Source organism: Delphinus delphis, chromosome 1 (genome assembly GCF_949987515.2).
Source record: "Delphinus delphis chromosome 1, mDelDel1.2, whole genome shotgun sequence".
NCBI classification, from domain to species: domain Eukaryota; kingdom Metazoa; phylum Chordata; class Mammalia; order Artiodactyla; family Delphinidae; genus Delphinus; species Delphinus delphis.
In genome coordinates, this window is record NC_082683.1 from 59,515,176 (window position 1) to 60,655,162 (window position 1,139,987).

Consider the following 1,139,987-nt stretch of genomic DNA (forward strand, 5'->3'; position numbering starts at 1 on the left):
AGACTCTAGGTTCACCCACCTCACTACAAATAACTCAATTTCATTCTTTTTTATGGCTGATTAATATTCTATTGTATATATGTGCTACATCTTCTTTATCCATTCATCTGTTGATGGACACTTAGGTTGTTTCTGTAACCTGGCTATTGTAAATAGTGCTGCAATGAACATTGGGGTACATAACTCATTTTGAATATGGTTTTCTCAGGTTATATGTCCAGTAGAGGGATTGCTGGGTCATATGGTAGCTCTATTTTCAGTTTTCTAAGGAACCTCCATACTGTTCTCCATAGTAGCTGTATCAATTTACATTCCAATCAGCAGTGCAAGAGGGTTCCCTCTTCTCCACACCCTCTCCAGCATTTATTGTTTGTAGATTTTTTGACAATGGCCATTCTGACTGGTGTGAGGTGATACTTCATTGTAGTTTCAATTTACATTTCTCTAATGATTAGTGATGTTGAGCATCCTTTCATGCATTTGTTGGCAGTCTGTATATCTTCTTTGGAGAAATGTCTATTTAGGTCTTCTGCCTGTTTTTGGATTCGGTTGTTTGTTTTTTTGATATTGAGCTGCATGAGCTGCTTGCATATTTTGGAGATTAATCCTTTGTCCATTGATTTGTTTGCAAATATTTTCTCCCATTTTGAGGGTTGTCTTTTTGTCTTGTTTATGGTTTCCTTTGCTGTGCAAAAGCTTTTAAGTTTAATTAGGTCCCATTTGTTTATTTTTGTTTTTATTTCCATTTCTCCAGGAGGTGGGTCAAAAAGGATCTTGCTGTGATTTATGTCATAGAGCGTTCTGTTTTCCTCTAAGAGTTTTATAGTGCATGGCCTTACATTTAGGTCTCTAATCCATTTTGAGTTTATTTTTGTATACGGCGTTAGGGAGGGTTCTAACTACATTCTTTTACATGTAGCTGTCTGGTTTTCCTAGCACCACTTACTGAAGACACTGTCTTTTCTTCATTGTATATTCTTGCCTCCTTTATCAAAGATAAGGTGACCATATGTGCATGGGTTTATTTATGGGCTTTCTATCCTGTTCCATTGATCTATATTTCTGTTTTTGTGCCAATACCATACTGTCTTGTTTACTGTTGCTTTGTAGTATAGTCTGAAATCAAGGAGTCTGATTCTTCCAGGTCCGTTTTTCTCTCTCAAGATTGCTTTGGCTATTCGGGGTCTGTTGTGTTTCCATACAAACTGTAAAATTTTTTGTTCTAATTTAATGTGTCATTTAAAGCTTGTGTTTCCTTATTTATTTTTACTTTGGATGCCCTGTCCATTGGTGAAAGTGGGGTGTTAAAGTCCCCAACTATTATTTTATTACTGTTGATTTCCCTTTTATAGCTGTTAGCGTTTGCCTTATGTATTGAGGTGCTCCTATGTTGGATGCATAAATATTTACAATTGTTATATCTTTGTCTTGGATTGATCCCTTGATCATTATGTAGTATCCTTCTTTGTCTCTGTAATAGTCTTTATTTTAAAGTCTATTTTGTCTGATATGAGAATCGCTACTCCAGCTTTCTTTTGATTTCCATTTGCATGCGTGGAATATCTTTTTCCATCCCCTCACTTTCAGTCTATATGTGTCCCTAGGTCTGAAGTGGGTCTCTTGTAGACAGCATATATATGGGTCTTGTTTTTGTATGCATTTAGCCAGTCTATGTCTTTTGGCTGAAACATTTAATTCATTTATATTTAATGTAGTTACAGGTATGTATGTTCCTATTACCATTTTTCTTAATAGTTTTGAGTTTGTTTTTGTAGATCTTTTCCTTCTCTTGTGTTTCCTGCCTAGAGAAGTTCCTTTAGCATTTGTTGTAGAGCTGGTTTAGTGGTGCTGAATTCTCTTAACTTTTGCTTGTCTGTAAAGGTTTTAATTTTTCCATCGAATCTGAATGAGATTCTTGCTCGGTAGAGTAATCTTGTTTGTAGGTTTCTCCCTTTCATCACTTTAAGTGTGTCCTGCCACCCCCTTCCGGCCTGCAGAATTTCTGCTGAAAGAACAGCTGTGAATTTTATGGTGATTCCCTTGTATGTTATTTGTTGCATTTCCCTTGCTGATTTTAATATTTTTTCTTTGTATTTAATTTTTGATAGTTTGATTAATATGTGTCTTGGTGTGTTTCTCCTTGGATTTATCCTGTATGGACCTCTCTGTGCTTTGTGGACTTGATTGACTATTTCCTTCCCATGTTAGGGAAGTTTTCAACTATAATCTCTTCAAATATTTTCTCAGACCTTTCTTTTTCTCTTCTTCTTCTGAGACCCCTATAATTCGAATGTTGCTGCATTTAATGTTGTCCCAGAGGTCTCTGAGACTGTCCTCAATTCTTTTCATTCTATTTTCTTTATTCTGCTCTGTGGCAGTTATTTCCACTATTTTATCTTCCAGGTCATTTATCCGTTCTTCTGCCTCAGTTATTCTGTTATAGATTCCTTCTAGAAAATTTTAATTTCATTTATTGTGTGGTTCATCATTGTTTGTTTGCTCTTTAGTTCTTTCTGGTCCTTCTTAAACGTTTCTTGTATTTTCTCCATTCTACTTCCAAGATTTTGGATCATCTTTACTATCAATACTCTGAATTCTTTTTCAGGTAGACTGTCTATTTCCTCTTCATTTGTTTGGTCTGCTGGGTTTTTACCTTGCTCCTTCATCTGCTGCATATTTCTCTGTCTTCTCATTTTGTTTAACTTACTGTGTTTGGTGTCTCCTTTTTGCAGGCTGCAGGTTCATAGTTTCCGTTGATTTTGGTGTCTGCTCCCAGTGGATGAGGTTTGTTCAGTGGTTTGTGTAGGCTTCCTGCTGGAGGGGACTGGTGCCTGTTTTCTGGTAGGTGGGGCTGGATCTTTTCTTTCTGGTGAGCAGGACCGAGTCCAGTGGTGTGTTTTGCGTTGTCCATGAACTTATTATGATTTTAGGCAGCCTCTCTGTTAATGGGTGGGGTGTGTTCCTGTCTTGCTTGTTGTTTGACATTGGGCATCAAGCACCGGCACTTGCTGGCCATTTGGTGGAACTGGGTCTTAGCATTGAGACAGAGATCTCTGGGAAAGCTCTCGCCGATTGATATTATGTTGGGCTGGGAGGTCTCTGCGTGGTCCAATGTCCTAAACTTGGCTCTCCCACCTCAGAGGCTCAGGTCTGACATGTGGCCATAGCATAAAGACCCTGTCAGCCACACAGTTCTTCAGTATTTCAGCTGCAGCCTCATAGGGATTGCAGAATCTGGGTGAGGTGGCTGAATTTTTTCCCTGTGTCTGATAGATCTGCATAATCATGTTAGCAACTTGACGGTGGCATGGGCAGCTCAGCCCCATGCTCCCATTGACCAGGAGGTCTAAGCCACCGACGCACCTCTTTTTGATATTAAGGCCCACTATATAGTTACACTAATCAGGACAATGTGATATTAGTGAAGGGATGGACACCTGTATCAATGGAACAGTTAGAAAATCTAGAAATACACCCATGCAAATACAGCAAATTGATTTCTGATGAAGGTGCAAAAGTAATTCAATGGATGATGAGGGGAACTTTTGTCTACATCCAGTGACATTCATTTTTTTCTTTATTATGTACTTTATTAGTAAAAAAAAGTCTGACTTTGCACCTCCAAGATTTGTAGACTAATTTGTTTATAATTTAGATGTGTTTTACTGTACTTATTCTGAAAAGCATATGCAAATTATAAACAATTTTAAAGTATAAGATAAAGGTAAATATAATGAGGAATTTAAAATTTTATATCTACACCACAGTGGATCATCTTGCATACCCCTAGGACACAAGCACTGGCAGTTTTACGACGGCTTTTGTAAACAAAGGGAAGTTATTAAAGGATTTTTTTCCTTTTGTTTCAGTATGAATTTTGTGTTCATTTTTTTTGCCCTTAGATCATTGGCCTGAAATAACTAAATAACATAGGTGATATAGTCTCACAGTGTTAGTCAGAGAGTACCATGATTCTCTAGAGAATAGTTTTTGTATTATTAATAGTGAAAACTTAACCAGTTTCTGGAGGCAAGAGAAATGTGAGGAATCTTGGGTTTGCTCATTATTTTTAAAATATGTGTGATAAGTTCTATAGTGCTAAGAGTGCGGTAAACCAAAATGCACTTTTTTATTTTCTCCTAACCAATCTCCCCTTATACTATCATCATTATATCTCCTTGCAAACTATTTAGTGATTGATATCTGTAAGTTGTTCATGGTATGCATGCATGTATGTATATTTTAATATTCAGTACTACTGAAAGATGATAGGGACTCACTTAACTAAATACATTACCATAAAATGTTTCTGTCTTCTGTTTATTTTTTCTGTAGTTTATGAAATGGGTCAGAACAAATAAATCTGGAGGGTTTCATAAAGACAGGACAATGTTGTGTTGCATTTCTTCTTATATGACCAGTAGATTTACTTTGATAAGTAAATGTTAGAAATAATGTTTTGTATATAAAGGACAAAATAATGGCAAAGTAATAACAAATATTTTAAATGCACAATGAAGAACACTAAGAAGTAGAACATCCAACAAATATGGTGAAATTTTTAGAATAAGTACATCAGCAAATAATCCCCTTTTAAAACAAAGGAATTTAACAACAACAAAAAGTCCAAATAAAGACAAAAATATTATTTAATCCAAAACCAGAGAGCTCAACCTCCTACCAGAGATTCTGGTGAAAACTCTTCTGATACAAACAATTCTAGGCCACCTTAAGGAAGGACACTGTTAACCAATGTATAGTACAGTTGTATGAGATATAGTCAGGAAGTTCTACTGGTTTGTCTAGGTTCTGATAGATAAAGGTTAAAAATAAAAGTAGGCAGCTCTGTGGCAAAATGTAAAAGACATACTTCTTCAAGTCATCAGTATAGGCAGAACTAGAACATTTATCATCTAACCTGAACTTCTCATGAGAAAAAGTGAGAGTTAGAGGCTAACTTATCAGAAACAACCATATAGAGATAAATAATATTTGGGCTGTGATATAAAATGCTTTAGTAATTATGTGGCAGCTAACATAAATTTTCAGCAAGATAACTGTTTCACTCAAAATAGAAGAAACTGAACTCTAAGGAAACACCATCAATGGGGCAAAACATATTCCTAGTCTAATGGAAAAAATATGATTAAAAAAAGAGGATAACTTAGATTGCATTGCTCAGGGTCCCAGTTCTTTGCGCCCGCATTCAGCAACCATGGTGCTAAACACTGAATTTATAACTTTAGTTTCTAGCAGCCTCAGGATAGCCTAATAGTAGTTAAATATGCATCAGCCCTAAAATCATGCTTTGCTGCATTCCCACTTGTCACTTTCTCCATAGTGCTTACAGATGTTTAACAGTATCCTATGTATATATCATGGCCTAAGTTTCCACACTAGAGTGTAACCTACTAGAGAGCTGGTCGGTTGTCTGTCTTGTTAACTTTTATTTTTGTCCAGGGCCAAAAATAGTGCCTGGTGCAGAGCAGAGACTCCATAAATATATGTGCATTGACTGCACAGATGAACATAAAGAGAGTTGAGGTGATTCTACTTATAGTACTCTGTGACACATGGACTTAAAATAGAATTTATCCTACATAAACATAAGTAAACAGAAAAAAATAGAACTTCAGCAAAAATTTGACAAAAGATAAAAAAGAGAAATATTTTTATTACAATTAAGGACATTGAGGAAAACAACTTTTATGAAATAGAAGTTATGACAATAAATTAAATGAAAGAGACAGTAGCAGAATAAGAAAATAAATTTAAAAGTAAAGATAGAGTAAAACTTACAAACAAGACAAAGAAAAGAAAGAATGCAGTCCACATTTCAGAGGGTCAAATCAATGGCATGAGGCAGAGATTTCAGAAAATTATACATAATACATTGGAAAACAGTTTTAAAAAGGTAATAGAAGGAAAAAAAACAACTATCTAACACAAAGATTATTGTTATGCCTAGAGAATACAACAGAGCTAGTAAATAAGAACAAAACCAAATTCAAATATTAATGAACGAAAATTTTCCTGAAATGAAAGACTACATAAATCTGCATCTCCAAAGGATTCACTGAGGTCTGCTTGTCAGAAAAATAAAAAACAAGCAAGCAAAAAAACAAATAGCAAAGATTGACGATTTTATTTGTCACAAATTTTATATTAATACTTAGCTTATCTAAGAAACATTCAGCTAAAAGAACTAGGTCTCCTATAAAGGAAAACAAATAAGCAATGGGTTTACCTCCCAATTCTCTTTGGCAACTTTAGCTCTTGACAGTGGAGCAGTGTCCAAAGCTGAGGGATAAGAGTACAAATCAAAAACCTTTACCCATTCAGATCATCATTCACATGTGTTGACAATAAAAAGACATTTTCAAATATATTACCCATGTATCACTTTAAAATTTTTGTTTGAAGTAATCCAGTCAAATGAAAGATGAATCAAAGAATTTTCATAGTAACATCATAAAAATAAAAGACTGATAAAATAAAATATTAGTTTAAGAAATGTTACATGTATTTTACTCACAAAGTATTTATTCATAATTGCATTTAAATTCAGAAGTAAATATGAATATCTATCACAATTGTGGCTGTAAAACTGAATGTGAATGCAATTTAATCTTCTGCTTAAACTAGCTCGAGGAGTTCTGTTATACAAGTGAAAACTGTTACCTAGGCATGTATAATCCTGATGTCAGGAAAGAGCAATCTGCTGTGAATGCCAGCCTCTCTCCTCTCTCCTACTGATCTCCACATATATGGTTACACCTAGTCTTGAATCTCACTCTGCACTAGCATCAGCTGCTCTTATCTGGTGTCACTTGAGCTCTTGTTCCATGGTCCACAGACTCTACATCCTCTTCCTTTGCCCTCTCAGTATCTTTGCCCCTCCAACACTGCTGATGGTAAAGGGGGTAGGGGTGGGGAGTTCTGAACTTCTTAGCTGTTTGCCTTCACCTAGTAGCAGTTGTCTTCAGGTTATCGGTCTAGACACATTCCTTCCCATATCCTTCAACCTTAGTGGGCATCTCTAAGAAGTTTGCAGGCTCTCTGGATTTGGAAGTGTGAAGTCAAATCCCTGCTACTCTGTATAAGTATGTTTTGGCAGGTCTCTGAGAGAAAGGTCATCTTTATCGAATACACATTCACCCACATACACACATGCATGCACATCAAGATTTGATTTGCAGAAGGTAATGTAGAGATAGCCGCTTCTTAGGAACTTACCAGCTAAAAAGCACCAGGCTTCTCACCTCTGAGCTTCCTCTTTCTATGGTTTTGTTCTATGGCAATCTTTGTTTCAGTCCTCCATGCTTTGCTTTTTATAGTTACAACTCAACTTATGAAAACAAGGACAACCTTTCCTTTCAACTAAAGTCAAATATGTTTGGTTTTCAAACCATTGTCTCAGTCTTGGAATTTAAATCTCTCCTTTGAAACTCAAAACTGAGCAATGACTTTTTTGTTCTAGTCATTATCTGCCTTCTCTCTGATTTCTAGTGTTTCTAGTTTTTAAATTACACACAGTAGGCTCAGAAAAACTCATAGTTACTTCTTTTTCTGTTTGTTTTAATATTTTTGTAGAGTTTTGTGTCTCTTTCATGGTGTCAGTTTTTCTTGAACAGTCAATGTTTCTTGGTTATTCTCTTTATCTCTCTGCCTGTGGTGCTTGTGATGGGACACTGGGATGGCTGGACTTATCTTCGGAGTTTAGGTGCCAAATCAGTTGGGTTTGGCAAGCAAGTTGGATGCCAAACTCCAGTTTGTGTTATTTGCTAATGTGGGTACTCTGTTTACCAGGTTTCAATGTACACTTTTATTCCTTAAAACCTGTGGGCAAATACTCTGACTACTCACCATTCAGCCAACCATAAGAAAAGAAAGGGACAATCCCTCAACTGTTCCAAATGCAGCTCACCAAGAGATGACCCTAAAATTCTCCTTCCTTCTACTTCTACCTGTGTTCTCTCAGCTCAGTTTCCCAAAATCACTCCCATCACTTCAGGAATCTTTCCCTGATATTTCGTACTTTCTGTCTCAGCAATTCCTCAAGATTTCTGCTCCAGGATCCTTGCTGATTGCATATCAACAGAGTAAAGAAAGTGAAATAGGATGCAGGAAGACATCTGGGAGAGGTGACATTTCAATAGAGACTTGAACAAAAGAAGTCATATTATCTTATATAATATTATATAACATGTCAGTGAGACTAGTATTCCAGGTAGTGGGAATAGCAAGTGTGAAGACCCTGAGAGAAAATTATTTTTAAACCGTTCAAAGAATCCAGTGGGACCGGAGTATAGCATGCTAGTTGCTTTTTGGTGGAATTGAGAGAGGAAAAACCATCACTGTGTCATGGTGTTATGAGAGTAACAAATACACACACATAAAAAGCAATAGAGGACTTCTCTGGTGGCGAAGTGTTAAGAATCCGCCTGACAATGCAGAGGATACAGGCTTGAGCCCTGGTCCGGAAAGATGCCACATGTCACGGAACAACTAGGCCTGGGAGCCACAACTACTGAGCCCGTGTGCCACAACTACTGAAGTCCAAGAGCCTAGGGCCCCTGCTCCGCAAGTATAGAAGCAACCACAATGAGAAGCCCATGCACTGCAATGAAGAGTAGCCCCTGCTCGCCGCAACTAAAGAAAGCCCACTCACAGCAACGAAGACCCAATGCAGCCAAAAATAAATAAATAAATTTTAAAAAACCAACAACAATCCAAAACAGGATAAGATGAAAATACAAGGGTTCTAATTACATGCTAAGTAAATATACAGGTGGAAGAGATTAATTCTGACATGGTGGATTAGGCACGATTCTGTGAAAGACTTTAAAGGAAGGGATTTATTTCTTGTTTATGTAAAAGTGTGAGTTTGTTTGCTGACCCTGCCACATGACTTCATAAAGTCGCCATCATTTGTAAAGTGTTGCTTTTGTCTGAATAGTAAGTCTCCCACTATGTTGATATTGCAGCTAGCAGAAAGAGGAAAGGGAAGGAAAAGACATTATCTCTTCCCAATAAGGGAAAGACATGAAAATTACACACATCACTTTTACTTACCTTTTGTTGGTCAAACATTTAGTCACGTGGGCAATTTAGCTGCACATGGAGGTTTGGAAATGTAATCTTTATTGTGAGTTGCATTCTACTTAGCTAAAATCTATTTCTCTGGAAGAGGGAAGACAAAGTGTGATGGAAAATGAGAAATCTATACCACACTTTCTAAAAAGAAAATACTCATAATTCTAATCACAAAAATCTATCAATTATAGCACAGTTTAAAGCTTTACTGATATATAAACTTCAATTACACTAACCATCTAAAGAATCATATTCATCTTTGAGTGGTGCTAACTCCACCTTTCATTATATTTAGTTTTAGGTATTATGTGGAATATTCTTTGACTTGTTCAATTACTTGGCTCATAGATTATAGCATGAATTAAGTAGACACTGTACATCCAAACAACAAATACTTCATAGGTTACCTGTCAGATTCCAAATTATATTGAATGAAATTTTTATTACTTTATTCTTCATCACCTTCATGGATTTTTATATTACCATTTATAAGGGTCCATTCTATTTCAAATTTGATGGATATGCATAGAATATGAAACAATCTATATTTATGTTCCTTGCAAAGGCCAGGAGTTGACTAAACACATCTAGAAACTGCTCCTGTCAAAATGTAGTTGAACATATCATGAATACATTATTGCTGCTGCAGCATCTGCAATGCATTTGGCACAAACTGCTGCAGACTTTCAGCAGACTGCAGCAAATAGTAAATATATGCTGTTCTTCGATCCAAGGGGAAACTACTGCATATTTTTTTGTGAAAATATGGCCCCCAAATTAGTGTGTACTGAAACAAAACACAAAAACCAAGTACTATTTATTGCAACACTTGTAATTTTTTTTATAAATGGAACATTTATTTCAATAATTGTACACATACACTAATCTGCAAAATATTTTTTCCTGCATTATCAATGACACCAAAATATAGATTTTGAATGAAACTTAAATGTCATTTTTGACTTATTAGAATAGTAGTTTTGTGACCAGAATATCAAAGGTATCATACACAAACATTATAAATACATATGGAAGAAATAATTTCTAGTGTGTAAAGTGGTGTAAATAACTGTTATTTTGTATTACTTACATTGTCTATATAATAATAAATAATCTTATAGTTAAATAAAAATAATAGAATGAAAGAAGTAGTCTTTTTAATAATCAGGTAAGTTTTATTTTTTTTAAATAAAATCCTTAAAATTAAAGTATAGCAGTCAAGAAATGATGACTGTGAAATCACTCCTAAGTCACATCTCCTGACCAGTTTGTTTTGAAAAAAGCAATGAAAAACCATAATTGATATTATCAGAAATATAAAACATTGCATTGATAAAACAGAATTCTATAAAAATGAAACAGAGAAGAATGAGTTCTTTAAAATAAGAAATATGATGGCTAAAATAAAAATACTCAAGAAAAATTCAAAGTGTTGGAAATAGCATCATCTAGGAGGAAAATAAAAAGACAAAGATATCAAAAATAGGAAGGAAAGAGAGAAAATTAAAGTCAGTGTAGGGGGTCACATATCTGAATAATAGAAGTTTTTGAAAAACTAGAGAAAAAGAAGAGAAATATTTCCAAAGAATTAATTTAAAAAGATTTTCCATTACCAAAGTACTTGAATTTTGCATTGATAAGAGCCAGCAAGGATCTAACACATTGAATAAAAGTGATCCATACCAAAGCATCATTATAAAATATCAGAGCACTGTGGATACAAAGAAGACCCTAAAAACCTTCCAACAGGAAAAACAAGTCAGAGGAATAAGAAGAAAACATGGCATTGGACTTCTCAACAGCAACTTCAGCTACTAGAAAACAGTCAGCAATGTCTTCAATATAGTTAGAAAAAATGAGTTCCAAATTAAAATAGTATATTTAATCAAATTCTCAATCACTTGTGAGGACAAAGTTTTCTTACATGTAAAGAGTAAAACAATTACATCTCATGCACCTTCTTAGGAGACCAACAAATGATATATCTCAGCAAAACAAGGAGATAAACAAAGAAAGAAAAATCTGAGCAACATGGAAGATAAGCAAAGGGAATTTCTAAAATAAAAGTGAAGGAAGTCCCTGGGTGACAGCTTATTCATCAGAAATAAGGAAAAAAAGATGAAGAAAAACTGGAGTGGGGAGGGAGATGAAGAGAAAGGAGATGAAAATAAAAGCATGGAAATGATAAATCATCTGATGTTTGGCAGTATTTGTGAACATTAGTGTAAAGAATTGGCAGGCCTGTTAGAGTATTTAGAAAAATAATAGCAATTGGTACATGTAACACTAAGCAAATGGATAAAAATGAGACAATAATTAGCTCTAGGTAAAATTATTTTTTTTTAAAGAAATGTATTCATAGTATACTACATGGCTCAGTAATTTGCATAATCCTAATAATGTAAATACTAATGATTTTACCAAGAATTATGATATAATTATATTGAGAAGATAAGAGGAAGGATTGTTAGCTCATCCGAACTCTTAACTGCTATAATAAAAAGCTTAATAGATTCTGTCAAAATTCATCAATCAAGAGAAATCTGAGTATGCATAGTATATAGAAATACGGATGTAAATACTAAAAGGAACAGCTAAAAATTTCCAAAGTGTCTGCCTCTGGGAAGCATAACAATGGAGAGACTGTGCTGGATAAAGATATTTTTTAATATAATGGCAACTATTTTATTATATGGGCAGGATTCAATAAGGTGCAAGTAGAAAATTAATTGATGCCTCCACTAGTCTTTCAAATACAATCTGCAGTCTCTTTTTCGCTACCCCCTGGGTAAAATTTCTAGCAGGTACAATTAGTATTTCAGATCATTCTGAGACAGTAAAATGTCCTCTGGTCATTTTTAGATCTAAGCATAGTAACTACATAATCCAAACTCAGGTCATAATTGCAGAGCTCCACAGTTTTGCCCATTTTAAAACCTTTCCCCAATCCTCAGGATTATTCTAGGCTGGGAGACTTCAGTGAACGTTGGGAGTGATGATGGGAGAGAATAGAAGCCTTCTTCTCTAATTAATGCTTTTCTTTTTCCTTCACCCTCTGATTTTTCCTCTTGTGGGTAGTGGCACTTCTGTGAGTTTCTCAGGGGTGTTTTTTCTGGGGCTCCCCTAAACGTTTTTGCTGTGAACAGTAACGGTTCTCCACTGGTTACTTGTTCTCTTAGGATGGTACAATCAGTTTCTGTATCAAATAACACTTTCAGCCTTTAAAATATACTGTTTTAACTTGGCTCCAGATCATGTACATCTTATGGGTCCACAGGGCTCCTAGGAAAGTCTCACATTCCTGCCAGACAAAATGGAAATGCAGCTTCCTTCCAAGGAAGGAAAAAATTGGAAAAACCTCATCTGTTTGCTCTGCTGCCAGGCAAGCGACTCCACTTATTACTGTTCACCTTTAGCCTTCCCAGATGTGAGTCAGCTACCAGCACTTATGAAAATCCAAGAGATATATGCAAATTATCAGAGTGATCTTTTCAAGGGTCCTCTCATGCATCTTGAGATGAGAGGGAGGCATCCCTCCCCCACCACCTCATAGAGGTGAAAATCACACAGCACATGACAAAACTCTCCAGGAATCCTCTCTTCCAATTCTTCAGCCTCCCCTATTATTGCAGGATGTGGAGGATCATCAAAGCTGGGAGAATCAGTTCCACGATTGGCTAGTCTGTACAACACAGGTCTATAAGCACCCGCTTCAGAATATAGGGGTGCTTGGTAGCAATTGTTTTGTTCTTGGCCTTTGGGCATCAGACAAAACTGAAAAAGAGATTCCATTTTATTATCCTGCTGCGTTAGTTTTTTGGTACTATTTTTTGAACTATGTGCATTTTTTATTTGAACTAAAAATGAAGGTTAATTTTTCTAAAGTAATGAGACCCCACAGTATAAGTTAAATAATAGTTCATAATCCTGAGTCTTTTTTGTCAAATTTCTTGATAAAGGAAGACTTGGGTATGATACAGGTCATCATAAAGCAGCAAGCTTCAGGTAAAATTCAAGGGTCAGATCTGCAAAAATCACAAACTCAAATGCCCACAAGAACCAGACAGATAATAGTCACATATGAAGTAGGGTAACCCTAACAAAAACTATCATGCAATTCTCACAAAAAAATAAAGAAATAAAATAAGTAAATATGTGAGACAAAGATGTGTTAATTGACTGATGGGGGAATCCTTTCACAATGTTTATATATATCAAATAACCAAGATACCACAATGTACACTTGAAATATCTTACAATTTCATTTGTTACTTGTACCTCAATAAAGTTGAAAATTAAAAAACAAAACCAAAACTATAGTGCAAATGTACTGAGTGGTAGCAACCAGTGTCAGCAAATGGGAGTGAGGGCAGGGATTCTGAGAACCTGCACAATCTAAAGCAGGCAGCTACTAAACAGTTTCAGATGATTGCCATGCAATGATTTAACATCTTCCAGTGGCAAAGAGAAACTAATTTTATGTAGAGTTTCTTTTTTAGAAAAATTTGTTTGACAACTAATTGAAAAAATATTGAAACATTTTTAAGACAAACAAAACTTCTCTGTCAGCCAGATCCAGCATGTAGGCAACCCCTGATCTTCAGATTTCTTTGCAAAGTACCTGTTTATGTAAACACTGTTAAATAGATGAATTATTTCCTATAATACTGTGCAATTTTCTCTAAGACTACGAGCCCTAGACTACAGGGTCACCAAAACCAAGGTCAGTAACTCAATCCATTCAATAATTTAACAAATATTTATCAAGTGCCTACACTGTTCCAGGCACTATTCAAGGCACTAGAGATCCAGTAGTGAAAATAAACAGAACAAACAAAACCCCTGTATTAATGGAACTGAGTTCATTGGCAAACAAGCCAACACACTAGATTATGAATAATGCAAATGTTTAGGGCAGAAGCATTATCTTTATAAGCATCACTGCTGGTTACTTACTAAGCGTTTATTTAATCCTCATAATAAAAGATAATGAAGATACATTGGTTTCCTCATTTTACAAATGAGAAAATTGAAGCCTCAGAGAGGTTAAGTACCTTGATTAACTTGACACAGATGTTAAATGGCACAATAGGAGCTTGAACTAAACTTTGTGTAATGCAAGGACCCTACATTATAGTATCATGCTGAATTAAGATCAATAAAACACCATAGGTAGAAGATGAGCTAAAACAGAGAGACTGGAAAAAAATGATATGATGATCACACACATCACAAATGTGTGACATTAAGGAATAACTCACAGCAGAGTATTGGGAAATAACAAACACAAGTGCACAGCTTCATGTTCAGATATCAAAAATAAAGAAATACTTTAGGCAAACACATAATAAGTATGCAAAAGATAAGTGTCTCAGCTAGGTTGCATTCAGTACCAAATAAAAGGAGACAGACGTGAATGATAGTAGCTTATACTCTACAGATACTTTGTGTTTATTAACAAAACTAGAAGTTGATGGTCCCAAGTTTGTTTCTAGCAACTCAACAACATTGTTAAGATACCAGGTGTTTTTCAATCCTTCCTCTTGGGCAAGTGCATCTTGCTGGCTTTTTCCCTCTGGCATGTTTCCTCAAGGTCACAAGTGTCTAAATGAGGAAGAGAGGGAAGAGTTCTCCTTTCTCCCTTTTGTGGATCTTTACCAGGAAGAAAAATATTTCCCAGAAGTCCTTTCACAGATGTTTGCGTTCCATTGGTCAAAACAGTAACTGACTAGGATGAATGGAAATGTTCAAGTTATGATGGGCTTTGACAAATATTGATGTGGCCAGACACATAGTTTCTTGAATGAAATTATGGTTTTATTAACAAGAGGAAGTAATAAAAGGCTGTTGGTTAAGCCACTGAAAAAGTCTTCCAAAATAAAAGACATGCCCATTATATACAAGATACCTTACAATACAAAAAAAAAAAAAAAAAAAAAAAGACAATGCAATGATCTATGACTACAAAACCTTACTTTTTATAAATATTAGGGTCAGAATCAATCCTGCATCAGGCAGTGCAAGGATTCAATCAAATGTATCAAAAATAATGACCTGTAAGAAATGAAAAGCCTTTTAAAGAAAAGTCACAAATGAAAACTAAAATGCAATCTTGACCTATGTGTAGTAGGAAAGACAGTGTATTCCTGCACAGAAAAGGTCAACCATACAGTTGGTGACAATATCTTTTATTGCTACAATTCTTTAACCTTACTGGAGCTAGGTAAACATACAGGCACATTCTTTTTTAATAAACAGTGGAATCAGGTGTTTCTTGTCTAACTTTTAGAAACCAGTTCCTCTGTCTCTCGGCTGCAGGCAAGCAAGAAAATATCTCAAAATGAAACTGCCTCTGTACCTGGGAACCAACAACAAGTATATTTGATTAAAAGAATGCCAATTATTAGGTCCTTTTTTGCTTTTCCTGTATTTCTACGGCTCCGCAGACAAATATGAATTCCTCCAATTCTCTCTTCACACACACATTTTTTAAAAGACAGTTGTGACCTTCATACATTTTTAAATTTTTATGTCAGTATTTTACTTTCTCATTTGTTCCCATTTTTGTTTTTCTCAAATCAAATATGATTTTAAACACTAGGAATTATTTATAGATACTCAGCACACATCTTATGTTTACAATAGGGGTCTTTTATTAACTCAAATAATGTAGATAAATATAACCACCAGAGCCTAACTAGACAGAAAAACAATGGATTGTATATATGATTTACATCCCCCTTTTCTCCAGCTATTCAATGTCCCTTATTGCTTCCCAACCCATTGTGGCAGATGCTCTCAGTGCTTTACCCACATCCTCCAGCCCTTTGCCAATTTTCCTCATAAAATTCACCACTGTTCTTTTCCTCCCAAGAGCTGGCAGTAAGCACTCATGGATCATTTTCGAAGGCTGGTCTCTGGCTTCTGGAACAAGCTTTGTCTGAGCACAGGGAAACCCTGAAGAACCTCTTCTATCCACACAGACCAAGTGGGCACCCCTAACCAATGGCTGCTCTGGACTGAAGTTCTAAAGCTTCTGCTCTCTTGGCCATGACAAGGACAACTCAGAAGTGGTACCTATATGGTTCATAGAGTTCTGTGAGATTGAAAAAAAGTTACCTTTTGTAGAGCTTTGCCCCTTTGCTTGCTTTTCTTCCTGTCACAGTCCCATTTCCGAAATCCCCTAGCAGTCAGTATTTATTTCCTAGGGTTGCCATAACAAACAAGTGGGTTGGAGTTGTCTCACAGTTCTGGAGGCTAGAAGCTTGAGATCAAGGTGTCAGCAGGGTTACTTCCATCTGAGGGCTGTGAGGATCTGTCTCATGCTTCTGACCTAGCTTCTAGTGGGCTGCTGGCAGACTTTGTAGTTGTTTAACTTGTAGAAGCATCATCTATACTTGGCCTTCATGCTCACATGGCCTTCTCCCTGGGTTCATGGCTATGTCTAAATTTCCCCTTTCTATAAGGACACCAGTCATATTGGATTAAGAGCTCCAGTATGACCTCATCTTAACTAATTACATATTCAATGACCTTACTTCCAAATTAGGTCACGTTCTCAGGTATGGGGAGGGGGGGTTAGGACTTGAACATCTTTTCATGGGACACAGTTCAACCCATAACAAAGTTTTTCCTAATAAATCACTTTCACATGAATTCTCATCCTAAGTTTTGTTTCTGGCAAGCTCATTCTGTCCATCAGATATTTAATTACTGTCTCAGTTACAGTGCTTTTAGTTGCAAGGAAAAGATAGTTCAACTTAAATTGACTTCAATAATAAAAGGAATGTATTCTTTATGTAAATTGAAAATTCAAAGAGAGATTGACTTTAGGAATAATTTCATCCAGAGATTCATGAGGCATTCAACAAGCTTTTATTAAGTGCCAACTCTGTGCCAGGAAATGTTTTGGAGATATAACAGCAAATCAAACAGAAACATTCCTGGAACTTGTATTCAATAAAGAGAAGACAAAATAAGTAAAAGTAATAAGTAAAATAATAATTAGATGATGATAAAGACTCTAAAGAAAAAATAAAGCTGAGAAGGAATCAAGTAGAGTTGGGATATGTGTGTGCATGTGTGCGTATAAGGGGTTGGTGCTTATATGAATAGTTTGATCTTGAAAGGTCTCACTGAAAAAGTAACATATGAATAAAGACCTTGATGCAATGAAGGAGTGGTCCATGAGAAAATCTTGGGGTAAAGCATTCCAGGCAGAGAGAATTAATAGTGAAAGAAGTAGGGGTTTCCCTGGAATGTTAAGAAGCAGAAAGGAAGTCACTTAGGTCTGAGCAGAGTCAGGGAGAGTGAAGGTGGAGAAAGATAGGTCAAGAGAGGAAATACTGTTCAGAGCACATAGAACTCTATAGACTATTATAAGAACATTAGATTTGACTCTGAATAAGATGGGGAGCTATTAGGGGATACTGAGAAGTGGCAAGGTCACACACTTCAACAAGTTACTTGGCTGCTGTGCTGAGAATAGACTAAATGGGGACAAGCATAGAAGCAGGGAGACCATTTCGAAGGCTATTGCAATAAGGCAAGCAAGAGATAAGGTGTCTTGGACAAGGGCATAGCAATAAATGTGCAAGCTGGTCAGATCCTGAATGTGTTTTAAATACAGAGTCAAACGATTTGCTGGGAAATTTTTTCTTTAAAGAGCAGATATCTTCAAAAATGCATCTACATGTCTTTGCAGCTACATGTTTTTGATTCTCTCAATTCTGCCATCATTATGGACTAGCTGCATCTTCAGATTGCTTTTCTCATGGCAGAAAAACAACTGTTTAATGCTTCCTTGATAACATCCAGGAGAAAAGGGGCTTCTCTTTCTCCAACCATTGCTAATAATGTCCTAAGATCCCCTCTGAATGAAATAACTTAGGTTACATTCACTGTAACCAAGAGAATATCTTGTACCAGATGGCTTAAGCCTGGCTTAAGCTATATGCCCATCCCTAAACCATTAACTGTAGCAAGAAATGCAGAACTTCCTTGATTGCTTCAACTCAACTGTTGCTCATGGTGTGGTCAAAATTCCACAATGGTGGCTACAAAATGGGAAAGAGGTAATATAGATACTGGCAAGACAAACACAGTATCTATTACAAATACAACTCTGCAGTCTAAAAGTTGTTTTCAACCTTAAACCTATGACTTCATTAGTAAATATGATCAAATATAAGCCAAAGCATCACAATATAATTCATTACAATGTTTTGAAGTGAGAAAAAATAGATAAACATCAGGAGAGTTGCTAATCTTTCAACTGCCAATTATGAATGTCTTTATCCTTTGCTGGGCACACAGGACCACATATGGAAAAAATAGAAAAGAAGATAAAAAGATCTAATCTGATCTAATATTTTAAATAAAGAGTTTATCATTCATACTTAACAGATGAATTAGGCAATACCTCAGAGAAGGCTGCCTTAGTAAATCTCAGTCTATCCTAGTTATACTATCTTTGAATTAATAACCTTTGATTGTACTGTTCAACTTTGGCCTTACTAAGTACTCAAGTTTACCAGTGATCTGAAATATTAATATTATCTTTAATTATTTTAGCCCTCTTTAAGATGTTGAGAACCATGCTTAACACAAATCCAGAAAATGAAAAAAGATTTAGATCTTCTGGAATCACACTATTACAGTGCTGTTCTTGACCAGGACTAAATATCTACCTGGAAACAGCACATTTGGTTAGTGTAATTAAATTCTATAATAATTTAATTACCCTATAAATCTTAATGACCTAAACAATTAAAGATATCAGTACATTTTTCTACTTCAGTTTATCAGGTGGTCTAAGCTCTTTTGAAGACTCCCAACTGTCAGGGTTATTATAGTGGTAATAACAACGAATAGTCAAAATCTTAGGTTCCAAGAGTAGAACGGTGGCTGCCAGGAACTGGCGGCAGGAGGAAACGGAGAGTTACTTATCAATGGGCTTAAAGTTTCAGCTATGCAAAATGACTAAGCTCTAAGGAGCTACTGAACAGCACTGTAACTATAGTCAACAATAATGTATTGAACATTTTGAAATTTGTTAAGAGAGTAGATCTCATGTTAAGTGCTCCTAACAATAAAATAAATAAATCAAAAATAATACCACCACCAACAAAAACAGTAATAGCTGACTCATTCACTATTAACTATGCAACAGCCATTCTTCTAGATGCTTTACATATTTTTTTATACATATTATTTGAGAGACAGCATAGTATCTTTTTTTTTTTAAAGACACCAATTGCACTTGAACATTTGTACTTTTTTTTAAAATTTATTTATTTACTTTTGGCTGTGTTGGGTCTTCGTTTCTGTGCGAGGGCTTTCTCAGTTGTGGCAAGCGGGGGTCACTCTTCATCGCGGTGCGCGGGCCTTTCACTATCGCGGCCTCTCTTATTGCGGAGCACAGGCTCCAGATGTGCAGGCTCAGTAGTTGTGGCTCACGGGCCCAGTTGTTCCACGGCATGTGGGATCTTCCCAGAACCAGGGCTCGAACCCGTGTCCCCTGCATTAGCAGGCAGATTCTCAACCACTGCACCACCAGGGAAGCCCTAGGTGCTCTACGTATTTAACACATTTCATTCTCACAATGGTATCATGATCCCCATTCTTCAGATGAAACACAGGCACAGAAAGGTTAAGTAACTGGCCCAGTATTGAATCCAGACAGTTCATAAATGAAAAATTGCTATGCCAGTGGAAAACTGTTACCTATTTTATTATTACTGTTCTTTATTTCAAGAGAGTTATTATTGGAAGAAGTCAATATTGATGGTGTCTGATTTCAAATCTAGTGACAAACATTAAAGCAAAACTGCTAGCTCTAACATTTAAAAAAATATTTTAATGTGAGCGTTGTGTCATTGACTCAATTGATTTCACCATGTAAAGCAGCCACATTAAAAACTATGAATTATCAAATCAATTCTGTTGTCTAAATAGATGTAACTTGTTCTGGGAAAATACAGAATAAATGAATCTCATTAAATATTTTATACACCCCAATTTAAAATAAATAAAGTAAGCATTTAACTTTGTTAAATTTCATGACTTTACCCTTTATATTTTAATATATTCAGAAGAATCATAACATATTGAAAGGTGCAAAAACTAGGATTTTAATCTTGGTTCTATGATTTGATGTTATTTCATCTTTGAAATGCAAAGGGAGAATTAGATTATCTCTAACTTTGCTTCTAGCTTTTATATTCATAGATAGAAAACTGATAAAATATCTTATATTTTACCTATAAAATGTATTTCCTACAGTTTCATGCCATATATAAAGTAATTATACTATAAAGTCCAAAGTCATCTGAATTTTTACACTAAAACATTTATAAATATAATGTATGTGTATCTAGGTGTGAGTCCATTCACACATACACAGTTTTAGATAATGTATTAATTAAACAAATAAACTTCTCTATCTGAAACAAATGACTGCAGACTAAATTTCCATAGGCAAGCTTGGAGTAAATCTGATAAAAACATAGATAGTTTTATTAGTATTTTAAAAAGAAATAAGATAGCTGTATGGTTTTAAATCCCAATTATGATGCCCTTCTTTGAATCAAGTCAGTTTAAAAGAAAAAGTAACTTTAACATTTTGACATTGAACACAAAATCATCACACATTAATTTTCCATTTTTACCTACATAATTCTTATGAAAGTAGTTGCTTGTCATATACTACCCTTGACCCAAGGGCTTTGGCCACATTTTAGATTTCAGGGCAGGTAAAATAGACACAGCACACAAAACGCTGACAGGAATTCTGACTTATTTCTGTATGCCTTTGATACTTTATAATAATACTTACTGAGGGTAAGGAGTTAAACCTTCATTACATACAATAATATTCACGTTGTCTGGAGATTTTCACCTAAACTTATAAGCAAACTTACAGAGGAAATAACTCCATATTTGGAATTAATGTCTTGGATAATCATCCTGGTTGTATCTGTTGCCTGAGGGTAATTAATTTAATCTCATCTTTGGTTTCCTTACTTGTAAAAAGAGAATTAGGATGCTGCTTACCAAACAATGAGAATGATGCTGTCATGAAGTCTCCAATAAGCTAAAATTGTATGATCTTCTTAGTAAATGAGTACAGTAAATGACTACGGATCTCTTTCTTAAGCACTGGATCTCTATATCCACCCAGATGTGCAATAATAAAACCAAAAACTGGGAGGGACCTTCAAGATGGCAGAGGAGTAAAACATGGAGTTCACCTCACTCCCCACAAATACATCAGAAATACATCTACACGTGCAACAACTCCTACAGAACACCTACTGAATCCTGGCAGAAGACCTCAGACTTCCCAAAAGGCAAGAAAGTCCCCACATACCTGGGTAGTGCAAAAGAAAAAAGAATAAACAGAGACAAAAGAACAGGGATGGGACGTACAGCTCTGGGAGGGAGCTGTGAAGGAGGAAAAATTTCCACACACTAGGAAGCCCCTTCACTGGCGGATACCGGGGGTGGGCAGGGGAGAAGCTTGGGAGCGACGGAGGAGAGCTCAGCAACAGGGGTGTGGAGGGCAAAGCGGAGAGATTCCCGCATAGAGAATCGGTGCCGACCGGCACTCACCAGCCCAAGAGGCTTGTCTGCTCACCCGCCGGTGCAGGCGGGGTCTGGGAGCTGAGGCTCGGGCTTCGGAGGTTGGATCCCAGGGAGAGGACTGGGGTTGGCGGCGTGAACACAGCCTGAAGGGGACTAGTGCACCACAGCTAGCTGGGAGGGAGTCCGGGAAAAAGTCTGGAACTGCCTAAGAGGCAAGAGACCATTGTTTAGGGGTGTGGGAGGAGAGGGGATTCAGAGCACCGCCTAAATGAGCTCCAGAGACGGGAGCAAGCCCCGGCTATCAGCGCGGACCACAGAGATGGGCATGAAACACTAAGGCTGTTGCTGCCGCCACCAAGAAGCCTGTGTTCAAGCACAGGTCACTATCCACACCTCCCCTCCCAGGAGCCTGTGCAGCCTGCCACTGCCAGGTCCCGTGACACAGGGACAACTTCCCCGGAAGAACACACGGCGTGCCTCAGCCTGTTGCAACGTCACGCTGGCCTCTGTCACAGCAGGCTCACCTCGTATTCTGTACCCCTCCCTCCCCACGGCCTGAGTGAGCCAGAGCCCCCGAATCAGATGCTCCTTTACCGCCGTCCTGTCTGAGTGAAGAACAGACGCCCTCCGGCGACCTACATGCAGAGGAGGGGACAAATCCAAAGCTGAACCCCAGGAGCTGTGTGAACAAAGAAAAGAAAGGGAAATCTCTCCCAGCAGCCTCAGGAGCAGCAGATTAAATCTCCACAATCACCTTGATGTACCCTGCCTCTGTGGAATACCTGAATAGGCAACAAATTATCCCAAAATTGAGGCGGTGGACTTCTGGAGCACCTGTAGACTTGGGGTTTGCTTTCTGCATCTAATTTGTTTCTGGTTTTATGTTTATCTTAGTTTAGTATTTAGAGTTTATTAGCATTGGTAGATTTGTTTATTGATTTGGTTGCTCTCTTCCTTTTTTTAAAAATATATATATATATTTTTCCTTTTTCTCTTTTTGCTTGTGTGTATGTGTATGCTTCTTTGTGTGATGTTGTCTGTATAGCTTTGCTTTTACCATTTGTCCTAGGGTTCTGTCTGTCTGTTTATTTTTAGTATAGTTTTTAGCACTTCTTATCATTGGTGGATTTGTTTTTTGGTTTGGTTGCTCTCTCTTCCTTCCTTCCTTCCTTCCTTCCTTTCTTTCTTTCTTTCTTTCTTTCATTCTTTCTTTCTTTCTTTCTTTCTTTCTTTCTTTCTTTCTTTCTTTCTTTCTTTCTTTCTCTCTTTCTTTCTTTCTTTCTTTCTTCCTCTCCCTTTTCTTCTGAGCCATGTGGCTCACAGGGTCTTGGTGCTCCAGCCGGGTCTCAGGCCTCAGTCTCTGAGGTGGGAGAGCTGACTTCAGGACACTGGACCACCAGAGACCTCGCAGCCCCACGTAATATCAATCGGCAAGAGCTCTCCCAGAGATCTCCATCTCAATGCTAAGACCCAGCCCCACTCAATGATCAGCAAGCTCCAGTGCCGGACACCCCATACCAAACAACTAACAAAACAGGAACACAACCCCACCCATTAGCAGAGAGGCTGCCTACAATCATAATAAGTTCACAGACACCGCAAAACACACCACCAGATGTGATCCCACCCACCAGAAAAACAAGATCCAGCCTCATCAGCAGAACACAGGCACCAGTCCCCTCCACCAGAAAGCCTACACAAGCCACTGAACAAACCTCACCCACTGGGGGCAGACACCAAAAACAACAGGAACTACACAACTGCAGCCTGTGAAAAGGATACCCCAAACACAGTAAGTTAAGCAAAATGAAAAGAGAGAAATATGTAGCAGATGAAGGAGCAAGGTAAAAACCCACCAGACCAAACAAATGAAGAGGAAATAGGCAGTCTACATGAAAAAGAATTCAGAGTAATGATATTAAAGATGATCCAAAATCTTGGAAATAGAATAGGGAAAATACAAGAAACATTTAAGAAGGACCAGGAAGAACTAAGGAGCAAACAAACAATGATGAACCACAAAATAAATGAAAGTAAAAATTTTCTAGAAGGAATCAATAGCAGAATAACTGAGGCAGAAGAACAGATAATTTATCTGGAAGATAAAATAGTGGAAATAACTACCACAGAACAGAATAAAGAGAAAAGAATGAAAAGAACTGAGGACAGTCTCAGAGACATCTGGGACAACATTAAACACACCAAATTTCAAATTATAGGGTTCCCAGAAGAAGAGAAAAACAAAGGGACTGAGAAAATATTTGAAGAGATTATAGTTGAAAACTTGCCTAACATTGGAGAGGAAATAGTCAATCAAGTCCAGGAAACACAGAGTCCCAGACAGGATAAATCCAAGGAGAAACACACCAAGAGGCATATTAATCAAACTATTGAAAATTAAATACAAAGAAAAAATATTAAAATCAACAAGGGAAATGCAACAAATAACATACAAGGGAATCACCATAAGGTTAACAGCTGATCTTTCAGCAGAAACTCTGCAAGCCAGAAGGGAGTGGCAGGACATATTTAAAGTAATGAAAGGGAAAAACCTACAACCAAGATTACTCAACCCAGCAAGGATCTCATTCAGATTTGATGGAGAAATTAAAACCTTTACAGACAAGCAAAAGTTAAAAGAATTCAGCACCACCAAACCAGCTTTACAACAAATGCTAAAGGAACTTCTCTAGGCAGGAAACACAACAGAAGGAAAAGACCTACAATTACAAACCCAAAATAATTAACAAAATGGTAATAAGAACATACATATCGATAACTACCTTAAATGTAAATGGCTTAAATGCTCCAACCAAAAGACATAGACTGGCTGAATGGATACAAAAACAACATCCGTACATATGCTGTTTACAAGAGACCCACTTCAGACCTAGGGACACATACAGGCTGAAAGTGAGGTGATGGTAAAATTTATTTCATGCAAATGGAAATCAAAAGATAGCTGAAGTAGCAATACTCATATCAGACAAAATAGATTTGAAAATAAAGACTGTTACAAGAGACAAAGAAGAACACTACATAATGATCAAAGGATCAATCCAAGAAGAAGATATAACAATTGTAAATATTTATGCACCCGACATAGGAATACCTCAATACATAAGGCAAAAGTTAACAGCCATAAAAGGAGAAATTGACAGTAACACAATAATAGTAGGGGAATTTAACACCCCACTTTCACCAATGGATATATCATTCAAAATGAATATAAATAAGGAAACACAAGCTTTAAATGATACATTGGGCAAGATGGACTTAATTGGTATTTACAGGATATTCCATCCAAAAACAACAGAATACACTTTCTTCTCAAGTGCTCATGGAACATTCTCCAGAATAGATCATACTTTGGGTCACAAAACAAACCTTGGTAAATTTAAGGAAGTTGAAATCATATCAAGTATCTTTTCCGGCCACAATGCTATGAGACTAGATATCAATTACAGGAAAAAAATCTGTAAAAAATACAAACACATAGAGGCTAAACAATACACTACTAAAAAATTGAGAGATCACTGAATAAATCAAAGAGGAAATCAAAAAATACCTAGAAACAAATGACAATGAAAGAACGATGTCCCAAAACCTATGGGATGCAGCAAAACCAGTTGTAAGAGTGAAGTTTACAGAAATAAAATCCTACCTCAAGAAACATCTCAAATAAACAACCTAACCTTACACCTAAGCAATTAGAGAAAGAAGAACAGAAAACCCAAAAGTTAACAGAAGAAAAGAAATCATAAAGATCAGATCAGAAATAAATGAAAAAGAAATGAAGGAACCAATAGCAATAATCAATAAAACTTAAAGCTGTTTTTTTGAGAAGATAAATAAAGTTGATAAACCATTAGCCAGACTCATCAAGAAAAAAAGGGAGAAGACTCAAATCAACAGAATTAGAAATGAAAGAGGAGAAGTAACAACTGACACTGCAGAAATACAAAGGATCATGAGAGATTACTACAAGCAACTATATGCCAGTAAAATGGACAACCTGGAAGAAATGGACAAATTCTTAGAAAAGCACAACCTTCCAAGACTGAGCCAGGAAGAAATAGAAAATATGAACAGACCAAACACAAGTACTGAAATTGAAACTGTGATTAAAAATCTTCCAACAAACAAAAGTCCAGGATGAGACGGCCTCACAGGTGAATTCTATCAAACATTTAGAGAAGAGCTAACACCTATCCTTCTCAAACTCTTCCAAAATATAGCAGAGGGAGGAACAATCCCAAACTCATTCTATGAGGTCACCATCACCCTGAACAAAACCAGACAAAGATGACACAAAAAAGAAAAACTACAGGCCAATATCACTGATGAACATAGATTCAAAAATCCTCAATAAAATACTAGCAAACAGAATCCAATAACACGTTAAAAGGATTATATATCATGATCAAGTGGGGTTTATCCCAGGAATGCAGGAATTCTTCAATATAAGCAAATCAATCAATGTGATATACCATAATAACAAGTTGAGGGAGTAAAATCATATGGTCATCTCAATAGATGCAGAAAAATATTTCAACAAAATTCAACACACATTTATGATAAAAACCCTCCAGAAAGTTGGCACAGAGGGAACTTACCTCAACATAATAAAGGCCAAGTATGACAAACCCACACCCAACATTGTTCTCAATGGTGAAAAACTGAAACCATTTCCACTAAGATCAGGAACAGGACAAGGTTGCCCACTCTCACCACTATTGTTCAACATAGTTTTGGAAGTTTTAACCACAGCAATCAGAGAAGAAAAAGGAATAAAAGGAATCCAAACCAGAAAAGAAGTAAAACTGTCCGTGTTTGCATGTGATATGATACTATACATAGAGAATCCTAAAGATGCTAGCAGAAAACTACTAGAGCTAATCAATGAATTTGGTTAAGTAGCAGGATACAAAATTAATGCACAGAAATCTCTTGTATTCCTCTACACTAATGATGGGAAATCTGAAAGAGAAATTAAGAAAACAATCCCATTTACCATTGCAACAAAAAGAATAAAATACCTAGGAATAAACCTATCTAAGGAGACAAAAGACCTGTATGCAGAAAACTATAAGACACTGATAAAAGAAATTAAAGAAGATACAAACAGATGGAGAGATATACCATGATCCTGGCTTGGAAGAATCCACAGTTTCTAAATGACTATACTACCGAAAGCAATCCACAGATGCAATGTAATCCCTATCAAACTACCAGTTGCATTTTTCATAGAACTGGAACAAAAAAATTTCATAATTTGTATGGAAACACAAAAGACCCTGAATAGTCAAAGCAATCTTGAGAAAGAAAAATGAAGCTGGAGGAATCAGGCTCCCTGACTTCAGACTATACTACAAAGTTACAGTAATCAAGACAGTATGGTACTGGCACAAAAACAGAAATATAGATCAATGGAACAGGACAGAAAGCCCAGAGATAAACCAACGGACATACTGTCACCTTATTTTTGATAAAGGAGGCAAGAATATCCAATGGAGAAAAGACAACCTCTTCAATAAGTGGTGCTGGGAAAACTGGACAGCTACATATAAAAGAATGATATTAGAACACTCCCTAACACCATACACAAAAATAAACTCAAAATGCATTAAATACCTAAATGTAAGACCAGACACTATAAAAGTCTTAGAGGAAAACAGGCAGAACACTCTATGACATAAATCACAGCAAGATCCTTTTTGACCCACCTCCTGGAGAAATGGAAATAAAACCAAAAATAAACAAATGGGACCTAATGAAACTTAAAAGCTTTTGCACAGCAAAGGAAACCATAGAGAAGATGAAAAGACAACCCTTAGAATGGGAGAAAATATTTGCAAATGAAGCAACTGACAAAGGATTAATCTCCAAAATACATAAGCAGTTTATGCAGCTCAATACAAAAAAAAATCAAACAACCCAATTCAAAAATGGGCAGAAGACCTAAATAGACATTTCTCCAAACATATACAGATTGCCAACAAACACATGAAAAGATGCTCAACATCACTAATCATTAGAGAAATGCAAATCAAAACTACAATGAGGTATCACCTCACACCGGTCAGAATGGCCGTCATCAAAAAATCTACAAAGAATAAATGCTGGAGAGGGTGTGGAGAAAAGGGAACCCTCTTGCACTGTTGGTGGGAATGTAAATTGATACAGCCACTATGGAGGACAATATGGAGGGTCTTTAAAAAACTGAATATAGAACTAGCCTATGACCCAGGAATCCCACTACTGGGCATACCCTGAGAAAACTATAGTTCAAAAAGAGTCATTTACCACGATATTCATTGCAGCTCTATTTATGATAGCCAGGACATGGAAGCAACCTAAGTGTCTATCAACAGATGAATGGATAAAGAAGATGTGGCACATATATACAATGGAATATTACTCAGCCATAAAAAGAAATAAAATTGAGTTATTTGTAGTGAGGTGGATGGACCTAGAGTCTGTCATACAGAGTGAAATAAGTCAGGAAGAGGAAAACAAATACTGTATGCTAACACATATGTATGGAAGCTAGAGGAAAAAAATGGTTCTGAAGAGCCTAGAGGCTGGACAGGAATAAAGATGCAGACGTACAGAATGGACTGGAGGACACAGGGAGGGGGAAGGGTAAGCTGGGACGAAGTGAGAGAGTAGCATTGACATATATACACCACCAAATGCAAAACAGATAGCTAGTGGGAAGCAACCTCATAGCACAGGGAGATCAGCTCGGTGCTTTGTGTCCACCTAGAGGGGTACGATAAGGAGGGTGGGAGGGAGATGCAAGAGGAAGGAGATATGGGGATATATGTATATGTATAGCTGATTCACTTTGTTATACAGCAGAAACTAACACACCATTGTAAACAATTATACTCCCATAAAGAGGTTAAAAAAAAAAACTGGTGGTAATGAGCACTTATTATGTGTCAATATAAAAAACAAATAGATTTCCAAAATTATGGCAAATTGAGTTGGCATAGAACAGCCTCCCATACAAATATGTAGAAATATTTTAAGCAACAGCAATTTAAAAATATATAATTAACCTCAAATGAAAGAGATGAAAAACTCTAAGTGACAGAAAAGAAGTAACCTAATGCCATTTCAATAATGACATTAGTTGATGCTGCAGAGATTTAGAGAGACATTAGAGAGAAACCCAGGTGCCTTCCTTAAGGTGATATCCTGGAAGAGCTCATTTCTACTCTAAAATGAGAAAAAGAATGGTTCCCCTTTTACCCTGGGTCTTTTGTGGTTCAGGGTTCATGTTGACAATACTTATGTAGAATTAGAGTTTCAAGAGTAAAATATAAAAGTTGATTCAAGATTAGCAAAATTCTAGGGAGCCCAACCAAAATTAAAATTTTGCATTATGGAACGTTTCAGAACCCAGGACTCAAGGGATACTCATAGGAAAGAAAACAAACAAACAAACAAAACAAATAAAAATCTCCACAGGAGGTTAGGACAGAGAAACTGATAAACCACAAAATTGGATCTTTGTCTTACCACTCACAAAACTTAACTGAAAATGGATGAAAGACTTAAACATAAGACCTGGAAACATAAACTCGTAGAAGAAAAAATTTGGAAGAAGCTCCTTGACCTAAATCTTAGCAATGATTTTTTGGATATGACACCAAAAGCACAAACAACAAAAGAAAAAAATCAAATGTGGGACTACATCAAACTTAAAAAATTCTGCACAGCAAAAGAAACAATCAACAAAATACAAAGGCAACCTACAGAATGGGAGAAAATTTTGCAAACCACATATCTGGTAAGGGGTTAATATCCAACATTTATAAAGAACTCAAACTCAATAACAAAAAAAAAACCCAAACAATTCAATTAAAAAATGGGAAAGGGAACTAAATAGAAATTTTCCAAAGAAGACATCTGAACAGCCAGCAGGTACATGAAAAGGTGCTCAACATCACTAATCATCAGGGAAGTGCAAATTAAAACCATGATGAGATATCCCCTCACACCTGTTAGAATGGTTGTCTTCAAGAAGACAAGAGATAAAGTTGGTGAGTATGTGGAGAAAAAAGAACCCTTGTTCACTGTTGGTGGGATTTTAAACTGGTTCAGCCACTCACGATGGAGAGCAGTGTGGAGTTTCCTTAAAAACTTAAAAATAGAACTACCATACAATCTGTCAATTCTACTTCTAAGTTATACCCAAAGGAAATGAAAACAGGGTACTGAAGAGACATATGCACTCCCATGTTTACTGCAGTATTATTCACAATAGCCAAGATATGGAAGAAACCTAAGTATCTACTGACAGATGAATGGATAAAGAAGAGGTGTATGTACATAATTGAACATTATTCAGCCATGAGAAAGAAGAGAATCCTGCCATTTGCAACAACATGGATAAATCTTGAGGACATTATGTAGAGTGAGATAAGTCAGACAAAGACAAATACTGTATGAGATCTCTTATACGTGGAATCTAAAAAAACTGAGATCATAAAAGCAGAGAGTAAAATGATGGTTACCAGCAGCTGGTGGTGAGGGAATGGGAAAAATGTTGTTTTAGAGTATATACTTACAATTAGTAGATAAATAAATCCTGGAGACCTAATACACAGTATAGTGATTACACACAATAACACTTTATAATAAACATTGAATTTGCTAAGAGACAATATTTTATTGTCTCCAACACTAGAAGAAATGATAACTATGTGACATGATAGAGGTATTACCTAAGGCTGCTATGACAGTCATATTGCAACATAAATGCATCAGATCAATATGTTGTACATCTTAAACAACAGAATGTTGTATGTCAAATATAACGCAATAAAAAGTAAAACAAAACAAAGCAAAAAACCAACCAGTTCTGGGAGCTCCCTCAGGGAAATGGCTATAATCATACCCCTCCCTACCAAAGACAAAAACACAAAAACAAACACACACACAAAACGTGACAAACCACTACCATGTAAGGAACCGATACATGATGAGGGAGAGTTAGCAGAAAATACATACAAAAGAATCAGCAACTTAAGAACTTGAAATAAAGAAACTTGCAAGAGAAAAATATGTATGTTTAAAGTAACAGCAATAGCAGTGGTTAAGATTTATTCTGTACTTACTATGTGCCATGCTCTGTTCTATTCGCTTTATATGCATTGTTACTTATTTTAAAAATTGCATGTATAACATAAAAAAAGCTTAAAACAAAAGACAGTTTGCCTAGAAAGAATTATATTTAGACAGACAGCAATAATAGAACAGTCATGGAGATAGAAAAATGTTAGAATATCTTCTTCAAAATGCTACAGAAAAATGACATCAATCTAAAATTCTATTCTCATATAAATTGTGAATCAGGAGTGAAAGCAAACACATTTTAGACAAAGCTTAAGAGGGTTTGTGGTTCATAGACTGTTTGAAATAGCCACTAAATTCTGCATTTTGGTATGGAGATTTTTAAATCCAGAAAGAAAGAATGTGGTATAAGAAATATGATTAGCATAGTAATTGGTATTGGCAAATCTAAATAAGCATCAATTGTATAAAACAATAATGATGATAGTGACTAATTTCAGTGTATAATCAGGTTGAACCTAAAATACTGGACATCAGATAGAGATGGGAAGGGGAGATTTAATGTTTCAAAGTCCGTGTAGTTTTCTGGAGTAAGCCAGAAATATGTAATAAGAATAAACTTCATTGAGTCAAGTATTTACTTAAAGAATGTGTGTAGTATATAAACTTCAGATCAAGAGAGGAAAGGAAAACAAAATGGGGGAAAGGGGAATTTTTGCCTTTTCTGACAATGTTGATGAATATTGGGAATATGAAGAAATCCCGAAGTAGAAGAATTAGGTTTTGAGGGGATGTGTGTGTTCTAACCTTTCATCTTCAGCCTTAAGGAAGGGCTGTTTGCTATGTAGATGGGGGGCAATTCTGGAGCAGAAAGGCTATCCCCTCACTAGTATTGGTGAGGTGAGCCCCCTGCAGAATGATTCTGCACAACCAGAGGCAACCATATTAAACAAAGTACAGGTGGTGACATCGTGTGTTTGGACAGAGGCTAACCGGAGTTACTTGCCAACAGTGTCAATATCGGGGTGCCCTGTGGTTTGGCAGGTGTCCAGACCTTCCCACGTGCCCTATAGTGGGTACAGAAAGCATCTGGCTAAAGAGTTTACTAGAGAGAGTGCTGGGTCAGGGGAATGTAACTCTAGCTACAGGTTATGTCTCAATTAGCGTGTATCCAAACTTCAAGTGCTGGTGAGGACCAAGGTGGAGCCAAGTCATCAGGGAGGACAAAAGGCCCTTGGCCAAGCTCAGGAAAAATATCATATGCTCACGAGCTGCCAACTTGGGCACCAAATGTCAGCTGCAAGAGCAATGACCAAATGGACAAGGGAATAATCCGTACAGAGTCCAAAAAGACACCTTATGACCCCATGGATACTAAGTGACTTTGCTATCACTGGTAGCCCCAACAAGGACACAGTAATTTCCCTCAGAAATCTAAATGACATTTGAGTGAAGAACAGAGGGAGAGTGTAAAACTCTGAGAAACAGAGCCTTTACCAATAAAGGACTAACTTAAACTGAAAACTATTACAACTAGGTAATCTTTTAAAATTTAAAGTAGTTTTGTAAAAAACAGAAAACAACCTCCTGACTACCCAGAAGAGTGATGATGAATGAGAAAAATTAGATTTGAAATACTAAAAAGTTACACATTTTACAATTTTGTGGGTTGTACTGTGAGTGTATTTTAAAAGGCACCAAGAAATTCCCAGATATAATTACAACAAAACTATTTTTTGTACCCATTAGCATGCGCAGAAAAGATATCCTGAGGAACACATTTGGTTACTCTCTGCTCTACAACTTTGTTCTCATGATACTATACCTTTACTGTTTCTATATTTCTTAAGACTCTCCAGAGAAACAGAACCAATAGGAGATATACAGAGAGATAATGATATAGCTATAGGTAGATATAGATATAGATGCAGATAGGCATACATATATAAATATCAATACTATATATAAATGTCATATATATAATCATATATGTATATGATTTATTATAAAAAATTGTCTCAAGCAATTATGGAGAATTCCAAGTCCAAATCTGCAGTGTGGCTGGCAGGCGGAGACCCCAGAGAGCTGATGGTGCAGATGAAGTCCAAAAGCAGGCTGCTGGAGAAACACTCTTGCTGGAAGAAGCTGACTTTTTATGCTATTTAGACCTTCAACTGATTGGGTGAGGCCCACCAACATTGTGGAGAACAATCAGCTTACTCAAAGTTCATAGATTTAAGTGCTGATCTCATCCAAAAACAGCTTCCCACCCTTCTCTCTACCTTTTTGCTTGCAATGTCCTTCATAGGTTCTTTTTTCCCCTGCTAAAACCCATTTCCCAAGAGATCCATTCTTGGTTCACTACGTTCTTTCTTCGTTCTTTTAGTAATCTCATCCAGTCACAATTTCATGTGCCATCTCTACACTAATGAAGCAAATTTATATCCCTACTTATATCACCTTTAAGCTTCATATTCTAGCAGCACCAATTCATTTGGTGTCTCATGAACACAAACTCAAGAGCTTCCAAATTAAACTTTTACAGTTGCCCCTTTCCCACACATCACCTCCCCAAAATCTTATTTCAACATTACTTATGCCTAACTATTCCCTTGTTTTGCTGATTTAATCCCAGCATTTTAAAGTCTTAACCATTAGCTAGACACACAAAGACTTAAGCGATCTAAAACTTACCTCAATTTTCTTGTTCCTAACTTCACCTTTTGAGATATTAAACTACATATAAGTCTTACGCCTCCATACCTTTTTTTCAGAGGTTTTTCTTTTTGGCCAGAACACTCTCCTAGCACCCACTTATTCACCTGGCTAAACTCCTTTCACCTCTGGATATTGTTACCTAAACCGGAGACTAAACTAGGGTCACTCTCTGTTCCAATCATTCCCTCTGCCTCTCCATCAGAACACTTATGACACTGTAAGGCAGTTATCTGTTCACAGTTCTACTCCTGGGCCTAGAATGATTTTTTTTAATATTTATTGAAGTATAGTAGATTTACAATGTTGTGTTAGTTTCAGATGTACAGCAAAGTGATTCAGTTATATACGTGTGTGTGTGTGTGTGTGTGTGTGTGTATTCTTTTTTTACATTCTTTTCCATTGCAGGTTATTACAAGATCCTGAGTATAGTTCCCTGTGCTATTAAGTAGGTCCTTGCTGGTTATTTACTTTTTTCCTATTGGGACTTTTATTTATTTTTTAAAATTTTTACTTTATATTGGAGCATAGTTGATTTACGATGTTGTGTTAGTTTCAGGTGTACAGCAAAGTGATTTTGTTGTATATATATTCTTTTTCAGATTCTTTTCCCACATAGGTTATTACAGAGTATTGAGTGAGTTCCTTGTAGTATACAGTATGTCCTTGTTGATTATTTTATATATAATAGTGTGTATATGTTAATCCCAACGTCCTAATTTATCCCTCCTCACACATTTTCCCTTTGGTAACCATAAGTTTTTTGTTTTTTTTTTTCGGTACGCGGGCCTCTCACTGTTGTGGCCTCTCCCGTTGCGGAGCACAGGCTCCGGACGCGCAGGCTCACCGGCCATGACTCACGAGCCCAGAGGCTCCGCGGCATGTGGGATCTTCCCAGACCGGGTCACGAACCCATGTCCCCTGCATCGGCAGGCAGACTCTCAACCACTGCGCCACCAGGGAAGCCCTAACCATAAGTTTTTTATCTAAGTCTGTGAGTCTGTTTCTGTTTTGTAAATAAGTTCATTTGTATCATTTTTTTAGATTCTACATATAAATGATATCATATGATATTTTTCTTTCTCTGTCTGACTTACTTAGCATGATAATCTCTAAATCCATCCACGTTGCTGCAAATGGCATTATTTCATTCTTTATTATGGCTGAGTAATATTTCTTGAGTGCTCTTGTTTCTTGAAAACATGAACATTATTATACATCTTTTTAACTCTATCACCTATCAGAGTGCCAAGAAGAGAACGAGCTTGCAATTTTTTGTTAAACTAAGCTGAATATATAAGTTAAATTGGCTACACTTTACAAGAGTTTTATAGAGCAGTAGTTCTCAGACTGGTGTGTGGAACCCTGGATAAACTCAAAGCACTTACAAGGAATCCACAAGGCCAAAACTATTTTCATTATAATACCAAGACATTATTTGCTTTATTCACTATGTTGAAATTTATACTGATAGTACAAAAGAAATGGTGGGTTAGATTGCTGGCTTCTTAACAAAAATCAAGGCAGTGGCACCTATCTATACTGTATTTCACCACACACTTTCATGAAAAATAATAATAAAATAATAAATAATAAAAGTGCCATTTTCACTTAAGAATGTTCTTGATGAAGAAATAAAAATTATTAATTCTATTAAAATTCTACCTCTGAATGCATTTCTTTTTAATATATTCCTTGTGACAAAAATGGGAAGTATGCCACAACATTTCTGAATAACACAAAAAAATGTATCTGAATCAAGAAAAAGCACTTGTGTAATTGTTTAAGATGCAAGCTGAAATAATCACTTTTTTCCACAAAACACCATTTTTATTTGAAAGAATGACAAGTAGGCAAACTATTTGACTATTTTGCAAACATTTTTTCAAAAATCAACAAAGTGAGCCTGCCATTTCAAAGACAACACTGACAGTACTGTTGCCAGTGATAAAATTTGAGCTTTTAAGCAAAAATTAGAACTTTAGAAAACTTATGTCAGCCATCTTGAGCTTGACAGCTTCCCAATACTTAAAAACTTTTCTGATGAGATCAGTGTCAATACTAATAAATATAATTTTTATTGTATGATGAAATGCATCAACATATTTTTGCAACATAATTATGCAGAACGATCTGCATAAATTAGTGAACCAATATTTTCAAATTAATGTGCTTTATGGTACAAAATCAGGCATGGTTAAAAGATCCATTCAAAATGCAGAAGAAACCAAAGGATTTTTTTGTAACAGAATACAGAAAGTTTATTGATATGGTTTCGGATTCTGTTAGAAACTAACTTTTAAGAAGCTGTCCTTTGTCAAGCTTTAGTGTAGTATCAAAGAAGAATATCCAAAATTGTCTAAAAATACTCCTCCTTTTTCTCCCTATTATCTATGTAAGAACTTTCTTCATGTACTTCAAACAAAAAAACATATATCACAGATCTAGCATATAAAATAACCTGTCTTCTATTAAATCAAACATTAAATAAATTTGCAATAGTGCACATAACAATGCCTCTCTTCTCACTTTTTAAAATTTGAGATATATAATTATTTTAACAAAATACATGATTTATGTTAATATGTAATGAGCCTAATATTGCTAATTTTAAAGGAATTAATAAATTAGTTTTAATTTTTTTTTTAGTTTTAAATTCTATTATGGTAAATACAGATAGTAGGAATAACTCACATTATAAGAACTCTTTATGGTCCTCAACAATTTTTAAGAGTGTAAAGAGGCCCTGAGACCAAATTGTTCATTGACTATGGCTGTAGTGACATGTATCTTAAGCTGCAAACACTGACATAGAATTATTTTTAAGAATACCACCGATTCCTAAATTGGTAAAATAGTTCAAATATTTATTTTAAAATACATCTAAAAGTAATTTATTCTATATCCTCGTGTGGTCCCTTAGACCACTAGTTAGAAAAGGTGCACAGAAGTAGGCAGACCAATGTTCAAATCCTGGCCACACCACTTAGGCACATCAGGAGTGAGAAAGGAGGAGGAACTGAATGTCCTACTTAGGGGCGGTACAGTGTATTAGTATATTATTGTTCCCAATTACTAGTTGCCTGTGAGAAGATTTGACTTCCTTGACTCAATGACATCAGGGTTGGCCATGAAATTTATTTTACTTAATTAAGTGTGAGTAGAAAGTGACATAAACCAATTCTGACCAGAAGTTTTCACTGCATCATGAAGTTCTGACATCATCCTTTTTCCCTTTCCCACAAAGGCCCGCAGGTCTCATGCAAGGATATGACTTCAGCCCAGGTCCTGGAAAGAGGAAAACACGGAGCAAAGCTGCTTGGGCCATGTAACATAAGCAAGAAATGAAGCACTGGTTTTGTAAGACACTGAGGTTTGTGGGTTATCCCCTCAGCATAACCCAGCAAATTTGATAGATACACTAGGTCACTAGTAGTGTCTACTACGATGTTCACTATCTTGTGTAGGCAATATGATAATTACATAATTTAATACATAAGAGTTATTACTACCAAATCTGAATATAGTAGGCTCTTGGTGAATAAGAAGCAATCGGCTTCTTTTGTTGTTTATTCTCATCCATCTATTTCTTCTATCTTCTTATCAGAACCTCACTTTTATTCAGGTATAATTGCACTTCTCATGCAGCTTACATGTCTCAGGAAAAATGCCCCCACCTCTTAGCTTTGGAATAGTTCTCATTGTTTTAAGAGTCCCATTCCTCCTTGTCTGGAACTGATGGAAGAATGGACAAGTGATTCACTTCCAGCCAGTAAGAATGAGAGAGTTTGGTAGAAGCTTCTAGAAAAAAATTGTTTCTAACATTTAAAAGAGAGTCATGAAAAGCCTTTCTTCCTCTCACGCCATGTGTTTGTATATGAATGAGAAAGAACATGGCTTCAATTACTACTAGCAACCACCCAATCGCTTAGGGTGCCTGTGAGTAAGGGCACTGAAGGAACCTGGGTCTCTGACGACGCTGTTGAGGTGCTAGGCCAACCACCTCTGAGAACTTCTCTCTGTCTAGAGTTCATATTATTTAAGCCAATGGCTTTCTGATATATACTCCTTATACATCAGAGTCCTATTTTCTGATCTCTGTAGCCAAAAGCATCCTAAATACTGTAAGAAAGTTACTTTTTATTCTCAGCCTTCTCACTGAGTAGAATTTTATAGGCTTTGGACCCTCATTGGTGGCATTTTCAGGGCAACTGGTGTTCATGCTCTTCCATTTGTCTAGAACACCCTCCCCAGCATTTGACTGATTGATTCAGGCCTCAGGTAAGGTCTTTTAAAACTTTGGCTTTATATTTTTCATAGCAATAAAAATTTATGATGCTGCACTTACAGATATGTTGTTTAACTACAATTGCTAGTGCTTTAACCAATACATTCTTATCTTTTCAGCACTTTTGAGAACTTTACTTGAGAGTAATAGTATACTAAACCAAGTGTTTCACTGATGACTATCCAAGGATGTTACTATTTTATTCAGAATGTATACTATGTATATTTTGTATATAATTTTCACTTGTGATCAAAATACTATGTCAATAAATTAAGATATAAACTAACCACATAGCTGATTTCTTTTAGATTCACATAAACTTCCCATGAATCAGTTATAATGATTTTGATTTTATATTAGAGAATGCACAACTAAAAGTGGTTTAAAATAGTTTGACTTTCCATAATAACAAAATGTCTGAAAGTAGGTGGGCCCAGGATCAGTTCAACAGGTGAACAAATTCAGGGTGCTGGGTCAGCCTATCAGTGGTTCTCTTGTCTTTTCTTCACGGTCTGAAGATGACTGCCACAGTTCCACCTGACTGCCTCAGCTCATACCATTCAAAGTCAGAAGCAAGGGCAGGGACAAGATTTTTCTATATTTCTCTTTCTTTTTTATCAGAAAGGAAGATAATCCCCCAGAAAAATCACAGCACACTATTCCTCCCAAATTATGGCAAACGCAAACCAAGCATGGGTAAAGTGTTTTCATAATACATTGGCCTTTTTTCCTTTATCATATCAGTGCTCAATATCTGAACAAAATTTGGGTTCTGTTGATAAGTAAGAAGACGATAATGGCTGAGCATATGCAACCAACAATATCTGTCCCTTACCATCTCTTGTATAAGATGTAATTTAACCCTGTTTCTTCTAAACAACTCTACTCCCACCAAAGTCTACCACTTACCACTTTGGATAATCAGTTGTTTTTACTTACCTCAGAAGATAAGCAGGTGATTAGTGCAAACCAAGGTGAGAGAGGAAGGACTAATATGGACATCAGTGTCTCTACAAATCAGTCACCTGTGATAGAAAAGATGACCTAATCCAGTTCACTTAACACCTTGTGATTTAACAAATATTATATATTTCTTAGAAGAATATTTCAACTTTAAAAATTAGAAATGGCATAATCTCAAAATGAGAGTTTTAATGAAGAGTGGTACAGTTGTAACCTACATTGATAGACAGATAGATATAGACAGATAGATATATAGACAGATAGTAGGTAGATAGATAGACTTTTTAACTTTTTTAATATTCCTCTGGATCAGCACTGATTCTTAGCACAACCATGTAAGCAAGCTAAGGACACATTAGAAGTAATGTTGAAACAAACTGAGGCACTGAAGAAGAAGATTTAAAAGAAATTCAAATCCATTTGTACAAGTCCATATAATTTCTCTCTGAATTTTACTTCCGGTCCCCAATTAAAATAATTCTACTTTTATAGCCTCTTAAGTCTAAGTATCTTTTAGCCCATTATCTTGTGTTGCTTTCATAAATTAATTAATTAATTAATTAATTAAGTCGAGTAACACTTATTGAGCTTATACTGTGTGTAAAACATAGCGATTTAAGAATATGGTGATGTATAGAACCAGATCCATTCTGTCAGTTACCCTCCTCATTCCCCAACTCTGTTTCTTTAGGTTTCCAAAGCATTAAAACATCTTGTTTAAAACTTATCAGAGAAAAGAATGACCTTTTCGGGCTTCCCTGGTGGCGTAGCGGTTGAGAGTCCGCCTGCCGATGTAGGCGACACGGGTTGGCGCCCCGGTCTGGGAGGATCCCACATGCCTCGGAGCGGCGGGGCCCGTGAGCCATGGCCACTGAGCCTGCGCGTCCGGAGCCTGTGCTCCGCAACGGGAGAGGCCACAACAGTGAGAGGCCCGCGTACCGCCAAAAAAAAAAAAAAAAAAAAAAGAAGGACCTTTTCATCTTAATTTTCCTGTTTAGGTCCTTTGTACTATTTACTCCACGTGTCTGCTCAATTTTTAGGAGAAAAACTTAATTTTTTTTTTTAAGTTATAGTGGCAGCGTTACAATCAGGAACCATCTCTTGCTATTTACTCTCATAGCACTTTCTCCTTCATAACACTTATCACAAGAAGAATTAAATTATAGCTTGATGTCTGTCTTTCTTACTATCTTGCAGTCTCCTTGAAGGCACTGTCAAAACCTGCTAGTTCATTACATCTCCAGTACCAGGAATAGTTCCTTAAACATTGTTAGAACTTACTCAGTTTTTGTTGAAGAAATAAGTAAATAAATTCATAACCCTATTCAACTTCTCCACTCTCGACTAATCAGTGAATGATTTATATTAATGCAGCAAATATCCATTAAACAAAAATTGAATAAGCACATGCTACATGCCTGGAAATGGAGAGATAAAGCTTGTGATCTCAAGGAGCTCACAATACAGTGAAATCTATTTTATCACATTTGAAAACTTGATTCTGATTTTTTAACAGGCAACGTTGGTGCCTAACATGGCAGATTACTCACTCATACTACTCTCCAGACAATATTTTTCTTTGAGTATTTTAAACACAATTTGAACATAATGAAATTGCTTTCTTTTTAAATCAAAGCTCTATTAAAAAGACAGGCAGATAATAAAGAAGCTGGAGGGGAAAGTTTGGAAAAGGAAAAAGTCATGCAAAGGATGATCAGGGCCATTTGTGATGTCAGGTGCCCATGGTGCGTAAGTTGGGGAATTGTAAGCACATGTGCATAAAAAACACATCTGAATTTAAAATATTAATCACAGTCACAAAGATAATATTTATTTTTAATCAAATGGTAGGACCAATAAGAATTCTTAATTTTTTTTTTAAATTTGGAAATGTAATATTTTTAATATTATTTTCCAAATCTCCTTCTCAAGCTTCAAGGTCTTATCAAATGCCATCCATTCTAAGAAGTCTTCAAGTGATTCCTCTGCTAAAGGTAATAGTATCTACTGCACAGAATCATTAGGAAGAGCAAAAGAACAAATGTGTGTGAGTGCTCCTTCTGAACCATAAAGGCTCAAACAATCATTAGTTTATTCATTCTTTAATCCATGAAAAATATATTGATCACCTGTAATGTGCCAGCATTCTTCCAGGCACTGGACATGGACAAGTTAAGAAGAAGGCAAAAATCTCTCATGAAGTTTACTTTATAATAGGATAAAACCAACAATAAACAAGATAAGATATATCATACTTAACGTTAAGTGCTCAGGAGAAAAAAAATAAACAGAAAAGAGTGATATGAAGCTTGTGTATGTGGCTAAAATTTTCAGAGAAAGGAAGGTCTCATTGAGAAAGCAAGTTTTGATTACTAATCTGTAAGTAAGAGGCTGAGTTCTATGAAACTCTGGTAAAGAATCAGTCTAAGCAGAGGGAAGAGAAAATACAAAAATTTCTGGAAAGGAATTATGTTTAGAAGGTTGGAGGAACAGTGAAGGGACCTGTATAGCTAGAGGAAGTGGGAGTAGTAAGTAGAGAATGAAGTCAAAAATGATGAGAGAACATTGATCATATAAGGATTTTGTTATCAAATATATTAATTAGTTATTAGTAGTTAGTTTTTATAATTAACAATAAATAAATATTTTCCTACTTGAGCACTCAGTGCTTTTTAATAGTACTCCCTTAATTGTCCTTATCATTCTTTTCCTTGTATCCATGGCTTTTCTTCTCTATTAGATTCTGAGATTAAACACTATTTATCATTTTGTACCTTACAACATTACCTGAAGAGAATTGCTGACCACAAAAATATGAGAATAAAATCTAAGTAACTGTGTTGACCTTTATTGGCATTTTTATCATAAACGAATGACTACAAACTTGGCTCCACCTTCACATCAGCCAAAGTAGGATTTGGTGAAACTGACTATTTTTTTTTTTTTTTTAGACATAGTTCAACTATCTGATTGACCCTGTGTAGATATGTAGTCTTTCAAATTTATTTGGGATCATTAATGTTCTGTAAAAATTCCCCAGACGTTGCATATTCATTCAATAAGTCAACAAATACAATTCAACAACATCCATGTGACAAGGCTTATGGGAATGGTTGTTGAATATGATAGACATTATTCCTGCTTGAATAAAGCTTATACTCTAGTGGGAAAGATAGTCATTATTTGTAGTTGCAATACTTCTGAAAGTGATTGGTTTTGTTTATAGACTAAATTATCATTTAAGTATGACAGTTAGTGGTAAATAGTATCTATCATTTACAGAGCCCTTACTATGTGTCAAGCACATGTTAAGCACTTTTTTAGGTTTTAATTTAACATTTTTACAATCTAGATAAGTAGATATTTCTATTTTACAGATTAAAACACTGAGGCACTGACAGGTTTTTCAAAAATTGCCAAGATTTGCTCTTGCATTCCTATACACTAATGATGAAAAATCTTAAAGAGAAATCAAGGAAACACTCCCATTTACCATTGCAACAAAAAGAATAAAACACCTAGGAATAAACCTACCTAGGGAGACAGAAGACCTGTACGCAGAAAACTATAAGACACTGATGAAAGAAATTAAAGATGATACAAACAGATGGAGAGATATACAATGTTCTTGGATTGGAAGAATCAATATTTTGAAAATGACTATACTACCCAAAGCAATCTACAGATTCAATGCAATTCCTATCAAATTACCAATGGCATTTTTTATGGAGCTAGAACAAAAAATCTTAAAATTCGTATGGAGACACAAAAGACCCCAAGTAGCCAAAGCAGTCTTGAGGAAAAAAAAAATGGAGCTGGAGGAATCAGACTCCCTGACTTCAGACTATACTACAAAGCTACAGTAATAAAGACAATATGGTACTGGCACAAAAACAGAAACATAGATCAGTGGAATAAGATAGAAATCCCAGAGATAAACCCATGCACCTATGGTCAACTAATCTATGACAAAGGAGGCAAGGATATACAATGGAGAAAAGACAGTCTCTTCAATAAGTGATGCTGGGAAAACTGGACAGCTACATGTAAAATAAGGAGATTAGAACACTCCTTAACACCATACACAAAAATAAACTCAAAATGGATTAGAGACCTAAATGTTAGACCAGGCACTATAAAACTCTTAGAGGAAAATATAGGCAGAACACTCTATGACATAAATCACAGCAAGATCCTTTTTGACCCACCTCCTAGAGAAATGGAAATAAAAACAAAAATAAACAAATGGGACCTAATGAAACTTAAAAGCTTTTGCACAGCAAAGGAAACCATAAACAAGATGAAAAAAAGACAATCCTCAAAATGGGAGAAAATATTTGCAAACAAATATTTGGACAAAGGATTAATCTCCAAAATATATAAACAGCTCATACAGCTCAATATTAAAGAAACAAACAACCCAATCCAAAAATGAGCAGAAGACCTAAATAGACATTTCTCCGAAGAAGACATACAGATGGCCAAGAAGCACATGAAAAGCTGCTCAACATCACTAATTATTAGAGAAATACAAACCAAAACTATAATGAGGTATTACCTCACACCAGTTAGAATGGGCATTATCAGAAAATCTACAAGCAACAAATGCTGCAGAGGGTGTGGAGAAAAGGGAACCCTCTTGCACTGTTGGTGGGAATGTAAATTGATACAGCCACTATGGAGGTTCCTTAAAAAACTAAAAATAGAATTACCATATGACCCAGCAACACCACTACTGGGCATATACCCAGAGAAAACCATAATTCAAAAAGACACATGCACCCCAATGTTCATTGCAGCACTATTTACAATAGCCAAGTCATGGAAGCAACCTAAATGCCCATCGACAGACAAATGGATAAAGAAGATGTGGTACATATATACAATGGAATATTACTCAGCCATAAAAAGGAACAAAATTGTATCATTTGTTGAGACGTGGATGGATCTAGAGACTATCATACAGAGTGAAGTAAGTCAGAAAGAGAAAAACAAATATCGTATATTAACGCATATATGTGGAACCTAGAAAAATGGTACAGATGAACCAGTTTGCAGGTCAGAAATAGAGACACGGATGTAGAGAACAAATGTATGGACACCAAGGGGGGAAGCAACGGGGAGTGGGGGTGGTGGTATGATTAATTGGGAGACTGGGATTGACATGTATACACTGATGTGTATAAAATGGATGACTAATAAGAACCTGCTGTATAAAAAAATAACTAAAATTAAATTCAAAAATGAAATTGCCAAGATTTGGACAGTGTTTAGCAGAACTGGGATTTGAATGTAGATTTGATACCTTGTTCTTAACTTCATAACTAGTGTACTTCCAATGGTTACCTCTTTAGTGCATCATCTGGAGTTTTGTATTTAATGTTTTATGTCAGGGAGAAGTACAGGTTCTTCAGGACTCATCGTATTTTAGTTTCCCCATAATGTTTTTAATGTCCTTGTATATCCAAGTTATATTATTTGACATAATATTGAAAATGAGTAGATGAATGATCATAGTTCAAAAGACAGTAAAGAGTATAAGTAGGACTTAGGACTACTCAAAGGTAGGATAGTCCAAGGATATTAATATTCAGTGAAAGTAATACCTAATTATTCTAATTAGCTGTTTTTTCAAGGTTTTTTGTATACTCCTTTATAAGCACTTCATGGTTGCTTGGATTAATTACAAGAATGTAATTTTAAGATACCATGTCTGAAGTTGACAGCATGTCTTTTTGAGAATTCCCATTAAAAAAAAAAAAAAAGGCTGAGTTTGCTCCTCTGTCCAGTGATGTAAACAGAGAACTGCCAAAATCTTTAAGGGAAATGCTTTTGTATCAGAGTTTTAAGCGGAGGTTAATACTGATTTCTCTGATAGGTACTTTGTCCCCATGGACAACAACTATAATCTAATCTCTAACTGCCAGGATAAGTACAGGGCTGGAGCATATTCTCACATTCTCTGGAACACAAACTCATATTCTGATATGAGTATCCTCCCCAGGTGCATGCCATCCTTTGGAACTTTGTGAGGTATAGAGAAAACTGCTGCTTGGGTTCCTGTTTGACAGTGGGTGTTTTTTCGACATAAATTGGCAAAATCTCTTTATAACAAATTTTCCTCACCAATCTTCTTTTGAACTTATAAAATACTTCCTGTTGATGTATTTATTCAAAATCAGTTGTGTTATACCGTAAATTATTATTTACCTTTATATATATATATATATATATATATATATATATATATATATATATATATATATATATATATATATATATATATATAAAACCCACTGTAAGCTGATCATCCTCATGTGGTGATTTTGTTCATCCTCCAAGAGCTGGTTTGTGGTTGCTGTTCCTTTACTGCTTACTATAAGAAATCTAAACACAATCAGAATTTCCTCAGTTTAGTCCCTTCTGTACAGATTTGATGGAGTTGAGCTGAATCACATTGTGGCATTTGCCTCCCATAATCTCATCATCGGTTTTTCTTCCTCAAACTATGTCCTTCTCTGGGATCTCTTCAATAATTCTGCACCAAATAGTGCCCAGGTTTGTAGCCTCTACCTTCCTCTTTGATTTCTTGTTCATGTCAGCTGTTAACACTACCACTGCCCACTTGATTTTGCCGAATAATGTATCCAGTATCAGCTTCTACCCTCAGCTTTCATACCCATGCCCATTCCAATCCTCAGAAAAATAAAATAAAATAATAAACTCATCCAGCTACTAAGAATCATCACATTCTAGAAAACAATAAAAGGTATAAATAATTTTCAAAGATATGTATATATTTTACACCTCTCACTAGATTGAACTTACTTCAAGGGATTGCACCTCACTTCTCTATGTCACCCATAGTTCTCTGCACTAGGTAAATGCTCTACTATATGTTATTTGGTTTATTTATAGAACAGGCCATCTAGGAAAGTGAATTAACAAAAGGAATATTTCCTTATCTCCAACACTTCTTGAATAGTATGTATAGTTGAATTTTATGTTACTGGAAGGAGAGAATCCAGTAGCCCATTTTTGTTAGGAGTTTTCCAAACAATACTTATGTGAGCTCACTTGACTTTAAGCTCCTGTAAGACAGAGACTTGATCTATTTCATCTTCACTGTGGAAGTTCATGGGAATTTATAGGCAGGAATTGATAGATACATCAACAGAGTACAGTTGTATAAAAAGGGTACAACAGAAAGTAGCCTTCTGGGGGTTGAAATTTTGGATTCCCTCTTAGAAAAAATATTTTAAAAGGGAGTCTACTTCTAGATGCAAAGAAATTCTCAACATCACAGTGGGGCAAAGTAACAGACATTAGCATCAACTTTATAAATTGCTGAATAAATCTCATCAAGTGAATGGAGTTTTTGACCTTCTTTCTATTCTCTAAAAGCTTTAGTTACCCCCACTGGTAACTGGAAATCAGGCAGTGTAATTTATATTCTTCTTTTCAATGGAAGTGTTTTACACATAGTAGGTATTCATTAAATATATTGAACCTCATTTTATACAATTAACCATATATTCAGTAGAAGTAGAATTTGAAAACAGAACTCAAAAAGTCTTAAGTTTTGTAGTCATTTTTAGGGAAATCAGCTAATGGCATATAATTTCCAAAAATCAGTCATATTAATGGGCATAGCAAAAACAGTGGTAAAGTATAAATAAAAATGAATTTTTACTTAAATCATTTTGGTATAGCTTAGAGTCATAAAGATATTTAAACACACTGTGGGTAATATAAGCAGGCAGCTCAATTTTAAATTCAATTTTTTATGTAATTACTCTGCTACCTATATAAAATTTTGATTTATTTCCAGAGAAGTAAAATAATCTCTTTAAATTTAATGTTAGTATAAGCATAGAATTCTTAAATTATCCGAGTGTGTACTTTAGAGAAACAGGAATATATCTTGACATGTTTAGAGATGTACAATACATAAGGGTTAAATAGCAATGGTAAAATCTTCCCAGTTATTTTAGATATGCATTTAACATTATAAAACACCTTGTTAGATTTAAAAGATAATGTCTGCATCCTGATCCAGTGTCTATTCATATGATGAAAGTAAAAACCACCTCCACTGTTTTAATACTTTGAATAAATTGCATTCATAATGATTTACATATTGTCTATTCATTCTCAACACTCCTAGATTCTTACTTATTATTTTAAAATGCTTCGTAGTGCATAGAGAAACCCCTGTAAAGAAAGAAATACTATTTGTTTTTATTTCAAACCAAATATCAAGCTTAAAACAAAATGACTGACAGTGAACTGTATTTAATTTCATTTTCTTATGCAGGAATAAATACACTAAGTAACCCAAGCTCAGAGATACTGGTCTGTGTCATTTTCAAGCAATGAAACTAAGCAAGTGTTAGTGAGGTTGAAGATTACATAATGTGAACTGTTAGTGTCTCACGGGAAGAATAGGTTATCAAAAAATCTTTGGCTATATCCATGTGGTGCCAAATTCCTGTCCAAACAGTAAAACATTCCTTTAAATCAACTGGGTGAAGTTTTTTTTACTGATGTGGTTTAAATGCAAGAGGATATCAGAGATGCTCAGATCTGTGACCTTTTTCTTGGTAAAGAAATGAGAAGAAGCTAGGGGGTGGGATTTTAGGGGTATGTAATGAACTGAGAAAACTTCAACACCTATTCCTTTTACTACTAAACTCTCATCAGACTTACCTAAAAACTAATTTTCTATAGGGAAGATTTTGATTTCTATATTGTTGCCTCATTTCTGCTTATTTTCTTGCCACAGATAAAAAATATGATGAAACAAGACCATCACATTTCAAACTTTCATAAAAGGCATAAAGCTTAACCTCAATTTAATAACTATTGCAGATATACAAATTAAATCATGAGATGTACTTGTTTATTAGATTGGAAAGGTTTAAAAGATGATTGGTACCTAAGGTCAACAGTAGGTGAAAAACAAAAATTTTGATGAACAGCTGGTGACAACATAAATTAGTTTAACATTTTGGGAGGAATTTTGGTACTATCTATTAAAGTTTTGTATATGTATAGTTTTCAATAATACTAGAATTATTTTATGTAATCATATTGCTATATTATATTACAATAATTATTAATATATTGGATTAATATTATATAAAATATACAGTTTTCTAATTATATTTCTAAAAATATATGCTATAAAAGTTATGCATAAGAATGCAAGGACATATATACAAGGAAATTCATTGCAAAATTGTTGCAATGGTGAAATAAATTAAAATTAACCAAACAGCCATTAATAGAAAAGAGGTTACATAAATTATGGTATATCCATGCAATGGGATTCTATAAAGCTATAAAAAGGGACAGGATATCTTACTATATTAGAACTGAAACAGAAGGATATTTCACCATATATTGTTCAGCAAAAGCAAGTAATAAGGCAATATGCATACATATAAACAATATATTTCTGAGGGGTAAATGTAAGAATGTATGTAACTTTATGTTACTATATGTTGAGATAAATTCAGAAGAGTACACCACACTAATAACTATGGTTATTTAAAGGGAAAAATTTATAGAGTCCTTTCATATTTTACTTTATAAAATCTGTACTGCTTGAGATTTTAACAATAAGCATAACAATTCTGTGATAAGAAAAAAAATAAAATATTAAAAATATCAGAGAAACATTTTGGTAATTTTTAATATACCCTTTTCTTTAACAATGTTATATTGCTACTAGTCTTTTTCTTCTTTCATAATTTTCTAGATTATTGAATTCCCTTATATGTTTATCAAAGAATCCACCTATTTCAAAAGGAGCTAAATTTGATTGGTTTTCTACCTTTTATGTCTCAGATATAAATTCTCAATTGTTAGATGAATGTTTGGAACATCATTCATGACTCAAGTTGTTTGTGCATACTGTTATCAGGAGAGTAGATTTTAATCGAATAATAATCATTAATGCTATCTATTAGTGTGTCCTATAATAAAAAAATAACTCATTTAGAGGAACGTGTTTATTATCTGATGGTGATAACCGGTATTAAAAGAGACTTTTGCTTACACTGATCCTGAAAATAGATTAGGGTCATCAAAAATAATAACCAAGTATGTTTCTGTTTGCTTCACTTAGAAGCTATCAGTCCATAAAGTCCTTTGTAACAACATCTTGGTGGCAAGCCTCATTTCTACTGTCTCCTCTAACAGCATGCTTCATAGAAAGGAAATATACAAATACTATTTAACCTAAGTAACTTCAACATTTTGACACTGAAAAATATCACCTCAAAAATTGTGATGTAATAGATAAATTAGTTCCACTTCCAAAACATGGCAGTCTGAATATCATCAAAATACTTCTAGGACAAAACATCTAGAAAAACTGGATAAAAATTTAAAAACTATGCATTTTTTGTCATTGTTTTGTGGACAATTAACTTTCAAGAAAGAAGATTAATTCTTGAAAGCCAAACAATTGATAAAATAGGAAACCATAGTGGTAAGAAGCATTAAATATACAACTCCTCTGAAGGCATTTGCCAATAAGTAATCTATAACAGAATCTCCCTATTAACAGGCAGCTGAATAGGACACTAGACCTTTAGCCTAGAAAAGGTGGGAATTAACTTAAAGATGGAACCCTTGAAGGCCTACATTTTCACTAAGTTTAATTTAAAAATATTTACCCCTGGAAAACAGGAATTTTTTCTGTTTCTGGAAAACAGAAACAGCACATTGTCTGCTTCAACCTTGTCTTTGGGTTGGGAAGAAAGTCTTTTCTTTGTAATCACAGGCATGGTCTTTTCAGCACTTGGGACTTATTTGATAATCTGGGAAACCCACAGCTAAAAATTAAAATGATTTGGGTAGCTAGCTCCTTGGGTCATCGGAAAAAAAACAAATACAAATCCTTATTGCAGGGAAACATCTTTAACCAAGGGTTCACATTATTCCCACATGTAACATCCAACTGAAAATGAGCTCCGAATCCAAGGAAATATACCACTATTAGCAAGAGTCAAGAGAAAATAAATCAGCACCCCAAATTAGACTTCTTGAATTTCAGATATTAAAATTATTAAATCAGCATGCAAAATAAAAGAGTGAATCAAAAACATGAGCAAGAAATATGCTTTCGGAACAGATCAGAAAATCTTATAACAAAATAACTTGTTGAAATTATAAATATAATTAGTGAGATTCAAAATTCAATGGTAGGTTAAACATTACATTAGATAGTTGAAAAAGAATCAATTAACTGAAAGATAAAGGCCACTAATTACAGAAAATGTAGCACAGAGAGACAGAAGAGAGAAAAATGTTACAGAGTAGTTAGTGATACGGAAGATAAAATAAGAAAGCGACAATATAGGGAATGGAAGAGAGACAGTATTTTAAGAGATAAAAGCTGAATAGTTAAAAAAAATTAATCTATAACAGCAAAAATAGAAATAAATAAGAGAAATAAAATTTTAAAAACTAGAAAATAAAATGGAAGGAAATTGATGCCTAAATACATCAGTGTACAAAGCCAAAAAGAGAATATCTCAATGACAGCAAGAATGAAAGGAACGATTGTCTACGGAGAAATGACAATTAGACTGAGAGCAGATATTTTAACAGTAACAGTGAAGACCAAAACCCATGGAATAATATCTTCAAAGTACTAAGGAATAGTAACTGTCAACTTTGAATTATATACCAACTAAATTATTATTCAAGAGTAAAGTGTAAAAAAAGACATTTTCATCTAACCTAAAATTTTGAAACTGTGGGGTTTTATAATTTTAGATGATAAAGTATTAAGTGTAAACTGTTGAGAAGAAAAATTAACTGAAATAAAATGTTATCCTGGATCTAAATGAATCTCTACTTGTTTCCTGTTAACAAACATTTTTTCTAATGATAGAGTTGAAAACATAAATAAAATTGGATAATAGCAAGCTGTGTAACTTTATATCAGTTATTCTTAATAGTCAATAGTATGAAGTCTCCACGCTGAACTATGATTAGATTCTATGCTAAATATTACCATTCTGGAACATATTAAAATATTCCAGTATGATTTATATACTCAAAGTCATTTCTTTCATCTTGAAGTAAGCATAACAGTGAGACCTAAACAAAAAGTTCTGGGGTCCTGACTACATATGTCCAAACTGCTCCTGCTTTTACTAAAAATAAGTAATTTTTAAAACCTCAAATTGCTGAACTTACTGTGTCTGTCACCACTATTTGACTATTTTCTGTCAGGCAAATAGACAAAATCATCACAGCTTAGTATATCTTGCCTTATAATTAAATTAGAATTGTGTTCAACTTATACTTTCCTCCATCATTTCCATTTAGGTTTTAGATGTGGTCTCACATAATAAGCAAAAACATAGGATAAATATTTATTTTTCTGGCTATGTCTATTTTCCCATCTTTGAATGGAAAGACTTTCTTTCCTAAGAATTCTCTTTCTAGAACAAAGCAAATTCCTGACACTATAATTGAGGTCCCAAGACTTGTGTTATACAAGAAAACAATTATAGCCATACCTTGGAGATATTGTGGGTTCAGTTCCAGACCACTACAATAAAGTGAACATCACAATAAAGCAAGTTACACAAATATTTTGATTTCCAAGTGCATATAAAATTATGTTTACAATAGTCTATTAAGTTTGTAATAGCATTATGTCTATAAAAGCAATGTACATACCTTAATTTAAAAATAATTGATTGCTAAAAAATGCTAACCATTATCTGAGCCTTTGGCAAGTCATAATGGTTTTGCTGGTTGAGGTTCTTGCCTCAAAGTTGATAGCTGCTGGACTAATCAGGTTGGTGATTGCTGAAGGCTGGGGTTACTTTGGCAGTTTTTCAGAACTAAGACAACATTAAAGTTTTCCGTATCAATTGACTCTTCCTTTCATGAAAAGTTTCTCTGAAGCATGCAATACTGTTTGATAGCATTTTGTCCACAGTAGAACTTCTTTCAAAACTGGAGCCAATCCTCTCAAAACCTGCCACTGATTTATCAAATAACTTTATGTAGTATTCTAAATCCTTTGTTATCATTTCAACAACCATAACATCATCTTCACCAGGACTAGATTCCATCTCAAGAAACAACTTTCTTTGCTCAGCCATAAAAAGTAACTCCTCATCCTTTAAAGTTTTATCCTGCGATTGCAGCAATTCAGTCATATTTTTAGGCTCCACTTCTAAAGTTCGCTTGCTATTTCCACCACAACTGCAGTTACTTCATCCACTGAAGTCCTGAACCCCTCAAAATCATCCATGAGAGTTGGAATCAACTTCTACCAAACTCCAGCTAATGTTGATATTTTGACCTCTTCCCATGAATCACAAATGTTCCTAAAGACATCTAGAAAGGTAAACACTTTACAGAAGGTTTTCAATTTATTTTGCCTAGGTCCATCAAAGGAATCACTACCTATGGCAGCTATAGCCTTAAAAAATGTATTTCTTAAATAATAAGACTTGAAAATCAAAATGACTCCTTGATCTATGGACTGCAGAATAGATATTGTATTATTTATAGAATTGATATTGTGTTAGCAGGCGTGAAATAGATAGATATTGTGTTAGCAGGCATGAAAACAACATTAATCTCATTGTACATCTCCATCAGAGCTCTTGGGTAACTAGATGCACTGTCAATGAGCAGTAATATTTTGAAAGGAGTCTTCTTCTGAGCAGCAGATTTCAACAGTGGGCTTAAAATATTCAGTAAACCACGTTGTAAACAGATGTGCTGTCATCCAGGCTTTGTTGTTCGGTTTATAGAGCACAGGCAGAGTAGATTTAGCATGATTCATAAGGGCCCTAGGATTTTTGGAAAGGTTAACAAGCATTGGCCTCAACTTAAAGTCACCAGTTGTGTTAGCCCATAACAAGAGAGTCAGTCTGTCCTTTGAAGCTTTGAAGCCAGGCATTGACTTCTCTTCTCTGGCTATGAAAGTCCTAGGTGGCATCTTCTTCCAATAGAAGGCTGTTTCGCTACATTGAAAATCTATTGTTTAGTGTAGCCATCTTCATTAATTATCTTAGCTAGATCTGTTGGATAACTTGCTTCAGCTTCTACATCAGCACTTCCTGCTTCACTTGACACTCTTATTTTATGGAAATGGCTTCTTTTCTTAAACCTAATGAACCAACTTCTGCTAGCTTCAAACTTTTCTTCTGTAGCTTCCTCACTTCTCTCAGGCTTCATAGAATTAAAGAGAGTAATGGCCTTGCTCTGAATTAGGCTTTGGCTTAAGGAATGTTGTGGTTGGTTTGATCTTCTATCCAGACCACTAAAAGTTTTCTTTTCAATAAGGCTGTTTTGCTTTCTTATCATATGTGTGTTCGCTGGAGTAGCATTTTTAATTTCATTCAAGAACTCTTCCTTTGCGTTCACAACTTGGCTAACTGGTGCAAGATGCCTAGCTTTCAGCCTATCTCAGCTAAGGTATGACAAAGTACAAAGCAGAAAAAAAGCCACAAATATTAGTTTACCTTAACTTCTAAGGAAAGATAATTGGTTTCCTTACTGACTGATTTAGCATAGAAACAACTTAATATCAGCAACGTACAGATTCTTGGGTTAAAGGATTATGTTATCTAAGGGAAGGTGAATGTTGTATATGTTCTGGATTTTGTGTGCATGAAACCTCCTGAACTCTGGTTAGTTATGCAGTTTGAATTCCTATATTTGCAGACCACTGAAAATTCTTCAGCAGTTTATAGTTGTTGTTAAAAAAAAAACCTTTGCTAGTAAAATCATCAATTCCTTACCTGTTTTTTATAATTCCTATCTACTCAAATTAATAATAATATACTGTATTAAAATTTAAGATCATGGGATAATGTAATTTTATAATCAGAAAGAACTTCTGGTTGAAGAAAATGTATTTAAAATTTTATATAGATAGGAAACTACCCAGAGATAGCAAAGACATTCTCAGAAAATGTTTATACCATAATGTGTTAGTGAACTCACCTATATTATGTTTTTAAAAAAATATATTAAATTCCTCAGAGCTGGTCTTTTTACTTATATTTCATTTAAGATAACCTTCCTGTTGGAGTACTGGTATATTAAATTTTGTCTGAACTGCTTGTGAGAGAAAACCGCCAATATGATTTTGTTCTGTCTATAGTGTGAGGTAAGGTATTAATTTTTGTTTAAGTTTTCATTTTATTCCTCACGAGGTAGCTGATTGCCTTCTGCCTCCTCTGTTGTATAAAAGCTCATTGCTCAATTTTTGGCCTTTGTATTTGGTTTCACCTATCTCTTTAAACTGTTTCAATTGAAAACTGTCCTAAATTACTGTAGTTTCACAATCAATATTGACAAGGAAAGCAAGGCACCTCATCTTATTCTTTTTCTTTGACTTTTCTTTATCCTTTCTTTTTGGACTATTAATTCTTAAGTACAGGGTAAATCCATGATAGCTTCTTTAATTTTTCTCATGCCACTGATCTCGTGAAAACAGATTGTGAAATCACAAGACCTTATTCTATCTAGTCAATGTCAGATAGTTTAAAGTCTGAAAGGTAAAAAATTCAAATTCTAAAGATTTTAGCATACGATATAGGAAAATATATAATCTTGGGATAGTAAAGTGTTTCTTAAACTAGATACAAAGCACATATCATAAAGGAAAGTACTGATAAAGTTGACAGTATTAAATTAAAACTTCTTTTCATAAAAATACATCATCTTAAGAGTGAAAATCAAAGATGAGATCTGACAAAGGAATAGAATCCAGGATACACACACACACAAACACACACACACACACACCAAGAAAACCCAATAGAAAAATGCATGAAATATATAAACTAACCAATTCATATTGGAAATGTGGAGTGTTAATAAATATAAAAAGGTTCTCAATCTTATAATTAAGCAGGAAGATACACATTTAAACCATAATGAAATACCATTTTACACCCCTTGGACTGGACTGGACAATGTGAGAGTATCTGATAATACCAAGTACTGCCAGGATATGGATCAAAGAAAACTCTTATAAATGATAGCAGGAATGTAAATTGTTTGAAAACAATTGAATATCGAATATACTCCACAACCCAGGAAATCCACTCCTAGATGGTATATAAAATAGAAAAACTCTCATCCATATACATAAAGAGATATAAACAAACATGTTTATAACAGCATTACTAAAGTAAAAATTGTCATCAGAAGGTGAAAATGACAAATTCATAAAGTCAAGTATCATGCGGCAGTAAAAATTAGTGAACCAGAGTGTCACATATCAAGACAATTCACACTCATAGACATAATGCCGTTTTCTTTCAAAATCAAAAGCAAGTTGTAAAAGAATACATACTGCATTATATCACTTTTGTAAGAGTAAAATTTGCAAAGCAATATAAACATGTTGTTAGCAGTAAAAGGGCATGAAATTTAGTAATGTACAAATGTACAAATAAATACAAAAGTTTAGGAATGAGGTTACCTCTGTGGGGTAAGGGGAGAAGAAATAGAGGAATGGGAGAGGAAGCTTCAATCCTTTTTTTTTTTAAGATTTTTTTTTTTAACGTGGATCATGTTTTTTAAAGTCCTTATTGAATTTGTTACAATATTGCTTCTGTTTTATGTTTTGGTTTTTTGGCCACAAGGCATGTGGGATCTTAGCTCCCTGACCAGGGATTGAACCCACACCCCCTGCATTGGAAGGTGAAGTCTCAACCACTGGACCACCAGGGAAGTCCTGGAAGCTTCAATCTTATCAATCATATTTTTCTTCTTAAAAGAGATGCATGATGTGTACATTAGTGTTCATTGTATTTTGTATATCATAAATATGCAAATTAATGTTTAAAAATAGAAAATAATTATCCAAATGAATTCAATATAACAATAACCATTCTCTTTAGCTAGACTAGATTGTTAATCTGAGAGATTAGTTTCACAGTAAAGGCTGTCTAACAGATTAACTTGAAGAAGAATCTAATGACTCCCACTTCCTTTTCAGAGTTTCTCCCTGTTTTTCAAAAGCTAACAGTACTCCATACTCTTATGGTACCCCACTGATACTGATCCTGTCCTACCAAGCTCTACCAGTTCCGAGCTCTTCAGATCTATATCCCCATAAATCAAAATTTAACAAAGTTTTTTTTATTTCCCCAAGGACCAATATCTAATTAAGATAATCCTGTTAAGACTTTAATGGTTGGTAAAACTGAAAGTATTGTGCTTTCTATAAGTGGGTTTTTTTAAATCAGGAATTGCCGAAGAGGAAATCTTTTTAAGACAAGTGTGACATACCAGGCTTCCAAAGAAAAATATTAGAAAGATAGTTGGTGCCTGATTGTCTAATATCACCATATGTCTTTTATTTTCAAACAAGGTTAGTCCTGCTTATCCTGGAAACAGCTTATCCTTTCAAAAATTTTAGTAGTGTGAGTCAAAGGAATTGATTAACAGTTTACAAAATTTTATGGATTCAATGTCTAACCATTCTTAGATGTAATCTGAACAGCTAAACTGTTAAAACTGCCTTGACCTAATTTTGAGTTGTTACTGTTTTTGGTGTTGGACCTCTGCTTGAGTGACAGCCTAAGGATATTCTACATTCATCTTTCTCCAATTTGCAGACAGTCATCTGCATTTCCAGAGGGTTGATGAGAGGGCAACTTGGAGTTTAAAGACAGCATCTTTATTTGCATTTCAATAGATCCTTAATTCTATGAAACCATTGAAATCTCTTCAGTATGCTTCATTGTTTAAATAGTGAAGGTGGCCAAAATTTGTTCAAGATTCATAAACCTTAGAAAAAAATTGGGCCATTGTATCCAAAGCCCATTCTACAGAGAATACTTCCTTCTTATTTTTTTCATGCTAAAATCATGTTTGTTAAAAACCCATAGGCACTGCATCACACCTGCACATATTTAAAATATTTTATCCATTTGAACCTATATAGTCTGAAATCAAGGTTCTAGGATATGACAAAGAGGAAAGGAGGGCGTATGATTTGAAATATATTACAGGGGCAACATCAATTTTTAATTTGGGGTTCCAAAAAAATATCTTTCTCTCCATTAGAAGGGAACAATTTTGTTTTCATTTAGGAAAGTTCCACTGAACACCTGAGATGTAAGTTCATTGGTAGGTATGTTACCTGTTTGCAATGATCTGCAGTTTCCTCATAATTGGCTGTGATTTTACATACAATTTTTTTTTTTTTTGGTCAAATATTTTGGTAAAAGGGAATGAATCCTGGAGTTAAAATAAGAAATTCTGAGTTCAAGTACACGGCAATTGGGTACGTTTCTGAGATGAGCCTTGTGCCCTTCCTATAAGTGTGGAAAACGTTACCCACCAAATAGTTTTAGGAAAGGATTAAATAAAATAATATATGTGAAAGTTCTGTGTAAACTGTATCCAAAAGAATTGGAGGCCTGTAAAGAATTGCTACAATTGTATAACTGTTGTGCGAGGTTATGCTTTTTTTAGATTTTCAATCAGTACCTAAAATTTTTCATATCACTCCATCCAGCTGAGACACTAAGATGTGGCAAATGTTTACAAGGACAAAACCATGGGTGAAAAAAATAGAGCTCCACAGAGGTCAATTCAAAATTTGTCCTTAAAAAATTTTTTTTTTCATCTCCTTGCCGTTTCAGAACCCTTTCTCAGTGGTGTTTTATAACACACTTTTAAAATGATCTGGATTTTCAAAATATGCTCTCATTCCTCTTTCCTTTTACATGCAAATAATATGATATACTGGGAAGTTATCCTTAAAAGTCAGCCCACTTTCATGGCCCAGGTAAAGTGGAAAATAATAATTCTTGGTACTCTGCAGATTAGGTGTCAATCTCCAAAGTCTCTTCCTAGACAATCCTTAACAGCCAGAAAAGATGATTTTTGACCTTGATGATTTTAGCATTGCAAATCCAAGAATATGAGCAAATGCATTTTCTTTTTAGTAAACTGTGAGTTTGCATCCACCCCAGAGTGGTAAATGAATACCATGACATCTGCCTGTATTAGCGATGTAGAGAACTAAAGGGAAATCCTTTCTTATAATGAGGAAACAAAAAGCGTATAGCCTATATTCCAGGAAAAGAAAAAAAGTAGGTGATTCCAGGATAATAAATCTTATTTTAAAGAGAGAATTGACCCAATGGGTTTAGAGAATAAAAGAGAAGTCTAAATATAGTACCAGCTTCGTCAATATGTTTCTTAACATATTGCTGCTTATGAGAGTTTAAAGACAAGTGTGAGAGAATAAAGTGTCTGTGTGTGCTTTTACGTGAGGAAGCATATGAGTGTGTGTGAGTGTGAGAGTGTGTGTTCATGGCAGGAGGCGTGGCGGTGAAAACACGAAGGAGAGTTAGAAAACCCCTTCTTATTTTGCGCACTCCCAGGGCAGCAACCCTGGCCCCAGAAAGAGAAGGGAACGTGAGAGCAGGCACAAAGGTCGTTGCCTTGACTGACGTGAAGCGACCGACCCGCTAGCAGAGACTTTTCTCCTTGGCAGACAACAACCTGCAGCGGGAAAGGCGGGCGGGGGAGGAAACCCCGAGGAGGCGCTCCCAGCCGCCTCTTTGCTGAGATAGCAGGAGCGGCAGCCTGCGGAGCCACGAGCGCAGCGTCACCGAGCCGGTGCGGGTGCAGGGGAGCTCTGGAAGGCGCAGAGGCCCGGGGGCGCTGGTGCGGCGGAGTCGCCCGCGCTGCAGGACGCCGCGCCGCCCGAGCGCCACGGGCCGGTCCGGCAACGGGAGGAACCGGCGGCCCAGCGCTGCCCGGCGCCGTGCCTCGGGCACCTGCCTGGCGCACGGCGGGCGACTGAAAGAACCCAGAGAGCTCGGCCTGTTGTCCCGTTCTCTAACAACAGCCTGTGCCGGAGCCGGGAGAAGGCGACCATTTCAATTCGCCGCCGGACTGGGATTTTTCTTCTCACAATTTGGGGAAGCCCGAGTGGAGGTCAGAGGGGCAGGCGAGGATCTCAAAAAGAGGCCGAGGGCTGTGAACGTGGTCACCCCCTCCCCTATTGCTGGAAAATCTCCTTGACATTTTTTACACTTTGAAGCAGCTGCAGCTGGTGTCGTCGGAAAAGGGGGTGGGAAAAAAGAGAGGGGGCGGGGAGAGCACGGAGACACAGCCAAGAGCCAGGAGCAGCGCCTCCTCGCCTGCCAATCCTGGCACCTGTTCACCGAGCCACTGCACCGAGGAGGACCCCACTCCGGGCGAACCCTGGGCTCGAAGCTACGGACACTCAGCCCCTGGGCAGCGGGTTCTCGCCGGAGGGACCTGCAACCGCCCACTCGGCCGCCGCCTGCAGCCGCGGGAGCGCACTGCCCCTCCGAACCGCCCGCTGCGCCCCGGTCCCCGGGGATCCTCGCCCAGGAGAGGCGCGGCAGCGGGCAGGGGGTGTTACGGAGTTGGGTGCAAGATTCGCCTTTTCTGCTCGGATCTTCTCCGCCCAGGATTCATTGTCTGTGGAGCCTTCTGGGGGTGGGGAGGGAGCTGCGCCTCCGCCACCGCCGCTGCCTCTTCTGCTGCGGTCGCTAGCGCGGCGCGCAGGGCAGGCGGAAGCTGGGCAGTGGATGCGCTCCTGCCTCCCCCGCCAGCGCTTCGGGCTTCCCCTCGGCTGCTTCCCGCCGGAACCTCTCCAGGTGTCCACCTGAAGGGCACGGGCATCATGGTCTAACGTGGCACCTGCCTGGAATCCCCTCTTTCTCCTCTTCTCCTCCTTCACCGCTCCTCTCCTCCGAGGAACCTCGTGCCCACTCCACTGCGGACCCCCGAACACTTTAAGGAATAACCCTTGGCAGCTGCACGATTCACTCTCTCCGGAACCTCATGGGCAGTTTCTCCCGCCGGCGATGTGAGTAGGACACTATCGCTCTGTGGCCAAGGGGGTTGCGGGGGCCTCGCCGCGACAGCCACAGCGCCCGAGGTGTGGGACCCGGGTGGCCGACGGGGGCGGGGGTGGGAGGACCGGAGCCTTCAGCGCCCTCTGGGAGCTGCTTGCGCGGTGGCCCGCGGAGGCGGCGGGGAGGTGGTAGGTTGCGGGGCATTTAGAATGGGGTGCTAGCTGTGCGGGTGCAGGGGAGCGCCGAGCGGCCTGGGCTGAACTTAAAGGGTTACATATTGCAAAAAGGAAAGGTAAAGAGCTAGATTGGGGTCCTGGTGCTGGGACCGTTGGTTGAGCTGAGGTTGATCTTAGTTCTTTATTATCTTGGGTATCTCCAGTCAGTTTTTTCCTGGAGGTGTCTGAAGGATGAAGCGCTCGTTTGATATTCTCTCTCTCTCTCCCTCTACCCCCCCTCACACACACACACACACACACACACACACACACACTTGTGGCAGGTCGCGTTTGTCCCTTTATCTTAGAAGCTGTAGTATTCCTGTTTGATGTCTATTTGTTTGAAAAATACAATTAGAAAATCTTTATGCCTTTGGGGATTAAAGGGAACGGGTGGGGTTTTGGGGAGGGGATGAAGGGGAAGAAGGAGTATGAGAGACTGGAAGACCGAAAGAACTGGGGGAGCGATGGAGCGAAAGCTTTCTCCCTGGGAGTCAGGAAAAGCGTTGTCTCCTTCCCCCTAAGCTAGACAACTCCTACCCACACATCTTCTTTGTGTTGCACGGCGAAGCTGGTGAGCCAGCTCTATTCCCAATCCCAGTGCTGAGCCCCCTTCAGCATCTAGCATCCTCCTCTTAGAGTCATTAATGATGCAGGACTAGTTTCAGATCCTACGTGGAAAGAGGGAGGGAAGCACATTAACATTACGATAACCATAGCACCTTAGCTCACGGACAACTCAATTGGCTGCCACAGGGTGTCCTGCCTTACAGTTTGCAGAGTCAAGAATGGGGGTGAGGGAATGCGGCTTGTACAGAATGCCTTTAAAAAGAATGTGACTTAATAATAACGGAGATGGCTGCAGAATTGCTTCATTATACTACTTCTTGCCCATCAGGGCTGCATAAAGGACCCGCCTCCGCCCTCTCCCTCACTGTCTCCTCCCCATCAAGTCACAAAGCGAGCGGGCTGGGCGAGAGGGCGCAGCGCCAGGCAGAGAAGGGAAGGGTCACTTTCACAACTCCCGGGAATCGGCTTCAGGAAGGAACCATCTGAGACTCCCACGACTCCCACGTTCCTTTCGAAGTTGTCCTTCAAAAGAAATTAGAAAAGGTGTGTGTATGGGGGGTAAGGGGGGGTACGCTCAGTGAGACATAAAAGGTCCTCCACCTGCTCTTTCCCATTACTTTCCCAATACACTTCTGAATTTACCTGCAGTGGTAACTGGGTCACCACGTAAAGATGTGTACCTGTTTACATTGAAATGTGGTTCTCTTGGTAGATGAAAAGCAATTTGTATGTGAGCATATTTTAACCTGGGTAAAATTTCTAAGCACAGTAGAGAATTTATAGCGTGGGCGAGAAGAGTGCATTCCAGTGAAAGCAGGACACGTGATCTCCAACAGGAGCGATACAGTATTAGGAACTCGATTTTCTTTGTTCCAGGCTGAGCCTATGAGATGCTCGGCATCCCTGTTGCTTAAGTCCTCCTTTAAGAAGGAAAAATAATAAAGTTGAAGGGGGCGAGAATAGAATGTGGAGAAGCACGAGTAGATACCTGTGAAGGGTTTGAACCTTCTGCTCTGCCGCCCACCTCTCCTCTTTTACTGCCCACCCTCCACCCACCCCCGCCCCTCGCCCCAGCTAGACCCTATTTAAAAGTGAGGCATTCCTTCCGGGAGACGTGGCGGAAAAGTTCTCCAGCCCCTGCACACGTGGGTTCTCTAGCGCCTCAGAACCTGCTGCGTTTCTCAAAAGATTCTGCCACCTCCCCAGTCCAAGTGTCACGCCTCCATCCAGGCGTCTTGAACTGACTTCACAGACTCTTAAGAGAAGCACCACGAGATTTTGTGCAAAAGACAGTAGATAAGAGTCACATCCCTGCTTCTTGGAAACCATTGATCGCCGCGGGGAAGAATGAGAAAGTAGGGCTGTAGGAATAATTTTAATTTTCCTTAAAAGTAAGTCATATGACTAAAGTATATTGAGGGTGGTGTTTAGCGCTGTTTGCGTTTTGGACTCCCGGGGAGTGTATCAGGCATGTGGAATGTCCTGGGGTGTGATTATTTATTAATTTAATGGAGGTAGAACTTGTTCTAGACCCACCATTTAATTAGTTCCCTGACTTGGAGATTTCTTATTTCATTTTCACTCCATGTTTTATAAGCGATCTTAATGGGCTGAAGTTTTTAGAAATGTGGGCTATTTCTGTCCTGTGCTGCATTGCATCATACTAATATGAAAGCAGAGTCAATTTCCATGACATATTATGAAGTGAGAGTTCTTTATACAGTTTTAAAAATACTTGACTGCCCAAGAAAAGATGTGTACTTACCATGGCAACCCTTACATTCCCCATCACGTGTGCCTGCACATATGCAGCTTCAGAATTAGAAAGCACTTCTTAAAGAAATAAACCTGCTTCAGTTACAGTAGCCATGTTTTATTCCGAATTTTAGTGCTGCTTTAGTCTGGCATTAAAATTTTCTTAATTAAAATCTCATTCCACTTTTGTTTGTAAGCTTTTAATTTTTCTGCTTCCTCTATAAAATATAGAACATAGCTTAAAGTGCTTTTGTGCATCTGTATTTTTGTGTGTTTTCGATTTAAAAAAAATGCAAAGATACAGATTAATATCACTATGAATTTTTATCAATTATGAAATCATTAAGTGACTGTATTATCCACATGGTGTTAATTCTCAGGGGTATTTCTTAGATCTCTCTCATTTGCAGTTCATAGTACATGGTAATACTTGATATGAAAACCTAGTTTCTTTAATCATGACTTAAAATGTCCACCCTTTAAAAATAGTTGAAAAAATAAATAAAACAGTTGAAAATTTGAAGATAAGGTACGTTTTCATTGATGTATCAAAATTACACCTATTTTTACTATAATTTTATCTTCTGATGACTGTTGTCCCAGTGTAAGGCTGGATCCCTCATTCCATGATATTATAATTTCATTTCATATCCAAATTAACAGAGTGCACAAAGAGTAACCAACTATTGATAAATTACCATCTGAGTTATTTCTGGATCCATATTCCATTCTTTTTCCTTCACATAAATTATTTCATAATTTTTGGAAAATTCTTCATTAGAGAATATATGCTATTCACTGAGTATAATAATTATAACAAACCACATAACCGATAAAAGACATTACTTGGAGTACTTTGGTCTCTCCAGTAAGAATGGCTGCTTTGTAGAGTATCATCCATATTCTGTTTTGGCTGGGTCTAGTCAGTCACGTGAATTGGCAAGATGGCTTTGGGGGAAACGTTAATTCACATCTGTGACACAGAACAGACCTTTAGTTTGTGCCAAGCCAAGTGACCATTAAGTAATTCATATCTTCAAGGAAGGACATATAGAAGATGATTCTAGGATCTTCTGAGAACCTTGACATTTTTACTTTGAAGCTGTTTACTACATCAGTATTCAGTGGAGGGTTTTTAATGTCTCAGGATTAAAAATTGGAATTTTAAGATTAAAATAGCAATTTGACCATATAGTGTAGCTATTAAATTCTACTCTGAGGAACCACAAAATCAGAAAGGAGATGCCTAGATGGTAGGTTTTGTATATATGTTAAAATACTGATTCGTGAATTATCAATGAAAACTCAAATTTCAAAGTGGTACTATAAATCAACAATGTTTGAAAAATGATGGCCACAAAACAGTAATATTTTTCCTTTATGAAGTTTTTAGCCAGGTTTTGTGAATAGGGCTTGAATCATTAGAAATATCCATGTTTTTATAGAAAATACTCTAGTGAATTATCCTGAGGTAGTGAAAGAGGATTAAGAAAACCATAGGTACTTCCAGAATTAACATGTGATCCTGGTAATACAAACCAGCCTCTTTTAATGCTATAAAATAGAAGTAGTAATAATTGCTAATTTATAATTCTAGTACATAGCAAATAATAAGACAAAATGGTACATTTTAGAAGAGTGCAACATAAACTTTTTGGTACAAATGAGGTTTTCTATAGTAATGTGTGTGTGTGTGTGTGTGTGTGTGTGTGGTTATATGTCGTGATGGCATAGTATGTTTTTAAGGTATGCCATTTAAATAGTTAAATATGTTTATTTCCTATCTTGGAATTAAGTGATATGCTTAAAATTCTTGACCTTTTGTGGTCAGGAACCATCCCTTGTCATCTGGCTTCTCTTACCATAGTGCATAATTATAGTAACAGCTACCAGCTCCTAAAGACCTACCATAAGTGCCTTATTTCAAAATAATCCTTTAAGAAGCATTATTCTCACCATTTGAAAGATTAGAAAATTTAGGTTCAAAGACAGAAGTAATACGTCCATGTCACATAGCTACAAGGTGATGATTTATACCCAGATTTGGCTTCTGTACCATTTTCTCCATCCTATGCCTTCTCCTTCACAGGCAAAAATTGTGCTTGTTAGATGACAGAAATCTGTAGATCATTGAATTATTTCCTAATGAATTAAAAAAACTTAATATTTTGAAACAACTTTTCAAAGTGATCAACATATTTGGCAATAATGCACCATATTACTTTTGTGACCACCGTTTAATATTGGTACAGAAGATACTGCTGCTTATCTTCCTGGCATAATTAATTCATGACAGAAACATTTAATAAACTATTAGAATTTGTCATATAAAAGTACAGTAAGGAAGTTTTCAGTAAAGCAATTTTGAGTCAATAGCTGTCATATCTACTTTGAAATTGTGATTTGATATATAAACCTCTGGAGAGGTATCATATATGCTATGTAAATTATTAACCATAACAGAAAAATTATCATTTGTCATTCAATGACACATGGAAAAATTATTAAATAAATTTAATAACCCAAAGGATTTCCTGCATATACTCACTTTCACTGTACTGTTCACTGCTTGATAAATTACTTAAAATCTCTGTAGAAAAATATTATTTCACTTTAATAAACATGAAAGCAATAGTAGTTACCAGAGATGAAGTAGTGAAATTTATATTAGCATTGACATGATCTATTTAAATATTTTAACACTAGCGTAGATGCTTAACATTGTTTAAAGACTTCATTTACTGGCTTCTTAAAGATGCAGTTTCTTCAGTTGTGCCAGGGTACTTTTACTCTACATGAAGTTCAGTAGGTTGAGGTGATGGTGATCCCAGGCCCAAGGTGGTAGCATAACAAATTTGTTAAGAGCAAGAGAATGGCAGGATATATGTGTAAGTGTGTGGTGTGTGTGTGTGTGTGTGTGTGTGTGTGTGTGTGTGTGTATGTTCAGATGGAGAGAATTAAATTTTGTGCTCTTCAAGAGGTAAAATAGTATGAGAACAAGTGAGATGCTGTAGGTTTCAGTTAAACAAAAGAGGTAGGTGACCTGAAAAGAAAAATACTAATAGTGTAAGTACTATTATTATGAGATTTTCACAGGGAGAAAGAAAAGGAGGTGGTACTGTGGAATACAGAGCTAGCAGAGGAAAAGATGGGTAAAACAGTCTAAGAGAGCATTTGATTTAATTCCCCAAGAAAAAAAAATTACAGGCTTTTATGTTATTATTATACTAAAAGAGATAAATATTGGTTTGTATAGTGGCAAAATATTTTATAGATGGCTGTCTGCATTATCAAATTATGTGGTAATGGAAGGAGAGGCAAGAAATGAACCTTACTGAGATAGTGCCTAAATGTTATGAAGACCTTTGCTGTACTAAAAAGGTGAGTAATGGATACAAAGCTAAAATGTGTCAGCTGAATTTGAAGAATTAATATGACACAAATGGTGTAACTAAAATAATTTAAAAGTGCAAATAATTAGACTTCTTGAATATTAACTTATTAGGTTTTCTGCATCTAATGCATTCACCATTGCAGTTCTTACCATGAGTAGGCATCTTACAGAGTCATTAGAATGGAGATGTACCTCCGACCACATATTCTTAGCACTGGCATCACATTGAATATTTATTCCGGTGTTATTCTGAGTTGGTGTAACACAAGACATGAAAAAAAGTTTCTTCCCTACTTCAAGTGTGATTAATTTCTTAAGACAATTATAAAAGCTATTATAATTAAATCAAATACCTATTTAAACTTCGAGTGATTGTTAAATATTAGCAATATCCTTAGGGTAATACCATATTGTTGAACATTGAGCATACCACACACATACACATACAGCTGTAATTGCTCTGTTTTATAATACATACTCTCACATAGCTGTCATCTTACTATTTCATGAGTTCATAACATTTCTGAGAGTTAAAAGACTTTAGAGGGTCTTATTTTACAAAAGAGGAAACTAAGCCCAGATAAGTGTGCTTTCTTGTACAAGGTCACACATCTGTTAGTGAGAGAAACATAAATAGAACCAGATCTCTTGGCTTCCAACCTCGGCCACTAAAACCACACCCTTGGAACTTCTGGAAATTTTACACCTTAGCAAAGGGAAATAAGGATGAAAATCTTCGTCTACTAAATTCAGTTAATGAAGTCAGCCAACATGATGACCCACCCAAAATACATTTCTTTCTCATTTCATTTTTGGCTTGAATTTTGGCCTGAGTTTTTATTTAGCCTAAGATTTTTGGACAATTGCCTTATCTTTCCACTTTGATTTGACTATCTAGGCAGTTAAATTCTATAAATTTACCATCTGTTAAGTATTCTATTTTTACAAAGGTACCATTATTTAAGAAATATGGAATTAATTTCACTAATATTAAAGTATTCTAAGTTTGGATACTACAGCCTTTTTAATGAAAATTAAAATGTTCTTTTAAATTATTGATCTATTTAGAATAATGCCAACTAAATATTAGATGATGGAGAAAAGTTCAATTCCTTTTAAATAAATGAATTTTCTTCTGAATTTGCTAATTTCATTAAGGATAATCAATGATTTTTCTTACCAGAAAACAAGAATTATTTAAAGTGAGGTTAGACCTTTCTATAAAATATTGCCTTGAATATTGATTAGGAAAACATTTTTATCAGGAAAATAAAATATGATATAGTTGAAATTTCTAAAAACATACTCATTTCTGTTAATTTTTTTTGGCATTACAAAGTTATATTTTGTATATATATACAAAGTTTGTATATACATACAAAGTTATATTTGGAGGAAACTTTGAAATAATAAATTTCCTCTTACTGCTAAATATCTACTTACTTATCTGTTATGTTATGACTGTTACAACTTTAAAGAAGGGAATTCTCTGTTCTTTCATGAGACAAATTGAAACAAATGTTTCTCATTTAATGTTTTCTCTAATACTAAAATTCTGAATACATTTTATCTAGAATCTTCAGTTACTGGGAAACTTAAGATGTTTTCTAACCTACTACCAAAACATATTAGCAACAATTATAAAACATTTTTGAAATGATGATGTACATCTCTTAAAATATGTATTTGGCTTATAAATAATGGCATACAGAAATATCTACTTAACAAGACTACCTGCATAGCCACATATCATAACCATTTTTAAAGGAAAAATGAATACTTCTTAGTGTAGCATTAATGTTTAAAATTGAAGAAAAAAATATGGTGACTAAATTAGTTCATTACATATCAGAACGTTAGCTCTGCTTTTCATTTGTGGAATGGTTCTTATTCATGCCAGCTTTCAGTGTACTGTTCTGGGACTCGTGGGTGTGATAGAATGGAACATATTTCTGTATCTGTGAATATAATCCCACATACCATTTTATATGACAAAATCTGAATGTCCTAAGACTAGGTGTTAAAGGTAAGACAAGATGTCAACCTTTACCCGTCCAGGGTTTGAATTACCTCCATAATAATGCTTGTTTTGTCTTTCAAATGATCTAATGCTATTTAAAGAGACGTTATTTAGACAGGTACTACAAGGAGTAAGGGATTTTTTGCATTTGATTCCTTGCTTGCTAGCTTGCTTATTTACTTGCTTACTTGCTTTTTCTATCTCGATATAACTAAGGTTTACTTCCTGCAGAATAAAAGCAAGCTGCTGAAACTCAAACATAGTGGATACCAAAGTGGGATATGAACAAGGGGAAAGGTGCAAAGGTGATGTATTCTTTGTACCTTGGTACAGAAACTACTAGAACTGCAATGTATATTTATTTTCTATATAAAAATTATGAAGAAAATAAGCTTTATTAGTAAATATAGTTATTAGTATAGTTACTAAATATAGTTATTAATAGTTAATAAATATATGAATTAACAGATGGGGTACATGCTCATTTACGAAAATATATTGGAAAAACTAGGAAGATGGGTAATTGAGAATGCATTTATCTTAAAGTCTAAAATGTGCTGGTGAGTAAAATTTTAAAGCATGGTTTGTACAAACAGTGTTTAATGTCTGCTTTTCCTAAATATAATTGTATATATGTCAAGCTCTTAGTCCTAGGTACATTCTCTATGCATCCTATCCTAAATACACCCTCTGAGCCAGGCCAAGGGCCCTTGTCTCCTGGAACAGTTGGCAAGGTATATATCTTCTCTACTCTTTGTTAATTAGCATAAATTCAGCTGTGAATACATGGTGTAATAGTGACTGCTAGTGGAATAACATCAGTCTCTTTGCACACAGTCTTGGGGATGCACTTGTCACCCCTTTTGGCTCTGCATGTGACAAGGACAGCCCCAAAGCTCAAGAGTACATGTCTTCTTTGCATGTGTAAAGTTATCCACAATTTTTAGAATGGAATATATTCTTGATCTTCTTCTCCTTTTTCCAAGTAGAATTTCTTTGTATGATAATGTGTGAAAGATAGATAAGAATGCAGAAAAAAGAAAATTGAATTTGGATTCTGGAAATATGGATGAATATTTTCTTGTCTTAAATGTCCTTAAAATTTTAATATTTTTGTTTAACAATGGATAAAATAGTATATTTTTGGTATAAAAAGTAGGACATTTTATTGAGAGTCAAGAATTATAGTCAGATGGACTCACATTGTAAAAAGTAATATAATAGCTTCCAGTATTTACACTGAGAAGGAAGGCAACAAAAAACCCTATGATGTTACTTGAAAAGTTTTACACTCTCCTCTGGATCTGAGACATGTAAGAAATTTACCCTTAAGCTGAGTAAAGATCACTGTTAAGTTGGTACATTCTTTTTAGACTGCTTAGTTAAATGAAATATATATAACTATTAATATACTTTAATGAAACTTTAGAGTGCTTTGATTATATTTTTTAAAAAGATCAAAGCTTTAAATTGTGTGATTTGTGTGATCACCCAAGATCACTGTAAGTTGGTCTTTTGGGGATTCTTCAAAATGTGAATATGTATCATTCTTAGCATCCTTAAATAATTGTTTAAGTGGTTGTCTCCACATGTATAGTGGCTCACTTGATTTTTATTCCTAGCATACTAGTTCACAGCATAGTGCAGAAAAAATGCATGTTGTATGAATGAATGGTTTCATTTATGCCTCTGAATGTCTCTGACTCTGGCAGCTTTTAGTGTGGTTCCTCTGGATTTCTTCTTCTCTTTCCTTTTTGAGAACGTCATAGGATTTAGGTCCCCAGTCCCTCTTCGCAGTTAGGCTGACATGTGACTTAATTTGGCCAATGCAATAGGAGCTAAAAGTGATGAGTATCTCTTGAGTAGAAGTATTTATGACCTAGTGCACTATTTGCTCTTCTCCTGATACAGCAATTACAGACATATTTGTCATGATGGGGCCTCCATCAGCCTGACCCCTGAACAATTACATTAAATAAAGTCATCTCTTTCAACATGTAGCATGAGCAAGAGTGAATGTATTGTTGTGTTAAGATTTGGGGGAGTGTTTGTTACTCAAGGTAACCTAGACTTTCCTTCCTTTCAAATTCACTGAGTGAAATTCTAGTGAAAGAATCCTGATGTCCAGTTTATGGTGTCACAATTACAGGGCTGTTATATGGACATACCTCTAGTTTACAGTTTAATATAAAATTGTATTCAATTCCCATTTATATTCTGTCTACAAGAGACCCACTTCAGACCTAGGGACACATACAAACTGAAAGTGAGGGGATGGAAAAAGAGATTCCATGCAAATGGAAATCAAAAGAAAGCTGGGGTAGCAATACTCATATCAGATAAAAGACTTTAAAATAAGACAGTTACAAGAGACAAGGAAGGACACTACATAATGATCAATGGATCAATCCAAGGAGAAGATATAACAATTAAAAATATATATGTACCTAACATAGGAGTACCTCAATACATAAGGCAAATGCTAACAGCTATAAAAGAGGAAATCGACAGTAACACAATAATACTGGGGGACTTTAACACCTCACTTACACCAATGGACAGATCATCCAAACAGAAAATTAATAAGGAAACACAAGCTTTAGATGACACAATAGACCAGATAGATTTAATTGAGATATAGGACATTCCATCCGAAAACAGCAGATTACACCTCCTTCTCAAGTACACACAGAAGATTCTCCAGGATGGATCACATCTTGGGTCACAAATCAAGCCTTGGTAAATTTAAGAAAATTGAAATCATATAAAGCATCTTTCCCGACCACAACGCTATGAAATTAAAAATCAATTACAGGGAAAAAAATGTAAAAAACACAAACACATGGAGGCTAAAGAATAATTCCTAAATACCCAAGAAATCACTGAAGAAATCAAAAATGAAATAAAAAAATACCTAGAGACAAATGACAATGAAAACACGATGATCCAAAACCTATGGGATGTAGCAAAAGCAGTTCTAAGAGGGAAGTTTATAGCAATACAATCCTACCTCAAGAAATAAGAAAAATTTAACCTTACACCTAAAGGAACTACAGAAAGAAAAACAAACAAAACCCCAAGTTAGTAGAAGGAAAGAAATCATAAAAATCAGAGCAGAAATAAATGAAATAGAAATGAAGAAAACAATAGCAAAGATCAATAAAACTAAAAGCTGGTTCTTTGAGAAGTTTAAAAAAATTGATAAACCTTTAGCCAGACTCATCAAGAAAAAAGAGGGAGAGGACTCAAATCAATAAAATTAGAAATGAAAAAGGAGAAGTTGCAATGGACACTGCAGAAATACAAAGCATCATAAGAGATGCTACTACAGAAATACAAAGCATCATAAGAGATGCTACTACAGAAATACAAAGCATCATAAGAGATGCTACTACAAGCAACTCTATGCCAATAAAATGGACAACCTGGAAGAAATGGACAAACTCTTAGAAAGATATAACCTTCCAAAACTGAAGCAGGAAGAAATGGAAAATATGAACAGACCAATCACAACTAATGAAATTGAAACTGTGATTAAAAATCTTCCAACTTCACAAAAGTCCAGCACCAGATGGCTTCTATCAAACATTTAGAGAAGAGCTAACACCCATCCTTCTCAAACTCTTCCAAAAAATTTCAGAGGAAGGAACACTCCCAAACTCATTCTACTAGGCCACCATCACCCTGGGCTTTCTGTCCTTTTCCATTGATCTACATTTCTGTAAAAAAGAAAACTACAGACCAATATCACTGATGAATATAGATGCAAAAATCCTCAACAAAATACTAGCAAACAGAATCCAATAACACATTAAAAGGATCATACACCATGCTCAAGTGGGATTTATCCCAGGGATGCAAGGATTCTTCACTATACACAAATTGATCTATGTGATAGACCATATTAACAAATTGAATAATAAAAATCATATGATCATCTCAATAGATGCAGAAAAAGCTTTTGACAAAATTCAACATCCATTTATGATAAAAACTCTCCAGAAAGTGGGCATAGAGGGAACCCACCTCAACATAATAAAGGCCATATATGACAATAAAGGCCCACAGCAAACATCATTCTCAATGGTGAAAAACTGAAAGCATTTCCTCTAAGATCAGGAAGAAGACAAGGATATCCACTCTTGCCACCATCATTCAGCATACTTTTGGAAGTCCTAGCCACAGCAATCAGAGAAGAAGAAGAAATAAAAGGAATACAAATGGGAAAAGAAGAAGTAAAACTGTCACTGTTTGCAGATGACATGCTACCATACATAGAGAATCCTAAAGATGCTACCAGAAAACTATTAGAGCTAATCAATGAATTTGGAAAGTTGCAGGATACAAAATTAATGCACAGAAATCTCTTATATTCCTATACACTAACAACAAAAAATCAGAAAGAGAAATTAAGGAAACAATCCCATTCACCATTGCAACAAAAAGAAAACAATAACTAGGAATAAACCCAACTAAGTAGGTAAAAGACCTGTACTCAGAAAAGTATAAGACACTGATGAAAGAAATCAAAGATGACACAAATGGAGAGATATACCATGTTCTTGGATTGGATGAATCAATATTGTTAAAATGACTATACTACACAAAGCAATCTACAGATTCAGTGCACTCCCTATCAAATTACCAATGGCATTTTTTACAGAACTAGAACAAAAATTCTTAAAATTTGCATGGAGACACAAATGACCCTGAATAGCCAAAGCAATCTTGAGGGTAAAAAAACGGAGCTGGAGGAATCAGTCTCCCTGACTTCAGACTATACTACAAAGCTACAGTAATAAAGACACTATGGTATTGGCACAAAAACAGAAATATAGATCAATGGAATGGGATAGAAAGCCCAGAGATACACCCATGCACCTATGGTCAACTAATCTATGACAAAGGAGGCAAGGATATACAATGGAGAAAAGATAGTCTTTTCAATAAGTGGTGCTGGGAAAACTGGACAGCTACATGTAAAAGAATGAAATTAGAACACTCCCTAACACCATAAACAAAAATAAATTCCAAATGGATTAAAGATCTAATTGTAAGACCAGATACTATAAAACTCTTAGAGGAAAACACAGGAAGAACACTCTTTGACATAAATCACAGCAAGATCTTTTTTGACCTACCTCCTAGAGTAATGGAAATAAAAACAAAAATAATCAAATGGGACCTAATAAAACTTAAAAGCTTTTGCACAGCAAAAGAAACTATAAACAAGATGAAAAGACATCCCTGAGAATGGGAGAAAATATTTGCAAATTAATCAATGGACAAAGGATTAATCTCCAAAATATATAAACAGCTCATGCAGCTGAATGTTAACAAAACAAACAACCCAATCAAAAAATGGGCAGAAGTCCTAAATAGACATCTATCCAGAGAAGACATACAGATGGCCAAGAGGCACATGAAAATATGCTCAACATCACTAATTATTAGAGAAATGCAAATCACAACTACAATGAGGTATCACCTCACACCAGTCAGAATGACCATTATCAGAAAATCTACAAACAACAAATGGTGGAGAGGGTGTGGAGAAAAGCAACCCTCTTGCACTGTTGGTGGGAATGTAAATTGATACAGCCATTATGGAGAACCATATGGAGGTTTCTTAAAAAACTAAGAATAGAATTACCATATGACCCAGCAATCCCACTACTGGGCATATACCCAGAGAAGACTGTCATTCAAACAGACACATGCACCCCAATGTTCATTGCAGCACTATATACAATAGCCCGGACATGGAACCAACCTAAATGTCCATCGAGAGATGAATGGATAAAGAAGATATAGCACATATATACAATGGAATATTACTCAGCCATAAAAAGGAATGAAATTGGGTCATTTGTAGAGACGTGGATGGACCTAGACACCGCATACAGAGTGAAGTAAGTCAGAAAGAGAAAAACAAATATTATATATTAATGCATATATGTGGAATCTAGAAAAATGGTACAGATGAACCAGTTTGCAAGGCAGAAATATAGACACAGATGTAGAGAACAAACATATGGACACCAAGTGGGGGGGAAAGCGGTTGTCGAGGGGTGGGGAGTGGTGGTGGGATAAACTGGGAGATTGGGCTTGACATATATACACTAATATGTATAAAATAGGTAATTAATAAGAACCTGTTGTATAAAAAAATGTATTCTGTTTTATGTGTAATTAAAATTTTAGTAATTTAAAAAGCTATATTTAAAAGAGACAAAGATCAGTCTAATTGAGAAAATTTTATATGTTTGAAGCACTTTGACTTTCTTAGTTTATAATTGTGTGTTCACACATATTTTGATACACCTAAAGTCTAAGAACTCTGCCATCGTTCTTGTACATACCACACAGAAGCAGCTCCTCTGATTTGTGAACAAATTGAAGAAACCAGCGAGATACATATTTTATCATTCTGTAGCTTGTTGGGACAATACTTATAATAAAAAACTCTACCAAATCTACTAGAATCTGCAACATTTTCTCAGTTTAATACATTTTACTCATGTTCATGCATTAATTCATTCATCCATTTTGAATATTTATTGTGCTGTTACTCTGTGCCATGCCCTGTGCTAGACAAGGCTGATTACACATGTGACCCCTGTTTTCATGGCACTTATAGCCTAACGGGGTAGGCAGACATTAAACAACTAATCCCTCTAGGAATATAAAACTTCAAGTTATGATAAGAGCTACGAAGGAAAAGACCAAGGTACTGAGAGTGAATGTAATACGGATCTGAGCAGGAGAAGTAGCATCTCTGATGAACTAATATTTAAGTAAGACATCTTAGATGATAGGAGTTAGCCAGGCAAAGAGAGGGAGAAAGAGAATTCCAGGCTGGGCAAATGGTGTACGCAAAGACTCTAAATCAGAAAAAGGTGGTGCATTGGAGGGCAGTGTAGTTGGAAAGAGGCCAGTGTGGCTGAATATTAGGGAGCAAGGAGAGACTGGCATTAATATGAGACAGGCATGAACCAGATCATCTCAGAATTTATTGACCCAGTTAAGAATATAAGATTTTTATTCTACATCCTATGTGAAGTCATTAAGTATTTTTAAACAGAAGAGTGGTGTGAACTGATTGATATTTTTAAGTGATCACTTGAGCTGCTTTATTTAAAATGCATTACCAGAAGGTCAGAGAGGAAGTAGGGATTTTTAAATTAGGAGATGTTTACAGTAGGTTGGGCAAGATATTAAGGTATCTTGTGCTAGGATTTTGGTCATGGAAATGCACAGGTGGATAGAAGTGGGTATGCCTTGTAGAACCTCTTGTATTCTTTGCTGAATTGATAGTGGGAAAGGGCTAGAGATAATAAGTATGGTATCAAGGATTATTTCAAGATTTCTGACAGGAACAACTGGACACATGGAGGTACAATTTATTGTCTGAAGAATCCTGGATAGGGAGCTAATCTATTCAAGCGTAACTAGAACATTGACACTAATATTAAGGAAACTGAGCAACTGACTGAGATATTGAGGAAGCATGAATCAGAGCATCAGCTTATAAAGCTAAACATCCCTATATAAAATTACTGGAAATGTAGCGAATACTTTTGTGGGGAAAATAATTAAAGCCTCTTTTTAAGAAAAAAAGTTTTCAAATAAATGATAATTGAGTATGCATTAGAGTGACTCACTTGATATTGCTCTCTTGCTTTTCTTCTAATTATTCTCTGGCATGAAAAGAAAACATGAATGTGTATCCATTCCTTTCAAATACTAATTTCTTCTACCTCTTTCTGTTATGCTTTAAAGTTTGGAAAGAGCAATTTACTTCTGGTCCTTTTACATTTGGTTGCCTGAGATGAACAGAAGGCTGCTAACTGTTGGTATAGTTTGTTTTAAGCAGCCCATCTCACGTACTTCCTATCCTCTTGTAGCCCTGTAACTACCCTGGTATCCATGCTGCATACTTCTCTGGGCAAGGCCACACACATTTGCAAGTTATCCCCTGTGTGGTCCCTTTCCTTTAGGCCTTCACATTTATAATTTTCTGATGCTAAGTTCTGTCAGTTCAGACACATTGTAAATTGCTGCCCAGAGAGTGCATATATAAGTAAAGTGATAATCTTTTATTTATGTACATATTATGGATATATTATTTAGGAATATGTTCAGCTGCAAGTAACCAACAATTTGTGGGCTAACTGAGTAAAATATTATTTTACCCCTTCTTCCAGTTAGCATTTGCAGTGGTAACTAAAGATACCAAAACATTTCAGTGGCTTACAACCACAAACATTTATTTCTCACTTACAGCAGCAACTCTGCATTGCTCTGTTCACCCAGTCTTCTCACTCCAGTCCAGGCTGAAGGAGTACCGTTACCTGGGACGTGTTGTTCTTCTGGTAGAGGACAGGAACAAGAGGCCAAACCGACCCACTCAAGTTCAGTGAAAGCTTCTGCTCACACATAGCGTATTTTATGTCCATTCACATTCCATTGGCTAAAACAAATCATATAACTATAATCAAGGCTCAGTGATGCTGTTAGGAACTCTGAGTCTTTTCAAATCATTGCTTATGGCTTGGGTAGCATTCTTAGCATTTATGCTTGAAAAGAGTTTTCCTACCATAACAGAACTGCCTTCAAGTGGATTGGCACCAAAGATAATAGAGGCAGTGGATATCAACTGTGAGTTCTCTTAGTTCTCTTCTTTGTTTTTGCTTTTGTTTTTTCCCCCTTTTATCCTGGCCAGCATGCAGATCTGTTTAATACAGTACTACTTGTGTATATATTTTGATTTTTTTTTCTTTGAGTTCAAATGTATTTTATAAATTTCTCAAATAAATTACTTGGACTATGCCCTGCTATTTCCCTAGCATAGCTATTATCCTACCATGGGGCACTTTGAAAAAATAACATTCATCTTGAAATTTAGATAAATAATAACTCAGTTTTAGCTTAGGGGAACAGAATTTATGTTTTCAAACACTGAAGCTTAGTTATGAAGTAAAATTTTATTCTTTTATGAAAGTCTGGAGGATCTGTGGAGTGATTTAGATTTTAAGAATAGTACTTTGGAACTCTCAGATAACTGATAGTTAACTATCAACTGATAAAGCTATAATCTGAAATTCCTTTTAATGTTCAAAACCTTATATATTTTATCTTTATTCAGGCCTACTTTATCTAGCACTGTGGTTTGTGACCATTATTTATTTCATGAATCGTATTTTCACAAAGAAAGTTTTATTTTTTTCTGTTAGATGGAATCCTTAAAATTGGATGTATTTATAATTAAAATAAATTATTCAAAAGTAAATATGTAAGAGCATTTATGTTTAAACTTCTTTGGTGTTCTTTTGAAACCACCTGACTTCATTGCTGTGCACAGCTTTCTGTAGTTGTGACGATCAGGGGCTACTCTTCGTTGCGGTGCATGGGCTTCTCATTGCGGTGGCTTCTCTTGTTGCAGAGCACGGGCTCTAGGGTGCATGGGCTTCAGTAGATGTGGTGCACGGGCTTAGTTGCTGCGCGGCATGTGGGACCTTCCCAGACCAGGGCTCAAACCTGTGTCCCCTGCGTTGGCAGGTGGATTCTTAACCACTGCGCCACCAGGGAAGCCCATGAAACGTTTTTATCAAGTGAAACAGTACAAAAAACTCCAATGCATAAAACAGAGGCAAGTAAGGTTGCTGTGTTTGAAAATCACTATGTTTTATATTCAAGAATTATCATGCTAAAATATAATTATTTTATAGTTTCTCACTTTCTATTTTAACAGAAAAACATTTTACCCCCAACTGGGGAAATTTTAAGAAAATATAGACATTATTTATTTTCAGTTACAGGTTACCGACAGAATTAGAGTTCAGCAAAGTCATTTGAACTGTCTTATGGTCCAGGATTGCATTGCATTAGCTCTTCCTTTTTTTTTTTTCCTTCGATTGACAGAGGGGTAACTCCCAGAGGGTTTCACTTTATCACACCAAATTATCAGTGTATATTCGAGGCCTCTGCAGGACAGGAAGGTATTTGGGACTGCCAGCGTTACCTCTTAATGAGTGTCTTCTGTGCTCAGCTAAATAAGCAAAATAGTTGAGAAAACACGACTCCAGGATAATCTGAGGCAGTTGGAAAGACTTACTCATTTTGCTGAATATAGCTCTTTGGTTTTGGCATTAGTTTTGGCTTTGGTTTTGGTTTTAGATTTTGTCAGAGCTTGGGATCACTTAATTCCTTTATCCTAAATATCCTGTTGTGACTGGTTATAGTTTTTATGAAAGTGAACTCCAAGCAGATCAGCAAAAAAAAGCTTCAGAGGCAAAGGGGGACAGAATGATTATTTCCTCAGAATTTCATTTCTCTACTATCCTATATGACAGAAATATTTGAGGGTATTTTGGGGCTCTTCTATTTTAGAAGACATGGAATTCTTATTACCTTTGTTGGCTAACCTATATTACTCTCTTGCCTTCTGCCGTCCTGGCCTTAAATTTTTATTTTATCAAATGTCTGTCAAAATTTTATTTTGCTGCCCTCTGTGGTTTAGTGATATGAGTAGTTGAATTGCAGTCAAATCAAATATATGGGTTTAAACATTTTTCTGTTACTTTTTTGCTGGGTAAAAACTTAGGAAAGTTATTTTTAATTCTCACATCATAATTTACTCACCCTTGAAACAAACATAATACTACTCATTTCACATAACTGTTGTGATGATTAAATAATTTATGTAAGAAAAAGTATCAAGCACAGTGTTGCCTTAGTAATACTTTGGACATGCAAATCAAGTCACCTTATCTCCTCTCCAGTGAAAACAGTTTATTAATTTGCCATTTGTTTTGGGACAAAGACCAAAATCCAAAGTTTTTTCTGCAAGTCCCTCAAGTCTGCCTGTTATCCACACTCCAACTTGACTTCCTACGTGTCCAAAAATGTTGGTCCTCTTTCAGTGCCTCGAACAGGCCTGTTTCCTACAACCTTAGGGTCTTTTCCTATGCTGTTCTCATTAACTGCTCTCTTCACCTGGTTAACTCCTAGTCTACTTTTCTCTTTCAAATGAGTGTTCACTTCCGGTGGAAAACCTCTGCCACGACATTCTCTTTTGGCACTGCACAATGCCATACAAAGTGTTCCATACATGTTTATTGAGTGGGAACTGCTATACTCATGTACAGTTTTATCTTTCTTATCCTTCAAACTGTTTTATCTTGGACGTTTATAAAAATGCTTCAAAATGAATACACGTACAAATGGAGTAAAAGGAGAAGAAGAAAGCTAACATTTATTAAAGACCTACTGTCATTTCAGGAACTCATCTAGGCATGCTATAATTTTTTTCCTTATGTAATGCTCACTGACTCTGTGAGCAAATATGATTTTTAGGAAAAAATAAAATAATATGTAATATTATATTACATATATATTAATTAAAGGTCTTTGTGCCAAATTAAGAGGAGAAAGGGAAGCATGAACAATTTATAGACTAAAAAGTAATTTTCTCTTTTGTTGAAAAGATAGAAACAGGAAGTTTTATTGCATAAGGAAAAGTTCACGTTGTAGAATGTTGTAGTTCTTTTTTTTCCAGGGATATATTTACCATTTGCATAGATCAGGCTAGACGAAATATAAAGCCTTTGAAAAGATGATAGTCTATATCTTAAACATAATTTATATATTTGTAAATTAAGTCACTATTATGAAGATAATTCCCATCACACATGGAAATGTCTATGATGTTGATACTCATCTGCACCATAAACACAAAAAAGAGAGGCTTTCGAAAAGCCTGCAGATGTCAAGAATAAATTGTGGGCAATCACAGTTAACATTCTTAGAAGTGCAATATGTGATAAAACACTTGCAGCCAGTTAAATGAGGGCCACTGACCTTGTCAGAATGACACCTTCAGCCACCAGTGAATTCAGGAAGAACTACATGAACTATTACCAAAATATATATCTTTCTAGAATTTTTAATTAGCAAACTGTTCCATTGTTTACCTTATATATTTTATAAGGTAGTGCCTTTGGTTCCTTTATATCACAAAAATGGTGAATATCAACTAAATACAAATCTTTGCTTACAAAAATGTTTCTTAAAATGGAAGGATTATGGATGCTAGTATGAATCTATAGAGAACAGAAGGTTTTTGCAGAATTAAATCTACTATTGTTAAAAAGCGGGGGTAGCAAGAGCTGGTCTGACACTCAGTCAAGCTTACTCTCTCCAGTTATATTACAGGATAAGCCAAAATTTCAAAATAAATTTAATTTCAATTTTTGTCAATTTAAAATATTGACCCATTTAAAAATGTTTTATTTCCTCCTATCTCTTTCCCTATATGTAAGAATTTAATATATTATTTTAATTAGTTTTTCTGACTTTAATCTCCATCACCCATCTGTCAAATTAATCTTTGTGAAGGCCTTCCATACAAAATTAATTTTCCTTCTGAGAGATCTCCAGTAATTCCCCACTGCTTATAAAATGTCTCAATTTCTTAAGCTGAAGTCCACAAGCTTTCAAATTTCACTTACAACTTTCTTAAACTTATTCTCTGCTCCTTCTTTTTATTTATATTCCTCTCAGTTTAAGCTGAGCTGAGGTCTCCAAAGAGACCTTGTATATGCCTTCAAGGAGGAGGCATTGTGATGAAGTGGTTGAGGAGTTCTGTGGATTTCCATACTCTTTACCCTCTTTACCAGTAAGCTGTATGTCTTGTATGCCTAACGCTTCCTCTATTCCCCTCTGATCTTCAGTTTACCCCTCTGTAAAATGGGGACAATTGAAATAATAACTATAAGCTCCCTCAAAGGAGTGTTTTGAAGATTACATAGGATAATAGATACAAATCAACAAGAGCCTAACACTGCTAGTTGAGGCTTAATAAATGCTGCTCCTTATACCACTTGCCATATTGAGTTCATAGTTCCCCTAAAAGTACCAATGAATTGCCCAAGGTCACAGTGAAGTATATGTTCTGTTGATTACAAAGACAAAACATGAAGGGAGATCATGTAGCATTTTTGGTCAGGAGCAAGGGCTTTAGCTTCAGCTGGTCTGGAACAGGCCCTAATGCTGCCTTTTTCCAGCTGTGAGACCGTGGACAGATTAGTCTTCCTGAGCCTTGGGTTCTGATGTGTAAAATATGCCAAGTAATCCTGTTCTGATAGGGTATTGGGGCGGGGGGGTGGTTTAGATGAGCTAATGCATGCCAGTAACTAAAATAATTCCAATAACTCTTGATAAATGTTATTTATTTTTATGTTAATTGAAAAATAAGTCTTTTCAGTTTAGTAAATGGCAATGAAGATTTTTTAAATCAAACTATTAATTTTAAAAAGGCATTTTTACCATTTTTCTAGATTCCACATATATGCATTAATATACGATATTTGTTTTTCTCTTCCTGACTTACTTCACTCTGTATGACAGACTCTAGGTCCATCCACGTCTCTATGAGTGACCCAATTTCGTTCCTTTTTATGGCTGAGTAATATTCCATTGTATATATGAAAAATGGTACAGAAGAACCTATTTGCAGGGCAGGAATAGAGATGCAGGCATAGAGAATGGCAGTGTGGACATGGCGGTGGGGGGATGAATTGGGAGATTGGGATTGATGCATGTGAACTGCCAGGTGTAAAACAGATAGCTAGTGGGAACCTGCTGTACAGCGCAGGGAGCTGGGTGGGATGGGGGGGCGGTGGGAGGGAGGTCCAAGAGGGAGGGCATATATGTATACATATAGCTGATTCACTTTGTTGTACAGCAGAAACTTACACAACATTGTAAAGCAACTATACCCCAATTTTTTAAAAAAGGCATTTTTAGCTGACTTTATTTTTGGCATTTCAAGTGTTATTTAAGAATTTAATGGGTATTACTTAAATACTTGTTATTTCTCCAAAATACTGTCTTTTTTGTCCATTACTAAGCAACAAAATCAAAGATTCTAAGGAATCCCATTTATTGTTAAACCTTGGAATTACTGTTTTCTGAATTCTGAGGAACACAACAGAATCCAAGCGATTCTAGTAACTCCTAACATGTTCATGCCCTTTTCACAGCTGTATCCAAACAATGTCATTTGTACGAGGTACTATTTTCTTGCCTTTAGTATATTTACCTGAAGAAATATATTGTACATGTTTGTATACTTAGATGTCTATTGGGATATTTTTAAGTATGCATGTGTTAAAATATGGTATAATATCATAGAGTACTTTACTGATAGAAAGTGTCTTCCTTCTTAAATCACTTCTCTTTGATTATTGCTTATATTTCTTACTCAATCACCCAAATTTAAAATCTCTCACTTCTTCCCTCCCTTATCAACATAGGCTTTTTCTTCTAGTTCTGGGAGCTCTAATTCTCAAATATTTTCAAATCCCTTTACCCTCATTGGTCTCACTACTGCTCTTTCTGTTCAGGACGTCTTTATGTCTCCTCTGCCCTACTGCAGTGGCCTCTGACTGGCCCTTATTCCCTCTGGACTCTTCTTCCTCCAATCCAACCTCCGTGGGGCTCTCTGGCCTTGAGAGTTCGTGAAATTCAGGAGTTCTACTTATGATAGCTCTCCTGATTCAAAATCATCCTTGACTCCCTGTGTTCAAACTCTTTGACATGGATTACATATATGCACAGTGACTTCTGCTCTAACTTCCCCTCCTAGATCCCTTTAATATTCTATCCATATCGCACTACTAGAAGCTCCAAAAATGTGCCCTGCCTTGCTCCAAGCCATGTTCTCTGCCGGAAATACTGGCAAACTTTTACTCATTCTATAACTCTTAGTTACAAATATCACTTTCTCCATGAAGCCTTTCTATAGCTTTTCTCCTCCTTCTAGTCCAGAGAAAGTTAGTGGCTTTTCCTCTGCTTTTTGAAAGTAATTTGCATATACCTCTACCAGAAGTCTAATTATATTTTAATTGTTTATGTGTCTTTTCTGCTAGGATGAGCATTATGATATCAGAAATAGCACCTTATTCTTTTTTGTACACCCAGCTCTTATCATGCAGTACCTAGTCAATAAATATTGCAGGGATAAATGAATAACAAGGGAATAAATGAACAACAAAAAATTGACAACGAACCTGTATATACATATAGATCCATCAAGGATAATGTGATCAGGCCTATACTCTAAATTGTCTGTTTCTTCTTCTTGTTAGATGCAGATGAAAGAAGATTCTAAACATTTAATTTTCCAAATTGAGTATATCAACATTAAATAAAGACAATACAAAAAAGTGGAGAAACTCTAAGCTTTGGCATTATCAAAGCTGGATTTGGGCTCTAGCTTTACCAAGTAATAACTAAGAAATTTGGAACAGGCTGCATAATTTTTCTAAGGGTTGGTTTTTTGCATCTGTGTAAAGAAAATAATAATATTTATATTTACCTCACCATTTGGCCATGAGAATCAAGTAAGATAGATGGAAATGTTTTGTAAAGTATTAAAGATGAATAGATGGAAATGTTCTGTAAGCTACTAAATACTATTAAAATATTAATTTAATATTTTAGTAGGTTTAAACTTAGAGTCACAAACTCTGATGTTCCAAAATACAACTCTTAAAATCTACTTATAACCTATATCAAAGTATCTCACAAAAGTTCTCAGTTGGTACTTGTTAAATTTATATTTTCCTGACAAATTTACCAAGTCACTTTTTATCTAAAACAGTATATTCTTCTCCTTCTTTTTCATGCTGCTGCTACTGCTGGTACGTGTGTGTGTGTGTGTGTGTGTGTGAGAGAGAGAGACATCCTGGGGGAGGGGTACCTATCCCCCATGACCCCCTCTTCTTTTGCTCTCTGGCCTCTACTGAAGTAGAGGGTCAACCCAGTCCACACTACAGCTGCCCTTAACATTTCTGTATAACCCACCTGGACCATCGATCACTCAGGTGTCTGTATTTTATGTTCTTATCTCACCTCCCCATCTCTTTATATACATCTGTCCCTTCAGCACTTCATGCTCACCTCAGAAACATTTAGTTTAGAAACTTTCAGGTATCACTGGGATACAAAGAACTCTATGAGGTGGTCCTTGGCCCATGTCTATAGAAACCTCCCTGGGCTGTTGCCCAGATACCAATTGTGGATCTGAGGTGTTTTAAGAGGCTTGTAGACTTCGAGGGTTATGTTTTGGGAAGAGAAGCACAAGCCCTGAAGAGATGCCATTAGAGCCATTTGGATATTTCTGTCACACTCACCCTGAGGTTTTAATCCTAACAGTGAGCCAATCATTAGGCACCCACCGTATCCATACTCTAGTTCCGTTCACTTTGAATCATTTCCTCTTCCTATACGGTGAAATGCGTGTTTCTTTTGGGGTCGGAAGTCAGATATTAAGTCACCAAGCACTTGTTTGTACTCTGTGGCTGATAGTCACAATCTGTACCACTTTTTCTAGCTTGATCTCTGATACTTAATGTCCAGCTTTTGAAATTCCAAGAAAAACCTCTTTCTCAACAAGTGTCTGGATTTCCGCCTATTGTTCTTAAATACTCTATTTTGAAATTCAAGGCTGAACAATAACTTCTTTGTTCTTAACTGTGTTCATCCTCTCTCTCTGCAGTGAAGATCACCGTCTCCACAGTTTAAGAGGGTGGGAATAAAATGTAGGAATGAATATTATCCATGAAATATATCCAAATATATGGTCTTATTATTAGTTTCTGCGATTTAGAGATTCTATTGTTTTTTAAGATTATATCCTAAAATTTCCCCCAAAAAGATAGGTAACAAATTTGATTGTTTATTCTGTATGTTCCATATCCTCAGAGTATAAATTGCAGACAAAAGCTATGCTTAAGTGTCTTTATCTACAAACAGGGGCTAATATCTCATTAATCTTTGTGAGTATTAAATATGATAATGTAAATAGAGCACCCAGTAAATTCCTAGCATATATAGGTACTCAATAAAGTTATGTTGTATTCTTCCATCATTCTTAACAGAGTTGGTTGGCAATCAGAATCAGCAAAGTCTAATAATATTAACAATAAATGCAACAGCTAACAATTATTGCTTTATCAGCCATGAACTTTTGCAACCTTTGCAGAAGCCTAAAAATATATACTATTCTGCACAAAGGGAGCCTATTGTATTCCAAAAATGTCAGCAACAGTGGGGATTGGTAAGCCTTTTTTAGAAATCTCTGCCTCAACTAGTGATACACTAATATAAAATTGACTAGAATGTCAGGTGAATACATGTCTTTGGAGCATTAAGGAGGTAGTAGAAATATATACATGTTCCAGGTTTCTTATGTGATGGTGTGTCCAATTAATCCTGACAATGACAACCATGGCCTAGTTGCATCTGGTCACAGATTTGCTGTTCAGCTAACCATGTCCAATTCTAGCCAGTTCATTAGCCCAGGCTTAATATTACATTTAAGCTACAGATATCAAAAATGCATAAAGTGACAACAAGGTTCTACTGTATAGCACAAGGAACTATAATCAATATTCTGTGATAAAACATAATGAAAAAATATGAAAAAGAATATACATGTATAATGGAATCACTTTGCTGCATAGCAGAAATTAATACAACATTGTAAATCAACTATACTTCAATAAAATAAAACAAATACATACAGTGTATGACCTCTGTAGAAAGTCCCTGAATTCTGTTAGTTTCACAGAGATGTAAGAATTGAAAGAAAATAAATCTGAAAACACTTTTTAATATATAAGATGCTATAAAATATCATTGATAATCATTTATTAATATTGTTACATTAAGAAGTGGTGGTTAGAAAGTATAGCTATTTTGCTTAAATACAGGAGATCTTAGCTATACATTAATTGAAGTTTAATTTTTGTTAGATGAGGATGAAAATGATTACTTGAAATGGGAAAGTAAACTCTAGGAAATCCTATGAAAATAGCAGGGTACAATCACTGATCACTGATTCGGGATAGTGTACCAGAGGAAGATGCTGTACCCAGCAGTTATAGGGGTTCATTTGCTTTACTCCTTGAAACTTTCCAAAGATTGCCTCAAAATAAACAAGCAGAAATAAAATGTTCAATAATCAGTGCTCCAAAAATGAGTCGTTCAATTACCATGAAAGGGCTTCCACTTCACATACATTTGGTTCCATTTGTTCACACCAGTTTCTAATATTGTTGGGAATGCTTTATGTTGCCACTTCATAAAAAGGGTGGGGAGTAAGGAGCTATTTGACAGAATAGTGGCTCCTCATAGATGTCAAGAGGAAAAATCTCTCTGCCTAGCAGGCATCAATTATACATGCTTTGAAGTAAAGCCATATGATCCTCAAATAATCTCCCTATAGAAAAGCATAATAAAAATAATAGCTTCCATGATAGATTTCCATTCTATGCACATTTATAAATCTGATCTTTAGTATTTTGACAACTTCCTCTGATTCCACAATTTTTCATAACCCAATATCACCAAGATAAATATTTCTTTTTCTGTACTATCTACAAATTCATCAGAAATCTAATCTGTGATTCAGGATTGATGATCAAGTGGGTAATTAACTGTCCATTTCTTCATCTAATTAGAATAAACAGGAATCAGATCAACCAAAAAATGGGCATTTTAAAATTCTTATTAGTAAAACATTAGCAAATTTGACACATCTGTCTGTATAATAGCTCTTTAAGGCAGATCTACCATTTTACCTCAGTTATACAAAAACTTTTCTCATCTCCCTCAGTATTTTCATTCCTCCATTTATTTCCTTTTTAATTTTTTTCTCCTTCTTGCCCTGTAAACACTTATTAAAAATTATATTAATCTAATTATGTTCCGTATATGCAAGGCACTATGTGAAGTGCTAGGCATGGACTTAATTCCTACCATTAAACACTTTATAGTCTAGAGGGGAATAAAGGAAATTACTTTGTGCCACATGCTACAATACAGTAGTGTAGGTTATCTTGCCTATCTCATATTCTTTTTCCTCTTTCCTGTCCCTTCCACACACAGACACACACATACACACCCACACCCACACCCACACAAGCCAACACACACATCCCTTATCCCTTCGGTCTGTAAAAAGGAGCAGATATTCCAATTTAATAAAAGTTTTAAATGAAATTAAATCATGATTTAAAATCTGCTGATTCAAAAGAACATAAAGACATCACCTGAAAGGGATCAAGAATGAAAAGTTCACAGAAATTGTATTTTATTCCTAACAAAAGAATAAAAAGGAAAAAAAAAAAGGAGAGAGAGCACAATTTTTTTTTTTTTTCTCAAAAAAAAGCTGACTTTTTGGAAGCACTTGAACATTTTCATAACTTTTGAGTTTTAGGTCATTTATAAAATACCTAATGCTAGCCAAATGCCGATATAAATTTTCTATCTGGAGGGCGAAGATTGCCTGATTTGAGGTCAGGACTAAATTTCTGGCAGTGTTTCCTCTACTAAGATTTTGGCTAAAGCATAACTGATCATTTAGGGGGCACTGTGGAAATTTAAGAACTTATATTGGGAGTAGAAATGGCAAGCATCTTACTTTTAGATTTATTGATAACAGCTAATATTTTCATGTATCAGGAATACTTTTATAAATGTCTGACATGTATTTAAGCTTCACAACATCTCTGGGAGAAAGGAAATTTTATCTTCTTAATTTTACAAATAAGGAAAGCATAAGGTGTGATTGAAAAGGATGAGTGATTTTTCTCAAGGTCTTAAGAGACAGAGCTAGGATCCAAACCTAGAAATCCTGACATTTAAATGCTACCTTTTAATGCCTCATAAAAGTTTTAGTTTTTTTTAATTTTTACATAAATATTTCTAATTAATACATTGTTTTATTTTGTATACAGTGTTTTCAAAGAATCCATTTTTTTAAGTGAATTAAATTTGTTGGACTTTGCAGTATGTAGCACGGAAGGGAGGGTGAGTAATGGAGCATATAAAATTAAAATTCTGTACTTAGAAATTTGATTATTCTTGGAATAATTGAGAAAGGAATCACATTCTATTATAAGCAAATTAATTAAAAAATAATGTAAGTTCATGAAAAACCCACAGTAGAATCCAAGTGGTCTTAATAATAATAAAACTATATTTGAACATCTAACACATGCTTTATACTTTTTTATATTGTTTTGCTTTTTGAACCAATTCACATGTGGTTATAGCAATGTTTCACATTTATTTTTAAGCAAATAGTAGATATTCAATAAATATTCTTTGATTTTAAAAATATACTGACAATTTAAGATATCAGCAAGAGTCTTGGGTGTGTGAAATATACTATAAAAGATTTTTAAAAATTAAATACCTACTTGTTTTTAAATGTCATTTCTTTGTGAAACAAAACTGAAACAATATCTAAGGAAATTTTTTAAACTTTCACAACACAACAGTTCTCATTTGTCCTGTAGCCTTCTTTTCTTTACCTTTTTGGTGTATACATTTCACATTTGAAACCATAGATGTTCAGCTCTCCTCGTTTAAACATGACTTGCTAAGCTGGTGTTCAGAGAACAGGCTTTGTAGTCAGATGAACCTGATCTGAGCTTAAATCTTTGTTCTGCTATTTCCCAGCTGTGGAAACAGAGGCTGGGAACTTCTTACATCTGTGAACCCTCAAACTGATCATCCCTTAACACAACCTATCCACAGGCAACATCTTCAGTCCCTTTGCCATTCATTAGCTGGGTGACCTTGGGAAATTGTCTTAATTTCTCTGCAGTCTAATTTTTTCCTTGTAAAATGGGGATAACAATACTTACTGTTGAGAATTATGATGGTTACGTGAAATAATCTATAAAGTGTCTAGTACAGTGAACTCAGTAAGTGGTAGGAGTTATTAAAATGTGTAATTCTTATTGTCTGTATAATGTTCTATGAAGTTGATATACTACATAACTAGCCTTCTCCTGAAGGTCATTCAGGCTCTGCAGACATTTTTCCTATTATCAATAATTATCAAAATTATCAACATTTTTGTGTATATACCTCTTTATCCCCTTACTTACTAAACACATTGGAATCATCTATTAGAAGTAAAATTCTTGTATGATTGATTGTAAACAGTTTTATGCCTCTTTATGCATACCATGAAGTTATTTTCCAAAAGGATTATAGTAGTAGTGTTTGTGCTTACTGTGACCAATTTTATTTGGAAAGCATTCCAGAATATAAATAGTAATATAAGTGCAATTGTACTCTCTTCCTCAAAATCACTCCAGGAAAGCTCTGTTCTGATGCTAACAGTTCTATTATGGCTCCTAACGGTTCTAAAATGCCTTTGGAATTACTTTTATAACATGCTCCTCAGAGCTTGTTGTTGAATTCTCCCTTTTCTTAGCTTTTTGTATCTTATTCATTGCTAAGTCCTGTCCATACTCTATTTACACAGACTTTCATGCTCACCTGTGATCTTCTCTTCTTGTTATCAATGCCTTAGTCCTCATCCTCAAAATCTCTGGCCTGAACTATTCCAATGGTATTTTAACTGGTCTCTCTGCCACCCATATTTTAGCCCTCTGAGTCATAGTCTCTGGTGGCAACAGGTATCTTTTCAAAACCTAGATCTGATCAAATCCTGCATTTACTTTCCATTCCTTGCGTTGCTTCTCTCTTCGATGCTTTTGTTACCCATATACCTGGCTAACTCCTACTCAACATGGAGGAAGTGTTACCTAAACTATCCTAAAGCGTGAAAAGGAGTCATATCATTCCCTTTTAATATTGACATATGTAGAAGATGATATCACTGTACATAAAAAGAGTTTTGTAAAAATGATTGTTGTCACTTTTTGAGTATTTACCATATATCAGGCACTATTTTAAACATGTCCCACGAATTAATTCATTTAAACCTCACAACTGTCTTAGGAAAGAGGTACTATCATAGTGTCCATTTTGCCAATGAAGAAAGTAAGGCACAAGAAAGTTGACTAACTTACCAAGGTCTACCAGCTGGTAATGAATAGTGCTGGATTTCAAACCTGGGAAGTCTGGCTTTTAACCACTACTGGACCAAAAGCTACCTGGTAATTCATTTTTTTTTTTTCAATAGAAATTACTCCACTGCAACTGCTACCCTTACAACATTATTTTCCTTACCTTAGTTTTCTTGCTCTAATGGTGCAATAGGCACTACCACACATAGTAAAGTTTAACCTGTGCTGGTTTTACTCCATGTCAAGTGTGGTGAAATGATATATAACGTTACTCATTACAATAGCAATTAACTCTGCCAGATGGCACTTTAATAATATATTTGATATATTAAGAAATCTGTACAAATATCCCATCATTTGCCCCTTTTGAAAATATTTAACTACAATTATGCCATTTAAGTTTCCAGTAAATATTCTTTAACTTGCTCAGCTTTTATAATAAAGCACATATTTTTACTTAAAATATATATTTAATAATATATTCAGTAAGTGATTGCCTACTCAGGCTATTAAACTGTCTCATATAAAGTAGATTATGTAATTTAATTACCTTTTACTTGACTCTTCTAAGTAATTATCCTCAATTACACGTAACTGAACAATGATACCTATGGGTCTGTGTCTATAGGAGAAGGACTATCCAGGTACTTTAAGGCAAAGACTTTTTGTTTTCTCTTCTGAGACAAGTCCTTCTTCATAATAAGAGCACTTCATTTGTGTCAAGCATTATTCTAACTACTTTATTGGGATTACTGTCTTTACTCTTCACAACCCTAGTGTTATTATAATTTCTGGATAAAAAAAAAAACCCAGAGAGATTAAGTAACTTGCTCAAGACCACATAGCATATTATATGGTGAAAACAGAACAAAAATGCAGGCCACTTGATTCTAGAGCCCTTACTGTTAACCACTGGAGATAAAACCATGGATGAAAATGATAGGATCTATTAAAGTGTCTGAGAAAGATAACCTGTTTCATAACTAAATGGTGGCTATACATACATTTTCAGCTTTAATTGGAACAAACCTTCTTCTTTCATCTCAAATGAATAGGAAGTCAGTCTTTTGGATTTGTGGAGAAATTTGTTACCAGGTTTAGCTAAAAGCGGAACCACTTATATTCTCCATTTTTTTGTTTGTTTGTTTGTTTGGAAAGATCCACTAGAGAAGCAAAGAGTTTTCTTTTTTTTTTTTTGAAATATAGTTGATTTACAAGTTGTGTTAGTTTTGGGTGTACAGCAAAGTGATTCAGTTATATATATATATATATATATATATATATATATATACATCTAAAAATAATTAAAAGAATATATATATATATATATATTCTTTCAATGATGTAGTAGAGAGTGACTAGCCAAAGACGAAGGCTGTTGAAAAGCAAGAAGGAAAGCAATCTAATTGTGGAGTCATTGAAAGGTAGAGAGATGCTTTCTCCACTGAAAATAGAAGGAAACAATGGTGCAAGTTTATATAGGTTTGGTGGTGTGAAGAATATTAGTCTTCCCCAGTCCGGGTGGCTGTTTCTCCTGATAGATTTGGGGAAGTCAGTTGGAGTAGTGTCTTTTTCTCATTTGGAATTACAACTTATTTGAAAATTTTTTCCTCATACCTATTTTGGTAACAGAAAGGGAGTTCACCCACAAATGCATCTTTGGATTCAGTTGTGGCGCGTGTGCTTAGTCTGTGAGCAGTGTTCCCTCTCCTTCCCCTCTCTCATTGGTGTAAGAGCTACGTAGGATCTACACAGAGCTAGTTACAGCGTATTGATTGGGAACAACAGTCTGGTATCAGTCTCGTGTGTTGGTGGGGCAGGCAGATTAATTTCAGAAATTATTTAAATTTTCATTGACTATCTTATAAAACTGAAAAATAAAACCCAATAAATACTACTGTTATCTTTTATCAGTCTTATTATAAGAGGATGTATTCCTGATTCAATATTACCGATAATTCCTTACACTTGGTCAGTGTTTCCCAATTTGCTTTTACAAACATTATTTTATTTAATCTTCACAAAACTCTGTGGAGTTGGTACTATCAGAATTTCCCAGCCAAGACTTGAATCCAGGGCTTTAGCTTGCAAACCAGAGTTCTTTCTCCTGTATATTCATTATTTTATTAATGCAACAAATATGTATTGAGTAATTGTTGTGTACCAGGCCTATTCCAAGAACTTAGGGTAAAGCACTGAACAAAATTGTCAGAAATCCCTGTCCTCAAGGGGCTTATACTCTAGCGGAGGAGGGGGAGGGAAATAGGTGATATGTGATAAGTAAAAACTAAGTAATTTATAGAGTATATTGAAAATAATATGTATTTCAATATCAGTTACTGATCACCTTGTTAATTAGCTAATTCATATCCAGATATATTTTCTTAAGCAGAACATGCTGCATATTTAATTCTGATTTCAAAATACAGATGTAGAGTCTTAATACATAATTGTGAATGAAAAAATGAAAGAATGAATGGGGTAGAGACATGAAGATCATTAGATTTAGGGAAAGGGTCTGGAATTTCTGTACTGATTGTGGCTTAACTGATCCATTTATTTATTTATTTGACAAATATATTTTGAGTGCATACTGTGTCCCCTAAAGATAAATATCAATAAAGAAATGCAGGGTGTCAGAATGTTAATAGTTTTGTGGAAAAGACAAAACAAAACCAAGGCTAGCATTCTAATTCTATGACTGGGAAAATACATGATGATATGAGAGAGGAAAGTAGTCATCAGACCTAGACACAGAAAGACAGGAGAACTGCTGGGTGGAAATGACATTTACATCTTGGGAAGAGAAGGGGAAGACGCTGGAGAGAGACACAGTCAATAGATTAAAAAATAAATATTTTTTAAAGTTTAAAACTAAAAATAATTTCATGTACAAAGGTCCAGAGACTACAAAAAGTACAACTGATTTTCTAAACTAAAGGGTTTGAGTTCTCTGAGTCTTTAGAAGGAAAAACAAGTTACTGCCTTTCCCACCTCCTCTAGCCTTTGTCTCCTTTCACCATATATTATAAATAAAAATGTTCCTTAAATTAGACTGGTTCCAATAGGTGTAATTTAAATAATAGATCTTCAAGATTTAATTTGAATCACAGCATCAAGCAAGGTGTCTCCGGCATCTAGGAAAATGCCTGACCCATAGTAAATGTTCAATATTGCTGTTGACTGAAGTAAGTTTATGGACTTGAAACCTCCAAGTGGCCAGGTTTTAGAGGGAGTGTGGGATGATACTAAGAAGAGATATCTGAGGGACAGTCTGCTAGACTGACTAACCTATTTCTGATTATGTCCATTTACCTCTAACTTCAACATAAACTACTAGGATATTAATTTAAACAATATCACATATTAACATACAACTATATGGTCACTTTCTTTGTAGTTTGCACCTTTGCAAATACTTTTGTTGACTCAGTGCTTTCATTTAAATCACAATCATAGAAATAGGGAGAGAATAAGCAAGGAAGACTTGACAGAAAAAAAAAATCACAATAGAATATTCTATACGGGTGAGGGACTGTTCCCATCCACCAAATGGAATTTTTCTGTGTGAGGTAAATTGATTTAAGGAGCAAAATTCTGTTGTATCACTTGAATAAATTTAAATACAAATGTGTTGTCCCTTCTACTAATGCATACCGGGAAAGATGCGTTTGGTCACAGTTAACTAAATTGTAGCTAAAAAGTTAAAAACAAAGTGTGAGTTCTTCCTACTCTGTTTCTATTGAGTGTCAGGTTACTAAACTTAATTTACCTGCAATCCAGAGACTAAACATTCAGGAATGTAATCTATGGGGAATCTCAGGGAGCATGTTTTGATCCAGTTTAAATAAGTTAAAATATGTAGTGATGGCAATATCTTAAGCACACGCAGTACAATTCTGGGCTGGTAATCTTTGTAAAGGCCTTCTTGAACAGTAAATGGGTGTATAGTTGACATGGGGGCAGGCTCATTGTTATTGTTAGAATTTATGAGATATTTCCTTACATTAGAATTTTTTCCTAAGAATTCTCCAAAAGCCAGGTTTAGATTTTTGAGGCATAGGCTATGCTTTCCTAGGGAAAAGTCCCTTTGTCTCCATTGAACAACTGGTCTTTTTCTAGCAAGCAATGTGAATAATGATGCTTAACATGGTAAGAATAACTATGGTAGCCGATATTATACTTTGTAATTAGAAAATACCTTTCACATATATTGACATTCATAGCTACCTTGTAAGGTAGATGTGATTATCGCCATATAGTAAATAAAGAAAATAGAAGCCCATTACGGATAGAACAAATAAGAAACAACCAAGGAAACTTACCAAGAATTAGGAAATGGCAGACTCCATCTGAAAGCAAGTCTTCTGTTCCTATTATATGTGTCTTCCCACTACATTGTGAAATGTTTAAGTCAGGCCCAGGATACATACTCTATTAGTCAGAGTTCTGCATAGAAACAGAACCAATGGGATATATATATGTGTGTGTATATATATATTATATATATATATATATAATCTATATCTACACACATACACACGCACACACACACGCACACACACATACACACACGTGCACACACACACACACACACACACACACAGGGGTTTTTTTTAAGGAATTGGGGAATTGGCTCACATGATTCGGGTTTGATGACTCCCAAATCACATGGGACAGGTCAGCAAGCTGGAGACTCATAGAAGTTTCAGTTCTAGTCCAAAGGGAGTTTCTGGCAGAATTCACTCTTGCTTTGTGTGTGTGTGTGTGTGTGTGTGTGTGTGTGTGTGTGTGTGTGTGTGTGTGTGTGTGTGGCAGGGAGGTGCAGGGAGAGGGGAAGGAAGGTCAGTCTTTTTCTATTAAGGTCTTCAACTATTGAAAGAGGTCTGTCCACATTACAGAAGGTAATCTGCTTTTTCAAAGTCTACCAGTTTAAATGTTAATCTCATCCAAAAAAACACCTTTATAGAAACATCCAGAATGATGTTTGACCAAATATCTGGGCACTGTAGCCCAGACAAGTTCACACATAAAATTAACCATAACACATAGCAAGGTGTTTCTAGCCAAAATGCACAAAGAGATTTTGGACAAAATTAGTTAAGTCATGGATACCATTAGCAAAGTCAGTGATCCAACATTCTACAGATTTCACATTCCAGGTATTTCTACTGAACATTATTAACTTTGGTCCCACTTGAGCCTTTTGCTCTCTTTCTTTTATATACATGTTCTTCAGACTTTTCAGAGTCACCATAGATTTCATATATTTTGTCCACACAGTTTTCTTACCTGACTTGACATGGCAAATGAAGCACAGTAATTGCCTCAAATGTGTCTCAAGCTCTAGGAAGAATCTCTACAGGGGAAGTATAAAAAGGAAAAACAGTGTGCATTACTCATCTCCTACATTTAGCTAATGTGTACCACATAAGGGTGAAGAAGAAATGATTTCAGTATACAAATGAAGAATCAAAGGACCAGAGAGGGTAAGTAATAGACCTAGGATCACACAAATAAAATGGAGTGCAGATGGTGTTCACATCAACTTCTTTTTGGTGTACCTGGTTTTTTCATTTTGCTACATTTACCAAGGATTCTTTTAGGTACCTGAGGAAGCAGACTGGCAGCTTTCTTGATCATTTATCTTGTTACAAGTTCTTCTTTACTCTGTGAGCATATATGCAGGATAAATATTCACTGGGAACTTCCATACATTGCTTGGGACCTTCCAGTCTCAAGAAATAATTTATGTAAATTATAATAGGAAACTAGACCTAATATAGGATGAACTCCAGTCTTTACATTCTAAGCCATGTCATAAGTTGTCAGGTTTTATTTTTTTTTTAACTCAGTACAATAAAACTATAACAAGACCTTTAATTATATAAGCTTTGGAAAATAATATTCCATTCATCAGAAAGTCACATTTGATAAACCAGAAACAACATAATATAAATGAAAAGTAGTGGGTGTAGGATCCTGGAGTTTTTTAGCCTTGGCCCCTTCATTTACTTGATTGTGGGATGGCAGCAGACATGACTAGTTATCTACTTGCCATCCAGTCCCTTTTTCTTGCTTGCTGGCAGAACCCTAATTTTATTTGGATATCTCTCTCCCCCACAAGTCTCAGGGAAGGATGTATCTATTTCCAGCTGCAGGGTAAATCATGACTGGTCTAGCCTGATCATGGCCATTCCAATCCTTTGCCAGTGGTTGGTTTAGACCCAGTTCTGGCCAATGAAACATGAAAGGAGGTTTGCAAAAGTTTCCTCACTCCTAAGAAAATACAGAGAAATTAAACTGCTCCTTTTGTTCCTATGCATATTTTCTTATTTATATTATACCTGAAATCAATGCATTTATATTTGACCACAAAATTAGCCAGTCTTAGAATGAATCTGATTCAGGAGTTGGCAGAATAGGGAGGGAAGCTCCCCAGTTCCATGGTGACCCTTTTGAGACACAGATCAGACTAAGTCTATAGCCACTCTACCATTATACTTTACCTCATACGTCAAGCGAAAACAATATTTTTTTTTATTGTTTAAGCCACTGTAAGCCAGGTTTTCTATTACTTTCAGCCAAATACATTCTAAATGATACAATTTACTTTCAATGGAGAAAAAGCAGCACCTTATTTGTGGTGATTCTATGAGCCTTGTTTTTTTTCTGGGTTTATATTTTTGTTTTTGCTGCTTTGTATGCATACTAGAAAAATTAAAATTTAGCAAGAATAAAATAAAACAAACTACTCCAAGTTGGAAAAATAATGCCCCCCAAATTTCAGCACTAAAACTTATGTGGACTAGTCATTTAACCTCTCTGGGGTTTAATTTCCTTAACTGTCAATGGAAATGGTAATAAATATACTACATAGAGATTTAATATAATAATGGGTGTAAAGTAGTATAGTGCAGGACATCTTAGAAGCTCTAAAGGTTAATTCTCAATATATGTTTATTGGTTATTGGTGCTATTTATTTCTACTGTAACTATTTTTGTTTCAAAAATCTTATTATAAGCTTAGTTACCTACTTTCATTTCCTATAGAAAACAAAATTAAGACATATATAGACTGTAGCATATATCTCATTGCATCTTTATACAATCCTTAAAAGCTCACAAAGATTACAGATTTACTTCAAATTACATTGGTAAAAAGTAGCAAAACCCAAGACTTCTGTGTTTTTGGTGCTCTCTTTTATACAACATAGCAGACTTCTCAGAAGTAACAGAACTGAAGAAGGGAACTGGCTGCTAAACACTTGCAAAGTGTATAACAAAGTAAAAACTAGAAATACGGTCATGGAGGAAGAGATAGATGAGCTCCACAAAGTGACTGCAAGGGCCAAGTTTAGAACTGTAAGGCAAACAAAAATACACATCTGAACTCAACTTAGGGAATCACTCTATTATAGAAAAGCACATACATGATGTTTAGAAAAGGTCATATTCAGTATATTTTGTTAATTTAAAAAGTAAAATGTACAATGTGATATTCTATACGTGCTACTTAGTATCTTTTAGTTAAAGCTACTAGTAGCAAATTACTGTGAACTAATACCATATAAAGTATTACTGAATTATGTAAAGGGTCTACTGAAATGGCATCATCAACAAGTAACAGAAATATAAAACCATGAGTTTTACATTTGTCTTCAGTAATTGATATTATAGTACAGAGGACAATACATTGAACTAAGTACAAATTTCAGTTTAGTTCATTCAATAACTTTTGTGACCATGAGCAAGTATGTGTCTTAGTTTCACATATAAGGTGAAGTCATTGGAATGGGGGAGTAGGCTTCTTCTTTCTGTAGAATTCCATGACTATAATCATTTTTAAAAACTTTTTTAGAAGTAATACAGGTATTTACATTTATAGAAAAATTACAAGATGTTACAGGGAGCTCCCATATACCCCCATGCCAACTTTCCTGTTTATTATCTTACATTAGTATGGTACATTTGTCACCATTAATTAGCAAATAGTGATGCATTGTTATTCATTAAAGTCCATGCTTTATTCATGTTTTCTTAGTTTTTACCTAATGTCCTTTTCTGTCTCTATCATCCAGGGTATGACATTGCATTCAGTCATCATGTCTCCCTGGACTCCTCTTGACTGTGTTAGTTTTTCAGATTTTCCTTGTTTTTGATGACCTGTTAGTTTTGAGGCATACCGGTCAGATATTTTTTAGAATATCCCTCTATTGAGACTTGTGTTATGTTTTACTTATAATTAGACTGGGGCTATAGGATTTGGGGAGGAAGAACACAGTGATAAAGTGCCAATAGTGACTCATAGGTGTTTATTTTATACTTTGGGTTATAGTCCAATACAACTTTATTTTATTGCTCAGATTGTTCCAGTTTTAACCATTATTAATGCTCTATTATTTGATTTCTGAGTTCCTTTGACACACACCCATAGTTTTGTATCACTTCCTTACTTTGTGGTGCTACAAGATGCTCCTGGATCATCTTGTATATTTCCTATCCCAGTCTTAGAATCAGCCATCTCTCCAAGGAGCTCTGGAATCTTTTATTAAAGAATGGTTTTAGAAACCAAAATCAAGGCACTAGGTGTGTTATTGCTACTGAGGTATCATTGCCTCCAGGCCCTCTCAGCTGACAGAACAAGAAAATATATGTGTGCATACTAACCTGTGTATATATATGCCCCAAAATATTTCTATATGTAACTCTCTGTATCTATGTTAAGCCAAACATGAGTTCCTTCTCTCTCCAACTCTAATCCATTACCACCTGGATCATTCTACCCACCTCTTCTTATTTCTCTGTAACCACCTATCCCAATAGTAAGAACCTACTTTCCACCTTTTGCTATCCATTTGCTTAGTTGTTCAGTCCCACTATATATGTATAGTGGTTTCAGAACTGTTAAATCATTTTCTTGTGGGAAACAACTTATCAGCTAGAGAACAGTACTTATGTGCAGTTATTTTTGCCTTTAGTGGACTCCTTTTATTTAGAGTTACTTAGGTTAACACCCTTTTCCCCTGCCAATATAGTAATTTTTAGCATAACAGCATAATCTTCAAATTGTTAAAGATAATACTTTAAAAAAATATCAACATATAAAACTTTTGCCAGATCAACAAGATAAAATAAAAAACATCATGTAATGCTCCAAACTTTTCCTAATTTCTTCTTTTTCATTTATTAACAAGAATAAGGAGAATATACATTTATTTGAGGCCCAAATGATATTCAAATTTAAAAATTGTTAATCAAATTTTTCTTCTTCACCTTTAGAAGAAGCTGCTGCTATTTTTTTTTTTTTTTTCTTTTCAAGAAGCTGCTGCTTTTGACAGCTGTATAGTTTTGTAAAGGTACTTATACCGGTTCACACATATATTTTCTTTGCAGTTTTATGATTAAAAAACATTACTTTCAAGAAAACTTTGAAGTATCTAACCCCAATAATGTATAAAACATTTTCATTTTTTTTCATCTTTTTTCAAAAAGAATCTTAAAGAGATAGATGGGCAAATTTTGTCAGTTTTACTTTGCAAATAAATTGAGATTTAGTTAGTCCCATGCCCATCTTACTTTAAAATGCCCGAGCAAGGAACAGAACCGAGATCTTCTGTCTCCCTGTTCAGTTATAATTTTGACAGCATTTTTTTTCCATCTCCAAATAGATTCACTCTAATACATTTGTTTTTATATTTTCATAATTACTTGATAGTACTAATGACAAAAGAATATTTCTAATCAGCAGTGCAAGATTGACCATAATGCTTAATGATTAGAATACTGTACACAAAGTAAACTACAAGAGAGTAAATGTTCTTTGAAATAGACCAGTGATTCTTAAAAGTGGCATATAGCTAGATGTTATGGTACATATTTTATTATATATCTGAATTTTACAAAGCCTGAAAATGGAAAATTTCACATGAAATGGATTTTGGTAAAGCAAATTAAAATTAATTTTTAAATTATTGAATTTCTTTATATTTTTACCCCCTTGTTCTATTGTATTATATTAGTTTCCTAGGACTACTGTAACAAATTACTGCAAACTGGGTGATTTAAAACGACAGAAACATATTCCCTCATAATTTTGGAAACCAGAAGTCGGAAATCAAGGTGTTAGCAGGGTTGATTCCTTCTGGAGGCTCAGAGGGAAAAATCAGTCTGTCCCATTGCCTCTCTTCTAGATTCTGATCACTTAAGCTTAGGCAGCCCTTAGCAATCTTTGGTTTATACATGCATCACTCCAATATCTAATGGAAACAGATTTTTAAGCAAAAAATAAGTAGAAATTTTGGTTTCATTTATTGCTTTTTCATCCTAGGGGCTAGATGTTTTGTATCATACAACTCTAAAATCCTTTTATTCTTATGCAGTATGTCTTTAATAATCTCCAAATTTCTGATTATGTTTATATTTAAATTTATTGTATATTCTTTGGGATACCAGAATGTGGATGACAAGTTAGGAAGAATAGTAACCAGTCTCCCTGTAGTTGTTCTGCTTGTGCCTTTTTCTTCCTGTATCCTTATTAGTTTGATTTAACTTTCAAAATCTTGGTTAGAAAATAAATGAATCACTTTTCAAACATATGAACAGTATAAAAATTTTAATTTATTTACATCAGCTTTATAAATTGCTTTTTTTTTTTTTTGCCTTATCAAGTTCTTGAATATTTTAAGATTTGTTTTTTCCTTTTCTTTGGACCCAGGGAGAAAAAGTGTATATCTGGGACTTTTTTAGAAGACAAGTTATGACTTCCATGTTGCTATTTCTAGGGTTTTACATAGGTAGATATGCTATTTTCAAAGTCTAAAATTCCAAGCCTCTCAAAAATTATACAGTTTACTAATTTTATTTTATTTAGTAGTCATTCCAGATTTGATCCTAGGCCACAGAGCTAAATACCACAATTTAATTTTTGCCCTTCATAACAAAATCATTTTTCATTTTAAATAAGTGTCTATAAAAAATAATGGGATATTTTGTATTGGCCCTTTAGAATAATTTACAACTTGTAAAATCCTCGCTATTAGTGAGAGGCAGATGGGTTACAGAAGTCCTTCAGTAAGATTAAGATGCTATTTGGAAATAGAAAAACATTAACTCATTAATACCTTAACTTGATTTAATGATTTGGTTTACTGGATTAGCTCTAGCAGAGAGCAGGACCCCAAGAGAATAATATGCATAATAGATTAGGTTCTGGTGAAGAACTATGATGTCTTAACATCACTTCTTATTGTTTTATGGGCTTTGTTGTAATTATTTTATAAGTAGATGTGAATCTACCATTTTTATCACAATCCCCTGGGTTTGCTGGCATTAGGTGAGGTAACATGTATTTGGGTGGCTCTGAGAAACTTCCTGCCATGGTAGGGTTAGAGAGATAAAATAATACAAATTAAATAGTATCTACTCTGTAAAAGAAAATTAAACTATTTACTACTCATGGTGTTATGCCAATGAGGTAAAAAGACACATCATGTATATGTAAGAAAAATATTAAAAATCAGTCATTCAGCAAATGTGTGAGAGCAATCTGGTTTTGACATATGGCATCCCATTGGACCTCAGAGTGATTGGTTGGCTAGGCAGGTATCTTCTCACCTTAGTGAAGATGATTGTCCTGACAGAACTGGACTCTTCTATTAAATATATAGAATGCATTCAACAAAGCTATTGACAACTTGCTTTGTGCAAAGTGCTTGACTATATGCTGTAGAGGATGCCAGAAATAATAGTACAAAATGTCTTCCTTAGAAGTCATTAGGTCTATTAGGGGGATGGAATGTGTATACGGATAATTGCAATTGAGATACGTGGTTTAGTTGCCATATAACTGTAGTTCCATTTAGATAGGGACATCAATTGGTCCCTGACTCTAGGTACTGGAGGACAGTTCCTAGAAAAGGTTATATTCGTTGTGGGTCTTGAAAGATAAAAAGGATTTCAATAGTCTGAGATAAGTTAAAGATGTGGTATGGAAAAACACACATAACAAGTAGGAGGGCATGAGTTCTTCTTATTTATTTATTTAGAATGAAAATTGACTTTGCTAGAACATAGGCCTCATTGAGAATTATGGCTGGAAAAATAAGTGTGCCAAGATGTAGGATGTAGAGAATGATCCCAGTGCTAAACCAAAAGGCTAGAGTAATAATCCCTAAATACTAAATTGAAAATCAAACTCAAAGTTACTATTTTATCTTATAAAGAATTTTATTTTTAAAGGGATAAACTACAGTTGCTTTAAAACCTGAAAGATATATATACATATACATATGTGTCTATATATGTCTCAAACTTTCTGAACTGAATAATTCCCTCTCATGTGGTTGATGGAAAACTTTATATAAAGCAAGTACGAAATACCCTTGGAATTCACACATTTAACACTTGTGATTTTACTGAGGCATTACTTTAAATAGTATACTTTAGAGCACATTCAGATCTAGTCATTTATCTAGTCCCTGATCTTAAGAAACCATCAATTCTCTTGTCGTGATCTCAAACAGACTTTACAGTTGATCCTTGAACAAGGTGGGTTTGAACTGCACTGGTCCACTTCTATGCTGATATTTTTCAGTAGTAAATACTATAGTACTACACTGATCGTGCTTGGTTAAATCTGTGGGTGTGGAGGAACTCTGGATAAAGAGGGTAGACTATAAATTATAGGCTGATTAACCCCCATGTTGTTCAAGGGTCAACTGTGTTTGAGAAATTAAATACAACAGTGGTATAAGGGGTTCACAAGCAACTTAGGATGTATCCTACTCTGAATATCAAGGAATTACTTTACTCAAATACTGTAGTAAGGAGTTTCAAAAGCTCCTCCATCCATCTTCAAAAATCACTCACTATCATATCACTGACTTTAAAAAGACGAAGTTGGGCTTCCCTGGTGGCGCAGTGGTTGAGAGTCCGCCTGCCGATGCAGGGGACACGGGTTCGTGCCCCGGTCCGGGAAGATCCCACATGCCGCGGAGCGGCTGGGCCCGTGAGCCATGGCCGCTGAGCCTGCGCGTCCGGAGCCTGGGCGCCACAACGGGAGAGGCCACAACAGTGAGAGGCCCGCGTACCGCAAAAAAAAAAAAAAAAAAAAAAACACGAAGTTCCCAAAACATAATTAAAACATCCTATTGGTTTCTAATAAAGTAAGTATAATATATATTTTGATTATAATTAAGGTTTTAGACAGTGTAAGAAATCTACACTATTTTAGTATTCAATTATAGCTATTTATGTTTAAAAGAAAAAAAAATCAGCCTAAATTTTTTAAAGGCTTAAGGTAAAACGTCATATTTTCAGAATAGTTTTGAAGAAATAGCCATGGCAGTTTGACCCGGGTATATACTATCTTACAGATTCTCTCTTTGAGCAAAGGAAGGAGAGGGGTGTGGGACAATTTCAACAATATCCATCCAACAAAAGCGTCATTATATTTGATTGATATTTTTTTGAGTTGTGTTTTTTTTGTATTGTTGGAAATGGGAGATTTCAAGAAACACAAATCTATAAAGGTCGGCTCTTTTTAGTTTCAAAATGAATCAGAGCATGATAGTTCACTCTGACTGCACACCTACACTTAGGCAAGGTCAAGGCTGGGCTTTCTTTATTCTTTATTCTTTTTTGGAAAAGGATTTGATTTTCTGCTTTTTCACAACAGGAGACAAATTGACATTGGTGATATCCTTCAGAATAAGATGAGTTGACTGAAGACTTTCAGGTGGTGCATTGATAAGAGTTTGTGTTGGTTTGGGATCCTCAGTATGTTTTAGTGCTTTTAATGGAGACCTGGTGATGGGGCTCCTGTCTCATTGGTTGACAAGATTTTGAGTGTACTAGCCAAGTGTTTTGGAAGGCAAATAAAAGTCATCATTGTCATCTCCTAGACATGATTCACTAGTGCCCATTTCAGACTCGTTACTTTCTTCTCTTTTAGAATCATTTCTTTTTATTTTGTCAGAAAGGAGTAACATAATACCAAAATAAGATTGTAAGCATTACTGAAACTGACAGAGCCATCCAAATATTTTTAGGGACAGATTTTTTTGGTTGCTGTTTAATTTTCCTTTTTTTTTTCTCCCTCTATACCTTAATACACAATTTGATTTTCTTTTTACGTTAGCTTTTCTTTTATCTTTTTCTTTCGTGTGAATCTCTAAGGTTAGGTGTAGTTTGTTCAAATTTAGGCTCAAAAATATCTTCTTTTGTGTTAATAATTCATTTTAACATAATAATTTATGTTAATAATGGAGTCATCATTACTGTTGGAGTTCATGCTAAAGGGACATACCTACTGGTTTTGAGCAGGTTCTTCTCTTTGTTCTGAAGTATATTTTTCTTTCAAAGGAAATAGCTGACATTCAAGGTAGTAACATTCTTTTCTGACCTTAGGATGATATCTTGGGCTTTCTCATTTTGGATTTTTCATTGCCCAAGTCTAACATTAATATTTTATTATAGTCCAGGTAATTTTTCAACAGTGTAGAAATACTGGTGATCATTTGGCATGGCCCAACTACAAATGACTTGGCTTTTGCCAATTTCTACCAAGTTTTTATTCCTTTTCTCTTCTGTTTCTTTGTGCCTTCAAGACTAACTTGAAAGGACTCTTCAAGGCACATTTCTTTGGTCATCTTCGGCTTTGGCCCCTGCCTCTGCCAGAGCCCTCCTCCTCACATTCCAAGGCTCTGCAAAGCTGTTGGCATGACCCTCAACCCCAAAGACTGTGGCATCATCCCCTGCCGCCTGAGACTTCTGAGACCACAGTTGAAACTCTCTGCTGCACTCACCCATTGGCTGTCTGGAGGTGGTCATGTAATGCGATGGCTCTGCCAGGCACTCAGGTAGAGTCCTGCTCTGCCAGGCAGCTTTCACAACCCCTTAAAATAACTTTAAAAATATGACAGAACAGTCACCTGGCCACATTCAGTCCCTAACTTAATTTCTTTTCAGTTTCTTCAACAAATTTAGTAAATATTTGTTAAGTGTTTCAACATACTGGACATTTTGTTGGGTGGTAGAGATACAGAAGCAAACAAGACCTGTGAGAACCCTGCCCTCAGAGATCTTATATTCTACCAAATATCTTACCCAAATACCTTTAAAATAGGAACTGGAATTTCCCCTAAGTTGCCATATATATCTTTAACTTAATGATACGTAGCAGAAAACGTGTTCATGTAGTCTAATACAACACGATATTTATAAAATTGGTATTTCTCCATAGGAAATATTTCAAGATAATAGGATTTTTGACAATTAGCAGAGGCAGCATGAAAACATTAAGCTTTTTAGTTGGGAAGGGAAAGAACTAGTCTGTAAAATCAGAGAAAGGAGAATGGAGGGAGACTGTGGGCTTCACAATTTGAACTTGGGCCAGCCTTGTTTTCTTACAATGCTTAGAATGTTACTTTTATTCCGTGCATTCATCCTGATAACATGATGTTTTAACCTCTGAATATTCAAATCTAACCCACTTCTACATATTCATAAAGATGATTAATTAGACAGAACAATAGTAGAGGATGATTCAATATGTTAATATTTACATTTTTCTATTCTTAGCTGAACAAAAAAATTTTACCATATGAAATCAAAACGTTAGATAAATTTATGAGTCTATAAAAATTGTGAGTTAATTTTTTACATTTATACATACAGAGAGAGGGAGACATTTATACACAGAGAGAGAGAGAGAGAGAGATAGACAGAGATAGTAGAAAAACCTAAAACTGTAAGGAAGGAAAAATCAACAATGATCCCACTACCCAGAAATTAATAACACTTAACCCTGAAAACACCTCATTAATATAAGTACTGTTACACTTACCATTTTATGGATGAAGAAGTTGAGGTTTACATGGGTTAGGTAACATACAATGGTGCCCAGCTGGTAGGTGACATAGATGTGATTTGAACCTGTCTACTTAACTTGAAAGCCCTGTTTTTAGCCAAAGTGAATAATTGTTCTTGTAAGTTATGATTTCTAATGAGTGACATATGTGTATTTTATTTAACTAATACTCCATTTTTGGATATTCAGGTTGTTTCATAGTTTTTTCTTATACAATGCTACAATAAACACTGAACATTCTTGACTACTGTTTATATAGAATAATATATATAACAATGAGGACTTGTACCACTGGCATTTTACAAACGACCTTCCAGAATTATTTCCCATGTTTTTTTCAAATACACAAAAAAGTAGAAAGAACATTAAAATGAACCCCAATATATCCCATCAGCCATCTTCAACAATGATCATTATTTTACTGCTTCTGTTTCATCTATGCTGATATTTATTTTGTTTACTATAATATTGTAAAGAAAATCCATATATCATTTTACCCATAAGTGCTTCAGTGCATATCTCTAATAGATAAGAATTGAACTCTGTAATGATTTCCTGTTTTTCTTTTTTTTTCAATTTATATGTTGAAGAAATAGGGTCATTTTTCCTCAACAATTTTCCATGATCTAGATTTGACTAATCAGTTGTGGTGTTGTTTAACCTGTTCTTTTTTCCCTCTTTTTTTTTTTTTTCTTTTTTTGTTCTTCATATAAACTGGTGGTTATATCTAAAGGCTTGATGGGATTCAAGTTCTTTCTTTTTTTTTACAAAAATTCTTTATGGGTGGTGTTATATACCATATCATGAAGCATACAATTTCACGTTGCCCCATTTTCAATGATGACAAGATTGTTGCTGGGTTCAGGCGCATATCCTTTAGTCTATCTTCCTTCTTTCTTTACTTCTCTTCCCCTCCTTCTTTCTAAATCTTTTCCAGTCTGATATCCTGAATTGGTAACTCATTTTTGTTTTCCATTTCCATGATTACTAGTGATTTTGATTTTTTCAACATGCTTATTGGCCGTTTGAAGTGCCTTAGCAAATTGCCTCTTTGTCTTTTGTTTCCACTATTTGCCCCTGTGGAAGAATGTACAAGGTCTTTGGGGTTCTTTTTTTTTTTGTATTTTAATGTAATTAGATTAGGGGTATGTTTGATTTTTTACATGGCACATTTTTAAGAGACAGTCCTTTAAAAAAACTTCCTAATCTAACAAGGAAATTCATTTACACATGGTGGTTAAACTCTTACAAGACTGGTGAGTATATTTAATCTCCAAGAAAAAATAATTCAGAAATTTAAGGAAAAACACAGTTTTCTACACAGAATATTTTACCAAATGCAGTTTTTTATAACATACACCTTCAAGATCACAGTTACACAAAAACACTTCTTGAATTTTTAATTAAATCTGACTATTTATAAGAAAGATCATTACTCTTATTAAATACACTTTAAGTCAAGAAATTCAACTTTATGATGAAAAGATACAGACTAGGTACAAATTTAATTAAAGTATTATGGCAACTGTACATAAATATTGGCTAAATTTTCTTCCGAGAAAAGGTAATGAATAACTTAGTACTTTTATTTACAAAACACTACGTCAAGAGCATTTTTAATTCACATTTTTCATTAATACTTTTCAAATTTGTGACCAATGATTTTAACTACAATTTTAACCAAAGTAGAATTAAAGTCAATTGGCTCTTAATATATTCTATTTTCACATCTTTTTCTGTTTGTTTTCTCATATATTATTGATACTAACCCTTTGCTGTCCTAAGTGCTGCAAATATTTTTCCTAGGTTGCTATTTACCTTTCACTGTATTGACCTTATTTTAGATTTGTAGCATTTAAAAAATGTTATGAGGTAAAGTATGTCAAGAGATTGACTTTGGTTATTCATGGTAATTATGTTCTTATAAAGTTCTGCTAATACTGAATTAGTAAATCATTGTTCCTAGAAGAGATACAGGGTTAGGTTCCTGCAGGCCTCTGGTCACAAGGCTTTTATTAACCAAAGAATACATAACCTTGTTTTATGTGTGTTCTGTTTGAAGGCACCTTCTTTAATATATATTGTTGATTCATTAACAACGAACTCATGGACAAATAGCACTATAACTCATGCCTGAACAAAGCTTATCAATGTATTTCTTCCATAAGGTGCTTGACAGCCTTCTTGTGCTTAGGAACACTACATAGCACTTCATTACCATGCTTGGGGAACACTTTAAGAGCAAAACCACCAACAAAAAGTATAAGAATGCAAAAACGAGGCACTGAAGGCTTTGAGGTATGAAAGATGAAATAAGTAGGCAAAGTAGGCAAACCTTGTTCAGCCTCATCTGAAAATGTGCACATAGAACAACTAAAGTCTTTGCCACTCTGTGCATGCACATGGCCACACATGACCACAAAAGTGCTGGAAGTATTGGATTGCAGTTTACAAATAAAATTGTTTTGAAAAGGCAACTTCATAAATTCAGAATCTTCATATAATGAGGATTGACTTTTGATTCTTTTCTGTGTCATCTATGTTTTAATGATGTCTTTGAATAATTCCTGTTTTGGTCTAATGTTATTGCCCTATATTGCATTAAAAGTAAATACATTTATTTTAGCAATCTGAAATTAAAATAATATGCCAAACCAGTCTTTTCTGCAATAAAATAATATACTATAGATTTTTAAGAATTTAAAAGTTGAAGTGACTTGATTTAAGATCAAGTCACTTCAAGATCAAAACTTGATCTAAGATTAAAAAATAATCACCACTCATGCTTTTTTCCAATCAATAAGTGTTATTTTATGTAATTTTCTTTACTGTTTTGTTGGAGTTAATATTCTAATACATTTAAATACATGTAAAATATTCTAATACATTTAAATACATGTAAATTAAATTTGTGAGAAGTTTAAGAATTAGGTTATTGGGCATTCTGCTATAAGATTTGATACACAGCGTTTAATTAATAGAAAGTAGCCACAGCCTGACTTCAAAATAAATTGTTATGAAATATTCTTAATGACAAGAATAGGTTTATTCTGAAACTCTTGTCACTGACATAGAAGCTTTATTTTGACTTGAGGGAATACCCATAGTGGTGAAGGAACACATCAGGGATTTTAGAGCATTGGTGTGAGGGACTATTTCCTTAAATTAGTCTGTGTATTTTATACTAGGTAATGTAATTTACCTAAAACATCTCTAATGTTTTTAACTTAATTTTGTAAATTAAATATATGTACACATATTGTCATTTTTACCACTCTACGTTAAAGATATCACTATCTCTCCTATGCAAATGAGGATACTGAGATCCAGGGGTTTAAATAACTTATCCAACTCAAGTAACTTGCCCAAGATCACATAACAAGTAAGTACTAAAGCAAGACTCATCTTTTCACTCTTTGCACTGTAAGCTCTAGGTACATTAAACAACTTCAGGTTCTCTAATTTGGCCTATTTTTCTCACTTCTTGGCCTTTCCATATGCTAGTTCTTCTTCCTGAAACAATCTTACCTTCCCACACCATCTTCACACGATGAACTTTCACTCAGCCTTCGGTTTTCACACCAGGCATCATCTTCCAGTCCTCATGAGGTGTGTCTCAGTGACCTCAGTGTGTGAACACTCAGTGCATCCTTGTTGATGTGGACCACAATGTATTATCTTTGCTGCATTTTTTGCTTGTATGTACAATGAGTGAGATCAGGGGGTATGTCTTGTTCACTGTTGTATTCTCAGCCCCTAGCACACTGACTAGTGTACAGTAAGACCATTTGATTTGAAATATTTGCTGCTTAAGTGAACGTACATTTACAAATGTTGAGCAAAGCAACATGTTTCTAGATTTGGCAAATGTAAGCATTTTGATAACTTATGAGGTGAGAACTTCCTGAAACCCCACTTACATGAGGAAGCTGGAGAAGAAGAATTATTCTGGAAAGATGTGTCATTAATTACACTCACAGGATAAATGGCAGAAAAAAACATATATCCAAGAGGAATGGATAATGAAAAACAATTATGGATTTTCATTAATAGCCTGAAAAAGAGTAAGGACTAATGAGAAAAATATAAGAATATTTATCTAGCATATAATTGTGAGAACACAATATTATCATTCATAAAATTTCAGCAATTGGAAACCATTCATCTAATTTTACATCTAATAGCTCTGTTCTTGACAAACCAGTTCACTTTTTTTTTCATATTAAGATATATTCATGTGTACATCCTATACATACACAAACTCTCCACTGGAAAAATTTATTGGTTTATTTACATTATCAAGAGCATTTGCTAATCACGTTTGTGCTTGCAGTGGCACATGGGAGGGACACCAGTGTAAAATGAATCTGACAGACACAGGTTCTCTTCTCAGAGAACTTTATTGTTAAGACAAACACTCAGGAGCATAATAATAAACTGTTCATTATAACAATTTCCATACCCAATCCCATTGTCAACATATTTCAAGCAATATTAAATACAATTGGAATACAACCCTGGAGTATGTGACAACTGTGTATCACACTTTTCTATGCCACTAAAACTGAATGCAAATCAGCTAGGGATGTGTTCATTTTTACCTATCAGTGCTGTAGGCAGATAAAGCTTTATTTGTCCTGGCCTCTATGGCATGTTGATATCACTGACCAAACACCAATTTGGGCTGTTCTTTTGTGTAAGAAGGAACAGGAGCAATTTAAATCACCCTTAGGCAACTTTCATTGTCTCATTCATGTTCCCTTTCCTGGCACTGATTGCTTACCTTGGCCCTCCTATTAACTTCTGTGTGACCTGAGGGATACAGAATTTAACAACTTGTGTGATCTATCTCATTTGTAAAATGCAACTAATCTACTTACTGTGGCAATGTGTGGAATTTATAATAACACCAGGCAACTATAATTACTTGAATGACTAGAAACAATTTACCACAAATTTGGAGGCAAGACACAGGTTATATCAAATCTTTCTCAGTGTAACATATAGATATCTCCACAATGTATCCCACTGCATAGGATAAAAACTAGTTTAGGTCTACTGTATTTCTGTCTTTACAAGAGCCTGGGGTAGTTTTCTTCTTCTTTTCTTTACTTTTAGCCAAATATTTAGTATAAGATATTCAGATTAAATATAAATATGCTGGACTGTAGATCCATGTAATTACTCTTCCTACTTTAAAATAACTTGTTAGATTTTATCAACTATTTAATCCCTTTTATAAAGAACTTATAAATGCTTTTGTGCCAAAAACTCAGTTTCCTTCTCCCTTGCCACTTGCATCTATAGGAGCTAAAAGAATAATTCCTCATTTCCCCAGCCTCCCTTGCAGCTAGGCTTGGCCTTGTAACAATAGTTCCAGTCAGTGAAATTTTAGCGGAAGACTACTGGGGTGTTCTTGAAACGGTTTTGCTTTTCTAGTAAAGGAAACAGAGGCTTATCAAGTTGAAAGAAATCTGCAGTAGCTATCTTGAGGAAAAGGCCAAAATAATAAAAAGAACAAGGAGATGACTTTGTTGAGCTATTAAATCAGTGCCAACAGCTTCCTACTTTCAGAATTCTAATAACGTGAGGAAAAATAAGCCTCTGTAAGTGGTTAAGCTGAGACAAGGTAAGAGACTATAGATATACATGCAATTGTATATATATTGTATATATATGTATATACATATGTTAATGAAGTAAGAAATTTGGGGGGATGCAAAAAAATCCATTGTATGAAATGCAGGTTCACATTACTATGAGGTTAATGAAAAACATTATTTTTGCAAAATTAGTATAATTGTAAATAATTTAAAAAAATTATAATGTTATAAGCACACACTGAATTGAGAAAATCCCCAATGAGCAGGAAGCAGTCACTTCCTAACATTAGCCCCCCAACCCTCCTCCAACACCCTCAACACAGAGAAGACAAGAATTTTTAGCTCCCTTGGGGAGGGGGGTGGGCTAGAGGATGGTACTTAATCACCAAGTACGTATTACCAATTTAATGAAATTATTAATTTACTGTAATTTAAAAGATTAAGCAAAATTTAAATGTGATTGTCAAAGGAATTCAGTAAATATTTCTCAAGTGCATTTTTGAAAGCAGTGCTGTGCTAGCACTGCAAGGTATAGAAAAAAGTATGATTCTTAATATCAGCCTCTTACAAGAAGCTTACAAGAAACAGTGAGTATATTTTCTAAAACCTTTAGGCTTGTAATCATGGTGCAGCAAATAAAATTTAATGTCTATTTTAGATATCTAGAAAGTGAATTTTTTTTTTTTTTTTAACGAGGAAGAATTTTTCTATTTCTTCAAGGAACTAAGTGCTTGAAAGCACTTTAAAAGCACCCATTGTATGTGAACATAAGAATATCAAAGTGGTCACTTTCAACTCATAGAGGACTGCTCAGTCTTACTCCTCATTAAATTTTTTTTTTAACATCTTTATTGGGATATAATTGCTTTACAATGGTGTGTTAGTTTCTGCTTTATAACAAAGTGAATCAGTTATACATATACATATGTTCCCATATCTCTTCCCTCTTGCGTCTCCCTCCCTCCCACCCTCCCTATCCCACCCCTCCAGGCGGTCACATAGCACCGAGCCGATATCCCTGTGCCATGCGGCTGCTTCCCACTAGCTATCTACCTTACGTTTTTTAGTGTGTATATGTCCGTGACCCTCTCTCGCTCTGTCACAGCTCACCCTTCCCCCTCCCCATATCCTCAAGTCCATTCTGTAGTAGGTCTGTGTCTTTATTCCTGTCTTACCCCTAGGTTCTTCATGACATTTTTTTTTCTTCTTAAATTCCATATATATGTGTTAGTATATGGTATTTTTCTTTTTCTTTCTGACTTACTTCACTCTGTATGACAGACTCTAGGTCTATCCACCTCATTACAAATAGCTCAATTTTGTTTCTTTTTCTGGCTGAGTAATATTCCATTGTATATATGTGCCACACCTTCTTTATCCATTCATCCGATGATGGGCACTTAGGTTGTTTCTATCTCCGGGCTATTGAAAATAGAGCTGCAATGAACATTTTGGTGCATGACTCTTTTTGAATTTTGGTTTTCTCAGGGTATATTCCCAGTAGTGGGATTGCTGGGTCATATGGTAGTTCTATTTGTAGTTTTTTAAGGAACCTCCATACTGTTCTCCATAGTGGCTGAACCAATTCACATTCCCACCGGCAGTGCAAGAGTGTTCCCTTTTCTCCACACCCTCTCCAGCATTTACTGTTTCTAGATTTTTTGATGATGGCCATTCTGACTGGTGTGAGATGATATCTCATTGTAGTTTTGATTTGTATTTCTCTAATGATTAATGATGTTGAGCATTCTTTCATGTGTTTAGAAAGTGAATTTTTATTAGTAAAATCCAGATTCTTTTGGTTACTATAGAAATGTATGCCTAACTTTTTTGTACTTACATTCTAAAATATTAATAGGTCAATAATTCTGTTATAATAAAAATATTTAGTAGTACTGTACCATATATGCACAGAACTCTCATAATCAGATGTTTAGTAAAATAAAAATGAAGCCTTCAAGTCATGTGTGTTTGCTTCCTCAATTAATTCAGCAATATTTTATTTAAATTTATCATTATTATAATGTGGAAAACTTAATGGGAAACTCTTTTCCAAAGCTTTAATGATTTGATATATTCATGGACTTTATGATGAGGGAAAATAATAATCTGAAGCCTAGAAAGACTAATTGAAAAATAAATTTTACTTAAGGCCCTTGCTAATGAATGACCAAGGTTAGCTTGGATTCTACCTTAAAGATATGTTGTCAAAAATGTTAGCTTTACCAGGTTTCCAGAGAAATTAAACACCCTGTATTTCAAAGTGGAAGGGATACATTCATAATGGCAAAGGATAGACCAGAGTAGGAACAATGGAGTTAATTGACTAATTGTTCCATAATGAAGTACTTCTCCAACCCAAGGAAACTTCCATGTTTAGACAATACTGCAGGAAAATGAGAGGAACATGTGTTCTTGAAAAAATGCTGTCAAAACTTGTGCCTAACTCTAAATGTTGGAAGCCAAGGTCATTCATTGTTCCTTGAGGAGAATTTAATTTCCGTACTGCATTTGCACTTTTAATGCTACATCTATTTGTCCCAAGTTACATGACAAAGACATTAAATTTCTAAGCAGTAACAAAACCAGCAATTGTCTGGTGGCCAGTTTCATTATTGCCTTTCTCTTTTTCATACATTTTACTCACAGCTGTGATCGTTGAATGGATGTCCCAATTACCTTGGAATATGGGTGGCAGCAGCTAGAGATTAGAATTCATCTCTAGGCAGGACTAGGATGGCATCTAACATAAATCAAGAGGATATAAGTCAAATGCAAATGAGTCAACAGAAGCAAGCACATTATTAATATGCGGTGAGGGATCACATCTGATTTGCTTATCACTGTATCACCAGCATCTACTACAATGTCTGACACATAGTAGGTTCCCAGTCAATAGTTATCAAATCTCCAGTTTAAAAACAAAGGTCAGAATTATCTTGGGAGCGTTATTTATAAGAACACATTAGCAGCAAGGATAGAGTGTTGTGCAAAAATCTTTGTGAGCTGAAGAGTATGTTATATATTTAGAGTCAAAACTCAGAAATACTCATATTGCTTGTGGGACTTGGGTCTGCAAGTGGAGGAAATGATTTTGTCTGCAGGACTCAGCATCTCAACCCTTCAGGTCAAGGTAGCTGATTGGTATAAAACAAACAAACAAACAAAAAACTAAATCTCAGTAAACAATTGTAATAAAAGGCTTACTTCACATTTTTTTTTTTCAAAGTCCAGTGCAGGTCAACAGAGTACACTCTATATAAGCAACTGTCCAGAGATCTGGACTTCTTTTATTTTTTTGCATTTAGTTCCTTTAAATCTTTGGAATTTTCATCATCAGCCAGAAGATGAGGGAAGAGAATGAGGTATAAACGTACTCATAAATTGCCATGCATCACTTCCACTCACATTCCATTGTCCAAAAATAAGTCAGAAGGCCACCCAAAGGGGTGTGGAAAATGTACTCTTTTTTGCTCAGGAAGAAGGAGAGAACATGGAAACTGGTGAGTACTCTCACTTTTACAATCCACTCTTCAGAACATCACATACTTGTTTTACTCTTTTTCCCATGTATAGGACAGATTCATTTCCCCTCCAGAAAGGCAACCCAAAATCCCATTTAGTCCCTGGATCCATGTCAAAGTGTAGGGACACTACTTGGGTGATAGGCAGTCTTCTTCATGAGACCTAAGTGTGGTTCTGTGTGGACCAACAGCCTAAGAACTAAAAGAAAAAGTAATCCACAACCTCATGCATAACAATAATGTGCAATGATGGAGAATAATAAAAAAAATAATAGAAACTTGTTTTTAGATAGAGGAAGAATGGAAGACACTGGGCCATAACAATTATGAAACATAACTAGACAGGATGTGAAGATGCCTGCTGTGAGGGTGATGGGAGGGATGTTTCTTAATTAGACTCCAATTCTAATAAGAAGAACACATTCATCCATTTTTTTAAAGTTCCCTGGCCCCAGGCTCTGTCTGGGAAGTTCTTTCTTTTCTATTAGCCTTCATAACCAGATCTGATGTGAGAATTGGTGGGTATGTCTATCTTGGTGGATGCCCAATATTCACAACTTACTTCTGGCACATTCAAATATTGGGGCCAGAGAGTCATTTTAAATATCAAGTAAGTTCAGGATCCTGATTTCTTTGGCCATAAAATTTTCTTAAAAACGTAGTAGGCTTTTTTTTTTAATACGAACAAGGTTCTATTGAGATATATATATATATATATATATATATGTACATAAAGCTGGGAAAGAGAAGGGCGTAGTAGGTTTTTGATCTATGTGATTCAAGTCAACTCTGTGTCAGTAACTATACCCTAAGTTCTTTCCTGTGTATGCCAGTCTGACTCTACTTAATGGTAGCTACCTTAGGCCTTCAGACATGGCTGGAGAGGCTATATCCTGAATCTGACCTTTGCTATGATGGCTAAAACTTAGTAGAACTTTGACTCTCAGAGGCAAATTTTGGGGGTCTTATTTCCTATGGTTTGGCACCTAGAAGTTGTTGCCTCTAGCATTCCTTGAAGGCCTCAAGTTTATGGGCTCTCTCTTCCCTGTCATTTCTGCTAACAAATCTGCCAATTCTCGTTTAAGTTCATCTCTTTCTTATAATATTCTACTGAAAAACAGCAGTAACATCTGATACACATGATCGTGTTCATTCTTTCCTCTAGAGCTACAGGCTCCGTGAGCAGGTGCCTGCTTCCGAGCTTTCACTAGTGATATTTTCACCAAATATTTGAAAAAGCAGAATAGGGTTTTCCAGCCTTATAACTTCTGTCTCCTTGCCATCTATAGCCCAAACATCTAGCATTAGCTTAATGCCCATATTTTAGTTTTTGTCATGGTAACACCGAATTCCAGGGTATAACTTTCTAAATTAGAGATGCTTTTTGCTGCAATAAACAACCTCCACCTCGAGTGGCTTGAGCAATGCAAGTTCATTTCTTACTCATGTCACAGTCCAATATAGCTCTCTGTTTGGTGGAGGGGTTGGCATGTGTGCAGGCTCTGCTGTAGTGCTTCAAAGACCCCTGTCCAATTCATCTGTGACTACTTCTAGTTCAGCAGTTCTCAAAGTGTGGTCCGTGGACCTTTGGGTCAGGGAGGCCAGTAAGGTCAAACTTTTTCTTAGTAAGTAATGAAAATTATGTGTCTTTTTCAGTGTGTTGACATTTGCACTGATGGTAAAAAAGCAATGGTGAGTAAAGCTGCTTGTGCCTTCACATGAATCAAACTGAAATAGTACTATCTTCTTCATTGCCACTCACTTGTAATCAAAATATCATCAGTTTATTTTAACAATATCCTTGATGAAGGAAGATTAATTATTTTAATAAATCCTAACTTTTGAGTGAAAATCTTTTTCTATTCTGCATGAAGTAATGGGAATTACGCATAGGGTATTTCTGCTGCATACCAAAGTCCAATGGTTGTCTCATGGAAAAGCCCTCGTTCTATTGTTTGAGTTTCAAACTGAACTTGTCTTTTCTTTTTTTTCCTTAGTATACTATTCCTGCTTGAAAGAACAGACAATTCAAACTTGGATATTTGACAGAAATTTCCTTAAGAGTTAACAAAGTGAGCCAATTATTTCAAGGACAAAAATTGTGGTGGTAAATGGTAAAATTCAAGGTTTCAAGTGAAAATTAGAATTTTGAAAAACTTGTTTGTGCCACTATGACCTTGAAGGCTTCCCAGTGTTCAGAGGCTTTTCTGATGAGGTTGGCAGTACTATGATATTGTATAATGACATGTGTCAGCATTTGGAAGATAACTTAGTGCTCTAGTGTTGTCCAAATGATCAATGCTTTATATTACAAAATCATATATTGGTAAACTATCCATTCAAAATGAAAGAGCCATGGATTTTAATGTAATAGAAGATTAAAGGTTTGTTGATATGATTTCAGATTCCATATTGCAATGAGGCTTTAAGAAACAAGGAGCTTTCATGTAGCATCAAAGAAAAGTATCCAAAATCATTTTAAAATACTTCTCCCTTTTCCAACTAATTATCTATGTGAGGCTAAATTTTCTTCCTATGCAGAAGCAGATACAAAAATCCAGTTACTTACATTAAACCAACATTAAAGAAATTTTCAATAATGTAAATAATGCTACTCTTCTCACTAATTTTTTGCTTTTGTTTTGAAATTATAGCTATTTTAATGGAAATAAAATGGAAAGTCCTTGACAGTATTTCTTCCAAGGATTGTTCTCATCTTTTCATGTTCATTTCTACTTGATATTTGCTTCTTGTTTTGTAAATATGTGTCTCTTTTTTTTTTTTTTTTTGTAATTACCGTTTATTGAGCCCTCACTATGAATTGGTCTGGACAAGGTACTTTACTTTTAAATTTGAAGTAATACTCATTAAAAATCCCATGAGGTAGCATTGTTATCTCCACTTTACAGAAGAGAAAACCTAGGTGCAAGATGGTGAGGTAACTTATACAACATCTTCTGGAACTGGAATTCAAACCTAGATTTATCCAACTCCATATTCCCTATCCCTTCCTTTTTTTTTTTTTAATACTCTGTTATAAAAAAAAAATGATTGTCCCAAATCAAAGCCTGGCCATCTGATTTTCTACAGATTTTATTAGTTTTCATAGATTCTCTACTCTAACTCAGACTGTTTGGAATCTTAGTGTTTTAGGGAAATCTCTAGAACTGAATTTAGATTATGTTCTAGTCTCAGATGCATATGAAAGATTTTCTCTCACTAGAAAATTTCCTGGCTGAAATATCATAGCTCTTTAGTAATCATACTCAATCTCTTTACTAAAATATGTTTATTTTTCTACTCTCGAAGTGTTAGCTTGCAGATTGCCTTGTCAGGTTCTACCATTTTCATTTGTAAAGTTATGTCCATACCAGACTTCCTAACTAGTCTAGTAGCAACTGCTCTAGCAAGTTCAGTCTCTGGAAGAGGTAAATTTACCACTACTCTCCTTTTTTTTCTGTCATTCTGCCTGTTAAGTATCTCACCACCCTCTTCTAGAACTGTTACAATATATAGGCTACATTATTCACCTGCTTTTCATCTTTTTTCTATCTGCCTCATTTCAAATATTCCTATTCATTATTAACTGATGGAACCACTTCCATAGTTCCTTCATTCAATGCCCTCAAGTGTCTCCTGAATTAAGTAAAAATTCCAACTTGGAATGTATTCAAAGCCTCTTTCTATGCCTTGGCATTTCTTTCCTTACTGCCATGTAGTTTCTCCAAGCCCTTATTGGACTGGACCACTTTTTTTCTAACTTGTGTTGCACTGTCTCAGCCTTTTACCTGCCCATGCCTTTTCTTTCATCAGTAATGTTCTCTTCATCCTATTTATGCCTAATTAAGTGCTTTTGATTCTTCAGTGTCTCTCTGAATCCTGACCTTTTTCCAAAGCTTTACCAGATTATTATATATAATATTTTCCTTCTCTGAACTCTCAGTTTTCTATTTGTATCTTTCCTAGAGCCTCTATTATACTTTATTTTACATTATTTGTGTACATTATTTGGCTTACTTTGAAATTAAACTCATAACTTCCTTAAACAAAGACATCCTGCCATGCTCATCTTCTATCTCAATACTGTCTTATATATGATGGTAGCTCATTCTGTATAACTAGATGAAAATGATTTCTACCCTTCTAAGGTTACTAATTGTTCAATATCATTGGAAAATTCTATGAGAATAAATGTCACATAGAAAGTAGCTGATTTTCTAAATCACTATTGCCTTGGCAATAGTTTTGGGACAGATACTTTCTTGTCCATGTGTATAACATACTTTCATTACAGTTACTATCCAAATGACTTTTGTCTAGATATGGCTATTCACCTAGTTCAGGTCCATTTCTTACATACCAGTCTATTCAACAAGGTCATGGAAAAACCAAAAATTGTCCTTTTTCTTATAACTTGACAATACTCCATTATTTTGTCTGGCCTTAGCATCTCTGATTATGGAATTCATGGTTTTTCTATAACCAAAAGAAGTGATGATGGACTTTATACATCAATATCCAACTCTTAGGAAATACTGACTTAATTGAAACCCAATACCTGACATAATGTTCAGAACGAAGAGAACTGTATAGAAACTCATCTTGAAGTGGAGGCGGTACAAAGAGCTATAGTGGATTTTTAGGAGGCTCAGTGTCTCAGGAGAACAGTACAGTGTCCTAATCATATGCTTTTTCAAGTGTAGGAAAGATCTTCCCAATAATTATCTGAGGGTTTCCCTGGTGGCGCAGTGGTTGAGAGTCCGCCTGCCGATGCAGGGGACATGGGTTCGTGCCCCGGTCCGGGAAGATCCCACATGCCACGGAACGGCTGGGCCCGTGGGCCATGGCCGCTGAGCCTGTGCGTCCGGAGCCTGTGCTCCGCAACGGGAGAGGCCACAACAGTGAGAGGCCCACGTACCGAAAAAAAAAAATTATCCGAAACATGTTAGAGATTAGACTATTATTCAATTTAGCAAGTAAAAATTAAAGATACTAAGTATACTCACGAGTTAGAAGCTTACAACTTTATTAGAGGTGACTGCTCTTAATAGATGACAGGCTTGGGACTGGCCTCAGGTCTTTCTCAAGCTACGTCTTGGTTCCTGGTCAGCCTCCTCTGGGCAGGAACAAACTTGTCTGGCATTCCTGGAAGTGCTCAGAGCATTTTTTATAAATCAGAGTCCAGGTTTGCTACCACTTGCAGCTTTGAGAAAGGAAGAAGAGCTTGTTATCCTTACCATGACTTCTAATCCAATCTGAAGATAAAATTCTTCCCAGTACAACTGACAGTGGAAATGGACACTCCTTCAGGGGAACCCCAGGCCCAACCACAGGGACATGGTCTTAGACACCTTCTGAAGGACAATTAATTTAAAATTCAGTTGGCTTAAATCAATATTTCTGGCTTATAGAGTTTTAACTGACATCATAAGGCAAAAGATATATTTTCTTCAGTCTTCAGTGATTTGGAAATGGAGAGATTATCTATTGGCATAGAATAATCTCAGTCAACTGAGAGAATACTAACATTTCTAACCAAATTCCAAAGATAGGTATCTTTGCTAAAAGAAACAACAGGTTTATGTGACTAAATATTTAATTTCTCAGTTTAATCATCTGCTTTACCATACTGAAATATGTCCCAAGAGCTAGGACTTTATAAAAACCCATAGCAGTATTTTTTTTTCTAACAGTGCAATGATCAGGTATAAATTTAAACCTCCTTACTGTAAGAATCAAGACTTCAAAATTTTTTGAAAATTAAATTTTAATTATCATTTTAAAAACTTCTTTCACTTTGCTTTTGTCTTCTTCTTTCGTTGAATATTGTATTTATGAGATTCAGTTTATCCATGTTCATTTAGTCACTTCAGCAGAGTTCCTGTTATTACACATCAGCCCCTATCAACAGTATTGTCAGTAGTTTTTACTTTTAGCCATTCCAGCGGGCATGTAGTAGAATCTCATTGTGGTTTAAATAACACTTTCCTGATGACTAATGATGTTGAACACCTTTTATATGCATATTAGTCATTTGGATATGATTATTTATGAAATTCCTGTTTAAGACTCACATGTATTATTTTTCAGCTCTTCCTTTTCTTATTTATTAGTAGAATGTCTTTAACTATTCTGTATAAATATTTTATATTAATTATATGTGATTTAAATATTTAAATATCTGTGACCAAATCTATAATCATACTGGCGTGTGTACTGGTCCTCTTTTCTCCTCTCCTTTATCACAGTTCTTATCCACTGCTTGGGATTGCATTGTTTCTACCTCCATCCATCCATTATCCACTGTCTCTGTATTTTAACATCTCTCCTTTTACTTGTTTCTTCCCTTTCTCATTTAATCTTCCACAACTATCTCCCATTACAAACAATCAACTTGCCCTCCACTACTTCATCTCCTGTCTCCCCTCTCTACCATCCATTTCTTTCCTCCAGTTCACAACAAACCTCCTTAAAAGGGTTGTCTCTTTGCTATAGAGGACTTTTCAGTATTGTGCTATTCCAGACTATAGTGAAATTAGCATGTATTTCTGTAGGGTAGATTTACAAGATTGTTACTGATATGTCATGAGATTTCAGTATTTAAAGCTCGATAGTTACTGCCAAATTACCTTACAAAAATGTGTGTAACAATTACCAACCCATCCACAGTTCCATTTACCTATACTTGCCACCTTTACTATGTATGATTAATTTTGGATAATCTAAAAGTTGAATATTGTACTTCATTGCTTTAATTATTTTTCAGCAATAATATTGGCACCTTCTCAAATATTCATTGGCTATTTCTTTTTCTACTAATTGCTGGTTTGTATCCTTTTAACCTTTTGTCTTTATATTTCTAGGAGCTATTTATAAATTTACTAATATGTATTATAAATATTTTCCCATTTGTTGTATAAATTGCTTGATAGTTATGTAGCCAAATCTGTTACTCTTTTTCTTTCCAGCTCCTGGGTCACATGCTTCAAAAATGACTCCCTCTGGGGAAATTGTCTACATTGACTGCCTTCACTTCTCAAAACCCTGTTACACAACTTAATCTACTGCAGTGTGATTTCAGTCTTCATCACTGCACTGAACTTGCTCTTGCCAAGGCCGCTAATGGCCATAGTGACCACAACTTACATGAAATCCTCTTTTCTGCTATTTTACATGATACCATACCCTACTCATTTTGTTTGCTGCTTGCTTTCTGACTACCTCTCAGTCTTTACACCCCTTTAACTCAAATTTCTTAATTGTTGATATCCCTCCAAGTTTTGCCATAGAATCTCATCTCTTTTCATTTTACACGCAGTGTGTCTTGTAACGATAATAATCATCTCTGAGTTTGATGTAATTTTGATAATTTTGGGATAGAGTGATCTTCTGGTCTATTTGATATCATTGTGACCAGGGACTAAGGAATACCAGGGGCCTGCCTACCAGTCTCCCTTCTTTCCTCTCTTGATAAAGCCCTGAAATAGCTTTTGACCAAAAACAATAGCCAGAAAGGGGAGGGAAGATGCCATTTTATTATCAAAGCTTGGCTGGTTTCAGATAACCCTCAAAAAAGAACTCTGTTAAATTAGGTAATAGTGTGTCATTTAGACTTCTGCCACTACTTTTCCCTAAAACCCCAATCTTTACTTTTGTTATCTTACTACACTCTGGCTAGCTGCTTGATAAAGACACTCAACCCAATAGTCAGCATTCTCAGTGTGTTCACAATCTATTTTCGACTCTGTAGCTAGCCTGTGTGTTTATCTTAATCTTAAATCTGATCGCCTACCTCTTACTCAAGTCACTCCAAAGATTCCCTGTTGACCTAAGGTTAAAATTCAAAACCTTTATTGTGGCTTCCAAAGACTTTTTGATTAACCTCTTTTTTCAATACAGCCTCTTTTATCTTTCTTAATATTTTTCTTCTCTCTGCACCAGGCAGTCTTAATCTTGTTTAGATTATCTAATAAAATGTATTATCTCTAACCTTACAGACTTTTTTGCAAGCTTTTCCCTCTGGCAGAACCTCATGCATTTCTTCCTATAACACTTCCTTGAATTTCAAAGACAGGGTAAGTGGCCATTCTTAGGTGTGCCCATAGCCTATTGCATGGCTCCAACCCTCCAGTACTTATCACATTATATTTTACTTCCCTGGATACTTTTTTGTAGACCCCACACTAGACTTTGAACTATGTGAGGAAAGAAGACAGTTTTGCTCACCATTTTATCCTCAACATCTAGCACAGTACCTGGGATGTATTATATGATCTATAAATATTTGTTGAATTAATGATTGAGTCCCAAGTATTCCCTTATACCATTTTAAATTTTCTATATCTTTCATTCTTAATTTTGCATACTTTTGATTAATCTTTTTACATATTACTATATAAAATCTCACCCTACTAATTTTTTTCAAGAAACTGTTTTACATTTATTTTTCTCTTTTATAACTTTTGGCACTCCAAATCACTGTTTTATTTATTATTACATTTTGTTCTTGCTTTTCTCAGGGTTTTCCCCACTTTGATTATTTGATAACTTAATGGTTTATTGAGTGTAAGGGTGAGTGAATGAATTAATGAGTAAGTGTTTCTATCCCTTCCCCAACAAAACTGTAAGCCAACTAAGCAAGGACTGTGTTTGCCTTGTTCATCACTGGAAACTCAGTGATATGAGATTAATGAATAAATACTTAATTTTAAGGCTATAATTTTGTTAAATGGTTTCAAGTTCTTGTTTTAATGTTCTCTCTAGCCTAAGAGTTAAGTAGGATATTTTTATAATTTCCAAATAGAGAGTTTTTTCTTTCTTTTTTTTATTTGTATTATTACTTTACAATTTTCATGCAATGAAATCACAAAAATAGAGCATTTACAATTTGTTGTTTTGATAATTTGTTGGGGTTTCCTTTGTGGGATAATAATATCTGATAGTGTTTTTAATCTTTCATCATTACTTAACTAAGAAGTTTCCATATTTTACCAAGTTCTACTTGCAAATACTAAATCAACAAGAATATAGTATCCAAATCTCATTACTTATTTTTTTCTTTTGCATACTTATTTTGGAAAAAAAAATTCTAAAAAATGAGTTGCATTTTCAATCATTATCCATTATTTTATTTTTTGTGTGTTTACAATTCTGTAGATTATATTTTAATACCCTATTATTTATTACATAAGCATTCATGATTATGCATTATACATTTTTTCAAAGTTAAATAACCATATCTTTCCAATGTCCATCAACAGATGAATGGATAAAGAAGATGTGGCACATATATACAACGGAATATTACTCAGCCATAAAAAGAAACAAAATTGAGTTATTTGTAGTGAGGTAGATGAACCTAGAGTCTGTCATACAGAGTGAAGTAAGTCAGAAAGAGAAAAACAAATACCGTATGCTAACACATATATATGGAATCTAAAAAAAGAAAAAAAAATGGTTCTGAAGAACCTAGGGGCAGGACAGGAATAAAGACACAGATGTAGAGGGCTTCCCTGGTGGTGCAGTGGTTGAGAGTCCACCTGCCGATGCAGGGTACACGGGTTCCTGCGCCGGTCCAGGAAGATCCCACATGCCTCGGAGAGGCTAGGCCCGTGAGCCACGGCCGCTGAGCCTGCGCGTCCGGAGCCTGTGCTCCACAACGGGAGAGGCCACAGCAGTGAGAGTGCCGCGTACCGCAAAAAAAAAAGAAAAAGACACAGACGTAGAGAATGGACTTTAGGACACGGAGAAGGGGATGGATAAACTGGGACGAAGTGAGAGAGTGGCATGGACATACATACACTACCAAATGTAAAATGATAGCTAGTAGGAAGCAGCCACATAGCACAGGGAGATCAGCTCAGTGCTTTGAGACCACCTAGGGTGGGGTAGGGATGGTGGGAGGGAGATGCAAGAGGGAAGAGATAGGGGGATGTATGTATCTGTATAGCTGATTCACTTTGTTATAAAGCAGAAACTAACACACCACTGTGAAATAATTATACTCCAATACAAGTGCTAAAAAAATTGCTTTTTAGGGGAATTCCCTGGTGGTCCACTGGTTAGGACTCTGCTTCCACTGCAGGGAACTAAGATCCTGCAAGCTGCATGGCCAAAAAATTAAAAAAAATTTTTTTTAGTATCTTCTTAATATTTGATATTTTATTTAGTTCATGTTTGCTGGTATAGTTATGACTAATACTTTACTTTTAACCTTTTCTGTTATTTTTTTGAGTGCAATTCTTATGAATTAACTTACATTTGGACTTTGTTTAATGATCAAGTCTGAGAGTCTTTGCAGTATAAGAGGATTTAACTCATTTATACTTAGTGACGTAAAAGCTAATGTTCATAATAGAGGTACTTACAGTGTGTCATGTACTATTTTAAATACTTTTATCTAGTAACACATTTAATTCTTATAACAGCCCAATCAGGTCAGTGGTACTAATATACACATTTTACAAATCTGAAAACTGAGGCACAAAGAAATCCTAAGTGACTTACTATGGTTACAGGGATAAAAAGCAGAAGAGCCAGGAAGTGTACCTAAGCAGTCTGGCTGTAGAGCCTGCTTTAACCACCAAACTTTATTGCCATCTAGTTTTATGTTGATTTTGAAAACTTTAGATAGTACCTTACATACTCATTGTGTGGTCTACAAAGATCTTTGAGGTAGTCATTTCAAGTTGTTGCAAATACATGTTTTTCCATGTAGTTCAGCTGTTCTATTATAGTTTTCATCTATGCTCTGAATCATAAAATTAGCTCTCGATTCTGGAGTAACATTGTTCTACATGCCTAATTTGTGGTTCTGTTGAAACTTTGTATCATTTTATGTTTTCTGGGTGAAGGATGAAGGCAAGGCTCACTCTCTGCCAACCTAAGAATTCCACTAATCAGCTGTACATTCTTACTCCTTTGTGTCCATAGAATCCAAATTACCCTTTCCTCTCTTAACTTTATGGCTGTATGGCCACAGTGCCTGTGACCACCTCTTTTAGGATACTTCAGAATTGTTACAATGCAGCCACTGACATAGCCCCTGGAAACATGACAGGTTATGGTTTTTAAGCTTAAGGATGGTCACAGGAGGCCAATAGATCTAACAGTATAGGTAGACACTTCACTGAAGATTGAAGTAAGTATAAAAGGAAATCTGACTTGAGAAGAAAAATTGAGGAATGAGGAGTGGGAAGTGTCTGACATTCAAGTATTTAAAATAACTTTAGTGTTTGCTTTAAGCTTAGTGAATGTGATTAATCTTTAATTACTAAAGACTAAAAGGAAGAAAATGATATTAAAACTACTTTTAAATAATTATGGAATCTATTATGAAAATAATAATTTTGGTGTATTGAGTCAATGAGGCAAAGTAGTAATTATAGGAATCTAAAACAGATAATAAAGATAAGATCAAAAAAGTAGAAATCAGAGCTAATAGCTTATATGGTATGGGTAACCAAGTAATGTAACTTAGTATTTTTTAAAATTAAATAACTTTGTAGTTTTGACAAAAAAAAAGGTGACAGAATTTTTTATCTTTTTGTCCACCTGAAATACTTGTGTAATGAAAATAATTGGAATTTTTCTACTGGAATTTATTTTACAGGCAACATTGTAATGTAATCTTTTCTTTTTCCACTTCTGGATTTTTTTTTTTTTTTTTTTTTTTTTTTTTTTTTTTTTTTTTTTTTTTTTTGCGGTACGCGGGCCTCTCACTGTTGTGGCCTCTCCCGTTGCGGAGCACAGGCTCCGGACGCACAGGCTCAGCGGCCATGGCTCACGGGCCCAGCCGTTCCGTGGCATGTGGGATCTTCCCGGACCGGGGCAGGAACCCGTGTCCCCTGCATCAGCAGGCGGACTCTCAACCACAGCGCCACCAGGGAAGCCCCACTTCTGGATTTTTAAAATAATAACCCAGGGAAAAAATATAATGTTTGCTTAAGGAAAACAACCGAAAAGTTGATAGTGTGTATGTAAGAATTAGCAATAACCATCCAGTACCTATGAAACTAATGTAATTAAAGAAATATCAAAATAAGGTATACATCATACATGATTTGTTTATTTTAAAAACAGTATGGCTATTGTGAATAATGCTGCAATAAACATGGGAGTGTAGATATCTTTTCAATACCCTGTTTTTATTTATTTTGGGTATATACCCAAAGGTGGATTTCTGGATAATACGATAGTTCTATTTTTAATATTTTGAGGAACCTCCATAGTGGCTAAATCAATTTACATTCCTACTAACAGTGTACAAGTGTTCCCTCTTCTCCACATTCTCACCAATACCTATCTCTAGTTTTCTTGACAATAGCCATTCTAACAGGTTATTTACAATAGCCAAGATATGGAAGCAACCTAAGTGTCTGTCAGTGGATAAATGGATAAAGAAATATATATATATGTATAATTTATATATAATATTATTCAACATTAAGAAAGAAAGAAATCCTACCATTTGTGACAACATGGCAAAGTGAGATAAGTCTAAAAGAGAAAGAAAAACACTATATGATACTGCTTATATGTGGAATCTAATAAAGGTGAACTGTAAAAACAGAAAGTAGAATGGTACTTAACAGGAAATGTGAGGTGGGGAATTGGGGAAATATTGGTCATATGGTACAAACTTGTAGTTAGAAGATGAATAAGTTCTGGATATCCAATGCACAGCATAGTCAACAATACTATGTTATATACTTTAAGATTTCTAAGAAAGTAGATCTTAAATTTTCTCACTACCAAAAAGAAATGTTAATTATGTGACTTCATACAGTCACACAGAGGAGTTAGTTAACACTATGGGTGGCAATATTATTGCAATCTATAAATGTATCAAATAAATATGTCGTATACCTTAAACTTACACAATGTTATGTGTGAATTATATCTCAATTAAAAATATGTCAATATTGACAACATATGAAATAATCCCATATAGGGTACTAAATTAGTAAAAATGAGCACAGTGCAGTGTATAACCACAAACCATGCCAATGTTAGAGAATAGACATTATAAAGTAGATTAAAACAAGTTCCCTTAATATGTGGGATTAATTCATCATTTTAAGTGGTAGGCTTTGTTTAGGACATATTTATTGAGTGATTGAATAAATTAATGAATGCTGAACTTAATTCCTGGTTTGAAAGAACCTACTGTGCATCAATTCAATGCTACCTAGGAAAAGTTGTAGCGTTATGCATTTCTTGGGAAAAAAATGGTCAGCTTCATGTTTTCAGGCCATGCAACAACATATACGATTCTATTTAATTATTTTATACTCTGAATCCATTGAATACTTTTTCTGTTCCTAGTATATGACAGTTTTTCTGGTAGGAAGCTTGCATTGATTTTCAGAGGCAAAAGGAAAGAGTAAAGTCCAGTTAAACTTTAGGATATCTTCTCCTCAACTAACTAAATAAATGAAATCTAACATCCCTACAGAGCCAAAGAATTTTATACATGAACATGTACACACATATAAATATACATATGTATATAAATGTACATAAATGTCTATATATCAGAGGTAAATTTTGTAGGAGGAAGAAAGGATGTGATTAACTAAAGAACTTCTAGGATCTTTTAATTATTTGTTTTCTTATTATGAGCTTCTTAGGTGCTCCAATACAATGTCAGATACAAACGTTGATAGTGGATGTATTTTTTGTTTCTCTCTGAATATAGAGAAAATATTTCTGATGTTTACTATTAAGTATGATGTCTGCTGAAGGTATTGGGTAGGTAACTTTTTCAGGTTAAATAAATTTTGGTATTTAAACTAGTTTGTTGACATGAAAAACTAAGAGTTGAAATTCATTTTTGCACCTACTGAAGTAGTCATATGGTTTCTCTCCTTTAATAAGTTCACTGGGGGAATTACAATAAGAGAATGATTAAAGTTAAACCAACCATGCGTTCTTGGAATTAATGTATATTGATCATGAAAGATATAAATATTTATACTGACTGGATTTAGCTTGCTAATATTTTATTCATGATATTTCAACTATGTTTATGAATGAAATTAGACTCTAATTTTCTTCTCTCATATTGCCCTTGTCTTATTCTTTGGCATAAAGGTTACAGTGACTTCATATTACTTGGAGAACATTCTCTTTTCTCTTCCTTCCTCTCCCCTGTTTACCTGCCACTTTCCTTACCATTTTCTATTTTCTCTCCCTTTCTTTCCCTTTTTCTCATTTCTCTAGAATAGTTTGTATAAGGTAGATTTAGATTACCCAAACCATTTAGACTCAGTGGAGGTTTTGTGGTGGTGTCTGTTTGATTTTGTGTGATGGGAGTAGGTTTTAGATTACTGGATAAATATCTTTAATAGTCCTAAATAAATTTAGATTTTCTAATTCTTCCTTGAGTCTGCTGCAGTTGTTTATATTTTCCAATAAAATGGTCATTTCTTTTACATTTTAAATTTAAAAGACTAATATTGTTCATAGTCTTGAGGTTATTTCTAAGTAAATAATTCAGAATTGCAGAACTGAGCAGGAAAATAGTAATACAGGACTGGTAGTTAGAAGACCTGATTTCTTATCACATCTCTGTCATTAAGTATACATGGTGGCTTAGGCAAAATGTTTTCTCTCATCAATTCTATTTCCTTGCCTAAAATTTTGGGAAATCGATAGGGTTGTTTTGATAATTAAATGAGATAGTATATGTAAAATATCAAATGTCTTCTCAAGAGGGGTTTCCTGATATATGTTAGTTCTCTTTCTCTCTCTCTCTTCCCTTTTATGACTATTTGTAGATATCTATTCTGTGAATTACCTTTAGTGATTTCTTTACCTCATGTAATCCCTCTCCCTATAGCTAACATATTTCCTGATATATTTACTTCTTCTTGTGTGATCCATATTTAATTATATAGAATAAGTTTTATATGCCAACAGTTGATTTTCTAAAAGAATAACAAAGAATTTCTTAAAAGATAATCAAAGAAGCATATTGATGGAACAAAGCTAAGTTTCTTAAGCTCAGTGCAATAAGATAAAACACAGCCTTGAGAGGATCTTATTAGTGTCTCAGAATAGGGAGGTCAGGGTAGGATTTTTTAGGGTTTGAGTCTTGCCTGAGATTTTAAGGCAGGCTTTGCAAGCAGAGGAATAGGTTGGGATTGGAGGGTATAATGAAGTAAGTTTTGGTAAATAATATGTTAACCTTGGCAAATACAATTTTTGGTTACTTCACAGAATTATCTTTCAGAAGCAAGTATTTCCTAGAACTATAACCAGGTTTATTTTGTTTGTTCTGAATAGTAACACTGGGCAGGGAATCATGCACTGTCTCAGTATTGCTTAATTTAGGTACAGGAAAGAAATCCTGCTCTCATTATTGTTTAACACAGTGTCAAGGATGTACATTTATTGCAGTTTTCAGTCACATTCTTTTGGTCATTTCTAATCCTAAACTGTGATATAGACCATTATGGTCTAGTAATGATTAATACAGATCTATAATTCTGTTTAATATGTCATGATCATGTGTACATCTTCTGATGGCAGTCATTCCAGTTTTTGTAAGTGGCATATATTCTTGTTCTTTTTGTTGGGAGATTATTTGTTGTATCATTTGATGAGGTGAAACAGTCACTGTGTGACAGCATTTAAAACTCTGGAAATCCAAATTTGATCCCTGCAACACATACAAAAACAGAAGTATTATAATCAGAGTTTGCGTCTAAGATGAATGGATAAAGATGTGGCACATATATACAATGGAATATTACTCAGCCATAAAAAGAAATGAAATTGAGTTACCTGTAGTGAGGTGAATGGAGTCACCTGTAGTGAGGTGGATGGACCTAGAGTCTGTCATATAGAGTGAAGTAAGTCAGAAAGAGAAAAACAAATACCAGATGCTAACATATATATGGAATCTAAAAAAAAAAAAAAAATGTTTCTGATGAACTTAGGTGCAGGACAGAAATAAAGACGCAGATGTAGAGAGTGGACTTGACATGGGAGGGGAAGGGTAAGTTGGGATGAAGTGAGAGAGTAGCATTGACATATATACACTATAAAATGTAAAATAGCTAGTGGGAAGCAGCTGCATTGCACGGGGAGATTAGCTCGGTGCTTTGTGACCACCTAGAGGGGTGGGATAGGGAGGATGGGAGGCAAATGCAAGAGGGAGGGGATATGGGGATATATGTATACATATAGCTGATTCACTTTGTTGTACAGCAGAAACTAACACAACATTGTAAAGCAATTATACTCCAATAAAGATATTAAAAAAAAAAAAGAGTTTGCAGTCTACTTCCAAATTAAGAGCATAAATTAAGTCAAGAGACCAGCACCCATCCACACTCTAAAGAATCTGCAGAGGGCTTCCCTGGTGGAGCAGTGGTTGAGTCTGCCTGCCGATGCAGGGGACACGGGTTCGTGCCCCAGTCCGGGAAGATCCCGCGTACCGCGGAGCGGCTGGGCCTGTGGGCCATGGCCGCTGAGCCTGCGCGTCTGGAGCCTGTGCTCCGCAACGGGAGAGGCCACAACAGTAAGAGGCCCGCATACCGCAAAAAAAAAAAAAAAAAAAAGAATCTGCAGAACCGATATGGAGACATTAGAGAAATCACCTAATTGTATTATTTATTTCTTTTCTGGAATTATTTTGTTTTTTTTCTGGAACCACAGAGGTCTGTCAGAATATAAGTACAACATTCTTCACCTGAGAAAACACATGTTCCACCTAAAGTTGTCAGAATTATAATATCTAAAGGAGCTGTACTTTGAACCATCACCTGTCCAACTTTATGGATTTCTTGGGTGAGAAGTTCTATGGACTACTGTCTTGTTATCCTACTATTCCCTGTTCTAAAGCAGGTAGGTGTCCACCAAGTTTTCAGGTCTCTTATACAATGTGAAATAAATAAGCTTGGAGGATGAAGAAATCAATATAAAATTTTTCATTCTTAAGCCGTGGTGTAAGTCAAATAAAAATTAAAGTTTTGAACTCAGACTGAGACCCTCTTTTATCCTTCCTGGATCAAATTGTCTATTTTCCTTCAAAGGGGGAAAATTAATGGTCCAAACTGGACTCTGGATAATACTGGAGACCATATTGATTGCAAGTATTAGTTTATTGAGGTAGAAGATCCTATCTAAATTGTAGATAGTAACCAATAGGCTTTTGTGTCCCAAATTCAATAATAGTTTTTAGAGGCCTGTCAATGATCTCTTTCAGTTGAATAATCAAATGGTATTGTTGAATAGCATTTAATTGTCTGCCATCATTCATCAGTAATTACCAATGCACCAGACAATGACATGTCTAATGTAGAGATCAACTGATAGACACAAAGCAAGAGTTTAGATTTGAGTCTAAATGGTATGGTTTTCTTATCACTTCTGTAAAAGTCAAACAACCTCAGAATACATACCAGTACTTATTAAGCTTTTTTGCAAGGCTCTATTTCTTTGAAAATTTTACTACCAAAATAAGCCCCTGTGAAAGGACTCAGGGTGTTATTTCTGTGAAGATAAGAACCTTCCCATATAGGTGCATCCTTAAAGCAATTTTAGATATCTGACTTTCTGTTTTGTTGCGTTGTTTGCCCTCTACAAATGCCTTAGTAGTTCAGTCCAACTACCCGGGAGACCAACTTACTGATGATTTTAAATTGATATCTTAGGAAACTGGATGGAACTGAAATAAAATGAATACAAACCCAACAGCTGGTTTGGTTGTATGTTTTAGTCTAACACAAGCAGGTTAATTGTTGCCTGATATTTGACTTACACCAAGGCCTAAAAATGCAAAAAGCAATATTAAATATAGGGACTTTGAGGTATCATAATTACCAGGTGAAAAATATCTGTTAATAATACAGAATTTCAAAACTGTAAAAAGGAAATAAAATAGCTATGAAAAATGAAGAAAACCCAAAAGCATGCAGATCCAGGTAAGACTGTGAGTCTGTGACTCTAGATATGTGGATTTTGCTCTGTGGGTTTTGGGTGGAGCCTGTCTGTTTCATGCAGTTGCCATCTTTATCAGAAGGTGTTTGGTGGGAGCTGTCTACTTTGTAGAGTTGTCTACTTGCTCTGAAGTTCTAGGCAAACACTTTATCATGCTCTCAGTTTGTCTGCTTCTTGAGGATTCCTTAAAGCCTTCAGCTTGAGGTCTTCAGAAGGATGTAGATGTGAGGAACAACACTCTAGCCTTTTACAGTTATATTCATTATTAACAGTATTCGATAGGACTTCCCTGGTGGTTCAGTGGTTAAGAATCCACCTGCCAGTGCAGGCGACACGGGTTCGAGCCCTGGTCTGGGAAGATCCCACATGCCGCGGGGCACCTAAGCCCATGCGCCACAACTACTGAGCCCGCAAGCCACAACTACTGAAGCCGGTGTGCCTAGAGCCCGTGATCCACAGCAAAAGAAGCCACTGCAATGAGAAGCATGCGCACCGCTACAAAGAGTAGCCCCCACTCGCCGCAACTAGAGAGGGCCCATGCTCAGCAATGAAAACCCAATGCAGCCAAAAATAAATAAATCTATAAAAAAATTATTTAAAAATATAGTATATGATACTGTCCTTTCATTGTCTTAATGGAGAGTTTTTTCTGATATTTTTCCAGTTGATGAAATCTCCAGAAATGTTATCATAATAGTAGAGATTGAAATCATTTATTTATTTACAGCAGACAATTAAGTTTTAAAGATGTAATCCATGACTGCAGTGGGAGAAGAACATGTTGTAACAGTGCAAAACAAGGCAGAGTAATTTCAAAAGCAGCTAGTCTGACAATCCCTCTAAACTTGTCTGTTTTGAAGCTCTAGAACAGACTTAGGCTGGGCTTATCAAACTTATAATCATTTTCTTTCAATTGACTGTATTTTAGAGACTCACCATGGAAAGTGCCAAGGATAGATAAAGAAACCATTGGTTGTATTGTTAGTTGTGTTATCTTTTCCACCAGAGATAACCATTTTTAAATCTGAAGAGATAGTCAAAAGATTCCTAGACCAAAAGAAATTTAGCATTTGGAAGCTTTTAAAAAGAAATTGGAGCTCAAATCCAATGAAGAACCTTCCTCACTATCACAATTGGAGACACCCCTGAGTAGGAGATCCAAGGAAATACAAGGGAGAGCCTCTTCCATGCCAAGGGTTTTGAGCCATAGCCTTTAGGATATCCTGACTGGATCTCAGTGGGACTTCCAAAAATTGTCTACTGTCCACTTCTCAGTGGAGCACCCCAAAGACTCGATTAAACAAAGCTTAGTGTAGTCAACCTAGTACAATAGTTAGAGAAGATCATTCTGACACAGTTTTAATAGTATAAAATGGAGAGGTCTGAGGAAAAATTTATAGGATTTTAGGGGCTGAGTTGGATGATTTTAAGGTGGATCTTGCAAGGTAGAGAACTGGTTGGGTTTTGGATAGTTTATGACAATAGCTTCGAATGGTTGAGCACAGCTAGGAAAGTGTATCTTGATGAGTAAGCTGATAAGCTTGACATATAAACTATTTTAGTTTACTATTTAACTTTAGCAAACTATTTCAGTTTTAGTTAGTTCACAGTCTCATCTTACAATGTCAACTATTTCCTGTAACAAGTTATTGCTGTTGTTTTCAGTGTTGTTTAAACCTGGGACAGAAAGAGATGCTTGCACCCAGAATTGTTAAACATAGAGATAGAAAATCATGTTGGTTTTTATTCTTAACATTAATGTAAGTATATTAACATTAGAAGACAAGTCTGTTAAAAGAAAATTTAATGTAATCTTAATTTAAATCTCAATGACTTTTGAATTGTCTGTATCATTTCTTCTGTTAGCAAGGAAAATTATTCACTGTCGCATGAATTACATACTTTTTCAAAGAAAAAATATATTCTCTAAGTTCAACATAGTATGAAGTTAATACTTTAAATGTTTTTTAATTATTTAAAATGTATATTTTAAGTGGCAAGTCTCAGCCTATGAATCAAGAACCTGATATATGAGATGATAAATGGTGCGGTGCCTTTCACAGTAGACCACATTAGATTTATTTTGTTAATAGCAGTGATAATAATTCACTAGAGAGTTTGGCCTGCTTACATGCTTAGCAGTCTGCCACTAATTGGTATGCTGAACCAACAGTGCTACCACTTATCCTAGGTTAGTCCTATGCCTCTTAACACCACTGCAGAATGAGCCCTCAGGAGAAGTGTCATTTTAAACTGACTGACTGTTCGAGATAGCCCTTACATGGTGAGCTGCCAATTCAGTTAGTGGCCTTGAGGGTGACATGATGTTAAATCAGTCCTCAAAGTAGAGAGCTATGTATCATATACATAATCTCTATAAGATAAAAAAAAAAGGAAAATCTTCTGTATAAGACACAACGTCTACCTTGGTTAATTCTATATCCTAGAAATAGCCACAAACTAAATAACTGAGTGGTTAATGACATATTAAATTTAATTTAAAACATGTCTTTCTAAATTATGTATAGAAATAATATACAATGACAAGAGGCACAGAGTAAAATCTGTCACATGAGCGTTCAAATCTCAGTTTTGCCATTTCCAATTTAAGGCATAATTACTTCATTACTTCAGCTTTCTGAGCTTTCATTTCTTCATCTGCTAAATGGGTAAAACAAGGCTGCTGAAAATTACATGGGAGAATATCTGTAAAATTCCAGTGAGATGGCTTGTATAGCAGGGATGATTTAGCTATTTCTCTTCTCAATGGGTCATGTAATTATGTGTTTATAATCATATACATTATTTTCCTATCTCTCAAAGTGGAAATTGATCTTTTCTTTTTTTGTATTCCCATACCATTTTCCTACACTTTTTCATGGCTTTTATATTAAACTCTGTTTTATAATTAATCCTACTTATAAACTTTCTTAATTCAGTGGCATTCAAACATCAGTTTTGAGGGTTTTTTCCCCCATTGACCACTATCTTCAACAACACTCTGCCTTTGCTTCCCCTTAAAAACATTTTAGGCAGATTCCATAATTTTCTGATCGGTTTCTAAGATTTAAATTTTCAACTTAGTTTAAAATTTCAACCACAAGACAAATCCTTCTCTCCCTTCTGCTAGAATGAGCCAGGCAAATCATCAGTTCAGTAGGTGAGGGGAATGATCTGCTCCTTCCCTTCTCCTCCTCCACCTCTTCTAAAACAGTTTCTCCTCTTATGTGTTGGTCCCGAAAGAGAGAGATGAAGGACAAGTGCCTCTTGCTGATCTGGCCCCTGTCAAAGACCTGAGTTGACTACTACCACATGTCATCTTCTGTCAGTGCTTTCTGGGTGGAGGATGCTCATTGCTACATTTCTTTTAGGGCTTAGGTACTAATAACTGCAAAGGATCCTGTAGAGGTGGGTCCTTCATGCCTCTACTCTTGTATAATAGAAATTCCTGTCCAGCTCTTTCTCCTCCAGCTTCCTTTAGCTGTTTTCTCAAAGGTACAGCCCACATTCTTTTGCAGTTCAAGTTCTCTTTCTTAATGATAAGCAATTTGTCTTATGATTGATTGACCATAGCTTGTTCCTTGCTAGGCCAAGTGGTGGGTGCATCTCAATTACCCCAAACTCTCTCTCTGTTCTTCTGTTACTCTCAAATTATTGCTTTACTCAACAGGTGGAAGGATTAATGTCAGATTAATACAAACAGTTTACAGAAATCTCAAAATTGTGTAATTGTTTTAGAACTTCCTCCCTTGCTTGGTTTAGGAAGAATGCCATGTAACACCTTTGCTGACTCATGGGTTATGTTCTCTGATTACAGTGGAATTAAATTAGAAATTGATTTTTCAAAAAACTAGAAAATAGCTAAATATTTGAAATAAAAACCCCACACACATTTAAAAGTAACCCTTGGGTGAAAAAGATATCACAAACTTTAGAAAATATTTCAAACTGAATTAAAAAAAAAAGATATACCCAAATTAATGGGATGCAGCTAAAGTAGTGTTTAGAGCAAGTTTTTTAAATTTAAAATATTTTATTTGTTCATTGCTTTGTATTTGGTTATCTTGGAGTATGTCTCATGTGCACCTGAAAAAAATATGTATTCTGCAGTCATTGGGTATAGTATTCAATAAATGTCAATAAGATTAAGGTGATTAAGAGTGATATTCCGGTCTTCCATATTCTTATTGATAACAAAATGCTAGCAAATTTAATCTGGCAATATATAAAAGTGAGAATACATCATGAATGAGTGGGGTTTATCTGAGGGTTAACATTCACAAATTAATGTAAATCACCATATTAACAGAATAAAGAAGAGAACTCATGACCATCACAATAGGTGCAGAAAAAGTGTTTGACAAAATGCAATACCCTTTAATCATAAAAATCCTTAGCAATTTCTGGAATAGAAAATAACTTTCTCCATCTAATAAGAGTACACATGAAAATCCACAGCTAATATTTTACTTAATTAATTGAAAGTATTTCCCTAAGATAGGGAACAAAGCAAGAATATCTACTCCCATAACTTATATTTGACATTGTACTGGAGGTTCTAGCTCCTCAGTAAAGTAAGGCATAAAGTTTGGAAAAGAAGAAGTAAAACCCTTTTTTTATTCTCAGACAACATGATTGATTTCATGGAAAACCCAAAGAAATCCATAAAATAACAACTAGGACTAAGTAAAGTTAGCAAATTCAAAATATGTAAATTCAATATGGAAAAATCTATTGCACTTCTATATAATAGCAACAAACCTTTCCAAAATGAATTTTTAATTGCATTTACTATATATAGCATTAAACATCAAAAAATATTTAGTCATATGGTGGGCCTTCACAACATAGAGGCTTAGGCCTTCAGTTCTGGAAAATAGCCTTGTCTTTCCATAATTTTTCTCCATTTTTGTGTTCTTGGAATTTTAATGTTAAGATACTTAACACTCAAAATTGATATCTCTAATTTTCTTTTCTCTACTTGTTCAACTTTAGGAAATTTTCTTCATGTTTCCCATCATCCTTCTTTTTGTATAGATTAGGAAAGAGAGGCACAGAGCACAAGTAATCATCCAGAAAAAGAAAAAAAAAAAGAAAAAAGAATCATTCCCAGATCATTCAGCTAATCAGGGTTTGAACTGCTATTTGAAAGCCAGTCATGTGACTCCAGAGCACAGGATCTTAGCCATTACACTCTATTACCTCTTTTAGAAAATATGTTTGTAATAAATAACTTGATGTTTAATGAAGAAATATGTCTTAAAAACAATAAATTAGAAAAAGATATTACTATGCATTTATAATGCTGTAATTAAAGATAAGGTTTTATAGGAATCATACTATAAAAGGTCCCAACTGCTTTTAATTTAGAACTGTGATATCTTGGTGCCCAAAAGATTTTTCCAGTAAACATTTAAAATAAAATCTAATGGGGATTTTTCTTCTTGTCCCAGATTGCAAAATCCTGAAGGTCAGAGGCCATGTTAAGTTTCATAATTTATAGTGGAGAATTTATAATAGTTTGTTATGAATGATGCATCACTGACATTCAAATATTATGGACAGTATATTACTTATATGAATGATTAAAAATATACACAATGGCTAATTGGACAGCATACTTAAAATTAAGCTGGCAGCTCTACTCCCTTTTTTAAAATGGAGAAGTATGGATGATACATGCCATACCTTTTTTATTTCATTTTTGTGGCTATAACAATAACTTAGAATTGCTATTAAAGTGCTAGAGCCTCTAATATTTATTTTACTTTATTCTTTTCTTAAAACGATTTGAGGGTCTGATGAGTATTTTTGCATAGATTTTCACTTAAGCCATTATTTCAAAATTTTCATCATCTTTTTGTAGTAAAGCAATAAAATAGTGTAAATTAGCTAATCCAGTATAATTCAAACAGTTATAATAACATGTGGTACATATATGACATTCAGAATAGCACTCATATAAAAACAAGATATTAGAGAATTACCCACATTTAGCTTTGTAGTTTCCTAGCATAATGCAAGTTAAATTTTGAGTTCCGATTTGAATGTCAGCATTTTCTAATCTAGCTAGTAGTCCTTGATGCAGTCTCCTGAAGCATATGAAAAATTAGCTATGAAGACAAAGAAAGACTGAAACATGAGATAGAAATGTTTGGCAAACTGAATGAAGAGTTGTGGCCTGTAAGAATGGAGGAAGAGAGCTATAGGGTAGGATTTGGATGAGATGAAAAACAATAGAATAATTGTTGTCTAATTTCCCATTTTGCTACTGTCTAGCATTTTAGTTCCATTATTAACTTTAAAGGCTATCAATTTTAGTCTTATTTAATTTTTAAGGTCAATACGAATTTAGATTTATCAATATATTTTACTAATTTCTTTGCTGACCAGTGACTTTTCCTTCCTACATCCCCTACCACATTTAGCTTTCTTCTTATAATACGTTCTTTAAAGATTCTGTGAAGCAGAAGTATCTCAACTTTTTAATGAAACATCTTTATTTTTGCTGTCAGTCTTGAGTATAAAGATAGTGTACATAAAGTGAAATTTTAAGTTTTCACATACTTTTTTCAACACTGAAGGTATTTTAATTCTGGCTACCACTTTTACACATGAGAAGTCTGCTACCATTCTATCTCTTTTAAGACCTTAACATTTTGTTTAATGTTTTGTATTCACACTACAATTTATTTAGGTGTAGATTTGTTTTCATTTATTTTGCTCAAATCTTGTGATCTCCTTCCATTTGAAATTTATATATTTATTTACTTCTGGAAAAATTTCTGTCAATTATTTGAATATTTCTTCTACCTCATTCTTTCCTTTCTAAAATCCCATTATATGTGCCTTGACTATACATAATCATTCATGCTTTTTAATATTTCCCTCATATTTCTCATCTACTTTAGTCTGCATGCTGCATATGGGGTGCTTTTTCAGGACAACCTTATAATAAACTAGTTTTTTCTTCTGTTGGTTTTATTCTGCTGTTTAACCTTTCCACTGATGCTTTATTTATTTCAGAGATTATATATTTAATTTGTACTTGCCTCATTTCCAAATTCACCTGACATAGCTAGCTAGTTAACTAGATATATTTTAGATACACAAACAGATCCTTGCTTTCTGGAATGTATTTATTCCTTTATATCTTTGAACACTGAAAAATGTTTCATTCTACAGCTTCTATTATCTATCACTCTTGTGGAGTGAAATTGCGCCATTCGTTAGTTTGCAGACCTAGAGTTAATTAACAATGTTGTGTTAGTTTCAGGTGTACAGCACAGTGATTCAATTATACATATACATGTATCTATTCTTTTCCAAATTATTTTCCCATTTAGGTTATTGCAGAGTGTTGAACAGAGTTCCCTGTGCTATACAGTAGGTCCTTGTTGCTTGTCTGGTTTAAATATAGCAGTGTGTACATGTCAATCCCAAACTCCCAATCTATCTCTCCCCTCACCCTTCCCCCCTGGTAACCATAAGTTCCTTTTCTAAGTCTATGATCTGTTTCTGTTTTGTAGATAAGTTCATTCGTGTAATACTCAGGTGTTAAAAGAAATGAATGGTACGGTTCTGTGGGAGAATCTAAGAGGAGCAGGGAGATCTTCGTGAGGAAGGCCTAAGAATGAGGCATTCACCAGATGTACAGGGCTTGAGACTCTGTGCCTCAGGGCCAAGCCTTGCCCTTCCTCTGCCTTGCCCATGCTCCCTGTGGTGGTGACCTGTTAGCTGGTTTCTGGCTGGAACTAGGGGTGGAAGATTCTGTTTGAAGAAGAGAGAAAGAAGAAAGAGAGAAGACAGAGTAGTTCTCTCCCACTTCTTTGCTGCAAAGGGCTGAGCTTGCAAAGGCTCCATCTCCCCGGGGTGCTGGCTCCTCCCAGACAAGCCTACTGTGGTTCAGTTTCTGCCAGGTGAATCCACACCCAGGCTTCAGAAACACGCCTTCTCCCTCTGTTTCTACAAAATAGTATTGATAGTGATTTCCTGCTGTTGCTAATCTCTGTCCCCTGTTGGGCTTCTCAGCTCCTCCACCTCCTGTGTCACCAATGTCCGTGCATTCAGTTCTCTGTTATAAGCATTTGAAGTGGTTTTTGGTTTTTTGAGACACCAGGTAAAAATAGGTGATGAGACGTTCTAGACAGCACAAAGTATATATTTGAAGTATATATACTGTTTCTATGGTATGGAAAACGACCAGAAAACGTTGAGAATATATTATTATTATTTTGAAAAAAATAATAGTGTGCTGACATAGAAGTAAAAATTTATGAATGATCTTGAGTTGCAGTTTTTCAAGATTTTCAGTTTTCTAAGAGGTTGTTTTTCATGGGAATATGAACTTACAGATAGTCTTGGATTCTGTGTCTTACTCTCTGTAGTCTTCAAATCCTGGCTACACCACTTATTAGTTACATGATGCTGTGTAAGTTACTTTACTTCTCTGTGCCTCAGTTTACTCACCTGTAAAATGGAAATAATAATAATAACTACTTTACCTTGTAAAGTGCTTAGAATGGTGCCTAGACACAATGGATGCTCCAAAATTGTTAGTTGTTACTATTATTTCCCAATTTTGAAGGAGAAAACACTATTTTTAGCTCTGGGAAGTGAGGAATGATCCCTTTGCTTTGCCTAACCTAGACCCTAAGCAGACTTGCAGGGCTATGGAAGAATGGAAGTGAATGCTGGAAAGGTTGATAGGCTTCAGATTTTGAAGGACCTTGTATGAGATATAAAATTTCATTAATTATTTGGAATATGAGGAACCATAAAACTGTTAGAGAGATAGTTATATTCATCTTTTTATAATTATCTTTTTAAGAAAATAATCTCTGATACCTTTGGATAATGGAATTGGAGGAAGGTAGGAATGGAAACTGGGAGGAATTCACAAAGCTCTAGAAACCCTCTAGGACAGATGTCAGCAAAGACACTATCTATCCATCTAGCACCTTTGTGAGCCATGTGACATCCCTTCCTCCGTGCAGGTGCAGCTCCATGCAGGAGCGTAAGGTTTGGTGAACAGACTTCCTAACCTGAAGGCCTTTATGCAATTAACAAACAGCCAGTTTACACTGCAAGCAGCCCTAGACTTGTCCTAGGGCCTGAGAAAGGCTGGTAAGAATGACTTAAGGAATAAGGTGGATTTCAAGAGACTCCCTCATAGGCTAATTCTTAGGCTTCAATGACAGTCATGTGGAGATGAGGCTCAATCCTCAAGGAGGTTTAACCTTAGTACCAATATGAATCCTTTGCGAATGATAACAGACAAGCATGCAGTAAAAGATTACAAGGTACAGTAAGAAAATCTATCAATATTCCCAAACAAAATGTTAAAGTCAGTGTGACTTTCTGCTAATGAAACTCAAGGATACAGCACAGTAGTAAAAATGTTACTTCTTTATTTGTTTTGTGTTTTTTTTTCCTTCAAGGCAAATTCTTTCCCTCTTACCTCACTATTAGTTCTATTTCTTCCTCATAAAAAAAGAGTGAATTTATGTTTTAAAAAATGCTTTGGCGTATTCTCAAAAAACTTTCTAATAAAAAGCCTAAGCGTCTATGTCATTTGTTACAAATGAATACATCCTTTCATATATATAGCAAATATTCATTAAGCACCCATTGTGGGCTGTCTGTGAAGTCTTTGTTTGATACTTGCATGCCTGTAAGGTTTGTATTCAATTAGTGTTTCTAAACCACACCTTCTGAATAAAATGTAATGTGCAATTTCTTATAATCTGAAAATTTTAATTCTTTTTAAATGCACTTTGAGTGTTTCAAATTTGAAGACATACTTTGGCAGAATTTGGGAGCAATTTGCAAGCATCTTTTCTTTGGCACCGTCAATAGCTTACCTAATTTAATGGGTATATGTTAGCACATTTTTCATTCGATTATAGCTGCCACAGATAGGCATGCTATCCTCCTATGAAAGTTACAGCAGTGTTGACAAGTATAGATGTCAATTCAAGAATTATGGACTGAGGCCTCCAGCTAAATCATCCACCAAGACAGTTTGGCACGTCTAGGTTCATAAAAATAAGTGACGAATGTCAACTCTTTCTAATTAGTTGACAAGCCAGAGGTACCACCTGAATATAACTAAGTTTTGGAATGAAATTAGACATAAATTAGACATAAATAATAACATTTTAATATTTTATTCATATCGTTCATATATAGTTTCACATGTGTAAATCTATTTAAAGAAATAAAAATAATAAATAAATAAATAAATAAATAAAATTGTTTTCCAGGCAAGTTTAACCTAGTTTAGAAATTAACTATAATAGTGATTTAGGAAAAAAAAATTAAAGTTTGAAAGAAACTTACCTCTAACTTTCTTTGTAGTTGAGACCAAATTATGCATCTTTTTTGGTCATAATGGAAATTCAGATATCCAAGAACATCTGTCAGTGCAAAGACCATTTTACCTCGTATCTATTAGAGCCATTTTAAAAGGCAGCAGCAGATAAAATAAACTTGGTAATTTATTTAAAAGTCAAAAGCGCAGTGGGAAAAGCAAAGACATGACACTAAGAACCCTATATTTATCTTAGAAATGGGACAAAAATATCAAAATACAGCAGTATAAGAAACTTCAGAAAAATACCCCCCAAATGTGGAAGTTTTAAATTTATGTCACTGGTTTAGTTAGGTTGTTAATTCACTTCTCTTTTAGTGCATCTCCTTCTTCATCTTAACAACAACCACAAAAAACTGTATGTATAAAATTCAAAACACAGTTTTGGGTGAAATATTAAAATGGAAACTGCTGATCTCTTTACCTTTTACTTAAACAAATCCAGATGAAAAAAGATATATCTTAATTGTGGTTATTCCGATATAAATTCCTAAGAGATACTTGCTTCCAAAATAAGAGTTGTGTTAAGAAGAAACAACAACCTTTATTTAAATTGCCAAACTTGTCACAGAGTACGTGTCAGATAGACCTTAAGATGCCTCCCAACAGTGCACTATTGTAGCGATGCTAGGCAAAAAAGCAAAGTTACCATTCTAACACAGAGAATCTAGCTTTTCAATTTTAAAAAGTCATTTCTGAACCCTTGCCCAGTATACTTCTTCTATGCATTATAGGTTCATTTTTAAATAGATGATAGCTGCTATTAGACTACAAGAGAAGCTGCACTTAATTGTCTTCTGCAAACGAGAGAAAAGTTAATAGCAAATATGGCAGCTTGCCTGTCATTTATTCACTATTAATAAGTGATAAATTGTTTTAGTAACATAAATGGGCTGTGCTTCTCAGAAATGAAATTAATAAAAAATACACAATTTGGTGATAAACTGTCAGAATTACTCATACCAGATATGCTGGCCAGTATTTCAAACAGATTGGCTTCAGTTTGTGTACCCTGTTGCCATTCATCATAATCGAGGTTTTCTTCTAAGATGGTGCAATATTCCATATCTCACAGCTAACTGGTCTCATCAAGCCAATAAGCAAATGAATCCCTGGAGCAAGTTAGGCACGTTGAGAAAGCTATGATTTGCTCAGATTTCTGTGATAAATTTCTACTCGCTAAATAATAGAATTAAATAAAAGAATTCACAAATTTTATATGTATGCCTAAATACATTTATTACTAAAAGACATTTGTATAAGTTATGAATTACATTTAATTACTGGTAATATAAGTCGCCCCAACAGTGACTTAAACCAGCATGTGTTTTATTTTTCTATACTTTCCTCCACTATAAGTAGTAAGATCAGGCCAGTGAAGTAGCTTGGAGTTGCCAGTGGAAACCCCAGCTTTTTCCAGCTGTCTATCCAGACATTTGGTTTTTGCCCTGCTTACTGCCTGCACGTTTGCATGGGCCACCTCTACCGTCATACCCATGTTACAATCAAGAGGAAGAGAAAGGGCAAAGGGGAAAAACACAGAGACAAAGCCCAACAGAGTCTGTCTCTTTTAAAGAGCTTTCCCAGAAGCCCCTAGTGACCTTGGCTTACAGAACTTCAGCCTGGACTGGGTCACATTGCCACCCCTAGAGTCAAAGGAGTTTGAGACCTACTACCTCAAGAAAAATTGGGGCTGTATTAGTAAAAAAGGGGAAAAAAGGGCACAAGGGCATCTACTAGAATGCTTCTAAGAATTTAAAGAATTCACAGTACAATAACCACCAAAATGGAAGCATTCCTGCTTACTTGTTAAGTTTTGAAATTTTACCCTCAAACGTTGCTCTAAGGATTCATCAAATTGAGTACTTCTTTATCCTAACCACTTTGATTGACATTGAGGCTGGTAGTGAACATGGCTCAGTTTCCGCTTTCCGGAGTTGATAGTCTGGTCTAGTGAATGCCTATGGTAACCCATGGTTGCCAGGATCGACAATTCCACAGGCCACCATTAACATTGTATTCTAAGTGAAAGATGCCTCCCCAGGTGGTTATAATGAGAAGGCTCCAGGTAAACCACTTGTGTATTACAATAACTTTTCACTTTTCCAGCATAATTAGGAAATGATATCTTTCTCAAGGGGAAAAATGTTACTGGATAATGGTGTTTGGAAAGTTAAATAAAAACATATAGGCATTACATAGGTACAATAAATTTTAGTTTTAAAAGAAACGTTGTCCAATTCTCTTGGTTAATAGTTTGGTCTCTACAGCCAAATGGCCTGAATTCAAATTCTGGCTCCACCACTTTCTAGCTGTGAATGACCTTGAACAATGTTATGTCCTCCTCCATGAAATGCTGACCTCATAGGGTTACTGAGAGGAGAAAATGAGTTATGTAATTCCTGGAATCATACATTCTCGATACATTTTGGTTATCAGCTTATTCACTGAACCTGCATTATTAAGCCTCAGCATCCATTTTGTTGAACAGTATTTGATGGACATTTTTCTAACTGTTGTGTACATTTTTCTTTGCTTTTGTCAATAAAATAGAGTAAATATAGTTTAAACTTTTCCTCATGTTTAAGTACCATTATTACAAATATTGATATTTTGCTACAATAAAATTAGCTTGAATTTATTGATTGCTTACTGAGCACCAAGTACTCCTGTAAGTGTTTCACATGTATAATCTCATTTGAATCTCAGAACAAAATTTGTTGTTATTAAGATTTAGAGGTTTTATTTTTGTTTTGTTATTGGCTTCCTTGCATAGTCTCAGCTATAATTCAGATAGTTGAGGCTTCTCGATAACTGAATACAAGATAGGTAAACATGAATATTTTTAGTACTTTGCAATGAACACTGTTAAACTCACAGTAGCATTCTAGATCAATGTTTCTCAATTTTTTTCCAAGATAAAAAAGATTGTCTTTTTATTTTGCCCAATAGAAAGGGTAGCTGTGATTCTGACCTGGAAAGTTATCTCTACTCCCACACCAACTGTAGCTATTTAACTTACCCCCTATTAAGAGTTATTGCTCTTGGTGTTTGAAAAAATTATGATTGACCAGGCAATACTTTATTTAAAAAAATCCCATCTGAAGAAAACTATTTAATATTAATATAAAATTCCAAAACTATAGGAGAGATCACTGAAGAGTTAAGCTTTTATATTAAAACAAGATTCTAATTTTTTTAAATGTTGACTTACACCCATACCATAGAGTCAGTCTCTCTCCCATCTCAATCCAAAGTGACCAAGGCAAGCTCAGGAGAGAGTTCCTCATTTGGCAGTAATCAGATCTAAAACCTTAGTTAATAAAATAATCAATTAACCTTTAGCACAAAAGACCTTATTATTTGCTAGGAATGCCATGACAAAATATCACAGACTAGATGGCTTAAATAACAGAAATTTATTTTCTTAAGGTTCTGGAGGCTAGAAGTCCAAGATCAAGGTAGCAGTGGGTTTGATTTCTTCTGAGCCTTCTCTCCTTCCTTTGCAGGCAGCCACTTTGCACTATGTCCTCACATGGTCTTTTCTCTGTGTGCATACCCCTGGTATCTCTTTGTGTGTCCAAATCTCCTCTTTTTATAGGGACATCAGTCATTTTGGACTAATGCCCACCCTAACAGCCTGATTTCAACTTAGTCATCTCTTTAAAGGCCCTATTTCCAAGTATAGCTACATTCTGAAGTACGGAGAGTTAGGACTTTAACATATGAATTTGGGGAGGGACACAGTTCAGCCCATAACACAATCAATTTAGAGATCACTTTTCTTCCATACCTTCTGGTTACTAGACATTAAACTTCAGCTAAAATGCACAAAACAAATCAGTAATATGAAATGATGTATTTTTTTCATGTTGTAGTAATACATCATGATTTTCTGATCAAGAATGTGTTTGTTATTTTAATAAGCATAGAGAAAAACATCTAATAAAATCTTAGTTTTAGTGATGGTAGTTATTTCAAAATAGATCATAAAATAGACATATAATATCTGATTAATGCATCTGTTTATCTAACTTTGGTAAAAATAACCAATGCCTATTTAAATAATGCTAGCCAGTGTAGAAGAAAATGCCACTCTAGGTCAAAGATTTAGGAACTGTATCATTCAATACTAGCAAATATAGCTATAATCATGTTTAGAGATTCCTATGTAAAATAAGATTGCTAAAAGAATGAGAAAATAAATTTCCATGTAAAGGAAGGTACATTCAAGAAAGATCGTTTTATCTGTTGATATTTTTATCCCCTGAGTTTTCTCCTGGAATTAAGCCAGATTTACAAAGGAAAATAATTTTTTGTTTCTCTCCTAGGTCTTCAGATAGATTTTGGTTAAGGGTATTTATGATGTGGATCAGTTATTGGTATTTGTTTGGTTCTGTATTTCACTGGTGCATATTATACTGCTTATTGTTAGAGTGCTGCCAGGCAGATAGCCCTCAAAATCAATTCAGTGTGCAAAACTTCTGACCGGGCAACACATATTCAAATATATCTGTCCATATTTACAATTGTACATTCATTCACTTAACATTCACTCAGCTACTATTTTTGGAATGCCTGCTGTGTGCCAGGAACAGTGCTAAGCACCTCCCCTTGCTTTTTGTATTTTCTCTAAGAAAAGGTATCATCAACCTCCAACTTATCAAGTTGGTCAAGAATGCCATGATCCTCCCCAAAATCATGTAATTCAGTGGTCCCCAGACATCGGAATTTCACAGAGCAATGCTATTTTTTTTACTTGGGACATTTTATTAGAATAATAAGGACAGATTTACCATTGATTATCACTATCAATTTATGAGAAAGAACATTTTAGTGCCAAAATGATTGCTTAAAGCAAACCTCAAAACATTGCTTATTTTTCTCATTTCCCCAGTGAAAATTTTGTCATCCACAGTAAAAAATTTGAGAACCACTAATCCAGAAAACAGAATAGAGAGAGAGGCAGTAAATATCAAGAGGACTAATTAAAGACCCGTGTGTGGAATAGTACATCACTTCTCAACCTGTTACTCATTTTCTAATTAAAATATCAAAAAGCATTGTTCCCGTGTAACATTTGAAAGAATGACATTTAGCTTATTTTGTATATAGTAGTAGATAAATGAGAAAGAATATTACTTTTAAAAAATTGTGAAGTCATCCACTCGTGGCTTTAGTTTCCTAACAAGATTCTCTAGGTAATTTAAAATATCTTGTAGCACAAACCTTTCTCTCAATATAAAACGTAGAATTTCAAAAGGGTGTTTCCATTAATTAGAACCTTTTGGTCCTAAAGATTGATTAACTGCTGATAAATGTCTATGATATTAATGATAGTAGAGATAAATCATTTTAGTGACAATAAAATGGAAAGCATCAAGAAATAACTACTATAATCCTTCACTATATTACAGTTATAAAAAATAAGGGAAGAAAAGAAAAGTAGGAGACATAAATATTCAATTAAAAGCAAAATCATGGTGATTCATTAAGGCATAAAAATCCATAGTCAGTTGTAGACCCCGAAGTAGGTACTTGCATTGTGAGTCTGTGTGTGTGAGGAAGTACTGGTAACTGACCCATATTCACACTGACCTAGTTTTTCACCAGCACTTGTATGTTTCGAATAGTGAGAACCATTCCTGAAACATTGTTACTCTATGATTAATCTGAAATACCAAAAACATAATAATATTTTATAGTATAATAACTAGTCAAGAACATTATAATTATTTGTTTAAAACAACAGTTTATTGAAATCTTAATCCACTGTCTTTTAAATAGATGATTTTATGTAAAGGATTGCCAGCACTTCAAGATATTTCTTGTAGGTAGAATTACTTCAGACTAACAATAGAACCATAGGTAGAATCAGATTACAAGGTTACCTATATTGTCCCATTTGAAAAGTGCTCCCAAGGCTCCCCTTCACCCAGGTGCTATGCATCTGAACCACTATAAGTAAAATGCATTCATATTATTTTTTGCCTTATGTATCTTCTACATATAAAATATCGTAAGGGGTAATATTGAATGAATCCACCATAAGATGTTATTGACTTACCCAGATCTTCAGAGAAACTAGGTAGAATAAAAGCAGAGTAAGCATGGGAAATGAGGAAAATGAACAAAAAGAAATTTGAGCGTTCATGCGGTTGAATTTTTTCCTGTTTAAAAATGTTGTCTAGAATAGTCCTGATGAAATCACCTATTTTTATCATGTTGTCTTTTAGGCCATCCATTTATTTCAAGTTCTTCACCAAGAATACATGGATTTATTTATCCTCCATTCTTCTTCACAGAACATTTCTTCCAAGTGAGATAAATTCATTTGGTTTATTAATATTGAAAATGAGGGAATCTATTAAAATCTGTATACCATTTTATTGATTCTCTCTAGTGTACCTTATAGCAGCTGTTTTTTAACTCATCACTTTTATACTGATAGCATGGGCATTTAATGGCTCTTACTTGAGCCTAAAGTAATTTTATATATTCTTAGCATATATACAAAGATGCCAGCGTTAACAGAGCTCTTATAGCATAGAGATTCTGAAATTAGAGAAATGTAACTTTGAATCCTATCTTCCCTACTTCTTATTCTGCAGCTTACATACCTAGCATTTCTAAGGCTCAATTTCCTCATATGTTGAATACACTGGCAATATTTTAAGTAATTCCTATTAGTTTGTTTTTATTCCTTGTGAAATATATTATCATGACAATTGAATTTGGTGGGTTTTTTTGAAAGAAATGTAACTTCTGTTACTTTTCAGCATGAAACACTAAATACGCTGAAAGTACATTCCCATGAAAACAACTTAAAAATCTGGATAAAATGTAAATTACATTTCTTTAAGTGAATTGCTGAGCTGGCTAGAAAATAAGGAAGTATGCAAAAGCTAAATCAAGGAGAAACCTTGGAAGATGGGTAAGAATTAAAGCTGGATTTTGTTCTAAGGGCATCTGTTAAACTCTAGAAATCTTGAACTTCTGTTTTAGTGTCTGGAAATGTCCAGGCAGTCAGGAAATAAAACTTAGATATTCTCTGGAGTTAATACATTTCAATCAGGACCTCAAAGAATCCTCAAAGATTAAATTTCCACGGAAAATGAGTTCATCATATAAAATCACAAAACACATAAAGAAACCAGAAACCATAAGAAGCATGGCACCGTAAATCAGAGTCAGCAGAAACAAGAACCAGAATAATCAGATTACAAAGTCTTCAGTTATTGGAATTTTCAAATGTATGAGCTTTAAGAATTAAGGAATGGAAATGTGAGAAAAGAACATGAGTCTATAAAAATAACCAGGTAGATTTATAAAAACAGGATAGGCAGAATGAAAGAAGCCAGAAAGGTATGATGAAGCATCCAGGGACTAATAATAGCAGGGAATCGTTTTCACGCCTATGTGTAAAGGAGCACAGAAAAGGAGATTGTAAGACTGGAGAGAGCTGTAATTGTAGCTATAGCAAAGAGTTATCTGAGAGGAACTGCAACTTTGGTAGAAGACCCACAACACACTAAGGATGCAGGTGGAGAAATAAATACCCCTACCTCTCACCTCCCACACCCAATATCCCGCTGGTAGCTTTCACTGACCAAACACACCGGGATGCCAGGGGCAAGGGAACTTTGGTGATACATGACATAGAGGTTAATGTGCCAGGACACAGAGCAGAATGGAGAAGAGAGGATTACAGGGGCAAAGAGAGAATTCCCAGCACAAGAGAATAAGGGATTTTTTTTTTTTTTTTTTTTTTTTTTTTGGTGGTACACGGGCCTCTCACTGTTGTGGCCTCTCCCGTTGTGGAGCACAGGCTCCGGACGCGCAGGCTCAGCGGCCATGGCTCACGGGCCCAGCCGCTCCGCGGCATGTGGGATCTTCCCGGACCGGGGCACGAACCCATGTCCCCTGCATCGGCAGGCGGACTCCCAACCACTGCGCCACCAGGGAAGCCCCCGAGAATAAGGGATTTTGAGGATAGAGTGCAAAGGCCTAACTTACATCTAAACAGAGTTATAAAAAGAAAAAAAAAGGGCAGGGGGAAGCAAATGTTCAAAGGTAAAATGGATGATAATTTTTCAGAATCCCTGAAAGGCAGTACATCTCAGGTCAAAAAGCAAACCCAGTGTAAAAAGAAATTCACAAATAGACAATATCATAGTGAAACTGAAAAACACCAAAGAAAATGAAAATATCTTAAACCAGCTAGAAAAGAAGGATTAGCTACAAAAGAAGTCATAACTGATTTCTCAACCACAACGGGGTTGTAAACTGGAAATAACACCTTCAATGAGCTAGCAGTATCTGTCCACATTTAATTCTTCATCTTGTGAAGCTGTCTCTTAAGAAGAAGTATAAGATGTAGACATTTTCAAATGAACAACTGAGAGGTCTAAAATCTGACTCACTTTAAAGACAATTTTAAAGGATGAACTTCAGGAAGAAAGAAAGTGATCAAAGGTAGAAGGTCTGAGATACAATAAAGAAGAGTAAACAAATATTAAATATGTGGATATATCTAAACATAGAAATCATAATTTCCAAAGTAGAAGAAAAACACAGAGTGAAAACAGGGAAAATAACTCTTAATTTAAAAGAAGGGTAGAAAAGGAAAATAGAAAATCTATATAAAGAGAAAGCACAAAATAAGATAGCAGAAATAAATCTAAATTATTAGTAGTAAAATAAGATAATGCAAATAAATATTCTTACTACAAAAAAATCTGAGTACATACTGAATTTTTTAAAAGCTGGATTTAAAATGCACAATATTTTCTTTCCAACAGACATACCTTAAACAGAGGACCAAAACAGGCTAAATCTAAAGTATGGAAAATGATATTCCAGGCAATTGCTATCCATGAGAGCTCTTGCAAACTATATTATTAACAGATAAACAGATTGTAAAGCAAACAGTCTTATTAGATCTTAAGTTCACTACATAATGATAGAAGGGTCAATTCATCAGGATGTTATAGCTTCTATATACACAATAAGATAGTATCAAATTATATAAAACAAAAAATAACAGAAGTACAAGGAGAAATAAATTCATCATTATATTGGGGAAGGTACTGACACATCTCTCACTAATTAATGGATATAACAGAAACAAAAATCAACAACATTTGGATCATATACATTCTTTTCAAAGCACATATAGACTTTTACAGTCAATAAACACTGTAAATAAGTAGATTAAAAGATTATGTTAGAAGTTGATAGGCCCAGGGGTAAAGAAAACAGAACAGGACAAAGAAGATCAAGAGTGTTAGTGGAGTAATGAACTATTGGAACTGATTAAGAGGGGAAGGAGAGGATGTGAGGAGAGGTTACAGGCAGCAGAACACAAAGGGCTTCATGGGCCATTGTAAAGGACTTTGGCTTTTGCTCTGAGTAGAAGGGAAATCCTCAGCTTGCTGGGCTCAACACAGTGACACAATCTGACTCATGATTTTAAAAGACTCCCTGGCTGCTGAATTGATAGTAGACCATAGGGAAGCAAAGGTTGTATGACAGAGGCTGTGAATATATGCTCTAACATTCCTTTGGTGGATAATGTATTTACTTACCCACAAAAGAAGCCAGTAGAAGATAAGCAAAAGGAAACAAAGAAAAGCAAATGCTTCTGGCCATGCAGAGGGAAGGAACTGAGAAAGGAAATGCCAGGTGAGGACTTACAAGGTGAAATTGCTATGCTCCATGGGATGTGATTCTTTGTTGTGACCCCATAAATTTTTATAAAATGCCAAAAGGTGTTTCTAAATGCTCCTAGAATTAGCACATAATTATGTGATGTCCATCTGAGTGGTTCAGGCTGTTCAGGTACTCACTCAGTCTCAAATAGAAACTAAATTGGGTTTTTCCCAGAAGCCTATCTTCCTGAATAGATGAGTCATTTGACCATTCTTTCCCTAGTAAAAGATACAAGATGTCCCATTTTTTCTCATCTTAGTATAAAATAGTAAGAGATTGAAAGTATTTGTGCTTTAAAACATCCTAGAAATTATAAATATGGTTCTGATTATGAAGTTTTCTTTTTTCTCATCAATAAGAATGATAGCCATCAAACCCAGTACTGTCATAAAAATGCTGAGTATCTTCTGTGTCTCTGTGCCATGTCACAATTCTACAGAATTTACTAGGGCAACATTGTCCTAACATTCAAAAATCTCAGTCCAGTGACAGAGCCATTGGCCTGTGGGCTATAACTACCAAAAAGATGTTACTCAGAGATAGGATGCAGGAGAACAGGCTGAAGGCAGAACTCCAGGGAAGAACTTGATCTTTACATGCCTGATTAAAAGATTATGATGTCATTTGCATTATACATTATAGTATATGTTTAGATATTTATGCACATTTGGAAGATAATATTACTTCATATTTACCAACTCTCCCTATTTCACTTAGAGAAAGGAGTATATGCTTTTCTTGAGAAATAATTAAGTCCTTCCATACACATTTTTTTTTTAGAAGATGTTGGGGGTAGGAGTTTATTAATTTATTAATTTATTTTTGCTGTGTTGCATCTTCGTTTCTGTGCGAGGGCTTTCTCTAGTTGTGGCCCCCAGTGCGTGGGCCTCTCACTATGGCAGCCTCTCTTGTTGCAGAGCACAGGCTCCAGACATGCAGGCTCAGTAGTTGTGGTTCACAGGCCTAGTTGCTCCGCGCCATGTGGGATTCTCCCAGACAAGAGCTCGAACCCGTGTCTCCTGCATTAGCAGGCAGATTCTCAACCACTGAGCCACCAGGGAAGCCCCTTCCACACATTTTTTTCCTGCATCTAAACAACTGCCATATATGGTAATAGTCCCTCCTCTGAGACTTAATGAGGCTCCAGGTGAAAGTGGAATCACCTGGAAATGAGCAAAGCCGTTCCTTCATTTAGGCAGCTGTGCTCAGGTACAAAGGTCAGCAGGAATCAGAAAGTCTAGACGTTAGTCTGGCTTTGCTGCTGACCTTGGGCAAGTGAGTCTCAATTTCTTCATCTGTAAACTATTAAGCCCATAGTCTCTTTATGAGGAATAAATCATATATATAAAGAGGTTGTATAACTGTAGATCACATTAGAGCAGTACAGGATGTACATTTATTCCTCACACCACTCATTCATTCAATCACTTAAAATGAATATATAATTTCTTCTATGTTCAGTGAATTGTACTAGATCCTCAGGAATGATACAACTTCTGTCCTCAGGGATTTTTAGTGGAGGCTGGGGCAGTAAGACGTATGTGTAGGATCCCATAATAGGACAGAGAGACAGAAGATAGTTGGGAAGGTGGGTGAAATCACAGAAGACTTTCCAGAGGAGAGATGATTCTATATTCTGGTGGCATTAGTATTCTCATTTCATAAATGTTGACCGAAAACCATGAAACCCAAACGTTGACACAGGTATTTTCCTCAATCTTTAGAGTCAAAATGTGTGGGGGAAGGAAAGAAAGAATGGAGAAAAGGAATCTAACTGGGCTTATAAATATGTATTATATTGTATTAATTTCTAGATGGTAGGTAATTATATTGTATCTCTGTATTTCATGCAATTCAAAATACAAAATTTTAAATAGTTTCCATATGCTCTTAAATTTTAAAAGTGATGGACAGTTCAGGTATAATTTTGGTAATAGTATTATAACCTGATTGTTAATAATCTTATTAAAGCAGCTAGCATTTTTCTGTATTTTTTAGCATCAATTTTATCTTTAAGTAATTATGTTGATTCAACATTAGAACTTTTTCAAGAATTCTCACCATTTTTCCATCCCCTCACTTTCAGTCTGTATGTGTCTCTAGGTCTGAAGTGGGTCTCTTGTAGACAGCATATATATGGCTCTTGTTTTTGTATCTATTCAGCCAGTCTTTGTCTTTTGGTGGGAGCATTTAATCCATTTACATTTAAGGTAATTATCAATATGTATGTTCCTATTTCTCACCATTTTTAATTAGATATATTTCTTCTACATTGCCAGCTCTGTTTTTGCTTTTAAGAGTAAAATAAACATGTTTTGAATATTTTGAATGTATCGATTTATTTCTTATTATGGCTTCTTTACATTTTTTTTCATCCTGTGAATGTCATTCCTTTTTATAGGCAAATATTTTATTAATTCACCCACTTGATATACATAGCTTTAAGGGATTTATTTTCTGAATAACTCTGATTTTAGTGAACTTTATGTTTTGTGTATGTGTTTGTGTGTGTGTGTGTGTGTGTGTGTGTGATTTTGGCAATGAACATATTCCTAAATATTTCATGTAACTCACTTATTTCTGTAAGGAGCTTCACTGAGGGAAGATTGTTATTCCTTGTATCAATTCAATTTGTTAATAAAATACCTTCATAAAGCTAATAGACTTCTGATATAGTACTACTTTGTGTTTGGATAAAAAATACAAAGAATTTTTTTTCTTTTAAATAGGAGGAAAGTAATCAATTTGAACTAGAATTTTGTAATAGTGTGCTTCCTGAATTTATGAGGAGCTGGACTTTTTTTTTTCCCATTGCTACCCATGCTCTTCTCAATTTCATAGATTTTTCATGGAACAGTTGTTTGCTACAACCTCTATAGAGTAAATTATATACCATTCACATTCCACTTTTGATTTGTTGTTTAGAAAAGGTAGAATCTACATTTTCAAGCCCATAATGATACCCATCTATTTTGAATTCTATTTTCTTGAAAAACGGTGAAAATAATACTGTTATATTTGTCATCCCGTAAATGTGTGACATGGCAACGTAAAAAGAATTTTCTCCTTTGAGACTATTGATGATCCCTTGAATATTTGGTAAATCATCACTGGCATTAAAAATCAGGCATCTGGCTCTTTTCCAAGTGGACAGTGCTTTACCTATCATTTTGTTATGTTAGGCATTTCACTCTGTTTCCAAGCAGTTTAAGTGTAGTTAAGATGTGATTTATTTTTTTCCTGCAACAATCTTGCTGTTTAATTTCATCCAGTTTGTCCTTATTAAATATCAAGTCAAAATATTTGACTGAGATAATTGGGTATTGATTATTTTTGCACTGTCATTTGCAGTTCAAATTGGATCTTTGTAAACACTTGAGACTTTTTAATGGCTACCTTATACTTAATATGCATGCATAGTTCTAGTTTGGTTCCAGGTTGGTTTGGAGATTGTTTCACTGTGCTGAATTCAGACTCAACTTTCCATAAAAAGGAAAAAAAAGCAAAAAAAAAAAAAAAAAGAAACAGCAGCCCACTGCTTTTTCAACTCTTTCCTCTTTTTTCTTGAATTCAAAGCCAACGAAGGAATTCTGAAATGCTGGGGGGGGGGGTGGGTTACTTGGCTTTATAACTTTGTAAAGATGGGTGGTCACAGCATGCTGCCCCTTATTATTCTCTTTCCCTGGGCAGAACAGACTACTAATTATTATTTATAAAAATAATATAGCAATCTTATTTTTCCTTTTCCTATATGCAGGCTTAAGCACATTTTCATTTTTTAAATTCTTATTATTTGTATTTATTTATCTATTTTTATTTACTTTAATTTTCCATTAATTATTTCTGTTTAGTTTTTAGACTTGTAGACGTGTAAGTCAAAATCACAATAACTTATAAATATTCCATATTTTAAGATTTAGTGAACACCTACAACTCAGTAAGAGAACTGCTTTATGATCCACTAGACATTAGAAAAAACAAAAGACTGATAATATTTTCTCAGCATTATGAAATGAAGATTGCATTTTAGGAGTCCAAGGACCAGAGTTCAAGTTCTTCCTCTGGCCCTCCTGTGTTACTCTGCATATTTCACTTAATTTCTCAGACTTCCTGTTGTCTCATCTATAAATAGTGATGCACTGATACCTACGTCAGAATTGTCAAGAAAATGAAACAAAATAAATTATATGGAAGTATTTCAACAACTGTAGTGTGTTATGTCAAAGCCCTCAAATGGTCTAGAATCTATATGAGTAATACAGATGAGTAATTCTTCATTTCAAACATTGAAATGAAGAAAAATACTAGCTAGAAAATCACCAGTTACACTTCCAAACATTTAATAAATATCATATAGAAAATTCAGAAGGCAAGCACTGAGTATATTTGAAGTGGTTGGATTTGTTTCTGAGTAGAATTGGAACTTAAAAATATATCTTCAAGGATGGGTAAAATTTGGAATGAAAAATGAAAATCTTCCAAATGTTCCTGCCAGAAAGGAGCAGACTTCATTCATCCATCCATTAAATCATTAATTAAATATTTATGGAGCATTTACCATAGTCTAGGCACTGTGCTAAGGAATACCAAGAAAGATGGAGTAGCTATGGAAAGAAAAAGATGTTTGACTTGTGTCACACGATAGACACTTTAAACTTTGGACTCCGACTAATTGAAAGGTAGTACCCTTTTTACCCCAGAACTAATTGGATGAAATTTCAGATTGTAGTCAATATTGTATGCCTTTGTACTTTAACAGAAATGCTCCTGTACATTCATTGTCAAGTTTGAAGGCAACAAATGCTACCATATTTTATTATAGATCTTACTAAGCTTCCTACTCATGTAGATTGTCACTCTAAATATAAAAGATTGTGTTTATTTATAGGTGTGTAGCTTATTGTGTTCAATTCTGCTTATAATCAAGTTAAATAAATGCTCAATGAAATGCCAGTCTGATTTTTTGAAAAATGTCTGCATTTATTTAAGATTGTTTAATTAAAGATAATTATTAACACAAAATTGGAATTCTTACTTTCTTAGAAAGTAATGTCAAGGATATTTACTCTTTGTAATTTATTTTATATCTAGTTTACAATTTTTTTTTAATTCCTTAAGGAGTCTTAGGAAGCCTACAGACCACAAAGCAAAGGGGTTTGCAAATACTCAATTCATTACTTGTGCACTGAACGTCATTTAGGGGCTTATCTAAGTTGTCTAATTATCAAATAGACCCATTAAGCATTACAAACTTCCAGTTTGGGTTGTGCTCACAAAGCAGCAAGTATAGTAATAAGTTCAATGAGGGGGAAAAATAGCCTCCATATCGTTGGCATCTTGTAAGCAAAACAAGTTGATTTTGTTTTTTAATCGAGTTTTTGATGTCATGATAAAATCTCTTTTCCTTAATCATAATCCCCCATAATGTACCTGTGGGAGCACAGGGAATTCCCCTGGTTCTGCTGGAGAAAGTCCCCACACAGGGATGCATCACCCCGAGGAGAGCAGCTCCTGATGTTCTATCTATCTTGTCTCCTCCTCCCCCTCTTAACCCCTTGGTCTTGCAGCAAAGGGAACCTGGGGTGGTTTAACCTGCTTTCCAATGTCTGTTCATGCTTGTCAGCTGGTGAAGAGTGGGATGGTGAGAGGCTGTTCAGTGCAAGGTGATGGCCTACTAGGAAAGTGTTAGGGGTGCCAATGAATGACTGAGAGGAAGCACATGAGTTGGCGGTAAAGGGATGATAGCCACAGTATTTGGAAGGCCACTCACTAGGTTGACCACCTGGATCACACAGAATGATCCCAGCATCATATATTTTCCCTTATGGCAAGATTAGGAGAGATAGATTCATTCATTCATTCAAGCAACGAGTATGAATATGAAGCACCGTACTAAATTCTCCAATAGAATGGAGAATAAAACTGACATTGTCTCTGCCTCCATGGAACTTACAGTTCAGGAGAAAGGCAGGCATTAAACAGAAATCCAGAAGTCTGATATGTAATTGCAATATGTGATAAGTGCTATGATAGAAAACTCTAGGCTGCAGGGTAGAACCATATTTGGAGATCTAATTAGATGAAGGAGTTAAAGAAAACTCTCTTAAAAAGTCATGTTATAGTGAAGACTGGAACGGTGATTAGGAGTTATTTAGATAGGAATAGGAGGAAGATCATTTGAGGCAAAGGAAGCAGCATGTAAGAAGGCCCTGAGATAGGAAGAAGTTTCAAGTGAGTATCCAAGGTACTTCAATGTGCTAGGAGGAGAGCTCCGTAATTGAAAACCATAGTTGCATGAAAAGTGTGTTTTTGCAAGGAAGCTCCTAGGGGGTTACTGTAACCCTGTTCTACAGTGAGGAGTTAAATTGTTCATTTGTCTCCAAAAGATCCTCATACAGAATACTTTTCCATAACTTTACTTTTCTGCTCATGTTGACTTTAATTTAGAGGTCTTCAGTGGAGAACTGGATTTTCACCAGTCATGTGCTAAGTTAATAGGGCCTTCTAGATATGCAGTGCTATCTATTGAAATTTGTCATATTGAAATTTAAATTTAAATAAACTAAAATTCTATCAAATTTTAGAAATTACAAATTCAGCTCCTTGGTCACACTGGCCACATTCCAAGTGGGAATATACTGTGTATATGTCTAGCAGCTACTGTATTGGACAGTGCAGATACTGAGCATTAGCATCATTAAAGAAATTTCTGTTACATAGTCCACATAGTAGTTAACCCCATGGGCTCTGGAGTCAGATCTGGATTTAAATTCTAATTTTTGCACTTGCTGTGTGATCCTAAGCAAGTTATTTAACATCTCTGAGCCTCAGATTAGCCATGAAAAAAATAAGAATAGCATGAGTAATATATATAAAGAACCCAATAACTCACCTGGCACATAGTAGACATTTAGAAATACCAATACCTGATACCTCTATTTTCTTAGTCCAACTCTCTTTTCCTCCAGGCACTCAATCATTCTTCCTCTTCCTCCTCCATATTGAGCAAATCCACTTCATCCATATTTTCACCCATGCTTCCCTTGCTTTATTCACTGGCCACACCGTCAACCCAATCCACAATTCTAGATCAATCCAGACTTATTCTCTGATCCAGCTGAGTCTGCCAAAGCTTGGTAGAGGAAATCAATTCACTGTTGAGATGATCAGCATTATAAATGGTCAGCCTCCAGGTTCATCTAGTTGATCTCCAGCCAACTTGGCCAGCCTTTGAATCTTTTGCTTTGGCTACTCTTTTCATTTTTGATAGTATCTATCCTAACTGCAGTCTCCTCACCAGGCCCTCACCTCACCTCTATATCAGCAGAATGAATTCACTGAACTTCCCTTTCCTACCTCTTCAAGAATATATATTTTTATTTACAGGGGTTCCCAATGCCAGTATTGGGACCATTGTAAGTCTACTTTAGGAGTACTTGGTTAATGTTGAAAAATATATCTACCTGGGCCTGACCCCAGTCTACTGAATGGAAATCTTTAGTACTGGAAATGGGGGAATCTGTAGTTGTAAAGATCTGCAGATGATTTTGTGACCTAAGTTTTGGAGACACCACCAAGAGAGTTGTGGATACTGTTGCTTATAGCCTCTGATTGCTTTTTCATGCTGCTTGATATTAATCTGGCTGCCCCTATTTCTTCCCAGCAGTTGACATGTAGGCTGCACTTTTCAGAGCTCTTCAACGAGTTGTTAGAGCATCTGTCTTGCCTGTGGTCATCACTCTTAATTTCTCCTTGCTGGAACTACTAACACACTCCCTCTAGTGACATGCCAAGCTTGAGAGTAGCTAGAATAGCATCTTTGCTGTGTCCCAGCTGTGCTCTAAGACTTCATTCTTGGTCATTTTGTCTGACCATTTAATGCAAACTGTAGATCATAGCTGACACTGGTGGAAGAGTTCAAGTAAGTAGTCAGAAGTGTAATCCTAAGAGGATGGAAGTCTCAAAGTTATATAATAGTTTGGACATGAACATTGCTGTGTAAAACATTTAATTTGATTCAAAGTGTATTTTCCACTGGGTATAACATTTAGCATTCCAACGACTTTTAGTGCTATTTTAATTTTTATTCATCTATTACTGTGTTGTATATGTAGCTTACAGTGAGTTTCCTTGACCCCAGTTATCTTTTTTTGTTTTCATTTTTAAGCATTTTATTTGGAAAGAATTGGAAACTCAAAAAAAGTTGCAAAACTAAAAATCACACAAAGAACATCTATATACACTGTATCCAGATTTACCTATTGTTTACAGTTTACCCCATCTACTTTATGATGTATTTTCTCTCTCATACAGTTATATATGTTTATACATCATTTCTTCTGAACATTGCAATAAGTTATATACATCAGAGCTCTTTATCCCTAAACACTTCAGTGTATATTTCCTAATAGGAATATTCTCTTACATACCACAGTAGAGTTATCAACTTGATTGATTAACATTATCTAAACTATCAGCCATATTATAATTTTTTCACTTGATCTAGTAAGAGAAGTTTTTGCTCCAGTGTAGGATCCAGTCTAGGGTTAGGTATAGCATTTTGATTTCATGTCTCTTTAGCCTCCTTTAATCTGAAACATTCCCACAGCCTTTCCTTTGTCTTATACGATATTGATATTATTGAAGAATACAGTGCTCCATTTTTAAAATAGGATGTTTCTCATTTTGTGTTTGTGTGATGTTTCTTTATGATTAGAGTGGGGTTATGCATTCTCAGTAACAATACAACGTAGGTGATGATGTATACTTCTTGGGGTATCACATCTGGAGGCATGTAATGTCCATCTGTCCCTCGCAGGTGATCTTAATTTTGTTTGTCCAGTCAAGGTGTTACCTGCTTTCTCCACTATTAATTACCATTTCCCCCCTCCGCTGCAACTAGTAAGAAGTTTGTGGGGAGACAGCTTACCATTTGTCATCAAAATTTTCTGCTAGATTTAATATCCATTGAGGATTCTTGACTGACCCAATCTTTACCATGATGCTAATATCCCGACTCCAGCATTTACCAGTTTGCCCTCAGCATTCTATTAAGCAAGAGCCCTCCTTTCATATCTGTTTATCTATCTATCATCTATCTACCTACCTACCTATCTATCTATCTATCTATCTATCTATCTATCTATCTATCTATCTATCTATCTATCTATATTACATCTTTATTGGAGTATAATTGCTTTACAATGGTACGTTAGTTTCTGCTTTATAACAAATTGAATCAGTTATACATATACATATGTTCCCATATCTCTTCCCTCTTGTGTCTTCTTCCCTCCCACCCTCCCTATCCCACCCCTCCAGGCGGTCACAAAGCACCGAGCTGATCTTCCTATGCTATGCGGCTGCTTCCCACTAGCTATCTACCTTACGTTTGGTAGTGTATATATGTCCATGCCTCTCTTTCGCTTTGGCACAGCTTACCCTTCCCCCTCCCCATATCCTCATGTCCATTCTCTAGTAGGTCTGTGTCTTTATTTCTGTCTTACCCCTAGGTTTTTCATGACATTTTTTTTCTTAAAATCCATATATATGTGTTAGCATACGGTATTTGTCTTTCTCTTTCTGACGTACTTCACTCTGTATGACAGACTCTAGGGCTATCCACCTCATTACAAATAGCTCAATTTTGTTTCTTATTATGGCCGAGTAATATTCCATTGTATATATGTGACACATCTTTATCCATTCATCCAATGATGGACACTTAAGTTGTTTCCATCTCCGGGCTATCGTAAATAGAGCTGCAATGAACATTTTGGTACATGACTCTTTTTGAATTATGGTTTTCTCAGGGTATATGACCAGTAGTGGGATTGCTGGGTCATATGGTAGTTCTATTTGTAGTTTTTTAAGGAACCTCCATACTGTTCTCCATAGTGGCTGTACCAATTCACATTTCCACCAGCAGTGCAAGAGTGTTCCCTTTTCTCCAAACCCTCTCCAGCATTTATTGTTTCTAGATTTTTTGATGATGGCCATTCGGACCGGTGTAAGATGATATCTCATTGTAGTTTTGATTTGCATTTCTCTAATGACTAATGATGTTGAGCATTCTTTCATGTGTTTGTTGGCAATCTGTATATTTTCTTTGGAGAAATGTCTATTTAGGTCTTCTGCCCATTTTTAGATTGGGTTGTTTGTTTTTTTGTTATTGAGCTGCATGAGCTGCTTGTAAATTTTGGAGATTAATCCTTTGTCAGTTGCTTCATTTGCAAATATTTTCTCCCATTCTGAGGGTTGTCTTTTGGTCTTGTTTAAGGTTTCCTTTGTTGTGCAAAAGCTTTTAAGTTTCATTAGGTCCCATTTGTTTATTTTTGTTTTTATTTCCATTTCTCTAGGAGGTGGGTCAAAAAGGATCTTGCTGTGATTTATGTCATGGAGTGTTCTGCCTATGTTTTCCTCTAAGAGTTTGATAGTGTCTGGCCTTACATTTAGGTCTTTAATCCATTTTGAGCTTATTTTTGTGTATGGTGTTAGGGAGTGATCTAATCTCATACTTTTACATGTAGCTGTCCAGTTTTCCCAGCACCACTTATTGAAGAGGCTGTCCTTTCTCCACTGTACATTCCTGCCTCCTTTATCAAAGATAAAGTGACCATATCTGCATAGGTTTATCTCTGGGTTTTCTGTCCTGTTCCATTGATCTGTATTTGTTTTTGTGCCAGTACCATACTGTCTTGATTACTATAGCTTTGTAGTATAGTCTGAACTCAGGGAGCCTGATTCCTCCAGCTCCGTTTTTCATTCTCAAGATTGCTTTGGCTATTCGGGGTCCTTTGTGTTTCCATACAAATTGTGAATTTTTTTGTTCTAGTTCTGTGAAAAATACCAGTGGTAGTTTGGTAGGGATTGCATGGAATCTGTAGATTGCTTTGGGTAGTAGAGTCATTTTCACAATGTTGATTCTTCCAATCCAAGAATGTGGTATATCTCTCCAACTATTTGTGTCATCTTTAATTTCTTTCATCAGAATCTTATAATTTTCTGCATACAGGTCTCCTTCAGTAGGTTTATTCCTAGATATTTTATTCTTTTTGTTGCAATGGTAAATAGGAGTGTTTTCTTGACTTCACTTTCATATTTTTCATCATTAGTATATAGGAATGCCAGAGATTTCTGTGCATTAATTTTGTATCCTGCTACTTTACCAAATTCATTGATTAGCTCTAGTAGTTTTTTGGTAGCATCTTTAGGTTTCTCTTTGTGTAGTATCATGTCATCTGCAAACAGTGACAGCTTTACTTCTTTTCCAATTTGGATTCCTTTTATTTCCTTTTCTTCTCTGATTGCTGTGGCTAAAACTTCCAAAACTATGTTGAATAAGAGTGGTGAGAGTGGGCAACCTTGTCTTGTTCCTGATCTTAGAGGAAATGCTTTCAGTTTTTCACCATTTAGGATGATGTTGGCTGTGGGTTTGACATATATGGCCTTTATTATGTTGAGGAAAGTTCCCTCTATGCCTACTTTCTGCAGGGTTTTTATCATAAATGAGTATTGAATTTTGTCGAAAGCTTTCTCTGCATCTATTGAGATGATCATATGGTTTTTCTCCTTCAATTTTTTAATATGGTTTATCACATTGATTGATTTGCGTATATTGAAGAATCCTTGCATTCCTGGAATAAACCCCACTTGATCATGGTGTATGATCCTTTTAATGTGCTGCTGGATTCTGTTTGCTAGTATTTTGTTGAGGATTTTTGCATCTATGTTCATCAGTGATATTGGCCTGTAGTTTTCTTTCTTTGTGACATCCTTGTATGGTTTTGGTATCAAGGTGATGGTGGCCTCGTAGAATGAATTTGGAGTGTTCCTCCCTCTGCTATATTTTGGAAGAGTTTGAGAAGAATAGGTGTTAGCTCTTCTCTAAATGTTTGACAGAATTCGCCTGTGAAGTCATCTGGTCCTGGGCTTTTGTTTGTTGGAAGATTTTTAATCACAGTTTCAATTTCAGTGCTACAGTGCTTGTGATTGGTCTGTTCATATTTTCTATTTCTTCCTCATTCAGTCTTGGCAGGTTGTGCATTTCTAAGAATTTGTCCATTTCTTCCAGGTTGTCCATTTTATTGGCATAGAGTTGCTTGTAGTAATCTCTCATGATCTTTTGTATTTCTGCAGTGTCAGTTGTTACTTCTCCTTTTTCATTTCTAATTCTATTGATTTGAGTCTTCTCCCTTTTTTTCTTGATGAGCCTGGCTAATGGTTTATCAATTTTGTTTATCTTCTCAAAGAACCAGCTTTTAGTGTTATTGATCTTTGCTATGGTTTCCTTCATTTCTTTTTCATTTTTTTCTGATCTGATTTTTATGATCTCTTTCCTTCTGCTAACTTTGGGTTTTTGTTGTTCTTCTTTCTGTAATTGCTTTACGTGCAAGGTTAGGTTGTTTATTCGAGATGTTTCCTGTTTTTTAAGGTAGGATTGTATTGCTATAAACTTCCCTCTTAAAACTGCTTTTGCTGCATCCCATAGATTTTGGGTCGTTGTGTTTCCATTGTCACTTGTTTCTAGGTATTTTTTTATTTCCTCTTTGGTTTCTTCAGTGATCACTTCGTTATTAAGTAGTGTATTGTTTAGCCTCCATGTGTTTGTATTTTTTACAGATCTTTTCCTGTAATTGATATCTAGTCTCATGGCGTTGTGGTCAGAAAAGATACTTGATACAATTTCAATTTTCTTAAATTTACCAAGGCTTGATTTGTGACCCAAGATATGATCTATTCTGGAGAATGTTCCATGAGCACTTGAGAAAAATGTGTATTCTCTTGTTTTTGGATGGAATGTCCTATAAATATCAATTAAATCCATCTTGTTTAATGTATCATTTAAAGCTTGTGTTTCCTTATTTCTTTTCATTTTGGATGATCCGTCCATTGGTGAAAGTGGGGTGTTAAAGTCCCCTACTATGAATGTGTTACTGTCGATTTCCCCTTTTATGGCTGTTAGTATTTGCCTTATGTATTGAGGTGCTCCTATGTTGGGTGCATAAGTATTTACAATTGTTATATCTTCTTCTTGGATCGATCCCTTGATCATTATGTAGGGTCCTTCTTTGTCTCTTCTAATAGTCTTTAAAGTCTATTTTGTCTGATATGAGAATTGCTACTCCAGCTTTCTTTTGGTTTCCATTTGCATGGAATATCTTTTTCCATCCCCTTACTTTCAGTCTGTATGTGTCTCTAGGTCTGAAATGGGTTTCTTGTAGACAGCATATATATTTGGGTCTTGTTTTTGTATCCATTCAGCCAAGCTGTGTCTTTTGGTGGGAGCATTTAATCCATTTACATTTAAGGTAACTATCGATATGTATGTTCCTGTTCCCATTTTCTAAATTATTTTGGGTTCGTAGGTCTTTCCTTCTCTTGTGTTTCTTGCCTAGAGAAGTTCCTTTAGCATTTGTTGTAAACCTGGTTTGGTGGTGCTGAACTCTCTCAGCTTTTGCTTGTCTGTAAAGGTTTTAATTTCTCCATCAAATCTGAGTGAGATCTTTGCTGGGTAGAGTAATTTTGGTTGTAGGTTTTTCTCCTTCATCAGTTTAAATATGTCCTGCCAGTCTCTTCTGTTTCTGCTGAAAGGTCAGCTGTTAACCTTATGGGGATTCCCTTGTGTGTTATTTGTTGTTTTCCCTTGCTGCTTTTAATATGTTTTCTTTGTATTTAATTTTTGACAGTTTGATTAATATGTTTCTTGGTGTATTTCTCCTTGGATTTATCCTGTATGGGACTCTCTGTGCTTCCTGGACTTGATTAACTATTTCCTTGCCCATATTAGGGAAGTTTTCAACTATAATCTCTTCAAATATTTTCTCAGTCCCTTTCTTTTTCTCTTCTTCTTCTGGAACCCCTATAATTCAAATGTTGGTGCATTTAATGTTGTCCCAGAGGTCTCTGATACTGTCCTCAGTTATTTTCATTCTTTTTTCTTTATTCTGCTCTGCAGTATTTATTTCCACTTTTATCTTCCAAGTCACTTATCTGTTCTTCTGCCTCAGTTATTCTGCTATTGATCCCATCTAGAGTACTTTTAATTTCACTTATTGTGTTGTTCATTGTTATTTGTTTCATCTTTAGTTCTTCTAAGTCCTTGTTAAATGTTTCTTGCATTTTGTCTGTTCTATTTCCAAGAGTTTGGATCATCTTTACTATCATTATTCTGAATTCTTTTTCAGGTAGACTGCCTATTTCCTCTTCATTTGTTAGGTCTGGTGGGTTTTTATCTTGCTCCTTCTTCTGCAGTGTGTTTTTCTGTCTTCTCATTTGCTTATCTTACTGTGTTTGGGGTCTTTTTTTTTGCAGCCTGCAGGTTCGTAGTTCCCGTTGTTTTTGGTGTCTGTCCCCAGTGGCTAAGGTTGGTTCAGTGGTTTGTGTAGGCTTCCTTGTGGAGGGGACTAGTGTCTGTGTTCTGGTGGATGAGACTGGATCTTGTCTTTCTGGTAGGCAGGTCCATGTCTGGTGGTGTGTTTTGGGGTGTCTGTGGACTTACTGTGATTTTAGGCAGCCTCTCTGCTAATGGGTGGGGTTGTGTTCCTGTCTTGCTAGTTGTTTGGCATAGGGTGTCCAGCACTGTAGCTTGCTGGTCGTTGAGTGAAGCTGGGTGCTGGTGTTGAGATGGAGATCTCTGGGAGATTTTTGCTGTTTGATATTATGTGGAGCTGGGAGGACTCTTGTTGACCAGTGTCCTGAAGTTGGCTCTCGTACCTCAGAGGCACAGCACTGACTCCTGGCTGCAGCACCAAGAGCCTTTCATCCACACAGCTCAGAATGAATGGGAGAAAAAGTGGAAAGAAAGAATTAGTAGAAGAAGAAAGAAAGAAAGAAAGAAAGAGAGGAAGCAAGGAAGGAAGGAAGAAAGAAAGAAAGAAAGAAAGAAAGAAAGAAAGAAAGAAAGAAGAAGGAAAGAAAGAAAGGAGGGAGGGAGAGATGGAGGGAGGAAGGAAGGAAGGACAGAAGGAAGGAAAAAAGAAAGTAAGAAGATAAAGTAAAATAAAATAAAAGTAAAATATAATAAAGTTATTAAAATAAAAGAAAAATTATTAAGAAAAAAATGTAAAAAAGACAGAATGCTAGGACAAATGGTGGAAGCAAAGCTATACAGACAAAATCTCACACAGAAGCATACACACTCACAAAAAGAGGAAAAGGGGGAAAAATCATAAATCTTGCTCTCAAAGTCCACCTCCTCAATTTTGGATGATTTGTTGTCTAAAGGAGGGAAGGAAGGAAGGAAGGAAGGAAGGAAAGAAAGAAAGAAAGAAAGAAAGAAAGAAAGAAAGAAAGAAAGAAAGAAAGAAGATGAAGTAAAATAAAATAGTTATTAAAATAAAAAATAATTATTAAGAAAAAAATTTAAAAAACAAAACAAAACAGACAGATAGAACCCTAGGAGAAATGGTGGAAGCAAAGCTATACAGACAAAATCTCACACAGAAGCATACACATTCACACTCACAAAAAGAGGAAAAGGGGAAAAAAATCAAAAATTTTCCTCTCAAAGTCTACCTCCTCAATTTGGGATGATTCGTTGTCTATTCATGTATTCCACACATGCAGGGTACATCAAGTTGATTGCGGAGCTTTAATCTGCTGCTTCTGAGGCTGCTGGGAGAGATTTCCCTTTCTCTTCTTTGTGCTCACAGCTCCCGGGGCTCAGCTTTGGATTTGGCCCTGCCTCTGTGTGTAGGTCGCCGGAGGGCGTCTGTTATTCCCTCAGACAGGACGGGGTTAAAGGAGCCGCTGATTTGGGGGCTCTGGCTCACTCAGTCCGGGGGTAGGGAGGGGCGTGGATGCGGGGCGAGCCTGCAGCAGCAGAGGCCAGCATGACGTTGCACCAGCCTGAGGCGCGCCGTGCGTTCTCCCAGGGTAGTTGTCCCTGGATCCCGGGACCCTGGCAGTGGCGGGCTGTGCAGGCTCCCCGGAAGGGGGGTGTGGATAGTGACCTATGGTCGCACACAGGCTTGTTGGTGGCAGCAGCAGCAGCCTTAGCATCTCCTGCCTGTTTCTGGGGTCCGCGCTTTTAGCCGCGGCTCGCACCCGCCTCTGGAGCTCCTTTAAGCAGCGCTCTTAATCCCCTCTCCTCGCGCACCAGGAAACAAAGAGGGAAGAAAAAGTCTCTTGCCTCTTCGGAAGCTCCAGACCTTTTCCTGGACTCCCTCCCGGCTAGCCGTGGTGCACTAACCTTTTCTGGCTGTGTTCACGCTGCCAACCCCAGTCCTCTCCCTGCGCTCCGACCGAAGCCCGAGCCTCAGCTCGCAGCCCCGCCCGCCCCGCCAGGTGAGCAGACAAGCCTCTCGGGCTGCTGAGTGCCTGTTGGCCCTGATCCTCTGTGTGGGAATCTCCCCGCTTTGCCCTCCGCAGCCCTGTTGCTGTGCTCTCCTCCGTGGCTCCAAAGCTTCCCCCTCTGCCACCCACAGTCTCCACCCGCGAAGGGGCTTCCTAATGTGTGGAAACCTTTCCTCCTTCACAGCTCCCTCCCACTGGTGCAGGTCCCGTCCCTATTCTTTTGTCTCTGTTTTTTTCTTTTTTCTTTTGCCCTACCCAGGTACGTGGGGAGTTTCTTGCCTCTTGGGGGGGTCTGAGGTCTTCTGCCAGTGTTCAGTAGGTGTTCTGTAGGAGTTGTTCCACGTGTAGATGTATTTCTGGTGTATCTGTGGGGAGGAAGGTGATCTCCGCATCTTACTCTTCCGCCATCTTCCCTTAGTCCCTTCCCCAGTTATCCTTTTCGTGGCTCTAAAAACTTAAAATATCACTAATAGAAGCAAACATATCAATGAAAATAGATAAATGATAAAAAAAAAACTCAATATGTAATTAGAAGATAAACATTTTTACAAATGTATATATATTTGTGTAGTATTATATTTAATGTAATATATACTATTTGTATATGAGTATATACTAATCTAAATATTAATATTATGTTCAATAAGAATTACATCAAAATTAAATTTGCACGACATAGTAGAATCTCAAGTATTCAGTCTGCTAGTGAAATTATCTATAGCTAATCATAGACTCATGGAAATAGTGGGTTAAAAAGCAACTAGGAAAAGATTTTTAAAAAATCAGAAAACCTTGATTAAATCTCAGTTGCACCTCTTACTTCCTGTGTGGCCAGGATCAGGTCACTGAACATTTCTGAACATTAGCTTCCTCATCTTCAAAATGTTCTTTCAGAAGGTTGTTGTAAGGATTAGATGGAATAAATGATAAATGGTAATACATTGTAAGATATATTCATTGTTATTGCTAAGGTCAAAGGCCACTATACAGTTTTGTAACATCTTCTGAATTCTCTAAGAAAGAATAAGTTATTTAGCATTTTAATTAATTCATGAGGTTACCAGCCCACTTTTATCCATGTGAGTATCCTTGGAAGATTGTCATATAGTGATCCTTTAAATCTTACTGAATAAAATGAAATATAGTTTATTAAGTTCTTCATTTTGAAAATTGGCAATTTATGTGCATGGATGTTTTGTATTTTTCCAATAACCAGAACATTTGTTTAGCCAGAATTTTTTTCTCAACAGTGTCATCTGTTCTTTTTCTTTATTAAATAAAGGCTAGTTTTCATATTTCTCCTAACATACCAGACATTTAAAATTTTAGTATATGATTTCATTTTTATTTGGGATAATTATGATTAATAATAACTACATTTGCTGAGCTCTTGTATTGTGGTGGACACAGTGTAAGCACATGTACACTATTAACGTATTTAATCCTCACAACAATCCTATGAGGTAGCTAATGTTATCCCCATTTATTGCTGAGAAAATTAAGGTATAAAGTAGCTAAGTATCTTTCCCTAAAATCATCCTTTAAGAGACAGAATGGGAGTTTAGCCCAGGCAGTCTATTCCAGAACCTAGGCTCCTTAAAATTAAACTATGCGGCATTGCTAACACTGCATAATCTCTTGCATATCTGCTTGTGAGCATTCCCATAATGCAACATTTGGGCACAATGATTCTTGGTGATCTTTGATGCCAATAGCAACCATGTAAGTGAAACTTTCCTAGAGCCTTTGGCAGTACTTTCTAACTTGTATTTCAGTTTTTCTGACATACCCTCAGATATAATTACGTCAAAATCAACTAGACCATTTTCGTTTTCACTTTCTCGATAGTCAGATACATAAAAGGAAAAGTAATAGCCTATCTAAGAGACTGGTTTATGTAGATTTCCAACCAGGGTAAGTTGTCATCCCTCATCTGTATAATCACGATGACTAATTGTTTTTTAAAATTAAATCACAATTTTATGTAGATACTTGCATTTGTAGGTTATGTTTGTTGTATTTTACTATCTTGAGCTTGTAAATACTAGTGATTAACTAAAGTTCACTTAAATTGTTATTATATCATCATGAAAATTCATGTATTTTCTGAAACATGTAATCAAAATAGTGCACTGAATTAATTCGAGTCAGAATCTAGAACATTTTATATAATTTACATGGCTAATCCTCATACTGAAACTGCAGGGATGGTCCTGGAAGCTTAATTTTGCCCCCATATATAGTATTAAAGCAAATTATGTCTTAAACTCTTGAGGTTTTCACTTGATTTCCTGTCATTGTATTATCATAACCTTGAACTCTTTTTCTCACTTGAAATGATCTTCAAGTGAAACTAAATTTCAAGTTATCATCACACATTGAGAAATGTTTTCTTGTACTTTACATACACAAGCATGGGCATATGAGTGAGCATACACACACATATAAAGTAGTCCCTACCTATGAATGGTTTGATTTAAGGAAATATATTTGGAAAAGTATTTCTAAGAACCAGTGACAGCTTCTCATAGAAATAGTGTTATGTTACTCTTCCAGTACAAAAGGTTATTTATCTCATATTTCACACCATTTTACATATTGCTTTTATTGGATTATCCTTTCCCAATTTCCTCTCTAGACACTAGAAATATAATTCTCTGTACTACTCACCCTAGGAGACTTTCTACCACCATAACCCATAACAACCACACCATTACATGCTATCTGCCAGCATGTTTGTTAAAACAAGTGATATCCCATTAGAATAATTATGTAGATGTTAAAAGCTATGTTTATATTTTTAAATGATAAATATCATTGTTTTGTTCTGAATTTCCAAATCCTAAACACTCAATAGTTGTTTAATGTTTTCAAAATAAGCAGAGTGTGCATTGCTGGCACAAAACTGTAAGGTTTACTAAAACCAGAAAATACTAACCACAGAGTATATGCTGTCTAATATGCCAACCCAAGTTGCATTTGGCCCATTTATTATTATTTTCTGGTTGTCAGCATTGGAAGTAACTGAGAAGTGCACTTTATATTGACCATATTTTTAAGAAGTCACAATGATTAGAATTAGAAAACCCCTCCCAATTTAATCATTAGCACAAAAGAAAGCAGCAATTAAAACTCCTGAAAACTGGTATTCAGAATGTTGGTGAAGGATATGATCTTTCTTTCTAAAGGGTAACGTGATTTTTGATAAATGTGTTTGCTTTATAAGTAATCATTCTTTAGTTAATGGGTCTCTGACTTAGCTTGGACTGCTATAACAAAATGCCACAGACTGGGTGGCTGAAACAATAGACATTTATTTCTAACAGTTTTGGAGTCTTAGAAGTCTACTATCAAGGCACCAGCAGATTCAGTTCCTGGTGCGAGCCCTCTTCCTGGTTTGTAGATGACTACCTTCTCACTGTGTCCTCATATGGCAGGGGAGAATGAGCTCTGGTCTCTCTTCCTCATTTTATAAAAATACTAATTCCATCATGCGTGTCCCACCCTCATGACCTCAACTAAACCTAGTTACCTATCAAGGGTTCCACATCCAAATACCATTACCCTGGGGATTAGAGTTTCAACATATGAATGGGGGTGTGGAGGGGAAGGGTTGGAGGAGTGGAGGGGGTGGGGACACAAACATTTAGTCCATAACAGTCTTTAACTGGAGAATGTTTATATGAGTTTCATCCACATGTGTTTTTATATTTTTAACATTGGAATGCCTAAGAAAAGTCAAGCACTCTCCAGTTTACCAGAGTCACTGCCACTCCCTACTGTCTTACTCCTTGCTAGATACTCTTAATGGTGTGGTCTACCTGAATTGTTGACTCTTGATTTAAACCATTTAACCTGTTAAAATTTATCAAGATTTTGGTATTAAAATATTCTGTTAATTCCCTCCTGTAGGATGGAGAACCTAATAAGGGGAAGGAATCCCCCACAATATCAGAGAAGTCCTTGTAAAGAAGTTCGTGCAGCCCTTCGGAAGAGGCCTGAAGAGGAGTGTAAGTATGTTTAATAGGTTTAACTACATTCTAGGTAGACTTAGGTGAGTGGCATAGTAAAAGTAAAACATTAACCTTTAACTGATAAGTCAAATAACAGAGGTACTTAACAAATACTTGTTGATTCTAATTGAATTTATTTTTTTTTTAAAATATCATATGGTACTTGGATACAGGCACTAAGAACATTGTTTTCTTAAGTGTTTCTCTTGTACTTCAGAATGCTCTACTAATAACTTGGTTCCATGTTCAAATGAGATTGGAAAAAGCTACATGATTTACCACATCTTTCTTAGATATCTGTACCATGAATATTATTTTCAAAGAGTCCTGAAGTAAAAAAAAAAAAAACAAAAACAAAAACAAAACAAAAAACTTTTAAAGTGTGTTTAAAGTGAACATTTTCCAGTGTCATTTGACCACAATTCTCTTTCAACCTTTTTTTTTTTAAAACTGAGGACTCTTTGAAAACAACTTCATTAGGCTAAAGAGTAAATGTCTAGTAGCAAATCTAAATCCATTGATCAAAATGAAACATTTGATTTAATCGAATTTAGGAAAAGATTTTGAAAGAAGTCATGTATCCCCTCAGAAGGCCATTTTAATCCATCTTAAAATTATCAAAATGTTACAATATATAATTGTAGAGATTTTATCTAAATATTGCATCTAAATATAGCATTGTTGGAGATGTTTAACATAATACTTGCATTTTAAGTTTATAAGATGACCCATAATACTAGCTTTCCTCATGTCACTTGCATCTAATTATTTTCAGGGTACTAAATCACAATCCATTATGACAAAAATTCAGAAAAAAATTTCTGAATGATGCCTTTTTACAGGAGTTTACATTTTGTAAGGATAGAGCTAATGCAGTGGGTTCACTGGCATATATAGTTTAGTAGATTTTTAAGGTTATATTGACATTTTAAATTAGTTGGAGTACACCATTCCAGGTAAAGACCAAATGTATTAAATCTGGGCACACTCATGGCAAGTAGAGTATCTTTGTTTTGTTTCATTTTATTATAAAGTCAATAGATAATCTGATTGGGTTGGCATCTATGTCATTTAATATAGTGTTAGTTTTCTTTTATTTGGTATATTTATAGTTTCTAGCATTATAAACAATATCCAATTAAAACTAAAATTTGAAAATGAAGGTATAGTTCATGGGCATGTTAGAACAAAAACTGTTTATAAGATGCAGACTCGTGCATAAAACTATTGCTTTATTATTGGGTTCATAGGGAAGCTTTGGGATTTCTCCTCTGTGCTGGTTTAAGACAATCAGCTTAGTCTCTGTTATAGTTCTGCAGATTTTATTTAGAAACTTAGAAAGGGTTTTTGTGGATAATTCTATAGTTGATTCTCATGGAGTCACAGAGTATATTTAATATATACAAAGTTATTTTTCAGGCCTCTTATACTGAGTTGGTCTGTGCCAGAGGTTGACTACCTATGGTCCATTTACCAAATCCATCCTGACACCTGTTTCTGTAAATAAAATTTTATTGAAACAGCCATCTCCTACTTATTTAGGTATTGTGTATGGCTGCTTTCAATGGCAAAGGAAGAGTTAAGCAGTTGTGACAGAGACTATATGGTCCACAAAGCCAAAAGTATTTACCTGATTCTTTACAGAAAAAGGTTTTAAAACCCTGGTCTGGGCCAGTGGTTCTCAAAGTGTGGTCTTCAGACCAGCAGCAGCATTAGCAGCATCTGGGAACTTGTTAGAAACACAAATTTTAAGGTCTACAACCCACAACTACTGAATCCAAATGTCTGAGAGTCGGATCCAGTAATCTGTGTGTTTCGAAGAAGCCCTACAGGAGATTCTGATGCAAGCTCCACTCTGAAAACCACTAAGTCAAATGACTGGCGGCAAGATGACATTAAATCACCATGGATACAAAAGACTAATAATGATAGACATATTTCAGAGTTAAGTCTTATTGTTGTATAATGTAAGGTACATAATATAACTGTTTCCTGTGTTGTAACAAGCAAGTCCTCAACAATTGAATCGTGGCAGTCAGGACAATTTTTGAAATATCACTACAGGAGCTCAGCTGGATTGACTGTGTTATTGAACATGGAAGGACATAATGAGAAATGAGAAACATGTAAAGTATTATTCCCTGCCAGAGAGGTCTTCATTATCCCTTGTTAGTTTAATGAACAGTCCTTCTTGTCCTGTACAGACCACTGTTAATTCCCTAAGAAAGATTCCTCTTTTTTAGAATGGGAGGAATATAGTAGTTAATTAAGACATTAACTTTAAAGTCACCATAAGGGTGTTCTAATGTGACACTTAATGAACAGCTGCAGGACCCTGGGTATTATTTCCTTAATCCAAGACTCAGTTTACTTATTTAAAAAATAAGATTAATTAAAGAGCCTACCTTGAAGGGTTATTTGGAGAATTAAGGAAGATTTTTTTAAGTACCTGGTATAGAACTTGGGACTTGGCAAATTTTTTTCCTCCTTTCTCTCTTCTTCTTCATTTATTATTATTGTTCTTCTTTTTTCAAACTAACCATTTGAGGATAGAAAGCATGTTTTGATCATAGAAATAAAAATCTACAGAAATTATAACCACTATTTTTAGAAATAATAATATAAAGCAAGGAACAGGTTGTAAACAAATGACATAAAGCTGGAATTCTTGCAGCAATGTTTGATAGTAATTCGTGTTAGATAGTAATTTGTCTCACACAGTTCTTTCCCTATGATTCTACAAATTCAACATGGGATCTAGACCAAGACTTACTGGTCAGCTCTCATGGAAAGCTGCCAACTTAGAAAGCCAAATGATAGTGGTTTTGTTTTACTGAGAATTGAAAGAATAGTGGAACTTGACTCAGACAATAGGATCCTCCAGATGCAAGGTGAGCCCTCTTGCATTTGGAGATATTGCAAATAAGAGGGTTTTGCTAAATAACAGAATTCATACTGCTGTCTTTTATAATCTTTTATACTTTTTACAATATTATCAATATTAATATCAACATTAGGTCACGAGACATAGCTCTTAACCAATTATTTCATGTGAATTATATCTAGCTATATTGCATTTAACATAGCCAAGCAAACTTTCAGTAAAAATTGATTCTTGTAAAAGACAGGCTTTTAAATATGCTCAAGTTACTTACCATTAAAAAATAAAAATAAAAACTTTGTCCTCAAAACCAAAGAACCATTCAGCTACAGCCCTACATTCCCAGACTGTTCTCAGGCAAACCTCTCAAAGGAGTTATCTATACTCACTCCATTTACTTACCCCTGACTCATTCCTCCAAATCAATGCAGTCTGGCTCCTACCCAATCACTCTGCTGAGATGGCTTTCATTCAGACCACTAATAATCTCTTTATGATGCTATATTAGTTTTATATTGCTATGTAATAAATTACCACAAACTTACTGGCTTAAAACAGTTTATCTCACAGTTTCTTTGGGTCAAGAATCCAGGTAGGGCTTGTCTCGGTTCTCTACCTCAGGGTCTCACCAGGCTGAAGTTTCATCATGAACTCAACTGGGGAAGAACCTACTTCCAAGCTTACTTAGGCTTGAATTCACTTTCTTGTGAATTCACTTTCTTGTCGTTCTATGACCAAGAGCCCCGCTTTTTGCTGACTTCCAGCTGAGGGCCACCTTTAGGGTCTAGAGATCTCCTGCAGTTCCTTGATATATATACATTCTCAGTATGGCTGCTTACTTCATTATTTATACTAAAAAACATAAATAAATAAAAGTTGAACTAAAAAATATTCAAGTAACCCACAGGAAGGCAAGAGAAAAAAAATAGAGGAATTAGAAACCAGGGGAACAAACAGAAAACAAATAATAAAATGGAGACATAAGCCTTAACAGATCAATAATTACATTAAGTGTAAATGGTGTAAATACCTCAATTAAAAGAGAGAGCCTGTTAGATTGGTTAAAAAAAAAAAGAAAAAAGAAAAAGTTGCTATACAAAATGCCTTTTAAATGTAAAAATATGAAAAGATTATATATAAAAGGATAGAAAAAGTATTTAAATGAAAGCTTGAGTGACTATATTTATATCAGAAAAAAGTAAGTCCAGAGTAAAACATAATAAAGAAGATAATTTCATAATGATAAAGGGGTCAGTTCATCAAGAGGATATAACAGTCCTAAACAATCCTAAATGTTTATGACTTCAATTTATTTTTTATAAATTTATATTTTCTTAAACTTTGTTTCAATAGCTTTGCTATGTTGTCTTTTTTAAAATTTTTACTCAGTCCAATTTAGTTTTCAATAGCTAAGTAATTCTTGGTAGCATAGTTGTGATTGTGGCCTGTTTAAAAGAAAAAAAAAAAAAACAATACAATTGTTTTCATATAGAGAAATATCTATGAAGGTATAATTTTTCCTCAAAATTTCCCTGAGTCCGTACTGTGTGAACTAAAATTCCACAGAGGCTTTCTGTTCAGTTTCTGAATAATAAGAAAAATTAATTGAAGAGTTTTTCTTTCTTTCTTTTACCATCATAAAATTTAAATTCCTAATAACATAATTCTATCCTTATAGCATTGATATTTTACTTTTCCTTAATATAAACAATCTGTTTTATATTATCAGGAGATAACATTTAAAATTATTTTGTTTTCAAATAACTAAATGCTACCTTTCCAAATGTCAAAATATTCTTGTATTAACCAGTTTGGTGAAAATCATGATAATTAGTCAGGTTCCTGCCTTCATATTAGAAGTTACTGAACATGATTTAACCTTTCCCTAATGATTCAAGGACAGTTTTATAAATACCCATTACTGCCTATAATTCCATCTGGGCATCCCTCCAAATCAAGTTGTCATCTTTCACTTCTGCTGTGATTGTTCTTGCTTTTTAGTTACCCATTCTTTTGGCATTCTGTTTCCCATTTTAGTTTTCTCCTTCAGAGAGCTGATGCACCATCCTTATTAAGAAGTTTATATTAAATATGTGTCAATGAATCAAGGATTGAAAGGCACTCAAGCCTTGGATGATTTATGGTAAATAGGATAAAGGAGTAGGGAACACTAAATGCAGTGTAAGAAGTGGAGTGCATTAATTTAAAAGATCCTAAGGCTACCCTTCTTCTCGTGGATTTCATCTCAATTTTGTGGTGAATCCCCAGATACTTGTATTCTTTACCAGGTTCCTATTTCAAACTATGTATTAATGACTCAAGTATGATGTTGATGACCGGGTGTTACTGTCATCTCACTCACTTGGTCTGGGGGCTTATGCAGTGGGTGTGGGGAAGGGCTCATATCTGCTAAGGAAATTTGAAGTAATCCTCAGGATGGTAACACCATGCTGTGTAGTTATAGACCTCACACACGTGCATAACAATGTCAGTATGCAGAAGAGTTACTATCTTTTCTCGGGCTTCTCTTTATGCTAGGAAACCTCCTAGATGATCCTAGAAAATGTTCCCTATCATTTCACTAGCCTAAATTGGGATGTATTCCTATTCCTGTACCATTACTATACACCATAATAATGCTATGCACTCACTGGCTTAAGCCTGTTATACTGGACCGATCAGGTTCAAGAACTGGTTTGGTATTAAAAATAATCCTAGATAAGTTAAGGAAATGAAAGTAAGATGATGTATTTGCCATTTGACCTAGCGTAATGGAACAGGTAAGGTTATTCAACACTGTATCCTATACTATTGTTTGTATTGTATATTTGTCTGTATATACTTAGCTATCCCAAAATACTTTAGGGATGGGAATGGGGACAAGGAACAGAAGAAGTGGTACTTGGGAGATCAGGAATCTGGGCACTGATATTAAAGTGACTTCCAGGCCTCTATATATCATTCAGAGCCCTCTTTTCCTATCTAAGCCCTACAATTTGTGGGCAGTTATGTGTCCATTATCTTCAACTGCTCCTTTAACTTTCTTTAAAATACAGTTCCTTCTGGTTTGGAATGAGACCCATTTCCCCTACATCTCCCTTCCATTCTAGAGCCAGCCCTTCTTTCTTTCAAATTTGAACTATTATTAGTCATATTGTATAGATGAAGCTATAGGATCTCAGACATGTTAAATAATTTATGCAACGTCACATAGCTAGTAAGTGCCAAAGCTGGGACGCAAACGTTGTTTGACTCCAGAAGCTACCTTGTTCCTACTGTTCCATGCTATATACCTACACTACAGTATTCTGTGTCCTCATTTTAGCTTTCCATGATTCATTTTCTGAATTTTTAAACATAAACTATCATACAAAGAAATGTATATAATGTGTATATAGCTTAAAGAATTATAAATTAACAGTCATGTGTCTAAAACATCAGGGTTGCTGAATTACACATTCCTATCCAGCTCTGCTTATCGTTTTAGTTAGCATATCCATTCTAGGAGACTAGTCTTTCCCACTCCTCATTTCTTAGGTCTTTCTTTAGGTGACCCTTTCTTAATTCCTACAACAAAGCCAAAGGAATAATATACATGGTTTTAGTACAAGAGGGCTCAAGAGAAACAAGTGGTCAGTGTTTTCTCATTAGCTAGAAAATCTTACTCTTGTTTGACTTTATTAATAGCTTAGATTGTGACTATACAGTGTCATAACAAAAAATAATGTTACATTTTCAACTTGAATTTTATCAGCACACCTGAAATTATTACATGTTGCTTACTAATAATTTTGGCATGAGGTAAAAATAAGATTAAAGGGAGGTTAGATTAAATTAGACTTACAGCCTGAACCTTCTTAGACCAATTAGAAAATTGAAATCAGGCTCATGGCTCATGCAAACTTTATACAAAGTTGATGTATTTTAGACAGTTTTTCCATTCAAGGTAATAATAGAAATTCAGGCAAAAATATGTCTTAAACTCTTCTCTGGAATATCTCCAGGTTTAAACCAGCTTCCTTAGCTATCTGCAGCCATATTTCTCCCAAGATTCTATTTAGGATATAATTTTAGAAAAGATCCACTAGAACTAATTTTCCTAACACCTCTGGCTTAGCAAACCATTTGCTTGAGTTAGGGCTTGACTCTTCACTGGACTTCTCCTTTTGTTTGTTTAAATTAATTAATTATTTTTTTTTTTTGCTGCATTGTGTCTTCGTTGTTGGGTCTTCGTTGCGGTGCACAGGCTTCTCATTGCGGTGGCTTCTCTTGCTGCAGAGCTCAGGCTTTAGGTGCGTGGGCTTCAGTAGTTGTGACACGTGGGCTCAGTAGTTGTGGCTTGCAGGCTCTAGAGTGCAGGCTCAGTAGTAGTGGCATACGGGCTTTGTTGCTCTGCGGCATGTGGGATATTCCCAGATCAGGGCTCGAACCCGTGTCCCCTGAATTGGCAGGCAGATTCTCAACCACTGTGCCACCAGGGAAATCCCTGGACTTCTTTTAAAATGCAAATTCCTTTGAGGGTAATACTAGTCAAATCTTAAGACTATCATAAAAGTGATTTTAGCTCACTAATCTCAGTAATTACAAGGAATCAAATCTCAAGAGATGTTTGGATGTCCAGGAAGAGAAAGGAAAGGTCAAAAAATGGTTATATAGGTGAGGAGTTTGAAAAACAAATTCACTTGCTACATGTTTTTGCTAAGCGTTGGTTCTCTTATCTGGTGAAAGACTTCTTCAAATAAAATTTCAGCCCTTTCTATATCTTTCCGTATATTTCAGTAGTTACCACTCTACTAATTTATTCCTTCTTTATGAAAAGTTCTCCTTCTCTCCTTAGCAGAGGGCAAGACCTCCCTCCTATTAGTCCCTGAAACACTTTGCACAGATTATTAATGCAGTACTTACAACACAGTATTTTATCCTTTGCTTTCATGTCTATTTTTTCCCCGTTGGGTTGTTAGTTGCTTAAGGGCAGGCAGATACATCTTATCATTTGTCTACCACTAGCATTAAGTACAATATTTGATATATAAGTATCACTCTAATAGAAGTTTACCAAAAACAAATGAACTATACAAGATACAACTTGATTCATGCCATGATACTTATTGGAGTTTAAAGGCATCCAATAAATAATTTCCATATTCCAGACCAATTTTGGAACCAATTAAGATATTGACAAGATGGCAGGAAGTTAGAGATCAATCATCAACTTTATTACTTTTAAAAGCTAGATTGGAGGACATAGCTGTGATGTTTGGCAACAATGGACATCTTCATACTGTACTCAGATATATGCATACTTAACTGACTCAGCCACAGCAGTACAGAAAAGCCACAGGCCTCCTCATGTGGGGAAGTCTTCCTATAAAATTTATAGCAGTGAGAAACAGACCAGTGTACTGTATCTGTCCTGAAGCAGCTTCACCCCAAAGAAAGATGGAGGAAAGTGTTGGGCTACGCATGTCAAGTTCTTCAAATAATTGGTAAATAATTGCATTGCCTGGGGCTTCACTGGTGGCGCAGTAGTTGCGAGTCCGCCTGCCGATGCAGGGGACATGGGTTCATCCCCCGGTCCGGGAAGATCCCGCATGCCGCGGAGCGGCTGCGCCCGTGAGCCATGGCCGCTGAGCCTGCGCATCCGGAGCCTGTGCTCCGCAACGGGAGAGGCCACAGCAGTGAGAGGCCCACATACCTCAAAAAAAAAAAAAAAATTGCATTTCCTAATAAGAGTTAGAAATGAGATAAGAGGTCAATAGTGTTGGGGAAATCTCTCCACACAGAAAATAAGTGAGTGGATAAGAAGCATCTCCACTTGCAATGTTCCTTAGAATTTTTATCTCTTAAACTACTGAGCTTAAACATTAAGCCCTTAGACAACTAGTGGGGAATTTATTAGGGCAGTCTTTGCCAGATATAAACTGCTATTCTTTCATGGACTCTTCTGGTATCATTGGGGGCAGAGAGGAGGAGCAGGGTAGATTTAACTCCAAGACCACTGTAAACCAAAGTCTTGACACTTCATGTTCTACCTGTTATCCCAAATAATGTCCTGCATGGTTAGCAAGGCTTCTGCAATATGATTAAATTACATTCATTTATTCAACAAATATCTACTGTTTGAGTGCCTACCATGTGCCTCTCTCCCTGTTCTGGGTGTTTGCGATACATTGTGAGAAAAGATTTAAAAATCAAACCAAAAAAGGCAAACATTTCCAGTCTCAACAGTCATGCTCTTGTTGGGGAAAGCAGACATTAAACAAAATAAATGAGTTATAATTCATTAGAAGGCGATTCATACTGTGGATAAAAGTGCAAAGTTATGGGGGTTTAGGATTAGAGAGAGATTTGAGGGCAATTTCAAGTAGGGAGACTAGAATATGTAGAACTTTTACAAAAGATGGCATATGTACAAGGAGATGAAGGAGTTAGCCACACTAGTTTACAAATTGTAAACTCTATGACTTCTGCATTTAAATTTAACTGGAAGAAGTCTCCCATCCATAGGTTAATTTTGGCATGATGCATAGGTGATATATGGGGGAATAGTTACCTATACATACTGTTTCCTCTCTCAGAGAAAAGCTATTAAGACACTTTGCCTTTTTGCAAAGTTTAGAAGCTTGCAATGCTGAATACCCTAGTTCAGCTTGTTTGCAGTGCCTTTTTCCCCAGGCAATATTTTCAAACCTTTGAAAATTGTTGCCTCTTTGAGTGCCAGAGATGGGCTGAATGTGGGTCTGTCTAATAGCATGGTTTCTAAAAGCCGGGTGAGCAAATGTCTTTAGTCCTGGAACCCTAGTGCCCTTTGCCATATGTACTGCTATGGAATTGCTGAGGCCTATGTAGCTGCTGTCATTGTTATCTGTTTCATCTGGAGAATTAACCGCAGCATGTTCCTGGCCTAAAGCAGCTGTTGTTACTTCAGAAATGTGTGCCTCTAGGGACCTAATGAGGCTAAGCGTCTGCTCTTTCAAGAAACTTGCTTTTTTCAACATTGGGCTATTCCAGGCAGGCCTTGAGTAGAATCTCTTTCTGAATATCTTTTTCACAGAAGTGAAATAGGCCCATAGTGTTTTATCTCCCTCTATTGTTCTACTGATTTTAGGGTAATGTTGCCAGATAAAATATAAGACACCTGATTAAATTTGAACTCAGATAAGCAACAAATAATTTTTTACTGTAAGTACATCTCATACAAGATTTAGGGCACATTTAAAATGAAAATATTATTCATTCCTTATCTGAAACTCAGGTAAGGATGTTTGTATTTGGATTCTACAGAAAAACAAAAACAATAGCATATATATATATATGTGTGTGTGTGTGTGTGTGTGTGTATTTATATATTTTTAAAGAATTTGTTCATATGATTATTGTGGCTGGCAAGTCCAAAATCTGCAGTCTGAAGAGTCAGGAAGAAGCTGATACATCAATACAAATCCAAAGTCCATCTGCTAGCAGAATTCCTTCTTTCTCCAGGGAAGTCAGTCTTTTTCTATAAAGACTTTCAACTGATTGGACGAGGCCCACCCACTGTATGGAGGGCAATCTGTTTTACTCAAAATCTACTGATTCAAATGTCAATTTCATCCAAAAACACACTCACAGAAGCATCCAGAATAATGTTTGACAACATATCCAGGCATTGTGTCCCAATCAATTTGACACATAAAACTAACCATTACAGTGTCTTATTTTTATTCATTAAATCTGGCAACTCTATTTCAGGGGGTCTGAACTGAGTTTCTAAGAGTTTATATTGTTCCTATAGGTGATCTATTTCTTTCTTTAATAGTGTAAAACTAGTACTATTTCCTAGTACTTTGTTTTTTAGGTTTTCACTGCTTTTGGACTCATATTTTTTATAACATATTTTTCTAAACTTTGTCTCATGAGGTCTCTCATATGAGAAATATGAAATCAGTAAATTATGAGTCTTTCAATAGACTTCACTATTCAAATAAATCGTATCCATCCTCACCTGTCTGGGTTGGATAATCCCACTGAGGAAGAAATTTCCCATGAAGTCAGGATCAAAATCCAGGCCTAGACTTGATCTCTTATTGTTCTGCATGCCTTTTCCTGTAATATGTCTCCTTTAATATGCTTTATCTTTGCTGGATCTTCCTTTAAAATGCTAACTTTATAAATTTCTGGAGGGTTTCCTTAGGGCAAGGCAATACCTGTACCCTCATCTATAATGATTTTATCACTTTGAAACTCCCCTAATAATGCTTTAAATATATTTTTTCCTATCCTTAAATTTGTCCAGGTTTTGTGATGCTTTGGTATCATGTCCCTGTTCTTCAAGTTGTGGTTCCCAATTGCTGTCATTCTGGACGCTTTATCTACAGCTTTGAAAGGCCACATCCTCAGTAGTTTCCCAGACCCTGCCATCTCTTGGGGATTCGTTCCAGATCACTCTCTAAAATTCTGTCTCTCTGTTTTGGTTAGATTTCTTTAGGCTTCTGTCATAATTGTTTGACTTGGTACAGCTGAAACATCTTTTGCTTTTTGACTTTCTTCTTTAAGATTCATCAGAGCTGAGTCTATCCATTTCCTTTTAATATTTGTTTCTCTTGGCCTGGAAGTTCCCATTTTCTATTTCATATCTGTCTAATATATCCTATAAAATCTCAATATTTCTCCTAAGGAAAGTTCTCTTTTCCTCCAATAAAGTTAGCCAGTTTTCCTTTATTTTGTTTCTATTCTTCTGCTGCTTCTGTTCTGATAGTAAAACTGAAGCATTCTTCTTTTCATACCATTTCAATTCCTCCTTGATACCTTAACAAACTCAATTCTTAAAGACCAAGTGCTCCAAACAGACTTTATTTCTTTTTGTGACCTTTATGTATGCAATCGTTTCAGTGACATGTTTGTTATCTTTTTCAATTCCACCTAGAAGAGGGCAGATTCTCTTCATTAAAAGGGCTCCCTGTTACTTTTCATTTGTTTATTAATCAAATTCACTACTCTTCTGTGGGGACATCCACAATGAGAGTTCTCTAACTTATAAGGCCATGGACAGGGCTTATGTGTGTATCAAGCCCAAAGCTCAAGGTCAAACTACAGCAGCTTAAACACTGGCCAATGCGCACTAAGATCAGCAAGGCCAATACAGTGTTGATAAAACAGCCCTGTCTGTGCAAAAACAACCGTTTGCCTAGGAATAAAACTGCTGTGAACTGTAATAAACCCCCAATCAAATCTTGCATGGCCTACTTGCTAAAACTGAAAGCCCATAGCTCCATGTCCTGGCCCCATCAAAAACTTCTCCAGGTGCTATTTACCTCACCAAAATTTACTTTTTGCCTATTTGTTTTTATTACTGATAACACTGATGCTTGAGGATGTAGCTCAAGTGCCTGACTACCGTGATCTTCCTAAGAATTAGCTCATGTAGCTTCATTCCACGGGGCCTAGTGCTGTACAGCTAGAAACTTGCAGGGTAAAACCAGATGTCCCAGGCAGGATCCAGAGGAGGGAGGGGAGGGGTTCTGAGTGCAGCATCTACTCTCAGTTCTTCTTCAGAACTCACCAATTGCATAACTCCTTCAGCATCCCTGGAAAAGAGAAAATGGGGCAAGAGCCCAGGAAGGGTAGGGAAAATGCCTCCTTGTGGAATCCTGAGAAGCAGGCAACATGTCTGACCCCACCTCCAGCACTCCTGTGGCACTCACAACCAGGAACCAATTCTGGCAGAAGTCCTTATAGCTCCTGTCTGCCATGATGTGACTGCACATCGATGTCTAGAACTCCTGTTGCAGAATGAAAGACCAGCCAAGAGAGCTTCCTTACCCCTAGGTGGAAAGGGTACTCATACCATGGAAATAGCTACTCCAGCGAAATTCCTTCACAAAGTCTCCTTCTCTTTCAATAATCTGATCCCTTTTAAATCATTGATCTGGGGTCCAAAACAGTAGAACCTGAACTTAGCTAGTATAGACCAGCTAGGAGTAGTTCAGAGCACAGATCCTGGAGCCAAGCCACTGGCATCTGAGTAACAACTTTACTACCTACCAGCTGTGTGATGTAGGCAAGTTACTTAATCTCTCTGTGCCTCAGCTTATTCATTGAAAACAATAGGGAAGATTAAATTAGCTAATATATGTAAAGCTTTTAGAACAATTTCTGGCTCTATATAATTACTTGCTATTATTATTACTTCGTAAATTCCACATACATCAGTCTGGCTTTGGAATATCACCTCTGTAGTATCTTGCTGCCTCTACTGAAGTCTATGTTTGAACAACCCATTATAATTATGAGTCCATCTAGTTCTTCTGCTGGCCTAGCAAAAAAAAACAAATTAACCTGGCACCTTCCTGTCCATCCTTACAGTACTGGATGGGAAGCCAGAATAACCATGAGGCCATGAGCTATTTCCACCTCTGGTGAGGCTGGTTCCATTACTTCATAGAATAGCAATGCTAGCTCCTGAAAAAAATTATCTAGGAGCTGGGAGACACATTCAACTTCCTCATTCAAGCCAAGGGGGAAGAGAGGAGCAAAAGAGGAGAAAAGGGACAGGAACCTAGAAAATTCTAGGGAACTCAGCAATAGAAGTTCGTGGATGTTCTCTCTCAAAGAGAAAAAAAACATAAAAAATAATTAATGTGATTCAGTTCCAAAGATTCAAAATCACTACCTCTGCATTTCAAGTTTTATTTCTCAGCAAAGAGAGAATTTGATCAGCCCAGTTTGAGTCACTTCTCTATGCCCAAGTCCAGGGTAATATTGTGTTTTATATTAAGGCCATTCCCAGAAAGAAGGAATCCTTGTTGGCCTGACAACTTCCCTGGAGATGTCCACCTTAGTTTGGAGCCCATGACCCTTCTGTGCCCCACTGTGAGTACCTTTCTCTTGTTAACTTCTGGCAATCTTGACTTTGACCTGCTGCAGCTCTAGCTGCAAAACCACGGTGATTTGTTTTAAGATCAAGTTATTTTTTTAGTTGTGCTAGATAAAACTATACTTGTGGCTTTAAAATGATGGATGATACAGACCAAGCCTCAAGAAACTTTCTGTCTAAATTGTCAAATCATATGTTACATATAAAGAAACTAAGTATATTAAAAGACCAACAACATATTAGTTAGAAAATCAATGCATTTCAAATGTTTCAGGCTTATTTGAATAAAGTTAGCATAAAATATCCCCCAAAACAGTAACACTATTAGTAGAATGTCATGTTTGGAATTTTGCTTCACTAGAGTCAGCCTTGTGGAGACAGGGACTGGACCTCTGTTCTATCTGCATTACCTATGCTGAGCCCAATGCCAGGCACATGGAGATGCTTGGTAAATACTTGCTCAATGAATGAAATAATTAATGAATAGCAGAATACATCTTCATTAAAAAAAATATACACTTCAAGTTTTATTGTTTAATTGCTCATATTAAATGAAACAAAAAGTCATTACACTGATAACATAGTAAAGGTAGTGGTATATTTATGAATTCACATTCCTTGGAATTTACAGCTGGACTCAATATCAACTATCGGGGAGGGAGACATTCCCCCTTGACCCCTTTTGAGTTCCTTTAGCTACATTAATAATAAAATCGACACAAGACAGATTAACAGGAGAAAAAGAAACGAATTTTAATTCACATGCACGGAAATCTCATAGAAATAGGATCTAAGAAGTGGCCAAAGCAGGCAGCTTTTATACTTTTTAAATAAAGAAACAATATATTTGAGAGGAGTTGACAGGACAAGGAAACTTAGGTTCTGGGGACTCAATTTGTGAAGAATCTAAAGAGAGTTTGGGCTTGGATAGTAAATTAAAGTAACAAGGTTTGTTTATATAGGCTTCTCTGCCCCTAATTCCTTATCTCTGGAGATAAGGGGGGTCCTTCTACTACTAGAGGCGGATTTTTCACATGGGAAGTTTTTTTTTACTGCTTTTAGGGAGACAGAGGAGGCTCAAAGTGTCCCTCTTGTATTGGCCATTTCTTAAGTAACTTTAATTCAAAATAATCAATATGTCATTGAGGCATATTTTGGGGTGGCCTGCCCTGGGCCCCCACACAACTAAAACTCTGATCCATGTGAGACTGTTCTATATACAGAATAAGTAAGTGTTCCTATGAAATAAAAGTCCTGAAAGCAATGAATGTATTCTAGCCCCCTTGGAAGATTCTCTGGTTTTATAAGTTTAAAGAAAACTTAACTATTTAATTGGAGCATGCTATTTTAGAAAGAGTTGGCTTAATTTATTTTCAAACTACTGCACAAAGGATATTTGTACTCAAAGATTTTTAAATGGTATCTCCAGTGTTGTATAGGCCAAAGAAAAGATTACATTTTACAAGTTTGTTTGAATTGATGGTGTGTCCATATGGTATAAAGGCAAGAAAGTCTTTGCATCAATATTTTCTACATTCTGTTTTTAATTAATTTACATTTTTTTATAAAAAATATTTGAAAACCAGGCATTGTTTTGTTTTATTTTGTGTGAACTTGAATCTCCTGTCATCAAGACCAAAGCTAAATACTTCCTCTTTAATTTTGAAAGCAAACTATATATGACTTTTTGTGCCATTTGGTTGCATGGGTGAAGAGTGAATAATGTTACCTCTCTGCTCACAGGTCTTCACGCACCATGTTTAATCAAGAATGTATTTTCACTTGTAGCGTTTGATGTGTCACATGCCTATCAGTTTACTGTCAGGCAAGATAGAGCACATCATAAAGTCCATCAGTTCTTATTGCTGCCTTTTAAAGTCAAGCACTACAGATGACAGTAAACATGACAGCTTTTGTGATAAGCATTTTTGCTGGCATCCTGTTATTAATAATACTTTGGCTAGTATTACCAGGAATAATCCATGGTGGGGCAATCGTTCCTGCATCATCAACCACAAAATAATTTCTAAGCTTTTTCCGAGGCTTTTTTGTTTTTCAGATTTTTTCCCCTTTAGGCCAAACGCTTAACTAAACTTGTTATAAAATTAATTGGGAAGGGGAACTAAGGGAAAAGAGACTATTAAAGGCTCACTCTTTAATTCTGGACTCAAAGGCTGTATTTGCTAACTTTTAAGAGCCACAATGAATACTGAAGGTACAGTCAAGGCTGAGTGTGATTGAGAGGTGAACTTAAAAAATATAAAGGATGCAAAAATGAGTTTTGATTGAATAGATAATTATAGCACTTAGAAAGCATATTAATGAGATGAATATTTCTGATGATATATGAAATGTAGACAATATTCTAGGCATACTATAATATGTACTTAATAGCCATAATGACTTTTTGTGTTTAAAAATAATCAGAAATGATTTTTTGATGACAGTCAGCAAAGGGTGAGCAGCTTTACAACTAGCCATTATCCAGACAAGTTTTCCTCTCCAAGGATCAACTGCAATGTTTATTACATAAACATAACTTATATTTCTGGTGCCATGTATTTTCCACACCATCATTAAGAAAGTTCATGAGGCGGCCTGTTCATGAGCTCATTGATGCATCTGCATAGACTCCAGCCTTCAATTACTTAATGCTTTTCAATGCTTTTTCAATTACTTAATGTGATAACCTAAAAGAGTCTGAAAACACCAAAAGTTTTAGAGGAATCTTACCTCCAATTTACAAACCACATTTCACTTTTACCTTGTCCTGATTTACTTTATCTTGAAAAATCTCACAGAAATGAGTCTCTCTGTCATTATTTATGAAGATTATAAGTGGTTAAAAAATAGATTACTTTCTCTAATAGTTTAATGCTTTAAGACAAAAACAAATCTTACTTCACTTTGTTTCATAAAGTCAGTGCTCAATTTTTCTATTTCAATGTCAATTCTAAATGTTTTCCATAAATTTTTAGGTAGGACTAAGCGAATTTAGAAGGAGGTTATATTTTAATCTTAAATTGTGCTGACTCTAGTTTATCCAAGGGTGGTGTAACTTTAAAATCCTTTAAGATATACCACTAGTTACATATCTACATATCTATTCCAAGAAGAAATTTAAATCTCTTATCTATAGGAATCCAACAGATTATATATATTGTTGCTTCAAATTCCCAAAATTGCACAGATACGTTTGTGTGCGTATGTACACATATATATCATGTATATAATGTGTGAGTTAATGCATATTAGCTTAATTTTGAGGCTTGCCTTTTAACTAACATAAAAATACTTCATAGTAAAAGCTATTAACATAAAAGGATATATAGATAGATGGACAGATGTTTCATGCATTTGACTTAATCACTATTCTTTACATTATTGAAAGGTCTTTTGGTTCTTTTCTAAACTTGAAAAAGTTAAGGATTTGGTCAATGTTATTATTTACAGGTATTTTAGGTTGTATGTTATGTGAATCAACAAATTAAACACCTTTAAGAATTCTGCATCAGAATTAATGTGATTCCTTGAAACAGATTAAGAACATGTATAGCCTCTACTTTTGCCCTGTTGCCTGTCTTCCAGGGAAGCAAACAGATACATTCCATGCTAAGTCACAGTAAATGTTAGTCTTATAATAAGATTTTTTCTTTCTTTTCATTTTTATGGTTCTAATTTTTTTTATTTTACTTAAAACTAGTTTGTATCTATCTTTTATTATAAGCCTCCTCAGATTCTTTTATGAAGGAGATAAAGAAAAGAAACAAAAGGATAATAAATAAAATGCTTTTTTTGTGTGCATTTTATTCATTAGTTCAGTGAGCACTTACCAAGAACTTGCTATGTGCACTTTTTTTTTTTTTTTTATTGGTCACTTGGGGTAGAATAAATCTCTTCTCTTCTTCAGGAATAATCCATCCAGTTGAGGAAGCAAAAAAAATTTCAAAAGAAAAATCAGCCAGAGAATAATTTTTTTCAATATACAAGTATCTATAATAGCTAAGACTTTATTTATAAGTGATGATTTAGAAAGCTTTTATAAATGAACATGCATTAACATTTTAAATGCAAAAAAAGAGAATAAAGTACATTTTATGACACATTTGAAAGTCATTTTACAAATTGTAGAATTAAAAAATTGTAGAATTACCATAATTTTGGTTTGGGTCAACTTTAATTTCTCTGAGTCTTCATTTCCTTATTTATAAAATGGAAAATACTTTACTACTTCATAGTGACTTTTGTTGCTGTGAGTTTTTAATGTTATAGGATGACTTTTGTGCACAGTAAAGATTATTTATTTAATTAACAAATTATTATTTATTTGCAATTTTTAATTTTCATTTTATAAAAGTTAAAGTTTTTAACTTAAACCTAGTTTTTCAGTATTTTTTTGAGACTGAACATACAAATCTTATTCTATTTATAAATCAGGTAAGTTTTAATAATCGCTTTAAAACTTTTACTTAAAATTGTTAAATATTTTTTTCTTCATAAATCTAATAAATTTTCTCTTCTTTATTATTTCAAACATTGAGGTAACAAGTAAAACCTTCCCAAAGACTTAAACCACTCTTACAAATCTAATCAATTAATGTATAAACATAGTAAATTTCAAGTTTTTGTAAGCATTACAATACTATTATAAACCAACTAAATAAAATTCTCCTGCATATTTGAACTCAATGTCACAACTCAGTAAATAATGTATTTCTCATTTCATTTGGAATCATGTGCCCATATGCCCTAACATGTCAAAGTTTTTTAAATATTATAAACAACATTTATAAATTTTTCTTGCGTTAAACTTTTAAAGTTATGAATGGAAAGTGGTTTTCTTCAAGATCTCAATTTTTGATTTGGAAACTTTCCCAGAATTAGAAAGGCACTTTTACCTACTTATTCATACACAGCTTTTACCATTGTAATAATAAAAAACCTTAAACCTTAGTGTTTACAAGAACAAAGGTTTATTTTTCATTACTATTACATGTTGGCTGCATATTGACTGGGACTCTGCTCCATCATCTCTTTGTTCCAAAGTCTAGAAAGAAAATGGAGCCCGTGGCTAAGATTTGCCACAAAGGACAGAGAATGTAGGCTGGCTTAAAGCTTCCCCTTGGCTGGTATTCCATTAACCTAAGCAACTCACTTGGCCTAGGCTAATATCATTGGGACAGGGAGTACTATCCTCCCATGGAAGAAGCACCCATAAAGAGGAGCGGTAGTATGGGAATGCTTCAAATAGTTTTAATCAATCAATACATTCTTTCCTCCCAAAAAAATGGAAAAAAAAAAAAAGGTCGTATTATTACCTAGTGTTTTTTATGTGAATTTTCACCCTGGTACTCAAGCTGTAACTCTCTTATTTTCAGTAATTTTGTTACTGCGTGACTGAATGCTAAATTATTTCATGCTTTTGTCAGGCCCTACAGTCATGCTAATGACCTGGTCCTAAGGCTTAAATGAAATAATGTAAATGAAAGCATCTACACATTGTTAGCAAATATAAGTAGAAACACATTGTTTTCTTCCTCTCTTGTTTCCTTCTTCATTTTTCCTGGTTCCATTTTGCTTGTGTGGTAGCGTGTTTTTTGTTCAGGCCTAAAGCCTAAAGCAAAATCACTTATCATGCATGGATAAAAGGAATTTTGCTGTTCTGTTGTCAGTTTTTCTGAGTTCCAGTCATTTTGTCCTCAGAAACCGAGTCTTACATGCACCATCATTAACACCCACCCCTCTGACTGCTCTAGAAATTACATTTACATTCATTTAGCCTTTTCATTGGACTTTTTAGAAGGCGGATCACACTGTTTTTTCATATTACACTAATTTTTGACAAAAAGCAACCTGCAAGTCATTTTCTCATATGGTTTTAAACAACATTTCATTCATCCCATAGTGTATTTGTGCACTAATTTTTTTTAAGATGCAGCACGACTGGTCTAACTAGCCAGATTATAGAAGGAACTGAAAGTCAGGCAGAGGAATTTAGATTTAATGATGTAAGAAATAGGAAATAATTGAGTTTTCTGAGACAGGAAATAGGAAAAGAGCATGGTATCATTATCGCAGTGTGGTAAAAGTATGGGATTTTATGTCAGACCTTCCTGGATTGGAATTCTGTCACCACTAATATGGCCTTAGTATTCCCATCCAGTAATGAAGATTACACTACCTAGCTTATAGGGCTGTCATTCAATACTTGATTCAACAAATACTGGGTTTCTACTTTGTACTAGGTGTTGTTGAACAAAATAAACTCAGTTCTTGACCTCATTATGTTCACAGTCTAGGAACAAATATAGAAAATATACAAGAAAAGAAGCAAATTAATAGTGATCAATTCTGATAAGGGCTCAGAAGGAAAGGACAAGTGATAGAAAACTGGGGTATGTGTTTTTAAATTAAGTGATCAGGGAAAAACCTCTCTAAAATGGTGACATTTATGAGGAATAAATGAAAAGAAGGTTCTGCTGTCGGGGGCCCTCCCATGTCCTCCTGACTATTAACACTCTACTATGTGCTCATGGCATCTAAGTGCAAGCACTGTCAAATTTTATTGAGACCCTTCTTTCAGCTTGTGTCCACTGCAGCCTGGAAGTACAGAGGGGTTAATGGCTCCAGGTTCAGCCTTCAGTCATTCACAGATGAGAGTTGGAGAATAAATAGCCCACGTTCCTCACCTTCTGATGGCTTACCCTGAGATATATTCCCCAAGGATGAGCCTTAGCGACCCAGAGTGGCAGTTGCTTCATTACACACCCATTACTGGCTTCCTTCCCTTCCCTGTTTCACTCCTTTTCTACTGGTGTTTTCTAAGATTGCTTCCCAAATAAAGTATTTATTCTCAAATCGTTGTCTTAGGCAGAGTCTGCTGCCAGGGGAAACCAGTCTGAAAGAAATATCATCTCTAATCACCTAGGATAATACCTAGAATAACATATGCACCCAGTAAATGTTAGCTCTCCTTTTCCTCACCCGTGTCCCCCTGGGTCAAACACATATGATGAAATGTTTTAGGAAGTTATCTCTAGACTATATTATAGTATTGGAGGTAGCTAAAGTTAGAGTCTGAAAGACCAGTGAGGAAGCAGTCTGTTCCTTTAGGGTGCCTGCTCCATACATCTCTCAGTTTCTTCCCAGGACCAGTGGGCTAATCTGAACCTGTTCATTTCATAACCTTTACCCATGGCAGAGGTGGAACAGTATGAACAGAACATACAAGGCCTTTTAAGTCCTAGGCTCACAACTGGTCCACTGTTACTTCCCTATTCTGTTGGCCAAAGCAAGTCATAGAGCCTAACCCAACATCAGTGGTAGACTCTTCCCTTGGAAATATGGGGAGTGGGAAGGGAATACTTCTGAACCATGATCCAATTTACTAAAAAAGATCTCCTTTGTTATTCCAGTTCAGAGTACTCATTTTATTCCCTTCCATGTAATTTTGGTTTTGGTGTTCAATTGTCTAATGTCTGTCTCCCCCTTGAAACTTTGTATTAATCAAGAAAGAAAAAATAGACTATACTGTGGTAACAAATTAAACCCCAAATATCAGCAGTTTAACACAATAAAAGTTTATTTCTCCCTCATGTCACAGTTAAATGCAAATTGAGAGGCACTGCTGCCTTGTAGCTATGTCACCTGAGCCCACCCAGGGGAAGAGAGGGCCAAAAGACCAAATGAGACGATTCTTTCCAGGGCCAGGCTAAGAAATGGCTTCTATTACTTTTACCCACCATTGGCCAAAACTCAATTATGTGGCCCCAATCCAGCTGTAGTGGGAGGTAAGGGGCAGAGAAATCCAGCCTTCTTGCTATTCAGGAAAATAAAATGGTGTGATGAACGTACAGCTTTGTTTCTGCTAAGATTGTGAGGTCTTTGATGGCAAGATGTGTCTCTGGTACCATAAAGCCTGGCAAGTAGAAGCTCGTCACTTGTTAAGTGAATGAATTATCGATTACAATAATGAACCAACTCTGAAGTCAAGTTTTTTCATTTATGAATGGAGAATAATAACACTTACCTAACAGATTCATTATAAGGAGTAAAGAAATAATCTCTATGACAGGGAGTTGTTTTATGGAGAGATGCATTTTCTATGGGGGGGTCTAACTTAGTTTATGACTTCACTTCTGTTTCAAAAATGCTTAAGGAATATTGTTATTGTGTATGGATTATTGTTTGTGATAAAATGAGGAAAAATTATTGATGTATGCAAATATGTATGTGGATAGATGAAGCAAGACTTTAAGTTTCATTTCTTAAGATAATAGTCGAGAGAATATGTTCTAAAAAAAGGTCAAGACAGGAGACTTAAAGCAGAAACAGGCAGGAAGGGTGATGCCATCTAGCACAGAGTCTTTTGTAGAGCTGCAGGGTTTCCTTGACAGCACTATCCAGGTCAAGCAGTTCTATACTTGTCTCCATCCCTGTAGAGTTGAAGGAATTTGGAGAGGGGAATAAATGAAAAAGGAAAAATGAAAGCCTTATAGTGATTCATGAGAATCTGCCATTTTTTCCTGTCTTTTTTACTGGCCTTAAGGTAAAACATACACATGGAAGAAACTAAAGGAATCTTGGTTTTGTTGACTGATGTTCAATTAAAATTTAATAAAATGTATAAAATGCTTGGGGCATCCTCGGCCCTGACTGATAACTGAGTCAGAAGCCTTCCATGAACCCCAAGATTGTGTGAGTGTCCCTTCTCCAGGCTTCCACAGTACAATGTGCACACTTCTGTCATATCACATCTCATTATATTTCAATCTGCTTTGCATCATTGTCTCTCACTGATAAGCTCATCTAGGGGGTTTATTCATAATTTACCCCAGAGCCCACAAAGACCTTAGTCTTATATTAATAATTTTGTTTTGTCCTCTAGTTTCTGTTTTCCTTTTTTTTTTTTTTTTGATGTAGACCATTTTCTTAAAGTCTTTATTGAATTTGTTACAATATTGTTTCTGTTTTATCTTTTGGTTTTTTGGCCGTGAGGCATGTGGGATCTTAGCTCCCCGACCAGGGATGATCGAACACACACCCCCTGCATTGGAGAGGGAATCTTAACCACCGGACTGCCAGGGAAGTCCCTGCTCTAGTTTCTGAAGGGGCTTGATATCTGGACTTCAAAGCTCTGCCTTTAAATTCAAGTGACTTACAGTGCTACTTACTGCCAAGACATCCTTCGCTTTACCCAAATCTCACAAATCTAATGTTGAGTGTATAGTCTCATGTCCTGACTCTTAATTCTCATAAGTTGAAACCTGCAAGATTTGACAGCACATGAATTTTCTGAAGGTACTGGTGACCTTCAAAGTACAGTGGATTCTCACTTGTTAAGGATGGCTGTGCTGAAATTCCTCCCCAAATAATTAACAAATTATGACGATTTAAAATGTCTTTCAAGCTAGTAATTCAACATATTCTCTACCATAATTCTTGCTTGGGTTACTATTATCAAATTTCTTTGATGTGCAGTGCCTGTTCTTCATTAGCTCCAAGAACATTATTGCATTAAATAGTCAGTGACTATTAGTAATCACATCACAAAACACTAAGAGAATGTGAGACAGAGTTAAAGTTCTTAGCCAATTCAATATCTATTTCAAAGCATCCTTGACATTTCAAACCCCCTGAATTTTTCATTTATGCAGTAGTGGTTGGAAACCTAAGTCTAAAACTTTAGTGTTATCAAGAGTGCCCACTGGCACTCTGAATTTGAAAGGTTAATTTTAATGAACATATAAACCCTTGCATTAGGCAATCTCATTTAAATATAATTGAAATGTGAAGCTGAGAGTTGTAGTGCTTGGCATCCAAATCTGGCCTATTTACTTCAGGCATAGGCCAAGTGCCATAGCAACACTTGCTAAGTATTGCAGCATCTATAATAAAGAGTAATAAACACTGGTTAGGAGTGTAACTGAAAAAGGCCTTGTCCACGGGAGACCATATTTTAAGTAAGAACTTATATGCTAAGGACTTTTCATGTGTACTTTCTACTTTTGAGTAGCAGAACAAAGAGGCAGCTCAAACAGGGGTTAAATGCAGCTCAGGACATCAAAAACTATAGAAAGTGCGGGAAGGAAAGGGCTGTGTAATGAGCACAAGCTAGTGAGAATTAGCATCCACCTATTGCACACAGTGAATGGTTTTGTGTTTTTTTTTTTTTTTGTCTCATCATTTAAATACAATTAAGGCACTGAATGAGGTTATATTTCAAAAATTTTGACTAAAAACTGGAAGCCAGAAATACACAGAAAGAGTTTAGCCCAAAGCAAGGAGACTTTCAAAAGGCTTTCAAACAATGCTTCCATATATAAACCCATTAAGTCTTTTAAAATGGACTTTAACCTAGAGGCTCAGGCACTTAGCCAGGCATACCCTGGACCAACCAGGACAGTGATAGCGCTGAAAAATAAAAAAGAAAACTAGAAAATTTATTATTTTTTTAAGATATTATTTTAAGTTATTTAGTAAAAAGAAACCATCAAGACTGGTATGCTGGTCTCTATTATAACCAAAAGGTTCTTTTTCTTCCCCTTCAACATTGGCCTTAAAACTGTGATGTTACCTGTAACTAAGAATATTAGGTCTCTTGCAAAATTAAAATACTGTGTTTAAGAGTATGTATCTTCCTCATATCCTAATAAACTTCTCTGAAGTGTGTATATTTACACCAGCTGTGGCAGGGCCCAGTTCCATTGATTTACAGAGAACAAAAGCATCTATCCTTAAAATAACATAACTATATATTATAGTACAATATTATAACTATAATAATAATATAATTGTTATTATAATAGTATATTGTACTACAGTACAGTATCATATAGTATAACAATATAGTAATAATAATTTAGTGTTCTAATTCAGACATATATTTCTCTCATTATAGTGAATAGTGGATCTGCCTGAAAAGTGGAGACGCAGTTTTTGTCTTCAGGTAGAAACAAGATAACAGAAAACAAGAATATAATAATTTATTTTTAAGTATATATCACTTTCCTGGATACTGGAATAATATATTTTAGGCTTATAATTTTACTTGTTATAATAAAATAATAATAAATACCTTCCTCCTAAGGAGAGTGCTTAACTATTAAGAATTTATATAATTAAAAAAAGAAATCTTTATGGGACCCTTAAGGTTAATTATGATTGCCATTTTACAGGTAGAGAAGTTAAAATAGATGATTCCAGTTTTTTAATCTGTAGGCCTAGACTATTATAAATAGTATTTAATCAGACTATATATTTTTGTTTCTATAAAATTCAAGATAATATATTGCAGACTGTAAGCATTTCATAATGTAACACTGTAATGGTGGTGTGTAAATCACTTTTAATTTTCATATAAAAGTTAAAAGATACAATTATTAACAATAATTATAACTATAAAATTTGTTAATTTCTATTTTATTTTAATAATGCATTTGTAATCAGAAAATTACTTCAGCCTAAACACATGGTTTGCTAAATTTTATTTACTTTATTTTGTATTTTATACAAATAAAGAATTACATTAATTAAATAAACATAATCTCCAGCATTTTGACTGCTATTTATATATTTTCACTACAGTTACTCTTTTCCAGAAGATCCTGTAAAGTCCTAACTTCAAGAAGAGATTTTTTTAATATCTAAATCTTACTGTGTACAATTGACTTTATTAAGCCTATCTTGAATACTTTCTTGGTTCTTTCACTCCCCTTTTTAAATTTTTGATTAGAAAATTGCACTAAATAATAACAAGAAATCTTCCCTTTATGACTTTTGAAACACATCAGGCTCTGCCTGACTCTGTGCATGGACTAGATATTTCTCTGTTCTACAAATAAATGGAGGTTCCATAAAGTCCTGACTCACACATTTATAGAGATTCTTGGGCTTTATAAACATAAAGGTTTTACATTAAGTATTCAAATAAATAATTTCAAGCTATCATTGTTTTCTTAATTTCCCATATCATCCATGGGTTGTATATGTATCAGAGTGAAAACTATAAAACTAAATAAATGTATATCTGCATTAATCTTGTGGAAGTCAAAAAAAATAAATCTCGTGGAGGTCACTTTTCTAAAATACTTGATTATTACAAATGCATATGAGTATTTTAGGCTCAATTATTGTAATTATATAGAACACATTAAGCTATGAATATATACACATATAATAAGCACTTTGCTTTAATGATTACTGGGAATTACCAAATCAGGGTTTAAAGTTTAACAGTAAGATCTTAAAACTTTATTCATTCAGAATAACTAGAGTAAAAGGCAACTCTGACCTGTAAGAATCTAAATTATGAAATATTTTATGAGAAATTTTGTTTTTATAATTTTTAAAAACAAAGGAGATACGTTGCACATTTATTTAGTTATTAGGTATAAAACAGGCAAGGAGGAAAATCACTATTGAAAGAATTTTCCTTGCAGCTATTGAAGTGTTACTTTAAGAAGGAATATTAGACAACAGTATCATCCTTTTGTTCCACACTGAATTTATATATTCACAGCTCAAATACCTAAAGTGATAGCATTTGTGGAAATATGCTAATAGGATGTGTAAACTGACGATTAGAAAAGCATCTGATTAAACTCTTCACAACCCATTCTTGCTTTTTATGTTTATTTAGATGCATTTGTCAATTTATAAGAGCAGTTAATTAAAATTTTTTACATTTTCTTTTTTTTTTTAAAGGAGCCCGCTACATGAAAAAAATGCAAGTCAAAGTGGTCACAACCTAGAAGTCCGCAGAGACAGAATAACTAGCAAGTAGATACTATGTTATTTTACTATGCTTAAGTATATAGAATTAAGTAGTATTCTGGGAATTTTCCTCTATAATGACCAAATAGTCTTATAATTTTAAATTTATACTTAGTATTATTTGTGTTAAGTATATTACATCACAAAAATAGCTAGGAAGAAAAATGATAACTGTGGATTTCAGGAAATTAATTTTCTGTCAATAATAATGAAATTATTTTGGACAGAAAGATGAATTTAAATGTTGTATTCTCTCTCAGGTCTTATTTTCAGAACCCTAATTCAACAATCTAAGAATAAGATCTCCCTTTGCCTTGTGACATATTTAACTGCTATATAAATGTATTAATTCCTCTCCTAAACCATTAACAGAAATTATATTATAATCATGCTTTTAAGAACTAGAGCAAAATTACATTCACTTTTGAAGGTTACATTTCAAAATTTCAAGGTTATATCAAATAAAATCCAGGCACAAAGCAGGAGCTTTCCATTTATTAGTACTCACTGACATTTGCAAGAAATGAAATAGGAGGTTCAATGATAAAAACATACAATGTTTGGATGAATGAATACAAAAAGGACTTAAAGAATGTGGAAAGGGTAAATAAGATTATTTCAATGGCAAGAAGAATCTTTGAAAATCTCACTGTTCCATATTAAAGTGGATGGAGTTGATTCTTTCTCCTCAAATGTATCTTGAAGGTTGTAATAGAATCAGAAAATGTTAAAGCTAAAAGGATTTTAGAAAGTATTTACATCAACTCTTTCATTGGTATGGATTAAGGAACTAAGTTTGCAAGTAGAAACTGATTTTACGTGTTAAAATTATACATATATACACATAAATACCTTTATATGCACATATATACATAATATACATATATTTTAAGATAAAATTAATACAGTTATTAATTCAACAGGTATTTTCTATGGTAATGGTGATTAAAATATATTTGCAAAGATAAATATATATGTAATAATGACAGTATCCACAATCAAAATATTTTAGAAATTGTCCATAAATATTTTTGTTTAAAATCCTATAGTAGAGAAATTTCTATAATTATAAAAAAATGTTTAAAATTGTGTTTTAACATTACACATTCCTAAATAATTATATAAACCAACAGAAGTTTCTTCCCTTTCAATCTTCTTTTAAGGCTTTATAAATGACAAGTCATGGATGATAAACACCTTGCCTTTAAACTCTATCAAATATTTATACAATTTAAGCCACTCATTTTGAAAAGAACAATGCTAAGCAATAACTCAATAGAGATGAAAGGCCTCATTATAATGTAAATTATTAGTCCTTAATATATTTGGTTTATAAATTTGGACTTTTTATCTTGGATTGTCATACAGTGATACAAGCTTACACTATAAGGCACTAGAAAGGAAAGCACCTTCAAAATTCAATGACTTTTTAAAAATTGAAGTATAGTTGATATACGGTGTTCTGTTAGATTCAGGTGTACAGCAAAGTGATTCAGTTATATATATTTTCTTCAGATTCTTTTTTAAATAGTTCTGTTAGGCTACCTTGGTACTAAAGGAGAGAACGTTATGAAAATATGTTTAGAAATACATTTGTAATAGCATCAAATTTAGCTCAGAAAGAAATGAAGAGGACCATAACTTTGAAGGTATTGAAGAACTTACAAAGGAAAAAATCATCTGGTGGACTGCTGGGAGAGAGTCTGGACACAAAGAAATTGATGCTTGCAGTAACCCAGGCGGGAAATTTTAGGAGCCAAACTAAATGGTGGCAGTAGAGATAGAAGGATTTCGATTTGAAAGAAATATCTTCTTCACTGGTTTCTACAGGAACCTGGTTTGGATGAATAGTTATTCCGTTATTTGAGATCTGGAACATTAAAAGAAGAGCAGTATACTTTTAGTAAAGGATGTTGAAATGGTAACTTTAGTTTTAATGTGAAATTCATGTGCCTCTAGCATAGTAAAATGGGGATAGCATGGGGTTGGTGGAAATGCAGATCTGGAGCTCTAGAACTAGATTACATTGGCTTTTATCTGAGTAGGGATGATGGTTGAAGCCACCAGAATGTAACCAGGCAGAAAATGTACAGAGTGAAAAGGGAACATTACCGTAGTATAATTCCTGGGATCATCAATATTTAGTCATAAAAATTCTGTTTGGAGGAAGAGGAATTGACAACAATAACAGGGCAGTAGTCACAAGTAAGAGGAAAACTGGCTTTCAGTGTTTTTGTTTTGTTTTAAAAGAACCAAAGAAGCAGAGAGATCCAAAAAGGTTAACTGTGTTAAATGCTGCTGAAAAGCCTAGAAGGAGGATGACTGAGGGAGAAAAAGCTTTTGGATATCACAATTAGGCAGTCATTGGAAGCCCTAGTGGAAATAATCCAACTTTGGAAACCAGATGGATTTATGAATCCTTTTCAGTACAGTGCCTTTATTCTCTACCTTATCTCCTTCCTATGTCAATCACAATAATAGAATTATGTTTTTCAGATTTATCTTCGGGTAGTTTAATTTTCTTAATTCAGATTTACTTAATCTCAGAGTATAATTCAGTTAAAAACACCCTAAAACTCAGATAATTTGAAGAACTAATTCAATTTAATATACTTTGGTTAAGGAAATCTTTATTGCTGGGTAATTGTACCAAATATAAATGGCCTACTATTATTTCATTTAGTAACCTCATAAATGATTTTCCACAGTAGGCTGACAAATACTCTATTTGCTGGGTTGGGAAAAACCCAGTCCTCCTGTGTCTCTCCTCTCACACTACTATCACACTCACAACACTTCTGACACCAATGTATGGAGAGTTTTTCCCACAACAAGCAATTTTCTGTGATACCAGCTGGGTGTCATAATTTAAGTCAATTATGACACTCTTTACCTGAAGATACTGTCAGATCCCACAGGTTAAGGGCTCAGTCCCAAAGACTGCCCCCCAACACACACACTTTAGATTACAACTGCAAGCAGTAGGTCCCCGGGTTATCCACAGCTTCTGTCTGACTAGGCTACAAATCGTAGTGTCCCAAGACTTTTGACTTGCCTTTGGACTCTATTATTTGATAGAATAGCTTACAGAACTCAGGAAAACACTTAACATTTACCAGTTTATTAAAGGGTATGATGAAGGATACAGATGAACAGCCAGGTGAAAAGATACATAGAGCAAGGTCTGGGAAGGTCCCAAGAGCAGGAGCTTCTGTCCCTGTGGAGTTGGAGTGTGTCACCCTCCCAGTATGTGGATGTATTCACCATCTGGAAGCACTCCAAACCCCACACTATTGAGATTTTATGGAAGCGTCCTCATGTAGGCATGATCAATTATTGACTCCATTTTCAGCCCCTCTCCCCTTTCTGGAGAATGGGAGATGAGCCTGAAAATTCCAAGCTTCTAATCATGGTCTTTCTGGGGACCAGCCCCAACCCAGGAGCCATCCAGGAGCCCACTCAAAGTTGCCTTATTAGAATAAAAGACGCTCTTATTGCCCAGGAAACTCCAAGGGACTTAGGATCAGGGTGTCAGGAACCAGGGTCAAAGACCAAATATTAGAACAAGAGATGTACCTAGTGCTCTTATCACTTAGAAACTTCTAAAGGGTTTCAGGAGCCCTGTGTCAAGGACTGGGGGCAGAGACATATATATATATTTATATATATATATATATATATAAAATTATATAATAATAATATATATTATTATTTTGCAGCATCATAAGTAATAGTTTCAATTAATACCTGGCACATAGTACTTAATTATAATTACTTATAAGTAGTTATTGAATGAACAAATGAATCAGTGCTTTTCTCCCTTTGGATTATTCCCACATTCTTTTCTAAGTATTACTATCCTCTTCTTTCAGAAAATGCACTCAGAATTATGTGACTGTCTTCAAATCCTTAAATAAACAAATAAAACTAAGGGAAATGAGATTATGTAACACTTTTGTGTGAGATTTTCTACCTGATTCTCCTCAGTGCTATTTTAATATTTTTTGCTCTGTTACTATAGGCTTAATTTTTATAGTTGTCATTAGGGCATAACAGCCATCAAATCTTTCTAAAGTTTTAATAGGGAAAACAGATTACTCTTAAATCTTTGTATTGTTTTATTTCTTTCTTTGTCCACAATAAAAATAGCTTTATTTTTTATGTCATATTATATAAATAATCCATGCTCATTGTAAAAAATTCAAACAATACATGAAAGTATGATGAAGAAAGTAAAAATTACTTGAAAAGCTACCCAAGTGATATCAGCACAATTAACATTCATATTCCTTATGGACTTACAACTTTATCATTATGATATGACTTTTTTTGCCTTTAATGATGATTCTTGCTTTAAAAATCTACTCTTTTTGCTTTTAGTACAATACCGCCAGCTTTCTTTTAGTTAATATTTGCATGGTATTTCTTTTTGCATCCTTCTGCTTCTAACCTTCTTGTGTTCTTATATCTATGGTTTCTTGTAAGCATAATATATTAGCCTTTAAAAAATCTAGTATGATAATATTGATCTTTTACTTGGAGTATTTAGTCCTTTTACATTTATATAATTCTTAATATAGTTAGGTTATATCTACCATGTCACTATTTATTTTCTCTTTAACTCACTGATCAGGTTCCTTTTTTCTCCTTTATTGCATTCTTTCAGATTTTGTATTAAATAGATACTTGTAGTGATATTATAGTGGTTACTCTAGAGATGTCAACATTCATCCTTGACATATGACTGCTTAATACAAATAGTAACTTTCAACAGTTCTCTGATACTGATAGAATCTTAGAAGACTTTATTATTGTGATATGTTTTTCTACAGATATCCTAACCCTCAATTAAGAGGTTTCTATTATTGTTTTGTAGAATCAATATCGATCTATATTTACCTGCATGTTTACCCTTTCCACTGTCTTTCATTTCTTCTTGCATGTCTGTGTTTCCATTTGGGAATATTTTCCTTATATCTGAAGGACACTATTTAGTATTTCTTTTAATGCCAATGTGCTAGAAATAAATAAATATGCTTCCACCTTTTGCCTATTGTGAATAATGCTACTATGAACATGGGTGTACAAATATCTCTTCAGATCTCTGCTTTCAATTATTTTGTGTATATATCCAGAAATGAAATTCCTGGATCATATGATAATTTTCTTTGTAGTTTTCTGAGGAATTACCATGATGTTTTCTGTAGCGGTTGCAAAATTTTATATTCCCACCAACAGTGCACAAGCCACAAGCAAACCAATTTTTCCATATCCTAGCCAACACTCATTATTTTGTGGGTTGTTTTTAATAGCAGCCATCCTAATGGGCATGAGACGATATCTCATTGTGGTTTTCATTTGCATTTCCCTAGTAATCAGTGATGTTGAACACCTTTTCATTGCTCATTGCCCTTTATCTTCTTTGGAAAAATGTCTGTGCAAGTCCTTTGCTTATTTCTTAACTGTGTTGTTTTTGCATTTTTGTTTACATTATTTTTAAGATCTTCTCTTTATTTTCAGTGCTTTGATTATGATAAGCTTGGGTGTGGTTTTCTTTCCAGTTATTTTGCTTGGAGTTTGTAAATTTTCTTGAATTTCTAGGTTAAAGTTTTTTTATCAATTTTGGAATGTTCTTAGCCATCATCTTTGCAAGTACTGTTTCAACCCCTTCTTTCTTCTTTCTGGGACTTCAACTACATATATGTTAGATCTTTCCACTGTGTGCCCCACATTTTACTTATATTCTATTCTTTATTGCATATCCTTTTTCTGTCTTACTTTAATTGGATAGTACCTACTCCTCTGTCTTCCAGTTCACTAGTCCAATTTCTAATCTGATTTTAAATTCATTTATTGAGTTCTGAATTTCAGAGTCTATATTTTTCAGTTATAAAATATCTATTTGATCCTTTTATACATATTCTAATTATCTGGTGAAAGTCTATTTATTTTCATCTGACCTATTGTGTACATCTTTTCTACTATTTTCTTGAACCTGTCAATCACAGTTACTCTAAAGTCTTGTCTAATAACTGTAATATCTTGATTACCTTTGCATCTATTTTTTAGTGCCTGTTTATTCCCATATATTTTGGTCATTATGAACTCATCTATTTAAGTAATTTTTTTATTGAATACCAGATGTTGAGTATACAAAATTTTAGAGTCTGTAGGGGATAATATTTAGGCAAATAAAGTAGAAAAAGTGTTCCACCTAATTTTTTTTCAGGGACAGAGGTGAGTACAGGCTAGGTGTCAGTCTATCTCTGCTTGATCTCTGTTTTTAACATGTAGCCCTCTAAGATTTTCAACTGAAATCTTGGTGAGTTCATCGTGATAGTTGCCCCCTCATGAATCTTTGTCAGTAAGGCAGCACATTCTGCCCTGTGTTTCAGAGGTATTTAAATAAAACTCCAGTTTTCTCTGTCATGAAGCATCAAAATACAGCAAATGACTCAAAGGAGAGATCAAATATAAATCTAAGTTTTCTCAATTCTTTAATTTTCACATTAGGCTCACAAGATCACCCAAAGCCACTCTTACTTATCTTTCCCTAGTTGTGGCTTTCTGATCAAACTATAATAAAACCAGATTCTCAGACTCTGTTTTCTGTCATAGAATTGGCAAATGTCTACAGAAAAAGGAGCTTCTGACATTCAGCTCATCTCTCTTTGTTTCTCCCCACTCTGAAAACTTAGCAACTAGCTTTGTAGCTTCATCAACTGTCTGACGCATGAAAGCAGATGTTTGTGTGGCTTTTCCAGTTTCTCTCTCTAGGAGAATTGGTGTTGCCAAAACCACTTTTTATGCATTGTTTTCCAGTAGAATAGAAACGTTTACATGTCAACTAAAATAGACTAATGTATTTTTTCTTTTCTGTTTTTTCTCTCTCATTAGAATTCTTTTTAAAATAAACTGCTTTTAGAGCAGTTTTAGATTCACAGCAAAATTCAGCAGAAAGTACAGATATTTCTCACATATCACCTGACTGGACACATACATAGCCCTCCCCACGATCAACATCCCTCACCAGAGTGATACTTTTGTTACAATTGATGACATACATCGATATCATTTTCACTCAAAGCCCATGGTTCACATTAGGGCTCATTCTTGGTGTAGTACATTCTATGGGTTTGAACAAATGTATGATGACATCCATCATTATAGTATCCCACAGAACAGTTTCACCGCCTTAAAAATCCTCTGTCTTCCATGTTCCCTAATTCCTGGCAACACTGATCTTTTCATTGTCTATAGTTTTGTCTTTTCCAGAATGTCACGTAATTGGAATCAAAAAGTAGCCTTTTTAGTTTGGCTTCTTTCACTTAGTTATACTCATTTAAGTTTCCTCCATATCTTTTCATGGCTTGATAACTTATTTTTCTAGCACTGAATAATATTCCATAGTCTGAATGTAGCACAGTTTATTTATCCATTCATAAATGTATTCTTTTTAACAGCTTCATTAGAGTCTATGATATATGGATAAGTTTTATTAAACAATCTCCTACTTAGGGACAATTTCCAATTTTTTTACCACCTAATATAAAGGTATATGAGCCTGAATATATACTTATTTATTTATATTTGTTTCCAAGGGATACACACCCAGGTACAGGCTTATTGGGACATAAATATACTTTAAATGTATATATACATATACACACATATATAATTAAAAATCATTTTATTATGGTAAAATATGCATAAAATAAAATTTACCATTTTAAGCATACAATTCAGTGACAGTAAGTACATTAACATTATTATACCAAAGCATTATTATTATTATTAATGTTAATAGGTAATGTTATATAGTTCAAAAATCATGCCTTCCAAATGATATAAACTGAAAAAAGTCTTTTTCAATTCTATCCCCAGCCAACCAATTTCCCTCTTTAGAGGGAGGTAACTGCTATTATCAGTTTCTTATATAAATTTCCAGAGATATTTTTCATAAGTCTACGGACACATAGCATTTTAGACACTGTTTGATAAACTTGCTTTTTCTACATACTAGAAAATATAGGAGATAATTTGATATCTGTTTGTAAAGAATTTTCTTATTTAACTTTAATTTTTTTTACAACTCCTTAATAGTACATTGTGTGGATTTATGTCATTTCCAGTCTTTGCATACATAGATTACTTTGCATCCATGCAAGCATATTATAGGAGAAATTGAATTGTTATATATAATGGTATGCCTTTTAGCAATTTTGGTAGAGTTTGTAAAATTCTCCTGCATAGACCTCGTTCCAATTTTTACCATTATCTATAATGTGAAGCATATGACTTGCTAAATTTAATCGATTGGTATTGTACTCAAAAGCTGTGATGGTTTAGATTGCTACAGGATTATATGTAAATATCCTGTCCTTACACTGCCACCCAGAAGTAGGTTGTAATCACTCTTTTCTTATTCTTCTCGTTGTGCTGAATATATAGTAATATCTGAATTCCTTCAAGTTGCATTTTCTTGACTACTACAGAAATTCAGCATTGTTCTTTATTTGTCATATGCTCTTCTGTAAATTGTATATTATTGCCTACTTTTTTATTGTTGTCTTCTTCTTATCACTTTGTGACTACACTTTGTATATTATATATATATCAACCCTCTTTCAAATACATTACAAATATTTTTCCTAGCTAAAATTTGATTTTGTATATGTTACTTTTTGTCATTTTTTAGCTATATGATGCAAAATACATCTTTTCTTGTTGTAATAAAATTAACTTGCTTTTGCTATAATCCCTCTATATAATTTATAATGGTAATTAATTCTCTGGAAGGAGTTGTGTAGTTCTCATAGATTATGATGACAGGAAGTCTGTCTTCCTAAATTATCTCATTACCTTAATCTTAATTCATTTATGATTGTGGAAGAGTCAGTTTATACAATTATGGAATGTTTTATATTTAATGTGAAATTCAGAGATGCCTTCACACTTTTATGCAGCTATCCTGAAAATGTTATTTCCTAAAGAAGAAATGTCAGTAAACAAGAGATAGTAAACCTTGTTTTAGACTTACTGGGTTAAGAGAAAAAAAGTGATCTCAAAATGCCAGGAAGGGGAGAAGAATACTGTTTTTTTTTTTTTTTTTGGTTTTGGTTTTGGTGGGTTTTTTTGATGTTAAAAAGGTTGCCAGAAGTCCTCTTGGGTTATTTCTTACCTCCATGTTTTACTGGATAATTGCCACAAATTATTTGGAAGAGTATGTGGAAATTAAAACTTTTACTTCTATTACTATTCAGCTCATGTGATGGTTAGAGAGCCTTTCTTCTTTACAAGTTACAGTGTTAGTTGGGTATGAAGGGTAGCAAAGATATGTAAATCATGAGATCAGAGTCAGTGGTTAAAATGCACGTTCTGGAGTTGAATCATCTAGTTTGAAATCCAGCTTTACTGTTTAAGGCTGTGTAAAATTGAGTATATTCCTTAACTTTTCATTGCCTTTGTGTTCCTCATCTGTAAAATGGGGCTCATTGTACTTGTCTTATAGATTGTCTAGGTGTTGGGAATAAAGCAGCAAACAGAAATGACAAAACTCACACCTTCATAAATGTTATTGGGCTATTCATATGAAATACGAATCTGAGAACAGTATGAGAAATGGATTGGAATAAGAAGCAACAGGACACATGGCACATAGTGAGCACACAATAAACATTACTTATAATAATTTTTTAAGAATCAAGAAATACAAATCAAATTGGACAAATTTATTTCAAAAGAAAGTATATTTAGAGCATAATTAGTATTTATAACTTATGAACCTCTTCTAAACTTTTTTGAAAAAAAATATTCTTTCATAGTTTGTAAAGAATATAAAATTGGAAAATTATACCCAAAAGAAGGACAAATTTGTGCTATTTTTATACTAGGATTTATTTATTCAACCAATATTTATTGAGCATCTACTTTATGCTAACCCCTGTTCTAGGTGCTAGCATACAGCAGTAAATAAAACAAACAGAAGAAATCCACACTCTCATGAGTGTGTGCGTGTGTTTTGCACAGAAGAGTGATAGGGCTATGAATTTGGAAAATGAATCCTGATAATCACTTAAGAAATGTACTGGAATAGGGAGAAGCAGGAGATGTAGAAATCAGTCAGGAGGCTATCTTCTTTTAGGATGAAAAGTCACGGAGACCTGTACTTGTGAATGACAGAGAAAGCCACAAAAATTGCACAATTGTGTGATTACTGAATTTCTGTAAATAAAATAATTTCAGTGTACTACGGGAACTTGCTATTTTTAAATAAATCCTCTTCAACTGTTATTACAAATAATTATCTATTTACTCCTTAAAGTGAGATAAGCCTATACTACTACTTAAAAAAAACCCAAAACCTCCAAGTGTATATTCCACTGAGTGTGCAACAGTCATTGTGTTCCTAGACACTCAGAGAGAAATAAAAATAATATAATATTGTCCATGAATAACCTAAAATTGATAGCCAGTTGTTACAGGTTACATATGGCATCTATACGGACAGAAATTCAAAATTTAAAGAATGAAATTGATGACGTGATTCTTCAGATCCTGTAATGCCAATATACAACTTAGATGTCTAAAGGTTATAAATATTATGATAGAAAAGAAAGTAATTGTGGGTGAGCCACAAAGTAGTGATCATATGAGAGGGAAGCTGGAGGTTAGGAGGAAAGTTGACACAGACTGTACTTGACTCTCAAGCCATGATGGGCAGAGAAAGACTACTACCAGCTGCACACTCCAGGCTCCTGGCCAGACCTGTGCTGCTTTGGAGATCTCTGCATGAGCCAGTATCCTGGCTTCTGTGTCCTGAGGTATTCTGATGCCAGGTGAATGAGCTCCTGATGCTGTCACGTCTGATTTTATTCCTATCTGTGCTGAAGAAAGAGCCCAGTTCCTACCTGTGATCTGGTTGAGAACTTTCTAGCTGGAATTTAGGAACTGATAGTTCTTTAAATCATAGCTGGAACCAAAAACCTGGAGAGGAAAGAAAGGACAGAAGGGAGTGAAATTAACACTTATTGAATAACTTTTATGTAGGCCAAGTTCATTTATACACACATTTTCTTGCTTTCTAGCCCTCATAATATCTCTATAAGAGAGATGAGAAACTGAGCTGCAGAGAAGGTTTTTCCATGGTCACTACAGCTACTAAAGGGAAAATCAGTATTACAATCTATTTCTATATGACTCAAAGGACCATTCTCTTTCTACCGTATTGCCAGGAGAAAAGAGCTTGCATGAGAAAAATTGGGTGGAGAGAACATCATAAAATTTTACCAGAATTATAAAACTCTAGAGTCATATGTTTATGAAATAGAAATGGAACAAAACCTTCTTAAAGCAACAAAAATGGAACAATGAAAATAGCTGTCAGTATTGATGCATTGAGCATGGCACCTCTGACCACAGGATAGAGGGTAGATTTATGAAGACCATGGCAGGAGACAGGCAGAATGGCTGTGAGGAGCAGCCATTCAGGGAATAATACCAAGTAGGTTTGTTGTTGTTGTTGTTGTTGTTGTTGTTGTTTGCGGTACGCGGACCTCTCACTGTTGTGGCCTCTCCTGTTGCGGAGCACAGGCTTCAGACGCGCAGGCTCAGCGGCCATGGCTCACGGGCCCAGCCGCTCCGCGGCATGTGGTATCTTCCCGGACCGGGGCACGAACCCGTATCCCCTGCATCGGCAGGCGGACTCTCAATCACTACGCCACCAGGGAAGCCCCCAAGTAGGTTTTTGAAACATAGGACAGATCTGAGCTAAAAATGTGGATTCAGGAGGTTTTACCATGAAGTGAAAACTAAAGTTAAGAGCAAAATAGGAAGAGAACCAGAGATTTGGGGGGAAGATGGAGGAAGAGTAAGACGTGGAGATCACCTTCCTCCCCACAGATACATCAGAAATACATCTACACGTGGAACAACTCCTACAGAAGAGAACCAAGAGCAAAACTTGGGTTAAAAAAAAGACAAAAACCAAAACAATAACAAAAGCATTTAGAGAGGTAGGGAGAGTATCAGGGTTAAGCAGGTTTATGGAAGCAAAAAAGGAGTGTGCTAAGGGGAAAAAACTGGTCAACAGAGTTAAACAAAAGCTGCAAAGAAACTTAAGGGTTCATGGAATCTGATGGTTAAGGTATTGTAAGGGAATTGTAGAAGAAATTCATAATAGTATAGGGTAAAGAACTAAGTGTGTCTTCAGTTGAGTTCCTTGGAAACAGGCTCTGAGATAAAGATTATTATCTTATTATTTTGGGTTTCCTTGAAACAGGCTCCAAGATAAAGATAAGGATTATTTAGAAGTGCTGGGTAGAGAGAGAAATTAAACTATGATGACACTGCAACAAGAGGACTCAAGAGACCCTACAGATAGCACTGGCACTGGGGAAGCCCTTTAGAATTATGCCAAAGTGAAGCAAGGTATCTGGGCTTTTAAACAAGCATCAGGCAGTCTTTGGAGGAGTGTAACCAGGAAGGTAATTGCCTTCAGAAACAGGCAGTGCCCAGAGAGGGATGCACCTTTGAGCCATTGGTAGTCAACCTTCCAGCAGCTGGAAGAATGAATGGTTCCATCCTACAAGGGGATCTAGGTTTGGCAGCTCCTCACAGCACCGCAGGAGAGAGTGGAAAAAATGACTGTAAAGGACTAGGCTAACATCTTAAATACTTTGCTGTAAGAGATATTATTATTGCAGCCAATAATCATCTCTTCCAAATTCTTTCCCACCACCATCTTCTTGCCAGCTAACTCCTTTACTGCCAGATTTTCTTCTTAGCTAGATACTTCATTTACTTACATGGCCTCCAGTTAGGTAGCTCTCTTTTCCTTCACTGTTCTTCATTAATTGTTACTCTTAGCTTATCTTGTACCATATGGGCAGATGTGAGCCTAAGTGGATTTCCATGGCCACTGCCATTAATATGTGTTATGTGAAAAATAACCATAATTTATAGAATTGCTTTTCCTAAATCAATTACCAATAGAAAAGAGGCTTTCCATGGGAGCTCTAGGTTAAGGAACTTAGAAATTACAAACCAAGACTTGGTGTATCACTGCAAGGCTGTGACTACATTGAGCAGTCTAGTTTTACATATTTCATGTGGGGCTTTCCATTTCCTTAGAAGAAGACACTAAGTAAACAGGCTGTACAATTACAAATATGAAATCTTACCATAATCACATGCTCATGAATATAGAAGAAGGTTAAATAAAAGCTGTTCATCATTTTAGTGATTATTAATTTATGGCAGCTCTGAGTGTGAGGATAGTGTAAAAATAGTTCCCAGGAGGGATTTGAGTCGATATGCACTTATATCATCATGTCAACCACTTTTATCACCCTGCATCCTTATGCTTCCTGTAGGTGCTTAATGCAACATCAACTGTCTGTAGCAGTTACCGGGGATGTGTATTTACTGGCAGTTTTATTACTTTTTATAGAATATATAGGACCATATTTTTATTTCTCTTTTTAAATTATCAATAGAATAGTTTAATATTTAAGATGTATTGGCAGGGTTCTTTTGGAAACTGTGAAGTTGTAATATACTAAATCCCCATATAACCACCCCCCTAAAAAAACCCTGAATTATGTACAGCTTTATGGAGTTCTAACTGAAGACTGTCTGAAAAAGGAAGATTTGTCCTTGCTTTGAAAATACCATATAAACACCAAAAAAAAAAAAAAAAAGAAAATCAGTCCCATCTGTCAAATTGCCTGGAGAATGCATTTAACAAGGAATGAAGCTACATTAAAGGCCATAAAATATGCAGCAAGGGAAAGAAGGATAAAGCCATCCTGCAGTTCATTGGCTTCACCTACTGTGCAGAGCTCTCCTTGTGAACAAGACAGATTGGGTAGTTATTGCTACATCAAAATATCTGCCATTGTGGAGAGTAAGAGAATTGGAAAGGGAACACTGGACTCCAAATTCCAGCTCTTTCCATGATCATTAGCCAAGGAAATGTGAAAATTAATTACACTTCCTTTCATTTTAAGAAAGCAGATCAACTTTTTCAACTAGGAAAATAAATCCCACAACTTTTTTTGCAATCAAGGAGACTGTCATTCCATTAATATTATTACCAATTTGGCAAGTGAAAGAAGTGAAGTTTGCTTTACAGTTTTGCAGCTATGCCTAAAAGAAAGGAACAAATTTCTAAAGGGTATGCTGATAGACTAGCTATTGGGCAATTATATAAATTCTCTATTGTTTTATCAAAATGTGGAAGCAACACAAGAAAATAAGATTCATTTGGAGTAGCTAACAGAAAATAAATTGCATCTAACTTAACCTGCTGAAAAAAAAAAAAAGACAAAACATTTAGATGTCCTTTTCCAAAGTACATTTTTGCTCAGATTGTAATTTTGAAAGGTGTTCACTTCTCTGTCAAATATCAAAGCGGAAAACATTTATCTGAAACAAAATGTTCAATGCTAAACTTATTGAAAGTAGTCTCCATCTGCAAATGTTAGCAAAGCTATCCAAGGATTCTCTGTTGATGCATTTTGAGGGTGAGAGAATAACATCAGATGTTCTCAGCAGTTTATAAGTGCTTCTGAGAAAGGAGTGATAATGTTAAAAAAAATCTTGTTTATTAGCAATAAGTTATTGTTTGGTATTTCCAGGTAAAACGAGAAAATGTCCTTTATATTGTCCTAAGTTTACTCACTTTATAGGAAAAACATGACATTTTGATGGCTAACTAGATAATTTATTTGAAAACACTAGACAGTATTTTACTTGTTTCGTTTTACACAAACTATGGAACTATTCTTCAAACCACTTAGTTCCTAGAAAATATAATAAAATAGAAAAACAGTTTCTCAATAAAAATGTATTACAAGTTGCAAAAGTAATTCCAATTTAGTAGTAATCATAATCAGCTAATTTTAAAAATACTGACTTTTGTTAAAAAGATCTGAAACATAACTTGAAGAAAAAGTGGGTTTTTTTTTTTTTGTTTTTTTTTTTTACGATACACGGGTCTCTCACTGTTGTGGCCTCTCCCGTTGCGGAGCACAGGCTCCGGACACGCAGGCTCAGCGGCCATGGCTCACGGGCCCAGCCGCTTCACGGCATGTGGGATCCTCCCGGACAGGGGCACGAACCCGTGTCCCCTGCATTGGCAGGCGGACTCCCAACCACTGCGCCACCAGGGAAGCCCAAAAGTGGGTATTTTTTAATGAAGGAAACATTTAACACTATGGTAGATAAAAATTTTAAAGATTTTTCATAGTTTTAGAAAATTGGACAGTGTTTTACAATCTAAGGAAAAATAGGAAACATGTATGTAGCTAATTGTCCAAAAGAAGATGCACACAATTATGACTAAAATATGCAATCACTGAGAAATTCAAAAAGCTCTATTCAATTAAAAATGTTACCTAAAAGTTTAGAAATAAAGACTCTAAACATCTTGTCCAAATTTAGGAACTGTAAAATAGTAATTATTTTAATGTTCTATGTGTTAATATTCTGTTGTGAGGGATTGAAATAAAGATTATTTCATATTGACAGACAGGGACAAAAATCTACAGAAAAATTCAATTTCAGTAAATAATGGAGCCCCTCTACTGAAGAAGATATAATTTCTGCAGTGTTCATTTGGACTTAATATGTACTTGCAATATTTTGACCCTAAATTTTGACAAAGTGAATGAAGAGTTGGCTCTATCTCCTTTTTGGAAACAAAAATGCTTTATTTTCATTGAACTAAAAAATTAGATGTGAATGCAGACTGGATTGTAACCTACATGCTCCTTTGAACATACCTTTGCCAAAACATACTTTCATAGTAAACCACTTTTACACCTTAGACATAAAGCATTTTATAGTTAGTAGGGCCTCCATACATTTCTGAAACAGTAGGAGTTCATCAACAGCTCAGGAGTCCATCCAGATGCTCTGTACTGGCTAGATGTGAAAAGAATATCTAATTCCTAGGGGAGATCCCAGTGTAGGAAAAGATCTAACTGGGTTTTGGTATAAAACATAATTAAAGAAAAAAATACATGGAGCCTGTATTTTCTTATCTATTTAAGACATGGTAAGGTTAGAGAATCATAGAAATGGGTCCCCATATACTCTAGAACACTGTAGCAGGGGAAAAAAAGATAATTTGACTCAAATCATGTGGCTGCTTAATGGCAGAACTGGGACTAGCATTCAGGTTTTCTGACTCTTAATCCAAAGCCCTTTAGTGGAATTCTGGCAAGATTCTTGAGGATACTTGATGTTCCCTGTTAGACAAGCAATTAAGCTTATAATTGGTCCTTGTTCCGCTTCTCTGTGAACACGCCTTTCTTCAGATTCTGTGAGAGGACACATTATTCACCCAGGGACAGAGAAGAGAGTGTGAAAATTAAGTCAGTGAAGTAATTTTATTTAAATTATCTAGAAAACAAGGATAATAACATGATTTGATTATTTGTTATTTTCTGCTTACGTTTCCTTATTTGCATTAACTGAGCACCTGACTCATCTAGGTTCAAGTGACTCCCAATTTATTTTTAATTTTATTTCTGAATAATGGTAGGAAATTTGTCATAAATTAGGCCCTCCCACATCAATTCTTGCATGTCTCTCCTGAATTTTGGTAGTTATATGTCGTGCTCAACTTTTCACTTCTTTAAGCTAGCAAACCATTCTTTGCTAGCATTAAAAACTTCTTTCACTGATTTCTCAACACAGCAACTGTTTTACGCAGAGAAATCATGTCTCTGATAAAATTGTAATTTTTTAAAGGCATTTAACTTCCGATTATGCATCTATACAAGCAGAAGTTTTCCATCTTAGAAATCATCCTTCATGCTTTCTTATCATTGTTAACTGTGCTAATCTACCATAAGCAACTCAGCTAGACTTACTGTCTCCTGTTGCAGTCTTCAGGTGGTCATAAATAGGAGTATGAGTTGATGATGTACTCTTATTTGGAATGAGGTATGTTGCAAAAGTTAGAGCCTCATGTAAAATAGCATGAATATCAGATTGAGAGTGTCACATATATTTGTCAAGAATCCAAGATCCTGCTTAATTTATTTTATTTTATTTTAAATTAATGTTTTACCTTATTACTGGGGCAAAATACAGTGATTGTAGAAAAATTATAAAATACATACAGTCAAAACAAAGAAAATTGGAAGTGTCCATAAGCCATCAGAGAAGCTATTAAGTTCCGGGTACTTTTATCTGAACACACTTACATGCACACACACGAAAAGGAATAATTCTGAATATGTAACTTGTTAAGGTTTTTTGCTCTGAGCAATATATGGCAAAGATTTTCTCATTAATATAATCAATTTTGAATTAAAAAGTAGTATGTGGATTTTACATTAATATTATCTCTGAATGAATGAGAGCTATATGAACCAGAGTAGGGTATATTACCAATGTAAACATTATTCATCTGCATCATTTTTAAAGATTGCACAGTATTCTACTATGAGTACATTCTATATTTATTTAACTAATCCTTTATGGCTATATTTTAAGTTATTTAAAATTTTCTTTGCTTTTATGAGCAATTATGCATGTCTTTCTACACATTCAATTTTGGGTACATTTTTTATGGATAGAATTACTGTTCAAATAAAATTTCTGAATAAGAGTTTTGAACTCTTCACTTCTTATTCCTTGACTTCCTATTCCAGCTGGTAATTCTTTCTTTATTTATTTTTTTTAAATTCAGTTTTAGTGCACTATGGACAAAATGGCTGGTAAATAATTTTTAAAACTTGTGTGGATAAACAGCCTTCTTATCCAATGGCAACATGCAAAGAAATATCATGAAACAATAAAACTCTTTTCCAAATTTTCAGAAATCTTCATATCTATAAAAAAATAGACAAAGAAGTGCCTTTATAGCCTCTTCCTAGATTCACCAACTGTCAGCATTTAGCCACATTAGCTTTATCTCTTTCTCTGTAAGTCACAGACATTATGATACTTTACCTTTAAAGATTGTACTCTATAGCTCCTAAAATAAGGGCAGTCTTTTCCACAACTACAGTGCCATTGTCAGGTCTAAGATATTTAAAATTACTCCAGAATATCATCCAATATGTGGTCCACATTTAAATTTCTCAGATTGTCCCCCAAATGCCATTTATGACTTTTTTGTTTTGGATCCAATCAATGTTCATACATTTTGGTCATTATATCCCTTTAGTACTAATAACATTTACATGACATTAAATTTTTAAAAAGTCTTGGCCAGTCATCTTTTAAAATGTCCAAGATACTAGATTTGTTAATCATAGCCTCATTGCACAAACTATTAGATTGTTGGTACTGATTGCTTCTTATCACATCAGAAAGTATATAATGTCAGTTTGTCCCTCAATTGATGATACTAAATTTGACCACTTAATTGAGGTGGTGCCAAATCCCTCCATTGTATATTTTCTCCTTTGTAATTGGTAAATAATGTGTGGGTTTTGAAAGTATGTGAATATCCTGACTCCAATAACTTTTTACCCAGCAGTCTTAGTGTCCATTGATGGCCCTTTACTGAATTGCCGTTAGGGATTGCAAAATGAGCATATTGTATCATTTTCATACACTGTATTAATATTATTTCAAGAAGTTTCCTTTTTATCTCTCTCTCTTTTTCTTTCTCTCTCAGTCTCGCAGCATTGTGGACTACTCATGAATTTGTTTTTAGCCCAAATATTTTTGTTTAATTCAAGGAAAGCAATAGAGATTTAATTGTCAGTCTAGTTCAATTTGGCTTATAAAAATGCTCAGAATTTGGTGCTTGAGAAAATGTATATATTTAGTAACACTAACATTGCTCCATTATTTTTAAAATAATAATTTTTCTGCTTTTCTGCAAGTCTCCATGACATACGTTGAAATTATTTCACAATTTTCTATTTCCAAAAGTGACATTTGGAATTTGCAAGACTAAGCACTGAAGAAAAAGTGTTAAAGAGATTGCTTTTTAAATTCCTATAAGATTTAAATACCATTTTTTTTACATCTTTATTGGAGTATAATTGCTTTACAACGGTGTGTTAGTTTCTGCTTTATAACAAAGTGAATCAGTTATACATATACATATGTTCCCATATCTCTTCCCTCTTGCGTCTCCCTCACTCCCACCCTCCCTATCCCACCCCTCCAGGTGGTCACAAAGCACAGAGCTGATCTCCCTGTGCTATGCGTCTGCTTCCCACTAGTTATCTACCTTAGGTTTGGTAGTGTATATATGTCCATGCCTCTCTCTCGTATTATCACAGCTTACCCTTCCCCCTCCCCATATCCTCAAGTCCATTCTCTAGTAGGTCTGTGTCTTTATTCCTGTCTTACCCCTAGGTTCTCCATGACATTTTTTTTTTCTTAAATTCCATATATATGTGTTAGCATACGGTATTTGTCTTTCTCTTTCTGACTTACTTCACTCTGTATGACAGACTCTAGGTCTATCCACCTCATTACAAATGGCTCAATTTCATTTCTTTTTATGGCTGAGTAATATTCCATTGTATATATGTGCCACATCTTCTTTATCCATTCATCTGATGATGGACACTTAGGTTGTTTCCATCTCTGGGCTATTGTAAATAGAGCTGCAATGAACATTTTGGTACATGACTCTTTTTGAACATTTTGGTACATGACTCAGGGTATATGCCCAGTAGTGGGATTGCTGGGTCATATGGTAGCTCTATTTGTAGTTTTTTTAAGGAACCTCCATACGGTTCTCCACAGTGGCTGTATCAATTTACATTCCCACCAACAGTGCAAGAGGGTTCGCTTTTCTCCACACCCTCTCCAGTATTTATTGTTTCTAGATTTTTTGATGATGGCCATTCTGACTGTTGTGACATGATATCTCATTGTAGTTTTGATTTGCATTCTCTAATGATTAATGATGTTGAGCATTCCTTCATGTGTTTGTTGGAAGTCTGTATATCTTCTTTGGAGAAATGTCTATTTAGGTCTTCTGCCCATTTTTGGATTGGGTTGTTTGTTTTTTTGTTATTGAACTGCATGAGCTGCTTATAAATTTTGGAGATTTATCAATTGTCACTTGCTTCATTTGCAAATATTTTCTCCCATTCTGAGGGTTGTTTTTTGGTCTTGTTTAAGGTTTCCTTTGCTGTGCAAAAGCTTTGAAGTTTCATTAGGTCCCATTTGTTTATTTTTGTTTTTTTTTTCCATTTCTCTAGGAGGTGGGTCAAAAAGGATCTTGCTGTGATTGATGTCATAGAGTGTTCTGACTATGTTTTCCTCTAAGAGTTTGATAGTTTCTGGCCTTACATTTAGGTCTTTAATCCATTTTGAGCTTATTTTTGTGTATGGTGTTAGGGAGTGATCTAATCTCATACTTTTACATGTAGCTGTCCAGTTTTCCCAGCGCCACTTATTGAAGAGGCTGTCCTTTCTCCACTGTACATTCCTGCCTCCTTTATCAAAGATAAGGTGACCATATGTGCGTGGGTTTATCTCTGAGCTTCCTATCCTGTTCCATTGATCTATCTTTCTGTTTTTGTGCCAGTACCATACTGTCTTGATTACTATAGCTTTGTAGTATAGTCTGAACTCAGGGAGCCTGCTTCCTCCAGCTCCGTTTTTCATTCTCAAGATTGCTTTGGCTATTCGGGGTCTTTTGTGTTTCTATACAAATTGTGAAATTTTTTGTTCTAGTTCTGTGAAAAATGCCAGTGGTAATTTGGTAGGGATTGCATTGAATCTGTAGATTGCTTTGGGTAGTAGAGTCATTTTCACAATGTTGATTCTTCCAATCCAAGAACATGGTATATCTCTCCAGCTATTTGTGTCATCCTTAATTTCTTTCATCAGCGTCTTATAATTTTCTGCATACAGGTCTCCTTTGGTAGGTTTATTCCTAGATATTTTATTCTTTTTGGTACAATGGTAAATGGGAGTGTTTTCTTGATTTCACTTTCAGATTTTTCATCATTAGTGTATAGGAATGCCAGAGATTTCTGTGCATTACTTTTGTATCCTGCTACTTAACCAAATTCATTGATTAGCTCTAGTAGTTTTTTGGTAGCATCTTTAGGATTCTCTATGTATAGTATCATGTCATCTGCAAACAGTGACAGCTTTACGTCTTTTTTTCCGATTTGGGTTCCTTTTATTTCCTTTACTTCTCTGATTGCTGTGGCTAAAACTTCCAAAACGATGTTGAATAAGAGTGGTGAGAGTGGGCAACCTTGTCTTGTTCCTGATCTTAGAGGAAATGCTTTCAGTTTTTCACCATTGAGGACGATGTTGGCTGTGGGTTTGTCATATATGGCCTTTATTATGTTGAGGTAAGTTCCCTCTATGCCTACTTTCTGCAGGGTTTTTATCATAAATGGGTGTTGAATTTTGTCAAAAGCTTTCTCTGCATCTATTGAGATGATCATATGGTTTTTCTCCTTCAGTTTGTTAATATGGTGTATCACATTGATTGATTTGCGTATATTGAAGAATCCTTGCATTCCTGGAATAAACCCCACTTGATCATGGTGTATGATCCTTTCAATGTGCTGTTGGATTCTGTTTGCTAGTATTTTATTGAGGATTTTTGCATCTATGTTCATCAGTGATATTGGCCTGTAGTTTTCTTTCTTTGTGACATCCTTGTATGGTTTTGGTATCAAGGTGATGGTGGCCTCGTAGAATGAGTTTGGGAGTGTTCCTCCCTCTGCTATATTTTGGAAGAGTTTGAGAAGAATAGGTGTTAACTCTTCTCTAAATGTTTGACAGAATTCGCGTGTGAAGCCATCTGGTCCTGGGCTTTTGTTTGTTGGAAGATTTTTAATCACAGTTTCAATTTCAGTGCTACAGTGCTTGTGATTGGTCTGTTCATATTTTCTATTTCTCCCTCACTCAGTCTTGGCAGGTTGTGCATTTCTAAGAATTTGTCCATTTCTTCCAGGTTGTCCATTTTATTGGCATAGAGTTGCTTGTAGTAATCTCTCATGATCTCTTATTTCTGCAGTGTCAGTTGTTACTTCTCCTTTTTCATTTCTAATTCTATTGATTTGAGTCTTCTCCCTTTTTTTCTTGATGAGCCTGGCTAATGATTTATCAATTTTGTTTATCTTCTCAAAGAACCAGCTTTTAGTTTTATTGATCTTTGCTATGGTTTCCTTCATTTCTTTTTCATTTATTTCTGATCTGATTTTTATGATCTCTTTCCTTCTGCTAACTTTGGGTTTTTGTTGTTCTTCTTTCTCTAATTGCTTTAGGTGCAAGGTTAGGTTGTTTATTCTAGATGTTTCCTGTTTCTTAAGATAGGATTGTATTGCTATAAACTTCCCTCTTAGAACTGCTTTTGCTGCATCCCGTAGATTTTGGGTCGTCATTTGTTTGTCATTTGTTTCTAGGTACTTTTTAATTTTCTCTTTGATTTCTTCAGTGATCACTTCATTATTAAGTAGTGTATTGTTTAGCCTCCATGTGTTTGTATTTTTTATAGATCTTTTCCTGTAATTGATATCTAGTCTCATGGTGTTGTGGTCGGAAAAGACACTTGATACAATTTCAATTTTCTTAAATTTACCAAGGCTTGATTTGTGACCCAAGATATGATCTATCCTGGAGAATGTTCCCTGAGCATTTGAGAAAAATGTGTATTCTGTTGTTTTTGGATGGAATGTCCTCTAAATATCAATTAAGTCCATCTTGTTTAATGTATTATTTAAAGCTTGTGTTTCCTTATTTATTTTCATTTTGGATGATCTGTCTATTGGTAAAAGTGGGGTGTTAAAGTCCCCTACTATGAATGTGTTACTGTCGATTTCCCCTTTTATGGCTGTTAGTATTTGCCTTATGTATTGAGGTGCTCCTATGTTGGGTGCGTAAGTATTTACAATTGTTATATCTTCTTCTTGGATCGATCCCTTGATCATTATGTAGTGTCCTTCTTTGTCTCTTCTAATAGTCTTTATTTTAAAGTCCATTTTGTCTGACATGAGAATTGCTACACCAGCTTTCTTTTGGTTTCCATTTTCATGAAATACCTTTTCCATCCCCTTACTTTCAGTCTGTATGTGCCTTTAGGTCTGAAGTGCGTCTCTTGTAGACAACATATATATGGGTCTTGTTTTTGTATCCATTCAGCCAAGCTGTGTCTTTTGGTGGGAGCATTTAATCCATTTACATTTAAGGTAATTATCAATATGTATGTTCCTATTCCCATTTTCTTAATTATTTTGGGTTCGTTATTGTAGGTCTTTTCCTTCTCTTGTGTTTCTTGCCTAGAGAAATTCCTTTAGCAGTTGTTGTAAAGCTGGTATGATGGTGCTGAACTCTCTCAGCTTTTGCTTGTCTGTAAAGGTTTTAATTTCTCCATCAAATCTGCATGAGATCCTTGCTGGGTAGAGTAATCTTGGTTGCAGGTTTTTCTCCTTCATCACTTTAAATATGTGCTGCCAATCCCTTCTGGCTTGCAGAGTTTCTGCTGAAAGGTCAGCTGTTAACCTTATGGGGATTCCCTTGTGTGTTATTTGTTGTTTTTCCCTTGCTGCTTTTAATATGTTTTCTTTGTATTTAATTTTTGACAGTTTGATTAATATGTGTCTTCGCATATTTCTCCTTGGATTTATCCTGTATGGGACTCTCTTTGCTTCCTGGACTTGATTAACTATTTCCTTGCTCGTATTAGGGAAGTTTTCAACTATAATCTCTTCAAATATTTTCTCAGTCCCTTTCTTTTTCTCTTCTTCTTCTGGAACCCCTATAATTCAAATGGTGCATTTAATGTTGTCCCAGAGGTCTCTGAGACTGTCCTCAGTTCTTTTCATTCTTTTTTCTTTATTCTGCTCTGCAGTAGTTATTTCCACTATTTTATCTTCCAGGTCACTTATCTGTTCTTCTGCCTCAGTTATTCTGCTATTGATCCCTTCTAGAGTATTTTTAATTTCATTTATTGTGTTGTTCATCGTTGTTTGTTTCATCTTTAGTTCTTCTAGGTCCTTGTTAAATGTTTCTTGCATCTTGTCTATTCCATTTCCAAGATTTTGGATCATCTTTACTATCATTATTCTGAATTCTTTCTCAGGTAGACTGCCTGTTTGCTCTTCATTTGTTAGGTCTGGTGGGTTTTTATCTTGCTCCTTCATCTGCTGTGTTTTTTTCTGTCTTCTCATTTTGCTTATCTTACTGTGTTTGGGGTCTTCTTTTTGCAGGCTGCAGGCTCGTAGTTCCCGTTGTTTTTGGTGCCTGTCCCCAGTGGCTAAGGTTGGTTCAGTGGTTTGTGTAGGCTTCCTCGTGGAGGGGACTAGTGCCTGTGTTCTGGTGGATGAGGCTAGATCTTGTCTTTCTGGTGGGCAGGTCCATGTCTGGTGGTGTGTTTTGGGGTGTCTGTGGACTTATTATGATTTTAGGCAGCCTCTCTGCTAATGGGTGGGGTTGTGTTCCTGTCTTGCTAGTTGTTTGTCATAGGATGTCCAGCACTGTAGCTTGCTGGTCGCTGAGTGAAGCTGGGTGCTGGTGTTGAGATGGAGATCTCTGGGAGATTTTCGCTGTTTGATATTATTTGGAGCTGGGAGGTCTCTTGTGGACCAGTGTCCTGAAGTTGGCTCTCCCACCTCAGAGGCACAGTACTGACTCCTGGCTGTAGCACCAAGATCCTTTCATCCACATGGCTCAGAATAAAAGGGAGAAAAAGTAGAAAATAAGAATTAATAGAAGTAGAAAGAAAGAATGAAAGAAAGAAGGAGAGAAAGAAAGAAGGAAAGAAAGAAATGAGGGAGGGAGGGAGGAAGGAAGGCAGGAAGGAGGGAAGGAAGGAAAAAAAGAAAGAAGATAAAGTAAAATAAAATAAAGTAAGATAAAATATAATAGTTATTAAAATAAAAACATAATTATTAAGAGAAAAACAAAGTAAAAAAAATTAAAACAAACCAAAAAAAAAAAAAACGGATGGATGGAATCCTAGGACAAATGGTGGAAGCAAAGCTATACAGACAAAATCTCACAGAGAAGCATACACATTCACACTCACAAAAAGAGGAAAAGGGGAAAAAATCATAAATCTTGTTCTCAAAGTCCACCTCCTCAATTTGGGTTGATTCGTTGTCTAAAGGAGGGAAAGAGGGAAAGAAAGAAAGAAGATAAAGTAAAATAAAATAAAGTTATTAAAATAAAAAATAATTATTAAGCAAAAAAAAAAAAAAAAAAAACCCCAAAAAACGGACGGGTAGAATGCTAGGACAAATGGTGGAAGCAGAGCTATACAAACAAAATCTCACACAGAAGCATACACATACACACTTGCAAAAAGAGGAAAAGGGGAAAGAACCATGTCTTGTTTTCAAAGTTCACCTCCTTAATTCAGGATGATTCGTTGTCTATTCATGTGTTCCACAGATGCAGGGTACATCAAATTGATTGTGGAGCTTTAATTCGCTGCTTCTGAGGCTGCTGGGAGAGATTTCCTTTCTCTTCTTTGTTCTCACAGCTCCCTGGGGCTCAGCTTTGGATTTGGCCCCGCCTCTGCGTGTAGGTCACCGGAGGGCGTCTGTTCTTCGCTCAGACAGGACGGGGTTAAAGGAGCCGCTGATTCGGGGGCTCTGGCTCACTCAGGCCGGGGGGAGGGAGGAGCACGGAGTGTGGGGCTAGCCTGCGGCAGCAGAGGCCGGCATAACATTGCACCAGACTGAGGCGCTCCGTGCGTTCTCTCGGGGGAGTTGTCCCTGGATCCCGGGACCCTGGCAGTGGCGGGCTGCACAGGCTCCCCGGAAGGGGGTTGTGGATATGACCTGTGCTCCCGCACAGGCTTCTTGGGGGCGGCAACAGTAGCCTTAGTGTCTCATGCCCGTCTCTGGGGACTGCGCTTTCGCGCCCGTCTCTGGAGCTCCTTTAAGCAGCACTCTTAAACCCCTCTCCTCGCGCACCAGGAAACAAAGAGAGAAGAAAAAGTCTCTTGCCTCTTCGGCAGGTCCAGACTTTTTCCCGGACTCCCTCCCAGCTAGCCGTGGCGCACTAACTCCCTGCAGGCTGTGTTCACGCCGCCAACCCCAGTCCTCTCCCTGCGCTCCGACCGAAGCCCGAGCCTCAACTCCCAGCCCCGCCCGCCCTGATGGGTGAGCAGACAAGCCTCTCGGGCTGGTGAGTGCCGGTCGGCACTGATCCTCTGTGCGGGAATCTCCCCGCTTTGCCCTCCGCACCCCTGTTGCTGTGCTCTCCTCCGCGGCTCCGAAGCTTCCCCCACTCCGCCACCCGCAGTCTCCGCCCACCAAGGGGCTTCCTAGTGTGTGGAAACCTTTACTCCTTCACAGCTCCCTCCCACTGGTGCAGGTCCCGTCCCTATTCTTTTGTCTCTGTTTTTTCTTTTTTCTTTTGCCCTACCCAGGTACGTGGGGGGTTTCTTGCCTTTTGGGAGGTCTGAGGTCTTCTGCCAGCGTTCAGTAGGTGTTCTGTAGGAGTTGTTCCACGTGTAGATGTATTTCTGGTGTATCTGAGGGGAGGAAGGTGATCTCCGCATCTTACTCTTCCACCATCTTCCCAGAAGCCTCTAATTACTATTTTTGACTGATTGACTAAGAATAGGCAATTATTAATTTATTCAGCAACTCTGCAATGTTTAATATGCAAACACTTGCTAAGTCACTTTGCTGTATCTTCACCTCTGAGAAAAAAAACAAGGAACTTTATAATTACTAGGGTTTTTTTTTTATTTTTAGTTTTTTATAGAAATAAAAATTGCTGAATATTTTCTTCATTCTTTAACATAATCCAATAGTATTTGAATAACAGTGAGGCACTTTAGGTCATCAAAAATTGATTTTCAAAAATATCTCATCAGTTTTTGTGAATAAGTTAAGTAATTATTCTCTTTCAGAGGAAGAGAACATCTTCTGAAAGATGAAAATTTATATCTAGAAAGTTCCAGAAAATTTCGGTTAATTTTAATACAAAAGTCTATTCTCGTTATAAGAAGGGAGCTTGTATAGAGGATAAATATAGTTTTTAAGTTAAACTGTCCTGTGATTGAATCTCAATGCATTCACCACTTTGGTATTTAGTCTCCTTATCTGTATAAGGGGAATAAAACTGCCAGGTTTTTCTCCTTGTTATGAGATTCAGGGTAGGCCCTCACCTAATTAAATGTAGCCATCATGATTATTATTATCACCATCATTATCTTTACATTGCCTTTGATACTTATGAGCCCTTGAATTTATTGGAGACAATAAAGTTGTAAACCAAAGTTCTACAAGCATGACCTGTGTATTAGCCCCTATAGTTTGTCTTCACAGCAGGCTAAGACTGCTAGCTTAAAGCCTGCCAGAGCCGAACTCAAATTCTTTCACATCCGATTGCTTTAAATAGAGCCCCCAAAGCATAATATCAGCCATTTGGAGCCTGCCTGCTTTGCACGCCTCACAAAACTGCACCCAATATATGCTAGCCATGTATAAGACAAACCCTAAGGCTACAGAAGAGGCTGCTACCCTTTGCAGTTCTCCAACTCAGAGTCTCCCCATCTTGCTGCTAATGAACAACATCATCTTGATATATAAGCCCCTTCTCCAATTCCTTTCTCTTGTCCTAGTCTCCTCCTGGGCAGTAGTCCCGCACCACTGTCTCCAGAAGGTCTCCCACTGTGAAGCAAGCACTTCCCCAAGCTTGCAAACTTGTCCAAGTGCCACCTATAGCGCTTGTTGTGAAATACTGCCGTCTTGTGGTTGTGTCTTTCCCTTGATCAGACCTGGTATCCTTAAACTTACCAGTCTTATACTCGAGTTTTGGATTAAAGACTAAGAAGCTGAGTCTTTTAATAAATATCATGGCTGGAATTTACTCTCTGCTTCTTTTTGTGACAAGAAAGAAGGGGAAGAAGGGGCTTTTGATGCATTTATTTCACAACCTCAAACCAGGGAATTTGATTGTGGGCTCACATTGCACATGTCCAACAAAGAAATCTGACTGTTTTGGGCAGAAACTGCCTTATTTTATTCCAGAGGGAAAGCTTATCTTGTTTGGGCTTACTGACAACTATTTTGGGTGCCAAGTGAGAGCTGAATTGCTTGAAGAAGGTCATCTTTGTCTCACTGAGACCACAGGAGAAGAAAAATGTACTGAGATCTAATGAGAAATTTTTCATTGATTACTTCACTCGGTCCTATTTAGAAGGGAACATTACTATTTCATTTGGAAGGTAACTGGGATGGTGGTGCTAGTAATGAGTAGAGCTGAAATTTGAACCTTGATCTTGTAATTTCATAGGTTTTACCCTCTCATCATTCCGCTTTACCTACCCCAGACCTGGTACTAATCTGTAATTGAGTATTTTATAGGAACTATGTATGATACAAACCTATTTAAGACATTTTTTTCTGCCAGTTTTTACTTCTTTATTTTTCTCCATAGTCAGTTCATTGAATATCTTATAAAATTGAAATCTGGAACTCTTTAAAACAAAAGGCCTACTTTAAAAAAATTGCCTTTATGTGTTTTTCTTATTATGCTTAGTGTTAGTTTATCAGTAGGCTGCTGTTTGAGCCAGTTGCTTAGAAATATTGAATAGTACCCCTTTGAGAAAGAGAGAAAAAAAGGCTGTTTTTATTCAAAAATAACACAGTGATGGATCTGTTAGTTGTAAAAGGCAAGCCCCCCCACCCCCCAGGGGTAGTTTATGTGAAAGAAATAAGACACAGAAAGAGCTAAACTGATTTACTTAATAAACTATCAGGAATTACCAATTTGACTATTTCTCGGCAGCTTTGAAAAAAAACTTAAGTGAACCCTGGAGAGATAGTAGAAAGTAGGTATGCAGGAGTAAGCTCTTGGAGGACTCTTAATAGCTTGGAAACAAATAGGACCTAGAAAAAGATGGCCAAGGGAGAAATTCCTTAGAGAGAAGAAACGGACTATAATTATACCCCAAACAGCGGTTTTTAGGTTACTGAGTCTAATGCAAAATTCCTATATTGAAAAATAAAGTGGGTTTGAGAGACCTGACTAAAAGCAAGATAGCAGTAGCTGGTCACTGTGGTAACAGAGGTGAAGTGATGTCATTGGGAAAGAACACTGTTAAGATAAGGTTGAGCTTATATATAAAGGCCATAGAGAAAGAAAATCAAGTTGCTTTTTTCCATCTATTCCTTTCTGACTTGGAAAAGAAAAGGTAGAGTGATAAGCACTAGCTAGGAAGTATCATAATATAAGTTATATAGTTTCCCTTGGCCTTGTTGGATCTAGCGAAGGCAGGCTGAGATAAGGGTAAGCATGGTAATTAAAGGTGTTAGTCACAGTGGGGGACAGCCATGGGCTTTCAGCAGGTCCACTGTAAACCCAGGAATATAGGAGGAATGCTTCCAACCCACCAAGGATCGGGATGGCTTGAGCTTATCGTCCTACCACCAAGACTGCTTAGCAGCTACAGGGTATTTAAACTGGACAGTCTCAGATTGAATACAGAATGAGAGAGCACAAGATTAAAATAAGATTGGGAGCACACTTTTAGAAGTTAAGTGATTTGACTGTAGACCTTTGTGTTCTTTTTTTTTTTTTAATTGCTCTGAATATTTACATTTTTATTATCAAAGGAAAAACAGGCTATTTATTGGTTAAATGGGCAACTCACTGGTTAACTATGCTAGATAATTTACATTTAATTTAATGGAGAGTTAGTTATTAAAGATATAAAGTCATACTTTGCCAAAAACATGTTTAATTTGTATATAATGGTGGCTATAAATCTGAATTTTCAAGATGTCAATCACCAGAGAAGAAACTGGATGCTGGTATAAGCTATTAAACAAAGAGCTATCATTAGTCAAACTAAATTCACGTATAAAGTTTACAGGAAAAAAAATGCCTTTGTCATCTATTAGTCAGAATCTGCTTTCATAACTGTCCAGCATTCACCTATGAGTAACATCAAAAAAATACCTCTAAGATAATGAACAAACAAATGGAGAAAATAAGCAAGAGATGAGAGCTTATGGGCTCTATTGTATGATTGGTCTGTTTTCTAAATTAAAAGGAAGAAATATATTTATTTATGATAGCCATACACATCAAGGATTGCTGTATTATTCTACTTGAGCTAAAAACAAAATATCACAGACTAAACAACAGAAATTAATTTTCTGACAATTCTGGAGGCTGGAAGTCCAAGATCAAGGTGCTGGCAGAGTTGGTTTCTGCTGAGGTCTCCCTCCTTGGCTTGCAGACAGCGCCTTCTTGCTGTCACATAGGCCTTTTCTTTGTGTGTGCACATCCCCAGTATGTCTTCCTCTTCTTAAACAGACAACAGTCCTATTGGATTGGGGCCTACCCTTTTGACTTCATTTAACCTTAATTATCTCTATAAAGGCCCTCTCAGTCATGTTGGGGATTAGGGCTTCAACTTATGAATTTTGGGGAGATACAATTCAGTCCATAACAGTTGCCAACCCCCAAAACAGAGCAGATTAGTGGAAGTATCCATTCATAAATTTACACAAGATATATGTTTATTAAGTATCTACTATATGATCAGGAAAACTCCACAAAGGTGACATGTAACCTAAGGCCTGAGGGAATGAGTAAGAGCAGGAAAAGAATAGGAAATCAAAAGAAAGGAAAAGAAAAGAAGAGAACCTCAGACAAGAGAAAAATGCTAGACACCAGTAGTGAAGGTAGAGATCACCAAAATGCAGTGTAGACGAGAACCAGTGGTGAGAAGCAGACATTTGACAATGATTAGTGGTAAAAATAAAGGACAGAGACATGCATGAGAAGGAGATGGAAAAAATAACCAAATTCTACCAGCCTCCAAAGGTATTCAGTATAGAAACAAGCTAATGGAGACTTACCAACCATGACTAGCCTATCACCAGTCTTGCTGATTGTAACTTTAATTTATTTATTTACTAAATATTTTACTGTGTTTACTTCTCACATCTCTACCTCCTTGCTGGCCACAACTTCCTCAAGAACCTCCTGATTGGTTTCTGAGCCTTCTTCCAACTATTCTTCAGTGAGGAGTAAGATACAAATGCAGATCTGATCAGATCTTTTCCCCATTTAGAACCCTCAGGACATTTCAAGATGAACATTTATTTGTTTAAGCCAACAAAAATTATTCAGACAGTGATGCTAAAATTTAAAAAGTGATGAAGATTTGAACATAATTTTGAAAGAACAAGAACAGAACTATATTTGTGTATGTGTGTGTTTATGCAAATTATGTAACATAAAAACTCAGAAACAAAACCAAAAACTCAGAAGGAAAACTGCCTAAAATCCTCATATATTCCAAGTTGAATAAAGCAGTGCTAAATATGTGAAATAATTCGAATCATAAGGTATTACTTTTGGTAAAGATCTGAGCTATTTCAGTCTAAAATTATTATTTGCCTATGAAAAACTAACCATCAAATAGTTTAAAACACTTATAGGTTTGTATCAAAATTAAGATTATGATACAGGTTTCTTGATATCTTGATATAGTATACTTATAACCATGCTGCTTTGTATAAGTTATATATAATCAACTGGTAAAATATTTCCAATGAAAAGATTTCCAAACCATAGTAATTTTAGAGGAAAAATATTTTTATGAGTAAAATAATTTTGTATTATCTTATACATTTTATTTTAGGTATGTTTAGTGTCTTCAGATTATATGGCATTAGAAGATATTTATATATGTGTGTGTATATATTTATGTGTATGTGTATAAATATTGTGAGATATCTCAGCAATTGCTGTGAACAATTTGGGGTTATGAGACCCATTTATTTAATAATGTTTATGAAATTCTGCACTGGCATGATCAGTCATTTTCAGATTAAAGCAGGAAAATAGGGTGACTATTATTTCACAGAGATATGCCATAGATAGACCTTCATTATCTTACATCTTCATGATTGAAAATATAATTATATTAGTGCTTTCAATATTGTCAATAATTTTATTATTGTTTAAAGAGCATAATTGTAATCTATAACTAACAAATAATTTTTAAAAGTTGATACATATTATTTCGTACTAGAAGCAGACTAGCATTTCTGAGCCATAGATTTACTAAAGGAAAAAAAAAATTTATTGTGAAAGAAAACAGAGTTGGCATCTGGTTATGTTTATTATAACCTACCAAGTTGGTATTTAGAACACAAATGTGACTGTAGAAGACATTTCATAAGGAAGACGATACATCATTCAGATGTCACCCATATGTAATGTATAGTAAAACATGAAAGTGCTTTGACTTTCTTTTGAAATTTAGAAAAGAAATTTGAATCCTCAGCTGGTTAAGAATGGATACTTTTAAAGTAAATAATTCTGGAATTGTCTGTCTTGGTCACGGATGAGCAAGTTAGGGTCATGATAATCCACAGAATGAGCTTTGACAATTTACCAGAATAAATGCTAGAAAGTCAAAGGGCAAAAGAAGGGATATAACTTACACGCTGAGGAAGATGGAAAAGATTTGCAGAAGGAGTGTCATTTGAGCTGTATTCAGGATGCATAAGATCTCTCCAAGTTAAAAAAAGAGTGAAGATCATTACTGGCAGAGAAATGCTTTTGTGAAAGCACGGCAGAATGCAGAGGCAGGCATTTTGGATGTATGCCGGGTGGAAGAAGTTGACGGCATTCACAGGATAGGCTATGTGGAAACCAACTAGAAAGCTATTTAAGAAGCCAGAGGAAGTAAAAGCAAAAGGATCTAACATTCCAACAATGATTACAGGGTGGGGTGGGGGCCGAGGGGTGCATATGAAAGCTCTGACTCATCTGTGTTATTGAAAATGTATAATGACAGAAAATATAGAGTGGAGGATGGTTCTAAAGGTGTAGCTTAGGAGACTGGATGAGTGTTGCCCTATTAACTCAACGATGGCAATACCTTAAAGTCATATTTGGGGGAGAAAATAATGGGAGCATGTGTTAAACATTGTTGTCACTTTAAAGAACAGTGAGAGTAGTAGTAAATAAGAGAATCTGTACAGGGGAGAAATTCACTGGGGAAAACAATCTGAGAGACTCACCTGAAGTATAAACTTTTAACAAGAAAAAAAATCTTTTGCCTCTTTGATATCTTGGTTGTATGACTAAATATTTACCCTATTTCTCAGTGAAAAATGTTTTTTAAAAATTTGATAAAATTCCCTTCAGCTTCTATACTCTACCCAATTACATCTATTATAATCTTTGCAAAACAGACCACCAGTACTCCTGATAACTCTGAGGGGGCAGAAAAAAATTATTCTAAATATGTATATTCCCTTTATTATGGAAAACACATTTTTACAATATAAATTAAATGCTTAATCTAAAAAGCTAAAAAGTTTCCTCTAATTATCTGGTATATTCACTCATCTCAAAGTGTTCAACTTTTCCCCTACTTTGACACAGCATGCTCTCAGCTCCAATGCACACATACAAATACACTAGCGCAATGCATATAAACCCTTTTAATGAACCGTTTTCTACCATCCTTAAGAACTAAGCAGATGGTCCAGGAGAATGATGAAATTACGTTACTTTTCTGCTTCAGATTAGATATAGCCCTTGGTTCAGAGCCAGTCTAAGGAGACAGTTGTTGCTACTTAATGAGAAACCAGGTGCATTTTGTCTCCATTGGTGCTCATTTCTGTATCTTGTTTTGTTCTATGTATATCTAGAAAATGTGAATTAGAAAGATTTGTTCTGACAGCATTCATATGCTAATCTCACTATAATTGCTAGAGGCAGATTGAGCTCTAACTGGGTTTATAAACAAAGTAAAACATTAAATTTATATTAGTAAAATAATTATTTGGTCTGTGACATCCTGTGTCAGTAAGAAAAATAAATATTCTTGATTTAAGGCTTAGAATATTTAGATTTCAAGGTCAGTCAGCAGAAGTGCTATCAAGAGGCATTTCCATTTGAAAGAGTCCATTAGTGACAATGGAGAACAAAATCTTAGAAATATTTTCCCCATTTATTCATGGTACTGTAAACACACAACCTAAAACACACAACCAAGTGAGAGATTAAATTCTATTAACCTTTCACATATAAAGATGTACCCTTTATATAATCATTTACTTGGTTCTCTTATAATGGACACACCTGCTCAAAAACCATGGTCAATAGAAAACTTCCAAATTTGGATTATTCACACACTGTATTGGAACTATACAATTATCTAAGTGAGATTGTTCCTTTAACTGAAAATTTAGAAAAGTATGGGATTGACAAAAGTTCTTGTCCAGGAGGTGAGAAGAGAGTTCCCAAAGATGATGTTTAAAGGCAGTGACTGATAAAAAATAAAGTGTTTCCTATTTATAATCCATTGAGTCAAGTGCATTCAGCAAACTGATTTTATAAGCATAAATTAAAGGAAGAACAAATAAAGGAAGAGATTAGAAACACCTCAAATTAAACACTATCAAACTGACAAAGATTGAAAATAAACTGATAACATCTGCTGGCACTGGTGCAAGGAAATGGATATTCATATATAATACTCCGGGCAATATCAGTTGGTACAAATAATTGAACAATTTTTCAATATTTATCAAGAAGAATAAAAATTCAAATTCTTTTCACCTAGTAAATGCATAAGAACTTATATTTGAGGTTGTTTTATCAAGGCATTTGTTATAATTTGGGAAAATAGTAAGCTATATAAATTTCTAGGATAAAAAGAAGATTGGTCAAATAAATTGGTAGACATATTCACAACAATATTTCATAGTCTTCAAAAAGTATATTTTAAGGAATGTTTAATGATATGAGAAAATGTTTATAGTATAATGCTAAGTAGAAAAGTATGACACAAAACATTATGTTTAATCTTAGTAATATATGTGTGTGTTGTATATGTGTGTGTGTCTGTATGTGTGTATTCAGTGTGCAACCTTAAATGAATGATAGAAAATACTCCACTGTGTTAATAGTGCTTTATTTCTGGATGATAGAAGTATGGCAAATTTTATTTTCCTATTATACTTTTCTATATTTTCCAAATTCTTCATAATAAATAGACACTGCTTTTATGTTCTGAAGAAAATAACAAATGAATTTTAAATAGCAAAATTTTGATTGAGCAGAATTGTGTGTCCAAAATGTCTAAAGAGCTCTTCTCTCATTACTCCTATTTTTTCTCTTCATGCCAATGTGATAATGTTCATTAGAAAAGCATCATTCATATATATTTCACATGATCTGGAGGTTAATAGTGTATTTTCTAAGGTAATATAATTTCTATTTTTATCCTCTCCCAAATGTTCTTCAATTTCCTTCCACTATCCATTTAATAGATCCATATTGACATAGAGTGCTCTCTTTTGTCCGTTAGAACCACTTCTTCTAAACAAGATATGCCCATCGTTTCCATGTGAGAACCATCATATCAATTTTTCAAGATACTTCTGAAATCTTTATTTAACTCTTTGTGTTAAATTTTTAGGTTCAAGTAGTTTATTATATTCCCTAAGTGTGCTGATTAAAGACATTGAGAGTCACTTATTTTCCAGGATGTTTATTTCTGAGAATGAAAGGGGTTACCTATACATTTTTTTCATTCTGTGATATCACACATGTTGTTCTTTAGAATATCTAACTTTATACTTTTGTTGTACAATTTTACTTGCATCTGAAATTGCAGTTTTAAATCTTCTTCAACAGGTTGGTGAATCTAAGGCCAAACAAAATTTCCATTGCTCCCTTTTTTCATTAATCTGTACAAAAGAGAATTTCACAATGCCTGTCTGCCTTAGACTAAGAGAACAAACAGAAAAAAAGAATGTTCATGGTCTAATTAATGCTCCCTCAAGAGATTCACAATGAAACAATTTGAATAAGTCTGTGCCAGACTGGGTCCCGGGTTCTATAGATGTTGTAGAAGAGCCACCTAACTTTTGCTTGGAAGCTGCAGAGGGGGTTGTATTAGTTTGCTAAGGCTGCTGTAACAAAGACCACAAACTAGGTGGCTCACCCAACAGGAATCATTGTCTCATAATGCTGTAGACTAGGAGTACTAAATCAACGTGTTTGTTCCTTCTGAGGACTGTGAGAAGGATCAGTTCCAGGACTCTCCCCTGGGCTTACAGATGGCCATCTTCTCCATGTCTCTCTCCATTTTCCCTCTATGTGTGTCTTTCTCTTCACATGCATTCTTTTTCTAAGAATACTAGTCATACTGGAGTAGCGCCCTACCCTACAATGGTAGGACCTCATTTTAACTAATTACACCTGCAGCAACCCTATTTTCAAATAAAGTCACATTCTGAGGTACTAAAGGTTAGAACTTCAGCACATGAATTTGGGGAGGACACAATTCACTTGTAACAGGGAGAGTAGAGGCACATTTTCCTACAAGGGTAATCCTTGAATTCATTGAAAAGGATAAGGAATAGTAACTCAGGAGAGATGAGCAAGCAAGATGGTTCATGAGAACAGGAAATGCAAAGGCAAGAAGGCCTGGAAGGTAAGGTGTGAGTGTGGTCCACGGGGAGACTGAAGTCTTGGCAGAGGATTATACATCCGGCTTGCGAGTGCAGGATTCATGGTGAGGTAGCAGAGAGCCTGTGAAGAGTTTTACACATGTTCAGATTTGAATTTTAGAAATGATTATTCTGGTAACATGTGGTCTTTTTGAAGTACATTCCTTCTACCAGCGGGACCCTGTTAGTTCGGCATGCTCTTTTCATTCGAAGAGCCCACCTGCCTTCTTTAGGCCTTTTCCAATTCTCTTTGCAAAACTTTTGCTCCTGATTTTATTCTCTTAATTCTCTCAAATCCTGTTGCCTTTCATCATCTCCTAAATTCAGTAAGAATATAAACCAAAAAAATCCATATATAACATATAGTACTTACAAAATTAATAAAGATAAGTATTTAAATACTCAGGATGTTTTAAATTCTTGTTTGAAATTATTCTTTTAATCTCATATGAGAGACTAACAATGAAAACATTTAGAATCATAACAAAATATTTCAATTTTAAAATGAGCCTCTGATTCTTCCATGTTAAGCTTTCATGAACTTTTCATTTAACTACTATTAAATCTATGAGTGCATTCTCACATGCCTTTAACTTCCTTGCAGAAAGCTTTTTAAATTAATTTTTCTTTTATTTTTAACTCTTCTTTCAGCCCGAGTGTGACCTCAAGCAGGTGTTTATCTTTCATGAATCTCTTAAAATCTTTCCAATTATAAAGTAATTGCCTAGATTTATACCCAAAGAAACTTAATTGATTAAAAGATTATCTCCAGAAGTCCTGTTTATTTAGTTGAGTTTCAAAATTGCAACATTTGCTCTAACTATCCTGAAAGCACAAGTACCGTCATCATCAGAATTAATTAAAATATTAATAAACAGAGATAATATCAGAAGTTATCTGTACTTATGATTGAAGAATGAATATAAAGCTGCATGAAATGCCATTTAAAAATGTTTTCTCTAAGTTGTTTATATCAGATTGAAAACATGGGTCTTTCATCGTGTCTTGTGAAGGGCACCATATTGACATTGTGTCACATCACAAAAGGCAAGGATCCCTGAGCTGAGACAACTGCATGGAAAATGCTTTCTTACTGGCTCCTACTGAAACTCCTACTCAAATCTTTTGAATAAAGTGTGGAGTAAAGTGTTTCACATAAGGTGAAATTTTTACAAAACTAAATATTAACCATCATATACTGCAAGTTTTATTAAATAAAATATTTAATTAAACTACCTCTAAATGTACTATACATATCTCTGGCTTCTCAATAAATCATGTTGAATAATTGATCTTTTTCATAATAACTCAGTCATCATTAAGAACATAAATCATTACCTTATATCTCAAAATAAAAATATGTCAAGAGATATTAAGGTATAAGACCATCATCTGAGTAATTTATTCAAGGATGAGACAAGTGATTAGACTAAGGTTCCAAACAAACCTAAGATACTATTAATTAAATTGCCTATATCTGACTACTTCTCTTCTATTTTCTTATTCTGTACCTCTGTATAAACAAGTCTTCAGATATTATTCCAGAGACTCGTTACTTTAGGTTACCACATTTTGAAAGTTAGATCTTTGAGAATACCCTAATACTTAGAAATTTGTTTCTTCATACTGCTCATGGCTCAGGTTCACAACTTGCCTAAAAGCAAAATTCTTCAAGAAACATAGCTGTAACATTTTATTATAGAATTAGAACTTTTTCCTGAACTTGAGCCATTTTAAAGCTAAGCTTGAAGTTTGCTTTCTACTGTCCTCTACAGTCATGTTTGCATATTTAAGTAAGTCAGTAGATAAAAATTCTAGGAGAGGATGTGTGGAGAAAGAAGGACAAGAGATTAAAATATTGTTTTTCACCTATGTAAAAATAAGGAAAGATTTTTTAGTAAGATCGTAAATTCTACTACTCAGTACAAATCTTCTCTCGAGGTTTTTTTCAGATTGATTCTATAAGCCTTATGTTGATATTCTTTAGAGTAATTAGTGTTAATATGACAATAATAATAGTAAGGAAGAGGAGGAAGACAAGGAGAGCAGCATTATTTATAGTCTGGAACAGTTAGAGAAGACTTTAAAAAGAAGAATTTGAGCTTCAATAAGTGATCCAAACTCAGATTCTGTGGATCTCTTTTCTACTGGAGCACACTGTGACTAGTAGACAAGGACTTAAATAAATTAAAGAGTAAAACAAAGAATTCTATTTGTCATTCCCAGAAGTTCCAAAACACAAGCTTCTTTAACATCAGCTACTGTGATGTTTTAATACCTGCGAACAAATTATAATAACCAATAAATAAAATTACTCAACATGATTTATAAAGATGTAATGGTATTACCATAGTTTGGCAGGATTGTATAGATGAAGAAAGTGGATCAGGGACATTAAGTATTGGGAGTGGTTTAAGGTAGAGCACAGACTTGGAAGTACTAGATAAAACAGCTGAAAAGTAGATTATAGAGAGCTTGATTGTCAAGCTAAAGAATCTTATAGACCAGGCTTTCCTAAAATGTATGATTCAGAAGACTAATTCCTAATTATGGTGATAAACTATAACATTTTACATGTTTTAAATTTTAAGTGGTTTAGGAAACACTAGTTTGAACAAAAATAAGCATATTTCTTTGTCACAAAACCTCTCTGAGCCCTTAATTTGCTAATGCACAGTGCTTACTTCTTAGAAGAGATACGACCCAGGGACATGGACTGGGAAATAATGCTATTGAAAATGTAGACACAGTGAAGCTTTTAGAACTGGGGAATGGACATGCATTTTAGGGGATTAATCAAGATACTTAATGTGTAAATATATAAAATGGATAAAACTCTAATATTTTCTTTTAAAGCAATTATTACAATGTACAAGTATGGATTTATTTGCTTAATTTTTTGTTCAATATTTATCTCCCTCACTATCCAGGAAATTTATTAGAGCAGGGAACGTAGCTCTTTTACCCACTGTTTTTTCCCACCATATAACCCAGTACCCAGCACATTGTAGACACTTAATAAATATTTGCTGCATAAATGATTGTAAAGGAAAGATGTCTGGAAATAGTATACTTTCGTACTGTATTACTTTGGGCAGTACTACTAGGAGATGGTATGGATCTGAACTAGATTGAATGGTAAGGAAAGGAAAGGGAAGACATTGAATGTCTAATACAGAAGGAAAGAAAGGAGTAGTAAAAGATGACTCCAAGGTACAGCATTAAGAGAATTAAAACACAACTAATCAAAGCAAGAAATCAAGAGGGAAAGCACAGTGTCTGGTACAGAGTAGGAACTTAGTAAATATTTTTCACGTTCTCCTTTAGACAAGTTGAGTTTTATTTAAAGATAGGTGGCTCATCAAGCAGTTAGAAACTAAATCAGGGATGATGGTTTATATTAGGAATCATTCATAGAAAGAGACTTTCTGAAGTCAGTGGATGAAAATTCCTGGGAAATATGTGAGGAAAGAGAATGGAAACATTGCTATTCTTAAAAGAACTCACTTGTCTAAAGGCAGAATTAGAACTATTAGAAAAGCTTTTTCTTGGTACCAGACACCATGCTTTCCTTCTTGATTTCTTGTTTTGATTGCTGATGTGATAATATCAGCATTAAAGACCACTAATGTGTTTATCTTAATAACAGTCCATTGATCTTCGTGAAGACAAACTGGTTTCCTTGTAATGATATCAAATCAAATTATGGATAACAATTTCAGGCTTTCAGATATTATAATGATAAGATGAAAACAAACCCATGAAATATGAGTATTTTTGAAATGTGAACATTTCAACAATCAAAAAACAAACAAACCTCAGATGCTCCACTTGAAGTCCAAGAATCACCATGTATGTTGTCTTGATAAGGGAGTTTTAGAGACTACTTCAGATTAGGTAATGGTTTTAAAGATGTTTCTTGAAGTAGGACATGGAGAGAGTTTGGCAGGTTTCCATATCCCTGTGGCACATTTAGTGAAGCAAAGGGTTTCTCAGTGAATAAATTAGAAACATTTGTCATTTGAAAAATGTAAGACTGTGCCAACTAATGAGGACAGCCAGAGTATTTATCACAAGAAATCTTGGAAAGATTGAACTTTCCCTTATCCCTATAACTTTCCAGGGATGAAATATTAGGCAAGGGTAACATTGGCATACATGGGTCTAAAATCCTAGAGAATGCAGTGGTACTGGAAATCAGGTGTTTTGATACATATATTCTTATTGCTTGGGTCAACTACTGTAGGCATAATTCTCAAGTGATTGAAATTCTCTTTGGTTTAAATTATGAATAGAGAAGGACCTGATGACTGTAGCAAGATAAGTCTTTTTGCTGTTTCACCTATGTTAGGCCATGTTAGTGAGCCCTGCTACTTAAATATATTTGACTCAGGGAGAGTGTTGAAAGGGAGACTGTTGACTGTATGCTGTGGCTATAGAAAAAGAAAAATCCCTTTAGCTATTCAATTCAGATTTTAAAATATATATATATATATATATATATATATATATATATATATATATATATATATATATATATATATATATGATTCAAGAGAGAAGAGAATCCATGCAGTGAGAATCCAAAAAAGATAATACTCTTATCTTTGACTTAAGGAATTTATTGGAAGGACTTTAACAGGAAGAGATGAAAACTTGTTTTCCTCTTGCCTTTTTAAATCCCTTTGAAAAACTGAAAATCTAAAAATTCCTCTTTTGGGTGTTTGCTAAGGATAGTAGTAAAACAGGAAGTCTGGTTGCTTCTGAGTCAAAGTCCATACACTAGATGTGAAGCCACATGCTTCTACGGTATACTGGGAAATGGTTATGTTTCAGGAAAAAGCAAAAGTTGCTTCTATATATTATGTATGTAACACTTATGTGCTTTCTTGTATGTTATGCTCTACTTATTCTACCCTACTGTATTTTCATACTTTTGACATGCAAAAAAATGTTTAAACTCTTATCACCAGATAAAAGAACAATGTTATTTCCCTCACTGCTACCCCATCATTCTGTTTGCACCTATGAAGTAGTCTATGTGTAAATAACTATCAAGTGTGTGTGTGTGTGTGTGTGTGTGTGTGTGTGTGTGTGTATTTGGTATAGAACAACTAGTAAACTCATGTTTGATAAATTCTCATATGCTGATCTATGTGTATCCCTGTAAATGTAATGCAGGGTCTGCTAATGGGAAAAAATGATAACTTTGGGGTCAAGAAAAATGAGATCTAACCTCAATTCTACTAATCACTCTGTGTGTGACCTTATGCACATTACAGACTCACTAAACCTTAATTAGTTTATTAGTGAAATATAGAAAATAATATATGAATGCTTATTCATCAAGAAAAAAAGGTGATAAATTGTAAATTGTTTTGAAATTTTGCAAGGACTATACAAATAAAAGTCATTATAATCATCTTTACTTACCATATTCATTTATTAATACAGTTAATGTTTTTAAAGTATCTACTCTGAACTAGATACTAAAGTTACTGGAAATATACAGTGTTTAAAGGCTAGACATGGTCCCTGTCCTCACAGAAGTTTCAATCTAGGGAACAAGATTGATTTGAATATGTAATTAAAATGTGATCAAAGGGTATGGCAGCATATAATTGAAACATATAGAGATGAGGACATACAGAGTTGGAACATATTGAATAAAGAGAGGCTACTTTCCCTTCTAATCTATTTTTTTTTTTAAAGAGCAAGGAAATGTACCCTGTGCAAAGGCAGCCCTATTTCTGAAGGCCCTAGTAGAAGAAAGATCATGTAGTCCTAGAAATGCAAAAGAAGCCATGAATAAGAAGAGCAAAGAAAACAATAAGCGTGGTACCTGGCCAGGCTGCACAGAGAGCTGGGTGTGAGTGTGGAAGACAGCAGTCAGGCCAGAGTACCATTATTTTAAGCCGCAATAAAGACTTGAGACTGTCTGGAAGGCAGAGAGGAATCATTGAAGTATTTGAAACAGGAAGGTGACATAATAATGTTTGTGTTTTTAAAGGTCACCCCAGGTTCACTGTGATGGGAGAACAATAGAGAGACAGGTACATATGCAAGAGAAAATAGTTTGAACTATGTTGTTAGGCAGTTGAAATTAATAAAAACAGACCTGAATCAGGATATGTTTAGGCTATTGAAGGATTAGGACTTGGTGATTGTTGGATGTGGGAAGTGAGGGAATGAGAGGAGTCAAGAACATTGCCAAGCTTTCCATCTTGAGAAACTAGGTGAACTGTATTGCCATTCACTGAGACTGAGAGCACAGGAGGAGGAGGAGGAGGTTTGGGCAGAACAGTAATTGCCAACACTTAGTGAATACTTAAAACTTGAAGACACAATTCTATGAGCTTGGTATGTACTCTGTTATCTTAGAGATGACTAAATTGATAGAGGTTAAATATGTGCTGAGAGTCACACAGCCAGGGAGTTGGCTTCAGTGTCCAAGGTCTTGACTACGATGATGGACTCCATACCTTTGAAGAGCATCACTTCAATTTTTAACATGTTATGTTTGAGATGCTCATAAAACACAAAGTGGAATTGATGAGGGAAATAAATTTGAGTAGAAATTTGAAAAGATTTATAGCTATCACTCATCAAAGTTAAATGAAAAGAGTTGGGAAAGGTGAGTGAGACTGTAAAGATTGAAAGGGAGAGAGCGTACAATTAGAAGGGCAACAAGCCTAGCCAGGGAATAACTCTCTAATACTATAAATGTCAATATTTGGTAGAGAAGATGGATCTTCTTAAAAGATTGAAATTGAGGAACCAAAGTGGAAGGATAAATGTCAGAAGATTGTGAAGTCAGGGGAGCCAAAGGAAGAGAGTGTTTCTGAAAGAAAAATATAATTCTCTGTCCAATGCTCCTAATAGGTCAAGTAAGAAGGGATTAAAAGTATGAAAGGGCTTAAAGGAAAACTTTCTTTTAAACATGGAAGTTAATCTCCCACCTTCCTTATTGACCTATACTTACAACCAAAATTGCACTAAACTAAAAGAAATTTTAAAATGCATATACTCACAAGGAGAGTGAAAATTGAAAAGAAGACACTAGGAGATAAGAGATTTCAACAAATTTTAAGAAGACAGGGAAAGAAGATGTAGTTTATATTCACGTATATAAAAAGTACATTGTCAGTTACATTATAAAGCACCCACAAAGGGTTGTAGAAATTGATTTGCTTCATAGTCCTCCTTAGAGTCTTGGAGACAACAGGTACCAGACAAAGAACTGAGGAGACTTAGTACTGAAAATAGAAAAATCGACTTAAATCCTTATTTACAAAACTGCATAGTTCTTCCCAGTGAATTTAAGGTCTTTCTTCATCACCAAAGAATTCAGAGACGAAGTGATAGGTAAGAATCAGATTTATTTAGATAGAAACACACTCCACAGACAGAGTGTGAGCAATCTTGGAAGGCAAGAGGCAAGAGGCCTCGAAATATGGCATGGTTAGTTTTTATGGGCTGCATATTTCAGAGGCTAATGAGTGGGAGGATTATTCCAATTATTTTGGGGAATGGGCAGAGATTTCCAGGAATTCGGCTACCACCCACTTTTTGGCCTTTTATGGTCAGCCTTGAAACTGTCATGGCACCTGTGGGAGTGTCATTTAGCATGCTAATGTATTACAATGTGTGAGTAATTATGCTCAAGGTCCACTGGAAGTTGAATCTTCCGCCATCTTGTACCTAGTTGGTTCTCACTAGTTTTCATCATGTACTATGGCTATGTCATTCTTTTAAAGGTTGTGCCCTGCCTCCTTCCCTCCTGTTTCATAGCTATGCCTCAGGCTGAAGACCAGAATATTCTTTGGCTTGCTGCCAATCATCCTGCAGTGATACCTATTATGCATACAAAGCTTCCAATTAGTTCTTTAGAGAGTCACTCTTCAATATTGAAGGACAGCCAGGGATCACCAGATATTTGTGGAAGACCCCTATCATGAAAAATAAAGATGAAACGAAACAAACAGAAAATGGAACTCAGAAAAAAATGCAGAGCAGGGGGAAAAGGCAAAAAAAAAGTCTATAGCTAATATCTTCTTAGAGAAATGAAATGATATAGCGCCCTGAAATACAATCATGATACTGTTAAAAAGGAACATGCATTTAGGAAGCAACAACTAATTTTTGGACAATAAAAATATGTTATCTAATAAAAGATAATACAGGAGATGTATTTAGAAGATGAAGTTGAGAAAATCTTCCAGAAAATAAAATAAAAAAACAAAGACATGGAAATTACAAGAGAAAAAATAATTAAATTACTAGACATTTCCTACATTCAACTAATCAGGATTACAGAAAAAGAAAATAGAAACAATGAAGAGCAGGAGGAAATCATCAATTAAATAATAACAGAAAATTTAACATAATTTAACAATAAATGCTTCCAACGTGAAAGGGCCCATTTAGTACCCAGTACAATGGATAAAAACACATCAAAGTACATTGTCATGAAATTTCAGAAGACTAAGAATAAAAGTTCTAAAATATTTTGGGAGAGGGGAAGGTGGGCGTAAAACAGGATTTTGAATAGTAATAGAGCTGGATTTCCTGACAGCAACCTTAAAAGCTAGAAAATAATACTTTAAAAATGCCTTCGAATTTATAAAGAAAATTATTTCTGACCTAGAAGTATATATCCAGCCAAACTTTCAATTGTTTGTGGGTGAAATGAAATCATGTTTGTATATGCAGAGGTCTCAAAAATGTTCCTACAGTAGATTCTTTCTCAGTAAGTTACTGGATGTTATATTTCACCATTGGATGTTATAGTCCAATAAGTCTAGAAAGAAAAGACATGGGGTTCAGGAAGTAGGAATAAAATGGAAGGAAATATAAAATTCACAGAATGACAGTGAAGAGAAATTCCAGGATCACACACACACACACACACACACACACACACATCAGGTCTAGAAAAGTAAAGTGACCACTCCAGACTGAAGCAGGAAGATATAGTGCTCCTAAAAGATTATTCCAGGGGGAAATAAGACAGATTACATGTTTTTCACTATATCAAGAGAAGAAGAGATAGGAAATTGAATTAATGAAAGACACATAGGGCTTCCCTGGTGGCGCAGTGGTTGAGAGTCTGCCTGCCAATGCAGGGGACACAGGTTCGAGCCCTGGTCTGGGAAGATCCCACATGCCGTGGAGCAACTAGGCCTGTGAGCCACAGCTACTGAGCCTGCGTGTCTGGAGGTTGTGCTCCGCAAGAGAGCCCGCGACAGTGAGAGGCCCACGCACCGTGATGGAGAGTGGCCCCCACTCGCCGCAACTAGAGAAAGCCCTCACACAGAAACGAAGACCCAACACAGTCAAAAATAGATAAATAAATAAATAAATAAAATTAAAAAAAAAAAAAAGACACATAGACAAACCAAAGAAAAAAAAGCAATTTTTAAAGAATAAGATGCAGAAGAAATAAAATGTGACTGAATTACAGTGATATTTATAGCTATAATAAAATAAGTACTATTAATTTAAAACAAAATTGCTATATATATTTTGGTTGGTTAGAAGTTCATTGAAACTTTGTTAGAAGAAAGGTAAACTACCTAGATATCTGCAAGGGAAAAATTAATGGAGTAGCACTACAATCAAGTTACTTAGAAATTTAAGATGGAAAAAAAGTTGAAAGCTATAACGTGTAGGGAGCATAAATCAGGAATGGAAGGAGTTCCGATTGAGAGATAGTCCATGAATCAGATACCAAAGTCATCAATGGGTTCTAGAGGTGGTAATGAATGATATGAAAAAGAGTAGAAAGATGTTACTACCAGGTAATGAGACCATCAGAGGAGCAGGACATTTTTTAGGATGAGAGAAGATTAATAATTTTTAGAGAGAAAGGGAGGATATCAATTCCACTTTCCAACCTTGAAGTGTGTTTAAGGTATGAGAAAATCAGCATGCTCCACTTTTAAAGGCTATAAGTGAACCATGTTTTAGTTGAGACTATGAAGGGGAGGAAGCCTTCAGTGGAGAGGATCAATGAAGTTATTGATCATGACATAAGGCACAATTTCAGAGTTTAGTGGGATTGAAGGAAAGAGAAGTTGGGTCAGGGGGAAAGCTCAGCACATTGTAATAATGAGACAAGGGACCGAAAAAAGGACCAGAAGAGCCTACATTTTTGATCAACAAAAGGGAAAGCAGTCCTAAGTGAATTAAATTGCAAAAGTCTTAGTGGACAGTGGATTCTCTGGCCAAATGGTTCAGGTCCAGGCCTGGATATTCTCTTTTTTCTCTTCATTATAAAAAATTTGCAATTGCAGCAACAGATGGGTATCAAGAAATAGCTACAAGGTTCAGCACAAAAGGGTGAGTGCAAGGAACTGGGCAAAAACAAAATATGAACAATTGATTCCTCACCTGTGAGTCATAAAGACAGACAGGATACACACCTTGAGTCAGCTTGACGGCATCACAGCTGGGTAGTCAATGTGGCTACTAGTGATAAATTAAAAACCTGGGAATTTTTCAAGACTTCTCCCTCTCTCCACAGCACCCCTTCCACCTCTCATCTAATCCATTACCCACACTTTGGATTCTGCTTCTTAAATACCTTTCCAGTCTATCACTTCTCCCCATCCTTACTGCCACTATCATAGCCTGAGCCATCATCACTTACCTTTACAACTGCAATAACCTCAACAAATATGAACTAGGTACCTAATATATGTCATATATTTACTAGATGCATTTACTGGCTGCTTGATATGTGCTAGATCCCATGTAGAGATCAACCTACAATCAGGGCTTTCAAGGAAAGTCGAGTAAAATAAAAGTTACAAAACCTTGTGATTCAAGCTCCCAGAAATGAGAAGTGTAGGAGTTCAAGAGATAGAAAGTAATGGAGAGGAAAGACCATCTTTTTTTAATGTTTTTAGTTAAACCTTCTAAAGATTACCATGTTCTTATAACCTTCTATAAGAGCTGACTCATGAACCTGTCCCAAAATATAATTTTATTAATTTCATAAGTAAAAGGAGGAATAAAAATGGCTTTGGGCTGCACTTTCAACATCTCTCAAGCATATTGTATTCATTTGCCTCCAAATTTGATTTAATCTAAGCCATTTCAAAACAAAATGCTATATTATTTTTGTGAACTATCACTACTTTCTGTTTCGGAAATAAGTTTATGCTGATAAGTAAAAACAAATCAATGAATAAAATGCGAGTTTCAAATTGATGCTCATTCAGTACTATTTCTGCAGATGGCAAACTGTGTACTGTTATTGTGAATTCAAAGATGAATAAGACAAGATCCTCTCCTTCAAGAACTCACCCAGTACACAAGGAAATAGTACACATAATTAGGAAGCAATGTGATTAGTGCCCTGGAAGCTCAGAGGAAGACACTATTCATTTATCCTGGGGAGACATTCACAGAGATAGTGACATTTTAGTTAGAATGAGAAATTTTTCAAGCAAATTATCAGTATCTGTTGGTGGTTGGGGAGAGAGTCCCAAATGTATCCATCTATTCATTCATGAACTGATTTGTTCATTTTACATTTGTTATTGAATATCTACTATATGTCAAGAACCAATACAAATGTAAAAATGAACAAAACACAGTTACTACCCTCAATAGCCTTGCAGTCTAGGGAAAGAATGACATGAAAAACAGTAACTTTAATAAAGTGTTATAGATGCCATGATATCAATTTTGTGCAAGATTTCATGACATTTGGTCATTTTAACCTAGAGAAAGACATGCCAGGATGTCAGAAATTTCTGCCATGATTGTTCTCTCCCATTAAAATAAAAGGATCCATAGGAACAGATTCTTATTCTGAAGCGAATAACTGTATCTCCAATAGGAGCTTTGTTCAGTTCATCTCTATCCCCAGTACCTAGTTCAATGCTTGGAACATATTAGTTATTTAATAAATTTTTATTTTTATTTTTATTTTTTTTTGCTGTACGTGGGCCTCTCACTGTTGTGGCCTCTCCCATTGCGGAGCACAGGCTCAGGACGCGCAGGCTCAGCAGCCATGGCTCACGGGCCCAGCCGCTCCACAGCATGTGGGATCTTCCTGGACCGGGACACAAACCCGTGTCCCCTGCATCGGCAGGCAGACTCTCAACCACTGCGCCACCAGGGAAGCCCAATAAATAATTATTGATTAATGGAATAAATTTGAGTCAAAAAGAGGATATCATAAACCTTATGGGTAAAACTTGACTATTTTGCAGAAATGAGAGAAATGTGTTTTTCTCCAACAAATTCTGGAGGTTTCTGTTCTGCACTGCAATTTGTATAAAATTTAAAAAAAAACATATTATAGTTCCATGTTTCAAGTGTGAATATAAGCATTGTGCTAAGTCAGGATTGTATTCTGGCCCAGTTCTGCCATTCCAAAACTGTGTGATAATGGGATTCTGACCCTTTCTGAATCCATTTCTTTATTTGTTAAATGGGAATAAGAACATGTCTTTACATACCTTGGAGAGCTGTTTAAGGATTAAATGATCTATTGCATGTGCATGTCTTACGTAAACTTCTTTAAGGCATTATATAATTATAAAATATACAACATAAGTAAATTTCTAAGCTTAAATATTATAAGAATGCCTTCCAAAGGCAGGTAGTTAAGCAGTTGTTTTTTTTTCTGTTTTTCTCTAGTGCAGTGCCTGGAGATGACCACCAAGCGGAAAATCATCGGCCGTCTGGTGCCGTGCCGATGTTTCCGAGGTGAAGAAGAAATCATCTCAGTTTTAGATTACTCCCACTGCAGCCTTCAGCAGGTGCCAAAGGAGGTCTTTAACTTTGAACGGACATTAGAGGAACTTTACCTAGATGCCAATCAAATTGAAGAGCTACCAAAGGTAATTTTTGATAACCTAAAATATGTACTTCAAATGAGTATTTCATAACTCCAGAGACTTGACATAATGATAATGCTAACTACAGCCTTCTATCTAGGTAATTGACAAATCATTCAAATTAATATAACTTTTCCCAATATTCTCATTACCTTTTAATGTGACTCCATTTGCAACTTCATGTAATATGCCAATAACCAATTGAACTCCATTGAAATCATCATTTTATGTAATATGCCTTTTTATTTTAACTGAAGATGATCTCCAAGAAAATAACAGGTTGGTAGGTTGAGATCAATAGCTTATGTTTAGAAAAGAAAGGGAAAATATGGTACTCTTTATTCCAGAACTGAAAATTTGTATGTTGTATGTTAAGGTGACATTGTTTTAAAGCCTTGAATTATGTTACAAGTCTAAGAAATGCTTTTACATACACACACACACACACACACACACACAAAGAGTCAAGTATACTATTATGAAAAACATGCTGTTATTTCTAGAATTTGAAATTTTTGGTTATTACAAACATCACTGAATTTATATGGCATACAACTTATACATATAGTGTAGCTAAAATTTTTTAACTAATGTCAAACTTTACACACACATACATACACACTGCCATTATGATCTTGTGCTAGGCAAAGAAAATGTCTCCTATGACCAGAAAACACTGGAGAGATTAGTTACAGCAGACTAAAGCCACACAGCAGAAGGTTCAAAATCTAAATCATTGGATCCTATTGTTCACCTAAATAAGTGACTCAGGTTAAGTAGCTGGAATGGCATTCACCCATGAAGAACTTAATGGCTAAGAGGGGGAAAATATCATGCAATACATTTCCATTGCTTATGCTAAAAAAAATGCATGTTACATATCCAAGAACCAGAAAAAAAAATGTCCCATCATAAAAACTAAGTTAATATCAAAAGCAGAGTAAAATGCTCTGATCAAAAGGATTTTTGAATGATTGTTTTCATTTAGGATAATGGATTACAGTGTTTATATAACACTTCAGAGACAGGAACTATTTAATGTGTACTTCAAAACCAATATCCTTCATTTTTGACCACCTGTGTGTATGGTGTCATCTTGAATCTTTGCCCAGGAGGGCTGAATCAGACCTAAAACATTTTGGCCATATGGATTAACATCCAGATTGCACATAAGTGGAGGCTGGACTGAAATGGGCTGTGGCTTCCACCAGGCTATGAACTACTTGAGGGTAGAGGGAAAGATCTTATTCATCTTAGATGAATCTTTCATTCTTCATCCTTGCCTCCCTGTACAGGAGGATACATGGTGACCTTCACATAATGGATACTCAATCTATGTGTTGTTGCTGCTAGATGAAACAATGCAGAGAACTTCATGTACTATAGGACTTGATTAGTAAGACTATATAAAGTTAAGCAATTCATAAATGTGGCATTTAGCTCTAATTTAAGAAATTAAGCACAAAGTTTTGTTTTTTTTAGGTCAGGTCAATCTAGAATTGCCAGATGAAATAAAGGACATCCAGTAGAGTTTAACTTTTAAACTAAAACACAGGCCATTTTTCAGTATAATTCTATCCCAAATATTGCATTGGGTATACTTATACTAAAACACAAAACAGTTTGTTATTTCTTTGAAATTAAAATTTAACTGGGCATTTTATACTTTTATTTACTAAATCTGGCAGCCCTAGGGCAATCCAGCCATTTAAAATCTTTTTCTAGATGCATGCAACAGAGTCTGTAAGACAAATAGTAAAAATATGGTTAATTAATCAAGTACATACTCATTTAATATCTACTCTGCTACACAGTATTTGAAGCTTTAGGGGGGTTATAATAGAAATAAATCTCAACCCTTGTTCTCAAGGATCTGACAACCTAATCACAGAGAAAACTGAAGCGTTAGAGGTGAATACACAATAAAGTATAATCAGGGCCAAAGAACCAAATCCTGTGGTAGAGCTTGTGTATAGAGAAGAGTTCCATTCTTGGAGGGGATGGGGAAAGGCCTGACCAAAAAGCACAGATGCAAAAACTAAGATGGAATATATGTAGAGGGAGAGGAGAGGAGCAGCAAAGCTGTGAAGAGTCTGCAGCTGCAGGTGCAAGTGGGCAAGTGCTGACATATGTAGGTAGAGTAGGGAGAGCAGAGGGAACCCAGATTATGAAAGGTCTTGAGAGTTACACAGCATTGTTTGACTTGATGCATCAGGCAGAAAATGCCATTGGAGAGTTTTACATATCAAGTCAGTCACTAGGGGCTTAATGAAGAGAGCTTGGATTAACAATAAATAAAAATAATACAAGTGAATCAAGGATTTGATAACACTTTTGCAATGTATTAGAATTCAGGAGAAATGGTTATCTTTTGTTATTGGTATGATTTATGTATTTCAAAGACCTTTCACATAATCTCTCAAGGTTTCTTTGACTCCCAAAGTTCAATATTATTAGTTTCCTAAAACAGCCCTGTAAGTTCCTTTTTTCTAAAGTATCTGATATTGAGATATGATCTAAATTATCTGACTTGAGATTTGATTACAATAATACATGGATATATTTGTGCATTATTAGAAAAATAGGTAAATTAAGAAACAAAAGGACTGACATATCAATTAGGGCTCATTATGTGTGTTTCAAGTAATACAAAAACCAATCCAAACTGATTTAAACAAGAAATAGGCTTGATTGGCTCACATAAGTGGAAAATGCATCTCAGAACAAGCTCCAGACTTGGTATGTTTCTATTTGCTTTGTGTGGGATCAGCTTTATTCTGAGGCTGGCTTTCCCTCATGGGGCAGAATGGCTAGAACTGTTCTAGTGTTCACGTCCACAGCATCCCAAATTAGAAATTTTTGGCCTCTGAAAACTTTTTCTTTTTCTGAGAAGGACGAGAAGTGTCTCCCCCAGAATTCTTCAGTTAACTTGTCCTTAGGTCTCATTGACCTTAATTGTGTCACATGTTCGTTGTTGATCCAGTCCATTTGCTATGGGATCCACCATGTCAAGAAAAATGGAATTACTCTAATTGGGTTAAACAATGATGGGCCACCTCTGTAGAGTTGTGCTTACTGGCAGCAACACAAGGAAATGAGGTGGAAGAACTGTTGGAGAGATTACCACAATGTACACTACAAACAAAATGCTATAAAATCGCTGTTTTGCGAGGAAAAGTTCCTCTTAATCAAAGTTTGTAAGGACTTGTAGGCAAAGTATTGAGCCCTTAGGGGATTTAAACCTTTCAAAGTTAGATTAAATGAAGTATTTTTTGTCTGCCATCTTATTTTACTGTTTTCTTGGTATTATTTTGATGTTATTACCATTGTGATTTGAGATTTATTGAATAATGAGATAACTATTTGTATTCTTAATATTATATTATGGCAAGAATTACCTTTTATACATTTTAAAAATTATTTTCATTCAGATATTTTATACTGAGAATGTTCTAGCTGGCCAAGAGTCTGTACTGTACATTCTTATAAAGCAGGTAGGGAACAGAGTCAAGGTTAATGGCATTAGGAAAAGAATGTCAAGAGTGTGTCAGAAAAGATGCAAAAAATAGATATGAAAGAACAGGTAGTGTTTTGATTAGGAATAGTTCAATCTGTGCTGCTTAATTTTTTGTAGTGAAAGGTAAAAATACAAAATAACATGCCTTTCACACAGTGATAGAAACCCACACAGCTTATAATTTAGTACTGCTTTGCTTGTTATTTGGAACTGGAAACTTAAAATTATAGACAGAGTAAGAGACGATCACATATGTATATTATATATGAAGTAATAGAGTGGGAAGACAAATGTGAAAAAAAAGAGCAATAAAGAGAAAACCTACAGAGAAACTTCTTGAAACTGAAGAGGAACTTTAAAAAAGATTAAAGAAATAATTTTGGTAAAGTCAATATGTGACGAAAATTGAAAGACACAGAGTGAAATTGGTAGAAGAGGTTAATTTATCCATGTATAAAAGAGGACGGGACTAAATCTGCAGTACTGTACTTACAAAGTTTTCCCCATATAAACTACCCAGAAGTATTTTAGAGATTAAGAATTTAGGATTTGGACTCAGACAAACCTGGAATTAGATCCTAGCACTGCTAATTGGTTGGGAAGGTATTTTATTTTCTGAAAGCCTCAGTTTCTTCAGAAACTGGGAGAAACTGTTTAGCTGGGAAAATAATATCATCAACTCCTGGGATTATACAGATAGATAGATACATACATACACACATACATACATACATAGGTAGATACATAGGAGGGTAGGGTACTTGGTGTGATAATGTTTGTGGAGTACCTGGAATAGAAAAAAATCAATAATTGGTATTTATCATTCTCCTCCCATAGATAAAGGAAATTTTCCATGTTAATTACCCTGGGTACAATAGTAAGATTTTGTAACATTTCAAGATAGTTCTGGATATTGACTCTCTCAAAAAAATGTTGTGGCATGATGTCATTTCTAACTGAAATCTCCAAAGACAGCTTCTAGAAAAACAATCCTCTTCCCATATTGGGTGATAGGTTATTGACCCAAATAGCTACACCTGCACATTTGTGAGGGCTAATACCACCACTTCCCCAGAGAATTTCCTTGATTCACAGAATCACGTTATGTCATTTTTGAGTAAATGCAACTTTGGAAGTTATTTTATTTAAGCCCTCAATTATTATAATAAGCAAATCAAGGCCAGAAAAGTTAATTAACTTATCTTAGGCCACATGGAATATTAAATTCCTATCCAAAACTAAAACCAAAGACTATGTGTTAGTTAGGATAGAAGAGATTATGCTACGGTAACAAGTCAAAATGTGTCTCTAAAGTTTGGCTTTGTGCCCCATGAGTGTTGCCAGGGACCACTGCTTTCCAAGAACCTATAGATAGTAACTAGTCCAACTTTGCCCCCAGTGCAGAAATGTCTACCTCTTATTTCTATTATAATAGTCATCCAACCTCTTCATGAACCTTTCTATTATGGAAGAAGTCACTCAATTAAGAAGTAGACCATTGTATTATTGGAAAGTTCTGATTGTTAGAAAGTTCTGCAGTATGTTAATGGTGTAGATCCATTCACCTATCTATCCATCTAAAACTTGGCTGGGCACTCAGAGTGCTACTAAGATTATTAAGGCCTGCCTTCCCTGGACGAGGAATTATGCTTCTGGCATTACTGCCTTAATCCTTAAAATATTTTAAAGGAATTCATAGAGTCCCTTAGAGTTCTGTTTTGCCTTAGAGTTCTGTTTTCCAAGACAAGTTTCCAAGTTGCTTAGACCGCTTTTCAAGGACATGCTTCCCAGATGCTTCATCATCTTAACAATATTACGTCTAGTGTAGAATATTGTCAGTGAGCTAAGAGATGCTAGAAAAAACAAGCACCTCCATATCGGCAGTTGCTTCTTCTGGGAAGAAAACAGACATTGAGAAGCAGGTGCCAGGCAAGAGCTACCGAAAAACACTTGCATGGTGCTCACGATTCTGTGTTGACCACTCATGCAGGGCTGTATAGCTAAGACATTGATCATCCACTATAAAACAGAGAAAACTTTATCAAAGAGGGATATTTTAGACTGGTGAAAATTTTGTCATGGCTTGGATCCAGTCATTGGCCATGAAATGGAAGAAATCCCCACGGACTTTTAAGAAAATAAATAAGCAACAAAAACGTACCTGAATCATTTGCCAGCATCCAGCAGGTAAAATAGAGCTCCAAGTTAATGACCAATGAACGGGTTCTGACAACTATGTTGGAGTTGTTTGTGCCGAGCCTATACATAAAAGCCAAGCAAGCTCTCCACTCAGAGATTTGGTCCCCACTCTTTCCTCTGCTAGCGCTGCTCTTCCACATGGCCTGCTGCTTCATTTCCTTCAGGTCTTTGCTCAAGTATCACCTTCCTAGAGAAGCTTTACCCATTATCTTACACAAAATAACAATGCCCACCACTGTCACTCACTTCCCCAACAAAACTTTAGGCTTAATTATATCTCTAGAAGATTTCGAGTACAATTCAATAGTGTTAACCAGTAGTAAGATACTGCGAAATAAGTTTTCATTGTTATAAAACATCGGCATAGCTCCCTCTGAAACAGTGTGTATTATTTTGCAGAGTAAGACCTCTGACAGTGGCCAGAGGTAGGGAAGGACAGGAAATGTGGGCACATATCTGCAGAGAACAGGGTAAATCAAACTCTCTCATTTAATTTGTTTTTTTTTTTTCCTTTTCTTAACTTTTGATGCTGATTCTTGGGGTTGAAGTGAGGTGAGATAATTTTTGTGGCTCCTCCATAATCCACTACTTAATATAGTACACTCTGCATTTTTTCTTACTCCCAAACTCTAAGTACTTTATCCATATAAAATAGAACTTCGACCTAATATTTTCCCAAGTTAAGGAATGTGCTCTTTGACTCTAGAAGCAGTCAAAGGAGGGATGTCAAAGAATACACTTTTACATGATGGTAGTAGAGGGTGGAAAAAGCCCTCTAAAATTCCTTTCACAATTAACGTTTTGTGATTCACTCATCTGAGATTCATTTTAAATAGATAAAAATGATGAACAATATAAGGAAGTATTCTGACAAACAGAGTAGTGACTGTAGTTACTGGTTATTATCACAGAAGTACTACAGTAAATGTAAATTCTGAAGAGAGAAGACCTAGGTTTAACACAAGTTCTGAAATGAGCTCATCATGTGACTTTAGACATCTTACTTAACCCCTTTGAACCTTAGTTTCCTCTTCTGCATTAGATGCTAACAAATTTATTTCTGCCCATCTCCTAGGATCGCCGTGAGCACCAAATAATATAAAGTACATGAAAGCCCTATAAAAACGGCAAAGTGATATATAACTCTTGAGCTAAGAGAAATAGTTTATTTTGATAAGAAAGGGCATATGTTTAATGAAGTTGATTGGCTTCTTTAACATAAATTTAGACAAATACAGTACTACAATAACAAGAAAATGTTAATTGGTCAACAAATGGCTATGATTTACTATTTAATATGGATTTACAGTTGTGTCAGTTTTTGTTTTTATTTATTTTTTATTATAGGCCATAAAAAGGTATGGTAAAGATGAACATTTATTCAAAATATATCTCAGGCTCAAAATCAATAGGAGCCTGAAGACCTTTACATGAAAAAAAAAGGGTAGAAACCAAGAGAGCTCTGAGTTGCTGCACAGAATTCACAGCACAATGACAGTACAGACCACACACTGCTGCTCTTGTGAGGAGTGTACCTCCAAACACCCCCACGTAACCATGACATTTATTCAAGATTCAAATTCCAGATGCCTCCCAAAATATTATTATACAATTAAGGATGCTCTTAAAAAGAAGGTTGATGTTCTAATGGAAAAAGGGAAATGGATTTCAGATAAGCCAAAAAAAACCAAAGTGTCCTCCAGTATTCTACACATCATATATCTGCAATTTTATTGATTCTTTCTTCTTTTAATTCACTGATGTCTGATACTTAGAATTTGGGAGCCTGAAGCCATGTTTTTCTTACACCTTTAAATAAAATTGTTTGAAATCAAGAGCACTTGCTTATTTTGTGAGAAGTCTAATGACCTCAAAGGAGCCAGAGAAGAAATGTTTTAGGGGGACAAATTCTGAGTTGCTTGTTCGTAATTATGATTTGTTTATCAAAGCTTGAATGATCATTGATTATTTTTTTCTTCTACTCAAGAGGAATCTTTCAAAGTAAAAGGAACTACTTGAATCACTATAGTTGCTGATTAAACAATTGTCATGTGTAAAAAATATGAAAAGATTTGCTCTAGATTAAACATGGGCTAAATTTTCAAATGCAGAATATAAAAGCTGCCACTTCTTTAATAAAGTTGCCTCATTTTTAAAAACAAATTTCACATTAACAGGTAATTCCTTAAGTGTTTGTCTTGTAGAAACATAGAATTGTCTATAACCATGACATGTTACGTAAGTAGCTCCACATATAGCTATGGAGGGCTCTCTGAAGATCCAATAAAGGTGAAAAGAATGGCCTTTTCCAACTCTCTTACTCCCTCAAAGGTGTTCAGTGTGCACAGTGTGAATTTACTTTGTCCTCTAGCACCAAAGGTATAGAATTCATCTGAATATGATAAAAACCATGTCCAAAATAAAACTGTCACATGAGTGATGCATAAATAATAAAAATCTAACTGTTTAATCTCTTGCCTGGAACGTCTTTATCCAAATCTGTTCTTTTATTGCAATCATTTTGGCATTCAAATGTGTAGGTTTGTTTTTTTTTTCAATAAATAATGTAGATGGACTCTCTAGGGGCCCAAAGGAAAGTAAGATGTAGGACAAATTTATAAAAAACATTGTTTATATGTGGAAAAGTTTAGATATCTTTTTCTTACTCAGATTTCTATTTTTGTTTACAATGTTTTATTGTTTCAAAAGTTGATAGTACCAACAACTCTTTATTATGTGTGTCAGTGAGAAACTGGGACTTCTGTAGTAGCCCAGTCAGTTTTTGAACTGGTTTATCTTCCAACTAAAGACTTACTCATCCCATCATTTATTGCTAACCTTTACCCAAATATCAAATCTCACTGAAATTTCAATGAGAATGAAACTCATTTGCTGATTTTTACTGCCAGTTTTTTGGAAATTATATAGAAAACAAATTTTAGGTAAAATATATCCATTGATTTGTTCATTCATTCAGCAAACCTTTCCTGAGTATCAAATATGTGTAGACAACTCTTCTAGAGCTGGAGATACATTATTGAGCAAGACCAACAACTTCCTGTTCTCACAAAAGTTACATTCCTGCAAAGAAGGAATGAAAATAATATTTAAGAGAAAATGTTAGATAATGGCAAGTATCATGATGAAATTAAAGCAAGGAAATTGCTGAGAGACTGCTTTAGGTTGAGAGGACAGTAGATGCCTCTCTAAGGAGTGACCCTTTATGTTGTGCTTTGGATGACAGGGGGAGTCAACCATGCAGATCTGAGAAAGAACATTCCAGGCAGAGGAAATACTCTAGGGTAGGAATATATGAGGCATGTTCAAAGAACAGAAAGAAGATGGATGTGTAATGAGTGAGGAGAAAGCTGTATAAAGTGCAGTAGGAGATGTAGATAGACAGTGGAGCTAAATCCTGTAAGTTCAAGCAAGTGAGGAAAGGGCTTAAGATTTTATCCAAAGTGAGATAGGGGGCCACTGAAGAATTTTTTTAATGGTGATCTTAAATAACATATATATATTTTTTTAAATGCCACTTTGGGTGCAATGTGGGAATACATTGTGGCAAGTTAAGAGTGGAAGCAAGGAGATTAGAGGCTACAGTAGTTATATGGGTGAGAAGTTGGTAGTTTCAACTAGATTGGTGGTAGTGAAGAAAATAGAAGCATGCTCTGTAGGTAAAGTTAGTAGGATTTGCTATTAGAATGGATTTGGGAGATAGGAGATTAAAGCCTGAAAAGGGATTTAGAAAGAGTTTCCATTGATAAATTAGGAAAGCAAGGAGATAAAGAGTTGCTATGGATATTGGAGGAACCCATGTGCTATTGTCATGGAAGCTAAGAACAGAGATGTTTTAAGAGAAGAAATTGACTTAGATCAGAAGAGGTACCATTGTACTTGCTAGTATAGAAGTAATTGGTGACCTTGATAGGATTAGTTGGGTGGAAACCCAATGAAGTGGGTTGAAGAGACAATGGTGGATATATATATATATATATATATATATATATATATATATATATATATATGATATATACATCTCTCTTAAGAGGTTTTGCTGAGAGAAAGCAGAGAAATGAGACAAGCTAGAGAGAAGTTTGAGGTCAAAATAAGATTTGTTTATTTGTTTTTTAAGATCAATGACATTAAAGCACATTTGTACACTAGTAAGAATAAATTAGAAGAAAGGGGGGAGAAACTAAATGAAGGAAATTGATGGGATAATTATATGAGCAAAGTCCTGAAGGCAAAAGGACACAGGATACACAGAATGCATGAAGGGGTTGCCTTTGAGAGGAACAGGCACATTTCATCCATTTTAATAAGAGAGAAGAAAGAAAATATGGGTACAGATGATGATGGTTGGTAGGACTTAAGGGACATGATGGATATTGAAATTTAATTCAAATGATAGTGGTTTCAATATGTTAAAGAAATACTGGAATCAGTGAACCAAGAAGATGACAAGTGGCAATCCTACTGTGAGCTGAGAGCATAGGAGAATGAGGTATGTGAAGCTTAGGGTTACAGAGGAATATAATTTACAAAGGAATTAAGGTTCCTAAGTATATAAATTACCTATATTTTGTGAAGTTTTTCCTTGAAGTGGCAGGTAGTTGAGAAACAGATGCAAAAGCCAAGTTCCTCTAAACTCATATTGGCTCACATGCCTGGACCAGTGTATTAGCAGTAGAAAAGGAAAAGAAGACAGATGGAAGAGGTAAGAAAAGAGCAGAAGACAGGAAATTCAACATTTATTGAGCATCTACTCTGTGCTAGGCACTTCATATGAAGTAGCTCTTTTGTCCTTAGAGCAACTCTGACAAATAAGTTTCATTATCCTAATTTTAAGTCCAAGGACACTGAAGCACAATGAGTTTAAAAGAATTTACCAAATGTTATACAACTAGAAAATGGCAAAGTCCATAGAATAGAAACTATGGACTAGCAATAGAATGTTACTCCAAATCCCATGTCCTTTCTGCTTGACTAATCTGAAAGAAGACCTTCCTTCTAGAATTTAACATTTGTCTAGACTGGAGGATAAACAAGAAGGAGGAATCAAGGATGATATAATTTTCAAGTTAGAGAACTGATACAATTAAAATGATATTAAACATGATATTATTAAAAGTATATTGGAAGGGGCTATTGTGTACAAAAACATAACAAATTCTGCTTTAGATGCAAAATGTGAGCTATCAGACGAGCATTCTCACAAAGACCCCAAAAGATGCTGAGAGATCTCAAGCTGAGCCTCATCGGAGCAAGGCTGGCAATACAAACCTATCTTTCAACCAGAGATCAGAAATAAGCAGCCATGTTTTGTTTGGCCTATTTTTGAAAATGAGCTGTAGCCAACTTGTAAAATACCAACTTTTACCAAAAAAGTCCAGATTCCTGGCCTCTATTTAAAAAAAAAAAAAAAAAAAGGAAGATCTGGTGGTGTCCATATGCTTAGTTGGTAGCAGTTAGGTGGGACTTAGTGTTTCATATCAATAGGCTCTTTTGATGGAGCAGATCTAGTTTGCCACAGATCCCACTCAGGCTGCCCCCAACAATGAAGTTACCCATCTAGGTCCTATAGGAAATTGAGTTTGCAACCGAGTATGTATATTCATTAATTTCTTCATGAAAAAATACTTACTCTGTGCCAGATACTTGCTAGTCACTGGGAAAATAATGACTGAATGGATTTAGGTACTCTTTAGCAAGAAAAACAGACATTGAACAAGTAATTGCATCAAGTATGTTTCATGCTGTCTACTATGATGGATGGGACACAATGGGTGTTTTGGAAACATTCAGTGGAGTTCCCCTTGAGGAATATCATTGCAACTAAGACACAGAAAAGTAAGAAACTGTAGGTTAAGTATTGCTTAAAAATGTAGTGCAAAAGAGACAATGGGAGAAATAAGGCTGGAGAAATTGTAAAGGCCTTCCATGCTAAGATACAGAGTTTGAATTTTATACTGAGATTTGTGGAAATTCATTTAAAGTTTTACCTGGGTAGCAGCAAGATCAGATATATGTTTTAGAAAGATAGTTCTAGCTGCACTAAGAATAGACATAAAAGGTTAAGCCCAGAGGCAAGGAGACCAGTTAGGCAGAGCTTGTAGGAATCTGAGAGGTGATGGTGGCCTGGCCCAGGGTAGTGACCCTAAAGATTACACAATGGACACATATTGGAGAGGATTTGGGGAGGCAGAATTTACCGGGTTTGGTCATCTGTTTGATATCTTGATTTCTGGGTAAGGAGAAAAATGAGTCACAGGTGACTCCCAGTTTTCTACTAGAGGATGTGAAAGTGAACCGAAAGAAGGAAGGTATGAGATCCAGGAAACCAGAGCCCAATTCAGTGGAGTAGCAAATGAGTATCTGTGGAAGCCATGTGTGCATCACAGTGACAGAGCTATCTGCCCATACTGGAGCTGGCTATACTGGGTGCAGGAGTAAAGTCCTCCAGAATAAAATGTGGGCCTAGCAAAATCTGATGAGCTTTAGCATTTTGAAATATTACTGTTGGGCATTTGTCAGAGCTGCTAGAGCATTTGGAAACAATTAAAGATATATGCATAGAAAACCAAGCAAATAAAAAGTGAAGAAACTTCAGGGGAAAAAAAAAAGTATGAGTAAAAAACAAACACAATGTGCAAACAAACATTACTGATTTAACCAAAAATTCAGATGTAAGTATAATGAGAAGATGAAGAAAAAGAGAGTGATGGTGGTTGTGGTGGTGCAAAGTGATATGACTTTTCAACTGCAATATATGAAATAAATAGGCAATGTCTGCAATTGATAAACAAGAAGTAAAAACACATTGTGTTCTCTAGAAATATAGACGGAAATACAAGAAATAGTATCTTAAACAGTTTAAAGCAACTACCTTTAGAGGAGGAATGATAAGATGCAAATGATAAGATGCAATGAATTGATATAATGCTTTTATAAAAATAAAAATTAATTTCAAAATAATAAAAAGAAAAATAAGAGAATTGAGCTGGAATAGAAGAAGCACCAGGGGTTAACCTTTTGGTAGCATTGACCAAATCTGACCATATTATGGTACTTTCTTTTGAAAATGATCCATAAGACACATTGGTAAATGTGAATGTCTGATGCTCAAGTAAATTATAAGGTATGATTTGAGCAAATTAAATGACATAAAAAATGAAAACGTAAATTTATAAAGGAGGGTCAGTATCTGCTATCTATTCTTTTCAATTGTTCTTATAATAGTTAACTGATTAATACAGGTTTTAGTATTATTCATTTCCCAGCTACGTCCTTAGTATATGAAGTGGTTCTAAATCAGAGAGAGCATTCTACTAATGCAGCAATTTGGACTCCCAGAATGAAATCAGCCTTTAGGAAATTGATGGAGGATTATTTCTCTAGTGTATTTTTTTCCTAAATTTGCTTTATTTTTATTTGCTTGGTTTTCTATATATTGATCCTCTAAATTTCTAGAGAAATAATTTCTCTAGAGTGTTTATGAGGCTTAGAACAATTTCATGATCCAATTCTTGACCAGGGACTCCTGGGAAGTCAGGCTATTCTCAACTTGATATAGAAACATGGGATTATGTCAGTGTGATTACAATGAAGTTGACCTAACATAAAACTGACCTATAGTAATATGTAAAAATCAACATGTGAACATTTGCTTCCAAAAATTAGTACAGATATGTTAGCATCTACTATAGCATACATGTAGTACATTTTTCTAGGTTGACAAGTAAAAGATTTCTAAGAGAGAAAAGTGAATATGTTATGGAATCAAACACAAAATTCATCTGAATTATGAAGATAAAAAATTGTTTTGGTTGTATTCTGTTGTTAGAGGTGCTGATGTAGGTGGTGAAGAGGCCCTTGACTAGACTCCATAGATAGTGAACAGTCAGGTGCTGAGTGCTGATGGAAAAGAAGAGAAGCCAAGGATATGAATAATGTAAGCTCACAGTTTTTGCCTGCTGGATGGTATATTTAACTTCAAAGGTCAGCTCCAAAATTTCACTAGAACTCTAGTTGCTGAGATGAAGAGCAATTAGCAGTGAAATGTCTGGTGTAGTGGAAAGCTGTAGAGGTTTAGAATCAGGCAGATTTAAATTTGAATTTGAGTTTGGGGAAGGTTTTCAATCTCAGTTTCTCCCCCATCTAGGAGATACCATCTACCTTGTCGGACTGTTTTACCTACATCTTATTTTTGTTAACTACTGACCTTGTGGTAATTTTTCTTCATTGTTATAGATTAAATAACATAACGTATGTGAAGTGAGTATGGGGCCTGGCAAAGCATAAAATCTTCAACAAATGTTGGCAATTTTTATGAGCTGTAATACCATAAAGAAAACCAAAAACTTGACTTTCTTCTATAAAATGAGAAATGATAGTATCACTTTGCAGAAAGGAAGTTATTTTCTTTTCTAAATTAATAGTGATATAAAAAGAGAGAAAATCTTTTGCAGATATCTTTTCTTTCAAAATTTATGTGAAAATTAATTTTAACAAAATCCTAGAGATTTTATCCTTTCTATACAAAGAGATGGTTTGCTGTTTCTGTAATGAACCCAAAACAGCAATACATGGTTGAATCTTGACCAGAGATTCCAGAAAATGACAATAGTATCTCTCTCTCTTTAGAACCTTTTTGCTGCTTCCTGATTTCCTGATAACAATGTAGCCTTGCTGTTGATTCTTCATTTTGGCATGTGTGCATGCTACTTGACTACCTAGAGAGTTTTCTGTTTTCTTTAAATTTGAAGTGGATGATAAACGTTTGTTCTCTTCTTTTTTTTTTTTTTGAGGTGGCAAAAAAGGTTAATTGTATTGAATTTAAGTCCCATGGCTCTCAGTTATCTCTTTTCTGTGTGGCAGTGGCCTTTAATAGGAATAAAGTTTCTCTTTCTTTGTTCTAAATAATTAAGAACTGACTGCATAAACGCTTGCATATATGTTCACCACGTGAATTTACTCATTAACATTCATGGTGGCTGCTTCTTCACTTCCCGTGAAATGCTGCCATCAGCCTGCAGGGAAACTGCCTCCCGAGAACTGGAGCAGAACCAAGGCCAGCAGGGCGGGACGTGGGGAGGTGCTGGCAGACAGAAGTGGGAACTCTGTTTAGAAGCATAGTCACGGAACTGAGGGAGTGAAGGCTTCTAAGGAAGGAGTGATGACATGGTCAAATGGAATAGGGAGGCCAAGTAAGGCAAAAACTAGATAATCCATTAAACGGGGCAATGAAGTTTCATTTGTGACTTTTACAATAACAACTTCAAGGGAGAGGAGGAAGGAGCTTCTTGTTTTCTTTAGATTATCGCACTCATCCATCCTCACGTTTTCAGCCACTGTACTGAAGACTCACAAATCTCTTGTGGCAGCTCAGCCCTACCCCTCAGTCCTCAGATTAAATGTGTGTTCTGGGCCTACTTGAATATTCACACTCAGCACTTCTGATTTCCCCCTAGAAAGCTGTCTCCTGTCCTATAGTCTGTTTCAGTTGGTGACTATCCATTCAGTCCCAGTGCCAGGACCCTGTCATTTTTTACTCTTCCTACTTACTCACCTTCCACATCACATCAGTGGCCAAGTCCTATCACCTTTGCCACCTAAATATTTCCTAAATCTGCTCTCTCCACCCTATGAACAGAGGCTTTGTCAGGCCCTCATCATCTCTCAACAGACTAATGAAACAGTCTCCTTATTGATGATGTGTCTTAAACCTGATTTTCTTTATCCCAATTTATTCTTCACACAGCCAACAGTGGTAGATCCAAATGTAAATATGACCAGGCTACCCCCAAGGTTAAGCCCATTCCCTGTCTCCTCTCTAACTTGCAGGAAAAAAACCACACAACTGAGCATGTAATGCTAATAGGAGGCCTCCCATGGTCCAGCTACAACTTGCCTCTCCAGTCTCTTACTCTTGCTCTCACAGGAAGTGTTCCTGAAACACAAAGCTCTTTCTTGCCGCTAAGCTCATCCTGTTTTCTCTGCCTCACATGCTACTTCAAGGTTCATCTCAGTTGTCACCTTCTCCTACAATCTTCATGCTTCACTCGCTGGCATTGTTATTTAACTCTCCTCTGTGCCTACGTATTACCATGTGTACAATTCTACAATTCCACTCACCAAACCTGTTGTAGTTATTCATTCAATATATATTTGCTGAATACCTACTCTACTCTGGGGAAATAAGATTGAAGAAGAAAGACACTAAAATATGGGACTATGTCTATTTAATCTTTGTTTCGACAGGAAACACAATGTTTGGTTCAAAGTTAGATCTCACTGAATATTTGTTGAGTAAAGAATTTGATTTTGCAAAAGTGGATTGTAGAAATATGTCCACAAGATTATACACAACCACAGTAGAGAGATAGCTCATCTTGTTATGCTGGAGGGTCAAGGAAGTCGGCTTGGCAGAAACGCATTTTTAAAGATAAGATTAGGGCACAGTCTAGTTGGGCTTTTTAAATGATAAATTGATCCTTGGAGAAAATGTATGGAACTTGCTCAATAGCATGTCACCTGTTAACCATGAAATCAGAATTCAAATCTAGGTCTGTTTGCTTCCAAAGTTTATAACCTTTTCATTATGACTATAAGTGAAAAAGAGACTGCAGCTATACCATTAGCCATCTTCTCTTTGGCTTACTGACCTAGGCAGAGCTAGTCAGCACAGGTTAGGTTTTTAGTACCTAGAACTGATTAGGGCATAGACATTAAAAACTTTTAAATATATATATATACCAGCTTACACTAATATCTATATATGTATATATACATATATATCAGCTTATACTAATATGAAGGTCAAATTAATGCCATTCAACCCAGTTGTTCACACACCATATTGATTACTCTCTAAAGACAAAGCCAATACTTTTATAAATGTTAATTAACCAAAATTTTTTTTACCAACTAGTAGTTATTTAAAAAGCAACAAAAGAAGATCCCAAAGGACACACATCATTTGTCTTAAGTACTATAGAGATAACAAGATTTTACCCCAAACTCTTAGCAGCCATTAAGCTACGTCAAAATTAAGAACATTTATAGAACTTTTATATCCAGCTTTTCACTCTTCCTATTTCTTTCCTGGTTTTATAAGCTTGTATCATCAAGTGAAGTAATCTTTAATATGTAAATTAAAAAATATATTCATTTAAAAAATTTTAAATGAAAATTGGTATCAAGCAGAATGGGTAAGGCAAGGTGCTATGTCTTATATATTCAAACAGATAGCTCTTATTCCAATAAAACAGATATATTCCCTTCCTTCTAAGACACTGAAAAATGGTAAAATAAACTTGCTGTTCCAAAGGGAGAAATGATTCAACACCACCAATGGGCAAATTGTTGCTGAAAAGATCTGTATTTTTAAAACAGCGGCAATAATATTTATTGTTTTCTGGGATAAAATGCCTGAGTATTTATTGTAGTTGCCATCTTTCTCCAGGGAAGAAAAGATCTTGTCTCTGCAACACATCCAATATTGCTAAAATGCACTAGAAGGGATTATAAGTGTTCCCTTCCCCTATAGCCTCAATCTTATTTGATGCTACCAGCATTTGTCCAGCTCCATACCTCCCACACCAGCCCACAACTCCACTACTACTGGTGACCTTAAAGTGTTGTTGGACCACAAAATCCTCCCTCCTTTGACTGCCCATGTATTACTGGCACCAAGTCTTAATGATTTCTCCTCCCAGAGTGCCTCACTCTTCCTGACAGTGCCTTAACTAATATTCTCATTATTTTTCACCTAGATGTTTTCTCATTGTTCTTCTGCCTCCTTCTGGTCACAGGTGCCAGTTTCTCAAAATCAAAAATCTGAGTCAGTCCCTTTCCTGCTTATGAACCTCTACAAGGTGGATGATAACGTGAGAGAGCAGTGTAGAATCGTTGAAAAGGCACACAAATCCAAGCATCCAAATTCTCTAGGTTAAGGGCAAAGTCTAGGAATGTTTCTTTTGGAATAATATGCACTTTGCAAAGCCCTCTCTCTGTTGTAGTATTTACCTAGTATTTACTACATTGCCTCTTATTTTTTGTGTATATTTATAACCGCTAGGTGACTGTATTCTTGAGGAAGTGGATACTTTGTTATTCTTCTTTGGGTCCTGGTGCTGTGTCTGTCACTAAGTAGATGTTCAAGAAGTGCTCACTGAATATAAGCAGTCAGGAAGGAAGGGAAATGGGCAGGAAAGAAAGGAAGAAGAAAGGAAGAAAAGGAAGGAGAGAGGGAAGGGAGGAAGGAAGGAAAGAGGGAGGAAGTAAAGAAAGAAGTGAATGAATGTCATATTTAGAAGCCTACAATTTCACCAAGTGCATACATTAAAACTATTTTTATTCTATTATTTTTGAGTTGGCTCTTTTCTAACTAAAGATAATTATTAACATTTGTATTAAACTAAAGAATTTTTAAACATTTTATTGTAATGTGTACAAAATAATTATTTCTTTGAAACAGCTTTCAAATGAATTTGGAAACACTGTAGCCTGAATAATTTTAAAGGAATTCAAAGGAAGAACTTCTAAGAAACCAGCCATTCAGTAATGCCAACTCATTAGACAATTAGTTCTTTTCCCTGGTGGAATCCACTTGTGCCAACATAGGGCATCAATAACAGTCTCATTGAATATTTATAATCTTACATGAAACTTCTCAGGAAAAGGGTTTGTCTCTTTACAATTCACAAGCAACTAATGCTTTTTAAATTTGTAGTGGAAAAAATAAACACCCTATCTTATTTTTTCTAAGGAACTATGTTTTGAGATCCAGTCATTCACATTCATGATGTCGTCATTGTGTCCTTAATTTTCCAAGCCTGAGTGTAAAGGTGATAATAAAATGCTAATCCAAATTATAATACTTTGCATTTATGTAGCACTTCAGGGTTAGCAAAGTGCTATAACATATACTTAGATTTACTCTAATTTAGATTTTTGCTGTCAAAAGATAGTCACTGAATCTGAGTCTTCTCCCCTAAGCCCCGTAGGACCATTATTATGGGCGGAAGACTCCCCCTATCTCATTCACTTTCCCCTCCCAGACAGCCACCAGCTGTTGTCAGTCATCACTATTGTCTCTCCCAAGCACAGATCTGATGGTACAGAGGGAACAATGCACTGAAGTAGAAATGGCTTTGTACCAGACAAAACTGAATTTGAATGCTGGTTCTGGCACTTCCTACATATATGACCTTGTAAAAGTTAACCTCCTGAGTTTTCGCATCTGCAAAGTAGAAATAATAATACCTTCCTTACAACATTGTCACAAGAAGTAGATCATATACTATAAAACCTAGGTTAGTGCCTTGCACCTATATAATAGGCACTTAAGAAATGGCACTATCTTATTATTTGCCACTCCCCTGCCTAAGAATTTTCATGAAAGAAAAACTATATACTGAGAAAGTACAACGTGTCAGGCGTTACATTATACACAGCAGATGCTGCAGAAACTAAAGAAGCTTACGGTCTAGTAATCCCAAAACAGGGGCATCCAGGCTTCAATAGAGATAAATACAGAATGTTATGAAAGTACACAAATGGAGCATGTAAACCAGTCTTAAGCTGTGACCAGAAAGGTGAGAGGGCCTGAGCTTGGAAAAGACGGTAGAAGGGAGGTGAGATAGGGCGAGGTGGAAAAAAGCTTCAGCTGGAGACCTGGCATTTACAAAGGCAAAGCAGAGCATGGTGGATACAGAAACTGGCAGCTGCTCAGTGTGTCTGGATATGTGGTCATGCAGGATGGTAGTTGGGAAGGTGTGAGAAAAAGACAAGAGACAGGGGAATAACAAGATAAGACTCTGTAGAGGTAAAGGACATTGAAAGCCATATTAAGAAACTTGGACTTTGTCCTGAAGAGAGGAGAAAGCCACTGAAAAAGTATAAGCAGGAGATGGACCTGATCACATTTGCCTTTTTAGAAGTCACATGGCATGACCTATCACAGAGGTCCTTAACCTGGTCCACAGAACCATGCATGGGCTTCCAGTGATTTGCAGGCTCCTTGAAATTGGCTGCAAATGTGTGTGTGTGTGTGTGTGTGTGTGTGTGTGTGTGTGTGTGTGTGTGCGCGTGTTTCTGGAGAGAGTATCAGTAAGGTTGACTCAAAAATGATTAAAAATCACCATCTGAACACCTCCTGTGGGATAAAGCCCTGACTCTGAAACCCTTTCACTTTCTGGGTGAAATCTGCATTTTCTATCCCCCTCCACAAAGCTTAGAGTCACTTTTAATTTTTTGCCATTCCTAACATACCTCTGGTCCTTTCCTCCTCTTACAGCTTCCTGAACTGCTCTGTGCTTCCCAATCTACCCCTACTTCCCCACCCTACCTTCTGCTTATAGAACTTCTCTCTCAAAGCCTAGATGGACTGTTTCTTCCTTCTCCAGGAATTCTCTATATTCCTTCCCCATTCTTCTCTGGCACAAACACAAATCAGAGTCTTAGATTTCTGGTGACCCAGCTGGAATGAGAGATAGACAAATAGACCGGTGGATTAGAAATAGAAAGTCCAAAGACTGACCCGTACTTATGTGGAAATCCAACAGAACTTGTCTTGCAAATCAGTGGACAAATTAATGACCTATTTTTAAAATGGAACAACTGGTCATCTGTAAAGAGAAAAGAATGGATCTTTGCTTCACATCATTCTCAAAAATAAATTCCAAATGAGGCAAATCAAAGCATTAAAACTTTTAGGTAGGGAAAAAATAGGAGACCATCTGCACACATTCAAACTGAGAGATAAATTTGACTATTGTAAATGTCTTTTTATCAAAACTACCATAAAAAGAATGGAATGATGAGCCATATATTGAGAGAACTGTCCAAAAATTCATATTCAGAATATGTGATGAACTCTTTCAAATGAATAAAACACGAAAAGGTGTTCAATTTTTTTAGTAATAGATAAAATATGTTACCATTTTACATACCACAGATTGGAAAAATAGTCTGAAAATATCAAATTTTGATATTTTAAAAAATAACAGACAAATGTAAACAGTATCTATATTGAGGATTACTAGAACTGTGGTAAAAAGTGAGAGAATGAGAAATTGGTTGTTTTTTGGTGGATCAGGTAGGTGACAAAGGGACATGATTGGGAGGAGAATAAAGTAGCTTTCTTAAACTGGATTGAGGAGTATGGCTCTTTATTTTATCATCATAATTTTAAAAAATACATATTATATACACTCTTGTGTATTTAGATTTCACAGTAAAAAAAGTTAAAAAGACAAAAACTATCATAAGATACATGCAGTGACCTGGAAAAGACGTGTTTCCTCTGTTTGAGAAGCTCCCAATCTGGGGCTTCTTTCAGAATCTCTAGCTTTTCTACTTCATAGACCACTGTGAGTTGCAAGGGACTCTTCTTTATTGTTGCTTCCCTTCTACATTCTGTTAACATTTTTTCTGTCTTCTTAAGCTGCATGCTTAACTCATTCATTTTCACCTGATTATCTCTCCTAATGTAAGCATTTCAGGCTACAATTTACTGCCAATTACTCTAGCTATATTCTGCCATTTTAGACAGGTAATATTTTGTTATTATTTGCTCATATTTTGTTATTATTTGCTCATATTTTGTAATTTCCAGTGTGATTTCTTCTCTGACCCGGGATTATTAAATTTAACTTTATATATATACAAATATAGAAGCTTTTAAAGCTATCTTTTGGTTAATCATTTATAACAATTGCATTATGGTCCAAGATTTTGATCTTTTTATTACTAATTCTTTTAAGTTTTTTGAGCCTTCCTTTATGTCTATCTAGTACATGGCTAATCACAAGGTTTTCATATGTGCTTTTTAAAAAAGTACTCTATAGTAGTTGAGCTTAATGTTCTATACGTGTCCACTAGGACAAGCTAGTGGCCATCAATTCTTCTGTACCTTTTCTTTTATTTTTATCTGTTTTAAATTAATTACTGAGAGATATGTGTTAAAATACCCTATTATGATAGCATATTTGCAATATCTCCTTGTAGATATGTCAAATTTTTCTTTAACTATTTTAAAGCTATGATACTAGGTGCATACAAGTTTAGAATTATATATTCCTGGTGAGCTGAAGTGTTTACTAACATAAAGTCACTATATCTCTATTAATGCATTTTGCTTTAAATCAGTATTGCTGCATTAGCTTTCTTTTGGTTAATTTTGCCAGTTTTATCATTCTTCCATCAAGTTTTGGGTGTATCACTGGTAATAGGATATAACTTGATTATGTTTAATTTTAGTCCACTCTGATAGTCGTTTTTTTAATTGGAGAGATTAATTCATATTTATTAATGGAAGCTATTGGTATATTTGTATTAATTTATCCCATTCTACTCTTCATTTTTATCTGTCTTATTTCTTCGAAGTATTTACTTATATGTATTAAAGATTATTATATGTAAATATTTACGTATGTGTATTAAAGATCTTTTTTTCTCTATCTCATTCCATTTATTTTGTTTCTACCCACTAGGAAATCATACACCTTATTTATATTTCTTTAATTGTTACCCTAGAAATTTTAACATGCATATTTAATTTTAATCTAAAGTTAATTAGTGTCTTTACCCTCCTCCCAAACTATGCAAAAATCTAAGAATGTTTTTGTTTTCCTTTTTTCTGATACATAGGCCTCTGTTGTTCAGAATTTTAGTTCTACGTTGATTCTCCCCAGCTTTACTGAGATATTATTGACATGTAATATACGTAAGTTTAAAGTGTACAATGTGATGATTAGATACATGTATATATTGCAAAATGATTACCACAATAAGGTAGTAAGTTACCAATAGGGTACCACATCTCAATCCCTTCACATAATTACAGTTTGTGTGTGTGTGCTGATAACATTTAAGATCTACTTTCTTAAAAACTTTCAAGTATATAATACAGTGTTGATAATTATAGTCACTACGCTGTGCATTAGCTCCCAAGATCTTATTTATCTTATAGCTGGGAATTTGTGCCCTTTAACCAACATGTTCCCATTTCTCCCACCCCCCAGCTTCTGACAATCACCATCCTACTCTCTATTTCTATGAGTTCAGCTTTTTCAGATTCCACATATAAGAGAGATCATACAGTAAATATTTGTCTTTATCTGATTTCTTTCATTTAGCATAATGCCTTCAAGGTCCATCAATTTTGTGATAAAAGACAGAATTTTTATGTTTTTTATGGATGAATAATATCTCATTGTATATACAGTTGACTCTTGAACAACATGGGAGTTAGAGGCGTAAACCCCCAGACAGCTGTAAATCTGTATATAGGCTTCCCTCGGTATCTGTGAGGGATTGGCTTTAGGACCTGCCACGGATACCAAAATCTGTGGATGCTCAAGTCCCATAGTTGGCTCTCCAGATCCATGGTTCCATATCTGAGAATTCAACCATTCATGGATAGTGTAGTGCATATATATATACGTATGTATAGATCTCACATCTTTATCCATTTATCTATTGATGGGCCCTTAGGTTGTTTCCATGTCTTGTCTGCAGTGAAATGGGGGTGCAGATATGTCTTTGAGATAGTGTTTTTATTTCTTTTGGATATACATGCAGAAGTGGGATTACTGTATCATATGGTGGTTCTATTTTCAATATTTTGAGGAACCTCCATGCTGTTTTTCATGATGGCTGTGCCAATTACATTCCCACCAGTAATGTACACAGGTTCCCTTTCCTCCACACCCTTGCCAACACTTGTTGTTTCTGGTCTTTTTGATGACAGCAGGTGTGAGTTCTTATCTCATTGTGATATTGATTTGCATTTCCCTGATGACCGGTGATGACAAGCATCTTTTCATATACCTATTGGCTATCTGTATGTCTTCTTTGGAAAAGTGTCTATTCAAATATTTTGCCCATTTTTTTAATTAGATTTTTTTTTTACTATTGAGTTGTATGAGTTTCATGTGTATTTTGGATATTAACCCCTTTTCAGATAAATGGTTTGCAGGTATTTTCTCCCATTCCAGAGGTTACCTTTTTATTTTTGCTGATTGTTTCTTTTGCTCTGCACAAACTTTTTAGTTTGATGTAGTCCTACTTGTTCATTTTTGCTTTTGTTGACTTTGCTTTTGGTATCATACACAAAAATCTTTGCCAAAACCAATGTCAAGGAGATTTTTCTTCCTATGTTTTCTTCTAGGAATTCTACAGTTTCAGGTCTTACATTTAAGTCTTCAATCCATTTTGAGGTTTTTTTTTTGTGAGTGGTATAAGATAGGTGTCCAATTTCATTTTCTGCTTATGGTTATCCAGTTTTCCCAACACCATTTATTGAAGAGACTATCCTTTTCCCATTGCATCTTTCTGGCTCTCTTGTCAAACATTTGTTGACCATACATGAGTGGGTTTATTTCTGCGCTCTCAGTTCTGCTCCATTGATCTGTATATCTATTTTTATGCCACTACCATACTGCTTTCTGTTTTGACTTACACTGACTTTTTAATCCCACAATTAGACATTTTGTTTTTGTTTTATTTGTTCTCTCTCTCTCTTTTTCTCCCTATCTTCTTTTTTCTCGCTCCCTCCCTCACTCTCTCTTTTTCCCTTCCTTCCTTCCTTCCTTCCTACTTTCCTTCCCTCCCTCCTTCCTTTCTCCTTCCCTTTCTTCCTCTTCCCTCCTTCCCTCCCTCTTTCTTTTTTCTTTCTTTTCTTTCTTTCTTTCTTTCTTTCTTTCTTTCTTTCTTTCTTTCTTTCTTTCTTTCTTTCTTTCTTTCTTTCTCTCTCTCTCTCTTTCTTTCTCTCTCTCTCTCTCTTTCTCTCCCTTCCTTCCTTCCTTCCTTCCTTCCTTCCTTCCTTCTCGCTTCACTCTGAGACAAAACTGAGAAAGTCATGCATTCACCACTGACTCATTTTGCAGGACCCAGTTTGTTTTTTTAACTTCACTCACTGATGGTATCACCCTCAGGAGAACCCAACTATGTATGGAGTGGCCTTTAAGCCAATCTCCAACCTCTGTTCAAATCCCAAGCAGTCTTCTATCCTTCCAGTTGCAAAACAAACAAACAAACAACAACAACAAAAAAAAAACTCTCAGTCTTCAGCCACCAGAAAACAACAGATACCACCAAAGCAAAAGCTAAATACAGACCCACTTAACTCGGTGTATTAGCATTTTCTTGTTTTTCTGGAATTTTAGAAATTCCAGTATAGCCATAGCTATACTTTTACAGCCATAGCTCACCTACGCATTAAAGGAATGTGTGTGTGTGTATGTGTGTGTGTATGATTTTGCTGTACTAAAAAGTTTTTCTTTGAATATTTAGTCCACCATACTGCTGAAAATAGACATTGACGGGTATCTTTTCACATCCTTACCCTCAGTGCTGAACATAGACCATACTATATAATAGGTATTCAATAAATATATTTTAAATGCATGTAGATGTTGTGGATGCAGAGATTTCACTCCATGATCCAAATATCCTCATGCTGTCAAGCAAATATTTGAAGCTAGTTTGAGTTACACAGTCTTTGAATTTGGAGTATGTTTAGATGCTACAAATACAACATTATCCCTCTTTAGCCTTCATCTGGCTAATTTGTGCTCGCTCTTAGGTGATCCATTTCTTATTACCTCTTCCAGAAATACTTTCATGAGTCAACCTTGTCACCATCATCAACATAACTTAGGACAGATACTCTACCAGTGTATTTTCATTATATCTGATATTTACCTTGGCATAGTCATTAAGAGTCTTACTTTCATTAGCTATTAGAGTTGCTGTTTTATACTATATTGAAGAATTACAGCTATTTCATGATCATTCTTTACATCATTTTCATTCAAAACTTGAGTATTGGGCTTCCCTGGTGGCGCAGTGTTGGGAGTCCGCCTGCCGATGCAGGGGACATGGGTTCGCGCCCCGGTCCAGGAGGATCCCACATGCCGCGGAGCAGCTGGGCCCGTGAGCCATGGCTGCTGAGCCTGCACGTCTGGAGCCTGTGCTCCACAGCGGGAGAGGCCACAACAGTGAGAGGCCTCTGTACCGCAAAAAAAAAAAAAAAAAAAAAAAATTGAATATTGAAAAAATCATTAAAATGCCTTCTTAATTTCTTTGCCACTTTATAGACATCATGACTCATATTCAAGAATTCACTGCTTGTTTATTAAATTTAGATTCCACTGAGATTGTTTATCTATCTGAAACTTCCAAACCAGTGAAGTACCACTCAGCTGGAGCTTAGCACTGTCTTTATTTTCTCTTTACTTATCTAAGTATACTTTCAAAGATATTTATGCAACATACACTATGTAAAAGACACTGTGCTAGTCACTTTAATATATACAAAGGTGAAACAGGTTGACACCAAGATGAATCAGACATGACTCCTGCCTTCAGTGACCTCATCATCTAGAAAAGTAAGAAATAGATTATATAGGTATATTTCTGTTTCTGTATTAACATATAAATATTAGTAATTGCTAACAGTTATCAAGCTCTTACTATATGCCAAACACAGTTTTACACTTTTACAAGTAATTCCTTTCATCAAATCCAAGGCCATTGATTTTAAGAAACACCATTACCGTCATTGTAGTACCACTAAGGAAAAAGAAACACTGTTTACAGATATAACAATGTTGATTGGAAGATGAATCCCAAACAGCAAAGATGTTAATACATGAGAAAGTGCAAGACTTAGAACTGATGACATATAGTAACTCATTTAATCCTCTCAACAATCCTTCAACTTAGGCAATGTTATTGTCCCCATTTTACAGATGAGGAAATTGATAGAATTCAGAGATATTAGGTAACTTTCCCAAGATTACACAGCAAGTGAGTAGATAAGTGGGGATTAAATCTACATGAATCTGATTCCAAATGCCATGCTCTTAGCCTCTCTCAAGATCTTAGGATCTTGGATTATTTTATGTAATAGGGTGTTCAGGAGTGCCCAAATCTTTTGTTCCTGATGTGGCTTCATTTAAAATTGAAGAAGAATATAGGGACCTCTATTAATTCTTGAGATAAAATGAGTATTTACTTGAGATGAGGCTTGAAATTACAAAGCAAAAAACAGTTTTGAAAATAATTTGTCTGAATTTTACATAAAATGGTTATAATAATCAGACTAAAAAGTAGTTAATACATCTTACCAGTATCAGCCAAGAGGCAATTGATTTTTTTAAATCTATGCATCTATAACTAACCACATTGCATGTAGTGTAATGGTCCTAACAGAATGATGGAGACTGGACAAGAACTTAAATTAACTTTGGCCATGAGTGTAGACATATTTTTTTTTCTATTTTTAAAGAGAAAATTAGTAGTTAGTGGAAACTATCCATCAAAGTTCTCTTTTTTTAGACTTTATAAAAAGAAGTAGCAACATCTCTATGGAGAATATTGAAATCCTAGTACTACATGAAGTATTGCAAATAATCTTTGTAAGGAGCCAAAAGCAAGTCAGCCAAAAGCAAGAAACTACATATTTTATCTTAAGTAATAACCAGCACAATCTATTTTTTAAAAGGTAATGAGTTAAGAAATAACAACCACATACTACATTGTTTTGCCTATAAATTATGAATTACATTTAAGAACAAGCAGCAGTTAAATGTACTGTGGGCCAATTGCATAGTCATGGATACCAGAGACTTAATCTGTGGAAATTTAGCAAAACAGAATTAGAAATGTCAAACAGAAAAGATCTCATTAAGATAATTCTTCCAGAAATGAATCAAAAATTCTGACCCAGCTGTTCAAATCTTGAGTAGTCAAGATGAGATGGACATAGCTAAAAAATCTAACCATATTGTTTCCAGAAATGTAATACTGGAAACATCTACATAAAAATAACCAGATCACTAGAGTGTTTGTTAAAAATGAAGATTTTGATCTTCATCCCAGACCCACCATATCAGTACTTCTTTGGGTAAAACTCAAGGACCCACATTTTAACCAAGCACCTCCACCCACCAATGATTAAAACCATGCTGGATTTGAGAACCATTGCATTAACACTTGACTCTTCCCCATCTAGTACTTTAGGATTGGTGGCAGAAGTGAACCAACCACTAGTGGTTATTTTTCACCAAGTGTCAGAGATTAAATGTTTCATTTGATAGATATTTATGAAGCAGTGTGGGGACACAAAAGAAATGTGAGCTCATGTATTCAACTGTATTGCAGTTCTTGCATGTCAGATAAACAAGTGTTCAACATGATTAAATGGAAGTAATTTGTGGTTGTGGAGAAAGAGAATTGAGGTAATCCTGGTAGCTGTGAGAATAAAAAGGAAGGGGTTACTCCAGAAGTTATTTCAAAGAAAAAAATAAATTGATTGGTTCAGTGGCAAATTGAACACTAATGTTAAACAGAAGGGGAAAAGTAGAATACCTTGAGTGGCGAATGTGGATAGCAGAGAGTAGGGAGGTACTAACATGATGATGGAATGTGAAAAAACTCTGAGGAGAATCCAGAAGATGGGTGTGGAAGAAACTGAGCCTTTTGGGGTTGGGCCCTTTTACTATCACATTTGTAAAGATGGTGAATTGAATTTTGTTACTAAGTTTATATATGAATGGATTTAACCAAATTGAGATCTAATAAAATATTATTTTCTTTTTACAGCAATTGTTCAACTGTCAAGCTCTAAGAAAACTAAGTATTCCTGACAATGACCTTTCAAATCTGCCAACCACTATTGCTAGTTTAGTTAACCTTAAAGAACTCGACATCAGTAAAAATGGTAAGATTCTCATTTCATCTCTAAACAGCTTGAATTTTTAACTGAAAATATGTTTTAATGTTTTCTCTTAGCAAATGATATACACTTTTTCTTTGATTTTGTTGCAACTCTAATTTAATTTTTGTTGAAAAGCTAAATCCTGAATTATAAATTGAAGACAGAAAACTTCTCTCCCCTCTTACTAATGTCCCTGACTCACTCGGGCCTTATTTCCCTCTGCATTCAGATGTGTGATTTAATCTTTTCTAGACAATTTTACTGACTTTACACTGCTTATTTTCCTCATTCTCAGGGTAAAATTTTTTCCAACATGTCTCAAGTATCACCTGCTCAATGAGGCCTACCCGTTAACCCTTCTTGGAATTGAATTCCCAGTTTCCTTTACTCTGCTCCATTTTTTCCTGTAACACTGACCATCTTCTCAGTATATATGATTTACTGATTTTTTTATGGTCTTGTCTGTCTTCTCCTGCCCCAAAATGCAAACTCCATTATGTGGCAGGAGGGATTTTACTCTGTTTTGGTCACTAATATATCTCAAACATTTAGAGCAATGCCTGATGAATAATAAGTGCTCAGTAGTATTTGTTATATTTTTGGCCAAACTTGTTATGTCTGGTGATTTTATTGATATTCATGTTGACGATCTTTTCTTCTAAATGTTTGTGGGAGTCTCCTGTGTCCTAATACGTTCATTAAATCCTCATTTCCTTCCATGAAAACTTGGCTAACTGTTTTATTACAATAAAGCAAGGATCAGTCAAAAAGAGTTATGTATAGGCACTATGAGGATATAAAACATGACCCCTTCATCATTAAGCTAGTCGGTTAAACTTTGTGTGTGTATGTATGTATTGCTTTGGTAACTTCAGGCAATATGCTTGGTGCCAAAGGAACAGGAATCAACAAAACAGATCCCTGCCCTCATGAAACTTACATTCTAGTACATGTGTTAGACATTAAACAAATAATTATGGATGATTAAATAAACAATTGAGTGTGAAGATACATTGGAGGTGAAGGATATGCATACTAGTAGGACATAATCCAGTCAGTGTAGTTAAGTAAAGTTACCCTAAGAAATGATAACCAAGCCCAGACAGGACAAATAAGAGTTGTTAGTCAATGGGTATAAAGTTTCATTTGTGCTGGTTGAATAAATTCTAGAGATCTGCCATCCAACCCAACATAGTTAACAATACAATATTGTGCACTTCAAAATAACTGATCTTATTATACACTAGAAGCATACCCTATGTCCCTTCCCTGTTTTATTTTCTTAATAGTCTTTATGAGAAACTGACATACTATATTTTTAACTTGTTTATTTATTGTCTAAATTCCCCTAACTAAAATTAAAATTCAGTGATGTTCTAATTTTTTATTGTTGTCTTGGTCACTGATACATCTCTGCTGCCTAAAACAGTGTGTGGCACATTGTAGGAGTTCAACAAAATATATTGAATGAACTCACGAATGAATGGTCCTTCTGGAACATTGAACATTTGTTGAAATGTACCAGTTTAAGTGGCTAGTGATTTCTTCAATTCAAGTATATGAGAGTCGTAGAAAAGTTTACAGTATCACTGGGGAAAGAAGACTAACACCTACAAATAATCAATGATTATCAGAGTTCAAGTAATGCATATGGCTTGAGGAATTCCATGAAGCACAGTAGCATTTGAATAGAGAGCATTTCATTTGAAGGAAACAGATAGAGTGCCTGGGACTTCCTTGGCAGTCCAATAGTTAAGACTCTGCGCTTCCACTGCAGGGGGCACGGGTTCAAGCCCTGGTCGGGAAACTTGAGATCCCGCATGCTGTGTGTTGCAGCCAAAAATAAATAAATAAATAAAATTTTCAAATGGAGTGCAAATGGGGGACACACACATCTTTCTATACCAACTTTATTTACCACTTAGAGCGTTTTCAGGAAGCCAATCCTAAAAGGACCATTTGCCAATTTAGAGAGAACAGCAACTAGATTTAGGCCCATTGAAAGATGACATAAAGGCCTACATTTATTCTTTTAAAAATAGATTTACAGGTCACATATTATTATGAATTGATAGTTCTGTACTTTAATAACAAATAATGCTATTTATATACATTCACACATCAAATTCTATTTTCAAATTACAATTTCTGAGAAATGTCATATGGCCAAATATAACACATCCCTTGGCCTTCATGCAGGTTTGACTGGATAGTTCATGTAAATAAAAAAAGCTATCTTGTTCTTAAAGAGAATCAGAAGAAAATTCATCACCAAATATAAACACAAAACTCCTAAGAAATATGACATTTTTATGAGCATTATAATCATCTCCCAGCGGTCCTCTTGCATCAAGAAATTTGTGTTGTCAGTATGTAAACTGCAGGTTATACTCCTACTTAGAAGTAAGTTTGTGAGCAACATTAGAAGTCCTAGTAAGTAGTATTTAGGGACTTTTAGACTTTTAGCTATGCTTATGATTGCTATATTGTGGAAAAAGACAAAGCAAAGCATGGCAAATCATTCTGCAAGGTTAGTATAGTACTAAAGGTTTAATGAACATGATGACATATCAGCCATTGCTAGAAGTGACACAAACAGTAAAAGATTTCAACGCATCAGTCCTTTCACAAAATCATACCTAAAAAGCTGTCACTGAGTTCTGTGGCAGAGACCTAGACAGTTACTTAAGGAGCATAATACATCCTTTGGGAATCTGTCAAGTGAAGAAAGAGCAGATAGCAGAAAGTAAATGCAGTGTCAGCATCACAGTTTGACAAGGTTAGAATAGCCCCAGTGGAAAAGAGTCAAGACATGAGACAATATAATCAGTATTGGGATTTAGGGACAGAAAATGAATGTTTATTTGGAGGCAGGGACTCATGCAATTGCTAGTCAATCTAGGCAAACATTTGCCTGACTTGTGTTGGAATTTGATGAGTGACCCTTTATGAAATTAATTCAATTGGAGGCTGAGGTTAAATCTGATCTTGGTTGTGCCTGTGCCTCCAATCTTTACTTGTCATGTCTAATTCTTCCACTTATCCTAATTCACCATTTCTCCTTCCATAATTTAAAAATACTACTTTATATTAAAACCTTTAGATAAGTGAACTATTGTGGGCAGAAAGGTATCTAGAAATTTTTTGTGAATAGCTTTCACTACCTCTCTAATCACACTGCCAACTAACCCATTTCATCCCCAGGTAATGCCAAATTATCATTCTCAAATGCATCAGGCTGGTTACTGTGACATAAGAAATGATACTATTTTCTCTGCCCAAAATATTTCTTTCTCCCACTGTTGTCCCTCATCAACCAGAGTCCTCTTCACCTTTAAAAAGACATCTCTGATGTTATGTATTCTGGGAAACTTTCCTGACATCCTATACGCAAAGAGAATTAATTGCTTCTTCCTCTGTATATCTTTATACTTCCATCTCACTTTGTAATTTATTTTTTTAATATTTCAAAAGGTAAATTTTATTTTATTGATATTTTCAAATGTTTTGGCTGTTTAAAAGACACAATTTTTATTATTGAAATATAATTGATACAATATTATGTTAGTTTCAGGTGTACTACATAGTGATTTGACATTTGCATACATTAAGAAATGATCACCAAGATGTCTAGGAACAATCTGTCCCCATACAAAGTTATTAGAGTATTATTGATCATATTCCTTATGCTGTATATTACAACCTTGTGGCTTATTTATTTTATAACTGTAGGTTTTTACCTCTTATTCCCCTTCACCTATTTCTCCCAGTCCCCATGCCCTCCCCTCTGGCAATCACCCATTTTTTTCTCTGTATCTCTGAGTTTGTTTTCATTTTGCTTTGTTTTCTAGATTCTAAACGTGAGATCGTTCGGTGTTTGTCTTTCTCTATTTCACTTAGCATACTACCCTCTAGATCTATTCATTTTGTTGCAGTTTCAGAGTTTTTTAAGGCTGAGTAATACTCCATTCTATATGTATGACACATCTTTATCCAATCATCTGTGGATGGACGTTTCAGTTGCTTCCATATCTTTGGTATTGTAAATAATGCTGCAATGAACATTGGGGTGCATATATCTTTTTGTATTAGTGTTTTTGTTTTCTTTGGAAAAATACCCAGAAGTGAAATAGCTGGACCATATCACAGTTCCCTTTTTAATTTTTTTTTAAACTTTTTACTGGAGTATAGTTGATTTACAATGTTGTGTTAGTTTTAGGTGTACTGTAATTTAATTTCTATATATCCCTATGTATTTGACAAGATTGTAAAACCCTTGAAGTCAGAAACTATCTTATTCATTTCTCTATTTGGAGCTACTAACACAATACCTATACATGGCAGGTGCTCAGTAAATGTCTGGTAGGTAAATAAACATTATACTTTAGCATTCTTTTAAAATATATATTTTTATATTATATTACATTAGGGATCCTGCATAGTATAGGGTCCCCACCTCTTATACTAGGGTCTGTTAAATATGTAACTGAGTGCTGGAAAAGACAGAAATGATGCTGCAATAAGTGATGAGTAACCACTAAAATCAGCTCCAACCTTCCATATAGAAATATATTTAATATTCTTGTTCTTGGGAGAATGACTACTTCATGTCAAGTTTTGACCTTTCCCTTGAGTTTTAGACTGGTATAGCCAACTGCAGGCTGGACATAGTTATAATATGTTCCATAAACACCTCCTAACATAACGTATTTAAAACGAAGCTCATCATCCACCCTAATCTGCTTTTCCTCCATTATATCCAGTTTTCTGTTAATGTTACTATTATCCACACAGATATTCAATGCAAAAATCCATTCTTTCTTCTGACTCCCATATGCATTAAGTCACCAAATTCTACCAATTTTACCTCCTAAATGTATGTCTAGTCTGTTTCTTTCTTACCATTCCCATTGTTACCATGTTAATTTAGTGTCTTGTCTGTTTCCAGACTGGTTAACATAGCCTTCTAATTGGTCTCTCCCTCCCATTATCGCCACCACCATTCCCAAACCTATCCTCCACAAAGTAGCTTCAGCACTTTCTAAATTGTAAATATGACTAGGTGGCTCTCCTTCTTAAGATACTTCAGTTGATCAAGGATAGAGCATAGGCTCCCTAACACAGCATTAAAAGTTCCCACAATTGACCACCTACACTTCCATTCCATCTGCTCATCTCACAAAGACAATTTGTACTTTTTAACTTTATGGTCTAGATATTGAAGAGCTGCCTCAAATGTTTAATGCTACTGCAATAACTCTGTGACTCTATTTATATAATTTCCTCTGCCTAAATCACCTTTCACACCTCTTTTCCACTGGTTAAAACTTACTTATCATTCAAAGCTCAATTTAGTATTGAAAACACTTGACACTTAGTTATATTAAAATATTTAGGTAGGGACTTGCCTTGTGGTGCAGTGGTTAAGAATCTGCCTGCCAGTGCAGGGGACATGGGTTCTATCCCTGGTCCAGGAAGATCCCACATGCCACGGAGCAACTAAGCCCGTGCGCCACAACTACTAAGCCTGTGCTCTAGAGCCCGTGAGCCACAATTACTGAGCCCGCCTGTTGCAACTACTGAAGCCCACGCACCTAGACCCGTGCTCCACAAGAGAAGCCACTGCAATGAGAAGTCCACGCACAGCAAGGAAGAGTAGCCCCAGCTTGCCGCAACTAGAAAAAGCCAATGCGCAGCAACGAAGACCCAACACAGGCAAAAAGAAAATTATGTACCTTTAATTTTTTAATGGTAAACACTTTAAGCATGAAGAAAATAATATGAGACAGTAGTGTGACCACCATGTAGATTAAAGTGATGGCATTTATTATAGATAAAACACTCTAGCTTTTTTTAAATGAAACTTGTAAATTCTCATCTCCATCCCTTTTTCCTTCCTCTGAGTTAGTGTGTTTAAAATTTCAATGAAGTGCTAACACATTGTGTATGTTATTCTGCAAGTTTTCATTCTACATTACGTTTCTAAAATTTGTCCTTAATGATCAATGTGAATATGATTGCACCAGCATAGTACCAAAGTTCCCACCGCTCCATATCCTTGCTAATACCTGGGGTTATTCGATATTTTAAATGTTGTCCAGTCAGATGGATATATAAGGATGGCTCAGTATTTTAATTTATATTTCATCAATCACCAGTGAAGTTGGCATTTTTTCATTTCTTTTTATTAGCAAGTGTAGAGTATCTTTCTCTGCAAATTGACTTTTTGGTCCATTTTTATTTTGGATTGTTTGTTAGGTTCTTAGTGATTTGAAAGATTTACATACTGTGAACACTAATCCCTTATTGGTTAAATGGGTTACAAATATCACCTCCCAGTTTGTGGTTTGTCTTTTTGCTTTGCTCAGGATGCCATTTGTTGTAGAGAAGTTGCCAATTTTAATATACTAAAATTTATCACTCTTCTCTTTTGGGCTGTAGTTTTACAGCTTATTTAAGAAATTCTTTCATATACTAATATCATAAAGATGTTTGTCTACATTTTCTTCCAAAACTATTAGTTTTCTTTTCCCATTTAGGCCTTTAATTCATTTGCAATTTATTTTTTGTGCTATACATTATCAAAATTTATTTTTTCCATATGAATAGATGATTAATTGTTCCATCAACATTTGTTAGTCTCTTTTTTTCTCACTAACTTATAAATATACCTATTTTACATATAAAAGACATTTATCCAAACTCTTTGTCTTGCTCCATCAGCTTACTTGCCTATTCTTGTACCAATATCACGTTGTTCTAAGCATTATAACTTAATATTAAGTTTTAATATTTGATAATAGAGGTCTTCTTTCTTTTTAAAATGTGTCTCGCTGTTCTTGGTACTCAGTTCTTTATATAAATTTTAGGTTAACTTGTTGAAGTTCACAAACAATCTATTAGAATTTTTTTAATTGGCTTGAATTTAAAGATTCATTTGGGATGAATTGTTATCTTTGTGATAGTCAGTATTGTAGTCCGTGAACATGGTACTTACCTTTATTTAGATCTTATTTGGTGTCTTTCAATAAAGTTGTTTTCTTTCAAGAAAGAGCTGCACACATTTCATTAGAGTTATCTCTAAGTAGTTTAAGTTTCTAGTTTTATACATTGTATTCCTTCTATTTTTATTTATTTATTTTTTCCAGCCATGCTGCACGGTATGTGGGATCTTAGTTCTCTGACCAGAGATCGAACCCATGTCCCCTGTAGTGGACGGAGTCCTAACCACTGTACCGCCATGGAATTCATGTATTCCTTTTAGAAATTTCAAGTAAATTTTAGTTGATCCTATATAGAAACATTGCTAATTTTGATAGTTTGATCTTACAATCAGCCATGGTGCTGAAATATAAATTCTAATATATAACCAGTAGATTCTTTTGAATCATTGTGTATAAAATCATATCATCTGCATGTGACAATTTTATTTTCTTTCCCATCCTTATACCTTTATATCTTCTTTTTTATTCCAATTTTATTTATTTATTTTTATACAGCAGGTTCTTATATACATATTAGTGTATATATGTCAATCTCAATCTCCCAATTCATCCCACCATCACCCCCAACCCACTTCCCCCCTTGGTGTTCATACGTTTGTTCTCTACATCTGTGTTTCTATTTCTACCCTGCAAACCGGTTCATCTGTACCATTTTTCTAGATTTCACATACATGCGTTAATATACGATATTTGTTTTTCTCTTTCTGATTTACTTCACTCTGTATGACAGTCTCTATGTCCATCCACATCCCTTTATATCTTCTTGATCACTTTTTTATAAGTTATAATTTCCTGGGAAATAATCTATTCCATCATCCAGACGTTCAATTTTATTGTAAAACATTGTCCATAGACTTCTTTTACACGTTTTATAAATCTCTACCATATCCATGGCTGTCTCTTTCTTTGTATTCTTAACGTTTTTTAATTGTTCCATCTATCTTCTATGTTTTTATCTCCAATATGGCCAGAGGTTTTTCTACTTTGCTAATCTTTCAAATAATACTTTTTTGACTTATTTGTCTCAATACTGGTTGGTTGGCTGGCTTTTCCTCCAATCATTAATTTCTATTTTTCTACTTTATACTGCAGCTTTTTTATTATGCCCCTCCTACTTTTTACAGTTTACTCAATTGTTTTTAGTATTCCAATAAACTTGCAGCTTTTTTAGTTATCATATTATTTTTATTGAAATATGTTACAGACTACATAGTCTGGATTATTTCTCTTTATTCATTGACTTTCACATTGTGGCCTAGGATATGGTCAATTTTTAAAGTATTCTTGGTTGCTTATGATAAAAACACATATTCTCAAGATTATTGAGAACAGGCTAGGGATCATCTAATAATATTCTTTATTCTTCCCTACATTATAGGCTTTTCTAGGACAAATACTGTATCTTAGTGATTTCTATATGCTTGAACATTGAAAGCAGATTTCAACCTCTTGTGTTCAATAAAGATTCTAGTCTTTCTTTTTAAGAATAAGTACATTAACCTTTATCTTTCTTGAGAGAGAGAGAGAGAGAGAGAGAGAGATGTAAATAAATATTCATGCTGCATGTAAATCACCCTTCCTCTCTAAGGAAAATTCCCAAAAATTACATACAGCAATCCATGGGTAAATCATTGGCTTTCCATGCCAATGGATCTTTTATCCTTTCTTCCTCAGAATCTTAATCCAACAGTAAAACTATGATCTTATGTCCATCAGAGATAACTGCATTTTATGATAGTGTGGTATCTGAATAAATAGTCTATTCCTGTTTGCAGAGTTGATACATGGTCTTAATGGAGTAAATTGTTTTATATGATAAAGCAAGATAATGAATGATAAGGTTTAATTGGGCAGTGATTCTGTTTTAGGTCTGATTGTTGATTTGTCATAGCTTCAGAGAGACTATGACACTCTAATTTAAGGACTTTAATGAAAATGAAGTAATGTGAAAATGCTTCCTAATTCTGCAGCAATTAAGTGATTTTTCTCTCATCCTCTAAAACTTATTTCTATACAAGAATGAATTTGAACAGCATCATAGTGGGCCAAATCACTGTTGTTAGTTATAATGAAAGGCGATCAGAGTTGAAGGTATTATTATGTGTTTTACTGACTTGCCAATTATTCTACCCCTTCGCCAAATGCATCAAAAACACTGAAGACAAATAATGTCTTCAGCTTTCAGTGAAGAGGAGGAGTTTCTCTCAAACACACCAGAGAAAGAAGATATAAGTAACCAGTTAAATGATGAAAATCTTTAAAATTTTGAGCATATTCAGAAAAGAATAGAGACTCTAGCAGTGTATATATAAATTCTTAAGGAAGTCTATTTTGGGATGCCTTATGTGGGTTGGGGAGAAAATATTACCCTGCAGTTGTTTTCAATTAGCAATAAATATGCTCTTTGATGTTTGGCAAATCATTAGGCCATTTGTTTAGAGTAAAGCTTATTATTTTGTCCTATTAAATACCTCACTTCCAACGCTCTTAATGTGCTATTTATCTGAAAATCACTAGCACTTCCCTCACTGTAAGACTACTTTCCTTTCTACAGAGTCTACTTCTGCCCAAGATTATAGTGTTAAAATAGAGGATTGACTCCTCTATTTCCATAGAGGAGTATGATGGCAACAAAAACCAGGTCTGTTCTCCTGCCACCTTCTTAGCTAGATACCAGGATTTTTAACTCTTTCTAATGCCTTCATGAGGAAATAAAACCAACATATAATTTTTATGTGTGTTGCCAGCACTTACTCCATGGGAGATAGAGCTTCCAATCTGGTAATATATTTAAATATAAGGGAGAAAGGAACTGTTCCCATCCCATCATCCTTCTGACGTCTGTGTTGGGCTCTGTCACCTAGAGTCAGCAGAGTCTTTCCTGAGCTGATTGATTAACCTGTCTTCGTGTGCCCCTGTAATTCCTAGAACTTGTAAAATAACAGAATTGGACTGGCAGTGAAGCGTTGTGAGTCCTCTCTCTACTAGGCCATACCCCCTCGCAGCTTCAGGATAAACTCCTGAAAAGAACTGCTGCACCTTGCACTGTTTCTAGACTCACAACAGCCACTATCAAAGTGCAGGCATAGTAAATGCTCAATAAAGCAGTTGACTGATAATGAATAAAAAAAATCATTAGCCAAAAATGAGGTAAGATTATTAAATAGGTCCATTTAATATAGTAGTGACTCAATATATTTGTGGTTGAAGCAGAGAGAAGGTGGGGAGGGCAGGTGTCATTTTAACTCCTTTTGACGAAGTCTTATTCATTCCTCTATGAAAGAGCTTGTTGGTCAAGGTCATTAAGATTTCTTAAAATTTTCTCCAGACAGACATGTCCTAAAGGCAGAATCAGTTGCATGATTGCCTCAAAGTATTGATTACTTTACCTGCATTTGGCTTTTCTCTTTATAATGCCACTAAAATAGGCAGAGTCTTATAGGAGACCTTTAACTCTTCTTGCTTGAGTTCCTACTGAGTTCTTGGCTCCCTTCATTTGAAGGGTTGGAGGTCAAGCAAATCATTCCAGTCTGTTTGTTCTTCTCTCTCTCTCTCTCTCTCTCTCTCTCTCTCTCTCTCTCTCTCGCTCTCACTCTCGCTCTCTCTCTCCGTCTTTAATATATGACTGGCCTGTACATTGTCTCCCAAATTTACTAACCTAACTGCTGGATGCTTTTGCTTTCTCCCATATAATAGATTGTGTCTCTGAAATCTAACTCTAATCAGTACTTCCTACTTAATAGAGTATTGCCTCATTTACCAAATATCCTTAGGGAATGTGGGTTTATACACAAAATAATTTCCCAAAAAATTACAGTTTATCCTTTTACACCTAATTTTAAAATTTTATTTGAATCATTCTGAATGGCAATTATTCCAAAAATGTTTCATATCACATTATTTTCTTTCAATGAGTATAATGAATGCAATTGAACCTTTCCAGGTTGACTTGAGTTCATTATGGTTTGTGTTATTAAATTATTTTAGTATGTGTAGATGCTTGCCTCTACACAAAATAAGAATGGTAGGCTTTAAGAGTTCTGGTGTTAACTTTGTAGTTTTTCCCATCACCTCCTTTATTATCAGACCATGAGTTATCAAGTCTTCATATTGACATTCTGCCTATTTTGAGTAGCCCTCTCTTCTTATTTGTTCCTTCTAATAGCTATTGGTTGAACTATATATAAAGAGGACATAGATTTGGAACTAAGCTTATAGTACTTGTCAGTATATTAAATTAAGAAATAAAGAACATGGGCTTCCCTGGTGGCGCAGTGGTTGAGAGTCCGCCTGCCGATGCAGGGGACAAGGGTTCATGCCCCAGTCCGGGAAGATCCCACATGCCGCGGAGCGGCTGGGCCCGTGAGCCATGGCCGCTGAGCCTGCGCGTCCGGAGCCTGTGCTCCGCAACGGGAGAGGCCACAACAGTGAGAGGCCTGCGTACCGAAAAAAAAAAAAAAAGAACATTATGACCTGAGCAATGCACTCAATCTCAATGTTCCAGAAAGTTAATAGTACTATCTGAAATTTGACCAAAGGTAATTATAGAACAAATACAGTTTACAGTGCCCCTATAAGAATGCCACATGGTCAATCTTGAGTATGCATTAAACTCAGAGTTCTAGAAAGTTGGGGCTGTTTGTATTTGACCTGGAGAGTATATATGGAGCACATCCAATATATTGTGCTCTATTATGAATGTTGCATTGTCAATTTTGAGTAGCTAAAATGTATACCCCCAAATAGTTTAAATCCTGGATTTGATGGAGGCAGCTTAATAAACATATAATGTGTGTTTGGAATAAGCTTGGCCTGGTTTCAAAACCTCCGAGCCTCAGTTTCTTCATTAGTTTAAATAGCAATAATAAATCATCTTATAAAATTGTTGTGAAGATGAACTAAAGCAAAGTGCTTATGTTTCCTCAATAAATTCCATTCTTTCTGCTCCTAAATCTAATCCAATTTACTAGATATCCAAAAACCTGCCTGCTTTCTCAAAATTGAAAAAAAATATATAAAAATTGGTATCACGTTTAAAATATCAGATGAAAATATTAAAGTGTTATCAATATATATCCCTCCTTTGTTAAAATTAAGGTTTTAATCCTTTTTCAGCCTACGGCACTTACATCATGGGGTAGACCATTTAGGCTGATGATACCTCTGAATTTCAGAGAATTCAGAGAAGCATTTCAAAATGCACTATCTATAACTATCATCATATATACAGGTTTAAATAAAAATTTTTAAAGTAATAAACATAAACTTTAATGCATTTGAGAGAACTCTAAATCATTTAAAATTTGGTATTTGTAGGAAGTCCTTTATATTATTTTTGTATGAAAAGAGAGTTACCTGTTTCATCTTAGAAAAGGTAATTTCAATCTAAAGCGTCTGTGCTTAAGATCATGTGTTTCTTTCCATGTTTGTACTGTTTTAGTTCATTGCTTCAGGATATTGATGCAAAAATATAATTAAATCCAATTTAATAGACACTTGCTCAGTTTCTGTTGTTTTCCTAGGTCTGATCTAGGTACTGAAGGGAATATCAAGAAATTGAATGTCAACTGACTCCATCCTCCTATCTTTCCAGAACACTCCCTCTTATACCACTCCAACCCTCCTTTGACCCCATCAGAACCACCAATCTATTAGTACCACCACCTTTTCATGAATTCTCTCAACCTCTCTCAAGGTTTGCTCTGCCCTTTTTGCATGGTTTGAATTTTATGGTCAGTCATCAAATGACCCCCTTGATACCTTTGCTTCTTTTTTATATATCTACGTATGCTCAGTAAAATTACAACCCTGACTGAATCCAGCTCTCTACCTATGGCTGAAAAGATCCGGAAGAAAACAGTCACACTGATTGATATGACTTTAAGTTCATGATTGCAGTTCTGAAGTGGAGCCTTAATGCTTCCCAACAATCATGTTGTACTTCCTTCCTCTATTGACTCTCATTCTCTTCTGGTGACTATTTCACATGTTCTCTTCTGTCTTCAAACTCCCACATCTCCTGTCCCATGTTCATGGTTATTTATCCTACCCCACTGAGAAAATCAAAACTCTCGAAGGATGATTTCCAGACTGTCACCATCCTATCAATTCATCTACCAGCATCTGCACCCATATTCTCTCATTTCTGCCAAATTAGTACAGGTAAACTACTCCTGTTTCTCTCTAAAACCAGTCTCTCCACTGGTTAACCATCCCCTCTTGCCGACCCATGGATATCACTGTAGAAATTCTCCTCAGTCTCTACCACATCATCAAGATTTTCCTCTCTACTTGTTTATTCTAATCAGTATACCCACTTGCTATTATTTCTTCTGTTCTAAAGAAAATTTCTTGGATTTTCTTCCCTTAATATCCCTCACCCCCTTGCAGCAAAAGCTCTAGATGGAGTTGTCTATATCCTTTATCTACGATTCTTTCCTCTCATCCTCTCTTAAACCCACCCCAGTCTTTAAGCCCTCCACTCCAAAACAATTCCAAATGAGGTCATACAGATCTCCTCATTACTAAATCCAAAGGCAATATTTGGTCATCATGTTACTTGACCTAGCAACATCATTTGAAACAGTTGAATGCTTCTTCCTACTTTGCACATTTTCTTTATTTGATTTCTAGGATTCAATACTCTTATTTTTCCCCCTATCTCACTGATTGATCTTGTTCAGGCTCCTATGTTGATTCTTCCTCTTCTCCCCAACCTCATTTTGGAGTATTTCATGGTTCAGCCCCTTGTCCTTGTTTCTTCATTATCTACATTTACATCACTGGTGCTCACATTTTGTCTCATGGTTTAAATACTGTCTAAATCAGCGGTTCCCAACCTTTTTGGTACCAGGGACCGGTTTCATGGAAGACAATTTTTCCACAAACCGGGGTGGGGGGGGGGGGTTTCAGGATGATTCAAGCACATTACATTTACTGTGCACTTTATTCCTATTATTATTACATTGTAATATATAATGAAATAATTATACAACTCACCAGAATGCAGAATCAGTGGGAGCCCTGAGCTTGTTTTCCTGCAACTAGATGGTCCCATCTGGGGGTGATGGGAGACAGTGATACCCGAAGTGTGTTGCTATGTCCAGTCTACTCAGTAATCTCATTTTGGTTGCTGTCACTGCAGAAAACACTGCTTCACAAAGATACGATATTGGAAATGGAAGCAGGTTTTTCAGTGCTTTTATGGCAATCTCAATTTATTCCGCCTTGACTTTAATCCAGAACGTATGGAGATTTGAAGTTGTCTCAAACATACTTTTAAGGCCACCATCATTTACGATATCAAGGAGTTGATCCTCTTCTATAGCACAGAGAAAGTCAATTCACCTGGCTTATGCACAAATGGGTCATGGATCCATTCCTTCCCAGTTCGGAGGTCTTTTGTGGTTGGGAAGTAATGCTCAAATTCTTTTGAAAGCTGAGATAAGTGATCATACGCCAGCTGGGAGAAAGAAGGCCCTGGCTCTATCTCTTTCAAAATCTCTGCTAATGTTTGAAACTTGTCAAAAATCCCAATGTTCAGTCGTCGCCCCCATATTTCCAGTTTGGCTTTGAATGCAGCCACATTATCTGCCGACTTGAACACACTTGTCGTTCTCCCCTGAAATGACAGATTGAGCTCGTTGAGCAGGTTGAATATGTCACACAAGTAAGCAAGATTTGCGACCCATTCTGTGTCACTGAAATGTGCTGCCAGTGGTGACTGTTTTTCTAAAAGGAATCTCTGGAGCAGCTCTCATAACTCAAAAACTCTGACCAGTGATCTGCCTTTAGAAAGCCATCTCACTTCTGTGTATAAGAGAAGACGTGTGCTCTGCGTCCATCTCCTCACAGAGCTGCATGAACAGACGTGAGTTAAGGGCATATACTTTAATGTGGTTGATAATTTTAATCACATCCTGCAAAACGTCTTTAAGTTCAGGTGACATTTTTCAGATAGCCAGCATTTCTCTATGGATGACACAGTGTGTAGACTCACATTCAGAAGCGACCTCTTCGACCTGAGTAGTGAAACCAGAAAGCTGTCCAGTCATGGCAGCCTCTCTGTCCGTGCATATACCAACACAGAATGACCAATTCAGTTTTCCTGACGTGTAATCATTCAAAGACTTGAATAGTTTTGCAGCTGTGGCGTTGGTTGGCAACAAAAGTGTACATAACGTATCCTCATGTGCATCCTCCTGAAAAATATATGGCACAAAAACATGCATTGTTGCCTTGTCATCAACATCGGTAGAGTTGTCAACCTGGATTGCGTACCACGGTGACTCATTAATCCTCTCTAACAATTGTGCCTCAATATCCTCTATTTCATCAATTTGTCTAGTTATGGTGCTAGACGATAGTGAAACACGTGCCATCTTTTGAACTGCAGCCTCTCCTAAAAGTTCACGACAGATGTCCTTAACAGCAGGCAGGATCAACTCTTCACCAATAGTAAAGGGCTTCTTAGCTTTAGCAATGTGGTTAGCCACTAAGGATGATGCTCTCAGTGCAGACACATTTGATGAAGTAGTGGTCTTCAATAATTGCTTCCATTCTTCACGTTCATGTTTTTCTTCTTTTGAAAAACTCCAAAGGTTTGTCTTTTAATGCAGAGTGCTTGGTCTCCATGTGACAAAGCAATTTTGAAGGTTTCATGGCTTCGTTGGATAGCCAGTCGCCACATACTATACAACACGGGCTTGGAGAATGTGAATCAGCTGTTGCAATGAACCCGTAATTTAAGTAGAACTCTTGGTATTTTCTTTTAAATGCAGCTTTCTTTTTGTTGGCAGTCGTAGAGTCTTCTGCTATCTCATCATTGGGTCTTTCCCCCTTTTCAAAGAAGCTCTCCAGCGATGTTTGATTTTTACTCATTTTGGCTAGGGTTAGCTTGTGGGCTTACCAAAACTGTGACTGAGACAAGTGTGCAGTGCAGAGAGGCGTGGATGTAAGTGGTAAATAAAATAATGGACGAGCCACACACGGACAAAAATAAGTGTCGGATTCTGACTTAAAGCCTGTCACCAGATGCAGCTGTACAATTGAGGTACATCAACTCACTTGCCACTATAAAGCCTGCCATCAGATGCAGCTTGTCACTTGCCACTCACTGATAGGGTTTTGATATGTCTCCAAGCAATTGATTTATTACGGTCTCTGTGCAGTCAAACCTCTCTGCTAATGATGATCTGTATTTGCAGCCACTCCCCAGCGCTAGCATCACTGCCTCAGCTCCACCTCAGATCATCAGGCATTAGATTCTCATAAGGAACGTACAACCTAGATCCCTTGCATGCGCAGTTCACAGTAGGGTTTGCGTTCCTATGAGAATCTAATGCCATGGCTGATCTGACAGGAGGTGGAGCTCAGGTGATAATGCCAGCAATGGGGAGCGGCTGTAAATACAGATGAAGCTTCGCTCGCTTGCCCGCTGCTCACCTCCTGCTGTGCGACCCGGTTCCTAACAGGCCACAGACCGATACTGGTCTATGGCCCAGGGGTTGGGGATCCCTGATCTAAATGATAATGAATCCTACATCTTGAAATCTACAGTCTAGACCTCTCTCCTAAACCCATCTGACAACCTCTCTTAGAAGTCTTACAGACATCTCGAATTACACATGTCCAAAAGTGAACTATTATTCTTCTTTTCAAAACCTATTTCACATATTGTTTTTCCCATCTAAGTTCAAGATAACTCCTTTATTCAAGTTGCTTAGGACAAAGAACCTGGAGTTGTCCTTGATTTCCTTTTTTCTTTCATACTCTTCGTCCAATCCATCATGCTGTCCTATTGGTCTTATGTTCAAAATTCATCCAGATTCCACTCACTTCCTTCACCCTCCATTGCTCCCACCCTGATGTAAGCCATCATCAATTCTCCTTATGGTTTATTACAATAACACTTAATTGACCTCCCTTTCAGAAAGACCACTCTACTCAGGAGCCAGAGAGATCCTCTCGAATTATAAATCAGACTGTATAACACATCCTTCAATGTCTCTCTATTTCATTCAGAGTAAAAACGATTCTTGTAATGGCCCGAGAGCCCCTACATGAGTCAACACCCCCGTCTCCCCATCATACACCCCTTATTACTTCTCTAACCTAATTCTTTGCTACTCTTCTCTTCCTCACTGTGTTCCAGTCACACTGGCCTCCTAGCTATTCCTAGAATACACCAGGAATGATTAACCTTCATGTCTGTTCACTCTGTCTAAAATTCTCCTACTGTCCATCTTCAGTTTCCAGATATCTGTATTCCTATCTCTCTCACTTTCTTCAAGTCTTTTCTCAACTGCCACCTTTCCAATTAATAAGGCTTACCCTAATCACTGTAGTTAAGTTTGAAATCTTCAGGCATTTCTGATCTATCATTATTGTGCTCTAATTACATTTTCCATAGCATGTCTCAAAAATTAAATACTATTTAATGTATTTCATGTGTATGCTAATTCTCTATGGTTTATTGTATGTGTTACTTTGCCAGAATATAAGCTCCACAAATAAAGAGAATGTATCCATTTTTCTTACACTGTATCACCAATGTTTAATATAATTCCTAACACAGAGTAAACACTCAATAAATATTTGTTGAATGTTGACTTTCCCTTTTAGGGACCTTATAATTAAAATATCAGGGAACCACGTAAGACAAGATGATAAAGCAATAATTCCTCAATTTATAACCATATATTGTGTCTCATTATTTTTCAGTGTAAATTTCAGAAATAATACAATCTAAAATGCTAGTCTTAAGAAAAGAAGGTCATGGGCTTCCCAGGTGGCGCAGTGGTTGAGAGTCCGCCTGCCGATACAGGGGACACGGGTTCGTGCCCCGGTCTGGGAAGATCCCACATGCCGCAGAGCGGCTGGGCCCGTGAGCCATGGCCGCTGAGCCTGCGCGTCCGGAGCCTGTGCTCCGCAACGGGAGAGGCCACACAGTGAGAGCCCCGCGTATCGCAAAAAAAAAAAAAAAAAAAAAAGTGTGTATGAACTTTTTTAGAATTGAATAGTGTGTGTACATTTATATATATTACAACAATATATATGTGTATAAATATATGTATTTATAACTTTTTAAAAAATCAAACACACTGTGTTTCAGAGGACCAGACAGACCAGTCTCAAAAATTGGTTAATAAAAATGTGAGCTCTACGGGGAATTCCCTGGCGGTCCAGTGGTTAGGCTCCATGATTGCACTGCCGAGGGCGCAGGTTTGATCCCTGGTCCGGGAACTAAGATCCTGCAAGCTGGTTGGCAAGGCCAAAAATAAATTTAAAAAAAAAAAAAAAGGAAAAGAAGCAAGATGCTTAAAAAAAAATGTCGGCTCTACATTTTTAATATAATAACGTAATAAAGAGGAACAATAAACAATTTTAATATGTAATGTAATAAAGTAACGTAATAAAGAGGAACAATAGACATGGTGTTAAAAAATATTAAATAAATCCCACCTATATTCGTTCCCATCTATAAACATCCATTAGGTATTTAAATAAGTTACCTAATCTTTGTGAATGCGTGATTCTTCATCCATAAGATGAAAATAATATTGCCTAATATATCTTCCTCAAAGGATTATTAAGAAAATTAAATTATTTTACACAGTGGCATAAAGGAATGTAAGTTAACTTTCCTCTTATTAATACATGAATTTTACCTAGTATTTATTAGATACTTATTAAGTGGCTGACATGATAGTAAGTGCTTTACAACATGCTATCTAATAATTGGAACAGCCCTTTGAATTAGGCAAGAAATGAGAAAGTGACGTTCAAATATTAAAATGTCTGACTAAGATTACATAGCTAGTTAAGTGACAATACTGAGATTAGGTCATCCTTCCAACCCATGCTTTTAACTACTATGCTTTAGTACCTCTCCATGTTTAGACTGAACTATAAGTTAAAGATATGCTCTAAGAACTTTTCCTAAAATCTAAGGTCCATATATTAGTATATATGGTAAAGTTCCCCTGGCAACCTATTTTTCCAAATGTGTTCTGACTTTCATAAGCACATTAAGCAGCTATAAAAACCTCTACAAAAATACAAAAATATTGCTCAGCATAGACTAGTTATATATGTTTACATTATAACATACAAATATTTATTTATAAATATGTTTATTATTTACTTCCCATCTGCAAGAGCATTTATTGCAGCTATTATATTGATAAGATATTGAGATATTCTTTTCAGCACACTAATTCCTACCTCTTTGTTGTTCTCTTAGGTAGATAAATTTTACAAGTTTATACTAGCCAGCTCATCTCGACATGATTGTTGGTTCCTTTATTGACGGACACCCTCTGCTTCTATTTGTTTCTAATAATTATAGATAACAGATATTCAGCACTTTGTGCCAATTACTTTACTTGCTTTATCTCCGTCAATCCTCTCTGCAACTCTCTGATGAAACCATTTATATAATAATCATATTTCAGAGTAGGAAACTAAGACATCGAACATTTAAATGACTTGCCTAGGGTTACCCAAACGGTAAATTATAACGTTGGGATTCCATTTTAATCCAATGGACTCTGCTCTGAACAATTTTAAGTTTAACTGTAAACAACATAATATGAGTTTTTTTTTTTTTAACAAATAATGTGGTAGCATTTTCACCACAGCAGGGAATTCCATTTTCAGCAGAAGATAAAGAGATACACTACAGTCTTTTCTTTAAAATCGTACTTTAATTTGCTTCTCCTTTCATGTCTTGGTTTACATATAATTTCAGGAAATATCATCCTAAGGCAGGCACCTGTGGAGATAAGGCATCAGGCACACTGGCTTGTAATGAGCCCAGATTGGTAACCGGGCAGAAAAAGCTAAAGGGAGAAAAGTAAAAGCCTTATACTCCTGTTGGTTGCAGATATCCTAAGTGACTATGAATGCTCAGGGGAAAAGTTGAGGATAGCTAAGGGTTATGTTATTGACTTCTGTGCCATTTTGTTAACCTCTAGTTAATAAGGGCAGCTCTAGGTGTTATGACCTTTCCAAAAAGGGTAATTGTTTTTCTCATTCAATTCATACGTAATGGTGCTCCTAAACTTCCTTAGGATTTTGTTAAGAAGGCAAAATCCTTCAGCAATAATTTTAGGACAGCACAGTTTCTGGTGAATCTTCACATAGAGAGAAGTGGCATGAGAAATGCCTCCACACCATCTTTCATACCCTCAATTTGCATTGGTAAATTACTTGTTTGGTTTGGCTCTCCTCCTGCTGCTTCTCTGGACCTTCAAATCCTATGGACATGGTGGTCTATGTCAACAGAATCTAGGAAGGTGGAGGATTTTCTTTCTTGATTATCTATCATCAAAAAGTTCAACTAAATCCTACCACAAAGTGTTCCTTATCCTTCTATCTTATATGAAGCACCTGGCAGGACTAGTACTTCATAGACATTTTTTTAAACACTTAACAATAGTTTCAAAAATTGAGAGCAAGCAGTACTGCAGGGATATAGGAATGGCTTCATATAGCTGTTTTCCCTTCTAATTTTTGTAGGGCTTATTTCAATCATCCCGCAGTATCTGTGGGAGATTGGTTCCAGAAAATACCAAAATTGGTTGGCTCCCTGCAGATACCAAAATCCGCAGGTGCTCAAGTTCCTTATATAAAATGGCGTAGTATTTACATATAACCTATGCACACCCATCTGTATACTTTAAATCACCTCTAGATTATTTATAATACTTAATGAAATGCAAATGCTATGTTAATAGTTGCCAGTGTGTAGCAAATTCAAGTTTTGCTTTCTGGAACTTTCTGAGTTTTTTTTTTTTTTTTTTTTAATATTTTCTACCTGTGCTTTGTTGAATCTGTGGATGTGGAAATTGTGGATATGGAGGGCCAACTATATATTTAATTCATTTGTATCAATGGATTGAAGCATCCTCCACATCTTTTATTCCTCTGAATAAAATCCTAATTTATGGATTGGGTTTTGGCTTACTGATTTCCAGTAAGAAAAACTTGTGTTTTTCTGTCACATAGCCAACAGCACAGCTGTGACAGCAGATGAGCAGTTCTCCAAGGGCAGTCAGCCAGGCTGGCTACCTCAGAGACTCCAGAGAGGATCCCAGGAAGGATTGCTCACCTTGTCACCCTTTCAGGCAGATGTAGAGCTGCACTCTGTGCCAACAAGAAAGAGGTGCACCAAATGTGTTAGAGCTTCTTAATAGTTTGGGAATATCTATTGGTTTTGTGAATTCTCCTTAGGTATTTACATTGTACATGTTCAATCTTCTCAATCTTACAAAATGAAGGGAGTAAAGATTTTATTTTCTGTTTTCTTATATCTGCTGATTTCCCCTTTCTTTTGTAGCAGTACTATAATAACTAAATAATCCCAACTATTTTTATTTCTTTAGATTAGTAAACAGCCAAGGTATATCCTATGCTAAATTGTCCTCAATTTTATATCTAATTTCCAATTATTACTATCATAAAATATTATTTAACACTCATATTTTTTAAATGTATGTATATTATATAACACTAATGTATTATATTAATAAGTTATTATTCTTACATGTGATTACCCATATGGTGTTTACACTGTGTATTTAATTAATTATTCTTAATATTAAAACTATTGTTTAGTATATTTTATGTACTATTTTCTTAATTTTAGGTGTACAAGAATTTCCAGAAAACATAAAGTGCTGTAAGTGTTTAACAATTATTGAAGCCAGTGTCAATCCCATTTCTAAGTGAGTATGAGTGATTACATTTTATTTATCTTTATATTTCCATTGGATAATAATGTACCAAGATAAAGGAAACTCACATAGTAAATGAATTTTAAATGCTGTATTTAAAATTCAGTTTAATAGAATGATGGGAAAGGAATAATCAAATCAGGATAGTTCAATAAAAGATGAGTAAAAGCATTGCTGAGTAAAAATGAAGGCCTAATTGACACAAGATGGCATTACTTTGACGGAAACCGTGTCATCATTTTTTGTGGTTCTCAAGCAACATTCCATGGAAGAGCGCCAAAACTAAGAAAACAGTTATTAGTTATGGTCATGCTGGAAAATTAGCATCAAGGTTCTGATGAAAGTTCAAGAGAGTGCAAATGTATAAGGTGCATGCAAATAGTTGTCATGCGATTCAAGGTGGAAAATGAATTAAGTATGATCAGAAAAAGGGAGTACTGTATTTAGGTACCAGATATCACAGGAAGAGCAAAAAGACAATTCTGTGAGGATAGCCTAATGGAAGACATGGATGGTAAAAATACTGTGATCAGAAATAGGGTATTTGTGTGTCATGATCTGTTAGTAGAGAAATGCCAAGGGAAAGTGAAACCCAGCATGTGACCATGTTTCAAATTATGATATGCCATAGTGATAGTGTGTATTGTGGAATCAAATAGGTGAAGAAACCATGAAGTGAATGGATTGGGTAAGCCCTGGACCTGAATGTTAAAGTCACTTATCTGTGGAAGTGGATGTAAAATCTAGAAAGTCTATTGAAAGTTGTAGTAACATTTGGAAGTGGATGAAATTAATCAGTGGTATTGGGATGCAGATAATGAGTTGCAAAGTAAGACTGGCATTTTAATAATACAAACACTGACAGGATTTGAGCAAAATCCCTCAGTCCTTTGTCCACGTGAAGATGGGGAGACTGGGAGAAACTGAAGTTCATAGGAAAGGCATTGAATGAATCTAGTGTTTCCAGTAAAAGACAAAAGGAAGTTTATCAAAGGGAATTTAAAGGGAACATTTTCACCAATAGGGTTGAGGAGAGGGAGTAGTGAGGATGGTTTCTCTATGGATCATGAGAAGAGGATGTAGGTGAAACTAGAAATGAAATAGAATGTAAAAGAATGAGGTAGAAGTTTAGATGAGGCTCTTTACAGTGAATGGTTTGTGAAATAATTTGAGGCCTTTAGTAGAAAGTGTGGAACATCAAGGAATAAACTATGTTTGAATAAACCATATTCTACCTCAAATGTAGAATATGGTGAGGGGAAAGAAAAACGTGAAAAGTATTCTCCAAAACACTTAGACCAAAATGCAACTTTCTCATAAAAGAAATAAATATTGGTAACTTATCACAACAGGACTATAGACATGTCCTTGACTTAAGTCATAATCTAGGGCAGATGATGAATTATTTTGATTTCTAGCTCTTTAATTCTAATAGCTCATTGTATTTAGGAATCGTGGTCAGGTCTTTGAGGGTAGAAGTCAGATGATAAATTACATATTAAAAAGCTTAAAATCTATAGTTTTGTTGGCTATGCCTCTGGATTCTTTTCATATATTTAACTTTTTAAAAGATAAATGAATATAATTGATTTCATCAAAAAATGTCTAACACTAAAAGAAAGTTTGGGAATTCATTAAAATATTACTCAAAAAAGAGTCAATTTAAATAGTATATCAATTTTAAAGTCAGCGTTTTTTTTTTAAGATATATTGGGTTGGCCAAAAAGTTCATTTGTATTTTTCCCTAAGATGTATGGAAAAACCCAAACGAACTTTTTGGCCAACCCAATAATTCACATACAGTAAAATTCACTCTTTTAGGTGTATGGCTCAGTGAATTTTGACAAATGTATATAGTTACGGAATCACCATAATCATTAATATATAGACTATTTCCATCATCCCAAAAAGTTCCCTCAGCCCAGTCATCCATTGATCTGATTTCTGTCCCCATGGTTTTGCCTTTTCCAAAATATCATATAAATGGTGTCATACTTTGTGGTTTTTTTCTTAACACTGATTTTGAGGTTTATTCCTGACATTTCAAGAATTGGTACTACATTCCCATTTATTTCTAGGTAGAATTCCATTGTATGAATGTAACACAATTTGTTTATCTCTTCCTCAGTTGATAGAATTTTAAGTTGTTTCCAGTTTGGGGCTCTTATGAATAAAGTGGATATAAACCTTTCTGTACAGGTGTTTGTGTAAGCATCTGTTTTCACTTCTGTTGGGTAAACACCTAGGAGTAGTTTTCTCTGGAGTATGGTACATGTATGCATAACCTTTTAAGAAATTTCCAAACTGTTTTCCAAAATAACTATTTCATTGTGCATTCCAAGCAGCAATCTGAGTTTCCATTGTTCCTCATTATTGTCAGCATTTGGTACTGTCAGTTTTTTTTTTTTCTATTTTAGCCAGTCTAGTAGATATATTATCTCATTGTCATATCTCATTGTAGTTTTAATTTATAGTTTAAATGTCAAATTAGAATCTTTCCTTGTATTTATTTACAATCTGTATTGCTTCTTTGTTAAAAGTTCAGATTTTTTGTTCATATTTATTGACTTGTCTTTTTATTATTGAATTATAAGAATTCTTTATAAATTCTGGCTAAAAATCAGATATTTGTTTGCTCTTATGACTTATCTTTTCACTTCCTAAATAGTGACTTTCAAATATAAAAAGATTTTCATTTTCATGAAGCCCTATTTATAATTATTTTATAGTTTATTCTTCTTGTCCCTGTCTAGGAGATCATTACTAAATTCATAGTCATAAAGATTTTCCTCTGGAACTTTTGTAGTTTTGGTTTTACATTTAGGTCTATGATCCATTTAAAGTTGATTTTTGTAAATATATGTAAGGTGTGAGGGTTGTGGTTCTCTTTTTTATTTATTTATTGCATATAGATATCCAACTGTTCCAGTTCCAAGATTACCCTTTTTTTTTTTTTTTTTTGCGGTACACGGGCCTCTCACTGTTGTGGCCTCTCCCGTTGTGGAGCACAGGCTCCGGACACGCAGGCTCAGTGGGCATGGCTCACAGGCCCAGCTGCTTCGCGGCATGTGGGATCTTCCCGGACTGGGGCACAAACCCGTGTCCCCTGCATCGGCAGGCGGGCTGTCAACAACTGCGCCACCAGGGAAGCCCTATCCTTTCTTTATAAAATTATCAGAGTGCCTGTTTTGTAAATCAATTGATCATATGTGTTTGGATCCATTTCTGAATTCTCTATTTTTTATGTTAATCTATATGCCTCTCCTAACACCAGTTTTATACTATCTTAATTACTGTAGCTTTGTAGTAATTCACACAGTCAGGGAATGTGAGTCCTTCAACTTTGTTCTTCTTTATCAAAATTATTTGGACTCTTCTGTGCCCTTTGCTTTTCCATATAATTTTTATAATCAGCTTGCTAAAAAATATGGAATTTTGATAAGGATTTATTGAATCTGTAGACCAATTTGGGCAGAATTGACATGTCAAAAATATTGAGTGTTCCTTTTTCTGAACATAATATATCTCTATACTTATTTAGATCTTTTAAAAATTTTTATCAATGTTTTGTAGATTTAAGTTTACAAATATTGTGCAAGTTTTGTTCATCTTATTTCAAGTATTTCATGTTTTGGGGACAATTACAAATAATTTTCCTATCATAGAAATATAATTGATTATTGTATATTGACCTTATATCCTGCAACTTTATTAGATTCACTTATTAGTACTAGTAAATACTTTGTAGCTTTGTGGGGGAAGGGATGTGATTTTCTATGTAGACTATCATGTTACCTGTGAATAAAGACAGTTTTATTTCATCCTTTTCAATCTGTACTTCTTTTATTTATTTATTTAGCCTTATTGACCTGGCTAGGACCTCCTGTATAATGTTGAATAGAAGAGATGAAAACAGATATTATTGCCTTGTTCCCAATCTTAGGGAGAAAGCATTCAGACTTTCACCATTATATATGATTGTTACTTTTTTTTTTTTAATACATTTCCTTTATCAGGCTGAGGGAATTTAAAATAATACATTTCTCACTTCCTTTTGAGCTTTTACCAGCAGAGCTGTCAGAGTTTAGATTTCTACTTTCAAACTTTTCAAGAAAATCAAGGCTTTCTCTATGATGCTCTTGAACAGTCATGCAATCTCTGACCACTTCCTGGTTCCAAAACCACTCCACGTTTTTTAGGAATTTATTACAGCAGAATCCCAATACCAGATACCAAAATCTGTGTTAGTTTTATAATGCTGTGTAAGACATTACCACATACTTTGTGGCTTACAACAACACATATTTACTATCTCTAAGTTTCTGTGGGTCAGAAATCTGGTCATGCTGTAGCTGGGTTCCCTGTTTGAGAGTTTCACCAGGCTACCATCAAGGGATCAAACTGCAGTCTCATCTGGAGGCTCAACTGGAGAGAAATACATTTTCAAGCTCATTCAAATTATTGGCAGAATTCATTTTCTTGCTGTTATACACCTGTGAGCCCCAGCATTTTGCTGACTGACAGCTAGAGGCCTCTTTTGCCTCCTAAAGGCTGGTGCAGTTCCCAGCCAGGTGACCCTCTCCATAAGCAGTTCACAACATAGCATCTTGTTTCTTCGAGGCCAACCGCAGAGTAGAGTGAGTATCATAGCAAGATGGAGTCACATAATGTAATATAGTTATGAGAATGACATCATATCCTATTTGCCACATTTCATTGATTAGAAGCAAGTCACAAGTCCTACCAATACTCAAGAAGAGAAGATTTTACCAGGGCATGAACTTCTGAAAGCAAAGATTATGGGGTCCACCTTAGAATCTGCCAAATCTTTGAAATCTGTTTTGCTGAGACTTTTCCCTGTCAATAGACATTGAATTTTGTCAAAGTTTTTCTTAAAAAAATATCTATTGACATGATGATATAAATAAACCCTACCTGGTCATGAAGTATTACACTTTTTATAAATTAATGCCTCTGATTTGATAATATTTTGTAAGGATTTTCCCATCTATATTCATGAGGCATATTAGTCTGAATTTTTTTTTCCTGTATAGTACTATTCAAGTTGCCTATTTTTTCTTGAGTGATTTCTGGTAGTTTGTGTTTTTCAAGAATGTGTACATTTCATATGTTTTCAAACTTATTGGTACCTCATTTTTCATAATTTTTTTATTAGCCCTTTAATATCTATAATATCTCTAGTGATGCTCTCTGTTTCATTCCTGGTATCAATAATTTTTGTCTTCTTTCTTTTCTTACTTGATCAGTTATACCAGAGATTATCAATTTGCTCTATTAAAAAATAGACTTAGGTTTCATTTACTTTTCTTTATAGCTTTTCTGTTTATCTTCTTAGATACAAGAAATCTACAAAGTAGTTAAGTCATGAAAACCCTAGAATATGAAAGTTATAGTTTTAAGTGTTAGCGTACTAGTTTTAGTTTTAGATGTGAACTTTATAGTATAGTCTGAATGCCTTAACCAAGTCACTGGTGAAAATTATTACAATAAAATTGAAATAACAACTTCTCAATGAGAAAGTAAGGACCGACATTTATTGAGAACCTAGAATGTCTCAGGCTTTTAGATTATTTCATTTTCATCTTCACGGCAATTATGAAGTAGATAAATATTACCTATGTAACTTTTTACATATGGAAATGCATAAAGATAGTATTTAAATTCCTGGGCTCCTTTTATTATATTTCACAAATCCTGAAGAAACATTTTGATTTTGGTTTAAATTAAAAGATACAATTTGAAAAATCTGTACATTCTTAATGCTCAACAATAAGGAAATCGCTAATAAATTATGGTACATCTACTGGATGGTTATAAAGATTATTTATAGGGTGATCATATGTCTCTGTTTGCTCAAGTCATCCCAGTTTATACCTCTTGATGTGGCATGATTAATAATAGTTCCCTTTTAACACTTCAAAGTGTCCTAGTTTGAATGATAGATTATGTAGTCACTCTGGTTATGCAGCAAAATTGAAAGATAATTACAAAGTAAAGGGAGAAATCATGATACAAGTTTGCAGTGATGTTAAAATAATTAATTGGAAATTAGATCAAAATTAAATACATGAAATGGTAATAATAGTTGTGTTAAGGAGGTGGAATTATGAGCAACATTTTTCTTTTCTCTTTATTTTCTAAATGTTCTCTGATAATGTTAGGTTAATTTTATAACTTTAAGGTTATAAATTAAAATATTTAGATGTAAAATATCTTTCCAATTAGAGTAGGAGATTTGACATTGGCTCCTTAATCAAAACTTATATTACCTGTATTTTAATTTTGTTTAACTGTTCTAATGGAGGTCAAATGCCTGTAATAAGTTTTCATTAAATTTCTAAAGTAAATGCAATTAGAAAAGAAAAATGTTGAAACAAGGATGTCTGCAGCCAATCTTAATCTGCCTATTCCAACAATAAAATTAGCACTGATAAAAGTATTTAAATTAGTATTCTAGTTAATTTTGAAAGATCAGAATAAAAACAATACCAAGGAAAAGTAATAAAATTGCTCCAGTTTAGTGAGTTCTTAATATGGGGTGGGTAATCATTTACTCATTGGAGCAACTCTGGAAGTGGATATTAGTATGATCATTTTATAAAGAAGGAAACTGAGTCTTACAAAGATTAAGTGATCTGTAAAAGTTACAGAGATAAATAATTGAAAGAACTGTGATTCAAACTTAGGTCTTCTGACATCAATGCCCATGTGCTCAAGCACTAAACATTTTAGGTGTCTGATTCTAGTGTGCTTTCTTTATTGCAATTTGAATATGCTAATTAAAAAAATTTTATTGGAGTATAGTTGATTTACAGTTTGTGTTAGTTTCAGGTGTACAGCAAAGTGAATCAGTTATACATATACATATACCCCTCTTTTTTTTTTTTAGATACTTTTCCCATATCGGCCATTACAGAGTATTGAGTAGAGTTCCCTGTGCTGTACAGCAGGTTCTTATTAGTTAGCTATTTTATATTTAGTAGTGTGTATATGTCAATCCCAATCTCCCAATTTATCCCTCCCCCCACCTTATCCCCTGGTAACCATAAGTTTGTTTTCTACCTCTGTGACTCTACTTACGTTTTGTAAATAAATCCATTTGTACCCTTTTTTTTAGTTTCCACATGTAAACGATATCATGTGATACTTGTCTTTCTGTGTCTGACTTATTTTACTCAGTATGACAATCTCTAGGTCCATCCATGTTGCTTCACATGGCATTATTTTATTATTTTTTATGGCTGAGTACTATTCCATTGTATATATGTACCACTTCTCTATCCATTCCTCTGTTGATGGACATTTAGGTTGCTTCTATCTCCTGGCTATCGTAAATAGTGCTGAAATGAACATTGGGGTGCATGTATCTTTTCAAATTCTGGTTTTCTCTGGGTATATGCCCAGTAGTGGAATTGCTGGGTCATATGGTAGTTCTTAGTTTTTTAAGGAACCTCCATACTGTTCTCCTTAGTGGCTGTACCAATTTACATTCCCACCAACAGTGTAAGAATGTTCCCTTTTCTCCACTTTTAATTTCAGCCATTAATAAAATGAAAATGTTTCCTTAGAGAGAGAATTGTTTACCAGTATATATTTTTAAAAATACTTTGAATTTTTTAATAAATCAGTCAAATGTGGAAAACCACAGTTACTTTAGGAATGTGAAAGCCTTTAGGAATGTGAAAACCTTTCATTAGAGTTCCCTTACTTAGTGTAAAATGTTGGATTTCATTGAGTATCTTGGAGGAGGATAAAGACAGCCCATGACTTTCATCTTCATTGAGTTTATCTAGCTTGCTAAGGAATATCTTCTTCCTTGCAGGTCCTTGTATGTTCCTCTGGAAGTTGTGATGTTGACAAGTGGGACCACTGTCACTATTAAAGCTACAAAATCATACCATAAAATTAATAATGAATAAAGTTGAATATCTGTTTAGCAGACCTACTGAATATATATTTTCAAATAATATGATTTCAAAATACAATACTAGATTATTGCAGAGATTAAAAAAATTCCTTGTCCTCAAAGAATGTATAATCTATTCCAGGAATAAAAAATTCCCAAAACTTGTATAAAATATAATTGTTATAAGCATTTTGCTAAACCTATGAATATAATGCTGTGGAGAAGATGAGGAAGAAAGCATTAATTTTGAATCTCAGTGCAGAGTAACCATTCAACAAATTCTTATTTAAGTAAATTGAAATAAAAAATACACATGCTATTAAACAAGACATACTGTATAAATATACCTTTTAATTCTACATTTTTAGAACAGAAAGATTCGATATACAGTGTCAACACATCTTTGTTTATAAGCAGACTGAAACAACTGTCTTACTTTGTATTCTGGTTTTTTCATATAACTTATTTTTGGCAGTCCAATTTTGCAGTTGGAATCTGCCCAGTGTAGTCAATTCTTAAATCCTTAGAGAAGTGTTCCATGTAAGAGCCAGTTTTTCTTACATGATTAACTTTGCCAGAGAAGCAGCCTAAAGAAATATATTTTTTATCAAAAGAAGTAGTGCAATATAATACCATTTAGTGCATACATGTGTGGAAAAATAGATTAAGGTAAGCTGAGTAGTTCAAACTGTCCCTATAACTAGAAAATTGGTGTTTTTAAAGGATTTTTATTTATTAATAGTTACAATGTTAAAATAAATTATTAGATAAAAAGTTTTAACATTCTTCTCATTTTACACATTTTAATCTTCTTTTTTGAAAAGTCATAAATGATTTATTTTCTCAAATGACTATAGAAACCAAAAGGACATCAAAGTAAGATAGTAGTTAAATTGAATTGTAATCTATTGGACATCTGTGCCATTATCATAAAAACTATTTTACTATCAGCATATGAGCTCTAATGTATTATAGAAAGCAAAAAATAGAGAAAAACAAAGATCTACAATAAATTCTTTTTAATCTTATAGGATAAAGTTCAAAACTTTGCCTCAAGCATTAAGTATCCTATAAATCCTGTCCCTTACTAATATTCTCAAATCTTAATTTCTAATAGTCTTATACATAAAGTATTCCCTCTAGAACTCATCTTCTCTTTGTCACCCATCTCAGGTGAATTCTTACCTCTATGTTATAGAACCCCTCACTCCTCCCCTGCCTCCTTTCTCTCTCTTTTCTGTTTTTATGAATCCTACCTCCCTTTGGGAGCAAATTTATGGAAACATCCTCTATGAAGCCAGATACAAACAATCCAACTCCAAAATACAAATTGAACCAAGATATTTGTAGCAAAAATTATACATATAAGATCAGTGTCTTAAGAGTGTATAAAGAATTCCTACCAAATTGATATACAAATATTAATTGTGTTTAGTTTGGGTCCCCCAGCAGAAAAGTTTAGAAAGTAATTCAAGCAATATATTTAGAAAATAATCTAAGAAAATACCAGTTAAAGATATGTTATCAAGCTATTTACTAGTATGGACCACTGGACCTTAATCTTTGTGGGAAACGCTGGGAAACAGTTTAAACATATATCACAGACTTGTTAAGCACAATGGGTGAGGGAGCTGAGGTATTTATACTCCTTCTAGTCATTAGCTGAGACCTATTCATAGGGATATTAATCTCTTGTAACCAGAAATATAACTTAAGTAAACTCTTGTACACCAGAATATATGTTAAAAATAAATAGAACATATAACAGAAATACAAACAAAAAACTAGAAGCAGCTGTAATGTTCAATTAGATAGAGAATGATAAATAAATAGTGGTATATTCATACAGTGGAATACTATGCTATGGTGATCAGTCACCTACCTCAAAATGAATGAATTTCATTTAACTAATCAGTGAATTATTTAATAATATGAATTATTAAAAGTCTCAGAAAAATATTCATAGTATGATTTGATGTTCAAAACATGCAATGTTCAAAAACATGCAACATAATGTCCAAAAACATGCAAAACCATGTGACTTTTTTTCTTTTTTTAGGGATTTAAATAGGTGTGGTAAAACTCCTTAAAAAGCAGAAAAGTAAACATCATTCAGGAATTTGTGGAGCAAATAGATGTAGTCAGGGAGGGACACCTAGAGGGTGTTAAAGGTACCGATTCTATTTATTAAATTATACTGTGGGTACATATATACTCTTTTATTTTTTTTTAACATCTTTATTGGAGTATAATTGCTTTACAATGGTGTGTTAGTTTCTGCTTTATAACAAAGTGAATCAGCTATACATATACATATATCTCCATATCTCCTCCCTCTTGCATCTCCCTCCCACCCTTCCTCCCTATCCCACTCCTCTAGGTGGTCACAAAGCATGGAGCTGATCTCCCTGTGCTATGCGGCAGCTTCCCACTAGCTATCTATTTTACACTTGGTAGTATATATGAGTCCATGCCACTATCTCACTTTGTCCCAGCTTACCCTTCCCCCTCCCTGTGTCCTCAAGTACATTCTCTATGTCTGCATCTTTATTCCTGTCCTAACCCTAAGGTTCTTCAAAAACTTTTTTTTTTTTAGATTCCATATATATGTGTTAGCATACTGTATTTGTTTTTCTCTTTCTGACTTACTTCACTCTGAATGACAGACTCTAGATCCATCCACCTCACTACAAATAACTCAATTTTGTTTCTTTTTATGGCTGAGTAATATTCCATTGTACATATGTGCCACATCTTCTTTATCCATTCATCTGTCGATGGACATTTAGGTTGCTTCCATGTCCTAGCTATTGTAAATAGAACTGCAATGAACATTGGGGTACATGACTCTTTTTGAATTATTGTTTTCTCAGGGTATATGCCCAGTGGTAGGATTGCTGGGTCATATGGTAGATCTATTTGTAGTTTTTTTAAGGAACCTCCATACTATTCTCCATAGTGGCTGTATCAATTTACATTCCCACCAACAGTGCAAGAGGGTTCCCTTTTCTCCACACCCTCTCCAGCATTTATTGTTTGTAGATTTTTAGATGATGGCCATTCTGACTGGTGAGAGATGATACCTCATTGTAGTTTTGACTTGCATTTCTCTAATGATTAGTGATGTTGAGCATTCTTTTGTGTGTTTGTTGGCAATCTGTATATCTTCTTTGGAGAAATGTCTGTTTAGGTCTTCTGCCCATTTTTGGATTGGGCTGTTTGTTTTTTTGATATGGAGTTTCATGAGCTGCTTGTAAATTTTGGAGGTTACTCCTTTGTCAGTTGCTTCATTTGCAAATATTTTCTCCCATTCTGAGGGTTGTCTTTTCATCTTGTTTATGGTTTCTTTTGCTGTGCAAAAGCTTTTAAGTTTCATTAGGTCCCATTTGTTTATTTTTGTTTTTATCTCCATTTCTCCAGGGGGTGGGTCAAAAAGGAACTTGCTGTGATTTATGTATAGAGTGTTCTGCTATACTCTTTTATATACATAAAACATTCCATAACCAAAGATTGGTCAGAGGAAGAGAAACCATGCAATGAAACTCAGATATAGTTTTCCAGGAGTAGGGGGAAGAGCAGGTAGAGTATATTAGAAGTCCAGAAGGAGAGAACAATCAGTGATGGCAACTGTTGCTAGGCAATGTGGGTTACGAAATGAAATGAAGTTAATGGAATTAGGGCTTAAGAGCCTTTGGTGAGTGCAGTTTCAGTAATAGAGTTAGGGTAGATGCCAGAAAACAATAGCTTGCAGAGTAAAGTAAAAAATAGTGAGTAGAGGCAGCTCTTTAAATAATTTTGTCAGTAAATTCAAGGAAGGAGATAGGTTGGAATTTTAGGGGAAAGCAGATATGAACAGTATTTAGAAGTATTTTGTGAAAGAATATGGTCTTGTCTAAAGCCTAGATAAAGACATTAAAATTTTTAAGTAGAAATTTAATTATTAAAAAATAATATCCTTTTAAGAAAAATCCTGGAGTTAAATCTTTTTGGTAAAACTTACTTAAACATTTCAAATAATTGTTTTATCTAAGTAGTAAGATTTTCCCATAGGATATTTTCTCAACTCTTTTAGTGCTTCTTAAAGTCTTTAGGATTCGGTTTAATTACTGTGACAATGTTTTTATTCAATGCACATGAATTGGATCAATTTGAATTATAATGTACATGTATGTTGGGCCTGCGTTAAAGAAATTATCAGTTAAAGGGACAAAATACTCCTTCCCTTTTCATGTTGGGCAGCTTTAGTCATCATTGTCACAAACTGTAGACAAATTTTAATGATTAACTGAATGAGTAGATAGCATTGCCTGACTATATATGTGAATATGCTATTGAGAAAGAACATTAAATTTAAAATTACAAAACATGTCATACAACTTGAAATTTCCATAAAAATATCTCACTGGTGTGTATAAGGTTAGGGCAACAGTAAGAAATGATGTCTCTGACTTTGGCAATGACATAAATCTCAGCATAGGAAAGCAGTGTGGAGGTGGGTGAATGCCAATTTATTTAAATAACAGGCAAAATTTTCAAGCTGTAACAACATGCTCAGTAAATTCTTCCATTACTGTGATACTGAAGGAGAGTTGAAAATGTATTACACTTCTATTTTTTCTCCTTAGAGATATATTTTTTGTTCTGTTTCTATGGCAACATCTATGCAATGACTAAACCTTTAACTCCTTTCTAGACTCCCTGATGGCTTCACACAGCTTCTAAACCTGACCCAGCTCTACCTGAATGATGCCTTTCTTGAATTTCTTCCAGCCAATTTTGGAAGGTAAGAATAGAAGTTTAAACGATACATTGTCTTTCACTTTAGATAAGTACTGTACCAGCACCAGTAGGTGAGGCTTCAAAAGTGACCATTGGAATTAAAGACACCCTCATTCTTGTCCAGTAAATGAGACCATGTCAATTAATGAAACATTTTGCAAAAAATAAAGTTAGGTCTTTACATGTCATTAATAATCAAATTCCAGATGAATTAAAGAGTTAAATATAAAAAAAATAAAATCAGAAATGATCTGGAAAAATATGCACATGGATATTTTTGACTCTTGGGTTGGAAAATGCCTTTATAGCATAGAAACAAAAGAAAATATCATAAATGGATAGATTTGAATTCATAAAATGCTTTTAAAATAAAATAATATTAGAAAATAGTTTTTAAATTAAGGTAAAACAATAAATAGGAAAATATTTCCACTGAATATGGAAAGTAAATTATATCCTTAACTTATAAAGAATTCTTACAAATGAGTATGAAGTTAAAGTTCTCATTAGAAAAAAATGGGTAAATGACACATACTGGCAGTTCATAATAAATGTACAAATTGGCAACACAAAAAATGTTTATCATCATAAATAATAAAAATAGTACAAATTAATATGACAACAAAGGGGCTTTGTGCTCTAGCATGTTATAAAAAGTGTAAAGTTATTTATAGACCATGAGGAAAGAGATAACCTCACACTGCTGATGAAACGGCAGAATGTTATATACTCCTTGCAGGGCAGTGTGCTTTAAAAGATTTGAAAATATTTACAACCACTGCCTTTGTAATTCATTTCTAGAAATGTATCATATCATCATGTATCACACTAGGATTTATGGACAAGGATGTTTATCATTATTTACAATATGAAAAATATGGAAGCACACATACATCTAGGAGATTGGTTGAATATATTATGGTACATCCAAATGACAATACCATGTAGCAATTTATAATCTTGCCTAGAGGAATATCTATTAATTCCTATGATGTTATGTTCAAAACATATCATAGCTATATATAAACTGTGTTTTCCATACTAATATGAATGTACATGAAATAAAAGACTATTTCCTTGGAAGTGAAATTATGGATGATTTTTATTTTCATCTTTATATTTTCAATGTTTTCTAGATGTTCTAGAGTGAATTTTTTTCTTTCAGTTTTATTGAGGTATAATTGACACAGCACTATATGAGTTTAAAGTATATAACATAGTAATGACAAATTTATTACAAAATGATTAGGACAATAAATTTAGTTAACATCCATTACCTCATATAATTACAAAGAAAAAGTTTTTGCCTTGTGAAAATTTTTAGAATTTACTCTCTTAGGAGCTTTCAAATATACCATGTGCCATACAGCAGTGTTAACTATAGTAATACTGTTGTGCATTACATCCCTAGTACTTATTTATAACTGTAAAGTTGTGTCTTTTGACTACTTTCACCCAGTTTCCCCACCCCACCCCCACCTCTAGTAACCACAAATCTGATCTCTTTTTCTATGAGGTTTTTTTTTCTTTTTAGATTTCACATGTAAGCGAGATCACGCAGTATTTGTCTTTCTCTGCCCAACTTATTTCACTCAGCATAATGCCCTCAAGGTCCAACCATGTTGTTGCAAATGGCAGGATTTTCTTCTTTTTTATGGCTTTATATATATATATATATATATATATATATATATATATATATATATATATATATACACACACACATGCATACATATATATGCACATATTTTCTTTATCCATTTATCTGTCAATGGAAACTTTCTTTCCATGTCTTAGCTATTTTAAATATAAAAGATATATCTTGAAAGTTAAGACATTTTAAGTTTATTGTTAACTGCATTTTTCTAAATGATCATCTTTAAAATTGTTCAAATAACTGACTGAGTGTAACTCGACACCAATCTGTTGGCAGAAGCTAATGTATGACATTAAGAAGAACCCAGTGGAATAATGAAGTCCCTTAACAGGTAGCAGCCTCCATTTGCATACAGAAATAACCTCGAAAGTTTCTTCCAAATTCCCTTACTTTTGTAGATCATGATTTCACAATACCTATGAATACCATACACTTGGGAAGTTCTGAAAATTCACAGATATTCAAAAGAGCATTTGTCTCATTTCTAAATGAATTGATACTTCACCATTTGTCCACATAAAGTAGATTTTCCTTCCGGTACTGATGATAACACTACAAATATACCTTTGGTTTATTAAATCAGGAAATGTTTATCTCCCTAAGACACACTTTTACATTTTGTCCGTTCTTTTTTACTAGTCCTAATATAGGGGAAGAAATTTGGGCAATCAGATAACATAATATCAAAACCCAAACCACTTAGAAATTAGAATTAAATTTTATGTGAATTGTCTGCCAAAAAAATGCTCTATTTTATTATTGTAATCTAAAAAGCTCTATAACTTTCAGCTGGATAATTTAACAAAGAATGTTTTAAGATACTTTCCAAAACCTGAGATTTAGTGCCCCTAAAGGCCAAACTAAGTCATAAAATATTATTACAACAGTACAAATATGAAGATTTGAGATATATAAATGTTTAAGAAACTTCTTTAACTAGTGATATACCCATGCTCTGAAGAACTAAATTACTTTATTTCAAATAAAGATTGAGTTATAAGATTAAAATTAAATTGGAAATTTGGTGGAACTCAAAACACAAAGGAAAGGAGAAGAGAACTAGTTGAATATTTAAAAGCACAGTAAATATGGGACCTTGTAGGTGAATTGTATAGTTCAAATAGTGAAATATTCCCACATCACTAAGGATTTGGATAATTCAATTAATATTTGTCCTAAAGTAGCCTCAACTGAGTACATTTTAAAGTTCAGTATAGGCATTAGTAACAATAGCATGTCCCAGATTGCAAACACTAACAAATACTTAAATGTGAAATGCATTTCTAATTACAAATGTTATGCAAGCAACAGAAACTGTGAACACTTCTCATCCCCTTCACAAGATTATTCCAGTACTGTCATACGATAGATGATACTACACATTTTTAAATGTGCATCCACTTGAAATGTTCAGATGTTAATCTCAGAGTCAATTAAATATGGTATATTATAGCACTTTTCCCATTTTTCAATTAAAGAATAGTAATAACCTAACACATACTAAAACTTATGGTGTGCCAGGCATTATGCTTTACATGACATCATTTAATATTCAAAACCCTATAAATTTTGTACTATTATCACATACTCATTATAGATGAGGAAACTGGAGTTATGAGGAGTTAATTAATTTGCCCAGTGTCACACGGCAAAAAATAGATAGGATATGAAAGAGTCTGAATATTACCCAGATCTGTCTGATCACAAAGCTCAAGCTTTTAACCTCTATGCTATATTATTTGTGTTAAAAATTCATTTATTGTCTCTTGAGTGGAAGTATCACCATGTTTCAGTGAATGCAGCATCTAGTATTTAGTAGATATTCAATAATCTGTTGAATGCATACAGTCAAACAACAGTGAATATAATTTTATAAAACATAAGAGACTTAGATGACTTGGTCTCAATGATATCTTTGAAAGAACTTCATTTTTAGGAAAGGGATATTTGTTATTCTCCAATGTTGATGCAACCCTACTCATAACCAATTTGCATAATTCTTAAAAATCTGTAACCATGGTATGTAATGTTTGGACATAGTTGTTTGGATAATAAAGTAACAGTTTACTTTACCATAAGAATATTGTTTTATAGAGAAATATTAAGAAGCAATTTTTAAATTTATTTCTACAGACTTGCCAAATTGCGGATATTGGAGTTAAGAGAAAATCACTTGAAAACTCTACCAAAGTAAGTGGCTGAGTATTTTCTAAATTTGAATTGTGATTTTTCACTAGTAGGAAAAAAAAAGCTATTTTTATCTTGTCTATGCTTTGTCATTATGATTGAGTTAATTTTTCTACAATTTTTTTCTAGAGGCTAAAATGTACAGTGTATTATAAGGGATTCATATTAAGAATGTATCTGCTTTATAAAACTGTGTAATTACAAGTGAAGGTGGGAAGAGTCCACTTAAGATTCTTCTTAAACATAAACACCAGGAAGTTACTGCATTGAAACTTAAGAAACTGACATTTTTATAGCCCCCAAACAATCAACAGTTTCAAAAGGTTCAACCTAATAGAATGTTTAACATTTCAAGTTAATTTATGGTTTGAGATAATTTTCAGTTTTTAAATCAAAAATACACAAAAATATTTCATAAAAATGATTAAAATGTTCTTAGAGATCCTAAAATGATTTGGCAGAAATTTTATATTTATACATTCTTTCAAACTGTACCTTTTTAATAGTCTGTTCAAAATCTGGTTTACATAAAAATACAGAATATTTTTATGTCAAAACTAATCTCCAACATTTTATTCAATGTTTAGTTTAATAAACTTGTTTCATCCTTCTTTGCTTTATTTATGTCTAATGATAGAATTTTGTGCTGTACAGAAAAAAATATCTTTGAAACTCAAAAATTATTTAAAGTGGGGATTTTTTTACTCAAATAAATAATTATGACTTGTATATGCTACAGTTAAAATATTGAAAGTACTATGTTGCTATTTTAACCCTCCTGCAGTATTGCTGAAAAATATTGAGTACAGTGATTAATTTTTGAAACATATCAGCAGGATTTAGAGACCTAAGGATTTGGATAATTCAATTAATATTTGTCCTAAAGTAGCCTCAACTGAGTACATTTTAAAGTTCAGTATAGGCATTAGTAACAATAGCATGTCCCAGATTGCAAACACTAACAAATACTTAAATGTGAAATGCATTTCTAATTACAAATGTTATGCAAGCAACAGAAACTGTGAACACTTCTCATCCCCTTCACAAGATTTTATATTTTATATTTATACATATATATATGTATATATATACATATATATATTTATATTCGTCTGCTGAACCAAAACTTAATTTTATTTTTTTCTTTTTATATTCCTTCTCTAAGAAAACTACACTGAATTTCATTGATTTTTTTATATCAATACAATACTCTCAAGTACATTTTGTTACATAGATATGTACAAAAATTCTGTCAGGGCAACATAAAGCTTTCAATAATTATACAGATTTAATTTAAATATATAGATAAAACATCTATTCATTCCTCCATAAGTGGAAGACAAGGAAAGAAAGTGAAAAGGAGGAATGTCACCACATCTGGATACCCTGCACTTTTGAGTGGTCTTTCTCTAAGCCAAAGCACTATGCATAGTCTTGGAAGGCACCTCTTCCACATTGGGGGCACAAACAGAAATGCGAATATGGTTGAAAATGTTACTTGTTCAGCATTAATCTACTGCAGATGCATTTCCATCCCCCATATTTTAAATGTCTACATTTAAAGTAGAGTGAAAACAAGGCTAATTACACACTAAACTATGGTGAAAGAGCAATTGTCTCCTTCACCTAAACATGAACATTTGGGTCAAAGAGAAAATATTGATTGTGTGGAGGAGAATCCTTTCCCCTCTGCTCTTAAATAACAGTTTTGATAGGAAATAAAAAATAAATCTGATACAGGTTGTCAGGTTTTTAAATATGTATTTTTAAAATATAAATTTTAAATATAAAGCCTGACCATAGATGGGTAATATGGACTTTATATGAGATAGATGTGTGAACAGTTCAGAGTAATGAGTAACAGTGCTCATAATTGGTGAATGGGTATTCTGTAGGCTGTGAGACAGTGGCCCAGTATCAAACAGAATTCAAATAAGTAGAATAATATGCATTTACCTTGTTTGGCATTTTTAAAAATATTTGTAAAGATGTGTGGAAATGACACGGGGTCTCCTTGGTAGACTGTTATATTTGTACAATTTGTATAGCTGTTACAGTTTTTACATTTAAAAAATCTGAAAAATTATTTTCAATCTAGTATGCTTATTTTTTACCTTGTAGACAAAAATCAGAAGAACCAAGGGCATGCATTTGTATGGTGAACTTTATCCTAGTTTTGATGTCTATAAAAATGAGAATTGCAGAAAGTTCTGTCGTGAATAAAGATAAACTCTGTTTTTACTATGTATTATATGTAGTACCTTCTGATCACCAATCTAGACCTGTAATAGACATATGAGAGCTTTCTACTTCCTTTATTTTTACACTTCTAATGAAAATAAAGGAAGAAAGATAGTTTTATGAAAAACAATTTAACTTTTTAATAATTACTCCAAGAAGAGGTAGCTCATGATTTCCTCATGGACACAAACAAGATGTCAAATCTTTATCAGGTCTTCAGGGATTTTCTCTTCTTTTCATCTTCTGTCTTAAAGTCTAAATGCCTGGCAAGCTATGAAAAATGTAAAAATGTGAAGAATTATGATATAACACATTAAAATGTCTCTTTAAAGTAAACTGATAGAGACATTTTGATATGTGCAGATTCTAGGACAAATTCTTTCTGTTATTAAATAGAACTTAGTATTATCAATTTTTTCACACTGTTCCTTTCCTAAGGTACACATTTGCTTAAAACTCATTGACACAGTCATTCTTGATTGTGTGTAATAATTGAGGACATTGAATATCTGGAAAAAACTAGATAACCAAAAAGAAAAACCCTTTCACTTCTATGATAAAATTTGTCCTCATAGCAGAATTATCCTCTTAATTAATTTTGAAGGGTAGTCCAAAAATGAGTTTGTTCCCATTTTGGAGCTTTTGCACTATCTGTTTCTCTCTGGAATTCTCTTACCTCAAATCTTTTCAGGCTAGAGCTTCCTTAGGATTCCTATCTTTCTTCAAATGGTGCCTCCTTGGAGGCTTTCCCTGATCACATGATATAAGGTTGCTCCCCCTTAGCCTTTATACCATTTCACTCTTCCGTTTGATTTTTCACACTTATGGTTCTCTAAATTGTATTGACTTTTTGTTTGCTTGGAGATGATCTCCTCAGGAGAACATAAGTTCTGTTCAGAAAAGGAATTTTTTCTGTTTTGTCACTGCTGAATCTCCCATGCCTAAAGCAGTGCCCAGCATATAGGGGAGTACTCAATAAATAAACAAGAATGCTGATATATTGATTCACAATGAGAAATATCTGTCATGTGACCTGGACATTTTGTGTCACTTGATTATTTTTTCCCATAGAAAATAATATAAGATACAAAATATTAAAATAAGATGAGTCTTTGGTGAGCATCATGAAGGCAAAAAGAATAAATGGTTAGTGGATTCTCAATGGCTGATACCTGAGCCCTGAATTTTAAACCTACACACACACACACACACACACACACTCTCTCTCTCTCTCTCTCTCTCTCTCTCTCTCTCTGTCTCTCTTCTTCAGGTGGTTTCAAGTTACATATAATAACCAAGTCATGACAATGGAAGAAAATAATTTCAAATTAAGGCAATTAATATTTATAACAACTAAAGAAAGTCCAAAAGTATTATGACTTATTTCTTTGACTTTGTCATTAAAAAGTGATACATTTAGTTAAGAAACATATGTCAAGATGAAAATAAAGGGATAAGATAATATTTTAAAATGAAATTGAGGAACCATTTCCATGGAGGTAACGTAACAACATACAAATGGTTAGTAATAATGGTGGGTTTTATCTTTAAATAAACATTTTCCATTTTTATGAGAATTTTTCTGGAACCTTAAAGTTAAAATATGGCCTGTCCATTGATAACGTTATGACTGTGACTTTGTTTCAAATTGAGCCAAAATATGATGTTGTGTAAATTTGTCTGTGATAATTATAAAAATATGAAATAATATGAAGAAAGGAAACACAGGTTAAGCTAATATTAATGTTTATATTTGCCCTGCCACCTGGGAACACAAGGCATGAAATGTGATTCCTCGATCCGCTGTCATAATAGAATAACTAAGAGAGGAAAATTTCAAACATGTTGCAGTGGAATTGCTGGGGCAATATCAATAAGTAAGTAAACCCTGGTGAACAAATCCAAAAAGGGAAAAATGGATGAACTTGGTGGATAAGGAACTCTAAGAGTTGTTAGAAGAAGGGATTCAATTAGAGAAATGATAAGTCTGAAGTAGCAACGACTTCTTTTAGATCCTAGACTGTTTGTGAAGCTGGAAAAAGCTATGGAATCCAGAAACATATTAATTGTAAAATCCGAATTGTCTCTATTTCCAATATATTCATAGCCCATTGTGAGTTTTCACATTTTTATTTTCACCTAGAAGTAGATTTGGCTTTTTATGTAAAATAAGCCTTGTCAAAATACCTAGTATACTATGACAGAGCACCAAATAGAGGGCCCTCTCAATTTTAAAGAACCAAATTTGTTGAGTGGATTATTTTAATCATATAACTGTTTCTAGTATATTCACTCAAAATATAACATTTTATTGAGCAAATTTTCTTTGGGGTTGTTAATTGAATTCTATTTCACTATCATCTATGACAATTTTTGGACTCTCTATAGAAAAAAATCATTAAGGAATAATTGAAAGGAAGACTTTCCAAGTATAAGCATGAATGATACTTTGAAACTTCTAGGCTATGTAAGCTTGAAAATTAGTAAATGATGTATCTATTATTTACATGATTTTATTCCTTGAGCATCATTGCTTTTATTGTGTTCCCCCCCACCCAAAGACAAAGGTTCAGAAACTCTACAGTATTCCCCCTCTGTGAATGTCTAAAGACACACACACAACACACATATATTCACAGAAGACGCAGAAGCATAGTATGTTATCTGGAAATACTCTAAGAAAAAGATCCCCTTGAATTATAAATATAAATTGAAACCAGAGGTACATTAAAGCACTGTTAATGAGAGACGCTAGATCATGAAAGTTAAGAAAAGACGGAGGGAATGTTTCAGACTGAAGACTAAAGAGGCATTATAACTAAAAGCAGTGTTTCTGAATTGGTTCTTCTGCTATTAAAAAAAAAAAAATTATTGGGACACCTGGCAAAACTTGGGTAGGGTCTGATGATTAGATGGTAGCAATGTATCAATGTTAATTTCCTAATTTGGATGGTTGCTTTGGTTTGGTAGGAGAATGTTCTTGTTTGTAACAAATACACACTAAAGTACTGGGGAATGATGGGACACCAGGTTTGCAATTTACCATCGAGTAGTTCAGAAAAGTTATTTGTATAGTACTTTGAAGCTTTTTATAATTTTTTACATTGTTTCAACATAAAAACTTATTTTAAAAAGCTATTTTCATACAAAAATTCTTTAAACATTTAAAAATAAACACTATTAACACTGAGGAAATTTTCAGCTTTATGTCCGAAATGCTTGTAGATATAGAGGGGCAGGGGAGAGTATGTATTTATGTGCTAAAATGCTTAACTATTTATAAAAATGAGAATTTCAGTGATAGAGGTTTTATATATGTGAATAATATATATATTGTGGATTTTTTCCTAACCTGAATGGCAATAAATACTCCATATTCATAATTTCCACTCAAATTTCTGTTTATTTGCAAATAACATGTCTTTAGTTTTCATATAAGTTCATTTATATATTTTTAAATAAGATTACTCTTTAGGCAGACTTACAAAAATATAATGTATTTGTCATGTTTTCTTTTTTAAAACCTCTCTTCCTTTATTATCTATTTTCCTACCAGTTATCATTGTCAGCATAATGAAGAAAAAGTCATAAAGTAATATGTATTCTAAACTGGACAGCTGTGACTAAGTCATTTTCTATTCTCATTTCAGTGTCCTATTAATGAATTTATCTCATTTGGCATTACTGTACTGGTTACTACAATGAAATACATCAATAGTTTCCTTAGTGCTATTGTAACAAAAAATTCCTTTGTCAGGCACAGCTTACAGAATAGCTTTTTGATGTTTCTATTAACTGTTTTTGTGACTGTAATACATAACTGAATACAGTGTGTTTTTATAATGGTACTACCTTACGCTTTTACGAATGAATATCAATTTACAAGGTATGATATTTTGTTACACCCACGGTACCCTCCCATTCTGGGTTTTCTTTATCGAAGGTGATAATGTGACAAGCTAGCTAATCAAGGGTAACCGTATTAGTGGATTAGAGAATTGCACTTAGAACTAGGATTTTTTTTCACTTCTTCTCACAGGGTCTTATATTTTAAATTCAACTGAAATAAGTGATAATTATGACATGTTATATTTAAAAGCATTCAACAATTATAATGCATTCTAACAATATAATTATTAGATTCCCTTTTAAATGATCAAACATATGCTTTCCAAGGATTCACAAAAGAGTGTGAGCTCCCTAACATGTGAGCTAATTATATTTCTTTTTATCCTTGTATTTTCAACATAAAATTAAGATTGAGAATATTATGATTAGCTAAGGTTGTGTCGGTGCAGTGAGGAGTTAGGGGGAGGGTACAAAAACCACATAAAACCATGGGATCAAATCGCTCTTTTCAGAATACTTCAATCAATAGCCACTCTGATCCCTGATGATTAAATTTACCAAAAGATGAAAACGACCTGGTATAATAGTGAGATTGAAAGTGCTATGACTTCAGTTTCATAAGCTCTCAAGGCTTAGTCTCTCATGGAACAATTAGCCTATACTTAGTTCTATTTCACCTAAGAAGAGCCAGAATGTACTTGAATGAGGGTATACTTTGCAGTCAGACAAACCTGGACTTGTATTCAGGCCCTTGCTTCTTGTTTAAGAATTATTTAACTTCTTTGAACTTCAGTGTCTTTATTTTAAAAGAATATTGGGTGGTCATTGCCTTCTTTAAACTGTGAAATATATTTTGCATAATAGTTGATAAAAATGAGTCATGATTATTTAGAACAGAAAAGCATTTAAACAAAAGTGTGTTCTAGGTACTTAGACAACTTAAAAGCATTCAAGGAAAGATTAGCATAAATGAGACGAAAAGACAACCCTCAGAATGGGAGAAAATATTTACAAATGAAGCTACTAATCAATTCTTAAAGACTATTTTTTTTTCTTTTTAAGATTTGTAGTTTCTTTGGGTGAATTGAACTCAGATCGTAAAAGACATGATAAAAAAATAAATAAAAACTCTCAACAAGAACTGAGAGGAACATATTCAACATTTGCAGATTTCCAAATTCAAACAATGTAATGTGGATGGTTGCTCTCCCCTCTATGAAAAAATGTAGTATCTTTACTAAAGATATAATATATTCTGAACTTTACATTAGTGTTGATCTTGGTCTCAGAGTCTTGTAAAAATATACAAAGACACAAAGGACCTAGCTAACAGACTACTCCTGTGGTCTCAGATATGGTGAATTGCACACATTTACTTGATTTCAAATTCCATATTCCAATAGCCAGAACTCAGATGGACTATTCACCACATATCAAACCTGAAATCTCCTTCATCTCTCTTCTCCACTCACCACTCCAAGAAAAACCACATCAAACCAAACCAAACCAAACAGAAATCCCAGGCATCTTATTATATGCAGCCTAGTGACAGTACCATCCACCTAATTACAGAAATTAGAAATCTCAATTCTATTTTCCTCTCCTACTACCCCCAAATCCTCTGTCCATCAACTTATGCCACATCTAAACACTCTTCTCTACTTTCTGTCATTGCCCTACTTGAGGTCTTTAATATTACCTGTCTTAGCCTGCAGTAACTCATTCTTCCTATCTCCTCCATTGGAATCTGTCTCCTTATTCTTGTCAGAGTGAGCTTTCTTACTAAAATACACCATGACACATGTCAATGTAAAAACAATGACTGCCCACAGCTTGCAGAAGACAAACATGTCAAGACACTTCACAGCTTAGAGTCAACATTTCCAGTGTCATTATCTTTCAACATTCACCATCCCACAGGGTGTCTCTGCTATATGCAGTATACAATGCACCTTTGTATCTCCAAGCATCTTTCTTAGAACCTTCCCTTTTTCTCTCTGAAAAACTTCAAATCATCCCTTAATTTTCCCATCAATTTTGCTGTGAAATTAGCCATGGATTCTGCTTTCAGAGTGGTAGCTTAGAAACTCTGCTAGAGTGTTTTCAAGGCAGAGTTTCGCAGGAATTTTGATCTGATTATAGTTTGACTCAGGAATCTAATAAGCTTCATTTTGTGAGAGATTTTTTTTGTCATATTGACTATGTTATTTGAAGCTCCAACCCCACAGTCCAACTCCCAAGGAAGCAACTGCTGAGCAGCATGCTTTTTTCTTTCCAATTACTAATTTTGGGATGGAACAGTTTCAGCAACAGTGGACACTCAAGAGGAAATGGTGAATTGATTTTCACTAGGGTCCTTCTCTGGTATTTTAGAAAGTGCATGAAAAAACTAATCATTAGGAGATATGTTTTATTTCAGCATTTGAAAAGCTTTCCCTGCCACCTGTTTTGATTTTCACTTTTAAAAGACTCTTGATGAGTAAACAACAAACTATTACTCATAATTGCCTCAATAGGACACATGAAAACAAGTGAAATATATCTAACTCTCCATAGATTTTCTGCTTTCTTCGTTCCTCTGCTCTTCTCGCTATTCAAGGCAGGGTTAATTCAGGTCTTTCAATATGCAAAATACATCCTAAAAGAGCTTGATTTCCTGCTGAACAGACGAAAGAGAAATATTTCTAAGTTGCTATAGTTTTCCACAGTTTCTGTGACATTTAAGATCAATACCTGAGCAATATTAAAAATAAACATTCACATAAGATACTAACTTCCTGACATTAATTTCCTTGAATGTATATTTTGCATTTCCTTTTAGTAATATGAGATTTTAGTTTGCCCTTTTATGGCTTTAAAAAACTGTGAATTCTTCCTTGCCAAACTTCCTATTCCATTATGTTTAGTTTTACATTATCTATATTCAAAATTATCCCAAACTTTTACCTAACTACACTGTATTTCTATTCATTTTCTCTTTATAGTTAAACTTAATTCAGTACATTAAAAGTACTTCTGTTAACATTTAGTACATAATAACAATCTTTTCTAGTTATAAAGTAAATGCTGTATAATTTTATAAGTAAGATTAGAAATAAAATTAATCAGATTAAAGCACTGTGACTCTTATCAAGAATTAGCTGTTCAGATTTATGTTTGTTCTATAAAGATGGGGTAGAAAATATGCTACATGAAGTGGTTAAAAAGTAAGAATAACACATCTCTATTAAGAAATGTTCAATAGCAACTTAGATAAATAAATTGTGTGTTTAAGTTACATTAAAGCTATTGACTCTTCTGATTATCATAAAACATTTCTAAATTAAACAGATTCCTAGAGGCAAAAGCTTTATTTTGATTAAGTATCTCATGAAATTTTAAAAGCAAAAGTTAAAACATTTCTTATACTAAATAGAATCTTAAAGGGCATCTCTTTAAATATTACATCCAACTAAGTAGAAATACATTTTAAAATATACTTAACATACTTTAGTTTTATAAAAGGAAGATCTCATAACTCAAGGTTTTATTTAAGACAAAATTTAAAATCTTTGGCTTCCCATTCCTTTACAATAATGTCCAAACCACTAAACATGGCATTCAAGACCCTTCACAGCTTGACCCCCAAGTTCCCTCCAATTACTCCCCACTTAATCCCCTAAATATGACTTGCAGGTTTGTGCCTCTGTACACTTACCAATAAATTCTCACTTCATATAATGAACAAGTCAGTTTAAACTTTAATTGAGTATGTACCTAACATGTGTCGGACACTATTGTACGTGCTAGAGGATATGACAATATGACAATGAACAATAAAGACAGATTCTCTTTTCTTCAAAGACTTTCAAGTCTAATTAAGGGAGACAGACGACAAACACATAAACAAATAAGTGAATAAGACAAGCAATTGCTATAACGAAAACAGGATGATGTTATAGGAAGTGATTGGATTTGGGGGGTATTTTTGCTTAATTGGTTGAGTGTTGGTTTTTGGATTTTTTTAATTCTTTGTTTTTTGGCTAGGCTGGTCAGAAAAGACCTTTATGAAAAGGTGGGCTTTGCACGATTTAAATGATGAGAGTAATACGAAGTTCTAGAGGAAGAGCAAAAGCAACAACAAGGAACAGCAGGTGTAAAAACACTTGTGTTGGGAGCAAGCCTGATGTGTCAGGAGCAAAAAGGCCAGTGTATCCAGAACATAAAGAGCACAAAGTGAAGGAGTATGAGACGAGGTTGGAGAGACAGGTGGGGCAAAATGATGACGTGCCTTGTGAACTATGTTTGGAAATTAAGACTATTTTCTAATTGTAATGAAAAGCCCTTTGAGCATTTGAGCAAGGGAGAAGTGTGATTTGACCAAACCTTTACAAAGATCTGTCTGGCCACTCTGCAGAGAAGAGGTTCTAGGTGGACAATACTGAAAAGACACCAATTAGGAGATGATTGCCATAGTGTAGAAAAGAAATGACAGTAGCTTTGTCTAGGATTGTACTCTGGAGGTGGTAAGTGGTCAGATTTGGGATCCATTTGGAAGTGGAACCTTGCTGATGAAAAGAATCTGTGGTGATAGGAAAAGTTAAGTATTTAAGGAGGAATTAAGGAGCATTCCCAAAGATTGGGTTTGACTAACAAGGTGACTGGTGGCATAATTTCCTGTTGTAGAGAAAATTTGAAGAGGAGCAGATGTGGGGAATCGGAAGTTTGATCTCGGCAAAGAAAAGTTGGAGATGCCTATTAGAACATCAAGTGTAGGCAGTGGAATACATAAACCATATGCTCAGGAAGATAGGGATGTAAATTTAAGAGTTATCACACTATAGATGATATTTAAAAATAAGACATTGGTCGAGTTAACCAATTGAGAGTATAAATAGAGAAGAATTGAGGACCCAGAATTAAGCCTAGGACACTTTAATATTCATAGTTTAAGTATGGAAGGGGATTCTACAGAAGATCCTCAGAGTGAACACCCAGAGAGTTAAGAAGGAAACCACATGTAGGAAGTGCCACAGAAGTCTAGAAAAAAGAGGGAGGGAGGAGTCAATTGTATCAAACACTAGTATGATGGGAACAGAAAACTGAGCATTGGCATTAGCAAGATCTAGGTCATTGATGAGAGCTTGGTAAGAGCTATTTCAGTAATACATTATGTGCAGCCTCACTGGAGTGGTTGAGGAGAGAGTAGGGATTAGCAAAAGAAGATAACAAGTACAGATGGTTCCTTCAAGGAGTTTAGTTGCAGAATGAACAGTGAAAAGGTAGCAGTTACTGGATGGGAGTATGGTGTCAGGAAAAGGATTTGTTAAGAAGGATAATGTTAAAGCATATTTGCAAGATGACGGGAATGATTCAGTAGAAACAAAAGAATTAATAATGCAGGAGAGAAGGAAAATAACTACAAGACCAAATGCTTGAGGAAGTGAGGGAATGGGATGCAGAGCACAAGTGGAGGAAGTGGCCGTAGAAGCAAGGATGCTTCTCACATGGAAACATAAGGATCCTAGAGAAAATAGATATAAATATAGATAGATTGATGGCTTGGGAGTGGAAAGAACATTCTCAACCAATTGCTTTGATTTTCTCTATGAGGCATGAAGAAGAGTCATCACCTGAGATGAAGTAGGGAATAAAGGAGATTTGAGGAGGTGAGAGAAAGTGTGAAAGATAAGTCTCTTAGAGAATGGGAAAGCGAATACACTAAGGCAGTGTCATAGAATCATCTGGCAGTGTTGACTGTCCATTTGAAATTTAAGGTTATATATGGGAAAGAAGTCTATTCAGGAAAGTTGAGCAGACTTCAGAAAGTCGGTTACGTTGCTGCAGTTTTAGAAGGAGACAGCTGGCTTGGTTTACCAGGCATGCCAGATGGAGGAGAGGGGCAAGGGAACGTGTTTACAGAAGAGTGACTGGTATCTGGGGCTACAGAATCCAAGATGGAGGATGGAAGTAACTGAGGATATTAAAGGGTCAGAAGAAATGTCTTATTTGCCCTTCTCTCTTTTTTGATATACTATGAATCTTTAAAGTACAGTGCAAATGCCACTTTCTCTATAAAGTGTCTCCTGACACTGCAGGCACAAGTAATTATTCCTTCCACTTTGCTACCACAGCATTTTGTACATGTCTCTACGATAGCCTTTATTACGTTATATTGGATTTGTTGCCTATGAGTATATCCCCAAGAAGACTGTAAGCTTTTAAAGGAAAGAACTATAACTTATTTATCTTTCTATTGGCAACAAAGCGGAGCATAAGGAAGGTTTTCAGACAACATTTGATGAATGAAGGCAGGCAGTGTAACATGGAAAGAAGTGTTTTAGTTCCTCAAACATTGCCAAGCATTCAGTGGGCACCTGGTGTATAGCTGATTGATTGTAAGAACCAGAAATTAATAGAAAGTTAAACTCTGTGATATTTTCTCATTAAATAATTTGTCCACTGCAGCTGGCTCTTGATTATTGAAAAATTAAGTCACGCATAAGGCTCATTGTTTTTCTTTCTTTTTATTTCACTCGCATACATTTTAGTCATCCCACTCATCCTTACCCTTGAAGAGAGTACACTACAGATGTCAAGTTGGTGTTGCTATACTTTGTCTTTAAGAAAATATTAGCAATGTAGCTGCCAAGGGGGCAGGTATGGTTGGGGAGGGATGGGATGGGAGTTTGGGGTTAACAGATGCAAACTATTATAAAGAACGGATAAATAGCAAGGTCCTACTGTATAGCACAGGGAACTATATTCAATATCCTGTGATAAACCATAATGGAGAACAATATAAAAAAAATGTAGGGCAATTCCCTGGTGGTCCAGTGGTTAGGACTCCACACTTTCACTGCTGAGGGTGTGGGTTCAATCCCTGGCCAGGGAACTAACATCCCACAGAATGTATATGAATGTATAAGAATGTATATGTATGTATAACTGAATCACTTTGCTGTACAGCAGAAATTAACACAACATTGTAAATCAACTATACGTTAATGAAAAAAATGTTAGCAATATAAAGGTATGGCTTAAACTGACACTGTTAGTTACACATGGACTTTATTTACTTTCTTGGATTAGTTAATCAATGTGTTATCTACTTTAATTTAAAAAATAAATATCATCTCTGGGTATATTCTTTGATTATGTTTCTTTATAAGAAAATTTATTATAGTACTCTTTATATGGAATGAATTTCCATGGCATTATATAAAATGAAAATGTGTTCTAAAGAAAGAGATAATGAAGGTACAGTGTACTGTGAGGCAATATGACCTCTTCTAGGTGGCCAAATGTTGTTGCTTGGGAAGCAAACCATTTAAAACACTTTGTACCAGAATATCCATAAAGTAATTATAATTTTCTATAGACGTAGTTTACCAAAGTTTCTGTAGCTTATCAAATGCATTTTGCTTGGAAATGTTTACAAAATCTTTAAATCATCCCTGATACCCACATACAGCTACTACACACCCCCTTGATGAGACTGCTATTATGAACAATAAAGCACAACAAAGAAAGAACACTAATAGATGATACACAGTGTGATCGTTGTAGTGAAGGAACCATTATTTGGTGGTCTGTGATCTATCTGAAATTTTAAGATAAGCCACATTTTAATGGAATTCTGTTCTCCTTGAATTATCATTAAGAAATTAGCACCTTTTATTTTTTCCTTTTAGATAAAATTCCTGACAAGAAATTTTGCATTTAAAAGTATTTGGACTATCATAGGAAGAAGTATGTTGAAAAAGTCCAATCCAAGATGAAAGCAAAACTGAAACTCAGCAAACTGTGGGAGAAAATAGATGAGAAATATGAATTCAATTGATTTGGGCAAGGGATAGATATTACCTTTTATAGTAACAGTGGGAAACCTGAAATTCTTGTTTCAGGTGTAGTTCAGTAACTTATATAATATTTTGTATGTTTTCTATCAACTATAATGGCTAACATTCAATATTGGTTCATGAATAAAATTTACCCCCTTATAAACTCTGGCAGACATTCCATTTATAAGGTTTTGGATAGATGATACAAAATCCTGTTAAACAATTTGATTGTGTTTGCTATTCTTATTCTACCTGAGAAGTATTAAATAGGTAAATCTGGCTTATTTTTAAGTTGAAACCTTGAATGTAATTATAACAAGGATAATTAACTTCCCGAAAATTTCTTCTGAAAAAGTATTTTTCTGTTACTTTTCTCTATTTGCATTTTCAAACAAAAATTCATACTGATTTTCCCTCTGTGACTACTAAACAAGTAAGATTAAATAAGAACAGAATTTTTGGTATATCATAAACTGTTTTTTAATCATCATACTTGGGGTGGCCTGATGCAAAGGGAATCCAGAAATCTTTATTAATCTCACACATAATGAAGTTACTGCTTGAAAATTATGTAATAAAAAATAAGTATTGCTTTGAAAAAAACAACTGTTAGATGAGCTGTTCCAACCGGTTAATAGTTAAATTAAAAATATTCTTTTAAAATCTAATTCAAATTTCCAGAATATACCAATATGCTTTAAAAATCAAAAATTCAATTGGTGATTGTTTGGGGGTTTACAGAATAAAATCTGGAATATTTTTTCTTAACTCAACCTGTGTTTCCCTGCCTTCATCAAGAGAAGGAAACCATCATGGCCAAGAGAAGGGGTCTTGGGCTCTACAGGACAAACATGAATTGAAATCTCTTTCACACCTTAGTACTGTGTGCCTTAGAGCAAGTGACTTATCTTCTTTCAACTTCAGTTTCCCACATATATCATGTACTTAGGCACTGTAGATAATACTACATATATATTATACCAAATAATGTTTACCTGCAGTGGATGCATAATAAATGGTTCTTAAGCTGGCAGAGGGAGGGAACAAAAAGGAAGCCAAGAGAAGTTTCTCAGAGGGACTCAAATATTCAGCAGTCCTTGCTCAAGATAAAAAGAAATTCATAGAGAAGGGGGCTATACCCATGCGGGCTACACAGTATTACCATTCTAGATGGGCTCTCCGGATGTTCTCTTTTCTCCTTTTTCTTTCACCCTTTGAATTGGGAATTTTGAGAGTGCCTCTGGGTTCCAAGTTTACTAGTTCTGTTCCTGCTTTGTCTGCTGTACCTCACACTGGCAGTTACACAGCAGGATCCAGATAGCCACTGCTCAGGAAACCAAAATACTGGTATTAGAATCACCCACTCTGGCCCACTAAACCATGAGTCATAACATATTTGCACTAAATTGCCATGGCAAAAGTGCCCGTTTTGCATTTCCTGTTTTCTCTGACCTCTAGTTCCTGAGAACTGTCCTCTGAGTCCTTTTACCTTATTTATCATAGTAACCTCCTCAATGCCTAGCATCCTACCTTGCACAAAGGTAAACAATCAGTCAATTATTGTTGAATAAATGAAGAAATAAATGTCATTTGTTTTCAGAGAATTCATATTTATCTTGGAATCAGACGGCATAACCAGAAGGCAATACACCTACAGCATAATTGCAACCCGGCAATATTGTATGTGCACTACTGTACACCACACTCCAAATCAGACATTATGTGTCCCATATTCATATGCTGAAATCTGGCAGATTTACTCAAGTCAAAACAATTAATCAAAGCCTTGATCATTAATGTGACTGAAGAAAGATGTTTATTTATAGAAACAATCTTAGAAACACATCAAATTATTATCTTTTGTTCACATAGTGGATAATGAAAAGATGTATATTTTGTTATTTGCTGATATTTATATACATTTTACAATTTTAAAGTCAAGTATTCACCTTTCTTTGTTATTTCCATACTTACTTGATAGTAAATAGTTAAAATCTGTTATGTTTTCAAAATGTTCTTGTCTTAGATAAAAACAATACAATTTCCTGAATATCCATGAAGATCATATAAAGATAAATTCAAAATCCTTAGAATTATTTCCAGCCAATTTAGAAAAGTTGTTCTTAACCAGAATGCTGTGGTACATGAGAACCCCATCAACACTTCACATACATGCCAAATTCCAATTAACATTTAAATGTTGTTTTTGCTTTGCCTTGTTCAGGTCCATGACCTGCTATAACAAGTTCCAGTTCAGGTAAAGGCAGTGAGCAGTATTATTCAAACAGCCAAATCCTATATAAGGATGAACAGGAATAATTTAACATTCTGGATGCTTTCATAAATATTGTATGATATTGTTATACTCTCATAGCTATTGCATTGAATCAGTGCTGATTTGTTTAATGTTGCCATGAATCTTTTAATGCATTCAAAACATGCCACCGCAACTCATAGTATGAGAAAACCTACAGAGAACACACAAAAATGTGAGAATTTCTGCCTAAAACAACCCACTTGAATTTATGAAAACTTAGGAAGTATTTTTATATGTTTGACTTGTTTTAATAATCCAATTCTTCCCTAATGCACCTGTTTTCTTCGTGATTCTTCCTGTTAAGCAAGGGCAATAGATAATCACTGGTGGTGAGGAAAATATTTAGCAAAGGCTCTTCTTACTGATTCTGTGACATACAAAGAATAGAGTCGGGCTTCCCTGGTGGCGCAGTGGTTGAGAGTCCGCCTGCCGATGCAGGGGACACGGGTTCGTGCCCCGGTCCGGGAGGATCCCACATGCTGTGGAGCGGCTAGGCCCGTGAGCCATGGCTGCTGGGCCTGCGCGTGTGGAGCCTGTGCTCCGCAACGGGAGAGACCACAACAGTGAGAGGCCCGCGTACAGCAAAAAAAAAAAAAAAAAAAAAAAAAAAATAGCGTCATTTGAATAATGATCCTGCTGCACATAGCTTTCTTTAAAGAGTCAAGATAACTTACTGTTGTTTTTTATAAGAAGACTATAACTTTTTTCAATCAAGACATGCACAAAACACAGTTTAGTTGAGCTTCTGTGTTGGCATACAACGAAAAGCCTCTTTATACACAAATAAGAACGGTAAAATTTGGATTGTATTCATATTCCAATCAGGTGTTTAATTTAAAAAAATGGGACTAATGAGGCAATCAAGGACAAACTTTCTGTAAAGATCTGGAAAGGGTTAAGTTGAAGGAAATAGGTTTTACAATGATAAATTGCCACTCTTAACCCTAGGTAACTGATCAGGAAATGAATGTCGTTATTCACAAACAAAAATAAGCTCCCCTTCTTCCGCCAAAAGAGTTTTCCCAGATCAACCCATACACAAATCCATTGCTTCACATACAACCCATATTATTGCATGCTTCTGCTGAGAGTGGCTCAGTTTGTACCATCTGTGTACATAAGGATCACATTAGTAAATGTATAAGAACTGAGAGTTTTGATAATTTCCAGCAACTAGATGAAGACAGTTTTTTATATTTTCAGACAATAAAAACATATATTATTAGTCTTTCATTATTCAGATTAAGTTTATTCAATAGCTTTTCTAACATATTATATTAGTATCACATACCTATATAGTAGATTTAATATATATATGTTATCAAAACTATTATTATTATATCAATTATGATCCCCAATTTCAACACGCTATTGACAGACAGCTAATCTGAATATCCAGTATTTTCTTTTTGGTTAAAAGGCTTTTATTATAAGCTGAGTCAAAATTTTTATTCCCTTTGATTTTGTTCTGGTGGCAGCTAGGGTTAATGAATTCTGCTACTAAGTCTCTTTTTTATTTATTTATTTATTTTTATTTTTGGCTGTGTTGGGTCTTCATTGCTGCATGCAGGCTTTCTCTAGTTGAGGCGAGTGGGGGCTATGCTTTGTTGCGGTGCACGGGCTTCTCATTGCAGTGGCTTCTCTTGTTTGGAGCACGAGCTCCAGGAGCACGGGCTTCGGCAGTTGTGGCACGCAGGCTCAATAATTGTGTCTCTTGGGCTCTAGAGCGCAGGCTCAGTAGTTGTGGTGCATGGGCTTATTTGCTCTGCAGCATGTGGGATCCTCCCGGACCAGGAATCTAACCCGTGTCCCTGCATTGGCAGGTGGATTCTTAACCACTGCACCACCAGGGAAGTCCCAAGTCTCTTTCTTTTGACAAGTGTAAATTAATCACTTTTGGGGAGCTTTTCTTAGCTAAATTATAAAAATTTAAGTTTTTTTACAAAAACTTAATTTTTTTCTCTACCTATAATGCCTTTGTTAAGAACTAGCAAAGTTGAGAAAGGAGTAAGAAATCTAAAACTGGAAAAAGTTTCTTTAAACTGACCAAATATATGTTCATTTTGACCTGTTTTTTAAATCAACAAAAAACTTTCCTAGAGAACTTACACCAATTAGTTAGATTTTAATAAGATGTATTAATATTTGAAAAAAACTGCACTAATCTTCCTTTATTAATAAGTTACATTGAACTAAATGATGTGAGTAGACATTTATATGGGATGTATCCATTTCTACTACAGTCAACTTATGAGCTCAATTATCTTTTTTTCCAATGGTTCCCACAATTCACACAGTTTAAGTTACCATTCTAGTTCTCCATTATTTTTCTTTGTTTGTGCAAACATTAATTTCCTGATAAGTGTTTTTTTAATTGTTGTTTCTTAAACTTTAAAAGCCTTATTAGATGAAATGCATATTCTTCGTTGGATTTTATTTTGCAAAATACTCAACTATCATTGTATTTCCTGTTTGGGTCATTCTTTGTTCCATATTATCTGGAGAATCTCCTGGCACTCAGAAGAATCCAAGCTCTTTAAGCTTGCCTATTTAACATCTTATATCTATTTGTCATTTAAAAATTAAGAAACAATGCTGCTGGAAAATTTACTTTTACTACTTAAACTGGTTTTTGTCTATGAATTCTTCAGCAGCTGTAGTAATAATAGTAGCCATCATTTCCCAATGTCTTATATCTGCCAGGCACTGTACTAAAGTGTTTTATTTTTGTCAATATATTTAATCCACATGTGATCACTATAATATAGGTACCATTATCAGTTTCCAGTTTATAGATGAGGAAAAGAAGACTTAAGGAGGTTGAACAACTTGCCCAATATTGCAAAACTCTCAAAGATAGATTAGGATTTCAAAGGTAGATCTGCCGACATAAATCTGTGTAGAAATAACTGACAGTAACAGTTATATTATTTGCTTACCATATAGTCATACTTCTGTACATTTAGCAGATCTGAGCCCTAATACACTACAAAAAAGAATAAAGGTATTTGCAAGATGATTGAAGAAAAAAGTAAGTATAGAATAGTTTTTTTTTCCATTCTAGAATAAACACTGATGAAAGAAACAAATATATATTCCATTCCCAATAGAAACAGAAATGAAGTAATATTCAGGAATGAATGTAACAAGAAAGGCATAATGCTTATGAAAGAAAAATATAAATTCTTATTGAAAGACATAAAAGAAGATCTGAAAGCATAGGCAGAACACTCTATGACATAAATCACAGCAAGATCCTTTTTGACCCACCTCCCAGAGAAATGGAAATAAAAACAAAAATAAACAAATGGGACCTAATGAAACTTAAAAGCTTTTGCACAGCAAAGGAAACCATAAAAAAGACGAAAAGACAACCCTCAGAATGGGAGAAAATATTTGCAAATGAAGCAACTGACAAAGGATTAATCTCCAAAATTTACAAGCAGCTCAATAACAAAAAACAAACAACTCAATCCAAAAAAGGGCAGAAGACCTAAATAGACATTTCTCCAAAGAAGATATACAGATTGCCAACAAACACATGAAAGAATGCTCAACATTATTAATCATTAGAGAAATGCAAATCAAAACTACAATGAGGTATCACTTCACACCAGTCAGAATAGCCATCATCAAAAAATCTAGAAACAATAAATGCTGGAGAGGGTGCGGAGAAAAGGGAACACTCTTGCACTGCTGGTGGGAATGTGAATTGGTACAGCCACTATGGAGAACAGCATGGAGGTTCCTTAAAAAACTACAAATAGATCTACCATATGACCCAGCAATCCCACTACTGGGCATATACCCTGAGAAAACCATAATTCAAAAAGAGTCGTGTACCAAAATGTTCATTGCAGCTCTATTTACAATAGCCAGGAGATGGAAACAACCTAAGTGTCCATCATCAGATGAATGGATAAAGAAGATGTGGCACATATATACAATGGAATATTACTCAGCCATAAAAAGAAACGAAATTGAGCTATTTGTAATGAGGTGGATGGACCTAGAGTCTGTCATACAGAGTGAAGTAAGTCAGAAAGAGAAAGACAAATACCGTATGCTAACACATATATATGGAATTTAAGAAAAAAAAATGTCATGAAGAACCTAGGGGTGAGACAGGAATAAAGACACAGACCTACTAGAGAATGGACTTGAGGATATGGGGAAGGAGAAGGGTAAGCTGTGACAAAGCGAGAGAGTGGCATGGACGTATATAGACTACTAAACATAAAATAGATAGCTAGTGGGAAGCAGTCGCATAGCACAGGAGATCAGCTTTATGCTTTGTGACCACCTAGAGGGGTGGGATAGGGTGGGTGGGAAGGAGGGAGACACAAGCGGGATGAGATATGGGGACATATGTATATGTATAACTGATTCACTTTGTTATAAAGCAGAAACTAGCACACCATTGTAAAGCAATTATAGTCCAATAAAGATGTAAAAAAAAAAAGATCTGAATGAATGATAAGACAAATCATTTTTAAATGGGAACTTTAATATAAAAATGTTATTCTCTCAAATTATTATTAATGAAATTCAATACTTATTTAACCCATCTTCTAAATCCAAAAATTTTTAATTGGATAAAATAATCTTAAAATTTGTATGAGAAAAAAAATTATGGATAGCAGTCAAGAATGTATAACAAAAAGTATTAATGACAGAAGGACTTACCTTGTCAAATATTGGAATATAATATTAACTATTCTTATCAAATAAATATTGTCATAGATAAAAAGTAAGTCAATGGAATAAACACAAAATCAGAAATAGATCTTAGTATCTATAATAGTTTTAAATATAACAAAATGTATTTTAAAGCAGTGGAAAAGGGTATATTACCTAATAAATGCTATTGGTGCAATTGATGATTCATTTAAAATAAAATGGAGCTAGACTGTATCTATACAGCATATAAAAACTGTCGGTGATTACTTAACTTACAAGGTTATGGCAGTATTGTTTGGAGTAAAAAAAAAAGTTGGAAAAATAAAAATTAACAGAATGCAGTCTGACTAAATAATGGTGCAGAGACATGATAAAGCCACTAAAATAATGATTTCTACAAGTTATTATTGAGGGGGGAAGAAAGATTCAGAAGCTGGCATACAGTATAATTTAATTTTTATAAAACAAACAATGTCAGCACTTCTTATATTTGTGTGTATTTGTGTATAATTTTATAAGCATCAAGAAAAATATAATAGGCTATGTACTAGATTATATATTTGGGTCACTTGAGGCTGGATTCAGGATGAGAAGTAAATAAGAGTGGAAGGGAAAGGGGGAAAAGACACCAAAATTAAAAAAAAAAAAATAATTAAAACTGCACTGAAAAAAAGCATATATGACAATCACATTTATGAATTTATTAGTGATAGCTTATTTTAACGTATAAATAAAGCATTTTCAAATATAAAAGAAGTTGAAAAGAACTACAAATTAATTACTTCACTTGTTATCAGCAATTTATGTCTCTGCGTTATAATCTGCCACATCTTCAACAGTGTTGATATTTCTCTATGTTCATACATAATGTTCTTTGAATAAATTCAGTAAATGGGATTCTTAAACAATATTCAATGGGCACAGCTTAATATGACCTTGTATCAACATATTGCTTTAGAAAAATGAGTGTCAGCAAAAATCTAGCAGTGGGAACATGAGAATTTGCAAATCCTCTTTACTGGACTTTGACTCCTAAAATGTAACAGATTAAATCTACTTTATGAGTCCTGCTGAACATGAGAAGCAATTTATCCAATCTAGCTTACAGAGAGCTAAGAGTAGAAATCAGACTAAAGAGGAGGAGCCTAGCAAAAGGTTTGATAAAAGCTAAGTACGTCCAAGAAGGCAGAAAATCAAGCTCAAGGGAAGGAAATGTAAAACTGGTAGCCTAGAACTAAAAAATGCAGCCAGTATCCAGCTATCAGTGGAAGTGTCCAACTCATATAGGGATGGCAGAAGAAATTAATCAAGAATCTTAATTCTAGACCAGAGGCTCTTTGCTTTATGCCTTATATCATGCGGTGTCAATGTGTGGTACAGCTAGAAATCATAGGTTTTAGTAGTTCAAAGACAAGAGGCTGTCAGGTCCTACCCGCACTTGATAAAATCAGTTGCTAAAGTCTAGCTTTCTGGCACTTTTTTAAAATTATCTTACAAATAGGACAGGTTTATCAGGTCAAATTCCTTATAGTTGAGCCTTCTCTATTGAGATAATATTTCATTGTGAAGTTTCAGTAGCTGTGTATGTAGCAGGACAGTCTCTGGTTTGTCTGCACACAAAGGTCACTTTCTACCTTGGATGGTCATTAGTCTGTATAACACCTTACAGAGTTAACCACAAAAGTATCCTCAGTAAAGAAGTTTTATTTTCTCCCTTCTCATCAATGGCCTAAAGGGATCTATGGCCCAAGATAGTATTGAAACATATTTGCAGTACACCACACAGATCTGAACCCAATCCCCAAGACTAGGTTGAACAGGAAAAAAAATGGTAGTAAGTTTTTACATATGACATATAAGCAAAAATAATGGATGAGATCCCCCAGACATTGGGCCTCTTTCAACATAAGTGAAACTATTTTTATAGGAAAGCAAAAATTAAAACAGTATTAAAGCACTGTAGTGAAGAGTTCAGTGGAAGAGTCTAGATTTCCAGATTTCTGCCTGGAAATAATTAGTCCTGTCTAAAGCCTACCAATTACTAATAGTCATGTTATGTTTTGGTGACCATGATATTAGAGAATTCCAGACAGAACACAGTCTACTGGTCCTGAATTGTAGGAGGTATTGGGAAGACTTTCAGGAAACGTAGTCAACTGAAGATATTGTCAGCTAAAAAGTTTCATCTGGAGAACACTGTTGTAACAATCTTTTAGAGTTGTGGCCTGTATCCTTTCTGTTTTTAGAAAGAACGTCTCTTGGAGATGAATTACCATCTACTATTTCAGTGCATCACAAGTACCTTAAAGTCCACAGTTCCAGTGCTGAACTTCATGTTTCCATCACTGCCAGTACTTTTTCCAGTATTCCCAAGCTCATTTAGAAAGAATAGAAATAACATTTTCTAGATCCTGTGAATCATCCTAGGCCTATTTCTTCCAATAAGTCAACAAGTTCTGTCAAATCTGTCTAATTTGCTTATTCATTTCCTTCTGTCTGGAACTGTCTGCTCCCAGAGCCACCCATGGCTGACTCCTCTCTTATCATCCATATCTTAAATCAAATGTCACTTGCCCTAGAATTCTTTGATGACCCTTCCATCTAAAGTAGCCTCTCCCACCCCAGAACTTCCCAAAAACCCTATTTTAATTTCTTTGTAACACTGATTACTATCGCAAATTCTCTCACTTATTACTTGTTTCTCCCCTTTCTAAAATTTCTCCTTGAGGGCAGGAATCTTGCATAGCTTATTCAGCACTGAATCTTCGCTGCTTTGTACACTGTTCAGTTCATAGTATGCATTTAACATGAATGTACATTTTAAATTCATTCATTATCAAATTCACTCAACAAATCCTTATTAAGCACTTGTGTGCCAGGCACTGTGTTAGGCATAGGAGATACGATGGTAGGCTGAAACGAACCCTACCTTTGTACTCATGGATCTTATATTTAATAAAAGAGATATATACTAATCAAATAATCACATAAATAAATCTAAAATTACAACTATAAGTAGTGACTTTCATCTGTTTTCCCTTCTCTTTATCTCCATCACCATTGCTTTAGTTTAGGTTATCATTGCCTCATGCCTCAGCTATTAAAATCATCTATTTCCCTGCCTCCACTCTTGCACCCTCCACTATGTTTTTCCAAAACTAAAGTGCAAATATTAACTCATTTTCTACATTAAAATCATTAATAACTTCAATGGCCTTCAAGAACAAATATCTAAATGCTTTAAGATAATGGCCATTTATGACCTACCCTTCAACTATCTCTTCTTCCCCTCCTCACACTCTATGCTCCAGTCACCCCTGAATTACACTCTTATCTCTTGACCTTTATGTATGTTGTTCCTTCTGCCCTGTACATATGTTCCTACTCTTTGATTAAGTGATTCACTTACTTATAATTCAGTGGAGATGAACTCCCCCAGAGAGCCCTTTCTGAGCTCACTCAGCCTGGCTCAGCCATCCCTTTTCTGTGTTCTCTTAGCAAAAGAAAAGTTATCTTGTTGTGCTATAACTGTTTATTTACTTGCTTGTTTCCCTTGCAGGCCAACGATTTCCTTTGTGGCAGAGTGTCTTTAATATTTCTATCTCCTTTGCCTAGAGCAGTAGCAAGTATGTAGAATAAATGGAAAGATGGCTGGATGGATGAATGGATGGATGAATTCCCTTGACAAAATTAAAAATTAAAGTCTAAGGTAATATTCAACACCGCTTCAAACATGTACTATTAAGAATATGTGTAAACAGTAAGCTAAGCAAAATGAGAAGACAGAGAAATACACAGCAGATGAAGGAGCAAGATAAAAACCCACCAGACCAAACAAATGAAGAAGAAAAAGGCAGTCTACCTGAAAAAGAATTCAGAGTAATGATAGTAAAGATGATCCAAAATCTTGGAAATAGAAAGGAGAAAATACAAGAAATGTTTAACAAGGACCTAGAAGAACTAAAGAGCAAGTGAACAATGATGAACAACACAATAAATGAAATTTAAAATTCTCTACAATGAATCAATAGCAGAATAACTGAGGCAGAAGAATTGATAAGCGACCTGGAAGATAAAATAGTGAAAATAACTACTGCAGAGCAGAAGAAAGAAAAAAGAATGAAAAGAATTGAGAACAGCCTCAGAGACCTCTGGGACAGCATTAAGCACACCAACATTTGAAATATAGGGGTCCTAGAAGAAGAAGAGAAAAAAAAGTTTCTGAGAAAATATTTGAAGAGGTTATAGTTGAAAACTTCCCTAATATGGGAATGGAAAGAGTCAATCAAATCCAGGAAGCACAGAGAGTCCCATACAGGATAAATCCAAGGAAAAACACGCCAAGACACATATTAATCAAACTATCAAAAATTAAATACAAAGAAAAAATATTAAAAGCAGCAAGGGAAAAGTAACAAATAACATACAAGAGAATCCCCTGATACTGATCTTTCAGTAGAAACTCTGCAAGCCAGAAGGGAATGGCAGGACATATTTAAAGTGATGAAATAGAAAAACCTACAACCAAGATTACTCTACCCAGCAAGGATCTCATTCAGATTCAACGGAGAAGTTACAATCTCTCCAGACAAGCAAAAGCTAAGAAAATTCAGCACAACAAAACCGGCTTTACAAAAAATGCTAAAGGAACTTCTCTAGGCAGGAACCACAGGAGAAGGAAAAGACCAACAATAACAAACCCAAAACAATTAAGAAAACTGTAATAGGAACATACATATCAAAACTACCTTAAATGTAAATGGATTAAATGCTCCAAACAAAAGTCATAGACTGGCTGAATGGATACAAAAACAAGACCCATCTATATGCTGTCGACAAGAGACCCACTTCAGACATAGGGAGACATACAGACTGAAAGTGAGGGGATGGAAAAAGATATTTCATTCAAATGGAAATCAAAAGAAAGCTGAGGTAGCAATTCTCGTATCAGACAAAGTAGACTTAAAATAAAGACTATTACAAGAGAAAAAGAAGGACATGACATAATGATCAAGGGATCATTGATCAATCCAAGAAGAAGATATAACAACTGTAATATTTATGCATCCAACATAGGAGCACCTCAGTACTTAAGGCAAATGCTAACAGCCATAAAAGGGGAAATCGACAGTAACACAAACATAGTAGAGGACTCTAACACCACACTTTCACCAATGGACAGATCATCCAGAATGAATATAAACAAGGAAACACAAGCTTTAAATGATACATTAAACAAGATGGACTTAATTGGTCTTCATAGGACATTCCATCCAAAAAAAACAGAATACACTTTCTTCTCAAATGCTCATGGAACATTTTCCAGGATAGATCGTATCTTGGGTCACAAATCAAGCCTTGGTAAATTTAAGAAAATTGAAATCATATCAATTATCTTTTCCAATCATATCTTGGGTCACAAATCAAGCCTTGGTAAATTTAAGAAAATTGAAATTGTATCAATTATCTTTTCCAACCATAACACTGAGACTAGCTATCAATTACAGGGGAAAAAAACTGTAAAAAATACAAACAAATGGAGGCTAAACAATACACTAATAAATAACCAAGAGATCACTGAAGAAATCAAAGAAACTCAAAAAATACCTAGAAATGAATGACAATGAAAACATAACGACCCAAAACCTATGCGATGCAGCAAAAGCAGTTCTAAGAGGGAAGCTTAAAGCAATGCAATCCTACCTCAAGAAACAAGAAGCATCTCAAATAAACAACCTAACCTTACACCTAAAGCAATTAGAGAAAGAACAGAAAAAAAAATCAAAGTTAGCTGAAGGAAAGAAATCAGAAAGTTCAGATCAGAAATAAATGCAAAAGAAATGAAGGAAACAATAGTTAAGATCAATAAAACTAAAACCTGGTTCTTTGAGAAGATAAACAAAATTGATAAAACACTAGAGAGCCTCATCAAGAAAAAAAGGGAGAAGACTCAAATCAATAGAATTAGAAATGAAAAAGGAGAAGTAACAACTGACACTGCAGAAATACAAAGAATCATGAGAGATTACTACAAACAACTATATGCCAATAAGATGGACAACCTGGAAGAGATGGATAAATTCTTTGAAAAGCACAATCTCCTGAGGCTGGATCAGGAAGAAATAGAAAATATAAACAGACCAATCACAAGCACTGAAATTGAAACTGTGATTAAATATCTTCCTACAAACATAAGTCCAGGACCAGATGGCTTCACAGGCGAATTCTATCAAACATTAGAGAAGTGCTAACACCTATCCTTCACAAGCTCTTCCAAAATACAGCAGAGGGAGGAACACTCCCCAACTCATTCTAAGAGGCCACCATCACCCTGATACCAAAACCAGACAAAGATGTCACAAAAAAAAGAAAACTACAGACCAATATCACTGATGAACATAGATGCAAAAATCCTCAACAAAATACTAGCAAACAGAATCCAACAGCACATTAAAGGATCATACACCATGATCAAGTGGGGTTTAACCCAGGAATGCAAGGATTCTTCATTATCAAACAATGTGATAACCCATATTAACAAATTGATGAAGAAAAACCATAGGATCCTCTCAATAGATGCAGAAAAGCTTTTGACAAAATTCAACACATATTTATGATAAAAACTCTCCAGAAAGTAGGCAAAGAGGGAACTTACCTCAACATAACAGAGGCCATATACCCCACAGCCAGCATCATTCTCAGTGGTGAACCCACAGCCAACATCGTTTTCAATGGTGAAAAACTGAAACCATTTCCACTAAGATCAGGAAGAAGACAAGGTTGCCCACTCTCACCACTATTATTCAACATAGGTTTGGAAGTTTTAGCCACAGCAATCAGAGAAGAAAAAGAAATAAAAGGAATCCAAATTGGAAAAGAAGAAGTAAAACTGTCACTGTTTGCAAATGACATGATACTATACATAAAGAATCCCAAAGATGCTATCAGAAAACTACTAGAGCTAATCAATGAATTTGGTAAAGTAGCAGGATATAAAATTAATGCACAGAAATCTCCGGCATCCCTATACACTAATGAGGAAAAATCTGAAAGATAAATTAAGGAAACACTCCCTTTTACCACTGCAACAAAAAGAATAAATGGAATAAAACTACCTAAGGAGAAAAAAGACCTGTATGCAGAAAACTATAAGACACTGATGAAAGAAATTAAAGATGATACAAACAGATGGGTAGATATACCATGTTCTTAGATTGGAAGAATCAACATTGTGAAAATGACTATACTACCCAAAGCAACCTACAGATTAAATGCAATCCCTATCAAACTACCAATGGCATTTATCACAGACGTAGAACAAAAAAAAATTCACAATTTGTATGGAAACACAAAGACCCCCAATAGTCAAAGCAATGTTGAGAAAGAAAAATGGGGCTGGAGGGAGCTTCCCTGGTGGCGCAGTGGTTGGGAGTCCGCCTGCCGATGCAGGGGACGCGGGTTCGCACCCCGGTCCGGGAGGATCCCATATGCCGCGGAGCGGCTGGGCCCGTGAGCCATGGCCGCTGAGCCTGCGCGTCCGGAGCCTGTGCTCCGCAACGGGAGAGGCCCGCATACCGCAAAAAAAAAAAAAAAAAAAAAAAAAAAAAAAAAATGGGGCTGGAGGAATCAGGCTCCCTGACTTCACACTATACTACAAAGCTACACTAATGAAGACAGTATGACGAAGGAGGCAAGAATATACAATGGAGAAAAGACAGCCTCTTGAATAAGTGGTGCTGGGAAAACTGGACAGCTACATGTAAAAGAATGAAATTAGAACACTCCCTAACACCATACACAAAAATAAACTCAAAAAGGATTAAAGACCTAGATGTAAGGCCAGACACTATCAAACTCTTAGAGGAAAACATAGGCAGAACACTCTATGACATACATAAGAAGATCCTTTTTCACCCACCTCCTAGAGAAATGGAAATAAAAACAAAAACAAATGGGACCTAATGAAACTTAAAAGCTTTTGCACAGCAAAGGAAACCATAAACAAGACAAAAAGTCAACCCTCAGAATGGGAGAAAATATTTGCAAATGAAGCAATTGACAAAGGATTAATCTCCCAAATATACAGGCAGCTCCTATAACTCAATATTTAAAAATACAACAACCCAATCCAAGAATAGGCAGAATATCTAAATAGACATCTCTCCAAAGAAGATATACAGATTGCCAACAAACACATGAAAAGATGCTCAACATCACTAATCATTAGAGAAATGCAAATCAAAACTACAATGAGATATCACCTCACACCAGTCAGAATGGCCATCATCAAAAAACCTACAAACAACAAATGCTGGAGAGGGTGTGGAGAAAAGGGAACCCTCTTGCACTGTTGGTGGGAATGTAAATTGATGCAGCCACTATGGAGAGTAGTTTGAAGGTTCCTTAAAATACTAAAAATAGAACTACCATACGACCCAGCAATCCCACTACTGGGCATATACCCTGAGAAAACCATAATTCAAAAAGAGTCATGTACCCCAATGTTCATTGCAGTTCTATTTACAATAGCTAGGACATGGAAGCAACCTAAGTGTCCATCAACAGATGAATGGAGAAAGAGGATGTGGCACATATATACAATAGAATATTACTCAGCCATATAAAGAAACGAAATTGAGTTATTTGTAGTAAGGTGAATGGACCTAGAGACTGTCATACAGAGTGAAGTAAGTCAGAAAGAATAAACAAATACCATATTCTAACACATATATATGGAATCTAAAAAAAAAAAAAACGGTTCTGAAGAACCTAGGGGTAGGACAGGAATAAAGACACAGACATAGAGAATGGACTTGAGGACAGGGGGAGGGGGAAGTGTAAGCTGGGACAAAGTGAGAGAATGGCATGGACCTATATACACTATGAAATGTAAAGTAGATAGCTAGTGGGAAGCAGCCACATAGCACAGGGAGATCAGCTCAGTGCTTTGTGACCACCTAGAGGGGTGGGATAGGGAAGGTGGAAGGGAGACCCAAGAGGGAGGAGCTATGATGATATATGTTTATGTATAGCTGACTCACTTTGTTATACAGCAGAAACTAGCACACCATTGTAAAGCAATTATTCTCCAATAAAGATGTTTAAAAAAAAAAGTGTGGAAAAAATATATTGGCCAGAACAGAAGGGTAGTGAAGACATTTAAATCTTCCAAGCACTATAGAGGGTAGCACTCAGTAATAAGTTCACTAAATATATTCCATGTTTGTTGTTAAGGAAAAAACATTAACTATCCATAGCCTTATGTTTGAAATGTTAGAAGGTAAGGCAACATAGCAATCATATTATCAGATTGAAGGACAGTTTGCAAGATTTCTACCATTGATGAAACACAAACTTAAACAAAGTATATTAACCCTGAAAACAAAGGGTATTAAAAACTTCTAATCTTCAGTAGGAACTCTGTAACCAAAGAAGAAAAAGGTATGGTGACAATCTTTTTTCACTAGATACATGGAATCATGGGAGCAATACCATATGTTAGAGAAATTTGAATATTTAGACAAATAAAATACAGTGCAGGCTTAGACTTACTAATTAGTATATGACAACAACTGCTCTGCTAGGGAAGTTGACTATTTTTTTCTAGTGAAGAGGAACATGAGGGCACAAAGATAAGCTGGTCCTTGAGAAACTCTCAGCATGTTTGCAAGCAGAAAGTTGTTTGCTGCAGTTAGCCATTAGGGACAGAATGAGTATTGAACAGAAAGTATTGGGTTGGCCAAAAAGTTCGTTCGGGTGTTCTGTAACATATTACAGAAAAGCCTGAACGAACATTTTGGCCAACCCAGTATAAAAATAGGGTGATTCTAGTTATTCTACTGGAGAACATCCTAGCAGAGGGGAACTACTTTCACATTACCCACAACAAATCTAGAGAAAATAACTTCCCTTGTCCAAAAAGGGTAAGCTAATTACTAGTGCAGGCACTTATTATACCAGCTATGGTCCTAGTAGAGGTGTCAGTTGATCATCTGTAAAACACCCATCCAATATTCAGCAGATATTCATTAAGTACCAGCTATATCAAGCATTAGGCTACACGAACCCTAATTATTAGGAGGAAGAACTAAGGGTGGCTGATAGAATGGAGCAATAGTGAAATTTTAGGAGTCAACACTAATAGCCAATTAGATTAGATTCCAGCAGCCAAAGAAGTAAGGTCCTTAAGAGTCTCAGAATAAGTGAGCCACTGATGACAGTTCTTTTTATATAGATGACAGAGAGGCAGAGTATCTGAACAAAGTACCAGTCACCTCAGGAATTATCCGAAAAATCAACCTGTGAACAGGATAACTTCAGATCCACCAACAGTAATGAGTGAAGACATAACTCCTAGGTGCTACTGCTAAAAGGAAAAGAACATTTTGGGGTATACGGAATATTTGGAAAGGAATAACTGTGTCTAAATATATCTTATCTAACACTTGATCATGAGTTGATTTGCATTTGTCAAGGTGGCAAATTCTCAAATGACAAAGGAATGAAACCTAAGATAAATTCAACAAGATGCTTTTTCTATAAGTCTGTTATCATTTCTAACACTCAAATATTGGAAAGGAAGGTCAGTGAGTCTTCTAATGGAAAAAGGAGATTTGGTGTGTGTGTGTGTGTGTGTGTGTGTGTGTGTGTGTGTGTGTGTGTGTGTGTGTAAGTCACTAGGTCTGAAAAGAAAAGAATAGATAGTAAAAATGAGAGAAAGTGGAGTCGTCTTCCTACTTCCTCTCCACTAAAGCTAATGTTTGGGGTTTTTTTATGGGAGATGTGGTTTTCAAGGGAGACAGGGTTGCTGTGTCAGGCTTGGGGTGGCTGCGGGGTCTGGAAGTATAGCCATAAAGCTAAAGAGAATCTGAAGAACCAGCAATGTGTGGCCCACGGCAGCAGGCTGGATGGTAGAACGGTGTGTCCTTTCATCCTCCCAAAGTAAATTTAAAGAACTTTTAAAGGTTGGGATCTGATGGCATCCAGACTTTTTAGACACAGACCTTCTGACTTCAAGGGTTACTTACCATTTTCTATTTGTAAAACATCTTACTATAATTCTGCCTTAAGAATATATGTATTACCAGGTGTCCCATATAAGGTATACATCAGAACATTCTTAAAATTCATAATAAAAATCATAACAATAACCATTACTTATAGTGGTGTTATTCAAACCAAAGTTTCTTTTCAATTAGCTTCAAAATTAATTTCTTAGCACTGAATATCAATTCTGCATTAGTACTCCTCTGGTAATTATTGCTTACTGTCAAGGCTCCATTAAGATTCCATGCTTGAAATGATGAATGTGTACCTCTATTGATTACTGCTTGTGATTTATTGAGTTATTCTTAGAATAATCATATTTTTAGCAATATGTTTAGTTTTTCCATATTGTGAATCTAGTAAAGCTTGAAAAGTGTACATATATATTTAAACTCACAGTTGGAGTACTACGTCATATTTTTTCAGGCCCTTAGGGACACTGGTATAAATACATTAGTTTAGTGAAGGCTCTATTACAAAATTATCATACGTTTCCATGCCAAAGGAACTTAGAAATATAAAAAATATTTTTATTTTGTTTCTGGTTGTGATTTTATTACAAGTTGCTTAGTTTTTAGTCTCCTCTTTCTCTTTTAATATCCTTCCTACCGTGAACCTACAGTGAAGATTTTTGTCAACATAGATATTTAGATCTGTTAGCAATTTTTTTTAGTTTTATAACTTGTTCTTGCAAGTTCCCAGTCTGAGAACAGATACATAAGTAAAGAGTCACAAGAAAGTTCTTTAAGAGAAGTTCTTTAAGAATGGAGAAGTCAGCTGATTCCCTCAGAGGAGTGCAAGAAGGATTGAATAAAACATATAAAACCTTAAGTACAGAGCCATTTAAAGGGTCACAACATGGTGTTGAAATATTCAATGATCCACTGAAGAATATTAAGCTAAGGAGTGACATGATCACTTTGAATCTTTAACAGTTACATTGACAGTTATGAAGCAAATTTATGGAGGAAGGAATTGGGGTGTCTGGAGACAGAGAGATGGAGTTAGAGAACATTTCAATAGCTTAAAGATCATGTGGACCAGTTTAAATGAATAACAATGGAGTGGAGAGGAAAGACACAAGATATAGTTTAAAATACAGAGTCAAAAACACTTTAGTAAATGATTGAATTTGAGTTGGGAAAGATTGAAGGAAAAGAGACATCAGGATGAACTACTGGTTGCCAGTTTGGAAAACTTGGTGAATTATTGTGCTATAAACAGACATATAAGAAGGTTTGGGAGAGATAGAAGGGGTAGGACAGATACTAGTTAGAAATATTGAGTTTAGTTTGGGACTGATTTAAGTTTTAGTGAAATGCTCTGATGAAGAGGTCCAACTGATACACAGATCCAAAGACCAGGAGAGAAATCTAGAATTAGAAGTTTGAGAATAATACCATAAAATTCATTATTAAGCCCAGAGCAATCAGGGCTGAATTTCTAGTTCTACTAGAATGATTAGATTAATTGAGATAAGTCAACATGGTGAGATATTTTATGAAGTCATTAAAATTATGTTTTTAATAAGAAAATGCTCAAATAGTAATATCCTATCAAATAAAAACAGAAAACAAAATTGCTTGTGCAGTAAAATGTCAATTGTGTAAAAATTGGCCTTAAAAAGGCTAGAAAGAAAAGCATTAGAGTTATATTGGTCCTACTAGGGTTAAACATTTATGGTGACTTTTCCCCATCTTTCTATTTATTTATATTTTGTAAGTTTTCTATGTGCATTACTCAAAAATTAATTTAGTGTAAGGGTTGGCTTCCTGGAAAGATAATGATTAAGCTGACTTTAAAGGTCTAAATAGAAATTAACCAGATGAAGAGGATAATAGTAATAGAGGTACATAAGTGAGGAATACAGTGTGCACAGGGATCTGTAAGCAGTTGAGGGTTGTTGAAACATTCATGATGTCAGAGAGTGGTCAGAAAGGAAGCTAGATAGGAAGGTGTGTTAGCCCTATGACAGCTTGTTATGTTGAGATTCTATCCAGTGTACTCTGAGCATCTGTTAAAGGCATATATACACAGGGTAGTGTATTCATTTGCTAGGGTCACCACGACAGAGTAACACAGACTGGTTCAAACAAGAGAAATTTATTTTCTCACAATTTTGGAGGTTAGCAGTCTAATATCAAGGTGTCAGCAGGGCTGGTTTCTTCTTAGGTCTCTCACCTTGACTTGCACAGAGCCGACTTCTCTCTATGTCTTCACATGGTCTTCCCTACATGAATCTGTGTCCATATATCCTCTTCTTATAAGAACACCAATAACTGGTGTCCTTATTACATTAAGGTCCACCCTAGTGACCTCATTTTAAGTTAATGACCTCTTTAAAGACCTATTTAAAAATACAGTCCTATTCTGAGTTACCAGGGGTTAAGACTTCAACATACGAATTTGGAGGAAGGGGAGACACAATTCAGCACATAACAGAGAGTGATATGGTTAAATTTCCTTTGTTAACCATGTGGAATATGGATTTGAGGGAGAAAAGATGGATGAACAGGCTGTTTTAATAATGTAGGCAAGAAATCATTATGTTGTTTAGAACAGTGAATGTATATAAATCAATGAATGTAAAACACATGTAATCATAATAATTCCAGAGAGAACAGCTAGGTTAGAGGGGAAATAATGAATTCAATTTGGGAAAATTCAATTCTATACCTAGTATAGAGTTAGATATAGGAATCTGGAGCTCAAAGACAGATTGTTGGGATGGAATTCTGGATTTGGGCATCATTAGTACATATGTTATTTGAAACAGTGGGAGCAGATCAGTGTATCTGAGTGATGAGAGCAATGGACTTAGAACAGAAAACCAAAATTTACAGATCAGGCAGAGAATGAGCCCATGAAGGAGATATGAAAACGTGAGGTAAAGCAGAAGAGTGCCTCATCATAGAATCTAAGGAAGTAGAGAGTTTTGATGAAGGGAATAATCAATAGTCAAAGAGAGCTTTGAGATCCTAAAGACAAAAACTGAGAAATGTTAGTTGGATTTGGAATTAGACGGACTTTTGGACGTGGATACTTGACAATTCCTTGAACTTCTATGTGCTAGACACTGGGCGAAGCATTATAAAACATATAATTATATTTCATTTTGAGCTTCACTTAAGACTGAGAGAAGGGTTATTATGTCTGTTTTACAGATTAAGAAAACAATGGCTCAGGAAAGTCAAAGTACTATCTCAAGATCAACAGACAGCAGCAGATCAGTGGAAGTCAGCTCTAGACTTCTTTCTGTCACCAAAACTGGCATGATTAACCACTAGTAATACTAACTCCCTAAAAGTGAGGCAGTTTTATTAACTTGGAAGGACTAGAATTCCAGAGAGCTGTGGGTTGGTGAGTGAATGGTGAGGAGGTAAAATAGACTACCCTTTTCAGAAGAGAAGAAAGTAGGACAGAGACCAACCCATCTTGCTCTCCTTTGTTTAGTACATTGCCTGGAACACAGTAGATGCTCAATAAATTTTAGTTCAATGAACAAGAAATAAATGTGGACATGAGCTAGGCATAAGGTGTACATGGAAGAGGAGGCAGCAGAGATGTAGATTGCATGCAGCCCAAAGGGGGGAAAAAGTGGAGAGGATAACACTGAAGAAGAAAGAGAAGAAAACTTAAGCCAGGTGCTTCCTAGAAAATGTTACTAGGGTTCAGGATCAAGACCACAAGTAAGAATTTCACCCGAAACACCTTCTTTACAGTTGAACAAAAAAAGTGAAGTATAAAAATAAGTATGTAAGGACACTTGACAAGTTGCTTCATCTTTTAACAATCCTCTCCATATTAAGCTTCTTCAGGAAAGAATATCTCGCCATTTCCAATAAGTTATTTGCTTTAAATTTTAATAAATTCATACATGTAATGCCCTGTGCCTAGATTTCCCTCTTTTTCACTGTATGGTAATCTTTTATTGCAACATAAAGACTTAGATCACAGATTATCTCTTAGAATTATTTATTCAATTCTCCAAACAGAATCTGTCACTTCCTCTCTTTTCTATCTCTTAATGCAATCCTGTAGTGACTTGGAGGCCGTAGAGAAAACACTCTTACATTTATTTATTAAGTGCCTTTGAAATACCTTAGCATATCAACAAAATATTTCAAAATGTTATATGGAATATTTTAAAGCAAAGGAATTTCATAAGCTGATTTAGCTTGGACACAATTTTATTTATTCAACTTTTATATATATAAATTCAACTTTTATACATATATATAAAATTCAACTTTTATATATATAATAATATATGTTTTAAATTTTCTTACTAGTCAGCTAAAGACTATTCTGTTAGATGACTGCATTTTGTAACAAAAGCACATTCTTAATCCATTGAGTTTTAATAATCTCATACTGAAAATGACACATAGGTTGGAAAATTTTATGCAATGTATTTAAAGAATAAAATGTCACTTGCCATTATAAAGATTTATCTTTTGATCACTGTGATGTTTAAAGAAAATGATTTGTACTTGTGCCCTAGCTTCACTATCTTTAAAGCCAAATTGTGTGCTGTAATACTTTAAGCTTTCAGCTAGTGTTGAATTTTGGCTGGTTCAATAGTGGGATGAGATTACTGACTGCTATATTACTATTCTGTGAAACAAATTCATTCTTGAATAATCTATATGCCTTATGGGAAGGTCAAATGATAAGGCAGAAAGATCTGAAACAAAACACTAAGATTTCATTGTTTTGAGTTTGGCAGATATCCAGTTGTATATTTCAAATTATCTAAGAAAAATACACAAAGTGCACAATTATATTCAACTTGAACTTGAACTTGAGCTATATAGAATTATCCTCATCTAATTTATAAAACATACTGGTATATATGAAATAGGAAATATAACATCTTTGTAACACTTGGCATATGTTGATATTTTCCTTCTATCACTAAATTAAGAATGTGAACTTAATAAACATATATTGGGAGAGTTAAGATAATGTGAAATAGCTATATCAATTTGTCCTTAAACACCTCTTTAAATAACTGTTTAATATTATACCTAAAAATACAAAAATAAAACTAAAAGTCTAGCAGAATCTGAGACAAAATATCCTCACAAATAATCTGTATATGTATTGCCTGTCAATTAAACTTACAGATAGGTAATTTTTGCTCAGTCTATGTGCATTTTTAATCTACCTAATGTAAGCATTGAATTGTTCAACTTTTAGAACATTTGCCAAGTTACAATGTAATTAATAATCATATGGATTTGAAGACTCTAGTTCTTTCTTTCTACTATGAAAATGCTTTAAGATTAATGTGCATTAATTTCAGTTGTATGAAAAAATATTGTAATGTAAGATTATGTTTTTATTTTTTAATTGAAAATGTAAGTCTAACTGGAGCAAAGAGAAATTTCTAATGCAGATAAACTATTCAGTCATCATTTAATATTATGTATAACCATAATTGCATTTATCTGGGAAAACATAATTTGCTTTGTTTTGCTATTTATGCATATCCAATTTTTAAATCATATGTTAGTAAAATTGTAGCATTTAATTAATTTGAATAAAATGTACATCAAAGTTGTAAGTGAAATATGTATAAGTCATTAATTAAAATATGCGATTGGTGGCTTTTCTGGAAATAAAGGAGAGAAAAATTAAGGTAGAGTAATAGCATGATTAATTGATTCAGGATGGCTCCTGATGAAAAATTATGTTCAGTAAGAGTTTGTCGTTATAATTTGTGATCATTTGTCACTTTACAGTATATCATATACAGTGGATTCAGGTGCACAAGCTGTATAAATGACTGTCATAAAAATGCCAATTTTTAAAATAAAAATGATGGTTATTTTACTGATTTAATTCAAAACTCATTGTATATTAATTTGAGCTATTGCTGTGTTTCCAGAGATGGTAAATACTTTGTAAATGATTTTGTTCTCATATATGCATATATCATTTAAAAAATCAAATCAATTATTTTTTAAAAATATGTTTCAAGATACAAATTTCACATGTTTTTATTAAAACATGAAGATACTGGGCAAAAGTTGTTTTTTAAATATTTAGTAAAAAATAAATAGAAGGAATGATTATTTTTTACAACCCAAAACATTCTTCCACTCAAAATTCTTTTAATATAATAAAATGTACTTTTTTACAGTATGTTCCCTTCTGTATCTCACTGATTTCTTCAGTGTTGTTATCTCATATAAGAGCTTTTGTTAAACACTATAGATTAAGCTGAATTATTCTACATATGATGGGAACTGATAAACTTGAAAAGAAAATTTTATTTAACAGAGGACATTCATAAACCAAATTTTGTTATTTTCAAAGAGAAAAAGGGACACAAACTCAGAGTAAAATACCAATGGACTCATTTGTGTTCTGCCTTAAACAGCAGACATCAATAGTGCTTGTTATTGTAGAGTTAATTTAAATGAGTAGAAATAACCTTGGAAATAAAAGTTTAAGCAAGTTATTTTCATGAGACTGGTTTATTATGCAATGATTTTTATATGAATATTTTGCTTCCTTCTTTTAGGAAGTATGCATGTTTTTAGTCATCTTGTCAAATACCACTCAGTCTGATTTTCTGTTTCTATCCTATCTAGTACTTGTCTAATCCTAGAACTGTACCACTTTATGAAAATCTTGTTTATAACCTATTTATATAGAATTATATGAAAACAAACAAAAATTTCACGTCCCTGTGCTGTGGACCAATTGGTAACTATTTTAGTCGCCTTCTGCATTAGGAGTTCCATCTTTTGGGCATTGAAATTGATTTTTCTCATCTTAGCATCTGAAGATCCAGAGTGTGCCCCTTGCCCAATCGCCTGAGACTATACAGTGACACCTACAACAGAGGATGTGGAGGCAGCAGCTTTCGGGCACCAGAAATGGCAGCATCAGGAGCATCAGCACGAATAGACTTTGTAGAGGTAGTTCTCCCAAACTGTATTATGAAACCAAACATTTTTGGTGTGCTACCTGCTGACGGGGGCTGCCTTCTTACTGCCTAGTGTTATGCAAAATGTTTGGTCTTTGTTAAAGCTTAACAATAACATTTCTGACTAATATAGAGCAACCTGATTTTTTTTCCAAGTGTGTTCAGTTGCCTTAACTTTCAATTAACGTGAAATTTTATCAGTCTAGAAAAACATTAATACTCATATCTTTGTCCAGTTTATTTCACTCTTAGTTTATATAAAGCTGCTGTCACATATAATTTTTGTATAAATTTTTTTGACTAGATCAGAATAAACCATCATTTTAAAAGACATCCTAATGAAGTAAATAAGAGAATTTCTCTAGTCAGTTATATACTTCAGAGACTGAATAGGGTTGCCCAGGTTTTCTGTGTGGACCGCCTAGTGATATTCCATTGTGAACTTATTTTGCAAAGTGAAAGATTATTCCCAGATGGTCCCAGTCAAAATATGAAAGGCCAGTGATTGATTGGTTTTATATATCCTTTCATTTTATGTAATTTAATGTGAAATAGTTATTTTGTAGCTATAAAACACATTTGTTAATTAACCACATTGGCCTTATCTATACAGTTCAATGACTTATAACATTTCAATTTGCATGTAGAATGAACCTCTGTAATGATGTCTTTGCAAAATAAATAAAAATTGACACAATGGGTGCATTTGCTTTTAACATGTTATACATTTGACTTAGAAAAGTAGGTTATATTTCATATTGAAATTTTGAAGAGTTTGAAATTCAGCATCCAGAGATCTTCATCTTGGTGCAGTACAACAAATTCATTCTTCACCCCATCTTCACTCCTTTTTGGAACAAGGCACGATATAAAGAATTTATACTAGTTCTATTGGAACTATTGCTTGATTAAATATAATTTGAACATTCTTTGCATAAACCAGATATGAGCAGGATAGATACATTGACCTTAATAGTATTTTTATTTTTTTTTGTTTTGTTTTTTTCTGTTTTATTTCCTTATTTAGGAAATTACAAATTGTTATTTTTTGCCAAATCTACACTACGGAGTTGAAATGTACTTTTCTGAATATTTCCATTCTGTCTTAATGTATTTTAATTATATGAATTTATAAAATAATGGCCCTAAATGCATAGACCTTTGTAAAAAGTACATATATATTTGAAAGTGGATGTTGTTTTTTTAGTTAAAATTGTGTAAACACTGATTTTTCCATGAGTACTTATAAAGATCTTATGTAAAAATTCATAAAACTACTTAATTGAGTTTGTACAACATAGTTTTTACCTGTGTGTCATATACTCATTTACTTCTGTCATTTTCACAATATATTGCATATGTCTCTAGAAACTGTATATTGAAAGGTATGTTGCTCTTCTAAGAACACAAAAGTAAATCTCTGACTCTGCTTTAAAACAAATTGTGCTATTTTAGTATAGTTTTATAATGTGCTCTCATCATGTCCTTCAAATGCCATTTTCAAGATTACTTAAAACATTCTGCATGAAAGTAGCTTTAAAGTATTTAAGAAATACTTCTTCCTCTATCATGTTCCAAGTAAGGAACTGGATTTTCCACTGTTAAATTTTAAAAGTCTTACAGAGCTGCAGTTAAAATCTGCAGCATAGTGCAGTAGTTCTGTTTGATAATTATTTTGGTGGCGTGACCTAACTGCAGTAAACCATGCTGCATTCCTGGTCTTATGATAACATTACAATTGAGACCTGGTATATATAGGATAAAGGAAACTTTTCTTAAGGAAAAGACATTAACAAGTAACAAATAATTGTTATCGAGTTGGAATGGTTTAAAACCGCATCAGCAGAAGTGATTACAAAAGTAAAAAATTAAATCAAATACCACTGAATATGATACTTAATTCGTTTTTGCCCACTGTTCATGCTATGTCACTGTAGTGTTCCAACAAGTGGAAGTGATTATAAATTCCTTCACAATGTTTATGGCACTCTAATCTTTTATGCTAAGAGGAGTCACATATACCAATTTAACAAAAATATTAAATGTGTTCATTTCATAAAGTTACATAATTTTTAGCCTTTCTCTCTATATTTTTTTAAACTAGATAAACTGGTAAAAGGATAAGATGTGTTTATGTACATTTGTTATTATTGAAATAACAGTAATCTCCTATTGAGCTATCTTTTAGAAATATATTCGATTGCTTATACATTCATGGGTAGTGGAATATGGATATTAAACCAGAATTTGACTAAATCTACAATAATAACTAAAACAAAAATAACTCTTAAGAAGAAGGCAGCACAATAGGTGCTTACCCATTCTCCAGGATACCAAGTATTACAACAGAAACCCTTCCTTCTTTGTAAGATAAGTGTCCCTCCTGGGAACCTGGGCCACCATTTGAGCAACATACTGAATTGCCTTTCAACATCTTATTTACATCTCATGAAGAGAAGGCAACTTTTATAGCTCTTAGCAGCGTCTTAGAAAATAGAATACATCTCCCTATGTTTCTCAGAAATTACAGGTTCCTGCATGTTTATTAAAAATTTCATATACTCTCCCATCCCTATTTTTTTGTTCATATCAAATTTTACCAACTACGATTTCTGCCATTTTTATTTTCTTTTAAATCGAGTCAACTTTTCCTGGAGATCTAAATTTTGTCACAAAAGAATATGATTATTTTACAAATTTTTAGTCATAAACAAAACATAACAAAGTTATATTAGGTGTTTTCAGTTTTATATTATTTGCTTCTGCTACAGCAATCAGTATAAATTGGATAAAGACTGATAATTTATATGTATTTATTGGCAGAAAACCAGAGGTCTCAATTACTCAGGCTACTAGAATATTGTTGAGTACTTGTATAGGTGTCACTTTTATTTGAATTACTAAAATATAGTTTTAGTCCATCATTCTAAAATTTACCAGATATCTTTTAAGTAAGGTAATGATCCTGCCCTTTCTCCTCTCTCTTCACCTACTTGACTGGTTTCTTACTATCCATCCTTTAATCTTCCAATGTATCAGGCCTATACATCTATCTTTCTGTCTTATTTATTTATGTACTTGCCTTTTACATTCTTCTAAATTGTAGATTTCTTGAGGACAAGGTAGGCTGTTTTATTCATTCTCCAGAATACCTAGAATGGTGGCTTGCAAATAGTATGCATAGCTAATGAAGAAAAAAGAAAAGAAAGGAAGAAAAGTAATCCCCCCAAATACTTAAAGAAAATAAGATTACTTCCAGGGAGAGGTAAGGAGGACATATTTGAGAACATGTGATCTAGGTTTTAAAGGGGAAGTTATATTTCAACTATTGGGAAGAAAGCAGCAGTATACTTACAGAGGAAATGAAGGATGTAAGAACGTACAGGGCATAGTTACGGAATGCCCTGATTTTGCTGACGGTTGGATAAGTTAAAATGAGTAGTGGAAGTAAAAGTTGAAAGGTGGATTGAGGTGGTCCTGGCTAACTGACAGCTGCTAAAAATTTTTGACTACATGAGTAATAAGGAAGATTTGGCATTCAAGGCAGCAGTTAAAAACTCAAAAAAGAGAAAATAAATGTTACAGCAACATTTCATAAATAAAACAAATACACAGTGCAGTACACATTTTTTCAGTCTCTTGTGAGTGGCTGGCACTGAAGATAGATGAAGTCATATGCACTACATCTCAGTCTTTGTCTTCCCCTCCAGTAAAACAGTAATCTAGACAAAATTGTTTTAGCGCATAAGTGGTCTTGAATTCCTTGACAGTGAAAGGGAACAAATATTTATTTAGTAGATATACTAGGCTCTTTATCCACGAACCTTATTTTATTAAACCTTATAACAGTGTAAGGTATGGCTTGTCACTTTTTTTAACTGACGAGGAAACTGAGTCTCAGAAATTAAGCAGAGTAGAAAGTGGCAGAACCTGGATTCAAGCCCATTTCTCTCTCCTGTGCTCCATAATGTACTGACTTCACTGTTTTACGTACAGATTGTAGTCCTGCTTAAATGATATTTTTAGCAACTTCAAATTATTTATGCTGATTTTGTTCTTGATTGATTTATCTCCAAGGTACTTGATTAGGAATCAAATCCTATAAATGCCTCTTCTAGATTATAGATATTTGTCACATATGGCAAGAATTGCTTATCCTTTTGAGGTGTTTTCCATTAAAAAAAAAATACATCAGGGTATGTTTGGGGTTCTGGAATCACAGATTAACCATTCAGTCCTCATAATGATAAATTAAGGAGATGATCAATGAGTTTCATAAGGTTATGAGTGTCAGTTTATTTGTGATAATATAAGGTTTTGTTCCTGCCTTTAATTTATGGCTGAGTGTCTTTAACTATCAGTTTTATCTTTCCAACCTTTTAAAATCAAGGTGATTTCTTCTTTAGCATTTCCTAACATACAAGATTGTAAAGGTACCAATACCTTATACAGCGAACGTGTATTACATTTTTCAAAGCTTTCAATAGTAATTTTTTGATCTGCACATTAACCTGGTAAGGAAGGCATAAAAGATATTTTCCATTCAGGTAATAAGAACTTTAATGTTATTTGCCACTATATAAATAATATTCTTAGCCCCGCAGACAATGCACTGATTTTTGTGTCAGCTTATGTTATTTATTGGTGTACATTAATTCTATGTTATATTTTTTCTTGAGGACAAATGTTTAGAATTGCAATTTTCATTTTAAGTTGATGCTTTGCAGAAGGATTTCACAAAAACTGGTAAAACTTTGAAATATAATTTTTTTCTATGGTAATTACCACAAAATACAGTTAAGTAGTTCAGGCTGTTTCTATAGTAATTACTGAACAATGTGCTTTCGGTATTTTTGATATAAGTAAATATAGAAATTACGTAGCTTCTAACGTCAAAGCATTTGTTACTCTAAGATATTTCTAAATTTGCTTTTTAATATAAAATTGATCATGCTTGAAATCAAACTTTTTTTTCTGTGTACATAATTGATATACATTTTACTCTTTAGGAAAACAAATAGAAACTGGAAAATTTTTAGGAAAAAGCAGAAGAATGTAATTCTCATCAGTCTTCTCTCTGGATCAACAGGTTTATATGGGCATCTAAAATTGTTAAAAAAAAAAGACTTGGAAATAAAGAGGATTAAAAAACAGCAGTAAATATGGATACACTGAGATGGCAATCTATAAACTGTTGTCCTAGTTTTGTCATTTAGTAATTTTAACAGAAGAGCAAAACAGTATATTCCTTTAATACCAAGCTTAGGGCACAAGAAATAAATGTATTTAACACAGTGACGGAAAACTCAATAAGAGAATGAAAATTAGAATCAAGGAAAACTTGCCCAACATTTATTGAAAACTTACAATTGAGCACTGTACTATGTGTTGAGAATTTCAAAGATATATTGAGCCCTTTCACTGAGTTTTTGGTTCTGTGGAAGAGATAGTCTAGCCAAGGAAAATCATGTGCAAAAGCAGAGAGATGAATGGAAACTGATGAATTATGCAAAGTACTAGGAGATTCATTTGTGTTGTATGTATTGGCTTGTGCATAAAAAGAGATGGGGTTTGAAAAGTAGAGAAAAGCCTATTCGAGTAGTGTTTTGTATGCCAGTATAATGGTTAGATCAATAAAGAGAAATAAGCCTAATTCAGTGAATTTTGCAAGGAATACTGGCCATTTAATTTTACCTAATATAGGCACTAGAATTTAACTCTTATAGGTCATATAATTGCTAATATTTATTGAGTTCTAAACTCTTTACATATATTAACTCATATAGCCCTTACATTAACTCTCTGAAGTAGGTATTAGTACCATCCTTATTTTATAAGTAAGGACACTGAAACATAAAGAAATTACTTACCCAATGTCACAAAGTTGGTAAGGTGAGGTGGAAGGATTCTAACCCTGGCAGCCTGACTCAGAAGCCTTGTTCTTAATAACCATGGCACAGCAAGGTACAGTTCACTCAAACTGGACTGAAGTTTTAAGGATATGTGATGATATCTTTTTTTAGAGATTTGAATACATATTGAATTTGGGAAAGTTTTGGAAACATTTGTTAGTAAAGTATCCAACTCTTCTTTTTTTTAAAAAAACAGCTTTATTTAAGTATAATTGATATCTAATAAATTGCACATATTGAAAGTAACAATTTGATAAGTTTTGAAACATATATACACCACCAAAAGCATTACCACAGAAAAGATAATGAACATATCCATCGCCCAAAAACGTTTCCTCATGGCACTGCTTACTCACTCCCCACCCAGGCAAATACTATTCTGCTTTCTATCACTACAGATTAGTTTGAAGAATTAGTTTCCAGAATTTTACGTAAATATTATCTTAGAGTATATTATCTTTTTGGGGGGAATATGGCTTTTTTCAATGAGCATTATTATTTTATTTGTCTATGTTATAATGGTTATCAATTTTTATTGCTGAATAGTATTCCACTGTATAAATATAGCACAATTTCTTTACCTTTTCCCCTCTTGATGGATATCTGAGTTGAAAGTTTTTTTCCAGTTTTTCTCTGTTACGAGTTGGCTGCTCTGAACGGTCATGTGCAAGTCTCTGTATGAATGTTTAAGGAAAGAAGTCAGGCACAAGGAATATATATGTTTTCATTTATGTAGAATATAATGTGGGGCAAAACTAGTCTATCTTACCAGAAATTATAATAGTGGTTATCTTTTGGGAGGTAATTAGTGACTAAAAGGGTGCATGAGGGAGATTGCTTTTGGACTCTGAAAGCATTTTGTTTCTTCATCTTGATATTGATTACATGGGTAACCAGTTCAGTATATGAAAATTCAGTGAGCATTACACTTCTGCTACGTACTCTTCTATAGGTATCTTACACTTTGATTAACAGTTAAAGTAAAAGTGAGGCTAAACAGCTAAAGTAAAAGTGAAATAATTTGGTTCAGTCTAGATAATTTTCTATATGTTATCTGGCATGTATGCTTTTTATTTCATAGCTCTTATTAATATTCCAGTTTTATACTCCTATAATATCCTCCTTGTACATTCTATACCATTACATTTACACCTTTTGCTGTAATTACTATTTTACTGTATGTCTTTCTTGTCAAATTATAAAATTTCTGTAAAAGAAGGTAATATCTAACTTTCTTACCTCCATGTCCATTGTCTGGCACTGTTCTTGGTACATAGTAGGTATTCAACGAATACTTGGATGAATGATACATAATTTTTCTTTCTGGTTTCTTGTGTACCTGCTCCAAGTTTAGCCACTGAGTCTTCATTATTTGTTTTCTACTGAAGGTTTTGCTTCCCCTACTGTCTACAAATTATGGATTATATTGTGTGATATTAAAAGTTTTTCCTCCTAACTTCAGTTCTTTGTTTTACCATACATTTTTCAAACTAATAATAACTTCTATTTTTGAGTGTTTACCATGGGCTCTGAGCACTTTACATCTACTAACTTATTTAAGATGCACCATCCAACAATGTAGATACTCATATTGTTCCCATTTTATGGAGAAACTGAGGCACAGGAATGTTAAATATCTTGCCCAAGGTTATAAGGTCTTGTAAGTGACAGAGTTCATATTTAATCCCAGACAGTCTAACTATGTAAGTCATGATTTTATACAGTATAGTCTTCTGTGTTTATATACACTACATTATGTCATAACATTTCTTCATTTCCTTCAGAACTTGGATAAAATGTTAACTTTCAACAATGGCTCTCTCTGACCACTTTATATGAAATAGAAGCTCTCCAGATGATCTCAATCATTCTCACCCTGCTTTATTTTCTTCATAGCGCATTTCACCACATGCTATATTGTACATTTATGTTTATTTCCTTCTCATACATCTCTCCCACTAAAATGGTAGCTCTACAAGGGCAGAGGTTTTATCTGTTTTACTTTTATCTACAGTGTTATATCTTAGAATAAAGCCTAATACATAGTAGATGCTTAATAAATATTTGTTAAATGAACAAATAAATGCTTCATAGAATCAACTTACACTGTGACACTTTGGTGCTACAGGGTTGGCAGAGGTTTTTAAAACTCCCTTTAGCAGAGTCACTTCTTGCTTACAATAGTGACCAAAAAGGATCTCTATTGGACAGAAACACAGACACCATTACACATTCCAGTTGAACATATCCTGGAAGTAGTAACTCAAGAGCATTTCTGAACATGCCAGTATCATGTGAATTTTTATTCTAGAAGCAACTTTGTTCTGGCAAATGAAATTTTATTTGTCGTCATATAATTTACATTTTTAAAAGATATCTGTGGCTCTGAAGTGGAGAGTGTGTTATAGAGGACACAATGGAAGACACAGTAACCAGTTATCGAGGCCATGGAAGTAATTCATGGGAGAAACAAAACTTTGAACTAGAGCTATGACAATGACCATAGAGATGAGAAGAAATAGATTTCAAAGAGAGTAGAATCCATAGAACTTGTGAATAATTAGTCATGGGTTTCTGATTTAGGTAGTATCAACTCACAGGCAGGAAATAGAGGAGGTCTGGGAAGATGACTAATTTTGTTTCCAACATGATAAATTGGAAGTTCATATGGTATATTCAAAACTGTTCAGTAAACAATAAAAAAAAATTAGACCTGGAACTTAGAAGAGCATCTGTGACTAAAGAGTTATATTTCGGTCATCAAATGCTTGAAGTTGCTTAGGGGGATACTATGTAGAATGTTGTTCCAGTATCAACAGGTTCTTAACTAGACACACGATAACCAATTCTGCATGATTTAAGTTGAAAGAGACTTTAATGATAGAACATTGAATAAATGAAAGAATGGGCTATAAGACAACAAGTGAAACTTAGAAAAAAGGCAAAAGCAATTTTTCAAAGAACAGTGTGGTGTCATACCATCATTGCCACCACTGAATGCTGAATGCCACAGTTTGCACCGGCACCCTGCAAGCACTGGGTACTGACCACTGTTACGCACCATCACCCTGCAACGTATTACTCTCGCTGCTGCTGCTGCTGCTGTTGCTCAAGCCATAATGAATTCTCCACAGTTAGCTTCTGTGGCGAGAAGGGAGTATGTGTCTGACTTGTAGAGCCCCTGTCCCCAATTCACTGATGCCAGAGAGACTTGAAAACCAGGTATGTGGCTTCTAAAAAGGATGTTGATCCCCAGCAGCCAAAAACCACCATGTACACTTAGTCATCAACATTAGGTTTATTAATTGCTGCTGCAAGGGAGGCTGCATACCCTGGAAAACCACGGAGCACCTCAGTAAGAGGGAGTTAGGAGGTATTTTAGGTGATTTTGGAGAAGGTTTAAGAATGTGGTTATTTTTCTAAATCAGGTATTCTCTGAAAGTGGGGCATTTGGTTATTGGAGATTTGGGCATTTTTTAACCTTTGAGACCAGGGGAATGGAGAGTAGCTGGAGTTGCCATTGGAGAAGAAGTAGTAATTCCTTATAGTAATAGAAGCACAAGGTCTGCTTTTGTCTCTATCCAGGTCTGATTTTGTAGTTGACTTGTTTTTTTTATTCCATCATCGTCTGAAGAGTTCTCAACTGATAATTTTGTGTAATTGCTTATGATCAGCAGAGAAATACTATGGTTTGGTGGTAGCAACCAGGCTAGCTACCAGCTGTCAGCTGTCAGGGCTGCTCTTCCCTTTTCAGTAGGTAAGCTTTTCATCCTACCAAGTTTCCTAAAGTGGAAATGACCAAAATGCCAGATGCTGGGCAGCCAATTAAAATATTACCAAGCCTATAATTTCCAAATATTAGGTATTGTATTAGTCAGCTCAGATTGCCTTGACTGAGTGGTTTAAACAGCAGGAAATTATTTCTGGAAGCTGGAGGCCTAAGAGCAAGGTGTTGGCTGATTCTGTCCCCCAGACAAGGCCCTTTTCCTGGCTAGAAGAGTATGCCTTTTTGCTGTATCCTCACATGGCAGGGAAAGAGGAAGCTCTGGTCTCTCTTCCTCTTCTCATAAGGACACTAATCCAATTGCGGTAAGTGAGGTTCCATCCTTATGACCTCATCTAAATCTGATTACCTCCCAAAGGGCCCACCCCCAAATACCATTGCCTTGAGGGTTGGGACTTCAGCATATGAATTTTGAGGGGACACAAACATTTCCATAAGACGTGTCACTTTAAATCAGAGATCAGCAAACTTTTTCCTGCAATAGGCCAAATAGCAAATATTTAAGTTTTGTAGGCCATAGGGTCTCCATCACAACTTCTCAGTCATTGTAGCACAAAAGCAGCCAAAGACAGTATGTAAACAAACAAGCATGGCTGTGTTCCAAACTTTATTTATAGACACTGAAAAATTTGAATTTCATATCATTTTCATGTCATGAAATATTATTCTTCTTTTGATTTTTTTCAACTACTTAAAAATATAAAAACTATTCCTAATTTGTAGACTATATAACAACAAGCAGTGGACCAGATTTGGCCTGCAGGCCATAGTCTGAAAACCCCTGCTCTAACTAAGAAGTGATATTATTGATGAGTTGGTTGCCTGTGAACTGATATGAAGAGAGAAGATCCAGTGGTGTTGATTAGTTCAAAAGAACACATCACGTGGAATTAGAAGTCACCGTAATAGAGGTTCCATTACTTCTGGGTCCTTATTGTAAATCTCAGAATCAATGTCTATTTTAATAGTTCTTAAATTAGGAGATAGTGACAGACTCTACCTACTACTTCACTGATGTTCTAGGAAAGCTTCTTTACATAGAATTTTTTTATTTCCTTTTATTTGGATACATTATGACTCATTTACAGTTAGTTTTTTTTCATTTTTTCCCAATTTTATCAAGATATAATTGAAGTGCATCACTGTATAAGTTTAAAGTATACAACATAATGGTTTGAGATATATATATATATATATATATATATATATATATATATATAGTGAAGTGATTACTGCAATAAGTTTAATTAGCAACCATTATCTCATTTAGATGCAATAAAAATAAAAAGTAAAAAAGAAAAAGAAATTTGTTTTCTTATGATGAGAACACTTAGGATTTCCTCTCAACAACTTTCATATATATCATACAGCAGTGTTACCTATAGTCATCATGTTGTACATTACATCCCTTACATAGATTTTTAAATATTATTTTCTATTGCTCAGCTTCGCAGGAGAGACTTCATATTAGTTGCATACAAACCAAAAGCTTTGGTATTTTTTTGATCTATAAAAAGTATAACAGCTTATTTGATGATATATTATTTTGATAACCTAATACTTTTCAAGAGGCAAAACCATAACAAATATTTTCCCCAGTAATTGCTCCTCATAAAAATTCAATTATCCTCAATTGTATTTTTTAATCTGAGAAGTCCTCTGAGGTATATTTAAAAGGCCTAAATTTAGTCTCACATCCTCCAAAGATAAATCTACCAGAGAATGGCTCCCATTAGACAACCTAGCTCATTTAGGACACTATAAATGTCTGTAGATTATAATATGTGTAGGGGTGTTGCAGTCAATAAAACCAGAAAAGTAAACTGGTGTCAAATTATAATTTCCTTGAATGCAATGTTGAGGAATTTGGACCTTTTCCTGAAATAATTTGGTTTCTGAGCCCAGAAATGACATGACCAAATTATTTGGGGGATTGCTCTTGTGACAATGATAAGTATGGATTGGAAGAAGCTGAAACTGGAGGCAGGCAGACTAGCAAAGAGGCTGTTACAAGTCCTGGGTCACCATAGTCCAAGAAGTAAAAGAGGTTAAACCAAAAAGTAAGGAAACTAACAAGTGAGAGGAGCTAAGGGACTCTTCATCTCTTAAACCCTAATTCTAGTATTATTTGATATGAAGCCTTCTTTGGGTCAGGCAGAGAGGATGAAAAGAGAACATATATTCAAGACATATAACAGAGGTAGAATAAACAGGTGCTTGTAATTGACTAATTTGGAAGGTGATAGAGAAAAAACAAGTTTAGAATAGCTTCCAAGTTTCTATTTTAGGCTACAAGGGAAGTAGTGGTAACATTCATCAAAATAGGAAATAGAGAAGTAAGAGGCAAGTTCTTTCTACCATTGCTTTATTGGGACAATCAATCCTTCCTTTCCTTAAAGGGACTTGGGCTCCATCTTCTTATTTTGGCACTGATGTTTCTCCATTCGCAAGACCTGTGAGCTCTGCTCACAGTGTGAAGGTCCAACTTGTCCTGGGAACATAACCCACTGTGGCCTGACAGGGGAATAATTCTCTGAACCGGTCTTCTCCAAGAGTGAACTGCTTTGAGAAAGAAATTTCTGTCTTCTTTGGGCTTTAACACTAAGGAAATAAAGAAGTCCTCTGAGTCCCTTCATGTTGCTGAGAATTTTACTGAGAAAATACTTTTCTATTTCCCGAACATGTCGAATACTTTAATACCTAGGAGAATGCTGATGCTTGTTTCATTTTCCTTGCTTGAAAATCCCTTTCTGCCTTCTCCATCTGGTGAACTCTTCATCTCATAACCCCTAATGTCAATATTATCTGATATGAAGCCATCTCTGGGTCAGTTCCTGAATTACACGTTCTCAAAACACGACATCTGCTAGGTAGCATGAATCCCAGGCATAATACATTAACACATTAATTTCAAAATTACTTAATTTCTTAATTTTCTCATAGAATATAAGCTCCATCAGGGCAGGGACTGTGTTTTGTTATGTAAATCCTTGAATTACTATTAAACACATAATAAAAATTTCATATTATCCATTATTATTGTTAATTGTAGGTTTTTATGTCCACTTCACTAAGTTGTGAGGTACCTGAAGGAAGTGACCACATCTTAGTGCCAGCCCTTAGCCTAGACATCTGATATGTGCTCAAGAGATGTTTGTTATAGTAAAGAAAGAATTGTTTGGTTAATGAATTTAAAAGGCATAATTTACAAGGAATTTGTAAAATGAAGTATCAGGGTAGTACCGAAGTAAGGTAGTCAACTTGTTATTTTGTCTACAATGATAATGATGATATGAAGAATCAGACCTTTCTTCCTTTTTGGGCAGTTAGCTAAGTGTAAAATTCAGGTTCAGAAATATCATTTTTTTGACAGCATGTTGAGAATCAATGGCTGAACTTATGACTTTTTTAAATCAAGATTGCCTTTATATAAATATAATTACCCATAAGAAATAATGCTATTAGAATTCAGTGTCTTTTACAGTTCTTTGATTGAAATGAGCTTTCATTATGAGGCACATTTCACAATGGTCTCATCTAGAGTTGATTTTTTACCCATTGTTCTATTTGGTTTCTATTGTACAGTCCATTATTTCTGATTGCTATCCTATTATATTTTATTTCACAACTTCTAAGTACTGATTGTTATAATCATATTTTAGAATGATAATCTTTATGCCAATTTATATCCATGGGGAAAAAATTAGTCCTGGTTAAGACCAATCAAAAAGTTATCCTAAGTGAAATTTATTCCTAAATTGCTATTTTAAGTGAACATATGCAGCTAAAAGCACATATCATTCCAATTATTAAATAAAAGCTAATTTTATTTCTATGTATTGATAGACACTATGAAAAAATATACCAGTAATGTAGGTTTTAGCATTCAAATACTAAGGGAAGAATCTCTAGTAATAAATACATAGAAGAAAAAATATCTAGTTGAGTCTGAGGCAAATATTATTTTAAGAAACTTAATTTAGGAAATTAAGAAAAATTAATAATTTTAATTTATAATCATAATAAAAAATAATTTTTCTAATTAACTGAATTTAGAAGAAAAGATTTGTGGAGTAATTTTCTTTGAAGATATAATAAACATAAAAGTGAAGAGGCATACAAACTTGAAAAATATTAACATCTTTACCATATTTTCAAAACTATAAAGTAATAAAAAATAAAAGAAATAGAATATATATAGAATCACAGTCATGGTTTCTGAAAAGTTGAAATTATAAACATCAGAAATCATACAAAAACCCACAGAATAATTTATGAAAAAGAAATTGTCAAAATGGAAAACTAGAATATTGATAAGTCAAATGCAGGAAGGAAAAAACTTAAACTACTTTGAACATTGTTGGACCTAGAAGGTATTATGCTAAATAAAATAAGTCAGACAGAGAAAGACAAATACTATATGATTTCACTTACATGTGGAGTCTGAAAAACAAAACACATGAACAAACAAAACAAAACAGAAAGAGTCATAGACACAGAGAACAGATGGTTGCCAGAGGGAAAAACGATCAGGAGGATGAGTGAAATAGGTGAGGGAAAGTAGTACAAACTTCTAGTTACAAAATAAATGAGTAACAAGGATGAAATGTACAGCATGGGGAATAGAGTCAATAATAATGTTTTAACTTTGTGCGGTGACAGATGGTAACTAGACATCATGGTGATCAATTTGTAATGTATAGACATGTCAAATCACTATGTTGTGCACCAGGAACTAACATTGTGTTGTAGGTCAGTTCTACTTCAAAAACATACAAGAAAACAAACAAGCTCATAGAAAAAGAGATCAGATTTGTGGTTACCAAAGATGAGGGGACAAGGAGGGGGAATTGAATGAAGGTGATTAAAAGATACAAATTTCCAGTTATAAGGTAAATAAGTACTAGGGATGTAGTGCATAACATGATTAACATAATGAACACTGCTGTATGTTATATAGGAAAGTTGTTAAGAGAGTAAATACCAAGAGTTCTCATCACAGGAAAAAATATTTTTCCTTTTTCTTTTATTTTGTATCTACATGAGATGATGGATGTTGACTAAACTTATTGTGGTAATCACTTCATGATATATATAAGTCAAATCATCATGCTGTATACCTTAAACTTATACAGTGTTATATTTCAGTTATAGCTCAATAAAAGTGGAAAAAAAATAAAATCAATTAAAGCTGCAAAGGCTATGCAAATACTTTTATACATATTTTCTGTTTTTTAAATTTAATTTAATATTTTATACAGCATGTTCTTATTATCTATTTTATACATATTAGTGTATAGATGTCAATGCACATTATCTCTCATGATCCCAAAAGCACCTTTGTACTTAATTTAATTAAGTAGTAATATATTCATTTCTTTGCTAGCTTAGTATTATCAAAAAGTTTTTTTCTAATCAAGAACAAAAGTTTTAAAACTATTTCTTTTATATTTTTTGCCTAAAATCTACTAAAACTCAAATTAATAAATCAGGAATTTTTTTAATGTGTGGTGTATCAGACACCTCTGGGCCTTAAAAGACCTCTATTTTTACTTTAGGTCTGCCACCAACAAACCATGTGATGCTCTTTTAGGTACCTAATAGCTCAGTAGAATGAGTGTATTTAGAAGTATGCTTTTGGCAATAAGAAACAGAATTCTGAGTAAAAGTGACTTTTTAAATAATAGGTACCTTGTTGTCCGTAACAAAGTCTCAAGATAAGCAGTTCCAGGGTTTGTTTCAGTAGCTTAATGATTTTACCAAAAGCTCAGTCTTTTTCGATTTTTCTACACTGCTATTCCCAGCATGTTGGCTTTCATCCTTGAACTTGTTACCTCATGGTTTCATAGTGTCTGCTGCAACTCCAGACATCACATTCTCATTCAACCATGAAAAAAAGAGGAAAAAGAGGGACAGGTAAAAAAGTTCTCATGCCTCTCTCCCTCTTTTAAACCAAGGGGAAAAATCTTTCTCAGGATCTCCCTCAGAATCTCTTCTCCTCCTCTTCCTGTTCTAGTGGCCAGAACTGAGTCATATGCTCATATCCTAGCTGCAGAGGAGGTTTGCCTCATGACTATTTGGGATTTCCAGTCTCTGATGCAGGGCAGATACCACTGGCAAGGAAGAAAGGGAAAGGAAATGACAGTTGCCTGGGAAACCAGCCATGGCTACCTTGGCAGATTATTTTCAAAGGCCTTTATCAGCTAAAGGTCAAATTCTCCGACATCTTAGTCACAGGTTGTTTCTGTATTTTACATTAGTCAGGGTATCAACAATCTAAGGCCAGATTTACATAAAAGTACATGAATTAATATTTACAAAGCCCAAAGTGACAAGTTGTAATTTTTTCATTGAATAATAGGAAGAAATAATGAGCCTGAAACAATGAGCCTGTGTATGTGTGTGTGTGTGTGTGTGTGTGTGTGTGTGTGAAGAGTCTCTTAGGAAAGAAACTTGTTTTTCCCTGCTCAGTTATCTATGAGTTTTAAAATAGCTTAACTGTGCCTGAGTAGTTTTTCAGTAGCGTTTGAAATCTCTTCATGAGCTTATAATGTAGGTTGCAGCATATTCTAGTGAAAATGAGCATCTTCATAGCTGATTATGTTTCCCATAACCTCTTGATTAGACTGCTTCAGTGCAAGCCAGGAGCTTCAGTTCCTGAAGTGTGACCATACACAGAGATAATTGTCATGGTTTCTGCTCATATGGCACCGTTTCTCCAGAAAGAGTTCAAAAAGTCTTACAATTTTATCTTTACTGCATTGTCATGAGTTAGGAATGCACAATAATTTTTGGCCAGTGGGAAAACTCACGTTCAGAGTGAATGAATGACTGGTTCTGGTCATAAACCCAAGAAGACTAGAGAGAGAGGAATGAAATTCAGTCTTCTCCTCAATCTAATTAGAGTAGTGCAGAATTTGTCTTACAGCTGGTTGCTGTTCATAAGGTTCTATTTTATACTTTAATCTATTTCACTGGAGAAGTTTATCTTACTATATAAACTAAAGCTATTCTTGAGAGGTTACTTGTAAGTTTATTTCTTCATACAGAATTTTTTTCATGTTATGCATTAAATTAAAGATACATAGTTATAGGAAAGAAAAGTTTTCTAATAAGACATCATGAAATCAGCTTAAACTTTTAAATGTTGAATATTTAAAAGGAAAAAATATTTCCCAAGGAAATACTCAAAATAATGTGACAGCTTGATGTAAATTATATATTTTAAATATTTATTCTAAAAATTTAAATACTGCAAGGAGAAACATGTTAATTAGAAGCATTCACAAATTGCTTAATTAGACGAATTCTAAAAAATTGACTTCCCAATATTCTTTGACAGAATAATAGATGTTTAGTTTGGTTACATATCCTTCTGGGAGATCCAAGAAGCCAGTTTAGCTTTTTGTTGCTGTTCTTAGGGGAAAGTTGAATTGAAATGATGGAGAGTACATAAATATTGTAGCTGTGACATTGGCTTAAGATATAGTAATAATCGAGGAAGATTTTTTTTTTAAATTTTTATTGGAGTATAGTTGATTTACAATGTTGTATCAGTTTCAGGTGTACAGCAAATCAGTTATACATATACATATATCCACTCTTTTTTTTAAGATTATTTTCTCATGTAGGCCATTAAGGGAGAATCTTTATAGAAAACATTTTATCAGAGAAATTATATTATGTTACTGGACAATGGATTTTAAATTTTTCCTTGTGTGTAAATATAATAAGTTTATGTTTCTTCAACATGAGGTATGCTGCTACTTGCATTTTTAAAGAATATCAATTCCTGGGCCTTCTTGTCTTTAGTACTTGTGTTGTAAGGAATGATTTACTTCAAAATGTATAATACAAGGCTTCCCTGGCGGTGCAGTGGTTGAGAGTCCGCCTGCCGATTCAGGGGACAGGGGTTCATGCCCCGGTCCGGGAAGATCCCACATGTGGCGGGGCGGCTAGGCCCGTGAGCCATGGCCGCTGAGCCTGCACATCCGGAGCCTGTGCTCTGCAACAGGAGAGGCCACAACAGTGAGAGGCCGGCGTACCGAAAAAAAAAAAAAAAAAATGTATAATACAAAGTTCATTTAAAGAAAGATTGTGAACAAGAGAACATGGTAGAATCAGTAGGTCCAAAGTATAAAATGTAAATGTCCATTTAACATAGGACATGGATTAAGTGGAAAGATAGTATATTCTTTCCCTAAGTTCCAATACGAGAGAAACATTGGACAGTAGCAACTGAGGGGAGTTTTCCTATCCTTGTGACATGAATAGCCACTAATTAGAGAGTGTTTGAGAACATTTGAAAGACAAGTTAAAAGATGGAATGAATAAGCCCATGCCAAAAATTTGCAGAATCTTGTGAGAGTCAGCAAACCCATGTTATTGCACTGGGAATTTATGGAGAAACAAAATTCTGCCAACTTTATGTGGCTTCAGAAGTAATTGTACACTTGAATAGATAAAACCTCTGAATCTGATAAAAAGCAAATCATAGACTGTATAATTTTATCAGAGTGACAGATGCACCAAGATATTGTGTTATTTCCCGTCATTGCTCCAATTGGAATCTTTTACCAGATTTGCAATTGGATAAATGCTATAAAGTAATAGCATGCTAGTAAGGACTTAATTTTCATAAATGCAACCAAAGGACAGTATTAAGAATAAATGTCCCTAGATTCCAGTAACATGTACCCTAAGAAATGAGAATTTCAAATATTATATAAATATAGTTATCTAGTGGCAATTACCTCATAATAAATATTTCCAGTCCTTAATTTATCTATTGTATCAGGTTTTAAAAACTTAAATATTCTTAGGGACCAAGCTTATATCATAAACCCACGGAGCTATCTACATGTAAGATCTTAAGGACTGATGTAGACCAGGGGTTGGAAAACTATAGCTTATGGTCCAAATTTGGTGGTCCCTTTTTTATAAATAAAGCTTTATTGGAACACAGCCATGTCCATTGCACTACAATGGCAGAACTGGGTAGTTGAGACAGAGACCATATGGCCTATAGAGCATGAAACCCTTCTTGTCTAGCCTTTAATAGAAAAAGTTTCTTGACCCCTGGCATAGACTACAGTGAGCTCTAGAAAATATTCTTTTCAAAAAACATTAATATTTAAACAATGGTCAAGCCAAACAGTCCAGGCCAGGTTTAGATGATTGGCCACTGCTGTGAAAAGAGATCCTGTGCCAGCTCTGTCATTAACTTTCTGTGTGACGTTGAACAAGTCACCAAGTCTCCTCTAGTAAGAAGGGAGCACTTCTTTTTCCTGAGGTTGCTGTGCATAAGGCCAAATGGCAAAAATCAATATGGTCTTTTAAGGAGAATGTGAAAGTCAAACCAGGGAAGCATGTCCAAAACAGTCATAAATGCAAGAAGAGCCTGAAGTGAATATTGGGAGTTAAGATGCAGGGCCTGACAGGTCAGAGTTTCAAGAAGACAAAAGAGGATGATTCGATCAAATTTAAATCCTATATTCATTATAGGGAAACACACATGCCTGTGTTTTCGTGGACTAAGTATGTCCATGATTCCATGGACTGGGATGGACAAGAACTCAATTTCATCATCTGCAAAAAAGTATTTACAGTGTTCTCCTAGTCTAAGAAATGTCCTGTGGGAAAGAAAAGAAAAATGTTTTTGGTCACATAAACAGGAAATTGTCTAAACTAATTGAATCTGTTAAATAATCACAATGAACATTTGTATGTTTTATAAGAAGTCCTACTGATAAGAAATCTATTTAACATTTTTTAAGCAAGATTTGCCAAAATGTACTGACCATCTGAAATTTTTTTTAAATCATGCAACATTTATAAGTCCTTAGGAAAACTTCAAGAAACTCTGACCTCAATAATCTCTCAAAATATTTCCAACTCTGAAATTCTTCTGTAAGTATTTCAATACCTAACTCTTAAAGAACACCTACCATATGTCAATCACAATTTATGTGCTTTACCTGTATTAACTATTTTAATCATCAAAATAACCTTATGATGTAAGGATTCTTATTATCATTCCCATATTACAGATGAGAAAACTGAGGTGCAAAGATGTTCTTACTGGTTTAAAGTCAAACAGCTAAGTGAGTGGTAGAATCAGGATTTATACCCAGGTTGTCTGAATTCAGAGTCTATGCCCTAAACTACTCTCCATTTAGAGTTTTGTTGCTATATTTCAGATATCCAAACAAATGAAAAACTCACCTAAATATTTCACTTAGTATTTTTTATTATTTGGATTTTTTAAAACCTACTATTGAAAATGTCAGGAAGTCAACTTAACACAAGATGCAGATATCCTGGGATGGATGAATCTCAGCCTTATCTGCCTTTATCATCAAGCATAGTTTACAATAAGTAAGCTAATGTATATTCATTACAATATTCATTAAAACAGGCCTATCAGGATATCTCCTTGGCAACTGTTAATTAATTATAGCTGCCTCCTTGGCAACTGTTAGTTAACTGTAGATGTCTGATAAAAATTGAGTGGTTTTTCTTTGTAAATATTCTAGAATTCAAACAGCTCACTGGTAAAGAGTTATTCATTCACACACATATGAATATCTTCATTAAACAAACTGTTTGAGAAGCTATTTGTAAGATCAACAACTTACTTGTTCTCATGAAGCTTCAGTCTAGTAGGGGGAAAATAATTAGCAAGTAAACAAGTTTTAATTTTCAGTATTAAATATTAAAATATAAAATTAACCTAAAAAATTAAATTAAATATTTTCAGTGGTAAGTGTTAAGAAGAAAATGGAACAGGGCAATATATAACATGAAGATGGGAAAGAGATTTAATTTTGGGTAAAGGGGATATGAGGAGGAAAAATATGAGCTGAGTTGAAAAGGAGCCAGCTATGAGAAGATTTACGAGTTAGAACATTACAGGCAAGAGAAGCAGCAATGATAAATGTAACAATCATGGAAACTTTATACATTTCTACAATTTTTACATGTATAATATGAACATAGGTTGGTAAACATCATTTAATACAACCAATTTCATTAGAACTTGCTCATTCAGATAACTAGGTGAACTTTACAAATGAGTCTAAATAATCAGAAAGATATTTGGTTCAGACAGGAGATGATCAAATTGTAGGCATAACTGATAAGAGAATGTGACCCAAACTGTAACAAGTCCTGATATTTTCTCCCTAACCTATGGCAGTGATCATGCCTTCAAGCCATTTGTAAGGGGAAGTCACACCAGTCAGATTCCTGTGTTGGGACATAGAGGTAGGCCCCAGGCCCATGTGTTTACTGTAAGGACAAAGGAGTACAGTCAAATGAGTACGTAATCAAGTAGACTGCTTGAAGTGCATAAGAACAGGCCACGTGGGACCCCACCTAGTAGAGTAAGGAGGTAAACAAATGGATATAAGAGGCTCACCCTCCAAGGAATCAGCAAGGAGAGGAGATAAAAGCCTGGAATATTCCTCTAGCACAGTGGATCTCAACTAGAAGTAATTTTGCCCCCCTAACCTCTACCCTGGGAACATTTGACAATGTCTGGAGACATCTGAAAACTGCAGAGATTACTACTGATATTAGGTAGGTAGAGGCCTTGGATGCTGCTAAACATCCTACAATGCACAAGATAGCTGCATCCCAGATATCCCCTTATCCAACCATGAGGATAGAATGACAGGGATTCGTGCAATGGGAATTTTTAGAATTTCTTCACTTTGGACCAAAATCTCTTACATTCTTTAAGGATACATGTTAGTATTGTGGACTTAAGCTATAATCACAGAAAAACCTCAGCTTCAGATGTACTCTTTTAGCATTTTCATTCTTTCTTTTCACATATATGACTCATATAGCAACGTTCTCCAAAACCCAGCTCAAACTTCACCTCTTCATAAAGTTTTCCATAATTACCAAACTGTCAAATGTTCCTTCTTCTGAGCTCCTATGGCAATCTATACATACTTTTATCCTAGCATTTATCACCCTGTGAAGTAATTATTCATTGAAAGGTCATTCCCATTTTAAAAATAGGTCTTTCTGGGTAGAGATTATGTAAGATGTGCTAAACATCCTACAGTGCACAAAGTAGTCCCCTATATCAAAGAATTAACTGGCCCAAAATGTCAATAGTGCCAAGGTTGAGAAACCCTGCATCCCAGAAATCTTTGTAACTTCAATGTCCACGTGGCACCTGCCATAAGGAAGCACGAAGTGAATGAATAAATGCTCACAAACACTACTAACATAAAAATACCATGAGTTCTATTTTATTTTTCTGACAAAGCCTTACTTGTTTGTGTCCTAATTAAATTAAAAACCTATTACATATTTCATCTGAAAGGAACTTTTTTTGGACAATTTGACAATGATTATAGTTTAGTAACTAGCACACGAACAAGAAAAGCAACAGGCTGCATTATAGACTGTCTAAAATCTTGTGGGTAAAGACAGTCATTTTGAAAGGTGTAAAATGTAAGAAATAATATAGAATGACATTTTCAAAAAGCAGAAATAAGAGTGTAAAATTTTAAAGATATGTAAGAAATCATATTGGAAAGTAACTTTAAAAATGGAAGTAAGGACGCGGGTTCGTGTCCTGGTACGGGAATATTCCGCGTGCCGCGGAGCGGCTGGGCCATGGCCGTTGGGAGTGCGCATCCGGAGCCTGTGCTCCGCAGCAGAAGAGGACACAACAGTGAGAGGCCCGTGTACCGCAAAAAAATAAATTAAAAAAAAAAAAAAAATGGAAGTAAGAATGTAATGATAGAATGAAACTTTGGTGATAGTAATTAATGGAAACTAAGATCAAGAAAATAAAATAAGATAAAATTAAAATAGAAGAAAAGATATTTTAAACAACAGACTGGGCTTCCCTGGTGGCGCAGTGGTTGAGAGTCCGCCTGCTGATGCAGGGGACACGGGTTCGTGCCCCAGTTCGGGAAGATCCCACATGCCACGGAGCGGCTGGACCCATGAGCCATGGCCACTGAGCCTGCGTGTCCAGAGCCTGTGCTGGGCGACAGGAGAGGCCACAACAGTGAGAGGCCCCAACAGTGAGAGGCCCACATACCGCAAAAAAAATTAAAAAAATAAAATAAAATTTTAAAAAACAGAACTTAAATAAGCTTCAGGAAATAGTTTAGAGAACCTCATGGGAAAGCCTTTTGTCATTGTTGTTCCGGAGCAAACAAAAGGAAAATTGTTGCTCATTCAAAAGAATGGCAAAGGAATCGTAGGAAGCTATGTTATAAACTTAAAATATAGTTTTATGTATGAATTTATGAGTCAAAGATTTCAAAAGCAATAGCCTAAAACTAGGATGGGAAAAGAAAAGGTCTTAGAGGTGGCAGAGAGGCTACCTATCCGCATACAAAAGGAATCAAGCAAACTACACTAATAGAAACATAAGACATAATAGATACATTTATACATTGTCTTGGTCAGCCCACGTCTAAAGAACAGTGTTTAATTCTGAGTGCCAGTTGGCCTTCAGAGATAGAAATGTTTCAGATTCTGTGGTCCATATGGTCTGTCTCACTACTCAATTCTGCCATTGCAGTGCAAAAGAGCCATAGATTATATGTTAACAAATGGGCATGACTATGTTCCAGTAAAGCTTTATCTATAAAAATAAAAGTGCCAGGTTTGTATCTCATCCTGTTTGGAAGAGAAGCTTTGATAAAGATGATCAGGGTGTTTAGGTTTCTGGAAACCCCATCATGTAAGAAATGATTTAAAAGATCACCAATATTTAACCTAGAAAAAAGAGATAAGTCCCAGAACTAATAAAATTTACTTTAGGACACTCAAGTACAAGACATCACTCATGTCTTCATTTAATAAAAATAATTGTGTCTTTCTCTTTAACCACCATGGCTAGAAAAAATGTATATTCTCAGGTTTATGTGATACGCATCTTGGAGATCAGTGAGAACTACAGAGTTCTTAGAGTTCAGGAAGTTGTGGAAAGGCTTCTGGTCTTCAGCTCATGATGGTTCTCACTAGAATACTTTTTGCCTAAGGCTACATGGTCAAGTCAAATGCAGGTGGCTTTACTACTCCTGTGGTCATTTTTCATTCATTGCCATGCTTGGTCACTTGGTCCTTCACCTTGGTTCCCAAAGTTTTGGTATTCATTGTTTGTTGGACGACAATGTGGTCTAGAAACAAAGCTTGAGAGAATCTGCCACTCCTCAGTATTCCCAGGCTCGGAAGAAAATCTAATTCTCTCTTCATGGAGCACAGCCACTACTGCCCCTTCCACTAGAAGCACCTATTCAGTGGTATAGGTTTGGCAAGAGGTGAGTCAGATGTTCTTACAATGCTGGCCAATGTTTCACAACCATCTTTGGACTGCTAGTGGTCCCACACAGACCCTTCTGGGCATCTTGAAGTGTAAAGGAGACGTATATATATATATGAAAAAACTAACAATTCAAGAAAGTTAGTGACCAATGCCAAATAAATCATGGAAAAGAAAGCAGATAGTATGTGAGCTTAAAAGGAGAGATAACTTTGTGGTGGAGTAGACAAGAAACATCACTTATTTATTTTTCAAATATTTATTTCTAGTCAAGACCTTTTACCTGAGCTCCAGTCTTACACAGGCGCACATGTACACGTGTGTGACCACATGTGCACACACACAATTTTCTCCTAACATAGGACTCACACATTCACCTCACATTCTCTATAGTATTTAAAAAAGTATTCACTACATCCAGCTCTCTCCACCTTAGATTTATTCCTTTGCAACATTCCCACAGTGCTACTCAATCCAGAATCTAGCTTCAATTCCTTCCTCTTCTTTACCTTCCACATCCAACCAACTATCATCATTACCAAGTATGTCTTTACCAGTGCATCCCTCATAGTTCCCGCCATATCATCCATACTGCCATTGTCCTATTTCTGGCCACAATTATATCCCACATAGATTTCAGGACAGTCTTTTATTTGACCTTTTTGCTAGCACATCTCCACATTTCCCACACCACTCCAAGCTGCCAAAGTGATCTTTCTAAAATAAAAATTTGATATATCTTCCCTATCTAAATCTTAAAGCTTCCATTGCCTTCAAGCTAAAACTCAAACTTCTTTGTTTAACATGGATGATCTCATGATCTGGCCCTTGTCTACATATTATTTCTTATTTCTTAGTATGTTTCTTATTTACCATTCTTACTAACCTGCAGTTTCTTAAATGGGCTTTGATCTCTTTCAATGCCCCCCTTTGATGTCTCTTCCAAAAAACATCCATCTCTTCTGATTCTGTAGCCTGATCAACTGCTACAAAGTGAAGGGTCAGTAGAGTCTCTTCTTTTTTTTTTTTTTTTTTTTTTTTTTTTTGTGGTACGCGGGCCTCTCACTGTTGTGGCCTCTCCCGTTGCAGAGCACAGGCTCCAGACGTGCAGGCTCAGCGGCCATGGCTCACGGACCCAGCCGCTCCGCGGCATGCGGGATCTTCCTGGACTGGGGCACAAACCCTCGCCCCTGCATCGGCAGGCAGACTCTCAACCACTGCGCCACCAGCGAAGCCCGAGTCTCCTATTTTTTACTCCCACTCTCCAACGCTGAAAAAGCACTTCTTTTGAATCCTACACATATATTTTCTATGGCATTTAGTCTATTGGGTAAACATGGCCCATTGTCTTAACCATTTTCTTTCAAGATTATGAGCTACCTGGTAATAGGAAAAACACCTTTCATCTTGATAACCTTAAAAGTTGAGAGATAGTAGGAAATCAATATGTTTATGTTATTGAATAAAGAGTATTGAAGATGTATGGATAAAGGCATATTGAACGGGAGAAAAAGAGCATTAGCAAAAGCTTAAAACAGAAAACTGATCTTCTCAAAGTCATCACTAATCTACGTGTTGTTCAATCAAGTGGTCATTTCTCAGGTATATCATCAAGTTTTCTAACAATTTGTTATTTCTTCCAACTTGAAACGCCATCTTTACTTGACTTCCAGTTCTTCACACTCTTCTGGCTTTTCTCTTGTGATCCTAATAGCTTCTCTGTCTTCTTTCCTGGCTCATCCTCATGTCTTCTTAGACCTATTATCTTCTCATCTACACTCATTCCTTTGGTGATCTCACATGCTCAAGGCTTGATACCGTCTGTATGCTGACCATGCTCTAATGATCTATTTTGCCTGGACTTCTTCCCTGAACTCCAGACTTGTGTATATAACTTCCTGCTTGACATCTCTAGTTGGCTTTACAATAGAAATTTCTAATTTAGCATTTCTTTTTTTTTCAACCTTATGAGGTGAGGTATAACTGATAAATAAAATTGTAGGATATTTAAAGTACATTGTGATGATTTAATGGAAGTATACATTATGAAAGGATTCTTCTCATCTAATTAATTAACCCATCCATCACTTCACATATTTATCTTTTGAGGAGGAAATTTGAGGGGGGATGGACAGGGGTGAGAACATTTAAAACCAAGCTTTTGATGAACCCAAAACCCTGCTCACCCTGTCTTCTCCATCAGTCAATTACACTTCATCCTTCTAGTTGTTCAGACCAAAACACACTTTTAATCACATTTGACTCTACTTTCTCTTACTCCCCACAATCATTTCATCAACAAAACATTTGAATCTAATGTTAAGTATGTCCAGAATCCAGCCACTTCTCACCCCGTCCGCTGCCACCAACCTGACCAAACCACTGTCACCTCTCATTTGGCATTTTCCATTAACTGCCTGTTTGATCTCCCAGCTTCCACCTTCGTCCTCCTCGGTCTGTCTACAAGCCTGAAATCATAGGTATCCTTTTAAAACAAGTCACTTCAATATACCTTTGATCAAAGCCTTTCAGTGACCCTCCATTTTACTCAAAATCAAAGCCAAAGTCTTGGGTAATAAGACCCCATATTTTCTAACTCCCCATTATCATGTCTTTACTTCTCCTGTCCCTCAGTCTACTTCAGCCACACTGGTTACCTAGGATGTCTTCAAGCAAGCAACGTGTCCCTGCTTCAGAGTCTAGGCACTAGGGTGCTCCTTCATTTCCTTTAAGCATTGGCTCATATTTCTTCTCAGTGAGACCTGATTACCCTATTAAAAATTGCAGTCATGTTATATGAATTCTTCCTATCTTCCTCCTCTTCTTAAGTGTTCTTCATAGCACTTATAACCTTCTAGTATATTATTTTATTTTACTTAATTGTTTTATTTATTGTCATTATCATCTCCACTGAAATGTAAAGTACTTTTGAGGAGGAATTTTTGTTTCTTTTCATCCAGTGCTATTCCCCAGACCCCAGAAGATTGTCTAACTCATAATAATCTTTCAGTAACAGTTGCTGAGTGAAGAAAGAGTACACACATTTTTTTGCATTTATGAGTGCCTGCCAGAGTCTGAATTACAGTAGTATTTCATTTGCTACTCATAAAAGCCCTATAAGATAATTACTACATGAATTTTAAAGATGAAGGAATGAAAATTTTTTGAGATTTGAGTCAACAATGCCTCCAGAATTTCTGTATAGTCAAAAGTTGGAGACAGCATTCTGGTTAGTAGGGAGATAAAAAACTTGAAAATCAGAAAAATGCTCTCTTCTCTTATGTTGTATGTTATACTTGAGAATGGTTTGGTAAATGCTGATTACACATGGCATGTGCTAAGATACGTCTAATCTTTGGCACCAACTCTTGCCCGAGGTTTAAGGTTGTTCAAAGCTGCAGCATCATTCAAGCCAATATGTTTAGGAGACAATGAGTACAAAAGTTGGGGGTAGGGCATTAAGAGGTACAAACTACTATGTATAAAATAAATGAGCTACAAGGATATAAAGTACAGCACAAGGAATATAGCCAATATTTTATAATAATTATAAATGGAATATAACCTTTAAAAATTGTGAATCACTATGTTGTACATCTGAAGCTTACATAATATTATAAATCAACTATATCTCAATAAAAGAAGATAAAAAAGTTTTTCTATAACAGAATTTCATTTAAGGAAGTGAAAAATGACAAGATTAATGATGAATTTGTGGCCATATTGTGAAATTTTAGAACGCTTTACTAAGAATTGGGTTTATCCGTTGGTTTCCAAAACCTGTGGGGATTCTTAAAAATATGGATTTTGGAGCCCCAATTGGTACCTCCTATTGGTATAGATTTTTAACAAGCTTCCCAGATTTTCATTAAGCATCCAGGCCAGAACTCCATCCATAGACTGGCATTTGGAAACATGGTAAGCTACTAAAGGTTTTCAGGCAGCAGTTTGCATATGTTACTGTATATTTACAACTTACTTCTCCTTAAAAAATACCCCCGTATCTGTGCACTATACACCCAGGTAAATCTGATAGGGAGGTGGGTGGAATGTCTTTTGGAGCAATGTGTCATGCACTGCCTCACAATAATATTTTTCTCCATCTGTTATAGGTCAATGCACAAACTGGCCCAGTTGGAAAGACTTGACCTAGGCAATAATGAATTCAGTGAGCTGGTAAGCAAATGCATTTTCTAAATTTGATAAATATATCCCAGGGGATTATTTCTTTTGCTCTGTCTTGATAACCCCAGGCATTAAATCATCAGGTGCACATTTACATTTGCTAAATGAAATAAAATCTGGAATTAAAGTGATTGTTTATCTGTATAGTAAGCTACAGGGAATTGAATAATATTAGGATTAACTTTAAAAGCGGGGGTACGGATAGGCAGATGCAAAGTGTCAGTTTTGAGCACCACATATATAGCAGGCACCATGTTCAGAGTGTTATATATGTTGCCTTATTTAATCCTGATTTGCCATGTTGCCATGCAACATGGAAACAAGCTCAAGGTGGTCACTGACTTACATAGCTTTTATGTGGTTGAACAGGAATTAAACCAAGACTTGATTAACTCAAAGTCCATACCTTGAAGACTTCTGCTTTGGCTGCTTAATGGGCATAGCATGAGAGGAGTGGTCAATGGCCTTTTATTTCCAATTGTACTGAAAGTGTCTTTCTAGTGAACATATGTTATGACCTCACTGCCAGCAAAATTGACAGAATTTTGACTACTCCTTTTAGGCTTAAGTTTTCTTTAAATGTTCCTGAAAACCAAAATCTCAAATGCAAATTAGAAAGAAAATACTCTTTTACCAGCAGACGCAGCCTGTTTTACTCAGAGGTCTTCCACTTGAACATCTTCAAATTTCAAAAATCAATTCACCTAAATTGTATTTTAACTATTTTTAAATTGAAACATTTAAGAGTGTAATCAGCTTTTCTTTTGCAGCTATGTTACTAGCTACATGACCTTGTGAAAATGACTTAACCTCTCTAACCCTCATTTTCCTTTTCTATAAAATGGAGATTATAATGGTTCCTCCCATCCAAGGTTTGTAGGAGAATTAAGTTAAAAAATGTACAGGGCCTGGAAAAGTGATTCCCAGTAAATGCCAATGTATAGGGGTGATAGGGTATAATTCACACTACAACTTGAATGTGCAAAAAAATTAACTTGTTTTACTTTGACCGTAACTAATTTGATCATTGTCCCAGCCTCTATCAGCTCTTTATTGAGGGTAAAAACTGACTTCTATTTTTCTATGATTAGAAGTTAAATCTAATTTTAGAAGTTACATGGTCCCTTTAGGTTGTGTTCATCTTCCCTGCATAGAAATTCTCTGTAACCTCTTGCCTTCCCCTGCTTGTCTCCTTAACATGGAATCTGAGTGAGTGCGAAGGAAGGTACATATCTTTCTGACATGAGGAAAAGAGACCCCCTGTCCTCAGGCTGGATTTCAGAAGTGCTGGCCTCTGGGCTGATGTTTGCAGCTGATACTGCCTCCTGTGTTAAATCTGCAATTCTGAACCTGCCAGTTGGTTCTTTGGGCTCAGGCAATACCCCCTGGGAGCATTAGTCGTCTTCCTCTTGCTGGCAGTGCCATCACCCAGTTATCATTGCATATACATGCATAAGTCTCTGTCCTGTCTTCCCTCCAGCACCATGCTTGGAAGTTCATCCCCGATTTCTGTTGTGAAGGAACCTCACCAGCCATAACCTTAATAGTGACCCCATAGCAAGTCTACAGGCTCTGAGAGTCCAAATGATATGCAAACTGAAAGAGGTCCACTAAAAACAAACTTCAGAGCTTCCTTCTGCCTGCTGCATCACACCGCCAAGCTTGCTCTGCTTTGGATACACCCAACTGTGTTATAGGGCAGCTGGCAAGGTGGCCTCAACACAGTAGAGCAAAATGACCCAGTACATAGTTTAATGCACCTCTGGCATTTTTAAAGGAGATATTTATTAGTGCAGGTAGAGAGAGACGTAAAGGTGGTGAATAACAGTGGCAAAACTATTGGTAGTTTTTTAAATTAGTTGTTAAGAAGTTAGGATCTACCCATGATTCCATGAAGACATGTAGCTTGGCCTAGTAGTTGAAAGAACATGGACAATGGATTCAGACGACTGAGGTTTAACTTTCAACTCCATCACTGGTTAGCTGGGTACCTTTGGGTCTATAGCTCACTCCCTATCCTCAGCTTCCTCTTCAATAAAATAAGGGTATCAAACCCATATATCTCACAGACTTTTTGAAAGAATTTCATGCAAAAGAATCTATAATAAACAATGCATGTTCAAATGAATTTCAGTTCTGTCAGGTATATAATTTTGCAAGCCTTTTGTATGGATACTTTGTGAATCAATATTTTACTATAAATATTTTCATTGACAAAGTTGAATAGGGCATGTTTATTTTTTGAAAATAAGCTTACTAAAGGTAAATTTTAAATACACATATTTTGACTTATGCTTCTGATGTCTAAGAAATCATCATCTGAGTAAAAACATTTTTTACTTTTGAACTCCCAATATTTTATGCCTGTCACAAAGTTAAGTCTCTTAATTTTTTTTTGCATTTCTACTGGGGTGCTTTATTTGATAATAGTCATTTGACGGGGTTGGGGGGAGTATATTTCTGGAACTTCACATTTCTAATGTTATTTACTTTTAATCAAATATTTGAATTTTATTCATCATATGTGTGGGACTAGCTGTTATTTCTCTGACAGTAACAATTTTTAATGTGAAAATAAGAGAATTTGCTCTGATAAGAGGCTTCTAGAAACAAGAGCATATGGAGGAAAGGGAATTAAATTCCAATCTGTAGCTAGATATTGACACCTAGGAGATTACTGTTAGATGATTCATTTTGTGTGTCATGGTAAAGAGACAGATGTGAAGAGATGGCAGTAAGTAAAAAAAAAAAAAAAATGAGAATGAGAATGAGAAAACCTAATGAAGAAAACAGAAGTCTGCTTGCTAGAGAAGCAAGGTACATATCCCAAATAAGGTCTGAAGTAGAAATATCTACTTATGGATGCTACTTATGGTAACAATAAAAAATTGTAAACAAAAGAAATTATCTTATGTTTCTACAGGAATAACCACTAGAAGATACTAGACAAAGTTCTGGGAACATAATAGATTCTTAAAACTTTTTTTATGTGTGTTTCTTTCATGGCTTTTTTATCAATATAAAATTAATAAGTGTTCATTTAAAATTATTAGAAAGTTTAAAAGAAGCATAAAGACGATAGTAAAAGTAATCTGTGACCTCATCCCCATATATAATCATTATTAATATTTTTGGTATATTCTTTCTTCCTTCCCTCATTTTCTTTTAATGAGGTCAAATGAGCATTATTTGGAGCCTGGTCAGAGATGGGACACTAGTAGGTTGATGTGTGGAGTTGGATAGCATCAATCCTTAAAAATCCTCTGTACACTCTATGTAGTACATTCTTCACACTGTTATAATAATTAGTAAGATCCCAATGTCATGGAATGGTCAGGGACCCTAAAACAGATTCAGTGATTATCATGGGGCCCAAAAGCTGTATGGTAGGATTATATTTCAGGTATAGATATATTTATCCAATGAACTAAGAATTGCTATTTGTCCTGAACTGGTGCAGGAAATAATGGAGCCCCAAAGCAAATCACCATGAGCCAGAATACTGGAAAATGGAGCAGATTGAGTAGCAGAGCCCCGAGGAGATAGGATGGATCCAGTAATAGTATGAGGTCATGGTTAACCATCCCCCAAAACTAGCTCTAGCTTCCAAGCTCCTTTACTTCCTTTCTTCATTCCCCCTTCCCTCAAAAGGAGAGGACTGTGGCATACAGGAAAATGTCACTTAAAGCCCCCAAAAACTCTGCTATGGGAACATTCATCAAAAGAGTCAGTCATAAGAAGCAAAATAAGAAAGCTTTAAGGCAAGCCAGAAAGAGAAAATTGCTCAGCTCAGAGGAGGCTAAAAGCAGACTGGGAAATGGTCTGTGTATGCCTCAGAGTCCATGGTCGTGATATAACGATGATCATGACCTTCTATATAAACTATATTCAGTTCCATCCTGTCAGGGATATTTTTTACATCTGTGCTCATGCATGAGGTTGGTATACATTATTCTTGTGTACTTTATCCATGGGTTCCTGTTTTTCATCAGTTTTGAAAAATTAACAGTCCTTATCTCCTCAAATGTTGCCTTTTAACTGTATCTTCTGTCTCTCCTGCTGGAATTTGGATTAAATATGAATATGAGTGATTTTGAAATAAGTGATTTTGAAATACCATCTTATTAATATTTTGTAAGTTTTTCTGGAAAAGTAATCAGATAAAGGGTAATTTTTAAATATCTATTTCATGTCCTTAAAGAAAGTCTTCCTGCCTCTGCACCTAAAATTAGCCAGGATTCATTCTCCAGAGTTTGAGGCATCATGATGAGATCATTTTAAGAGTATTTTCAACTCTTTGAGCTATTTAATGTGTCCAGTTACTGACAGAGATATTTCTAAACTACAGACCATTCAAATTCTGGATTAAAGAACAAAACATGGATTTTAAAAAACAAAACACCTAAATGACAGCAACAAAAATATTTAAAGAGTAAAAAATATATATTTTTCTGTGATAAAAAAACATTTTTTAAACACATGTAAAGATGGATTGAATTTAAAAGTTCAGAGAATTCATCAGGAAATGAGTAGCATCATTTTTGTTTTGTTTTGTTTTGTTTTTATTTTTGGCTGCGTTGGATCTTTGTTGCTGTGAGCTAATTTTCTCGAGTTGCGGCAAGCGAGGGCTACTCTTCCTTGTGGTGCACAGGCTTCTCATTGCGGTGGCTTCTTGTTGCAGAGCACGGGCTCTAGGCACGCGGGCTTCAGTAGTTGCAGCACATGGACTCAGTAGTTGTGGTATGCGGGCTCTAGAGCACAGGTTCAGTAATTGTGGCACATGGGCTTAGTTGCTCCACAGCATGTGGGATCTTCCCAGACCAGGGATCAAACCCAAGTCCCCTGCACTGGAAGGCTGATTTTTAACCACTGGTCCACCAGGGAAGTCCCAGTAACATCGTTTTAACTCTCTAATATTTGAAACAGTATGTCAAGCCATCTTTATAAAAAGATTTCATAAATTCAGCTATCCATGGACTGTATTAGAGGATTTATATTCTATAAAGCTTTTTTATAGAAAAGCTTAAAAAATAGTCTGCACTCTACAAGTCACTATTTTAAATGCTTAATAAGGCTGCAGATCACACTAAGCAAGAATTTCTAATCTCAATATTCAAACTGAATTTGTTTCTGTTGACTTTTTTCACTTTATTTCATAGAATCAAACAAAAATTTCAAATGGATAAATCAAATAAAGAATGGAGTCACTCTGAGCAAAATAACGGAGAAGAAATGCCAGTCGTTGTATAGACTATCTGTTTGGTTTTATAAATAATATGAATGTGTTTTCATAGAAATTTGAAACAGCTGAGTGCTGTTTTAGTAATTTAAATTGATTAGAATTAAATTAAACTTTACCAGTAGCATAACAGCCAATGATTTCAACTCCCTAGTTTGCCCAAGGTGTGCTCATCCTTAACTACCTAGGATGCATGTATACCTGGGGCAAGCGTTATATTTACATATCTGGTAATTTCCTTTATAGATAATTACAGTGTAGGTTTGCCACACTTACTAATAAAATTTTGTTAATTATTCTTCAAGTAAAGCTTATAAGAAAAAGCAGAGTAATAAAAATACAATTTGTCATCTTATAACAGGCCATTCCATTTTCAGGGAAGATATTTAAAGCATCCTAATTAGTAACGCTTCCATTTCCTGCATTTGTAAAACTACTGAGGCCATAGATTGTGTGCGTGTATACACATATAGAATTTATATAGATCACAGACATTGCCAGAGGTTATCGATATATCAAGAGAAACTTGAGAAATGAAACTAATTTTTAAAATGATTGGAGACACATCAGTTTCTGTATCAGCCAAGGTCCAGGCAGGGGGTAGAAACTATATCAAGTATGTAACAAAGAAAGTTTAATATAAGGAATGGACAATCATGTACTAGAAAACTGGAAAGACAGAAAGGGGACTCTGAAGGACCACAGATGTAATAACTCTAGGAAGCAGCTACCACCTCTAGCTTAGGGGACAAATGGAAGATGGTAATATAAGGAATTATGAAAACTTGAAGCTGCCACTCAGACCTCTAAATAGGGGCACCAGTCAGCTGATGTCTTCAAGGATCTAATAAGGCTAGTTCTAATTGTGTGGAAAAAATACAAGCTGAAAACAACTGCTGTTGCTGGAGTTTAGTGTCACTGCAAGGAGCAGTGCTGCTGCTGAGATACTAAATTCCCAGGAAGTAAGTAGAATGAGCAAGTCCCTTCTGCCTTCTCTAGCCTTCCAGCCCTCTCCAGTACACCCAGTCATCAGGGCCTGATGCAGAGTCACATATCAAAAAAGAAATGTAGGGCTTCCCTGGTGGCGCAGTGGTTGAGAGTCCACCTGCCAATGCAGGGGACACGGGTTCGTGCCCCGATCCAGGAAGATCCCACATGCCGCGGAGCGGCTGGGCCCCGCAACAGGAGAGGCCACAACAGTGAGAGGCCCGTGTACCGAAAAAAAAAAAAAAAAAGAAATGTAGTTAACCTCAGAATTACGAAGTAGAATATTAGAAAAGTGGGCCACAGCTAAAAGACAATAGCTTAAACATTTAAAATAAAACAAATTTTTTTTTTGCCAACTCAATTTTGGCATCATTTTCTCCAGAAAGTTTTCCCAGCCTCTAGCAGAGTACCAACTCCCAACTGGCTCGTGATAATTGTTTCTAATGAATGAATGAATCATTTGACTTTAAAAGTGAACAGTTAAGTCAATTATCTTCATCAGAATCGTGCCTACATAAATTGAAAATTTTTGATTCAAACTAAGCAATAATAGAGGTGGAGGAAATGCTTTAGTTAATATGAAAAACAATCATTCCATAATAAGCTATCCTTTTAGGAATCAATTTCAATTCACTTTAAAACATACTTCTAAATGAGTTTCTCCATGAAACTTTAAAGTACAAAATTGAGAACTGTGACCAATAAATAAAACTGTATTTCCACCAACTCTGGAATTTGAAAGGAATCCTTGATGAATCATTCAATTAAAAGGTGTTTTATGTCTGAAAATAATTATGGAGTTTTTTTAGATAGGAGGATCAAACTGGGGTCTCCACTTTTATAGGTGCAACATCTGTTGACCGAGGGCTTTAAAAAGCAATTTCCAATGTTGCACATACAAAAAAATAAATAAATAAAATAAAACCTCATTTCTTTGCTTTTAAACTTTCCTTTTCCTAGCAATAAAATAAGTTATCTTGGCCTCTGTTTTCAAAGGAAGCAGTTTTTCTCTCATTGCCATTTCTTATTATTGCACTAAGACTGGGTACTATAAATGAAATTAATTAGCTCTGTTTCCCTTTCCATAAATAGATTTTTCTAAGAATGGCATATATCTCAATGTAGTCAAGTGCCTTGGTGATTCTGTCAATAGTGTCAACAAGAGAAGTTAAAAGAAATGCTCTCTGATTGAACCAGGGAAAATTATGTGAAATAAGAGTACAAATTTATAACCAACACTTTACAAGGAAAATAAGTGTATTATGCAATCATGGAGTAAACCCAAGAATATTCTTGAGTTGTGAATAGGGATTGTGAATCATCCAAAAACTAACAAAAACTGTATTTAAAGTAATCAAATTCAAAATGACATCTTCCTCATTGAAATGCTGAAATGTATACTATCTGGATGTATTATCTGAAATTGAATCAATAAAAAATTTATTTGATTTCAGGTTTCACAACAAACCAAACCCAGAAGACAATGAAAATGCTAAGGAGAAATATAAAGAAAGGGGGATGGAGAGAAAGAGAGAGAGACGAGAGACAGTGTGTGTGTGTGTGTGGGGGGGGTGTATATGCATGTATGGAGAGTGTAATTGTTAGGGTGGCCAGGGAAGCTTTACTCAGCAGGTGACATTTTAGCAAAAACCTAAAGAAGGCGAGGGAGCAAATCATGCTAATATCTGGGTGGAAGATCGTTCTAAACAGAGGGAACAGGCAGTATAAGCACCTGACATGAAAGCAAGCCTGACTTGTGGACAGCAAGAAGACTAGAAGGTCTGGAGGAGGGTAAGTGAGAAGAGTAGGTGATAAGTTAATTTGGGGAGTTTGGAGGTAGTTGCACAGGGAGAGGTAGAATCCTGTAAGACATTTCAAGGATTTTGGCTTTCACTCTGAGTAAAGTGGAAGCCCTCTGGAAGGTTTTGAACAGGTAGAACCCATGGTCTGACTTACATTGTTATGTTACATTACACTACATTTGGTTGTAGTATGTTACCTTAATTACACTGCATTACATGGCATTACCAGGATCAGTTTGAATACTGTGCTGAGGATGAATGGAAAGTGGGTCAAAGTGGAGTCAAAGAGACCAGTTAGGAAGTTATTGCAATAATATAGGCAAGAAATGGTAGTGTCCGGGGATGGGGTAGTAGCAGTGGAGGTGGTAAGGACTGATTTCTGGGTAAATATTAAAGATATAGCCAGAAGTAGGATCTGAACTTGTAAATTAGGGACACCTTCTTTCAAAATATAATACAAAATTAGGAATACGTAATTAAGTACAAAAGTGAATGTTTACTTAAGATGAAAAAAAGAAACTATGAATTTTAAATTACAAATTAAAATTAATAGAATACAATTTGAAAAGCTGACAAATGTAAACATCATTAAATCCAGAAAAATAACATAATAGCACACATCTGTGATACTCTTTTTTCCCCCTACATATTGGCCTCATGCTCTTTGACAGTGTGTTCATATGACAAATATTTTGTAATATCATTTTCTACGGCGATAATAGAAAAATAATCCAGGCATTCCTCTACCATGGTTTTTATTCCTGATAATTTGGAAACATCTGTTTCATCTTTACAATTTTTCATTGATACAGCTTGTAAAATTCTAGGATTGTCAAATTTGGGAAAACCTCTGACTCCCTACATTTCAAGCCTTGTTTCTCTTCCTCCACCTACACACTGAGAACCAAAGGACATATTCATGTCCCAATACTTTCCTTGGCCCTGTACCTTCATGTCATGAGGGTCAGGGGAAGTGACACAATGAACAAAGTATTTCTGGAAGCCATTTCTACTCTAGATGGCTAACAATAGGTTAACTACGTGGAGACATGATTGCAAACCATATAAATATATTCCATTAAATCTATACTAAAGGTATTCCCATGTAACTCCCTTTTATCTGTCTCCCCAAAATGCCTGTGGCCATTCCATCACCACATGACATGAGAGAAATTGCAACATAGTGGAAGTCAGGGTAGAAATTATAGTTAAAAGATCTTAATTTTACCTAGCATTTCAGGCCTAGGCACATACCTGTACTCCTTTCTTATTGCTGATCTGTAGCAAATGACCACAGACTTAGTGGCTTAAAACAATACAGATTTATCATCTCACAGTCTTGGAAGTCGGAAGTCCTAAAATCAAAGTGTCATCAGGGCTTTATCCTTCTAGAGACTTCATGAGAGAATCTGTTCCTTACGTTTTCCAGCTCCTAGAGGCTACCTCATTCCTTGGCTAGTGACCCCTTTCTCACATTACTTCAATCTCTGTGTCTGTCATTATGTCTCCTACTTTGATTTTATTTCTATCATTGCAACTCTTTCTCTGTCTTCTCCAACTCCCCTGTCTCCCTCATGTAAGTACCTTTGTGATTACTTTGAGACCACTGACATAATCCAGGATAATCTCTCTTTCTCAATATCTTTAAATTAATCATATCTGCAGATTCTCTTTTATCCTGTAAGGTAGAATATTCACAGGTTCAGGGGTCAGGACGTGGACATCTTTGAAAGCCCATTGTTTAGCCTACCAGTAAGGTCCCTGTCCCCAAAGATTCATGTCTAACCACTTGAAAATGCATCCACCCCAACTCAAGTTCTCCAAAATTCTCACTCATTACAAAATCAACTCATGTATAAAAGTCTCATCTAAATCTCATCAGCTCAAAAGTCCCAAATTTCATCATGTAAAGCATCTAACTTAGGCATAGGTAAGGTTCTGTGTACAGTCTATCCTGGGTCCAAATCACCTTCCATCTGTAGACCTGTAAAACTAGAAAACAGTCAATCTGCTTCCAAAATATGATTGTGCAATAGGCATAGGATAACAGTTACAGAGATTCCCATGCAGAACGGGAAAAAAAAATGGAAGGACAAAAGTAGTCTACACTCAAAACCAATATCAAAATTCACCCTCGCAAACTCCATGAGGTTTCAAGGCCAGGGAATAAACTCTGTGGCTCAAGACCCATTGCTCTGTGCCTTTGGCTTTACCCTCTGCATCATTCTTCCTTCTCCTGGTAGGAAAGCAAGGTTTACAGCTGAGTAGATTTATCAGCCTGTTTCCTGCTTATAGAATTTTAGGAGTCTGGCAGTCTTCTTTTGTCCTCTCTCTATTCCTTTCAGTCCATGCTGGCAGTGTTTCTGTTGATACAACAGTCTAAAGAGCCTTGTGGGTCTCCCATTTATATCTTGAAGATTTCTCCACTGCACAAGGGGTTCCTCACGGATCTTTCCTGGATAATCTCATGTCTATTCCTGGCTTCTTCTAAGATGTCTAACAGGTTCCATGAAACACCTACCTAAGCACTTTGATCCTTACAAGTCACTTTAATCCTTAGAAAGGTTTGCCCCAGCACACCCTGACTTTATTTCCAGAGCACACTTTCCTGGTAGTGAATCTCCTAATTTTAACATTTTTTTGTAGTCTGAATAGGATGAATATTTCCCAAGTCAAGTCCTGGTTTCTTTTTGCTTAATAGTTCTTTCAATTTACCCTTTCCTCTTGTATTTTACTACAAACCGCAAGTAGAAATCAGGCCATACCGTCAAAATTTTGCTTGGAAATCTCTTCAGCTAAATATCAAATTTACCTCATACAAGTTATGCTTTCCACATAAGTGTATGATACAATTCAGCTACTGTATAACAAAGATCCCCTTTACTCCATTTTCCACGTTAACATGTTCCTCATTTCCTTCCGAGCCCTCATTAGTAGTGAGGGCTTAGAGTCCACATTGCTACGAGCAGTCTTTTCATGATCATTTAGGTGTTCTCTAAGAAGATACAGATTTTCTGTACCATGCTCTTCACTTCATTCTGAGTCCTCCTTAGTAGAGATAAGGAGGACTCATTACCATCCATATTTCTACTAACAGTATGTTCAAGGCAATTTAGGCTTTTTCGATCATGCATTTTTAGCTAGAATTTTTCCAGCTCTGTTCACTACCCAGTTCCAAAGCCACTTCTGCATTTTTAGGTATTTGTTGCAGGAGTAACCCACTTCCAAGTTCCAAAATACGATTCCTGTGATTGAACTGTAACAAATTATGACAAATTTGGAGGCTTAAAACAATACGTATAACACAACACAACACAAAATTATTATTTTAAAGTTCTGTAGGTGTCATCAGGGCTGTGTTCTTTCTGGAGGCTCTAGAGAAGTATCCATTTTCTCTCCTTTATCAGCTTCTAGAAGCCACTTGCATTCCTCTGCTCACAGCCCCTTCTTTGCATCACTTCAACTTCTCTTCTGTTATGACATCTCCTTCTCTGCCTTCTCTGAACTTCTTACCTTCCTCTTATAAGGACACTTATGATTACATTGGGACACTCAGATAATCTCTCCATCTCAAGACCCTTAAATTAATCATATCTGCAAAGTCTCTTTGTCCATGTAAGGTAATATATTCACAGGCCCTAGGGAGTAGGATGTGCATATCTGTGGGGAGCCAACACAATATTCATCCAACCACACTATCCAAGAGAATTTAAAACATATATCCGGGGCTTTCCTGGTGGCGCAGTGGTTGAGAGTCCACCTGCCGATGCAGGGACACGGGTTTGTGCCCCGGTGTGGGAAGATCCCACATGCCGCAGAGCGGCAAGGCCCGTGAGCCATGGCCACTGAGCCTGCGCGTCTGGAGCCTGTGCTCTGCAACGGGAGAGGCCACAACAGTGAGAGGCCCAAGTACCGCAAAAATAAATAAATAAAAATAAAATAAAACATATATCCACAAAAAATCTTGTACATGAATATTCATAGCAGCATATTCTTAATAGCCAAAAAGAAAGAAAATCCAAATGTCCATTAACTGATAAATGAATAAACATGATGCAGTATATCCATACAATGGAATAATATTTGGAAATAACAAAGAATTAAGGACTGATACAGATGAACTTTGAAAACATCATGCTAAATGAAAGAAGCTAGAAACAAAAGCCATGTGTTGTATGATTACAGCTATATGAACTGTTCAGAATAGACAAATTCACAGAGACAGAAAGTAGATTAGTAGTTGCAGGGTCTGGGGAGGAGGGAAGAATGGAAAGAATGAGTATGGTTTTTTTTGGAAGAGGGGGTGATGAAAATGATCTAGAATTATATAGTTATGGTAGTCAAACAACTTTGTAAATACTCTAAAAATCACTGTTTTATATTCTAAAAGGGTAAAATTATGTTTTAATTTTTTAACCTTAAAAAAGATTTGTGCAAATTGCACAAAAACATATGGCCACGTGAACACTTTGCCAGGCTGCCTCCCAGGATCTGGAATGGAGTTCATGCAAGTAAGGGGCTTGAAAGTTTGAACTTCATTAAGTTTAGAGGAAACCTGCCTCAGTAGAAGCAATAGGATTTGTTGACAGATGGGATGTCAGGGATGAGAGGGAGAGTAGTTAAGGATGAGTTTAAGATTTGAGACTAAGCAACTGAAAGATGACATTTCTACTTCTGAGTAGAATACTATACAAGATGCAGGGGTTTTGTTTGTTTGCTTGTTTGACTGTGGCAAAAAAAAAGTGCAAACATGAGATTTAACCTCTTAACAAATTTTTAAGTGTTCAGTACAGTGTTTTTAACTATAGGCTTCTTGAATTTGAATGTGCACTTCCTTCACCAGATTTGGGAAGTTTTCAACCATTATTTCTTTAAAAAAGCTTTCTGCCCTTGTCTCTCTCTTCTTCTTCTAGAATTTTCATAATGCATATATTGATACATTTTACAGTATTCCATAAGTCCCTTGAGCTTTCTTCACTTTTTTTATTTTTTTTTCCTTTTTCTCCTCTGATTGCATAATTTCAAATGTCTCATCTTTTTTTCTGCTTGATCAAGTCAGCTGTTGAATAATCCTAGTGAATTTTCCAGTTCAGCTACCGTGTTTTTCACCTCAAAAGTTTCTGGGTTTTTAAATTAATTTTCTACTCGTTTTTTCATGTATCATTTTCCTAAGTTTGTTGAACATTTTTATGATGGGTATTTTTAATTCTTTATCAGGTAATCCATGTGTCTCTACTTCTTTAGTGTTGGTTTTTGGAGATTTATTTTGTTCCTTTCTTTGGGCCATTCCATGTTTCTTAATGTTCTATGACACTTGACTTTGGTGTCTGCACATTTGAAAAACACCTACGTTTCCCATTTTGTACAGACTAGCTTTGTATAGGGGAGGACCTTTACCAATCAGCCAACTAGATATTCGAAGGACAAGAGATGTAATTTTAGAGGGAAATATCAGTTTTATTCTGGAAATCTTAAGTTTGATATGCCTATTATGTATCCAAATGGAGATGTCAAGAAGGCTGTTAACTATGAGTCTGGGCAGAAGTTCAGGCCAGATCAATACATTTAAGAAATACCAGTATAGGGGCTTCCCTGGTGGTGCAGTGGTTGAGAGTCTGCCTGCCGATGCAGGGGACGCGGGTTCGTGCCCCGGCCCGGGAAGATCCCACATGCCGCGGAGCGGCTAGGCCCGTGAGCCGTGGCCACTGAGCCTGCGCGTCCGGAGCCTGTGCTCCGCAACGGGAAAGGCCACAGCAGTGAGAGGCCCACGTACTGCAAAAAAATTTAAAAAAATAATAAATAAATAAAATAAAAATGCTGTCTGCCACATAAAAAAAAAAAAAAAAAGAAATACCAATATAGGGAATTCCCTGGACGTCCAGTTGTTAGGACTCTGTGCTTTCACTGCTGAGGTCCAGGTTCAATCCCTGGTTGGGGAACTAAGATCCTGCAAGCTGTGCAGTGAGGCCATAAAAAAAGAAAGAAAGAAAGAAATACAAGTATACATGTACAATTTAAAATTATGAGGCTAGATGTGATTACCAAAAGAAAAAGTATGAACAAAATATAATAGCTGTAATTTCTACAGACTGTAATTTTGTACAATAGATACAAGTAGGATTGTCCTGGTAAAATAAAGGAGTGCTCTCATACCCAAGAGTCTTCTTCTACTTCCTGTGGCTCCATGGAACACAATGCTATGGTCTGTATTAATAAACTCAATTAACAATTGGGAGCAGTTGAGGAAGGCAGAATTCTAAGATGGCCCCCAAGATCTGCACCCTCTGGAATACAGAGGTCTTCTCTCAGTTATTCAATCAAACACTAACATAAGTGCTACTGGGATTTTGCAGATATAATTAAAATACCAAATCAGATGGCCTTAAATAGAGAGATTATCCTGCATGACTCTGACCTAATTAGGTTATCCTTTAAAAGGGAATGGACTCTTCTTAATTAAAGAGATTGAAAGTGTGAGAGGGCCCTTGAAAGGAGCCATAGTCAAGGAATATAGGCCTCTCTAGGCCTGAGAGCTACCCCAACAAGAAAGTAGATGACAAAAAGCAAGGAAACAGGGACGTCCTTCATACAACCCCAAAGAACTGAATCCTGCCACATCTATGTAAGTTTGCAAGAGGATGCCAAGCTCCAGATGATAATGCAGTCTAGCCAATACCACCATCTTAGCCTTTTGAGACCCTAAGCAGAGAACACAACTACATCATGCCCTGATTTCTGACCTACTTGAATTAATAAGTGAGTGTTGGTTTAAGCAGCTACATTTTCAGTAATTTGTTATGCAGCATTAAAAAACTACTACAGCTATATTTTATTCAAGGTTCTTGCAAAAATTACAACACAGATAATTGAAAGGATTTGTGAGACTCCACAGAGAATTCTCACATAAGGTTTTCAATAAATGTAAATTATACAGTAAAGCAGTAGAAACAGAATGCAGGCAAACATCAGGGGCCCAAGAGCCTTCCAAGTACAGCTTCCCAAAGTCATTATTCACACACGACATGCTGCCTCTCTGGATAAAATCACCAAGATTTGTATGATAAATCTTAGTTTCAGGAGGCATCCTAAAAGTCTCCAGTAGTGTCTTTCATGGCCTTCTGTACACATAGCCAAGCCAGACTATCTGACTTGTAATGCCAGGCATAAGTCCTAATAAACCAGCCGTGGGTACCACCAGGGCAGTTTCAAACTTTAGTGCATTATAAATCATTAATTATCCCACTGCCCTTATCTCAGCCAAGAGTCAGTGTCAGACTTATAGGCCCCAGAGATAAGCACAGCACTGAATCTCTCCAACTATAAAATAATTCTGTCTCATATGGTTCTGGTTCCCTTCCCCTACTTCACTCTCCTCAAGCAGGATACTATATACTGGCTCTGGTGAGTGAGCAAGCAGGTAGACAAACAAGTAGATATCATTTGGGTCCTTCAGGAAAGGTGGATGGCAGCAGAGGGCCCTTCTTTAGGTGACAAATGTCCAACGCACAGTCCATGCCTGAATGATCAATGCTGTGGTCAGCTACCTGTTGTGAGGTGCTCTAGTTGAGTTCTCTCAACCCACCATCTCTTCTAGCCATTGTTAGGGGATTCCTAGGGCCTAAAGCTGTCCTTGCTGGCAAGATGTGGAGGAAGAATTACTAATGAGGATAAACACATAGTGGAACTTCACTGCTGCTTTTGTCGTGCCAACCTGAAGTTAGCTGGAATACTGCCTCCTTCTCTAACTGACCCTACTATACATATTAGAAGGCAATGGGCCAGATCTGTAATGAGCAGTCCTAGATAGTGAAATAGCTCTAAGTACTAATCCTGACCACCTAGAAGTCCTTGTTCCTTATGGACTAACTATGGCCGGTTTTGCTCGCAGCCCCTCCTATTCCATGTCTGAAAATTTTTTTTGTTTAAATTGTTAAACTGTTTACATTTCTCTTTAGTCATAAAAGTGATTGTAATATAGAAGTGAAAAAGGAAAAAGAGAAAAATCCCCCTTAGCACTCCCCAGAGGTAGATAAAATTCAATGTCTGTCATCCCACTTTTTTTCTGTGCATTTACAAATGTGCACATGCACACGCATATGCATTTTTTTCACTTGAAGAATGTATCATGGGCATTGCACATCTTTTATTCTTCTCTAAAAGTTATATGTGGTTTCCTATGGTGGGTGTCACATTATTTATTTAATCTGTAACCCATTGATGGACATGTATGTTGTTTCCAATATCTTGCTATTTTAATTATGCAGTGACCAACTCTTCACATACAAATGCAAATACTTGCAAAGAATGGATTCTTAGAGACAGAAATGCCGTATCACTAGCTATGCATATTTAATTTTAATAGATGCTGCAAGTTTCCCCTCTCAAAACCGGTACTAATTTACACAAACTTTTAGAACTTGTTAGAGAAACCAAGTAATTCTGACTTCCCAGAGGGACTCCTTTTGGTTTGTATTAAGTCACAGGTGATTGGCACTGGATTTTTTAAACATAATTGGATTTACTTTGTATCTTCTACAAAATTCTCTGTTTCTGGCTTCTTAGTTTTACCATTTCCTGTTTACTAGCAGCAGCATTTTTTCCCCTTCATTTGTTTTCAGTTTTGTTTCTGTTTTTTTTGCTTCGGTGAAACTTCAGGAAAGATGAGAGATAAACCCATTTTGACATCTGAATCAACTTGCTGTTTATTCATTCACCATACATTTACACTACATTTATGCCGGTACTCTGCAAGCACTGAGGATACAAAGATGAAAAGACATAAACTTTACCTTTCAGAAATTCAAGCCTAATAAGAGAAATGCAAATGATAGCAACACAATTAAGAGACATGCATAGATAGATAGAAAATAAGAGAGGAGAACTGAAGAGTGACTTTCAGAGTGAAAGACAGAGGTTCAAGGTAAAGACTTGAAAGGTAAGTAGGGGAGAGAGAACAGCTCATGGAAGTTACAGATGGATGAAACAGAAGAGTAGGCTTAGAGAACTTTAAGTGGTTAGATATGGTTGGCATACAGGTACTTTTGTAGGATAAAAGGAGGCAAGATTAGAAAAATGAACTGAAGTAAAAACACTAGAGTCTTTGAATGTCATGCTAAGAATTTGGTATTATTTCATGAATGACAGCCTGAAAATTTTTATGTAGGAGAATAATATGTTTAAGCCTACATTTTAAAATTTACCCCTGATCTGAAGGACAAATTAATCACTAAATCAACAATTTTTTAAAATTTATAACCTACTCTGTGTTAGAAATTGTGATAGGAGCTAGAACTTTAATAAGAACAGATTAAGCACAGTGATAAGTGAAAATTACTATAATAGTTTAGGAAACGAATTATATAACCAGAACTAAGATGTGAAGACAGAAGAAATGAAGAAAAAAATCCATGGATTCAAGAAAATAAAGAAATGACAGAAAGGGGAAGGTGGATAAAAGGGAGAAAGAATCAGATCTGTTGCTTCTAGTTGTAATAACGATGATTTGGTGGGTAATGCTGTTATTAATTGATATAAAAGGAACACAGGAAGAGAGGAGGTTGAATACGAGAAGATGGAAGTTCTGAACACATTGAGTTTGAATAACCTTTGGAAAACATAGGTGAAAATGTCTAAAACATAGTTAGAAATATAGATCTGGAATTTAGTAAAGGTGTCTTAGTTAGCAATAGAGATTTGAGAATCATTGGCATAATAGATCCTATGGAAATAGATAAAAATAGAAGAAAATTGTATGGAAAATCAGAAAGGAAGAGAGTTGTGAAAAATAACACAACAGATATGTAAAAGTTTTACAAACTTTAAAATATTGTATAATATAGCTAATTATTGCTATTGTTGCTGTTGGAACAATTGCACCAAACTACTAGATCTTATTAGAATTTGTTTCACAAAATTAGGGAATTTGTTCCCCTTGTTCACCAGCATATACCAGAACCTAGACCATTTTCAAACATGGAGTAGGTTTTCACTAAATATTTATCTTTTGTCTGGGTGTATTTACTGAATGTCTTGGCCATATGGATTTGTTATGGGGGTGGATTAGCTATCGTGACTTTTCCTGAAGAAACATCTCACAACCCTCTTCAACAGCCATATAGTCCATGAAGAATTTGAGAGCCAGTTCTTTAACTCTAAAGAACAAAACAAAGCCCAACAAAACAAAACAATATAAAAGGTTTCTTCCTTAAATGTGTAGCCCAAAACAACCGTCATTACTTTTTAAATATTCCAACAGTTGTTTTACAGGGTAGTCATTACTCTTTATTTCCATTCCAAGTACACATTTTTACAAATTTAAGAAAATACTTTCAGTTAATGTGCAGAAAATGAAAAAGAACATGCATCTGTAGTAAAGTTCCCAATGGGCTAAACTTGCATTATTCATTTTTAGACACCTCCACATACTCACAGCATGACCTCTGTGATTGTCAACGGTGACAGTCTTCTCATATGCTTAACATGGTACCAACAGAGTGAAGAAAACCCCAGTGGTACATAGCCCTCCTGCATGCTACGAAAGCTCTCCTTCTGAGAACAAAAACAATCTCTCCTAATCAGTCAACACAAATTTTTTGAACTCCTGCTGTATGCTAGACGTTGTGCTACATTCTGAGGGATTTTGAAGGAAACGTGAAACATGCCCATGCCTTCAAGGAAAATATAGGCTTGTTGGGGAGACAAGGTATAAAAAGTAAATATATTGTGTCAAATAAGTTGTCCAAAGAGTAAATGCTACTCTGAGGTCTAGTACTCAAGGTTCCCTAAGATTGGTCTGGTTTACCTTCCTAGAGTGTTTCCCTAAATCCACAACTATGAGAAAGTTATCCTTCTCATACCCTTTTCTAAGCCAAATTAAACTGCTTGCTATTCTCCCTGCCTTCAGCTTGCTTTCCTTCTTCTGTGTCCCTGCTTGTACTAATTCTTCCTTCTGGAATATCCTTGCTTTCCTTCATGCTCATGTCTATATTATAGTTTGTACACCTTACCCTTCCTCAAGACCCAGCTCCAATGCAGCACCTCCTCAAAAATGTCCTTATGTTACTAGCTAGAAATAATCTTTCCCTCCTATAAATGCCTCTCTAAGGAGACCTCCACTGCCCCCATTACTTTCTTTCTTATGTCATACTTGTCCCTATCCATGTAGATGCATGGTCACAGAGAACAACCTTTCCTTCTACCTCCTCTACTTCCTGATGAATATTGTCTTAAAGGGATTTTAATTCCTCAGAACCCAGTGAGGCTAACTTGTAGTTTCAGTGCATCCAGTACTATTGATTCTTTCCATCCCCTATGGTCCCTGAAACTGGCTTACAAGCCTATTCTAGTTTTTAATGTAATAATTACATAATATTTCATTTGCATTGTGATTAACCACCTGCCCTAACTAGGATGTGAGCTCCTTGAGGGCAGAGAATCTGTTCATTCATCTTAGTAACCGCCCTATGCAAGTCATGTATAGTAGAGAAGCATGTTCAAATTACCATCAACACTTGTTAAAATTTTTGACTTCTGGGTCACACTCTCAGAAATTCTGATTCAGTGGGTTTCATAAGGAGCCCAAGAATCTACATTTTATCAAACTCTTCAGATGATTCTTATCCACAGCAAATTTTAAAATGGTCACCAGTTAATAAGTATTTATTGAGTGAATACTGACCTTTTTTCTCTCTTAAACTATAACATCATAAGGGAAAGACGTGACTACCTAATCTTTGTATTTTCCCTAAGTATATGGCCTAGCTGTTTGAACATAGAAACTCAAACGCTGTGGAGCTGACGTATGTTAATGGGATGACTGATGTAATTTTAGCTTTCCCTGAGGCACAGAAGTTGCTGGGCCATGAAGAATGAGCTGGTTTTGGATGGGTGGGGAGGGGTGAGAGCATCCTGGCCAAGAGATTGATATCATCACAAGAATAGATAGAGATGAGGAAACACAAGCGTGCTGAGGGTTTATTATTAGATTAGTGTAACAAGAGTAAACGTTCTCATGGCAGAGGAATGAGAGATGAGGCTGCTTCCCCACTGTATAAAATAAGCTTTTGTTAGCAGAACTCTCATTTTCATTTTAATTTAATAATAGCAAAAATAAGTGGTTTTGAGGTGATTAATGACCAACGAGAGAGCTACAGTGCTGACTTGGCCAGCACGGCACATATAGAAGTACAAGATTTAGTACAGAATTAACCTGCCCAAACATCTGTTCACAACTCCATATGAAAAAGAAAAAAATAGACCATAGCATATGTTACAAGTGGAAACCTGAGAAACTTTTTTTCACATCATGTTTGTAGGAATTCATGTTTTAGCAGTATTCCTTATTGACTCACTAATATGAATTTGAACATTAAATAACCATAATAATGATAGGCAAAAATTTAAGAAATCATTCTGTTCACACATGAAGAAAAGAATAACTTGTTACAAAAAAGATAATAAATTTGCAGTTAAAATATATTCCTTTGTTCCTGTGACATAGCCAGCCTTGACCTATACATCTGCAATTAATCCAGTGGGACACGAGTTTATTCATCAAGTTGGCAAATGGTTATTAGCAGTCTACTACTTGCAAAGCACTGTACATAAAATGTTAATGGTAAAGCACAATGTGCATGACACAAATTGAAAGGTTCATTCTTACATGGAAGAGAGGTTGATATGGGAAAATTAGTATCAACAAGTTATTCATTCATTCATTCTTTCATTCTTGGATGAATGAATGTAGCTCTATGACTTTGTTTTATTCTCCGTCATATCCCCCACGCTAAGCACAGTGCTTTAAGTATGTTAAGTGGTCAGTCAAATCTGTTGGATGAATATATTTACTGATCACTCTGTCAGACTCCCAGTATCCAAAATAAAGTGAAAACAGAGATAGTCCCTGCCCTTGTGGAGTTGATAGTCTAGTGAAGAAAGCAAATATTAATCAAATGCATTCAGAAATGTAAAATTCCAGCCATGACAAGTGTTGAGGATCATCTAATGGAGTTTGGTCATACAAAGACTTTCCTCAAGGAGTGATCTTGAACTGAAATCTAAAGGATGAGTGGAAATTAGCCAGGCAAAGAAAAGGAGGAAAAGCACTTTGGGCAGAAGGGATAGTAGAAAAGAACATGATGAGTGACTGCAATATAGATTGAGAGGGAGTAACAAGAGTGAGGGTGGAAAGCTAGGTAGGTAAGGTGTAAGTATGTGATGACAGCTCAGGGAGTTCTAGAATATAAATAGTAGGCAAGATTACATAGGTAAGGAAATTTCTCATTTAAAGTTGATACAGTACAAATTGATTTGAGTTATAACCTCATTGCTCATTTGCAATATAAAAGAAAGATTTGTCTGATAAAATGTACCATATTTTTTATAGTGACAAGCAAAATAATCGAGCATGTAATTTCAAATTACATAACCTTGATCCTTGTAGATTGCACCAATAAATAGTATAATTTTACTAAATTACATAGCAGTAATTAGCTCTCAAATGGGAATTAATAAAGAAATCAGCACAGTACCATAAGAATAATTTGGGTATATTGATGTAGAACCCTATTGACAGATATATACCCTGGCGAACAGCTCATTCAACTGTTATGTGAAACTATTAAAAAATATAAAATGTATTGGTATAGTTCACATGATAGAATTTGTGCAGAAAAAAATAAAACCAAGACTTTTAAAGTGTTTTAAAGCAAATATAGAAACAATGAGATGTTAAAATCATATCACAATACTCTTGAGTTTTCCCTTCCCCACTTGCACATGCACCTATATCCCATAACAGAGTACTAGACATGAGCTTGGTGCTCGGTAAGTACTTGTTAAATGTTCAGAAACGGCCAGTTAGAATACTTACAAATAAATATTCCAAGTTTTAATACTAATAATGAGAAGTATTATAAGTTGCTAGATTTAGTTGTTTATTATTATTATTAAAATTACAAGTATTAGAGTAAACAGGTTTAGGGATAGATGTTGTAGAATGATATAAATTTTCTTTACCAGTTCATATTGTTTTATGTGAGATATGGTCAAACAAACATAGTAAATATGCAGCAATATTTATATCTCTTGTGTTCTGATCTGATGTTTAATTGAGAATAAATGTATAAGTGAATAGTAAATATTAGAATGTATTGTAAATGTAGAGGACGACATATTCAGGAGTAATAAATAAAACAAACTATAATATGTTAAGGGTAATAAAATTAAAATATGCACACTTAATAACTAAAATTCTATTTAAAATAACCCATGGAGCTCTAATAATGTTTTAAAGTATTTATATTTCTCAAAATACAGTTTAAAAGCTTGTGATGTGTAACACAAGATTTTATTGATGTAAATGCCATTACTATGTAGTGAAGTAAAGTAGGATAAGTATTGATACAAGTGTTTCCACTTCTCTAATGGGAACACTAAAATGCAACATGGTTAAAGGCTTCTACTGATAGATAATACTATTTTTTTTTATTTTTTTCAGTTAACACATATTTATTAAGCATAAAGCTAAGTGGTAGGGATATAATGGTATTGACTCATTTTTAGCATTTCCTAATTTCTACAAATTGAAGACAGGATGACTTTGGAACCCAAATATGAATGGGTCTTGTCTTGATTCTGTTCTTGCCTATCTCTAATGAGCTACTCTTGCTACCAAACACTTAACAAAATGATCTTCCCATGGAAAGATTTACAATTTTTAATATAGGTTCTAACTTCCACTGATGTAAGGCATAATGATCTGCCTTATCATTTACTGGGTTTCAAGCAGAAAAGATATGTATACATACCTGATAATCCAGTTTCTTATTTGCTGCATTTCTTACTGTTTAACAGATTGGTGACATAATTTCTCTGTTATTTTTTGTTCAAGTAATTGGGCATTATATACTTAATAGAAAACTAATTACTTATATACCAGATATTGATTACTGATTTTCAAAGCATTTAAATTCTGAATTACATTGAAATCACTCTGAATAGAAGTAGTCTTTTATGATTCAGAAAGTAAATCAGTTGCACTATATCTGTTTGACCTTCAAGGGTCATTGCTGACATTTTTGCAACAAGTGCACTGCTAAGTGTTAGGGATTCAGGGATGTAAGCCCTGCTCCAGAGGCTTACAATAATGAGTGTGGAACTAAGAGTTTAAAGAGATTTCAGGTTATTGGTTTGCCAGATAAACTAACTTTCACTGTATTAAATAAGTAAAATCCAATAATGTTATCATCAAGTAGTAAAATAAAAAGAATTTTTCCAGTATCTATAAAAAATAGAACTAATGCTATACATAGATTCTTATGTACATCTTAGCAGTTTCATTAAAAAATATTTCTCACTGCTATTGTAAATTAATCCACATTATGGGGTGGGCTTGACTAACAGCAATAAATAAAAAAAATAGTGACTCAGGTTTGTTTTTCATTCAGTAAAATAACTATATTGGAAAAAGTATTTATCTGATACAGAGGAAATAAAACAATTTTAGATATTTTCATAGATTAGCTCATAGGAATTGTAAATTATAGAATATGGTGTATCTAAAAGTATATGTCTATATTTTCAACATTTCAAATATTAATAAGAGAGAGAGAAAATAGGTATAACATAGAAATTATAGTTTACCATAATTATAATTTTCACTAATGAACATCCATATATCACCTAACAATTCTAGAATTTAAAATTGCACTGGCAACTGCAAATATTTTTCTGTATCCTGAAAATACTTATAACTATACAATTTTCTTTAATCAGTCTTTAATATAAGTTTTTCATTTTTACATTTAAGATTTTTTTTTCCCCTGATTTGCTACTTATCCTTTATTGTCTGACTTTAGCAGCTGAAAGTCTGACTCATGTAGCCGTATTTTAGGGACCCCAGCCCTAAAACTGCACAAGAGCAGTTTTCAGGGACACATCAGAGTGGCTTGAAGGGTAAATGGGACATAAGAAAGCAAAGGCAAATCGTGGCCAAACTTTTTCTAAAGTGTCTCTGCGAAGAAGAGCAAACAAATGGAAAAGGAGCCGGAAGGGACTATACAGGCAATGAGACAAACTAAAGCATGTTTGAATGTGGCTGGAGGCGACCTAGTAGAGACAGAGATTGATGTGTGTTGGAAAAAAGATTACTCCCGGCCTGGATCCCTGCAAAGACAAGAAAAGATGGAAGAGATATGATCCAGATCTCAAATGGACAAAAGCGGATACAAATTTGGGAGGGCCAGAGGTGCTTAGTGAAAGAAAACTCCAGAAGTGACTACAAAACACATAAACATAATGCACTAAATCCAAACTAAATGTATCCCCAACTCAGCTTCAACTAAACACAATTCCAATTGTGCCACATTGCACTCAAGGAACTATGATGGAGGGAAAGTCAATGTAGCAAACAACAGGAATCTTAACTAATTGTTTTTAAAATATATTCCTCTGCAAATTTTTCTAGCCATGCGTGTGGGAGGCCTGAAACTTAAACTTCATTACCTTTGGAATAAATCCACCTCAGATGGTGTGTTTGCTTGTTCATTTGTTTCAGAGAACTATAGGCTAAGTTATAAGCTGGGGTAAGAGGAGGATTCAAGATTGAAGAACTATAATAGTCTCAGAGAGTTGAAAAGTAACTTCTCAGGGAAAAGTAATAGGGTCGCCTGTCAGTATTCAGTCCACTTTTCAGGTATTTGTCATGAATTTACAGTAAAACCAGTCAAACAAAGTGTGATTTTCTTCAACTAATCCTGGTGCAGTAGCAGAAAAGGCAGAAAGTTGGATTCAACAAACACTAAGTTCATCTAGGCAAATGTGACAGAAGGAAAGAGGACACATCTGCTGAGAGATGTTTGAGGGAAACTGTTTATAATGATGGAATGTTTATCATGAATCTCCGTGTGGTAAGGAAAGAAAGATAGGCAAATAAAGGTAAATTTAGCATATCAGTGACATATCATATCAATAACTTCTGCTAGGGAGTTCTAGGGTACTGGAGTAAGTGAACTGGAAATATAGGAGATTATGGTCGGCCAGTGGTATATTTGCAATTGAGACTTCAAAAGTGATACATATACTTGTGATGACAAACTTTAAGTGGGAACTTGGGAGGGAGTTACTGAGATAATGTAGAGGAAAAGACTGATTATGAATATAGATTGTTTTGTTCAATTCAGATGGAAATTTTGAAGCACTAGCATGCACAAATTACCATGGAAGGAATTGGAGATGCAGAGGTGAACAAGATTCAGTTTCCTGTTTCAAAGATCTTACAATGTAATTTGCAAAGTGCTACAGTAGGGACACCAACACAGGAGGAAGGATTCTTAACCCAGTCAGGGATCAGGTGAACAGGCTTTAAGAACAACATTCGCAAAGACCAGACTGCAAGATAAAACTTGATGCCTTTGAGAACAGCAAACAGTTGGGTTTTCCTTGAGGCTCACATTTAACTGAGGGTGCTGTGAAAGAAAAGGCTGAGAAGTAAACAAAGGTCAGATGAGGGTCATTTTGTCTGATATGGTCAAGGTATGTGGGCCTTGTATTCTTTGGATAATGGAAAAACTGTTTCAAGCAAGAGTGGACATAGTGAAATGGCCTACTGGCTGCAGTGTAGACAGAGGGTGGAGGAAGGAAGTAGCTGCAGTTCTTTGGAGAAGAAAGGCAAGAAGACCAATTCAAATTATGAAACAAGAATGTATTTGCTATACAGTTTTCACCCTTAAATTTAGATTGAGACAAGGTCATCAAAGTTTGCAATCTAGGTAGAGGGTAGTACATTAAATTGGAAACCATGAAACCAGAATTGCTTCCCTTGTCCAGTTGTTAATAACATTTTGTAGGACCCAGCCTAGGAAATGTGAAACACCAGAATGTAATCTCCGTAACGGAGCTAACGTTTTTATCTCCAAAGAAATTAACTGAAGAAGTTAAACAGTCTAAAGGCATGTAGGACAGAACAATTGAGAGAATGAACAAGTAGGCTTGTCATCAAGAGCTGAACAGTTTTAGTTATTTTGTGTATCAGAAAGAGTTTCCACAGTGCACCATGGAATTCATAAATAAAAGATTTCCCAGTTGTGAGAGCCATAGAGCTGGTAATAAGCTAAGTGTATTATTAAATAAAAAATTGAAGGAAAATGAGGGAAATTTTCTTAAAATGTAGTCATGTTTCCTCGGCAAATTGCAAACTCTAACGTTATCAAACAAAAATGGTAAAAGTAAAAAAAAAATAATAATACTTTAAAGTATTGATCTCAAAATTTAGAAAAACTATAATAACTGAAACATCTCAATGAAATATCATAATTGGGTCATTTTGATTGGAGAATATAATTTTTTAAATTTGCGTTGGTTATTTTACGCTTATTGATTTGAGAAACCACTTTCTAGTGTATTTGTCAGCATTTTGAAGCAGGTTCCATACTGTTGCCTTCCAGTTCTGCATAGTTTCTGGGAATAACAAAGTTTTGTTATTACAGTATCTGCCAGGTAATCTCAACAAGTTTAAGACATTTCAAATGTAAAGTTCTCTTTTTAAATTTTAAAGTTTCCTAGTTTAATTTTGATAAAATTAGATAAATGTCAGATGTTATGTTTTTCAGTGAACATTTCTCTTAACCTTATTGGAAGAAAAAATTTAATAGGTGTATAGATAAATATAATCAAATTCTATTATCGAAATTAGTGGAATAAAAGTAACACATATAGTCATATCAAGAGAACAGAATAAAACTGCATATACATGACAGGAGTTATGTGAATTTGTTGTAGTCATGGAAAATATATGTTCTATTTTTGTTAAAACTGATGTAACCCTTTTCTTAGCTCATTTCAGCTAATAAAAATAAGATCACTTCAAAGATAATTCTGCAGTGGTTTAGGTAAGTGTAAATGTAAGACAAGACACTGAAATGTTCTCTAATGTTTTATTAAATTAATGCCTATATACTGTAGGAAATTTGGAAAATACAGAAGAAATGCAAATGAAGAAAAAAATTAATCATTATTCCATCATAATTTTTCTAATGTTTTAAAAATGAAAACAAATATAAAAATTTTAAAGTAATATATTAAACACCTGCCAACCAAAAGGAACAAATGTTAACTATTTTTTGTATTTGAGTTAGATTTCTTTTGTAAAGAAATAAAACACTGTAGATCAAGTAGAAATCTTTTATATTCTCCTTCCTACTCTTAATCCAATCCCAGAACAATTACTGTTTTTAATTTGGTGTGCATCTATTCTATATATTCCTATTTTTACTGTATGTTTATGTATTCATAAATATATAACTTTTTAAAATTTATGTTCAATTGATTTGTGCTATACAAATTTTCTAAACTTGTTTTTCATTTGCTCTTATTTGCAGGGTATATCTTACATAAAAATATAGATAATTCATTTTCATTTTTGTATGCTATACCAACATATTTTATCATAATTTGATTATATCTTTCCTTATGCTGTAGTTTATTTAAAGCGTGACCAAATTTTTAATATTATTAATTATTCTACAATGAAATTTTTCTGCAATAAGATTTTTCCATATTTCAGATGATTTCAGTAAGATAGTTGCCCCGAAGCAAATGTGAACACTTTTGAGAACTGATACATATTTGAAAATGTTTTCCTAAAAGACCAAATGAATTTATAATCATCAAAGCAGTTTATGTGAGTGCCCAGCTCACAGCACCTTCATCAGCATTGAATATGCCAAGCCATTCTTGATTTAATTCACTCATTTTTAATCCAAACAATTGACTTTGAGAATGAAATTAAGCGGTATGAAAAAAGGCAATTTATGTGTTTGGTTGGGTGTAAGCCATTTAGTTTAGCCCCGAGATCCACTTTAAAATTGTTTATTGGTCATGAGACGTCATTGCATCTTCATGTTGTTTCAGCAAGGTTATGTATTGATCTGCTGAATACATTTTGTCTCTGTTTTTATTAGAAAGTTGCTGAAATTTCCTCTGTGACATATTTTATTATAACATCCAGTAATAAAAATATTATCTTTTTTTAGAAATCCAGCATATGCTTTACTTTCTTTATTGGGCGTTTGTGATCACAAGCATTCTTCATTATTTCAGAATTTCAGTCTTAAGCTGTAAGATGATGTCATTTTTGGAGCCAGGAGACTTGAGTAATAATCCCAGCTGCAGTTATGCAACCCTCATCAAACTATTCTCATTTTCCCCAGAAAATGATTATCAGATTCTTCATCTGTAAAGTAGGACTCTTATTACCTTATTATATTATTAAATAAATTAAATGAGAACTTTTGAAATAAAGTAGAAATATAGGTTAGCAGCAGTAATCCCTCTCCTAGTTGTCTTAGATGTCTAGGGTCCCCAGTAGAACCCGTTGTGAGAGGTATTTTAGAGGTATAATTGATCAGTTTTATCTGCCACTTTGTGTAACACAGCCAAGGGAGCAAACTATGCAGTCCACCAAAGGTTACCCAAATCCTCAGAGATCATGCAAGACCTTATGTTCCCACAGCGTCCTCCCCTGCCCACACACACCAAGATGTCATACTACCCAGGGTTACAAGCTTGAATTTTTTCATTGCCTGGAACTACTTCAGAAATCTTAAACTCTAAACTTTTGCTCTCTCATTCTAATTTTTTATCCTTCTACTTCTCTCAATCTGTCACTCTTACTATACTCCTCTTTGACCTCATGGAAACCTGAAACCTCCTATTTCTTCTGTTTTTTCCTAGACTGTCAGTTTCCCACCTGGCTCCCCCCAAAGTTAAAATAGTTCCCATTGATAGAGCTTCTTTTTGTTTGTTTGTTTTGCGGTACGCGGGCCTCTTACTGTTGTGGCCTCTCGCGTTGCGGAGCACAGGCTCCGGACGCACAGGCTCAGCGGCCATGGCTCACGGGCCCAGCCGCTCCGCGGCATGTGGGATCCTCCCGGACCGGGGCACGAATCCGTGTCCCCTGCATCGGCAGGCGGACTCTCAACCACTGCGCCACCAGGAAAGCCCGATAGAGCTCTTTTGATTGCCCTTAATTTCCTCTTTGATTCCCCTCCAACGATTCCAGTATGAACCATTCTCCCAAAATGCTCTTCGTATAGAAAATTCTTGCCCTGCCAGCTCAACAGATTACCTTGCTCCTTACTTCATTAAGAGAATTTGAGACCTTCAGACATGCTCCCTCTCAACTTCCAGCCTTCCCCCACCATGCCCACCTACAACCACATCAACCTTACTACCTTCCCTTGAGTCTCAGTAAATGAGGTGTCTCACTTCTATTCAAGGGCAGACCCCCTTTTTGTGCTATCAGTCCCATCTTTTTTGTCACCTCTTGGAATTTACTCCATTAATTTTATAGCATTTTGTCTGTCCTTAATCTGTTCCTCTTTGCTAGTGTCTTCCTATCAGCTTTCTTTTTTCTCAACTTCCTCAATTTCTACCTAGTCCCACAACTTCTCTCCTCACCTCTCATCCAAACTTTACAAAGAATACTCTATCTGTATTGTCCGCATTTATTTGCCTCATTTATCTTCAACCCACTATAATACAGTTATCACATGAAATGGCTATCAGTAAGGTTACCAGCATGCTGCTATTTCCAAAATTGAGCGGACATCTTCATCTCTTATTTTACTGGACACTTCTCCAGTGTATGTTACTCTTGTTCACTTACTTATTCTTAACACAATTCTGTTCATTGGACTTTAATAACCCTTTAAACTCCTCTGGACTCCATTTCTTCTTGCCTTCTTCTGTAGTTTGCCCTTCTGTTACTGACCCTTTCGAGTCGGGCCCCAACAAGGGTCCTTCTGCTTGGTGTTGCTTGTGCCAATAGAATGAGACTGAGTTCGGTTCCGAAGCAAAGGAAAGCTTTATTCTTTGATCAGAGAATGGAGAGGTGCAAGCTCGTGCCCTAGAGCACAAGTTCTCCCCTACGGACTATGGGCTGGGCTGCTTCATAGGAGTCTCCTCAACAGGGCAGGGGCAGCGTTCTCCTGGGTCTGGTGCAGCTGTGCTGCTTCCGGCAGTCACTCCAGATCGCAGTGCTGGGTACAGCGTCTCTGCACATGGCCCACTGCCGCCATCTTGGATTTCAGTATCACGCACAGCACTTCTGCACACGGCCTAGAGCTGAGGTGTTGGGCTCAGCTGTTTTGCACGAGGAACTCTAGTCTGAAGTGCGGGGGGCAAGACCTCTTCACCCGACACCCTATGAGCAAGTGAAACTAGACGAAGTACAAAGGAAAAAAAGGTTAGAACTTATTTTATTACCAAGATCCTATTTTTATTTCTTGGGAATTGATAATGGGCTTTGACAGCAGCACTTCCTGTTTTCAACTCTCAAGTGTTAGTGTTCCACAGGGCTCCTTCCTCGGTCACCTGCACCTCTGAGTCCCTTCACATTCCCCGTAGGGAGCTCATCCACATGGGTTTCTATTTCCACAAAATGCCTAAGTCGTACAACCTTAGCACAGACCTATTCCTTAAGCTTCAGATTTTAACAGCCACCTGATTTCTGGACATCTCCACCTGTGTCTCACAGGAACCTAAAGCTAATCATGATCAAAACTAAATTCAGTCTCTTTCATAAATCTGCTCCTACCTCCAAATTCTGCACCTCCATTGGTGGCACTACTAAGTACTGGGAAACTGGGGGCCATGCATCTTCTAAGCGTTTTCTGAATCCAACTTATCTTTATTCCTCATTATCTCTTTTATTACTAGTCCTAATAAGCTTTTCTGGTTTCTTTGTTTCTTTTTTCCACCAGGATAGAGTGATACATATAAAACATTGATCTGCCAAAATCACTTTCCTTTAGAAAGTTTTTATGCTTCTAGACCATAAGGTAAAGTCCCACCTCCCTAACAAAACATGAGGCCTTCACAGACCGGCACCTTCTTTTGTTAGCCTCATTTTCTGCTACTTACTCCTTTTTAAACTTGACAATCGTGTAAAGCAAACTGCCTGTTGTTACCATTCCTACACCATGCTGTTTCTCACCACTCTGCTTCTGGCTAAAATGTGTTTCCTCTCCTCTCCTCTCTTCTGACCAGCTCCTTCATATCTCAGCTCCATGAATCCATGTCTGGTTTCCCTCAATACTAAAGCATATAGGTACCCCCTTCTTTATATTCCCATAATGTCATGTATTTGTTCTTTGTATGTTTGCTCAAGAAATAGACCATGGGTTTCTTGAAGGCAGAGACCATACCATGCATTATGACTCTAGTGCAGTGCCTGGAACTTAGAAGTTGTTTAATAAGCACTTACTGAATGAAGGGATAACTAAATTATGAAAGTACTATATATTCCTTCTTGTCATTCTTTTTCTCATATGGTGTCACTGTGTGGCAGGGGCAGTAGTGTTCACCAAATATTCCATGAATTCCTCCTACATTTCCCAGCCTTCCCTAAACGTAGGTCCTAGCCATATGAACAGTTCTGGACAATGAGCTATAAGTAGAAGCGATAAGTGTCACTTCCAGCCTGAGATCTTTAAGAGCAGTGGCTAGTTTTCCATAGTCGTTCCTGCTTTGGCTCTTCTGGAAGTCTTGATTTGCAGGTAACACAAGATCATGGGGTAAGAAGTAATCCTGTTGTGTTAAGACACTGAGATTTCAGGATTAATTTGTTACCACAGCATAATCTAGTCCATCCTGAATAAGGCTCATTGTTTCAAGTTTATACACTAATCTCTATCTTATTACATACATAAAGTTGTGTTGAACTTATCAGGTATGCAACTCTTTCTCTTCTCCTAAAGTCTGCATGATGCCTGGGCTTAGAAAAACTGCATCATGTGACCGATGTTTTCCAGTACAGAGATGGAGTAGTTCACTACCTGTTCCCTATGATGTAAGTGACAGTGGAATATTTCCTACACAAAGTATCCCCCCGCACTTACTCATGCAGCCCTTTTTTTCCCTGTCATAACTTTAAGTTTTGATGCTTGTTATAAATGAAACTTCTCCCAGGAATAGTACCACGTTCCACTGCAATTGCAGGCTAAATGTATCAGAGACTATTGCCAAAGTAGTCCTGGAAGTCTCTGAAGTGTATTGTACTGACCCACAATTATCAATAGTCTAATAGTAACATTGATACAATTCCATTCTTTTCCACAAGTATTCTATCAAATACACTGGCTTTCCTAATTAGGTCTCAAATTTTATTAAACTATGGTTGTATCTTCTTTCAGTGATAATTTTTTCAGTTGGAAGAGACAAAAAAATCTGACTTCAGGTGTGGCTTAATTCTAGACTTATATGATGTCATCAGGATCCATCTTTTAACTCAAACAGGCTTTGCCCCTTTCCTCATGCCTGAAGCCCCCAGGACTGCACCCTTCCAGTTTCAAATCCAGCAGGCAAGAGCAAGTCTTTCCCCAGAAGTCCCAGTCAGAGAACCATTTCTTCTTATCTGCTCTGAATGGATCCTTGAGCCAAACCCTGTGGCCAGGTGAAGATAATGCACTAATTAGCTTAGGCCTTTGTCAGTTCCCTGAAGTGGTAAAAAGGATTCAACTTCAAGGGAAGCAGGTGGCCTTAGGGTGAGGGAGGGGATGATTTCTGAAAAGAAAACAACAAGAGGTCATCATAAATCAAGAAATGATGCTGGCAGCAATAACAACCTCTATCTTCTATATATAGTCTGCTGCCCAGGAGATAGACGCTAGAGACAGCTTCTAGTTAGGGAGTTAAAGTGTTTCGTTATGCACTGTAGGTTACACCTTGATTATATTCTCTCTCTTTTTTCTCTGGACTTCTCTACATTATTCTTTTCTCCCATATGATGCCTTGTGTTTTAGTTATTTATATGCATTTGTCTCCCCAATTAGATCATCAGCTACTTCCAGGCAGGAACCGAGTTTGAATAACTATGGATCCTACACTGTGTGTTTCTCGTAGTAGGCATCCTCACTATTCAACAACTAATTATTTGTTGAATAAATGAAAAGATTTCTTATCTTTCTTAGAGTGGGTTTATACTATTAACACATCATGGTAATGTAATGCCTGGGAGCTGGGTGAGGGGAGGGAGATGTTTTTGTGTATGGTGTTAATACACACATATGATAAAAACCTACTATTTACCAAGTATCATGGCAAACAATGGGGATATGAGGATACAGTGATTAAAAACCAAACATTACTCTGCCCTTCAAAAAGTTATACTCTAGTGAAGTAGACAGAGTAGAGTATAATAAATACTACAAAGGATAATTGTAGGGTGTTAAGGGAGAGTAATAGATTTTAACTTTTATTATTGTTGTTCTGATTGTTTCCACATAAATTCTAGGTTGGCTACCTCAGGGATTACCAGTTTTGCTGGAAGAGGTCTATTAAACTTGGAATTTCTTATAGGATTAACACTAGATTCCCAAATCAAAGTTCCAGATCCAAGAAATTACATCTTGTATTGTGACAAGAAAAGACTAATTTAGTTTTCTTCTCCTCTCTCTTTTCTCCCTACTCCTCTCCTAGCCTGAAGTTCTGGATCAAATACAAAATTTAAGGGAGCTGTGGATGGATAATAATGCATTGCAAGTGCTACCTGGGGTATGTAAGTTTTTATTATGCCATGTTGTCTAGCATCTATGTTGTATATTAATTGTAACTGATAATGATTAATCTTACATCTTAAATCCCAGTGTTTTCATTTCAAAGTTAAACATTTGTTAGGAGTGTTCCATCATCAAGTGTTTTTCACTAATTTGTTTTTCTTAATATTTCATATAACTTTTATGAGTGTTATAGGTGTGTAAAATGTATGAAAATTTTTAGTGTTCTCTTAGGTGTATATTTTTCATCTCCTTCCCTATTTACTGTTTTTCAAAAGCTGAAACGTTCATATTGTTAAATGAAAAACAATGCTATACATAATACCAAGTCTTAGTTTTACAAAAGCAACCTTCTTGTAGGTAACTAGATAATGGTTTCTGCTCATATTGTTAGAGCTCTTGCACAATACAAATCTCTCTCTCTTGGTTCAGGTGATTTCCAATAGAACATATTTGAGTTTTTGAAAAAGGCAAGGAGCATAAATTGTTAAAAATAGAAAGTTAAACTAGAATCGATTTTTCTTCTCAACTAACAGAACATCCAATAATACCTCCTGAAAAGTAGGTTTATCAGTCAACTCATTGAGTGTGACTATTCATTCCTTTTTCATCCAGTGAGAGAATGGCTTTCCATAAAACACTGCTTCTTACCACTCATAACACATGCACTTGAATATAAGCATGTACACACACACACACACACGCACCACCACCAACAACAACAACCACCACCACAACGGTCTCTGGTGAAAGCCAACTCTAAACTCCTTGCATTGGGCTAAGAAGCCAGGGCAGCTGGTTGTGTAATAATTCTTCAGCCACTGAGATTTAGATGTATATTCCCAAAGTCAAACTTATTCCTTGTTTGAATTAACATTTAAATTTTTTTAAATGATTGCAAAAGCAACAAGAACAGGAAGCTTATTCTCTTTTGAACAAGCATGGGACCACATAAAGAAGAAAATATGACGAAAGATTAGGGAAAAAATACTTTCTCCTCTCACCAAAGGAATACATTTCTACTATCATCACAAATGCAAAACAGAAAAGCATGCATGTTTTCTATTTATTGATTTATTCAAAAACCATTTGAAACCACAAATATACCTCTATGAACTAGAAACCATGTTAATGTCAGGGTTACAAAAATAATATACTCAATGACCTTGAATATATTTGTTTGAGGGGCTCACATATAACATGAGAGACAAATCTGTATTCCACTACACATAGCAGAGACTGATTTGTATCATATTCAAGGTATGTACTAACCCTGGGGCAACAAGTAAGACAGTGATCAATCCCTTATGCAAATACTGAGGAATCAGAATGTATGTCTAGTTGGAAAAGTTTATACCTGCTTCTTCAATGTATTCATGTATTCAAAAACATCATGGGCTAGGCACTATCTAGCTATTTTACAAATGACTCACCAAATTCTCACAGCAACCCTGTGAAGCAGATTTATTACCAACCCCATGTTATAGATGAGGAAACTGAAACAGAAAGAGTAAGTAACTGGGCCAAGGTCACACAGCCAGTAAATGGTGGGTCTGTAATTCATACCAGCTCCAGAGGCTTTTGTTCCTCTGATGCTCCAAAATTCTGTTGCTATAGAATCAATAGAAGGTATAAATGAGAATTAGGCTCATCTTACTTTTCACAGTTACTCCATTCCCCAAATCCAACCTTGGAAATCAACTCAGACCTCTAATCCCTTAGTTAGTGTATTATTTAAATGGAAAAGTAGTGATTAAATTTTCTGTAAAACAGTGCTGCCTAATTTTTTCTCCTTCAAAAGTAGATTTTTTATCACATACTGCCAAGTTTAAGTGGATTTCCCACTTTAGTTAGTACACTTGAATTCCACATTTTGTGATGCTTCTTGTGGGAATACCCCACACCTCCCTGCCCTAAACAGACATGGTTTCCTGGATGTCCAGTGCTGGCAGTTAGTTGTTATGCAATTACCTAGACATGCTTGACTTTGAAAGGCTAATCTTGAATGCAGTCTTCAGCCCATGTCTGACAGTTTCACAGGATAATTAATCCTAAATATTTAGTGTTATAAGACAGAGGTCCCCAACCCCTGGGCCATGGACCGGTACCAGTCAGTGGCCTGTTAGGAACCAAGCCACACAGCAGGAGGTGAGCAGTGGGTGAGCGAGCGAAGCTTCATCTGTATTTACAGCTGCTCCCCATGGCTGGCATTACCGCCTGAGCTCCGCCTCCTGTCAGATCAGCAGCAACATTAGATTCTCACAGGGGCACGAACCCTACTGTGAACTGTGCATGCGAGAGATCCAGGTTGAGAATCTAATGCCTGATGATCTGAGGTGGAGCTGAGGCAGTGATGCTGGCACTGGGGAGCAGCTGCAAATACAGATTATCATTAGCAGAGAGGTTTGACTGCACAGAGATCATAATAAATCGATTGCTTGCAGACTCATATCAAAACCCAATCAGTGAGTGGCAAGTGAAAACAAGCTCAGGGCTCCCACTGATTCTGCATTATGGTGAGTTGTATAATTGTTTCATTATTTATTACAATGTAATAATAGTAGAAATAAAGTACACAATAAATGTAATGCTCTTGAATCATCCCAAAACCATCCCCCCCTCCCCCGCCCCGGTCTGTGGAAAAATTGTCTTCCACGAAACGAATCCCTGGTGCCAAAATGGTTGGGGACTGCTGTCATAAGACACAGGGAAAAAAAGCATGTTCCTTTTTATTTTTAGTTCATGTACCAAAATACATTAAGCTAATATACTTTTTAAATACTTTTGGAAGCCTGGGCTTTCATTTTTCCACTGTTTTTCATAAATCAGAGAAGCAAATAGATAATGATCAAACATTAGTTTGCTACAGAGCTCTGTCTTGTGGCCATCACTCTAAGATCAATCAACCAAAATATGACTAAACAGCAAACTCCAATATCTTCTTTTCCTTGTGATGGCTTCGACATTTTATTTGTTGCCCACCACTCACCTGTAGACCCCTCTATGTTCAGAGAGATGTTGGAGCAACATTCAGCATCCTCAAGAACTCTGAGACATTGGGCCTCAAAGGCCTTTATCACTCCAGGCTACTATTGCTTTTATAAGATGTTTGAAAGTAAGGCTTTAGAAAGATAAAAATAAACACCAAATTGTTATTTTGCTTCCAAAAAAAAGATATTTAGAAACTTCACACCAAAATATTTATTGAGTTTGCTGGAGATAGCAATTCAGGAAGCTTCAAAGAGAAAAGAAATTTTCTCATCGTAATGAAACAAAAAAAGAAATATACACACACATAGACACAATCATATATATTATTCTTTCTATGCTCATTAGAAGAGATGAGCTAAGGTAACATAATAGTTCCTTGGGGTGGAGAGATATAAGTAAAGTGACAGTATTTTTCCAAGGAACATATTTCTAGGCATGAGGAGAAACTCAGCCCCATGGCCTGACTCACCCAGAGTACCCAGTTCCGAGCCTAGCAACTATTCACCTGTTCTAAGACTGTGTTCACCCTCTGCCCACATGGGGAACTGGAGGAGCAGGGCTAGAGATATGAGCTGAGTTAATTAAGGCATCAGTCAGAAAGTGCTAATATAATCGGTAGGCTTTGCAGTCTGAATTCCGGTAAAAACGAGTTTGAATTTTAGCTCCACCCCTTATTAATGGAGCAACTTTGGAATGTTACTTGTAGTATATCCTGTCATGCATCATCCTCCTGGATGAACTCCCCAGCTTCTGGGCATGCTGCTTGCAGCTCTCCACCCTCTTCAGGAATTGCCTCAGCTGAGAGAACTTTCTCATGCAGGGTTACACCCCTATTCCAGGAGACCTGCATCCAATGATCAATCAAATAAGACTCTGAAGGCCTGGCCCCTTCCCTGCTACTTCAATACTATTTGAAGGGTCAGCTGAGGAATTCCTCAAAACTTCATCATAGCCCACCGTCATCTGTCCAATCCTGCTTCCTTCCTTCCCTCTTTCTTTCCCCTGGTATTAATCCCAAGAATCTCTCTCATAAATTTCTCTTTGTCTCCAATTCTCAGGGAAACCAGCGTGTGACATTACTTAACCTCTAAGCTTTATTTAATGTGTGTCCAAGTGCAGATTCTGATTCAATAGGTCTGGAGTGGGTCTGGATTCCACATTTCTGACAAACTCCCAGGTTGTACTAATGCTGCTGCTGTGTAAAACACATTCTGAGCAGCAAGAATATGAAGTATTATGTCAAGTAATATGTATAAAGTACTTAACACAGTGCCAAGTGTGTGCTTGAGTAATAAATTTGTTTATGTAATATTTATGTGTTTATACTCTGTCAAATAAGTAGAGACAGCATAGTAAATTGTATACAGGTAGACCAACAAGCCGATGACCCACTGAACACAGATATATGTGGGACATTTATTTGCAACTCATGCCCTTAAAGAAAAGGAAAATGAAGGATTTTATCTTGCTCTAATTCCCATAGTACATGTCCAAGCTAAACAATCACTATTCACTCCCTGCCCAATGTATGACCTGATTCCTCCCCTGTCCTCAGTAATCAGTTACTAATCCAATCATTTCACATTTAAATTTTTCTCGAGCCATCCCCTCTGCATCCTCGCTTCTGCTGCCTTAACTCAGGTCCCTTTCATCTCCTCAGCTAAACTGCTTCCAAATCCTTCTAATCCTTTCAGATCTACTCTAACCCCAGTCATGAATCTTCCCTTCACATTTCCCTGAGGTCATTATTTCAAAACACAAATCTGATTTTGTCATTCACCATCTTAAAAGCTTTGAATAGCTCTCCTTGCCTATAAGATAGAGATCACGTAATCCTCACATGACAGGCAAGGCCATTTAACAGCTGGCTTCTTATGATGCTTAATTTCATCACTGTATTCAGTGACGTTGAATCTCCCACTCTCCCTCAAACACACCACACTTCCTCACACTTCTCTGTGCTGTTCTCTACTCCAGGTACAGTTTCTCCTTTTCTTGACAGCAGTGCCTTCCAGGCAATTTGCATCCCTTTGTTTCTAGGGCATTCTCTACATGCTTTTTTTATTGTACATATCATAGGGTATTATAGTTATTTATTTGACAGTTTCCTTCACTGCTATGAGCACCTTAAAGACTTTATCTATATCATGACAAGTCTCTTCCCTCACATAGCTGACTTATTCATGATTGTTCTCCAGTATATAACAAAAGTCCTGGTACATAGTAGATCCTCAAAAGAACTGTTGAATGAACAAATTGATTCTGTGTAGTAGGATGAAGTCCAAATCACGATTTAATACCTTTCTTATGCATTTGAAATTGTAAGAATCAGAATGTCAGCATATGTTGTTTATGTGGCAACTTTTTTCCTTTCTTTTCCTTCCTTCGTTTTTCTTTCTTTCTTTCAATTTACTTAATTCTACAGCAACTTTGAGATTATTGCTGCTATCTTTTAACATATTATCTCTGTTGGGAGATATATTCACATATCATAAAATTCACCCATTTAAAGTATACAGTTCAATGGTTTTCAAAATACTCACATAATTGAACAGGCATCACCACAATCTAATTTTGAACATTTCCATCACCACTGAAAGAAACATTAGCAGTTACTCCCTTCCTCTTGACCTTTCAGCCTCTAGCAATCCTTATCTACTTTCTGACTCCATAGATTTGCCTATTCTGGACAATTCATATAAATGGAATCATACAATAGGTGGTCTTTTGTGACTGGCATCTTTCACTGCATGTTTCAAGGTTCATCCATTTTGTAGCATGTATTGCTACTTTATTGCTTTTTATTGCTAAATAATACTGCAGCTTATGGATATACCACATTTTGTTTAACTGTTCATCATTTGATGGACATTGGGTTGTTTCCACTTTTTGCCTGTTGTGAATAACACTGCTTTGAATATTTGTGTTTCTTTGTGGATGTATATTTCATTCTTGAGTATGTACCTAGGGATTTCTGGGTCATATGGAAACTCTATGTTTAATATTTTGAAGAATGGCCAAACTGTTTTCCAAAGTGGCTGTATAATTTTACATTCCTCCTAGAAATGTATGAGGGTTATGGTTTCTCCACATTCTCGCCAAAACTTGTTATCGTTGAATTTGCTTTTAAAATTAATTTATAGTGTTGTGGTTTTTACAACTTTAAAATATTTCCTGAAAGTTTCTCAACTAACCCTGAGTTTATGCAATGTCATCAAGTCTATAGGGAAGTTAAAGATGTTGGTATACCTGGATATGTCAAAAAACAGAATAGAAACAGTTGACTTGGACATTTCTGGATGTGAAGCCCTGGAGGACCTCTTACTGTCATCCAATATGTTGCAACAGTTGCCTGACTCTATAGGTGAGAATGTAATATCTCTTCACGAATGTTTATGTCAAATATACTATTTTCTATAGTTTGTTCGCAGATGTAGGGTATATACTCTTAGCATGATATTAATAAATTAGCATGATCATTATTCAAGGTGATAAAATATTTTACCAATATCTTAAAATGAAATGGTAACTATAGTTGTCAAACTCAAGAAGACTCTCCTAGTAAAATGATCCTACTAAATTGATATATTTTAAATAATTTTAGATCTCCTAAGTTGTAAAATGTTATTAAAAGGAGTATATATCTTAGATTTAAGTGCTTTGATAAACATGTATGTCTCCTTTTATTACTATAGAATTACAGTAGCTTCTATCCACAGCGTGGCTATATTCTATTTTTACTATTATTGTAACATCACTATAATTAGGAATAACAATAAATATGAAATATCTTCATATTTCTATTATTCAAAAAAGACATCTCACCTTTATATTTAAGATTCATAAGACCAGATATTTTGTCTGTTAGTATATATTTACCACTCAATCTATTTTTGTCATAACTTTTTATCTGAGTAAAATAATGAAAGAATCTAATTTAAATATGAGTAAACCTTTTGTATGTATATCTTATTATTATTATTTATGAGAGGAAACAGCTAGGAGAGTAATCATCAAACTACTTAACTTTGGAATGTAGTTTTTAACACTCTGAATTAGATGTATCATATGTCTGGAACTTATTAATGCTTCTAAAACTTGAGTCACAACCTAGGTAGCCTGATTGAAGGGAAGCTAGAAGACAAAACAGTTTCCCAAATTTTTCTTCAATATTTTATTGCTTCCATTTTCACTATTCTTTCAGTCTAATAGAGAATACTAGTTTTAACAGAACAGGCTGGCTTTTCTTTCTTTGTAGACTTGATGACTTTTTTATTTATATAATTATATATTTTTATAACAGTGTTTCTCCAACTTATTCTACCATAGGACTTATCTGAGAGCTTTATTAAACAGTTCCACATTTCCAGGCTTGTTCTGTGAAAAGTCTGATTCAATAAATGTGTAATAAGCCCTCTGTTCTGTATTCTTGTTAAATACCCTAGATGAAACTTATGATCAGATAAGCTTAGAAAATATTATTTAGTGTTGTAGAAGGTAAGGAAATATAATAGTTTAAAAGAGCATCCTCTAGTCAAGATGATAGAGATGGTCATCTGGTCAAGATAACCATATGGTCAAGATACATATCTTACTCTCCTACTCAATCACCACTCCATGCCTCTTCAAAGACACAATGAGAATGGAAAAACTATATTAGAAGAATGTATTTTTGTTCATTACTGCCTCTTCTGTACAAAGAATTATGCCTGGTGTATGGTAAGTGCTCCTTAAGTATTTAGTAAATAAAATAATTTTGCCCTGCTTAAGAAGAATGAACATATACCTGGATTTGAGACATAATGGAAACACAGCAATGACCCTAGGCCTGACTGATAAATTGTTCCTGCAGTAAAAAAAAAAAAAAAGACCTTAAGCGTAACAGAAGAATACAGACTTACAGGGACTGAGGCAGGGAAGGGACCCTTTTCTGCAAAGAGAGACTTGAAAAAACCTGCAACTAATATGTAGAGCTAGGGTGGAAGGAGAGAACAGATACAGATTCACTGCTGAAAATTATGGCTCGTCACAAGCTGGTTTGGACTGAATCTGCAATATCCACATCAAATGAGAGTACCATGTTGCTAATATAAGACCTGGTTCTGAACTCCAGAAACTTGGGGGTCAGGTGGAGGTAACCATAAGAGTGCCAGGCAGGGAGGGGTGAGCATAGGTAAGGAAAAAATATTCACCCTTACAAATGGGCATGAAAACAAAAATTTTAAAGGAAAACTAATGTTACAACAACCCAAAACTCAAACAATAGGAAAATTTACCCCAAGGGAAACCAAAATTATCAAGCAATGTTAAAAAAAAAAATTTTAAGTATGTGCAGATCCTCAAATAGATAAAAGGAAGAATAACATTTGTAAAAATAAAAATAACTTATAAAACAAAAACAGGAGCTATGACTAAGAACAGGTGGTTATAAAAAGAACCAATTAGAAATTCTGGAAATGAAAATGTCACATAGTGAAATAAAAGATGATATGATTATTTGTTTAAAATATCTTCCATTAAGAAAGCAGACTAGGGAATTAGCCTTCTGGTCTGGGGAAGGCAGCATGTATAGATGATAGAAAATATCAGATTAGATCCTGGGATGATAAAACAGACCAGCACAGGCAGGTGGTATAACATATTTAACACCTTCACTTAGAATCTGAGTGGTTCTCAGATTAAGAAAGTAACTTGTTAGTAGCTTACTCCTGGAACTATCTTTGGACCCTATTGACCTTTTAGGGAAAATTGCATTTATACATCTGCAGAGTTGCCAGAGTACCTGATTATACACGTAGAATGGCTAACTTTCCTCTAAGAATTTCCTTCTTGGTCAAGAGAAATACCTGGGAACTCTGTTCAAAAGTCCTAAAATAATTTGTTGATTCTGATTGGATGGTAAATTGCATCTCTTCTTCTTTATTTGAGCATGGATCGTCTATTGAACTACCAACATTTAAAAGAATAAAAGACAAGAAACGTCACAGTATTAATAAAGGGAAATAGCAACTAAAATAAAATCTTTACACCTATTTTAATTCTGCAGTTGTGGGGTATTTGAATGGAGTGATATATTCAACAATGAACCCTGTATGCTGAGTCCCTTTCCTTGTGCTGGTTGCAGGGAAAATGAAGGGGGCTCTTTACATTTTCAAGTTAGAGCTTTAATAATCAGCTTCTTTGGATAGCAGAGAAACTCAGTAAAGGAGAATATAATTTTTTTACTTTCCAAAATAATTTATCTTATTCACTTAGTGGTTAAAGACACAGGTTTTGTAGTCAAGCTACCCGAGTTCAAAGTCTGGCTTTTCTACCTTACTAAATGTGTGACTTTACACTAGCTACTTAATCTTTCTGTGCCTCAGTTTTATCATCTTTTAAGTGGGGAAGTAATAGTACTTGCATCAGGGGATTATTTTGAGAAATAAATGAATTAGTATATGTAGCATTGCTTAGAACAGTACCTGGCACATAGTAAATGTTCAATCAATGTTAGGTACTATAATAAGATAATAATTATTATAATCTTAGATACGATGAGTGCACAGCCGTTTGGCTTTCAAAATTCTATTATCTAGGGTAGATGCCATGTAAATATTAGCTATTTTTGATATTAATGTTTAATACATTGCTGCTTATTATATATTTATATATAAGTAGCTAAAATCATAGCAAAAAAAGCCTCCTTTTTCTTTCTCTTCAGTATATCTGAGTTGGGAATATAGGATAAAGAGGTGGGAAATTGAGGAAGAAATAGGATAAAGTACCTTTGGTGCCTGAGGGTAGAAGAGATTCCAAGCAGATATGATATAGCTATGTAGTATTTATCTGCAAGCGGAAGTCATGAGCAACAGAGCTGAGGCTGTTGGCCTTTTTCCACTCCAAGGACAACCAGATTCCTACCGAAGCTCCAGAATGTGTCCAAAGGGCACACCCTTGGATGGAATATGTGAGTGGCAAAGCAGCCACACCACAAATGAGTGAAGTTCCCTTAAGTCCACAGACGTGGAACTAAGAAGGGAGCCCTAACTCACTTCAACCTTTAAAGCTATAGAAGCGTCTGTCAATTGTCAGAGCCACTACTCCATTCTTCAAAAAAAATCTGTTGCATCAGTCTTTTGGCCTTAATCCCTATCCTGCCTCGAAATTTTCTCACCACTACTTCAGACCTAGGAACTGTGATTCTCTTAAAGACTGCTTTGCAACCTGGTTTCATGTTTGCAGAGCCATCTGTAACCCAGCCCAAAATTTCTCGTGACCAAATCAAGCAATGTTGAGACTGTCAGCCCTCCTCTGGCTCCACTGGTGGGCAGGGACAGTAGTTTGATCAGGACTACAACTCATTTAGCTGTAATTCATAGTCCCCTGTTGTCTTTTCACAATTGATGAACAAACTCAGGAGTTCTTTTATATTTCCAAGGTCTATAGTTTCTTACACATACATCAGAGAAGCTAAAGTGATTCAGTCACCCTTTGAGCATAGATGAATATGGCAGTGGGTATTCAAATTTCAGAGATAAATTACCCCAGTGAGAATTGTTTTCTTTCTCAGGTGCTACTGTTTTCAGCCATGTATCCTAACAGCACAAGCTGATGTATTAATCTCCAAATATTATAGGTATTTTCTCACAGCAGTCTGATAGTGATAACATTTCTCTCAACTAGAGCAGAAATTCTGAGTGCTTCTGCAGAATACGTAACTGAGTATAGAGAAACTTAAAGTGCAACAATGGCTTTATTTCAGACTTCTTGTGACTTACTTTTTGCCTTTAAGGTATGCTCAAAATACTTGAGGTGGGTAGGCGTGAGCTATAGCAGTGCTTCTGAGAGCATGTTCGCAAAACACCACTATACAAGATACTCTGTGCATACACACAAGTTGCCCAATAACTTTAGCGTCACCCTGTTACATTACCATATTAAAAATTCCTAGAAAAACTTCATTAAAGAAATCTGGTTGATTTTGTTTAATTTAGATTTCCCAAACACATTCAACCATGGAACCTACTATATCCATCAGAACAAGTTTTCTGCAAAACAAGTCGTCTATAGTGTATATCTATATTCCAATGTAAAACAAAAATTAGCCACTGTTAATGCTTTGTCTTGGATTTTAGCTATTTAAGCCATATTGATACAATGGGTTGTGTTACGGCCAGGTAAAGGAAGCTGTTCTTCAATTACTCTGTGGTTTTTGCTCTTTAAAACCCTGGGAGTAGGAGTAGATCAAGCAGTAAAGGTATGGAGGGCATAAATCAGACAGTGAAATATAAATAGTTGGAACATCAATTCTTGGCCAGTTCTACTTGATAGATTAAAAGCTACAAGTTTTTGTGCTTACTGCTGATCCAAGTCAAGGATTTATGGTAACAGAAAGAGTATGAAGTCATACGTTGTAATTTTCCAAGTCGATAATTATAACCACTACACTGCAGTACTTCAGTACCCATTTGTTGATTATTAGGCTTCATTCAGATTTGTTTTCAATTTGTATCACAACAGGAATGTTAGTTATTAGTGCTTATGAGTTAATAAAATACCGAACACAGTTGGCTTGAAAAGTTTCATCGGGTCCATTTGCTGCATAACAGAAAAGGGAAATGTGGTAGTAGTACTGCCAACTCAGGTTTCTATGGAGCCCTGTGTTTTGTTTATGTCTCCACCAATGTACTTGAACTCTCATTGATGTAAGTAAATTTTTTGTAACTGGAAGGTTAAAACTAGACACACGAAAAAAAAAAAAAAACTAGACACACGAATATCAATTTGTAGGTTGATATAAGCAGAGTGCAGCCAATTAGCATGACAAACACTCATCACCCAATCAAGTGATGTTGAGACTGTCAGCCCTCCTCTGGCTCCACTGGTGGACAGGGGCAGTAGTTTGATCAGGATTACCACTCATAAAAAGCGATTCCTTTTATATTGTATTTTTTATCAGAAATCTATTCTTATACATTAATATATCTTCTTCTCTGTTTTAGGTTTGTTGAAAAAACTAACTACTCTGAAAGTAGATGACAATCAACTTACAATCCTACCCAATACAATCGGAAAGTAAGTGACAAAGTTTCATACCAGTCAGTCTCTCTAAAGCCAGAAACAAAAGAATGTATTGAGTTTTCTACTTTCACACATTTTCTGCTAGAGATATCAATAATTTTGTTCATATGTAAACTCATTTTAGACCACATTTTATTTAGTTATATATTTGTATATAATTTATCTTAATTTAGTTTTATATTTAGACACTGCATTGACACCCAACTATATATTGATAATATCATAAGAAATACTTAACCATCACTCTTTCATAAGCAAAGTGATTACCAGACCTTCAATTATGCCATTGCCTGTAATTTTCCAGATACTATTAATTTGATGTTTTTGACTGAGTAGCAGCTCTAAATACACTTATATCTTACAAAATCAAATCAACTTTTATAAGATCTGCATTATGTATATGTTACCATTACACTGTTAGTAAAATTTGATATTTGTGGAAACTTAATGTATTTTTAGACTTTAAGGAGGTAAGCATCTGTTTTAGCTTGCATTTTAAAAAGCTGCAAGGTGAAAGGTCATCATTGCCTTTTAAGGACAAAATATATTCCATGTGTTTGATAGGGATTTATTTCTAATTTTATGTTGCCATTAATGTTTGATTTACAGTTCTTTAAGAAACATGTATGTTATTATCAGTGTTGCACTGAAGTTCTTTTGTTTACAACTTGTGTAAAGTGAGAAATCAATAAGCTGTCTTTATTCTAACATTTTGTAAGGCCATTTTACAGGAATCTTGCCCCACATTTCATGTGAAGAATTATATAAATCCATAATTTAACAGATTTGGGTGTACTTGGGATGGTGGGGAGAAAGCCTAGCTTTTTTTTAAAAAAACAGATTTATTAGCTATAATTGATGTACAATAAACTGCATATATTTAAAGTCTACAATTTGATGTTTTGACATTCATATAAAGCCATGAAGGGAAGTGTTAAAGAAATGGACTATATGACTATATTTTATTACAATAAAAAAAGGCAGAATAAAAAAACAGTAGGAAGTATATGCGAAATCTCTACCTTCTGCTCAGTTTTGCTGTGAACCTAAAACGGCTATAAAAATAAAGTCTATTTTAAAAAGAGGAAGAATGACTGACAAACTGTGGTTACTCAGACTTGAGTATTTGGCAGACATTTTGTCAAAAATGAACAAAGTGAGCTTGTCACTTCAAGGAAAACAACTGACAGAATTTGTTGCCAACAGTGAAATTTGAGCTATCAAGTAAAAATTAGAATTTTGGAAAATTTGTATCTGCCACTGTGAGTTTGACAGCTTCCCAATATTTAAAGCCTTTTCTGATAAGACTGGTGTGATATCACTGGTGTAATATAATGAATGTGATTTGTTGATATTGTAATATGAAATGTGTCAACATTTGGAAAATCTGTTCAACTCAGTGAAGCAACACTTTCCAAATGACCGATGCATGAGCTACAAAATCACACATGAGAAATAGACCCATTCAAAGTGCAAAAAGATTAGTTGATTTTAATGTATTGGTATGAAAAGTAAGAAAAGTTCATTGATGTATTTCAGATTCTACATTGCAATTACTGTATCCCCTAAAAAGACTGCCATTTGTTGAGTTTGGGTGTAGTATCAAAGAATAATCACAATTATCCAAAAAGACCATGAAAATACTTTTCCCTTTTCCAACTACCTATCTGTGTGAGTTTGGACTTTTTTATATATAACTTAATCAAAACAATATACCACAATAAATTGAATACAAAGCAGATATGAGAATCCAGTTGCCTTCTATTAAGCTAAACACTGAAGAGATTCACAAAAATAAAAATGTCACTCTTCTCACTAAAGTTTTTTGTTTTGGAAAGTATACTTACTTTTATAAAAATGTGCTACCTACATTAACATGTCATGGGTTTATTATTGTTATTTAAGAATGAATAATAAATAACTATTTTTAAATGCCTCTTTTAATTTATAATATTATAGATACCAATAGGTATAAGCCATATTTTAAAAAGTACTTTAAGATTACCAATGATTTTTAAGAGTGTAAAGAGGTCCTAAAATGAAAAAGTTTGAAGATTTCAGTTCTATAATACATCATGTCTTGGATGGTAAAATTGTGACAGCCATTGTCTAACATGTTCTCACTTCAAGGTAGCACTTGTGGCAAAAAATAAACTAAATTTCTAAAATTTTATAGTATACCTTAATAAACAATCTGTATGAAGTAAAAATAATAATAATGATATAATGGCTTTGCTTTCTTTAGGGAATTCAGAACTGATAGATCAGAGATTTAGCTCAAGGCTAGAGATAAAATTTGATTAGAATCCTATTTAATGGCACACCAGAGCACATGCAGAAAGTGTTCTGCAAGTAGTGAAATAGTCTTTATTTTATTATGAAACATTCTACCTAGAACTCTGTGCACCAAAATGTTCAGATCAGCTGCAGTGACCAAAAATATTCTCATTCTGCACATTGAATGTTTCAATAGGTTAGACTTATCTTTGGTAATTTTTAATAGTCCAACTAGTAAAAATTGCTGAAAGAATTCATTTTTCAACATCTTTCACAGTTGAAATGGATTCCATGACTTTTGTGCCACATGACTTGTAAAATTGGTTATTTTTTTTGTTGAATCTTAAGTTGTGCCTAAGAGTTCCAGCCACTCTAATAATTGAATGGGCAATGAAAATAGTAACAAACAACTTTTTGTGTGTGCTCATATTGTGCCAGATACCATGTTTGGTGCTTTACATGTATTCTTATTTAAAGGCCCCATCAACACTATTCAATGTGTATTATTATCTCCCCATCAACAGATGCAGAAACAGAGGCTGAGAGAAGTTATCAGATTTCAAAGCTAAGCTGCTAATTGACCTATGTTGCTTCTGTTTTTTTAATTTAATTTAATTAATTTATTTATTATGCAGCAGGTTCTTATTAGTTATCTATTTTATACATATTAGTGTACACATGTCAATCTCAATCTCCCAATTCATCCCACCACCACCACGCCCCATCCCCGCTTTCCCCCCTTTGTGTCCATACATTTGTTCTCTACATCTGCGTCTCTGTTTCTGCCTTGCAAACTGGTTCACGTGTACCATTTTTCTAGATTCCAGATATATGCATTAATATATGGTAGTTGATTTTCTCTTTCTGACTTACTTCACTGTGTATGACAGTCTCTAGGTCCATCCACGTCTCTACAAATGACCCAATTTCATTCCTTTTTATGGCTGAGTAATGTTCCATTGTATATATGTACCATATCTTCTTTATCCATTCATCTGTCGATGGGCATTTAGGTTACTTCCATGACCTGGCTATTGTAAATAGTACTGCAATGAACACTGGGGTGCATGTGTCTTTTTGAATTATGGTTTTCTCAGGGTATATGCCCAGTAGTGGGATTGCTGGGTCCTATGATGTTTCTTAATATGTGTTATAGTTGAGTCACACATTTTGTAATATTAGGTCATTTAAGAGCCCCATTGCTCTAAAGGCAAAAGATCTCCCATAGGAAGAGGAACCATACGCTAAACCTACTCTCTCTTAGCTTCGTAGCTTTGGAGAAAGGCAATAAAATCTCAAAAATTTGAATGGATATTTTAAAAAGTCATTCCATCATAGAGTATGGTCAATGAGAAAGACTGCTGACTAGAATCAGAGAGTCTACGTAACTATGCAAAGCTGGGTAAATGCCTTCTTTCCTATGGACCTCAAACTCCTGAGGAATAATGCAAGGAGCACTGGCTTTGGAGTCAAATAGCATGGGTGTGAACCCTGGCTACGCCACTTACTGTGTGAACTTGGACAAATTACTTAAACTCTCAGTGGCTTAGTTTCTTCATTTATAATTTCCACCTATGTCTAAAATTCTAATTCTTTGATCCAGATGTTTAGTTTATATGATATCAATACCCTAGATGGTAAATTCCAGTAGTCTACTTACTAGACTGCTATAATAACAAGAAAATAAGCATTCTAGATATCTGAATGCTAAAAACTGCGCTTCCCCCTATTCCCTAAGCATGGAAGGATACACAAGAAACTGGAAATGTACATGGCTTTGGGGAGGAGAATTTGGGGGTTGGGCAATAGAGTAAATAGGGAGACTTGCTTTTATTGTATACCTTTTGTACTTTTTGAATTTTGTATCATGTAATGTTATTCTCGTCAAAAAATTAAAAACAAAGTGTGTGTGCACACGCACACACACACACCCTGCATTGGATAAAACCCAAATTTCTTCACACTAATATTCAAGTTTTTCCATATTCTAGTCTAGACTGGTGGTTCTCAACATGTGGTCCCCTGATCAGCAGCATCAGCTTCAACTGGGAACGTGTTGAAGTGCAGATTCTCAGAGACAATCCCAGGTTTACTGAATCAGAAACTCTGGGCATTGGACCAGCAATCTGTGTATTAACAAACCCTTCCAGGGATTCTGACGCATGCTAAAGTTTAAGAACCACTAACTGGATTCAGCTTACTTATACACCTATCAGATAACTGTCTTCTCAAACCCTATTCCATTGTGCCTGCATCAGAATTACCCGAGATGCTGGTTTATTTATTTATTTTTTTTTGCGGTACTAGGGCCTCTCACTGTTGTGGCCTCTCCCATTGCGGAGCACAGGCTCAGGACGCGCAGGCTCAGCGGCCATGGCTCATGGGTCCAGCCGCTCCGTGGCATGTGGGATCTTCCCGGACTGGGGCACGAACCCGTGTCCCCTGCATCGGCAGGCGGACTCTCAACCACTGCGCCACCAGGGAAGTCCGAGATGCTGGTTTAAAACAAAGCTCCCTGAGAGAAGTTTACCACAGCAGTTGGTTGCTTTGGCTTTGGAGCCAGACCTTCTGGGTCTGAAACCTGGCTCTTCGATGTGTTATTGGGTAGAGCCTTAGATTCCTCCTCAGTAAAATGGAAATCATAGTAATAATGCCTACCTCATAAGAATGTTGTGAGGATTAAATGTGTTAATACATGGAAAGTGCTCACACATTTAATAAATGTTTTATAAAAATGAAGTCCAATAAGGTAAAGAGTTATTGACTTAAATCAGATTGGGGGTATTTGTATTCAAAAATATGCTTACTTGTTTTTACAACTTAATTCTTTTCCCTCTGTCTACCCAGACCACTGCAGCTTCCTCCTTTAAATTAAAAGCTCAGTACACCTACTAACTAAACCAGCATTTCCTAAGTTATATTCCTCAAAATAATCATTACTTGAGATTTTAATAGGTATGACATAAAGATAAGTTTTGTGGACAAATAAGTTTTGTGAACTCTTTATACAAGTTAGGGAACACTCTAGCCTGATATTTTTCCATTTCTTATATGTCTCTTATTTATCTTTTTTTAAAACATCTTTATTGGAGTATAATTGCTTTATAATGTTGTGTTAGTTTCTGCTGTATAACAAATTGAATCAGCTATACATATACATATATGCCCATATCCCCTCCCTCTTGCATCTCCCTCCTACTCTCCCTATCCCACCCCTCTAGGTGGTCACAAAGCACTGAGCTGATCTCCCCGTGCTATGTGGCTGCTTCCCACTAGCTATCTATTTTATGTTTCATAGTGTATATATGTCCATGCCACTCTCTCACTTCATCCCAGCTTACCCTTCCCCCTCCCTGTGTCCTCAAGTCCATTCTCTACGTCTGTGTCTTTATTCCTGTCCTGCCCCTAGGTTGTTCAGAACCATTTATTTTATTTTATTTTTTAGATTCCATATATGTGTGTTAGCATACGGTATTTGTTTTTCTCTTTCTGACTTACTTCATTCTGTATGATAAAATCTAGGTCCATCCACCTCACTACAAATAACTCAATTTCATTTCTTTTTATGGTTGAGTAATATTCCATTGTATGTATGTGCCACATCTTCTTTATCCATTCATCTGTCAATGGGCACTTAGGTTGTCTCCATCTCCGGGCTATCATAAATAGAGCTTCAATGAACATTTTGGTACATGACTCTTTTTGAATTATGGTTTTCTCAGGGTATATGCCCAGTAGTGGGATTGCTGGGTCATATGGCAGTTCTATTTGTAGTTTTTTAAGGAACCTCCATACTATTCTCCATAGTGGCTGTATCAATTTACATTCCTACCAATAAATCTCTTATTTATCTTTTGTATCATCATTTACCTTTAAATTATAATGTCATGCCCTCCCAACTAGTATATGGGCTCCTTAAAGGTTGGTATCATGTCTTGAACATGTTTAATCTCTTCATCGTACCTAGGCAGTATGGCACAGGGGAATATTTGCAAGCCTTGGAACTAGACCGGCTTCTCCACTCATTAACTAATTGACCTTGGACACATCATTTCACATCTCAGAGCTGTAGTTTTCTCATCTGTAAAATGGAAATAATAATACATCTCTGAGTTTATTGTGAGACTTAGTGTTAGATAGCCTTCAATAAATTATAATAGTCATCAATAATAATAAGCAAAAAACCATTTATTTATTGATCCTTGCTTATGTTCATCTGTGTAAGGATTAGTAATATAAAATGAAGGAAAGATCCAGTTCTTAACAAGAAAAATGTTTTATACTTATTTACAAATATGATAATAATGTATTGTCTTATTCTGCTCAGGCTGCCATAACAAAGTAGCATAGACTGGGTGACTAAAACAGCAGAAGTTTATTTCTCAGAGTTCTAGAAGCTGGGAAGTCCAAGATCAATGTGCTAGTAAGGTAGCATACATTGAATCCTCACTGATACTCTACATATCAGGCATTATCAACCAATTTTATAGATTAAAAAACAGGGATTAATAAGTAGATAAAGTTCACTCAGATATTAAGTGACCACACTAGAATTGGAACCCAAACCTGTCTGAACATTTTCCATGGAATTACATTACTTCTGTTAAGAGTTAAAAGTGAACTAAGAAAATGAAGCCCAAAGTCATTTATTTTTATGTTTATTAGCATCTACATTAATAGAATATTTAATGGTATCTAATGGTTTCTAATGGTCATAAATGATGTTAAAGTTTAATCATAGATTATCTGTGTAGTATATTCACAATCCCTCTTCCCCATTAGCTAGGTAATTGAGGGTTAATGATACAGTAATATGTTCTCATCCAAGACTGATTCATGGAGACCAAACTAAAGTAGAGAAAAATGTGGAGAATGTTTTTAGAAAATTAAGTCAATATTGTTGCTGTTGTTTAATGTCAAGCATTACTACCTTGAGTAGTGTTGCTTGTACTGATATGTGATCTAAGGTAAAACCTTACCGAACACAACTCTTATAATATTTATACATGAATTTTAGCCATCATTGACATATCTTGTGTGTGTGTGTGTGTGTGTGTGTGTGTGTGTGTGTATGTGTTTAATATCTTTATTGGAGTATAATTCCTTTACAGTTTTGTGTTAGTTTCTGCTGTATAACAAATTGAATCAGCTATACGTATACATATATATCACCATATCCCCACCCTCTTGCGTCTCCCTCCCACCCTCCATACCCCACCCCTCTAGGTGTTCACAAAGCACGGAGCTGATCTCCCTGTGCTATGCAGCTGCTTCCCACTAGCTATCTATTTTACATTTGGTAGTGTATATATGTCCATGCCACTCTCTCACATCGTCCCAGCTTACCCTGCCCCCTCCCTGTGTCCTCAAGCCCATTCTCTGTGTCTGCATCTTTATTCCTGTACTGCCCCTGGGTTGTTCAGAACCATTTTTTTTTTTTTTTTAGATTCCATATATGTGTGTTAGCATACGGTATTTGTTTTTCTCTTTCTGACTTACTTCATTCTGTATGATAGAATCTAGGTCCATCCACTTTACTACAAATAACTCAATTTCATTTCTTTTTATGGCTGAGTAATATTCCATTGTATATGTATGCCACATCTTCTTTATCCATTCATCTGTCAATGGACACTTAGGTTGCTTCCATGTCCTGGCTATTGTAAATAGTGCTGCAATGAACATTGTGGTACATGTGTCTTTTTGAATTATGGTTTTCTCTGGGTATACGCCCAGCAGTGGGATTGCTGTGTCATATGGTAGTTCTAATTTTAAGTTTTTAAAGGAACCTCCGTACTGTTCTCCATAATTGCTGTATCAATTTACATTCCCACCAACAGTGCAAGAGGGTTCCCTTTTCTCCACACCCTCTCCAGCATTTATTGTTTGTAGATTTTTTGATGACGGCTATTCTGAGTGGTGTGAAGTGATACCTCATTGTAGTTTTGATTTGCATTTCTCTAATGATTAGTGATGTTGAGCATCCTTTCATGTGTTTGTTGGCAATCTGTATATCTTCTTTGGAGAAATGTCGATTTAGGTCTTCCACCCATTTTTGGATTGGGTTGTTTGGTTTTTTGATATTGAGTTGCATGAGCTGCTTGTATATTTTGGAGATTAATCCTTTGTCAGTTGCTTTGCTTGCAAATATTTTCTCCCATTCTGAAGGTGGTCTTTTCATCTTGTTTATGGTTTCCTTTGCTGTGCAAAAGCTTTTAAGTTTCATTAGGTCCCATTTGTTTATTTTTGTTTTTTTTTTCCATTTCTCTAGGAGGTGGGTCAAAAAGGATCTTGCTGTGATTTATGTCATAGAGTGTTCTGCCTATGTTTTTCCCTAAGAGTTTGATAGTGTCTGGCCTTATATTTAGGTCTTTAATCAATTTTGAGTTTATTTTCATGTGTGGTGTTAGGGAATGTTCTAATTTCATTCTTTTACATGTAGCTGTCCAGTTTTCCCAGCACCACTTATTGAAGAGGCTGTCTTTTCTCCATTGTATATTCTTGCCTCCTTTATCAAAGACAAAGTGACCATATGTGCATGTGTTTATCTCTGGGCTTTCTATCCTGTTCCATTCATCTATATTTCTGTTTTTGTGCCAGTACCATACTGTCTTGATTACTGTAGCTTTGTAGTATAGTCTGAAGTCCAGGAGCTTGATTCCTCCAGCTCTGTTTTTCTTTCTCAAGATTGCTTTGGCTATTTGGGGTCTTTTGTCTTTCCATACAAATTGAGAATTTTTTTTTCTAGTTCTGTGAAAAATGCCATTGGTAGTTTGATAGGGATTTCATTGATTCTGTAGATTGCTTTGGATAGTATAGTCATTTTCACAATGTTGAATCTTCCAATCCAAGAACATGGTATATCTCTCCATCTGTGTGTGTGTGTATTTTAATGTTACTCTTGCCATATTTGCAAGTACTTTATTTAAAAATGTGTGGTCCCAGGACCAGGAGCTTCTACATCACCCACTAGCTTGTTTCAAATGCAGAATCTTGGCCCAACCCCAAATCACTGAATCTGAATCTGCATTTTAGCGAGTTCTGCTGGTGATCCATATGCACGCTAAAGTTTGGGAAGCACTGCTTTGAAGTACTTTATACTTCCTTTGCAGCTAGTTTTCACTTTTAATGTGTACTATTATAGAGTATAGAGAAAAATTTTAAAAAAGGTAGCTTTTGGTCTATCCTTTTTTTTGTACAAAGGGTAATGTACTTTCATATGTACAGCAGGATGATTCCATATTTGTATGTATTGAAAAATGATCACCACAATAAATCTAGTTAACATTTTTCACCATACATAGTTACCTTTTTCTTGTGATGAGAACTTTTAAGATCTACTCTCTTAGCAACTTTCAAGTACAGTATTGTTAACTATACGATGCTGTACATTACATCCCCATGACTTATTTATTTTATAATGGGGAGTTGATCCCTTTTAGTCGCCTTCACCCATTTTTTTCTACCCCCTATCCCCTACTCCTGGCAACCACCAAACTGTTCACTGTATATATGAGCTTGGTTGTGGGGTTTTTTTTTACTTTTTTGTATTTTTGTTTTTAGATTCCACATATAAGTGAAATTGTGTGGTGTTTGTCTTTCTCTGTCAGATTTATTTCACTTATTTTGGTCTATCTTTTGAATGCCAGTGATAATTTGAGTAAATGTGGTACAACTGTATTCATATAGGATCCTGTATTAAAATACCTTAGGTGATTTATAACAAGATAACCATCAATAAAGTCAGTTGGAATGTTAGATTTTGAGTTTGAATCCTTTGAATTCAGAGATCATTGAAGAATGTGTGTTTTGCACATAATAGATTTTCTTTGTAACCCAAAACTGTAAAATACTTTCAGGCTATAAATTATTAATTCAGTATAGCCCATGATGCAGTAAAAATGTTGTCTTTTTATTGTAGGAAGTCCTCACTTTGCACAGTAGTGGGGACTATGAAAACAACCATGCACACTGAAACTATGCAAAATAGTCTTAAGAATCAATGGAGGAAATTATGATTGTTCTGACGAAAGATCTTTAAACCTTTTCAAACATTAAATACTGTTGCTGTTGGTTATAAATGTATAGAGAAATGGAAAAATAATAAATCAACATGGATTTAATACACAGTCATTGTAAACATTAGGAACATCAAGAATTAAAGTGTTTTTTTTTAAAAAAAAAAGCTTATCAAAATTAGTTTGAACAGTGCTTGCCTTCTTTTCATTGTGTAAGTTGTAATTCAGAGTGAACATCTTTTCTATGAGCCAGTGAATTGTCATCCTCCTTTTAAGCTTGGATCAGCTTCCAAACTTTTATCCTTTGTGCTTTCAATATCATGAAATATCTCTGAGAGTTCCTTTAATGTAAAGTTTATTGCCAGGGTCACTTCCTCTGAGACATCTTCATCCTTTCATTACAACCACTTTCCTCATTGATGTCAACAAGTTTTCCTTCACTAAGTTCCTCTGGCAGCAGATCTACAGGCTCTCAAACAGTGGCAGGCAGCATTCCCACAGTCAGCTGTTTCTTCTATAATTCCATGTATGTTCAGTTCAAATCCTGCCAAATTATTTGCACAGTATGCTAAAAGTTTCTGCTACAATGCATGAGTATTACTTGCTGTTATTTCCTGCCATGATGTTTGAATATTTTCAATTGAATGCTTTATGTCATATTTCTTCCAAAACTCAGCTAAAGAAACTGTATGATCTCCAGGTGTAGCATCAATAGCCTCTTCAGAAGTCTGTGTAAGATAACAGGCCTTCAAAGTTGAAATAACTCCTTGGTCCACTGGTTGGATTAATGAAGTTGTTCTTGGTGATAAAAAGCAAATTTCCACATTTTCATCCAAATCTCCAAGAGAAATAAGATGATGAAGAGCATTATCCAACAGGAGTAGTGTTTTAAATGTTAAATTATGGTACCTATAGTATCTCTCTATAGCCGATTGACAAGAAGGCAACATAACTACAAGACTTACTGTCCGTGTGTGAACTGAATAGTGGATGTGCAGAGGCTGATCACTGACAGACTCAAAAAAGTAATATGACTAGTCACTGATCATGATGTACATCTGTTATTTACACAGTGATTTGTGGACTGAAGTGTTAGCAGCAAAGTTTGTACTTTATGCAGTTACTCACAGTTAATATACTGAGGTAATTGAAATTTGAGCCATGTTGTTGGGGGACTAATGTTATTTAAGGAAACCATGATAACTGAAATCTGTGCAAAGTAAGGAGTGCCTTACTATGATTCAAGACTAACTTCAAAAATGTTTTCATAAAAGAAAGAAAAATAAGAAAACTTAATTGTATTATTTAATTGTTTAATTCTTTGACTTCTACCTCTGAGCATACATCTGAAGTTTTACTTTTGTAACATCTTTGTTGGAGTATAATTGCTTTACAATCGTGTGTTAGTTTCTGCTTTATAACAAAGTGAATCAGTTATACATATACATATGTCCCCATATCTCTTCCCTCTTGTGCCTCCCTCCCACCCTCCCTATCCCACCCCTCTAGGTGGTCACAAAGCACCGAGCTGATCTCCCTGTGCTATGCAGCTGCTTCCCACTAGCTATCAGTTTTACATTTGGTAGTGTATATATGTACATGCCACTGTCTCACTAGTTTTTATTTTTAAAACTCACTCGTACTTTCATGACCACTTGCTGAGTACATGACCACAAACCATAGATAGAAACCTCTTTCATTCAATTCTACCAAATTTTCTTAGTGTATTATATGTGTATGACACTGTGCTAGACTTTTTTTAAGAAACAATCTGTTACTGGGTTTTCCACATACATTGATTTCTGCCACCACCAATGCATACATACAGAGTCACACAGCCATGTATGTCTGGTACCCATTGACATGACCACCCCTGAATGTGCGGGTCTCAAAGGATTTAGAAATTAATTTCTCAGGGTTCACTAATAAAAAGAGAAAATATTTCCTGAATGTGTATTTTATGGCAGGTATTGTGCTAAGTTCTTTACTTACAGTATTTCATGAACTACTCAGAGAAACTGCATGAGGCAGGAATTACTAGTATCGTCACTGCAAATATAAAGAGACTAAGGCCTGTGGAAAAGTAATATGACTTGTCTATGCAAAAGGAAAAGCATTTGCCTAAGAGCTATTATTCACAGCTGAATACTGTGTCTCACCACTTCTGGGTTTTAACCACTTGAAGCTGTTAAGGACCATAAATCATGAGTTACCCTGATCAGGGTCAGACTGAACTTGACTGAATTAGATTCTTCCCTGACCCATGAATGACGGGACTTGATTTACCTACTTGTACACAGACTTGTGAACTTATTCCAATCTCTCCATAATGCAATTTTTTCATCTTTAATGAGCATGATCATCATGACCTCCTGTCACCACCCCCTTTTGGCACTGACTTTTCCCCCCACAGTGCAGTGCTAAGTGAATTTCTTCTGAGTGTGAACAGGGAGTGTTCCCTTTCCTGGCAGTAAATAAAATCAGCTTTGATTTTTGAGCTCTGATCCTTGTTTTATTTTTTTAATTTTTTATTATTATTATTATTTTTTTTTTTTTTTGCGGTACGCGGGCCTCTCCCGTTGCAGAGCACAGTCTCCGGACGCGCAGGCTCAGTGGCCATGGCTCACGGGCCCAGCCGCTCCGCGGCATGTGGGATCTTCCTGGACCGGGGCACAAACCCATGTCCCCTGCATCAGCAGGCGGACTCTCAACCACTGCGCCACCAGGGAAGCCCCTTGTTTTATTTTTTGATACCCAAGATAATATGTCTAATAAGTGACAAGACTGGGACACAAATCCATTCTGACTAACTTAAAACCCAAATGCTTAATTTCTGTGTTCACTTGTTAACTAAATTATGGGAATAAATTGCATTCAAGCCAGCTAGTTCCAAGATATAAAAAAGGGAAGTTGATTCTACAATATTACTCCAGCTAATTCTAATTCAGTCTTCCCTTTACAATGGTGAGATCATCATCCTTGAGGGTTCCTTCCTATTACAGTAAAACAATGATATGAATGGTAATAGCAGTGTAATAATATTAACATCAATGACCGCTTAAATATAGCTAGCGCTTTCTCTGTGCCAGGCACTCTTTCTTTCCCAGCTATCTCAAGCCAGACAATAAAATGTCTTGTTCCCTTGTGATAGCTTGAAAGTGTACGCATACAATTCCTTTCTGTAGATTTGGGGTAAAGCAGGCTAAGTTTGGAGTGGTGGAGATTGTGGCAAACTGGAGAACTGTGCTCATTTGAAGACAGCAGCCATTACTCTGTTTCCATTATTGTCATGCAAGAATAAAGGCCCAGTATTTGCAGATCTTCTTTTTCAAAAGGCACCAAAAGTTTGGGTCATTATGTAGAGTTTACCACTTTTTAAAATACTATGTAAACCAACCAAAACACATCTGCAGGCTGAAATGAGCCCTGTCCATAGCCTCTGCTACTGATGCACAGGCTGAGAGGCAAGAAAATAGAGTGGAGCCATATTGTCTGCATTTAGGTACTAGTTTTCCTACTTCGTGTGGCCTTGGACAAGTTACTTAGCCTCTTTATGCCTCAATTTCCTTATGTGTAAAATGGATTTAAAATAATAGATATCTGCTAGAGTTATTTTAAAGAAAAGAGTAGTTATTTTTATCTCTAAAATGCTTAGTAAAATACCTAGCATTTAATCAGTGTTTTTGTTGTTAATATTTTGCCCCCCTTATCTTCCCTTTCTTGGACCTGCCCTCTATACCCTTCTACCTGCCCACGCCAGTTATATGCACTCATTCCAAGGATATACATTATGAGCCTCTGACTGTATGTGACACCTAAGTTGTATAAAAACAAACAAAATCTTTTGTCATTCTCAATGGCTCATTTAAATGACAGGTGAATTAAGAAAGGAGAAAAATGAACTACATTTATTTCAGCAAATTGAACCACTTATTAAATGGTATTGAACATTTGGTTGAATAGATAAATTAACTTATATAATATTACATAGTCACTAGCTAAATAATTTGGTTGGTGAATTTGAATATATGGCTTTTCCAAAACTTTTGTGCCACATGACCTTTTAAAATGTCTAACTAATGTATTTAATTTTCAGTTTATCTTTATTAGAAGAATTTGACTGTAGCTGTAATGAACTGGAGTCACTACCTTCTACTATTGGCTACCTTCACAGTCTTCGAACGTTAGCAGTCGATGAGAATTTCCTTCCAGAATTACCCAGAGAAGTGAGGAATAAACTTGTTTCTATTAATTTCTTTTAATGAATCTGTTTGGGGATTAAATCTTAACAGGTTCAGTAGCAGTGTAGCTTACGAGTTGAGCTGTGAATGTATACAGGAATTATTTATTTGTTAATCATTCTTTTTTAAATGGCAAGTTATAAGTTCTTATATTTGACCCAGGAAATACATTTGATTTAAACACTGCTTGCCAAAAATAGTAATAAAATATTATAAATTAGTTCATGCTAAGGAATACAATTTTAACTAATCCAACTTATATATTTTGCTTTTAAAAACAATAAATAAATTTTGAGGTAACTATACTTCCAGTTCTAAGTGAAAGTTTTTAATATAAATAAGTTGTTTAAAGTATCATGTTGCATAATTGTTTTAACTTCAGGATCCACCAAAATGGTCCATTAGCATTCATCTCTAAATGGGACTTCCATGTATTCATGTCAAGAAAAAACTGTGAAATATATTTTCAATTTAACATTTTCTATTAAATGCTTTCATAATACAGGAACAATAATTCATATATCATTATTTAGAGGCAAAAGTTATGAATAAAAATACCATTGTAACATTAAATAAAACTAACTTTTCAAAGGAAATATCAACAATATTTCATTTTTGAGTATATATGATCTATTATAAACATAGCTTATTAGTACTTACTCGGATAGACAAAAACAATGTGATTTATGAAAACAATGAAGCTAACAAGTATTCTAATCACAAAATTAAAAAGAAAATTTTTCCTTCATAATATGTAAAAAAATATGAGATACACAGTCTTAATATCTAAAGGAATATATGTATTATAGACATATTTTAGAGTGTGAGATTATAAAAAATAAAACAATACACATATTGATAGTCTTTAAAGTGATAAAGAAATTTGTAAATTAATTAAATTACTTTATAAATTATAAATGTTAGTATAAAAATAGTTTACACTGTGATTCTTTACTTTTTTTTTCTTTTGTTACCCATAGATTGGAAGCTGTAAGAATGTAACAGTTATGTCTCTACGCTCCAATAAACTGGAATTTCTTCCTGAAGAGATTGGACAGATGCAGAAACTAAGAGTTTTAAATTTGAGTGACAACAGGTATTTCTGCAATATTTCACAATCACATATTAGTTATTTTCTAAAAGCAAATTATTGTTTCTTATCAATAATTTTGAAATTTTTTTCTGTATCTTATAAAGTATATGGAATGCAAATATTTATATAAGTATGCAAATATCCATTTAGAAAATGGCAGAAGCTAAATGGTTTTTAAACTGATACTTCAAACTTTTATTGTTTGATTATATAGAAACATATATTGTATATTAAACTTATGTAAAATTTATACACCCAAATTTATGTACCAAAACCCTCCCATATGCAGAAAGCATAATATTATGAAAACATGGAAAAATAATTGTAGTGAAAGTCTACAAAATTTATTAATAAAAATATGTCCACAGTTATGTATGTATGCATACATATATGTTTTCATGTATATATTTATGTCTCCAGTAAATTAACTGAGCTATGTATATACTGTCCACACCACCAGAACACTGGTGAGAATATTGCCAAGAAGCTAGTACTCAAAAGTCATGAGGTTTGCACATTATAGTAAAGACAACCAAATGGCTATTTAATCATGTTCTGAAAAGGATGAACAAAGAAAGGATAGGTCCTCTTCTTGTGACAAAGTTGTTATATTGGTGAATGGGTGAAAATGCTGTTCATCTTTATTTCTACCACAGTCGTCCTCAAATAGGAAAGGATAAAATCAATACTGACTAAAAATAACTTCTAAGAAGATAAAGTGATTGTGGATTAGAATAGACTACTTGAACTCTTTGTTTTCATTAAGTTTCAGTCAGATAAATGATAATATGAGACTGCAACAAAACTAACAAAGATTAGCTTTTATGGAATCACAGAGAATGTTCAGATTCTAAGGTTTCACTAAGTGTGGGAGTTGTCATTTGTTTGTTGGTTTGTCTAAGAAAAAACTACTAATGTGAATTTCAAAAACCATTCACTTAGTAGCTTAAAATATTCCATGTAAGAAATAAAATCTTTTTTTAAAGGCTTTGGAATTTTTTTTTTTTAAATCAAGGTGACATGGAAGCTTCATAGCTTGGTGCATCAAGAGTAATTCATGTCAAATCAACCCCATTTCTTGTTTTGACTCTTAACCTACAAGATAATGAAGGAAATGCATTAAATTTTGTGCCCAACTTTCAGTAAGACATTTTTCAGAATTTTCTAATTATATTCTTGTGAATAAGATTAGAAACATGGTCGTAGAGATACCATAAGAGATGGATTCTAGTGGATTCAATTACAGTCCCCAGTGGAACCAAGCTTCATTATTGTCAACCTGGAGGGAGGGTTTTCATGGTGAGCTGGAAGTCTCTCCTAAATACTTCGTCTGCTCAAATTTTATACATTAATACTTTACATGATGATATGGAAAATATGCTTACAAAATATTTTTAAATGACCCATAGTTAGGACTCCTAATGGAGTTATTTATCCAACAAATATAGCACATGTGAGTATGTACCATAGGACAACACATTGCTAAATGCCAATGCAAAAGATTTTAATAAGACATTGAGAATCTCATAATAGTAGGAGTTTAAAATACTTCATCTGGCCAGAAATATAAGCTAGTTTGTCTTCTAATACAGTGATTGGAACATAGTATAGAGCCAAATTAATATTTTTAAATTGATGAATTAATCAATGAATCTTAACCTGAGATTAAAATCAACATTCAGTCAAAGCTGAGGCTAAAGTTGAACATCACTGTCAGAGAAAAAACTGCTTGCATAAAAGATTAAATATTAAATGTTATCCAAAAGTCATGATTATTCCAATTTTATATTTAAAATGTAATAAATTTTAGAAGTTCGTCATTATAGTTCAGGAACAATGATTCTTTTACACTGTCAACTGTAAGATTGTTCCTGTGATCAATACACCACACAGTTATGATACTAAATAAATGCTCACTTTCAATGGTGGTCACTGGAAGAACAAGGAAAAATGGAGGTAACATCCTTTTCTGACAGTTTCTTTCCATACTCTACATTTATGATTTGACTGATGATTTATCATGGATATTGTATATGATTCTGGACAGTTTTCCCCTTATGTAATTTTTATGTGGCAGAATTGATATTCTACTTTTAATTCATCTCCACATGATGTAAAAACTTCTCCTCATAACACATTACTTCATAATTTCTGACTTAAATTAAATAACTAAAAAATTAGAAAACTTTAATGGACAGTTTGGTTTAATGTTATAAATGCTAGTATAAAAAATAATTATATTAAAAATAATTGTGATATAATTTAATCTCTGTTATTCTTTATATACTTATTTATGTTTTACAAGTTTCTGTTAGCTCAGAAAGGTTATTATATCCTTCCTAAACTTACCTAGCTAATACACTCTGTTGATATGTTTCTTGGCTTGTCAATATCTTTTCATATTTATTAAATTATTTGATAGTGCTTAATTGCTTTTGCATATACAATTAACTGCTTCCACAATCCTTATTAATTAGTATAACATTTTCCACTTCTGTTCTCAAAATATATTTATTCATCATTTGACTGATTGAATTCCAACATATTAAAGAATTTCAAAGAAATTATCATTCCAAGTCATATCTAAAATATTTGTATTCAAAAGTGAACATGCAGAAAATAACAATAAATTCATTGGTGTGCCTTGTTTGTATTATTCACTCTGTTGACTAGCTATGGTGGTAACCCAAGTAATGACAATATATTGATCATACACAATTTCAGGGATATCATACAGTATGTTGAAGCAGGCAGTTGGTGATTTGGCCCTCCACAGGCTGAAGCCAAACCTAAATAGATAATTTTGATTGAATACCAAGGCTGATGCCAACTTTACTTATCTCAAAATGCTATTTTTAAAGATTCCCTCTTTGAATATCTATTATACAATATATGAAGGGTGAAAGAACAAAAGGACACGCTTTCAGGAGCTGTAAATTCCTTTCGAGGTAAGGTGGAAATGGCCTCTTGCCCTCATAGAGCCTACAATTTTATGGGGATAACAGACAGTAAAAAAATAACCACAAAACTAAACAAAAAATTACAAACTGTGATATGTTCCATGAAAGTGCTTTGAGACTAAACTGGTGAAAGAAATTTAAATGAAGAGTCAAGAAAAGCTTTGAGGAACTGACATTTAAGCTGAGAGCTAAAGAATATGTGGAATTTTAGTTAAGTGAAGTATGGAAGAAAGAATATTCCAGACAGAAGAAAAGAGCTTGGCTAATCCTCAGAGTAGGCTGATAGAAGGCCAGTGGAACTAATGGGACTGTCAGGAAAAGAGTAACAAAGAAGCTCTGGAGAGGTTTTGGAGGACCAGATCTTATAAGGTCTGACAAGGCATGTTAACAATTTTCAGTTTTATCCTAGCATTTGAAGAGTTGTAAACTCGAGATTTTCACTTTTAAAAGCTTGCTCAGGCTACTCAATGGAGAAAGAAGTAGAGAGAAGAATGAAACAAATAAGTTACAGTATTTTAAAAAATTCTTCATAAAAATGAAATTTATCCATCTTCACCCATGCTATTAGACTTTTCTTATTTTTGCAGATTGAAGAATTTACCATTCTCATTTACCAAACTTAAGGAGCTTGCAGCTTTGTGGCTTTCTGACAATCAGGTAAAAATTTTTATTACCTGATTTATTTTGTTTATTCAAATGAACTACAGTTGAAACTTTGAATTGCTAACTTATTCCCAATAGGTACCTTTGACAATCACTGCAAAATATAGATTCTTTATCCCCTGGAGGAGAGATTTTTGTAAAGGTAATAATTCAAATAAGTATTTCATTGCTGTGGACAAACAGTACTATAGTTCTCACCCCTTTTAAATGCTTCAATCTAGCTTCTACTTCATTCTCAGAGACCTAATACACAAAATGATCATTTTTCTAGGTGGTATATACATGTCCTCAGAGGATGTACTTTAATTATACCTCTGAAGGTAAAGAATAAGAAATCATTACCACAATTCCCACAAGAGGGAATTATTATCCTCCATGTTCCTTTTGTGTGTGTGTGTGTGTGTGTGTGTGTGTGTGTGTGCTTTTAATTATAATCAACTTAATTCTAAAACTTTATTCAAAAAATTTGTGATGTCTTTTGTTGCTATTACCAGTATCTTCTGTGAAATTGTTTTGATATTAACTCTTATACTTATGAAAATAGATTATAATAGAATTAGTAATTGAGTGTTAATGAATAATTTTATTAACTGGAAAATAAAAAGAAATAGTTGAAGACATCTGATTTGCCACCAGAAAAACTGGTGATAGACGATTTTGACATAGTTTATTTTTCTTCTTTTTACTTTTTTCTTGTAATCCTAAAATTTTAAAACATCCTATCCCAAAGTATGAATTACCAAGTGAAAACAAATCATCTTGGTTTTAGTTTGTTATGATTATTTTCTGAGCATAAAAACAGCATTACTGGTAAATGAATTGTTCAGACATGGGTATTGAGCTACTTTTGTAAAAAATTAAAATAAACTTCTACAAAATGTGAAATATAAGTGTGAGAATAATGTTTGTATTCCTACAGTCATTACAGCACTTTCTTCCATCTACTAAAAAAAATTAGATTGTCATTCAAATTCAAGTCTTACCAATGGACTGTAGATTTTTCAAAGCATCAATATATCATTATAAATAAATCATTTCTGGAATCAACGTGAACTATGCTAATGGAACAGTATTTTCTACAGTCTTGCATTGTAAAAAAACATCCCCTAATGTCATGATTTATTATTCTTGTGGGAGAATGAACAGAACAGTGGCTGCACCATTTAGCTTTTATTTAGAACAGCGATTTAATGTGTTTCTGACTTAGTTTCATGAGACAAGTTGGTATCCCAAATCCCCTTTGTGCTTCACTCTTATTAATAAATGTCATGAAATAAGTGTATTTTAAAACATTAAATAATATGATTATTTCCAATATGTTTTATAAAAATAGCATATAACATAAAAGTTCTAAAAAATACCTTCATAAATAGTATTTCTGAAATAAAATTAATAATAGAGAATTAAATGTTACCATCCATAGGTAATTATATTGTGATATATCAAATACAAGGATTGTTGCTTATGTGTATGTGGACCCTGTCTTTGGTTACAAAAATTTCTTTAAAATAAATGCTTATGTTTTAACCTAATTAAATTCATAGATGATCTTGTATAGTATAAATTTGATAGCAAATTCCATTTATATTTTAGGGCAACAGTTCATGAAAATATAGGACTATACCAAAAGTTTACTTAGTTGAAACAGTTTGACATATTTTGGTCTCTTCAAGATCAAAACTGGCATTACTCAATGAAGATGAATAGGTCTTGTAAAAGAATGTACTAAAGAAAAAGAAAATCTCATTATGAAAACCTTAGAATTTCAAAATATTCCTCTACAATAGTCTTATTTTATGTTATACTTTCTTATTTCGTTACCTTTTTCCTTACTTTTCTTTAACTGTTCATTCAGCACAGTGCGTCCAGACTATTGACCTTTATGCTATATAAAAGAAATATTCTTTATACTTCCAATCTTATTAATCTAATTTATGTCCTTTGCTTCCAGTCCAAAGCCCTTATCCCTTTACAAACTGAAGCCCATCCAGAAACAAAGCAAAGAGTATTGACTAACTACATGTTTCCACAGCAACCTCGTGGTGATGAAGGTAAACAGTCAGTAGAAATTTCTCCTATGCTTGTATGATTATGAATAAAAGGGATTAATTTTATTCTAATCTCTGGCCAATAGTGGCACATGGGCAAGACACATAATTACATGACACACATAAATCATTTGGGGGTTAACTCTAAGCAACTCTAATTATCTTCCATACTGTAATATTCTAAGTAAGATTTCAAAAACATAACTCTTCCTCTTTATATCTGTCATGAAAATAATGTTGACTTTTAGGAGCGACATCTTTTCTTGGTGGATTGCAAAACCCAGGACTAGTTAACCAAAGGTGATACCTAGCCAGTTGAAATGAGCTAAGAAGAGTCAGATCTTAAGGAAGATAAGTTGGTTTATTTCCTGCATTCACTAATTTTATGAACACAATTTAAACATTTAGTCCTGATCTCAGGCCCCAAATTATTTCATGTTAAGAGTCAACCGTAAAGAGATGACTTGCAAATGACTAATTTTTCAAGTTGAGTTTTCCTAAACAATGTCAGCAATTATGATAGGAATAATTTTTGAAAAACTTAAACCTTTTTCAATAATAAAATTTTCTCTTCTATGATCACATTACTCATAAAATTTTTAAAGGAGCTTTATCCTTTACCATTTGAAATTCAGCACAGGCCCCTTAGCTCAAGCCAGCACAGGCTGTCATGCACATTTACCACAGTCTAACAGTAATAGTAATTCTTGAAAGAGTAAACCCACTTTAATCCACCCATGGATTAAATCCACCCAACCCTTTTAAAAGAGACCAACTTTTAAAAGAAACTATTTGCTTATGTAGTTCTTATTTTCAGGATAATTATAATAAATGTCTTTAGGTTTTTTTACTTAAAAAGGGAAATGAATCATTTTAAAATGTTTTAGGATATTTTCATTCAAATTTTGACTTACAGAAGTAGAAAAAGGAAAGATCATATATATTTTTCAGGCTTCAGTAAAATTGATCTTTTGAATTTATGAAAGAAATGCCACTGTGTTTACATAGGGTATAACAAGAGTCTTAAATAAGGATTATGTTTTATTCATGCAACTTTACTTACATTTTCATTTTAATATCCCTAGATTAACAAAATATTTCATTTTGAAAGGCTATAGGGGAAAATGAAAAGTGTCTCATATTTTCTGGCCATTTCTGAGATCTAGTCTGACAGATTAAATCCCTAAATTGTTCCATGGAATGAGGTAGATCTAGTTAGGTAAGATGTGATGTTAAGGAATTAGCCTAGTTTGTTTCACTTTGTTTTCCTTTGAGGAAAGCAGAGTTGGTAACAGAAAAGTTTTCTTGAAATTTAAACAAGTCACCCTTTGGTTTTTCAAGCAGAAGTGTAATGAGTGAATTTGCAGAAATCCTTGCAACACACAAAGTTTTATATAATAAAGGTTATCCTTTGGGAAGTGCTTTTATTGCATTTTCATGTGATCTTCACAGGATTGTTGCAAAGAAGATATTACCATTAACCAACATGTAAATTAAAGATTGATAAGCCATTTCCTTTCCCTGTTAATTTGAGACACATTTAGATTAATTGAGACCTGAATGTTAAAGACTATTTTCCAAATGTTTTTTTACCATAAAACCAAGCACCACTACATTGCCCCCTACCAGACACACAAAAGAACAACGACAAGAAAGGTTGCAATCTTGGACAGTTTATTGCAAAACCAAAGTTATGTAGTACCTTTTATAACATCCTAATAGCATTTAGTGGTTACAGTTATGGACTCTATAATCACACAGTCATGGTATAGAATCCTGCATTGTCCGTGGAGAAGCTGCATGGCTTTGAACAAGTTTCTTAAAACTCAGCTATAGTTTTCTCATTATTCAATTGAGGATTATATTACTTCTACCATGGTGCTGTTTTGAAGATTAAAAGAGATAATGGTTTAAAATACCTAATTCAGCTCTATTATCATAATTAGGTTATGGAGAGCTCATTCTCTACACTGGAAAACTTCTCTATCCCAATATATAATTAATGTATACTTAAGAAAGCTGAATGTGAGTTAAGATGTTAAAAGACTATGTAACAAATATGAGGGGAATATTTTCCCTCTTTTTCTTTCTTTCCTTCTTTCTCTTTCTTTCTTTCCCTCTTTACTTCTTTCTTTCTTTCTGTTTCTTTATTTTTCCTTTTCTTTTTTTCCCTTTGTATTTGTTTTTAGTACCTATCACCATTTTTCGTATAGCGTACTAAGCTCTGTTAAATAACAATTTATGTTTTTTAAAAAAAGCAATAACACTTTGGAATCTAACTGTAGATTTCCAGTCAGACAGTGACAGCTTTAACCCTACACTGTGGGAAGAACAGAGACAACAACGCATGACTGTTGCCTTTGAATTTGAAGAAAAAAAGGAAGATGATGAAAATGCTGGGAAAGTTAAGGTGAACCTTTTAATTTTTGTTTCCTCTTTCTTCTCATTATTTTTATTTGTTCATTGTTATTATTCAAATAGCCTTTGGGACTAATTGACTGACCTCTGCTAGAAGGTCAGATACATCTTAAAGTCTCATGGTGATACCTTTCATTATAGCAGGATGATGATTTTGGAAGCACTTTTGTGCTTCGGAATGAGACTAACATCCTGACTGAGCAAATTTCATATGCCACCCCATCTTACAGAATAGCAACATGAAAGAGATTCAAGCTGAGAGAAAGCCAAAAAAAAAAAAAAACCTAAAAATCAAACACAAAAGTCTGGGTGATGGGCTTCACCTTATTACCTCTTTGAAACACTGAAATGTGTTTTTTAAAATCACTGATCAAGGCAAGGCATCATGCAGACTGTGTGAAGCCAAAATACACATTTATGAAAGAACCAATGGATTAATATATTACATTGGCATTAAAATCTCAGAAAGATTCTATGTCTCTGGAATATTTGAAAAGACTTTATGAGTTTTCTTAAGTGTGAGGACAAGTTTTAATGAAGGTAAGAGCCTAAGAGTAGGTGATGTCCCTTAGGGAAAATTACTTAAAATTTTTCACCTTAAAGCATATTTTTAAAAATGCTTTATTGGCACTAATCTAAGTCAAGTAACAAGGTCGGAATTTTAAAATCTGTATTTTTACATTATATAAATTTGAAAATAACAGAATTTATGTGGATTATATCAACATCAGGTCTTCATGTTATCATCATGGCAACATCTTGAATCTCTCATCAATTTTTTATGGTATTATTTTTGCACTTTTTCCATCATGGATACTAACAGCTCTCACCCTTAGTGACTAATTACATAAGTAATTGTATATGCATCCTATTAATAGATCTGGATTGTGTGATGTGTTCTTTTCTATCCCCTCATTCCCACATTTTCTAAACTTTTTTCTTAAACCAGCATACTCTAGAACCTTACTGGAATTAGTAAGGTAATTGACAAAGCCTACCTATTTCATTGTGGAGAAACCAAAATGGATTCCCAAATCAAAATGACAATTTTGTTAAAGATTTGGACTTAAAAAAATGTTTCTAAATGGTTGATTAGTGCTATCTAATAACCAAAGAGACATTTTTTAACTAAAAATAAACAAAAAAAGATCTTTAGAACATTTCAGTTCTTCTTGTAAGGATTTTATATGTTAAATCCAGAACCAATGGATGATGCATTCTATACTGGACCTCTGATTCATTCTTTTACTTCATTGAATGTCAAAAACTACATACTTCTTCCTAAAAAGAAACCTATATCCAAAGGCTCCAAGAAGAAAAGAGTGCATTTAATACTGGTATATGTGTCATTGAAAGCATAAAATATAGCAAATGCAAACAGACATTTAGAAGCCCTGTTTGTGTGTTATGTGATCAAGTTTGATTATAATTAGAGTAGGTTCATTATACTTTAGAGTACATTTTCTCTATGTTTATTTATATTTGATTTATTTTATATATTGGTGAAATAATATGTGTTTCCAAAGTCTCAAACTACTTGGTTTTGACCAATTTGAGTATTTCCAATGCCATTGGCTATTGGACAAATTAGAACACAAACAAATGTCTAAATAAATCATCATGGAAGTATGATGATGAATGGAATATGCTGAAATCTTGCACTAAATTAATTATACTTTTCTGGCTCATTACATGTACATTAAATTTAGTACCATTTTACCTTTAATTTACATAAAATTTTAAAGGGAACCACTGACCTATTGCATCAACTTCCAAATAGACTAGAGTATAATGCCCTACTTATAATGTGTTCAGTGTATGAAAGTATGAAAGTTTAGTTTAGTTTAGTTTAGTATGAAAGCTGCATTGTGTGAAGAAATTGTGACCCTTTAGCTTCATATGATATTGGTACTGTTTTATTACATAGAATTAAAACTAATTTTCTGATGGTTGTTTTAAATGCATTACCCAGAATGAAAAAAATATATATCAAGAATAGAAAAATGATAAAGTGAAAGTTTTGCTACAGTGCTCCTCTTTCTCCCAGAAAATGGAGATTCCTTCTCCCACAGGATCACTCCTGCCAAGCCCCCTGGGAAAGGGGCCAGCGTGGGATTACTCTCCAACCTGCCAGACTGTCTGGCGATTGCTGCACACCATGGGCCAGGTGTGATCAGCAGATCCAAGATATGCCCGTCCCCCAGAATGACCCACAGCTGGCATGGGGTTGTATAAGTGGCCTCCAGCAGGAAAGGAGCATGTGTACTCCATTGCCAGTTGCAGCACAATCCACCACTCTTCCCTCTCTAAGTGGCAGACAGGTAGGCCTAGGTGTTTGGGGTAGGAGAATCCCTTACGTAGAGGCAACCTTGGAACAGTGGTTTATGGGGTATGTTCTGCATGATTTGGGGTAAGAAATGTTGATCATATAGAAATCTTTCAATTGCCAGTGTTTGATCCCAGTTTAATTTTCTATTCATTGACATTGGCAATGGGGTGGGGAGAACTGAGCCAGAGGGGGAGGGAACATCAATATGATGTGCCTACTGGTGGGATATCTGGCATGGTTTTTAAGTTGGGTGCTTCATTTTTATTTATGTTTTTATTTTTCAAGATTTTTATTTAAAGTGTGGGAATACCAATAGTCGGGCAGAATGTTGATGACACTACTGATGCAATCTAAATTGTCCCCAGACATACACACATTTTTTTGTAATATCAATTCTGAGGGAGATTAAATAACTAAAACTTGATTCTAAAACAGCATGAGATTTGAATTGAAATTTGCTGAGAGTGGACTTTGAGCACAAAGATGGACATCTGTTGAAAAGCATCAATTTCCTTTTAATTTGAAGGCACAGATGATGAGAATTCCTGTAAGAGAAGATTGGCCTGGGAATTCTGGCAGATAGGGCTTCCTTATCTCAGTGGGTGGGGTATTGAAGAGTTTAATGAAAAAAAATCGTAATGGGATGTGGAAGAACACTACATATTTTGTAAACCTTATCCACATGTAATGGACTACATTCTTATTCTGTGTGTATATTCTTTCTACAATATATGGCAAGTTGAGAATCCTAACTAAAACTGCTATAGGTTTCCTTTTTATGTAAAATGTTCCAATTAATTCCTAGAATAAGATATTTAACAATTAATAACCAAAGCATTAACTATTATTTCTCTTACTGGAATTTACAATCAAATCAAATGATAATTTAATCATTATATAAGAAAAGCATAGTTCTTTGTGAATTCAAGGTATCACTTCTAAATGCCCTATTAACATTACTTCTTTCTTCATTGCTAAATCTTTGGGAGTCTCCAACATCTTGCAGCTACTATTTGCATTTACTGCACTTTCTTAAGATCTGAGATATATAGAATGTTGTGAAACACTTCTATTTTCCAAAATAAAATAACATTTCAGTAAAAATATTGGACTTTAATAAAATGTACCTGTAAAATGAGCAAATACTTTATGGTGAGTGATAAACACAACATTTTGGTAAGAACATAATTGACAAATTTTTCCCACCTATTACATATATCCTGTATTAGAATAAGGGAATATTTATAGCCTATATATTTAGCAATATAAAGAAACTAACTGGGCATTACTGGACTATTAATATAATTGTGTTTATGATCATAGTTATTCATTTCTGAAGCACTTCACACATGCATTGAAAAATAGAGAGGCAAAACAATCTGTAAAAGTGTATAAAATATGCTTTTAGAGAGCTTACGAACATAACAGAATTATAAAATACTATACTTTCATTTTTTTAATTATAAAATATTATGATAACTTTATGTTTTAAAAATTGAAATTATCTTATTTAACTCAATAAAATTCACACTTTAGATTTACACTATTTCTTCCACAAGATTGTACAAATATATGCTGCACCTATACCAGAGAATAGCTCTGAGCCAAGTAACACTTGCGAAGCATAAGCTTTGGAGTTAGACCTGAGGTTGAATATGGGCATTGATTCCTGTAGCTGTATCACCTTCAAGTAACTTACACCATCTGAGCCCGTGTTTTCCTTCTGTAAAATGGTAACAGATGCTACAAATGGGTTGTGAAATTAAAATGAGATTTAATTATAATTAATTATAGATTTTAATTAATATTATTAATTATAACTATTTATTATTCATTTATAATTAAATCCATATGGTAAATAATAAAATAAGTATTGTTTATTATATAAATAACTAACAATAATTAGTTTTATATATTCTTATAAAACACTTTTCATGGTGCCTATCACATGGCAGATAATGAGTAAATGATAGTTATTGCTGCATACAACCTGAAAAAAATCCAGTTACAGGTATTATAGTTAGACATATATATAATAAAACTAGATTGCCAAAGACTCCAGATTCAAAAAATACATGAGAAGAATCTGATATTAGAAATAGTATCTAATCTCTGCATAGAAATTATACATTTTCAAGGGACTTCACATTTATTATCTCATTCGAGCTCTAGATTAACCCAAGATATTATCATTCCCATTTTACATGAGTAGAAACTGGACAGAAAGATTGTGGCTGATAGCTAGTTGGGGGTAAATCTGTGGCTTTAATTTGGGTCTTCTGACTCTAAGTCCAGTAAATTCTGCTAGTAGACTAGTGAATGGGAAGCAAGTAGCTTATTGTATAGGTGGAACAAATCCAAGTTTTATGAGACCTGAATTCAGCTTCCACAATTTGGAGAGGAGCCTCTTTAAGGAAAAGAATATAAAAGAACCATGTAAATACATAAGCAGGGCCCCTCACAAGGCTTTGGAAAGAGCCCATGCAGGTGACAGACCCTAAAGCTTAAGCTTCATTAGCTTAATGGCAAATCCACTTTTATTTCTACATTTAAATATTTTTACAGAGATAAAGTGCCCAAATACATTGTCATGATGTGACCAAAATATAACATTAACTTCCTTATAATATAACCAAAAAATATTGGTACCATGGCCATTAGCAAATAGCCCTCTGTGTCAGAAGGGACACAGCATCTACAAAAATTAGATTACATTACTTGATGTATTTAATTCTAAGAAAGAACATGTCCCAGGGGGCTTCCCTGGTTGTGCAGTGGTTAAGAATCCACCTGCCAATGCACGGGACATGGGTTCGAGCCCTGGTCCGGGAAGATCCCACATGCCGCGGAGCAACTAAGCCCGTGCGCCACAACTACTGGGCCTGTGCTCTAGAGCCCGCGAGCCACAACTACTGAAGCCCATGCACCTAGGGCCCGTGCTCTGCCATGAGAGAAGCCACCGCAATGAGAAGCCCGCGCACCACAACGAAGAGTAGCCCCCACTCACCGCAACTAGAGAAAGCCCATGTGCAGTAACCAAGACCCAACACAGCGAAAAATAAATAAATAAATAAATTTATAAAAAAAAAAAAGAACACGTCCCATTTTTTTGCCTTTGATTCAATTTAGAAGTGTAGTTTTAATATTGAGGATTGTTTAAGGTGTGTAGAATTTTAATTTAAGGACCTATTTGAAAGTTATTTTTCATTCATATTAAAAATTAAAAGATGTTCTTAATTGGCATAATAGTCACACCATTCTACAATTTACATTTTTTAAATGTAGTTTTTTGACTTTTAAGTCCTTTGATATCAAGGACTTTTAAACAAGTTCAACAATATAGTTTTTAAACTTAGATCAAATTTGTGATTAATATTTCTAATACCAATTTAAACAGCAGATCCAAGAATGCATTCATCCCAATGGATTTTGTCTAGCATGGCTATCATTCTTTTTATGTTTATTTAAGAATGCATTATAAAGTACCCTGAGATATACTTATATTACACTCTAACAACTTATACTTTTGTTTTTTTGGTAGTCTTTTTTTCTTGGGTTATATTTTTGTAGCTTTGTTTCTATATATTATTAACTTCATCCTATTTGTTTCAGCGTATTAAAGATTAAATTACATTTCAATGAGATTTACACTAACAAATTTATCTGGTTTTTCACCAGCTTCCCAAACATTTATTGGAAAAATAATTTTGTAACTTTAGTTCTGAAAGGAATGTTAAAAATCATCTAGTGAAGTCCAATCTCAGTATTTGACATGGACAGAGAGCCACAGGAAGATGAAATACTAGAATAACAAAGTTGGTGGATTTGCTAAAACTGCAGCTCAGCAAAAGTGTTTGAATTCATATTTATAATCCTCAGATCTATATCACTATCATATTTTCTTACATCCCATGTGTTACATAGGTGTGGAGGGGGTGGGTATGTGTGTGCCCCACCCTCTTTCTCTTTTTATCTCTCATCCCCCTCTTTCTTCTTCCCCTTTCAGCTTCTCTTCCACCTCTGCCCTCCCCCAACGCACCCTCACATACACTTTCCCCAACACATACTCACCACGATCACATAAATCATTCCATTTTGTAAAGTTGGTTCTACTCAGATTCAAAAAGACATAACTATTGGAATAAACCAAGCCAAGTAAATATGCCCCTTATTTTTCCTCCCACTCCATTTTAATCAGCCTGGATAATTTGTATCTATTCCATTTTAAGTATATTTTAAGTACTCTGAAGGTGGGATATTCTGTATGGAATGTCTCATATTTTCTCTCTCTGAATTAAATGTGAAGAATAGTAATATATATATATATATATATATATATATATATATATATATATATATATATATATATATATATATATATTCCCTAAGTCAGATTGAGACACCAAAAATGAATTGAAGAATAGAAATAGGGCTTCCCTGGTGGCGCAGTGGTTGAGAGTCCGCCTGCCGATGCATGGCACATGGGTTCGTGCCCCGGTCCGGGAAGATCCCACATGCCGCGGAGCCGCTGGGCCCATGAGCCATGGCTGCTGAGCCTGGGCGTCCAGAGCCTGTGCTCCGCAACGGGAGAGGCCACAACAGTGAGAAGCCCGCGTACCGCAAAAAAAAAAAAAAAAAAAAAAAAAAAAAAGAATAGAAATAAGTCTCTGGATAAGTATAAGCCCAAATTTACATATTTACCTAGAATATCCTAGACAATGTTCTCAATTTTTTATTTCTCTTTATTGTAAGATGTAACCTATAAAGCATGTTACTTTATTATGGTAAAAACTAAATATAAAAGCCTCCTTGAAGGATTTTTTTTTTTTAGTTATTAACAAGAATTAGCTACCCTACCTTTTGATGTAACATGCTAATTAACACAGAGCTGGTGCATATTTGATCAGATACTGTCAACTCCCCATTTTTTAATACATGATAACTCACTTGTAAATCTTTTGGGGTCTTCTCCCATCACCTGCATTGATATTCCAAAGATATTTTTAATGTCAAAATGATTCTTTTTAAATAATTAAGATAAGTAAGGGAACAGCCTCTAAAGTATAAAAGCAGCTGATAGTAACTTGATTAAATTTTTCAGAGATTACCAATCACTTAAGTGTTTGACCTACTGCTATTTCAACCATCTATAGAGTAGACCTAAACATAAGATATAATCCAAAAATTGTTTTTAATCTAGAAAGGTGGCCAGGGGTGGGGAGAAGTCCAGGAGGCAGAATGTGAAAAGAACACTATGTGTTCTACTCTACAACACAGTTTTTCAGCCAGCTCAACACTCACTATATTGCATTTGGTTATACTACTGCACATAAAATGGAGTAGTTTTGTGAACATGCTTGCTGAAGGTATTTTTATGTTAAATTTCTTTTTACAAACTTCTAGGTTGAAATAAACCTAAAACGATATCCAACTCCTTACCCAGAGGATTTAAAGAATATGGTAAAATCTGTTCAAAATCTGGTGGGTAAGCCAAGCCATGGAGTGCGTGTTGAGAATTCAAATCCAACTGCTAACACGGAGCAAACTGTGAAAGAAAAATACGAACACAAGTGGCCTGTAGCCCCAAAGGAGATTACAGTGGAGGTATTTCAAGGTTATTGGTAATTGCCAGTGTGGTTTGGATTTTTTGGAATTACTAAATGATATGTTTTTTTAACTGAACAAATCTTCCTTGATAAGTGCATTTATTCCTAATGTATAAATGAGTCTCTCTACTCTTCCAAACTATGAGGGTTGCATTTAATAAATGCACCTTCATGGTGTAAAATCATTAATACAGCTCCAAAAGTTCCAATACACACAGAAGGAATAATTCGCTCACCAAGTTAGGCCTGGCCAGTAAGTGCATTAAATCATTTTCTTGATATTCCTTTGACTACCCCAAACTTTTATTGTATGAGTCATTAGAAAAACCTAAATGAAGTTTTATTATTATTATGCAAATATCAGTAAAATTCTTGATCAGATTTAGAGCCAATTTTTAAAAATGTTTTTGTGTTTGGGTTACACCCTTTATAGGAAACACTACTATATAAAAAGGGGCAATAACTTTGAAATTTAGCTTTACAGAATCTAATATGAAGTTTAGTTTCTATATTTTAGAATGAATTAGATATTTATCCTTATCAATTTGTGTGGTCTGAAAAGAATTCAACTACATTTATGCCACCTCTGTACTATTTCATCTACTCTTCAGCTAATTTGGTTATCATCTTTTAATCTTCATTAGAAACATAATTGATATGAGTACATCTAGAAGTTCCTATACCTACTGCTCAAAAATCTAGGTTGACAAAACTCTTTTACAAATCTGTGTTCAAAGCATCAGTTTTTTGCATTAAACACCAACTGTATATTTAGCACTGTGCTAAACACTGTGAGAGAGAGTAAAGAAATATGAAATGTGTGAATAGTCTCCAAATAATTGAAAGCCTAGCCAGGTAAACTTAACACAGATGAAGCCATTAGAAAATGTATTATATAAAACATGATAACATCCTTGGTTGTGTGATGGAGAATATAATACTCTAAGAAAATGGAGTGATAAGCAGTCACTGCCAATCACTTTAAAAGTTATGTGAAATGCTTAAGATTGAACTGCATATTAAAGATTAGGTGATTCTTTTAAAGTCAAAAAGAGAAGAAGGCATTCTAGGCGAAGAGAAAAGAAAGCTTAAGCAAAAATAAGCGTGGTGTGCATATCTGCCAGTGGAAGTACAAGCCTGACCCAAAAGAGAGGAATATAGCTGGATATCTAGGGAAGAAAATTTAAGTAAATATTTATTTTCATTGCTTTTTTCATTTTGCTTATAAAACTCATATTATTGTACTTTTTCATCTCTAAAACATTACAGATATACTATAGCAAAGCAACATACTTTTCTTTTATCTCTAAGATACTGCAATAATATAAAAAGGAGGAAAACTAACATTTAGTGGGTACACCCTAAATACACATACACTTTATATTTATATCTCATGTCATCACAGTTTAACATCAAGATAACTGTAAGGTCATGATAACCCACAAACTGAATAACTACTGCAAAATACGTAGATCCTAAAATTGCTTAATACAGGGATGGGAGAGATGAGACAAAGAAAAGATGGCTTTGGTCATGAATTTAATAATATCTCAATAGTAAAAAAAATCTTAAAATTGTCCCACAAGCACTTCAAACTTAACAAATCCAAATTAATTTTAATGTTTCCTCCTCAAACCTCCTTCTGCTTCAGTATAATTGGTCTTGATCTCAGCTGGCACCATTATCTACCGGTTCACTCAAGCTAGAAATTTGGGAGGCATCTTGATTTCTTCTTCCTTTTTGCTCCCCACTCCCTGCCCTTTCCAATCACTAACTCCTATACATTTTCATCTAGTGTATCTCCTCTATCTCTTCAGGTCCTCAACTCTGTCCTGCATTTCTGTAAAAACTGTCAATTTCTTGGCTTACCTTGTCCCAAGCCCCCCATTGCCTTGCTAATGATCTTTTTAAACACACATCTAATCTTGTCCTCCTTAAAAAAAACACTATAGTGACTTTGTATTGCCTATCTAATCTTCTTAATTTGCTAAAGTAGCCAAGCTAAGTAAGATTGAAGCTCAACTTTCAGCTTCATATTTATTTCTATGATTCGCTCCACTCTTTCTTAGTTTTCTTCATCTACTAGCCTTTTCCACTTGAATAGAAATTTCACTGATAATATCAATATTTTTTCTAAAATTGAGATGTTAGACCTTCTATGCCCAACTTTTAGCCATCCTAGGGCTAGGAGATGTCCTTTTCTGTATCATCCTTCCTTCTCATTACTGCATCCAAATTAAGGGGCCCTAATTCTATTCTACTTCCAGATATAATAAATACAAATAACTAAGTGTCTAGCTGATCAGTGTATACTATGCATTTTTATTATATGTTTTACCTGTGCCTGCCATTTTTGGGTCATCATTATTTAGATCATGCTACCAAGAAGGTGAAAGAGGGTGTCACACACTGTATGACATATTTATCCATGTTGTTAAATATGGAAAACCAAGAAAAAACAAACAGAGGTAAGCAGAAGCAAAAGCAGAAAACAGAAAGAAGAAGCAAGGTAAATAGGTTACAAATGCAGCAGAGAAAGAGGGAAAAGGAAAGATATATCATTTATTGATCACTTTCTATTTGCAACCCTATGCCAAGAGTTTTAACATAGAGAATATGGCCAAGAGGGCCATAAGAACAAGGAGGTCAGAGAGATATGAAGGTTCTCCTCTGCTCCCATTTTCCTTCATACATGCCTTGTGGAGATTACATTTGTTTTTCCCCCAGTATCAGTCCATTTGGATGGCTATAACAGAAAACCATAGACTGGGTGACTTAGAAACAGTTTTTAAGGAGCCAGATTTTATTTATATGTAAAAATCAAAGCCTATGAGACTTAAAATCAAAATTTCAAAGGCTCAAAAGTATCAGGGGTTAATATACAGTGATAGCCAAGAAATACCTAACAGTTCCAATTATTATTGTTAGGTCTGAACAACTTAGTAAATACTTATGCCCCACTTAGTGGTTATTTGAAAAAAACAATACACATAAATTGAAAGAGAAAATAATAGTTTTAGTTCATTCTTAAATAACCAAAACTACTTACTCATGGAATGTGTGCACCTGTTGGACACCACCTACCTTCTCAAACCTTGGAATCATATTGGGTACTACAACTCTAATTTCTGTTTCACATTGATTTTCCAGTGGCACTTGATTATTTTTTATCACAGCAACCACCAAAAACCCAGATTCACACAGACTATTAATCAAAAGAAGTGTGCAATCTAATGTTGAAACTGAGAGCTACCTCAAGGTAGCAGTTCTCACAGTATCTGACTGATGTCAAGTATTGCTTTTTTCCCCTCAAATATTTAAAGTAACCCATGTGTCCCTGTGAATTAGCAACAGCACTGTGAGTGCCTCAAGAGCACAGTTTTCAGAACGGGGGAAAGGAACAGGGGAAAGTGTAGAAGACATGAATTCAAAGTTTGACTCCACCTTGTTACCAATTGTATGACCTTGACAAGTCACTGAAACCTTTCTGAGCCTTGGTTTCTTATCTTTAAAAATACAGATAATAATAACAGTCTTTCAGAGATTTTGCAGAGATTAAATCAGATGAAAATATTTATAACAGTTCTGAGCACAGATCGTGGCACAGAGGAAAGCTGCAGTAAATGACCATTCCTTTCCCATCCACAAGAGCGGGAGACCCTGCCACATTCTCCTTTAATACTTCTGTGAGTCGCTAGCTTGCATTAACCACTTTCATAAAGGAAGGCACTTTTCCATTTCTTAGGAGACTCAGTCCAATTTCTCTCTGTAGAGGAATCACATCTTTCTCCAGGAAAAAGAGAATAGTCAATTACCCTTGAAAGTTTCCTTAAATGCTTTTATTAATGTGTTTATTTATTTTGACTCGAAAGCTCAGGCATAAGCTTTCTTCCCCCTTTGACTTCTACCTTAGGCTTTAGGCTCCCTTTCACTACAGCAGTATCAGCCAAGATTTAGTTTGACCAGTGGAAGGGCAATGGGGTTAAAAAAAAAAAAAATTTTACCTTTTCTTTCCCCTCAATCTCTGTCCCCTCACCAGAAAAAAATATGGCTCAATTTACTTATAATAGGAACTCCACTAAATTTGATTCCCTACTAGTAACTTCCACTATCTTCACCCAAAGAAGTAGTCCCAAAAGCTTCACCCACTTTTCCAACATGAACTTGATTCTTCCAGCTATTTATAAAAGACTTTATAGAGGCAAAGCCAATTATTAATTTCCTTTGTTGGATAGTTAACTTTGTTATGTGAAGCCCATTTGAGAAGTGAGCTTTTCTTAGGATAGACAATATAGCATATACAGTATCCCATAGAAGACCTTCAAGAAGAACAGATTCCAGTTCAAATCCCAGCTCTACCACCTATTAAGCTTGTGACTTGGAATTATTTGCTTACCTCTCTGAACTTCCATTTCTTTACTTGTAAAACAAAGGTGATAATAATAAACAACTTAAAATAATAAATAACAATAAAAATAAGATTATCATTTAAATAATCAACAGGGATAAAATATAGTGTTTAGCATAGTAACACAATAGTAGACAGGTAATAGATTTTTCTTAACTGATGACCACCATCATCATCATCATCATCATTATTTTGCTCATAAAGATAAGAGAGTCTAACTGGGTCAGTGTAAATCCATTACTCTTGCTTCAGTAGTAGTCCTCTACCTAGGTGGAGGGCCACAGAATTCTAGAGAAGAGATGCAAGTTCATGATTAGCTGATATCATTCTTCCCAGTCATGAGGGCTCTTTTTTGATTCAAAATAGAAATTCTTGAGCAGCGTCAGAGACTAGAATTTAAGTCAAACTATAGCTGCCATGCAGAGCTCCAGTCACAATTGTGAGATACAAGTGTAAATGTTTGATCTATACATAAAAGATAAATTGAGTACCGAATGTGTAAGGCATAAGGGGAAAAAAAAGTAGTGAAATCCTTAACTATATTTACATTTCTGTGCTTATACAACTATTTTGTTTATTTGTTTTTGACTAAAACAAAATGCCTATACTTCTATATTAAAATGTCATAAGAATATTTCCTTTTTAAAATATTATTTCTACAAATAAGTTATATTGATATTTACAGAATGTTAGTATTAGAAAGAAATTTGCACTAATTCTTATTATCTATTATCCTCATTTTATTGATAAATTGAATAAGATCCAGAGAGTTACAGTGACTTGCTCGAGGCAACCTGATTAATAAGTGGTAAAGCAGGAATAAAACAGAAATATGCCACTTTGTAACTGAAAAATTTTTGAAAGTCTTAACATATTTTGCCTTTCATAGTACCATTTCTCAGACTTGCATCTGCTTCTACTTAATACATGTCTCTAAAGATGTGTGAAGGCTTTTACTCTATTCTCTCAACTCAAAACTATATCCAAAGTCTCTTATGCTAAACTTTTGAAATAATTTTCAAAATCCATGAAAACACAGATTTTCCTATTCATCTCCAGAATTTCCATCAATCCCATTCTCTTTTCCATTCCTCTTCAAATATATACAATACTGCATGTTAAGTCTCTAATATGCTCAAGCTGAGCTAACCAGGAGGCGGCAATGTAAGGGATAATCATCCGACTAGAGCCCAAAGGAATCCTACCTCCATGCTGGATCTTTGTCTACTTATCTATGTAAGCCTGGGCCTCACTGAGTCTCAGAATCCACCTCTAGGAAATGAAAGGATTGGACTAGATGATCGTCCAGTCTTCTCCCACTGAAATATTATTTTTTTAAAAAAGTGTCAGATATACCCAGGTTTGCGGTGGCGGGCGGGGGTAAGCAAAATGTATAGTAAGAGTTTCTATCTGATATTACCAACCAATTAGTTATAAAGCAGGAACCATTTCATTATTATATTTTGTCCTCAAGTGTATTCTTTCTCCAGTTTAACAAAATACTTCTAAAGGTATTACATTAATGTTCAAACAAACAAGTACTAATGAATGAAAAAAACTGAAAATTCTTCTTTAAATTCAAATTGAGCTTAAGGGGAAAAGACAGAAAGATAACTGCTGTGCACAAATTTATATCACTACTTACTCCTGAGTGTAAATAAGCCATTTTTATATCTAGAAGGAAGTGAGAATTTTGCTTTTCCTAATGTCCTCCCACTACCTGGTTAACCGGGAATAATAATTTGAATTACAGAAGTTTAAAATTCATCGGTTTTTTTAAATATGTTTATTTGTCATAAAGTTATATTCTTATACCAATGTTGCTCATTATACTGAGTGAAAGGATGTAGAGTGAAGATTTAGCGGGCTAGATTGATCATGAGAAAACTAGAAACCTTTGAAAGAAGGCATGGTAAAACTAAAGAAACTGAGAAGATCACTTGGGAAACAGTAGGAATTAAGAGGGAGATTGACAGTAAAAGCAGTATTTATAGGGCCCAATTGTGCATTAACTTTGTTAATATTTGAAAAAAAAACTAGTTGGTCAGTAATATATTCCTCTTAGAACTCTTAAAAGAGTTCATTCCTTAGAACTCTTACATGTTTATATGTTATAGATTATGTATTGTATTACTTATATATGACTTATTATAATTCAGTCCTGTTTTATGAGTTGTATCTATCTCCCTAACTAGACTGTAAACTCCCCCAGGGCATTGGTGGCATTTTGTCTTTCTTTGGAAACTCCACAGTTCTTTGCACAGTGCCAGGCATAAAAACAGCTTTCAAAAAATGTCTGATGAATAAGTGGACTCATTTAAATTAGAAAAACAAAACATTTTAGTGCTTACCTCAGAGATACATATGATTCACTTCTCCTAGTGCGCCACGGTGAATTAAATTCTGGAGTCCCATCTTGTATCTGAGCCAAATAAAGATATTGCCATCTTGGTTAACCAATGCTTAAATGTTTACTTTCCTTGTCCTGTATTATTATATCTCTCAGGATTCTTTTGTTCATCCAGCTAATGAAATGAGGATTGGGGAACTTCACCCTTCATTAGCTGAGACCCCTCTGTACCCACCCAAACTTGTTCTGCTAGGGAAGGACAAAAAAGGTAACATTGTGAACCTGATGTGGAAAATATGCCACAAATGCATGTGCATGATGAATCACCAGTTGTAAATTATGATATACCATAGTCTATAGAAATATTTTATAAATATGTATCTCTAACATTCATTGGTATGCTGTTTTTCATACTTGCCTTTCTGTGTTTATACTTGTCAATGTTCACAGCATTATAATAATTTCCTGTTTACATTTCAGAATCAACAGATGAGTCTGAAGTTGACAAAACTCACTGTCTGAATAACAGTGTTTCCTCAGGCACTTACTCAGACTACTCGCCTTCCCAGGCTTCCTCAGGATCCTCTAACACCCGGGTTAAAGTGGGGTCCTTGCAGACAACAGCTAAAGAGGCAGTACATAATTCTTTGTGGGGTAACAGGTGTGTTTAGAATTCCCTCTTTTCTGTCCCCAAATGCTTATTTTCAGCAACATTTTAAAAAAATGGAATCTTCTTAATTTGGGGATTGTATTCAGCACATGAGTGGCATAGAAGACAGAGGGGCAGGTAAGCAACTTTAGTCCCCCTGGGATTTCCAAGAGTGGACAAATCCATTTTACACAGCAAAACCATTGTTTACGGAGTGAGGGTAGTACATTAACAGGTTGAGATGACAGAACCCAAAAAATTTTTAATCGAAAATCAAAAATTGTGTTTGCCTCAGTACATAATTGTGACACATTTGGGCATTCACCATCCAAAATGGTGTTATGAATTAAAGAAAGATTCATGGAAAGCACTAATGTGCCAAGTACAGAGTAAACATTCAATAAATTTTTCATCAGCATCTTCATCATCATCATTTTATCACCACCTGGAAAAGTTAGAATGTAAGTAAAAGTATTTAATCCTTCCAAAATGGCTCCTACTCTATATTACTTCCATTTTACAGATATATTAAAATCAAAAGCTATGGAGGTCAATAAAGTGACTCAATGAAGTAGCATTTACCCAGTGCTGATTCCCTTGTTTTGTAACATGTTGTTTTGTAACATGTTGTAACAAATAGCAAATAAAAATTTTCATATGATATAGGTAGTCAATGACTTTCACTCAGATTTTACTGCTAATGTCAATACTGTTAACAATATATTCTTTGGTAATTGATGAATAACTATTTCTACTCATTGATGCCCATGATAAAAATCTTAACTCTTTCAGTTTCTAAATTTATTATTTGTTATATAAGCTGAGACTGATTTAGGTACTTTTGGAAGATGCCTTCTAAATGCACTTTTTTTCAATTAGCAAAAGCCCTTAAAAATCTTTAATAAAAGATATATAATTCAATATCATTAGTGTGCAAATGGTTTAGAATAAACTTAGAAAAATGAGCATCTTGTAGAGATACTGTGGTCACCAGAATAAACATGCCAATGACCAGAACTCACAATTTAATTTAATTTAATTATTTAATTTAATTTAATTTACATTCTAGAAAAAGATATGTGAATGCATACACTATACAATGGATTTAATGTCTTCTAATACCTGGCCCTCAAATATGTTATTTGAAGACAACTTGGGTTCATTAGATATAAGAAGCATTGATAAGAAATGTACTCTCAACTAATAGTTTGGAAATGTACTGAATCAGAAATTCATGGGGACCAGGAATCAGGTAGCTCTAATTATCAGACAGGTTTCAGGACCATTACTAAAAATATCTATATTTCTTTCATTCACTCATTTATTCATTCATTCATTCATTCAACAAATATGTACTTAGTACCTACTATGTGCCATGCACTATGCTAAGCCTGAAGAGAAAAAAACCTCTGCCCTCATGAGTTTACATTCTAGCAGAGGACACAAGACATATAACAGGTAAGTAAACTGTGTATATTAGAAGGTAATGATAACTGAGAAGAAATAAAATTTAGAGCAGGGTAAAGGGGTGACTCTTTTTGGACATGGAATAATAATGCTATTGTTAACCATAATTGACGTGTGGATGAATGATCAGTTGAACAAAGGATGGTGGTATTCTGGCCGGGTGTTCTTTCTGGCAAAGACCCAGATCTTCCTCATTTTCAGGTTTCTTCTTCCCATTGTGTTCACAGGATTGCACAATCTTTCCCACAGCCTCTTGATGCAAAGCCATTGCTCAGCCAGCGGGAGGCTGTTCCCCCAGGGAATCTACCACAGCGTCCTGACCGGCTGCCATTGAGTGACACTTTCACTGACAACTGGACTGATGGCTCACATTATGATAACACCGGGTTTGTTGCAGAGGAAACCACAGGCGAGAATGCCAACAATAATCCTCTCCTGAGTTCAAAATCTAGAAGCACATCTTCTCATGGACGCAGGCCTTTGATTAGGCAGGACAGGATTGTTGGTGTTCCCCTGGAACTTGAGCAGTCTACACACAGACACACACCAGAAACAGAAGTGCCTCCTTCCAATCCTTGGCAGAATTGGACCAGAACCCCTAGTCCTTTTGAAGACAGGACTGCTTTCCCTTCCAAATTAGAGACAACCCCTACCACCAGCCCATTGCCTGAAAGGAAAGAACATATAAAAGAATCTGCTGAAATACCTAGTCCTTTTTCTCCAGGAGTACCATGGGAGTATCATGATTCTAATCCCAACAGGAGTCTCAGTAATGTCTTTTCTCAAATCCACTGCCGCCCAGAATCTTCTAAAGGTGTTATTTCAATTAGCAAAAGCACAGAGAGGCTTTCCCCACTAATGAAAGACATCAAGTCCAATAAATTCAAGAAGTCACAGAGTATCGATGAGATTGACGTTGGTACATACAAGGTTTATAATATACCATTAGAAAACTATGCTTCTGGGAGTGATCACTTAGGAAGTCACGAACGACCTGACAAAATGTTAGGACCAGAGCACGGTATGTCCAGTATGTCTCGAAGCCAGTCAGTCCCGATGCTGGATGACGAGATGCTCACTTATGGAAGTTGTAAAGGGCCACAACAACAAAAAGCTTCCATGACAAAAAAAGTCTATCAATTTGACCAAAGCTTCAATCCCCAAGGAGCAGTGGAGGTTAAAGCTGAAAAGAGGATACCGCCCCCCTTTCAACACAATTCTGAGTACGTGCAACAGCCGGGCAAAAACATCACCAAGGATTTGGTTAGTCCTAGAGCTTACAGAGGATACCCACCGATTGAGCAAATATTTTCATTTTCTCAGCCATCTGTTAATGAGGATGCTGTGGTAAATGCCCAGTTTGCAAGCCAAGGTGCCAGGGCAGGCTTCTTGAGAAGAGCTGACTCCCTGGCGAGTTCCACAGAAATGGCCATGTTTAGAAGGGTCAGTGAACCTCACGAGCTGCCTCCGAATGATAGGTACGGCAGACCTCCATATAGGGCAGGTCTGGATCGCCAAAGCAGCGTTTCAGTGACTGAGTCCCAGTTCCTGAAAAGGAATGGCAGGTATGAAGATGAACACCCTTCATATCAAGAAGTGAAAGCTCAGGCGGGAAGTTTTCCGGTTAAAAACCTTACCCAAAGGAGGCCATTGTCTGCAAGAAGCTACAGTACAGAGAGTTATGGTGCCTCCCAAACCAGGCCAGTTTCAGCTAGGCCTACTATGGCAGCTCTTTTGGAAAAAATACCATCTGACTATAACTTGGGTAACTATGGTGACAAGCCATCAGATAACAGTGATATAAAGACGAGGCCTACTCCTGTGAAGGGAGAGGAGAGCTGTGGTAAAATGCCTGCAGACTGGAGACAACAGCTGCTTAGACATATAGAAGCTAGAAGGTTAGACAGGGTATGTTTGGCATTTCTCTGTAAGAATATCCCTCCTGCCTTTAGTTTTACTTTATTGGCATTTCTAAGTACATGTAGTGAAGCATGAACTACATGAATGAATAGATGATCAGCATTTTATTTATCTTTATATTGTGGGGAAATTGATCATAATAGTTTTTCATGGATACTGTTTGATGCTCTTTGAGGGTTCATAATGTATAGGTGAATTATTTGTCAGAACTATCCTAAATATGGTTAGTAAGAAAGAATTCGACTCTGTTATATGGGATAGTGCTTCAATTGCTTTCTAGCCATTAAGGCAAAATGCATCTCCTAGGACACAAAACTGTTCTCTAGTGACCTAAAGAGTATGATTTTTATTGAATCTATAAAAAGTGAGTATTCTAATCCTTTCTGCACACACTCACTTATATTAAAATCAGACCTAATTTGTTTATACAATTTGCATATAGTTACTGCTATGGGACTACTAAAGTTATTACTTCTAATGAGCAATAATCTCAGCAAGAAACAGAAAAATAAAATAAGCAGAGATTGAATGCCCTCCTACACATTATTTTATTCAATGAAAATCCTGCCATTTAGAATGTTGCTTTTCCTATAGAAAGAAATGGTTAAATTCAAATCATACTACAGACAACAAAAATAGATGATGTCTTTATAAAGACTACAAACGTACAAATTAGTGTGTATATTGCAGAAAAAAAGGGGGGGGACATTAATCCTAATGCAGTTAAAAATTGAATCACAGCAAATCATGAAATGCATAGCAATTGAGGAGAGCAAAAAAAAAAAAAACTTGTATAAGACCTAGAATTACTTTTTGTTGTTGTTTGTATCTCTCTAAGAGAAGTCTGCATTTTCTAGAACTATGATCAATTGACCATCACCACTGAGTGTACTGATACTTTGCGGCTTTGGTGTAGAGGGCTTTGTGTACTCTGCATTGACCTTAGAATCTTAAAAGTCCTTTTTGTGAAAATAGGGCCTTTTGTTCTCTATTTCTAGATTTAAATGCTCAGTGTAAATTGGGGATCTGGATAATAATATACCATTAGAATGTTTCACTCAATAATTTTATTTCATTTGGTGTCCTGCTAAAAGCACAGGTCACTGCATTTATTATATATTTTCTTAATGCTGAATTTTATGTTTTCAGGTGTACTCTTTTAAAATAATTATATTGTTTGTAGGTCGTGTCTACATGACAAGAAAACAATTATTTATAGGGAAAGAGTGAACTAATAAATGTGGGTGTGGGTATTAGTTTCTCAATGTGGAAACTGGTTCTGCCTTGCAAAATATTTCATCAGAATGTCTGTTTCAAATAGGTGTGCTCAGTCCCATTGAAGGGAGCCTCATCAAAGCCTCATGACTGGCTGTCAGTGGGAGACACCTGGTCGGTTGTCACCATGCCTTACCTCAAGTTATACCCTCCATGTAGACAGATAACTTGGAGGGCGAAAATATTTGGGGCCAAATAAAACAGTACAGTTTGGGAACTCTGGCCTCGTGTAGACACGACCATACGTAACAGGGTAAGATGAACTAGCCAAGAAAGGTTATAAGAAGCTTTTTGGAGCATATATACAATGACTAGTAATTTGAGGCAACAGAGGAGTGAGTGAAAACAAAGCATGAAAAAGAAAAGACAAAATTTTAAGCACTTGGTACCATCATTTATTTACTGGTTTCCCAAATAAATGGTTCCTTTCCTTTGATCAGAGCTACTGAAAAGTAGGTGACTCCTCTAGTTGGAGCAGGAATTTGGAGAGAGGAAAATAGGACTGGGGAAGGGGGATTTGGATCAGCAGAAGTCTGGAGGTCCTGCCTGTCCCAGATCCAGATAACTAAAAGTAAATTTGTATGTATTTTTCCATTACTGTGACAATACCTCCCTTTTTAGTTAGTCTTCACATATCCTCTGTCTTTATAATTCCCTCAGTCTGTCTTTCATTTTTCAGAGCAATTTCAATGTATATTTAATAGTTTCTCATTTAATTCCATGAAATTAAATTACCTTAGAATATTGCTTCAAGCTATCAAATCCTGAAAGCTCTTCCTCTTTTCTCCAAGTAACTTTTCTTTCCCTCTCTAAATTGAGTTGCTGAGCTATTCAGGCTGTATCTAACTTAAAACTTAAAACAAGATAAATTCAGGGTGCTGGAACACAGAGTTGCTATGTAAAAATAGTTCTGTACTGTTGTTCTTAACATTTTGCCCAAAGTCAGATTGCCCCAGACACAGTGTGCTTCCTTTCAGTGAAATTTAGTTGAGTGATTTGAACCCTGGAAATCAAATAGTTACATTAGAAACTACAAGATCTTTGTCCATTCCTCATACAAGAGAACTGCCTAGAAGCCTGGACATTGGATAAGCTTAAGTGTTCTACATAATGTTGGTTAAAGATCTTGCTCGGTGTTGACCTTGGAGAGGCAGCTCCAAGTACTACCCTAGATTAAAGATGCTTGTTTTCTCCCTTGGTTTTATCTCAAGGCTCATGCTTCCGCTATAGAGCCCCATTTGACTGGGAGAAATGAAAACATGAACCCATATGTCTAAGACTGCTACTCTTCCATAAGAGCTGAGAGAGCACTAGACTGGAGTCATTTTAACCCTTAAGGAGTCATTCAAGTGCTAGATTGAAATGTTCAGTGTCCTTTTCAGTTTTGGCATGGTGACAATGAAAAAAAATCTCTGGATGAAATAATCAGGGATCCATAACAAATATGATTAGTAGACAGCACACCATCAGGAGTTTAATAGTCTTTCAGTTGATGGAATTCTGGTGCTAAAAATCATTTCTTTGCAAAAATGCCCTCAGAATAGAATAGCTGCCTGCTGTTAATGTTCAATAATATCCAGTTTTAAAAAGTGTACTAAGTTAACTTCTGTAGATTTTTTTTTCCAAATTAAGAGAATTACTTAAAAGGGCCAAATGCTGTCAATTATTACATGTCCATGATAGGTGGAAAGTAGAGATTGTACTGATGGAAACTATTTGATGACAGGGTATACAAAATGTTTTAATTTTTAAATGAAGTTCTGTAGAAAAAAACAAACTACATATCAGACACTTGGAATAACTTTAGATGAACCTACTGAAGGGTAGCTACAATGCAAATATCACTAGAATGTTCTATAGGTATTTAGGTATATCAGATAAACAGCATTAATAGTTCAAATCATAGTTCCTTTAGTTTCATTATGAAATTTTTCCAGTTTAAAATGTAATTAAGAAACAACAAAAAAGTTAGAATATTTGGATTCACATACAAGTTGACTGGTTTAACTAAACTAATAAGCAAATTCAATCATCCACTGGTCAGATTGACTGATTTTTTTGACCAGCTCTTTTTTCTGAGTTGCCATAATTATGCCTATAGACAGAGAAATAAAAGCAACTGATTTTGGCTTTAACTTTTCAGTGTATTAGTTTTAAGGCAGAATTATAAGCTAAGCTAATTTGTGTGTGCTAATCTTACAATGTGAAAGAGACCATGAGATTTGCAGCTGACAAAATTTGATTAAGACCTCGCTGTTTGAAATTTTTGAATTAATAGACCGCCACTGATGAACATTTGTCCAAAGTCACTACAATCATGATATATAAGAGATAGATTTTATGCCTTTGAGTTAGCAGCAAATGTAAAACAAATGTTATCTTTGCTTTTTGTCTTTTCTGTAGTTTTGGATGGTACTCATTATGTGCATAACTAACACTGTTTACTGTATGCTTCTGTCTGATCAAGTGCATGTTTAAAAAAGAAAGTTACTGTTTGCCTGCTTTAAGTTAAATGTTATAAATTTAAACATGTTCGTGTAATAATCAGTTTGTTGAGCATGTGTTCACATCCTGTCACATGATTATTTCCTCTACTCAGAATGCTGCTTACAAACACAGCACAGTTAACCTTGGCATGCTGCCCTATGGAGGTATTTCAGCAATGCATGCAGGCAGAAGCATGACTTTAAACTTGCAGACTAAGTCTAAATTTGATCTACAAGAACTACCTCTTCAGAAAGTAAGTATGGACTGCCCTACATGTGTCAGCATACCAAAGCCAATTAATGTTGTTTGTTCACGTAATATGTTTAGGCTGTACATACAGCCCTGCTTATAGACTCTCAGGAGTCCAAAAAGCACAAGGGCAAACAATGTAGAGCCCAAACTCTTAGCTGCTAAATGAATATTTATAGCTAGATTGATTATCAGGTTCCTGCTTAACAGCTTTGCTTTTTGGATTGAGCAGGTACATGGCTTTTTGTGTTGCTTTAAGACTCATTTTTTTTCTTATTATTCATTTTCTTTTTCTTTTATTCTTTGCTTCTCTTTCTTTTGTGTGTGTATATGTATGTATTGATATATACCTCCCTTTTTTTTTTTTTTTTTTTTTACTTTTTTGGAGACCACCCTATATTCTCTTGTTGATGCATTCTGAGAACAGAACTAGAAATTATTACTGGATGGCACTGGCATAAAAACAGACACATAGATCAATGGAATGCAACAGACAGCTGAGAAATAAACCCACACAGTTATGGTCAATTAATCTAAGTCTTAAATGTACCAATGAACTAGCTATAAGTAAGGAATTCTCAGAAGAAAAGATTAAATAAATGCTGGTTGGGTACAAGAGCTGAGATAGAGAATGGATGTGAACTACAGTTTTAATCCTCATGAAGTGAAAGAAATAATAAAAATAAAAGAACAAAACAAAGAGACACACACACACACACAAAGAAATTATTATTGGATTTCAGCTGATTCCTTTGGAAAAGACATATAGTCCTAAATTAGAATGAAAATTAAGTGGTTGGCACTTCTAAATACTTCTTTAGCCCATTTTTTTTTGTAGGAAATATTACACAGAAGTAAAACATGAGAAACAAATTTGTAACTTAGCTAGCAAATTTTTACTCATCCTGGGTTAATGGAAGAGTGGAAAGTTCACATGATTTTAAATGAAAATGTAGGCTTATTTGAAAGAGAATATACTGTAAGAGGAAACATTTCCATTGTCAAAGGACCGTTTCTGCTTGTTTTATTCAGGCAAAACAGAGAATACACATTTTACCTGTTTAAATTGACTAATGCACTCTTAGTTACCTTTCGATGGAAACTAATGAGTCATTTTCACACAATATGTCATTATGACTATATTATTAATGTAGTCATTAACCTAGTAAGTTTTTACAAAAAAAAGCAATGGAAAAGTAAGGATAACAAAATGATGGTAGCCTCCAAACACTCTTCTCTTAATCAAATTGATGAACATACGAAGCAAACTCCCATCCCAGGAAAGTGAGTGTTATAAGACCACAAACTCATGTTTTATTGTCAAATTAGCCTTAATAACAGCCCCTAGCTCTGTATAGCTTGCTTCCTACTCTGAGGAGAGTAATAAAATTAAAGAGACATTTAAATTCACAGCTTTTTTGTCACCCATGATCACTTTGGGGAAAAGAAAAAAAGCTAACTTAATTGAGAACTTTTGAAAATTATTTTCCTTGTCCTCAGTCTCCTGTTACAGGACCAGTATTGTGTCGGTAACTCTCTCCAGGGAGAAAAATGACTGATTTATGGTGTTTACCTATGTCAGTGATAAAACACTCCCTCTCTGGCCAATTTCAAAGTAGTAACTTGACATCACTGAACTCAGAATTGGGACTGAGAATAGTCAGCTCTCATGAGCTAGTACAAGTCGGCTCCAGCACACTACCGTCAGTGAGACCCTTTTCACAGGAGCCTCTAGTCTGTTCTTCATGTCCTCTTAGATGCCCAGGGCTTTCATCTTCTGCCCTAACAAAACCAGTGTTCAAAAAGATCTTGAAACTTATTTGCACTAAGGAACAGATGAGCCATCACAACTTAAATAGACACCTTTTCTGGAGAGCTTGGTAATTAAACAGAAATCAAACCCTTAAACTACAATCATAGAATTTCAAAATACAGTGAGCAGATTTGAGAGATCTTGGTATGAAAGAAGCTATTGCTTGAACCCCTTGAAATTATATCATATGGATAACCCCTTATTTTGCTTAGTTTTTAGCCCTATTTTCTCATCAATCTATGGGATAATATAGATATATTCAGTGTCTGAAAAATGGTAATACACTTGAAGCACTGTTTCTCAATGTATAAATTATTCTCCAGATATAAATTAGGTACCTCTGTGTTGCTATATTAATTTTCTGATGTTTGGGGGGGTACCCTATAGAATGGATTCATTAACTATTACTATAGCTCTAAGATGATCTGTAACAGAAATATTGCAGAGTTATATTTGGAGACATTGCAACCTTACTCAGTTGGGCACAGAGATGACCTAAAGGAATTCTTTTTGGAAACTACCTTAAATTGCAAACCAAGAATAATTCAAGTATGGAAAAGAAACTGAAAACGAATATATATAAAATAATATATATACATTTCAGTATATATACACACACACATATATATAGAACTGAATCACTTTGCATACAACTGAAACTAACACAATATTGTAAATCAAGTATACTTCAATAAAAACAAATAAATAAATAAGCTGCCATCCAGGCCCCCCTAAAAAAGAGTAATTCAAGTATTGAAATAGTCTATCTCAAAATGAATTATCATCAATACTTTATTATACACACCAAAAAATAAATAAATAAAAGGGAGAAGAAAGAAAGCAAGGGATGGAAATAAACAGTCAGGGCAACTACTCCATTGCCCTCAAAAGATTTTATGACCCAAATGATGAGTTTAAGCCCTGTAAACTGTAGACATTTCAGCATCTGGACAACTTTGCTACCTTGTTGCTAGTGCAGGAACATTATCAGATGTGGTTACTGGATGTTTAATCACTTTCAAGACTACTCCATGCTCTACTTCCTTTCATGGATTCCAATCTAAGTCTCTGCCCTTTTGCCTTTGTGCTCAGGTATATCTCTTCTGCAGAGCTCCTTAATTTGAAAATTTGTTTGGTTTTTCTGCCAAACTTTAGGGTCAACCTCTCTTAAGGGGCAGCCTTTCAGATTCTCCACTAACCGTTGATAACCGGTCCTATGATTGAGGCTCAGTTTCCTGGAGCCCTTCTCACCAGGAGAGGAGATAGGCAAAAATTATTTTCCTTTGATTTACAAATACATAAAAACCTATTACAGCACTTTCATCTTGCCACTTAAGATAATAAAAATTAGTATCAGCTATTTAAGATATCATTACAGCCTCTAAATGATTGTTAGCCATGAGAATTGCACTAAAATATAGAGTAAGATCAAAATAAAAATATTTCAGTAGATAAAATTGACAAAAACTGTTCATTCTCCTGTGAAAATCCTGGAGCTATCTTTTTATTCATAAAATTGCTGAATGATAACACTGGCTATCTCTAGTTAAGTACTGTGGTAAATGACTTTGGGGTGTCCTAGAAAGAATAAATGAAGTGTCCTAAGGAATCTAAATGAATGTTTTCACGTATTACCAGTTAAGAACTGGGTATGGAGTTGCAGCATACTTTTGTATAGGTGGTGCCCTCCCCAGGGAACATTCAGGGGTTGAAATCCAGACCCTTTCCCCACACCCTCTGCTGGCAAGACTTAACCTCTTGCAATTAGAAGAAAGGAGCATCTCTTTGTATTTTCTCTATTACACTGAGATTGTCTTCTTGCAAGTTATGTACCCAGAGAGGGCACCTTTTTGTGATTCCTACCTCCCCATCCTTCCATTATGGTAATTGACAAAAGGGCACTACCTGAGGTCCTGACTGAGCAAATTATTTGTTTTTCGGTTTGGATCTTTTTTTTTTTTTAGACTACCAAAACATATCTAATAATTTTTTCTCAATTTTCTTTTAAACAAATTTGTAATAAACTACTTAAAAGATATAACTATTTTAGAATAAAGATTGAAGAACTCTGAACTTGAAGTATTTACACAGCGAATATTTATGTGGATAAAAAGAAAAGACTCTCCCAGATTTTGCTATGTGTTTTGAATATTTCTATTTTTTCATATTTATTATATTCCAGGTCGAGTACTGTACATTTTTCATGGACTACAAGCTAAATATAGTCTTTCTGTATTATAGATAGTAAATTATATTTTCTATGGTAATTCTACAGAACCCGTTTTGATATTAACAGAATGCAAATCAAGAAAACCACAAAATTAGTTTAATAAATTTAATTTCCTTTAATATTTTCATCTTTTGATGCTTACTCTAGTTTAATAAAAAATTTAATAGTATTTATAAATAGAACATCTAAGACATATAAGTCAGCTATTAAATTATAAATTATTAGTATTCTCTATCTATTTACTTATTCATTCATTCATTCATTCATTTATTCATTTGTCATTTATTCACTGCCTCTCCAAAAAGCATTTAAGACAACTTTCTATGACGTTATTGATGGTTCAATGTGCTTCTTTGGATGTGTTCTGTTGTAATTGAGCTTAGCTACTGTCTTGAAATTTTATGTTATCAAAGAGAAATATAATATTGTAAAATGTCAGTTCAAACTGTCATTTTTATTATCCAGATTAATGGTAGAAAAAATAAATATTTTGATAGGAGAAGAATAAAGACTAGGATTTATTGGAAATCTACTATGTACATAGTACCATGAGATACTTTAAATTTTTTTTTTTCTTTTGCACAACCCTCACAAAAATCCTGAATGGAATTATTTCTCACCATTGTATAGAAGAAGAAACTGAGACTTATGTGTTACATAAAAGAACTCAACTATATTTTCACTGTTTTACTGTTGTAACCACTACACCTAGCATGGTAGTAGAATTTGAATCCGACTCTGCTTAGCACTCAAGTCCCTATTTCTTGTATATGATGATGTCTTCTCAAATGTTTATAAAATCGGACATTTTCATTGACTGTAATTCATAATATTTGATAAAGCTCTTTCATATACATAATTATATTATCTTCACAACAATCCAGAAAAGTAGATCTTATGGGACGGAGAAAAGAATACACAAGTAGAACATAATAACTAATCTAAAATACATCATGACCCAAATCATCCCCTATGTGCTACAGATACAGTGCTCTCTTATTTAGCTGAGCTTAATAAATGCTAGTAGTTACCTTGCCCTCTTTAAGATCCACTTGCATTTCCTGAGCACTCAGTAACACCAAGAAATATGTTTGGTAGCAGGAAAAGATCAAAGGTTTTGAACCTAAGAAAATCACGACTTAATCATCCATAATAATCCTGCTCCAGAGACATGCAAGGCTGGGAAAGAAATCCCTGGCCTTTTCTAACTCCCCATCTGCAGGTGTCCAGCTGCCAATATAAGTAGTGTGGTCTCTTCTACACTGGAGAAATTGATAATTTTTTTCCTTTTTTTTTTTTTTAACTTTTACCAACATAATATTACGCCATAGTACCTACTGCTTTTTGGCTTATTGAAACAGACACTAATATAAATTACAATTTCAGAGGAAGGGAAGTTGAAATTATGGAAATATATGTATTCAATGATCTTTTCATATAATTTTGCCTGGAAGAAGATGGCCTCAGTATCTGTTTTATTAGTTGATACTTATTCCACCGTCTTTTGAATTAGAGTTTAGATAGCAATGTTTGCACCTAAATTCTTTTCAAATTTCTAATGTCCTTTCTTATAGACCTATGCAAGTGACTCAGGATCAAATAGTAACAATATCTGATATGCATTCGTTCACCCTAGTTCCAAAGGTTACTTACTTAATTCCAGTTTTGTTTTGCTTTATTTTGTTTTGTTTTGTTTGCTGAAAGCAAAGCAATATTTCTGCAGCACTTTGGGGTGACTTATGCCTATAGTTTCTACTGATTTTGCTACCTAGTGCTTAAGAAGGATTCACTTATCTTTCTAATTATGAAAAAAACCTTCAGCCTGTAAATCCACATAAATCCTCATAGACAGTGATTAAAATTACCAAAATAAGCTTAGTACTCATACAGATGCTTCCCCACCAATATAATGAAATACTAACTTTAAAATAATCTGGACATTACATTACCATCTTCAGATTGAACACTGTGAAATCATAATAATTAAGATCCAAACTTGGTGTATATTTGTCTTTATAACCTACTTTTTTCAAAAAATATGCAGAAAAAGAATAATTTCACTGAAAATACTTTGGGGAAAGTTGTTTTCACACATTTTTTTGAAGCTGTGGTAATGCCCTCTGTGAACCATGTGCCAATTACTAAGCAAAATAGATCCTTGAGTTCTTAAGGAATATATCCCAAGACCTTTGCACAGTGCCAAATTCTAATACCACTCTCATATAATTCCTCCAACTAAATGCCATAAGTGAATTTCCCAAGCTTTCAGTGCACCCATCAATTAACAGTCAAGAGCAAAGCTACTGGATCAACTAAGCTCATTTACTCATATATGTGAATCCTCTACATACATATATCCTCACATATGGGCACACATATGCATACCTGCATGCATACACTCATATACATGCTCATGCATACACATGTACATAGAGATACATATTCATGCACTTTTATGTCTCAACAAATTAGAAATTACTTCTTCCTTCCAATAGATGCTTGTGATCATTCACAGTAGTCAAAATCATAAACGTTAAATCTACAAATGTCCACAGTCGTCTTTGGGATTAGCATCTGTTCAGCAAAACTTCTACTAGCATTACCGAATTTCTTAACAAATATAATTTCTGACTTTTCACTAAATCACATTGATGAGTTTTTCTTTTATTTTGAAATATTAAGGATCTACAGAATTTAGAAGCTGAAGAAATGGTATATTGTGATGATTTTCCACGTATTTTATATTTAATTGGTCATATGTGGTGAGGAAAAGACTAATTCTTAATCTTTTGAAGTATCTAAAGAAAATAACTAGAATGTGGTACGAAAGATAATTGAACCTCAATTTGCTTATTTTCTTTGAAATAATAAAATTCAATAGTGACAGTTGCTCCTTGTAACTTTTCATAGAATTTTAACAACTAAGTAACTGTATTTATGTAAAGCTCAGGAGCACTTTATCAGAAGTTCATTTTTTTGTAACTAGCTATACTCACTCCTTTTGAGAAAGAATGTGAACCCACTACATAATTCTCTTTTGGGTTCTTCCTTCCCAAACATTAATAAACTGTTTTCACAGTCTATTTTTTGCAAACTTAAGTCACCCCTAGGGTGTCTCACTTCAGAAAAACAAAGAGGCCAGAGCATTCTTGAAATTAATAAAGGAAATTGCTTTCAGGAAATTCCTTTAATTTTGGTGTCTAGTCAAAGTATTTTTTTCACGTGTCTGCATGTTTATGTTCTCTTTGGGCCCTGTAACATAAAGGAATTAGTGCGGTTGTTAATTCTAATTTTAAAAAGAGAGAGATTAATTGCTAAATTAATGAAGAATCTCATTATCATGATATTAGGATTTTGACTAAGGGTTTTAGCCTTCTTTTGCATTGAAAAGAATCTTGCAATTCTCAGTTGCTCTCTGAGTAGGAGTCATGTCTGGGCAGCTGAAGGGAGTTTAGTGGAGGAAATAGAGATGGAGATGAAGATGATATGGAGGAAAAAAAGATTATATGTGTTGAATTCTGACCACTTCTCAAAAATCTGTGTTCCACAGACCCACCTAGTTGAATATATTTATTATCCCACTTCATTGGCAAAGAAACCAAACCAGAAAAGACATGAGTACTAAAAATTCAAAAAGAAAACTGTCCAGTAGTGTCTGCCTGCATAATTATATTTTAACTGCTTAATTTTAACAGTTTGATTTATCATATGCTAGAAAAATCGTGTGTGGGCATATGCAAACATTAATCTCTAAAAGATAAAGATTAGAAAATTAATGCTTGAAATCAGACAGATGGTCATTGAATAGCTGTCTGGTTATTTTCAAGTAATATATACTTTAAATATGTTACCTCTATTTGATTTTCAAACAAACACATGTAAATTCATTCCTAACTAACCCAGGAGCCTCAATTCAGTACCTTTTTTCTCTTTTTTCATACTTGCTGATATGCTCATGAAAAAGGAATTCACACGGCCAAAGCCAAAGAAGAAAATTGAATTATTTCCTTACTTTTCACTATATCCACTAGACCCCAGGAAAATTTCATCTAATTTTGTTTAATTAATCTTGTCATAATAAATATTATTTTTAAATAGTTCCAAGCAATGCTTTTTAAAAATGCATGTAGTCAAAATGCAGATAGGGTGGTTATATAATTGTTTTCTAAAGGAGAACAATTAGGAAGGAGCACTCCATATAACTGGATGAAGCCTGGCAAGCAGTCCGTCTGTGCCATGTTATGAAGAGAATGGCCCAGTTCCCTCATTCCAGGGTTGGAGGACCATTCTTCACACAAAGAGTTGCACATACACTCTCTAACCAGGCTTTCTTTATCCATAGGGATCCTCCAAAACATGTGGAGAAAATGGCATAGGAAACATTGAGTATAATATCTCACCACATAAGAATTCCCCAGGAAATCAAGCAGTACTTGTATATCCTGTAGGTTAGAGGAGGAGAAAGCCTATGGAAAAAGTTAATCGGCTTCGACAGGAAAAATATCCCATTACTGTATCCCAACACGGGATGCCATCTTTCTGATGATGTATGATTATTTTCTGTTACTCAGGTCAGACTACGGAAGCCTCCCAAAATATCTAGTAGTAATAACAATAAATACAGGAGTATTATTATTTGTTAAAAATAATAAGCAGTAAATCAGCCAAAAATAAAATATATATGAAGAGTGTAAACTTTAATGCATAAATGGTCTATATAAATCAATTTGGAATCAAAACAATTATGATTTATTTACACTGAAATTCTAACAGCACAATATTTTTTGATGTGTTAATCTTTCCTCTAAGCGATCTGTAGATAATGTCATAGTGCCATGAATCTAGCACTATGCTAGTGTTAATACCATTTTGGATTAGTGCAAGACACATTCTCCCCGAATCAATACAGCCTTATAAAATTTGTTTTAGGTTATGGTTTGGAATATTGGAAGTTACATACTATGTATTATATGGTTTCAGTTTATATTCCAAGTGGTAAGATCACACTAAAGAAACAAATGAAGCAACTTTTAAATGTTGTAGTTTTTAACAATTGGTTAATTTTATAATGATTATTTTTATTCCAGTACTGTAAATTTAAACTTCTCTTTAAAATTCAGTAAATAACTATAAGATGGTTATTTTAATTGAATTTCTCACTGCTTCCAAAAAGCTATTAATTTACAGTTCTTACCACGTAAATAGTATATAATAATACCTCCAGTTTAGGATATATGTTTTTCTGTGATTAAACAAAATTAATTTTACCATAATCATGAGGGACTCTTTTCAGAAAACTATGATAAACTTCTATTACATCACTAAAGAATGCCATACCATTTTTGCAATAGACCCCGTCCCAGCAAAGCAACATTTTAGACAATGGACAAGAAGATGTATCTCCTAGTGGCCAGTGGAATCCTTATCCTCTTGGGAGGCGGGATGTACCTCCGGACACCATTACTAAAAAGGTAACCAATTTCAAATTAATGACACAAACCATGAATCTTGCATATCCATTGTAATATGTAATCCATATCTTGCATCTTAACATCATTTCTAACTTTGTGATAAATTTAGGCTAAATACTATCCCACAATAGGGAGTCTGGTTAACTGTAAGTGCATTGAAAAGAATGAAAAGTGAACATTGCCAAATGCTCAGAGCTGGTAATGAATTTTTATAAACGACATCCTGCCACCTATCTGAAGATCTGTCACCTCTTATTTGTGTCTGACACCCACCTGTGAAGTGCAACTACCGGAAATTGTGTAATGTATACTTTCTGACTCCGTTGGATTCAGCAGTATGGTGTAGCCAATTTGCATAAAATGAAATTTGACCACAAAAAATTGATTCACCATTTCTAAAGTCATAGCAACTCATTCATCCTGTCATTCATTCATCAGACACTTAGTGAGCAACTGTATGTGCTAAGCAGCACTACTATGTGTTGAGTACTTGCTAGATGTTAGGGAACAAAAATGAATAAAATATGGTATGGTGTCTTACCTCTAGTACCTATTAGTCTGGTGAGGTAGGTTCAGTGATGAGTAGGTAATTGTAATACGTCATGTTAAATCACCATAAAGGGAGCAAAAAGAAAGCTATAACCGAGAAGATAATTGCAACATATATGCGGGACAAGAGATTTATATTCCAGAATATATTTTTTAAAACTCCTACAAATCAATATGAAAAGTCATATAACACAGTACCAAAAGTATGGTAAAATACAAGGGCATCAGGAGAGTAAATTAACATTAAAATAAAACTGAACCTTTTTATCAATCAGGGAAATACAGAAAAAATGCTATTTTATACCTACTGGACTTACAAAAATTAAGAAGTATGAAAATATAAGTTCTCTGCAAGTATAAGAGCAATGTAGTCTCTATACTTCTTGTGGGAGTATAAATCACAATCACACTGGCAACAAATTCTCTTTTAAAGCTGAATATGCATATACCCAACATTCCAATAATTGGCCTCCTAAGATATCCTAGAAGAACTCTTGTGTATGTCATTCAAGATATCAACATGTACAATGGTAGAATACTGATTAAGCCTAAATGTCTATCACAAGAAATGTGATAAAAAATATTCACACAAGGGAATACTTTACAGCAATGAACATTTGTTAGCTATAATTAGGATAATGTGTATAAACTTTAGAAGCATAGTTTGAGTGAAAAACAAGTTTCAGAAGATGGCACACATCAAGAGTTCCATATTTATAAATCTCAAAAACAAGCAAAACTAAAAGTATATTATTTAGGCATAAGTATATGAGTGAGAAAAAACTTTTTATAAGGGAATGGTTAATATAACTTTAAGATTATGGTTATCTCTAAAGGGGAGGCTGGGGGTAGAATCAGGGAGGAAGCTAATATTAGTTTTAGTACTGTTCTGTTTCTTAAGCTGAATTGTGATTCTTACACTCTAGTTCTTAAGCTCATAAATGTTCATTTTATAATTGTGCTTCATAACATATACACTACATAATCCCATACTTTCTTTGTAACATAAGTGGTGATTTTTTCCCTTGATAAATACTTCAGTGTTTTTTTTGTTTGTTTGTTTGTTTTGCTGTACGCGGGCCTCTCACTGTTGTGGCCTCTCCTGCTGCGGAGCACAGGCTCCGGACACGCAGGCTCAGCGGCCATGGCTCACGGGTCCAGCCGCTCCGCGGCATGTGGGATCTTCCTGGACCGGGGCACAAACCCGCGTCCCCTGAACCGGCAGGCGGACTCTCAACGGCTGCACCACCAGGGAAGCCCTTCAGTGCTTTTTTAAAAGGATATATTAAATATCAAATTATTTTACCCCAAATAATTGTTAATATTCTGATTTGCAGGTGTTATACACGTTATTAATCTGCCTATTGAGCAATATCCAGCACTGCAGATATACTCCTGTGAAGATGGTTAGGAGAGCACCTGGAGAGGACACAAGTTTAGTAAAGAAATTAAAGAAAGTTAAGAGAGAAGAGTGGCTTAAAAGAAAGCTAGGAGGATAAGCATAAACCAGATTATGCTGGGCTTTATCCTGAAAGAAATGGGAAGAAGTGTTTTAAACAGGGAAGAGACATCATTAAATTTTTGTCTAAAGAGCACTCTGACAGCTTTTCAGAGAATGAATTGGGGAGCAGAAAAACTAGAGGCCATGGAATGAGTTACAAAGCTTCTCTTGTAATCCAAGGAAGAGTAGATGGAAGCAACGGGTGGTAGAGAGAAAATGCAAAGATCCACTATATTCTTAAAAGGTAGAGCCAACGTGATCTTGTGATTGACTGGACATAGGGCCTAAGAGACAGCTAAGAGTTCCAAGACTATCCCCAGGTTTCTAATTTGTATGAGTCATGATGTGCCATTCACTGAGATGGGAAAGCAAAAGAGTAATAGGTGTAAGTGGAGGAGGGGAGGGAAGTCTAAATTTTAAGATGTAGATTTGAGGTACCTTTAGGAAATCTGAGTGGAAATTTTTAGTGGATATTTAGATATAGTTTTCTGACGTTCAGGAGAGAAATCTTAGCTGGCGATACAAATTTAGCAATTAAAACATAAGTCATAATTGAGTCGTGAGTGAGACAGATAGACGACACAGAACTCCACAGAACACCAACGTTTAAGGCATGTCCTTAGAAACAAGAACAGAGAAGAAATGACCATCGATTTTGTCAATAAGTTTCTTTCTACCACAAGTTATAGAAAATTCCAGGCTTGAACACTAAAATATTTAGCTAACATAAGAAGTAGACAAGATCTAGGCTCTGATTAGTCTTCAGTTAGATAATTTTAAATACTTAGTTTTTTTTTTCCCTCTCCACTTTTCCATTCATATTGTTGGCTTTATCCTAAACTTGGTTCCTTTCATAATTATCAGATGGCTACCTATGGCAACTGAAGATAACAAGCTTCCTCCTTCCAATCCATCAGGAGAGAGAACCAAGTTTCCCATAGCTGTCTCTTACAAGCAAAACCTTTTTTCCCTGAATCCCCCCACAAGCCTCTTTTTACATCTCATTGATCCAAAACAGCTAAGGACTTCTCACCCCTAGCAAGATGAATGGAATTATATGATTGGCCTTGACTAATCTATTGGAATAGAATAGATGTGCTTTCAACTCCAATGACCACTAAAAAACTGTAGAAGGAAAAACAAGGAAAAGTGGCACCTTAGAAATCAAGTAGAAAAAAATGTTTAAAGGAGGGAAAGGTCAACAGTATCACATGGTGCAAAAAAAAATCAAGCAAGGTAAGTGAGTAAAGGCTCCTTGGCTTTAGCGACAAAAAGTAATTTACTTAACTGACGGGGCAGAATCCATAGGAACCTACATTAAGAAATAGAGAAACTTTAAAAAAAACTCAAGAAAGGAGTTTCCTTTTAAAAGGAAAGAGAATTACGGTAGAATCTGGAAGGGGACATGAGGAAGACAGAAGGAATATTTAAGATGATTACATTTAAAGGCTGATGAGAAGCGATTGGTGAAGAGGAAGTTGGAAATCTCAGGGAAGTAGGGAAATCTGCTTCTTTATGAAAAAAGAGGAGATTGTGAATGTGATGGTAGGAAATTGAAGGAGTACCTATCAGAGCCAAGGGACCCTTACATAACCTAACCAAAGAGAGAACCGTAATCACGTACTTAGTTGCAAAGGGCTACTATAATTTTCCCATAAAAGGAAAAGCCTTATTCATTTATTACTCTAAATGGAATTAACAGGTATTTACATTATCCATTCATGCATCCATTTTACATAAAATCTATTTTCAAAGTCCATAATATTATGTTTAATCATATCATCAGTACAAATCATGATGATCATTTGCTTGCTTCTCTACTTGCTTTGAGAACCCCATGCAATTCTGTATTGATTAAACATTTGTGAGCTAGTTATTCTTGTTAACGGCTAAAATAATTGTTTAATCTATCTGAAAATTTCAGTAACCTTTTATACGTCTTGTCAAATGTGAAATAATGTAATATGTATTTAAAATTTTACCATGTCTTTCATATGTAAACTCACTTATAGCTTCTTCCTACTATCATAAGCATTTTCTGACTACCCTACGTTATAACAATTTTGCCTAAAATCTGAGACTTTAGAACGTAATAATGGATATGTTTACCTATTACGTCACAGAGTAAAGAGAATAAAGAATGCTTTAAATATTCAATTTTAGTTTTTTATTATATATTAATTGAGGATATCAAGTTAAAATTCTAGTGAGAATCAACCTAAGGAAATTAAAATGGTAATGGATTATTAGCCTGGGCTGCTGGATTTACCAAAATAGGGGTGAACGTTGTACTATTATTCTTTGAGTTTATATTTTATTCTACAATCAATTTTTTTTTAAGTCAGTGTTGGTTTTGCCATTGTCCTGAAGTAAGTAGTCATTAGGCTAGATAGGATGAGAATGAAAAATCAGAAATTAAACTACAAATGGAATGCAGAATCAAGGATAATAAGTGGTGAAGAAGTCTTAGTCAGTACCCCATTTGAGTCTGCTTCTCAAAGTCTCTGCCGAAGATTTTTTAAATCTTGTCTCTATGCCAAGGGATACTACTATGATGCTACTACTAGGATAATACTACTGTGTAGTTCTAGTACTGTGATACTACGGTGATCAGAAAGTACTGTGATGCTGCAGAGATTCCGTGGGAAATCCATTTTAGAAAGACTATGATTGAACTTGTGGCTCTCTGTTCTAGTTGTTGTATCTTTTGAACTAATATTGGTAATACCTATGACTATGCCTAGCAGTACTCCAAGCATTACAGGAGAACAAATATGGGTACCCTCCAACCTGTGGATCCAGAGGTTTAGATATATAACATAAACAAAATGTGTTCATCTATCAGAAAGAATTTTGCTCCTGTGTCCACCATCATTGTTCTATGTACCTGAGAGTGGCTAATATATGGCAAAGTGTTGAGGGTGTTAAATCCTAGCCTCTTTTTTCAGTAGCATAATAGTAGGAGGTAGTTTTTAAATTTTCCCGTGCTATGTCAGTCTCCAAAATCTCAAATTCTGGTGTCCATTAATTCAAAAAGTCTGGGAATCACTGCTAGAAGAGCATGTCACAGTAAGGTAAATCCACCCTCACACCCTCAAATTCCAGACAGTACTGCTTGAGCACTTTGAGAATTGCTGTTAAAAACTTTAGTTTTTAACAAAAGTGCTCAGAAGGAGTATCTGCATTTTAGAGTCGTATCACATCATTGCTTTTATTGCTTCAGTCTATTGGATTAAGTCACAGTCACCATTGTAAGAACTATGAGGTACCATGCATTAAATACTACCCTGTATCAGGCATTGTGCTAAATTCTTTCATGTATTTGTTCGTCTTATCTTCACAACAATCATATGAGGTAAACACTATTATTTTTGTCCACTTTAATGAAAGAAGAAACTGAATTTAGACTTTCTCAGTTAGAGACTTGGAGTTGAGGTTAGGTTACTTGCCAAGATCACATGGGTGACTAAATATTTTAGATGACTCTCCTAAATGTAACCGAATATAGTATGAAGGTCATAATGTAAAATATAAACGAAAACCATTTTCATTTTAAAGTCAGACATTGTACTCTGATTTGGTAGCATTCTCCATAAGGATGACAAGGCTGTTTTTCTCTAAATCTGAAATGACAAACTCTGTTAAAAGTATTGAGAGTCTTAAAAAGCTTTAATATCCCTGAGAAGATTTTAAATTGAAGGACAATACCTGTAAGGGTATGTTAAAATGCTGGAGCAGGAAAACATTGCAGCAAAAAGGCTGAAGTGACATATTAAAACTAATGAAACTTAAAACATTTCTCTTCTTGAAAGAGTAACCAAGAAACTTTAAAATTCCAGTGATATTAAATCTGAAAATTCTTTAATATGTAAAGACTAGACATTCAAAGGTCTCTTTCAGCATTAGTGACCCTTCCCTCCTCAAGTGTCTGTTATTCTAGGTTAAGTGCATAATGACTTGGTAGTTAGAATAATAAAGGTGGGTATCAAGGGTCAACATCAGGATGTACATAGTTGAAGAAAAAGGTATAAAAATGTAGCTAATTTAGTCTTGGCTCACAGACATGCCCCTTATGCTGAACTTGCCCATGATTTTCTCACGTCTACAATGCCAGCCATTGCAAGCTCAGCCATTAAGAGCTTCAGGATTTCCAGATGCTCGTCATCTCTGAGGCATGCCCAGGAACTCATTAGCAGAAACTAAAAGAAATTATGTGGGGTTTGATCATTTTTATGTTCTTTTAATTCTTTCTTTCACAGGCCCCCAAATCGAAAGTTTTGCTTTTTCAGACCATATGACGTATTAAATTTTTTTTTAATTTATTAATATTCATTCCTTATTATAATTTTGCCATTTGTCATGTTTCTTAGTATAATGCATTTTACTGTTTCTTTTTATACATATATAGAAAGATCAAGTCTAAAATATCTTTTGAAAATCTTAAATTGTTTTGCTATTGACTATACAACCACACCATCATTTGTGTTTAAAACAACTGAGTCAAACTACTACTGGGATTGATTTTTCACTTGGTAACAAAAATCAGTCTGTTGTAGAATTTTTCACAGGATAAGAATAAATTTATGTCATTTTTAAATAAGTAGATGTTTAAAAGAAAATCAACTTAAGAAAAATCAAGCTATACATTTAGTAATTTAAATAAAATCATTTTATTATGCTATAAAAAAATCTTATCTAAAATATATAATCTTTAAGTTGTAGTCATTGAAAAGTAATTTTCTCCAAAATTACTGCCTTTAAAAACAAATATTGCTATCAGTACTCTATACATGTACAGCTGAAATAAATGTAACTACAATTATTGGCTTTTATATTTAACTGAGAATGGACATTATTGCTGTTGGAATCCCTTATATCAAAGACAGGGGACGGGAGGTGGGACAGGGGCGGAAGGCAGATGTAACTCACTTACACAGAAATAGAGGAAAGTCTGGAATAAACAAGAAAGATAGGTGAAGATTTAAATATTAGAAAACATAGGAATGGCAACAAGTAGAACAAATCCTGAGGCTATAAGAGAGCAAGTCAGGGTGTGGATGAAGCAGATATGAAAATCAACTGGGTAAACCTTAACATATGAGAGATAAGAGACAGGAAATAGAAATGTTTCCTATTTCCATCAATAACATAAAAGTCAAGCATATCTGCTCTAGTTTAAGTAATATTGAAATTCTAAAAAAATGCATTTTAAACTTTAGTGAATATCAATGCTGTAGCTAAACTCTCCTTTTGTACAGAAAGAAATAGGTCAAGTAGTGTAAGTTTCACCTGAGGCTTTGTATTTTTTCCCTCCTAAAGCAATAAGCGTTATTAACAGTGAAGAATACCCAGGAGTAATGCCTCGACTTCATCAGTTCATAAGCAAACAAAACCAATATTCTCTATTACTGTGAGTAATGCCAAGCACAATCCTGGCTCCCTCTTTTCTGATTCTCTTTCCCAAGCCTCATTTTTCTCCTCTGATAGGAGGAAATTTTGCACTGGTTGCAGTAAATTTTTCTTCTGGTAGACTGGGTCATCACTGAAACTCAAAAACAGACTGGAGGACTTCCCTGGTGGCACAGTGGTTGAGAGTCTGCCTGCCAATGCAGGGGACACGGGTTCGTGACCCAGTCTGGGAAGATCCCACATGCTGCGGAGTGGCTGGGCCCGTGAGCCATGGCCGCTGAGCCTGCGCGTCCGGAATCCTGTATATAGAGTCATTTTGAACTCCAAACATTTTTATAAACATTAGGAAAAGAGATCTTTTTGAGTCAGTTGGTAGGTTGAGATTCTCCTTGCTTCCCTCAACCATCCTCTTCCTATCACCCTCACTCATGTTGGTGTCACTTCTACTGAGGCTGCTGGACTTCAAGAAGAAATAAATAGCAGTCAAATGCATTTGCTATCAGTGAGTTTTGCCCCCAAAATGAGAAGTGAGTCAGTGAAAGGGTAGATTGATGAAGTCATACAATTACAGATTTTTTAATTATCAAAAACAAATAAACAAAAACTTTTAGCACTATCTGTTGCCCCCAGAGAGACATTTCTTACACAAATATATTGAGTTTTTCTTTTGACCAAAAGCCACTTTTTTCAAGGGACATAAGTTTAAAAAGGAAAGCGGAACTGTGGGAAAACACCAAATGTGTCCAAATGAAAAAGAACCTCTAACCCTAGCAGAACTTTGACTCTCTTGATCAATGATAACGCAACTCCACTTTCCTTTGAGTTTCGGTATTCAGAAATAATCTGGAACTGAATATTTGTGTGAATAGTAAGTTTCCACACCTTAATTTCACCCTTAGGTTGAAAAGGGAGTTTTAAGCAACAGTTCCAATCACACCAGTTGCCTGAGAGGTGAACATACCCACTGTCATAAATATCACTCCAGGTTAGGAAGGATTAGGAATAAAGTAAGTAGATGAAAATTATATCTTAGGGGACTTCTGTGATTAAGGATCAACTATTGATGACATTTTTAGGCATCTATCAAACGCGTATTGAAGGCTCATTGAAATTTTTGATGCTTATATTTAGTGTCTATATTAAGACAGACACTAATTTCCCTCCCTAACAAATACATGCTCTGTCTCTACCACACTAGCCTCAGCATGGTCTTTATGGAATAGATATGTCATTGTTCTAGAATAGGATAAAAATGCACTGTTTGGGGTTATACAAGTTAAAATATATAGAACATTCCAAAGAACAATTACAGGAATTGTAAGCTAAGGGTTCAAATCTAGTCTTGAGACTTTCATATTGCACTTCTTTTGGGTTTACCAGTATCAGAACTGTTATTCAGATGAACTAAATGTACTCTTTTTAAAAAAAAGCTTATTGATTGATGATTGTGTTACCTTTTCCAGTGTGCCCATGAAGCCATGCCTTTTGCTATACTAGAGAAATAAGAATGAATACATCCAATTAGATTCAAATCTCCCTATAATTGGAAATTATTTATATAAGAGAGAGAAGGCTGAAAATATATAAAGACTTGCTTGCTAAACAAGAATTAATTGCCAAAGCAAGAGTACATGGCCAGTAGGAAGTCAAAAATTTCACGAAAATGGGATCCTTCAGAGGCAGTTCCATACACTTAGTGGCTAAATCAGGAAGAAGCTTTTGAAAAAAATCAATGAAATAATTTTCTGTATTTAATGATCCATTTCAAATATTCCTTTTGTTAATCTAAACAGCCAGGATGATATATTTTAATCAGTTGATTTTAGTATTATTTAATTCATAGGTATTTTTAAAACTTAATCTATTCCTATTATGTAATTAAATTTGTTCTAAAAAATAGTTCAGGTAGGAAGTTGTAGAAATGTGAATGGAAAATTCTTCCCTAACTTACAGCAAGAACGACAGCTGAATATTGTTTAGTTTCACAGTCACTTTTGTATTGGATTTTCGTACTTAATACAACATTAATTCTTTAATTCACAAAGCACATTATTTTATCTCCTAATACCAGTGCAACAATATAGCTATCTCCAGTAGTGTGGGACATTACTGTCATAAAATCAGGAGATTGTTCTTATCCAGACTGACTCTAAATTATTTCCTTAATAAAAGTGCAAACCCAAAGAGTGTCTATCAAATGGCTATTAAGTAAGAGGAAAAAAAAAATCTTGCCACAGATCAAAGCAATAGAAAACAGTGGCAGATTAAAACTACTTACTTCATCAATTCTTAACATAGGTGTTCCTTAACACAAATGACTATTCGACTTCAGAAAATGGAACTAACTCAATAACATTTATACTATCTTCATTTCAGAAGAAATATAAAAGCAAAAATAAAATGTGAAATTAATCCATTGTAATGAAAATGCCCGTGATTGAGTATGTAATTTGAAGACCTAAACCACATGACAACTGGCAGATGATCAAGGATTGCTGCCAAATAGAGGATGTCAAAATGATAAGGTGCCATTTCTTGACACTTGATTTTTATCTGACTTACTCCACTACCTTTAGGTTCCTAGAAATCTTAAGGGCAAAATAAGTAATTGTCAAACTTTTATTGTTAGTGCTAACATCTTCCTTTTCATTTTATTTCAGGAATGTAAAAGTCAGCATCATCACACAACAAACTGTAGGTGGAATGTGTAGATTTAGCTCTAATTTCACCATTTTTTCTATTATGGATCCTCTGTTGTTTTTTTCATTTTGATTAATAATTTCCAATTCCAGAGCTATGTTTTATAAGTTGACATTTAATCACAGAAAAATTTGCTTATAGAGATACACTAAGCCACAAATGACTGCCTGCACATATCAGCCAGCTGCCATCCTAAGGCATATGCACTGAAGGGAAAGGCCCTATTGCCTCACTTTTTTATCTGTCATTTGAAGCACTGGAGTATATTACCAGTATTTGGCTCTAAAAAATTTAAGATCAGCAAATAATTTGAATCCCCTCCCCCAATACTGCACTGTGCCAGCAGAATGCACTGTCACCAAGTCCCTAGGGCAAGAGAAACAGCAACTTCCTACCCCCTCTCCTTCAAGCTTCAGAGCTCCCTTTCATGTATTTGTAAAAGTGTGTCCTCTAATGTCCAAATGGGAGAACATAGATTTTTGGCATCAAAATTGCCCTAGCTGAATACAAACACCACAAGAGGAAAAAAATAAAGCTTAACAGTTTGGTTGTCATAATCATAAAACAGTATCTACAATACATATTAGGCATTGTACTAAGGTGCTTGACATAAATACACTCTTATCTTCAAGACAACATTATTCTGCTTCGTTTGATATGATCACATGATTTTTCTTCTGTAACCCATTAATACAAGGCATTGCATTGGTTGATTTTCAAATATTGAAAAAGCTTTGTATTATTCAAGTAACCCCCACTCAGCCATTGATGTTTCTTTTTATATATTGCTGAATGCTATTTGCCAATATTTTGTTAAGGACTTTAGCATCAGTATTCTAAAGGATATTAGTCTGTAATTTTCTTTTTCTTTCTTTCTTTCTTTCTTTTTTTTTTTGTACTGTCCTTATGTGGTTTTATTCACAAATTGAGAAGCTTTTCTGCCTCATCTATTATCTGGAAAAGTATGTATGTGCAGAATTACTGTTGACTCTTATTTAAACGTTTGATAGAATTCTCCAGTGTAACCATCTGGGCCCAGAGGTTTTTTTCCTGGAAGTTTTTAAATTATATCCAACCTTGATAGTTTCAGGACTATTCAAATTACCTAGTTCATATTGTGTGAGTTATAGTAGTTTGTGTTTTTTGAGGAAATGAATCATTTCATATGAGTTGTCAAATTTACTTATGTAGAGTTATTTGTAGTATTATACCTTATTATCCTTATGATGTCTGCAGGGCCTTTATTGATATCCCCTTCACTCTTGATTTTGGTAATTTGTGTCTTTCTTTTTCTTTTTCAGTCTTGCTACAAGTATGTCAATTTTATTGATCTTTTCAAAGAACCAGCTCTTTGTTTTATTCATTTTATCTGTAATTCATTTTGTTTCATCAATTTCTGAACTTTTTTATTATTTCCTACCTTCCCTTGCTTTTGGTTTATTTGACTCCTATTTTTCTAAGCTATTGAGGTAGTATCTTAATTACTGATTTGAGGTGGCTTCTTTTCTAGTATATGCACTACTTTAGCTGTATTTTGCAAATTTGCATTTACATTCAGTTCAATGTATTGTTTTATTTCCCTTGAGACTTCCTCTCTGATCCATGAATTATTTAGAACTACATTGTTTAGCTCCCAAGTGTTTGAATATTTTCCTTTTATTTTTCTATCATTCATTCCTAGTTTGATTTATTGTGGCTGGAGAACACATTCTGTGTGATTTCAGTTCTTTAAAATTTGTTGAGATTTGTTTTCCAAATCAGGATATAGTCTTAGTAAATATTCTGTAGGAACTTCAAGAGAATGTGTATCCTGCTGCTGTCAGATAGAATGTTCTGTAAGTGATAATTAGATCTGGTGGGTTGATGGTATTGTTGAATTCTTCTTTTTCTTGCTAATTTTCAGGCTAGTTCTTCTATCAGTTGTTTAGAGAAGGGTGTTGAAATCTCCAACTATAACAATAACGAACTTGTCTATTTTTTTCTTAGTTCTATCAATTTTGCTTTACACATTTGCACCTCTGTTGTTTGTTGTGTATACATTTAGGATTGCTATGTCTTCTTGGTGGATTGACTCTTCTTCATCCTATAAAATTCCTCTTTATTCCTAGTACATTTTCTTTGCTCTGAAATCTACTTTATCTAGTATTAATGTAGCCACCTATCATTTCCTTTAATTCATATTTGCATGATATTTATTTTTGATTCTTTTAATATCTACCTGCCTAGCTCGTTATAGTTGAAGTGACTTCTTATAGTCTGCATATAGTTGAATAATGTTCTTTAATCCAGCCTACCAAGATCTGTCTTTTAATTTGTGTATTTAATCTCTATGCATTTAATTTAATTTGACACATTAAGGTTTAGGTCTTAATTTAAGTTCTTTTTTTCTGTTTGTCTCTTTTTTTGCTTCTCTAATTTCTTTTTCCTGCTTCTTCTGAGGTGTTTGAATTCTTTTTAGAATTTAATTTTGATTTATCTACAGTGTTTCTAGTATATCTTTTTGTGTAGCTTTTTTAGTTATTGTTCCTGGTATTGCATTACATATACATAACTTATAAGAGTCTACTAGCATCATAACTTAGCAGTTCAACTGAAGTATAGAAACCTTACCTTCTTTTATGTCCCTTCACCCTCCTCAGTGTATATACATTTAGAATCACCTCAGACAGTAACATAATTTTACTTCAATCATCAAACATAATTTTGAAAATTCAAGAGGAAAAAGAGAGCTTTTTTTTTTTACCCATATATTTGCTTGCCATGTTCTTTCTCCTTTCCTAATGTTCCAAATTTTCTTCTTTTATCATTTTCTTTTGATTTAGAGAAATTCCTTTAGCTATTATTTTAGGATAAGTCTAGTGGTGACAGATACTCTTCATTTTCCCTCATCTGAGAATGTTTCAATTTCTCTTTAATTACTGAAGAATATTTTCACAAGTATAGGACGTTGGGGTGACAATTCTTTTCTTTCAGCACTTGAAAAATATTGTGTCACTTCCTCTGTCCTCCATGGGGTTTTTTTGTTGTTTTTTTTTTTTTTTTTGTGGTACAAGGGCCTCTCACTGTTGTGGCCTCTCCCATTGCGGAGCGCAGGCTCTGGACGCGCAGGCTCAGCGGCCATGGCTCACAGGCACAGCCACTCCGCGACATGTGGGATCTTCCCGGACCAGGCACAAACCCGTGTCCCCTGCATCGGCAGGCGGACTCTCAACCACTGGGCCACCAGGGAAGCCCTGTCCTCCATGGTTTTTGATGAGATATCCACTGTCATTCAAATTGTTTTTCCTCTATAGGTAAGACGTCATTTTTCTCCAGCTGCTTTTAAGATTTCTCCTTTGTCTTTAGTTTTCACAAGTTTGATTATCATGTGTTTGTGCATGGATTTCTTTGGGTTTACCCTGTGTGGTATTCTCTCTGCTTCTTAAATCTATAAGATTTGCCAAATTTCAGAATTTTTCAGCCATTATTTCTTCTTTTAATTTTTCAGCTCCACTTTCTTTCTCCTCTTTTTTGATATTACTGTTGGAACTTTTGAACAGAGTCTCTGAGACTGTTTGGTTTTTTTTCAATGTGTTTTCTCTCCATTACAGATTAGATAATTTCTACTGTCTTATCTTTCAGGTTATTGTTTCTTTCCTCTGTTCTCTACATTCTGATGTTAAGTCTACTCACAGAGCTTTTCAGTTATTGTATTTTCCAGCTCTAAAATTTCTATTTGTTTCTTCTTTACATCTTCTGTTTCTTAGCTAAGACATTATATTTCTTCAGAATTTTCTATTTTTTAGTTTTTTTCAAACATTTGTGTAATTGGTCATTGAAGCACTTTTTTAATTGTTGTCTTAAAAATCTTTGTCAGGTAATTCTAATTTCTGTCTTCTCAATGTTGACCTCTATTGGTGGTCTTTTCTTCATTGTTTGAGATCTTCCTTGTTCTTGGTATGATTAAAACCTAGGCATTTTCATAATATGTTATAAAACTCTGGATTGTATTTAACCATCTGTTGCAGCTGGCCTTCTCTGACACCACTCCATTTGGGGAATGGTGGAGCACCTCATTTTGGCCAAGTGGAGGTACAAGTCCAATTTTTCCATTTAGCATCCAGTGACACTTGAGGCAAAGTCTCCTTGTTATTGCTAGGTGGGGATTGAAGTTCCAGCTCCCAGATGGCCCCACTGATACCTCAGTGGGAGTAGCCTCATTATAATTGGGTGATGGAGAAAATACTGACTCTCTACTAAGACCTCCTCTAACCACCCTAATGGGAAGGTAGAGGAGTGCCTCATTACTCCTGGGTCAGAGTGTAAGTTCATGCTCCTTATGTGGTCTCCATTAACACCACTGGGTGAGGAGTGGTTTACTGCTGGCCTGTGGGGATGAATGCAGTGACACCTTACTTGGCCTTCTCTGACACCACCCCAGCAGGAGTGTTGTGCCTTGTTAAATCCCTATAAGGGTAGAAGTATCAGCTTCCCACTTGGCCTTTGCTGGCATTGTTGAGATGGGACCACAGTTCTTTCCATGTTGTTTGGCTGTAGTAGAGCAATCTGAAAGTTTTCTGTCTTGCTTGGATGCCCTTTTTTCCTGGTTCTTTGGCTAGAGAGAGTAGGCTTTTGTTGGGGCTTTTGTTGTCTGCACTGGCTGGCATTTTAGGGGATGCCCACTTTTTCAACTCCTAGTCTGGGATATATGACACAAAAATAAAACCTGAGAAATTTACCACCATCTTGTTACTTGGTCCTTGGCTTCTTCAGTCTACTTCCCAGAGTTTTCCTATATTTGTTTATGTACAATGTCCAGAGTTTTTCATTGTTCTTAATGGAGGGAATAGGGAACAGTATACCTACTCCACATACCAGAAGCAGAAATCCTACTGTCTCAATTTCTAAAACCAAAAGTGCATGTTAAAAAAAACAAAGGGAGGAGAAACACTGCAGAGTACATGGTGCAGATAGAAAGTGATAGGACTGTTTTGTTGTTGTTTTACAAAATTACTGAAACTGACTCATTTAAATGAGTGCTGATGTTTCCTTGAAATCAGTTACTTAATTATCCTCTGTATGTAATTCTGTATTGTTGACGCTGACCCCAAACATCTTTAGAACTCTTTTGAACTTAATTTTAGAGAATGAGTTGTACCCATTTGAATATTCTCAGTGACATAAACTGTCATCCTTTGAGGCTGTGTTTGATTTTTGGGAGCACCACAAGTGGTCCAAGAGCAAAGATGGGTAGTAAAAGTGACAACCAAATTGAGTAATAAACTTCTCAGTCTAACACTCTTTTCTAAGAAAATAGTGTGAACCAAAACTTTGTTGTAGTGAAAAAGTCATTTATTTTATACCATACAAAACCTCCCAAACACTTCAAATTTCCACATAATAAGCCTGATGAGCTGTGAGATGAATTGCATATGAACAGTGCCATTTGGTATCAAATCACATTTCTTTTCTGTGGCTTTGACATAAATATTTCCTTGGGTCCTATGGATATTGAAGTTTTCCCCATAAACTTTGATAGTATGGTTTTGGGTCAACTTGAAAACATCATATTCCATCACTATTCTCAAATACATGTTATTTTATCCAACCTCCCATTGAAAGTTCAAAACAAATGTCAAATCTCTATTTCTTTTTATCATTCAAAATGTGTACCTCAGCCTTTTTAGAAACCTTCATGTTCAAATTCTCCTTCAGTATGAGTCAGTGTCCTCATAGCTAACCCTCTATCTGAACGAATCCAGTCTCGATATTTCCTACATTTTCATCAGTCCTTTGTACTTCATCATGAGCATCCTTATTACCTTTCTTAAGCCTCTGTGCCAGTCAAAATAACTTACTCTTTACAGTCCCTCCACACCGTAATTGTCCCTTTAGATGTCTTGTGTCATTCATATTTGCTTACCTTCACAAAGAATTTAGTGTTAATTCTTTGCTTTCTATAGCTGTCATTCCCCATCCTCATTTATTGCACCCGGTAGCCCCAATAAAGAGTGAAAAAACTGCTACTGATGTGAACAGAATCATTTTACAGAATGTTCCTTCCATGCCCACTTTATGCTTTGCCAAGCCACCTGTGAACATGAGTGTCATTATTTCATAATCATGGAAAGATTACTAAATACACAGAGTATCCTCCTAATTGCTCAAGTATAAAGTTCTAAGTCAAATACGTAGGATCTAAAATAGATAATAGACCTAATTCAATAAGTAGGAATGGCCCTTTGGCAAATTGAAGAGCTGCTAAAGAAATTTAATATATCCTTCCTTAACAATCAGATCCTTCTGTTCCTTTCTGTGGTTTCTTTTCATTTCATAGTTCAACTATTGTAGGAAGAGAGACAATTCTGGGGAATGGTGGTTGCAATGTAATGTTATGTTTAAGAGCATGAACTCTGATTGCCAGACAGCCTTGGTTCAAATCCCAGTCCGGCCAGTTTACCAGTTGTGCAAATTACTGGGGAAAGTTACTTAACCTCTCCAAGCCTTAGTTTCCTCCTCAGTAAAATTAAGTAATAATAACTAATAATAATTATCCCTTAATGCTATTGTAAGGATTAAAGGAGGCAATATGTATAAGGTAAGTTTTAGTACATTATCTAGCACCTAGTATTTGAATAGTAGCCATTGCTTCTTAAGTGCCAGTTACTGTGCCGGTTATTAAAGATGGTAAGTAAGATGTGGTGCTTGCCCTCAAAGAGTTTCAAATCAAAGCATAATTAAAGTTTAAACTGTCCCATCAGAAGGAAAAAATAAACCATAAAAATAAGTCTAAAGGGTATTATGGTTCTATAATATCTATGTTTTTTTACCCTTAGATAGACCATTACCAGAATATTGTAATCAATGAAATTATTATTAAGCAGTCATTATTGACTTTCTAATGGATTATGCATTGTGGGACTAAAGCTATGTTCTGGAGCTCTCTAAGTTTTTCTGGGTATAAAAATTATTTGCTTGTCTGTCACTTTCAATTAAACAACCAGTCTTCCTCTTTCCCATTGGCTCAAGGACTAACTGAAGACCCATGAGTATTATACCAGTGGATGTGAGAAGCAGATATAAATGTAAAATCAATTGCTTGTTCAGTAGCCAGGCCAGTCAGCCTTAGTCCACCTACACCCCCAGTTCCTCTAGCTCCAGGAAATCATTTTCTCTAACTAAATAACTCATCAGGCCAGTGACTTCATTCAGAGTACAGCAGCCCCAAATGTGATACTGGGTTTATCATGGCTTTCCTTGCCTACCAAACAAGAGAACATGAAATTCCAAGGAGGTAGGAGAGAATTGAATTTGCAACAAGGAAAAACTCGACCAGAAGGGTGTTCAGTCTTCTAGAATGGCTGAGAAAGTTGTGACATCTTTCATTTAGATTTCTGAGAAGGAAATAGATACATTAGAGAAATACACATTTGCCCTTTATGAGGTTATCTTAGTTGTGTTTATGCTGTCGTAATTTTCTGATCCCTGGTTGCATTAGACAGTATTAGATTGATAATTGTTTTGTTATTGTGCTGTTATAGCCTGAAACTTTATTTTGCATCTTTTCCTCCAGTTTCTCATGACTGAAATATCTTTACTGTTTTTGAATGTAAAAAGTTGTACATGATAAGACAATCAGTTGGATATCTAAAATATAATCAAATGATTTTTTTCTTTCCCTTGCATATTGCTAAATAATAATTTTGAATATTTTCTTCACTGAAATTACCTCTTGTTTGGAATCAAAAAACATGCCTTCCCTCTCTAAATGATTTTGCGTGATCACTGTCATCTCCTATGTCTCTTATGTTGCTCTTCTTTAAGAACTTTAAAATAATTAAAATTCATCTTTTCCTTGAATACTTGTTTAATAATTTTTCCTTTATACCTCCAATCTGACTTTTTCATAGTAATTAAAAATCTTGATTAGTCAGGAAAATTCACAAACTTTCCTAACTAATGAATTCTAAGGTGAAATTTACTTTTAAATTCCAAATTACCTACCCTTAAAAGGTCAAAAGAAAGACAATGGATTCAGGAAGTAATCCATTGGGTGAAGTACCAAGCACAGCATTAAAACATAGGTTTAAAAGTATTAAAGATAAGCATTCACTTCCCATGTTAGACCTCCATGTTAAACCATACTTAATTTTAAAAGGCACGTTCTAGGGGACTTCCCTGGCAGTCCAGTGGTTAGGACTCTGCCCTTCCACTGCAGGGGGCACAGGTTTGATCCCTGGTCGGGGAATTAAGAGCCCCACAAGCTGCGAGGCATGGCTAAATAAATAAACAAATGGCATGTTCTAGGTTATCAGCTCACAAACAGAACTGCTTGCTTGACAGAAAAGATATAAGGTAGAATGACTCAAGGAGCCCATGCTAGAATGAAGGTAAGAAAATCGGAATGAACGAGAAACAGGATTAGGCACCAGTCATTTAAAGATGGGAGACCAAAGTAAGCATGCCCTTTCTCCTCTACCAACCACCCTCAAGGGCTGATAAATGATCATTGTTGTTTTAAATGAGGTACTGTTAAGTCTCTCTGAAAGCTCATGTGAAGATGATCTGCATGCAGAGTTCACTTTAAAGACCTTTCCATATCTAGTGCTTCTACAGGCTACAGATATTCGCAGGAATTTATCACATGATTAATTTTTAATGGAACTTAAAGATTGCAAAAACCATACTCTTGATTTAATATTGCAGAAAATTAATAAATATTGATTATACTCACCTGAACAAGCTTCCTATACATGTGTGTGGCATAAAGGCAAATATGCAATTCAGTTCTTTTGCTGCAGAATTAGAAAGTAGCTTCTATAATTTTCTCCCTGATGTTTCATATATTACATCTCTCTCCTTGCTATTATTCTAAATGAAATGCCAGATAGAACTCCACTTTATTTTTTAAGTTGTGACTTTTTTTTCTTCTTGAGATTTTCCAAACTGAACTTTGTTTCCTTAAAATGGGGGCTAAAATAAGCTTTGGCAAGCCATCAGATGACAAGTGTATTTAACGTGACCTTGCTCCGATATTAGCATTTTCACAAACCACAGCAGGCAGACCCTTACTGTTTTTTCATTATCCTTCCTAGCCATGGCTGAAAGCCCAAATTATGCCACTTTACTTACTGGAGAAGTATTCTGTACTTTCTTTTTTCTAATTTAATCACATCCTTTCAACACCACAAACCTTCTGACAGATTATCTTCTCCACAGGCAGGCAGCCACATCCAGACCTTGATGGGGTCCCAGAGCCTTCAACATCGTAGCCGGGAGCAGCAGCCATATGAGGGAAACATAAACAAAGTGACCATCCAGCAGTTTCAGTCACCATTGCCTATTCAGATCCCCTCTTCACAGGCCACCCGGGGACCTCAGCCTGGACGGTGCTTAATTCAAACTAAAGGGCAAAGGAGTATGGATGGCTATCCAGAGCAGGTGAGTAGAGTTTTTATAATTGATAAATTTTCAGGAAATATTTGGGGAAAGTCCCATAAATCCGTGGTTTGCCTTCCCTCATTAATGTAGTTTGCGACACATTAATGCTGTCACCATGTTGAATGGAGTAGAGCACTCTTTGTAGGGATTTTATCATTATTTTCATTGGTTAAGAACTACAACATAGAGTAATTGATGGTTGGTAAAATGCCCATTTCACATAAAGAAAAATTGATGAATTGGAATAGTTTTTTCTGGTTTATCCTGCACCTCCTTCTGCCCACTCCCAACTCCAATTTAGCTCTGCAGCACAGCTTTTGAATGTTACAAAGAGCTTCAATGGATTAGGTATATTTACCAAGGCCTTTGGTGAAATCGACAGTGTAAAAACTGAACTGTATATTCCCCTCGATTTGTGGGAACATTTTTTAAAAGTTTTATCTTCTGATTTTTGAGTAATACAGAGATAAAGCTTTGCTATGAACAAAATGATAAAGAGCAGTTAGGAAGGAAACATTTATGAAACGCTCCAAAAGCTATTGATAAGTGCCATGTAGTAAAAAAAGAATTGCTCCTCCTCTGACCTATTTAAATTAGGATCTGGTTTTCCATTGTAGACTCTGCTTTCCTTTCTTAAGGCCAGAACACTGAATAAGATCTCATCTGTTGAGTCATATTAAGGTTAGAAAGTAAGACATCAAGATATTAATACTCTCAGAAAATTAATTTCTCTTATTAATTAGTAAGAGAAATTAATTTAATTAATTTAATTAAAATTAATTTCTCTTATTTCATTCTTTAGATAATTAGGCAAAGCTCCCACTGACTTCTCTAACCCCTTAATATGGTTTATAAAGGTTTCACTTTATTATTGCTTATTCAAAGCTTCACGTATCACCGTCCTTATTTCCTAAACATATCAGACAAGATTATCTTCATTCTCCAGTTTTTTCCTTTATGCCGTTGGGTCATTTATTATTTGGATCCCAGCTGCTCCTGACATCTCCTGAGTTTCTTAATACCCTTCTTGAAGCTGAGATAGGGTTTTTGGGGGGGTTTTTTTGGCGGTACGCGGGCCTCTCATTGTTGGGGCCTCTCCCGCTGCGGAGCACAGGCTCCGGACGCGCAGGCTCAGCGGCCATGGTTCACGGGCCCAGCCACTCCGCGGCATGTGGGATCTTCCGGGACCAGGGCACGAACCCGTGTCCCCTGCATCAGCAGGCGGACTCCCAACCACTGCGCCACCAGGGAAGCCCTGAGATAGGGTTTTTTAAGATAATCTTCTTCCTATCCTGCCTTGATCTAGGCCAAATGTTGGATTTAAGGTAAAATAAATCAGACAGGTGTCTTTAATCAGGTAATGAGGTGAGGTTTTTAATTCTAAAAAGTTAATAAACTTTTAAATTATTCTTTACCGCAGGCAGCTTAGGTTAAAAATTGTTCATATATCCTCTCCCCCACAAATATCATAACTTCAATCCAGTTCTCTGATTTAATGATTCCTGTTAACAGGAATAATTAATAAGATAAGTTATTACAAAATTTTTTTCTCCCAGAATCAGCACATTTAAAATCCACTGAGATCAATGCCCTTTGTTTCCCCTACTTTGAATAGTAGGGTTAGTATTAACATACAGTTATTCTTAACACTCTAAATTTAAAGGTCTTTTTTACATTATTTCTCAAAAAATACATAAATTATATAGCTTGACTTAATGAGAGGATTATTAAGTTTTAGTTTACATGCTTATCAAACTTAAACTATCATGATTCTTTCAAAGAATGTATTTATAGTCATTGTAAGTGTTTTGATTTGTAGCTCTAACAACATCAGGTGTCTTTCAAACTGAGAGATAAAAACTTAAACATTCAATGGTTATATTAAGGAAAGTACTTAAGTGTAATTCCTTTTGAATTCCTGGTTTTTTCTGCCTTGGTTTCAGGCTGAAATGGTTTGGAATGCTGAGATGAAAACTTTGGAGTGACCACGAGAAAGCCTAAGGAGCATTTAAACCAATAGTACTAGTCCCCAAACTATGCTCCCCCCTCCCCTGAGTTATAAATCTGGAGACAGTTTCTCAAAACCTTTTTCATGATTCAGTGTAATATTTATCCACTACCAGTGGCATGCTGGAGCATACTCATCCTGGCTCATTACTGTGTGCATATCTTCCCAACTCTACCTTCAGGGACACCACACTGATAGGTTGAAATTATGGGGATAATTACACCAGGGAAATGAGCAAATACTACAAACCAGGGCCCTCCCCTTCCCCCAGCCAGCTCTTAAACATTCTCCAGCACACCACAACTACTACACTGTTTTCTTTCATCTCTTTTTCTTTTTCTAAACCTCTCCACTTCTTTGTTTAGCTCTATAGCATTCAGGAAAGAGAATACTAGGAATAGGTTTCAGAATTTGGAGTTTGAGTTCCATGTTAACTTTTATTAAAGTGTGTGAATCTGGACAAGTCATTAACTCTTTCCTGAGGTTCTGTTTTTCTCCTTATAAAATGAGAACATTACCACCCACCAACAACATTCAAAAAGTTTTTTAGAGAGTCCAATGATACAATTCTACATGTACACACACGCACACAAAGTAAGCCTGGCCCTGAGAGTAAAGAAATAGGAAACAGAAGAAATAAAATTCAAGATTTTAAGAATTCAAATACTGGAGGGCACTTAATGAATATCAGTCCAACCTCCCTAGTCTATAGATAGAAAACAAACAAACAAACAGAAAGAGGCTGAAGGAGGTTATGTAATTCACTCTCATAATAAAAATATTTTATGTATTTTTTACCTTCCTAACTCATTTTTCTTTTGAAAACTCAGACCTCTCTAATATGTGTGTGTGCCCTTTAAAGCAAGACTTTTTCCATATTTAACAAGAAAAAAAAAAGGAGGAAAATATTTAAAACATTTAAGAACTGTATAATTTCACACGAAAATTATAGAGTAGCAATTGAAGTGCAAAGACCAAGGAGGTAACTGAAAATTCTAATATGGGTTTCAGGCATATAAATCAAGTTACTTTATTTTCATAAGGCATTTCTAGTGGTGCATTAAAAGGGCCATTAAGAGAAAACAGAGTTTTCTTAAATGATTACTACAAAAACAATGTTAAATTTGGTCAAGTACAATATGGAAAAAATCTAAGTCATTCATAATTTTTAAGTGCAAGGAGACATCATAAACATAGTACAGAAGGGTAAGCTGGGATGAAGTGAGAGAGTAGCATTGATATATATACACTACCAAATGTAAAACAGATAGCTAGTGAGAAGCAGCCGCATAGCTCAGGGAGATCAGCTCTGTGCTTTGTGACCACCTAAAGGGGTGGGATAGGGAGGGTGGGAGGGAGCGCAATAGGGAGGGGATATGGGGACATATGTATACGTATAGTTGATTCACTTTGTTATACATCAGAAACTAACACAACATTGTAAAGCAATTATACTCCAATAAAGATGTTAAAAAATAAGTAAATAAAAAATAAACATAGTACAAATAAACATGCTGTGTGCAGCATGACAAAGCACAATAATTTCTACTAAAGCTTGGAGATTTTACTTTAAAAAAGTAATCACTTATTGGAATGCTACAGGTGAAAAACAACCGATTACAACGAATCTACATTTTTTTAATTCAGGGAAGAGAAGTCTGAATGAAAGTAGGAAAAGAAAAGACAACAGTTGCCGTACATTGAGTGCCTACTATGCTATTTATACTATATAAAGTGTATTTATGCTATAAATACCATGTATCTTACACACAGGCCTGGTTTCATGGTGTGTGAACTGTGCAGCTGCACAAAGTCCTGCATTTGGAAGTGCCCCATACTTGGTTTAATGCTCTGCTGTCACCAGCTTGTAATTCTTAAAAATCATTCAACAAAGAGCCTCACATTTTCATTTTGCATCAGGCCCCACTAATTACATAGTTGGTCCTGCTTACACACGCTATTTCATTTAATCCTCACAATAATCTTATTTCCTTTTTATAAATGAAGAAACCAAGGCACAGAGAAAATAAGTAACTTGTAAGAGGTATAATTGGTCAAGCTACTTGTGAGCGGTATAATTGGTCAAGCTGGAATTTTAATCCAGATCTAACCCAGAACCCAAGTTCTGTGTACCAGTCTTACCATTAAATTAACCACATGATCCAGACGATTGCTGTGGCCTCAGTGTCCCTTTCTGTCAAATAATATTAGTTAAACGTGTTTCAGCTACAATTCAGAGTTATAGAACTGCCTTATACAGATGGTATGCTGACTGGAACTCACATGAACACTTCCAATTCTTTGAAAAGCAAAAATACTCAACAAATGGAAAGTTTTATTATTAGAAAAAGTATACCTCTGTATCTCTTAATGTGACCTAAAGAACTAATGAATTTCTAATCTGATTAAAATAAGTTCCATACAGCAATGAACATACATAATAAATGCTACCACTAATGAAGTTGAATGAATTTAAATGAATGTCATATTTTACCTAACCTGCACACTTAACCTTTTTTAGCCATAAAGAAGTACTTAGTAAACTTTGATGTTCCACCTGAATGATGAAACCATCTCAACTTTCAAACTACCCATCACAATAAAACAAGGCAAAATATCTAAGAATTCTAATTTAATACACTTACTTTTACATATCTATTTTTCATAGACGTTAAGTATCATCTGTTTTCTGGCATAAAATATATGGAAGTGATTTTTAAACCATAATGTGCGACCCAGATTCAAGGTATTAATTTCCATAGACTAGAAATCTGATGTGTAATAATGGATATTCTTTTTAACAAATTATCTACAACAAAATCACGTGCATGTCACTTGAAGTTCATTATCAGGGAATTTTACTTAGAAAAGGTATTATAATGCATAAACCTTTTTGATTATTGATGAACATAATAGAGACTAATAGAGTTGTACTAAACAGTGAGCTGAAGAAAGCCAGAAAGTAAGATTTGACTCCTTCCCATTCCACATGAAAACTCTTAGCCATCATATCCATTCTCTTAGCTCTTCCCTTTGTTTCCCAATCCAAATGACTATTCAGCTTATCCTCCCCTTCACAATAAAGTATTACTTTATATCAGATATTCTCAACCTCAGCTGTACATTAGAATCTGCTCAGCTTTTTTTTTAATTGATGTATAGGTGATTAACAATATCATATTAATTTTAGGTATACAGCATAGTGATTCAGTATTTTTGCAGATTATATTCCATTATAAGTTACTACAAGATAATGGCTATAATTCCCTGTGCTATACAATATATTCTTGTTGTTTATTTTATACATAATGGTTTGTATCTGTTAATCCCATATCCCTAATTTGTCCCTCCCCCAACCCTTTCCCTTTGGTAACCACAAGGTTGTTTTCTATGTCTATGTGTCTGTTTCTGTGTTGCATATATTCATTTGTACTATTTTTTAGAGTCCACTTATAAGTGATATCATACAGTATTTGTCTTTCTCTGTCTGACTTATTTCATTTAGCATAATACACTCCAAGTTCATCCATGTTGTTGCAAATGGAAAAATTTCATCCTTTTTTTATGGCTGAGTAATATTCTATTGTGTATATATACTATGTCTTCTTTATCCATTTGTCTATTTATGGGCACTTGGGTTATTTCCATGTCTTGGATATTGTAAACAGTGCTTCTATGAACATTGGGGTGCATATATCTTTTCAAATTAGTGTTTTCGTTTTTTCTGGATATATACCCAGGAGTCAAATTACTGGATCATATGGTGGTTCTACTTTAGTTTTTTGAGGAAATTCCATGATGCCCGATGGAGGCTGCTCAGGAACTTTGAAAAATACTCATGCCCTGGCCTCATCCCCAAAGAAACTGATTTCATTAGCCTGGATGTGAGCTGGGTAATGGGAATTTTTGAAATTCCCCAGGTGATTCTATTGTGTAGCCAAGGCTGAGAACTGATATTGAGATATTCTATAACTCAGCAATTTGCCAGCTGAATAGCATAGTGTTATTAACACTATTTAGAAGTATACACAAGTCATCCATAACTTGTTGGATAGTCTTTATAGAAACTAACATAAACTTGGTTTTTCTGTTTTGCAAATGTATAATCCGAGGCAAAGCATATCTGTATATGTGGAACATATAGACCCCAAAGCAGAACTAGGAAGGAAAAACATCAGCATGATGCTTCAAATGTCTCAAAATCCTTTCATATATTAACTGATTTAATCTAACCAATAATGCTGTGGTGGATAGAGCAGTTCCTGTTTTACTGACTAAAAATCTAAGATTCAGAGAAGTCGAGCTAGAATTAGAATCCAATTTCATGAGTCTACCACATAATGCTACAGCCTGCTGCACTCTAGCCAAACATAGAGGTCAAGAGTAAGCCCACACTGGAAGAATAAAAATAGAAAAGTGCACCCTCAAGTCCATGTCTGCCCCAGACAAGAGGACATACCCGCTAATGAACCTAACATATCAGGAGGGCCAGAGCTCCATAGCTGTTTCCTGCCAGTTCCTGTGAGTATACATTTGAACTAAAGTTTGTGCCTAAAAGAGAACTTGTAACATTACATTAGAATTACATTAGAATAAGCCTTGTGAGTTATACAAAGCAGCTCACACCCATCGTATTCAAGGGGAAATAAAAACAAAGCTCTGAAACCCTCCTGGAAGGAGATGCTATAGTGTACCCTGGAAGAAATCATTTTGATACTTAATAATATGTGGAGTACATGAAGCTTTTGGCTAAGACATGATTTCAGACATCTCTTTAGATGCTCTGATCAGTTGCCTGAAGGGCTCACAAGGGTTCCAGGTGAGGCTTCATCTAACCTCACCTCATCCAGGTGAGGTTCCAGGTGAGGTTCACTCGGAACCAAGTGAAGAAAAATACATTATCCTAAGTGTTTGATATAAGAAGAAAAACTTGGAAATATTTGGGTTTTTTAATCATGAATTTTAAAATTAAAAGGCAATAATTTAATAAAGATGGTTAGAAAATAGATATTAAGATGGTTTTAATGTATATTATTTACTCAAATGATTTCAGGGACATCCCATACCTCATCCTGCTCTACTTAAATTACTGCTATTTACGCATATTTTCCCCATAGAATTTTATTCTCCAGCAACCAAAGTAATACTGCAACTCTAAATTCATACTTTGACACAAATAATGTCTAACTCAACACCACAAATTCTACAAATTGACTTTATGAATTATGTTTAGTCAAATAGTAGGATTCAGTAAACACTACAGTAGGAATCAGAAGGCCTCTTTCAGTGTTCCACTAAATATATGTATGGTCTTCTTGGTTTCCTCAAGTTTAAAATGAAGGAAATGAAGTGAATAACCTTTAAAATGCATTTACAGACGAAAGAACATTTGAGTTTCTATTTTCTAGTTACGTACAGAGTTGGCTATTTTTTTCTGAAAGATCTAGAAAATGCTACTCAAAGGATTTTATTCATCAACCTATTAGTATGTTTCTTCAAAAGATTTAATTAGCACTTTTAGTTGGACTTGCATCTCTGATACACAACAGAAAAAGATATGAAAATAGAAGTATCAAAAAAAATTTTAATATTAACATTTATATATTTTTATAATTATTACCTTTTTTAGTCTATGACACAGCCTTGTTAGAAATTTTGGGAATGCAGAGAAGTTTTATGTAGATTTTGTGTGGCTGTGCAATACACATAGTGTAAATCACAACAAAAGTTATAATACCTTATCATTGCATAGCACTCTTTATTGTACAAGCACTGTTATATAATAACCTATAAGACCAGGAACTAAAAGTGAAAGTAGCAGCAAATTTAATTTCCAGTTTAATTTCAGTACCATGAAGCATTCTCTCTACTTCTGTCAAGTCCCATAATCAAATCTCCGTCATCATCTCATTTGATCTCTCAGCAAGTGGCTTGACTGAACTCTTTCTTTAAATTTTCTTCACTTGGCTATCACTATTCTACCGCTTTCCCTCTTTCCACACTAGCCATTCTTTCCTGATTTCTTTATTGACTCCTTTTCTGTTCCCGACCTTTAAATGATAGAGTGATCCAGTGCTCAAACCTTGACCCCCTTCTCTTTTGTATCCATACTCACACCTGTATGATTTCATTCACTTCCAGGATGGATGAGTCCAAGATTTATATATCTCCAGCTCTGGCCTCTCCCCTGTACTCCAGATGTTTATATTCAATTACCCACTTGTTGATATCTCAACCTGGATGTCCAATGAATTCCTTAAACTTAGCATAGTCAAAAGAAACTCTTGTTTCCCAGCCCTGCCCTACCAAACCTGCTTCTCTTCTAGATTTCCCCATTTTAGTTAATGGCTCTTCTATTTATCTTGTTGCTATGGCCAAAGATCCTTGACTTCCCTTTCTCACAGTCCACGTACAAGTCACAGCAATTCCATTAAAATATATTCTGAATTCACCACTTTTCATCACCTGCACTGCTACCATCTTATCAGCCATCACCTCACTCCTATCTACTTCAGTAGCTCCCTAATTGTTTTCTCTTTTGCTGGTTGCTTTTCTCCAGTCTGTTTTCCACTGCCAGAGTGATCTCTTTAAAACATGAATCAGATCATGTCAGTCTTCTGCTTAAAAATCCCTAGTGGCTTGAAAACTTCTGAACCCTTATAAATCCTCACTATGGCGTGAAGTCCCTACAGACCTGGACCCTGCCTCCTCTCCTTCTACTCTCTCCTTAGCCATTTTCTCTCTCGTCATGCTGATCATGTTGTTGTTGCTGATTTTAACAGCCTTATTGATATAGTTTAGACACGGTAAAGTTCACCTGTTTAAATTGAACAATTTAGTGGTTTTTAGTATATTTATACAGTTGTACCACCATCACCATAATCTAATTTTTAAACAGTTTCATAATTCCAAAAAGAAACCTTGTACCCATTAGCGGTCATCTTCCATACTCCCTGCCCTCTATTCTGCCCCCAGCCCTAGACAATCATTCATCTACATTGTATCTCTATACATTTGTCTATTCTGGACATTTCATATAAATGAGATCATAGGACATATGAAGTTTTTTGTGACTGGCTAATTTTAATTAGCATAATGTGCTTAGTGTAGCACATATCAGTAATTCATTCCTTTTTACTGACAAATAATATTCCATTATATGGCTATACCATATATTGCTTATGCATTCATCAGGTGATAGACATTTGCGTTCTTTCCACTTTTTGAACATTCATGTACAAATTTGTGTGTGAAGGTACATTTTTATTGTGCTTGGGTAGTTACCTAGGAATGAACTTGCTGGGTTATATGGTAATTATGTTTATCAATTTTAAGGAGCTTCTAAACTCTTTTCTAAAGTGTCTGCCACATTTTACTCCCACCAGCAATGTGAGTGTTCTAATTTCTCCACATCCTCACCAATATTTGTCATTGTCTTTCTTTTTTATTATAGCCATCTTGTGAAGTATTGATAGTATCTCATTGTGGGGTTTTTTGGGATTTTTTGTGTTTTTTTTTTGCGGTACGCGGGCCTCTCACTGTTGTGGCCTCTCCCGTTGTGGAGCACAGGCTCCGGACGCGCAGGCTCAGCGGCCATGGCCCACAGGCCCAGCCGCTCCGCGGCATGTGGGATCTTCCCGGACCGGGGCACGAACCCGTGTCCCCTGCATCGGCAGGCAGACTCTCAACCGCTGCACCACCAGGGAAGCCCCTCTCATTGTGTTTTTAATCTACATTTCTCTAATAACTAATGATGTTGAGTAGCTTTTCGTGTGTTTATTAGTCATTCATATATCTTCTTTGAGTAAATGTCTATTAAAATTCTTTGCCCATTTTTTAATTAGGTTATTTGAACTGTAACTGTCGTTCATATATTCCAGATACAAAATATTTTCTCCCATTCTGTAGGTTGTCTTTTCACTTTCTTGATGGTCTCTTTAAGGCACCAAAGTTTTTAATTTTGATAAAGTCAGTCATCTCCTTTATAACATTTGGTTTCATATCTAAGAAATCATTGCTTAACTCAAGATGACGGAGATTTACTTCTATTTTCTTCCTAAAGGTTTATAGTTTTAGCTCTTGCACTTCAGTCCCTGATTTATTTTGCATTAATTTTTGTGTATGGTATGAGGTACAGGTAAAAATCATTATTTTTCATGTAGATATCCAGTTGTCCCTATACAATTTGTTTAAAAATTATCCTTTCCTCATTGAATTATCTTAGACCTTTTGTTGAAAATCAAATGACCACAAATGTTAGGGTTTATATCTTGATTCTCCGTTCTATTTCACTGATCTATATGTCTGTCCATATGCCGTCTTGTTGTCCTTTGACTTTACAAAGATCCATCTGTCTTCAGGGCATTTAAAATTGCTGTTCTCCCTGCCTGGAATAGTTTTCCCATTTTTCTTATTGTCTGTTGCTTGATCCTTTATCTCATTCACATTTCTGCTCAAATGTCACATCCTCAGAGAGGCCTTTCTTAGCTACTCCAACTAAAATAGCTCCTCACTCCTGTTCCGTCAAACTGTACTTACTTTCCTGCTTTATTTTTTTGCACAGCTCATATCACTATCTGGAATTACTTCCTGTTCACATGTTTACTATCTGTCTTCCCCATTAGAATGTAAGTTCCATGAGGGCAAGGATTTTTTGTCTGTCTGATAAGGTGCCTAGCACTTAGTAGAAAATCGATAAATATTTGTGGCATAAAGACATGAATCATGATTTGTACAACCATTTTCATTTTCAAAGTTACAGCAGTTTTTCCAAGCAGTTAACAATATAATTGGAGCACTTCTTTGAATAACTGGCATATCTTCGAAAAACTCATCACATGTTTTAAGAAAGAGTCATCATATACTTTTGACAGTGAATAATTGAGAGTATCTTTTGTCACACATGCATATTACCAATTTATTTATTCAACCAAAAGTTAATTGAGTGTTAACGATGTGCCAGCCACTGTTGTAGATAGTCAATGAAGAGATAACATAATAGACATTCAGAGGTGATTCAGATGTCCTACTTGATTAAAACTCCATGCGGAATGTGGATGTCTCTTCACCAGACCTTCTCTATGTTAATACTCTCAGGGTTCAAAGCTGGAAATGGCCTCAGAGGTGAAACATTTTTAGTTACAAAGTCCTTTCTTGATGCTTCAGCAATTAACAGTCCTTAAATAGATCAAAAATTTACCTTGAATTTCTTACAGTACAGAATATTTGAAATTCTGCTCACTTCATTTCCCAAAAGAATTTTCTAACAAGTGTATAATTTTTTTCTTTTAAGATAAATCAATTCTTTTATGTCTACAAATAAGCAAGTTTCTTCTCAATTTATTTAGTCAGCTATGCCTCTTGATTATGAGTGACTCAACCTAATAAGACTTAAGCCAAAGGAGAATGTTTAAACTCATATCAGCTGGAACTCCAGAGATGGAGGAAGCTTCAGATAAGGCTTAATGCTAGGCTCAGAGGAAATCATGACTTCTCTCTCTGTGGGCTGGTTCCTGTGCCAAAAAGGCTTTCTCCTCGTGATAGAAAGATAGCTCAAGAGCTTCAGACTCTCTCAGACGTAAAACAAGCAAGAAAGAGCAAGATTCTCTTTCCTGAAAATCCTAATAGCCATCTCATTACTCCTAGTTGATCAAGTGACCTGCTCATCCTATAATAAATCATATTTTTAGGGGATCCAGTGCTTTGCTTTAGGTCTAGATAACATGATTCACTGAGAGCATACAGGCTGAGAATAAAGAAGTGGGTGGTTTTCAAAGAGAATTTGAGGTTATAACTGCCAGACAAAGAATGAATGGATCTTGAGCAGCAAAAACAGCAGGTATCCACTAAAAGCTTCATAATACATACTGCTAGGAAAGAGAATGTTCACTAGAACAAAGCATACGAAGCACGTTAATTACAGCATCACCAGGTATCTTTCTGCAATGCAATTCTCTAATCCTGAATTACACCTCACGCACATGTGCCCACCCACACACACGTATTTCCTTTGTTCTTGCTACTAGGTTTTAGAGCATTGCAAGACCAAATGAGATCACTGCCTTCCAGAGATTATACATTACGACTTCACAGAGCCTCACTGCTACATTACAATCCATTTTTTCGTGGGCTTCTCCAAGTTATGACCCAGTATTTTAATCAGAGCAAGATTAACACAAACCAGATATATCAAGTAGTCAAATGATGGAAGCAGACTCTGAAAGAAGCAAATGCACCATTTCCTGCCAAACTGTTGCTGTTATCTTCAGCCAGCAATTTCACTCATTGATATCAATAACTTAATAAAAAATAGAAAAGCTGATTTTCATTGAATAAGCTATTTATTAGCCTCCTAGATCTGACCTTTTTCTAGAACACTGCATTTCCTCTTTGCTAAACCCTTTTAGTTTCAGACTGTTTCTTGGCTGTGAGGCATTCCCTCCTCTCACATTTTATGGCCCCTTTGGGCCTTAGCAGACAGGTGGAACTCCTTCTATGTGAGATGAATACTCTGTCTGACATGCTTTATGGAACATAGCAGTCCCAAAACAACCTATTAGCCATACCATAGTGTGCCCAAGGGGAGCCTAGCTTCAGATCAGAATTTGTGGTTGTTTGTCATATTTATAAAACCATAGTGTCATCTTTATTATTTCTATTATTAAAAAATATATTGAAGCAGTTCTTCAGATACTTGGCACATATGAAATTTGTTTTCCTAAGATTTTCTAGTGCCTTCCAGATTGACAATAATATAAAATAGATATAGTCACTACCTTGAAAGAGAATGACTAGAAAGTACCCTCAGCAATTTACTTTGTAAATAAAATCTGTTGCATATGTTTCCTTTCAGTTTTTATAGTGGCCTGGAGAAAGCCCAAAGTGTACACCTTCCACATATTATGTTATACAATATAAAATTTTCACATTAGAAAGGTATAGCCCAAATTTTAAATAATTTAATTGGAAATGCACAGATATATGGGAAAAACAAAAGTAAAATGTTTAAATAGTATTAGTTCCTTTCTTCTCATTTTCTAATTAACCACTAATAACAAAAAAAGGACTACAAGGTGAACTCGTGTGATGAATAAAGCTAAAGTATTCCTTCGAGCTAATCAAGCTATTATATGTTCAGATCCACAGACTGTGAGCCATATAAATACAAAACTATTAGAAACTGTAGTTTCTACCACCCTATGATAACTAGTTTTAACAAATCTAGATCAATGAAAGGAAAAGTTGTAATTAAACCAATCTTTAAAATAAAAATATAGGAGAGTATTTATGGTATTTGCAGTTACTCATCATTTAGAAACTCTTCATTAATGAGTCTATCATAAAAATCACATTAGTGGATAGTTTTTGGTCCTTGTGTTGCAAGTGAACTATGTAATAAACATTATGTTTACTATTAAAGAATATGACTGAATTAAGGATAGTCCTATTAAATGGCCAAACTTAATTGATCCAGCCCCCATCGACTCACAATATATGCTAATTAAGTCAGGAATAGGACTCAAGTTTGCCTTGAACTATCTAAGAGGTAAGTATTGAAGGTACCTTAAAAATAAAGATGTAGAGAACATTTGGGGCGTTTGCATTTTCCCACAAGCAAATTAATAGGCTAAGCAATGTTGCTGGGGAAAACATTGAGCTACTTAAAAAAGCAAATGTTTCCAATCATCTTTAAGAACATTTCCAATATATATTTATATAAATACAAAATATATGCTAATGTATTTCTTTAGACTTTTTTCTTAACTCTTTATTGATAATCTTTTGCCTGCTAATCTCTGGTAATACTTGGTTCACCCTAGTTCCAATACTCATTCTTTAATTAAAAGTTATAAAAGTTGTTTTTTTCCCTTTGTGTAACCAAAGTGCATGCTACCTCTGGGGTGCCAAGTCTTTCAGTTATCTGGGGTCACCCCGTCCCACTTTACATGGAAAACTAGCATTTTCCCCACAGCCCACACATTCACATCCCCAGCTCAGGATCATCAAGAATTCCTAGGTTTATTATAGTTTCTCTAAGTCATTCCTGACACTGATTTCCCTTCTGCTGAATTTTTGATCTACGTTCCTTGTATCAGTTCTTTTTTTTTTTTTTGGCCACGCCATGTGGCATCCAGGATCCTAGTTCCCCAACCAGGGATCAAACCTGTGCCCCCTGCAGTGGAAGCACAGAGTCCCAACCACTGGACCACCAGGGAAGTCCCTGTATCAATTCTTATAATTGCTGTTATCTTTACTCCAACCTTACCCCAAGGTGGACCTACTCCTAATGCCATCATTTCCCAACAGTACTGCAAAGCATAAGGCTCTGACGTTTAACAGATTTCATTGATGATTTGGGGTTTGGGGAGGTAATAGAGCACAGAATACTGGAATATTAGCCTTCACAGTCCTAAATATTTATTGACTCTTCTCTGTCACAATTTCTCCATATTTTTGTCCTCTCTCTTTCTCACAGTGTTTTCCTCTTTCCTCTAACACTTTTAACTTCCTCTTGAGGAGCTGCTGCCAAAACCCAAAACTCTTTTTACTGAGTATTTCTTTCTTCTTTTGTTTCACCTTCACTCTAACTGTGGATAAAACTTCTCCCCTTTCTCAAACTATTGGGCTGTCCAAAAAGTTCATTTGGGTTTTTCTGTTAAGATCTTACGGAAAAACCAAATGAACTTTTTGGCCAACCCAATAAAACCCCTGCTATGTCTAAATAATAGAATTATCTACCGAGAAGATGAAATATTCTACTTTCCTAGAAAGCAGTAACAACTGATTTAAATTAAATAGCCATCAGGGGACCTTCAAGATGTCAGAGGAGTAAGAGGTGGAGATCACCCTCCTTCCCACAAACACATCAAAAATACATCTACATGTGGAACAACTCCTACAGAACACCTACTGACCACTGGCAGAAGACCTCAGACTTCCCAAAAGGCAAGAAAATCCCCATGTACCTAGCCATGTGGCTGACAGGGTCTTGGTGCTCTGGCCAGATGTCAGGCCCGAGCCTCTAAGATGGGAGAGCCAAGTTCAGGACATTGGACCACCAGAGACCTCCCAGCCCCATGTAATATCAATCGGCAAGAGCACTCCCAGAGATCTCTGTCTCAACGTTAAGACCCAGCTCCACCCAATGGCCAGCAAGCTCCAGTGCTGGATGCCCCATACCAAACAACTGGCAAGACAGGAACACAACCCCACCCATTAGCAGAAAAGGCTGCCTAAAATGATACTAAGTTCAAAAAAAAATGATACTAAGTTCACAGACACCCCAAAACACACCACCAGATGCAGCCCTACCCACCAGAAAGACATGATCCAGCCCCACCCACCTGAACACAGGCACCAGTCCCCTCCACCAGGAATCCTACACAAGTCACTGAACCAAACCTCACCCACTGGGGGCAGACACCAAAAACAATGGGAAATACGAACTTGCAGCCTGCAAAAAGGAGGTCCCAAACACAGTAAGTTAAACAAAATGAGAAGACAGAGAAACATGCAGCAGATGAAGGAACAAGGTAAAACCCCACCAGACCAAACAAATGAAGAGGAAATAGACAGTCTACCTGAAAAAAAATCAGAGTAATGATAGTAAAGATGATCCAAAGTCTTGGAAATAGAATGGAGAAAATATAAGAAATGATTAAGAAGGACCTAGAAGAACTAAAGAGCCAACAAACAATGATGAACAACAAAATAAATGAAATTAAAAACTCTCTAGAAGGAATCAATAGCAGAATAACTGAAGCAGAAGAAAGGATAAGTGACCTGGAAGAAAAAATAGTGGAAATAACTACCATAAATGCACCAACATTCGAATTATAGCGGTCCCAGAAGAAGAAGAGGAAAAGAAAGTTTCTGAGAAAATATTTGAGGAGATTATAGTTGAAAACTTCCCTAACATGGGAAAGGAAATAGTCAAGTCCAGGAAGCGCAGAGTCCCATACAGGATAAATCCAAGGAGAAACACACCAAGACACATTAATCAAACTATAAAAAATTAAATACAAAGAAAAAAATTTAAAAGCAGCAAGGGAAAAGCAACAAATAACATACAAGGAAATCCCCGTAAGGTTAACAGCTGATCTTTCAGCAGAAACTCTGCAAACCAGAAGGGAGTGGCAGGACATATTTAAAGTGATGAAAGGGAAAAACCTACAACCAAGATTACTCTACCCAGCAAGGATCTCATTCAGATTCAAGAGAGAAATTAAAAGCTTTACAGACAAGCATAAGTTAAGAGAATTCAGCACCACCAAACCAGCTTTACAACAAATGCTAAAGGAGCTTCTCTAGGCAGGAAACACAAGAGAAGGAAAAGACCTACAATAACAAACCCAAAACAATTAAGAAAATGGTAATAGGAACATACATATTGATAATTACCTTAAATGTAAATGGATTAAATGCTCCAACCAAAAGACATAGACTGGCTGAATGGATACAAAAACAAGACCCATATATATGCTGTGTACAAGAGACCCACTTCAGACCTAGGGACACATACAGACTGAAAATGAGGGGATGGAAAAAATATTCCATGAAAATAGAAATCAAAAGAAAGCTGGAGTAGCAATTCTCATATCAGAAAAAAAAGACTTTAAAATAAAGACTATTACAAGAGATAAAGAACTATACTACATAATGATCAAGGGATCAATCCAGGAAGAAGATATAACAATTGTAAACATGCACCCAACATAGAAGCATCTCAATACATAAGTCAAATGCTAACAGCCATAAAAGGGGAAATCGACAGTAACACAATCATAGTAGGGGACTTTAACACCCCACTTTCACCAATGGACAGATCATCCAAAATGAAAATAAATAAGGAAACACAAGCTTTAAATGACAAGATGGACTTAATTGACAAGATGGACTTAATTGATATTTATAGGACATTCCATCCAAAAACAACAGAATACACTTTCATCTCAAGTGCTCATGGAGCATTCTCCAGGATAGATGATATCTCGGGTCACAAATCAAGCCTTGGTAAATTTACTAAAATTGAAATCATATAAAGTATCTTTTCTGACCACAATGCTATGGAGACTAGATACTAATTATAGGAAAAAAAAACTGTAAAAAATACAAACACTAATATGCTACTAAATAACCAAGGAATCACTGAAGAAATCAAAGAGGAAATCAAAAAATACCTAAAAAAAAATGACAATGAAAACACGACTACCCAAAACCTATGGGGTGCAGCAGAAGCAGTTCTAAGAGGGAAGTTTATAGCAATACATTCCTACCTCAAGAAACAAAAAACATCTCAAATAAACAACCTAACTTACACCTAAAGCAATTAGAGAACGAAGAACAAAAAAAAACCCCAAAATTAGCAGAAGGAAAGAAATCATAAAGATCAGGTCAGAAATATATGAAAAAGAAAAGAAGGAAATGATAACAAAGATCAATAAAAATAATAGCTGGTTCTTTGAGAAGATAAAGAAAATTGATGAACCATTAGCCAGACTCATCAAGAAAAAAAGTGAGAAGACTCAAATCAACGGAATTAGAAATAAAAATGGAGAAGTAACAACTGGCACTGCAGAAATACAAAGGATCGTGAGAGATTACTACAAGCAACTCTATGCCAATACAATGGACAACCTGGAAGAAATGGACAAATTCTTAGGAAAAAACAACCTTCCAAGACTGAACCAAGAAGAAATAGAAAATATAAACAGAGAAATCACAAGCACTGAAATTAAAACTGTGATTAAAAATCTTCCAACAAACAAAACCCTAGGACCAGATGGCTTCACAGGCAAATTCTATCATTTAGAGAAGAGCTAACACCTATCCTTCTCAAACTCTTCCAAAATATTAGCAGAGGGGGGAACACCGCCAAACTCATTCTACAAGGCCACCGTCACCCTGATGCCAAAACCAAACAAATATGTCATAAAAAAAGAAAACTATATAGGCTTCCCTGGTGGCGCAGTGGTTGAGAGTCCGCCTGCAGATGCAGGGGACACGGGTTCGTGCTCTGGTCCAGGAAGATCCCACATGCCGCGGAGTGGCTGAGCCCATGAGCCATGGCCGCTGAGCCTGTGCGTCCAGAGCCTGTGCTCCGCAACGGGAGAGGCCACAGCGGTGAGAGACCCGCGTACCGCAAAAAAAAAAAAAAAAGAAAACTACAGGCCAATATCTCTGATGAACATAGATGCAAAACTCCTCAACAAAATACTAGCAAACGGAATCCAACAGCACATTAAAAGGATCAAACACTATGATCAATGGGATTTATCCCAGGAATGCAAGGATTCTTCAATATATGCAAATCAATCAATGTGATACACCATATTAACAAACTGAAGGATAAAAGCCATAGAATAATCTCAACAGATGCAGAGAAAGCTTTCGACAAAATTCAACACCTATTTATGATAAAAACTCTCCAGAAAGTAGGCATAGAGGGAAATTACCTGAACATAATAAAGGCCATATATGGCAAACCCACAGCCAACATCTTTCTGAATGGTGAAAAACTGAAACCATTTCCACTAAGATCAGGAACAAGACAAGGTTGCCCACTCTCACCACTATTATTCAACATAGTTTCAGAGGTTTTAGCCATGGCAATCAGAGAAGAAGAAGAAATAAAAGGAATCCAAATCAGAAGAGAAGAAGTAAAGCTGTCACTATTTGAAGAAGATATGATACTTTACATAGAGAATCCTAAAGATGCTACCAGAAAGCTACAGAGTTAATCAATGAATTTGGTAAAGCAGCAGGATACAAAATTAATGCACAGAAATCTCTTACATTTGGGCTTCTCTGGTGGTGCAGTGGTTTAGAATCTGCCTACCAATGCACAGGACACAGATTCGAGCCCTGGCCCAGGAATTCCCACATGCCATGGAGCAAATAAGCCCGTGTGCCACAACTACTGAGCTTGAGCTCTAGGGCCCGCAAGCCACAACTTCTGAGCCCATGGGCCACAGCTATTGAAGCCTGTGTGCCTAGAGCCCGTGCTGCACAACAAGAGCAGCCATGACAATGAGAAGCCTGCACACTGCAACAAAGAGTAGCCCTGCTCACCACAACTAGAGAAAGCCCACACACAGCAACAAAGACCCAACACAGCCAAAAATTTAAAAATAAATAAATAAATTTATATATATAAAAAAAGAAATCTCTTGCATTCCTCTACACTAATGATGAAAAATCTGAAAGAGAAACTAAGGAAACACTCCCATTTACCACTGCAATAAAAAGAATAAAATACCTAGGAGTAAACCTACCTAAGGAGGCAAAAGACCTGTATGCAGAAAACTATAAGACACTGATGAAAGAAATTAAAGATGATACAAACAGATGGAGAGATATACCATGTTCTTGGACTGGAAGAATCAATATTGTGAAAATGACTATACTACCCAAAGCAATCTACAGGTTCAATGCAATTCCTATCAAACTACCAATGTCATTTTTCACAGAACTAGAGTAAAAAATTTCACAATTTGTGTGGAAACAAAAAAGACCCCGAATAGCTGAAGCAATCTTGGGAAAGAAAAATGGAACTGGAGGAATCAGACTCCCAGACTTCAGACTATACTACAAAGCACAGTAATCAAGACAGTATGGTACTGGCACAAAAACAGAAATATAGATCAATAGAAAAGGATAGAATGCCCAGAGATAAACCCACACACATATGGTCACCTTGTCTTTGATAAAGGAGGCAAGAATATACAGTGGAGAAAAGACAGCCTCTTCAATAAGTGGTGCTGGGAAAACTTGGCAGCTACATGTAAAAGAATGAAATTAGAACACTTCCTAACACTATACACAAAAATAAACTCAAAATGGATTAAAGACCTAAATGTAAGGCCAGACACTGTCAAACTCTTAGAGGAAAACAGAGGCAGAACACTCTATGACATAAATCACAGCAACATCCTTTTTGACCACCTCCTAGAGAAATGGAAATAAAAACAAAAATAAACAATGGGACCTAATGAAACTTAAAAGCTTTTGCACAGCAAAGGAAACCATAAACATGACCAAAAGACAACCCTCAGAATGGGAGAAAATATTTGCAAATGAAGCACCTGACAAAGGATTAATCTCCAAAATTTACAAGCAGCTCATGCAGCTCAATTTCAAAAAAACAACCCAATCCAAAAATGAACAGAAGACCTAAATCGACATTTCTCCAAAGAAAATATACAGATTGCCAACAAACACATGAACGGAAGCTCAACATCATTAATCATTAGGGAAATGCAAATCAAAACTACAATGAGGTATCACCTGACACCAGTCATAATGGCCATCATCAAAAAATCTACAAACAATAAATGCTGGAGAGGGTGTGGAGAAAAGGGAACACTCTTGCACTATTGGTGGGAATGTAAATCAATACAGCCACTATGGACAACAGTATGGAGGTTCCTTACAAAACTAAAAATAGAACTACCATATGACCCAGCAATTCCACTACTGGACATATACCCAGAGAAAACCATATGTACCACAATGTTCATTGCAGCATGATTTACAATAGCCAGGACATGGAAGAAACCTAAGTGTCCATCAACAAATGAATGGATAAAGAAGATGTGGCACATATATTCAACGGAATATTACTCAGCCATAAAAATAAACGAAATTGAGTTATTTGTAATGAGGTGGATGGACCTAGAGTCTGTCATACAGAGTGAAGTAAGTCAGGAAGAGAAAAACAAATACCATATGCTAACACATACATATGGAATCTAAAAAAAAAATTAGTTCTGACGAACCTAGGGGCAGGACAGGAGTAAAGATGCAAACATAGACAATGGACTTGAGGACACAAGGAGCGGGAAGGGTAAGCTGGAGCGAGGTGTGAGAGTAGCATTGACATATATACATTACCATATGTAAAATAGTTAGCTAATGGGAAGCTAGCTAATGGGAAGCAGCTGCATAGCACAGGGAGATCAGCTCAGTGCTTTGTGACCCCCTAGAGGAGTGGGCTAGGGAGAGTGGGAGGGAGACGGAAGAGGGAGGGGATATGGGGATATATGTATACGTATAGCTGATTCACTTTGTTATACAGCAGAAACTAACACAACATGTAAAGCAATTATACTCCAATAAAGATGTGTAAATAATTAATCAACTAATTAATCAAATAGCCATCTTTTCCCTCACTCTACATTTGCAAATTTTCTTTCACTTATTCATACAGTCCTTTCTAATTAGTCAGACTATATGTACGTTTAAAGTAGATAATTAAAATAATGTACAATCTTTTTTTTTAAGGGGTTTTCTAAGTTTTAAAAACTGCTAATCAAAATTTAGTCCTGCACAGGTAACGAATAAATATTTACTCATGTCTGCTTGTTCAGGTAATTTTGTTAGTTCCAATTATAACTGATGCTTATAGAAACACTATTTTGTCAGAATTTATACTGTCTTTTATATACCAAGTTAACATAGGCTAACCCTGAGAACTTAAGTGAAATGTGATTATTTTCTATTGGGATACAGTTATTTGAAGATATTTAGCTTTCATATGTATTTGATTACCTTTTTATATCTTTTTTGCATAGTTTTGTGTGAGAATAGAAAAGAATCCTGGCCTTGGATTTAGTATCAGTGGTGGAATTAGTGGACAAGGAAATCCATTTAAACCTTCTGACAAGGTAAGAACTGAATTTCTTATTGGCAATTTTAACTAGAAAAACACTATATTCTACTGCAGCAAAAAATTTTTTTTTCAATTTTTTGGTTTTACTGTACTTTAATAGGCTGGCTAACTATGAAGCCAATTAGAAACTTTTTCAGCAAAGGGAAAAAAGAATTCACTACAGTGCTTGACAAATCCTATGAATGAGAAAAAATAAATTTAAGCATTCTCTTTGAATAGGAAGTGGCTTGTTTTTGCTTTTTGTTTTGTTCACAGTTGCATATATTTGTAAAGGAAGCTATATAGGCAATTTCTAACAAGTTTTTTCCAAAATTTTATTTGTGGATCACTGATTTGGGAAAAAGTTTTCTCATAGTAACAGAATGAATAAATAATGATTCAACGCCAGGGCCAGCTGATTGCCATCTCTTTAATCCATCATGTTTGTAAAGTATTTCACTAATAGAATTGTAGAAATGAAAGACCATGGGAAACAAATATTCTGTGAGAAAATCAGTGTTAGCCACAGCAGAGGAATCAGGTCCTCCTCTTATGCTCACCCCTGTCTGTCAAATCATGGGTAATGGTTCACCACCATCCCCAACTCTAACCTCAAACGTTGCTGAATATCCACCATGCTGCATATGTTCACATCTGGCCTGTCTGATCCCATTGTGGACCACTTGACTTTTTTAAGCAAAAAAATGTACCCTGAGCTATGTAACCTGCCTTCTGCCATCAGGGTTTAATACTCTCAGCTTTTAAACAATTAGTGATTATAATTTGATAATCATTGAAACTGTCTGCTTTTGACCGCATCAAATTTAATTGCATTAAGTGACATCATAAAACTTTGGGATGATGAAGAAAGACAGAAATTAGATATGAATAAAACCTCCTCAGGCTCTCGACTTAACCTTTGAGTCACAAAGTGGTGCGGATCCTTTCAATTTACCACTATTGTAAAAATCACCCACACATCAGTTTCTGATTAAAGACCTATTTCTGAAAAAATTTGGATGCCCCTACTTTGGAGATTTCCATAGCCTTTAATCCCTTATTTTCCTCTACTTCTTCCCAATCTTTTTGTTTCCTACCATTAGTTATGCCTTCTTCCTTTCCTTTCTGAAGAAGAAGAAAGAAAGAGGTTGGACTATTTGGATGGAAAGGAGTAGAAAGGAATCCCCAGTTGCCATAGATAAGAATTTATTTGGTTAACTGATTGGAGCAGGTATTCATATATAAGGAATGTATATGAAGCAACCCTATATAATTAGGGAAATTCCAGTTAGAAATGTCTGTGTATAAGTAACTACTACATTTCCTTTTTGAAATGATGTTGAGGATAATCATTGATTTAGTAGAATTTAAATATTCATGGCTTAGTAGGACCAAGTGTTTACTGAATTTTAATAAATTATTAATATATCTTAAGACAAAAAGCATGAAAAGTCAAAATTATCAGAAACATATGATGGTATTTTTAAAAGCCTCAAATTACTGTCTTATTCATCTTGACGCCTCTTTTTGTCTCTGGTTTTACATCTCTTCCATAAGTTCTTTCAATGAAAAGGTAACAAACTTATCATTCATAAGATAGTTGAAATTCAAAAGACATGTTTTCCTCTCCTATCTCACCAGCAGATATATCTTTTCACTATATTTTTGGAAGGCACAGGGTAATAGATATTTTTCAATTAAAGATGCACAAGTTGCTAAGTAGTCAAGATGTCTGAATGCTGTTACTTTTCTGCTTTTATTTTCAACTGAAGGGGATAGCAGGTGTGAGGCTTTCAAATCATTGCCTGTAATTCTTCCACTGTGATGAAATATGAACACTTTATAACTATTCATTTAATTTTTCATTGTAACATTTTGATGACTCTAGTGAGACTGAACTATTTCTATGATCTTATAATTTCTCTTTTGGTTAAATGCCACAGATATAGAGCTTGAATTATATAATCTACCCATTGAAATATTCCCCTCAAAAGCACTTTTCTTTGCCTGATTACTTTCTAAAACACTTAAAATCTGAAAAGTGAATCTCTATTACAGCAAAATTGATCAGAGTAATTAAAAGTTCCAAATCTACAGAAGACTCAGACTGCTCTTAATTTATTGACCACACCAAACATATGGTAGATACTTAGTTAAAAGTGTTGAGGAGATCTAAAGACATTGGCTTTGACAATTTCTATAAGAATTTAATCCACTCACAAGGAAAGGGATTAATCTCGAGGAAATTCAGTTGCATTTTTTTATCCCCAGTGCCCCATTCTTGTAGAGGTTGCATAAAATTTAGAGTGGGATCCAGTGCCTATATCAACCTAAAAATATCAAACAGTAAGAAAATGAAAATGAACTTTAAAAATACTCTTCTCTCCAATGTTGAAGGACAATTTTATCATAAATTGGCTAATTTACAGCTGTGAGGAGGGGTGAGGAGAACCAAAATAAACAGATGTTTTAATTCAACCTGGGTCAGAGGTTGATGCTTTCTTTATAAGGAGTTCTAGTCATGCAAAATCTTAAACTTTAATATGATACATATCCCCTTCCAATAAACAAGTCATGGGTTAGAAGCAGTCTTTCGAGCATACTATATTATTTTACCTACTGTTCATTAATGTTTAAGTGTTTTGTAATGACACTCAAAATTCTAAGTATCCAAGATATCTGAATGTCTTAGAGTCATTGAAGACTTTCTGTACTAAAATAGTCAGTAGATTTGTTCCATTCTTTTCATTATGATTGTTAGGAGCCACTGTTTCAGCCAAATGCCAAGGACTAAAGTGAAATAGCATCCAAACTGATTACCTCGTTTACAGCCAGATAGGAAAAGCATGAAGCAGTCATCCCTAAGGGCTGAGAGTATGAAACTGGGACAAAAGTGAGTTGTGTTGTTCAGTCTGGCAGAAGTTCCAATTTAGGTTCTGCGGTAGTGTGAGACTATTGCAGAAAAACTCTTGGTACAGCCCAAAAGTTAACTGAGGCTTTAGGGAGAATTGAGGATTAAGATATAAAGACTGTTTTGTACCAGACTTTGAGAGCTTAGAACATCATCTGGTCTTGCAAATTTAACTCTTCTCGAAGACGCCAAGGTAGTCTGATTATGGTCTCCTTAGGTTAAATGGATGGAGCACAGTTAGTCCTGCAGTTCATATCATTGTCAGAACAGTGTTTAGTAGTTGAACAACCCAACTCACTCATCATGGAGTTCATTATTTTGGGTTCACTGCCAGGTGAAAACTGCTTTTACATACTTGGAAAGAGAAAACTGTAGAAAACCAGATGAAAAAGCCGTCATATAATGCTTGCCTTTGCCCTCCCTGTGAAGTGGATGGAGCCATTATCTGGTTTATTATTATAGAAAAACATTGCTGTCAAGATGGCATGATGCTCCAGAGAGATAAAAGATTTTGATCCAACAAATCTGATGATAATAATAAAAGTATAAACTTTTACTGAGTATCTGTAATGTGCTGGTCACTGTATTAGGCTCTTTATATACATGAACTTCTCTCCTTAGCAACTTGTGTTAGTTGAGTATTATTATTCCCCATTTTGTTGAGGCCCGGAGTGGTTAATTAACTTGCCCAAGGTCATTTAGCTGACCTGTGGCAGATAAGATTTGAACCCAAATTGATCTAATTCCAAATCCTTTTCTCTTAACAAGCACTATGATACATACCTCTATCTGCAAATACCACTTAGCCGAAGAGCCACATGACAATTTTATACCCTGTAGAGTTTAGACTAACATAATAATCTAATACTGAAAGTGTTACAGAACACTGTAGTTAGTTATAGTCTAGATATTTGCTTCAAGTCCTTGGAAGTCAGCATGTATTCTCTATTGAACTTAGATAATTAGAAGCATACTGTATACCTTAGATTGCTAAGCATTTGTATAACTTTTGGACTAAGGTATTACTACAGTGGAGATCCTGCCAATGGAACAAATCACAATAATCTTTCCCTATATTTAAATGTTCATAAAATAATAATTCATGATTACAAAATTTAAGTAATATACCAATACAGTTTCCACGAGATGTTGTTAGGAAGAAGAGACTGGATTAATGGATGACTGATATCATGTTGTGTGACTTCATAAGGCAGCCCGAGACTCTGAAAATAAATGAATTTTTAATGATGTATTCACACAGTTCATCATTCAGGGACTGATATCCCTCCTTGCCTCATTTTAGAAGGAAGGACTAAGTTTCTGGAGTTTAAAGATATTAACAAGAACTCATAGCCTCTTTCTCTATATACTGTAAAGGTACAGCACTGAACAATGCCATGAACAATCACCTAGTCACAGGATCAAAATGGAAGCTGTATTATGAATATCCTCAAATCACTTGAGATCAGGAAATATACATACTAGGACATTGGGACCAAAGAATCACTTATTCTCCACAGTTTTATCATAAACACTCATGCTGAGCAGAGGCCAGAGAGCCTACCCATATTTCCACTGATTTGGGCAATTGGCATGTACACACATAAATGATAGAAGAAACAATCCTTTTTTTTTGTAATGCCTTAATTTGCCCATGGTACAGGTAAAATTCCAAGCCAAGGAAGAATATTATAGGCATGGCAAATGTAAAATACTATAATCACCAATAAATGTTCTGGAATTTCAGAATAAATTACTATATCTAATTCTATATAAATTCTAAAAAATTGATTCCCGATGCCATACATCCTCCCTCCTATTTACATCCCACCTTCCACCCCTAGAAGAAAATTTGTGTGGAGACGAGTATTGCATCAAATAAAAGTTTTTATATGATTAATATTACAAAGAGAAGAAAGGTTAGATGTGCAGATCCAAAGCATTTATTTGACATCTTTACCTGGGAATAGCAATACCCAGAGGCATGCTTGGCAGTAGCAAATTTGAAAATGCACAAGAATAATTTTCTGGGTTTGTTCAGCCTCATGACACTGGGTGATTCATAAATAAAAAGTTGCAAAAGATATGCTCTTGACTTATGAAAAAGTTGCATACCCTATGTCTATACCTCATCATGTAATCTCCATGGATATAAAAATCAGGAATAGCAAACACATTTGTCTAGAACTCCACACAGCATATGATTTATATTTACTACATAAACATTAAACTACATATAATATTTCCTTCATTTTATACAACTCCTAGACAAAAGTGATTTATTTTATATATTTCTAAATTAATTTTATAATATAATTTATATATCTGTCCCATCTTTAATTCTACTTCAAGCGATTATGTAATGCAAAATAATTTGGAGAATCTATTAGTTATGTGAAAGTAACATTCAGGAGCAAGGAATAGATATAATATAAATGTATATAATTTACATATAAAACTGGATTTTTAAAAATAAATAAATTATTTTACAACACAATTACTTCAGCTGCATCTTAGTCACACTGCAGTTTGAGGTTCAGAATGCCACTTGGTTGTTTGAGAACTTTAAAAGCAAGAATTTTTTTAATGAAAAATGCATTTTTGCCTGTTCTGTTCTGTCTTGTATGTAGAAAAATACCTGAATCTCTTCAGAAATATTGATAGAAATGCAGTCTTTGCAATCTCCTATTAATAGGATTCCTATAGGTATGACCACCTATATGAGGCCTTTTAAGAAGGCATGGCAGTGTGCTTTAGCCAATTGGATAATTTCAGTATCAAGACATTATATTATAAAGAAGACATATAAGATTTCAGCTTGTGAAAAGATATAATAAAATATAACTCAACACAGACTTGGTTCTTTAAGAAAATATCATTCCATCATACATATGAAAAAATAAGGCGATTTAAAAGTACCATTTTAAATAAGAACATTGATTGGGACATTTTTATTCAACAATATATTTAGAAAGTCACTAGAATTGAGATTGCTATCACTTTGTGATATTTTTAACAATCAGTAAAACAATTTTCAATAAAATTAAAGTCCAAGTACATAGCCAGATATATTAGTTGCTAGAGTTAAATATTATCTATGTTCTCTCTGCTGCATCATTTCAGCCATTTAGCATGGAACAAAATAAGCTAAATAAGGAGACAGAAAATGGTGTGGGAAAGGATTTGGGACTTTTAAAGTTTGTTACTATTTGATGGAAAAATGTCAGAGACTTCTCAATCAAAATGTGAAAGCACTTAAAATTAGTTCATAAATAATATTTTAGGTAATAACTAACAAGAATTGACAGATCCAACAATGAGAGAAAGTTAATTACTGAGGGTCCAAAAGATCTTTGGGAAACCTGTGAAATCTTTCATATTCCATTTATAAAGTTACTACCACAAGTTTTAAGTGGTATTGCAGGGACCTCCGTAGTATTTCTAGTTTCTGCTTGAAAATGTTATAACCAACTAGAATTCTTGAAAATATTGTGAATCCAGATTAATAGAAATAAAACAAAAATAAATTAAAAAGTAAGAACTTCCATGTCTCTGCCTATAGCAGTATTGTTTAGCTTTTTTAAAATTTATCTATATAACATTTGAGATGTATCTCAATAATACATATTTAATAACAATATTATCCATTTTTCCTCCAATCTACCCCCAAAGTTGCTCTATGCTTGGGGAGCAGAGGTGCATTTTATCTCCTGGTACTGGGTTCCAAAGAATCGCTAGTAAGCAAAATATAGAATCTACGTATCCCTTCCAGGCAAGAAGATACTGCAGAGCTTTAATTTTTATAGTTTATATTTGTCTAAAGCCAGCTCCCCAAAATGCAGAACCAGAGATGAAGACTTTTGTGCAAGTAGTTAATTGAAGAATTGCTGTCCGGTGAAATCTATGTGAGAATAAGGGATGCAGGATAGGGCAGGTGAAGAAAGTGGAAATCCACAAAGATGTGGACTTAGTGGAAACTGGATGGTACAGGGTACAGGGTGCTCTGGAGCATGAATGGTACCACAGAGTTGTCTCACCTTGAGGAGGGTAACAGCTTTTTGTACCCTGGTATCAGTCATTAACTACATGGGAAGGAGCATAACCTTCCCAGCATTTCCCAGAAAGGAGGTTCCAGTCAGAGTAATTTTCAAAAGATGGGTTAGATGTGAGCTGTCAGCAGCACCTGCAGGATGAGAGCACCAATCTGATGAAGGGAATCTGGGCAGGTCCCCAAAAGTGTCCATTATGCAACTATGAAAACAATGGATGTTCTTCATCTTTCAAACTAAAAGTACTTTAGTACCAGCAATTCTGATATGCTCCTCTATGAGAAGTACTGCCTGAGTGCTTTCAACCATGGCATCTAACTGAGAGGGATTGCCAAAGCAACTGATACTTCAGTGTGGATCCTGAAATTTGCTGTGTCATAGTTTTTTCAATGAGACCCATTAAATCTGCTTTTAAATACTTGTAATTTTTCTGATTAAGTTTTTTCTTTAAAAAAAAAGACTGCTATATTCTACAAATATAGTCTTAGTCTCTCTAAGAGATAGTAATCACTAATTGAGCCAAATCTATGTTCTTTGGCAGTGAAAGAAAGTGGTTTAGAAAATGATGTTGATCAGAAGGAGCGGGAAGTTTGGAGGCAACACACTTAGATGGGAAAAAATTTTAGGTAACAATAGGTAAGATCGGAGAAATCAAAGACAACTGAGAAGGAAACCCAAGTAACTGCAAAACACTTTTATTGTGTCATTTTTCTCTTTTGGGTGTGTGAAGGAAATCATGAGAACTCAAAGAGTTTATTCTCAACTTCTGTAAGTTCCAACCTAAATCCTTAAATCCTCCCTAAGATCCTTTGAATGAGTTGAAGGAAAACCATAAAGAGATGAGAATAGATTTCCAGACACCAAGTTAACCTGAAGGTGTTAGAACTATGCTGGAAAGTTGGACTACTAGATCAGAATTTAGACTGTGTTATTTTAAAATGTATATATATATATATATATATATATATATATATATATATATGTGTGTGTGTATATATTTTTTAAATATATATTGTTAATAAATTCAGAGTTACATTAAGCAGTAAACAAGTAGTAACAGTTTACGATTACTGTATAAGGTACAAAATTATAAATATGCATTTGTTTAATTGCAATCATCCTTACAATATAATTAACATAGCGATACATGATCTTAGTAACCAATTCTATTTTTTAAGTATAATGCAGTAGAAATTATTTCCCATTTTTGAAACCTACTGGATCAAACCCCATCACCATACACAAACCACATTCCCATAACAAGGCACTATCATTTAACCTCCAAGAACATTTATTAATAGAAAATAGGAAGTGTTGGAGTAAACAGTAAAGTGATTAAAGAAAAATCATATCTTAAATTTGTGTTTCTCTTTGTTTATTGAGGTATACCAAGGTCTGTGTGTTTATTGAGAGAGAAAAATCATACATTCATCCTATTCTCTACTTCAAAAAAAATGTTTCCACCTTGACTCTGTGACTAATTTAGTAGGATATGTAGACTAAGGTACAAGATTTGCTTATTCCTATACTGCAAGAAGACCCTACAATATGTTGGGTTTTGTATGATTTGCACACATCAGCTGGGGCGGTTTCAGTTCTCTGAAGGTGTCCATCTCTGAGCCATAATGTGAGAGTGGTGAAAGAGACAAAGAATCGAGAACCACTTTTACTTAGGTACCTCCTACTGATTGTGAACTAGGGCATTCTCAACATAATCGACATAATCATCCTTTAAAATCATAATATGTTCTTAGTCTCACATATGTACAACTGCAACGTCTTTTTTCTTTAACTTATATCTCTTAAAAAATTATACAGGTAAGAAATGAAAACACTCTCACTATAAAAATTCAAATAATATAGAAATACAGAGACTAAAAAGTGAGGGAAGAAAACCTCCCTTTTCACTCTACCCCACACTGCCAATGCACAGCTGTGTCCTAAGAGCCACTTTGTCAGTCAATGTGTCAGGAATCCACAACTAGAGTGTCCTCTGGACATTTGTCACTGGCCTTTTTGACCTCCTGATTTCACCGCCAGCCCTAAGCAATACTTCTAGTATGGTCTACTCTACATAAAACCATATTTTATCTAAAAGAATCATAGTTTGACTGAATGTAGTTTACAATACAATAATTTTTCACTTTAAAAACCTTATTTTAGCATAAGTGACAAAAAAGCTTTGACTGAATTCTTCACTTTTCAATCCATTATTTTGAAGTGTTGTAGATAGTGTCAAAAAATTTGACAGCTGAAGGGGCTTTGAGGAAGACTGCAGGGATGATAATCAGAAAGCTGATTACTGATACTATTTTAGTAGTACCTAGGAAGGAGACGCCACAGCCACCTACAGTTACCCACTCTTTTTTTAATGGCGTCTACTATTTTATGCTATGTATAAAGCTGAGAAGAGGACTTCCCTGGTGGCGCAGTGGTTAAGAATCTGCCCGCCAATGCAGGGGACACGGGTTCAATCCCTGGTCTGGGAAGATTCCACATGCCATGGAGCAACTAAGCCCGTGCAACTACTGAGCCTGTGCTCTAGAGCCCGCGAGCCGTAACTACTGAGCCCGCGTACCTAGAGCCCATGCTCCACAACAAGAGAAGCCACCGTAATTAGAAGCCTGCGCACCACAACTAGAGAAAAGCTTGCACACAGCAACAAAGACCCAACTCAGCCAAAAATTAATTTAAAAGAAGAAAAAAAAAGCTGAGACGAAAAGCCAGTAGGAACTCTGATCAAATCAGTAAACTGTATGAAGTTCAGCAATCCATATATTGACCACCAGTTGAGGTCTTATATTAAATACAGGCTTTAAAGAATTCATAAAGTAAAAGAAATGAAAAATATTTCACCTATTTTTCCCAAAGAGACAAGAAATCTGGAAAGACATTATGTGGAAGAGTGTGATCATTTACTTTTAAATGAAAATATGAAAATCAAATGAAAGAAAATTCTTTTTTTAAGCTTAAGAATTTTACCAAGAAATAAACAGGAAGAAAATGTACGTTCAGTCAACAATACACAGACTCCCAGAGATTTTTAACTGTTAAGGAATAATTGCAATACTGAAGCAATCAATAAAAGGAAAATTACAATTATAATTCCTAACAGGAATACCTCAGAGATATTGGGGTTTGTTTCCAGGCCACTGCAATAGGATGAATATTGCAATAAAGCAAGTCCCTCGAAATTTTTGGTTTCCCAGTGCATTTAAAACTTATGTTTACACTATATTGTAGTCTGTTAAGTGTGCAATAGCATTATGTCTAAAAAAATGTAGATACCTTAATTCAAAAATACTTTATTGCTAAAAATGCTAACCATCATCTAAGTCTTCAGCGAGTCATAGTAATAACATCAAAGATCACTGATCACAGACCACCATAACAAATAGAATAATAATGAAAAAGTTTGAAATATTGCAAGAGTCACCAAAATGTGACACAGAAACATGAAGTGAGCAAACGTTGTTGGAAAAATGGCGGTGATAGACTTGCTTGACAGAGAGTTGCCACAAACCTTCAATTTTAAAACTACATTGCCTGCAAAGTGCAATAAAGTGAAGCACAGTGAAACAAGGTACGCCTGTATAAAGTAATCAAAGCCAAACATAATTTCAACTTATATTCAAATTCCCCAAAAGAGAGTAGTGCCTGGTGATCAGCACCAAACTATTAAAAAAAAGAAGATCAATTTTTTGTAGTCAATTTGTCATTTCTAACAGGAATCTCAGATAAAAGGAAATAAACTGCTTACTTCTTGGTTGTTTTTATCAAGTCATAAGGGCAGTATCTTGAAAACTATATGTTTATATACATTTTTCTTTTTGGCTACTAAACAAAGCTTTACAATGACATAAAAGAATGGTGCAAGTGTATTTTTTCTGTTAGAATCACACCATTACGTTGTTACTAAGATATTTGTAATCACATAGCCAATTTCTATGGGTTTAAATAGTCTCCTGTTGCTCCAATGCATTATTTTTTTTAATAGATCCTTATTGGAGTATAATTGCTTCACAATACTGTGTTTCTGTTGTACAACAAAGTGAATCAGTCATATGCATACATATATCCCCATATCCCCTCCCTCTTGTGTCTCCCTCCCATCCTCCCTATCCCACCCCTCTAGGTCATTGCAAAGTCCCAAGCTGATCTCCCTGTGCTATGCTGCTGCTTCCCACTAGCTAACTATTTTACATTAGGTAGTGTATATAAGTCGATGCTACTCTCACTTCACCCCAGCTTCCCCCTCTCCACCTCGCTGTGTCCTCAAGTCCATTCTCTATGTCTATGTCTTTATTCCTGCCCTGCCACTAGGTTCATCAGTACCATTATTTTTTTAAGATTCCATATATATGTGTTAGCATATGGTATTTGTTTTTCTCTTTCTGACTTACTCCGTATGACAAACTCTAGGTCCATCCACCTCACTACAAATAACTCAATTTTGTTTCTTTTTATGGCTGAGTAATATTCCATTGTGTATATGTGCCACATCTTCTTTATCCATTCATCTGTCGATGGACATTTAGATTGCTTCCATGTCCTGGCTGTCGTAAATAGTGCCACAATGAACATTGTGGTACATCCCTTTTTGAATTATGGTTTTCTCAGGGTATATGCCCAGTAGTGGGATTGCTGGGTCATATGGTAGTTCTATTTTTTACAAATGCAACCAAGTGATTTTTGTTTTAATATTTCTTTATTTTAAAATTAATGAAAGAGAATTTTCAATTCCTTTAAACATCTGTGCATAAGATTTTTGTGAAATTTTTAGAGAACTTTGGTCAGTTGTATAATTTGTATCTCTGTCTTTTGAGGCTCAACTTTTTCAGGTTTCTAAAACAATTCTTCTTTCTGTTCATTTTTTATGGATTTTACATTTCATTGTTTTGTCAGCTAAAGTTCAGTCATACACTGAATCATCATATGTAGCTGCCAATGCCCTCCTTTTTTTCTCTTTCTCTCCTTTCCTTCCTCTCCCCTCTCCTTTAGTTTCTAATGGTCATGGGATAAATCTCTTCACTTGCTGCATATAAATTCCTGTTTTTAAGGTAGCAAATTGTTCAAAGCTCAAGATTTGTCTCTCAGCAATTAACCTTAAATTATTTTGTTTTCACACTTTGACTCATAGAGAGTAAAGCTATTGAAACACCTTTATTCTTGATGTGTCTTCTAATAATCACAGGGATTAAGTAAACACAGTCTACTGTGTATGTGTAATGCTGCTTCTGTGAGCTGCATCATAGCTTAATATTAACCTTGCTCAATTCATGAAAAGAAATTATTTGCCAATATTTGACCAAAAAAAAAAAGTTTCCCCTTGCAAGCTATTGAATCTATGGCTGTGTTTGCTAGCTTTATGGGTCATTTTTTTCTCCAGAAACGCTCTTTGAACTTTTATAATTATATGAAAGCATATGATACCATATTCTATAATATATAACCAATGTGTTCTGAATTGTAATTGTATGCAATTTTTATCTGAGATATGGCCTTCCTAGAAACCAATTTCTTAGCATCAGCTAGAGCCAAGTTTTTTCAGAATTTTAAAGAAAAGCATATTTCACAAATTGAAGTTGTAATTCCCTTAAGACAAGTTCTATTTTGGTGTCTACATTTACAATAGCTGAGACTGTCACAGTCATTCACCTTCATCATTAAAAAGCCATATAAAGTTCCTTTCTCCTCTAAAGTTAGAATGTGAAATGTTGGCCTTGTAGACTAACTTTCAAGGAATCTTGAGTCCTTCAAGGTTTATGTCCAGAGGTGCAGAGACTAGGTAACCAATAAGACCAGGTCAGATTTTAACACTGTGAAAAACCTTCTATACTCATCCATTTTCAAAATTACTTGCGAAAAGTAAAACTTTTTAAAAACCCATTATGGGTACTTTTGGAAAAACTTCATTTATGACTTATATGAAGACTGGTTTAAAAACTGGGGAAGAAACGTGAAATGGCAAAAGGTCAAGCCTATTTGTAGCATCCGGCCAGTGCTCTCCACATTAGCTTTGGTTCAAACCTATGGGGGTCCCTCTGTGATACATGAGTCCATTGTGTCTGTGTCTGTCTCAAGCACACCCAGTTACTGGTGTCTGATAGGACAAAAGACTTGCGTTCTTTGGAAAGGACTGCAATACTTAGCTCTGTTGTGAGATGCCCTCTAGAGGTGGTGCTAAGGGAAAACCACTGTGCTGTCAAGCCACTAAGGAACATGAGAGCTGGTGATGAGGTGCAAAACATTAGAGAAACACACTCAGAAATGCCATAAGCCAGTAACTAGACTCTAGCAGCCATTGTTACAGAGCTGATGTTGGCTTGGAGCTACCAAAGGAAGTAGCCTCTAAAAGTTATTAAGAACCATCAGAAAGCCCTCTTGTTGGGACCCATGTTCATTATTGAAAGTAAATAGTAATTGGAGCCATTATCACTGACAGCCACCACTAGGAAACCACAGATGATACAGGAGAGACTTTCCAGCCCTTTTCCCTTCCCCTTCCCTAAATCAAAGATGCAAATCCTCTTACCTGTTGAGAATTCAAGGTAAAGATAATAAATGTCGGCCTTTCAATGTACTCTAAGACTAAGAGTAATGAAGAATTTTCTGACAGTAAATCTGGTACAGTTGGGAGACTCTGAAATCTCTTATTGCAGGCTTTGCTGGAAAGAAAGACCCTGGATTGTAGCTCAACCTTCAGACTTTCAGTAATTATAATAACATTTATAGACCCTATACTGAGTGCCACACACACTGCTACAATGAACTTTTTGAAAACAGTGTCAAAGTTTTCATATTTCTCATCAATATTTCATCATAACAGAGACCACAAAAATGAGTTCAGAGTTATTTGGTCTCTTTCATATGACAGTGTTTATATGTAATACATAAATACAGTGAAAACTCAGGGCACTGGGCTTTTCAGGCAGTCTTTGGGGAAGCATTCCACCTCCAAAAATAATGAATGCTATAGACCATTATCAAACATAACACTCATTGCTATCTGTTTTGACTAATGTGGCAATATGCTGGCTGATAGGATATATATAGAGAGAGAGAGAAAGAGACAGAGAGAAAGAGAAACTATGCCAATGGGCAGTAGCAATTTCTTAGTTGGTAAAACTTATTGATTGAAAAGAAATATTAATGCTTTAGAAAACAGCAATAAATGCTTAGGAAGACTCAGGCCACCATAAGAGAAAGCTTCAAAGCAAGTCTCCAGAACAGTGGTTGAACCCCACAGAGCTTTGTGATGATTGAAATTAAACCTGCTAGAGACATGGCTTTGGTATTCTTTCAGCAGTCAGGCTGTGGAGTGTTGCCAGTTCCTCTCAGCATTGCAATATGATGGCCACAATTCAGTTCCTATGGTCTGGATTCATACAAAAATTATTAAAACTGTTCTCGTTCAATAAGCTGAAGAACGGCAATCAAAATTAACTAGGTAGCACAGACTTTGACTGCTGGGATAAAATAATAGTCAAAACAACTTTGCCTTCAGCATCCAGAGATGCAGTGTCATTCTGCCTGTTTTACAGAGACCGCAACAGCATAAAAGAGGGACCACCAGGGGAACTGAGTACTCATATAGTCTCCTGGATTGATGGAGTAGGAGAGTTATGTGCCCAGTATGAAAATGACTGTGAGGATTATATGTGTTCTCACAACCAGTGCCATTCACTGGTCTGGTGGATTAGTCATTGTGCCTTATTTAACTGTCCCTTTCAAACAACCAGTTTTCTTTTTCCTTCTGAACTGACCATTTGTACAACTGAACTGACCAAAGTAACTAGCTGTTTGAACATCACACCAAATTGTGACACCATTAACCTAAAAGATTGTTTAAGTTTTTATTACTATTTTCTTAATGCTATTAGTGCCTAATCATTGTAGAAATATTAGAAAACACAGAAAAGCAAAAAGAAAGAAAAAAATATACATATATATTATGTCTCATTACCCAGTACAACCACTGCTAATGTTTAGGAGTATATTCTTCCAGATATTTTCCCACACAAATATACATTTAAACATGTTTCAGCAAAAATAGTATTATGCCACACATAATGTTTTATAACTTGCTTGTTTCTCTAAGCACCAGTGTCCTTCTATAGCTGTCATCTAGGACTCCATTTTTAATGACCACATATCGTTCTATTGTATAGATTTACCATAATTTATTTATTTAATCAATCCCCTGTTATTAGACATTTACATGTGATTTGTAATTTTTATTATTACAAATAATACCGTGATGAACATATTAGTAAATACATGTTGCATACTTATCCAGTTATTTCCCTAACATAAGTTCTAGAAGTCGAATTACTGGTTAAAGTTATGCAGTTTTCTAATATTTTAATACTTACTGTAGTTTCATCTTTGAATGGGAAAGATAACAGGTTAAAATCAGAAAGATAAAAATCATTCAAAATCCTTAAATTAATGTTTCATAAAGATCTAAAATGCTAAATTAAAACACATAGAAATATTTTAACTAGGGTCTGTTTGTTAAACCATTTACAAAGACATACACATATAAAGTTATGGGTTTAAGTGAGAGTTATTAAGTTTACAGATCAGTAAATGAGATAATTTTCTAAATAGCAGGCAAAGCCATTAAAATATTATCTTCTATGAATACTCAAGAATTAAAAACAATAAGAGCTGAATTGATATATAATTCACATACCATAAAATTCACCCTTTTAAAGTGTACAGTTAGGTGGCTTTTAGTATATTCACAGAGCTGTGCAACCGTCACCACTATCTAATTCCAGAACCCTTTTATTACCTTAAAAAGAAATCTGTACACATTAACAGTCACTCCCCTTGCTTCCCAGCCCCTAGCAAACACTAATCTGCTTTCCATTTTTATGCATTTGCCTCTTCTTGACATTTCATATAAATGGAATCATACAATATGTGGTTTTTTGTGACTAGCTTCTTTCATTTAGCATAATGTTTTCAAGGTTCATCAGTGTTGTCAGTACTTCATTCTTTTCTATTGCCAAATAATATTCCACTGAATAGATATGCACATTTTGTTTATCCACTCATCAGTTCATTCTTAGTATATTAATCAAAATCTTGTCACCATCATGTTTAAAGTACTTCAGTAGCTCCCCAAACTGATAAAGATGTCCATTAAAGACCCATCTTGATCTGGTCCTTACCTACTTTGGGGGATTGATATGATTTTCTCCCATGTTCCCAACCACATCCACTCGAACCCTTCCACAACCACTGCAGTCATAATAGAACTACTTGCAGCTTCCTGAATGTAACAGGCACTCTCACTTTTGTATGTGCTATCCCTTCCACGTAGAATATCTTTCCTTATCTGTGTGGGTAACTTTTACTTGTCCTTTATGATTCCGTGCCAGATATTTCCTCTTCTTAGAAGCTCCAACACATTAAGGTTAAGCTGGATGCAACATTTTAAATAATCTATTATATTGATTACCTCTATCATAACACTTCTCACACTGTTTTATAGTCGGTTTTCTTGACTTTTCTTCTACTATATAGTGAGCTCATCGAAGGCAAAAATTATATTCTGTATATCTCTATAACACCAGCAATCAAGGCCTAGCATATGGTAGACATTCAACAAGTGTTTGCTTTGTGTACATGATCAGTAAAATTAATTTGGCATTTTTATAAACTAAATCAATTTAGGAATTTTGTAACTATATAGCTGCAAACTTTGTACGTTGGAATTTTCTTATGTTTTCTTTGTTCATTTTACTTTAAAATTCTCAGTAACATATAAAGTAATACTCATTAAAATAAACCAGTCTTATATGTGATTCTAGTAAGGTTTTTAAAGTGTACGTTGAATTTACAACCTATCAGATAGGAGACATTTTCAATGAGGAATACTTTAAGACAACTTCAGAAGTTATACAAAAGTTACACAAAAGATGGTTTAGAACCATACATCAAATTATTTAAGAAAGAAATTAAGACTATGCCATGAAATTAATTTATAAATCATAAGTGCACTTTAAAAACAATATGAGTGCTTCCCTGGTGGCGCAGTGGTTGAGAGGCCTCCTGCAGATGCAGGGTACACGGGTTCGTGCCCCGGTCTGGGAAGATTCCACATGCCGCGGAGTGGCTGGGCCCGTGAGCCATGGCCGCTGAGCCTGCGCGTCCGGAGCCTGTGCTCCGCAACGGGAGAAGCCACAACAGTGAGAGGCCCGCGTACCGCAAAACAAAACAAAACAAACAATATGAGCGTTTTGTGCAAGTAAAAATGTTGCTTTTCTTAAACTTGATTTAGAGGGTGGTGCCTTGCTTAAAATACTATAATAATATTTTAACCTCACATGTGTAAAGTGTTTTTAATCTGTTTTCACTGTTTTCTATGTGAATGAAAAAGTTTTTAAGTAGATCTAGTTCTTGAAAATAGAATCCTAACCTCTGTTACTTCTGACTTATAGGGTATCTTTGTTACTAGGGTTCAGCCTGATGGACCAGCATCCAACCTGCTGCAGCCTGGTGATAAGATCCTTCAGGTAAGACATAAAAAGCAATGCTTTCTAAGGCCAACACTGAAACAAATATGTACCCAAGTTATTAAGCTGAATGACTTGAATTAAGTGATTGAACATAAGTTCCTGTTACATTTCTTATTTGCCTTTATTGTTCTGGGGTTGAGAGGCAGGTCAGAAACCATTTCAGACCTATAGAACCCTATATCCCCATTACCTGGCACATGGCAGGTGTTCCGAATATTTTTGTTTAAATGAATTTTGGGAATGAAAGAAGAATTGATACATACAGGAATCTGTGCATAAGTATCAAGTGTAAGTAAGAATATGAAGTACCCAAATAAGGTATCTATGTGACTTTAGATGAGGGAGAAGAGACTGTCCATGTTTAATTTCTCAACAGTAAGCTTATTACTGTTTGAATAATATGAAACACCTGGTTATATCTCTCTACTCTCCCTGCTGACATGTTTGAACAAAAGTTTAGCTGTATACAAGGTGACTTTTTAAAATGTATTGTGTGATGGAAAAAGACATTTCCCTAACTTAAAGCTCTGCATATCAAAAAAGGATCCCTCCAGTAAACAGTTAAGTACATGCTTGGTATAACCTCATCCATTTTGCTTTCTTCGTCCTTCTCTCTTAATTCACTTCCACTTAATCATTTCCTACATCACAGGGCAAGGCTCTTAAGTATCATCAATTTATTTAAGATTCAATATTTTGACTTATGACCCCAGAAATTTTCCACTGTGTAACTGGATGGAACTATCTAACATTGCAGAGATTCGATCATTTGGAGAAATTATAAAATGGTTCAACATAATAAATTGAAGACTTAGGGACACTGAGAACACAGGAGCCTTCTGGTCAGATTGGCTATGCAGATAGTTACCAGAATGCAAGGGCCCCACTCAACTCAGCTCTGAGGAGATCTTCTACCTTCTATTTATTGAACTCTCTCAAAGATCCCAGAAAAGTAGAAACCCTATATAGATAAATTGTCTTAGCATTTTATTCTCACACATATTTTAAACTAACTAACAAGATCATGAAAACTCAAGTTTTCAAAAATGATAATTATCTGAAAAGACTGTGGGTTGCTCCAACCTTTGGCAATGTCACAGGAGAAGTACCATCCAAAAGGTCCAAGTCAATTCCATGCAAGCAGAAGACCAAACCAGCAGCTGGTCTTTTGAGTTAAAACATTGAAACAAAAAAAAGACACATAAAATCTAAATATTTTCTTTAACCACTTTATTATTGAAGTTCTATATTTTTTAATTGCCTAGCTAGCCCTTTGATCTTAAGCATTTTATATCATGTCTAGAGAACTCACATTCATTATATGTAAAATGAGTTTATACTACAGCTAAGGTCTCCCAGCTCAAAAATTCAACTGTTCAATAATTTTATCAATTTCCACGGAAAATGGCTAAGAATAAACTGACAGCGTAACTCCCTAACACTTGGTACATGCTGTTGTTTAGGAAAGGAAGTGGCTAGTTTTTTTCTCTACTGAATTTCAAAGAAATTATTTTGAATCTCAGAGTCTGTAAAAAATGAAGCCAGTTCATCTGAGATCTCTGATCTATTAGAATGCCAAGCTGGGTAGAGAAGCCTTCCATAGCTTGAAACAAGTTTGGAGACTTTGCCTTCATCCATGACAGAGGGAGCAAAAGAAAGACTTTTCCTTCCAAATTCAGAAATATTTAAATGGTATAAAAATGTTATATAGATAGAAATCTACAGATATAGATATAGACATCCTGCAGAAGGAAATGAGAATTAAGGTAATATCTAGTTGCAGCGTTAGAATACACTTCTGGCTGTGAAATTCTAGAAGGGTTATATGTGGGAAAATGAGGGTTTAGTATTTCTAGTCCCTGAGATGTATACAGAAACAGCAAAGTGCACAGAGAAATGAATTCCCAGTGCAAGAAGTAGGAAGGAATTATAAGCCAAATCAGTTAAAAGTCACAAAAACTGCAGAAGAGCTGCACCTGGGTTTTCTCTTCTCTCCACAAATGACTATCAAGGATGTAACATTTTATTTTTGCTATAGAAGTTTTTTGTATCTAGTATAATAAAATCAAAGTCCATTTTCAGTAAAAGAAAAATGCCCATAGACCTTAATCAAATAAATTGCTGTATTTACAGTTTCATTCATACTAGTTAAAAAGCACAAGTGGCCAATTATATTTTCTGAAGGAAATAAAAATGGCTAATTCTAAACTGAAATCATTGCCAACATCAGATGCTAAGAAAGGAAATTATATATTTGTCTATAATACTGTGGCTCTTAGTTTAAAGAACACCGGAAAAAATGAGTTTATCACATTGAGTTATCTGTCACTTACAAGATCATTAGAATATCTCCTCACTGGAGCAAATTTATTTACAAACCTTTGTGAAAGCATACTACCTGGAAAATCAAGGTAAAAGGAAAAAACAAAAACAACGAATGAGCTCCCCCTTTAAGTGATGGCAGTTATTGGGTTTGATCTAACCCAATAGCAAGTAGCAAAAGAGATATAAAATAGCAAGAGATATACCTTTCCCAAATTTCCCCCAAACCCAGAATTTGTTATATAAGAGCTATCTCTTTTTTTTTTTTTTCTGTAAATCTTTTTACCCACTATTCTCTTCTTATTCTGCTATGGTATTATGAGCATGTTATTTGAGTTACATGAAGATGTGTGTATTAAAGGGTGATGTTAATTAAAACATATTCACATGATTATTCTGTCATTTTACTATTCATTTTCCTAGAATAGATACTGTAATTCATGTGCATATTCAAATGACTTGCTGTGCTTAGCAAGTCATTTTGGTTTAAGACAGTGTGGCATGAGGAAAGAGCACTGTGCTAGGGCAACTGACCCCTCACAGCCTTACCTTCTGTCAAGTCGAATTACAGAAGAGTGAGAGAGAACCAGGGAAAGCACATGGAGCATAAAAAATGTTATTCAATTGAGCCGTGTAAATTTGCCGATATCTGACCATTTTTGAAGTGGCAGTTTTGTTGATTTAACATCATAGTTTCTTTATTCTAATGTTCTTTGCAGTTAAAAAATTCAGTCTAATTCATTATACATTTTACAATTTAAAGTATATTTAAATATAGAATATCTATTAATTATAGTTACTCTGTTGAAAAGATGAATAGACTGGAAAAAAAGGATATATTGTACTTGATAGTTAACATGACTCACAGTTATAGCCTACAGCTCACCTGTAAGTATATTGTATTCTAGTCTATCATGATAGTCAATACCTATCCTCTTCATTTACCTGCCCCCACCCCTTCCCAAGACAAGAGCCTAACTTTGACAAAAGAGAAATTATATTATTTATAATTAGTTTATGACATCCAGTTCTACTTTGCAATAATTTTAAGAGTTTGGAATTTGTAATCCAAAGTATATTCCTGGTCTATGGCTATATCTCGAAGATACCAAAATAGAATAATCAAAGAGATGATAATTCGAACAAACCTGATATGTTGCGCCTTTTTTTAAATAAATTTATTTATTTTATTTATTTATTTTTGACTGAGTTGGGTTTTTGTTGCTGGGCATGGACTCTTCTCTAGTTGCGGTGAATGGGGCTACTCTTCGTTGTGGTGTGCGGGCTTCTCATTGCGGTGGCTTCTCTTGTTGCAGAGCAGGGGCTCTACATTGTAAGCATATTAAGAACCTGAAAAATCGTACAAAATGATATATCCCAACATATTTAACCATGCAGCCCTCTTGACCAACAACGTCAATTAGCCACTTCCACAGAACACACTTAGGGGAATACCTCTAGTAGAAGCAACTAACTGGGTCCACGGCTTCATTCCAGAGAGTGTTCATGTTCATAATTAATATCATGAGTCACTAAGAATGGGTTAGAGTACATTTATTTCTCTGAATTCTTTAAAATTTCCCCCCAAAAAAGACTACAAAAAGTAAAGAGGAGAAATTTGTGTTATGGTTAAAATGAAGTGTGGGACCCTTAAAGAAATAAAGTATTTGGAAATTTCACTAAAGCATTTCCTAACAAGGCTAAATAAGTTAACAATTTTCTATTGTTGATCTTATTTGGTGGTTTAAAATCAAAAACATTGGAGAGGTTTGGGGAAAGGTGGGTTGGGGGGTAGGTGGGGGGGGTAGGGGGTTGGGTGGGTTCAGCATCATGTAACTCTTAATGTTCAGAGAAATTATTGCTTATAATGATAAAATACATGTGCAAATATTTTTAAATAGCATTTGGTTAGAAGATAACCAAAAATAGTTTTTTAAATGTGTATGATTTTATATGCCAGTTTCACTGCACACCTTTATCCATTTGGTTTGTTCATAGTGTATAAAGTTCAGCACAGATAACTAATTAGAGACGGAGTAAATACTTTTTGCAAATCAAAAAAATAATATTTAGGTACTAAGTGAAACATGAAAAACAATAAAGACAAATTAAGTTCATTAAGCTGGCTCTAACTTCCATAATTTGGCTGAAATAAAAATAACATCAATTAAGCACCCATCTTGTGTCATTTAGAACACACAACAACCCTGCAAGGTATCTGTTGTTGACAGAGGTTAAATAGTTCATTTGAGCCTTTTCCATTATACAACACTGATTCTCCTGGAGCAAATTTTACTGCTAGCATGACATTTTCCATTCCCTGATTTGGCAAATATGCATTAAATGCCCACAATGTACAAAGTGTGATGCCAAGCCACGTGAACACTGCAACAAGGAAATAGAACTAAAGTTCTACCTTTACACACCTAGCCCAGGAAGTAGACGTGCCCAAAATTACACAGAGCAGAAAATGGAGGAAGAGAGACAGGAAAAAGCTGACTTCAAACACGCAACAAAATCAACTCCCAGTCTGTTTTCTCTTAACAGCAAGCTCTCCACCAAAACAGAGACCAACCTGGCTACAAAGAGTTCCCTGAAAATGAGAGGCTGATTTTGCAGTTCCTTTTGTGGTAAAGTACAGAAATAAAGTGCAGCTAGTTGGGGAACTGCTTGCAAACCAAGATAGGGAAGTCATTTTTTAGAGATGCTCATTCCATATGCTGGTTTTGAAGAAAACAGGCATTCTAAAGCCAAAGCAGATAAACAAGTAAATATCCTCAGGATTACTATTTATTACCATTTCCATGCCTGACTTTCTATACAAATAATGAACAAAGTCTTCAGTTGAGTCTTTTCTATTTTGCCATGTCTTTTTTTGAGCCTGAATTCATGAAACATTCAAGCTGCAGTACATGTGTGCATTTAAGACAGAAGAGAAATTCTTATTTATGTTTTATTCCATGAATATTATTTTAACCTTTATTGAAGTATAATTGCTTTACAATGGTGTGTTAGTTTCTGCTTTATAACAAAGTGAATCAGTTATACATATACATATGTCCCCATATCTCATCCCGCTTGCGTCTCCCTCCCTCCCACCCTCCCTATCCCACCCCTCTAGGTGGTAACAAAGCACCGAGCTGATCTCCCTGTGCTATGCAGCTGCTTCCCACCAGCTATCTGTTTTACATTTGGTAGTGTATATATGTCCATGCCACTCTCTCACTTTGTCCCAGCTTACCCTTCCCCCTCACTGTATCCTCAAGTCCATTCTCTAGTAGGTCTGTGTCTTTATTCCTGTCTTACCCCTAGGTTCTGCATGACGATTTTTTTTTCTTTTCTTTTTTTTTATTTTCTATATATATGTGTTAGCATACGGTATTTGTTTTTCTCTTTCTGACTTACTTCACTGTGTATGACAGACTCTAGGTCCATCCACCTCACTACAAATAACTCAATTTCATTTCTTTTATGGCTAGGTAATATTCCCTTGTATATATGTGCCACATCTTCTTTATCCATTCATCTGTTGATGGACACTTAGGTTGCTTCCATGTACTGGCTATTGTAAATAGAGCTGCAATGAACATTTTGGTACATGACTCTTTTTGAATTATGGTTTCCTCAGGGTATATGCCCAGTAGTGGGATTGCTGGGTCGTATGGTAGTTCTATTTTTAGTTTTTAAGGAACCTCCATACTGTTCTCCATAGTGGCTGTATCAATTTACATTCTCACCAACAGTGCAAAAGGTCTCCCTTTTCTCCACACCCTCTCCAGCATTTATTGTTTGTAGATTTTTTGACGATGGCCATTCTGACCGGTGGGAGATGATATCTCATTGTAGTTTTGATTTGCATTTCTCTAATGATTAATGATGTTGAGCATTCTTTCATGTGTTTGTTGGCAATCTGTATATCATCTTTGGAGAAATGTTTATTTAGGTCTTCTGCCCATTTTTGGATTGGGTTGTTTGATTTTTTGATATTGAGCTCCATGAGCTGCTTGTAAATTTTGGAGATTAATTCTTTGTCAGTTGCTTCATTTGCAAATATTTTCTCCCATTCTGAGGGTTGTCTTTTGGTCTTGTTTATGGTTTCCTTTGTTGTGCAAAACCTTTGCAATTTCATTAGGTCTCATTTGTTTATTTTTGTTTTTATTTCCATTACTCTAGGAGGTGGGTCAAAAAGGATCTTGCTGTGATTTATGTCATAGAGTGTTCTGCCTATGTTTTCCTCTAAGTGTTTGATAATGTCTGGCCTTACATTTAGGTCTTTAATCCATTTTGAGTTTATTTTTGTGTATGGTGTTAGGGAGTGTTCTAATTTCATTCTTTTACCTGTAGCTGTCCAGTTTTCCCAGCACCACTTATTGAAGAGGGTGTCTTTCCTCCACTGTATATTCTTGCCTCCTTTATCAAAGATAAGGTGATCATGTGTGCATGGGTTTATCTCTGGGCTTTCTATCCTGTTCCATTGATCTATATTTCTGTTTTTGTGCCAGTACCATACTGTCTTGATTACTGTAGCTTTGCAGTATAGTCTGAAGTCAGGGAGCCTGATTCCTCCAGCTCCATTTTTCTTTCCCAAGATTGCTTTGTCTATTCAGGGTCTTTTGTGTTTCCACACAAATTGTGAAATGTTTTGCTCTAGTTCTGTGAAAAATGCCGTTGGTAGTTTGATAGGGATTGCATTGAATCTGTAGATTGCTTTGGGTAGTATAGACATTTTCACAATGTTGATTCTTCCAATCCAAGAACATGGTATATCTCTCCAACTGTTTGCACCATCTTTAATTTCTTTCATCAGTGTCTTATAATTTTCTGCATACAGGTCTTTTGTCTCCTTAGATAGGTTTATTCCTAGATATTTTATTCTTTTTTGTTGCAGTGGTAAATGGGAGTGTTTTCTTAATTTCACTTTCAGATTTTTCATTTTCAGTGTATACAAATGCAAGAGATTTCTGTGCATTAATTTTGTATCCTGCAACTTTACCAAATTCATTGATTAGCTCTAGTAGTTTTCTGGTGGCATCCTTAGGATTCTCTATGTATAGTATCATGTCATCTGCAAACAGTGACAGCTTTACTTCTTCTCTTCCGATTTGGATTCCTTTTATTTCTTTTTCTTCTTTGACTGCTTTGGCTAAAACTTCCAAAAGTATGTTGAATAACAGTGGTGAGTATGGGCAACCTTGTCTTGTTCCTGATCTTAGTGGAAATGGTTTCAGTTTTTCACCATTGAGGACGATGTTGGCTGTGGGTTTGTCATATATGGCCTTTGTTATGTTGAGGTAATTTCCCTCTATGCCTACTTTCTGGAGGGTTTTTATCATAAATGGGTGTTGAATTTTGTTGAAAGCTTTCTCTGCCTCTATTGAGATGATCATATGGTTTTTCTCCTTCAATTTGTTAATATGGTGTATCACATTGATTGATTTGCATATATTGAAGAATCCTTGCATTCTTGGGATAAACCCCACTTGATCATGGTGTATGATCCTTTTAATGTGCTGTTGGATTTTGTTTGCTAGTATTTTATTGAGGATTTTTGCATCTATGTTCATCAGTGATACTTGCCTGTAGTTTTCTTTCTTTGTGACATCTTTCTCTGGTTTTGGTATCAGGGTGATGGTGGCCTTGTAGAATGAGTTTGGGAGTGTTCCTCCCTCTGCTATATTTTGGAAGAGTTTGAGAGGATAGGTGTTAGCTCTTCTCTAAATGTTTGATAGAATTCGCCTGTGAAGCCATCTGGTCCTGGGCTTTTGTTTGTTGGAAGATTTTTAATCACGGTTTCAATTTCAGTGTTTTTGATTGCTCTGTTCATATTTTCTGTTTCTTCCTGCTTCAGTCTCCGAAGGTTGTGCATTTCTAAGAATTTGTCCATTTCTTCCAGGTTGTCCATTTTATTGGCATATAGTTGCTTGTAGTAATCTCTCATGATCCTTTGTATTTCTGCAGTGTCAGTTGTTACTTCTCCTTTTTCTTTTCTAATTCTATTGCCATGAATTTTTTTTAATACTACTGTAAAAGCCACTTGAGACTTCAAACTTCCTCACATTTAAAAGTGCAGTGTAAATTTTTCATTGGAACTCTCTAAGAATTTAAGGTCTGTAGGTCAGATTTTTTGATAGGAAAATTTTTCAAATGACTTGGCATATAGTTATTGTAGTACTGCTTATACAGTATACTCAGCCCTAAATATATCCTAATATTTAATGAGACTACTCTAGCAGATTAAAATTTTGCAATGGGAAATAATTCCAGGTAGTTAATGGGAAACATAAATATAATTACCTAAGATTCCCACTGTTTGGTCTCATAATTTCTGGCTGTCAGGATTAGACAACATGAAGGCTTGCCCTATAACTCTAAGATGGTTGCTGTATATTTTCATTTTCCCTCATTGCAAGAGCTATAGGCAGTCAAAGGACTGCCTTTGTATCTAACATACAAAATACATGTATACTGGCCCTTTAAATGTTTGTCCCTTGAGGGTTAGTTTAAATCAATTCAAAATCATACACCAAGTCTCTAATCCCATTTCTCTTTCGGATTCTTAAAAGAATCGTGCTGTCCTTCTTATTGGATAATCCCACCATTTTGTGGCCAAGCCTTCTCAGAAACTAGTTTTTAAATTTAGAGCTTGGAATAATAAGAATACAACAGAATTCCTGGGAGAATTACAACATCCTCTGGAGAATTTCTGTGATATAAACATCCATAATTTATCCACTTAACAAAATATTTAGCAGAAGAAAATCAAAGATAAATTCAGGAAGGAATAAGAGGATGAAATCCAGAAACCGAGTACGTTTTACAGTAAATTGATGAGCTGTAATCACAAAGCTGTACTTTTTGTTAGAATTGCAAATGTTATTTTCATAAACCTCCCATCTTGTCATGTCTAAATCATGCAAAGGGGCAATTAAAAAACCTTTTGTGGCACAGATGTCAAGTGGAATTAAAACAAGGAAGGATACCTTCTGGAAAAAACATAAAAACTATTGTAAAATGAACCTTATACTTCAAATCAGCTAAAGCCAGAAATACATTAATTATACATTCTTGAAGCATAAAATTTTTAGAATATCTTTTCTTTCATAGATTATTTTCTTATTAACTTCATTTTGACTTAAGCCATTCACTGAAGTTGCAATTTCCTCAAAATTGCACACATTTTATTATAATCCATGATAGTCTGTGTGTTTATATAAAACATATGTAGCCAAATGTGGCAACATATTTTAAAACTTTATTAATTTAACATTTGTTCTTCAAATCATCTTTTGTATTTATATTATATACATATTCAAAATGTCAAATGCATAAATGTAGATTATATGCATTTACGTTTCAAAGCTTCATCAGATTTATACTCTGCAATTAATATTAAATAGTATCCTCCTTTATTTCCTAAGCTCTTCTATTCACACACATGAAACAACCATGAAACCTTTCTAGTTGAAATATTGTGATTTTTCTGAACTTCATGTTAATTGGAAAAGCCCTGCACACATGTAGTAACATAATTGTCTGATTCCCTGTCTGAACCATCTAAGATGTAAGCCAGATAGCCATATTCATTTGAACAAATACAATGTAAATTCTCTTGGCTCTTCTGTCCTAAGAATATAAATGAAAGTTCTCTAGAACTGAGATTCTATCTTCTCCTTCCATTCAAACCCCTCTGTCATTACCTCCCCTGGTATCAGGCCTACCATAATGTTCCATATCAAGAAATAGGGCAATTGGGCCTCCCCGGTGGCACAGTGTTTGAGAGGCCGCCTGCCGATGCAAGGGACACGGGTTCGTGCCCCGGTCTGGGAAGATCCCACATGCCGCGGAGCGGCAGCTGGGCCCGTGAGCCATGGCCACTGAGCCTGCGCGTCCCAGGCCTGTGCTCCGCAACGGGAGAGGCCACAACAGCAAGAGGCCTGCGTACCGCAAAATAAAAAAAAGAAATAGGGCAATTAATCTTAACAAGTGAATTAATTTAATGAACCTAAAACATTTGTTTCAACCTCACAACACCAATGAAACGAATTGTGTCAAGATACAGAGTTGTGACATAAATTCTCATCTAGCCACTAGCTGTGTGAGCTTGGATACTTCATGTAACTCTCTGATCCTCACATTTTCATCTTTAAAAAAAAGTTAAGGTTAACTAAACAGTTCCTTCCTCTGACATTTCGTCCTTCTACTCTTATGGCTTAATGAAAATTGTATTTCTTAAATTCAAGAAAGTAATAGTGAAGTAATATTAATAGTAGTAGTTAACATTTATTGATCGTTTACAGTGTTCCAGGCCTTGTCCTAAGCAGTTAACATATATTAACTCATTTAATCTTTAATAAACTTTCTAAAATAATTTGCTTTCTGATCTTCCAGAATCCTTTCGGTAATTTGAAGCCATTCCCAGGCAGTCCCTAGTTGTGGTCTTTTAAATAAGCCTCTTGAGATGCACCCAAGTTCTGGCTTAGAGCCAAAACATTTCTGGGGACTAGAATTACAGGTAGAGTCCTAATGTTTATTTGACACAGTGGTCTAATTTATCAACCTGCTTATTTCCTTCTGGGAAATCAACTCTTTGTGTTTCCAACTATATAACTATCATTTGTACTTACAAAGCATGACAACTAAAAGCCAATGCTTTAAAGCAATATTAAAAGCTAATTTATACAAGGAGTCTCCCTAGCTTGAATCAGAACCTGGACTGTGGGTCTGAACATCTTGAAGCCTTGTTTCTTGGAAACAGACCCAGATTCCAGGACAGAATTAATCAAGCTATGCTCTTTCTCTGCTCTTTCCTCTGTGCCTCAGAAAACTAGGGTTAATTGAAGCCTCTAGGAAATACCTGATCCTCGTGGATTTCCTGCTACCTTTATGAGCCCTCTACCTTGATCCCCTTCAGGATCCCCTTTCCAGTTCTCCTCCTGCCAGTTTTCCTGTTCGCTCCCCTCAATGCATTGGTATCCTCGTTCTTTAGTTCAGCCATTAGGCTAGCATCTGCTTTCTGCCATCCTCTAGCAAAAAGGATTGGGCCCTGTTTCACCTTTCCCTCCCTCACTTCAGACAAATTTACCTAGATGCCCAGGTCAACAGCAAACACTGTCTTTAAGTTCTATTCTACACATCCAAAGCCATGGCTCCATCCTGCTCCCCTAGTTAGATTTCCCTTCTTTCACAATGCTCCCTTTTAAACTTATTCTCTGATAATTCTCTCAGCATTCCATGTGGTAAATACCAGAGTGTGGTAAAAACCTAACTTCTGTTTCTAATGCTGCCACCCTGACCTCCTTCCTGAACTCCAGTCTCTTATTTCTAAATATATGTGCAACATTTTCCTTGCATGTGTCGTCAGTACCACAAACTCCGTTGTCTTCCCAACTAAGCCTGCTGCTCCTCCAAGGTTTCCATTTTCTGTTAATGGCATCACAGTTTGATTCTTGTTTGTTTTCATACCCTTGTCCAATCAGATACCAAATCTATTGATTCTACCCTAAAAGTTTTCTCCTTTTTATTTCTTCTCAAGTCTCATTGCCCAGGCAGATAGTCTGACTTAGTCTTTCTACTTTTGAGATAGTTCACATGTAACTACAACAACACAATTAAGCCAGAGTTAAAACTATAAGAATGAGAGATTTAGCATTTTGGTAGATCCAAATTTAGGACTAAATGTTATTTTTACCAGTACTAGAATAAGTTAAATTAAACCTGTTAGGAATCTGAATGAGAATTACAGCTTTTGCTAACACTGTAACGAAAAAAATTATGGTAGGAGGTGATATAGCAACAATTTTAAAGGGAAACTGTTGATTATTTTATCATGATCAATGAAATATCAGTTCAAATCACTAGAAACAATTGCAGTGTTATTATGTCAGTAAAGTATTGAGAGAAATAGTAAGAATATTATGGTATCAGATGACTCAGCCCTAGCTTAGCTGTGTGACCTTAGTCATGTTGCTTGGCCTCTCTGAGGTGTAGCTCTTTCATTTATAAAATAACAAGATGAATCTAGATCACACAGAAATTAATTCATTTCTGGATGGGATTGAGAACCACTGCTATAAATAATGAATATATTTGCATTCAACAATGAGGGAAATACAAATTATCTTTTTAATATAAAAACATGTAAATTAAGGACTTTTCAGTGGATCAAAATAAGATCTAACTATACTATACGGTTTGCATGAGTGAAACATTTGACCGTGTTGATGGGTTTATATCAGTGATTATGCAACAAAAAGGCAGTGGTCCTATGAACACTTCCGAACCATCTCAACTAAGTTCCTGCAAACAAATCAGAACAACAACAAAACAACTATCATATTTCAAATGTATCTGTCTGTTACTGACCAGTATATCTCTATGATTAGCACAGTGACTAGGACTATACTAGGACAATCCTAAGTAGGATATACTAGATACTTGATAAATATTTGTTGAATTAATAAATTGAGTTGAAGCTGGGTGAAATTAGTTGTTCCCATAATTGCAATTCTGCTGTGAATTTTAAAAACACATGACTTGGTTGCTCAATACTCCCTTGAATTTTATTGTTAGAAACAATGATATATGATAAACAAGTATCTTACATTGATTGCCCTGTTTTATTTGTGTGTTTACAGGCAAATGGACATAGTTTTGTACATATGGAACATGAAAAAGCTGTATTACTACTGAAGAGTTTCCAGAACACAGTAGACCTAGTTATTCAACGTGAGCTTACTGTCTAAATATTTTTTATAAATAGTGAAGATACGTCTAGCCAGACCTAATGTTCAAAAATAAATTTATACATAGAAACAAATTTTGCCAATTGCTGGACCAATGGCAAACATTAGTGCCAAATGTATAATACTATATGTTAGCACTGGTCATCCTTAAAAATGTTAACTATATAAATATGATGTTCATGTGGTTATGTATTATTTTAACTGTCAGCCTCTGGCTGTGCATTGGTGCAGTTTTGGTTTTGGTTTTGTTTTGTTTTTTTTAATCAAATAAGTTTCTTCTTGAAGTGGATTTCATATAATTTCGGAGCACGGAAGCACACACAAGCTCTTTACGAATTCTGCTCTCCATCAGAAACACTGCCTCAAAGTTGTATATGCCTTTATATAGAAAATACAAATATAAAGAATTGTAATTCCCATAAAATATTTCTAGCACAAGGTACATGTTGGCATATATACAAAAAGAATATAGAGAAAAAACAATATTTTCATAAACTAAACATCTCGGATTGAGAAAGAAAATATATCTTAAAATAAGACTTTACTATATTGAACCTTTTTCAATAAAAATTACAAGATAATGCCTTATGAAAGCAACTGTACATATGGTATAAAGTGTTTATATTTGGTTCCATATTCATTTGCTAAATTCTCATAACACAGAGTGAAATATTTCATAAATTAGCCATTAATCTCTGGGACCTGAATAAAAATAGGACAAACTAATTTGTTCAATGCCTTTAGCTAATTACAAAACATGCAGAGTTAAGAAACAGACTAAAGGTCATTGTAGATAAATCTTTTTCACCCCAAATGTAAGCAGTGAATGATGGGTGGCAGGAAAGGTGTTGCTTTATTTCTTTCAAGTTTATGTTGATTATAAACTGTAGCCCCTGTGATTTCTTTACTTGTAAATGTGGAATTTATTTGTGTGTTGCTTTATCCAATTTGCTACTTTTAAATCATTTAAAATGAGTTTGGGGTATTGATAAAATTTATCATTAAGAAAGACTATTGTTAGAAAGTTATGGTGGGTGATAAAAACCTTTGGTAATTAAATATGAAACTTCAAATATAAGTTCTCAGAGCCTTGGTCTACCTGTATTATTAATTTCTGTGTCTGCTTTTGAGGGCAGAAATAGAGAAAATACCTTTTTTCCCCCAAAGTTTCAAAGTATATACAGTTCTAAATTGTCTCACTGAAAACAAAGATTAGCATAATTAGTATAGAATTAGTTATGTTTACATTGGAAATGTTTTTCTCTATAAATGATCAAAATTCATTTTATAATCCTTTAAAATATTTCTTTTATATATTAGTCATTAATTTGATTAAAATATTAATTTGAAATTCCAGAACAATTTCCCAGAGTTGGTTATATGCATTCTCTCTCATATTTTCACATAGCTCTCTTTTTTAAAGTATATATAATGGATTTACTTTACATGCTAGTGTTCCAAGTATTTTGTTAGGATTTTCACAAGTGTCACATATTGATGTCACCAAAGCTCTGAGAGTAATATTTGTAAGTTACTGTTTTATGGGGACATTGAAAATATTGTATTTTTGTAGGGTCTATTAAAATGAGTGTCACTTATTAGAAGTACAGTGGTATTTTTTTGGCAATAGAATTTGTCACTTGAAGGCAAATGATACTTCACTTTATAGATGAGGCACTAATTTTGATGTTGCTTTATGTCAGAGTGACATTATACTATGATTTTGTAGGCTTTGACATTTAGCAAATGATTAAATGATTGGCCTCTTTAATATGCTTCCCAGAAGTAACTTTTAAATGCATTTTAATATATTGACAGTTTCTGATGAGAAATGTCTTTCAGAGCCTAATTTTTTCTTTGTCAAAACCTCACACCAAACCACCATATCCAGCCACTGGATAATCAAGATAGAGGCCCTCACTGGCCTCGCAAGATCACTTAAAGGAAAAACAAACCCATGGGAGTAGTTCAGTGGCAATGAAGCACCTCCAATCATCCCATTAGTTTTGTTTAATCTTTTATGGGAGAGGTGGGAGAAGAGCCAGATAAAGGACCTCCCAAGTCTTTTTTCTTATGTCAGGTTTCCACATCAAACCCAGGGCTTCAGGAGATGCTTCTGAGGCCAAGCTGAGACGCTCATAATCCTAGTAAACACCTCTACACTCCTAATGTGACAACATTGTCTTGGGCCATGCTTTAATCCTTCCTGTTCTCAGGAAATGAGGAAAAGAGAAAAGGGATCCCTGACCAACTGGAAAAGAAATCTGATGTGCCAAAGCACCTCATTGTCAATTGTACTGCCATGCTGCATACTGAAAAAAGGCAGGTAATATTGAAAAGAGGTATTTTTTTTTTTTAGGTGGACTGAAAAAAATCACTGATCACTTACAGGGGAAAAAAGTCTAATTGATTCCATGGGTGACCAAAACCAATAATACACTGATTTCTGAGTATTGCCTTTTTCGGATAATTGGCTTTACTTTCTGAAATTAGAATCTGGTTTATGTTAACAAAAACAAACAAACAAAAGTTAAGGGTGTGCCTTTAAAAAAAAGAAAAAACAACAACCACAAAAAAGGAGTGGAATTCATGATGACTCCAATAGACTCACCTTGGTCTTTGATTTTTATTGGAATCTTTCTGCTGAGGAAGCTGTCCTGTACCTAACAGAGGGGAATGAGAAAAATCAGAGGTGGAAAGAATAAGCACTAAAAATTATTATTAGAATTGCTGCAGATTTTGCAAGCCAAATTGGCATTAGTGGACAGTTTTTAAAACTATTTACATGGCTTATCATACATTGTCACAAAAGCTCTATTATGATAATTCCAGCCTGCCAGACAACACAAGCTACCTAAACAAACATAACAATTTTAAAATAAAAGGGTACTTTTGACAAGGCATTTTGAAAGTCAATATAACATACAAATATGTATATCATGCTAATTTATTGTTCATTGAAATCTATAAAATATATGTGTTCCAGTTAATAAGAATTGTAATTACATAGATGTCAAACAGCCCTGGTTGTTTTGGGGCCTTATGTTGGATTGTGTTTTGGGGATGGAAAGCAGTTTTAAAGAGAGGGTGACAAATCAGCATTAATTTGTTCTTAATCTTAAAGATGATTACACATATATCACTAATATAATTACTTTCTAAAAGCAGGACTGAAATACCTTTTACTGGGAGAGCTAAAGAGAGGGAATATTCAAAGGGAGGAAGGCTTTGAAGAAATTAGTCTTATATATTCATATATTAGGTGAAAAGTATCTGAATTTGGCAAAATAATTGATGAAGCCAGAAAAACATTTTACTTTTATTCATAAAATTGATTTAATATCTCCACCACAATTTAAAGCTTTGGAAAATATAGTGTGTTTGCCAACTTGTCTTTCCATTGGCTTTTAATGCTGTCCTCAGTAAATTTCTGCCCCTCACTGGCACACAGATCAAGAAGGTGTATTCTGACGAATACCCTCTTATCAAAGGGCAATACAACATAACCAGATAAAAAGCCGCGTTGGCATAAGAACACCACTGTAAATCTTTGGTAAATTCAATCAGACAACATATTCAACTGATTCCTGATATACTGACCAAACAGCAGGTTTATTGAAATACTGGGTCAGTAAAAAGTTATGCAAATAATGAAACCTAGTAAGTTAAGAAGATGAGTCGTTCATGTAGTATCAAGAAAAGTAGGGCTGAGTGTCCAGTAAAGTTCCTCTCACAGAAATGCTAAATCATTCTGAGGCTTAATAAAATGTTCAGACACTGGGTTGGTGATGTGCCCTCTCTTATGGTTGTAGTTACCTGATCATCTGGGAATTGGGGGGAAATCTTCAGATTCAAAATCACTTGCATGAACTTTTTCCTTAGCAATACACCTTCCATTAAGAAAAGCATCCTGACTTGGCCCAGAGTATTTCCCCCATTGCTCAGCAAAACCATCCCCCAAGTGTACATTATAGCAAGAAAATAGAATGTGGGCTGTGGAAAAATAAATGTGCACCAAAGAAAGCATGTAGGGCAATATTATAGGAGATCCTGTGTATCAGCTCTCCTATGCAATCTTTCAGCTTCATTTGATCTAAACTATTCAGAGAATATTTTTTGAAACACCCCACTGTATAAAACTAAGGCAGATACAATCAAATTTTCTAGTTATATTCTGAACGTTCTGGGGGGCATTTGTGTTTCTAGTATGCAAAACTGACCTCTCTTCCTCACTGCTGCTGCTGCTGTACATCCATTCCTTCAACTCCCCATGATGTTCCAAAGGCAGTAAATGACTTCTTCTATCCTGCTGACACAAGAATAAGAGGCCCCCTTAGAGTTCTGTTTGGAGACCCCTGAGTATCAGCTAATGGTTCCAGCTCCCAGTTTGGGAGGAACTTTCTTGGGTGATCAAGGAACTTGGAATAGTAGCATTAACAAAGGCTCAAAGGTGAAAGCACTTATGTGTCTGACAACATCGAACAAAGCTTGTATACAAGCGTGAAGGTGGCAATGCCTTAGTAGAACTGTTTCCACTTCTGTTTTTAAAATGTTGAACTTTACGGTATTGAGGACTCTCTCTGAGGCTCCCAGCTGATTGTTATGGGGACAGGTTGCAATCGTCTTCACCTTTGACACTGTCTGCAAGAGAATGGTTTGGAAACACTATCCTGTGAGGGTATAAATTGTACAACTTTTACTTTGGAGAATTCCGAGATTTCTGATAAATAGAGGGGAAAAGTCCACTCTAAGTTTTGATTAAAAAGAGTAAATGAAAACCTAGGAATATTGAAGCCTTTGGGCTTTTAACTATGTGATTATCATAATCTTCCCTGAGAGCAGTTCCATGGGAAGTAAAGAGAGGAAAATAATTCACTGGCTCCAACTTTATAAGCATTACTTTATCTGGTAGTGTTTCCCCTGTTGGATTTTGCTGTGTAACAGTCAGCTCATGCTTTGTAACAACCCATTGAGCACTGAACAAGATAAGAAGTGGACCTGGATGTAAGGCAGGCACAAATGGGAAGGGTATCTCTTCAGCCACACAAATATCTCCCCAAATTAGCCTGGGCTGCAAAACTCACTTTTTTGCCTAATTTTGTTTTTGTTAATAGCAGCACCTCAGAGTGGAAGATTGTGAAATTCAAGCAGTGTTTATGTAGAAAGCACTGAAATCCTGTGACTCTTGAGGTTGTAGGCCTTGCCCTTTTTTTGGGGAGGGGGGAGGGAGATTTTAAAATGTTTCATTCTTTAAGCTAGCATAATTTTCAACGTGTGTAGGAAAGGGTGTTGAGAAAAAAAGTTAAGTGAATCATCCAACCTTTCTCTACTTTTGAAAATACAAATATTTTTTTCTTAAAACTATCACTGTTGCACAAACACAAATTGTATTATTTGTGCCAGTTTTTTTCCTGCTTTAAAATAACATGATGAGTAAGCAGCCTACAACGAGTCAAGTATCTCTGTACCTAGAGTAAAATATCTTAGTACAGAGACTTATTTTCATCACCAATCTCCACAATTCCTCCATAGGAAAACAGTTACTGTAGCTGAATCTTAGATGCCTAAGGTATGTCATTCATAAATTCAAAACATTTGGGGACATTTTATTGAAGAATATAACAAAAACATTAAATGCAATGTTAATAAATATTCGTTGAGCATCTACTACATACCAGGCACTGCAAGGGCTGTAACATGGTGTCCTCTGCACAGAAATCTCACAATTAAGTGGAAAGATGAGAGAACTTCCAGATCAAAGACAATGCAAGGCCATATGGTGAGTTCCTTTGTCCCTGCCCTCAGCCCATGTATTGCAAAAGGAAGCAGCATCTTTATCTAGTCAAATCTCTTTTGGGTTTGAGCATGGTTTCTCCATTTGGAGCTACAGATAGGTCTCCCCACTGGGTCCTATGGCCTTTGGGAGGCCATATGAATGTTTTCCAAGACTTAGGACAATATTTGACAGGCTAGAAGTGGCAAGAGTGGATGCCTTACTGGACGAGATAAAGAGCAGCTATAATCCTTCAAATCTGTGAAAGAGAATTTTGCCAAATTGTTCTCTCCAAAGAAGAGAGAGACTATTAGAAAAAATGATGTCCCTCAACCTGACTCAGCACTGTGTCTATATGCCTCTGACATGATGGAGGAAAGAGATAGAAGTCAGTATTTTAAAAGGCTTGGCATGTTTGATTGAAGAGATTCTTCTATGTTGAATGCCCCCAAAGAGTCCCCCCTATGACCACTGCCTCTTATAGACTGTCAGGAAGCATGTGAGTCCATAGGGTCGGATATTAGAGTGACCCCCTCAGAAATGCAATGAGTTGAATATTCATTCATCTGGCTGCACTTCATGTTTATTTACTTCAGTTCCTTCAGTGTGGTGAAGAGTATTTTCACTGTGCGCTGTTCAGCCCAGCCCATGAAAATACTGTTTGCATGAGGTAGGATCACACATATTCACATATCATAGACATCTATTTATTCTTCCAAGGAAAGTCTGATTACCTGAATCTAGGAATTGCTTGTTTTTCTTCACCCAATCTATACATACTCAGTGTTTTAGACACCTAAAAATCCTTCCTTTCACTGAGTACTTTCTAATCTCAACCTTTGCCCATAATGATCCCTCTACTGGAATGTCTTCCTCTCCCCATTCTCTTTCTACATTATCAAAATTATATGCAGCCTTCAGGGTCCAGCTCAAACATTACCACCATGAAACTTTCCCTAATCTTAATTGGAAGAAATTTCTCTCCCTCATATTAATACCATCATATTATTTTTTGTATGCTTTACAGTACTTACCACATTCTATCAACAGTCATAGAGGTTTGATATATATTTGCTCTTTCCTCTCCTATCACCTGTGTGCTCCTTGAGAGGACCAGACAATACTTAAAAGAGGCATTCTAGACAGAATAGCTTTGAGAGGGCACATCTGGTTTTCTTTAGTATGTATCCTTAGTGCCTGTCATAGTGTCAGATGCATAGTAGATGCTCAATAAATATTTGTACAATGATTAAGTGGATGATAGGCCTGGCACATAAACACATTTAATAAATACTGAATTAACAGGAAGTTGATGTTCAATTTACATAATAAATTTAAACCATGAAACTTTCATTTTCTCAGTTCATTCCTAATTTTTCTTTCTTCACTTCTCCCTTTTAACCCAATCCTCCTCTCCTCCTTAGCATTTCTTCTAAGACCTTTTAGGTTACTGTGCTGTGTTTCAACAGCTGTATTTAATTTCCCTTTTATGTGTTCTAAGGACCTTAACACTGTCCAAAAAGTTTAAGAAATGGCTTTTGTTCACTGAATTGGAGTACATCATATCTATCCTTTTGATTTGTTTGGGTCTTCTTTTCTTCGAAGGAGTCATGCAGATTGATGCCAGAAATATGCACTCAGAGAAATGAGTGCATAAGGTTGAACTTTTAGTGCCATGGTCTTGGTCTTACAGGCAGCTTAGAGATAATTAAGCCCAGTTCCCTCATTTTACCAGAGGCCCGAGGCCTGGAGAGGTGAAGCAATGCTGTGAACTAAGGAGACAAAGTACATCGTTAGATCTGGTTTTAGGTCCATACTTAAGGTTCTTCCACCTGTACACTGTGACTTGGTAGATTACTTTGCCAAGGCTATATTTAAAATTTGGAGATGTGGGCAATAGTAAAGGAAGTTGTGATAGGGATGGGGCTAGGGAAAGGTAGTTAGAAGAGGGAATCCCCAATCCTATTTTAGCTCTAAAATTTAATGAAACCACTGCCTCATGCTGCCTGTTCTAGAATAAGAAAAGTCTGTCCACAGGCCTTTGGCCATAGTTCAGCATAACAATATTTTCACACTGCATTTTGGATCATTTCATGGACAGATTCCACCATATTCATCCTTAAAGTGAAATGTCATACACTCCAGCCAGAATTCTCAGGCCACTGCAAAAGCTTTAAAATTAACATGATGAACTATTTACATAGATCACAGAAAATTTGGTTACCTTGATAAAACTGCACGCCCCCTCCCAAACTTTTATAGAGGTCAAATTCTGGCCTATTGATCTCAAAGTAGAAAGAAAACTATTTATACTGCCATTGGTATTGGCTTTATTAGATACATTGCCTTCATTAGAGGCAAAAATAATATAATTCAGTCCCTGAAAAAAAACCAAAGTGTCTAAGGGAGAAGAACACTAGGTTGGTAACCTCCTAACCAGAGTTTCTTTATTACCTCATAGTATCTTGCTTTCCTTGGAAATAAAGCGTTTCTTTCTTAGCTTTCTCTCAATGGTATTTTCCATATTTTTCTATTTGGGTTTCATAGAAAATTGAATACAGAATTGATTGAAATCGTCTCAAACATTAAATCCATTTCTCATTTACTGTTTAGTTTATACTACTAATAATAATACTAAATACTAATTACTCCATCTGCCTCTGCCTTTTAATTTCTTTATATGAGGAGAACTTGCTACCAGGCTGATTAGGGCTTCTTTTCATGAAATTTTGTATCTAGGAGCCGTTAAGTATATCTTGATGGAAACTTCCTTCATTTTCTTTGATAGTAGGGTGCCTCGAACTGCCCAGAAGCCTACACCTTGGTTTTATAGCCCAGTGTCTATATATTTACATGAGGAAAACAATGCCGATTTCTGTTTGAACAAAAATGAAGTGAAAATGAAAAGGCTAATATTAATTGAGAGAGTAACAAGTGAGTAATAAGTGGGTAAGAGTATTTTAGAATAGTAGTTCTTTAAGTATGTTCAGTAAGAGTATTTTAGAAAAGTGAGGAAGAGTAAGAACAGGCTGGATGAAGGGGAGAAATTAAGTCATTAAGGGGGTAAGAATGAGAAAGGGAAAAGAATGGAGACAAAAGGCTGGTAGAGAGGAATGAAAGAAACTGGACGGCAGAGATCAGACCCCAATTCAGACACACCCTCTGGTCTCCCGGTGACCACACCCCTCCTTCAGCCAGCCCCAGAATTCCCTTCCTCTCCCTCCCCTCCTGGCAGGAAGAGTGATCTTTCAGCTCTTCTTGGTAGCTGACCTCCCTGATACTCTTCCAGAAGTAGAAAGAAGAATTCAAAATGAAAAATAAGGCATATATTAGAAATATCTTTCATTTAATCATTATTTATGCCAGAAAATATTTTTGTAATATAGTGGGTAATTTTTTTTAGTCATGTAACTTCTCAGTAAAGGGAATCACGAAAATCACGAAAACTTAGCTCATAAAAAAAAAATTACCATAGGACTTTTCTGAAATAAAGGCCAATATCAAACAATATAGCCATAGGTAAAAGTTCTGCGAGAAAATGAGGAAAATTATTGTTCTATCATAAGACAGAAAAGGACCTTGAGAGGATCTGGTTCATCTATTAACCTTCAGGGAATTAAACCTCCAGAGAAGAGGCTACCGCTTCCCTCAGTAACCCACCCTAATAAAGCAACAAATCATATGTTTCATCCCAATAAGACCCTCTGTTTAAATTACTGGATTCAAGTCTAGCATATCAATAGTATCCTCGTACGTAGAAGGACTGATCCATACTTTTTAGGAACATGTCTGCAGTTTGGAAGAGCTGCCACAAGATGGAGCCCTTATATCTATATTATATATCTAAGTCAGCAAGTCTGTAGCTTGGATGACCACACGCTCTGGACAGTCCATTTTTATACCTGTTGTACTGATATAACTGTTCATAAAAAAATATTAATAAACTGTTGATAAAACTTTTAACACCCCTTTCCATACTCTTTTGAGAGAATTAATTTGAAATAAAGCTCTAAATTTAAACAATACTAGAAAAACAATTAAAAGCTTTGAGTTTATTTTAAGCAGTTTCTATAATTTTTGACTAAACCTCTCAGTTGTATCAACCACCTAGTACCCAATCACAGAGAGAGACTGCTCTCTCCCTCTCAGCCTCAGGTGAATGTGTGATTTAAAATTCTGATGTTCCATTTGTTCAGTTTAATTATGACATCTGCCAGTTTAATCGTCTAATTAGCTTCAGTTTTCCAAATATTTTGTGCCTTATCTGCCATTATTTTAATGAGTTTCCTTCAAATATGCTCATTCCAAATATGTGGGAAGATATTTGCCACAAATTATTTAAAATATGTATTTTTAAATGAGCTCTCCAAAACTTAAACATCAGGAATTAAGTGTGCCTAGCATATAGCCTTGACTATATAGTTCTAACACTAGTCCACATCTGAATATGTGTATATCTGTATACAGCTTTATTTCTAGCTGACATCAGGCAGTAACAAGTTATCTAGCATAAACTCCTAATTTTTCATTTTATCTATGTGCACAAATAATTAGCTTAATATTATAATCAGATTTTACTTTATTGTAAAGTGAATATGGAATATATTTCAAACTATGTCTCATAAAGTGATAATCAGAGTTAAGGGGTAGTTTAAAATGTCCCCCAACCTCCCTTCTTTCAGTCAGAATGTCTGGGTATTGGCACAGAGCCCAGAGCAGCTCTGGTGACCTGTGGCCTCAAGCTATTTTAGTTCCTAGGCATTTGGAACTTCAGGGCCTCTACTGGCTAGAGCATTGTTTTAAAAAACCAAAATTTTCTGTTTACCTCTTTAAGCTAATTATACCCTCACTCTCAGAGCTTAGCCATCATCCTTGTTTGAGCCTCCCCTTTACTAATTCCACCAAAGGCCTACTTATTCATGGTGTTTCTCTGCCAATCATTTAATCTTTGCTTCTTTTAAACCCAAGCAAAAGTAGAAAGAAAACACAGTGTTCTTTCCCGAAGACTAGGTAAAGCTATTTAAATCCTCTGGTGTTTTCCTCCAAAGGAAACAGTTTCCTCTGGCCACATGATCACCCACTACTAACACAGTATGTTCTTAGCAAATTCAGTCAACCTTCTTTGGCGGTTGGTGCTTTATAACTTCTCTATGACCTCAAATGTGCCAATTTTAGGGCACCATCTTGGGTTTGCTTACAAAGTACGCTTCTTCTCTTTTCAGAAGAAAAAAATATTTTCTAAACAAACATGGCCACACATTCTAAAGCAAATATAGAAGGTGTCCACCATGGTTTCATTCTTTTGAATACAGCTTTTGGCTTGCTTTATTTGCCTTATTTTCTATTTCATCATCTTTTTCATCCCTTCTCAGACTTCCAAAAGCTTTACATGATAGGTTTGGTTGTAGAATCTGGAACTAAATATTAGAATGTAAATTGGGAAGAATTTGTACCGAGAATGAGAGAAGAGTTACTTGAAAGCTATTTCTATACTCCAATAGTGGTTTTTTGTTTGTTTCTTTGTTTATTAATGCTTGTGGTACTGGACTATCTCTAGATTTTTGGTATCAACTAGTACCTAAAGTATTATTTTTTATCATGTATGAAGAGTCTTAATTTTGTATTCCTGGGAGCAATTTCTAGGTCAGTGCTTTCCATTCAGCAGCCAGCTTAGTTCCCACAAGTACTGAGATATCGATCCCCTCAGAGCACAGGGGCTTGTAACTTATTGCTTTCACTTGGGGCTTGGAGCGGCCTTATTTATTTTACACACCTATACCCCATTATTCAGAACAAACACGATCGTTTTCTATCTGTGCCATGATGTAAAGAGGTTGGGAAGCTCTGTTTTTAGGTACAACAAATGAGAAAACCACCAAGGTTGGGTTGGGGTGTGGAGCCCTAAGCAGCTGAGGGAAGAAGAAAGCTGTGAGGAACCATTGCTTAAAATGCCTGCATTCCTTTGCAACACTCCTTGCATGCCTCCCCCCTCCCAACAGAATGCTGATTATCCAGTTGTGTCACCTCCCTGTAAAGTAAGTGAATGATGGACATATTCAAGACTCCACTTACTTCTAGTGATGTTCATTAAGCCAGAAATCACCTGTAAAAGAAAAGGTTGTTAAGTCGTGGGCAAGTCTCAATCTCCAAATTTGATTTTTCCTTTATTTTATCATTATGTTCCTGACTTGTAACATTTTACTTGCTGTCCTTCTGTTTGTTTTAAATTATCCATCTTTTATAGCAAGTCTTTGGACATAAATCTTCAGCCTTACTTGTGGTGTCATTCAACTTAGCAATAAGTATTTTGCACTTGATGTGCAAAATACTTATTGCTAAGTTGTGATCAAGACAGATTCTCTAGCAGGCCATCACTCTGTGTTCTTTATAAAACCATGAATGTTGCTAGCAAATGTTACAAATCTGTTTGTGACCATTTCTCAGAAAAATTCAAACTCAAGACTCTCTCTCTCTCTCATACACACACACACACACACACACACACACATATCGGGTACTATTTTTTTTAGGTTTTCACATATTTCCCCAAAATGATAGTTACTATCCCGGTGACCTGGGGACCTAGATCATCATAAACTACTGAAGGGTAAGGGACTATGTCTTCTTTTCTTTTTAAACTTTCCATAAATATTCCCGGCACATTCACCTACACTCCCACAACAATATACACTCATATTTAGAATATTCATCCAGACCTGTATGTAAGTTTGAATAGATCTATAGCTTGGAGAGGTGGTTAAGTAATTCCCTCCTAAGTCTTCCTCTGAACTATCCTAAGATTTGTCCTGTAGCCAATCTATGTGTTTATCCTTTAAGAAAAATTATCAGTGATTAAAACAATTTATCTTTTTCTTCCTGTGCATTCAATTTAATAAACATATTTAATGAGCAAAAGATTTTGAGAACAGAGGGAAATATAAATATAAATAAGCCATGGTCCCTCCCCTCAAGAAACACAATCTAATGGAGAGACAGACACATAAAAAGTCTAATAAATGCTACTGTGTAGGTACAAAATATAAGGGGAGAACAGTGTATTATCACTTTCTGTCTCATAATAAAATGGCAAATGCTTCCTTTCAGCTTTATTAAGTTTTTCTAATGTGGATGAGGAATCTTTTTCTATTCCCTTAGGAAGGCAGGCTTCTATCCCTCATATATGTTCTTTTCCAAAAAGGACAAAGTTTCAGGCGACAGTGAGAATGTAAATCTCTGCAGTATGGTCTAGAACAAATCATATCTGGGAGGGATGGTCACTAAGCTAGCTAAATTCTCGCTTTCCTCTTTCATCTGTCTTTGTCCTTCCTAGGGGCTGCCCCTTAGGAGTCAAAGTCAGAAATCAAGGGCATCTCTTCCTTCCTGGAGGGAGGGCACCAAAGCCTGATAACAAAGGCCTACTGCTCCACTTGAAGAGATTGATCTCAGGAAAGGAGAGAATAGAACAGTTAACCTTTAGCATCTCTTGAAATCTTTGCTTTAAAATAATTTGTATTTTAAACACCTTAACAAATGTACATACTTTTAGTGGACTTGCATATTCTAAATACTTATGTACCTATATATAAGGAAAAGATCACACTCTTGACTATTAATAAACACCCTCATGTTAGGAAGATGCTTTCTTTGTGTTTAAGAACAGAAGAGGACCCATTAGAGTTCAGTTAAAAATGCAACTTGAGCAGTACCTATGATAAAATTTTCTAGAAAGTAGAAAACTAAAGAGTGCCTAGAACTATGCAGATACAGACCAACTCTCACACATACCATTTAGATGGACAGCTGAAATACCTATGTGGCCAATGCCCGCACCCTTCTCTAAGTGTTGACCGTGGCAGCTGCCCTGGCAACATCTCTTAAGCACTAAGAAGTGGAAGCCATCTAAATTCCCACAAGTTATTCTGAAGGAGATTCTGAAGAGAAATAGCAGATATGGTTTTATATGCAACAAAACCCCTGAGTTTTTACTTGCTCTTTGAGGTTAAAATCAAGGATTGTCAAACTCAGGTTAGGATTAGCCTAGAGATGGGACAGCAACTGTATAACAAAGGGGGTTTCAAAAAGTATATGAGTTTGACCATGGTCTGGAAAATTAGCTGCCATTTGGTGATGAAGCGGTGGGTTTAACCTTGAAGCAATTTAGTGTCTTTGTGCGGCAACTTAGAAAATGGGAGTTTATTAAAACTATTTGCAATGGACTGTGTAGCACGCTTGAATTTGAAAATGAGATCATGCTTCTTAAATTCTTAACCAGAGGGATTCTGACCTACAGATATCACTTTGGGCATATTTCTTAAGATCAAGTTTGAAAGGTATTGAAAAAAGCCCAGTATCTACATATATATGTATGGTCAGTGGTCAGTTTGACAGGCCTTTTTTTTTCTTTTTCTGCTCTGTTAAATTGAACTTTTTATTTAGTCAACACCTCACCTTAATCCAGAAAGGACAGCTATCGAGTGTGATGCCTCCCCCTTTTGTTTTAAGTTTTTTAATAAAAATTACATATATTTAAGGTGTACAACATGATTTGATATACAAATACATAGTGAAATGATAACTACAGTCGATCTATTTAACATCTCATCCCCTTACATAGTTACCATTTTGTGTGTGGTGAGAGCATCTGAAATCTACTCTTTTAACAAATTTCCAGTATTCAATACAATATTGTTAACTATAGTCATCATGCATATTAGATCTCTAGACCTATTCATCATATGCCTTCCATGCAGAGATCATCATTCCACTAAGCTTTTTTGATTTCCAAATACTTGTGGTAGCTGAAAGCAATAAATGTCCTAATATTGGCAAGACTGGCTATTTGTGAACTATATGCTGAACTGTATGATAAACTAGAGAAAACTATGTAAAAATTATGTCTGTAACTCTTTATGGTACATGATACAGCAGGGAATCACACAACCTCAAAAAAATTGAGAAGGGAAATCAATTGTTTAAAAAAATGAAGGAATCAAATTTAAATTCTCAATATATCATGTGATGTATTATAACTGTTTCAAATTCTTGTCTGAAGAATGAAGGGATGTTGTAGAACTATTAAATATATTAGTGTCAGGTGGCCTCTTGGCCTGGTGGAGAGCTCAAGTTTGTCCAAAGTATGATCTACCAGTGAGAGAATTAGTATTAAAAAAAAATCACAGAAAAAGATAATCATTCTTTAGTTTAAGGCAGACCATTTAGTCTTCCTCCAAGCATCTGCTGCCTGATTTTAGAGATAAAAGAAATTAAAAGAAGCAGTCTCTTATTTATCATATGTCAAATTCAAAGGCATTACTGCTTGTGAAGATCCTATTATATTTTATTTGCCTATTTCAGAAAGAGATCTGCTGAACTGTCCTTAGTGCTTCATGTAGCTTTAAAGATTAGTCCTGCATCAGGTTATTCTAAAGGCTTCCTACCTTCAGAAACATAGATGTCTCAAATCCTGAAACTCACTGAAATATTGATATAAGAAGTTATTTTAGCATAAGCAAGAACACTGTACTCAAATTTCTGTTTACTATCAAGTTTGCCTCCAAACTCTGCAAGTAGTAGAAAATAAGGTGTTTTACTGCATTTCAGAACTCTGTATGCACTCTTGGAAAAACAGAAATGTAATGGGCTTCTAGCATTTCAAGAACTCATTGTTAAGACTGTCAAAGGATTCAGTAAGGAATTCTAACTAGAACAGCAAGTCACTAGTGAGAAAGAAAAAAGCATCTCTGGTGAAATCTATGGCCAGTGGACTTTAAACCATACAAACAGCGTATTTTATTCAGACCATTTGAAGTTAGACATACCCCAAAGACAACTATACAATAATGGCTTGTCTCCTACTTCCCGGGTGATGTTGCTTTTAGCTTTTAATTGTTAGGAGGGTGGATCAGGTGAAGGGTTTCACTACTACTTGAAAACTAGCTCTCCAGGAAGGGTGAAATCAAGTCCTCTATAGTGTGACCTTCCCTCATCTCCTCAGGGGAATTACATTTAAATATGGGCCAAAGGCTGGTCACAGGAAATGAGGCATTAATCATAGGATTTCAGAAAGTAGCCTTTTGGGAAGCTAGAGGACAGGACAGGTGTCTCCCTGGAGCCTCCAAAAAGTGCAATATGTAGGTCTGCTTTCTCAGATTAGGCTGAAACTCCAAGTCCTTGTTACAAATTGTCTTGGAATCCTCATCTGGTTTGATCAGTTTATTATCCACTCCAGAATAACAAAGGAGGGTACACAAGAGTACTTGTATCAGGTAAAGTGAAATAATTGTTTCCTAAAGAAAACTAATTTAAATTCTGTGTTAATTAGCTGCCTTGTTGGGGGGAGGGGGGAGAGGGACCACAGATTTGAAAGCTGTGTCTTTTTGGTTTTTGTTTTTTAATATTTGGGAAGATTTTCAAGCAATAACACATTAGGTATGCTATACTCTTGTCAGGTAGTGTGTGTTGGCTTTGGAAAGGTGAGAATTGTTACAGCAGGCTGCTTTCATTTATCAAGCTAAGCATGGACATGCCTTTTGAAGGGCACCTTTGATCATATGGTTAATTTAACATTTGGGCTGAAGAGCTCAACATCACCAGAGATGGATCTGAATTTTACAGAGTCCCCCTTATCCAAACTACAGCACGCTTACTGCTTTCTTCCTGCATCCCCCAGATAGCCTCCAGGACCAGAGACCAGCACGTCATTTTGTCCATTTTCATTGGTCTGGCCACACAAGGAACATCCTGTTTAAATCTCAAGTGCTCAAATTGCCATGTTGAAACCAACTATCAATTTTCTCCACATTTAATTCTCAGCTTCTTGTCATTTTTTCATTTTTCTGCATTGGTTCCCATGGTAACAAGTCTGTTGGCAGAGAAAGTGTGACTCTGCTTTTAGCCTTCTGCACAATACAAAATCCTTCCAGTGACCCTCAGGCAAGTGTCATACAAAAAGGCAGCAAGAGTACAGTTCCCTAGGTTAATGTCTCTAATCCCTTACACTACCACATGCACTTCCCACCCTATTCCCCAAACCAGGCCTGCTGACCCCAGAGAGGAAAGTCAGCATTCAAGGACACTGTCCAGAATCCCTTCACCTGTCCATACAAGTACTGAAAGGGCCAGGGCCCTATATCCAACTACAGAGGCAAGCAAGGATTGAACCTTTGGGTTCAGATGGCTTCCTGTTCTGTCAGTGACTTACTTGACATAAATGCATAATTAATGACAATGTCATCTGGGGGCAGATGGAGAAGCAACTTGCCCTCATTTTTCTATAAAATTTTCTCAGTATGCATCTGAGATGTATACAGCCCAGGAGATAAGTATGTCTTGAATTATCCTTAAATCAGTGTCTAGTGATAAGACAGTAGGGACACTTAAACAGATTTTTTTTCCTAATAAGTAAAGCGGTACGTGAGAGCGGGCCAGGGAGTCAGCCCAGAAAACTGAGCTCCTGAAGAGGAAGAGATAAAGATTTAGTTAAGTGAAGAAGACATTGTACCTTGTGGCTGAATGTGAACCATGGAGCTTCAGTCGGCACAGTTCCAGGGTTTAAGTATGGAAATCTAAGGAAATGAAATAAAATGAAAGCTAAGGAAATGGGTGTGTAGGGAAAGGAGTTTTTAAGAGTGAATCATCTGCAGAAAGGGAGCCTGCAAATAAGAATGGCTTCATGCAGACTTTGGCCCAACTCTATCCACAAAATATTTTTCCAAGTAATGTTTATTACATATTTTCTTTTGAATTTTAGAATTCCTTTGTGGCTTGACATTAAGTTATATGCCTAGCAACCCCAAATCTCCTATGTCCTCAATATTTAGAAAAAAGCAGGAACTGTTCATCAGAAATTAAACAGTCCTCATATTTGAATGTGCTTTTAACTTTTTTCTTTTAGAAAAGTTAATGAATTCAGGGGAATGAAAATAGATGTTAGAAATTGAAATATAGGTATCTAAGCTATAGTTAAGAAAACTGTAAATTTCTTTTTTTGTTGGGTCTTAAAAAATATGTGATGCTTACGCACACTGAGTTTTAAAGTTAGCAGATTATATTGTATAAAGGTATTTTTGGCCCTTTAGAAATTATTTTCCTACATTAAGAAATGTTTTCTTATATTAAAAACTTTTTATTGTGACTCAGGTTTTATGTCTCTGTATAGACATACATAGGTGTTTTTCTTTGCACACTTGTTTTGCACATGTAAAGTAATGAGGTTAAATAATGCCCAGGTATGCAGGTCAACTGACCTTTATGATAGCTAGATTAGTGAAAGGATTTGACGAATGGGAAAAAAAAAATCACATTATATTTCTTTGTATCTTTCTCTCCCTAATCCCCTTCCCTTATTTAGTCAGGAGATCTTATGTAATTTTTTGAATAGCCCACAGGAAAACCAAGATGAAACTCTCAGGCAGATGGAACATAAAGCAGTTCCCATATTTGCTATGGTAATTTATTTTCAGAATGTACTGCTAAAATAAATGTTATTTTCAATACTTGCAGTCTTTCCACTCAAGAGGACTCTTATTGGTCTTGAATGTGGAAAGGCATCTGTTCAGGGCAGAAAGGAATGTTTTATGTTAATTTTTACTCTAGAAAATTTGGTTTTAGCTTTGATGACACCTAGTGTCAATGGAATGCAATAAATGTTTAATACTGCTTTATGGTGTTTAGGCATTTCCCTTTAACATCCTCAACGACGTTTTCCTCCTCAAAAATGCAAGCCTTAGTATTCATGAGAAAGATAATTGATAGATAAACCAGATATTTTTGTGTCAAGAGCCAATCAAGTTTCTCTCTGTACTCAGTGTATAGAAGGGACTAAAGGAAGCTTAAGGACAATGACACTGTCTTCTTATGAAAGAGGAATTTTTTCCTAGTTGAAACATCAGAGGTAAAAATCTACTGAATTCTGTTTGTAAATTTCAAAGACCATCAAAAACAACCTTGCAAAAAGTAAGGTTTGCAGGTACTGTATTTTCATTTTTCCCACCTTATAACCAGCCAAGGGCATGACCCCACCCAGCTGTATATAAGTAAACCATAAATATGAACTATGGCCTCTTTTGATTCAGAGAAGAAATATTAAATTAGCAACAGTAATTCTAAACAAAGATATTGATTAAATTTTAATTGGTTTGTTAAGAATTAAAAAGAAACTAGATACTATGTTTTTAGGATTTTTAAGTATCCATGAAAATTCTCTCATTCCTAAACTATTTGATAATTGATTTCTTTTGACCTCAGTTATTTTGGGGCATCATCCTTTTATTACTGTATAATGAAGCTCTAATTCCACCTATTTACATTAATATTTTTCCATATGCTAAACACATGCACACACACACAAATTTTCCATTTTTCATTTGAGGTCATATAATTCAGTTAGTGAAATATTTCACTCTTCTGTAAGTTTAAAAAAAAAATCCTAAGCAGTGATGCAACATTGGGCCACTATTTCAGTAAAATGAAGACAGTCTCTAGACTCATATTCTTTTATGACATCTGACTTCTCTACCATATGTGCAGCTAAACAGTGACATCTTAAGGCCAAGTAACTAGAGCTCCTTTAGCCAGAGAAAGAACTTGAATTGGGATCTGTTTTCAAAGAAATTCCATTATATTATCAAGTAATTTTCAAGTTTACAATTTGCAATTGGTAGATCTTTGTAAATGCTTCTTTATTTATGACTTCTTTTGCAGTCTTTGTGAACATTTTAATGTGCACTAGAGTAAACACTAACATTTTACAGACATACTGTATATTAATGCATGCATTTCACTGCATAGTTTATTAACACTACCCTTGTAAAGCTTTTATGGAAGAAACAACAAGCCACAGCGGTATAGCAAAAGAGGCTTAATCTTTATAAATTGGGGCCTTTTCTGTCTCTTTGCTAGCTTAGGTGGCTGTATACAAATTCGGGTGGGAGGGGGCTGGAAACACCTCTTACCATTTAAGGTTTTCTACGTGGGTGAACTCTAGCCAATTCAAAACAAATTGCTTACTTTAATAACAAATTTTACCATTTTATAAAAAGTTAAATCATGACATGTTTAATTGAAATGGCTGTATTGTAATTAATATTTTGAGATAATCGTGATTTTGAGCTCAAATTATATATAAAAATTGTCATTTTTGTATGTGTTAAAAAAGAAATTACTGTATCACAATTAACAGTACTTTTTAGTTGAATTACATATTGATGTAAATAAAAACTGAATGAAGACATATTTACTACTTTATTAACATAGATTGTGAATGTAGTTAATGGTTTTTTTGTAGTATGAGACCATGACAACCTTGAAAGCTGCTTCATTTTATGTGCAAAGAAGTCCTATGAATCTATATTTTAAATTTACTGAATCAGTGAAATTACGTTGTCAGTTAATTTGCAAATGCAAGCTGTATTCTCCAGTTTTATTTTGCGTATTGACACTTATCAGTAAAGGTGTACAATGTGATTAGAATGCATTTTGAAGATGCTTTCTGTACAGATACAAAATACAGGGACTAAAATAATGCTGTGCAGTGTATAGCAGAGCCATTTTTCGGCTTTGGTGTACTCAACTTTTTCAGTATTTAAAAAAGTGTTTTGAATAACATAAAAGTCTCTTTATTGTATAAATAATAAAATGTCACCTTATTGTAAAATGTCTTTTGTTTAATACCGAAGCAGATTTCTTAGGCAGCCACAGAGTTGTTGTATGAAAAGGGCATGTTTCTTTTAAACCAAAAACATAAACATTGTAATCAATATTTGAAAAATGTAACTTTTTAATGAACACGTAGTATTTATCTTTATTAGCAATGATTTTTTTTCATAATATGAGCATGTCTCAATCATCCAAAAGCTATCTATCCATCCATCCACCTGTCTATCTATCTACCTACCTACGTACCTATCCATCCAACTATTTATATAAACTAATATACATTCTATTGATTAGTTACTTAATAGAATCACATAGTATGTTTTATAATGACTGACTAGCCTACTTACTTCTGATATTTTTGGTATAAATGTTTATATTTGATTTTTATCAAATATAACAAATTCCCTTTTAGAAAATTACCACATGACTACAAGCAAATTTAAAAATTAAGACCCTGGAAATAAAAAAAAGGCACAAGGATGGATTAGAACACATCAACAGAGTAATTATATATACAAATACCTGCTTAGTAAGTATTTAAACAAAATACATTTCAAGATTTCTATGTAGTATATGCTATTATTTTCTGTTGCTGTTATCCATAAAAATTAATAAAATTTCAGTACTTTTTTTTAAAAGAACAAAAGGTATTTTTTAAATGCTCACACTCTGAGGGAAAAATATGCAGATCCAGTTCCTTTAAATTTGTTGAATCTAGAAGTACTAGATTACTGTATCGAAACTTAACACTAAGACATCTTAAAAAAAAAAACAAAACCCAGTCAAGTTTTAAATTCAGAATTGTGAGAGCAATTATAACAACACTTTTACTATTTTCTCCACCAATAACCATATCTTATGTAGCATTTCTGTGACATTAGAAACCCCGACAAAATGATTTCATGAAACATGTAAAAAAGGCTAGGAAAAAACATTTCAACTATATAAACAAAAACAATCCAGTAAATATTAATTTGAAACTTATACTGACACCAACCACATCATAAAAGTCCTATTATGGATAATGAAAAGTCTTATTTTTTTAAATGCCAAAGAACAGTATTAAACAAAATTCAATTCAATTTTATATCCAATAAAAAGGTAGAAACTGGATGGTCATATTCAAGTCAATTGGTCATAATATACGTAACACAAACAGAAATGGGAAAAAAAAACCCACCTCTACAACAATGCTTTGTCATTATAAAAATATTAAACTGTGATAAATAAAAATTCACTTCTGAAGAAACTGTTTGCTGTGTTATAAGGGAATGAAAGTGAGGATAAATCTTATGCAAAACATTCAGAGCAAATGTATGAACACTATATGTAGTTACACCATTATAAATGTACATGATACCTTAGAAATATGTTAGTTATCAATCTAAGAACTCTAAGAATTAACATGACCAAGATTATGTAACAACTCCAACTTAAGTAGGAATTCGGTCTCTCAAATATTCCAGAATAGCAGCTGTTCCTTTCATTAATATGGCTGCTCGAGGAACGCGGAACGGATTTCCATCTAGTAGCAATGTCCTAAACAAAGGAGAGAAATTAAGAATTTAAAACATTTTCTATTAGGGAGGCTTTTCTTCTAATTTCATTTGCTATTTTATAAGTAAAATTTGTGTGTTTTTAAGAATTTGTCCCTTTTCAAATCTAAGCATTAAAACAATTGGAATTGTAACTACAATAATGACTGAAACAACATTAAATGAATACTTATTATGTGAAAGGTATTGTTCTAAGTAACTTACATTCACTGACTCTCTTAATTATCTTAACAACCCTGGGATGTAGGCACCATTAATATTTCTATTTTATAGATAATGAAACACAAGTTCAGGAAGGTAAGAAAGGCTTGTCCAAGATCACACAGCTATTAAACAGAAGAGCTGCGATATGAACCATCATTTTACCCATCACCTTCTCAATCCTATAATGACCATATACTAAATGGGTGAATTATATTTATACAAGTGTTAGAATGAGCAAACTGACAAATACTCATACCAAAGACTATAACATAGTCGATATATCCTTTTCCACACTGGGAACATTAACATGTCTGCCTTCATACTCCTTCCCTTGACCAGACACAATATATAAAATCTATTTTAAATGTTCTGAAATGAGGTTCAGTTTAAGATCTAAGTGCTGGTTGATTTGTTTCTTTATTTAATTAATGAAATATCTTAAATTATAAGATAGAGACTTTTATATTAATTTTCAATAACTTTAAGTGTTTATGTAAATAAAAGTCAAAGGATTCACAACATATTATACCATAGATCTAAATTATATCTTCAAATATTCCTGTACCTTGGGAATTATTTTAAAGAATGACTTTCTTAATTTATAGAAAAAAAGTTAATTACAGTCAATCTTCATTACTCAGACTCCAAATTTGCTTATTCACTAAAATTTACCCGTAACCCCCAAATCAATACATGTGGCATTTTGAAGGTCATTTTGGACGAGCAGCAAAAAATTTGAGTCACTTGACAGGCACATTCCCAACTGAGCTCAAACAAGGTGACACTCTGCCTTTTTTGTTTCAGCTCCCATACTGTAAACAAATGTTCCTTCCATGGTCTATTTAGTGCAACATTTTTTGTATTATTGTACCTTTTCTTGGTGATTTCACTGTTTAATATGGCCTGCAAGCGTAATGCTGAAGTGATGTCTAGTTTTTCTAAGCACAAGAAGGATGTCATGTATCTTACACAGAAGATACGTATGTTAGATAAGCTTCATTCAGGCATAAATCACAGTCCTGTTTGGCCATAGCTCAATATTAATGATTTAACAATATTAAATAAGGCATCTTAATACAGAAACACACATAACACAAGGTTATATGTTGACTGGCTGATGAAAACATGACCAGAGGCTTGAAAGAGCCTAACTCTGTTATTTCCCCTAGGGAGCAATGGTTTAAGTATTTACTAATTTGGTGTTCATGGAGACTTTATAGAATACAACTATTGCACATAACAATAATCAACTTACTTGTCTTCTATAATTCAGTATTGTGAGGTACCAGAGAAAGATACTAGTGCCACTCTAGTAAAGTAAAATATGCTAAACCATCATATGCAGTTTTCAATAATTAAATTTTTCTGACACATTCTGATAACTACTGGGCTTTCTGTTCATGTCTCAAATTCCCTTTATATTCACTTAACAAGCACTTATTAGGTGCTTACTATGGTCTAGGCACTGGGGTAACTCTTCCAAAGGAGGACAAAGAAATGGTATAAATGAGTCCAAATAAAGCAGGATGGGAAATCAGAGAAGGGACTAACTCTGCCTGGAATATCGGAAAGGTTTTCAAAGGTGATAATTAGGTTGATTACTGATAAAAGCAGGGTAAAGGCACTTGAGGCTGAGGTAACAGCAAACACAGAGTAAGAAAGACCATGCTGGCCTTGAAAAAATGGTAGTAGTCTGTAATCAGGTATTGAAAAAACTTATATGCACAGCTAAGGAATTTATATTTCCTTGACATTTTTATGCAGTAGAGTTTCAGATTATATACATACATAGTGATGAGAAAAGTATCACTAGAAACAATCAATTGCTGTATTTACACATATACATACTGTATAAAAAAAACTAAAAAATATATTTGGTAACATTTGAAAAACAGAATTGGGATTCGGAGTTTTGTTACCTGTTATTTTTAATGGGACATTAAATTTTTTATTTCAACTTGCCTGCAAGAGTACCTCAAAAAACAATAACAAAACAAAACAAAAAAATAACACTTCAACAAATCGAATGGAAAAACTTAGTAGAATGGTGCATTTACCTTAAGTTCACACAATTACCGAGCTCTGGTGGAATTTGTAGGAGGTCATTATTTTGAAGGTCCAATGTAATCAGATTTTCCATTGTCTTCATTTTCTGAGGGTCCACAGATCCAACCTGATTATTACTAATCAAAATTGTTTCAAGTGTGGGAATTCGATACAGAACTTCAGGTAGTATTTTGAACCTATAAGAATATGAAGAGAACACCTAAATATATTAGAATCAGAAGCAAAATCATTCCTTCAAATAGAGATAAAGTTTATCTCAAATAGAGATAAAGTTTTCTTAATGTAAGTTTTTAATATTTGGTATAAGTTCTGCATTTAAATTTTTCAGAAAAATTTTTAAAACTGGATTAATTCTGGAAACCTTGAAATATATGTTAAGTGGACACACTTGTAACAGTTTCTATTTAATGTATAAAATCAAACAAAAGTTTGGAGTAAATTCTCCTATGTTTTTCTTTTCTCATTCAGGAGACAAGGAAATCTTCCTGAAATGCTCTCAGTATAATGTCTCCATGTAGGTATTCTTCCTTAGTTCACTTTTACTTCCTATGAAAGAGAATCACTGCCAATATCTTAAGTAAAAGTTAGAGATTTATACTTTGCTTTGACTTAAGCTTCGAAACTGACTAGTTTTGTCATTTTTTCAACAACCAAAAATACACTCATTTTGGTTTTTGAAAAAATGACAAAACTACTATAGGCTGCTGGCTTTCTCACCCAAAGCAGTCCTGAAGATGCCACAAGAGAGATGGGAAAGCTTATGGCTCTCAGAGCAATTCTCAGTAATTAACACAAAATCCCTGAGGATCTTTTGGGGGACAGAAGCTAGTTTGGTTTTAATGTGAGGCAAACTGCTGCCTCAACTAGAAAAGACAAGGATGAGCTGAAAGAAAGCTTTACAGTTGGCCTTTTCACTTCCCCATACTGCCCTTCCTTTGCTGTCTTGATGTTAAAAAAAAAAAAAAAAAAAAGCAATAATGAACAGTAAACTCAAGGCATCTTTGTAATTAGAGGGATCGGAGAATCAATAACAAGGAGTACAGATGGACCAAACCACCCTAAATAGTATCTCCTCTTTTTCTCCCGCACAACCCATAAATAAGGTAATTAAAAAAGATGTAGCTCACCAGTTAACACAGAAGTTACGGTTAGGTTTTGCCAGCTCCCCAAAAGACATTAATTAACAATGAAATTGATAGCTCAATAGAGAATCGATAGTTCAATTCAAAAATAAAAATTAGAAGAAATCTGAGAAGTGCATATATTTTTAAATAATGACAACAGTGGTATAACCTACACATGAGAAAACACAAATAATAGAGTAGACGGAACAAAAACTTAAATAGGCAATATTTTAACATCACTGTGCCTTAGATTCCTCATCTGTAAATGAGGAATAATAATAGTACTAAACTTATATACTTGAAGACCTTGGTATAGTATCTGTAATATATTAAATGATAGCTACTAATATTTATATTAACTTTTACCAGAATCAACTTTCACCATAGGAAACAATATGACATAGTTGTTAAGAGCCCAACTTCTAGAGTCAAAACACCTGGGCTCAAACCCCAGCTCTATAATCTATGTGAACCTTAAGTGAGTTACTTAATTCCTAATCCTCGATTTCTAAATGGACATAATAACAGAACCTACCATGTAGGGCTTTTGTGAGGATTAAATGAGGTAATACATGTAAAGTACTTGGTCCGGAGTCAGCAGATAATAAATATTAATAAATGAGCTCCCAATAAATATTAGCTATTCTTAATTATTAGTAGTATCTTCATAGTGTTTACAGAATAAAATCTAAATTTCACTGGGTATAAAAAGCTCTTAAAGGGCTGGCTACTGCTTACACACCCAACTTCATTTGTGACTTCCACTCTTCTACTTTCCCACTTTGTGGTCCGAGCCATATTGAACTTCTTGACGTGTCCCATCATTTTCTCACATCCTTGTGCCTTAGTATATGCTATTTGCTCTACATGGGATGCCATATCCCTGTGTGTCTGGCAAATGTCTATTTTCCAAGCCTCAGTTTCAGAGCTACCTCCTCTACCTTCACGTAATCTCTGGAAACACTTATGTCTATGCACTGTGCTTCCACTACAGTGATTAGAATTATTTATTTGCACATTTGTCTTCCTACTAGCTTACAGGTTTCTTAAAATGGCTAAAAGAAACAAAAAATCTACTAGACATCAGTTGTGAAAATTCTAAAAAAGCAACATCACTTTTAATTCTAAGTAGAACTAAGTGAAAACAAACCTGGATATTTAAATAAAGAAAACATATAGGGCGTTTTTGTTTATTTGGTTCTTTTAGTTGTATTCTCTAGTAAGACCTACAAATTTTCCACAGAAAATTGTTATTCAGATTTGTCTGTTCTGTTTCTTACCTATTAAAGGAAAGGTTGATTGTTTGTAGTCTTATCAATGATTCCATTTCTTCAGGCAAAGAATTTAAAAAATTATTCCTAAATTAGAGAGAAAAAAGATGGTTTACAAAGTTTGAAAATCTGTACAACTTTAGTTTATAATTAAAATGTTGACCAGACAAAAATTTATGCAGCTCAGTTTGTCAATTCTTGATTTCATTAAGGCTGTGTCCTGAGAATTCTGAATCGGTCAGCTGCTTCAAGTATTTGATTAATTTGCCAAATCCTAATGGCAATGTGCAACCAACTGATACTGCAGTTAACTCTTTAATAATAGATTTAACAGGGTAAACCAGGTAAAGTCCAGGTTCGGGAAGATCCCACATGCCGCAGAGCAACTAAGCCCGTGGGTCACACTACTGAGCCTGCACTCTAGAGCTCACGAGTCACAACTATTGAAGCCCACATGCCTGTCTCCACAACAAGAAGCCACCGCAATGAGAAGCCCACGCACCGTAACAAAGAGTAGCCCCCACTCGCCACAACTATAGAAAGCCCACACACAGCAATGAAGACCCAATGCAGCCAAAAATAAATAAATAAAATAAATAAATAATAAATAATTTTTTAAAAAGGGAAGCAACAGTATCAATAAATACCTGAGATCTATAAAGGTTAATTTTTGAAGCATACATAATTCCAAGGATATAAAGGAAAGCTTATTAAAACTGAGATTGACATCAGAAACCATTTCCTTCAGTTCCACAATCCTGAAACAAAAATAATTTTTAAATGTTAATACTATTTGAATTCACTGTCAGAACTTCAAAACTACAAGCAGACTATAGAGGAAAAAAATCTTACATTATTTTTGCTAATTAAGATTTTCTGTAACTGTTACTTTTCTCATAAAAATTGCAATCAGTTTGGATGTGTAACTGATAAAAATAGGTTTTGAAAAATAGCCATAATATTATCTGTCCAAGAATTTCTATTTGACCTTAAATGTAGATTGAAGTTTAAGAAACCATTCAGTTTATATTTAAACCAATTATGGACAAAAAAAAATTCAATCTAGGCAATGTTTATACTATATCTGTGACTTGAATCCATAAAATAAATTGTCAGACATATATTCTGTAACATCGTAGTTATTGTTTTAGACTCCATAATATAAAACCATCTAAGTACCAGAAGTATCTGATACATCAAAATGCTTTTTAGATATGGCAACATTTTAAAAGTATAGTATCTCTTATCCAAATTATCATTTAATCATGATTGCAAGAAAACAGTAAGTTAATTCCTAGGTTTGCTAAGTGTTACTACTAAGCAACTTAAGCCAAATACTTAGAGAGGAAGAATTAAATACTTCTAAGTAAACCTGATCAAACTTAGTAGTTTGAAAGTATGATATTAATTTAAGAACAAGAGATGTTACATATGATTTGCCAAAAAACAAAAGTTAAACTGTAAATCATTTTTGTCTATCATATTAGCAAAGAAAAAAAAAAGAAAGAAAGAATATCAAATGCTGTGCTAAAGAAGATTAAAAGTGAAAGAAACCATCATGAAAGATACCATGAGTCTGGATATGTAACTGATAAAACTTTTTTGGAAAGCTTTTGGACTTATGTATCAAGAGCCATACTCTGATTTAGTAATTCTTCTGAAAATTTGGTTTAGAGATACAATGTTTTGTTTTATTTACAATCAAGCTTATGGTATATAGATAAATACATGTTTAAAGTATTGTTTACAACATGGGAAAATGTTTATGACAAATAAACCACTCAAGATACGAATTATATGTATAATTCTAAATGGGTAGCAGCTTGAAATAAAATATGCCAGGAAGTCAATAGAATAAATCAGTGATGAGACGATAAATTACTTGTCTCTTCATTTAGTCCAATATTTTATAAATAAGTATTATTTTTGCAATCAATTTTGTGACTTGTGAAAAAAAACATGACAAAATAACTGTGGTAACAGAATAGCATACTGTTTTGCATAAAAATAATCAGGCTGTGGAATAATATGAGAAAGTAAGCAATAACATAATATCTTTTAACTCCTTCCATCTTCATCCCCAATCACCTTGTTTGATCTAGGATCCCCAAGGCAAACTTGTCATATCTAAGAGCCAATCTAAATGCTCAACTATTCTATCAAATACTTTCTGAACACTTTAAACAAGAGAGAAAAAGAAGATGAACTAGATCCCCTTTCTCAGTAGAATCTCTTAAAGTTATCACCTTTCAAGATCTACATTCCTCAAACTATTCTCTGTAAATAGAATGCAAGTAATAGTTTGTCTGACTTTTTAAAAATTTTAAGCCATCTAAAAAAATTTTGGGCAGTCAGATGAAATTTCCCCAATACATCGTCTTTTCTTTCTTTTTCTTTTTTTTTTAAGTACTTAAGTATTTATTAAGTGCTAGGCACTGGTTAAATGCTTTAAGTGGATATGTCATTTAATTTAACTCTTATAAATAGGTCTATTATTATCTCTACTTCACAACTGAGGAAACTAAGAGAAGCTAGTTAAACCTGCCCAAAGCCACAAAGCTCATAGATCTGGGATATAGATACAAGCAACTGACTCTATTGCCCAAATTCTTTATGATTACCCTATCCTGTCTCCCATAGTGCTGTTTTAATTGCAAGGCTATTTGTCAACTTTCTTTGGGTATATAGTTAATGGCAAGATAACAATCATTTTTAGAAGTTCAACACTATACTAAACTAATATTCTCTCAAAACCTAAAGATTGTGCTATAATTAACATCCAGAGAGATGTATTAAACAGTACAAAGTACAATGCAAATGATTTCTAATGTTTGTAAATGAAGAATCCTTTTCTAGGAGAAAAATGTTAACAGAGTTGTCAATTTTGCTTTTACTATCAGTGGAAAAATTCACTGGCTTGGCAATTCATTAACATAAAGCCCCAAATTCCTATTAATCTACATGAAATTGGCTTTAGATGATCTCTTAAAACTTTCCTCTGATATTTCACTATATAGGAAAAAAGTAATATTTTTAATAATTCTAATACCTATTTTCCAAGTTTAAAATGTAAATGAAAAAGAAAGTTTTAACCTATCTATCTCTCAGAACCAATGTTAAAAGTGTCTCAGGGAATACTTAAGTAAATTTTACCAAATCCCTCAAATATTAACAATGTAAGAAATTTTACATATACTTTTAAATTAAAAAACTATGAAAAATAATTATTCTTGCAACTAAGATGCAAGTACAACTGAGAATGATTCACAACTTAACAGAAATAGCATCACGAACAGTTCTTACCTTTTGGGAATTTCACATAGCTGATTCTTACTGAAGTTAACAGAAGTGATAATGTTACTTTTTACTGCATCAAACACTTCATCAGGAATCAAAGTTGTTTGTTTATCACTAAATGAAAAATGGTTTAAAATGCATCATTCTTAGCAATCTGGAAAGATATGATTATTGCTTTTCATTTTAAAGGCCTTTAAAGATTTCATAAGGAGATTTTTCAAGGTAGTTGATTATGAAGTTCTGTAAAAAATGCTAAAAAAACCTGCCAACCCACAAAATGTTAACTGTTAGGAATTCAGACAACATATTGTGTCATAACGCTTTGTGCCACACCTTCTGTGTAGTCATATACTCAATGGGAATAAAAACAAATATCTTCAGAGCCTAAGATGTCCAAAAGTCATACAGTAAAGGAACAGTAAATAGATTCCTCTACCTCAGAGTAAAACTAAATGTATAATTTAAAGAACTGTTCTCACCCCTTTTCTTAAAAATCTCTAACACAGGTTAGCTCTCAACTTTCTTTGGGTATATAGTTAACTATAAGACAACAATCATTTTTAAAAGTTCAACACTGTACTAAACTAGTTTTCTCATAACCTAAACCAATTTCTCTCTCATTTAGCATGTGAAAAGGTACACAGGGTAGTGGCCTTGGATTAAACTATTCCTGGTTCTTCCATTAATAAAATAAGCTTTGTAATTTACCTTCCTTAAACCTCAGTTCTATGAAATTAGAATCTGAAGAATTAGTCATTGTTATTTATGTCAGATTTTTTGCAAATATAAACATAAATACATTTCCTTTTCATTAAAATTTTCAGTTATATTTTCAATAAAATATAAATTTAATCTTAAATGAAAGTATAGTAGAACTCTGACATTTGCAGATTTAACAATTTTATGTTATAATTAGCTGTTATGCTTATGTTATTCTTTTACAATTTTTAATGCCTAACCTCATCCACTTAAAAGAATCTTCAATGGAGTGTCGAATGACTGTATGAGCAAGAAAACAATATTACATATAATGTGTGTTATGGGAGAACTGTATAAGAAAAGCATACAGTATACAGAAAGATAAAAGGTAAAAAAAAATGATAAAAAGCCTAGATTTCACTGTTATTATGCCTTCCACTTTTGCTTTCAGGACCCATTTTCTGCTGTGCAGATGGAGCACTTCTATCTTTTCCATCAGAAATGCTCAAGTCATGGGAAACTGATTTATTCAAATTAAACTTTGAAGATTTACGCTATGTTTAAAACTTTAGTTGAAGGCATTTATGCTTTAAGATTGGGAAATAATTTATATTTTAAATAGAATACTCCTGTCCAATTAAAGACTCCAAGGAAAACAAATTACAATAAATTTCAAATCAAAACAATTTAAGATGTATGGTCTTAAGCACTATCTTCATTATGCTTTTGTGACATCTGTACCTTTAAAGGATGGGAATGATTACACCCCACCAAAAAAAAGTTGTATCAATACTACTTTATAGATTTTTTAAATGATTAAAAGCAAGAGCATATGTGAAGTACCTAGTACAATGTCCAGCACAGAATAGAAACTCAATAAATCATATCCATGCAGGGTGGAGAGAATGGAACCCAGAGATAAAAGGAATTTTAAGCTAAGAAATTCCAAGGCAGGAATCAAGTCTGTCTGATCATTCAGTGTATTACAACACCTAGCATAGAATTTGATACATACCTAGTAGACTCCAAAAATACCTACTGAATAAATGGATATATTATGCGTAAGATAAGACATGCTAAATTGCTATGTTATGCTAAGGACACAACTACAAGTAGGGAAGAGTACTACCCTGTGTTACAGTGTCAAAGAAGGAAGGTGGTTTAGGGTAGTGATTTCTATGTGAATGGAACATAACAAATCTGAAACAGAGACTGAATCTTAACCACTCAGCAGGTGGTACCTACTGATACATTAAGGAAGAGAGGCCAGAAATTAATGCTGGCTGTGTGGGTAACTGAACAAACCCAGTCACTATCTAACTTGAGTCTGTATTCTTTTTTATTTCCATTACAATACCCAGACATGAGCTAATCACTGCAAGAGTTTTGACAGTATTGGTTTTTATCATTGTTGCCTTAGATAGTACTGAAGAATACTTGACAACCACTTCCAATCTCTGCATAGGTATCTTCTTTCTCCAATCGAACACACACCCATAATATATAAAAATTATTAGACTTCTGCCTCAGTTTATATACCAACATTGTAATTATTTCAGGTTTATCATATGTGCTACCAGAGCACATTATTATGACATATTATTTGACTTGTATTCAAATATATAAACATAGTACAACCTCTCACGCTTTGCCTGTTTGAGGTGTTCATTAAATAAATGATACTTATTTTTTAGTTACCAATATAGGAGCCCCTCCAATATAAAATTCTCTCTGGATGTTGGTAACTGAGTCAGAAAATTTTATTACCAATGAATACTGTCACTCTTATTTTTTATAATAATAAAATGTTCTTTATTATAAAAATTTTACTATTAACAACCGTTTATCTATCTCTTAAGCCTAATCAACACAAATCACCTAAGGAATGGGCATTTAAGTTCACTGTACTTTTAATATGCTTTTATCTCATCACTGTTTTTGCAATTGCTATTATTCTAAGTACTAATGCACTCTGATGAATTCTTCACCAATTTTTCTGAAGGATTATTTCTAAAAGTTTCCTATGTGTTTTGCAACATTTAAAAAAATGAATTACATACCTATAGTCTAATATTTTTAATGTGATGATGGCGTGTACATTGACTCTAGATTCACTTGGTAGTGTCATGGCAGTCTCAGTAACAGAATCACTTTGGCTAGGTCCATCATCTGGCAAAAGAAAAGTTATATAAAAACCAATATTTATACTGCAAAGTCATTTTTAAAATTCTTAAAAATATTTAAAAATAGTTTATATGATTCCTATTGATAGATATTACTGGTAAAAATATCTTTTCATATGCTTTATTTCCAATATCTCAAATCTAGATCTAGAATTTAATCTTTATTTAATAGAAATAAAGTTCAAAATATTTTAATAAATCCTACCATAAGAAAATTTAGGAGTAGGAAAGAATAAAGAATAACTACAATGTCTCAGAAGAAACAATGACAAGCAATCCTTCCTCTTAAGCAAGAATAATATGGTATTACTTCTAATGAAGGGATTTGTTAACAAAGGAAAAGTATTATTTCCCAAAAATTTCTACCAAATAGGCATCTGCCTATCTTTTCAGTTTAGGATACTATGAAGCTGATTATCCCCAATCATTTAAAATCTGGCAATTTGCAGAGTCAAGTAAGCTTTTGGTACATTACTCACATTAAGATCTTTCTTAGCAAATTAAGACTTTATTTTAAATAGATATTTCCTAACATGCATACCTACTTACACATTTACATACAATCAACCCTTTCACTAATCTCCAGAGACTGTTTAATGTTTCACACTGTCATAATATGGCATAAAAAACAAAACAAACAAAAATCATACACATTTAAAAGAGAGAGCTTTGTGATTTTTTGGCAAAAGAGACTTCAGCAATCTAGACAGAAATAAAATAAGACTATTAATTTTCAGCGATGCAAAAACGATAAAACGGTCCTAGTATTCATATGTTAAGAGCAGAGGCTTGCCAAAAGAACATTAAAAAAAAAAAAAAAAAATCAGTAGTATCCTTGATCTTGCTTCAACCCAGTAGGCATTTAGTGAACATTTGTTGAATAATACCAAGTGTATTTCTCTTGCATTAAGCTCATCAGTTATTCATTAATCAATAATTATTAAGTGATTATTTTCCACACAAATACATATCATATAAATATTTTATTTACAGAAGTAGCACAGAATAAATGACAGAATATCAAATAGAAATAAAAGACACCGAGAGAAATATTAATACCGAGTGAAATGCTTTGGTATTTAGAAGTTCCCTAGCGATTTGGTTATGTCACTTTAAAAAATATGTAATATATATTGCCAAATTACATCAGCAGAGAGACATATTAAGCCAGCAACAAAACCCAGCATTATTTTTTAAATATACATGTATATTAGCATGATTACATATTGAAATTGAATATTCTCAACACTTTCCAAAGAGCTACTTTTAATAATCAGCATCAAGGAGACTGTAAAGAGAGAGGCTGATGTCTCTTGGGAGGGGACTACTGTGACAAATAGATTTATTTTTCATTGTATGTTCTTATATATTGCTTGAATTTTTTTTACCATATACATTTATTGACTTTTTGATTAAAAAAACTAAGATGGCGATATTCCATAAACTGATCTAGATTCAATGTAATCCCTATCAGAAACCCAGCTGACTTCTTTGTAGAAATTAACAAGCTGATTCTAAAATTTGTATGCGATTGCAAGAAACCCAGAATAGCCAAGACAAACCCAAGAAAGAAGAATAAAGTAGGACTTACACTTCCCAATTTCAGAACTTAGTACAAAGCAATGGTAATCAAGATAGTGTAGTACTGGCACAGGATAGACATACAGATCAATGGAATAAAATTGAGAGTCCAGAATAAATCCTACATTTATAGTTAAGTGATATTCAACAAAAAATGCCAAGACCATTCAGTGAGAAAAGAATTCTTTTCAACAAATGGTACACAGAAACTGGATAGTCACAAGCAAAAGAATGAAATTATACCCTTATCTCATACTATATATAAAAATTAACTCAAAGTGGATCAAAGACATGAATGTAAGAGCAAAAGTATAAAACTCATAGAAGGAAAAATAGGAGAAAATCTTCATAAAACAGGATTTTGCAAAGGACTTTTAGATATGAAACCAAACACATAAGCAAAAAAAGAAAGAAAATGATTCCATCAAAATTCAAAGAAAACTTGTTTCAAAGGACCCTATCAAGAAAATGAAAAGACAAACCCACAGAAGCCTAGAAAATATCTGCAAATCATATATCTGACAAGAGACTTATATCTAGACTACATAAAGAATTATTACATCTCAATAATAAAAATAATTAAAAATTGGGCAATGTATCTCAATTGGGCAATGTATTTCTCCAAAGATATACAAATGGCTAATAAGCACATGATGTTCAACATTATTATTCATCAGGGAAATGCAAATCATATCTACAATGAGATACCACTTCATACCCACTAGAATGGCTAGAATCAGAAAGTCAGAAAACAAGTGTTAGTGAGGATGTGGAAGAATCAGAACCTTAATACAATACTAATGAGAATGTAAACTGGTGTAGCTGCTTTGTGAAAAACAGTCTGGCAGTTCTCAAATGACTTAATATAAAATTACCATACGACCCAGCAATTCCACTCCTAGATATATATGCAAGAGAAATGAAAACACGTTCACACTGAAACTTGTAAATAAATGTTTATCACTGCATTATCCATAATAGCCAAAAGGTACTGCAATTCTTTTTGAGGTGATGAAAATGTTTAAAACTGACTATGGCAATGGTTGTACTTACCTGTTAATATAGCAAAAAAACATGTAGTTGTACAATTCTAATGGAAGAATTGTATGGCATGTGAATTACATGACAATAAAGCTGCTTCTTATTTAAAAAAAAAAAAAAAGCTGTATTTTACAGCTCCCCTTACATGAGTGGCCGCAATATAAGTTCTGACCAATGGCATATGAGAAGAAGTCATGTACAATACAACAGCTTAATATATATCCTAATATATTTAATTGACCTTGTACCTTATAATGCCATAAAACATACCTTTTTAAAGTATAGAAATCATACAATGTCTACTCTCAGAGGACAATGAAATTAAACTAGAAATCAACAGAAAGATAACTGGAAATTCTCAAAATATGTGATTATTAAACAACACATTTCTAAATAACACATAGCTCAAAAAAGAAATCTAAAGAGAAATTCTACAATATTTTTAACTACATAAAAATAAAACCACAACTTATTAAAATCTGTTGTATGCAGTGAAAGCAGTGTTTAGAGGGAAACTCACAGCATTCACTGCATATACAAGAAAAAAAGAAAGATCTAAAATCGCCAATCTAAGTTTCTACCTTAGGAAATTAGACAAAGAAGAGATAATTAAATCCAAATTAAGAAGAAAAGAAATAAGAACTAGAGTAGAAATTGATGAAATTGAAAACAGGAGATCAATAGAGAAAAATCAATAAGACCAAAAGCTAGTTATTTGAAAAGATCAATAACATTAGTATGCCTCTATGCCAGGCTAACTAAGAAAAAAGGAGAGAGGACACAAATGACTAATATCAGAAATGAAAGAGAAGACATCACTGCAGGTTCCATGCACACAAAAAAGGATAATGAAAGAATACTAAGAACAATTCTATGTCCACAATTTTGATAACCTAGATGAAATGGGTGAATTCCTAGAAATACACAATCTTCCAAAACTCACACAAGAAAAACCAGACAATCTGAATAGGCCTATTACCTATTAAAGAAATCGAATCAATAATTAATAACCTTCCAAAACAGAAAGCACCAGGCCCAGACAGTATGACTGGTGAATTCTACCAAAGATTTAAGGAAGAAATTATACCAATACTCTACAATCTTTTTCCAAGGAATGAAGCAGAGGGAATACTTCCTCATTCCATGAGGTCAGTACTACCCTAATACCAAAACCAGACAAAGAAATTGCAAGAAAATAAAACTAGAAAGCAAAATCTCTCATGAACATACATGTAAAAATCCTCAACAAAATACTTGCAAATCAAATCTAAAAAAAGTATAAAAAGAATTATACACCATAACCAACTGGGATTTAACCCAGGTATGCAAGGCTAGTTCAGCATTCAAAAAATCAACTAATGTAATCCTTCATATCAACAGGCTAAAAAAGAAAAATTACATGGTCATATCAATAGATGTATAAAATGTGTTTGATAAAATCCAACAGGCATTTATGATAAAAACTCAGTAAAACAGAAACAAGAGAACTTTCTCAATTTAATAAAGACTATAACAGCCCTACAGCTGTCATAATTAATGTTGAGAAACTTGAAGCTTTCCCCCTAAGATCAGGTACAAGGCAAGGATGTTCCCTCTCTCCACTCACTCCTCTTCAGCACTGCACTGGAAGAAGTTCTTGCTAATGCAATAAGACAAGAAAAGAGATAAAAGGTACACAGATTGGGAAGGAGGACATAAAACTGTCTTTGTTCACAGATGGCACAATCATATTGTTAGAAAATCCAAAAATAACCTCCTGGAACTAATAAGTGATTATACTATAGTAAGGCTGCAGGATATTAGGTTAATGTATAAAAGTAAATTGTTTTCCTCTATATCAACAATAAACAAGTAGAGTTTGAAATTAAAAACACAGTACCATTTACATTAGCATCCAAAACTGAAATACTCAGGTATAAATCTAATAAATGTGAATAAGAACTCTATGAGGAAAACTACAAAACTTTGATGAATGAAATCAAAGAAGATCTAAATAAATGGAGAGATATCCCATATTCATGGATAGAAAGATCCAATACTGTCAAGATGTCATTTCTTCCCTATTTGATCTATATATTCAATGTAATTCCAATCAAAAACCCAGCAAGTTATTTTGTCAGTATCAACAAATTGATTCTAAGGTTTATATGGAGAGGCAAAAGAGCCAGAATAGGAAACATAGTATTGAAAGAGAAGAACAAAATTGGAAGACTGATGCTATCCAACTTAAAGACAGTAATCAAGACAGTGTGATACGGTAAAAGAACAAAGAGATCAATGAACAGAATAGACAATCCATAAAGAGACCGCCATAAATGTAGTCAGCTGATCTTTGACAAAGGAGCAAAGGTAATACAATGGAATATACAAAGGCAAAGATAGTCTTTTTCACAATGATGCTGAAACAATGGGACATCCATATGCAAAATAGCAGCTTTGGGTTTCCCTGGTGGCGCAGTGGTTGAGAGTCCACCTGCCAATTCAGGGCACACGGGTTCGTGCCCTGGTTAGGGAAGATCCCACATGCCGAGGAGCGGCTGGGCCCGTGAACCATGGCCGCTGAGCCTGTGCTCCGCAACGGGAGAGGCCACAACAGTGAGAGGCCCGCGTACTGCAAAAAACCCCCACAAAACCCAAAAAACAATAGCAGCTTTATTCATAACTGTGAAAACTTCGAAGCAACCGTGACGTATTGCAGTAGGTGGGCGAGTAGATAAACTGTGGTATGTACAGACAGTGAAATATCATTCAGTGCTAAAAGGAAATAAGCTATCAAGCCTTAAAAAGACGTGAGGGAAGCTTAAATGCATAATACTAAGTGAAAGAAGTCAATCTGAAAAGGTTACAGACTGTATGATTCCAATTATTCGACATTCTGGAAAAGACATAAATATAGAGACAAGAAAAAGATCAGTGGTTGTCAGGGATGGCAGGGATTGTCGGGGGGAGGGTGGATTAATAGGCAGATCACAGAGGATTTTTACAGCAGTGAAAATACTTTGTATATTACAATGATGAATACATGGCATTATACATTTGTTCAAACCCATAGAATGTACAACACCAAGAGTGAACCCTAAGGTACCTATGCACCTGGGGTGATTTTGATGTGTCAATGTAGGCTCATCCTTTGTAAAAAATGTACTATTCTGGTGAGTGTTGCTGATACTGGGGGAGGGTATATGTGTGCAGGCAGAGGACATATGGGAAATCTCTGTACCTTCCTCTCAATTTTGTTGTAAACCTTAAACTAGTCTAAAAAAAAGGCTTTAAAATTTTTTCTAATTATTCTGACATGACTTCTAACTGATTTATATCAGAATAATCAATCTTTCTTGAGGAGAAAGTATATCTGGAGAAAAAAGGACACTCTCTGATTGTCAGAAAATGAGAGTCTTAGAAAATTATGTCAATTTATTTGAAGGGCAAAGTGGAAAATATAAATTACTTAAGTATACAACTATCTTATTTATTTAACATCTACTGACTGACAATATGGTGCTAGACTAGGCTGTGCATAACCAAGAGTTGTGAGCTAAATTAATAGCTACTGTATTTAGCCACTACGTTTTGGAGTGCTTTGTTATGCAGCATTACACTGGCACAAAAAATTTTTTTCTTAATGTTCTAAATGTAGTGTGTGCTACAATAACATACATGAAATAAAAACTGGAATAAATCACAATTTTAGTGAAACATTAAAAATTAAATTTATGGTAATTTTTATTTTGGTGCATGTTTGTGCTAAATTAGCATATCCTAAAAAATGTGTTTTGTCTTTATTTTTGTCAGAACTTACCAAAACTATGAATGCAGCATATATTCAAATGCCTGTTAATATACTTCCCAGTCAACAGAACCCTTATATTATACCATAATAGTCAAGTTTTGCTCTTTTTTCAAAGGTAAAGCATTAGGTGCTTACAGAATCTTTTTTTATATTTTCTAATTGCTACAGTATAACACAACTCAAAGAGATTAAGGATAGAACAGTATTATTGTGAATTTAATGATTTTTTAAATAATTTCAGCATATTTATGGCCTAGTGGATTCAGAATTAGAGCCACACCTGCCAGGGAGCATTTTCTCTAAATATTTATACCAAAAATACATATAAATTTATATACTATTAACTCTTTACCACTTTTCATGTTATCCTTCAAAATATGGGAGAAAATAGAAAAGTACCTTTAATCTTGCTTCGTAGATATTTTAAGATTTCTTGGGTTCCTTTCTGAAAATGTGGGGAGAAAGACATATTCACCAAGACATACATTGCAGTTTTATAGATCAACGTGTATGTTTCAATATAAAATTTAAAAACCAGCACTGAATTCTAAATATGCTTACATTTATAATTTCTCTTCGAATCGTTCTCAAAGGATTTCCTTCTAGTGCCAGGAATTTCAAATGAAGTTCTCCCAATGAACATGGCAGACTACAAAAGATTAAATTGATTTCAAGGAAGACATTAAGGGTAAGTATAATTCAACCAGATTATAAGTAGATTATAAAACTAACATATGACAAACTATACACCATAAAATAGTGTCAAAGAAAGCCTAAGTAATTTAGACCTAAAATATTTCCTCTCAAAATAGACGCCAAACATGTTTAAAAAGAAAAAAAAGAGAGAGATTTGTTTCGATACTATCATATTGTGATTACTAAAAAAAGAATGTGAGCTATAAAACATTTGCTAAATTGTATCCAGTGTCAAAAAGTAAATGTAAGCAAATAAAATATTTCCTAATTGAAAAAAATGAGAAAGAATAATTTTCAATTGCATAATTCATATTTTCATTCAGTAAGGAAAGTAATTTTTATCTTTGGTACACAAAAAGATAACCAGTTTATACACGTAAATATTAAATCTCAAAATCTATTAAGCATCTATAATATACTAGGCATTGGTATAGGGATTTCAAGAACTTTCCCTTAAAAAATTTTTAGTTGAACAAAGGAAAAGGACACATGTATGGCTAACCAAAATATAGGAATTATCTTATGTTGCTGGTGAGCATATAAAATAGCACAGCCACTCGAGAAAGTGGAGTTTTTTCAAGTTAAACATACACTCACCATACAACTAAGCAATCCCACTCCTACATATTTACCCAGGAAAAATGAAAATAATGTCCAACCAAAGACTTACATGAATATTCACAATAGTTAGAAAATTGAAAGTAATCCAAACATCCATCAACTAACTAGTGAAGAGATGAATAAATTGTGGTATATCTGTATAATGAAATAACACTCAGCAATAAAAATGAATAAACTATTGATACACAAAATCACATGAATGAATCACAAAAGCTTTATACTACAAGAAAAAAGACAGACACAAAAACTATATGCTATGATTTCATTTATATGATATTTTTAAAAGGCATAACTACAGTGACAGAGCACATCACTGGTTGCTAGGGGTTGGGGATATGAAAAGGGGATTGACTGCAAAGGGTACGAGGAGAATTTAGGGAAACAGAAATGTTCTTCATGACTGTAACAATGGTTATACAATTACATACATTTGTCAAAAATCATCAAATTGTATATTTTAATTGGTAGATTTTACTGTATGTAGATTATACATCAACAAATGAATATATTTATATATATATATATATATATATATATATATGTAATAAGGCAAGTGCTAAACAAGTGAAGTTGCTCTGAGAGTACAGAAGTAGAAATTAGCAAGGGGAGTAGAGGGAGAAGGGAATAGCAAAGCCTGGATTTGGGCTTAAAAAGAATGGAATTCCATCAGGCAGTCAGGCAGGAAAAGGGCATTCTAAGGTAAAGAAAATGAAGAAAAAGTCAGTACATTTGCACTTCAGTGTTGTCAGAGTAGGATACCTGTGGGAGTGAAAGATGACAAAGAGAATGAATGAAGTCTGACTGTGAGATGTACTTGGCTGTTACACTAAAAATTCTGGACGTTATCTTTCAAGACAGTGATTCCCAACTGCTGGATGGAAAACCAGACGCATCAAAATCTCCTAGGAATTTTTAAAAATAAAACCCAAAACAATTCTAAGGTTCCATTGTTAAAAATTCTGATTCATTGTTGCCTCAGTATCTGCATTTTTTCTTAAAGCTTCTCATGGGGTTCTGATACATAGCCATATTTGGGAAACAGTGCTGTAAGAATGGAGAATCATCAAAGTTTTTTAGTAGAAGAACAACCTGATAATTTGTACTTTATAAAAATTACTCTGGTAGCATTGCAAGGAATCAATATTTTAGTTAGAGGAGATTTTGGAGGGGTAAAAAATGCATAGAATGGTCTAATATCTAGGAAGTATGAGATCAGATGAAAGGAAGGAAAATACTTATAAGTTTCATTATGTTCTAGGCCCTGTGATATATACACACTTTATATCCAGAGCTCTGGAGAAAGAGAAACATATATATCAGAAATATTTGTACCCATTACTCTATTTATTTAATATTATTTGTCATTGTTTTGGTTTTAAATATTTGCTTTCTGCTGCTTTCACGTAGTAGCCAAAATAAGACCGTTATGGGGAAAAATGTATGTGTCAATACTTATGAGGCAAGCGATTATTTCATTCATTAGTTATAAGTACTTTTAGGAATATCCAGGTCACTTATTAATTCTGTCATAAAGAGAAGTGAGTGGAAAGAATGGTCACTGTCCAAGCATTCAAATCTATGGTCAAGATGTACCATATGGGGCTTCCCTGGTGGCGCAGTGGTTAAGAATCCGCCTGCCAATGCAGGGGAGATGGGTTCAAGCCCTGGTCCAGGAAGATCCCACATGCACATGCCATGGAGCAACTAAGCCAATGCACCACAACTACTGAGCCTGCACTCTAGAACCTGCGAGCCACAATTATTGAAGCCCACACGCCTAGAGCCCATGCTCCACAACAAGAGACACCACCGCGATGAGACCGCAATGCACCCACGCACTGCAACCAAGAGTAGCCCCCACTCACCGCAACTAGAGAAAAGCCCGCACACAGAAACGAAGACCCAATGCAGCCAGAAACAATAAATAAAATAAAATAAAAAGATGTACCATATGCCATATGTACATTGTGAAAACAATTTTGATTTTTAAAAAGTTATTGAAATATACACATAGAAGAAAGTCTACCTTGCTTAACCTTTCTCCTTCTGTGAAGAGCGAACCATGTGTCTGACATCCAAACATAAAACTTCAGACACCTAACTGGCATACAATCCTAGGTGAGTCTGAGTCTTTTTTTAATGTATCTGTAAAATAATTCCATCTCTAAATATTATGACTTTATAACTCCTTATGATTCTTTGCTCACTACCCTCTTCCTCTGCAGCTCCAACACAATCAATTGCTAAATACTACTTATTCTAACTCATCACACCTTTCACATCTTTCCTCTTCTTTCTATTCCCATTGTCACTACAGTTTAGGTCCTTATTACATGAGAGAAATCTACAAAGTTGTCAACTCAGTAAATTGGATATATCAAGTGCTCCCTAGTGACCATTATTAGATTAATAGAATTTTTTAGAATTCCCATCTACAAAACCACTCCTATCCGAAGTATCTGACCCACTATCACCAATTTATTTTTAATGAGATTACAATCAAGTTGGTTTTGTTCTTAATCTCCCCACCTCTTAATTAATGAAAACTGGCTCTTCACAGGCATTTTAAGGACCTCTTTCACATGGCCTCAACTTATCTTTCAAGACCTAAATTCTCACAATCTCCTTTCGTGCACCCTACCATCTCAACTCGATTCCTTGCTGTTCTTTCTATACATACTTACAATTTATTTTCTAAACTTTCAGAGCTTTGTTTGTGCAGTTTGCTCCAGCCAAATGACCACCTTATGCATGCACTTGAAAATAGTGGTCATCCTTCAGAGATCACATGATAGGACTATAATGAGGCAAGACCCTGTGAGTACATTTAAATTTTGTGCTCTAGGCAATTAACTTGCTTCACCCTGGTCCCAGTTCTATAATATCATCTAAAAATTTTACTTCTTCCACAAAGTCTGCCCTGATTCTTCTCAATAAATTGTGATTCCTGTATCTCCTTTAAACCCCCAAAGTATTTCGTATCTCTCCCACGGCTTTACGTCATTTAACAAATTCAACAAATATTTATCAGGCAGCTTCTATGTACCCAGGCACTGATCTAGGAGTTATTCGTAGAGTTTGTGTCCCAGCGAGTTGGAGTAACTGATTCCATTAGCATATTAAGCTTGCTGCCAAGAACAAAATCTTTGTAGGTCTACACATGATACCTACTCAATAAACAGTTATTGAATTTGATTTACAAAAGAGATCTCTACATGCTTTTGTAACTTATGAATTACAACCAAATACAGACATGATTTCTTATTCATTCCAACTTTAAACTTACCTACTAATATCATTGTTGCTTAGGTCAAGCCTTTCCAAAGATTGCAGGAGTGTAATTTCATCTGGAACAGATTTTAACTTGTTATCTCGCAGGTCTAGCACAAGGATAGAATTCAGATGCTTAAGGTGTTCTGCCCCTAACATTTCAATCTGGTTTTCACCTACATGTAATTCCTACAAAAGCAAAGATCAATCATGTGTATTTCTGTATTCAACTTTATACTAGATAATGAAAATAAAATTGAAATCTTGATTTCAAATCATTGAAAAATACATGGAAAATTTTCTAATTACTAAGATGCTTAAATTTTAAATTATATTTAAGTAATCTTACAGTTAAAGAAAAATGACAAAAAGGAAAATTTTCAAAAATTTCCTAGTAATTTAAAAATTAATTAAAGGTTTAAACTGGAAGAAAGTTCAAAGTTTATAAAACCAAAGCAGAGAAATGATTTAGTAGTTACATTTATAGAATTAATAAAAACACAAATCCAAGAACTATACTGATAAAAAATTAAAGTTTTAAAACAAATCAGTACAAATTTAAAAAGTTATTTATATTATAATAAATGTTTGTTACTCAACATTTTTATTAGTGATTATTATATATACTGATTTCTCACTAGCAGAATCTAAGATTATCAGATAATTAATCTTATTAAGTGATAACTTTTTCAGTTATTTATATCATTGTCACCATTCTGTTTAAAAGTAACTCTTGTTTATGTGCGAAAGATTTTAAGTTTAATTAGGTCTCATATGTTTATTTTTGTTTTATTTTCATTACTCTAGAGGGTGGGTCAAAAAAGATCTTTTTGTGATTTATGTCAAAGAGTGTTTTGCCTATTTTTTCCTCCAAGAGTTTTATAGTGTTCAGTCTTACATTTAGGTCTTTAATTCATTTTGAGTTTATTTTTGTGTATGATGTTAAATTTAAAAGCTTTTGCACAGCAAAGGAAACAATAAATAAGACGAAAAGACAACCCTCAGAAAGGGAGAAAGTATTTGCAAACAAAGTAACTGACAAAGGATTAATCTCCAAAATATACAAACAGCTCATGCAGCTCAATATTAAAAAAACAAACAACCTAATCAAAGAATGGGCGGAAGACCTAAATAGACGCTTCTCCAAAGAAGACATACAGATAGATGGCCAAGAGGCACATGAAAAGATGCTCAACGTCACTAATTATTAGAGAAATGCAAATCAAAACTACAATGAGGTATCATCTCACGCGGGTCAGAATGGCGATCATCAAAAAAAATCTACAAACAATAAACGCTGGAGAGGGTGTGGTGAAAAGGGAACCCTCTTGCACTGTTGGTGGGAATGTAAATTGATACAGCCACTATGGAGAACAGTATGGAGAGATTCCTTAAAAAAATAAAAATTGAACTACTAGATGACCCAGCAATCCCACTACTGGGCATATACCCTGAGAAAACCATAATTCAAAAAGACACATGTACCCCAATATTCACTGCAGCACTATTTACAATAGCCAGGACATGGAAGCAACCTAAATGTCCATCAACAGATGAATGGATAAAGAAGATGTGGTACATATATACAATGGAATATTACTCAGCCATAAAAAGGAATGAAACTGAGTTATTTGTAGTGAGGTGGATGGACCTAGAGTCTGTCATACAGAGTGAAGTAAGTCAAGAAGAAAAAAACAAGTATTGTATATTAACGCATGTGTGTGGAATCTAGAAAAATGGTAGAGATGAACCTATTTGCAGGGCAGGAATAGAGACGCAGACATAGAAAATGGACGTGTGGACAGAGGGGGATGGGGGGACAAATTGGGATATTAGTATTGACATATACACAGTACCATGTGTAAAACTGATAGCTAGTGGGAACCTGCTGTATAGCACAGGGAGCTCAGCTTGGTGCTCTGTGATGACCTAGATGGGTGTGACGGGGTGGGGGCGCTGGGAGAGAGGTCCAAGAGGGAGCAGATATATGCACACATATAGCTGACTCACTTCGCTGTACAGCAGAAAGGAACACAACATTGTAAAGCAACTATACTCAGAAAAACAAACAAAAAACAAAACAAACTCAACACTAGTGCATAAAAGTATACATACAGAAAAGCAAAGCATAGCAAATTTAAATACAATGTTAATGCTATATACTTAATACCAAAAAAAGTAATTAATTTTAAACAGACTTTATGATGAGGTAAACATGAGCTGGCAACTTATAGAATTAGATACGTATTCATTCCTGGTATTCCAGGTTTCCTGCACTATGGTCCCAACTTACTCTGTAAGCCTCATCATCTACTACTTCTCCAGTTATAAACTACTCTGCAGATGAAATGGACAAATTCTTATTTTTAAAATTGATTACTGCTTTTTTTTAAAAAAATCTATTATTAACAATACCATTAATATATTTAGTCATTAAAATTCTGAAAAACAGGAATACAGGAAAAAATAACACATAACTAATACATATTCTCAATGTAAAATACATTTAAAATTTCATTTTCAGGATTAACTTTCAGAAAATGTATAGGTATTTAATAATCAACTAAATAGTACCTTTAATAATTTACAAGAAGAAAATTCCGGTAGAAAACGTAATTTATTCCTCCGCAAATAAAGCAATTCTAGTGATTCCATGCTAGCCAACTCAGAAGGTATAGTTTCCAAGAGATTTGAATTACAATCCAAATGCTTTAATCCTGTAATATATATTTAGTGAAACACAAAGATATTTTAATAGAGAAAAAATACTGGTTTATAATTGTATATACATTCAAAGAATGTGTAAGTAATCATGAGGACTTACAAACCTGTGATGTTCTATACTGCTATAATAATCAAGAATCCTAGAATACCATTGAATTACATAAATGTAAACTAAAAATGTTTTTATTTAGTTATAATTAAAGAGAAACAATGATATTAAAATCAATGTTTAATAATAGTTCAGGTCCTCTTTGTAAAGATTTAAAAAACAAAGTACTCTAGTACTCCTTTAAAGTATGCTAAAATATATAAACTATATACTATGAGATTATTTCCCTCAGTAATTATACATCTTTAAAAAGAAAAAGTTTAAGGTAAACATACAAGCATACTACTCGTATGAAAGAATGTCAAGTAACTCTGGCCAGTGGTAGCTTAGACACATCTGTATTTAAAATAGGCAACTGATGTTCTGTCAAAAACCCATGGATTTCTATGTATTCCCTCTTATTCTTTCATCTACTCATACTGCCTCTCTCCCTGTCTTCTTTCCTTCCTTTCTTCTTCTAATTTTTTTAAGTTACATTCTTTTGCTAACACCTTAGCTAACACTCTTGATAAGAAGGTATAAGATAGCTCAAGAAGAATGTTTTCACTTGTAGCATCTCTCTCACTTCCTGGATCTTTCTTAAAAGGCAGAACAGAAAACAAAAATGGAAAAAAAGTAAAGGTCTTCTTTCTCTTAAGACTTTAATAAGCAGTTTTCTCCCTAATCCATACTACAGATTCTTCCACTTACAATGGCCACCATATATTTTCCACTATATATTCTCAACCCTATAGTTTGAATAGACAATATGCATTTTACAACTTTTTTTCCCTGTACTTTGAGCCTGTCAATTTTAACATAATTCAAGACTGAATTGATGTACTGCCTTAGACTACTTCTTTCATTGTTTAAAGACGTTAACTGCTTTCCAAAACAAATTTAATAGTACTACTTTCAACTTATAATAATTTATGTATTATTTGGCTAGATCACTGAGAAAAATGTCACAATCTGATCTACCCTAGATCCAATAAATTCTATAAAGCAAGTTTGTTTTAAATTTAGAAACTAGCTTTCACAAGTGTTTCCATCTAAGAGCGTGATTGAGAATAGAAGCAGTACATAGAAGAAAGGGAGGTGGATGGACTCTGTCCTACAGAGTGAAGTAAGTCAGAAAGATAAAAACAAATACTGTATGCTAACGCATATATATGGAATCTAAAAAAAAAAAAAAATTGGTTCTGATGAACCTAGTTGCAGGGCAGGAATAAAGACATAGACATAGAGAATGGACTTGAGGACACGGGGTGGGAGGGGGAAGCTGGGGTGAAGTGAGAGTAGCATTGACTTATATACACTACCAAATGTAAAATAGTTAGCTGGTGGGAAGCAGTAGCATGGCACAGGGAGATCAGCTTCGTGCTCTGCGATGACCTAGAGGGGTGGAATAGGGAGGATGGGAGGGAGGGGATATGGGGACATATGTATGCATATGGCTGATTCACTTTGGTGTACAACAGAAACTAACACAGTATTGTGAAGCAATTATACTCCAGTAAAGATCTATTTAAAAAAAATAGATTGTTTATATATGTATAACTGAATCACTTTGCTGTACAGCAGAAATTAACACAACATTGTAAATCAATGATACTTCAATAAAAAATTTAAAAATATGAATAGTAAAAGTGAAAAAGAGCAATGGGGATGGAGTAAGAAGATGCAAACGCTGGCTCTACAATTTACTACATAATTTCTAAGCCTAGGTTTCTGAATCTTTTTTTTTCTGAATCTTTAAAATGTAAATAATATGCATCCATACTAACTTGTAGAACTATTGTGGCAGCAAAATAATATATTTAAAAGTATTCTGAGTTACAAAGAACCATGCAAATGTTAGATACTGTTCTTGGAATCTCATCATGAATAGTGAAATAATAACTAAATGTCCTACTGGTGATAGCTTAAAAGTAGCATTGTCATGGCTGAAGGACAGAAAGCATCTGAGCATAATTATATAGTATATTAGAAAAACTGCTGTAAGTTCAAAGTATTTTTCTATTGACTTCAATATTTGCTTCTCTCTCTCAATATTTCTACTCAATTTGTGAAAAAAAAATGCTTACATATGCACTCCAGATATCATATTTTATGTTTAGCTCTACTTTCTGATACCTTTATTGAAAATGGCGAAGGCAAGCAGAGTCAACTACTGGTATCACAACTAAAGGCTCCCCTGAAATGTCAATTCAATTTATGGCAGATTTAATTTATGCATTCCTGTTATAAATTACAAATAACCATTAATCTAAAGTAAAACAGCAGTGATCATTTTGTAATGTATAAAAATATCACTATCTTATACACCTGAAATAATATAATATTGTTAGTCAATTATACATTAATTTTTTAAAAAGTCAAACAGCACAATTGTACAAGTTCACTGCAAAATAATCTGTAATCAACTGTACGAAATCACATCTATGACTTCCTCCACAAAAGGGAGTTTTAAAAAAATGAAAAGGCTCATATATGATTAGCAAAAAAGAGTAGTAAGGTCTATAGCTGACACAGTGTGGTCATCAACTAAGAAATAATAATAGTTTGCCTTTAGACAAAAAAAAAAAAAAAATCACTATGAAGATTTTGGACTCTAAATCAAGAATTCTAACATGATTAAGTACACTTACTTAAAAGGTACTGAAACGTACCTTCAGTTTTTTTATCCCTTAATATTAGTTCTACAATACACCAAACATAATGGTTCAATGGTAAACTTTAATGGAACCACTAAATTTTAACTTTTTTTTTAAAAAGAATTGACAATTTGGGCAAAACTAGACTATCTCTTGACATTATTACTTATGGACCTCAAGGAGGATACAGTAATAATATAACCATGTATCATCGGTGGCATCACCTAGGAAAGGGGAATGACCTCTTCGTAAATGTTGAATAAAATGAATGAAGAGATAGAATAGCTCAAAACTTTAATCAATTTCTCAGGTATACAATATTACCACAATTTATAATCTTATTTTCTTTTTCTCCTTTTGATATGCCAAAGTATTGTTTTGGCAGTAATTCTTTTTTTTTATTGTTTTGTTTTATTATTTATTTATTTATGTATTTATTTAGGCTGCACCGAGTCTTAGTTGTGGCACACAGGATCTTAGTTGTGGCATGCAGACTCTTAGTTGCAGCATGCGGACTTCTTAGTTGTGGCATGTGAACTCTTAGTTGCGGCATGCATGCGGGATCTAGGTCCCCGACCAGGGATTGAACCCGGGCCCCCTGCATGGGGAGCACAGAGTCTTACCCACTGAACCATCAGGGAAGTCCCCTGGTGGTAATTCTTTACAAAGTTGCTAGACTACAATGGCCTGGAGAAAATCTGACTAGTTGTTATTATTTGCATTTACCACCATAAAATCTATTATTTTGCTTCTCTGTAACTAACTATAAAAAGAAATATTTTTTTAAATGTAAGTTGCACCAACTTCAAATTTTTTTATTTTTTAAAATAGAGAAGATTTACTTTTCATTCCACTTATTTCTGCAGGCAAACTCTTCAGTTGATTACTGGAAAGATTGAGTTGCAGCAGGCTGGACAGAGATGCAAAACTAGCAGGAACAGTTGTAAGACGATTGTTCGAAAGATCCTTTAAAAAGAGAAAGACAAAGTGAATGAATGAACAAGTAAATAAAAAAAGAAAGTATCCCTAAGGGGAGTTTCAGAATTTTGAGGGCATTGCAACATTAAAAAAACTATTTACAGATGATATGTTTTGTAACTCTCATTCACTGACAATTTCACAGATCATCATTCATTACCTCAATATACTCTGTGGGCCTACTATGTGCCTAATAATGTAGCAGAGAGGAATTAAAATGAATTCTGACTTCAAAAATATTTTACACAAAGGTTTCTGTTAATATTAAGTCATGCTGTACCATGTTATCATGTTTTCAAAAAAAAAATCTATTTTTTCATCCAATATTTGTTGAGTACCTATGATAAATCAGGCAAACTGTATCGTTAAATTGTAATATGAAATGAAAAACATCTTTGCAAGAAAGAAAAATTCTTGGAAGGAAAAAAAAGTAAGCTGAAAAAAAATGGCCATTTTAATTTGGGAGGAAAAAAATATTCCCTCTTGGTTCTGCTGACCTCAGCAAGTCTGCTTTAAGTACAGAAGTCTACTCTACTCTCTAGTTTTCACTCATTCAAGCTTGCCTAATTAATCTCTATACCTTGATGTTGCTTTAAGTCTTTGTTTCTGTTTTGTCTTTTATGACAGAATATTTTTTTGAAACTTCCTTTAAAAGACAATGTTATGAATCAGGTATTCTTCTTACAACATTCAAATCAGATATAAGTACTACACCAGCTATCATCAAACTGTTAGGTAAGGCAAGTGGCAACAATGAATAAGAAAAAAATGACTTAGAGGAACTGTTCTCTGAAGACTATGATTTAGTCTAACGTTAAACAACTGTAACTCCAAATAAATTAAGATAGAAAAAGGAAAAATGCTAGATCAGTGTATTTTTTAAAACATACTGTTATTATAATAACATAAAATAACATATTATCATAATCTACAACATCAATATAATAATATACAACCCAAATACTCTAAGGTCTAAGAATCAACAGATTACTAATAAATAAATATTTAGTAATATCAAAAGTTACTGACACTAAATGCAATGTAGTATTCTGGATTGGATCCTGGAACAAAAAAAAAGGACATTAGTGGAAAAACTGGGAAAATATAAAATCTGTAGTTTAGTTAGCAATATTGTACAAATGTTAATTTCTTAGTTTTTACAAATATCCCATAGTTAAGTAAAATGTTCGCCCATTAGGGCTTCCCTGGTGGCGCAGTGGTTGAGAGTCCGCCTGCCGATGCAGGGGACACGGGTTCGTCCCCCGGTCCGGGAAGATCCCACATGGCGCGGAGCGGCTGGGCCCGTGGGCCATGGCTGCTGAGCCTGCGCTCCACAATGGGAGAGGCCACAGCAGTGAGAGGCCCGCGTACCGCAAAAAAAAAAAAAAAAAAAAAAAAAAAAAAAATGTTCGCCCATTAAGGTGGCTGAAGGGTATATGGGATCTCTCTGTACTATCTTTACAACTTTTCTGTAAATCTAAAATTATTCCAATATCAAAAGGTAAAAATAAAAAAAAGTTTCTGATAAAGAAAAGATTCACAAATTCTTAATAAGTTTTAAAGAACCCAGAACAACAGAATTGCTAATAAATATTTAATTACTGCAGTTAATGACTAAATTAGATACAAAATAAGTACAGTGCATATAAATTAATCATTATTTATGCTAAGTCATTTCTTCATTATTTATTTAGTACCATTGTGTTAAGCAGTTTTTATATAACTTTAAGAAATATTATTGGCTTAAATTATTATAGATCTTATACTTTTAATGTTTTAATATATTGTTGCTCAATTTATGATTTATTTGCTAATGAGTCCTTAAGAACACAGTTCTCAGCTGAAGCATCCTTTCATTATGCAGTGACTATCTGGGAACCCATAAAGAAAGTTTATTAGGTTTCCTTTAAGCTTTCTACTAGGCTTTTGTTTTTTTTTCTTTTTAAATCAATTGCTATCTTTTACCAGCAAATTTTATAAGGAAATCTGATGGCTCCTTCCTTTACCACTCATTTCACCTACCTATGCCTTTTACTTTCCAAACCTTATTTCCAATCTGATCAGATTGAAAAACAAAGAGCTACTGAAGAAATGGTTGAAGAGAGTATGTATTTTGATTTCAAACACTGGTGCAGATGGGTGAAATATCAAGAAAAAATAAGTAAAAGAAGCAATTTTTCCTTGAACAAAAAATAAACTTTAAGGCTAAAATGACTAATGAGTTTTTCAAAACATGTAATTGTGACTAGAACAAGAATGTAACATGAAATAACTATGTGGAGTAGAGATTTATATTAGAACATCTGATCGAATACAACTGAAGTCTTTCAGATAGGATACCTTACAGTAGAGCCTTACTTCTTCCGTGGTAAAGTGGGGGAACAAAAAAAAGGATACACTCTGAAGTCAGATTATTTTATGTTAAATTCCTAAATTCCTTACATATTAGTTATATGACTTTGGATGAGTTACTTTTTTTTTTTTTTTTACAAGTCTTAGTTTCTTATCAGTAATGGGGATAAAACTATCTACTTTGCTATGTGTATAGCAAAGTAATATGTAATCTACTATATGTATAGCAAATATAGTAATATGCTATAGGTATAGCAAAGTGCCTATTGTTTGTATTATTCTTAACAATATGACTAAAATAATATTTGCATTGCTTTATGGTTATCTCTATTTAAGATGTGAAATGGATAGAATAAAAATTTTTACCAAGAAATATGGCCATTTTGAAAAATAGGGTAGAAAAAACAGGCCCTGAAGGCATTATCTGGACACTCAGAGGACAAAAGAGCCATAAGGGCTACAGAGGAGGAAATGAAAATGGAGATAAAAAAGGGAATTGGTATACGCTAAAAACACCTTTCCTCTATTTTACTAAGCCATAAAAGCCTCTGAATAACAAAGTCATCCTCAATGGCTCCTTTCCCAAACTCTATTCCTAAATTAAAATCTAAGGTGATTTCCTTCATAAGAAAAACATAAGAAAATCAAATTTACAATTACTAAGTTAGCATTCTAATTGTAATTCACTGTTTCTGATAATCTAGTCATACAATCAGCTGCCCATGTAACCATGATTTCAATCATACATCCAATTTTTCAGCCTAATAAAAAATCCCACCAGCCCCAAATTATATAAATATTGCAAAATCAAAACTTACTAAATCTTCTAAGTTGGAAAGTTGTTCAAATCCCCTTGGTATGCAAGTTAGTTCATTATGCTGGAGATATAGGCCCTTCAGGTTTCTTAGATTTGTAATTTCTTCAGGGAGCATTTTCAGATTGTTATGGCTATTGATTGATAAAACAAATGCTGAACAATTTCGTGACAACACAATAAATATTTATAAAGGCATTTTTGCTAATCGACTACCTGGGCTCATTAAAAAAAATGAAGTAAGGTTACTAATTTTAAGTACTTACAAACTTTACATCCTAAAAGTACACACCCATTAAAATGACAGTAATCTAATGTAATCAAATTGAGAGTTTCAAAGAAATAAAGATTTTTAACCAAACATATAATTTGTGAACTTTTGATTGGTTCCTTTTAATCAACTTGATTTTACATATAAATGAAAACATTGGGCTATAATTTTTACACTGCATATGAGGCTTAGAATTTTGACAAAGATGTGCACATACATACACTACAATGAAGTCACATTTTACATGGGGATTAGGTTTCAACGTAGCACTCAAGACAAAAATAGCTATTTCTGTTTGAGGGCCTGGCATGTCCAGATGAATGCAATATGCAACTCCAGTCTTATTTTTCACCAAATAAGGACTGTTACTTGAGGAACTGTTGTTCTCCCTCAAACCAGTTAACTCCAGAAAACTGCAACTTTATCATGCTGTGATAGATAGATTTATATCTATTTTATAAGCCCCAGTTTTTCAAACTATGTTTTGAACACTTAAACTTTTTCATTTTTTTCTCCTAAATTAAATCTTCCCTAATCCCTTTCCCCCTGTGTATATATAACATAAAAGGCAGTTATTTTTCTTGAAAGTCTGAGTGTGTACTGAAGGGCAAACAGAGTTAGCTAGGGCCTTAGCCACCTGGCTTCCCATGTACCTATCAGTGAGTACCAGACGCATACCCATGGAATTCCAGGAGTCCTCAGAAAAGTTTAAAAACTACTGATATCGAAAACATGAAATTTTCCTCATTATAACCACTAAAAATTATTTCATAAAAATAAAAAGTATTTAAAAAAAAATCAACTGGCCTTAAATTTGTAAAATCAGAAAACATGCAGGCAATTCTAAAACAAAATAATCTGAGAAATAAAACTTAAAATTATTATTCTGCTTAATCACTTTCTGAGATAATACAAAACATTTTTTACATGCTAGAAAAAGTATTTGAAAAAATTTTTAAAGAATGTTAGATTTACACCCTTATACTAGCAATACTGAAATAAGTTTAAATTTTACCTGACATTAAGTTTCTGAAGATTTTCTAATTCTCTTATAGCAGAAGGAAGGGATGTCAGCTGATTATCATGTATCTAAAAGTTATTAAAAGACACAGTCAATATCTTAGTCTTACAATTAACCATGAGCTTTGCTATTGTACAATATTCTCTGATGACAGTCTCGTTATTCTAGCTCAAAAGCATAGCTGGGCTATTGGTAATTTGTTTTGAGTATAGAAAAGAAAAAGGAGTTTGAAATTGACCAAACTGCTGCTAATAAATCATGAAGTGATAAGAGATCAATTTTAAAATACTACAGTTAAAAAAAAAAACAAAAAACTTCCCCTCACTGAGTGGAACTTCAATCTCAAATGAGAGATGACAAGGTCAGAAACTAACAGCCCTCTGATCGTATGATTAATGTCAACATTTACAAAAAATAAATGAGGGAGACTTCTCTCATGTTCTTACAGAATCATATGCTTTTAAGGTACAAGGAACCTTTAAGAGAACACTTATGCCAATTCATTCATTTAACAAATGAAGAATATAAAAACTTCTTTAGAAATCTCACTACATCTAACTTTTTCAGACATGAAATGGAAGATTTTTGATGATCCTAAGTAAAGTATATCAGAAGTCTGTAGATTATGAAATAAACTACTCATGACATGGCAACTAGGGATTAAAAACATAGTCCCTGGGCTTCCCTGGTGGCGCAGTGGTTGAGAGTCCGCCTGCCGATGCTAGGGGACGCGCGTTCGTGCCCCGGTCTGGGAGGATCCCACGTGCCGCGGAGCGGCTGGGCCTGTGGGCCGTGGCCGCTGAGCCTGCGCGTCTGGAGCCTGTGCTCCGCAACGGGAGAGGCCACATCAGTGAGAGGCCCGCGTACCACAAAAAAACAAAAAACAAAAAACAAAAAAAACACAACATAGTCCCTGAATAAACACACAAAAATTTAAGCCCAATAATTCAAGTCAGTATTGGAGATAAGTTACCAAAAAAACCCCCCAAAGTAACAAAAAAAAAAACCCAAAAAACAAAACAATATTAAATACTTGCTTTAACACCGACAATAATAATGATGATAAAAATAATAGCAATAGGGCTTCCCTGGTGGCGCAGTGGTTGGGAGTCCACCTGCCAATGCAGGGGACACGGGTTAGTGCCCCGGTCCGGGAAGATCCCACATGCCACGGAGCAGCTGGGCCCGTGAGCCATGGCCGCTGAGCCTGCGCGTCCGGAGCCTCCGCAACGGGAGAGGCCACAACAGTGAGAGGCCCGCTTACCGCAGGAAAAAAAAAAATATATATATATATAATAATAGCAATTAAAAAAAAGACGAGCAGCAGCAACCACTTGTTAAATACCAATTCTGTCTGTATGCATTAACTCATTTAATTCAAAGAACAATTTTTAAAAACAGGTAGTAGTACCAGTCTCGGTTTATAAACATAGAAACTGAAGCACAAAGAGGTAACCTTCCCGAGATCACACAGCTATCAAGTGGCAGAGTCAAAATTTGAAGCCTGATGTTCTGACTCTGCACTCAACCATTATGCTATGCCGAACACAGTAATTTGTTATTCTTCCTTGCACTCTACCGATTGAACATGGGTCTTCTATTACTCAAAGCCTAAATTTAGCTTTAGAGTCTCTTCAGACGAAGATCCATATTTATAATCAGTCAACTTACATCAAGAACAGTCAGTGCAGGAAGGAGTCGGAGGTCATCAGTAAGTGACTGAAGTTTATTGTTTGATATGATTAGTTTGGTCAAATCTGTCTGTTCCCACCATCGCTCAGTAGCACTGAATGAAAGATTCTGATTAGCTTCTTCAGGGATATCCACATTTATTCTCCAAACACACTGAGGCACTATTTCCACCACCACCAAACCAAAAAAAAAAAAAGAAGGGAAAGAGGTGAGATACTAAGTACACATGTTTATAACAGCTATTCTGCTTATCTACTGAAAAGAAGTTTCTGAAACACTAAAAAAACACTTTCAAATAAATCAAACAAATAGCAATGAATTCCAACTACATTACAATGGAAGTTGATTTTATTCCAAAACAGAATATTGGATATGTATTTTTCATATTAGATCTCACTCTTATCTTCATTCAACTATATTTACTCTATACATTCCCTGCACAGCACATAGTGGTTAGATATACAAGACAAATAAAGAATGGACTCTACCATTAGGCAACCATAACAGAGAACGTATGGAAATCAACATTTAAACTAACTCATTTATATCTCATAGCAACTCCGTAAGGTAGGTGTTATTCTCACTTTACAGATGAGAAAAATGGGGCACAGAGAATGTATCATTTACCCAGGGTTATATAGCTAAACGGGATTTAAACCCTGGAAAAACTAAATTGTCTTGCTTCTCAGTGAATATTTGTAAGGTATATCTGACTCTGGTAGCTGCTCTCTATTTTATCTGACGTACAATTTTATTTCTTATCCCATCACACAACATTGTATTACTTCTGTTGCAGCATATACAGCAATTCCTTTGACACTGCAAATAAGACTGTTCAAGTTAAACAGAAAGAGTCCAGGTTTATCACTATAACACTTGAAGCTCCAGAAAATATTAACTTGCTCTAGTGCTATAGCAGAACTATTTTAAATAGTCCTTCATTCCTTGATACCAGTAGGACGATATATGGGTATGATCTAGAACTTTAGCTAATATTAATCAAGGCAACCATTGGTTATGCCTTACAGTTACTGACTATCATTTTAAAATGACATTAAATGGAAAGGTGTGGTCAAAGTTTCAAGTTCAGGACACAATCAGATCAAGCAATCCAATACAATGGTTTTACAGAAGCAAAGCAAAGTTCCTGAAATCCATTCACTCAAAAAAAATGAGGTACCTATACTTGTATTAGAATAAATTATAAGATCCCTTTCCTACCCTTCTCTCTGCCTAAGCAATCTGCATTTCTCTACTCTTCTATCAATGAATCCCCAGCAAATGGGAATAAAACAGAATGAAAATCCACCCATGTTTATGCACAGAGGTTTATTTTTAAAGCAAAGCAAAGAAACAAAAGCCACTCTTTCCAACTCTTTGAGTACAAAAGCAGCATAAAATGTACCTTCACTGTTGTTATTATTATTTTGGTGGGTAGATATGGATGACTGAGTGGGAATGAGAAACACACATCAGCCCAGCACTAGCATGTGAAGTTACTGACACCAAATGAGTCAATAAAAATGGGTACATTTATGTATTTGACTAAAAATCAATGTTACCCTTAAGCAAAAACAAGTTACAAATGTGCCATACCAGTTTGGGTCACCAACAAAAAGCTCCAGTATAAGAACGACAAAAAAAAAAAAAAACAAGGCAAGACAAAACAATACAAAACATTAAAAAAAAATGTATGGAAGAAGCTATGTGAGATGCACAAGTCTACTCCTAAAGAAAATATGTAGAGCATTGTGCATATATTTTTCTCTTAACACCTACACGTACATAGGTACATTAAGACGATTATACTTAAAAGGCAATGTAATGGAAAATATCTTTTTTTGTAAGGAGGAAGGTGGAGAACACAAGAAATTTGTATACAACACAACAAAAATATCTGTTACCCATGAACTACACTAAATGAATGTTACAATTTTATCATTATTACTTCAGATATTTTGGTTAACCAAATTTGTCTTTGTAGGAACTATCACGGGATGGATAATTGTTGATACTATACTGCTGTTATTAAATATGTATCAATTTGCTTTTCCATAAACATTGACTTACTGCTCATTCTTTTCCCCATTGTTTGTGAAATATCTCAATTTCTTCAAGAGTTTATAGCACCAAGATTCATGTCACTTTTCTTCCCTCCCCACAAATATGAAGAACCACTGAAAGGTATATTGTCCTAATTATTGAGGAATTCAGTGGAGCCATCCTAAAAGTAGCTTACCAATTCACAAAACAGAAACTACCAGGTAAAAAATAAATGTCAATAGGCATATAAATGTGAAAAAAATTTACTATGGAGTTAGATTTATTTGCTTTATGTAATTTTTAAAGTTATATAATATGTCAAATATATACATAAATTAACAAATAGTATAATGAAATAATGCTCCACGTACCCACCGCCCACATTTAACAGTTATCAACTCATGGCCAATCTTGCTCATATATAATCCCATATCACAATGATCTAAACTACAATCTTAGGAAGATAGAAAAGAACAAAGTAAACCCAAAGTAAACAAAAAAAGAGTAGAAATCAATGACATCGAAAACAAATACGGTAACAGATAAAAAGCAATAAAACCAATACCCAGTTCTTTGAAAGTGGGAATATCACTACCAATCTTACAAATGTTAAGAAGATAAGGGAAGGGGCTTCCCTGGTGGCACAGTGGTGAAGAATCCACCTGCCAGTACAGGGTACATGGATTTGAGCCCTGGTCCGGGAAGATCCCACATGCCATGGAGCAACTAAGCCTGTGCACAACTACTGAGCCTGCGCTCTAGAGCCCGTGAGCTACAACACTGAGCCCGTGAGCCACAACTAATGAGCCTGTGTTCCACAACTACTGAAGCCCGTGCCTAGAATCCATGCTCCGCAACAAGAGAAGCCACCACAGTGAGAAGCCCGTGCACAATGAAGAGTATCCCCCCCACCCCGCTCACTGCAACTAGAGAAAGCCCGCGTGCAGCAACAAAGACCCTAAAAATAAATAAATAAATTTATTTTTTAAAAAAAGTATAAGGGAATATGATGAACAACTTTATATCCATACATTCAACAACTTAGAGGATATGGAGAAATTCCCTCAAAGGGGGAAAAAAAAAGCACAACAGCAATAGGAAATCTGAGTAGCCTTTTGAAAGGGTTCCTAGACCCAATTCCAGTGTGCATATTGTTCCCCATACAATCAATTCTCAGACACCCTCCTGGTGTCTCAACTCTGACACTACTAGGGGATATAGAATCAGATTCAACAAGTAAAGGGCTCAGTCCCACAAAACTGCCTTCCACTTCAGAGGCCAGTCACAAGCCCAGCTTATTACCAGTACTTCTCATCAATTGGCTATAAATCAGAGGTTCCCACGACTCCCTCCTTGGGTTCAGTTAATTTGCTAGAATGGCCCACAGAACTCAGGAAAACCCATTTACTCACTAGTGACAGATTTATTACGAACAATATTAAAGGATACAAACCAACAACCAGATGAAGAGATACATAGGGCAAGGTCTGAAAAAGGGAGCTTCCATCCTTGTAGAGCTCGTGGTCCGGCACAATGGCACATGGGAGCATACTGGTTCCCTAATGTGGAAGCTCTCAGAACCCTCTCCTTTTTTGGTTTTTACAGAGGCTTCATTACATAGGCATGATTGATTAACTCATTTGCCATTGGTGATTGATTCAACCTCTATCCCCTCTCTACTCCCCAGAATCAGGGTTTCTGGTTCTGATTCTATCTGTGGTTAGTTCTCCTGGCAACCAGCCTCCACCCTTAGGTGTTTTTTGCAAGTCACTTTCATTAACATAAACTCACTTGTGGTACTAAAGGCTTGTTAACAAGACACCATTTAACTTTTATGGCTCTGAAGCAGTTTTTTGGGGGTTTTGTTTTTGTTTTTCGGGAACTGAGGACAAGAAACCAAATATTATAACAAAGGATGCTCCCATTGCTCTTATTATTCAGGAAATTCCAAGGGTTTTGGGAGCTGTGGGCCAGGAACTATGGACCAAATATCTCTGAGAAATATATTTTGGTCATCTGAATGACCAAATATATATATTTCTTATAAATCACAATAAAGCACATAGTATCTACCAAAGAAATTAAACTTGCTATTTAAAACATTCCCACAAAGAAAACTCCAGGCCCAGATGACTTCACTGGTGAATTCTACAGACATTTAGAGTAGAAATGATACTGATTCTACAGACTGTTTCAGAAAATAGAGGAAAGAAAAATTCCCAGCTCATTTTATAAAGCCAGCACTACTCTGATATCAAAATCAAAGACATTAAAAGGGGGGGAAAAAAAAGCCAAAAACCAAAAACCAAATCTAAACACCATGACCAAGTGATTTATATAAGGAATGCAAGGCTACTTTAACATTTGAAAATGAATCAATGCAGTTGACCATATTAACAGAAAAAGAGTAACACAATATGACTGTCAAGGAATGAAAAAAAAAAAAAAGCATCTGACAAAATTCAACAATCATTCAAGATAAAAACTCTCAAAAAACTAGGTATGAAAGGGAACTCATTCAACCGGATAAAGGGTATCTTTGAAAAATCTACAGCTAACAATATACTTAATGGTGAAAAACTCAGGGCTTACTCTCTAAAATTGGGTACAAAGTGAGGATGCCCATTCTTACTGTGTCAATATTTTACTAGCAGTTCTGACTAATGCAACAAGGAAAGAAAAATAAATAAAAGCCATTCAGACTGAAAAGGAAGAAGTAAAACTGTCTCTATTAGCAGACATGAAGATCTATATAGAAAATCCTAAGAAAGCTACCAAAAAAATTAAATGTAATGAGTTTAGAAAGGTCACAGACTTCAAGCTTAATATACAAAAATCGATTGTGTTTCTACATATTAGCAATCAGTAACTGAAAACATTCTTAAATGCTTAAAGATTTACAAGACATAACATCTAAAACCATGAAATACTGAGTGTTAAATTTAACAAATATATGCAAAACCTATGGTATGAAAATACAAAATATATGAAAGACCTGTGTTTTTTGCTGTGAAAACTTAAAGAAGGTCTAGATAAGTAGAGAAATATACCAAGTTACAGCTTGAAGACTCAATATTTTTAAGATGTCACTTCTCAAAGTGACTTATAGATTCAGTACAATCCTAATCAAAATTCCAGAAGGCATTTCTGTAGAAACTAACAAGCTAATTCTAAAATGTATACTGAAATGCAAAAGAACTAAAATATATTAAACAATTTTGAAACAGAAGAAAGCGATAGGACTTAACAGTACTTGATTTTAATTTTTACCATAAAGCTTATATAAGGACAGACATATAGACCAACAGGGAAAAAAAAAAATGAGCTCAGAAAATATTCCAGGCAATAAAATAATGTCAGTTAATATTCAACAAAGTTGCCAAAATAATTTAGTAAGAAAGGAATAGTCTTTTAAACAAATGTTCGTATAGATAAAAAATGAACCTCAACTTTTACCTTGTGACATGCTCTAAAATTAATGCCAAGTAGAGCACAGACTTAAATGTAAAAGATAAAACTATAAAAATTCTATAAGAAAGCAAGGGAGAAAATCTTCACAGCCTTGGGATGGATAAAATTTCTCAGTATAGAAAAAGTACAATCATAAAAGAAAAAAATTGATAAATTGGACTTCATCAAAATTAAAAACTCTTATGTTTTTCTAAAGAAATTGTTCAGAAAATTAGGCAAGCCACAGACTGGGAGAATATATTAGATAGATACCAATATAGATATACAATATATCTGAGGACTTGCATCCCCAGAATATAAAAAGTCTTATAACTCAGGAAGACAAACAGCCCAATTAAAAATAGACAAAAAATCTGAACACTTGGCAAAAGATATACAAAAAACGAATGAGCAGTTGAAAAGATACTCAACATCATTAACCATCAAGGAAATGTAAATAAAACCATAAGGAGATACTGTAACACAACCACAAGAATGGCTAATGTTAAAAATAACGACAATACAAAGTGTTGGTAATGATGTGTGGCAACTGAATCTCTCATATTACTAGGGACAAACAGTTTGGTGAATTCTTATAAAGTTAAATATGCACTTATTATTATATGTCCAGCGATTCCACGCTCAGGTATTTAACTCAACAGAAATGATAACATATGTCTACACAAAGACTGTACTTGAAAACTCATAAGCAGTTTTATTCATAATAGCCAAAAGCTAAACACAACTCAACAGGTAAATGGATAAACAAACTGAAATACATACATACAATGGACTATTACTGTTCAACAATAAAAAGGAACTACTTTTGTAAACAATATGGATGACCCTCAAAAAACATTATACTAAGCAAAAGAAGCCTAACACGGAAAAATTGTAAATGTATAATTCTATTTGAATTAAATTCTAGAAGAGGCTAATTTATATTGACAAAAAGCAGACCACTGGTTCCATGGAGCTAGCAGTGGGGGTAGACTGACAGCAAGGGGAACGTTTCAAGTACTGGAAATGTTCTTTATCTTGATTTTGGTAGAAGTTACACAACTGTATATATTTGTCAAAACTCATTAAACTGTACACTTAAAATGAATGTACATACTGTTTGTAAATTATACCCCAATAAAGATAACTAAAGATAAAGAGAGAATTTTTTTAAATATAGATGATGTAATATATCAAGACAATCTTATGAATGCATATGTACACATATGTATATATGTGAATGAATAAAAAAATAAAGTGTGTATATGTGTGTATATATATACATATACACATATATATGTTTCTCACAGGGTAGATAATACCCTTAAGCAGCACTACCCAACAGAACTTTCTGCAATGATGGAAATATCCTGTATCTGCCCTATTTCATATGGTAGCCACTAGCTGCATATGGCCAATGAGCACTTATAATGTGGCCAAAGTGACTGAAGAACTTGATTTTTAATTTTATTTAATTTTGGTTAATAAAATTTAAATAGCCATATGTGACTAGAGACTTCCACAAGGGATGGCATGATCCTTAACAAACACTGCAAAAAGATTTCTTTACATGTATTTTTGGGCAATTCATTCTTTCTTCCATTGACAACAGCTAATTACAGAAATAGGGAGTCACAAATGGGTTGACAGCAGAGAACTGTCTAATTTGAGGAAGATACAAGTGGGTAGGTGAAGAAACAGAGAAGAAATAAAAAAACATGTCTAAAATGGTGTTTACATGGATGAATAAAAGAATGTGTAGCAAGTAAACTATAGGAGCAATAAATCATGAGATTAAAAAAATTTTTTTGACTCCTTTGGACAGTTTCATAAATATAATGATCATGCATAGTATACAATAATAACTGTTTACTTAAGGCAGAAAATCATACCCATTAAAGTCTAGATCTAGTCTAGATTGATTACCATCTTCTAAAAGACTGTAAATATATTCAACTATGATACACAGTATAGCATCATGGACATACACTGACCAAAGAGTCAGGGACCTAAGGCTCTGGTTTAAACTGTATAACTAATCAAACCGGCCAGTAACCTAGTATTTCTGGTCCCCAGTTTCCTCGTTGATTAAATGAGAGGGCCCTACTGTCACTTAAATGCTAGAATACAGTAACAGCAGTACAAAAAGGCTTTTGCTAGATGCAGGGTAATATTCGGATAATAGTTTATCTTACAAATGCCATTTACTAAACTGTCTACCCAATTATGAGCACTTTAAAAGAATAAACCAATAGATCAAGTCACTCTGTAAAGAATCCGGGAAAGCTCATTGATAAACATTCCAATTTTCTCCACAGTAGTTTATGTATGGCCACCAATGGCCTCATTACATTAAATAAAGAATTCCAAATTGATAAACCATAATATTATAGTGTCACTTTGAGGCTATCTTTAAAGTTTACACACACACACACACACACACACACACACACACACACACACACACACACACACACACACACACACACCCCCCAAAGTAAAATTAAAAAGTTATATGGAAGGCATTAACTCAAAAAGTTATATGGAAGGCATTAACTCAGTTGCAGCTTTAGGTTGATTCAAAGGAATATATCTTTGTGGTTTAGAACACCTGAACCACTGTTATTTTAGAATGCATGAAGACAACACTTCTTTGCTGAAGTCCAGGATACTGTAAGAAAAGAGTGAAACAATGTTAAACATATGAAAAGGAAAACATGTTTACTAATCACTTTAAGAGAAAAACATGCTTGAATTTATTACATTAACTTGAGGGTACATTCAGTTTTATAGTGAAGACAAGCTTCACTGAAACTATAATTCCATTCTTCCCAGCCTGTATTTTTTCTCTTCTACTCAAGAAAACATATTAAAATGCAAGTGAGTGAACATGATATTAATATAGGGGTAAGTTTAAATTTGCACTAATTTATTAAATAAACTTTGGCCTTGGCGATAACTTGGGATACACATCCCAACAGGTTAAAATACTAACATTTAGAAATGTATCAACAGATCAAGAAATAGGAATGGGATTTTCAATTAACTATCAAGGTCCTTGTTTTATAATCTAAACAAGTAGACTTCCCTGGATTTCAGTATACTAAAAATTAAATGTTCACCTCAGATTTTGCCATTACATATGGATTAAGGCACTTTCTTCGTGTTTTCATTTCTAAGAATTGTTTAAGAATTAGCTTGTTTTGATGATCTATTCACCTGGAAGCGTAGTTTCTTTCTGGAATTATTTGTTATAAAATCTGGATAGTTTGGTTAATTCTCATTAGCTTTTTAGAATATAACAGTAAATTCCATTAAGACAATCAGGAGTCAAAATACAGAGTTAAGCTAAATAGTAAAGCAGAACATGGTTAATACAGATTTAAGGATGGTTATTTAAAATCTTAGTAAACATATGGTTTGTGTTACACTTTTTGTCGTGTCACAACAAACTGTACAAACTGAACATGGCAAATTTTCATTACCCTAAAACAGACAACATGACATCTTGTGGCCTAGAAGCCCTAGACCTATTTACTTAATTCCACAAACAGAAACTAACCAAACTGCTCTCTTCAAGATAAGGAATGATAGACTTACACCCATATTTCTCTCTCAAATAATATGGTTTCCAAACTAATTTAATTGGCTTATTTAATAAATTATCCACTTACCAATGTTCTTGTCAGTTCAATAGTGTGGTTTCCTTTAGAATTTACAGCATTCTTTTGTTCCAAACACTGGCCCCTCTTACTTTCATTGAGTTTTTGAGTCACTCAAAAACATTCCTACACTACTGTTCTGCCATGGTCATGCAAGCACAAGGCAACAATCAATACCTCCTTTACAATTCTACTTTCATTTTATCTGGTCCAATGAAAAAGAGCTGCAATATCTATACTGAACAAAAGATAATTAATTTTGGTTGAAAGATAATATATTCCCACACTGCTGCTCATAAAAAGAGCTGTCACTTAAAATTTCCAGGATATTTCTAATGTGCTTCTTTGAAGTTGGTTATTAGTTATTTTGTTTGGGTATACCTTTCTAAGTAACTTCTAGAACTGACACTCAGAATGATGACTCTAAAACTGCCAACAATATTTGGATATTTAAATTAATCACAATATTCATAAGACAGACTATTATCTGATTATTTTAATGACTCTATTTTTCAAGTGTTCCTGAAAAATGTACAAATAGAAGTCATAAAAGCAGAACTCAGTACAATTCCAAATTTGTTAAAAATAAAAAAAACAGAAAGTAAATTAAATATATTCACACACACACACACACAAAATTATAAAAGAAAAACCTCCAAAATATCAACAGTGATAACCGTAGATGGTTAATTTCATTTTTTATGCTGTATATAGATTCTACTTTTTCTAAGTAGACATATTGGTTATATAAAGAGGAAAATAATAAATAGTATTTTTACAAAAGAACTAGGACCTAGTTCTTTCGCAAAGGAACTAGAAAAGAAAGCGTATCTAAAAACCCTTAAGAGTACACAGATTTCAGTTACAGGTAAATATTTATCTGCACTGTACAGATACCAGTTAACAACCCCATCTAGTTAGTAAAATGCCTCACAGCTCTAACAAGTGACCTCATTAAGAAGAATCCATTTCAGGAGGCCACCACTTAAGAATAAGAATCAATAGAATTTTTGGGGGGAGGGATAAATTGGAAGACTGGGATTGACATATACACACTACTATATATAAAATAGATAACTAAATAATAAGGACCTACTGCATAGCACAGGGAACTCTACTCAGTACTCTGTAATAGCCTATATGGGATAAAAATCTAAAATAAGAGTCGATATATGTATATGTATAACAGATTCACTTTGCTGTACACCTGAAACTAACACAACATTGTAAATAAACTATACTCCAATAAAAATTTTTAAAAAAATTAAACCAAAATAAAACAAGAAAAAAGTAACAAAATGGAAAGAATGAAAATAAAATAATATAGATTTAAACTCAAATGTATCAATAATTATATTAAATGTAAACAGATTAAATGCTGTGATTGAAGAAAAACAGATTATAGCAACCATGCTACAGGAAGGGCTGAATTACCTTTCCATTCTTAAAACAGAAAATGATATTGAGGCTCTTGTTGCTGCAGCCAGGAGTCAGTGCTGTGCCTCTGAGGTAGGAGAGCCAACTTCAGGACACTGGTCCACAAGAGACCTCCCAGCTCCAAATCAAACGGTGAAAATTTCCCAGAGATTTCCATCTCAACACCAGAACCCAGCTTCACTCAATGACCAGCAAGCTACAGTGCTGGACACCCTATGCCAAACAACTAGCAAGGCAGGAACACAGCCCCATCCATTAGCAGAGAGGTTGCCTAAAATCATAGTAAGTGCACAGACACCCCAAAACACACCACCAGACGTGTACCTGCCCACCAGAAAGACACGATCCAGCCTCATCCACCAGAACACAGGCACTAGTCCCCTCCACCAGGAAGCCTACACAACCCACTGAACCAACCTTAGCCACTGGGGACAGACACCAAAAACAATCGGAACTACGAACCTGCAGCCTGCAAAAAGGAGACCCCAAACACAGTAAGATAAGCAAAATGAGAAGACAGAAAAACACACAGCAGATGAAGGAGCAAGATAAAAACCCACCAGACCTAACAAATGAAGAGGAAATAGGCAGTCTACCTGAAAAAGAATTCAGAATAATGATAGTAAAGATGATCCAAAATCTTGGAAATAGAATAGACAAGATGCAAGAAACATTTAACAAGGACCTAGAAGAACTAAAGATGAAACAAGCAACGATGAACAACACAATAAATGAAATTAAAAATACTCTAGAAGGGTTCAATAGCAGAATAACTGAGGCAGAAGAACGGATAAGTGACCTGGAAGATAGAATAGTGGAAATAACTACTGCAGGTCAGAATAAAGAAAAAAGAATGACAAGAACTGAGGACAGTCTCAGAGACCTCTGGGACAACATTAAATGCACCAACATTCAAATTATAGGGGTTGCTGAAGAAGAAGAGAAAAAGAAAGGGACTGAAAAAATATTTGAAGAGATTATAGTTGAAAACTTCTCTAACATGGGAAAGGAAATAGTTAATCAAGTCCAGGAAGCACAGAGAGTCCCATACAGGATAAATCCAAGGAGAAATACACCAAGACACATATTAATCAAACTGTCAAAAATTAAATACAAAGAAAACATATTAAAAGCAGCAAGTGAAAAACAACAAATAACACACAAGGGAATCCCCATAAGGTTAACAGCTGATCTTTCAGCAGAAACTCTGCAAGCCAGAAGCGACTGGCAGGACATATTTAAAGTGATGAAGCAGAAAAACCTGCAACCAAGATTACTCTACCCAGCAAGGATCTCATTCAGATTTGATGGAGAAATTAAAACCTTTACAGACAAGCAAAAGCTGATAGAGTTCAGCACCACCAAACCAGCTTTACAACAAATGCTAAAGGAACTTCTCTAGGAAAGAAACACAAGAGAAGGAAAAGACCTACAATAACGAACCCAAAACAATTTAGAAAATGGTAATAGGAACATACATATCGATAATTACCTTAAATGTAAATGGACTAAATGCTCCCACCAAAAGACACAGATTGGCTGAATGGATACAAAAACAAGACCCATATATATGCTGTCTACAAGAGACCCACTTCAGACCTAGAGACACATACAGACTGAAAGTAAGGAGATGGAAAAAGATATTCCATGCAAATGGAAACCAAAAGAAAGCTGGAGTAGTAATTCTCATATCAGACAAAATTGACTTTAAAATAAAGACTATTAAAGAGACAAAGAAGGACACTACATTAATGATCAAGGGATCGATCCAAGAAGAAGATATAACAATTGTAAATATTTATGCACTCAACATAGGAGCACCTCAATACATAAGGCAAATACTAACAGCCATAAAAGGGGAAATTGACAGTAACATGTTCATAGTAAGGGACTTAAACACCCCACTTGCACCCATGGACAGATCATCCAAAATGAAAATAAATAAGGAAACACAAGCTTTAAATGATACATTAAACAAGATGGACTTAATTGATATTTATAGGACATTCCATCCAAAAACAACAGAATACACATTTTTCTCAAGTGCTCATGGAACATTCTCCAAGATAGATCATATGTTGGGTCACAAACCAAGCCTTGGTAAATTTAAGAAAATTGAAATTGTATCAAGTATGTTTTCCGACCACAACGCTATGAGACTAGTATCAATTAAGGAAAAGATCCGTAAAAGGTACAAACACATGGAGGCTAAACAATACACTACTTAATAACGAAGTGATCACTGAAGAAATCAAAGAGGAAATTAAAAAATACCTAGAAACAAATGACAATGGAGACATGATGACCCAAAACGTATGAGACGCAGCAAAAGCAGTTCTACGAGGGAAGTTTATACCAATACAATCCTACCTTAAGAAACAGGAAACATCTCGAATAAACAACCTAACCTTGCACCTAAAGCAATTACAGAAAGAAGAACAACAAAAACCCAAAGTTAGCAGAAGGAAAGAAATCATAAAAATCAGATCAGAAATAAATGAAAAAGAAATGAAGGAAATGATAGCAATAATCAGTAAAACTAAAACCCGGTTCTTTGAGAAGATAAACAAAATTGATAAACCATTAGCCACACTCATCAAGAAAAAAGGGAGAAGTCTCAAATAAAAAGAATTAGAAATGAAAAAGGAGAAGTAACAACTGACACTGCAGAAATACAAAAGATCATGAGAGACTACTACAAGCAACTCTATGCCATAAAATGGACAACCTGGAAGAAATGGACAAATGCTTAGAAATGCACAACCTGCCAAAACTGAATCAGGAAGAAACAGAAAATATGAACAGACCATTCACAAGCACTGAAATTGAAACTGTGATTAAAAATCTTCCAACAAACAAAAGCCCAGGACCAGATGGTTTCACAGGCAAATTCTACCAAACATTTAGAAAGAGCTAACACCTACCCTTCTCAAACTCTTCCAAAACAGAGCAGAGGGAGGAACACGCCCAAACTCATTCTACGAGGCCACCATCACCCTGATACCAAAACCAGAGAAAGATGTCACAAAGAAAGAAAACTACAGGCAAGTATCACTGATGAACATAGATGCAAAAATCTTCAACAAAATACTAGCAAACAGAATCCAACAGCACAATAAAAGGATCATACACCATGATCAAGTGGGGTTTATTCCAGGAATGCAAGGATTCTTCAATATACACAAATCAATCAACGTGATACACCATATTAACAAATTGAAGGAGAAAAACCATATGATCATCTCAATAGATGCAGAGAAAGCTTTCGACAAAATTCAACACCCTTTTATGATAAAAACCCTGCAGAAAGTAGGCATAGAGGGAACTCTCCTCAACATAATAAAGGCCATATATGACAAACCCACAGCCAACATCGTCCTCAATGGTGAAAAACTGAAACCATTTCCACTAAGATCAGGAACAAGACAAGGTTGCCCACTCTCACCACTTTTATTCAACATAGTTTTGGAAATTTTAGCCACAGCAATCAGAGAAGGAAAGGAAATAAAAGGAATCCAAATCGGAAAAGTAGAAGTAAAGCTGTCACTGTTTGCAGATGACATGATACTATACATAGAGAATCCTAAAGATGCTACCAGAAAACTACTAGAGCTAATCAATGAATTTGGTAAAGTAGCAGGATACAAAAGTAATACACAGAAATCTCTGGCATTCCTATACACTAATGAGGAAAAATCTGAAAGTGAAATCAAGAAAACACTCCCATTTACCATTGCAACAAAAAGAATAAAATATCTAGGAATAAACCTACCTAAGGAAACAAAAGACCTGTATGCAGAAAATTATAAGACACTGATGAAGGAAATTAAAGATGATACGAACAGATGGAAAGATATACCATGTTCTTGGATTGGAAGAATCAACATTGTGAAAATGACTCTACTACACAAAGCAATCTACAGATTCAATGCACTCCCTTATCAAACTACCACTGGCATTTTTCACAGAATAGAACAAAAAATTTCACAATTTGTATGGAAACACAAAAGACCCCGAATAGCCAAAGCAATCTTGAGAACGAAAAACAGAGATGGAGGAATCAGGCTCCCTGACTTCAGACTATACTACAAAGCTACAGTAATCAAGACAGTATGGTACTGGCATAAAACCAGAATGATAGATCAATGGAACAGGACAGAAAGCCCAGAGATAAACCCACACACATATGGTCACCTTATCTTTGATTAAGGAGGCAGGAATGTACAGTGGAGAAAGGACAGCCTCTTCAATAAGTGGTGCTGGGAAAACTGGACAGATACATGTAAAAGAATGAGATTAGATCATTCCCTAACACCATACACAAAAATAAGATCAAAATGGATTAAAGACCTAAATGTAAGGCCAGAAACTATCAAACTCTTAGAGGAAAACATAGGCAGGACACTGTATGACATAAATCACAGCAAGATCCTTTTTGACCCACCTCCTAGAGAAATGGAAATAAAAACAAAAATAAACAAATGGGACCTAATGAAACTTCAAAGCTTTTGCACAGCAAAGGAAACCATAAACAAGACCAAAAGACAACCCTCAGAATGGGAGAAAATATTTGCAAATGAAGCAACTGACAAAGGATTAATCTCCAAAATTTATAAGCAGCACATGCAGCTCAATAACCAAAAAACAAACAACCCAATGCAAAAATGGGCAGAAGACCTAAACAGACATTTCTCCAAAGAAGATATACAGACTGCCAACAAACACATGAAAGAATGGTCAACATCATTAATCATTAGAGAAATGCAAATCAAAACTACAATGAGATATCATCTCACACCAGTCAGAATGGCCATCATCAAAAAATCTAGAAACAATAAATGCTGGAGAGGGTGTGGAGAAAAGGGAACACTCTTGCACTGCTGGTGGGAATGTGAATTGGTACAGCCACTATGGAGAACAGTATTGAGGTTCCTTAAAAAACTACAAATAGAACTACCATATGACCCAGCAATCCCACTACTGGGCATATACCCTGAGAAAACCATAATTCAAAAAGAGTCATGTACCAAAATGTTCATTGCAGCTCTATTTACAATAGCCCGGAGATGGAAACAACCTAAGTGTCCATCATTGGATGAATGGATAAAGAACATGTGGCACATATATACAATCGAATATTACTCAGCCATAAAAAGAAACGAAATTGAGCTATTTGTAATGAGGTGGATGGACCTACAGTTTGTCATACAGAGTGAAGTAAGTCAGAAAGAGAAAGACAAATACCGTATACTAACACATATATATGGAATCTAAGAAAAAAAAAAATGTCACGAAGAACCTAGGGGTAAGACAGGAATAAAGACACAGACCTAGTAGAGAATGGACTTGAGGATATGGGGAGGGGGAAGGGTAAGCTGTGACAAAGCGAGAGAGTGGCATGGACATATATACACTACCAAATGTAAGGTAGATATCTAGTGGGAAGCAGCCGCATAGCACAGGGAGATCAGCTTGGTGCTTTGTGACCACCTAGAGGGGTGGGATAGTGAGGGTGGGAGGGAGGGAGACGCAAGAGGGAAGGGATATCGGAACATATGTATATGTATAACTGATTCACTTTGTTATAAAGCAGAAACTAATACACCATTGTAAAGCAATTATACTCCAATAAAGATGTAAAAAAATGTAGGAAATAAAGCATTATAGAAATCATTCACTGTATATAGCTGTTAGGTAGTTAGTAAAAAATATATATTGTTCTTTCTGAAAATTGGAATGTTTTTGTTATTCGTTAGCTTTAAATTTTTTGTTAGCTTTAAATTTTTAAAAAATGTATTATGATTTCTTTCAAAATAAAAATCCACATTTGCTCTTAAAAAAAAAGAATCAACAGAATTTTAACTGCTTTTTGTTATATACAGCAAAATTAAAGGCTAGGTTCTATTTTTCCAATTTAGAAACAATGGACATGACTGCACTTTACAAATACATTTATATAATCATATAAATATAAAGGACGAAAGAAAGACCTGGAGTATACAATCCGCCCTCTGTATCCTTGGGTTCCGCATGTGCATATTCAACCAACAGCAGACCAAAAATATTCAAGGAAAAAAAAAATCCAGAAAGCTCCAAAAATCAAAAGAAAGGCACTCCTAGGTTTTTACCCAAATGAATTGAAAATTTATGTCCACGCAAAAACCTGAACACAAACAGCAGCTTCATTCATAATTGCCAAAAACTGGAAGCAACCAAAATGTCCTTAGAAAGGTGAATGGATAAATAAAATGGTACATCCGTACCATAGAATATCATTCAGTGTTAAATGAAATGAGCTATCAAGCCATGGAAAGACATGGAGGAACCCTAAATGCACATTACTTAGTGAAAAAGGGCAGTCTGAAAAAGCTACATACTGTATGATTCCAATTATATGACGTGTTGGAAAAGGCAAAACCATAGAAAGAGTAAAAAGATGAGGGGCTGGGACTTCCCTGGTGGCGCAGTGGTTAAGAATCCGCCTGCCAATGCAGGGGATACGGGTTCGAGCCCTGCCCAGGAAGAGCCCACATGCCGCGGAGCAACTAAGCCCATGCACCACAACTACTGAGCCTCAGCTATAGAGCCTGCGAGCCACAACTACTGAAGCCCACGCACCTAGAGCCTATGCTCCACAACAAGAGAAGCCACCGCGATCAGAAGCCCTCACATCACAACGAAGAGTATCCCCCGCTCTCCACAACTAGAGAAAGCCCGCGTACAGCATCGAAGACCCAACACACTCAAAAATAAATAAATAAATAAATTTATTAAAAAAAAAAAAAGATGAGTGGCTGCCAGGGCTTCTGGAGAAGCAGGGTAAGGAATAAACAGGTAGGGCTCAGGTGATTTTTAGGGCAGTGAAAATATTCTATATGATACTGGAATGGTAGATACATGACATCATGCATTTGTCAAAACTCATAGAACTGTATAAGACTAAGAGTGAACAGTATGTAAATAATGGACTTTAATAATGATATATCAATATTGGCTGACCAATTGTGACAAATGTACTACATAATGCAAGATGCTAATAATAGGGGAAACTATGAGCTGGGGAGAGAGGGTATACGAGAACTCTCTGTACTGTCTGTTCAACTTTCTGGAATCCTAAAACTGTTCTAAAAAAACCTTAAAGTATGGTTGTTCGGGTGAAAAACGATTTGCTATTGTCGTTGTTGTTAAAGTATAGGATTCCGAAAAGAGACAGGAGGCTTTATTGTAGACGCTTAGGGGCCAGATTTCAAAAGACTTTTTTTGTTTGTTGTACTAAGAACTTTATGCTGAATCTTGTGGGCTACTGGGAGTCATTAAATGTGAATGACATAGTAAGATCTTTGTTTTGGAAAGATAATTCTTGGTAATGGCACTGATTTAGAGGGTGAGATTTAAAACAAGAAATTCAGGAAACCATTTAGGAGGCTATTGCAATAATAATAGCAATGGCCAATTTTTACCATGTACTTTTTATGTACCAGGCCTTTTATGGGTATTATCTCATTTAAACCTTAGTAGGTCCTATTCCTACTATCACATTATAAATGAGAAAATAAAACACCGGGAGATTAAGCATCTCAAAGTTACATGAGCAAAGATATGGAAATAAGAAGCATGGCCCCATACTGGACTACAAATAGTTCAGAATTACCGCAGTTTGGATATCAAAGGCTGAAAGACAAGAGAAGAAGTTGAAGGCTACAACTAGATAAAGAAAAACCTTTTATATTATGATAACAAGAATTCCTTTTTTATATATAAGCTATAGATACCATGTGCCTCTCCCATTTACATCTTTTGTCTCCTATGAAATATTGTACCTTCAACATAATTTGCTGAGTACCTAGTATGTGCCAGATATTATGTTAGGCTCTGTTTATACAATAATGACCTAAACAGCCCTGATCCATGTCATCATGAAGCTAGGAGTCAAAATTCATTTGCTCCCTGAAACTTTAATAGACTAAACCATCTGGATCCAATCAATAAGTACATTCCAGCACACACTTAGTATTTGGGAGTACTCATTCATTTACTTATTCCTTCCACAAATGTTTAATAAGAATCTACTATGTACTAAGCACTATTTTGAGTGTTAGGGACACAACAATTAATAAAACAAAGCTTCTTGACCACATACAACTAATACTCTAGCAGAGGATAGAAGACAATAAACAAATATATAATATAAATTCTGATAGTAATAAATGCTATTAAAAAACAGAGAATACACGTTAGCAATGGTATTTAGATAGGGTAGTTAGGAAGGGCCTATCTGAGCAGAGTCCTACAGGAAGCAGAGTGAACCCTAGTCAGGTATCATGTAGAAAGTTCCAGGCTTTGGAAAAAGCAAGTGTATATGCACATCTGTAGTTTTAGAATACTAATGTCCCCATTGATTAAAAGCTTTTCTAGGTAGAGTAGAGATTTTGTCATATACCCTTTCATTCATTCAGCAAGTATTTGCTTTCATGGTCAACTCTATACATGGCACAATAAAAAAAGCAATCATTACAAGGAAATGGAAGCTTTTAATCCCAGGTAGCCTTAAACCTAAATATAAGTAGAGGAAAACAGGAGGAATGCCATAATCTCTCTCTCCCCACTTCCCACTCCCTCCCGTATACAACAGAAAATCAGAAGAGCATCTGGCTATTATTCGTTCATGGTGTCCAGATTTGTGCTTTTTATCTTTACCAGATTTTCAGGATGGCCCCAAATTCACTCAGTATGGCATCCATCTTGATCTTCAATTTAGGATAATGTTCATTATTCCTTGTATTTCCTCCTGTCCAGTTGCACACAGAAAATGGTCTTGATAGAGAACAGTGACATTCACTCTTAGTTCACAAAGGAGCAGATAAAATACAGAATTTTAGCGCTGATAACTGCCCTAAGTGATTAAATTAAGAGGAGGAACAGAGGGCCAAAGAAACAAAGCATGTGCCCATCACTTGATAGCTAATTTAGTCAAACATTATGTTGTTATTCCATAGAATGCAGGAATCCCAGAAAGCAACCCGTTTAAATTTTGACCGTATTCCCAGCACATTCCCTGCACCAGACACTCCTGGAGCGAAAGGAGGAACCGAAAGAGCTGACCGAACCAGTGGAAATGTTATGAGTGCCTGAATTCGAGCACCGGGATCCTGGCTAGGAGCCTGGGCAAAAGGCGGCCAAACCCAGGCCAGAGGAAAGGGAGGCTACGTGGGGCAAGTGCTTTCTGCGAGGTCGCACAATCGGGTCGTACCTCTGGATCTTACCTTCACTGAGGTTGCGGCCCGACAGGTTTAACTGCCCGCTCTTCCTCGCCGCCTTTAATAGCCCCTGGGGTACGGAGGCACCGCGGTCTCTCCTCTCAGCTCGGAACCCCGCTCGGGGATCCCGCCCAGCTACTCCCTTCAGCCGCGACATGTTCGAACCCGGGTGTTCAGAAGCAGAGCCCCACCAGTGACGCTTAAAGGTGGCGCCGCGGAGCCGCCCAGCCCCTGTCGGGAGCGCGCGCTCCGTGCGCTGGGCCTTCGCTCTCGGCGGCGCGGCTCGGCTGTCGTCACCGCCAGCGTCTGGGGCAGGAGGACCGAGGGGCCCTTCCCGTTGCCGGTGCCGGCCTTGTGTCTTGGAAATTACTTCGCTCAAGTAAGTGCGTTTAACGGGCTGAAGAGGGGGTTTGAATTTATTGTGGGCACTATTACTGAGACTCCAACCTACTCTTCTGTGCTCCCGCGGCGGCGAGGGTGTCAAGAAAGAATAACCTTCTCTGCTCCCCTCGCCTGGCCGGAACGTGGGCCTTGACTAAAACTTGAGACCTGGGCGCGGTCTGCAGCCTCTCTGGACCCCTGCCTGTTTGTCGCTTTTGGTGCTGGCGCCAGACCTCCATTCCGCGTAGGAAGTAAAACCAATTTCTGTTCTTTGGGTCTATACTCCGACTCCTAGCCTTAGTGCACCTCGATTGTTGTTGTATGGAATTCGTAGCCCAACATAGGAGGTAGTGTGAAATGGAAGGGTTGGCAACAGAGAAGGAAACACAAAAAAAGAAAAAAGAAAAAAAAAGCTTCATAATGAACGTTCTCTCTACCGGACGGTTTAGGGAAGCCAAGTGGAAGCGCAAGCTTGAGTGTAGCGAGAAAAGCTTAGATTTCGGAGCCCGAGAGCTACGAGTTCGAATCCCAGGTCCTTCTGTAGCTTACAAACTGTGTAACTTTAGACAGTTTACTTGACAGCTTTTAAAGCTCACTCCTTTTTCATTAATGTAGGGTTAATCATTTCCTATCTCATTCGGGTTTTTTGAAATAATTAAGCAAAGATGAAGTTTTAAATATTGAGAGCTTGGTGAGGAAACGGATTCCATCCAGTTCAGAATGGAAAATGAAAATTTTGTGCAGTAAGTCGTATATCTTGGACAGTTAGTTTCTGCCTGAAATATACAGCTTTAGTGAGTCATTCAATAAGTAATTAATAACTCATCCTCTTTAGTATTGTCCTGGGTGCTAGACTTTTGTTTTGCCTAAAGTAATTTTGTTTTAAAAAGCCTTCCCCTGGAGATATCCTTTTAACTCCCCATCAGCTCGGCTGGGGATCATTAGGATAATTAAAAGGTAATATGACGGCCAGCTAACAAATTCTGCAGCGCACACGGATTTGCCTGAGTCCACGTTCTTGCCAGCCGTAAAATTAGGTTTCTAAACCCTGACCCCCTCGATTATTTTTCTTCTTAATTCTATGGAGTCCTTTGCATTGAAAGTGAACAGCAGAAAACTACCAGTAATTACACTATCAAACAGAGTGGGTTTTAAAGCAAGGAACATAGCAGTTTTTGCAAGGTCGCTAATAAACACCCCCCGACCCAAGTTTGTCTTGACAATAATCATTATAGTTACCTTATTGGGCCCTAAGTATCAGGCTCAGTGCTGATAATACCTCTTTTACTATCTCTTATTTAGCACAAGGATCAATTTTACAGGTGAAGAAATTAAGGCTAAAAAGGATTAAGAAACTTGCCAAAAGTCATAAGTTTCTATAAGTGGTATGACCAGGCCTTTGAACCTAGATGGATCTCTCTCTCTAAAACCTTTCTTATTAATCATTATGATTTCCCTAGTGGCTTTTATTTCACCATTTTCAACATTTGTCTTCGAACCATTTTTAGGGAGACTTCAATTATGTTTTAGGAGGTAATTATTTACTAGAGAAAACCCTTTTTCTCTTTTGTAGGATGTAGCAGCCTACCTTTGGAGGATTATTTACTCAAGTGTAAAATTTTACAGTAGCCACCTCTCCCCCTACAATAGATTCTTCTTTAGTTCAATTTTTTTTTAATTATAAGGAAGATACAGTTTTTTGATTTATTGTGCTTCTACTTGAAGTTAAATATTTCATTATTGACATTTAATTATAGTATTATGTTGAAACATTGTTGCATTTTGTATAAGAGAAGCATGTCCTGATTAATGGCAGAGTAATTCTGAAAAATCCAAGTGACTGCACTCTTGTGGTAAACTTCAATAGATAACAAACTGACATGTATAAAAATTTTACAAGTATATATCTGTATTACACTGTGTATTGTACCTCTGTAGCAAGTGCAGATTGAACAAGTGAGGGTGAAAATTATTACCTCATGCAATCAGGAAAATCATGTTTCATCTCAAACTCATGCAAACTGAAAGCTTATCAACTTAATTGAGCTTCTTTATGAGAAAGTGTAATTATATATAGTTATATTCGTGGGAATTAACACTGTATATTCATTGTATTACTTTCGAAAGAATGCATTAAAACAAAAGATCCGAACCTTTTTCAACATGAGCAATGAAGCTAAAGTATTTGTTTCTTTTAAAAAAAAGATGGATTATTAAAATAATATGAAACGGATATCTCCTGTGTAGGGGCTGGACACTACTGCATAGCCGCCATTTGTAACAGAATTTGCCTAGCTACTGTTTATTATATTCATTTTATTAAAGTATGGAAGGTTTCACTCTTCTAGATTTGCTAAATGAAAACAGAAAGTGAAGAAACCAAAAATACATTGACCCTAAGAATTTTATCGGCCAAAGAATGCTGTTCTGTTTCATAACGGAAAGTATGACTTATCAAAGTAAGATAGAGCAGCTTATCACTACCATTAAAATTTAATAAGACATTTTAAAACATGGCTGTGTTATTATGAACATTGCTACATGTTAAATATTTTCAAAATTGAAAGCTACAATTGGTAAGATGAATTTATTGAGGCAAATTGAGAAATTGTGGCAAAGGAAAATGGTATTAATTTGTGCAAATTTTTGAGCACAATTTTTTTTAATGTCATCAGGAGCAAAGTGAATTTGATTGCAGACATCTCTAGGAAGTTTTCTTTTTCTGTAAAATAGGAGATTTAGATTTAGCCTATACTGAATCAGTATAATGTTCACCTTTCAGAACATTGCCTTATCTGTGAGAACTGCTGTTTTATGCTAACGTTATTTATTGAGAGAACATTCTACTTTTTAACACTGTCATTATTGACTGGAGCTGTTGGACCTAACATATATTGCTTATTAAGTATTCTTTGAGTTGAATTTTTTACATTCTTATATGCTTATTATTCAAAGTTTTCTTTCTGTGTTTGTCCTTACTCTGTAAATAAGTTGGTTTGAATTATCAAAATTGAGAGCAAAATTATATTGCACATGGACTCGTCGTGTTTTAAATATTCAACTTTAATGGTGCTTGTTACACATCTTTAGTTTCCTTTGAAAATTGCATTTTGCCCATTTGATTTCCATTTAGGCTTATAACTGCCAACTTAAAAGTAGTCAGTAGAAAACATGCTGTTTCCTTGAAGGTAGTACATATTTTGTCTATTTATTCATAGTTTCAAATGTGGCTTTGAATTGTATTTTGTTGTCATTGGAACTTTGTGTGGTAATTTTTTCTGGAGACGGTGCATTTTATTTTAGATTATTCATTTGTACATCCTTTGCATGTTCCCTGTGCTTCCCTTTCTTACTTTTGAATTAGGAAGCAGTGAGCTTGCTCTAGGAGGTTTAATATTTGATATAAATGTTGTCTTCTGTTTCTCTCTACTTTCAGTGTAAAAGGATTACAGTCCACTAGCTTTAGGAAAATATTTTTACTTTCCTCTTACAAAAAGGCTTTTACATTGCTAATGTTTTTCACATGAAGTGGAAGAAGTAGTTTTTTTTAAAGTTTTTTTATCTTAATTACTTTTAGTTTTTTTGTTTGTTTATAGTCTGTTAAAAAAAGCTAAAACACAGGTGGTGGTTATAAAGCAGTCGCTTATGTCACTAAATAAAAAGCACTTATGGTATTATTTCTTTTTCTAAAATCAGCTGAAAATATTTCCCATTATCCCTAGTGATTCTTACTTCTAACATTTAATAGCTGTTTTCTTGATCGTTTTTCCAAGATTAATGTGTTATGTGATTTCAAGTCTTAATTTTAACATCAATTGTATAGGTTTTATGAATTTGTTTAAAGTAGTAAAGTTATACAGAGATAAAATTAGGGCACCAAATCTGAGAATGTACTTCATAATACTATCCTTTCTTTGTGTTAACAGATACAAAACCAGTACCAAATAAATCTGTTTAAAGAAAAATCATTTTAATCAAAATCCACTATTTTAAAATTTGACTTTATATCACCCCTGCCAACATTTTTATTCAAACGGATTTGGCTTGCAACTCCATTTGCTCAATACTTCAAAAAGAGACATTAAATAATTATACATGGTAAAAGTTCTGTATAAGCAAACGTCCCCAACAGTTTTAATGAGACAAGATATGGCCCCTGAGACTTTATTCTTAGTACCAACTGAAGTTGATACGGGGGAAATAGTAATAATTTGATAGTTTGTTGACATTCACAATTGATAGATTTTTATTTAAAAATTTGTTAAATTTGGAGGTGGAGTATTTATACTCGCAATTAAGAAAAATATTAGCTTAACTTTCAAAATACCTTCAAGAGTGTCCACTACTTTTTTTCTACATCATTTTTTTTTCCCATCCTTTAAAATATCACAGTTACATATACTTAGGTGATTTGGGTACTATTATTGGGGGGGTTGAAATACTAGTGAACATTTAAATACTTGGTCTCCACAGTGCAAATCTGTGAACCAAGAGCTTTTGCTCTTCATCTTTGTAGAGATACATGTTTTGCACTCATCACTAAATTTATCTGCCGTTAATAAAGCTTTGATATTTTTCCATTATAGAGCTCCTGACTTTTTTGCTTCTCTTTTGATTCCTCGTTTCCTAAAAAGTTACCTTTCCACTATCTCTTCCTTCCTTCAAAATAATTATTTGATCAGTGTCTCCACGTGCTTTAGACTTCACCATGAGCTAATTGTGGCTTGAAACTAACTGCAGTTCATAGTTAAAAGTGGCTGAAATGGAAATTGAAGGAAAAAAGCATTGTGGCCTTTCGCTTTAGCGTGTATCAAAAATTCAGATTGTTTTGTGTATTTACTAATATTTTGCTTTTTTTTTTAATCGGTGCTTTGGTTATTTGATAGTCTGTTGCTCCAACCCATGTCACAGTACTTTTTTTTTTTCACAGTACTTTTAAGATTGATCAAGCATATGTGGAGTTGTTTGTCTTTTGAAAATTAGAATAGCAATCTTGCTCTAAAAATATGGAAAAGTAATTGAAGCCTTCCTAGCAAGAGTTTTCCATGAAGCATTTGTGTTTTATCAAAAAAGGAATGTTTTGTTTAGCTGTCATCTATCTACACGTGCTATTGGTAAAGTGCTGCTTTAGGAACAAAATGAATATGAAAATCTGAAATCTGTCATCATGTTTCCATTGCAGCAGCCTCTTAAAGGAGAAAGAGCATCTAATAATAGTATACTTCACATGTTTACTACCACTTACGAAGTATTTTCACATTTGATGGTAATGCTCTAAGGTTAGACCAGAAGTATTATTGTTATTATTCACCTGTTGAAGAGAAGAGGAAGTGGAACACAGACTTTCTTGTAATGGTATAAAGCATTTGTTGAGTACCTATGTCTTGGGCACTGTGCTAGGTGTTTCATATCCATAATGTTTCTAATCTTAAAAACGTTAAGTGGTATCATTATCTCCATTTTTCACGTAAGGAAATTGAGTTCACATTGCCTGTTAACAGTAGTTGAGAACATGCATGGGGAATGGGAATGAGGGACTTCTACTTTTTTACACATATAGTTTTAATATTTTACATTTTGCATTTATTATTTTATAATCTTTTTAAAAAAATATATGCCACCAAAAGCCTATATTAAAATGTGGGATCTTAAGAAACTCCTCTCACTGTATAAATTAACTCTTGATTCATATCTTTCATGTAAATGATGAAGTAGTAATAGTCCAAGATACTAGCCTAAAATAGAGTGATGGTATAAAGTGGAACACAGTTGAGGTAAACATTTTTCAAACTGAAAGTTTTTAAATTGTAGATTAGGGATAATAATAGTAGTTGATATTTATGTTTTCTAAGCATTTGTATTCTCACTTCATCCAGAAAAGAACCCAGTGAGTTGGAAATTATTATTATCCTCATTGTTCAAATGAGGAAATTGAAGCACAAAGTAATGAGCCAAAGATTGCAAATACCTTAATTGTGGCAGAGCCCCTTTGGTTTGACTCTAGGCCTGCATTCTTAATCACTGTAGCACCTTTTAAGTGTTGTGAGGATTAAAGCACATTTTAAAAGCATTCAGTTAATGTAGATCCTCAAATTACTGAGTTGAGTACACTTTCGGTTTTACCAGTTTCATAAGACTCTTTAGAAATAATTTTCCTTCATGATGAGAAAGTTAATTTTATAGCGTAAGGGGAAAAAGAGCTCAAATTGTACAGATGTCTAATTCCTTGATCAGGGAAAACTCTCTAGTATTAAAATGCTTGAAACTATTTACTTAGAATAAAGATACATATAAGTACTGGATTTTTTTTCACTTTTTTTTTAAGATTATGAAGCAGTCCCTCAAATGGCCTTTTCTCAGTTGAGAGTAAAAAATTCTCATATAACAGAGGATAGGTAGTGAGTAGTCAGTACCTGGAGCTTTCCCCTCCAAATATTTCTGTTGACCCTATTCAATCCAAACGCCAATAAATCTGTTACAAATAAATTGATTGTGGTTGTATGGACCACAGCTGAGAGTACTGTGCATGTGGCTTTAGGCAATAGTATCCTAATGCTCTAACTCCTTTTCTCTCTATGTTAATCATAAAAACAAACTTTGAAAAATAAAATGAAAAATACAGATTTTTGCCCACAGTTTCAAGGTGTTCACAGACCCTGTGCTGTCAATTTTAAAATGTAGATATAGAATTTCTGCTATTGACAGACAATATAAGTTAACAAAACAAGTATTTGGAAGTAAGTAGACTTTTTCTGTTCTGGTGTGTGTCTGTCCATCATTCTGTCCATTAGCCCCCTAATGCTGACTTATCCTTTAGTCTCTCCCCTTCGTTTTAGATGGAGCAGAAAAGGGAGTGTGGGATTTATAATTATGATTTTGAAGTAGATACTAATCATTATAGAATCATCCAATTAATAGAAATAGAAGAGAAATACAATTACCTAATTTGTAGAAGTAGAAAAACAAAACAGATCTGCAGGTAAGTTTGTTTTTTTTAAGTTATGGTTTGTAAGCAGTGATTTATTTCCCATGTTTTTCTTACTGCTTTCTATAGCTATGGGGGGAAAATGTATAGCCAAATACTTTGAGAGTTTCTCAACCAAACTTCCTTGTAAATCTAACAAATGCATTCCTGCCTTCATTCACCAAGCCTTTGTTGAGTAGATTGTGTAAGGCATTTGTAAAGCTTCTAGCACACAGATGATACTCAGTAAGTAAGTTTTTGTCAAATGCTTACTTTGTTCCAGTAAAATATTGTTGGATATCAGAAACACAGAGATGAATACATTGCCTTCCCTGTCCTCAAAGAGTATATTTGGTAGAGGGAAAGAGCTGCTTAACAACTAATTTGGTAAAAGACCCGTTGCTTGTGCAGATTTGCAAAATTATGTCAATTTACGGCAGCGGTCCCCAACCTTTTTGGCATCAGGGACCGGTTTCATGGAAGACAATTTTTCCACAGACCAGGGGTTGGGGGTGGGGGGGAGGGGTGGTTTCGGGATGATTCAAGCACACTACATTTATTGTGCACTTTATTATTATTACATTGTAATATATAAGGAAATAATTATACAACTCACCATAATGCAGAATCAAGACCCCTGAGCTCAGGACCCCTGAGCTTGTTTTCCTGCAACTAGGTGGTCCCATCTGGGGGTAGTGGGAGACAGTGACACCTGAAGTGTGTTGCTTATGTCCAGTCTACTCTGTAAGATGCAGCTTAATTGTCACTTGCCACTGACTGATAGGGTTTTGATATGAGTATGCAAGCAATTGACTTATTATGGTCTCTGTGCAGTCAAACCTCTCTGCTAATGATAATCTGTATTTGCAGCCACTCCCCAGTGCTAGCATCACTGCCTCAGCTCCACCTCAGATCATCAGGCATTAGATTCTCATAAGGAACATGCAACCTAGATCCTTCGCATGCGCAGTTCACAGTAGGGTTTGCACTCCTATGAGAATCTAATGCCGTTGCTGATCTGACAGGAGACGGGGCTCAGGTGGTGATGCGAACAACAAACAACGGGGAGCGGCTGTAAATACAGATGAAGCTTCGCTCCCTTGCCTGCTGCTCACCTCCTGCTGTGCGACCTGGTTCCTAAGAGGCCATGAACCCGTAGCCGTGTGGCCAGGGGATTGGGAACCCCTGATGTAGAGGACTCTACAGTCTTTTCCAGTAGTGTGAACAAAGGTGGCTAACAGTAACAGGTAAGTTGACTTACCCAACTGGGAACATGGTGTCCAGTGGGTAGAGTTATTGTACATACCTGTGGCTATTCTATCTTTTAATTAAAGAATTTCCATTTAAATACATGAGGTCTTTTTCTTTTCCTTAGAAATATCTTTATTGCAATTGTTCTTTTTCCCAGTTTTATTGAGATATAATTGACATACAGCACTGTATAAGTTTTAAGTGTACAGCATCACAATTTTAATTACCTATATCTTGAAATGATTACAACAAAATTAATATCCATCATCACATATAGATAGAAAATAAAAGAAAAAGAAAAAAAACCTTTTTCCTTGTGATGAGAATGCTTAGAATTTATTCTCTCAGAAACTTTCATATATATCATCCAGCATTGTTAAGTATACTTATGTCATACATTATATCACAAGTACTTATTTATCTTATAACTGGAAGTTTGTACCACTTGAACACCTTCTTCTCATTCTCCCTCCCTTCACCCCCACCTCTGATAACCACATATCTGATCTCTTTTTCTGTGAGTTTAGTTTTGTTTGTTTCTTTGTTTTTTAGATATAACTTCTTTATTCATCCATCGATGGACACTTTCCATGTCTTGGCTATTGTATATAATGCTGCTATGAACATGGGGATACAGACATCTCAACATGGTGTTTCTGTTTCCATAGTGGCTGCACCAATTTACATTCCTACCAGTAGTGCCCAAGGGTTCCCTTTTCTCCACGTCCTCCTCAACTTTTGTTATCTCTTGCCTTTTTAATGCTAGTCATTCAAACAGATGTGAGGTGTTTTGGAGTTCCCTGTATATTTTAGTTATTAACCCCTTATCAGATATATGGTTTGTACATATTTTCTCCTATTCCATAGGTTGTCTTTTCATTTTGTTGATGGTTTTCTTTGCTGTACAGAAGCTTTTTAGTTTGATGTAGTCCCACTTGTTTATTTTTAATTTTGTTGCTTATGCTTTCGACTTTCAAAATATCGTTCCCAAGTCCTACATCAGGGAACGTTTTTCCTATGTTTTCTTCTAGGAGTTTTATTGTTTCAGGTGTTACATTTAAGTCTTTAGTCCATTTCAAATTAATTTTTGTGAGTGGTATAAGATAGGGGTGTAGTTTCATTCTTTTATACATGAGATCTTTTAGAACCTTGATACTGGAAAGAACTAAAGCTTGTTCATTATAACTGATAGGATTGGTACTGTTTTGAGGATTTGCATAAAGTAGTATTCTCTAATATTCTTTGAGAGACTTTCTTTCCAATATCAAGCACCTCTTTAAATTTTTCTTAGAAGTGTGGTGGTAGTAGCAGTTCCCCACCTGTTAGCAATAGGGCACTACTATCGGGAATCTTATTTTTCATATTTCAAAAGCCTATCAGAAATTATGCACTATAATATGCATGTATAGGCCAAACATGACTAATAGGCCATAATATGACTAAAGAGGCCAAAATGACAGGTTACTTTTTGCTTTGGAAATAGCATCAACCATTAGTGAGGTTGGTAATAATTTTCATTCAAATATAACTGGAAGCCTTCCCAAACCCACTCCCAAAAATAAGCAGGTGGCTCTTCCCTGTGCATGCTTCTTTCACTTCACTTTCCACATGATACAGGATTTTCTTATAAGTCTCTCTCTGAAATATAAACTGTAAAGCTTTTAATCAACAAAGAAAATGGTCTTCCTACTTTCCTTGAAAGCTTCAAACTTATTCTCACCCTGAGTACCTTTCTAATCGGCTATTTCCTCTGCTTGGATTGCTTTGCTTCCTCCTTTTAATAAAGTTTCAGCTCAGATAACACCTTCTCCCCCATTTCCTATCCTGGTTTATTTTCATCACAGCACATTACTCCCTTACGTCTTTGTTTTTGTATTGAGAGTTTGCCATACCGAACCTGGCGTTTCATGAGATCAGAACATTGCCTATCTTTTTTCTCTGCTGTATTTCTAGGGGCTAGGAAAATCCTGAAACATAGCAGGGGCATAATAATATTTGAAGGAATTTGTGAGGCTTTTTTTTTTTTTTAACATTTTCATGATACTGGGGTTAAAGTAAATAAGACAGGCATGATACTTGTGTCTAGGTTCTGTACTTTTTATAGTCTTGTTCAATTGGGAGCCTAAATAAACCTAAAGTGATTTAATACTAGTATAGATTGGATACATTTATTTGCTTTCATATATTAGTTATTTGCCTTTAGCTATTTCATTTCTATGGGAAACAGACAATAATAACACAAGGTAGGTACCTAGTTATTTAATCTATTTATTAGACCTAAAAGGATCTTCAAAATTATGATTCAGCTCCTCACTCAGCTTTTGACTGAAGTAGGTTCTTAGAAGTGAAGTGAAATTTCCTCAAATCACACTTAATTAATAACAAGGTAGTATTTTATTTTAAGCCAGTCTTCTGGCTGTAAGTCCAGTATTTTTTTTTAGCTGCTAGATGATTTGAAAGTAAAATATTCAGAAATCCTCCTTATTAGAACGATTTTTTTTTTGCCACTGTTTCTCCATATGGAAGCACCATCTATTTGTGTGTTCAGTAAGTTTTTATGTATAACCTGGTTTCTGAGGACTTAAAAGATTTATCTTATCACAGAACTATGTTTTTCTTTGGCTTGAATTTGTAATTTTAATTATGTAATATGTCAAACATACAGAAAAGTGTGGAATAATAGGAAAGATTTCTGTGTATCCACCACAGAGAATAAAAAGATGTTAACATTAAAAAAAAAAAAAGACAGGCATGAACCCTGCCCCTGTATTATTTGCCCTTTTGTCATAGAACATCATAGCCACTTCTAATAAGAGTTAAACGTATCAAGTGACAAAACTGAAACAATTTAGTAAGATGTTTGATGCCATTTATTCAAAGGAAAACAATCCATGGATTGGGAGAGTACAGTGCCTGGCAAGCATGGAGCACTCTTCACAAGGGATTTTGGGCAAGAGGGAGTTTTATAAAGAATTAGAAGAAGCATTGGCCAAGAGGTGGAGAATTTCTTCATAAGGCTAGCAGGTCCTATATTCTAGGGCACGGTAATCTAGCTAAAACTGAGTTGGAAGATTGCGATTTGCTGTTAGGTTTCCTTGACAGGTGTTTCCTGTAAGTGCTGGCTGACTTAGGTTTAGATTTGTTACGTGGGCTGGGCTACTGTGGAGGCCTTCATTTTGTGGGTACTGATATACTAATTAACTTTATCAAACTGTTAAGAATCTGTATTTGACAGTGACATATGTCTGATTCAAAATAAGAAAATTAATTATCTGGCATCTTTTATATTCACAGGTACACATTTATGAATGACATGCAGTTAATTGTAATTTGTAATTTTGCTAGGTGTATATTCAACCTACCCATCCCTTTGTATGAGAACTAGCAGAAATGACGTAACTAGTAAGAAAACCTAGCCAATTGGCTCTCAGTAACTTTAGTTTCTAATCTCTAACAAATTACACTCTCAGTTACATTATTCCATAGAAGTATTTACTAAAGAAAATATTGTATACGTCCTCAGGTTTTGGCCTCCAGAAATATTTAGGATCAAGTAAATTTTTTAACAGTTGTCTTAGAATAAATGACAGTCATTAAGACATATTTGTGCATGTGTTCAGCACATTTATTGGGCATTGACTATGTGACAGACATTGTGCTAGGTCCTAAACTGACCCAGAAAACTCAGGGCTTTGTGGGGGACATGTCAGTATAACAAATATATGTATCTCTGTTGTTGAGTGGCGAGAAGGAAACCCTAACTCTGCTTGCAGTTGTGTCAGTGAGGCAAGGAAGGCCCTATGGGGGATAGCAGTTAGATAAAATGAGGGAGGTCATTAATAATTTGTGTAAAGGCACTGTGAAATAAAAGATTTTGTCAGGTTTGGGAACTGCAAGTCATTGGATAACACTGGATGAAAGTGGGAGAATAATTCACATGAGGTTGAAAAATTAGGCAAGGATCTTTTTATGATCAAAAGCTTCAAAATTATTTTAAGCAAGAATATGCATGTAAAGCAGGTTTTTCTGTAGAAATTTTAGATCACATACTTGTACATATTTAGGTACTGTAAAATGTTCTTTAAAATGAATTTGTATCGCTTCTAGGCCTTTTGACTAAGATCAAGTGTAAAAGAGTGAATTTGTGAAATTAGCTTATAAAGCACTAGTGAGTGTAACATTAAAATATATTTTAAGATTTTAGTGGGAAAGCAAATTCGTCACAAATTCAGTGTTACAAAGGTGTGTGTAAAGATTTAGAAAATTTTATAGTGGTAGGGAGGAAAATCTTGATAGCTAGGGTGTAAATTTCATTAGTAACTGGACAGATCTGTAGAAGATACTCTGTACAAAGAAATAAATATCGTGGGCATTTTTAATAAGAATAGTTGCTAAAGTGTGCATGCAGTTTTTTGCCGGGGAGTGGAGGCTTGCTTTAAAAAAAAAAAAAGTTAACGCCTTCCACTTTTCTTGTCTTTAAAAAAAAAAGGGAGCAGAGAGGGATGGAGATGACTCCTTTCACGAGACCGCGGGCCCTCGAGTTTCTCCTGCTGTGAGTGAGGCTTGCTGGGCCGGCACGGGGCGGAGCCGAGGGTGACGCGCCCTTGCGCCGCAAGGCATTGTGGGGAGCTCGGGCCGAGAGTAAGGTGGTTGGAACGAGGTGGGGGAGGCCGTTTGTTTTCTCGTGGTGTCGAGATCGCGCGGCCTCTTCGTTCCCCGCGGCGACCGGCGGGGCGGAGAAACGGCGGCGACGGCAGCAGCGGCTGCAGCTTCGGACACCGTCCTGTCCCCTCTCCGGCGAACCGGTTCCTCTTCCCCCTCCCTCTCACTGTTTGTTGTGTGTTTGATGTGTTAAAGCAGGAGCGAGTACGCGAGCAGCGCCATGAGCAACACTACCATCGTCCCCAGCACTGCGGGCCCGGGCCCCAGCGGCGGGCCGGGGGGCGGCGGCGGCGGCGGCGGAGGCGGCGGCACCGAGGTAATCCAGGTGACTAATGTCTCCCCGAGCGCTAGCTCTGAGCAGATGCGGACCCTCTTCGGTTTCCTAGGGAAGATCGACGAACTGCGCCTCTTCCCGCCTGAGTGAGTATCGTCCACCATCACGGTTTTTGCTAACTCCTCCTCATCCTGGGCCTAACGCACAGCATTTCCTGCAGGCCCTTGTTCATGCTTCCCTGGGCTGGTCTGCTTTAGTTGAGGTTGGCTATTGCGTTTACTTATGCAAGCAATCTGTGCATTAGGCCTATTAATAATGCAGAGAGGCAGGGCCAGGGTTTTGGGGGATTAGGAGACGCTTCTAATCTTTTTTTTTTCTTTTTCCTTAAATTGTGCCAGCGTGGTCGTTCTTTGGGCACTTAAATCAAGACAAACTGCCCACTGGATGTATTTTGTATATAGGTTAATTTCTTTATAAAAAACAAATGTTTGAATTCTTTGGAAAGTAACAAAAATATTCATCTCTGTTAATTTGATATTGAACTTTATAGGCTGTTGTTCACTTAATGCTAAATATTGTTCAGTGATTCTGACCCAGTGAACATAATTCAGAGTTAATACTCGTTTGGACAGTTAATTCAGTGAGCCTGAGTAGTTTTTAAAATGAGAGAATGAGTTATAGCTGAAACCTTGGGTTTTCCTTTGTTTAAATAATGTACATATTTATATTTCAGAATTGTTCTTCAGAAGGAATTCTGTAGAATGTTAAACTTTTTAATTTGGGGTATGTGGTTTTTGTTTTTATCCTACTGTCATTTCTTATTTGTATCACAAAAGTATTGAATGAGTGCAGTAATTGTAAAGAAAAAAATTAAGCTATGACAAAATGTGATAAATATTAGAGCAAAAATTTGAAATAATAAAACAGTCCAGTGCTCTTTGGGAAAAGTGAAAATTCAGATTTTACTGTCAGTGGGTACTCAGTACCCGCTGTACCGTAAAAGTTTTATGATGTCACTTAAGTTCTAAACAGGAAATTGGAATCCTCAAGGAAGCCACCGTTGTGGATGTAATAAATCGTTAACCTCTGTACACTTCTCAAATAATTAATGGAAGTTGATCATACTGCGGTATTTAAGTATTACTGTATTTCATCACTTTCTACTTGAAGTATTTTCAGATGATTATTGTTTGCAAGTGTTGTGTTGTCTTTAATTTTGAGGGAATATACATGTGGACGGAGATTTCAGAGTAATTTACATGAAGTGTAGAAGTCTGGGAACAAACATGTTTTTGTTACAGTTATTTTGAACAGAAATTTGCTTTGACAATGAAGGACAAATAGCTTTCATAATAGAAACTTACAGATGTTTTGCTGTTATCTTCTCACAACATACCCTTTGTTAAATTATTAGTGAAATTAATAAACAGTAAAATGGCAGAAAATAAAAGTGACACATCTGATTATTATCGATGACTTGATTGTAATCATGTTGTTTCTCAAAGTATGTGAGATACTGGATTTATTTATGAAAAAATTATTTCTGGTCCAGCAGGTCATTAAGAACTTCTTTATAGGTGCTGACTGTAAAATGCTTTTATTTCGAAAGTGTTCTTTTTATGATACTTTTATAAAAAGATGACAAAGAAGTGTGGGAAGTTTACTGGATCTTTTACCTAACACATGGTCCATATCTTAGAGGGAGTCATGATGGAACAGAGTCTGGCTTTTGATTTGTAGTCAAAGGAGTGGTTCCATTATAACCAGGAGAGTTTTGTGCACCAGGTAACATGATCTGGGGTGCTATGCATTAAGAGGATTCTTTCCCCTATATTGGGAGGAATAGATAAATATTGACACACTTTTTCTCTTTGACTCCTTCATATATGCTCCCACATACAGATCATTTTCTCTTCTGAAAATGCATAAGGTAACAATATAGTGAATGTTACACTGCTAGTGGCCTTTCCAGTTTGAATAGTGTGAATGTAGATGCTTTTGTTCATTTTAACTTTGTTGTTTTTGTTGTTTTTTTAACTAATTTAAGCCTCAGTAGCTAATCTGACCTGCACAATTTGGAAATACTTTATTGACAATTTCTTTAAAGCTCACTACAGTTTTTAACAGTTTGCTGGGGATAATGTGCTATGGAATCCCTAGCAGTCTAAAAGGGGTTCATCATTCCAAAAATACTCCAAAAATTTACTCTTATTCGTAGAATAAGATTGAATTAACTCGGATCACTTAAAATTCTATTGATTGTAAACACATTTGGTGTTTGATTTTTTTTTTTTTTCTTTTAATGGGTATGTGTGTATTTCTCCCAAAAGGTATTCTTATCCACCTGGAACTCTTATCCTAGATATGCCCGTGACGGACTTGCTTTCTTTTGTTGCTCAAATGTCACCTAATCACACTATATAAAAATACAACACCCCTGCTCCCTGCCTTCTCTATTCATTTAACTGCTTTTTCTGTGTAGCACCATTCACCAACTTAGAAGTTTGACTTCCCCCCTTCTTCTAGAATGAGATCCCTTGGGGTCATCAACATCACTCTAGGGGCATTTATTTTTTTAATTTTTTAAATTTTTTTTTTTTTTTTTGCGGTACGCGGGCCTCTCACTGCTGTGGCCTCTCCCGCTGCGGAGCACAGGCTCCGGACGCTCAGGCTCAGCGGCCATGGCTCACGGGCCCAGCCGCTCCCCGGCATGTGGGATCTTCCTGGACCAGGGCATGAACCCGCGTTCCCTGCATGGGCAGGCGGACTCTCAACCACTGCGCCACCAGGGAAGCCCTCTAGGGGCATTTTTAAAGAACTTACATGACTGAGCCCCAACACATACCTGCTGAAACTAATTTCAGTTCTACATGCCTGTTTGGGGGGAAAATTCCTGGGATCTGGGATTATGCCAGACATTTCACTGACAACCTCCTCAAGAAGGTGTCTCCCTTTGTTTCATTATTGAACCATCTATATCTTGGTTCCTTTAAGCCAGAAATTGCTGGCTTATAATTTCACCCAGTGATAATACAATCTTCACAGGAAATAGTATCCTATCCCTCTCTTCAGTATGATAGCCCTACCTACAGCTATCTGAAAGCATGTCAGTGTTCCCTCATTCTTCCTTTTTAAAAGAAAAGGTTACTTTGATTCTGGTTTTTCTTAAAATGCATATTGAAAATTCAACATGGTTTGTCTTTTGTATGCTAAATGCTTTCCTATTTTATCTTGCTCAGTCCTTTCATATTCAGAATAAGAAGGTATTTTACCGTTTTACAAATGAGTGAACTGAAATTCACATAGGTTCTATATACGCAAGCCCCTCTACTAGTGTCAGAACTATTATTCAAACCCCAATGTTTTGATTCTTTTTTGCCATTTGATCAGAATTTCCTTGATTTAGCCAAACAACTTGTGAGTGGAATCATTCTTTTACGCCTGGTAGGTATTCTTCAAATGTTTGATTTTAGTGGGATTTCAGAGTGGAGAATGTAACAGGGGTCCTTATCAGGTAATGATCCTTGAGATGCATATGCCAGTTATGCAGTAACTGAAGGCTACTTATAACACTCCAGATAAATTCATTACTAACTTTTCAGCGACCAAAAAGAGATACTTTAATGATCATATAAGTAACTTAGTATAGTTAGGTAAGGGAAAGAACATAGTTTACCTTTAAAATTTTTTTAAATAAATGCAGCAATTTACTGTATTTCTTTAGAACTGAATAAGAGCACATGATGGAAAGGGCATATGAGGTCAACAGAGTTGTTAGCTTTGCCACACACTTGCTGTTTTGCAGGGTTTAGGAGATGCATTGTTTATAAGCTCAAAATTCTCTGCTCAGAAATGGTTAGCTCAGTATTAAGTTGGGGGTTGAAAGAACATCTGACCCAAACCAGCAGTTCTACTTTAGCAGGCACGAGTATAAGCTGCGGATCTTGTTAAGAATCAGAGCCTTCCCGTAAAAAAAAGGGATTCTCAGATTCAGTGGGCTTGAGATGGAGAAGAGTAATCTGAATTTTATGTGTGCATCCCAGAAGATTCTGAAAAAAACCCTTAGAGGTCACTCTTAAGAAAGTAGAGACAGTATCACCACCAGTCTTGCTCCTCAGTTCTTTTCAGCTGCACTCTCTTCTATATTAATTTTTCAAGATAAGGAGTAAAGACAGTCTTATTTGTAGCAGTGGTACTTGCACAAAATTCTAGGGTATGAAAATTAATTTCCAGTATCAATTCTTTATCTTAGCATCTCTTTTATTAATTTTAACTGAGAAAGTATGACAGTATACTTGTGGGACCAAATAGCAATGGTTTTAAACAAGACCATTTAAAGTGGAGAGAAATTAATTATTTGTCCTTCTGAGTTGTCTTACTGTGACTCTCTTTTCCATGATATTTAAATTGTTTGTATTTTATCTTTACTTCACCACCACTTACAGGTTTGATATAGCCAACTAATGTTGCACAGACATGAGTGGGTAGAAAAAATGTGAATTATTTAAGATCGCCAAGTAAATAGAAATACATTGGGAGAATGTAGGCATACTTTCCTAATTTTTTTAAAAAAATTTTATTTTTTGGCTGTGTTGGGTCTCTGTTGCTGCGCACGGGCCTTCTCTAGTTGCGGCGAGCGGGGGCTACTCTTTGTTGCAGTGCACAGGCTTCTCATTGCGGTGGCTTCTCTTGTTGCGGAACACGGGCTCTAGGCGCCCAAGCTTCAGTAGTTATGACTCACGGGCTCTAGAGCACAGGCTCAGCAGTTGTGGCACACAGGCTTAGTTGCTCTGTGGCATGTGGGATCTTCCCCGGATCAGGGCTTGAACCCGTGTCCCCTGCATTGGCAGGTGGATTTTTAACCACTGCGCCACCAGGGAAGCCCCCTAATTTTTTTAAAAGAAGTGTTATGTTTATATTCTTTAAAAACCTAATATTTGATAGTCATTATCTTTTTCTTTTAGTTAAATGACAATAGATGATATCAAAGAAATGGTAGAGGTCACTTTTTAAGAAATTTAAGTGCTCACTACCTGCCAAGGCATTGTGTTAGATGTTAAGAACATAAAATGATAGCGTTTAAAGAGCTTTTTAATTTAGTGGTAAGAATGTGGATGTCAGGGAAGAAATACGAAGAGCTATATAGCTTTAGTACTAAAACTAATGAAACAGCATTCTTTTCAGTATACTGGGTGCAACATTGTTAATTTAGACCAGTGATGCTTTACACTGAAAAAACATTGTATCCTTTCAAAAACATTTTGCAGTAAACTTCTGTAACAAGATGGCTTAAGTCCATTTTGATATCTGTGATACATACATTGACAGCTTTGCTTTGAACCCTGGGTGCATATTAAAATTGTCAGGGAGAATTAAAGAAGGCAGCACTCAGTTCTTCATTCATCAGAGATCTTGATGTAATTGTAGTTCTGCAACCCCCCGCCAACTCCCGCCATGATTCTAATATAAACCAGGGATGACATGATTACTACTGCCTTACGGTATTGATTTTCAAATAGCTTTTGGTTTGGTGTTAAGGCAACCCCTGCCTTTGTTTATTTAATCTTTCCCTTTCACAGAGAGTTTAGTGGCTGAAATTTAACCATCTTATATTTTTAAAAAACAGCAAAAACTCTGCTCTTTTTCTAATCTTATCTTTAAGCTACCATTGCTTGCACTGTAGCAACTTGTTTTTGTTTTATATAAGAACGCAATTGCCGAGGGGAGCGACACTTTGCTTACTGAAATTTTGCCTAATTGGGGGGCGGGGTGTAGTATTATTCCCATGTGTGCTTAATTTTCTTTTTCTCTGTGAAAGTGCTCTAGTGGGAGAGCCTTAACTATTTATAATGCCTGGGAGTTTTAATATGCTGTAGGTTTAGGAGGACAGGGCATTTAGTAGCAGATCAAGAAAACTCATTGTCAAATAGGTGTACTTTACCACAATATTCGTATGTCCCTAAAATGGAATGGTTTTGTTTTTAACTCTGAAAAGGTAGCCATAATGAAAAAGTTTTGTCTAAGCCAAAACTAATTTGTTACCTGTATTTTTAAATGGCTGGTATTGTTATTATGAAATAAATGTTGACATTTTTGTGACCTGTTCAAACTCTGAGACTTTATAGTTTCAAGCTGTTTGTAACTTGATGCATTGTAAATTTAAACAGTGATTGTTTTTGTCTAGGTGCAGTTTGCTACGGTCAGTTCTGTGGGTAGTACTTTATTGGAAATGTCATGTATCTTTGAACTGGTTAACTAATATGTGTGCAGTTATGTATTTTTATCTGCCTCTTTTACTTTTGGAATGCAAGTGTCATTTGTGAATCATTCATTTCTGTTTTAGCTGATATTTTTCTCTTCTTTTATGTTATCTGTTTATTTTTTAGTGATTCGCCTTTGCCAGTCTCATCCCGAGTCTGCTTTGTTAAGTTCCATGATCCGGACTCAGCAGTTGTGGCACAGCATCTGACAAACACTGTATTCGTTGACAGAGCTTTGATAGTCGTACCATATGCAGAAGGTTTGTGCTTTGTTTAACTACCTATGTGGGCATCCTATGATGACCATCTACCTCAGTGTAGTTTTAGAGTGAGCATTAGTAGCATGTTAAAAATCTAAGCTATTAACATTTTGAAACCCTTGTTATACTGTGGTCCATATTTTTACTTGAAGGCTTTCTTTTTAACTTAAAAACTCAAAATCAGGTCTGTTTTTATAAGATATTTAACCTTTTGCATTATTTTAAAGTATTTTTAAGTTCATTAAAACCATATCCCTAATATCTACTTAGTTAATTTAATGTTGTTTTATGAAAATGTCCTGAAGGTGAACAGTTCACGCCATGCACATTTACACAGAAACCTTCAAATAAATGCATGATGTTGTTTCTGTTTTGAATAAATGTGACCAGGTTGGTTTTATTCCTTAGTGATTCCTCTTAGTGATTCTTCTCACTGATAACTTTAAAAAATATATCCCACATTGAATTTCAGTATACCAAGGGTCGCAATGATTTTGGTTTTTATGAAAGTTCAAGATTTCCTATAGCTTAGGTGCCAGATGGGCACTGGGTGTTTTGTTTTTATGCCAGATTTTCTTGTTCATTCTTGCTATATTTTCTAGAATATCTCTAAATAATAAATTCTTCTCTCTGTTATTTGTGTGTGTGATTTTTGTAGTGGAGAAGGCAAATGCAAAACTCTTCCAGATGACTGAAAAACAGTGGGTCCTCTGCAGCTACAGGGGATTCTAGACATTAACTAAAGGCCAGCAAGCACTCAAGTCCCCCAGGTGTTTTCCTGGTGTAACCATTTGTTAACTACATTTTTCTCTCTTTTTACATTTTAGGCTGTTAAAGTAATTTGGCAGAAAAATAATGAGCAGGGTTTTTGGATCTAAAAAAGCCACTGTGACAAGACAGCACTCTATTAATTCCATTTTGTAAAATTTTCTAAGACATATATTAGTTTGTTCCCAATGTACTGCTACTTTATTTGCTTTTTGGTAACTATAAATTTGAGTCAAAGAAGTCACTGAAATATGTTACAACTACTGGATTTTATTAACATATATGCTGACCGGGATATAAATGCTTTCCCCTTTCCTTAGTGAACTGGTCAGTGGAAGCAGAATCTTGATATTGTTAACTTTAGATGCTATCTTAGATCTTTGAATACCGATGTGAACATTTACACCATTCCTTGTAAAAGTTGTGAAATGTCTAGTCCTTAAAACTTAGAAAAATTGCCTCTGTGGTTTTCTAAAGAAATTAAATTGCATTCATAGTTGGGTTAAGGCATGCTATATAATAACAGTAAATCTATGTCCGTGATATTAAAGTGTATGAGCCCAATTCTAAGGTTTTAAAATATATATATGCTGATAAACTTATGAGTTAGTATGTTTTGATTAAGCATTTTCTTTTATATCAGTGTGCCTGTTGTAGGATAAGACTTATCACCAAGAGAAAATTTACAGAATTCAAATTTAGGATAAGTAAAATGTAGAACATAGCTTTTGGAACAAGGGTCAAATCATGTGAGTAATTTACAAAACATTAGTTAGCCTTTTAATTTAAAGAATTCTTATTGGCTAAGTATTATAGTTCCCAAGCCCTGAACATAATACAGTATATCATATAACTGGCTTTCATAAATATTTTTAGACCATAATAATTTTTCTGGATCTGTTTTGAAAGTGAAATATTTAGAGAGTACATATATAGAATTACAGAAATATTTAGTTCCAGAATCTATTAGTGTATTACTGTAATTTTTGGTATGGTATGCTGTATTAATGTTATGTCCACTAAATATCTGATGTACTCAATCCCTTTGTCACCATTCACCCTGGTTTTAGCTCTTAAGCTTTGGTGTTGGTTCTTGGTCAGTGTTTTAGAACAATAGACACAAAGTCTACGGTAAGGAATAGTCTTAACTGGTAAAACTGAGATAGCTGGATTTGGAAGGAACTCTTAATAGTAATGGATTTGGGGATTATTTAGGTTCCTTGGTTAATGTTTGTTTCTTTTGTCTGTTTCTTTTTCTTTCGTTTCTACACATTCATGCAGTATTTCATGGTTCTATCAAAGCAGCAGTAAAAAAAAATACTCTTGACGCATGAAAATTAACTGGTGAGGGGCCTCATTGCTATTTTTAAATTGTAGTTTTATTTTTAAATAGTCTTTTTTTAATCAGAGGATCAGATGCATGACTTTTTTTTTAATGGATGCAGATCTTCTATCAGGTGTCTCACAATAAATTCAAGAGGATTTTAGTTTGCCAGAAATGTTGCAAATGCACTAATTTTAGTAAGATGTTGATACTTAATATTATCCTCTTGAGACATAATTTTGCATGCAAAATTATCCCATAATCTTTGTAGGTTTGTTAATAATGATGCATTAATGCCCTATATCTAAATGATCTTCTCCCCCCCTCCCCCCTCCATAACTCTTGGTATCTAAATTGATGACAGCTCTGACACAAGCAAGATAACAGTGCTGTGTAGTATACATTTGTTTATATTATCGGCACTTCTCAGTTTAGGTGGAAGGAACCATTACCTTTATTTAACAGTGGTTTTTCTTTTTTGTTGTTGTGTTTTACAGTTCTTTTCCCTGGTTCAGCCTGAACTATATACCAGGCCCTGCTGAAAATACCACCCAACAGTTTTCTTCTGCAGCTTATCCAGTTTCTCTTAAGTGCCCTGTACATATTGTATGTTTTATGATGAGATGCAGTTTCTTAATATGTATTACAGAAATACTACTGGTATTTGCAAATATGTAGTTTAATTGTATTATTGAACTCTCATTTTGGGGGCTTGGGCACATTAACAGATTAATCCATCTGTATAGGGCTTTTGCTGTTGGATAGAATTTAAATTGTCTACATAAATATTTGTCTTAGGGCCCTTAGATTTTATCTGAATACACAGATTAGGCTTTAAAAACAGACATACATGTTGTTTTTGGCTTTAGGAGTTTGGCTAAGCTAGCTTTTCAACTGACACTATGTAGCAGCATTTTTGGTATGGTTAGCATGGCACATGTTGGAACATAAGGCATTTTACTATACAGGTAAGGAATGTGCCATGTTGTTTTACTTATTCTCTCTCTCTTTCTCTCTCACTCACTCCCACACACACATCCTGTGTGTATTCAGAGACCTTCAGAAACATTCATTTTCATGAGTCAGCAAAAGCCCTACGCTTGATTCCAACAGAATATTTCCTTTACATACTTTTCTTCTCTTAATTTTTACAAAATTTGTATGGTAGGTGTAAAAGAAAATCATAGTAACTGTACCATATTATTAACCCCTAAATCAAACTTTTTTTGTCTTGTGTATCTTGATTTTTCTGTGTGCTTTATAGTGAAGCAGCCGACACGAGTCGTTGTTCATAAAACAGCTTTTGAAAGTTGAGAGCACACCCCTGGAGAACCGACTGTGCTTGCTTACGTTTGGTTCATGACTTAAAAATCGAGTACAGGTGATGAAATCTTGGCAGTGTTAACAAAAAAGTAGTGTGTATTGTGCTATTTTTTTTTTACTCTAGAAACTTAACCATTTGTAGAGAAAAAGGATACAGATTTTCACACATTGAAGTTTCATTCTGACATAAAATTAATGATAAATAATCATAGAAATCAAGCTTTATATTTTAGCGAACATAAATACTTTCAACAAACTCAGGTGGTGTATCAGGGAGACATTTTCTGGGTGTTTTTGTGTGTTTTCTGTCTTGCAAAAGAGTGTGTTCTAATGCATGGATGTTTCTCTGCAGGAGTTATTCCTGATGAGACTAAGGCTTTGTCTCTGTTGGCACCAGCTAACGCAGTGGCAGGTCTTCTGCCTGGTGGTGGACTCCTGCCTACTCCTAACCCACTTACCCAGGTATTAGTTCTGTTGAATTCTTAAAGAATGGAAATATATTTGTGCTTTTTGAGTGCTGTTGTGATTCTGGTTCGTATACTGTTATCACGTGGTCAGAGCATTGTAGAAGGCTGTAGTATTGTATTGTAATCAAAAATATTAAAGTGGTAGTTTGCGTTTTAAGAACATTCTGAGAATTGTAAATATCTTGTATCGTTTTGTCACTGGCTCTCAAAATAGCCCGTAAGTCAGGAGGCATAAGATTTCTGTTACACATGTTTAAAATAGTAGTTCATTTGAACTACAAAAGAAAATTAAGGTGAAGTTCAGACTTTTTTTTTTTTCTTCATGCGCTGTTATCTTGCTCTTGGGCTTTAAGTTAAGTAGGTGGCTTAAAATAAAGATGAATTCAAAGATCTGGGTAATTTGTAGATGCCTTTGATGTACAAAATTGTGTATTAACTAAACCATTTTTATAATAGTACAGTTGAACCTCGAACAACATGAATTTGAACTGTTTGGTCCATTTTTATATATATATATATATATATATATATATATATATATATATATATAAAAAAATAAGGATTTTTTTCTACTAATACATATTATAGTACTGCATGATCCAAGTATGTGGACCAGCAGATATGGAGGGCTCACTGTAAAGTTACAGGTGTATTTTCGACTGCATGAGGAGTCAGCACCCCTAGCCCCCATGTTGTTCAAGGATCAACTGTATTAACAGTGTTTTAACTCAGTAAACAGTTACAGTGCAGGAAGCTTGGTAACTTATTTTTACTAAATAATAATGAAACTAGGAGAAATTTCAGCACAGTGCTTGTAGAGAAGGTCAGCGGCCTCCAAAGTTACAAGATTTTGCTTGGTTTGTGTGCATTAAACTGACTAATCAGAATTATGTCAGGCAGGAGACAGAACCATACCGTAATTCGAAGGAGAAAAGTTCTAGTATAAGGAATTACTAATTAGTAACAGGAGATTACTAAGGGAACTCTAATGAGTACCAGAATCGCAGGTGTAGGAAGCAACCTCTACTTCTAAGCTAAGGAAGAAAACACAAGAAAGAAACACATGTAGGTGAGGGGGCGCATCTTCCCCCTCAAGGCTAAGATTCAGACCTCCTTCAAAAAGTTAGATACAGTAGAAAGTTCTCTGGAGTACCACGGAACTTGCTAGGAAGCTGCCTAAGAGGATGGCACTGAAACTCACTGAGGTGAAGGCCACTGAGTGTCCCATGTGGCACTGCAATAAGAATCAGAAAGGAGACAAAAGAACTATAAAGAATCCCTTCCACAGTCAGTGCCCTTCCAGCTCCCCCTAAAGGTATTTCCAGCTCCCCCTAAAAGTAAAGCTTAACATCGTGCCAGCTGTCAAAGGAGAAATGCTTATAAGGGTGCTGCCTTCAGTATCACGCAGTAGGACAACAAACAATGGATTTGGAGCTAAGAAGCAGTAAATATTTATAAATGGCACAAGAATGTGTGAAAATCTTTGCATTTTTTCTAAATTCTGATTTTAGAGATAAATGTGCTGTGATGAGTGAAAAATGAGGCCATCATGTTATAGCAGGGGTAGGCAAGCTATAGCTCTTGGGCCAGACCCCCGTTATCTGTTAATTTTTATTGGAACACAATTATGGCCACTTATTTATGTATTGTCTCTGACTGTTTTTGATCTACAATGGCATAGTTAAGTAGTTGCACTGGAGTCCACACAGCCTACAGACTTAAACTAGTTATTATCTGGCCTTTAGAGGAAATAAAAATTGACACACTCCCCCAACCCCCACAGTATAAGAAACAGAAACAAGATTTTAAATAAATAAAATTTGAAATTTCACAGATTGGCGCTGTTCCATTGGCTGCTTTGGGAGCTCCTACTCTTGATCCTGCCCTTGCTGCACTTGGGCTTCCTGGAGCAAACTTGAACTCTCAGGTATAACTTAATACCCTTCAACTCTGAACTCATTTTTGTAATTAAAAAAATTACTTCATTAAATGTTACTTTGCATTTCAAGAGCAGGAGTTAACTGACTTATATATTGTAGTAATTTTTTCTTATGTAAACTTGTTAATGAGAGATTTAAAAGGTCACTGCATTATTGGCCCCTTGCCCATCAAAGAATTTCTCATTTGATAAAGTTCAAAGTAGATGAGTTTCACAGGAAGCCAACACCACATCAATATGTTATGAAGTCAAAATAAAGTCATGAAATGATAGGAATGTGTGTTCATAATTTATTCTCTTGTCATCTACTCACTTGGAAATTTTTGTTTTCCCTCATTGCGATTTGGCTAAACTTTTTCCTGAAGTCCTTTATGGAATTCTTTTGATTATTATACTGACTAAGCACATTGAGTTTTGTTTTACATGTTTCCTTAAAATGTTACTTTCCCTTAGAAAGTCTTAAAATAAGGAGGAGGTCATTATTCTGTAAAATCTGGACTGTTCAGCTTCATAATTTCATTATTTACCTGATAAAGCAGCTCTGGGTATCCAGTACTACAGTCACTAATGTCACCTGTTTACTTTTTTAATGTTGTGACTAGAAAACTTAATATGACATATTTGGCTGGCATTATATTTCTATTGGTCATTGTTGTGCTTGGGATATGTTAGTTTCTGTAGGTTTGCCAGATTGTTCTAGGACATTTCAACATACTAAAAAAATTAAAATAGTAATCATTTATTGTTCTGTGTGTTCTCATTGCTATTTTTTTGTTTTTCCAGTCTCTTGCAGCAGATCAGTTGCTGAAACTTATGAGTACTGTTGATCCCAAGTAAGGATTTTTTTCTTCTGTTTCCATTGGTGATAGAGATATACTAATATCTAGAGAACAGGTATTTTATTTTTGATAGCTAAAAGAAAGTTTTCTCAAGGCATGCAATATGTAATCCTGTTTTCTAGAAACAAGGAGAAAAAATCCAGAGGTAAGCCCATCTATAAAGGGTTTTGTTTTGGAATAATTATTGGTCTTTGAAAATCATTGTAAATAGGTTAAACCAGGATGACAAGTAAAGAGCTGTGTTGTCTTTAGTTGATTCATTTAAAAAATTACACTGACTACTACTATACTCAGAAAGGGAGACACTATTTAACTATAGTAAAGCATGTGCATCCAACTAAAGGAAGTACAGAGGTGCTATGGGAACTTATTACAAGGAGGAGAACTTAGTTCAAAGATCAGAGAGGCTAAGCCCTAGGGCAAGGGTCCCCAACCCCCAGGCTGCGGCGCATACCGGTCCACAGCAGCCTGTTAGGAACCGGGCCGCACAGCAGGAGGTGAGTGGCAGGTGAGCGAGTGAAGCTTCATCTGCTGCTCCCCATCACTCGCATTACGCCTGGACCATCCCCCCACACGCACATACCCCTGTCCGTCCATGGAAAAATTGTCTTCCACAGAACTGGTCCCTGGGGCCAGGAAGGTTGGGGACCACTGCCCTAGGGGATGAATAAGAGGAAGACAGAAGTGAGGGAAACACTAGCCCAGAGTAAAGGAGTAATACATGTCACATAATAATAGTCAACGTCTTTTTAGGGGCTTTGAAAAGTTTTCTTCATGCTGTAATTTATATTTCCTACTTGATATATCACAAATTCATGAGATATTTTCATTGGTAATTTCTTAGTATATCAAATCTGAGCTTAATGCTTCTTCTTCTTAACTTGGTGAAAGTCACTGTCAATAAGTGGGAGAGCATGTGGGGGAGGCAGGACAGACTCATTTGATTATAGTAGTTAGTGGCATTTTTTTCTTAAAAATTACCAGATAAAATCCAAGTGTCTACCACCCTGCTTATAAAAATATCACTAACACAGTTTTTAGGGGCTTCCCTGGTGGTGCAGTGGTTGAGAGTCTGCCTGCCAATGCAGGGGACACTGGTTCGTGCCCCGGTCTGGGAGGATCCCACATGCCGCGGAGCGGCTGGGCCCATGAGCCATGGCCGCTGAGCCTGCGTGTCCGGAGCCTGTGCTCCGCAATGGGAGAGGCCACAACAGTGAGAGGCCCGCCTACTGCAAAAAAAACCAAACACTAATACAGTTTCTAAAAACTCCCTGTGTACTTATTCTTGTTTACATTTCCCACTCTACCCACAAATAACTACCAGCCTCAACTTGGTGTCTACAGTATTTTTTTACTTTTATAAACCCTTAAGGTGTATCTTTAGCCTTTCTATTCAGGAATTTCGTAAGTAATTTTGGTGTGCCATTGGCTTCTGCCTCAGTTTCTCCCCATCTGCAAGCTTAAAAGTAATTATCTTCCCCAACAAAATTATGATTTAGAAAGTTTTTAAATCATATTAAGGAAGATTCTGTTAATCAAAAATCTTTAGCATCAGCATATTCCCATGTACTAACATTTGCCAAAATGTGTATAGAAAGTTCATGGATGTTGAGCAAAATTAAATAGATTTTTTTTTCTTATTCCACATATCTCTGAGTCTTTTAAAATGCAGGTGCCATTGTAAATATCCAAAGCTTACTATACTATATATATATATTACATATAATTTTATCAAAATTGTGGAGTTCCCCCCCCTTTTTTTCAAGGAGTATCTTACTAAAATGAAGATAGGAACATGTGTTTATTTGAAATGCTGTTGTACATTTTTAAATATTTCAGATGCAATTCTTGGTTCTGTTCCAGGTTGAATCATGTAGCTGCTGGTCTTGTTTCACCAAGTCTGAAATCAGATACCTCTAGTAAAGAAATAGAGGAAGCCATGAAGAGAGTACGAGAAGCACAGTCCCTAATTTCTGCTGCTATAGAACCAGGTAAAATAGGTTTATGCAATTATGTTTGGAAATTAGTTGAATAATACTTCAGTCATTTTTTAAATTTTATTTCCCATATTTTGATAAAAGATCATTTAGTGCAGTGATTCTCATTTGGGAGTGGGTGGGTGGTATGGGTAAGAGTTGTTACCCAGGCATATTTGGAAATACCTGGAGACACTTAGTTGTCATGCTGGTACCAGATGCATCCGGTAGGCAGAGGGCCAGGGGTATACTAAACATCCTACAGTGTACAAGCACCTCCCACTCGCTAAACAAAGAATTCCTCATTCGGAAACATTAGTGCCTAGGATTACCTAATGCTTCATGTGATATTTTGGTGGTTTTTAATTTATGAGGTTTTTTTTTTTGGTGGTTTTTTAATCATTTATGTTTGCATAAGTTGGGGTAGCCTAATTGATTTCAGTCTTTTATTTGACCAAGAAAACCTACTAAAGATCTTCTGTTTATGCCATTTGTTTAAAGAAAAGCAAATGTATTATTCTTTGCAGATTGTCTTTTTGAGATGAAATGAATGGTTGTCCCATTGTTTTCCTGCATGTATTTTTTTTTTTTTTTTTTTTTTTTTTTGCGGTACGCGGGCCTCTCACTGTTGTGGCCTCTCCTGTTGCGGAGCACAGGCTACGGACGCGCAGGCTCAGCGGCCATGGCTCACGGGCCCAGCCGCTCCGCGGCATGTGGGATCTTCCCGGACCGGGGCACGAACCTGTGTCCCCTGCATCGGCAGGCGGACTCTCAACCACTGCGCCACCAGGGAAGCCCGGCTTCCTGCATGTATTTTGATCTTTGGTCCTGATTTTTTTTTTCCCATTAAAAACAATGTTTTATTTATTTTTTCACTCTATTTCTTAATAAATGGGATGGTTTTTATTATATATAGTATTAGGCAAATAATTGTTAAGTATAATGGATAAATTAATACCAGATGCTTTATGTGTATTATCTCATTTAATCAACAAATTATTAAACAATTAGCCCAAGGTCACATGGCAAGCAGTAGGAAATTTTGATAGACAACTGGACCTGTACGACTCCAAAGCCAGAACACCATTTCTGTTTTCATTGAAAACTCATAACTGAAATGACTAAAATTGGTTTCTTTATGAATTTTTTTTTTGCCCCAAGATTTTTGTTAATTTATTAATAATGACATTCACAATAAATTGAATCCTATTAATGAAATGATCTAAATGTAAAAGAGGAACTCAGTCTCACTTTGATAGTCCATATACGAAGAATGCAATGGCTGGATTTCTCTTTCATTATGTCCTAAGTTAAAGGAGTAAGTTAAGGAGTTTATGTGTTATTTTAAAACTAGGAAATGATGACAGATGTTTCTAGCTCTGCTCTCTGCACTTACACAGTTGAAAATGAGTGAGGAAGAAGAAGGACAGACAGATTTAAAAAAAAGCTAGATTAGTAAAATCCAGTTCTGTCCCAGCAGTATAGTGAAGAGAGTTAATGAATGAGACACTTCTTAGGAAAGGAGCATAGAGCTAAGTGATGAATGAAAGAACATTTTGCTGGACCAACAATTTTAAATGTTTATATTTTTATTGTAAACGTATTTTTTAAACATATTTTACACTTATGTACTGGTTGGGGAGATGCTATTAATACATAAACATGTAAAGATTAGCGTTTTAATCTGGGTGAATGGTAGCTATATTTGGGGAAGTAGAACCTAGGAATGGAAAAAGGGACTCATGATTTAGAAATCTCTAAAGGGTAAAGAATGAGAAAGGTAATGATTTTCATAGATTGTTTTATGGATGACACTTGACAGCCTCCTAAGTCTGGCAAATGAAATAGTCAAAGGAACCTTTAGCTGCCTGAATTTAAGAATTTTGTATTAAAGCTGAAAATTAAGGTAATAAATTCTAAGAATAACTCCTGAATGGGAATAATCTTCCTGCTTGACGATGTCTAAAGCCAAATTCCTTTTCTTTTAAATCCAGATAAGAAGGAAGAAAAACGAAGGCACTCGAGATCAAGATCACGTTCTAGGAGGAGGAGGACTCCCTCATCTTCTAGGCACAGGTTATTAGATTGATTGCTTTTTGGTAGTAAGTTGTAGCTTAGACAAAGATAATTTCTCTATCACATCTGCTTATCTCTTAACCTAATTAGCTCCTGGTTAAAGTGGTTTTGGTAACTACTGCTATTAGCAGAGTATGAGAATAAGTGTTCACACATATATAAATGAAGAAAAGACATGGATGATTGATACTTTAAAACCCCCAAAAATCCAGGCTTAGGAGGAAGCCACTGGGATTTGAGCACTGAAATGAATTAGTACTATGGAAAGAACACTGGACTTGAAACTTTTAACTTGAATTCTAGTTCTGACTTTTCACCGGACTCCTGAGAGTTTGAACATGGAATGTCATCATGCAGCCTGCAGATTACCATCTAAAGCTTGAATATTTGCAGATGACAACTTGTTACCTTTTATGAGATTGTTCTTTGTATTATTGGACAAACCACATGATAGTACCAATTATTCTTTATCCTACCTAGAGTAAGACTAGGCAATTTAAAAGGACCAGTGTATTTTTTTTTTCACATGACATTCCTGTATAAGTTTGTAAGGGTCTCTCTAGCCCAGTGGCTCTCAAACTTGCTGGTATTAAGACCTCTATACTTGTAGAAAATTTGAGTACTCCGATGAGCTTTTGTTTATGTGGGTTATATCTATCAGTGTTGGCCGTAATAAAATTTGAAACCATCATCTGAAATAACAGTAGTAAACCCATTTGTATTAACTTAGCTTTGAAACAAAACTTTTCCAGAAAAATTAAAAGAATCGCTTTGTTTTAAACCTTTGCAAATCTCTTTAACCTTTGGCTTACTAGAAGACGTGTACAGGATTCTGCATTCAACTTATTGCAATATATTTTAGTTAATATATGTAGAAAATCTTACACAAATATATAGTGAGAAGAAGGAAAAGTAATTTTATAGTCTTTTCAGGTAATTGGGAATAGTATTCTTTGATATAATACCAGACTTAACAAGAGTACTTTCTTAAAAGGTAGTAGTAATATGGAATCTGAAACCATAATAGTGAACCTTTTATATTTTGCTACTTTAAAATCTGTTGATCTTTCTTACACCTTGATGGATCTTTTTCCCAGGCATGCTTTTGTACAGTTATGCATTGGTGGTTTGGAAAATGATTGATTTATTGCATTATGCAAGTTTTCAAATGTTGACACATTTTGTTACACAAGATCAAAAAATGACTTGGTAATATCGCCACACATCTCATCGGTAAACCCTTTTAAAGTGTTAGGAAGCTGTCAGGTTCACAATGGTGTGTTCAGGTTTTCCAAAATTTAATTTTCTCTTGAAAGCTCAAATTTTATTATTGGCAACAAATTTGTTTTCCTTGAAGTGATAAACCTTACTCATTTTCCATGAAAGTGTTCTACCAAATACCCAAGTCTGAACAACCATGGTTTGTCACTTGTTCTTTCAGGTAAAGATGATGTTTCATGGCAAAAGCAATTAGGTGAGCTCACACTCAATCACACAGGTGTCTTCCTTGACACAGTCATTGAACTATAAAGTATCAGAAGTGATTTATGCATACTGCCCATTTTGTTGCACAGAATATTGCTGAAGGGACTAGATTTAATATTACTAGTCAATAATATTACTCTAATATTACTCAAGGGACTAGATTTAATAAATTTAATAGTTTTTACTGGCTTTATCAAAGACATCCTTAGGCAGGGTTTCTTTTTTTTTCTTTCTTTTTACTGCAAGTGCATACTACAAATGCCAGTGAAGAATACAGTAGATAATAGGGAGGTTCAGTTGCCACTACCTTGATTTGTAATAAGGAGATGCCAGCACTTGTACACCACCATTGCTTTTGCACTATTAGTGCAAATGTCACAGTGGAAAAGGCAAAAAATATCTTGTTATTATTTTGGGAAAAAAAAAAATTGATGGACCCCATAACATTGTTCAGTCATTTCTTAGACTGTGTCTTAGTCCATTCGGCTGCTATAACAATACCATAGACTGGGTGGCTTATAAACAATAGAAATTTACTTCTCACAGTGTTGGAAGCTGGGAAGTTCAAGATCAAGGTGTCAGCAAATTTGGTGTCTGGTGAGGACCTGCTTCCTCATTTATAGTTTGCTGTCTCTTCACTGTGTCCTCACATAGGGGAATGGACCAAGGGGTCTTCTGAGACTTCTTTCATATGGGCATTAATCGTATTGATGAAAGCTGCACCTTCATAACGTCACCTCCCAAAGGCCGCTACCTCATAATGTCATAACATTGGGTATTCGGTTTTGCATAAGAATTTTGGGAGGACACAAACATTCAGTCTGTAGCAGAATGTTACAGGGTAGTTTTGTCTGGTGTGTCTGTCACCCAGCCCATCTCATTCTTAAAGATGTCTTTCAAAAACCAAATCTAGAACATGTCACAGCTCTATGAAACCTTTAGAAGCTCCTTATTGTCTTAATAAGTTGACACATAAAACCTTAGAATGGTGTTCAAGGATCTTTACTATTCATCTTGGTTTAATCTTTCTACACGTGTCAATTGCCACTCCAGAATAGCTAACCTCATTATTATATTTGTTATGGTGATCTGTGATTAGTGATCTTTGATGTTGTTACTATTGCAAAAAGATTACGGCTCACTGAAAGCTCAGGTAATGTTTAGCAGTCTTTAGCCACGTTTTTAATTAAATTACGTACACTGTTTTTTAGACATAATGCTATTGCACACTTCACAGACTACAGTATAGTATAAACATAACTTTTATATGCACTGGGAAACCAGAAATTCATTGTGACTCACTTTTTTGTGATACTAAGTTTATTGCAGTGATCTGGGAACAAACTCATAGTATCTCTGAGCTGTGCCTGTACTTAGAATCCTAACCTTCCAGAACTGGTGCTCTCATAGCTTAGTTTAACACTTAAAAAGACTTAAAAAGGAGAACCTATATCTTTTTCCTTTGTACATAACAGGGACATGCTAAGGCTTTCAAATACTAATTTTAATTATGACCAATGGGAAATAACAGTGAAACATTTATTTCCCTGAACAAAGTGCTTTTGAACACTTGTAGTAATGCCTCATAACAGAAAGATAAAGATTATGAGTTGTTGTATTTTTAGCATCTTGGTATATAAAATGACCATTACTTTCAATAAGCTTTTTACGTATTTAGATACATAATACGATAATTTTTATTTTTCTAATTTTTAAAAGCTTATGTAAACTGTGTTGAAGTGGCTCTGCAGTGCAATGCTGTTGAAAAATAACTGTTTCAGCACCTTATAATAAATTGATTGATGTAATACCTCTGCTTATTAGACTTTTTAAACTATTTTATATATTTTTTTTAATTATTAAAAGTTAGATTTAAATAGTCATATGTGACTAGTGGCTACTGTATTGAACAACTCAGTTCTACCTTGACACAGACTTAGTTAAGTTTCAACTAATAATACAACAATTTTTTTTCTTTTGTAAGTGACTTCTTTTTTCCATGAAAAGTAAGAAAAAATATGGAACGCTTCACGAATTTGCGTGTCATCCTTGCGCAGGGGCCATGCTAATCTTTATCGTTCCAGTTTTAGTATATGTGCTGCCGAAGCGAGCACTATTTTATATTATTAATCACTTTGTTTAGAAGGAAACCTACAACAATGTACTTACGATTTTTTCCTGCAACTATGTTTTTTTCTATATACATTAGAGGTAGGATAAATGTGTAATGGTTTTGCTAAGATGATTGTTGACTTAAATTTTTGTTAAAGCCAGAATTCTCAAAATATGAATAATACTTAATTCTAATAGCATCAATTTTGGTTTTCCAGAATTTTAAAAAATTCTTAATAAGAAAGTGATGGTTCTGATATTTTATAGGGTCAATATTTCACTCAAAATATATTAGTAGTACCGTTTACTAGTCAGACACTGTAGTTGTTGCTCAAGGGTACAGTGGTATAGACATAATATACCACTTGTCCTTATGGAGCTTAGAAAAAGGTAGGTAAGCATTACATGAAAATTTCCTAGGATATAGACATGTTATTGAGAGGGATTGCTTTAGTAGATAGTTTCAAATATGGTCAAAAGTAAGAAATGAGCAAAATATAAAGTTATTGAATTCGATGAGACACTGCTACTGATGGGTTTTGAAACAGCTGCTCTAGAGAATGATGGCAGTACTATGTTAGCACATTAGTAAGAGAAGAGGGAGTCAGTATATAATATATGTGTCTACAGTAAGGCACTGAGCTGGGCTTTATAATTTCAACTATTCTGTGATGGAGGTGCTATTTTTCTTTGCTGAAGTAATAGGCTCAAAGAGGTTAAATAATGAATGCTCTCAGTTAACTGACTTATAAATGAGATTTGAACACATATCTTCTACATTACGAAAATGTCCGTCCTTTGGCACTTTGAAAAAGTAAAAGCAAAAAGTTTAAATTGTATTTGAAGTTTTCCATGAAAAGAGGTTGAATGGTCCACTAGAAATTAAATGACCAAGTCTAAGCAAAGAACTGCAATTTATTTTCAATTATTCTTAAAATAGAAAGGAATAAAATAGGAAGGAGGATCAAAGAACATCAAAAGGTTAATTGCACTTAACCTTTTAGAGAAAGTATGGGGAGCAGGGTGGTATGCAGTAGGCACAGGGAGAAACATCTCTTACGTGGCAGGAAAGAGATGATGATGTAATGTTGAGGACACTTAAGAGTAGAAAAGGCAGTTTGTACTGAGTTGTATATATCTGTATCATGCTTGCATTACTTGGATTTCTCTTAAACTGCAAATCGAAGAAGTGGAATATATTTCAGAGAACAACAACTGGAAATCATAGAAGGCAACACCCTATATGGTTTCCATTTTTAAAATGGGAATAATAATGGTACATACTTTATTAGGTTTATTATGAGGGTAAGTGACTTGGTATTTGTAAAGCATGTAGTGGGCATAAATAAGTATTCAATAAGTAGTAAATGGGTTTAACTTGCAATTGTGAGGAATCAAATAAAGTGTACTTGCAAAAATGCTATGTAATTGTGAAATGATGCAAATGAGTCAGATATTTTTTGTTTTTCTTCATTCTCTAGCAGTATTTTTAAGTTTGGAGTTGTAGTTTCAATGGGCAAAGTAGGATTGGTTTGACAGGTTGAGCAAAAGATTAAAAGGTGAGGAATTCCAGGGGTTAAAAGGTATTTACTAATTTCTAGGATATCAAAGATGTTGTTGTGTAGAGTAAATAAGTAATGGCAGGAAATTACCCTCACTGATGGCTAGTCCACATGTCTGAATCTTTTGTCTGATGCTTATATGAAATAGTCAGAAACAGAGCTAGTCTTTTTCCATTTACATACATGTGTTTGCTTCCTTTTACATTATAAGGCGGTCAAGAAGCAGATCAAGAAGGCGATCACATTCTAAGTCAAGGAGTAGACGACGATCCAAAAGTCCAAGACGGAGAAGATCTCATTCCAGAGAGAGGGGTAGAAGGTCAAGGAGCACATCAAAAAACAGGTACAGTAAAAAACTATTAACAAACACTGAGTGGGAAGACAAATTTTAGAGTTCCAACACCCCCAAATATTGCTGCTTTAATGACAAGAGGTTATGATAGGAGATGGGAAGAAACTGTTGGAGGAGGCTGACATTGTTTTCTTGTGCTCCTTCATAAACTTGAGATTTCTATTTACAGCTGAAGGCCTAGATAAAATTTCTTTGTAGTAAAAATTCTTAGCTGTTTCTACTGCCTTTTTTCATTTCCTCTTTTCTATTCAACCATTACTAAGGATGTAGTGTTACCAGCCACATCTCTTGGTATGCCAAAGAGTTTATGGCAGACAATCATGCCTTCCTAATTCATCTTTATATACCTCATTGTGAGCACCTTTGTAAATATGAATTCAGTATTGCTATATTCCAGAGACTGAACCATACTTAACAGGCTTATCCCATGGTTTGGGGACCAGTAGAGAATTAAAGTGAGGATTCATTAAAAAACAGACATCCCCACCTTAACATTGTATTTCAACTTAAACATGCATTCAATAATTTGTTTTTTTCATATAGGGCCACACTGTTTGAAATTAGGCGTAGTCTTGAATAATACATACCAAATCACTTTCTTTTCATTTAAACCACCTTTAAAAGTGTTGAGAACTCTGTTACTTGGAAATATCTTGATTTTTCCCCCCATTTTTAGTTGTCACACAATACAATTTCACAACACTTAATTTTTAACAAATGTCCTTTATCTCTTTCTAAAATATTTGCCTTAATTTTCTAGAAGCAGCCCTATATTTTATACTACTTTACCCATTTATATATTTAATTATGTAATTAAAATAGTAAGGATCACAGGGAGGGGGCAACAAAATTTACTCTTGGTAAGCATATAACTCAAGTGGGGACAGAGGTTCTGGGATAGCTTTACTGAGTGTTCAGCCTCTAACGAGGCTTTTACTCATGTTTTACAGTTAGTCATCTTTTAATTCAATCAGTCAAACAAACAAGCTTACTTAATGAAACATCTCTTATACAAAGCAATTAGGCATTCCTTCCCTCAAGGAACTTTCTTTATACTAGGAGAGAGGTGAATGTAATTACAAAGGAAGGGACATTGTTAGGGATGTCGGAAGAGATTTATTGAGAGGTGACTCTTGAGTATTGAATTCTGATAGATTTGACTGGACTCGGGGGCCATGGTTTCAGGTAGAGAATGTTTACAAAGTTAGCATGAATTCTTGAAATAGCAAGTATTTTGGTATAGAAGGACCAGGAAATGAGGTCAGGAAAGTTAAGGAGACAGATCACCATAGAAGGCTTTTTTGTTCACACTAAGGAGTTTGTGGCTGATCAGGAGGCAACAGGAATGAATTGAAAAGTGATGAGCAGGGAATTAATATTTTCAAGTTTGTACTTCGAAAGATTTCTGATAGGGGGTATAGCATCAATTTGTGGAAAACTGGGGCCCCTTAAGGGACTATTAAAGTAATCTAGGAATTCGATGATAAAGACTCGAATGAATAGAGAGGATAACTAATGGAGCAGGATGAGCAAAGATGGGAGGGAATGAAGCACAGGATATAGGGTGGGACTAGCCTAGAACAACCGAAGAGATACTTTAATCTCTAAAACTGTAGAACAGTTGAAAATAGGTGTGTGTTTATAAGAATATAAGGGACATATATATATTATAAATATGTATATATTTTACCTTTTGCCTAGAATCTTGGGGCGAAAAAATGCTGTGGGGAATAAAAGTAAACGTAGAAGAATCTGTAGAAAGATTTTAGTGTTGAGGCCTGGTTGTAGTAACACTCCATTTTGATGTTTTTTTCCTAAAAGCATTGAATAGCCCAGAATATATAGCAGCTGGGAAAAAGTTACAAGGTTGGCTTCATCCATGAAGAGGTTACATCGGGTGTGTGCTTTGAAAGAAGAACTTACAATAGCGATGGGGTTTTGGCCTGTCAGTAGAGGATTTAGAGCCAGGGTCGGTTGGGAAACTGCTACTTACTTAGCTGAGAGAAAAACAGAGTGTTGAAGAGCCTAGAGAAAATTATTTAAACTATTACCGTTTATCGCCAGACACACTAAGAAACTGGCCAACATCCTTGTTTTCTTGCCACATACTCTGCTTTGCTCTTGGAGAGAAGTTTTATGTGGAATACCAGGAAAATAGGATTTTTAAAATTTGTTTACCACAAATACGCCGCTTGAGTTACTATTATTTTTAAGTTTGTAAGTTTGTATAATAACATTAAGTTTGTATAATAAAAGTTTGTAAGTTTGTATAATAACATTAAAGAATAACATTAGATTTCACTGTACATCTGTTTTTATTTGTAGTTTGATAGAAATATATATTAGTTGAACCTTCCAATACATTCATAAATTGTTTTCATTTATTAGAGACAAAAAGAAAGAAGACAAAGAAAAGAAACGTTCCAAAACACCACCAAAAAGTTACAGCACAGCCAGACGTTCCAGAAGTGCAAGCAGGTAGGGTGGCATTATGAATTCTCGGCATTTTTTTAAGCGTTCATTTTTTATTTTTATTTTTTTACATCTTTATTGGAGTATAATTGCTTTACAATGGTGTGTTAGTTTCTGCTTTATAACAAAGTGAATCAGTTATACATATACATATGTCCCCATATCTCTTCCCTCCCACCCTCCCTATCCCACCCCTCTAGGTGGTCACAAAGCACCGAGCTGATCTCCCTGTGCTATGCGGCTGCTTCCCACTAGCTATCTACCTTACATTTGGTAGTGTATATATGTCCATGCCACTCTCTCGCTTTGTCACAGCTTACTCTTCCCCCTCCCCATATCCTCAAGTCCATTCTCTACTAGGTCTGTGTCTTTATTCCTGTCTTACCCTAGGTTCTTCATGACATTTTTTTCCCTTAAATTCCATATATATGTGTTAGCATACGGTATTTGTCTTTCTCTTTCTGACTTAACTTCACTCTGTATGACGGACTCTAGGTCCATCCACCTCATTACAAATAGTTCAACTTCGTTTCTTTTATGGCTGAGTAATATTCCATTGTATATATGTGCCACATCTTCTTTATCCATTCATCCGATGATGGGCACTTAGGTTGTTTCCATCTCCGGGCTATTGTAAATAGAGCTACAATGAACATTTTGGTACATGACTCTTTTTGAATTTTGGTTTTCTCAGGGTATATGCCCAGTAGTGGGATTGCTGGGTCATGTGGTAGTTCTGTTTGTAGTTTTTTAAGGAACCTCCATACTGTTCTCCATAGTGGCTGAAGCAATTCACATTCCCACCAGCAGTGCAAGAGTGTTCCCTTTTCTCCACACTCTCTCCAGAATTTATTGTTTCTAGACTTTTTGATGATGGCCATTCTGACTGGTGTGAGATGATATCTCATTGTAGTTTTGATTTGCATTTCTCTAATGATTAATGATGTTGAGCATTCTTTCATGTGTTTGTTGGCAGTCTGTATATCTTCTTTGCAGAAATGTCTATTTAGGTCCTCTGCCTATTTTTGCATTGGGTTGTTTGATTTTTTTGTTATTGAGCAGCTTGTAAATTTTGGAGATTAATCCTTTGTCAGTTGCTTCATTTGCAAATATTTTCTCCCATTCTGAGGGTTGTCTTTTTGTCTTGTTTATGGTTTCCTTTGCTGTGCAAAAGCTTTGAAGTTTCATTAGGTCCCATTTGTTTATTTCTGTTTTTATTTCCATTTCTCTAGGAGGTGGGTCAGAAAGGATCTTGCTGTGATTTATGTCATACAGTGTTCTGCCTATGTTTTCCTCTAAGAGTTTGATAGTTTCTGGCCTTACATTTAGGTCTTTAATCCATTTTGAGCTTATTTTTGTGTATGGTGTTAGGGAGTGATCTAAGCTCATACTTTTACATGTAGCTGTCCAGTTTTCCCAGCACCACTTATTGAAGAGGCTGTCCTTTCTCCACTGTACATTCCTGCCTCCTTTATCAAAGATAAGGTGACCATATGTGCCTGGGTTTATCTCTGGGCTTTCTACCCTGTTCCATTGATCTATATTTCTGTTTATGTGCGCATACCATACTGCCTTGATTACTGTAGCTTTGTAGTATAGTCTGAAGTCAGGGAGCCTGATTGCTCCAGCTCCGTTTTTTTGTTCTCAAGATTGCTTTGGCTACTCGGGGTCTTTTGTGTTTCCATACAAATTGTGAAATTTTTTGTTCTATTCTGTGAAAAATGCCAGTGGTAGTCTGATAGGGACTGCATTGAATTTGTAGATTGCTTTGGGTAGTAGAGTCATTTTCACAATGTTGATTCTTCCAATCCAAGAACATGGTATATCTCTCCATCTCTTTGTATCATCTTTAATTTCTTTCATCAGTGTCTTATAATTTTCTGCATACAGGTCTTTTGTTTCCTTAGGTAGGTTTATTCCAAGATATTTTATTCTTTTTGTTGCAATAGTAAATGGGAGTGTTTTCTTGATTTCACTTTCAGATTTTTCATCATCAGTGTATAGGAATGCCAGAGATTTCTGTGCATTACTTTTGTATCCTGCTACTTTACCGAATTCATTGATTAGCTCTAGTAGTTTTCTGGTAGCATTTTTAGGATTCTCTATGTATAGTATCATGTCATCTACTAACAGTGACAGCTTTGCTTCTTCTTTTCTAATTTGGATTCCTTTTACTTCTTTTTCTTCTCTGATTGCTGTGGCTAAAACTTCCAAAACTATGTTGAAGAAGAGTGGTGAGAGTGGGCAACCTTGTCTTGTTCCTGATCTTAGTAGAAATGGTTTCAGTTTTTCACCATTGAGGATGATGTTGGCTGTGGGTTTGTCATATATGGCCTTTATTATGTTGAGGAAAGTTCCCTCTATACCTACTTCCTGGAGGGTCTTTATCATAAATGGTTGTTGAATTTTGTCAAAAGCTTTCATTTGCATCTGTTGAGATGACCATGTGGTTTTTCTCCTTCAATTTGTTAATATGGTGTATCACATTGATTGATTTGCTTATATTGAAGAATCCTTGCATTCCTGGAATCAACCCCACTTGATCAGGGTGTATGATCCTCTTAATGTGCTGTTGGATTCTGTTTGCTGGTATTTTGTTGAGGATTTTTGCATCTATGTTCATCAGTGATATTGTCTTGTAGTTTTCTTTCTTTGTGACATCTTTGTCTAGTTTTGGTATCAGGGTGATGGTGGCCTTGTAGAATGAATTTGGGAGTGTTTCTCTCTCTGCTATATTTTGGAAGAGTTTGAGAAGGATAGGTGTTAGCTCTTCTCTAAATGTTTGATAGAATTCGCCTGTGAAGCCATCTTGTCCTGGGCTTTTGTTTGTTGGAAGATTTTTAATCACAGTTTCAATTTCAGTGCTTGTGAATGGTCTGTTCATATTTTCTATTTCTTCCTGATTCAGTCTTGGCAGGTTGTGCATTTCTAAGAATTTGTCCATTTCTTCCAGGTTGTCCATTTTTTTTGGCATAGAGTTGCTTGTAGTAGTCTCTCATGATCTTTTGTATTTCTGCAGTGTCAGTTGTTACTTCTCCTTTTTCATTTCTAATTCTATTGATTTGAGTCTTCTCCCTTTTTTCTTGATTAGTGTGGCTAATGGTTTATCAATTTTGTTTATCTTCTCAAAGAACCATCTTTTAGTTTTGTTGATCTTTGGCTATTGTTTCCTTCATTTATTTTTCATTTATTTCTGATCTGATCTTTATGATTTCTCTCCTTCTGCTAACTTTGGGTTTTTGTTGTTCTTCTTTCTGTAATTGCTTTAGGTGCAAGGTTAGGTTGTTTATTCGAGATGTTTCCTGTTTCTTAAGGTAGGATTGTATTGCTATAAACTTCCCTCTTAGAACTGCTTTTGCTGCATCCCATAGGTTTTGGGTCATCGTGTCCCCATTGTCATTTGTTTTTAGGTATTTTTTGGGTTCCTCTTTTATTTCTTCAGTGATCACTTCATTATTAAGTAGTGTATTGTGTAGCCTCCATGTGTTTGTATTTTTTACAGATCTTTTCCTGTAATTGATATCTAGCTTCATAGCATTGTGGTCGGAAAAGATACTTGATACAATTTCAGTTTTCTTAAATTTACCAAGGCTTGATTTGTGACCCAAGATATGATCTGTCCTGGAGAGTGTTCCATGAGCACTTGAGAAGAATGTGTATTCTGTTGTTTTTGGATGGAATGTCCTATAAATATCAATTAAGTCCATCTTGTTTAATGTATCATTTAAAGCTTGTGTTTCCTTATTTATTTTCATTTTGGATGATCTGTCCATTGGTGAAAGTGGGGTGTTAAAGTCCCCTACTATGAATGTGTTACTGTTGATTTCCCCTTTTATGGCTGTTAGTATTTGCCTTATATATTGAGGTGCTCCTATGTTGGGTGCATAAATCTTTACAATTGTTATATCTTCTTCTTGGATTGATCCCTTGATCATTATATAGTGTCCTTCCTTGTCTCTTGTAACATTCTTTATTTTAAAGTCTATTTTGAATGATATGAGAATTGCTACTCCAGCTTTCTTTTGGTTTCCATTTGCATGGAATATCTTTTTCCATCTCCTTACTTTCCATCTGTTTGTGTCTCTAGGTCTGAAGTGGGTCTCTTGTAGACAGCATATGTATGGGTCTTGTTTTTATATCCATTCAGCCAGTCTGTGTCTTTTGGTGAGAGCATTTAATCCATTTACATTTAAGGTAATTATCAATATTTATGTTCCTGTTCCCATTTTCTTAATTGTTTTGGGTTTGTTATTGTAGGTGTCTTCCTTCTGTTTTGTTTCTTGCCTAGAGAAGATCCTTTAGCAGTTGTTGTAAAGCTGGTTTGGTGGTGCTGAACTCTCTCAGCTGTTGCTTGTCTGTAAAAGTTTTAATTTCTCCATCAAATCTGAATGAGATCCTTGCTGGGTAATCTTGGTTGTAGGTTTTTCTCCTTCATCACTTTAAATATGTCCTGCCAGTCCCTTCTGGCTTGCAGAGTTTCTGCTAAAAGATCAGCTGTTAACCTTATGGGGATTCCCTTGTGTGTTATTTGTTGGTTTTCACTTGGTGCTTTTAATATGTTTTCTTTGTATTTAATTTTTGACAGTTTGATTAATATGTATCTTGGCCTGTTTCTCCTTGGATTTATCCTGTATGGGACTCTGTGCTTCCTGGACTTGATTAACTATTTCCTTTCCCAAATTAGGGAAGTTTTCAACTATAATCTCTTAAAATATTTTATCAGGCTCTTTCATTTTCTCTTCTTCTGGAACCGCTATAATTCGAATGTTGGTGTGTTTAATGTTGTCCCAGAGGTCTCTGAGACTGTCCTCAGTTCTTGTTATTCTTTTTTCTTTATTCTGCTCTGCAGTAGTTATTTCCACTATTCTATCTTCCAGGTCACTTATCCATTCCTCTGCCTCAGTTATTCTTCTGTTGATCCCTTCTAGAGTATTTTTAATTTCATTTATTGTGTTGTTCATCGTTGCTTGTTTCATCTTTAGTTCTTCTAGGTCGTTGTTAAATGTTTCTTGCATTTTGTCTATTCTGTTTCCAAGATTTTGGATCATCTTTACTATCATTCTGAATTCTTTTTCAGGTAGACTGCCTATTTCCTCTTCATTTGTTTGGTCTGATGGGTTTTTATCTTGCTCCTTCATCTGCTATGTGTTTTTCTGTCTTCTCATTTTGCTTATCTTACTGTGTTTGGGGTCTCCTTTTTGCAGGCTGCAGGTTCGTAGCTCCCGTTGTTTTTGGTGTCTGTCTCCAGTGGCTAAGGTTGGTTCAGTGGGTTGTGTAGGCTTCCTGGGGGAGGGGACTAGTGCCTGTGTTCTGGTGGATGAGGCTGGATCTTGTCTTTCTGGTGAGCAGGTCCACGTCTGGTGGTGTGTTTTGGGGTGTCTGTGGACTTACTGTGATTTTAGGCAACCTCTCTGCTAATGGATGGGGCTGTGTTCCTGCCTTGCTAGTTATTTGGCATAGGGTGTCCAGCACTGTAGCTTGCTGGTCATTGAGTGAAGCTGATGTTGGTGTTGAGATGGAGATCTCTTGGAGATTTTTGCCGTTTGATTTTACGTGGAGCTGGGAGGTGTCTTGTGGACCAGTGTCCTGAAGTTGGCTCTCTTACCTCAGAGGCACAGCACTGACTCCTGGCTGCAGCACCAAGAGCCTTTCATCCACCCGGCTCTGAATAAAAGGGAGAAAAAGGAGAAAGAAAGAAAGAAAGAGGATAAAAGAAATTAAAATAAAATAAGGTAAAATTAAAAAGTCATTAAAATTAAAAAATAATAAGAAAAAAAATTTTTAAGTAAAAAAAAACAGACAGATAGACCCCTAGGACAAATGGTGAAAGCAAAGCTATACAGAGAAAACCTCACACAGAAGCATACACATACACACTCACAAAAAGAGGAAAAGGGGGAAAAAAAATAAATTTTGCTTTCAAAGTCCACCTCCTCAATTTGGGATGATTCATTGTCTATTCATGTATTCCACAGATGCAGGGTACATCAAGTTGATTGTGGAGCTTTAATCCGCTGTTCCTGAGGCTGCTGGGAGAGATTTCCCTTTCTCTTCTTTGTTTGCACAGCTCCCGTAGTTCAGCTTTGGATTTGGGCCCACCTCCGCGTGTAGGTTACCGGAGGGCGTCTCTTCTTCGCTCAGACAGGACAGGGTTAAAGGATCCGCTGATTTGGGGGCTCTGGCTCACTCGGGCCTGGGGGAGTGAGGGGTACGGAGTGTGGGCGTGCCAGAGGCCGGCGTGACGTTGCACCAGCTTGAGGCGCACGGTGCGTTCTCCCAGGGAAGTTGTCCCTCGATCCCCGGACCCTGGCAATGGCGGGCTGCACAGGCTCCCAGGAAGGGGGTTGTGGACAGTGACCTGTGCTCTCACACAGGCTTCTTGGTGGCGGCAGCAGCAGCCTTAGCGTCTCATGCCCGTCTCTGGGGTCTGCGCTGTTAGCCACGGCTCGCGCTGGTCTCTGGAGCTCCTTTAAGCAGTGCTCTTAATCCCCTCCCCTCTCGTCTTGCACCAGGAAACAAAGAGGGAAGAAAAAGTCTCTTGGCAGGTCCAGACTTTTTCCCTGAGTCCCTCCCAGGTAGTGGTGCAGTAACCTCTTCAGGCTGTTTTCTTACTGCCAGTACTCTCCCTGAGCTCCATGGAAGCCTGAGTCTCAGCTCCCAGCCCTTCCCGCCCTGGCCGGTGAGCAGAGAAGCCTCTCGGGCTGGTGAGTGCTGGTGGGCACCGATCCTCTGTGCGGGAATCTCTCTGCTTTGCCTTCTGCACCCCTGTTGCTGCGCTTTCCGTGGTTCCGAAGCTCCCCCCCACCGCCACCCGCAGTTTCCGCCCACGAAGGGGTTTCTGGTGTGTGGAAACCTTTCCACCTTCACAGCTCCCTCCACTGGTGCAAGTCCTGTCCCTATTCTTTTGTCTCTGTTTATTATTTTTTCTTTTTCCCTACCCAGGTACGTGGGGGAGTTTCTTGCCTTTTGGGAGGTCTGAGGTCTTCCGCCGGTGTTCAGTAGGTGTTCTGTAGGAGTTGTTCCATGTTTAGATGTATTTCTGATGAATTTGTGGGGAGGAAGGTGATCTCCGCATCTTACTCTTCCGCCATCTTATCTTCCTCCTCTCCTAAGCTTTCATTTTTTTAAGCTTTGTTTGCAAGACTGTCAATAGACGGTGAACATGAAATGTTTTCGAGTACATAGCTACATACTTCAGTGGTGAAGTCTTCTGGTTTTTTTTTTGCGGTACGTGGGCCTCTCCCGTTGCGTAGCACAGGCTCCGGATGTGCAGGCTCAGCGGCCATGGCTCACGGGCCCAGCCGCTCCGCGGCATATGGGATCTTCCTGGACCGGGGCACGAACCCGTGTCCCCTGCATTGGCAGGTGGACTCTCAACCACTGCGCCACCAGGGAAACCCGTGGTGAAGTTTTTTTAAAGGCAATTTGTGAAGAATAACCTAAAGTTCATTTTTCTTTTCACTTAATGTTTTATGGTGTAGAGTGTATTTAAAATAGTGTGGGAATTCAGCAGAGGTCAGTTTTTATGTTTGCTATATGCATTTCACATCATAATTTGAATTGTTTGTGTGGGTTTTTTCCCCGTAAACGTCTACGTTTTAATGGCTAATGTATACTGCATTATCACATTAAATTAATTTTATCATAGTAAGTTATATTTAAAATATCTACATGTTAGTGCTGAAAATAATTTTTTCCCCATACATAGTGGTTCATTGATAAAATAATTGGAGGCAATGCAAGTTCTGATTTGTGTCATTTTTAGAGTGGTAATTCTGTCTTTAACCTGCTGTAGTGAAAATTCAGTGTTGGAAACTTTCTCCTCAGAAAATATATTTTTCACATTTAACATGGAATTCATATGATAGTAGTAAGGGCTTAATTCCATTTTCTTCCAATTTTTTGTTTTTTACTTTTATTTTAAAAATTTTATTGGAGTATAGTTGATTTACAATGTTGTGTTAGTTTCAGGGTGTACAGCAAAGTGAATCAGTTATACATATACACATATCCACTCTTTTTTTAGATTCTTTCCCCATATAGGCCATTACAGAGTAGTGACTAGAGTTCCTTGTGCTGTACAGTAGGTTCTTATTACTTACCTATTTTATATATGGTAGTGTGTATCTGTCAGTCCCAGTAACATTTTGTTGACATTGTTCATTTTCTATTAAGCAAAAGTAAAGGGTCATTGTACTTTTTTAAAACAGTAAGGAAATAATTCTCCTTCAAATGTTAGGACTCCTAGCATTGCTAAGAATCCTTAAATCTTTTACCACAGACACAGATGAGGCTTAGTTCTCTCAAAATTTAAAGCTGTTGAATTTCTCAGCAAATCATTTTCTTCCAATCTTGTTTACACATTTTACTATAGTGTTTTCTTAATCTTGATTAAATTCACTTAGGAGGCTCACATTGTATATAAATATTAACTCAAAATGGATAAAAGACTTACAAGCCAAAAGTAAAATCCTATTAGAAGAAAATATGTAAGTTAACTTTCATGACCTTGTATTTGGCAGTGATTCCTTAGATATGACAAAAAGCATAAGCACCAAAAGAGAAATAGATAAGTTGCGGATAATGAAAACTAAAAACTTCTTTGGAGGACTTCCCTGGTGGTGCAGTGGTTGAGAATCCGCCTGCTAGTGCAGGGGACACGGGTTCGAGCCCTGGTCCGGGAAGATTCCACATGCCGCGGAGCAACTAAGCCCGTGCGCCACAACTACTGAGCCCACGTGCCACGGCTACCAAAGCCTGCGTGCCTAGAGCCTATGCTCTGCAACAAGAGAAGCCACCGCAATGAGAAGCCCACACACTGCAACGAAGAGTAGGCCCCGCTCCCCGCAACCAGAGAAAGCCTGCACGCAGCAACGAAGACCCAACGCAGCCATAAATAACTAAGTAAAATAAATTAAAAAAACAAAAACACTTTGTTTCAAAGAACACTCAGAATATAAAGACAACTGTCAGAGTGCTAGAAAAATAATGTTTCCAATAATGGACTTGTATCTAGAGTATATAAAAAACTGTTACAGCTCAGTCTTAGAAAGAATGTAGACTTGTGCAACTGCATTGGAAAACAGTTTGGCAATTCCTAAAGAAATTAAACAGGGAGAGTTTTTTGACAGCAGTTTTGCTCCCAGTGATATGCCCAAGAGAAACAAAAACATGTCTGCACAAAAACTTGTACATGGATTGGATATTCTTGGCAGCATTATTCAAAACCAAAAAGTCAATCCAAATATCCACTAACATGGGTAAACAGTTGTACATTCCATACAATAGATTATTATTCAGCAGTAAAAAGGAACCAAAGTACTGTTACATGTTATAATATGCATGAGCCTTGAAAACATGCCAGGTGAAAGAAGCTAGACACAAAAGACCACATGTTGTATGATTTCATTCATATGAAATGTCCAGAATGGATAAATCTATAACGACGAAGTAGATTAGTGGTTAGAGTGTGATAGCTAAAGGATATGGGGTTTCTTTTCAAGGTGCTGAATATTTTCTTTAAAAAGACACATATAAATATATTAAAACAGAAAGTTAAACCAGATATAAGTGCTCAAGGAAATGCCATAGTAGGTCTGAGGTGGCAAAGGGGCATAAAAGATGGGATGTGCAATATGTATTTTCTTACCTTAAAAACTGGAGGCATATCGTTTGCCTGTTTCTTTATTTAATGGATTTATTCATAAGCATCTTATCCTATTTAACTATTGAATCATTCTTAAATTGTGGCATATTCTATACATTTTTATTGTTTGCAGCCGTACTACAGTCTATCATAGGGCACAGAAATACAATATAAAAAACATCTTTTCCTTCTAAGGAATTTGGAATATTAGTTACACAAAGCAGTACAAGAAAGTGTAAGGTATACAACCGTGACAAACTTAAATATTTGATGAAGGGAAAGTTCTGTGTAATGCTTCCAGGACAGGGGTCACAGATGACTTGTAAGGTGGTTTTTGTTATTTAAAGCTTAATTTGGAAGCTGAAATGAAGACAACTGAAGGTATAGGGCTTTATTATTTTTTTGATTATTTTGTTTGTGCCTGAATCATATAATGGTCATCTTCAAAGTCCTATAACTTTTCTCATTTAATTAATTTTTTAAAATTTTTATACAATTTTTAAAGGTTACTATCCCCTTACAGTTACTACAGAATATTGACTGTATTCCCCATGTTGTACAGTACATACTTGAGCCTGTCTTACACCCAATAGTTTGCTGCCGTTAGGTGGGATTTGTTTGTTGTTTTTTTGTTTTTAATTTAGTTGCTGTACAGTATAGCGATTCACAATTTTTAAACATTATGCTCCGTTTATACTTATTATAAAACATTGGCTATATTCCCTGTGTTGTACAATGTATTCTTATAGCTTATTTTATACCTAATAGTTTGTGCCTCTTAATCCTTTACACATATATTACCCCCTGCCTTCCCTCTTCCCACTGGTAACCTCTAGTTTGTTCTCTATATCTGTGAGTCTGCTTCTTTTTTGTTATATTCACTAGTTTGTTGTATTTGTTAGATCCATGTATAAGTTATGTCATAACAGTATTTGTCTTTCTCTGTCTGACCTATTTCTTTCTTAACTACTTTATTGGAGTATAATTGCTTTACAACGGTGTGTTAGTTTCTGCTTTATAACAAAGTGAATCAGTTATACATATGTCCCCATATCTCTTCCCTCTTGCATCTCCCTTCCTCCCACCCTCCCTATCCCACCCCTCTAGGTGGTCACAAAGCACCGAGCTGATCTCCCTGTGCTATGCGGCTGCTTCCCACTAGCTAGCTATTTTACGTTTGGTAGTGTATATATGTCCATGCCACTCTCTCACTTTGTCCCAGCTTACCCTTCCCCCTTCCCATATCCTCAAATCCATTCTCTAGTAGGTCTGCATCTTTATTCCCATCTTGCCCCTAGGTTCTTCTGACCTTTTTTTTTTTGGCGGTACGCGGGCCTCCTCACTGTTGTGACCTCTCCCGTTGCGGAGCACAGGCTTCGGACGCGCAGGCCCGGTGGCCATGGCTTATGGGCCCAGCCGCTCCGCAGCATGTGGGATCTTCCGGGACCAGGGCACGAACCTGTGTCTCCTAAATCAGCTGGTGGACTCTCAACCACTGCGCCACCAGGAAAGCCCTGACCTTTTTTTTTTTTAGAGTCCATATATATGTGTTAGTATATGGTATTTGTTTTTCTCTTTCTAACTTACTTCACTCTGTATGACAGTCTCTAGGTCCATCCACCTCACTACAAATAATTCAGTTTCGTTCCTTTTTATGGCTGAGTAATATTCCATTGTATATATGTGCCACATCTTCTTTATCCATTCATCTGTTGATGGACATGTAGGTTGCTTCCATGACCTGGCTATTGTAAACAGAGCTGCAGTGAACATTATGGTACATGACTCTTTTTGAATTATGGTTTTCTCAGGGTATATGCCCAGTAGTGGGACTGCTGGGTCGTATGGTTCTAAAAAAAAAAAAAATTCTCTTTAGGTTTTTAAGGTACCTCTATACTGTTCTCCATAGTGGCTGTATCAATTTAAATTCCCACCAACGGTGCAAGAGGGTTCCCTTTTCTCCACACCCTCTCCAGCATTTATTGTTCGTAGATTTTTTGATGATGGTTATTCTGACCGGTGTGAGATGATATCTCATAGTTTTGATTTGCATTTCTCTAATGATTAACGATGTTGAGCATTCTTTCATGTGTTTGTTGGGCAATCTGTATATCTTCTTTGGAGAAATGTCTGTTTAGGTCTTCTGCCCGTTTTTGGATTGGGTTGTTTGTTTTTTTTGATATTGAGCTGCATGAGTTGCTTGTATGTTTTGGAGATTAATCCTTTGTCTGTCTGACTTATTGCACTTAGCTTAAATGCCCTCATGTCCATCCATGTTGCTGCAAATGGCAAAATTTCATTCTTTTATAGCTTACTAGTATCCTGTTGTATAGATACAGCACATTTTCTTTATCCATTCTTCTGTTGATGAACACTTAACATAGCTTCCATATCTTGGCAGTTGTTAAAAATGCTTCTGTGAACGTTGGGGTGCATGTACCTTTTCAAAATTGTGTGGGGTTTGGTTTGTTTGTGGGTTTGTTTTTATCTTTTGTTTTTTTGTGGGGTTTTTTTTGGATGTGTACCCAGGAGTGGAATTTGGGTCATATGGTAGTTCCATTTTTAGTTGTTTTTGAAACGTCCTTACTGTTTTCCACAGTGGCTACACCAATTTACATTTCCACCAACAGTATAGGAGGGTTCCCTTTTCTCCACATGCTCTCCAGCATTTATTATTTTTAGACCTTTTGATGATGGCCATTCTGACCAGTGTGAGGTGACAGATACCTCAGTTGTTTTGATTTGCATTTCTCCAATGACTAGTGATGTTGAGCATCCTTTCATGTGTTTGTTGGCCATCTGTTTGTATTCTTTGGAGAAATGTTTGTGTAGGTCTTCTGCCCATTTTTTTGATTGGGTTGTTTTTTTGATATTGAGATGTTTGTATATTTTGGAGATTAACCCTTTGTCAGTCTCATTGTTTGGAAGTATTTTCTCCTATTCTGTAGGTTGTCTTTTTGTTTTGTTTATGGTTTCCTTTGCTATGCAAAAGCTTGTAAGTTTAATTAGGTCTCATTAGTTCATTTTTGCTTTTATTTCCTTTACTTTAGGAGATGGATCCAAAAAAATATTGCTGTGATTTATGTCAAAGCACTTGCTACTTTTCCCCTAGTTTTATAGTATCTGGTCTTACATTTAGGTCTTTAACCCATTTCGAGTTTATTTTTGGATAGGGTGTTAGAGAATGTTCTGCCCCTCTTTTGCATGTAGCTGTCCAGTTTTCCCAGCACCACTTACTAAAGGGACTGTCTTTACTCCATTGTATATTCTTGCCTCCTTTGTCATAGATTAATTGACCATAAGTGTGTGGGTTTATTTCTGGACTCTCTATGCTGTTCCATTGATCTGTGTGTCTGTTTTTGTGCCAGTACCATACAGTTTTGATTGCTGTAGCTTGGTAGTACAGTCTGAAGACATAGAGTATGATTCCTCCATCTCTGTTTTTCTTTATCAAGATTGTTTTGACTATTCAGGGTCTTTTGTGTTTCCATACAAATTTTAAAATTATTCTAGTTCTACGAAAATGCCATTGGTATTTTGATAAAGATTGCATTGAATATCTAGATTGCCTTGGGTAGTATGGTCATTTTAACAATATTGATTCTTCCAGTCCAAGAATAGGGCAGGACTTTCCTTCCCATCTGTTTGTGTTGTAGACACAGAATTTTTTTTAAGTCAAAATTGAAAGAGAGGAGAGGTACACCTTAAAAAGCTAATTGCTCAAAGCAGGGCGTGAATTGGGCATGGTTTGCTAGACAACAGGAAGTCAGTTTGATCTGTGTTACCACTAACTCTGGTTTTCTGGTTTTTACCTAGTGATTTAGAATTTTGGATTTTATTAGCAACTGCCTTCCGTAACACAGCATATTATCCTATACACGTTTTGGCCACTGAACGAATCTAAAACTGATTCCATAAATAATAATTTACTTCAGACTGTTTTTCCTTGAGTTAGAACTTTTGTTAATCAGTTTTTCCCCAAGTTTAACATTTCTAGTGTTTTGATGACATAATGTCTTTAAGAAGTATTGCTAAAATTAGGGTTTTCTTGAGGACATTAAAGGAAAGGCACATAGTTTACAAAAAAAAGAATTGCAGTTTTTTAGTATTCATTTGTTTCTTAGGCTCAGAACAGTATTTGAAAATAGGTCTTTCGTTGTCAGAATCCTCTTTCTAGTGGAGCTCCATCATAGACACATCTGCTATGATGTGTCTGCATTTTTTGGATAATACTGTATTTTAAAGTCTAGTTTGCACATTTGTGGTTCTAGAGAGAGACGACGACGAAGAAGCAGAAGTGGCACAAGATCTCCTAAAAAGCCTAGGTCTCCCAAAAGAAAATTGTCTCGCTCACCATCCCCTAGGAGGTAAGAATATTAATCTTTTATTAAATCTATCCTGTTTTTCAGGAACTGTACTAGAGTTTATCTTCCTTTTCAGGAATTAAAATAAGGCTTAAGAATGTGCTGATACACTCTCTTCATGACTTGAGGCTGTGTTATAATAAACACTGTTCAGGATTGGGCATTTTCGATCTGTAATCAAGTTATAGTCTTCTTCCCTATATTACTTATATACAGCTTGTATCCAGTGACTTGAAATTGGATCTTTGCTGTCCTCTTTATAGCAAGTGAACTTGGGTTGTCAAGTTTGCCATCTAAAACAAGTTTAAACTTACTCCTATTTAATTAATGGTGAAAGTTCTTGAGCAGTTCGTTTCAAGCATCTTGTCAGCATTTTACTGTCATCCTAGACATAAAAAGGAGAAGAAGAAAGATAAAGACAAGGAAAGAAGCAGAGATGAAAGAGAACGATCCACAAGCAAGAAGAAGAAAAGTAAAGATAAGGAAAAGGAACGGGAAAGAAAATCAGAGAGTGATAAAGATGTAAAAGTATGTTTACAAACTAATTTATTTTGGTGTTTTGGGTGATGCTGGTACTTTAAAGAAGTGATTTTCCTGTGAAGACGTTTACTTTTATTATTTTCCTTGGCAAAGCAGGTTACACGGGACTATGATGAAGAGGAGCAGGGGTATGACAGCGAGAAAGAGAAGAAAGAGGAGAAGAAACTGACAGAGCCAGCTTCTCCTAAAGCAAAAGAGTGTTCTGTGGAAAAGGGAACTGGTGACTCACTAAGAGAATCCAAAGTGAATGGCGATGATCATCATGAAGAAGACATGGATATGAGTGACTGAATATTGCCTCTGTGGGAATCCAACTGTATACGTGCATCAGTGTCATTCCTCTGTGTGATTCCTTAATGCTGTATTTGTTCATCTCAAATCTAGATGTATACAGCTCTGAGTCATAAATGGTTATAAAGCTCTTGATGTTGATATTTGTTATTTACATCCAAAAGCTTTTAGAAAAATGATACATGGGTAACCAGTTATTGACAGGTTGAAATCTGATTGAGTAAACAAGCAGTTTTACTATTCTGGTGCTGCTTCATAACAAAAATGAAAAGCTGCATGCATCTACAGCAGGCATGGATTGTTTATGTTGTATGATCTCCTTTATTAAGTTCACTTATAGTATTTCTAGAATTTGATTCATTGCCGTAATAGAGCCATGTAGGGAATGCACTGATTGCATGTTAATTGTGGCAGGAATATCCTAAATGTCATTCAAATCCTCCAACATGATGGATCTACTTATGGTCTTGTTTGTTGACATGACAAATTAACATTCTTATAGTTACATCTGGAAATGAGCATTTGAAATAGATACTCCTTTAAGCCTTGTGGCTAAATTTTTGTGGCTTTTGTTTAACTTTGAAGGGTTATATATGCACTAACCTTTTTTGATGGCTATAATTAGGCTTTAATTACAGAAACAAGATTTCAATGAAACTGTCTTTGGCAGTAAGTAAATAGCATATTTTGGAGTAGAGTTGTATACTTTTTCATAAGGTGTTTGGGAATTTTTTTTCCTAAAATAATTTATTGAACATCTACATCAGTGAAAGTTATCTGCCTATCCTGAAGTCCATCTGTAAAAGAAAGTTATCTCTTGTCCTGATTTTCAATTGTCCACTCTTTTATTAATTTGTTTTAATCTCGTTGTTGGAAAAGGGGGATAGTGCATTTTAAATTGACCTTCATATGCTTTTAAAAATAAGACAGATCTACTTGATAATGTACTTTTTATTTGATCTCAAGTTGTATAAAACCAATAAATTTTGTGTTACTGTTACTGCAGTAGTAATCTTATGCACACAGTGATTCCATGTTAAATGCAAAGTAGTTAGGCAACTGTTTTCTTACAGGAGTTTCCAAGCTTCACTTTTGTGCAGTAAAAACAAAAGTAGGCTACAGTCTGTGCCATGTTGATGTACAGTTTCTGAAATTGTTTTACAAGACTTTGATAATAAAACCCTTAAACTTATGTTTATGTTCCTGTAAAACTGTATTTGTATTTATTTACGTTGTTGAATGTATGGCATTTACCTCATTCATTTTACATATCAAGTTCTTTTTCCTTTCAGTCCACATATTTTAATATAGTAGTAAGATGGAATCCATCACTGTAGTGATTAGTTGCCATTAGAATTGTCAGAATTAGTTTAATTTCTATCTAAAACAGTCTTTTTCTAAGTGTAATTTTCTTTCTTATATTTTGGGTGTAGGACTTGGGTTGAGTAAAGCAATGAACTTTAGGATAAATGATCCCACCTATATCTAGTAAATTTATATTTTTGGTGAATATAAACATACTTTTCTGGAATAGTATAGAAACTCAATGGTATGTATCTACTGTACAATACTAAATAGTATATTTATTCATTTATGAAATGAGTAGTGTTTGAGTGGCTGGGATTAAGGGGGAAATGAGCCGGAATTGTAGCTTTTATCCAAATTGGAGTATAATTTTTTTTTTTTAACTTTTAGAATTGAAATGCCGTATAGATAAGCCAGCATTGTTTTTACAGTTTGTAGTAACTTTTTAAAGATTTTATGGAAGGGAATTTTGTCTGTAGTAAGACATTCTAGTAACGGTCCTAAAAATCACTGCATTTTTAAACACGAAGTTGAACGCAAATGACATTCTTTAAACTTACAAAAAAATTTAGTAGAAAAACATTTAAAGATTGAACCATATGATATTGTCGGTTTTGTAAGTCAAAAACAAAGTAAGATATTGGCGGTTTCACTTGGTTAAGCCTAATATTACTCAAATTTTATTCCCTCACTTGTAGTCTTTGAATATATAGTATGCTGATTTCTAAAAAGGGATTAAGAAATTTTGGGCTTTAAAATAGTACCACTGACTTAAGATGCTGTCGTGAAGGGAGTCTGTACTTAGGTTATTTTTCAGTGAACATTTATGCACAAAGGTAGGGTTGCACGGGACAGAAGCCTTTAACACATAACCAGTCGAAATCAAGTGAACACTGCCTCCACACTGAATTTTGTTCTGTATTTGGTAGTGAAAATGATTAAAAAATAAAAGTGGTTTTGTTAGAAAAATGTTTGTGCTATTTATTTGCTTAAATTCTTCATGAGTGAATGAGGTAGTAGCTATTTAAGAGCCCAGTCATGAATTTCAGCTTCATTTACAGCTGGGGAGACCTGTGTTTCCTACCTTCATTTTCCTGTCTGTAAAATGGGAGTGATATCTACCTTGTAAAGTAGTTGGTAGAAAAAAATGTAGCCCTGTGTGCCTGGGTCAGTAAACGGTACCTGCTATTTAATTATGGAGCTTTTCAAAACTATATGAAAATTCAGTTTGGGGTAACGTTTTAGCAAAAGCACTAAGATAAATTGCGTGCAGATATGGCTATATTTCCCTTTACATTTTTGTGAATATAGGTTTTGGATAATAAGCTCCCTGTAGTGATTCTATGTGGAAGGTAGAAGAATATTAGTTATTTAGGGAAGAAAGACAAACTGGGCTTCTACTAGAACAGTGAAAACTAATTTTACATTCACCTTGGAGTTGCATCTTAAAACTGATGTTCTGCTCTTAGTGTCATATAGCCTGTACAAGCCTACTTTTCCTCTGGCAAAACAATACCACTTTCTTCACTTGGGCACCAGATTAAGTGGTCTGTGCTGTTTGAAGATCGACAGACATCTTTTAAACTGGAATTGTGATTTCTGTTCCTTTTGTCTCAAATCTAGCTAGTGCATTTCACTCCTATCTAAAATATTTTCTCTAATCAAATACATGCAGTTGTGTTTAAATATGGAAACTCTACTGATACTTTCAAAGAGCATCAGAATATGTTACTAAGTGTTTATTAGCAGAGGTAGTTTTTAAATGAGACTAATTCTGGAGTTGTTGATTTTGAGTCTGTTTTACTTAGTTTTATTTTCCCATTTTCACTTTATAATATCAAAGTATATGTAAAATTCATAAAGACATTCTTCAGCAAAATAACGTGTGAACCATGCTAATCCTTTGCTAGTGGGAATATTCTTAAGAATATACTTAAAGGTTATAGTAGGCGTTAAATATCAAGGAAGACAAGCATCCTGTAGGTTAGCATCATGTAATTTTGTTCTTATCAATCAATCAGTCAGCATTCAATCCAGGGAGCCAAATGACCCAAAAAGATTTGTTGACAGAGATTTGACCTTAATTGTGGGAGTTGGTTTAATAGTCTCAAAGTTGTCTATGCTGTGCATCTGATGCTGAAGACTAAAGCCCACAGGCAGTCAAGAAAAGAAGGATAGTTGAGAGGGGTAAGAATAAGTTGGAACCATAAGCTGGAACCCACAAGAATGGGCTGAAACTGCAGGACCAAGCAGATAAGCCACAACGTGTATGAACTACATAATTTCTGCTTCACTTCTTCAGAATTCCTACGCTACCCATGTTCATTACTTAAACATCCCCGCCAGTCACTGTCAGCCTTCTTCAGTGACCAAGAATTCTATGGGAGGTACAGGTGCATCTTATTTTTGTGTTTTTATATTACACAGTTTCTGCTTTAGGCTAATTATTTTCACCTGCAAAACATGAGCAAATTCAGGAATGATTGCCAAATACCTTTCTTTAAAACACAGGAAATTTCCTTCAGTTTTTTTAGGTGCTGTGGCAAAAGGAAAATTCTAATTCCATGTACCATATGTGCCATTATGGCCAGAAGTACTATTCCTAAAATGAGCTGTAACAGTTTTTTTAAAGTTCATCACTAGGTAGTACTACAAGGATAATCACATGATCTGAAAAGTGTGCTATTGGGCTTCCCTGGTGGCGCAGTGGTTGGGAGTCTGCCTGCCGATGCAGGGGACACAGGTTCGTGCCCCGGTACAGGAAGATCCCACATACCGCAGAGCAGCTGGGCCTGTGAGCCATGGCCGCTGAGCCTGCGCGTCCGGAGCCTGTGCTCCACAACAGGAGAGGCCACAACAGTGAGAGGCCCGTGTACCACAAAAAAATATATGTGTGTGTGTGTGTGCACGCTACTGAGATGACATTTTTAGATGGCATTCTATGACATTTTTAGATGGCATTCTAAGATACTATTGGCCCAGATTTCTGATATAAAATGCTTTACAAAAGCAGTTTTTGCTCATTCATAATATACAAAGGATGGGCTTTTACTGAGTTTAGTTTTAATGTCTTTACAAGTGATTTAATACCTCCTGTCCATTTATCTAGGTTTCAGTGTCAGTTGTCTTTGAAAGTTCCCAAGTACAGCAACTTTGGTAAGGATTCATTTTGTTAATTTTGGAAAACACAGTTAAGATACCTTTTGCTGGAGTTAAGCACAGGCATAGTGTGTCCATACTAAGTAATTTGCTCAGTTTCAGAGGCTAGCATACTACAAGTAGGACTTTGAACTCACCCCGTTTTCTACAACTTTTTCTCAACCATATTGTGACAAATAAAAGTTAAGAGCAAAAGCAACTCAGTATTTTCTTTAGTCCTTTTGTGGCCTCGAAACAAGCTCTTTGTCTGCTTTAGGCTTAGTGAAAACTAGGGAGAAATTTCACTTAAGCACTCATTATTCACCACCCTTCCCCAAGATGTGAATGATAAGCTGTGCATGAATAACACTATGAAAACACATTTTTATTAGTGTGAGTGGGGCTCAATACCAGTTCTAAACAGGAGAAAAACTGAATAGTTTTTTCAGCTTCTGTTGGCTATCAGCTTCTCTGAAATGTGTTTGTGTCTAGACAATTGTATGTAGCTATACTCACAATAATCAGAGCATCAGCTTTATGCCTCCCTTTTTATGAAGCTTGATAATTTTCTGTACATGAATGTCTAGACAGGCAAACTGTCTCTAGGGAATTTTCTTAAAGAATCCTATATTCTTTTGAAACCATACTGGTGGCAGGATATACTGAACATTTCTAAACGGCCATTTAAGGTAACCATTTTATAGCCCCCCAATTTTAAACAATTTTTTCAGTCACAAATGGAAGGCAAAGAGAATTTTATGAACCTACATTACAAAATCTAGATTACCACGTAAGAGTATCAAAATATATAGCGTTTTTATCTACTTACTTGAAACACGGCATATAGCTTCATTCATTAGCTGGATTAAAAGGCACATTTTGAAAAGTCTAATACTGTGAAAAGTTTATTTGCATTAAATAACTCCTATTTTTACCATCATAAGAGATACTGACATTTGCTTGTCCTTTGTGATCAGATAAAAGACATTTTGGAATGGATAATCTGTACTATTCTTTATGAAAGAAAAAGTTAAAAACAAAATTCAAGTGCAGAAGTTTTCAGTAGTCTTCCTACCTCCAGTGTATCCCAGCAAAACAGTCACAGCTTTTAGGAAATTGATAAATCCCAAGCTGCAATTTACCATGTTTTTTCCCCAATGAATTACAAAAAAAGTCTGCAGTATATTCTTGAAAGTATACCATATTCCCACAAAGCAAGGGAGCCTAAAAGCAACAGTGATCATTGCCTTTCAGTATCTCAAACCTCATATAATCAGTGACAGGATAATAGAATCTCTAAGTCCAACAAACATTCCCAAAATAATAGGGATCAACTTCTATTTAACAAAACTAGTCTGGGTTTACCCACCCTTTCCACAAAATTCAACAGACCCACGTAAGGTAGAAACTGGTCTTTGAATTTTTAACTATGATTATTTTTCTCCATTATAAAATGTATTTAATAAAATGTCAACATATGCAATGTAGTATGTACCAGCATGGAAGATGCAGCTTTAAAGATGTTTATTACAAAATTTTTCTTATGGTTGATGCTTCGGATTTTTAAGCCATCTCTTCAATAAAGGTCTCTAAACTCATTCAAATTATTTAAAATCCTGATAAAAGTTACTGGTCACTCTAAAAAACTTGACAGATGCATTCTGACACATTTTTCAAGATACATTTAAAAAACATTTCCTTAGCTAAGCTCTTTAATACAACATAACATTTTATGACTGTTATACATTATTCTCCCTAATTTATTGTCATTGTTGGACCTTCAAACCATCTTGGAATAAGTATGAAAAATTTTTATGTGCAAAAATGAATAATGCATGATTTTAACACTTTGGAGATAATTAAAATCAATAAATATTTTCTTGTGACTTACTTAAAAAAATAAACAGTAGGAATTGTCAATCTTGTGTATGTTTCTGGAATTTAACTTGTAACAAATATATTCTATTAGCATATAAAATGTTTTTACCTTATTTTGAAAGCATTAAATATGTAGGGATGCCCAAAATATGTGGATTGTTTTTAAAACTGACACAAATGCATCCATATTCCACTAAAAACAAAATAATCAGAATGATGTGCACTTATTAGGAAGCAAGTTTAAAAATTTGGAATTTTTTTAAAGTGCTCAGATTTGGAAGAAGAATATCTTTAAGCATGCTCATCATGAACACAAAAAGGACTTTTAAACTCAAGTTTAGAAAAAAAAAAGTTTCTATGAAAGGAAGATTATTAACAAACATTTTCCATTGAAGAAAGAATTCAGGTAAAAACAAATAGCACCACAATGAATTGCACTAAGGTGCTAAAGGAGGTACCTTATTCCCTGCAGAGAGAATGCTCCTTCTGAAGTGTATTGCAACATATAAATGCAATTGTTTAATGGTTACCATTTGGTTCATTCAGCTACAGAAAACTGCATTCCTTCTAGTTCATTATATTGAACAAACATTCAAATTACTGAACTATACATAATGTTACATACTTTACATTTTATGAAAACAAAGCTTGAAGGAATATTTATAAAGGTCACCTTGAATATAAGATGACAAGTTTAAAAGGGCTTCATATCTCTTAAGACATTTAATTTATGTTAATGGTCCAGGAGTGTTTTAGATATAGATATAGATATATTTATATGCATATATATTTCAACAAGAAGTGTAAAAATTTTTAAAAACAAATCACAGCACTCATAGCTGTTTTACATAAGAAGGACTTGGGGTCATTAAGCTGTCAAACTATTACACTTATAATATGTATATTTTTAAAAAGACTGAAAATGGCACATCAGGAAACTTGCTGGAATTCTTATTAGAGGCCCATTTCATTATATCATATCACTGATGTGTCGATCCAACATAATTCCCTTTTCTTCAATGAAAACATTTGTCCCTTCTATTTGAATTCACTTCTGGGGTCTCTGCATTCTCTAGCTTTCCTTGGTTGAATGGCATCATTTTCTGTGTCAGTTAAAGATCAGGAAAACGGCTTGGGTCTTCCTTGTAGTCTTCAGGTATGGTAAAAATGGAGCCATCAAATTCATCATATCGAAACTCCTGAAAAGTCACAGTGGCTGTGATCGTAGGAAACACGGGTATATCTAGAGAGGACAATCAATGATAACACTGTAAAATGAAATGGTAACCTATTTATAGACTATGAAATACTATTAGAGATATCTATACTCCTTAAAATGTAAAAAAGTGTTATTCAAGGACCAGACAAATCCTAATATACATCTAATATTGAGTATGGGTGTTTGCAGGAAGAGTTTGGCTACTTGTGAGGAGAGACAGACACCAAAGCATCAAGAATTACATCAAAAACTCAAGGTCCCACTGCTTCCCAGTCTTAGCACTATGATGGCAGATTCCACTAGACTATTTTTTCTTGGGGCGAAGGGATGGCTACATTTGTACTTTTTGCATTCTGATATCTTTTCTTCAGATTGTAGTGTATATACTCTGAATCTCAGCTGATTTTTTTTTCATTTAATACAAATGAAATACATTCATCCTTTTTTGTTTTAAAACACTAAAAAACAATCCATCACTTTAATATATGGTATAAAAATAATCTCATCAGAATTGGAGTAATATCATACCACCACAGCCTAATATTCTTCTAAATAAAATACATTTCTAGCTGAAATTATGAGTGAAATGTGACATCAAAAATGAACAAATACTTTAATCACTCTGCAGTTTTATTCCTAATACGATTTACTGGAAAGAACACAAATTATAAAACCTAGATTCTGATTCCTACAAATCATTTAATTTATGAGGCTCAAGGATTTCATCTACAAAATAAACTCTAAAGGTTACTTAAAACTCTGAAATGATTCTGTGAAAGCTAAGTTGAATGCCTAGGATAAAGGCATGCCATAAACTAAGGCTGACTGTTACAAGCCTAGTATTCTATTGCAGAAAGTAATATTCTCATTTAAAAAAAAAAAAAAAACTTAAAGAAATCAACATAAGGATTACAGAGTTTCCAGTTATTTCTGGTGGAAAAGATCATTCATTTGTGCTTATTAAGTAAAGATGCTGTTCTAATTCAGAGGTCAGCGAACTAAGTAAGGCCTGTTGCCTGGCCTTTTTTTGTAAGGCCTGTGGGCTAAGAAAACATTTTACATAATTTAGTAGTTTTTTAAAAAACACAAAGAATAATGTTTCACGCAGATAAAATTACATGAAATTCAAACTTCACTGTCCAGAGTAAAGTTTTATTGGAATATGTGGTTTACTTACTCTCTATGGCTGTTTTCATTCTCCAACAAGAGTTGAATAGTTGTGACAGGAACCATATGGCCTGTAAAGTCTAAAATATTTACTATCTTTCAGAAGAAGTTTGATGACCTTGATGACCCCTGTTCTAGGCATTGGATATACACCAGGAAACAGTAGAAAACAAATCATGCATTTATGGAGATTACATTCTGGTTGGGAGATACAAACCACAAATAGGTAAAAAATAATTGTGACTAAGTATGTAGGCAAAAATAAAGCAAGTAGGGGGATAGGGAGTTTCAGTGTTGAGGGTAAGAGTTCTTGATTAGGGTTCAAAGGAAAACCTCAATAAAGTGGCCTTTCAGCAAACACCTGAGATAACGACACAGTTGCCTAGAGGAAGGAAATTCCAAGTAGAGGGAATAAGTAAAAAAGCCCTAAAATGAAAGTGTATGGTTTATTCTGGGAACAGCTAGGAGATCAGTGTGGCTACAGCCAAATGAGTACGGGAAAGATTAGCAGAAGATGAGGTTTGAGAAGATATAGGCAGCCAGATCAAGCGGGGTTTAGGTCAAGAAAAAGTCTGCGGCTTCTACTCTGGATGAGATGGAAAGCCAGTGGATGGTTGTGAGCATAGCAGTAACATGTTCTGGCTTAAGTTTAGGCAGATGTAATGAGAATATAATGTAGGGTGACAAAAGTAATAGGAGGGATGTGCTCCAGAAGGAGCAGTCAGAGAGGCAGGAAGAAGATCAAGAGAGAACTCTATCCAAAAAGTGGGAGGAAATCTGAAGAGAAACTACCAGCTTTCACTGGGACAAGGACTCCACAAAAAGAATGAAATCTTGAGAGGTTAAGTCAGATAACAGAAAAGTGTCCAGCAGACTTAACGGTATGAACATCAATAACAAACACAGAGTGGAAGAGATGAAGAGAATCTGCACCGAGCAGCTGGGTTATTTCTAGCTTGAGGCTATTACAAACTTATTTTTGTATACAGGTTTTTGTGTGAACATATCTTTATTTTTCTGGGATAAATGCCTAGGAGTGCAACTGACTGATCCCATGGAAGTTGGGTGGTTAGTTGTTTGTTTGTTTTTTAAGAAATGGCTAAAACGTTTTCCAGGGTGGCTGTACCATGTTACATAACCACCAGCAATGTATGAGCAATCCAGTTTTTCCACATCTGCACAAACATTTGGAGTTGTCACCATGTTTTATTTTAGCCATTCTGTTAGGTGTATATAATGATATCTCACTGTGGTTTTAATTTGCACTTCCCTAATGGCTAATGATTCTCAACACTGTTTTTGTGCTTATTTTCCATTTATATATCCTCTTATGTGAAATGTCTTTTTGTGTCTTTTGCTCTTTTCTAACTGGCTTGTTTATTTTGTTACTGATGAGTTTTAAGCATTCTTGTGGTTTTTTTACTCTTAACTGGGTCTTTCACAGAGCAGAGCTTTTTTACTTTTGAAGAAGTCCAATTCATTGATTTTTTTTCTCTTATGGGTCATGCTGTGGTGTGAAGTCTAAGAACTCTGCTTAAACCTAGATCCCTAAGAATTTCTTCTACATTTATTTCCTAAGTTTTATTGTTTTATTTTACTTTTAAATTTAAGTCTATGATTCATTTTCAGTTAATTCTTGTATAAGCTGTAGGATTAAGGTGGAGTTTCATTTTTTTACCTTTGCATGTCTAATTGCTCCAGCATCATTTGTTGAAAAGGCTATCTTTCCTCCACTGAACTACTTTTGTACCTTTATCAAAAATAAGTTGAGCGTATTTATAAGGATCTATGTTTGAATTCTCTTTTCTTATGTTGACTTATATGTTTATATCTCAACCAATACCATACAGTCTTGATTACTATAGCTATACAGTAAATATTGAAATGGAGTAGACTGATTACTCACACTCATTCTTTTTCAAAGTTGTTTTGGCTCTTGTTCTGAGTCAAATTCTTTCCCCTCCAAAAAGATCTATTCCAGTCCTAACCCCCAGAACCTAAGAATGTGACTGTTTTTTGAGACAGGGTCTTTGCAGAAGTAATCAAATTAAGAATCATTAGAGTGGTCCCTAACCCAATGGCTAGTGTTCTTACAAAAAGGGGAAATTCGAAGACACACGTACAGGAAAAGGACACCATGTGAAGATGAAGGCAAAGATTGTGGAGTGATGCTTCTACAAGCCAAAAAACATCACCAGAAGTTAGAGGAGGGCCATGAAACAGATTTCCTCTCATAGCCTGCAGAAGGAGCTAACCCAGCTGACACCCTGATCTCAGATTTCTAATCTCCAGAACTGAGACAATAAATTTCTATTGTTTAAGCCACTCACAGTTTGTGGTATTCTGTTATGCAGCCCTCGAAAATATAGATATTCTAGTTTCTTTGCCATCCCATGTAAATTTTAAAATAATCTTTTCTCAATCTACAAAAAAAATATGGCTGGGATTGTGATAAGAATTGTGTTAAACCCATGTATCTCTTTCGGAAGAATTAACATCTTTCCTATGTTGAATCTTCCAATCCATGCGCATCGTATGTACTGTAAATGTTTTGTTAAATTTACATCTATTTCCTTTTTTTTGCAATCATAAAAAATATTTAGTTTTGGTGTCAGTGTGTTCAATGCTAATATACAGAAATATTACTGATTCTTGTATGTTTAACTTTTATCCTGCCATCTTGCAGAATGCATTAACTCTAGTTTGTTTCTAGAACCTTTGGGATTCAACTCATAGAATTGTGTCATTTGCAAATAGAGAAGATTTTATTTCTTCCTTTTTCTACTCTGAATGCCTTTTTTTCCCCTTTCATTCATTATTACACTTACTATCCCCTTTTGATTTCTGCAGGATCTGTCATGCTATCCTGTTTCATTCTCTGTTTTTTATCTGTCTTGCTACAGATGTGTTGATTTTATCACTCTTTTCAAAGGACCAGCTCTTTGCATCACTGACTTTCTCTATTTATTCTGTTTTCTCTTTCATTTATTTCTACTCTTTATTATTTCCTTCCTTCTGCTTGCTTTGGGTTTATATGTTCTTCTAACTTCTTGAAGTAGGAGCTTAGATTATTGATTTAAGACTTCTCTTTTCGTAATGTATGCATTTAGTGCTATGAATTTCCCTCTCAGCATGACTTTAGCTATATTATACAAATTTTGATATTTGTAATTTTACTTTCATCCAGCTCAATATATTATTTTCCCTTGAGATTTCACCATTGACCTATAAATTATTTACAAGAGTGCATAACAAAATATCACAAACTGGAGAGTCTCGTTATCTTTCTATTATTAATTTCTAGTTGGATTCTACTGTGATTGTTTTTCAATTATTAAGGTTTGTTTTATAGCCCAGGATATGGCCTATCTTGGTATATGTTCCATGAGTACTTGAAAAATATGTGTATTCTGCTGATGTTGGGTAAACTGTTCTATAAATGCCAATTAGGTGCTTTGGTTTATGGTGTTGTAGAGATGTTCTATAATATCCCTGCTGATTTTCGTTCAAGTTGTTGTATCATCTGTTGAGAGAAGGGTGCTGAAGACTCTCACTATAATTGAAAATCTATTTTTCCTTTCATTTCTTTCAGATTTTGCTTCACTTATCCTGCAGCTCTGTTGTTTGGTATACACATTTAAGATTGCTATTCTTCTTCATGGATCGACTCCTTTATCATTATATAATGCCCCCCCGCACCCCGGTAGTTTTCTTTGCTCTGAAATCTACTTTATCTAATATTAATATAGCTAGTCCTGTTATCATTTGATTAATGTTTGCATGATATATCTTTTTCCATCCTTTCACTTTCAACTTGCCAATATCATATTTGAAGGGTTTCTTGAAGATAGCATGTAGTAGAGTCATGTTTCTTTAATCTGTTTTTCCAATCTATATCTTTTAAATGTTTTATTTAGACTATTTATACTTAATGGAATTATTTATATACTTAAGACTTAAGTCTGCTGTTTCATTTTTTGTTTTTTTGCTTGTTGTCTTTTTTCATATATTTTTCTTTTTCTTGCCTTCCTGTAGGTTACATGACTACTATTTATTTATTTATTTATTTATTTATTTATTTATTTATTTATTTGGCTGCACCACACAGCATGTGGAACGTCCCTAACCAGGGATCAAACCTGTGCCCCCTGCAGTGGAAGCGCAGAGTGTTAACCACCGGACCACCCGGGGAAGTCCCAACATGACTACTTTTTAGAATTTTATTTTTATTTATCTATAGTGTTTTTGAGTATATCTCTTTGTACACCTTCTTTAGTGGTTGCTCTAGGTATACATTATATATAACTAATTTATCATAGGCCCCTGGTGTCATCACTTTAGCAATTCAAGTGAAGTAGAAAAATTTTACCTCTCTTTATCTCCTTTCACCTTCCCCCATTTATAATATAACTATAAATAGAAAGAAAGAATGGAGAGATAAAAGTAGACTTTCAAGCAACTTGGCTACGAAAAGCAAAGATTAAAGGCAAGTGCTGGGTAGGGTGGAGCTAAAGGGATTGTTTCATTAGATTGGTTGAATTTTATTTCTGAAGTTTGGCCATCTTCCCCTCACCTCCCTGTGCCTGACTTTTCTTTTTTTGGGCCATACCGTGCAGCTTGAAGGATCTCAGTTCCCCAACCAGGGACTGAACCCGGGCCACGGCAGTGAAAGCCCACAATCCTAACCACTAGGCCACCAAGGAACTCCCTAGATCGGCTGAATTTTAAAAAGAGAAAGACCTTTAATTGGTTTAACTTTAAAAGGAGAAAGACCTGAACAAAGCCTAATGGCTAAGAAGAAAAAGGCTGTACAGGAGTTGGAAGATAAAGGAGAAATATGGGGAAACTGATAGAGCAAGCTTTTTAAAAAAGCAGGGAGGAGAACAGATCCACAGTACAAATGAAGAGAATAATCAAGCTAAGAAAAGGGACACCACTTCTACTGAGATAGAAAAGATGGAGGAAAAGATAGGGCTTGGGGCAGAAAAGTCTGTGTGAGAAGTTGGGAGTAATGAGGGAGGTCTCATTTCTGATGGCCTTTTTTTGTAACTAAGAAAACAAAATTCATCTGCTTAGACTGTGGGAGGAAGTAGTGGGGGGTGGGGATGGGGACTGTTGAAGGAGGTTCAAATTTAACCTTTGAAAGCAGAATGAGGGAAGCAGCAAATCAGAGAAAAGATCATTCAAAATCAGCATTTAAAGCTCTGGCTGCTTTTGAAAACATGTAATTGTGTTAACAATACCCAAATTTTTCCCCTCAATTGTACCTTCTAGCCTAAATATAGAAACAGAAATGACTGAAGATTAAACTGACGTAGGACTGGAGTTTTATATGGTCATTTTGAAAGAAGGACAAAGAGACAAGAGAGACAGAGGTAAGCAAATTCCCAATAAGTATACAAGCAAAAAATTATAAATCCCTTGTTAATATGGCTCTATATCAGAGAAATGCCTGCAAAAAAGTATTGTAGATTTTTTTCCTTTCTATATAAAGTATTTCTTTTTCATAAAAAAAAAACTTGTATTGTGAGGTTTGATTTGTGCTTGGGACTTTAAAAAATGTGAATACAGTAATAGTTTCATATATTTAATCCCTACCCTCTATTCTAGTTTGTCACTGTGCCCCTTAAATACAGTATATAGAAGAGAGTCCAATGCTTGAACTATTTTCTGGCTACAGACAATTACAGTGGGATTTGAAGCTTCTGCAGAAATACTCATGTAATGATCCACAGCTCAAACTCTCAGCTTTAGTTTTCTAACAGTTTCTGCCTAGAATCTTATCACTGGTTTACTCAAGTAGACACTGGGTTCCCAGTGCTTTTACATCACAAAGGGAATCTAGAATGACATAGTTAGAACATGTTTTAAAATCAATTTTAATTCACAAAATGTATTCCCAAATTTGGAAAGTTGAGAAGGTCGAGTTTAATTTTAGCAATAAAAGCATTACTTCTGGGATGTGGTTTCAGTAATATTGAGTAAAACAAGATAAAATATATCAGAGGAATTATATAAAAATTATATTATTATATAATATCCCCCTACCCCATACATAATGTAAACACCAAAAGGGCAGGGGCTTTTTGCTGTCTCTCATCCCCCCCATAGAAAAGGGTCCAGTACACAGCAGGCACTGATTAAATATTTGGAGGCTGGATCAGTGGATGGTATTGAAGGCCCTCCTGGAGATTAAATCAATGCTAAATCTAAACCTCAACTCCTAAAGAACCTGTAAATAGTGTCTTGCTCCCAGTTTTCTAATACAGTTAAGAAGATAAATATATACGAAAATGAAAGTTTACTGTTTTGAAAGATCATTGTTTAAAATAAAATTAAGTTTACACATTTAAGACTGAAAAATAAAATGTAAGGAGTATTACTGTATCCCTGAATAATGACTGTTGACAACAGAAACATTCCCACTATTCAGAAACTCAAAGTCTGCTGAAAATTTGGGCTAAAATCCAGTCTCCCTATATTTCATATTAAAACATTATCACAGTGCATCATAAGTTCACCCACACCCTCTTGAATGAAATATTTGCATATCCCTTACATTTGACTTAAGTAGAATTAGAGTTTTCATCAGGAACTTTATATATTTGACAAAACATGAATATCAATGCATGTAATTACAGAAAAACCATATAAAAATTTAAACTAGGAAATCCATTTTCCTTCAAAGCATATTTCTTCTTCTTAAATGTTAGTAAACAGCTCCATATTTCTAACAGACACTGAACTTACATGAAAATTTTTCTCTTACCTAGTTTTACAGGAAAGCCTGGAGGAAGCTTCATCTGAACAAATTCTCTAAGCTTATTAAAGTGCTTGAAGGGAGCTATTACTTCCAAAACATTCAATAATCTGAAAAATGGAAGGAGAAAAACATTTTTCAAATTGATTTCATTGTGTCTTTATGTTGTTTTATAACTACATGCTTCAAACTTACACAGTATTACTGACTTCCAGATATTAAAGATGAGAAAATGACACCTCCTTCCACCTCCTGTTTTTTTGTTTTATTATTCTTTTCACTGTGTCAAAGTTTATAACTTTCACATTTTATTGGGCAGCCATAATTCCCACAGTTGTTGATTTCAGATCCATATTTCAGCAGATTCAAGGCTTACACTAGTCTTCTTCCTGAAGTCTACAAATTCCCAAGTTCTTTAATTAGCCTCACTGTTTGGACGCCTGAATTTCACTGTCAATTTTGTGTGTGTGAAGGGCTCTTACGTACTTATTATTCCTTGATTTCTTATAGATTTGATAACTGAGTGTTTCTTTTTTACATACTAAAGAGAAATCCAACTGGCATAAAACTTCAGTTTATAATCCTTCCCTCTTAACTACAATTTCATGAGGTCTCTTAACTTCTTTTATCCTTTGGTTGGATGAATTTCATTTTCAAGTAGTAGTATTTTTCTTTCAAAAAAGGCCCATGGCTGCTATATTTATTGAATTCTTCTGTGTCCTTTTCAATTGCCTTGATATGTAAATGACATCTTACCTAGATATACTATCAGATCACACTTTCTTTGCCTCAGCAATATCAAGATGTAAAAAAAACGTAAGGCCAGGCTGTTTTTTACCCTTTCACCTGAATGCCTTTAGAACTCTCTATTAACAATTGAAATACAATAGTTTAACCAATATAATAATTGTTACTAATCCTTCTCTATCAATTTTTCTTGGAGCCTAATGTTAGGCTACAGAATTAGTTCTTCCATACAGAGAAATTTTCTTCTATCATATTTTGAATACTATTTTGTTTACATTTTGGAGGCTTTCTATTTAAATGGAACAGCAATGATCCTTATATTGAACCACTCTCCTCCATAAATATTACTTCTCAAATTTCTTTAACCTCTTCTTTCACTGGATTCACTATAAGCTATAAAAATTTAATTTTTGGTCACATCTATCCTGTTCATTGTTGTTTCTACTGTATTTGTTTTGCAATAGTGCTATTCAGTGCTTAATTTATTTCCTTAGCTTTACAATCTCCTTTTCATTTCATTCTGTTGTCTTATCATCTCATCTTAGAGTGATCTAGTTTACCAATTTCATGTTCTTTTTATGTTTTCCTATAGTACTTACAAGAAATTTTCTTTGACTTATATTTTATTCTAGAATGAGTTCTTTTTCTGGCTTTTACATACTATCTATATTCCTTATTTTACTTTTTGCAGGGGGAATGGCTATAATTCCACATTTTATAAATTCTAAAATACCCATTTTTTTTTCACATATTAACATCTCTGAAATTGGGATAACTCCTAAAATTGAGAGCATCTTATAATTTGCCACATTATTCTTCTTCATTAGAGTATATATCTGGTGCATCTTGGAGTCATTTGGGTCCAAGATATGATAAATTATGCAGATTTGTATGTATGGCTAATTCCCTTCCCGCATCTTCTGAGAACTATTTATTTCCCTCTTTGATCAATAACTTGAGGACTGTATACCAAATTCTATCTACTCTTCCAAAGCCTGGCTATTGAGGAGTATGAGATGTGCACAGAATTTGTAGAAAAGAAGGGTCCTGCTCTCTTCCGTGAGAATTTTTTTTTTTTAATGTAATAGCCCAGACTGAAAGTGGAAGGATCTACAAAGGAAAGCCTAGGACTTCAATTCATCCCCTACTTTAGTGAGAAGCCTAAAGGTACAATTCTGTCAGAATCGGCTCTAGCTACCCACCTCACATTCCATCCATCTCTCCAAATCAATTTTTTTTAATGAGCATCTGATGAATACAGGTTTGGAAGGATATATTCAAGTACTCCAGGAGTACTGTTTATAAGGGTGACAAACTACAAATAATTAAAATGTTTATCAGTAGGGGGATGATAAAATAAATGGCAGTATATCAATACTACAATATATCAAGGAAAGAAGAAAAAGATAGATAATAATGTACTTATTGTAAGAACTCCATGATAACTCACTTTTAAAAGAAAAAAAGGAACTAACCGAACAAATTGTAGACTGTTCCCCCATTTTTATAAAAAATTCTAAAAAAACACAAAAAAAATCTAGACAAAAATACAGCAGTTATTTACCTGAGGTGAAAGAAAACTGCCATTTTTATTCTATAAACTTCCCAACTGTTACTTTTTACAATAAGCATGTATTCATGTATTACTTTTGTAATTAAAAAATAATTATTCAAAAATTTATCTGGTTAAAATAATTAAAATGTTAATATTTTGTGAGCTGGAAAATTTCTAGAAGGGAGCACGACACACTGTCAAAGCAATGGCTGTTTGCTTTTACATTTCAAAGGCCTCAAATGCACCACTCAGATGCCAACATTATTATAGCATTTAGAGTTCAATAGCTTCTTTCATAAACTTGTGCAGTTAATAACAAACTTACGACTCAATTCCCAAGGGAAATTCCTGGCTCATGGCTATTGTGGCTTTAAACGTTTTCTTACTCTCTTTGCACACCAGTTCTCTACCCAGATGAGGAGCTCTAAAATGAAAAAGGAAAAAAGAAAGAAAGAAAGAAAGAAAGAAAATATTAGGAAATTTTTTCCACATGCTGTCATCTTCCCAAGAAGAATCTGTCATCTTCCAATGACATTCATTAGTATTTCAACTTTTCTTACTCTGATAGAAATAAAGTTATGCTAAAAGGGAATGAAACGTATAATAAATGAGGCAAGGGTAACAAGAAAAAGAAAATAGCAAAGCATAAAAGTTCAGAAGAATATGATCAAAACCCAGAAAATTTCATATTGAATTTTAATAATCACTATTTTTAATAACAAAGCAAATCCATAGAAAAAAACAACCTTTAAAAATATTTTGTATCTTTTAAATCACTTATTCAATTCAACCTCTTACTGTCTATGGTTCTCAGCACTGATCAATAAGAAGTGATATAAAGAATACAGAATTTTACATTACTTGTAGAATATTATAAGATGGAAACATTTTAGAGAAGTTAGAAAAAGTATAACAATAAACCTTTCAACATAAAAAAAAAAAAAGACAACTTCTTACTAAGCATGAGGGTAGGTAATATTTTATTCTCCACCAAAAGAATATTTTCTACAAAGGACTGTATTTTCTTTGACATGGGCAGCCAGAAAAAAATTCTTATTTATTTATTCATTCAAAATAAACCATTCATTCATCATTCTTTTATTCAATAAGTACTTACTGGATACAAAAACTATGTAATAGGTACTCTACTAAGTATTAGCAATATAACATTAAGCAAACATCTTGGGTAAGCATAGTAAGAAGTAGTCTGGCACAGGCTGAAACAAAGAGATCATGACAGGAGATGAGCTTGGAAAGGCAAAAAGTAGATAAACAATGAGTAGCCTTACATACCTTGCGAAAGACTCTGGATAATAACAGAATATAAAGTTCATCATACAGTGCAAAAACTCAAATAAGCAACTGTATTGGGCAAGTCCTCATATTTCCTTAGAACAATGTCCTATAGGTTTTTTGGTGTATATAAATTGGCAAGAGGGATGTAAAAAGAAGGCTCTACAACTTATTCAAAAAGAGAATGTAACTGGGGATGCTTCTCCCTCATCATGCTTCATCCATATATATATATTTTTTTTTTTTTGTGGTACGCGGGCCTCTCACTGTTGTGGCCTCTCCCGTTGCAGAGCACAGGCTCCGGACGCGCAGGCTCAGCGGCCATGGCTCACGGGCCCAGCCGCTCCGCAGCATGTGGGATCTTTCCGGACTGGGGCACAAACCTGTGTCCCCTGCATCAGCAGGCGGACTCTCAACCACTGTGCCACCAGGGAAGCCCCTTCATCCACATTTTTAAAAGGAAAAAGAACTGCTTCAGATGAAACTATACTAGTGATTCTCTGTAAAAAAAATTTTATGCCTAAATATTCATGTTTTTACAAATTTTTCTAAAAACCAAAGAATATATAAACAAACAAAACAACACTTACTTTCCATTTTCAGAAGATATATATTCTTCCCATGTAATAGTGTTCTGAGGAGGAGGGGTAAGGGACTGTCTTCGAATTGGCTGCCAAAAAATAACAAACAAAGAGGGGGAGAGAGAGAGAAAGAAAGAGAGATACAGAGACAGAGACAAAGAGGGAGGGAGAAAAGAAAATTATATTTTTTTAAATATAAAATTAAAACATACAATAAACTATAATCTACTTAATCTCTTCAATATAATGCTTTAAGAGGTTATTCTGAGATACTTCCATGGTGATGTAAGGTCCAATAATATTTATTATCATTTTTTAAACCTCAAATAAAAAGAAAAGTGTCAAAGTAGTAAAATCCATTCATTCAATGTCTATTTTTTTGTTTTTGTTTTGTTTTGTTTTTAATTTATTTATTTTTGGCTGTGTTGGGTCTTCATTGCTGTGCATGGGCTTTCTCTAGTTGCAGCGAGCAGGGGCTACTCTTCATTGCGGTGCGCGGGCTCTCACCACGGTGGCTTCTCTTGTTGTGGAGCATGGCCTGTGTCCCCTGCATTGTCAGGCGGATTCTTAACCACTGCACCACCAGGGAAGCCCCATTCGATGTTTTAATCATCTAAAATGTCCTTGGCATTATGCTAGATGCTGAACGTGGGAACTACAGAGAAGTATAAAAACTAATCCTGACTTCACAGAGTTTACAATTCAAAGTTGGAAAGAAAAAACACATACAAACATGAATAGCTAATCAGGAATACAAAGTATTAAATGATTAAGGATCAAATGAGCTTACAAAAAACTGAGTAATACAGGGGTTCAGAAAAGAGAGCAGTTTTCTATAGACAATAAATCGAGACTAGGGGATTGAGGCTCAAATTTAAATGAAAAGAAAATAAAAAGAATATTTTGGACAGAGAGAATTAACAGTGAAAACACTAGATTGATTTGAACTAGGGAGGAAAGTTCAAAAGGGAGATCAACAACAGTGGTAAAGGTCATATCAGATTTAAAACTTACACCTCATCTTTGTTAACTAAGAGCTTGGATCACAATAGGATGAATTGGCAATAAAGAACTAAGGGAGTGGCAGTAGAAATCGAAAATTGCTAAGGAAAAACCACAAACTGTAGAGCAAAAGGGCAATAAGTGAAAGACACATAAATAACAAAATGAACAGTAACACTGGGAGAGGATTCCATTCAGAGAAGTATAGTTTTGGATATAATGAGTTTAAGATGTTAATAGGCAGCATATTAGAGTTGTTAAAATCAAGGATTTTGAAGACACAAAAATGAACTGGAATCCCACCCAGCTCCACTACCTGGTAGTTGTGTGTGAATTGGGGCATGTTATTTATATTATTGTCCATTTAATTCACCTTCAAAATGGGAATATGACCACCCAACTCATAGTTAAGAATTCAAGGAGACAGTGTATGGAAAATCTTAGTGCCTAGCACAGTATAAAGGATTCAGTAAATAATAGTAACTATTTTATACTTGGAAGTTCCTAGAGGGCAGTTACAAAAAGAAAAGGAGAGAAATCATATTTAGAGATAATGGTTTAAGAATTCTCTGACTAACTAAATGAAAAGTAATAAAACAGAGGACTAATGACTGAGTCCTAAAAACTACACAGATTTGCCAGGGGGGAGGGCGGAGAGGACAGAAGGGAGCCAGATATTAATCAATAAGGGAAAAGAAAAAAACATAGCATCAAGTATCATGACAAGATACAAGACAAGTATCAAGTATCATGACAAGATGCAAGACAAGTATCATGGAAGTGAAAAGGCTGTTTCAATATCATGACAAAGACTTTAAAGGGAAAGAAGCCTGAAAAAAAAGGCCACAGATTTTGTTGGTTAGAAATCATTGATGATCTCTGAGTAGCAACAGAAGAATAGGGGAAGAAGGGAAACTAACAGTTTTTGAGCATCAGGCAATATGAAAGATGACGTTCTGCCCTTGAGAAGTTTACAAAGAGACACACAGGAAGTAGATAATTATAATCCAGGATGGGTGTGCTATGATAGAGGGATCAAGAGGATGGCATAAAAGCACCGAGAAGAGGTTTCTCTGACCCAGATAGGGGTAGCCAAAAAGATGTGCCAGCAATGGTGGTTCCTGGTGGAGAAGTCTAAGAGAAAGAGAACAAAATAACCAAATGAAGGACATTGAGAAAAGTACAATGGTGAGAAAAAGCATGCTGTACTGGGAAACTACAAGTGTGGTGCTATTTTTCCCTTCATGTGTAGCATACATGAAGGGAAAAATAGCAAGATACAAGGTAAGAGGGCAAGACACAGAAGAGAAAAAGTAGTTTGAAAGCGTTTTGTGCACTAAGTAGATTGTATTTTACTCAGAAAGCAATGGACGAATATTTTGAGCAATATAATGTTTTAGAACACAAACGTTGGAGCCAGACTGACCAAATCCTGGCTTTGCCAATTACTAGCTGACTTTGGACAAATTATTTAACCTCTTTTGTCTCAGTTTAGTCAACTACATAACCTCAGAGGGTCGTTGTAAGGATAAAACTGGCTTGTTAACATAAAATACTTAAAATAGTGCCTGACACATAGTAAATATTCTATACATTTTAGTTATTGAGGCTTTACATAGTTCAATCTATTTCAGAGAGGTCATTCCGGTAGCAGTGAGTAAGTTAGGAAGCTATCTCAGTAATCCAAATGAGAAATGATAAGCTATTTCAAAATGGAAGAAGAGAAATAGATTCATGAGATCTTTAGGATTTTGTAATCGATTAGACACAGAGGTTAAAGAAAGCTAAGAAGTCCAAGGACAAATTTCAGATTGCTGGTTTGGGTAATGGTAGTAGATAATGGTGTTACCACTCAAGACAGAGAGAAGAAGAAGAATGAAAAAACTGATCAGATTTAAACATACTAAATCTTAGATACCTATGTTTATCCAAGTGGAGGTAGGCAAAATACTATAGATCTGGTGATTAAGAGACAGGTCAGAATTGAAGGTATATATTGGGTGACAGTTACTAGTTTATGTGGTAACTGAAGCATCAGGTATGTATCTAACAATGAGACATTAGAGAATACTAATTGTCTACTCAATCAATAATCTATCTCCTGTTCTTTGTTGTAAAAGAACCTCCCTACCAATTTTTGGCTGGACACATGACTTCCTAGAGTAAAGACTTCTAGATATCTTTACAGCTAGCTAAATTAGTTACACCTAAGTTCTAACTAATGGGATTTGAGCAGTGATGTATGCAACTTCTGACTGGGTACTCAAACAGAACAGGCATGTCCTCTCTTTCCTAATTACTATTAGCAATTATCATTCCTAATGGTTGGAATGCTAAACAGGTAATAAAACATCGTATACCATGTGAATGAGGGCCAGATCCTAGAAATGGTAGAGAAATAAGACCAAAAAAAAAAAAAAAAGGCTAGGTCTGAGATTAACTCACAGAACAAAGAAACCATATAAACTCAGATTTTTCCATGAGAGAAAAATAAACTCCTGTCTTGTTTAAGTTACTGTTATAATCAGCCAAAATTATATCATAACCAATACCAAATACGATATATAAAATGTGACACTACACACAATAGTATGGCATGTGGCAATGGCTATTAACAGAATGACAAATGGGCTTAATAGGTAGTGACTGTCATAAATATTGTGGCAAAACATTAGGTAAAACAGTGTCTTGTGATCCTGCAGAAGGCAGACAAGCTAATAGAAGCTGTAACAAACAGAAGAAATGACTGAAAAAATTTACCACTGATGCTCCAACCCAGAAAGGTTAATCACACCTCCACCCAAATCTCTATCTAACTAAGCAGATCATGGTCAATTTCTCTTTCAGAGCACTGCTTAAAATTGTCTACTCTTTTGTCTACTCTTGCTTCCAGTCTATTTAATACCTATATATATTTAATACCTGTATATACATTTGGCTATAACTGAGTGTTTATATATATATATAATATATATTAAATTATATATATATTAAATCACATATATATTATCATATATATATATATAATATATATATTATCATAGTAAAGACTCATTTTCCTGGCATGATTAGATAATGCGGCATGTCATATAAGTATATTTTTCCAGGTAATAAAATTCTCTAAGCAGTTTCTACTATTGCCAATAGAATTCTTTCTAAACTATACATTACACATTCCCCATCTTAGTAGAGACTGTGATGAATCTAATTTAACCTTCCACTGAGCACTTTACTTCATCATTATGAATATCAGTTATTATATTTTAATAAGGTCTTTCTTAGTTTATGTTTATTCTAATTGATCCTTTGTTATATACTGATACTCACAGCTGAACCCATCAGTGTTCCCACTATACTGTTCCCATAACTATCTAATGAAACAGGAAGACATGAATGCTGCCACAGGACACCAGATGGCTTTCTAAGTTTATTTCCCTAAGTCAGTAGGCTCTGTAACTAAAATGAAATCAAACCTTTCCTACATAATTAAATGCAAACTTTTAATGCCTGTTTTTCTTGAAGCATATAAGAAATAGTTTTGATTTATTGCTAGATTTGCTGAATTCTAATATTTTATATGGCAAAATTTTCTGGAAGTTTAACACATTCATGTATTTTATATCTATATATTCTTATTTTGATTTTATATATTAAAAAAGTACATAATCACTAATAGAGTTTAACTCAATATTCTGTATGTATAGCTTGCATACAATTAATGCTTTTATCAATGACTGTCTAAGGTATAAATGGGGCATTACTCCCCCCTCCAACAATAAGTGGTTAGAACAAAGTGGAAAAAAGCACCAAAAGTGGAGGAGCAAGTGTCCATAACTTAAGAATTTCTGAGCACTTAAATTTTACTATAAAAAATATTGTCAAAAATATATACTAAATATTAGAACTGTCTGGAAAGGAGAGGGAAAAGAAGGAGTAGAAATGGCAAAACTAGTTAAAAGGCAAATAATTACTTCCAAGTGTTACCTATAAGCTATTTCTTATAGAAATTAAAACAAATATTTGTCTGAAAAAAAAAAGAAACTCAAAAGCTATTCATTTAGAATAAAGAACATAAATGCATTCTGAAAAGGACATACATTTTTAAGAACTGAAATTCTATTAAAATGTGGCTTTAAAATATAATATTTTCAGGAATTCCCTGGCGGTCCAGTAGTTAGGATTCCACGCTTTCACTGCCAAGGGTGCAGGTTCAATCCCTGGTTGGGGAACTAAGATCCCACAAGCCACACAACATGGCCAAAAATATATATATATATGTACATATATATATATATATATATATATGTATATATATATAATATTTTCATGTCTTTTGAAAACAATCATAATAGTCATACATATTTTCTAAGTTCTTGAAATTTTCAATAATGTTCCAAAGCCAAAAACATGCTTTTTACTAATGTGTTCTCTATACATCATTAAAAAAAACACCACAATACTGATTTTGACTACTTTTACCAATAGCAACGTTCTCTCATTCCTTTTACAACTTCAACTTCACAATATTTTGTAAGAATTGCTAAGACGTGTTGAAAATCTGGTTACACACAAAGATGAGACTTTAACAAAGGCAATCTGGGAAGCAATATACTTAGCCCAAGAACAAGAAGAACTTGGGGTAAGGGTCCAAGAATCAAAACCCATCTTTGCTACTTATAGCTTTGTGACTTCAGATATATTAATTTCTTTAAACCTCATTTTCCTTTCTATACAATTGGGCAATGATAGTTATCTCATTAGGTCATTGTGATAATTAAAAATTAAATGAGATGATATATGAAAAAATACTTCACACAATGCCCAGGAACTATTTCCTTTGATCTGATCAGAAGTCAGAAGCTTAATTATTTAATTCATATTATTTTGTTTTATTATATAGACATCTGGGATTAAACTATGTTTTAATTTCAACATGCCAAACTATACGTGATTAAAATGTCATTTAAAGACCCCTTTACCAATTCAAGTGCATCAAGTTACAACCTCTGCCCTAAAGAAAATAAATTTGTGTACTCATCCCAAAATGGTTTGCTGCCAAAATTAAACAAAGGTAGCAATAAGCACCACCACAACAAAATCATTTTTTAAAAAAGAACTGTTATAAAATTTAAATCACAATAGTCCAAAGAAATGTTCTTTATGTCTGGTTAACAATGGGAAAGGGTAACAGCTTTGTCAAAAGATTAGGCTCATCATTCCCTCTCTTCAATCCATCTCCATTTCTATTTCCTGAGCATATCACATCCTATTACCTCCTACTGATGGAGAGATCAGCAAATACCAGGAGGCTTCTGGAAAATAAAGTCTAGTGAGGCTCTAACCCAAGGACAAAAGAAAAATGAGGACTGCAAAGAGGATCTGGCAGGAAGGGGACACGATCACACTAAACTGGATCACAATTTTAACTTAAACATTTAATGTGGCTTCTTAAGCACTTTACATCCTATACTCACTTAACTAAACTATGGTTGATTCACTCAACACATAAACTTTCTAAACATTAAGATAAATTTGCTGGCACACACGGTATCACCATGAATTAGTTGAGACCTGGCATACTATTCTGAAAAGTTTGTCTATCCTGAAAATGCAATCTGGCACAATACCATAGGGGAGAGGCTAAACATTCAAGGAATGCAAGTCTCCACATAGTAGCCTTTCATCTTTTTCTGACTGTGACTCTCATTTTACACTATAACCCAGCAGTCACACATATGCAAGTAGACACAACATACACCCCGACACTATTGTTTCATAAAGTAATAAGGACCCATACTATGTGCTCTAGTTTTTCCTTATTATCTGAATTTAGATTCTACTTCAAAAAAAAAAAAGTGGGGGTCACAGCCCACAAATTGAATTCATAATCCACTAAAGGGTCCCAATCCTAGAAAACACTGCTATAAAAAATGTAGTAAAATGTTAACATTTGGGAATCATTTTTTTTCTGGTTTTAAAGTCTAAAATTGTTAAAATAAAAAAAAATTTAAGAAACCCTCCAATTCATCTTACTAGGGAAATAAGATTATAGAGCCAAGTTACCTTGTCTCATATAGCTATGTAGTTCCATGATTTCCCTCCCCTTTTCCTACTGTCACACAATTCTTTGCATGTACCATGTTTTCAATAAATACATGCTGAATAAAAAAATTATGGGAAGGTATAGGCTAGAAATGACTTCATAAAGTAGGTAGATTTTTAGCCAGGTCTTCACAGCAGCAGCAGATTTCAGTTGGTGAAGTAGGAAAAAAAAAAAATATATATATATATGCAAAGGGACATGGATTAAAAATTAACACCAGGTTTTATGCTTACAAAACGATTTTAATCTATTTATTAGTGAAGACTCAAAGATCAAGAACAGGTTCACAAAAAATCACCAAAGACTGTATCACAGAAAAATAAAAGGTGATACATGGTAAACAAAACCTATGAGCATACTTATATAAACTCACTGAATGCCAGGAATGAAGTCTACCCCCTCTCTCTTTAGAACATTATAAATTAAGAAAAGTAAAAGTTATACCTCAAAATTCTGCTCCATTATGTTTCCACCTTTACTCAAACTCTCCATAATGGCTTTATTTCGAAGAATATCTTCTTCACTGAGATGTTCTCTTCTTTTTCTTGATTCTAAAACAAGTCCATTCACCAGATAAAAGTCGGCCAAAAAGTTTCCTACCCTTTCCTAAAGCAAAATCAAATATTTCAAAATAATAAAGTTTATCTTAGATTTTTTTAAAAATTTTGAAGTAATACACAGTTTCTTCATAAACATATAACATTTAAATGTAAATAAAATATTCCTCTGGTACTTGAAATTATCAAATTATCTTATACATTCTATTAAGCTAAAAAATACATAAAATTACACATTTCAAATTTGTAAAGGAAAATTTAAAACACACAAGATGTATGGTAGTTAATCTGCAAATGAATTAAGTGTAAGTAAAAACAACACATAGTATTCCTTTAGAATCTACTCCCAAGTAGCACAAAACTATCTGACAACTTAATTTAGCTAATAGTCAAATATCATGAGTTACAAGGAGGGGTCAGGGATAATTAATGTTCCCATTTTATAGATAGAAAAAAATGGAATAAAAAGAAATAAAAATTTCTAGTACAACTAAAATTAATTACCTGTTCCAGTATTCTCTAACAGGCCCAAACTTCAAATTACAGTTGCTTGCTTCTTTCAACAGTGGGAGAACAACCAAGTAGTTTTGCTCATCAATATAATTATGTATTTATATTATGGATTGGGGATAGGGAAACTCAAATGGATTAAAAGGACATCAAGAAAAGAGGGCTCCTTCAACATTAACCTTCACCTTTTTCCAGACCCACAGGTGGTCAGAGTTTGAAATAACTTACCTCAGAAAACATGATCAGTAACTACTGAAAATAAGCTTCCCATTTCTACCTGCATGCAGATCACTTGCTCTCCTCTTGCTGCTGTTTTCTGGCATTCCAAAACTAAGTGTTTATTGTTGTTTCCATTTCCACCTTGCTTTTGGTGGCTTCCTTACCAGTCATTAGAAAGCAAGGCATTCTGTACCTGTTTCTACCTACAAAATGGGAACCATAAGCATTACTGACTCCCTCCTTACCTGTCAAAGACTTAAGAAGATCACCTAGACACTCTTCAAGAGCTTTGAGCTGCTTAGCAGTAGCACTAGATGAACAGCAGCTTCAATTTTTATCTTCTCTTGAAGTGATCCTTCTAATGCTGTCCAGAAGAACAGAGTACAAACAAATAAGACTTCAAGCCAACAAATGGATTGCAATGTAGGATCTCACAACTGGGAATCCTATAATGGTACTTGTTGCCAAATAGGCTTAGAGAGGAAAATTGATGAACCTAGATCTCACAGTGAGAATTTTTCTGTGGTTGGGAAACACTCAAGTGATAATGATCAATTTTTGAAATCTTATAATGAAAAAGCATTTATTAAAAATAAATCATATCAATAAAAAAATTTAAATGTATATTCCCCATAATCCAGCCATTCCATTTCTTGCTATCTATAAAAGACAATGCAAAGGCATGTAAAAGGATAGTAAACATAACATCATTTATAGTGGAAGAAAACTGGACACAAATGTGTGTCCATCTAAATGTCCAAAAATAAGAGACTGGATAAATAAATTACAACATATCCATACTATGGAATACTATGCAGTTGATAAAAAGAATGAAGTAATACTACTGAAAACACTTCTAAGACATTGGGGGAAAAAAAGTTGCAAAACAATAGATAAAATGACACTTTATGAAAAATAAACCTATCAATCATAAATAGATATTTATGTACATAAAGCATAAAGAAAGGTCTGGGGGGTATACAGCTGGATAACCTTCTGCAAAGGACTCTGGGATTGTGAGTAGTGGTCAAGGGAGATTTTTCAGCTTTATGTGTAAGACTGTGTGGTGGTTAATTTTATGTCAGTTTGCCTAGACTATGATGTCCAACTGTTCAATCAAACACCAGTCTAGATGTTGCTACAAAGGCTTTTTCTTTTTTTTGGCTGTGCTGTACAGCTTGCAGGATCTTAGTTCCCCAACGAGGGATTGAACCCAGGCCACAGTGGTGAAAGCACTGAGTCCTAACCACTGGACCACCAGGGAATTCCATGAAGGCATTTTTTAGATTAATTAAAATTTACATCAGCAGACTTGAAGTAAAGCAGATTACCCTCCATAATATGGAAAGGCCATATCCAATCAAATGTAGGCCTTAAGAGCAAAGATTAAGGTTTCCCAAAGGAAAAGCAATTCTGCCTCAAGACTGCAACACAGAAACCCTGCCTGAGATTCTAGCCTGCAGATTTCAAACTCAAGACAATATTAACTCTCCCCTGAATTTCCAGCTGCTAGACTGCTCTAAAAATTTCAGACTTACCAGCCTCTACATTCACACAAGCTAATTCCTTAAAATAAATCAATCTCTCCCTCACCCTTCTCTCCTTCTGTCTATAGGTATATATACATCTATATGCAGATATATACACATACACAGAGAGATACAGAACTCCTACTGATTTTGTTTCTCAAAGAACCCTGACTATTACAGGCTATTTTTGTCTTTCTAATGAGGATATATTCATTTCTACTGTGTGTAATAAAAGATAAATAGAATTCTTAAAATCTTGTCCCTTACCTAATGTGTTACTTATTCTTGACTTTAAAATTTTATAAGATGCTTCTTCATACATGCAACTAAAAACTGTTTGAATATATTTTGAACATATTATATTTGAAATATTATATATTATATAACCTCTTGCTGACAGATGAAATGGGAATTATGGAAAGAATTTACAATTCACTAATGGGGAAACTGCCACTGAGATTTAATTTAATTACAGTGTTGTAGAAATGTAAGCTTATTTAATTTTAGTCAAATATATGGAATACTGAGGGACAGATACTGGGTAAGTAAATAGTTTAAAATTCTAAAAGAAGAAAGAAAAAAGGTCCAGAGAAATGAATTTAAAAGTATATGCTTCTTTGTGGTCTTCCTAAGAAAAAAAGCATTAGAAATATAATGGAACCATGTGAAGACATTGTTCCCTGTATAATAACAAGGCAACAAACAACAAGAATATTTTTCAACATAAAATTCAAATGAACTAAACTTTCTCTCCTGGCTTCTCCTATCTTCCAACTCTGTAACCAACCAATATAATTCCTTATTTGGGTTCAAAGAGAAGAGAATAAACTACTTGAAAACAAGTAAGTAAGATACTTCTTTCTACCTGTATTTCCATCACATTATTTTGACAACATTAAATACTAAACAATTTTTAAAGTGTAAAAATCTCGATTTGCACATACTGTTTTATCTTCCCGAAAAAGCCATCCTGTTTGGGCACGCGTGAAAGAAATTGATTTGGTTGATAAAGTTGCAGAGTAAATATCACTACTCATTAAAATGTCAACCTCTTCTTCTGTTTCCATCTCTGATTCCTGGGGTGGGGGCAAAAGGTAAATATAAGAATCTAGGTTTTCAGAGGTTTTTAGCGCCACACATGAAAATGTCAACAATTAAAACGTTACAGATTTCAAAAAACAAAAAGGACCAATTCTAAAAAAATGTGAAGTGCTAGTTACTCTAAAAACAATTACAGAAGTGTAAACTTCATATAACTAAATAAGTTAGAATTATAACTAATTATGAATCTAAAAATACAGGACACATAAAAAGGGTACTCACACTCTTCCAGATATGTAATGGAAACAATACTAGATTACCCATTACAGAAGTACAAAGTATGCAGAGTAATTGTAAAAGATTACTTTAAGAATTAAGTAGACACGTCTGAGACAAAATGCCTGTAAGAAGGTTTTGTTTTCTTTAAGTATAGATGAATCTTACTTTAGTTCTTTTTAATCTAAAGACCCACCACTATGAGCCTTTCTTTCCCAATAGTTTTAAGTGGAAGGAAGGAAGGGAAGGAGGAAAGGAGAGAGGTGATAAGGAAGGAAAAAAGGAAAGGAGGCCACATGGGATCTTCTCTATACACCTTATAGAAAGAAAAGAAATCCATAAATATCAACTCATAATTTCCAAACTCAATTAGCAGCCTTGCTTCAACATATTCCCCAGTGCTGGCATAAAATAATTGATCGATAATTATTTTTTAAAAGAGAAAGCTTTGTGCTTGTTTCAGGGACAGAAAACTAAGAGACCAGGTACAGAAGAGTAAATGAGTAGGCATTAGATGAGGCTCTATTCTAAATATAATAGGCCAAGAGAGATTCTCTGATATTTAGGACCCCAGAATCCGAAGAAAAGAGGGAGAAAAAAGGCAGAACCTAGAGAGTTGACTGGAGAATGAGAACCATCCATAAGGTTTCCAATAAGTAGAGGCTCTATTTTCCCTACCTCCTGATTTCTAGATTCCCAGGAGGCCCATTTTCTATTCATCACCACAAACTTTCACCCAGATATAGCCCATTTCCTTCACCCTTACAAGTGAGGGATAGAAAATCTTGACATTAATGCTAAGGCTGTAACAGGTGAAAATGTATTCCTGGTAACCCAAACTAATTCTGAACACAATTTCCTAAAGAGAAATTTTGACTGGCATAGACTGTACAGAACTGTTAACCATCATGATGTAAATATATTACAAATCAATTAGGATTTTATGTACTAGCTTGGGAACAACACTATATACAACACTACCTATGAAGAAATTTGCCTTAAGTTTCAAACATCCCAATTTCAAATAAACTTTTGAAACATAACTCTTCTGTAAATCATAGACTATCTCCTAACCACATCATTGAAAAAGACCTGTTGTTAATTACATTCACTCAACAAACATTTAATGAACAATTATTACTTATGTATACATATTAGGATAAAAAACAAGTATTCCCTGCCCTGAGGATTATTGCTCAAAATCTAGCATTTCTGTATTCTTTTAGACATAAAATACACACACATATACCCTAAATACCAGACCACTGGTGATCTCATTGATACTATAACATCAGCTAATACTTACACTACTAGCCTTAATCTCTGGCTTCTCTTTTAGTACTATCTTTCCAACTCATCTATTGCCCAGTTAGCTATCCTGTTGTTATTTAAAACATAAGAATTCGAATTATTTAGTACATATATGAGAGTCTAGAATAAGGGTCAGCAGACTGTGGCCAGCAGTCAAATCCAGTCCACCATCTGTTTTTCAAGTAAAATTTTATTAGAATACAGCCATACTCATTCATTTATATATTGTCTCTGGTGGCTTTTATGTTAATAACAGCAGAGGTGAGCAGTTGTGACAGAGACCATATGACCTGCAAATATATTTAAATATCTAAAATACTGACTCTCTCCCTTTACAGAAAGATTCTGCCAAACTCTAACTAGAATGTACTGATGCTGTATTAGGTACCAGAGACTACAACTAAAAGAACCCCAAACCTCTGAGAAGCTTAGCCCCAAGAAAGAAGAAAGCCATATAGACAAAAACAGCATTAGAAGCTCTATGGTACCACATTAGTGAGAACATCAAAACAATGGTCACTTGGCAGATGAGGAAGTAACACTAAGTAGGTGCCCCACCAGGGTGAGGGTACAAGAAGAAGGGTATCCCCAGAATTGGAAACAATATGAACAAAGGAATGAAACACTAAATAGCCTGGAAAAAATTGCAAAGAGTTCAGCATGAAGGTATCTATGATAACAGGGTAAGAAAAAGGCTGGAAAAATGAACAAAAGCCAGGTCACAGAAGGAACCATGGCATGCTAAGGAACTTGGATTTCATTCTTCAGGCAATAGGGAACTTTTAAAGTGTCTTTAAGGAAGACAAATGTCATGAATTTGTTTTCAATGTTCAACCTATCTCCAGTATGTGAAATAATTTAAAAGCAGACAAGAAGGGGGCCAGGAAGATCATTTATGAGACTTTTGTGACAGTCCAGTTGACATAATGAATACCTAAATTATGGCAATAACAGCATGAATAAAAAAGGGATAATTATAAGACATGAGGGAGACAAGAATAACCACACATGTTCTCTAATTAGGAAACGTGAGAATACAAGAAAAGATGTCAAAAAAAACCTCCAATTTTTCTCGCTGAACAGAGAATGATATCAATCACCAAAGGAAAGAAAATGGGAGAACGGGCACCTTAAAGGGAAAATAATGAGTTAAGTCTTAAATAAGCTAAGTTTTGAGGTACCTAGGAGACACACAGGCTATCCATTAGGCATTTAAATAGATAGGTCCCCACTCAGAAGATCTGAGTTACAAATATATACTTGTGAACTATCAACTGATAAGAAGTAGTGAGAGCTGTGGGAATGGAAGAGATTATTCTGGCAATTTGTAAAAATGAGAACATCAAGCGCATATCAATATTCAAGAAGTGAGCAGAGAAAAGGAAACAGGCAAAAGAGAGTAAGAAGGAGATATGGGAAAAGAACATCTAATGATCAAGGTCAAGTCACAAGGAAATGCAAATTTTAAGAACTGAGTTACCGATAATAGCAAATACTTCAGAGAAGTCTATATAAAGAGAAGGTTGAAACAAATACACTGATTTTAGCAACAGATCCAATATGAAGGTCATCTAAAACCCCAAACCTGTTTCCTTTTCCAAATGCCCCAATTCTATCTGTGGCACCACCATCATTTACTCTGTATTGTAGTCTGTTCAGTGTGCAATAGCATCATGCTTAAAAAAACAAGGTACATACCTTAATTTAAAAATACTTTATTGCTGGGACTTCCCTGGTGGCACAGTGGTTAAGATCTGCCTGCCAATGCAGGGAACACAGGTTTGATCCCTGGTCCAGGAAGATGCCACATGCTGCAGAGCAACCAAGCCCGTGCGCCACAACTACTGAGCCTGTGCTCTAGACCCGCTGAGCCACAACTACTGAGCCCGTGTGCCACAACTACTGAAGCTCGTGTGCCTAGAGACCGCACTCCACAACAAGAGAAGTCACTGCAATGAGAAGCCCATGCACTGGCAACAAAGAGTAGCCCTGGCTTGCCGCAACTAGAGAAAGCCCACACACAGCAACGAAGACCCAAAGCAGCCAAAAAATAAATTAAAAAAAAAACACAAAACTTTATTGCTAAAAAATGCTAATCATCATCTGAACCTTCAGCAAGTCATAATCTGTTTGCTGGTAGAGGAGTCAAAATATTTCGAGAATTACCAAAATGTGACACAGAGACACAAAGTAAGCAAATGCTGTTGGAAAAATGGCACCAATAGACTTGCTCAACACAGGGTTGCCACAGACCTTCAATTTGTAAAAAACGCAATATCTGTGACGTGCAATGAAGCGAAGTATGCCTATAACCATAAAAACACATATTTTCCCCCCTTCCATTCTCTCCCTTTTCCAATCCATCTTGCATACTAGCTGTGTGATCTTAGCGATATCTTTTAACATTTATAAGCCTCAATATTTTCATCTATAAAATAGAGATGGTACTATTTAGACAGGTTATTTTAAGGATTTAATAAAAGAGCTTTAAAGTATTTATAGTTCCAGTATGCTGGCATTTAATGCTTAATATATGATAGTAATTGATATACAGTTTGCCCTCCATAACTGCAGGTTCCACATCTGCAGATTCAACCAACCAGGGATCAAAAATATTTGGAGAAAAAAAAAATTCCAGAGAGTTCCAGAAAGCAAAACTTAAATTTGCCACACAGGCAACTAGTTACAAGGTATTTACACTGTATTTACAACTATTTACCTAGGCTTTACATTGTATTAAGTATTATAAGTAATCTAGAGATGAATTAAAGTATATTGGAGGATGTGTGTAGCTTATATGCAAATACTACACCATTTTATATAAGGGACTTGAGCATCTGTGGATTTTGGTATCCTTGGGGATTCCTAGAATCAATCCCCGCAGATACCAGGAGACAAACTGTATACTATTAATACAATGCCACTATCCATAGCACCTAGCAGTGTCTAGCATTTATTAGGTCCTTGATAAAATGTTTGAGGAAGAGAGGGAAGGAGGAAAAGTCAAAAAACTATTATATATAAGATTAATTCATTTAAATTACTTTTTGATCAAATCAATCCCTTGTTTAAGAATCTATGACTCTCTATTGCCAACTATAACAGATCCTAAATTATTTTATCTGGCTGTTAAGGCCTTCCATAAATCATGTTCCTATGCTCAGTAAGAGAAACCTTCACTGCAGTCAGATAGATTGCTTTTCTGTTTCCCAAATAAACCATTCTTAGTCCTACTTTCCTGACTTTACTCATCCTGTTTCCCCCACAAGGAATGTCTTTTTTTCTTCTCTTCGAATCCAACTCTTCCTTGCTCAGTGCCAGTTAGGAAACTATTTATTTCAATAGTACACATACAAGGTAACTAAATATCAACAGATATGACAGTAGGAGGGTCTAATCTAAGAGATGTTGAGGAAGGGGTCACAAGATGTGGTAAACGTAAGGAAAGGAAATGGTGAAAAATAAAAGCCACAGTGACAAAACAAAATATTGACCTAAAAACATTTGTAAGGCTATCAGTGATATATACAGATACTAGAAAAGCTTTTTCTTTGGTTTATAAGCATTCAGGGAACAACAGATATAAGATGATGGTGAATATGGTCTCTCAAAGGTCGTTGTGAAGGCAATTCACATGGTGTTTAGATATGGTGTTTAGAAGGGGTATAATTTTGTACTTTAAGAGTGAAAAGACGGAGAAAAGAAAGGTGGCCAAAGAGTTGGGAAAAGTAAAACGGTACAGACAGAAAGCCAAGAGAGGTGTTCATATTAAAGAGGTAGAGATGGTTCACAACAATAAAAGAAACTAAGATAGGAAGATAAATGGGGACAGGGCCAGAACAGGTTCAACAAATGAGAACTATGAGAAGTTAGGGTTTATTTAACTAGGAGATCATCAGTGAATTAAGAGCAAACAGACTCAGTGGATTAGTCAGGATAGAGAACAGATGATAAAACTTTTTTAAAAAGCAAGAGGTAAGAAAATCAAAGCTTTAGGAATGAACCATCTCAATTATGCCTTACGCCTTTTAAAACAATTACACCGAGGCTTGGTTGCATACACAGACTTCTTTTATTTTTTTAGCCGCACCCCATGGCATGTGGGATCTTAGTTCCCCAACTAGGGATCGAACCCTCACCCCTTGCATTGGAAGGCGGAGTCTTAACCACTGGACCACAGGGGAAATCCCTACACAGACATTTTTAAACCATTTACAGGAATACTGATAAGACAACATGCTCACCTCATGGTGTATTCGCTGATAAACTTTTTGTTCATTGTCTAATACTACAAAAGATTCAGAGGGTGCCGCATCCCCATTGAAAATGAAGCTTAAATCCCCTCGTTGGCACTTCATGTCAGTAAAGTCTATGAGAGTAGTGTCAAGCCTGTGAAAGATGGATAGATGAGAAATTCTGACAAATAAAATTTCAATAAAACTTCATATTAATTAAACAAGTTTTGCTCCTTCTAAACTCAAACCAAGATGCTAATACCATATTTCAAAATCAAATTTATAGATAAAAGCTAAATTTAAAATATCTCATTAAAAAACACCAAAAGAATATTTAAATATATATTCAATTTTATCTATATTTCATTTTTCTGAATATATACTTCATTAATCCAGCAAGAAAAAGGTTGTTTCCCCATTGTTGATGCATTTCTCTAACTGTACCCTTATTCTCTACCATTTCCTATACTGTAGCTACTCCATAAAAGTTACTTCAAGGGGGAAGGGCAGAAAAGGAAAGCAGACCTGTCTAACATTCTCTGATACTTTCAAGACCAAGTTGCTAGCTCGGCAGAGTACAGCTGACCCTTGAACACCAGGGTTTGGGGAGCTGACCCACATCCCCTCCACATGTAACTTTACAGTCGGCCCTCCATATGCACATCTCCACATCCTCAGATTCAACCAACCTTGGATCATGTAGTACTGTAGTACGTATTTCTTGAAAAAGATCTACGTATAAGTGGGCCCAAGTAGTTCAAAACGGTATTGTTCAAAGGTCAACTGTATATAAGAGAGGTATAGCCATGGACAGACCACATTCTTAGACTAAGGACTGTGTGTCCACAGTCTTGTCCTTATGATCTGCATCTATGCTTATGCTTGGTACCAAACCTTGCTTCATCCTTCAACTCGATAAACCATTTAACTTACTCTAAATTCTTGGCCTTTCTGCTTGACTTCCCAGATTCAGATTAGCATTCTTTTTCCCAGCATTTTCTTTTCCAACATCTCCACAGCCTGAAAACATTATGGATCATTCCTATGGCAAATATTCATGGACTCACACACTTGTATGTTTGTTGTGCTCATTATAACTAAGACCTGGCATGGTCGACCCAGTGGGTTGGTCTCAAATAAAATCTACAAATCACTACTTGCTGAAATTTGGGAGAATAATGGAATGGAAAAGTTCACAAGTACCCTGAAGTGCTTCAATCTTGCACAAGGCTTTGTAGGAGAAGCTGAAAAATGGAGCATATTTCGCATGCAAAAGAATAACTAGGGTTACATATAATTTATCACCAAAACTAGTAGTTTTTAAAGGTGAAGGTGATACTGTTAATAATTTTACCAGGACAACAGAGGTGAACAGGGAAATATGGTTATCCTATGTATAAGAGGCTCTTTTCTGAGCCATATAAAATATACACACCCCTCAGAACCGAATAAGAAGTCCTAAAAAGAAAACCAAGTCACCAACTCCTATATGAGTGAACACTACCTGCTGCTTTACAGTTGAATTCTAGCCCCTGGTCCACTTCCAGTAGCCTGCTACTGTACTACTGGTGCCTGTACTACTAAACATATCCTGTTATTGCTTGTACATGTGGCGTAAGAGAAAATAATGCCAGTAAAAGGGGCTTATCCTCCACCTCTATAAGATGCAGGCTACTGAAGTCTCAAAAAAGGAACAGATCATTTTACATGCATGGCCTATTTGGACTCCAAGCTTCAGCTACCAGGGAACTCTATACCCCACCAAAAAAAGAAGAAAAGGGCCAGAACAGTCTTTTGCCTCCATTCCCTTCTTGCCCATCCTGGGTGAGAGTAGTAGTGGGTTGCAAGGGGTGGGGATAGGAAATGTGAGAGAAGAGATGTACAGAGAGACAAAGACAGACTGACACTGGCAACATTTGAGCCCTTAAATCTAATTTATCATAATGATATAATTTATAATATAATTTTTTATATAATTTATCACAATGATATTTTAATGTATTAACTAGTCCTTGGCTTTCAGCTTATAAGCCTAAATACTTTTAATTTTGCCATGTAATTCACCATGAAGAACAAAAAATTCTTTATACAAATGCAAAGATTTGAGTAGAACACGTTCTGTTTCAGATAAAAACTTGAAAAATGCCCAAGTAACAGTGAAAAGGAAATAGGGCCTACTCGAAATAGGAAGAGCCTGACTGGAAAGTTTGCAATGATTATTTTAGTCAGTGGTTATATGTAACCTCAAAATTATTAACAGTGAAAATATTTGTTAGTATTCTCAACAATAAAGTTGCCCACACTTTCCTATTTCTACTAAAGTATTAATTTCTCTTTGACAACAAAGAAGATACTTTTTGTTTTTTTGGCCACACGGCCTGCAGAATCTTAGTTTCCCGACCAGGGATGGAACCCGTGCCCTTGGCAGTGAATGCGTGGAGTCCTAACCACTGGAACACCAAGGAATTCCCAAAGAAGATACTTTAAATTATCACATAACTGTCAGGAGATACAAGTAAAATTCATTTGAAGTGATGTTTAAAAGAACTAATCATCTCCTGATGTTTAAATTTGAAAGTTTTTATTTAATGTTAACTTCTTTTTCTTTAAAATAATTCTTCATCTATGCAAAAAACCTTTGTCATACATCCTAAAATGCAGCTTCTCCATTAATCTAGTAAACTTTGTTTGATAACTAGCACTTTGAACCTGTCACATTTCTCCCTCAACCTCGGCTGCTAGTAAGTCCCAGGTTTCAGTCTTGCTAAACTGCAGTAGCTTCCCTTAAACTACATTCTTTGACACAATTATTCTCTCTCAACCTCTTATTCTCATGTCTCTATCTTAACCATTTTGTGTTTTTTTTATCATCTATATTTATTAGGTAATATGCATCATGTCATTTACTTTTAAAAGTCATATATAAATGTGAAACAATTTTTTAAAAGAAAGAAGCTCCTTTTCTCCTAAGTTTAAGAATCAAACAAAACTAAAACTAACCTTTAGTTAAAGTAGCACATGGAAGATAATACTATTCTCCCAAGTTATGTACTAACTTTGGCAAGCACCTATATTAAGCATTTTTAAACTGATAATTTTTTAATAACCATAATATATTGCTAACAATAGGCTACTGAATTAAATCTACATCATTATCAAATCCTTTCCTAGTTTTCTAATCTATACTTTTCTGTATTTTCCAAGGTTTCTATAATGACCATGAATTTAATGTGCATGAACACTTTCATCATCAGAAACATCTGAGGAGGTTATTTTTAAAAACAAAATCACAGAAACTTCTACCTTAATAGAATTTTGCTGGAGAATAATGACCCTAGAACTTACTTCCATCTAAAGGTTATCTCTTCATTATAATTCAACATATTGAACAATAAATCTCATAAAGAGTTGATTTTTTAAAATTTCTGCCTTGTGACATGATATGATCTGACAGGAAGTCAGAGAGGTCCTGGCTCAGTGATTAATTTGCAATATGCTCATAAAAATCACTTCACTTGTCAGAATGTTCTAATCTATAAAATGAAGAGTTTATATGAGATAACCTTTTAAGACATCTCTAGTTCTAGACCCTTACATATTCAAATTAATATTCTGGATTTTTATAAGATACAGACATGTAAAATTTTATGTATATATAAATATACTAATAGGTATGAATATACTAAAAAGTTGGCATATTCGCCAGCATTATATATAGCTTAGATATATATAACTTGTAAATATACCTATATTAACAGAAAGCTAAAGAGATAATGATAAAATCCTGAAATAAAATAAATAGATTCCCTGTGAGATCCAAACATCAATCTTAGTTTTAAAAGGAAACAGAAGAAAATTAAAATTAGCCTTAAAGTGTTCACTAGAATTGATAGATGACTGAACAGATGAATGGCTAGAAGCATGGATGGGTAGACAGGGGAGGGAAGGGTTGGAGAGGGATGGAGGAAAAACAGGACAATAGTTATGTCCTCCTTATGTGTCCCTTATTCCCTACAAAGCTAGGAAGAGGGAAATAACCATCTTAAATCTTCTTAGTGTTATATCATGATCTTCACTCTACTTGCCTTCCAGATAGTCTGTAGTTAAATAATAATACCTTTGTTTTAGTCAAGATTTTATGCCTTTGGTTCCTTATCTGTAGTATCTCAAAGGAGATAAAATATTGTGAATATATTACAACATATTATAAAATACTACATCCAAGTATAAGCTATTACTACAAAAAGAAAAGCTATCTCTAAATCTCAATTATCTGTTACTCAGAAAAAAATCAAATCACCTTACCTGATATTGATACCTTGTTTGTATATTTTACATGCATCAGAAGGCAGAATTCGGGAAAGTAAAGGCACTGTATTTGTAAAAAGAAAAGGCAAAAAATAACCACCTAAAGTTCAGAGAGATTACAAATTTTTTTAATTAGAAGAAGAGTAATGTAAACATTTTACTATTTCACCAAAATGGTAATAATTTCCTTTAAAATAGTATTTTCCACTTAAAAATAATATACAAAGCAATTTTGAGGAACTTCAAATACCTACTATTTAATTGTAATTGCTGTATAGTTCACCACCACCACCCACCAAACACATGTAAGAGTAGCAGAGTTGATATAATGCCACTCTTGGGTATATATTGTAGGATATTACTGTAAGTTAGAAAACGATGCCCTGCGGTAACTAAACCCTCCTGAATGGGTAACCAGATAAGCCTGGATTCCATCTGATCCTCTAAATATAATTGGATTAAATACCAGAAAAGTAATATGTGTAATAGAAAAAGACACTTTTAGAGCTAGATAGTCGAATTTGAGTCTGAATCCCAAATATGTTGGTTACTTAAGCTCACTGTAGCTCAGTTTCAAAATCCATAAAATGCAATCATACTATTGACTTATAGATTTCTACATTCCAGTGTTGCTTACATTCATATCACAAGCTATATTCTCATAGTTTTTTTATTATTTATTATCGGCTATATTTTGAGGAAATATAAGTTATTCTATGGATAAATAAATCTACATAACAGGCTATATAATTAAACTACCACATACCAAAAAAAGAAAAAAATGTGAAACTCAAAATTCTTGAAATTAAAGATTACATCACATGTACATGTGTATGTACGTGGGTGTGTGTATCTATGTAAGATATATTATATGTATATTTTACAAAACTCTGTGTTTTAAAAATGGGTGATAAATCAACCTGGGTTAGAAAGAAACAAAGACTTTGGAGAAAATTAAGGGCTAGTTTTTTAGTTAACTTTTTCAAAAGCATCAATATTTGCTCACTAACATTAAAGGTATACCAAATATAAAAATGTCTTTTTTAAATCCTTAGAGGTCATTTAATCCAAAATGATTTCCAGCATTGAAGACAGTTTTCTAGACTTATTTTATAAAAGCAAGAAAATTTTACTGCCCAGAGGGAATATCAACTAAGAGTTACCCTGGTCAAAGAACATAAGAAATCATTTTCCAATAAAACTTTTCCTTATATGAAACAATAGAAGTTAAGAAGATTAATAATGGCATAAATCTACGTAAATGATCAAAGCGCCTCTTTCATGCTTATTGAGATCCAGTTTTTCTGTCCTTAAATATTTGGTGTAGCATGAAAAAGACGATTACAAGAAGACAGCATCCTAACAATTTAAATTTAACTTATTACATCTTTTGAAGTAGTACGGTAACCTATAAAAACAAAACTTAGAATCACATACCAATACCCATTTATCAAAAATCAGAAAAGGAGGAAGAGGGGAATGTAGAAAAAAATTAAGAAGCTTAGGGTTTGAAAAGCAAAAGTTAAAAAAAAAAAAGATATCATTGAGAAAAAAAGATTTTAATGCATTCCAAAAATAAAGCAATTTTCATTTTCCCAATTCTGTGATGACTTTTTCTTCCCCAATGTAAACTGAACAATTAGGCTGTCTGTATCTTAAGTTACCTCAGCATAATCTGAGAGTCTAACACAGTACTCCAAAGGCAGCATAATCCTCTGAACTGAAAAATGGAAAGTCTCAAAATTTTAATTTTGGTTTTGCTATCACTTACTCCCTGATTTTAAGAAGAGTTCCTAGGTTGAATGTTTTCCATCTATAATATGCAAAAAACAGTCCCAAATACAAGATGGATATTCTGTAGATTATGAGATAAAGAAAAAAAACTATTAGTTTTTCTGTTGAAACATGCTATATACACATAATGTTAAATTTGTAGTGATTATAAAATTATTTAACACTTTACAGTATCTGAAGGGCTTCCTTCAAAAACATGATTTCATTTCATCTACACCAAAACAAAGGCTTGAAATAGGTGGGGCAGTTATTATTATCCCCATTTTTAAAATGAAGAAACTGAAACTCAGGAAAGTTATGTGATTTGCCATGTCAAACAGTTAGGAGCCAGTACTTCTGATTCCAATTTAAAGCTTTTCCATACCTAAAAACTCAAGCTGGAATAATTCAGTCACCTCCAGACTTGCTATTAACCAAGTCTGAGGCTATTTTCAGCCAAATACTGAAGGAGAAAGAGTAGAGTTTGTGAGCTCCACAACCTCTAAATTAAACTTAACGCCGGACCTCAATATTTCTTAACTTCCTCTTATTTCTAGGTTGCTTTTTTTTTTTTTTTAAATATTAGGGGCTTTAACAAGGGGAGGAACCATGCCTAAACTCTGGAAAAAAGCTTGATAATCAAATCTAATAATAGAGATTATCCAATTTTTTTAATCCAAAGTGTCTAAGCTAAATCTAGCCAATGAGTTTAGTTTTTAAAATTATAGATGACATCTAACCATCAGGTGCTAATAATTTGACATGAAATCAGTAAAAACCTTTATCAACAATGAAACAGATGGGCTGACTTTTTTGCATCAAAGTCAAGTTCTCAAAGAAGCAATACTTTAAACAAGTACCTCAGTGGTTGCATAATGAACTTGATTATGCAACATTTATAATGTGTTTATAACTACAGATCATATGCACAATTTCTGGAGTAATTACATCCATTTCTATTTCTTCATGTAACTGAAATGTCACTTTTAAAATATTTTAGAACATTTTGCTCAGCAACATAAAGTGACTATCTTAGAATTCAAACCACTAACAACTACTAAGACAATCAATTAAAGAGCCAGTACACTCAAGAGACAACCTCAGTTTAGGATCACCAAGAATGACTGGGGTCTTTACAGACAGAAAAAAACCGTGTGAAAAAACAGTACTCAGGCTTTAGACCAATCTAACTTAGACCTCTTTTATTATACAGTGCTATTACAAACCTTTTTTTCTCTCAGTATTCTAGAACACTGGGACTTCTGAATAATTTATAGAGCATAAAGGACTACGAGAGTTAACAAAACAAAATCATGTGTGATCTTTTTTTTTTGGCTGTGACATGAGGCTTGTAGGATCTCAGTTCCCCAGTCAGGGATTGAACCCAGGACACAGCAGTGAAAGTCCAGAGTCCTAACCACTAGGCCACCAGGGAACTCCCTCATGTGTGATTTTGATGGAGCCAAAACTAGCCTGATGAACTACAGTTGTTAACAATGTTAGAAAAAACTGATTATATTTAGGGATTAAAATTTTACATTTAGAGATTAAACACTAGAAAAACCTTAATCACCCATGCTGTACAGTATTATGCAGCTGTTAAAAAAAAAATGAAGTACTTCCTCATGAACTAAAATGTGAGATACCTATGATATATTAAGTAAACGTGACAAAATGCATAATGATATAATAGTATGATCCCATTAAAAAAAACTAATGCTGAGGATACATATACACATATACATTTATATTTATATATATGTACATACACACACGTTTGTAAGCATTGAAAAGAGTTTGAAATATTCATATGAAACATTAACAGTGGTTTCTAGAGTTATCAATATCTGATTTATTTTTATGATTATGATCTATTTTTATGATTATTTTGGTGATAATAAGCATTCAAATATCCTTAATATCATAAAGATTAATTCAGATGCTTTAAAAAACACACATAAGCATACTATATTCAAACCTATATATAGATTACATTAAAAAAATATTTAACCCAAAAGTTAGTGGTTTGGATAGTTGTTTACTTAGTAAAGTAAAGGTCACTAGGATCAAACTTCCTATTTGGACACCAAAGTTTTCTCCCTAAGTAGACTCATGTTTAAAATGGGGAGGAGAGAAAACTTACCTTGCCAAGGTAAATCAATAAATGACTGTAAAATATCTAGGAATTAACGTCTTTCATAAATAAGTGGAAGAGTGTGCAACCAAATAGTATGTTAAAACAGTGGCTATAAAGTATGCAATAAAAGCAGCAAATGTGATTGAAAGATGACAAAACATACAAAATCAGTTAATGTTAACCAAATTCTTCACATTCAGGGATCTAAATACTATATGTCAAACTTCCCTAAATTCAGTAATCTAATAATCCCATAATTATTCTTCTCTTCCCTCTGAAAATTCCTTATATTAAATTATTATAATATTTGAACCAGCATTTTATTTAAAAAAAAGAGAATTTTTAATCTTAAAAATAATAATTATGAAAGTTACTAATCAGGTTAGGATAATTAAGTATTACTATAGGGCTTTATAACCATTACATTCAACATGATGAAAAATATTTTAATTTCCTTAGGGTAATATTTGTTATGTTAACATTTCTATATAATAGTTATTTTTGCACTTGCATTTCTGCATATGTACATATTTTATAGTAAAATATAGCACACTCTTACCCCAGCTTTGAAAATCCCAGTGAAGCTCTAAATAAAAGTCACCTAGCTGAGAAATGAAATATGAATAATTATTGAATGCACACCTTCATTAACAGCCCTTATACCTACTTAATATTTTGCTTTAAAAAAATCTGTTATCATTAAAGGTCTATAGACAGGAATAGGAAATAATTTCAATGTATGGAGTTGGAGAAAGAACCAAAAAATATATATGGTTATTACTTAAAATTACATTACAATAGCAGACATTACTACACATATCTACAAAGGAAAACTCACACCACTCTAGATTTTACAAGAACGTTTTAATCACATAAGAACATATCTGAAACTGACAGGCATTTAAATTTGCATCAATAAATATTCCATTTCGCATAACAATAAGTAGTATTGTAAAAATACTTAATAACTTTAGAAGTGTTATAAAAAAAAATAGTAACTTCCAAAATGATTATTGTGTAGGCTCATAATGGTCTAATAAAATCACCCACTGCAATACAAACTTTTTTTCTATAAAGTGATAGGTTTACTAAATTTGAAATAATATGTCATCATATGAGATCTATAGAGAACGTTTTTATTTCACAAATTAGAAGCTAAACATCAAAGACTATAACTGTTCAAGGAACTATTAATCAAATATTGTCAAAAAAATTTATCCCTTGAGATTTCAAAAACAAAGCATACCTAAAAGAAGACATAGTCATGATGATATATCTTTCTCCCACAGTTCTTTCACGCATCCAAAATACAGAGGAAAAAACAACAGAAAACAAAACTCTCTCCCTTTCTGTGCCAGCACACCCAGCTCTTACCATCATGAAGTAGGACAGACAAAAAGAGTTTTGTTACATAAAGAAAATGCAAACTGCTCCTAAGGCAGTAGCACTTCAGCTCATAGAAAATCTTTCAATCCAAAGGACAAAGGAAAACTACTGCCATTAATTATGACTTACCTCCATTTTTCTTAGAGCTCTTACCTAATTTACTGAACGCAATAATTCTTTATCTGCCTTCTAAGATCAAAGCAAATAATGCTTCCCATAAGATTACACATCATAATCAGAGTATTTTGTAATGTCATTATTGCTTAATTGAAGCAGGATTTTTACCATTTCTTGACCCTTAATAATTAGTGAGAAATTAAACTGTATTTTTAAAATGCTTAAAAGTATACTTGCAATTACCCTTTAGGGCAAAATCAGCAAAGAAATTTAGCCTACCTCTTTCAGGGCTTTTAATAATCGAGGTCGTTTTTCTTCAACACTTTCCCTGGATTGCTGCTTAAGCTTCCTTAAAAGAGCTGTAACTAAAATTTAAATTAAAAAAAATTTTTTAATTTAAAATAAATTTCACCATGCTAGTTTGCCAATTACGCCTCAATAAAAAATTTATGAAAAACAATTTCACCATGCTAGGAAACACCACTGGCTTATTACACAGAGATATAATATAGATATTGTGAATAAGTTAGAAAATACCTTTAGCAAAACTGTTAAGATCCTCAAGGAAAATTGAAAACAGATACCTCGACATCAACTTATTCATACTAGTTTTGCTAGTTTTTAATCATCAGTAGGCTTTATCTGACTGAGTCAAGATTACCAATCTCAGTCAGATGATGCAGTGTCCTGTTGTCAACACTGATCTAAAAGATGATCTCAAAGATAGATCTCAAAAATCCCACTGGACATTATTTTTCTAAAAATGTAATTATCTGCAATTGTTACCAGTTGCATCTGTTCTTCTTTCACTTGAGGCTGTACTCTCACATACCACCAACATAGCATAAAAAATACTAAAATGAATCCTACTCTATCTGTGAAAAGAACTTTTGACTCTAATAAAACCTGAAACCCCCCAGAGCGTCTTCTCAACAGTTAAGAGATGGAGATTTAGACAAACTGCCTAAGCGCAAACCACAGCATTACTACTTATTAGCTGTATAAGCATGGAACACTTACTTAATTTCCCTAAACTTCAGTTTCTTTTTTTCATATGTCAATTAAGAATAAAGTGAAATCTGCTACATGGAGTTACTATAGAGGCTCTATATAAATTGCTTACTACTGTGCCTGCAAGTAGGTAAGTATAAGTTTTGTTTATTAGAATAAAGGTCTAAAATTAACTAGCAAAATCAATCAATCCCTAACATTTATTGAAATAAGGGAAAATATTAGCCTTGAATGAAATAAGATGAAAAAATGTACAGAGGGGGGTAAAATGTATACATCAATACATGCTGATTTCCTCCTGGTCCTGTTTTCATATACATATGTATACATACAAACAAATAAAAATACTATTATTTTTACTATTTTACAGTATGCACTCTTATAAACTACTTAACGTCTTATATGGAATACAGAAGTATAAGGAAAGTATAAGGTTGGGGGAAAAATAATGTGGAAAGAAGACAGTAATAAAAGCTTATTAAATCAGATTTGTTTTGTCCACAAAGGCCAAAAGGAAAAGCTCAGGGAAGAATATGAGAAATAGTAGAATCTACACTTATTTTTAACCACAGGTCTAACTTTAATCCCAATGTATTTTTAAAAGCCAAAAGTCAAAGAGCAATGTTTAAATTACTAAAGGTCTTTTGGGACAGAAGAGGATGAGACCTAAAAGTCAGGGAACACGGGACCTAGTTTCAGTTACACACTACCTGTGATCTCGGTCAGCAGTTCCCAAACACAAGTCTACATTTCAGTGGCCAACTGTTCAAGTTTCCAGTGATATGCAGCCAAATGAAAAAACTGGGTACCAGGGTGGATTTCTTTTTCTTTATACATTATACACTTTTTTAAAATTTAAGGACTATTCTTTCATTTTTGGTTTCAAAGTGTCTTTTATTTTTTTAATGAAATTGTGATCGCAGAAGAAAGTACTTTTAAAGTTCTTATATGCTAAAGTGAAAAAGTTGGCTACTCTACAACAATCCTTTAATAAAATTCTTTTCTGGTCTATAAAATCCAAATAGTGTGAGAACCAATGACCTATATAAACATTAGGGTTCTTTACAGATTCAAATTTATATGAATCTGGTTAACCTTCATGTTCATTATAATTTAACTTTAATATCAAAGCGATATTACCTAAATGTAGTAGAATTCTTTTTATAATTCTTCTCCACTATAAAGGCAAATACTTTAATAAATGTTTATTCAATCTACCTTGCCTTCAAATTCAAACAGACCCCTGTTGACATAAAGAACAAAAAGAATTAATTTCCTAAATAGAAAAGATATCAATGAAAAGCAGAAGTCACATAGTTTCCATTAACTAAATATACTGTAATTGACTGAAGACATTTAGTAAATAGAAAATTATGTTAAAATGACCAAACATTATTAAAAACGTAGTGACAACAACTGTATATAGCATAGTAATGTATGCAAAGAAATTCCTGTTCTATGAGACTTCACATTAAAAATAACGTCACTTGTGGAAGCAGAAACGAACACTCAGAACACAATTAGACAGGGACTTCCCTGGTAGTGCAGTGGTTAAGAATCCGCCTGCCAGGCTTGCCTGGTGGCGCAGTGGTTGAAAGTCCACCTGCCGATGCAAGGGACACGGGTTCGTGCCCCGGTCCGGGAAGATCCCACATGCCGCAGAGTGACTAGGCCCGTGAGCCATGGCCGCTGAGCCTGCGCATTCGGAGCCTGTGCTCCGCAACAGGAGAGGTCACAACAGTGAGAGGCCCGCGTACCGTAAAAAAAAAAAAAAAGAATCCACCTGCCAATGCAGGGGACATGGGTTCGATCGCTGGTCCGGGAAGATCCCACATGCCGCAGAGCAACTAAGCCCATGCGCCACAACTACTGAGCCTGCACTCTAGAGTCCGCGAGCCACAACTACTGAGCCTGTGTGCCACAACTACTGAACCCATGCGCCTCGAGCTCATGCTCCGCAACAAGAGAAGCCACCGCAATAATAAGCCCGTGCACCGCAACGAAGAGTCGCCCCTGGTCACCGCGACTAGAAAAAGCCTGCCCGCAGCAACTAAGACCCACAGCAGGCAAAAATAAATAAAATAAAATAAATAAATTTATATAAAAAAACACAATCAGACAAAATTACCATCATATTTGGGGGGAGGGTCAATATTTGTACTCCCATACTGTAAGGATCTTATTAACAGTGATTGATAATGAAAATAAAATCAGCTTTAGAGGATTTGGATGATATTAGGCAGAATTCATACAAAGACTCAAATGAAGAGCTCCAAAAAAACACAACTAACTTAACTTTCTCTTTCCTTCTTCTCCCATATAGAGTACTTGTAAAGTTTTCAGTTTTTTGTGTCTAAAGTTTTTGGAGCTATGCCCTACTGCTCCAAGTATTACTTAAATGTGTATCTTCTGCCTTCCACTTCCTTCTGTGCTCCAGTCTAATTATCTCCTACTTCTTACTTGTACAGTTCCACCTGCATATACTACAGAAAACTCAAACTCAACAAACCTAACACCAAATCAATTAAAATACATACTGTTCTTTTTCCTATTTTCTGTATATCAATTAATTAATGAGATAGGCATTAATCCATGATAAAGGCTTTGGAATTACTCTGAATCCTTCCATTACTACCAGTATCCAAGAGATAATCAACCACTGTAGATTCCTTCATTTATCTTTCTAATCTATCCCTTACTTTTCTAAACACACTGTCTCTTCTTTAAGTCAAGTTTACCATAGTTGTTCTAAAGATTATTTTTCTAAAAATCTCTTGCCTCCCTACTCAATTAAACAGTCTTCAGGCTTATCTAATAATGTCAATTCCTGCTTTAAAGTCTTCTGAGGTTTTACAGTGACTGGAGGTTGAGATTAAAACCTTGAAAAGCACATCTCAGTCAGTGTGGCTCCTTTACCATCAAACTTCATCTCTCAAAACTACACTTCACCCCTTCACCCATGGTTGCCGTGTAGCCTAATTTAGGGAGCCACACTGAAATATACATTGTTCCCTAAAACGTGCCTTGTTCTTTACATTTCCATGCTTTATATATATTCTGCTGTCATAGGCTAGAATGTCCTTACCCACCTAATTATTAACTCCTAAAATCCTTTGAGACTCAGCTTAAATAAACCAAACACCTTGCCAAAACTGAAATTACTTTCTCCCTCATCTTTTTTCCTCTATACTTTGTGAATACTTCAGAATACTGCAGAATATTCATTGGTTTCTCTCCCCCAACTAAGATGAGTTCCTCAATGTCAAAGCTAATTGCACATTCCTACTATGTTTCCAATGCACTTGATATGTACTTAAGAGACAAACAGACAATCCCTACTCTAAATGAAGCTTACTGCCTAATGAAAGTGACAGGTAGAATTCTGGCATAGTATACGGGCAGAGAAAGCTTCCTTGTACTTGAACTGAGATCTGAAGAATTATGAGGAGCTGGGGCAGAAGGGGAAGGATGTGTGAATATAAGAAACTGAAAAGCCAGCAGAGCTGACATACAGAAACCATGTGGAAAGAACAAGATAAGGATGGAGATTAAAAACTGACATTATCATACTAGATCTTATAAACCAAGTTAGAGATATTCGTCTTCATCTTAAGAATAAGAATTTTTAAAGGGTTTTAAATAGGAAAGTAACATGACTAGAAAAAGAAACTAGAAGAAAATATAATAACTCTCTGGGTGAAATTATTTCCTTTTGTTCTTCAATAATTTCCTAATTTTCTACAACAAATGTTATTACTTTCTTAAAAGAAAAAAATATTTTAAAGTTTTTTTAAACTTTATAGTTTAAAAGAGTTACTATAGAGTTATAGTAAATAAAAATCTTAATATAATACTTTTCAGAAAAATGTTAATTCTCGATTAATCTCAAATTTTCTTTGCAGTTTTAATTTTCTTTGTTCTAGGAGCCAGAAATGAAAGGATGAATAAGAAAACATATTCATGACTTGAGTCCTCACAAAGATTATACCATCAGGATACAGTGTAGGGAAAAGACATTGAACAGTTATTTAGAACTGTGCTGAGTGCTGCAAAGGAAAATAATGGACCACTTTGAAAACATATAAGAGAAGTTAATCTACTTAACGAGTTGGGAAAAGAAATATAAAGTTGAGACCCAAATGAAGAAGACTGCCAGTTCCTGGTAAGACTGCAAACCAACAAAGACTGCTGTCTCTTTCCCTCCAAAGTAACTTTTGATGTGCTACAAAAATAAGACCGAGTCTGATAGAATTCCTAAAACTACCCTAACATAAATATACCACAATGAAAATCTGTATAAACTATGAGTAAGTCCTGGAGAGACAAAAGACAGCTAGGTCTCAGTATAGATAAGAACTGGAGCCACCAACGGTCAGGGATGGGGTGCAGGGAACAGACAGATAAAGGGAGTCAAAAGGTACCAACTTCTAGTTATAAAAGAAATAAGTCATGTGGATGCAACGTACAGCGTGTTGACTATAGTTAACAACACTGTACTGCATATATGAAAGTTGTAAAAGAGTATATCTTAAAAGTTCTCATCACAAGAAAAACAGAAGTACTGTAACTATGTATGGTGATAGATGTTAACTAGATTTATTGTGGTGATCATTTCACAATACATACAAATAATCAATATGTTGTACTACTGAAACGAATATAATGTTGTATGTCTATATATATTTTTACTTAGGTACATTTATATATAATATATATAGTAATTATATATATATAAAGTCATGAATAATTCATATATAAGTTTGTAAGTAACTGCAAACTTCTCATAGTATGGAAAGTTATGCTGAATGACAAATATCTCAAATGCATCACTTCATAGTTTTAGAATACATATCAACAATAGTAATTTATATTGCTTACTCATCTGTCTATCTCCATAACTGATGGCTTCCGCCAGCGGGCTCCATCCCTGAGCATTTTTCACCTTTACTGGAGCATTGTGAGCCAAAAGTAAATGGGCACATTCTGAAACATAAAATGGTGATAACGTCAAACATCATGCAATTTTCAGAATCTCTAAATTAAAAACTCATGTAAAAATTCAAGAAATCAAGTTAATATAATAGATCTATGATATAAGCACTATACTATAGAGAATTAAATAATTTTTAAAATTCCTCTGTATCTAAACCAGGTTATTTCAGATCCTTAGATTCAAGAAGTATCTATTCTATTACCTAAAAATAAATTGGATCTCTCTGTAAAGAAACTATTATATTCCCTAATAATTGTTCCCAAGGGTATTTTGAGAATGTTTCCATACTATAAAAGACAGCCCAAGAAACTCAAGAGTAATTTACCTAAAAATTTCACTATCTAATAAGACCTTACATCTGCAAGGTCAAATGGAAAGCTCATTATTTATTTCAGGGGGAAAAAAAGTATTTTCAAAAAGAATCACTAACGTTTCCACAAACCCTTATTTTTCAAATTTTACAATTCGTTTATTTCAAAAAAACACCCAAAAGGGACAAAAACTTGTTTATGACTACAAGGACAAATCCAGACAGTCCTTCTAGTAATCAAACAAAGTCTAAGGTATACTAAGCTCACCATCCAGCCCAGGCACAGTCACCCACTGAAACTTAAGGGGAACACTGAAGACTGTGCCACAAGTGACAGAATAATTACATAAAAGAAAAATCTATGCTCAGGACACAGTTCCCAAACCACTGGATTTTTCTTTTATCTCTTCCTTTTTTTGGGGGGTGGGGGGCCATGTCCTGAGGCATGCAGGATATTAGTTCCCGGACCAGGGATCAGGGATCGAACCCATGCCCCCTGCAGTGGAAGCATGGAGTCCTAACCACTGGACTGCCAGGGAATTCCCAACACTGGATATTTTAGGAAGCACCGAGGGATCTCTGGCCTCTTGGATCTTGGCTGATAAGTTCAGGGGTGGTGGGTATAAATCATTGCTCTCAACGTTTCCAGTTATTCATGGGAAAATTAATGTACATAGTACTTCATCAATGGATTGTGTGGTTTCAATTGTTTTGTTTATATAGTATTTACTGTTCCCAACTCCAGTGGCTGGGGCATATCCAACATTTAACACAGGTAATCTGAACTGAGTCTTAAAATAAGAACATAATATATGACAACATGAATAAAAGTTTCCTACAGAAGAAAAAAAGTCTAAGGTATAGACACTTGTATACATTGAGGAAATTTGTTTTTAATTCAAAATAAAAAGCATATTAACAGGCAGAAAAACATTTGAAACCAAGGCTCATGGGAAATTTAGGATGGCTATCCAACCTAAATTCCCTAAATGAATGATTCATTCATTCAATCAGTCTTTTAGCAAATATTTACCAAGTGCCTATTATATGCCAATTCTAAGTACTAGGTCCTGGATATAAGTAGTGAGAAGAAAGATTAGTGAGAAGAAAGATAAGATCTTGCTATCAGAGAGCTCCAATATTAAAATATAATTAAGTAAACTAATAAATAAAAAAAGCTAATGATAAGTGCTCTGAAGGAAATAAAGGTGTTATGACAGTTGTAATGTAATACAAGTGAGCTGAGGTGGAGGAAGAATGGCACTGTTTTAGCACTATTCCTAGTAATAGAAGGAACATCTACATTAGCAGGAAATTATATCAGAATAAAGTAAAATAAATACAGAAATTTCACAAAGGTGTTTAAGAAAGTCTGCTAGTAATATATAAGAATATATGTACATGAACATTTATTTTAGGATTATTTATAATGCAAATATGAATATCCATCATGGGAGAATGACTGACTAAAGCATGATGCTTCTATATCCCTGGACTAATAACATGCAGGCATTTTTAAAGAACAGAGTCAAAAGGACAAAGGAGCCACCTGAATGGTCAGCCATTGGCCAAATTTGAGAAACTGAGCATCAAAAAGAATAATGACTAGTTACAACACATTAAACAAAAAAAAACTGATAGGCCCATAATGACATCAAAAAATGAGAGGACAATGAGTTCTCCTTTATAGAAGAATGACTGCTAATAAATGTAGAAGAAATGATAAAACTAGAAAATCAGCAATAACAACAATGTAATAACTGATACAGGCAAAGGACCCCAATGAATGCTAAAGTCACTAGGTAAAAGGCTATGTGCTGGGAAATAAGATATTTACTTAAAGTATCATCCCAAGATTACTTAATAAAATGAAAAGTGTTCCTTTACAGTAGAGATAGCTGAAGATCATCATCTCAAACAAGTGATCAAAACTTAGTGGCAGGGCTTCCCTGGTGGCTCAGTGGTTGAGAGTCCGCCTGCTGATGCAGGGGACACGGGTTCGTGTGCCGGTCCGGGAGGATCCCACATGCCGCGGAGCGGCTGGGCCCGTGAGCCATGCCCGCTGAGCCTGCGCTCTGCAATGGGAGAGGCCACAACAGTGAGAGGCCCGCATACCGCAAAAAAAAAAAAAAAAACTTAGTGGCAGTAATAGTGGGATAACTTAAAATTATGTTTCCTAATGTGATACAATATAAAGTTCATAAGCCTCTGCAGTATTCTTTCCAGAAATGTTTAACCTGAATCTAATAAAGCATCGATACTTAATTTTTGATTCATAGAAAAAACAGAGTATAAGGAACAAGTTAAATAACATTATGAGAAAATAATCAGGCAAAACTGAGATGGGAGACATTCTACAAATTAACTGGGGAAGACACTTCAAAAAGTCAGGTACAAAGGAAGGGGGAAAAAAGGTGGGCAAACTTTTCTAGATTATCTGAAACAAACAACCAAATGTAATGAATGAATCCCAATCAGATCTTGATTCAATATAAAACACCGATAAAAGACATTTTTCGAACAACTGGACAAATTTAAATATGGATTGGATATCAGATATTATAACAATATTATTATCTTTCTTAGGTGTGATAATGATATTTTGGTCATGATAGACAATGTCCTTATTCTTAGAGATGCATGCTGAAGTATTTGGTGGTAAAATGTCATGATGCTTACATCTAGTTTTCAAATGTTACAGCAAAAATAGTAAAAAAAAAAAAAAATATATATATATATATATATATACACACATATAAAACACTAAGATAAAGAGAAAAATACAGCAAATGATAAAATGTGAACAATTATTGAAGCTAGGTAGAGAGTATTTGAATGCTCATAGTGATAATCCTTCAGTTTATCTGTATATCTGAAATTATTCATAATAAAGCATTGAAAGAAAAAAAGGAATAAAAAAGACAAATATTAAAAACAAGAATGAATTTAAGTCATCCCAATAGACTGAAAGAAATGTCTACATTGCACTGCTAAATCATATATCTGCTCAATGGAGAAGTATATTATGATCACATGTTTTTATAAAGGAATAAATAAAAACTACACATATGAATGTGTGTTTAGATACATACACACATATTTGTATATAATAATAAGCATGGAGAACAGTATGGAAGAATACCTAGCAGGCTGTTAACACGGATTACCATGTTTAATGGGAGAAGGGGGTTAATAAGGAGAGAAGATGATAGAGAGACCAGCTAAAAAGAATTTTTTTAATATATAAATAAATAAAATGGACCCTCTAGAAGACCTAAATAGACATTTCTCCAAAGAAGACATACAGATGGCCAAAAAACACATGAAAAAATTAACATCAGTAATTATTAGAGAAATGCAAATCAAAACCACAATGAGGTATCACCTCACACCGGTCAGAATGGCCATCATCAAAAAATCTACAAACCATAAATGCTGGAGAGGGTGTGGAGAAAAGGGGGCCCTTTTGCACTGTTGGTGGGAATGTAAATTGATACAGCCACTATGGAGAACTGTATGGAGGTTCCTTAAAAAACTAAAAATAGAACTACCATATGACCCAGCAAACCCACTACTGGGCATATACTCTGAGAAAACCATAATTCAAAAAGACACATGCACCCCAATGTTCACTGCAGCACTATCTACAATAGCCAGGACATGGCAGCAACCTAAATGTCCATCGACAGATGAATGGATAAAGAAGATGTGGCACATATATACAATGGAATATTACTCAGCCATAAAAAGGAACGGAATTGGGTCATTTGTAGTGATGTGGATAAACCTAGAGTCTGTCATACAGAGTGAAGTAAGTCAGAAAGAGAGAAACAAATATCGTATATTAGCGCATATATATGGAATCTAGAAAAATGGTACTGATGAACCTATTTGCAGAACAGGAAAAGAGGTGCAGAAGTAGAGAACAGACTTGTGGACACAGAGGGAGAAAGGGAGGGTGGAACGAATTGAGAGAGTAGCATTGGCATATATACACTACCATGTGTAAAACAGCTAGTAGGAAGCTGCTGTACAGCACAGGGAGCTCAGCTCAGTGCTCTGTGATGACCTAGAGGGGTGTGACGGTGGGGGTTGGGGGGGTGCGGGGTGGGAGGGAGGCTCAAGAGGGAGGAGATATGGGGATATATGTATACGTATAGCTGATTCACTTTGTTGTACAGCAGGAACTAACACAACACTGTAAGGCAATTATACTCCCCCCCAAAGAAAAGAATCAAAAATAAATAAATAAATAAATACATAAATAAATAAAATGGACACTCTCCTAAAGAAACCTACCAGGGGGTTTTATGTAAATATGTGTTTGTGTGCATAAATAAAGAAGTAGGGGAACATGAACATGGATAGATATCTACAGACTTTGTATTTCATGATAAACTTTTGAGTGAAAGGAAAAACATGGCAAAGTACTAGATGCAGTGATTCAACTTAAGTAAAAACAAACTAAGCCCCTGTATTACAAGGAGGAAGGTGTGCAAGGATGCCCACTAGGCTATTAATGTTAATTACATCAGAAAAAATGTAGGAGAGATGATGCTTTTTATATACATCTTTATACTGTATTATTTCAATTGTTTCATCAAGCATGTATTAATAACCTAAAAATCATTAAAGAAAAAATATTAGTTTAAAAATATTGAAAAGGAAGATGCACAACAGTATCTAAAGCAATATACCAATTGCATAAACTAAGGTATAGAACTGGTATGATTTATATATACGTTAAAGATGTCAACCGTTTTCTCATACGCCACAGACCTTGCCACAGGCCTTTTGCTCACATCACAACTCAACTGATGTAGAAATGAGCAACTAATGAAAAGCCAGAAAATCATAGATATGCCATGATCTCTGACCTAGTCTCATACATTAAAAAAAAAAAAAAAAAAAAAAACTGGAACAATCAAATGCCTTCTCTCAGCAACTGTAACAATGAATAATAAGAAAAAAAGGTAGTTAACAATCAGGCAGTAAGGCTTAAAAATACACAAATGCGCCACAAAGAAGTTATGACTTGAGGAGTCTAAACAAAATGAAATTATGATAAACAGAAATCACATATAAATATACCAGAGCTATACAGGTGACAAAATATAAAGAGAGTGAATGGGATAAATAGGACAACTGGGAACAAAACAGAATATTCAGAGAGACCCTTATGAAGATGAAAAATCAAACTAACTCTAGACTTATTTCAGAAAAAAAATGGAAAACTGCAGTTCCAAAAAATACTGATAATAAATTCAAAGTTGCAGCAACTGGTTTGAAGAATTTTTTCTGATGTCTAACCAAAAGAATAAGAATTAAAGGTTAGTTTTCTAGTTCACCTCCTAAAGATTCCTGAAATCTTTTAAGTATAATGTTTTTCTCCATTTCAATTCAAATCCATAGTCGAAAAACTTGCCAGCCAACATGGCAAACATGGTCAATAGACTCAGAAATTCAGAAAAAATCAGACTTCAATGGTGAAAAATAAGGTTATTCAGTAGGTTAAGATGACTGAGAGAAGTAAATAAAGGTGTATAGGTCATAGGGTATCTCTCTTTAATTCAGTCAACAAATATTTGAATACCCTGGGAATTTTTACTATGTTTACAAACAAGTATACAAACAGAAAGTGCCCTTCAACAGTGAAGTCACTAAAGGCATAGTATATCTCTAAAGGAGAAGATGAAAGTGGCACAGATTGAACAATGGTATAATGTAAAATTGCTTTACAGAATTAAGTATAAGGTAGATGTTTTATCTTCCACTACATATTTCAATCTCACTCCTATGCAACCAAATATCAAAAATATTAAAAGGTCAAAAAAAAAAAGCAAAAAAGAGTATTCAACTGGAAAAATGTAAATGGAAAATTATAAATTGATCAGTATATTAATGGCTGTACCTACTCAACATGAAAAAGACTCAGGAAGAGCAAATACTGACATTATTTGCAGATCCTGAATCATCTAACCAAGTTTTTCCCAAAATATGTTCCACAGAACTCTAGTTTCTCAAGATACTTGTGAAAAAGAGAAAATACCAAATAACTATTGGAACAATGACTCTATATCCAACAGAAGGCTCCAATTCAGAAGGTCACAATGAATATTAGCATATCAAAAGTTCTAAGAAGGTCCACAATAAACAAAACTGCTTAAAACTTAACTCACTATTTTCAGAATCAATTTGACCTGGAAGCACTATTTTCCTCTAAAAACTTATCAATATCCAATGAAACTAATTCTGTGAAACACATTTTGGATAGGCTGATACAATCCTATGATGAAACCTAACAATACCGCTACTGAAAATTAGAACACTTAGACCTAGGATGGTAGATATGTTTAATTTCATATTCGAATCCTGGCAAATCCATATTTACTATTAAAGTGCTAAATTTAGAATAGCAATCAGACTTGGCATCAAATTAACTATATTTTCCACAAAAACAGGAGGGAAGCACGATGCATGTTAGCTAACTTTGATTTAGACCATTTCCTTTTTGAATGGTTCACAGTGAAAAGAGAGCAAGGCAATTCACCATAATAATCAGGAATCCAGGCTCTGGAACAAGATACTCCAAGTTCAAGTCAAAACTCTGCTACTTTACCCTGGGAAAGTTGCTTAACTTCTCAGAGCTAACTTTTTCATCTGTAAAATAGGGATAATAATAGTATCTTCCTCACATGGTTGTTGTGTTAAATGAGTAAACATACATAAAGCCCTAAAAAAAGCATCTAGCATATTGTAAATGAATACATTCCAGTTATTTTCTAAAGTTCTGATCGAATGTTCTTTGAAAGAAAGCATAAGTTTCAACTGCTCAAATTTAGCTAACTATATCTGATATCTTTTCACCAAGGTATCTATACTAAAGATGACTATCATTGTCTGCCCTGCCAATATTCCTGATAAACATTCTTCCTCTGTATTCCTGATTTCCTCTTCTACTCCCAACTCTCACCCAAAGCCAGCCAAGCTAAAGCTAACTTCACAGGAGTAAATATATATCCCAAAGTCAATTCATGAGATTGCCAGTCACTCATCACTGTGACTTGGCTCGACATGAACTAGACCAATCAAACTTTTTGTTCAGAAATTCAGGAACCTAAGAAACTGAACTACTTGGTGGAGAACACTGAAATCAAAGCCTTGAAGGTTTAGGAACCTAGAACAGTTATTTTGGGTCATGGTCAATTTCACTAAACAGAAAAGTCAATCAAGAAAAGGGAGAATATTATATATATATATATATATATATATATATATATATATGTGTGTGTATATACACACACACACACACACACACACACACACACACATATATATATATATATATATATATATATATATATATATATATATATATAAAGAAAGAACAGCAGATGCACCATAAGAGACAGATGATAGATGATTGATAGTTGGACAAATAGATGGATATACATATCCGAAGGGAAGGAAGGAGGAAGGTTGCGGGGGTGGTGGTGGGGGCGGGGGAAGGAGGGAAGGAGGGAGACAGAGAGGAAGGAAGGGAGGAAGGACAGGGGGAGGGAGGAAGGGAGAAAGGATCGCTGATCTCCCAGACTGTCTTGGTTACTACTCTTCCTGAGACATAGCTAGTCCCCATAGCTTGAATTTCTATAATATGTAGCACCTTAATGAATCTCTCTTTACTTAAAAGTTACTTGACTGGGCTTCCCTGGTGGCGCAGTGGTTGGGAGTCCGCCTGCTGCTGCAGGGGGCGCGGGTTCGTGCCCCGGTCCGGGGGGGTCCCGCGTGCCGCGGAGCGGCTGGGCCCGTGAGCCGTGGCCGCTGGGCCTGCGTGTCCGGGGCCTGTGCTCCGCAGCGGGAGAGGCCCGCGTACCGCAAAAAAAAAAAAAGGTTACTTGACTGAGTCTCTTCCTTGTAAGAAGGAGAAAAAAAATAACATAACTAAATAAAGAAATAAAGATTTGAGCCCCCAATTTATGTAGTATTAAATTTCCTACAAATCATATGCTTCACCTAAGCACAAGAACTTAATAAAACCAAACCAACAAAAGAATTTTTTTTCAACAAAGCAAGTTCTAGTAACATCCTTCAGATCATCATACATTCAGATCAAATGTTTACAGCAACAGCCACATCACACTATATAACAATAATAGATGTTCATAATGATACAGCTAGATCATCAGAAAAGTGTTAACAAAAATTAATTAGCCTGTTTAAAAATTCAAGAGTATATGTTTTCCAAAGATTTTTATCAAACACATCCAAAATTTAAAAATCTAGCACTCAAAAGGTTGCCAATCAGCTATCTGGAATCCTCACTTTCCAGGGTTACTGGGAATCCAGATAACTAAGACTTATTGCATCTAGGAATAGCCTTAAAAAGTAGATCTTTTAAATCACCTGTCTATGAGTTGTTGCTTTCCTTTTTTCTTTTTGGAGAATAAATAAGTACTAACTTTTTATTATCATCTACCATAAAAAATCTAGACTTATGAGTTTAGATATATAAAATAGTCCATATTAAAGAATCTTATAAAAGTCTTTGAATATTAAAAGTATTACAATAATTAATAAAACTTAATATTTGGAAACAAGAGTCTCCTGAAATTATACTTCCTTGATAAAATAACCAAACAAGAAAAAAAAAAAAGCTTCAAAAGGCATAAAGATTAGTATAAGACTTCCACTAATTCTTTGAAAAAAGTGCTATGAAAAATGAGAAAGTATTTGTGTTTTTTAATATACTGAATCCTAAACTCAATTAGCACATCAAATAATCAGGCAAATTTTTTAAAACTCAAAACGTAAAACTCATCTTAAAATATTTAAACTGACTATACATGAGTGAAGTTAAACAAAAAAAGAACATATTTACTAACCTTTATTTCCTAACATCACAGCAAGATGTAAAGGAGTGTTTCCTAAAACAAAAGCAAAAATAAATTAAATTAGTGTAGAAACATCAGAAAAATTATTTTAAGGTGGTTTCAGCTCCTTCAGAAATTTCACTGACAAATTTTAAGCAAAAATAATGTGACCACAAAATGATCCTGCTTATGTGGCAAAGTGAGGGTCAGAGGATGCCATGCTTTCTAAACACAAGGTATCTTACTCCTCTTCCCCCCCACCTCCCGTAAAAGGTTTCCATTTTGCTTTTGGGATTTCTTCTCCAAACAGATGTCAGATTCCTTTGCTGCTAATTTCTCTGTTATATCAATCTTTGTTCATTCATCACACAATTTAAGTACCTTACTATATATATACTCATCCTTGCTCATAAATATCAATAAGTCCCAATCCCAGTCCTCAAGTTTTAATAAATAAAATGAAAACACTAACTGGAAAAAATATATGCACCCCCCATGTTCATTGCAGCGTTATTTACAACAGCCAAGATATGGAAACAACCAAAGTGTCCATCAACAGATGAATGGATAAAGAAAATCAGTGTGTGTGTGTACACACACACACACACACACACACACACAGTGGAATATTATTCAGCCATTAAAGAAAAGAATAACATCTTGCCATCTGTAACAACAGAGATGGACCCTGAGGGCATTATGCTCAGTGAAATAAGTCAGATAAAGACAAATATTGTATTATCTCATTTATATGTGGAATCTTTTAAATATATATGAATATATATATATATATATATATTCATATATATATATATATACTGAGAATGAACTGGTGGTTGCCAAAGGTGGAGAATGGGAGGGTAGGCGAAATGGGTGAAGAGAATCAAAAGGTACAAACTTTCAGTCAAAAAAATGCCACAGGGATGTAATATACAGCATGACTATTATTATACTGCATGTTAGAAAGTTGCTAAGAGTAGATCTTAGAAGTTCTCATCACAAGAAAAAAAAATATTTTGAATTATGTATGGTGATGGATATTAACCAGACTTCTTGTGGTAATCATTTCACTATATACAAACATGAAATCATTGTTATACACTTGAAAGTAATAAAGTGTTGTATGACAATTATACTTCAACTTAAAAAAAAAAGTATATTGCAAAGGTAAACAATTTCTTCTGTCTCAAAATGCTAAATCCTAGGTGGGTCTGTAGAAGATACACATTTTCTGTTTTACTAAAAACAGTACCTTGTTAATCTAAACATTTATTTTGTTTCTGATCAGCTCCAGAAAAAAAGAAAAGAAATCCACATGTATAAGTATCAATTTCCAATTTTATTGGTCTAGAATAAGATCATCTTCCACCTTTTCTAAATATTGAACTATTTTCATAAGTTTGCATTCACATTCTATGACAATTTATCAAAACCAAAAAGCAGTCATAAAAAGTAAACAAACTTGTTGACAAATTGATGCCAGAAACAAAAGCTCAACACTATGCCAAAACCAAAACCTTTACTTCGGATTATCATTCCTAATTCCCACCTCTTTTCTAGTTTAAGTTCTCATCACCTTACCTGAATATCTACTGCAACAACCTTCAAGTCTCCCTGCCTCAAGTTTTACCCCATTTCAATCTCCTCTCTATATTGGAATAATAATTTTAAAACAAAAACTTGACCATGTTACACTTAAAAGGCTGGAAGTGGTCCATATTTTATCCTTAACATGGCATAAAAGGTTCTTGAGATATGTCCTTACCTTCCTTTCTTCTCCTATTTTCTTCTTTACCCTGTATTTCACCTGAACTGCATACAATAAATTCTCCAATAAGCCAGGTTCTCGATATTCACACATTTTATTAATCCTTCCTAAATATTCCTTCCCGATCTGCCTGGCAAGTTAATACTCACCTTTTAGGGCTTAGCTCAAACATCACCTATTCACTGAAGTCTTCTCTAGACAATCAGATGTTCCTCTGCACTGCTCCCAAAGCTCTCTATACCCATCTTTTTATTGCAGCACTTTTCACACTAAACTGTACTTTAAATTTTTTGTGTAAACATCTGTCTCCTTCATTAGACATTAACCTCAGGATAACTAGATACATATTTTGTTCATTTATGTATATGAAATGCTTCCAATACACATCTAACATTCAAAATAGTCAATAAGCATTCGTGAATGAAGGCATAAGAAAAAGTTCTGACTATAGAAACAAACCTTAAAAATATCAAATAGTTACAGAAACCTGATCACTAAAACGCGACAGGCATTACCTTAGGCAAGGGTTGCAAACTCAAATGTTTCCATAATTAAGTAATGTAATTGTAAAACTTTTGGTGTTATTTTTCCTAAATGTTTACACGAATACACTTGTAAAACCATCTAGCCTTGGAGTTTCCTTTGAGTGAACATTTTTATTACGGATTCATTGTCTTTAATAATAACAAGAGTACTTATGTTTTCTAATTCCTTTTTGTGTGCATTTTGACAAATTAAATTTTTCAGGGATTCTGTCCATGTCATATAAATTGCCACCTATTGTCATACATTTTGTTCACAATATCCATGATTTTTTAATGACATTAAAATTTATGCAGATGCCCCACTTTTCATTCATATTTGTTACTTGTGTTTTTTCTTTGATCAGTCTGAGGTTTATTAATTTTATGCACTTTTTTAAAGAACAAAGTTTTGGCATGTTGCTACTTAATGTCTGTTTTAATTCAATAATTCTTGCTCTTTTATTACTTCTTTTCTTCTATGTTATTTGGGTAAAATAGACTCAACTTGGGAAATAAAGCAAGTTAAGTTGTTCTTTTTCTAATTTCTTGAAATAGATTCTTAAATGTTTGATTTTTTTACCATTTCCTAGTATATTTACCTTTTTATTAATAATTTCTAGTTTACTTACACTGTGATCAGAGAACAGACTCAGTATAATCTCAATGAAACATGTTGAGAGTTGCTTTATGGTCAAGTTTGGTCAATTTTTGTAAATGTTTTCTGTAACCTTGAAAAGAACATGTATCTTAAGGGTTTTGGGTACAGCATTTCATATAAACCTACTAGATCCAGTTTGTGTTGTTCATATCTTTTATATCCTTACTGGTTTTTTGTCAGCGTGTTAAAGAAAGAGGAATGTTAAAAATATCCCACTGTAATTGGGGGTTTCTACGTCTTCTTGTACTTCTAGCAACTTTGCTTGATATATTTTCAGCTATGTTACTAAGTACAAATCAAATCCTCATACTTTCCTAGTTCAACAAATGATTTTCATCTTGAAGCACCTCTCTTTATCTCAGATGTTTTCTGCTTTAAAACCTACTATGATGTTAATATAACTATTCCAAATTTTTTGATTGATATTTACATGGAATACATTTTTCACTCCTCTCACTTTCAATATTGTTATATTTCAGATGTGTTTCCAACTGTATGTAGTTGGGTGTTTTTTCATACAGTAAGCTAATATTTGTCTTTTAACCAGAGCATTTAATCCAGCCTCATATGTTATACTTACTGATATTATTGGAGTTTAAATCTACCATCCAGCTTTGTGCTTTCTATTTGTCCTGCTGGTTCCATGTTCCTTTTTCTCATCTTTCTTACCTTCCTCTAAATTGATTATTTTCATTATTCCATTTTGGTTTTTTATCTGTGGATGGAAGGTATATATTTTTTTTATTTTACTATTCTTTTAGTAGTTATCCTAGAGATGCACTGTCCCATATGGTAGCTACATGTGGTTACCGAGTATTTGAAATGTGGCTAGTCTGAACTGAGATGTGCCATAAGTGGGATTTTGAAGACTTAGTATGAAAAACAAGAAGGTAAAATATCTCAATAATGTTTTATATTGATCATCATGTTAAAATAATGTTTTGGATATTTTGGGTTAAATAAAATGTAGTATTAAAATTAATTTCACCTACTTCTATTTTATGCGGCTATTAAAAAACTTAGTTATAAATGTGGCTTGCATTGGCTTTCTATTAGACAGCACAGCTCTAGAGTTTACAATATGCATCCTTGATTTATCAAAGTCTAATGTTAAATGGCACATTCCCTTCTTGAGAGCAAGTCATTGACCTTAGAACACTAACTTCATTCCCTCCATCCAGATTTATATGCTGTTATCTAGTGCCATGAGTCTTTATTTGTACCTTATAGAATCAATATTCATTTAAGATTTCTTACCACTTTTGTTGCTCTTCATTCCTTCCTACCTCTCTAGCCTTCCATTAGAATCATTTTTCTTCTATCTGAAACACATCCTTCAGTATTTCTTTTAGTGGTGGTCTGATAAGTGAATTCTCTTAGGTTTTTGATTGTGAATGTTTATTCAACTTCGGAGGATATTGTACAGGGTATATAATTCTTGATTGGCTGTTATTTTCTTCAGTATTCTATGTAGTCTTATGGTTTTCTTTTTTGTTGAGAAGTCAGCTGTAGGAATTTCTACTGATCCTTTTAAAGTAATGTGACTTCTCTGGCTGCATTTAAGATTGTTTTTTCAGCCATTTCACTCCAATGTGGAATCCTTTTTTTATTTTACTTGGGTTGGACTTGTTAAATCTCTGAATTGGTGTCTTTCATCAATTTTGGAAAATTCTCAGCAACTGTCTCCTCAAATATTGCTTTAGCCCCATATTCTCTCTCTTCTCTCCTGGGGTTCAATTAACATAGAACTACTCTTACCATTTTTAATTTTTAAAAAATTTCTTTCCCTTTTTCATTGTAGATATTTTCTCCTGACATATTTCCAAGATCATGAGTTCTGTCTTCTTCAGGATCTAAACTGTATTAAGCCCATTTATTTAGTTTTTAATTCAGTTATTATATATTTCCATTTGAGAATTTCTATTGAATTATTTTCCAAATATGTTACTTCAATTTTCATAATTTCCAGTTCTCCACTAAAATATTCAAACTCGTCTCTCATCCCCCAAGAACATAATAAACATTGTTATTTAAAGTCTCTGTCCATACAAACTACTATATATAAAATAGATAAACAACAAGGTCCTACTGTATAGCACAGAGAGCTATACTCAATATCTTGTAATAAACTACAGTGGAAAAAAATCTGAAAAGGAATATATATATGTATAACTGAATCACTTTGCTGTACACCAGAAACTAACACAACATTGTAAATCAACTATACGTCTATTAAGTAAGTAAATAAATAAAAAATAAAGTCTGTCTAGTAATAATTACAATAAATGAAGCTCTGATGGCTCTGTTTCTCTTATTGCTTCTCTCTGGTTCTCATTCATGTTGTTTAGTTTCCCTATAATGCTGGTCATCTTGAATTGTATGCTGAACATATTTAATTAACTCCTTCTGCAAAAATCTTGAAGCCTAAGAAACAAATTCTACAGAGACTTTTATTTGCTTCTGACATGTGGCTGGGGGTACTAGACTAATTCAGGGATTGACATTTTTTTTCCGGCCCTCACAAATGACTCAAAGCTATGCTTCAACCTATATCAGAGCTCATTTACCTGCAGTTCAACCTTATTCCTAAGCAGCTCTTCAAGTTTCCATCCCCAAAAGCAGCATGTTTAAGAGATACCCCACACCTGGTGGGCCCTGACCTCCATCTTTTGTCCTCTTAGCTCACCAAGGCTGTCTAAAGTACTGCTCAGCCTCTTAACTGCTTCTTCTGGATTCACAAAAGCTGCTGGGGAAAAGTAACCTCAAATGTTAGGTTTGCATCTTTGGATTTCCATCTTCTGCCAGATCTTGGCCCAGTATCCCTTCCTACCTCATTAGCTCTCCAATGTCCTTAAAGTAGAATATTTTATTCTTATTGCCTTCTAAAGAAGAGTTGTCCTCATTATCTAGTTCATCATTACTAGAGGCAGAAGTTCTACTTTGATTTTATGTGTTAACTTTTCTCCATCTTCATTAATAATTTGCTTTCTATTTTTTTATACTCTTTTGATTAGTGCATAAAGATGCAATACTTTTATGAGTGCTAATGATCATAACTTCTATCAAAATATAATTACTCTCAGCACTTTTAAATCATTTTTACCTCAAATTCAATTTTATCAGCAATTAATCTTGAGGATTCATAGCTTTCTTTTCTTTACCATTGACTCAACAATAAAATCTCCATTTTTCACTATTCTCCTTCAAGTATGTGTGAAAGTCCTTTTCTTCCCTTTTAGTTAGTAGATGTCATCGTTGTTACTTTTGGAATTTCTTCACTACTCCTTTCTCTTAGTAACAAATGCCATACCTTAAGTACATGAACCAGGGAAGACACATGACACAAACCCAACTAGTCTGATACCTAATTAGAAAATAGTTTCAGGGAAGGGCACAATTCCCACCTGGGTCAAGGTTCTTTTCTGCATTTTTTTTTTTTTTGTACTTGAGCCAGTGAGGAAAACTGTCTCTTGCCATTGGAACCTTAGTACTTTAAGGTTCTGAGTATGAGACTGCATATTCTCTACCATATAGATTAGCGGGTCTGAATCAGGGACAATTTTATCCCCCAGAGGATATGTGGCAATGTCTGGCACATTTTTGATTGTCAAAACTGGGGAGTGGGGGGTGCTAATGGCATCTAGAAGGTAGAGGCCAGGGATGCTACTAAATACCTATAGTGCACAGGATAGGTTTCCACCACACAGAATCATCCAGCACAAAATGTCAAGTGTAGAGGTTGAAGAACTCTGACATAGAAGAAAGCCCAACTACAAGAGGGAAGAATTAAATTCTACGTAACACCAGATCTAACAAATTGTACAATACCCGCCCCGCCGCCAACAAAAGTCCTGATGATACTGCAGAAAATCTGGATACAATCATGTCACTATTGTCTCCTACCCTATCATCTTCAGTTATATGAATCAATAAATACTTTGGGGCTTAAGCTAGTTTGCAATGAGTTTCTATCACTTGTAAATCCAAGAATCATTACTAACATAATATGGGAATATAAAGCTTTATTTGACACAATCATACTTTTGGAGATTTCTGTTTTTTAAGTCCTGTGGCTTTGCTTTTCTACTTTTTTTTTTTTAATTTGGACTTTTAAAATTTATCTTCCACAATAACAGATTATATAGATTTTAAATTCTATTTATAGCAAACTAACACTTTTTAGAACCACCTTTTATTTTTAAATAAATTTATTTATTTATTTTTGGCTGCACTGGGTCTTCGTTGATGCGTGCGGACTTTCTATATTTTCAGTGAGCAGGGGCTACTCTTCGTTGTGGTGCACGGGCTTCTCATTGTGGTGATTTCTCTTTGTTTTGGAGCACGGGCTCTAGGCGTGTGGACTTCAGTAGTTGTGGCACGTGGGCTCAGCAGTTGTGGCTCACGGGCTCTAGAGCGCAGGCTCAGTAGATGTGGCGCACGGGCTTAGTTGCTCCGCGGCATGTGGGATCTTCCCAGACCAGGGCCCGAACCCGTGTCCCCTGCATTGGCAGGCGGATTCTTAACCACTGTGCCACCAGGGAAGTCCTAGAACACAGTTTTAAACTCATGCTTATCTAACACTCAAAGTAAAAAAGTAAACTATACTTTTGATTCCCATTACAACAAATGAAGAGGTCTGGACTTTTTCTTTTTTACTGAGGTATAGTTGGTGTATAACACAATGATTCACAATTTTAAAGGTTATATTCCATTTATAGTTATTAAAAAATATTGGCTATATTCCCTGTATTATTATCCTTGTAGCCTATTTATTTTATACATGGTAGTCTGTACCTCTTAATCCACTACCCTCTTCTTGTCTCCCTTTCCCTCTCCCCATATCTGTATATGCAACTCTTCTGTATATCTGTGACTGTTTCTTTTTTGTTATATTCACTAGTCTATTTTACTTTTTATATTCCACATATAAGTAATACCATATAGTATTTGTCTTTCTCTGTCTGACTTATTTCACTTAGCATAATACCCTCCAAGTTCATCAATGTTGTTACAAATGGCAAAATTCCATCTTTTTATGGCTGAGTAATACTCCATTGTATGTAAACCACATCTTCTTTATCCATTCATCTGCTGATGGACACTTAGGTCGCTTCCATATCTTGGCAATTGTAAAGAATGTTGCTATGAACATTGGGGTGCACGTATCTTTTTGAATTAGTGTTTTCAGCTTTTTACAGATAAATACCCAAGAGAGGAATTGCTGGGTCATATGGTAGTTGTATTTTTAGTTTTTTGAGAAAACTCCATACTGTTTTCCATGGTGGCTGCACCAATTTGCATTCCTACCAACTGGGTACTAGGGTTCCCTTTTCTCCATATCCTCGTCAACATTTGTTATTTGTGTTTTTTTTAATTAATTTTTATTGGAGTATAATTGTTTTATTATTTGTGTTCCTTTTGATGACAGCCATTCTGACTCTGTGTGAGGTGATATCTCATTGTGATTTTAATTTGCATTTCTCTGATGATTAAACAATGTTGAACATCTTTTCATGTGCCTGTTAATAATCTGTATGTCTTCTTTGGAAAACTGTCTATTCAGATCTTCTGTCTCATTTTTCAACTGGGTTTTTTTTTTTGACGTTGAGTTATATGAGTTGTTTATATATTTTGGATATTAACCCCTTGTTGATCAGATCATTTGCAAATATTTTCTCCCATTCTATAGGTTGCCGTTTCATTTTTGTCGGTGGTTTCCTTTGCTATGCAAATGCTTTCAGGTTTAATTGGGTCCTGTTTGTTTATTTTTGCTTTTTTTTCCTTTGCTTTAGGAGACAGATCCAAAAACATTTTGCTACTATTTATGTCAAAGAGTGTTTGCCTATGTTTTCTTCTGAGAAGCTTTATGATTTCTGGTCTTACATTTATGTCTTTAATCCATTTTGAGTTTATTTTTGTATATGGTATTAGAGAATGTTCTAATTTCATTCTTTGACATGTAGCTGTCCAGTTTTCCCAGCAGCAATTATTAAAGAGACTCTCTTTTCTCCATTGTATATTCTTGCCTCCTATGACAAAGTCATAGATTAATTGACCATATGTTCGTGGGTTTATTTCTGGGCCCTCTATTCTCTTCCATTGATCTACGTGTCTGTTTTTGTGCCAGTACCATACTGTTTTGGTTACTGTAGCTTTGTAGTACAGTCTGAAGTCAGGGAGCATGATCCCTCCAGCTCTGTTCTTCTTTCTCAAGATTGCCTTTGCTAATCAGGGTCTTTTGTGTTTCCATACAAATTTTAGAATTATTCATTCTAGCCCTGTGAAAAATGCCCTTAGTATTTTGATAGGGATTGCACTGAGTCTGTAGACTGCTTTGGGTGGTATAGCCATTTCAGCAATATTAATTCTTCCAATCCATGAACATGGTATATCTTTCCATCTGTGTCGTCTTCCATTTCTTTCATCAGTGTCTTATAGCTTTCCTAGTACAGGTCTTTAACCTCTTTAAGTATGTTTATTCCTAGGTATTTTATTCTTTTTGATGCAATTATAAAGAGTTCAGTACTTTTATGTCTCCTCTAGCTACATTTTTGTTTCACTAATTTAATCAGTGGTTATAAACCATTTCCTTACCCATTATAGATTACATGTCTTTCAAAATTTGAAGCAAAAGTGTTTTTTGGGGGTTTTATTTGGGAGGGGGTTGGAAATTTGCTCTCAGGATTATAATCATATTTGCTTTAATTATTAGACTGATCTATGGTATATTTAACTGGTTTAAAATTCATTATCAGTCCTTTTTGGACACATGTCTCCTTTCTTGGGTTAGTCATTTAACCCTTCCAATCTGAGATACTTCTTTGAATAATATTTTTCAGGAATGATATCATGATGGTTGGTCTATTTTCTAGAATGTTACTATTGCTTTCACAAATGAATATTTGGCTAGAAAGAATTCTACAGTTGGCAGATGGTGTATCAAGTATGTTCTAACATTGGCGAGGTCTGAGGCCAAATTGATATACATTTTAGTTCAATATTATAGTAATCTGTGCTTTTTACTTGTATATATGTAGGATTCATTCCATTTTAAAATAGCACCAAGAGGGAATTCCCTGGCAGTCCAGTGGTTAGGACTCTGCACTTTCACTGCCGAGGGCCCGGGTCTAATCCCTGGTCGGGGGAACTAAGATCCCACAAGCCACGCTGCTTGGGCAATTAAAAAAAAAAAAAAAAAATAGTGTGAAGATATGCAGATCTCTTTTCATTAATTTTCCCTGGAACAAATTATGAGCTCTAACTTTGGAATCAGAACAAAGTTTAGATAAAAAAATGTTTTCTTCTTTATTTATAGCTTTGGGTGTTGCCTCTGATCCACTTCTTCTGTTTTATTCTCTGGAAATTCATATTATTCATAGAATACAATCTACACATGTAAAGTCCATATTTATAACTTGTCCTTCATTCTTTTAATCTGTCTCCTTTTCCTCTACAGTCTTTGTTTTCAAATTATTTTTGTACATCACTCATTCAATTTTCTTTACTGTCAAAACTTTACTTTCTATACTCAATTTAGATCATTTTAATGCAGTGATTATATTTCTTAAAATTTCCATAGTATCTTCATAATTTGGACTGTTTTCTCCACATCACTATTTAACAGTTTTAAAGAATCAAACTGTTTTATGTGTTACTGAAAAACAAGGCAATTATTTTCTAAACTTTTCTTCTATTTCTTATAGTATTCCTAACAGTATCTTCAGGATACTTATAATGATGCTTCTTTTATAATAACTGTTTTCCAAAGACTCTCAAATGGATTTTCTTTTTCTGCTCATCCATCCTGAAATGATTTATTCAGATCTAATATGGGAAAGGACAAGCATATTGCCCTCATTATCCTCTCAACATTCAAGAGAATAAATAGCAGAAACTCCTCTACACTCTGAAGCTAAAAGAACAAGCTGATATTTAAGCACTTTCCTATGAGACTCTAATACTCTAAATAAACTCTTAAAACTAAATAATAAAAAGACAACCCGGGCTTCCCTGGTGGCGCAGTGGTTGAGAGTCCGCCTGCCGATGCAGGGGACACGGGTTCGTGCCCCGGTCCGGGAGGATCCCACGTGCCGCGGAGTGGCTGGGCCCGTGAGCCATGGCCGCTAAGCCTGTGCGTCCGGAGCCTGTGCTCCGCAACAGAAGAAGCCGCAGCGGTGAGAGGCCCGCGTACCGCAAAAAAAAAAAAAAAAAAAAAAAAAAAAGACAACCCAATTTAAAGATGGGAATATATGAATAGCCATTTCTCCAAAGAAGATATACAAATGGCCAAAAAGCACATGAAAAGATGCTCAAAATCATTAGCCATTAAGAAAATACAAATCAAAACCATAAGGAGACACAACTTTATGCTCACTAGGATGGCTATAACAAGTGTTGGAAAGGAGGAAAAACTGAAATCCTCAAACACTGCTGTTGGGCCAGTAAAATAGTGCAACCACTTTGCAAAACAGTTTGGTAGTTCCTCAAAATGGTAAACACAGACTTATCACATGACCCAGCAAAAGATATATACCCAAGAAAATGAAAACATGCCCACACAAAAACTTATATACAAGTGTTCATAGCAGCATTACTCATAATAGCCAAAAAGTAGAAACAACTCAGATGTCCATTAATTGATGAATGTGCAAACAAAATGAGGTACATCCATACAATGTAATCTTAATCGGCAATAAAAAGGAATGAAATAGTGATACATGCTACAACACGAATGAACCTTAAAAAACAGTGTGCTAAGTGAAAGACCACAGATTGTGTGATTTCCATTTACGTGAAGTGCCTAGAATAATAAAATCTAAAGAGACAGAAAGTAGATTAGAGATTGTCTAGGGCTGGAGGAAATGGAGTGGGGGCCAGTGAAAGGTAAAAAAAAATACATGATTTCTTTTTAAGTTGATAAAAATGTTCTCAAAGTGATTGTGGTAATGGTTGCACAACTCTAAATATACCAAAAACCATTTCATTGTACACTTTAAATGGTCCAACTGCATGCTATAGGAATTATATCAGAATAAAGCTGTTTAAAGATAAATAAGAGATAGGTGGCCGATAAGTAAAAACTTATTCACTCTCCTAATAATTTTAAAAGAAAAAGTCTTCCTTAAAAAGGCCTTTTCACTGGATTCATTGTTCCTTAACAACCATCACCAAGGTTAGTCTAGCTCTCAACTAAAATAAGCTCTCTTGCCCACTTGCTTCTTTACTGTGAATTTCTCTATTCAAAATAAGGTACCAGAAAAAGTTTTATTTTTTTTCTACTGTATAAGTCTTAATGATAACAATAAATGAAGGCAAGAAGAAAGGGTAAGCTTGCTGTCGAGCACATACTTGCTCCTGCCATCTGTTTTCCATATTAGAAACTTCTTCATCCTCTAATTCAGGGACATGATGTAAAGTATTACTGGAACACAGCCACATGCTGATTGTTTATGAATTGTCTATGGCTACTTTCATGCAACAAATGGTATGGCCTGCAAGCCTATAATATTCACTATCTTGCCCTTTAATGAAATGTTTGTAGACCAATGCTCTAATCACTAAGGGTTTCATGTCACATTACAGGTGACAGGAAAGAACACCTGTCATTCATCAATATAATTTCTATATTTAATCATACTACATTACTATTATTAAAAATTTCTCTCATTATCTAGTTTACTTGATTCTAGAGTTATCATTGTATTTTAATACAAAGTTAGAAGGAGTTCATAGGTTCTGTTATTTCTCCAACATTTTACCCAGAAGGAAAATCCATTCATTTCCATTCAATAAATATTTACTGAGGATCACTATGTGCTAGGCATAGTGCTAGACACTAGAGATTCAACCATTAATAAGCTAGAAATAATTCTTGCCCTCGTGGAGTTTATATTCATAAAGAAAGAGAAATATAAAATAAAACAAAATAGATTATAAGTGTTGAGAAAAATAAAAGGCTAAGGCTGAAAATAATAAGGACAGACATACTTTTTGATATTTAAGTCAGGAAAATCTCTCTAAAATGAGATCTAAACGCTAAGTAAGAACTATGAAATCAAAGAATAAGAAGAAATGCTTTCCAGACAGAGGCCAGAAATAACCTGGCATGTTCAAGGAACTGAAAGAAAATAAGTATGGCCAGACATAGAAAAAAAGGAGGGATTGGTAAAAGATTATATCAGAGAAGTAAGAAAGGGCTAGATCATGCAGGGTTCTATAACATATGGTAAAAAATATGAACTTACTTTTAAGTGGAGAAGGCATTAAAGGACCTTGAGTAGGGACATGACATGATACAAATTACATTTTAAGATCACTATTCTTAACATACAGAGAATGGAATGGAAGGGGACATAGGGAGACTAGTTATGAGTCTGGTGCAGTATTCCAGGGAAAAGATAATAAAAATTGGTTGGTCTCAAAGTGGTAGCAGTGGAGACAGAAAGTAGACTGATTCAAAATAACTTGTTAATTAGACATGTATGGGTAAAAAGAGGGGGTAAGACAAAGAATGATCCCAGTGATTGACACTTGAGAACTGGATAACTAAATTATGTGATTTACTAGATGGCCAGGTGGGAAGTGGAAAATGATAACTCCATTTTGGACAAATAAATTTTGAAATATCTCTGAGATTCCCAAGTGGAGATAATTATAAAATCTGGAACTCCAAGGAGAAGTCGAGGCTGGAGATATAAATTTAAAAATAAGAAAAGAGAAAGACATTTAAAATCATATAAATTTCTGAATATCCATTTTTGTCCTAATAGTAGGAAAGGTTGTAATAGTTCTTTCTTCACTTCCCTATCTTTCAGGAGAAAAAAAAAAGTACCATGTTCTAAATGGTAGCAGAAAAAGAAAACAAGGAACTGATAACACTAGCTGCTGTCAAAGAGGATAACTGGGTGGATAAAGACAGGTGGGAGAGAAATTTTATTTTTACATCATATCCTTTTATATCTTTTTATACTTTTGTAGCATGTGAACATAGTAACTATTCAAAAACTTACACTCTAGAGCATACAGGTGAAGAAATCAAGGCATTTATGCACCTAGATAAGTACTCTGTTTTCTTAAACCCTCCAAGAACATATAGATGAAAAGGTAAAAGCCTCAGCACCTACTTAAGTTACAAATGAAACTTCCCATTACAAGTCCAAATTAATCACGATTTCAAAAGATTTATGAACTAGAAATGACTTTGAGCTCAACGATCCAGTCCCTCTCACTTTAAGGTAAGAACATAATCAGAAATACATACTACTTACAATCAAGGATGCCAAATGTCATGCTATGATTTCAATATTTTAAATGCAAAATAATCTTTATCAACATCATTATCTACCCAATACCACATTTACTTTACTGACTAAATGTATCATGAAACTAAGTGCTCAAGTATCCTAGTTTGACCCATCACCTACTATCCCCTCAGTTTTCTAAGTCCTCAACCTACTGCTTAAACTAATTTGTTACACAAAGGACACTAAAAACTTAAAATAACTTTCTCCGTTAACTTTTCAAAATATACTTTTAAATCTGAAATTGGATGCCTTGGTTTTAACTTGGTAAACAAAATTGAAATCTGTTTCGTTGAATGAGTAAAAAACATTCCAGTAATATTAAGACCACTATAGTCAAAGTCTGCAAATTATCAACCAAATGGCTGGCATTTACAGGGCATATATTATATACTATGTGCCCAGCACTATGCTGTATACTTTAGATATCTTATTTAATTTGCTCCCTAACCCTGTGAGACAAAGATTATTCCTATTTCACATATCATAAGAAAAATACATCTAAAAATGGTTAAGTAATTTCCTAAAATTACATATCCAGAAATTGTGGGAGTCATGACTCTAAAATCAGTATTCTTTTTACTATACCAACAGATTTCAAACTTTCTGGTTTCAAGACCCCATTAGACTCTTAAGAATTATTGAAGATCCCAAAAATCTCTTATATGAATAAATCTATTGCTATTTACATTAGAAATTAAAATTGTTAAAACCGTTACATGTTAATATAATTTTTTTATGAAAAAAATTGCAATTTTCCAAAACAAAACAAAAAGAATGACAAGAGTGGTACTATTTTAAATTCTTTAATTAAAAATAAAAACAAATTTAATGTCTGGCCTAATAGAAGACAGCTGGGTTTTTATAACTGGTTCTGCATTCAGTCAGGTGTAAATGCTGTTGTGAAGTATATGAAGAAAATCCAGATTCAGACGATATGCACTTGAAAAAAAAGAGGAGTATTTTAACAGCCTTTCCAAATAATTGGCGGTATCCTTTGATACTACACCAAAACTTAGTAAGTGGTTATTTCTTTAAGGTTTGTTGCCATGTGAGATCTCAAACCGTATCAATAAATTTTTTGTACTGTGGTACACTGAAATTCATTGGTTTCTCTTACACTTTGAATGGATCTTTTACTGATGCATGGTTTTGTAACATCAGGCGTTGATCAGTCTAAAAAATACTGATTTACTGAGTTATGCAGATCTTCCAAATGTCAACACATTTCAGTATACAAAAATTTTTAAATCACATTTAGTAATATCACCAATCTGACCAGAACAGTCTTTAAATACTAGGAAGCTGTCAAGCTTACAGTGACAGAGACAAGTTTTCCAAATTGTAAATTTCATTTCAAAGCTTGAATTTTTTAATTGGCAACAAATATTGTCAACTGTTTTCCTTGAGGTCACAGGTTCACTTCATCCAATTTCCAGAAAATGTATGCCAAATATCCAAATTGTGATAACCATAGTTTGTGTGTAAGCTGTTCTTTCAAATAAAAATGGTGTTCCATGACAAAAGCAGCTAGTTTGGCTTACAACTCAATTGCACAAATGTTCTCCCTTTTTTTTTCTTCAGTATGCAGCAGAAAAGTATTATGCATAATTCACATTATGTCACAAAGAATAAAAAAGTATGTACTCAAGATTAAGACTTTAAAAATTAACAATTTCTACACCTTCGTCAAAGACATTGTGAAACTGGCTTTTTTTTTTTTCCTACTTCAAGTACACGGCAGTGAATAATACAATGACTACTAGCAGTTTGGTGCCTTGATTCATGCTAATGTTCCAACAATTTTACCCACCACTGCTTTTGTACCATCAGTGAAAATGTCAGCGCTGTGAAAAAGGCAAACAATGACTTTGGGTTATTACAAAAATAGTTTTGACTTCATGTGCCCCCTAACGAGGGAGCAAAGCAGGAAATTACAGGTCCTAGAACCAACACAGCTCCAGCTTCCACAGACATCTTCAAGTCTCATCCAAGCAAGCAATAAAAAGGGAGAATTTTTGTGCTTTCTCTCATAAATGGTACTATAGTACTAAAACTCACACACACACACACACATTACTTTCAATCTATCATTGACTCCTAACCAGCTCTACCTTCTCATTATTTCCAGTTACCCCCACTTATAATAATAGCATGTTAAATTGACCCATGCCCCCCACCAAAGTTTCTTTTCTGCCTCATATAGTAGCCAGAAAGAGCCTTTTAAAATCAGATCATGTTACCTGGCTATTCAAAACCCTCAAATAGCTTCCTATGTTATTCAAAGTAAAAGTCAAAATCCTTAACAATGACCTACAAAAGTTCTACATGTTTATACCCCGGTCTCAAAATCTCCCATATCCTACCACTCTCTGCCTGTTCCAGCCACACTATTCTTTAAACATGGTACCTTTGTGTTTGCAATTCTCTGCCTAAAACTCTTTTCTGCCATATTCTCTTTACTATATTTTTATTAGTTTGTTTATTATTTATCTTCCCCCATTAGAATGTAAGCTCCCTGACAGCAGGGATGACTTTGTTCATTTTGTTCACTGCTGTAACCCCAGCACCTAAAACACTGTTTATCACATATCAGGAGTTCAGTATATATCTGTTAAGTGAAGGAATGAATGAACAAAAAAAGGGGGAAAAAAACTATGAAGAACCATTAGAATAGTGTTAAAAACTATTTTTACTCTCCAAAAAGCATTTTACCTCAGGACAATGCAGGTGTCCACACAATTCTCTATGAAAGCCAACCAATATCCAAGAGGATATGCAACACAGTACAGGTGGCTTTATAGAAATCAGCGCAATGCTGATTAAGAGAGGATAAATTAACACACCTGACAGATATCTACAGCCAAGAATTCAAATGTTCTGAATCAAGTTGCACCAGTAGTAGACGAAAGATGACTGACAGGAGAGTCAAATAAACCTTTTAGCAAACTGATAGGCAGTATAAATTCAAGAAGCAGATAAAACCTCAATTGAATGAAGTCCTAACTAAACCTCAAAAACTAGAATGTCCTCTACTGAAAGGCACGTCACAGCAAAAGTAGAGCAAGATATTGATATTAATGGATATTACTATGATATGAGCCTTCATCATTAAAATATTTTCAAGTGTGGTCTCCCATTTAAGACTATAATGCCCCAAGAGATAGATATTATTATATCGACTTATTTCAGCAGTTAAATAAATAGTATAATTACATAAAAACCAGTTTGTAGAGAAGCATGGTCTCCAACTCAGATCTGATTCCATATATAGAAAAAGCCTTCTAGTTTTACAGATGATCTTTGGGATACCAACAAGACTAACAGGCTTAAGAACAGATGAAATGCAACCACACAGTTAAACCTCACATATCCTGATAACTAACACCATTCATAATCTTTAAACAGTTAGAAAAGAGACCTTTTCCCTTTTTCCTACCCTCATTTGACATGCTTCTGTCTTGCTCTAAAACTGATCTTCTACCGCTCCCCAGTGAAATAAATGGTATATGAACAGGAATATACCGTTTGTCTTTCCAGCCCCTATCCAATTTTTGAGAATCTACACTCCTTTTCTAGAACACAAAGCATCCTGACAATTACCTTGTACTCTTCATTTAGATTTCTATGACTTATGAATGCCATTAACTTGGGACAGACATATTCAGTTCTCCAATAAGTCCTCCAGAATTCTCCTGCCTCATTGCCGATGCCCAGGACACAATATCATCAGTAATTGCTCATTTCTGCTTCCTTTTTTGCCAAAGTTTGAAGGTCAGACTTCCTACTTCTACTGTGGTTCAGTGAAGGCAGCTCTTCAGAGGTAGCTCTGCAGATGTGTTCATATCACAATTTCAAGTAGCAGTTCATGTTCTATAGTGCTAATGATGATGGCATCAGGAAACTCATTTAACACCAGGACAGTCCTATTCTGTTGGAGATGCACATGCAGGAAAAGGTGAAAGGAAGAAGGTTCTATTCATACAGTCATGGAGATAACTGAATCAACCCCACAGGATCAGTGGAGTGACAGATTTCACAGACAAATCACCCTCATACCCAGTGACAGTACATAAAACTTTAATGGATTATCTTGGGCCTCCAGAAACCACTTTTTTTCCTAAGGGAAAATGAAGTATGCCTTCCAAAAACAAAATTCAGAAAAGACTACAAAATACGAGGAGGACAGATACAAAACTACTAGTGTTCTTTTAAAGATGTGCCTCTTGACTAAAATTGTTCACCTGAGACTTCAAGATTTTTTTTTCCATGCAAAGTTTACCTTTATAGTCGCCTTTTCTCAAACAGACATATTGTGCTTTATTCTCTTGTATCACCCATCATGAAGGTTAGGGACAAAAACGAAGCAGAGAAAATGATATCAAAAGAAAGATCAATTCATATAGAAAAAGCCAAAATAAACATATTGTATGGGCACCAAAAAGATTTCCTATCGCCTCCATTCTCAAATGTACATTTTTAAATTTTCTGAACGTAAGATGTTTTAAAATCTCTGTCTGAAGAAATCTGTCAGCCACCAGACACAAGTTAACCATTTCTTTATCACTTCATTGAGTTACCTGCATTGGCAGGAATATTCTCAAACTGACTCTTATTTTAAATTTGAAATTTCTAATCACTATGTAAAATAGCTTCAAGAAGATTACACTACAATTCAGTAAAAATGAAAATTAACTGTATATAGAGAAGATGGCTTGTCACATGCCAGACGATGTAATTAAAGGCCGTAGAAACTGCCAAACCTCTCAGAATAGATCAGAAATTTTTCACATCTAGGAAACGCTGGTTTGAGCAATTCATATATCAAGGACTTTTGTCACTCTGGCCCCTAAAAGCTTCTGACTAATGTCCAAGATAAGGTGCTTAACTTCCAAAGATATTTGACTCAATTAAGGGAAAAAACAAAATTACAAGTTTAACAAATAGGATGCAGTCAAAATCAAGAAAGTCTTCTATAAACTTCATAAGCATTCTCAGTTCTAAAGGGGAAGAAGTAAAAATCATTAGCATCAACTATAAAAAAAATAGCATGTTATCATGATGCTTTGTTTAACTACCAATGGCAAAAAAGGATTCAGAAAAATCTTTACACTCAATGTGAAAAAAAGCCTAGACTTAAACTTTAACCCTATACTAAAAAAAAAAAAGGGGGGTATATAACTAAAGATATACTAATGATATAAGGTTTAAGTAATTTTTGTACACTTAATGTATCTTTTTCCCCACCCGAGAAGAGCTGTTATTAAATATACCATGTGTCAAAATCACTGGCATATTTGAACACAGTATATATATGATATTATGGCTGTTACTGTATTTAACTTATATTTCAAGAGATATGTTTGGATCCAAATACAATATTCCTTAATATAATTGATGGCTTAGAAAAAGCAATTCAAACTCAACTAACATTTTTCCATAAAAGAAAAAGCTCTATCCTTGCTCCTACTCAATTTGACAATAATTTGTAAATACACATACATACACACACACCAAAAAAAAGTTTTTCAATTCAGAGATCACTGCAAACTGAAAGAGCTAATGAACAGTGAGCTAAATAGTGACCAAATTAGGATTCAATAAGCTTTCCAGGTAGGTAGAATAAAGGATCAAGATTAACAAGATAAAAACTAATAAATGTAAAGTCCTGTTTTGAGGTTAAAAAAAAAAAAATAAGGACAAGAAAGGACAGAACAGAAAGACAGCCACTTACTTGAGAATAAACAGTATTAAAAAATCTACATACTCTTGTACTATATTATTTAATGTATGCTCTTTACTAATATACATTACTAAATGTGTATTCCTTAGAGCAATAAATATAGTCTCTGTCTTTGCTGAAGAGGCTACTATAGCTTCAACACTAAGGCTAGTTCTGGGCACCATCCTCAAAGGAAAGAACTAACAAACCAGAGTTTCACTAAAAGAAGATGACTAAGATTTTCATTTACTTTTTTAATACACCTCTATAGCATTTACTGTGTTTCAGGGACCATTCTTAAAATTTTATAAACCATGTCATATGAAGAATGGATACGGAAGTTAGGAATGTTTAACCTGAAGATAAGGAGAACATGATAGCTCTTGCTTGTCAAATACCTAAAGGGCTATCATGTGGACAAAGTAGCCTATTTATCCGTGCCATTACATAAAAAGAAAAATAACAACAGTGAGAGATTTGGGCTCTACAGAAAATCTCTGTGAGCTGTTCAGTGGCATTCTCTCTCTACAAGTACTAAATGAGAAATATATATTAAAAAACTTTGCCATAAATTGCCACATACACATTATTAAAATTGACTTCTTTGCAAAATAGTGCATCCCGATCAACAGAAATATTTACAAACAGGCTGATCATGTGCTTTGGAGTTCCTACTGTCAGTTCAGTTCCCAGCTTTGGAGCTTATTTACTAAGTATGCAACTTTGGCAAAGTTTCCTTGCCTCTCCAGGCTTCACTTTCCTCACCTTTAAAACAAGGATAAAGCTACCCTTTATAGCAGGGTTATTGTGAGAATTAAATGTAATAATGTATGTAAACACTTAGCATAGCACTGATGTATTTAATAAACTATTATCTTTGATGATCATCATCATCATCATTACATTATGGAAGGAACATCTAGTGAATATAAAACTATGTCATATGATGTGATATAATTGTATGGCTCTGCTATGCACCTGTATGAGTGTATGATTCTGCTATGTACTCATCATGCTATAACAATCCAAATATAACAAAGAGCTTGTTTTTGTTGGGTGACTCAGAACACATTTATCTTTTGCAATTTGAAAGGAAAAATAATCTAAAAAGACTAAAGTATCCAGGTTAGTAAAATTTCATGAGTAAAAGTAATGTAATATAGCAGGGAAATTATGCAGCTACAGGGGAAAAGGAGATTAAAGAAGTAGCACATTAAATAGAAGCCACTCTTCCTTAGGAGTCTTCACTGCAGGAGATGAGAATGTAAATTGCAGGCAAAACAATTACATTTTCCACAGGTATGTGAACCATTGGTTACATTCATCAAAAATATCAACAATGTAACAGAATGTAATCTGGTGCAGCCTTTAAGAACAGTATGGAGGTTCCTTAAAAAACTAAAGATAGAGTTACCATATGATCCATCAATCCCACTCCTGGGCATATATCTAGAAAAGATGAAAACTCTAATTCGAAAAGATACATGCACACCAATGTACATAGCAGCACAATTTACAATAGCCAAGACATGGAAGTAATCTAAATGTCCACGGATAGATGAATGGATAAAAAAGATGTGGTATATATAGACAATGGAATACTACTCAGCCATAAAAAAGAATGAAATAATTGCCATTTGCAGCAATATAGATTGACCTAGATTATCAGACTAAGTAAATCAGAGAAAGACAAATATCTTATATCACTTATATGTGAAATCTAAAAAAATGATACAAATGAACTTATTTTCAAAACAGAAATAGACTCACAGACATAAAAAACAAATTTATGATTACCAAAGGGGAAAGGGAGGGGGGTGATAAATTGGGAATTTGGGATTAACAGATACACACTACTATATATAAAACAGATAAACAACAAGGACCTACTGTATAGTACAGGGAACTATACTCAATATCTTGCAATAACCTATAATGGAAAAGAATCTGAAAAAATCTAAAATACATATATATATAAAACTGAATTGCTTTGCTGTACACCTGAAACATTGTAAGTCAACTATACGTCAATAAAAAAAAATAAAATCAACAATGTAAGGGCAGCTAAGTACAATGCAAGCATTTAGTATATCAAGATGACTTAGAAAGAGAATTTCAGTGGGCTAAGGAAGAGTTCAAGGATATTCAGGATTCTAATTACTTTGAACAGAATTTGTACTTTAACAAACCAACTCGTAAATGCTAGATGACATATGCAAGCCCAATAATCCTGCAATTCAGTACCTTCTGTGATCAGTCAAGAAAATCAGTTCTAACATACTATACTATCATACTTTGTCATAGTCACCTCTTTCTTCTTTCAAAGGGAATCAACTCTCAAAAACAAAGTTTTATCTGTTTTCAGGCACATTTCAATGTAATGGAAATCTACAATTTAAAGGCAATGGCCATAAGATAAACTATATATATATATATATATATATATATATATATATATATATATATATATATATATCTCTACTATGAAGACCAAATCTGAAAAATGTCCTAATAACTAAGCAACCCGAAGCTACAACAGATCTCCCACTAAAAACTGTTTCCCAAAGGGTTAGAAAATAATTACCATGAACGAACAATATTATGTCGTTGCAACAACAGTAAAGTAATTAAGTAAATTAAATGTAGGAATGAAAAACTGGGTGCAGCTTTTAGGAACACTCTGGAGGATTTGATTTTTGATAAATGAGAGGTAGTAATTCTTACAATATTGTAAATTCAGAATACAAATGCAGTTGTTAGAGAATTATACAACCAACAGAAATCTTACTTTTTTTCCTTAATGTCAATTTTTGCCCTAATTGTACATAAGAAGCCTAGAGTCCAACAGAATTAAGGGAGGTTATTCCACAGGCAAGTATTTCATTAATGTGTTGCACTATTTTGAGCAGAGTTGAGTGTGTTCTAACTGAATGTATACAATACTCACGTTCAGTTAAAAGCCGAGCTATTAAAAATATTTGCCAACTACCCAGTTTAAAACGGCCTATCAAATGTTGAAAATATCAGTGTTGACAATAGTTTTCATTAATTTACTGTGGCTTAAATGTCAGCTCAGTCACATTATGTTTTTAGAAGAAACAGAAAAAAATTCAGCTAATAAATTAAAGCAAAAAGTAGAAATACAGTCCTTGAATAACAAATGACACTATATGTTGTCATGTAGGATATGATGAGGTTACTATGAAAAATCATAGTACTATTTTTAGTCACAGATCATCAAGATAAAACATTACTATTAGCAATTATCTATCTAAAACAAGCAAAAAACTCTAAGCTCTACTTCAACAAAATCTTAGCCACTCAGAAGTCACTTTACATGCTCCAGGTATCAAATGCCAACAAATTTGTACTGTGGCTTTCAGAAATCAAAGCATTTGCAAAGTGTAAACACTTTGTACCAAACTAAGCTTCCTAGAAGTAGAAGAAAAAAGAAAGAAAAGAAACAGACAACCTGATGGCACGTAGAAATCACAACTAGTTGCAGTCAGGTTGGGATTTGTACCTGGGCAATGAAGGGAGTTGGGTAATTTATATGTTCAAAATTCAAGATCCCAAGGGGGCAGGGGGGTTGAAGAAGAAAAGATACAGTTCAGTAAACAATGGATGATAACCAGGTTGGATGAGAGGCAATCTAAAATTTCTTATGGTCAAGAATCAACACACTGAAGCCCTGTCTCAAACATAAACCAAACAGCTTCTAAGAGTTTGAAGTAGCCAGGGAAGAAACATTCCTTCGCACCCACAAGAACCAATCCCGAAACCACTGGCATGCTATTACAAGATTTACGGGCATTTGGCTTGGAATGGTGGGCAAAAGAGAGGAAAGAAGGGTCTGTTAGGATTTCAGAGGCCTGGGGAGGCACAACCTAGGCTTTGGGAAGGAGAGGTGGACAGGGGCGAGCACTCCTCACCGTGATTATCTTTCTGCCCGATATTGTGCGTGCGGATGAGAGAGGACAGTCTCCTCACATCCCCCTTGAAGACGCACTCGTGCACCGGGTAGTGTGCGGGGCAACTGCCTCCACCTGCGACGACAGCAACGGGGTTGGTGCCCGCTAAAAGAGCCGGGGACTGGGAGGTGGTAGTCACGGAGGAATTGTGCAGCGGCAGGGCCGGGGCGCCGGGGGGATTGGAGGAGGCCGGAGCTGTCTTCAGTTGTAGCCGGTGGTGATGGTTACTGAAGATCTTATGACAGGCTCTACCGCCCTTGCTGCTGCTGCCTGTGCCAATCCTGCCTCCGGTAAAGGTGCCGCCGAGGGCAGCCGCCGCTTCCTCATCCCCGGGCTCCAGCAGGTCCCCCTCTTCTTTGCTGGGCTTGTGGTCCCTCCGCAATGAGCGGATCTTCTCCCCGGTCATCGCCGCCAGGGGCAGAGAGGGGATCCAGGAGGTTCACCCCTGGCGACGAAGCTTGCGCTGCGGCCGCACAAGGCGATTAGAGCGGTGGCCAGGATACTCCAGCGCAGCATGAACTCCCAGAGCGCCCCTGAGCCCGGGACAAACGCATCTCCCGGAGGAAGAAGAGCCGGCTCTCGCCTAGGCACGAAGGGACGCGCGCTCGCTGGGGGGAGCTAGAGTTCAGGTGCCCACGACACCAGAATCCCCGTCTCCACCGCCGCAGCCGCCGCCACTGCTTCACACCGAAAAACAGGGGCCGGCCATCTTCCCCTGGCTTCTCTCGCGATAACTCCCCTGGGAGGGAGGAGGGAGGAAACACCGCGATAAGTGAGCTGCCTGCTCCCTCCCTCGCAGGTTCTGTTCCCAGGGTTGCAGAATGCCGGCGCTTCCCAGGCAGTGAGTTCCCGCCCCAAGCTGCAGTCTCTGAACTAAAAGACCGGGATCCAGCGTCCGGATGGCCGCGCTTCTTGTGGGCCGTCTGAAACCTTAGCCTGCGTTTGAGATATTCGATGCACGTTATAAACAATGACAAACCCTGCGACCTCTGGGCCTCCCTCAGGAGTGCTGACTGACGCCAAGGCACACAGGATATGATGTCACTGAAATGCACAGGACGCTCATTCAATAAACTTTCGCTAAGCATCTACTTCGTGCCGTACACTCTGCTAGTAGATTTATAAAACACCACTCCTGGCTCCAAGGTGCTCGTTAGAGGAGGAAAGATAGTCAAGCAATTGAGTACAAAATGTAACTGCGAATGAAGTGGATGCGGAGTGCTGGGTTGCACGAAAAAAAAAGGGGGGGGGAGGCAAATTTTAGTGTCGGAGTGTCAGAAAAGCCACCACCGAAGTTTAGGGACTGATCCTGGATAACAGGCTATTCAGCAGACTGGGAGAGGGGAGGTCACTCAAATATTTGTCGGATGAATGAAATTCGGGCAGGCGTCAGAGTTAAAGCATGGGGAGTGGACCCTGAAGGATGGCAAACAATAATTGTGTAACCGGAATATCGCTGGACTAGTTCATGGCCAGCCTCGACCTAGCGTCAAATTCTGAAGAACATAAATCTGACCTTGACAAAATAACTAAAGCTGTTGGGAACTGGAGGGCAGAGGAGTTAGCAATGTCCGAAAGATACTAACCTGTTTATCTCTCCTAAATCCCATTTACTCTGACAGCTGCTTCTCTCAAAACTCTTCTTTCTTAAACCAACTTTATCCCTACCTCCATAACACCACCCCTCCAAATAAAAACTCCTGTGGGAACTGTCCTCTCTTCGTCCTTCCCTGCTACTCAGGTTTCACCTTCCATCGTCTTTCAAATCTATTCAAATTAATGTCATTCTTCCCTTCTTCCTTTTCTTTCTTGTGTGTGTGTCTGGGAGGTGGGGGAGGCCGGGGGCTGGGGGTGGGGAGGTGTTCCAATTCTGTTCAAGCATTGCATGGGCAATCTGCACCTCAAAGGATCCTCCTACTCAGAAAGCAAGAGGGACTGGACACCTATGTACAAAAACATTTTCTTCTTCCACAATAGCCTCTGAAACAGGTGGTAGGCTCAGCACTTTATATGCTATTTCTTTGTGATAAGTATTATTTTTAATCTTCATTTGACAGTTGGAAAAACTTCCCAATGCATCAAAGGTGGAATGTAGCACAGTCAAGTGTAACTCCAGGGCTAGAGAAATAGGAAGGGGCCAGATCGTGTAGGATTTTGTATGTTATCTCAAAAGTTTAGACATTATCCTACAAGAAATGGATAGCCTTTTAGGGATGTTAAACAGGAGAATAGTAAACACACACACACACACACACACACACACACAAAGCAAAAAAGAACAAAATCAAAACAGGGGAATAGCATGATGCGATTTGCCTTTTAGAAAAGTCACCCAGTCACCCATACCTTAGAAAAGTATGTATCCAGAATAGATTACAAGGGGGCTACTATAGAGACAAGGAAACGGAGAGACTCCTGCATAAATCAAATAAAAATGTGTGTAAAAATATGCACGTAAAAGTCTGGTAGAATATATGTCACACAGGGGGAACAGTAGTTCACTCTGGAAGATAAGATTGCTAAATCACATATTCCCTTCATTGCTTGAATTTCTTTTTACAAAGAGAAAGTATTCCTTTTTATTAATCAGAAAAAATAATAAATTAATTTTTAGAAGAAGTATGCGATTCAGGAGGTGAGAGATTATGAGAGTATAAACCAAGTTAGTAAGAGTTAGGCTGGAGACGGTTTAAGAGTTTAGAAAAAACTGAGTTCAGTTTTGGCATATTGAATTGAATGTTCGTGTTGCTCACCATAAGGAGTTAGATGGCAAATATTTTGGTATTTGGAAATGAACCTTAGGAAACATAAATCTGGGTTAAGATTCAGAAGTTATCATTACACAGTAATTGATGCCACAGAAGTCATTGAGTTCCCCAAGGAAGATTGTGTAGAGTGAGAAATTAAGGTCCAGTCTAGAACAAAACCTTGAAAACACCAATATATAAGGGATGTGTACAGGAAGAGTGGCCAGAATCCTATTAATAAAAAAAAAATTTTTTTTAAACTTATACCAAATTGTCTACCATTATATCTGTGTTACCACTGGATTTAGAATTTAAAAGTACCTTATTAGTGGCTGCCACCCATGGACAGATATGGAAACTCCTAAGCGTCCCCTCAGTAAAATCAAACACTACAAACATCAAAAATAATATTCAGCCCTTACTTTTAGGAGCTCCACAGTATAATAGGGAAAAATGATATAGAAATATAAGTTTATAGTACATTGTGGAAAATACAAGAATTGAAATTATATGAGATCCTGATATACTACAGAAGAGGAGGTTATTAATTCTATCTGGAGGAGATGAAAGTTGGGTGATCAGAAAATCTTTCTGGAGGAGGTAATGTCCAGACTGGGTTTTAAAGAATGTATAGGAGTTAGCCAATTGGGCAAGGGGAAAAAGATATTATAGGTAAGAATAAAAATTACAATAATGATAATAGCTATAATTTATTGAGAGCTTACCCATATTAGGCATTGTTCCAAGCAAGTTTCAATAACTATTTGATTTAATCCCCACAACAATTCTATGAGGTACTTTCTGTCCCTATTTTACAGATGAGACAACTGAGGCACAGGAAGTGATCATCCAAATGATGAATAGGGATAAGAAGAATAGTATGTATAAATATAGCATGATAGTTGAGAATTATCAGAGCATGGTATGTGGCAGGAAAAGTGGTGGTAAATGAGACTAGAAAGGAAAGCTGGGACTTGATTACAGGAGCAACTGTATGAAACTTGGGCTATATATGCTAGGCAGTAGAGAGTCTGCAAAGGATTCCAAACACATTAAAGACAGAATCACATTTAATACTATAATGTACAAGCAACCAATACCCCAAGGATATGAGATTTTGCCAATCTTTCCAGCTTAACCTCCTCGCACAATGCCAGATTCATTCTTCACTCTAACCAAAGCAATCTGCTGACAGTCCCTTATCCGCTCTCATGCCACCATGCCTTCGTACATGTGATTCCATACATCCTGAATTCATTTCTATTTCACTTACCTAGATACCTCATTCAATCTATCAAGAATTAGTTCAAATTTTATCTCTTCTTCACACAGGGTTTTTTTTTTTTTTTAACTTGGCATACAATTCAGGGGTCCAGAAAATTACATTGAATGAAACCACTAAATAAAATTTAGCACATCCTTCTATTATGAATGTAGACCACAAACCACAATAATATTAGAGGTGCCTGTGCCTCTGCAACCAAAAGAAACCACAGATATTTTCATATCACATTACAGTTGCTGCAGATAACTCAAAATATCATTTAAATTCATCACTACCTCAAAATTATGTTAATAATTATGCTCACTGATAAATCTTGTTCTTCTATGAGTTAATAAAGAAGCACATATACTGCTATATCACAAATTTGTTTTTTCAAGTATTTTGATAGCTCTTTCAATACTCTAAATTTCCTTCATAATCCAAAGTATTTTACACACTTAAAAACATTGTTCTGAAAATGGGTTCCTAGACTTCACCATACTGCCAAAGAGGTCCGTGGCACAAAAACAGAAGTTAGTAACCCCTTCTTAGGAGTCTCTAATGACACCTGCCCTTCCTCTCCTTGTCTCCTCTCCAACACCCCACCATTCTGAATATGCGTCCCTTCTTTGCCTTCTTCTGATTTCCCTTTCTTTCCCAAATCTTTCTGATTTGCCTTTTCTGATTTTAACTTTTGCGTGCCTCTTTGATATTCTTGTCCACCTCTTCAACTAGATCTTTGAGATTTCTCAGTACTGAACTATGTTTATCCCTGTTGTATGCACAGTGCCTTACAGAGTGAAATAGTAGTGAATGCTTAATATTAATAATAAACAGTTGTTGAATCGATCACCTATAACATAAGACCCCAAAGTATCTAAAATGTACCAAGAGAACTGTAAACTAAGTGATGAGATGTTAAGTAAACTTACTAAATAATCCCAATCTGACTATACTTTAGCTGACTACTAGTTTCTTGGATTCTTAAGTGAGGCCCAAGAGTAAATATATATCACTTTGGATTTTTTTTTTTAACAAATAACAGTAAATTCAACTGAAACGGTCTTATATTAAAGGGATTTATTGACTCACATACAGAACAGTACAGAGATACGTCTTCAAGAGGGGCCCCTCCAAACCACATATCAGGTTCTCTGTGACTCAGAGCACCTTCTCCCTGTTCAGAACATTCTCCGAAGGCCAACTTCTCTCAAGGATACAAGATGGCTGTCAGCAGTAACAGGGGCCTGGAGCTTCCTCCTTCAGGTCCAGAAGGAGGGCCCAAGACCCCACGAGTCTGCTGCTCGACATTCATAAGATGATCCTGTCCAATATCTGCGTCTGGGAGAGTGTTGATTGGCTCAGGCCTGGGCTACCTGAACAAATCCCTGTGGCAGAAGAGATTACCCTTATCAGGTTTGCCCAATCACAACTCATCTCTGAGCAGGGTGGGGTGGGGCCAAGCACTCCAAAACTGCAAAACTATTTCATAATGAGAATGAGGTGGAAAAGACGACAGGGAGACAAACGCAAGAGCAGCCATGAAAAGAACTACATCCAATGACTTAAAATAGGATTTTCCTTGTGGGGGGTGGTGCGGGAAGAACTGGCCTGTTATCACAGTGTCAAGACTAAATATGATGAAATATGTTGGTTATCAATTATATCAATAAGTAATGAGTGAATAACTTCACCATCAAACAACATATTTACATTTTATTCAAATGTTACAGAGATAGAATTCAATCCAACAACTCAACTATATAACAACTTTTCAATATACTATATTTACTCTGGTCTTACAGACTAGCACTTCTTAATTCCCCTCTTGGTATGGCTAAGAATCCAAATAATGGTCAATTTGCCTTCAATAGCAGGAGGAAGTACTTTCTGATAAGTGGAGTCCCAACTTTTTCTAATGAAAATTTTGTTAGATGCCTTACTGTTCACTATCACCCAACAATAACTGGAGGATTAAGCATGGTTCTAAGAATGAATATTTCTGAATTTTAGGTGAAATGTATGTACCTGTATTAGATTTAGACAAACACCTAATCCCCATACTGGTGTCTTTATTTAATAAAAGCAGTAGTATCACAATATGAAATATGGAATGCACTGTATAAAATAATAAAATCCCACTGTTATAATTTATAAATGCTTCAACAGACTAAGATTGGTAGTTATGGACTTCCCTGGTGATACAAATGTTAAGAATCTGCCTGCCAATGCAGGGGACATGGGTTCGATCCCTGGTCTGGGAAGATCCCACATGCCGCGGAGCAACTAAGCCCATGTGCCACAAATACTGAGCCCACATGCCACAACTACTGAAGCCCACATGCCCTAGAGATCATGCACCGCAACTACTGAGCCCACGTGCTGCAGCTAGTAAAGCCAGCAGGCCTAGAGCCCTCGCTCCGCAACAAGAGAAGCCACCGCAATGAGAAGCCCGCGCACCGCAACAAGAATAGCCCCCGCTCTCACAACTAGAGAAAGCCTGCGTGCAGCAACAAAGACCCAACGCAGCCTAATTAATTAATTAATTAATTAATAGAAGATCGGTAGTTACTAATCTTATGCAGTCCTTTTTATGTTGTATACCAATATGTTTCTAATGTAAACATTAGAGCAAGTTTAGTCTACATCCTTTATTCTCCTTCTCTCAAGGTTTGTATTTCATACTTTCACAATAATCTAGAATATGATTTCCTACACTCCATATTTGTTGAGATAGGCCTAGGAGAATTTTGCTTGGATAGATGATACAGCTGCCTAGCTAATGAGGTATTGTCTTCATCAACCCTGACAACACTCCAAACAGTGCACTGACAAATGAAAATAACAAACTTTGTAAATCAATACCTTCACACGTTTTACATCCATCTCCTTAGGTCTCCGTATTTTTATTTCCTCCAAATTTGCCTACTCCTTTTCTCAGAAGGTATGCTGAGCACTTTTAATTCCTTCTACTATTTATGATCAGTGATTATTAGTGATTTAGTCAGATTTCTCTTAAGTAATCAGAAAGAATAAGAGAGGCAGGGGTTGCCAAGGAAACCAGAGCAGATAGCTGTGGAAGTTCCTGAAGGAAGCAATTCCTCTGAGAAAGATAAAACACACAGACTTTTTTTTCTTTGGTGGGGGAGGAAATATGCCAGGACCTTAATGAGAGGGCAAGTCAATATGAAATGAAGAGGAAAAGATAAATTGCAACATATGTAAATGAGATTATTTTTAGATCACCAACAGAGGCTTGGAGCAAGAGATACAAAGATATGAATAGGAATTTTAGTAAAAGAAGAGGTTAAGACACGATAGGTATATATGTAAGAAATTAAATGGAGCAGATGGATCAGGGTGAGTGTACTAGTGTCCATGGCTTCCTAGTTCTGCTTTATTTTAAATTACTTAATTGCCCCAAGGTACATCCAATTACGTGCTGTATTGATTAGACTAAATATTCCTCAAGAGAACATCTAATTCAACATGTTCAAAATAGAACTTATCTCTGTCAGCAATCCCACTAGCCAGACCTGTACATCACTTTTATTATTCTCAACTCCTCCCTCTCCTTTACTCACACAGTCAACCAGTCACTAAATCTTGACTTTTCTATCTCCCATATAGCTCTAAAATTGAACTATTTCTCTCAACTTTACACTGGCCAACTTGGCTTCAGGCCACTGGCACTTGAAACTGTCCACAAACTCTTTTGTCTCTGGCTCCCAGTTCCCACTCCTGCATGCACACATACACAGAACTCCACATACTCTCACCACTTGGATTGCCAGATTTATCGAAAAAAATTACAAGATACCCAGTTAAATTTGGACTTCAGATAAAAAAATAATTTTTAGTATAAGTATGTCCCACATATTGCATGGGACAATATTGCAAGTATTACAAATATTCATTCAATATGTGGGACATAATTATACTAAAACATTATCTTTTTAATCTGAAATTCAAACTTAACTGGTCAACTTGTATTTTATCTTACTAACCTCTCAACCATTTGTTTGTATTATTTAGAGTTACGTATGTAGTTAAAGTACAAAACCAAATGTACAGGAATAGTAACACCAAATTCAAGAGAGTGATTTCTATGGAATATGAACGGGGAAATGTCATCAGTTAGGGATAGAGAAGGAAATTCCAACATATATGTGCTTGTATTAAGTATGTTTTTTAAAATTTAATTTAATTTATTTATTTATTAAATTAATTTATTTAATTTATTTATTTCTGGCTGCGTTGGGTCTTCGTTGCTGCGCGAGGGCTTTCTCTGTTTGCGGTGAGCGGGGGCTACTCTTCATTGCGGTGCGCAGGCTTCTCACTGAGGTGGCTTCTCTAAGCACGTGGGCTCAGTAGTTGTGGCTCGCGGGCTCTAGAGCACAGACTCAGTAGTTGTGGCACACAGGCTTAGTTGCACTACAGCATGTGGGATCTTCCCGAACCAGGGCTCGAGCCCAAGTCCTCTGCATTGACAGGCGGATTCTTAACCACTGTGCCATGAGGGAAGCCCTATTAAGTACTTTTTTTTAATTTTTGCTTTTTGGAGTTTTCTCTAAGGGGATTTATGTTTCATTTCTTAAGCTTAGTGGCACAAATAGATTTTTTTATATTCCTATGCTGTTTTGTGTGTCTCAAATATTTATAATAACTATTTTTAAAAGCTTAACAACCCTCTAGATGAAGTCCAAAGAACAGAACATGGATTACAAACACTTTCATGGGTTCACTGATCCTGTTTACCTCTCTAATTGTACCATGTCCAGCTTGTACACAACAGTCTGGTCATGCTGAACAATTTTTCTCAAAAGATGTCCAAGCCTTTGTCCACACTATTTCCTCTCTCAAGAACTCAGCCCCACCCTCCTCTTCTTGCCATTAAGTCTCAAATTAATTGTCAATATCTTCAGGAAAACTTCTCTGGCACCTTATCCATGTCTGGGTTAGGTCATTCTATGGACTTCCAGAGCACTGAGTACTTTCACCATTACTTACCATCTATTTGCACAATAGTGTAACTGCTGACTTACTTCTCTGTATCAGTATACCATTAGAACATAAACTCTAAAAGTATAGACTATGTTGCATTTACCCTAATATCCATAGCCCCTGCCCCATTAATGGGTCCTCAATAAATATTTGTGGTAAGAATTAATTAATGATGAGCTGGTTTATTTAACATTCTTAAGGCATGCTATAAATTTACTTTGAATATGAATCCTGATTTATAATCAGTATTTAGATGGAATCATAAAATCTTACCACTTCGTAGTGTGAAGATTGGAATCATTACCTGGAATAAAGTTCTCTTCTATCATTCATATTGCAAAGTTTGGTTTCAATATCAACTGTCACCTAAACTAGGTCTTCTTTTGCTGTTTAGGATTAGCACATCCTAAGCACTCATCAGCTTCTACAAACAACACTTAAGCATAGGTGATGTTTCTGAAAATTGCTTTTTATATTTCTGCATTCAAATTTGATGAATATAGTAGGTATTATTTTATTATACAGCAGGTATTAGGTATCGTTACTCACCACTTGCATTTATTGAACCTAATACAAATTTTGTTGTTGCCTATGTTTTCTGCTCAGTCTGCCTTTTTCCTTCATTTCCTTTAAAGTCCATGTGCTAACTAAAATTGTGATTTACTAACAGCTCCTAACCCCATATGTAAAAAATCAATAAATTATTACCTTAATGAAATAATACAACTTTCCTTTACTATGCAGATTTGCCTTCTTGAGTTTTCTCTCTCCTGTTATTTGTTTTCTTGATACCACTATAAATTTTACCAGCACTCTTCCTTCAATTCTGATTTTAAGATCCTTCATAGAGTCTTTGCTCCTCAGGATTTCCCCATTCTCATTAATAGAAAAATAAAGGCGGATATTGGGAAAGCGTTGAGGCTGGAGCAGTTTGCATAGGGAAAAACAGTATGTGAGACAGGTATCAACAGGATGCCATCTTTACTCCAAATGCACTCTCTTTATTAATTTCCACTTCTCAAACTTTATAATTTCAGCTCTCAGTTTAGTCTTATCCTCACATTCTACTTCTGCAATTTCTAAAATAATATCATCTGGATCATTTTGAGGCAATATCAAGAGAAGAAAAATAAGTCAAGCGATCATATAATTATTGAGGACCCCCTATTGCTAAAATGTAACCTACCATGGTTCCCTGACTGTTATGAACATTTGGCCCAGGGAATGCAAAGAGCTACCATTTGGAGAATGTTGGCTGACAGTCAAGAGCCTTCTATAGTGGAACTTGCTGTGATGGATTCACCATAGTCCATGAGTTGGTCCCCAGTATGACACGTGAAGAAATATAACTGTCAGCTTATTGAGAGTGAGTCTATTTTCCAGGGACGAACTTAACATAGCCAAGGATAAAAGACTGATATATGTGAATTTCAATCTAAAATTAATGACCAAGTGGACTAGAATTACTCATTAGCACATCCCCCTGTAGACAAACTACATACAAAGCCAAATAAGCAGAATGCTGCTTGGTGAGCATGGAATCAGAATAAGAGGAGCCAGTTTTTTGATTCTAATGTTTAACAGCATTGTGTTTTGTGAGCCTGATGTGCCCTGTTCCACAGGAGTGAAATTTCTGTCTGTGAGGCAGATGGAGATTTACAAGACCTGAGGAGCACCAGCCCACGCCTCACCAGCACACCGTGCTCGGATGGCCAGTGCCAACTTGTGCCTCTGTGATTCCTTTTTCTTTGAATTCCTGGATGACTTACACTCCTATCCCCTTATCTCATATACATCTACTTGTTACTTTTTTCTTTAGATATATTAAAACATTCTGTGTGGTCATTGTCAAGTATGACCCAGGAAGCCATTATGTTGTTTTAGATGACTTTGTACATCTCTACTCAAATTCACTATGTGATCATTTCAAATTTTTACTTTCAAATAAGTCTGCTTACTTGTAACCGTTATTTTTCTTCTGGGGGGAGGCTCCTCACTGTGGTGTCTATATACAGTTAACACATAAAATAAAAGCAAAATATTTTGAATGTTTCATCTCAGGAAGTAAGGATTAGGGATATTACTAATGGATGTGATCTACCAATTGAAATATTTGTTAGACTTTTTAAACTACCCTTCTGCATGTGTGTGCATACACACACAATATAGGACAATTATTCTTAGTTCTTAAAGCTTTTCTAATTTGTTTTTAAATAACCATAGATAAATTTTAAAAGGAGGAGGAACTGGAGGTGGAGGAGGAGGACAGAGAAGAAAAGAAGAGGAAGGGAAGTGGAAGGAGAAAAAGAAACTCATCCAGATTAATTTTAAACAAGACATTATAACATATGTACAGCTTCATTTTGATCAGTCTCTAATTTTTAAACACCATCTAAATTTTAAAACACCAACTTTTCCAAATGCTCTTTCGTACTACAGGCATTTACTATTACTCTGTGTTCCTGAATTTTCAATTAGTCCTAGATATATGCTCTTGTTTCCTTCGATACTCTATTGTTCATTGTAAAAATATTATTTCCTTTTGAATGCAATTTCAATTTGCTCAATGCTATGGCTATTCAATATTTGTGTTCTTTTGCTACACCTATTTTTTTTTAATTTATTTTTTTATTTTTGGCTGTGTTGTGTCTTTGTTGCTGCGCGTGAGCTTTCTCTAGTTGTGGCTAGCAGGGGCTACTCTTTGTTGAGGTGCGCAGGCTTCTCATTGTGGTGGCTTCTCTTGTTGCGGAGCACGGGCTCTAGGCACATGGGTTTCAGTAGTTGTGGCACGTGAGTTCAGTAGTTGTGGCTCACGGGCTCTAGAGCACAGGCTCAGTAGTTGTGGTGCACGGGCTTAGTTCCTCCACAGCCTGTGGGATCTTCCTGGACCAGGGCTTGAACCCGTGTCCCCTGCATTGGCAGATGGATTCTTAATCACTGCGCCACCAGGGAAGCCCTACACCTATTTTTTTAATTGTCTAATTTATGTTACTTCAGCAACTCCTTATTTTCCAAGATTCTTTCTTCAAGCATTTTATCCAGCATATATGTTCTCTGAGTGACCATTTTGTAATTAAAACCTTTTGATTGGGTATGTTTCATTTATACAATTACAATAATATTTTTATTGGTATCATAACACATTGGCTTATTAGTAATTAAGGCATTTTGCATACACAGTATACAAGTGTGGACAAAAAAAATTTTAATATTGTTTATTTGCTATATTTTAAACTGTCACAGTCTTTTCAGTATAATAGCTGCACACATTTATCAAATAAAACACAGTAAAAAATTAATGATGATTGGTCTTTGTGGTTCCTAGTAATAAATCTGTCTTTTAAAAAAATCATAGCATAAATTATATTCTTATGCAATACGCAGGATTGCATGAAGACCTAGTAGTTCTTAAACAATATTACCAAATAACCATATAAATTCCAAATGCAGTAAAGCCACCACAAAATTAAGAAGAAGATGCAGAGATATCCCACTTACCTCCTGCCCTATACACGCACGGCATTATCAAAATCCCTCACCAGGGGTGTGCATTTGTTATGATTAGTGAACTTGCATTGACACATCATACTCACTCGAAGCCCATGTTTTACATTATGAGTCACTCTTTTTTTAAAAAAAAAATTTTTTTAAACCCTCAAGATGATTACCAGTCAAATAAGATTTGAGTAAGTACAGCTGCTTTTACCATTTTATTTTATTTTGAAGTTTATTTTACTTTATTTATTTTTTAAACAGCAGTTTCATATTAGTTATCTATTTTATACATATTAGTGTATATATGTCAGTCCCAGTCTCCCAGTTCATCCCACCACCACCCCACACCTCCCCCACCCTCCCCACCCCCGCTTTCCCCAGGATTCACTCTTGGTGTTGTACATTCTATGGGTTTGGACAAATGCATGGCATCAATATAGTACCATACAGACTGTTTTCACTGCTCTAAAACTCCTCTGTGCTTCACTTCAATTGCAATACTCTTTTTACTCACCCAAATACAAATTTTCATTAAACACTTGGAGTAACAAACTTTATTCCTTACATACATTTTTTACACATTTTTCAATCAAAAGCACAATCAGTCATTAGAATGAGTATATTGCTATTAACTCATAGTGACTCTATTGTACCTTACGGCTGTTCAAAGAAATAAAGACTTATAGTCCTGGACATAGTTAGCCAGACACAGAATAAACCAATGGGATTCTATTCTGAGCAGTCCAAAGGAGAGAAATTGTTTTTATTACCTTAGAGACTGAGAAATTACAAGACTGACATTCATAATAATAGCCATTCATCAATTACTTGCTACATAACAGGTACCATTCTACAACCTTTACTCCCATCTTTGCAGTGAATCTCTGACAGTTTCTCTCAAGCCACCTGTGATAAAGTACCCTCTCTGTTTTATTCACAGTCTATTGCAGACTAATATTTTGTAAACTACAACAAAAACAAATAGCTAGAAAAATTTAAATGTCATAAAATTTTTATTACAGTCAAAAGATATAAAATTACTCTGTCAAATTTTTATAAAATTTTCTATTGCTCACTCTTCATTTTTTAAAAAAAATATTTATTTATTTATATTTATTTTGGCTGCGCTGGGTCTTAGTTACAGCACGAGGAATCTTTGTTGCAGCATGTGGGCTTCTTAGTTGCAGCCTGTGGACTCTTAGAAACCTGCATGCGGACTCTTAGTTGTGGCATGAATGTGGGATCTAGTTCCCAGACCAGGGATCGAACCCGGGCCCCCTGCATTGGGAGCATGGATTCTTACCCACTGGACCACCAGGGAAGTCACTCATTCTTCATTTCTAACCTGCAGCAAAGAGACTATTGATGGACACTGACACGAAGACCACACTTTGAGTAGTAGCACTATCCTATACAAAATATGGATTATTATTTCTACTTTTCTGCTGAAAACAAAAACTGAGGCTTGGCTCAGTAAAATAACTTGCTTAATTTCACTCAGACAATCAATAGCAAGACCAAATTTGTAACCAGGATTGATTCCAAATTCTGAAGTTTTAAATAATTGTGGAACATGGTTTCACTGACAATTCTAAAATTGTACTCTCCAATACAATGGCTGCTAGCCACATGTGGCTATTTAAATTAATTTTCATTATGTAAAATTAACTTTATCGGGGTCCCTGGTGACGCAGTGGTTGAGAATCTGCCTGCTAATGCAGGGGACACGGGTGTAAGCCCTGGTCTGGGAGGATCCCACATGCCGCAGAGCAACTAGGCCCATGAGCCACAACTACTGAGCCTGCGCGTCTGGAGCCTGTGCTCCGCAACAAGAGAGGCCGCGATAGTGAGAGGCCCGCACACCGCGATGAAGAGTGGCCCCCGCTTGCCACAACTAGAGACAGCCCTCGCACAGAAACGAAGACCCAACACAGCCCAAAATAAATAAATAAATAATTTTTTTTTAAAAAAAGAAACAATAGTTCAGGGCTTCCCTGGTGACACAGTGGTTAAGAATCCTCCTGCCAATGCAAGGGAGAGGGTTTCAAGCCCTGGTCCAGGAAGATCCCACATGCCACAAAGCAACTAATCCCGTGCACCACAACTACTGAGCCTGTGCTCTAGAGTCCACGAGCCACAACTACTGAGCCCCCGTGCCACAACTACTGAAGCCCACACCCCTAGAGTCCGTGCTCCACAACAAGAGAGGCCACCACAATAAGAAGCCCACGCACCACAACGAAGAGTAGCCCCGGCTCGCTGCAACTAGAGAAAGCCCACGCGCAGCAATGAAGACCCAACACAGCCAAAAATAATAAAATAAAATAAAGTAAAAATTCAAAAAAACAAACAAACAATAGTTCAGTGATAAAATAGTCCTAATTCTTCCTGAAGGGTTATATGTAACAATCTGATATGTTTCTTTGAGTTCTGCAGGACCTGAGGCCCTCACCCAGGTGTAGGATGGAAGAATGATGTTGACCCTCCTGACTTTAATCAACTAAAGATAGGACTCTGTCAACCTTTGCCCCAATTCCATGCTGAATTCTTCTCTGCTCAAGCCCCTTCACGAATATGTGTGTACCCCACTTCTAAAACTTCCCCACTTTTGCTGTTTGGGGAGACTGTTTTAGGAAAGATTCCCATGTTCTCCTTACTTGCTGCAAGTAATAAATCCTTCCTTCTGCTTTTTGCCTTGGTTGTATCTTTTTGTTGCAGGAGAATGGGGAAGTGAGAACATGGTCACATCCCAGGTCTCGGGTTAGTCCCTGGGGTGGGCTGCCAAGTTTGGGTCCTTGGTTTCATGCAGGAAAGAATCCAAGAGTGTGCCATAGTAAAGTGAAAGCAAGTTTATTTAGAAAGATACACATTCCAGAGGCAGAATGGGGACCGTCTCAGAAGGTGCGAGTCACCCCAGAGTATGGGGCGGGGTAATTTCACAGGCTAACAAGTGGGAGGATTATTCAATTATTTTGGGGAAACGGTGGAGATTTCCAGGAATTGGGCCACCACCAAAGTTTTGACTTTTTATGGTCAGCCTTGGAACAGTCATGGTGCCTTTGGGTGTGTCATTTGCCATGCTGAGTATTACAATGAGGCTCAAGGTCTATGGGAAGTCAAATCTTCCACCATCTTGGGGCTAGTTGGTTCTAACTAGTTTTTGTTGTCTCCTCAATAGCTGTGTCATTTTTTTAAAGGTCGTGTCCTGCGCCTCCCCCTGCCCTGTCTCATTTTGGCTCAGCACCCACCAAGAGGTAAACCCAGATTTTTGGGTAACTGTGAGGCCTTACTTCCTCCATGGTCCCCAATCTCTCCATACTTTCCCTATCACAGGACAGAGAGGTCTGGAGGACCAGGACTTCCCACCTGGGGCTGATGTTGACTCCTGTCTTACTTCTAGCTTCCCATAAGCCCCATGTCACCATTTGGCTCGGGAGAGGCATATGAATGGGACTCAGAAGTGGAGGTCAAGAAATCTCATTCAGGTCAACAGATTTCCAAGATCCTACTCAGTTTAATTTTTTAAATTCTTTCAACACAAGTAATCAAAAACTTTTCAGATGTCAGATATTTTAATTAAATTATGTCCTTTAATGTTTATTATAAAATGTTCATATGGAAGTTCTCTGAAATTTGGAAGAGAAAGGAAAATGATGCACAGGAAGAGGGGAGGGGGAGATTGAAGAGTTGATTTTTTTTAAATTAATTAATTAATTTGTTTTTATTTTTGGCTGCATTGGGTCTTTGTTGCTGTGCACAAGCTTTCTCTAGTTCCAGTGAGCAGGGGCTGCTCTTCATTGTGGTGCTTGAGTTCCTCATTGTCATGGCTTCTCTTGTTGTGGAGCACAGACTCTAAGCACGCAGGCTTCAGTAGTTGTGGCACGTGGGCTCAGTAGTTGTGGCTCACAGGCTGTAGAGCACAGGCTCAGTAGTTGTGGTGCACAGGCTTAGCTGCTCTGTGGCATGTAGGATCTTCCCAGACCAGGGCTCAAACCTGTGTCCCCTGTGTTGGCAGGCGGATTCTTAACCACTGCACCACCAGGGAAGCCCCTGAAGAGTTGATTTTTTAAATACATGGATGTACATGTTACTGTAGTTTTTGTTTTGTTATTATTACAACTGCTGTTGTAGCACATTGATTCTTACCATATCTTGCCACAGATTTCTAGGACATCTCCCTAAGGAGCTGTGGAGAAATTAGGAGTCGACTATGAAACTAATAATAACTATTTTAAACTTAAAATGAAAGTTTTAAATTCTCAAAATCTTATGTTCTGAAGCTGTATACTTTTAACGTGATACTTAGTAGCTCACATGAAACAATCTATAGGATAAATACCTCCCAGAATTCATGCCTAGAATAAAGCTTTTCTATTGAAAGGAATACACGTTTCATTTCAACTGATATGAAGAGCTACAGGGCGCTTTTATATTGATTTTTATTTTCTCTGGCTTCCAGGAAATCTATAGTAAAAAAGTTATTTTAAACAGTTATTGTAGTAACTATTGTCCTTCCAATTCCTTGTACAATTATCTTCTCTGCCTGTCTAGAGGTGTTGGCTTGGATTCTGAGTATTGTGGACTTTGATGTGGCTGAGTGTCCGGATTTTGTTTCCTTTAAAGAATGTTGAAGTTTATTGTGGAAGTGGTGAAATTACCTCTATCAGCTTGCCCCTTTAAAGGCTTATTTTTAAGCTTTGTTAGGTTGGTCATAAAGTATCCTTTGTGGCTGGTTTAGCCTACAACTGAGATGCTGCACTTACAGAGTCACTATTGAATGTCTCAGAAGTCTGAGGTCTTACCCTGTGGTTCTAACTCATATGTCTCCCTGCCTTGGGTGAGCTCTGGGAATTGTTCAGCTTTCAGCTACCCAGTAGTTGTTCTTTTCCCAGGCTTGTGGAATTTCACTTATGCACTTGTAGCTTAGTTTTCATCCAAAGACACAAGGAAATGCCTTATACAGATTCCTAGAGCTTTTCCCTAGATAATTTCCCTCTCTGACATTTTACCTCAATCCTCTGAACTCTGATCTCTGTCTTCTCAGCTAAATGAGGCCATCATGTCCGTTTTTAAAAATATATATATATATATATATTTATTTGGCCGTCCCAGGTCTTAGTTGTGGCACATGGGATCTTCGTAGCAGCATGTGGGCTCTTTAGTTGCAGCATGTGGGATCTTTAGTTGCAGCATGCTAACTCTTAGTTGCAGCAGGCGAATCCTTGGTTGCGGCAAGTGGGATCTAGTTCCCTGACCAGGAATCGAACCTGGGCCCCCTGCATTGGGCCAACATGTTCTGCTTGAGATCCCTCTCTCTCTGATCCAGAAAGTTACTCCAGTTTTCCTGTTGGGATGACAATACAGCTCACCTTGTTTGTTTCCTTCTCTAAGATAAAATACTTCTGCATTGCCTGTTGTCTGATAATAGTTTTTTAAAAATCATATTTTGTTCAGTTTTTTAGTTGTGTGTGTCGAGAGAGGAAGTCAGGTAGCAGTTACTCTGTCTTTGCTACAAGTGGAGACCAATTCTCTTATTTGAAAATGTGTGTGTCTTGTTTGTTACTGATCTATTAATGTAACCAGCATCTAGCACAGTGCTTGACACAGCTGGCATTCAATAAATAATATTCAATGAATGACTAGATGGTGATGTTATTCATCCTAATGGTTGTGACTCAAAACTTTTGCTTGAGGCTCTGTTAATAAGTGAAAATTTAGCAAGAGACAAATAAATGGACTTGTAATTTCTGCTTATGGAAGAAATATCTCAAAGGATGTATCTAGTGTTGAACATTTTTTGTAAAGATTGAAGGACTTTTAAATAAATAACCACGAAATTATAAGTGAGAGAACATGACTTTCAGGCCTGTTTCTAATAAAAACTATTATGCTAGGAGCTCAGCAGTGCCTAAGTATAATGTATAATTGGATATATTTATCCAATCATCTTGAAGCTTGAATAATTTGGTTTTTTGATGATTAGATAAGGTAGTCATGTAGAAGACAAAGTATTTCTTGTTCATGAGTAAAAATCTGAATATAGAAGACTTAGGAGCAGCAGCAACTATTATGCTTTTCTCCTCCTTTTCTTGAACTGCAACCATAGGAAGAACAGTTTAATCTGCTAACTTACTTTTCCTACTCTGCCATTTTCCCTTCTTAACAACTACCCCTCCATTTTCATATTCATTTCTTTCTATGGTCTGATTTGTACTTCAGAAAAACCACTCCAATAGGCATCAAGAGGTTTGTGTATATATCTATAGATTTCTTTTTTTTTTTTTTTTTTTGTGGTACGCGGGCCTCTCACTGTTGTGGCCTCTCCCGTTGTGGAGCACAGGCTCCGGATGCGCAGGCCCAGTGGCCATGGCTCACGGACGCAGCCGCTCCGCGGCACGTGGGATCTTCCCGGACCGGGGCGCGAACCCGTGTCCCCTGCATCGGCAGGCGGACTTTCAACCACTGTGCCACCAGGGAAGCCCCTATAGATTTCTTATAATACACTGGTTAATAATTCATCTGGGAAAAAATTTCTTTTATAAAGAAGTTAGCTTCATTTAAAGCAAATACACAGCGCAGTAAATAGTATGACAATACTGATGTGTTTCCACTGCTTACTTTTTAGACTTCTTGAGGAGAAGAATGAAGTCTTGCTATTCTCTCGATTGCCTAACATTTATTCAGTCATTTAACAAATATTTATTGAGTGTTTTCTGTATGCCAACTACAAACCTAGGTGCTGGTGACACGAAGATACTGCTGCCTTCCTTCCAGGAACATATAACCTAGCAAAAGACATTTAAACAAGCAGTTTCAAATAAAAACAATAAGGATTGTATGGAACTCACATCTGTGGGAGGGAAAGCAACTCTGGAGATAGTAACTTCAGATAAATCTTGCCAGAAGAGGAAAAGCTTGATCTGAGATATACAGAACCTATAGCAGTTAGCTCATCTGGTGAAAAAGGGGGAAGAGAATTCCAGCACAACAATATGTATAAAGACCCATAATCATGAAAGGATATTGGCACATCCAAGGAACTGGATGTAGCTTCGTATGGCTGGAGAGGGGTAGGGACCAGCAAGATAACCAAGGGTTTTGGATGCCAGGTGAAGGAATTTAAACGTTTTCTGGGCAGGGCATACTGTAATCAGTTTTGCACCTTCATTTTCAAAGTTCTTCCAGCTAGAATGGATAGAATAAATAGTCCAGGTAACATATAATAAGAGACTTGAGCCAAGACAAACCATTATGCTTACACATAATTGGCAATGAGTGGTTGTTTGTTGAATGAATAAATTAATAATGAATATAGCTCAGTGTTGGTCATTGTCACACACGCATGTACAGCTTTAGGAACAAAGTACAAATAGGAGTCCTTTCTTGAGAAGAGGGACTTGAGGGAGCCAACGTGATCAAAACTGCACTTTAAGGACTTCCTTGGTGGTCCAGTGAGTAAGACTCTGTGCTTCTAGTGCAGGGGGCCTGGGTTCACTCCCTGGTCGGGGAGCTAGATCCTGCATGCATACCTCAACTAAGAGTCCACTTGCTGCAACTAAGAAGTCCGTATGCAGCACCTAAAGATCCAGCATGCTGCAACTAAGACCCGGCACAGCCAAAACAAACAAACAAACAAACAAAAACCCTGCACTTTAGAGGAATTATTCTGCCTGTAAAGTACAAGGTGAACTGAAAAGGGAACAGGCAGGAGCACATGGTAGTACCTGATCAAGGATGCTGCAATGGGCGTGAAGAAGAGAGGATATATTTAAAAGATACATTGATTATAGAAAGAAGAAGATATTACTGTATAGCACACGGAACTATATTCAATATCCTCTGGTAAACCATAATGGAAAAGAATGTGAAAAAGAATGTATATGTATGTATGTATAACTGAATCACTTTGCTGTACAGCAGAAATTAACACAACATTGTAAATCAACTATACTTCAATAAAATAAGAATTTTTAAAAAGAAGAAGATAATTAGAGTCATTGCTAGAGAATGATGAACTGTTTAAGGAATTTTTTGTTTTGTTTTATAAATTTATTTATTTTTGGCTGCATTGGGTCTTCGTTGCTGCATGAGGGCTTTCTCTCGTTGTGGTGAGCAGGGACTACCCTTTGTTGCAGTGCGCGGGCTTCTCATTGTCGTGGCTTCTCTTGTTGCGGAGCACAGGCTCTAGGCACGCGGGCTTTAGTAGTTGCAGCATGCGAGCTCAGTAGTTGTGGCTCGCGGGCTCTAGAAAGCAGGCTGAGTAATTGTGGCGCACAGGCTTAGTTGCTCTGCAGCATGTGGGATCTTCCCGGACCAGGGCTTGAACCCGTGTCCCCTGCATTGGCAGGCAGATTCTTAACGACTGCACCACCAGGGAAGTCCTGTTTGTTTTATTTACAGGAGAGGCTTGAGCATGGTTGTAGCCTGAGAGGAGGGAGTTGTGTGGGAGAACATAATAAAAATGTAGGAAAGGCACAGGATGGGATCAGGAATTTAGAGTCTCCATTCACTGGCCCTGTGACTGGAACAAGTTACATAAACTCTTTGAATTTTAGTTTACTCATTTATAAAATTCAGATAATTTCTATCCTTTGGAATTGTTCTAAGAATTAGAAAATAATTATGTAGATCCCTTAGAATAAGTAGGCACTCAACAAAAGGTAGTTGTTATAGCTATTATTATTATTGTAAGGGTGTGACTTTCAGAGAAAAGACAATAAAGAGGTGGAGTAAAGTTAGGGGGGAGCAGAAGGGAAAATTTAGTGAATTCACACCTATTTTTCTGTGAAAGTGTTAAAAGAGAAGGAGGGTGATGGAAGAGAGTGATGAAAGCTTACAGTAGCTATAGTGGCCATTCAGAGAAGAAATTAACCAGGTGTGGACATTCAAAAGAATTTCTGATTGGTTGAAGGATCAGAGGAGAGAAACTTAAAGTACTGCCCATTTCTTTCACATATAAAAACATTAGTGGAAGGGTTGGAATTACTCTTTACTATTTAATGACATCTTCTCCGATGCTAGAATTATTTTATATTTTTTTCTTAAATACAGGCCTACCTCATTTTATTGTGGTTCACTTTAATTGCACTTTGCAAATATTGGGTTTTTGACAAATTAAAGGTTAGTGGCCACCCTGTGTCGAGCAAGTCTATTGGTGGGAATTTTCCAACAGCATTTGCTCACTTCATTTTTATGTGTCACATTTTGGTAATTCTCACAATATTTCAAACTTTTTCATTATTATTATATGTATTATGGTGATCTGTCATCAGTGATATTTGATGTTACTATTGTCATTGTTTTGGGGTGCCACAAACCACACCCATATAGGACAGTGAACTTAACTGATAAATTTTGTGTTTGGTCTGACTGCTCCACCAACAAGCTGTCCCCCTTCTCTCTCCCTCTCCTTCGGCCTCCCTATTCCCTCAGATGCAACAATATTGAAATTAGGCTGATTAATAACTCTACAAATGGCCCCTAATGGTTCAAGTGAAAGGAAGAGTCACTTTAAATCAAAAGCTAGAAATTAAGCTTAGTTAGGAGACCAAGTTGAAAGCTGAGACAGGCAGATAGCTGGGCTTCTTGCAGCAGTTAGCCAAGCTGTGAATGCAAAGGAAAAGTAGGAAACTAAAAGTGCTACTTTCCAGTGAACAAATGAATAATAAGAAAGTGAAGCAGCCTTATTGCTGATATACAGAAAGTTTCAGTGGTCTGGATAGAAGATCAAACCAGCTAAAACATTCCCTTAAACCAAAGCCTAATCCAGAGAAAGGTCCTAACTCTCTTCAATTCTATGAATGCTGAGAGAGGTGAGGAAGCTCCAGAGGAAAAGTTTGAGCTTGCAGAGGTTGGTTCATTAGATTTAAGGAAAGAAGCCACCTCCATAACATAAAAGCAGGGGACTTCCCTGGTGGTGAAGTGGATAAGACTCTGTGCTCCCAATGCAGGGGGCCCAGGTTCGATCCCACATGCATGTTGCAACTAAGAGTTTGCCTGCCACAACTCAGGAGCCTGGTTGTTGTAATTAAGACCCAGTACAACCAAATAAATAAATTAATTAATTAAAAAAATTTTTTTGAAGTGCAAAGGGAAGCAGCAAGTGCTGATGTAGAAGCTGCAGCAAGTTATCCGGAAGACCTAGCTAAAATAATTAATAAAGTTGGTTACACTAAACAACAGATTTTCAATGTAAATGAAACAGTCTTATATTTCAATGTAGATTGAAACAGCCTATATTGAAAGAAGTTGCCATCTGGACCTTTTCATAGCTAGAGAGGAGAAGTCAGTGCCTGGCTTCAAAGCTTCATAGGACAGACTGACTTTCCTGTTAGGGGCTAATGCAGCCGGTGAAAGTAAGTTGAAGCCAATGCTTGTTTACCAAAAATCCTAGGCCCATAAGAATTATGCTAAATCTTCTCTGCCAGTGCTCTATAAATGGAACAACAAAGCCTGGATTGATAGCACATCTGTTTATGACATAGTTTACTGGATATTTTAAGCCCACTTTTGAGATCTATTGATTAGGAAAAAAAGATTCCTTTCAAAATATTACTGTTCATAGACAATGCACCTGGTAATCCAAGAACCGTGATGGAGATATACAGTGAGATTAATGTTGTTTTGTGCCTGCTAACGCAACATCCATTCTGCAGCCCATGGATCAAGGAGTAATTTTGACTTTCAAGTCTTTTTATTTAAGAAACAGAAACAGACTCAAAGACATAGAGAACAGACTTGTGGTTGCCAAGGGGGAGTGTGGGTGGGGGAGGGATGGACTGGGAGTTTGGGCTTAGCAGATGCAAACTATTGTATATAGAATGAATGTCATTACGAACATTGATGATTCATGGGAAGCGGTCAAAATACCAACAGTAACAGGAGTTTGAAAGAAGTTGACTCCAACCCTCATGGTTGACTTTGAGTTTGTTCAGAGTTAGAGAGGATTGGCTCCAATTGTGAAGGAAGTTCTACTGTGGGTAAGATGCTATCAAATAGCATTGCATGCTCCAGAGAAACCATTCATGAAAGGAAGGGTCAATTGATGCAGCAAACGTCATTGTTCTCTTATTTTAAGAAATTGCCACAGCCATCCTAACTTCAGCAATCACCACCATGACTAGCTGGCAGCCATCAACATTGAGTCAAGATCCTCTTCCACCAAAAAGATTATATCCCACTGAAGGTTCAGATGATGATCAGCATTTTTTAGCAATAAGGTATTTTTAAATTAAAGTACATACATTGGTTTTTAGATATAATGCTATTGCACACTTAATAGATTACATTATAGTGTAAGTAAAATTTTATATGCACTAGGAAACCAAAAAATTTGTGTGACTTACCTTATTGTGATATTCACATTATTGTTGTGGTGGTCTAGAACTGAACCCACAATATCTCTGAGGTATGTCTGTATTTTAAAGCCTGTCCAGAGAAGCTCTTTTAATTAATTAATTTATTTATTTTAATTTTAGCTTTTTATCTTTTTAAATTGCTGTTAAGAGAAAAATGTTACAGTAGAAATGGGAGATGAGTCAGAAGAAGAGAGCACAGGTCTATGGAGAAGAGTCTTCCCTTTTGAAATATTTGACACTTGGTTTCTTGTTCTAAGACTTCTCTGACCCTTATCATGGTAATAGTAGGCGCTGTAACTCTAAAGATGACTGATTAACTGTGTAGTGTTTCCTAAACCTTTTTGACCGCAGGCTGTTTGTTTTGTACAGAAATTCCTAGGGACACAGTTCGGAGAGGTTTTGTCTAGTATGTCTTATATGTCTTGCTTTCCTTTTCTGAGATACCAGAATCTTCAAGATAAGGTAATTTTCTCCCAAAGTTCTCCATGTGCCTTCATTACCTATCCATTCTCCTGTTGGTAAGATTAAATTCAGAGCAGTCCCTTAGTTCCTCTAGTCATGGTTCTCAACTGGGATTGGTCTTTCCACATTCGGAAATCTGTGGAAATATGTAGGGCTGTGTCATTGTCCACCAGGGAAGTTAACTGCTCCGCAGTGAGCCAGCCAGTCCTGAAACTTGGAGAATTAACACATTTTCCCTATGATATAAAATTGTCAGCAAGTAAGTCAAGAGCTTTTCAATTGTTGTATTACCAGTTGAACAAGACTTCTTCGCATCTGAATAGTTCAAGTTATCTACCACTCTTATATCTTATCTTTGTGGTGGTTTATGGGCTGTGCAAAAAGGCACAGCTTTCTCCATTGCACCACGTGGCCTATGTAGAGTATACCTCTGCAAAGATGCTGAAATATCAAAAACATCAAAAAGTAGTTTTCTGACCTAAGTGTTGCCCACTCTGTCTACTTGCCCTGTATTCTATTCCTGTCCCATATTCTATCCCTGCCCCATATCCTATCCCTTGCCCCGTATCTTATCCCTGGCCTGCCATGAGCTTCTAAGGACCTATTTTTGAAAACTGTCAAGTATTATTATTTTTCTCATTTTTACAGAGGAGGATACTGAGATTTACAAAGGTTCAGTAAATTGACTTCTCAAGGTCACAGAGGTTGCAGGTGCTAGAGTTGAGCTTCGAACCCAAGCATTCTGACTCCAAAACTCAGCAGCTTCACTGTTACTCAAAAATGCCCCGTTTGGTACTTCATTACATTTTTCAGTCATACTAGGCTACATTTGTACCACTGTGGAATGCATCTTAATGATTTCTGGGATACTTTATTATCCCAAATATCTGAACTCTGTTTATTATCAGATTATATGCTCATCAGATTATATGCCAGCATGAGCAAGCCACAACTTTTTTAATCTCATCACTAAAACAAAGCAATTGTGCTAGAAACTCAATCTCTGGTGTCTCTCTTGATATTAAATTTAATAATTCCATCAACAGTGCTTAGACTTTTATGCTCAAGATTTATCACTTTCAATTATGTCATAACAAAACCAGATTCAGGGTTTTTTTCTTATTATTTAAAAAACTATTTTTACAGGCAAATGAAAGTAGGTTCATAAGTGATATCCTCAGGGCTTTGGCTCACTGTAGTGATCTACAAAACCCAAATTAAGGACTTGTGTTGTAAAGTCTTTCTCCTCTCCCTGAGCTTCAAATTTCCTGCCTTCTCATAAATTTGATTGTCAAAAGCCAAGGAAGAGCAATTTTTCCCCCCTCTGAGGTAAAACAAAGCAGATCTAATCACTGCCTATATTTATGCTTTACAATAATAACATATTATAGGAACATCTCACCAAGGTCCCTACTGTTTTCTCTGTTCAGTCACAATATCTCTATCCATAGCTTGACTTTAATGACAATGCTGTTTACATAGTGTGTAAAAAGTATTTATTATAAAAATATTAATTAACTTTGTGTTATGAAAGAAATGTAAAAAGTAAGAAGTACCCCATTTCCTCTAAAATATATGCCCATGAAGAATCCCATTACCAAGAGGAATTAATCTTTTTTCAGTAAGTGTTAAGATAATGCTGTTTTGTTGTTTACAAGCTAATTTACATGAAAAATTACCACACACTCCAAACTATATAGCGTTTATTATATTTAAAGTAGCTGTCTTCTATTCACTTAAAAAGTTTCTTTCTAGGGCTTCCCTGGTGGCGCAGTGGTTGAGAGTCTGCCTGCCAATGCAGGGGACACGGGTTTGTGCCCCAGTCCGGGAAGATCCCACATGTCACAGAACGGCTAGGCCCGTGAGCCATGGCTGCTGAGCCTGTGCGTCCAGAGCCTGTGTTCTGCAATGGGAGAGGTCACAAGAGTGAAAGGCCCGTGTACTGCAAAAAAAAAAAAAAAAAAAAAAAAAAAAGTTTCTTTCTAAATAACTTGCTTAACTGACATTTTAAAATTAGGATAGCTGGTATTAATTTTATTGTTAGAAGGTAACATATGGTATAAAACTTGAACACAAAAGCAAATAAAATGTAAAAAATTTGTCTTTCTACTGCAGATCCATGCTTCAAACTACCAGAATGATTTTTTTAAAAAATATGTATTTAGCTCTTAGATAGACTCATCCACTGGAGGGCAGACAGCAGAAGCAAGAAGAACTACAATTCTGCAGCCTGTGAAAACAAAACCACATTCACAGAAAGATAGACAAAATGAAAAGGCAGAGGACTTTGCACCAGATGAAGGAACAAGGTAAAACCCCAGAAAAACAACTAAATGAAGTGGAGATAGGCAACTTTCCAGAAAAAGAATTCAGAATAATGATAGTGAAGATGATCCAGGACCTCAGAAAAAGAATGGAGGCAAAGATCAAGAAGATGCAAGAAATGTTTAACAAAGACCTAGAAGAATTAAAGAACAAACAGAGATGAACAATACAATAACTGAAATGAAAACTACACTAGAAGGAATCAATAGCAGAATAACTGAGGCAGAAGAATGGATAAGTGACCTGGAAGACAGAATGGTGGAATTCACAGCTGCAGAACAAAATAAAGGAAAAAGAATGAAAAGAAACAAAAACAGCCTAAGAGACCTCTGGGACAACATTAAATGCAACAACATTCACATTATAGGGGTCCCAGAAGGAGAAGAGAGAGAGAAATGACCCGCAAAAATATTTGAAGAGATTATAGTTGAAAAATTCCCTAACATGGGAAAGGAAAGAGCCACCCAAGTCCAGGAAGTGCAGAGAGTCCCATATAGGGTAAACCCAAGGAGAAACACACTGAGACACATAATAATCAAACTGAGAAAATTAAAGACAAAGAAAAATTATTGAAAGCAACAAGGGAAATATGACAAATAATATACAAGGGAACTCCCATAAGATTAACAGCTGATTTCTCAGCAGAAACTCTACAAGCGAGAAGGGAGTGGCAGGATATACTTAAAGTGTTGAAAGGGAAGAACATACAACCAAGATTACTCTACTCAGCAAGGATCTCATTCAGATTTGATGGAGAAATCAAAAGCTTTACAGACAAGCAAAAGCTAAGAGAATTCAGCACCACCAAACCAGCTCTACAACAAATGCTAAATGAACTTCTCTAAGTGGGAAACACAAGAGAAGAAAAGGACCTACAAAAACAAACCTGTAACAGCTAAGAAAATGGTAATAGGAACATACATATTGATAATTACCTTAAACATGAATGGATTAAATGCTCCAACCAAAAGACACAGGCTTGCTGAATGAGTACAAAAACAGGACCCATATATATGCTGTCTACAAGAGACCCACTTCAGACCTAAGGACACATACAGACTGAGAGTGAGGGGATGGAAAAAGATATTCCATGCAAACGGAAATCAAAAGAAAGCTGGAGTAGCAATACTCATATCAAATAAAATAGAGTTTAAAATAAAGAATGTTGCAAGAGACAAGGAAGGACACTACACAATGATCAAGGGATCAATCCAAGAAGAAGATATAACAATTATAAATATATATGCACCCAACATAGGAGCACCTCAATACATAAGGCAACAGCAAAGAGCTATAAAAGAGGAAATCGACAGTAGCACAAAAATAGTGGGGGAATTTAACACCTCACTTACACAAATGGACAGATCATCCAGACAGAAAAGTAATAAGGAAACACAAGCTTTAAGTGACACAATAGACCAGATAGATTTAATTGATATTTATAGGACATTCCATCTGAAAACAGCAGATTACACTTTCTTCTCAAGTGAACATGAAACATTCTCCAGGATAGATCACATCTTGGGTCACAAATCAAGCCTCGGAAAATTTAAGAAAATTGAAATCATTTCAAGCATCTCTTCTGACCACAGAGCTATGAGATTAGAAATCAATTACAGGGAAAAAAATGTAAAGAACACAAAAACATGGAGGCTAAACAATATGTTACTAAATAAGCAAGAGGTCACTGAAGAAATCAAAGAGGAAATAAAAAAAATACCTAGAGACAAATTACAATGGAAACACAACAATCCAAAACCTATGGGGTGCAGCAAAAGCAGGTCTAAGAGGGAAGTTTATAGCAATACAAGCCTACTTCAAGAAACAAGAAAAATCTGAAATAAACAATCTAACTTTACACCTAAAGGAACTAGAGAAAGAAGAATGAACAAAACCCAAAGTTAGTAGAAGGAAAGAAATCATAAAATCAGAGCAGAAACAAATGAAATAGAAACAAAGAAAACAATAGCACAGATCAATAAAACTAAAAGCTGGTTATTTGAGAAGATAAACAAAAATGAGAAACCTTTAGCCAGACTCATCAAGAAAAGGAGGGAGAGGACTCAAATCAATAAAATTAGAAATGAAAAAGGAGACGTTACAACACTGCAGAAATACAAAGCATCCTAAGAACTACAACAAGCAACTCTATGCCAATAAAATGGACAACGTGGAAGAAATGGACAAATTCTTAGAAAGGTATAACCTTCCAAGACTGAAACAGGAAGAAGTAGAAAATATGAACAAACCAATCACAAGTAATGAAATTGAAACTGTGATTAAAAACCTTCCAACAAACAAAAGTCCAGGACCAGATGGCTTCACAGGTGAATTCTATCAAACATTTAGAGAAGAGCTAACGCTCATACTTCTCAAACTCTTCCAAAAAAATTACGGAGGAAGGAACACTCCCAAACTCATTCTATGAGGCCATCATCACCCTGATACAAAAACCAGACAAAGATACTACAAAAAAACCAAAACAAAACAAAACAAAAAACAAAAAACTACAGACCAATATCACTGATGAATGTAGGTGTAAAAATCCTCAGCAAAATACTAGCAAACAGAATCCAACAACACATTCAAAGGACCATACACCATGATGAAGTGAGATTTATCCCAGGGATGCAAGGATTTTCAATATATGCAAATCAATCAATGTGATACACCATATTAACAAATTAAAGAAGAAAAACCATACGATCATCTCAATAGATACAGAAAAAGCTTTTGACAAAATTCAACACCCATTTATGATAAAAGCTCTCCAGAAATTGGACATAGAGAGAACCTACCTCAACATAATAAAGGCCATATATGACAAACCCATAGCAAACATCATTCTCAATGGTGAAAAACTGAAAGCATTTCCTCTAAGATCAGGTACAAGACAAGGATGTCCACTCTCACCACTATTATTCAACATAGTATTGGAAGTCCTAGCCATGGCAATTGGAGTAGAAAAAGAAATAAAAGGAATACAAATTGGAAAAGAAGAAGTAAAACTGTCACTGTTTGCAGATGACATGATACTATACATAGAGAATTCTAAAGATGCCACCAGAAAACTATTAGCGTTAATCAATGAATTTGGTAAAGTTGCAGGATACAAAATTAATGGACAGAAATCTCTTGCATTCCTATACACTAACAATGAAAGATCAGAAAGATAACTTAAGGAAACAATCCCATTCAGCATTGCAACAAAAAGAATAAAATATCTAGGAATAAACCTACCTCAGGAGGTAAAAGACCTGTGTTTAAAAAACTATAAGACACTGTTGAAAGAAATCAAAGATGACACAAACAGATGGAGAGATATACCATGTTCTTGGATTGGAAGAATCAACATTGTGAAAATGACTATATTACCCAAAGCAATCTACAGATTCAATGCAATCTTTATCAAATTACCAGTGACATTTTTTACAGAACTAGAACAAAAAATCTTAAAATTTATATGGAGACAAAAAAGACCCCAAATAGCCAAAGCAGTCATGAGGGAAAAAAGCAGAGCTGGAGGAATCAGACTCCCTGACTTCAGACTATACTACAAAGCTACAGTAATCAAGACAATATGGTACTGGCACAAAAACAGAAATGTAGATCAATGGAACAGGATAGAAAGCCCAGAGACAAACCCATGCACTTATGGTCAACTAACATATGACAAAGGAGGAAGGATATACAATGGAGAAAAGACAGCCTCTTCAATAAGTGGTGCTGGGAAAACTGGACAGCTACATGTAAAAGAATGAAATTAGAACACTCCCTAACACCAGACACAAAAATAAACTCAAAATGGATTAGAGACCTAAATGTAAGATCGGACACTATAAAACTTTTAGAGGAAAACATAGGAAGAACACTCTTTGATATAAATCACAGCAAGATCTTTTTTGGTCCACCTCCTAGAGTAATGGAAATAAAAGCAAAAATAAACAAATGGACCTACTGAAACTTAAAAGCTTTGGAAATGAAAGGAAACTACAAACAAGATGAAAAGACAACCCTCTGAATGGGAGAAAATATTTTCAAATGAATCAATGGACAAAGGATTAATCTCCAAAATATATAAACAGCTCTTGCAGTTCAATATTAAAAAAACAAACAACCTAATCCAAAAATGGGCAGAAGACCTAAATAGACATTTCTACAAAGAAGACATACAAATGGTCAAGAAGCACATGAAAAGCTGCTCAACATCACTAATTATTAGAGAAATGCAAATCTACAATGAGGTATCACCTCACACCAGTTAGAATGGGCATTCAGAAAATCTACAAACAACGAATGCTGGAGAGGGTGTGGAGAAAGGGGAACACTCTTGCACTCTTGGTGGGAATGTAAATTGATACAGCCACTATGGAGGTTCCTTAAAAAACTAAAAATAGAATTACCATATGACCCAGCAATCCCACTACTGGGCATATACCCAGAGAAAGCCATAAATCAAAAGGACACATGCACCCCAATGTTCATTGCAGCACTATTTACAAGAGCCAGGACATGGAAGCAACCGAAATGCCCATTGATAGACGAATGGATAAAGATGTGGTACATATATACAATTGAATATTACTCAGCCATAAAAGGAATGAAATTGGGTCATTTGTGGAGATGTGGATGCATCTAGAGACTGTCATACAGAGTGAAGTAAGTCAGAAAGAGAAAAACAAAATATTAACGCATATATGTGGATCCTAGAGAAATGGTACAGATGAACCAGTTTGCAGGGCAGAAATAGAGACACAGATGTAGAGAAGAAACGTATGAACACCAAGGGGGGAAAGTGGTGGTGGTGGTGGGATGAATTGGGAGGTTGGGATTGACGTGTATACACTAATATGTATAAAATAGATAACTAATAAGAGCCTGCTGTATAAAAATATGTATATATATATTTATTTATTTATTTATTTTGGCTGTGCTGCGCCTTAGCTGCAGCACGCGGGATCTTTAGTTGTGGCATGCGTGTGGGATCTAGTTACCCAACCAGGGATCGAACCCATGCTCCCTGCATTGGGAGCGCAGTGTCTCACCCACTGGAGCACCCGGGAAGTCCCCCAGAATGATTTTTATACACATTAAATCATATGTGTTCCTCTAAAAATAACACAACATGGTATATACTCTTTTGAAAAAGTAGGAGCATAACATATGCATTGCTTTGCACCTTGCTTTGCTGTCCCAGAAATTAGCAATCATGACATACCAACTCAGATCAATCTCAGCTGCTTCTCAGCTATACTGTAGCCATCACAGAACTGTATCAATAACACACTGACCAGTCTCCTATGGATGGATAACTAAGCTGTTTTTCATTCTTCTGTTATTAAAAAGAGCGAAAATAGGTACAAAAAACACCATTATTCATCCTCACACACATACAGGAATACATTTGAAGGATCAATTCCTACAAGTTACTAAATCATAGGAATCCTTGATACCTAATAGTGAGCTGCCACCTAATAGAGTTTTCTCAATTTACGAGCGTGAAAAAGGCTCGATTTAGAGCATTTATATTAGTGTTATTTTTATTTATTATTCATTTATTTATTTTTGTCTGCGTTGGGTCTTCATTGCTGCGTGCGGGTTTTCTCTCTAGTTGTGGAGAGCAGGGACTACTCTTCGTTGCGGTGAGTGGGCTTCTCATTGCAGTGGCTTCTTTTGTTGCAGAGCACGGGCTCTAGGCGCATGGGCTTCAGTAGTCGTGGCACCCGGGCTCAGTAGTTGTGGCTCATGGACTGTAGAGCACAGGCTCAGTAGTTGTGGTGCATGGGCTTAGTTGCTCCATGGCATGTGGGATCTTCCCAGCCAGGGATCGAACCCATGTCCCCTGCATTAGCAGGTGGATTCTTAACCACTGTGCCACCAGGGAAGTCCAGTGTCATTTTTTAAAGAATCTTTTGTTATGGTAATACTAAATAAAATATCCCTATTCATGCAACTCAGTGTTTGCTCACAAATATTAGGAGATAAACTAATTAGGACTGTTTTAGACCCTCTGGGTCCCTAAGCACCATATCATATAAAACATACCCATGTACAGCTATATATATATATCTTGAGAGGAGTTGCAGTTGATATGTTTTTGCTTTTTGTTTTTTGTTTTTTTTCGCGGTACGCGGGCCTCTCACTGCTGTGGTCCCTCCTGTTGCGGAGCACAGGCTCCGGACGCGCAGGCTCAGCGGCCATGGCTCACGGGCCTAGCCGCTCCGTGGCATGTGGCATCTTCCCGGACCAGGGCACGAACCCGTGTCCCCTGCATCGGCAGGCGGACTCTCAACCACTGCGCCACCAGGGAAGACCGATATGTTATTTTTTAACAGAAAATATTAATTAAATATACAGTAATATCTATTAGTGTCTTGGAGTCCATCCATTTTCCCCACAGGGCTAAAAATTTTGCTAGGTTTCTAAAAGTTTGCAGGTCCTTAGGCTCTGTTGTCCTAGTGCTTAATGGCTGTGTCCTGGTAGTTAATTTGAAAAGCCAGTTGCCTCAGTCGTGTAATTTTAAGAGCCGTTTATTCTGTATTCTCTTCTTTCTTAAATGGTTTAATAAATTTTCAGATATTTAGTTAACACTCTGCAGGAACAGAAGTATTCCTAACCCTAGTCCTAGAAAATAGTCACAATAGTAAATAGGTCAAGTCTGTATTGTTTAGGGAACAAGGAGATTTTTGTTGTCTGTTTTAAAGGAGTGCTCCTTGTGAGAGTAGGGCTCTGGATACAGGTGAATAAATTGTGACACGGGACTGCTTCCTTTTTCCTACGGGGATGTTGCTGTCAACTGCGTAACAATGAAGGCATTTTGTGTAAGGATTTGAGGCTCCAATAAGTTTTTCAAAGACACACATACTATATATATATTTTTTTTCATCAGGGAGAGTCTCTCTGGGTACTTCAAAAGAAGATAATGATGCTTGAAAAAAGTCGTTTGAATAGCTCTTAGGAAGCTGCTGGAATCCTGCTTAGAGATCCTTATCACAGTAGCTCTACTATTACCTAAGAAAAATATGACCCTCACTCCTGTTTCAATCAACATAATTACTGGGTCATTACAGAATTCAGCGTTGTTTCAAAGGCAGGCTGCCCTCAGTTAATGAGAATCCAAGCTGCACATTTGGCAGCTTGGGCCACCGTTTTCGTCACCGATCTCCACTTTGTTGCTTCGTCTGTCAGAACCGCCCTCAGGACAAAGGGCGGTTGGTGGAGGTGGGAGGGGTTGGGGCAAGGGCTACGGTAAGAGGAGGATATTTGCGTGGCCTGTTTACAGGTTACTCGGTTTCAGTGTCAAGGCAGTTTATTTGCACATCTCTGGCGAACCTCCGGTCTGAGGTCACACAGACGCCTGGGTGGCTCACAGGAGCCAGCAATGAAGCTTCCCTTGGGCCGGGACTCAGGAATTTCACCAGCAGGGACCAACCAAGGGGCCCAGGGACCCCGGCTTCACTCCAAGTCCTGTGCCGGAGGGTTGGCGGCGACGCTCCGGGCGACGCCTCCGCTGCCGGCCAATGAGGAGCAGGGACCGCGTAGGGGCCTGCGCTCATTGGGTCGCGGTGGTTCCGCCCCGAGGTGAAGCAAAGCTGCCGGCCCGCTAATAGAGTCTCAGCTACAGTCCGGCTTTTGTGCGCTCGCCGCTGGTCACCCTGCTGGGCATACCTTTACCTCTCTTTCGCCTAATTCTTCCGTGTCTTTTTCAAGCCCCGACTCACCAGTTTCACAGTTTTATCTTCCTTGCCCTTTAACTCTCACCTTCCTTCGCAGATCAGCATGCAGGAAAAAGACGCCTCCCCACACGGTTTCCTGCCTAGGTTCCAACATTTCGCTACGCAGGCCATCCATGTGGGCCAGGAACCAGAGCAATGGACTTCCCACGCTGTAGTGCCTCCCATCTCACTGTCCACCACGTTCAAGCAAGGGGCTCCTGGCCGGCACTTGGTGAGCTGGGTCTGTCTGGGGCGGTCCAGTGTTGGGCGGTAAAAGAGAGATGGCTTATAAATTAAGAAGGCACGCAAGTAATTTGTGAGGTTTAATTTGTGTATATCAGGAATGATGTTTGCTACACCTGTAAACCTCCTTGTAATAAAGCTTTGTATTGAATGGTTCAATGATCATATTTCTTTTGATAAGCATTTCTTTTGATAAGCAGGACTGGAAGGAACAGTTTGTCCAACATGCCCTATAGATTTGGACTGATATTCATGTGATTTTGGCAAATTTGCAGTTCAAAACTGAGTGTCATAACTTCCTTAAGTTACCTTTAGCAACAAAAATTGTAAAGATATAGTAAGGAGTCAACTAAGAAAAAAATTAAGAGTCTCATAACTCACCTGGAATCAAGATTATTCCCAGTAGCTATTAACTCCCAATATTATTCCAGTAGTTATTAATAGCCATTGAGCCAGATTCATAGTTACATTCTATCATGTGTATTACATATATTGCCTCAGATAATCCTTACAGCAATTCTAGTATGAACTAGGTTCTTATTTCCCTCATGAAAAACCTGAGGTTTGGGGATAAGTATCAATGCAAAGGCCACCTGGCTAGTAAGCAGTAGAGCCGGGATTCCAATGCAGTACTGCTCTGGAACCCCACCCACTCTTGGGCATTAGTCTATCCTGTGCTATACTACAGTAATGCTAGCAATAGTCTAACCCATTGCATCATTGTGGTTTAGTAATTAAGAGCTTAAATCATGTAGTCAGAGGACCTAGGTTTGAATTCTGACACCACCTCTTTTTAGCCAGTTGGTCTTGAGCAAGTTACTTGACTTATCTTAAGCCTCAGGTTGATCCTGTGTAAATGGGTTAATAATAGTACCTACCACATAAGTTGTTGATATGTATGTTAAGCTGCATTGTACATTATAACTGCTCAGTAGTTTGCTATTTCATGGTGTTCATATTTGCACTTTTTCTGTTTGATCTGGACAACAACCAGGTTAGAGAGCAAGACAGATATTATGTACTTTTTATAGAAAAGGAACCTACCCAGAGTCATAGATGAGATAGGCCTCTGTGTTCATTACATAGCTTTTCCTTTTTTGGTAGTATACTTGATGGATCTTGGAGTATTTAAAAGTTGCTGAGGTCCAGAAGAAATTACAGTTGACCCTTGAACAACAGGGGTTTGAACTGTGCAGGTCCACTTATATGTTGATTTTTTTCAATAGTAAATACTACAGTGCTGAATAATCTGCAGTTGTTTGAATCTGGGGACATAAACCACAGATATGGAGGAACCTCGGATATGGAGGTCTGACTATAAGTTGTACATGGATTTTCCACTGAGCAGGGGGTCGGTGCCCTAGCCCGGGAGTTCTTCAAGTGTCAACTGTAATTGAATACACTTTGTAGATCCAAAACCTTGATTATACTTCAAACACCTCTTTAGTGTGTTATGTTATATAAGTTGAGGAAAATTCTTTTAGACGTGGCCCTTTGTTTTGTGAAGTAGAGTTCTAAGGGCATTTCTACAACTGGTTTAGGATACTTCTAGCTACTATATTTTGTAATCAAATTGTGTACACAACCTGTCTTCCAAGTTTCTTCCTCGTGTAGGGCTTTGTGAATGTGTAGCTGCCCAAGCTTTAGCATTTAGTGCAAAAGTTAATAATTTATCTGTGATATTAACAATTAAATGTTTTCAGAGAGGCAGCAGGGGTGGTAAAATCCACAAACTCCTCTTAATATCTTTAAAATGTCAGTTAAGAGCACTAAAGAGAATTTGAGGAGCTGAATGAGAAGCATCTAATTCTCCACTTCCATCTGGAAAGTCATTGAATGAATGAGCGTGAGAATTGGCACTGAAATATGCTTCTCCCCCCACCTCCCTCCCCAACCACAAAGTTAAATCTCTGCAGTGAATATTTAGGGAGACATGGACTACCTTTCCATGGCAATAGCCACATGAATCTAAACTTTTTTTTCTGTCTGGAGTACAGCTGCAGGTCACATCAAGGAGGTGATGGTGGCCAGTAATGAGGATATCCTGGAGCCCTATAAAATGTCTACCCAGTTTGTCAAAAACAAGGAGACAAAAAAGGCAACAAAACTTAAATATCTATATCTATAGCCATATCTATATCTATCTCTAATACTGGGAGCTCCTGAATCAGAAACAGGTGTAAGAGTGGTTGTGTTTTGTTATGTGCTATGTGGGGCAGGAGGAGAAAAGTATGTATAGGATTTTTAGTGAGTGTTTAAGTCCTGGCTTTGAATTCTGGCACTGACATTCCCTGTAACATTTGGCTTTACTTTCTTTAGAGCAGATTGTGAGGATTAAATAAAATGACTGGATACAGAGAGAGACTGACAAATACTGTATGATATCACTTATATGTGGAATCTAAGAAATAAAAGTAACTAGTGAATATAACAACAACAACAAAAAAACAGACTCACAGATACAGAGAACAAACTAGTGGTTACTAGTGGGGAGAGGGAAGGGGGGAGGGAGGTTAAGGTAGGGGATTAAGAGGTACAAACTACTATATGAAATAAATAAGCTACAAGAATATATAGTACGGCACAGGGAATATAGCCAATATTTTATAATGACTACAAATGGAATATAACCTCTAAAAATTGTGAATCATTATGCTGTACACATGAAACTTATGTAATATTGTACATCAACTATACCTCAATAAAACTAAATAAATCAAATAAAATGACTGGATGAATTCAGGTAGTATAGTGTCATACATGTAAAAGGAATATAATGCAAAATTTAAAAAGGGGTTGTATAGAGCTGTTTTGCCGAGAATTACTCTCTTTTTTGAGTTGCTTTTGTAGAGCTAAGATCTGAACTTCGAGCATTTGTAAGATCTGTTCATAGCTTCCTGTTGGATGCTAAACAGAGCTCACAACACTTATTTTTTTAGGAAATGAAGTGCAGGTTAGAAATAGGTTTACTCTGTTGGTTCAGGTGGTTCCTGTTTCCTAATATCCCTAGATTAATGGGTAGAGGTGACTGTAACATAAAAACCACCATTTATCTAGTGGTTAGCACATGCCAGGCATCATGCAGAGAACTTATCTCATTTTATCTTCACATCAATTTTATGAAGTAGATATCTGTATTTTATTCCCATTTTAATGGTATGGAGATTGACTCTGGGAAATATTAAGTAACTAACCTATTGGCATGTAGCTCATAAGTGGCAGACACAGAATTCTAACCCAGTTTGGCTGACTTCAGGGCCTCTCCATACCACTACGGCCACAACAGTGATGCTTCTGTCTAATGGCAAGACATGTAATAGATAAATAACAGAAAGGCATGGCAGGATGGACCTGTAGTTGAGGAAATGTCTATGTTAAGACCCTGATAATAAATTTAAATCTCTTAGGATGAACTCTAACTTCTTTCCTTCAGGGTTTTGAGTACAGCCGTTCTGGAAATCCCACCAGGAATTGCTTGGAAAAAGCAGTGGCAGCACTGGATGGGGCTAAGTACAGTAAGTGATTGTCATTTCAAAGTTTGTAAAATCTAGAATCCATTCTTATTTGTATAGAAAAAATTACAGAGGTACAGAATGTAGAATTGGAAAGAAATAAGGATTAGCTAGTTCAAAACTCTTATTTTTTTATGACATTGAATTATTTGCTTGAGGTCCCACAGCTGACTTCATATATATATGTGTAATTATAAGGTGAAAATAAATATGAAGAGAGGCAAAATGGCAGAATTTGCCACTTAGAATTCATGTAAACGTACTCTTCGTCTGAAGCTGTCAGTATAAATAGATACAAATTAACTAAGTTTTATAATACCACCTATGAGAATATAAGCTTTGTTATACTCTGGTTCATTCACCTGCTATTTTGTGCCTGAGAGTAGCACCAAGGAACATTTGCAATAGCCAGGTACCCTTGATACTGTGCTTTGGGAGATTAGGGATTAACTCCTCAAAACTTGAATTTCTTCCGTGAAGGGAGTGGACGGCTGTTAAATCATCTTTGTACTTTCTATACAAATGATACTAATTGAGGGCAGAATCGTGAATTTAAAAAAGGAGAGTCTTAGGAGTTTTCTCACAGCAAGAGTGTAGGAATCAGAAATGTTAATATGAGCTTTGGTGTTTGTTTGGGATTGGGGGAGTTTCTTTTGTTTTGGGTGAGTTTTTTAAACACTAAATTTCTTAAATTTAGTAATGTGTGGGGAATATTATTCCCCACAGAAATTATAAAGGCTGAGGGTTCATATGCCAGACACTTTTTTCAGGTGGGCTCCAGAAAACACGGTTGTTTTTGAATGGGATTTAAAGGTTAGCTTTCTGTATGAATTCGTTGTTGGACCACAGATCTGCTTAGTAGAGAACTGCAATGTCAACCTCAACTTTTCTGAAAAAACTTTGCAAAAATTACATTTTCCAAGTTAATTGGATATCCCATCTACTGGTCACAAGTGATTTTTATCATCAAGGTGATACACTGATATTTTATCAGGATATTTTTCTTTACAGTGTTTAATGTGTACAATGCCAGTTATTTTTTTATTATTCAGTTTCACTATTTTTGTTCAATATGAGATTCAGGATCACATGTGTTTAAAGAGAATCCACATTAAAAAATTAAAAAAAAATAAAATTTATTAAATTTATCAGGTCTGATTGTGAGTTTTGTTAAAATATTTTCTCAACTGCATATCCATATAGTTAATGGATGAATCATATCTTAGCTCTGTTCCTCAAGTTTGAAATTTCTTTAGAGTTTGATACTTTTAAAGTGTAATTTAATTGGCAATTGGTCTTTTGTCTCCGAATTTTGTAAAGAATTATTTCTTTGAAGCTTTTCAGAGAAATGTTATAACCAAAGCAGAATTAAGTATTTTTATTTTAAAGATATTTTATTTTTGAAATAGAAAGGGGGATTTTGTAATGGTATTAATCAGGGGATTTCTGGTGACTCAGTAGTGACGGTTGTCTTTCAGTCAGCAGAGAGAGGGATATAAAGTAATGCAACTAAATACTGTAGGTGTTTTTAACCTATAGTTCTGACATTTTGGTTTACTCTAACTTGGTTTTTACCTTAGGTTTGGCCTTTGCTTCAGGTTTAGCAGCCACTGTGACTGTTACCCATCTCTTAAAAGCAGGAGACCAAATTATTTGTATGGATGATGTGTATGGAGGTAGGTGACCTCTCTCATTCATGTTGTTTCAGCTGATATTTGAAAGACAATAAAATGGGTCCTGAATTATCTTAACAGTGCTACCAGGATTATTGACTATTGATTATCTTTTCAAAATATGATGAACAACTCTATGCTGGTTCACACTTGATAAAGGAGGAGCATAAACACTTAGGGTCTATGCTCCAGAACTTGCTTATAAGAGAGATTGTTTAATAATAATTTTATTTAAGCAGCTGGAATGAGCTTATCCCAGATATATTCTACTCTAGAGAAGATAGTGTTTAAAGAGAGAGTGTTCTAGTGTAATTAAAAATTTTTACCTCCAGTGAAGATGGTCTATAACCTAAGTCATTCTCAAAGGGCTTAACTCTACCCAACCCTTAACCACCCCACCCCCTGCATTTTTTTTTTTAGGGAAGCTTCTGAAAAGCTGTTGAAAGCTATAGACCTCTTCCCAAAAAATGCACTTAAGACTATACCCAACGTTTATCATTTTAATTTTAAAATGATAAGGCTCCTCTCCAAGGACCCTTACCCCTTGAAACCTATCCATGGATACAAATTTAAGAACTTTCATTCCAAATTGTTTAAATGCTAGTTATATAAAGTGGTAAGTGGGAAGGTAAGGAAGACAAGTTGCCCTTACCTTTAAGTAAGACTGATTTTTGTGTTCAAAACAACAGCAAAAAATTTTGTAAGTATATTATACATATATACCAAATGCTTCCAAATAATTAAAATGTGATTTATGGAATATTATTATCATTTTATCTATCTCCTATTTGAACAAAAAGTTAAATCTGTAAGTTCTTTGAAGGAAGAGACTTACTCTTAGTAATCATTTTATCCCTCTCAGAAATTTGCAAAATGCTTTATATTTTATCATAGTACCCTATGATAGTCTGATGAATTGAAATTATAGAAAAATCAAATTTTTCATTACTATTATAATGTATTATAAAAACCTTTTGGTAAACATAGGTACAAAATCTTGAAAATTGCTGTTGATTTTTTAACAATTCTTTACATTCTTTTTCTATCTTATATTACCTAGGATCAGTCTACCAAAAGTCCAGTATATCTTTTTTTAAAAAATAAATGTATTTATTTATTTATTGGCTGCATTGGGTCTTCGTTGCTGCCTATGGGCTTTCTCTAGTTGAGGAGAGCAGGGGCTATTCTCTGTTGCTGTGCGCGGGCTTCTCACTGCCGTGGCTTCTTGTTGCGGAGCACGGGCTCTAGGTGCACAGGCTTCAGTAGCTGAAGCACGCAGGCTCTAGAGCACAGGCTCAGTAGTTGCGGCGCATGGGCTTAGTTTCTCCACAGCATGTGGGATCTTCCCGGACCAGGAATCAAACCCTTGTCCCCTGCATTGGCAGGCAGATTCTTAACCACTGCACCACCAGGGAAGTCCCTCCAGTATATCTTTTTTTTTTTTTTTTTTTTTTTTTGTGGTACACAGCCCTCTCACTGTTGTGGCCTCTTCCGTTGCGGAGCACAGGCTCCGGACACGCAGGCCCAGCAGCCATGGCTCACGGACCCAGCCGCTCTGCGGCATATGGTATCCTCCCAGACTGGGGCATGAACCCGTGTCCCCTGCATCAGCAGGCGGACTCTCAACCACTGCACCACCAGGGAAGTCCCTCCAGTATATCTTTGATGATAATTTTTTTTTCTTTTTTGGTTCACTATCAATAACAGCAAATTTTTCTTTAAATTTGCATATATATACATCAAATCCAGAACCGTATTTTTAAAAGAAGCCATTCTAAGTTGAATGATTTATCTTCTTTCACTGTAAAACTCTAGTAGTTTGATTTACATTGTCTCATTTGTCTACTAAAGCTTTCAGAACCGCATAACAAAAAGATTGAGAAAGAACAAAGGATAAAAACCAATTCTTTTCTCTTACCAAAGTATAATCAGTTTGAAATTTTATTTTGAATATTTCATTGGCATTGATTCATTTATTTTTTTTAATTTTATTTATTTATTTATTTAGTGGCGCTGGGTCTTAGTTGTGGCATGTGGGATCTAGTTCTTTGACCAGTGATCGAACCTGGGCCCCCTGTATTAGGAGCCTGGGGTCTTAACCACTGGACCACCAGGGAAGTCCCAGTTCATTTATTTTAGATTTGAGTAGTAGGAAGGAATTGTTTTAGAAAGATATTGATATTTCAGGAAGCATGCCACTTCATGTTTGAAGAGTAGAGATTGTATATTTTAAGAAACATTTTCTGCTTCACACAACTTGGTGTGGGTATCAAGTGTATTTTATTTGACTCTGATTTTTAGTTTAAAATTTAAGTCTTATATTCTTTAGTATATGAGAAGGTCAAACTATTCAAACAAAGTAGAATTGCTTTTAGTTGTTTCTTTATTGGTGATTGACACTTCCTTATATTTTTTAAGTGTTTATACTTTTAAGGAATTAATATTTCCTAATACAGTTTTCTTTTCATTTTATCTGACTCTCTTCTGCCTCAGGTACAAACAGGTACTTCAGGCAGGTGGCAACTGAATTTGGATTAAAGATTTCTTTTGTTGATTGTTCAAAAACCAAATTGTTAGAGGCAGCTATTACTCCAGAAACCAAGGTAACTCAGTTTTCAGTTTGTTTGTTTTCCTTGTGATGTTTTGTTTTCATCATTTCTGTTTGCTTGAGGAAATAATTTAAATCTGAATAACAAATTTTACTGGAAGCCATTGGAAACCATCAAGATTAGGATAGGTCTGACTTCTGTGTAGTACAGCATAATGGTTAGGTGCGTGCATTCTGTATTGGGATTCAAATTCTAATTCTGTATCATGGTTGGTGTATTATCATGGGCAAATTATTTAACCAAAGTCTCATTTTTTTTCATTTGCAAAATGGGGACAATTGTACCTGCCTTATTGAAAGGTGATTGTGTGAACTAAATGAGATAAGGCGTATGAAATGCTTATTACAGTACCCAATACATGATGACTGTTAAAAAATTTGTTAGCAAAAGCAGACAATTCTTAACTGCATTACCAAGCTAGTATTGGTAACAAAAGTCACCACAGAGTTTGGGTTACAGAAAAGGAAGTTTGTAAGGAAGCCCCCAAACCCTAAGCATAGTTTTAAGGGTTCTAAGGGATACTTCAGCAAAATGATAGAAACAGAGAATGAGCCACAAGCAGTCTTTAGCTTCCATCCTGGGAAGCTTGTATGCCACCGGAAGGTGTTTTGTGCTGGAATGAATGGCATATGTGATATTCTTTCTTGGGACTTCATTGAAATTCTGCATGGGGAAAAGAAGGACCAGTGCCTTTTATAAGTATCAGCCTTTTCCAACTTTTTGCTAATGATTAAAAGGTTTGAATTGTACTCAAGATTATGTTGCAGTGAATGCTAAAAAATGAAAAACTTTTCTCACACAAGTTACTTTGAAGATTAACACCAGGGTGAGCTTGAGTGATTAAGGCTTGTTTTTAAAGGAACTTTTTTTTGTTGTTGTTGTTGTTTTTTGTTTGTTTTCTTGCTTGGGAGAAAAGATTCTTATTAAAATAGCTGGTTTGAGTCTTTCTAAGGGAGGAAAGCATATTGTGTGTATATTAATTCTTGTCAATAGAACTTTATATAGTGCCTCTTTACCAACTTGAAATAATACATTTTTCCCCCTGAAATGTCTGCCTCATCATTTGAAGTAGATTTTTTAAGTCTACATAAAATCTATTTTGTATTTATTTACTTATTTTTATTTTAATTAATTTTTATTATGAATGAGAATAATAAATTCTTACCCAGAAATAAAATTTTATATGTTCTTAAATAATTCTGTTCTTGTAGAATAGGCATTATTTTAACTACCATGTCTTTTCTACAGTAAAACTCTAGAGTAGGAAGAGAGTTAAACCAGACCACTTGTCCATTTACATAGAAAAAAGAACCATTAATCCTTTTAAAAAGAAAGCTGTAGATAATGTCAATCAATACAGTGGCAGCTTGTTTAACAAACAGAATTCTTTTCTTTGGTCTTTTCTATAACTATCAAACATCCTTTATGTGCCTGGATTGTGCTTGGGTTTTGAATAGACAGATAAATATGATACTGTCTCTTAAGTGAGCTGTGGCCAGGTTTTCTGTTGTGTGTGTCACTTTTCTTCCTCACTCTAAAACCCATTCTCTTCTTCAAGTTCTGGGGACTTATTTTGTAGGTTCTAGTGCATCTGGCGTTAAGTTACTATTCAGGATATTTTTGGCGTCATAGAGATAGTTCTCTTTATTGAAGATTCCAGAATGTAAACTTAGACAACCTATGTTATTTATCTTTGAGAACAAAATTCCCAGACATTGAACTATCTCTTTGGAATTCAGCCTCTTTTTAATGGAAAATAATTACAATAATTAACTTGAATGCTTTTCTGCTTATGTGTACACTATCTCATTTGAGCCTTACAACAACTGTATAAGGTAAATATTATCAATCCTATCGTATAGATAAAAAATTGGAAGAACGTAGAGGGTTAGTTACTTACCTATGATGACTTCTTAGAAATTCATGGGGCTGGGATTCAGATTCAAACCTTTAAACTTCATCATCTATGGTCTTCCAATGTAGCCTCCCAGATGGTTACAGTATATGAGATAGATGTTTGGCAGTGTGTTTTTACAAACTATTGTCATTTACTGAATTGTTTTAGCTTGTTTGGATTGAAACTCCCACAAACCCTATCTTGAAGATGATTGACATTGAAGCCTGTGCACATACTGTCCATAAACATGGAGACATTATTTTGGTCGTGGATAACACTTTTATGTCGGCATATTTCCAGGTAAATGATTAGTAGATTACACAGGTAACTGTAATTAGGAGAGGAAGGACTTGTTTACATTAAATTACATGAAATCTGCTTATAATTATTGATTAGACAAAGAATTAAAATTGGATCTTTCCTACCATTAGTTAATATCTTTTCAACACTACGTTAATATGTTGTGTGGGACTTTGTGTGTTTTAAATGTTGTCTTAATTAAAGCTTTTAAGTTCTCTGTGTAAACTCTCTGAAGACCTGGCCGTATTATATGATTGTATATGTCAGTGCCTTACACATAGTAGGGGTTTCAATGTTTATGTTTTGGTTCCAGGTCAGTTATATTATTTTATATATATTTAAACCTGGCTAACTTTTCAAATAAAAGGAAGAGAAAAGCTATACTCAATGACATCTCAGTGTACATCACACATTATTTCTCCATTTGTCTTCCCTCTTTCTAGTTTGTCTTCCCTCAGTGCTTCGAAGACCATGCCCTGCCCTCTATATCTTTACCTTATTTGTATCATGAATTTCTACTCCATGTTTCACCTTGTATCTGTGAGTACAGCTCCTTTACAGTGCTCCTTTTAGACTCTCTCTTTTCCTGCCTGTCCTCTACATACATCTCTTCCCCACTCAAACCCTCCCATTCATCTGCAATTCCTTTCTTTCTTTTCTTGTACATTTTTCCAGATTCTTCTTTTCTGCTTTGCTCCTTTTGGTAGATCATCTTGGGATCTCTCTATAATTGACTGGTTGTCTGCCTTTTCCCCACACGTTCTCCTTTTGTTTCCTCTGAGTAACCTAACTCTGTTTCCTTTCTTTATTAGGAGTTACCATCTCCCTGCTATTTCCTTTTTGTCTGTATCCTGTGGTCATTCTTATTACACCTCCTGTAGTTCACCTTTATTCTGCAGAGCTCCTGAAACCCAAGCTCATTTTCTCCAACTCTTCAATTAGGCAGATGTTTACAAGCTCAATTGTTTATATTCCCTGCCTCTGTTCTGGGTCCCTGAAGTTGGCTGACTCCCTAGGAGTCTGCACAAAGCTGTTCTTCACCTTACTCCATTTTATTCGGAAGGCACTACCATGTTTTACCTTCCTTTCCTGAAACACATTTCCTGGCTACAATGTGTTCAGATGGCTTCATGTGTCATCTACCTTTGGCTCATGATATAGCTTCAGCTGATTCTTTTTTTTGGTACGCGGGCCTCTCACTGTTGTGGCCTCTCCCGTCGCGGAGCACAGGCTCTGGACGTGCAGGCTCAGCGGCCATGGCTCACGGGCCCAGCCGCTCCATGGCATGTGGGATCTTCCCGGACCGGGGCACGAACCCGTGTCCCCTGCATCGGCAGGCGGACTCTCAACCACTGTGCCACCAGGGAAGCCCCAGCTGATTCTTATATCAAGTAAGGCAGTCTGTTTCCAAGTGAAAATCTCCTGGCATCATCTATTTGTCCCAGGTGATTTTCACTCTTGGAGTCTTTATCCCAACTCCTTACCCCATCTACCACTTACAGTAGGGCAGTTATTATAGCATAGGATTGCTCTAGCTGAGTCATCATGAGTCCTGTATATTCCCAAAGAGATCGCATGAATCATTTTAGCTGGGCCTGCCCAGGTTACTCATCAGGCCTGGCCCTTTTTCTCCTATTGTTGTCACTAAAATAGGTCCAGTTTTTCCACCTTTCTGAAGCCCACATCATATTCCTAATGCCAGGGACTGCAATTTGCTTCATTTCAGTCTGGATTCATTCCAGTTGAATTAATCAGAATCACAGTGTCCCTAGGCAACCACAAACCAAATGTGGAACCACATTTGGTTCCACAAAGCAAATCTTCTGAAAAGATCCTCTCATTATTTTACACTCATGAAAAGTGGGTATGTTCTGTCTTTCCTGTCTTTTGTCTTCTTGATCTTTTATAAGTCTCACAAAAGGCAAAATGGACATACAAGCATAAAGTTTCCACGTAGAACCTCTGAATTCCGGTAGTCTGAGTCCTGTCTCTACCAATTTTTTAAATCTGAGTGATCTATTTTATTTTTCTTAGTCCCTTTTCCCCATCTGTGCAATTAGTCATAAACATACTGATTTTATTGAATTAGATAAAGTATTTTGAACAATGCTTCACTGGGTTATGTAAAGTGCTTCACTGGGTTATGTAAAGTAACTCATGATTCTTGGAGCATAATGGCATCAACAGTTGTTAGTTATTGGTTTTAATTTTTCCTTTTGACCATAGAGTTTACAGAATGTTAGCACTGGAAGAGGCCTCACACAACATCTAGTTTGACTCATCACTTTAGAGATGAGCAAACACATATATAGAGAGTGCTTTGAGGAATACCACACTTAAAATGTCCTATTTTTGAAACCCTAAATGAAAAGTCCCATAGCCCCCAGCTAGGGAGGTTAAACACACACACACACACATGCGCGCGCGCACGTATGCACACACACATGCATACACACACTTTATTTTAAAGGAAATTTAAATGGAAAGATGTTGATATAACATTATTTAGTGAATAAGTTGATTATTAGTTTAATTTTCACTGTAAATAAAGACATCTAAGACTAAAGAATTACTTTGCAGGAAAGTTCAGTGAGGGAAAACAATCTAAACAAATTTCCTTATAAGTGATTTTACACTTGACAAAACTAGTATAATAAAAGAGTAATTAAGAGTCAAGATCATGGCAAATCAATAAATAACCACAGCATACATTGTAAGGTTTTAATGATTAAAAACCTAAGCAAATCACTTTTATACTTACTTGACAGAACAATTGCTAAATGTGTCAACTATTCCGTGTTTACTGAGTCATAAAATGCCAACATCTCTGCTAAAGGTAATAAATTTAGGGGCTAGTCAGCAACTGCTGTAAAGAAACAAGTTCAGAAGACCTGTTGACCTGAGTTTATCTGCTATTTCCAGAAAATTTGTGCCTTTGGATTTAATACTGGTTCTAATACTTTGTATTTTTATTTGGTGTGAGGGAGGAAAGGGAAAGATAATACCAGAGTTCCTGGAAATTTTAAGATGTGCGTATTTTTAAAAGTTAGAATAGGAATGGAATTTACAATAATAAATAGGCAGGCAATGAAGCATATTTTCAAGTGATTTCCCATCTGGAATAAAAACCTTTTATTCTTTTCAGCGGCCTTTGGCTCTGGGAGCTGATATTTGTATGTATTCAGCAACAAAATATATGAATGGTAAGACAGTCTTCACTTAGAATGTTCTTTTCCATCAATAGATGAAAGTAGCATAAGACTTTATCCTTTTATCCCTTTACTTCTATTATTCAGGTTTTCTCTGTGACTCATGTAGAAAGTAAGAAAATACTTTGATTAAATATAGGACTTCATTTATAGCAGACAAAACTATGCTCATGATTTAACAGCAGAGGATTAAAATTTACTATAAATGTTATATTTTTATCCTGCTGATAGCTTAAAAAGAAACATTTAATTTTTACATTATTTTAATTTTATTGTTTAAGGTATAGCTTTTGCTAAAGTTTATTTAAACTGACTCTATAGCGATTTTTCCCAGAGTTTTTTCAAGTGAAAGTCACATTTTAGAAATTATAAGCTGAGGAATAAACATATGTTGTTTTTAATTTAAAGTTTTTTGGTTTTGTTTTGTTTTTTTTAGGCCACAGTGATGTTGTGATGGGCTTAGTGTCACTTAATTCTGAGAGGCTTCATGATAGGCTCCGATTCTTGCAAAATTGTAAGTATTAAAAAACCCAAATTTCCCCTTATGCTCTCAAAGTGACTACATTTGATATTTGTATTTCCACTAAGTGCTGTGAAGTGATAGCATTCCACTAATTTAGGAAGAAATGAGAAATAGTGGGAAAAATTCTGATTTTTTAGAGGAAAGAGAAATTGGGTTATAAAAATACAGTTATAACATAATAGGGCTTTACAACATGACCAAGAGATACGTTTTGTTATTTTTCAAAGCCATGTTAATTTTGATCATAATTTGGTAAAGCTCAAGTAAATTTTTGTTTTTTTCTGTCCCACCGAGCATCACGTAGGATCTTAGTTCCCTGACCAGGGATCAAACCCGCTCTCCTTGCATTGGAAGTGTGGAGTCTTAACCACTGGACCACCAAGGAAGTCCCTCAAGTGAATTTTTAGTTTTATGACTTAATGGATTCTTTTGTCTCTTTTTTTAAACATTTGGAATGATGGCTTTCTTATACTATACCTTTTATATCTGAAATGATGATAACTTTTAAATGGCACTTAACATATAAACTTATATTTTTCAACAGGTGTCTAAACGTCTGTTTTCTGTTTAGATTGTTTTCTTATCTCAGGTATGGAGAAGGGTTTATTGGAAGAGACTTGATTTAACCACTGTGATTTGACAGAAAGATAAGATACAAACATAATTAGGAATAAAAATCCCCTTCCAGGGAATACATGTTGGGTAGCAAAAGGGGGCACTGAGGAAGGAAACCAAAATTTATTGCTTGATAAATTCCTTTCATTTACAAAAAAAAAAAAAAAAGGACTGAGGCACGTATCCTGGAGGCATGGGAAATCACAGGCTGCTTTAGACAAAAGCTAAATAGAATATTGGTAGAACACTCAGAAATAATAGGAGCTGAACTGCTATTTTCTCTGTGTATTATAATACTCTGTCAAAGAAATACAAGATTAAACTATGTCCTTTCATTAAAATCATAGAAAAGACTTGATGCTCATATTTGAAAAGTTCATATCATTGTATTTGTACTTAATTTTCAGGATAATTCATTTTCCCTCTCATTTTTTTAAAAATAAATTTATTTATTTATTTTTGGCTGCGTTGGCTCTTAGTTGCTGCGCGTGGGCTTTCTCTAGTTGCGCTGAGCAGGGGCTACGCTTTGTAGCGGTGCGTGGACTTCTAATTGCAGTGGCTTCTCTTGTTGCAGAGCACGGGTTCTAGGCACGTGGGCTTCAGTAGTTGTGGCACTCCGGCTCAGTAGTTGTGGCTCACGGGCTTAGTTGCTCCACGGCATGTGGGATCTTCCCAGACCAGGGCTCGAACCCGTGTCCTCTGCATTGGCAGGTGGATTCTTAACCACTGTGCCACCAGGGAAGCCCTCCCCTCTCATTTTAAAGCCCATTTCACTAAGCATGTTTTATGCTTCATTCTCATGTTTCTAATTTGATATATTAATTTTTCCCACTAAAACTCAAACATTGGTCTTTGTAGCTAACTTCTCAGAGTCACTATAATGAAAAAGAGCAGTGAGAGGATTTTCTGGGTGCCTCCTCACCTTCAGACTAATCCAGGACATGTTCATTTTGCAGCTCTTGGAGCAGTTCCATCTCCTATTGACTGTTACCTCTGCAATCGAGGTCTGAAGACTCTACAAATCCGCATGGAGAAGCATTTCGAAAATGGAATGGCAGTTGCTCAGTTTTTGGAGTCGAATCCTTGGGTAGAAAAGGTTATTTATCCCGGTATGTTAATCTGCTTTCTAAGCACATATGCTTACACTAGGATTTTAAGTGTCATCCTATGCATCCTGTTTATGTAACATTTGTTTGTAAGTTAGGTGCTTTCATGTATTTTTATGTTGTTCACTTATTGAGCTTTTTGTGTGTCTGTGTGTCAGGCTTTTTGGTGGGTCTGATGGTAAAGAAGATGGACATGATCTCTGGCCTAGTGTTGTCTATAGTCTAGTGGTTGCTTGGATGTTAAAAAATTAATCTTACATATTTGATGTTCCTGTCTTTAGCTTGAAGGTTTGTGTATACCTGTTCCAGGATTGCAACCTTGTACTTTCCAGTAATTTGCTGGTAATCTTATCAGTCTGATATTCCGCATTAGCTCTAACTTTTATCTCATATAGATTGAGACTTGATACTTGGTACCAAAACTCCCCCGAAATTCTATTACATTTTTTTGGAATTTCTTCACCTTTACAACATCTAGAAATGCTCATGTGAGTTAGCAGACTTACATGTTACTCTTTGGATTTATTTTACCAGACTTTTTAATTGTGGTCTGGTCGTCTTAAGTAAATAGTTCTTTTAAACCCTTTTGAGGTGTGCATCCATGTAGTCTTGGGTGTAAAGGAGAATTAGGCTTGATCCCTGCCCTTAAGGAATTTAGATAAGGCAAGGCAGAAATACGTATGAGATTAAATGCCCTAATATGTACACTAGGTATAGAGCTGTTGACTGGTGTGCATTTTGAATGGAGGAAGGGAGAAAAGTTTTGGGCTGTGCCCTGAGGAGTTGGTAGCATTTGTTAAAAGGTCATGGACAAGACATTTCAGATTTTTTCCATAAGTGTTTATTAAAGCCAACCATGGGCCAGGCCTTGCACTCGGAACTAGGATCCAATTATTAATAAAAGAAATAGCTTTCTCCTCATGGAGTTAGTCTGGTGGATAAGACAGACATTAAGCAAAAAAATTACAGAGGATATAATTAACAGAGGGAAGGGGGCAGTCAGTGGAGAGAATGTTCCAGGTTAAAGGGACAGCATATGCAAAAGTCCCAAGATGAAAAAGAGTGTGATGCCACTGGTGTAAAGAAAGCTGGCATGGCTAGAGCAAGGAGAGACCAGAAAAGATAGGTCAAAATGAAGCTAGAGAGATAGACAGGGACCAGAACAAGAGGTCAGATGTCAACATGGCATAAAGCTCATTATTAGGCTTATTTGCAGTTGACTTAAGCAAATGGTGATTTTGTTGTTGTTCTGAAATTACATGTTTGACTCTAAAATAAGACATTCGTTATACCTTATGACTACAGGACTGCCCTCTCATCCTCAGCATGAGCTGGCAAAGCGTCAGTGCACAGGTTGCCCAGGGATGATCACCTTTTATATCAAGGGCTCCCTTCAACATGCTGAGACTTTCCTCAAGAACCTAAAGGTAAACTTTCAAACTAGTTTTTTAAACTGTAGACGTTAAGACCTTCTTATAACATTATTATAGTCATTATTTCTCACTTCCACCTGACTCATATTAATGTTGTTGTACCTGGAGTTCACACCCACAAGCCTCTTTGTCATGAAATGCTTTGGGTTGGAAAATCACTTGAAACAAGAGTGTTGCAGTAGCAGATATATGAATCTGCTTACTTAACTTATTTAACTCTGCACACTGCCGTCCATTTGAGAGAGACAGAATGTTCTAATCCATTGGTTTTTAAATTTAAAGTGAACCGTCTTTTCAAATGAAGTATTATATGAAACCGCAGTAGTGTGTGGTCACTGCAATGACGAAAGACTGTTCTGAAATCCAGCCTAGGAATGGCTTTCTAAACCCTGCACCACCCAGGTTGCATCTGCCTGGAGTGACGGAAGGGAGGCCTTTGCCTAATGTTCACAGAGGCAGAAGGCTCTCAGGGGCCCTGGGAGAGAGACCTGTGTAACTCCATACTTTGAGCTCATGCAGTAATGTATTTAAGACTGAGTTTTAAATACTACAGATCTAAAGAAAAGGATGCTTCTGGATTAGTCAAAGTTCTATTGGTTCTAAAATTTGTCCACTTCTAAAATCAGAAATATAGTAGTGCACATTTGATTTAACACAGTTGTGAGAAGAATTTTTAACATGTTGTGAAATTCTATGACACTATAACACTAAATACAACAACCAAGTTTTTTTCCCTTCTTCCCTAGGAAGGGGTTAAATAGATGTATTAATTTAGTGAGTGATACATATTAATGAGTAAGTTTGTATAACTTGATAGACATTTAGAGATTTTTATTTAAAGGTTAACCACAGAGCTATGTCTCAAGTGTAATAATTCTGAGGTTTTAGAGCTCATGTTATTGTGCTGGGTCTTAGTTGCAGCTGAAGGGCTCCTTAGTTGTGCCTCATTGGCTCCTTAGTTGCGGCACGTGGGCTCCTTTTATTAGTTGTGGCAGGCGGGCTCCTTCTTTGCAGCTCAAGGGCTCCTTAGTTGATCTTTGTCTGCTCCTTAGTTGCAGCATGTGGGCTCCTTAGTTGCGGCTCACCATCTCCTTAGTTGTGGCACATGAACTCTTAGTTGTGGCATGCATGTGGGATCTAGTTCCCTGGCCAGGGATCGAACCTGGGCCCCCTGCATTGGGAGCGTGGAGTCTTAACCACTGTGCCACCAGGGAAGTACCGATCAACTTTTTTTTTTTTTTTTTTTTTTGTGGTACGCGGGCCTCTCACTGTTGGGGCCTCTCCCGTTGCTGAGCACAGGCTCTGGACGCGCAGGCTCTGTGGCCATGGCTCACGGACCCAGTCGCTCCGCGGCATGTGGGATCCTCCCGGACCGGGGCACGAACCCGTGTCCCCTGCATCGGCAGGCGGACTCTCAACCACTGCGCCACCAGGGAAGCCCACCGATCAACTTTTAATGTTTTAAAAATTAACACATAATATGTCTAATTGGGGCGTCCCTGGTGGCGCAGTGGTTAAGAATCTGCCTGCCAATGCAGGGGACACAGGTTCGAGCCCTAGGCTGGGAAGATACCACATGCCGTGGAGCAACTAAGGCCGTGCGCCACAACTACTAAGCCTGTGCTCTAGAGCCCGCGAGCCACAACTACTGAAGCCCATGTGTCTAGAGCCCGTGCTCCACAGCAAGAGAAGCCACCACGATGAGAAGCCTGTGCACTGCAATGAAGAGTAGCTCCCGCTCGGCGCAGCTAGAGAAAGCCCGGGCGCAGCAACAAAAACCCAATGCAGCCAAAATAAGTAAAATAAATAAATTAATTAATTTAGTCTGGTGAAATCATTGTTATGGATTTTATTCTGATTTTTTCTCCAAGTTTTTATCCAATTTGTAGTTTATTCATAATTGCACCATTTTCCATCCCCCGTCCCGAGGCCATTTTATCAACAACATTTATTTTTAGATTTTAGTATTTTTATTTTAGTAGAAGATCTATATTAATATTTTCTTTGCCACAGCTATTTACGCTGGCTGAGAGCTTGGGAGGATATGAAAGTCTTGCTGAGCTTCCGTAAGTATTTCTGTTTTTCTCAGTATTTTAACTTTGATTTCAGCTGTAATGATTGTTTGGAAAAGGAGTAGAATAAAATCGGGGATCATTCAAGATATTTAGCAATAAGAGCAGCATGGCACTATCTAGTTGGAATGGACTCTAACTCCATAGAATGGAGACCCTGATAAAAATCTAATGGGGGCTACTAAACAGTAAGCTGCGTCCTCCCAAATTTTGCTTTTTTCCTATTTGCCTGAAGGAGATTCCAGCGGTAATTCTCTGACCTCCGAACCAGGGCCACTTGTTCTACTCCACTCTGCTCTGGAAGGGAGGTTGGAGACTTTGTACCAGAAGGGCTGATTTTAAGACTCCAGGGGAAATTGAGAATGTGTTTCTGATAAAAAAAATCCTCCATACTCTTATTTATCAGAGGAGAGCCCAGCTAGTTACCATCAAGTCTGTTTGTTTTCTGTTTTCTGTGGGGTAAATGGCTCTGTGTCATCTGTGACATAAACCCAAAATTCAACTGTATTCCTGACCCTTCATTAACTGACCCAACCAATTCATCTAATTTTATCAAAGCACCAGAGGATAATAGAACACAAAACAGCCTAAGATCAGGGAGTCCAACAGCTTATATTACAGACAAGGAAACAACGGTTCAGAAAGTTTTGCTGATGAATCAAATGTCACACAGGAATATGTTAGCAACTTCACTCTTGAGGCTTTGCGTCAGAAACTGTGAGCGGAGAGTTTAAAGCAGCCTTGATCTGGATTTGAGAACATCAATCACTTAACCTTTGTGCTTCAGTCTTTTCATCCATAAAATAGTATTAATAATTAAAATAATGATTATTATTTAATGATTATCTGTCCCAGCAAGCATTCCTGAGCTACATCCTGTTTTTCTTTTTACGTTTCTATGACCATATATTATAATTATTACAGAGATAAATTAATATCATTACCTATTAATTTTCAACTGTATTAAATGCATGGTATATTTCTATGTTTTAATTTTCATGAACATTTCTTTTTTTTTTTTTTTTTTTTTTTTTTTTTTTTTGCGGTACGCGGGCCTCCCACTGCTGTGGCCTCTCCCGCTGCGGAGCACAGGCTCCAGACGCGCAGGCTCCGCGGCATGTGGGATCTTCCCGGACCGGGGCACGAACCTGCGTCCCCTGCATCGGCAGGCGGACTCTCAACCACTGCGCCACCAGGGAAGCCCTTCATGAACATTTCTGAAATAACTATGTGCAGAGGAATGTCAGGGATTACTAAAATTTAGGCACATTTCCTGCCCTGGTTTAGTAGTTTATAGTTCATGCGGAGAGTCAGGCAATTTCATAATCTTTAAAAAAAAAAAATGAAACCCAAATAATGATTCAAATAATTAAAATAAGCCATAGAGGTTTTTGTTAGTCTTTCAGGAAAATGCTTGCTAATAAGTCTGGATGCACAAGAGGGCACACTCAGCATATGAAATTGGTTTATTTTTCGTAGTAATGCAATGTATATTACTTTAAGGCTCTCTTAAAAGTAGACCTTGCTTGATTTATTTAGGGATGTGGTTTAAAGTTGCTTGGCCCTCAGGAGCTCCAGCTAAGCGCTAACCCCAGTGCCAGTGGAAGCATAAATTTAGGTCAGAGCTTGTCTGTTTTATCACCCTCATTCTGTGTCTCCCAACAACGCTGCAACCAGTGCAGCATTGCAGTCAGCGGGGAGGAAGCTGAGCCAACATGTACTGGGTTGGTCTCCCAGCCTAACAACGTGTGTTAACTTGGTGACCTTAGAAAACTTACTTATCCACTCTCAATTTCAGTTTTCTCGATTGTAAAATGTGGATAAAAGTGTACTGAGATAAGGAAATTGACTGAGGCCAGGTAACTTTTACAAGCCCAACACAGCCAGTATGTGGAGGGGCTGAGAATCATACCCAAGTCTATTGGTCCCAGAAGCCTAAGTTCTTATTTCTACACATTCACTCTCTTTTAAGGAATTAAGAGCCTAAAAAGGCAGAACATTTTAAGGAGGAGGTTTGCATGTAAAACTTCATTAGAGTGATCAAAGAAGATATTCATTTACTTTGGACACAACTCAGATTTTCTTTCCATGGGCCTGAAGTGGATAGGAGAAAGTGATTCCTTCTGCGTGTGGTGGAAGGGGATGGTGGAATGTTGGGGGCAGTGTACATCTAAGCGCTCCCTAAGACTATATAAGCCTCCCCTCTGTGATGTCTCAGCCCGCAGAGATTCTCCCTCCTCTGATCTCCGGCAGTTCTTATTGTCCATACTTGTTTGGTATTTGCTGTAGACTGTTCCGTTTTGTGAATTGTCATAGTCTTTAGCTCCTGCTTTGTTACTTAAAGAAAATATCTCATTCTTCTTGGTTTCCCAATTCTTACTATAGAGCCTGAACCATAGTAGGTGCTCTACCCTTACCCATGCTGACGATGACGATGAGTTGCTACGTGATCTTGAACATCCTCTGAGGCCTCTGTGTCATGAGTTATGTGTTGGAATTAATTCCTAATGCTTAGTAATTGCTACCAGTGATCGTAGGTTGTCTTTCCCTGATCTGCCTCAGAAGGTCCAGTTCTGGATTGATCCTTTGATCCAGATGGAATTAATTCTGACCAGCTCTTGATCCAAGAGGCCTCTTATAAGTGCAGCTGGTTGGTCATGGGGTGTATGACTTCTGGCCAAGGCCTCATTCAGGTTGGTGTTAAAATCCACACACTGGAAGCTATGTCTTCCCCTCCTGCATGGGGGTGTTTGACTGGCACCTTCAGTGTCCGATTGAGTATACCTTACTGATGGTATGAAAACAATAAAAGATCTTTGTGTTCATTTAAAATCATGACTAGAAATGATAATTTGCACAATTCCTTAATTTTTTGCCTGCGAAACATTGTAGGTGTATGAAGCATTTGATATTTAGAGTAGAAAAATTTTGAAAATAGTTGCAATTTATGAGATAGAAACATGCATCCCCTGCTACAATATAGTGATCAAAACTTTGCTCGTTCTTTCTTTCAGGGCAATCATGACCCATGCTTCAGTGCCTAAGAGCGACAGAGAAGTCCTTGGAATTAGTGACACACTGATTCGACTCTCTGTGGGCTTAGAGGATAAACAAGACCTACTGGATGATCTAGATCAAGCTTTGAAGGCAGCAGTAAGTTTTATTTTAGTGTGTGTGTGTGTGTGTGTGTGTGTGTGTGTGCGTGCGCGCGCGCGCGCACATGCTTAATCTTGGGAGCAGCGGGTCACTATGTTTATAGAGTGGCCTCACTATGTTTATAGAGTGGACCGTAAACGTTTTCTCTTTTCTTATTACAATATACAGGGTGTATAAATGTATAGGGAAATCAGTCGAAATGCAGATTTAAAAGAATGTAGTCTTCAGAAAAGAATTCTTGGAGGAGGTGAAGTCTTTGCCTGAAGGTTTAATAACATATTTTTCTTGTGCACTGTTAATACAGCACTCTCCAAATGCAAGTCACAACTAGCATTCCAGAACTGCTATTAGAGGTTGCTTCCTGCAAAAAGATCAAAACTTCTGAATAATTGAATGGACCATTACTGAGCCTTTGCAGAGTTTTCAAGTGAAAATTTTAAGGGACTTTATTACCTTTCACAACTGTAATCTTCCTGGTATCATTCCTGTTAAAAACTTTCCTCTTTCCCATATTGTAATTGACAAGTCAATTCTGTTAAGATCTTTTTGTTAATTTGGATATACATTTGCCTCTGAAGGAGGTGAGATTTGTGCTGCTATTGGGGATTGTGTTCTTTTTTTCAAGCTTAAGATTTATATTGATCATGTTTACAATATAATGGCATTTCATTTTTCATGTTTTCTGAGGAATTTAAATTATTAAATGAATGTTCTTAAATCAAGGGTGATTTTGTATATTGTTGAAAATTGCACTCAAAGCAATGGTTTACACTTAATTACCATAAGCCAAAAATCAAATATCTGAAAAGTCTGTGAAATTTTACTGATTTAAGGTTGTACTTACTATTTTTTTAAAAAATAAATCTAATTATCAAATGTATCCCATTGTGATATTTCTGTACTATGTGGCATTAAATTGTATTCCTGGGCCCTTTTAATTCCCAACTCTTAGAGGTCTCAGCTTCTTAATTTTTATAAATTCAATTGTGTAATTATCATGGTCAAATCTTAGTGTTTGCACGTTAGTTATAAAATCTGTACGGGGCAGGTCAAAAGCCACTTTTATAGAGAAATATTACTTCTTATATTTTCATCTGAAATAGTAAATTTGTTGAGGCTAAAGGAAGAAATAGTTTCATAGCTAGAAGCATAATCAGCAAGTTATTGTCACTATGTCGTAAGTCAAAATAATTGGATTTTTTAAATTGTTTGTACTAAAGACTTTCAGTCACATTTGCTATCACCATTTGTTTCAGTTTTAAAAAATCCTATCATTGGGACTTCCCTGGTGGTCCAGTGGTTAAGACTCCATGCTTCCATTTCAGGGGGCATGGTTTGATCCCTGTTTGGGGAACTAAGATCCTGCATGCCCAAGGGCATGGCTGGGGCAGGGGAGCCTATCATTGAACTCGATTAATAATAGTGCTGGGTAGGAGGAGAATACATACAAATACATATTCTTATGTATTGTGCATTTCTGAATTATGTGTAGGGACCCTGGAAATTCTGTCTCTGTAGGTAGCAGCAATTTTTTTTTTTTTTTTTTTTTTTTTCCGTACGCGGGCCTCTCACTGTTGTGGCCTCTCCCGTTGCGGAGCACAGGCTCCGGACGTGCAGGCTCAGCGGCCATGGCTCACGGGCCCAGCCGCTCCGCGGCATGTGGAATCTTCCCGGACCGGGGCACGAACCCGTGTCCCCTGCATCGGCAGGCGGACTCTCAACCACTGCGCCACCAGGGAAGCCCGGTAGCAGCATTTTGAGGCTGGTTATATCCCACTGTGGTTTCTGGAAGACTTGATTTCTTGCCATTTCTGTACCTTAAGGCTGTAGGGATAAACAAATGACCATTTGAATAAGAAAAGAAAAGGCTATTTATTCTAAGCTTACAAGGGAGTCAGCTACTGTCACTTGTTTTTTGGCAGACTCAAAGGAAGGCAGAGCATAGGAATTGCAGAAATTTTAATGCCTGTTAATGTGGATGAGAAACAAAAATTTCCGAATTTAAAACTGTTAGATGACTTTTAAATGAATAACATTAAATCACTGTCATAAATGTTAAAAAAAAAAAAAAGCTAAGAAAAACAAAGGCAGACAGAAGAATGAAAAAGCTTTGTAGTGTAAAAAGAGAAGTCTTCAAGTATGCCCCGATTAGAGGCTGTTGGCCTAGGGAAGCGGTGGGCAGGTTGACTTGAAGTGGGGATCCTGTGTGATTGGGTAGGGGAGCATATTTGGTTTTCTAGGTTTGGTCCTCAGTCAAAAGCAGGGACAAAAATTAAGGAAGCTGTCAGTTATTAATCAAGTCCTAACCATTTGGGGCTGATTATTACAGAAGTTACTGTTTAGCTTCCTGGATTGTCACTAGAGGCAGTAATCAAATTTCCTACACATCTGACTTATAGCAGCTGGCTTCCTGGGTTATTTATTGTAGATAAGGAGTTGGTTTTCTGGGGAGCTTGCTGCAGATGGTAGGTCAAAGGTCTATTTTTATATATGGTCTATCCATTGCCTGAGCTTCTGGTGAGCAGCAAGTAACTACCATTTTATTAGTCAGAATTCTCCAGAGAAACAGAACCAATAGGGTGTGTGTGTGTGTGTGTGTGTGTGTGTGTGTGTGTGTGTGTGTGAAGAGAGAGACTGAAAGAAATTTATTTCAAGGAATTGGATCATGTGATGGTGGGGGGCTGGTAAGTCTGAAATGTGTGGGGCAGGCTGGAGATTCACCTAAGAGTTACTGCGGTCTTGAGACCAAAATCTGCAGGGCAGGCCAGCAAACTGGAATCTCAGACAAGTTTTCTGTGTTGCTGTTTTTGAAACAGAATTGCTTAGCCTTCAACTGATTGAGTGAGGCCTACCCACCTTATAGGGACTAGTCTCCTTTACTCAAAGGCTACTGATTTAAATGTTAATCACATCTAAAAAATATCTTCACAGCAACATCTGGACGAGTATTATTTGACCAAACAGTTGGCATTATAGCTCAGCCAAGTTTGTGGATAAAATTAACTGTCACAACCATGTTCTAGGCAATTTCCCTTATTGCCTGAGAAGGCACCGTTTTGTTTATTAGGGTTTAAGAAGCTTATCTACACTTTTGGTTATCTGCAAGTATGTCTCCATTAACATAGTTCACACCGAGATGATGATTCAGTGTTTAAACACTGCACCGCACCCCTTCCCACTTCATAATACATCTAGCTTTGTAGAGGGTAACATAACCGGACAGCCACATACTGATCAAGTTAGATGAGGTCAGGCTTCCAGCACACTATTTTTCACTGAGTTGCTTTATAAGGCACATTAGTCAAAATTCAGTCCTACCTTGTACATTTTCTTTTAGTTTTTTAGTGAGTTCTATTATAGGTAAGGTGCATAAAGTGGTCCTTTATTTTGGAATATTGTGCCAAAGACTACTAGCTCTGAGATGTGAGGGGTAAATAAGAAAGTAACAATGAAATCTGGAATTAAAAAAAAAAAATTGACATCCTTTTTAACAACAGCATAGCCTTAAATGACCTGAATTCCACAGAGGAGCCAGGAAACAGTTGGGAACTACAAACTGATTTTACACAAAACAGAAATCTAACACCCTGTATTTTTGTAAATATAATATGATCACTTAATTACTTAAGTAGACCTAAAGAAAGTTTCAGGAAAAAGGAAATAAAGCTTGTAATGCACTTTAGAAAAACGCAAAAGGTAACACAAGTGCTTCATAAGAAACCTCTCTTAGGAGGCCAATATCAAAAGAAATAAGAAATATGGCAAACACGATTAAACCAAAGTCGTCAAGGGATAACAAAAGTCTTATTAGTAAAAATAAGAAAACTTCTCTGAGTAATTATCCAAAGACAAGTAAGTATTAAAAAAAGAATTTTCATCTCCACAGCAAAAGAAACCCTGATTCCATTTGCTTCATAACAGAACTACAAACTTAGAAAAAAATTTTTTTTAAATAATTTATTTATCTAATTTTGGCTGCATTGGGTCTTCGTTGCTGCATGCAGGCTTTCTCTAGTTGTGGCGAGTGCGGGCTACTCTTCGTTGTGGTGTGCAGGCTTCTCATCACAGTGGCTTCTCTTGTTGCGGAGCACAGGCTCTAGGCGCATGGGCTTCGGTAGTTGTGGCACACGGGCTCAGTAGCTGTGGCTCACAGGTTCAGTAGTTGTGGCTCGTGGGCTCTGGAGCGCAGGCTCAGTAGTTGTAGTGCACAGGCTTAGTTGCTCCACAGCATGTGGGATCTTCCTGGACCAGGGCTTGAACCTGTGTCCCCTGCACTGGCAGGCAGATTCTTAACCACTGCACCACTGAGGAAGTCCCAAACTTAGAAAAAAAATTATGCAATGTAATTGACTTGGAATAGAAATTGAAGGTTCATTGAAGAAAGGATTGCTGTATTTCTTTTTCTTAATAACCACATTTGATTAAATATTGACTTATTGCTCACAAAATCAATCTAAATTTGTTCCAGTGAGAATGGTCAGATACTGCAAATATTCCTGATCTTTTGAGTAGTGTGCCTCTAACAGAACACATATAGCATAGCCCTGGGGAATTAAAGATTTCTGAGTTCATTACTAATTTTACAATACTCTATATCTCAGTTTCTTCAAATAGAAAAAAGTCCAGACCTATTTTTGTTTGTTTGTTTGTTTTTGTTTTTTTCTTTCATTTATAAGCTCAGCTGTTCTCACACCTACCTGTTGAATTAGAAGGCACAAGTATAAGTCCATCTTCTATAGAGAGGAAAGGAAGATTCAGAGTGGTTAAGTGACTACTCCATATCACATGGCTAATAAAAATAATTGGCAGAACCAGGGCTAGAACTCTGGTCTTCTGACCTTTCATTTCATTGTTCCAGTGCACCATTCGTAGTCCAGCATAGAGAATTCATAAGCAGATTAGCAAACTACTCTCTTGATATTGCAAGGGTTGTTATTAGTTATTAGTGTTTAGTTGGGAAAGGGAATAGGATGTGACTCTCTAGGATGGACATGTATTTTATTCACATAACTCATTTTATTTTGAATAAAAGTTTGGCAAAGTCTAGCTTTGCCCTGCTTCTCAAGGGATGGTCTCTGAAATAAATTCCCTGTAGATGTGGGTCAAGCGGGCTGGACTTTTATAGTCCTGTATTAGTCAATCATTAGTTGTGGAGTGGGGAGGGGGAGGGGCAGCGAAGGTGGTGGGGATGGGGGTGTGTGGGTAATCTCCCTGGTGAAGTGGCTCCACCCAGCTGAGGCAATTCTCTAGAGAAGGGTGGATAGGAGCCCTGGCCTGGCAATGGGGGTCCAATGGGTATTACAGCACCCACTGCAAAGTAATGTCATGCCTCGTCCTTTTACATTGTTGATGCAGATAATCAATAACCAAACTATAACAGGGATAAGAAAGAGTTTTATTTGAACCAAATTGAGGACTATAGCCTGGGAGACAGCCACTTAGATAAGTCTGAGGGACTGCCCCACAGAAGCATGGTTTTCACACAGCTTTATACCTTGTCACAACAAAGAACATCAAAGAGTCAGGTTTCCAAAAACAAACAAACAAACAGATCAGGCTGTACCGGGTGAGTCAGTCTGGCCTTGACACCTGGGAAAGCGGTCTTATTATCGAAGGACTACTGGCATCGGTGTCCCAGGACTGGAGGCATTTAATCTTTATTTTTAACAGGAACATTCTTTATTTGTGGTCAGTGCACCCTTTTCTTTAATGATTAAAGCAGATGTAAAATGTATGTTTGATAGGCCACAAACAGGCTGTTTTAGTTAGCATAAAATTCAAGTTAAATCATATATAAGCCAGAATGACTTCCCCACACCTCAACATGTGAAAATTTCTTCCATTAATATCTAACAATCTCCAAGTTAATCTAAAAAATTTATTGTGGCTATAATGTGATTATTATACTATGACAAAATTGTTGCCTGACTTCTTTCCTTCCTTTCTTCCTCCTTCCTTCTATACTATTTTTTCTTTTTTGGAAAAATGATTTTTTTCTAGCAAATTTAGGGAATTGGACATTTTTAAAAACAGGCTTCCATTACAGAAAAGTAAAAAGTAGACTTTCTGAGTTCAAAACCCAGGTCAGGTGCTTACCAGCTATTTGACTTTGTTTTGAGCAACTTATTTAAATACTCTAAGATTCAATATCTGTCCTCATCAGTAAAATGGAGATAGTAGTACTGTTTGCTTCATGGAGTTCTTATGAGAATTAAGTTACATAATGTTTGTGAAGCACGCATGCAGTAGGTGCTCAGTCATTGTTAGCTGTCCCTTTGGCTCTATAATAACCATTGTAAAATTTCTGTGTGTATGTCTTTGGGTTCTTTCTCTAAGTTATACAGACGGTGTTTTGCATATTGGAATCATGGCAGATAAAAACTGTCCATCCAACTCCTATTGTGGTTTAGATTTAGAAACTGCTGTTGTTCCCAAGTAACAGACTGGTTATGGAGGTCGGAGGGAGGAGGGTTTTCATTTTAATCCAGCGACAATCTGCTTCATCCAACCGGTGTGAGGATTTTGTTGTTTTTGTCTTTGTTTTTTAAATTGAATATTGCAGAAAGAAATGCCAGAGAATCTGGCTGGCCCATATGTGATAGCTAATAATAATGGTAACAGAATATTATGAAAATATAAAGCAACCTTAGAAGTAATCACCACCAAGAGGAAACAATGATAATTGTAATGTGGTGGAAAGGTTTGAAATTGTTCTTGTTTTAAAGGAGCCAAGAGGGCTTCCCTGGTGGCGCAGTGGTTGAGAGTCCGCCTGCTGATGCAGAGGACACGGGTTCGTACCCTGGTCTGGGAGGATCTCACATGCCGCGGAGCAGCTGGGCCCATGAGCCATGGCTGCTGAGCCTGCGCGTCCGGAGCCTGTGCTCCGCAATGGGAGAGGCCACAACAGTGAGAGGCCCGCATACTGCAAAAAAAAAAAAAAAGGAGCCAAGAAAGGAAATTCACTGTTATACATTTTCCATGTTGGATGAATTTATAACATGGATGTTTAAAAAATATTTAATGCCAGGCATCCTCTTGTGTTTTTGATTCTCAGAAACCAAATAGTATTTGTAAAAGGCAAAATAACCAAAATTGTAAAGAGCGATTTTGTTAAGCAATTGGAGCGGCTTGTTGTTGACTACCTGGCATCCATCTAACTTTCTTCAGGCGCTATATACCCTGTAGAAAGCTTCCCTGTCCCTATGATTGATTAGTGGTTTAGTGAGGAGATCTAGCAGTGAGCACAGATTAATTAACCTAAACCAATGCACATATCTGGTCTCTTGACCACACTGATGGTTCCAGATGAACACCCAATCTAAGCTAGACCACTTAGAATGAATCTCAGAATCTTTATGGGAATTACCAGAAAAGATACATTCTCATTCCCTTGTGACTTGAGCCTGAAAGTGTGTCATGTAGAGCTGCTATAGCCATTTCACCACTCCGAGGAGAACACCTATCTGAGAATGAAACCCCATGGAGAAGGCATCTCTGAGAGATGGACAGAAACCGGACCTCAGTGATATTCTTGAAACGTGGATACAGTTATCCCAGAGGCTAGACCTATGCTTGTACATATCAGTCACAGGAGCTAAGACATTTCTTTTCCTCCGCTCCCTCCTTCTCCCCCTCCCCTCCTCCTTCTTCTTTACCTTCCTTTCTTTTTCTTTTTTTTTTTAAGCCAGCTTTTCTTTTGTTGTCTTCTTGCTGGTACTCCTCTCAACTGAAAGAGTCCCATATGATATTGAAATGGAGGAAAATTTACTTAAAATGCGTAATGGGAATCTTACCCATCTTCACATTTTTGTTTTTACATGTTGTATGTAATATTACCATATTTACAGGTTACAGGTTTGATATTGTATTATTCAGTGTTCTCCAAAGAAACCAATAAGGTATGTGTGTGTATGTGACCCAGGGAAAGCTGATGTTACTGTTCAACTCTGAAGGCCATCTGCCTTCAAAATTATCTGGATAATTCCTTCTTTTTCGGAGGAGGTCAGTCTTTTGTTCTAGTCAGGCCTTCAACTGATTGGATGAGGCCTACCCCACCCACAACATAAAAAGCAATCTGCTTTACAAAGTACACCACTTTAAATGTTAATCTCATCCAAAACACCCTCAAAGAAACATTCAGAATAACGTTTGATCAAATATCTGGACATCATGGCCCAGCCAAATTAACACAACATTAACCATCACAGATACCTAATAATAATAATGAGAAATAATTTTTTAGCTATTCTTATGTAGTAGGAACATGGCCAGGCGTTTTACAAGCATCATTTAAATGAATTCTCATACAATTGTTTGAGCAGGTGCTATTACTGTCTTTCTTTTTATGAGGAAATAACAGTAAAGGAAATTAAACTTTAAAGAAACTGTCTAAGGCCATACAGCTAATAGATGTTAGAGCCAGGACATGAACCTAGCTTGTATGATTCTAAAGCCCATGCTCTTGATAGCCAAGCCATACTGCCTTTCAAGGTTACCAATTTGTTTGCTGCCCTTTGGTCATTTTCAGCAGAATACTCTAGCGGCATGTTGAGTAAAACAAAGTCCTGGACCTCAAAAATTTAGTGAGAGTTCAGAGATGTAGACAGTGTGCTAAATTATGCATGGGGTGCTATGAATCCATAGGGCAAGGACACCTAATCCAGTCCTGGAGGGCCAGGGAAAACTTCCTGGAAGTAAAGTCATCAAGTTAAATCCAGAGGGCAAAGTAGGTGTTAGCCAGATGGATAGGGCTGGAAGCACATTCTATGGCATAGCTAGAATTCAGTTTTATCACTGGTGAAAATGAGGGATAGATTTCAAAACATCTTTAAGATCCCTTTTGTATTAGTTTTCTATTGCTATCATAACAAATTTCCACAAATTTAGCAGCTTGCACAATACAAATTCATTATTTTACAGTTCTGAGGGTTGGAATTCTTATATGGGTCTCACTGGACTAAAATTAAAGTAGTATCAGCCAGACTGTGTTCCTCTCTGGAGGATCTAGAGGAGAATTCATTTTCTTCCTCAACTGGAGAATTCAGTTCCTTGCAGTTATAACACAGATCCCCATTTCTTTGCTGGCTGTCCTCTGAGGGCTATTAGCTTCTTCAAATTCCTTGGCTCATGGCTCCTTTTCTCCATCTGCAAAGTCAGAGACAGTGGGTTGAGTTTCCCTCATGCTTTGAATCTCTCCTTCCTTTTCCAGCTCATCTCTCTGACCCAGTTGGTGGAGATTCTCTACTTTTAAGAACTCATATGATTAGATGGAGCTCACTTGGATAATCCAAGATAATCTCCTGTCTCAAGCCTTGACCTTAATCATGTCTGCAAAGTTCTGTTTGCCATGTAAGGTCACATATTCATGGGTTCTGAGGATTAGGACAGGGACATCTTTGGGGGACCATTATTCTACTTACCACAACCTTCCAATTTTAATATTTTCTTATTTTGTGAGAATTAATAATAAAAATAAGAGAAAGTTTGTAGATGTAGCACCTTGGTTTCTAATTTTTAAAATAGCCTACACCTGTAGGTAAAAGTTCTTCCCTGAGCAGGAGGGAGAGGTCATCATCTAGAGTAACCCTAGATACTTCTACACACTTGGAAGGTCCTCCTCTTTATAGGAATATTCTAGAAGTCAAGAAACAGCTGGGAGAGGGTTGAAGGTTCTGACTAATGCGTGAGATCAGTGTTGTATCTTCAGGTTTTTCTGGAAAGATTTATGGCCTGTTTATGTACTCGCTAGTTTGGCTTCAGGTCTTCAGGTTGCTGAATCAAGTGCATTATCTTTCAGATTGGTTATCCCTCACTAAAGTTGGGGTGATGATCTATAACCCTGCTTCCTTCCCACTCCCAGGTCATGGCCTAGGTTGACTGGGTCTTTAGATCTTCCTCAGACCTTGGTGGATTCCTCCGTACACCTCAAACCTACAATAACCAGGACCTGTACTGAGCTGGATCTAACCTGGTGACAGGAAGGAACAATGTGGTTTAGAGAAGCATCCCCATTTTGGTGGGAGATAACTAGTCTGAAACAATAAGCTTAAATCTCTAACCTGGATGCCAGAGACCAGATTTCCTAAATTCATGGAAGAAACAGGTACATATGGAGAGGAAAAATTAGAACCTTGAGATCCAGACATCTCTCCACTGTCACATTCGCCAATCTGCTGGAAAATGCATTATCTGAAATATAAAACAGGAGAATTGTGCTAATTCCAATTAACACAATTCCAATACAATTATTATGAACTATAATTATTTTAACTTGCAAGACCACATGTTTTGTAATACTGTGACATATAATTCATATTAGAAGTCACATACTATCTCTAGAATACATCATATTTTTTTTCAAATATAGAATAGTTTACAAGTATGGACCCTGGAGCCACAAGGCCTGAATTTGAATCCTGGTTTTACTTCTCCTGTGACTTCAGACAAATTACTTAATCTCCTCTTTGTCTTCTCATCTCTAAAGCAGGGATAATAATGGCACCTACTTCTCTGGATTATTTTGAACAGTAACAGGTAGGGTACTTATAAAGTGCTTAGCACCGTGTGAGACATATTAAGCACTCCCTAAATAGTAACTGTCATTACTGGACTTATACTGTTGTTTTAAAAAATGGAAATAAGAACTCATTATTGAAAGAACACTTTTATTGTCTCTGTGGTATTGAGAAGGAACTTGAAAGAGGTCACACAGCCAATTACCGTGGATCCAAGCCCAGAACCCATTTCCTGGCTCCAGCCTAATCCACGTTCTTGTTTCTGAACCTCCACATAGCCCATGTATGCAGTGATGTCAGGTGATTTTTTTTTTTTTTTTTTTTTTTTTTTTTTTTTTGCGGTACGTGGGCCTCTCACTGTTGTGGCCTCTCCCGTTGCGGAGCACAGGCTCCGGACGCGCGGGCTCAGCGGCCATGGCTCACGGGCCCAGCCGCTCCGCAGCATGTGGGATCTTCCCGGACCGGGCCACGAACACATGTCCTCTGCATTGGCGGGCGGACTCTCAACCACTGCGCCACCAGGGAAGCCCGTCAGGTGATTTTTTTACTCCCAGTCTCAGAGAAAATCTATAAGAGAGAAGTATTTATCTTGTCTCTCCATGCCCCAAATCAGTTATAACCAAATTTGGCTGCATTTTTGCTTTGCTATTGCAAAAGACACTTCAAAATCCCTCTCTCTTCTGATTTTTCACTTTTTCAAACTGGTAATGTTTTAGAGTTGCCAGAAATTGTGATCATGTGTTTTCCTCATTCTTTGTTTTCCAAAAAACTTATATCAATAATCTTTGGTAAATCTTTAAGAACATCTGGTCTGGTGTAGGTAGTCTTAGTAGTACTAGAAATAGCAAACTACAGTTGGCTCATAGAAGGTTGAGGGCACTCGCCAACCAAAAAGCCCCCAACTTCAGACAGAGCAATCCACTGATGAGATGTGTTTCACTAAAGTTCTCAGCAAATACATACAACAAGATTTTATGGTCAGTAAATTTGTTTCTAGATAAGTATATCCTCAGTTGCCAGGAGAGATTATTTTAGGAAACTTTTTTTTTTTCTGCCTTCTTCCTTCTTTTAATTTTTCTCCCAGATAATTGACTTTAGGGAATAATATTTGATATATAAAAGGGGAAAAACAATCCATAAAGTATAATATTTACAAAGTCTACTAAATTGATTTAAAAAATAATTATTGCAAATATTAATCTCCTTTGTAAAAATTCTCTCAAAATAAAAATGTCAAAGAGGATGATTTGTAACTGCAAGAAAAGATATATATGTTATATTCTCTTTACTTTTCTTTAATTCTTGATTTTGTTTCCTCAAACCCAAATTTTATCAATATTGTGGATATTTCTGTTTTATTTTCTATCTAGCATTAGTTCTACCTTCCCCAAATGACTCTTATGCTTCAAAAGGCTAGCTCAGGCTTGCTAACATGGCAGTGGCAGAATTCTAGATGAGAATGGAAACGTGCAATGTCTCTTGAGATCTTGGCCTTGAACTTGCATGGCATCGCTTCCACCGCATTCTATTGGCCAAAGCAAGTCACAAGGCTAGCCCAGATTCAAGGAGTGGGGAAATAGACTCCACCTCTTTATGGGAGGAGTTAAAAGTCACATTGCAAAGAGTATGGATACTAGAAAGAGGTAAATCATTGGAGACCTTTTTGCAATTAATATATCACAATCATGAAGGGAGTTGTCTAGAGCATCCTCTGAGTCATACATATCTTCCTCTGGAATCTATCAGGTGCCATCTCTGGCCATGGTAGGGCTTCTTAGATACACTGAAGAGGTACAGTGAATAAATGTTTCTTTCCGACAGAGACAGGCCTAACAGGTAAGCTCCCAAAAAGAAACTAATATAAAGTAAATATGTAATTTAAATTCTATTTATGAAAAAACACTTACTTGGATTAGGGATCATCAACAATGACTCTAGTACCATCTTTCTACATTCACTCCATCAATGGAGAAAAATATTGTGAAAAATCAACCACTAAGTGTGCATTGTCTATAAACCTAATAAATAACAAATTCATTTTGCACTACTTAAAAAGATAATACTTAAATAAATATTTAACCTAAAAAAATAAAGACTATTTGTAATTTCTTCACCTCTACTTTCAAATGATGCCCTGGTTACATTCAGGTAGGCCTCATGGCTCTCAATTTTTATTTGTTTTTCTCCTGGAAAATCTTCATCTGATATATTTCAGAGCTTATTTGTTGTGACTTTGCAGGCCCTTTCCCACTTCCAGTTCCTTTGACAGTTTCTTGCCTGGTGTTTTCAACCCATTCTCTTCTAAGGTCTAGAGAAATAATTATAGATTTGCTAATTTCTCTGCCTGATAAACTTTGATTTGTTCAACAACTCTATCTACAATGTTATGATTAATCCTGAGAAAATACTTATAGGAAAAAAGCCGGGGGAAGTGAGTGAGCTTTGTGTGAAAGGTAGTGCATAAAACAAAGGCATTTATAAAACATGAAATAGTGATTTTATGAGCTTGTGAGTTTTGGCATTGATGCTGATTTTTATTGGATGTTTTTGTTGTTGAAGATGAGCTTCTTTTCCTCAGAGGACAATTTCTTCTCTTGTTGATCTGACCCTTGGTGAAGAGATCACCTGGTGTTTATGCCATGAAAGTTGGCTGCCACTTCAACAAAAGTCACGTTATACTTTGATGATATTTCCTTTTGCTGGAGAATCAAAACTGATGTGGAAGAAAATCTATAAGACAGTTCACTAAAAAGGTACATTATTGGGGCTTCCCTGGTGGCGCAGTGATTGAGGGTCCGCCTGCTGATGCAGGGGACACGGGTTCGTGCCCTGGTCCGGGAAGATCCCACATGCCGCAGAGCGGCTAGGCCCGTGAGCCATGGCTGCTGGGCCTGTGCGTCCGGAGCCTGTGCTCCGCAACGGGCCCACGTACTGCAAAAAAAAAAAAAAAAGTACATTATTACTGCAGCTGACAAGGGGAGTGATACTTGAAGGAGATAGATAAATGCTTTTAAGCCATTAAAAGAAATATTTCTTGTGCTTTCTTTATCCTGTAAAAATGTCATTTAATATTTCTTAAAGATGTAGGAGGAAAAACCCACCTAACCTGTCTTGTATATTTATGTAATCAGGATCACATTTATTTCCTCAGAATATACTTTGTAGCTTTGTCTCCCGTTGAGTTTTGTGGGTTTTTTTTTTTTTTTTTTTTTTGCCGCTCCACGTGGCTTGCAGGAATCCTAGCTCCCCAACCAGATATGGAAACCAAGCCTTTGGCAGTGAAAGCGCGGAGTCCCAACCACTGGACTGCCAAGGAATTCCCTCCCTTTGCTTTTGTATCCCAGAGTTTATCTGGGGTAATTGATGGTGGGAAGCCCCAAAAGACCATTTGTCCTGTGGATTTCATTAAAAAAATGGTCTTAAATTTAGACTTTTTAATATTACCTCAAAATGAAACAGAAACACATACATGGGATTGAATGTTTAAAATATGCCATGTTTTTATAACCTTATATTTTTTCATTTCTTTACTTTTTAGTACATTGACAGCCTTAAAATTGAAACGTCTCCTGAGCTGCGAGAAGCATTGCTTTTCTTTGAATCAGAATTTCTGTCCCTTGTTTTTACTACCATCTGTCAAAATCTAACCCATCCTTTACAAGCCAGCTCAAATCATCTCCCCATAAAGCCATCCTTGTTCTTTTTAGCTGGAAATAATTTCTCTCCTCTGTGAGCCCATATTTTTGACCTAGACATCGTATATCTTTTTTTTTTTTTTTTTTTTTGCGGTACACGGGCCTCTCTCCATTGCGGCCTCTCCCGCTACGGAGCACAGGCTCTGGACGCGCAGGCCCAGCGGCCATGGCTCACAGGCCCAGCCGCTCCGCGGCACGTGGGATCTTCCCGGACCGGGGCGCGAACCCGTGTCCCCTGCATCGGCAGGAGGACTCTCAACCACTGTGCCACCAGGGAGGCCCCAGTATCGTATATCTTTATACCAGGCTGTAGGCTGCATGTGAACATGGGCCTTGTCTCTTTCTTTTATTATGTACTTAGAAATTAAAAAAAAATAAATCGTCTTTGAATGGAGGTCTATGATTGCTCCATTTCATGAGGCATCTTTTATTAAATTATATTATTCTCTGTCTCTGTTTCTCTTTATCCTCTATCTCAGGATTAGCTGGAATTAAAATTATGGCAAAATACTTTATATGCTGTGAAGCCAACATTTCAGAGCTCAGAGTAGTTTTCAGATTAGAACATGAGATTTAAGTGTAAGTCAGTCTTTGAAGAATTGGATTAGATGTTCTATTTTCAAAGATTTCCATTACCATAGCCTCTCTAGTATCAGTCTAATTTAGTGTGAAAGCTCAAGAGGTCTCTGCTTAACTAGAAAATCATTCCTCTGGTCATACTCTGGGCTACTTGCAATGTGGTTAATGACATCCTTGAGTCAGTGGCAGAAAAACATTCCCTTGAAATCTCAAAGGTCATTAAGCAGATATCCGATTAGACTCTAGATTATATTTGACAACATCACTACCAGATGGCTTCATTCTGGTTACCTTTCAATTTTTTTTTTTTTGCGGTATGCAGGCCTCTCACTGCTGTGGCCTCTCCCGTTGCGGAGCACAGGCTCCGGACGCGCAGGCTCAGCAGCCATGGCTTACGGGCCCAGCCGCTCCGCGGCATGTGGCATCTTCCCGGACCGGGGCACGAACACGTGTCCCCTGCATCGGCAGGCGGACTCTCAACCACTGCACCACCAGGGAAGCCCTACCTTTCAATTTTTGTTTCTCTGTCCTTAACTCTTCTTTATAGGGCTCTTCTGCAGCATACAATTATGCCTCTAGGAAATCTTTGCCTCATGGAATGTATTGATCCTGAGTTGGGTTCCTCAAGATAGTGATCTTAGCACATAAGCCAGCTTTTGGTTGTATAGGTGACATTTCCTCAGGCTCTCCAAAAACCAAGAGTTTGTGTATTGGGTGAATGTCTCACTTCCACAGTGGACAGAAATTTCCTTTTGGACAAGCAAGTTAATTTGCCTTGTATTGATAGAACCTTGGAAAATATCAGAAATTGGAGATATCAGGTGATCCATAATGAAGGCATAAAATGGTATGTAAAGGGACCCCAAATTGGGGGGTTATTTAACAATCTGTAAAAGAAGCCGTTAGTTTACCTTGTCTCCACCCCCATTCTGGCTATTTAGGTTATTACCCCTCTTCACTCCTACTGGAGCCTGGAGATTAACCTCTGGAGAAAGTGAAACCAAGGTTTCACAAAAACAGGTAGTGAGTGGATTTAGCCCTAGGGTCATAGTTTGCTGATCCTAAAATGATAGCTAAGGAGCACTAGATATGTGAATAAAGCCTTTAGCATGAGACATCAAAACAAACAAACAAACAGAAAAGAAGGGGAAGGGGAGATGATTCAGAGAGCAGAAGAAAACAAAGAAATTAAAGTCATTATTTTTCCAGAGATAATAAAAGTATGACATCCATCAGTCAAGAACAGGATACAATTAAAAGGAATAATCACATTATGAAAGAACTTCAGGAAATTAAAACTATGATAGCCAAATAAAAACAAGTTCAAAAGAAGGGTCAACAGATAAAGTTAAGAAAATCCCTAGAAAAATGAAAAGACAAAGAAATAGATAATAGAAGAGAAATAAGAAAATAAAGATAACCTTATTTCTGAAAGTCCAACATCCTACTAACATAAATTCCAGCAGGGAGAGAATAAACAGAAAGGAAACAATTATCAATTCAATATTACTGGAAAATTACCCAGAGTTGTGATTCTACATTGAAAAAGCCAACTAAATTTCCAGCACAAAAAATGACAAACTCTTTCCAACGCATTAAAATACCAGAAAAAAAAAAAAAAAAAACCTTCCAAAATTTTCTAGAGAGAAAAATTTAGTTACAAAGAAGAGCAACAGAAAATGGAATAACATCAGACATCTCAATGGGAATTTAAAATCTGAAAGACATATTTTATATATAACAGCATATTGATCAGGTATTATAGTGGAGCAGTGATATTGTCAGACATGTAAACTCCCAAACCATTTTCTCCTCAGAAAGATACTGAAAAGTATATCTTCAACAAAATAAGTGAGTAAACTAAGAAAAAAAATATTTTGGACTTAGGAAACGTCATGTCCAAAACAAGAAAGGCGAAGAAAATTTTCAAGATGCCAGCAAAGGGAATTTCCAGGATAATGCATGGCCTAAAGAGCAGTCAGTCCAGATTGGAGCAGGAGGTCAGGGGACAGCTGGAGTGAGTTTATCGAGAACTTATCTGGCAGGTTTGATTGAACTGAAAACTGTATTGTAAGGTATTTTGTAGAGCTGCTGGAGTGTGTTAGAGATAAAAGAAATTTTAAAAATGAGGCTATTATCAATTCCTGGAAACACAGCAGTGATGAATATTTAAATAATTATAATAATGAAAACTGTGCATTTGGGTTTATATGGTGGAGAGAGAGAAAAAATATTATAATTATATTGGCAGAAATAGAAGGAGGAGAAGAGGGTGAGTGAAATAACTTATGATATTAGAAAAGTTAGTAAATAAATTATGATGAGTTGAGAGACATTTGTACATACCCACTTTTTAGGGTCTTGAAAATAAATATTAAAGAAGCTGTTAAAACTGTAAACAGGACAAGAAAAGTGGCAGGCAAGGAGAACGTGGAACTGTTATTTATTTATTTTTTTGGTTGCTGTTATTATGAGTCTTTTGTTGTTACAAATCTTTTAGTCTTGTATACACCCCCCAAACAATTGTAAATATAATACTTCGATTAAAAATTAAAATTAATTAAAACAATCTATTGGGGAAAAGGGTCTGTGTAAAGTCAATTCTTGCTGGTTTCAAATCAGTCCCATCTAAAAGAAATGGTGGTAGAAATTTAGCAATTATTCCTAGAATTTAGCTGTAAGGTTACATTAGTTAATTAAAAATGAAAGCTAGAAATCCTAGGAAAGTCGATTTACAATTGTTAAGAGCCACCACGCACTTTTCATACCTTTTAGCAAGATGCACAAAAAGATAAAAATTCTTATGTAAAAGATTGCATATTAGAATGAGACAGGATCCTAGAAATCCTTTTATATTTTATCATTCATTCTTTAAAAAAATATCTTATGTTGAAGAAATATCAACTGCTCTGAATAAAATGTGAATTTTATTCTGTTTTACAGCCAGAAGTTGATTGTGTGAAGAGCCATGTGGTTTGTTTCACAGTAGTGCTGTAGGAACTAAGCGAAGGTTGCACAAGTCACTGTTTTGTCCATTTTATTAGTTTACTCTGTCTTATATAACACTGGGATTGACTTGCTCATGAGAGGTGCCCCATACACTAGGATCCTATTTGAGTGATCCGAGTATTAGGGCTGTCTTTTAATTTCAGGTTGTGCTGACTTGGGCTCTTGGACCCCTGTGAGCAGCCTGCCAGCACAAAGGACATAGCTCTTTGGGAAGTCTTTAATTAGAGATGTTCCCCTTCTTCTCTCAGCCTCTTGGCTGAATCAGAAGGCTCTTGCTTCCTGTACAAGAAATGACGTGCTATCCAGAGTCCACATCCAGACAGCTTCAGATCTGAAGGGGACTGTGTGATCTGTGAAAAGACTGTGTGCTGCTTTGTAAATTGGAGATAATTACTCTTGACAGAGAAGGGCTTTGAAGTTGCTGTGTGAACTCAGTGAAAAGCATTATGAAGCCTCCACATGAAAGGCTTGTTTTCTTATTAGGTCTGCTGCTCGCAGAGGGACGATTGCATCGCATCATTCATCTCCTTTCCCTGTGAAAACAGACTGTTGGGTTCTGTGCCATACTTGGCATGTGTCATCTTCTTAGGCCACCAAATTTCACAGAATGTTAAGTAAAGATTGCTTTTATGAGCACAAAACTGACTCCGCTCAGAAGAAAGACTTGGTAAAGTGAATTAGTTTTTAGAAAACTAGCATAGTTTAACCCCAGAGAACATTGGGAGCAAATTGAACATAGGAGCTGATATTCAGCAAGTGACTGCTAAAATGGTGAAAAATGAAGCAAAGGCCAAGATCCAGAGGCTCACCTAGTCATGGAAAGGGTTCTGGGGGCAAAACAGTCCTATAACTTGGTTTCTGGATGTCAAAAACCTGCCCTTTTCTGGAAAGTTATAAAATTCAAAATTTGGTATATTTGCAGTCTGAAAAAGATGGGAAACAGAGTCCTGATTTGTACTTGGGGTAGTACATTTGATATGGAAGCACTATCTGACATTCTAATTTGAAGAAAGTGGTTTAAAAAATGGAGACTTCTTCGAGGAATGTAGTCTTAGTTCCCTTGCAGCAGGAGAGGCAGCCTGAAGGTCCCCGGCTAGAGTCAGTCAGTCATGTCTGTCTGCACCCTTGTCCCACTCAAGGACACAGTGATTCAAGTTTGGGTTCTAGGTATAAGCTTATCCATCTATCTTCCCCAGCACTTCTGCTGCATTCTACCCTCTCCCCTGGCTGCTTTCTTCTGCAATTTATTTGCTATACTAGATATTAACCTTAAACTAGAAAACCTTTCATTGTTTTCAGATTGTTTCAGACATAGTATTCTTGCCTCTATAATGAGATTGTTCACTTTTTGATGGCAAGGCACATACCGTATCAAAAGAAATTTTGGTTACTGCTTAGTACACACGGCACATGGTAGGTGTTCAATAGATAGGAGGTCCCATGTAATTTATTATCCAAATTGAAACACTTTTTAAGAGTAAAAGTGGATACTATCAGCTGTTATGCTGAGATAACAGGTGTAAATTTGGACGTAAGATCAGTTTCTCAATCTATATTGGTAAGATCGAATTAATTTCTCCAGTGATCCCCTACCCATAATTCTTGACTTTTATACCTTTTCTTATCTCAGGAAACTTCCTGTTGGGGTTTTGAACAACTTCTTTCCCTCTAAAGCCTTTTTAGTGAGATTGTGTTTTCTTAAACCACATAGATGTTTCATGACTTGTTCCCTTTTTATGACCATTACATTCTTCCCTATTCCTTCCATTTGTTTAGCAATATAATTCAGCAGTGTTTCTCCCTGACTAAACTTTTGAAGATAGACTCCCCAAGAAGTCATTCTAGCCAGGATGTTTCAAATTATACTCCTGTTCTTGGATTTTAGTTATTAAACCATCAGTCTATGTCTTTAATAGGTTTATAATATGGGGTGGGAGAAAATAGTTTCTGTATATGGGTCTGGTTACAATCTAGGCACCTTGCTCCTTATCTCTATCACCAAGTAGTGTATTCTCCCAAAGCTTGTTCTGTGAAATATTACATCTTCAGTGTGTTATTTAATATTATGTGAGAAAAGCTTCCCTTGATCAAGTTAATTTGAGAAATAAAGTTAAAGAGGTTTCTTTTTTTTTTTAATTATTACTTATTATTTATTTTTGGCTGCATTGGGTCTTCATTGCTGCGCGTGGGCTTTCTCTAGCTGCGGCGAGCAGGGGCTACTCTTTGTTGCGGTGCGCAGGCTTCTCATTGCGGTGGCTTCTCTTGTTGAGGAGCACGGGCTCTAGGCGCACGGGCTTCAGTAGTTGTGGCTCGCGGGCTCTAGAGCACAGGCTCAGTAGTTGTGGCGCACGGGCTTAGCTGCTCCGAGGCATGTGGGATCTCCCTGGACCAGAGATTGAACCCGTGTCCCCTGCATTGGCAGGTGGATTCTTAACCACTGCACCAGCAGGGAAGTCCTAAAGAGAGTTCTTTACTGCAACAATTTTTCATCTTTAATAAGTAAATGTGTTTTATTGATTTCCAAGAGAGGTCTAATAGTAAGCATTTCGAACCATGGAAATCACACTACATCTTCTCCTTTCACCCTTCACCCTTTACCCTGCAAACTAAGGAGCATCAGTTATGTCTAATTTTTCAAAGAATACACTTTGGAAAAATCTAAATTAGTATAACGTGTTGCTTTTCAAGATTGAAATAGGCTTCATTACAAGAGAATTCTGCAAAGCAGGCTATTCCCAGACTGCAACTCCATAGACAGAAGTCTTGCACTACTTTGATATCTCCAACTGGGTACATGATAAGGATAATAAAATGAGTTGTTGGGAATAAATAAACCCAAACTTTGTAATAAGAAATGTTTTACCTCACGTATTTATGTATAACAGATTTTAAAGGATTCCCAATGGTTTCAGAAATAATCCCCAATTTCCTTTGCTAAGAATCAGTGACATCATATCTATTGTAGCAGAGAAATAGTTTCCTTTCTAGTCCTATCTTTATTTGGTTCTGTATGTCTCATGTGGGTCTTGTCCCACATAATATATGTCAGTTTCCTCTTTTACGGCTCTCATTACAAAGCCATTCTTTGATTATGCACTACTCAAAGTGCAGTCTAAGTATCAAGCCTTTATTAATAGCATTTTATAAAAGGATATGTTTACTTCTAAGATGTTCAGCAAACCACTGGCTGACTATTTATTTGCATTATATATAAAAAATGACTTCCTGATGTTACAGTTTTCTGCTCCATTTGCTGTGTTTTGGGGGGGTTTATTTTAAGTTTGCTTTGGTAAATACTGCTTGGACTCTGAATCAAAAAGAGACCCCTCTTACCCCTATGTAAAATCACTGATGTCATGAGATTAAAATTTCCTTGCCATTAGTATCAGTTCTTTACTCTTTCTTAGCCTCCATATTAATTTAACACATCTGTAATGAAATCCTCAGATGTGTTGTGCCTGTGCATAAATAAGATGAAGAATAAACATAAATAAGACATTTTGGGTCCAATATCGTGTAGTCATGGCTATGTATTGTCTCTGTTTTTCAGATAGGACTGCTAGGTCATTTAAGAAAAAAGCATTGGACACATTTGATGAAAATTTATAGACTAAATGAGAAAAAATATGATGTGGAAACTTTAATCTCAGCAATCTATACTATAGTTCAAATTTTATATTAGATGATCTCTCTTATATTCATATAATTATGTTAATAGAAAATATTATATTAAGAAAAAGGCCATTTGCATGACTGGCATTTATTCCCAGTGAACACCAGTTTGAAGTACTACACTCAGCAGGCTATATGTTTGCTGGGCTAAATGATATTTACTCTTTAATTTTGAGAGATATTGCCCAGTTGTCTTCCATGGATGTTGTGTGTCAATTTGCATTCCCACCAGCAAAGAATAAAAGTGCTTCCTTCCCTAACACTTGCCAACACAGGAATTTATCAATATTTGATCTTTGACAATCTGATAGATGAAAAATGATATCTCATTATAGTTTTAACTTGCACTTAGTGAACATCTTTCATATATTTAAGAGTCATTTGTATTTCTTTTTTTACCAACTTTCTCTCTTTTTCATTTTCCTATTGGATGATGAATGCCTTGGCAGAGATTTTCTGTCCAACTACTGGCAGTATTATTATTCTATATTCAGATTCAACAATAACCGTAGATATAGATAGACTTATAGAGTGAGATGATTTTTTAAGATGGAGGTGCCAAAGAGTGAATTTCAGCATATTGATAATCTATATTTTTATTATAAATTTTTAACCCAGATTAAATGGATATATTATATTTCATAGTTATTTCTTTTTATGCTGTAAAGTGACAGAATTGTTCAGTATTGTATCTATTGCCAAATATTTTTAATGGGGCTTAAACACTTTACTTTCTATTGTGCTTTAATTGAAGATAAAATAATTTTACTTTTCTTCTTTCTTTTCTTACTTTGCAAATGACAGACTATTGTTTTTTTTTTTCCTTTTGCTCTAAATAAAGAGTGTGTCAAAAGGCAGTGGATATTTGAAGCTAACTACAGAAAATAATGTATTAAAGTTTCACCCAAAGAATTACATTTATACTTATGATGTTAAGTCCTTTAGAAACATTTATTAAAAAACAAAAATATTCCCATGATTCAGGCTTCAGCATAAATATTATGCAATCACTTGCAGAAACTAAGATATAATGAATTTACTTGTCCAAAGTCAACCTACATGACCGCAGTCATTGGACACCATCTTCTTCTTATCTCATTTACTGACTGCTACTTCTTGTTGTGCTGTTGTGTACTTATGATGTACTAGAACAGCATCCAGAACTCAGGGATACAAATATGATTAATATTTGGCCCCTATCTTTAAAGAGATATATTGTTTTAATGGCTCTATTGCGGTATAATTGAACTTAACAATAAACCATGTATATCTAGAGTGTATAATTTGACCTGTTTTGACACCTATAAAACTGTCACTGCAATTAACATAATGAATGTACCTATCACTCCCTCAAATTTCCTGTGTTCCTTTGTAATTCCTCCCCTTTCCTCTTTTCTTTTCCCCTTCCCCAAATAACTGCTGGTCTGTTCTCTGTCACTACAGTTTACTTTGCATTTTTTAGACTTTTATATAAGTGGACAGGTGTACTTTTTGTTTGGCTTCTTTTGCTCGGCATAATTATTTTGAGACTAACTCACATTTTAGTGTGTATCAATGGTTATTCTTTTTTATTGCTGAGGAGCATTCAACTGTAAAGAAATACATCAATTTATCTATTTATTTGTTGGGTTGTTTACAGTTTGGGGCTATTATAAATAAAACTTTAATTAATTAATGCTTTCGGGACTTCCCTCATGGCACAGTGGTGAAGAATCCGCCTGCCAATGCAGGGGACATAGGTTCGAGCCCTGGCCCGGCAAGATCCCACATGCCACGGAGCAACTAAGCCCGTGCGCCACAACTACTGAGCCTGTGCTCTAGAGCCAGTGAGCCAGAACTACTGAGCCAACGGGCCACAGCTACTGAAGCTCACGTGCCTAGAGCCCGTGCTCCGCAACAAGAGAAGCCACCGCAATGAGAAGCCCGTGCACCGCAATGAAGGGTAGCTCCCACTTGCCGCAACTAGAGAAAGCCCCCGCGCAGCAACAAAGACCCAACGCAGCGAAAAATAAATAAATAAATGTGTGTGTGTGTGTGTGTATATATATATATATATATATATATATATATATATATATATATATATATATATATAAGGTAAAGGGGTGATTTGCCTTTGACTGTCTGTTCAAGCTGATTCCAGGATGAAGGAAACCCATAGCATTTATTAGAGGTTTCTGACTCAATTGTCCGAAGCTCATTGCCAACCAAACAAGTATACAAACAATATCTCCAGGTCAGAGTAAATCAAACTGAGCTCCTGAACCAAGGATAAGGAGAATATAATTTCCTTCTCAGTAAATTAAATTATCCAGATCTTGCTACCACCTGCTTGCCCTCCCTGACAGATCTGGGTAATGGATCCAGTTCCCCTGAAGGAGGGAATAAAAATGCTGTTTGTTGGGACTTCCCTGGTGGTGCACTCGTTGAAAATCCGTCTGCCAATGCAGGGGACACGTGTTCGAGCCCTGGTCCGGGAAGATTCCACATGCCACGGAGCAGCTAGACCTGTGCACCACAACTGCTGAGCCTGTGATCTGGAGCCCACGAGACACAACTCCTGAGCCCGGGTGCTACCAAAAAAAAAAAAATCTGTTTGTTGAGTCGCCATTTGCATAAAGATCAGAAACATCTATGCCTTTGGATTTGGCACCTGAAGGCACTGATTACATTGGTGGCTTTTACACTGAAATAAAATTCCTAGGAGGCCACTGGTTATTAGTTAGGCATTCCTTTAAGGCAATAAATAGTATATACTTCTTCTGAGAGGAAGATATCCTGGTTTGAAAACAAGTGACACGTGCTTGTAGAAATGCTTAATTTATCAAAAACGTTTGTGACAGCAGGTAGTCATTAAAAAATGTCGATGTAGTAAGCATTTTAACTTAAGAATGCACAACAGGGCTTCCCTGGTGGTGCAGTGGTTGAGAGTCCACCTGCCGATGCAGGGGACACGGGTTCGTGCCCCGGTCCGGGAAGATCCCACATGCCGCGGAGCGGCTGGGCCTGTGAGCCATGGCCGCTGAGCCTGTGCGTCCGGAGCCTGTGCTCCGCAACGAGAGAGGACACAGCAGTGAGAGGCCTGCATACCGCAAAAAAAAAAAAAGAATGCATATCAACTCATCAGTGTTTTGTGTAGGGCAAAGGCCTTTTCTTCATTCATTTCAACAAATATGTATTAAACTTTTATTAGGCACTATTCTAGATGCTAGAGATAGAAAATATCTAAAAGAAACAAGCATCTCTGTCCATATACGTTTACTTCAGAGTGGAGTGCGTCTCATGTGGGGCTATGGGATTGCTCCAGTAGACTTCCTACTACAGGGAGCATAACTGAGCCCCAGCTTCTTGTGTACTCCCTCTCTTCCTCTTCCTTTTCATCAAATACTTATAAAATTCCTCTTATGACCAGGTACTCTGGACGTTGAGGTTACTGTGATATAAGCAAGGCTCAATTACTGCCTTGAAGGGATGACTAAATTTGGGAACACAGACAACTAAATGAATATTTATAATAAATAATATTTAGATTCATATTAAAGGGATGGATGGTGTATTATGAAAGCCTTCAAGAGGAAGTGATTAACTGTGTTTGGGAGAATTAGGGAAGTTTTCACAGAGAAGGTAATTATATATATATATTTATATATTTATTTATTTAATTTTGAATCATATAAATGTATTATCTACTTAAAAGGTTAAATAATTTTTGAAAAAAATAAGGTAATATTGAACTGAGTTTTGAGCAGTTTGAAGAATTTTTGGGAAGGAGAGGAGAGATTGAATACTGCCTTTTCAAAATGAAGATTCCTGAAAGTTTAGTAGTTCAGGAGACAGTGGTTGGGCAATTCCGTGTGCCAGGTGTTGTATAATAGAAGGGAGGCTTAGAAAACAAATCATGGTAAAATAAAACAATTGCTTTTAATATTTTTTTGTGATAGTGCTATTATGGTTATGTGCTTTTAAAAGAGTCTTTATCTTTAAGGGATCCATACAAAAAGTTTTACAGATAAAATTTTATGGTATTTGGGATTTTCTTCAAAATTATATGTTGGAGACAGTAAGGAGGCAAGGTATAAACGGCCAGACTGGCCATAAATTGATAATTGATGAAGCTGGGTAATGAGTACCAGGAGTTCATGAGAATATTTTTCGTAATAAACAGTAAAAACGAAACAATTAGACTTGATTCCTGACTTTGAAAAGCTCATAGTCTCTTGGAAAGAGAGATCCAAAGAGATTGTTTTAATGCATTACGTGGAGAAACACTTAACCCAGTAAGAAAGGCTGTATAATGTTACAGAATGAAATAATAGTTATTTAAAATAAAAATGAACCCTACCCCATTCTACAACGTAGAGGGTGTGACACAGTTCTTTTCATTGGCTAAATAAATCTCCATTTGACTCCCTTGCCTTTAGAGACTGGGGAGATGAGGAGAAAAATTAGATTCAGACAAAATGACCTACGTTTAATCATAGCATATGGATGAGTCTTTGGATGTAAAAAAGGAAGCCAGAGGTGGTATTTTTGAAATGCTGGTGTTTGAATAGAGGGAAAGAGGGAGCTGAGCAACAGTAGAGGATGCTTCTCTTAAAGTTGGTGGACTAAGTTTTTGTTTTTTTGGCCCCCTGAGCTGCTTGCGGGGATCTTAGTTCCAGGACCAGGGATGGAACCAGCATCCTCGGCAGTGAAAGTGTGGAGTCCTAACCATTGGACCACCAGGGAATTCCTGGGGGACATAATATTGAATTGGTTGTGTGTGTTGCTGCTATACAACATTGTCTCCAGGTCTTCACAAAAGGCTATGACACAAATGATTTGTCTGTTTTTTTCTTTTACTATTTTTCTTTTTGCAGAACACAAGGAAATAAACTTAAGTTCTACATGAGGAACACCTCAGTCATGGGAGGTGATATTGAAGAACTCTTGGGAACAAAAATTCAAGACCCATTAGAGACATGACAGGGTTAACCGTAGGAATGCACAGATTTTAGGAGGAGGGATCCAGGATTACGTTGGAGGTTGGGTATGCTGACATGTGGGTTAAAATTGGAATTGGCTGTGTCAAAAAGGAGGATGAAGCTAATATAGTTGTCACTAGTATTTTGTTGGAAATAGTTTATCAGATGCTTTATTCTGTTAAGCAAGGAGTAAGAGTTCTTTTGCCCAGAAGAAAAGCCTCAGGAAGGGGCACGGGAGTTTCTGAGGAGAAGACAGAAGATGCTTGAAGGAGGGTAATAAAAGAGAGGCCTCTTTCAAAGGTGGTGCTCCCTGTGCCCTTGGACTCTACTTGATTTCATTCTAGGACGAAATAAACAGTTGACTCTGAGGGCCTAGCAATGACCTCTGCAGAAAACTGCAATTACCATCCAGCAGATATATTTGCTTTCAATGCCTGTTTGCTCTGAAATGTGCTTTAAGTAAAATGAAATCAATATGGAATCCCTTTGGAAATTTTGGCCCTCATCCAACTACTTTAATCATTTAAATTCTGTACTTTAGCTTTGTGCAATTTTTTAAACTGGCTCTTAAGCTAAAATTGTGTTGGTCAATAAAATTTCCGAATCCATCCACTTGGCAATATTGTCATTAAAGAAAAATAATTTTACACCAAACAATTGGCAGCCAAAACAGGGTTTGAATAAAATAAGTAAATTATAGTAAACAACTCTCAGCTACTGAGTCAAGCGGAAGTTCATCTTCTGTCCAAGTAATTGTTATAAGCCCCGGGTGTGCTTTGCAGCCACTACTTAATCCTTATTATATCCGGGTATTAAGGAAGATCAAGAATACAGATTCCAGATATTTTGTACTCTCAAGCCCATTTGAATTGTCAACTAAGGATATTAATTACCTGGCTCTTATACTAAAATAAAGTACCCTACTGAAACACAGCAGGACCCTATGGTCCTTCCCCCACTTTTGTCTGTAGAGAAACTTTAACCAAAGGATAAGTTTAATCAGAGAAGTGAGAAAGTACAGAAGCAAAGGAAAACAGTCAAATAAGACCGAATAATAATAGTTTAGTCATTAAACAAATTCAAGGACTTTAAAAAATTTTTTTAGAGCTTCTTTTTTTTTTACTCTTCTCATTAGTCTTCAAGTAAGATGTTCTTCTGAGGAAAGTCAACACACTTTTGTTTGGAATATAGACCAAAGATTAGAGCCTGCTTTTACCTCATGACACATACTGTTTTGAATCATAGCAGCAAGCACTTAGGCAGAAAATCATATTAGCAGAGGCTAAATGGTGGCTTGTGGTTCTGACCTGTATTCACAGCACAATTTTAAACACAGAAATGATTTTTTTAAAATAAATTTATTTTTGGCTGTGTTGGGTCTTTGTTGCTGTGCTTTCTCTAGTTGTGGCGAGCTGGGGCTACTCTTCGTGCAGTGCACGAGCTTCTCATTGCGGTGGCTTCTGTTGTTGCGGAGCACGGGCTCTAGGCACGCGGGCTGGAGTAGTTGTGGCTCTCGGGCTCTAGAGCACAGGCTCAGTAGTTGTGGCACACGGGCTTAGTTGCTCCGCAGCATGTGGGATCTTCCTAGACCAGGGCTCGAACCCGTGTCCCCTCCATTGGCAGGCGGATTCTTAACCACTGTGCCACCAAGGAAGTCCAAACACAGATATGTTTAACGGCACACTTGATATGATTAACTTGCATTTAATTCATATTTACTGGACTATGCACTCTTATGACTTTCAATATTATGTTGTTTGAACAGAAGAGGTTATGACATGGATCTGCGTACAATAGCCCCTGGCCCACCAACTATGTTCCAGGAAATCTGAGATTTTACTTTGGTGCCATCTTAATGCTACATTATCATTCTAGCTTTTACTTATATTGGTTTGTACATGGCCATATACTGCTTTTTATTACCCACTTAATGTTCTATCCAATAGATATCACCATAGTAGAATGTATCTTCAGGTAGGGTTTAAAAATGTTTATGCAATAATAAAAATTTGGTAGATAGCTGTGAAGACTGCATGATATGTCAGTGTGTTGTTATAACTGCTGATTACTTGGCTAGAGTTTGTGTTAGATACATGTTAGATATATAGGATATCAGAGTAGATATTTGTTTCTTTGTTTCCTACTCATTACTTGATCTCTCTTCATCTAGTAATAATGTCCTGATGTACCTTGGGAAACATTTTTGTAGATGCATATTTGTGCACAATAAAGTGGTTGAATTCTTACATATTTTGAAGGTAGAGTCAGTAAGATTTGCTGATGAATTAGATATGTATGTATGGAAAAGAGAGGAATTAAGAAAAACTCTAAAGATTTTGGTCTGATCAACCAAAACCAGCATCTATCACCATTTAGCATAATGCATATTTATTTATTTTTTTGCTTTCTTCCACTAGTGGCTTGAGACCAAGTGCTTTCTCTTTATTCCTAGAAACTAGAAAAATACCTGGGGTATCATATACTTTTGATAAGGATTTTTGAATGAATAAATGTGTAAGTATTTCTGTGGCATAGATTTCATAGATGTGGAGTTACATGGAATCAAAGAAAATGCATAAATTTTTTTTTTTTATACTTGTTAGGAGTGGTCATTCTTTATTGCAGTATAATTGCTTTACAATGATGTGTTAGTTTCTGCTTTATAACAAAGTGAATCAGCTATACATATTCATATATCCCCATATCTCCTCCCTCTTGCATCTCCCTCACACCCTCCCAATGCATAATTTAATATGTTTGAAATTACCCTCTAAACCTAATTGCCAATTACCATTCCACTACCTGTATGTTAGAATGCCAAGGTTAAAAATGAATGGGAAGTATGGTAGGCAGAATAATTCTGCTCCCCTCCACCCAGCTGCGCCCACTTTCACACACCTAAAAGATGTCCATTTCTTAATGCCCTGAACTTGTGAATATGTTACCTTACCTGGCAAAAGGGAATTTGACGTTGTGATTAATGTTAAGGGACCTTGAGATGGGAAGAGGCTGTGTGTAGTCAGAAAGTGATGTAACAATGGGAGATAGAAGTAGTCAGAGAGATATAACATTGCTGCCTTTGAAGACAGAAAAAGTGGACCACAAGCCAAGGAACGCAGGAGGTTTCTAGACAATGGAATAGGCAAGAAAGTGGACTTTCCTTTAGAGCCTCCAAAAGAGAACACAGTTGTGTCGACACTGTGATTTTAGCCCAGTTGAGACTGTATCAGACTTCTAACCTACAGAACTATAAGATAATAAATTTGTGTTTAAACCATGACATTTGTGATAGTTTGTTTCGGCAGCAATAGAAAACTAATACAGGCAACATTTCAACAGGTAAATCAGGGGTTGTGAGGATGGTTGCATGTCTGATGAAAAGGTGAGAATGAGCAAAATATGGAGGCAGACAGACACTAAGGGCAAATAGAGAAGGACTATACATAAGGTACACAGACTGATAGTAACAATTCCGGAATGGCAGTTTAAGACTACACATTGAAGACGTTGGATGCCAGGCTAGGGGATTATAGTTTATTCAATGAATAATTTTGACTCATTACAGATTTCAGAATTGGACAGTGAAGGAAAGGCTGAAGGAAAATCATGAGAATATTAACTTGGAAATGGTGTTTAAGAGGGTTTGGGTAGTTGAAGTGGGTGAGGCTGGATCTAAGGAGACTAGTTAAAGGTTCTTACAAGAAACCTTATTATTAGAATAATAATAACCTCCATTATGATAATAATAATAATAGAAACAATAATGTAATGATATCATTATTATGATAGATTGTATTTATTGCCTGTTTACAATCTGTGCCAAGAGCTTTCCATGAACTGTCTGACGTTTCCTTATAGCCCAGTGGATAAATGCTGTTATTATCTTCATTTTACAGATGAGGAAGTGGAAGCTTAGAAAGGTGAGGCAATTTTTCATGATTATACAATTGACAAAAGGTAGGGCTGGGACCAGAACTCAGCTCTCAGCTCGTCCCCTTGCTCTTCAGGATCCAAACAAGCATGGTGATCCTGGGACAAAACATGAACTTTTCTTTTATTTACTGAATTTCTTTAATCAGATTCATTTTCAATGGGCTAGTAGAATATTTGTGCAAGTTGTAATGACCAAGCCAGCTACCCAAATTCTTATTTTGTTTTCTAACATTTTTGTTCCTTGGTTTTTAAGTGAAGAGCTTGGTCCATATGACACCATTTAACACTACACATGGACTTAATTGAAGAAATTCTCATATTTATTGATCACCTGGTATAAGGCAGGCACACAAATTTAATTCTGCTGAGCATTTAATTCATTTGTTCTCTTCCTGTCAAGTTATGTGTGTGTATGTTTTAAGTTAATTTCAAAAGGTACTTTGAGGTTTAACTCTTATTGTGAAAATTATGCTTTTGAAATATATACATACTAAATGAGAGGATTTGAGAAGTCTTCAGATTAAATCAGCAAATATTTGAGGTTCCACATATTAGGAAGCTTCTAGATTGCCAAGGTCAGAAATCTTATCTAAATTAAATTAGCACAAAGAATAATTTGTTATAATGAAAATGAAGTATTTAATGGAACCTGTGGATAGAAATGCAGATGTTTTCAAGGAATAAGTAGAAGGGCTTATATATCCCTAAATCATCTCACCATCTCTCATTTCTCCTCACCTCTGTACATCTATTTTATAATTCTCTCTCTCTTTGTAGGTCCTTTGTCTTTGGTTTTCTGATCTAAATAGTAATAAGCATTCTTCCTTTCTCTCCAATATCTCCTGATTTGCTTATTACTATTTCAGCCACTGAAGAGAAATTGGCTTTTATTTTCAATTCCAGTTTCACAAGTTATAGGAAAAGAACTGATTGATTTCAGCTGGAGTCAGGTAGCCACCTCTGCATAAACTATAGCCCAAACCAGAGCCGCAGTGTACCAAATGTAGTGGTGTGTTGATTTGGAGCAGGGCAGGGGTGAGGGAGGTGGGCAGAGGGGTGCGAAAGGAGGATTTTGGGGGGCTGGAGGGACCAATCTGTAGTGATTGCCATCTCTGAGGTATAAATACTCTCACCACGGCCATTTTCCCAATGTGATAGCACGGAATGTGAATTTGGAAGAGATGCTAACAATCAGCTTTCACAAGATAACATGAAGTAGCTCTGAAAATGACTGTTCCTATAGTAACCGCCTAGGTGAGAGAACATTTCTCAAGAAAGCAGGAGATTTTTGACAAACAAATCAATGTGTCTAACACAGCCCACATTGTACAGCAAACACTGTTGTTATTTTCTCCAATACATGATTTCTTTTTACTCACTTTTTAAAGTTAAGGTAGTAACATAACAAATAACATTCTATCATTTTAGCTTTCTGAATATACACATTCAGCAAGATATATAATGCTAAGTGTGATGATTATGACTTTGATATTTCCTGTCAAATTAAATGGATAAATCAACAAGTTATAACTGCTTTATGTGTGAAGTAAGACAGAGGAAATGTGGTTACCTTAATTCCAGAAGTGTCTGAGATAGCACATAATATGACAGAGCTGTTCCGCAAAAGAGAAGTAAGTAGAACTTGGTCAAGAGAGATGATTGGCTTACGTTTCTCAGGTTATCACAAATTACAAGCAAGGGCACGTGTTGGGAATCCTGGCTTTTGGAAGGCAGAAAAATGTAAGTAGCAGAACTAGTGATTTGGCTAAAAATTGTGTAACATGTAAAATTATCCTTCCAGCAGTTCAATTTTTAATAAAATTGAACAAACTTTTAAGCATTAGCAAAATTATAAATTTCACATGATTGGACTTCTTGTGGAAAAAAAAAACCCCAAAATTATCTGTATGTATTGACTTAATACTGAACCAAGCCTAGGCCACAGCCATGGGTGCAAGAGTAATAAGAGACACATGGTACAAGAGAGGCTGTAAGCAAGTAAGGACAGCAGAGAACACTGATTTGAGAGGAGATGTGTGTGTATGTGTATTAGTAAAACTGCTGTGTATTATGCAATGTTTCACATATGAAAATGTTAGTAAAATCTGTATGGCTCACCAGTGCCTTGTGAAACGGACTATTTTTTTTAAATGGGGGAGTCAGTGAAATGCTGAATCCTATTTTCAGGTCAGAATGAAGTGAAATTGGAGATAGTTCATGGAAAGATAACTACATATGCTATCTTGGGGTAACATGGGAAAAAATACCCTTTTTTCTTAAAAAATAATAAAATTAAAAGAGAATGTTAGCAAGAAACTAAAGATACAAATTTAAATCTCTGTTGATGTGAATAATATTAATATTTTAACTATTTTAAAAACTTTTTTCAACTTTGTATTTTGATATAATTGTAGACTCATGGGACGTTACAAAATGGTACAGAGCCTCATGTACCCTCCCCTTAGCTTACCCCGGTGATGTCATCATATATTGCTATGGTACAATATCAAAAACAGGACACTGGTACATTTCTGTTAACCGGAGTACAGACTTTATTTAGCTATCACCAATTTTTAACCTGCATTCTTGTGTGTGTGTGCAGTTCTGTGCAATTTAATCCCAAGTATAGATTCATGAAACCACCCCACAGTTAAGATACAGAACTGTTCCATCACCACAAAAGAACTCAATCATGCTACCTCTTTGGATTTGCAGCCCCTATCCACATGCCTGCCCCAGAGAAACTGCTAATCTGCTCTCCATTGCTGTAGTTTTGTTATTTTGAGAACCTAGATAAATGCTGTCATACAGAATACAACTTTTTTTTTTTTGGCCATGCCACACAACGTGTGGGATCTAGTTCCCTGACCAGGGATCCAACCCGGGCCCCTGGCATTGGGAGCATGGAGTCTTAGCCACTGGACCACCATGGAAGTCCCAGAATACAACTTTTGAAGTTGAATATTTTTTTTTTCCAGCACAATACCCTTGAGGACTTTCTAGGTTGTCACATGTATCTATATGTAGTTCATTCTTTTTTATTGCTGAGTAGTATTCCATTGTATGGATGTACCAAAGTCTACTCAACCATTTGTCCTTTGAAGGATATTGGGGTTTCTAGTATTTTGTTACTACAAATAAAGTTCTTATGAACATTTGGGTATAGGTTTCATGTGAACATAAATTTTCATTTCTAACTTTATTTTTAAGTTATAAAATATTAAAAATTTATTTTCCCTTAAACTTTTTTTTTTTAACCACTTGTTATTTTTACTCATAACATTTCTGACACCAAATGTGTGGGGGTATTTCTTCTCACACCAATCAATTCTCCAACTCTCTGGACACCAACTGGGTGTCCAACAATTCAATTCTGACACTATCTAACTGGAGTTAATATCAGATCCCAAAAGGTAAGGGCTCAATCTCACAAGACTGTTCCCACTTTAGACACCATTTACTAGTCCTGAGCTACCTGTACTTCTGACTTGACCAGCTATCAATTGTGGGTTCCCATGACCCTCTCCTCAGATTTGATAATTTTCTAGAACTGCTCATAGAACTCAGGAGGGCACATACTATTACGAGCTTATTATAAAAGGATACAACACACAACAGTCAAATGGAAGAGATGCACAGGGCAGGGTGTGGAGAGGGCGGATGGCTGCCCGCTCTGGACAGGCCACTCTCTCAGCACCTCCATGTGTTCATCAACCTGGATGCTCTCTGAACCCTGTTGTCCCGGGATTTTTATGGAGATTTCACTACACAGGCACGATTAAATCACTGGAGATTGATAACTCAATTTCCAGTCCCTCCCCTTTTCCAGGAAGTTGGGAGGTAAGGCTGAAAGTTCTCGGCTTCTAATCAAGGCTTGGTCTTTCTGGCAATCAGCCTCCCTTCTGCAGCTATTTAGGGGCCAAGAGTCACTTCATTAGAACAAGAGCCATACCTATCACTCTTATCACTTAGAAAGTTCCAAGGATTTTAGGGGCTGTGTGACAAGAACCAGGGACAAAGACTAAATATATTTCTATAATATCATGCTATTATAGAAATTCTCTATTCTGAAATGTCAAATAACTTTATCAGAATTGCAGTACGTAACTCGGATCATTGCATCTAATGGAATCTATTAAAGAATATATTTTTACTGAATATGTGATGCACTGTTCTGTGTGACTCAAGCTGTTTTTTAATGAACATTGTGTACTTTATGCCTCACTGTTCATCAATAATGAAAATTAATGTTAGAAAGGAGGTTTCTTGTGACACTTCTATTTCCATAAAGTCTATCAATAGTAAATTGAACTAGTGCTTGAGGATAGCCTTCTGCAAAGGGATAACCGTTATTTAAAATTGCTCTTTCAGGACGTCCCTGGTGGTCCAGTGGGTAAGACTCTGCACTCCCAATGCAGGGGGCCCTGGTTCGATCCCTGGTCAGGGGACTAGATCCCACATACATGCCACAACTAAGAATCTGCATGCTTCAACTAAGACCTGGTGCAGCCTAAATAAATAAATATTTTTTAAAAAATAAATAAAATTGCTCTTTGAATGCTGGTATAAATTTGGGACATTTGAAAATGATGGGAGTTATTAGTATATTTCATGTGGCTCGCATTGCAATTTCTTTTTTTCTTTTTTTTTGCGGTACGCGGGCCTCTCACTGTTGTGGCTTCTCCCGTTGCGGAGCACAGGCTCTGGACGCGCAGGCTCAGCGGCCATGGCTCACGGGACCAGCCGCTCCGCGGCATGTGGGATCTTCCCGGATAGAGGCACGAACCCGTGTTTCCTGAATCAGCAGGCGGACTCTCAACCACTGCGCCACCAGGGAAGCCCTGCAATTTCTTATGGTGGAAAAGAGGTATCCTCAGGTCATACTGAGGAGAGAAATTGCTCAAGCCGCAAAGGTCCTTAGCTCTACTCTGAATTAATCCTTAGACAGATGACACTAGGAATAACTGAATTATTTCTGCTCATTGCAAGAGGTTAAATAAACTGAATAGGTAAGAGACAGTTTTCAGAGCTTAACCCTTTAGTTCTCGAATTTTCACACCAATAACACACACTGTCTGAATTTATTGTATTGGCTGTTAAAGTGTCAGACTTGTTTATTTACATTAAAATGTGAGATGATATTGTGGGAGAAAATAGATTTACTCCTGTCTGCTTCATTGGCTTAGTTCCAAAACAGAGGACCTGGCAGGGATGTTTCCTGTCATTGTCAAAACGGTATATGTGAGAAAGTCTACATACATACATTTCCTAAATAAAATGTTTGCTAAATAAAATGTTACAAACAGCAAAACATTTTAAATTCCTTTCCACATGATTACAATACATGTATTAGTGCACTGCAGTTTGAAGGAATAGGTATACATGTTCTATTTTTGACACATCCAAAGCAAAAGACAAATTTTTTTCCACCCTGAGAGATGGATGTGACTAGAGGGAGAGGCTTAAGGTATTCTGAAGAAAATTTACGAGCCAGATTTTAGGAATGCACACCTGATGGCATACAATTTGAATATAAAGTCCAGATCTTCAGTTTATCTTATTCCCCCCCGACAAGACCCTGGATCTTTGTGACTTTTGTTGCCAGAATATGCCTATCTTTTCTTGGGCACATTAATTAGACTTAGAACTGAATCCAATTAAACTTATTTCTTTTCTCCTATTTTTTCCAGTTCTCTGAAAAGTTGTTGTCAAAGAGTTTCTTGGACTAAGGCAGTTGGTGCAGCCTGTAATTCCAACTCTCAGTGAACAATGACTCTTTGGATATTTATTCTAAGATTACAAATTTTGGCTGTTATTAGTATTACTTTTTCTGACTCATGCGGCAGTCCTGTGAATAGTTTCCCCCATTATTACTATTTTAGGAGATATCAAAGCTCACAGAATGACTTGCCCAAGTCTCAAAATCATGTCAGCACCTGAACTTGAACCCATGGCTTATGGGCTTTCTGACTCTTACAATGGAAAGACACAGAGGTCCCTGTCATTTAGGAGACCGAGATCCATCCCAGAATGGGGATTATATGGTCCATTGCATCCCCTCCAAACAACACAAGGCAGGGAAATGAAATAAAATGACATTTAAATCTGCCTGTTTATGCCTCTTAGTGAAGATATGATTGAAACCAAATAAGGAGTTTATTTTATGCAGTTTTACTTTTTCTGAGAAGCACTTGATGAAGGGAGGTTTCATATAAACAGAAGTAAAGTCCTGATCACTCACATTCTTCATTCTCTTTCCTCCCCAGTTCGGTTCAGGTTCTTGTCTAGTCTTGCTGTCAGACCGCCTGGAAGCTGGCGCAAGAAGCAGAAAGCTGGGCTACTTTCCAGCGAGAGAATCTTTTCTGGGTCACTTTCACACATTTTTATACACTGAAAGCTGGGATTTTTCTGGCCGAGCAAGAATGCTGTTTACTGTCTTGTGTTCCTTTAGTATCTCTTCAGACAGGCCCAGCATTTTTCATCTGACAAGACATAGATAGGGTCATTAATCATATTTTCTCTTCATATTTGACCACCTGGTCAGTTTTGTTTACAGTTCATTCTCTGAGATGTTAAAAAAATCATTCATTGTAAAATTCCTCTTTTCTATTGAGATCAGGTTTTATTACCTCTGCTTAGAATGTCTCTATACATTTCCATAAAAATACCGAAAATACTCAAATCCAATCATAGACAACCTGCTGAAATTCAAAGGAAGCACATTAATATTTACCTTGTGAAGCTGCCATTGTGTGATAATTTGTATGCCAGTGACTATAATTTGTACACCTGACATTTCAACTGTTGTTGAATTTTTTGGAAAACTGTAGCAACTGCATGACAGTTTTGCCCTGCTTCATTTTATGAAAATACATGTCATTTAAGTGAAATATGAATTAGTGACATAAGGTGAGGTTTTAAGGAAAAAGCTCAAGTGACCAAACTCATATATTTTAAGAGACCCCATGACATCTTAGAGGACAGGAAGCAACCAAATAACCACCACTTATGCAAATCCAAGTCGGTTTCTGGCCATCGCCACCATTCCAGGAAGTTTGTCTTTTCTTGCCCAGTCCCACCCTATATTAACTAGTGTTACTTTGTAATATACTTCATAAATTAATTGGATTGCTGACTTCTTAAGAAAAAGAATGAACATTAAAAGATTCTGATTAAATAATTAAGAACCCGTATTGTTTTCCAAATGAAAATCTAACTAGACCTCCATTGTGCACTATGGAAATGTGCTCCATAAAAATAGGATATAGAAATGATTATGACACAGCTTCACTCTTTAAGGAGGATATAACTCACAGAAAGATAATTCTAAGACGGTGTGGTAAGTGCCATGTGAGTGGAATGCAGAGCACTGAGGAGGGGCTCCTGATTCAGCTTAGGATAGAGAGAGGTTGTGGTAAAGGTTTATCAGAGGCAATGAACCAGGAGATGTTCTTAAAGAATGAGTAAAATTTCGACACATAGGAAAATTTTGAAGACAAATCTTTAGGAGATCCTCTCAAATAAGAAATTTCTCATGATCAATGAGGTATTGATGTGCATATTATTTAAACTTGTAAGAATAAAATTTCTATAAAACCCAGAGGATCATTGTTACTGCTCTCTGTAGGGGTCTTGAAGTATTTATTTGCACGAACCATCTGTAACTTTTAAACTTCATTTTATTGGACCCTACTGCAAGGGGGAAAATATCCTCAGAGTGATCGGGTTAGTAATATTTTACTGTAACTCTAGATTAGAAAATTGTGTTGTATTTTGTTGAATTTGGAATTTAGTATTCAGATTTCCCTCTGGGCAAAGTGGGAAAATAAATGCAACTTGAGTGGTGGACAATTACAAGGCGTTATTCAACTCTTGACTAATACAGCAAAACTAAGTGCCCCAAAGGCTAACTGAATCACCAAAGTTCGACCTTTCTCTGGCAAGATCTTGAGGAGATGCCAAAAGGAACTCCATTAATGGTGTCCCAAAGGAAAGGCGTCAATAGTTATTATATACAGAGCAGAAAGTGCCACCTAGTGGTCTTGGAGGGAAATATAGGAAATGTACTTTATAAAGTGAAGAGCTGGAATAATTTTGCTGTTTTCCAAGCTTTTGCACCACACTTGCTTGGTTTTTTGAGTTGCAAGTAATTCAAAGAGTGCATATCATGCAAAGTATTGGTAATTTCAAACTGTGTTTGTCCGCTTCTTGCAGATTGGCTAGAGCAGAGACACACTCAGGTGACCTCAGGTGATGAGAGTTTATGGTAAGTACACATGTCTAAGAAAGGAGATACAGAAAACTTAATTAGTGGTCAAAACAGCCAGATCTCTTTGAGAATTGGAACCAGGGCTCTTTGTTCAAAAATTACAGCAGTTCTAGTGATCTAAGAATCACTTTTTTCATCTTATCATATGAGAAGTTTTGGTCATCTTGTCCCACTCTCAACTATCCAGCAGAACACTAGCTGTTAGATATTTATCCTCTGGGCAGGAGACCCAAGATTTCTTCCCTGAAGAAATTAAACAGTCCCATAGAAATGATCTCCCTACGTAAATGCTCGCTCCCCTCCAAGTAACTCAAAAGCAGTGGCTGCCAGCCTTGGCCCTACCTATGTGATTCTCAAACTTGTAGGATCACTTGGAGGTTTCCTTAAAACACAGAGGTCTCATGTTTTGAATTTCTGATTCACTAAGTTTGGGATGAAGCCAGGTAACTTGCCTTTTTAACAGGTTCCCAGATGATGCTGAGAACCATATTTTGAGAACTACTCATGTGGATAGTACCTCAATCAGCTTTTCAGAGCCTCTTTCTTACATGTGAATAAGCAAAAGAGGATTGTTATATATTTGGGGTGGGGGGACTTCAGCAATGAAAGAGAAAAGTAAAGACAGAAATATGGCGGGAAACAGAAGAGAATTAAAAAGTTTTGAAAAAGCATTACATTCATCCATTCGTGTTTTCAACAAATATTTATTGAATGCCAAGTAGATGCCAGGAATTGTTCTAAGAGATGGTAGGGACATAGCAGTGATATAATCTTCAGAAGTTTGAGAAAAAGATGACTTTCAACTAAGTATTCTATGGTCAGTCATTCTGTAATTCAAGCGGAGGTGTGGATCAAAAGCATTTTTATGTATGCAAAAGTGTTATTTGCCCACAAAATTTTTATTTCTCAATGAAATTTGATATACTCTAGTAAAATGAAGAAATAAACTAATAGGAGGAAGAATGGGATCCAGAAGTACAGTCTGAGAAAATCCTTAGGATGATAATCATGAAATAAGTCTGAGAAACAGCCTGGTTTGCACTAGGAAAATAAAAGACTCCAAGAGGAGGTCTCTGGAAAAATTTCATAGAGGATCTGCTCTATTGAATCTTACAAAAAGGAAAATTATTATTAAAAATAAATTTTATGAAGGAAAGAAAAACTCAGGAAATCTGTACAGGAAAGGAAATATAATCACTGTAAACTTCTTGGCTTCGCAAATTCCTAAACGTGTAAACAGATGTTAACGATTTAAATGAGACTTTATACAACTGTGTTGGAAGAAAGGTGAAGAAAAGATGGAAAGATGAAGAAGAGATGGCAAGAGAGTTAAATACCTGTACATTATAGTAGTGAATAAATAAAATTAAAAATAGCTAATTAAATAATAGCAGCCTGCAGATATTATTTCCAGATTTCATGTGAACCGCCAAAATAAATAGTGCAAGGACTTGGCAAGTGTTTCCCCTTAGAGAATGAGATGGATATGTGAGGAGAGATAAGACAGAAGATTATTGCTTTTCTTTATGAGTCTTTTCATCCCATTTTATTTTTGAATTATATTTATGTATTACTTAGACAAAAATAAAAAAAAATTTTGAAAAAATAAAAAGCTCTTGGGGGTAGAATTAATAAATTTTACTTTAGGGCTTTTCTTGTGTTAGGAAAATCTGTCTTTCATTCTTATTTTTATTAATAGGAAGTGGAGAATACCTTTGTTCAGAAAGAAGGACATTTTACATTTACAAATTTAGTTTAACTATCTTCTCTTTAATCAGATTAGACTTAGAAAAATAAGTTTAGGAAGATAATCTTGGAGCCTATTAGATTCTCGCTATGATAAGCATCACCAGAATCTGGAGTTTGATACAAAGTGGGCTCAGCTAAGACTTCTTCTAATTCTTCATCCAACAAATATTGATTATGAATGTGTTGTGTACCTAGCCTTGTAAAACTAACAGAATTTATTACTACTGTTGTTATTATTAAAGTGTTATTCTACCCATGTCATGTGTTTTCAGTCAGGAAATCAGAAACTGAGGAGAAATGACATCCTCTGAACGGGGTCATTTCAGGATCTTCAAGCAGGAGAAGGGAGATGGGAGGAAGGTCTGCTTTCACGGGCAAGAGAAGCATAGTGGTTTTGGAGATTTAAGTTTCTCAGATTCATCTGAATCATTCAAATTTCCACTCCAATTCTGAGAGGCAGTGATTTCAACTTATTGATACATTGCAATTCTGTAACCCAAAGGGTGAATGTGGGACAGAATACCACAAAACAGAATCCATCGGGCTAACTGTAATATGATCCTTGGAGTAGATCCTCAAGGAAAGCAGTGTAGCAAGCTTTGTATTAAGAAAATTTTCAAAATGGTTTGGCAGAATTTGTTTGTTCCTGTAGAATTGCTCTTTGAAAAGTAATGAGCAGCCGTTTTTCTCTCCCCTGTAACTGTAATGACTACCTATACCTTCTTTCTCTGCTTAGGCATGGCCCCAATTAAGCACCTCTTCCTTTGGGAGATCATTCTTCAATTTATTATTTCTTCCTTATTGTCCCCATTCCATCTAGAATTTGCTTCTGTTATTGCAAATAATAACAACTGCAGAAGCTGATTCAAATATGTAAGTGAAATGAGGATGTCTCTTTTTTATTCAAAATATGGGAGATGGCGTAACATTGTGGTTAAGACACCTGGGTTGATTGCCTAGCTCCTCCACCTGCTGGCTAAGGGAACGCTGGGCCTAAATTCCTTATCTGTAAATGATGAAAATAATAGTACCTACCTCAAACGTTTGTTGTGAGGATCAAATGTGTTAAAAGGTACAGAGCACTTGTAAATGTTAGCTATTATTATATACATATGTTTACAATCAAATAATTTTAAATACTGTATACTTAAAAAGTCATTCAATCTAATTGTGGAACATTTAGAGAAAACATTTTTAAGAACAGTTTGCATGTGTAATAACTCTTCTGCAAACAATGATATTTCATTTTCTGAAAATCCTGGAATAATCTAGTAAAACAATTTGTAAGACACTTTTAAGCTTTTAACATTGGGATAATATTTTTTATTGTAAATATCAAACCAGTTATAGAATATTTAGTAAAATATCTTTTCTGGCATCAAAGTCAATATCTTTTTTTCTTTTTCCTGCTACCAAGAGTTACTGGGTTGAGAACTTTGATTTAATCTTCTAGTTGGTTTATTTATTTTATTTTTACAATTTTTAAAATTGAAGTATAGTTGATTTACAATGTTGTATTAGTTTCTGGTGTCCAGCAAAATGGTTCAGTGATATATATATATATGAATATATGTGAATATATATATGAATATATATATGAATATATATGAATATATATATATATTCTTTTCCATTATGGTTTATTATAGGATATTGAATATAGTTCCCTGTGCTATACAGTAGGACCTTGTTGTTTATCTATTTTATATAGTTTGTATCTGCTAATCCCAAACTCCTAATTTATCCCTGCTCTACCCCCTTCCCTCTTTGGTAAACATAAGTTTGTTTTCTGTGTCTGTGAGTCTGTTTCTGTTTTGTAAATAAGTTCATTTGTATCATATTTCAGATTCATATTTCAGATTCCACATATAAGTGCTATCATATGGTATTTGTCTTTCTCCGTCCAACCAGTCAATTCATTTAAATGGTCATATGATTCTTCCTTCCTTCATTTCATTGGTTGTTTGACTGATTGGGTTTTTGCCTGTTTGTTGTTAGCTGCTCTGTTTTTTAAATTTTATGTAGGCATAGAATTATTTTACAGGGTTTGCTTCTCACCATCCATTCAGTGTGCTTCTTGCCAGGTTTTAGATACTGAGATAAATAAGATTAAAGTCCCTGTCACCAAGGTACTCATAGTACCCCCATTTAAGCAATGTTTTACATTTCAGCATGAACGATGGTTTAAGTATTCTAGTGGAAGGGTTAATAGCTTTGTCATTTATTAGTACTAAATCTTGCTAATCCTGTTGTTCCCTCTGTAAAATAGGAATAATAATAGTACCTACCTCATAGGATGCTCTCAGGCAGCGTTTCCCAAACTTGGCTGATTATAAGAATCCCATGAAGCACTTAAAAAAAAAAAATAGATCCCTGTACACCTTCCCTGAACCCTCTGATTCAGAGGTGATTGGAGGTGGGGCTTGGGAATCTTTATTTTTAATAAGTACTGTAGGTGATTTTTATAATCAAAGTTTTGGAAATATTGTAAGGCAGTGTTTCTCAAAGTGATTTCTTGGATTCCACTCTAACCAACTGAATCAGAAACTCTGAGCCTAGCAATCTTATTTTAAAAAAATCTTCCAAGTGATTTGGATACTCACTAAATTTTGAGGACTGTGATGTCTTAGATAATTTGTTTGGTTTAAATTAGATAAGCTTAATTAGTACCTATCCAAATTAACTAATGATTATTAATAACATAGAGAAGGATCAAGTCAGCATCTTACCTTCCAAACTATGAGTGAATTGGTATTCTAGTTTCTAGGCATCTGTGCAATTCTTGTCAGTGTTTCTTTACATGCAAACTTGGAAAAACTGGCTAAAATAGCTTAGGTTCTAGATTTTTTTTTTAAATAAATTTATTTATTTATTTTTGGCTGCTTTGGGTCTTTGTTGTTGTGCTCTAGTTTTGGCGAGCGGGGCTACTCTTTCATTGCGGTGCACAGGCTTCTCATTGCGGTGGCTTCTCTTGTTGCAGAGCACGGGCTGTAGGCACGTGGGTTTCAGTAGTTGTAGCACACGGGCTCAGTAGTTGTGGCTCACGGGCTCTAGAGAGCAGGCTCAGTAGTTGTGGCTCATGGGATTAATTGCTCTGCGGCATGTGTGATCTTCCGAGACCAGGGCTTGAACCCGTGTCCCCTGCATTGGCAGGCGAATTCTTAACCACTGCACCACCAGGGAAGCCCCTAGGTTCTAGATTTTGACAAGAGAATTCCTTATAGACAAGGCTTATGACAGATAACATTCAGATTTATTGATCCTTTGCTGGTTAATTGAACACATATTTACTAGGCACCAAAATGTGCATAAAAACATTTGAACTAGTTCCTTCCATCAAAAAATATACAATCAAGTTGATGAGGCAAGAAACATGCCTGTGATGTTTGACCTTAGCAACTTATTTAACTTTTTCTGTTTTTCTTACCCTATAACATATTCAAATAATCAAATTCTGTTGATTCTACCTCTGTAACATTTCCTGCCCTTAAGATTTTTCCTTCCTTTCATAACTGGTTTGATGTTTATAATAAAAAGATATCATCCAGATGTCTTCACACTGCACTCAGAGCGATCTTCCTAAAAGGTAAATCTTATCACATTACTTCCCTTTTTAAAACTCTCAAAGCCTTCTTATTATGATAAAGTATAAACTGTGTTACTTCTCCTTAAGGGTCTGTATAACCTCAAAACTTTTGGTCACAATCTCTTGTCAGGCTGGGGGCTTGGCCTCACGTGTGCTTGCGGGCAAGTTAAATAGGTAGTACCCAAAGGTTATGATGATGAAATCGCAGGGCATCTATAGCAAGGGAGGTCCAATTTGGAGGATGGAATATGACAAAGAGAATTTAGAAACCAAGGAAAGTTTGAATAGGTATTGCTGGATATATATTGTGATCATAAGTGATCAGTACTTTTTTTTTTTTTTTGCAGTACGCGGACCTCTCACTGTTGTGGCCTCTCCCGTTGCGGAGCACAGGCTCCGGACGCACAGGTTCAGTGGCCATAGCTCACGGGCCTAGCCGCTCCGCGGCATGTGGGATCTTCCCGGACCAGGGCACGAACCCGTGTCCCCTGCATCGGCAGGGGGACTCTCAACCACTGCACCCCCAGGGAAGCCCGATCAGTACATTTTTGACATAATCCTTACCTCTGACAGAGGGGTGGTGATAGGAAGCAGGAATAACTTCATCCCTTTTGGTGGACAATACTGGCAGGAGATCATGAGAGATGCAAACCAAGGAGGCTGGGTTCCGGGAAAGATGCTGGTATCTGGACACTTGGGTTTACATGCAAAGAAACTGAGGCCTGAACCAGAAGGAAACCTGCTTAGTGGAGAAGCAAGCTGTATGGATGAAGCTCATCCATTTATACAAAGTATAGAGCACAGAATGACTCCAGACCACAGGGGGTGTTGGATTGCAGCATTTACTTATTCTACTTTGGTCAGGATCAAGGCAAGCCATCAGACCCTGTAGGACAAGGTCTCCTCCTGAGAGAACATGGGAAAACTAGGGAGTGACTTGTAAAACAGGATCTAATTAAATTCTCAAATTAAATTCTCAAATAATACAGGTAATGTCTTATAGCAAGGACAGATTGCTTAGACTACATTATGGGGGTGAGGATTTCATTGTGAAAGCTGAACAAGAATGTAGGAATCTTGAAAAATGGATAGGATTTTAATTATATAACATATTATATAATATACATTACAGCTATAATATATTAACTGGTTATTATATGCAGAGAGCTAATGAAACATGATCTTTCTTAATTTTCACAACGGCACCTATTTTACTGGTGAGGAAACTGAGGGCCAAGTATGCTAAATAATTTGTTAAATATCACAGACCTCTTGAGTAGAGGGCTAGGATTCAGACTATTATTAGAGTGATAACAGAACTGGCTTTGGTTAATGTAGCAAATTGCACTTTTTCATGAATCAGACACAATCCCACAGTGGAGAAAAGAATGAAGGGAAAACAAAATGGCAGTTTTCAATCCCTTTCTATTACAAGGAATGACTTTGAGCTGCACACTAGGGGCTGGAGGTTGTCCTGGTTGGATGCCTGTTCTCTTCATCATTCCTAGGAACTGAGAGGATGTCCAGAATGGTTATTAAAGGACTATGTATTACCTCTTTGGAAAATGGCATGTGGAAAATTGCTTTTCTGGGTTCTTTGAAAACCAGGAATGAAAAAAAAATCTGTCACCCAAAATTAAATAACATTTTCTTGTTTTGCACTTTAAGTGCTTTTCTACCACCAATGTTAGTATGTCTAGCCTACACATTATGAAATAATTAACTTGCTTAATATCTTCAGTATATTGTATAATTTAATCATAAGAACTATTTTAAAGTTTAGGGGAGAGTGAAGATTTATTTCTAACTCAAGCACAGACATTTCTTTTTTCCCAGAATCCTGTAACCTTTTTGGTACTCTATAATTGTACTGAATTCTTAAAAATTATATTCATCTGTATGGTAAAAAAATGAAAATATTCTAGGGTAGAACAGAATATTTAAGCAAAATCTGAAAATAGTAGGTTGATTTTTTTTATTGTAGGTTGATTTTTCTCTTCTGGCCCCCCGTATTCTCCTTCTGTGAAGATCATGCTGGGAATTATCTTTAGTAGTTGTAATTAGATGCTTGAAAATACACAGCTTACCTAAATGCATTAAATAAAGTTCTTAGAGACTCAGCATTATTACTAAGATAACCCATCATTTTTGTGTTCCCAGGGGTTTGGAACATAAACGTTAGTTTTCTGAACAGCTCATTTTCCAGAAGAAGAAATTTAGTAAGTGGTCTGTGCTAAAAATAAAACTTAAGATGATACTGAGAATCACAGAGAAATGGAGGCTTACTGATTTTGAAAGAGACTTATGATTTCCTTGACTAGTCTTTCTGCAAAATGGAAATAGGTTCATAATTTTATTTCTGACAAAATTCAATATACAATCTTTGGAAAAATTCAGATCACACAAAAAGCTAGAGATAAAAATAATCTGGTTACAGATGCCACCACTGTTATAGTTTGGTGAATGTGTGACTGGTTTGCCCATTATGCCCTCTGCCTTTTTCCTTTCTTCATGCCTAGAACACAGGCCCGAGGTCATGGGGTGCCCAGCCATCTTTATCCTGAGGTGATAAGGATGAGAACAATAGCCTGCTGAGTAATGATGGTGGCATGAAAAGAGAAACAACCTGGGTCTTTAATGACACCACTGAGCTGTCGTCAGTCCTGAACTGTTATCCCCAGAGTTCTTTAGGGCAAGCCAGAATTTATTTAAGCAGCTGTAAGTTGGGGCTTCTGCTATTTGCAGATGAAGTCATTCCTAAATGATACCAAATCATGTTAATATTTTCCAAAAGATTAGTTAATTGTCCCCAAGCAAATTAAATTGGGAATTTAAAATACATATTTATCCCCCTTTAATTTTAAATATGTGCGTATCACATGCTAATTCCTAATTTTACTTCTCCTCTAGTTTTAAATACATGTGTATCGCGTATTAATTCCTATATGCACCTGTATCTGGTCCAGGTGCATCATTCTTTTCTCTTCATCTGTCCTTTAGTGCTACCACACTACCACACTGTTTCAATTGCTGACACTGACACTTCTTCCCACTTCCTTCTCCTACCCCATGCTTTGGTTGGATTTTTATATGTTTTATTGCCAAATGACTATTTTTACTTCATGCAGTCTTTCTTTCAAGAATTACGACTCTGCAGTCTGTTTTGGAACCACAGTTACTACAGTTGTTTGGTTTGCAGTCTATGCTCAACACTTCCCATCTGTCCTCCCCTATGACTTACCCATTTGCATGTTATTTTGGATGATATTTTGTGGGGAGATGGTTCAGCAGTATTATTTTTTAAAGCAGATTTTTCAGGAAGGGTATAGGGTGCATTAAATAAAGTCTAGATCAGTTTGGGGCCCCAAATTGATCTGGACTCTTTCTCTTGCTGTGCTTTTTGCTGTGACCTAGGGTAGAACCCTGTTCTGGATTGTGCTGACCTCTAGGACACCCCTCATAGCTCACATTCTCCAGGCCTCCCCATTCCTGTGAGCAGCAATTAGGAACTTTATGCATTTTACTCTAAAATCCAGCACTTAATTTTTATGTTTCTAATAACGGCCTTGTTCTCCCAGGAACCAAGGTTCAAAATTTTGGACTTCTAATTTTCCTTTTCCCCTCCTTCTAATCTGTTAGAAGCCCCACGATTTATCACTGTCATGTTTCTCACAGGCAAAAAAAAATTTTTTTTGGTTTATAAATATTTAATAAAATTGAAAGTTGTTTGGTTTTCTATTCCATGAGGATCCATCCAGCTGTCTGTCAACTGTTAAGATGCATGACTGCTGTCATAAATGTCCTTGAAATCTTCAGGATAACAGAACATCTGCCTTTGCTTAAAACTCCTTGTTCATTGCCTTGTAGCCAACACCTCTCTTCACAACTTTATATAAAAAGTCTCCAGAATTTGTACCTCAAGCAAGCCATCCATGGAAAAAAACATACCTGGGATCCCTTCAACTTCCAGCTAATTCTGCTTAGCGCCTACTTGCCCATGGATACAGCGTTAAGTTTGTGCTTTAGGACCCCAGCAGCAGTTCTCATCCCTTTGTTACACAACTGTCCACCAGAAGCCATCAAAAGCCACATTGCATTCATGCCTGGCACTATTCCAAGAACCGACTTGTACCCTCAAAAGCTCTCACAGGCAAATTTTTACTTTTTTTTCCACTGCCATGGCCCTGTTTCTGACCTTTACAGTCTTCTCTACTGTATTCTTAGTTTCTTCATCTATACGTCTCTTGATTCTCTCTATACCCGTTGGATCAATTTTTCTAGGAGGTATCTCTCTTTTGCTCAAAAGCCTTGTGTTTTATATTTTCCTTTTGCCCCTCCAAATCTATTCCATTCCTTTCTCTGTCCTGTTCTGTGCCCTGGGAAGAAGGTCTATATGGACTGTATCAATGGTCTCCCTTGCCTTCTGGCTTCCAACTGAGTTTAGCCAACAGGGGGCGCTTGCAGGAGGCTGGAAGGAGCAAGCAGAGAGTTAGTTTGGGTACTTATTCCCCTGGTTCTCCTTGCTCAGCCGTAGGTTGCCTGTCCTCCTCCACAAAAGGTCTTGCCTCATGTCAGGAGATGCGCTCTTACAATTTGTTGCTTCTTTCTGCAGGTTCCAATAAAATCTCCTTCTACTTCGACTTTTAGGACTGGTGGTGGCAACCCTTCCCACTGTTGCTGGCAGGATGTGGTCCACCATCTCTTATTGGTGTCCCTTACACAGCCCACACCTTTTGTAAATCGTGTCTTCATCCACCCACTGATCCTATTTGAATGTGCTATTTGCTTCAGACACTGACAGGTACAAACCTTAAATGCCATTCCATTACCTATTAAAATAAGTATAGCGCCTCCACTCCACGCTGAGCATAAACTTTCAGGCTGCTCTTGTACTTTATTTTTACATTGACCCGTTGATCCAGTAAAACTGGGTTAGTGGTAACTCCCTGAAAGACCTAAAAAAGTACACCGTGTTTACTTTGCTTGGGATACCCTATTTCTCTAATGTCATCTGTCAAAGACTTGTTACTTTTTTTCCACAGTTTATCTCAAACGTTACCTCTTCCTTGACACCCTGGTTCACAATTGTATATTCCCTTGTCTTCCGATGCTTATGATGCTTATGTTTTCCCTTGTCTTATAACTATTAATGTACGTGCTGTCCCTTTTATTTTATAAGCTCTCTGGGGTCAGTGGCTCACTGTTACAGACCTGCGGTATTTTCTGCATGTTCGGTGTTCAATAAAAATATAGTGGATCTGGGTAAATTGTACTCATTTAAATTGTACTGATTTAAATTTAAAGATTCAGATTATTTTAAGGTGGGGTTAGTGGTTAAAATCAGATAGAATATTTTAAATTTCAGGTATTATATTATGGTAACAGGGGAAAACACAACTTTGTCTTACATGGAGGTAGATAATAAAGAAAAGTCAGGAATATCTTCTTTATCTTTCATTTAAAAAAATACATTTATTGAATGTCTACTGTGTATCAGATAGTTAATCAAGCACTACAAAATGCCTCTTTTGATGCCCAGCAACATAGTATTAAAAATTTTTTTAATTCGTAGAATACTAGAAAAAATTAGAATTTACAATCAGTTACTCAATTAGTAATTTTATAATTACATTTTTTGGGGGGGCAATTTCCATAAAGACTTGACTTAATTCTTGCAGTTACCAGAAAGTTAACAAAAATACAGTAATTTTCTCACTCTATATAGTGGGACACCAATTGCAGTATAACTGAAGATTTTCCCATGTTTCTAGAAATATATCATAATTTATAAAAGGACTGTCTAGATTTAGTTTTGCTTTTGAGTGTTAGCAGAGACAAAGGAGCCAGCTGCTTGTTAAAAAGCGCGACAGGGAATATACACGAAGGCCCTTTAATTTATTATCATTCTTATATTATAAATTGTGGATTCTTTTGTTTGTCTGCTTGATAAACAAAAACTGATTCTTGGGAGAGTAAGGATCTTTTCCAGTGAATAAGAAGAGAAAAATAGTAAATTGAGACTACCTATTTAGAGAATTTCTCTTCTGTTACACCATATCCTCCAAAAGTATTTCCTTTTCGTGTTTCCACTCTGTGATGTTGCCTTTTTTTTTTTTTTTTTTAGAGCAAATTATGGTATTGTGCTCTTCAGAAAGAAAAGGGTAGACCAAACAGACTTGTTGCAGGATAAGCATCCTTATTTGGTCACAAAAATCTCAAAATGATGAAATGAGTATTCATTGAATATTAATAAAAGCACACAATTACATTTTTCAAGTTCTTATGCTCGGGACCTTTAATGAGTTAAATTTCAAGTGTGGGGAATACGGATGACCAGAATAGCACAAAGATTCAGGACAACATAATTGTGAAATTTGTTGCTCACTCTCATTTCAGGTTTGCAAACTTCTGAGTTCTTGGGTCCTGAATGGCTGTTTCAGGCTTGATCTGAATCCTCCCAAATGTCGTATAAATTTCACCACCACTTTTTAACTGATTGATATAAAAATTAATGATCCACTTCAGAGAAAGTTAATTTTGTGATATTCTGTGACTGATTATCTCTAATCTAGTAGTTTTATGGAATGATAAACTTTACTATTTTTTTCTGATTATACAAAATGCAAATAACAAAAATCATTGGATATTTCAGATGAATTCCTATCTCTAAGATTCTTCATTTTTCTATAAGAATTTTGCAAATTCAGAACACAAGATACATTGCTGTGCACTTGAAGAAAACTAGATCCCAAAGGTGAGATTGCATTTCCACTCCCTAAAACAAAACCTATCAACAAAACAGAAAAACAGTTGGAAAAGATTCTTTAAACATTTTTCCTTTGAAAACAGTGATATAAGTTTAGTACTTGCTTTCTTTTATTCCTTTTATCTCCCTGAAGGGTGTCGCTGAGACATCTGTGCTCTGATTCACTTGAGTCTTTGGGAGTGAGGTGAATGGTTAACTCTGGTAGACAAAGAAGAAATAGTTTACATTAACTTCAAACATTCAGCGCCACAAACATTATTTGGTTGTTTTAAACCTTGCAGTTTTTTCTTCATTTCAGTTAAGTAACGGTACCAATGTCTGCCTGCCTCTGCTGGAATCTTTTTCGTGAGAGTTCTTCTGTGTTTGTGTTAGAAGTTTTGTGTTTGCTTAACTTGGGAAGTAATTCCCAAATAAGGTTTAATATATGATATATTTGATAAACAAAATAAAGCAGTAGAACTTTCTACCTTAATTGAATCAAAATGGTTCGGTTATATTTTAAATGCTTAGCTCTTTAACAAAATTTGAGAATTCGATTTCTCACAGTGTTTGAATATCAAATTACCATTATGAGATGTGACTTAGTTGTATAAGAAAAGGGAGCTTTAATTTTTGTTATACTGTGAGTTTTTTTCTTTAAGGCATGCAAATTAATTATTTTCCCCCACAACTTTTTTTTTTGAATTTTATTTTATTTATTTTTTAATATATCAGGTTCTTATTAGTTATCCATTTTATACATATTAGTGTATATATGTCTCTCTATATATGTATATATTTATTATGAGGAATTGGCATACATAATTATGAAGGCTGAAAAATCCCACAATATGCTGTTTGCAAGCTGGATGGAGGAAAGCTGGTGATAAAATCCTAGTCTGAGTCTCAAGGATAGAGAACCAACGTAGCTGATGGTGTAAGTTCCAGTCCAAGGGCAGAGGAAGACTAAGGTCCTAGCTCTGATGGGCAGGAAGCAAAAAGGAGCAAATTCCTCCTTCCTTCAACTTTTTGTCCTATATTGTTCTTTTGGAAGGCTGTGAAAGATTGGATGAGTCCCATTCATATTGGGGAGGGCAATCTATCTTATTGAGTCCAGATTCAAAATGCTAGTCTCATCTGGAAACACGCCCACAGACACACCCACAAATAATGTTTAATCTGGGTGCTCCTTGGCCTAGTCAAGTTGACACATAAATTTAACCATCACACAAGGATTAGCAGATTGTTTCTGTAAAGGGCCAGATAGTAAATATTTTAGACTTCATGTGCCACACATAGTCACCCATGCCCTTCTTCTTTTCAACTATGTAAAACTGTGAAAACAATTCTTTGCTCCCAGGCTGTACAAAAATAGACTGTAAGGCCAGATCTGGCCCATGGATCGTAGTTTGTCAACCCTTCTAGCCCACAGGTAAGTGAAGCAGCTAATATAACCCCCAGTTTACAGATAACTGGAATCTCAGAAAGGTTTAATAACCTGCCTGAGGTCCAGTGTACTACCTTGGATTTTTAAAAGTTCTTGTAAGATTCTAAACACTTTAACTTTAACCTTTAACACTGTACTAGTTCCTTCTAAGACCTGATCTTTTATGTGGACAACTTTATTTTATTATCACAAATGAGGAATGATATTAAATAACAATGTAACTTGTTGACCAATTACTGTTAGAAAGACTATCTAACCATTAATTCCACTAAAACTGAAATCATTGCATTTGACCAACATTTTCCAATATGGTACTAATTAATTTAACAAATATTTATTAAACATCTACCATGTACAAAGCACTGTGCTAGGATCTGGAGATACGGTGGCAAAGATTCTTTCCTTGACCAAATTCTAAGCAGGCTCTCCTGAGCCCTTTTTCAACTAGGCCTTGACTTTGAACTTCTGTGTTGGTCTCTGTATTATCACATTTAGCAAAAACACTGCTAAATCAGTTTAACCAGAATACACCATCTTCAACATCGGATCATTCTCCATACCCGATTGGGTCCCTCATACTCCATCATCCTCCAGGTGATGTCTGATCCCTCTGGTCTGCCTTCAGCAAGAATGCTGTTAGATCAGTTTAGCCAGAACCCTCCTTACCCCTGATATTTCCTTTTAGTAATTTTTCATTTACTGATTCCCTTGCCCCCATGCACTCCTTTGCTATAAATTTCCATTTTTTCCTTGTCGTATTCAGAGTTGTGTTCAATCTCTCTCCTCCCCTACAACACCCCATTGCTGTGGTCCCTAGCCCTATCATGATAGCTCTCCTGAATAAATTCTACCTTACTGTTCTTTAATGAGTGTCATGAATAATTTTATCTTTAAAATGCCAGGGTATAAGACAAATTTTTCTTGTGCTCACAGAAATTACTATCCAGAAACAAACTTTAAACACATAATTGAAAAATGAAAGGAACGGCAAAGAAGTCAGGTTGCTGTAAAGTTACTCATAAATGGCTTTTATCAATCAGTCAACACTTAGCTGGGGTGGGGAAGAGAGTTGTAGTATATGGAGTTGAGAAGGAGCTGGATCAAGGGAGATAGAGTTTGGCCAGGTGATTTGCTGAAGGTTACCTTACCACTATCTATACTATCCAAAAGTTCTCAGCTGTTTTTTAAAATTAATTAATTAATTTTTGGCTGCGTTAGGTCTTTGTTGCTGCGCACGTGCTTTCTCTAGTTGCGGCGAGCAGGGGCTACTCTTCGTTGCAGTGTGCGAGCTTCTCATTGCGGTGGCTTCCCTTGTTGCGGAGCATGGGCTCTAGGCGTGCAGGCTTCAGTAGTTGTGGCTCGCGGGCTCTAGAGCACAGGCTCAGTAGTTGTGGCGGACGGGCTTAGTTGCTCCGCGGCTTGTGGGATCTTCACGGGCCAGGGCTCGAACCCGTGTCCCCTGCATTGGCAGGCGGATTCTTAACCACTGTGCCACCAGGGAAGCCCTCAGCTGTTTTAATTAAACAAAGCTCTTTTAATAAAAGATAAAGTTGGAAAGGGTAATTTTAAAAATATGGTTTATCAATTCCATTTTTGTATAAAGCAACATGGGAGAAACCTAGCCAAGGAACACACAACTGTTGTCACATGAAAAGGTACTTTTTTAAAAAAGATTTTTTGGATGTGGACATTTTTAAAATTTTTATTGAATTTGTTATAATATTGCTTCTGTTTTATGTCTTTTTTTTTTTTTTTTTTTTTTTTTGGCCACAAGGCGTGTGGGATCTTAGCTCCCCCAACAGGGATGGAACCTGCACCCCCTGCCTTGAAGGCCAAGTCTCAACCACTGGACCACCAGGGAAGTCCCCCAAAAGCTACTTTTATCAAACTTCGAGTCTAGGAACCTACAAATGCTTCTTTTAGCAAGTCTGAAGCAACTTTCTATGCTTTTCCACTTAACTGTTTTAAAAATTCCACATAGCCCCATTATTTTTCTTCTGCCCCAGTTACAGTACAATGACGGTGGAGGAAGAATGTCAGTTAAAATAACTATCTAAGCAGTTCTCTGCTGTCCCTTAATCAGAGAGTTGCGGATGTGAGGGATCACACCATCCCCAGCTATGGTAGCCTTGATAAGGGAGTCCAACCTCTCGTCACCGCGGATCGCACGCTGCACGTGGCACGGAGTGATCCGCGTAACTTCGAGATCCTCGGAAGCGTCCCCTGCTGGCTCCAGCTACTGGAGAAGTACGGCCCGGGCACTACCACAGCGGCAGCCGCTCTTCCTTGTGGCTCGTGGTGCGAGTCTTAAAATGTCTGTGGATGCAGCCCACGGGAAACTGTAGCCCAGCTCTCTGTGAGTAGACACTGCCTTAGCCTTGGCCTTCCCGCTGTCCTGCCCAGCTTCGTCTCCGCCGCTCCCGACCTCGATCCCAACGCCACCGCCCCTCCCCACACCCCTCCCTGCCGCCGCTGCACAGACCGCAGCCGCCACTGGGGCCCCTGGAAAGGGTAATTTAGATATGAGAGTTGCACCCTTTAGCTCAGGGATTCTCTAATTCGGTGTGAGGTTTATTAATGCGCAGAGCGTACTAAATATGCCAGTTCCAAGGCCTCCTTGTAGAGATGCTAGTAGGGTCTGGGGGAAAGCATTGCTGTTACACACTCCAGATGATTCTGAGGTGGGCAGTCCGTGAGCCACACTTGACGAACACTGCTTAAGACGGAAGCAAAGGTGTTAGATTGGGCTTTGTTCACTCGGCCTCCCAGGAAGGAATGCAACAGCTCTCTTCAAGACCCTGTTTTTAAGGAAGTGGAACCCACCTCAGACCTTTGTTAAGGAATTTTGGTCTTATTCGTCTCCAGCTTTTATGCACCCCATCTCTCCTCCTTCCTATCCTTAGTTTCTAAGGTATGCTTGGATTTTCTTATCGTTACTTTCTTGCCTTGATTTGTGTTGTTTTTTCTTTTCTAGTCATGATTTTTGTTGAACGCTGGCTACCCTAGAATACCACCCAAACAACTCACTGAGAAGACAAAGCCGCATTTATTCTTACCACAGGAGAAACACTGAAACAGGAGAAACACTGAATTGACAGTGTCTTAGCATCTTAGAGGGAGGAGGACAAAGTTGGGATATTTATGAGAGTCTTGGAGTCCTGTTTAAGCCTGGACTTCCAGTGTAGTGGCTTGATTAGAATTGGGTAAGAATCATAGTCTAATAGTTTAAAATTTGTGGATTTTGAGGTGATGGGTCCAGAGTCTGGGGGCGTAAACTGTTATTTCTGTTTTTTATTGAAGAGTTTATGAATCTTTTGTAGAATTCTTGGAATGAACAAAAATGTTATTTTTATCTTCCTGGGCAAGAGTTTCCTGGAATAGTAAAGTTATATTGATGAGGACAGTGGAATAATAAAGTCGTGTGAACATAGACAGTAAGCTGTGTGGATGAAGATGGTTTCAGCTCTCACTATATTAAAATACAAATAATTGGGCTTCCCTGGTGGCGCAGTGGTTGAGAGTCTGCCTGCCGATGCAAGGGACATGGGTTTGTGCCCCAGTCAGGGAAGATCCCACATGCCGCGGAGCGGGCTCGCTGAGCCTATGCTCTGCAATGGGAGAGGCCACAACAGTGAGAGGCCTACGTACTGCAAAAAAATAAAATAAAATAAAATAAAAAAATACAAATAATTTGAATTATCCATTCATTTCTTTATTGGTTTAATTTTATTGGCCCAATTTAAAGCATACATTTTTTCCCCAGAAAAGTCTCAAGTTTGTTATATTCCCTGGGTTCTTTCATGCTTGAGAATGTTTGTTGCTATTTAAATGTGAAAAACATTTTGGTGGAATGTAATGTTCTTAGTTTTTCTCAGAAATATAAAAAAAGTTTTCTAGTATTTTCCAATGTACATTTCCATATAGACATTAGAGAGAAATAATTTTTAATAATAAGATTACATCTACTGCTTTTTATATTAAACATTTTAAATTTAAGTTGACATTAAATTCACATAATTTTAAAGGAAGAAAAAGAAATGGGTGAAATGGAAAGAACTGCTAAATTTAAGTGACTGTTTATCCATGAAAAGAGATATTACTTTGTAAAGTATCCTTTTAAGGTTAACAACAAAAGTTTATGAAAAAAGTGAAGTCTTTGGAGCTATTTTTTTCATGATGTATTTTTTTAATGTTATCTATTATTTTACTATTATGATAAATGAAAATAGTTTGTGCTTTTATGTTTACTCCCATCCCTTCTTCCTCCTGCTAATTTTTTAGGTAAGTTGTCATTTTCATGTTTTCAAGTTTATGACATTTAAGCGCTGTTCTGTAACCACAAGTCTTGCTATCACTTGTTTCACCACAGCTTCTCTATTTAAGAAAATCTTTATGTTGATTCATCTCTTGATTGGTTGGATTTCACTGTCAAGTAGATTTTTCTGTCTGAAAAAGGCTTATAGATATGTGTTCCTGAGATCTTGCATATGTGAAGATATTTATTACTTTTATGTTTGAAGTACAATTTGGCAATGTATGAACTTCTTGAGTTACCTTCGTCAAGATTCTGTAGACATTGGGTTTCTTTCCTTCAGAAACTTGCTCTATTATTTTTTAGCACTGAATATCGTGGAGCTGTCTGAGGTTAGCTTGATTTATTTTTCCTTGTAGGTGACTTGTATTAGCCAGGGATCTCCAGAGAAACAACCAATAGGAGATATATATATTGTGCTTATGGAGGCTGAGAGGTCCCAAGGTCTGCAGTTGGCAAACTGGCAACCCAAGAGAGCTGGCAGTGTAGTTTCAGTCTGAGTCCAAAGGCCTGAAAACCAGGAGAGCCAATTGGTGCAAGTTCTAGTCTGAGGGTGAAAGATTGATGTCCCAGCTCAATCAGTTAGGCAGGTAAATTTCCTTTTTACTCAGTTTTTTTGTTCTGTTCAAGTCTTCAGTTGATTAGATGAGGTCTAAGCGACATTAGAGAGGACAGTCTGCTTTACTCAGTCTACCAATTCAAATGTTAATCTCACGCAGAAATACTCTCACAGCCACACCCAGAATAATATTTGACCAAATGGCTGGGTATCTTGTAGCCCAGTCAATATGACATATAAAATTAACTATCACATATGTTTTCTTCTTGAGTGACTGAAGTATTATTTCTTTGTCCTTGAAATTCAATAACTTAACTAGGTTATATATATATTTTAATTTATTTTTTATTGAAGTATAGTTGATTTACAATGTTGTGTTACTTTCTGGTGTACAACAAAGTGACATATATGTGTATATATATGTATATATTCTTTTTCATATTCTTTTCCATTGTGGTTTGTTACAGGATATTGAATATAGTTCCCTCTGCTATACAGTAGGACCTTGTTGTTTATCCATTCTCTATATAATAGTTTGCGTCTGCTAATCCCAAACTCCCAGTCTATTCCTTCCCAAACCCCCTTCCCCCTTGGCAGCCACAAGTCTGTTCTTTATGTCTGTGAGTCTTTAATTAGGCTATTTTAACTATTCTATGTCCATTTACACTTAAACAATTTCATTACTAGTCCTCAGAAGCTGTTACTACTTCTGCTTCCCCCATCCCCACATTATGATAGTCATCAAAAAGAAAAACTATATACGAAACTCTTTTCCCACCATGAAACAGATATTAATATCTGTTGAAATGAGAGATATGCAAAATGTGATCAGCATTTCATAATTCTGTCATTTATTTAACACATTGTGACTGCTATGCATCTGCTAGATTCTTTGCAGTTCTTTCTTAATTCAGCAGTTAAAGTCCCTGCTCTCCATGATCCAGGGTTAGTTGGTCACATTTCCACATCATGACTGTTAGGTATGTGTAGTATCCATCTGTCTTATTCATGGGTGCCATTATCTTTTCATATACGAGAGAAACTTTCATGTTATTTCCCAGCCCCCTAATGGAGGAGTCAGGATGGAGATCAGTGGACATCCTTACAGCTACCACAGGCATGTGACATAGGCTTCAGCAATTATATGTACCAGTGTGAGACTTTGATGTGGAAGTGAAAGAGGTGGAGTAGCTTCAAAACAGCAACCATTTAAATATTTCTCATGTTGGAGAGGGCAGAATGGGGATGGTTTGTTTCAGCTCCATGAAGTCCCTCAGCTGCAATGCCTAGACTGGCTGGGGACTGGAAGATTGAGAAGGGCTTCTTCACTCACATCTCTGGCACTTGTGCTTCTTCATGTGGCCTGTGTTCCACATTGCATTGCATCCTTCAGGGCCATTCCACAGGTCCTCTCTCTCTAGTTACTTAACTTCTTTCATACCAGCTTAGGGTCCAAAGAGCATAAAGCAGAAGCTGCCAGACCTTCTTAAAACCTAGGCTAAAGAGTCCTGGATCATCATTTGCTCTATATTCTACAAGTCAAAATAGTTTTTCTTAGAATGAATTTAATTTGTAAATGGTTTGGACTTCGAAAATGCAACTTAAAAGAATCATGAGGCCATGTGGTGATTCTCCTCCACTCTTTCTCAATTTTAGGCAATGAATAGAAGAGTAAGATTATAGTAGTTTTTCAGAAAGTTTGTGCCTATTTTCCATTGTTGATGTCAGACTCTCTAAAATTGTTCATAGTTTGGAAGTTCTTACAGATGTAAGTGTAAATCTTTTTCTGAAACCAAAGTCATTTAAAAATCATTGTAAAAGGTACCTTAAGAAGAGGACAGTGTGGTGGTTAAGAGTGTAATTTTTGGAACTTGACTTGTTAAGTTCAGATCTAGCTCCATCTCTTACTGGCTGTGTGACCTAGAGCAAGTTACTTAGCCTCTCAGTGCCTCAAGTTCCTCAAATGCAAGATGGGGATCTTAATAGTCTTTCTCTTATAGAGTTGTTGTGAAGGTTTAATGAATTTGTACATGTAAAGCCCTTATAATATATACCCTACACTAAATGCTAAATTTTATTTATTATCATCATCATCATCATTATTGTTGTTATATGTAAAACAATCCAACAGAATGCAGCAAAAGAGAAAAAATGAAAACAAAAAAGAAAATGTTAGAAATATGACCAGTGTGATAGTACATATGAAGATTCAATAAGTGTGTATTGATTAATCTTCACTACTGAGGACATAATTAGATTGGATAAACATTACAAAATCCATTTATTAATATATGATGTATCCAAGAGCCAAATCTGAAACAAAACCACATAGAAAGATAGAAAATAAAGAGATAATTAAAATATATATCAGGAAAATTATAATTTAAAGTAGTTGGCAAAACAAAATTATACAAAGTAGAAACTAAGGCAAAAAGCATAAGCAGAGATAAAGATTATTACATAATAATAAAGGAAGAATTAACTAAGAAGATATAAAAATTATGAACTTCTGTGTACCCAGAATTGTCTCAAAACATAAAACTGACACAATTATAAGGTAAATTTGATAAATTCACAAAGATACTGGGAGATTTTTTAGCAAACCATTATCAGACATTGATCAAGTAGATAAAAATGTAATGATCTTGGAAAAAAAATACTAGCTTGATCTGTACCCTAAAGTAGAAAATATACATTCTTTTTAAGGGTACATAAAACAGTTATAAACAGTGGCATTAGGTACAGGTAGTAGTTCTCAAAAGAAGTCTCAGTGAAGGTCAGAGCAAGTCCTCTGAACACAGTACATTAAATTAGAAGTCAAGAATAAACAATTACTATTATTTTGAATTTTATTTAATTTTTTTATACAGCAGGTTCTTATTTAGTTATCTTTTTTATACATATTAGTATATATATTAAATCCCAATCTCCCAATTCATCCCACACCACCCACACCCCCACCACTTCCCCACCTTGGTGTTCATACGTTTGTTCTCTACATCTGTGAAGAATAGACAATTATTTAGGAAGGCTCCATAGATTTGTAAACTAAAAAAGGACTACTACATGAGACAAAGGCAAAATCACAATGAAAATTACAATAAATTTTTAGAATTGAGTGTCATTGAAATTTCTGCTCATTGAAGTTGCTAAAAAAAGAAAAAGTACATGGAGTTTCTTTTATAGCTCAGTTTGAAAATAGTTCAAATTATTGAAGTATCTGCGCAAAAAGTTGAAAAAAAATTGATGAAAGGAAGCAAAAAAAGAGAAATGAATGAACTAGGAAACAGAAACATAGATCAACAGAAGCAAAAGCTGTTTCTTTATTAGGATTTAGGCAATATTTATAACATTTGGTATACGTGAAATATTGTCTCATGATTGCTCTGTCATAGAGACAGGGAAAGGAGAGATGTGCATAGAGACAAGGAAGGGAGAGAGGAGGATTTCAGAATTTTGCAGTGAACTTTTGGTCTCTGTTATCATGTTTTCTAATCACACAGACGTCTTCCTTCCTTTTTTAAAAAATAAATTTATTTATTTATTTATTTGTGATGCTTTGGGTCTTCATTGCTACGTGCAGGCTTTCTCTAGTTGTGAAGAGCGGGGACTACTCTTCACTGTGGTGTGAAGGCTTCTGATTGCGGTGGCTTCTCTTGTTGTGGAGCATGGGCTCTAGGTGTGCGGGCTTCAGTAGTTGTGGCAAGTGGGCTCAGTAGTTGTGGCTCGTGGGCTCTAGAGCTCAGGCTCAGCAGTTGTGGCGCACGGGCTTAGTTGCTCCATGGCATGTGGGATCTTCCCGGACCAGGGCTTGAACCCGTGTTACCTGCATTTGTCAGGCAGATTCTTAACCACTGTGCCACCAGGGAAGCCCCCTTTCTTTAGTTTCTAATGTTACTTTACCTTCTGAGAAATAAGAAAATACTTTCCCTTTGGAATTCACCTGGTTTAGGAAGTGAATAAATTTCCTAATGCATTTTCTCAAGTGTGTTAGTCCCACTACAAATTCAAAGCAAAATATTTAAGACAATTTAAATACAAATTTAAATTTACATATTTAAGGCAAATATAGTTACACATTCCTCACAGAGAAGTGAAGTAGAAAATATATGTGGCAAAAACTAAATTCCTACTCAGTGTGAGTTGAAGCATATATGGAATGTTTCAGACATATATACAAGAATTGGTGAGATGTACTTAATAAATTAACAAAATGTTTTTCCTAAAATTTCAGTGTTCAGGTTTTGTTTTGTTGTACTTTAATTTTGTAGTCACATCTGTTCTTTTTAGAGTAAAGCCTTTTACATTATCCAGAATGATACCATCTGTTTTATTATTAGAGAGGTTACTAATGGGAACTGTCTGTATATAGACTTATTTAATCTAGTTGATTGCTAGTAAATTCTAGGGGAAAAATGGTATTTTATTGAATTAGTTACATTTATGTAACTGGAATTGCTGTTATTTCTCCTCTATGAAACCTTAATTCCCTTGTTCAAATTGCTCAAACTAGGTCACCACTGAATGCTGTAATAGGTAACCCGATGAGTTTTGCAGTCACAGAATATCCTGATGCCCTTATTTAATGCAATCATTTTGGACTTTAAACCAGATAGGCTCATTATCTTCTCTCTTCAACATGCCTCATAGTTAAGGAAAAATTAGTGTTAATCTAGAATAAGAATGTTTTATTCTTTCTCAACTCAAAACACATATGCTGCCTCTTTTATTAAAATTAGCTCTCCTGTCATGGTTTGTGGATTTCCAGTCTTATGAATTCATTACATTGCCATTTTATTTTCAGGAACAACCTGTGTATCCTTTGGCTTTGCTAGGTTGTTGTAAAAGGAAATGGAAAAGATTAGAAGTTAAGCTTAGTTTAATAGATATTTATTGAACATCTATTATATGCTCATTGTTTTGGGGAAAAAAAACATAAGAAATGACTTGCTTATTTCACTCAAAACTAATATGAGTAATTAATTGTTCAAACGAATGGAGCAAACTTTAAGTGCTGTTTTGAACATTTCAAATTTTGTCTACCAGGGGAACTATCAACATAAAAAGATGGGACTCTGCTTCATTCACGCAACAAACACTTGGTGAGCACTTACTGTATAAGATAGAATACAATAATTGCATACAACACAGAGGTAGTCCCTGCCTGCATGATGCTGGGAAAAATGTAGAAAATAGTTTTATAGGGAACAGAGTCTTCTACTGAAAGGCAATTTCTGGGATTTCAAAAAGTGATGACAAATGTGGTACTCTTCTCCCATGCTCAAAAGAACCCTAAGGGGAGACCTGTGATCACAGGCATGTTCTGTCTTGTTCCTATTGCTCCATGAGAGAAACATGGTCGATTGATTTCCAAGCTTCAGGGGGCATTTGACAACACATTTGTCAAATGCAGCCACTCAAATTCTCACCTTTTCCTTGAAAGAAAAACACCCCTGATTTGCTAAATCCATGCAAAAATGAGATTGTGGTTAAAATACAGTAAAACTTAAGCTGTTCTTTAGGGCACATGTTTTTCTTTTTAAGTTAAAAAAATGCTGATGTAACCAGGGAAAACTTAAACTAATACCCTGCGGTTAACCTAAGTGCTACAGAATGAGTATAGTATAAATATTTCAAATCTTCAAGGAAATAATTTGAACTGGTAAAACTGGTGGAATTGCCTTGCATGTAGTGGCTTTCTTGAATACTGTATATTTAAATATACATAAAAATATATGCATATCCTCAGAGAATCTATGTATCAGGTATTGAAGATTTTAATATGTGCCAGGTACTTTGCTAAGTGCTTTACATATATAGTCTAAGCATTACAGTAATCCTTACAATAGGAACTATCATTAGCGAGATTTTGCAGATGAGAAAATTGATGCTTAAAGAAGTAAATTAAAAAAAATTTAAATCTTATTAAATTTCACGGAACTATTAAGTGGCAAGTCCTGGCTTTTAAACCAGATCTGCTTAATTCCAAAGACTATCTTTTAAACCATCCTGCTATTTGGTTTAAAATTTTATTTATCCAACTTGTAGTTTTCTTTTTTTATCCCTCCAAAGATTTTTGCTCCTATTTAATATATAGCCTTGGAGACTTTTGTAGATCAAAAGTTAAGACCTAGTACCTTGTCTGCCAAACAGTTATTGACCCTCATTAGCATTTACTGGTAACAACCACTCTATCCAGTCCTGTTTTTATTGAAATGCATTGGTTACTATCATTATTTGAAAAGTATTTAAAATGGGTCCGAAGTCTATACAAAGAGTCTTTGCAAAATATAATTAAAGCACCTATTATACCTTTATGACTCAAGGCATATCGTGCGTGATCTTTATTTTCCTTCTCCCTCAAATCTGGCCTACTGGTTTTATTTTCTCTCTGCACCAGGTCCAAAATCTGATGTTCTTGAACTGCTTTTCAATGACCTGGCATTTTGCAAAATTTCTGGGTTTTTCTCTAGAGCAGAAGCATCCAATTCATAGGTCATAATCCAAATCTGATATGTCTATTTCATACATTGTTCTTAAGGTCTTTTTTGAGCCAACAGTTAAAACTCAGGAAATTTCATATAAAATATCTGGATCCTAAACATAATCTGGCAACACTGGATCTGAGCTTCTACATGGTAATAAATGCTTAGCTCTGGGTAGTAAGAGCCCTTTTACATAGGGTGGTTCTCTCCTATATACCACAGACACAAGCACTCACAGTTGGCTTTCCAATTCTAATTGCCAATGCCAATAGCGTCGGCATTATCAATGTATCAATTGTGCTTGCACTGTTAGTTTTCTCACAGTAGAGAACTATTTCTCTATACCATGTCTTAAAAGTGGGAAAATGAAAAATATATCCAAAGGTTAGTGTAGTTCAAGAAAAATGGAAAAAAGCATATTTCTCTCTAGATTTGAAGAATATTCAGTAATCCTTAATATGTAATCAAAATATTTTTACCCATTTTTTGTTTACTAATTTATGTTATCTCTCAAGTGACAGGGTTTATGACTTTGGATTTAGAACAAGATACTGTTTATCTGGTAAATAGTTACAGACACTGAAGAATTAACAAAAAGGAACAAGGACTAGAGTTACCAAAATTCTCTTTGATTCAGTCTAATTCCTTTAGGGTCACTGACATTTCTTTGAAGTTTAACTGTATAAGTCATAAATTTAATTGAATCACTGAGTAAATTCATTTGTGAAGAACTATGTGTAAAAGTAGGTCCTTCCATTGTTACTTTATTTGTAAAATGTTTATATATAATTAAATTCAATGAAAGAAATTTTACCTGTGTTACATAGCATTCAGTTATAAATTAGTTAGTTACCTAATCAATATCCCTCCCTCCCTTCTCCTTTACTAACAGAAGCCTTATTTTTTTTTTTTATGGATTTTTTTTCTTTTTTGGCTGTGTTGGGTCTTCGTTGCTGCACGTGGGCTTTTTCTAGTGGTGGCCCCGGGGGCTACTCTTCATTGCAGTGGGCAGGCTTCTCATCGCGGTGGCTTCTCTTGTTACAGAGCACGGGCTCTAGGCACGTGGGCTTCAGTAGTTTCAGCACACAAGCTCAGTAGTTGCAGCTAGTGGGCTCTAGAGCACAGCCTCAGTAGTTGTGGCACATGGGCTTAGGTGCTCCGCGGCATGCGGGCTCTTCCCAGACCAGGGATTGAACCTGTGTCCACTGCATTGGCAGGCGGATTCTTAACCACTGCACCACCAGGGAAGTCCTGAAGCCTTATGCTTTTGAGGCATCAGTGAAACCATGAAAAACACTCATCTTCTAGACTCCTTTGCAACTTGGAGTAGCTATATGACCCAGACAGTGAGATGTATGTGGAATTCTACTGGATGGAGCTAATGAGAAAGCCAGTTTTTTTGTTAATATTGATTACAGCCTCAGTTGGCATACTTTTTTTTTGTGTACTTTACCCTAAACTTTTTTCCTGCCTAAAATGCATATGCAGTTCCTGAAGATGGAAGTCATTTTGTGACCATAAGGACAAAAGCCAAATGCTCAATTTGGGTAGAAGAACGTTAGATGGAACCTGAGTTCTTTATGCTTTTATGGAGTTACCATACCAGACTTGGGTGATCTACTTTCATACTTCTAGTTATTGAGAAGGATATTCCTCTATTTAGTTATGCTTCTGTACTCAGGTTTAGGATGTATGCATTCAACTTATATGTATGCATTATAAGTTGAAATAAGATTTTGGATATATTGGGTTAAGAATAAATGTATCATTAAAATGAATTTCACCTGAGTATTCCGAGCTATGTCAGAAAAATGGTGGAATAGGCAGTCCCATCTTATCTTTATGAGAAATCCAGAATCCAATTAAGAAGTTGCAGCACACCAGACACAGAACTGAACCCAGCTGCATTGAAATGGGTAAAAAGAGGGATTTAACTTGATCTGCCTCAACTCCTCCCCCAGACTGGCACAATTTTAGTGCCAAGGGAGATCAGCTGAGCCTGTGACTTCTACAGTTGTGTGTGGCGGGTCGGGGGGATGGAGCACATGCCTGGCCTCCCTGTCTTTCACTGGGCATCCCACAGGGCTGGTTTCCGTCCTGCCTCACACCAAGTGCTGAAGGAATCAGCATTGTTTGGAAGCCTTGAACAGACAAGAGCAAAGGAAAAGAGGAAGGAGGGTCCCTGAAGCCAGCACAGATCTGCAAGATTGAGAAAACAGCACTGACACCTCTCGCCTAATAAGGAGGCAGAGGAGTGGAACATGTCTCCAACATCATAAGTTTTCAGTGCACTCCCTGAGAGACCAGTCCATCCCACCTCACATCGAATGCCAAAGAACCCAGTACAATTGGACACCAAAGGGAGTAAGAGACTACAGGATCCTGAGAGAGAGGTTGGGGCACGTAGGTACAAAGCTCCAGAATCTAGCCAGGTTGCAGATCTTTGCAGTCAAAGCCAATCCATAACGTCTGGAAGAAGTGGCTGTTTCTTTAAATGCATAGACCTTAACACAAAACTACAGAACATGAAGAATCAGGAAAACATGACACAACCAAAGGAATAAAATAAATTTCCAGTTACTAACCCTAAAGAAATAGAAATATATGAATTACCTGACCAGAATTCAAAAGAATCATTGTAAAGAAGCTTAGACTTTCTGGGCTGCTATAACAAAATAACACAGACTGGGTAGCTTACAACAGAAATTTGTTTTTTACAGTTTTACATGCTGGAAGTCCAAGATCATGGTGCATGTTTGGGTGAGAGCTTTTTTCTGGAGTGCAGACTTCTCACTGTGTCATGACATAATGCAAGAGGCTAGGGAGCTCTGTGGAATCTCTTTTATAAGAGGACTAATTCTATTCATGAGGGTTCCACCCTCATGGCCTGACAACCTCCCCTAATCCCCAGTTACTGATACCTTTAGAGGTTAGGATTTCAACATACATACTTTTTTTGGGGGGATGCAAATGCTCCTCATTCAAAAGGCATAGAGTGGATTAAAAAAATGGATTAGAAAACCCATGATCCAATTATATGCTGTCTATAAGAGACTCACTTTAGATTTAAGGACACATATAGGCTGAAAGTAAAAAGATGGACAAAGATATACCATGCAAATGGTAACCAAAATAAAGCAGAGGTGGCTATAATTATATTAGAGAAAATAGACTTTAAGTAAAAAGCTATCACAGAAAAAGTTATTATAGACTGATAGAAGGGTCAATTCATCAGGAAGATATGACAATTATAAACTTATATGGACCCAACATCAGATCACCTAAGTATACAAAACAAACATTGACAGATCTGAAGGGAGAAAAGACAGCAGTACAATAATAGTAGGAGATGCCAATATTCTACTTTCAATAGTGGGTAAAACATCCAGACAGAAAATCAATAAGGAAACAGTAGACTTGAACAACACTATAGACCAAGTAAACCTAACAGACATATATAGAACATTCCAACCAACAGCAGAATCATTCTTTTCCAGCACACACAGAACTTATTCCAGGATAGATCACATGTTGGGTCACAAAACAAGTCTTAACAAATTCAAGAAGATTGAAATTTTACCAAGTATCTTTTCTGGCTACAATTGAATGAAAATAAAAATCAACTAAGAATGAAAATTGGAAAATTCACAAATAGGTTGAAATTAAATAATACACTCTTGAATATCCATTGGATCAAAGAAGAAATCAAAAAGGAAATTAGATATTGGAAAATAGCTTAAGGCAAATGAAAATGAAAACAAAATATACCAAAACTTATGGGATGCAGCAAAAGCAGTACTGAGGGAGGTTTATAGTGATAAATTCTTACATTAATGTGAAGAAATATCTCAAATAAACAATACAACCTTACACTTCAAAGAAGTAGAAAAGTAATAAACTAAGCCTAAAGTTATCAGAAGGAAGGAAATAATAGAGATTAGAGTAGAAATAAATGAAGTAGAGAATGGAAAAATAGAAAATTGATGAAACTAGGAGTTGATTTTTGGAAAAGATAAACAAAATTGGCAAACCCTTAGCCACACTAATTAAGAAAAAAAAGAGAAGATTCAAATAAGTAAAGTCAGAAAAGAAAGAGAAGACATTACGGTTGACGTCACAGATATAAAAAGGATCATAAGAGGCTATTATGCACAATTATATACCAACAAATTGAATAACCTAGAAGAAATGAGTAAATTCCTAGAAGCAGACAACCAACCTAAAAGTTGTCAACCTAGGTAGACGACCTACCAAGACTGAATTGTGAAGAGATAGAAAACCTGAACAGAGTTATAACAAATAAGAAGGTTTATAGAAATCAGTAATCAAAAACATCCTACAGAGAAAAGTCCAGGGCCAGATGTCTTAACTGTTGAATTACACTAAACATTTAAAGAATAAACACCACTTCTTCTTACTCTTCCAAAAAAATGGAAGAAAAGAATACACTTCCAAACTCATTTTATGAGGCTATCGTTATCCTGATACCAAGCCAGATAAGGACACCACAAGAAAAGGAAACTATGGGCCAATATCCCTGATGAACATAGATGCAAAAATTCTCAACAAAACACTAGAAAAATGAATTCAGCAACACATTAAAAGGATCATATGCCATGCTCAAGTGGGATTTATTCCTGGGATAAAAGAATGGTTCAACAAAGGAAAATGAGAGACTTCCCTGGTGGTCCAGTGTCTAAGACTCCATACTTCCAATGCAGGGGGCCTGGGTTTGATCCCTGGTCAGGGAACTAAATCTCACATGCTTCAATTAAGAGTTTGCATGCCACAGCAAAAGATTCCACATGCCACAACTAAAGAACCTGCGTGCTGCAACAAAGATCCCACATAAGCAGAAACTAACACACCATTGTAAAGCAATTATACTCCAATAAAGATGTTAAAAAAATAAATAAAATGAAAAATAGTGCATGTGAATTAATCATAAATAAATAAGACCAAAATCAAAAAAAAAAAAAAGATCCCAAATGTAGCAACGAAGATCCTGCATGCCACAACTAAGACCCGGTGCAGCCAAATAAATAAATTTTAAAAAATAGGAAAATGAATTAATTTCATACACCATATTAACAGAATGAAGGATAAATATCTCATGGTCATCTCAATAGATGCAGAAAAATCATTTGACATAATTCAACACCCTTTCATTATAAAAACTCTCAAAAATCTTGTCATGGAAGGATTTTAATTCAATTTAGTAAAGCTCATATATGGAAAGCCCACATCATATGCAACAGTGCAGAACTGAAAGCTTTTCCTCTAAAATCAGAAAGAGACAAGGATGTCCACTCTCACCACTTCTATTCAGTATAGTACTGGAAGTACTAGCCAGAGCTATTTGGCAGAAAAAGATATGAAAAGCACCCAAATCAGAAGGGAAGAAGTAAAATTATCTTTGTTTGCAGATAACATGATCTTATATGTAGAAAACCCTGAAGACTCCACAATAAAAGATGCTAACAAATAAATGAATTCAGTAAAGGTGTGGGGTAAAAAATCAACATAACAAAATGTTTTGTTTCTAAAATAGATAAACAACAAGGATTTACTGTATAGCACAGGGAACTATATTCAATATCTTGCAATGAACTATATAATGGAAAATTAAAAAAAAGAATATAGATATATACATATATATGTATAACTGAATCACTTTGCTGTACACCTGAAACTAACACAATATTGTAAATCAACTATATATTTCAATTAAAAAGAAGTTTAATTTTTATACACCAGCAACAAACTATCAAAAAAGAAAATTAGGAAACAATCCATTTATAATAACATCAAAAAGAATAAAATACTTAGAAATTAACTTAACCAAGGAGGTGAAAGACTTGTACACTGAAAACTACAAAACACTGCTGAGTAAAATTAAAGACAAATAAATGGAAAGGCATTCTGTGTTCACAAATTGAAAGGCTTAATATTGTTAAAATGTCTGTACTACCCAAAGTGATCTACAGATTCAGTGTAATTCCTATCAAAATCCCAATGGTATTTTTTTATAGAAATAGAAAAAACAATCCTAAAACTCATATGGAATCACAAATAACTTCAAATAGCCAAAGCAATCTTAAGAAGATCAAAGCTGGAGACATCACAGTGCTCATTTCAAAATATATCACAAAGCTACAGTAACTAAAATAGTATGGTACTGGCATAAAGACAACATACAGACCAAAGGAACAGAATAGAGAACCCAGAAATTAAACCATGCATTTATGGTCAACTGACCTTCGACAAGAGTGTCAAGAATATACAATGATAGTATCATTAACAAATGGTGCTGAGAGAACTGTATATCCACATCTAAAAGAATAAAGTTGGACCCTTCTCTTACACTATACACAAAAATCAACTCAGAATTGATTAAAGATTTAAATGTGAGACCTGAAATTATAAAGTTCTTAGAAGAAAACATATGAGACAAGTTTGGAACATTGATCTTGGCAAAGATTTCTTGGATAGACATCAAAACCACAGGAAAGGGCTTCCCTGGTGGCGCAGTGGTTGAGAGTCTGCCTGCCAATGCAGGGGACAAGGGTTCGTGCCCCGGTCCGGGAAGATCCCACATGCCACAGAGTGGCTGGGCCCGCGAGCCATGGCCGCTGAGCCTGCGCATCCAGACTGTGCTCCGCAATGGGAGAGGCCACAACAGGGAGAGGCCCGCGTACCAGAAAAAAAACAAAACAAAACACAGGAAACAAAAGCAAAAATGAAGTGAGACTACATCAAACTAAAATGCTTCTTCATAGCAAAGGGAACAATCAACAAAGTAAAAAGGCAAACTATGGAAGGGGAGAAAGTATCTGATAAGTTAATACCCAAATATACAAGGAACTCCTACAACTCAATAGCAAAAAAACCCAAACAAACCCAAAACAAAACCCCCACAAATAACCTGATTAAAAAATGGGCAAGGGAATTGAATAGCCATTTTTCCAAAGAAGATATAGAACTGGCCAACAGGTATATGAAATGGTGGTCAACATCACTAATCATGAGGGAAATGCAAAACCAAACCACACTGGAATGTCTCCTCACACCTGCCTGAAGGGCTGTTATATAAAAAAACCAAAAAAACAAAGATAAATGCTGGCAAGGACTTGAAGAAATTGGAATGCTTGTACACAATTGATGTGAATATAAGTTGGTGCAGCCAGTATGGAAAACAGTATGAAGGTTTCTTAAAGAACTAAACATAGAATTATCATAGGATCCAACCATCCTACCTCTGGGTATAAATTCAAAAGAATCGATCCAACCATACTGGCTACAAGAAACCCACTTTAAATATTATGACACAGAAAGATTAAAAGCAAAGGGATGGGAAAAGATATATTATGCTAACATGAATCCAAACTGTTGTCTGGAAGTAGAGCAGCCATCTTGTGTCCATAAGGATTAAGCCATTTGCTAAAGTGGGTAGATCCACAGGGAGCCTGGGTCTTGGATGCTTTTCTTAAGTGCTGCACCAGCCCTGGACTTTATGCCTCCAGTCTTCTTGTTGTGTGATAAAAATAAACCCCTACTTGGGTAAACCATGATAATTGCTACATATGACTGCAAGAAATCTCTAAATGATACTAAAGGAGACTAGCATTTATTGATGATTCTGTATTAGGAGCTCCACATATACTATATATATATATATATATATATATATATATTTTTTTTTTTTTTTTTTTTTTTTTTTTTTGTGGTATGTGGGCCTCTCACTGCTGTGGCCTGTCCCGCCGCGGAGCACAGGCTCCGGACGCGCAGGCCCAGCGGCCATGGCTCACGGGCCCAGCCGCTCTGCGGCACGTGGGATCCCCCTGGACCGGGGCACGAACCCGTGTCCCCTGCATCGGCAGGCGGACTCCGAACCACTGTGCCACCAGGGAAGCCCCACATATACTATTCTTATTTAATCCTCCTAGCAGCATTTAAAAGATGAAGACACTGAGACTCAGAATTTAAGTAACTAGTGTAGGGTTACACAGCTAGTGTATAGAGGAACTTGGATATGAAACTTGGTCTTTGACATCCTATGTAATCATCACCATCATTATAGGGTTAGCATTTTTTTGTTTCATTAACATGTTTGCACTAAAAGTGTTTTCCCAAGATGAGAATAATTTTTAACGTAATTTTCAGTGAATATAAATAGTTGTTTTTATTTTAATTGTTATTTTTTAAAAATGTTAGGTAACAAATACATTTTCTTACCTGAAAGCTGGAGTCAGAATAAGGTTAGGTATATTGATTTAACCTTCATGCATAGTTTTTTGTGCAGAACTCCTGTTGAAATAAAATTATGAAGCAAGAAAAAAATCTCTGGCTTTTAAAAATCTTTTATTTTCTCTGTAATACTGCTTACCAAGATGTCATGATGCTAAGTACAAGAAATGTACAATTGGGAAAAAAGTTGGTGAGATTAGATTAGAAGGGAGGGATGTGTATTTAGTGAAGGAGGAACATATCTTGAAGCCTAATAAAGAAGATATTACAGGCTACATTTATGTATTGTTTGTCAGGGATGGATGGATGAATCTAAATGATTTTGTGCTATCAAGATATCTGGTACAAGTTTCTGAAAAGTGTTATACTCAGGGTGATGCTTTTTTTCTTTTTTATCCAATCATCTTTGTCTTAAATTTTTAAAATCATGTCTGATTTGAGGGAAATAGCATCCATTTGTTTCTGGTTCATTTCCCCTTTACTCATTTATTTGTAACATAAATCTCTGAAACAGAGGGCTTTGGGAAAAGCTAAATTTAGTTTTCCATTATCTCTCATAATGAAAAACATGGAGATCAGAGTACAAAAGCCCTAAACAGAAAGTTGTAATTGGTATCTATGGATATTTCTTCAAGTTAGCTGCTATATAAAGTTCCCATAGTCAACAACTTAAACTAGGGTCATTCTTCTGGTACATTCCTCTTTGTGGAATATTGCAAGATACTTTCCTGGCAGAGTCAAAGAAGCTTTTTCAGAGTTGCTTCAATTCAACCAATGGTTTATTGAGTACCAGCAGAGGTCTAGGCTCTTTTGGGAATAAGAAATTTATATTAGTCACATTTCCAACCCTCAAATAACATCAAGGTCCATTGGATAGGTCAGACATAAGTAACAGATTGGAAGATCAAAAAGGTGTTACTGGTCTGGCAATGAGAGCTATAGAGGTCTTTTGGGTTTATCAGTGGGGAGATATAAATTAAGGCTTAAGTGTGTATGTGTGTGTGTGTATGAGAGAGAGAGAGAGAGAGAGAGAGAGAGAGAGAGAGAGAGAGAGAGAGAGAGAAAGAGAGAGAGGGAGAGAGGGAGGGAGGGAGAGATTTGGGTTAGACCTTAAGAGGTTTTTAAGACTTATATGTGCATGAAAAGAAGGCTAGGGTGGGGGGGGGTCACAAGTTAGGGAACATTTCATAGAGAGTTATAACATCAACATGATGCAGGAATATCATAGATACTGGGTTAAGAAGTTCATGTACAAGGCAGGTTTTTGGAAGATTTATTTTGGGGAGGTACAATTTTATTCTCTATTTTTGTCTCTCAAACATAACCTCTACCTGGGATTGGTGACTTCTTTCTATCAAGTGCCCTTGTTAAATCATATAACTTTTCTCTCCTTTGCTCTTGTCACCTTGAGTTCCTTTATGGACATAGCTAAATAGGTAGCCCCTTTAGCATGGCTTGGCTTGGTAGAAACTTTGAAAATAATTTAACCTTTGGAATTGCTGCTTTATTGTTATAAAAACTGATTAAAATTTTCTAGGATAAAAAGCTTCACAGAAGATTGCAAATTTATCTAGTTTTCCAATTTCATTTAACATTCCTGTTTTCAAAATATATTGAGATAAAAATGGACCCTTTAAGGTATAATTTTGAAAGAATGCAGAGAGATTCAGAAAATATATGATCTTAAGGTTGTCCAGGCTCTGAGTAATACTATATAGGTATAAATTTTACATGTGGAATTGAGACTCTGTAAATAAAATTTCATTTACCTTCTTACTTATACAGAGGAAATGTGTATTGAGTTGAAATTGCCAGTTCTCTGTGTCTGCAAAGCAGTAATAGAGGAGGGTAGGTTGAGGTTGGGAATAGTTTCCATTATTTATATGACTCCTAGTTGTTTAACTAGAGGAAGATTTAAAAAATCCCTTTCTGTAGAAATAATGTCAGGTGGACTGCATCATGGTTTCAGTCTCACTGCAGTTCTAGGAATCCACAAATAACAAGAGATGGACAATTCAGGAGACTCTGGCCAAGAACATAAAAGAAGACATAGTTTTCCTTTTTTTAAAAAAATGATGAACACAGTAAATGTGTTTTTAAAATGGATTGTTTTAGGAATACAGGTCTAGCAAGTGCAGATTTTAGGCCACAAATAATGTACAAAACAAACACACAAATAAAAAACACTCATTTTTTTCCTAGCAATTTTTATTTTAAACCCTTATTCTGCCTGCTGGTAAAGATTAAATATTAGTCAGTTCAATCACTTCAGGGGTACCTGTCCTCCTACACATTTCCCCCATATTGTATGTAAGTTCCAGAGGACTTATGGAAGCTCTGGGACTCATTCTTGGCTGTTGTCATCTATCTGCTATGGCACCAGCTGAGATGTATATTATTTTTTCCACTTTCAGTAATTGGTCTATGTGTGTTACTACTGTATTCTGCTGTCTCAATCACATGGCTTCTGTACCCCACTTTGTGTATGAAACACCTTTGGCTCTGCTCCTGGACCCCAATGAAGAAGAGGAAATCTCTCCATGTAGACAAGCCCCAGAGGCATTCTATTACTATTTCTCCTACTATGCTGCAGCTGTCAAGTTCCTCTCTGTTTTACGTGCAAATGAAGGACACAGATCCTCACTCCTCTCAGATTCCAGGGTTTCTCTGCCTCCCAGTCCCCAGCCTCTAAGGGCGCTTTCTTAGGGAACCAACAGCATACAGCCTTCTTGTTTTCCCTGTCCCTTCTTTTGCCTCCCCTTGCCACACATCCCCACTGTAAAAGGGAGTCTTCGTCTAGCCTGCAGGTGATGTGATGTGACTTCCTTCATTCTTTCCAATCTGTTATTTAAAGCATACATTTTATGTTTTTAAGGGGTCAGATTTTGGGACCTCAGAAACTCACACCCTGAAAATGAAGTGTCAGGTTTTGAAACTCAAAAGCTGTAACTGCCTTTAACTGCCTTTCTACTAATTTATCACCCTCCCTAAGACAAGGCATCATTATGCTGTCTTAGTAATAGAGTTAATATATTAAGCCATATACCGCCACACTTGTGTTTTTAGCCATACTTTATGGAGATGTACAAAGAATATTTCCTTTTATTCTTGAACATCTTATTTTCAGGAACTGCAAAGAGTCTGGTTTTACCCTACTTATAGCTAACAAGTTAGCCTGCTACACAGTCTCATGGATGATGGTAGAAGACATGAGACTCATGAGTCAGAGACAAAGGACAATTTATTACTAATATAAATAGCAGTAGCCAGAGTACCAATCAGCAGTTTTGGAGCCCCAATTCCCACATGATGATGACAAGAGTGACAGATGCTGCCTGTGTATGCAGCGGGTTATGTTACAGGAGAGGAACTTTCAGCTTAGGGAATTTGAGCATTTTATAATAGGCAGTAAGCATACCTGCCTTTTGCTTCAGAGAGACATTATCTGTATAGCTGTTTGCAGATATTTTTGGAAAGATAGTATGTAGCTAAGGTCTGTTAGTGCCTTACTTGCAAGATATACAGGAATGCAAAAGAATCATGAATGTGTCTCCTTATTCCCGTTAGCATTCAGAGAAATTTGCTTTAATACAAAAAACCCTTGGATCACCAAGCAAAAGTTTGAAGTCTCTTAGTTGTCCATTGCCCCCTTAGATTATGATTTTAACCTTATCACAAAGTGATAAGGCAAAGACCCAGTACCCTGACACACGTGACAATAGTAGTAGTGTTGAGTAGTAATTAATGTTTATTTAATGAGATATTCCACCTCCCCCTCGGGTCCCAGGTCCTTAACACTGCCCCATACTTGTTCATTCTAATGGATATTGGCTATTGGGCACCCTTATTTATTCATTTATTTATTAGTCAACTTAAAAAATCAGTTTTAAGGATTTTTACTAGGATGAATGTGATCTGTTTTGAAATACATTTAAAACACCCTACTGAGACCTACTGAGAATAGGAAGATGTTAGAGGGAAGATATGTTAACTCTTCCTTAAACTAAAATGAATTTTTTGTTTAAATCCAGTTTTTATGTGTTCAAAGGACAGCTTCTAGAGTAAATGCATGAGGCAAATAAATGGATAACAGTGAAAAAAAATGTAGTCAATTTTATATGTAAAAGCAACTGAATTTTCCTCTTTCCCTAGGGATGTTTATTCTTATGCAGATAAATCCAGGATAATAAACCTGGGGACAGTTCTGCTTTCTGGAAGGAAATTCTTTTGATTCCTCTTTGATTTTTATCAAAAAAATTAGTTTCTGGTATCTGTACTATTTAGTTACTGGTGATGATGGAGCAAATTAAAGTGTGCTAATTATATTTACTATAGTTAAACAACCACAAAGGAGAATCTATATGAAATATTTATGGAAGCTGTTAATATTGTTTTACATTTATAATATTTTTCATAATAAAAGTGATAGCCATTCCATTTAAACTGCTTACCATTAGAGTGATAAAGATTATATTTTTCAACTAATTAAATTAGGTCTCAGTGTATGGCATCTGGAGTGAACTCAGCTAACTGATATACCTGATAGCTTTCTTCCTAATCAGCAGGACATGAAGTCTGTGTTCCCTGACACCTGCTAAACTGTAGACCGTACTTGATGCAGCAGCACTAAAAATGAGGACCTCAGACAAGCCATCCTAGCCACTGTGGCACGCATGCTTGGTAGTGTATCCCTTTGCATACCAGGGCAGCTTATAAAGGATGAGTGATCTTTCCTGTGTGGAGATAGTACAGTGTTTTTGCAGAGTGTACTTATTATCTCTAGAAAATTGACCTAAGAGGTAATGTGGCTGCTGTGGGAGGATTTATGTAGTCATTAGGATAATTTTGTCTTTATTGCAAAAGTGCTGGATATTTTGTCCTCAACTGAGAAGTATTGTGGTAATTAGTACTGAGGCATCTTGGAAAAGTAGTCTGGACCCTCATTGTAAATCCCTCCAAGGTACCAGCATGAATGCTTTCTGCTACTTACATTTCATCCTCTATAACTCATGCCTCTGAGGAGACCCTTGAGGATCCTTTGCAAAGGACCAAGTTTATTTAGTTTCATCACAATAACAGCATCCAGACAGGAATGTTTGCACAATGCATCCAGGGAAATGGAATCACAATCCAGCTTTACTTAAGATTCTCATGCCTACAATGAGGTACAGAAGCAGCAAAGAGCTGTTAGATTTCAAGAGCTTGGACTCTGAAGAAGGCAGTGGCCATCATGATAGTTAAGGACTAGAGGCCCTGCTCCTGCTTTCAGGGCACAAAATAAGCCTCCTGAATACTAGTGTGACACTGGAAGAGAGGGAGAGCCCTGGTTATGACCAGGGATAATATTCTTGAAGTCCAATAGCTAGGGAGTTCAGAACTGAGATTAATTTGGAGAAAATAAAGTGCTTATGATTGTGAACAGAAGATTTATGCTTGCTAAAATTACTTATTGGTCAATGATAGCATTTTACCATGGTGATCCCTGTGATTGTCAATTAGCATGTATTTCTGTTTATTCATTCATTCAACAAATATTTATTGAGCTTCTATTATGTGACAAATCATGTGCTAGGAGCTAGGAATATAACAGTGGGCAGTACAATCATGATCTCAGTTCTCTGAAAGCTTACTGTCAATAAAGAATACAGATACTAAAACAAATAAATAATTGTAAGTGTGAGGTGTTTAAAATTTACAGGCACAACTCAAGAATTCATAAATGTAATTTTACTTTTTTAAAACTGAAAGCAATTTTGCTCTGGAATCCCCATTTTTACAAACAGTGGGAAATTCTCAGTCTCGCCACTTGCAGGTAACACAGTCACTCCCAGTCTAGAACATAGAGTATTTTAAATAAATATTTAGTTAATTTAAAGATTTATACTCAGTTCAAAATTCACATTTATATCAAGACTGTTTTCACCTTTCAAGAACTTTTCCTTTTATTTCCTAGGGATGTCATCTGGTTATAGCTTATGCAAATGACATCACAACACCAGGGGAGAAGTGTCTGGTCCATATGCTGTCCTATTTCCTGGCTGACCTTCACTGACATGTCTTGTTCTCCTTGGTCCTTGAGTATCACCTTCTGATTCCATTGCAACTTTTGTTGATGTGCTCTGTTCCAGTTACTATTGCTGCATAACTTGCCACCGCCAACTTAGTGGAATAAAATGACAAAATATTATTATACTCACAAATTCCATGAATCAAGAATTTGGAAAGGACACGATAGGAATGAATTATCCCTGCTCCATGATGTCAGAGATCTATGGGAAGACTCTGTTTGGGAGTAACTTGAAAATGGGTCTGTAATCATAAGAAGCCTTTCTCATTCACTTTCATGCCTGGAATAAAATAGTTCTTGCTGGGACTTCAATTGGGGCTGTCAGACAACACTTCTAAATATCCTCTTGTGTGGCTGCTTGGGGTTCCTCATAACATGGTGGCTGGTGGTATACATTCTGTTTTTCACATAATTGCAGGTGACAATGTCACTAAGTTTTCTGATTCTCCATAATAGGGATTCTCCTTCTAGTTTTTTTTTTTTTTTCTCCTTCCAGTTTTTGCACTTCATTTTGAGCTCTCTTACTGGCAACATTCTCAAAATACAGATTTGTATTAACAACCTATTCAAGGCATCTTAGACTTTCTCAGTAATCCTCCTCAAAATCCTTTCAGCCCAGTTCCAAAGCAACTACTACATTTCTAGGTATTTGTATGGTAACCTTACATTTACAGGTACAAAACTGGTATTAGTTTTCTACTGTTTACAACAACTTACCCCCAAACTTGATAGCTTAAAACAACAGAGTTTATTATTTCACAGTGTCTGTGAGTCAGCAATCTGGGCACAGGTTAGCATAGGGACTCTCACATGATTACAGTAAAGATGTCAGCTGAGATTGCAGTCTTATCTGAAACTTAACTGGGGAATGATCTGTGTCCAAGCTTATGCAGTGGTTATTGGTAGGATTAAGTTCTTCATAGGTTGGACTGAGGCTGTCTTCAGTTCCTTGGCACATGGGCCTTTCCACATGGCAGCCTGGTTCATCAGAGTGAGCCAGCAAAGAAAACAAAAGAGCACCAGCAAGAGAGTGTGTGTCAGAGCCAGAAGGCACAGTCTTTCATAATCTAATCTTGGAGGTAACATCCCATCACTTTAACTGCACTGTATTCACTAGAAGGAAGTCACTGGGTTCCAGCCCACATACATGAGGAGAGGATTACACAAGGGAGTCATTCTCAGGAGCCAGGAGATCACTGGGGACCATTTTAGAAGCAGCCCTATCACATATACATTTATGGATTTGCTTATAAAAATATAACAATAAAGGAAAGTTTGCAAAGTATTTTAATATATTGAAAGAACCTTTGACTGCCAGACTAGAGACTTGGGTTCTCACTTGACTTCTGCTACTAATTGAGGAGTCTACTTAAATTCCATGGGTCTTAGTTACCTTAGCTCTAAAATGAGGATACTGATAAAGATATTTTGAAAGTTTTCTTCTTATTCTTTTACTGAAAATATTTTATTTTTTTTATTGGAGTCTAGTAGCTTTACAATGTTATGTTAGTTTCTGCTGTACAGAAAAGTGAATCAGTTATACATATACATATATCCACTCCTTTTTATATTTCCTTCTCATTTGGGTTACCACAGAGCATTGAGTAGAGTTCCCTGTGCTATACAGTAGGTTCTCATTAGTAATCTATTTTATATATATGAATGTATGTATGTCAATCCCAACCTCCTGATTCTTCCCATCCCTCTTTCCCCCCTTGGTAACCATAAGTTTGTTTTCTACATCTGTAACTCTTACTTCTGCTTTGCAAATAAGTTCATCTGTACCATTTTTCTAAATTCCATGTACAAGTGATATTATATGATATTTGTCTTTCTCTTTCTGACTTACTTCAGTGTGTATGACAATCTCTAGGTCCATCTGTGTCACTGCAAATGGCATTATTTCGTTGCTTTTTATGGCTGAGTAATATTCCATTGTATATGTACCACATCTTCTTTATCCATTCCTCTGTTGATAGACATTTAGGTTGCTTCCGTGTCCTGGTTATTGTAAACAGTGCTGCAATGAACATCGGGGTGCATGCATCCTTTCGAAGTAAGGTTTACTCCAGATATATGCCCAGGAGTGGGATTGCTGGGTCATATGGTAGCTCTATTTTTAGTTTTCTAAGGAACCTCCATACTGTTCTCCATAGTGATTGTGTCAGTTTACATTCCCACCAACAGTGCAGGAGGGTTCCCTTTTCCCCACACCGGTTTCTTCTTTTTCTTAAAAAAGATTACTAAAATCAGTATCTCAGATATATCTAGGAAATAATATAATGGCATGATAAAATGAAGGAGTAATAATAATATCTTTACACAGGTATACACATTTGGTATCTATTTTTATGACATGTGAGTTTTAAAATTTGATTTATTTTTATTATTTTATCTATTTATTTATTTATTTGCGGTATGCGGGCCTCTCACTGTTTTGGCCTTTCCCGTTGCGGAGCACAGGCTTCAGACGTGCAGGCTCAGTGGCCATGGCTCGCGGGCCCAGCCGCTCCGCGGCATGTGGGATCTTCCCGGACTGGGGTACAAACCCGTGTCCCATGCATTGGCAGGCAGACTCTCAACCACTGCGCCACCGGGGAAGCCCCACTCAATAGCATTTTTATTAGGAGATTTTATTGACTACTCTCTGTGGTAAAGGTTGTAGGCCTTCTTATGCCTGCATCATTCTTTAAGGTGAGAAAGTTTCCTTTATTTGAAAAGGGAGAAAGGAATATCAAGTGAAAAAAATTAAGCAGAGAGTATTGACTATCTCAATAGTTTTTTTCTATTTTAGAAGATAACCAAAAGGAAAACTATTGATGAGATATACTATTTTCACATAGACAAGGGTCTGCCACAGTTAAGATTGTCTTTCTATCCTCAGTGATACAATATTCAATGAGGGAAATGCAGCAAATTCGGGTCATAAGGTGTTTTTTTTTAATAATAAAGATAATAACTCTTGTAAAACACTTACAAATATGTCAAATATAGAGAATAAATATCACTTACTATTATACAACCCCCAAATAATCATTGATAGCATTTTAATATGTTGGAATAATTTCTAATATTTTTAGACCCTAAGATTACAAAAATGAATAAAACATGGTGTCTGCTTTCAAGATGTTTGTAATCTAATGGAGATAATAGATATATAAATATATGATGAAAAATCAGTGTGGTAAGTTTATTAAAGCAGGTATGCATCAAGTATTATAGAAGCATGAAGGAAGAACACTTAATTCAGTCTCGTGGTGGAGTTGGGTGTCAGAGAATACCTCTTAGAAGTGGTAGAGGAGGTGAACTTTAAATGATGAATCTTAAATGAGTAATTTTGAATTACTTGAGAATGAGGCAGGGGGATGATGGGTCTAGGACTTATATGAATACCAAGATTTTTTTCTTTTTCTTTTCTTATTTCCTTTCTTCCATCTGTCTCTCTTTGGCATGGGTCTCACCGCTAAGACTCTGCCAGTTGAGGGTCACAAGGGTCAACAAGGCTGTAGGTGACCCTGCCCCCAGGTCTCCAGGCTCCTTACCTTCATGGCTCTGAGAGATTGCTGTCTGGCCTGGTGAAACTGAGGCAATTCACCCCCTTCCCCCCACCACCCCCACCCACACCCCTGCCCATACCAACCTCTTTCCTTTGAAACCAAGGAGGCAGCCTTGATGATCTCTGAATTGCCTTCAGGATTATTTTTTCTTGTGGTTTTGAAGTATACCACACAGTGGCAGCTGGATAACTCTATGATCTGGTCTTGTAGAATCTAAGAAGCCTGATAGCCTTCCTTCATTTCATCCTGTCTCTGTCTTCTTCAGTTCAAACTGGCAGTGTTTCTGCTGGGGTGCCTGATTAAGGCAGTGACTCATACTCATACTAATCTCTTTATCAAATGGCTGTTTGGCCACACCCTTAGTGGCTCTTTTCTGAATACATTTTCTCATTTTTTGCAATATGGGCAGGCTGAGGATTTTCCAAATCCTTAAGTTCTGGTTCTTTCTTGCTTAACATTTTCTTTTTCAATTCATCTTCTCTCCTTTCACATTTTACTATAAACAGTCAGGAGGAACCAAGCCACTCCTTCAATACTTTGCTTTGAAATCTCCTCAGCTAGATATCCCGTTTCATTACTTGCAAGTTCTCCTTCCACAAAATGCTAGAATGAGAACACAATTCAGCCAAGTTCTTTGCCACTTTACAACAAGGTTTGCCTTTCCTCCAGTTTCCAATAACACGTTACTTATTTTTATCTGAGACCTTGCCAGAATGGCCCTTACTGTCCATATTTCTGCTCATGATTCTTTATGTATTCTCTAAGTAGATAAAAGTGTAAACAGATAGGTTAGGGTGTCCCTGGAGAAAGAGAATCAGGAATGGCTTTCTTGACATAAGAGAAGCCATTTTGGCCTAAGCCATTTTGTGATCTAAGCCTGGCCACAGTGCTTGCCCTTGAACAGGTATCAGTAATCAATGATCTTAAGGGAAGTAAGGGAATGCAGGAACAAAGGAAAAGCAGTCGAGAAACAATAGTTTAGCAATAAAACAGAGTCCTAGTTCCTCCTCAAGGGATATACATAACAATCTGATACAGTTTTTGAGTTCTGCAGGAACTAAGGCCCCCACCCAGGTGGAGGATGGTGACTACAGGCTGACTCCAGACTGGTTGGAATGAGAAAGTTGATGATTAAACCTTACACATTTATGGGAGGAGCTTAGGAAGTTTGGAAGGAATTGGAGGATCAGAGAAAATGTCTCTAATCAGCCCCATGGCACTGGTTCTAACCAGTGCAGCAAGGCAAGAAAAGGAAATCAAAGGCAAATAGATTGGAAAAGAAGAAATAAAACTGTCCCTGCTTGCGGGTGACATGATTGTCTTCATAGAATAGCCCCCCAAATCAACAAGAAGTCTTCAAGAACTAAAAAGTGGGATCAGCAAGGTAGCAGGATACAAGATGAACATATATAAAATTTAATTGTATTCTTTTATACTAAGAATGGACACCAAAATTAAAAATACAATACCATTTACAATCACTCAAAAAATTAAGTATTTAGAGATAAATATAACAAAGTATGTACAGAAACTATATGCTGAAAATTATACAATTCTGATGAAAGAAATCAAACATGATCTACTTAAATGGAGTGGTGCACGATGTTCATGGATAGGAAAAATCAACATAATAAAGATATCAATTCTTCTTTAATTGATATATAGGTTTAACACAGTTATTATTAAAATCCCAGCAAGATTTTTTGTAGCTATAGATAAAGCTACTTTAAAATTTATTTGAAAGGTAAAAGAACTAGAATAGCTAAAACAATTTTTATTAAAAAAATATAATGATAGGAGTCAATCCACCCATTTCAACTTATTATATAGGTACAGTAATCAAGACTGCATGGCAGCAGAATAGGTATAGATAAATGTAACAGAACAGAAAACCTAGAAATAAACATACAAATATGCCTACATGATTTTTGACAAAGGGTATGGCTATAGAAGGGCATTGTGATGGGTCCTTGTCGTGATGAAAATGTTCTGTATATTGACTATACCAGTGCCCATATCCTAGTTACGATATTGAGTTATAGTTTTGTAAGATATTACCATTGGGGGAAACTGGGTAAAGGGTACATAGGATCTCTCTGTATTATTTCTTACAACTGCATGTGAATGTATCTTTATCTCAAAATAGAAATTTTAATTTAAAAATAAATTATAGGTTCTCTTTCCCTGGAACCACACCCAGTACCAATAATCATATCAGTCGGAGTACAATAAAGGAAGCAAAGCCACTGTGAATGTCATGGGATAAGGGATTTAGTATAGGAATAAGACTTTATACAATTTTGGGAGGCCTTAGGGAAGTAAAATTCCAGAATGAGAAGTTGGTGGATCAGAAAACAAATCACTAATCAGTCTTCTTGAAGTAGTGGTGTAGATGGAGAAGACAGAGCTTGCAGGGGAATCTGAAATGTACAGCATGCACAGTTGCTGACGTCGGACTGTGAGGATGGAGTGAATAGAGATGTTTAGGAGAAGCTTTGTAGCTCCTTCTCTTTGTAGCTTTCACCTCTGTGTGTCAGTAGCCAAGTGTCTGGCCTTAGCTCTGGGGCTTTTGATGGTCGTCAGGTGCATCAGTTGCAAAGAAGAGCTGGATGGACGTGGAACAGAGGAAAAGATGAACTGGAACCTAGTTGGCTTTTGTGTCTTTCCATCTGATTTGGAAAAGACTCTTAAGCATAATAGTCACTGTTCATTTCCACCTGCCAAATCTCACTCATGTAAGTTCCTTTTTTGGCCAATTCCAACTGTAGGGAAGGGGATTCTGGAAAACATAATTCCCAACAAATCCCTGTATTAATAATAGCAGCTAAAATTTGTTTATGGAATGCTTACTTTGTGCTACTTTAGGCACTGTTTCATGTATGTTACATGCATTATTGTATTTTACATAACGTATTATATGGTTGGTCCTAAAGGCACAAGGATTATGTAGAAGAGTCAGGTGCAAAACTCAAGCAGTCTAGATCCAGAATTTGCACTTAGAAAGTCATCCTGATATTGCCTCCCCAACTGATCCTGGAGCCCAACAGGATCTCTGCCCATTTTTGCTGAAGTTATTCAAAATAGATTTCAATTGAATGGGACAACCTAGAATTCTTCCAACAAACTCCACCTTTTTACCAATCTTACTTGAGTTGGGTTTCTCTCAATTGAAATATAGAAGGAACTGACAGGAGAGATCTTCTGTCTTGACTCCTTGGTTTTTCATCAGTTGAGAGAGGTTATATTCTTTTCTTTTTTTTTTGGCTGCGTCAGGTCTTAGTTGCAGCACACAGGCTTCGTTGAGGCATGTGGGATCTTTCGATGCGGTGCTCCGGCTCTTTGTTGCTTTATGTGGGCTTCTCTCTAGTTGTGTGCAGGCTCCAGAGCATGTGGGCTCTGTAGTTTGCAGCACGCAGGCTCTCTAGTTGAGACACGTGGACTTAGTTGCCCTGCCATGTGGGATCTTAGTTCCCCGACCAGGGATTGAACCCACGTCCCCTGCATTGGAAGGCAGATTCTTTACCACTGGACCACAAGGGACAGCCTGAGAGAGGTTATATTCTAAGGAATCTTAGGATATCTCTAACATGGCAGCTAGGATTCCGTGCATACATGGCCTTCTGTATCCAATCCTGCTCATCACATTTTATGAAAAACACATTCTATAATACCCCAAGCGTCTTGTTGGGAGAAGAGGTTGCCAGGACAATAGTCTCAGAATAGATGCAGAAAGACTATTGATAGAGAGGGAGAAAGCTGACTATGACTCACAGCTATCAGGTTTCTGAATTCCCAGTTTTCTGGTTAGAACAGAATCTGTGTTTCTGAGTTGGTGGGAAGCTGGTGGAAGTGGGAAACAGCAGAGCTGATTTTGTACCTACTTCCTGGGTGGTAGAGCTCTGTTTCAGAGGTTAAAGTGTACATGGTCTAATGGATTAACTTCTTAATCCAATGTTATCCAAAATGAAATTTCTCCCAGACTTTTGTAATATTTTTGCCCATTATTTTTGTCTTTAGAGCTCTTTTAACTTTTGTTAATTGTGTGACTTAAAAATAATTTTTATACAGAAAATTGCAAATAAGTGAATCATAAATAATCAGTGAATTTTCACGAATCAAACACATCCATATAATTAGCATTCAGATCAAGAAACAGAATTCTACAGGTATCTGAAAAGTCTCTGTTGTGCTTTCTCCTAGTCATTACCCTAGAAGTCTATATTGACTTTTATCAGCATATTTCCCCATTTTTGTACTGTATCTAAAAGCAACATTATAGTATGTTCTTTTGTGTATGAATTCTCTTGCTCAATATTGTTTGTGAGTTTCATCTATATTGTGTGTGGGTGCAGATTTTATTCTCTTGCTGTCTGTGTTCCTTTGTGTGAATATACCATAATTTATTCATTATCCGTTCTTGATGGGCATTTGGATAGTTTCCAGTGTTTGACTCTTATGAAGTGTTGCTATGAGCATTCTAGAACATGTCTTTTTGCAAATATAAATATGCACATATTTTTGCTATATATCCATGTGTGTAATTATCGAGTCATTGGACTGTCATATATTCAGCTTTGTAAATACTGCCAAATCATTTTACAAAGTGTACTGGTTTACAGGACTACTAACAGTGTATGAGAACTCCAGTTGCTCCATATCCTTTCCAACACCTGGCTTTTTTGCTCAGGAGATTTTAAAAAAATTTTTAGTTTTTAATAAAAATTGTGTAATTTAAAGTACTCAAATGGATTTTAAAGGAAAGTTGGGAAATGGACTAAGAAAATATTATCCAGTTGACATATAAACTAGAGTTTTCTTTTATAAATAAATTTATTTATTTATTTTTGGCTGCGTTGGGTCTTCGTTGCTGTGTGTGGACTGTCTCTAGTTGTGGTGAGCGGGGGCTACTCTTCCTTGTGGTGCGTGGGCTTCTCATTGCGGTGGCTTCTCTTGTTGCAGAGAACAGGTTCTAGGCGCATGGGCTTCAGTAGCTGTGGCACGAGGGCTCAGTAGTTGTGGCTTGCTGGCTCTAGTGTGCAGGCTCAGTAGTTGTGGCGCACGGGCTTAGTTGCTCCACAGCATGTGGGATCTTCCCGGACCAGGGCTCGAACCCGTGTGCTCTGCACTGGCAGGTGGATTCTTAACCACTGCACCACCAGGGAAGTCCCAAGAGGTGTGTTCTTAAAACAGTTGGGAAGGGGAGGAATACTGGATATCGGTGTCACTAGTATTGCCTATCATACCTTGCATTTTCTTCTGGACAATTCTAAGTTGCAGTAAGAGTAATAATTAAATGTTTTAACCACTGTTATCACTTTTCCAGAACAGCCCTGTAAGGTAAATACTATTTTATCCATTCAACAGAGGATATGACTAATCCAGAGAAAAAGTGGAAGGGTTGAAGGGGGCTCCAGTTCTAGCAGAGTCCCGGGGTATTAGGCAGCTTACCAGAAGAGGAACTCAGATATCAGATGGAGAAAGGAAGCAGCATTTACTGAGCAACTACTATGAGCTAGTCTCTGTGTAGGAATTTTACAAATATTATCTGACTGAATATTCATAGTTGACGTATGAAGAAGTTTTCTTAGACTTATTCTACAGGTTAGGAAATGAAGGCTCAGAGATGCTAAGTAGCTTTATTGGATCACACAGTTGGTAAAGGTATATCTGGAATTTGACCTCAGTGTGATTGACCTTGACTCTATAGTTCACTTATTCACATATGAATTAATTCATTAATTTATTCAATCATGTTTATTGAACACATTCTCTGTGGCTGGAATTATTCAATGAAATATATATACAGCAATAAATGAGAGATATAAATTCTTACTTTTGTGGAGATTATCTTCTGGTGAAGGGAACTAGACAATAAACAGTAAAGAAATAAACAAGCAAAAAAATTATAGATTGCCATAATTGCTGTGAAGACAAAGTGCAGGGTAATGGGATGGAGGAGAGTGACTGGTGAATGAGAGCCATTTTATAAAGGATGTTCAGGGAAGGCTTGTCTCAGCAGGTGATATCTGATCTAAAAGTTGGGGAATGAGAAAGAACCAGGTCCCTGAAGATCCCAGGGAGGATGTTAGTCGAAAGGAACAGAAAGTACCCAGGTCCTGCTGTGGGAAAGAGATGGGTGAGTGTGAGGAACTTAAAAGGACCTAATTTGCTGGAGGGCCATGAGTAAGGCAGACAGTGAGTGAGGAGAAGTTGGGGAAGTAGGCAGGTTGGAGGAGGTCGTTGAGGGGTGTGACCACCGGTTGACCTACAAGCTGGACCTGGGCAATCAGAGGCTATTTATCCCCTCCCTCGTCCTTGGAATGTATATCCTGCCCACTCTTCCTATTGTGGGAGACGTTTTCAAGGGCAAAGACTTGAGAAAGCAGTGTACTGTTGAGCTCATCTGAATGGTACATATGGCTGAATCCAGTTAAGGCATCTCTGTAAACTTTGCAGATTCTGGTACATGGGCGCAGAGATCTATTCATATTGTGGCCACCCAAGAGAAGTATTGTATGTAAGTTCCCTTGCTTATTAAATTAGCCATCTACCAATCTAGAGTAGAGTACTTCTTTCTTCTGTCTCTCTTGCCCTCCGTGTGTGCAGGGACCAGTTTCAGATTTCATCTGGGGAACTCCCCAGTTTGCGAACCAACACAGATCATATATGGCCTTGGATATCAGATAAAGGAACTAAAAATGTCTTTTAGATGTGGATGTGACATGATCTTGATGATGATTTAGGAAGGTTGAGCTTGTTGTTACCCAGAAGGGGAATAGGCCAGAATCAGGAAGACCTTTTAGGAGGCTACTGTAACAGCTGAGTTCAGCAGTTATAGTGGAAAGGAAAGGACAGTAATGAGGGAGTCTGTGAAGGGAGGATTGGAGGATATGGAGGTTTATTGAATATTCTGTGGGTAGGGTAAAGAGGAGGGAAAAGTCAATGGCAGCTTCTAGATTTAGGACTTGGGGGACTAGAAAGTGTAACAAACTGGAAATCTTGAGGAGGAGTCGAGGAAAGAGAAAGGTATTATTATGAAATACGGCACATAAGAAGTCACAATAAAACAACAATGTTGAATGTAATCGTAGCTTTCTCTTTTCTCATTGCTTTAAAATTTTTTATTTGATGACCATATATTAAAATAAAAGTAAAGAGACACCAAAAAAAAGAGAGTTTGAATGTTCTTTCCTGAGACTGACAGAATTTGCAGTTTCTGTTACTTTTCTACAACTGCGTTGGTAGTAGAAAATGAAGTTGATGGAAAGCACAATGCAAACAACATAATTCAGCCAGCTTGGAAGGTAAATTGAGGTAAACATTTTGTTTATTGCTAAGACGAATGAGAGGATAATTGGAAAGAGAGTCCAAGAGCAAAATATTATAAATATCTTTAAGATACATATGAGGAGATCCTAGAACATCTCTGGGTATTGATTGGGGAATCCAGTGTCATATCAGTTTGGTTATTTTAATCAATGCATTTATTTTATTTAATTTTTTGGAGATATAATTGACATATATCATTGCATAAGCTTAAGTATACAACATGTTGATTACATACATTTATATACTGCAATATGGTTATAACTGTAGCTTTAGATAACACCTCTATCATTTGTGTGTGTGTGTGTATGTGTGACAGGAACAATTGAGATCTAGTTTCTTAGCAACTTTGAAACTTATAATACAGTATTGTCATCTAAAATCACTATGCAGTTCATTAGATCTCCAGGACTTAAGTATCTAGTGGTTGTAAGTTTGTATCCTTAAACAACATCTTCCCAATTCCCCCAACCCCCACTCCTAATTCCCCCATCCACCATGCTACTCTCTGTTTTTACAGGTTCTGTTTTTGCAAGCTCTAGAGTGCAAGCTCAGTAGTTACGGAGCATGAGCTTAGTTGTTCCGCGGCATGTGGGATCTTCCTGGACCAGGTATCGAACCCGTGTCCCCTGCATTGCCAGGCAGATTCTTTTATTTATTTATTTTCTTATTAGTCATCCATTTTATACACATCAGTGTATACATGTCAATCCCAATCTCCCAAATCATCACACACCCACCCCCACCCCTTGCCACTTTCCCCCCTTGGTCTCCATACGCTTTTTCTCTACTTCTGTGTCTCAATTTATGCTCTGAAAACAGGTTCATCTGTGCCATTTTCTAGGTTCCACATATATGCGTTAATATACGATATTTGTTTTTCTCTTTCTGACTTACTTCACTCTGTATGACAGTCTCTAGATGCATCCACGTCTCTACAAATGACCCAATTTAGTTCCTTTCTATGGCTGAGTAATATTCTATTGTATATATGTACCACATCTTCTTTATCCATTCGTCTGTAGATGGGCATTTAGGTTGCTTCCATGAATTGGCTATTGTAAATAGTGCTGCAATGAACATTGGGGTGCATGTGTCTTTTTGAATTATGGTTTTCTTTGGGTATATGACCAATAGTGGGATTGCTGGGTCATATGGTAATTCTGTTTTTAGTTCTTTAAGGAACCTCCATACTGTTCTCCATAGTGGCTGTATCAATTTACATTCCCACCAACAGTACAAGAGGGTTCTCTTTTCTCCACACCCTCTCCAGCATTTGTTTGTAGATTTTCTGAATGCCCATTCTAAATGGTGTGAGGTGATACCTCATTGTAGTTTTGATTTGCATTTCTCTAATAATTAGTGATGTTGAGCAACTTTTCATGTGCTTCTTGGCCATCTGTATGTCTTCTTTGGAGAAATGCCTATTCAGGTCATCTGCCCATATTTGGATTGGGTTGTTTTTTTTAATATTGAGCTGCATGAGCTGTTTATATATTTTGGAGATTAATCTTTTGTCTGATGATTCATTTGCAAATATTTTCTCCCATTCTGAGGGTTGTCTTTTCTTCTTGTTTATGGTTTCCTTTGCTGTGCAAAAGCTTTTAAATTTCATTAGGTCCCATTTGTTTATTTTTGTTTTTATTTCCATTACTCTAGAAGGTGGATCAGAAAAGATCTTGCTGTGATTTATGTCAAAGAGTGTTCTTCCTATGTTTTCCTCTAAGAGTTTTATAGTGTCTGGTCTTACATTTAGGTATCTAATCAATTTTGAGCTTATTTTTGTGTATGGTGTTAGGGAGTGTTCTAATTTCATTCTTTTACATGTAGCTGTCCAGTTTTCCCAGCACCACTTATTGAAGAAGCTGTCTTTTCTCCATTGTATATCCTTGTCACCTTTGTCATAGATTAGTTGACCATAGGTGCGTGGGTTTATCTCTAGGCTTTCTATCCTGTTCCATTGATCTATATTACTGTTTTTGTGGCAGTACCATATTGTCTTGATTACTGTAGCTTTGTAGTATAGTCTGAAGTCAGGGAGTCTGATTGCTCCAGCTCCATTTTTTTCCCTCAAGACTGCTTAGGCTATTCGGGGTCTTTTGTGTCTCTATACAAATTTTAAGATTTTTTTGTTCTAGTTCTGAAAAAAATGCCATTGGTAATTTGATAGGGATTGCATTGAATCTGTAGATTGCTTTGGATAGTATAGTCATTTGCACATTATTGATTCTTCCGATCCAAGAACATGGCATATCTCTCCATCTGTTGGTATCACCTTTAATTTCATTCATCAGTGTCTTATAATTTTCTGCATACAGGTCTTTTGTCTCCTTAGGTAGGTTTATTCCTAGATATTTTATTCTTTTTGTTGCAATGGTAAATGGGAGTGTTTCCTTAATTTCTCTTTCAGATTTTTCATCACTAGTGTATAGGAATACAAGAGATTTCTGTGCATTAACTTTGTATCCTGCAACTTTACCAAATTCATTGATTAGCTCTAGTAGTTTTCTGGTGGCATCTTTAGGATTCTCTCTGTATAGTCTCATGTCATCTGCAGTCACAGTTTTACTTCTTTCCCAATTTGTATTCCTTTTATTTCTTTTTCTTCTCTGATTGCCGTGGCTAGGAATTCCAAAACTATGTTGAATGATAGTAGTGAGAGTGGACATCCTTGTCTTGTTGCTGAACTTAGTGGAAATGCTTTCAGTTTTTCACCATTGACGATGTTTGCTGTGGGTTTGTCGTATATGGCCTTTATTATGTTGAAGTAGGTTCCCTCTATGCCCACTTTTTGGAGAGTTTTTATCATAAATTAGTGTTGAATTTTGTGAAAACCTTTTTCTGCATCTACTGAGATGATCATATGGTTTTCCTTCTTCAATTTGTTAATATGGTGTATCACATTGATTGATTTTTGTATATTGAAGAACTGTAGCATCTCTGGGATAAAACCCACTTGATAATGGTGTATGATCCTTTAAATGTGTTGTTGGATTCTGTTTGCTAGTATTTTGTTGAGGAGTTTTGCATCTATACTCATCAGTGATATTGATCTGTATTTTTCTTTTATTGTAGCATCTTTGTCTGGTTTTGGTATCAGGGTAATGGTGGTCTCGTAGAATGAGTTTGGGAGTATTCCTTCCTCTGCAATTTTTTGGTAGAGTTTGAGAAGGATGGATGTTAGCTCTTCTCTAAATGTTTGACAGAATTCACCTGTGAAGCCATCTGGTCCTGTACTTTTGTTTGTTGGAATATTTTTAATCACAGTTTCAATTTCATTACTTGTGATTGGTCTGTTCATATTTTCTATTTCTTCCTGGTTCAGTCTTAGAGAGTTATACTTTTCTAAAAATTTGCCCATTTCTTCCTGGTTGTCCATTTCTTTGGCATAGAGTTGCTTGTAGTAGTCTCTTAGAATGCTTTGTATTTCTGCGGTGTCTGTTGTAACTTCTCCTTTTTCATTTCTTATTTTATTGATTTGAGTCCTCTTCCCCTTTTTCTTGATGAGTCTGGCTAATGGTTTATCAATTTTGTTTATCTTCTCAAAGAACCATCTTTTAGTTTTATTGATCTTTGCTACTGTTTTCTTTGTTTCTATTTCGTTTATTTCTGCTCTGATATTTATGGTTTCTTTCCTTCTGCTAACTTTGGGTTTTGTTTGTTCTTCTTTCTCTAGTTCCTTTAGGTGTAACATTAGATTTTTTATTTGAGATTTTTCTTGTTTTTTTAGGTAGGCTTGTATAGTTATAAACTTCCCTCTTAGAACTGATTTTGTTGTATCCCATAGGTTTTGGATCATCGTGTTTTCATTGTCATTTGTCTCTAGGTATTTTTTGATTTCCTCTTTGATCTCTTCCGTGATCTCTTGGTTATTTAGTAACGTATTGTTTAGCCTCCATGTTTTTGTGTTTTTTATGTTTTTTTCCCTGTAATTGATTTCTAATCTCATAGTGTTGTGGTCTGAAAAGATGCTTGATATGATTTCAATTTTCTTAAATTTATTGAGGCTTGATTTGTGACCCAAGACGTGATCTATCCTGGAGAATGTCCTGTGCACACTTGACAAGAAAGTGTAATCTGCTGTTTTTGGATGGAATGTCCTGTAAATATCAGTTAAATCTACCTGGTCCATTGTGTCATTTAAAGCTTCTGTTTCCTTATTAATTTTCTGTTTGGATGATCTGTCCATTGGTGTAAGTGAGTTGTTAAAGTCCCCCACAATTATTGTCAAATTCCTCTTTAGAGCTGTTAGCAGTTGCCTTATTAATTGACGGGCTCCTATGTTGGGTACATATATGTTTATAATTATTATATCCTCTTCCTGATTGATCCTTTGATCATTACGTAGTGTCCTTCCTTGTCTCTTGTAACACTCTTTATTTTAAAGTCTATTTTATTTGATATGAATATGCTACTCCCTTTTTTTTTTTTTTGCATTACACGGTCCTCTCACTGTTGTGGCCTCTCCCGTTGCGGAGCACAGGCTCCAGACGCGCAGGCTCAGTGGCCATGGCTCACGGGCCTAGCCATTCCACGGCATATGGGATCTTCCCGCACCGGGGCACGAATCCGTGTCCCCTGCATCGGCAGGCAGACTCTCAACCACTGCGCCACCAGGGTAGCCCCTCCCGCTTTCTTTTGATTTCCATTTGTGTGGAATAACTTTTTCCATCCCCTCACTTTCAGTCTGTATGTGTCCTTAGGTCTGAAGTGCGTTTCTTGTAGACAGCATATATATGGGTCTTATTTTTGTATCCATTCAGCAAACCTGTGTCTTTTGGTTGGAGCATTTAATCCATTCACGTTTAAGATAATTATCGATATGTATGTTCCTATTACCTTTTTCTTAATTGTTTTGGGTTTGTTTTTGTAGGTCCTTCTCTTCTCTTTTGTTTCCCACTTAGAGAAGTTCGTTTAGCGTTTTGTTGTAGAGCTGGTTTGGTGGTGCTGAATTCTCTTAGCTTTTGCTTGTCTGTAAAGCTTTTGATTTCTCCATCAAATCTGGATGAGATTCTTGCTGGGTAGAGTAATCTTGGTTGTAGGTTCTTCCTTTTCATCACTTTAAGTATATCATGCCACTCCCTTCTGGCTTGTAGAGTTTCTGCTGAGAAATCAGCTGTTAATCTTATGAAAATTCCCTTGTATGTTATTTGGCGTTTTTCTGTTGCTGCTTTCAGTAATTTTACTTTGTGTTTAATTTTGGCCAATTTAATTATTATGTGTCTCTGCATCTTTCTCCTTGGGTTTATCCTGTATGGGACTCTCTGCACTTCCTGGACTTGGGTGTCTATTTCCTTTCCCATGTTAGGGAAGTTTTTTAATGTAATCTCTTCAAATATTTTCTCTAGTCCTTTGTCTCTTTCTTCTCCTTCTGTTACCCCTATAATGCGAATGTTGTTGCATTTAATGTTGTCCCAGAGGTCTCTTAGGCTGTCTTCATTTCTTTTCATTGTTTTTTCTTTATTCTGTTCCGCAGCAGTGAATTCCACCATTCTCTCTTCTGGGTCACTAATCTGTTCTTCTGCCTCCGTTATTCTGCTATTGATTCCTTCTAGTGTATTTTTTATTTCAGTTATTGTATTGTTCATCTCTGTTTGTTTGCTCTCTAATTCTTCTAGATCTTTGTTAAACATTTCTTGAATCTTCTTGATCTTTGCCTCCATTCTTTTTCTGAGGTCCTGGATCATCTTCACTATCATTATTCTGAAATCTTTTTCTGGAAGATTGCCTATCTCCATTTCATTTAGTTGTTTTTCTGGGGTTTTATCTTGTTCCTTCATCTGGTAGGTACATAGCCCTCTGCCTTTTCATCTTGTCTATCTTTCTGTGAATGTCGGCAGGCAGATTCTTAAGCACTGCGCCACCAGGGAAGTCCCCTGATTGTTTCTTTTGCTGTGCAAAAGCTTTTTAGTTTGATGTAGTTCCATTTGTTGACTTTTCATTTATTGCTTGTGCTTTCAGTGTCACATCTAAAAAAAATCATTGCCAACATCAGTGTCAAGGAGATTCTTCCCTATGTTTTCTTCTAGGAGTTTTATGGTATCAGGCCTTATGTTTGTCTTTAATCCTATTCAAAACATTTATTGAACACATTATTTGTTAAGTACCATACTGTGTTCTGTAAGTACAAAGATGAGTAAGACAGTATGCCTTTCATCAAGGGGCTTATACTCTAATGGAAAAGATAAATACAATTTATGGTAAGTGATAAGATAGACATGAGCCAGATGCTGGAGAGGTTCAGGCAGTTCAGTGTTCACTGAAGACTTCTGCTGCTGAGCACAAGAGGAGTCTTGAGGTATATAAATAAGTGTGAGCCAATTCAACGATGGGAAAAGAAACTGTGTTAAACATTCATCAAGGTATGAAACAGATGGTGTTCAACCTACCACATCACACTTCTTTCCAAAACCAGCCTCTTACCTTAAGCCAGAGGATACCACGATAGAAATGATGATCTGTTTCATTTTCTTAGGATCCCAGGAGCAGTGAGCATATATGCAATTTCTAAAGTCAACGCTTTTCTAGGATGATGCTTCAATACAAGAAACCTGCTAAAGCTAAAAACCCGGTGACTCTGCCTCATGCTTGTCTGATCGGCTTGCTTTCTGATTAGAAATTCTTGTTACATACCCTCCATCTTGGGCAGCATCAGGATTACTGTGGAGTTTTGGGCCTTCAGATCATCTTAGTGGTATTTAAAAACAAAATCCTTTCCTGGAATCTTAGGATATAAAAAGTTTGAATAATGTTTATGTATGTTTTCTAATAGCAGAAATGACTGCAGTTCTCTCTTGAATTCCATGGAAATCTCCTCTTTCGGTAAAAGTAATTGCTATTATTATCTGTGTCTTTTTTAAGGGCTGCAGTCATATTTCTATGAACACTACAGTTTTTCTTTGAAAATATGCAGCAGTCTTAACAATATCAAATGTCATAAGCTGATTGTGTGGCAATCCAGAAACTTGGTCTCTTTTGTTGTGTTTCTTTACTTTGATAAGCATTAAGGATGCAAAAATTATTTCAGGGCTTTGTCAGGTCTTCCTAGCAGGCAAGATGCACAGCAGTATAATACTTGTAAAGAGTAGTTCCTTTGTGCTACCGTAACAGACACCAAAGACTGGGTGGCTTATAAACAACAGAAATTTATTTCTCACAGTTCAGAAGGCTGGGAAGTCCAAGATCAAGACTCTGGCAGATTTGGTGTCTGGTGAGGGCTTGCTTCCTGGTGAGCTGTTTTTTTTGCTGTGTCTTCACATGGTGGAAGAGACAAGGGACCTCTTTGCCACCTCTTTTATGAGGGCACTAATCCTATTCATGAGAGCTTTGTCCTCATGACCCAATCATCTCCCAAAGGCCCCATCCAAATACCATCATGTTGGGGATTAGGTTCCAACATATGAATTTGGGAGAATGCAAACATTCAGTCTATAGCCGTCTCCTTTTCAAGTTCTTGGTTAGGGGTAGGCAGTGGGCTAGAAGGGTTTATATAATATCAGCTGTAGTTTTTTGCACATCCCAATGAATGTTTATTAAATGAGAAAAGGAACAAATGATGAAACTCCGAAGAGTAGATTGGAGTGTGTGTGTGTGTGCATGTGTGTGTATTTTCAGCGGCTTCTTAACTGGCCTTTAATCCCTTACAATCCATTCTAAATAAGCAGCCAGAGTGATTCTCTTAAAAAGAAGTCAGATCATCTTCGTCTTTGCTTTCAACCCTTTATGGCTGCCCATCACACTCAAAGTGAAAGCCAAACTCATAAAGCTATAAAACATTGCACAATCTGGCCTTTATTACCTCTTTGATTTTATCTCACAACACCCTTTCTTGAGTCACTCTTCTCTAGCCACACTGGCTTCCTTGCTGTTTCTCATAGATGCCTGGTGTGCTCCCCCACTCAGGGCTTTTGCACTTGCTATTCCATCTACTTGAAATGCTCTTCCCACCTAAACATATAAAGACTCCCTCTTTCCTTCCAGTCTTTGTTGAAACGTCACCTCAATGAGGTCTCCCCTGACCATTCTATTTGAAGTCACAACTGTCCCTCTCCTCACCCCCCACCCATTGCCTTTCCCTCTTATCACCATCTAACACACTGTGTATTTATTTGTGTTTATTTTATTTATTGTCTGCTTCCTCTTTAACATCTTTTTCACCTAAAAGAATATAAACTCTAGGAGGGCAGGGATTTTAATATATTTTATTCACTAATTTATCCTCCTTTACCCAAAACATACATGGCAAAAATATGACCTCAAGAAACATTGGTTCAGGGACTTCCCTGGTGGTCCAGTGGGTAGGACCCTGTGCTCCCAGTGCAGGGGGCCTGGGTTCAATCCCTGGTTGGGGAGCTAGATCCCTCACGCATGTTGCAACTGAGAGTTCACATGCCACAACTAAGAGTCCACATGCTGCAACTAAGAAGCCCGCATGCCTCAACGAATATCCCACGTGCTGCAACTAAGACACGGTGCAGCCAAAATAAGTAAATAAAAATAAATCTTAAAAAAAGAGAAATATTGGTTCAATGAATGACAAAGTAAATATGTGTGCATGTGCGTATGTGTGTGTGTGGCCTTTAATGCAACAGTTAAATGTTGTATTAGTAAGATTTTTAGATGTTCATGAGCAAAACCTCCGTCTGAGACCTTATTTTCTGTGTGTTCTTCAAAACCTAGGCCAAAGCAGAATACTAGCAGAAAGGATTAGAATTGAGGTGTCAGTGTTTCCTTGCCTGGGCAAGGAAGACCCAACACAGCCAAAAATAAATAAATAAAATTAAAAAAAAATAAAGTGAGATTCTGAGATTGGATATTCACAGATAAACTTTGTCAAGAGAATGAGAAAAGGGAAAAATGAAGTACTTGAATGTTTAACTTTGAAAAGAGTGGAAAATCAGAAAGATTCAGTGGCCTCTTTGAAGAGTTCCTCCTCTCCTGTAGTCATGGGGCAGATATGGTTCCGGGTCAGGGCTGGAGTCTGATAGGAGGTGTGGGACAGAGGTATGTGATGCTTCTCTCACAGTGGGCACTGAGTGGCGAGACATTTGTGCCCCACCTCTGTGTCATCAGACGGCATCCACAGTGGAGGAGGCCCTCAATAACAAGCTTGGCAAGATGGCTGTCCATCCGCCTCTTTCTCCAGCTTGTGTTAGATCTGTGCACAACTACGGCAATGGCAGCAGTGTGGGAAGCTCTGCATGAGCTCAAAAATATGGCCTTTCCCTCACCAGGTCTGATCCGTGACTTGGTATTACTCCCCAGGTGTACTTTACAGCCATGTGGTGATACATCGATTATGTCAATCCTCTTTCAACATTGAAGAGGCAGTGTTTTGATTTCATCAGAGTAGACATGTATTCTAGGACAGATTTGCCTCCTTAAACACAGTGCTTCTGCCTGCACCACCAGTTATAGACTTAGAGTGCTGTATCCATGACCACGCTGTTCCACAAAACATTTCCTCCACTGTTGGGGCATACATTACAGCAAAGAAAGGGCTGCAGTGGGTTTGTGCCCAGAGTATTCACCAATTTTACCACTTACTCCCATGACGCAGGAGCGGTCACAGTACAGCCCTGATACAACACCCAGTAAGATTTGGTGCTGTCATACAGATAGTGGTGTATGACTTAAACCATCAGTCCCCGTATGTTAGTCTTCCCATTAGTCAGAATATGGGGCTCTGGAATGCAAGAGTTGGAGGCTAGAGTGGCACTGCTCACTTTTATACCAAATAACATGCTAAAGTTGTTTTTGCTTCCTGTACCAGTATTCTTGGGCTTGGTGGATTTGGAGGCTCAGGAGAGAAATGCCTCGGAGAGAAGTGCTTCCATCAGAGAGCCCAGTCGTAGTTTTGAAGAACTGAAAGCTCAGACTGCTCCCTGGATACTCTGGGATTAAAGCGACAGGCAGAGAAAGGGATCACTGTATCTGCCAGAGTGAATAAGCCCAAATATCAAGGAAGAAGTGGGCTGCTCCTCCACGATCAGGGCAAAGAGGGCTGTTTCTGTAACCTAGGGGGTTTGCTAGGACATCCTTTAGTGCTATTCTTCATGGTCAGTGGAAAACTCTGGCAACTCAATAAAGTGTGGACCAATAAGGACTCATAAATGAAGGTTGAGTCACACCTTCCATCCCCGGGTGTTGCAGAAGGTAAGTTAAACAGAATTGGTGGCGGTGGAAAAGGAAGTGGTGATAATCAGCTTCATGACTATTTATAAAGGCAGTGAACATTGCGCCTAAATTTCAAGTTAATTTTTGCTTTTCCTGCCTCCCTCTGCTCCTTTATATTTAGAGTGTCGGTGATAGCTCATGTTTTGTGGGTAGGAGTATGGCATCATTCTGCAATAATGCAGTAGCTAATGGTTTGTTTGTCATCTGTGTTAGGGATTTGGATTTTTTTCACCCAGATTAACTGGTCAGAATGGCTACTGAGGAGCCAACTGTGTAGACTGCGATGGATATCTTCTGCTGCCCCTCCAGATCCATCCTCACCCTTTACCTCTTGCTCAGGTGTTCCAGGAGGCTGACTTTTATGGACAGTTCCTACTAGGTTCCTTTGCCCTCTGACTTCCAGGTGGGTGTCAGCCAATGAGAGATACTGGTGGGATCTGGGAAAAGGGATAAGGTCGTGTTAGTGTATTTACTGCCCAGCTCTCTGCCTGCTGCATTATACTGGGTTGGCTGCTTCCCTCTAACCAAGGTCTCCCTGAGTTCCCTGGTTCTGGTAGCTGCTCTGTCTTTCACCTCTCAGGCCCAGGGATATTAATAGCCCTGGGCACTGCATATTTCCTTGTTGTGTTCTCTAAACTCTGCCTACACATTTATAAATAGTTCTTTTATTAAACTTTGCTGGACCTCCAAAGGCTACAATTATTATTTCCATTTTACTTTAGGCAACTAAGTCTAAGAAAGCCTAGGTAACTTGCATAAGTTCTCACAGCTAGTGAGCTGTGGAACTAAGTAATTGTGGAACTAGGACCTGTATCTGGTGACTCCAAGCCAGTGCTAAGTAGATGATATCAAATCATGATTACTGCAACACATATTGTTAGCCAGGAGAAAAGTTTGAAAACATAACTTATTGACATTCAAAATCTCAGGTTTCAGATATAATGATGAGAGTGGGGAGACTTGGGATATATCTAAAAAGAAAAAAAAACCCAGCCAAATTTGAATATTATCAAGTCAGAGGGTCTGTGTCTAATATGATTTACAGACCACAGCCTTATCTACCTATTCCAAATGGGTCTCTGCTTCTTTGGTAATGTGTGATCTTTACTTTTTTCCTGGTCTGAGGTTCCTAATCTTTAGTTAAATAAAAGAGATATAGGTCACAGATTGATGGTGGTAGTGGTGTAGACAGAGGTGTTTGACCTAAGGCTTTTATTGTAGCTGCATTATGTTTTAAGGTAGAAAATAGTGCCACCTAAAATGGATGTGGGAGGGGTAAGTGGGGGTCTGGAATGGTGGGCTGCCAGAGGCAGCTGGGTCCAGCTGGAAGCCAGGGGAGATAAGCGAAAGGGGAACAATAAAAACCAACTCTATCACCCTTTAGGTCTGGCTGTAGGTCCTTTGTGAAAAGGTGATCAGGAATTAACAGGAAATGGAGACACCACATGTATAAGACGAAAACAAGTGAATTTAAGTTCAGGGAGACTTAGAAATGAAAACAGCAAGGAAATCTAAAAGGATCCACTAAATCAGTGTCAATCTGTGCCTCCTGTTGGAGAAAAGGGAAACTGGGATGGAATTTGCAGTGATGGAGTTAGTATAAGACTGTGAAGGGGGAATACTTAATGTGCAGATATGCCTTGAGAAGAATAATGTGGGTGCTGGATTGTAGCACACAGTGGAGTTAATGGTAAACCTGAATGTATTTGCATCTGGTTGGATAAATTATCAATTATGCTGACATAATTATCAGTTATGCTGATGGAGTCACTAGAAAGTTTGAGAGAAGAATATTCATCTCACTTTGAGCTCACCCTTGTACAATGGAACACAAAATATATGGCGGCTTGCAGAGCTGGAATACCACTCGGTAGTGTACAGTAGAAAGCCATGGGGTGAATAAAAAAGAGAGCAGAGTTTTAGTTTCATTGCTTCATTGATTCAAAGGGTCAAAACAAATGAACAACAATTTAGAACAGGCTTAACTTTTCTCAGTAATAAGACAGATGCTAAAGGAGAGGAAGTACTCTCTGAAATATGCAATGAATGTCAAATGGGAACCAGGTTTAGGAAGAACAGGGAGAAGGAGATGTAGATATATGCATTAATAACCCTGACTGGGAAGAACAGTAGGAACACAAACAGTTTAGGGGGTACATATAAATTATATGTTACATATATAAAAACATTTCCATTTATATTTTATTTACAGTTGTTTGACTATGGGGTAGAATTGTTGAGGGCAGGTCAGTTAAGGTGTGGATTATAGACCATGGATTCTACAGAAAGGGAGAGCATGGGTGTTATGAATTTAGAAGCCCGCCTCCTGGGTGTTGGAGCAAAATGTAGGAAATAGGCAAGAAGAGGACTCCAAGTCAGACCAGGCAGATGACTTAACAGAGGGGTGGCTCCAGGATGGATAAGAACTAGGATCCTAGGTTGGAACCAGGTATGTTTAAACTGGCAAAGAATACAGTTTGGAAAGGGCAAGTGAGGACAGTATCCCTGGGTTTTGCACATATGAGAAGGTCCAGTGAATAAAACACCTGGAGTATGACTTTTGCATCTAGACCAGTGGTGATCTGTCCTTAAATTTAATTTTAAGCACCTTTGTTGGGTGAGTAGATCAAAGTTGGAAGGTGTTTGCTGCTCCTCAGAGATAGGGTTTTGTACATCATTGTGGCTTGTGGTCAATAAGAGGAGTAACAGTTGAGAGGAAGTGAGGAGGTGAGTCCTCTGCAGAGTGCGAGGCACTTCTATTTTCAGACCATACATTTTTGTTGCTTTAGGTAAACTTTGTAATCAGTGTTTTAATTTACTTATTAATTTACTAATAAGCCTCTGAATTTTGAAATCTGCCCACTGTTTGACTAAGAAGTTTCACTCTAAGAATTTATATTAATGAGATGCTTATTTATTTAGCTAACATTTATTGAGAGTCTACTATGTGTCTGGCACTGTTTTAGGCTTTGGGGATGTATCAGAAAATAAGACAAAGTTCCCTGCCCTCATGGAGCTTTCATTGTAGAGGAGCAGAAAGAAAATAAACAGCAAACAAAATAAAAAATAAAGTATTTAGTTTGTTAGAAGGTGATGCTTTAAAAAAGTAGAGCAGGGTAAGTGTGGGGTATAGGGAGCAGTTTGCAAAAATAAATAGTTTTTAGCAAAGTCCCATTGAGCAGTTTTCATTGGAGGAAAGTTTTAAAGGTGGTAAGGAAGTTAGTCATGCGGATATCTGGTTAGAGCGAGAAGAATATTCCAGGAAAAAGCAGAAGCCAAACAAAATTGCAAAACTGTCAGGCACGAGCACCCTGGCATGTTTGAGGAACAGCATGGAGGACAGGGTGCTGCAGTTGATTGAGGAAGGTGAAGGGGTATGGGGAATGCAGAGAGAAGGAGAGCAGCCACAGTGAAGAGACGGGAGGTGCAAGACACACCGAGAAAACCATTTGAAAAGTCCACAGACCTCAACTTGGTTGGAAGGAAGGAAATAAGATTAAAGAAGACAAATTAGAAATAAAAACTATAGGTTGTCAAAAGAATGTAGCTAATTTTGGGTTTCCCTCGTGGTGCAGTGGTTGAGAATCCGCCTGCCAATGCAGAGGACACGGGTTCAAGCCCTGGTCCAGGAAGATCCCACATGCCGCGGAGCAACTAAGCCCGTGAGCCACAACTACTGAGCCTGTGCTGTAGAACCAGCAAGCTACACCTACTGAGGCCCACATGCCTACAACTAGAGAGAAGCCTGCATGCAGCAACAAAGACCCAATGCAGCCAAAAATAGAAATAAATCAATTAAGAAAAAAAAAAGAATGTAGCTAATTTTTATTTCTGGAATGTGAGATACAGAAAATGGATTTAGTATTGTGATTAATGCAATTAAAAAGGCAGAGGAAGGAACTCTTTTCAACTCAGCTCTAAAAAGTGGAATTCATTCTTTAAAGTTTTACCTGCCCTGATATACTGAAATATATGGAAATATAAGCACATTTCAACCTGAGACTTCATAATGTGGTATACGTAATAAAATAGCCATATGATCAGCCTTGACAACCAAAGTGTAAATCAAATTTAGTGTTTCTCAGCATCAGGCACTGTGAATTTATCACTGATATCTCAAAAATTCTCTTTTGGAAGTTTGATGTCAATAGTGTGGACAATGGAGTTAGATAGAACTTAGTTTAGATTTTGACTTTCTGTCTGCCCTTTGACAAGTTACTTTATTGCTCTGAGCCTCAACTTTCTCATCTATAAGATGATGCTGTATTCTCTAGCCCCCCACACCCACCCCTGCCCCTGCCCTGGCTTATTTTTTCTCCAGAGAACTTGCTACCACCAGGCATTCTAATGCATATTTACATGTTAACCTGAAAAAGAAGATGATGATAATATATATTTGTTATGAAGATTATTTAATTTATTAAAGTATGCTTTATTAAAGCATAGAGTGGATGCTCAACAAATAATAACAATTATTATTTTCTATCTCCTCATTTGCCTTTCTAATCTATGAGGTATTCACATACAAATTTTCCCCTCTTTTTTTTACTTGCATTATTTCTATCATTCTCTTGCTTATAGTCTCTCTTTTATACAGATGAAATAATTTTGTAATCATAAACAAGAAATGGCTCTAAATAGAAAATGAACGTATGATTATATATTGACAACAACAAAAGCTTGGCATTAATTCTACTTAAACCAACCTTTGGGGTATATATTACAGCATTTAAGTAGACAAATATAAATGATTTTACTCAAAAGATCAGCTCATTTAGCCAGCAACTAACTCATTCAGCTTGAACAAGGTGTATTTCTCTTACAGTCACCATATATTCCTAGTTTCAAACTGAAATACATATTTGAGGCATGTGGATAATAGGAGTCAAACAGACATGCCCAAGACCATGGTCAGATTCTTTTGCAGTTTAGGTGTCTGAATATCTAGTCTTAAAATTTTAGAATTTCATGTTTTGTAACTCAGAAGTCCAGGAAATATTTGTCCAAAGATCCAAAGATTTTTTAAAAAGTCTTTACTTTTTTCTTTTCCCCAAGTACTCGTCAATTTTCACTGATTTTTTAAAAAATTGAAGTATAGTTGCGTACAATATTATGTTATAGGTGTACAACATAGTGAATCACAATCTTTAAAGGTCATACTCCACTTATGGTTATTATAAAATATTGGCTATATTCCCCGTGTTGTACAATATATCCTTGTAGCTTGCTTTATACCTAATAGTTTGTACCTCTTACTCTCCTGCCCCTATAATGCCTCTCCCTCTTCCCTCTCCCTACTGGTAACCACTGATTGTTCTCTACATCTGTGAATCTGCATGTTTCTGTTATATATACTAATTTGTTGTATTTTTAAGATTCCATATGTAAGTGATATCGTACAGTATTTGTCTTTCTCTGTCTAACTTATTTCACTTATCATAATGCCCTCCAATTCTCTCCATTTTTGCTGCTAGTGGCAAAATTTCATCCCTTTTTATGGCTGAGTAGTATTCCATTGTATGTATATATGTGTGTATATATATATATTTACCACATCTTCTTTATCCATTCATCTGTCTGTGGACACTTAGGTTGCTTCCATATCTTGACAATTGTAAATAATGCTGCTATTAACATTGGGGTACATGTGTCTTTTTGAATTAGTGTTCTTGTTTGTTTTGGATATATACCCAGGAGTGGAATTGCTGGGTCATATGGTAGTTCTATTTTTAGCTTTTTGAGAAACCTCCATACTGTTTTCCACAGTGGCTGCACCAACTTACATTCTGACCAACGGTGTACAAGGGTTTCTTTTTCTCCACATCCTTGCCAACATTTGTCATTTGTGTTCTTTTTGATGATAGCCACTCTGACAGGTGTGAGATTATATCTCATTGTGGTTTTGATTTGCATTTCCCTGATGATTAGCAATGTTGAGCGTCTTTTCATGTACCTGTCAGCTATCTGCATTTCCTCTTTGGAAAAATGTCTATTCTGTCCATTTTTTAATCAGGTTTTTTTTTTTTTTGATGTTGAGTTGTATGAGCTGTTTATATATGTTGGTTATTAATCCTTTATCAGTCATATCATTTGCATATATTTTCTCCCATTCAGTACGTTGTCTTTTCATTTTGTTGATGGTTTCCTTTGCTGTGCAAAAGTTTTTTTTTAGTCAGGTCCCATTTGTTTATTTTTGCTTTTATTTGCTTTGCTTTAGGAGACAGAAACAAAAAAATATTGCTGTGATTTATGTCAAAAAGTGTTGTGCTTATGTTTTCCTCTAGGAGTTTTATGGCATCTGGTCTTACAGTATAATTGATCTTGATCTGTTATACTGCATGTGGCTGCTCATTTATTAATCTCTGGGTATTTTATGGAGTGAAAAAATTAGAAAATACTGTCCTTATTTTTTAACTTCTTTTTTTATACCATGAACTTTAACTCGTGGTACTTTGGGAGTTTTCAAAAAAATTCTTCACAACATATTCTCTGTATGTAAATAATAATATAGCCAGTAATAAACTGAAAGGTTACATACTTTATATATGAATTCATTCAACAAACACTTAAGTATGCTGTATTCATTCAAGAAATAGTTATGGAGAATTTACTATGTGTTGGGCACAATTCTAAGTGCTCAAATTCAGCGGTGAACAAAACAAAGATACTGCATTACATGCTTCATAATAAATTATTGTATTGATAGAATTTTGAAGTTTTATAGCTGTAAGGGGATGTAGAAGGTATAGCAAAATATAATAATTTTACAACCAAATAGACTTATGCCAGAGAGCTTAAGTAACTTCCCACAAGGCCACTCAATTAATGTCAGAACAGGAACTAAAAGTTGTTTGATGATTTCTACTACATCATCTGATCATCAGTTCTTGCCATGAACATAGGAGAAGAAACTAAACATCTTTGTATATGTATCTTGGGATCTCCTTCCTTTCCTAAGGCATAACAAAAAGGTTAAATATCAGATGTTTATGTTTCAGGTGACTTTGCCATTTGTGGTTATTTTTGTTAAGGTTTTTGTCCATCTGTTCTAAAATCGGTTCACCCAGCCCAGGCCAATTATCATGATAAAAACCACCTTTGTTGATGATATATGTGATGCAGAGAGTGAATTCTGAGTCATATTGGTTGTATCCTATCTGATTAACACTGAGCCTAAGTTTTTCCACGATGTAGTTGGCTGCCTCTTGTTAAAAGTTGGTTATTTCTTTAGAGTCAGTAATTTACATCACCATTAAAATGCCCAGATTGTGAGATAGGCCTTCTGTCTTCAGAATGAAGTAATTCAAGGTTAAGGCCGTGAAGGAGTAGCCTTTAATTCAGGTATTCTGGACAATTGTCCTGGAAAATGAATGTAAAAGAGAATGCTGGGATACTTAATTTTTAATAATCTAACATATTGGTAATCACCTCAGGTACATTCTTTTAGTGCTGCCAGAAACTCAGAGATGGATTTGGCAGAAGGAAGGAGCACACTAAGTGATACAGTGCTTCCTCATTACATTATAGGAAGCAAGTGAAAGCTAAAAGAGCTAATATTTCACTGTTTAATGTAATTTCATTGGTAAATATGAGGTGCCAGAAAATTGATGTTTATGTCCCTTGAAGGCAGCAGATGATTTAACTTTACTGCTACTTAAGTTCACTTTTAGTCCTAAAAGTCAGAAAAAGTTGAGATATGTATTAACCTTTATTAAGATACAGTGAGAGCTTCCCTGGTGGCACAGTGGTTAAGAATCTGCCTGTCAATGCAAGGGACACGGGTTCGAGCCCTGGTCCGGGAAGATCCCACATGCCACAGAGAACTAAGGCTGTGCACCACAACTACTGAGCCTGTGCTCTAGAGCCTGTAAGCCACAACTACTGAGCCCATGTGCCACAACTACTGAAGCCTGTGCGCCTAGAGCCCATGCTCTGCAGCAAGAGAAACCACCGCAATGAGAAGCCCGCGCACCGCAACGAAGAGTAGCACCCACTCACTGCAACTAGAGAAAGCCTGTGCACAGCAACGAAGACCCAACACAGCCAAAAATAAATAAATAAAATTTTAAAAAAGATACAATGAAACAATAAGCATTTCCTTTCTAAAGCCCCATTACCACAACATTAGTAAATGTTGCATGAAAAGACCTGTGCGTGCAAATATATTGTCACTGGAAATGAATTGAAGGCATCAAAAAGGTCTTTTGCAAAAGATTAATTGGTGTTACAGACTAATCAAATTACAGAAAACTTGTCAAGCACCAACCCCTAGATTCTCATTTTTCTGTTGTCCTTGTCTCTCTTCCACATACTTGAAGACAGTACACAAGTGAAATTACAACTTAGCAGAAGAATGGATCTAACCATTGGAAGTTGTCTTTCAGTGAGACCTGAGAGCATATCTTTTTGACCATGGTCCTCCCTGGACTTTATTAGCATTCTCTCCAGGAAATGACATAGAAATCTCTTTCTGTGACTTTCTTCTTTAAAGAAGTAAAATAAATTTACAAGCCAGAGGTAGCTATTTAGCCCTTGACCTTTAATGATGCAAAATGGAATATTAGAGTTACTTAATAATAATTTTTTTAAGTCTATCTTTGTTTTACTTACATAACCTCATTTAGGACATGATAGCAACCATAAAGTAAGAAGTGACTAGCAAGCATATAAGCCTTTGGAAGACAATTTTCCCTTGCCAACCTCTTCCTCTAGGGCACAATTTCAGAGAGTGATATTCATGCTAGTGCTGTAGAGACATCATGTTTATTTTCTTGCTGTAGGAATTAAAAAGCAAAAGTTAATCATTAATGCAATGGTGCCAGAGAATTAACAGAGGCATTCTTAGGATGGGAAAGTCAGCATTTCTAAATGGCCTGATATATATTCAAAATAGTTCTTTTATATGAATTTGCTTACCTAGTAGTTTTTGTTTGTCACCTTACCTGTTCTCTTTAATGTATGTACTTGGAGTGGGGAAGGCTAGCTGTGAGATTATAGATAGCAATTAGTCCTGTACAGACCTGAGTTGAGAGGCAGCCTAGGGGTTTGAGCAGGAATTCAAATTTTGTCTCTTTCATTGTATATGTTTGGGCAAGTTACTCAACCTCTTTAAGCCTCATTTTTTTTTTTTAGTTGTCTAATTGAAATAATAGTAACTAACTTTCAGTGTTGTTTTGAGAATAATATGTGAATAATAAATATAAAGTGCTTAGCATAACTTCTGGTAATAGCAAATCATGGATTTACTGGACTTGCCCTTGAGGAAACTAAGTTTTATCAATATATTCCAACTAGTTTCAATGGACAAATATTTGTTTTTTTGCCTATTAAGTGCCAGCACTGTATTCAGCCTCAAGATACAACAGGGACAATATAGAGAAGAGAGCTCTTGGACCATAAGGCAACAATGGTAAAGACTTAAGGAAGGCTGCTGTGAGAGGTGTCCTAATTCTGACAATTCCTGAAGGGCTCACTCTCTTCCTCATTTCAAGAAGAGCTTCACAGAAATGGCTTTATTGACATTATGGCTGAAGTAATTGTATATGCCCAGACTAAGGTTGGGTTTGATATCCTTGTAACAAAGTTATTATTGAAATTCCATCATGCTTTGATATCTAACTCAATGTTATGAAATTTATTTCCCAGCTTGTATAGTTAATGTATCAGGGCTTACTTAGAATTTCTAGGTAATCATTTTGTAGCAAGTTGACACTACGGTGATAGTCTCCTTTGGATCACTATGGAAATTTCAAATACAGACTGAACCTCAGTATAGAATGATATTAATAAATTTAATTAATATTTAATAAGACTATGCCATTCATATAGAAAACTAGGGAACTCCAAGGCACGAAATTCTTGATCTTATGAGTTTGACTCCAAAGCTGAATTTGTGGTGACACATTTTCTGTTTAGATTTTTTTTGATCTCACAAGCTGCCTTCCTGAGGCTCATATAGCAGTCTTCCCCAGGGCATTCTACTTATACCTACTGTCAGTAGGTTGCCAGTAATTGGGGTTATCTCAAAGCTCAGGTCCTGACTTGGGCCAAACAAGAAGCAGTAGTGTCAAACATGAAACAAATATAAGGGAAATACTGCTTTCATTTTTTTTTTTTTTTTTTTTTTGCGGTACGCGGGCGTCTCGCTGCTGTGGCCTCTCCTGTTGCGGAGCACAGGCTCTGGACGCGCAGGCTCAGCGGCCATGGCTCACGGGCCCAGCTGCTCCGCGGCATGTGGGGTCTTCCCGGACCGGGGCACAAACCCGTGTCCCTTGCACTGGCAGGCGGACTCAACCACTGCGCCACCAGGGAAGCCCCTGCTTTCATTTTTATTAAATTAAGAAAAAAGCATGGCGTGTATTTTGTTATAAGCATGAATATTTTGAAGTGATGGTACGAACTTCCTTTGACTTCACCCAAATAATATGCATACAACTTCTTGCTCTGTGCGTTAGAACTTACATTCATCCTTCAAAAAACCAAATAATTATTTTCCCATTAAAAAAACAACAGAGCTTCTAATCTTGAAAAAATAATTTTTTGACCATTGTATCCTGAAAAAATTCTAGCAGAACATAAAGAAATTTGAAGTTTCGGTTAATTTATCAAGTATATCATAAATAGATGTAAAATTTTACTTAGGCTAATTTTTTTTTGATATATTAACTAGTTAAAAAAAATAAAAGTTAATATGTAAACATGGTGAGTCTCCTTCGTACTTTGGACTCTCCCTTTCTTCATTTCCTCCCTTTTCTCCTACTCTTCCCACCTCTGCCAACTAATTTGCTCCTCTCAGAGGCAAATCATCAAACCAGTGTTTTGGGTGGCTTTTTCTAGGAATGTTCTGGCCTGGCTTCATGAAGAGAACATGTGTAGGTGCTCTAGCCGGGCTGTATCTACAAGTTATCTTAGCCCAGGCAGCAGACATGTGAGTAAAGCTGTTATGATTCCAACCCCCAAATTCTGAGTCACTCCCAGTTATTCTAATGTTTCTAGAAGCAACACACCATCATTGTGCCCTGCATTCCTGACCCACGGATTTCAGGAATATCATGAAATGGTTGTCTTACACTGCTAAGTATTGGAGTTGTTATGATGCACTAGGAATTGGATAGTATGTTTCAATAGCTGATACAGCTATAATTTACTTGTTATTCTTTTTCAGGTATCTTGGGTTAGTCTTGTTACCTTTTCAATGCATGTTAGAAACACTGTAGTCCCCCACAAAGCCCCTTTTCTACCACCATTGCCACTAAGTATTGATATATATAAGTATATAAATATAATATATATATATAATTTTTTAGGTTGGCTTAAAAATGATAGAATATTATAATAGTGAAGGCTTTTCTATTGAAAAACAGGATATATATTTCTATTTGTAAACATTTTAAAATGTCCTTTAGTAAAATTAAAAATTTTCAATTTTATAAATCTTTCACCTTATCTGTTAAGGGTATTCTTAACTATCGTATCTTTTTATTACTATTATAAATTGGATATTCTCTTCTATTATATTTTTAAGTAGTTATTATTTGTATATTTCAAAACCATTGATTTATACCGTAATGTGGCAGGACCACCTTGATGAATTTTGTTATTGCTACTTACGAATTTTTAGTTGCTTCTCAATCTGTCTCTCTAAAACAATATTAAGGCAGAATCTTAATCTTATTTTATCGATATTTTTTAAATCAGGAATATATGCTGAATTTTATTAGTGCCTCTTTGGCATCTCTAGAGATGATCACATAATTTTTCTCCTTGAATCTATTAATATGATGAATTATATTAAAAGATTTTCACTATTCATACATTTATTCATCAACTTAGTACATATTTACTCAAAGTGCAAAGCTCTGTTCTAGGTATTGGGGAGACTGAGGTATTTAGAAAATCTAGATATTGGATTTATTGTGGCATGAATCCCACTAGGTTATGGAATATTATACTTTAATATATTGCTGTATTTTATTTGCCAGTGTTTCATTTAGGACTTTAGGGGTAATTTCCCAAATGAGAGTGGTCCATAGTTTTCTATTTTTGTGTTTTCTTGGCTCTTGGTTTCAATGTTAATCTGGCTTTGGAAACATAATTTGAAAACATCATTTAATTTTCCAAAGGCTCCTTCCTGCCTTCCTCTCTGAATGTCTGCCTGTCCATCTGTATTTTTTTTTCTTTTCCTCCCCTTATTTCATCCTTCCCTTCCTTTCTTTTTCACTTTTTAAACTGATTTTTTTCCCTTCTCTATCATTCTCTTTTTCCTTACAGCTTTTGTTTCTATTTCTACTTCTAAACCTGACAATTGCTATGAGCTGCTAAGCTACATAATAGGTTCTTATTATAATAATAAAACACATATACAAAAAGATGATTAAAGTTAAACGATTAGGACAGAATAAAACCAGTTAGAAAATATATACCAGTCATCTTGGCTGAGTTAATGGTCACAACTGTGTATTAACATTAATTTTTGGCTTGTGAACCCAACAGTTCTCTTTGCCTCTAGGAATCTGAATTATCTATACATAATTGCATATATATTCAAAGATGTATTAAGTGTGTTCTCTGGAAACAACCTGTCTTTTAATAGGGAAGTATAGTGAATAGCTATAACTATTAAAATGATTGAGATAGTTCTGTACTATGTATGTATCTATCTATATAAATATAGATATGGAACAATCTTTAAGATGCACTATTACATGGAAAAAATCAGATATGTTTTTTGCGTGTATAAAAGAAACATTGTTGAATGAATATATGGGTGGATGAATAAGGGTAGGTAGGTATATAGGTATGAATCAATACATTGCTTTTCCTATCTTGCTAGGCTACAGGAAAATCATTGGGAAATCAATTTCCAAACCTTTTCAGAGTTAGAAAAAATTCAATTATATGTCTCATAGAGTTTGTGGTTATGAAATTCCATGTTTGCTTCTTGGGACTAAGGATTATAGTGTGTAGCAGTGACAATACCACATAATTTTCTCTTTCTGGACTCACTTGAGAGCTATATTTTTTAGTCTCCCCTGCAGTTAAGCTGGGGCTATGGAATATAGGCAGAAATGATTTATATCACTTTTAGATCTGACCTTTTATTCAATTAATTCTAACTCTCTCCTCATGGCAACTACAGGGTTCATATCTTCCTAATGGAGTACCTAATGAGAGTCCCTGAACTACCTTTTAGAAGAGAGTTGACCAACCCACACTGATGTAAGCTATAAACAAACTTTCAGTGTGTTATAAAATGAGATTGAGGGGTAATTTGTTGCTGTAGCATAGACTAGCTCATCCTGACCAATATATACTGAAAAGGTTTCCTTTAGAACTGAGCACTTCCTAGGCAAATTTGTATGACAGGAGAAAGGCTTTGATTAAGAAGTCAGTATGGTGAAGAAACCAAAAATAGAGATTCTGCAGAGAGGAGATTTGTATAAAATTATTCTGCTTTAGAAATTCTGAGAATTTAAGATTGGAATTATGACTTCTTAGGGGTGAAATTTTGCCTGGAACATATCTGAGTTTCCAACGTTGCCAGGAGAATAGATTTTCAGTATGAAGTCATCAGCCTCCCCCAGAGGGCTCTTCTTTATGCCATCTAAGTCCAGACTTAGAGATGATTTGAGATGCTAGATATGTCTCTGAAGAGTTACCTTGGAGGAAATAAAACATTTAAGATTTATTACATATTTGAAACATGAGCAAGTTTAAACAATTTTCCCTTTATTATAGCAATTCCTGATTACAACTTTAAACAAACTACTTGAAATAAAAATAAGTTAAAATATTTAAAAATTTTCTACAATTATAAAAACAATTACATACAAGAAAGTAAGACAGAACACACTGAACAAGGCTGTTAATCTGAATACTAAATGTCCAAAAGTCATAAATGAATCAATAAACTGAGCTTCATAAATCTGACGGTACCAGGGAGGCAAAGAAAAAAAAAACATGATGATACAGAGGAGGTAAAGGAGGAGAGAAAAGGAAGAAGGCAGAGATATCTTGTTGGATAATCACAGTAACAACCTGCCCAACCGAACAAAGAAATATTCATGGCCCCAAATAACTCCTCTGATGACCATTAGAGGCATACAAATTTACTCTCTTACCAGTGGACAATCATCTAACTTTATCAGGCTTTCACAAGTACTTTATGTTTTTTCAAAGAAATTTTGTAATTAAGAAATTACAGTAAAACAAAACAAATTTAAAAACCAAAAACACAGGGTTACTGAGCTCTGTGTGTCACATTGTCTTATTATAACTCAATAAATTCCCTTCCAAAGTAAAGTTAAAATGAACTGGAAGAACACATACTGATGATCTGGTCTAACCACATAATTTTATACATGAAGAAACTGAAGCTAAGAAGCATAAAGGACTTACTTAAGGTCACACAGACAATGGTAGGTTCAGGTCTGAAATGTGAATGACACATCAAGTAAGCAAATATTTACTCTGACTGCTAGATCTCTTTGTAATCCCCAAATCCTAAAACAGTATACCTATCAGATTTGGTTTGTTCTGGAATATCATGTCCTTTTTTTAAGTAAATGAACTAGTTTATTGATGCATTCAAAACTTATTTTTTTGTATGTCTGTGTGCCATGAGGTATGCTAAGCATTGCTGTACTTGGTAGGACAAAATCAAAACAAACCCCCAAACTGTGAATTTTAAGGGCATGGAAAAGGATATGTAGTCACTTCCTTAATAAAGATAACTAATTAATTCAGCAAAAATTATAGCATCCTTGCTGTGTGCCAGACACTGTTCTAGGTTCTGGGGAATATATCTGTGAACAAGGTAAAGCCTCTGGTGGCAGGTACATAAAATCTGGGGATGAAGCAAAAATGAATGAGCAATTATGAAACAGTTAGTGCTGTAAAAGGATAAAGCAAAGAGGCCCCTGAGGGCCCCCCAAAAGGAACATAACCCCAGCTTTGGAGTGGTGGGGAGGTAAGGGAAGTTCCCTGGAGCAAGGAATGCAAAACAAATGTCTAACAGGTTAATATCTATGTCTTAAAAGGCAGAGGTTTTTCTGTGAAATTAAATTTGAGCAGATGACATAGGATAGTATTTGCTTTCCAGTTTGAAGTGGTTCTCACTGTCTACTGAAATGATTTGCTAAAAGTCTTTTAAGAAATGGAAAATAGTAGTTTTAATCTAATACTCCACTACTTTGAGTCTGTCATAAGAAAATAATCTAAAGGGCTTCCCTGGTCGGTGCAGTGGTTAAGAATCCGCCTGCCGGGCTTCCCTGGTGGCGCAGTGGTTGAGAGTCCGCCTGCTGATGCAGGGGACACAGGTTCGTGCCCCGGTCCGGGAGGATCCCACATGCCGTGGAGCGGCTGGGCCCGTGAGCCGTGGCCGCTGAGCCTGCGCGTCTGGAGCCTGTGCTCCGCAACGGGAGAGGCCACAACAGTGAGAGGCCTGCGTACTGGAAGAAAAAAAAAAAAAAAAAAGAATCTGCCTGCCAATGCCGGGGACATGGGTTCGAGCTCTGGTCCGGGAAGATCCCACACGCCGCGGAGCAGCTAAGGCTGTGCGCCACAACTACTGAGCCTGCGCTCTAGAGCCTGCGAGTCACAACTACTGAGCCTGTGTGCCACAACTACTAAAGCCCGTGTGCCCATGCTTCCACAACCATAGAAGCCCGCACACTGCAACGAAGAGTAGCCCCTGCTCGCCACAACTAAAGAAAGCCCACGTGCAGCAACAAAGACCCAATGCAGCCAAAAATAAATAAATTAATTAAAAAAATAAGTCTAAAAAAAGAAAAATAATTTATAGTCTTGAATATCTTTAGTATAGTGTTCACTGTAATGAAATATTGAAGACAAAGTAAATATTTACTAATAGAGGAAATGTTAGTTAGATTTGGTTATACTTATGCTATTATTAGAAATAATGGTTATGAAAATGGCATGAAGAGTAACCTTTCTGCCTGTCACAGGAGGTAGAAATGGGGGGAGGAGACTACAGAGGGGCAAGAAAAAGACAAGAAGACCCAGGAAAAAGCAAAGTATTTAAGCCAGAATCAGTCTAAGGTTTTCCTGAACATTGAAGCTTTTTGCTCATCTTAAATAGTGGTTTTCAAAAATAATTTTTGGAAGGGAAATATCTTTAATAAAAATGGTATTGTCTGTGGACATACAATATATAAAACTTATAAATATATGAAATCAATATTTTATTAATAATGATTTGATTTGAAAAATTCAAATTTTTAGCACTTATTGTACTTAAAATAAGTCAGTTAATGAGATCATTGAGACAGTTTTGATGGATTCAACAACCTGACATTGGGTTTTATGGATGACAGTTGCCATCTTCTGTTAGTCTCAGCTTCCATTTTATTTCTTTAGCTTTATTTTGGCTGTAGTATATGAAGAAACTTCTGACTGATCCCAGTGAAAAAGTGACATGCTTGTAAAGCTTTATAGAAGCAAACATATGCAATTCGTAAAAAGAACAGGACAAAGACTAATCAATTGCACACTTAAAAGAAGGTTAAGTATGTGCTTAGAATTGGCAAGAAGATCTGTATTCTGACACTAAACAAAGGCACGTTAGTTTGGCAGCCCTTATTAAGTGGTATCCTCCAATATGTTGGAAATTTGTTGCAAAACACGTTTGAGTAAGTATGTTGGAGTTTATTTTAGTGCGTAATATAGCTTAAAAATACATGCATATACTGTATATGAAAAATGAAATCTAATCAAACATTTATATACTCTCTGAAGATGGAAATTATTATATACATTGCATCTTATTTGAATGACAATTTTCATAAGTATTATAGCATGTGTTTTCTTTGCCAGGAAATGATATTTATTATAAATAAGATGCAGATAATTTGAGGAAAAGTTTTGGAGAAAGCTATTCTAAAAAACTGTAGTACTATAAACCATTGTACCTTCTCCCAGATTCCTGTCTCCAGCACATATAATAAATGTCAGTGGGATAATAAATCTACAGGCGTTCATGGAGAGAGCAGAATGAGCTGGGGAGCAAGGACACATTTATGTCAAGGAACAGAAAGGAGTAGAGTTGGGCTATGCAGTTGAAGAGGAAAGGACTGGGAAGGTGATCTCAGGCTGGAGGACGGCACATAAAAGATGGAATAGTCTGACTTAGGGGGAGTAATGGGAGGGGATTTACTGTCCTATAACAAATAACTATAAAATTGACAAAACATACAAAGTGATTGTTTTCAGGTGTTGAGCAACCTGCAGAGCAGAGTAGCCGTCCTTGAGAGAAGGGAAACACTGGAGGTGAACTTGGCATTCATCCAGGTTTTCTGCCTTTTTGCCTTTCCAAGGCATGGAACAAAGGAGTGGAGCCTAAAAAGCAAAGATCTTGTTGGGCACAGGAAACAGAGATCCCAGTATGGGAAGGCTGATGTGTTTAGAATTTGTAGAGAAGTGTCCCAGGGAAGGGTGTTTCTCTGTACAGAGAAGGAGCTCTGAGAATCTTCATAGGGTTTCCTTGAGTTTTGGCTGAATGCTAAGCTATACATGTGCAGGATGACTATGAGGTCTTACAAAGAACATATGCAAGGCTTTCTGAGATGAACAGAGATTCTGGAGCTTGCACAGTGTTGAGAGATATTGTTTTTCTGACCAGCTAGAATACCCTAAACATTTAGTTGAAACTTCAGAATGGCCATACTTTAGGAGTAGGTTTACTGTAACCTAGAATGAGGGTTAATCTAGATCTGCTCTAACAAAGCCCAACAGGGTCAAGTGAACTTGGCAGTAAATTGACTGGTTTCCAAAGCAAAACTCAACATCCTTTATAGGAAGACAATATAATCCAGTCACTGAACAACATAACATTCACAGTGTCCAGCATCCACTAAAATAATCATTAACATGTAAAGAAGCAGGGAAATGTGACCTGTGACAAATAGAAAAATCGCTTAATAAAAACAGGGCAAGAAATGATAGAGGTAATAAAATTATTAAACAAGGATTTAAAAACAGTATATATGTATACACACACACATATATATATATATATATATATATATATATATATATTTCCTTATTATGTTCATGTATTCTTATAAATCCCTGACTAAGGACTACATGAACATAATGAGAAATGCTAGAAATACCAAAGAACTGAATGGTACTCACAGAGCTAAGAATACAATACCCCAAATGAAAAATTCATTGGATGGGATTAAGAGCAGATTAGACATTGCAGAAGAAAAGATATGTGATTTTTAAAAAACATAGCAACAGAAATTATCAAAGATGAAGGATGACAAAAAAGACTGAAATAACATGAAAAACATCTCAATTACCAATGAGCGGGGCAGGCTTCACAGGTGTGCAACCTTTCCTGACACATAGATTCTACATTAAGAAGGGGTTATCACTTGGTTTAATGTTCTGCTGTTGCCTCTTGAAATTTTTAAACAATTTTTGAATGAGGGATCCCTCATTTTAATTTTGCACTGGGCCCTGCAAATTATTTAGCTTTTGCTGCCTAGAGGATAATACTAAACCATCTGACATGCATGTAATATTTGGAATCTTAGAACTGATAGGCAGTGGGGGGTGTAGCACAAAAAGTATTTTAAAAAATAATGGTTGTAATTATTTCCAAATTCCTATTGGTCCAAGAAGCTCAACGAAACTAAATCACAAAGAACATGAAGAAAAGTACTCCACGGATAATCATAATCAAGTTGCTTAAAACCAGTCAGAAAGAGAAAAATTAGACGTTAAAATGGTGGGATGGTTAATTTTGTCTGCCAACTTGACTGGGCCATAGGCTTCCCAGATATTTGGTTAAACAATTTTTTGGCTGTTTCTGCAAGGGTGTTTTTGGGTGAGATGAACATTTAATTTAGTAGACTTTAACATTCTATTACATTAACATTTTAATCAGTAGAGTAAGGCAGATTACCCCTCATAATGTGGGTGGCCTCATCCAATCAGTTGAAAGGCTGACTAGAACAAAAAGGCTGATCTTTCTCTAGGTAAGAGAGAATTCTACAGCCACCTGCCCTGACTTCATCTGCGACATCGCCTCTTCCTGCCTGATGGCCTTGCAACTGGATCATCTGCTCTCACTAGGTCTCCCATACCATAGACCTGCCCTGAAGATTTTGGATTTATCAGCCTTCATAATCATATGAGCCAATTCCTTATAGTAAATCTCTATCTGTCTGTCTGTCTGTCTGTCTATCTAGTTATCATCTATTTATCAATCTCCTGTTGGTTCTCTGGAGAACTTTAATACAAATGTTATTCTTGGAAAAATGTTATCTGTCTCAGAAAAGTGGTTCCAGTGGTCAATAAGAATTTGATGTTAAGAGGCATGTGAAGAGGTTAAATAAACTTATTTCATGAAATCTGAAGGTGGAAAAAAGTAATATTTTAAACATAATGTGTTAATTTACAGGGCAGGTGATTTAAAATAAATATGTAACCAAATAAATCAAATATGCACATATTTACTTTTAAAGTTTATATTCTTATTAGTATACATATATTCAAGCAGGCTTTTATTCTCCTTTTTATTGTGTTTGTATTCTAATTTGGATAATGAAAGATTATCTTATCTTCTGATATTCTGGGTTGAATTATATTCAGGCAGGCATATGTGGTAATTTCATTGAGCTATAGTTGTCTTACATGTAATAGGGAAATAAAATAGTACCTACTCCTTATGGGTATTTTGGGAATGAAATGAGATAATGAACATAAAATGTTTAGTGTAGTACCTGGTACATAGTTATTATTCAGTAATTATACATATATATATATATTTTTTTTTTTTTCTTTAAAAGCCTGTATAAGGATGGAGTTAAAGAATCAGCAGAGTTAAGTTAATTTTTTTTTGCAACGGTTGGAAAATTGTTAGTATTCAGATAATTGAAGCTAGGTTCTGTTACTTCTGCATGTGAACCCAAGGACATATTTTTCACTGTGTATTATTTGTTGGGAAAATGTGATTTTTCTATTATTCCTCCCTTTGGCTAGAAAAAACAGCTGGAGTAATGAGCTTATTGCTCTGTGAAGAAGAGATTATTAATTCTTCCTGTAAGCCTGAGAGAAAGGATATAAGTTGCATCAATTTGGGGGGAATATATTAAGTATTGTATAATTATAATTGATTTTAGGAACAATTTATCTTGCTTCTCTATCAGCAGGATAAGCCTCCTCTAAAAGGCCCTAACAATGACATTTCAGACACAAAACATCACTCTTGCATCTAAATTTTGATTAAAAAGTTATAACTGTGTATTTTTATTAACAATTGTATTCAATTATATAATATATAATTATACTAACTATATTAATTACATAATTATATTAACAATTATATTTATAATTTAACAATTTATTGTGATTCTAACTTACCCTTGTAAAATTTCTACCAAGATGACTTTTAAAAGTCATGTAAAAGCTTTTGTATAAAAACCACTCAAGGTACATTCTCTACAGTAACAATATGAGTATCTTATTTGTTCATTTATTCACTCACTGGTTTTTGGTGTCAACAATGTGGAAGAATGTTGCAAGTGTCACAGAAAAGTGCATAATTATGGTTTCTTTTCTCAAGGAACATGGAGATCTTTTTAAATCTTCACACTGGAGTAGACTGCCTCCTCAACACATTTGCCCTCTATCACATTACTCAGTATTTCTCTTCATAACATATCTGAAAATATATAAGTTCCTTGAATGTGGGCAGTCTTTTCCCCTAGAACAGGGCCTGGCACTAGATGGTACTCAATAGATACCTGTTTGTTGATAGATGATTTTACCGGTATCTATCTATGAGGTAGTTATTTTTACTTTTGCCTTTTTACAATTGAAAAATAGGCACAAAGTATTTAAATTATTAGTTCAAAGTCACATGGCTGGTAAAATGTTAGAGTGGAGATTTGATCCCTGTTATGTGAAGATGCATAAATAGTGCTGCAAAGGTGCAAAAGATTAGAAATGGTGACTAATTCTTTTTGGTTGTGTTATAAGTGACAAATAGGAAATAAATGCTTAAAATGTAAGTTGTTTCACATACTAGAAGGTCTTAAACACCAAATTGAAGAGTTTGGACTTGATTCAGAAAGCAAAAGAGATTTTTAGAGCATGCTCTGCTTTTATTGCTTTGATTTGCACATACTGACTCATTGCCCAGTTCCCTTCTGCCTACTTCTTCATCTCCTTTATTGAGTACTGAAACCAACATTTCATATTCCTGTGGTAAACATTTCTGGGACTGGACATATTTTCTTGTCTCTATATTAAATAATACTGAGGACAAACAAAAATAACTTGGCTACTTGTTCCATGAAATACATGCTCCTGGAAGGTAAGATGATGAACTAGCTAATTAATTTATTTACCAAGACAAACAGCTTCATCATCTAGACTGGCTTCAAAGCCAATCCACAATTATGTCATAAACTCTGCCTATTCCCATCTAGTTCCCTGCCTTCCTAGACCCACCTTAAAGGCACTGAGCCCAGGTCTCAAAATCCTTTATCTTTCCCTGCCTTCACTCTTCTAAGATACTGGTAAACTTTTGTCAAGGTGGTGTTATCCCTTACTGAACTGTCTAATAAGTGTAGCTTTGTTTGATCTTCAGGTTTTTCTGATGGACTTTCAGGGACCTGACAATTGACATTTCATGCCTACTTTTTATAATAATCCGCTGAAACATCTTTTGCCTTGGTAAGTTTGAGATGTCCTCTTTAGTTCCTTGCCCAGGAACAGTTAGTGCTCCCCTCTTGTGCCCCTTACCTCCTTATACATACTTCCATACTCTGTCAGAGTGCAATCCTGCTGTTAGACTGGGAGTCCCTAAGGGCAGTCACCATGACTTTATCATTGTATGCTCTTAGCGCTGCCTTAAACATAGAGTGGGTGCTCAGTGATGTTGACTTACTGACTGCTGTACTGAATGAATGAATAAATGAGGAGCTGCACTCTACCAAGTGCAGGTAGAGAGACTTACCATAAGGAGATCAGCAAAAAGGTGACTGCAAGTTTATTAATGAGATAATGAGTACTGGTGAATAGAAGTGAGTAGCCCCTCCCAAGATGAATCAAATTAGGAAAGTCCAAGTACCATTGGGAAAATTCCAAGGACCAATTGAAGAGAAAAAGCAGTCATATTTCTTTAAGTGGTTTTCAACCCTGGTTGTATATTGAAATAAGCAAGTATTTTTTAAAAAAAATCCAGTGCCTTCTTCCTGAGTGCTACTCTCACCCCACCACTCTGATTTAATTTGGTCTGTCATGAGGCAGGACATTAGAATATTTTAAATATGACACTGAAGCCTCTAAGAAGCAGTTAAAGTTGGGAAGCATTGGTCTAAATGCTCAGTATTGCTATTTATTTTTATTTCTTTGACATACTCTAAGCCCAGTGATTCTCCAGGAGGTGTAGTTAGTAAGAGGACAGGTGAGATCCTTCTGCCAGAGAAGCTTAGCAGAATTTTGTGAGGAAGACATGGAGTGATGGTTTGGTAGCTTAAAAAATATGTTCATAGGTTTGTGGGTTTATTTCTGGGCTTTCTATCCTGTTCCATTGATATATATTTGTTTCTGTGCCAGTACCATACTGTTTTGATTATTGTAGCTTTGTAGTATAGCATGAAGTCAGGGAGCCTGATTCCTCTCGCTTAATCTATGACAGAGGAGGCAAGAATATACAATGGAGAAAAGACAGTCTCTTCAATAAGTGGTGCTGGGAAAACTGGACAGCTACATGTAAAAGAATCAAATTAGAACATTCTCTAACACCACTCACAAAAATAAACCCAAAATGGATTAAAGACCTAAACGTAAGCCTGGATACCTTAAAACTTTTAGAGGAAAACATAGGCAGAACACTGTTTGACATAAATGACAGCAATATGTTTTGGGATCTGTCTCCTAGAGTAATGAAATAAAAACAAAAATAAACAAATGGAGCCTAATTAAACTTAAAAGCTTTGGCACAGTAAAGGAAACCATAAACAAAATGAAAAGACAGCCTACAGAATGGGAAAAAATATTTGCAAATGATGTGACCAGCAAGGGATTAATCTCCAAAATATACAAACAGCTTATATAGTTCAACATCAAAAAAACAAACAACCCAATCAAAAAATGGGCAGAAGATCTAAATAGACATTTCTCCAAAGAAGACATACAGATGGCGAAAAGGCACATGAAAAGATATTCAACATTGCTAATTACTAGAGAAATGCAAATCAGAACTACAGTGGGTTATCACCTCACACTGGTCAGAATGGCCATCATCAAAAAGTCTACAAATAATAAATGCTGGAGAAGGTGTGGAGAAAAAGGAATCCTCCTACTCTGTTGGTAGGAATGTAAATTGGTAGAGCTACCGTATGATCCTGCAATCCCACTCCTGGGCATATATCCAGAGAAAACCATAATTTGAAAAGATACATGCACTCCAGTGTTCACTGCAGCACTATTTACAATAGTCAAGACATGGAAGTAACCTAAATGTCCGTCAGCAGATGAATAGATAAAGAATATTACTCAGCCATAAAAAGGAATGAATGCCATTTGCAGCAACACAGATGGACCTAGAGATTATCATAGCAAATGAAGTAAGCCACAGAGAGAAAGACAAATATCATATGATGTCACTTATATATGGAATTTAAAAAATGATACAAATGAACTTATATACAAAACAGAAATATACTCACGGACATAGAAAACAAACTTATGGTTACCAAAGGGGGAAGGTGGGGAGGGATAAATGAGGAGTTTGGGGTTAACATATACCCACTACTATATATAAAATAGGTGACCAACAAGGACCTACTGTGTAGCACCAGGAACTATACTCAATATTTTGTAATAACCTATAAGGGAAAAGAATCTGAAAAAATATCAGTGAATCACTTTGCTGTACACCTGACACTAACACAACATTGTAAATCAACCATACTTCAATTAAAAAAATATTCAATATGCTCAACTTTTTTAATTTTGAAAAAGAAAAAAAATTATTGTTTGTGTAATTTAACTTATGAAAATTAAATGCTGGTAAAAAAACAAAATACTGCAGTTCTCAGTAGAGGCATGCTCCTTTGGGGTTTCTTAGAACTGTTTTTTTTGTGTGTGTGGAAGAGACTTGAAACGTGAATGTTTATCAAAAGACAACAATGTTTAAAAGATTGTAAAACTTTGTCTTTGCCCCTAGAGTTAGAGTAAATATGTATGTGCTCCTTTGTGCTCCTGTCGCAGTTTCTACTTATCTTTTATCTGCACTTCTCAGTATGCTTGGTTTGGAAACTTCTGCTTAGTTTTCTATTCCCCCCATTAATTTGTAAGTGTTTGAAGGGAAGCAGGATTATAAATCTATCTCTTTATTCCCAGATTTCCCAGATTTAGTGCCTATTTACAGTCTATAGGTGTTGGTTGATTGATTGATTACAGTCTATAGGTGTTGGTCTATAGGTGTTGGTTGATTGATTAGAAAGAGTGAGAGCCAATAAGGAATGATTTAGCTCTTGCTAAATCGTTTGTCTAGATTTAGCAAGAGCATGTTGCAAATGAGGTCACAGATGTGGGTTTAATGCTGGATCAGGGCCAGATGGTTACTCAAAGAAATTGTCCCATGACCTTGTAACTGTCCCTTAAATCTAGGCAGCTGCTTTGCATATATTGGTGCATTAGAGAAAAATCTTGCCACTATTAACAGAGAATGAGTCCTAGAAATGGTGGTTACTATCACCATTGTATCAAGGTCAACTCCATCTGTTTTCTCCTCTGTAAATTAGAGAACATTACTTCTTATAGGGTAGTTGTGAGGATTGAATGCATTAATGTGTGAGAAAGTATCTAAAATAATAATTAGAAAGTTTTCACTAATTGCCCTTGAAAGAGAGCAAGTTTGCCACGATATTGACATTTGGGCAGAGACATTTTAGAAAGGATCAAAGACTCAGAAGAGTTGTTGAACTATACGGATTTTAAGTCTCCGTCCTTAAAATGAGATTGTATTATTTTATCTCTTTTATTTCAAAGATAATGAAGGTAAAGTACAAAAGGATAAAAAATTTACCATATGGCCATCTCTTACTCATCTTTTGGGATTCAGCTAAGACATCATTACTTCAAAGAGGACTCCTCAGATAGCACTTCTTCTAATCCACGTTCTCCCCCCAGCACTCTATTGTTCTTATCACAAGTTGTAACTCTATTTAATTATTTACGTGATTATTTATTCAATGCCTTTATTCCACACTAGATTACAAACTACCTGAGGGTAGAAACCAGGTATTTTCCTCCCCATAATATATAACCGCCCAGAGACTAGCACAGTCCTTGGCTCACAGAAGGCTCTCAAATATTTGTTAGATGAATACAAGTCTAATTAATTAGTGAATTAATTAATTATAATCTATTTACTCATGTCAGCTTACAAAAGGGATTTGAAATGTGTAAAGGGTAATGTATTATCCATTCATTTACTCATTTATTATGTTTTTATTTTTATTGGAAATGTTAATTAATATAAAGTTTTTACATCTGGCTATTGTTTTCTCTTTTACTACTACTTCTGTCATTATTCTTGGCGACTACAACAGCAATGAAAATGCTTAGTTCAACACTCTGGCCCCTGAGGTCCATGATTTCCTTAATTCTATTGTCCTATTCTATCCCACCTTAGTTACCCCTGTGGAACTTACCCTAGACCACTTCTTTTCACACTATAGATTCTGATGCCTCAGTAGGGCTGGAAAATAATTTACTAAGTAGAATTTTTAAAAGGAATGGAATAGAATTGAAAACTGAGTATGTTTAAGGATTGGCATTGCTTTGTAAAAATTTGTATATGTATACTAACTATCATGTAAAATTCCTTTCTTTCTAAGGATTGTGCTCAAAAAAATTTGTAAAATACTGCCCTAGGCATCATCATCATCAGTAATTGCAGTGCCTCTGAAACCTCAGTTTTAAGCAGCCTACTTTTTGTTCACTACTGCTTTCCTTCCTAGCTCCTTTACTCCAGTAGGTCCACCTGAACATTTTATTATCCCAGCCAGGCTCCCAATTCATTGACTCCAACACTTTTTTACTCTGCAGTGTTTCCTCCTTCTCACTTTTCTCCTTGCTCAGGTTAGACTCCATGGTCCATCACATTCATTATAATCAGCCTCAGTTCCCTTGTCACGGCTTTCCTTCCATCTCACTCAACTGGCAAAACTATTTATCTGCTGACTGCATACTGTATGTGATAAGCCTGGAATGTGGGTGCAGTTTTGGAGACAAACTTCTGTGAACTGGTCTCACTTTGCATTTATGATCACAAATCTCAAGTGAGGCTTTAGAATTATCCAGCCATCTTTCTGGAGTTCCTTAATAAATCTGCTTTCCAACTCTGAGGTGTCTTCACAGCTTCTCTCTCCATTAACCTTCAGTATCCCTCTTTCCCAAGCAAATAAGAAGCATCATAATACAGCTAGGTCATCTGTCCACTATCAAATTTCCACCACCCTTTCATTCTTACCCACATGCTCTTTTTTTTCTCCTGTGACAATAGACTGCTCCCACTGTTACCTAAAACCGAACCTCCCACTTGCCACCTGTTGTATCCCCTGTGAATTCCCCATACTTGCCTTTCATTTCTTTGTTTTTTTTTAAGTCACAAACAGATTATAATATTCTAGCTGGGACAGATACTGCTTATTTTGCTTTTGATTTGGGGGTTTTTGTTGTTGTTCTTCATGCTTCCTGTAATAGCATAAAGGAATGAGTAAATTGGGAAAGCTGGGGTTGGGGCTTATGGGGGGGGGCATCACAATATGTTGCCTTGAGCTGCTAGGAGTAACCCAATATCATTCTGTGCCTATTGAGGCTCCAGAAAGCGAAAAATAGATGGTAAAGGATAGAAGGGGAATAAGAATACACTCTACTTCTTAAATGTTCTGAGAACCGGCCCTGCATCTAAATTATGATTATACAACATGCTTTCCCTAATATAATTGTCTAGCATTTCTGGGAAAGTATTACAAGATTCTTCTCCTTGCTCCTATGGCCCCCATTGTTTCTTAAAATATGATCTGTACTTCCACTCCTTCCCACAGTTATTATCCTGATGTAGAAGATGGGGAGAGTTTAAAGGTCTTTCCTCACTGGGACCTTGAGTACTCATTTGTAGAGTTTATGGGAAAGAAGATCCTCTTTTTCAGTCTCTTCTGATGCATATATTTCCATTTCCTGACGTTTCCAAAAATGATCTTTTAAAAGCAGTAGTTGTTGGGAATGAGAAATAATGTGGACAAGTCAAACTTTTTACCATATTCTGTTTCAAAAGTGACCTCATGGTCATTGCTCAAGAGACTCTATTTATGACAGGTTCATCCCCCTAGGGAAATTCATGGCTGCATTCTATTTCATCTCCTCCAGTATGTGTTAATGATATTTTAGTTCATTTTTAAAAAATATTTTAAAGTGCTTTCTCATCTGTGATATGCTTATACTGGAAATGACTTTACAAGTCACATAAGGGAGTAACTGAGACTTAGGTTAAGTTGTTGAAGTTACTGGATTATGTTTGGTCAGCTTTCTAATTAGAGCAGAATGTGATGGTAAGACCCACATTTTGGAATGTCTAGCTCAGAGTTTTATTTATTACATAATTGTATTACTTTATTGTACCGGGGTCCATCAATGTTCATCTTCTGCCTTTTTAAGGACCCTATGATCACAAGAACAGCCTTAAGTCAAAAGTGTATGTGATTAGACAGATACTACTGACTGCATTGAGTGAGGAGGGAGCGGGCCCAAAGTGTTTCCTAGTTAGGCTACAATGTGTGAAGACTGGGGAGCAGAGGAGAGCTTACAGGTGTTCAGGAGCTAAAATAGGTTCACTAGGGCTGAAGAGGAAGCCGAGAGTAGCAGACTTGGCCCAAATCAGTGAAGGGGATAGGGAGTCTTTAAGGCATGTTAAAGATGTATCTGATGTACCTTTGGAAAAAAAGTGTTTGTTAAATGATCTAATTCAATTCTCTTGCTTTAACTTTGAGAAAAGTAAGACTCCAAGAGTTTAGGTAACTTACTAACGACTGCAAATCAAATCCATAGCCGAGCTGGGACTAGAATTTATATCCAATTTATGATCCTTATGCTATTTAATTGGTCTAATTCAGTGGTTCTCAGTATTGCCTATTATTGACAGGTTATTATAATAACCCGGGACTTTAAAAAAACTATAGAGGGCTGAACTCATCCCCAAAGATTTGATTAAATTGGTTTGGGATGGGTCAGGGCATGAGTGTATTTTAATAGCTCCCTAGGAGATTCTAATGTGTGGCTGGGTAGACAGCCCCTTGACTAAATTACAGGATTTTGTATAATAGCTAGTAGAGCTAATGCATATTCTTCCTTTTTTTTTTGGTATTTTTAAAACAAAAAGAGGAAGAATTCTTGCTTTGAGTCTTTTGTTTTGCAGTTTTCTTTAGTGCACTCTGCCTTAATGCAGTCCTGCACACGGAAGAGCTTTGATGTCTAAGAGTTTAGGGGATTAGAAGCAATTTCTCAACTGTAGGTGATGGAGATAATGTACAATTTTAAATAGCTCTCCAGGTAATTCTCCTAGACCTCTCTCCCCTGTGTCACCCCAAGTTGGGAATCATTGTCCTGGTGCACATAAGAAAGAGGAGTTTGTTTCTGAAATGGTGGCTTAGTATTTCTCTAAACCTACCTCATCAATCATTACTTTTATTATAGGAAGAAAACCACCAGTTCAGTGTCAGAATATGAGGACAAAGGAACAGATACCTATAGGGATCATTTATCTTCACACAGAATCTCCCAATCATGAATGATCATAGACTGCACTTCTCACCTAGGTCAGCCATCTTGCATATGTGCCCATCACAAGACGAACCAAAAGGTGGTAGAATACACATGGCATGCGTATCATCACCAGCTCTTCCTCCACCCTCACTGTTTTGTACTAAACTGAAATACAACTTTAAAATATTATTCAACATAACAACTCAGGTAGAGGTGGATGATTTCTATTTGTCACTTTCAGAATAAACAAAAATTGTGCCTAGAAAACAGAGTTTTTAATCTACCTGTAAATACACATGAAGCCCTGAAAATATGAAAGCTGTTGATCCAGAGTGTATATGCTTCCAGTATTATTTGAAAGTGTTGTTACTTTATGCACCTTCCTTCCTTTTCTTTGCTTCTTTGCTTTTGTTCTTCCCTCCCTGCCTTCCTCATTTCTTTCTTTAATTCTTTCTTTTTACTTTTAAAAATCCTGTATCTATCTCTCATGTGTACCACGCATTTTGTCATGCTCCTGATCTGGTCTCCAGAACTTCTAATCTTAAACATAAAATCTTTCCTTCCCTCTGTTATGTAGTTACCCTGAGGTTATTCCTGTGAATTAGTCAGAAGTCCTGTTAGCTACACAAGAGCTTGAAATAGCAGTCCTGATTTCAGATTTCCTTGATTATATTGTTTATTCTTGTAGGAATGACTGCCTTAGGAATCCATAGTCTTAAATTGGAATAGGAAATACTCTATTCTTGAGAAAAGGGATGTAAGAGTGAGATTTTGCTACTATATAGTACAGGGAACTCTGCTCAATGTTATCTGTCAGCCTGGCTGGGAGGGGAGTTTGGGGGAGAATGGATACATGTATATGTATGGCTGAGTTGCTTTGCTGTGCACCTGAAACTATCACAACATTGTTAATCGGCTATACTCTAATATAAAATAAAAGTTAAAAAAATAAAATGTACAAAAAAAAGAGTGAGGTTTTGGTTCCCAAAACAAGGTTGACATGTCTGAGTATAAACAGAGAAGAAAGAGTTAGATCAGGAAAATGATATGTTCCTGAAACACATTTGCACTTGGAATTTGCTCACTGTATGTGGTAGATGATGGATTCTCCCATCTGGCATCCTCCAGGTCAACAAATCTTCTTTTCAAAGATTTTAAATCTCTGGCCTTAGTTCAGAATATTCTTATTGATGCCAATATTTATGGCCATCTCAATTTCCAGAGTAATTTGAAAGAAGACAAAAATTAATGTATTTTGCAAGAGCTGCATAGGATAAGGACAATGTGATGTTTTAAACCTGTGTCAAAGGCATACATATAAAAAAATTTAAAAAATTTTCAAATAAACCTCTTCCCTTCCATGTATAGCATGACAAGATATTTTCCTATCTTTAACTTTCTCTGAAAACAATACAATTGTTACCTATATTTTTTGGCTGTGGTTTAGAGAACATTTTAGAAGAGACAGGGTAAATCGCACTGCCACTGCAAACTTCACTCTGTTCTGAGGGGTTTCGTTATCCTGATAGGATCTTATGATCTTCCACCCATAAACATTTGTGGCTCCCAGTGTGTTGAAAAATTTTAAAAAGTCAAAATTGTACAAATTTTATTTTACTTGAAAAAATTTACATGCCTGGAAGACATATACAGATAAAACATCCTTATGCATGATTTCATTTGGAGATAATTTTAAAAGTCTAAATTTGAGGCCTTTTATACATATGAGGCCCAGAGTGCTGACCCTCTTGTAGCTGTCCCCCCATAACAGATTCTTTTCTAAAGCATGAGAAATCAGTGTTTTACTCTATACATTGGCACTTGGATCTCTCACCTGTGTCCACATGCACACTAAAATTTAGATGACTCTTGGACTGTTAAAGAAGATATTTGTTTTAACCTCCTTAGAAGTAAATTATATCAAATACTTATATAGATTTGCTTTGTGCCAACTACTGTTGTAAATCCATTTTACATATGAACTCATTTAATCCTTGTAATAAATAAATGAGATTGATGCTATAATTATCATCCCCACAGGTATTGAACCTGAGGCCCAGAGATGTTTGAGACTTTGTCCAAATTTAGATGTCTAGTAAGTTACAGAGCTTTGACTTCAGCTCAGAGGACACACTCTCAATCACCACACTGCACAGCCTCTCTCAATCAGGATGCTTTCCTCCAGCTTTGAACAAACAGGCAAAACCAAAGTCTTAGGTTCTAATTAGAGAGTGGGAAGGAGTTAGGTAATTTTGGAGCATCGACCCTCAGATGGGAGGAAGTGTGGGAATTAAAATTTGAATCAGATGTATAATCAAGGTCTTAGAAACAGTAGATAGGAACCTTGAGGACCCAAGAACAGAGGTGCCAAATGAAGGAAAAAAGAAGAGGCAGAAGTAGGCAAAGAAACTATTTTAAAAGTTGTTTAGATCTTGCATCCACGTTGTAGAGAATTGCTCTTTTTCCTGTAGCAACTCTTATTTCTTTGCCATCTTTTCCATCTTTGCTCCTCCTGCACCTCACATTTCCCTTTTCCTTAGGATCTAGGATATTCTGTAGTCTTTTGTGTCTAAACTTAGGTTACCTTCAGCCTAAGCACAAAAATCCTCCCTGTCATCTAGACTTGCTTAGGAAACTAGTAAACTTCAGTTTGCATTCAGTAGTTCTTTTGACAGCCATTTTTGTCTATGTATAATATTCCCTAAGGGATCCCATGGGAGAGGAGGTGGCTTATTGAGGACAGGATTTGGAGGTTCTTGAGTCCTCTGGCCAAATTCCATTATAATCACCATTGTAACAATTGAGAAGCTTTGCATTTAGGCAAATCTGGATTCAACGCTGGGTTTTGCACTTATTGTGTGACCTTGAACTTGACCTCTCTGGAAGTTAAGTAGATAAAGAAAATTTCTATTTAAGAAGGTTGTCTAGATCTTGTAGAGAAAATCATCCTTCATTCTTGCACTCCTCTTATTTCTTTGCATTCTCTTCCTTCTTTCATCTTTCTGTACCCCATATATTCTTGTTTGTAGGGCTCCAGAACCAGAAGCATGTCCTTTAGCCTGTATCTTCATCTGTAAAATAACCTTATGGAATCCTCGCGATTAAATGATGCAGAAGGTACACCTAGCACCTAGTAAGTGCTCAACAAATAGCAGCTCCTATTATGATATTTTATATATATATATATATATATATATATATATACACACACACACACACACACACACACATATATACACACACTTATACACATACATACTCCCAAAATGAAATGAAATATGAATATAGTCTGTAAATATGATTTTGTTACTTAAAATGATCACATTCTGTTCTGTAAACATTTGTTGTAATTGTTTTTTTGGCCTGAAAAGGAGTGTCATATAAAAATTATTTTTAAAACTTAAAAATCTTCTCTTGTAACTTTGTAAAGAAGAAAGCAAGGCCTTGGGGACAAGGGTCAGGTGAGTGTTTATTGGGGGAAGAAAAGGGGCTTTGGTGTGGGAATCTCTGGGCCACCAGGGGGCAGCAACAGGCATTCAGATGCAATGCCAACAGCGCTCAGAAAGGCAAGGCAAGTATTGTGCCTCCTCCTTAAATGAATCTAGGCTTGTCCCTAGTCGCACAGTATTTATTGCCTGAGGTTTGCACAGCTATCTTCTGGACCATCCATGATCAATGGTTGGGATTTAGAGATCCAACAAACTGATGCCTTAGTCCATTCATTCATTGTATTTATGTATAAATTATGACATGGAAAGACTTTCTTGAACCAAATTCTTATTCTCCCTTTTTTTTTTTAAGTTATTGAATCATTTTCTTAAAACAACCACATTACCAGTTGGAAAATAAGTAAATATCTTCTTTGTCCTGAGGTAGGGCACATATCTTGCTGAAGACATTCAAATGACCAGTTTCCCACCAAAGTTAAAAAAAAAAAAAAAGCTGAAAACACTCTGCAGCCTCAGGGAGAGCCATGCTTCATGTGCAACCCTTCTGTAGTCTAAGATTTTTAGAGCTGCCATGATGGCTGACCTTCAAAAATGTCCTCTTTTGCTGTTGATAAGAGTCGGTAATTTGCACTCCTGGCATGTGACAAATGATCCTTGGAGGATTGATTTTTCATCTGGCTAAGTTCCAAGCCAAGGGAGGCTGCCATTGCGCCTCAATATTCCTCATTTCTGGTCCCTGCCTTGCTAACCCTAATTTGTTGCTGTGCAATTGAAGGCTCCCTGTCATTTACCTAAGGTCTGATAGCTGTTCTCCAGTTAATCATATGCCTGATAACTTGTAATGGTTTTTCATTACAACCTGATGCCAGGCAGTATATTTCAGCCTCCACCATCAACCAGGTGTTAAATGGCCTTATCTAAGATTATCATATATGGATGGAGGCAAATACTACATGGGTTTTTTTTGTGTGTGTCCTAAGAAAAGGTGATAAATGTGCTAATTATGAAGTATCTTAGCAGGGTTTCTTGGAAATTATTATAGGGAGATAGATGATATGCATTAAAGTTATTATCAATATTATGGATTTTTTTTGGAGGCTGATGGTAGGCTATAATAGGAGTGCAACCTTTGGATAGTGGACCTTCAAGTTCACAGCAACTCAGTGTTAACAAGCTGCTGTCATTAGAGAAGGCTATTCATTTGTCCTTGGTGCTGTAGGAAAGGTAAAACCATAGATACTCTAGGAGAAAGCAATAATGACACTTAGAGGTTGTCAACATTAGAACAGAAGCAGCACCATTCCTATCTTCCTGGGTGAGAAACTGCTGAATAACACTTAACACCACAGTGTAAAGTCTAACGCTAGCCCTATTTGCATCTAAGCTGTTTAACCTGTAACGTGCACAATTTGAATTAAAAACAATTCTGAATGAGGTATCACCTCACACCGGTCAGAATGGCCATCATCAAAAAATCTACAAACAATAAATGCTAGAGAGGGTGTGGAGAAAAGGGAACCCTCTTGCACTGTTGGTGGGAATGTGAATTGATACTGCCACTATGGAGAACAGTATGGAGGTTCCTTAAAAAACTAAAAAATAGAACTACCATATGACCCAGCAATCCCACTACTGGGCATAAACCCTGAGAAAACCATAATTCAAAAAGATACATACACCCCAATGTTCACTGCAGCACTATTTACAATAACCAGGACATAGAAGCAACCTAAGTGTCCATCAACAGATGAATGGGTAAAGATGTGCCACATGTATACAATGGAATATTACTCAGCCATAAAAAGAAACAAAATTGAGTTATTTGTAGTGAGGTGGATGGACCTAGAGTCTGTCATACAGAGTGAAGTAAGTCAGAAGAAGAAAACCAAAATACCGTATGCTAACACATATATATGGAATCTAAAAAAAAAAAAAAAAAGGTTCTAATGAACCTAGAGGCAGGACAGGAATAAAGATGCAGACATAGAGAATGGACTTGAGGACACAGGGAGGGGGAAGGTAAGCTGGGATGAAGTGAGAGAGTAGCATTGACATATATACACTACCAAATGTAAAATAGATAGCTAGTGGGAAGCAGCCGCATAGCACAGGGAGATCAGCTCAGTGCTTTGTGACCACCTAGAGGGGTGGGATAGGGAAGGTGAGAGGGAGATGCAAGAGGGAGGGGATATGGGGATATATGTATACATATAGCTGATTCACTTTGTCATACAGTAGAAAGTAACACAACATTGTACAATTATACTCCAATAAAGATGTTAACAAAATAAAATAAATCTCCAAATAATGGAAAAAAATAAAAACAATTCTGATAAAAATTTACTACTCTATGTCTACTTTCAAGAAAATAAATATATTTCTATATGGCTGTGTATTAAAGGCATGGGATGGGAGGTCTGGATGTTTGTAGTAATTTAAAGTGTTAGGGACCTAGCTGTTCTAGACACTGGGGTAGTTTATTGTGCTGGACAAAAACAACTTTCTAGTAAAACAACTTTATGTTCCAATAAAACAACTTCCTACTAAAACAACTTTTGCCAAGTCGTACTCATTACTTAGCATGCTGCATCATTATCAAAGCAGCAGTTGATACAAGCTTAGGCAAGAAGGAAACATTTCATTGACTTCTTCAGGAATTCACGGGATGATTGAAAAGAGAGGAGGTAAAAAATAAGGGTTAAGGCTTAAATCAGGAGAAATTTTTGTCCTACTGGAGTGCAAAACTCCCATCTCTATCTCTGTTTGCAGATCACTTGGGAAAACTGAATTTTTGTAGACTACACAGAGAAAAAAAAGCTTTTTGGTTTTCCCCAGTGAGTGACTGTACTTATTTCTATTTTAAGGTTGTAGTACTAACATAGTAAGAGACTTAGAGATGTTAATAAAGAACGCAATAATGCTTGTATAGGTGGGGAAATTTTAATCACATTTTCCCCACCCTCTCCCAAAGGTAGAATAACTAAGTGGATTTTGAGACATTGAATTTAGGAAGTAACTCTTTGCCACTCTAAACGTTTAGATGTGAAAAACTTATTTTGTATTCATTTTTGCAAAAGAACTGTAAACCAAGCATTTCACTGCATTCTTCTTTGCACCAATTCGGTCCATCACCATTTCCCCACCAGGTCTTTACCTTAAGTAAGGTGTTGAAAGTCCTTAGGTGCAGTTTCCTTATCCTTAAAATGAGGGTGTTTGACTGACAACCTGTAATATCTCTTTTAGCTCTAACTTTTTTTTTTTTTTTTTTTTTTTTTTTTTTTTTTTGCGTTACGCGGGCCTCTCACTGTTGTGGCTTCTCCCGTTGCGGAGCACAGGCTCCGGATGCGCAGGCTCAGCGGCCATGGCTCACGGGGCCCAGCCGCTCCCCGGCATGTGGGATCTTCCCGGACCGGGGCACGGACCTGTGTCCCCTGCATCGGCAGGTGGACTCTCAACCACTGCGCCACCAGGGAAGCCCAGCTCTAACTTTTATGTGCCCTCCTTAGATAATATTTTTCTCCATTTCCATCTCCTAGGGCATTTCTTCAATTTTTAAATAGAAAGTAAAACAAATAAATAAAATAGAATATATTAAATAAATAATTTGAAGATATTTCTTGGCAAATTCTGAAAACTGAAGGACGGGGAATATAAATTCAATTTATGTGCAAATGTATAACTGACATTTTTTTTAAAGAATAAATCAAAATCTAACAATTTATAAGACATCTTGCATTTCCTTTTCTGATATATGGTAAACAACCATAGACTACTAAGCAGACAAAAAAGAAGAATTAGATTTAAGCCAAGGGCATTTCATTCCTTAGGAACATTGCGGAGAAGGAAAAGCTAACAGCAGGACTGAAATAATTTGAGAATATTTCTTCAGAATATTATATTTTGAATATTTGAATTGTTGGCTTAAAACAAAATCCCAAACAGAAACTAAATTTTGGGAAATAATCCTGGAAGACAGATTCTGCAATTACATGAGGGTCAAATTTAAGAATGCCTTGACAATTCAAGAATAGTTATAGAAACAGATAGATTAGGGAAAAATAGACACAAATTAAAAGGATTCTGGCTCAGCTCTGGAGGAGATAATTTCAATATGTTGTATTAGCAATTGTTTCTGCTTATGATTTTTATAAAGAAGACAAATAACCCTATCAGAAAAAATATACTCTGCTCCTCTAGGAAGTCATACCTTACTAATGCCTTTAAATCAAAGGTTCTGAAACTGTTGTTCATGGATGCTCTAACTGATATATCAGTAGTTTAGGGGAAACCCACATGAATGCCCCGAAATTATACTCAAATGTACTTATGCATTTTTTTAATGGAGAAAAGATCAATAGTTTTGGTAGATCGTTAAAGAGTTTTATGATCCTTCAAAATTCAAGAAGCTCCTCCAAATGATTATTTGGAAAGTTGTTCTGATCCTTGGATTGTAAGGGATGCTCTTTGATTTTAATATCCTCCAAATGTAACTGGAAGAAATGTTAGAACATCTTGAATCACAAATTTAGGGAAATTTTGCCTGTCCCTGGTATGTAAGAAAACGACACTAGGAAGACCAGATTGGTAAGCAGTACTCAAAGACACCGTTCAAGAAAGAATGGTGCCGGGGTGGAGGCGGCGGTGGGGGGACAACAAAATGAAACAGTAAAATCCTTCCCTGAACTACTGAGTAGGAGTTCTGGAGCTCAGGATTGATCTTGTGAGGGATGTTTAGCTCCTCATTTCAGCTGTTTGTTCTCTTATCTGTGAAATTGGGATACTCATGTATCATCAGTCTGGCTTCACTAGAATGAGAAATTCCACATAAGGAGATTTTTTTCAGATAACTGGAGCATAGTTCTTTCAGCACCAGATGATGTATATTTTACCCACTTGTGATGAAATTCTTTCTAAATATTTTATCTTCTAAAGCCAACTAAACAAAATTATAATAATGGTAACAACGGTTAACATTTATTGAATACTTACTGTGTCCCAGACACTTTTTAAGCATTTTATATGTATTATATCACTTAACCCTAACAATCACCCACAAGATAGGTCTGAGTATCATGCCCATTTCAAATATGAAAAAATTGAGACACAGTCATAAAATAATTTACCTAAGATTGTACCATCAGGGCAGTATTGGAGCTGGGATTAAAACCCAGGGTCTAGCTCCAGAACTGTGCTCTAAACCACAGTGCCAGAATGATTGTCAACTAACGTCTCTGTGATCTCTTGAAGCTTTCCTGATCTCATTACTACCGAGGAGTATAGTATTATTTACAACAAAATTAAATAACTCAGATTACTGCACAGTTTGAGTTTTTCTTTTTCCTCTTTATCTCTTTCTCTGCATCCTCATCTGTGTCTGACTTCATCTGTAATATCTCATTACTGTCACTTTGCCTGACTGTAGCTGTGCCACTCTTACTTACCTCTTCTACTTTTCCGATTAGATCTTCAGGAATCTGGCAAATTGGACAGCCATGATTATTAGATTTGTAACTTAAGTTTAAGTATAAAGGCTCTAAGTGAGCATCTGGGGCCACTACTATGATAAAGGTGCTTCATAGACCCTTTTTTTTTGGCAATACGCGGGCCTTTTACTGCTGTGGCCTCTCTTGTTGTGGAGCACAGGCTCCGGATGCGCAGGCTCAGTGGCCATGGCTCACGGGCCCAGCTGCTCCGCAGCATATGGGATCTTCCCGGACCGGGGCACGAACCCGTGTCCCCTGCATCGGCAGGCGGACTCTCAACCACTGCGCCACCAGGGAAACCCCCATAGACCCTTTTAAACAGACAAAAGCTTTCTAAGGACCTAAGGAACTGCCTCACAGATCCTCCCTATTCAAAAACAGGGCTTTCAAGAATTTTAAGGGTGTTTTACAGGAACTTCACAGGGAACCCAAGGTGGAGAGGAATTATCTTAAAGAGATTTTGGATATGATTTTCATATAATACACTAGATTATAAATTGGCATACAAAAACTCCACAAAATTTTAAAAGAATTGTATTAGCTTCAGCTTGAACTGAAATGGTAGAAGCAGTACAAAGTGAAGAGAGCTTTGGACTCCTTGATCTTCTATAGGCAAGAACTTATACAGGCTAGGAAAACTACTCAACTTAGCTAAAAATATAGACTACGTTTTATGAGAAGAAAACCAAAAAGATAACTCAGAGGGCAGAACTAAGACCCCAGAGGATACAGCCCAGAGCTCTGGAAAATTAGTCTCAGGGAAGAGTACTGGGCCTTAATCAGTAAACTGGCAACAGAGTGCCTGTAAAGCTTTTCCAAGTTGGGTACACCAGTGCCTGCTGTGTGCTTCTCATTTTTTCCTTTTTGAATGAGCCATGTATAGTGGTTATCCTATTACTGTCCCACCTTTTTATGTTGGGTGCATGTGGTGCAGGTAGCTTGTCTTTTTAGGTCATATGTCTTCAGATAAAGAAGAAGAATACTCAGCCATCTGTATCTGAAGAACCACACACAAGTAACCTCATTTGGACCTGGGTTTAATTTAGATGGTAAGATCTTAGATTTTGAGCCTGACACATAATGGGATGAAACTTTTGAAGAGTTTTTGGAGAGAGTGAGCATATTTTGCAAGTGGGAGGGATATAAGTTGTGGCCAGAAGGCAAACTGTGGCACATTTTATTTTCCAGAGATGGCTGTGAAATATTTTCTACTCCAAAATAGTCTTTTTAGAACCTTGCCACTCCCTCATGAAGACATGGCGTTTCCCTTTGAACTAGGCTGGCTTATGACTCACCTATATTGAACAGAATATGGCAGAGGCTGTGTGACTTTCATGTCTTGGTCATAGAGGGCCATGCATCTTTTTCTTTGTTTGCTAGGATACTTTCTCTTGAAGCCTTCAGCTGCCCACATAAAACACCCAACTGTTTTAAGACCATCATGCTGTGAGTAAGCCTAAACTAGTCCATGCTAGAGACCACATGGAGAGGCTCTGAGACTACATGAAGAGGGAGAAGAGGCTGACCAGGCTTCAGCATTTCTGGCCCCTTGTCGTTCTGGCACCATTCACCATCTACCTACAACTGCATGAGTAATCATGAGTCAGGCTTTGCCAGCTCAACCCTTCCTGAATTCCAGAACACAGTGAGAGGCAGTAAGATAATTGCTGTAGTGTTAAGCAACTAAGTTTTGGGGTGATTTATTATGCAACAGTAGACAACTGGAACCTAGACAATAATCTATGGGAAAACTTATGCTCTAGACATACAAGTGGCAATATAAAAGAAAGAAAGCAAAATTAGAGCTGGTAATCGAATTATGTATGGGCATGGTGTAGCAGCAGATTGATTGGATATCAGTTCTGATTATTCAGTTTCTTTGCCGTGCTGGCCATTGAATATTTTGAGTATATTTCCTACATATAGTAAGTTTATGGCAGTGTTGTTTGTAGTGGTGACCCTTTTCCCTACACTCCCTGCTACACACACACACACACACACACACACACACACACACACACACACACACACACACACAGAGAGAGAGAGAGAGGGAAAAAAAGGTGAATATTGATAGGGGAATGACTAAAAACATTTGTTTCATTCATACTCTGGAATATCAGATCACTATTTAAATGAATGAATTAGATCCATAGCTATTGTCCTTGAGAGATATCCAGGATCCAGAGTTAAGTAAGAAAAGTAAATTATAGATGAAAATATGGACCATGATATATATATATATATATATATATATATATATATATATATATGTATATGTTTGTATTCTACTGTTTGAACATGGAGAAGTTTGGGAGGATATACACTACACTGGTAACATGGTTAATCCCAGGAGGTAAGATTGGAAGAAGGATAAAAGGAAGATTAATATCTTTATATATTGTTGCATTGTTTTGGCAAGGCTTTTGTAATAAAAAACCTAATAAAGTTAATTCTCAAGGTAAAAAGCAATAAATTCAAGTTGGTTGTTGCCTGGGTAGAATTAAGGAGAGTAGGAAAGAGATGATTTATTTATTTTTAAAATGTATTTGTTTCATCGTTTACAACGAGCTTTGGTACTTTTATTATTAATTATATTCTTATAAAAACAAGTTGAATATAAAAACTTAAGATGATTTTTTTTATTAAAAATGACTAACCTATTTCAAACCATAGACTGATAAATTGTGACTGGTTGTTATGCTAAATGCCCAATGAAAAGTTGCTTTCTGATAGAAGGAAACCACAATATAAGATTATCATAGAGCCCTGGTTCAAGATGGTGGAGTAGAAGGATGTGCTCTCACTCCCTCTTGCAAGAGCACCTGAATCACAACTAACTGCTGAACAATCATTGACAGGAAGACACTGGAACTCACAAAAAAGATACCCCACATCCAAAGACAAAGGAGAAGCCACAATGAGATGGTAGGAGGGGCACAATTATAATAAAATCAAATCCCGTAACTGCTGGGTGGGTGACCCTCAAACTGGAGAACACTTGCACCACAGAAGTCCACCCACTGGAGTGAAGGTTCTGAGCCCACGTCAGGCTTCCCAACCTGGGGGGTCTGGCAACGGGAGGAGGAATTCCTAGAGAATCAGACTTTGAAGGCTAGCAGGATTTGATTTCAGGACTTCAACAGGACTAGGGGAAACAGAGACTCCACTCTTGGATGGCACACACAAAGTAGTGTGTGCACCAGGACCCAGGGGAAGAAGCAGTGACCCCATAGGAGACTAAACCAGACCTACCTTCTAGGGTTGGAAGGTCTCCTATAGAGGTGGGAGGTGGCTCTGTCTCACTGTGAGGACAAGGAAACTAGCAGCAGAAGTTCTGGGAAGTACTCCTTGGTGTGAGCCCTCCAAGAGTCTGCCATTAGCCTCACCAAAGAGACCGGGTAGGTTCCAGTGCTGGGATTCCTCAGGCCAAACAACCAACAGGGAGGGAACCCAGCCCTACCCATCAGCACACAAGCAGATTAAAGTTTTACTGAGCTCTGCTCACCAGAGCAACAGCCAGCTCTACCCACAACCAGTCCCTCTGATCAGGAAACTTGCTGAAGCCTCTTAGCCTCATCCACCAGAGGGCAGACAGCAGAAGCAAGAAGAACTACAATCCTGCAGCCTGTGGAACAAAAAAACACATTCACAGAAAGATAGACAAAATGAAAAGGCAGAGGGCTATGTACCAGGTGAAGGAACAAGATAAAACCCCAGAAAAACAACAAAATGAAGTGGAGATAGGCAACCTTCCAGAAAAATAAATTCAGAATAATGATAGTGAAGATGATCCAGGACTTCAGAAAAAGATTGGAGGCAAAGATCAAGAAGATGCAAGAAATGTTTAACAAAGACCTAGAAGAATTAAAGAACAAACAAACAGAGATGAACAATACAACAACTGAAATGAAAAATACACTAGAAGGAATCAATAGCAGAATAACTGAGGCAGAAGAACAGATAAGTGACCTGGAAGACAGAATAGTGGAATGCATAGATGCAGAACAGAATAAAGAAAAAAGAATGAAAAGAAATGAAGACAGCCTAAGAGACCTCTGGGACAACATTAAATGCAACAACATTCACATTATAAGGGTGTGAGAAGGAGAAGAGAGAGAGAAAGAAGAGAGAGAGAGAAAGGACCCAAGAAAATATTTGAAGAGATTATAGTCAAAAACGTCCCTAACATGGGACAAGAAAAAGCCACACAAGTCCAGGAAGTGCAGAGAGTCCCATACAGGATAAACCCAAGGAGAAACACTCTGAGACACATAGTAATCAAACTGACAAAAATTAAAGACAAAGAAAAATTATTGAAAGCAACAAGGGAAAAATGACAAATAACACACAAGGGAACTCCCATAAGGTTAACAGCTGATTTCTCAGCAGAAACTCTACAAGCCAGAAGGGAGTGGCATGACATACTTAAAGTGATGGAAGGGAAGAACCGACAACCAAGATTACTCTATCTGGAAAGGATCTCATTCAGATTCAATGGAGAAATCAAAAGCTTTACAGATAAGCAAAAGCTAAGAGAATTCAGCACCACCAAACCTGCTCTATAACAAATGCTAAAGGAACTTCTCTAAGTGGGAAACACAAGAGAAGAAAAGGACCTACAAAAACAAACCCAAAACAATTAAGAAAATAGTAATAGGAACATACATATTGATAATTACCTTAAACGCGAATGGATTAAATGCTCCGACCAAAAGACACAGGCTCGCTGAATGAGTACAAAAACAGGACCCATATATATGCTGTCTACAAGACACCCACTTCAGACCAAGGGACACATAGAGACTGAAAGTGAGGGGATGGAAAAAGATATTCCATGCAAATGGAAATCAAAAGAAAGCTGGAGTGGCAATACTCATATCAGATAAAATAGACTTTAAATAAAGAATGTTACAAGAGACAAGGAAGGATACTACGAAGTGATAAAGGGATCAATCCAAGAAGAAGATATAACAATTATAAATATATATGCACCCAACATAGGAGCACCTCAATACATAAGGCAACTGCTAACAGCTCTAAAAGAGAAACTCAACAGTAACACAATAATAGTGGGGGACTTTAACACCTCACTTACACCAATGGACAGATCATCCAAAAAGAAAATTAATAAGGAAAAACAAGGTTTAAATGACACAATAGACCAGATAGATTTAATTGATATTTATAGGACATTCCTTCCAAAAACAGCAGATTACACTTTCTTCTCAAGTGCGCACAGAACATTCTCCAGGATACGTCACATCTTGGGTCACAAATCAAGCCTCAATAAATTTAAGAAAGTTGAAATCATATCAAGCATCTTTTTTGACCACAGTGCTATGAGATTAGAAATAAATTATAGGGAAAAAAATGTAAAAAACACAAACACATGGAGGCTAAACACTACATTACTAAATAACCAAGAGATCACTGAAGAAATCAAAGAGGAAATAAAAAAATACCTAGAGACAAATGACAGTGAAAACACGATGATCCAAAACCTATGCGATGCAGCAAAAGCAGTTCTAAGAGGGAAGTTTAGAGCTATACAAGCCTACCTCAAGAAACAAGAAAAATCTCAAATAAATAATCTAATGTTACACCTAAAGGAACTAGAGAAAGAAGAACAAACAAAATCCAAAGTTAGCAGAAGGAAAGAAATCATAAAGATCAGAGCAGAAATAAATAGAAAGAAAGAAAACAATAGCAAAGATCAATAAAACTAAAATCTTAATCTTTGAGAAGATAAACAAAAAGTTTTTTTTTTTTGCTTAATAGACATCTTTATACAAAACTTAATGATTCACAAATATTTGAATAGTACATATGATATTCTCTTTGAACTGTTGGTAATACTAGCACATGATGGACTTTAAAAATAGAGTAAGCTCAGAATTTCCCCAAGGCTTTAGCTTCAGCTCCTCCTAGAGTTACACAGCTCTAAAAGTCCTTAGTATTATGAGACATGTTAAACTGCAATGGAATATTCTTTGACTATGCCTAGAATGTTTAGTTAACCTTAGAGCAGCAATTTTTTAAGTGCACAATCAGAATTATGAAAGAATCCATTTCTTTTTTATTCACATTCTTGTAATAATTGGTTACTTGAATAGTGATTAGATTTAGCAGGTCTTAACAAATTTCTAGAAAGTAAAATGGACTTGCCGTTAATCTTTTCTTCCTTTGTTCAAAGAGGAAGGAACAAGAGCATAGAAAAGATTGATTGGGAGGATAGGTCAGAGACTGTTGAGAAACTAACTAAACAACAGCAGCAAGGTAGTGAGAAAACTCTTGTTTTCAAATCTATATACAGCACCACCTATGAGAGACTACAAGGACTTTTAATGCTTTTCCAGTCATGGAGCCAATGTTCTAACTTGTAAATGGAGCTTTGAGAAGGCTGCATTTTCTAAACTCTATAGATCTGGTCACTATTAGTTTTTTTATTTATTCATTTTTTTCACTCTACTTAGGCTTACTGGTTTATTATAAATGATATAAATGAACATCTGATGAAGAGGTACATAGGGTGAGATCTGGAAGAGTCCCAACCACAGGAGCTTCTGTCCTCATAGAGTTGGGTGTGCCACACTCCCAGCACATGGATGTGTTTGCCAATTCTGAAGTTCATCAGATCTCCCTGTTTAGTTACTTTTTTTGAATTTTATTTATTTTTTTATACAGCAGGTTCTTATTAGTCATCCATTATATACACATCAGTGTATACGTGTCACCCAATCATCCAATTCAGCACACCCCCAACCCCACCCCCTGCTGCTTTACCCCCTTGGTGTCCCAATCATTTGTTCTATACATCTGTATCTCTATTTCGGCCCTGCAAGCCGGTTCACCTGTACCATTTGTCTAGGTTCCACATATATGCGTTACTATACGATATTTGTTTTTCTCTTTCTGACTTACTTCACTCTGTAACAGTCTCTAGATTCATCCACATCTCTACAAATGACCGAATTTTGTTCATTTTTATGGCTGAGTAATATTCCATTGTATATATGTACCAGATCTTCTTTATACATTTGTCTGTCGACGGGCATTTAGGTTGCTTCCATGACCTGGCTATTGTAAAAGCGCAGCAGTTAACATTGGGGTGCCTGTGTCTTTTTGAATTGTGCTTTTCTCAGGGTATATGGCCACTAGTGGAATTGCTGGGTCATATGGTAATTTTATTTTTAGTTTTTTTTTTTTTTTTTTTTTTTGCGGTACGCGGGCCTCTCACTGTTGTGGCCTCTCCCATTGCGGAGCACAGGCTCCAGACGCGCAGGCTCAGCGGCCATGGCTCACGGGCCAAGCTGCTCCGCAGCATGTGGGATCTTCCCAGACCGGGGCATGAACCCGTGTCCCCTGCATCGGCAGGTGGACTCTCAACCACTGCACCACCAGGGAAGCCACTATTTTTAGTTTTTTAAGGAATCTCCATACTGTTCTCCAAAGTGGCTATATTAATGTACATTCCCACCAACAGTGCAAGAGGGTTCCTTTTCGCCACACTCTCTCCAGCATTTGATGTTTGTAGATTTTCTGGTAATGCCCATTCTAACTGGTGTGAGGTGATACCTCATTGTAGTTTTGATTTGCATTTCTCTAATAATTAGTGATGTTGAGCAACTTTTCATGTGCTTCTTTGCCATCTGTATGTCTTCTTTGGAGAAATGTCTATTTAGGTCTTCTGCCCATTTTCTGATTAGGTTGTTTGTTTTTTTAATATTGAGCTGCAAGAGCTGTTTATGTATTTTGGAGATTAATCCTTTGTCCATTGATTCATTAGCAAATATTTTCTCCCATCTGAAGGTTATCTTTTCGTCTTGTTTGTAGTTTCTTTTGCTTTGCAAAAGCTTTTAAGTTTCATTAGGTCCCATTTGTTTATTTTTGTTTTAATTTCCATTACTCTAGGAGGTGGATCAAAAAAGATCTTGCTGTGATTTATGTCAGAGTGTTCTTCCTATGTTTTCCTCTAAGAGTTTTACAGTGTCTGATCTTACATTTAGGTCTTGAATCCATTTTGAGTTTATTTTTGTGTCTGCTGTTAGGGAGTGTTCTAATTTCATTCTTTTGCATGTAGCTGTCCAGTTTTCCCAGCACCATTTATTGAAGAGACTGTCTTTTCTCCATTGTATATCCTTGTCTCCTTTGTCATAGATTAGTTGACCATAGGTGTGTGGGTTTATCTCTGGGCTTTCTGTCTTGTTCCATTGATCTGTATTTCTGTTTTTGTGCCAGTACCATATTGTCTTGATTACTGTAGATTTGTAGTATACTCTGAAGTCAGGGAGTCTGATTCCTCCAGCTCTGTTTTTTTCCCTCAAGACTGCTTTGGCTATTCTGGGTCTTTTGTGTCTCCATACAAATTTTAAGATTTTTTTATTCTACTTCCATAAAAAGTGCCATTGGTCATTTGATAGGGATAGCATTGCATCTGTAGATTGTTTTGGGTAGTACAGTCATTTTCACAATATTGATTCTTCCAATCCAAGAACATGGTATATCTCTCCATCTGTTGGTATCATCTTTAATTTCTTTCAGCAGTGTCTTATAATTTTCTACATACAGGTCTTTTGTATCCCTAGGTAGGTTTATTCCTAGATATTTTACTCTTTATGTTGCAATGGTACATGGGAGTGTTTCCTTAATTTATCTTTCAGATTTTTCATCATTAGCGTATAGGATTGCAAGAGATTTCTGTGCATTAATTTTGTATCTTGCAACTTTACCAAATTCATTGATTACCTCTAGTAGTTTTCTAGTGGCATCTTTAGGATTCTCTATGTATAGTATCATGTTGTCTGCAAACAGTGACAGTTTTACTTCTTCTTTTCCAATTTGGATTCATTTTATTTTATCTTTTCTTCTCTGATTGCCGTGGCTAGAATTTCCAAAACTATGTTGAATAATAATGGTGAGAATGGACATCCTTGTCTTGTTCCTGATTTTAGAAGAAATGCTTTAAGTTTTTCAACATTGAGAATAATGTTTGTGTTTGAGGTGTATGGCCTTTATTAAGCTGAGGTAGGTTCCCTCTATGCCCACTTTCTGGAGAGTTTTTTATCATAAATCAGTGTTGAATTTTGTGAAAACCTTTTTCTGCATCTACTGAGATGATCATATGTTTTTTCTTCTTCAATTTGTTAATATGGTGTATCACATTGATTGATTTGCATATATTGAAGAACTGTAGCATCTCTGGGATAAAACCCACTTGATAATGGTGTATGATTCTTTTAATGTGTTGTTGGATTCTGTTTGCTAGTATTTTGTTGAGGATTTTCACATAAGTATTTATCAGTGATGTTGGTCTGTAATTTTCTTTTTTTGTAGTATCATTGGTTTTGGTATCAGGGTGATGGTGGCCTCATAGAATGAGTTTGAGAGTTTTTCTTCCTCTGCAATTTTTGGAAGAGTTTGAGAAGGATGGGTTTTAGCTCTTCTCTAAATGTTAGATAGAATTCACCTGTGAAGCCATCTGGTCCTGAACTTCTGTTTGTTGGAAGATTTTTAATCACAGTTTCAATTTCATTACTTGTGATTGGTCTGTTCATATTTTCTATTTTTTCCTGGTTTGTCTTGGACAGCTATACCTTTCTAAGAATTTATCCATTTCTTCGAGGTTGTCCATTTTATTAGCATAGAGTTGTTTGTAGTAATCTCTTATAATCCTTGTATTTCTGCAATATCAGTTGTGATTTCTCCTTTTTCATTTCTAATTTTATTGAGTTGAGTCCTCTCCCTCTTTTTCTTGATGAGTCTGACTAATGGTCTATCAATTTTGTTTATCTTCTCAAGAACCAGCTTTTAGTTTATTGATCTTTGCTATTGTTTTCTTTGTTTCTTTTTCATTTATCTCTGCTCTGATCTTTATGATTTCTTTCCTTCTGCTAACTTTGGGTTTTGTTTGTTCTTCTTTCTCTAGTTCCTTTAGGTGTAATGTTAGATTGTTTATTTGAGATTTTTCTTGTTTCTTGAGGTAGGCTTGTATAGCTATAAACTTCCCTCTGAGAACTACTTTTGTTACATAGCATAGGTTTTGAATTGTCGTGTTTTCATTGTCATTTGTCTGTAGGTATTTTTTTATTTCCTCTTTGATTTCTTCAGTGATCTCTTCGTTATTTATTAATGTATTGTTTAGTCTCCATGTGTTTGTAACTTTTACCTTTTTTCCCTGAAATTGATTTCTAATCTCATAACATTGTGGTCAGAAAAGATGCTTGATATGATTTCAATTTTCTTAAATTTACAGAGACTTGATTTGTAACCCAAAATGTGATCTGTCCTGGAGAATGTCCCATGCGCACTTGAGGAGAAAGTGTAATCTGCTTTTCTTGGATGGAGTGTCCTACAAATATCAATTAAATCTATCTGGTCTATTGTGTCATTTAAACCTTGTTTTTCCTTATTAATTTTCTATTTGGATGATCTGTCCATTGGTGTATGTGAGTTGTCAAGGTCCACCACTCTTTTTGTGTTACTGTCGATTTTCTCTTTTAGAGCTGTTAGCAGTTGCCTTATGTATTGAGGTGCTCCTGTCTTTGGTGCATATATATTTATAGCTGTTATATCTTTTTCTTGGATGGATCCTTTTATCATTATGTAGTGTCCTTCCTTGTCTCTTGTAACATTCTTTATTTAAAGTCTGTTTTATCTGATATGAGTATTGCCACTCCAGCTTTCTTTTGATTTCCATTTGCATGGAATATCTTTTTCCATCCCCTCCCTTTCAGTCTGAATGTGTCCTTAGGTCTGAAGTGGGTCTCTTGTAGACAGTGTGCATATGGGTCTTGTTTTTGTATCTATTCAGCGAGCCTGTGTCTTTTGCTCGGAGCATTTAATCCATTCACGTTTAAGGTAATTATCAATATGTATGTTCCTATTACTATTTTCTTAATTGTTTTGGGTTTGTTTTTGTAGGTCCTTTTCTTCTCTTGTGTTTTCCACTTAGAGAAGTTTGTTTAGCATTTGTTGTAGAGCTGGTTTGGTGGTGCTGAATTCTCTTAGCTTTTGCTTGTCTGTAAAGCTTTTGATTTCTCCATTGAATCTGAATGAGATCCTTTCCAGATAGAGTAATCTTGGTTGTCGGTTCTTCCCTTCCATCACTTTAAGTATGTCATGCCTCTCCCTTCTGGCTTGTAGAGTTTCTGCTGAGAAATCAGCTGGTAACCTTATGGGAGTTCCCTTGTATGTTATTTGTCATTTTTCCCTTGCTGCTCTCAATAATTGTTTTTTGTCTTTAATTTTTGCCAATTTGATTACTATGTGTCTTGGCACGTTTCTCCTTGGGTTTATCCTGTATGGGACTCTCTGCACTTCTTGGACTTGGGTGGCTGTTTCCTTTCCCATGTCAGGGACGTTTTTGACTATAAACTCTTCAGATATTTTCTCGGGTCCTTTCTCTCTCTCTTCTCCTTTTTGGACCCCTATATTATGAAGATTGTTACGTTTAATGTTGTCCCAGAGGTCTCTGAGGCAGTCTTCACTTATTTTCATTCTTTTTTCTTTATTCTGTTCTGCAGCAATGAATTCCACCATTCTGTCTTCCAGGTCACTTATCTATTACTGTGCCTCAGTTATTCTGCTATTGATTCCTTCTTATTTATTTTTCATTTCAGTTATTGTGTTGTTCATATCTGTTTGTTTGTTCTTTAATTCTTCTTGGTCTTTGATAAACATTTCTTGCATCTTCTCGACCTTTGCCTCCATTCTTTTTCTGAGTTCCTGGATTTTCCTGGATTTTCACTATCATTATTCTGAATTCTTTTTCTGGAAGTTTGCCTACCCCCACTTCATTTAGCTGTTTTTCTGGGGTTTTATCTTGTTCCTTCATCTGGTACATAGCCCTCTACCTTTTCATCTTGTCTCTCTTTCTGTGAATGTGGTGTTTGTTCCACAGATTGCAGGATTGTAGTTCTTGCTTCTGATGTCTGCCCTCTGGTGGATGGGAAGATAAACAAAATTGATAAACCATTAGCCAGACTCATCAAGAAAAAGAGGGAGAGGACTCAAATAGATAGAATTAGAAATGGAAAAGGAGAAGTTACAACAGACACCACAGAAATACCAAGCTTCCTAAGAGACTACTAGCAACACTATGGCAATAAAATGGACAACCAGGAAGAAATGGACAAATTCTTAGAAAGGTATAGCCTTCCAAGACTGATCCAGGAAGAAGTAGAAAATATGAAAAGACCAATCAGAAGTAAGAAATTGAAGCTGTGATTAAAAATCTTCCAACAAACAAAGTCCAGGACCAGATGGCTTCACATGTGAAATCTGTCGAACATTTAGAGAAGAGCTAACACCCATCTTTCTCAACTGCTTCCAAAAAATTGCAGAGGAAGAAACACTCCCAAACTCATTCTATGAGACCATCATCACCCTGATACCAAAACCAGACAAAGATGCTACAATAAAAGAAAAATACAGATCACTATCACTGATGAGTATAGATGCAAAAATCCTCAACAAAATACTAGCAAACAGAAACCAACAACACATTAAAAGGATCATACACCATTATCAAGTGGGTTTTATCCCAGAGATGCTACAGTGCTTCAATATATGCAAATCAGTCAATGTGATACACCATATTAACAAATTGAAGAAGAAAAACCATATGATCATCTCAGTAGATGCAGAAAAAGGTTTTCACAAAATTCAACACCCATTTATGATAAAAACTCTCCAGAAAGTGGGCATAGAGAGAACCTACTTCAACATAATAAAGGCCATATATATGACAGACCTACAGCAAACATTATTCTCAATGACGAAAAATTGAAAGCATTTCCTCTAAGATCAGCAACAAGACAAGGATGTCCACTGTCACCACTATTATTCAACATAGCTTTGGAAGTCCTAGCCACAGCAATCAGAGAAGAAAAAGGAATAAACTGAATCCAGATTGGAAAAGAAGAAGTAAAACTGTCACTGTTTGCAGATGACATGATACTATACATAGAGAATCTTAAAGATGCCACCAGAAAACTACTAGAGTTAATCAATGAATTTGGTAAAGTTGCAGGATACAAAATTAATGCACAGAAATCTCTTGCATTCCTATACACTAATGATGAAAAATCTGAAAGATAAATTAAGGAAACACTCCCATTTACCATTGCAACAAAAAGAATAAACTACCTAAGAATAAACCGACGTAGGGAGACAAAAGATCTGTCTGCAGGAAACTATAAGACACTGTTGTAAGAAATTAATGATGACACAAGCAGATGGAGAGACATACTTAATTCTTGGATTGGAGGAATCAATATTGTGAAAATAACTATACTACCCAAAGCATTCTACAGATACAATGCAATCCCTATCAAGTTACCAATGACATTTTTTACAAAGCTAGAACAAACATCCTAAAATTTGTATGGAGACACAGAAGACTCCAAATAGTCAAAGCAGTCTTGAGGGAGAAAGACGGAGCTGGAGGAATCAGACTCCCTGACTTCAGACTATACTACAAAGCTGCAGTGACCAAGACATTATGGTACTGGCACCAAAACAGAAATATAGATTAATGGAACAGGATAGAAAACCCAGAGATAAACCCACGCACCTATGGTCAACTAAGGTATGACAAAGGATGCAAGGATATACAATGGATAAAAGACAGTCTCTTTAATAAGTGGTGCTATGAAATCTGGACCACTACATGTAAAAGAATGTAATTAGAACATTCCCTTTCACCATACACAAAAATAAACTCCAAATGGATAAAAAGCCTAAATGTAAGCCCAGCCACTATAAAACTCTTAGAGGAAAACATAGGAAGAACACTCTTTGACATAAATCACAGCAAGATCTTTTTTGATCCACCTCCTAGAGTAATGGAAATAAAAACAAAAATAAACCAATAAGACCTAATGTACCTTAAAAGCTTTTGCACAGCAAAGGAAACCACAAGCAAGACGAAAAGACAACCCTCACAATGGGAGAAAATTTTTGCAAATGAATCAACAGACAAAGGATTAATCTCCAAAATATATAAACAGCTCATGCAGCTCAGTACTAAAAAAACGAACAACCCAATCCAAAAATTGGCAGAAGACCTAAATAGACATTTGTCCAAAGAAGACATACAGATGACCAAGAAACACATGACAAGCTGCTCAACATCACTAGTTATTAGAGAAATGCAAATCTAAGCCACAATAAGATATTACCTCACACCAGTTAGAATTGGCATCATCAGAAAATCTACAAACAACAGATGCTGGAGAGGGTGTGGAGAAAAGGGAACCCTCTTGCACTGTTGTTGGGAATGTAAATTGATATGGCCACTATGGAGAACAGTATGGAGGTTCCTTAAAAATCTAAAAATAGAATTACCATATAATCCAGCTATCCCACTACTGGGCATATACCTGGAGAAAACCATATATGAAAAAACACATATACCCCAATGTTCATTGCAGCATATTTAAAATAGCCAGGTCATGGAAACAATCTAAATGCCCATTGACAGACGAATGGATAAAGAAGATGTGGTACATGTATACGATGGAATATTACTCAGCCATAAAAAGGAATGAAATTGGGTCATTTGTAGAGACATGGATGAATCTAGGGACTGTCACACAGAATGAAATAAGTCAGAAAGAGAAAAAGAAATATCGTATATTAACACATATATGTGGAACTTAGAAAAACGGTACAGCTGATCTGTTTTGCAGGGTATAATTTGAGACACAGATGTAGAGAACAAACGTATGGACACCAAGGTGAGAAAGTGGCGTGGGGGGGATGTTGTGATGAAGTGGGAGATTGGATTCACATGTATACACTAATATGTAGAAAATGAATAACTATTAAGAACTTGCTGTATAAAAAATAGATGAAATAAAATTCAAAAATTCCAAAAAAAAAGATTATCATAGAGAAATAAAAAGTAGAAGAAAGATGAAAAAATACCCAATGACTAAGGAAAATAATAAACAATATCCAAGAAGAAGTCTCTGGCAGTCTGAATAAATAATAAATCTCATCTTTGGAGATTTTTTTCTTTCTGAAAGGCCCTAAAAGTAAGAGATTTTCTTGTTTAGGGTACATGTACAGCAGGACAAAAGTTCAGTTCAGATCAGTCAGTAGAGAACTGTAGGTGTGGCAGGCTTCTACCAAGAAGGTTGTAAAAATTAGTCATGTTGCTTAGTATACTGATACACACTAATCATGTCCAGTATAATGATAAAAAACCAAGTCAAAAATACATACACTGGAGAATATAGGGTTAGAGAATGGAACAAACACTTTGAGCTCAGGTTAATTGCTCTATTGACACAATCCTAAATCTCAGTGGCTTAACACAGTTCAGGTTTATTTTGTGTTCATGTCACAATCTAGTATAGGTTGGTGAAGGGACCCTGGTACGAGCAGCTGTTCTGGAATACAGGTTCCTTCCATCTCATGGTACTGCTACCTTCAATATCTCAGATTACTGTAGAATGGGAAGAGTGAGAACAGAGCTGTGAGCGTGGAAGATTTTTATAGGCCAGATTTGGAAACAGAATACATTTTGTCCACATTCTGTTTTCTCAGACTTGGTTTCTCAGACTTGATGCCAGCCTATCAGGAATGAGGCCAGGAAAGGCGATTTAGCTGTGTGCTTAGGAAGAAGAGGAGAGAAGTCGTGTTGGTGAGCACAGGCAGGCTCTGCTGTAGAAGGCCTCCTGGGGGAGAGCTCCCTGACTGTCACCATGCAGCAAGGCCAGGACCTGCAGAGAGGGTATGTGTGCAAATTTAATCCAACAGACAAACTAAATTAATTCTAATTCCATATTCATTTAAAAACACTTGTAGGAAGGGAAGAGACATGTCATGACTGAAAAGTTGGGAATCTGATAAACTAAAAATGTGAATTTAGGTTTACTATAGAAGCTCTACAAATGCAACATACTTGCCAACCTTATAAAACCATTTGCAGTTCAATAGAAACATTTTTTCTTATGTGCTGTATTCTCTAAGACACTCCTTTCCTGTTGGTTTCATCATCTGGCTTCCTTCTACTTACCTTTTTAAGGTGTAGCTCAAAGATTATCTCCCTTAGAGATTTTACTAACTCAGTCTGGGTTGAGTGATCCTTCTGTGTGCCGACACAACACACTGGGAAATACTCTCCCTATTTTATTGCATATTATACTCTATTATAACGGTTCTTTATCTCCTTGTCTCAACTATTAGACTCTGGGCACAATAATGGCAGGGTTGTATATTTAATCTCTGTATTCTTAGTGTCTGGCATATGTTAGACATGTAATTAGTATTTGCCACATTGATTAATGAATGAATATATATTCACGACTGATTATATATCTGAATGTGTACATAGTTTAATCACACTTAAGATGCAGTAATTAATAACAAATAGTTTTATATTTTTTGGTGATTAGATGTCTGGGAACCAAATATTTTAGGTTTAAAAATAAATAACCCTCCCTGATGACTGTGCTCATTTGTGGTATGTGTCCATAGGAAGGGAAGAGTGAGGGGATGGCAATGAATTGGTAGGAAGGAATCAAACTGTAAAAGAGAGGGAGAGATGGAAAATGGAAAGAGATAAGTGCTTGTTTATGAGATTTTTTTGTGCAAAAATATTTTTATATAAACTCTTGATTTTTTTTAATATAATAAGCATGGTTGGCACATAATGGGAAAGTTGCTGAAAAGATATCTTTCTTGGTATTATAGAAAGACACCATTATTTTCTGCCTGCGAAATTATATGTGAATTGAGACTTAACTACATCTGACTTTGATTAGTTTGCTGTACAAATAGAATCAGAGGGCTTTACTCATCAGTCCTTCATCCTTCTTTGTTAATGTTCTCTAAATTTAATAGTGGTGTTGTGTAATCTGTCTTGTGGGTATTACCAGACAGATTTGGAAGAAGACACTTACCAATGTTTCTGGCCACAAAGACAGCTATATTTTGTTATTTGGGTACCAAAGAGGTTTTCCAATTATCTTGGGTGGTATTGTGACTCATTATAGCTCTGTACAAACACAGGGAGAAGGATCAGTGCCAAGAACTTGTCTAAATTGCCTTCACACTCCAAGGTGTACCAGTTATAGAAGAAGGTTAGAACTTGAAATTAAATGTCCTATCTCTCCTTCAAAGCACAGCTAATTTCATCCTTACCTTTTCTCTCCTACAGATCTTTCCCCCAGCTCCCAACTCTGAACTCCATTAGTCACTTATTAGCTATTGTACTCCTTTGATATCCTTACCTTCTGTCCTGGATTATCTCTCCAGACACGAGATAACCTTCTCTAGTGAATCTGTAAACTCCTCATGAGCAGGGACAATTACTATTATTTTTAGAATTAAGAAGATTGTTGGAAATGATGAGGATCATTCAGATCTCAAGTTATTTTGGGAGCTTTAAATTTGAGAAGTTTTTGTGTCTTCTTACATGTTTCCCTATAACCAGCAGAAGCATTCGGAGCAAGCTTTGAAAGTTGAAAACTATTAAAAGTAAACAAACCCCCCCAAAAATCCATGTTACCTAGTCTGAATATTTTGTCTTCACAGTTGTTGTTGTTGTTTTTTTTTAATGAGAGTATCTTTCCAAATTTTGACTAGTGCTAAGAACTTTATATACATTGTCTTGAATATGGCTTTACCTAAGCTTCTGTTGCTCAAACTGCTGGAGTACTAGTATCCCCTAGGAGAACTTGAATTTGTACCAAGGAGCTCAAAAACTACAGAATAAATATGGGATAAATAATTTTAGAAATCCAACTAACTTAACAGAAGTAAATCTTAGATTTACATAAAACCTTGTATGGAAATATTTATAGCAACTTTATAGTAACGCAAAACTGCAGACAACGAAACTAATCCATGAATAAGCAAACTGTGGTATGTCTACACAATAGATCAGTACTCAGCAATCAAAGGAACTGACTATTGATTCACCCAACAATATGGAAGAATCTTAAACACCTGATGTTAAGTGAAATAAACCAGATTCAAAAGATTTCAAGATTATATGCTCAAGTATATGACATTCTGGAAAAATAAAATTATAAGAGAACAGATCAGTGTCTCCAGGAGTTGGGATGGGGAGAGGGGTTGACTACAAAAGGGCACTTTTAGGGTTATGGACCTATCCTCTACCTTGACTGTGGTGTCATTACTTGACTATATGTATTTGTCAATACTCTAGAACATACACCAAGAGGAATAAATTTTACTGTATTTTAAGTAAAAAAAAAAAAATTTAATGCCAAGAAGCCAATGCTGGCAGAATGTTATAAAACTTGTACTTTCAGTATAGTAATTTACTACATTTTTTGGAAATAGTTTAGCTATATATTTCGAAAGCTGTAAAATTGCTTATAGCTTTTCATCCAGTAATCCCATACTGAAGTATTTATTCTAAGAAAATCATTAAAAATATGGGAAACCTGTAAGCATAGAGATGTTTATCACTTTTTTAATAAGTGAAAATATTGCCTTAGTGCTTTTATTTGCATTTCTTTTTTTGCTAGCAAAATTACATATTTTTCACATGTTTAATAACCAGTTTTGTGGGAAAGAATAAGACTAATATCCTCCAGTGGTTAAAGAGAAGCAGATCTTCTCGTTCATGCAAAACCATCCATTTCTGTGAAACAATTAGAAATATCTTGGGATTTAGTAAAAGTTTTACTGTTGTTGCTGTAGATAAATAAACACATTGAAGTAAAAAAACACAATTGCTAGATCAGTTATTTTGTAGGATCTTGGTTTAATAGTCTTTCAGTACACTTCACAGTTGAAAGTTTGTCCTAAAACTTTTGTTCCTCTAATCCAGTCTGGACACTTGAATTCCATACGTTTAATATCAGAATATGAGAAATGAGAACCTCAAGTTTTGTACATTCTTTTTTTTTGACAGCTTAAAATTTTGAACTCTACCCAAACTTTTCATTCTTTTTAGTTCATTTAATTTTGGCAATATGTGCTTTTTAGTTCATGAAGTTTTTAAACTTTCCATTAGATACTGTGAAGTGATGTTTTGGTGAATTAAAAATAGATGAATGTAAACCACAAAATGTTTTCTTAGAAATGGCCACATATTTTTTAAAAATCAGCTGGAAAAGTGCTACTAGAAATATGCTAGGATGAGGTAAGAAGGTAAATATTTGTGGGTGAGATCATCCATAACAACAAAAAAGGTAAAGATACAGTGGCTGTCTCCTCATTTTCTAATTCAGACACCAAATGTTTTTTGAGCATCTATTATGATTTAACAGACACAGTGATTTAATTGGGAATAAAGTAGACAACAATCCCTTCTCTCATGGAGTGTACATTCTAGCTTATTCAGAAATTGGAATAGATAGCGTTTAGTTCATCCTCAGGTATCACCTTTTTATAAGTGCCTATGGTCTTATGTAAAGTTAATGATTTGGATAAAACATTGAAATGTGAATTCTACTACTATATTTTCTAGTCAGTCATTCTCCCACTTCCAGAGAAGACTTTTCCTATCCTTAACCTTTGCCTTTCCCCTTACATGCTCAATAGGTGACCTTGCTCCTGATTTCATTGAGAAAATAGAAGCAATCTGAAGAAAACCTCCTTTTCCTACCACCAAATCCACTAACCTCATGCTTCTGAGCTTATATCCACTGTTTCCCTTCCTATTCTTCTTCAGGATCAGTCAATATGTTTACCTTAGGTCAGTCCATTCTCTTGAACACTGGTTCCAGTGCCCTCTGCCTATTCATGGAGTTTGCTTCTATAATTATCCACAGTCATTCCTACATTATCAGTTTTTCCCATCACCATAAAAAACATAGTAAACACCTTTAATTTAAAACATCCCAAGATGCCACCTTCCTTCTAGTTATGATCCCAAGGTTTCTCCTTTTATAGAAAACTCCCTGAAGAAATTGTTTATAGATGCTGTCTTACCTTCTTTGCCTCCCAATCTCTAGTGTAATCACTCCAATCAGACTTTCATCCCATCATTCCACTTACACAACTCTTATTAGGGTTAACAAAGACCTCATATTGCTGAGGTCAATGTCAATATCAGTCCCTATTTCAAGAGCCTGTGATAGAGCTTTTCACTTTCTCCTTCCTGAGCAACCTTTTCTCTACTTTGCTTTGGAGATATACCACATGAACACCCTCAGGGACCACTGTCACTTATCCTCCTTTGCTGTATTATCTTCCTTTTCCAGATTTTCGAATGTTGGAGAGCACAGGACTCAGTCCTCAGATCTCTTTTTTCCTCTACCTATAATCACACCCTAGATGATCTCCACTCAAGACTTTAATAGCATTTCCATGCTTATTATACCCAAATTATGTCTTCAGCCCAGAATTTTCTCTGAACTATAGACTACTTCTAATGTTTGATAGTATGTCTCACAGGCACCTCAAATTTATTGTCTAAAAAGTGAATTTCTGGTTTCTGACCCTCCTCCAGTCCTACTCCTCCTATGGTATTCTCCATCATGGCAAGTGACACTTTATTCACTGAATTGCTGAAAAATCTTAAAATAGTCTCTCACACCTCTCTTATTCTGATGCCCCAGATTCAATTAGGAAATGATATCCCAAAGCTGACCATTTCTCACCTCTTGAAGTCCAGACCACCACTATTTCTTGATTGAACACCTGCCATCTGACTGGTCTCCCTGCTTCTATGCCATATTGTGTCATTCTCCTGCTCTAACTATCCAGTGGCTCCCCATGACGTTTAGACTAGAATCTAAAGACTTTACCATGGCCTACAAATACCTGCATGATCTTTCTCCTGACTACCTGTCCAACCTCATTTCCTAACACTTCTCCTTTCAATTGTTTGCCTACATCCTGCTCCTTTAATCCCTCACGATTGTATATACCCCAGGGATTTTACCCTTGCTATTTCATCTCCCTGGAACACTTTCCTAAGTTATTTTCCTGAAGAACTGCCATGTTGCTTACATGGAATGTGAATGATGTCTCCTACCTTTTTGATAAGCAGCTGCCCTGTTTGCATGCCTCACTTCCTCATATTCTTCATATTACTCATCTTCACCTGAAACATTATTTATCAGTAATACAAATCCCCCAAGTAGAATATAAGCTCCACATAGGCATGAGCTTTTTCTGTTTGGTTCATTGTTACGTTCTAAGGGCCTGGCACATAGTAAGACCCCAAAAAATATTTGCTGAACTAACAGAGTTGCCAAATTTAGCAAATGAAAATATAAGATGTCTAGTTAAATTTGCATTTTAGATAAAAAGCAAATAATTTTTTAGTGTAAGTATGTCCCAAATATTTTCCACATTTTGTCTGGTGGTCCTATGAATTAATTATTAACCTGGAATAAGCCCCAAATATCTAATATTTGTTAAATATTAGTAGTTATCACTTAGATGAAAACTCATCTTTTCTACAGAGTAGGCACTCAAATGCTTGACAACTTAACTAAATTTGAAAGTGTACATCTCCTCTACCCTTAGGCCTATACTGTAAAATCCTAGCAAATAGGTCTAATTGGGGGTAGATGTTTTATGTGTGCTATTTAGTTAACATGAAGACTATTAAAAGAGGCATCTATGGCTCAGTATAACTAAGATTTAAGAACACAGTACCCAAAGGTTTTAATCCAGGCAGAGTATATTAAATTTATTATAAATATCAGGGCTGAATTATTTATAGATGAAGATAATCAGATAGCAATGTGAATATTATTTAAATGGCATGATATAGAAGGAAGAAGACTAGACCAGGAGTTTGGTGATATAGGTTATGGCCTCTGATTGAATATTTGGTTGCATGAGTAGAGTCACATGACCATCCTGGGTTCCATTTCTTCATCTGTAAATTAATGATGTTAGATTCTTTAATTTCTGAAATTCTTTCAAGCTAAAATCTCCTTTTCCTTATATTGAAAAAAATACATTTCTTAGATGTTAAAGAATCTTTTAAATCTTCTAAAATGAGGTCGTATATTTTGCCATGGTTGGAAAACTGTATGGACAGGTTCTTGGCAAGTATAAACTTAAATATTAGATTGGCAGTTTATGCTTTAAACTCCATTTTTCCTGCAAAATGAGATATTTGTTTAAGCATTCAACCAGAATTTATTGAGATACTGTCTAGGTATATCTGTGTTTGCTTTTGGAGATACTAAGCGACTAAAAGATTGTCTCTGTTCTTTGAGGAACTCATGGTCTGGTCCTGGGAGACAGACATGTCAGATGCAAGGCCAATAATAGTTGGCATGACAGATGTAAGTACCAGATAGCCTGAAGGCAGAAAAGAGAAAGAGATCAATGTCTCCCTTTTAGTAGGCGGAAAAGTGAGGATAGTTAGAAAAGACCTCATTGAAATGTATGTCTTAAAAGGTAAGGCAGAGGTGACTTTGTAGAAAGAGCAGTAGACACAGTCAATATGCATGTGTGACTTTGTATAATTGTTTTCCTCTTTTAGTGCCACTTTTCTAATCCACACAATAGAGCTAATACTTGCCTCCAAACATTTTTGGGTAGGGTTGAATGTTTGTGAAAGTGCCTGACACCACAGTATCCAGTATGAGTTCCTATCTTTTAAGAAAATAGACTAATGGATTCAGCATTGCAAATAATTCCTAAATTTTAAAGCCTTTAGTACAAAAAGTTATTGGTGGATCAGTGCCAGTCTGTGTCAGCGATTTCAACTATCTTCAGGAAATTGAGAAAAATAAGAATAATGTCACATAGTTATATCAGTGTAAGATTACTTACTGTTCTTTTTGGGGATGCATTGTCTTTTATTCTGGGATTAAGTCCTGCCTAGTTCTTTGGCTGTAATATATACTTTCTTTTATGAAGGGCTAATTAGGTAGATGGTTGGTTGGTTGATTGGTTTTAAAAATAATGTCCATAATTTATAAAATAAGAAATTAGCAATTATAGGCCTGTCAAATAAATATTTTGAACATTTAAAAATTTTTTTAGAATTTTACTGAAATGTAAAATTATGATAATCATTGAACGAGAATGTTTTCCTTATGGTAAATGAGGTTCTACATAATGCTATCTTCACTTAAATTGAAAGAAAATTCTCATTTTTAAGATATATTCAAGACTCTCTGACATTAATAGAGCCATAAATTTGAAAGGGACATCATTAATGATTTAAAATAAAAATTCAAAAATAGTTCTATAAGTCTATAGTTCTACATAGTACATCATTCATTCATGTGTTTGCTTGCTCTCTTACTCAACTATTACTGAGAACCTGCTTTACACTGGTATGGTTGTAGGTATTTAATTCAGATCTGAACAAGAAAGACCAGATCTCTGCCCTAATAGATACCAGTACTATACTGGTATAGCACTTTACTTTATAGTATAGTCCTTTATAGTCCTATACCAGTAAAGGAGATAGTCCTATACCAGTAAAGGAGATAGACAATAAACGAATTGTACTTAGTGTGTTATTATGATTCCATCGAGTTACTTGCATAAGGGTACTTGGCCAATGAAGGGCTTAACCCATTTCTTATAATTCTAATGCTCTCCCTGCAAATTGTTCACAGGGCTTTGAAAATTGCTCAACTTACTAATGAAACTATGAAAGGCTAGCTTCATAAGAATGTGACTGCTTCACAATGGGCTCCCCAAGAATGACACTTTGGTAAAGATTGAAGTTCAATTTTCATCATCTGTAAAACAGATGAGAGAACCTTTTAAGATGACGACTAAATGAGATAATGTAGGTAAAGTACAACTTGTTTAGTGCTGAGTAAGTCTTAGCTACTATTACCATCATCATTAAACATGAATCTATTTTAATTTTTGCCCAGGAACAAACAAAGTAGGGTATATTAGCTAGCATGATGGGAAGAAAATTCTGGCACCTTCCCTTTTAAACTACTTACTGGTTGCTGGCTCATAAGAAAATTTTGTTGCTGGCAGAATGTAGGATATCTGTTTTGACTTTACAATTATGCACAGATCAAATGAAATCCAGTGAACTTCACTTTGGTTATTTGATAACTTAAGGAAGACTGTATAAAAATCATAGCCAGTACTGTTGACTGGGTAGCTCTTAGCAGTGTGCCTTATGCCTGCATAAAGTGCTGGCACTTTGTCACTGTGGTAACCTGTGGACTCTGGACAAGGAGCTATAATATATCTGAAGGTGACGTTTGCATTAATATCTGAAATGATCTTAAAAAAACAGAGATGACAAATACCCTATGTGCTTTATTTTTCCATTCTGTGATCTTCACGTCCAGTTTCTATATAAAAGCAAAGCATTTATTTTCTTATTTGTTTAGCATTTTTGATAAATATTTAGAATGCGTACTATGGGTCAGGTTCTCATCAAAAATTCTGAGTTTTATCTGACAAATAAGGTATATCTGACATCTTTACAACCTGGAAGCCACAAGTAATATGTTTTATTTGGTAGATCATTCTTCATAAGAAATTCTTCTATTTTTTCTTAATTTTTGGCTGTGTTGGGTCTTCATTGCAGTGTGCAGGCTTCTCATTGCAGTGGCTTCTCTTGTTGTGGAGCATGGGATCTAGGTGCACGGGCTTCAGTAAAAAAAATCTTTTTTTTTTTTTTAGAAAAAAATCTTTGACCTGATTTAAAATTATGGTTCATCATGTTAAAAATAAACTATTTATTTTTAGTCCTGTTAATCTGGGGATCATGCTAGATGTTAAAGATACAAAAATCAAAAGAAAACTAGCCCTTTTATGATATGTTGGGTAGAGATTGAGAGGAGGGGATAGACACATCAATAAGTACAATACAATACACTCTTTTAAATACTATGATCAATGTCTGTGTTCCTAAAGTATGGTCATTTAGATGGGAATGGTCACTTTTTCCTGGATTTATCAGTCAAGGTTCAGTCAGAAAACACAAAAGCTACTCCATGTATTCCAGGTTTCAAAAATTAATTCAAGGAATTAGAGGCTTTATATCTTTGGAAGAAATGGGAAATTATAGTTTTTTAAAGCCACCATCAATGTTCTCAGGCTGAATCACTAGAGTATGTGGTTTTTTGGAGTTCATTGGGAAGCCATTATAATTTTCCACAACCTCTAGGGAAGTTATATCAGTTTTCCTACCCATAAGAGTGAAGTAGATGTCTGTCAAGAGTGAGTTGGGGAATTGCTGTCAATCTCAGATTTGCTGAGGAGACATTAGTGCAGCTGCCTTCAGAGAATAGCCCCTTCTCCTTCTGTCCCACTTTCAAAATTTTGTGCAAGGTTTCCCATTGGTAGACTCCAGGTCAGAACTATATGTAGAAGGGGAATTTTGAGAAGTGTATTTCCAGGCTTATCCTATGCAGTACAGAAAAAATATTATCACATAAGTGAAAAAATAATAAAAGTATCAATTACCAGGAATATTTGAAAAACAAATGTAAATTTTAGAATTAAAATATACACAATTTTGAACTCACCAATGGATTCAATCAGAGGTGATATATAGCTAAAGAGAATTAAGAAACTGGATGATGTATCTAAAGTAGTTACTCAGAACGCAGCACAGAAAGATAAGGAGATAGAAAATATGAATGAGAAGTTAAATTACATGGAGGATAGAATGAGAGTTTCAGTAGAATACAGATAACATACTAAAACTGCATAATTGAGGAAATTTATAAAAGGGAAAATTTATAAAATATGGATGTAGTGAAGTCAATAAATTAGGAAGAGGGGTGTGGATAAAGTTTACTGGAGAACAGTAACAGACAGAACTTTGAGGTTCAGTTGTTAGAAATATCAGCCATGTTGCCTGTGAAACGAGGCTGTGAGGAAGACTCTGAGAGAAAGAATAAGGAAAACAAAGCACAATTAATGAGGGCATAGTAATCTGGAATGTTGGCTTTATCCCAGTGCCTGAAGATGGTGTAGATAAAGGGCATAATTGGATTGACTAACTATTTTTGATTCAAGAGGCTTGAGCAGGCTGGAGTCCAAGTATTGTCACAGGCCTGATGAGGTCAACATACTACATGTTTGTTCAGTGTTCAGATTGCATATTTCTGAGCAGCTGACCCAGAGTCTTGAAGATCCAAGCATTAGAGATAATGAATGTTCCAGTGCCTCCTACCCTGTGATTTACAGGGGCATGGTGTTTTATGGAGTCAAAGCTTCACACAGAATCACAGAAGAAATAGGAGAGTTTAGGAGGGAGTGGCCCTTGCAGCGTTGTCTCCCTGTGATTCAGAGGATTAGCTAGGTTCCCAGTGTTGTTCCCGTAGTGGATGATGCCTGGGGAAATCCTGGTACTTTGAGTAGCAGAAGTGGTAAGGACTGGAAAAGGAGGTTTTTCCGATAGAAACCTACTGGATAGACTAAAGAGGCCATAAACTCTCCATTTTTTAAAAAAATTTGTTTAATTTACTTATTTTTGTCTAGGTCTTTGTTGCTGCCCCTGGGCTTTCTCTAGTTGCGGCCCGCAGGGGCTAGTCTTCCTTGTGGTGAGCGGGCTTCTCATTGAGGTGGCTCCTCTTGTTGCAGAGCACGGGCTCTAGGCACTAAGTCTTCAGTAGTTGCAGCATGCGGGCCCAGTAATTGTGGCTCACGGGCTCTAGAGCACAGGCTCAGTAGTTGTGGCACATGGGCTTAGTTGCTCCGTGGCATGTGGGATCTTCCCGGACCAGGGCTCAAACCCATGTCCCCTGCATTGGCAGGCGGATTCTTAACCACTGAGCCGGGGGGAAGCCCAAACTCTCCATTTTTGATGTGTTAAGTTGCCCACTGCCTATGTGAATTGAAAGAGGAAAGTTGAGCCAAATATATTCTCTAACTTGGAACAAAGAAATCCCTGAAACTACATTTCTCGGTATAAAGGTAGGCTGATAACTATTTGGCTTTGGTTTACCCTTCTTTATCCTATATACAAACTAAATTCCTAGACATAGGAAAAAGTGACTTTTACCTCAAGCAATGTGTTAACTATAGCAAGAAGAGTTATAAAATACAAATTCTTAATGCTGGGATTGGTATGAAATGTATCTCTTGGATGTGGGGTCTTTGTTCAATGTACAACATGAGCAACTATTCATGGAGGCTTTGTCTTTCTACATAATTCTCAATAGATTTGGAAACTTGAATAACTTTCCTTTGAGAAAGAAGGAAGGCAACTGAGATTGGCTACAGGATATTAGTAACACCACCGTGATCTCCATCCTTACTCCTGGACTTTCTTTTTACACCAGCCTCTTCTCCCCTCAAAAATGTTTGAAACATACAATTATATCACAAAGGATTTGTCCTAACTTCTAGTATTTAGGAATGATTCTAATACAGCCTGTTTAAGTTTGAGGATCTTTGTCACTTTTCTAGCTTTACTCCTTACCATTCAATGAAAACTTGCATTTTTAATATTTTTTTCCAAGTAGAACTGAATTTCCACAGATCACGTTTCTGACTCATAAGCTGATCCTGTTTGCTCCCTCACATTAGTCAAGTTTTTCCTTTCTTGTACTAGGCTCTGTGATGTCCGTCTTCTGTATTTAATGATATCCAAAAAAGGCAGCTCTAACATGATGTGCTAAAAATGATCTCTGTTCTTGGTCATTGCCAGTGTCTGTTTCTGTAACACTCATCTTTTATCTCTTCAGTGGTCATTCCTGTCCTTGCTCACCACTGCGTAAGTTGCTGGAACCAGCGTGATGCCATCTTATGCCAGTGCAGATCTTTGAGTACTTCACACTTTTTATTATAGCTGTTTGCCTTAGGGTCCTAGTGAGTCCTAGGTGCTTTGATCAAGAAGAATCTGTGTGCAGGATAAAGTGGTATCCAAGTCATCTCTTTCCTCCCACTTTGCCTACTTTTCTCTGAATCTAACTGGTGTGCCTTGACTCTTTCCTGAGAATGAATTCTGCTGGAGACTTCTTGGCATCTTCTGCAAGTAGGTCTATGGTACCCCATCCCAATTCAACTAGTTACCTAACTTAAGCATTTGCCTGTGATACAGCAAAGAAAAAAAAAAAAAAGAAAAGAAAAAAGGCTTTCAAGAACAAAATTGAGAATCAAATTAAGGTAAACAGTGTATAAGTATATTTATTTTGGGGTGGAGGAAAGAGCTGGCAAAAGACAAGGGTCTGGAAAATCCTAAAATTATTTCAAGGAATAATTTATTTCTCCTCCTTCCAACTTATGATTTAATAGCCTATACTTAAGCAAATGAAGGGTGGAGGAATTGGCTAGCAGTGGCCCCTTTTTCCTAGTCAGGAAAGCCCTACTAGCTCCCCAGTTAGTTTCCCCTCTGTTAACACTCTGTCTTCAGTTCCTCCTCCTGTCCCCCTCGCTCACTCTGCTTTAGTTACACTGGCCTATTTTCTGTTTCTCGAATACCAAGTGTGCTATTTTCCTCAAGGTCTTTGTACTTCCTCCTTTATTTCCTTCAGGTCTCTGTCCAGATATAGCCTTCTCAGGGAAGTTTCCCCTGACCACACCATCTAAAGTAGCTCTCCTTATTCTCCAGCCTCTTCCTCTGCATAGTGAATATGTGTCATTTATGATTTCCCCAAATATTTTGCACATCTTCTCATTTTAATAGTTTCCCATATTGTGAATACAATATAGATGCCAATTATATTTTGAATTTTATTTTATTTTTTTACACAGCAGGTTCTTATTAGTCATCAATTTAGTGTATACATGTCAATTCCAATCACCCAATTCATCACACCACCACCCCCACACACCCGCGGCTACCCCCCTTGGTGTCCATATGTTTGTTCTCTACATCTGTGTCTCAATTTCTTCCCTGCAAACCAGTTCATCTGTACCATTTTTCTAGATTCCACATATATGCATTAATATACGATATTTGTTTTTCTCTTTCTGACTTGCTTCACTCTGTATGATAGTCGCTAGATCCATCCACGTCTCAACAAATGACCCAATTTCGTTCCTTTTTATGGCTGAGTAATATTCCATTGTATATATGTACCATATCTTCTTTATCCATTCATCTGTCGATGGGCATTTAGGTTGCTTCCATGACCTGGCTATTATAAATAGTGCTGCAATGAACATTGAGGTGCATGTGGCTTTTTGAATTGTGGTTTTCCCCGGGTGTATGCCCAGTAGTGGGATTGCTGGATTATTTGCAATTCTATTTTTAGTTTTTTAAGGAACCTCCATACTGTTCTCCATAGTGGCTGTATCAGTTTACATTCCCGCCGACAGTGCAAGAGGGTTCCCTTTTCTCCACACCCTCTCCAGCATTTGTTGTTTGCAAATTTTCTGATGATGCCCATTCTAACTGGTGTGAGGTGATACCTCATTGTAGTTTTGATTTGCATTTCTCTAATAATTAGTGATGTTGAGCAGCTTTTCATGTGCTTCTTGGCCATCTGTATGTCTTCTTTGGAGAAATGTCTGTCTAGGTTTTCTGTCCATTTTTGGATTGGGTTTTTTGTTTTTTAAATATTGAGCTGCATGAGCTGTTTATATATTTTGGAGATTAATCTTTTGTCTGTTGATTCATTTGTAAATATTTTCTCCCATTCTGAGGGCTGTCTTTTCGTCTTGTTTATGGTTTCCTTTGTTGTGCAAAAGGTTTTAAGTTTCATTAGGTCACAGTTGTTTATTTTTGTTTTTATTTCCATTACTCTAGGAGGTGGATTAAAAAAGATCTTGCTGTGATTTATGTCAAAGAGTGTTCTTCCTATGTTTTCCTCTAAGAGTTTTACAGTGTCCTGTCTTACATTTAAGTCTCTAATCCATTTTGAGTTTATTTTTGTGTATGGTGATAAGGAGTGTTCTAATTTCCTTCTTTTACATGTAGCTGTCCAGTTTTCCCAGCACCACTTATTGAAGAGACTGTCTTTTCTCCATTGTATATCCTTGCCTCCTTTGTCATAGATTAGTTGACCATAGGTGCGTGGATTTACCTCTGTGCTTTCTATCTTGTTCCATAGATCTATGTTTCTGTTTTTGTGCCAGTATTATATTGTCTTGATTACTGTAGCTTTGTAGTATAATCTGAAATCAGGACGTCTGATTCCTCCAGCTCCATTTTTTTCCCTCAAGACTACTTTGGCCATTTGGGGTCTTTTGTGTCTCCACACAAGTTTTAAGATTTTTGGTTTTAGTTCTGTAAAAAGTGCCGTTGGTAATTTGATAAGGATAGCATTGCATCTGTAGATTGCTTTGGGTAGTATAGTCATTTTCACAATGTTGATTCTTCCAATCCAAGAACATGGTAATCTCTCCATCTGTTGGTATCATCTTTAATTGTTTCCAACAGTGTCTTATAATTTTTTGCATACAGGTCTTTGTCTCCCTAGGTAGGTTTATTCCTAGATATTTTATTCTTTTTGTTGCAATGGTAAATGGGAGTGTTTCCTTAATTTCTCTTTCAGATTTGTCATCATTAGTGTATAGGAATGCAAGAGATTTCCGTGCATTAATTTTGTATCCTGCAGCTTTACCAAATTCATTGATTACCTCTAGTAGTTTTCTGGTGGTATCTTTAGGACTCTCTATGTAGAGTATCATGTCATCTGCAAACAGTGACAGTTTTTCTTCTTTCCCAATTTGTATTCCTTTTATTTCTTTTTCTTCTCTGATTGCCGTGGCTAGGACTTCCAAAACTATGTTGAGTAATAGTGGTGAGAGTGGACATCCTTGTCTTGTTCCTGATCTTAGAGGAAATGCTTTAAGTTTTTCACCATTGAGAATGACGTTGGCTGTGGGTTTGTCATATATGGTCTTTATTAAGCTGAGGTAGGTTCCCTCTATGCCCACTTTCTGGAGAGTTTGTATTATAAATTGGTGTTGAATTTTCTCAAAAGCTTTTTCTGCATCTATTGAGATGATCATATGGTTTTTATTCTTCAATTTGTTAATATGGTGTATCACATTGATTTGTGTATATTGAAGAATCCTTGCATCCCTAGGATAAATCCCACTTGATCATGGTGTATGATCCTTTTAGTGTGTTGTCGGATTCTCCTTGCTAGTATTTTGTTGAGGACCTTTGCTTCTATATTCATCAGTGATATTGGCCTGTAGTTTTGGGTTTTTTTGTGACATCTTTGTTTGGTTTTGGTATCGGGGTGATGGTGGCCTCATAGAATGAGTTTGGGAGTGTTCCTTCCTCTGCAATTTTTTGGTTGATTTTGAGAAGGATGGGTGTTAGCTCTTCTCTAAATATTAGATACAATTCACCTGTGAAGCCATCTGGTCCTGGACTTTTGTTTGTTGGAAGATTTTAAATCACAGTTTCAATTTAATTACTTGTGATTGGTCGGTTCATATTTTCTATTTCTTCTTGGTTCAGTCTTGGAAGGTTATACGTTTCTAAGAATGTGTCTATTTCTTCGAGGTTGTCCATTTTATAGGCATAGAGTTGCTTGGAGTAGTCTCTTAGGATGCTTTGTATTTCTGCGGCATCTGTTGGAACTTCTCCTTTTTCATTTCTAATTTTACTTATTGTAGTCCTCTCCCTCTTATTCTTTATGAGTCTTGCTAATGGTTTATCAATTTTGTTTATCTTCTCAAATAACCAGCTTTTAGTTTTATTGATCTGTGCTATTGTTTTCTTTCTTTCTATTTCATTTATTTCTGCTCTGATCTTTATGATTTCTTTCCTTCTGCTAACTTTGGGTATTGTTTGTTCTTCTTTCTCTAGCTCCTTTAGGTGTAATGTTAGATTGTTTATTTGAGATTTTTCTTGTTTCTTGAGGTAGGCTTGTATAGCTATAAACTTCCCTCTTAGAACTGCTTTTGCTGCATCCCATAGGTTTTGGTTCATTGTGTTTTCATTGTCATTTGTCTCGAGGTATTTTTTGATTTCCTCTTTGATTTCTTCAGTGATCTCTTGGTTGTTTAGTAACATAGTGTTTAGCCTCCATGTGTTTATATTTTTTATGTTTCTTCCCCTGTAATTGATTTCTAATCTCATAGCGTTGTGGTCTGAAAAGATGCTAGATATGATTTTAATTTTCTTAAATTTACAGAGGCTTGATTTGTGACCAAGATGTGACCTATCCTGGAGAATGTTCATTGCACACTTGAGAAGAAAGTGTAATCTGTAGTTTTTGGATGGAATGTCCTATAAATATCAATTAAATCTATCTGGTCTATTGTGTCATTTACAGCTTCGGTTTCTTTATTTATTTTCATTTTGGATGATCTGTTCATTGGTTTAAGTGAGGTGTTAAATTTCCCCACTATTATTGTGTTATTGTCAAGTTCCTCTTTTAGAGCTATTAGCAGTTGCCTTATGTATTGAGGTGCTCCTATGTTGGGTGCATATATATTTATAATTGTTATATCTTCTTCTTGGATTGATCCCTTGATCATTATGTAGTGTCCTTCCTTATCTCTTGTAAAATTCTTTATTTTAAAGTCTATTTTATCTGATATGAGTATTGCCACTCCAGCTTTCTTTTGATTTCCATTTGCATGGAATATCTTTTTCCATCCCCTCACTTTCAGTCTGTATGTGTCCTTAGGTCTGAAGTGGGTCTCTTATAGACAGAATATAAATGGGTCTTGTTTTTGTATCCATTCAGCAAGCCTGTGTCTTTTGGTTGGAGCATTTAATCCATTCATGTTTTAGGTAATTATTGATATGTATGTTCCTATGACCATTTTCTTAATTGTTTTGGGCTTGTTTTTGTAGGTCCTTTTCTTCTCTTGTGTTTCCCACTTAGAGAAGTTCCTTTAGCATTTGTTGTAGAGCTGGTTTGGTGGTGCTGAATTCTCTTAGCTTTTGCTTATCTGTAAAGCTTTTGATTTCTCCATCGAATCTGAATGAGATCCTTGCTGGGTAGAGTAATCTTGGTTGTAGGTTCTTCCCTTTCATCACTTTAAATATGTCATGCCACTCCCTTCTGGCTTGTAGAGTTTCTGCTAGAAATAAGCTGTTAAACTTATGGGAGTTCCCTTGTATGTTATTTGTCATTTTTCCCTTGCTGCTTTCAATAATTTTTCTTTGTCTTTAATTTTTGCCAGTTGGATTACTATGTGTCTCGGCATGTTTCTCCTTGGGTTTATCTTGTATGGGTCTCTCTGCACTTCCTGGACTTGGGTGACTATTTCCTTTCCCATGTTAGGGAAGTTTTTGACTATCATCTCTTCAAATATTTTCTCGGGTCCTTTCTCTCTTCTCTTTCTGGGACCCCTATAATGCAAATGTTGTTGCGTTTAATGTTGTCCCAGAGGTCTCTTAGGCTGTCTTCATTTCTTTTCATCCTTTTTTCTTTATTCTGTTGTGCAGCTGTGAATTCCACCATTTTGTCTTCCACGTCACTCATCTGGTCTTCTCCCTCAGTTATTCTGCTATTGATTCCTTCTAGTGTAGTTTTCATTTCAGCTATTGTATTGTTCATCTCTGTTTGTTCTTTAATTCTTCTAGGTTTTTGTTAAAGATTTCTTGCATCTTCTCTATCTTTGCCTCCATTCTTTTTCCAAGGTCCTGGATCATCTTCACTATCATTATTCTGAATTCTTTTTCTGGAAGGTTGCTTATCTCCACTTCATTAAATTGTTTTTCTGGGGTTTTATCTTGTTCCTTCATCTGGTACATAGCCGTCTGCCTTTTCATCTTGTCTGTCTTTCTGTGAATGTGTGTTTTGTTCCACAGGCTGCAGGATTGTGGTTCTTCTTGCTTCTGCTCATAGATGCAAATTTTTCTAATGTAGAATTTAAAAAAACTTAGACTTTCCAGCCTCTCTTGACAGTGGAGTGTAGATCCCACCAAAGAGGTGGAAGGCTTTGATTTTGAAGGCAGCTGTGTGACACACAGGCTGAACACAGGCATTCCTGGCATTACTGCAAGTGTTAGCAGAAGCCATGCGCTCCTAGGTTGGCAGGAGCAAAAGCAGCTTTCCTGATTATGGCAAAGGCAGCATGATACAAAGTTCAGAAGCAATAACAGGAGCAGCAGCTTCCTAAGAGGTCAGTTTTCTAGTAGAGTTCTGGGGGTTGCTACTGTGTGAACTTTCTATTAGCCCTCAATAAATTCCTTCTTTCTGAGGCAACTGTAGACTCTATTGTCTGCATTTAATACATTAACTGATAGCATGCATTTATTTTTCCTTTTGGCATCCCACATATTATTTACTTGATTGTGTGCTTATTGTCTACTAGAATATACCTCCAGTGTCTATAATAGTGCTTGGTCCATAGTAGGTGCTCAGTAAATATTTGATGACTAGAAAAATGACAGGATCTCATCAGTCTCTGGATATTTTAGCCATTGGTATTAGTTAGCACTTGTTGCTTAATTACCTCAAATATTAGTGACTTAAAACAGCAAATAGTTATTATCTCATATAGTTACTATGGGTCAGCAATCTAAGAGAATGGCTTAGCTGAGTGTTTTTGGCTCTGGCCTCTGATGAGGCTGCTGTCAAGATATTGGCAGGAGCTGCAGTTTTCTGAAAGCTTGACTGAGGCTCAGGGATTTGCTTCCAAGATGGCCCACTCACATAGCTGTTGGCAGTAAGCTTTAGTTTTTTGCAGTGTGAGTCTCTCCATAGTTTGCTTGAGTGTCCTGATGACATGACTGTTGGCTCTTCCCCTGAGAAAACAATCAGAGAGAAAGAGAGAGAGAGAACATCACATGCGTTTTATGACTTAGTCTCAGAAATCTAATAGCCACTTCCATCACAGTTTTATTCACTAAAATTACTAAGCATTGCCCACACTCAAGGGGAGGGAAATTAAGCTCCACTTTTGGAAGAGAGGGGTGTCAAATAATTTTTGGATATATTTTAAAACCACCACCCTACTAAAGCATGGATTTAAAAAAACTCTAGACCTATTTCCCATCTCTTTCTTAGACTGCCATCAAATGTCTCTTCATTCTCTTTTTCTTAGTAATTATACCCCAATATTATTTGGAGAAGCAATATGCCCTTAGAGGCTGCAGATTCAACAGAAGATGCACCCTTTTCTCCTTCCTGCTCTTTGGAAAGTGAATGTGACAGTAGGCTCTCCAGTAGACACCCTGAACCATGAGCAATCTTGAGAGTGAAATACATAAAGCACAAAAATGGAAGGGACAGTGACTGTGGAATCAGCAAGCAGCCCTGGACACCAAGCAGCCCTCTTCTCTTTTTCTTAAACCAATATTACTTTGGGTTTTCTGTTCCTTACAGTCAAACTAATTTTGATACCTATACCTTTGGGCAAGTGAGTCAACTTGTCTTTTTACATTCTTTCATGGGAAATTGTCTGTCCTACTCCATAGTAACTCACTGGCAGAGCTTTAACTAAGTCTTCAATCCCAGTCTAGGTCTGCTTCTCCCCCATCATGTAAATTCTGTGGATGCAAAGGGATGTTCTTTTCTAGCCAACTTGGAAAAGCCAGGAATTACTGAAATAGTCTTCCAGTTCTTTAGCTATCAGGGACTTTGTATCATAACAAACTTGAAAGAGTCCCATGAATGCTTTGCTAATTTTGGTTTTAAGTTAGATGAATATCTCTCAGCAGGAGAGATATTACTTGCTTTATTTTCACTTGCTGGCTCTCCACTGAGCTCACCTCTTATTCTTCACTCTATAGCTCCCTGAGACTTTCTGGTGTCCTTGACACTCAAACTTATCTCTTAGAGTTCTTTCTAGACTCTAGAAAACCCCCTATAATGACAATAGTATATTGTCAAAACATTTATTTTTTATATGCCAGATAGGTACATTACAGTCATGTTTCCTAGCCCTTGTGGCCATCTGGAACAATAGCACTATTATTATCTCCATTTTAAAAAGAGGAAATCAAGGCCTGGAACCTTGATATCTTAACAGTCATTCTTTCTAATCCTTGCGGCCATCTGGAGCAGTAGCACTATTATTACCTCTATTTTAAAAAGAGGAACTCAAACCCTGGAACCCTACCCAGGGTCATGGAGTTCAAAAGTGGCTGAACTTGGATCTAAACCAAGTCATTGGCTCAGAATGACCCCAGAGCCATGTTCTTTCCACTTCACCTGTTCTTTAACTCCACTGAAATCTTGGTGGACACATTTAGTTACAGTAGAAAGTATAAATATGGAATGAAAATTACAACGTAATTGTCAAGTTGGCTGACTTCAGCATGCACAGTCTTGGGAATCCATCTGTCTACAACATTTTTTCTTAATAGAATTTGTTAAACCAGATCAGCAAATCCTTGCTATTGTGGGCCATTGGTCAGGATATGGGAATCACTTCATGAAATGGAATCTTATGTTAAAATAGTGTTTATTAAAATAGGATTTTTTCCAGAGGGTTGTGTTTTCAGTGAAAACACTCAACAGCAAACACTTAGACCTTGCCCACTTCTCTGCTCACCTTCTTATCAGGTCCTTTCAGATGGGCAGCAGCATAGAGGTTCAAGGTGCAGGGAAGGGTGCAAGGAAGAGGATGGAAGAAAAAGAAAGATGGTAGGAATATTCACATGTATTTCCACCTAGCACAATACACTTTTTCATTAGATTAATATTGTATTTAACTTTCACGCACCCTAATGGACTAGATTTTATTAATCACATTGTAGCTATATGAAGTACCATTCACAGGTTCCAGGGATTGGACATGTGTGACTTTGGGGGCCATTATTCAGCCTACCATTCTCAGATTTGTCTTTTCTTTAAAAAAAATAATGCATCATTTAGTTTGATCATGAAACTATGCTTACTTCTTTACTTTCTAATTTATCTTGCTAATTCTACTATGAAATAGATTCAAGTAAGACCTTTGAACAGGAGTGAGTCGAAATGCTGGAACAAAAGACCTGGAATTGTTGAATTAGAATAAACAACTTTCATGTGCTCTCAAAAAGTTATGATTCAGGACCAATAGACATCCTCAAAGCCCTTACGTTAGACCTTCTTGCTCAGGGAAGTTTCATCAAATATGTTAATTAAATACAAAGATGACTGATTGAATAGCATATTTTTATTTGCTTCCCTTCTATTTAGGGTGATTAAAATATAAGACTCAGGTGGGAAAGGAAGCAGAGGTGAACTTGAATCCTTAGGCTGTTTAATCAGTCCCCAGATGACTGAGAGCTGACTGTAAATCCAGTGCACCTATGTAGGAAAACTCCCTTTGCTCCTGTGGGTCCTATTGCCTCATCCTGAAGAAGCCCCTGGGGCCTCACTTACTCAGATCTCATGCCCACCGTGCAAGCTTTCTGATGTCAGCAGCTTATTCTCTCAGCTTCAGCAGCTTCCAGGGACTTTGAGAGCCATGGCTCAGCCAGGCTGAATTGTGCAGTAACAAGGGAGCGTGAGCTCTGTGGTTAGACAGACCCACGTTTGAATCCCAAATTCACCAGTTAGCATGTGGGGCCCTTGAACTCATGTGAAGCTTTAACTCTCCATCCGTGGAATGTGGATAGTACTATGTGTTGCACGTAGAGGTTGGCTGCATTGAATGTGAGCAGAGTGTGTTGTTATTGGCCATCCTCCTTTACCTCCCTTGGCAGCCATTAGCCTTTTGACCTGTTACTGGAGTGACAAGCAGAATAAAAGGTACCAGATGTTCCATGTTTAGAAGCAGACATGATAATGCTGCTCTTTGCAGAGACACTCCTAGTAATACTGAAGGTGGGTTAGAGGATTTTGACAAAATGTTTGTGGTAATGCAGTGATTGCCTTCTGAGCCATTTGGCTCTTCTTCCCAGCTAATAGAAGCCTGGTTTTGTCCTGACATTAGGCAGACAGTGCAGCCTTCAGAGGATGGTGCCTAACTAGTCTAGGCCTATTGCAATCATTACAGTCCTCTTTGCCAGTGATTAATTCAGGGATGGCCGTGTGATTTATTTCTGGTTCATGAGCCATAAGGGAACCTAAGGGAAGTTTTCTGAGGAAACTCAAAAGATTTTCTTCATTGATTGTTTTAATTACCTTCAATTTACTTTGGTGAGGGAGGAAGGCATTCCCACCCTAGGGTTATTAGACGAGCTGAACACATGACATCTCACACTGGACAGATGAGTCTAACAGCAGTTTACTAGTCACAAAAATTCACAGAGCAGAGAAGGAGGACACCGTGTCCTACAGGGCCACTCGGGGATTGTACTGGGGAGCAGAGTGAACAAGCAGGGGCTGTGGGAGTGAGGCTTAGCAGCAAAAGGATGAGGTACCCCCTGGTTCCTGTGAGAGGATGTGATTGGCTTGCTTGAATAATTCCTTGGGCTGTCAGGCACCTGAAACCTGCTGCTCAAGGGTAAACAGGAACTGCACTGGTCACCTTGATAAGGAGGCTTGTTTGGCTACAGGACCTTATCCATGGGAACAGCGTGGGGAGGGGACTTGTAGTTAGACCATAGGAGGCCCTCCCAGTTTCATCAGATATAAATCCAGTACATAATATTTGGCCTTAATTTAGGTCATACACATTACTGATGAGAGAGAGAGAAAGGGGGACGGAGAGAAAGAAAGAACTGTTTGTTCTTTCTTCTCTTTGTGTATTGTCATATGTGAACATGTTTATAGTTAGAAGCATAACATTGATTTTGCAACATTGAAGAGAAACACTGCAGATATGTTAAGGATGGTGGAGAAAAAAGAGAACAAGCCTGGGTCTCTGGTAACTTCTTTGAAGCTGCTGAGCTTTCCCTGAAACCTACTACCAGGCTTTTATATGAGAGTAAACCCCTGTCGTTGAACCACTCTTACTCTGTTATTCTGCCCTTTGTAGCTGAAGCATCCTGATGGGGAAGCCTAGATGTTCCCACCTTCTGCCAGGAACAAGTCCCGTGTGATTTTATATGTACAATATCTTTTCTGTGACTAATATGATTATTGTATTGAGTTATGATTGTACTGTAAGTGTGGTGCAGAATACATCATGGGCCAGAGTGAAGAACTAGAAAAAATCAGAGAAAACTCCAGTGGGAAGCTATTGAGCACCTTAGCTCTCTGCTCACATCATGAGGAGAATCTGACTTGTATTTTACTCTTCAGCAGAATTTCCATAAAGTTTAAGTCATAAATTCCTTTGTGACTCCCTAAAGTATACATTTACCCATAGGGTATTGAGTACTCTCAGGCTGCCTTATATGTGACTTAGAAGAAGATGGAGCTGCCATATGTCTCATCATTATTTTTTTTACCTATTTTTTCAGTCCTTGAAAAATATATAGTTAACATAAGATATCTGCCTTGGAACAATGGAAAAGTCAGTGAAAAATTAAATAAAGAGCATGTGCTAGAATAATGGAGAATATTCAGAGTATCACTTTCTGAGTCTTGTCTTCTGTGTATCTATATACTTAAAGGTAAACAATAAAAAATAGGGAATGATATTGAACTATTATTTTGGAGAAAAATAGAACAACTTGTTAAAATGATACTCCCAAGTGTTTTTATTTGCTTAACCAATTTGACTCAAATTATTTCTGAGCTTTTAATTGTTCTATGCTGTCATTTGAAAATTACTTGTATTAACACATATGTAATAAATATTTAAAAACCCTAATAAATTTTCAGTAAAAGCTTAAGAAAACTCAAGATACCAGTTTCAGGTATTAAAATACAATTTTCAAAATACTTATAGTGCCATATTTTTTCCTACTAAATTAATGAAAGTTGTTGGCTTTTGGACTGAAAAAAAAACCTCATGAATTTACACTTAATAGAAGTTTACACTTTTAAAATAATAAAAAATTCAATCAATTTTATCAACTCAAGGAGTGTGTTAGGCCAAGAAAGAACAGCTTTTCCTGATCCTACTGACTCTTTGCCTTCTCAAAGGTGCAAAAAGACTAGACATCCTGGAGTCTCTGAAGGCCACGCACCACATTAGACCTCTGTGCAAAGCCTCTGACTGGGCAGTACTTGTGATCAAGCCTACTGAGTGGGTCTCAGCCCCCTTAGTTGCTTTCCTTCACTGGGTCTCTAGGTAGCAGAAGCCAGCGAATGAAGGGCTTTGTGTGCCATGCTAAAGAGGTCTTTCTCAGTTCTTCAGGTAATTAGGAATCCTTTAAAGATTTAAGTTGGAAGGTGATATGAGTCCATTAGCTTTATGACAGCACACCCTTGGTGAAACCTATGAGAGGGAAGATGAGACTGGAGCCGCTGAGGAGGTAGTTACCATGGTCAGAAGAAACAGAATGAAGACCTGAGTTTAGGCAGAGGTACTGCAGATGCCAAGAGAGGCAGGGAGGTAAGACTGAAGGAACCCAAAGGAATATACTGGGAGGAGAGAGGAAAATGGGGCAGTGTGGGGGATGAAGCAAGCTAGTTAGAATTATGCCTACTTACTGTCAAATTCAAATGACTCTAAGGTCTGAGGTTCTCCTACAATTAGAGGGCAGTGACCCAGAGCATGGTCCATAGAGTTTTTCTTTTGTGTGTGTTTTGGGTTTTTTTGGCTTTTAGTTTTCAGCTCTGTTTTAGATAGTTGTGGTGTTGAGATAAATGAACTGATTACATATATCAGTGATATATGTATAGTGAATAAAATGTGAGTCATGTTGCCTTCTATTGTAAATTCTCAAAGGTCAGGGACCAGGTTGAATTTTCTAAAGCTCATTTTAGGCACTCTGCAAACCTTACAGATGATAACATTTTCCCCATAAAAAGCTCTAAGAGGAGAAGCATCCCATATAATTTAAAGGATTTTGGCTTCTAGTAGAAATATCAAAATAAACTAAAAAGTCATAGAAGGAGGCATTTATGAAATATCAGTTATGGCCTGAAAAACTAAGATAACCTATGTAATTTATTTAATTTCTCAGTAATTACTTATGAATACATGCTACTTATTATTTGTGAATACATTCTATGGGCAAAGCGCCACATGAATAAAAAAATTATTACTATATTGGTTAGCTAAAATTGAAACCATATTGTTTCATATCTGAGGCAGGGAGAGATATAATGAAGGAAGGATAAACTGTTTTATTAATAAATCATAAAAATGTACAGAATCCGAATGATGGTTTCTGAAAAGAAAGAAAATAAATTCTTAAAAATATGAATTTCTTTCGATTAGCAATTTTAATCATGTTTGTGACATGCCCACTTACAAAATAGACTGGACTCATACTTACCTTGCAAGATCATCAATAGCATTAGAGATAGTGCAAAAAGCTAAAAAGGCTCCCAGCATGATGTGTGCCCTGGGTCAATGGTAGCTCTTCCTATTAATTTGCAATCACTATTTTAAGACCCGGTGCAAGAATTAGAAAAATCACTTTAGCAATTCTTTAATATTTTTTTACATGAATCATTAAAGTCCTAAGGGTTTCATAAAAGATGAAAATGAACAAAATATTTAAAAAATTCATCCATCCCAAAGAATTTATGTAAGATAACAAAAAGAATGCTATACTTGGGACTTCCCTGGCAGTCCAGTGGTTAAGACTCTGAGCTTCCACCACAGGGGGTCTGGGTGCGATCCCTGGTTGGGGAACTGAGATCCTGCATGCCGTGCAGCCAAAAGAAAAAAAAAGAATACTATACTTGTTACTTGGTCACAGTTATTAATAACAATGTATACATAGCTTCAAATACCCATACAAGCACATAGTATACAAATCTGACCAGTTCAGCATAATGAATTAAAATTATTTTACTTGTAAAAGCAAGATGAGACAAATGCCAATGATGATAAACTGCACTTTTCATGGAATTTCATGTACAAAAGTAAATTTGACATGTATGCATGTAATGGAACTAAACAGAATGAATCTTTAGAATCAAGGATGAGGACGGAGGTATTCAGGTCACTGTTGTAATATGGTCTGGCACACTGAATTACCTTCCCTAAAGGGAATAAAGGTCTAATCACCCAACAGATTGCTTTTCTGTCTAGAAGCATCTGTTGATTGGTCCATAAACTTCTACTGTGATTTATATTCTTGATGGAAATATTTTTTCACAAGGATTAGATTTCCCTGACATTTACTTAAAATGTCTGTCCTCTCCTGCTGGCTCAAATCCAGGTACTTACTTATGTAGTATTTTGTGGCCATCAGTCATGCATATGAAAATATGCGTTAGGTTGGTAATGAATTTTCCATCTTTATTCAACAACCCCAACCCCAAAAGCTTTAGGGTTATAAAGTAATGTTGTGGCTGTGTAAACATTGTGTGACTATAAATAAATAAATTTTATTGTAAATCAAATCCCTTTCTTTAAAAGTGAAAACCAATTCATCTCAGAAAGGAAATAAGTAGAAATGGAGAAATTCAGGCGGTATAGAGAGTTCTGATATTTGGATGAAATAGATCGTGAGACCACATATTGACAATAAATTAGCTATTGCTTAGCAAAGGAAAAATCACAGGAGCTCCAATATATTTCTCTATGTATGTAGAGTTATTCTGTCATAAGAAGAGAGAATATTTCTTCTTATTACTATGAACATTTCTGTATGAAATATTACTCTCTGATCTAAGCAAATAGTTACCAAAAAGTTGTCAGAAAATCTCAACAATTCAGAAAAAAAAATCAGAAACTATTTAGATGGCCCAAGTAGATTTTCTTATATGGACAGATTAAGAAAATGTTGAGCAAGGAAAAAAAACATGCCTTCAATGATAGTATCAATGCAGAGTCATGTTCTTCAAGATGGCAGGTGAGCACCACTGTCTAGGCTAGAGAGCTGTTTCCCTTTTGAATGAAAAAAGTTTACATTTCTAAATTTATTTAGATAATCTTGACCTCAATAAAATAAAAATAACATAATATAAAAGAGTAACACAAAATCCACGCTATTCCCTTTTTTTTTTTTTTTTTTTGTGGTACGTGGGCCTCTCACTGTTGTGGCCTCTCCCGTTGCAGAGCACAGGCTCCGGACGCGCAGGCTCAGCGGCCGTGGCTCACGGGCCCAGCCGCTCCGCGGCATGTGGGATCTTCCTGGACCGGGGCACGAACCCGTGTCCCCTGCATCGGCAGGCGGACTCTCAACCACTGCGCCACCAGGGAAGCCCCACGCTATTCCCTTTTATGCTCAGAAATGCTTTTTTTTTTTTTTTTTTTTTTTTTTTTTGGCGTGCATTCCATCAATATTAGATAGGATTTAGAAAATAGGACATGATTCTAATTTCACATCTCCTTTGAGAAAGAGCCTATAATTGAGTGTATGCAACCTATACATTCAGTGACTTGGGTCAATTCTCTTACATGGGTGAATGGGAGAAAAGAAGATTGTATATTTACTGGGAACCAGAAAAGAGAGAGGCAGGAAAGTTGTCTCAATGTCTGAAGCTGAAATTTGGTGTTATGGTGTGACTGACATTGTGACTGGTAGGGGTTGATTTTAGAAAGAGACAGAAACAGGTGAAAGTTCTAGAAAAGATACTATATTTGTAACCACATAATTTCCTCTATAGTTTTTCTTTCTCTTTCTTTTCCCTCAGTAATGACCTCTTTGTGAATGAGGATGGTGGTTTGTATGCTCTTCATTTAATGCTTTTCCTCAGTTCGAGAATCATGCTTATTGGGCTTCCCTGGTGGCACAGTGGTTAAGAATCCACCTACCAATGCAGGGGACACAGGTTTGAACCCTGGTCTGGGAAGATCCCACATGCTGCAGAGCAGCTAAGCCCATGCATCACAACTACTGAGCCTGCTCTCTAGAGCCCGCGAGCCACAACTACTGAGCCCGGGTGCCACAACTACTGAAGCCTGTGCGCCTAGAGCCTGTGCTCTGCAGCAAGAGAAGCCACTGCAATGAGAAGCCCGCACACCGCAACGAAGAGTAGCCCCCACTCGCCGCAACTAGAGAAAGCCTGCACACAGCAACGAAGACCCAGTGTAGCCAAAAATAAATAAATAAATAAATAAAATGAATTTAAAAAAAAAAAAGAATCATGCCTGTTGAATTTGGGGTAAAATACGAGTTGAAAGTCTGTGGGCTTCTGTACTCTCACAGTTTTAAATTCAGAGATGTGAGATGGGGAACAAGTGTCATAGTATTGTTCTTTGCCTTTAAAGTCAAATACAAATTGAAGCAAATTTTCCCACTTTAAGCTTTTTGATTTAAAGATTCCATTAGGTGAAGTTAAATATGTATCTAGTTTTAGAAAAAGCAGAAGAGAGAATGGTAAGAAAAAATATAAACATGTAAAATTGGATTGGTACCTTTGAAAGAATATATTTTAACTCATTTCAAATAAATCATAATCTGATAATTTTGGAGGTTTCTAAGTCTACTTTCTCAGCCGTGCTACCAACTGAAGGTTTTAACAATTCAAGATAACTGCTGTCATCGTGTCAAATTGGATTTTGTTTAAGAACATCTGGGAAATTCTTGTTCCTATGCTCAATGAAAGGCCAGCCGTTAGGGAGTTTTAGCTCAAAAGTTGAAATCTCAGTGGTTCAGAAAACAATAAAGAATTAAATATGAGTAACATCATGTCTGATGCACCTTTTCCTGGAAGAGTGATAGTGCAAAATCTTTGTTATAAAAGTATAAAGGCTTTGGGTTCTTATAGCTTAAGAGTTAAAAATCACTTACTGTCCAACATGCTATATTTTCTAGGGGAAAATTCATTAGGTACTATACGAACTTGTGTAAACAGACTAACTGGAACCAAATTGGTTATTTTCAGAAGTCATGAAAATGCTACATCCTCTACTTTCAAATTCATTGATTGACTAAACCAATATTTATGGAATATGTACTATGTAGATAAGTACTGGTATAAATGTTGCATATACAGCAGTTAACAAAACATGCAAAATCCTTGCCTTTGTGAATTTCACATTCTAATGTGGGGAGGGGAGGGACAGACAATAACCAACATAGATATATAAATACATAGCATATTAAAATGCAGAAAGGAAGGAGGGTAAGAAGTGCTGGGAGTGGGGTGGAGGTGCCAGGTGTGGATGTGATGGGAGATGGTGGATGCACTGGGTGATGGTGAATATGGCCAAGGTAGAGTGCCAAGGAGATTCTCTCAAGCTGATATTTGAGTAAAGTCCTGAAGAAAGTGGTGGAGTGTGCCACGTGGCTACTTGGGGGAAGAGCATTCCAGAGAGAGGAACAAATGAAAAGGAGCAAGTAAAAGGTTGGTGCATACATGGTAGGAGCAAGAGGGAGAATGCTAGGAGATTGGACTGGAGAAGTAACAGATCATGTGGAGCCTTGAAGAACACTGTAAGGGCTGCTGCTTCTACCTGAGAAGCCACTGGAGAGATCTGAGCAGAGAAGCGGCTTATATTTTAAAAAAGGTTACTCTGGCAGCTGTGTTGAGAATAGATTCCAACCTTAAACTGAAGTTTCCTTTTCCAAACTCCATATGATTATTAATTTCCACAGATCTGGGGGAAACTGGAGGCTGTGCAATCAGCTGAGAAAAGACACAACTCCTCCCATCTTATGCACTGCTGTGGATCCTTCCAAATTCATGGGATATGAAAGGAAATGTTCACCTTAAGGTCATTGCAGAGGTAGTCTTATACTTACTTGCCATAAATCTCATTAATCTTATGTGAAAACAACATAGCAAGAAAAGTCACAGACAGTTGAATTAGAAATGCTGATAATCTTTTTTGCATATACTAGCTATGATACCTTGGTCAAATTATTTCATCTGTGGAAATCTCATGGGACTGTTATAGGGAATCTCACACACACACACACACCTGCCTAGTCTAGTAACTGATATAAAGTAGAGAAGCAATAGATATTAATTTTTTTCCTTCTTTGTGGACCTTTTGAAACTTGGCTGACTTAATAATCACAGGTAACTAAAATGTCTGGAATAGGAGTGACTAAGATAGACTATTTTAATTCTATATGATTTGGGTTATTAAGACAATTACCCTCTGTGTTGGGCCTCTATGGAAGGACAGCTTAAGCAAAAAAGCAAAAGCTTTTTGAGCAAACTTTCCTCAACCATAGTTATTATTATTAAGTGTTATTCAATGGAATAAATGGTGAAGGAATTCACATACCTGTCTAACTAAGGAACCAGCATTATTGATTACTTAATAACGAGACCTACACTGTACATCTCCATGTTGGATTTGAACTTTTGGGGCAAGTTCAAGTGATCACTTTCCCCTTAAATGGAGAATATACTCTCTTTCTGTATGTCTCTGTCCCACAGTTGATTTTCATGTAAGTTAGGAAAATAATGGTGATCAAAGACTTGAAAAAAATTAACATGGGCAAAGTCTCTTGGACACTCTAAGAAATATTTTGAGATCCCAGACCTAGTGTTCTCTGTTCCAGCTGAATTGAGAAATATTTTCTAGTTATTTCTTATAAGAATTACAAGGCTTCACTGAGTACTTATCTTAGAACATAAACAGAGCAGTAGCTCCTGTTTGAGAAATTCAACCTACAGATACTTTTGCAGTCTCTCTGTTTGCAGGTTGAAAACTTGTTATTTAAAGTGAAAAAAAAGTGTCAGATTTAAAAAATTTTCACAATGAAACATTACATTCATATATATGAAGATGGAAAGCATGCATTCATTTACAAATATTTATTAAACATTTTGTATGTTCCAGGAATTTTCTAGGCACCAGGGATAGGAGACTGCATAAAGCAGACAAAATTTCCTGCCCTTCTGGAGCTTATCTTCCAATGACAGAAAAGAAGAAAATAAAATAAATGATAAAATTCAGTAATAAGTTTGATGGTGACAAACACATGGGGAAAAATTTAAGCGGGGTTGGGGGTGGATAGGGAGTGTGGAATGCAGAGGCTCAATTTTAGATAGCATGGCCAGGGCAGATCTTAGTGAGGAGATAATATTGAAGCAAAGACTTGATGGGGATTTGTAAGCCAGACAGACATCTGAGAGGAAGAGCAATCCAGGCAGAGGGAACAGAAGTTCAGAGACCCTGAGTGGGGAGCTGGAGGAGCTAGAAGGATGCTCAAGAGCTGAATGAGCAAAGGAAAAAGTTGAGGAAGTGATATCAGAGAGGAAATGAGGAGTAAGGGGTGCACACTGGAGAGGATCTTATAGTCATTATAAGGAGATGGAAAGCCAATGAAGAATTTGAAGAGTTGACAACATATGGATTTTGTTTTAACAGAATGGTCTGTGTTGTAATGAGCATTGATTATAGTGGGTATAATGGTTAATTTTATGTGTCAACTTAAATGGGCCATGGGTGCCCATTTGGTCAAACCTTATTCTGAGTGTCTCTGCAAAGGTGTTTTTGGATGAATTTGACATTTAAATCAGTAGACTGAGTAAAGCAGTCTGTCTTCCCAAATGTGGGTGGGCCACATCCAATCAGCTGAAAACCTGAATAGATCAAAAGGCTGACTCTCCTCCAAATAAGATGGAATTTCTAATACCTGACTTGGAGCAGGGACACTGGGTTTTTTTCCCCTGCTTTGTAACCAAATTAAAACATCAGCTCTTCCTGGGTCTCCAGCCTGCCGACCTTCAGACTGAAACTATACCATTGGCTCTCCTAGTTTTCAGGCTTTTGGACTTGGACTGAAAATATACTGTTGGCTCACCTGGGTCTTCAGCTTGCTGAAAGCAAATCTTGGGACTTGTCAGTCTCTGTAATTCCATGAACCAATTCCTAATAATAAAATTTTCTCCCTTTTTATACTTATATCTATATCTATCTATATCTATCTATATCGATATTTATATCTATCTGCTTCCTATTAATTCTGTTTCTCTGGAGAAGCCTGACTAAGACAGTGGGCAAGGAAGGATGGAAGCTTGGAGATTAGTAAGGAATCATTGTAATAATCTAGGTAAGAGTTGATGGTGGTCTGGATTAGAAATCGAGCATGGAAGGAGGAAAAAGGAGTTTATTCTGGATTTATTTTATTTTATTTTATTTATTTATTTTTTTGCGGAATGCGGGCCTCTCACTGTTGTGGCCTCTCCCGTTGCGGAGCACAGGCTCTGGACGCGCAGGCTCAGCGGCCATGGCTCACGGGCCCAGCCGCTCCGCGGCATGTGGGATCTTCCCGGACCGGGGCACAAACCCGTGTCCCCTGCATCGGCAGGCGGACTCTCAACCACTGCGCCACCAGAGAAGACCTAGATATATTTTAAAGGTATAATCGATACAATTTGTTGGCAGATTGGATTTGCATTGTTAGAAAAAGAAATAATTCAAATATACTGACTTCAAGGTTTTGGCACCTGGAAAAAAGGACATTAAGCAAGACAGCAAAGAGTGTAGGAGGAGCAGGTGTGGGGCTCAGTAATTCAGTTTTGGACAGGCTGAGTCTGAGACACCCAAGTGGAGATGTCAAGTGGACAGATGGTTATATGAAACTGGGGTTAAAGAGAGAAGTCTGGATAGAGATATAAATTTGGGAATTTCAGCATAAACATATTATTTAAGTTATAAGACTGGATGAGATCACCATTGTCATGAGTGTAAGTAGAGAAGATATCTAAGCACTGACCTTTAGGAAATTGGGTAGATGAGAAGTAACGAGCCATGAAGCCTGGTAATGATCAGCCAGTATGGCAAAGGAAAACTGGGGAGTATACTGCCCAGGAAGGTAAGTGAAAAAGATGTTTCAAGGAGGAAAGAGGAAGGACGGAATGCCAGCTATTCTGAGTCTTGTTAGAAACTTTTAATCTTTATTTCTCTGCCATTCATCTGCTGTTAAAAAATTTAATGAGAAAAATCATATAAGGGAGATATTATGTATTCTGTTACGAAAATTCTCCGTCTTTAGCCTATAACATGCTAGAACATATCTTAAGGCAAGGTTCACAGAATATTTTATATGGCATGCTAGTTTCCTCTCTTGTAGAAAAAGGGAAGAATTTCAGCTTCAAGTAAGTTTTACAAGATCAGATTTCTCTATTTCAGAACTCTTCTCAGCCTTTCTATGGTAATGTACTTTATTTTATTTGTTTTTTGTTTTGGGGGTTTTTTTTTTGGCTGTGCAGCAGGTGGGAACTTAGCTCCCCAGCTAGGGATTGAACCCTTGCCCCCTGCAGAGTCTTAACCACTAAACCGAAAGGGAAGTCCCCGGTAATGTATTTTATTGATCTCTAAGATAATATAGTATGGGTAATATAGTATTCAAAGTTTCTTAAATTTAGTAAATAAAAATTCTTTTTTATTGTGAAGCATATTGAGGGACTCATTATCCAGAATACAGAACTTTGTTGCCTTGAAACAACATTCTTGGATAACTTTCCTCTGGCTCCTTAGAGGACTTCCTTCATAATGCTGTGTTTAAAACTTCATGGTCTTAGTTTTTCCCAGCATAAGAAATGCTCATAAGAATGTTTTTGCTATTTTAAATATACAACTGCATTCAGAGAAATTCATTAGTTTACTGTTAAAAAAAACACTTGTTTAAAAAGTCTTCTCAGAGCCCAGAGTTATGCAAATACTCCTCCTATATTTCTGTTTTTAGAACTGTGGTAGTCTAAGTATTTGGATCCCATTGAAAATAACTAAAATTCATGGGAAAGTATACAAAACATCTAAAGAAGATGGATGCACTGATAAGAGTGGTAAATTTCAAATTGGTGACCATGTAAAAATAGACATTTAGAGAAGTAAACTGAGCCTAAAGCTGGCTTTCATCTTAAGAACACTTACAACATGGGATGTGCTTGGACTTTATATGCACTCATAGGGTACAGGGCTTCTTACGATGAGGAGTCTAATTGGAAATCTTACTCATATAAAATTGGGACCACCCTCAAAGGGCTTCATTCTCGGCAACATGATGAAATAGTAATAACTACCTCCCAGGCAACTGTGAGGCTAATCAACTCTCTCAAACCTTGGCTTTGAACAGAGAGAGAAAAATATGCTGTTGAGAATTTGGAATGATGAATTGGCCCTATGTTGTAGCACACAATCACATTACCTATGTGGCTTCCAGAAAGCTTCATGCCAAAAAATAAATTAAAAGTGATTATAAACTTGTAGTGCCTCAGCAGCTTGGCAAAGCAAACACAAATCTTTTTGGAAAAAAACCTATTCTAATCCCAACCCTCAAAAATTTCCATAAGCAGTTCAAAGTAAAGAAGAAGTAAGCATACAAGGAAAAAGCAACAAAACCCAGTAAAAACAGCAGGCCTTAGAAACAGATAAGAAAGGACTTCAGATAAGAAAATTATTAGACATAGGTTTGAAATGATTATGTTTCAAACAAGAAAATCAGGCATGAAAATATTTGAAGCAAGTAAGAAACTATGAAGAATTACTAATCAGATTAGACAAAGAAATGAAATAGAATATAAAGTAAATTTTAACTGCTGGTGACACGTGGATGAGATGAGCACATTCAACATGAGATGGAAAGTGGTTATACCAGGTAATCAAATGAAGGGTCCAAACTCATGCCTGATTTTTATATTTGTTCCTAATTCAGTATCATCTGTATACACCCCTTACTGATTGGTCACATCATTACACATACCTTTCTATTTTCCTACACCATATTTCTTCTTTCCATCTTCCGTGAAACTACTTATAGCCATTAACTTGTGAAGAGTCATTGGAAAGTAATATAGGAGTTTTGAAGATTTCAACTTTCCCTTATAGTTGGCAGGTTGTTCAGCAAGGGCTGTGTCTGGAAATTCTAGGCAACTAGAACTATTTGCAATGAAACGGTTGCAGGCTAGAGCATTTATCTTCTATTCTCTATTATCTCCCTTCTTTTGTGTGATTATCCATCTATGTTTTCTATCCTGTGTTCCTTCTTTTTATTTCTTTCTCCATCTAGTCAGAATAATTCTTGGTAAAGCACTTTGATGGAAAGTAAGGAGGAAATTACTTTGGCCTAGAAAGAGATGAAGTGCTTTAGCACTGATAGTGGAAAGAAAGAGAAATCAGAAAAGTTGGTTGCAGGCTTCTAAGGAACCACAGGTTGTTGTGGGATAGCACAAATGGATCAGGATGGATCCAAAATACACAGTTAGTGGAAGGAAGGAACAGAATGGCTTGAATTCTAACAAATGAGCTCAGACAGATAACATATCTCTTTGTTACCATTATTAAAATAACTCTCAGAAGAGAAACCTTGTTTAAACATTATCAGAAATAGGTGAATTATTGTAGAGATCCCATTTTGACATTTTATATTAATTTTTGTATACTATGAATCAAATATTCCTTCCAAATACACTTTAGAATAGGATACAATGAACCATCCTGTGATATCGGCATTTTTAATCCTTTCATAATATTGTAAAGTGGTTCTGATTTTTAAAAACAATCTAAAATTATGTTCATTAAGATTTCTAGATTAGTGATGTCTCTGCCGGAGTCCATGAGAAAAAAAAAATGTACTCAGACTGGTTAACTGAGCAGAGGTTAATGAAGCAGCTGTTTACAGAGGGGGATGAAGGTAAGAGAAACCGCAAAGGGTGGTGAAATGCCCAGGGACTGGTGCCTAGTGGAGGCTCTTTCCCACCACTAGGACTGAAAGGGCAAGGGAAATTGATAGAGTTATAAAATCCAAAGAGAGCTTGGGGTCAGGAAAGAAAGGAATTATGACCATAGCGAGCAACTCTGGCCAGAATCCAGGCCAGGCAGGGAGAGCAGAAGATGAACAAATACCCCAACTTCTCTCTCTTCTCACCTTCTGATCTCCAGCCAGTACCTCCCATCAACCAAACGAAAGCCAGAGGGCAAGGGAGCCTAAATGATGAGGTCATAGAGGTCATCCTGCCTGGGCACAGAGCAGAGTATTGAAGGTCAGGGAATGACTGTGTGGAAGCAGATGGCAAATGCAGGTAACTCATATAAGCAAATTCAGTAGTTTGATTTTCTTTTCTACTCTGTCAGCATGATTAAAGATTAGTTTGTTTGTTTTAAATTGTTACCTTAGAACTGTGGTTCTTATCCAGGCTGTGTACTGCACATTGACCTGTGGAAATTTTAAATATTAGATATGTTTGTGGTACCTCCTCCAGAGACCTTAAACAAGAGCTAAGAATCTGGCTTTCAAAAATGTTCTTCAGGTCATTCGGAAGTTCATCCCAAGTTAAGAATCTTAGATCTGGGAGCACCAAATGCTCTCATTCCACTGTAAGGCCATCACCTACAGTAGTTTAATCATATCTTAAACCACTGAAATACTCCCTATATTACTCATAGTCCATTTAGGAAAATATCCAAACCAAAGAAAATTAAGACAAGGGAAGAGTTGTAGAGGTCATAGATGAATAAGAAAGCAGATGGATGTGAGGCAGCCAGAGATTCGCAAAGCAGAAAGTCACTGCCACATCTGGGCTTGGAATGTCAGTGGAACAACCCATGATCATTTGGAACTAGAGCCTTGGGGCGGCTGCCTTGGGGGAGGCTGCCTTGAAGGGGCTGGACTATCAAGGGAAAGGCTGCCAGAATTATGGTAATATGGCTGCTTCAAGAGACCCACAGGAAGGAAAGAAAGGGGTTTAAATACACTGCCTTTTCCTTTACAGCTGCCCTCCAATTTTCTGTTAATTCTTCCAATTTGATGAATTTATCAGGAAGCCAGAATACCAGAGAGCCCCTCGAATAGATCACGCCTTCCGGACTGGGCCACAAACCCGCGTCCCCTGCATCGGCAGGCGGACTCTCAACCACTGTGCCACCAGGGAAGCCCTCATCATCAACTTTTAAGGGTACTTACCAGAGCCGTCTGAGTTTGAAGAGTCAGTCCCTCTGAGGCATCTCTGTCCAGTCCTGATTTTGATCTCTGGATATTGAGGGAGTAAGACCCTCCAAAGACTCTGACCGCCCTGGATATCTAGATGTCAAGGAAGAGAAGATTATTGGCCAATCAGCATTTAAGCCAGGCCTTAACAACCCTTATTAATTTTGTAGAAATAAAAGTCACAGGGGAATTGGATCATGACAAATGGCTTGGAGCTAAGGTTATGAATACAGCAAGCATGTTATCGATCTGCATATTTGGGGACCCAGTTACATGGAGTGGGAGCAGGCCTGGTGGTTTGGGCTGTGAGTGTCCTGGGTGGTAAGTGTGAGTGGTGTGTTCTTCTCCCATCTGGTCTTATCACATAGTTCCCAAGATGCCTAGATGTCAACCTTTAGTACTTATGGAGTTATTTTATACTGGAGAATTAAAAAGGCTTCAGACTCCTTGCATAACTGTTAATGATTCTGATGAAAAAGTCAGAAATGAGATTAAGGTTAGGTCTTGAGCGTGAGGGTCAGGAAGTTGCTTCAGGCCAGTGTTCATAAGTGCTACTCAAAGGGGCTCTTCAGGTAGAACATTTATATTTAATATTCCTTGTTGTTTTCTTCATTTTTTGTTTGTTTGTTTTGTTTTGGAAGAATCAATTGAAGCCTGGCTTAGATCTTTTCTTTTTCTTCCAGGCAGAAAAATGTTAAAGCTCATTATGCTGTTTGTAGTCACTCGTACCAGAGCTTTTTGGCAATCTTGCAGCAATAGAACTGAATCAAAACACCAGGATGTTCCAGGGACACCTGTCATTGGTGTCTTCTGCAAATGGCCTACTTCTGGCTGAGAGATGTCCTACTTTGGATGTTTAATTCTGAAATCTATGGAGGAAATTAAAATACAAACCTTCCCTATGTGAGAGAATCTCTTCAAAAAGTACTTGTGGCTGTGGCCCTTCTGCTCCTTCACACACATAAAGTACAACAAATTATACTGAAGCAGTCCTGTAAGTGGAAGATCCAGAAGAATCATAGCTTAATTGTTTATGATTCCTTAATAAGTATTAGCATAAGTAAGATTGCAGAAAGTAAGTTAGTGCCTTTGCAAAAGCTGATAGTTCTTGCTTCCTACACTAGTTCTATGATAATTCAAAATGTAAAAAAGATTGAAATAGTGATTTCATACATGAAAGCATTGTACCAGAATAACAATCTGGCAATGATGGCTGTTTCTGAAATAATTTTCAAATGACAGAACAAAAGAGAGAGAATAACAAACACATCAAGGCTAGGTAATTGAACTCTCTTGACTAATGCAGTTGAAAACCAGCTAATTCCAGAAACAGTAGCTTCCGGTCTTGTTATATTTATAACTTTCTCCCTTTTGTCTTCTTAATTTCAAATTCCAGTACTCTGCCAGAAATGGAGCGATACACAATAGTTGAGTGTCTTCTGTGGAATTTTTCAGTTCCCTTATAATTGTGTGGATACTCCATAGACTTTTCCTAGTGGATACAGTTTATGACAGGGTTTGATTGAAAGAAATTAAAAAAAAAAAGGTGCACTCTGTTTCATGCTTCAGGCTAAGAAAAGATGAAAGGACAGGTTATTCAAAGCAAATCTAATCCTGTGCTTCTTGTCTTTAGTTTGGGTCAAAGAAGGCACACTCTCCAAGGCCTGGATTGGGTGGAGAAAAAGCAGTACCAGGTAGAGGTAGTCTGAATGGGAGGAAAAGTGATGTTCAGGAAGTCAGCAATCCACCCAGGAAACTAAACTACTTGTGTATCTTAGAAGAAAGGAAGGGGAAATGAAACTTTGGAGACCTGAGAGCCCCAGTTAGAGTAATCACACTATAAAAGTAGCCTGATTTTTCTCTCCACTTCCTTTCCTTTCTTTTCTCTTTCTCCTCCTCCCCCCTCCTTCTTCTTCTTCTTTCTCTCTGTCTTGCTCTCTCTGTCTCTCTATTTTACTTTTTTGATATATCCATGATATTTTATCAGAAAATAGAGGCACTTATTTATGTAAGGAAACCATATTTCTCAGTGCTTTGTGTTTCTGTCTGTAGAAAAATGGAAACACTGGTAGTTGATTCAGATGATATTAAATTAAAAATCCCCTGTTTGTTTTACTTTGTGAGATAGTAAAGAAAAAGAAGATTGTCTTTTATTATTGTTAACATTTTTATTGGAGTATAATTGCTTTACAGTGTTGTGTTAGTCTCTGCTGTATAACAAAGTGAATCAGCTATATGCATGCATATATCTCCATATACCCTCGCTCTTGCACCTCTCTCCCACATTCCTTACCCAACCCCTCTGAGTTGCCACAGTGCACCCAGCTGATCTCCCTGTGCCATGCAGCTGCTCCCCACTAGCTATCTATTTTACATCTGGTAGCGTATATATGTCAGTGCTACTCTCTCACTTCGACCCAGCTTACCCTTCACCCTCACCGTGTCCTCAAGTCCATTCTCTACGTGGGTGTCTTTACTGCTGTCCTGCCCCTGGGTTCATCAGAACCACTTTTTTTTTTTTTTTGTATTTCACATATATGTGTTGGCATACGGTATTTGTTTTTCTTTTTCTGACTTACTTCACTCTGTATGGTAGACTGGAGGTCCATCCACCTCACTACAAATACTCAATTTTGTTTCTTTTTATGGCTGAGTAATAATCCATTGTATATATGTGCCACATCTTCTTTATCCATTCATCTGTCAGTGGACACTTAGGTTGCTTCCATATCCTGGTTATTGAACATAGTGCTGCAATGAACATTAGGGTACATGACTCTTTTTGAATTATGGTTTTCTCAGGGTATATGCCCAGTAGTGGGACTGCTGGGTCATATGTTAGTTCTATTTTTAGTTATTTAAGGAACCTCCATACCATTGTCCATAGTGACTGTACGAACCTACATTCCCACCAACAGTGCAAGAGGGTTCCCTTTTCTCCACATCCTCTCCAGGATTTACTGTTTGCAGAGTTTTTGATGATGACCATTCTGACCGGTGTGAGGTGATACCTCATTATAGTTTTGATTGGCATTTCTCTAATTAGTGATGTTGAGCATCTTCTCATGTGTTTGTTGGCAATCTGTGTATCTTCTTTGGAGAAATGTCTATTTAGGCCTTCTGCCCATTTTTGGATTGGGTTCTTTGTTTTTTTGTTATTGAGCTGCATGAGCTGCTTGTAAATTTTGGAGATTAATCCTTTGTCAGTTGCTTCGTTTGCAAATATTTTCTCCCATTCTAAGGTTGTCTTTCTGTCATGTTTATGATTTCCTTTGCTGTGCAAAAGCTTTTAAGTTTCATTAGGTCCCATTTTTTAATTTTTGTTTTTATTTCCATTTCTCTAGGAGGTGGGTCAAAAAGGATCTTGCTGTTATTTATGTCATAGAATATTTGCCTATGTTTTCCTCTAAGTCTCTGGCCTTACATTTAGGTCTTTAATCCATTTTGAGTTTATTTTTGTGTATGGTGTTAGGGAGTGTTCTAATTTCATTCTTTTACATGTAGCTGTCCAGTTTTCCAAGCACCACTTATTGAAGAGGCTGTCTTTTTTCCAATGTATATTCTTGCCTCCTTTATCAATAATAAGGTGACCATATGTGCATGGGTTTATATCTGGTCTTTCTATTCTGTTCCATTGATCTATATTTCTGTTTCTGTGCCAGTACCATAGTGCCTTGGTTACTGCAGCTTTGTAGAATAGTCTGAAGTCAGGAAGGCTGATTCCTCCAGCTCTGTTTTTCTTTCTCAAGATTGCTTTAGCTATTCGGGGTCTTTTGTGTTTCCACACAAATTGTGAAATTTTTTGTTCTAGTTCTGTGAAAAATGCCATTGGTAGTTTGATAGGGGTTGCATTGAATCTGTAAATTGCTCTGGGTAGTATAGTCATTTTCACAATGTTGATTCTTCCAAGAACATGGTATATCTCTCCATCTGTTTGTACCATCTTTAATTACTTGCATCAGTGTCTTATAATTTTCTGCATACAGGTCTTTTGTCTCCTTAGGTAGATTTATTCTTAGGTATTTTATTCTTGTTGTAGCAATGGTAAATGGGAGTGTTTCCTTAATTTCTCTTTCAGATTTTTCATCATTAGTGTATAGGAATGCAAGAGATTTCTGTGCATTAATTTTGTATCCTGCTATTTTACCAAATTCATTGATTAGCTGTAGTGGTTTTCTGGTAGCACCTTTAGGATTCTCTATGTATAGTATCATGTCATCTGCAAACAGTGAGTTTTGCTTCTTCTTTTCCAATTTGGATTCCTTTTATTTCTTTTTCTTCTCTGATTGCTGTGACTAAAACTTCCAAAACTATGTTGAATAATAGTGGTGAGAGTGGACAACCTTGTCTTGTTCCTGATCTTAGTGGAAATGGTTTCAGTTTTTCACCATTGGGAGCAGTGTTGGCTGTGGGTTTGTCATGTATGGCCTTTATTATGTTGAAGTAGGTTCCCTCTATGCCTACATTCTGGAGAGTTTTTGTCATAAATGGGTGTTGAATTTTGTGGAAAGCTTTTTCTGCATCTATTGAGATTATCATATAGTTTTTATCATTTGATTTGTTAATATGATGTATCATTGATTGATTTGCATATATTGAAGAATTCTTGCATTCCTGGGATAAACCCCACTTGATCATGGTGTATGATCCTTTTAATGTTCTGTTGGATTTTGTTTGCTAGTATTTTGTTGAAGACTTTTGCATCTATATTCATCAGAGATATTGGCCTGTAATATTCTTTTTTTGTGACATCTTTGTCTGGTTTGGTATCAGGGTGATGGTGGCCTCATAGAATGAGTTTGGGAGTGTTCCTCCATCTGCTATATTATGGAAGAGTTTGATAAGGATAGGTGTGTTAGCTCTTCTCTAAATGTTTGATAGAGTTCCCTTGTGAAGTCATCTGGTCCTTGGCTTTTGTTTGTTGGAATAGTTTTCGTCACAATCTCAATTTCAGTGCTTGTGATTGGTCTGTTTATATTTTCTATTTCTTCCTGGTTCAGTCTCGGAAAGTTGTGCTTTTCTAAGAATTTGTCCATTTCTTCCAGGTTGTCCATTTTGTTGGCATATAGTTGCTTGTAGTAATCTCTCATGATCCTTTGTATTTCTGAGTATCGGTAGTTACTTCCCCTTTTCAATTTCTAATTCTGTTGATTTGAGCCTTCTCCCTTTTTTTCTTGTTGAGTCTGGCTACTGGTTTATCAATTTGGTTTATCTTCTCAAGGAAGCAGCTTTTAGTTTTATTGATCTTTGCTATTGTTTCCTTCATTTCTTATTCGTTTATTTCTGAGCTGATCTTTATGATTTCTTTCCTTCTGCTAACTTTGGTTTTTGTTTATTCTTCTTTCTCTAGTTCCTTTAGGTGTAAGGGTAGATTGTTTATTTTAGATTTTTCTTGTTTCTTGAGGCAGGCTTGTATAGCTGTAAACTTCCCTCTTAGAACTTTCTTAGAGCTTTGGCTGCATCCCATAGGTTTCGGATCATCGTGTTTTCATTGTCATTTGTCTCTAGGTATTTTTTTATTTCCTCTTTGATTTCTTCAGTCTCTTGGTTATTTAGTAACGTAGTGTTTAGCCTTGATGTGTTTTTTATGTTGTTTTCCCTGTAATTGATTTCTAATCTCATAGCGTTGTGGTCAGAAAAGATGCTTGATATGATTTCAATTTTCTTAAATTTATTGAGGCTTGATTTGTGACCCAAGATGTGACCTATCCTGGAGAATGTTCTGTGTGCACTTGAGAAGAAAGTGTAATCTGCTGTTTTTGGATGGAATGTCCTATAAATGTCAATTAAATCTATCTGATCTATTGTGTCATTTAAAGCTTCTGTTTCCTTATTTATTTTCATTCTGGATGATCTGTCCATAGGTGTAAGTGAGGTGTTACAGTCCTCCACTATTATTGTGTTACTGTCAATTTCCTTTTTTGTAGCTGTTAGCAGTTGTCTTATTTATCGAGGTGCTCCTATTTTGGGTGCATATATATTTATAATTGTTATATCTTCTTCTTAGATTGATCCCTTGATCATTATGTAGTGTCCTTCCTTGTCTCTTGTAACATTCTTTATTTAAAGTCTATTTTATCTGATATGAGTATTGCTACTCCAGCTTTCTTTTGATTTCCATTTGCATGGAATATCTATTTCCATCCCCTCACTTTTAGTCTGTATGTGTCCCTTGGTCTGAAGTGGGTCTCTTGTAGACAGCATATATATGGGTCTTGTTTTTGTATCCCTTTAGCAAGCCTGTGTCTTTTGGTTGGAGCATTTAATCTATTCATGTTTAAGGTAATTATCGATATGTATGTTCCTATGACCATTTTCTTAATTGTTTTGTGTTTGTTTTTGTAGATCCTTTTCTTCTCTTGTGTTTCCCACTTAGAGAAGTTTGTTTAGCATTTGTTGTAGAGCTGGTTTGGTGGTGCTGGATTCTCTTAGCTTTTGCTTATCTGTAAAGCTTTTGATTTCTCCATTGAATCTGAATGAGATCCTTTCCAGATAGAGTAATCTTGGTTGTTGTTTCTTCCGTTTCATCACTTTAAGTATATCATGCCACTCCCTTCTGCCTTGTAGAGTTTCTGCTGAGAAATCAGCTGTTAACCTTATGGAGAGTTCCCTTGTATGTTATTTGTTGTTTTTCCCTTGCTGCTTTCAATAATTTTTCTTTGCCTTTAATTTTTGCCAATATGATTACTATGTGTCTTGGCTTGTTTCTCCTTGGTTTTATCCTTTATGGGACTCACTGCTCTTCCTGGACTTGGGTGGCTCTTTCCTTTCCTATGTTAGGGAAATTTTCATCTATAAACTCTTCAGATATTTTCTTGGGTCCTTTCTCTCTCTCTTCTCCTTCTGGTACCCCTATAATGCGAATGTTGTTGCGTTTAATATTGTCCCAGAGGTCTTTTAGGCTGTCTTCATTTCTTTTCATTCTTTTTTCTTTATTCTGTTCTGAAGCAGTGAATTCCACCATTCTGTCTTCCACATCACTTGTATGTTCTTCTGCCTCAGTTATTCTGCTATTGATTCCTTCTAATGTAGTTTTCATTTCAGTTATTGTATTGTTCATCTCTGTTTGTTTGTTCTTTAATTCTTCTAGGTCTTTGTTAAACATTTCTTGCATCTTTTCGATCTTTGCCTCCATTCTTTTTCCAAGGTCCTGGATCATCTTCACTATCATTATTCTGAATTCTTTTTCTGGAAGGTTGCCTGTATCCACTTCATTTAGTTGTTTTTCTGGAGTTTTATCTTGTTCCTTCATCTGGTATATAGCCCTCTGCCTTTTCATCTTGTCTATCTTTCTGTGAATGTGGTATTTGTTCCACAGGCTGCAGAATTGTGGTTCTTCTTGCTTCTGCTATCTGCCCTCTGGTGCATGAGGCTATCTAAGAGGCTTGTGTAAGTTTCCTGATGGGTGGAACCCCAGATACTGTTTTAAGTTAGAATTTTTAATGTGCTATCTCCTTTTTCTTCTTACAACATTCTCTGTTGGTACTGTGATTGTCCCCACTTTACAGATAAGGAAAGTGAGGCACAAAGGAACTAAGTCTCTTACCCCAGGATGCACAGTTAGTAAGTAGCAGAACTGGTATTCAAACCCTGGCAGTTTGTTCATCACTACTCCTTGCTGCAACTCTATGATATCTTTTATCAAACCACTCTAATGAAGAAACAATTGCATAATGTTTATGAACATAATGAAAAAATGAAAATGAAAAAACAATTCCAATATTCTAAAATTGAACTTTTTTCTTTTCAGATTACTTAAAATTATAAACTTGTTACTTAGCTAACTACACAGAAATGTGTAAAGTTAAAAGTAAGCTGTTTTATTCTTTACTGCCACTCTCCTACAAGTTTCACTGTTAACAGTGCTGTGTACACTTCCAGAGATTTTCTATGCTCATAAAACATATATTTTTATTTATTTCATACCATGTTTGCTTTTTTTTTTTTTTTTTCCGTACGCAGGCCTCTCACTGTTGTGGCCTCTCCTGTTGTGGAGCACAGGCTCCAGACACGCAGGCTCAGCGACCATGGCTCACGGGCCCAGCCGCTCCGTGGCATGTGGGATCTTCCTGGATGGGGGCACGAACCCGTGTCCCCTGCAATGGCAGGCGGACTCTCAACCACTGCGCCACCAGGGAAGCCCAAATACCATGTATTTTTAAAGTAAAAATGGAATACAGGGTAAGTATTGCTCTACATCTTGCTTTTAAAATAAAACAATTTATGATATACATCTTCTCCATCAGTACATAAAAATTTACCAAATTTTTTTTTAATATTTTATTTATTTATTTATTTATTTATTTATTTACGTATGTATGGCTGTGTTGGGTCTTCGTTTCTGTGCGAGGGCCTTCTCTAGTTGCAGCAAGTGGGGGCCACTCTTCATCGCGGTGCGCTGGCCTCTCACTATCGCGGCCTCTCTTGTTGCGGAGCACAGGCTCCAGATGCGCAGGCTCAGTAGTTGTGGCTCACAGGCCCAGCTGCTCCGCGGCATGTGGGATCCTCCCAGACCAGGGCTCGAACCCGTGTCCCCCGCATTGGCAGGCAGACTCTCAACCACTGCGCCACCAGGGAAGCCCCCAAATTTTTAAAAGAACTGCCTGAAGTTCCATTTATGTGTATATAACAATTTTTTTAACTGTGCTTCAACTGATGGTAGTTTATATTGTTCCTAAATTTTCATAATTACAACAATGTAGCAATGAAGTGCCTAGTACATATATGTTGGTGTACATGTGCATGTATTTCTAGCGGACAGATTCCTAGAAGTGAAATACTTTTGAAAATCTCAAAGAGTAATGTTAATTTAAATAATCATTCACTACTAACTAACTTTTTAATGGGATTGGTCTCTGGAGTTCTAAAAATAATGCTATTGGGTTTCCCTGGTGGCGCAATGGTTGAGAGTCCGCCTGCCGATGCAGGGGATGCGGGTTCGTGCCCCAGTCCGGGAAGATCCCACGTGCCGCGGAGCGGCTGGGCCCGTGAGCCATGGCCGCTGAGCCTGCACGTCCAGAGCCTGTGCTCCGCAACGGGAGAGGCCACAACAGTGAGAGGCCCGCGTACAGCAAAAAAATAAATAAATAAAATTTTAAAAAATAATGCTATTAAGAATGGATAAATTAGAAATTTATCAATATTATGTAATAACCACCCCCCAAAAAACAAAACAAAACAAAATAGAGAAGAGGTAACAGAATTGACAAGAGAGTTAAGGCTGACCTTACTTGAGAGAGTGACATTCTCATGGCACTGTCACCTCCATTGCTCACAGAAGGGAATATGAAGGCCCTTTTGTGAGTACACAGCAACCAAGAAGATGAGTACAGTTATAGAGCTACCTATGATATGGGACATTTTAAATCAGCTTAGCAAGGTACCAGTACTAACTACAGATGATCTTACTCTACAAATTTTTTTTTTAATTTATTTTTGGCTGCACTGGGTCTTCGTTGTTGCACACAGGCTCTCTCTAGTTGCGGCGAGCAGGAGCTACTCTTTGTTGTGGTGAGCAGGCTTCTCACTGCGGTGGCTTCTCTTGTTGTGGAGCACGGGCTCTAGGCACGCAGGTTTCAGTGGATGTGGCACATGGGCTAAGTAGTTGTGGCTCACGGGCTCTAGAGTGCAGGCTCAGTAGTTGTGGCACCCGGGTTTAGTTGCTCCGTTGCATGTGGGATCTTCCCTGACCAGGGCTCGAACCCATGTCTCCCGCATTGGGAGGCAGATTCTTAACCACTGCACCACCAGGGAAGCCCCTACAAATATTTTAAATGGAGATAGAATCCCTTTATTTGCCCAGCTGAGAGACAGAAGTTGGGCTAACTGACTCCAGGTGGTCTCTCTGCCTTTTATTGCAATAAATGAGTTTAAGCACAGTGCCATTCTCTATAATTCTGCATCAGTAACAGTCAGTGTCATCTCCTACATACAGGATAGGATATTGGCCAACTGTAGCATAGGCAGTTCATCTTGCTTTTGAAAGAGTTTTCAACTGTTTTTACCATGTCAAAGTGTAAAGACTTTTTCTTTGAGGCTATTATACAAATTCATAATAGCATAAAGTGCTTGTCAAGTAGAAATTCATATCAGAAGGAGAACATGTCAGGGGGATTCCTGGTGTATTTTTAACATTAAAAAAGTAACATATAAATGCCTGCATGTTTTAAAAGGGAAATTAATTAATCTAATTTCCCATTACTTGGGAACTATTTAACATTATGTGATTATTTTTAAAATGAATATGACACAAATTCAAGATCTTTTTATCAGTTTTGTGGCCTTGGGCAAGCCACTTAACTTCCCTGGACCTCAGTATGTAAGATAGGAATAATCGGTTATATTCCACCTTTCCAGATGTTTTGAGAATTAAAATACACATCTAAAAATGTTTGAAAAGTTTTAAGTGCTATAAAAATGTAGCTAAAAGCCAATGGTGGATACTGTCAATCATCTATTAAACTATAATCCTCCCCTCATGCAATTTATGTATTAAACCCAATTGTATACAATAAGGCCATGGGCTTCAGGGGTGCCTGGATCTGTCCTCAGTGCATGGAATGCATCTTAGTTGTCCTAAGGCAATTGGTTCTATTCTGCTCGCCTGTGCTAGGCATGTGAATCTCTTCTAGCCAGGATACTTGAGGGAAAGTTCGTCTGAGGGACTTTTGGGAAATGGGAGAAGGCAGAAGTCAGGGAGTTTCTTCTTTTCTGCCTGTGGAGGTTATACTGCGAGGATGTGATGCTTGTGTTTTTGCTAACAGTAACTGGAAGCATTTTAGTTGATGAATAATTGCTAGTTCAAAGAACTTCCTCAGCCATATTTACTTATCCCTCAAAGCCTTATTTTGCTGAACCAAAAGGAAAGTTTGAATTATTACCCAACAAATTCAGATAACGTAGAGTACATCTAAATAATTCAGGTTCAAAGTCGTCTTTTAGCAACAGCAGTTTGAGTGGGGAAAAAAGGAGTGTCCTAAATTTTCTTTTCCTTTGACTGTGTAGATGAGAATGTTATTAAGAAGAAGTGCAGAAGTAAGAACAAAGCGTACTTTTTTTTCAAAGTTGTTACTATGATAACACCATAACAGGGAAGGAATAAAACCTCACAGCCATCAAATGCACATGAACTGTTTTAAATAGTGAGGGATGATGTGGACAAGTTGGCCTTTCTTCTAAAAGTTCAGAATTTCCAAATATAAACAGTTTAACTTCATTGCATTCTAATCTTTTGAGAAGAGCGTTCTAAATTTATGAGATGCAATCTGGCATATATAATTTAAACTGTTAAGTTTATAGTTTGGTTTCAAAGAGACATCTTTGTTTAGGCTGTCATTGTAAAACCCTTGGGATCTGAAATTATAATCTTTTTCATGAAAGAAATTAACTAGACCCTCATAAATTAACAAGACTCTTATGGAACGGGTCTGACCTAGATAACCAAAGCGGTTCTGGAGTTTTAGCCAGAGTTCTAATATTAGTTTAATCAAAGGTAACACTTTGATATTTGACTTCATGATATGATAAATTTAAACTTGAAGCCTCAAATGATATGAGCTGCCATTTTCTCAATATTGTTCATTAGTATTTAAAAGATAATATATGCTGATTTTTATGATTCTGACATCTGCAAAATCCTTCTGGATCAGAAAAGTTAGAATCATCCTTATCAAATGAATCACATCTAATAATTATTTGTCCATATTTTCTAGCTGTGCCTCAGAGATCCTCTATGTTTTTACTTAATATGTACTTCTTCGTTGCCATATATGAACATAAAGAATGAATTTAATCCTACATTGAATCAAATCCGTAGTGTGATTAAAAAAAACTTTGTAAGAAGACTGTCCTAGCACCTAGAATCTTGGTCTTCTCTTTTCTTTCTGAAACTTCCCAGTCTCAGGATTAGTTTTTCAGCTTATAGCCTCCTCAGTCTTTAGTACGCTGGCTTCTTAAAGATCAGGTATGAAACATTTATCTTTCTGTTTTGCACTGAGTGTATCTCTCCCAGAGAGCCCTATATTTTAGTCTTCTTGATTGCTCTATCTTTGTATTATTTTGTACCTAGGAGGAAAGTATTAATATATTAATATTCTCCTTACATATGAAGCAAAAGAAGGTAATGGCAATATTTTTCTTAGGTTAATTTATTTCTCTGGTCTTTACTCCCCATTCCTGCTCCATTTCTCTTTTTCATTCTATAACCATCCAGGCTCTGCCTCATCTCTTTCCTTTATATATTAGTCAGCCTTTGCTGTACAGCAAACCACAGTGACTTTACACCAATAAATATTTATTTTTCTCAGTCAAGGGTCTGTTGGTGACCTGGGCATGGCTTCAGCCTACACATAGGGTCCAGATCTGCTCTGTGTGCCTCCTTGTTCTTCTTGGATGGGGTATGTTACTCTCATGGTAGATGGCAAAGATGCAAAATTCCAAGCCAAATCCTAAAAGCAAGGCTAAAGCCTTTCCTTGAATTACATCTGCTACAATCCACTGACTAAAGTAATTCATGTGGCCAACACCAGTATCATTGGGGGTAAGGAACACACTCTGTTTACTTGGTGAGAGATACTGGAAAGTCATGTACAATCTATAACAAGGTAGGAGAGAAGAACTGGAGACAATAATCCAGTCTACCACAATTCCCCATATTCTCCTAGGGCACTGGAGAACAGCCATTCTATTTATCTCATACCTTCAGAATCTAAAGTGAGCTAAGGTAGAATAGAAGAAAAACAGAATCCTAGGTAATATAAGCCCATTTAAACTCAATGTTAGGCCTTTGTGAATAAAATACCATGTTAGTTGAGTTTTGTTTTTTTTTAACCGAGTGGAGAAAGGGAAAAGAGGAAGTAAATGACAATGTTTCATGGTGTTCCAGCAAAAGCATTCAGAGCACATTTCATAGGAACTCTATCCATCTTACAAACAAAATGCTTCATGTGTATCTTAAAAATATAACTTTTACTGAATGCTATGTGGCAAGCACAGTATAAGTTCTTTGAGTGTTATCTTTTAAAATTCATATAAAACCCCTGTGAAGTTTATAGATAAGAAACTGAAATCTAGAAAGGTTAAGTTTTCACATACATATGAAAAGATTAATTGTTCTGTAGCCATGGCAACAAGTGGTCAACAGAACTGGTTGTAAATCCAGTCCACTTGATCAACAACTGCTGCAGTGAATGTGCTTTATAAGCCAACCAATCAAGGACAGCCCTTTGCTTCTGAAAGTCAGCCAATCAGGACTCACTCCTACAAATACATTTCTTAGTTTCAAACAGTTAACAACAGCCTTTACCCCCAGTAGTCAGGCTTCCACAGATGCCTCTGAAAGTGTCCATGAACAGCATGTTTCCCCTAAATCCTTTGGAAGATCACAGATACTGTGCCTGACCAGTATCACTCTCTCTTGCTGTGCAAGCAATACATTCTACTTTGTCTTCTTATTTCAGATAATGTGTAATGGTCTCATTATCCTTTGACAGTAACTTACCCAAGTTTATACAGCTAGCAAATGATAAGAGTCAAGCAACAAATTCTATCTCATTTCAGAGCCTAAACTTTCACCCAGCAGGCTGTCCTGCTTCTCCTCATTTCAGGATAGCTACTGCCCACGTACTCTTCCTTAGGAAAGTTAAGCCGTTAGGGTAATTCAACTTTTGGTTTGTTATTTAATTTTGCATATCTTATCTATCCAGCTAACTTGTAAGATAAGTTGAGCTTTAAACAAGTTCACATTCCCAGTGGTGATTAATTTATCCATTATTCATTTATTAATTTAAAAGATATTCAATTCAGTGCTTAATATGTGCTGTGTATAAGGACAGTGACGAAATTAAGAAGTCTTAGCTCTCAAGGGCTGGCAGCTTAATGGCAACGTGAAATGTGCTCTCAGGTGCAGTTGGACCTGAGAGGAAAGTGCCTAAGTCTGCCGTTAGCATTGTGGGCCCTCAATAACAAACTGCCGAAAGACTGATATTTGTGTATTAGTTCTTTGGAGCAATTATTTTAAAGCAGAGAAAGAGTCCTCAAAGCCTCTAAAACTCTTCAAAAGTCAAACAGTGAATCAGTGAACAAAACAGTGAATCAGATTTGAGTGAACCCAGATTTGAGTTATTTGGGAGGAGACCATATTATAAATATGTAGTTTATCAATTGACAGTATGTTTAAGACAATGCCATTTTCTGTTTCTATTTCTCTAAAGGTTTAGGTTTTAATTTTTCTTATCGAGTGCAGTTATAGTTGTCTAATATTGAATATTACAAGTTTCAGATAACTGATGCAAAAGATTGAGAAAATCTTAAAAAATGATATTAGGAAAACAAGAGCTGGCTTAATAAGGAGGCATAAAGTCACAGTGATCCTCAATTTCTACTACTGGGTCCTCTTTATTTTTGGTGCAAAGCTATTTTTCTGGATTACTTCCTGCTCCTTTTCCTTGGTACTCTACCAGTTTTGAAACATGATGTAATCACTAAAATGAAACTTTTGTCCACAAAGAAAAAGATCTCTAGTTTATATAGAAGATATCAGTGCTCTAGACACAGCAGCAATGTTTTCATTTAGGATGATAAATGAGTTGGCGCCACTCTAGATTTTCGTGCTCGTTTTGATTTTCCCAAACATCTCCAACCTTTGCTGACAAGTTGACTGGCCAAGCCCGGAACTCGGGGCCACTAAGTGATGTTCATGTCTACTGCAGAGAACTGGATTCTCTTGTGTCAGCTAGTGCTGCATTGATTTGATGTGAGATGACGTGTAGTATCTGAGGAATTACAATACTCTGTGGCCTTGGTTAACCAAAAAGACAGTAAATGCATTTCAAAATGTTTAAAACATCATTGAAAAAGTGAGAGTTCTGATTGCAATTACTACTGACAGTTTTCTTTGAGCCCTTTCTTCCTTATGGAGCCCTTGTGACTCCAGATTGCCCAGCCTCCCCCATCCCCCGACACCAGTGCCCGTTTGACTCCCTAAGGAGACATTCACTCTTCTGTTCTGAATCTATATTTCCTCCCCTTATCCAGAATATGCCCATTTATAAACCCAACACCAGAAGCTAACTGCTCACTGGGATCAGCTATCATTAATCCTATACTATTAAAAAGAACATATTAGCATTAGTTTATTGATCATTTCTTAAATGCTTTAGAAGCTTCATGTCATTTATTTCTCACACAAAATCCCTGTAAAGCAAGTACTATTATTATCCCCATTTCCAGGTTACGAAGCTAAGATTTAATAAAGTCAATTGCTCAAGTTCTTGTAGCCATTAAGTGGCAGTCAGGCTTCCCATCCTGGTCTTCTTGACACCCAAGTCCTATTCTTTTTTCAGTGCTGTCTCACATGTATTGTGACTGATAGGGGTTTTGTGTGATATTTCTAATTTAATAAGAGAAAGTGCCTACAGAAATGCCATGTACCTTAGAATTTTAAGTATCAACAGAAATTTGTGGGGAAAGATACTTTTGACTAACCGGAAGCTTTCCTGAAATATCTCAAATAATGCCACATAGAAAGGCCCCTTATTCATTTTTTAAAATTTTTATTTTATATTGGAGTATAATTGATTAACAATGTTGTGTTAGTTTCAGGTGTACAGCAAAGTGATCCAATTATACATTCTTTTTCAAATTCTTTTCCCATTTAGGCTGTTACATAATATTGAGCAGAGTTCCCTGTGCTATACAGTAGGTCCTTGTTGGTTATCCATTTTAAATAGAGCAGTGTGTACATGTCAATCATACTTTATTTTATTTTTTTGGCTGAGCTCGTGCGGCATGCGGGATCTTAGTTCCCCGACCAGACACTGAACCTGTGCTCCCTGCAGTGGACGTGTGGAGTCAGTCAACACTGGACCGCCAGGGAAATCCCAGGCCCCTTATTCATTAGAATCAGGCTAGCTGTGTTCAGCGCACTAGTAAGTGTGATAATAGGTGCAGAAAGCAGAGCCTGCTGATGTGTGCAGCCTTTCCCTTGGTGGCTGACTGTTTATTTCCCCTTTTCTATTAGAAAAAAGGAAAAGTAGAACCACAATGCACAGAATGATGGAACATTCATCTTGGTAGTCATCTTAGAGGTGATTGAATCTAAACTCTTTATTGTCGAGAGGAAGGAACTGTGTTCCATGAGTACAGTGACATAAGTTTACCCGGCCATGAAATAGGTGGTAGAGTCAGAACTCAGGTCCTTCCTTCCCTCTCCTTCTCTCTCCCCTCCTCTTCCTCCACCTCTTTCCCCTCCTTCTCCTCCTTCTCTCTCTTCCATATCTCTATCTCAATCTCTCCTTCTATGCAAACATTTATTATATGTCTATTGCATGCCAATCACTGGATAGTAGGAATATAGCAGAGTAAATGCAATCAAAACTCCTTACCTTAATAGAGTTTACACTAGTAGGGAAAGGTATACAACAAGCCAATAAACAAATCAAAACCACAGTGAGATACCAGCTCACACCTATCAGCATGGCTGTCATCAGAAAGTTTACAGGTAACAAATGCTGGTGATCATGTGGAGAAAAAGGAATCCTTGTGCACTATTGGTGGGAATGTAAATTGGTGCAGCCACTGTGGAGAACAGTATGGACGTTTCTCAAAAAAATAAAAATAGAACTACCATATGACCCTGGGTATATATCCAAGAAAACCCAAAACCACCAGTTCGAAAAAATACATGCACCCCAGGGTTCATAGCAACATTATTTGCAGTTGCCAAGATTTGAAAGCAACCTAAGTGTCCATCAACAGATGAATGAATAAAGAAGATGTGATATATATACACAATGCAATACTACTCAGTCATACAAAAAGAATGAAATTTTGCCAGTTGCAGCAACATGGATGGACTTGGAGGGTATTTTGCTAACTGAAAGACAAATATTGTATGATATCATTTATATGTGGAATCTAAAAATATACTATACTAATGAATATGACAAAAAAGAAGCAGACTCACAGATACAAAGAACAAACTAGTGGTCACCAGTGGGGAAAGGGAAGGGAGGAGGGGCAATATAAGAGGGGTAGGGGATTAAGAGTATAAACTATTATGTACAAAATAAGCTACAAGGATATATTGTACAATACAGGGAATTTAGCCAATATTTTATAATAACTAAGAATGGAGTATAACCTTTGAAAGTTGTGAATCACGATATTGTACACCTGTAACTTGTACATCAACTGTACTTCAAAATGTACTATGCCAGATGATAAGAGCTATAGAAAAAAATATAGCAGGGAAGGGTGATCAGGTGACAAGAAGAGGAGAGAGTGAAGGTCTTTCAATAAAGTCCTTCTTAGGAAGAGTGCCACGAAGAGAATTCCGTATGGAGTAACAGCAAATGGGGAGCATGGTTGGGCTTGATCTGTTTGAGGAATAGTGAGGAGACCAGTGTACAGAGAGCAGGGGATGAGGGAGCAAAGCCACAGGATGAGGATCAAGAGAAGCCACATGACCTCTATTGTCTGATCTATGAATAAGTACCTTTACACCAACCTCATTTCCTCTTGCTAAAAGGCTCATAACATGGTGAGTCTAACCAATATTTCCTTTATGGACATGGCTAATGTCAGAGACCTTCTGAATAGAGATTGCAAGGAGTATAAAACTCGGTAGACCTGGAAGCAACGACCCAGATGCAAGTCCTGCCATAATTAGCTGCATCATTTGCTTCCTTTAAGGTTCTTTCCCCTTCTCTGTGAAATAAGGATGATATTAGCTCTTTCCCAGAGTTTTCATGAAGACTGAAGGAGATAAGGTATGTGAAAGCAATCTGTTAAGTTGGACATCCTGAGTAATTGCTGTCAGTCAGTCACTCAATCACATCCAGTGTGAATGTGGGCTTTGCCCCTTCAGATGTCCAGGGGTCTGCTGCTTCATCTCTGTCTGCCAAGGTGTTCAGAGGAACTTGGGTTATAACTATGGAAGAAGACAAGAAAAAGGAAACATGTTTATCTTTATCTTTCTATCATGACCTTCAACTTCATTCCTCACCTGCCAGCAACAGAATGTGAGAGACCATTGTGATCAGTGTGGTCCTCAGTTAATCCTCTGATTAAATACAGTTTATTTTCTTTACTGTCAGAACAAGCAATATGATGGATGGTGTGACTGCTGCTGTTTGGAAGAAATAGCTACTAAATATGAAATGTACCATGTTGATGTTTTCTGAAGTTTTATGTGTATGTATATTGACATGCCAGTGTGTCACAACCATCTTTCATAGTCCGTGGAACTCAGGGCTTCTAAAATGAAAATCTGTTATTTTTCTGTCATGAACTGTCATGAATTTTTTTGTCATGAACCTGGACTATTTGTCATGAACTTGAAACTTTATGTACAAATAAGAATAATACTGCCTTTTATCTAATTGCCAAATACAGTAGTGATAGAGTATCTACCGTATGAAGAGTACTATATTCTAAAGAAAACTAAATGTAACTAGTCAAGAAAACCGGTTTACTGTGTGACCTTGGGGATCCTCATCTCTAAAATAAGTTTAATAAAAACTGGTAATAATAAAACTTCTTGTCAGAAGGATTAATAATACAATATTTTTGAAAATGTATAGAAAGAGTTTGGCACATAATGCCATATTATTGTTTTTTGGTAAATAATGTAACCTTTCTATTTCCTGCTTGCTGTTTGGTGAACATTTACTCATCTGTTAAGACTTTGTTCATGTCTTTGGAAAACATAAACATAGGCTTTGTGCTTTCATAACACTTACTACATTCTTCAATTAAGTATTTATCATTTAATTTGTCATTTAATTGTGTATTTATCTTCCTAATTAGGCCATGCCAAATATAGAGGCTGTGTACATTTTACGATTGTACTCTATTGTCCAGTCGCTAAAACAAAGTAGCATCTGGAACATAGCAGACACTCAAATATTTTTTTCCCCAAACCTCTGAGGATGACATGCAGAGCTTTCCTGTGACTTAGCCTCAGTCCATCCCTTTTCCATCACTTTCTACCTCAGTCCCCTTGAACTAGAGATGCCACATGCAGTTCTGTAACATGCCATGCACTTTTACTTCTCATTCCCATGCCCACTTATGTGTGACTTTGCAGCTGATATATGCACTGCCTAGTCCACCCTATTCTGCCTGCTCCCCTCCCGCAAGACGCATACACTCCCACCTGTCCTGCTATACTGAATTGGACTCCATCGTCTCCAGGCAGCCTCTTGGTTAGGACTCTTGGTTAGGAGCACCTCTTATATGTTGCCAGTGGTGGCTTTTTCGTATAACAATAACTAGTATTTCAGGTATTGTCTAAGCACTTCCCTATGCTAATTTATTTCATTCTCACAGTAACCTTATGAAGTAGCAATTGTTATTATCCCCAGTTTCAGATGAGATTTTGAGACTCAGGCTGAATAACTTCTCCAAGTGGCAAGTGGTGTGCCAGAATTCAAACCCAGATGGTCTGGCTCCAGTCTGTATTTTTAAGACCTTCATATACTACCTCCTGCACTACAATGCATAATATCTTTGCCATAGCACTCATTATCCATCACTGTAATTTTCTGTTTATTTCTTTTGTCTTGCTATTGTAAGCCCAGACAAAACCAACTATAGTCATCAATGCTGGGGACTTTCAAAGTAAGAAAGTCATCTGAAAGCAAAGTAGTTATCTAGATATCCAGACGCAGGTGAGTTTTGAAGTAAATCTTGCGGGATGAATCGATTGTGGCATAGTAGCAACAGGGTAGACAAGATTGTGTGAGCAAAGTGAATGACGTGGATTCTGAGTGGTTAAAAACATGAGATGAGGAGCTTATATGGGAAACGGAAAGCCACAGGAGGACAGTGATGTGATGTGACATGAAGTCTAGGGTAGTTGGTGGTAGCAGGGATTGCATGCTTTGAGACTGTATATGCCGGCAAAGAAAAAAGCGAAGCAATTAACTATTACATTTTGTCGATATGAATGGACATAGGGACAATTCAGGCATGCACCATCCTTTCTATTGCAGTGTTGGTATGACTAGACAAGATGTCTTACATTGACAAGCACAGCATATGTTAACTCGGCGTTTCCAATACATCAGTTTCCTTCACAAGTCATTTTGTTACATTATGTACTTAATATTTTTCTTTAAGTGACTTTATATTTTGAAAAAATGGACACATTTATTTTTAAAGGGAATTTACTATAAAAAGGAAACAATTTGTCTTCTCTAGTAAGGTATGAGTAAAAGTACTTAAGATAAATAGTTTGATATAAACTACCTAAAATCATCTCATATACCATTAATAAACATACTATGGTTTGGAAAACATGGCATTATCTCATTAGCTTATTACACCAGTATTTTCACTACTTTATTGGCCAAGCAAGCAAGGCTAGGACGAATTAAGTTGGTGCCTGTTGCTCACAGGCAGAGCTGGGATGAGTATCCAGGTTCTTTGCTCTAGTTTGTATTGATTATGACCCACAAGGTGACAACTGTTAGATAGATAAGCTACTGAAAAGGAAGAACCTAAAGCAGCTGGCTGGAAGTGTGCTTCTGGAGTGACCAGGGAGCAATGCACTGTGGTGGCACTGGGACCTGGCTAGATGGAGAGGCCCTGGGCTATTTCAATCTCCTGGATCACCCTCAGTGTGAAAGACTCCTAGAAGGACAGGTTGATACTGGGATCTCCATCTTTTCCTCCACCCACTCCTAGACACTTATATTCAATTCTAGTTTGAAACAAAAAGGACTAGGAACAATTTTCAGTCTGGAAAACTCTCACAAACTCTGAGGATAGTTTTGCACCTATTTAGACCTAGAACTTCTTAGGTGGTGATTCTGAGAGAGGAAACTTTGGGATTAGACCGTGGGTCTAGGCCTCTGGATGAGCATAGGTCAAGTGCTAATCCTCCAGTTTTTTTCCCATGGTGCTTTGAGAATCCAGTCTAGTGACATAAATCCTAGCAACATGACGGCACAAGAGATAGGGGACGACTTCAGATTGGGATGGGGGGAATGAGATTTCAGGTAGTTCCTGAGGGATTCTAAGTCCTGGCAACAACACTAGTAGTCATACATCAAAGGAGAATTAAATGACATATTCCTTAGAGTTAAGCACTTCATATTTGATTAAGCATGCAATAGATACTAAATAAATGCTTATTAGAAAATACAGCAGCATTCAAAGTCCTTTCCACAATAGTGATTATATACTGGGTTAAACCTATTTTTAATAGGTAACAGTGGCTCAGTATTGGTAATTTTATGCAGTTCAATCTAATATTTTGGTGGAAAGTATGAGTTGGGCGTCAAGGACTCTTGTCATAATTTAGTAATTAAGGTGTTGTTAAACTTGATCAAGCCGTGTAACTTTTCTGGATCTCAGTTTCTTCATCTCTTTGATATTGATATTGAAATAAGCTATTGACTCCAACTTAGAAATTTGATTAATTAAATTGCAAAAAAATGATTACTTAAAATATTATTCAGTAAAAATATTTCAAAATATGAGACTTAAAAGGAACAAGTTTTTGTAGGTGTATTTTTTATTTTGAAATAATTTAGATTCACATGCAATTGTAGGAAATAATGTAGAGATATCTCTACACATTACACAGTTTCCCACAAGAGTAACATCCTGCAATATAGGACAGTATCACAACAGTTGTGCCAGGACCTGGATACTGGTCTGTAGTTTCCTGTTTCTGTACTGTCTTTGTTTGATGTGGTGTCAGGGTAATACAACATTGTAAAATGAATTGGGAGATATTTTCTCCTATTTTATTTTCTGGAAGATATTGTATAGATTTAGTGTTAATTCTTTAAACTTTCAGTAGAATTCTCTAATGAAACCATCTGGGCGTGGAGATTTGGAGGGGTGTTTTTAAATTATGAATTCAGTTTTTTAATAGTTGGAGCGCTATTCTAGAGATTTATCTCATACTGGGTAAGTTGTGTTTTTTGAGGAATTGGCCCAGTTATTCAAATTTGTCAAATTTATGAGTGTAGAGCTGTTTGTAGTATTCCACTTTATCCTTTCATTCTGCAGGACCTGTGATGATTTCTCCTGTTTTATACCTGGTATTCATAATTTATGCCTTCTCTCTTCTTTTCTTTGTCAGATTTGCTAAAAGTTTGTCAATTTAATTGATCTTTGCTAAAAACCAGCTCTTTGTTTCATTGATTTTCTCTATTGTTTTTCTGTTTTTAGTTTCACTGATTTCTGCCCTTATCTTTTGTTATTTCCTTTCTTCTGCTTTCTTTGAATTCATTTCATCTTTGTTTTTTAGGTTCTTGAGGTAGAGGTTAGATTGTTTATTTGAGTTTCTTTTCTAGCTATGCACTAGTGATATAAATTTCTCCCTCAGCACTGCTTTAGTTGAGTCTTAGAAATTTTGATATGTTGTTTTTTCATTTTTGTTCAGTTCAATGTATTTTTTAATTTTCTTTGAGGCTTCCTATTTGACCCATGGACTGTTTAGAAGTGTGTTGTTTAGTTTACAAATATTTTTTTCTGTTATATTTTGTCACCTACCTCCAGTTTGATTACATTGTTATTAGAGAACACACTATATAATTTCAATTTTAAAAAATTTGTTAAGGGGGCTTCCCTGGTGGCGCAGTGGTTGAGAGTCCGCCTGCCATTGCAGGGGACACGGGTTCGTGCCCCGGTCTGGGAAGATCCCACATGCCGTGGAGTGGCTGGGCCCGTGAGCCATGGCCGCTGAGCCTGCGTGTCTGGAGCCTGTGCTCCACAACGGGAGAGGCCACAACAGTGAGAGGCCCGCGTACCGAAACAAACAAACAAACAAAAATTTGTTAAGGTTTGTTTTATGGCCCAGGACATGGTCTATCTTGGTATATGTTCCATGGGTATTTTAAAAGAATGTATATTCTTCTGTTGGGTGAGGTTTCCTAGGGATGCTGCTTAGATCCATTGGTTTATGGAGTTGTTGAGTTGTTGAAGGTCCTTGCTGATTTTCTGTCTGGTTATTCTATCAATTATATTTTATATACCAATAATTATTAATAATTAATTAAAATAATTATTTAATAATGTTAAGTATTCTACCAATAATTATATTGTGGATTTATCTATTTCTTCCTTAAGTTCTGTCAGTTTATGCTTCACCTATTTTGTAGCTCTGATGTTTGATGCAGAAAATACACATTCAAGAGTCCTATGTCTTCTTGATGGATTGACCCTTTTATCATTATATAATGTCCTTCTTTGTTCCTGATAATTTTCTTTGCTTCACTGTCTACTTTATCTGATGTTATATAGTTGCTCTTCTTTTCCTTTTATTAATGTTTGCATGATACATTTTTTCTATCCTTTTACTTTCAACCTGACTGCATCATTATATTTGAAGAGAATTTCCTGTAGACAGCATATACTTGGGTGTTTTTTAATCCACCCTGTCAATCTTTGTCTTTTAAAGTATTTAGACTGTTTACATATGTTCTAATTATTGTTATGCCAGGTTTAAGTGTACCATTTAAATTTTTTTTTGTTCTGTTTTTCATTTCTCTGTTTTCTTTTTACCTGTCTATTATGGGTTACTTGAACATTGTTTAGAATTCCACTTTGATTTCTTGATAGTGTCTTTGAGTCTATCTTGTTGTAAAGCATTTTTAGTGTAACCTGTGTATTACACTATATATACATAACTTATCATAGTCTACTGATTTCATCATTTTACAAGTTTGAGTGTAGTATAGAAACCTTACCTCCTTTCACCCTCCCCCTATTTATAATTGTCTAATATATTTCCTCTCTCTATGTATTTAGAACCATATCAGAAGATGTTATAATTTTTGCTCCAACTGTCAAACATAATTTAGAAAACTCAAGAGAAGAAAGAAAACTATATTTACCAGTATTTTTGCTTACTGTGTTCTCTTTTCCTAAAATCCCAAAGTTCTTTTATCATTTCCTTTCTGTTTAGAAAACTTCTTTTAGAATATATCTGCTGGTGACAAAATCTTTGTTTTCCTTCATCAGAGAATATCTTAATTTGTCCTTAATTCCTGAAGGATATTTTCCCTGGGTATAGGATTCTCAATTGACACTTCTTTTCTTTCATCACCCTAGTTTCTAATGAGAAATTTCTTGTCACTCTAGTTGTGTCTCTCCTGTAGGGAAGGTATCTTTTTTTCCTCTGGTTGCTTTCAGGACTTTTTTTTCTTTGCTTATTGCTCAGAAATTTGATTATGGTGTGCCTTGGCTTGAATTTCTTTAGATTTATACTCTTTGGGGTTCATTCAGATGTCTGAATGTACGGGTTTATGTTCCTTTCCAAATTTGGCATATTTTCAGCCATTATTTCTTTAAGCACTTTTCAGCACTACCTTCTTTCTCCTCTCCTTTCAGGAATCCAATATTGTGAATGTTAGATCTTTCTTATAATCCCATAGGTCTCTAGGATCTGTTAATTTTTTAAAAATTTTAGTCTATTTTCTCTCTACTGTTCAGATTAGGTTATTTCTATTATTCTGTCTTGTAGTTCACAGATTCTTTCCTTTACTGTCTCCATCCTGTTGGTTAGTCCATACATTGAACTTTGTACTTCAAACATTCTATGTTTCTGTTCTAAAATTTCCACTTGATTCTTTTTTATATCTTTTGTTTCTTTGCTGAGATTTTCTGGTTTTTCATTTGTTTCAAGTGTGTTCATAATTGCTTACTAATGCATCTTTAACATGACTGCTTTAAAATATTTGTCAGGTAATTCTACTTTCACTGTCATCTTGGTGTCAGCATGTAAAAATATTTTTCATTAAGTTTGAGATTTTTCTGTTTCTTGGTGTGACAAATGATTTTTACTGAAACCTGGATATTTTTATATTATGCTATGAGACTGTGGATCTTATTTAAACCTTCAGTATTAGCTGGCTTTTTCTGGCATTGCTCAAACAGTGGAGGGCAAGTGCCACCTCATTACTACCACACAGAGGTTCACCACTTGGCCTCCAATGATACCAGAAGAAGGGGCTTCTCATTACTTCTGGGTTGGGGTGGTTAAGTTCTGGTTCCTTACATATTCTTCACTGACATTGCAGGGGAGGGAGGGAGGAAGGGTACTTGTTACTGATCTTCAGAGGTGAATTTCCTGGCTCCTTACTTGGTCTTCTTTGACACCACGCCCATAGAAGTGGTGGGACATCTTGTTACCTAGCAAGGCTACAAGTCTAGGCTCCCACTCAGCCTTTGGTAGTGTGGGGGAGAGTGGGGGCACAGCTTTTCTGTGGTGTTTGAGTCCCAAGGTCCTTAACCAATCTGACTCACATATTTTTCAGTGTCTTCTTTGTTTTTTTTTTGCGATACGCGGGCCTCTTGCTGTTGTGGCCTCTCCCGTTGTGGAGCACAGGCTCTGGACGCGCAGGCTCAGCGGCCATGGCTCACGGGCCCAGCCGCTCCGCGGCATGTGGGATTTTCCCAAACCGGGGCACGAACCTGTGTCCCCTGCATCAGCAGGTGGACTCTCAACCTCTGCGCCACAAGGAAAGCCCTCAGTGTCTTCTTCAGTTCATTTTCTACATAATGACCTTGGTGGGAGGAATAGGAAAAAGTTTATCTATTCCATTTTCCCAGAAGTAGAAGTTTCAGGAAATATAGTACTTAGAAAGGCTCTTTGGTAATACAAACAAATTTATGAAATAAATAAAATGTAAGTTTCTTTTTAAGTTTCAGCCAACCATCCCATGATTTGGGGAATAACAGAAAGACTGCCCAAATGAAAGACTACTGACTAACTGACTAACTGATAATAAACCATCTTCACATTTATCAGTACAAGAAATGATATATGTATAGATACAGAGGAGAGAGTTCACACTCATGATTGATGCTAAGATATAGAAAGGCTCTTAAATCTTTTATTTTTTAACATCTTTATTGGAGTACAATTGCTTTACAGTGTTGTGTTAGTTTATGCTGTAAAACAAAGTGAATGAGCTATATGTATACTTATATTGCCATATCCTCTCCCTCTTGCACTTCCCTCCCACCCTCCCTAACCCACCTCTCTAGGTGGTCACAAACACCGAGCTGATCTACCTGTGTTATGCGGCTGCTTCCCACTAGCTATCTATTTTACATTTGGTAGTGTATATATGTCCATGTCACTCTCTCACTTCGTCCCAGCTTACCCTTCTCCCTCCCCTTGTCCTCAGGTCCATTCTCTACGTCTGCATCATTATTCCCGTCCTGCCCCTAGGTTCTTCAGAATCATTTTCTTTCTTTCTTATAGATTCCATATATATGATTTAGCATACAATGTTTGTTTTTCTCTTTCTGACTTACTTCACTCTGTATGACACATTCTAGGTCCATCCACCTCACTAGAAATAACTCAATTTCACTTCTTTTCATGGCTGAGTAATATTCCATTGTATATATGTGCCACATCTTCTTTATCCATTCATCTGTTGATTGACACAGCTTGCTTCCATGTCCTGGCTATTGAAAATAGAGCTGCAATGAACACTGTGGTACATGACTTTTTGAATTATGGTTTTCTCAGGGTATATGCCCAGTAGTGGGATTGGTGGGTAGTATGGTAGTTCTATTTTTAGTTTTCTAAGGAACCTCCATACTGTTGTCCATAGTGACTGTACCAATTTACATTCCCACCAAGAGTGCAAGAGGGTACCCTTTCCTCCACACCCTCTCCAACATTTATTGTTTGTAGATTTTTTGATGATGGCCATTCTGCCTGGTGTGAGGTGATACCTCATTGTAGTTTTGATTTGCATTTCTCTACTGATTAGTGATGTTGAGCATCCTTTCATGTGTTTGTTGGCAATCTGTATAACTTCTTTGGAGAGATGTCTATTTAGGTCTTCTGCCTATTTTTGGATTGGGTTGTTTGTTTTTTTGTTATTGAGCTGCATGAGCTACTTGTATATTTTTGGAGATGATTCCTTTGTTGGCGCTTTGTTTACAAATATTTTCTCCCATTCTGAGGGCTGTCTTTTCTTCTTGTTTATGGTTTCCTTTGCTGTGCAAAAGCTTTTAAGTTTCATTAGGTCCCATTTGTTTATTTTTGTTTTTAATTCCATTTCTCTAGGAGGTGGGTCAAAAAGGATCTTACTGTGATTTATGTCATAGAGTATTTGCCTAAGTTTTCCTCTAAGAGTTTTATAGTGTCTGACCTTACATTTAGGTTTTTAATCCATTTTGAGTTTATTTTTGTGTATGGTGTTAGGGAGTGTTGTAATTTCATTTTTTACATGTAGCTGTCCAGTTTTCCCAGCACCACTTATTGAAGAGGCTGTCTTTCTCCATTGTATATTCTTGCCTCCTTTATCAAAAATAAGGTGACCATATGTGCATGGGTTTATATCTGGGCTTTCTCTCCTATTCCATTGATCTATATTTCTGTTTCTGTGCCTGTACCATACTGTCATGGTTACTACAGCTTTGTAGAATAGTCTGAAGTGAGGAAGCCTGATTCTCCAGCTCCATTTTTCTTTCTCAAAATTGCTTTGGCTATTCGGGGTCTTTTGTGTTTCCACACAAATTGTGAAATTTTTTGTTCTAGTTCTGTGAAAAATGCCATTGGTAGTTTGATAGAGATTGCATTGAATGTGTACATTGCTTTGAGTAGTATAGTCATTTTCACAATGTTGATTCTTCCAATCCAAGAACATGGTATATCTCTCCATCTCTTGGTATCATTTTTAATTACTTTCATCAGTGTCTTATAGTTTTCTGCATACAGGTCTTTTGTCTCCTTAGATAGGTTTATTCCTAGGTATTTTATTCTTTTTGTTGCAATGGTAAATGGGAGTGTTTCCTTAATTTCTCTTTCAGATTTCTCATCATTAGGGTATAGGAATGCAAGAGATTTCCGTGCATTAATTTTATATCCTGCTACTTTACCAAATTCATTGATTTAGCTGTAGTAGTTTTCTGGTAGCATCTTTAGGATTCTCTTTGTATAGTATCATGTCATCTGCAAACACTGACAGTTTTACTTCTGCTTTCTGATTTGGGTTCCTTTTATTTCTTTTTCTTCTCTGATTGCTATGGCTAAAACTTCCAAAACTATGTTGAATTATAGTGGTGAGAGTGGGCAACCTTTTCTTGTTCCTGATTTTAGAGGAAATGGTTTCAATTTTTCACCATTGAGGACGATGTTGGCTGTGGGTTTGTCATATATGGCCCTTATTGTGTTGAGGTATGTTCCCTCTATGCCTACTTTCTGGAGGGATTTTATCATAAATGGGTGTTGAATTTTGTCAAAGCTTTTTCTGCATCTCTTGAGATGATCATATGGTTTTTATCCTTCAATTTGTTAATATGGTGTATCACATTGATTGACTTGCGTATATTGAAGAATCCTTGCACTCCTGGGATAAACCCCACTTGATCATGGTGTATGATCATTTTAATGAGCTGTTGGATTCTGTTTGCTAGTATTTTGTTGAGAATTTTTGCATCTATGTCCATCAGTGATATTGGTCTGTAGTTTTCTTCTTTAGTGACATCTTTGTCTGGTTTTGGTATCAGGGTGATGGTGGCCTTATAGAATGAGTTTCAGAGTGTTACTGCCTGTGCTCTATTTTGGAAGCGTTTGAGAAGAATAGGTGTTAGTTCTTCTCTAAATGTTTGATATAATTCGCCTGTGAAACCATCTGGTCCTGGACTTTTTTTTTGTTGGAAAATTTTTAATCATAGTCTCAATGTCAGTGCTTGTGATTGGTATGTTTCTATTTTCTATTTCCTCCTGGTTCAGTGTCAGAAAGTTGGGCTTTTCTTAGAATTTGTCCATTTCTTCCAGGTTGTCCATTTATTGGCCCATAGTTGCTTGTAGTAATTTCTCATGATCTTTTGTATTTCTTCAGTGTCAGTTTTTACCTCTCCTTTTTCATTTCTAATTCTGTTGATTTGAGTGTTCTCTCTTTTTTTCTTGATGAGTCTGGCTACTGGTTTATCAATTTGATTTATCTTCTCAAATAAACAGCTTATAGTTTTATTGATCTTTGCTATTGTTTCCTTCATTTATTTCTGATCTGACCTATATGATTTCTTTCCTACTGCTAACCTTAGGGTTTTTTGTTTTTCTTTTTCTAATTGCTTTAGGTGTAAGATCAGGTTGTTTATTCGAGATTTTTCTTGTTTCTTAAGGTAGGATTGTATTGCTATAAACTTCCCTCTTAAAACTGCTTTTGCTGCATCCCATATGTTTTGGGTCATCGTGTTTTCATTGTCATTTGTTTCTAGGTATTTTTTGATTTCCTCTTTTATTTCTTCAGTGATCTCTTGGTTATTTAGTAGAGTATTGGTTAGCTTCCATGTGTTTGTATTTTGTACAAATTTTTTCCTGTAATTGATATCTAGCCTCAGAGCATTGTGGTCAGAAAAGATACTTCATATTATTTCAATTTTCTTAAATTTAGAGAGGCTTGATTTGTGACCCAAGATATGATCTATCCTGAAGAATGTTCCATGAGCACTTGAGAAGAAAGTGTATTCTGTCGTTTTTGGATGCAATGTCCTGTAAATATCAGTTAAGTCCATCCTGTTTAATGTATCATTTAAAGCTTGTATTTCCTTATTTATTTTCATTTCGGATGATTTGTTCTTTGGTGGAAGTGCAGTGTTAAAGTCCCCTACTATGATGGTGTTACTGTCCATTTCCCCTTTTGTGGCTGTTAGCATTTGCCTTATGTATTGTGTTGCTCCTATTGTGGTGCATAAATTGCTGTGCATAAATTGTGGTGCATAAATATTTACAATTGTTATATCTTCTTTTGGATTGTTCCCTTGATCATTATGTAGTGTCCTTCTTTGTCTCTTGTAATAGTCTTTATTTCAAAGTCTATTTTGTCTGATATATGAATTGCTACTCCACTTTTGTTTTGATTTCCATTCTCATGGAATCTTTTTCCATCCCCTCACTTTCAGTCTGTATGTGTCACTAGGTCTGACATGAGTCTCTTGTAGACAGCATATATATGGGTTTTTTTTTTCTATATCTTTTGGGTGGAGCATTTAATCCAGTTACCTTTAATGTAATTATCAATATATATGTTCCTATTACCACTTTATTAATTCTTTTGTGTTTGTTGTAGGTCTTTTCCTTCTCTTGTGTTTCCTGCCTAGAGAAGTTCCTTAAGCATTTGTTGTAAAGCTGGTTTGGTGATGCTGAATTCTCTTACCTTTTGCTTGTCTGTAAAGTTTTTAATTTCTCTGTCGAAACTGAATGAGATCCTTGCTGTCTAGAGTAATCTTGGCTGTAGGCTTTCCCTTTTCATCACTTTAAGTATGTCCTGCCACTCCCTTCTGGCTTGCAGATTTTCTGCTGAGAAATCAGCTGTTAACCTTAAGAGGATTCCTTTGTATCTTTTTTTTTTTTTCCCTTTCTGCTTTTACTATTTTTTCTTTGTATTCAATTTTTGATAGTTTGAATAATATGTGTCTTGATGTGTTTCTCCTTGGATTTATACGGTATGGGACTCTCTACACTTCCTGGACTTGATTCACTATTTCCTCTCCCATGTTAGGGAAGTTTTCAACTATAATCTCTTCAAATATTTTCTCAGTCCATTTCTTTTTCTCTTCTTCTTCTAGGACCCATATAATAAGAATGTTGGTATGTTTAATGTTGTCCCAGAGGTCTGAGACTGTCCTCAATTCTTTTCATTCTTTTTTCTTCATTCTGCTCTGCAGTAGTTATTTCTACTATTTTATCTTCCAACTCACTTATCCATTCTTCTGCCTCAGTTATTTTTCTATTGCTTCCTTCTAGAGAATTTTTAATTTCATTTATTGTGTTGTTCATCACTGTTTGTTTGCTCTTTAGTTTTCTAGGTCCTTGTTAAACGTTTCTTGTATTTTCTCCATTTATTTCCAAGATTTTGGATCATCTTTACTATCATTATTCTGAATTCTTTTTCAGGTAGACTGCCTATTTCCTCTTCATTTGTTTGGTCTGGTGGGTTTTTACCTTGCTCCTTCAACTGCTGTGTGTTTCTCTGTCTTCTCATTTTGTTTAACTTACTGTGTTTGGGGTCTACTTCTTGCAGGCTGCACGTTTGTAGCTCTTGTTTTTGGTGTCTGTCCCCAGCGGCTAAGGTTCGTTCAGTGGGTTGTGTAGGCTTCCTGGTGGAGGGGACTAGTGCCTGTGTTCTGGTGGATGAGGCTGGATCTTGTCTTTCTGTTGGGCAGGTCCATGTCTGGTGGTGTGTTTGGGGGTATCTGTGACCTTATTATGATTTTAGGCAGCCTCTCTGCTATTGGGTGGGGTTATGTTCCTGTCTAGCTAGTTGTTTGTCATAGGGTGTTCGGCACTGTAGCTTGCTGGTCGTTGAGTGGAGCTGGGTCTTAGTGTTGAGATGGAGATCTCTGGGAGAGCTTTTGCCATTTGATAGTACATGGAGCCATGAGGTCTGTGGTGGGCCAATGTCCTGAACTCGGCTCTCCCACCTCAGAGGCACAGGCCTGACACCCGGCTGGAGTCTCAAGACCCTGTCAACCACACGGCTCAGAAGAAAAGGGAGAAAGAAAGAAAGAAAGAAAGAAAGAGAGAGAGACACAGAGAGAGAGAGAGAGGAAGGAAGGAAGGAAGGAAGGAAGGAAGGAAGGAAGGAAGGAAGGAAGGAAGGAAGGAAGGAAGGGGAAAGAAGGGAGGGAGGGAGGGAGGGAGGGAGGGAAGGAAGGAAGGAAGAAAGGGAGGGAAGAAAGAAAGAAAAAAATAAAAGTTATTAAAATAAAATGTAAAAGTAAGTAAAAAAGAAAAAAAAAAGTAAGAAAGAAGAGAGCAATCAAACCAAAAAGCAAATCCACCAATGATAACAAGCACTAAAAATTATATTTAAAAAAAAACAAAAAAACCCACAGACAGAACCTTAGGACAAATGGTAAAAGAAAAGGTATACAGACAAGTCACAGAAAGAAGCATACACATACACACTCACAAAAAGAGTAAAAGGAAAAAAATATATATATATCTTTGCTGCCAAAGTCCACTGCCTCAATTTTGGAATGATCCGTTGTCTATTCAGGTATTCCACAGATGCAGGGTACATCAAGTTGACTGTGGAGATTTAATCCGCTGCTCCTGAGGCTGCTGGGAGAAATTTCCCTTTCTTTTCTTTATTAGCACAGCTCCCGGGGTTCAGCTTGGATTTGGCCCTGCCTCTGCATGTAGGTTGCCTGAGGGCATCTGTTCTTTGCTCAGACAGGATGGGGTTAAAGTAGCAACTGATGGGCTTCCCTAGTGGCGCAGTGGTTGAGGGTCCACCTGCCGATGCAGGGGACTTGGGTTCGTGCCCCGGTCTGGGAAGATCCCACATGCCGTGGAGCAGCTGGGCCCATGAGCCATGGCTGCTGAGCCTGAACGTCCGGAGCCTGTGCTCTGCAATGTGAGAGGCCACAACAGTGAGAGGCCAGCATACCAAAAAAAAAAAAAAAAAGTAGCAACTGATTAGGGAGCTCTGGCTCACTCAGGCGGGGTGGGGGTGGAGGGAGGGGTACAGAGTGTGGGGCAACCCTGCGATGGCAGAGGCCAGCATGACGTTGCACCAGCCTGAGGCGCACTGTGTGTTCTTCCCGGGAAGTTGTCCCTGGATCACGGGACCCTGGCAGTGGCGGGCTGCACAGGCTTCTGGGAGGGGAGGTGTGGATAGTGACCTGTGCTTGCACACAGGCTTCTTGGTGGCTGCAAGCAGCAGCCTTAGCGTTTCATGCCCTGTCTGATGTCCACGCTGAAAGCCACTGCTCACGCCCATCTCTGGAGCTTGTTTAGGCGGTGCTCTGAAACCCCTCTCCTCGCGCACCCCTAAACAATGGTCTCTTGCCTCTTAGGCAGTTCCAGACTTTCTCCCGGACTCCCTCCCGGCTAGCTGTGGCACACTAGCCCCCTTCAGGCTGTGTTCACGCAGTCAACCCCAGTCCTCTCCCTGGGATTCGACTGAAGCCCAAGCCTCAGCTCCCAGCCCCCGCCCGCCCCTGCAGGTGAGCAGACAAGCCTCTCAGGCTGGTGAGCGCTGGTCGGCACCGATCCTCTGTGCGGGAATCTCTCCGCTTTGCCCTCTGCACCCCTGTTGCTGCACTCTCCTCCATGGCTCCCTCCATAGCTCTGAAGCTTCCCGCCCGCCATGCCCTGTCTCCGTCAGTTAAGGGGCTTTCCAGTGTGCGGAAACTTTTCCTCCTTCACCGCTCCCTCCCAGTGGTGCAGGTTCTGTCCCTATTCTTTTGGCTCTGTTTTTTCTTTTGCCCTACCCAGGTACATAGGGAGTTTCTTGCCTTTTGGGAAGTCTGAGGTCTTCTGCCAGCATTCAGTAGGTGTTCTGTAGGAGTTGTTCCACATGTTGATGTATTTCTGAGGTATTTGTGGGGAGGAAGGTGATCTCCACGTCTTACTCTTCCACCATCTTGAAGGTCTCTAGGTGTATATATTTTATTTTATTATTAAGTTTTAATCCTTTCTGGGATTTTCTGAGTTTCCAGGTACTGTGGATTAATATCTTTAATCTTTCTGGAGAAGTTTCAGCCACTCTCTCTTTAAATATTTCTTCAACACTTCTGTCTCCTTCTTCTGAAATTACATTTAAGTGTATGTTAGACTCTTTGAGAGTATCCTAGGACTCATTGATGCTCTGTTCTGCTTTCTCTTTCTGTCTTTTTCTTTGTGCGTGTGCGTGTGCCTTTGTGTGTGTTTTATAGTTTGGTTGCTATCTAGTGACCATTCTTGGTTATATTGTCTATTAATAAGCCAGTTTCAGGCATTCTTCATCTCTGTAACTGTGTGTGTGTGTTTTATAGTTTGTGTTGTGTATGTGTGTGTGTGTTTTATAGTTTGATTGCTATCTAGTGACCATTCTTGGTTAAGTTGTCTATTAATAAGCCAGTTTCAGGCATTCTTCATCTCTGTAACTGTTACTTTTTCCCCTAGCATTTCTATTTATTTCTTATTCTTCACATATTCCATCTGTCCATGATGAAATTCCCCGTCAGCTCATGCATGCTGCCTACTCCTTCCATTAGATAACATATTAATGATACTTTAAATTCCCTCTCTAACACATACATTATCTAGCTTATCTCTGAGTCTCAGTCTGTTGATATATTTGCCTTTTGACAGTGGGTTGCTTTTCCTTGACTTTAGTGTGTCTCACAATGTCTTATTGGTTCCTGACATGGTATGTAGAGGAGCAGACTGAGGTAACTAGTACTCATGATGGATAATGGCCATTCATGTGGGATATTGAGTTCAGATAGTCAGGATTTAACTGGGTTTGGGTTTTATTGTTACAGTGGCTACCTTTAGTGTACCACCAGCTTTAAATTTCTCTATCATCACCTTATTCTTATCATGGGGTTAGTTTTTCTCAATTTTCCTGCTTTATCCTAAGTTTTAGGCTTTCCTTGGTCTCTCTCCATGCTCTTATCCCTCCCCAAATGGTAGACGGCTGTTGACTGTGGTTAGTGCTTATTAACCTAGTGATGGAATACAGACAAGTTCTCTATTATTCTGTCTTAGGTGGTTTCCAGTTTATGCTTGAAAAGTAAAGATCTTATTTCTAACATCTGCAGCCAATTTGGGTTAAGAACACAGGCAAGCTCAGCATCCACTTTACATCCAGTTGCTCATTTTCTCTGTTCTTGTTATGGTATCCTACTATAATTCAGAAACTCTCTTTTTTAACTTGTTAAGAGAAAAAAAAGACAGGAAAAGAGAAGAAAAGAAAAGTCCCTCTAGGTGTCCATGAGAGTGAAGGAGGTACAGTCACGTGGCTGATCAGAGTAGAGAAGGATTCTGTGGCTCTAACTTTTCCAAGCAGATTTCAAAAATCCCCTCATTTTAGCCATTTTCTCTTCACTTTGCTTTGCCAACAGTTCCTGATATTTGGGGGACAGTTTGAATTATAAATCAGGTTATTTTGTAGCATTCCTCACTGTTATTTTAGGATTCAGCATTTTTTTTCAGATCTGTTTTCATCTTCCATAATTTTGTTACTGTAGGCTTGCCTTCTATTTTTTCTAAATTTGTGAGTTTATATCTTTAAACCAAATCATATACTATTATTTTAGTGGAATTTTGGGGAGGGAGCCAAAGGTAATGAATGTGTTTAATCTACCATGCTTATACAGAAGTCCTGTGGCTGGCAATCTTAAAGTGATTAATCATTTTAACTTCTTATCAAGTTCCTCTATTGTATGTGTAAATAAACTTTGGGGAGGACCCAGATAGCCCTACTGATGTGGCCAGAAATAGATGAAATTGTCTAGGATGTGCAGCTTACATTTTATCTCTGGGATATAAATATATGTTTGTCATGTCTTATTTTCTTATTAAGATTTCAAGTACCTTGATGGAAAAGTTCATATCTCATATATCTTTATAATGCTTCTAACATCTTGCCTGTTATCCTGATTTTCTGTTATTTTAAACTCTTTCATGTATTTAGCCAGATTAAAATTCCAGCTGTAAAGTCCTGTAATTTTTATAGAAAAATTGGACTAATAGGGATTATTCTTCGTTTTGCATTTACTCAGAGATTTTTTCCCATAAAAAATGTTATTTGTTTATGAAAATCAGAACAATCTATGTTTAGCAGGCTCTTAAACCTGAACACAATGTAAAAACTAAATTCCTTCTTTTCTATGTTATTTGAGTGAGGCTAAGTGCCCTTGCTAATACAAAACTGGTTCTTCTGTTTCCTCATAAGGGGTGTCAAAATAATGTTAAGAAGTTGCAGCTCTTTGTAACTAAAAATTCTCGATGTGGGTATATACAATTGGGGGCCAGATCATTTTATTACACCATTTACATTTATTTAAATGTAAATGCTACTAAGTGTAAGGATCTGTGTTATATACTCTGAAGGACTTTGAGGAGCACCAGCTCCTTTCAGGACCCAACTTGTTGCTTAGTGCTATATACCTCATCTCCACACAGCAAGAACACTAAATGTTTCTTTAATTTTGTATCTATATGAAATGATGGATGTTCACTAAACTTATTGTCATAATTACTTCATGATGCATGTGAGTCAAATCATTATGCTGTACACTTTAACCTTTTGCAGTGCTATATGTAAATTATATCTCAATAAAACTAGAAGAGGACTTCCCTGGTGGTGCAGTGGTTAAGAATCCGCCTGCCAATGCAAGGGACACAGGTTCAAGCCCTGGTCCGGGAAGATCCCACATGCTGCAGAGCAACTAAGCCTGGGTGCCACAACTGAGCCTGCGCTCTAGAGCCCACAAGCCATAACTACTGAGCCCACATGCCACAACTACTGAAGCCCGTGCACCTAGAGCCTGTGCCCCGCAACAAGAGAAGCCATCGCAATGAGAGGCATACCGCAACAAAGACCCAACTCAGCCAAAAATAGAAATAAATAAATTTTTAAAATTTATTTAAAAAAAACTAGAAGAAAAAAAGTTTTTTTCTCTGTAATGTGACCTCTTCTATGGATGACTATGGAAGTTAGGTACAAAATATTAAAGAGGATAAAAGAAGGAGGATGACTCTCTCTTTGAAGTGAATTGTTTATTTAACCCAAACACACATGGAAACCTGACCCCAGAAACATCTGCTGTCATTGTTCTATTTATATATAATGACTTGAAGAATAAAATAAGGCATCTTACACAAATAGCTTCTCTCTTCTAATAAAACCTATTGAATCAGAGGTTGTCAGATATAGTCAAGTCATCATAGATGGAAATGTGAGCTAGATTATTAAGACTCTGACTCAATCATCTCATTTACTGGCAGTTTTCAAAAAGGAAGATAGAAATAAAGGAGTATGAAGGTTTGCTTGTGTTTCTTCCCCTTGTGCAATCTAGTTCCCTCTCAGTCTCTTTTTGCTTACTGTGAGATGGATTCCAGAGAGGCAGCATTACGATCAGATTTATAATGTGTTTAGAAAGAAGCCTTCCTTGGATTACTTAGCATTGAAATAATTATAATTTGTATTGAGCCTTTGATCTCAGATCAGTTAAATCCATGAAGGATGAGTTGGAAGTGCAGAAAACACGTCCAGGAGTAATTTTGATGGGATAACTAAACTTTCCATCCTGCCTGTAGAGAAGATAAAAATGATGCTTCTTTAATTTAATAAAAATGTAAGATAAGTGAAGTATCTGTTGAAGAAATGCACAAGCACTCTCATTTAAGTTGGCCCCTATAGAATATTCTGGTGGAAACTGTGATACACTTCAATTCTGGGCTCCTTCATGGTTGGGAGTGCTCAGTTGTCTCTAAAATGAAGTGATTTTTCTGTTTCTATAGAAGGATGATGCACTGGCACAATAAAACCTGGACACAGAAGACATTGAAAACATAATGATAGTGTACTTGGTCCTTTAGTTACTGACAGACAGAGTATATTATATATATTTGGCACATACTAAATGTCAGGCATTTTGATAGAAATGTTCCCATATTTCAGGTCTGAAATTGGAATTTACGTCTGTACTTTTCTAAAATCTTTTCTATTAACAAGAAGTGATAGAGCTTGATGCTTGAGAGCATGGTCTCTACCAACTGCTAGCCATGGGTCCTGAGAAAGAATTTCCTTTGCTTGAGTTAAAAAGAACTGTGACTCTGAACAGAATATTGAGGCTTAGGGTAAGGCCCAAAGTTACTGCTGTGAGCTTCCAAGATCTGATAGGAAGTGAGAGGAGTTGGGAAAATTTCCCAACTGGCCCTACATTTCCACACATCCGGAAACAGTACCTGACAAAATGTGGGTTAGAAATAAATACCAGTGGTGATGGTAGAGTTGAAATTTCATTAACAAAACCAGGCAGCAGTTACCCTGATACCTCTGAATTTGTAAGCTAAGCCTTTGATTGATTGATTGATTTTTTGGCTATCTGGGAACCTCAAAGGAATTTTAGCTCAGAAGACACTTATATGATAAGTTTATGTTTGGTCTTTATTTCCTTTTCTTTCTCTTTCCTCCTTTCCTTCTTGTACGAAGTTTTGCTGGTTTCAAAACCGGAACCCATTGAATAAGACTTACCACTCACAGGGATAGTCTTAAAAGAGAGACTGCTGGGTCCCTACTGAAGTGGGAGATTTATTTAAAGTAGTTAGTAATTAATTTTAATTAGTTATAATAATTTATTTAAAATAATATCAAGATTTATCTGGATGAGAAGACTTAGCACAGATGATGAAGAAAATGGAGCAGATTTATTGGATGCTGGTGATCCATACTTGGATGATATTGATGATGAGATAGACCCAGAGATAGAAAAAGCTAATGAAAAGTTTTGTTTAGAATCAACAAATATAAGTAAAAGAATAAAGTTACACTGCAACATACCAGTTTTATAAGGCAGTTTAGGTTATGGTGATTTAGCAGAACACAGGAAAACAAGAAAATGTGTCACACTTACACCAAATTAAGGATGTTGAGTTATGTTACTAATATATGCAAGTTTAGTTTTGTTTAACGCTATCTGCCAAAATAAACTTCAGTCCTTATAACTTAAAGTGTGTGTGTGTGTGTGTGTGTGTGTGTGTGTTTGTGTGTATAATAGTTTATTATTACAGTTAATTCCACTGTTTTGGCTTCAATAAAATTAATTTTGAAATAAATGGAATGTTGAAAGTAAAACACATATTTATTAAGATTTACTCAAAATGGCAAGGAAAGCATTGCTAGAGGAAGAATCAAAATTAAAATAATCTTCAAGGGGGCATCAAGCCTGAACCTGGGAAGATGGTATTGAGGGTCAATTCTGAAAAGTGAGGTGTGGATGAAAATAGGAGGGTTAGAAACTGTAGGGTGTCAAGAGTAAGACAATGTCAGAGGAATGAATCAGGACAAGTTTAAACTGTGGGAATGAGAGTGCTGAAGTTCTCATTTTTATGGGGCATTTGGTGTGCAGTGGAAGTGATTATTCAAAAGAACCCTATAGGAATTTACTTTTTTGTTGTGTCAAATAGCCTGGGTACCAAAAGTCTTCTCATGAGTGAATTCTACTTATAACATCATGGACTTTTGTTGTTGTTGTCTTGACCTTGGAGAATATTTGACCTATACATAAATAAAACATCTTGATAATTATTTTTTCTCTGGAGAAATTCTGTGTGAATGAACTAGAAAGTGTGAAGTCACAATCTAAAATCTAGTCTTAGGAAAACCATGATGTCTCATTTCTCTTTCCTCTAAAAGGTGAAGTCAAAGAGAGATACAGGCACATTTTCTACTCTTGGATGAAAGGTGTTGTAGAAATACAGAGCATAAGCCTATCATTTCCACAGCTCTGAACTATGCTGTCCTCAGAATGCAAGGTGGAAAACTGAAGCTGCAGCTTATTTCAACGGCTTCCTATGACCCATGAGTAAATTCAGTGTAATTCAAATAGCAGAAGTAACCCAAATAAGAAAGAGGCACATGAAAGCTCCAAATATTGATCTATTCAATAATAACAAGGGGAACATAAACTACCAACTTTTCATGGACAGATGTGATTTCTTATCTCTATCCCAATGGAAGAATAAAATCAAAACTATGGTTTACTGAGCTAAAGAAGAGTCTGACTCATGGATTCTGGCCACAATACATTTCTGAACTCCTCCTTCAAGTCTAAAGCATGACCCAGTCAGGTTCAGCACTAATTCATGCGGCTGTCACATTTACAACTGAAGTACTGGGGGAGACCTCCAGGAAATAGATGATTTGAGTTGTAAGCAATTCCTGTTATCCAGCTAAGAGAAAAGCGGGAACCACAGAGATTAAATGTAAAAATTTATTTATAATTTTAGATTGCCAGTCCAGAAATGTAGAAGGTCCCTGGTTATTCACAGCCACATAATATAAATAGATTCATAAGCTATTAACGGTATAACACTAGTCTGTTATTCTGAATTTACAATAAACATTTTTTTTAAAAAGGCATCAATTTTTAAAAACTTGTCTGGTATATAAATGGAACAACATTGTTCCAAATAGAATTGCTTCTTAAGTAGCAAGATCTGGGAAGAACTCATAGCTACACTGTATCTCCATTACAATATTAAGGCCCAGAAAATTCCAGCTCTAGGATGTCTGGTCCTCAGCCTGTTGGCCTGGCGGTGTATCAAGAGTGAGCCTGCATTGCTTCAAGCCCTTTCATCTAGAATGTTTCAGTGAGAGCTTTTTATGGGGAAATCACTTTTGTTTTTTCTTTCTTAAGGTCATTTATCACTTAGTATATAAGCCAATATTTACATGTATCTGTCACAAAGACTCAACCCTATTCCAGAACATATTAAAGGGAACATGTGGAATATGCATGTGCAAAAGAGGGGTTGTTGGTTTCCATATTTTGGGGAATTGTAAAATACCTCTTCCCTTTCTCTCCTATACTGAGCCCACGGAAGTTTTCTTGCCCTGCGTTACAAGAAACTCCAGTTTGTGTGTATTCCACACAAAGCTAGTTGTTGGGCTAAAGACTGTGAACAAGAGAAAGAGAAGCTTGCAATTTTCTAACTTTTGCTGTTAAGAAAACACAGTGATATGGCTGTTTACAGTTAGGGCAGTCAAAAGCAAATCTCTGCTTTGCCGTTAATAGTAGTATGATCTCTGGAAAATTTTTTGACTTTTCTAAATGTCAGTTTCCCTGACTGCCAAATGGAAAAATGATAGCATCTATGTCTTAAAGTTGCCATGAGGGTTAAATGAAATAATGTGCATGAATGTGTCTCATTTAATTTTCAAATCACTCTATGAAGTGAAGCTCTTATTACTATTATTACTATTTCTCACTCTATAGATGAAGAAACCGAGCCTTACAGAAATAATTAAAATTAAAACTAACATTCCCAAGGCCATGCTGTTAACAAGTGTGGGACATGGTAGTCAAACCCAGCTCTGCCTGACTCTAGGGCCTGAACTCTTCACCACTGCATGATCTTCCCTTCTAAGTGTTCACTCGTTTCTAATGAGAAAGGATTTAAGTCATTGGCAGAAGTCCAATGCATAATCTTTGTGATATGTGTAATTTGGCCTATTGCAATTGTAGAGAGAGCTGTTTCCAGTTTCCATACCATACTACAGGTTTGGCCATTTTGAATCAAAACTTTGGCTATTATTTTAAACTCCCAGATCTAAAAACTTCTCAAGTGTTGCCATAGATTGATAGCTAACAGGTAATTCCCAAGGGATAAGTTGCAGTGAAGGTTCTGGAGCTCAGGATGGGCAGAGCAAATCAGCAGCTGGTAGAAAAGGACTTTCCTCTGGGTGTTCTGTAGTTACACTCATATTCACAAATGTTAACCCAGCTGCTACCTGATTGAAATCGCTAATAGAGTTACCTTTCCTCAAGCCAGTACCAGAAAATCCAAACCACAGATAAAATTAGCCCTGGCAACTTAAGAGCTTAGTCCAGTAGATCTCAATCTTTTTGGCCTCAGAACCCCTTTATGAGGACCCCAAAGTATGTGTTATGTGTGTTACACATCTATGATTTGTGTGTTACATATCTATTTCTGGGTTCCATATTAAAAATTAAAATTGAGAAAATTTTCATTTGAAAATAATAATAAACCCATTACATGTTAATTGATTACATATAAACTGATGTTAGCATAAATAACATATTTTTAATGGAAAATAATTATATTTTCCATTGAAAAAATTATCCCAGAGGGTGGTATTATTTAACATTTGTGCAAATCTCTTTGATGGCTTAATAGAAGATAGCTGGATTCTCATAGCTGCTTCTGCATTCAGTTTGTTACATCATCACACTTCATGTTGATTCTGCAAAACAACACTGATCACTCATGAGAGAGTGAGAGAGAAAGGAATATAACATTTAGAGTTATTATTAAGATAGTTTTGACATTACAAATCCCCTGAGTGGGTCTTGATGACTTCCTGGGGTACCTGGACCACACTTTGAGAACCATTTGCTTGACCAATAAACTTGAAGTATGAGGAATGTCCTATTGATACTACTGGTATAATTGATAGTACAATAATATTCATGGCTGAGACCATTCAAGCTTAAAAAATAGACTATTTAGTAGCATAATGTATTGGAACTTGTTTGGATTTGTAAGTTCTAAAACTTTCACACAAGCTTCAAGAGGGTCAGGGAACTTTGTCACTACTGATTTGCAGAGGTGAGAAATAATAATATTTCTTTCTATGATTTTTGTTCACTTAGAGCCCCATTTGACAAGTCCTACAAGCCATTTAACAGAGAGTGTTTGTTATGAGATTCAAATATATACTGCTTTCTGGTGTCCAGGCTCCACAAATCCATCATGCGTCTGCTGTGAAATCAAGCCTGTGGGAGCCCAGACGGCTTTCTCTTGTAAAGGTTCCCAGAAAGTCCAAATCTTCCCCTTTTTCCTACTCGCTATTTGAAGTATGTGGACTGGGACCGTTAGGAGGCCAGTGTCCTCCAAGTTTTGCAAAGCCTCGGTCTACTGTAGACTGTATACTTTGGCAGGCTGCTTGAGAGCACATAGCCTGGCTGTCTACCAGTGAGAGTCCCACCGAGTCTCTGGGAGCCCTTCCTTTCCTGCTCCCCAACATCGTCCTTAGGGTCCCATGATTAGTTACATTGTTGGGGCTCAAAGCAGGCCAGCCCTCCCCTGAACACAGTTTCCGGAATCTCCTCTCCTCAGAGTACTGCCTGCTTTCTTCCAGCCACTGATTTTCTTTCACTCTTTGCCCATATAGTTACCCAGTTGCCTGCAGTTTCTTGAGGCCACACTTGTTTCCAATTGTCTCTGTTAGTTGTATTCAGCTGACCCTAAAACTAGTGTGGCATGTAAGAAACCTTGAAAATAAACCTGATACCAATGTAAGCAAAAAATATATATATATGAAATCATCTATTTCTATAAAAATGTATGGTTTTAGTCATGGAGGTAGAACTATAAAAACTGTTCAATTATTAATCAACAAATAGTTACAGGATCCCAATAAAATGAAAATCCCCTGCCAGATGCACTAAAAGTCACATATTGAGTCTCTTTGGGGAGTCTCCACTCTCAAACAATTTTAATAGATTTTAGATTGAGCACTTGTTTTATGAAAAACTTGGAGCTCAATAATGCAAGGGAGTCAGAATGATCCAGGAGAGCTTCTCAAACCTCAGTGTACAAGTTCTGATTCAATAGACCCGAGATGAGGGCTGTTATTCTGCATTTCTACCAAGCTCATAGGTGAGGCCAAAACTGCTGGTGCTGGGGCCTCATTCTGAGGAGCAAAGGTCTAGGACATGCCAATCAAAGTGTGGTCCATAGACCAGTGCTAGGCAGTGAACTATTGGTTACCGGTCTGTAATGGGTTAAGTACAGAAAATGAAAGTAAGCATTTTGAAACCTTTAAAGCATTTTGAAAGAGTAATTTTATGTTTGTTGTATATAATAATAAAATTGGGACTTGTGTTTTCTATATCTCTTTTTAAAATTTCTGGTAACCTATTTTTATTATATTTTACAAAAATATTGGTCTGGGACAGATTTTATATACATACAAATGGTTGTTCATCATAAGTGATTTGAAAAACTCTGGTCTAGAGCATTGTCCCTGGCTCATGAAACTTACAATAAAATTGGAGAAATATGAAAAGCAACCATAAACACACAACAGAATGTGGTGGAGACCATACAAGAAATAAAGAATTTTGAGGGTTCAGTGGAGTGGAAAGGAAATAGGAGGACCGAAGCATTTATGGAACACCTGTATAATGGCATACACAGCTAAGTCCTTAACATTTAGCCCACCCAAAGCCCCATTTTAAAAATGAGAAAACTGAATGTCAGGGAAATTAAATAAATCAAGATCAGGAAGGAGTAGGGCCAGAATTAAAATGTAGGTTTGACATATATCTGTGAACTATGGATCCTCATATTTTTTGAACACCCTCCCTACATTCTATTAGGATCTCACACTTTAATCTCACCTTCCTGAGGTAAACTTCACATACTTTATGTCTAGCCTTCCTTACAGGGAGGGTGCAGGCATGAGATCTAGGTTCTGTACTCTGAAGACTGGAGAGGTCAGAGACTGGAGACATGGACACCAGATTAAGGACAGTACAGAAGACACCGTTGGTTTCTATTGTGGGTTGAATTTGGGTTGAGCTGTGTGCGCCCCACTGCCCCAAATTTATATGTTGAAGTCCTAACCACTATTATATCAGAATGTTACCTTATTTGGAAATAGGACTATTGCATATGTAATTAATTAAAATGAGGTCACACTGGATTAAGGTGGGCTCCTAATTCAATTAAACTGATGTACTTATAAGAAGGGGAAGTTTGCACACAGACATGCACAGGGAGAATGCCGTGTGAAGATGAAGGCAGAGACTGAGGTGATGCAGAACAAGCCAAGGAACATCAACGATCACCAGTAAACCACTGGAAGCTAAGAGAGAGGCATGAGACAGATTCTCCCTCTCTGCCCTCAGAAGGAACTGACTCTGCTGACACCTTGGTGTCAGATTTCTAGCCTCCAGAACTGTGAGACAATAAATTTCTGTTGTTTAAGCAAATGTTTAACATTTTCTACAAGAAATATTCAAGCTATGAAATTGAAAAATCTCACTGAGTATGGCGTAAGATTAAAAACAATCACCCAGGGATATCACAGTGAAATGGCAGAATATCAAAGACAATGAGAAAGATCTTTAAAATTACCAGAAGAGAAAAAAGATAGCTCATGAGTTTAACCTTTGGGTAATTCTACAGGGGCTGAGAAAAGGGTTGAAACAGGAACAAAGGGGAATTACTTTCAGAGCGTGGCCAATACCTCCATCTTGACTTCACTTTGATTAGAGTCAGGCTACACGGTGGCTGGGAAAGCTCTTGTCTAGCCATAGAAAGCAAGTGTAGGGCTAGAAAATCAAGAGAGAGTCAGGTGTCTGGGTGTGTGTGTGTGTGTGTGTGTGTGTGTGTGTGTGTGTCTACTTGTGCACGCTAGTGACTATTTCATGTTTAGTTGTTTCTGATCTTCTGGGTATGTTGGAAAAAATAGAGCTCAGTATATCGGTATTTATTCAGTTCAGTGTAATGTATATTAAATATCCTATCTAAACCAGGTACTACTCTGTAAGTGCAAAAATAAACAAGACATAGTTTCTTCTTTCATTCATGGATAACTTCACTCTGTCATACTATTTATGACAATTTTATGAACAAAATACAATTTTTGAAGGCAATCTCTTCAGCTTAAGTACCCCATTCATGTAGTTTCTCTAGGAATTAAGGATATTTATTGGAACCTTACTTGAGTGTAGGCATTTATTCTGGAAAATTGCTAAAATGCCTTTTCATTTCATTCTGATAAATTATTTTTTAAAAAGACATAGATAAGGGGATCCACATATTTCTTGCTTAGGAATCAATACCACTGCATTAAATTTTCGGTAAATCCTTTAAAGAGGCAGGTAAAGTACAATCTGTAAGCTTGAGCATCAGTGTAAAACTGTTGAGTTTATTTTTGTATAAATGTGCTTCTATATTAAACTAAAACAACCATCGAGGAAGTCAAATGTTTGCTCTCTTCAACAACACATTGGTACTAAAAAAGGGAGTGATGATGATAATCCCACGAGGGTTTTCTTTAAAAATCTCTATGTAGATTATTACCCATATTTATTTTTTTACTATTGCCAAAATTAGTTCTATGGATTGCTTTATTATAGCTATTTCAGTGGTAAGTTTGCCTCAAGCTCTGTAGCTGGATAAGTAATCAATACCTTACATATCAAAGAAAAGTTTCCTAAGGAGGAAAACATTTTTTTCTTGAATAACCTTTTTGTTGTTGTTGGCAATATATTTCAAAGTGCTCAGAGAGATGTGCATGGATGTTTTTTCTCTCAGTGCCAAACATTAGCTTCTGATTATGGACTTAACAAATAATGCTGGTATGTGATAATAATAAAAAGTAAAAAAAATAAGACCTAGTTTATTTTGAGACCTGCAGTCACAGTCAACCAGTCCTATTTAGTGTCAGTAGGACTAATGGCAGTATCTATAATTTGTGATGGGAGGTACTAATAATGTTAAATTTACAAAAATTGGTGACGGAGGAATGATAAGAATTTTGTTCCCATAAAGAAGACAATGAAAATAAAAAGGTAAACTAATGTAATATGTTGGTTAGAAATAGCTGCTTCATTTTTATTTTCCTTTAGCTTTAAAAATATCCAAACCACAAGGAGGAGAGAGGGAGAGAGAGGGAGAAGGGGAGGGGGAGGAAGGAGAGGTGAAGGGGGACAGAGACTAGCTATGATGGAATATTGGCATTGGAGTAGTAGAAAGAACAGGGGGTTTGGAGTTAGAAGGCATGGCACTTAATTCTTGGGCACAGAAAGTTTGGAAAGGATGCTTATTGTCTTTGAATATCCATTTTCTTAGCTGTAAGATATAAAAACAGTGTAATAAAGTGTGAGAAAAGCCTTTGTAAACTGTCACGCACTATACAAATGTGAGTTATCATTATTCAGACTCCCAGAGAAAACAGAGTGAAAAACTGTGCCTGCTTTGGCCACTTTTTTATTCTTATTTTATTTTTTAAATTTTTATTTGATATTGAGGTGTAGTTGATTAACAATGTTGTGTTAGTTTCAGGTGTACAGCAAAGTGATTCAGTTGTACATATACATGTAACTATTCTTTATCAAATTTGTTTCCCATTTAGGTTATTACAGAATATTGAGCAGAGTTCCCTGTGCTATATAGTAGGTCCTTGTTGGCTGTCTATTTTAAATATAGTAGTGTGTATATGTCAGTCCCAAACTCTCAATTTATCCCTCCCCTCCACCTTTTCCCTTTGGTAACCATAAGTTTGTTTTCTAAGTCTGTGAGTCTATTTCTGTTTTGTAAATAAGTTGTATCTTTTTTTTATTTTATTTTTTTTGTGGTACGTGGGCCTCTCACTGTTGTGGCCTCTCCCATTGCAGAGCACAGGCTCCGGATGCGCAGGCTCAGCAGCCATGGCTCACGGGCCCAGCCGCTCTGTGGCATGTGGGATCTTCCCGGACCGGGGCATGAACCCACGTCCCCTGCATCAGCAGGCAGACTCTCAACCACTGCACCACCAGGGAAGCTCCTAGTTGTATCATTTTTTTTGATTCCACATATAAGCAATATTATATGATATTTGTCTTTCTCTGTCTGACTTACTTCACTTAGTATGACAATCTCCGGGTCCATCCATGTTGCGACAAATGGCATTATTTCATTCTTTTTAATGGTTGAGTAATACTCCATGCTCTGGCCACTTTTTGGGTCCCATTTCTATGAGTTCTCCATGTGAAAGTGGCAAAAAAAAATTGTTACAGTGCAGATACAGATGATTATCAGAAAGGAAAGTATATGATCTTATGATTGCCAGCACAGATGGATTCAGATGATAAAATATTTGTTTTCCCAAAAAGTCCATAGTAATGCCTCTTTGTGGGTAGCTAGTAATCTCTTGGAATTCTGGTCTCTATCCTTGTTCTCCCCCCTTCTCCTCTTCTTCCCATCTTTCCTTTGGTCTTTTCTACCCTTCTGCCCCTTCCCTTATCACCTAATCCACAGTCTCAGTTCTGCCCTGGAGATGAGCCCCAGATCCTTACTGTCCAACTAGGAGCAGACGCACGTTTTTAGTCTTAAGGAACACGTACAAGGAAGGCAATATTTCTCTCACTCTGTTGGCTGCACTTCCATAGCAGTTTTTATAGGGTATTATGCTAACAAAGTTTCTGTTACTTTTGTTTTTTATCACAGTTGAGGAAGATACGGGGAAAAAAGGACAGGGCTGCAAGCTGGAGGGCTGCAGAAAATTCCATTGTGTAACATGAATTACTGTCATGGCGTTGGCAACTCAAGGACTCTGCAGAGTCCTCTAAAACAGCACTTCTCAAATGCCCATATGCATAGCATTCACCTGTTAGCAGATTTTGATTCAGTAGTTCTGGGGTGAGCGTGAACAGTCTGCATTTCTAATAAGCAGCCAGGTAGTCCATGGATCCACCCTTTAAATAGTCATCTCTACAGAGAAATCTTTTCATTTTGCATCCCTACCTTACAATCTACTGGAAGCAGCATTGTGTAAAGGAAAGAGCAAAATGATTTTGTAGTCAACTGGAATAGATTTGAAATCTGGCTCCATGAATTCTTTAAAAGACATTGGGCAAGGATTACTTTTTAAGTACAATTTCTCTAAGTCTCACTATTATCTGGAATGTGGAGATAATAATATCTGTCTTACAGGATTGCTATAAGAATTAAATGTTTCCGTTTTTTTTTTTTTGCTTTTGATTTTGTTTTTTTGGCTGCGTTGGGTCTTCGTTGCTGCACGCAGACTTTCTCTAGTTGTGGCGAGTGGGGGCTACTCTTTGTTGCAGTGTATGGGCTTCTCATTGCAGTGGCTTCTCTTGTCAGAGAGCGCAGGCTCTAGGCACGTGGGCTTCAGTAGTTGTGGCACACGGGCTCAGTAGTTGTGGCGCACGGGCTTAGTTGTGGGATCTTCCCGGACCAGGGCTCAAACCCGTGTCCTCTGCATTGGCAGGGGGATTCTTAACCACTGCGCCACGAGGGAAGTCCAAGTGTTTCAGTTTTTGCAAAGCATTTTAACATGGGGTCTAGACTGCTCCCTCTCCTTTCTTTGCCCATTTCAAATTCTTCAAGATGGCATATAAGGATTGTCACAATGCAGCCCCAAGTTCTATTTCAAACTTCATCTGCTTATTGATACTGAAACAATTTACTTCCATGCAGCTCACAATCTATTGTACATTAACAGGATTTTACTTTACAACTTCTGCATTAATCTAACTTTGTTATTCCAGGAAACATTTGCCCAAGAATATGAAGTTGAAAATAACTATTGTTTTATTTCAGAACCTCTTGAATTTACTGATCTGAACAATAGATTTATTTTCATTAGGTATATAACCTCTTCTCAGAATAATAGATTACTCAGCTGGGCTCATCAAATGTTTGTTTACTCTTCAAAGACTGTCTTCAAAGTCTCCCCCTTACTTTATACATTAATCTTACACTATTACATTGTGAACCTTGTTCAGTATCAGTCAGACCCCTTATTAAAAGGCATGCCTTAAACTACACCCCCAAACCTTACAAATGTCACTTTGACTCCCCCTTCCAACATACTACTAAGATTCCGTCAAGGTCTGAATTGGCCCCCCACTTCCGGCAGTAAACAGTAAACTTTGTTTGATCAAACAGGTTATTTTGCTGGTCTCTTTAGAGAGGTGAAAGTCAATAATCTCGTCTATGAAAACTATCATCCAGACGAATATAATTACAGTTGACCCTTGAACAAGGAGGGAGTTAGGGGCACCAGTCCTCCCTGCAATCAAAAATCTGTGGATAATTTACAGTTGGCCCTCCATACAAACCCAGTTCCTCCTTATCCATGGATCCACATCCACGGATTCAACTAATCGTGGATTTTGTAGTATTGTAGTATTTACTATGGAAGAGAAATCGGCGTATAAGTGGATCTGCACAATTCAAACCTGTGTTGTTCAAGGGTCAACTGTAATTACTTGTTATTTCCTAAAGGTATTATGCCTTTTCATAGTCTGTGTTTTTGCATATCAATTTCTTTTTCTAGAATAGCATCTCCTTGTCTTTTATCTAACCTTCAAGACTCAGGCTAAGTGTTGCTTCCTCTGAAATATTTATTGAAGTACTAGCAATATAAATCACTGAAGCTTCTGTGCTCCAATAGCATTCAGAAAGCCTTTTCTATAGTATCCTATTGTTTTCTGATTGCTTGGTTATACATTTTTCTTTCCTAAAGACATTGTGCTCCTTGAATGTAGGGACTGAGCCTTATCCACTTCTACTTGTACCTTGAAGAATGAAAGAAACTTACAAGTTGATCAATAAATATTTGTTGAACGTGGAATGAACAACATTTATCTTAGCTATTTAGAGGAAGAAGAGGGTAAAGAAATGTTTGTCAAAAGGAACTTGGGCTTGTTTTCTTAAGGATATCTTTGCATCCTTGATTGTATTTTCCTTTTTGTTCTAGGTAACCCCAAGAAATGTTAACCTCTGAAATAGTAACTTTCTGAGCCAACAAAAACAGGATCCTGTTGAAGTTTCATGCCTCTGTCAAAAAGGTAATTTCTCATTTCCCTTCCATCTAGCAATTACAGATGACAATTATGAGCATGCAGCTGGTCCAGCCCTTCTAACGGGGTAACAGATGGCTTCCCCCCAACTTCAGGAAAATTTTATATCCTCTGGCATAGATCTGGATATAAATGTTATCAGTTTCATGATCTGAAATAAAGGGTGAGCATGTGGTTTAGCCCAGTCGGAGCTGGAAGAAGGACCAAGTTTTATAGTGTTGTGAAATTCATGACTCTATGATGGCTAATAAAAATGAAGCCTGACATTTTTATGCATCTGTCTAAGTATTATTTACTCCCTGTGCACAGCACATGCTTTATTGTATAGCTCCAATTAATCCAGTACTTGGGTTGTTGAAGGCAGATTTATACTATAGCAATAGAATTTTTTTAAACATCTTCATTGGAGTATAATTGCTTTACAATTGTGTGTTAGTTTCTGCTGTATAACAAAGTGAATAAGCTATATGTATACATATATCCATATATCTCCTCCCTCTTGGGTCTCCCTCCCACCCTCCCTATCCCATTAAAAATGCCATCTGAACTGAAATTTAGAAGTTCAGAAAAAAGTGTCAGAGTTCATAGCTAACCGGTTTTGGCAAGGACTAAATTAAAGTTAGCAGCAGTGAATCATTTCCTATATAACAGTATGTTGAGACATCAGAGAAATTGTTGATAAAAATGAAGTCTAGAGAATACTTATGACAAACAGTAAGGCTGGTTTGATATTCTATCAGTACATTAGCAAAGTAAGCTGCATTTGAAAAGAAGACAGAAGTATGTGTACCATATCTCAGTTTCTGATCATTTTGGATCATTTGGAGGTATAATTATTAAATAAATTTAGTGTTAAGTAGTGAATCTCAGATGTTTCATTCCTCTTTCTTTGGCTGTCATCTAAAAATGAAAGAAATAACCTTTCTTATAATGTAAGAAGCTATAAGCTATTTATCCCTTGGAGTACTCTGACGTTTATTTCATAGCATAATGACGATAAGCATTATAACATATTTGTGTTGAGTCCCAGTGATTCTGATTTGTGTGGTTTGTGTTAATTATATTTTGTAAGAACTTGAGTAGTAATCATAATAGTTTAGTATAAGTGTATTGCAATTTTTGCCTTTAACATGCAAGACCTGAGTGACCCTTAATCAATACTGTGAGGTAGTAATGTACCCATTTTACAAGGGAGACAAAGGGTCAACTAGAAGAAATGATTTTCCACAAGTCACATAGTTGGTAAAAGGAAGAGCTAGTGCCAGAACTCAGACTCTTGTCCTGCAGACACAGAACACTTTTGTTCTACAGTACACAGATCCCTGTTAATATATTTTAAAATAATTACAGAAGAGATGTTACAGACCCTTCACATAGAATCTGATCAATGTTAATTTTCAGGAAAGGGAACTAAGATAGCATTAGTTTTAATTGCATTCTCCTTTTGAAAACAGTAACCATGAAAATAAATTAAAAGATTGAGTTCAGGATTGATTTTCTTGTCTTTGAAGCAGCCAGTGTAGGTTCAAGAAGCCTGTAGAAAGGTTCTTTTCAGAGATTGTTTTGACTTCCTCATGTTAGAGTATTAAAGACAAACTCAGTACTCAGTGCAATATTAACCTTATTGGGTTTGAACTCAGACTTTTCTCTAGGGATGCTCCTCCACTTTATAAACAGTGTCAGGGCAAATAAATACATGCTCCTGTGTGGCACAACACAAATAATTGATGACATCGATTGACAGTTTCTAAGATGGTGGTCAAGTTTCATTTTTTTGCATGTGACTGTCCAGTTTTTGCCACAAGATTTATTTATTTATTTATTTATTTAACATCTTTATTGGAGGATAATTGCTCTACAGTGTTGTTAGTTTCTGCTGTATAACAAAGTGAATCAGCTATATGCATACATAATATCCCTATATCCCCTCCCTCTTGCGTCTCCGTCCACCCTCCCTATCCCACCCCTCTAGGTGGTCACAAAGCACCGAGCTGATATCCCTGTGCTATGCGGCTGCTTCCCACTAGCTATTTTACATTTCTTAGTGTATATATGTCAATGCTACTCTCGCACTTCGACCCAGCCTACCCTTTTCCCTCCCCGTGTCCTCAAGTCCATTCTCTACATCTGCGTCTTTATTCCTGGCCTACCCCTAGGTTCTTCAGAACTAATTTTTTTTTTTAGATTCCATATATATGTGTTAGCGTATGGTATTTGTTTTTCTCTTTCTGACTTACTTCACTCTGTATGACAGACTCTAGGTCCATCCACCCCACTACAAATAACTCAATTTCGTTTTTTTTTCATGGCTGAGCAATATTCCATTGTGTATATGTGCCACATCTTCTTCATCCATTCATCTGTTGATGGACACTTAGGTTGCTTCCATGTCCTGGCAATTGTAAATAGTGCTGTAATGAACATTGCAGTACATGACTCTTTTTGGATTATGGTTTTCTCAGGGTATATGCCCAGTACTGGAATTGCTGGGTCATAGGGAAGTTCTATTTGTAGTTTTTTAAGGAACCTCCATACTGTTCTCCATAGTGGCTGTATCAATTTACATTCCCAACAACAGTGCAAGAGGATTCCTTTTTCTCCACACTCTCTCCAGCATTTATTGTTTGTAGATTTTTTGATGATGGCCATTCTGACTGGTGTGAGATGATACCTCATTGTAGTTTTGATTTGCATTTCTCTAATGATTAGTTATGTTGAGCATCCTTTCATGTGTTTTTTGGCCATCTGTATGTCTTCTTTGGAGAAATGTCTATTTAAGTCTTCTGCCCATTTTTGGATTGAATTGTTTGTTTTTTTTGATATTGAGCTGCATGAGCTGCTTGTAAATTTTGCAAATTAATCCTTTGTCAGTTGCTTCATTTGCAAATATTTTCTCCCATTCTGAGGTTGTATTTCTGTCATGTTTATGATTTCCTTTGCTGTGCAAAAGCTTTTAAGTTTCATTAGGTTCCATTTTTTTATTTTTGTTTTTATTTCCATTTCTCTTGGAGGTGGGTCAAAAAGGATCTTGCTGTGATTTATGTCATAGAGTGTTCTGCCGATGTCTTCCTCTAAGAGTTTTATAGTGTCTGGCCTTACATTTAGGGCTTGAATCCATTTTGAATTTATTTCTGTGTGTGGTGTTAGGAAGTGTTCTAATTTCATTCTTTAACATGTAGCTGTCCAGTTTTCCCAGCTCCACTTATTGAAGAGGCTGTCTTTTTCCCATTGTATATGCTTGCCTCCTTTATCAAAAATAAAGTGACCATGTGTGTGTGGGTTTATCTCTGGCTTTCCATCCTGTTCCATTGATCTATATTTCTGTTTTCGTGCCAGTACCATACTGTCTTGATTACTGTAGCATTGTAGTACAGTCTGAAGTCAGAGAGCCTAATTCCTCCAGCTCCATTTTTCTTTCTCAAAATTGCTTTGGCTATTCGGGGTCTTTTGTATTTCCATACAAATTGTGAAATTTTTCGTTCTAGTTCTTTGAAAAACGCCATTGGTAGTTTGATAGGTATTGCATTGAATCTGTACATTGCTTTGGGTAGTATAGTCAGTTTTTCAATGTTGATTTTTCCAACCCAAGAACATGGTATATCTCTCCATCTGTTGGTATCATCTTTAATTTATTTCATTGTGTCTTACAGTTTCTGCATACAGATCTTTTCTCTCCTTAGGTAGGTTTATTCCTAGGTATTTTATTCTTTTTGTTGCAATGGTAAATGGGAGTGTTTCCTTAATTTCTCTTTCAGATTTTTCATCATTAGTGTATAGGAATGCAAGAGATATCTGTGTATTAATTTTGTATCCTGCTACTCCACCAAATTCATTGATTAGCTCTAGTAGTTTTCTGGTAGCATCTTTAGTATTCTGTATGTATAGTACCATGTCATCTGCAGACAGTGACAACTTTACTTCTTCTTTTCCGATTTGGATTCCTTTTATTTCTTTTTATTCTCTGATTGCTGTGGCTAAAATATCCAAAACAATGTTGGATAATAGTGGTGAGTGTGGGCAACCTTGTCTTGTTCCTGAACTTAGTGGAACAAGAGATTGTTTCAGTGTTTCAGTGTTTCGCCATTGAGGACAATGTTGGCTGTGGGTTTCGCCATTGAGGACAATGTTGGCTGTGGGTTTGTCATATATGGCCTTTATTATGTTGAGGTAGGTTCCCTCTGTGCCTACTTTTTGGAGAGTTTTTATCATAAATGGGTGTTGAACTTTGTGGAAAGCTTTATCTTCATCTCTTGAGATGATCATATGTTTTTTATCCTTCAATTTGTAAATATGGTGTATCACATTGATTGACTTGCATATATTGAAGAATCCTTGCAATCCTGGGATAAACACCACTTGATCATGGTGTATGATTCTTTTAATGTGCTGTTGGATTCTGTTTGCTAGTATTTTGTTGAGGATTTTTGCATCCATGCTCATCAGTGTTATTGGCCAGTAGTTTCTTTGTGACATCTCTGTCTGGTTTTGCTATCAGGGTGATGGTGGCTTCATAGAATGAGTTTAGGAGTGTTCCTCCCTCTGCTATGTTTTGGAAGAGTTTGAGAAGGTAGGTGTTAGCTCTCCTCTAAATGTTTGATGAAATTGGCCTGTGAAGCCATCTGGTCCTGGGCTTTTGTTTGTTGGAAGATTTTTAATCACAGTTTCAACTTCAGTGCTTTTGATTGGTCTGTTTATATTTTCTATTTCTTCCTGGTTCAGTCTCAGAAGGTAGTGCTTTTCTAAGAATTTGTCCATTTCTTCCAGGTTGTCCATTTTATTGGCATATAGTTACTTGTAGGAATATCTCATGATCCATTGTATTTCTGTAGTGTCAGTTGTTACTTCTCCTTTTTCATATCCAATTCCATTGATCTGAGTCTTCTCTCTTTTTTCTCGATGAGTCTGGCTAATGGTTTATCAATTTTGTTTATCTTCTCAAAGAAGCAGCTTTTAGTTTTATTGATCTTTGCTATTGTTTCCTTCATTTCTTTTTCATTTATTTCTGGTCTGCTCTTTATTATTTCTTTCCTTCTGGGTCTTTTGCATTCTTCTTTCTCTAATTGCTTTAAGTGTAAGGTTAGGTGGTTTATTTGAGATGTTTCTTGTTTCTTAAGTTAGGGTTGTATTGCTATAAACTTCTGTCTTAGAACTGCTTTTGATGTATCCCATAGGTTTTGTGTTGTCATCTTTTCATTGTCATTTGTTTTAGGTATTTTTTGATTTCCTCTTGATTTCTTCAGTGATATCTTGTTTATTAAGTAGTGTATTGTCCAGCCTCCATGTGCTTGTATTTTTTTACAGATTTTTTCCTGTACTTCATATCTAGTCTCATAGCATTGTGGTCAGAATAGATACTAATACGATTTCAATTTTCTTAAATTTACCATGGCTTGATTTGTGACCCAAGGTATGATGTATCCTGGAGAACGTTCCATGAGCACTTGAGAAGAAAGTGTATTCTGTTGTTTTTGGATGGAATGTTCTATAAATATCAAATAAGGCCATCTTGTTTAATATATCATTTACAGCTTGTGTTTCCTTATTTATTTTCATTTTGGATGATCTGTCCTTTGGTGAAAGTGGGGTGTTAAAGTCCCCTACTCTGATTGTGTTACTGCCGATTTCCCCTTTTATGGATGTTAGCATTTGCCTTATGTATTGCAGTGCTCCTATATTGGGTGCCTAAATATTTACAATTGTTTTATCTTCTTGTTGAATTGATCCCTTGGTCATTATGAAGTATCCTTCTTTGTGTCTTGTAATAGCTTTATTTTAAAGTCTATTTTGTCTGATATGAGAATTGCTACCCCAGCTTTCTTTTCGTTTCCATTTGCATGGAATATCTTTTTCCATCCCCTCACTTTCAGTCTGTATGTGTCCCTAGGTCTGAAGTGGGTCTCTTGTAGACAGCCTATATATGGGTCTTGTTTTGTATCCATTCAGCCAGTCTGTGTCTTTTGGTTGGAGCATTTAATCCATTTACATTTAAGGTAGTTATCGTTATGTATGTTCCTATTACCATTTTCTTAATTGTTTTGTGTTTGTTATTGTTGGTCTTTTCCTTCTTTTGTGTTTCCTGCCTAGAGAAGTTCCTTTAGCTTTTGTTGTAAAACTGGCTTGGTGATGCTGAATTCTCTTAGCTTTTGCTTGTCTGTAAAGTTTTTAATTTCTCCATCAAACCTGAATGAGATCCCTGCTGAGTAGAGTAATCTTGGTTGTAGGTTTTTCCCTTTCATCACTTTAAATATGCCCTGCCACTCCCTTCTGTATTTCAGAGTTTCTGCTGAAAGATCAGCTGTTAACCTTATGGGGATTCCCTTGTATTTTATTTGTTGTTTTTCCCTTGCTGCTTTTAGTAATTTTTCTTTGTATTTAATTTTTGATAGTTTGATTAATATGTGTCTTGATGTGTTTCTCCTTGGATTTATCCTGTATGGGACTCTATGTGCTTCCTGGTCTTGATTAAGTATTTCCTTTCCCATATTAGGGAAGTTTTCAACTATAATCTCTTCAAATATTTTCTCAGTCCCTTTCTTTTTCTCTTCTTCTTCTGGGACCCCTATAATTCGAATGTTGGTGCGTTTAATGTCTCAGTGGTGTCTGAGACTGTCCTCAATTGTTTACATTCTTTTTTCTTTATTCTGGTCTACTGTATTTATTTACACTATTTTATCTTCCAGGTCACTTATCTGTTCTTCTGCCTCAATTATTCTGCTATTGATTCCTTCCAGAGAATTTTTAACTTCATTTCTTGTGTTGTTCATCATTGTTTGTTTGCTATTTTTTTCTTCTCGGTCCTTGTTAAATGTTTCTTGTATTTTCTCCATTCTATTTCCAAGATTTTGTGTTGTCTTTACTATCATTGCTCTGAATTCTTTCTCAGGTAGACTGCCTCTTTCCTCTTCATTTGTTTGGTCTGGTGGTTTTTTACCTTGTTCCTTCATCTACTGTGTGTTTCTCTGTCTTCTCATTTTGCTTGACCTACTGATTTTGTGGTCTCCTTTTTGTAGGGTACAAGTTCATAGTTCCCATTGTGTTTGGTGTCTTCCCCCAGTGGCTAAGGTTGGTCAGTGGGCTGTGTTTGCTTCCTGGTGGAGGAGACTAGTGCCTGTGTTTTGGTGGATGAGGCTAGATCTTGTCTTTCTGGTGGGCAGGTCCACGTCTGGTGGTGTGTTTTGGGGTGCCTGTGACCTTATTATGATTTTAAGCAGCCTTTCTTCCAGAGGGTCGGGTGTGTTCCTCTCTTGCTAGTTGTTTGGCATAGGGTGTCTAGCACTGTAGCTTGCTGGTCGTTGAGTGGAGCTGGGTCTTGGTGTTGAGATGGAGATCCATGGCAGATTCTCACAATTTGATATTACATGGAGCTGGGAGGTCTGTGGTGGGCCAGTGTCCTGAACTCGTCTCTCCCACCTCAGAGGCCCAGGCCTGATACCCTGTCATAGCACAAGGACCCTGTCATCCACACGGCTAGAATAAATGGGAGAAAAAATGAAGGAAAGAAAAATAAAATAAAATAAAGTTATTAAAATACAAAAATAATTATTGAAAAATAAAAAAATTAAAAAGTAATAAAAAAAAGAAAGAAAGAAAAAAGAGAGCAACCAAACCAAAAAAGAAATCCACCAATGATAACAAGCACTAAAAACTATACTAAAAAAAAACAAAAAACAAAAGACAGACAGACAGAACCCTAGGACAAATGGTGAAAGCAAAGCTATACTGTCAAAATCACACACAGAACCATACACAAACACACTCACAAAAAGAGAAAAAGGAAAAAAAATATATATATATCTTTGCTCCCAATGTCCACCGCCTCAATTTGGGATGATTTGTTGTCTATTCAGGTACTCCACAGATGCAGGGGACATCAGGTTGATTGTGGAGATTTAATCTGCTGCTCCTGAGGCTGCTGGGAGAGATTTCCTTTTCTCTTCTTTGTTCACACAGCTCTTGGGGTTCAACTTTGTATTGGTCCTGTCTCTGCGTGTAGGTCTCCAGAGGGCATCTGTTCCCACTCAGACAGGATGGGGTTAAAGGAGCAGCTGATTAGGGGGCTCTGGCTCACTCAGGCCGGGGGAGGGAGGGGTATGGAATGCAGGGTGAGCCTGTGGCGGCAGAGGCTGATGTGACGTTGCAACACCATGAGGTGTGCCGTGTGTTCTCCTGGGAAGTTGTCCCTGGATCACAGGACCCTGGCAGTGGTGGGCTGCATAGGCTCCTGGGAGAGGAGGTGTGGATAGTGACCTGTGCTTGCACACAGGCTTCTTGGTGGCTGCAGCAGCAGCAGCCTTAGCATTTCATGCCTGTTTCTGGTGTCTGCACTGATAGCCGCGGCTCGCACCCGTCTCTGGAGCTCATTTAGGCGGTGCTCTGAATCCCCTCTCCTTGCTCACCCAGAAACAATGGTCTCTTGCCTCTTAGGCAGTTACAGACTTTCTCTCGGACTCCCTCCCAGCTAGCTGTGGCGCACTAGCCCCCTTCAGGCTGTGTTCACGCAGCCAACTGCAGTCCTCTCCCTGGGGTCTGACCTTCAAACCCTAGCCTCAGCTCCCAGCCCCCACCCACCCCGGCAGCTGAGCAGACACAGGTGAGCAGACAAGCCTCTCGGGCTGGTGAATGCCAGTCGGCACTGATCCTCAGTGCGGGAATCTCTCCGCTTTGCCCTCTGCACCCCTGTCGCTGCGCTCTCCTCCGTGGCGCCAAAGCTTCCCTCCGCCACCCCTGTCTCCACCAGTGAAGGGGCTTCCTAATGTGTGGAAACTTTTTCTCCTTCACAGCTCCCTCCCAGATGTGCAGGTCCCATCCCTATTCTTTTGTCTCTGTTTTTCCTTTTTTCTTTTGCCCTACCCAGGTACATGGGGAGTTTCTTACCTTTTGGGAATTATGAGATCTTCTATCAGCGTTCAGTAGGTGTTCTGTACAAGTTGTTCCACATGTAGATGCATTTCTGATGTATTTGTGGGGAGGAAGGTGATGTCCACATCTTACTCTTCTGCCATCTTTAAGGTCTTCCCTAGAGTATTTTTAATTTAGTTATTGTGTTGTTCATCACTGTTTGTTTGCTCTTTAGTTCTTCTAGATCCTTGTTAAATGTTTCTTGTATTTTCTCCATTCTGTTTCTGAGATTTTGGATCATCTTTACTATCATTACTCTGAATTCTTTTTCAGGTTGGTTGCCTATTTTGTCTTCATTTATTCGGTCTTATAGGTTTTTACCTTGCTCCTTCGTCTGTAACATATTCTTTTGTTGTTTCTTTTTTTTTTTAATGGGTGGGGCTCTATTCCTGTCTTACTGGTTGTTTGGCTGGAGGCGTCCAGCACTGGAGTTTGCTGGCGGTTGGATAGAGCTGGGTCCTGGTGCTGAGATTAGGACCTCCAGGAGGTCCCACACCATTTATTGATGAGAATGTTGTATGTTGTTGTCCTTTCTCTGTTGTATGTTCTTGACTCCTTCATTGTAAATTAATTGTCCATTTATGTGTGGGTTTATTTCTGGGCACTCTATTGTGTTTCATTGATCTGTGTGTCTGTTTTTATTTGTTTTGTGAAAAAGAGTGACTTGCTTAGGGGGGTCCACATAAGAAGATGCCCTCCTCCTCCTGAGATAGGCCATGCAGGTCTGGCTAGGTTTTTTTTTCCCCCATTTAAGGGTCACAAGGCAGTGGGCAAAGAGCACACCAGCCATGGATGGAGAAGTGGGGATGACTGAGACAGCAGCTCTACTGACCCAACAGCAATTTTGAGGTCAAGGATTGGGCCTTATTCATTTTGGATCAAAATCCACCAGGAACTGTACAGGAAACGCTGGACTTGGAATCCTCCTGTGAAGAATTCAGGGGCCAGAAATCATCAAGATGACTACCTACCTGAGGTTTGAGGAACCTCAGCAAACAAAGGTCACATGTTGAGGCTCACTGCCACATCCTATTTAGTCTTCTCTCACACACTGAATGGTTTAGATGCACAAGGAGGACTCCTTGTGAGAGGGAGATTCTATAAAGCTCTCTGTAGGGACTGCACTTAGAAACTGCATTATGACTATTCACTGGGATTTGGAATGAATTTCCCAGAATTTGTCTTTTAGCAGTCACCAGAGGCAGAACAAAAGCACTGAAACCTTGATGGAATGAGCCTGTCAATGTCCAAAATCAACATGGGTGAAATTTCACCTTTCAATCTGTGATAAAGTGATATTGATTTCATCTCAAGTCCAAAATATTCAGTTCTCTGATGTGACATCATTGGAGAAAACTGTTCAGGATTTGAAATGGAAAATTTCTTTGTGTCTAAATGGTCAAAGCCCTTAATATAAAAAAAAAAAAAATTTCCAGCTGGTTCCAGTCATAAGGGTGAAACTTCTCTCTCTGGTTCCCAGAAGCCTACAGTGGCCTATTTATTTCATGATTATCTTTGGAGAGTTAAGCCCCATTTTTATACTTTCCCCTTATGAAGTTATCATTGATATAAATGGCAATTAGATAAAATCAAATTATAAAAGTGATTGCATTAATAAATTTCCAATCTATAATTTTTATCAGCCCTTTAAAATAAACAACTACTAGAAAACATCTGAATGGGTCTCAGAATATGATGTTTTGAAAGGTGATCAAGTAATTATATGACAAGTAACTGTAGAGGTTAGTATGATTCAGTTCAATTGCAATAGGGCTGCCAGATTTAACAAATAAAAATATAGGACACACGGTTAAATTTGTATGTCTCAAATATATATCTGACAGGGTGCCCTTGATGATTTTTCTAAGTCCACCTACTGAGACCAGGACCTACTTAGAACATACTTATACTAAAATATCTATTCGTTGTTTATCATAAATTCAAATTTAACTGGGCATCTAAAATGGATAACTAATAAGAACCTGCTGTATAAAATAAATAAAATTCAAAAATTCAAAAAAAAATTAAAAAGAAAGAAATGCTAAAAAAAATATATATATATATATTGGTTATCACTGCAATAAGAGTTTTACCTTTGCTTAAGTTTCCAAAGATGGAAGCATCTTCTTCATGCTTGGCAATATCATCCATACTCTAAGGAATTTGAGAAATTATAATATTTATGTATTATATTTGTATGGTGTTTTATGGTTTGTACCTTCTTTTCATTTACATTGTCTTATTTGATCCTCACTAAAACCATGTTAGTTGTCATGGCAATTATTATTATATCTTTTAATTTTTTTTCACATGAAACTGAAGTTCCAAGAGTCTAAATAAGCTGCCCAAGACTCCGCAGTAATAAGAGGCAGGAGAGTGTAAAATTACAATTCTTCATTCTTTCCCACCACATAATTATGCTTCTACCAAAGGTTACATCTATCACTAAATGAGATTATATATACAAAGTGCAATGCACAACAGGAGGTGCATAATAAACCTTATTTCTCCCCCTTTCTTCCCCTGCTTATTATGTGGGAAGGTAGGAAAAGTGCCTCTCTAAGTGGCATGATTCATTCTTCAACAAACTTTGACTGAATGCCTACCAAAGGCCAAACACTGTGCCAGGCTTGGGGGAACAACTGTGAGCAAGACATAGTCCTTGCCTTCGTGTTGTTTACTTTCTACTGCAAAAGACAGACCAGTGAATAAGGAATGGTTCCAAAAATAGTACCTGTTAAGAGAGTTACCTCCTGAGAGCTAGCGGAGATACCAGCCCAGTCTTGAGAGAGTTACAAAAACTAACCAAGGAAGTAATCATCCAGGCTGAAATTTGGCTCTCTCAAGGCTGTGGTGGTTTAAAATGTTCCTACAAATTCTTTGACATTCCCTTCAAGAGGTGAAGCTTAATTTTCCTCCTTTGAGTGTAGACTTAGTGACTCATTTTAAAAAAAAGAATATGGCCAAAGTGATGATGTTTCACTTCCAAGATCAGGTCATAAAGGACATGAGGCTTCTACCTTGTTCTCTCTTGGATCACTAGTTTTGGGAGAATTCAGCTGGCATGCTGTTAGGACCCTCAGGCCATCATGTGGAGAGACCCATATGACAAGGAGCTGAGGCCTTTGCCAATAGCTAGCAAGGAACTAAGATTTGCTGCCTGTAGCCATCTGAGTGCGCCATCTGGGAAGTGGATTCTCCATCCCAAGACACAGCAGTCCTGGCCAACAGCTTGACTGAAACCTCATGAGAAACCCTGAGCCAGAACCTCCTAGCTGAGCTGTTTTTAGATTCCTGACCCACAGAAACTGTGAGATAATAAGTATGACTTGTGTAAAGTTGCTAAGTTTGCTTAATTTGTTATACAGCAATAGATAATACACAACAATGAGATGGGTGGTTGTGAAAGTGTTCTAGGTTGAGGGGAGAGCATGTTCAGAGCTCAGGAAGGGAGAACATGATGGGTTTGAGGAAATGAAAACAGGTAAGTACGATTGGAGACTGAGTTTGGGTCAGAAGGGTCTGTAGAAGGGTCTATAGTGAGGTAAGCAGATCATGAAAGGCCTTATAAAACATAGAAAGGAGTTAAGCATTCTTCCTGTGGCCTGTAACATTTACACAAGAGGACCACAAGGGTACAGTATAATTGGCATAAAGCATATGCCCTTTTTATTTTACTCTTCCACATTCTATAATAACATAATTTCTTTTTGGCTCAAAGTTTTTTTTTTTTTTCATGTTAGAACATACATCTGTTTTTATTTTTATTTATTTATTTTTAAAAAATTAACATTCTTATTGGAGGATAATTGCTTTACAATGGTGTGTTACTTTCTGCTGTATAACAAAGTGAATCAGCTATACATATACATATATCCCCATATCTCCTCCCTCTTGTGTCTCCCTCCCACCTTCCCTATCCCACCCCTCTAGGTGGTCACAAAGCACCGAGCTGATCTCCCTGTGCTATGCGGCTGCTTCCCACTAGCTATCTGTTTTACATTTGGTAGTGTATATATGTCAATGCTACTCTCTCACTTCGACCCAGCTTACCCTTCCCCCCACTGTGTCCTCAAGTCCATTCTCTACGACTGCGTCTTTATTCTCGTCCTGCCCCTACGTTCATCAGAATCTTTTTTTCTTTTTAGATTCCATATATATGTGTTAGCATCTGGTATTTGTTTTTCTCTTTCTGACTTACTTCACTCTATATGACAGACTCTAGGTCCATCCACCTCACTACAAATAACTCAATTTCATTTCTTTTTATGTGGCTCAAAGTCTTAATGAAATGAATAATCATTATATAAGTACTCAGAAAAGAGAAAGCCACAAATTACATGGGCCCTGGAAAAGAGGAGTTAATGACCAGTATAGTACGTTGTTCTTCTGTCAGGGCTAGAAAGGGTAATGGCTTGTGGCTTCATTTGGGAAACTCCTTTTGAAACCCTACATGGTCCATATCTCAGTGAAGCACTGGGCCAAAGGAAAGAGGAGGTGAGTGGATTTCTTCTGCCCTAGTTACGTTGGAGTTGCCCATGAACTAGAAATGAAATGATATCTCCTTCTGGAAAGGTACAGCTTGTAATTTCAGGGAGACATTGCTCTATATTTGGGTCTTTTACTGTCAGAGTTAAATTGTGTGATGCTGTCACAAGGTCAAAATAATGTTTGAGGTGATTGTATGAATGGGCATTACCCCTGTCCATACCTAAAGCTTGTCTAGTCTACACTTTTGTGCCATTAAGTTGAGACATCTGCTGAGAATTGCATTCCTGGCTCAGGTACATGTTTTCTTCTGACCATTTTTATCAAGTGTTGCTCATGTCAAAGGTAGTGTATACTGGAAGTTCTCAGCTCGTGCGACAGGCCCAGGCATTTTGTGTGTGGTTAGTAAAAGCAGGTCAGGCAGTCAAGTTGGATAGTATCCCACACTCTGAAGGGCAACGGCCACTCAGTTTTTGTCAACTGTTGTTTGTCATCCAGAAAATCAAGCTTATAACCCCAGATCTTCCAGTTTTTCAATAGACCCAGCAATCCAAATTGTATGTGAAATTTCCTACTTTTTAATTGCTTAGACTGTGAATTCAGTTTAAGTACAGTGCATGTTAGCATTGAGCAAGCAAAGAACAAAACAAAACAAAAAACATACATGCATGTGGGTTGGAGGCAGCTCATGGGTCTCCAGTTTGCTGTCTCTGTATAACAATATAATAGCTCTGCTTCCTCAAAATTCATGTTCCAGAAGCTGCCAGAGGGTTCTAACTAAACACAGTTCTCCCTGCAGTTCATTTTTTTTAACATCTTTATTAGAGTATAATTGCTTTACAATGGTGTGTTCATTTCTGTTGTATAACAAATTGAATCAGCTATACATATACATACATCCCCATATCTCCTCCCTCTTGCGTCTCCCTCCCACCCTCCCTCCCTATCTCACCCCTCTAGGTGGTCACAGAGCACTGAGCTGATCTCCCTGTGCTATGTGGCTGCTTCCCACTAACTATCTGTTTTACATTTGGTAGTGTATATATGTCAATGCTACTCTCTCACTTCATCCCAGCTTACCCTTCCCCCTCCCCGTGTCCTCAAGTCCATTCTCTACATCTGCGTCTTTATTCCTATCCTGCCCCTAGGTTCTTCAGAAGCTTTTTTTTTTTTTTTTTAGATTCCATATATATGTGTTAGCATATGGTATTTGTTCTTCTCTTTCTGACTTACTTTGCTCTGTATGACAGACTCTAGGTCCATCCACTTCACTACAAATAACCCAATTTCATTTCTTTTAATGGCTGAGTAATATTCTATTGTATATATCTCCCTGCAGTTCTTCACTGGCTTCCCCTTGGTTAATTCCAAGTTTCCTTGCGTGGTGTTTGAGGTCCTCTAGGATCTGGATCTGGCCTTTGCTCCCTTGTCCAGCTTTGTATCTTATCACACCCTTGTCAGCTGCTTTTCTAGCCACTTTGCCTAGAACAATTCAAGCTTATGAAGGCTGTCAGAGAGCCCTTCTTGGTTTAGTATTTGTTCAGGATTTTTCATTTTATTAATTAAAATGTTATTAAAAGTTGCATTCAAATAAGCTGGGATAGGTTTACTCTACTTTGTACTTCCAGCTTTTCTAGTAATGATAAGTGGCCTGTATATTATTAGAGTTCTCTTTATAATACATAGCTAAATCTGAAAGATGATCAATAATAACCATCTTCCTTCAGCCATGTCTTTCTAGGCATAATATTACTATCACCTACCTTTTAACTATCACTTCCTTTTCAAAGACACAATGCAGAGTATTTGTTAATTAGAAAAAAAAAAAGATGGCTAGGGATTGTTCAACTTTTGGGTCTCAGGGGGTAAAGGGAGAAGTATTTAATATTGCCAACTGGTTAAACTCAAACATTTGTATCAGGAATAATTATTATGCTTTTGTTATATTTGTAACATTCAGATAATCAATGGTGTTTTTTTTTTTTTTTTGCTTTAATGTACATAGATTATCCTATTTTAACTTTTTCTTTTTTTTTTTTTGCGATACCCGGGCCTCTCACTGTTGTGGCCTCTCCCATTACGGAGCACAGGCTCTGGACGCACAGGCTCAGCGGCCATGGCTCACGGGCTCAGCTGCTCTGCAGCATGTGGGATCTTCCCAGACCGGGGCACGAACCCCTGTGCCCTGCATCGGCAGGCGGACTCTCAACCACTGCACCACCAGGGAAGCCCTATTTTACTTTTTGAAAGAGTTTTATTTCCAGAAATAGTTATTTCAGACTTGTGTTGTAGATCCACCGATATTTAAAAAATAATAATAATTTTATGTCAATATATAAATATTTTAAATTATATAATTTTAATTATTTTGACATCCTCTTTCACTTTCAAAAGTGTCCCATTTTGGATAATAAATTATATGATCCTCTTACTTAATTTCTTCTACATTCTGGTCACTCAAAACAGCTGGTAATCTGCTCAGTACACGGAACTATTTCACTGAGCCTTTGCTCATGCAAGTTCCTCTGTTTGACATGACACCATTCCCGCTTCCACACCATTCTTATCTCCTTCCCTCAAAGTTTAATTTACACTCATCATTTGGTAATTAATATGGACACATATGTAAGTCTGTATGTAGCAAAGAACAAAGTTTACAAGTGTGACATGGTATTATCTAGCTAATTAAATTTCTGTTTAATATTAAAGTGAAGCAAAATTTAATCCAGGGATCATGATCTCCAAAGTTTTATATTATACTAATCTGTATGGATGACTATTTCTCAACTTGATTTCAGCTTATTGCTGGCTACACACTTTGCCTCACTTATAGTTGTGTTGCCAAAGGCTAACACAGTGCTGATATACATCAGCCTAATAACCATCTATAATACAAAATAAGGAATAAGTAAATGAATATGGGTAAAAAGAAGAATGTGATCTAATGTCCTTAGTTCCTTATTAACCTCTTGGCTATTTTTCCCCAAAATAAAAACAAAGGGCAATGGATTTTATGCTGGTTTCACATGAGGATGATTTTTCACCACCTACACATTCCTATTTCTAGTCTAATAGGTACTCTCTGATAGGAATGGGTGCCAGTGACACCTGCATCCCATAATAGAGCTGCTCTGAACAATACAGTGCCATGTTTATCCTTTCTGTCCCCTCAGGATATGGTTCAATTTTTTGCCATTACTCACCAAAGCTGTGTTTTCCTTTCATTTGGTTCTAGGAAGTAGAATGGAATTTTTAGTTTGCATTTTACATAACTGACTCAGCAATATGGAACCAAAAAGACTTCTGTCTGACATTTCTCTTCAAGATAAGAAAATCTAAAGTTTGCATTTCAGATATGAAGTGGAGGATAGAAGACTCTAACACTGTTTTGTCCTTTGTCTGCAACATATGGCAGGAATTGGTTCTGGTTTAATTCTGAAGAAAAGAACATCAATCAGGGACAATGCAATTGCAGCAGCCAGTGATGCCTCAGAGACCTCACCATAATACGAGTTGCCAGTATTTTGTAGTCACTTGCTTATGAAGCTCAGAAAACGTGAGCACCAGCTCTTTATGTGAGAAATTTTTGACGGTCATGAGGGAAGATTCCAATATATCTCTCTGTCAGCTGTATAAAAAGTACTACCCTTATTTGCAGATTTGGTGCAAAATTTTGATGGAGAAGAAGAAATCATGTTGAATGCATATGTCAATGAAATGGAAACTAAAACCTTCTCAAATCAAAGGAAAGAGGCAAGTGCCTGACAAGAGAACATTAAAATCATCAGGCAGATTGTATGTCATTCTCTGTAGGTCAATAATTTCAACTCTGTCAAGATCTACTGTGTGCACAGACCCTGTCTTTGCTGAAAAAGGTGGGTGAGATCAATATTTATACTCATAGCAGGATCTCTATGAAAATGCAAAGTGTCATCCTGTTTCTTGAAATTATGAATTAAAAAACAAAGTTAAGACATATCCAGATCCAATACAGAAAATTTTAAATCATACTATTAGGATGTTAGAGAAACAATATGAGTGTACTTAAGAGCTATGAATGTGCTTACTTAGTGAATTGTACACACACACAAAAAAAAGAGAGAGAGAAGATGTTAGAAGAAAAATGGAGACATTAGTATGTAGTACCAGCCCTTTATTTTACAGATGATGAAAATGAGTCCTTTGGAGGTTAAATGCAACTGGGAAGACTAAAAGACTGCAGAAGATGTGGACGGAGCCTTCCAGAGCTTTCATCCAGTGGCAGGGGAAACCAGTGAAAAGTGTTTTGATTATATCCCACATCATGTTTGTTCAAATACGAGTGACAGATTTATTGAGCACTTACTATGTACTGGGCACCGGACAGTGGCTTGGATATGAGTGAAATGTTGCCAGTTCAGCTATAATGGTTAGAAGCAATTACCTCTTCTGAAATTGATGGTAGCTCCTCAGACTGCAAACATTAAAACATACACAGTTAAAACAGATTATTAAGGAGGCATTTAATCTCTCACTGTAACTTTACTTTTTAGTAGGGGATAAAATATTAGAAAACTCTAGTTTTTATCTTTCAAATTATATCAGAAAGCCTCACAATAAACACAGTAGAGATGATGAGGTTCAAGTGAGAGAGGAAGAGATGTTAAATGTTTTTGACGTAATTTGTATCCTTTCTATTATTAGAGCTATGTGTATTTACTTATTCATTTATTTATGTGATGACCATTTTTTGAGGATTTGCTGTGTGCCAGACACTGCTTGAAACTTCAGATAAATAGATGCATAGATGTGAGAAAGGTAAAGGTCTTGTTCTTAGAGGACTTATAGCCATGCATACATGTGGAGGAACATTAAGAGCTGTATATTTCTCTATAAAGATTTTCTTTCATTCAGTTTAAATGAACTTTGAAAAATTAAATTTTGTAGCAAAATAACCCACAACGGATCTTTTTAAAATGAGAAGTTTTGTTAGAACCATTGATTGGTGTAGAAGTTGAATGCTAGTTCATAAATTCCTGATGGAAAGGAAGAAGTGCAAAGTTAGACATTTTTTATTGGAAATGTTTATCTTGAGGTTTTCACACACCTCATAGATTAGAATGAGAAGCTTCTGCATGATTATTTTTTCTCTTTTAGACATGTCATTGTTCTCAGATATTCTCGTTCGGATTTAAAAGGTCTGGGGTGAGATCTAGACATTAGAATTTAAAATTAAGTCTTCTTAAAATAAAATAATTCTTCTCAGGTGATCTGATATTCCAGTATTGAGAACCAATGGCATGAGTCATTGTTTCTCAAAGTGTTATACTCACGGTTAAGATCATTTTAAATGTGCTGGGTCATTTTCAATTTTATTTTTTTTTAATGGAACTAGTTGCTTATTAAAGTTTCATCTTAATGACAATAATCCAGTAATAACCTGAATGTTGGTAAAAGAGGAACAGATAAATTATGCCATATGTCATCAAGCTTATGCATCTATGATAAATGAATGTCAATATACTATCAAAAGAGAGGAATCCCTGATAAATATTCAAACATGGAGAAGTCAACAAATTAAACATATTAATATCAAGAAATGTAAATTATTTTCATTATTTTTTTCAAACTATAGTTGATTTACAATATTATATTAGTTTCAGGTGTACAATATAGTGATTCAGTATTTTTATACTCCACTTAAAGTTATAAAATATTGGCTATATGGCTATATTCCCTGTGCTGTAAAATATGCTTTTGTGTCTTATTTATTTTATACATAATAGTTTGATTTTTTTTAATATATATCAGAAGAATATGTAAGTTGCCTATGGCCATTATTGCTTAGGACAAATAAAAGGTTATAAAAAGTGGGTTAGTTCAAAACAGATTATCTACCTATATTTGTATTTATCAATATCTATATCTACCTATCTCCTGATATATCTATCTTTCCAAATCTATGTACCTGTATGTTTCCTATCTATCTATCCATCTACCTACCTACCTACATATCCATCATCATCTATAAGAGTACAGTTGGCAAAAGTTGTGAAGGTAGGATACAAATGATTGAATTTTAGAAAACCCTGGGCTGAATTTTGAGATAATAGAGGAAATATGAAGGACCAAGGAATTTGGGAGACAAAAGGGATTTTTTTTGTTTTCCTGATAAGATTGATGATGAGATGAAAAGCAAAGAGGTTAAGGACAAAGGCCATATTTTCAAATATTCTTTGTCAACTGAGCTTTGATCAAGATATTTAAAAATGAATGAAATGTGTGGTGTGATTCTCATTCTTTTGTGTAAACAAAGACACCTTATTGATACTTTTGCCTGGGTGATGACCAACCCTCCTCTCTGTAGAGATGGATTGGATTGAGCTGACTAGGAGACAACATTTTAGGCACTATCCCCACCTGTGAGCATTGAGACCATCCATAATGTGATAGTAAAGAGGACAAAGAGTAATCCCCAAGAAGTAAATGCTGCTTAAAATCAGCATGGGTGAGTAGCTATTTCCATTGGTTCTGTAGATGGCCTGTGTGCTCTAAGAGCTTGGCATATGGTGAGTAGTTCTGTGAGTACTGACAGATGGAGATCAGTAATGGTAGGGAGATAAGTGTTTGAGATCCCAAAAGGTAATGAATTGTTTATCACTAGTTGAGCAGAAAAGTCAGAGTGACACAGCAGTTTTATCTTCCGTGGTGGCAAGTTTAACTGGACAACAGAGACTGCTGGAGGAATGCAATGAGGAGCCTTCTGAGTGACTCTGTCTCATGGAAAAGAACATCTTGATGAGTTAGTGAGGCCAATCAAGGAAGCTGCGTAGAGGGGGGGCAGTACCATGCTCATATCTTCTCTTTCTGAAGATATTTTGAGGATATAACATCCAGCATAATGATCCTGGTCAGGGTGAAACTTGATAATAAACTGACAATAAGTTTCTCACAGCACTTTGGTAAGATAGCATACACGGATTAGTGCTATTTCTTCTTTCACTACATGAACTTCCGACTTTCAGTCTTGCACTTTGTTCTGTAAGTCAGCGTCTCCTTATTTCTTAATCTATCTGGTTATTAAATGAGACAAGGTTGGAAGTGAAATTGTTTTAAAGAGCATTATTTACAGCTATCTGCCTCTGAACATTAATCCATAATTTAATATAATGATAAAGAGGTTAAGTAACTGACCCAAGTCTCTCGGCAGCGGGTATCCTCATCTCAGCTGTCTTTTTTCCAAGGGAACTTAGGTACCTTTCTGTGGGAGAGAAGCCAGGTATCATAGCTAAGTCACTCTGGATCCTATTGTTAAATCACAGGAGTTATTGCTGAGCACATATTTTATGGTTATGTTAGCTGTCATAAAGAGTTGACACCGAGGGAGACATATGCTGGGGTGAAAACATCTTTTACTCATCAAGGCATTTCTCTAAGGAGATATTTCCTGTTTGGAACTTAGTGTTCCAGCTATACTGGTGTTCAAAAAACCATAATTTCTCCTCTCTCAACATCTCTCTCTTTTTCCTTTTTTATTCATTAAAAAATATTATAAATCTGTTATGATCCAGGTACTGTTAGACTCCAGCAATATGGCATTGAACAAACAGACATAATTTTACCTCAAGGGTCATATATTCTTATTCCAAATAAACACGTTTAATCACACTAGAGGGTGATATGTGAAATTTTAGAGAAATAAAAGGAACAATGGGAGCACCCAGGAGAGGTGGAAGGTGGAACTTTCTGGAAGAAGTAATGTCTTGGCCTAGTCCTGAGACCTAAAAAGGAGTAATCCAAGTGAAAAGAGAAGCTGGAGTATGAGCATGTGGAGGAAGAGGAGGAACAAAGGTGTAAGGCCAAGAAAGAGCATGTCTCTCAAGGGACTGAAAGTGTCCACTGTGACTGGATTATGGAGGTGGAGTGGGAAGAACGTGATTGATAGTTGCACCCGACATCACATAATTAAGCTATTGAGAGCATTTTAAGGAGTATGAACCTTATCTTGGGAACAAGGAAGAGGTATTGAAGACCTTTAAACTTGGCCTGACAGGAGTTGATTTGCATGTTAGAAAGATTTTGTTCTCTCATCTCTTTTTCTTTCTTAACATATATGTGGTACATATTATGGAATATGTCAAGGTAGATTGAAATTTTTCTGGTGTTTGTACTGTAGAAAAGTTTGGAAACAATATGGTAAACTCTAGTGGAAAATGTAAATCATAAATTGGGTACACGGCATCCAAGGAACAATGAACGTGACAGTGGTCTTCTGATAACTTTATTTCGAAAATACGTCTGACTTATGATATCATGGACATCTCTCACTTATCTGCAAGGTCTGTTGTTAAGTAGAGCAAGGAAAGAAGTCACTGTACCTCACCCTGGTGAATTACGTCTCTTAGTTGCAAGTAACAGAAATCAAACTCAGCCTAACTTTGGCAGGAATGGGAAAGTATCAGTTCATCTGTTGGAGGGGCTGGAGTGGTTGGAAGCAGAGATTTGATCCATCCACCCACTTGTTTACTTTATATCTCAAGCACTGTTATCCACGAGGAACAAGAGAGAGCTGCTGGCTTTTCAGGTGTCTTAGATTAGATTTTCCAGAAGCAGACCCTGAAAGTGATTTATTAAGATGTGTTCCTGGAAGAATCTCATCAAGGGGTGGAGACTGGAGACAGGGAAGGGAAGGGAGTTAAGCAAAGATGAAAAGTTGTGAAACCAAGCAGAGCCCTACAGAAGGTGACTTTGGCTCCATCCCTCAGTGGGACTCTGGAGATGGAGTTGATCTCCTTCAGCATTGTCCCAATTAACAGGTGCTGCTTGGGATATGTAAATTCCCAGGCTCTTTCAGCTGTATGTGTACACATGCAAATTTGGCATCCTGAGGACAGTCCTTCAACAAAGAGATGCAGCTGTGTGAAAATGGTGATGAAATCCGTAGCATATGGGTGAGGCATTAACAGCATCTGCTCCATCTTCACTCCTTTCCCACCACTTTTTCTTATCCTCCTCTCACCTCTCTCAACAGTCTTGGTATTAAAAAAAAAAAAATCACAGATTCAAGTCTGATTGACAAGGCTTGGATCACACCTCCACCCTTTCTTTCCATCACTGTGACATGCAGTGATGGTGAAATATTATGTTTGATGTAGTTTAGGCCATATGTCTATCTGCAAACCATAATGAGACTGTACATCAGTAGAGGCAGAGGAAAGGGGATTCTGGTCAAATACCATGGGTGTTTATTGAGCTCCCTATCAATATAGTCTCTTCAGTCTCATATTTTATGTTAAAGCACTATATAGAACTAGCTCCCTGAGGGCAACGGCCAGGGAGATAAAGCCAAACCGCGGTTGTACTAGTCTGGGTTCTTATGCAACAATCAGATCTGGTTAACTTAGGCAGAAAAAGAATTCATAGCTCACAGAAGCATAGAAAGCCTGGAGAACTGGGGTCGGCAGGAATTAAAGGAGACCACCAGAGCCAATTTCCAGACTCTGGCAAGTGCGGTTACCACCACATACCTACTACACCAAGGCCGGGACCTGTGTTGCAGGGCCCTTGCTGTGGGGACCCCTGGACACTCATCTTCATGCCAGTGGGTCAGCTCTAACTACTCTGCATTCACAGCAAATACATCTTGAATATATTTTATTTAAGTTTCCCTGTGAGTTGGATAGAGGGGCATGTGTCCTGGAAGACAGCATCAAATCTGTCTACGAGCTCACATTTGGGAGTTGTCAAATTGAGAAAAAATATTTTAGAACTCTTGAGAACTGCATTTTATTTACACTAGCTATCATTTTTCCTGGCTTGTGAAGTTATGACTCTAGGGTCAGTGCAGTTTATGAAGAGGCAGCATATTACTGTATTTAGTTTTTGATGTACCTAAGTACCATGGAACATCCAATGAATCATCAAGGGAGGAATGCATGATGTATTTTCTTGCCTGGACATTCGTTTTACTGACCAGTGGGCACTTCTGAAGCTCTAAGCCAAAAAAAAAAAAAAAAAAAAAAGTTAATTATACTTTGCCTGCCTATAGTACACATTGCAGAACTTCCTTGAAAAACAAAAACATCCTGTGTCTCCCTGGAGGGAATGAGAAAAGCACAGCTTGCTCAACTGGTCTGCTATGGGCACAATTGTGATGGAAGTGAAATTGGAATCAGGAACCACAGTCCTCCCTTTTGTGTATTCTCCCCTCCTTCAGAAACACAATTCCTTTCTCATTCTTTTCTTTTGTTTACACTTACTTTTCTTCCTTTGACTGCTCTTGGCTCCCTTCCGTTCTAGTCTCCCTGAGTCATCACATCCTCTGACAAAGCTTCAACTCCTGTTTTCAGGCAGTGCACTCCCAAACCTCTATGTCCGTACCTGGGCTGCTATATCACCATCTCGGACATCACTGCTTACTTCCCAGGCCAGAGACCTGAATGTCATCTTTGACTGCATCATCCCTCTTACCAGGTTCTTGAACAGTCCAAACTTGAGAGGCCACAAACCTAAAATGGTTTTAGTGTTTTTCAGACTCTTTGCCTTCAGTGGCACTAAATTAAACTTCCCTTTCCCACCTCTTAAGACCATATAAGGACGATTCTATGCCTTTCGGTTGTGTGCAAAACATAGTCTCATTCAGTATAAAACTGCAGTCTGAGACCCATGTGGATCTCATATTTTCCTTTCCCCGTAGCGATGACAGATTTTTAGCTTAAGGGGCTGACTGCATGGGGCAGAAAGGTGTGGTCTGTGCTTTTACTCCTCTTCCTTTATCAGATTATATAAGAGCTTCTCTGGGTCTCTCTGAAGTCCCTTTGCCTCACTGGATATATGAACAATCTTCTGTTGACTGTCACTCTTCCTTGACCCTGTTTTTATAAGTACATGTGAATTATTCAGATTCGGTTCCCTGACATGGGCACTCTGGATTAGCTCAATCTTTTTATTGACTGCCTCCTAATCCCCACCCTTCACTCCCTGCCCATCATTTCCTATGCCCGCATAGCCTCTTGCTGCTGTGTACAGGGGGACACTGGCGGCAAGAAGACCTGTTGGAAAGTTATTATAATAGTCTAGGAAGAGAGAGAATGTGAACTAAGAAACAATAGTGGGAATATTAGCAGAATTAACATTGAGTTACTACTTATTGGCTGTCTATTGTATACCAGGTGTTGCACTGCATCCTCACCTTCCCAAAGCAGCCTTGCAAGGTAGGGGTCATTGTTCACATTATAAACGTGCAACTCAAGAAGGCTATGTATTTTGCCTTGTGAAATTGAAAAGACTGTCTCCTTCTCCTTTTATTTTCCCTTTCATCCCTATCCATATCCTTCCCAGGCTTACACTACCACCTGGATATCCATTACCCTTACTGCCATGAGAACTTGCTGCTGTAATGCTCCACTTCCAAGATTACTGCATGCATATGCATTGCACCAAAAAGCCAATCAGTCCACATATATTTTTGAAGTGTTTATAGTATGTTAGGGGCTGGGAAAGAACGGTAAGTAAGAGAATCATGGCCCTGCCATGATGATGCCTTAGTCCATTTGGGAAGATGACATTAAAATATAATTGGACAAATAATTAATTAGCATTTGATATATGCAAAAATGGAAAATTTCAGTATTCCACGAGAGCATCCTAATCTTAGGAGCCAGAAAAGGCTTGCGCAGAAAAAGTAGCATTTATGCTAAGACCCAAATGTTGAATAGGCAGTAGCCAGGTAGAGAGGTGGGGACGGAATTGGGACAGAAGAGTAGAAGGTTTCAAGTGAGTAGCAAGTGCAGAGACCTACAGGAAAGATAAGGGCTGTTTGAGAAGCTATGGGCTTGTGTCTCTCTTTTCTTTTTTTTTATTTTTTTACTTCTTTATTAGAGTATAATTGCTTTACAATGGTGTGTTAGTTTCTGCTTTATAACAAAGTGAATCTCTTTTCGATCCCATCAAAGTATTCATGGCCAGTGTGTCCCTCTCCCCCTCTGCACTGATCCCAGCATTCTAAGTTGACAGGTAGTTATTTGGTGAAATCTTAATTGCCTAGGCCTTCCACAGCCTCAGAATTCTCTTTTCACAATTCCCCTGAAGCAAAAAACAAACAAAACACCAATAAACCAATCTACACTTGTGTTAAAGATATCTAAACCTTGATATGCTCTGTTTTCAGGGCTATTGTATTTGAACAAGAAATTTCTGGGTATACCAATGCTTACTTCATAAAGAGTGATTTCTGCATAAAGGGGGATTTCAGTCCTTTGAATAGGAATTTCTTTTTCTCTAGGGAGTTGGGGGATGAGGCAAGATTACTCATGCCCAATAAAAATCCTGTTATCTGAAGGCAAAGATGTGATTATCTCACACATGCTGGCACTAATAATAAGATGGAGAACTTTATGATTTAGCATTAGCTAGAATATAATCATTCCTTATTCGTTAACACAATTAAACATTTATAACATTTCCTTTTTACGAAAATCAAAACTTTGAAATCCTACTTGGAAAGTGAGAATAAATAGAGATTTTAATCCTTAGGACCTAACTACACTGAGTACAAAAGCAGATTTTTTATTCTTTTCCTCACTGTTGAGCTGTGTTATAACCTATAGTCGTATCTTCCAGCCAAATCAGTTGCTTTCTCAGCTGTGTTGCCCTATCCTCTTTGCTCCAAGCTCCCATGTGGCTGGTGAGTGCAGGGAGTTCTGATGCTTGCAGTGAGTTCCATTTGCTCCTGAGGGAGAATGACAAGTTTGAAATATTGCAATGTCATGTTTAACCATAAACAGATGGTGTAAAAGCCACATTGCTGAGGATCAAAAAGTTAAAGGGAGCCTTGAGTACTCTAAGTAATCAATGAGGGTTCTTCAAGGTGAGCTTGTTAAATTAACATGGACTGCAGAAGCATTTGTCCATATTATACATGTTGTCTTAGACCGGATTAATAAAATATTCATAAGTGTTCCAGTTCAATTAGCTTTGCAAATTTGAGTCTTCTTTAAATGATTGTCTTCTTTGTATGTGTAGTTTACAGCTAAATTTTTACAGATATTCTAGCTCCATTCTGGCTGTCAGCTGGCACTTATTATTCATGCCAGTATATCCAACTGTTTTTGCTCTACCACAATTATCTGCCTTTCTTACAGTGTATGTATTTGTATGTTTATTTATACCTTGGCTTATTCCAAAATTATTTTGACACAGTTCAATAGATTGGATAGGCTGAATGCTGGCTTTATTTTTGGTTTCTCAGAGGCTATTTTAAATCTTTCAATATTTTTATTCGAAAAAAGTAAACATTCCCTCTAGATATTTAAATTTTTTTAAAATTCTTACAAAAGGTGTGGCCTATTTAATAAGCTTGTTACATCTGATGCTGAGATGCAACTCTGATTCAAAATGTAAACGTCTATAGCTGTTACCAAGGAAACCAACTGTTTCTTTTGTTAACTATCTGGTGGAGTACAACTTAGCTTCCTGAGAAAACTCTAATTGGAAACTCCTTGTCCTAGAACAGCAGTCCCCAACCTTTTTGGCACCAGGGACCAGCTTTGTGGAAGATAATTTTTCCACGGACCAGGGGAGGGGGGGATGGTTTCAGGATGATTCAAGCACATTACATTTATTGTGCACTTTATTTCTATTATTATTACATTGTAATAAATAATGAAATAATTATACAACTCACCATCATGCAGAATCAGTGGGAGCCCTGAGCTTGTTTTCACTTGCCACTCACTGATAGGGTTTTGACATGAGTCTGCAAGCAATTGATTTATTATGTTCTCTGGGCAGTCAAACCTCTCTGCTAAGGATAATCTGCATTTGCAGACGCTCCCCAGAGCTAGCATCACTGCCTCAGCTCGACCTCAGATCATCAGGCATTAGATTCTCATAAGGAGCATGCAGCCTAGATCCCTCGCATGCGCAGTTCACAGTAGGGTTTGCGCTCCTATGAGAATCTAATGCTTCCACTGATCTGACAGGAGGCGGAGCTCAAGCGGTAATGCCAGGGATGGGGAGCGGCTATAAATACAGATGAAGCTTTGCTCGCTTGCCCGCCGCTCACCTCCTGGTTCCTAACAGGCCATGGACCAGTAGTGGTCTGTGGCCCGGGGGTTGGGGACCCCTGTCCTAGAAAGTCTGTGGAGGTTGTTAATGTGTATCCAATGGTCATACCTCTCTTGTGACAGCTGAAGCCAGGTGCGTGCAGCAAAGTAATTTTTTCAAGTGCAGATAACAAGGGTTGAGACTTTCAGACCCTCCTGGGATTAGCAGATATTCTGTAGGTGCTTGATTTAAATTGATTTGATTTAAAAAGCAAATAGAGTTGGCAGTAGGAAAAACTGCAAGGAGCATTTTAACCGCTAATGACTGAGAACTGCATACAAACCACAGCTTTTGAATATCCAATGATGATAGTCAAATTTTGTATTAAAGCAGAATAAGAATATTCAAAATCAAGACATTATTGAATCATATCTAGGTGTTTGTATTTAAAATTACTATAGTGTATTTATTTGTAATAAGTCCTAGAATGATAATGATGCTTTAATTGTTTGCCAGATTTCTGTCTCCCTATTGTCCACATCAGGGGAAAGTTCAGTTGATGTCATTTATTCATTTTTTTTCAAGGAAAATTTGTTGATCTTTTAATATGGCCAGAAACCATTTGGCATCATGGATACAGAACACAGTCTCTGCCGGCAAAGAGTTTACCACAGTCCAGTGGTATAAATAGCAGAAAACTCAACCCTCACAGTGCAGTGTACCCCAAATATGCCATAACAAAGATGTGCATGGGACATTATGAGAATAAGGAGAAGCAGCATAGAGGAAGACACCTAACGCATCCCAGAAGGAGGGAAATAAGGACTTAGGAAAGTCTCCTTATAGGAGGCAATATCTCTGTCGAAAGTTGAATAAGGATTCAAGAACTGCAGGAGCAAAGAGAGAAAGGCTGTACTCCAAAGACTATTTTTCATCTAGTGTTAGCTCTTTACATTGCATATTAATTTAAAGTTAATAACCAAATATTAAAATATAGTAACAAGCAGCAAAATACCAAGATAATGTAATGTTGGATCAAGAGTAGGAATATGACCATAGTTCAGAAGACATAAGTGAGAAAATGTTTTTATTATATATAAGAATTATATTTAGAGATTTAATGTGTTATAAATGGAGTATCACAAACCAACAAGGGGTGAAATAGATTATTAGATAAATTCTGTTGGGACAATTGATGTTTTGGGACAAAAATCAAGTTGATTTTCCCACTATAACATATGGCAAAATTAATTCTAGATGAATGCAAAAATTTGATATAAAAAATGAAATCATTAAATAACCAGAAAAATGTAATGAATTCTAACTCTTCCTAATATGATGAAAAATATAGTGGCAGGTATTGATATATTGGACTTCATAAAAATATCTGTGTGTACCAAAATTATAATATAAGCAAATGGTAAACTGAGAGAATTTCAGCCAAAAAAATACAGCACAGTTTACATATACTTAATATAAAAAATCAGTTCCAGTCCTATAAGAAAATCTAATATTATAGCAGATTGGGCAAAGAGCATGAGAAGAAATTTCCCCCAAAATGAAGCACTTATGACTGTTAAATATATGGAAAAATAGAGAACTTCCAGAATGATAATGTCTTAATTAGATTGGGCTATTATAGCAAAATACCATAGACTGGGTGGCTTAAACAACAGATGTCTATTTATCACACTTCTGGAGACTTTGAAGTCCAAGATCCAGATACTAGCATGGTCAAGTTCTGCTGGGGACTCTCTTGTAGGTGGCCACCTTCTTGCTATATCCTCATACAGTGGAGAGAAAGGAAGCAAGCTCTCTTATGTCTTTTCTTATGAGGGCACTAATCCCAAAATGGGGGTTCCACCCTCATGACCTCATCTAAACCTAATTACCTCCCAAAGTCCTTACATTTTAATACTATTGCATCGGGGACTAGGGCTTCAACATGTGGATGGGGGAAACACAAACATCCATAATACAGAGTTAAGACCTCTGAAAATCCATTCTTCCAGAAAACAACAAGAATATTGGCCAAAATTGTCAAAATCAACTTTTTAAACACTCTGTTAATAAACCAAAGGCTTGTAACAATGTGGGGAGAATTTGTGCAAGAAAAACAGCTGACTTTTGGTAAGAACAGCAAGCTTTGCGGTGTTTTAACTTTCCTCTTTCCATTCCTCTCTCCTCAGCTTCTCAGTAGCTTTGAAGACCAGCAGTCTCAAAACATGGTTGCCGTTAAAACCAGCTGCCTAGCAGCTACTGGAGGGAACGGAAAGAGTTTGGAACTGCCGCCAAAAGTTCCATCTCCAGAGAATTTTCATCAGATGCCTGCATTCGATGAGCTTTCCCGAGAAAACTTATCATTGTTTGACCTGACTCAAGTCTCTCTCAGTAAGGAGATCCCTATCCTCAGGACAATCATCAGTGCCTGTCCCAGCTGCCATAGGCATTGGCTCTAGTAGGGGCAAGCAAAAATTTGGCTAAAATATTTAAGGAAAATATGGGGAATGAGAAGTCCATAAGGGGCTTTAAAAAGCTCTGACATATTTCTGGGGATCTAGAAGGCCAAACACACATGCAATGTTTTGTGCATCCCCAGGAAAGACCTGAGAAGTTTCTAATTCTCCCTCTGGCTGATCTTAAGGTTCTACATAAGTTGGAAATCAAGGCTAAAGCACAGTTGTAAACTACCAGAGTGTTGAAGGAGGATCCTAACATCTAAAATAGCCCCTAAGGAAAGATTGGAAAACTTCAGGAAATTCAAGGAAATCTGTCTAATTCTAAACTAATACAGAAGACCAAAAGAATATGAAAAGCCAAGACACATTTGAAGAATGGTTGGGCTACCCTATACCAAGATTTATTATACAGTTATAGGAATTAAAACAGTTATGTATTAATGAAAGAATAGACTTATGTAATGGAGAAGAGAATTGTAAAGTATGTATGTGAATGTATAAGGACTTGATATCAATGATATAGTTGATATATAAATGATAGATATGTAAATGACATAGAAATATAAATTTGTAACATAATACAATACAGCTTCTAATTATATAATTAAGTATAAATGCTATATAAATATATATAAATATATATAAATATATAAAAGATATATAAATGATAAACATCGTGTTTCAAAACAGTAAGAAAAGGATAATCTATTCAAAAAATGGTGTTGGGTCAGTGAATTTCCTTGGAAAAGCAAAATTAGGTCCCAGCTTCACCCAAAACATAAAAATGAACTTGAGAGACTAAGGATTTAGATATGAACAAATAAATCTTTATTAGAAGAATATATGGTTGCAATATGGTAGGTAAGGTATTCTTGAATATGGCACAAAACATAAGCCACATGAAAAGATTGATAAATGTGTTGAAATTAAAATTTTAAAATTTGCATGTCCAAAAATATTATAACAAAGTTAAAAGAAATGCTGCAGACTTGGGAATAGATAGTTGCATTATATACCCAACAAATGATTATTATCCTGAATACATAATGAGCTGCAAATCAATTTTTAAAATAAATAATTATGCTTACTCTTCAATATTCTTTCTTTATTCTCACCCAGGTCTTCTCTAAGCATCTGAACTAGAGGAAATAATGCTTGGACTCTTTTTTTTTTTTTTTTGCGTTACGCGGGCCCCTCACTGTTGTGGCCCCTCCCGTTGCGGAGCACAGGCTCCGGACGCGCAGGCTCAGCGGCCATGGCTCACGGGCCCAGCCGCTCTGCGGCATGTGGTATCTTCCTGAACCGGGGCACGAAGCCATGTCCCCTTCATCGGCAGGCGGACTCTCAACCACTGCGCCACCAGGGAAGCCCCAATGCTTGGACTCTTAAATCTAATTCTGTAAAGGTCAGTTAATGTTAGCATACAAGTTTTAGAAACACTGTCATTGGCAGTTTATCCTATTGCTTAGAATATGGAAACTTTGTAATTTTTATTCTGTATAAACGTAAGAAAAATGCTTAGATCCTTCCTGTCAGAGGATTTATGTGGTGCCTGAATATATCTTACATGTGTTGTGATTAACTTAATTGTCTATATCTTGGTACTCTTATCCTCCTGCCACTGAGTTTAATTACATTGCATTATGAATGGTAATTAAACAAAACAAAATATCATTACATTACATCATTAGTTGGTTTTATAAGGTTTTGAAACCTTTCCCTAAGAGCTCTTGTATTTATTACAAGCTATCACCACTGTAATCAGCGCTCCTAGAATTGGTTCTGGTCACTGAGTTGTCATGTATACGTTTGCCAGTTACTTGGAATTTGAGCTCAGAAGCCACTGATGTGCATTGATTTGGGTAGATTAAAGGCCTTCTATTCAACCTGCTAGAAGAGCACAATTTTTTAGCAGTCTTATTCTTGCGTGTGTTCTGTCTTAAATGGGGATGCTGAAAGTCCTAAAGCAACGACCAGCAAACTCATTTTGTGTGAGTTGCCTGTGGTTGTGCAACAGAAAGTAAACAAAAACATAAAAAGAAGCTACCATTTACAATCAGCTGAATTGTGTCTTCCAATAAGTCTTGACATTGCCAGGAGAGTGCATCTTTTAAGTGTTTCTATGGTGCCATGAGCAGTGACAGAAAGGTAGAAATACCCTGAGTGAAAGGCACTCTGAGACTGTAGCTGTGACCACAATTCAGTATGTATACAAATGTGAAGAAAGTGCATACCTTTCAGCAAAGACCCCTCCCAGATGTATGCCCTTACATCTCACAATGATACCTGTTCCGGTCTCTATCCTTATTGTCATAAGTTTCAAGCTATCCTACTTTTTACCAAACTCACTTTTTTAGAGAATGTAGAATCTGTTTGTAGAGATGCCCTACTGCATCCCAGGAACTATTTTGTATATTTTATGTCACTTAAATCTCAACCATATTGTATGTAAGCTCTATTACCATAGTTATACAGATAAGCAAAGTGAGACTTAGATATTTTACTTTAGAGAATCTGGGTAGAAAGTGGCATGTTTGGTATTTAAATCCAGTGCTTTTTGGTTTCAAAACTATTAGCCATTTCTTTTCTACTGTGTCCCCTAGCTTGTAGAAGAAATATATTTTTCCTTTAAATGTCCAAATTTTGAAATAATTTTAGATTTACAGAAGAGTTGCAAGGGTGGGATAGAGAATCTTCATAAACCTTTTATTCCAGTGTCTCTTACTTTATATAACAATGATATATTTATCAAAACTAAGAAATTAATACTTATACATTACAATCAACTAAATTCAAGACTTCTTTCAGATTTTAGCAGTTTTCCCACTAATGACATTTTCCTGTACCAGGATCCAATTCAGTATATCATATTGCGCTTAGCTTCATGAAGCTACTGTTCCATACATTAAGCTCTCTGGAGCAGGGCTTTTTGCCTCTGCATGGGGAAGCCCACGGTCCTTCAGCTGCTCTCCCTGCAAGTAGATGGACGAGTCACTTCATGTTAGGTGGTATGGAGTAGAAGATCCATTTTGATCATTTTGTAGGGTGAAAAAGCTAATATTTTGAGATCCATAATTCTGCCCATTTCCTGTGTTTATTTTTCATACTGTTTAGAATTCAGAAAGGACAAGTGTTGTGATTAGCACCTTGCAGAACCTCCAGCAAAGGTCATCGAGTATATGATTTGCTTTTTGGCATGGTGTTATTAAAAAATGACTTAATTGCTAAAAATCACTTTCTTTTAAAGGCATAATTAAGAACACTTTCTCTAAAATAAAGTTCCACTATATCATGAAAATTTCTCAAGCTACAATTTAGTAATCGTATGTGTGTATGTGTGTATATGTACATATATACACACACGTATTCTAATACATCTCTTACATGTGTATATACATATATGTGGAAATTTATACATGCATATGTATATATGCATATACATATAGCCATGCATGTGTGTATATATATACACATACATACATATATATCTATACATGCATATATATCCATCATATGCATATTCTAGCCAGTATGTCATACATTAGTCAGAATAGGGTAGGTTGTACTGAACTAACAAACAAACTCAAAATCTCAGTGGCTGACTCAAAATCTCAGTGGCTTACCCCAGTAAAAACTTATTTCCTGTTCCAATTATATATGCATTGCCGGTTTGGGGCTCACTCGCTCAGTTACTCAGGAACCCAAGCCAGTGGGGACTGTGCTATGTTGCAGTTGCACCATCTAGAGCACGAGCCCTCGCATCACTCAGCATGGGAAAGCAGAGCTTGGGTTATTGAACATGACATTTCCACAGACTCAGCCACGCATAACTTTTACTCGCAATTTATTGGTCAGGTTTCCTCAATTTCAAGGAAGCCAATAATCATATCTTCTAGGTGTACAGAAGGAGAATAGAGTATTGGTAAAAAAAATTATATATAATTTCTACCCCATGGAAAAAACTACCAATTTGAAAAAAAAAATGTTCCTCTGTGTGTTAAGTCAGGGTAAGTAACAGTAGTGGCTATAGGAAACTACTCCAAATTCCAGTGATTTAGCATAATAAAAGTTTGTTGTTTGATTATTTGACAACATAATACACTTGGCAGGAGGTCTCTGCTATTGGCAACCAGATGGGGACTTTAAGGTCTAATATTTTGTGACATAGAATAAACACTAAAAAATGACATTAAAGAGGGAGTTCTTTTTTTCCTTCTAGTGTAAGATGTATAACATTAGTAATTCAGCTGCTTTGTACCACAAGGTTTGATCCTTTAACAAGTTCAGTGAGCAGCACTCTGAAGAGGATTGTTCAGTCACTAATTCCCTGAGTGCTAAGAGCTGCAAACTGCTTTCTTGAGGGTAGAAAATAGCATTTGGATACTTAAACAGCTTTTTGAAAGAATAACTTAGTCATCCTGGTTTATCTAAATAAGCCAAGATGTATCATAAAAAAGGGTAATTTAGAAGAGTTTTATAGGAAAAATTTATCACCTCAACTTTTTTTCTTATTTATCCTGTCTTTGTTGCCTTATACATTTAAGCTTTTCAGCATATAAAATTTGCTACTGGCTGAAGTTGTGGGCATTTGATATATTTTGTGTCCTTGATTTATATGACCCAGTTCCTCAGCATTAACAACTTGAGGTTTATGGCTATTTGTCCTCCCTTTTCTTAAATAAACAAAAGAATGTTAGTCTAGCTCAGTACTTTTAAGACTTATAAATAACTTACAGTTTCAAAGTGAACCAAGATCCTTGAAATTTCAAACAGGGTTCATTAAGCAGGGTTATTTAAATATGCCATAGAACTCAGAAAAATATATGCAAATATTTAAAAATAAGTAATCATATATATTTTATATAAATATATAAAAATATATGCAAAAATTCTCTTTCAGAGCTACACTCTTCTCATCATTAAAGATTGGCTGGAGAGAGTCCTGTACTTAGGTATGGAAAGCTTGGTTCTTGTCTGGGTCAGCCATTAATGACCTCTAAGGCCTTGGGCAAGAGTTGACTACTGGATGACTCTTCACTGTGACTATCTGTGTGTTGTTGCCTAAATTGGCTACAGCAACCTCGATTGTGGCCTTATAGTTGTGAGTTTTCACTGTGTAAACAGAGCCATGAATCTGAATAGGTGACTGGTAATCTGGATCCAGGTGATTGAATTTAATTGCTGTGCCAAAGTTCAACGTCTAAAATCACCTGATGGTGAGCCCTTGGCTGGCTTCATTCTCAGTGCTGTATATTCACCTTCCTGTGGTTAATTGCAGGGCAGAAATCAGGGTAGCTGAACAGGAACAGACCCTGGGGACTTCATTTTGTAGGCTGTTTATACAAATGACCTGAGCCTAGGCAGAAGAATAGATGCCTGGAAACAGTAATCCTCTGATTTAAATAAAAATGACATCATAATTAATATTATTCCAAACAAAGACAATGACAAAATAGAATAAAAATTTACCTATAAATTACTTGGTATCATACCACCCGATGCCCAAATTGTTAGATGAACCTAACAAGACAGATATAACTTAATGACAAAGATGGTATATTCTGTTTTTCTGGTATATTCTTTGGTATCAACTAAATGTGGATTAAGAACACATTATCCAATTTTTCTGAACCCATTTACATCTTTTGTAAAATTACCAGTCATCTGAATTAATCTATAGCGGTACAGTCTGGGTCAGTTTTCTTATACCTTGTTCGTGTTCCCATTTGCAGTCTTATGTAAAGGGATTAGAATAAATCATGAATAAGTTGGTGGTTTTATCTGCCACCTGAGAGCCCTAACTTTAAAGTACAACATTTGAGTTTTGAGTACTTACAGCTGTTGCACACGTTAAAACATATTTCTAAGGGAATAAATTATTCACCATAATGCTCAATTTAATCCTCTGTCCTCACGTCATTTTAGATAACTCTTGCATATTTCATTTTTCTTTTTTGTTTACGTTGGTAAATAGAGATTTTGATTTACTGGTTATCAAGATCTTTATGGAGATTTACTGTCATGTAAGTTTTAAAGTCTATCTCCCCAAGTTACAGATTTCAGCAAGCTAAACACTGTAAAATGCAAGGACATTGCTTTAAGCAATGCATCATCTTTTTTTAAACATCTTTATTGGAGTATAATTGCTTTACAATGTTGTGTTAGTTTCTGCTGTATAACAAAGTGAATCAGCTATATGCATGCATATATCCCCATATCCCTCCCTCTTGCATCTCCCTCCAATCCTCCCTATACCACCCCTCTAGGTGGTCACAAAGCACCAAGCTGACCTCCCTGTGCTAATGTGGCTGCTTCTCACTATCTGTTTTACATTTGATAGTGTATATATGTCAATGCTACTCTTGTACTTCGTCCCAGTTTACCTCCCCCATCCTGTTTCCTCACGTCCATTCTCTATATCTGCATCTTTATTCCTGTCCTGCCCCTAGCTTCATCAGAACCATATTTTTTTTAAGATGCCATATATATGTGTTAGCATATGGTATTTGTTTTTCTCCTTCTGACTTACTTCACTCTGTTTGATAGACTCTAGGTCCATCCACTTTACTACAAATAACTCAATTTCATTTCTTTTTATGGCTGAGTAATATTCCATTGTGTATATGTGCCACATCTTCCTTATCCATTCATCTGTCGATGGACACTTAGGTTGCTTCCATGTCCTGATTATTGTAAATAGTGCTGCAATGAACATTGTGGTACATGACTCTTTTTGAATTATGGTATTCACAGCGTGTATGCCCTGTAGTGGGATTGCTGAGTCATAGGGTAGTTCTATTTTTAGCTTTTTAAGGAACCTCCATACTGTTCTCCATAGTGGCTGTATCCATTTACATTCCCACCAACAGTGCAAGAGGATTCCCTTTTCTCCATACCCTCTCCAGCATCTATTGTTTGAAGATTTTATTATGATAGCCATTCTGACCAGTGTGAGGTGATACCTCATTGTAGTTTTGATTAGCATTTCTCTAATGATTAGTGATGATGAGCATCCTTTCACGTGTTTGTTGGCAATCTGTATATCTTCTTTGGAGAAATGTCTATTTAGATCTTCTGCCCATTCTTGGATTGGGTTGTTTGTTTTTTTGATATTGAGCTGCATGAGCTGCTTGTATATTTTGGAGATTAATTCTTTGTCAGTTGCTTCGTTTGCAAATGTTTTCTCCCATTCTGAGGGTTGTCTTTTCTTCTTGTTTATGGTTTCCTTTGCTGTGCAAAAGCTTTGAAGTTTCATTAGGTCCCATTTGTTTATTTATGTTTTTATTTCCATTTCTCTAGGAGGTGGCTCAAAAAGGATCTTGCTGTGATTTATGTCATAGTGTTCTGCCTATGTTTTCCTCTAAGAGTTTTATAGTGTCTGACTTACATTTAGGTCTCTAATCCATTTTGAGTTTATTTTTGTCTATGGTGTTACAGAGTGTTCTAATTTCATTCTTTAACATGTAGCTGTCCAGTTTTCCCAGCACCACTTATTGAAGAGGCTCTCTTTTCTCCATTGTATATTCTTACCTCCTTTATCAAAGATAAGGTGGCCATGTGTGTGTGGGTTTATCTCTGTTCTTTCTATCCTGTTCCATTGATCTATATGTCTGCTTTTCTACAAGTACCATACTGTCTTGATTACTGTAGCTCTGTAGTATAGTCTAAAGTCAGCGAGCCTGATTCCTCCAGCTCCGTTTTTCTTTCTCAAGATTGTTTTGGCTATTTGGGGTCTTTTGTGTTTCCACACATATTGTGAAACTCTTTGTTCTAGTTCTGTGAGAAATGCCATTGGTACTTTGATAAGGATTGCACTGAATCTGTAGACTGCTTTGGGTAATATAGTCATTTTCACAATGTTGATTATTCCATCCTAAGAACATGGTATATCTCTCCATCTGTTTGTATCATCCTTAATTTCTTTCATCAGTGTCTTATACTTTTCTGCATACAGGTCTTTTGTCTCCTTAGGTAGGTTTATTCCCAGGTATTTTATTCTTTTTGTTGCAGTGGTAAATGGGAGTGTTTCCTTAATTTCTCTTTCAGATTTTTCATCATTAGTGTATAAGAATGCAAGAGATTTTTGTGCATTAATTTTGTATCCTGCTAACTACCAAATTCATTGATTAGCTCTAGTAGTTTTCTGGTAGCATCTTTAGGGTTCTCCATGTTTAGTATCATCTCACCTGCAAACAGTGACAGTTTTACTTCTTCTTTTCTGATTTGGATTCCTTTTATTTCCTTTACGTTTCTGATTGTTGTGGCTAAAACTTCCAAAACTACGTTGAAAAATAGTAGTGAGAGTGGTCATCCTTGTCTTTTTCCTGATTTTAGAGGAAATGATTTCCATTTTTCACCATTGAGAACAATGTTGGTTGTGGGTTTTTCATATATGGTCTTTAATATGTTGAGGTAAGTTCCCTCCATGCCTACTTTCTGGAGAATTTTTGTCATAAATGGGTGTTGAATTTTGTGGAAAGCTTTTTCTGCATCTCTTGAGATGATCATACAGTTTTTATCCTTCAGTTTGTTAGTGTGGTGTATCACATTGATTGATTTGCGTATATTGAAGAATCCTTGCATTCCTGGGATAAACACCACTTGATCATGGTGTATGTTACTTTTAATGTGCTGTTGGTTTCTGTTTGCTAGTATTTTTTGAGGATTTTTGCATCTATATTCATCAGTGATATTGGTCTGTAAATTTCTTTCTTTGTGGCTTCTTTGGTTTGGTATCAGGGTGATGGTGGCCTCATAGAATGAGTTTGGGAGTGTTCCTCCCTCTGCTATATTTTGGAAGAGTTTGAGAAGGATATGTGTTAGCTCTTCTCTAAACGTTTGATAGAGATCCCTTGTGAAGCCATCTGATCCTGGGCTTTTGTTTGTTGGAAGATTTTTAATCACAGTCTCAGTTTCAGTGCTTGTGATTGGTCTGTTTACTTTTTCTATTTCTTCCTGGTTCAGTCTTAGAAGGTTGTGCTTTTTAAAAAATTTTTCCATTTCTTCCAGGTTGTCCATTTTATTGGCATATAGTTGCTTGTAGTAATCTCTCATGATTCTTTGTATTTTTGCAGTGTCAGTTGTTACTTCTTTTTCATTTCTAATTCTGTTGATTTGAGTCTTCTCCCTTTTTTTCTTGATGAGTCTGGCTAGTGGTTTATCAATTTTGTTTAACTTCTCAAAGAACCAGCTGTTAGTTTTATTGATCTTTGCTATTGTTTTCTTCATTTATTTTTCATTTATTTCTGATCTGATCTTTATGATTTCTTTCCTTCTGCTAACTTTGGGTTTTTTTTTGTTCTTCTTTCTCTAATTGCTTTAGGTGTAAAGTTACGTTGTTTATTTGAGATGTTTCTTATTTCTTTTCTTTTTTTTTTTTTTTTTTTGCCATACACAGGCCTCTCACTATTGTGGCCTCTCCCATTGTGGAGCACCGGCTCCGGGCACACAGGCTCAGCAGCCATGGCTCATGGGCCGAGCTGCTCCACGGCATGTGGGATCTTCCCAGACCGGGGAACGAACCTGTGTCCCCTGCATTGGCATGCGGACTCTTAACCACTGCACCACCAGGGATGCCTGAGATGTTTCTTATTGCTTGAGGTAGGATTGTTTTGCTATAAACTTCCCTCTTAGAACTGCTTTTGTTGCAACCCATATATTTGGGGTCATTGTGTTTTCATTGTTATTTGTCTCTAGGTATTTTTTGATTTCCTCCTTGATTTCTTCACTGATCTCTTGGTTATTTATTTAGTAGTGTATTGTTTAGCCTCCTTGTGTTTGTATTTTTTCCAGATTTTTTTCTTGTAATTGATACGTAGTCTTATAGCATTGTGTTCGGAAAAGATACTTGATAATATTTCAACTTTCTAAATTTACCAAGACTTGATTTGTGACACAAGATATGATCTATCCTGGAGAATGTTCCATGAGCACTGGAGAAGAAAGTGTATTCTGTTGTTTCTGGATGGAATGTGTTATAAATATCAATTAAGTCCATCTTGTTTAATGTGTCATTTAAAGCTTGTGTTTCCTTATTTATTTTCATTTTGCATGATCTGTCCATTCGTGGAAATGGGGTGTTAAATTCCCCTACTATTGTTGTGTTACTGTCAATTTCCCCTTTTATGGCTGTTAGCATTTGCCTTATATACTGAGGTGTTCCTATGTTGGGTGAATAAATATTTACAATTGTTCTATCTTCTTCTTGGATTGATCCCTTGATCATTATGTAGTGTCCTTCTTTGTGTCTTGTAATAGTTTTTGCTTTAAAGTCTATTTTGTCTGATATAAGAATTGCCACTCCAGCTTTCTTTTGATTCCCATTTGCATGGAGTATCTTTTCCATCCCCTCACTTGCAGTCTGTGTGTGTCCCTAGGTCTGAAGTGGGTCTGTTGTAGACAGCATATATATGGGTCGTGTTTTTGTATCCATTCAGCCAGTCTTTATCTTTTGGTTGGAGCATTTAGTACATTTACATTTAAGGTAATTATTGATATGTATGTTCCTATGACCATTTTCTTATCTGTTTTGGATTTTGTTTTTGTGGGTCTTTTCCTTCTCTTGTATTTCCTGCCTAGAGAAGTTCCTTTAGCATTTGTTGTAAAGGTGGTTTGGTGGTGCTGAATTCTCTTAACTTTTGCTTGTCTGTAAAATTTTTATTTTCTCAATCGAATCTGAGTGAGATCCTTGCTGGGTAGAATAATCTTGGCTCTAGGTTTTTCCCTTTCATCACTTTAAATATGTGCTGCCACTCCCTTCTGGCTTGCAGTTTCTGCTGAACGATCAGCTGTTAACCTTATAAGGATTCCCGTGTTATTATTTGTTGCTTTGCCCTTGCTCCTTTTAATATTTTTTCTTTGTATTTAATTTTTGATAGTTTGATTAATATGTGTCTTGATGTGTTTCTCCTTGGATTTATCCTGTATGGGACTCTCTGCCCTTCCTGGTCTTGATTAAGTATTTCCTTTCCCATATTAGGGAAGTTTTCAACTATAATCTCTTCAAATATTTTCTCAGTCCCTTTCTTTTTCTCTTCTTCTTCTGGGACCCCTATCATTTGAATGTTGGGGCATTTAATGTTGTCCCAGAGGTCTCTGAGACTGTCCTCAATTCTTTTCATTCTTTTTTCTTTATTCCAGTCTACAGTAGTTTTTTCCATTATTTTATCTTCCAGGTCACTTATCCGTTGTTCTGCCTCAGTCATTCTGCTACTGATTCTTTCTAGAGAGTTTTTAATTTCATTTATTGCACTGTTCATCATTGTTTGTTTGCTCTTTAGTTCTTCTAGGTCCTTCTTAAACATTTCTTATATTTTCTACATTCTATTTCCAAGATTTTGGATCATCTTTACCATCATTACTGTGAATTCTTTTTCAGGTAGACTGCCTACTTCCTCTTCATTTCTTTGGTCTGGTGGGTTTTTACCTTGCTGCTTCATCTACTGCATATTTCTCTGTCTTCTCATTTTGCTTAACTTACTCTGTTTGGGGTCTCCTTTTTTCAGGCTGCAGGTTTGTAGTTCCTGTTGTTTTTGGTTGCTGCCCCCATGGGTAAGGTTCATTCCATGGCTTGTGTAGGCTTCCTGGTAGAGGGGGCTGGTACCTGTGTTCTGGTGGATGAAGCTGGATCTTATCTTTCTGGTGGGCTGGGCTGCATCCGGTGGTGTGTTTGGGGGTGTTTGTGAACTTAGTATGACTTTAGATAGCCTCTCTGCTAATGGGTGAGTTTATGTTCCTATTTTGCTAGTTGTTTGGCATGCGACATCCAGCACTGGAGCTTGCTGGCCATTGAGTGGAGCTATGTCTTAGCATTGAGACAGAGAGCTCTGGGAGAGCTGTCACAGATTGATATCAGGTGGGGCCGGGAAGTCTTTGGTGGTCCAGTGTCCTGAACTCTGCTCTCCCACCTCAGAGGCTCAGGCCTGACACCAGGCCAGAGCACCAAGACCCTGTCAGCCACTTGGCTCAGAAGAAAAAGGAGAACAAAATAATAAATAAAATAATTATTAAAATAAAAAAATAAAGAGTAATAAAAAAAAGCAACCAAACCAGTAAACAAATCCACCAATGAATACAAGTGCTAAAAACTATACTAATATAAACATAAAAATCAGAAACAAGTCAGTTGCAGACAGCAAACCCCAACTGTATAGTTGCTCCCAAAGTCCACCACCTCAATTTTGGGTTGATTCGTTGTCTATTCAGGCATTCCACTGATACAGGTACATCAAGTTGATTGTGGGGATTTAATCTGCTACTCCTGAGGCTGCACAGGGAAATTTCCCTTTCTCTTCTTTGTTCACACAGCTCCTGGGTTTCAGCTTTGGTTTTGGCCCACTCTGCATGTATGTTGCCCTCAGGCTTCTGTTTCTGACCAGACTGGACAGGGTTAAAGCAGTGGCTGATTAGTATGCTCTTGCTCATTCAGGCCAGGGGGAGGGAGGGCGAGCCAGCAGCCGCAGAGGCTGGTGTAACATTGCAACAGCCTGAGGCATGCCGTGTGTATTCCTGGGGATGTTGTTCCTGGATCACAGGACTCTGGCAGGCTGCGCAGGCTCCCGGGGGTGTGTGGATAGTGACCTGTGCTTGCACATAGGATTCTTCGTGGCTGCAGCAGCAGTGTTAGCATTTCATGCCCCTCTCTGGTGTTAGAGCTGATAGCTGCAGCTTGCATCTGTCTTTGGAGCTCATTTAGGCAGTGCCCTGCCTTCTGTGGGCAGACAAGGAAGGAATTCCTTCTCCTTGTGCATCCAAAAACAATGGTCTCTTGCCTCAGGCAGATCCAGACTTTTTCCCAGACTCCCTCCTGGCTAGCTGTGGTGCACTAGCCCCCTTCAGTCTGTGTTCATGCAACCAACCCCAGTCCTGTCCCTGGGGTCTGACCTCCAAAGTCTGAGCCTCAGCTCCCAGCTCCCAGCCCCCACCCCCACTGGTGGGTGAGCAGACAAGCATCTCAGTCTGGTGAGTGCTGGTTGGCACCTATCCTCTGTGCGGGAATCTCTCCACTTTGCCCTCCGCACCCCTGTTGCTGCGCTCTCCTCCATGACTCCAAAGCTTCCCCCCCTCCACCCCCTGTCTACGCCAGTGAAGGGGCTTCCTAGTGTATGGAAACTGTTCCTCCTTCACAGCTCCCTTCCAGAGGTTCAGGTTCCATCCCTATTCTTTTATCTCTGTTTTTTCTTTTGCCCTACCCTATTATGTGGGGAGGTCTTCTGCCAGCATTCAGTAGGTTTTCTGTAGGAGTTGTTCCACATGTAGACGTATTTCTGATGTGTTTGTGGGGAGGAAGGTGATCTCCACGTCTTACTCTTCCACCATCTTGAAGGTCTCCCCTCTTGCATGTTTCTTTTACCCTGTGTGATCAGATAAGTGAATGACTGTGTTAATGATGAGGTAGAATATAAACAGCTTCAGTGCTTTCCTATGGTGTGTTTCTTCAGTTCATCCTGTGAAATCCTTAAAAGTGTTAATGTCCAGAGACCACACAAAGGCATACTTAATTGTTAAATGCATTGTTATGAGGGAAAACCAGATACTAGCATCACATAAAACCTTTCCATGATGACACTTTAAGCACAGTTGAGTATAGCATTTGTGTAAAATCAGATTAATATGTCCTAAACTATCCATTATAGAGAGACCTCGGGGGATGACCATCATTTTAACTGCTAAAAATAGAGGGAGAGAAAGGTCAGGTGATAATGGAGCACATCTGAGTTCCAGCTCTCTTGACAAAAATTTACTATGATTTCTGTAAACTTTCTTTTCTTGTATTTATAACATGCATTCCTCTTTATTTTATGTCTCATGGTTTGCATTCTTCCAAATAACTCAACTATAGTTATTCTTCATTTTGGATTTGACTCTGTAGAAATTCTCTGAGCATTTTTTCACCTCTTGAGTCTTAAGAGAGTGTTACACTTTCTTAAGGTTGTATTAGATGATGCCTTCTTAACACTATGTACAACAGAAAATTCTAAGAACAAAGATTCTGAGAAGGGGTTTAATCAATTGTGTCTCTTCCCTTGGGTGAGGTAGATAGATCACTCTGTGAGAACAGATGCCAACATCCTGCTCAACCATGCCCAAAAAGACACAGTTAGCAATATAGAACTATCCACTGATGAGGTGCAACTGAATTTCATTGTATTGCACTTTTATTGCAAAATGATGTACATTATTCTAGTGTTAATTAAAATATCAACATTCAAACTTTAAATGACTCAGTGAGAATAAATGTTCACCATGATTACATCAAAGTTTTGGGGCTATAGTTAATATTCTCCACATTTTCTTGACCTTCTGGATGCATGACATAAGTCAAATATAGAAAAAAAATCCTAAGCCAGTATGTTTGGTTTTCAGATTCAGAAAGAAGAGAATTAATGATAACGGATTTTGCCTAAGCATGAGTAATTCCCAGACCTCTTGGGAAGTTGTATTGTACTTGAACCAACTTCTTCATCCATTCCATTATACATTTCTACTTTCTATGCTCCAGGCTTTGGGAATATGGAGGTGAAAAAAAGCATAGTAATTCAGGGCCCAGACCATCCCTGAGTAAGTTCTGTAGTTTGATTAGTCTGAAATGCTTGTGTGCCTTCATGAAAAATATTTATTATGCCTTAACTATACACCTGGAAACAGGTGTTGGGATATGTCAGTGATTTAAATAAAGATTTTCACCTTTATGGGGTATGTGTTCTGGTGGGGAAGGCAGAGAATAGAACAATAGACATAATAAAGGTAAATTTTATGGAGTGCTAGAAGTGATAAATGTATTTTAAAAAGGAAAGGATCCTGGCAGGGAGAATCAGTAATACAGTCATGAGGGAGCAGTGAGGAAAAATGTACAGGTTGCAATTTTAAATAAGGTGGTTGGGATAAGCCACAATGAGAAGACATTTGAGCAGAGTTGAAGAAGATAAAAGCTTATGTGCATAATTGGGAGAAAAAACATTCAGGGAGGGGGAACAGCCAGATCTGTTGACCTAAGGCAGGAGAATGTCTGCCATGTTTGAGCAACATGGATGGTTAGTGTGTATGGAGTGAATTGACACCAGTATGAATATGTGAATGTCTTTTAATGCCCAACCCAAACCTGGATGGAAGGTTTGGGTGCAATTAGCCTACAACATAATGAAAAAGGAACCAGTAAGTACTGAGCACGTCATTTTTACCCAGCACCTTATGCTTTCTTATTTCATCTTTACATTAATCTATTGAGGTCATTATTATAATCACCATTTTACAAATTGGGGTGGTAACACATAGATAGGTTATAAGACCAAGACTACAAAGCTATTAAGAAATGGGGCTGAGATTTGCTCCCTTCAAATCCTGAACTCTCAAACTACACTGTCCAACCTCACTAGTGCTTATGGCTTTGAGTTTCAGTTTCTAAACAAAGCAGCCAAAAATATCTAAGGGTTACTAAAACTCAGCCCCAGGGCTAGCACATAGTGTCATATTGGCTAATGGGGTCAGAAGTGACTGTGACTCCCACTTGTTTTCTCTCACTTGCTTATTTCCCAGAACTCCTTTCCTGGTTTACGGGAAGAGAAGTTGAAGGTGACCTATGTATGGCTCATGGACATTAAGAGTTGCAGCCTCTATGAAAAACAACCTGCCAAAGAGAGCCATATGACCAGTCTCTATGTCCCACTTAAGGTCCCCTTTAGGTCACATTCCTGAGCAGTCATCTGATAACAGCTGCTTCCTCTTCCCAGCATGGAACTGCTGGAGTATTCTGGGAGCAGTCAGCTGGGCTAAAGTCATCAAGGTCATTAACAACCCTGCCTCTAGGTAGAGGTATGAGTCATTCTGGGAGGAAAACATACCCATTTTGGCATCTCAAGATGAGCACAGATCAAGTTCCCTTTTCAAACTCCTGAGCATCTGAAAAGCACTGTTTTCAGATCCAGCATCTTTTCTGACCACAACACTATGAGATTAGAAATGAATTACAGGGAAAAAAATGAAAAGAAAAGACACATGGAGACTAAACAATATGGTACTAAATAATCAAGAGATCACTGAAGAAATCAAAGAGGAAATTAAAAAATACCTAGAGACAAATGACAACGAAAACATGATGATCCAAAACCTATGGGTTGCAGCAAAAGCAGTTCTAAGAGGGAAGTTTATAGCTATACAAGCCTACCTCAAGAAACAAGAAAAATCTCAAATAAACAATCTAACCTTACACCTAAGGAACTAGAGAAAGAACAAACAAAACCCAAAGTTAGCAGAAGGAAAGAAATCATAAAGATCAGAGCATAAATAAATGAAAAAGAAACAAAGAAAACAATAGCAAAGATCAATAAAACTAAAAGTTGGCTCTTTGAGAATATAACCCAAATTGATAAACCATTAGCAAGACTCATAAAAAATAAGAGGGAGAGGACTCCAATCACTAAAATTAGAAATGAAAAAGGAGAAGTTACAACAGACACTGCAGAAATACAAAGCATCCTAAGAGACTACTCCAAGCAACTCTATGCCTATAAAATGGACAACCTGGAAGAAATGGACACATTCGTAGAAAGGTATAACCTTCCAAGACTGAAGCAGGAAGAAATAGAAAATATGAATAGACCAATCACAAGTAATGAAATTGAAACTGTGATTAAAAATCTTCCAATAAACAAAAGTCCAGGACCAGATGGCTTCAAAGGTGAATTCTATCAAACATTTAGAGAAGAGCTAACACCCATCCTTCTCAAACTCTTACAAAAAATTGCAGAGGAAGGAACACTCCCAAACTTATTCTATGAGGCCACCATCACCCTGATACCAAAACCAGACAAAGATGTCACAAAAAATGAAAATTACAGGCCAATATCACTGATGAATATAGATGCAAAAATCCTCAACAAAATACTAGCAAACAGAATACAGCAACACATTAAAAGGATCATGCACCATGGTCAAGTGGGATTTATCCCAGGGATGCAAGGATTCTTCAATATACACAAATCAATTAATGTGATACACCATATTAACAAGTTGAAGAGTAAAAACCATGTGATCAACTCAAGAGATGCAGAAAAAGCTTTTGACAAAATTCAATACCCATTTATGATAAAAAAAAAAAAAAAACTCTCCAGAAAGTGAGCATAGAGGGAACCTACCTCAACATAATAAAGGCCATATATGACAAACCCACAGCAAACATTATTCTCGATGGTGAAAAACTGAAAGCATTTCCTCTAAGATCAGGAACAAGACAAGGATGTCCACTCTTGCCACTATTATTCAACATAGTTTTGGAAGTCCTAGCCATGGCAATCAGAGAAAAAGAAGAAATAAAAAGGATACAAATTGAAAAAGAAGAAGTAAAACTGTCACTGTTTGCAAATGACATGATACTATACATACAGAATCCTAAAGATGCCACCAGAAAACTACTAGAGCTAATCAATGAATTTGGTAAAGTTGCAGGATACAAAATTAATGCACAGAAATCTCTTGCATTCCTATACACTAATGATGAAAAATCTAAAATAGAAATTAAGGAAACACTCCCATTTACCATTGCAACAACAAGAATAAAATACCTAGGAATAAACCTACCAAAGGAGACAAAAGACTTGTATGCAGAAAACTATAAGACACTGATGAAAGAAATTAAAGGTGATACCAACAGATGGAGAGAGATACTATGTTCTTGGATTGGAAGAATCAATATTGTGAAAATGACTCTACTACCCAAAGCAATATACAGGTTCAGTGCAATCCCTATCAAATTACCAATGGCATTTTTTTACAGAACTAGAACAAAAAATCTTAAAATTTGTATGGAGACACAAAAGACCCCGAGTAGCCAAAGCAGTCTTGAGGGAAAAAAATGGAGCTGGAGGAATGAGACTCCCTGACTTCAGACTATACTATAAAGCTACAGTAATCAAGACAATATGCTACTGGCACAAAAACAGAATCATAGATCAATGCAGCAAGACAGAAAGCCCAGAGATAAACCCATGTAACTATGATCAACTAATCTATGACAAAGGAGACAAGGATATACAATGGAGAAAAGACAGTCTCTTCAATAAGTGGTGCTGGGAAAACTGGACAGCTACATGTAAAAGAATGAAATTAGAACACTCCCTAACACCAGACACAAAAATAAACTCAAAATGGATTCGAGACCTAAATGTAAGACTGGACACTGTAAAACTCTTAGAGGAAAACATAGGAAGAACACTCTTTGACATAAATCACAGCAAGATCTTTTTTGATCCACCTCCTAGAGTAATGGAAATAAAAACAAAAATAAACAAATGTGACCTAATGAAACTTCAAAGCTTTTGCACAGCAAAGGAAACCATAAACAAGATGAAAAGACAACCCTCAGAATGGGAGAAAATATTTGCAAATGAATCAATCAGTCAATGGACAAAGGATTAATCTCCAGAATATATAAACAGCACATGCTGCTCAGTATTAAGAAAACAAACAACCCAATCCAAAAATGGGCAGAAGACCTAAATAGACATTTCTCCAAAGAAGACATACAGATGGCCAAGAAGCACATGAAAAGCTGCTCAACATCACTAATTATTAGAGAAATGCAAATCAAAACTACAATGAGGTATCACCTCACACCAGTTAGAATGGGCGTCATCAGAAAATTTGCAAACAACAAATGCTGAAGAGGGTGTGGAGAAAAGGGAACCCTCTTGCACTGTTGGTGGGAATTTAAATTGATACAGCCACTATGGAGAACAGTATGGAGGTTCCTTAAACAACTAAAAATAGGGGCTTCCCTGGTGGCACAGTGGTTGAGAGTCCGCCTGCCAATGCAGGGGGCACGGGTTCGTGCCCCGGTCCGGGAAGATCCCACATGCCGCGGAGCGGCTGGGCCCGTGAGCCATGGCTGCTGAGCCTGCGCGTCCGGAGCCTGCGCGTCCGGAGCCTGCGCTCCGCAACGGGAGAGGCCACAACAGTGAGAGGCCCACGTACTGCAAAAAAATAAAAAATAAAAAAAATAATGTAGGTAAAATTTACTTGGAGATAAAAGCTTTTGGAAAAAGTTATGGAGCATGAAGCTTGCCAGCCCCTTCTTATATTGAACATTCATGAGAATGATTTCTATTATTTAGTAAATCAGAGATTGAGAATTTGTAGTAAAAGGTACAACCTGAAGTTAGTATAAAAATTATATTTATTATTAAAATAAACAAAACTTTAGGACAGATGAAGCACAAAGCCACGAAGATAATTAATTGCTTTTGAGTGTGATATAGGCTGAACACAATGAAAAGTAATAATAATTATTTTTTTCAAATAAAATTATTAGCCTTTTGCACTGTGCATTGAGAAAATCCCTAATCCAGGGGCACTCACTTTTTGAGCCAAATAAGAGTCTATCAATTTCCAAAGCAAATCCCCTCATGGTGCAAGTATGAACTAATGAACACGAGAGTTTATGAGCCTTCCTCCAAGATAATTCTATTAAAATAACTGGGAGGCCTGGAACTCTGAAGAATGTTGGTCGTTTTTCAAATAAAATCACTCACATTTTTGACAATCAAATATTACATGCTAATATTTTTTCTGTACAAATCTTATTATTCAGAATCTAAATATTGTTTTTAGATTATAATTCTGCTTTAAATTAAAAAATTATATTGGATACAAACTTGGACTGGATATGTTATACCAAGCTGGTTGTTTCTTCCACAATTATTATTGTAATTAAAGTTCCTTAATGTTCTTTGTCTAGTGCAATTGCCTGTGAAAAGAAAATTATTTTAGATTATGAAATACAGTTACCCTTGAATGTTATCATCTTCTTTGGTCCATTATTCTCAAATGTTAAAATATTACTTCTTCAAGAACTTCAGGGACTTCCCTGGTGGAGCAGTGCTTAAGAATCTGCCTGCTAATGTAGGGCACACAGGTTCAAGCCCTGGTCTAGCCTTGGATGGGGGAAGATCCCACATGCCGTGGAGCAACTAAGCCCGTGCACCACAACTACTGAGCCCACATACCACAGCTACTGAAGCCCTCACTCCTACAGCCCATGCTTTGCAACAAGAGAAGCCACCAGAGAAGCCACTGCAATGAGAACCCCGTGCACTGCAACGAAGAGCAGCCCCCGCTCGCCACAACTAGAGAAAGCCCGCCATACGCAGCAACAAAGACCCAACACAAACAAAAGTAAATAAATAAACTTATAAAAACAAAACAAAAAACTTCAGTAAGAAGAAAACAAAATTGGGAGCTTTATTCATGAAACCAAACAGATGCCTGTGTTTAAAAATAAAATGAAAAATATTGGAAAATTTAAATTGTAATCCAAATAATTAACTCTAAGCATTTACATGTGCCTTTATTTTTCTAGTCTATACTAAGAGAAGAGCCAAAGAGAAAGGTAGAAAAGCAAAACAAAACAAAGAAAATCTCTGATCTATATATTTTAATTTAACTAGATGTTAATATTTAAAACAGCATAGCTTCAGACTCACAAACTTATAGAATCTTCCAGAGGCATTTATGCATTATCATCAATTTTGTATCTGGAGACAATGTGATAATATGATCTGGTATGTCCTAGAAACTTTTCTTTTTTTTCCAAATTCTTTATGACATCTACCCATTTCAACAAATTGACACTATCATCTCAACTGGTTCAATTTGCAGTAACATCAAATTCTCATATCATTGCATGGTCTATGTTTATAAAATAATTATAATTTCTTTTTCTTTTTCCTATCATCCATATCAGAATTTATCACACACCTAACATTTTGTTTACTGCACTCACCAGACTTGCCAGATCCTGATAAAGATATGGAAAAGGAAAAGCATGCAGGAAAAAGAAAAAACACCACTTGACATTAATATACAGAATATGATCCTGACAATCAAGTTGTCATAAAGGCAGAGCACTTCTATTCTTAACATCTGTTTGCATGAGTGTCAATGCTTCAGAAAGACAGGATGTTCCATTAAGAACTTTGAGTGGTGATCATGGAGAGGGGTGGTTAGAGATGAAGATCTGGGAAAATGAAAAAGTTAGTATGCTCCCTGTTTCCAAAGATGTTTCCATGGACGAAGTCTGAGCTGCAGGGAGAGAAAGGGTTAATGAGATAAAGATAGAGGTAGAGGTAGTGGCAGAGGTAGAGATACAAAGAAAGAGAGACGAGAAAGAGAGAGAGAGGATACACAGAAGACTATGATAATCCATTGTATTTAATAAATACCAAAAAAAAGCATTATTGTCCAGAACATATTTTAAAAACCCTCACAAACCATTAAGAAACTGACACATAACTCAGGAGAAATTGTCAATTTTATTTCCAGACACCATGGAAGGAAACCAGTATCAATAAGACTTGGAAAGATTCTCAACCTCACATTTCAATCAGGAAAATATAAAATAAATTAACAATGAGATACCATTTCATACCTACAAGGATGTGAAAAGTTAAATCATCACAAACGTTGGTATGGTTACACAAGGGAAGTTCTCGTATGTGTGGGCATAGAAGATGCACATGCCCTTTGGCCCAGCACTTCTACTCCTACATATTTATCTTACAGGAACTCATGCAGATGTACACAAGTAAACATGTATACAGATGATTTTTTTTTTTTTACAGTGAAATGAAATAATTTTCCCTTGGCAGAGGACTGACAAATTATATTTTCTCCAAAGTATAGAATACTCCACAGCAGTTAAAATTAACAATTTAGAGCTTCATATTTCAAAATGGATAAATCTCAAGAAAATACAACTTTGAGTAAAGAAAACCAAGTAGCAAATCATACATATAATATGAAAACATATATGTAGATATTGTAAACTCACAGAACAATAGTATACAAATTTAATGGATGCATATACATGTAGTAAAAGTACAAAAACATGCATGGAAACAGGACATACTAACTTCTGGTTAGGGGTTACCCTTGGAAAAGGTATAGGAGAGAAAGTGAGTGGAATGGGTTGGGAGGTGAGGTGTTTTTGTAATATTTTCTTTCTTTAACAAAAAGAAAGTTGAAGAACTTCCAATGATGTGATCTTGACAGCAAGGTTGGTTTTTAATCTCCCAAAAATTCCTCCTGAAAAATAAACAAATCAATTAGGATGGAAAATGAGAAACCCATTGAAGGCATCAAAATAAAACTAGAAGGCAAGACATTTCCATAAACTTCAGATTATGAGTACAAATGATAAATCACCTACAGCCGTAGGACAAGAACATGAGCAAAGTTGAGTGGCAGGAATAGTGAGAAATGAATGGGAACAACCTAGGTACCCCACAAACCCAGGGTTCAAAAAAATTGTCAGTAAATATCCATTTCTGAGGAAAGAGAACATTGCATATTCTGGGTAGAAACCTGGAAGCAGATCTGAGAATGACTAGTGAAATGGAAAAGCCCCAGGGTTTGCAATTTGCAAATGAATTTAAACAGTTGCATGGAAGCATAAAAAAATCAAAGTTCTGAGCTAATTTCAATTTATAATTAAATGACCATAAAATTAAGTCACAGTTAACTTCCATTTATAAGTTAAATGACAGAACAAGGAAGTAAACAGAGAAATCCAGAATGTGAGACATTCTATAAGACAACTAATCCAATTTCTACAAGTTAGCACCTGGAGGGAAAAGTGGGGAGGGGAGAAACTTCTCTGAATGAAAAGCAACTTAGAGACATAATCAATTAAAGTGGGGACCTTGTTTAAATCTTGATTCAAACAAACCAATAAACACATTTTGGAGACAATTTGTACATTTGACTTTGGGCTAGGTATGAGATGATACCAAAGAAATATTGCCAATTTTATTATGAGTGAGAATAATATTCTGATTTTGTTAGAAAATGTCCATAAATTTTAGAGAACCATACTGAATCATGTAGGGATAAAATTTTGCTGTGTGATATTTGCTGTAAAATGCATCAAGAAGGAAAAACGAAAAGGAGTTTTAAAAAATAAGTCAGTTATACAAAGCCATGGTAATCAAAACAGTGTGGACCTGGCATAAAAACGGCTAATGGAATAGAATAGAGAACCCAGAAAGAAACCCTTGTGTATATGGTCAAATGATCTTCAACAAAAGTGGCAAGACCACACAATGGGAGAAAGAACAGTTTTTTCAGCAAATGGTGTTGAGAAAACTGAATATCCACATGCAAAAGAATTAATTTGGACCCTTACCGTACATTATTTACCAAAAATTAACTCAAAATGGATTAAAGTCCTAAAAGTAAGACCTGAAACCATAAAACTACTAGAAAAAAACATAGGGCAAAAGTTCCATGACACTGGATTTGGCAATGATTTCTTGGTATGACACCAAGAGCACAGGAGCAAAATTAGACAAATAAAACTATATCAAATTTGAAAACTTCTGTGCATGAAAGAAATGGCCAACAGAGTGAAAGGCAAACTTCAGATGGGAGAAAATATTTGCGAATCATATATCTGATAAGGAGTTATATCCAGAATGTATAAAGGACTCTAACAACTCAATGACAACAACAACAACAAAATTTTAAAATGGGCTAAAGACTTGAATGGACATTTCTCAAAAAAAAAAAGACATACATATGGCTCACAGGTACATGAAAAAATGCTTCAGCATAACTAATTATTAGAAAAATGGAAATCAAAACTTCAATAAAATATTACCTCACATCCATTAAGATGGCCACTATCACAAAAAATACAGAAAATAACAAGGGTTGGTGAGAATGTGGAGATATTAGAAGCCTTGTTCACTGTTAATGGGAGTGTAAAATGGTGCAGCCACTATGGAAAACAGTACAGAAGTTCCTCAAAAAAATAAAAATATAGTTACCATATGATCCAACAGTCCCACTTCTGCATATGTATTCAAAAGAATTGAAAACACAATTTCAAAGAGATATTTGCACACCCATGTTCATTGAAGCAGTACTCATAACATCTAAGAAATGGAAGTAACCCAGATGTCCATCAGCCAATGAATATATAAAGAAAGTGTGGTAAATACATACATTGTACTGTTATTCAGGAAGGAAATCCTGTCACGTGCCAAAACATGGATGCAACTTCAGGACATTATGCTAAATGAAATAAGCCAGTCATAAAAAGACAAATACTGTATGGTTCCACCTCCATATGGTATCTATAATAGACAAATTCATAGTAACAGAAAGTTGAATTGTGGTTTCCAGGGATTGGGGGAAGCAAGAAATGAGAAGTTGTTCAAAGAGTTTCAGTTTTGCAAGATGAAAAACTTCTAGAGATTTGTTGCATAACAGAATGAATATAGTTAACACTAATAAATTGTACACTCAAGAATGGTTAAGATGGGACTTTCCTGGTGGCACAGTGGTTAAGAATCCGCCTGCCAGTGCAGGGGACACAGGTTTGAGCCCTGGTCCAGGAAGATCCCACATGCTGAGGAGCAACTAAGCCCGTATGCCACAACTACTGAAGCCCACTCTCCACACCTACTGAAGCCTGCACGCCTAGGGCCCGTGCTCTGCAACGAGAGAAGCCACCACAATGAGAAGCACGCGCCCCACAACGAAGAGCAGCCCCCACTCACCGCAACTACAGAAAGCCCGTGTGCAGCAATGAAGACCCAATGCAGCCAAAAATAATAAATAGATTTATTTTAAAAAAAAGAATGATTAAGATGGTAAATGTTATGTTGTGTGTTTTTGCCACAATTAAAAAAATAAATAAAAAACAGATTCAGTGAATGTGACAAAATTTTGGTAATTGTTTTATCTTATGATTGGTATTTCTTGTACTAGACTCTTTAATTTTGTATCTATATCAAATTTTAGTACTTTTTTAAGAAAAATATTGAAATAAATATAGCAAAGTATTAATACTTATTCATTCAGGGCAAGGAGTAATTGGGTGTTTTTGTATGTTTGGAATATTTCATAACTGGAAAAAAGTAATAGATATAGAAAATTGGCAATATTGGACCTTAAGTTTATCCAATTTGAGTCTATGGGTCCCAATTTCAAATTAGTATAAGAAAGAGACTCCTATACTAGATTAATCTATTGTAGAGAAGACCAGTAGAGAAGACCACATAGCTCAAACAGGGCTATGAGGGGAAGATGAGGTCAGATCCAAAGGACTGATCTGTGCTTTGTAGAAACTCTGAAAATATATATTATAGGTCAGAAGTGCAGGATAGATTTTCACTGTAGATAAGAAAATGAGACACAGATGGGGAATAAGGCCTGGATATATTTGGCTGTCACAATTAGATGCCACTATCTAGTTGTGTCAGTAATAGATCCTGAGACTCCTAAACTAGTTCTTTTTCACTTTGCTGAAAGAGAAAAAAGTGCTTGCAGAATCCCAAGGTATCTGCTGCTATGCCCTGATGGCTGAAGATAATGCATGATTTTTTCTTTAGGAAATGCTAAAAAGCTGTCAGTTACAGTCATGACCCAGCCAAGATGACTCATGAGCTTTTACACAGTTTTATTATTGAAGACATAAAAGAGCAGAAACTGATAATAACATTAACATCAAAACAGAACCACATTCCCGAAATCAAACAGGTCATAAATAGCTATCAAAAAATAAAAAACAAAACAAAACAAAACCCTACCAGTTACTGAGGAAATCTGCTCTATATTTCACACCCACTCTATTGTGTGTTTTTTATGTTTTCTCACAGTTAGAAGTTTCTGAATATGGCCTATTAAAGACATGTTGAAGCTTATTACTTATTGTTTATTTTGAAATAATTAGAAATTTATAAAAGTTGCAATAATGGAAAATTCACTTCAGCCGCTTTCTCCCAGCGCTTACATCTTTCATTAACTACAGTACATCAAAACCAGGAAATTTATATTAGTACAATGTTGTATAGAGTTCTATGTTATTTTATTATATGTGTAGATTCCTATAACCACCACTGCAATCAAAATACAGAGTTCTTCCATCACCACAAAATTTACTGATATCGAAATCAAATATAGAAAACTTGCCTCCCTTTAAGTCTTTTAATTTTCTTTCTTAATTAGTTCCTCTACAAACAGCGAGATTCACATCAGAGAATATTGTACTTTTTGCTTCAACTGTTTAAACAAAAGTTAGAACATTTAAGAGAAGGAGACTCTTTTGTATTCACCCATAGTTGTTCTTTCTTCCTTCTTATGTTTTACAATTTCTTCTTTAATAATTTCCTTTTATAAAATTTGTATTTATTTATTTATTGGCTGTGCTGGGTCTTCATTGCTACGGGTGGGCTTTCTCTAGTTGCGGTGGGGAGGGGCTACTTTTTTTGTTTTTTTTTTTTTTGCGGTACACGGGCCTCTCACTGGTGTGGCCTCTCCCGTTGCAGAGCACAGGTTCAGGACGCGCAGGCTCAGCAGCCATGACTCACGGGCCCAGCCGCTCCGTGGCATGTGGGATCTTCCTGCACCGGGGCATGAACCCGTGTCCCCTGCATCGGCAGGTGGACTCGCAACCACTGCGCCACCAGGGAAGCCCAGGAGGGGCTACTCTTCATTGCAGTGTGCAGGCTTCTCACTGAGGTGGCTTCTCTTGTTGTGGATCATGGGCTCTAGGTGCATGGGCTTCAGTAGTTGTGGCACACGGGCTCTAGAGCTCAAGCTCAGTAGTTGTGGTGCACAGGCTTAGTTGCCCCACAGCATGTGGGATCTTCCCGGACCAGGGCTCGAACCCGTGTCCCCTGCATTGGCAGGCGGATTCTTAACCACTCTGCCACCAGGGAAGTCCCAATAACTTCCTTTCTTATTCAAAGACTTCCTTTAGCCATTATTTTTGTCTATATTCTGCTGTTGACAAATTCTGTCAGTTTTCATTCATCTGAAAATGTCATTTTCCTCGACATTCCTGAAGAATAAGATACAGAATTGACTTGTGGAGGCGAGATACAGGATTTGGGGTTGATGGTTCTTTTCTTTCAGTACTTGAAAAATGTGGCATTTCTTTCTGGCCTCCATGATGAGAAATCCATTATCATCCAAACTGGTCTTTCCCCTGATAGGTCGTGTCATTTCTCTCTTGTTGCTTTCAAGTTGTTTTCTTTGTTTTTAGTTTTCTAAAGTTTTATTTTGATGTACATTGGCATGGATTTCTTTGGGTTTTTCTTGTTTGGTGTTTATTCAGTTTCTTGAACCCGTTGCTTTGTGTTTTTGTTTTTTTTTCCATGTTGGTTTTATACCAAATTTGAGACATTTCTTTGAGTACTTTTCAACCCCACTCTCTTTCTTCTCTTTTTGGGACTCCTATGACTCAAACGTTTTGCTACAGTACTACAGATCCCTGAGATTCTATTCCTTTTTGTTTTTCAATCTATTTTCTCTCTGTTGTTCAGATTAGGTAATTTCTAATATTCTATCTTCAAGTTCACTGGTTTTTTCTCTGTCCTCTCCATTCTGCTTTTGAAATATCCACTGAGCTTTTTATTTTCAACTATTTTATTTTTCAGCTTTAAAATTTCAACCTGGCCTTGCTTTATATTTTCCATTTCTTAGCTGATATATTCCACTTTTTCATTTGTTTCAAGTGTATTTATAGTTGCTCATTGAGACATTTTTATAATTGGCTCCTTTCAAATCCTTGTCACATAATTTCACCATCTGGGTCATATTAGTGTTGACATTTGTTGAATGTCTTTTCTCATTCAAGTTGAGATTTTTCTGGTTCTTAGTATAATGTGTGATTTTTTAAATTCTATCCTGGACATTTTGGGTGTTATGTTGTGAGACTCTAGATCTTATCTAGATCTTCTGTTTCAGCTGCCCTCCATAACACTATGTCAGTGGGGGAGGCAGATACTGCCAGGTGGGGATAAAGATCCAGATTCCCCACTTGGTCTCTTTTGAGACCAAAGGCTACCTCATTACTGCTGAATGGAGGTAGGATTTCAGGATCCCCACTAGGCCTCCATGACATTTCCCTGGTTGGGTGTGGAAGGGGTGCCACTGCTTCCCACATGACCTTCACATAGCTTTGACCTCCACTGACACTGCAAGAGGGGAACTGTTTTAGTACTGGCTGGTAGTGAAAGTTCCCCAATCAGCCTCCTATCATACCACCTCATTGCTGCCAGATGGGAATCCCTCAATGGCTTCCAGTGACACTGTGGGAAGAAGCTTGTTACTGCTGAGTGAGGATAAAGTTCCATCTCCCCACTTGGCTTCTCGGACACCATACTGTGACTTATTACAGCCTGACAAGGGTAGAAGTCTAGGCTCCCAACTCAGCTTTTGCTGACAGTGATGGAGCTAGAGCTTCATTTTGTTCTATGATGTATTTCTGCAGTAGAGTAGTTATTGTCTAAAGTTTTTTTGTCTTGTCAAGCTGTCCCTTTCTGTGTTTTTTGCTAGAGAAAAAGGGCTTTTATGAGAGCTCTTTTTTTTTTTTTTTTTGTCAATTCCTACTGGCTTTTTTAGGTTATAGCTTCTAGCACTCAGTGAGGATATATGAAGTCAAAAAAAAAAAAAGTCAAGGAGTTTGCCACCATGGTCTTTCTCGGGTTCCAAGGTCTGTAGCTGGTCTTCCCTCTTCTCACTACCTTTCACAGTCTTCTTATGTTTGTTTTATATATAATGTCCAGGACTTTTACCTGTGCTTAGCAGAAGGAAATGCATCTACTTCATCATGGTCTATAACCAGACAACAAGATTTTAGAACTTTATAAAGTTTAACCTTGTTCAGACTTTTTTACTTAAGCATTAAGCAACTTCTATTAAACTTTTAAAACCATTTAATTATAGTAAATATATGTATGAGTTACAGTGGAAGAACCACCTCAGCCCAACTCTAACAGCTAATGTAATAAATTCAGCACATAGTGGCTAAGGTCAGCCATCTGGGAAGTCATCTTTCAAAGAACAACATGATTTCCTTTGGAAACCAATAGCAATAAGGCTTAAATGTGGCTCAGGTATGTACTAACATAACTAAAGAAAGAAATATGTGAACTGATTATTAATGTGAAACCTGAAAAGGGGAAGTTCTCCAAAGCCAAGTGTAATACTTTTCATTTCAACACCACGAAGTAAGAAAATGCCCTGAGCAGGGAAGTGGATTTTCCAATCCTTTATCCTTAAACATTCCATCTTTAGGCAGAAAAATATAAGCAGTGGGCTACCATAATTTGACTAACTCCTTCGTTTTGTTCTGATTCCACAAAAACAGGTAACTGCACTTATCTGTTGGACTCCATATCAGCTCCTTATAGAGAGAGAACAGCTGAACAGAAGATTCAACTTTCTGATACCTGTGGCAACTCTTTCTCATTATAGTCCTTTAACCAGCCTTCTCACCAGTGTCTCATGAGTTTGACTGGTGTGTCAGTGCCTCATTTCCAGACCTTCAGAGCTGAGGAGCAGAGAATGGAAAGAGGGGCCATGAGCAACTTACTGCCTTTTTCTGAGACCCAGCTGACCTTCTTAAGCAATATCTCTAAACTCCTCAAATTATTCCAGTTGTTACTTATATGCTTTAAAAAGAGGCACTCAGAAACAACGCTGCTTTAACATGACTATAAATATTAATACCTAATAGACATTTAACTACAGTGAGCTAAGAACCATAAAGAAAAAAATATTCTTAAAGGTTCATATCCAAAAGAGTAAATGTTTCCTGATGGTAATCTGACAGTCTAATAACAGTCATTCTTCCATTCAACAAATAGAGTGTCTTTGGTACTAACCCAGGTGCTTAAGATAGGTCAGGAAAGGCAGCAGACAAACTCATGTCCTGTGGAACTTACATTCTAGAGAGTGAAGACAAGACAGAAAGAAGACATGTAAGTCATACAGATGTTAGAAAGTAACACATGCCACAGAAAAGAAAAAGTAAAGCAGAGTGAAGGGGATCAAGAGTGTGGGAGTGGAGGGGGAGGGTGTAATGGAAAACAGGATGGTACAACTGAGGAGGTGAGATCCTGCACAGATTCAAAGGAGACGAGGATTCTCTGCATGTAACAAGGACATCTGAGGACAAAGCATTGTAAAAGGGAGATATGGAGAAGATGCTATCAGAGAGGTAATGAGAGTACACATGATGATGTGGAGACTTTGTAAGAATGTTGGGTCTTATATTGACTGACACAAGAAGCCAATAAGGATATTCTTTTATGTAACCTTTTACTTTGATATAATTTCGAACTGACAGCAACGAGAAAAGTAAAAGGAATACCTCTACTCACATTAACCGGTTGTTTATATTTTCTTCCACTGACTTTTATCATTCTCTCTCTCTCTCTCTCATTACCCCCTCTCTCTTTCTTTTTGTTTCTCTCTCTGTCTCTCCCTTTAAATAGATAATTTTTTTTCTAAACTATTTGACAGTAAATTGGAGAGATTCATGACTGTTTACCACTAAATATTTCAGTGAATATTTTCTAAAAACAAGGGCATTCTCTTATATAACCACAGTACAATTAATAAAATGAGGAAATTTGATATTGATAAGCACTGTTATCAACTCCACAGTCCATATTCAAATTTTGTCACTTTTCCCAATAATATCCTTTATAGTTATATTTTGCCCTCTGATACAGCCCTGGAACCATTTCTTCTTTAAGAAGTCTAAGTTCTTTTTAATGCAAAAAGCTAAATAGAAATCAAGCTCTGGGTATTAGGTGTGCTCATTGCTAATGCTATGTCATAACTTTTAGACAATCTCAGTGAACACATCTAGTATATGTACATATGTATGTGCACATATACACTATATGCCCATATAAATATAATCATTTCTATATTTAGCTAGATAGGTAGATATTAAAAAAAATTATGAGTTTATGATAATACTTTCCTTTTCAATCCAATACTAATATTCCTTCTTTCCATATTTATAACTCCCCGTTAAGATACTACTCCCATTACCTTCAGTATATTTACTCATTTGTGTAAGCAAGTTTTAAAATTGCTAACCCATACCATTTCAAAAAGCAAACCTATTTACTAGAGTTCAATATTTGTTTAAAGTTTTCTTAAAGGTAAATTACATGCAAAGAAATGCATAACTATTGTGTAAAGTTTGATGATTTTCTGACACATGCATACACTTATGTAACCTGCAACCCCTCCAGTTCCCTTAACCAGTCAGGCAAAAGAAGTCAAGGGTATATGCAAGGAGATGATTGTAAGGATTGACCAGAGAATTTTAGTGAGGCAAGGAGGGAAGTAAGGTGGGGGAGGAAGGGGAGGGACAATAAAAAGGAGATAGAATCAGTAGATTTGAGATTCATGTGGGGCTGAAGGATAATATGGGACATTTTCTTATGAACTGTCATATCTCTGTGACAGCATACTTATTGACATGATAGATGTTTATTGTCAAAATATGAAAATATATTGAGAGTTTATTTGATTTGGAATAATCCTAAAGGTTTCTTTTCCTTGGGAAATGCTTTCTTTCTTGAGGCCACTTATAGATTGGTGTATGCATTTATAAATTGCTTCTCACATCTGGTAATCTAAATAAAAGAGTGAAAAATAAAAGAGAACACAAAACTTGTTTTATAGTTATTATTTAGTTTAGATGGCAATTCAGCAACTCTTCTAGATAGATGCCTTTCAGCTTTACAATTTTAATGAAGAAATGCAATTACCTTCTAATGGGAGACTTTGGGGTCCTGAAACACAACTGACACATTATAAGGTCCTTTTTAACCTTTGTATTCTGAAGCAGTTTTAGTAAGTTACAAAAATCCCTCCAAGAATGTAGTGTGAAATGTAACTATACTTTCTACTGCGTTGCTAAAAGGTTAACGGTGTTAGTTTTTCTATTTTCTAATTTAAAGAGAAAAAAAAGAGATAAGTCAAGATCTCTTTATAAAGCCAATAGATTCAATTCTAAAATTTCCACAAAGGTTATTTTCAGTCTTCAGCTAACAAGAAATGTTTGTTTTGCTGCAACTTTAATATAAGCTAAAATATGTACATATTCATAGTCTTTGTTTCATTTATGTAATTTATATCACCCATATGAAAAAGCCTTCACAAATAATCAATGACCAGAGCTGCTATAAGTAAAAGTAAATGGTCGCTCACAACACACAAATTCAATCCAGAGTTTATTGGTGATAATTTCAGCTGATGTATTGTCTTTATTGCCTTATTAAACAAATTTTTATATTTTCACTACAATATACTTGGATCGAAGATAGCTATCAAAACCCACAAGAGGGGCAAGACTGTTGGTATGTTTTCCTAGCCGACTTTCAACTCTATGACCCTAGAAAGTTCACTGAATCTCTTTATAGTTCACATTTCAATTGGTAAAATGGGGTGAGAGAGTTTAGGGATTTATATAAATTACAGATTTTCTTTCTTTGCTTTTCTTTTTTCTATTTTGTTTTTGGTGCAACATGGTTTTTGCTCACTTCATTGCTCTTTAGTATTACCTCCAGAAAGTCTGTAGAAAAAGAGAACAACAGTGAAATAAATGCATCACTTTTAAACTTGATTTCTTAAATTTACCAGTAATTACAATTGAGATGTAAAATGAAAATGTTTAAAATAATCGCTTTTTCCTAAGAAAAACTTATACTCTAAAGTTTCTTCTCTGCAGGTGTAGTTCTTCTATTATTAGTAAATATGTTCAAACCTGAATTTTAGCAAAGAAAGGAGTTGGACATTGTGAAAGGGGCTTTGGAGTTAGGAAGACAATGTTTACTAGTGACTTTGGTGATAATTATTTAATCTCTTTGAACCTCAAATTTCTTAACTGTAAACTGGGGCAACAAAATCTACCCTGAAAAGATTTTAATGAGAATTAGAAATAACATGTAAAATATTTAATACTACTGGTGATAAAGAAGAGACATTAAACATCCTTATCACTATGTCTTAGACTCAGGGAGCCTGTGTCTGATCTCTGACTATCTGAGCAGACTTGACCAATTTTTGCTTTTTCAACAGTAAAAGAAAAATAATATCTGTTTCAGCTACTTTGTAGTAATAATAACACAAAAAGGTAATGAAATTACCTTTATTTATTACAAAATGCTATAGAAATAAATGAAATTAATGTTTACCAAAGTTCTATTGAAGTTTTGAAATTAGTTTATTTGTTTTTCATATTTGAATAGAGGTGCTTAGGTTGATACTTTAATAAATTACTAGGTGTCAAAAATAGACCATCAGTCTTTGTGTTTTTCTCCCTTGCTATCTCACGTTGCTGATAAGGGTAACCACCAGAGTTGGCCAGAGGCAGAGCTGAGAACTAGGTGAAGGTTGTCTTTGCTGCCTCCCACTGTCTCTGGCCTGCCCCAAGATGCCCACCGGGTGAGGTACTCCTGTTTTCATGCTGACTTTCATCCTCTTGCTCTTAGCTTCCTAAATACTTCTTAGTAAAAGCAAAGAAGTTAAATAATTAATTTTGAGCATTTAAAAGCTGTATCACAATACAAAATAACACCCTTTTAAAACTTTTTGCAGTATGATCATAAATATGGTTGCTTTTTGTAATAAATATTGCAGGGATTTATCTATTTATTCCCATATTCTATTCAGTATCTTTAAGGTACCTAGGCTGCTATATTTTTATTACGTTTTTCTTCTTCAGTTTATTTGTCCATGGCTTTACCTGGGTGTTTTAAAATTATTTGACTTTATTTTCAGCAATTTCATAAAGCTTTGCATCTGTTGTCAAATTTGCAGTTGTACTTGGCATTGTACTTACTTGGTACTATATTTGCACTATATTATCAGATGTTTACAATATCTGGCAATCAGCAAAAAATAGATAAAACACTTTACGTAATGGGAAAAAATAGACTAGTGATTAATTTATGAGTGAACGTGTTTCTGTTGTTAAGACTTTTGTATCCCTACACAGCCTGCAACTACAGGGAATCATAAGAAATATAGAAGATTACCCATAACTCTATGAAACCAGCACTATTACAATTATTCTCATTTCACACATGAGGAAACTGAGGCTTAACCATGCTGAAATTGCCAAGATTATCAAATTAGTTTTATAAGTGGCAGAGTCAGGGATTAAACCCTGGATCTGTTACTTTCAGAGCTCTAATGACATCATAGTAAACCATAAAGAACTTCAATTTGATTATGTGTTTTTAAGAAAAAGCAGAGGAACAGGAAACAAGTTAAGATTAAAAAACAAATCTAGATCATTAATTTTGCACGAATTCAGGAAAGGACATTGATTCATAGCCTAAGAGAAGATGGGGAATGTAGAGATTATTTAGTAATGTCCTCATTTTCTAGATGAGGAAACTGAAGCCGTGGCAGGTACATTGATTGCCCCAAACCACGTAATCTCTTAAAACTATAACCCCTTGCTTTTTCCAAGATAGATTTGTGACTAATTAAATATAATTTATATCTTAATTGTCAGATCAGAACTTTTTAATAAGGTACATCATGAAGTTAGCTGAAACTGAAGAACATGAACTTGGCACTACTACAGTGACACAGAGAGGTGGAGAAAAGAATAGGATGATTCAAACATTAAACCTGTCTATATGGAGGCTTTAATGTGTATCAGGTACTGTTGGGTCCTGTGGGGAACAGAGATATATCAACCAATAAGGATAATGTAATGCAATAAGTGCAATTTGAAAGGCAAAACGCTGTGGGCACTCAGAGTGGGGAAGAATTAATTCAGCCTGAAAGATTTCTGTTGATCCTGTTGCAATGCTCCACAGAAGAGATGATATTTGAGTTTGACAGGCATCTGGGACTGGAGGCTATTCCACTCAGAAAGAACAGCAAAGGTATCAGGTATCATACATAGAGCAAAGTGTGTTAAAGGAACAGCAAGGAATTCAACGAGGCTCTAAATGTTTATGCAAGAGCCTCAGAGATGCATTTTGAAGAGTTCTTAGCTTATGAAAATTCCAAAATCATTCTGTTCAAAAAGGTCTTGCTCGTTTCAAATCTTGCTCGAATCAAAAATCCTTTAGAATACATTTCTACTCCGCTGGTATCAGCATTAGCAGCCTCACCAATGACATGCTCATTTGAAAAATTGTCACAAGCTGTATGTGTTGACTACCTGTGAAGAACCACAGACTTTCATAACTTTGGCTGTATTTTGCCTGTATGTCTTTGGAGAAATGTCTGGACTTTGCCAGACTATTTGCTTCTCAGTTATGAATAGAATTCAATAAAAAGGTAACTAATGCAAATAGCACTGACTAAATATGAACTAATGCAATGACAATCTTTACAGTTCCATAAGCAAAAAATCTTCCTCTTATGGTATCTGCTGTTCGTTGCACATTCTTTCCTCAGACTATTTATCGCTCTTAAAGCTTATTTTGTTTTTTTATATATAAAGCAAAACTTTCTTGTTCCTTAACATTTTTTATACCCTCTTGGAATTCTTTGGTTAAGTTCAAGTTTGCATGAGTTTGGAGGGAATCTATATCATGAGTTTAAATGTTTGTTTTCTTCCTTCCTCCTAACCCTGAATAGATTGGGTGTTGAGGCTGTGGGTGGGGAATGACATCTTACTCACCTAGTATTCCTGGTATCTGGCACTTAGTAAGTGTTTAATCAATGAGAAATAGATGAATGAGAATAAGTGAATGGAACTGGTGAAAGCTGTACCCATCTGAGGATCTAGATATTGGCCAGGGTGAGTCTGGTAAGAAATAAAACTTAATTGTCTAAGAGAAGAGATTATCTGAAATATTGGGATTTTAAGGAGCCAAAAATACCCTTTGTACCTTTTCCTAAGTTCCCTAAATTGTGACACATAAAACAGTTGGAGATTTTTTTTAAAGTAAGTTGTATTACTGATAAGCTGTTTGGAGATCGTAACTTAAATCTACAGTCAAAATAGTTTTCTGATACTTCATCCCAGTGTTGGATAGACCTCTCTCCCAGGTCATCAGCATAGCTGGGAACTGAGGGCCCTTCCACAGGGGAGTCCCCTTACCATTTGGCAGAGAGCATATCAGATATTATTTGTTCATTCTAAAAATGTTAATCGTATATTATATGCTAGGTAGTATAGATACGATATTGAATAATTCCTGTGCTAACACTATTGAACTGAAGAGATGGTTTCAATACAGCATAATGGTGAGCTCCAGGGCACTAAAGAGGACAAGGGAGGAGCCCCAAGCCTGGAATTAGGAGGCTCCAGGAATGATTCCCATGAACTATCCAAGATGTGGCTTGAAGGAAAAGTGAAAGTTCTCCAGTAGAAAGGGGAGTGTTTTAGACAAGGAATGGAGTGTTTGAGGCATAAAGAACATATTTTAATGATTGGAGGGTAAGATATGAAGGAAAGGAGAGAATGAAAATGAGGCAGGAGAGTTTAGCAGAGGACAGATTAAGAAGGCCTTTGCAAGCAATTTTAGGTACTTTCTATTGGACTCTCTCTTAAAGGGAACAGTAGTTAACTGAATGGCTTCCAGCTAGAGAATAATATATGGTAGATTGGCCACTTTGTGAAATGCACTAAGAAAGATGGCAAGAGGACCATTTGGGAGGTTTGAACATCAGTAGAGGCAGGGAGGTTGGAGAGAAGTAGACAGATTTGAGAAGCATATAAGATGTAACATCAAGAGGAATTAATGGCAAGTGAGTTGAAAAAATGGGAGTCAAGCCTGATGCTGGTGTTCTCTGGTTTAAGTGGAGAGATGGTGTGGCCATAGGAGATACAGAAAAATGAAATATAGGAATGTAATCTGGGCTGGAGATAAAGATTTGAAAAACATTAACAAGATGGTAAGTTTATCCAGGTGTTGACATTGCAAAATCTAAAATGGAAGAAATACTGAAACACTGAAGTATTCCACTGAAACTTAACCCAAGATGTAAAGATATTCTGAAAAACAGATCCTTTGTAGAGTGGTTACTACAAAAGATTCAAATATTCCCCTTGGGCAATTATAAAGCAAATCTATCTGCAAAGGTACACTTATTGCCTAATATGAGTTACAGTTGTGTGCCATGGATTATTTGCTAGTGGAGGGGTATTTTCCCCTCAGTTATAGATAGAAGAAGTACTTTCCCATGTTCATCTTTGCCCAATATGTGATCTGGAATAGCTCAATACAATTAGCTGCTTCAGTTCAGAACATTGCCAGAACTGAAGCAGCAAAGTGTGACAACTCCTACAAATGCAAAAAGATGCATTGTTAAGTATCCTCAGGGTGACTTGACTCTGTATGATTAGCTCCCCCACTGATCATGTGCTCAAGCAGAATTTTACCATTCTATCATCAGAGAATACAGATGCCCAATAATCAAGATGTAACTGAATTAGAGGATTCTACTACTTGAAGAAAACTTAGAATCCACCAAAGCCAAGAATCATATATCTTGGAAAAATCTTTAAGGTTATTTGGGGCAACATTTTCAATTATGAGTCAAGATCCATCAGTGGGTTGTGAAATCACTTTTGTAGGTTACAACTTGCTTGTTTTAAAAACTGAAATAGAGTAAAATAGACTAGAATAGAAAATATCAAAGCACATCGTGCATTGAACAAGTAAATATTGTTTTGCAGAACAGCAAACATGGACAGAAATAAACAAAAGCATTTTGGTGACAACAACAACCTGAATAAATGTGGAAAAGTAAAAAAAAAAAATAAGGAATGTCTGGGGAATATCAAATAGTACAAGATGGTTGTTGTTGTGTATAGATGCAGATGATTTGTGGGAGATAAAACTGGACCATTACTGGAGCCTATGTTCACTGGATCATGAAAAACAACTAAGGAGTTAGTATGTCGTTCAGCAAGCAGTAGAGAACCACAGAAGGTTTCTGAACAGGAAATTAACATGATAGAAAATTTAATCTTAGAGCTGTGTGGAGGGTCATCTTGTAAAGAGATTGGGTAGCATTTGTAGCAATAATTCAGACACAGGGAACGCAAAATCTGCATGTGCTAAATTTCTTCCTGACTCTGGGCTTTGCACATGCTGTTCCCTCTGCCTGGATGCTCTCCACCACAGCTTGTACCACCTTATGCTAGTTATTTACTTCTAGTCTTTCACATATCAGTGAAATTTCTTCTCTAGGTGAAACTTCCTGACCTTTAAGACTAGGTTAAATTCCTCTGATTGTATATATCACATTTATGATCAGATAACTAATATGCTATTATTTAGTGTCTGTGTCATCTGTTAGAATGCAAGGTCCATAATGAAGGGAATTTGTCTTGATCAGAGCAGTATCCTCAGCAGTTAGAGTGGTGCCTTGTACACTGTTGACTATTAATAACTTTTTGTTGAATAAATGAAGGAGTAGTGACAGTTACTACAGAAAGAAAACTAAATGCAGGGGATATTGGAAAGGAAAACCCAGCAGGACTCCGGGATTTATGACATATTGGAGAAGAAACAGGGAAAAGCCAAAGATTGTCATTCCTCCTTTCAACAAATATTTGTTCCACATACAATACTTTCTGTGTCAGGTAGTACTCTGCTGGACCCTGGGAAAACGGAAGTGAATAAGACATAATTTCCTAACATCAAGACGCTCACAGTTAAAAATCAAAGAAAATTTTTATGTAACACTGTTGAAAGCACTTGATATACATTAACCTGACAACAACTTTATAAGCCAGGTACTATTATCATCCCCATTTTGTAGATGAGGAAACTAAGACAAAGAGAGATTTAAAAACTTGCCTGAGTTCACTCTGATAAGCGGCAGAGCTGGGACTGGGCTCCATTTTCTTAATTACTCTGCTATATTGCTGCTCCACCCTGGAGCAAGGGACACAGACAGGTACGCAGATCATCACAAAATGACATAAGAATAGATATACATAAATAGTCCAGAAGTAGCTCAGAGAAGAAATTGATTATCTATCTGAAAGGGAGGGTCAATGAAGACTCACTGGGGAGAAGTGACATGAAACTGAGTTCTGAGGGATGAATTGGAGTTTGCCATGTGGGAAGAGTGCTGGGGAGAGCATTCTAGGTGACAGCAGTTTGAGGCAGGAAAGTATTAAACAATGTGATGTTTAGGGGATCTACATGAGTTTGGAATTTCTGGAGAATTCCTGGAAGAAGACAACAACACATGTGTCTAGAAGGGTTAGAAGGGGAGGTTTGTCTACCACCCTAATTTGCTGAGACCTGATTCTGCAGGTTATAGGGAGTATGGAAGCACTTAAGAAGGAAGGGTGCAGCGGCTTAGCACAGAAGGTCAGACTTACTTATTAGAAACACCACCTTAGCAGACATGAAGCAGGATGGACTGAGGGGGTGAGCTAGAAGCAGAGAGACAGATTAGGAGGCCACTGTAATCAACCAGGCAAGACATTATGAGGGACCAATTTAAGGCAGTAAGAGTGGACACAGAAAGAAAAGGATTTACAAATGCTGCAGAACTTGGAGAGGCACTGGATGTTGGGGAGAGAAAAGGAGAAGATAAGGGTCTTTTCAAGGTTCTTGACTTATAAAATCAGGCTACTAAAAGTTGGTGGGGACAACCAACCAAGGGAGGGGAGGATTTCAGAGGTTAAAGATGATGAGTTCTGTTTGGAGCAGGTTTCATTAGGGACAGGTTGACTTTCTGGGTGAAAAGTGATGTACTCGGTAATATGGTGTCTCTGCTAAGCAAAATGTTTGAGGTTCGCAAGTAGAGGCCATGGGTATGAATAAAGTCACTGAGAGGGAATAAAGCAAAGATCTGAGGGCTGAGCATAGAACCTTGGGGGACTGATCACAGCAGGAGTGGGAAGAAGAAAAGGAGCCAGAGGAAGAAAGTAAAATGTGACCAGAGAGGCAGGAAGACATTCAACCAGCTTTGCATCACAAATCATAGAAACAATGGATACACACCCTCCCCCGACTGCAGTACGGCAAATTCCTACTCATTTGTTAGTCAATGTTCAAGCCTTTCCTACTTTGGAAAGGCTTCCCTGACTGCCCCTTTCAAAGTAAATGCTTCTTTTCCTTTGCTGCCAAATGCTACTTGTGTATAACTTGCATTTTATAGAAAGTATTCCTTCACACCTCTGTCTGAACATGTCTTAACACTAAAGCATTTTGAGGGTAGAACATTATTTAATTCCATATCACATTGTCTATAGAAGATGCGCACAATAACTGTCGGTTGAATGGAACACTTTGGGAAACACTTGGTACCATTTAGACTGCCTCAGAAAGGGTCACTACAAAATCTACCTGATTCTGTTCCCACTTAATCCTTCTATAATAGGAAGTTACTTCCATTCTCCAAATTAACCCATGTTGATCTCTGTTCCTGGAAAGCTCATCTCCTACTAATTGCCTTGTGAAGTCCTAATCTTCCTTCATAGCCCAGGCACATTTTCCAGAAGGCCTTTCTTACTGCCAGGCCAAACATCAAGCTACCATCAAAGTCCCCATACCCCAAAGTTCATTATCCCTCTTCTATACAAACTGTCTTAAGCATATTCCTGATTGCACACTTTTTGCACTGACCACACACTATTATTCGGATGTGTTCATCTCTGTGTCTCACATCCTAAACTGTGAGCCTGAGTGAAAAATCAATGTCTTAAGGATCTGTGGCTCCAGCAGCTATCACAGAAGCCAGTACATGGCAGGTACTTGGGTGAGGAATTGGATGGTTTTTGTCATCTGGCCATCAAGTGGGCCACCGCTAGAGGGCACTGGCAGCTCAATCTGACTGGAGGTGCTGGAGGTGTTTCCACAGCCTGAAACAAAGGATCAGGGCTGTTTGTGAAGGCACCAAGACTCAAACCTGGACTTCTGTATTTCACCCAGGCAGAAGGACAGAGGGTCGATGCTCTTATTAGCCCTTATTTCTGCCTCGATTTCTTTGCGCTGAATGCCTCACTAGGTTTCTACCTAGTTTCTCTAACTTGCAATGTATTCTCCTTACCTCCTCAGGTGTGCCTAAGAAACAGCTCTATTCCAGTCAACTCTTCTTAGCACGTTATAGAAGGCCCTGCACTATTGCCCAAACTGCCCTTGTTGTTGTATGTCCGCCACTGGCCGTGGTCCTCCACCACCCTGGCAGTACCAAACCGTTTTGCTGTTCACTGAATAGACTGTTGACTCACACATCACATGCTATTAGCGCAGGCTGTTTCTTCATCTGTAAATAGTCTTCCCCACCTCTCAGACTCCCACTTGTCAGGTAAGGATCTTTTATAATCTACTCGATGAAAAGTTTTCCTACCATCAGGTAGATTTTGCTGTTCTTTCTTCTCTATATTTGAAGACTGTAACTTTACTGGCATTTATTATACTATTCATATTTATTTGTTCTCTTTTTCCTCTCTTCCAGTTTATACTTTCTCCTCAAGGGCAGGTATCACAATTCAGAACCTACAGGCTGTTTACTTGTAATAAAAAATGGCTGGAAAGATAAAGGAACTTTCATGGTCACAAGATATGCTCATGAGGCCAGGCTAGGTTCCTCAAGAAGGTTTCCCAACTGGGGTGGCAAGAAAGAAACTTTTTTTTTATTTTTTAAATTTTATTTATATAGTTATTTATTTTTAGGCTGTATGTGGGATCTTAGTTCCCTGACCAGGGATCAAACCCATGACCCCTGCAGTGGAATCTCGGAGTCTTAACCACTGGACCACCAGGGAAGTCCCAGAAAGAAACTTTTAGACACATTATTCTCCAAATTAACAAAACTCTTCAGTGGCTCGTTTATGCTTATATTGAAAATAGGCAGCATTTGTGTCTCCTCCTTGTCTGTAATAGACTTTACTGAATATCATGACAGGCAAGAGCCAGCAAGCCCTCAAGATGAATTCCATTTGCCATTTGGGGCCTGTAAGAGAAAGGTCAAACTCCTATGCAAAACATATAAGGTTCTTGTACCGTGGATATACTAGGCCTTTGCATCTTTATAATTGTTTGCTTTCTCTTTGTTTTCCCTTTGAGACTATGTCCCCCCTGATAATAGGGTTTACTTCCTCCTATCTCCATAGCTCCAGCATCTGACATAGTGTCTGACCCAAACGTGCACTTATTAAATACTCAATGCATGAATGAATGAATGTTTTATTCCCTTACTCAATGGATACTAGCTGCCTAAGTATCTATCCTTGCGGTTTGGATGGCTTAACTTTTTGCAGCTCAGTTCCCTGGAGTTGGGCACAAGGTAATGGATAAGTGGACTTCAGAAATCCCAAAGGGTGTCCATAGGGAAGCCTGTCTGTAGGTCACAGAATCACAGCCCCCAAGGCTGTGTTCTGGATAATAATTTCCATCCCCAGGGAAACAGAACTGTCAGTTAGGCAGACTCCTCCTAAGAACAGTCTAGAGAAACATGAGGACTTCTAGAATAAGAACTGAAATGGGAGCTAAAGTGAAAGCCTTATTCTACAAAATAGAATCACTGGAGGAGACTCACGCTTGAGTTTCTCTTTTCTGGAGAAGGCTGATCCTCACGAGTGCAGAAACCTTGAGTCATAGCTGCCTTGTAGCCACACAGGAAGGCAAAAATACCAAGCCATACTTGGAGGTGGCTGGAGCCACAGGAAGTGGCTCAGGTGGTGGGCAGGACTAAGTGGCCTTGTTAGAAGCTGGCAAACGCTGTGCCTTGGTTTTGAGATGGGGCTGCAGCAGGGACTCTGGTCCATCTCTGTGTCCTTGCTACCAGGTTTATAGCAAAGGCTCAGAAATGTTTGCTGAATTGTTAAATCATGATTTTTTCCATCATGGGCCACTGAGCAACAGACCTGAGACCGGTGATTAATTCCAAATGATTTGGGCAAGATAGAGGAAAGCAAGAATGAAGAGACCCTAAAATCATGCTAAGATTTCTAATGAGAAATCTAATGTGAGGGGCTTCCCTAGTGGCGCAGTGGTTAACAATCTGCCTGCCAATGCAAGGGACACAGGTTTGAGCCCTGGCCTGGGAAGATCCCACATGCTGCGGAGCAACAAAGCCCGTGCGTCACAACTACTGAGCCTGATCTCTAGAGCCCGCAAGCCACAACTACTGAGCCCACATGCCACAACCACTGAAGCCTGTGCACCTAGAGCCCATGCTCCGCAACAAGAGAAGCCACGACAATGAGAAGCCCGCACAATGCAACAAAGACACAACACAGCCAAATATAAATAAATAAATTAATTAATTAAAAAAAAAAGAAATCTAATGCGAATGCGAACCTGCTTACCTGATAGGCAGGTGGCTTACCTGACCTGAAATTAGCTCTACTGTTAAATGCCTGTGTGGAGTCATCCATTTTTAAGGTGCTATTTTAGCTTACCAAAAATTAAACTATGCTCTCCCCTCCCACATTCCATTTGAGCAGTGTATCTGTCATATTAAGATACTTTTATCAAGTTTACCAGCCTGTTTGTTAAAGTTTTGTTACAGTTAGTCACCAGAGAATTATAAATATCTTTAGCCCAGATGTGGTTGTGTTGAAGGAA

General features: G+C 35.9%; 5 protein-coding genes, 1 non-coding gene and 1 pseudogene across 13 annotated transcripts; 3 read left to right on the top strand and 4 right to left on the bottom strand.

The window, feature by feature from the left end:
- Positions 1 to 59,453: 59,453 nt before the first annotated feature.
- Positions 59,454 to 557,590, top strand: LRRC7 (leucine rich repeat containing 7). Of its 2 annotated transcripts, XM_060005892.1 has the most exons (27): positions 59,454 to 59,600; positions 172,681 to 172,778; positions 248,356 to 248,558; positions 276,889 to 277,006; positions 298,658 to 298,736; positions 311,366 to 311,455; positions 315,242 to 315,298; positions 382,302 to 382,365; positions 415,879 to 415,953; positions 422,166 to 422,310; positions 427,931 to 428,003; positions 442,401 to 442,530; positions 443,526 to 443,641; positions 447,186 to 447,255; positions 449,213 to 449,312; positions 451,595 to 451,719; positions 453,800 to 454,048; positions 459,460 to 459,660; positions 466,577 to 466,688; positions 466,901 to 467,081; positions 468,764 to 470,444; positions 474,331 to 474,471; positions 483,862 to 483,981; positions 503,339 to 503,560; positions 525,140 to 525,232; positions 542,631 to 542,705; positions 555,665 to 557,590. In XM_060005892.1, coding segments are annotated over exons 1-27 (4,728 nt in total). In that variant the 5' UTR covers positions 59,454 to 59,598; the 3' UTR covers positions 555,773 to 557,590. The 2 variants fall into 2 exon arrangements, with proteins under 2 accessions (XP_059861875.1, XP_059861885.1); XM_060005902.1 differs by lacking the exons at positions 382,302 to 382,365; positions 415,879 to 415,953; positions 422,166 to 422,310; ... (15 more) ...; positions 542,631 to 542,705; positions 555,665 to 557,590 and adding an exon at positions 354,042 to 354,681.
- An 18,709-nt stretch (positions 557,591 to 576,299) lies between these two features.
- LRRC40 (leucine rich repeat containing 40) lies at positions 576,300 to 632,244 on the bottom strand. Of its 3 annotated transcripts, none has more exons than XM_060023779.1 (16): positions 632,053 to 632,192; positions 620,248 to 620,361; positions 612,177 to 612,358; positions 610,500 to 610,573; positions 609,218 to 609,347; positions 605,912 to 606,035; positions 602,175 to 602,317; positions 599,617 to 599,789; positions 595,575 to 595,662; positions 595,413 to 595,458; positions 588,479 to 588,587; positions 585,726 to 585,833; positions 583,070 to 583,180; positions 582,432 to 582,509; positions 580,018 to 580,203; positions 576,300 to 577,739 (listed from the first exon to the last, which is right to left on the bottom strand). In XM_060023779.1, coding segments are annotated over exons 2-16 (1,659 nt in total). In that variant the 5' UTR covers positions 620,249 to 620,361; positions 632,053 to 632,192; the 3' UTR covers positions 576,300 to 577,633. The 3 variants fall into 3 exon arrangements, with proteins under 3 accessions (XP_059879762.1, XP_059879755.1, XP_059879748.1); XM_060023772.1 differs by having other exon boundaries at positions 632,040 to 632,156; XM_060023765.1 differs by lacking the exon at positions 620,248 to 620,361 and having other exon boundaries at positions 632,053 to 632,244.
- Positions 632,245 to 632,331: 87 nt separating this feature from the next.
- SRSF11 (serine and arginine rich splicing factor 11) lies at positions 632,332 to 686,826 on the top strand. 4 transcript variants are annotated; one of them, XM_060023799.1, is made up of 14 exons: positions 632,404 to 632,425; positions 640,417 to 640,638; positions 645,503 to 645,724; positions 651,965 to 652,098; positions 655,866 to 655,975; positions 657,815 to 657,907; positions 658,703 to 658,752; positions 660,622 to 660,749; positions 662,729 to 662,810; positions 668,181 to 668,312; positions 670,710 to 670,799; positions 684,711 to 684,806; positions 685,193 to 685,331; positions 685,437 to 686,826. In XM_060023799.1, the coding sequence occupies exons 3-14, from the start codon at positions 645,525 to 645,527 to the stop codon at positions 685,632 to 685,634; spliced, it is 1,452 nt and encodes a 483-aa protein (XP_059879782.1). In that variant the 5' UTR covers positions 632,404 to 632,425; positions 640,417 to 640,638; positions 645,503 to 645,524; the 3' UTR covers positions 685,635 to 686,826. The 4 variants fall into 4 exon arrangements, with proteins under 4 accessions (XP_059879777.1, XP_059879782.1, XP_059879769.1 ...); XM_060023794.1 differs by lacking the exon at positions 640,417 to 640,638 and having other exon boundaries at positions 632,332 to 632,425; XM_060023786.1 differs by lacking the exons at positions 632,404 to 632,425; positions 640,417 to 640,638 and adding an exon at positions 645,132 to 645,194.
- On the bottom strand, positions 666,308 to 666,409 carry LOC132416108 (U6 spliceosomal RNA). The gene has a single exon (XR_009517467.1). It is a non-coding gene; the product is annotated as a U6 spliceosomal RNA (small nuclear RNA).
- Positions 686,827 to 690,136: 3,310 nt separating the features above from the next.
- ANKRD13C (ankyrin repeat domain 13C) lies at positions 690,137 to 771,609 on the bottom strand. The gene is made up of 13 exons (XM_060023806.1): positions 770,870 to 771,609; positions 746,978 to 747,019; positions 737,671 to 737,775; positions 732,061 to 732,146; positions 730,838 to 730,883; positions 726,366 to 726,432; positions 722,070 to 722,214; positions 716,142 to 716,273; positions 712,827 to 712,988; positions 705,287 to 705,366; positions 703,729 to 703,827; positions 701,111 to 701,211; positions 690,137 to 693,198 (listed from the first exon to the last, which is right to left on the bottom strand). The coding sequence occupies exons 1-13, from the start codon at positions 771,312 to 771,314 to the stop codon at positions 693,068 to 693,070; spliced, it is 1,641 nt and encodes a 546-aa protein (XP_059879789.1). The 5' UTR covers positions 771,315 to 771,609; the 3' UTR covers positions 690,137 to 693,067.
- A 33,559-nt stretch (positions 771,610 to 805,168) lies between these two features.
- On the top strand, positions 805,169 to 828,585 carry CTH (cystathionine gamma-lyase). Of its 2 annotated transcripts, XM_060023816.1 has the most exons (12): positions 805,170 to 805,509; positions 808,954 to 809,035; positions 810,613 to 810,708; positions 813,199 to 813,308; positions 815,380 to 815,511; positions 818,657 to 818,714; positions 819,157 to 819,234; positions 820,815 to 820,967; positions 822,270 to 822,391; positions 824,411 to 824,463; positions 827,484 to 827,622; positions 827,930 to 828,585. In XM_060023816.1, the coding sequence occupies exons 1-12, from the start codon at positions 805,342 to 805,344 to the stop codon at positions 827,954 to 827,956; spliced, it is 1,218 nt and encodes a 405-aa protein (XP_059879799.1). In that variant the 5' UTR covers positions 805,170 to 805,341; the 3' UTR covers positions 827,957 to 828,585. The 2 variants fall into 2 exon arrangements, with proteins under 2 accessions (XP_059879794.1, XP_059879799.1); XM_060023811.1 differs by lacking the exon at positions 827,930 to 828,585 and having other exon boundaries at positions 805,169 to 805,509; positions 827,484 to 827,881.
- A 53,255-nt stretch (positions 828,586 to 881,840) lies between these two features.
- LOC132420611 (histone H2A.V-like) lies at positions 881,841 to 886,016 on the bottom strand (annotated as a pseudogene).
- Between the last annotated feature and the right edge of the window lie 253,971 nt (positions 886,017 to 1,139,987).

Excerpts from the sequence above, each read along its gene's own strand:
- LRRC40 (XM_060023765.1), bottom strand. The coding sequence starts at position 632,203 with ATGTCGCGGCTGAAGGGAGTAGCTGGGCGGGATCCCCGAGCGGGGTTC. Across the intron at positions 606,036-609,217 it reads TTTCCAACTTAGAAGATTTA|GATCTTTCGAACAATCGTCT; the intron begins GTAAGTTTTGAT and ends CTCTTTTTAAAG. Across the intron at positions 582,510-583,069 it reads TTAACCTTTATAGATCTCAG|GAATAATTTTTTAAATTCTT; the intron begins GTATTTATTGAT and ends TCTCTAATTTAG.
- ANKRD13C (XM_060023806.1), bottom strand. The coding sequence starts at position 771,314 with ATGACCGGGGAGAAGATCCGCTCATTGCGGAGGGACCACAAGCCCAGC. Across the intron at positions 737,776-746,977 it reads TGTGATGTTAGGAAATAAAG|AATGTGCCCATTTACTTTTG; the intron begins GTTAGTAAATAT and ends TTTATGTTTCAG. Across the intron at positions 703,828-705,286 it reads ATATCTTCTGAAAATGGAAA|AGCTCCTCATCTGGGTAGAG; the intron begins GTAAGTGTTGTT and ends TTTTCATTTTAG.
- LRRC7 (XM_060005892.1), top strand. Across the intron at positions 382,366-415,878 it reads ATAATGAATTCAGTGAGCTG|CCTGAAGTTCTGGATCAAAT; the intron begins GTAAGCAAATGC and ends CTCCTCTCCTAG. Across the intron at positions 483,982-503,338 it reads CGGACACCATTACTAAAAAG|GCAGGCAGCCACATCCAGAC; the intron begins GTAACCAATTTC and ends TCTTCTCCACAG.
- CTH (XM_060023811.1), top strand. The coding sequence starts at position 805,342 with ATGCAGGAAAAAGACGCCTCCCCACACGGTTTCCTGCCTAGGTTCCAA. Across the intron at positions 813,309-815,379 it reads CTATTACTCCAGAAACCAAG|CTTGTTTGGATTGAAACTCC; the intron begins GTAACTCAGTTT and ends GAATTGTTTTAG. Across the intron at positions 824,464-827,483 it reads GAAAGTCTTGCTGAGCTTCC|GGCAATCATGACCCATGCTT; the intron begins GTAAGTATTTCT and ends TCTTTCTTTCAG.
- SRSF11 (XM_060023786.1), top strand. The coding sequence starts at position 645,145 with ATGGAGATGACTCCTTTCACGAGACCGCGGGCCCTCGAGTTTCTCCTG. Across the intron at positions 660,750-662,728 it reads TTCTGCTGCTATAGAACCAG|ATAAGAAGGAAGAAAAACGA; the intron begins GTAAAATAGGTT and ends TTTTAAATCCAG. Across the intron at positions 685,332-685,436 it reads AGAGTGATAAAGATGTAAAA|CAGGTTACACGGGACTATGA; the intron begins GTATGTTTACAA and ends TCCTTGGCAAAG.